Source organism: Microcebus murinus, chromosome 8, assembly GCF_040939455.1.
Source record: "Microcebus murinus isolate Inina chromosome 8, M.murinus_Inina_mat1.0, whole genome shotgun sequence".
Classification (NCBI taxonomy): Eukaryota; Metazoa; Chordata; class Mammalia; order Primates; family Cheirogaleidae; genus Microcebus; species Microcebus murinus.
In genome coordinates, this window is record NC_134111.1 from 84,517,341 (window position 1) to 85,670,773 (window position 1,153,433).

At 34.1% G+C, this 1,153,433-nt stretch overlaps 2 protein-coding genes across 3 annotated transcripts; both read left to right on the forward strand.

Annotated features, from left to right (window-relative positions):
• The first annotated feature begins 85,715 nt into the window (after window positions 1–85,715).
• On the forward strand, window positions 85,716–924,152 carry SPAG16 (sperm associated antigen 16). Its single transcript, XM_020288215.2, has 16 exons — window positions 85,716–85,967; window positions 95,816–95,862; window positions 101,455–101,550; window positions 109,597–109,715; window positions 117,195–117,332; window positions 129,064–129,171; window positions 135,241–135,358; window positions 140,147–140,216; window positions 150,079–150,188; window positions 199,045–199,172; window positions 461,905–462,048; window positions 510,991–511,176; window positions 583,961–584,087; window positions 664,946–665,011; window positions 707,295–707,421; window positions 923,789–924,152. Exons 1-16 carry the CDS (start codon window positions 85,841–85,843, stop codon window positions 923,962–923,964), a joined length of 1,887 nt encoding a protein of 628 aa, XP_020143804.1. The 5' UTR covers window positions 85,716–85,840; the 3' UTR covers window positions 923,965–924,152.
• A 452-nt stretch (window positions 924,153–924,604) lies between these two features.
• On the forward strand, window positions 924,605–950,912 carry VWC2L (von Willebrand factor C domain containing 2 like). 2 transcript variants are annotated; one of them, XM_076005912.1, is made up of 3 exons: window positions 924,605–925,439; window positions 927,808–928,277; window positions 950,225–950,912. In XM_076005912.1, exons 2-3 carry the CDS (start codon window positions 927,888–927,890, stop codon window positions 950,372–950,374), a joined length of 540 nt encoding a protein of 179 aa, XP_075862027.1. In that variant the 5' UTR covers window positions 924,605–925,439; window positions 927,808–927,887; the 3' UTR covers window positions 950,375–950,912. The 2 variants fall into 2 exon arrangements, with proteins under 2 accessions (XP_075862027.1, XP_075862028.1); XM_076005913.1 differs by lacking the exon at window positions 950,225–950,912 and having other exon boundaries at window positions 927,808–928,283.
• The last annotated feature ends 202,521 nt before the right edge of the window (window positions 950,913–1,153,433 follow it).

A 1,153,433-nucleotide genomic window follows, 5' to 3' on the forward strand; every position in this document is an offset into this window, starting at 1 on the left:
TCTGGGCAAATATTTTAGGCACTGATGAGCATTCAGCTTCATTGAAGATACAGCTTGTCATCAATATACCCAAGTGACTGACAATTTCTATTTACTGTTTAATGAAAAGGAACCTGTAGTCCACTGAAATTCCTTCTCAACCCCAGGAACAAGAAAGGAGGCATATTTTCAGGAGTAGACCAATATTTGAAAGTCTGGAAGGTCATTAGTCTTTGGATAAGTCTGTAATAGCTTAGAAGCTTGTTGCCAAATAGCCCAAAGAGGAGAATGAATGAACTTAAAATGAAGGAATTGTGATTGCCCCTTTGACACTCAAACCCCACATCTTTTAGAATATAAGCCCCTTGGGCACAGAAGTCCTAATTCTCCATATATAAACTATGTCTGACACATAGTTGGCAATCAGTAAATACCTGTTGACTGATTGACTCTGAAGAAACTTAGTGATTTCTACTCTACATAAAGAGTAAGAAAAGCAGTGTGTTGCCAAGAAAAGAGAGAAGGCTTAGCAGGCAGAAATTCACGATCTAGCACTGTATTGGTCAGGGTTCTCCAGAGAAACAGAAACAATAGGATATATATATTTATGTATTTACTTATTATGGGAATTGGCTCACATGATTATAGAGGCAGAGAAGTCCCTCCATTTGCTGTCTGCAAGCTAGAGAAGCAGAAAAGCCAATGTTGTACGGTCAGTCCTCTGTATTCGAAGGTTCTATGGATTCAGCCAACCTTGGATCAAAAATATTTGGGAAAAAGAAAAATAATAAAAAATGACAATACAACAAAAATATAACACAAATAAAAAACCAATATGACAACTATTTACATAGAATTTATACTGTATTAGTTATTATAAGCAATCTAGAGATGTCTTAAAGTATACAGGAGGATGTGCATATGTTATATGCAAATACTACTCTATTTTTTATAGGAGACTTGAACATCTGTGGATTTTGGTATTCACAGGGGGTCCTGGATCCAATCCCTTGTGGATACTAAGGGACAAGTATAATTCAGTCTGAGTCTGAAGGCCTGAGAACTGGGGATGGGATGTGGACAGGGCTGATGTTAAGTCCCAAAGTCCAAAGGCCCCCAGGGGCCAAAAGTTCCAATATCCCAGGGCAGCAGATGGATGCCCCAGCTCAAGAAGAAAGAGAGAATTTGCACTTCCTCTGCCTTTTTGTTCTTTTTAGGCCCTCAACAGGTTGGTAAAAGTGAGCTTATTTACTCAGTCTACTTATTCAAATGCTAATCTATCCTGGACATATTCCTATAGACACACCAAGAAATAATGTTTCACCAGCTATGTGAGTATCCGTTATTCTAGTCAAGGTGACACATAAAATTAATGATCACCAGTATCTTAAATTTAAACTTGTGGGTTCTGCAGGGAAAATACATACATGATCCAAAAATCTGCCACCTTGAAACCAAGTTTTTCTTTATTTACTTCATTCAACAGTTCTGTCCTATGACCTTCTCATGTACTTAGCACTGTGTGAAAGATACAAAGAGACATAAGACACAGACCCTGCCCTCAAGGATCCTAGAGATGAGAACACACACACACACACACACACACACACACACATATATATGTATGACAAATCAAATATCATAAACTCTGTATGATAAAGTTCCAAATGAGTTGTACAGACAAGTGCCAAGGGGGTTCAGAAGAGAAAGGGACCACTGTGTATTTGATGGGCAGGGAAAGTCTCATGGAGGGGATAGTTGAATGATTCCTTAGAAATTGAGAAGGACCTGGGTAAGTACAGAAGTAGGAATAACCTACTCTACCCCTATTTCCTCCTATAGAAAAGAGGGTAAACAAAGAGTACATACAAGGTGAAATCATCACCGATGTCTCCATAGGATAGCAATTAAACCAACTAGACTAGACTGTATAATTCATATTGGGAAATAATGAAAGAAAAGTTAAAAATTAAAACAGATTAGGGAAAGCCTTGAAGGGCCACCCAAAGCTTTCCCTATGTGGGGCAAGGGAAAATACATGAGACTTGGGGAAATAGAGAGAGGAAGGGAAGTTTCTTCACAGAATATAGGAGTCAAAACAACTCTGCCTCTAGGAACAGCTTACTCTGTCTGAAACTGAATGACCCTCTGGGGGATTTGGATAACTAACATCTCATCATTTCTTCCCTTCAGTAAATTGAATATAATGATGCCCTTAACTTAATAAAAGGTCTTGAAGTGCCCCCTGAAATCAAATGATGGTTACGAACAGGCACAAAGAGACTTAAGGGACATTGGAAACTAAGAAGTGGGGGATGGGAGGAGAATGGAGGATAAAAACTTACCTATTGGGTACAAGGAAAACTCACCAGGTGATGGGGACTCTGAAAGCCCTGACTTCAGCATTATACAGTGTATCCATGTAACAAAAGCATTTGCACCCTCTTAATATTTTGAAATAAAAATAAATAAATAAATTGTTAGGTATTTATTTCCTGTTTTTCAGCAGTCACCTCAAATGCTACCTCTTCCATGAAAGCTTCTATATGGGAAGGAGGATGTGTATGGATGCATGGAATGGACTGTAGTGGTCAGCATTGGCTGCCCTCTAGTATCTTTTTACACCACCATCATTGTCTAACCGCCACGTGTTTTGGGTGGAATTAAGCCAGTCCAACTTCCCTAAGATTAGCCAATGACAATCTGAATGACACCGTCACAAGCCCCTTTACAGCAGAGATACGTTCATGGACAGGTCATGTGAAGCAAGGCATAAGCCAGCTTAATATACAGAATTCCCCTGGCCAGAGAGATTAGCCAAGAGTCAGCACAGGACTTATATGGTCCAGACAGAGAGAAGCCCAAGGCTTTAGTTGATGCTTGGAGTAAGAAATTTAATAAATCAACTATCTTTCTTCACCTTCAGCCTCTTACCATGGTTATTGGTAGCCATTTTGTAAACACACAGGTAACCAAACTTGGAATAAATTTGCCACAGTAGAAAAAAACTCAGAGAAACAAAACTGCTCCTTGGTGAATACCATAGAACTGTCGGATCAAGCCTTGCCTGCAACTTCCACTGTAGTGATCCTTTGAGTTTGTAAGTCAATAAATTACCTTTTATTGACTTAAAAACCAGTTAAATATAATTGAAACAGTTTTCTGAATTGTATTTATACTCATCTACTAAATATTTTATTTTTTCCCATTTATTTCAGTATCACCACATCGTGCCTGACCCTGAATTTATTAACCTACATTTCTTATCTTTTCTCATAGATTTTGAGTTCCTCGAAGGCAAGGACAGTAATTTCCATATTTCCATATTTCCTCTAGCTTTAAGAATATTGCTTTGCATATAGCTGTGCTTAAAAAACATCTGTAGAAGGAGCAAATCAAACTTGTAAACTTGTTATTTTGATATCATTAGCACCATGCCATAGTTAACACATAATAATTATAAAACTGCTGCAAAACTGAATGTGAAAACATTGTTTTTTACTGTTTGATTTTGTTTGTTTATTGGCTTGTTTCTCTTCCTGGCCATAGGAAATGCTGTAACACTGATTTCTGGTTTTTTCTTTCTTCCCCATGGACCACAGAAATTCCCAAGATGTCATGACAGTTCATTTAAAGTTGTAAAGATTAGCAAAAAATAATCAGTGTTATCAGTTCTGTTGATGTAATTCTAGTCAATACGGAATATCTTGACATTTTAGTTAGCTAATACAGCCATATCTTGGGTAAAGGAGGGCTTTACATTAGGATTTGTGTACAAGATAGTCGAAGGCCAAAGGAAATTTGCTTTGCTTTTAATTCAAGTCTTGACGCTATATTTGATCTCAATATATTATACTATATCTTACTACATTTATCTTAGATATCAAATATATGTATCTTACTACATTTGATATTCCATCTTGGCAGAATTAATTCATTTATCTTGGTCTCAGGTTTCTTATCTTTGAAATGCGGATAATTATAATATAAATCTTAGAAGATTTTTATAAGGTTTAAAGGAGTTTTTCTAAGTCAAGTATCACAAGAATGGAAAAATAAGCACCACATGTCTTCATCATTAAATTGGTGCTAATGGATCAACACTAATGTGCACATATGAAAGTAACATTCATAGGGGATTGGGCAAGTGGGAGGGGGGAGGAGAGGATGGGTTAATTCACACCTAATGCGCATGGTGTGCAATGTCGGGGGGTTGGGCACACTTGTAAGCATTCAGACCCCTGTAATATTCTGAAATTAAAAAAATAAAGGAGTTAAAACCAAAACACATATTAATGTCAGGCATAATAAATACTTAATAAGTGCTAGCAATTTTTCTTGTTCTTCTTATTATTCTACAATAGTATTCTGATATTGTTACCATCCAAGTTAGGAAGCAGTCATAGTTCTTTTTTCCCCATGTAAAAATTACTGTTTTTCTACTTTGAGGTACAATAAAACATTACATTTTCTACTTCATAATAAAAAATAATCTTTCCATGTACCTGCTGAAGATTAAACCTGGCTGGTCTCTTTTTCAGTCACATGCCCATGCAACAAGTATCTATATATGAGAAAATTAACAAATGAGACTTGCCCTAGAAAAGAGTATGCAGAAAAACTTATCAAAGATTAAATAATTATATAAAGTACTTAAAAAATATGGTACACATAGTGGCCTTTAAAATGAATTAAATAAATGAAATGTAGGTTTTAAAAATTAATTTGGTTTGTCTTTTAATTCACTGTTTAATAAAGTTAATTTAAAATAATACAATTACTTTTCATTGAAATTTTCATTAAGATAATTGTACACATACTCACATGCCATTGTAAGAAATAATACATAAACATTCCTTTGTCACTTTGTTCAGTTTCTTCTAATGGTAACATTTTGCAAAACTATCACATACTATTACAACCCACCCAGATGTTGACATTGATTCAATCCAGCAATCTTATTTCACTTGTGTTCATTTGTGAGAGGGTGTGCATGCATGAGAGTGTGTGCACATGTGTGTGTGTGTGTGTGTGTGAAGTTCCTTATAATTTTATCACTTGTATTCATTCTTGCATTTATCACAGTCAAGATACTTAACAGTTCCAACACCACACCTTCTTCCCTCCTATCCTTCCTATACTTTTTGAACTAAAAATTTGTTTAAAAATGAACAAACAAACCAAAAAATTCTTATGAATCAAGTACTACTACCATTTGCTATTTCTGCTACTAGCTTACAACGGATCCAGGTTTATTTTCTAATGGTCATACACTTGGGATATAAATTTCCCTAAGCAACACTCATTGACAAGCACATCTGCCTATGTGTTTTGGTGAATGTACGCACATTTCTCTAGCATCTTTACATATTTATCTCTCTTTCTAGAATAGAATTGAGACTATAAGGTCTCATTCATTTATTTACTCTACACTAATTTGAGTTATAGGGATCTACTCATTATTGAATAGTATAAAATCAAACCAGTGGCTTTGCTATCTGGCTTAATTAATGCAAGCTCTAAATTCACCATGTATATATAGCATTTTACCTCATGTTTATCAGATATACATGACATTAAAGTCTGTTTATGGAAAATACTAAAATATAAATCCATATCATATTTTATTCATAAAGTGTTAAAATATAAAATGTTAAAAATAAAATTGTACATAGGTTATTATCTTCTTCTAAGAGTAAAATGATAGTGAGAAATGCCTTTGAGCCAATAAGCACATTGATCAATGTGTAAGAAATTATAGAAATCTGAATATTTATGGCAATAACAGGGATAAAGAGCAAGCTGAACTCAGAAGGTGTGCTGTGCACACTTTAAATAATCTCAGGGCAAAGAGTCAAAGCATTCAGGAACTACTTTGGAGAGACTTGACCTAGCTCTGTTCCTTTCCCAGCCATCTTCTCTGTCAGCTGCTCAGGTCTCTCGAGGTTTTCTCACCAGGAAATGGAAATAAGCCCATCATTTGTAAGAGATTAAATATTGATCACAATTTTATATTTATTTCATATTAAAATCTATATGTAAGTGCTTCCCTATGGAGTTCAGTTTCAGTATGACTGTTCAGTTCAAAAAGCAACACAATAGAATTTGCTTCTACTGTAAATATAAAAAAAAAAATTAGTACTACAGCATATAAAATGACAGAGATGACTCTTTGTATGAGATTTAACTTTAACCACAAAATAAATGTTGCTAAGTGAAAGGCCAATATGATGAAATATCAGAGGCAAAATAACTAAAAGGAAAATGACCATGGGTGTCGGAGTCAGGCTGCAAGAGCCTCTGGCTCTACTACTGAATAAGTAAGACTCTCTGGGCCTCAGCTTCTTCATCTGGAAAGTAGTGATAATAATAAAATATGTTTTAATCTGCTTTCTAGGGTCGTTGTGTAGGTTAAATTATTTGATGCATGGATTGCTCTTAAAAGATTCTCAAGTATGTAATAAATGCTCGATAAATGTGAGCTGTTACTAAACAGACATATTTTCAATCGTAATCTCAACTTTTATTCTAAGTATGCCATCATGTACAATTATATTGAAAAACTTGGCATTTTTGCAATTTATGATTGTTAAAACAGCAATCTAAAAGATCTTGCCATAATATTTGGAGGCAGCCATTGAAAATTAGCTGATTTTGCCTTTAGAATTACTATTTCTTTATCATAAGAGTTAAGAGTGAGCAACATGACCAGGTGTGTACAATACAATTATAGCGAAACCCATACAAAAGTCTGCTAACTAAAGTGTTTTCTTCATATATTTTCAGGAGGAGTGATCTCCGGCGATTTCAAAATATTGAAACATTTTATAAGTAAACTTTGAATACAGAGGGAAGATTGAGGTAGAATGGGCCCTGTTAACCTTCTATGAGATTTCATTTCCCTTTCTTTTATTTCCCCTGTCATCATTCCTCTACTCATTTCCCAGCACCTTGCTATTCGTTATTGCTTATTTATCATATACCATATTTAATACCAAGCATGACATTGTATTGATCAACCCATTATGTCTTTCCAGCTTGTCCATCTACTCTGCTCTGATGGCTTTACACATTAGCTCTTTTGAATGATGTTGTAATTGGATTCAGAGTCTCCTGGTCCACACTACTTCTGGTGAATATATTAGGCACTTCAGTAAGCTGCTTTAGTTTATTGTGGGCAAACAGTAGATTTTACTTATACCCAATAACCACTCCTTATTCTTCTTTGCAAGCTTTTCTTCCTCTGCCTGTCCCTTGCATGTTACCTTCATGATTCTATCTTAGGTTTTCCTTAACTCCTAATCATCATGGTCTGCTTCGATGATCTCTTCTTCAATAGCTCCAATTATAAGTTATTTATTAAATTACTCTAAAATGTTAGCCCCAGGCTAGACCTGAATATTGAGTATATCTGGCGGGTCTTATGATACCTCCACGTGTATGTCCTACCAACATCTAAATTCAACATGTCCACACTGAACTAATCATCTGCCTAAACCTGTTAGAACCTACAGCAGAGGAGGGCACCTGTGAACTACCCTTAACTCCTCCCTCCACTTACCCCCCACAGTTAATCAGTCACGAGTTCCTGAGGAATCCATTTTATAAATCACTTTCTTGCTAGTCCTTTTCTCTAACCTCTATTGCCACAACTCTATTATCCAACCCACTAGCATCTCTTACTTAGATTATTACAAATCTTCCTAAGTTGTTTCCCCCCATCCAAAATATTCTCCTGGATGCTATCAAAGCAATCTTTCTTAAGTGTGAATCTACTTGTGTCACTATTCCATTTAAAACCCTTCAATAACTGCTTGCCCAGAGAATAGAATAGAATTGAAACTCTTTGTTATGACTCCTAAGACCCTTCATGACCTAGCACCATCCCAGGAGTCACCCTATTTAGTGGCAAAAACTTAAGTTTTGAGATTACATGCATAGTTTTACATCTTAACTCTTCATCCATCCATCCACTCTTTTTTGAGCAGCCACTGTGTGCTTTGCACTGTTCTAGCATCTCTATATACAGCAGGGATAACACTGACAAAACCTCCCTTGTGGGGCTTTCATTCTAAAGGCACCAAATGAGCAATTAACAAGAGAACAAGTATGGTATGTCAGATGATGATAAAGTGCTCAATAGCAGTGGTTGTGATGAAACTGATGAGCATACTTAGTGGTATCAGAGAGGTAGAAAAGAGAGGGTACATCTCCAAGGTAGAGGAGTCTTGATTAGCCTTTTTTTATTTTCCACTACGATCATCTTGGAGCTAAATGTTTCTTGGGCACTTTATATTTAAACATTTTATTTATTTTATTATTTAAATGATTCTAGCTGCTGTATGGAGAAGAGACTAATGAGGAATCAAGAGTGGAAGCAGAGAGGCAGTAAAGAGAGCTATTTGCAATCATTCAGGACAGAGATAAAAGTGGAGTTGTAGTGCTGGACACGGAGAGGAGAGGTCTGACTCTGAGCCCATTTTGAGTGCAGAGCCCACTGGTCTTCCCGATGGATCTGAGGTTAGGAAAAACAGAAGCACCAAGGATGACTTTAAGGTTTTGACTTGAGAAACTGTGGATGGTGGAGCTATTCGTTGAGATGGGAAAGTAATGAGGGCAGATCCTATTTGGATTTCTGAGGAAAGAATCAAGTCTGTTACATTCGAGATGCCTGGTACATGTTCAAGTGAAAATATCAAGTAGAAAGCCAGAAGTGATAGTACGGAGTTCAGGTAAGTATTTTGGTCTGGGATATAACATTTTCTGTCATTTGCATATAATGGTTTTAAAGCTGTGGGTCTGAATGAGGATACTCAGGAACAAGTATAGATCAAAGGTATGCTAATAAATGTTTGACAAATTGCTCTCTTTTAAAATTTATATATATATATATATATAAATGTGTATATATAATTACAGCAGATTAGTCTACCCCTTTAGACAGGCCTTACTCTCTCTAGTTTTCCATAGTCCCCTCTACCCACTCAGCTATGTATCTCTACTTACAAGGGCCCTATTCATTCATCTATATTACGTGCCTAGCTCTTTTGATATTTGGAGTTTGCTAACCATCAGTAGTCCTTCATTCTGGGTCATTTCCATTTACTTTATTTATTCCATGCTGTATTACATGCTATTTATCTCAAATGCCACATGGCTGATGAAATCATGTATCATTAGTCCCAGCTTCCTTAGATCCAGGCCAATGTTAGTTGTGGCAATGAAAGGACAAGCTAGAAATACTCCACTTACTAAAAATGTTTCTCAACGCAAATAAAGATTCTTCTTCATCATCTTGAAATTCTTTAATTTCTTCTTGTTGAACTGTGGAACTGGCACACTGCATGAGACTGCTGGGATGTGGGTGGCTCAGAAGTTGTGTTTAAAAGGGAAATTATCAGGTTACCTTGAATAAGAATACATATGCTTTGAGTATATTCTTGGAGAAGGCAATATTGATATATAAGAAATATTAATATATTAGTTAGGATCAGTCGTCAAATTTGAGACCAACAGGTCAAACGAAAATTTTAAAAATTCTTTTCCAAATGTGGCAAAGAAGACTCGTTTTATTTTAACTTTAAGTACAGCAATAATTTCAGATATCATAAAGAGAGCCACAAAAATAATTTATTATAGAAATGATTCAGTTTAGAAAAATTATATACTGAATAGCAACAAATCAGATTTGCCAGTAAGTGAACTTAAGGATCAAAGGTTACAACTGGATGCTGAATACCATTTGAATTAATTGCCCTCTCACTGAGGGCATAAGGTTATCTTTCTGCCATATGCCATCGTTTTTAAGTGATTTTTTTTCTTCTCTAGAAGAGTTATGAAGCATAACCAAAAAACAATGAAAAATATTTCACATTAAAACCAGAATCATTACTTTATAGTCAACTAGCAGTCATAATTTTCTCTTTTTAGATTTTTATCCCTTTCTCTGTTCTCTTCATTCTCTCTTTCTGCTCCTCCTCCTTCCTTTTCATGGGTTTACATGTCTTGTGATAGTTTTCTTTTTCCCACAAAGTGTAAATACAATTTCCTGTGTGGCATTTAATATTTCCAAGACTTAGGATGCTCCTTGAGACGTATGGTATTATTTTGAGGTAAGTTACAGCATAAAACAACATTAGCTGCCTCATCTGTGGAAATTATACCAAATTCCCAGATATGTGGTAAGCAGTTGCTGGTAAAACACAATCCTAATGGTTTGCATAATGGATGTTTGCAAAACCAGAAATGATTCTGACCATGTTGCATCCCTCTTATAGGATTCTGGTGATGGATTCTGTATTTTATGAGGGTTAGTAAATATTTTATTTAGACGTTTTTATTGCTGTATTTCTGTACCAGAAAGAAGACTGAAGAAGTTTTTTTCTTATGCTGGTTTGTGGAACATAAATGAAACTTCTATATGTATTTCTACTTTTATTAGCAGAAGTTTAAGAATGATATGGCAGATGATTCCACGTAGTGTATGAGCATTTTTCAGATAGTACTTTAAAATACCTTTAAAAGAAGACATCATTGCACCATTTTATTTACCTTTTTCAATAAGATGGTAAGACTCAAAGAGCACTCTCTCAGTTTATTTTTATTTTGTCATATTTTGGCATAACTTTTGGAATTAAACCTTCTGCAATGCTTATCAGCCTGCACATTAATTACAACCTGCTTGACCTTAATCAATTTCTCTTGTATCTATTAGTCCAAATTCATACTTAGTGTTTAAATAACTTAAGGAACATGATCTACCTCATATAAAACTTCCATTGACTTTTACTAGAGTCAGTGAAATTTTGTAAGACATCCAGCATCTAATTCATTTTACGTCCCAGAATACAAACTACAAACGAGAAACTAGTGAACTTTGTCCCATATAGCAGGGTAATGTTCTTTTAATGTTTTTGCTGGTCTCAATGGGATTTTTTGATAAATATGTAGCATTTATAATGACATTTATATTCCTGGTAGTTAAGTATTAACTGAAAATATAAACATGTGCTTAATGATTTTATTGTATAAAATATTAACATTACCACTTATTCTCATTGTTGTTATTTTCCATTAAACTTACTTTTTAGGCAACTTTGTTAAATGACGTCTATGTACAGAAACAATAAAGTTTTGCTGATTGTTCATTACTAAAATATTTAGGCCTACTTTTAAGGGTGATATCGGACAGCTCAAAAGTTTTCCTCACGTAGATGGAATGCATTAATGATTACCTAAAGTAGGATGAATCAAAAGGAAGCTAACAACTCCAGAATGATGGCAGCATAGGTGCACATATTCTACCCCCAAACAAAAAAGTACCTCTTTGATCAAAGGAAATCAATGACAGGTACAGTGGAGTGGAATGGGGCAGGGAGGGGGAGTAATGCCGACTTTGGGAATATACCAAACACAAAGCAAACATTACAGAATTTCTTCCAAATATAGTAGCGCTTAGTACCAAATTAAAGGGAGATACCATTTTTTTTAAAGAGAGCATAATAGTCTTATAGGAAGTAGAGGAAATTCTGGCAAACCCTGCAAATACTAGAGAGACAAAGGATGGAGCTGCAGGCAGCCTCTGAGGAATGATGGGGCCTTTGAGTCTCTTTCCCACCATAGTTCAACAACATTCCTAGGCAGTGCTGGCATCTCTGGAATGTAAAGTGAGTACCCAGCCCCTCCTCACTCTGTCCCTCTGATCTGGCTTTTTCCTTAGTCACTGAGTTCCCTCAGATGAAGGAGGGAAGCCCCTCACATGAAGAAGGGAGGTCTGCAGTGGAGAGGAACAGGAATAGGAGACCAGAGGAAGTAGAGGAGAGAATACTTACCACACAGCAAAATAATTAAAAACTGAAGAGACAGCATAAAGCATGGAAACTGACACTAAGGTGAGAGGGAAAGCTTGCACTCTGCAAGGAGTTAGCCCAGGTTCCAATCCTCGTTCACTGAGTCCTAGGTCTGTGCTACTGAGTGAGATTCTTACCCTGTTTGTGCCTCTATTTCTTCATCCATAAAATGGGGATAATAAACAACCTACAAGTGAGGATTAAATGATAATATGTCATTTGTATAAAAAGGGATTATGACAGTACCTGTTCCATGAATGCTCATCACCTTCATTAAATTAAATAATTTAATACATTTAGTTTATATTTTGAGGTAAATATTGCTATTCTTAAATCTAAATACATATAGGATTAATAACTCATTTATTTAATAGACCCTCCAATTAGGTAATAAAACAGTCTATACGGTGTGTAAAACAGACAATTGAAACAATATGACTGAAAACTTAAAAGCAAGGGACATAATGCTAGAAAAGCTAATCACTATTGCCCACATTTGCTCCTTGCAATAGTAACCCAACAACAGGAATAAAGGCCATTTTCCTTATCCTGTGACTCCAGCCCACCCCTGGCTACAATTGATTAGACCCATGCCAGACACAAACCCAAGGACAATCAGGCTGTGCTTTGTGTACTAGCTGAAAGAGTCTTTGGAGAGGATTGGGTTTATTTTTTAAATTTGGGGAATTATGTAAATGAGCTAAATGGAAGTGTGTTGTTGAAGTGAATAGGTAACTTCTTGTAGCTTCTAATGAGGTACGTCACAGAAAGGAGCAGTGGAATACAAGCTTGCCCTGGGTTGCCTGATGGGAAACAGACAGGGAATGCAAGGCTGTTGTACCTCCCTGCTGCCCAGAAGCGGTTTCCGCCCGGTTCTGACTCTGAGAGCACTGAATGACGCTAGTGGAGCCTTCTCCTAAACTCTGTTTCTATGGGTCGGGTTGGGATCCTGACAGGGAATAAGGTTATCCTGGAGGATGGGGGAGCTGGGAATTCTTGGCATCCTGGCCCATCTGAGGCATTTTCCAGTGCAAGCCTCTCCCACGTGTGATGAGACATCCCTTTATAAATCCATCCTGTGACCAAAGCTTGGAATGCAGCATGGGCTTTTGGAAATAAGCAAAGGCAGATTAAGGAAGAAAGGCCCTTTACTGTGAGTTCTAACTGATGTTTCCCTTCAGGGCCCTGAGGCTTAAGCCTTTATTTCTAAAAGAATGGGGAGGGGAGGAGCAAGTCCCATTTGTTGCTAAGCGACCAAAGCTTTCCCGGGTCACGTTTGCAGCTATTGAGAGTCAGTGACGAGGTGGATGTGGCGATGCAGGGAGAAGCCTCTCATTTCAAGATTTCTGGTTCTGTATTTTAAACCAGGGAGTTCTCAAAAACAAAATTGACTGGAAGCCAATCAAAGTTCTTCAAGAATGGTGTTTTTAGAAATAAGCCAGGCTTGAGAAGGAGGGATAAGTTTCAGACTCAAACCAACACAGCAGGACATCTTATCTTCCCCTACAAAGTCCAGATCCGGTACAAAGGATGCTAAGAATAAAAGTAACAGGAAATATATAGAATCTGTATGAAGAAAAAAAACAAAAAACAAACTAACCACCTAAATGAAGGACATATAAGAATTTCAGAATGAACAGAGAGACATTGCATGCCCTCGTTGGGAGGATAGATATTGTAAAGATGAGAATTTTCTAGAAATTTATTTGTAAATATAACACAGGGATCCCAATTTTTTTTGACATGACTTTTATATGAGAGACTAAATATGTAGGAATATATGGAAGCATTCAGAGGAAAAAGAGTAGTGAGTAGGAATTCACCTATGATACATTTAACCATATTGTTAAGATGTGACAATTGAAACTGTGTTAGTGTGGGATACCAGCATCATAATAAGCAGGCAGGTCAGGGGAAGAGATTATGGAGTCCACAAGAAAATCAATGTATAAAATCCCCGGGAGTTTAGCAAGCACTGTAGATGACATTTCAAATCAATGTACTGAATGAATTTTCCAAAAAATGTTCTGGAAAAAATGGCTAGTGTTTGCAAAAATGTAATATTGGAACCCTACTTCCAATTAAACTATATTTTGGAATTTAAAGTCAGAGATTTAAGTGCAAAAAATAAAGTCATAAAATATGAGAAGAAAATTTAAGTTAATAATGTTATAATCTTGAGGTGGGGTAGTGTATTAGTCTGTTGCTGTAACAAAATACCTGTGCCTTAAACGATAGGAATTTATTTTCTCAGTTCTGGAGGCTGCAAGTCCAAGATCAAGGCAGCATCAGAATTGATCCCCCCTGAGGCCTTTCTGTGTCCCCACATGGCCTTTTCCCTGTGCGTGCATATCCCCAGCTCCCCAACGGCTCTTCCTCCTTTTATAAGGACACCTGTCATATTGGATTATGGTCCCACCCTTATGACTTCATTTAACTTTAATTACCTATTTAAACGCCCTATCTCTAAATGTAGCCAGATTGGGGTTAGGCCTTCAACATATGAATCTTGGGGAATACCATTCAGTCCATGCTGGGAAATATTTTCTAAGTATTATCTCAAAGGCAGGGTAGTCATTGGTTTCACTAGAAATCAAAGGAATTAAAATAAAATAGCAAAATTCCCTTTCTTATTGATTTGATTTCATAAGTCTCAGCATTGAAGAGTATGGGGATATAAGAACAGGAGAAACACTCTCCCAGGGTGTTGGTTTGAGAGTACATGGATACAAATGCAGTGCAGGGCAATCTGCTATTTATAACCCTTAAAAGAATATGTGTGCCTCTCCATTTCTTAGATTGTTCCCTAAGAAATAGTTTAATGGGTTAGCAAAAATGTATGTACAGGAATGTAAAACAGCAAACATTTGACCTTAGTAAATAGGGATTGAAATAGCCAATTAAGATACCAGTTATGCAATGAAATACTCTTTAGTCATTAAGAAATAGATAGTAGATCAGCTTTTTGCGTATGAACATAGAATTTCTAACATGTAATGTTAACTAGAAAAAAAAGTAAGTTCTAGTACGTTCACATTTGTGTAAAAAGTATAAATAGAAGTATATATGTTAAAACGTGGTTATACGGTCTGGCTTATTTACATTGAGCCTACAATATTTTGCTAATCGGAAAATCGAGCTCTTTTCGTTTAAAATAAACCCACCATTTGCAGAAATGAAAAGCATATTCGATACACAGAAAAGCATATTTAAAAAATAACAGAAAATGAAAGTAGATAAAATACTCTTGATGAAGAGGCTTAGAAAATAAAGAAAAAAACTTATATTATCTATGCACTTACAAATTTGGGAAACATGGACTTAGATATTTCCTGTGAACATTTTATGCTGTCTGAACATAGAATATTTTGACTGAGAAGAATATTGTGATATTCTTATCTGCTTGACATTTGATAAGAAAGAGTTTGAGAAATACAGTTGGATAGTGGAAGAAAAGACCTTGTCACCAACCAAGAGTTTGTCCCTAATTTGTATGTCTTAAAGTAGAAGCCTGGCCCTAATGTAGAAGTATGTATCAGATTTTCAAAAATTAATAACCCAGCTGTTAAGATTAAAGAAAGCTTTAAGTAATTTCTGTTTTTCATAATACATTTTCTTACTACATGAAATATTGCTTTTGAGTTTTTGAGGTTTTTTTTTTAAGTAGACATTTAATTTTTTAATGGACATTTAAAAAAATCAAATATGTCTATAATACTTACAGAAATTTCTTTGTTGACAATCTGTATTATACCTAATATGATGTGATATTTATCAATTTTATTTTTTATCATTTTTATTTCCTAACAAGTAAAAAGTATATTTTAAAATATGTAAAGTTCGCTTTTTACGGACTCAGTACTCAGTCTGTTGTGTTTACCCTTCATCAAAATTGAATGGTATTTATAGATCAGTTTGGAACAATTGTTAACATAAAAATTTGTCTTTAATTTTAAGCTTCAGGAGATCACAGTGTCTGAATCCACTTAAAACAGCTTTTTAATGGGTAGCTTAAAAACTTTCCACTGCTTGCTCTTTTTTTTATGTGGTAAGAATATTAGGAACTTTAGACATTTATGGTCAGTCTTTCTGACTTTTACTATACTCATTCAATATACCTACCTTGTTATTTAGGATGCATACTTGCCCTTTAAAAGCATTCTGAAGTGAATATAGACAGGAACAGTTTTTAGACTAAAAAAATTATGATTTTGTCTTTTGAGAAAACTGATGGAACTTCTTTGTAAAGAAAAAGGTGTAATATAACCTTTTAACAAAGAAAAGCTTTAAAACTTGAGAATGTCACAAATATAAAAGTTAGGTAGGAATAATTATGATTATGTATGATAAGCACATTTTTAAGTACTGATGAAAAAAATCCCAAATGAAATGTTTAAAAACTCAAAATTATTCTTGAGTGTCACTGGGTTAAACAGAATTCAATACATAAATAGTTACATTTTCTTCATTAATCTAGGAAGTAACAGCTACTTCATTCTGATCATTTGGGAATATAACTTTATATGTTTGGTTCTCACTTTGTATTTGTACATCTATTTACAGAATTCAAAGCCCTCTCATATATTTATCTAATTTTATCATTATAGAATGTTCAGTTGAAATATTTTCCTCATTGTTTAGCTGTGAAAACTGAGAGTTATTAATTCTATCATCAGATGTTAACTGACCTTTATGTATTAGACTACAAAGATTTAGAAACAATGACCGTGGAGTATGAGCATTGTAAAGATAGCAGTTATGTATGGGGTGTACTGGGAACATACAGGTAAAAAAACAAAAAAACAAATTTAAAACTGAGTCAAGAAAGGCATGTTAGAGAAGATAAGGGCTGAGTCACGGATCATGAATAGACATCAGAAAGGTGAAGATGAACAGTAAAAGGATGAGACAGTTTTGCAGAGCAGTCTGGGCATAGGCACCAAAAACAGATTATATTGCCCATTCCAGAATAACTAAAGGACTGCAGAGGCTCACATGGGATTGGGGTGGGAAAGGGCAAAGGAAATGGCAAGGGAGAAGAAGGAGAGACATCTAAAGGCTAAATTGTGAAGGGCCTTGTATGCTCCGTTAAATGGACTTCATATTGAGGGTATGGAGAACAAGGAAAATTCATCAGAGTTGATTATTTGAAGAAAACCCTACTAAAATGGTATGAAGAAAACTCTACTAGAATCTTGGGACAAAATTGTAGATAGTGAGTGTTTTAAGGATAATAAACCAGATATGAAATGGTAAAAGTCCAAACTTAAGTAGCAGCCTGGAAGTAGAAAGAGATTGTGTTGGGTTTATTCAAGAGATTAAAATACTGTTTAATTTGCAAATAGATTGCTTTAATTGACAATTTGAATAAATCAAAATGAAAATGACACATGAACACCTAGATTAGATGTCCAGAGTCATTTGTTAAAATTCAATAAACCAATGTGATTTTGGAAAGAATGACTGTATAAGAAGAGCCAAGAATATTTTTAAAAATGAACAAAGAAAATGGAAAGTCTGCATTATGTTAGGGTATCTTCAACTATTATAATAAAATAATGTGATTCTCATACAGAAAGAGTCGCCTTAATGGGACAAACCTCCAAAACAACAACAATAAAATTTGTATTTCCAAAAACATCACAGGCAAATTTTTTTTTAAAAAAAACCAACATGTAAGAAAGATAATGGGTTTATTCATAACTTTAACAAAAATCTTTAATAAAGAAAGATCTTTTGAAATTACATAAAAATGGACACAATGATAACAAAACATATAAACTTCAAATATAAACAAGTGGGTAATAAACATATGCTTACTGAATAAAGTTCAAATTTGTTTTTATGTAGAATAAAAATTAAAACAAGAATATGCCATTTTACATATTGAATTTCAGAATACTAAAAAAAATGATGCCAATTATTAATGAGTATGAGGGGAAACAGTCACTTCGTATATTCCTCATGAGGCAAACTCATAAGAGTGAACTGCAAAAAATCTTTCTGGAGAGCAATTTTGACAATATGCATGTAAGCCTTAAAAACATGCTTTGACTCACTCAGCAATTACATATCTAGGAATTTATCCTAAAAAACATAAATTCATGAAGAAGTTTAGTGTCTTAGCCTGTGTCCTCTGGAAGCTGACCCTGAAACAAAGCCTTATGGGTGAGCCCTTTACTGGAGTATCATCCTACGGAGCAAGAGTGAGGACAGAAAGCAAAGTGAGGAAGGAATGAGGGCCAGAAAAAGGACACATTGTGAATTCAGTCACCATTATGCGCAAGAGGCTGCTTGTTTTTGCAGGATCATCTGGAAAGCCAGAGGAAATATGTCTCAGGCTCTCCGTCTGAAAGAGAAAGGGGCACATTTATGCACCTGCTCTCATTTCTCACTGGGCAAAAGTTACCACATTCTCAGGTGACACAGGGACAGCTCCTCTGTATCCCCTACTCTCACAGGATCCCAAGGCTCTGCGTGATGGTCACTCTGTCTAAGTCTGGCCAGAGGTACTGTTCATGTCTGAAGCGGATCAATACTCTCAAAGTGTCTGAAATATAAGGCTGAGAGGATCTGAAGTGGTGCATAGGGGATACCAAGGCTTCCAACACAGTTAACAAAAACTAGCCTGTACCAAAATCCTTATAAATACAATAACTGTAATTATAACTACTCCCATACCATTCAAATGTCTCACCTTCTTTCTGGACCTCATCTTAATTTACCAAAGGAGAAAGCCTTAGTAATGTGATGCCATTGTACAACAGGGGTTCTTACCACCAGTAGGGGAGGGGAGCGTCCTTAGTCATGTCTGACCATTAAGTGATCCAGTTCCAAAATTCTCTCCTAAGGGTTTGCTTTCCAAGGTCTTTCCTAGTATGATCTTTCATGATCTGTTTTCTGGAGCACAGAGCCCCAGACAAAGGCTTTATGTATATGTGCTTTATTTGGAGAAGAGGCAATGCACAAGGGAAGCAAAGCAGAGAAAGGGAAGCCACTACGGTTGCTGGTTGCTAAATCCTGTGGGACCATCTGAGAAACTATATGAAATGCATATCATGTCTGTCCATCCACCGGTTTTTATTCTCATTGGTCAAAATTTCATTCCATGGGATGTGGGTATCAAGTGGTTCCCTGGAATCTAATGACTTAGAGTAAATGAAGAGAATTCCTGGGATGAAAGGTGAGAAGTTCATCCCAGGTGCCTGAGCCTATGCAGTGTTGATTGCCACAGGAATACCTGAAATAAAGGCAGGTAAGGCTGAGAGGATCTAAAAGAGTGCTTAAGAGGTGTCCAATATTATAGTCATAAGAACACTAATCATATGATTAAACTAATAAAAAGAATGTAAATTCTCATCAATTCAGGATTTGTTAAAATATTGTGATATGTCTCTTCAATGAAACAAAAATAAATCCTTAAACAAAAATAAATAAATAAATAAATAGATACAATTAAAGAAGTATATATAATGATATAAAAAATTCACAGCAAATTATTTTAATCTGGAAAATCCAGTTATTCTGATAATATGTGCCTTAATTTTATAAATTCAATTTTTTGTATAAATCAATAATTTTCTCATTCTTGGGATTTGATTAAACTTTTAAGTACCTCTTTTTGTCTTTTCTCTTTCCTGCACATTTTGCTATATCCTCCTGGGGTTGTACTTCTACTCAGGCTATAGAAGACCTTACTTTCTCTCTAGGAATTATTTGTAACTTCTTACTAATAGAGAGATCCCATTAGGACACCGATTCTTCCTTCTTTCCTCCTCCATCTCCTCTCCCCTTCCTCCTTTTCCTCCTCTTCTTTGTTCTCTTCCTCTTCCTCCTCCTTCATAAGTATTGCATTAGCAGGATGAAATATGATGAATTTATGTTTCTTTAACCTCCCTTACCTTACCCATTATAATTGATTGTATTGAATCTATAGAATCGTAGACTCTTAGAATAGCATAGATTCAGAGGGAATCCAATTCAACTTTTTACTCAAAAGAAATCCCAGATATCGAATTCTTGAGAAATGATTACTTCACACTTAACTTATTAGTCTTTAGACACAGGAAATTTACTACTCCAGAGGAAGCTTTTCAAGCAGCATGTTTGTCTCTTAAGAATAACAATAGTGAGCACTTAGATTGCTCTTCAGTGTGCCTGGCACAGTTCTACACACTTTTCAACTGTTAACACATTTATTCCTCATTCTAACTCTACAATGTAGGTGCTATTAGTATCCTTATTTTACAGGTGAAGAAACTGAGGCACAGAGAGTTTAAGTAACTTGTCCAAGGTCACACAATTAGTAAGCAGCAGAAATGGGGTTTGAAATCTAGCCATCTGGCTCCGGAGCCTGCCCTCTTAAACATTACATAAAGAGAATAATTTCCAGAGCTTCCACTTTTATTTCTTTTTTTCTCATTTGCCATTGCTCCTTTATTTTTTATAAGGTTTCTATGATCTCTAGGCCAAATGAGATTCCAAAAATAACAATTTTAATTTCCAAATCGAGGGCATGATTTCTAAATGGACCAAGTTATTTTTGTGAACTCTACATAAAATTCAGGAACAGAACTTTGGGAAGGAACTTCCAGATGGCAGTAAATCTTCACAGTTCAGTAATTAAGCCTTTTGAGAATGTTACTCTGTGATGGAGCCACTGCCTGATTAACTGTACAATATCAATTATATCAAACGGCACTACTTTAATTCTGTCAAAATTTAGAGAAATCTGACATGCTGACACGAGACTCTGTGAAGTGTGATAATGAGCTGCCAAGTGTCATAAAGTGCCACGGGGGGGAAACACCCTTGCTTTCAGACTGAAGATGTTTTTTTTTCTTCTTTATTCGCATTAGGGTATGCTTTATTAAACACCATGGATATCCAGATACACACACTTGTACTGTTTGAAATGGGCAGCCTAATCTTTTTTAGTTTTTATGAATGAAGTTCAAGTGATATCAGTCAAATTTACAGAAGAAAATAGTATAACATTTATTTTTGGTGGAGAGAGATTGTATGTCTAGAAAATTAGGCCCTTATCCGTTTTGCCCCTTCATTCCTGTGAAGCATGGTTCTCAGAAAGTTAACTTTAACTTTCCAAAAGTTAAAAGTTTGACTTGCCTAATTTTATAGTGACAGACACTTGTCTGGTCATTAAGAACAAATCCAGGCTGTTTAAATAGCAAAACTGGAGTTATTAAGTGACAGGATCTTTCAACAAAGTTTGGCTTTCTTGAGAAAAAAGCCATGTCCTTTTCATAAAAAGGAGAAGAGACTTTATTATAAATATAATCCCTACCACTAAATGTAAAAATGTAATGTTTCACTAATGAAGTAATAAATACAGCTAAAAGGCACAGGCCACTCTGTTTTGATTTTTGTCATTACTTTAATGTGTTATTTAAATATTTTAATGTTCTGTTGTCTCCTAAAGGAAACAAAAGGAACCTGCATTTTCACTTAGAGAGATGTCTGAGTGAGCTTAATGAGCATCCTACCATGCAGAATTCATTCCCTTTCATATATCGGTGACCCTCTCATTCGAAACAACTACCATATATGTCCTCTTTGCCCTCCTTTTTATGTTTCTTCATACATTTCCAGTTACCTTCTGGATATTTCGATTTGGAAATCTCAGCAACCCCTGAAACTCAAATATCTAAAACCCAACCAGCTAGTTTTTCTGGCCCCATCCCAAGTAATCCTCTCCCTCCCTTCCCTTTGGTCAGGAGAATGATCATTTTCCAAATCACCCAAATTTGAAACCACGTCCTCCTTATTTCTTCTGTGGCTCACTCATTCTCAACATTCTATGGACTTATAAACTATTCATTGAACCTTTTGAATTCAATATAGCACAAACATTTTAAAAAGTTGGCGTTTTTTTCCCCTTAAATCACTGCTGTCAACCAATGTTCAAACTTGGCCATCCCCTGAGGACATTTGGAAAAGACTCCATTTTCCTAGAGTTCTCTGCATTGACATTGGTCAGGTTTTCCTTTTTCTGGACTTGTCGTCTCTTCTGATTACCTCCCATGGCTACTCTCTGCTGTTGTTCCCCTCCCTGGCAGGTTTTCTTCTTACATACCAGCAAAATGGTTCAAACCTGGCCACCATCTATTTATGTTTCTTAACTCACAGGAAATTTAGGCATCCCTGCCATGATAAATGCGAGAAAAGCTGGCTGATATATTGCCTCCTTGTCTTTGACCTGTTATTATTTTCCAATTATGTGTTTCTTGGCTCTGGTAGGCTCAGGGGGAAACAAAAAAATCCACTGGCTAAACAAGATGAAATGTCACTCTCTACTTGTGGCAGGTGCTTCCAAATTTTATAAGTGATGTTTTTTGTGGACTCTCATTGGTTCTGAGAAGGTAAGCACTCCTCCCATCCCAGTGTCTTCTTCCACCTATGTTTGGCTGGGGACCGAGGAGTTGTAAATGAAAGCCACAGTACTTCACTCCTCCCCCTGTGTTTTTGTCCCTATATTGGCATAGGGACAACTGTTGTTACGGACTAAATCTTTGCAGGAGCCTCCTAATTCATATGGTAAAATCCAAACCTCCAATGTTATGTTTTTAGGAGGTGTGGAGCCTTTGGGGGGTAATTAGGTCATGAAGACAGAGTGCTTATGAATGGGATTAGCACCCTTGTAAGATAGAGACCTAAGAGTGTGCTGTCTCTCTGCTCTCCACTATGTGAGGCTACAAGGAGAAAACTGCCATCTGCAAACCAGGAAGGGGCCTTCATCCAGACACTGGATCTTCCAGTGATTTTATCTTGGACTTCTCAGACTCTAGACTGTGAGAAATAAATTTCTGCTGTTTAAGTCACTCAGTCTATGGTATTCTGTTATGGCAGCCTGAACACTGACTATGACAGTCATGAGAAGGTTGGAATTTGTATGTGTGTGTATGTGCATGAGATCCTACTTTTACTTTGGGAGTCTATACAATCTTTTATGATACCATTTTTCCAGTAATGAAAGACCCATTCATTGAACTATCATTCTCAGATAACTTCCTTTGCTTTCAATCTCTTCCTCCATTGACCAAAGACTTTCTTAATAGATGATTATGTGCATAGAAATAAGACCAAATGATTTAAAATCTGATAAGTTATGTTTTAACAAAACTGCAGACATCAAACATGGTGAAATGGGTGAACATTTTAAAATGCATTTTCTTTAAAATAATCATGAAAATTTTTTAACTTGAGGCTGGTTCTACAAAAATGATTTTATAAAGTTCTAATGGAGTGTTTCTAACTTATTCCATTTCAGATTGTATGACTTCCAAATATCTAGAAGCTGTTCTTGGGAGAAATTGTAGATGAATGAGCACCAATTCATTTACACAACTAAAAAATAACAGGTTTAGTTCATATGAGAAATCAAGACTAGCTTACACTGGATTTGGCTGGCTAATGCAGAAAAGGGAACAGCCAGAACCAGTTTGAGCAAGTGCAACTGCTAAGTGAGTCACCAGAAGCTACAATGGTAATCTTTTAAAAAAAAAAATAACTGATTATTTTCCATTCAGGTTTGTTCCAGGGTCAAATAGAGTATCAGCATTTCAAGAAGCAAGATGGAACTACCTCCTTGTTATAGAACATTTTGTCTTCACGTCATAAATATTTATGCATATATTCAACCAACTGCTATTTCCTGACAGGAATTTGTTTCAAGACTATCTTATATTTCACATGAAGTAAAAAGTGCTGCCCCTTGAGAAAGCTGTTTCTTCGTTAGGGAAGTTTCCATATTTGATCATTTTGTACACTCTGAAGGTAAAGAATAACACCAAATGTGAATTAATTTTGTGCAGTAAAATAGGCTATCCAATATTTCATTATAAGTCTGTGACAGAACTGAAGTTATAACTCAAGTATATATACATATAGAATATTCCATTGCTTGAGGATCAGATCCTTAGTTTTTTCACTCTATACATTGCTGATGATTTTGTGTTAATTAAGGAATTGCATTGATAGATAACTGTTTAAAATGGAAAAAGAGGCTTTTTTTGTTATGACAAGAGGTTCATTTGCCATTCTGTGATGAACATATCTTGCTCTTACTCTGTAAACCTAGATCTTGCTCTTGCTCTGTAATCCTATCTTTCTCTCCTCAATAAACCTCATTTTGTGCTTATCTTGAAAAAATGAAAAAATAAAAACATAAAAAAATAAAATAGAAGAAGACTATAGCTGGGTATTCTTTGTAGTTATAGATGACTTTTTCTGAGTATTTAGTAACCCCCAGCCACTGGAAATGCATTGTAAGGCAGGAAAAAATTTTTTTCCTCTATTCTCTTATGTTAAATGTCTGGGAGCTATAAATTAAACTGAAAAAACATAGATCAACAGGAGAAAAGGCAAACAAATTTTACTTGATGTTAATATTTTAATTTTGATGTTCTTAGAGACCTATAGAAAGAAATAAAGAACCATAGAAGTGATCAAACTCAAGAAGATTGTATAATATCCTAACAAAGGGCAATAAATTATGGAGAAGTGATAGGACAAAGGAAAAGGAGTTTTGGTTACTGGGCCAGTAAATTGTAGGATGGTAAATATATAGCAGAAACCAATGGAAGACAAGGGTTATTTTAAAAGCTTTTGTTTATGCAGACTCCTTTTGATGCTATTTCTATCTCTGGTGATAAAGGTTATACTTTTCTGACTTTAGGAAGATAGAAAAAGGGCAGAGTGTTTTTCTGTATCTGTTTTTCCTTAATTGCCTTCAGCCTAAAATAATGGTTATGCCAAAGTGGAATATTTTGGAGTGGCATATTCTGATCCCCTATAGCATCATCTCAGTTAATCCTCATACAACCATTATTATCATCATCTGCATATAACAGAAGAAGAAAATGAGGCTTAAAGAGATTAAATAGAGAATAGGACTTCCAGAATGATGGAGGAAAATCTTCCCAGAAAAACATCTTAACTGGTAAAAAAAAAAAAAGTATGAAAAGCATTTATTTAAATCTTTGAAAATTGTCCTACAGGCATACAGAAAATGGAGAAACATTCATTCAAGAAAATGCACTAAATCTGAGTAAGAACAATAAGAGTCTAGCATTTGAACTGTGACTTGCTGCATTATTTAGCTTGGTGTCATGGAAGCTTATCTCAGCCTGTGCAGCCAAGACAGGGGCTCCCTATCTCCCCAGCTCCCCATCTTATGAGGAGTAGGGTACCAGAAGTTCTAATTCCTTCCAACTCCATGTTATAGAAGTAGGCATGGCTGAGTGCACCGAGGCTCCCCTCCCTACCCAGCTTCCATCTGTAAGGCAGAGCTCTACTCCAGGCAAACCAGACATAGAATCCCAACACCTTGACTGCATTCCCAACACCAGATCACTCAGAGGATTGAAGTTCCATGTTGAAGTTCTATGTTGAGAGCCCAGAAAATAACGGCCAGCCACCACCTGCCCCCATTTCCACGTGTAGAGATTTGATTTAAAACAACAAAACAAACAAACAAAAAAGATCAAATTATATGCTATCTACAGGAGACAGTTTAGATGCAAAAATTAAAAAAAAAATAGGTTGACGGTGAAAGGGTAAAAAGTAAAAGGATTAATGCTATCTCAATACCGTCATTTTCAAAAAAAGATACAGTCAGAGCAGGAGTTGACAAACTTCAGCACGTGAGTCAAACCTGACCCATTGCCTCATTTTGTACAGACTGTGAGTTAAGAATATTTTTGAATTTTTAAATGGTTGAAAAAAATCAAAAGAATAATATTTTGTGGCATGTGCATCTTACATGAAATTAAAATGTCAATGTCCATAAATAAAGTTTTATTGGAACACACAAACATACACACACACACACAAAAGAAGTTAAGTAAGATTTCTTGGATTATTTAAATAATAAGCAGCAGAGTTGAATTTAAATTCAGCTAGACTGAATTTAGTGCCCAGTATTACAATCACAACAAAAGTATTTTATCCACAGTCATAGAAATGAGACAGGATTCAAATACACTGAGATTCAGAGCCATTATCATTGCGATACGTGATGGGAAAGAGGACTACAATTGCAGCAAGCATTAACTAGTAAAAATTTTGTGGGAAGGACAAGGCAGGAGAGCTCTAATGACTTTATTTTATCTATGAGAAAGTTTTTGAATTCTTTAACACTAACATACTCTGATGCCACAAATACATAGAGTAGTGGTAACCTTTAGTCTGGAAGGTTACTATGTAACCATCTACCATTCCTTTTCAATGCTGCTCCTTCTTATAATGGATTTTTATGTATTTGTGAACAAATTATCTACCAAATACCTTGTTTCTTGTTCTACTTAAGTAGTTCTTTACTTACATGTGAGGGTACAGTTTTCAAGAATGTGAACAAACTTTTACAAAGTCTAAGTGGAAGAGCTGTGGTTTGAAACCAGGTCTGAAAGTCAACAGAGGACATGCTTCTTTAGTGTACCATACAGATCCTCATAGTATCACAAAATGGGCAATTTAATATTCTATTTTTTCTACTACAAAGAAGAATATGAATTTTTGGTTTCTGAATGAATTTTGTCTATCTAAACATATTTTCTGCTCTTCATGTATGATCATGTGCAATGTATTTTGAGTTTATGTTGACATCTGTAACACATTGCCTACTCATTTTCCTTGAGCAATTACAGTTGTCCCTCGATATACATGAGTGATTGATTCTAGGACAACGTGCATATAACAAAATCCGTACATGCTCAAGTCCCACAGTTGATAGGAGGAACCTGAGTATAGGAAAAGTCAACCCTTCATATATGTGGGTTTCACAACCTGCAAATACTGTATTTTTGATACACATTTGGTTGAAAAAATTCACGCGGAACTGTGTAGTTCAAACCCATGTTGTTCAAAGATCAATCGCATTTGTTTTTGAAAGACATCTGACTAGATTTTGGCACTATCTCTGAGATGTATTTCTGCAGGATCCAAGAAGGATGGATGCAAATGCACATAGTAAGTTGGGTGTGGGACAGTAATGTGGCAGAGCCAGTGTCTATATAATATCCATTTTTTCTTTCATATTCAGCAATATAACCTCAAATTTTACTCTGAGCACATGATTTCTTGGAATAATGCCTTCATTTTGAAGCTTCCCTTTAGCTAGGGATGGCTATATGTTAGAATTACGGACAGTGGTATGCTGGAATTGGCCAGGATGGGAAAGCCACTTTCTATATCTCTCCCCATCTTTGCTCACTGATATCAAGGTTGAAATCAGCCATGGCAGGCATATTTACCCAATGAAGATTGGAGGGCTATTTGTCAAACATTTTCTAGCACACCATTGGCTCTGGACAATGAGCCAACTATACGCTGCTGTCCTTCTTAAAATACACCTTGCATAAGCCCCTTGCATCTTCTTCCTTGGATCTTCCCCCACACCTGCTGCTTGGAATGAGGAGGTGATAGATACTGCTAAAGCAGCCTTCTTATACCGCAAATCTGGGAGGAGCCTGAATCCTTAATGGCTTAGAAGAACACTATACTCTCTGTTGACTGCTATATTACTTTGAAGCTGATACCACTGGTCTGGGAACCATCCTTTAAGAACTACTGTTACTTTGGATTTTTTGTTATATGCAACTGATACTTTTAGGAGATTCTGGTGAACTAGAAAAAAACTTGTCTCATCCAAAAGTGTTCATGTTCAAGTTTTTAAAATACTGAGCTGACCAATAATACATATCTACTGCCTTTATTCAGTTGTAGCACAGAGTACTAAGGAAGGAACTATGACCTTGGCCCATGTGGTAGCAGTCTTCTGTTAGCAATTGATGTCTGCTGACCACATCCCCACCTCCAGGATGCACATAGAAGAAATAAAGGAAAAGAAAAATATGAGTAGGTAAATGGAAAAAGAATAAACATAGATATTAGGAAAATAAGATTAAATAGTGATCACTATAGAGGCTGAAGCAGACTGGTCAGTATACCACTACAACTTGTGTAGATCTTTTTAATTCCCAGGCACTCTGGCTCCCTGTTTGTCTTTACTCTTCAGTTGCCAGTACTGTGTCTCTTTGTTGGAGGGTTGGTCTCAGACTGCCAGAACTTATTAATACTTTGTTTCACCTCCCCCAGAGGCAGTTCTTAACCAATGACTGACAGGGTACAGGGGTTTCAATATTACAGCCACTCTGGCTTCATCAGGATAAATCTAAGGTGTGACCTGCACTGTCTTCAGACACCCTCTATGACACAGAGACAAAGTTATCATCCATGAGACTTTGCTTGATAACATACCCCTGCTTAGCCTCCTTACCGTACCAGTCCTATTTCCCTATGGCCCTCCTAGATTTTCCTGGGAAAATTTCCTATTAATCACTTTCACATGAATTTTCATCTCAGAGCCTGATTGTGGGGAACCCAACTTACGACATGTAAATTCATGAAGTGTTCCATGTTTTTTAAAGAAGATAGAGATAATAAGAATTTTAATCTTCTTACCAAGAAGTAGCGAGAAGAATAAAGGCAAGATCGGTCATCATGTTCTATCTTCTTGAGTTTGAACTTTCTCCACTGATATGTCTCAGATGTGCTTGGGAAGAAAATTAACTCATTTTGGACATCCAGGTTCATTTAGGAAATTGACAGTACAAGTCTGGACTTCAGGAGAGAGGTCAGACCCAGAGATATATTAAATTAAAACAAGCTGGGTTGTAAACTCATAATGTATGAGTTATGTTGATTTACTTTTCCATGAACTACTTGCCCATCCTCACCTAATTTTAAAATTCAGTACAGCTGTGGTTTTCATTAAATGTTTATGATCCTATTATAGGATATATTTTTAGCCTTAATAAAAGGAAGTTGATAAAGCTTCATTATCTGTCGTTTCAGAGGAAGAGTAAAAAATCTAACATCTACCAAGTGAATCTATAATATGTCATCATAAATCTTCCATTTCTCAAGCCTTTGTCTCTCTGTGACATCAAAGATAAATGACTATTACTAGAATTAATATCTCTTAAATATATCATGATTCTTCAACATTATTACCAAAAGGCTGTTATGAAAACTTCACTAAAATAGAATTTGATTTTCTTTCTATGAACTGTAAGGGTGACTGATTTTTTAGTACTTGTAGTGGAAATGTCTTCCATATTAACTCAGCAGGTTTTCTTAGAGGAATAAAATTATTTTATATGTGAGAAAGGAAATTATAAGATAGAGTGACAAAATTACCCTAGCTTTTTTTTTTTTTTAATCTTTTGAAAACCATGATCATTTAAATCACTTATCTAGACAAGATTAGTGTTATTTCCAGGCCCTGAATCTTTTTTTAAAATAACAAGCTTGGTAGCAAAATAATACAACTTAATTGACCAAGGGAGAATTCTTAAGAAACTTCCTCAAGATCTTTGAAGTACTCCTATTTCTCCTACCAGAGGCAAAAAAATAATCTTAGTTTAAGTTTCTTTGTACCATTGTGAATTTTAAACATAATTTCTCTAGAAATGTGTGTCCATGTAAAAGCTCCTGTTACAGTTGCTATGGAACTAGTTTCTGACACTAACATTATTAAGGCTTATTTTGATTTGGAAGGAGATGCATCTGTAAGACTTTGAAAACTGCTTCCATAATTTGGGATTGAGGAAGAAAAAAATTTGGAGAGTGACAAAAATGAAAGAAAGTATTTGCAAGTGTTAGTTACACATGGAGATTCTATTTTAGTAGTGGCAGTGTAAGAAAAACAAATACTTTCTATGATTATTTCCTATGTCAGCATCAATCAAAAGATCTTTTAACTTCTGGAATCATGATATTTTTAGTGTAAAAAATTATATGATTATTTGGTTACATAGCCAGAGGCAAACAATACTGGCCATTCTAAAACATTAAATTTGAGAAAAGTTCTTCTTACTTTTCAGAAGTACTTCTTACTTTTCTAAGAGAGGAAAAACTATAAAATTTAATTAAACAATATATGCTTATCCTATGTCCCTGATAAAAATTTAGGAATTTTTATGTGTTCTCTACTTTTCCCCACTATCAACATTTTGTCTCTGATAGCAAGGACATCAATTCACACTAAGATGAGAGTCATTGGCTGCAGAAAAGTTTACATTCAAATATAAAGTCATGCAAACTGTCTACCAACATTTTCTCTGACTTCATTTTATTTTTACTCTCCTTTTTTCCCCTCTTGTTCTGATTTTACTACTTAATTTTTTATTCTAATCTTTTTCTATTGATTTTGAAAACTGTCCCAGATCTATTTTGAGATGAAATTGTGGTATGAATGAATATGTAAATAAAACTAAAATAAGTAATCAATGAAGACTGTGCAACAATTAGCATCATCTCCTTTTCATAAGTGGGAAAGATGTAGAACAGAGAGGTTAAGAGACTTTCCTCAATTTAGTAGCAGCCTTTTAGTTGCAAATTAGGACCTAGATCTCAAATACTTCTGACTGGAATCCCAGGATTCCTTTCAGTGGAACCTCCTACTTTTCTGAGTATGTCTGTGAAGCCAGGTTGCTTTTAATGACCAGACTACTAAATGTCTTAGTTCTTTATTTGAAAACCTAAACTTTTCACTTTCTGAAACGTATCCCTTCTCAAGTTTGCAACCAGAGGTCTTAAAAGTAGGCAGTGCATGTTAGTAGATGACCAGTTTCGTCCTTACTGTGAGGATAAGCCCCAAGGTAGAATAGAAGGATGAAGGTGGATCCCACCATATAGGCTGCTTACAAGATAGAGACAGTTGTAGAGAGGTTGACTACTGTTAAAAACAAACAAACGACAACAAAACCCAGGGGGGAAAAGCTGAAAAGAAACAGACATTTTTTTGTGTTGAGATCATTACTTTTCCATTATGTCATTCTCACACCATCCCACAGCCCCTGTTTGCAAATCTGTATTCTCATAAATGAAGTATATAATAATATACAAATCGAATTTAGTTTCCACATTACCTTTGAATTGCACTTTTAATTTGAATATCAGATGTATGAGAGGATATGAGTTTGGGTATAATTAAAGTATATCGCGTTTGAAACTTCTGAGTTTTTCTACAATCGTTAATTTTCTCAGACTTCCTGGATATCCAATTTCACCTACTCATGCAGATTTTTATCATCAAATTGTAAATTTAAAAAATTTTTTCTTCATAATGTTCTTTTCCTTTTTTAAGCCAATGCTTATGTTTAAAACCAGAATATTTTTTATAAAGTATGTCATAAGTGAAATTTATGGCAAAATAATGAGTTAAACAGTCACAGGTAACTGCTGTCTACTCTTGTCAAATGTAGTGTATTAGGATGAAAGAAGAAATCTGTAAACTTTCTCAGGAGAGGAAAAGCAAAACTAATAGAGGAAAAGTAGCTGTATGTTTCTTCACTAAATGGATATTTTCCTAGTGTTTTAGAGTCTGTGTACAACTTTTATCATCCTCCTTTTGCCTATATTTGACATTTTAAGAAAGTTTTCATCAGAAATACTATAGAATTCTTTAAGTATACTGTTGTTGTATATGTTTTCCAGAATATGTGTTGCCTAATTAGAAGTTTTTATGTAACAGTATCGAGTCCTCTATCCATTCTGAATCCCCCATTTTGTATATAATTGAAACAACTATACTCTTAGGAACTCAAAATACAAAGTGATAAAAGGGTGTATTTTAAATTTACTACACATTAAATTAGGGCAAAGGATGTTAGAGAATGATGAAGTTAATATAAGTAAATTTAAACTTAAATGTAATTTTAACTAGTGATCATTTACTGAAAGCATTATCATGGAAAAAACAATTTAAGGAACTAGCTGATTTAACTATATGCAGGTCATTTAACATACCCTTGCAGCATTTTTTTCAAAGGTAAAAGAAATTACTGAATTAGATGAATTCCAAAATGTCTTCCAACTTTAACCTTATCAATAATCCTTTTTCCAATGTTCTCACATAAAAAATATCTAAGGTAAGTAATGGGAATATACGGGTATGCTCCTCTCCATATTTGTCCAAACCTAATATACTTTTGAGAAAAGCACATTAGATTAATCTGGTCAGGCCATCTGCTGTATTTGCATTATTACCTAGAGGCCAGAGTAGTTAGAACACATGATTAATAAACAAAATGAAACTGAGATTGTGACATAAGGAAGTAAATATGACCCTAGGAAGCCTAGGAAGGAGGAAATTCACTGCTGGAATACATTATGAAAGGATCCAATGATCCCTGGTTCAAATGAAACAGAACTATTATTAAGAAAAGTAGAGTAGAGCTGTGTGCTAAAATAATAAATTCCTTCATGAAAATCTATAAAATCGTGGAAAGTAGTTGTGTGACGCTAACAGGAAATCAGAAACAAAATTAGCAGTGTGTCACAGTGGTTACCTGGCTGAACTTTGAGGTCGATTGACTTGACTCCGATCCTGAAGATATCACTTATAGCTGGGGGACCCTGGACAATTTATTTAATCTCTCTGGGCTTTGAATTCCTCATCTGTATTTGTGAGGATTAAATGAGATTAAACATAAATTTCCTGGCATAAAGTAGGTACTCAAAAATATTAAACTATTATTATCACTATATGAGCATATTAGAGAGGACTTGACCAGAGAAAGTGAACAGATTATATTCACCTGGTGCAAATGGCAAAACTGGACTTTGAGTACACATTTAACTGAAAATCTCATTTCTTGAAAGCCAAGCATTCGATAAGCTCTTGTCTTATCTCACTTATAGTTCTATCCAGCAAAAGGTAAAGACAGTTACTAGAGAAATTCGTAGTATTGACCTATGCATTTTCATATTGGCTAGATAAAGAAAAAAAAAAAAAAGGACCAAAGTACTGAAAGAAACCAGTGTAACTTCCCAGGAAATTACTGACAAGACCAGATTTTAAATTGGTTAGAAATGAGAAGAAAGGCCACTTACTTAAATATTATGGTGATACTGACTGTCAGGATAATGTCAGAGGTGCTAAAGTCTAAAATGAACTGTGATGTATGAAAACTGTTAAGGTTAACAAAAATTTTAAAATATGTAAAGGGATTTCCAGGGAAGCAGAATTAATGTAAATGGTATATATTCTTTGGGAAAGCCTATTAATTAGTAAAGTTTGAAGCCTGCCAGTGAAGGAGACGATCAAGCCCGATTGCTATTTAGTAGAAAATGGATCAAGACCTCTTCCATAGTACAAAGTTTTTAAAATTTTTTGAGGCGAGCTGGGGTAGCATTAGATGTTGGTCTTGTAACACATAAAGGCAGTTTCTCTCTTTGTAAAAATTATTTGTTTATGAACAACAGGGTCACACTCTGTCTCTTAGGTTAGAGTATAGTGGCACAATCATAGCTTTTTTTTTTTTTTTTTTTTTGTAGACATTGGGTCTTGCTGTGTTGCCCAGGCTGGTCTCAAACTCCTGGCCTCAAGAGATCCTCCCACCTCAGCATCCCAAAATACTAGGAAAACATATATGAGTCACTGTATCTGGGCCAATTTCTCTTTAAGAAAAAGTCATTATAAGAGTAGGAAGAAATGAAGCCACCAGACTGACCCCTGCACTAGGTCAGGTTGGTGAATCAGAATGATGATTCTGAACCCATGAGACAATGGAATCGATGAGGGACGCTGAACAAATCCTGTCCCTGTTAACCAGGGGACAGGCTATATAGGCTATGTGAGGCAATCCAACAAGCTCAAACATTGGCAACCCAGGTAGCCAGAAAAGAGTTTTGACAGCCAAAGTTTAAGAAAACTATCACAGGCAGAAATAGCATTCATCATTGACAGCCTTGGCAAGGCTGCAGCAGGCAAGGAAAAGATGGTCTAGCATTAGCCACAGGGAAGCAAATGAAAGCACTTCTTCTGCTAGTCAGACTTCACACAAAACACCAGGCCTTTTGGTTTGCTGACAATACCAGGATGATGCGTGCTCTAGTGCAGTTGCCATCAATAAGTGACCATGATTCCTCCAACTTCAAGGGGGCCTGCATGAGCTCTGGCTTGAGTGTGAGAAACTAAAATCAAATCTGATTGAATGTAAATAAGCAGGTGGGGGAGACTCCAAAACTGGAGGTCTCAACTTACTATTGTTTGAGGTAGATATAGCCTGGAACAAGTCCTTGTCTATCTAACTATGTTGAGGAGCCATTTTTCTCCCACTCTATCATGGACAGATACCTTTGTAAAATAATAAGAATGAATTACTTGAAAAATGAAATTAAAACAACAACAACAAACTCAGACACATTGCATTACAGACTGTACTGGTTGTTTCTTGAGGGTGTGTGTACAAGTGATTAGCATTGAACAATATCTTAGCTGGTACTTACCAATCTTGAGTTACATGGTACATATTGAAGATGACAATATATACACAGTGCTGTGGAGTAAGTAGATGAGCCCACTTAGGCCACTGTAGGCTCCTCCTGGTTGTCCCAGGGCTGAGACACACCTCTAAGCCCGAGAAAAAAAATGAGGCTAAGCGCATGTATTTACATAAAGAATACACCGAAAGCAAGCTTCTCTAGCTTTGTGTGTGTGTGTATGTGCACGTGTGTACATACATTCACACTTTATAAGAAAAAGCACTTAATTTCAATCTTTATTCAGAGAAATTCTCACTCTCTATGATCAACTAACTGCAGATGAGATTAAAAGCCTTAGAGAAAAATCTTGCTCTACATAACATGAGTGCCTGGAAACTTGGATTAACTTGCAGATATGGAGAACTCTTTCATGAAGAACCTGAATTATAATATCACCAGGATGCCATCATACAACCCAACTAGGAGCCTGACTTTAATGTTGAAATACTTCCATCATATTAAAATACATACAGTGCTCTTAATATATTACCCTTCATGTGAAAAAGAATTAACACTAAATTTTATTTATGCAAGATTTTCATTTTACATTTAATGAGCAGTATCAAATTTTATGGTCAGTGTTTTTCAATTTTTAATACTCAGAGGACATTGGTAATGTGCTGATTTGACAAAAGGAGCCTGTAGCAGCAAATGGTGGGATCAGGTGTGGAACTCTGCAATGCTATAATCCCAAAGCAAAGGTCCTGTCAGGTAATAAGAAATCAGAATTTCCTGTATCTTCTTCCATAACTCTGCCTAGATGATGCCTCCCCCTATTACAAAATAACTCAAGGTATTAAAGCCCTGGGAATGGGGGATAATAAAGAGAGTTTATAAATGCCTGAATGACTAAATGACTCTGAAGCAGAGTGATGAGAATAAAATACTCAAATACGTAGCCCAGTGAGAAGCACTATAGCAAATGCATGCGGGTGCACTATATGGCAGAATGTCTAGATCTGAGCCCTGGCTTCAGCAGCTATTATCTATTATTTGTTAAACGGTGAAGTTATTTAAACTCTTTATGCATCTATTTACCACCTATAATTATAGCATCTTTCCTCACAGCATGATTTTGAAAGTTAAAGAAATTAATACACTTAAAGCCTGGATAATAGTAAGTTCTCAATAAGTGGAAGGTATTTTAACAACTCCAAATCAAATTAGGCCTGAATAAAATGAGCAGAAAATCTCTCTTGCATCACATTAAGTATTAATACACTATTTGAGGAAATGTGATCGACCGGAGACTGCTGTGTGATTGGCTATCTGTTGTTACTGATAACGGAGAAGATAATCAACAGCTTTAGCTCTGGAGCTCTGACTAAGCCCTGACCAGACAGTGATGGTTTTTCTAGAATCACAGTACTGATATTTGTTGAGTACTGGTTTTGTGCTCTGTGAAAAACTAAACATGTATGCCTGTTGTCTCTTTTTATCTTCACAACAGCCCTGTAAGGTAGGAACAATGGTATCATTTTTTTAAAAGAGGAAATGATAACAGATTTAAGTAATTTCCCCAAGGCGAAAAAGGTGATAAATTGCAAAGCTAGTATTTAAACCTGGCTGTCTAACCCCAGAATACCTACTTTTTTTTTTTTCTTTTTATTTTGGCATATTATGGGGGTACAGATTTTAAGGTTTCAATAAATATTGCTTCTTGATGAGTTCCTTAACATTTTCTTCTCTAACATGTGTACAGCAGTCCCCCCTTGTCTGCTGGGGATACGTTCCAAGACCCTCAGTGGATGCCTGAAACTGCGGATAGTACTGAATCCAAGCACTGCGTTACCACAGCCGTGGTTCTGTTTTAAAGAACTGTTAGCAAAGCCAGCTGCTAAGTGACTAACGGGGCAGGTAGTAAATCCAGCACGGATATGCTGAACAAATATGATTCATGTCTCAGGTGGGACGGAAAGGGACCACACGAGATTTCATCACACTACTCAGAACGGTATGCAATCTAAAACTTACGAACTGTTTATTTCTGGAATTTTTCATTGAATATTTTTGAACCGTGAGTAACCGAAATAGCAGAAAGCAAAACCGTGAATAAGTGGGGACAGCTGTATTAGGAGTGAAACCAAGAGTCAGTTTTTTGTTCGCCGTTGAGTTATCCTCCCTCTTTATCTGGCTGATCACCCGAAGTAACTTGAAGTAAACACAAATTCAAACAGAAAAAGTTGAAATATCAGTTTCTCATCTCCCCCAGGAATGTGTGCGAAGAACTCAACTTTTTACTTGATAAATCATGGAGCCTCAGTTTCCTTATCTATAAACTGGGAATAATTCCTATTGTGTAGGTTTGTTATGACCACTAACTATATAAAATAATTTGTGTGAAGTATCTAATATGGTACCTGGAATATAAGAAGTAGCTATTGTCATTATTGCTGTTATGTCCTTGAGCGATGTATGTTTCCTTGGAGTAAGGAAAAGTAGGGAGTGGAGCTTAGGGGAAGAAAAAAAAAAAGATTTGAAGGAATGCATGTGCGGTTTAAAGAGGACTTCAAATACACTTATGACCATGCCATGAAGATTTTTAATCCATTCTAGGGCTATTCAAATTCTTTCTTTTCTGTTACTCTCCTTGCTGAGAGCTGTGTGTCCTTTTAAAGCATATGGGTAAGTATCATATTGTGTGTGAAAATCAAAGAGGCACTAGTCTAAAAATATGTAACCTGGATTCTATTCCTGGCCTAGCTACAGACTCCTGTTAGCTTATTAATATGTGTATGCCTCAATTTCATATATATATATATATATACACATGTATATATAATTAACTCCTTCTCCTCCACTTGCAGGAATTTTGGAGTGATGACTTAGCATCCATTAACCTCTGAGTTCTTTTAAGTAAGCACTGTGTATAAGAATAAGTAAAACTTATTTTATTAGGTCATATTTGGTTAAAAACAGTGTATTGGTGACAGAAAAGGGAGGATTCTATCTATGTAAGCTTATAAACAGGAAACAGTGTACATTGATTAGAATTTACTTTTTTGATACTTTTTTTTAGTATTTTCTAAAAAGTTTCTAATATTTAACTTTTATAAAATTATAAAGTACTGTACAGTGATGAAAGAAATTTAGCAAATACCCACTTTGGTGAACATGGTGACCTAATGCTAAGGCCAACATGAGTTAGATTAGCATAATGGCACAAATTGACTGTTATAGTCACTTTATTAAATGCAGGTAAATAATCTTAATTCTCAATTTTGAAATTAGATAAATGGAATATAGACTTTTAAATTAATTTACCACTAGATTCACTTAATTTTTGTTATCCTAGGTTCCTCTACAAATATTTTGTAATTAGGGCATTCTAATTACCTGTAGAGGTTTAAATATGAACATATATTTGATATACACATGCATGATAGGGTTTCACCCCCAGAAATTCTGTTCATTCAGTTTTAGCCTTCCTTCGGACCTATAAATTTAAAATAATCCCCAGGTGATTCTAAAATGTGTTCCTTAGCTGTTTGCTTTCACAGACCTTTTAAATCTGAGGATGAGATTAGCTTTTACCTGGCATTGGCAGCCACAGCTATGGAGGGAACATGCTATTGGCTCCCCAGAAATTTTGTTTTCCAATCTTATGTGAGTTTGGCTAGAGTGGAAAATAAGGATATGTGAGAGAATGAATAGAGCATCTAGATTCATGAGGGCCCATCACTATGTTCACCTATGTGCAAACTAGAGCTGTTTTTGTGTTCTCTTGTCTTATGTTTATCCCTCTTGAAATTTTCCCAACTGCTGAGTAAATTGTTAATACTGCTAAAATACTGGCCTTTAGGCTTCTTGTTAGAGAATGGTTTGACAGCATTCTGTGACATCTCCATTCAATATAGCAAAAATATTTTCATTGTATGAAATGTTTTCTTGAACTTTGATATTTTCACATTTGCTTGTATTATATTACTCCTTATATATAATAATTATCATATCTTAATGTAAATATAATATCATAATGGTGATTTCTACCTTAGATGGCTGTTTTTGCATAATGTGTGGGCATGAATGAGCAAAGCACTTTGGAATCTGTAAAGTGACAAAGAAATATTTAATCTAATTAAAAATTACCATCATGAATTTAATGATTTATAAGATGTTGACCCTTGAAGGACATTTTATTATGTATATTTACTTGTAGCACATCTTTTGCAAAAACTTAAGACAACTTTTTAGAGAACATAGTTTACCTTCATCAAATGAAATTGTTCAGAGTAACTGTAAAAAAATAATTGAAAAAAATAATAAAAGTACTATACAGTGATTTTAACAAATGCAAGCAATGCAGAAATGTAAAAAATAAAAAGAATTGCTCCTATTCTATCCTGCACCTCACATTCTAGAGGCAATAACTATAAACATATTGTTGTGTATTACTCCATTTTATAATTATATAAAATATAAATATAATTATCCCCCCTCACATACTCCCCCTCTCACTTTCTCTCTCACCAGAAACTTATTTGCTTTTTGATGAAAATTGTCTTTTTTTTTACATGTTAAAAATGGTCTCAACAAATGTTTTAAGGCACTTCTAAGTTAGATGCTTAACTGTCAGGTAACATTGTTGTGCTTGTGCTAATTTTTGGACTCTGAGGATATGAAGAGGGAAAATTTTTCTGAATGTCAGGGAAAGGTACACCTGTTTTCATGTCTTTGCAGCTCTGTGACTCCCCAGGAGATAAAGCTTTTACTCAGGGGATTTCTGGTTGGGGGAAGAGGGTCTGCACCACAGTCTCACTCTAAGTGATTATTATCACACCGGTAAGTTTCCACTGTGGCTGCTGCGTGCAGGCTGTGAACACATTTGAAGTCAGCAGGGGACCGTTAGAAACCTCCCCTTTGCTGAGATGGAGCTGTAGAAACCTCTGCTTCACTGAAGCATACTCACAACCTGCGGTCGGTTGCTTCTTTTTTCATGCAGTGCTGTTTTAAACTGTCTTCTATCCCACAGAGCAAAAACATACCCAACAAAAAACAGTACAAACAATCCCCATGAGTGTTTTTGAATTTTCCTCTGCTAATCTCATTGTTAATGGTATGAGGTCTTGCCAGGAGCCATTTGTGGTTTCGACACACTAAATAACATAACATTCACACAGTTAAAAACAATTAATATCAAGCATCAAATCAAAGGCTATTTGATGCTAAACCTAAACTAATTGGCTTTTCTACTTGTCTTATGGAAACAGCATTTCATCTTTTTCACAGGTTGCTGATTGCTATATGAGGAGACATATTTAGTAATCTGTAGAAGATATAGGATGCTATACTTAATAATGACATAATTACATAAATTGCATACTAAGTTTGCATATTAGATTATCAGTAAAAGATTATCCTGTTTAAAATGAAAATGCTATCCATTAGTTGGTGGAAAGTGATTCATATCAACATTACTTTATCTATGCTTGTCCTTAGCTGGCAGTGGATTTAGCAGCACTTAAATCCCTATTTGGTATGAATTGAAAGGATGTTGTCCTTGGTTGAGAGCATTGATTTTTCTATCAAAGGGAGTTTAAGAAGAATTACCATTTATAGTAGAAATTTCAGGAGGAATTCAAAAGTCATATAAATAAAAGGGATCCCACAACCATTATTACACCTAAACCATCTAGGACTAATTAATTTTCTATTAAAAAATAAAGTTCATATTGTATGCAAAACATGATATTGAGAAGTTTGTGTGGTTAAAGGTATCATTTATCATTTTAAGTAGTTAAAAAAACTAAGAGTCAAATCCCACTATCAAATGACTACTAAAACAATGATAAATCATAGTTATGAGGAATTTCCAGCATGATATTGGCTTTATTTGTTTGTTTCTTATCTTATTAATAAATCATAATATTATTATAAGTCACAAGCCTTGAAAAACTATTGAAATTGGAAAAAAAGTAACAATCCTGATAATTTTGTTGCTTTCACTAGTTCAAAAGACACTAGAACCACTAGTTAAAGAAAGAAATTTCTGGTTTGAAAACACTGAATAAAAGCATTTTTAAAAAAATGTTTTGTTCATAGATGCTGCCATTGGATTAATTTTATCTTTGCCATTTGTAATTAAAAACAGTGACTTCTGGCTCACGCCTGTAATCCTAGCTCTTGGGAGGCCGAGGCGGGCGGATTGCTCAAGGTCAGGAGTTCAAAACCAGCCTGAGCAAGAGCGAGACCCCGTCTCTACTATAAATAGAAAGAAATTAATTGGCCAACTGATATATATATATATAAAATTAGCCGGGCATAGTGGCGCATGCCTGTAGTCCCAGCTACTCGGGAGGCTGAGGCAGAAGGATCACTCTAGCCCAGGAGTTTGAGGTTGCTGTGAGCTAGGCTGACGCCACGGCACTCACTCTAGCCTGGACAACAAAGCGAGACTCTGTCTCAAAAAAAAACAAAAAAAAAAACACACAAAAAAAAACAGTGACTTCATTATTTGGAGTGCTAAGGTTGATTCCGGGAGTTCAGAATTGCAAGATCCCTCTTATGTGATTTTCAGCCAACTATTTATCTTTCTGAACTTTGTTGGTCTCTGTATGTAATACATATAATTGTTTCTATCTCATTGGCTTTTCTTTAAGAATTTCCTTCCTGGGGGAAAACAGCTTCTGTTTCCACTCTTGCTTCTGTCCCCAAGGAGAAGGGACAGTGCTGATTGGTCTGGATTTCTCTTCTTTAAATTTATTGTTGATATTCTCAATTCTTATTTCCAGGGGCTCTTCCTATTTCTTTACTGCTTTCCTCTGCTATTCCTCTTGTACATCTGGCCCTGTTGGATTACTCCAAATGTTTAATACTTGTGAAAAAGGAACACCTAAAGTAAAAATAGGAGACAACTCTGAAAATCTTAGCAGGCAATTTGTGAATAATATAGCATTTAGATTTTCCTGGTCTGAGTTCCCACATCTCTGTTGTAGGTGTCTTTGGAGGCAGTGGCGCTGAGCGGGGCAGAGAAGTCCCCATATGATTGGCTGTTCCTCATAATTTCCCAGTTTATTTCCTTCACACTGTGCTTAGGAATAACTCCTTCAAGAGATGCTCAGTTAGCGGATGGAGCTTCTTTACTTTCTGTGCTGATGAGAAATTACATTGTTTGTTGTGTTTCTATGAATATTTCATTGGGAAGTGAAATGCATCATTGGAAAGACAGAAGGAACTGAGTCACATATAGTTAACTAACTGCCAAAATGAACCTAAGTTATCTAGAATTAAATGAATTTTTTTACATAAGTAATATATGTTTATTGTAGATAAATTAGAAGACAAATGATTCAAAGTCATGAATACATTCTCACCATTTTATATAGCTACTATTAAACTTTTATTGCATAGTCTTCTAGAATATGTAATTTATAGAATAATAGATAACATTACCTATTTAAATATTATTGATTATTATATATAACATGATATAATTTATATATTATATGATATATTACGGAATGTAAGAACTGTTTTATAACTTGCTTTCAAAATTTAGCATAATGTAAACATTTTTCTGTGTCAATAAATGCATAACAATCATATTTTTAGTTATTATAGGACATTCCAATTTCCTATTGTTTTTCCTACCTCAACATATATTTTTCAATATATTTAACATTAATACTGCCATTTGATTTAGCATTGTAATTAAAGTTATAAAGCATAAAGATATTCTTTTCAATATTTGAATTCTGTTCAATCAATGCATGTCATTTTCAGCATAACTACTTCATACTTTGTCCAATCATGTTTTTTTCTTAGTGATTTAAATATTTGCTTGTCCGATTTCAGTACAGTGTTGGAGTCAGACAATTTGTCACCATGGAACTGCATGTTTCTCTTTGCTTTGTTGATTGAACCACTCTGACCTATAGGTTCCTGAAGTCTGAGAGTCTAGCGTCATGTTTGTTTGTGTTTAACTAGAGGACCCATTAAATGAATAGAAATCATATAGATCCTTAAATATACAACAGCGTGGAGAAAGAACATAAATGTTAATTCAAACTAAATTTTTCTTTTACACAGGTAACTGCTAAAGTAATATAATTAGATAGGAAGGTATTTTTGCTGGTTCATGCTAATATGAATAGGAATATATACATATTTTTTCTGTCTCAGATCACTTAACAGTTTTTCACTTAGTTTTTAAGATGAAAGTCAGATTAATCACATGAAAATAGATATGACAATTGGTGCTTCTTGCAGTATTTTGAGATACCCAAAGAGCTCTATAGCTATGAAAGTACAATCTTGATTTATTCTCATTCTGTTCAGTTCACCTCCTTCATATCTCACTGAATCACAAGAGAATGAATTTCCCGACATGGTAACTTTGGCTTTTAAGAAATCACTTTGTGTCAAATCATTCATTATTCTGAGACAACTTCTAGTCTTATTTTGCTATTCCTCAGTCCTATTGAGTGACCAGAACTCCAAGTTTATATTAGTAGGGACGATTTTGAGTAACTAATCAGAAAATTGGTAGAGTTAAGTGGGTTCTATTCTTTTGGAATAATTAGGTGCTTTAAAAACCGATGTTCCTTCCTATTGAAAGGAAGAATGTTAGTTTGAGGAAAAGGTAGCAAGCGTTATTTTTTGTGGGTCTTTAATTAGATTTCTTCTCTACATGGGGAAGGTAACACCATTCCCTGTTCTTTTTTCAAATAAAGGAGTTCGAATGGCTAGAGAGAATCACATGGGTACATTTGATAATGGAAAAGGAGGGTTCAGTTGGTCCTCCCAGCTCTGTGTTTGTGCATTTAGGTATGAAAATAGATACATAAACACACAAAATGCCTTTTGGTTTTTTTTTAGCTAATCTAATTTTACTCATGAAGACAGCTTTAAATGCATTGTGATTCCTTTCACATGCTGATTAGTATAATCTCATATTTTAATATTCTCTCTTTTAATGGGGGGAAATAGTGCCTCACTTAAACCCATGATATGGCAGGCTCTGATACAATTAAAATGAGCCAAACAGCTGTGAAGATATTTCTGCACCTCGTTGATGAAGAAGTAATCTAGTTTGATGGATGTCTTCATTTCTATCTTAATCACAGCATGCAAGATTAGCAATACACGTGTTTCCCTTTAGTTAATTACTCAGAATGCATGCACAAATGCAGGGCTTTACTTCAATTAATTACTTGGAATTTCAATGAACTTAAGAGAGACCACACTGAAAGTATCCAATAGAGTCCTTAGATAAATTTAATAGATGTTGAATAAACTTTATATAGCCTCTTCAAGGTCTAGATTTTCTGCCATCTTAGTGAAAAATCTTAAAATATAAACATGTAGAACATATAACAATACATCAGATAATTGGATGACTTAATATCCAGTTTTTAGCTATAGTCATTACCTGAGGGTTCAAAGAACAGTGAAAAACTATTAGATTAACTGTGCTGTGGTTATAGGAAAAAACGGAAAGGCTTAAGTTCTTACTCATGCATTGATCCACCATTTGTGACATAAATTTTATTAGCGACTATTCTGTTGTGGTTGTCTTTAAAAGTTTATAGATTTAAGACAAGATTATTTTCTCATTTTCATCAGATGTGGTAAAATGCCGTGTTGTAAACATTTCCTTATTACTGCATACCATACAAATAAGCAGGTGAGGTTATTTTATAGTTAGAAGTTAGAAATAATACTTTGAGGTTATGGGAAAAGGTTCAAAATTAAGAAATAATATTTGAATGTAGATGATAAAGAAACAGGCTAAAAAAGGTACAAGTAAAATAAAAGGCAGTTGAAGCCTCAGATTCATTTATCAGAGACCAAGACTAGTAGCTGGTTAAGAATACCCTGGAGAGAAGACCGTGTGCTATCATAGATATTGCAGTTCACAAGAAAGGTATCTTGTAGAAACATGACACCAAAAATTAGCATAATTATGTGAAAGTCAAAATGTATTAGAAAGAATGGTTGCTGGGGGAAAAGGAAAAATAACTGGAAAGGTAATAGAAAATGTACATAAAATTAGGCAAAGAAATCTGTTAAAAAATTACAGAAAAGTAGTGACTGAGAGAAAATAATTTTGTGGTTTGGGCAACTATTAATTTACTGTAATAACTGAAGTTGAGAATTGTGCACATATAAATCTAGTAAAAATGTGTTCCTAACCAGCTTTTCCACAGGCAGCATTGTATATGTCTCCATGAGAGAAGGATGTATTTTTATCTATTTTATTTTAAAATTTATTCCCTATATCTAGGAGTAGTGCCAAATCTGCATAACTGGGAGGAACCCAGTGTAGCAAAGGTGCTACACAGAAGTTAGTATTAATGTACCTATATCTAAACAGTAGGCATTTTTGAGAGAAGTAGAGATGTCATGTAAATAGAGTATTCCAGCAGCAAACTCCATTGAAGTTTATTTCTCATTGAGATTTAATTTCTGCACTCTGATAGCAGATGTATCCTAACTCCATTTGTTTCATACCTTAATGGCAAAATTATTTATAGAACAGAGTAATGGTCAAAGGAATTTTAAGTTCAGGCAAATTTTACTAAAGAATTGCCTTTCTCATTCTGCTTTGACTCCTTTACAAAATAAACATTTAAAAGCTATTTTTTTTTTTAAAAAAAGAGCAAAACAAAACAAAAACAGACAAGCCGCTATAGCCTTCAAAAACTCTACTGGGAAAAAAAAAGCAAAAGTGGAAACCCACTGCTGAAAACAAACAAGTGAAACCACCAATTTGTTTCAGGGGTTAAGCTTACAATATAACACAAGCTCAAGGGCCCCTTCTAAAAAAACTGAACAAATGAAAATACTACATGAATTGCTGATGTATTCTTGAGAAAAAATTGGTTGAAAGAACAGTTGTTTTCTGACTTCTGCTAAAAAAGCTAAATTCCAACATAGTTGTTAGATGAAACTATACAATCCAAATCTCCTCTTATTGACAATGGAATTTAGTTTTGGGTAGTGACTTCATTACTCATCTGTTAGTTATTCTTTGAACAAAAGCTGTCTTTGTTGCTCAACCTAGGATCTGAACAGATAAACGTGTAACACTCTTGCACTGGGGTTTGGGGTGTTGCCAAAGCCATTTTGAGAATTCAAGAGTAAGTGCCATAATATTAATATTAAAAGATCAGGATATTAGGTTCATTCACATTCAATGTCCATGTGCTACAAAAACATACAAATAATTTCTTCTCCCGAGATGACTCAATTTTAAACTTTCTGTAGTTACCAAAACCAAGAAGATATCAAGTGCCCTACTGACACAAGAACAATCAGAAATAATTCACACGATAAAATTGGAGATGATTTCAGAATATTATGGAATGCAACAAAATGTAATGGTCATTCTTATTGTCCAAATTATAATGAACTATCCAGATAATAAAGAGAGGCAATTTGTTTCTAGAATACATTTGGTCAATAAATAAAAGAAACGGTTGTAAACACACCAAGTCCTCATGAAGTTATTAATATAAAAACAAGGTAGATTTCCTACACTATATGTTTAGAAATCAGGGACATGTATGAAGGCTTATTAACAATGTTAGTGGCAAGAACTTTAGTTTTGATTTAAGAATAATTATGTATTTAAAAGTGAAATTAAAAAGACAATTAAAAACTGTTGCTTAGTCATTGGCTCCATTTTTATATGCCTTAATGTTAATATTTAACTTAAAAAAAATACAGAACCTGCAAAATAAGTGAATGTTTAGAGGTAAAATTCTCCTTTGAAAGAACATTGCTTAGTACTTATGGGCTATTCTTTTGGACATCTACTTTAAAACATTGTTATTTTGTAAAGCTCCTGTTCATATATACTGCATAGAATATGAAGACACAGTCAAGACACCGTAAAATATTTATAATTAGAGAACTCTTTGTTAGGTGAAAATCAATAGTCATTTAAAAGTGAAATATCTATGTATCTGTGCACATATGTATGTATATATATTTAATACATATTTTAATAAGCTCCAGTTAACCCAAGGGAGATTAGAAATCACATGCATATTTTATATGAATTTGTCATCACACTATTTTATGATTGAATATCTAAAAAATAGTATATGTTCAATAAACATTTATTGAAGTTTCAAAACTATTTGTTTTATGTACTTTAAAAAATAATGCCCAGTATTCTAGAGTGATTTCGTTTATTTTTAGATACCATGGATCAGTTTTGAAAAGTATTACCTTTATTTTAAAACCACTGTGGCAATGTATTTTATTCTATTCATAATTGAAAAGAAAACATTTCAATTGAAAGATAATCCTTACGCTTAGATTTAAATAACTTTAGCTGTTGGCTTTTCCATCTTTGTGATATCTACAGAACAGAAAGAAAAGCAAGTTTAGTTGAACTAAACTATATAAATCACACAGTTCCTTGTCTGCTTTATTTGCTCAATATCTTTCTGCAACTGGTAATGATAATTTCCTCGGATAACTGAGGTCAAAGGTAGCAAATTACAAGGCCTCAGGAGCCAGGCACATAAGTAACCTCTGGAGTTGCAAGTTGGTGTGGGAATTCAGATGAAAGGTTGGTCTACTTTGCTTAAAGGTATTTAAATTCAGTCCTCATTTTTAAAAACACTGTTCATCAAACAAAACCATTTACTTCCCTAACATTTTATGCAGAGGGGCTAAATTAAGAGGACAACAGTTGTTCTCTAGTGGCCTCTGGGGAAAGGCAGGGATAGAATGACTCGGATAGTTTGTTAATGCGAATTCTAGTTCATATGTGAATATTCTAACTCTGTAGATCCAGGAACCATGCTTTTATGCACAGACAAGTTTATGTTTCTAAGAACTTATTGTTAAAAATAAATGATTAAAAAATCAGATATACATGCTTTAAAAATAATTATCAGAAATGATAGTAACCGGAAATGCAGGGTTTGTTGCAATGAGAGGTACCAGATGTGAAGCGATCCTGATGTTTTAATATTGGCTTGTTAGACACATTCCTATCTATTATATTTGTCACATTTGACTTTTGCTTTTGTAAGATATAGCACAGTACATAGTAGAGATTAAGGAAAAGAAATAATTTGAGCAAGTAGATTAATACAAATAAATCCTAAATGATCAATGCTGATGTATTTCAGTTCTGTCTTTCAGGGTATTCCCACTTGTTTAAATGAGAAGCTTCCTAGAAGAGATGTTTTTATGAACACTGGTACTTAACCGAGAAACATATGAACTCTGGAAAATAAACTTTTTACCATTATTTCAGGACTAACATTAGCAAGCAGTTGTCTAAGCTATATTTGTTCTCTTAACCTGCTACTTTTCATGATAAAGAAAACATTCTACTGAAGTGATGAATATATTCGTTGTCTTTACTTTTTTTTTTTTTTTTTTTCCATCTGACCTGCCCTCCTTGTTGCATTAGCGTCTTCAGTTTGTCAGCCTCAGACCGCCATCCTAGGCCTAGCCCCTGATATTTCAGGTCAGTGTTATTTCAACACCTGTGTTGTTCTCACAGGATAGGTCCTGGGTGGGACCTGGGGACCTTGAAAAACAAAGTTAAGACTGGCCGGGTGATGAGGAGAGGTTGGGCAGCCCGCGGAGGCCAGGCAGATGGGCCAATCTCAGAATCAAGAGGGCTTTGGCAGGAAGCATCAGCCAGAAGTCTAGGCAGTCTAGGAGTAAAGGAAAGAAGGTAGCTATGGGCATGGAGGTTCAGAAGAAAATCTCAAGTGTTAGGAAAGTGTTGGGGGAGTAAGTTAGCATTTCAGTCCTACAGCACAGTCCTGGATGAGAACCAAGGCAGAAGCATGGGCAGCAAGGCAGAGACAAGAATTCTTGGCCAGGAATGGGGACACAGACGTCTAGTCTTAAGAATCAAGCCAGAAACTAGTTTTTAGAAGCTGGGTTTAAGGTCAGAATGAGACTTGATTGTTAACTTACTCCTGGGATTCCTAAAATCGTCCTGTCTAGCATCAAAGATTTGTCCCAGAATCAGATACCAGAAGTCAGAGAATTTAACTGACCTGTTCAAGATCACAAGCTAATTAGTGTTGGGGCCAAAATTAGATTCCAGGTTTCCAAGTCTCAGATCAGGACTCGTTATGCCATGGTCTGAATGAACCAGAAATGCAGATAGACATATTTAATTATTTTTGACATGTTCACTTGTCACTGTTTTTTCATAACTATAAAGACAATTAATAATTTGTTTCAGGGTACTGAAGAGATAAATTGAAGTAATTCATAGACATAGCTAGTAAAAATATTCATGAATTTGTCTTGGAAGGACCTAAATTGGCTGTTTTTTATGATTATTATTTGTACATCTGTATGAGCTGATTATAGATGGATTCCTTATAGATTGTTAACAATTACAAGATTTTTAGATCAGAAAATTCCATTAACAGCAAATTACTGAATAATACATAATTCCAGGTATCTATCTTACTGATAAACTGTTCTTTTTCTTTCTTTCATTCTCCAAATTTGGCATTAAAAAAATTCTTGAGATTTTATTTTGTCATGGTTGAAGCTTTGCTTTTTGTTCAATTGCCCTAATTGACAAAGCTTTTGAATAGTTTTTATAAAATGATTTCAAAGCTTATTTCAAAAGCCAAGATTTTGAAAAGTTTACACAGGATAAATTTTTGTATTATTTGAAAATTCAACCATTAATTCAAAGCTATTAATACTTTATTCAGGCATAATTGCATTAAAGTTAGCATAGACCCCTCTTTTCATACTTGAAATCATCGACCCTTTGTAGTCTTTAAATTGTTCCGCTTCAATTTTGCAGAATTGATATAAAAGGAACTATTTTTTTTACATTAACCAAAGCATAAAAACAAGTAATATTTTAAGGTTGAACAAAATTTATCAGATAATGGTACTTGGTGATGAATTGTAGTACTACAGAACAGCTGCCTTGGATATCTCTGGGTTTTGTTTGTTTTTAAGCAGAATTGATTTTTTTAAGGGTTGAATTATTGCACTTTCTAACCTCCATGGGTCCAGCACATTGATACTACAGTTTCTTTTTACTACACAGAATCACAGTGAAGAATTAAGGTGGGGATTAGATGGAGCCAGAAACTACCTCTGAAACCAAAGTGCCTATAGGTAGCTGCAGGTGTGGGAGTAGGGGAAGAATGGGCCCAGGCAAGGGGAAGGGAGAGGTTTTTAAGGGAATTTCCACCAATGTCAATAAAGAGTCAGACAATCCACAGTAATGGGAATTTCTTGCTTTTTTTTTTTTTTTTTCTTAACCAGAAAAAAAGGGGTCAGAGCAGGGGAAGGTGAAAATGAATGGCATGATCAGAGACTGAGAAAAATATTTGAAAGAGCTAGAAAGAGAAGAATAAAATATTATGTGATGATATCTATATCCAAATTGAACTCTAGATCTTCACTACCAAAAGTGTGGTATAAGATCTAGCAACTTCAGCAGCAACTGGGAACTTGCTATAAATGAGGACTCCTGGGCCCCAGCTTAGATAGCCTGAGCCACGATCTGCATTTTGATAATATCCTCCAAGTGAATAGTATGCACACTAACACTTGAGATTAAAGCTTGGGGAGCTTATTTTTGACATTATCATGAATAGAAGTATACATTCAAATGTTATCAAAATTACTTAGGAAATTTTTCTTTAAATTTTAATTTTAGATTTTAAAATGACAAAAAAATCGTATAAATCTCATCAACATTTGTTTCTTACTTCTTGTTCCTTCTCAATTTTCTTCTTTTATTAAAAAATTATCAGGGTATTTGTGAAGTATGCTTAGTTAAAAGCATCTCATTAAGTGTTTTATTATTATATGATATTAAAACATTTTAATTTTCAATGGATTGAAATGAAATATAAGCTTGCTTTTTAAATTAAAGTTGCATTCCTTCTTCCCAGGTTTTCTTGCTGGGTGATGCATTTTCTTTTACAAGATTATTCTTAATAAATATGTGAATGCAAAACGTTGAGATTATTTAAAAACTCTACTAAGTAATAATGTTCTTTTCCTGATCTAGGTACTAGTTACATGGATGTGTTCAGTTTATAAAAATTAATTGCTCTCTATGCTTATGAAATATATACAATTATTTGAGAATGTGTGCTTAAAACATTTCAATTATAATTGTTTTCCAATTCAATAAAAAGTTCAATGTAATAAACATTTAATGAACAGTTCAATAAACATTTTTAGTGATAATAGAAACCTATAAACAGAGCACATCCATCACCCTTAAAACAGGTGTCTTGAGAAACTTCATGCATATCCCCTAAGTACTAAAATTGCTGAAATTATTTGGGAAATGTCCCACTGGTGGTTTAAGGATAGTTTCAAAATAGCCTTTAGTGTAATTTACACCTGCCACAACCTCTCCATCATGCTCAGTACATTATAGTCGTACTCCTTTATTTTATTTTATTTTTTGTTTTATTTTACTTAATGCAACTACTATTTGCAGTCTTGGCTGCAAATGCCTTTTAATGCTGTTCAAAAAATTAGAATCCACCATCAAAAGCAAAGTTTTATCATAAAAACAGATATTCCAAAAATGTACTACCAGTATAGAAAGCAGTTCCCAAATAAGAGTAAGAACATATAAACAAATAAGAACATATTTTAGACAAGGGCAGTATCAATGAAGTAAATGTCAGTTTCCTCAGGTTTCTACTTTCAAAAAGGTACACTTATTTACACATATGTAATTATGATATATTCGATAAAATATTTATTCCATTGCCCTGAAAATGTATGAAATAGCTGAAGTAAGGAAAACAGCTAAGATTCAGATTGTATGAATTTTTTCCCCTTGATTTAAGATGAAAAACTAAGTAGAAACAGGGTAAAGTAGATTACTATAAATACGATAGAAGGTTATAGGTCAAGTTTACTATTGGAAATAAAGCCACTATCATGTTTCATCTAGTAGTAAGACTCTGTGCCAAAGGTTTTCATTATACACAAGGTATGAAGTACTTTATAAATCACCATATCTACTGACATTCAATTACATTCTTTCTTATTAATATGAACTGCAGAATGTTTTTAGGTGTCTCCTGGCAGTAAAACTAGCCTTTTCATTTAAAAATCTTGGCTTTCACACATGGCTCACAAGTTCATATAACATCTTTAAAGATCCAAGATATAAATTCTGATTATTTCTAAAATGTTTCAAACTATTGACTAATTACCTAAGAACCCTAAAAATAAACACCTGTCCATATGCCCAGGGACTGATTAAAATATGATAACAGATCTGCAAATCTGGCAGTAATTTTCCCAAGAAAATGTAGTCCTTCCACATCTCTTTCTATAGATCTCTACTTATTTTGAACAATAATATATTTTTATGAGTGAATCTGGTGCATTCGTAAAATAGTTTTGAAGTCTCTAGGAGAGGAAACACTTATCTTCATTAATTCCATAATAATAGCTCCTGTGAAGAACCAGGTAAGATTAAGTGATAACATTCAACATTTCACTCTTCTCACCTTTTCTATCCATTTTATATAGTCTCTTCCAACTGAAGAATCCAACTTAGCCCACCTTTTCGATCAGAGGTTTGAGACATTGGGGGTATTCGAGTCACCTTTAAAGCTGTAGGTTACCAGCCCTATACTCAGGAATTCTGGTTTAATGCTCTGTGCTAACACCCAGACATAGTATTATTATCATGATTATCATTAATATTATTAGTATCCCTCATATTAATAATTCTAATCTGCAGTTAGGGTTGAGAACCACACTTAAGATCATGGCTGTTGAGAGACGAAAAGCTTACATAAAATTTTTCATGTGGTTATCTCCCAAGGAGATAGCTTCAGGCTATCACAAAGTTTATGGACGTTTATATGAACCACATGATCTTTTTATAGATGAACTATTTACATATCTATATTGTATAATATATTCATGTTTGGATATATATACATATATTTGGGTGCTTACCCCATATTTATATAGAAATAAATATTTTGTTTGAATTCAGTTTAAAAGAATCTGTTCAAAACAAAGTACTTCAAACCTTAAAAGTATTCTCTCAGGTATGTAAACATCTTGAATGAGAAATATTTATACATGACACTAGGCGGCGCTAATGATCTGTGACTGTAAATGGTATAATTCAAAATTGACGTTAAATTGGCAATTATATATACATACATGTTTAAATCATTAACTGTCAGCTAACTTTTTCCAAGGAAATAAGTGTTATGCTTTATAGTGATAGTAACATAAATTGCTCTCTATGCCATATAAATAAGTTCTGCATGCTTGATTATTGTTATAGCATAGATTGGTTAACGGATAGATAAAAATGTTTCTAATGTCTAATTTTAAAAATATGCCTCATGCCTAATTTATTTTCTATAAAAATATTACAGTTTTAACAGAACAAAAAATAACAGTTATTATTCTTATAACTGTGAATGACTCTGAGCAGATTTAATTCTTCATTTCTTTCCTAATTTATAAAACTCAAAGCTAGAATGTGCTGCAAGTTCACAACTATTAAAAGAAATATTTTTGGTAATTTTCAGAATTTGAGGCGATACATATTTTACTTGGTTTGGATTTTAACTACTTATTTATTTCCAAAACTTAACTTTGTAATGAAAGAGTATTCTAAAATCCAAACACAGAAGCCATCTATGGAATTTAATCCAGTAAAGATTATGAGTGCCTTTTATTTTGGGGCAGAAAGTGCTGGGGCTTCATCAAAAGAAAAAAATGTTTCCTGTGCTCAAGAAACATGCAATTTAGTGGATTTAAAAGTATTACTATAGTACAGATTAAGAGAATTTTTATTCCCTCTCCCCCCATTTCATTCCCCTGTACCATCTTGTGCCTCAGGATTAATTTCTTCCCAAAGGGCAAGAGTCAAAGCGTCCTCCCTTTGGGACAATAGAATCTCTATGCAGCATGATAAGCTTTTATAGCAAGCATGAGTTCTGTCTTTCAATATTAGTACTTAAGGGATATTTGACTATTTTGTAGAATATGTCTATTAGTGAAGCAGAGAAAAGCCTTTGCGCTAAATCATGAAGCATTGTTTTTTTAGGATTCCAAAAACAGTTTTTGCTTTCTCTGGAACAAATTCCTAGCCCTCCTGTCCTCCAGCGGTATAGCAAGTCGGTACGAGACTGCTCACATACCGCTTCCCTGTCGAAGGCCTTCAAAGAACTTCTCTCCAAGATTTCAAAGTCCTCTGTAACATGCTCCGTTTATGGTAAGACATTTGTCTCCACTACACGCTCTTCTATGTATTATCATGTACAAACTTACGTGCATTTCGATTTGTGAGTACCTAGATTGGTTTCACTGAGACCAGTCTGCATTAGGAAGTTAAAATAGTTTCAATTCTTCAAAGACGAGGCTGACTGTAGTTAGTATCATTGTTTAAATCAGAATTTTCTTGCTGTGGATATTCTATGACTATTGCAGAATTAGTTGCATAAATGTTGGTCCCTCTGCTGTTCAGACTCTTAATTTGGGCTCAGGATCTCTGCCGTTTGGTCTCAACTACCACCGGCATTCCTGAATCATGTATGTTATATGAGGCCCGATCTCAACTTAATGTGTATTGTCTTAATGTGCCTGATCTCATCTAATCTCAGCACTTGGTAGTTTGCTGTCTGTAAAAAATATTTTCCACTTAAAAAAATATGGCAGAGCGTTCTTGACTCCACATTTTTAAAACAAGTTTAACAACAGTCAGCTAATTTTCTTACCAATTGCCCAGTTGTAAAATTTAGGATATCAATAGACTTAGCAAGCATATATACTACTTAAGGTCAAATCACACATTTTTTTACAAAGTTTTCTTTGCCTAAATCCTATTATTCTATGCCTGTTTAATTTTTGCCATAGTTTATGAGACTTCGTGACTTACATAACAAATGCAATTAATCTGTATGCCTTTTAATTAGAATTACATGTATGGGCTATTTATTCAGAGACTTCAAATGTATCTCTTTCATAAGATAGTTAAGGGAGTCACAATTACCATTTAGAACTCATTATTGGCAATGTTTGGCAACAATACAGTAAAATTATAAACACATCTGTATGTTTATTTCACTATCTTGCTTTGTGCAGTTGTCACCAAAAACAAATTCTCCTAATTTAACAAGGAAAATTTCATTGCTAATTAGATTTAGGAAACAGTCTGGAAACTAATGAAAAACTAAATTTAGGAAGAGGGGGCAATTAGTCCAAAATTATCCATGAAATCTTTACTGCTACCATATAAGGTACATTTTCAATTTTTTATAGCATTTGTAAAACTGTGCTTTAAATATTATGTAAATGCATGCAAAAATAACTGGTGGAAAAAAGCATGAAATGGACTTTATTATCTACACAGAAAAAGTCTCCTCATCTCCTTGAATATTTTATAATAATTATGCTTATTATCACATAACATAAAGATTTCTGTTATAGTATTGGATGAAAAACAAGTCAATTTGAAATAAGTGATACCATACTTTGACAGTAGATGTCGCTATTGTCATTCTCTACCAATGTGCTGAGTCAGCGTGGCCTCCACACACAATGATACACACATTATTCATTTAAGGCAAGAGAAAGACTACCATCTAAAAATCAATCTTAAAACTCGCCATTAATTTGAAATGACAACAAGGTGTCATACTTTTGCCACTCTGGTTTAGAAGAACAAAATTTCCCTCACACCTTTGATATTAACTGCTCCCTTTGGATTAATTCTTTTATGTGTAATGATTTTCTTTTAAATGATTTCAGTGCTTTTGTTGTCCACGGCAGAATAAAGTCTTATGTATATGATGCTAAGGAAAATATATCTCTTCATGATAGGGATTATGATACTAATGATACTCTTTATTCATCTTTGATATTTATTATCCCTCCTCAATAGCATTCTATGTATAACATGGCAGTGACCAGGAAGGTTAGGGTAAACTCCATTTTCATGGGGAATATTATCTGCGTTTACATTTTCTTACAAATTGTCAAAATTACCTCCCACGAGTTCTTCTGTCACTCCCAAATTCATTTACTGCTACGTTTTATTCTCAAACAAGCTATGTAATAATAGCAACAGCAACAAAAACTTAGTTCACTATTTTTCCCTGCAATAAATGGTCTGTTTCTATTGTCCAGCTTAATATCGAGTCAGCCATTAGTCACTAATGGTTAGTGACTTGAAAAGGCCAATGTTATCGACAGGCAGAAATGGATTTCTAAGCATTTCTCTAAAATTTCTCACTAATGTTCCTTTCATAGGAGTTGTTAGGCATGTCAATTTCTTTTTGCAATTTTTGCTTTTGGTCCAATCAAAAAGATAGGGTTTGCCATCATGGGTTTTCATAGTTAATTGACGATGTGAATTAATGCATTGATGAAAGAATAATTTGGAAACAACTCTAGGGACATTACCTGTTTTTGTTTTATTTGCCATTATGTTTCCCTCTAACTCAAAAAATTGACAAATAATTGATCCTGTGTATATGTGATTTTCTTCAACATACTTAAGGTGTTTTGCATCTGCTACAAAGACATTTTTACTTCAAGTAATTTGGATGTGCCCTCTGACTCCTTTATTCATTATGTTTCATTACTGCTAGAGTCAAGAAAAAGCTAAATTTTAAATATCTGATTTCACAATTTCATATTTAAACAGAAATGATATAAACAAAGGTAAAACATGTTTTATAGGAGGATTCAAAAAGATCAGACATTGAATTTTGTTTAGATTCCTGGCATCATTCAATTATACTATACTAGAGGTAGTACTAAATCAGGACCAAATTACTGCTATTTTTTATATATTCTTATATATATGTCAGATATATAATATCTGATATATATAATGTCATATATTATCTGATATATGTCTTATATATAATATATATATTATTTCAGAATATTAAGGTGTTATGAACATTTTGGTTACATAATTTACTTTTGTATAGTTTTAATTGAAGTTATAAGTGTGTCCATCACCCTGACAGTGTGCATAGTACCCATTAAGTGAAAATTTACCCATCCCCTCCTCCCCCATCCTGCCTGCTTGATTTATATTAAGTTTTCCTTCCATATGTACACATAAGTATTGATCCATAAGTTCCAATTTACTAGTGAGTACCTGTGGTGTTTGTTTTTTCATTCTTGCAATACTTCACTTAGAAAAATGGCCTCCAGTTCCACCCAGGTTGTTACAAAAGGTATCAGTTCACCACTTTTTCATGGCTGAGTAGTACCCCATAGTATACATATATCACATTTTATCAATCCACTCATGTATAGATGGGCACTTGGGTGAGTCCATGTCTTTGCAATTCTGAATTGTGCTTTTATGAACATTGAATGCAAGTGTCTTCTTTATAAAATGTCTTTTTTTGGGAGGGGTGTAAAAATACCCAGTAGTGGGATTGCTGGATCAAATGGTAGGTCTGCTTTTAGTTCTTTGAGGAATCTCCATACTACTTTCCATAGAGGTTGTACTAGTTTTCTGTCCGACCAACAGTGTATAAATTTTCCTTTCTCTCTGCATCCAGTCTACCATCTGTTGTTTTGGGACTTTTTTATAAAAGTCATTCTCACTGGAGTTAGGTGATAATCTCACTGTGGTTTTGATTTGCATTTCCCTGATAATTAGAGATATTGAGCATTTTTCATACATTTTAGTTATAAGCCCTTTATCGGATGTATAGCATGCAAATATTTTCTCCCATTCTTCGGGTTGTCTTTTCACTCTAATGATTCTTGGCAGTGCAGAAACTTTCTAATTTGATTATGTTTCATTTATTTATTTTTTGTTGTTGCTGTGATTGCTTTTGGGGTCTTATTCATAAATTCTTTGGCTAGGCTGATGTCTATAGGAGTTTTCCCAACATTTTCTTCTAGAATTCTTATAGTTTTGTACCTTAGGTTTAAGTCTGTTATCCATCATCAGTTGATTTTTGTGAGTAGTGAGAGGTGTGAGTCCTCTTTCAGTCTTTTACATGTGGCTATCCACTTTTCCCCAGGAACATTTTTCCCAGTGTATAGTTTTGTCTTCTTTGTCAATTATCAGATGGCTATATGAAAATGGTCTTATATCTGGGTTCTCTGTTCTGATCCATAGATCTATGTCTCTGTTCTCATGTCAGTTCCATGCTGTTTTGGTTGCTATAGCCTTGTAGTAATAGTATAGCTTGAAACCTGGTAAACTGATGCCTCCCAATTTGTTCTTTTTGCTTAAGGTTGTTCTGGCTATTCAGGATATTTTCTGGTTCAATATGAAGCATAGAATTATTTTTTCTAGATCTGCAAAAAATGACATTGGTATTTTTAATGGGTATTGCTTTGAATCTGTAAATCAGTTTGGGTAAAATAGAAATTTTCAGAATGTTGATTCTACCAATGGATGAGCATGATATAGTTTTCCATTTGTTTACATCCTCTATGATTTCCTTCCTCAGTGTTTTTTAGTTCTCCCTATAGAGGTATTTCACCTCCTTGTTTAAATATATTCCTAGATATTTCATTTTCTTTGTTGCTATTGTGAAAGGTATTGAGTCTTTGATTTGACTCTCAGCTTGACTTTTGTTGGCCTATAGGAATGCTACTGATTTGTGTACATTGATTTTGTAACCTGTGAAACCATTTGGTCCAGGACTTTTTTTATTGTTGGAAGATTTTTTGTTGTTGCTTCAATTCTGTTACTAGATATTAGACTGTTCAGGAGTTGTATTTCTTCTTGATTGAGCCTTGGGAAATTGTATGTTTCCAAGAATTTATCCATTTCCTCCATGCTTTAAAGTTTATGTGCATAGAGATTTTTATACTATTCAGAGATAATATTAATATTTTGTATTTCCATGATATCAGTTATATAATATCTCTTTTCATTTCTGGTTGAGTTTATTAGGGTACTTTCTTTTCTGTATCTAGTTAATCTAGTGAGAAATCTGTTGATTTTATTTATATTTTCAAGGAATCAACTTTTTGTTTTATTAACCTTCTGTATAATTCTTTTGGAATTGAATTCATTTAGTTCTGCTCTGAACTTATTTCTTTTCTTCTGCTGGGTTTGGGATTGGTTTGCTCTTCCTTTTCCAATTCTTTGATATTATTCATTAGAATGTTGATTTGTAATCTTTCTGACAGTTTGATGCTTTAGGGGTGTTGCTCTGTTTTGATTTTTCATGTTGCCAGGGTTTTTTTGCTGGTTTCTTCTCATCTGATATTTCTTTTCTCAATTCAGGGCTAATAGGTTTGCATGGCTCCTTTTCCTTGCTGGAAATGCTCCTGCTTCGTAGGGGGAGGGGGGAGGTGACCTCCCCCTACTCTAACCCCCTAGTTCTTTGCCCCCCACCACTCTTGAATGTCAATGTAGCTGAGGAGGGGCATGTGTGTGCACTAGAAGCCTGTAATGCTGCTCTCCTGTTTGTTCTCTGCACCTGTGATTACCCCTGCTCAAGCAACAGCTGGATGTGGTTGTTGTGGTTTCCCCAGCTGCCTGCATTTTTTGCTCAAACCAAGTCTCAGTGTACTGGCAGCTTGAGACTGGGGGGTATCTGGCAGGGAATTGAACTTTAGAGCAGTTCTTCCAGCCCTGCTCTGGTGGTGGAAGCTCTAGGTGGGGTCTTGGTGTCTTGGTGCAGCACTGGAGACTTGGGGATAGTATCTTGGGCATGGAGGGTGTTCTGGAGGCATTGAGGTGGAGCCTTGAACTCTGGCCTGAGAGCCTCAAAGCCATGACTGTGAAGGAGCAGAAGCAGAGCTTCTGAACAGGGTCAAGAAGCCAGAAGCAGAGCCTGGTGGACCACAGAGCTGATCTGACCTGGAGGGTGGGTCAGGGCCAAGCAGGAAGAAGGTAATTGGGGCCTGGAAGGTAGAGTGAGGCCCAGCAAGCAGCAGGTTGTTTCACTGGCTCAGGGACCTCATGGATGCCAAGTCAGGCAGGCAGGCAGATGTCCATTCCGGTAGCCCTGGGACTGTGGAGCTCTCCACTCCCCACCCAGAACCTGCTGAAGCGGTTGCCCTGCTGCACCGGGGTCAGTTCCCATGCTCAGCTTCCTTTGTGCACTAGGAGAAAAGTGCTTGGATTCAACTCACTGTGTATGGCTCAGGGAAGCCACAAGTCAGTCCACTCCCTCCCCAACCCAGTGCACACCTGGTAAGGTGCACCTGAGAGCTCAGGATGGCTTTAACTGCTGCCCAATCCCCACCATGCCTGTCGTTTGGTGTAATGGCTCTGCACAGACTCCAGGCAAGTCCCCGGTCTGGCCAAGCAGAGGTCTGTGGGGGTGGTGGGAGCTGACTTACAGTTCAGTTTGCAGTGAACCAGCAGGGCAGGTGCAGCGCTCCAGTGCTCTATTCTCCTATCATTCCCCTGTGTCCTCTGATCTTATTATATGTGTCACCTGTCACCTTTTTTCCTCCACTCTGAGTATGTCTTGCATTGCTTCTCTGTGATTTGACAAAGCTGCTTCAGAGAAGAGCAATCCATATGTAGACAGCTGCCTGCATCTTTCACTTCTTTCCTGGGGAGCAGCATTTTGCAACATTTCTATTCTTTATATTTATAATTGATATTAGAGGCCAAATAGCCTGCAACTGGTGCTGAATGCCTCTGCCTCAGAGCTATTGAGACAAAATTATCTCTAATTTCTATTTAAAATTGGTTCAAATCAATCAGGTTCAAGGCTTTGACCTCTTTGTTTTCATTAGAATCCACATAATACATGGTGTTTTATCCCTGTAGATGTTTGAGGTGCTATCCTGTAAGTCAAATAGGCACATGCTTGTGCCTTGGAGTCAAGAAATGTTATCTATCTGTGCCCCATGAATCTTGTGATGACTTAACACAAGCTAGCATGTTGCTCAGCAAATTATTTGTTAAATCTTTACAGGAGACTTGGGGATGGTGATCTGATAAACTATCTGATAAACCTGACAATTTATTCTTCCAAGTTTAATCTGTCAGGGGCTACTCAATCAGCCTGTCTTTTAAGCAGGGTATTGATTCTCTCTTCTACGCTCTCTACGGACCATGAAGTTCCCTGAAAACATTGTCCAGTTCTACTTGTGCCTTTCTTTTAAAAATACTTGGGGATTCTTGTTGCTAGGTTTCATTTATTCTTTAATTTGAGACATCATCAAGACACTACAAAAGATTAGTCGAGAAGTGCATAAACCATATATATCTAGTGTGTGGTTTTCACAAGCTATAAATCTATGTGTGCAATCATATAACTAAACTTAGAAAATCTGATCTAGTTATGTCAAGGTGATTTTAGTTGTTTTTGAGATTTCTCCCAGGCATTTGATGTTTAAACCCAGTTAAATTCAGGATTTCACCTCTCTCCTTTCCTTCTCTCTAGATTTGATTCTAAATCATGGGCCTATCCAAGAGTGTTGAGATCACCTCAGGTTGTCCAACCATATCTTGCACCTCATGGAGTCATCTCTGTTCTCCTGCTCTACCGGTATCTCGTGTGAGGCTACTGTTTCTAGGAGTTCCAAATGAACAGTGGAACATTCTTCTTTCCTCTTAAATCATCTACCTTATTTAGAGGTCTTCTCTCTTCCCTCCCTTGTTCTATCTTCACCCACTTGACCTAACAGAGAATAAGATCTGGGACTTCCCATTACAGGGTTCTGTTCTCTCACTTTGACTCCTTTAGTTTTTTTATTCCACACCAGCTTGGAAGAAGTTCTCATCTGATCTCCAAGGAAGGTGAAAACCAAAACAAAGCAAAACACTTTCCTCTGTAGGCATTCCTATACTTTACACCTAGGCTGGCTTTTAAAAATTAGAAGCTAAGAATTTGCTGTAGGGCTTCTGGTTTTTCCATTGACATCTCAACCTCTGTTGGCCTTTGGGGTAAAAGTGTGTGGGAGTGTGAGATGGAAAGGAGACACTTCAGCCTAATGTCTCCCATACTGCCCTCATTCCAGCACAGTGTAATGAACTCTATCAGGACAGGGCATTGGACACTTTTTATATCTTTATAATAACTCTATAAGGGATTATTATCTCCTGTTTACAGGTGGGAGACTTGAGATTTAGAAAGATAAAGATGTAGCAATAACAAATTAGAGAGCCAGATGATGATAGCAGTGTGAATTCAATGTTATCTATCAATCTTCTCTCACTAGGCTATTAGTAAAAATTTTAGGCACAAATTCCAGGAAAATAGATTTGCTAATTCTGGTCTGGTGGCCTCCTGCCTTCACCTCTGTTCTCTATCATCTGCTCCTGCAATTGGGGATAATCCACATCTCACTCTGATCCACATGGGTCCATGTCAGAATGGTTATTTCCCTGTATCAGCACTAATATTTTCTGTCTGGCATTCTTGATATAGGCTAGGGTTTCTCAACCTTGGTGCTACTGACATTTTGAATCAGATAATTCTTTGTCGTCAAGCTCTGTCTTGTGTATTTTATCAGCATCCCTGACCTCTTCTCCTTAGATGCTTTCTCTAACCAGGCCAACCAGATCAGGTCACCAGACATTGCCAAATGTCCCTTGGAGGGCAAAATTGCCAATGAAGAACTACTGCATAGAATTTTTTTATCTATAACTTTACTGTATCTGTATTATTTCTATTCTTTACTCAAGAATCTAGTTTGTAGGACTTCAAGTTTATATCATTTTGGGCTCTCTTTTTCAGAAAAGGAATAGAGCATTATAAAAATAAAATTAAGCATAAAAGTTTATTATGAATTATAAAAAATAGATTATAATAAATCACAAATTTTGAAGAACTGACAAAAATATCACAAAACTAAGGAAAATACAATATTTTAATTAATTAGCTATTTATAGCACTCATCTTGGCCTATATTTTTGTCTGTCTGATTTTTGATAACCTCTTCATATGTGAATATTTAACATTTTTAATAGAAGGAATAGATAATTAGGTTTTTTCATACCATAGTTAAGTGGACATTTTTTTGTGATTACTCATATGTCAGAAAGTTTATTTCAGCCTCACAACTTGATACACTGTGATCCAATATATTGCAAATGCATAAAATGTGATTTTACACATAGACATATTTCTGTTTTTAGTGTTACTACAGGTTGGTGTCCTGTACAGAAATTCTAATAAATTCTATTTCATGATTCCCATCAAAAAAAGAGATAAAATGTAGAGAGTGTTTATAATAGTAAATGCTGCATTATTGAATTTATTCATGACAGGAGAACATTTCTGTTTTGACCTGTCAACCATGAGAATGGAATCTTTGACCCACAGTTTTACAGGCTTGATTACTGGGAGAATTTTCCATGGATTAGCTTCTGGATCCACATATTTCAAATCTTTTTTTTCTTCTACTGCACGAATTCTTTCAGTTCTCAGTACTATAGGACATATTCATATAGAAATATAACCTCTACCTTTTCACATTGCTGTCACAGCCCTGAGAAAAGTTAGCAAGGGCACAGTACACCAAAAATGCTGGTAGTCACTTTAATATTCCATTATACAAATGGAAATGTGATGAGAGGACATTAGAGTGGAGAAAAATTTATAAATCATAACACCAGGGTCAGTACATTCCTAGGGTATCTTCCAAGACCATAGAAGTACCATGCAAATGAGGGGCCCTAAAACGTTAACTTCATTAAATTTAAGGTGACTGCATTTAACCATAGGTGCTGCTACAGGAGAACATATTGGGGGAGAAGGGAAGACTGAGGCGGGAAATTTATATTGAGTTACAGGAAACAAGCAGAGAATTATGATTCCATATTTTCTAAAATGTAGATCGAAAATTTACTAGCAATGGTCAATGTAGAAGTTTCACTTTTCTATCTTAAAGCTAAGAAAGCCTTCCCTCAAAATATATATAAATAATAAGAAGTATTTTATAGCACTATGACACACAGGGTACATTTTAGATCAAGAGCATTCTTGGTTAGTTTTACCAGTTTTAGAATTTCATACAAATGAAATCATACAGTGTGTATAACTTTGTCTCTTTCCTTGCTCAGCATAATGTTTTTGAGATTCATCCATGTTGTTGCAGTGTATCAACTATTCTTTTCTTTCATAGTAGTATTTCACTGAATGTAGAACCATCATTTATTTATCCATTCATCTGTTGATGGACATTTGAAGTATTTCCAGTTCTTGGTGTTATAAATAAAACTGCTATGAATGTTTACATACAAGTCCTTATGTGGCTAAATCTTCTTATTTCTCTTGAGTTAAATTGGGTCATATGTTAAGCATATATTTAAGAGAGTAGCATAGGTAAATTACTTAATTTCTCTATGGCTCCATTTCCTAACGTGTAAAATGGAGACATCAGTGTCTATAGGATATAATGAGTTTAACCAATACACAGGGCTTAGTACAATGTCTGCCATATAGAAAGCTTTCAATTCATGAAAAAGTGAGACTTATTACTAGCTGAAGACATTCTTTAGGGCAGATAAAGATTGAGGCTATAGTCACTGGGGTTGTTGATTACGTCCTACCTCACCCTGAAATGTACCTGATCTCCTCTAAGTACCATAACTTGGAACCCTGGTGTCCTTAGGAACACTTTTAACCTCTTGGTGCAGTTTCCTTATGTGTACAGTTGCAGAAAAGCCTATATTTCATAGGATTTTCTATTAGTGGTAGTACCATTCTCATATTCATATTTAAAAAAATTCTTTATATTGGGAAAGCATGTTCAAACAGATTTTGGGTAGCCTGATGTTCAAACCAAATAAGGTGAACTGCAATTGGTAATTGACGTGCACAATAAGGGTATTTTATAACTGTAAGGGACTATCTCTCTGTTTCTCATTGCCTTTATGCTAAAGAACAATTTCCCCTATAACCTATAATTTTCATGCTATCAATCAAAGCATTCCCTCAAGGAGATTTTCCTTTTTTCACAACCTGGCTGGTGTTTATGGCAATAAGTGGATAGTGATCTTTTTATCTTCAGCTGCTCTGTAAGATTTATGTAATTTAGGATTTTGTTGTGAGGTTCTTGACAGCTGGGGGAGGACATGGAATTGTAATGGCGTGCTCAGACACAAAGCACTCAGGCGCTCTGATGCATCTAGAGTTTTTATAGCCTAATTGCTGCAGAACTTAAAATGCCAAAAGCTCCAATTCTGCCTCACCTGGTAAAGACATTGCCTGAATATAGGTTGTTATGGTATTGGAAGGGGCTAGATTGACAGGGAAACCACGAAACTACTATGATTCAGAAAAAAGGACCTTGCTTATATAGGCTTCTAGGAAAATTAAAAGTAGTAATAAAGATATTGCATAAACTGGTTCCAGGAGGCTAATGGGGATTAAAAGGGAGTAAAATATCCCAAATTTTTGCATGCTAGAGCACCTCTATCTTCATTTTATTATCCAAAGTATAAGAAATAGATATGGGTCCAATTTTAGTATGAGGTTGGTACAAAGTAATTACGGTTTTAGTATTATTGAAATTTGCTGTTTGGTATTGGAATATGATCTTAAACAAGTGTGGTTATATTATACATCATGTAATGTGTATTTCTTGCTTTGTTTTTTTGCTAATGAATTATTACTTGCTGTTTATTTTATATTTATTTTAGATTATGGAAATGATGTCAGATAAAAAGCAAATGCGAGTGATTTTGTTATTTGAGTTCAAAATGGGTCATCAGACAACTCGCAACATCAACAAGGCATTTGGCCCAGGAATTTCTAACAAATGTACAGAGCAGTGGTGGTTCAAGAAGTTTTGCAAAGGAGATGAGAGCATTGAAGATGAGGAATGCAGTGGCGGGGCATTGGAAGTTGACAATGACAAATTGAGAGCAATCATTGAAGCTGATCATCTTACAACTACAAGAAAAGTTGCCAAAGAACTCAACGTCAACCATTCTATGGTCATTTGACATTTGAAGCAAATCAGAAAGGTGAAAAAGCTTGATAAGTGGGTGCCTTATGAGCTGACCAAAAATAAAAAAAAAATCGTCATTTTGAAGTATCGTCTTCTCTTACATATACAACAACAATGAACCATTTCTCCATGGGATTGTGATGTGCCACAAAAAGTGGATTTTATATGACAACCAGTGAATACCAGCTGAATGGTTGGACCATGAAGAAGTTCCAAAGCACTTCCTAAAACCAAATTTGCACCAAAAAAAGTCATGGTCACTGTTTCGTGGTCTGCTGCCAGTCTAATTCACTACAGCTCTCTGAATCCCAGTGAAACCATTACATCTGAGAAGTATGCTCAGCAAATCCATGAGATGCACCAAAAACTACAATGCCTGCCACCGGCTTTTGTCAACAGAAAGGACCCAATTCTTCTCCACAACAACGTCCCACTGCATGTTGCACAACCAATGCTTCAAAAGTTGAAGGAATTAGGTTACGAAGTTTTATCTTATCAGCCCTCTTCACCTGACCTCTCACCAACTGACAGCCACTTCTTGAAGCATCTTGACAACTTTTTGCAGGGAAAATGCTTCCATAACTAGTAGTATGCAAAAAATGCTTTCCAAGAGTTCATTGAATCCCAAAGCACAGATGTTTATGCTATAGGAATAACATAAATAGAATAAATAATAGCATATATTCATAACCTGAATATTTACATAAAGTTTCAAGAACAGTAAGTTGATAAAGTGTATTATACATAACTATATATATAGAGAGAGTTAAATGGATATGATTTAGAAATCCAGTTGATGACAGACCAAATAACTTTGGAATAATTTTTCCCCCGGCTTTATTGAGGTATAAATGAAAATTAAAACTATATATTTAAGGTATATAATATGATGTTTTGATATATATATATTATGAAATGAGTACTATAATCAAGCTATTTAACACGCCATCACTTCACATAGTTGCCTAATTGTAGTGAGAATACTTAAGATCTATTTTCTTTGCAATTTTCAAGTGTACAATCCATTATTATCAACTATAGTCACTATGCTGTACATCAGATATCCAGAACTAATTCATCTTAATACTGAAAGTTTGTGCCCTTGGCCAACATCTTCCCATTTCCCCTACTCCCTCACCCCTGGCAAATACCCTTCTACTGTCCTGTTTCTATGAATTCAACACTTTTTAGAGTCTACATATAAGACAGATTATTCAGTATTTGTCTTCCTGTGTCTGGATTTTTATACTTAGCATAATGTCCTCCAGGTTCATCAATGCTATATCAAATGGCAGGATTTCCTTCTTTTTTGAGGCTGAATGATATTTCATTGTCTACATATATCATTTATCCATTGATGGATACTTTGTTCCTCACTCCCCATATTTGGTTGTTATGAAATATGCTATGATGAACATGGGAATGCAGATATCTTTTTGAGATAGTGATTTTATTTCCTTTGAATATTTACCAAGAAGTGGATTGCTAGATCATATGGTAGTTCTATTTTTATTTTTTTGAGGACTCACTATCCTGTTCTACATTGTGGCTCTACCACTTTACATTCCTACTGTGTACAACTTTATGTACAATTCCATCAAATCCTCGCCAACGGCTTTTTGATAATAGCCATCAAAACAGACAGAAGGTTATATTTCATTATTAATATTATTAAAATTTAATAGAAACATCATATAAGGTTTAAAAAATAATAGCTAATATGGAGAGGATAAAAAGTAGTCGTGACATACCATACTTCTCTGTTTTCACTTTTAATGTGAGTAATTGTTATAAGCATATTTTAGAAGGTTCTGATACATTGTGGAATATTGATGTTATTGTGTTATGGTATTAACAACTTCCATCAAACATTTTATAATTAAAATTTAGTTGCAGAATATTTTCTTAATATGAGGTTGTATCTCAGCAATATTGCTTATTCTTTAATCTATTTTTATCATTTACTTATTAAGTAGGGTTAATAGATTATTGTCATTGTCATAAATGTCAAAAAAAGTGCTTTATCACCAGGTCATAAGTTATGCTAGTACTATGTCTTGACTATAGGCAGACTGTGGTTATAATAATTTTATATCCTCATCCTTTTTGGGCTGACATTTGAATTTATCACCAAAACCATTTCAGGATTGTCTTCTTTAAAAATAAAAGTAGAATTATAACTGTGCACAGATAATTTTGAGTTGAATAGTTGCTTTAATGTGAATTTTAAAAAGTTATTTTTTTAGTGTATAATTCACTCTGTGCTCATTAGTTTTGCAATAGTAGTTACACCAAAAACATAGCGTTTGCTCATGGGAGCAAAAAGACGTTGTAGTTTTGGAAATAGCAATTGAGAGCTTGGAAATAATGAAAGAACGATGTAACTTGAATAGCGATAGCTCTTTTGGGGCTACTTGAATAATCAAGGGGCACTGGAGTTGTTTTATCTCATAGATAGAGTTATATAAGCTCTGTAAGATTCTTACATATTCATTATAAGCTGATAGATTTATTGGGTACATTTAAGTGAGTTAACATAGAAGCAATCTTATGTGAAATCAGAATTTTAGTATTTTCTATTTTCTTTGATTGGCACAATGCCAAAACTTTCATTAGCTTCTAACAGGCCAGAAACTGATTTGTGGAAATGCTATAATGAATGATGTGGGGGAGAAACTATCCATGTTAATCATATTTGATGTTTCTATGCCTGCATAGAGACTTTCTAATTTGCCAAACCATATTGCCTTAGACAATCCCCTCATATCTCTGAGACTGGTTGAACACTAAAGTTAAGTGGTTCTTTCACAAGATTTGGGAGATCGAATTATTGGGTCTCAATTCTTTGGTCTTTGAACTGGTCTCATGGCAGGTGATATTTGGGCCTGATTTTTGAATTTTCCTTTGGTCAATGGGGATTTTAGCAGATGCAACATAATCACAGGCTTAAATATGATTGAGTGGTTGGATTTGCCTTCTAGTGCTCTTGCTTTTCGCTAAAGAAGAACATGCTTTGTGTAGCTTCTGTCCAAAGATGATGAAAGACACATGGCAAATATGTAGATTCAACGCAAAGTTTGGAGTCAAGCTCAGCTGCCTAGCTTAGATCAGCTGAACCTCAGCTGACTCACACACACATATGCAGAAAATAAAGTCTTATTATTGTCTGCCCCGAATTTTGGAGTGGTTTGTAAGGCCAAGTTTTGGTGGCAATAGATGACTGATAAAGAATGAAAGGTGTTCCAATGGCTTAGTAAGAGCTTTGCCTTCATTTTGCTAAGGCGAAAATGAGACACTAACTGGTTAACTGATTTTCCTGAGGTCAGACTAAACCCAAGAAAATAGCCTGAGACTACTAATGTCAACATTGCTTTACCTTGAGCCAGGACATTTTAGATCAGACTCCAAACCAATAAACATCATAGCTATCTGCTTCAAAAAATTCTTGCACAGCAATCTTTCTGGGAAAACAGTTTGCTCATCTGGGAGAATAAATATCTAGTTAGAACATCATTTTCCTCACCTGAACAAACAACTCACCTATTATGGCATTAATTTATCAAGATTTACTTTAAAATTTTTATTTTTCTAATCCAAAACTATTAGAACATTAACTTTGCCAATTATAACTAGTGCTTCCCTTGGCACACTTACCATAAGCCACGTGAGCACAGACTCTAAAAATCTCTAAATATTCTTTACTAACCTCTACCTTTGAAGGATTACTAAGACTGTCAAGTTAATAGTCTCCCTTACGGAAGTAAATGTAGTGCACTTAGCTTTACGTGATCAACGGGGTTTTTTTGGTGGTCTTGTTGTAAGAACTGACTGTTGACATACATTAGAATTGTACTGTTGAGCATTAATAAATAAGAGCATTAACAAGTAAGAGCAACAAAAACATAGGTATGAGTTTATTGGCTTCCAGTTCTCTTTGTTCCACCATGAACTTACACATTGATGTATATATTAGGCTGTCATCTATAAATGAAAGGCATCGGAAAGAACATCTTTAAAGTTTCTGATTCTGAAACTGCATGATTCTAAGATTCTGAAGTTTTCAAATACATGTGTAAAAAATTTACTGGAACAGTTTTTTGTTTGTTTTTGGTCTTTTCTAATAGGAAGTACACAAATTTTAGCAATTGAAATAAGGTTATTTTAGTATTGCTTCATTTTTTAATCTATGATACATGCCTTTAAAAATACTGGTATAATTTATTTTTAAAGGTTATTTTGTTATACAAATTGGCTTACATTGAGAGTCTGAATCTAAATATATCATTTTTATGATATTAATTTTATTCTCCTCAAATGATAACATTTCACCCATTTTGAATTTACTGGCAAGCAATATTACCAATTCTGAATAGAAGTTATGTCTACCATCAGTAGGTAAGCAAAACAGCCTCCTGCTAAAGAAATACCACTTAGGTTAATTATACTTTGTTTCATTTGGTCTTCTTTCAGAAGATATTTATTATTATTTTGCACAGAATACTAACATGTCCTGTATAGATTAGAAACAACAAAATAAACTCTACAGTGATGCTACATGCAGGCACACTGCTAAATGTAGGAGCACTAGAGAGCAGCTTATCACATAATCATATAATTATTGAAAGCAGTTGTATGATCACAAAATACAAAGTCTAGAGACATTTACAATGAGCCAAACAGTCTTATTTCTTTTTGATTTATAGACAGTGAAATAGATGTTCATAATAATGTTGTTCCATCACCTGGGTGCAGACCGACTCTCAGCAGAATTCTTTATTTAAAGATTCAGAGAAATGTATAATGTATTTAGAAACATTCACATACCAAAATTTTGCTTTTAATTTTGAGGGTAAGACATCATATGTCTGTAAAATCTGACTATTCAAATTATTAAGTTATTCAAAGAATTTTAAATAGCTGGGGTTTTACAATACTTAGCTTTTTGAAATATTCATTAATGTTTTATTGGTTTGCTTTAGTTTTGTACTTTTTTAATACAATATTTTATTTATTATATATATTTCCCTTCGATATTTTATAAAGAGGTATTATTTTCACATTGGCAAGAATTAAATGTTGTCTTTTATTTTTAGTTCCACTTTTCTCTTATTTTTACCATCCTATTTCCTTTCCAAAACTCATTATTTCTAATATGTCAAGAGGATCTTATACATGGTTCACTGAGCAAAGGTCAACTCTAAATAGGAAAATGTTACAGTTTTGATTTAATCTATTTTTGGAGTGGAAGTAAACTCAATTGAGAAGGATTTTTTTCTTCTAAATCAAAAAATTTCATTTCTTACAAATAAGATATAGATTAATTATACCTTGTGCTCTAGTTGTGATGATTCCCAGCCTTAATAGAAAATAATCTGGTCTCTTTGGAGTGAGGTCACATTAGAAAGACACTTTGAAGTCAGATATTGCCCTCTTTCAATATTTTTGGCAGCTTAACTGCAATATCTTTCATATGGGAAATAAGTAGGGCATTTAAACAATTTATAAGAAGCTTTTAAATAGTAAGCAAAGTTTTTATTGCTTAACTTAGAATCATGCAGGTGAATATTGAAATGAATGAAAAGAAGAGGTAAAGAAAAAAATTTGTACTCAGATAATAGAAAGATGGACAAAGAAGGAAAAATGTTACATTTAGAATTTAGAAATGGAAATTTCCTAACACAATAATGATGACTGAATTAAAAGGAAAAATTCCCCAACCAGAAAAAGTGTTGATATGTTTCTGACATAACACTGATTTATTTCTTGACTGGCTTATTTCAATTAATAACGGTTCGGGCAATTGATTTATTTTTCGAGTTGACTACAATTATTAAATATTTTCTGACAGGCTGAATAATAACAGTACTAACTTATAAGGACCATTACAATAGCTCCAGAGGAATATTGTTGAATTCATTGGAGAGTAAGCATTTTTTAAAATAAATGAAACGTACTAACTTCTACAAAACCAACCACTAATTCCCATTTTTGAGTGATATCATGCCATACTTTTTTTCTTGAAGTACATTTTGTCATTTTTATACCAAATATTGTTGGTGCTCATGCATGTATTTAAATATCCAAATGAAATGAAGTAGAAATAATACTGTTTTTAAAATTTGACTATCAGAAAAATAAATGGATACTTTCTGTGGTCTCAGAAATCTAAGACTATAAGTTGATTAACTGCAAATGATAATTTACTTTCTAATTTACTGATTTGATAATCAGGTGTTTTAAATACTTTGTAATGAAATCCAGGTTAAATTCAGTGTATTTGATACTTCACTGTCAATTTCACTGAATTTGGATATGCTTATTTGAGAAGTGCCAGACTGTCAGCTCCTTGGATGACCTTGTATTGTGAAGACTGTTTCCTAGCTAAGATTTCAGCTCTATCGGTGAGGGTTGTCTTCTATTTAAAAATAGATAGAAATATAGGAGTGATTTTAGTGAAATTTATTTTCCTGATGACTGGGACAGATTTTGCAAATCATTGCCCTCAGGCTTCCTGTTTGTGATTTCTCAATTCCCCCTAGAAGTTTAGAGAAACTCTGGGGCAACAGAAACCCAGGGGGAGACATCTGGAATGCTACAGAGGAAACTGTGCTCAGCCTTATTAATTATGCCTGTAGCTGAAATTTGGCAGATCTGCTAAGCACAAGGAGGTATCCCAGTCTTAGTCTATAAAAATAATTACTAATATATGAGATTGGTAAGCTCTTACAGCATTCCAGAAAGTTTGCTACAACTCCATAGAAATTATTTTATAATTCCATTTTATGGATGAGTAATTGAGGCCCACCAAGGTTAAGTAACTTTTACAGTGGCAGTTTCCTGGTAAGTTGCTCAATAGTTTGTACTATTATGACTATGTTGTACTAGCATCACTAATATTCCTTCCTGCTCTGGGATTTGTCCTCATTTCTTATATATTATGACTCCAACAGGTCTCAAATGCCAGTTCAAAAAGTTGTTTCTGGATTTTTACCTTTTGTCCCACTTCACTTGCCAAATGATAATGATAAAGCTGATGATTTCATTAAGAGGTATATATGCCTATGATACTTTTATATAAAAATCAGTAGTATTAATAGTAAAACCCTACGTTTATATTTAAGTATTTTTTTTTAAATTAAAGGTTGTATCATTTTATTTGACGATCCTGTAATTCTCACCTAGATAAAAATCCATTCAATTACTCCCAATGCACTTCTATTATCATTTTGGTAGCAAAAACAGGGTTGTTCTTTTACTTGTCTTGCTTAGGTTCCCAGCTATTTGGAGAGAGTGTGGTATAAGGCTGTACAAATGTGGTTTTTTTTTTTTTTTTTTTTTTTTTGAGCCTACTCATTGCTATTTCTCTCTTTTACAGATACTCCTCAGGGAACTGTAAATAATAACCATTTTATACGAGGAATGAATGTATAATGTAATTGTCTCACTTTGTAGGGAATGTCATATGACCCCTCCTGGGTGGTAATTAAAAGTAACATGTGCATAGTTATTTACTGGGAAAAGCTTTTGCAACTAGGAAGTAAAAACTGAACTAGATTACCTGGAGATCAAAGTTTGTTAACCAGATAGACTGCACGTATATTGGTGACCCCAATATATTTAGTAATTTAGTAATTCGCCAGAGACAATCCCAGCGTCTGATAATCACTCAGAGAAAGCACTGTACCAAACATCTGTCTACAAGCATTCTTTCTGCATCCTTTACACCCACACTCATCCTGAAGACAAGCATTGGAAAACTAGTAGAAAAAATGTGGTAGGGCAGTGGTTCTCAAACCAGTATCTATCAAAATTACCTGGAAAACTTGTTAAAACACAGATTGCAGGGGACTGCCTTGGAGATTCTGATTCAGTAAGTCAGTGCTGGGCCCCAGGATTTGCATTTCTAACAAGTTCCCAAGTGATCCTGCTGCTGGTCTGAGTTAGAGAACCTTAGAGAGCCACCTGAGAGAAGGATGATTGTTTTGTACTCTGAAATTATATGATCAGATTACAGTTTTAAATAGAAACTCAACTATGACGCCATACATTTTAAAATTTATTTTGGAAATGTATTTTATGTAGCTGCATGTGTTGTAGAGTCCACTTTTCCTCTTTTAATTTTTTGGACTTTTCCCCCTCCTTGTTAGTCTTCATTTAATTCTTAACCCAAACCGTATCTTTCCCCCTTCTCATTGTCTTGGTAACATTGTCCTGGTTTTTTGGCTATCATATATTACTGGAACAGTAATTATTTCTCAAGTAATTTTTCAGATTAGAATGATCTATTAGGTTGTATGCTTCCTGACACGAGGAACCATGTGCTGTTCATCTTTGAATCCCGCTTCCCTCCTGTCATGAATGTGTAACACACCACTGTGCACAGAAGAAATAAATATGTACTGAATTGAATACTATTACATTTTTAGCTCTGTTTCTTTCTTCTGAAGACAAAAAAAAAAATCACATATAGAGCTTTAAATAGTCTGAAATTTAAAGAATATAAAGAAGGAAGGAAAGAATAGAAGGCTAATAGGGGTCTGTAGAAAGAGAAGGTAGTACGAAATGATTAAACTTGAATCAATTAGGATCTTAAATTATTAATTCCTTTATTTGAATGTACCATCTTTATTTATTTGGTGTTTTATAGTATAATATATCAAGAGGAAGAGATCAATGCAGGCATATTGATCATAAATGAGTTCTGCCTGAAAATAGGTTTTAGAGGACACTGGCTAAATCCAATCACTATTAAATAAGTCAAATGAAATGAAATAGTAGAGAATGCTTCACAGGACAAGATGAAGTGATTTATATCAAGGAATTTATCATAATAACTGGGAGTTATATATAAAACAGTTTCTCAAATGGGAGAATCCTTCTTTAATCTCTGTAAGAGATATATAGTAAATTATTTTTCATTATTCTTATATATGCTGGAAATGGAAATATTTCATAATGTAAAAATATAAAATCTTATTGAAAGACATAAAACAAGATTGAATAAATTAAAGGTCTACTATGTCTTAAACATAAAGACAATATCATTTGGAAGTCAATTCTTCCAAAATGAATAATTTAATGCAGTACCAGTCGGAATCTCAAGATATTTTATTTGGGAGGAGGCATTTATAAAATAACATTAATGTTTATTACATGAAAAGAACTAAGAGAGTATGCAAAATAACCAGGAAAAGTGACTTGACTCTCTAGATAGCAGAACATCAAAACTGAAAAACCACTAAACACAAATCAATATGACATTGGTATAGAAATAGAAAAACAAATTACAGGAATAGAACAAATATTTTGTAAACAAATCTCAGAATAATGAAAATTCAACATAAAAATAATGATATATTCAATGATAAAGAAGAAATTATTTTTACAAATGTTCTGGTATTATTGGTTATCCATCTGGAAGAAATACAATTGGGATCTATTTTATCTCCTACACAAAAATAAACTGCAGATTAATTAAAAACTTAAATATGAAAAATAAAAGTTAAGAACCTTGCAAGAATATCAAGGAGAGTGTTTATATATTCTAAGGTTTAACAAAATATTTGTAATCAAGACTGTATAGGCCGGGCGCGGTGGCTCACGCCTGTAATCCTAGCACTCTGGGAGGCCAAGGTGGGTGGATCACTCAAGGTCAGGAGTTCAAGACCAGGCTGAGCAAGAGTGAGACCCCGTTGCTACTAAAAATAGAAACAAATTAATTGGCCAACTAAAAATATATAGAAAAAATTAGCTGGGCATGGTGGCGCATGCCTGTAGTCCCAGCTACTCGGGAGGCTGAGGCAGAAGGATCGCTTGAGCCCAGGAGTTTGAGGTTGCTGTGAGCTTGGCTGATGCCACGGCACTCTAGCCTCGGCAATAGAGTGAGACTCTGTCTCAAAAAAAAAAAAAAAAAAAAAAGACTGTATACTCAAGTAGACATTAAAAAAAGCCACAGTTGACTATAGGAGATTTGAAAATTTTTTCACTTCAGAATATTTTATAAATAAAGTGAGTAACAAGATAGTAAGTGGACAAATATTTGTAACAGAATTGATAGATGAAGGCTTATTATCAATATTTAGAGATAGACAAAAAATTATAGAAAATAGGAAAAGGGCAGAAGACACGATATTGCAAACTTAAATGCCAACAAATATAAAATAGACATTGTATAATTCACTATTTGTTGAGAATGAAAATTAAAGTAATACTGAGATATTATGTTACCTCCAATATAGAATCAGAAATTAAAGTGAAGGCTGTACATATAAATGTGAGGTTTTATAGAACTTTTGGGAAAGGAGTCTGGCAATAGCTATTGGAATTAAAAATAAATATTTTCTTTGACCCAGGTCTTCCGTAATTCCATAAATCTATACCATATAAATCAAAGCATGGTTAATTAAGATTACATATAAATAGATTTTATTGCAATAGTGCTCATGGTGGCATTACATGGGAACAGTAAATAAATTCTGTTTTATATATACATCAAAGAATAAAATAAAGCAACTAAAAATGAACTTTATTAATGCAAGTTGACTTGGACAATTTTCTATATGGTATTTTTGGGTAAGAAAAGCAAGAGAAGAAAAGATAAATATATTGTCATCCCATTTTTGTAAGACATAGAACAAGCAAAGCTTTTTGTTTATTTATATTAATATTTGAATATGCCTACTGAATTATATGAGTGTCAAGAACATCAAAGGGTCTGAGGTTTTACTTTACTTGCAAACTAACAAGTTAGCCTGCTTGTGTTCATATATGGTGGTAGAAGACACAAGACTCCTGGAACAGAAACTGAGAGCCTTGTTACTTATGGCACAGGAAACAGCGTGAGCATTGTCACATTCGTAATAGTTCCTTTTGTCCCTGAGTTTTACAGTGGTGACATGAAAGCCAGATGACACCTGCACAAGCAGATACTTGCATTATAAAATGGAAAAATAGAACCAAGGCCCCTGAACTTTATGAGCAAGCAAAAAATATTGTGGTGTGCAGAAAATAAGCCAGTCCTCTGCTTGGAAGCAAGGAATTACCCAGTAGGTAGTTAAGTTGTGGTAGGTAGTCACATTGTGGGCTCCTTGACCTACTTTGTTATGTATATAGCAAGAGAATCTGCTCAGTATCAGAAAACTGATCAACTTTGCAACTTAGTACACTCAACAAGAACATGAAGTAATGCCTAGATGCTGTGGTGGGCTGCAAATGAGCATGGAGAAAAATATAGAAGAACATGTATCATATTTTCAAAATAAGTAACGTGGGAAGGAGTGAGCTGATGTCAGGGAAAGGATGAGAAGATGGGAAAGGATGAGGCAAACAAAAAAGAAATGAAAAAGACTGTAGGTGATAAACACATAGTCACACATATATGTATATGCACTTATGTGTAATTATATTTTTAATTAAAAGTGTAAGTTATAAGTAGTTTTTAAAAAATGTTAATATCCTTAATATATGGCCATTTTGTTCTCTTCTGTAAGTCCTTTAGTGAGCTTCTTATTAATTTTGGGATGAGGTCCATATATGGTACCTAAATATGGCTTGCAGTAACTTCCATGCATATATAATTCCCACTTGACTGTTGATACTCACTTTTAGCTGCACTTACTGATTTACACCAGACATCATGCATATTGTGACTGTGAAGCAAGAAAAATTATGAAGCAAGAAAAATCACGTCCACTCGTTGACTTGCTAACTTTCAGTGATCTAACAGTGGATTTAGAAGCGTGATGTCGAGAAGATCTATGTTTTCCCTTATCACAATTTTGAAGTTTCGTCATCATTCCAAAGAATGGTACAAAAACTGTTCTGCTAAATATGTAAGTCATTTTTGAATTTCTGTTAATTAAAGTTGGTCAATCATTACAACCCGAGTGTTATCTTTTTGAAAGGTAATGATTCTTTGTTACTTTGAAGAGGCAGTGCCTCCATGAATACTAATAGTAAGAAAACAATAAGAGGACAAATATTTCTACAAGAGAATATTTAAGAATTCTCTCTGAACCTTTGTTACATTTAGTTTTTTAAAATTTTAAAACACAATCTAATTATAAAACTCTACATGTTAAATATTTTATTGTGTATGCAGGAGAAGATTCCATACAATAGTCAACAATGAATTGGCTTGAGGAATTCCACAGATAGAAAATGAGAGGAAGAGCATTTTCTGAAAACTATACAGTACATTACTGACTCTTCCACTTGGATCAGCTTGGATTAGAAAGAATGTAAGATGATTGTTCTCGCTCCTAGCTTTGGTGGAGTGCCAAGTTTTAAATAAAACCAGAAAAATGGCCTAAAGTCTGCTTAAATAAATTATAATACATCTACACAAAGGAGTACTATTAATACATAGCCATTAAAAAGCACGTGCCATTTCTCTATATACTAACATGGACAAATGTCTAAAATGTATTTTAAGAAAAAGTACAAAAGACTATACAAACATATGTATTATTTTTCTTTACACAGTTGGTAGCCTACTATACATACTTTATAGCAGAATATCTTTGAAGAGACATTAGCTGTCATTGTTCTTATTCTCAGTATTGGAAAACAAACAAAGATCATGAAATTTCATGAAATTGCTCCTCATGTAGATCTCTATCTTGTGTTCAGTTCACCACTCCAAGAAGTAGTTGCCTTCATGTGGGCAGTATCACCAAAGACCAGGGGTAATGGTGTATGGGTAACAGAGGCTGTGAGTGCTTTGGGTGGTAGTGAGCAATTGGCTGAGTGGTCTCCACAGTTGTAAAGTAATGTAGAAAGATTTTCCGAAATCCTTTCCAGATTACTTTTTACTCTCAGAAGCCAAAATTGTGAATAATCTTATTTAAAAGTGTCAGTTTTTTATGGCTGAAGCTTTCTTAGAAAATGGAACATTTATTTCCCCCTAAATTCAAGTTTGCAATCTAGTAGCCATTAGACTTTCTGGAATATTTATTAAAAATTCTTGACCATCCAGCAATAATTTTGAATTTCCTCAGTCTCAGGAAACAATGGTCCCTATTCAAGTGTTCTCTGGCTGCTAAATTCACTCATCTGAATATTTTGTATTCTGTTTCTTTTTTTAATGTTTCAAAATGTTTCTATGCAAAAACAATGATTCCAAGGCATTGACTGTTTAAAGTAGGTAAATATGAATAAATGGTAATGAATGAGTAGATTTACATAAGCAAACTTTGTCTGCATATTGTAGCTATTAAAGAATTTTAAAATAACATTCTGCTGAAAATGCAAGAGTAATGTTTGGGAATATTGATAGGATGTCGGTATAGTTTGTTCTTAAAGAATGGAAAATTGAAGCCTTCATAATTGTGAGCATAATTGTGCCATCCTTCCTTAAGGAAACTTCTCTCCTTTTCTAGTTTGTCATCAGCAATTATTGTCTCTGAAGTTCCTAGGTTATTCTTGTAAACACAGATTATTTTTCTTCTGAAGATTTTACCAAAACTTTAGCAGGATCTTCTTGTGCCCAATTAATGTGTAAAATTATTGATAAGTACTTATAAAATATGCAAGTCCTAAAAATCAGGGTGTCAGGTTGAAGAAGGATTCATCTAGACTTCAACTCAATGGATTAACACCAAAGATTTTAATTTAGATTACAAGTAGGGCTTAAATCAAGTACAGAAGAAGCAACTGAAGAACTAGCTTATCTTAAAAAGTACACTTTTTATTATAGTAATTAAAATCTCATTCATATATTTCACTTGGATTTTTGTCTATTACCCACTACTTTGTCCATAACTCTCCTTTTCCCTGAATCTGTGACTTGTGTGGTTCTGTGCTTTGTCCCTGGACAGTCAATTTATGGGCCTCTGACTTTGATAAATTCTTTGAGATACAACCCACTATCTATCCCAACAGTTTCAGGAACTGACCAGCCTGAATACAATGTACTAACTGACCTATTCACTACCAAACCTGTTTTCTCACCTGGGGAAAGGCATGGAACTAAAAAAAGTTATTTTTTAAAAAGAGAAAAATTCAAACTTTGCTTTTCAGTATCTCAAATGAATTGAGTACTGCATCATATGTCTTAGAGAGAAGGTTCTCTTTTCACCTTCCCTTCTGCTCTCCTTCCCTGTCTCTCTCACTTTCTCTCATTTTCCTTTTCTCTCTTTCATGTCTTTCTTGCTGGTGGTATGGATAATTGTGGACATGCTAAGAGGTGTCAATCAGGGATTATAAAATACTTTAGATAAATCTGCTCTGTTGATGCAAATGTGGGATGTGACAATTGGGGATTAGGAGAATTTGCAGTGGCTAGAAGGCAGCTCCATCAAACAAGGCTATCTTGGAAATTGCTGTGCATGCCACTGTGTATTTACTGACCAGTGGAATATACATAGGCAAGTCTCCCCTGCTTGAAGTGGCCATTAGATGTGTGTTAGATATTCATTTCTGGAGTTGTCGTGATGCTCTCCTAAATCAGACTTTATTCTTCTATCTAACAAGTAGATCTTTTTTCCAAATTCCACCTCCAACTTGCTACTGCTCTCTGCACAATTCCTCTCTCCTTCCAATCACTGCCATTGTTCTCTTTACCACTTCTTTTTATCTTTTTTTTCTCAGTCTATAGATGGTGGAGGGTGCTGGACTTCTAAAGTAGCCCATCCAGTTTTCTCCAATGGGTGAAAATAAACTATATTTTTCCCATCTTTGTGGGCAGGAAAACACTTTCAGGTCTAAATGGACAAAGGTAGATTATATCAGACTTTTGTGTGTGTGGTAAGAATGTTTAACATGAGGTCTACCCCCTCAACAAATTTTTAAGTGCCAAATACCATGTTGTTATAGAGAGTGTCCCAAAAGTCTCCACGCAAAGGAAAAATTTGTAAAATTTTGTAATGAATTTTTTGTAATAAAGGTACATTTAGCTACAATTTCCCATTTTCCCTATGTATGGTGACTTTGGGGACACCCTGTATATCAGATATTTTTAGGAAAAAACTCTTAGCTGTAAAATATATCTTCTGATAGTATGGAAATAATAGAGATCCTATACATAGTCAATTTATCAGGTAGGTCTTATGGAATTGCAAATGAAACAAAGCCTAACAGAAACTAGCTTAAGCAACAGGAATTTATTGTTTCAAAAAAAAAAAAAGAAAGAAAGAAAGGTCAAGGCATAAGGCAGGTTTGTTTAAGGCAATGCTAGAATCAAGGTTCAAGTAATTTTTTTTAAAATAAATTTTTTATTTTAAAATAGTTTTTTATTTACCATGAAGTTGCAAAAGATAGTATAGAAAGTTCTCATACATTAATGTCTAGTTTTCCCTATTATTAACATCATACATTAATATGGTACATTTGTCACATCCAATGAGGGAGTTTGGCACATTTTACTAAAGTCCATACTTTATTCACATATCCTTAGTTTTTATGTAATGTCTGTTTTTTCCTTAACATCCCACGTTATTTTCAGTTAGTATGTCTCTCCAGGCATTTCTTGGCACTTCTCATACTTTCCTTGTTTTGATGACAATGACAGTTTTGAGAAGTACTGGTAATGTGTGTTGTAGAGTATACCTCAATTGAAGTTTGTCTGATGTTTTCTCATGATTAGTTTGGGATTATGAGTTTTGGGGAGTAAGACAACACAGACAAAGTACCATTTTCATCACATCAGACTAAGGGCACATGCCATCAACACAATTTATCAGTGTTGATATTAATCTTGATCACCTGGCCAAGCTAGTGTTCACCAACTTTCTCCACTATAAAGTTGAGCTCCCCCCCAACTTTCACACTGTGTTCTTTGGAAGATGGTGGAGTTATATAAAAGGGACACAGAGCCAACTGAACTGGCTGTCAGTGGACAAAGCTAGGATAATTTGAAGAACAAAATTAATAAAGTAGTACTGAATTATAAGTGAAAGTATAAAATAAATATCTATGAATGCATGTAGCCCACACTGAAGGAATGGGCAGCTGTGTTTCATTTCCTGGAATGTGGAATATTTACATAAATTATTTGGAATTATTCTTCACAGAGTTGTTCATTCTTCATTTATCTATATCGGTACAGACTCATAGGTATTTATTTTATACTTTGAGTTATAATTCAGCATTACTTTATTAATTTTGTTGTTCAAATTATTCTAGCTTTGTCCACTGAGAGCTAGTTCAGTTGGCTCTGCGTCCCTTTTATATACTGCCATCATTATGAGAGTTTTAGTGGGGGATACTTTTTGTCTTTTACTTCTTGGCACTATAAGATTGTCCAGGGTCATCTTGCATATTCCCAGCCCAGCCCTAAATCTGCTATTTCTCCAAAGAGCAATCATTCCCTCTATTAATGGTATTAAAAATCACAATCTGGAGTGTTCATTGTAATGGGGGTATGGTTGCTTCTAGACCCTCTCATGACAAAGTAAAGAAATATATGTGTGTATACTAGAGGTTTAAGTGATATTATCTGGGCTTAATTTTCTCTTTCTTTCTTTCTTTCTTTCTTTCTTTCTTTCTTTCTTTCTTTCTTTCTTTCTTTCTTTCTTTCTTTCTTTTCTTTTCTTTTCTTTTCTTTTCTTTCTTTTCTTTTTTTTTCCCAACTCAGGTCTTCCATTTTGACCCAATTCCTAATTAGAAATTTTCTTCATACTGGCAACGGGGCTGTAGCAACTCCAGATCTTAAGTTCCAAGGGACAAAGTAAGAATCTGTTTCCCAAAATTCCCAACAAATTTCTCCTAAATCTAATTGGCTTCTTTTAGGACACATGTCAGCTCCAGAACTGATCACTGTAGCTGAGAGAAGTGAGATGTTCTTTTTGGGTTAAACCAGGGTTATATATTCTTCACCAGAGACAGAGGATTGACCCTGTTTGAACCCCAAGGGCTCAGAACACTGGAGAAATGGATTTTCAAATCATAGTTAGTGAAAAAGGAAGACTATACTCTGTATGGTTGAAATGATAATTTTCCACTACAGTCAATTATCACTACTTTTATGGATTCAGAAATTCTAAAATTGGCTACCACTCACTGTGAAGTTTTGAAAGAAAACAAGATAGCTACTTTTATAAAAAGATGCATCAGTAAATGGTTTGAGCTCTATCTGTAGCAAATGAATGCTCATAACATCTTAAAATTGAATAGTACTTTACTATATTTTTGCATGTGATTATTTTCTGCTTTGAATCTACAAAAGCAAAAAGTACATCCATTATCAGATTTCATTCTGATTTTGCTTTTAAAAATAATTTCACTTTTACACAAAGGGAGCAATTATGCTGGGAGGAGATAAAATTTGTTGTCTTTTGTGGCTGTTGCTTCATTTTACAGTCTTCATTGGTTTTCTTTATTTACCTCTTTGAGGAACACATTTAAAGGGAAAGTAGACAGTTTGCTGTTCATTCATCAAAATGTTAAGGCACTTTTTTTTTCTACTTCAAGGAAATTTATAAAATATATTAAAAAGGAAATCCTATAGTATGGAAATGCATTAATTATAACTCAAACCACTACTTTAAACTGAAGATTTTGTGTTTTCTCTTCATAAGGCTTCCACACCACTTTTTAATTAAACCAGCAATTAACAGAATACCAATTCTAATGTAACATGTATATTTTCAAACTTATTCCTTATAAAAGTATACTAGTTTTAAGACATTAGCAATCCCCATAAAAGGTTGTATCTTGTTTTCATTTGAAGGGAATTGCTGGTTATGCTTATATTTGTTAAGATTATTTTTGCTTTTATTTCATTGCTTTTAAGAATATTGCTCATCTGTTGTAGAGACCAAAAGGTTTACAAAATAAAATGTTAAAGTTGCTTCTCATTTGAATTTTTAAAAGCACTGCGGCTTAAGTCCCTGTGAAATGTGTTTCAAATTGTAGTTGAGCCACAAATATCTTGGGTAACTTCTTAAATCTGAAATTCATGAAATGAATATAATCAAACTGGTAACTCTGAATTCAAACTCTGGCCAGGTGCGGTGGCTCACACCTGTAATCCTAGCACTCTGGGAGGTCAAGGCAGGTGGATCCCTCAAGGTCAGGAGTTCGAAACCAGCCTGAGCGAGATCCCGCCTCTTCTAAAAATAGAAAGAAACTAATTGACCAACTAAAATATATATATACAAAAAATTAGCCTGGCATGGTGGCACATGCCTGCAGTCCCAGCTACTCTGGAGGCTGAGGCAGTACTATGGCTTAGGAGATTGAGGTTGCTGTGAGCTAGGCTGACATCACGGCACTCACTCTAGCCTGTGCAACAAAGTGAGACCCTATCTTAAAAACAAAACAAAACAAAAAAAACTCTGGTTATTTGGAAACTTTTTAGAATTAGACTTATGATTTTTTAGATTTGAGGAGCATAGTTAATGATATTTCATTGAGCTATAAGATTTCTTTTGTGCTCTTTTTTTTTTTTTTTTGAGACAGAGTCTCGCTTTGTTGCCCAGGCTAGAGTGAGTGCTGTGGCGTCAGCCTAGCTCACAGCAACCTCAAACTCCTGGGCTCGAGCGATCCTTCTGCCTCAGCCTCCCGAGTAGCTGGGACTACAGGCATGCACCACCATGCCCGGCTAATTTTTATATATATATATATCAGTTGGCCAATTAATTTCTTTCTATTTATAGTAGAGACGGGGTCTCGCTCTTGCTCAGGCTGGTTTTTTTGAACTCCTGACCTTGAGCAATCCGCCCGCCTTGGCCTCCCAAGAGCTAGGATTACAGGCGTGAGCCACCGCGCCCGGCTCTTTTGTGCTCTTTTGACAAGAACCTTTCCCTCTTCTCCTCTCCATTAAGCAGTGGATACTGGCCATACCTTATTCATATTTTTTAGGACTTTATTAAAATCTTTTCCTTTTTAAAGTGTTAAATATTTTAAAAATATTTAAGTTTTATCTTAAAAATGATCCTCATATTGTACATTTTTTACAAATATTATATTCAATTTGGGCTTAGCATAGTCACTCAATGTTTTAAGCAAATTTTATTAACAATTACTTATTGAAAACATCTGATAGACTAGATATTATGATAAGTGCTTCTTACATGTTTCCTTTCATTTACTCTTTATGTTTCAGTAAAGTAAGTATTAAAATCTCTGGTTTAGAGAGCAGAAAACTAAGCTCAGAGAGCTCAAGTTTATTAAGGTCATACAGAGGAGCCAGGAGACAAAACTGTCTGCAGAAGATGACATACTACATTATGTCTAAAAATTAAGGAAAAGATGAGCCATTGTAACAAACAAACAAAAAAACTGAAGTAAACATTAATTGTTCCAAGACACTCTCCTCCATGATTCTTTCATGCTTACACATGTCTTGCTGAGTATGCCAAAAAATGTAAGGCCGTGGCCATTCCTTACCCAGGTCATTTCTCAAGGCTTGTTTTTCAGGAAATGATATCGAGGAATGACGTAAAGTCTCCTTTAAACCAAAATTGTATGTCATATTTTCTTTAAAAGCAGCAGATTCCCCAACTGCAGAATTCATCTGAATTTTCAGCCTGCTATAATTGTTCCTTGCATTTAATTAGTACTCAGGATATGTTTGATCTGAAAAGTCAAGGATAAAAAACAAACTAGTAAAAAAATATATACAAGAAAGAATTCTCCAACTATATGTCTAATCCTGACCCTTGATTATTCTAAAAAACAAAACAAAATCAAACAGTTAAATTTAATAGAAATAATACCTAACATTTCCTGGTGCCTTCTATGTGCCTGCTAGGTTCTTAATGTTTTTTGTTGTTTTACCCCTTGTAACACCTTGACATAATATATTACCTCTATTTACAAATGGAGAAACTGAGGCCTAGAGGCATTAAGTAGTTTGCCCAAGGTTTCATATCTACTAAGTGGTGGAACCAGGCTCTGAATGCTACCTCTGGCACCAGCACCCAGGCTTTCAGCCACCTCTTTAGGAGGTTACCACTATTTTTTAGTAATAAATGAGAGCGTTCATAAAGTCACTGTTTGGCATCCAGTTTTCACCAAAAATGTAGAATGAAAAAGAATTTTCAAGGAAAAGTGCCTTGGTGATGCTTCTGATTCATACAAAACATATATCTGAGGAAAATCCTGTCATGCAATAGGACTACACATGATTGGGCAAATATCATCTATATATATTATATTAAGGCCATTGGTAGTAGCTCAAAATTTTTATGAAAGTGGCTTTCCCTAGGCAGGAATCAGTGCTACAAATACCATTCTAAGTCCCACTGTATGAAACTAAAGTCAATGGATGTCCAGATAAGTACATTAAAGATCAAAAGAAAGAAATTGACTAACGTGACCACTCTAGTTCTTTTTTGCTAAGGGTCTGAAAAGTGTCTGATAGCTCCCCTGAGTCAGACTCTCAATTATGATTTTGAGAACTTTTTTTTTCCTCCTCCAGGCACTGAGCACATTCCTCTTTTCTAGTAGTTTTCCCTGAAACAAACACTTGGGACTCTACGAACATCTAAAATTCGAGTACTGACAATGGCCATGTAAAACCACGAGAAAGGCAATTTAGGGAAGAATACGAAGTGAGAAAGAAATGATAAGATCAAAACGAAAGGAAACCAAGCTGCCTCTGTCAGAAGATGTAATCCCAGCTGTTTCTTGCATCCTGTGCATTCCAGGAGCTGAGTCCCAAGCTTTCAGGGTAACTAGGCAACGATGTTGTCAGGGTAACCGTGGAAGCGGAGACCGCACCAGAGACTAGGACCCCGGGGCAGCTCTTCCATGCCCGGGACTGGTCCGGAGGGAGGAGGCGAGGAAGTGCCGGGATCTCGCGAGAGCTGCGTGGGGCAGTCGGGAAGCGTCTTCGCGGTTGCCCTCCGGGACTGTGGTGGGCCCACTCAGGGCGGGGGCTCGGAGCGCCGAAGATGGCTGCTGAGCAAGGAGGGCGCAGCTCCGCTCTGCGCGTTCTGGAAGAAGCTCTGGGCATGGGTTTGACGCCAGCCGGGGACGCGGCGGACGCGGTGGCCGCCGAGGGCGCCTACTACCTGGAGCGTATCCTTCTCTTGGAGGCGCGGCCTGCAGGTGCTGGCCGCGGTGACGGCTGTTGGGGGCGAAGGCGACGGCTTCCCACAGGGGGCGCCTTTTAAGGCTCGGGGCCACCGAGCCGGCCACCAGTCTGTGGGACCTTAAGGTGGCGTCCTTGCTGCCGCCGCCCCCTTTGATAGCTGCTCACTGAATTTCTCGCCTTTTGGAAGTGTAGGGTGCCCCGTACCTGTTAGAACAGTTAGGAGACCTCCTAGGGCCTCGTCCTTAGTAACCACTCAATACATTTTGGGTGGAATGTTGCTTTTTATCTTCAGGAGACACAGCAAATTGATTCGTCCCTCTTTTCAGTTAATAAGTTTTCCTAAATAAGTCCTCAAGCTTTCAGAACACCGTCCCAGTAAATCACTCTGGGGAACTTTAGGAGACTAGGGAAAGGACGCTGCCATTGGACTTTAAGGAACTTAATCTCAGAATACCCAACTCATGATCCTGTAGATAATTTCCGTAGCATCACCTTCCTAGATAGTTTCAATTTTGGTTATTTAATAATGACAGTTAAATAATAATTGCTTTTTTTTCTCCAGCAACCAAACGATCTAATAAGCTGACAAGGCTCAGAGATGTTAGAAAGAAAGTAGATAGTGTTGAGCAATTAGTAGTGGGAGTACCAGAAAAAGCAGGTAACCGTTTGTGGTTAATTAGGTTCACTATTTCTTGTGTAAGGCTTTACAGCACCCATCCTGTAGGTAAACATTGATGGTACTGAAGAGATGGGGAGGATTCATGAAAACAAGACACCTAACTCCTTTCTTTAGGCAAGTAAAGGAGAGATGGTTATCTGTTTTATTCTTAAAGATAGCAAGGACACTCCAAATCTACCTTGTCTTATTTTTTTGTCCAACTATAATCCCTTCAACTTTAATTCAAGATTTCAGAGATCCAGAAATGATTCATTTTGTGAGCTTTGACAAGCTGATTAACCTGTCCTGACTCAGAATCAGTACACATCCATGTTATAGAGAACTTTGATGAATTTAGTTGAAAGATTAAATAAAATATGTAGTATTTTATTGGGTGCAAAAATGATTTTGATAAGAATATAAATTTGAGTAGATTGAAATCACTTTGAATGTAATATATTTGGTATGTTAGTGTCATAAATGAGGTTTTATACTCTGTTTTCATAGCTCTGACAGGCTACTTTTTCCAGTAATATTCCTTTTTAAATTAAAAAATGATTTGAATACTTCTTTCTGAGCCATCTTTTTCAAATATAAAGTTATCCAGTGTCCTTACTAGTGAATGGTAAGAAGACATCTTGTCATTTTTCTCATTAAAATGATTTGTATAATTACATAGTTTGTTAACATGTGACTAACACAGTGAGGTAGCTTTTTGCAAACATCTTTGTGAAATAAATGGTAGGATTCCAACATATGTAACTTTTAGCAATGGAAATTAGGTTTACTTAATTTGCAGGGAGATGACTGAGTCACAGCTGCCAACAAGTAGCAGTTTGCAATCTGTGTTACAAAGACTTATAAATAATGATGTTTACAAAGATAAGTCTGACTTTTTAGGATTTTGTTATCCAGTTTGTGGATTATGTATCCCTTTGCATTTCTTCCATCTCTCTTTGCTTGAGTAACTACTATTTTGTGTTACAACCAAAGGGTAATCATAGGATGGCAAAGTTAAACATTTCACCAGTAATTTTGCAATATTCAATATTCAGGGAAGAGGTTTAGTCATGGGAGAGGCTTAAATTCTTAGTTAAAATAAAATTTGAGGATTACTTGTGAATGTCAATTATTCCTGTATCCTTGGGCTCTTTTCACATGTATAATTAAGAGTTGCCTGTATAATGTTATTTGACATTGTTTCTAAAGGCAATTATAATAGTTACTGAAGTGAGACTTTCCTTGGTTTAACTTCTTTAGCTTTCAGGTAATTTAATTGAGCTACAGCAGTGGATAAATAAAAATTATAGAATGCACAAATGAATCAGAAATCTGATGTTCTCTACTTTGCACATATACTTAATCACTTTTAATATACTGCATTTGGCCATGGACTTCCCTTATTTATAACTGAACAGATGCTCCTAGTACAGTAGACAATAAATTATCAATATCAAACAATCCTTTGAAAGAGTTGACTTGAATTTTCCAGGAAATCATCCACGTTTCTGCTCTTAAACAGTCAAACATAAAGAACATTCATAAACTAATGTGGTCCAAACCAGAAACACAGCCAGGGTCCACCATGGAGAAAATGCCTTCATTAAAAAAGGCCCATGTCCTTTATAACGAGTTAGAGACTGTCTTCAGGAAAAAGAATTCTTACCCCTGCAATACCCTTTCCCTATAATTTCCTAGCTGTAGCAGTACCACCTATTTCTCTTCTGAGGAACTTCACAGTATCATTGCTTTTTATGTTTTAAATTTCCACAAGGGAGATACAAACATAGATAACATAGTTCTTAGCTATCAACAGAATTTTGAGAAATCTAGTCATAGAGTACATGAATCCTCTGTAGGGCTATTCATTAGAAAAGTATTTGCAACACTATAAAATATAAGGCTAGATTTTAACTATATGATAAGTAAGGGACCAAGTACCTATCTTTAGAACTTGGAAAGAAGGTTGGTTGTCTTTTGTTAATGAATTCTCTATTACACATCAACACAACTTGGGTGAGGTTTCCAATTGTAATAGTGAGTAGAGAATGCCTATTAATGTAGAGTGGTGAACATTTGATAGTACCCAATTCTGACTGGAAGATCCAGGCTGGAATGAATTTGTACTGAGAAAGCTAAAGGTTAATTGGTTTTGTTGTTACTTGTCTAAAAAAGACTTTGTTCAATGAAGAATAATGGAATATGTGGACCCTAGGAAAATGTACTACTCAGTGTTTTGTTTTTGTTACCTACTTCCGTTTGCCAGACTCTCTGCTCCCTTAATTAACTTTTGATTATTAACGTCTTTCTAGGCATTCTAACACTTAAGAATTTGGCTTCTTAGATTGAGGATTTAAGATTTCTGGCCACTGAAAAGGTCTCCCTTGCCCCTAGCAGCACTTGCTGAGGGCCAAGTAAGTTTAAGATAGTCATTTGAGGCTCCTCAGCTCTGGATGCAGTCCCAAAGTCAACTGTTTTTGAAACCACAAAATTAAGGATTCTAGACTCTGAAATATGGGGATAACGTTAGACTTAAGTCCCACCTAAGTTCATGCTTTCTTCTTAAGTACCATATCTATCCAGTCTTTCACACAATAGTAATTTCAGTGATAACTTTAATTAAAATAGAAACTTTGTCATTTTTTTGTTATTTTGTTGTTTATTGTTTACATTTAGTTTTTTTGTAGAACTAAATGTTCAGTAAGTGAAAAGAATTATAAAGCTATATGTATAGATGTCATTTTTTAATTTAACCATTCCCTTAGATACATGTCTTAGCCTTTTTTCTTCTGTTATAAAATGATATAATACTTCTCTGGGGTATTTATAGTATTAAGTAAAAAGACGTTTGTAAAATCCTTAATAATCCTTAATTATATAATCAAATGGTATATTTCTTATTATCATTGGAAAACTTAATTTGTCCATGGGTGCTTAGATATTAGAATATATGTACCCCACATATATTCAAATAAAAAGGATAGACAATTTGAATATAGAATCTAGACCAAGAGCCATGTTACTAAAGCCAGAGTGGTGGATTTTATGTATATGAAAGTCATAGGTTATTTGGAGAGAAAAAAAATTTGTTTTTGTGTGCTCTAGTCTAGGCAAGCTTTAATGTGCATATGAATTACTTGTGGATCTTTAAATAAAAATTCTAATTCAACAAGTCTGGGAGAAGATTTAGATTCTGTATTACTAACTAGCTCCCAAGTGCTGCTGGTGCTGCCATGATCTAAGGACTACAATTGGAGTAGCAAGTGTGGAGATTAAATATCTTGACCTTTAGCCTTTATATTTTCAGATAGAAGTATAACATATAGAACCCATATTGTTGGATCTCTTGGCTTAGAATCTGGAAGTAATTGTACCATCACCCACCATGAGAACTATGAGTTTTACATGCTGAGAAAAGAGTTATTTTCTAGCTTTTGAGGCAGTAGATACACAATAGCTATCTAGAACTGGGGTAGCCAATAAATTTCCACTTTTGTACCAGCTCGTGGTGTGTAGTGTTAATGAGAACTCTGAGACCTCATGAAGATTCAGTGGTATAGACTGCAGGGAGCAAACAGCAATGGGGAAAGTAACTGCAAGCATGCCTGTATTTGCCATTGTTGGTTTATATTATTCAGTTGACTTACTTTATTTAAACTGACATTCCTAAGAAAAGGAACATGACGACTGTGATGTTTGCTATGTATTTGCTATGTTTGCTACATATTTGCTATGTATAATACTTTTATTTCAATTTAATAAGTAAAATGTTGATCATGGATAATCCAGGCTAGATTTTAGATTGTATACATTGGCTCTGCAGTGATGGCAAAGATTACAAGTGATTTCTGTCTATGGTAGCTTCGGGAAATCATGTAAAATATAATTAGCTATATGTTTCACTCCAGTTCCTTATAAAGATGCTTTTGCTTCTGGCACTGGTCACACCACAAATGCAGCAGTGGAAGAGACCAGTGTGTGAGGAACTTTGCATGCTGCTGACATCTGAATATTTTTCAGTGGCTTCTGGCTGTGGTCCATTTGCAGAACATTGTTTGTCACCCCCTCTTACCAGCTGTCACTTCAAGCTGTTCCATTAGGTTAGCTGAAATGCTTCTCTGAGGCTTCTAGCAGTTGTGTCTTCTGTAGTACCATGATGGATCAAGGGCTCCTTGGCAGTTTTTGTGGGGGTGTTACATTGGTCTATTTTCTGATAGAATCTACAATGTTAGGATCTTGTACACATTCTACTAGTGCAGAAACTACCAATTTGTTCACCCATGGTTACCAAGTACTAGGGAATTGATTCATCCTATGCAAACTCACAAGAGCTACTGAATTCCTTCCATAGTAAGTGGAGATTTGGGAGGAATGGAAGCCTCAATTTGTGTCTAGATTATGGTTCTAGAAGACAAAACCTGGCCTTGAATTGGATGGTGCTTTGGTCTGTGGCTTCAGGGCAGGGAGGAAGGGAGCCACAGACAGTACCCTAGGCAAGAGCAAACTGGAAACCCATGCATGGTATTAAGTGTCAAGTCAAGGCCTTTCAGGCAGATAGGCAAGAAACAGATATGAGGGGAACAGACAGTGTAGACAAAAATGAATTTTGGAACTGGAATTCAGTGATATTCTTTGAAGGACTAGTAGGCAGATTAGGGAGCAGAGTTTTGTAAGAGCTCAGAGTCTACTTGGCATTAAGAAACTGATTTCAAGCCAGAATGCTAGCTATTATTCCAGTGGAAAAATAACTGTATGACAACTGTGACCAGTGTAATTGTATGGATGTTTCCTGGAGAGCAGGATTAGCTAAGAGATTAAATTACAGATGAGAAAGTTGTTCAGTAAAAGTAGAAACAAGGTAAAGGATTTTACCTTTCAGAGGATTCTTGATGAATTGCCCTTTTCTATTCTGGCAAGATTGCTGTCTGAAACAGTGCTTTCCAAAGTTTTTCACATAATGGTACTCCATCAGATTCTACTTCACTTTGCCTTTCTGGCTGCCTCCAGGGCCAAGAGGATCAACATCTGTACAGTGTTCTCTTTGTGGGAATGCAAGAGTATAATTTCTGTCAGGCTTTGCAACCAGAAATTGCTGTATGTCTGTTTGGGTGGATACTGTATTAGCATCTGATTTCATTCACCCTTTTGCCCCGACTGGTGGGAAGCTTAGAGTGAAATTTGTGGCTTATGTTTAACAAAGCTTAGGAGACTTATGGCATGTACTGCATCTTTACTTGTACCTTATTTCTACTATTTCCCTTTCTCCTCCATTTACCACATTCATTTATTGTTATATTTTATATGGCATGCATTTTGTAAACTGCTACAGAACCACTTTAAGATTAGCTTGTGTATTTGTCCATGTCCCAATAAACATACAAACAATATGCCAAAGTACATTTATTTAATAACATTACATCATCATATTTAAACTTAGTTGCTTCTGGAAAGATTATTTTTGTACAAACCATATTGTGAACACTTCAGAATATCAATCAAAGAGGATATCTGTTCCTATTTGTGGTGTTTTGTCCTTTACCTGACCTTTGTCTCATTAATCTCTTGTCCTTAGTTAAATTTATTTTTGAGTCTGTACCTGTAGCTCTTTTATACTTATCCTTCCTCTGGAGTCTTCATATTCAACTATTTACGTGATTTAATTTAGCTGTTGGTAGCATAACACTTGAGAGTTTGAAAAAACAGATAGGTGAGTTCATTACACAGGATGTTGGTAAAAAAATTGTGTATTCCTATTGTGTCATTGTAGAAATAGTATGGTATAGTAGAAAATTCATGGTGCTTGTTATTTAAGAAACTGGTCTTTGTCACTTATAGCTGTGTGATCTTGAGAAAATCTCTTAACCTTCCTGATTCAATTTCTTCATTTTTAATTTAAAGATGACTGTATATCTGTACTGTTCAATCTCAAGGATTGTTGTGAGAATAAATATGGTTTTGGTCTATGTGGAAATACTTTTAAGCTTTATAAAATGGCAGTTATTTTTTTCTCTTAAATCATAGATTTAGATTTAGATTTTTGATTGTAGGGAAACAATATGTTATTAGCAATTAAAAGATGTTTTCCTTGAATATTTGCTGAGTAGGAATATACAAATGCTATTTGATATTTCTGATGTTTTGGGGATAAATGATGTCTTTTCTTCCCTATATTGATTGCCATGTTTAACAACCTATTCTGTGACATCTCTTCCTCATATAATACTGTCAGTGGTTGCCTTATTTACAACTTTAAAAGTCTGTTCAGATGATTTTAGAGTATTTAACTCTTTGAAAATATTATAGTATGAACATAATGAAGGATGGTATTGCTTTTCTGTAGACTTACTGACAAGTGACTGCTTACAAAATCACCTTGGACAGATTGCGTAGAACCTTCTTGGTCTTATAGGAAGCTGATGGCAAGGAATTAAAGGAGAATGAGGCAAATGCCATTGGAAACTGTTCTGTAGCAATAGATAAGTAATACAAGTAGGTACTTTACTCCTTGTAATACTTAGTATGGATGAATTAAGGTTATGAGATAGACTTCAGGTATCCAACTTTTCTTGTGTGGTTGTTGACCAATCTTTTAACTAGTTATTATTGATCCTAATTACTTTTCATGATATTACTGGGAGAGATGCTCATGTTTGACAATAAAATACTGGCCTTTTTACAGGTATCTATTACCCGAGGATTGGTCATAATAGATGATACTTAAGTGTCTCCTGCAAGTGATAGGGATAAAGAAAGACAGTGAAGATTGGTTACTTATGATGGAGCTGAGTAACAAGAATATATTTACAGGTTTAGAATTCTGTAGATGAAAACTGGCAAACACTTCAAGTATTTATATAGCACAAAAAACCCATACAGAGTATGTCGAGGCAGTATAACATAGTGAAGCCTGAACTTCTAGGGCTGATTCCCAACTCTGTTAGATCCTAGCTGTGGAAACTTGTGCCTCTGATTCCTCATTTGTAAAATGGAGATAATAGGTCTAGCCTTGTAGACAGGATGAAAATGAAATTAGTTAATACATGGAAATCCCTTAGAACAGTGCCTGGCTCCTATTATATACTGTGTAAGTGTTATCTGTTCTTGTTACAAATAATAGAAGTTGTCATATACACTTTCAGCTGTCTTGGAAGACAAAATACCAGAGACAATTTTTTTACAACCAGCAGCAAATAAAAAATAGGCTAATCTCATTTTTGGTTTTCATAACCATTACTGTGCATTAAAGTGTTTAATTCACACCTTTTAAACTTGGCATAACCAAGTCAGTGTAATTGAAAAAAATATAAACCGATCTCCCCCCACGAAAAGAAAGCCTGTTACTGGTGTATGTTGTGATTTCTTCTAATTTAAAATGTTATCTTGAAGTTTTCATTTGTAATTAGAGTAACTTGCAATGTTTGAAAATCTTACAGCAGTGCTCTTAGAATTTTTTTGTTAAAATCATTTCTATTGATATTTAATTCCTTAAACATTTATGAGATAATGAATTATGTTTGATATATAGTTTATGTTTGCTTAAAAATTAGGTCATCTTTCCTATAATTTAACTTAAAAATTGAGATTATATAAGAAAAAAGTAAGGATTTAAGTGAATTTTATTGATAAAAACACTGAGATATGTTTTTCACTTATATTTATTTACTGATGTATACATAATATTTTACATATTTATGGGGTATATATGAATTTTTGTTACATTCATAGAATTTATAATAATCATGTCAAGGTATTTGGGGTATCCATTACCTTGAGAATTTATAATTTCAATACATTGGTATCATTTCAACTCTTCTCTTCCGGTTACTTTGAAATATACAAAATATTTTTGGTAAGTATACTTACACTAGTCTGCTATCAATCATTAAAAGTTATTTCTTCTATCTAACTATATGTTAGTACCCACTAACCAACCTCTCTTCATCCTCTCCCTCCCACCTATTCACCCTTCCCAGTCTCTGGTATCTATTATGCTATTCTTCATGTCCATGACATCAAGTTTTTAACTCCTACATATATATATATGTAAGAAAATATATTATTTGTCTTTCTGTGCCTGTGTTATTTCACTAAACATAATGATCTCCAGTTCTATTCATGGTCCTGCAAATGGCAGGATTTCATTCTTTTTATGGCTGAAATAGTATTCCATTGTGTATGTACCACATTTTCTTTATCCACACTTAGGTTGATTCCATATCTTTGCTATCGTGAATAGTGCTGCAATAAACATGCAAGTATAGGTATCCCTTTGATATGCTGATTTATTTTCCTTTGGATATATACCCATATGATTTTTACATATGGTGAGAGAAGTCTACTTTCATTCTTCTGCATATTGTTATTCAGTTTTCCTATCACCATTTATCAAAGAGGGTATCCTTTACCCAATGTATGTTCTTGGTGGCTTTGTTGAAGTTCAGTTGGCTATACCTATGTGGATTTGTTTCTGGTTTCTCTGTTCTGTTGGTCTATGTGTCTCTGTTTATACCAGTTTCATGCTATTTTGGTTACCATAGCCTTGTATTGTATTTTGAAGTCAGGTAATGTGATGTCTTTAGCTGTGTTCTTTTGCTCATGATTGCTTTGGCTATTCTGGTTCTTTTTTGGTACTATACGAATTTTAAGATTGTTTTTATTATTTCTTTTTTCATTTATAGTAATATTTAAATACTGGTATGCCTTTTGTATTCGTTCACAATACTTGAAATCAAATAAAGTCCTATTACATTGTGAATAATTGACTCAGGAGCTCTTGAAAATTCAGTGTGGTTTAAGGTGAATTTGAAAAATTTTTTCTTTTTATCTCTTTCTAATTTATATTGCCTTATGACACTATGTATGTTTATCAGCGCATTCTTAGAATCAAGTTGGAAATCATTAGATAGTTAATAGTCAGACAGGTAGAAATGTAGTTTTTCATGGACTTAGTTTAGGTTATGAAAATAATTAAAATACTAATTAAAATTTTTATTTTATAATGTCTATATTTATAGGCCATATTGGGGAAAAATTTTAAGCAATTAAAATTACATGTATTTACCCACTACTTAGTGAGATAATTGAATCAAATACTATATTTTAAGGTCAATATAAGTTTTGGTATAATAATTTTATTCTATATTTTTTGAGATTAAAACTTGACAAGATATTCAGAGGTCACTGTAACTGAAGCATCTGAAGAGGATTATGAATATGAAGAGGTAATATATTAATTTTCAGTTAATTTATTCCATAAATTAATTACAATTATTCTGATGAAATATTCACTTTATTTTCTGAAAGATATAAGCAATTTTTTTCCTTGAGAGATGCTAGCTTTTCAGTTAAATTTATTTATTTATTTAATAGTATTATGCGATACAACTAGTTTTGGTATTTTGGTTAAATGAATCACTTTTATAATACTTGAATTATGGTTATAAGAGTACCTGTCACACAGATATTGTTCATTGTACCTGTTTGGTACATTTTTGCCTATCCCTTTCTTCTCCCTTCCCCAAGTTGATTTTCATTGAATGTTATTCCCTCTATGTATGTGTGTGCTAATCAGTTAGTTCCAATTTAGTAGTGAGTACATTTGGTGTTTGTTTTTCCATTCTTTAGATACTTCACTTAGGATAATGGTCTCCAGTTCCATCCAAATTGCCACAAAAGGCATTAATTCATTCTTTTTTATGGCTTTGTAGTACTCCATGCACATTTTGTTAATCGTCTTATGAATGGATATGCACTCAGGTTGATTCCACATCTTTACAATTTATTGTGCTGCAATAAACATTTGTGTGCAGGTGTCTTTTTGATAAAATGTCGTTTTTGCCTTTGGGTAAATACCCAGTAGTGGGATTGCTGTATCAGATAGTAGGCTGACATTTAGTTCTTTGAGGAATTTCCATAGTGTTTTTGATAGTGATTATACTAATTTGCAATCCCACCAAGAGTGTATAAGCATTTCTTTCTGTCTGCATTTACTCCAACATGTTTTTGTTTTTGTTTTTTTTGACTTTTCAATAAAGGCTATTCTGACAGGAGTTAGGTGATATTTCATTGTGGTTTTTAATTTGCATTTCCCTGATTATTAGTGACATTGAGCATTTGTTCCTGTTTATTGGCCATTTGTCTACCTTCTTTTGTAAAGCTTCTGTTCAAATCTTTTGCCCACTTTTTAATAGGGTGGTTTGTTTTTTCTTGCTGATTTGCTTGAGTTGTTTGTAGATTCTGGTTATTAGACCTTTATCAGATATATTGCTTGTAAATATTTTCTCCCATTTTGGAGGTTGTCTATTTGCTCTGTTAATTATTTCTATGGCTTTGCAGAGCTTTTTAATTTAATGAAGTTCCATTCATTTATTTTTATTGTTGCTGTGATTGCCTTTGAGGTCTTCTTCATAAATTCTTTGCCTAGGCCAATATCTAGAAGAGTTTTCCTCACATTTTCTTCTTGAATTCTTAGGGTTTTATGCCTTACATTTAAGCCCTTTATCCATCTTGAATTAATTTAAGTGGTGAAAGATATGGGTCCTGATTCATTCTTCTGTATGTGGCTATCCAAGTTTCCCATCACCATTTATTGAATAGAGATTCTTTTTCCCACTGTATATTGTTAACTGCTTTGTGAACAATCGGTTGACTGTATGTAGATGGTATTATATCTGAGTTTTTTGTTCTCTTCCATTGGTCTATGTCTCTTTTTTGTGCCAGTAACATGCTGATTTAGTTACTGTCATCTTGTAGTACAAAGTCTGATAATGTGATACCTCCTAATTTGTTCCCTTTCTATAAGGTTGCTTTGGCTATTTGGGCTCTTTTCTGGTTCCATATGATGTGTAGAATTATTTTTTTTTAGATCTGTGAAATAGGATATTGGTATTTGGATGGGAATTTCATTAAATCTGTGACTCACTTTAGATAGTATGGATGTTTTAACAATGTTGATTCTACCGATCTGTGAGCATGATGTTTTTTTCCACATGTTTGTATCAACTGCAATTTCTTTCCTCAGCATTTTGTAGTTCTCTTTGTAGACATCTTTCACTTGCTTGTTTAAGTATATTCCTAGGTATTTTATTTTCCTTGTAGCAGTTGTGAATGCTATTGAGTCTTTGATTTGACTCTCAGCTTGACTATTTTTAGTGTATAGGAATGTAACTGAGTTGTATACCTTGATTCTATAAGCTGAGACTTTGCTGAAGTTATTTATCAATTCCAGGAGTCTCTTGGTAGAATCTGTTAATGTAGTGAATCACATTTATCGATTTACATGTGTTTAACCATCCTGCATCCCTGGGATGAAGCCCACTTGGTCATGGTAGTTTATTTTTTATTTATTTATAATCTCTTGGATTCAATTTACTTGGAATTCTTTATCTGTCCTTCCTATATTTTCATTTGGCTAGTATGCATTGCTAGAGGGTGGGTGTTCCCTTTTGTGGGAGACCTTTCATTCTGATTTTTCATACTTCCACAATTCTTATGCTTATTCCTTCTCATCTGGAGCAGTTGTCACTTCTAAATTTTTGATTTTGTTTTGTTTAGATGGGGCTTTTTCCCCGACTCACTCATATGGGAGTGTTTTTAGCATATATTGGATAAGAACCTTTGGCTTTGTTTGTGGGTGCTTTGATGGTGATTTAGGTTCCCCATAGATGCCGTAGTAATGGATATCCTTAGTGTGATGCTTTTCTCAGCTGCTAGTTGTTTATATGCTGTAGCAGTGGTGCACTGTATGTGTGGGCAGATTTCCTATTTCTCTTTGATGAGAGAGGATGGAGGCCTTTGAAATCCCTTCTTTATTGTTGTCTTAGCAGTGTGAATTATAATGGCACACCCAGTTTAATCACCGAGACAGTAGGTGGGGCTTTTAGCTGAGAAGCGTCACCCTGTATGATTGAGCCAGTAAATGTTAAAAAGTTCTGTGCAAATTGACTTCCCTGTCAGTAGGTGGCATTTGCACAAAGGAACAGGCTGCCTTGTTGTTTTTGTGCCAGACCCTAGTCCCTCAGGAGGAGTACTCCAATACTACAGGTGGTGGGTGGGGCCCTGGAACTTCAAGTGAGTCCTCATTCTCTGCCTCAGTGGAGAGGCTTGAGGGAGTGAGGCTGGGTGGGGCTGTGTTGGGTGGGCTTGCCCTTAGGCTTCACAAAAGTTGGTAAGGTAGCTGTTTGGGCAGGGTTCAAATGTCTGTTCCCAGCTTCTGGGGATAGTTGCTTGGGAGAAGCTGAAGTGGCCCCACCCAGCTAGAAAGTATGCTTGTGGAGACAGGGCCATCTGAGAATCTAACTGTCTAGTTCTTATATCTCCCACTGGCCTGCGTGTCTGTCCTGCATGCTTATGTCTCTGCAAAACACCAGCTGACAGGGAACTCTGAAATTTACTACAAGTCCACAGAGGAAGAGGTGTGGGCCCTGCTCTCTGTGGATACCTCAGCCTGGAGTACACACCCAATAGAGAGAGGGAGTTGCTCAAATACTTCTCAGCACAAGCTGTTCTAGCTGGAGTGGGTTGTGGAGGGACTGCCATGCATGGTCAGCCCCAGTGCCTAAATGAACTGTACCTGTTTGCTATGACAACAAGGTTGCACCATAGATTCTATGGTGCATAGAATGCTATTGCATATGGTGCATAGATCCTTAACAGACAGGGCTATTTTCTTGGGGTGGGGTGCAGATTGATGAGCTCCCTCCAAGTTCACTGTGTCTTAGAACCCCACTGTATTCTATTGCCAAATATGTCCACATGGGCTTCTTTGGCACCCAAAACAAACTCAGAGCTCTCCCCCTTGTGTCTCCATCAATCCACTCATGTCTAGAGGCAATGGGTCTGGGCTACTTGTCTGACCTGCTGGTGTGGGACAGTGTGTAATGCCCTCAGGCAGGGAGTTGCCGAATCAGACACCCCAGATCCACTACAGGTGCTCAAAGAGAAAGGTGTGTGTTTCACTTTCTGTAGAAGCCTCAGCCTGTGGTACACCCCACTGCGGGGAGGTGGCTGCTCGCCTACTTCTCAGACAAACTGCTTTCCTGGCTAGAATGAGTGGGAGAGGGGCCACCATTCACGGTCAGCCCTAATACCTGAATGAAGTGCACCTGATGGTTATGGCACCCTGGGCTGTGCTCTAGGCTCTTCCTCACCATAGACTGCCCTAATTAAACAGGGAAGTTTTCTTGTGGGTGGAGGGTGAATGTTCTCTCCACTGGCCATGTCTCGCAAAACCAGAGAATACTATCAGATCTGTCAAAGTGGGCTTCAGAGCCACCCAAATCCAACTCAACAGACCTCCCTCCTGTTTCCCCAGCAACCCACTCCTATCCAGGGGCCAAGGCCTGGAGTCCAGCCTGTTTGTCTGACCTGCTGGTGTGCAACTCTGCGAAATGCCTTCGGACAGGAAGTCTCTGAATTGGGCACCCCAGTATCTTCTGCAGGGAAGGAAAGGGAAAGGCATGTGTCCCACTTTCCATGGAATCCTCAGCCTGTAGCACACAGCCACTGGGGGTAGGGCATTGGCAGCTTGCCAAATTCTAGGTCCAAACTGCTTTCCCTGTTGTAGCGGTTGGGGGTGGGCTGGGGAAGGAAGCAACTGGATGGAGAAAAGCCAGGTCTCCAACCTCTCATGACACTTTCCCTGGTAGGGAGCTTTGCACAGAATGACCAAGCTCTGGGATCATGAAAGTTTTCCTACTGTATTGTGTTTGCCCCATGTCTGGGCTCATGGGGGTGGAAAAGCCTCCAAGAAACTCAGTAAGTAGCCTGCTAGCCGCTGAATTCCTGTGGACAGGTGAGAGTTATCCCCCTTACCCTTTCACTGTGCTTGGAGCTTCTCTGGGTTTGATCCTTGCCAATATCTTTTTTTCTTTATCTTCTACCTTCTCCACTTTGTGATTTTCTCTGTGAGATCCCTGGCAGGCTCTAGCACCTATTTCTATGATTTGCACCCACTCTGCTTCTCTTCTCTTCTTTCCTTTGTCAGAATTCTTATCTTCCAACCACACGGTCTGGCAAGCACTGTCTCCAGTCAGCCATCTTCCTTAACATATCTAAATTTAGCTAATATCAGCTGGTTAGGAGTGAGATGTGAAACTTTCATTGAAACATTTAGATTGAATAAAACATCTGGTCTTATAGGTTTTCTTATTCATTGTCCTTCAGATTCAGTTCCTTATGACTTGCTTCGTGGATCCATACCATAGACTCTCATCTCTGTTCAGGAGGTATTTCCCATTATCCAGTCTGTTCTTGGTAAGGGTTCCCAGATTCCCACTTCTCAGCTGGAGCTCAGGCCTCATGCTTCCTTCCAGCTTCACTGTACTTCTGTCTAATGTAGTTCCAATCTCAAAGCTTTCCTTTATACAATTACAATCCATAATATTCTTTCAAGATTTTAACACTAAGGGAGTTTTTATTTTCAATAAACGAGAGTTGGCAGTTGCTAGTTGTGAAAAAATAATAGTGGAGAAAACCTGGGATGGGGAAACAATGGTGGCATTTAGAGGAGCCTCATATATTTTTTCAGCAGAATTGTTATATGACACTTGCCATTATACATGAAAACAGTTGCCCACGTGCTGATCTTGACTTTATTATAAGTGACATTGAGTGATGTTTACAGGGAAGTCAGAAAGCTGCCCTCTTGTGACTTATCCATTTTTCATAGATCTTCAGAATGGTATGGCATCTTACATAAGGTGTATTTTTTGATCTTTTGCTATGTGAAGAAAAATTATTTCTGAAATGAAATAAGGTACTTTATGTTTTTGCTCTGCTCACTCTTTCTATCCTTCTGTTTATCTGTGATCTAGATACCAGATGACAATTTTAGCATTCCAGAAGGCGAAGAAGATCTGGCAAAAGCAATTCAGATAGCCCAAGAGCAAGTTACAGATACTCAAATTTTGGTGAGAATTTTGAACACTATTGTAGCCTATAGTTTAGCAGTAATACTTTTTATATGAAGTTTGGAAAGTCATTTAAACTTTATTTACCTTACCTATTAAATGCAATCCTATTGCCTGTCGTGTCTTTTTCACTTCTGTTTCTTTTGTCATCAAACCTTCATTTGAGGTAAGTAGTCATATTTACTCTTCTTTGGGTTTTCATCCTCCACATCCTGGTCACTCTGGCATGACTTTGCAGAAAGTGACACCTTCCGTCAGGACTCTGCCTGATTAATCTCACCGGAGATTAAACCAACACTCATATTTAGAATTCGCTATCAGATACAGATTCTGTAGTCTGTTTTGTAAGAATTTTGTGTCTTTTTAAATGGACATATTTAGCTCACAGGAAATACTTAATATATTATGACTTTTCTTGTGAGGCTTATGAACTAAATTAAGGAATGTAATGGGGGATGGTTTTTGATTATAATACCACAAATTAAAAGTACATAAAACTGATGGCATTCCTATGAAATTGAACACAAATTTAAAAATTGAAAATAATGATAGCAAAAATGATTTTAAAAGCCTTTTTTCATAACTACATAAAGAAGGATGCTTTTTTCCAAGGATTAAATCTTTTCATGCTGAGAGTTTGAAGGAAATTATGACACTCTTTTTTAATTGCAGATTTAACTTACTTGATACAAAACAACTAGACTTTACCCCATATCATATCCTGTATCAGTCTTCCATATTCTGTAGACTTCCTCTGTCTAGAAACCCAATAAGTTTTTTCTAAAATATCCACCCTCTCAAAATTAAAAAGAAAAAATCTCAAAAGGAATATTTCATGAAGAACTGATTATATTCTGTTATAAATGGAAGGTTCCAGCTCATAGTAAATGGCATTCTTTAATGCATTCTATGGATATAGTTCCTTCATGGTAGACACAGAGTAAGATCTACTGCATAGACTTACTAGTCTGTTGGATGTCTCAATGAAATAACTTATAGGAATAGTTTTAAAATATAGCATTTTGCATGTAGTCAAACTGATATATTTATTGACTGCTCATCATTTTCTTATTTTACAACATTAACTAAAGAAGAGTTTTTAAAAATGCCTAAATGAAACATTGAATAAAAAAATTATGAAAAAACTCTAATTGCTTCTTTATATAGTGATATCATGCTAGAAGATGTTTGTAAATGCAAAGGTGAGCCAAAAGATGATAACTGGGGAAGAAATACAGTGTAGTAGCTGTTATAGCTACTGAGCCAAATATCAGAAATTCTTCTTTCATCAATTTATTGAAAGCTTTTCTTTATCATAATCTTGCAAGAGTTAACACTCTAGATTTCTGGCATTCTATAGCTGGTTGAATCTCATTTAGTTTTTTTTTCTCTTTTACCTGTTTTTTTAGTTCTTTGAAAGAACAGTGCTATGCAGAAAATTCACAAAAGTTGCCTTTAAGCTGTTTAATTAAATATGAATTTATTTTACCATAAGCATATCAGTTATTTTTTTTTTAATTTGCTTTTTATTTCTATTGTATTTTAATCTTCAAAAACTAGCTTTTAATTGTGCCATGGACTATCTATCTAAAAGAATATGCATTGCTAGGCCGGGCGCTGTGGCTCACGCCTGTAATCCTAGCTCTTGGGAGGCCGAGGCGGGCGGATTGCTCAAGGTCAGGAGTTCAAAACCAGCCTGAGCAAGAGCGAGACCCCGTCTCTACTATAAATAGAAAGAAATTAATTGGCCAACTGATATATATATAAAAAAAATTAGCCGGGCATGGTGGCGCATGCCTGTAGTCCCAGCTACCCGGGAGGCTGAGGCAGAAGGATCACTCGAGCCCAGGAGTTTGAGGTTGCTGTGAGCTAGGCTGACGCCACGGCACTCACTCTAGCCTGGGCAATAAAGCGAGACTCTGTCTCAAAAAAAAAAAAAAAAAAAATATTATGCATTGCTTATCACATCTGTTTTCTTTTGTTATGAATTTACTACATCCATTTATAAACCAGATATATTGCCATCTATATTAAGAATAAAATTTTCCTTAAAGATTGCAAGTGAAAGGTTATAATACTTTCCTAATAATAAGAAATAGTATTTTTGATAAAAAATTGACAAAAATTACTTAATGAATAGTTGACATTTAAGTAAGTTCTTATTATTTTCTTTAAACTTTGATAACATAGATTAAATATTTGAGAATTGATTACATTGTTTATTTTATAAACTTTAAATTGTATATTTGATATACTTTCAGTTTCCTTAGTAGGTACAATGATCTGAAATCTGAAGACTTTTTTATATTTAAGTGATTTTTTTTAAAAATTGAGAAGATAAGAAATGTTAATCTGTAACAATTGTATAGTTTGGTTATATTGTCAGTTGTTTCTTGAAACTGAAGTCTTTTCCAAGTATGTATGTATATATTCCTTAGAAATGTATATGTGTGTGTGTATAAAATGTGTATATTCTTTAGATTATTTGTATGTAATTTTATGAAAAGAAAGGTCTACTTACATTTAAGCTTGGTCTCCTCTCTAAACTCTTAGACTTTTTATGAGTGTATTATTACCTTTTTTTGTAATTCTTTAGTCACTTTTGTTCTTGATTTTTTGTTCTGTTTTCAATGTGCAATCTCAAAGGTCCTTTATATTGCTATCATTCTGTAATGACTTCCAATTTTTATAAAATAAGAATTTTTTTATTTCAGCATATTATGGGGGTACAAATGTTAAGGTTACATATATTGCCCAAGCCCTCCCACCCCCTCGAGTCAGAGCTTCAAGTGTGACCATCCCCCAAACATTGCACATCTCACCCATTATGTTTGTATTAAAATAATAATTTTGATCTTTAAAGATAACAGTGGTAAGGTACCCAAATTATATAATTGTTAAATTCCCTTACATCTGTCCTCTTCCTTCTCCACACTTGTACTTTCTCAAACTCTTTTGAGAATTTAAGTAGAATTTAGGGCATTTCTTTGGAATATTCAAGTATTTTTGGAGAAGCCCAATTGACAATTGACCCAAGTTAAAATGTTGTTCAGGATATTCATCAGTAGTTCTCATATTACTGTGGAAGGTTCTCCGGGGTCCCAAAAACCCCTTTCAGGAAGTTTAGGTTGTCCTCTATTTTCCAACTACACATCTCTCTGAGGTTGTATTTTCTTCATGTAGCTCAACCAAGAAAACATATCACAACAGGTTGAATGTGGAAGCAAATATGGGGATCAACCTGTTTTCTTTAGATATTAAAAATACTTCCAAAAATTTGTAAGAGTGTCACTCTTCTCACTAATTTATTTTTCTGTTTTGGAAAATACATTTTTTATAAAAAATGTTAATATATATTACCATGTAAAAGTTTTATTATAGTTATTTTAAAGTAAATATATATTTTAAAATTTAATTTCTAATATGGTAACTCTTGATAGATATAACTCATATAAACAAAAGATCTCTGGTGTCCTTACTAATTTTTAAGAGTAAAAAAGTGTTCTGAGAACCTAAAGTTTGAGAAGTTTTATAAAATTGTATTATAAGATATTTTCAATTATATTGATTAAAAATTAATATCAAGTATTTTTCTTGCTAAGAGTTATGTTAGTGTAATAAAAAAGTAAATGTGCATTCCTTTTATTTAAACCTAATCTCCTGAGGGATTAGTGGCATTAACTTCAATGTTTTATATCATAATGTTAATGAATTAAATATATAATTTCTATTACTTTTACAGGCTCAATGAGTAAGTCACAATAAAAAAAGCTGTTTGTCATTATTGAGTTCCTATTCTCTTGATGTATACATTTAGTTTTGATTATAGAATCAGGCTCCTTATACCCAAGGCTTTGCCTATAGATAATCCAAACCAGTATATTTGACTTATTGTGAATTAAGGAGTTGATAAAATGAAGTCCCAAATAAAATAAGGTTTATGTTTTAAGACCACTTGGATTTTAGTGTTTATTTTCTTTTCTCACTAGTCAATCAGTTTTCAAAGGAATTCACTGACATTAGAGCAGTTCAAAGTATATCAAGATACTTAACTTGGATATGGTTTGGTAGTATTTTGCCATTCAATGTTTAATTAGTTCTTAAGTCCTATATGTTTTTATATCCTCAACATCTCTCTTATCCTTCTTGCCTTTATCCCCCACTTAGTCTACCTTAGATCTACCCTTTGTGTCTTCTCTCACCTGAGCTACTGCATGCTATTGCTACTGTGCTTCCTTCTACTCTCACCTAAAAGATGTTTCTAAATGCAAATTTGAATTTATTTCTCCTTAACTTAAATTACTGTGTCTCCATCCTTCTATCTGCCTTTGCTTTCTTGATATGCTTTCTGTCTAGCTTTCCAACTTTATCTGTGGTCCTTTCTTCCTAGGACCCTGAGCCCGAATGACTGAACTGTCACTTCTTGTCTCTGCCTCAGATGTTTTTTTGCCTTGAATTTCCTTTTATCCTTCTTAATGTATTGAACTTCTCATCTTCTATAAAGTCCAATTTATGAGTGTCCTTACAAAGCCTTCATTCACCTATCCAAGACAATTGAAATATTCTTGTTCTTTATGTATCACTTTAACAAGCAGATCTCTATTGTTGTAATCATAACATGATATAGAAACCTCTCTACTTAGAAAATTAGAAAATGTCAACTTTAGAACTTTCATAGACAAAAATGAAGGTACATGGTAGAGCACCTCTGTTCAGCAGATGTCTGGGATACATGTGGGTAGAATAATTTTTGATAATCCATCAATCTGTAGAATGAGGCATATTTTGTTAGCTTATAGAGTGTGACTGCCTTTTTGTGTGCATATTCTGAGGGGTTTTATTAACCTCATAATTAAATCATTAATAGTTATAAAACCATAAGGAGGTAATATATTTTATACATATGATATATATATAATATATAATTGAGATGAAAGTACAACTTAAATTACATAAACGCACATAATGGTTTTACATATGATATCTGTAGATTTATAATAAGCTTTTGTAATCTAACCTCATAACAAATAGAAGAGTTTCTATGTTGTAATGTCTTGTTTTTACTCAATTAGTTTATCAATTCCTTGAAAAAGGATTGTGTTTTATTCACATTTAATTCTGAGTATCTTTCTCAGTGTCTGGCACAGGGGAGATGTGCACAAAATAAATGCTGAATGCATATTATATGTGAAGATAAAAAAGATGCTTCTGATCACATTGCAGCTTGGAACATGTGTGTGTATGGTATATAAATGCAGAAAGACTATGCATTAAGGCATAAATATATTTATAGGTTTATACATTTTAATTATAATATAAGTATGGACCATAGAAATTTGAGATGGTTGTATTGCTGTTCTGTGTGGATGTTTCAAGGTGTGTGCATTAGATACATTCAGGAGGAGATAGAAAGGAAATATTTATTTGATTCAAAGATTTATTTGAATCTATCAGGTGTATTGTACCCATTCATACAAACATCATGTAGACAGCACATAGGGATCTTTAGAAACTAGAGTAGATGAGTAGATACATCCTCCTCTGGTGTCTATCCTCCTATTTTCCCAATTCCTTCCAATTTTCATTCATTTTGTCCTAAAATATCATTTACAGATTTATTGACCAAAAAAGCCATGGTTGCATATATTATTATATAATAAATATTTACTTCCAGCTATGTTATGCCTTCACCTTATAATTATATATAATCTTCAGTGCTAGTAACTACCACACTGCAAAGACTTGAAGGTAGGCATTCTGTACTCTGCTACTTTGGCATCTCCTATGACATTTAATATAGAGTCCTGCACATTGTTACATAATGTCTTTTTGACAATTTTAGGAAGAATAATCCAAATGTTTCTATTTGAGCTTTAAAAAATCATTGAAAGCCCTAGACATTTTTCAGGATATTTCTGTAGTTCCCCAGCTTTGCCTTGGCTCACCACTGTTATGAATGTCAAAGCAGCTACTAGTAGGGAACATCATCATTAAATTATGTATAACACTTTTGAAAAGAACTATTTGGGGCAACAAAGATCCTCTTTCCTCAGTGCATTGTTATGTAAATATTCTGTGCATTCTGTGTAGCATGATAGGTAATGCTTACCAGGTTAAGAAAGAGAAGGAGGAAGGAAAGTTTGCTGCCAAGTTTCTATAGGTGAAAATAGACCTGCTTATCCAAATGATAAGCAAATAAATTAGTGACTTCTTGCCAGTGAAAAGAAAATGAAAGCACTTGAGAGACAATGATGCTTTGGCATTTTTAAGAAACTAATTATTTGAGTTATTTTATAGACTGACTTCTGTGATATGATAGTTTTTATGACTGTCTCAATTTCATTTGTTACTTGCTGAAATATCTTCATTTTTTTAGTTAAGGAGTCTCATAGTTTTTCTTTCAAAATGTTAATAGTAAATACAGGTTGGGTATCCTTTATCCAAAATCCTTGGGGCCAGAAGTATTTTGGATTCCAGATTTTTTTGGATTTTGGAATATTTGCATATATTAATACATAATGAGATATCTTGGGGATGTGGGGATGGGACCCAAGTCTAAACACAAAATTCACTTGTGTTTCATATATACCTTATACACATAGCCTGAAGGTAGTTTTATACAATTTGTTACTGGGCAATAGGGTCACTGCCCAATATGTATAGAAGCCAATACCATGGCACTGGCCTTTGAGAAAAGAAAAGCTGTATTGTCAGTTGACTGTTAAAGCTCAAATTTGTCTCCCTGAGCTGGGGGCTGGGCCAGCTTACTTTTATAAGTATAGAGTAAAAAGGCATGATCTGACTGAATCTTGCAATGTGGTGATGCCAAGGCTTTATTTGGTTGGACTCAGGTCTTGTCAGGTGGTATCTGCTTCTTAATTCAATTCCTGCTCTTCAATCTGATCTGAGCACTTAGGTTCCATCTATGCTTGTACACTTGGTTCACATGGGCTTGCTCAGGTTATATGACCTTCAACTTGTTGGGGGGAGCATAGTAACTGAAAAACAACTTACAACTTTGTGACATATAAGTTGAGCCTGATTGGTTTGATGTGGTTACAAAATTTTTCACAATTTTGTATTTGGAACAAAGTTTGTGTTAAGTACTTATACGTGAAATTTTCTACTTGTGACATCCTGTCAGTAAGCTTTTTGAGCATTTCAGACTTTGGATTTTCAAATTAGGGATACTCAACATGTATTTCAGGTTTTGAGGGCCATAAGGTAGCTGTGGCGACTAGTCAAGTGTCTCATGCAGTGCAAAATCAGCCATATTCAATATGTTAACAAATGGACATGGTGGTGTTCTAACAAACTTTATTGATAAGAACAGTTGACCCCTGATCTAGTTGATAGACTTATTATACTTCCATTATGTACCAGTAGTACACGCTTCTTTTATCATGCATTATTTCTTCCATAGTTTTTATAAAAATCAAGGTACCAAAATTATGGTATTTATTTTTATAATGATAATTAAAAGAATTAAAAGATCTATGCATTTTTCTTCTCTTTTAAAATGTGTTATATGCTATTGGAAGATCAAGCCAACCTCCTCATTGTCCTTCAGACAATCCAATCAAACTCTTGCCTCAGGGCCTTTTCACTACTAAAGCTGTACCTGGAATCTGAGTCACTCTACCTCTTTGTGTAGATTTATGCTCAGATAACACTTATTCAATGAAATTTTCCTCTACCATCTCATATACATAGCAACCCAGCTCCACACGCATACTTGCCCAAGGCCTGGCTCTCCCTGTCTTTAATCCTCTGCTTTTTTTCTCCCAGACTGTAAGTATTATCTGCTATACTATATATTTTTTATTTAGTTATTCATATTCTATCTTCTTTCTCTTGACTATTAGATATGAGGGCAGAAACTTGTTTGTTTTCCTCTGTTTTATCGCTAGTGATTACAATAGTTCTTGGCACATAACACCCCAAAAAATTGTTGATAAAATGAATTAATGAATGAATGAATCAAAGGTCTGTCATTAATTAAAACTTTGATGTTTCAAAATGAATAGCTGCACATTTAAATTTCAGGAACAGAAGACAGTCCTTCCTTCAAAGCATGCAATACCTGAAGTAATAGAGGACTTTCTCTGCAATTTCCTGATCAAAATGGGAATGACCAGAACTCTTGATTGCTTTCAGTCTGAATGGTAAAAAATTATGTAGATAAATAGTTCTCTAGAGATGTTAATAACATTTAATGGGTACACTTTTAACTGTCTTAACAGACTTTGAAATGACTCAGCTTATAGAAAATAGATGGCAACATTTCTCATTTCCACCCTTGAACCACAACGCACACACACAAAATCAGAATATCAGTTGCAAAGAAAGTTTTATTAAACATCTTTCCCAAATATTAAAGGTTAAGTGATTTTTTTAAAAAAATCAAGAAAATGGAATATCTTCTGGAGTTATGACACACAGTTATTTTATGAAATATTTTCCTAATATTTTTGTGTAATTATTAAGGGTATTATTTCCTGTATTTAGACTCCTACTAATAGTACTACTTTACTTGTTTTGTTCATAGTATAATGGCTTGCCTTTTTATATTCATACAACTGATTCTTTTTCTATAAATATTCTTTCATTTAGAAGTAAGTGGAATTGTATTTTCAAATATTACCTAAACACAAGATTTTCTTGTCATAATTTAAAATTTTGATAACTTATTGGTTATGAAAATCAGCAGGAATGCTATCTTTATTCCTTTTCTCTAGTAATAATGTTACCAGCCATATTTATATATTCCTAACATTCTTTAAAGAAATATTATTAAATGATTAGATATGAAAATGTTTGATCTTTGAATGCCTTTGCATATTATAGAAGGAGGGATTAATATGATATATAAAGATGTTTATAGTGCTTTTGAACTAAATTTTACTTTTAAATAGAGAGGTAATTTGCAATTATGACTAATACAGCTGTGGTATAATTTTTATTTTTTGCTTTTTTTGTTTCTAATACATTGAGAACATGCACATAAGAGTGATCAGTTTTATTATTTGAGATTGCACATCTAATAATAAATTTAATGAAGAGAACCATTTTTTATTAATACAGACTAAGAAAAATACCACATTTGGTGGTAGAAAAATACTGCTACTTCTCTTAAATCTGGAAATTGTGTGAATGATTTAAAAAATGATTTTTATAAAAATGTCCCTATGAAATAGTTACAAATAGATTAGAAAATACACTTTTGTGAAAATAGGTAAATGATTAACTTCTAGTGCTGATAAAATGAAAGATTAGTGTGATTCAATTATCTTTTTATCTTCCAAGAATGTGTGTTAGGACATGTAGTGCTTATATGTTAGACCAGTCCAAAATGTGAAATGATTCCCTTAGTGAAATCTGGGTTTTAGTATACTCTTAACAATTAGTTGATTGTTTTCATATGAAATGAGATGAAATATCAGGGTAGTATGATAGTATGAGGATTTAAAGAACCAAGTAAGCATACCATTTAATATAATATTACAATTATAGAGTAAAACTTAGTAAAGTATCTCTTTATAATATGGGTTTAGTAATATCATGGTTCAGAGAATTTTATCCTTATCGCTAACTGCCAGGTTTCAATGAGATTATTCTGTATTGAATACTTTATTTCATGTGAAACATTTTTTTATTTTGATCAGAACCTTTACCTAGTCAACATAATAGAATTATAGGAATATCAAATATATTATTTTTATAATTTTTATTAGAGAAAAAATGCTTAGAATATATCATTGCTGTGAATTCACTTAATCTTATAAAAGGTGACCAAACAAGGTTTTTCCATTGTTAGTTTGTTAAAAATAAACAAATAAAACAATGGGCAGTAAAATTTGACTTATAGTTCTTTTAATCCTCAAACAGAAAATATAATAAATTCTTTAAATTCAGGGTCAGAAAATTCTTAAAACCCTTGGGTCAAATTTGGCCTGCCTCCTATTTTTGCCAATAAAATTTTATTGAAATACAGACATGCCCTTTCTTTTAGGTATTGTCCACGGCTACTTTTACACTATAAAAGCAAAGTTAGTCATGTAAAGGGTCATAAAATAAACATTTTAGAATTTGAAAAAAAATCTTTGCAGGCCAAATGACCCTTTACAAAAAAGATCGCCAAGCCCTGCTTTATGTAATATATATATAGGTGAATGTAATAGGAATTTGTTCTATGAACCACTAAGAAGTTACTACTGGGGATTTAGTTAATGCTGTTTTTATGTCTGTTTGAGAAATACTCTGTGGACAATGGTAATTTCCCTGGGAGATAAATTAAAGAAGGGGTTAAAATGGAGAAAATATAGTCGTGTAATTTAAATACCCTTACCTAGAGTATATCTCATCCATCTCTCTCCCTATACTGGATTATTCTCCTGGCTGTTAACATGGTCAGAACTACTTATCCTAAATGTATATTCTTGCTCTTTTCTTGCCTTCTTATTACCACCTTCTTTCTTAAACTCTTCTTCCCTCTCCAGCCAATATTCTTTCTTTACTTTTTTACTTCCTATTTAATCATTAACTGTTTCCACTTTGGCATGAGCCTACCATTTTGTAGGAGGTAGGGTGGTAAGAAAAATGCCATCAAAGGTAATAGTGCAATTATTTATAACATTTAATTATCAATTTAATTTTTTATTATCAAATAGATTATAAATTAGGAATATATTTCTTTAATTTGCAAAAAAGATAAATATTGCAGCTTTTAGTCCATGAACTTTGGTATAATAGTTAATTACTTCAATGTCAGCAGAGTAGTTACAACTTTCTGGGAATGGTTAGTTTTTTTTAAATTTGATATTTATGGTTCATTGGTTTCCTTTATAATGCCAAGTATTTTGTTCCAGACATTTAAAAACATTATTCTAAGACAAAGTCCTTGGCACAAAAGATTAGAAGCCTCTCCTTTGACAGATGCCCTGGTTCTTGCCAGGCCACCAACATATTCCTTTTTTTAACCCTTTTCTTTTGTTTTCTTACTCTCAGCACTGTTTATGATGTTCTTCACAGAGGTGTAACTTGCCTGCCTGCTTGCTCTACATGTGAGCATACCCTTTCTACAGTCCTGATTCAGTACTGCAAATTTCAAATTTGCAACTGTCATTTGTAATAGGAAAAATAAACAAATAAAAAATATAGGCCCAAGAGGCTTAGAGTGACATTTCTTAGGTCCAGAACATGCTAAATAACCATGGCCAAATCAGAATATATTTAATTGTAGACATCTTTTAAATTTACAGCTATTTAGGAATTTTGCAAGCCCTTCTATGAGAGAGTTACTTGAGGATGAGAAACATGATTTGTTCAACATAGTATTCCTTGCAAAAATCCTGGAATTTAGTAGACATTTTTTTATTTCAGCATATTATGGGGGTACAAATGTTTAAATTATATATATTGCCTTTGCCCCTCCTGAGTCAGAGCTTCAAATTTGTCCATCCTCGAGACGCTACGCACTGCACCCAGTATGTGTAGGAAGTATGTGTGGTGTTGTGTATGAAGTAATGACTCCTGATGACTATTGCACAACTAGTTGTTCCTTCATATTTAAATTTATTGCTGTTTCTTTAATTGACGAAGACTTGGCTTCCAGTTATGTGTCACATAAGTTAAACACAGAAATGTAGTGACTCTTCTATAATGCTAATTTTTACTGTGCTACAGTATGATAAAGTTGAGTACTATAAATATTTATGTAGTATGAGATCAAAAAGACAGCTTTGTAGGTGGATATTTAACTTGAGTTTTTTTAAACAAACTTAATACAGTGTTTGTTAAATGTGAAGGATTTAAAAATATTTAAGAATATGAAGTCTTAGGCTCATCACTCAGAAATTTACTTTGTATCATTTTTAGTGGTACAGTATATTCTTATGTAGTATTTCATCTACTTCTCCTACCAACTGTAGGTAGTAACAGGTAGCCACAGTTATATTTCCATTTTATTGATGAGGAAAGGACTTAGGGAGGTTAGGAAATCTACCTCAGAAAGTGTTTGCAAGTCACAGCCAGTAAGTGGCAGAGTCAGTCAAAGCCAGACTGATCTTAAAGACCAATGTCCCCACCAAAGTGCTAAATTTTTGAATTATATAGAGGGAACCATGAAAAAAATATTAATAAAGTTGCCTTTTGGTTGGGCTGAAGTCTAAAAGAACTTAAGTAATATCTTGATTTAGAGTCCAAATTTGTACCTGTTTTCCATATTGGCTTGAGGAATCATGGGACCAATATTAAATTTTTCAATTGTACTATAATTTTCCTGGGAAGGACTCTCTGCTTCTACAGTAATAGTCATCATGATACTGGGTATTCCAATATCTTCAGTTTAGACATTAATTAAGAGAATTTTGTCTTTGTTGGTAAAATATTTCCCCAATTCTTTCTGAAAAGATGGCAGAAAAATTCTCATTTGATACCTCTTATTAGCTGGATGACCTTTCCCCTTTTATATTCTATGCCTTGGGTGCCATCATGAATGAAAAATAATCCTTACTCTTCTGATACTATTGTATGCTTAATGGAATTCTATTATACTTTTCATTTATGGCAGTTGGTCTTTTATGCCTTTGGTATATAGACAAATCTTATGAAAGCTCTATGTACTTTCTTCCTGAAATGCATACATATTCTCCATTTCTACATAATTTTAAATAGTTTATGGAGATTACAGTAAGTATTAAGAACATTAATTTTATTGGCCAATAATTTTATTGGAAAATTTGTTGGGAATAAATTATATTTCAAATTTCTAATAGTTATGACAATCTTTTTTTCCTACCTGAACACTTTTTAGTCTTATTTAAGGATGAGGGAATAAGGAAGAAATAAAAAGGCCAGGAGATTTCTTAAAACTAAAGAAAACAAAACAACACATACACACAACTGAAACAAAACCAAAAAATCTTATGTAGGTGAATGCAAATTGTACTGAGAAACATATTTCTGGTGCTTGTAGCTTAAGATTCCCAATTACTTATAGTATTATCTAATAGTGAATTTAAAGTCGTATTTCATATTTTTACATGGATTGTAGGAAGATTGCATGATAAATGATTTTTGAACTCCTTAAGACAGATGTTATATAATAGATACTATGTTTTGATTTGTTCTTCTTTTACCATATACTATTTTATTTATAGTACTTAATTTAGAAAAAAACAATCAAATCACTTGTTTCCTTATAGAAATCATTTTTTTAGTGATTTTTCTACATTAAGAAAGCAAGTTGATGAAAACCAATATATGGTCAGAAAAACTTTATGGTCCAATAATTCAATCAATACCTATGTCTTCTCTTTTGAGATAAGTATAAATCACATTCCAAATACAGATAAAATACTGAATTGATGATTAAATGGTTGTCTACTTGCTGTTTTATAAATTGTGACAAATATTATATAATATTGATTCAGTTATCTTAACCTTCAGGATATTCTACAAGTGTCCTCTTGCTGATATTTGAAATATCAGATAAGGTATATAACACAAAAATATATGACTATTACTATGTAATACATTAATAAAATTATGATTTATAATATGAAAATACTGATAATTTTTTTTAACTCTGATATAGCCAGTCTAGAACAAGCTTTTTAGGGATTTATTTCTTTGTTAATAACTATATTACTTGAAATGTTTTTTCTCTGCTCAGATTGTTTAGCTTTACTGATTGCTAAATACTGTGATTAAAATTATAATTATTTACAATTTATAAATGATTCTCTGGTGTTTCTTCATATTTCAATGAGAATATAGACGTTCCATGACTCCTGTCTCCCTCTTTACCAGGCTTCTCTCCTGTCAACAGACACTAAACCATGCTATAATCTGAGGCCAACTCTCTTCTTGTCAATTGATCCCAGCTCCTCTCACATACTCAAGGACATTGATCCTGTAATTGTCCCTCCTTTTCCTTCATTGTCAGTTTTTTCCCTCTTTGCTGGGTCATTCCCATAAGCATACAAATGTGTAATGATATCTCACATATTTAAAAATAAGGAAAGAAAAACACCCTGGACTCCACATCCTCTTATAAGCTCATCTTGATTTCCTGCACTCTGCTTGATAGCATACCTCTTTTAAAAAGTTTGTTGGCACTTTTTCATATCTTACTTTCTCATACTCACTGTAGTTTGGCTTTCATCCTTGTGTCTAGACTGAAATTTTTTTCTCATTGACTTTCACATTGTCAAATTCAGTGATTGATTCTCAGTACTCTTTTTCAACCTTCTGAAAGCATTTGTCACCATTGCTTATTTCTTTTTGGAAAACTTTATTCACTTGGTCCTTGGGCACAGCTCTCATATTCTCCCAATGCTTCACTGAAGTCTTTCTTAGTCTCTTTTGGTACTATTTCCTTTTTTCCCTGAATTTTGAAACAATGGAGTGTTTCATGGCTCAGTCCAAGAGTACCTTTGGTTTTTTCTTTATATTCTCTACCTAGCTGGTCTCTGTGACTTTAAATAATATCTGTGTACTGATGAGTCTCCCATTTAAATTGCCTACTCAGACTTTTCCCCTAAACTCTGAACATGTATACCCAACATTATTCACTTGAATGTCTGCTAGATATACTATATGAATGAAAATAAGTCCTTGATTCCTCCAACTCACTGGCTCCTACTGCATTTGTCCCCATCTAGCAAATGGTTGTCTGTTGTTCAGACAAAAACTTTGGAGTCATCTTTGGCTTCTCTCTTTTACCAACACCTTACAGCTTCCTGTTGACTCCACCTGTACAATATATCTAGAAGGTACCCACTTCTCTTAACCTCCACTGTTAGGAGAATTTGTTCAAGCCGCCATTTTCTCTCCTGAACTATCACAGAGACTTGCTAACTAGCCTCTCTGATTCTATGCTTGTCTCTTTAGGGTCTTTTTTCAAACAGACTCATCCCTTTAAAATATAAATCTGCTAAGGGTCACTTGTCTTAAAACCTTCCCATGGCTTCATTCTGATTCAGAGTAAAATCACTTTCCTTACTCCCTGCTGTCTTCTGACTTACCTCTCACCACTCTCGCCTTTGCTTACTTAGTTGGCTCTAGCTCCAGATACTCCAAATATATAGCCTCTTTGCTCTTTCTTGTAGATGGTAAACACTTACTTGTTTCAGGGTCTTTGCATTTACTTTTCTGTCAGCGCCAGATACTCCTTTCCCAGATATATACATGGCACAGTCCTCATTCCCTTCAGGTCTCTGCTCAAATATCACTTTGTTAGTCATAACACAAACAGTCCTAAGAATCTCCTACCTCACCCTCTCTATCACTTTTTTTATGCTTATTTTACTTTATAGAACCATCCCACTAGATCCCACTTATCACCATCCCACTAGAATAGAAACTCTATGAGATAGAGACTTAGTTTTGTCAACTTCTAGACCAGTGCTTGGAATATAGGAAGTGTTCAGTTATATTTTATATAGCATGACAGCATTAATTCCTAGGAATTCATTAATATTTAAAAAATGTTATGAATGTTGACATTTTAATTTATAAATGTAATATAGCAACTAATAATTATAAAAGTCCCTGTGATTTAACTTCTTGAATTACATATAAATTAAGCCAATTTAGTAGAATGAAACAACATGTAGTCTTTTGTTTGATTTTTGTCCTAGGTATGAATTAATACAGAAAGGAGTAACTGAACTTCAAGATGTTGGGAATGTTCCAGATGTCTACACCCAGATTATGTTTTTAGAAAATGAGAACAAAAATTTAAAGAAAGACTTGAAGCACTACAAACAAGCAGCTGAGTATGTTATTTTTTAAATGACTTTTTTTTTTCTTTTGGACTAAACAAAAGAGTTCAGTGAGGCTGATATGTGTAATGTATGAGGGCCTTAATTGTAGAGAATTAAATTATATTTAAGTTCTAGTCATAAAGAATTTGAGAGGCTTCACTAGCAAATTAATTAAACAGATGACCAGAACTCTCACAGCTACAACTCACCAATAAAAGTAGAATGCAGGGGGTTGGGTAGGAGATTGTTAATTTGTTATGTAATAGTCACTTCCTTGTGTATTTAATAATCTTTTCATGGTTTATGAAATTTTCACCTTTGAAAATAAGCTAATATATGAAATAATAATAAAGTTTTAGAAAGCAGAGAAGAGTTTATTCCTAGTAGAGGAATTTTAGTATTGAAAAATTCCCCAAAAGCAATATACACTATGGATGTTGGGTGAAAATGCGATGTAGGTTTATCTGTTGTCAAAAATGTAATATTCTGGTGAGGAATGCTGGTAAAGGGAAAGGATATGCATGTGTAGGGTTAGGAGGTATATGGGCTGTATCTGTACCTTCTGATCAATTTTGCTGTGAACTTAAAACTGCTCTAAAAATAAAGTCTATTAAACAAAAAGAAAGAAAATATAAACTATCCATAATCTCACCACCCAAGATCAACCACTGTTACTATTTTGTTGGATATCTTTTTGGACTTTTCTCAAAGCATACATACATACTGAAGTTTAACTTTAAAATAAAAACTATAACAATGCCTTATGTCATATTTTGTAACTTTTCCATTCAGTAATATACAATATATTTTTATGAAAATAAATTTTATTCTAATTTTTAAAAAATTCTTGAAAGGAAACCCTTGTTTTATAATTTCCTGGCAAGAATTTATACAAAGAGGAGAAACTTAACAGTTAAGAGCCAAATCTCTCCAAACTTTCCTTTCTTTGTAAAATTAATGGCAGATATGCAGTTTCCAGTGAACAATTTTAGGGGAACAGCCAGTGTTATTCTGGCAAGGCGATATATGAATATTTTGACTTTGGGTGACTCTACTCATCTGAGACAATGTTATATGGAAATGTCAATGCTTAGATGTGAAGGATAGTTCATGCTTTATTCATTCATTTTTATTAAACATATTTAAGGAGGGCCTTTCTCAAAAATTAGATTAACTACCATAAAGAACATAATATTTTTTAAGATTTTTGAGAAAAAGTTTATTGTAAAAAAACACTTAAAAAAATTTAATGCAGTGGAGGAAACATTTAAAATAAGCTCCTAGTTTTGAAAGATAACAGTAAGTAGAAGATAATTTGTATGATAATTTATTCAGGCATATATGCACTCATAGAAATGTTTTTGCAAAGTATACAAATTTTGTATTAACTATGTATGGACTATTTAGAATTTTACATTTTGCATAGAAGTGTATGATGACCTACAAGAATGATATGTTACCAGAACTAGTGTTCCTCTATTCTTGGTTCCATTTCTCAGAAGTGGTTAGCACATTTGTCTGATGCTCACTGTGATTTTGTGTAGACACCTAATGGAAGCAGTGGGAATTTGACACAGCAAATTTCTCACAGTGCTGCCTAGAATACTGTTTCAGTTCCTGATCTCCTTTGAATTATTGCTTGAGTTTGCTAATTTTCTTTTGGATATATACAGTTTCTTCATGCCATGAATTTTACCCCAGTAGCATTAAATAATCATTGTTGATTAATGATTGTTTTAAAATATTATATTTAATAGCAATAAAAATTAAAATATTACTCATGCAAATTATTAATATAATGTTAAAAGAAGCCATGATTAAAATAGGTATCACTCAAATGAAATGTTTCCTGTTTGTACTTACTAAAATATGAGATTATAGTTTTAATTTCAATAGTTTATGATTATTTTTCATAGTTATCTCATTCAATATAATTTAAAATCAAACTAATTAGAAAAGGAAAGTATTTATTTACTTTAATTTATCTGATATGACAAATTTGAAGGGAAACTTCTTCACCCTTAAAAGATGCTTAATATTTATTTTGTTGAGTGGCTATTAAGCATCGTATGCTTTCACAGCACCTTTTGGTAAAGTGCATTTCTGTAGCCTAATTCTACTGATACATTCTTAGAAAATAAAAAATGAAATTTTGTTTTGTTTTGTCAATAGTTCTTCCTATTGATAATAATTACACATACATATAATGTATAATGATCAAATCAGTGTATTTAAGATATTCATCACATCAAACATTTATCCTTTTCTTGTACATCACTTCAAGTCCTTTCTTCTTGTTACTTAGCAGCAACATATTGTTGCTAAGTATTGTCATACTGTGCTTATATAGTCTGCTATCATCCATTAGATTTTAATTCTTCTATATAACGATATGTTAGTACTCATTAACCTATATCTTTTCATCCTCCCTTTCCTGTGTATCCAACCTTACTAGTCTGTAGTATCTATCATTCTGTTCTCTACATCCATGAGATCAAGTTTTTTAGCTCCCACATATGAGTGAGAACATGTGATTTTTGTCTTTCTGTGCTTGGCTTATTTCACTTAACATAATGATCTCCAATTCCATACATGTTCTTGCAAATGACAGGATCTCATTCTTTTTTATGGCTGAATAGTATTCCACCACGTGTAAATACCACATTTTCTTTTCTTTTTTTTTTTCTTTTTTGTACAAACGAGGTCTTACTGTGTTGCCCAGGCTGGTCTTGAATCCCTGGTCTCAAGCAATCCTCTTTACTTGGGCTCCCAAAGTGCTGGGATTATAGGTGTGAGCCACCATCTCCAGCCCACATTTTCTTTGTATATCCAACCATGGATGGACACTTAAGTTGATTCCTTATCTTAGCTTTTGTGAATAGTGCTACAGTTAAGTTTTGTAGAAAGTTCTCCAAACTACCTCTTTTGTGCTACAAGCTTGCCTCAAATTGTAATATTTCATCACACAAGTTTTTCAGTTTGACTTATGAGTTTATTTTTCTAATAGTAATTAGTGATAAACATGAAATCTCCTTTATGGAATTTGACCCAATGTTTACCTTTTTAGGATTTGGCTATTTCCTAAAGCAAGACAATTACAGATGAAAAATGCTTTTCTGATAATAATATTTAATTTGCAAGAAGAGTCAGGTTATAGGTATATGTTGTTCTTAACCACTTCGGTATGGCACTCACCAGCTGTGAAACCTTGCCCACAGCTGGCACTCATAGTCTGCAAGATAGTTTTGCTCTTGTGTGATGTGGAAAGCACTGAAAGCTTGTTTTACTTTACAGGCAGCTTTACTTGTAATGTAAATCATAATAGGTAACATATACATATATGTTTTCATTACATTATTTTTAAATGTTCACAATTTTATTTTGATAAATGAAAAATTAGACAATCATGGCTGTCGGCTAAAGTCGACACTGTGGTTTCATCTGTGGCTATCGACTATAGTTGACGCTCGTACTGAAGTGGTTAATTATACAGGTAGCACTTAATGATATATCTAGAAAAATTAGAGAAATTATAGATCCATGAAATTAATATTTATCTGAGGGAGAGTTTTCATGGACGGAGAACTGAACTTAAAGTTCAAATACCTGGCTTCAAATATTCTGCCACTTATTAACTCGGTTTACTGAGTTACTCCCAGTTTTCTTATTGTTAAGCTGGGAATAATTATGCATAGTATTATTAACTCCTAGGGAGTGATGTGATAATTAAATGAGGCAATCTGTGTTAAAGAGCTGTGTAAATCACAAGGTGCTTTGAAATGTCAGCTATTATTATCAATATCTCTAAATACTTTCATCCCTAGGTTTTTTTCATCATCACATTGCTAGTATTTTTAAAATTCAGGAATGATGAAGCATGAAGGAAGAAATGAAAGGGGAAAATATTTCATGCTAAAATAACATTTGATAGAGTTAAATCAAAGAATTGTCTTTTTTAAGTATTGTCAGTTCTGACAACAGAGGTTTTCCCTGTACTTGTTACGAATACAGATTTTCTTCCAAAATATAAAGTTTGGGAAATAGTTACTGAGAAAATTTTGTTATAGATGTTTTTAAGGAGAAAATGTATTAGTACACAAAGATTTATATTTACATTGGAAGTAAAAATATTTAATAGAAACTGGGTAGGAATGATATAATAGTTGACATCTTTCTTGGAAAAGGAGAACATACTTTAGGTTTCTATTGAAATGTAGACTCATTGTTATTTTAAATGCAGAGGACTAGAATTTAACTGATCTACCCACATTTGCAGAGAATTGGTGGTTGAACAAAAACTAGAAAACGTTACTTAGAATTGTAATATCTTTCATAGTTATGACACTATTTCAATAACCTTGTTATATTTGTTAGATGACCTGCTGAAAGATTCATCTTGCTGTAAGTTACATAAATAAGTCTTACAAATTGTATTAATTAGAAACCTGTTTGCTTGCTCTTGTTTCCTATTTTGACTGACATTTTGTATTCTCATACCCTAGACGGTGCAAACAAACTCAATTAGATTGTTTACTTCTAAAAGCACCAGTGTACTTGTACTTTGACATCCTACATCTCGTAGTCTGGCATTCACCTCACTTTTTTTCAGTTGGTCTTCTTAGACACTGAAAAACTCTTTGCTGTCAAATTTAACAGTCTTGTTTTTCATCTCTATATCCTATTTTTCCAGGTTCTGTGACAAAATGCTGTTCTGCCCCTCCTCTATTTTGTTGGCAATCTTCTCTTCTCACCTTCACATTGTTGACACTCTCCAAGTCCATTAGGATATCCACTGACTGCATGTGAATATTGACAAATATAACATTTATATCAGGAAGTGCTATGAAGAAAAATAACATGAGCAAAGGAGACAGAAATGGGGTACTGTTTTATATAAGGTGATGGGGCAGAAACCTCAAATACCTTAAAAGAATGAGGGAAAAAGGCTATATTTAAACTTGGGAAAGTGGAATTCCATGCAGAGGGGAAAGAGCCTGTGGTTGGAGACAACTTGGCTTGCTAGGGGATTAGGAAGGAGCCTATAGTGTCTGTAACCAGTAGGTTAGTGATGGAGACATTTGTTAGAACTTTTTTTTTGCCCTGAGTAGTATGTGAAGCTAATGGACAGTTTTGAACAGAAGCATAATGTGAGATGGCTCCTGCATGGAAAATAGATTGGGTAAAGGGACATGATGGAAACGGGGAGTACAGTATATTCTCCATAACTTTTTTGCAGGTTGAAGTCAGACAAGCTTTTTATGGGACAATTAGGTTTTTGCAAGGATAGTATCTGCTATTATCAAATTCTCCCATTACTAATCCCACTTAAACTTTGATTAGGAACAGATAATTGATCAGGTATTGTGGCCAAAATAACACAAGTACATGAGGCTTTGCCATTTATTACATGCAAGAATGTAATTATCACTCAGTTTCCTCATATGCAAATGGGATAATATCTATTCATTGTTAAGTGCAATTTTTGACATATAGTAAGTGCTTTATAAAAATTAAACCAGTATTCTGTATTAAAGCACCCTTTTTTTCTCTCATAACAGTACAGTTTTAAATTATATAAATGTATTTTATTTACTTGTTCATTTTCTCTATAGTCCTGCAAACTTGATGAGGCCAAAGATTATGCTTGTTTTACTCGTACCAGTATAATGAGCATAGTGCCTGGTAGATAATATATATTGAGTAGATGGAATAGCATCACTGTCATCATTGTTAGCTTCATGAGCCTCATTATTATCAGTGGCAACAACTGAATAAACAAGCTTGAATAAACAATAAACTTGTCTTTCTTACAGAAGACAAGTCCTTTATATATTTATTTACACATACTGACTTTTAAATTTTGAAAACTATATACCAATGGAGCAGAATAGAAAGCCCAGAAATAAATTCACACTTATATGACCAGCTGATCTTCAATAAGGGTAATAAGAATAACGGGAAAAGAGAGTCTGTTCAAGAAATGGTATTGGGAAAACTGTGTGTCCATATGCAAAAGAATGAAATTGGATTCTTATCTCACACTATACACAAAAATCAACTTAAGATGTATTAAATATTTCAATGTAAGAAACAAAAGTGTAAAATTTCTTAGAAGAAAACAATTTAAAAGCTTTTTGACATTGGTATTGGCAGCGATTTCATAGGTATGGCACCAAAGCACATGCAACAAAAACACTAGATAAGTAGGAATACATCAAACTAAAAGGCATCTACACTGTAAAGGAAACAAAATGAAAAAGCAACCTATAGATAGAAGGAAATATATGCAAATCATAAAGCTGATAAAGTGTTAAGAGTGATTGTGTACTATTAACATTTTGGCTCTTTAAGCTTTTTATAATTTTTAGAGCAGTTAATTGATGGTTTTTGCATTTCATAGCATTTATTTGGAGTAGGCATCATTTTCTTTTCATCATGGGAATTTCAACAACTTTCTCTCAAGATAAGTCTTGCCTCATTTTGATTATTATCTTCTTTTGCTGGGCTTTTGCAGTGAGGAAATATAATGCAGACCAGAAAGTGTTGAGAACCTTGAAGATTTGGTAGAAAATAATACTGACAGGAATTACTAACTGAAAGATGAAGAACTTCCATTTTAAAAATGATGAAATACTTTATTCTACCATCTGTCAGAAAATATAAACATAAGTAAAACTAAAATTAAATTGCAATTAATATTGAAGAAAATTAAGGTGCTTCTTATTAAGTGGCCTGGATTTCACTTACGAAATTCACTTCTATAAAAGGTCAAAGAATGCCCAACTTTCGTGAAGACCCATTTAATTTTATGACTTTCAGAAACAAACACTGTGAAAATAAAGATAATAATGAGGCTCATAAAATTTCATGCTTTAGTGTTTAGATAATTGCTTGTTAAATTAAGAAGGTATTTTTTATGGACATGGGTATATCCATTTCTTTTTTGGCTAAGAATATAATGAAAGTTTTCCTCTAATCTGATTGAATTCTGTTTTGACCATCCAATAATTATTCTACTATGAATTTTAGTGGGTTAAATTATTTTATTTATAACCACTTGAAGGAAATTAAATAGTAATTATATAATTACAGTTATCAGAAATTACTTTAATTCAAGTTTGCACATGAGAAAAATATATGACAAAGATGGCCTACTTTGGTCTAGGTAAAAAAGAAAATATTTATATTCTTTATTTTGCCAAATTATGATAAAATAATCCAATAAATACATTATTAAATATCATTCCAAAATACTTAAAACTATTCAGTTAAAATTACTTACAATGGGCATTCACTTAAAAATTGTTTTTTTACAGCATACTCTTAAATACCGTTCATATCATATTGAAAAATGGAGTTTGATGGCAACATTTTGATGATAAGAATATGATAAGAATCTGTGTATCTTAATATTGCACATTTTGCATACTTGAATTGTAGAATTAATATGCTGATATCCTGAAATGGTAGGGTTAGATAGTAATTATACCATCTCATTAAGATAAAGCATGTGTTAATTGTGTTGTTTATGATATACAAGTTTAAATAGAATGTTTCATTGACTAACTCGTACTGCATTGTACTTGAAACAGAATCTCTGTGTTTACTCTCTGTTAATAAAAGTTTTTTATTAACTCAAAGATGCTCTACAAATGTGATGAGAAGATGCTACATAGTTTAACATATTAGTTGCTTATATGAATACTTTAAACTTTATTCTTTAGTACAACTTTTATTTTACTTTTCTTAAGCAGATGGACAGCAGGAAAGTCATAATAGAGAAGCATCACCATGAAATGAATTTAAATTGTTTTACTGAGTAGACTTCATTGTGCAAATAGAAAACGAGTCCCTGAAAACCAATTTAATGGTCAGAAAAACTTTAAGGTCTAAGACTTCAATCAATTCCTATGCTTTCTTTACTGGGATGAGCAAAAATAGGCTTCTAAATGTATATTAAAAAAGTGAGTTGATGCAGGGCTGTGCATATGGTTCTGCTTAAGAAACTTTGTAGCATTGTTTTTAAAGGATTTTTAACCTATTGTGTGTTTACTTTTCAGATAAGATAAATATAATATAAGCTCATTTATAGACTTTATCAAGTTATTGAAAGTAAGACAAATTTAATAGACTCAAACAGATGTTTGTAAAAGTTTAAATTCCTTTTTGAAAGATTTACAATGTTATTAATACCCATGTATCCTAATATTTTTAGTTCATTAGGGGAAATTTAACCACTTTTGGCACATCCCCTATTTTAGGAAGATAAATCAAGCCATCAGAGCAATTGAATATATCTCTTCTACTATACTAAATAGTAATGGTAATATGATGATAATAATGATGGTTATAATTATGATTACAGTAACATCTATTACTTTCTATATGCAAGACAGTATGTAAGCCACTTTACTAAAATATTTCATTGAATACACTTTGAAGCCTAGTATATGTCCTTTTCTCAGGTGCTAAATCTGATACTTACAGAGGTTATATAGTGTATCAAGGTCACAATGCTATGAAGAGTTTCCTGTATTAAATATGATCTTATTATCATACTAGAATTGTTCTAATGAAGCTACTGGATCTGTTAGCTGATTATTTATGGAGACCTAATATTTTATTTTTATCTACTTTTCTAAAACAAATGATATTATTATTGAGATAAACTCTCATTCAACTTGATATATTTTAGAGCCTAATTGTTTTGATAGGCATATCAGAATATTCTGTTGAACTCCTTAAAAATATGAATTAAAAATCAATATGCTAAGATTTTATTCATTATTTTTTGGCAAGGTGTTTTTATAGATTTATTATTCCTTTTTGAGAACAATTTACATCTTCTATAGACACCCTTTCCCCACACTAATAATTGAAAATAGGACCATTTTCTAAATGAGTGAGAATTCAGGTGAGGTTCTTGTGTTTTCATAACAAAATATCAACTGAACCATTTACTTTTTCCATTCACTGTATTTAAACTCTCTCCTCCCCTCACTTACTAATTGCTAGGTTCATGGAAGTGGTAGAGAGTTTCTCTCTTTTTGGTCTATATTCACTCCTAGAGAGGCCTTATGTACCTGAGCCTTGGGGGTTAGGACTTTTTCAGTGTTCCTGACTCTTCTTACCTCCTCAGTGTTGTGACCAAACTCTGCCTTGTATTTGCATTTGCTCTTTCTAGAAGTTTCATACCTCTACCTCAGATATAAGAGAGCTATACTTGGTAGATGGAATATTGGGCCCCAAATTGGTTTACCTGTCCATACACTAGTGGCAGAGAGTTTTTCTTTTATTCTTCTCTCACCTGCAAAGTGTCTTTACCTGTGCCTTGTATATTACCCTTTCCCTAGAGGTGCAGGAAGTAGGTGATGCGTTATGTCTTTCCCAAGCACCTATTGGTTATCTCCTGCATGCCAGCACTCTCAGGGAGCTCTCTCTGGTCTCCTCTAATTTTCCTCATGAACACTTAATGGAGCCCTGTGGGAAAAAGCTTGTTAAATAAAGTTTAAGCGCCTGTTTTGTCAGCTACTCCCAGCTATTTCAAACTGTCATGCTAACATTAACCTTACTCAGTTTGTTAAAATTTTAGCTGATTTCTGGCATTCTTTCTCTTATGCTTGGCCACAGTTTGTTTTCCTGTCTTTACTTGAAATGGCTTGTTCCTATTTTGATTTCATGTTACTTGGTGCCTTGTCACTTCTGTTCTCTGATGAGTCAAGAAAAATGTTCTATTTTATAGTTTATCTAGATTTTTATTGTTGTTATGGTGGGACAGTGTCCTTTTCAGATTTATTCATCCTAGTTAGAAGCAGGAATTCCTATTTAAATTTTAAACCTAATAATTAAAAACCTATTTTTCAATTAGCAATATAGACAAATTGTGAAAACTAGAAGTTTCACCTATTCAAAAATAGGTGAAAATATGCAAATAATAAGAAACTCAAAATCATCTAATGGCAAAAAGAGTTGTAACAAACATAATGGACTATTACTGAAGAATCTTGTAATGCACTTGACAAGAAAGATTATATCCTTCGTTTATCTACACTCTAAAAATTGGAAGATGTACATATACTCTTATTTTGAATAAAGACTTTCTTGTTAAGATGCAAAACATCCTAAGTTCTGGTATCTTTTTTGTTAACAGTGAATATATGAAACTCTTGCACTGACATTGGAAAATAATCTGTATATTTAAATGAAAATAATCATTACTTTTATTTTGACAGTTGAGACATCTTGGCCAGAAGCAATACAATAAGAAACAAATTTTAAAAGATAAAAATACTTGAATCTTCATTCAATATCAATGTCAAAATTATTTGTCAATTTATATGGTCAATTTATATTTATATTATTTGTCAAATTATATTGTCAATATATATATATGTGGATTAAAACCTGGAAAGAGTAAATTTGTATTCATCTAATCTTTGGCATATTCCTCAGGTGATTTTTTAAGACCGAACATTTGAATCAATAATTTCTTACACTTACAAGATTGTTGGCATAAAAATGAAGTTGGGGGTCAGGTCATCCAAAACAAAGTGTTGGGGTGGGGAGAAAGAAACTTGGAAGAATGGATCAAAGACACTTTCACTGTATGCAACATGTAATTTGATCTTACAGCAAGAAGTCATACTGATCAACATATATGGCATCAGGAGCCTGCAAACCTAACCTCATCCCATAAACTTCTTTGGTATTATCCCAGACACTGCTCCTCACTGATTGCTCTGACATAGCTTAAAACAGAAATCTATTTGTGTATATTTATTTTATATGAATCTGAATTTTTAAATATTGTGACATAGAGAAGCAGATTTTTCCATTTTGATCTTAATGTGAGGTGTCAGTTCTCTAATTCAGTCCATTTTTCAGAATGTAGTCTCAGTTCAATAGAACGTCCATTGAGTAAGTAATTTTCTAACAGTCTAACAGTGATTTGAGACTATTAGAGAACTACTTCTTCATTATAAATTATATTTTACATTATTATATTGAAATTAATATATTAGGGAGGTGAGGGAAATATTCTCATTAATTTTTCACATAGAATCTGGGCATAGAAAGAATTTTCTTGCTTACTTTATCCCAGGGGTTTGCAGAAGATATATCCCTGTTGATATATTCTGTTACAGCACTGATATTGAAGACCTTTCTCATCATTTATTACCAATTATTTCTAGTAATCTAATCCACTGCTGGTATACATTTCTCATACAAATTAAGAGAATAAAATCTTGGGTTTCCAGAATTTATATATGCTTTTTTCCCCATTTATCAGAACTGAATAATCCAATATATTCTCTTTTAACTTTATACTCTAGGAAGTTGAGAGTTAAATTCTATAAAGTCTTTTCCTTCATTTGTAATTATTTTGAATTATCCTGTTCTATATGTATTTCTATTTTGTAAGCCAAACAAATTCTCTTTAGAAGTAGATGGATTTTACTTTGGATATATTCTGGCATCATACCTTTAATTTTCATTTACTTAAGTGAAATGTGGATGACTCATATTTTTGAAATTGCAAGTTTTGTCCTTTTATCCCTCATGCCCATATACTTTATGAGTTCCACACAAATTATGTTAGACATGATCCTTCATTGAGAATTATAGCAAAATCTTTGTTTTCTTATTATATTCTGAATTGCTCAATACTGTATTTGAACTGAAAACTGAACCATTTTCCAGAAAAGAATTAGCAGTGATTTTTGAAGTTATTATTATTTTTCAGTAAGGCTAGAGAAGACCTGCTGAAAACTCAGAAAGAACGTGATTTTCATCGAATGCATCACAAGAGAATAGATCAGGAAAAAACCAAATTAATTAATGACCTCAAAGGGTAAGTTGCTCATATTTGTTGGCCTATTCATCAAAGAGTTATTTAATTAGTATTAAGTAATTTATGTATGGAAGGTTTCAGATAAAGTTATTCATTCAACATTTATTTACCATCTATTGTGTGCCACATGGTACATTCTGTGTTTGAAATACAAAGATAAGTTGAAGCCCTCGCTGTCAAGAGTTCCAGGAACTATTGTGGTGTGTGATGTGGGAGGAGATGAGCAGAAACATACCAAAATATATTGCTTTGTTGCTATGCCAAACAAGAGGGCAGTCATCCTAACCAGATTGGAATGTGAAAGGGTTCAAAGACATATTTCCAAAAAAACTGAATTCTAGAGTATATGTAAGAGCAAACAGAGTGAGGAAGAGGGTTCAGCAGGGTGCTTTTGGCAGATAGTACAACTTGTGCAAAGGCACCAGGTCATGTAGGAGCATGGCATGTTCACCAGATTTTAAGTATAGAGAGCAAAGTGCAGATGTGGCTTTGCAGGAGTGGAGGGCATATCCTTAATGACCCTGAATTTATAAGGCTTTTAGAAATTATTTTGAAGACAGTATTGAGATTTATTTTCCTTCCCTTCTTATCTTTCTCCCCTAAAAAAGCAAGAAAAGAATTTTACAGTCTTTAACTAGAATTCTCTTTTGCTTGCTCTAGGGAAGTACTGTCCAATACAACTTTCTGTGTTGATATAAATATTCTATATCTATACTGTCTAATACAATAACTACTAGTCATTTATACTTAAAAATCTATCATACTTGTTAAATTTCCTAATGTGTTTAAAGGGAATACTTTATCATTCATTTCATATGAAAATTCATCATTTCATATTATACTTTTTCATATTATCTTAAAGGCCCTAGTGAAGAAATTCACATTACCTTGTAACACAGCCACACATTGTGTACCAGATAACCTTTATTTCTTCATTTAATCATTAAGAATATTTCTCCATTAACCATCTGGATGAATCCCTAATGTACATTTTCTAAGGACTTACAACAAAAATTCAGTAATGCTATCAGAGTGCCCCCCAAAAATGGTCATCAAGTTAATCAAGCAAACATAGTGAACACCTTGTCTAATAGCTGTGCCATTGCATTATAAATCAACTATAGGGTAGAGTGTTTTTGATGCCATGCTATTAGTGTCTGAGTTCTCTCTGTCATATTTCACCCAAATATTTCAATTGTGTATTCACATTTCCTTTTATTCTAAACCATTAAAAGTTGACTTTATTTTTTTCTATAAATTGTTCAACTAATTTGATAATTAATTTTACAGTATTTCCTACTTAACACGAGTATTTTATTAATAATATGCTTATTTTCAGAATTATCAATATCAAATATTAGAACTTGAAAACAAATGAGTTACAAAGTACCTATGGACCTTTTGAAAAGGTATGAAAGAGACATACCCTTTCAAACTGATTAACCAGAGAGTTTCTCTGAATGTTATTTCCTTGTTATAGTCCAGTAATGTTCTATGTGTTACTAATTCTTTGAACAAAGGATAATCAAGCCATATCTCATGAATAAGTGCCAAAGTCAGTAAATAAAGAGAAATTGTGTTATCAATATTTGCCTTAAAAGTCCTTCAACTGTTGAAAAATTATAGCTTATATGGTTTTGTATATATAAATCTGAATTTGTATATATAAATCTGAATATGTGTTTATAAATATATAATGTTTATGGAAGTGTATAGTATACAGCAAAATATATATATGCTAAGCAAAATGGAGGATGGAATTATACATACCACTTATATTTATTTTTGTTACCTTTTCTGAATATGGTTGAATTAATATACATTAAATGTATGTGTAATGTCATTGTACTTTAATGCTTAAGTTTTATTGCTATTGTCAATGAAGCATAACATGATTTCCAAATAAATGATTTTGATAAATATTTTATGAAAACATTTGTTATATAAAATGGAGACTACTGTTTTAATTTTTAATCTAAAAAATAATATTATTTTGGGAAGCTTTGGGGGAACTTCTGCTTTGGGCCATGTCAGTGTAACTGGTATAGAACTAAGCTCTCCATTGGTACCAGATTACCTCTCCAAGTGTAAAGAACTACAAAACTGGACAAAATAATATGAGGCAGTTGTTTTAAGATGTTGGAAAATTGGCAGAGCAGGAATGTGATACCTAAGAGAAGGGAAAAATAGAAAGTGAGCAGCATGATCACCTCAGTTTTCTTCCTGAAGGTACATTTGAGACCACACTTTGACAAGATATAATCTAAGCAGGACATAGTGGTTTTACGAAGCTGAGGAAGCAGAGATCAGAGATCAGACAGTGCAGGGTTGGAGAAGTAACTGGAATTTGCAGAACAATGTACACAAAAGGAAGTAGGTACATGAAAAGTAACTTAAGAAATATCTGTGGTGCTTCTCTTTAGTTTTTGACCAAATAATTAACTTATGGGAGTATAGGTGAGAGAACACAAAACTTGGCAAAGAACAGCTCCTGGGAAGCTGTGAACAAAGTAGAAATTCCACAGGTTTTACAATGCTGGGAGATGCAGGAGTTCTGACCAACTAATAAGGGAGGAACATCACTGACTATGAATAGTCGGTTAAAAGTCTTGATAAACCATGCCATAAAAGCAAGGCTAGTGTAGTCCTAGAGAAGGAGTTACTTCAGACTTGCCCTAAAAAACATCTTTAAAGTAAGTTTTGAAAAGCTCAAGCTGATCTACCAGCAAATTAACTGTCTACCAGGAAATAACTCTTTAAAGTACGATAACAAAATTCAGACAAGTATATGTATGTCCAATATACAATAAATAAAGTTTATGTTTACATATCTACATAGATATATATAAATATATAGAAGCAGAAAACATGTCCCATAATTAAGAAAAAATAGAAACAGATCCCAAAATGACAGAAATAATAGAATTAGCAGATGACGACTTTAAAACAGCTAGTATGAAATGTTTATAGTTTTAAAGAAAACAATGACTATAATGAGTGAACAAATAGGAAATTTCAGAAGTGAAATGAAAATTATGGACAAAGAACCAAATTCTAGAATTGAAAAACGTAATACTTGCAATGAAAAATTCACTAATTGGTCTTAGCAAATTGGACATTGCCAATGAAAAGATGAGAACACAACTACAGGAATATAGAAAATAAACTGGAGCACAAAGAGAAAAAAGCTGAAAAGAAGTTTTCAGACTAGAGAGAAAAAAGGCTAGAAAAAAAAACATAAATAGAACTTGTGGAACAAGTACTCTTATCATGCATATATTTGAAATTCAGGAAGAGGCTGAGGATGGCCGTCCCAATTCTGCTAGTTTACTCCAACTGCCAAATATGTCTATTTAAATTATTCACTCACGATCACTGGAATTGATCATTGGGTGGGTACATGGACAAAATAAGCTAAGTGTGAGCCAGACTTTAGCCCATACCCCACTTATTTTCGGGCCTCTATAGATTCCCATTCTAACAGAGATTTCATGATATGCTTTAGGTTTCTGGATTTCAATGGCAAATAGTTAAAATATCTTTCCCCAGTGTATAGTTACTCAAGTAAATGACCATAGGTAACTTAGTATAAGAACAGATGCTATCCTAAGTTTATAATTGCTGTGATGTTACGGAGTGCTGCTTCTACAGTCTTCCAAGGCAGCTCTGGCATTTTCATTTTGCTGTGTGTTGACTATAACTTTTTCCAGGTTTTTAAGAGCTACCCTACGAGTAAATTTATCTCATCCACTGGAGTTCTTCCTAGTGTGTTAAAACCATTGTGTCAAGGTTGATGAATTATTGTTTATCCAGTCTTACATTGCAGCCCCTTTATCAAGTACTTCAAGATTTAATCTCTGGGGTACTCTTTTGGTTCCTGCCAGTACATGCTGACTATTTCTTATAGCAGTTTATAAGTATAGTTTCTTTCTTCTCTTAGCATACCACTGTTTTGACAATCTGGAGAGGAGGTGGGATACTTCCAGGAGGGCATCTGTTACCTTGTGGGAAAGAAGCTTCTGCTGCATTTTGAAGCACAGCTAGTGTTAACTCTTTCTATGAAAGGGGGACCACCTTTGCAAGGCCACAGGGTCTGGGGAGTCAGGCTACAGAACCAATATTCTCAGGGCATCCTGAGAATCAGAGAAAAGGAGGGGCCACTTTATATTAATGAAAGAGTCAATTGGGATGATATAATATTAAATATGTATGACCCTAATATAAGAGCTTCAAAATACATGAAGCAAAACCTGGTAAAATTAAAAGGAAAAATAGATACTTTCAAGTTACAATTGAGATTTTAGCATTCTTTTTTTTTTTTTTTAGTAATTATTAGAAAATGTAGGCAGAAATTCTTTAAGTCTATAGAACATTATTAATCAATTGAACATAACTAACATTTCTTGAATTCTACTTTGGACTTTTCAGGTGCACATGGAATGTTCACCAAAATAGATCATATACTGAGCTATAAGCAAGTCTCTATAAATTTCAAAGGATTGATGTCATACAAAGAATGTTTTCTGACTACAACCAAATTAAATTATAAATCAATAATGAAAAGATCTTTGGAAGTTTCCCAAATATTTGGAAATTAAGTAAAATTTCAAATAACCCATGGGTCAAAGAAGGAAATTAGAAAATGTTTTGAAGTAAGGGATTGAAAATACAGCATATCAAAATTTGTAGAAAGCAGCCAAGGCAGCTTAAAGTGAAATTGATAACTTTAAATGCTTATATTAGAAGAGAAAGTTTTAAAACCAATGATGTGATCTTTCATTTTAGAAGCTTAAAAAGGAGAAAATTACATACAAAGAAAGAAAAAGAAATGAAAAGAACTTATAAATCAATAAAATAGCAAATGGACAAGCATAAAAAATCAACAAAATCAGATGTTGGTTATTGGAAAATATAGTAAGATTGGTAATAAAATTGATAAACCCTAGCTAAACTGATTATCACCAAATGCTGGCAAGGATGTAGAGTAACCAGCTGTCATATATAGTTGTTACGATGCAGCAATTCAACTCCTAGGTATTTATCTAAAAGAAATGAAGATGTATGATGGAAAAATATCTTATACAACTTGTATACAAATGTTCATAGCAGTCTTATCCATCATAGCAATCTTATTCATCATAGCCCAAAAAGAAAACAACTCAAGTTTTCATCAGCAGAATATCAGATGAGCATATTGTAGAATATGCAGATAAAGGAAAACTGCTCACAATAACAGGGGTTAAGTATTAATAGTTAATTAAATATAAGACAACATGGAGTAGCCTAAAAACATGTTGAGTGAAAGAAAGGAGTTTGAAATGAGAACATATTCTATGATACCAAAGACAGTTCTAGGATCATTTGGGATGCTATTAAAGCTCTATATTTTGATAACAATGTCTACTATAAGGGTGTGCAGACTTCTCAAAACTCTGAACTGTAATGATTAAGATACGTATATTTTACTCCATGTAAATTATACTTTAATAAAAAAGTAAAAAGATTTTTGAAGGCATTTTCAAATAAAGTTGATTTTAAAAGGTATTTCTATCATATACTGGATTGAATTATTTCTTCCATGAGATATCAAAATATTTTTATACTTCATTTTATTAATATAAGGTTAACCAAACTTGTTTTCAAGACCATCCTTTATTTTTACCTGAATGGCACTTTCTGTTTAATCATTTGTTTGTGGCCCTTGTCTTTTTAAAAATTGTTTCTGAATTGATTAAAGTAACCACATTTGTTTTTAATCTCAAAGAACAGAAGCATTTGTCTGAGTACATACTTGAACACAGCAAAAGGTGCTAGTAGGAAATACAAAACTAGTTAATACAAAAGTGACTTTCCCCTGTACCGCATACCCCACCTCAGGTTCTAGTGAAGTTACATGCTAAACTACACTTCCTATGCTTCTTGGCTGTAGTGTATTGACCTTTATATGGTTATTCATTTTTATTTCAAACAAAAACAAAGAAAAAGAAAAAAAGGTTTAGATGTTTGATTGAAATCACTGATTTAACTCAATTGCCCATTAAGATTATATTGGCCTTTTTTGTTTCATAGGTTGAAATTACATTATGCGTCTTATGAACCAACTATGAGGGTGTTACATGAGAAGCACCACACTTTACTAAAGGAGAAAATGCTGACCACCTTAGAAAGAGACAGAGCAATTGGGAAGGTAAAGATACAGTCAAAATACCTCAGAATGATTTTTTAATCATTGTTTTTATAATGTTAGAATTATTGGTTTTACTTCTGAGATACATTTTAAAATATTTTCTTCCAATTTTCATATAAAAAAGAGTCATTTGGAAACATTCAGAAAAAGTATTTTTCCATTTTCAAACCTATAAATATTATCAAAATAAATATTATTTAATTGAGATTCAAATTTATAGGAGATTATTAAATTGTAAAAAAGCAAAAAACTCAGCTATTGTAGTCAGACAAACTTGGGTTTAAATGCCAGCTAGTTAGCTTCATTAGCTATAAACATTGACCTTTGAAAAATTATTTAAACAATTAAAGCTCAGATTTCTCATATATAAAGTATAGCTACAAAGAACTACCTTTTAAGATTACTGTGAAACTTATATAATAAATAATAACTCCCTGCAATTTCTCCCCAAATGATTATTTGACAAGCCTAATTACTGACTCAATTTTTTTTTTTTTTTTTTTTGTCATTTTTGCTGATGGGTTATATCCTGTTCTATTCTTCCTGCAGGATTTGTGCATAGGCCTAGGGCTAGGCAGTGGGTGAAGAACCTTTGGCATAAAATTCAAGAAAAAGAAAACAAAATATTTCTATGCCACATTATAAATATGTAACAATTTGTTAGAAAATGTAAAACTGCAATTATGCTTCATGTTCTTTTATTATTTTCTGGAGATTTTCATCTTTGGTCAAACTTTCAGAAGCTACAAAAGCTTACGTGATGGTAATGCTCTTTCTTGAATAATTTTATTGTTAAGATATGCTTTAATAAAGTTTATTTTGTCTTTGAGTGTAATTATTAGCTTCTAAAATACAAAACATCACTGTCTCTATGCCTGTTTTGTTTGAATTTTAATTTTGTGTCTTGGAATGTTCGTTTGAATTGTATTTTAAGTAATGTTGAATACAATGATTTTAACAATAATTTAAATTTTTATGGCATTATATGTCAAACCTTCAGAATTTCATCCCTTGTTCCTTTTCAGCTAACCTGTCCTTCTGGCTTCCCAAGAAAAGGCATAATTCTACATCCTGGGTTATTGGGCACTAGATTCAGATCTAATCCTATATTTTATTCCTGCCCTAAGATTTAGCTTAGGTTTTTGCAACCCCTGGTCTTATGGTCTCATCTCATTATTTTTCTTCAAGAGAATCTATCTGTGATCTGGCCATATGTTTGCCAGTGATTACATATGCTTTGTGGCAGACTACGCATACTGATCTCTCCCTCTTCAAGGATACCAGGGCCTTCCAGACATCCATGCTAGCAAGTGCCTACACTCCCCTCCAGACTGTTCATTTTTACTTCTGCAGCCTGTCAAGCATTGGATCTACTACTCATCTGCTGTGTTATTAGGGCTAAGTTATCTTCCTGGCAAGGTCATCAGTTCTCCTATCCCTAACATGAGGGGGACTCTTGAAGCCATACTGAGAACATATTTAGGCATACAGTCTTTGGGTTTCAGGTTGCTTCTCACTGGTTTAGTGGGAAGAGTTAAGGATTGGGAGTGGTGGGTATGAATCTCAATTGTGCTGTAAAGTAGCCATGTGAACATTCAGGTTATTTATATATAAATCTATTTTCTTACCTATTAAACAGAGATAAATTATTTTCCTTATGATTGATATGTATCTAAAATGAAAACATGTTTAAAAAGTTAAAGTTAAAATCACTCTATGAGTTAGGGTGAGTTAGGGTTGAATTTTCCACACTACTGTTCAGATGCACAAAGAACTCTATCTCTATTATCTGCAACTGATTTTATTTTGTCTTTGAACTTCTAGTCCTGCTTAAGGCAAAAGAAAAGATATCATGCTTGTGAAAGACTTTCTGGGTTAAAACAGCCTCTTTGGGTTTAACATAGAGTTTCTTTTTTGAATATTATATTAACTGACTGTTTAGTTAAAACATAATTATCAATGTTAATTTTCTTCCTTCAAATGGCATCCTCTTCTCATTCTTCCCAGATAGTTCCTAGTAAAAAAAAGCACTTACGTATCTATATGGCCTGAAGTCTATATGTTATCTTATGTCTTCACTTTCCAATGTAGTGTGACTGGTTTTTGTCATATTAAAAAATAAATATGGGCCGGGCGCGGTGGCTCACGTCTGTAATCCTAGCACTCTGGGAGGCCGAGGTGGGCGGATTGCTCAAGGTCAGGAGTTCAAAACCAGCCTGAGCGAGACCCCATCTCTACCATAAAAATAGAAAGAAATTAATTGGCCAACTAATATATATAATATAAAAATCAGCCGGGCATGGTGGCGCATGCCTGTAGTCCCAGCTACTCGGGAGGCTGAGGCAGGAGGATTGCTTGAGCCAGGAGTTTGAGGTTGCTGTGAGCTAGGCTGACGCCACGGCACTCACTCTAGCCTAGGCAAGAAAGCGAGACTCTGTCTCAAAAAAAATAAAAAATAAAAAAAAAATATGTATGTTTTCTAGGACTGTCTACTGAGAGGGTCTAGAATTAAGGACACTCCAGCAGCAACAAGCATACCCAGGGCTCAGCACTTTGTTTTTAGCATCACTCACTGATAAAAGGTAAAGAAACAAGGGCTCCTTGGAGAAGTGGCTGATTCTAGGGCTGGGCAGGGAAAATATACAAGATGAGCCTGGAGAACTTGGAGCAACTTGTTATGCTGGAAAGTAAGGAAATGCTCAAAAAAGTAGAAAAGAAAAGAAAAATAAATAAATTAAAAACCCCAAACAAATAATGGAGTATGTCAAAGGACATACTGGGCACATAGTGGGCACTATAGTGCAGAGGTAGATGGATTCCCAACCAAATATGGTTTGGATGTTCAGACTGATAATGCCATATATACCAAAGGGTGTGAAAAAGTTACTGCATGCATAACTGAGTTCTCTGCAGAGAGCAGCACATACCTCCCAAGCATTTCTGAAATCTCTTGAGAGAGAGCAAGGAAAGGAGACTGGCTTGGGTTTTTATTGTGGTTGGGGGTTAGGGCTAGGGTGAGAATTCTTAAGTGTGAGGTGGGGCTTGTGTGATTTGAATCTCCCACCAGTACCAGGATTTCTTATCAGGTTGCCCAGATGTAGGATACAAGGGGAAGAGAGAAAGGGTAAATCTTAAAAGTTATTGGCAATCAAACATCAAAAATAGGAGTCAGATTCCTCATTATAGGAATCCACCCTGAAAAAGCTCCCAGTGATCAAACCTGCTGAAACAATTTGAGCAACAATATAATATAGTATTGGATTATAACCCAAAGTATAAAATAAATATCTATGATTCCATAATGGTATAAATGATTGAGTAAATAAATGTGGGAGAATAGACACATGTCCCATGTAGAGAAATCCCAAATAACATATGTGGACAATCTTTCCCTCAAGGACATAGAGCTTAACAACTCAGCTGTTAAGTAGTGACTGCACTTAATAACTTGCATCCAAAAATACAGCGGAAACAGGAAAGTAACTTTACAATGGGGAAACCTGGCAACCTTCCAGCTAGATGATCAAGGTTAGCATCATCAGTTTTAAGTCATATTAATAGCAAGTACCTGTGGTGTGATCTGCTAATAATGGAACTTCTGTGGTCTTCCTCCCCCAAATCTATAACTTTAGTCTAAACATGGGAAAAACATGAGACAAATGCAAATTTAGGGGCGATCTGCAAAATACTGACTAGTACTCTTCAAAATTATGGAAAATCTGAGTCCAGAGGAGTCTAAGGAGTTATAATGACTGAAGATAAGGTAGTATTCTGAACAGTATACTGTAACATAAAAAGGATATTATGGAAAAATTGAAACTCAAACAATATAGACTATAATTCATAATATATCATATTGGTTCATTATTTGTGACAAATACACCATCATAATGTGTAATGTTAATAGGGGAAACATGATGTGAGACATACAGGAGCTCTCGGTACTGTATTAGCAACTATTCTATAAATCTTATTCTAAGTAAGAAGTTGATTTTAAAAAATTATAACCCTTTTGGCCTCTAAGAATAGATACTAATCTGCCACTGTTTTTAAATCTAGGCAGTTCATGAACACTAATCTGTAGGTTACAATTTATTATATGCTATTTTCTATTAAGAAAGAAATACCGCTTTCCAGTGGTAGTAGAAAAATGTGTGTATATATATAATTAAACAGATGGTGTATTGTGTTGGTATAATCATATACAATGAGAGATGAGATAGTTTTTCAGGTTGAATTTTAAATTTAAATCTGTTGTTCAGTAAATATAGATAAATGTGCCACCAAAGTAACAAATGTTCTTAATTATAAGACATGTTTAATAAAACAAAGAATATCTGTGCATAGAAAATGAGCTTAGGGTTTTGGGAACAAAAACAGCCTCTTCATATTTTACTTTCCAAATAATAATTACCTCTTATATTATAAATATAAAGATGATAAGTTGTGAAGCAATTTGAACACAGGAAATACCTTTCACAAAATAGAGAACTGAATAATTATCAAACTGAGCGATGAGTATTCTTGATTCGGGAAACTATACTGTGAAATAAGTGTTTTAGATGCTTACCTATAATAGATAATTAATAATTGCCTGTGGGATTAAATTTTAACTTAAAATTATATTTTCTTTTTGTTAAAAATCATGTTTGATTAAAATTTTAATGCATTAGTCCAAGAAATTAATATTTTTGATATTTTACTATCAATGTTTAAATATTATATTTTATGTAACCCTTTTAAAGTCACTTAATATATAACCTCATATCTTTGAATTTTGTTTTTTAGATTAATGAGCTTCAAGCAACATTTAAAAACATAGAAATAGGACATGGTTACCATGTTCCCGAAATTAAAGGTATTAATACATGTACAATGTGAAGAAATTCTAATTTAATACTGGTTTGGTGATTTTCATCCCCATCAGTGATTAACATTCTAGAGATATTTAACAATGAGTAAGTGATGTGTAACTATTTCTCAAATTAAAATTGTAATATGAAGATTAAGAGGAAATACAGATAGGATTAATTTTAGAGAAAAATGAGTCAACCATAATGGAATGACTTCTGCTTCTGACCATAATGGAGTACCTGGTACCAGACTAGTCTTCTCTGTATAAATAACTCTAAAACTAAACTCTACAGATAAGACAACTATTTTTAGGCATTAGAAAACAGATAACACAAGTCACAGAAGGCAAGTGAGAGAACGAAAATTTACAAGATGAGCTCTAACATCACAATGGCTTTGTGTCTAGGGAATTTCCAAACTAAGCTTCGTGGAAATGGATGCCAGGGAGAGCACGGCAGTCCTGATGATTTGAAATGGCAGAGACTATAGTTCACAGCTTTTGAAGCAACTAAAATCTGTAGGAAAAGTCACCAGAGAAGAGGGAGCTATAATGAAGAACAGCCCAGTTTGTGAGGGAATTTACTGAGTTTTTAGCTGATGGCTGTGCTATACATGCATGATTACCTGAAACTGACAAGAGGGATAAAATTCGTTGTTTTTTTTTTTGAGACAGAGTCTTACTTTGTTGCCCCGGCTAGAGTGAGTGCCATGGCGTCAGCCTAGCTCACAGCAACCTCAAACTCCTGGGCTCAAGCAATCCTACTGCCTCAGCCTCCTGAGTAGCTGGAACTACAGGCATGAGCCACCATGCCCAGATAATTTTTTTTTATATATATTAGTTGGCCAATTAATTTCTTTCTATTTATAGTGGAGACTGGGTCTCGCTCTTGCTCAGGCTGGTTTCAAATTCCTGACCTCAAGCAATCCACCCGCCTTGGCCTCCCAGAGTGCTAGGATTACAGGCATGAGCCACCGCGCCTGGCCAAGAGGGATAAAATTCTGTAGCACTGAGAGGAGATCAGAGATTCTAGAAGTCAAGCAGTGATGGGAGACATTGCAGATCAATGCCTGGGTGGAAGGACCTCTTTCATACCTTATTAACAACAAATTCATGTTCAGCATCCTGTACCCACCTTATAAAAGCAGAAACAAAGCTTACACAGGATTTTTACAGGAGACAGAGTTTGCAGTTTGAGTCTGCCAAGTTAGAAGGCCTTGAGAAACAGAGCTTTCCATGGATCCATCTTAATAAAACATAAAATTAAGCCTAGACTTTTAAGGTGATCAGCCAAAAATTGAACTGCCTTTTAGAACAAAAATTAACATTCTTCAGAGGAAGACAATCATCCAGAATCTTTACAATATGTCATCTACACTGCCAAGTATGTAACTAAAATTTTCTAAATATGTATAGGAACAGAAAAATGTGACCCACAATCAAAACAACAAACAATAAGTAGAAACCTACTTTGAGATGGCTGAGGTGTTGGATTTAGCAGACAAAAAAATGCTAAAACAGCTAGTTTGAATATGTTTAAGGACATAGGGGAAAATACAATATTAAATGAACAGATAGGGAATTTCAGGAGAGAAATGGAAACCTGCACACAAACATCCCACCCTGCAAAGGAAATTGAAATTCTAGAACTGAAAAATAGAATAAATAAAATGAAAAATTTATTGAATATACTTCACAACAAATTAGAGATGACAGAAGTGTCAGTAAATTGGAGAGAGATCAATAAAAGTCATATATTCTAAAAAAGAGAGAAAGATTAAAGGAAAATTTGGCTATTTAACATGTATGTAATTGGAGTCCCAAAGAAGAGAAGAGCAAAAATGGAGCAGGAAAATATTTAAACAAAAAATGGCCTAAAATTTTGCAAAATTGATATAAAATATCAATTTACACACCTAAAAGCAGCTAACCATAAACACAAAGAAAGCCACTCCTGAACACATCCTATTCAAACTGTTGGAAATTTAAGTGAGAAAATCTTGAAAGCAACAAGAGAGAAAAGACATATTACATACAGGGAATCAATAATACCAATAAAGTCTGATTGTTCATAAGAAATATTTGAGGCTAGAAAGAATTAAATAGCATCTTCAAAGTGTGGAAAAATTTTAATTCAGGACTTTATATCCAATAAAAATATCTTTTAAAAATTAATTAAAATAGATATTTCAAAGTAAATGAACGCTGAGAGATTTTGTTGCAAGCCAATTTGTAGCACAGGAAACTAAAGGACTTTCTTTGGGACAAAAAGAAAATATGCCAGAAGGAAACTGGTATCTACAGAATTGAATAAAATGAATTAAACATGTTAAATTCTGTTAAAATACTCAGCTTTCCTCGAATTTCCTTAGAAGAAAACTCACTGATTAAAATAAAAGTTATAGTATTGTAAGCAATATTTATAAAATATGTAAGAATAAAAAATAAGAAAATAAATTTGAGTATGGTAGAAATGTTTTATATTTTGATTTTGGTGTTATTTATATGCCTGCTTATATTTTTCAAAATTCACCCAACTGTATGCTTGCAATGTATGTATTTTATTGTATATAAATTATACTTCAATAAAGATGATTTAAAAAAAGAATGATGGGAAGCTTTAAAATGTAGAAAGACTGTAAAATGATGAATTTCCTTAATAAAGATAACATCCTGTTATTTCCAGATGACTATTCTTTGTTTTCTGTGATTAATTAAGGCTTAAAAGTAGCATTCTCATATTTAATTTTTACTCTTCCATGACTATGTAGTTCTTTTTCATATATATTTTAAAATATAATAATTGTACATTACAATATATTAATATATGCACGTCCATTAAAATAAACTGATGCTTTACAGATAACTCCTTCATGAAATTATATCCTGGTATTTAATCTAATCCATAAAAGAATATGTTGCATTTTTTTCTAGACTGATACTTAAAAGTTACATTAAAGATTAAGTTTGTAAGAGTATTTTGATCTATGATATTTTTAAGTGGCTTTTAGTTAAAAGAAATAAATTCTGACCCAACATGAAAAATAGTTTCTTTTAGTTGCACATCCTAATTATCTGAATAAAATTAATTCCATAAATTCTGTACTGAATAATTTTATTGTTATAAACATGCACTCTAGTTTTAGAGGTAGAACTTGCATTCCTAAGCTGTGGTCTCAGCATTTGGCCTTGTGACTCAGACTCTATCATCTCACCAGTTGCCTGAACTTGGTATCTTACTTAGTCAAAGGCTATAATTTGAATAGAAGTTGATTTATTAGTTAACAGGTTGATCCTCATAAATCCTGTCATTCTTCATAATTATTTTCATAATATTCCCTCCCTCTTCACATGTTCATTTTAATTTAATTTTAAAAATCTCTCTCTGTCCTCCCTCCCTTTCCCCTCCCCCTCCCTTTCTCTCTCTCATCCATCTACCCATCCATCCATCCATCCATCCATCCATCCATCCCATCCATCCATCCATTTGTTTTTAGGCAGAAGTTGTTATAATAATAAAGACTTCATATTAAATATTATACATTTCGAAGTTAGAAAACAACAAATTGTCATTTACTCTGAACTTTGTGAGCAAGACAAATTAATTGTTATTTGATCCAAATTTAGGAAATAAAACAAAAATTGCATTTATTTGGAGCAGAATTATCAAAAATTATAAACATCCTATTTTTTGACTATCAAAGTGACATGTTTATTATATGAAATTCAGATGATCATAAAATATATTTTAAAAAATCACCCCATAATTGCTATCACATAGTGAGAATATTGTTACTTTAATACCTATCTTCTCACCTGAAAAGAGTTTTTAATTTTGCATTTATTGTGTGGTAGGTGGAATAATAGAAAAATGTAGAGGAGAAATTATGAAATAGTGAATTACTATGACTAGATTTTATTTTTGAGATAGACTCTCTCTTTGTCACCCCAGGTAGAGTGCAGTGGCATCATTGTAGCTCACTGCAACCTCAAACTTCTGGGGGGGATACTTCAAGTAATCCTCCTGCCTCAGCCCCCTGTGAATAGATATTTAAACTGATAATTATGGATTGTGTTTTTATTTATTTTTATGAAGGGTAATGTATCAAATATTTACCAGGAACTGTGCAGAAAGCACATTAGTGTTACATATTATGAGATAAAGCTCTATTTTTTGCAAATTAATTTCAAAAAAGTTATGAAATCTGGTTTTGATTGTTACACTTGTGTAGTTATTAATTGTATTACTTTGGTTTGCTATAAGGTTACAACTTCAATAATGCCTGTATTCAAACCATTTCATAATAATACATGTGATTGTATTTTTATATATCTTATAGTTTATCCTAGGACATTGTAAATTCAGATGAACTGCTAGAAATTGGAAATGTTTGGTGAAGTGAAAGATTATGAAAACTGACTTCAGAGCTTTAAAGAAGAAATAAATGTCATATATTTTAAAGCAAAGTGCCCCTTAATTTAGTTTTTTAAAATTAACAGTAAAGCAGTGTACTCCTTAATATATTCCATATGCAGTAGACCAAAGTACTCCTTACTTGTTATAGTTTAATTGTTGATTTTTAAGTTTAGTATTTTTTTCCTTCTCAGAATTGTATTGATATTAGGAGATGCCAGGTTCTCGTGATTATATAGACTATATGGTCTAATTAAATAAGAGATTCTATCTTTTCAGATATGGCATCTTTCACTTTAACTCTGTTGCCTTTTTCTGAATTCTTATTAGATGTGAATTTACTCTTAATTTTAGCTTATATGTGTCTTAATCCCTTAGATATTTTGTATTTATTTCTCTGGGCTAAATTATAGATAATTTCTTCAAAACCTTTTTTTAGTTAAATAATTCTCCTGTCAGTTGTGTTTGATTTATAAGGGAGTTAGTAACTGGCACAGAAATGAAGGTACTCATGTTTCTGATAGTTAGACAGGGGCTTGAGCATGTTTAGTTAACACTGGTTGAATGTGTGCATACATGAAGCAACGATTGAATAGGTAAAATTTAGCACTTGAAGGTACAATAATTAAAATGCTGTAAATGAAGATGTGCTTGTTTATTTGGTATTTGTTTTATATCTCTTATGGAATTATGCCTTCCTTAAATGTTTTAATATACTCAAGTAAAATATGCTAAACTGCACAGCACCAGTCAGTGTTATGGGCCTTGTCATTAATAAGCATTAGATGGCAAATATGAGGATGCTGTGATGGAGACAGGAACTTTAGTAGGATATTACTAAACATTAAGAGCTTAGCTATTTGGAATTTGAGGCTTATCTGCACTTAACCATGAATGTGACACAAACTTTAATTTCTGAGCCTTTCATTTGTTCTATAAATCTGTGTGTGAGTAAAAGTTATGTTTATTTGATGGAGAGTAGAAATCACATTTTGCTGCATTGAGAAATAATTGAGAAGCATTTTGCAATGTTTATTCTCAACTTTTGGTTCTAAATGTTGAATATTTTTCTAAGAGTTTATTAAATTGTATATTTTTAATTTCATTTTGCCTGTGGAACAACAATGTATAATCATAAGCCAAGCCCTTTTGTATTTTCCACTTTCATTTTTTATTCTTATGATATTTGTTTCTTTTTAATTTTATTTCTCTTACAAACTGGTGCTTAGTAGTGTCTTGCATGCTACATAAAATATGCTCATATTTCTCAAATTATCTGTTGGAGACCTGGGTTTATCTTCCTGCTGCTTTCTCCTTTCTTTCCTCTGGCTATTGCTAGGTGAATTTCCTTCTCATATACAAAAGGGAGCAAAAGGTAGTGACATTCCCAGGGTTATTGACACAATTGTATAAAATAATACATGTAAAATTGTTTAGAACAGTGGATGTTATATAGAAGATCATGAGGCATAAATGCTACTTATTATTATTTTTAATTATTATCATAATTAGGTTGACACCCCTGGTCTGTGAAGAGGAAAATAAAATAAAAGAGAATTATTAATAGAAGTGAAAATTTCCCTTACTCTAAATAAGCTGTAATTGTGGCCTTTCCTCCAGACTTTGGCTTCCTAGAGGCTGTGGGACTCTAACTCTGTGGTCTCCAACTCCTGGGCCATGGAGTGGTTGCAGTCAGTCCATGACCTGTTAGGAACCAGGCCACACACAGCAGGAAGAGAGCAGCAGGCAAGCAGCAAAGGTTCATCTGTATTTATAGTTGCTCTCCATTGCTCACATTACTGCCTGAGCTGTGCCTCCTGTCAGATCAGTGGTGACATTAGAGTCTCATAGGAGTGTACACCCTACTGTAAACTGTACATGTGAGGGATCTAGCTTGCAGGCTCCTTAAGAGAATCTAATGCCTGATGATCTGAGGTGGAGCTGAGGTAGTGATGCTAGAGCTGGGGAGCGGCTGCAAATACAGATTATCATTAGCAAAGAGATTTGACTGTACAGAGACCATAATAAATCAATTGCTTACAAACTCATATCCATACCCTATCAGTGAGTGGCTAATGACAATTAAACTGCATGTGGTGGCAGACTTTATATGGCAAGTGAGCAACTTACTTTAATTGTAAAGCTGCATCTGGTGGCAGACTTGATAGTGACAAGGAACATGACGCATTTCAATTACACAGCTGCGTCTGGTGGCAGGCTTAAAGTAAGAATCTGACACTTATTTTAGTCTGTGCGTGGCCCACCCATTATTGTATTAACCATTTCTGTCCATGCCTTTTTCCTGCATTGTGCACGTGTCTCAGTCACAGTTTTGGTAAGCACATAAGCTAACCCTAGCAAAAATGAGTAAGAAACAAATGTTGCTGAAGAGCTTCTTTGAAAATGGGGAAAGACCCAGTGATGAGACACCACAAGACTCTAAAACTTCCAACAAAAAAAAGCTGCATTTAAAAATACCAAGAGTCCTCATCAAATTACAGGTTCATTGCAACAGGTGATTCACATTCTACAAGCCTGCTTTGTATAATATGGGGTGATTGGCTATCCAACGAAGCCATGAAACCTTCAAAACTGCTTCACCACATGGGGTCCAAGCACTCTGCATTAAAAGACAATCTTTGGAATTTTTCAAAAGGAATAAAACATGAAAATGAAGAATGAAAACAATTATTGAAGGCCACCACTTCATCAAATGTGACTGCACTGAGAGCATCATTCTTAGTGGCCATCAGCGTTGCTGAGGCTAAGAAGCCCTTTATTATCCATGAAGAGCTGATCCTGCCTGCTCCTAAGGCCATTTGCTGTGAACTTATAGGAGATGCTGTAGTTCAAAAGGTGGCACATGTTCTTTTAGCTCGCACCATAACTGGATGAATTGATGAAATAGAGAATATTGAGGCACAATTGTTAGGATTAATGAGTCACTGTGGTACACAATCCAGGTGGATGAATCTACCCATGTTGACAATAAGGCAAAAATTCTATTTCTGTGTGGTATTTTTTTCTGGAGGATGTGCATGATGATATGTGCACTTTTGTTGCCAACCAACACCACAGCTGCAGAACCATTCAAGTCTGAATGATTACATATTAGGGAAACTGAATTGGTCATTAGGTGTCAGTATGAGCATGGGCGGAGTAGCTGCCATGACTAGATGGCTTTCTGGTTTCACTACTCAGGTCAAGGAGGTCACTTCTGAATGTGAGTCTACGCAGTGTCATCCATGGTGAAATGTCTGCTAGTTGAAAAATGTCACCTGAACTAAACAACGTTTTGTAGGATGTGATTAAAATTATCAAATTCATTAAAGTACATGCCCTTCATGTCTGTTCATGCAGCTCCATGAGGAGATGGATGGAGAGCACACATCTTGTCTTCTACACAGAAGTGAGATGGCTTTCTAAAGGAAGAACAATGGTCAGAGTTTTTGTGTTATGAGAGCCACTCCAGAGAATGTTTTTTAGAAAAACAGTCACCCCTGGCAGCACATTTCAGTGACCCAGAATGGGTTGCAAAACTTGCTTACGTGTGTGACATTCAACCTGGCTCAATGAACTCAACCTGTCGTTTCAAGGGAGAACAACAACCGTGTTTAAGTAGGCCAATAAAGTAGCCAAACTGGAACTATGGGGACAGCCAATGAACACTGGGATTTTTGACATGTTTCAAACATTGGCAGAGATTTTGAAAGAGACTAAGGCGGGCCTTCTTTCTCCCAGCTGGTGCATGATCACCTATCTCAGCTTTCAAAATAATTTGAGCACTACTGTCCAACCACAAAAGACCCTTGAACTGGGAAGGAATGGCTCTTCAACCCATTTGTGAATAAGCCAGATGAATCAACTTTGTCCAAGTTAGAAGAGGATCAACTGCTTGAGAGCCCAAATGATGGTGACTGAAAAGTATGTTTGTGGCAGCTTCAAATCTCCATACGTTCTGGGTTAAAGTCAAGGGAGAACATTCTGAGTTTGCCACAAAAGGACTGAAAAGCCCACTTCCATTGCCAACATCTTATCTTTGCGAAGCAGGGTTTTCTTCGGTGACAGCAACCAAAATGAGATTACAGAGTAGATTGGACATAAGCAACACACTTTGGGTGTCACTGACTCCCATCACCCAGTGGGACCATCTAGTTGCAGGAAAACAAGCTTAGGGATCCCACAGATTCTGCATTTTGGTGAGTTGTATATTACAATGTAATAATAGAAGTAAGGTGCACAATAAATATAATGTGCTTGAATCATCCCCAAACCATCCCTCCCCACCCCACACCAGTCCATGGAAAAATTGTCTTCCATGAAACCAGTCCCTGGTGCCAAAAAGGTTGGGGACCACTGCTCTAACTTTTAGCACCATTCAGGGAGGAGAGGCACTCTGGATACCCAATTCTTTCAAGAAGTTTCATGTAGCACTGAGTTATGGGACATTCTCTCTTCCAAGTACTAACCAGGCCCAACCCTGGTTAGCTTCCAAAATCAGACAAGATTGGGCACATTCAGGGTGTTATGGCACAAAACATTTTGTTTTTATGTTATTATCGGGGTTATTTTGAGGATTTTCTTGTTTGTCTATAACTGATACTGAATAGAAAACAATTAGTCAGATAAGGAAAGAAACTAAATGCCAGGCATCTGCTCCCCAGGCTTTATGGATTCTTGACATTGAAATTGCCTTGACATTGAAATTATCAGGCATTTTTGTGTTTATTGTCTTTATTATAAATCTAATGTTATAATTTGCAACATTGAATTATTTGTTTTCTGTGTTAGTGATTATTGCCTTATCAGTTTTTTGAAAGTGGCTTGTTCTTTAGAAATACAGATGGAACTATGTGTACCTAAATATGTTTTTGTACTGTATATGGAAAGAGATGAAAGAGAAAGACTTTTACTGTCATTTCCTCCCTCCCCAGGTGATTGATTCCATTAGGACTGCTCTTTATGTCCAGGAGAGTTAGGAGACCAGTGTCACAACTATAGTGGAATATTGCCCTGTGTTTTTCCTTTTTGTTTTTCTCAACTTTGAGAAACATGGGTAATATTTTATTAATATAATATTGTCTTTTAAAAAATCTCTTATTATCCAGTTTCACTTGGGAAATTTTGTCATTTATTACCATTTTATCCTTTGGCCCTCCTTAACTTTGTTTATAAACACACAAAATATCACAATTACAAGAATTTGGAAATAACATGATTGTGCTCTCTAACTGGCTCACCATGCCATTTCATTAACCTTGTAGTCACACCACCTGCATTTTTGGGAACTGAACTTTGAGACTGTGCTTAAAGCATTTGTTAGGGCTTGAATATCATTAGCTTAACACTTGAAAAATATACCATCATTAAGATCCCAGTTTTGTATTTTGGGTTATAATTATTTTATACAGATAAGCAGTACAAATATTAAGAATAAATTGTATTGTCTTGTAGTTGCTCACAATTATGAAAAAGAAAATACTCCAGAAGGTCCTACTCAGAGAGGTGTTCGTGAAGCCAGGGAACAAATCAAACATAAAACAAAGATGAAAGACAATAAAAAGGTATGATATTTATTTTTTTCCATTAATTCATACTTAACTCTCAGATCTTAAGATCTATACAATCATGCAGTATCATTATTTTACTGGAAAAGGAAATTAGAGATTATATATTCCAAGCTTCTTGGTTTATATATGAACAATGGAGGTCCCCAAATGTTACAGTAAGTAATTCATGGACACATACTTATTAGTGGCAGAGACAGCTCAATTAATCACTCTCCCACCCACTCCAGTGAAATCATGGCCATCTTGTTCACCTGCTCACTTTTCTGCTTAAAATTACTTCTGCACAAAAGATATCACTCCCAGATCATCTCTTGTTTTCTTTTCTCATAATATAATTTCAGACTTTTCTTAGTTTTCTTTAAAACTAGATTGAGCCAGCATTATGCCCCATTTGAGAATCTCGTTATTTCTTGAAACCTTTGCTTTGTAATGAAACAGATAGTTAAAATCTTCCATAATGATTAAAGGAAATGGTAATAAAATGTCTAGTCAAAGAGATAAAATGAAAAAAAAATTACGTAAAACCTGTGAGAGGTTTAGTTTATTGTTATGAAAATTACATAAAAATCTAGCTCACATAATGAAATTTCTTAAAGACAGTTGTTACATTAGAGTTCTAAAATATCTGGCATTGATTTTAAAATGAAAATATTTACAATTATAATAGCTTTTAGTAATAGTAATTCTAGAAGAAAAATGGATTTTTTATGAATTCAAATAATAACATTTACTTAACTATTATCAATAACATTTCTTCCTCTAAGGTATACATTGGCATCTGGTATTGTATAAAATATTTGAATAAAATAAAGACTAAACACTTTTAGGTTATATTCAGGTTTTGATTATTATATTTTTTGTGGTTTTCAGATTAGTGTTTTACTGTGCCTTTATCATCACTATTAATTTATGGATTATGGTATTTGAAGTAGATACACATCAGAGTTAAGAATTTTGGGGGTGATAGTTGTGATGATAATATGCATCCTCTTTAAGTAGTATGCCATGTTTAGAAATGATTTATTGATTTATTCACTGAATCCTTATGGCTTATAAGAGTTTATGTTACTAATGTATGATTGACATTTTAGTGTGACAAAAAGCTACTAAAATATAGGACAAGTACATGACATATTTATACATAGTACATTCTTTTACATTGTTACAGTAAAATATTTGTTGTAATATCTACAACTAGAAAAACTGTGGCCTTACAAAAAGGCTAAATTGTAGAATTAAGTGAATCCTTTCTCTCTTAATTTTCTTACAGTTATTATAACAAATGGCTAAGTTCTATTTCAGTTTTTTTTATTATTCACTTTAGGTGGTACATATTGACACCTCTCTGAAAAAAGGCATTTAGAGCACTTTCACTGATTGATTTGAGTTACATTATTAGGCATATTACCATGTTGATAAAATTTACATTTATTCTGCCATCCTAATTCTATTTTCGGTATAAGCTAATACTAAAATTTAATCTCATAAAACAGCATTTAAATGCATTATGTGTAAGTAAATATAATTTCTTATTAACTTAACTAGGGTGACTAGAACCATATAGAAGGAAAGAGAATATCTGAAGTGCATGGGCCCAGAGACTTCTTTTAAATACACCTCACTTTTTTTCCTTGGCTTACACTCAGCTCTGCCCCTGTGAACTTATTTCTCACATTGTCCTTTGTGGATTGCTCTTTCTATTTTCCTGGAGTATCTCCTTGAGTAATTTTCAAAAAAAGCCCATGGAGATAAATTATCTCAGTATTCGCACAGCTGAAATGTTCTTATTTTGCCTTACATTGAATTAATATTTGACTGGATACAGAGTTCTAGGTTTAAATTATTTTTTCACCAGAATATTGAAGGCATTGTTTTAATGTCTTAGAGCAGGGGTCTTCAAACTTTTTAAACAGTTCACTGTCCCTCAGAGCTTTGGAAGGCCAGACTATAGTTTTAAAAAAACTATGAACAAATTCCTATGCACACTGCACATATCTTATTTTGAAGTAAAAAAAACAAATAGGCAAAAACATCCACATGTGGCCTGCAAGCCGTAGTTTGAGGACGCCTGTCTTAGAGGATACCAAGACTTGCTGTTGGTCTGATTCTTATTCTTTTGTAGGGAAATACAAAAAATACCATATGTAGTACAATGGGTTGATGAGAAACTCAGGTCACTTGGTATTATAAGTCCTCTGTGTCTATGAGAGCTCATGAACATACTTAGGAGCTGACTCGTAAAAGGAGAATAGGTAAGAATAGTTGTCAACAAAGATGGGCATGACTTTTTTTCTAGAAGTCTAGAGGTCAGTACTATGGTTCTCTTATTGGGACTTTCTACAGCATCTTCATTTTTCACAGATAGTTTATGAAACATTGAATCTGCTGGGCGATACGGCCCAATGGACAGAATATCTTGCAACCCTTTTCTTGTTCCAAATATCACTTAAACTATGTTCTTCAACATGGAGGATATAAGGTATAGAAATTTGTCTTTTATTTAGAAGTATTATCTCATCATACTCCAAGCCTCAGAATTTCCTTGGTGTGTATTTCTTCTCTGGTACATGTGTCATACTAAGACACCTAGAGTACTTGCCACGACTTGCTTACCAGACCCATTTAGAGTTATTTTATCAATATAGTGGAATATAAAGATGATAAGGATTATTATATTTTAATAGAGAGTGATAGAGTTTATATGGGTCTGAGGCAAAGGATTTAAATGGTACTGCTGTCTTTGCCATGTAAAGATAACTTGTTTTAACTACCTTTACAAATAGAAATAGAGAGTAAAACAATTACCAAATCTGTGGCCTCAGAACTAGTACTAGAGAGTATTTTGATCTGTTCCAGTAAAGATATCACATATGGCACATTCCATATGTTCCAGATACTTAGATGATATTCTCAATCTGTACCCATTAAGTAAGTAACCATTACTTTCTGTGTACTTGATTTAATTCTTGAATAATGATTGTACAGTAATATTTCACTCCTATTTCTCTTGGATTTGGCAGTCTCCTTTCATATGAGCTTATGGACATACTGGATAATATATGTATATAGGTGCTTTAGAAATTGTGAAAGTATTAAGTAAATAAAAAAGCTATGTGACTAATGTTGTTGATACTGTTCCTATCATCATATAATAAAAATGTGTCTTCTCCTATGATGCTAAGGTTGAAAAGTACTTAGTATGTTGCTGACCATTCTTTACCTAGCTTTTGCTCTGCTTGTCCCTAACTTTCTTCTATTGAATTGAAACAAAAAATTAAGGGTCTATGGGTTGACTCTAAATAAGTTTTTCATTGTTTTAGAAGATTATAGATTTTAATCAGTCTACAAAAGATTACACTAATCATCCTGAATAGTGGTATTCATTCATGAGTGGATAAAAGCCTGAATAGAGCCGGGCATGGTGGCGCATGCCTGTAGTCCCAGCTACTCGGGAGGCTGAGGCAGAAGGATTGCTTGAGCCCAGGAGTTTGAGGTTGCTGTGAGCTAGGCTAACGCCATGGCACTCACTCTAGCCTGTGCAACAAAGTGAGACTCTGTCTCAAAAAAAAAAAAAAAAAAAAAAAAAAAAAAGCCTGAATAGTTGCACCACAGGTAGCAGTGGTTTCCTGTTACAAGTTAATAGGACCTTAAATTCTCCTGACATTCCAAAACTGTATCTTTTCTTAAGCATATCTGTAAATAGTAAAAAAAAAAATATGGGCCATGAATTATAGTCCTTTTGTTTGCACCAAGTAGCTCATTTTGCATATTAATCATGAAATCCAAAGTTTATTAAGTATTAGTAGGTATCTTATTTATCCATTTTGATTAACATTATGATTGGTGATGTTCTGTAATATTTCTAGATAATAAAACTATGGACTCATCTTTAATCTTATTCTTTCCAATGTTTCTCAGGCCCTCTTTAATGACTTTTTCACATTATTTGGCAGGTTCTAAATTCTATATGGGAGTTGGGGAGGGTTATCAATTCAAATCTTGTTGGAAAGAACCTAAGCGATTTATCTTGAAATGTCATTTCTAGAAAAAATTTACTTAGGTTAGATATTTATTTTGATTGGATTGGTGGGGGAAGGGGGATCTGGTGGAGATTATGGAACGCCTTCTAAAACCATCACAACCTATTGCAGTTCCTCTATTTCCTTTTAATTCTCATTCTTCCCTTCTACATCTGGTCTCCATGGACTACATTAGCAGTCTCCTAGACTGCCCCTTGGTAGTTTATTATTTGTGGTGTGGAATGATAACTTGTTTTTTATACATGCTTCTATAAACTGGTCTGATCTTCCTTAGACTATTGTATATCTTTACTCCTCAAGCCAGTTAGGTATCTGGATTTCTGATATGCCATGAGAATTCCTATGTATGTTTTCATAACATCACAAAATCTCATTTTATTTTTCCTTCTGTAAATTTGATTTAATAATGAGATTGTACTTTAAAGTCAATTCTCATTGTTTAAATTATTTTGTCTTGAATTAGGGAAACAATTTGTGTGAAGATTGGGAAAGATATTTTCTTCTGAAAGTTTTTAAGCAATTCAGTAGGTTACCAAAATAGTCAATGGATTAGTCTTTGTGAAGATAACTATATATTACAATGTAATTTCATTCTACTTGTGAAATATATTTTATCCTAGAGGAAATAAGAGCCATTATGCAATTAATTGGATGCTTTTACAATTACATAAGTCATAATTAAGAGAAAAAAAGTGACTACTTCATTGAGACTAAGAATGGTGATTATACATGTGAAACTCTCTATATGCCAACATATTCAAAGGAGCAGCAGCATGGAAGAGTTCTATGTAGATGTGAAAGTTTTAAAGTAATATTTATGCATAGAATTTCTTTTTCATTGTAGAAAGTAAAAAAAAAATCATGGCATGTACTCTAGTTCAAATCCATTGCTTTAATGACTCCTTGTAGAGTTAAATTTGGAGTTAGATTATAATTTTAATAGTATATTAAAAAACTGCTCACCTTGTGTCTTGACCTATGTACTCAATGATAGCACAGGAAAGGTGAAAAAAACAATGTCATTGAAGTGACTTAATAAAGTAGGGAGAAAATTAGGGAAGTAAGGGACTACTAACTTGTTTCTTTCATCCTTTTGCTGCTTAAAGTATTTCTTAGTCTTTTTTGGGTTCGAGTATAGACATGCTCTTTTAAATGAAAATTCTACCCTAATGAAAAAACCTTATCTATTTTGTTATGTTTCTATCTGTAAACATATTTATCTTCCTAATATCCCTTGTTGGTTTCTACTAGAAACTATGTTTTAAAATGCTGTAAAGATGTTACCAAGAAAACACAGAGAGGAGGATTCTGGGAAGATGGCAGAATAGGAAGAACCAAGAATATCTCTTTATCTACACAACAATGGTGTTAGCAGAATTTGTTTGTTATAACTATTTTGGAACTCTAGAGTCTTTTGAAATCTTAACAACTTCCATGGGGAAGAATCGACAGTAAATTAAAGTTAATTTCGGTCAATTTCAGCTCTAAACGCAGTAGCAGTTACCCTTTACCCACTCCAGCCCTGTGGCAGGCAGCTTTGCACAAGTTGCAGGAGCACCTTGTAGGAACCAGAGTGGACAAAAATATCCTATCTCCAAATATCAGAGATGTGTGCTCCGTTCTCTCATTGCTGCTTCTCATCACAGAGGTACAGGCAAAGAGACTTATAGCCTTTATTGTTTCACCTTCCCCTATTGTTTGCCAGTGCCTCTTTCTCCAGCTGAAGTGAATTTCAGGGGGTATTTAAAGGCCAAAGGTGTTCTCTCCCCTTCATTTTTCTTTTTTTCCCTTTTTGGGACCAGATATTAAAGTGCAAAAACCACTGCATATATGGGGAAAATTAAAAAGTGACCACACAAGCCCAGGGATAGGTACAGGCTCAGAAAAGACCTAAGAAAACAATAAATTATGCCTTAGGCTGATCCTTGGCATAGAGACAGTCCATAATAATCTAAAATCCAAAAATAATAAATAAAACCAATAATAAAAAATAGCAAACTCTGGGGAAGGGGATAATCTGGTTTCCAGACTCAAGAACCTAATACAAACTCATTTACATTTCTATAAACTAACAATGACCAATTTGAAAAGAAAATTATCAAAACATTTCCACTTACCACAGTATCAAAAAGAATGAAGTACTTAGGAATTAACTTAACCAAACTGGTGAAAAACTTGTACAATGAAAACTACAAAACATTGCTGAAAGAAATTAAAGAAGACATAAATGACTAAACACATCCCATGTTCATGGATTGGAAGACTTAATATTGTTAAGATGTTGTTACCACCCAAGGCAATCCATAGATTCAATTGCAATACATATTAAAATCCCAATTATTTCTTTTTTCAAAAAAAAAAAAAGACCCATGTAATGTTTCAGATGAAATTTTAAGGGACATTGATTAGGCAAAAACAATCTTCAAAAAGAAAACAAAGCTGAAAGACTCAACACTGCCTGATTTTCAAACTTACTACAAAGCTACAGTACTAAAAACACTATAGTACTTGCATAAAGACAGACTTATAGAACAATGGAATAGAATAGACAGTTCATAAATAAACCCTTGCATATATGGTCAAATGATTTTGACAAGGGTGCCAAGACCATTATATGGGGAAAGGACAGTCTTTTCAACAAATGGTGAGGGGAAAACTGGGTATCCACATGCAAAAGAATGAAGTTAGACCCTATTTAACACAATATATGGAAATTAACTCAAAATGATCAAAGACCTACATATACATATGGTAAAACTATAAAACTCATAGAAGAAAACAGAACAAAAGCTTCTTAAGATTGGATTTGACAATGATTTTGTAGCTATGGCACCAAATGCATAGGCAACAAAAGAAAAAATAGACAAATTGGGCTTCATGAAATTTAAAAGTTTTGGATGTCAAAAGACATTATCATCCAAGCAAAAAGGCAACCCATTGAATGGGAAAGAATATATGCAAATCATAAATCTGATAAGAGATTAATATCCAGAATATATAGAAAATTCCTAAATCCCAACAAATCCAATTCAAAAATGGGCAAAACAGACTTGAATAGACATTTTTCCAAATGAGATTTACAAATGGTTAATAAAAAAATGAAAAGACAGTTAACATCATTAATCATTAGGGAAATATAAATCAAAACTACAGTGAGATGCCACCTCACACTAACTGGGGTGGCCTCTATCCAAAAAAAAAGAGGAGGAAGTAACAAGTGTTGGTGAGGATATGGAGTAATTAGAACCCTCGTTCACTGTTAGAGTGTAAAATGTTATATCTAATGTAGAAAGCAGTATAGAAGTTTCTCAAAAAATTAAAAATAAAATTACTCTATGATCCAGCATTATACTTCTGGGTATATACTTAAAAGAATTGAAAGTAGCATGTTGAAGAGATTTTTGTACACCCATGTCCATAGAAGCATTATTCACAATAGCTAAAATCTAAATCATGGAAGCAACCCAAGTATCCATTGGCAGATGGATGAATAAGCAAAAATGATATATACATACAATGGATTATTATTCAGCTTTAAAAAGAAAGGAATTTCTAGCATATGGTACCACATGGATGAATCGTTAGGACATTATGCTAAGTGAAATAAGCCAGTTACAAAAAGGCAAATACTGTATGATTCCACATATATGAAATACTTAGAGTAGTCAAAATTATAAATGCAGATAGTAGAATGGTGATTGTTAGGGCTGGGAGTAGAGGGGAATGGGAAGCTATTGTTTAATAGGTATAGAGTTTCAGTTTTACAACATGGAAAGGGTTCTGGAGATGGATGAGGGTAATAGATGCACAATGTTATGAATGCATTTAATACCATGAAACTATACTGTTAAATTAGTTAAGATTGTAACTTTTACATTATATGTATTTCATCACAATAAAATAATTAGATAAAAACATATTTCTTCTCGATATGAGAGGGGAAAAAGGGCATGTTGGGGAGCATATATAAACATAACACTATATATAACAAAAATTTTAAAATGTTTTATATCTTAATAATTCAAATGTTTTCAAAGGTTAAAAGAAACAGATACCTATTATATTTTGGTAAATATTTACATCATCATCATATTTAAATTTAAAAAATTTTTAGAAAAGGAATTTAAAAAGCCTATACTAAAATTATTATTAGATTATTTGCCCAGGCAGCAGCTGGTTGAGCAACAAATATTCAAAGATTATTATAAGAAAAAACTTTTGCTAAAGTTTAGATATTAAAAATAGCTTTTAGTTGTCATTAATAATTTAAGATGCATTGCTTTTATGTTTATTAACCAATAATATATGTTATATAAGAATGGCTTTTCAAAACTTAGCTTACACTACCAATATAGCTAATAAAATAACAGCTTTCTCATAAGCTATGAATAAGTTGTCACAAGCAATAGATGAGTGTTCGTTTTTGCCCATTTATCTTAATTCCTTTAGGTCTTTAGAAATTATATATATTTTGTTAAAGAGACAAAAGGATATTATTTTTCCCCTTTGTTTAGTACTTTCATAACTTATCCTTGCATAAGTTAACTCTTATAATCTATTTTTCCTTCAGCTTAGCATCTGTTAACATATTATAGCATGTACTTTGGCAGATGCTGTTTTAGAGTATGAATTATTTTGAAGCTTAACGTGTATTTGAAAACTAGATCAACCACTTATTATCTGTACAAACATGGGCACATTACTTAACTTTTATGTTTTCATCTCTATAAACTGGGAAGAATAACATGTTTCATGAAAGGATTTTTGTTAGGATTCAATGAAATAATGTATGTAAGATATCTAACATAGTGCCTATGACAGAATTTGTACTCAAGTAATAGTGTTTCTGTAGAAACAATTATTTGTAAGGGGACTACCTTTATGATATGATCTTTATAAATGATCTTTAATTTTTATATCCTATTTTTCTATTTTAAGTATGAGACTGACACTAAAGACTTCTAGATTCATTACTCTTTAGCCATTTTTGTCATTTTTTAATGTAATGGTATGAACAATTTATCAAGGGCTTTCCCTGATTGTGGTTATAGTTTTCCTAGTTCAGATTTTATAAAATCAGAAATATGGAGATTAAAGATTAATGGTGGCTAATTCTGCTGTCCTAATGTTTGTATGTCCCCTGTTACATGTTTGAAAGTGCTTTTGCTCATAAAAATTATATACAACTCTCAAATTCTTTAGGGGCTAGTCTATATTTTGATTCATTTACTGAAAAAATGAAATTTTATTTAATATATTTCTCATAATATCTGTTAGTGATTATATAAAATAGATTAGAATTTAAATATAACCATATGAAAATGTGAAGAGGATAGAGAGGTTACCTTCAATTGTGATATGATGGTATATGTCATGGTGGTGTGTTACTTCACACTGGCATAATAATTGTGCACTTCAAGAGCAATTAATCCACTTAAGTGCTGACATCTTGCATTTATTATAGTGAATTTAGCTGCATACAGTACAATATTCTTGAATATTACTCTGTAGCTTTTGCTATTTTTTGCCAAAGTGTTATTACATAAAGTAAAATGACCCTGCCATTAACTGAGGTTGTGGTTGATATTTTGCCAGTAAATATAAATATTATATCATAATGTTAAATTATTCTATTTATTATACATAGAGTTGCTAAAAATAAATTAGTTTTGCATTTTTTCAGAGTCAGTTATGGAAGGTATTAAAAAGTCTACAACTTGTGCAAATGGAAATTTTAATGCTAATAATTTGAAAATAATGTTGAATGCCTTCAAAGGTTGAAATAATTCATTTAAAAATCCTTGAGCAAATATATTAATTTTAGCCAAAATATTTATTCATAATATCATGCCATGTTAAGTATTAAGTAGATAAGGATTAAATGAACATGTTTATAAATTGTGCTAAGTAGAAAATCAAATAAATAGAAATATTTATATTATTACACTAAATATATTCTGCTTACATAAAAAGAAGTAAATGTAAATCACAATAAAAGCAATTAAGAGATACTAATTATTCTCAAGTTTTAAACTCTATTTATTTTAAATCATGCATGCATAACCATGGATCTCTTAGATTGTATTTTGAATTAGAAAATACAAAAATAAGATTCCAGTGAAGAAAACCAGTCAAAATTTACATTTTAAAAACTTCTGTCAATATCAAATATCTACAGTATCATCAATTTATGAAAAATTGTGGGTTTGTGGATTAAATATACCACAATTAAAAATAAATGTGTTCAATTAATATTTGTTTAATTGAAGTATATAATGTGTATATTTGAATATAGCATATAAATACATAAAATATATAACAAAAATTCAAGTTATAAAATATATGTGTAGTCTTCTGCAACTTGGTTTTCTTATTTGGTGTTTTGTTGCTAAGATTTTTCTATGCTGCTTTATGTGGCTGTAGTTAATTTCATAATATTTATTTTACTGTTCTGTTGTTACAGTATTTTGGGTTGTTTCCAGAGTCTTGGTCTAATAAACAATACTGCTATGAGTATTCTTATATACATCTCCAAGTGCACTTGGGGAGAATGTTCTGTAGGAGACACAAACTGAGGAGTGGAATTGGAGATGGGGATTTGATTAGACAGAGTCATATATATATTTTTTAAAATCAGTTGAACATATTTTCAAACCCACACACAAGATTCCTATTCCTCTACATCCTTTCCAGTACTTGATATTACTGGAGTTCTTGATTTTTGCCAATCTAATGAATAAAATATGTTGCCTCATTGGGTCTTAATTTCTGTTTGATTACTAATTAAATTGAACATAGTCTTTTTGGTTATAGGCAATTCATATGGTAGCTTCTGTGAAATAACAGATTAATCTTTTGCCCATTTTTCTATTATGTTGTTGGTCTTTGAAGAATATTTGAAATGTATGTTTGACACCAATTTCTTGATCATTTATATGAATACAGTTATTTTGTTTTAGATCATGACTTATGTTTTTCTTTATAATGTCTTTTAATGAAAATGAATGCAAGTTATTCATTTTGATGTAATCAAATTCATCCACACTTTCTTTTATGGTATCACTTATTGTCACTTAACAAATCTTTCCTATCCCTTCTCATTAATTTTCTTTTGGCATTTTTATTTATTATTTATCTTTTTACCACATAATGCAGTATGTAATTGCTAAAACATAGACATTTTCTTCCATAAGCACAATATAGTTTTTTAAACCAAGAAATTAACATCAATGCAAAACTTTTATTTAATTTATAGAATTTATTTAAATTTTTCTGTGTTGTACTAATGTCTCTGTAATTTTTTAAAGCTAACTCTTTAATTTTGAGATAGTTTTAGATTCACATGCATTTGTAAGGTGTGAATCAAGGAGGTCCTATGTACTCTACAACCAGTTTCCCCCTGCGGTAACATTTTGCAAAACTATAGTACTATATCACAACCAGGATATTTTTATAGAATACTTTCATCACCTTAAGGATCCCTGGTGTTGCCCTTTTATGGCCACTTCCACCTCTATATACTCCCTGCCCCCAATCCCTAACCCCAGGCAACCAAGATATTTTCTCTGTTTCTATAATTATTTCATTTGAAGATCATTATTTAAATGGAATTATACAGTATTTGACCTTTTGGGTTGACTTTTATACTCAGCATAATTCCCTTGAGATTCATCCAAGCTTGTTCATTCTTTTCTTATTACTGAATAGTAGTTAATTATTTTTTTAGATATTTGGTAGAATTCTCCAGTGAAACTATTTGTACATGGGTTCTTTTTGAGGGGGAGTTTTTTAATTATAAATTTAATTTCATTAATGCTTATGGAGATATTCATTAAATATTTCATTGTATATTATTTCATCTTAGTTTTCATAGTATTTCATCTTAAGTTTTCATAGTTTGTGGTTCCATTACTTTTAAGTTGTTAAATTTATGAACATAAAATTAGTTATATTTCCTTATTATCCTTTTAATGACTGTAGGATCTGTAGTGATAAAATTCCTGTTTCCATTCTTGATATTTGTGATTTGTGTCTTCTGCCATTTAAAAAATTTTTATCAATGTAATTAGAAGGCGTTAACTAATTTTATAGATTTTTTCCACAGAAGCAGCGGCTTTTCATTTTATCAAATTTTTATATTATTTTACTTTGAATTTTTAATTTTCAATTTTTTATTTCATTGATTTCTGCTTTTATCTTTATTTCCTTTCTTCTTCTAGTTTTGGGTATATTTTCTCTTCCTTTTATACTTTCTTGAGGTAAGAACTTAGGTTATTGATTTGAGATATTTTCTATTCGGTAATATAGCATGTAGTGCTCTATATGTTTTCCTCTCAGCATTGCTTTAGCTGAATGCCCCATATTTTGATATATTGTATTTTTGTTTTCATTCGATTATATATATTTTTCTTTTTATTTCCATTGAGTCTTCCTGTTTGACTCATGGATTATTTAGAAATATGCTGTTTAGTTTCTAAGCATTTAGAGATTTTTCTTGTTTGATTTCTAGTTTGATTACATTATGGTCAGGAACACATTACCTTTTGTTGCTAGGTTAGGGATAAGGTCTGGATCACCTTCTTTTGTTGGGTATGGAATGGTAAAATGCCTTGCCATTATGCTATTTGTTCAGTCCTTGCATCTCAACCATCTTACCTTCCCATTTCCCCATTTCCATCTTTTAAAATTCCTCTTAGGTTGTCTCTCACATTATTTTCAGAGTTCATAGTTATACTAAGCAGGGAAGAGCAGGGGAGAGATGAATCTACACCATTTTTTTCTGAACAGGAGATCTCTTCATAAAATTTTGCTTTCTAATTTTAAATATTTAATTACCTTGAAAATGAGTTTTAATTAGAATGTAGTAGGAATCCAGTTTCACTTAGTTTTATCAGATAATTGCTTGTCCCAGCAGAATTTACTGTATGTTCTTCATGGTCTGCAGTATCAGTTTAATTAGTTTCGATGTATACATGAGCTTGTTTCTGGACTTCTTGTATGTTCCATTGGTGAGTTTGTTTAGTCCTGTGGTAGTATCATACTTTTTAATTATTATAGTTTTTAATAAATTTGTATGTATCTTAAGACAATTCCCTCAATCTTGTTTTTATCCTTGAGAAATGTTTTTAGCTATTATTTCACCTTTCTTTTTCTCTTTTAAAATAGCCCTTCCAAGTTCATAACACATTTTCTTACAACTGTTATTGAACTGTCTTTGGTTTTATAGATCGATGTGGAGATTCTGTTATCTTTATGATATTGGGTCTTTCAGTGCATGAATGAACATAGTTTATTTCCTCATATATTTGGACTTTATTTAGTGTCTTTCAATGACATTTTAATAATTTTCCCCATACAGATCTTATACATGTTTTTGTTAAATGTAATTCTACATAACTTATGATTTTGCTTTTGTAAATGGTATCTTTTAAAATAAATAACTTGTTCCTTTGTTGGCTTTAAGGCCTCCTTCAACAGAAATCAAGAGGGGGCTTATGAACTTAGTGCACGATCAGCCCTCTATCCAACTCCATGCCTTCATCAGCAGGATTGGAGAGGGAACTCTGGAACTTGGAATAAGACCACACTTCGGCAGGACACCATTGGCAAGAGACAGCAGAGTGCAGGAGCACTTTGGATAAGACCACCCCTCTACAGGACTTCATGCTTTTGTCAGCAGGAGCCAAATGGGAGATTCTGAGCAACACATGTTCCTAACTTGTCATCTCCTAATCCTCTCTTTAGTCAACACCCACACCCTTTATCCATGTTCTTTTCAGCCTTCACAAGGAGCCCAAGACTCTCAGTTTGTCATTTATTCTAGAACTCTAATCCTCCCTAAGGCTGCTTGAATCACTTTTTCTGACCCAATCTTTTTTTTCCTAACTTCGAAAACTCTATGTACTCTCTGGAACTCAAGGTTAGTAAACAACAAAACACTCTATATTTTAATCTTCTACTGTGAACATACCCTTCACCTTCTGGGATAATGACAATCTATCTTTCCCTTAGTGATTTTTTTCCCCCTGCAGCCAGTGTTGTTCTGGTAAATGCTTAACAATAAGCTCTTTGGAAAAAGAAAAGAAAAGAAAAAAGCCCCAATTTGTAGTGGTTTCCAGTTTCTTTGCTGTAAATACTCACACCATAGCCATTCAAATTACCATCTCACTTGACTGAATGACATCCGGAAGATGTCCACAGTCAGCTCTCCTGAGCCAGTGTGAGCCAGCTCCAGACATGTCTTACAACACCCTTAAGGGTAATTGTTTTTTGTACTCTACTCTCAGCCATAATGTTGGACGTGGAAGTCAAGTAAGCATCCTCTTTGCTTCTCATTGCTACTTTAAGTCCCTTCCCCCTCCCTCCTTATGAACACACCTTTCTTTGAATCTCATATCATCAGATTATCCCACTCACTATACCTTTTTATTATAGGCACCTCTTCTAAGGTCATTTTTGGGTCAATTTAAAAAAAAAACAATCCATCCACAACATTACTACATCCTCAGAAATGATTCCTGATGCAATTCTTCAAGATTTGAATATTTACAGGGATGATCCTTCTAACACCTTGGACTCTCAGTTCCTCGCCAGCCTCTCCTCCAGAGATCCTGTTCTTTATTCCATTCTTAGCCACTCACTTTCATGGTCATTTCCTAGGCCTTGTTATTGCCAAGAAATACCATAATTTTTCATTTCTTTTACTGTTTGCTCCTCATCTCCTGAACCTCTGCACATTGAGGTGTTCCAGGGCTCAATTCTTGCATCTCTTTCCTTTGTTGTTGTCATTCTCTAGGTGATCTCATCCCGTCTCAGGCTTTAAATTCTGCCTATATGTTAATGACTTCTTAATGTACATCTCAACTGAGATATCTTCTCCCTACTCTGGTTTAATATATCCAACTCCTACTTAACACCTGCAGTTTGATGTTGATTCCTCATTACAAGTATATCTCCTACAATTTTCTCCATCTTAATTAATGGAAACCCCATCCTTCTTTTTTACTCTAGAGTCATTCTTGAGTCATTTCTCTTTCTTACACCTCACATCTGATATGAAAAAAAAAGTTTGGTTTTATCTTTGAAAAATATCTATGCTTTCATCTTTTTTACCACCAGCACTGTCTCCTGGGTTTTGTTTTTTTTTAAATTATGTCTAGCTTGTATTATTGCAAAAGCCTCCTAACCAATCTCTGCTTTTGTGTTTGTTTTCCTTTAGTCTCTTTTGAACACAATAGCCAGAGTGATCTTTTTAAAACATAAGTCTGTCTGTGACATTTCTCTGGTGAAAGCTTTCCAGTGCCTTCCTATCTTACTCAGAGTTGCAGGTAAAATTGTTATAGCCTTTTTACCTCCCTGACCTTATGCCTACTATTCTTCCATCTTTTGCTTGATTGCAGCTACACTAGACTTCTACGTGTTTGGAGAATGCTGTAGCCATGCCTTTGTCTTGAGGATTTTGCACTTGAGTCTTCTGCCTGTGTTGTCTTTCTTCAGAGATCTAGAATGACTCAACCCCTCACATCCTTTAAAACTTTCCTCAAATGTCCCAATTTCAGAGAAAGCTTCCATAGTTAACCAATCTACATTTTTATACTGCCTCTAATTCTCTGACACTTCCTGGGCCTCTTACCTGCTTTATTTTTTCTCCTTACATGTCTTACATAATATTTCTCTTATATGTTATATTGATTGTACTTACTAACTCACTTATTGCATCTCTTACCACCAGAATGTAAGCTCCATGAAAGCAGGGATATTTATCTTTTTTATTCACTGGTATATTCCCAGTGCCAAAAATATGTCTGGCAAATAAGTATCCCACAAATATTTGTATTTGAATGAATGCATAAATTTAAAAAAATGTATTTTTGTTGCTATCAGTCCATCTGAAATACAGTGACTTTGCTAAACTTCCTATTACAATAACTTTTCTGTAGATTTTGGGGGTTTTCTTTGTAAATAATATCATCTGTGAACAATGATAATTGTGATTTTCCTTTACGAATCCTGGAAAATTTTATTTATATTTCTTATGTTTGTGCATTAGTTATGTCCCTCCAGAAAGTAGTTAAATAGAAATAGTCAGTTAAATAAAAGTGATTATCCTGTTTATGATTTGATTTTAAAGGGAATACTTCTGATGTTTCAACATAAGGAATGTTATTTGTTGTCTTTGGTGGATATTCTTTATGTTTCTGAGATTATTTTCTTCATTAATGTTTTTTTAATGTAGTAAATAATCCTATGGATCTGCTAATGTAAGCATCCTTTTCCATACCTAGGACAAAACTAACTTATTCATCATGCATTATTTGACTTTTGTATCACTGTATCTAGTTCATTATTCTTTCTTAGGATACTTACATTTTATGAATAAAATCAGTCTTTAATTTTACTTCTTAGTCACTATGTTTTTATAATTTTGTTATCATTGAATAAGTTGAGAGTATTCCCTCTTTTCTATTCTTTGGAAGATATTTTATGTTATCAAAGGCCTGTTTCTTAAATGTATAGTAGAAATTTTCTGTAAAACTAATTATAACTATTATGTATTTATGAGAAGATTTTATACTATGGATTCAGATTTCTTTTTAAAATAATAGGATGATAGAGGTTATTTCTTCTCAAATCAGTATTTGTAATTTATAAAGTAATATGTTTATATGAGTATGACCATTTTGTCTATGTTTTAAATTTAATAGCTTAAAAGGATTTATCATATCTTTATCTTTTAAATATCAAATGGATACATAATTATATTCTTTTTTTATTTCTGAATTCTATTTCTCCACCTCCCTTTCAGCAGTTCTTAATTTCTTCCCTGTCTCTCATCAGTCTTTCTGGAGATATATGAATTTCATTGGTACTTTTGAAGATCCAACTTTTGAGTCTTATGATCCTCTATTATGTCTAGTTTTTTTTCTTTCATTACTTTGTACTTTGATTTCTATGATCTCCTTCTGTCTATAGTCTTTAGGTTTATTCTTTGTTTCCATTTCCAATGTCTTAAGTTGGGTATGTAGCTCATTAATTTTTGGCCTTTCTACTATTCTAGGTATTTACTGTTATAAATTCCCCCTTAAATACTGTTTTAACTGCATCCTACAGGTGTTTATCTGTAGCATTTTAATTTTTGTTAACTTTTAAGTATTTTAAGATTTTCATTATGACATTTATTCTTTTCACTATGTATTTTTCTCTTTTAGTATTTATCCTGAAAAATTAAGCATGCACATGTAATGCAGTCTAAAATTAATTACTTGAGTAGTACAAAGAACTTCAAACACTTTGACTTAAATTAAAATATTTACATATATTTTTTGTCTAGTAATTAGTTCTGTTTTTAACATAACAAAAAAGACATTGTTTTATAAAGACGATTTACTTTATAAAAAACAATGCTTGTTTAGATTTATCCACAAATTTATTAATTTCATTTTCCTGACTGATTTAAGATCTTATCTTTGTCTGCTCTGTCCAGCAGTTTTACCATAATAGTTATATATATATATTTTTCCATCTGTCCTATAGAATATATTATGCTTCCTGTATTTAGGTAATATGTCTTTTCTCATTCCTCAAAATTCCCGCTCATTATTATAGTAAATATTGCCTTTCCCCCATTGAAAAAAATTATCCTTTCAAGGATGCAGTTATATATGAATGTATGTTACATTGTCTAATTCTATCTTCCATATTATTTAAGCTCCCTTTCAAGATTTTTATATTCATATCTCCTTATACTTTATTCTCCCCAATTTCTTCATTCTTATTTTTTATCTCTTTGTAATGTTGAATCTTCTTTTTTATATCATCCCTTGTGTTTTTATAAGTGAATAATTATATGGTTTACCTCTACAGACATCTTATTCTTTAAAAATTGTTTGTAATTATTGTTAGCTCTTTGCTGATTGTGTTTGTATGTGTACCTTTTTAAAAAAATTTTTTTATATAAAAAAACTTTTTATTTAAAAAATATTTTCTCTCTTTCTGTTTTTAGTCCGAAGTGAAACTAGTTTCAACCTTTTTGTTTTTTAACATATCTAAGATTGTGTTTCTCTTTCTCATCTTTTGCATGTCTTTACTGTTTATAGCTCTTGTTCCACTATTTTCCTTTATTTTTTTTTCCTTTTTCACTACTGTTGAGTGCAGCCACACAATAAAATCAACTTAAGTTTTACTTAATTTCTAGTTGTTTTTTAGTGGGAGAATCCTTCAGCATATGTAGTCTTATAATATTACAGGAATCAAAAGTCTAATAGTTAATTTTAGCAATTAAGACTTCCCTTTTATGTCTTTTTGGAGAATGCAAATTGAGGTTTATCGATGTTTAATCTATGAAGAGAATTATAGCAAATTAATTTTCTTATTAATTTTTATTTTTTATTTTTATGGATACATAATAGTTGTACATGTTTATGGGGTGCACGTGATATTTTGATACAAACATACAATGTGTAATGATGAAATCTGGGTAATTGGGACAGCTGTCACTTCAAACATTTATTGTTTCTTTTTGTTGGGAACATTCTTAATCTTCTCTTTTAGCTATTTTGAAATGTATAATAAATAAATTAATATTAACTGTAGTCACTCTATTGTGCTACCAAGCACCAGAACTTATTCATTCTATGTAACTGTATTTTGTACCCATTATGCAACTCTCTTTATCGCTCTCTCCCCATTACCCTTCCTAGCCTCTAGTAACCACCATTCTTTTCACTACCTCCATGAGATCAATTTTTTGTCTTTCTGTGGCTGGCTTCTTTCACATAAAACAAAGTCCTCCAGTTGCATTCATGTTGCTGCAAATGACAGGATTTCATTTTTAAATGCCTTATTTGGAATTAAAGTATTTTATAGTCAGTAGATATACCCAACTCTTGATTAGTTTTATTATTTCTATGTAGAATAAGAGAAAGCAAAAGATGACTTTGAAAAGTTATTTTACTTGGTTAGTAAAAGTGCTGTAGGAGTTGAAGTAATGTCAAATACATCTTTATCTTTGGAAGAGGCATAAGATAAAATGAAATTATAGATACTCAAAAGGGAGATGCCTTAGGTTCAGCTTCTTTTAACCAATAATAACAAAGACAATAGTGGATTAGTATACCTGTCATTTTCTCATCCTTTTCATTAGTTTTCTGTTTTCCAAAAATTTTTCTACTTATTATCATGAATTAGGTAGTGCAGGCTTCATAGTAGAAGAAAAGACATATAAACTACATGTAGTTACTTTATTCATTCATCTTTACTCATTGGAAATTTATTCAATATAAGACATGGAAGGCAATGAGTAGGCATGGGATATACAAAGAAAGACGGAAGAATCCTGGTTTTGAGGATTTCACATGCTAGATCAAATGGACTTTATATTCAGGAATAAAAAATCATCTTATTTCACTAGATTTTAAACTCTTAACTTTGGAATATTAGTGCATATATACTAATTGAGAGCTAAGGGAGTACCACAACATTTTATTTAACCATACTTAATATCTGTAATTTGTATTTAGGTAATTTATGAAATAATTTTATGAACCAAAAATTCAAATCATTGAATTTTAATTAATAAAACACAAAATTTATAATTTCATTTATTAGGATAAAGAATGTCATCATATTATAGAGAAAGAGCTGGTGTTTAGAAATCAGATAGACCTAGGCAGTGTTACTCTAAGCACCTTACTTAACCTTTATTAATAGAAATTTTATTACTGTAGGCTTTCAATAAATCCTAGCATATTTCTCAGATTAACTTTCCTAAATTACTTAGAGTGACATCTTATGCTACTCTCAATTGTTCAATTGTTTTTTATTTTGGCTCTTTACTTTCCACTAGTTCATTACATCTCAGACTCATCCTTTTCTGGCGATAGGCTAAAGGTTAAGATGTGAGTCTGATACTATGTCACAGTGATAATGAAGACAAAAAATGAAACCAGCATGGTATACAATCTAGAGGAGTAGGAGGAGGATATCATGATAAGAAGAGATAGATCCAAAGAGGAGAAGTAAATGATAGTGTCATAAAGAAGAGATAAAAATAAATATTAAAAAGATTATGAATTTTCTCATTCAAAATGGATTATAAAGTTAATTTAAAACAATTATTAAGTGATAATTTTGAGATATGTAGTATTAGATTTATAGTACTGGATCCATATACTATATATATGTAATATGAGGATCTTTTAATCTATAATATCAGATACTATTGGGTTATATTAGATAATGCTGTTAATTAGTATATTGATACAAGACTATGGTTTCACTGAAGCAAACATGAAAGGTTACTTGCATTAACATTCTTATTGCATTTTCTGAACATATGTCTTCTAGAGAACATGCCATACTATTTCATAGAAGTTCATGCTTGTCATAAACTAAACCTACATACTCATTCATTTCTAATAGTAACCATGAGATTAGGCAGTACTTGTAAAAAAATTTTAGAATATAATTGAAATATTGCTTCAACTGTGGCTGACAAAATCCAGTAAGAGTTTTTCTGCATAGAAAAATCATTATTTTGTATATATGTATATATGTCTGTGTATGTATGTCTACATACTAATCAAGATTTTAAACCTAGCAGTACTGTTTTATGTGAAATCTGGCTTTTATTTTTTTTAAATGTTTTCTTCTCTCCTATAATGCTGTAGTATTGCCATAAATGATTCTGGTTATTGATTTTATGTTTACTTTTACAAATGATTCAATATAAAGTCCAGTTTGATCACTGCATATTTTAGATGGGTATGTCCTCTTGCAAGCTTGGTATATGATGAATGGATGGGAAGATGATTATTGCCCTGGGACTTTTAAATACCAGAATTCAGAGGACTTTGCTCCGGGGCACTAACACCTGTATTAATTAATAATTGATTCCTTTCTTATTTTTTCCCAGTATTTTGATCAATTTCTTTAGAAACAAACATTCCCCCCCCAAGGTCTAGATGCCTGGTTCCTGATCATTCTATGCTGCAGGGGCAATATGGTATAAGTAGGGATAATGATGAGGAGTGGGAGAAAAGAGAGTCAACTGTCTACCTAGATTAATGAACCACTACTTTTAGCTCCCCTTCCTACTATTATTAGAATATTACCCATATTTTCATAGTCCTAGTTTCTGTGGATCAAGTTAGTTATTCTGAACTAAACCCCGCATTGCAAATTCTAGTCTCTCATCCCTCTCCTTGCTTCCTCAGTCCGTATTTTCTAATCAGTCTCTCATTTCTCACTACCTCATTTTGTTTTCTTTTTCTTTGGGGAATTATACCTTTTTATTTTTCTTCATGTGAAATATATTAACCATTTCCGTTTCCACTGTCCTTATTCTACTACCCCTTGCCTTCTTACTATGCTTATGCAGAAGGTTATATTAGTAGCAATAAATGGGGCCAAATAAAAATAAGGCATGAGGAGGAAATTATTTATAGGAAAGGATAATATTCTGAAATTTGTAGTATTTGTATGGCATTTATGACCTAGCAGGCATTAAAAACATGAAGTCCAATAACAATGAAAAATTACATATTTTTTGAAAATAAATATTATTTTTTTGCTTTAAAATGGTTTTGCATTAAGGCATGTACTGTTTTTTCTTTAAAAAGAACACTTCATATTACATGCATTCTTCTTATTGTTATATGGATGACATTGTGGTTTGGCATACTAGATTACAGGTTTTCAATTGAAAGTGTAATTTAAAAGAACATGTTATAAAACCATAAGAATTCTAGAAGAAAATGTTGGAAAGACTCTTCTAGATATTAGTCTAGGCAAGGAATTTATGAAGAAGACCCCAATGGCAATCATAGCAACAAGAAAAATAAATAAATGGGACTTACATTAAATTAAAAACCTTCTTCACTGCTAAGGAAATAATCAACAGAGCAGATAGATAATCTACAGAATGGAAGAAAATATTCATAAACTAGATATCTGATAAAGGGCTAATAACTACAATCTACAAAGAACTCAAGCAAATCAGCAAGGAAAAACAAATCACCCCATTAGGGAAAACGATGTGAACAGAAGCTTTTCAAAACAAGATAGACAAATGGCGAACAAACATATGAAAATATACTCAATGTCATTAATAATCAGGGAAATGCAAATTAAAACCACAATGAAATATCAGCTTATCCCAGTTAGAATGGATTTTATTAAAAAGTCCAAAAAATAAAATAGATGCTGTTAACGATGCAAAGAAAAAGGAACACTTGTACACTGTTGGTGGGACTGCAAATTAGTACTACCTGCATCAAAAACACTATGGCGATTCCTTGAAGAACTATTTATAAAAGTAGACCTACCATTTGATCCAGTAATCCCACTACTGGGTATTTACACAAAGGAAAATAAGTCATTTTATCAAAAAGACACTTGCACTCTAATGTTTATTGCAGCATAATTCACAATTGCAAAGATGTGGAATCAACTCAAGTGCCCATCAATTTATGAGTTGATTAACAAAATGTGGTATATATATATTATGCAATACTACTCAGCCATGAAGAAGGATGAATTAAGGCCTTTTGCAATAACTTGTATGCAACTGGAGACCATTATCCTATGCAAAATATATCCAGAATGGAAAAACAGATACCACATACACTCACTATTAAACTGGAACTAACTGATAAGCACACATGTGCACAGAGGGAACTAAAAATCAGGGGAAATCAAGCTGCTGTGAGGTAGGAGGGGGAGGAGGGAATGGGTGTAAACCTACCTAATGGGTACAATGAACACTATCTGAATGGTGGACACACTTATAACCCTACTGAAGCATAACAAAATCAATACAGGTAAGCAAAAACATTTGTACCCTGTAATATTTTGAAATAAAAAAGAAAAGAACATATTAAATTTTAAAAAATGAAGAGAGTTTAATAATGTAAGAGATCACTGTGATCAAGTCATGCTAAGGATACATCCCATTTCAACTATTGCAGTGGGACTTTCACATACAAATAGATGCATTAGAACCAGTTATATGTTGTCTTCTTTCTGTTCCTAAAGCAGATGGACAAATGACAAGTTGCTTTATAATAATCTCTATGGATAATATTGCTTTCTAAGTTAATAAAAGATTTGATTAAGTTATATATTTATCAATTATTAAATAATATTAAAAGCAATAAAGATTGATATACAATTTTACTTATACTGTACCTCAGTTGCAATATTGCCTAGCATGTGACGTATCTTCTACTGACATTAGTAATGCATGTCAATATAGAAGTGATGTTTATTGCTGTCTTTGAAACTTCATCTTTATAAAATATAAACCCCAGATAAATGATGCATTTGATCTGATGATGAAAGATAAAAACAGTGATATATATTATTTGGAATAATCTGTCACAAGGCACTGTCAAATCATCTCTAGTGAGTGTGCATATACTTTATATTTTGGATTTTTTCTTCATAGACTGATATTACCCATTTTTGAGATGACAAAAAGAGAGAAGAAAATGGGTTGTTACATGAAGCAAAAATAAGTGAATTATTACTCACAAATAATAGTGTTATTGTAAACGGGAAGGCACATATACACTTTTTCATTTTAAAACACAAAAGCCAGGAAAGACTTTTAGAATTTGTACAGCAATGAAGATGTGAATATATGTAGGGAATATGCAAGTTGCCTAAATACTCTTGAGGGGATTAAATAATTTTTCCAAGTCATTCTGTAAACCATATATTGGATTATTCTGTGTTATATAAAATTCTTATGGTTCTTTTAATAACCTAATACCCATATAGAGTTTCTAGAAGCTGTATATATTTGCTATAGAATGGCTTCTGGGTTAATTTTAGTAACTTTTGTTAGCTTTTTAAAATTCTTTTTGAAAATTATTCTTTTCCATTGAAAAAAAGTGAAGCAATACCTCTGTTTTTTCATGTTCACGTATATACACATACAGCATCACCAGTCTGTTTGTTTGGCATATGGATAGGAATAACAGAAATGATTATCAGATATCACAGAGTTACTTTCCCTTACACTGCCTGCCTCCCACCCTACACACACACAAGCATACTATTCTTCATTTTCTTACCCCAAGATGGAAGATTTCTGTAGGCTGTGCGATCTGTTCCTTGGCTCACCCGGAATTAATAGTTCCTTTAGATTAAGGTTCAGCCCTGTGGATATTATCTTTCATCTTGGTGTAAGCCTGAGGCCTAGCATTTGATCTCAGAGGGGTTAGTCTCCAGAGATGAATATAACACCACCAACAGCCCCTCAGTCTCATATTTTCTGAGTACTTCCCATCCTGTCCCAGCTATTGTCTATTAGATGAAGGCTATCTTCTCTCGTCCTCCATTCCTCAGGCTGTTACCGCAAGCACTAGAGGCTTACCTTTTATTGACTTAGTTTCTCACAAGATAGGCAGAGGAGCAAGGGTTTGGCTACTAATGGTTTAAACTTTTATCTCATTTAAGGAGACAGATCATTCTTCTCTCTGGGTTGTGTTAATCAGGATAAAATTGTTATTAATATCAGAATTTAGGGGGTATATATAGTTTGATTACATAATTTGCTTTTTTATAGTTTGAGTCAAAATTATAAATATGCTCTTCAGTCAGTGTGTGTTGCACCCGTTATTTTTCCATTCTTGCTATATTTCACTAAGAAGAATGGCCTCCAGTTCCATCCAGATTGTTATAAAATGTACTAGATCACCATTATTTTTATGGTAGAGTAGTGCTCCCTGGTATACATATACCACATTTTATTAATCCACTCATGTATTGATGGGATTGGGTTTATTCCACATCTCTGTGATTGTGAATTGTGCTTCTATAAACACTTGGGTGCTAGTGTCTTTTTTATAAAATGTCTTTTTTTCCTTTGGGTAAATACAACATATTTCTTATTTTATGATATATTTTGAGCCAATACATTCTTGTCTAAAACCTGAATGTTCATTTGGCCTTAACTTCTATTATTTTCTTTAAGCACAGAATTGAATATGCAAAAGAAAATTCCCATTCACAGACCAAAGCTTATTTTACTTTCTTTGTGTGTAACTCCTTATATTTGATATAAACAGATAAATATTTAAGAAATATTTCAATATGGGATTAGAGTATCTTAAAATTAATTATATAGAATAGCAGGGTGGTGAAAATCAAAGACTCTGGAGAGAGGGATGTAGTGTCTGTGCTCAGATGTTAGCTCTGTCACATACTGGCTGTGGCCTTGGTTCAACTATATAGATTCTCTGTGCCTTAGTGGCTTCATCTGTAAAAGTGGGCTAAAAATTATATCTGCTATATGTGGTTGTTGTGAATCTTAATGTTTATAACAGAGGTTTCATCTATATCATTAGCTATTCTTACTCATTATGATAATAATAACAATATTAAATACAGATGCTTTACATATGTCATTTCATTCTGATCCTTTCAACAATTTTGAAAGAGGAGATGTTATTATCCTTTTGTAGGTGAAGATACTAAAGCCCAGGAAGTTTTATTTATTTGAACCAAATCATTCAATCAGAATGGTTCAGAACTAAGCACAGATCAAAGACTTTGCCTCCAAAGCTTTTGCTCGCTCTCTCAATGCAGTCTTCCTTTATTTGACTTTTGTTATAATGAGGATTCTTAATGAAAACTAGTATTATCAAAGACATCTGATTTTTACAGAGCTTTTCAGCAGAGTACATATCCCATATTCACAGTTGGCCTTATAAGTTACTAAACTTAAGGATGTGAACTCAAAGAGCACTTTCCATGGCAAACTTAATTTCCTCTTATACCTACTCTAGAGATAGATGGAAAGGAGGATGGAGCAGGAGATTGTTTTAGGGGGAAATAAGTTCCATTAAGATACTAAAGTGGATGATTTGATCCTTGAAGGGACAGCATGAGAAAGGAAGTTGGGGGAAGGAAGCAAAGGGTGGGCAGGAACATGAAAAGGAAAGTTCTAAAACACACTTCAGCTCCTTTATGCGGTTCAGGCCAAATCATTATTATCAGCAGGATTAGGAAAAAATGAAATAACTTTTAAAAATGAAACAATTTCTATGCAACAATATGTCATTTTACCTGTTATAGATCCAACAATTTGAATCTACACTAAATCACACTCATTTTTAAAACCTGACTTTGTGACTTAGTGTGACAAGATGGGCACAATGGCTCTTTTCATTAGCAGAGTTATATTAAAATATATTATTAAAACACTCTCAGTTAAAAAATGTGTGGTCTTCTCTTTATAGATAATTTACTGAAGGAGCTATCTTATTTTTGTAGATATTGGAGCTTATTTTAAAGTATACTCCTTTATTTTTAATTTAATTATTCATCTTTAACTTTGAAAATATTAATTTTCAAAGTTGCCTATATGACTCTAATGACATGAAAAATAAACAGTACATTTATGTACCAGTGTGACCTGGCTGTTGTTATGTTTCATACATAAGGGGCCCCATACTAGAGATGTTATACTCTTCACACTTTTTAAAGATATCTTTATAGTATTTGAGCTTTGAGAATCAGATTTTAGGGTCCTTGTTCAGCAGTCTTGATCTCTTCCTAGGCTCTGAGCTTAGGAAGGAAACCTCCACCTGTCCATGAACCCAGCCCCTGCATTAGAGTCATTTCTTTTTTGGCCCATGGGGAGAACTTACAGTTTGGAGAGCGTTTGAAAATAAGCAAAATTTGTGGTCTTCACTGTCAGGAATGTGTCTAATGTTTTTGTCAGGAATAAGGGATATACTCAAGGCAAAAGGAGATTAGAATGTGTGGGTATAATACATTTATGCATATAAATGTTGATGTCTAAACTTGTTGCAGCAAAAGTTCTGTATCTACATTTAAACTATACTATCAACATTTGATACATTATTCTATTAACATTGTATACACTGTTCTATTAACATTTTATGAGATTTCTCAGTACATTAATTAGTGCCTTTTAATGATTTAAAATTTTTATTTCACACACTAACTGTATCTGTGTTTTACTGTGTTCAAAATGGCGACGTCCATTCTCTAATACAAAGAAATAGGAGTCCTGGGAAACATGGCTGGCTGGGGATGGGTCAGAGAATATACATGATGAGCCTCAAGTATATTGTAGTATCAGGAAGCATTTTCTTATTTTCCCATGCATATACTTACTAATATGTGGGGTTTTTTTGTTTTTTGGGTTTTTTTGAGACAGAGTCTCACTCTGTTGCCCAGCCTAGAGTGCTGTGGTGTCAGCCTAGCTCACAGTAACCTCAAACTCCTGGGCTAAATCAATCCTTCTGCCTCAGCCTACCTAGTAGCAGGTACTACAGGCATGTGCCACCATGCCTGGCTAATTTTTTCCTTTATATTTTTATTTGTCCAGCTAATTTCTTTCTATTTTTAGCAGACACGGGGTCTTGATTTTGCTATTGTTCAGGCTGATCTCGAACTCCTGTGCTCAAACAATCCTCCTGCCTCAGCCTCCCAGAGTGCTAGGATTACAGGCATGAGCTACCATACTTACTAATGTGTGTTATCATATCTGCAAATAGAATAGGTAAAAAATATTTGTTGTTATTATTTAATTGGTATTTCTTCAATTATTATCAAATTAAAACACTTTAGTATGTTTTGGCCATTTGCAGTTCCCATTTTATGAAATGTTTGTACATGCCCTTTATTTTCTATTTAATACCTATATGTTTTATAAATGTTCTTTATTAACTAAGGACACTAGCTTCTTATCTTCCATGTACATTGAAAATTATTTTGGTAGTTTTTTATTATTCTTCTAAATTGGTTTATGATAATGTTTACCACAGAAGCTTTTAGTTTTTAGTTTGTCAAGTTTATCACCCTTTTTATTTTATTGGCTTTCCTTTGTATTTTTATAAAAAAATTCTTCCTCATTCAAGATTATTGAAATGATGGCCAAAATTTTCTTCTAGTATTTTTATGGTTTTATATTTTACATTTATATCTTTAATTTGTCTGGAATTTAGTTTGGCATATTTCATGTGAGGTTGAAATCCAATGTATTTTTTTTTTATGGCTAATAAATGGTTCATTTTTCACCAAACCATACAAATTTGAGAAAATCTGCAGTCTATACAGATCAAAAATATTTTTAACATTTGTGTTTCATATTAATGCTACTGACTAATTTCTATAATGATGATGTTTTCATTCTTATTTTTGCTTCTCTGGTTAGAAAGTAGATACTATAACCCTCTCTTATATTACTATCATCTCTATAAATGTTTTTCATGAATTATTCATTGAAGGTTAAATCTAGTATATATATGGAGATATACTTTAAAAAAAATAGATTTAGGGGGCACAAGTACAGTTTTGTTACATGGATATATTGTGTAGTGGTGAAGTCTGGGCTTTTAGTGCTTGAATAGTGTACATTATAACCAATAGGAAAATTTTCATCCCTCACTCCTTTCTCGTCCCTTCACCTTTGGAGTATCCAAAGTCCATTATTGCACTCTCTATAATCATGTGTACCTATAGTTTAGCTCTCACTAATAAGTGAGAACATGCAGCATTTGATTTGCCATTATGGAGTTAATTCACTTAGGATCATGTCCTCCAGTTCCATCCAAGTTGCTACAAAAGATACTCATTATTTTTTATGACTGGATAGTATTCCATGATATATATATTCCACATTTTCTTTATCTAGCCATCAACTGATGGATGCCTACGTTGATCCAATATCTTTGTTGTTGTGAATAGTGCTATGATAAACACATATATGAAGGTATCTTTTTGGTAGAATGATTTCTTTTCCTTTGGGTAGATATCCAATAGTGTGATTGCTGTATTGAATGGTAGACCTATTTTTAGTCCTTTGAGAAATCTCCTCTCCATAGAGGTTGTACTAATGGCTATTCTCATCAACAATGTATAAGCATTCTCTTTTCTCCACAATTGCCCCAATATGTATCGTTTTTTGACCTTTTAGTAATGGCCATGCAGACTGAAGTCAGATAGACAGTATCTCATTGTGGCTTTAATTTGCATTTCTCTGATGATTGGTAATGTTGAGCACCTACTTTAAAGGTCCACACTCTATGATCTGATATCTTTTCTTTGATATTTTGCTCCCTGAAGGAATAACCAGTTGTTTTTTTTTATATGAATGGAGTTTAATATTAAATTTCAAAGTATTCTTATTGGATTTATGGATTTATTGTCAATTATTATGTAGTTAAACAAATCATCAAAAGATGATATTAAGAAAGCAAAGGTATAAAAAGAATTTAAAGATAATGATCATTTCCTTTAATTATTTAGGCATTTTCATCCATATGCTCAAAAGAATTTAGTTTGATATTTATTATATCTGAAAAAACTGATAGAATTATATCACATTGCACCAATTATACAGACAGAAAACAAATCTAAACTCACTTCACTATATCAAATTATTTTTTAAAATTTTGTTCCAATAAATAACAGAGACATAAAATATATATTTAGGGCCAGGGTTATGTATGTCAAGGCTCTCTTTATAATGTTTGTACTACTTGCTAGCTATATAATTTCGGACAGGTAACATAAGTCTGGTTTTTGGCACCAGCTCACCTTCACTTAGTTTTACTGTCTTCCCCAGATATGTTTTTTTTTCCTCCCAATATCTTTTGTGTCATTTAATTCCTATATGCCAACTGACTTAGATGGCTGAGTACTAACATCATTCTCAAATTTCCAGTCAGATGTAGCTGAAAGTACATTGGGCTTGGAGTCAGAAGCCCTGAATTTTAGTCATTTATCAGCTGTTTAATGTTAAATAAATCACTTACTCACATTTTTTGTAGCTTCTTCATCAATGATATGTAGGTTATGAGTAAAAATAAATTGAGCAATATAAAACAATTTTTTAGGGTTTTCAAACTTGACGGAGTAAGGAGAAATGTCTGTGCCTAGTAGAGGCATTTAGTAGGGAGTGGGATGACACAGAAGATCGTCCTGGATTTCTCCTGAAAGCAGTTAAATTTATTTATACCCCATATAACAAGCAATGAAGCTTTGGGGCATTTAGAAAAATGTGTAATAGTGTAGACTTGATACAATATCATTAAATCTACATAATTTAACACAAATAAAATTGCTTTTCATGTAATTATATTGTTGGATTATTTTACTTGTATCATGCCATTAAACTTGTTTTAATGTCTTGTCCAGTTGAGTAGCTTATGATTTATTTGAGGGTTGGGAATACTGATTTTATTGTATTACATATTGAACTTCATATTACCCACAGCTATAATGGTATATATTTAATAAATCTTGAGAAATTAAATTCCATGAACTCGTTTTCACTTTACTTAAAAATATGTAGATTATTAATGGAAAATCTTTATCTGAAATGATAGTCCTTTCCAAATACCATTTAATTCCTTTTCAAATAACGTTAAATTCCTTTTCCTTTATGGGAACATTTCCATGAACTGTCACTAGTAGCACTTCTGGACTAAATCTTCACATTATTTTATTTTTAATATTTTCATTATCAGTATAGCATTTACTACTATGCAAAAATGACAATGCTTTTAGTCTTTAAGCATTGTTATGAAAAGTATGTATTTAGAGTTGTGTTGTCCATGCCTTGTCTCTTACTAACTTTGGGATCTTGGACAAATTAATTTTTTGACCCTCAATGTTCTCAAAATCAGGATCATAATACCCAGTTTTTTGAAAACTTTTATGAGAGGTTTAAGTAATAAAATATCTGAAAAGCCTTTAGTCAGGTACCTAGTACATGGCAAGCCTAGGTGTTTTTACTACTAATAAAAATCCTTCAACTTTTAAGAATTGTTTCCTAAAAATAATTTTGTCTCTTCATTTTACAATCTTGGTGTTCTCACTTATTCTGCTAAAAATCTTAACATTATAAAGGTGACTTTAGTACCATAAATGCTCCTTTAATACCTCAGTCTTACAGATGCTTGACTTTTTCTGGTTCGGTGAGTTTTACTTTGTACCCCAATCCCAAAATAATATTCCACTATTTTATTTTATTTTACATGCTCAGAGAAAAGTGGCTGCTTGAATTAGGAAAACACTTGGTAAATATTAATTTACTTTAATTTGATATCAGAAAGCTCTCTGTGCCTATTTATGTATTTCCTCTTGCTATTCCTCTTCCATAGATAAGTAAAATGTGTAGATTGTTTTCATTAGTTAATGCGGTAAGTAGTTGGGCCCCTCTGCCACTCTTAATTCAGGTTCTTTTGATTTGCAAGTTACACAAACCCATCTTAAACTAACAATTCAAAATTCATCTCAAAGTAGCTTAGTAACAAAGAGATGGAAAATTACTGATTACTGCAACAGAGAAGCCTATGTGCCAGTTCTGGATTTAGGGATGATTGGATCTGAATTGCTCAGGAAATTTTATGGTTTTTTTGTCTCTCTTCCACTCTTTGTGTCTCTCTCTGTGTCTTCCTGTCTCTCTTTGCCTGTCAATCCAACTTATTCTTTTGGATTTTATACATGTGCCAGAAAGAAGGCTACTGGCCATCATCACCTCATAGTAATGAATAATAGATAAAGTGAAAACATATTTTCTGATAGCTGTGCGGAATGTTATAGCGAAAACCTTGGTTGGCTCTGCTTAGGTCATGTGCCCATCTTTGAGATAGTCAATAATAGCCAGGAGTAGGGAGTACTCTGATAGGCCATGCTTGGTTCATGTGTCCAATTCAAGGCCTGAGGATGTGAAGTTTATTTCAACCTGTGGCTTGAAAAGTAGAGCCTGTGAGCCAAATTTGGGCAATGCTTATTTTTGTATATAAAGTTTTACTGGAATATAGACATACCTATTCATTTATGTATTGTCTATGGCTGCTTTCCCTAGAGTGAAGTAGTTGCAACAGAGACTGTATGGCCCATAAAGCCTAAAATATTTGCTGTCTGGTCCTTTACAGGAAATATGACTGTTCTGGGTAGAATTCAAATATGACCCCCAGTGACTCACACCCTTATATAATCCCCTCCCCATAATTCTAAGCAAGACCTGTAAATATGATGAGATGCCCCTCCTGGGATTATATTACCATTTATGGCAAAAGAGATTTTTACAGATGTAATTAATGTCCCTAATCAATTGAGTTAATCAAAAGAGGCTATCTTGCATAGGCCTGATGTAACTAGAAATTAGAGATGGAGGAGGTCAGAGAGACTTTCTTCAGCTGGCCTGGAAGAAAGCAAACATTTATGTTGTTAGCTTTCTATTGATGCCATATGACAATGGTCTATGGGTAACCACAAGGAGCTAAGAATGTTCCTTGGCTGACAGCTAGCAAGACAATGGGGACCTTAGTCATGACAGCTGAAAGAAAATTAATTTAACCAAAAACCAATGACCTTGGAAGGAGACTCAGAGTTTCAGAGAATTGTAGCCTGGCCAGCAGTGCCTTGATTTCAGCCCTGGGAGAAAATGAGGAGAAGGCCCAATTAACTCCTATCCAAACTCTTCACCCCTGGTAACTATGAGGTGATAAATTTGTGTTATTTTAAGCCAATTATTTTGTGGTAATTTGTTACTCAGATCTAATACAGATTTTTGTATCTCGAATTGGAGTGCTTCTGTAACAAACAGCTAAAAAAGGGAGTGGCTTTGGAGCCGAAAAGTTGGGGAGGCTTTAGAATTTTAAGAAGTGTGATAGAGAATATCTAAACTGCCTCAAACAGACTGTTAATAGAAATAAGTATGTTGAGGATACTGACAATAAAGGCTCAGAAAGAAGTGAGGAAATTATTATTGAAAACTGGAGGAAGGAGTATTTTTGCTAAGTAGTAGCAGAAAGCTTAGTGGAACTATGTCATGTAGTTATGTGGAAAGTAGAACTTTTAAGTCATGAACTTGGGTGTAAGGAAATTTCCAAGCAAAGTGTTAAAGTTGTGATCTGTTTTTTTCTTGTGGCTTATAGTAAAATAGAAGAGGAGAAAGATAATTGAGGGAAGAACTGTTAAACAAAAAGGAATGAAAGTTGGATGATTTTGAAAATTTTAAGCCTCTCCAGATGACAAAAGTCGCTAAAATTCAGAAATGGCTACCAAAAGTGTGGCATAGGTTAAAGAGAGTATAGATATACTATTAGAATTAATAAGTGAATTTAGCCAAGTTAGCAAGGAACACTAGGCTAGGTAAATAAATAAAAAGCCAATAATACTCTTACATATGTGTCATAATAGAGAAAATGAAATAAAAATTGATTCCATTTACAATTTTAAAATGTTTAATAAGAAGTATACAATACTGCTTCAGAAAAGTCTATAAATATTTGTTGAGGGGACATAAAATTTTCTAAATAAATGGGGAAATCCATGATCATTTGGGATTGGAAACCCTGATATTGCATAGTTGTCGATTTTCCCAGACTAATCTATATTTAATATGAATTGAAGTTCCAACAGGTCAAAGGGCTGTGAATAAGGTCAACTGAAAAAAGCACAAGTTGGGAGACATTTCTCTACTGGATATTACTTATTACTTATTCATGACAGTAATTAAGACAGCAAGGAAACAGAAAAATAGACAATGTTACAGAATAGGAAGACAAGTAAAAGATCTGTGTATATATGCTTTATTCATGACAAGGGTGGTACTTCAGCATAGTGGTAAAATGGCAGTACTTTTAATAAATGATTCTAGGCCAAATATACAATTGTATATTCATATGTAATAAAGAAAATGTTCCTCCTACCTTATACCATAGACAACCTATTTTAAATAGCTCTATACTGGAAACACCTCAAATGTCTTATCAGTAGCAGAATGATAAATTAATTTATAATGACATATTATGAATCTATGAAAATATAGAAATCACTATTATATGGAACAAAATGGATGATTTTTATAATCATGGCATGAAATGAAAGCAGCTAAAAGTAACAACATATCTCTATCTATCTATCTATCTATCTATCTATCTATCTATCTATCTATCTATCTCTCTATATATTTGAAGAGTACAAAACAAATCTGTGCATTCAGATTTAGGGTAATAATTCCCTTGAGGGGAATGAGTAAAGGAGTAGTGAGTAAAGAGGAGGGAGGAGGTAGACTTCCAGAATGTCAGTAATGTTCTATTTCTTCACCTGGGTGGTGATTAAACAGGTATGTCCTTTTTGTGAAAATTAATCAAGCTGCACATGTGTATTTGTGCATTTTTTTGTGTGTGTATGTTAGAATTCAATAAAATGTTGAATTTACAAGCAAAAAGCATTGTGAAAGAAGAAATAAAATGACCTTTGTAGATGACATGATCATCTATGAAGAAAATAAAAAATAATTGACAAACACTATTGGAACTAATAGGCAATTATAGCAATTTTACCAGATAAAAGTTTAATATACAAAGTCATTCATTTTTCTATATATAAGCAATGAACAAGTAGAATTTGAAATTAAAAACACAGATAATGCCATTTACATTAGCAATCCCAAGATGAAATACTTAGATATAAATCTAACAAAATATGCCCAAGATCTGTATGATAAAAACGATAAAACTCTGGTGAAAGAAATTAAAGAACTAAATAAGTGGAGGTGTATTTTATGTTCATGAATAAGAAGACTTGATATTGTCACTATGTCAGTTCTTCTCAACTTGACCAATAGATTCAATGCAATGTCAGTCAAAATCCCTGAAAGTTATTTTGTAGGCATCAACAAGCTGATTCTAAAGTTTATATGGAGAGGCAAAAGACTGAGAAGAGCTAACACTGTATTGAAGGAGAATGATGTTGTAAGACTGACACTCTGTTTGTTTTCACTTGCATTTGCATTTCTTATTTCCATAATTTGTCTGTCTCTAAAAATACCTGCAGTACCAGAATTTGATTTTCCTAGAGTACAATTTTTTTTAGATTAATGCTTCGTGTTTGCTACCATCTTCTTCAAATACCATTTGCCTGCAACACAGTGATTCCCTTGAGCTTGCAATTAATTGATCTATACTCCTAGAATAAGCCTAATGTTATTGTTTCAGGATAGATCCATATTAGGATTTCTGTTCCTTCCCAGTTGTCTCACTCTGCTGAAAATTACCTGGTTATAGATTAATGTACTTTACTTCCTTGTATGTGCCTGCTGATGTTGCACATACAGGACCCCTCAAACAGGAATGAAGCAACATTTTGGCAAAGTGATTAAGCTAATTTTGACAATAAGACAAATGTTTGCTATCATTTAAACACAGATTATCTTGAATAATCACCATACAATCTTTGATTTTGTTATACATCCATATTAAATTTGGCACACATGTGCATAGCTAGAAGTCAAAAGATAGAACTTGAATCAGAATCACTGAAAGGTATTATTGAAATATAAATGTGTATGGCTTAAAAATCATATTTACATAGTACTGTAGGTGGTCATAGTAAATCACCAAATGCATATTTTAGAGCCACTAAATCTTTAACACTCAGTATCATCCTATAATGCAAAAATGAGTAATGTCTTCAGCCAGTCTCTTATAGGATTTACCACCTAGTGATTGAATTAGGGAAATAAAATTCCTACATAAGCCCATGCACAAAAATATAAATTATAATGTTATTTTTATGCCATTTCTACCTCAGAAGAATAGGTTGACTATTCCATGAGTGAAATATAAATGACGCATTGACTTGTGGGAGGGCCATTTGTTCACTAAATAGGCATTTAAAGAGTGCCTATTATGTGGAAGATAACTAGCTAGAAAGACAAAAATGAATGATATGTTATCTTTTTTTTCTAGTAGCTCATAGTTGAATGAAAGGACTATGCAATGACACAATTACAGTGTTTTATAATAAATACAGTTTTACATTAATAACAGAAGTAGCATAAAGAAATAGGTGATGTGTCATGGCTTAGGGTATATATTTAGGGAAGCAGTGGAAGATAATGTTGATCATGTTAGTGAGACAGGCTTGGGTTATCCCTATCGATGGCCTTGCATACCAATCTTAAGAGTTTAAACTTTACTCTGTAGATAGTAGAAAATCATTTTGATGATAACACATAGAGGGATGATATATAATTATATATGTATTTTAGTAAAGTCATTTTCTATGAGATATTCATTAAAGCAGGGAGACATGTTAGAGGCTGTGGGAACATCTTGTGGAAAACAATGGAAACCTATGATAAGAAAGGAGCAAATGAATGTAGTGGCAGGAGGAACATTAAACATGTGGTTTGGGAAAGATTGGAGTAATTAGAATGATGGCACATTTCAGGTTGACAAGTACTATTAGTCATGATCATGAATACAAAAAGTGGAACTGATTTGGGTGAAAGGTAAAAAATATGTTTAGTGTTAGACAGTGAGATACCTATGGAACATCTAGGTAGAGTTAGATGAAACCAGCAAATATACGTAAGGGTAAGCCTTAGACATGGACAAAAATACTACAGGAGCAAATATAGAATGAGAAAAGAGAATTTTCTGCAATTGTGGATTCTGGAGAAGCTCAATATTTAAGGGTCATATATATATGTATTTATGTATATGTATATGTACATATGTATGGATATGTAGCCTTCTGATGACTAAACTAAATTCAGTGACAATGCCTGGACAGGCCAGAGAAGTTGTTAGGTTAGCATTAGGTCATCTGTCATAATTCAGACATTGAAAACATGTTAAAAACATTGGATTCTGATTATTAAAGTGTTGACAGTAACATATTCACAACCAATGAATAAGAGGCAAAGACATTGTGTAGTATAAATTTTAAGAGATTGGTTTGTTATCTTAACCCATGCCATGGAAGACCACTTCTAAAGAATCACTATACTTTTGGGGTAGTGATATGAAATTCCTAGAGTCAAAGGCAATATTTTATATCAGAGACCACTTAACTATGCAGCTACTATATGGAGTTAATTTCAGCTGGATAAATTATATTCAAGCATTCCTAATTGGCCCCATCAGTTATAAAAGAATGTCAGTCCAATCCCTGGAAATTGGATGGCATCCCATTCTAAGCCCTTTGGAGAACTTGGATATAAAATAAATCCCAATTGTATTTGGAGGTGATAACCTGTTAAATGGGGTTGTACACCAGCATCCATGTAAAGATTAAAGAATAACAATGTGATTTACTTGTATATGTTTACCGTTTATATTATGTCTCCTCAATATATTGCAAGCCGCATGAGGACGTGGATGTTTTTCTGTTTCTTTGCTAGTATGTTTCAGGCAGTTGGAATAGTGCCTGATAAATTAGGACTATCAATAAATATTTGTTGAATGACTTCATGAAAACCTCAAATATCTGGCTTCTTTTGTAAAACAAAAACAAATTTAAAAAGCACTATCTCTTAATATTGGGATTATATCCTTTAGTTGGAACTCAGTGGCAATTGGTGCTTCGTGCAAGTCCTGAATGCCTAAAGTATCACTCTGTTCTCAACAGTCATCACCACCCCACTAGTTTTCCCAGTAGTGAGACTTATATGCATTGGTATTAATCTTCATGTTCCCTTTTTTTCTTTTTCCTTACAGTAGTGTTAAGAGGAACATAAGCATTAACTATGTCATGTACTCATGTCTATATCAAAAGGGATAATATGGGATCAAGGAAGAGCAAGAAAGTTATAAGTTTACTGAAAAAAGGGGGAGAACATGTTTCTATGTTGAAGTGAAGAATTTATCTATGTGTTAAATATATAAAATGTATATCTACATATACCCACCTTTTTAATTCATTTACATTGTTTTTATGATGCCTGGCTTTTGAATGTCTCATTCCTGTTCTTAATAGTCATAATTGTAACATTATTTAAAATTCAAAGATGAGAAGGATCATTGAAGCATACATTAACAGAAGAAAGATAAATATTGTGGAAGATTATATTAATGGCAAGTATCTTGAGTAGCTTAGAGTGATAGTTATTTTATTGTGGAGCTTCATAACATTATAAGTCTTCAAGCCAGAAGCAGATAATCCTTGCAGAAGTTCATAAATAATGAAAACTTCTGTTAGATCAGATGATATTTTAGACATAGACTTGCATTGATAGCTGACTGTGTAAAGCAAACAGTTGGAATAGGAGTATTAGGCATGTCCCCTTATCCACTGATGCAAATAAGTTAACCTTGATACAGCAAAGTTTTGCATTGCCTCTGAGGGATTGAAGCAGATGAAACCAGTGAGAAGAGGTGTCAATAATCATCCATCCTTTCTATTTACAAAATTAATAAGAAAATCTTTGACATTACTTAGAATAATGCCATAACACAAATAGATGAAAATATGAATTCTTAATTTAGTAAATTTGTTGAAAATGGGGTAACCATTTTCCAAAGCTGCTCCATTTATTGAATTTTATATAAAACATTGTCTAACACTGCTTCAATACCTGACATTGAGAGAAATGGTGACTTGTGTCAACATTATAGTGCATTCTTTTCTGAACATTCATATACTTTTTGATATTTATCTTTCCATTTTGTTCACTTTATCTTTGAATATTTTTAGGTTTATAACACTTTTATGTGATTATGATAGTGTTAAACAAAAATTATAATTTACTGTCTAGGATTATTTTACATGTAACATATAACTGACATATTTTAGATATTTGCATTATTACATAACAACCTTTACCAAAGTGAAAATTTGAATGTGTTAAAAATAATTTTTATCAAATTGTAATTACTAATTTGACAACATTTAAGTCAGGGTATGATAGCTAGGCTGTGTTGCAATTTCAATTACAAAAATGCATTTTTATTCTTCATTTTGGAAGTTTTCCAACTAAAGAATATATTAGGCAGTGAATGTAATGAGATAAGTCACCCAATTCAGCAATTTCTAGCTAGTTAGATATCTCTTCAGGCAAATTTAACCTTTATAAGGCTTATTCTTGGTCTCTGCTCTGTATATTTTAGACAATTGTTTATTTTAAATGTCAATTATAGTGAGAGGGATATAATCTAAGTCATTGAAATTCCCACTTCTATCACTTTTAGTTTATATGCTGCTAGGTGAGGGGAATTAATAAAGGCTTAAAAAGTCCTCCTTCATTTTCAAAATAAACTGCTAGAGCAGAATTGTCCTACTTTCCAAATCTAAATCATGTTCTTTACTGGCAAATGTCCAATTCTTTGATTTTTGTCATCTTTCAATTAATAGCTTACATTTTTTGTTTTCAAATAAAGTGTTATAATCATTGTTTACAATAGTAAACTGACCTGTAACTGTTGGTAAAATAAAGACCTATATTATAATAGCTACCCTTAAGTAATAACTAGGTATTATGTGAGTGACCCCTGACCATTCCTTAAATCCTGCTTCAATATTGCTTAGCCTCTGTTTAGACTTCTTGGGCTCATGGGAGCCACCAGGATGGCTTCCAAAGAAATAGAAGAATAAGCAAACCAGCTGAGTACTATCTGTGCCAGTAACCTGAACTGTGCCAGCTGGCTGCCCTCTGGAAATGCACATGGTGAACAGAAAAGTCATTGAATGTATCTTGCATTCCCACAAGGGAAATTTTAGGTAAGGAAACACAAATGAATCAGATCATTATTCCCATCTCTCAGAAAAGGTCTGTGCAAGGGAATGACATAGACTTTGTTCTTTGCTTTATAACAGAAGTTTATTAAGGCTGCCATTGTAGTATTTTTTTTTTTAATGAAGAAAGCATCAGAACATTCCTGAAGTGTATACTTCACCTAGGGATGACAAATAGGATAATTTGACTTGGTAACGAGAATAGAAAATGAGATCTTCTCAAACTTCTTCTCATTATGTAAGGTCTTGTCTACACCAATTTGAAATTTTGGTGTCTCTACAAAAATCCAACTGAATATCTCAGTGGCTTAAAATAGCAAAACATCTCTCTCTTTCACTACATGAACATTGTGTGTTAGCAAAGGAGCTCTGCTCATCATAATCATTCAGGAACACAGGCTGATAGGAGTCCTTGACACATACTTTCATATTATTAGAGGAAGAGAATGAAGGAGTGGCAAAACACATGCTTGCACTTCAAACTCACTCTCAGAATTGCCACATGTTGGTTTTGCTCACATTTCATTGGTTAGGTAAATCACATGACCACATCTGGGTTCAAGAGGGCAGAGCACTAACATTTATAAATAACCCTAATACTGCTAAATTTCTCAATACTGAATTGATTTCAATTTAAGAAAGTGTTAGGAGCTGAAATCAGTGCCATTTGCTGGGTTTTGACACTAGTAAGATTATAAGAATATTCTTATTTAATAAGGAGGACGTTTATAAAATCAAATGGCATTATGATTCTTCTGGTTTATATGTTTATTTCTATTAATTAATAAAATTGGAATTTATGTATAATTGTGTTCTAAGGTAATTATGAATCATAAGTGAAACATGCAATTTGAAATATTTGATTACTCTTCCATATGGATTTTGGCAACATACGATAAAAAGGTTATGTGAAGTAGGGTTCTGAAGAGTGTACAATTATGTAGCCAAGAAACAGATTGGAATAAAGTGGCAAAGCCCATTTATGCTAAAAGAAAAAGCATATTAAATAGATAAACCATTAAATTAATTTGCTTATCTTATTTCAAATATTTATGTATCATGACTATACTAAATACTATGCTTTTCCAAATATAAAAAGTAATATTAATTTATTACAGAAAGATTTGAAATTGCAGAAATGAATACAAAATAAAATAAAAAGCATGTGGAATTAGTTACTATAATATTAATATTCTGACACATTTTCTTATACTTGTACACACACATATATATGTTATACATATGTCCTCTCTATTATGTGGATACTTTTTATATGTCCATAAATATTCTTCATGAATATAATTATTAATAACTAAATAGTGTCCTATCATCTGAATGCATGGTATTCTCTGATTCTATAAAACAACAAAGTGGGTAAAGATGTTTTACTCAGTGGTAGTTTTGTATGTTATCAAGTCATTAAAAAAAGTTTCATCATCTCTAATTTTTTCTGTTAAACAACTCATTAAAAATATTATAAAAAGGTTTAAAACAATAGGTCTTAATAAAAGAGGTGTGAAATATGTAGTATAATGAAAGGGTTTCAAAGTGAAACAAACTTTGATTTTAATATGAGATTCTTAACCGAGCAAATCCATGGCATTGGGAAACAGATTAAATTATTTTAGCTGAATTTCTCATCTGTAAAATGGAGGCGATAAATGATCTTTATGTGGCAGTGTTGTAATGAAAGTGACTCACAGTCTTATTTTGTTCATCCCTCTTCCACTTCCTCTTCACTCCCAAGCCCTCTCTAAGGTGAATTCCCTAGTTTCTATAAATTCCAAATGGATGTGGCATTCTTCTCTGCAGTATCAGGAGCTCTTTAATATTTATTTGTATTATCAGTTAAAGAGCCCAAATGATTATTTTAAGCTGGAAGAAAAGGCAGGTCATAGATATTATATGTATTTCATCAATGCATCTTACTTAGCAGGGTCCATTTGGAGATACAAGAATGCTAATACATTTACTGGAGCTGCAGAGCAAAGAAAGAACTCAGGCTTTGGAGTCAGGAAAATGGAATCTGAATCCAGCTCTGAGAAAGTTTTTTACCTATTGAGTTCCTTCTTTTTTTTTTTAATTTTTTTCACCTATAAAAGAGGAAAGCTAATATGCAGAACTGTTCTGAGGATTCGAGATGGTATATATCTAGGTTACTAAACAGATGTTAATTATTATTTTCAATATTAATCTCACTATACAAATTTCCACTGATCTTGTTTTTTTCCAAGTTTAATGATAAATTGACTATTTAAAATGAGGATAGTTATATGAAGAAAAATTATTATGTATGATAAATGAAAGAGGTGAGAAGTCTTTTTTTCTCTAAAAATATTAAGAATTTTTCAGTTGAATTCCTGACTAGTATTATATTATGTTCTGTTGATGATACTTCAGTTAGATAAATAATAAAAGGCATAAAAAGGTATATGAATTGTATAATTTCCTGTGAATTACATTTTTATTAATATAAATAGTCATTTAATATCATAGAGATAATTTTAAATATTGAATGCCCCAAATTTATTTCTTTTCTCAAGTTTGGATTATGTGGTACATATATTGAACCTATTGTAGTGATGCTTACAGATATGCTTTATAAAACTTTTACCTGCTTGCTAAATTTTGAAAGATCATTGGGGGTCGTTGATTGATAAATTCTCAAATTTTAGCAAGCATCAGAATCACCTGGAGAGCTCATTAAAAACACAGATTGTTGGGGCCCATTCCCAGAACTTCTGATTTAGTGAGTTTGGGTAGGGGCTTGAGAATTTGTATTTCAAATAACTTCCCAGCTAATACTGATGCTGTGGTCAGAGGACTGCCCTTTAAGAACTGTCAAAATTGACTAATGGAAGTTAGTTTTCAAATAGTATTCATTATTATTCAACATAGTAAAATTTATACTTATGTAACTTTAAAAGTTGAAATTTTTGGCAGGGTGTGATGGCTCAAGTCTATAATCCTAGCACTCAGGGAGGCTCAGGCTGGAGGATCCCTTGAGCTCAGGAGTTCGAGATCAGGCTGAGCAAGAATGAGACCCTGTCTCTACTAAAAATAGAAAAATTAGCCCGTTATGGCACATCCGTAGTCCCAGATACTCGGGAGGCTGAGGCAGAAGGATTGCTTGAGCCCAGGTGTTTGACGTTGCTGTGAGGTAGGCTGACACCATGGCACTCTAGCCCAGGCAACAGAGTGAACTCTGTCTCAAAAATAAATAAATAAATAAAATTTTTCTAAGCATGCCACTTTGTGTTATCCTTTAATAGTATTCTAAAAGTGATTCTTAAAATAATTTCTTTCATGTAAAATGCTGCATATACTAAGAGAAAGTACAAATCTAATCATCATCCCCTATGTTGTTTCTTCTTAGATGTTTTAATCCTTTTTTATAATTTTTTTTATTTCAGCATATCATGGGGGTACAAATGTTTAGGATATATATATATATAATTTTAAAGCTTTTATATATATATATATTTAAAGCTTTTATATATATATGTATATATATATATCCTAAACATTTGTGTATATATATACAAATATATATGTACATATATATATATATATATTGCCTTTGCCCAAGCCAAGTCAGAGCTTCAAGCATATCCATGCCCAGTCAGTATGTACTGCACCCATTAAATGTGAATATACCCATCCCCTCCTCCTTGTTACCACCTGCCCTACACCCAATAAATGTTACCACTATATGTGCACATAAGTGTTGATTAGTTAATACCAATTTGATGGTGAGTACATAGCACTTGTTTTTCCATTCTTGTGATACTTCATTTAGTAGAATGGGCTCCAGCTCTATCCAGGATAATACAAGAGGTGCTCAATCACCATTGTTTTTTGTGACTGAATTGAACAGAAACTTTTCAAAAGAAGACAAATGGCCAACAAACATATGAAAAAATGCTCAACATCTCTAATTATCAGGGAAATGCAAATCAAAACCACAATGAGATATTACTTAACGCAAATAAGAATGGGTTTCATCAAAAAGTTCCCAAACAATAAATGTTGGCATGGCATCGGAGAGATAGAAACACTCATACACTGCTGGTGGGACTGTAAATAAGTACAACCTCTGTTGAAAGTAATATGGAGATACCTCAAAGAGCTAAAAGCAGAACTATCATTTGTCCAGCAATACCATTACTGAGCATCTACACAAAGGAACAAAACACGTTCTATAAAAAAGACATCTGCACTAGAATGTTTATAGCAGTACAATTCACAATTGCAAAGATGTAGAAACAACTCAAGTGCCCAACAATACGTGAGTGGATTAACAAAATGTGATATATATACTATGGAGTTCTACTCAGCCACATCCCCTGTGTTTTAATCAAGCAAATCTTTGGTGTCTGTTCTATTAATTATAATACAAATAAGCAGTTTTGCCTAGAAATATACTTTAAAAATGTGATAAAGTTGTGGAGTGTCCAAGTGATAATTTATGGTTGTACTTTTTATTTTTGTTGGTCTTTTTGTTTTAGCCTAATTTAATATGGGTCAACATAAGGAATGGCTCAATGATAGCTTTAAAATACATTAAAACTACTTAGTTTTTATATATTCTTATAGAGTTGAAACTTTAAAGAATAATTAGATACTTAGGAGTACTAAATGAAAATGCTTAAATACATTTGGGGAATAGCATTTTGCGAGTATAATCCTTCTTCCAGTTATCTAAGGCCCCAATAATGCAAACAAACATAAAGGTCAAGAAATTGAATGAATACATAACTAAAGAAGACTTTCCCTGACTCACATTCATTTTCATACTTAGATTGTGAATGTCAATTAGCTCAATCAAGTCTTTCTGATAATGTCAGCTGTCATTCTTAGGTATCGATGTGTGAAATTTGTCAGCAGGTAATGGACCACTTGAGGGATGAATGAAATATTGAGGGCACAGAAGCCTGAATAAAACTTCTACATTCCTGGTAAATTTCTCTCTACATGGTGAACTAAGACAAAGAAAGAAAAAACATATTAAAATATGTTTAATATGGTGTTTATTTTTTAAAAATCTATCTTAAAACATTCATCTTTTAACCTTGTATTTTTAAAAATTAATGTAAATGGCCAGTGATTATTATTATTTCCCAACAATACTGATTAGTGTAAGCAACAGTAACTGTTGCAAGAGCTAAGCCCCGAATTTCACATTGAAATTTTGATTTGAATTGAATTAAATATTTAAGTCAAACTTCTGAAGATGTTTGTCAGCAGACCCTTTGAGTCTATGGAATATCTATCTACACTAATCAGACCTTGCTTTATATCTCTGAATACAGTATGGTTTTCTTTCTTTAAGCTTAACATACTTCATATTAGTGTTTTAGTAGGAATATTATATCTTATTGTTGCTAGAGTTAATGGCAATATTTTTCTTTCATATCTTCTGTTCTTTCATTGCATATGTGAATTTTACTAATTGTTATAATTTGTCAAATGTAGTCGTGAGCAGTAATGTGGCCTCTTTATAGTTTCTTTTTCCTTTTTGCTTCATCCATGAATCTATTTATTTACTAGTCATCTATCAATGTAATCATAATATCTTCAACTAATGATAAATTTATCTTCTCTGTTCCAATAGTTTTAATCTTTTTTATTCATCTTAATTTCTTCTACATATTTCTACTCTAGCTTTTTTCAGTAATGTGGTGTTTCATTTATGCTATTTCCTTTAGCATAATCAGCTTATGTTACTCCTTGGAATGGAAGGGAATATATTCTACTTGTATTTGTGACCTGGTAATTAACACAGTGCCTGACACAGAGTAGACACTCAAATATTGAGTGAATGCCTGAGTGAATAATTTTGAACTTCGAGTTTGAAATTGTTTGGGGATAATTCTCATAAATGTTAGTTGAATGAAAAGCAAAGAACATGCTAGGAAAAGAGATCTTTGTTGAGTGGCACAGATACAGGATCTGGGAGAAACCTGGGTACCCAAGAGATTCATGTGGTAGGAGACCAAATAAATAACTTGGCTTCCCCATAGGGTTAGACACATGGGATACCTAACATATCTATCACTGAAACTGAGAAAGAGGTACCCATCTGGTCTTTGATTTTTTTTTTTAACATAAGCAGAAAGACTGTGTTTAATTCCAATAGCCCAGTGAATCAAGAACTCCTTTTCCCATTGGTACTGGGACAGATTGAGATAGGCATTGGTTAACTAGATACAGGACTGTGACTGGGATTTAGACAGGTGGGTCATATTAAAGTCAAGTCTGCTTCAATAGATATCCCAGGAGAATATTAAACCTGGAATTTGATTAATATATAATTATTTTATAATAAATAAGTTAATGAAACAATTCACAATGAATTTACTAACCAGTTGAAATTTTTGTGTCACTTCTTGCAGTAATAATTAAAATTACAGCAGAAGTAGCTAATGTTTATTAGATTTACTAGGTACCAAACAGATAAATGCTTTCTAGGGATTATCTCATTTTATCCTCATGCAGCCTATGAAACAGGTATGCTTTCAGTTGTATTCTACATGTTGAAAAATGTAACTTCAAAAGTTTGTAAAATTGCTTACCTAAGTTCACAGTAGTATATGGTGGAGCTGCATTGCTAAGGAAAGACATGATTTTAACCCTGATTTTTATTTCACATAGGGAGCTTTAAAGTAAACACCAGTGTCAGAGCCTCATTATCAAATTATTATTTAATTGGTTTGGGGTTAAAGCTGCCTAGTGATTTCTATGTATAGTCAAAGTTGAGAACCACTGAGCTATTACTGAGAGCTTACCTTTGCCCTCCAGTTGTACCATGTCAATACAAAGAAATGGTAATGGTTACGTTACTTGGAAAAATAGTTTTAAGATTTATTTTACTTCCTCTATCCTCAATGCATTGTTCCTATTTATGTATCCTACATTTATCTTCACTAATTCTGCTGACATATTTATCAGTTATTGTCTCTGAATGTTTCAGCATATAGGCTGGGTGATAACAGGAGTCTTATGCATTGCCTTTGCAAATGTATCTATGTTTGGATAGGGTTATTATTACTATGGCTTCACTGTTCTTGTAAATATTCTTTTAAATAGTTGTTCAATTATTATCACATTTTCATATTTTCCCCTCACCTATACCAAATAGGCAGTAGGACCTAGTTGATTAGGTTTTATTTAAATGCCTCATTTTATTAGTTTTATGTAATGATTGGTTAAACAATGTTTATAAAAATTGCTGTATATAATAAGTTATGGTTTCAGGTATCTCCATGTCGTCCAAAATGTTAGATGAGGCTGGATTCTGATCCACTTTGCTATATTTTCCCTTTCTCCATTTTCAACCTAAGAAGCATCATTCAAATGAAAAATGGGCAAAAGGCATAAATATGCAGTCCAAAAAAGTGAAGTACAGGAAAGAAATAATAAATATTTTAAAAGTTTAACATAATCAATTGTATGTGAATTGGCAATAATGTTTCCCATAGACTTTTCACTTTATAAATATAATATAATTTACACATATGTCTTTTTTTTGTAATATCCTAGGTGTTACTACTGCCTAGTAGTATGTACTGCCTAGAATGTAAGTCCCATAAAGGAAAGATTTTTATCTCTTTTGTTTAGTGATATATTGTAAGAACTGAAACCAGTGCCTGTCATGAAATAGACTCTCAATAATAATGTCAAAGGAAAGTGTTGAATGAATGGATTATTTTAAGTGTCTGTGTATGAGCATGTATGTATATATAGACCATTAACAAATGGTGAACTGCACACAGCACTATCTGACTGACAGTAGTATAAATTGCTATAGTTTCCTGAGGAGCAATCTGTGAAGACATATCATATTTTTGTCAAATATTTATTTTATTTGAATTATTATTTATTTATTTATACTTCTAGAACAGTGCTTTAAAGAAATAATCAGTAAAGTACAGATTTATAGACAGAAAATTCTGTTAGTACCATTGATAACCAAGAGTTAAAAATAGCTGAATGTTAAATAAAATTTGGCATTTATTGTTCTTTCAAAACAGAATAAATAAAATAAAAATGCAGTAATATAGTGTTAAATGAAAAGTGGAGGGTAGATAATAGAGCATGGTCCCAATTTTGTAAAAATTAAGAGAGAGAGCAAGAGAGACAAAACAAATTAAATAATTAAAACAAAGTGGTAATAGTAATTTTATGTGGATGATGAGACTAACTTAAATATTAATTTTTGTAGTATTATGAAATATACTAAATTTCCAGATGAATATGTATTGCTTTCTTAATAAGAAAAATACTATTTCATTTACAAAAATTGGCTTTATCATTTTTTAGCTCTGAGGATATATTAACGAATCTATTAACATGTAACCTCCAAAATGGCAAGACTTTTTATCGGTTTTGTTCACTGATGGATTCCTCATGCCCAGAATAATGTTTGGGATAAGATAGCACTTGTAAATATTTTTGAATACATAAATGAATGCAAAAATGCATGATATGCCTCCATCTGTAAGTGCAATTATAAAGAGTTAAGTGTAAGGGGATTGATTACTTCTTTTTTTTTTTTTGTAGAGTTAAGCAATTAATCTATCCATCATTGAATGTTGAGTGCCTATTATAGCATGCCTTCTTTCCACTGAGAAAAGACTACATTCTCATGGACTAAAAATGATCTTTGATCTTTAGTTACAGTTTGCTTGGTGTAGGGAGGAGGTGACCAACAACTGGCAGATGTAGATTCTGATGTATATGATTTAAAAGGATTATTGCAAATTTTTTGCCTTTAGTAAGTGGCTTTAAATTAGTCATGTGTCCTTGGATTTAAAGAAGAAAACAATAATTAATTAATTAGCAAATGCAATTTTGTTACTCAATAATAGTGTTTTTATTATGCCCTTTATAGAGGACAAAAGGGGTATAAGAATTATCATGGACTTTGCTGACATTGCTGTTGATGATGGAAAATTTATTGAAAAAAGACAAATGAACAATATATATAAGACAATGACAATGCTATATTGTGCTTTTTGGAATTCAAAAAGAGAATGTTTTTCAATAATTTTAAACGTAGCATTCAGCTTAGAATTAAAATTGGTTATGCAAATAGATATGTGCCTTATTTAAAATTTTATCTTTTTGGCATATTTTCTCAAATTAAAATAGGAAATTAAAGATTTAAGGTTAGTCCTAGGGGAATATAATAATAATATCTGTGTTATAAGTTAATATTAAGTCGAACAGAGTTATCAACATGCACAGTGTTTCAAATGTTTAACACAGAGTTTTTGCTTTGTTTTTTCATCCAGGATTCAGAATTTCCCATAGATACGCAACCAGATCCAAACCTGAATTTGTTTAAAGAAAATCTTTGTCCAGCAAAATTTGACTACAAGCTGAGTAACATTTTTAGACTTCATGAACTTCCAGTGAGCTGGTAGGATTCTCAGTGTTTTATTAATGCCTTTGAGATTTTATTGTCATGTCTAAATTGTGATGCTTTTATAGTGGTTTGGTCAAAGTGTTTTGCTCTTAGCTGATTTCAAAATTGCTTTTCATAGCAGGGAAAGAGTCTGCTTATAGATGCTGCAAGAATCTTAAAATAAATTGGTTTAGGCACTTGGTGGCAGTACAGACTAAGTGCATTATTGTGTATTTTTATTTTAGAGGTTGAAGTTCTGGCTTAAAATAATGCATAAATCATTTTTAGAGAGGTTTCTAGGATTGTTTTAAAGATAGGATATCAGCAACTATGCATTTCATTTGTTTATTTTACTTATCAATTTTACCAATGTATTTTCCCCATTAATAAATCTTTTTTTACTTGTTTGTTTTGAGGACCATAGTTTTGTGATCTGTAATCACATTGGTTTAAAGACAAAACTTATTATTACTTGTCAGTTATTAAAATACATTGTTTTATGAATCTGCCCATTTATATTCATGAAACACTTATAAAATGTATAATACTATTATTCAGTTTTTTGAGAAATTTATTTTTCAATTTCAATTTATTTTTGTGGGGAATATGCATATATAAACCTTACAATGAATTATGTGGTACATTAAAATTTTAGTAAGTAGTCAGCTTTTGTTGATCATCATGAATACATTATTTTGATTATGGTTTATGTAAGTAACATTGTTTTCTTGCATTTGGTCATATAATTCTGGGTTTATGCAATTGTTCTTCAAGACATATAAGATTTGTCCAAAAATATATGGTGAACATTTTGTAATTGTTCCTATTATACTTAAGCAGAATTAATGACTCAGAACAGATATTAACCAGCTTTAATAACTTTTGTACATTTTACCTGTCATTAGTATTTTATTTTTCATTTGCAACGTTTTCTCTGCTCTTGATGATTGTACGGTATGTATAATCTACTTCCCAAACCATATTTGTTTGATTATTTCCTGGTAGCAAATATATCGCTTATGGTATATTACTTGAAAACATAGCAGATATCTTATCTGTCATTACCAAAACCAGTAAGTTAATGAATTGAAAAGATCTATCAGTAGAGGGAAACCTAAAAATGATACATTCATCCCTTAGTATTCTATTTCAACTTAAAATGAGTGCTTGTGCATACCTATGCCAGTCTTTTGATGTAAGGTCATGACGTTTTCTTTAAGTGTCTATTTATTGTAATTCTACATCATGTTTTGTGTTTTTTTTTTGCATAAGCTATGCAAATAATCGTTATCTACCATTTCAATTTGTGGTTTCTTTGATCTGAAATAAGAACTTCAGATACTTGGTGGATGATCTCCCCACATTTTTATAACATTTATTTTCATTGACCTCAATTCTGTTTGCCTCACTCTTATTTCATCATATTAATTGATCTTTAACTACATCACAACAACAAATACAACTAGCCTATAAAGGTTTAGAAACAAATTCCTTTGATTGTGATCATGGACCTTGGCTCATAGGAGTAGGTCTACTTGGGTGTGATCAGAGACTTCTGAGCAGTTGAGGGGTTCAATAAGCATAACTTGTGTGTTTTACAGAGAGAATGGGAAGTGTTGGCCAATCTATCAATTAAGTGAGGGCTAAGAGAAAAGGTTCCATTAATGAGAATGTGGAGAAGAGAAAGAGTGAAACACTTAACTGCTTAGTCAAAGACAAAATTTGGATTTCAGCTTAATTTATTTTTAGCCTTTGGAAAGACAGCTGCCAGGATAATTCTTACTGAAACTCTGAGAATAATTTCTCTGTCACAATCTTCACTAGTTAGCCCATTAGGAGAAGGCTCTCCCATTTTAAGTAGGCAGTAAAATCGGTAGTAGAAAATATAATCACTTATCTTTTAGGGTCACTACCTCAAAGGAAGATTAAGCTGTGACTGTGGGACAACTCACTTACCTGGGATATATTTTTGCCTGTCTACTTTGTTTCTAATTTGCTTCAGTTTCTGCTTCCTTATACCACTGTTTCTTTTTTGCCTTACGTTTGTGTCTCTCCCACCTATTTTATTCTACTACTTCTTTCTCTATACTCTTCATTCTATACTACCAATCCTATTGCTCCATAATAGAGATGCCACACTCCCTAACAGAATTTTGGTGCTTAATAGATCTTTAATGAAATGTTTATTGACTCCATTTTATACTTCTTTAAAGAAGAAAAAAGTGTGTTTTTTTTGTATTTTCCACCACGAATATATTATTTATTTTGATTGTCAATTGCCATCAGTGGAAAGTTCTTAAGTTACTATGTATAGGTTCTTTTACTTATAATAATAATAGTAATGACAGTGATAATGGAAAGAATATCAATAATATTTTGCTAAGCATTTATAAATGCCAGGATTCAGTTGCTTCATAAACACTATCTCTGCCTTCATATTTTTATAAGGCAGTTATTATTTCTCCGTCTCTTTCCATCATACACACAGACATATATGTATATGAGGCTCAGATACCTTGATAATCACACAGAAAGAATTCCTATCAGATCTGGTTAACTCAAAGGCAAACTACAAAATAGTGAATAAGCCATACATTATTTTAAAGAACCACAGTAAGGAAATAATCTTTATTTTAACAGTTGGACATACAATTTTGCCAGTAATACACAACCATATGACCTATGATTTGGGCCAAAATCCTTTTTTCCCCTGGCAAACATGGCCTACAATAATTGCTTTAAACTTAAATAGTAAAATAATTAATTAGATTGTGTTTGAGTGCAGAATTTTTTAATAATATATTTTTCTCTGGTAAAACAGATTTATCAAAACGTATTTAACTATGTTTTTCTAATAGGGTCATAATAAAATAAATGCATATTAAAATCCAGATAATTTAAAAATTCTTAATGTCTTACTAATTTGCATTTTTATAGAGTGCAATTTCATCGGTCAAAGAACCAGAATGATTTTAAATTAGATTAGTTAAGAGTGTTTTAAGTTCTCATTTAGGTAGATGTCTTTATATTATTTTTACAGGATGCTTCCATTCAGCCTAGAAAATGTCCTTTAGTAACTCAGACTAGTTTTTAAAAAATTCCTTTCTTGTCCAGAGAACCTCCTATCAAACCTATGTTATTTCCTCATACCGGGGTGTTCGTTGTCACTGAAGGGGTTAGCAAAAGTGTGGATTGAACTAACAGGCTCCACTAGCTCTTCCTATTTTCCCCTGCAATAGAGTTCCCTTCCTTTCTTCTCCTCTGAAACCTCTATTGCCAGAGTCATTAGCCATTTCCTATGTCCACCACCAGTGGTCACTTATCTATAAATTCTCATTTTCTTCACTTTTTGGCTGCAGTCAATACAACTGACAACTCCTGCTTTCTCTTCTCCTGATTCCCATAATTTGCATGATCCTGGTTGTCCTGCTGACTCCCTGGCTCATACCGCTCAGAATCTTCAGTGAGCTGCTTCTTTTCCGCTAGGTTTCTGGTTCATAGGTGCCCCTAGACTCAATCTAACAGTTTTATATTTTCACTATTTATAATTCCTCAGGTGACTTCTTTCATTCTCAGGCTTTAAATACTCTCCATATAATGATATTTCTACCCTCAACATATCCTCGAGCTTCAATACCTAATAGGCTTCTCAAAATTATCATATCTAAAAAGAATTCTTTCTCCAATACCCCCATCCATGAATACCTGGTAGCCTCCTAACCTTACCAATTTTTGCAAAAGCGCCACCTAGTGTGAACTTACTGATGCTAAAAGCCTAGGAGTCATTTTGATTCCTCATTCTTTCACTCTGGAATTCCCACCATTAAGTCTACCAGTAAGTCTGATACATACAGAATATACTTAATGATTTTCTACTTCTCTCTATCTGTATTACTGTGGTCATCTCTGAATTCATGCAAAAGCCTCTAAATTTACCCCACTTTACCCCATAATAATTCACTGATGTCACAATAGCCAAATAAATGTTTTAAAAATGTAAATCTAGTCATGAGATTTTCTGCTTATTGAATACGATATTGTCTTCTCCTTGTTTTAAAATAAAATTCAAATATTTTTTATAAATTTTTATTTTAAAATATTAATGGGTACAAGTGTTCTTGTTACATGAATGTATTGTATAATGCTGAAGTCAGGACTTTAGTGTGCACATCACTAGAGTAGTATACATTGTACCCAATAGGTAAGTTTTTATTCCTTCCTCCCTCCCTGCTTCTTAGTTTCTAATGTCATTTATACCACTTTATAACCATGTGTACCCATCATTTCGCTCCCACTTATTAGTGAGAACATGTATGGTGTTTGTTTTTCTATTCATGATATACTTCACTTAGAATAATGTTCTCCAGTTCCATCTAAGTTGCTACAAATGATATTATTTCATTCCTTTTCATAACTGAGTAGTACTTCATGGTGTGTATATGTGTGTGTTTGTGTGTATTTTATTTATCCATTCTTCAACTGATGGATACTTGCGTTGATTCCACATCTTTGCAATTGTGAATTATGCTGTGATAAACATTTGGGTTTAGGCATCTTTTTTATATAATGACTTCCTTGCCTTTGGGTAGATACCCTGTTGTGGGATTGCTTGATTGAATGGTAGGTCTACTTTTAGTTCTTTGAAGAATCTCCATACTGATTTCCATAGAGGTTGTACTAATTTATAGTCCCACGAGTATATAAGGATTCCTCATATCCACACCAACATCTATTGTTTTTTAATTTTTTTAATAGTGACCCTTCTGAGAGGGGTAAGGTCATATCTCATTATAGTTTTACTGTGGCCTATCAGACTCTACAAAGTGAGACTTCTGCCTACCTTTTTGATCATATGCTTTCCCATCCTCTCTTGCCCAGTACCCTAAATCACATCAGTCTTCTCATTCTTCTGAAACATGCCATACTAATTCCTGCTTTAGCATCATTCCACTGGCTCTTCTTTGGACTTGCAGTGTTAGGTAGCAATTTTTGCATGTCAGGCTAATTCTTTTTTTTTTTTTTTTTTTGAGTTTTATTTATCAATATTGATTCTTCCAACCAGGAGTATAGGGTATCTTTACATGTTTTTGTGTTCTCTTCAACTTCTTTTATCAATGTTTTATAAACATTTATAAATATGTAGAGATCTATGACTTCTTTGATTAAGTTTATTCCTAGGTATTTTATTTGAATTGTAGCCATTGTAAATGGAATTATTTTCTTCGTTTCTTTTGCAGATTGTTTACTGTTGGCATATAGAAATGCTACTGATTTTTGTAGGTTGATTTTGTATCCTGCAAATTATCTGAATTTGTTTATGAGTTCTGTTTTATTTTGTGTGTGTGTGTGTGGAGTTTTTAGGTTTCTCTAGATAAAAGATCATATTATTTGCAAACAAGGATAATTTCACTTCTTCCTTTCCAGTTTGGATGCTCTTTATTTCTTTCTCTTGTCTGATTTTTCTAGCTAGAATTTTCAGTGTTATGTTGAATAATAGTGTTAAAAGTGGGTGTCCTTTTCTTATTTCAGATCTTAGAGGAAATGCTTTCATCCTTTCCCCATTCAGTATGATACTAGCTGTGGGTCTTTCATATATGACTTCTATTGTATTGAGATAAGTTCCTTCTATATCCAATTTTTGGGGTATACGATGGAGGGGTGTTGAGTTTTATCAAATGCTTTTACAGCATCAATTGAAATGATCATATGGTTTTTGTTCTTTGTTCTGTTGATATGATGTGTCACATATTTGCATATGTTGAACCATTCTTGAATCCCTGGGATGAATCCAGCTTGATCTTGATGAATGATCTTTTTAATGTCTTATTGAGTTCAGTTTGCTAGTATTTTGTTGAGGTTTTTTGCATGTGTGTTCATCAGAGATATTGGCCTATAGTTTTCTTTTTTGTTTTGTTTTTGTCTGGCTTTGGTATCAGTGTGCTACAGGCCTCATAGAATGAGTTAGGGAATATTCCCTCCCCTTTGACTTTTTGGAACAGTTTAAGTAGGATTAGTACTGGTTCTTCTTTGAATGCTTGGTAGAATTCACCAGTGTTGCCGTTGGATCCTGGGCTTTTCTTTGATGATGAGAGACTTTTAATTACAGCTTCTGTCTTCTTACTTGTTATTAGTTTATTCAGGTTTTAAATTTCTGGTTCAATTTTCATAGGTTGTATGTGTCTAAGAATTTATCCATTTCTTCTAGGTTTTCCAATTTACTAGCATATAGTTGCTCATAGTAGTATCTTATAAACTCCTGAATTTCTGCAGTATCAGTTGTAATGTGTTACTTTTCATCTCTGATTTTATTTATTTGGGTCATCTGTCTTTTTTTCTTAGTCTGGCTGATGGTGTGACCATTTTGTTTATCTTTTCAGAAAACCAACTTTTGTTTTATTGATCTTTCATTTTTTATTTCAATTTCATTTATTTCCGCTCTGATGTTTATTATTTCTTTTCTTCTACTAATTTTAAATTTAGTTGTCTTTTGTTTCTCTAGTTCTTTATGATGTATTGTTAAGTTGTTTAATTTAAGCTTTTCTACTTTTTTGATATAGGTACTTATTGCTATAAACTTTTAGTCCTGCTTTTGCTGTATCCCACAGGTTTTGTTATGTTGTTTTCACTTTTATTTGCTTTCAGAAATTTTTTAATTTCCTTCTTAATCTCTTCCTTGACCCACTGATAATTCAGGTGCATATTATTTAATTTCCATGTGTTTGCATTGTTTCCATTGTTCCTTTTGTTACTGATTTCTAGTTTATTCCATTGTGGTCAGACACTTGATATGATTTCAGTTTTTTGAATTTTTTCAGATTTGTTTTCAGGCCTAAAATATGGTCTATCCTTCAGAATGATCCATGTATTAAGGAGAAGAATATGTATTCTGCAACTATTGGAGGAAATGTTCTGTAAATATCTATTAGGTCCATTCAGTCTATAGTGCTGATTATGTCCAAATATTTCTTTGTTGACTTTTTGTCTGGATGATCTATTCAATGATGAAAGTGGAGTCTATCTCTCTCTTTATCTCTGATAATATTTGCTTCCTATGTCTAGGTTCTCCAGTGTTGGGTGCATATATATTTAGAATTGTTATATCTTCTTGATGAATTGACCCCTTTACCATTAGATACTGATGTTCTTTGTCTGTTTTTAAAGTTTCATCTTGAAATCTATTTTATGTTGTAGAAGTATAGCTACTCCTGTTTTTATTTTGGTTTCCATTTATATGCAATATCTTTTTCCTCTCATTTATTTTCTGTCTATATGTATCTTTATAGGTGAAATAAGTTTCTTGTAGACAGGAAGTCTTGTTTTTTATCCATTCAGCTACTTTATGTCTTTCATTGTAGAGTTTAGTCCATTTATATTCAATGTTATTAATGATAGGTAAGGACTTGATACTACTGTGTTGTTATTTGAATTGTGGTTGCTATGTGGTTCTCTCTTCCTTCCTTCCTTCCTTCCTTCCTTCCTTCCTTCCTTCCTTCCTTCCTTCCTTCCTTCCTTCCTTCCTTCCTTCCTTCCTTCCTTCTTTCATTACATCCTTCCTTCCTTTCTTCCATTATTAAAAGTGACTTTTTTGGTAGTGTGTTTTAATTAATTGTTTGCTTTTATTTTTTGTGTATCTATTATAGGTTTTATGATATGAAGTTACCATGAAGCTTGCAAAAAACATTTTATAACAAATTATTTTAAGTATATGACAACTTAACTCTGCTAACAAACAAACAAGCACAAAAAATCTAAAAGAAATTCTACACTTTAACTCCATCCACCCTCTGATATTTACTCAGGGCTGATGTTTTCTGATATTTACCCAAGGGCTCCTTAGTCAGAAGGTGTTGAATTCTGCCAGAGTTCTTCCTTTCAGAGCAGCATATTGTTTTCTGGGCCAGGGTAGGTCTAGAAATGCCATCTAAGAACTAAGGCCTGAAATTGGGAGCTTCAGGAGTCTACTTGGTACTTTATTTTACTATGATTGAGGTGGTACCCAACTTGCAAAACAATGTCTTCTGAACTCCTCCCTTTCCTTTCCCCAAGTGGAACAAGACTCTCTGAGCTGTATGCGTGGAGTTGGGGGAGAGGTGACACAGACACCGGCTTGGCAATTGCTGCTTATCTTTAACTGGATCAAGTACATACCAAGTCCACTGGCTCCGAGCGGGAACAGCCACAGTAATTTGCCCAACGACTGCAGCCTTTATGGCCTGACTACCTTATAAATTTGTTCTAGTCTCCAGGTTGCTTATTTTTAGTTGGTGGTAGGGATAGTAAGAACTTGGGTTTTCAGATGGATGATTTCCTCTTTCTGGGCTGGTTTAAATGCTCCCTCATTGGTGCTGGCAAAATTCTGTCCTGTGCTTTGTCCCCATTGTGAGAGGGTGGCCCTGAGTTTCAATGCAAAGTCCCATGATCATTTCACTCTCGCTCCCCCAGGCACACCGATTCTCTCTTCTCTAGGCTAGCTGGGGCAGCATTGCCAGGATATGGAGGAGTGGTGGCATAGGCAACACAAGACTGTCTTTTCTTTCCTTTTCGGTACCTGTTTTCTTGATATAATATTAAAAACAGTTTCTGTGATTGTTCACTTGATTTTAGGTTCTTCTGAAGGTGCTTTCTTGCATGGATAGTTGTTGAATTGGGTGTTTGTGTGGAGGGATGATCACTGGAGGTTTCTATTTGGCCATTTTGCTCCCTGTCTGGCTCATTTTTATCTTTCTTAGCTCAAATGTTACCTTCTTAGAGAGGCACTGCTCCAGAACTGTAGCTAATACTTTACTCCTCACTACTCTAGTCACTTTCAATCCTGCCATTTCACTTTATGTCTTTCATGGCTCTCAGTAAGCATTTGGCATAAATTTTAAAGTTTTTTTATGAAAAAATACATGGAATATTAGCATTTTTTTAGTTTGTGTGTGGCAGAGACTAGTAGATGCTCACCAACCCCATTTCCTCTTCTCTGAGTTCTTTGGAAGGATATATCTCTCAGCCTTCTACAGTGACTCTACCCATATGACTCCAAATGATCAAAGGCAGTGCATACCTAAGCCTTAAAACTTCAGTGGATTCTCTTATAACTGAGATCCGAGGACTTTGAAAGTTCTGAAACATATGCTAGAAGTAGTGTAGATCTCTGAATCATATGTTGCTTGAAGAGTTTCTAAACTTTTTCCAAGTTTTAATTTTCCAGAATGTGCTATATTTTTGTGAAATTGTATGAGTTAAGAGCTATATAAGATGAATGATTTTTTTAAGGGACTTTCACATTCACTCATTCAACAAAAAGTTCAACAAAAATTTACTAAGCACTTTTCAGGCACTATTCTGGGCAATTAAACTAGACAGAAATGTGTTCTGAAGGAGCTTACATTTATTTCAGGGAAGTTTGTATACCAGTAATGAACACATATTTGTGACAGTATTTGATAGCCATAAGTGCTGTAGAGTAACATAAAGCAGGACAGAGGAAAACGGAGTGCAGCTTAGCTTCAGGTTTTAAATGAGTGGTCTGAGCTTTTTTAAGAATGTGGCATGCAATAAAAAAACCTTAAGTAGATGAGGAAATGAGACTGTAGAGAACTAGAAAGAAAATGAGAAGCAGAGGGAAAAACAAATGCAAAGCTCTTGAGGTGAGAGCATGTTCAGAATGTTCGAGGAACAGCAAGGGGTCCACTCTAAACACAATAAGTTAGCTTGGAGAAGAAGAGGGGAATATAAAGCTAGGTACTTAGGGGTCAAAGAGGGTGTGGCTTAGAACCTTACAGATCATAGTAAAGAGGACATGAAATGTTGGCAAACTATTAGAGGATTTTGAGTAGAAGAATTACAGGATTTGACTTATGTAAAAACAAGATCTCTAACTGCTATGTGGAAAATAGAATGTAATAGAGGTTAAAGAAAGACGCTGGCAAACTAGTTAGGAACTATTTCAGGAATCCAAGTGAGTTATAAAGATTTTCTGGACTAAGATAATAGTGATAGAGAGGCCGATAAGTAGTGATATTTTTGTTATTTATTTATTTATTTTTTGGTAGGAGAGTCAAAAGGATTTTCTGATGGGCTAGATGTGGGGTGAGAGAGAGAGGATTTAAGAATGACTCCGAGGTGTTTGGCCAGAGCATATGAAGACTAGAATGAGCACTAACTTGGATGGGAAGACTAAGGGAGGGACAGGTTTAAAATTTAGAGTTTGGCATATTAAATTTATGATGTCTATTAAACTTCCAAGTGGGCTTAGATATAGTAGGCACATTAGACTATGCTGTGAACAAGGCTGATGACTTTATGTGTTTCCTGACAAGTAGTTAGGTTCATATTAATACTATTTTATTTATTTCCATTGAAACAGATATGAGAAATAAAGTGAATAAGTAGCTTTCAGTGTAAAAAATTAATTATGTATGTTTCAAGAGATTATGTTATTTCTTAAATATTTCAAAATTAAATATTAAATATTATAACTATAGATATTTATAATGATATTAAATTATGTTATAATTATTATGATGCTTAGATCCCTCCAAACAAAAAAACAACATATTAGAGCAAAATATGTATTTAAATTTTAGATTTCCAAGGGAAAATACTTACAGTTCCTTGAAACTTCAAGAAAATTCTCCTTAGGAAAATAATAATTATAGGCAATTAAAATATTTGTGATCATTATTTAGAAGTACTGTACAGGCTAATTTAAAACATTTTCTATTATATATTTATATATATATATAGCTGGTTTTATAGTATACTATCAGAGTTTTAAGGTATTCAGTTAGCTTCCACTAAATAATGATATTTATGCCATTAACTTTTAAGAAGGAAGATGTACATGAATTTACAGTAAATTTAAACACTCATTTTAATGAGATATTTATGTTTTGGGGTGTGTTCTATGAATAAATACATAATCTAATTAGATTAGATTTTAAATTTATTTTAGATTGCGTTCAGTACCCTTGCAAGTGTCTCTCTTCAATGTTAAAGTTTATTTAGACATTTTGAGTTTGTTGAGCAGCTGTCATCTTCCAGAAAGTATTCTTGTTTTTTTTTTCCGCAGTCAATTCACAGCTAAAATTATGGAAAGGCTTTTTCATTGGTCACAGATGATGCACATAGCATTTTCAATTCCAGTGTTTCATAGACTCAGTGAGAGACCGACAGTTGCCCTTCTGGGGCTACAGCCATTTTTCATTCTCTAATGAATATATGTATGGACATATTATAGTCTGAAATAATAAATAAATTATTAAAGAGAACAAGAGGTATATTGGTACTTGTCCTAAACCATCTTCTCTGATATTCTGCATTACAAAGATTAACATTTGCTTTGAATTTCCATTTTCCCTTCCAATATATTCATATTCATCTATAGTAATAACCACAGTGACCTACAAGAAGGCATTGTTGGTCATATAATTATATATACCAATTATGTATAGTGCCAACAATGCATAAAAATCCTATCTATTAACTAAGGTTGGTAAAAAATGAAACTATGCTTGTCTCCCTTAGGACATAGTTTCAGTTTTTGAAAAATCAAGACATTTAGTTTTCATATAAAACTTTTTCTGGAGTATATTATTATGATAAGACAGTCTATTTTCATAGAATAATATGTTAATAATGTTTCAAATAATTTTAGAAATATTTCTCACTCTAACTTCTTCTTTAGCTAGATACTGGTATTTCCTATTACCTATTGTGTAATGGAAGGGAAAATGGAAATTCAAAGCAAATGTTAATCTTTGTAATGCAGAATATCAGAGAAGATGGTTTAGGACAAGTACCAATATACCTCTTGTTCTCTTTAATAATTTATTTATTATTTCAGACTATAATATGTCCATACATATATTCATTATTATGTTTAAGTAAGTAAAGGTAGCAAGACTTGGGGAAGTTATAGGTAATTAGTATTTCTAGTAATTTTTGCCATTATTTGATTGAGTGCTTCATCCAAACTTACAAAGACATTGTCTTTAGTCAAGTCAGTACATGTGGAATGGTATCCCATAATTTATTTTTTATGATAAATGTATTATAAATATCAGTGCTTGTGCTAATCTTAAACCAATTTTGGCAATTTCTTATAGGGCCTTGATTAGAATGATGTTGTCATATTGATTTTATGTCATTAATTTTTTTAATCTTAATAGTGCTTTTATAATCTAATAGAAAGTAATAAAATGTTTATTAGACTTATACACCCAACATATATAGCAATATTTATGCTCTGACTTTAACTTTAATTTAACACTACTGACATTATCCCAAGGCAATAAACTATTAATTTGGAATACCTCATAAAATAGGACATTTCAAGTTGCATATCTTGTGAGCACCTCAAATTTAGCAGGTTCAAAGCCAATTCTCTTTTTCTACCATCTCCTTTCTCTTCATCCTCACCTTCTTTCTCCCATTTTAGAGAATGTCATTAACATCCTTGTAGTTACCTAAGATGACCTGTGAATCTTTAGAAGTTTTCCTTACCACTTATTTATCACATCAATCAATCACTGAAGCCTGTGTATTCTCTATCCAAATTGAGTTGTTCAGTCATTTACTTCTGTCAAAGTCCATCATCTGTCATATAGGCTTACCCAACAGCTTCCAACTATTCTATCTGCCTCAAGTCATTCCTCCAACTGGAATTTATCCTCTCCACTGCTTTCATAGCAATCTTCCTAAAATTAAGATTCAATATCTTATTTCTGCTTTAAATTTTTTTATTATTTCCTAAGCCCTCAAGACATATTTGGCTCTTCCCAACCTACCTTTCCAGTTTTGTTGTGCCCTTTGCGTCTGTACTATTATGCTCTAGATTCAGTGAAATCCGTTCACAAATTCCTGTATTGGCTCATGTTCCTTTGACTGGAATGCATTTTATCTCCTTTTTCACTTGCAAATACTTAAGCAAACTAAAGTATATCCCCATTGCTCAACCAGAGCTCCTTTGTGTTCTCTTGGTACAAGGTACATATACAGAGAATGCATAATATAGGGGCACATAGAACAGATCCTATTGAATCCTGATGATTTATTTATGTGTCTCTGTTTCCCAAACCCTCAACAAGGACTTTTGGGGGCACAGATCTTTTCTCATCATTATCAATAGCCCCTGGCAGAGAGGGAGAGCCTAGTATGTATCGAAGGATCAAGTACATGAATTGAGTAAAAATATTATGTGTAATTATTACCCTGTCCTTTAAAATTACCTTAGCTTGAATTTCCAAAGATGTATATGAATGCCTACTGTATAATTTTTCTACTCATAGTCATAGCCATAACCAGCATTCCAAATAGTGTAGCTACAACTTTCAGGGTATCTCTCAAAGTTACTTTTGTCATGTGCTAAAAGCTCAGTTCTCTCACATCCATGAGAATGTATATAAGAGGCCCCTTTAACACAGCCTGCTTTATTTGCTTGGCTTTCTAAGTTTTTTACTTTTGTTTGTGTGTACTTGAACAGTCACTCCTCTATTCTCATATGGACTTTCTCTTCACAGTTTCCAGACATCTAGTTTTTTAAGTATATATATGACTGTTTCTGGATTCCTGACTCTTCTGCTTTTTCCTCTCCCATTTGGTCTTCTCAACTTGATTCTGAATTTTCACAACCAATTAACCTTTAACCATGAACTTGCTAACCTGACACCTGGGTTTTTATTCTATTATCTCCCAGTTCTGTTTACTACCTGCCCAGCCAGATTTTCTTGGCAATTATATTCTATATTGTTCTCCATTTGGAGAGTAAGGATACCCCTAATAAACTTGAAGAATGCTTTTGTGGAGAAACTCAATGACAAATATAAACTTAGAATATGTTGTCTATTCTGGAATGAATCCATAGGCTTAGGATTTTTCAGTTGATGGATACTTTGTGAGAAGGAAAATTAGGCATTCCAGGGAACTTTGGCATGTGAATGTCATGAATATGGAACATGGAATGGTAAAATGTAGTCAAAATCACCTCCCTTTTCTAATCAGACCACCAATGAAAAGGATTGATTTAGTAAAGGCCATGTATATGATTGGGTCATATTACTAAAACTTGCAGCTTTGTGTCAGAGGAGAGTAAGTGCTCTTGAATTGAGAAAAAACAGATTTTCCCCTTGATTTTATTCATTCATTTAATTGTTGTATATTAAATTCCTACCATGTTTTGTAAACATTGAGAATAAAATTGGGGAGGAAGGGAGGGAGGGAGGGAGAGAGAGAGAGAAATGTTTATTTCCATGCTTCTTTGACTAGCACAACCCAAAGAACCAATTACTGATTGTGGACCTAGTAGAAATGGCTGGAGGAGGACTAATGTTATTTTAGGCCTTATAGGGTAGAGTTGGAGGGAACAGGGCAAAGGAGTTCAGCTGTCACATCTGAGATTGAAGATTAAATAGTTCACATTTGCACAGAGTGTTCTTTCTTCGTATTTTCTTCCAAAAAAAGTAACAGGTGTCTGAGCAAAGATTTAGACCTCCTAGTTTCCAAACAGCTCTAGCTCCTAATCACATGGAATCATTATCAGGAAAGGGGGACATATGTTTAAATAGTATATAAGTCAAATGGAATGAGACATAAGGTTTATTATATAGAATTTAGACTCTTTTTATACAAATACATGGATAATTCCAGAGGAGGGGCGAGATCTTTCTCATGGGAAAAAAGGTAGTTACATTTCTGGTCTCAACATGAGGGTCTACCAAACCTTTCCATGGTAACTTGTATATGCAGCAATTCTTGCAGATGCCATGGACAAATTTCATTACTTTCATTCTGTCACATTAAATCAGGGTAGTATCAATGATTTCTCAAGGAGCCTAACAAGTTGAGGTGACACTAGGTAACACTTAACTTACTTTAATAATAATAGTATTAAACATTTCTTCAACTGATAATATTCACTGCATGAGAAATTGTGATCTAGGAATAGAAAAAATTTACCTGCATTTGTTTTACATTTATGCTTAAGGAAACCCAAGCAACCAACGTATCACTTGGTAAAAAAAGACTACATCTGTATCTAAATTTCCTAGCTTTTCTTCCTAATATTTTCTTATTGTGATGATATACATACATACACAATATACATACACAATATACATTATACATATATACACAATACACATTATGCATACACAATATACATTATATATATTTTTCATGGTTTTCATCGATATTTCCTAGCTTATAACTCCCATAGCACATTTTACAGTCTTTTATTATAATGTTTGGTGCTTTAGGCCTCAAGAACAGGCCACAGGAAGCAGAATCTCTCTGACTTTGTCCTGCCTTCCTTTCACCTACCCCAACGTAGGACTCTAATCTTTTCTAGACTTTCTAATTGTGGGTCATAAGACCCTCATTCTAGACAGAGTCCCACTCCATACCCTGGAAAAAGGAATCCTGACATAATGAAGCTTTGATTTAAAAAGGCTCCTATAGACCAGCCTGGGAAACATGAGGAGACCCCATCTCTTAAATAAAAAAAAAAGCGCAGTGTTTGGATTTGGGGTTGGAGAGAGCTTCTAGATAGTTGTACATGTCATGTGGAGGTTCCTGGAGGATGGCATACCCAGGGAGGGCAAGAAAACTCTGTGCCCCTTCCTCATACCTTGCCCTGTACATCTTTTTTCCTATATCTTTTGTATACCCTTTGCAAACAAATCAGTGAATGTAAGAAAATGCTTCCCTGAGTTCTGTGAGCTGCTCTAGCAAATTAATCAAACTTTTCAAAGAGGGGGTTGTGGGAACCCCAACTTTAAACCAGTTGGTCAAAAGTTCCCACAGCCTGGATTTTGACTGGTGTTAAAGAGGGGCAATCTTATGTGACTGAGTCCTCATCCTGTAGGATCTGATGCTGTCTCTGGGTAGATAGTGTCAGAACTGAATTAGAAAACACTCAGCTAGTGGCTGCTACAGAACTGATTGCTTGCTTGCTGGTGGGGAGAACCTCCCCCCATATTTTGGGGTTACAGAAGTCTTCCATGTTGATTGTTACTGTGTTGGAATAACAGCAGAGGAAAACAGCATTTGACTTTTTCCTCTGAACACTTATTTAAACATTGTCAGGGAAATGAGATAATACCATACATTCTCTTCAGAGGGAGCTGACTGTTGTATGTCTTAAAACCTGCTCTGTATATTTAAACAGGGTGATTGAGAGAAGATTCTATCACAATTTATCAGTGATAATTTTGAGACTTTTTTCTTTTGTGCAAAGTGGACCACAGTACGTTTGAATCTAGTTGTTTAGTACTGTGGTCCCCGACCTCCAGCATACAGATGACGCTTCACTGGCTTGCCTACCACTCACCTCCTGCTGTATTTACAACTGCTCCCCACTGCTCGCTTTGCTACCTGATCTCCGCCTCCTGCCAGATCAGCGGTGGCATTAGATTCTCATGGGAGCATGAACCCTACTGTAAACTGCACATGCGAGGGAGAGATCTAGGTTGCACGTTCTTTATGAGAATCTAATGTCTGATGATCTGAGGTGGAGCTGAGGTAGTGATGATAGCACTGGGGAGTGGCCACAAATATAGATTATCATTAGCAGAGAGGTTTGCACAATAAATGTAATGTACTTGAATCTTTCTGAAACCATCTCCCCTGCCTCCAGTCTCTGGAAAAATTGTCTTCCATTAATCCTATCCCTGGTGTCAAAAAGGTTGGGGACTGCTGGCTTAGCACTTTTCCTTTTTGTGCTAGCTGAAGAACGTATGTTTATTATAATATTTTTCTAGATATTGAAAACAGATATTGGATTATATTTCAAATCTTAGTTATTCTAAAGAAGTAATTTTATTGATTTTAATCTTTGCTGCTAGTTATCTTACTATTTACCTATTTTTTTATTTTTAAAAGGAAATGAGAGAAGTCCTGAAAATTGGTAATTTTTGACAGATTTAGGTACTGGATTAGTCCAAACCAAATGAAGTCTTAGGTCATTAACCAAAATGATTTAAGAATTATATAAATTTATTTTTGTTTAGTTATTTATAAAGTGATTATATTTTATTTAAATAGTGGCATTACCCTGGAATAGGATATGGTAAGTAAAACTCCTTTTTTTAATTTCAGAAATTGTATCTTTTATACAAAGATCCACACTTGAGAATGTATATTTTATTGGTTTACCTTATTACAAAGTCATTTAGATGAAACTTTGAAGTAGTAGGCTGAATAAAAATGTAATTTGTGAACTAGCTTATTTATTTTTCTTAAGAGATCAGCTAACATTTGTGCTTAAATTTTGGATATGATGCTACTATAATTATCACCATGAACATTTATTGAAAAATTGGGCCAATCACAATGTTAAAGGCCTCTCATATATTGTCTTATTTAATACTTATGAAAAATTCTTTAATATGGCACTATTATTTACCAATTTTACAAAGGAGTATTCTGAGATATTGGAATGTTTGGCATCTTATTCATTATTAATTAGCATGTTTGCTTTATATGTCTTTCCCATCAATGTAATTTTTAATTAAAAGGAATAATTTTAGAGAAACAATATAGTGATTAAATTACAACTGTTGGTGATAAGCAGACTGTATTCAAATCCTGGATCTACTATATACTGACCCTGTGACTCTGGGAAAGTTACTTAACCTATTTATCTCTATTTGTTTACATTAGCCCTGTGATCTTGGTTAAGTTATTTAATCTCTATTTCTTCACTTATAAAAATGGATTTATTGTTATACCTACCCCAAAGGCTATTATGATGTCTTAATAAGTTAATATTTTAAATAATCTCAATATATTTTAAGTACTGTATGTAAGTGATTGTTTAATATTAATGATATTAATGTTCTAAGTAGAATGGCTAAATAATATCACTTTGATTAGGAAATTACTATGTGTAAAAATGATCACTTAAGGAATATTTTGCATATGTACATGGCAGAATTATATATTTATAAGTTTTCAGGGATTGCCTAGAAATTTAGTCATATGAGTTTTAAAATTTGAAAAGGGGTTTTTAAGATTATTTTACTTCTATAAATTTAAATTAGGGAATTAAGAAATGGTATGATTTTACTCTAACCTAGAGGAATAAAAGTGTACATGAATTTATATTCTGCATTGTCAAAAAGCATTTAAAGGTGTTAAAATTTACATGTAATGCAGTAAAATATACTAAAATAAAATTTAAAATAATTAGCTGAGGAAAAACATGACAAAAATAAATAAAAAATTATGACAGTTTATTATACAAAATCTGTATTAAGTGATACTATCCATTTGCCAGAGACAAACCATAATTTTGAACTGGTACTTTTAGTAGCCAACCATTTAAAAAAATTTTACCACCTTAACAATCTTACCTAGAATCTCAGAAAAGAAGCCTTCAAGTGGGTAATTCAGCCTTTGTCCTGCACCTGCTCTCATTAGAAGCATCTTGTCTTAGATCTGACAAACCTGGTTCCTTGTATGGGGAAGATTCCACCTGCCTGTCTAATTGGATTCTGACTGCATTGCTCTGCTCCAAAGGGCCTTCAAAAATTGTCCATTGTCCACAAGAGTCTAAACTCCTTTGCAAGGCTCATCAAATCATTTTTATCTGGTTCTTGTTTACCTCTCCAATTCTATCTCCCTATACTGTATGCTACAGATATTTTAGCAGTCAGACCTCTTCAAAACTTAGTGGAAGTTTAAACCAAAAGCATTAAATTATTTCTTACAATTTTGTGCATTCTGCCACATGATTCTGCTCCATGTGGCTCAGCTGATGTCTCTCACTCAGCTACACTCAACTGGTGAATGTAAAGTTTCATAAAACCTACTGACATTTTGGTGTCTCAGTCTCCTTTTCTTTTTCTTCTCTCTATGTGATGCCTTGGTATCTAGAATTTTTTTTCATGTTTTCCTCTCTCTCCTTCTATTCCTCTCTCCTTTGTTTCCTCTCCCCCTACTTCTCCAGCAGGATTTCCTGCATTTTTCTGCAGTATGGTAGAAGGCTTCCAAAGTTAGAAAGCAAAGTTGCTACTCTTTTTATTATCTGATCCTGTAAGTCCCAGAATGTGAATTTTGTAGCATTCTGTTGGTGAAAGCAAGTCACAAAGCCAGCCAAAATTCAAGGCAGAGTGGGGAGGAATTGACACATTTTTATGAGTGGAATGGCGTGTGCATACAGTGAGAGAGGAACTTTGGGACCGATTTTGGATGTTACTCCACCAACCATATTAAATCGATTAACTACATTCAGTTCCTGAACATTTCCTTTGTCTTACTTTCAAGAGCTGCATAATCTGCTTCAACTGCCTGAAGCACCTGTGTTCTTAGTTATCATGCTCTTCACAATGTCTTGACCAAATAAATTTAAATTATCTTCCTCTTCCATGGGATCCGAAACAGTGTTAGTTATTTTTTATCAAATCATATGTTGCAGTTGCCCACTTACACATCTCAATATCTGAATCTCCTATTGGCTGTCAGCTTCTTTGGGAAAAGAACCAGATCTCCTTTTACCATAGTATTTTATCATAGTACATCTTGTAACAACATATTAATAGTCGGCACTAAGCATAGTTGTTTTATGAATGAATGAGCAAATTCCTAGAAAAAAAGGTGAATCTGTGGGTTTTCTAGTCAGGTTATATGTACCAGAGAAGGGCCAAATTTGGAGGATTTTTGAAGACTTTTCTGACTAATAAGAGCTAGCCAGTTTTTCAGCCTTAGACATTTTTCCTTTGATTGCCACCCATGCCTTATGTACCTTGGAATTTTGGAAGGTCACAAATCATTGTAATATTCAATATTGTTTCACTCTCTTCTGTGAACCAATTTTGGCCTCCTTGGGGGGCAATTTTGCTCTCATTGAGAATGCATGAGTTAGGCAATGGGTGAAGACATTGAGTGTTGATGGCCTCAGAAAGGAGAGAGCTAGGGTTTTACTCTTTGCCTACCTTCTCTATGTACCTCACTGTCTTGTTTTCACAATGCTTCCTTTTATATCTCTTCATTACACTAATTGAAAATATGTTGCCATATTACCTTAAAATGTACTGAAAAGGCACTACTTTAGAAGAATACTTGCCATTCCCATTGCTCCTCACCATCCCTCATCCCCCTCAGGTCTGGGTAAGCCCATGATGCTACTTAAATATTCTGAAGTGAGATCAACTTTTTCTTTTTGGGAAAGCCTTCGTAGAAAGGCCGAGGATCCATTTGTGGAAGCCTTAGGATGCAGCCTTTGTGGATGCAGGAAAATCTGGGGGATAAAGGCTTCTAACTTCCTTTGTTTGGAGGAAATTTTCCCTTAGCTTAGTGTTACTCTAAAAAATAGATCATTAAAGAAGAATGATTTTGTGACAAGGAATAAATAGAATTTGGTAACAAAAAAAGAGAGAAATAGTGAAATATAGAAGTTTAAGAGTTTAAAATTAAATAAATTAAAATGTAGTAGAACAGAACACATTTTTAAATTTCAATCAAGAAAAAACTTTAAGAGATAAAGATGAGAGGCATTAGGATAAAAGAAATTAGTAGGTTAAAAACCTGAAAGTAGAAGCCAGCAAATAAAAAAGTTAAAGTTGAGGGTTAAAAAAAATCCTAATATTCAGTGTAAAAATGAAGACAATTACAGATTTCTTTACATGCCTAATAAAGATATATGTAAGAGAAGATAAAGAAGATTAGGTGGAAATAAGGATACTAAAAGTAAGGACTTTTCAATTGAAGGTTGAAAAAGGAGCAATTTAAAGCAACCAGCAAAAAATCAAAGAAATACTAAAATAATGGCAAGCTGCTGGGCTATAAAATTGTGTTCTATAAAAATATAAGAAAAAAGTATATTTTATAAAGACAAAGAAAATATGGTAGAAAAATTGAAAAAAATGGAAGTGCGGGAAAAACTCCAAGCTATAGGCCAATGAGGTTCAATTCTGGCTAAATGTCCCTTTGGAGTTGCTCACAATGCATATATTTATAGGATCCTCTGAGTAAACAGCACATTTACTTTCACCTGAATCTTATGCCCTACCTGTCAGACTTGCCCATGTTGACAAAATTCATACCCTTCAGAATTGTCCAAGGTAATAAGCTCTGTGTCTCACAATCTTTTCCCCTCAGACTTGCTCCATAGCCTACATAAACACTTATTTCTGTTCAAGGAAGAACATTTAAGCACTGGCATGCATTCAAAATATCATTTGTATCATCGACATTTCAGTATTCATTATCATTTATAACAGCAAATGTTTTGTATAGACATAAGTAGATCTTTCTACTTGACAACTATGACCTTTAATTTCACCTGGACTGAACATATTATGTATAATGGAGATTTAAAGAGTGTTGTTACAGAAATGAATAAAGGGTATCAGTTTCAAAGGTACAACAGTAAAGCTACTAGCTGCAGTTGATATGAGATTTATGTGTAAACAACATTATTTTACATAGAGTTTTTTTTTTAATTTTTCCTTTAATTAAAAAAAAATGTTTGGAGATCATGAGTAAAATTCTACTACACTATATCCTGGTAGTATCTGCAAGATTTACTCTGCTATACAAATGTATTTTATTGGACTTTGTTCTATTTTGAAAAGTTGTATAGTTATAATATTAGTATTTATGATACAGATTTGTGGACAATGTTATAAAAATGAATTAGTATTTATTTAGTTAAGATGAGGAATTGAATTTTAATTGCAGGAGAAATTACTATTACATAATTACATACAACTTTTTGCGACTTTGTAAGTTTAGAGATAATGATGCTTGATTTGGTTATTGTTTTAAAAATGAAAATAATTTTATTTTTATGTTTTTTTTAATAAAGAAATAATCCATGCCCCCCCTTGCCCCACCTTACATATACCAAACACTATTAACACTTTGGCTAACTATTTTTTTTTCAGAAATTCTTTAAAAGCCTTCCTATCCCTCATCACCCCCACCTCCCACCCAGTTAGGATCATATCATAAAGACTTTTCTAAAACATGCTTTATGCAGTTAAAACATTGTAGACATCCTTTTGTATTAACTACTCCATTCTTGTTTATATATCTGATTAGTATTAATAGATCAATAATAACAATTCATTTAATCATTTTATAAGTAACACAGCTATAATTATATTTTATATAGATCTTTATGTACTTATTTCCTTCATTTGAATTTCTTTGTAATTTATGATAGTTTTTACTTTTTCTATTTGTATTAGATGTTTATTAATAAAATATGTTTCTTGATAAATTACCTTGTAGAATTAAACTACAACCTATTTGTATGAATTTTTCTTTTTAACTCATGCTTAATTTAAAGAAATAAGCACATTGGATGAGAAGATAGCTCATGATATAGTGATATTTTTATTTTTATGTTATATAGAAAAACCTTAATTATTATTTTAACCACTGACTATAAGATGTTATATAATGCATATAAATACTTTCACTTAATAAATTTTATCCCAAGTGTATGAAGATATATTTTTATTATCTTAAAGTAAAAATACATTATGTCTACCTAATTTCATTCTATACTTTTTTCACATATAGACCCACTGATCTCCCTGCAAGGTCACTCACACCCATAATGATTAGAAACCCTTTCTCGTTGTACCTCCAACCCTCATCTTCATTGCACTGGGGTTTATTGAATAATTTTCCTCATGGTCATATTGGAGACTATGTATCACCTGAGCCATGCTGTAATCCCATCTGCTTTCAGTATAGATTGGGATGCTTAATGTCAAGAGTGACAGGAAATACAACAAAAATTGGTTAAAAGATTAAAGGAAATTATTGAATTAATTGAGAAGATCAGAAATAGGAGTAGCTTCAGGTCAGGCCTGACTCACTGTCTTAAAGATGCCATCTACTACCTAATTTTACTGTTTTCTTTGTTTTTAAAAATTTCTTTCCTTTGTTTAAATTGATGCATAATATACATAGTGATGGAGAACATGTGGTAATTTAATACACTTAAATAATTTATAAAGATCAAATTAGTGTACTTGGGATATCCATCACATTAAATATCTGTCTTTGTCTTTCCTTTCTGCCTTTTGTATTAGCATTATTGTCAGGCTCCCAGCTCATCTTTCATGGTAGCAAAATGGCTGATGCAGTTCTAGATTTCATATGCTTTCACAACAGCATCCAAGGAAAAAGAAAGGGTCCCTTTCCTATAACTCTCAAAGAAAGAATGGAAGTTCTTTTTCCTGAAAGTTTAGTCAAAAGCCTCCCTGTGTTTCATTGACTCATCAGATTAAGTGCCATCCCAGAACTGAAAACTGTGATCAGGGCGAATGACCACTGTATTGAAAGAAAGCTGTCAAGGCCTGCCCTAGAGGTGGGGATGGTATCAGTTTATCTGCATGGCTGAAAATAGAAGAGAGAATGGGGGAATATTCCTTAAAAAAAAAAAAAAAGCCTGGGTGTTATTACAAAGTGAAAAGGAAGCTCAACAATTAGTCCCTGTACTGGACAATTTCCATCATTGTTAGACTTACTTGTTAATAAAACAGTGCTAACTCTTTTATTCCCCCAAGTTTTAGTATATCCCCATGCGTTACAATTGGTGGTATCTCTGAGTGTTGATTATGTTATCTATTTTGAAGATCCTCTTCTTGTAATATTTAGCATTGTGTAGTACAAAGAAAATTATCACTGATACCAAGCATTCAGACATTTATTTGGCAACATTTATCAAGTGTACTCAGGACATCGTTCCATGTCCAGGGCAGACCAAGTAAAAGAAAGCACTTTCCAGGATGGTTTAAGTATTAAATAAAATGATCTACATAATAGTACAGGACATGATTCCTGGAACATGATATGTGCTCAGGAGATGTTAGTCTTTTATTTCTTCAAATTCATGTATTCATCCTCCTCAGCAATGTAGTAACCTGAGACAGGGCCTCTATTATCTATCAATATATCTTTAAGACATTCTTTACTTACTAACCTGGACCTTTAAGTTTTACCACACCTCTTGAAACTCCTCTTTAGTTTCTGGTGCCTTTTGACTGGAGATTGGGTTAATTTGTGACAGGATGACTTGATCTTCCCACTAAATCTTTACTGACATCTGTTTTCTGTCTCTTCAGGCTCTAACCTGTGTGATTCTAAAAGGTAGGCCTGTTTTCAGCTCTGACCATTCTCTATCCTGTTATTTTGCTCCAAGTAAACAGCTATTAATCAATAATGCATTATATGAGATGGCAGTTTTAGATAGAGAAGTAGATTATTCATTTGGCTGGAGCAAGAGCTTCAGCTAAAATAAATGATTCACATGCTTAAGATTACTAAATGGAAACAATATTCATCACATTGTGTGTTTTGCTTTGGTAGTTTCAATAATAAGTAAGACTAATACTTAGAAGTACTAAGGGTCCTAAGGGTTTCTTTTAGGGTCTCCTGTTCATTCTGTTCTTATCCTATAGCTTTTGACTGACTGATGCTGATATTTTCTAGAAATATGTCCAAATAGAGTAGACCAAAACAATTTACCATATCATAAACATGTTTCCAAAATGTCTCTGAGAGATTCACTATGATTTACTAAACCTTTGCCTGAAATCTTTAGTGCAGTATTAGAAAGAATTAAGATCAAAAACAAGGAAGAAAAGGAAATAAGAAGTTTTATATATCCATCCATCTATCCATCCATCCATCCATCCATCCATCCATCCATCCATCCATCCATCCTCCGTCTACTCACCTATTAATAGATTAGAAGGATAATTACCAAAATGTTAATAATGGCTCTCTTGATAGTAGAACATGTATTTGTCATTTATGTGTCAATTTTATTATAATTTTGAAGAATGTTAATTTATTTGTTACTTTCATGTGCTCTGACCAAAAAACAAATTAAAACAAAAAATCAGGTATTTTTTAGAAACTGTAAAAAGCAGTATGTTTGTTGACTTGATAAATTATTAATGTTGTGAATATATTTAAATAAGGAGGTGGAAGACCTCTACAACGAGAACTGTGAAACCCTGAGGAAGGAAATAGCAGAGGACATAAACAGGTGGAAAACCATATCATGCTCATGGGTCAACAGAATCAACATTGTTAAAATATCTATACCCAAAGAGATCTACAGATTCAATGCAATCCCTATTAAAATACCAACATCATTCTTCACAGATCTAGATTGTTCTATTGCATAATTATTATTATTATTTTTTTTTTTTTGAGACAGAGTCTCGCTTTGTTGCCCAGGCTAGAGTGAGTGCCGTGGCGTCAGCCTAGCTCACAGCAACCTCAAACTCCTGGGCTCGAGTGATCCTTCTGCCTCAGCCTCCCAGGTAGCTACAGGCATGGGACTACAGGCATGCGCCACCATGCCCGGCTAATTTTTTATATATATATCAGTTGGCCAATTAATTTCTTTCTATTTATAGTAGAGATGGGGTCTCGCTCTTGCTCAGGCTGGTTTTGAACTCCTGACCTTGAGCAATCCGCCCGCCTCGGCCTCCCAAGAGCTAGGATTACAGGCGTGAGCCACAGCGCCCGGCCCTGCATAATTATTTTTTAAAAATTCCTATTTAACTCTCAAGCATATTGGAAAGGATTGTTGCTGCTTAGAAAGGGTCTTTGTGCATTGTGAGTGTATTGTGCTAAGTTTTTCTCTGATATTTCTTATCCTTGATATAACAATACTTTTAGCATTATATTTCAAATTTAAATGTTTCTACCATCAAACTTAAATTATTCTAGTGATACTTCTTACCTTTCAAAATTACAGTATTGCATTTCCTTTAGGGTCTCATGTTCATTCTGATCTCATCCTTGATATATTTAAAGTCATTTTTAGAGCTATGTAAAACAGGGAAACTAATAAATAATAAAATATCAAAGCAAAATTTTTTTTAAAAAATTCTTATTTTTGTTAAAACATTTGTACTCACAATATTTTTATTCTAAGCTTTATTTTCCTTATGAAGCCCAGGAAAATGTTATAGATATGTAATTTTTCTCCCTTGATAGAAAAATGAAATAAAACATTACATTCTTATTACAGAGAAGTACAGATTATATTTTAGCTTGATTATCTCAAATGGCAATAATTCATGATTATCAGTATATAAAAGTGATACAGTATGTTATTGCAAGAGTGAAACAAATTTTCAATGGCATTGAATAGTCAATGACAGGTAGAATTATATATAAAGGGGAAAGAAGATAAACAACAAACAAACTAGACTTTTTAACAAGGTGGTATATAAATTTACTTATTTGTATGTAGTATGATGAATGAAGTTAGAGAGAGAAGGATCTTAAAACAAAGTAAATATCACTCGTCAAATAATATTATAAGAACAAATTGTTCTTTCCATCAAACTGCAGTCCTAAACCTATCAGGCCATGTGACAGAACTGCTTCATATATAAATATAATTACTGAAAAAAATGATAAAGGATTGAGGGCTATTGATTAACATAATGTGGAATAAACTTTGTTTGTATGAACTGGCATTTTAATTTATAATTCTGACATTTCTTTCTTTAAATTTTTTAAATTTATTTCATCATATTATGGAGGTACAAATATTGTTAGGGTTACAAATATTGCCCCTGCCCCCCCCCCATGTGTCCAATCCCTCGGTGGTATGCATCACACATGTTATGGAAGCATCTCGCCATCAAATTGGTACTGACTGATTAAAACTATGGTTTTCAAATGGTGGCAGTGCTCACCAGGGATTCAGGGCAGGGGGACCCTATCTTAGGGAGGTGGAGAGTATTTTGGAGGAGAAGGACATAACTCTAACCCTTCTTAGGGAGAGGCAAAGATATACAATGTAACCAAAATGTCAAAAAAAAAATCAAAACAAAACTTTTTATCGGGTGGTGGGCAGGCGGTAGGGGGAGGAAGAAAGGGGTGTGTGCTTTCAGGAACACTCCTACACTGCTGGTGGGACTGCAAATTAGTGCAACCTTTGTGGAAAAGAATTTGGAGATACCTCAAACAGCTAGAAATAGAAATACCATTTGACCCTGCAATAGCATGGTTGGGCATCTACCCCAAAGAGCATAAGACATTCTATTATAAAGACATCTGCACCCGAATGTTTATAGCAGCACAATTCACTATTACATGGTCATGGAAACAACTCTGACATTTCTGGTGAAAGGAGACTGGAGCTGTCATTAGACATTCGTACAGGAGGGGGATATGGCTGGATAAGCTAAGGCGATAAGAACCCAGTGCCCTGCAGGCCAGATTGACCCCAGCTTCCACTAGCAGTTTTACCAAACACTATCAGGATTTTCTAAAAGTAAGTATCTCCCATCATGTATCATTCCTTCCTGCTGAATAGAATATGAGGCACCTTCTCCAGGCATTTCCTGTGTTTGGTGGGACCTGGAAGTTTTGAATCCCCATTGCTTTTAAAGAAACTGCCAACATTCAAACCTAGTCTTTAGGGCTACCTCTGCGCTGCCAACCTAGGCTTGAAATAGCCCCAAACAGCTGCTCATAATTCTCAACATCCTCAGCTTTTTTCTCTTCCATAGGTACTAATTTTATCAACAGGAATAGTTCTTTAGGGCTTGAGAGTGCTATTACTGGAATCTGCTAAGATTGGTTAGTGGAATTTGATTATAATGATTTCTATTAACTCCTTTTAAAGCTATGCCTGGTTTAAAGCTATCTATCTATTCTATGATCCTCTTCTTCTCAATCATGTATGTATGTTTTGCTTTGTCCTAGTTTTATTACCATATTGCTTATCTTTTTGTCCTTGACTTTCTGTTTTGTGAAGAATTTAGCATATACATCCTCTGTGCTTTTCTATGCTCTATATTTGCAAAGATTCATGCCAAAGCTAACAGGTCATGTACTTTATATGAATCATATTTTATTTTATGAATGTATCACTTTGCAAATAGGGACCTACAACCTCTCAAGAAGTTTCTTTTATATCTTTGTTTCCAATATTCCATTCATATTTATGTCCTGAGGCAATTTAAGGTTCACAGACTTATACAATAAAAGTTTATTTCCCACTCAAACCTGGGCAATCGAGGGTTTTCGATTTGGATAGCTTTTCTCCAAGTGGTGACCCAAGAAATCACAGGGATTTAGAATCTTTCTATTTTTGTAACACTGATATCTTTAACATATGACCTTCAAAATTTTGAGAAGGGTGAAAAGAGAGTAAAATATCTCTCTGGGGGTTTTATGGTTAGCCCTATTAGTTTTACATATGACCAGAACTTAGTCACATGGTATTGAGTTAGATGCAAGGAAGACTGGGCAATGTGTGCTGAAGTTAGTAAGCATGTAGCAAAATCTCTGTTATATCATCTTTCTGTTTTATACTTAGGAAAGTACTCTTCATGTTTATGAGATGGCTGTAGTAGCAAATGCTATGTCCAGTGGGAGAGAGGACGAAAACCTCTCTTCTAATCATGGAATGTAAGTCTTTCCTTATAGCTTTGGTCACAAAGGAAATTACTATATGGAGAAAAATTGAACACCTTGACAAAATTATGATTCTGTGAGGAAGGGTAGGAGCAGTGAATATAGACCAGACAGTTAATCTACTGTGAGTATGACAAAGAGTCAGGGCAGAATGGTATGACAAAACCAAGAGAGAAGAGAGTTTTGAAAAGATGGAGTGCTGATGGGGATTACAGTGATGCTAATTTTGAAAATTAGATGGTCCTTGATAGATTCAGTATAAATAATCTCAGAGAAATCATGAGAGCTGAGAAATGGGCCTTTGGCATTCATTCATAATGCTGTGCTCCATGAAGTTGATTTTATTTCCTAAATAAATGCTTTATTCTCAATGAAAGTTTAGGCTAAATACAAAGAACACTGAACTGTAAAGATAAAAATAAAAATATTATCATAATAGTAGTTTACTTCATTGAAAAGTATAGTTTACTTCATTAAAAACTACTATTAGAAATTTAGGATAATATCTGTATGTATTATAATTTTTAACTTTTTAAATTCTCATAGATTTAAAGTAAAATATAATTTATAACATTGAAATTATTGATTATGAAGATACAAGTCTATGCTAATTGCTCTAATAACCTAGATAATTAATTACTATGCATGCCCAAAATGGAATCCCATTAAGTTATTTTACTATGATGGATGTAATCATTTTGATAATATAAGTAATCTACACATTTTTCTAGATTAATCACAGATGCTCTTAATGTGATGAATTATAATAGTTCACTTATCAGCATCAAGGGTCTTTAAACTCTCTTAATAATCATATTCAAATTTTATCGCTTAGAAGCAGATTGCTTTTTTTATTCAAAAAACCAGTGATATGTGACTTATTTTCTACAAAACAGGTAACTTATATATAATTATGAAATTAACTAAATATTCAAACTATTAAATAAATAGTTTGTATTTGTAAAATCCCATGCTATCTGAATCAGTGTATAGGTTACTTAAATTAGGTCCTCCTGATTTCTTTCTTGAACTCAATAGCCTGTACTGATATTTCATAATTCCAATTCATCCCTCAAAGTCACTCAATTCTTTCAAAACAGGAAAGCTCATTATGTAATAACTCTGTTTAAACCTCACGTTTAATAACTTTCTGTTACCTAAGGATAAAACCAAATTTCTCTATACTTTGGCCCTCACTCCCCTGGCTAGCCTCTTGTCCCATTGCTCTCAACTGAAGCGTTACCTGAGCCACGCTTGTGCATCTCCTGGTGTCCCCTGATGCAAGCATAAAGTGTATGAGTCAAAACCTTTTTAGAAATATTATCTTTTTTTAACCCTGTAATTCATTTTTTCCATTCCCTTTATCCCAGTTGAAGCAGTTTGGGTCATTTCTGCCTGAGAATATGACAGAAAAAGGAGACAAGGAAGTTTGGGGGGAAGGGGATGTTTAAAAAGTTATCTTTCTTACTTTTGTGTTTTAAAGCCCTTAGGAGAGAAGAATAGGATCATGGAATAGCTAAAACACAGCAGAGCAACCATAATGAGTTAAGATCTGGGATTACCCTTTCCCTTTCCCTCCAGATAGTTTCGTGGGATCCAGGAGTGCAAGGAATCTGTTTCTCATTGTCTATATACAGCCCTAGGTATGACAAGACCCAGGAAAATAAATTGTTGTAATTGTGTCTAAGCAGATAGCATCACAGTTTCAGCTCTCCAGTGTGGAGTAGGAATTGCCAAATGATTCCTGTGTTCCTGAGAATGAACAGAAGTAGCAGAAAGAGAACTAATGAATCAAAACAGGTCACAGGACAGGAACCAGAAGTTTCCATTGAGACTTTGTGAACTATTAATAAATAATTCTAGTGAGGCCTATTAAGTCAGAAGGTATTTAGGCATTTATGGTTTTAACTCTGTTGTTGATATAAAAGGGGAAACCCTAAGATATTATGCTCAAAGGAGAAATTCCGTTAATACAGAGAAAGATAAAAAACTACATTTCTTGCACCTGTGAAATTATACTCTGAAATTCACATCAGCTATGCACATTTTAATACCTAGTTCTTTGTGTGTAGTTAAGTAATGATATAATAAACATAATCAGTTCATTACTGAGGTCCAATCATTTTTTCCTTTAATAGGTGACATACAATACTAACATTTGATAACAAAATGAAGTCCAAGTTCTTTTGTAACATTTCATTTCTTTCTTAAAAAATGAACTTATCTTAGTGCTTTCTTACTTTTAAAGGGAATTACTTACATTTCTTGCTTTCCTTGTAAGATATGACTCTAGGTTAAAGGTTAAGCTATACACTGTTTCAAGAATACATTTATGTATTCATTTTTTTCATTCATTATAGAATATATACTTAGCTATTAATATGTGTCAGGCACCATTATGGTGGTGGAATTACAGAAGTAAAGACAGCTTCTGTCTTCAAAGAACTCAAAATCTAGCTATATGGCATTCTTATAAAAAACTCTGATAACCATGTAGGCACCACCTAAGGCAAACTATGAGGTAGAAAAGAATATCAAAAAAGCTTCTAACTCCAGTGAGAATGGCCTTTATCACAAAGTCCCCAAACAACAATTGCTGACATGGATGTGGAGAGATTGGAACACTCTTACACTGCTGGTGGTATTGCAAATTAGTAGGATCCCGTGGAAAGTAATTTGGAGATATCTCAAAGAGCTAAAAATAGAAATACCATTGATCCAGCAATCCCACTACTAGGCATCTACCCAAAGGAAAAAAAGACATTCTGTAATAAAGACGTCTGCACTAGAATGTTTATGGCAGCACAATTCACAATTGCAAAGATGTGGAAACAACCCAAGTGCCCATCAGTCTATGAATGCATTAATAAAATGTGGTATATGTATACCATGGAATACTATTCAACTACAAAAAAACAATGGTGAACTAGTGCCTCTTATATTATCCTGGATAGAGCTTGAGCACATCCTTTGAAGTGAGGTATCACAAGAATGGAAAAACAAGCACCACATGTACTCGCCATCAAATTGGTACTAACTGATCAACACTAAGGTGCTCACATGGTAGTAATATTCACTGGGTGTTGTACAGGTAGGGGGAGTTAGGGGTGGGTAAACTCGGAGCTAATGGATGCGAAGTGCACATATCCGGGAAGGGCACTCTTGTAGCCCTGGCTTGGACGAGGCAAAGGAATTATATGTAGCCAAAATGTTTGTACGTTTATACCCACATAATATTCTGAAATTTAAAAAAAGCTCCCTATTGTAAGTTGCCTTTGAGTATAGAATCAAGAATTTTTTTTTTTTTTTTTTGAGGCAGTGTCTCACTATGTATGTTTCCCAGGCTGGTCTTGTACTCCTGGGCTCAAGTGATCCTGCCATCTCAGTCTTCCAGGTACCTGGGACTACCTTTGTGAGCCACCACATCTAATGAGGAATGTTTATATTAAGTGAAGATGGAATTTTTATCAAGGACATAATGTTTGTTTTTTCATTAAAAGGAAAAAAATAGAAAAAATTTCAATGTAATTGATTTTATATTAATGTATTTATTCAATGCACTGTGATCCACTATCACTTTTTGCATTAGAAACATTCCTGAAATATTGCATTTAAAGCTTTTAATTTTCTTCTGACTCATCCCCATACATTTTCATGTTGAATTCAACATTTTGTCTTTGACCTGTAATTAAAACTATGCCTAAAAATTTTAACATTTCCTCCTGGGAACAATCTCTCTTCAGCAATATAGAGTCTTTGTGTTTACTTCTCCTGTAGTGACCATATAAGAAAATTAAATTAATGCAAATATGCTTTCATAGTATAGTGTTTGTTTTGAGTTGAATCAGGTCTCCCAAAAAGATATATTGAAATTTTAACCAACAGTATCTGTGAATCTGATCATATTTGGAAATAAGGTTTTTGTAGGTGTAATCAAGTTGAGGTCATACTAGATTAGTATGGGCTCTAATAAGAGACACAGACATACACACGCACATGTGTACACACAAGCACGTACACACACACACACACACACACACAGGGCTAATGGGGCTAATGCTATGTGATGATGGCAGCAAAGACAAGAGTTACACTACCAGAAGCCAAGGGATGACCAGGACTGTTGGCAACAACCAGAGGTTAGGAGAGAGTCATGGGATGCTTTCTCTTTCATAGCCCCCAGAAGGAACATGTATCTTGCTTAGACCTTGATTTTAGAATTCTGGCCTCCATAACTGTGAGACATAAATTTCTGATGTTTTAAGCCATCTAGTTTGTAGTACTTTGTTACTGGAGCCCTCGGAAGCTAATACTATGCTAATTCCCTTGCTTTGTTCCTAGACTTCTTGGAAGCTAAATTTTTCCCCAAAATGCAAAGTATACCACAAGTTTTGCTTTAATATTCAATTAAATAACTTGTGATTATTCTATGTAACTTCCCAAGTGAATTATTGTCACAGCAGGATTCTTGGACACAACTCAGATGGAGTTTCAGGTATGTTTATTAAGGATCAACAGCCAGGATAACTATTAGACTTGGGCAAATCCTATTCTTGTTCTGATTCTCAGAGGTTTACCTTTTAGAGTGACTTCCTAGACATTTTTAAGTTCTCTTTTGGTACCTGGGCATGTTGGGGGCTGGTAATGCCATCTGCCAGGTGATGTGCTTGGCTCGGGGTACCCTATCCCAATTTATCCTTTTTGAGATCCTCTGTTCTGTGTGTGGATTCAACCAAATGTCCTGAGGAACTCCTGTACTTGTGTCTATGGGGTATTTTGAGGACTTTAATGTCTGGACCCTGGTTCCAGGACGGTGACCTGGTCAATGGATATTTCCTGCTTACTGTATGATAATTCTTCTATAGGATCATGCAGGATTGGACTGCTGGAACAGTATTGATTTTGAGTGACTTCTCATTCACATTGGACGTAGGACAATTCTGGTATCTGAGTGTGAGCTCTTGCCAAGTTATGTCTAGGCTCTCACCTTTCCACATTCTTTTAGTACTAAGTCCAATCTGTAGAACCAAAGAATGGTTACCCCACCTCCTCCTCAGTCTTGGTAGCATATTTCAGGGTGTCTTGTAGGATGGCAAAGCCTAGCTCCTTTGAGGGCTTTTGCAAATGTACGCTTGTGGTTGATGGCCTTTTTTGTATCCAATCCATGTGGTTATGCATTTCTGGGGCATTCTTATGCCATGCCTGATTAGCGACAGACATTTTTTGCATGAATGGAACTGCTCATGTGTCCATCACTTATCCTCCTGGATGCTGGCGATGTGTCAACATTGAAAGAAATCATATTCTAGAAATGTACTGATTATGGCCTAAAGAATTCAAAAGTAATCATATTTTCCAGGGTTTTAGGAGAGCTGGTTTGATTCTTGTGAATGTACCTGTGCAAGCTGTTTGGTTTTCACCTCCTCAGGACAGCTAAATCAATCAACATTCATATACATTGCAGTTTCCAAAATTTTGTTGTTTTCTCTCTATTGCTGTTGCTCTTTTATATTTTCTTTGACGTTGTGGCATTTTCTTATTCCTTATTGTCTTTTTAGTTGAGATTTGAGGGGAGGGATTAAGTATGTACATTTAATGTATACTTTAATAATAACTTCTGATCAACAACAAATTCTGCCTTTTTGCCTTTCTGCTAAAATATTTCTCTCCCTGAAATTGTGACTATTGATAATAGTACAAAAATTCTGATCAAATATAGTGAAATGAAGGTTTCATTGCATTTTCTATTTAAAAATAGTTGTGAAAACCAAAAATGACACATAAAAAACTCACACATACAAGAAATAAGACAACAATTTTAATGAAACTAGAAATCAGGCACAATTCTCAAAACAATACTTTAAAAATAGATCAGAAAATACAGGAAATAATGTAGGAAAAATGCAAAATATTGTGAAAGAAAGGATGGTAAGAGCATACACATCAATACATTTATTGCAGCATGTAGAATTTTTCAAAAATAAACTTATTATAGAAATGAAAGTCAAACTAGTAGCAGAAATATATACTGTAAGCTCTGCTGAAATATATTCAGAGATATGGATGAAAGGCTTAAAAAAAATCAATAAAACTGTAAAAAGAAATGAAGCTGATTAGACAAGTGAAAGAAGAAAAGAGTCGTGATATAAATATCAAAGAAGGATATTGATAGACTGTAGACTTTCAAAAGATAACAGAAGAGAGGCAGCCTATGTGGGATTCTAATTCTTAACAAACCCATGTTTCCAATGATCCTGTCCATAGATAGCCAAGGTATACTCAACATAATGGACAATTTTCAATGGGAGTGAAACTCTAATAATCTGTTGGCAGTTCAGGAAAAAAATAAGATTTATTTTGTAGGATATTAATACCTAGAAAAACTAGTCCTTTAAGGAGAGAGGTAAGAATTGAGTCAAGTTTGATGTTTTAAATAAAATCATAAAATATTTTAAGTATGATTGAATTTGTAGAATGGGAAACCTGTTTTGGTTTTACAAAAGTTGCAAGTATTAATTTTTTATTTATTTATTTATTTATTATTTTAGCATAAACTTTTTAATTTATATATATATAGCATTAGTTTATATACACACACACACATTCAGTACTGCATACATTCTAACATTGAGTACACAATTTATTCATTTAATTACATTCTCAATACAGAAGTATTCCACTGAAAATCATATGTATAAATCCAGAAATCACTTGTTGCTTCCCTGCTGAAGATTCTTCAAGTAAACTTAGCCTCACTTCCCAATTTTATAGATTAGAAAATTGGAAACATTTCATATAATCCTTTCTTGCATCTAAATGAAAAGTATTATAATTAGTATTCTGAAATGATACTTGAAAAATTTCCTTTCTTAGTAGATTAGAACTCTATGTAACATGTCACTTTGTATGAATTCTAATAATGAGGGTATGTTTTAGAGTAGGTTTACATTAGACTTCAGATGTTCAGGCTGATAATATTTCTTTGTAGGACTTAATTTTTTATGTTGACACATTAATAAAACTATACTTTAAATCAGTAGGAATGAAATAAATTTCATTATTCTAAACCTTGGGATGTTCAGAATGTTTTTAAAATGAAAAGTGCAGTTACCATGGATATTATTCTTCATTTTAAGATCACTTCAGAATAAATAGTGGTATATTGGTAAACCAGCCCCCCCGCCCCCCGACTCCGCCACACTCACGCAAAAATCCCTGATTTGTAGCTGATTTCTATGTTAATTACTCCCATCATGGCTGATTTCAAGCTACCCCTCTGGTGTCACTGAAGGCAGAGCTGAGGAGAGAATGATTGGCTCTCGTTGGCCATTTGAGTCAGCTCCAGCACACCACTGGCTTAATATATAGGCATGCATCGCTTAATGATGGGGATGCATTCTGAGACATGAACTGTTAGGTGATTTTGTTGTGTGAACATCATAGATTGTACTCACACAAACCTACATGGTATAGTCTACTACACACCAAAGCTGTATGTTATAGCCTATTGCTCCTAGGCTACAAACCTATACAGTACGTTACTATATTGAATATTGCAGATAATTGTAACACAAAAGGATTTGTCTATCTAAACATAGATAAACATAGAAAAGGTATAGTAAAGAAAAAAAAAAGATATAAAAGATAAAAAAAAAAGGCACACCTGTATAGGACACTTACCATGAATGGAGCTTGCAGGACTAGCGATTCAGTGACTGGGTGATAAGGGAGTGTGAAGGCCTAGAACATTACTGTACATTACTATAGACTTTATAAACACTGTATACACTTAGGCTTCACTGAATATATAAAATGTTTTTCTTTCTTCATTAATATATTAATCTTAGCTTACTGTAACTTTTTTACCTATGAACTTTTTAATTTTCAAAAACTTTTGACTCTTGTGAAAATACTTTAAACACAAACATATTGTATAGCTATACAAAAATTTCTTTCTTTATATCATTACTATATGAGCTTTGCTCTATTTTTAAAATTTTTATTTTTTAACTTTTAAAACTATTTTGTCAAAAACTAAGACACAAACATACACATTATCCTAGAGCAACAGCTCAGAATCATCAATTTTGCTGTCTTCCACCTCCATGTCTTGTTCCACTAGAAGATTTTCAAGGACAATGACACACACATGGAGCTTTCATCTTCTATGGTAACAGTGCCTTCCTCTGGAATATTTCCTGAAGGACCTGCCTGAGGCTGTTATACAGTTAACTTTGTTGTTTTGATAAGTAGAAGATATACTCTCTAAAATAATGGTAAAAAAGTATAGTGTAACAAATACACCAACCAGTAACATAGTCATTTATTATCACTATCAAGTATTATGTAATTGTAATGTACATAATGTACATTATGTAATTATTGTAATGTACATAATTGTATGTGTGATACTTTTATGTGACTGGCCATGCAATAGATTTGAGTACACAGCCATCACCACCAATATGTGAGTAATGTGTTATGCCATGACTTTATGACAGCTATAATGTCATCAGGTGATAGGAATTTTTCACCTCCATTATAATCTTATGAAACCCCTGTAGTATATGCAGTCCATCATTGACCAAACATTTTTATGCAGCACATGACTGTAATCATTTTTTTAAAAAATTATTTTAATATTTTTTCTCAAAATTAATAGACATTTTTTAAAAGTCAAGTAGGACAGAAGAGTTTGTAATGAGAAATGATCCAAACCTCATTCTACCTGCTTCTTTGAACTGTTTCTATTTTTAGTTCTGCTGGTTATTGTTTCCTCTCAAATCTAAAATATTTGCTAATATGGCTATTTTTTAATTTGGCAATAGTGCAAACACTTGCAAGTTTTTCGAATAGAATTTTTCTCTATTATCTAATAACTGTCCCCCTCTATTTTCTCTGTTCTCTGCAATTCCTATTAGTTGGATATAAGGTCATTATAAATGATACTCTGTATTTTCTTTCATTTATTTTATACATTGTTTCTGATTTTCAACACTTCTTTTGATATTTTAGCAATCACATATTTATATATTTGTGCTTTTTCTCAATTTTTCTTAGCATTTCTTGCATAAATAACAAAGTGTTAATTGAATTTATGATTCCAATTACTGTTACTTATAATTTTTCCTACTACCTGAATTATCAGTTTTTCTTTTAGGTTTTTTATTTTTCTCTTGAGCTTTGTCTTTTTTTTTTCTTGTCCTGAAATAATACAAGCAGAGATTTATCTTCTTTATTGTTGGTTTTCACATAGCTGTTGACCTTTGTTTGTCTATTCATATTTAGCAATGTGGGACAGGGATTATTTTGCTACTGGATGATTTGAGTGTTTTTTTCAGCTGTATATGAAAATTTCCCCCTAGGTCTTTCAGCAGGTCTTTCATAGGTAGGCAGAGTGCTCAGGCTTCAAAGTGGGATCATGCTGGGAACTCCCAAATGCCAGAATGGAGGAGCTTTAAACTCTAGCACATAATCTACCAGCCCTGGTTCTGCTCCTGCATTTCTTTCTTTTTGTTTAGAAAAGAAATAGGAGTGTGTGTGTGTGTGTGTGTGTGTGTGTGTGTGTGTGTGTGTGTGTGTGTGAGTGTCTGAGAGAGAGAGGGAGAGAGAGAGATAGAGATTGATTCAGATTCTCTTTGGCAGAATGTGGCAGGTTGCTTGCACTCTGCAACGTGGTAATAGAGAAGAGAGAAGAATGGATGGAGAAGAGGTGCATCATGAGAGAGCAGATTGGCACAGTTGTTTCATGGACAGAAACTGCACCAATCCCTTCCTCCACACCCCATTCTTCTAGGCTTCTTACCTGCAGATTCCAAGCTCACTGCCTCTGTAAAGTTTTGCCAAGATTATATGCATCTCTGTCTGATGCAGACCACTACCATACATTCTAAATTGTGACTTTATTTTTCTGTTTGATAATAATGAAGACTTCAATCTGTCTTTATTTCCCTCTCAGATTTTTTAACTCTCTCAACCATCAAGTGTACTTCTTTTATTCTCATTTTTCTGTGAGCTTCCTCCATTTTCCTTGAAAATAATGTGAATAAGAATTGGAACTTGTAATGGAAATGTTATCACTGGAGACCTGTTGCACAGTGAATCCATTTGGAATCTTACAGTCAGTGAACCATGACAATACTGTCCTTGGGGGCTGTTCACATTGTATCTGGTATATGTTCTTAGTTATGTGGGATTTTTGTATAGTTCTTACTGTCATTTTAGTTGAGATTTGAAGAGAAGAATTAAGCATGTACATATAATGTGTCTTTTAAATTACAACTTCTGATCAACAACTTCAGAAGACATACATTTTTGGATTTTGATATGAGCACTCTAACTAAATTCTGAGCAGTACCATAAGGGTTTTTGATTTTGTCTGCTTTTAGGAACATATCAATATCAGGAAATTTTTGTCCTCCAAAAGAATCCCTGTTTGTAAAATTCTTGTTCAAAATTCTGGTTTTTAAAATGAGGGTTATTTTATATAAAGTTTGGAGTATATTTATGAAGATCCCTTTATATGGAAGAATTAAACAAAATCTTAAAAATTATTATAATTCATGTTGCTGGATCTGATTTCTGTTCTAATCACAATCAAAATATAAATTTGCATTGCTTAATGCTTCTTTTGACAAAACAATTTTTAGAAAACATTTATTGTCATATTACTTTGACCTGAAGTATAAGGATTATTCAATTATCTACTTTCACTTTTTATATGTTCTTATATCAAAAAATAATTTGATTTGGGGGAGGTTTGAGAATTTAAGGAAATTGACATGAAGAAAAATTCAAGTTATTGACTTAGAGTTTTGCTTTATATGAGCTTAATCGAATTTCTAAAACTTGAATATTATTTTATAATATGCTGTAATTTCATTTTCTAAGTATTTAAACCATATAATACAACTAATATTCTGCTATCTTCCAACCATTCATAGTTACTTAACTGGCTAGTTATTTAAAGATTAACCTTTTTTTTAACAGTATTTAATACTTTATACAAGAAATGTGTTCATATTTTCCAGTAAATTATAGAACTAATACAGCTATACAGAAACCAAATATTATTTGCTTCTTCATTTTATGCATATACTACTATGAATGAAACTATTCTTTGAACTTAGTTCTTCTGTGTTCTAGACTATGTACTTCTATATGGGTACACAGCTTTTATGTATATATGTGATACTAAATATGAAAGTTAAGATACATGCATGAATATAAGTCAGATATTGTCCCTTATATTTCATATATACTCAAAACTAATTCGTATATGGGTGTATGTGATATATAAATACTATTTCTTTTTTGTATATGTACATGTATTTTCATGGCCAGATTAAGCAGAATGCTTAAAGTTCTCTTCTTTCTTCCCATGCCTTGGTATTCTGTATCAGATATTCATTTTTATTGAGTGGTTAGGTTTAGGCTGACACTTTTCAGACTGAAAGGTAGAAACATTTACCTTCCCTGCAAACAATTTGTGAGTACTTTCCTTGGGTTGTGAGACACTTGCTGTAACATAATTCTCACTCTAGTCTATTATGAACCCCCTGCAACATTTGCCATCCTCTTACTGAATTTGCATGTAATGAACCAAATGGCACCAAAGATTTATTGTAATCTACACTTTAAAAGTTTATTCCCTTTAATGCTGAATTTTAGTTCATTTTGTGAATATACCATGTATTTTAATCCATTCCTTTTTTTACAAATTTGAGTTTGTAAAGGAGGTAATCAACAAAAAGCATAGACAACCTACAGAATAGGAGAAAATATTCACAATCTATACATCAGTTAAAGGGCTTATATCCAGAATCTACAAAGAATTCAAATAAATCAGCAAAAAAGAGCAAAGAACTCCATTAAAAATTGGGCAAATGACACGAAGAGAAATTTTTGAAAAAAGATAGATAAATGGCCAACAAATATATGAAATAATGATAAACATCACTAATCGTTAGCAAAGTATATATTAAAACCACAATGAGATATCACCTTCCCCCTGTCCGAATAGCTATTGTTAAAAAGTCTAAAAGCAATAGATGCTTGGTTGTATGCAAAGAGACAGTAATGCTTATACACTGTTGGTGGGACTGCAAATTAGTACAGCCTCTATGGAAAACAGTATGGAGATTCCTCAAAGAAAGAAATATAGACTTAACATTAGACCCAGAAATCCTACTACTGTGTATCTACTCAAAGGAAAATAAGTCATTCTATCAAAAAGACACCTCCATGTGAATGTTTATTGCAGCACAATTCACAATCACAAAGATGTGGGATAAATCTAAATGCTCATCAGTTTATGAGTGGATTACCAAAATGTGGTATATGTATACAATGGAGTACTACTCAGCCATAAGAGAAAATGAATTCATGTATTTTTCAGCAATTTGGGTGGAATTTGGAGCCCATTATCCTAAGTGAATTATCTCAGGAATGGAAAAACAAACACCACATATACTCTCTAATAATTTGGAACTAACTGATGAGCACATATGGACACAGAGAGAAGTAAAAGTCATTGGTAATCTAGAGGAGGGGAAGAGTAAAAATCTAACTAATAGGTACAATGAACTCTATTCAGGTGTAGTTCACACTGTTAGCCCTGGCTTAAGCATTATAAAAGCTATCCATGGCAGAAAAGCATATGTACACCCTCAATATTTTGAAATAAAAAATACAAATATATGGCTTTATTTAAAATTACAATATTTGTTTTTTAAAAAGATTTCAACACTGAAAATAAGAAAAAAAGTCAAATTTGAATGAGGGAATAGCTGTTTGGATCAAGTATTATTTTGAACTATATGAAAATGTCATTTTTTCCTGTATAAGAAGATTTGTATTTTGGCAATTTCACATGGATTAGCTTAAATAGCTTAAAATCACTTAGAGAAAATACATAAAGAATCTCCCAAACATTATGGTGGAATTCTGCTTTGTACAAGTTCAGTGATATTGCACATGAGAGTAATAGGAAGCAGTGAGGTATAGAACAGCCAACCATTTAAATTTTCTTAACTGTCAGATTTTTGTTTTTCTGATGTCTTTATATTTGAGAAAGCCACCTTTATCTTGATATTTTCCTATTTCTTGATTTTCTTTGGCTTATTTTATAATTTAGATACTCATTGTCTTTATGTTTTTTTCTCCTTAGTTTTATAGTTGTCTATTTCTTTAATAAATGTGCATATTTTATATATGCATGTAAGATTCTTTTTCAAACACTGGATCATACTGCAATGTATTCAATAACAGACTCTCCAGTTAACAATTTATCATGGACATCTTTCCAGATCAATCCATTTATATTTAACTTATTTTTTATATAGCTATATACTAGTCCTTAGAATGGATACATTATTTATTCAGCTAGCCTCCTAGTTTTAGAAATTCAGGTTGTTTCCAGGCCTTTTTGTTTGTTTTTTACTACTACAAACAATGCTGCAACAAACATTCTTGTACATCAAAAAAAAAAAAAAAAATAGAACCTATTGATACCAAAATGTTCAGTTGCCTACTGCTCTAATATTTCAGTGGGTTATGTTTGCTTAAATATCTCAGGACATTTGTGTCCTGGTGTAGTGCACCTACTTGGCAGCAGATCTTCCTGAGCTCATTTTTATTTCCCACTACTACTTTTTAATTGAGGAAGTGCCAGCGGGGTTTATTCACTCACTCTTTCATTTTTTTCATTCATTCACGTGTTAGTTCAATAATAAACTAGGTACTGGCAATGTCAAAAATATATTGTCTCTAATTTTATGAGGTTTTGATCTATCAGATTAGGTAAGAATCACAAAATAAACAAAAGCAACATTTATTTCCAATTTATGGTGAGAATTTTCTTACAATTAAGCCTACTTTCTCTGAAATGCATATTTGTGACTCTATTTTCCTTCAGTATCATTTCAACTGTCCTACACATAGTATAAAATTCTTTGAAATATTTGGATGGTATATTTTTCTCATTACCAGAGTGACTCAGAGTCTTGCCTGTTTCAAATTCCTTTGGTCATTTCAATCAAGATTAGGTGGGATGTGATGTTATAGACTTATATTTAAGTTGGCATCACATATAAAATTTATTATATGTACTCCTAAGAAATTAGGGGATATTCTAATTGAAATCTCCTTGAGCCAATGGAATGAGTTGTATAATTTATGACTTTCTATGGGTAACTCTATCCATATTTTAAAAGAATAAAATGTTTATTTTTAACAACCCCCTTCCTAATAAAATTCACAATTCATAGTTAACCTAGAGAAAGCTAGTCATTGTGCATGGTTACTGAGGGAGTATATTCATAATAACTTTTTTTAATAAAAAAAGTCTGCATTAAAAATGTCTATATCTAGGGATTCCTTAATCACCCCAAGTTTTTTCTCCTTATGTTATATTTTTTCTCCTTTGACTAATAGACTTTACTATTGATTTATTTAATATAAAATATTTTCCATTTAAGTTCAATTTACAAAGCCTACTATTTACCATTCACAGGGGTAGAATTGTTCTGTAATAAAATACAAAATCTATCTATCTATAATCATCCATCTATCTACACACATACAGACACACACACATAATCATCATTAATATTTAGGACAAACTACGTTTTTGTAGTTGTATTACTTGTATTGTCTGAACATTTTATGAGCAGAAATATGCTGTATAAATGTAACAGCGATCTATAAAATACATTGTATTCCATTCAAACTTAAAAGTATGCATATGTGCCAGTTAACTTCTCAGAGAGGTGATACCCTTCTTTAGATTAAGATTTGTTTTCTGGTACTTTCAGGCAGGGTTTAGACAATCAATGTTAACTGATTGAATTTATAATGAGGAGGCAGAAATGCTCTTAAATACTATAAATTCCATGGATGCATAGTTCAACATACCTTTCAGTGGTGGTAAAATCATCTCTAGAATTTTTGGGTTTAATAATAGCAGTGAATAATGAATCTTTAAGGAATTGATCTGTGGCAAAGGGATATTGTCCCTATGGTCACCTGCTAAATTTCTAATACACATTTTATCTGAAATTATAGCATATGATGATAATGTTTAAATGCTTATTAAGCACATTGACTGAATATGTCTAAGTTCAAAGTAAAATTTACCTGAAAAAATGTATTATTTAAGTTTCTGAATTTTCCAACTTATACAACTATCACTAGACGCTTATGAAAAAGTCCAAACAAACTATATTTCTCTAGAGAAATATTTGTTTCTTTGTACCCATTAGATCTGTTTTAGTATCTGACAAGCAGAGCAAGCAATCATGATTTTCTCACCAAAAAAAGAAAAGAAAAGAAAGAAAAATTCATGATTGAGTGATTCCTACTACAAGAATAATTTAGTGCTTCACTGAGTTGTAACCTTACAAAAAGTGAGTACTAAAATTGTCCTTGTTAATAAATGATACTATTAATTATTCTAATTTTTCTAAAAGCTTGATTAAAGACATAATAATAAGGTATGGTGTTACAATTATTTTCAGATTGTTACTTATATTGAAATAGTGTAATTTTAAACAAATTGCTAAAGAATACAAGTTAAAATACTGTTTGACACCATGAGTCTTTTAATTTCATCTTTTTAACCCATTATTTTAATGTACTGACATACTTTGCATGTCATAATTATCTTAGTCAGCGCAATTCAAATAAATGAAGTAAAGTAGAGTTTTCTTATTAGCAAAATGATGTTTTAATGTTGAAAGCTCAATGAAATGAGGTTGCTAATGAAGTTAAATTTCCCACAAGCAACTTAAGAATGGGTTTTTTTTGTTTTGTTTTTTTTTTAGGTTTTACTTTTTTAGAAAAAAATCCATTAAAAATTAGGCCTGGTGCGGTGGCTCATGCCTGTCATCCTAGCACTCTGGGAGGCTGAGGCAGGTGGATCGTTTGAGTTCAGGAGTTCGAGACCAGCCTGAGCAAGAGAGAGACCCCTCTCTCTACTAAAACTAGAAAGAAATTACTTGGACAGCTAAAAATACATAGAAAAAAATTAGCCAGGCATGGTGGTGCATGCCTGTAGTCCCAGCTACTCAGGAGGCTGAGGCAGAAGGATTGCTTGAGCCCAGGAGTTCGAGGTTGCTGTGAGCACTCTAGCCTGGGCAATAGAGTGAGACTCTGTCTCAAAAGAAAAAAGAAGAAGAAGAAAAAAAAAAACTAAAAAGAAAAGTGAGTTTCCTAAAGGTGTGAGTTGCATAATAAAAGAAATTAAAAGATAAAAAAAGAAAAGTGAGTTTCCGACTCACAAAAAACAAACAAACAAAACCATGCACTTCTAACTGAATGCTTATACTGCATAAAGTTTGAAGTGATCTAAAACAATATGCTTCTTGAACTTGGAAATGCATGTATGGATATATATTTATTACATAATTATTATAAATGTAGACAATACTCTGAAATGGTTGGTGTAGATTATATAAAATCAATGAACATTTCATATTTTCTTACATTTTATTTTCTGTTATTGTTTCTTTTCATCCTTAATTAACAGAAGTTTCTCAGCCTTGAGTTAATTGCTTTGTTAATGATTTTTCAAGAAGAGAAATTAGAAACCTTTATAAGAATATTTCCATATTATGAAAAATAATACTTCACTTTTTAAAAATGTTTAATTTATACTTCTTCACAATTTGGAAAAGTTGGAGAATATTCAATGAACTAGCATATAATTATGCATCTTAATTAGAGTAACCAATGCTGTGATTTAAAACAATAGAATATTAAGTTTTAGCCTTTATTTTTCACTAGAAATGAAAAGACCACAGAAGTGCCAGATATGAGACGAGGAAGATTATGGTACCTATAGTACTCTATGAGTGAACACACCCCCCCCCAAAGGAGAGAATATGAAAAATTAGGCATAGATATGGAAGCCATTGTTTTTGTGCTGATAGAGTTACAAGTACAGACTAGAAAGGTCTTACCTTTGCGTAGTTAATACTGTTACATGTGTGCTGCTTCTGTCATGAATTAGGCCAGTACTATAAATACCATAATTTTCTCCTATGTTGTCTTCTAGGACTTTTATAGTTTTGCATTTTATATTAGGATTTGTGATCAATTATGGAATTTTTGAAGTATTTTTCTGCTTGTATCACTTCTATTTATCTTGAATTGCTTTTTATTTGTTCTTTTGTTTTCCTTCCTATTTTTTATGTAGGAGGCTTTCCTTTGATGTTCGGTAACTATTTATTTATCATTCATATCTATGCATGAGGCATGGAAAAATTTGTGTGATTTTGTGATTCCAAAAAATCCATCATTTTAATTGGGGCATCCCAAATGTTAATGTTTGTAGGTTCTTTCTCTCTATAAAGACTGAACTTCCAGAGCTGATTAAAACAGGACTTATGGTGGAGGGGTACTATTCTTTTTGTGGAATGTCACTTTTTCTTTTCATCTGTAGTTTGGCACCTCACCTTTCCTTATTCTGAAATGGAGTGCCTGAGTATAGGGCTTTTGTGGTTGAATTTCTTTAGACAATATATCTTGCAACTTTTCTATGAATGAGGATGTGGGACCAAGGACTCTCAGACCTAACTGCTTCTTAAGTAGACTAAGTTAATTCCTCTCTCTTTATTTGAATCTCTTAGTTGAACTTTTCTATTTTTCTCCTCTTTTGTATCCCTCTCTGTAAGCACTTATGTTTGCTCTCTTCTCTTCTGCTAAGTCCATTTCTCTATCTGTTTCCTGTTGCTTATAGCTTATATTGCAAGTTGGAATTACAGGTGCCTCCTGCTTTCATCAAGTATAGCATGTATGTTATTTCTGTCCTTGTTTTTTAATTATACCTTTACCTTACTGTGTTAAAACCAGAAGTCAGAAATGTATTTTTTCATTATGCATTTATTCATGGTGCTCAGATGAGTCTCTGAACATAGGAAAAATCCACAAAAGTTCCAGATTGAATGTATATTGATAACATATACAAACATGTAGTATTAATAATAATGATTTAACTCAACAAATATTTTACTAAATGGCACTCACTATAGTAGGCAACAGGAATTCCATTCTTGTGGGTTAGAGACAATAAATAACTATATGACAATTGAATTTAGTTATAAGCTCTCTGAAGAAAAATAGCAGATAAGGAGAAATAAACAGGGTAGAAGTATATTTTAAATAGATTGTTGAAGGAGGCCTCTTTCTTGTTGCTTAACATTCCTTTTTTTAATTTCTCTTAACACAAGGACCAAACAAATCACTGAAAATTTTACTTAGAAATAAGAATGATACTTGTAATGGTTAGTAGGGGTTGTAATTAGTTTACAAGAGACTATGTCTCCTCCTTGTTTTCTCTGCCTTTGGGGAATAAAAAAATAAAGCTGTCTAATGACTGAGTGGTTTAAATACCCTTTGGAAATTTAAATTGTATAGAAAAAGATGTATAATGCAGTTATATTCTTTTGTTTATGGAGCTGGAAGAGAGAAGGAAAGGAACCCGAGGCTAATAGAAATAGATTACATCTCACTTATGGAACATAAATTAAAATAATGTATTTTATTGTAGAACTCCCTTTGGAATTCAAAGTAAATATCATTTACTTTTTCTATTTAAGTAATCACCTCAGGGCTCTTTAAAAAATCATTACCAGAAGATAACCTAATATATCATTGATATAGTTTCTTCCTTTGACAGTATCATTGACAAAATATCATATTAGCAATATCACCTTTTTAAAGTTTTGAAATGATAAAATGGAAAAAGGCTCCAAAAATGTAATTTTCCCAATAAAAATAACCATGAGTATTCACTATTCTCCTGCTATATTTTATTGAAAGAGAAACAATATCAAATATGTTCCTGTGTATTGCATTGAAAGTGAACATTTCTATGGTCTACTCTAATTCATGATTTATTTTTTAAAATATCTTCAGATATTTATTATATGATACTGGTAGCTCTCCAATGACAGTACTTTTTACTAAAATCACTAAATATAAACATTTAAATAATTTTTATCAATACATAATATTTTACATATTTACAGGATACATGCGATATTTTGTTAGCATGTGTGATGATCAAGTCAAGGTATTTGGTGTATCAATTACCCTGAGTATTTATTATTTCTATGTGCTGAGAATATTTCTATGTTAAAATATATAAAATATTGTTGCTAAATATAGTTACCCTATTCTTTTATCAAACATTATACTTTCTGTATGTTTATACTAATTGGTCAATGTATGTGCATCCTTTGCTATCTATCATCCTACCCTTTACCTACATGAGATCAACTATTTTTGCTCTCACATATGAGTGAGAATATGTGAAATTTGTCTGTGTCTGACTTATTTCACTTAAATAATAGCCACCAGTTTCACCCATGTTGCTGCAGATGACATGATTTCATTATTTTTTATTGCCAAATAGTATCCTATTTTGTGTATCTATACCACATTTTCTTTACCCATTTGTCCATTGATGGACACTTATGTTGATTCTATATCTTTGCTATTGTGAATAGTGCTGCAGATAAACATACGAATGCAGGTATCATTTTGATATACTGATTTCTTTTTCTTTGGATATATACCTGGTAAGTGGGATTGCTGAATCTTATGGCAGTTCTATATTTAGTATTTTAGGAATTCTTTCTCAGCTAATTCATTATTGGTGTATAGAAATGCTACTGATCTTTGTATGTTGATTTTGTATCTTGCAGCTTTACTGAATTTATTTAACAGATCTAAGAGTTTTTTTGATGGAATCTTTAGGTTTTTCTCAATATAAGATCATGTCATCAAGGACAAATAATTTTACTTTTTATTGTCCAATTTGATTGCTTTTTCCCCCTTGTTTTGCCTGTTTATTCGGGCTAGTACTTCCAGTTCTGTGTTGTGAAAGAGAGTGGTGAAAGAGATCATTCTTATTATATTCTATTCACTATGATGTTAGTTGTGGGTTTGTTATATATGGACTTTATTATTTTGAGGTGTGTTCCTTCTATGCCTAGTTTGTTTATAGTTTTTATCATGAAAGAAGGTTTTTTTTTTTGCATTTATTGAGATGATCGTATGGTTATTGTCTTTTATTCTGATGTGACATATCACATTTATTGATTTGTATATGTTGAATCACTATTGTACCTCTGGGTAAATCCTACTTGATCATGGTGTGTTATTTTTTTGATATGCTACTGGATTCAGTTTGCTAGTATTTTGTTAAGAATTTTTGTGTCTATGTTCATCTAGGATATAGGCCTATAGTTTTATCGTTCTTATCACTGCATCCTTGTCTGGATTTGGTATAAGGGTAACATCCTCATAGAATGAGTTAGGGATAATTCCCTCCTCTTTAATACCTTCAGACAGATTGAGGAGAATTTGTAATAGTTCTTCTTTGAAAGTGTGGTAGAATTAGGCAGTGAAACCATCTGGTCCTGAACTTTTCTTTGTTGGGAGAGTTTTTATTACTGATTCAGTCTCATTACTCATTATTTGTCTGTTCAGGTTTTATATATTTTCTGGTTCAATATTGGTAGGTTGTATGTGTCCAGAAATTTGTCCATTTCCTCCTCTAGGTCTTCCAGTTTGTTAGTGTATAATGTTCATAATCCTCTCTGAGGATTGTTTTGCATTCCCATGGTATCAGTTGTAATGTCTCCTTTTTTGTTTCTTATTTTATATGGGTCTTCTACCTTTTTTCTTGGTTAGTCTAGCAAGTGGTCTGTCAATATTAGTTATTTTGTCAAAAAAAACAACTTTTCTTTGTTGACCCTTTGTATTTTTTGGTCTTCATTTCATTAAATTCTTCTGTGATCTTTATGATTTCTTTCCTTATACTAATTTGGGGTTTGGATTGTTCTTACTTTTCTAATTCCTTGAGCTGCATGGTTAAATTGTTTATTTGAAATCTTTATTTCTCTGCTATAGGCCTTTATTCCTGTAAACTTCCTTCTCAGCACTGCTTTTGCTATATCCGATAGGTATTGGTATGTAGGATTTTGATTTTCATTTGCTTCAAGAATTTTTTTTATTTCTTCTTTAATTTCGTCCTGGACCCAGTGGTCCTTCAGGGGCATGTTGTTTAATTTACATGCATTAGTAGTTTCCAAAGTGCCCTTTGTTCATTGATTTCTAGTTTTATTCCATTGTGGTCTGAGAAGATACATGATATGATTTTAATATTTTTAAATGTTGGGAATTTTTTGTGTCCTATCATATGGTCCATCTTGGAGAATTTTCTGTGTGCTTATGAGAAAAATGTGTACTCTGTAGCTGTGGATGAAATGTTTTGTAAATTTCTATTTGGTCTATTTGGTCTAATGTGCAGTTTAAATCCAATGTTCTTTGTTAATTTTCTGTCTACATGATCTAATGGTGAGAGTGAGGTGTTGAAGTCTCTAATTAGTATTATATTGGAGAATATTTCCCTTTAGATATGTTTTACATATTTGTGTACTCCAGTGTCGGTTGCATATGTATTTAGAATTGTTATATTCTGCTGAATTGATCCCTTTATCATTATATAATGCTATTTTTTGGTCTCTTTTTACTGTTTTTGACTTAAAGCCTGTTTTATCTGATACAAGCATAGCTATTCCTGCATGCTTTTGGTTTCCATTTTCATGGAATATCTTTTCCATCCTTTTACTTTCACTCTGTATGTATCTTTACAGATGAGATACATTTCTTGGAGGCAAAATATAGTTGGGTCATCTTTTTTTATCCATTCATCCAATCTACATCTTTTAGGTGGAAAGTTTAATTCATTTACATTCAAGATTATTATTGACATATGAGTGCTTATTCCTGTCATTTTAATAATTGATTTCTGATTTTTTATATATTATTTGTTTCTCTCTTTTTTTCTTATTATTTATCATTGTAGTTTGGTGGTATTCTGTAGCTTTAACATTTGAGTTTATTCTCTTCCTTGTTTAAAATGTTTAAAATTGCATTTTAAATTTTTATATACCTTTTTATCTAAAATATTATAGATTGTATTTGAAGTATTATTAAGGAAAGGTCAAATTGATAAGCTCTTTTAAGATGGACGGGAACCTCATCAACATGTTTAAAACTGAATTTATTATTTTTTCTTAATCCTAGACCAGTGTCAAGATGCATATCTGGGAGTCATTGTTGTCTCCTGCTTTTCACTGACTGGTCCTGTTGATTTTACCTTTTAAAAACCTCTTAGTTTCTCCACATATCTCCAACATCAACCTTATTGTCTCTATCTTGGTCAAAATTACCATCACCACTTACCTGCGTTAGTTCAACAAGTTATCCATGGGGCTATTTGCGTAAGTTCATTCTTCATATGGAAGCTAGAGAAATATTCTAAGGAGGAAAAAGTAATCTCAACTCCCTCCACCCTCTACCAACTTCAAACCTTTGAATGGCTTTTCATGCTTACCCTTGCAATAATAATGTTTGAGGTACTCATCTCCCAACATTGGATGATATGCTTTACAAACAGAACAAAACTGATCAGGGAAATATTTTTAGAAAGCATCTTAATTATATGCATGTCTCTGTATTTGCATTTATTTGACTTATAGTAAGGTTAAATAACTTTTCTATGTTACTTCAGTATTTGTAATTTGAAGGAGGTGATTTGCCTCTTCATATAATTAGTTCATATTATTTTATCTTATTTTTGTACTAATTTAATTAAGGACTTTAACACTTATACCACTTAAAGTCTCAAATTTTCATTCTGAGTTTGTCATTTGTTAATTTCATAGAGTTTTGTTTGACAAAATTATGCTTTTAGGTTCTTTTAATATATTCAAATATATCAACCTCTTCCTTTGTGGGTTTGTGTGTGTATGTGGATATGTTCAGTGTTAAACATTCAGTCGTATTGTTCTCATATCATCTTTATGTTCCTTCCTTATTTACTCTTAAAATTTCATCTGGAATTTGTTTTTATATAAGATTTAAATTAGGAATATAATATACTGGTTTTTCCAGAATTAACCAACATCATTTATTGAACAATGCTACTTTTCCACCAACTTTTAAATTCTATAGTTTGCATAAACTAAATTCCAGTTTTCTTTTTGTTATGTTCTGACATTCTGACACTATTTTAATACTATTCAAATTATGTGCTTTGAATGTATATTTAAATGTTTCTGTTTGTCTTACAATTTTTATCTTTCAGAAATCCTTTACAATTCATTTGGTTCATTAGCAAAACATGCTGCTGAGATTTTGATGTGGAGTACATTTATTTATAAATTTATTTTTAGAGAATGTATATCTTTTTAATATTTAATAATCCCATTGAGGAATATGTCATGTCACTCCACTTATTCAAGTATTCGTTTATCTGTCTCAAGAAACTCTTGATATTTTCATCAAATCAGATCTACAGAATCCCTGTCAAAATTATATTTAGTCATTTTATATTATAGTCACTATTATGGATGTTAGTTTTTAACTTTTATACAACTTGTTTAACTTACCAATTTAAATGTTTTGGCTATAATTTCCCTAAAATAGTTTTATAAAAATAATAAAGCTAACAGTGACCACCTTTAAATTATTGATGACTGTAATAGGAATGGACCTATATTTACAAAGGTAAGTATGATATTGACTATGGATTTGGAATAGCTATTTTTAATCAATATTATAAATTATCCTTTTATTACTATTTTATTAAAATTATTTTAAATCAAGAATGATTATTAAATTTTGTATATCTCTAATCCTTTTTATCTATCTGTGTAATTGATTGCATTAACATATTTTCTAATATAGTGTCATTCTTGTACTATTAGAAGAAATCTCAGTTGGCTTTTATACTTCATTATTTAAGAGCTTAGGTTATAAATGACAAAAAAAAAAATCAAAATTAGCTCTTTTTTTTTTTTGAGACAGAGTCTCGCTCTGTTGCCTGGGCTAGAGTGCCGTAGTGTCAGCCTAGCTCACAGCAACCTTAAACTCCTGGGCTTAAGTGATCCTCCTGCCTCAGCCTCCCAAGTAGCTGGGACTACAGACACGTGCCACCATGCCGGGCTAATTTTTTCTATATATTTTTAGTTGGCTGATTTATTTCTTTCTATTTTTAGTAGAGACCGGGCCTTGCTCTTGCTCAGACTGGTATCGATCTTCCCGCCTTGGCCTCCCAGAGTGCTAGGATTATAGGCGTGAGCCACCCCGCCCCGCCAAAATTAGCTTAGAAGCAAAAGGAAATGAGTTAATTTCTTGGAAGAATAGAGGAATATCTCATGAAATCCACATAATTTAGAAAAATTCAGAATTTTCATAACTTTAGTAGCCAAGAATTTGAAAGCTTCAACTCTTATTATTGTTTTACTTTGCTTATTGTCTTTCTTCGTTTCTTCTACTGCAAACAGTTTTATTCATGTTACAAAAAAATAAAGCTACATTTTAAAAACTTTAGTCCTTTGAGAGAGACCCTCTGAAGCTCTTTCTGGCTCCAAGTCCAGAAATCTTTGAGAAGGCTTTCTTCCAATCCTTGGACCTACTAATCTGGACCAGGATAAATGTGTCTTTTTGCATAATATGGTTTCTCTTGTAGTTACCATGTGAGTTTTCATTGATGTTGAGGATCATTTTCCAAGAAAAGTATTTTTGGGTGTAAATTTCCTAAGTTTTGTTTCAGTAACACTGCAGTATTTTATTGCTAAGTGTTATTTAGAATGTTTAAATTTATATTGTAAATTAGATTAGTCAATGGAGTTTTAAACCTTATTATCACTATTATTGTTAGGTTCGGGTATCAGGAATTTTCTATTCTGATTAAAGAACTTGGAATATCTCTATTATCTCATAGTTCTGTCAAAAATGGTGTGGGTTTCTATTCAGAGCTTTAGAGTACTTAACATTTGGAAATTTTTCTATTTTCTATAGTCTTATTCTATGAGTAGGCTTTTCAGATTTCCATAGGAATACAGAAAGAGTTCCTTAGAAGACATCTGCATGATAAAGATACACATTTGTTTGTTGGTTAATTTTTTTTCTGTGACGACATTCTGAATTTTTAATAGTGACTGACACACTCACTTCTGTATTGGACCTGAAGATCATTTTTAGGAACTAGCTGAAATAGCGCTAGACTTTGCCTTACCATGTCACAGGTGTGAGGTAATGGATGAGGATGAATACATTGGTCAGAGGCTCCCATGCCTAGTACCATTTCCAAGATCTTACTAGCCTTAGGAACTCTATACCCCATGTTTCATTTGTGTAAATCTACTTCCATACTGTACTACTCCTAGTTTGGGCACAATCTCTCTACTTTTTTTTAATCAGTAGTTTGTGGAAAATAAGGAAATTGAAAATAAAAAGGATGTTCAGAGACATTTCCTGCCTTATGGGAACCCTCTCTCTGCCTCATTCGTTTGTTTTAGGATAAAGCTAGCTTAGCCACCCTTATCTGTCTGGCTTGACTTCTTTCCTTGCTTTACTTTACATGTACTCTACAGTCAGTAAATGGTGGAAATGAGCACTGATTTTACATTTTTCATTCTAGACCCTGTGGGTTTATAAAATGCTTGACTTCCCCAATCCCTGCCAATTAACTACTACAAATATCTACTTTCTTCCCAATCCCTTCTTCTTCATGCTCTAGACTTTACTGCAGAAACTGCTGGGTGAATTCATTCAATCACCTTCCTGGTGGAACTCTCCTTAGCACATGCTATATTTTGATCTGATTCTCTATTTCCTGAACTCAGTTATATTTCTATTATTTAGAAGTATTTATCTATTGATAAGCTCTCTTTTTCATAGCTGGTACAACTTATTCATTTAAAAATACATATTCTGGGAGAGTGATATCACTGGGATTGTGGAGTAGGAGCCTTCATCCCACCACAAAAATGTAAAATACAATACAATAAAATAAAAAATAAAAAAAACAAATATGGAAAGCTATTCAAAAACCAAAATAGCCCATAGAGGGCCCATGCAAACATTAAAAAATCTATAGTAATATAGTTGAGCAAAAAAATTGAGAATAAGCACATAGAGGGGATCATTGGTGAGAACGACATACCTGAGATGCCAGAAGAAAGTTATGAGCAAAGAAGAAAGATTCAGGCTATGCATCTCAGTCACATGGTGGGAACCACTGTGGTTCCCACCCAGCAGCCTGCTCCATGAAGAACAAAGATATCCCTCGCCACTGAGTTAAACAACAGCCTCAACCACTTTAACAATTCTTTATTAAAAGATGGATTACATATCACACCCCTCCCCCCTCCACAAGAATTGGCCACTGTTGAGCTGCTTCAAGGAAAGAGCCAACACCTTTCCCAACCTGGTCAGTGCAACCTAGAGTTGTGGCCACTGTATGAGTGACCATACTCCAGACTTGAGCTCTGCAGCTGCATTAAGCCTGATCATGTCAAGACATCAGAATCATTGCCATAGTGAGCTAGTTCACACTTCAGGGCTCAGAATCAATTATTTGCTGTGAGTGCCCACATTCCAGACACCATCACAACTACTATAGAGAGAACTAAGCCCCATCGTGATCTTGGAACTGCTCTAACTCTTCACAGACCTGTGCTTTCATTCTTGAGTCTCCTCCTACTTCACAAATATCCACTCCTTGCAAACTGTTATAAACTTGGCAGTGGGGGAATCTATGTCCCAGGCACCAGAGACATTATGACCCTGGCTTCCAGAACAGCAGTCCCTTCAGGCCTCATCTCAGCTCTGTGGCCACTCCACAGGCACCACTTATCAGATACAAGTGCCACCACCACTACAAGCAAACCCATAAGCCAGACTCTGTGCCAAGAGTGATTCCTCTGTATTACAGCTTCTCTGGTAGGAAAAATAGGCCCTCAAAAAAGACCCTAGACAAGCTTCACTGCCACTATGGACATTCACAGTGTTGGCTGGTGAAGACCCATGCAATCTTTGTCAACACTGATCTCAGCTGACAAAGCAGCACAGAAACTACACAGCTAGTACCCTCACTGATGCCAGAAGCACTACACTTTATCCAGCAAGCACTCTCACAATTCCTGTAGAGGAAGGTCTTTTCACAGGGAAAGTAGCCTGTAAAAGTCTACAAAAGATACACCAAATGTGCAGACATCAATGTAAGGTGACAAGAAAAACCAAGGACACATAACACCACTAAAAGAACACAATGATCTTTCAATAACTGACCCCATATAAAATGGAGACATATAAACAGCCTGACAAAGAGTTAAAAATAATTGTTTTAAGGAATCTCAGTGAATTTTAATAAAATACAAGAAATAAAACTGTCAAAAATCAGGGACAAAGAGTGGGTCCTGAAAGCAGCAAAGGAAAAGATGCAACTCATATATAAGGGAGTTTCAATAAGCCTAGCAGTGGAATTCTCAGTAGAAACTTTATTGACCAAGACAAAATGAAATGATATATCTAAAGTGCTGGAAAAAAAGGCCAACCAAGAACAATTTACCCAGAAAATCTGTTCTTTAGAAAAGAAGGGGGAAATAAATACTTTCTAAGACAACTCTCTGTAATGAGAAAGAGTTCATTACAACTAGAGCTGTCTTACAAGAAATGCTAAAGGGAGTTCTTCAAACTGAAAGAAAATGATGCTTATGAGTAACAAGAAAATAGCTGAAAGTATAAAACTCACTGGTAAATGTAAGTACACAGTCAAATTCAGAAGATATAATATGTAATATTGGTGTGAAAGTCACTTATATTTGTAGTATGAAGATAAAAGACAAAACTATTCAAATAATAATAGCTAAAATAATTTTTAAGGGATACTTAATACAAAAAGAAGTGAATTGTGAAATCAAAAACATAAAATGCATGATGGAGTAAAAAGTATAGATTTATTTTATACATTCAAAGTTAAGTTGTTATCAGCTGAAATAGCTTGTTATAATTGCAAAATTTTATGTACACCTTCTGGTAACCAAAAAGCAAAACCTATAGTAGATACCCAAAACATAAAAAGTAAGGTATCAAAGCATACCACTAGAGAAAATCATCTAATCACAAAGGAAGATAGTAAGAGAGGAAGAAAGGAACAAAAGATCTACAAAACAAGAATATAATGAACAAAATGGCAGTAGTAATTTCTTACATATCAATAATTACCTTGAATGTAAATGTATTAAATTATCCAATCAAAGACATAAAGGGGCTAAATGGGTGAAAAAACAACATCCAACTATATGTTGCCTAAAAGAGATTCACATTACGTTTAAGTACACACATAAACTGAAAGTGAATGGATGGAAAAAGATACTCTATGCAAACAGAAAGGGAAAGAGAGCATGGATAGCTATAGTTATATCAGACAAAGTAGACTTTAAGTCAAAAACTGTAAAACAAGATAAAAACAGCCATTATATAATGATAATCAATTCATCAAGAATGTATAAAAATTATAAATATATACATTTATATAATTATAAATATATACAACCATGGTTGCATATATATATATGCAACCTTAAATATATATGCATATATGGTTGCATATATATGCAACCATAAATATATATGCAACCTTGGTTGGCCTTGGTTGGCCTTAACATCAGATATTAATAGATCTGAAGAGAGAGACAGACTGCAATACAATAATAGTAGGGAACTTCAATATCCCACTTTCAACAAAGAAGACATCACCCAGACAGAAAGTTAATAAGGAAACACTGGACTTAAACTACACTTTAGAGCAAATGGACAAAGCAGACATATATGGAACATTCCATCCAACAGCAGCAGAATACACATTCTTCTCAAGGGAACATAGAACATTCTCCAAGATAGATTATATGTTAGACCACAAAATAAATCTTAACACTTTTAACAATATTGAAATCATATCAAGTATGCTTTTGTAGAAGATTTACTTTTTTCATTTCTCTATCAATTTATGTGTGTGATTTCCAAAATAATATCTTCATGACAGTATTGTATCAAAAGTCAAAAAATATTTCACTGAAATAATATATTTAAAACTAAGCATGATTATTAGAATATATTCAAATTATTATATTGTAATCTGAAAAATAAAACTCATGATATTTGTGTTTTTTCTCAGAAAATAAATTCCATTTGTGAGTTAAGTGTCTGAGTAATGAACAGTGTCAGGGTGGGGGTGAGGGTGAGTGTTAATTATTCATTATATTAATAGAAAATAGAAAATACCCACAAAAGTAGAAAGGCACAAAGAGCTTCCATGTACCATTGCTCAGCTTCAAAAACCATCAGCTTTATACCATTTAATTTTTCCCCTTCTTACCTTTGCTATTTTAAAAAAATATTTTAGTGCAGATCTCAACAACATATCATTTTAACTCATAAATACATCAATATGTATCTTTAATAGATAAAAAAATTTAAGGAGCATTTAACCATAACAGCATTATTACATGAACAAAATTGATAATGATTTCTTAATATCATCTAATATCTAGTCTTTGTTCTATTTCCTTCAGTTGTATAGAATGCATCTCAGCCATATAAACTCTGAATGAAACATTCAAGAAATAACATTTTTAATTTTATCTTTTCTACAAAATAAGAAGACAATGACAAGTTCTAGTTTTTGATTCCTGTCTCTTCTAAAACAAAATAACAACTGTCTTCCTGAATCATCTTTGAATTATCTACACAATCTCATTTCAATTTAGAAATTCAGCAGGTGCATGAATTTCTAAATTTGTCATGGCAATATGATGTCATGAAGGTTTTCAGAGAAATAATACAATTAGTGTCAGGTGCCTGAAAACACTGCTGGTAATTGCAATCATTTTTAAGGGGAAACAAGAGGAAAGAAAAATCTCACTGAAAAAGTTAACAGTTATCTGCCATTTTTATGTAAATTACTTAGATTTATGCTTGCTTGTGTATTTACAGATTTAATCTAAATCACAAATTATACTTTGGACTTTGAATACTGGTTATATTTTAAAAGATTTTCTCAATATACTTACAAAATTATATTGCATATATTTTAATTTAAATTATTTTCAAAAGTAGAGCTGTATGATATGGCTAAACATGTCTAGAACCTTTTAAAATTTTCTTGGCTATTTTTCTAAAGATGTACTTTCCCATTGGGTAATAGTTTAAGGATTAAGAGAGATAATATTTTCTAGTTACAAATATGTAAATACATGTTGATATTACTTCAAAAACTAAAAATTTGCTCATTTTCAACAAGGGAACACTTAGAATTATTTTTACATTACTTTTATAAGTAATAATGAATATTTTAAATACAGCATTCTTCTAACATGCTTACAATTCATATAGGGTTTTATTTCATTTTTATGCTATTAGGCCATAAATTCTACATACATAAAATCCAATTATAATATAAAAGTCAAGTGAGATTCAAAGGTAAAAATGCAGCCTGATACTTACACCACCCAGCCTGGGTATAGACATATATTGGTCATATATTACTTATTTATTAATATTAAAATGTTGAATTGTGTCTACTCAGGAAACACAAATGTATAAAATTATATCATGTCTACCCTCTTATTTGCAATTTTTCTTTTATTAAGAAATCTCCATAGAAGAAAAGGGATGCCTAATAGGCTTTTTTGCATCCCAGAAAATAGTCTAGGACATAATGAAGTATTTTGGATATGGAGGGTCATAAAAAATAGTGGAATGTTTCTTATTTGGGGAAAAACAAAGCTAGAACCTATGGTTAGAAAGTTTCTAACTCCTTGAACTGACAAAACACACAATGTGTCATTTTTCCTTCATAGGAAAAAATTCCTCATGCATTTTGTGCAATTCTAGCATGATGAAGAGAATGCACTGAGCTATGAAGTAATATTAATGGAATAATTTTCAACAAACCTCAAATATATAATTTTACAATTTTAATGTGTGGGCATAGACATAAAAATTCAAACAATGTTGAAGAAGATAATAAATAATAAAAGATTCTCTTTTAATTCATATTCCCAATTTTGACCATTTACTTTTTTAGTTCTTCCTGTGATGTGAGTTATATTTTTGTATATTTCTAGGTAGGTCACCTCTAAGAAAAATCTACTGTTTCTTCACAATGGAACATAAGAACTAGTTTTCTTTACTCCTTACACTGCTTACTCCTTAAGAGCTTATTTTTTATTATAAATTTAATTAGTAAAAGTTAAGCTTTAGTTTTGTATCCAACTATTTTAAACTGTTATCTTTCATCTTCATACAATGATGATGAAGCTAGCATCTGTTAACTTTCCTCCAATCTCCCTGCATATCCCAAATTCTGTCTGATATACTAGTACTTTAATAATTTCAGGTATTACAATATATATTAGCTACAATTACCTCCAATTTCCTACTATAGATTCATTATGAAATTTGATTTTAATAAATATAATTTATAATATTATGATATGATTACATAACTATTTGACTAGATATTTTGGTTGAATTTCTATACAAAAATATAATTCTTTACCTCTAGCAAAATTTTGCTGCCTAAAGGAGTATATTTAATCTCTTCTTTAGAATAATGCTATGTCTTTATTTGCTTTATTTCAACAAATACTTTTTAAGTAATAATGTTTTTCCAAGAATTTCAAACTGCCTCCATTTTTATTATTTTTACAAAAAAAATTGCCTTCTGTCATATTACTTATATACTCTGGCTCTTTTATCACAGTATGTTTTAAATGTGCTTATATGTAATGATTTCTTACTGGGTCCATTGGCCAGCTGTTACTCTGAAATTTATGTTTGTTGTGTTTCATCTTTTATGCAGTGTTTCTTGAGTTCCAGTTTATGCCCATCAATTCCTCTTTCTCGAAACTCTTTCCTTTTGCTCAAGTAAAAATGTCTTTCTGTAATTTAAAAGAAAAGGCATTGAGGTACATTTTCTGAACTTAAATGTCTGAAATATCTTCATTTTGCTTTCATATTTGATTGATAATGTCATTGGCCAGAGAATTCAGTATTCAAAATCATTTTCCACAAACTTTGAAGACATTTTCCCATTGTCTTTCAGAATTTGGAGTTGCTAAATTCTAGGGAGAGGAAAGTTCTATATTTTTTTGGATCTCCTCTTAATTCTTGTTCTGAAATTTAACCAGAAGTATCTAAGTATGTGGAGTTTCTTTTGCCCTTTGTGATATCTTTCATTCTGAAGACTTCTATCTTTATTTAGCCATGGAACATATTATGCTATCACTTCAATTATTCCCTCTCCTAACTTATCTCTCTTTTTTTTCTGGAAAGTGTGGAGGTGGATGCTCACTGTTTTAGTCCTTTCAGATGTGCCATAGGAAAATACCATAAACTGGGTAGGTTATAAACAATTGCAATTTATTTCTTATAGTTATAGAGACTGGAAAGTCCAAAATCAAGGTGTGGCAGATTTGGTGCCTGGTTAGGACCAATTTCTTATTCATAGATGGTTCCACCTTCTCCTTGTGGCCTCACATGGTAGAAGGGGAGCTAGCTAGCTCTCTGTAGTCTCTTTTATAAGTCCACTAATTCCAGTCACAAGAGCTCTGCCCTCATAATCTAGTCCCACCACACAAAGTCCTCATCTCCTAATAACATCATTTGAGCATTAGGATTTTAACATAGGAATTTGGGGGAAGGAGGCACAAACATTCAAACCATACCAGTGACCTTCTTGAATTGATCTTCTATGTTTCTATTTTTCTTCTTTTATTTGTTCCATTGTATTAGTCTTTCCTCTACATTGAGGGAGATATCTTCACTTTTTTTCTTTCAGTATTTATATTAATTTTGTTTTCATATTCACAGTTATAGTTTTAATTTTTATGATTTTTCTTATTCTTTGCTTCCTTTAAATGATAGATTTTTTATGTATGCATATGTCTTTTTAAATATCTCTGAGAATGCCAATTATAATTCATTGCTGAACTTTGAGTTATTTTTGTTTTCTCTGTTACTAGTATGTTAGTTAGCTTGGGATACCATAACAAAATACTATAGAGTGAATGCTTTAAACAATAGAAATTTATTTTCTCATAGTTCTGAAGGTTGAAAGTCCTATATCAGGGTGCCAGTATGGCCAGGTTCTGGTGAGGGCTTTCTTTCTGGCTTGCAGACTTCTCACTGGGCTGCCACATGACAGAGAGAGAAAGAACTCTCTCCCTCAGTTTTCTTATACGGCCACTAATCCTATTGGATCGAGACCCCACCCTTATGATCTCATTTAACCTTAATTACTTCCTAAAAGCCTTGTCTCCAGATAAAGTCACATTGGTAGTTAGAGCTTTGACATGAGTTTTGGGGGAAGGACAACTTACTCTATAGTAATCTTTGTCTTTCTTTTTTTCTCTTGCTTTTGTTCTATTCATATTCCTCATTGTTTGTTTGTATATATTTAATAATGAAAGACTAAATGGATTTTTATAGGAGGCTTGTTTTGGTTTTCTCTGCTATAACATTACAACCCCCTGAATGATTGTCCTGATGGCAGGTGTCATATATGCATAAGGACATGTAAATTGTAGATTGCCCAACCAGCTCTCCCTAGCAATAGGGAGAGAGAAGCAGAAAGGGAGATTTGTCAGTAAAAAGTAAATAGCATCTATCTACATTAAACCTTCTCTTGTGCTGATCTGAGCTATGACTCCCTCTTCTTGGGTTAATCTGCTTTTGCTATTCCATCTACCTCCGCTGGATTTCTATGGATATAAGTCTTTTGTTCTTGCTGTTATTTCAATAATTGACTGAAAGATAAGAAGAGGGAGCTGAAGACAATATATGTGCCTAGTCTATCATCTTGAACCAGTAATTTAAAAACAACAACAAAACATTTGAGAATATTGTTAACTTGTAACTCATAAAAATCTGTGAAGACTTAATATATGGGTGAAATATTTTAAATGAAATTACTTGTAAATTACTGCAATGACAACTTATAGTACATGCCTTGCAGCACATGAACAATTAGGGAAGTAGTTCTCTATCACCACTACCCCTAATGTTTATTGAACACGTCTCATGTTTTGAGTACTTAACATTTATTAATTTCATTTAATATGCACAAGAATCCTGTGCATTTTACACCATTATTAACTCTATTAGCTAATATTACAGATTAGGGAACTGAATCTAGAACAATAAAGGGACTTGCCCAGGGTAAAACAGCTACTAAATGACAGAGCCAAGATTCAATCCTATAGTCTAGCCCTTGAGCCTACATATTTAATTTCATTACTACTATGATGAAAATGTTATAATCACAACAATAAACTTATATGTGAAAATTCAAAAACTTACTGGTTGTTTTATGGTCACTAACATTAAAATATTTCTTTTTGGCCAGGCATGGTGGCTTACACCTGTCATCCTAGCACTTTTGGAAGCCCAGGTGGGAGGATCCCTTATGGCCAGGAGTTTGAGATTAGCCTGAGCAAGAGTGAGTCCATGTCTATATAAAAAAACAGAAAAATTAGCTAGGTAAGGTGACTTGCACCCATAGTCCTACCTACTCAGGAAGCTGAGGCAGGAGGATTGCTCAAACCCAGGGGAGTTTGAGCAGTGAGATTGCAGTGATTTATGATGACACCATTGTACTCTAGCCTGGGGGACAGAGTGAGACCCTGTCTTAAAAATAATATCAATAATATTTTTGAGAGGAGTTGTTCAAATAAGATGTGTCAGTATTACTTTCTGTTGCAAGAACATTAAACCTAGATCTACTGCCAGTACTACCACCTACTAGTTCTGCAACTATTGATTTATCTTCTCTGTTCTTTAGTTTTCTTTTTTGTTACATGTTTATTTCATTCCTCATGGAATATTTATTGAATGCTACATTCTAGGCTCTATTCTAAAAGTGTGGGTGACACAACAATGAACAGAAGACAAAGTTATTTTCTTCAGGGAACTTATATTCTAGTGGGAGACACAGTCCATGAGTAAAACAAGCTAACTATAGACTTCTGCTTTAAGTAATGAAACCAGCCTGTTTCTGAGCCATTCTTTTCATTGAGAACTAGAAACCAGGGAAAAACATAACATAGCATCTGTTAGAAGGCATAGGAGAACTACTGAAGTAGTAAGATTCATAAGATTCAAAATCTATGGTGAAAGGAAACCTAAATAGGTGAACCTGCCAGATGAAGCTGCTTTTCCCCTTGTTATTTTTAATTCCACAGCAGCTGTTGAAAGGCTGAGTGGCTGATTAGGAAGTGGTAGCTGAGAATCTGGGCAACAAACCAGGGTTTTTAGCAATCAAAACTTAGAAATAAGACCTACAAAGAAACAAACTCTCTTGCTTTCCATTGAGACCCTGAAGGGCTATATCCTAGGAGTACTAATCAACTATTAGTAGTTCAGGTCCCAACAGGACTGAAGAACAGTTTTGAATCTGGTCAAGGCCTTTAAAGTAATTTATCCCTAGCCCAACTGAATGACAGAAGCAAAAGAACTATTGATGGTTTGAAGCAGTGATAGGGATTTTAGGAGACATTTTGGTAGACTAGAGAGTAGGGAAGGAAAACGGTGTTCCTGCTGAGACTTTGTTGTATGAAATGATTATGGGGCTCATACTGAGTTGGGAACCTAGTGAAAGCAAAAGAGGATTTATTTTATTTTAGCATATTATGGGATACAACTGTTAAGGTTACGTATATTGCCCATGCTCCCATCCCCCCTCAAGTCAGAGCTTAAGCGTGACCATCCCCTAAACATTGCACATCTCACTCATTGTGTTTGTATATACCCATCCCCTCTACCCCTCTCCCACCTGCCCAACACCCGATAAATGTTATTCCTATATGTCCACTGAGGTGTTGATCCATTAATACCAATTTGCTGGTGAGTACATGTGGTGCTTGTTTTTCCATTCTTGAGATACTTCACTTAGTAGAATGGGTTCCAGCTCTATCTAGGAAAATACAAGAGGTGTTATATCACCATTGTTCTTAAAGCTGAATAGTACTCCATGGTATACATATACCATATTTTATTAATCCACTCATGAATTTATGGGCACTTGGGTTGTTTCCACAACTTTGCAATTGTGAATTGTGCTGCTATAAACATTTGAGTGCAGGTGTCTTTTTCATAAAGTGACTTTTGATCTTTTGGGTAGATGAACTCTTATTTCTATACAAAGCCATGGAAACTAAACAACCTTCTGCTGAATGATCACTTCATAAACAAGGAAATCAAGATGGAAATCAAAAGATTCTTTGAATTAAATGACAAAGGAGACACAAGTTATCAAAACCTGTGGGACACAGCTAAAGCAGTCCTGAGAGAAAAGTTCATTTCCATAAATGCCTATATCCAAAAGTCAAAAAGATCACAAATAGACAACCTAATGAATCATCTCAAAGAGCTGAATAACGAAGAACAGAGCAACCCCATACCCAGAAGAAGTAGTGAAATCATTAAGATCAAATCAGAACTAAATGAAACTGACAACAGGGAAATCATATGGAAGATTAACAAAACAAAAAGTTGGTTCTTTGAAAAAATGAACAAAACTGACACATCTTTGGCTAGACTAATGAAAAGCAGAAAAGAAAAATCTCTAATAAGCTCCATCAGGAATAATAAAGGAGAAATTACAATGGATGCCATGGAGATACAAGATATAATTCATGAATACTACAAAAATCTCCATGCACACAAACTGGAAAATGTGGAGAAAATGGACAGTTTTTTAGAAACACACAGCCTCCTTAGGCTCAACCAGGATGAAATACAGTTCCTGAACAGACCAATATCAAGTAATGAAATTGAAACAGCAATAAAAAACCTTCTTCAAAGGAAAAGTCCTGGACCAGACGGTTTCACACCTGAATTTTACCACACCTACAAAGAAGAACTGGTGCCTATCCTGCAGAAATTATTCCACAACATCGAGAAGGATGGAATTCTCCCTATTACATTTTATGAAGCTAACATAACTCTGATACTAAAACCAGGAAAGGATGCAACAAAAAAAGAAAACTATAGACAAATATCCCTTATGAATATAGATGCAAAAATTCTCAACAAAATCCTAGCCAATTGAATCCAGGTGCTTGTCAAGAAAATAATCCATCACAACCAAGTGGGCTTGCAGGGAGCAAGGGATGCATGGATGGTTCAACATACGCAAATCTATAAATGTAATTCACCATATAAACAGAAGCAAAAACAAAGACCATATGATCCTCTTAATAGACACAGAAAAAGCATTTCACAAATTTCAACACCTTTTTATGGTAAGAATGCTCAACAAAATAGGCATAGATGGAGCTTAACTAAAAATGATACAAGCCATATATGACAAACCCAAAGCCAATATCATACTGAATGGGGAAAAATTGAAAGCATTCCCACTTAGAACTGGAACAAGACAGTGTTGCCCACTATCTCCACTTCTATTCAATATAATACTGAAGTCTTTGCTACAGCAATTGGACAAGAGAGCAGAATTAAGGGTGTCCAAATGGAAGCAGAAGAGATCAAACTCTCACTCTTTGCTGATGACATGATATTATACCTAGAAAACCCCAAGGATAAAACCAAGAGACTCCTTCAACTGATAAATGAATTTGGCAAACTCTCAGGATACAAAATCAATACCCAGAAATCAGAGGCATTCATATATGCCAATAACAATACAAGAGAGAACCAAATCAAAGACTCAATTCCCTTCAAAATAGCAACAAAGAAAATAAAGTACCTAGGAATATATTTAAGGAGGTAAAAGATCTCTATAGGGAGAACTATGAAACACTGAAGAAGGAAATAGCAGAGGATGTAAACAGGTGGAAGAAAATACCATGTTCATGGGTCAGCAGAATCAACATTGTTAAAATGTCTATACTACCCAATGTGATCTACAGAGTCAATGCAATCCCTATCAAAATGCCACCATCATTTTTCACAAATATAGAAAAAATAATTTTATGCTTCGTATGGAACCAGAGAAGACCCCATATAGCAAAATCAATCCTAGGCAATAAAAACAAAATAGGAGGTATCAATTTACCAGACTTCAAACTGTACTACAAGGCTATAGTAATTGAAACAGCTTGGGTCTGGCACAAGAACAGGGACATTGACCAGTGGAACAGAACTGAGAATCCAGATATAAAACCATCCTCATATAGCCAACCAATCTTTGACAAAGCAGATAAAAACATACACTGGGGAAAAGAATCCTTATTCAATAAATGGTGCTGGGAAAACTGGATAGCCACATGTAGAAGACTGAAACGAGACCCACACCTTTCACCTCTCACAAAAATCAACTCACACTGGGTAACAGACTTGAACCTTAGGTGTGAAACTATTAGAATTCTAGAGGAAAACTTTGGAAATACTCTTCTAGACATTGCCTAGGCAAAGAATTTATGAAGAAGACCCCAGAGGCAATCACAGCAGCAACAAAAATAAATAAATGGGACCTGATCAAATTTAAAAGCTTCTGCACAACCAAATAAACTATCAAGAGAGCAACAGACAACCCACAGAATGGGAGAACATTTTTGTAAGCTACACATCCAATAAAGGGCTGATAACTAGAATCTATTTAGAACTCAGGAAAATCAGCAAGAAAAAAATCAAACAGCCCTATCAAAAAATGGGCAAAGGACATGAACAGAAACTTCTCAAAAGAAGACAGAATAATGGCCAACAAACATATGAAAAAATGCTCAACATCTCTAATCATCAGGGAAATGCAAATCAAAACCACAATGAGGTATCACTTAACTCCAGTGAGAATGGCCTTTATAAAAAAGCCCCAAACAATGATTGTTGGCATGGATGTGGAGAGATAAGAACACTTCTACACTGCTGGTGGGACTGCAAACTAGTTCAACCTCTGTGGAAAGCAATATAGAGATACCTTAAAACGATACAAGTAGTTCTACCATTTGATCAAGCGTAAGAGGATTAATAGCCTGGGAGAGTGGGAGTGGCTTTAAACATAGAAGTCATTGGTGACTAAATACAGGAAAGTATGATCAAAAAGATAGTTTTTCCAGTAGAACACTTTAAAGATAGATAATGACAAACTTGGCAAAGTCAATGGTTTGCTGGAGCGAAAGAGAAGATAATTAAACAAGGAGAAACCAAGAAACTGTTTTGGAGGAATTATCTAAGTTGGATGGTGATATTGCAAAGGATTCTTGGCAAGAATTAAAATTGAGAGGAAGTCAAAGCCTCTCTGAATCAGAAGTCTTAGAAAAATTATATAATTAGTATTTCTTTAAGCAGATTTTTAACTTTAAGAGGAAAAACATTTAGAAGGAAAAAAATAACCATTTCTCCTTTGTCTGAGGGTCATTATGTTCTTTCAACCCCTTCAATTTATTTATTCTTTAATCCTAATTTAAGAAAAAATATAATTTGAGGAAAAGGGATTTTTCAATTACTTTAAGAATTTGGGTAAGTATTGAAAAGATACAACCTTAAATTTTATAGCCATTATTTTATTATAATTATAAGTAAACTGCCATTTTTCACAGTAATTTTTTGACAATGAGGTAATGACCAAACCTTACTGTGTAATATCTGGTATACCTTATTTTGACAAAAAATAATTAGAATTTTAAATTATTTTTGTGCAACATCTGCATAACAATCTAACTCAAAACTGAATTAAATGGTCCTTCTGGTGAAGGTGTAGAATGTTATATTCATAACTTAAGAAACTGCCCTTTCCCAGAGTATAGGATTTGAAAATATTTGGCTTTCCTTTCCTGATTTGGTTACCAGATTTGATTTATTCCTTAATAGTACTTGTTGTTACAGCTTAATAGATTGTGAGACTGAAATTAGAATCTGTTTTCCAAAAAAATTTCTGAATGCTTCTTTTTACTCTGGCACTTAATTTTCTTATCAAATTATTTTTTATAGCTAGCCAACACTTTTGAATAATCTCCATATAATTAGTTGCTGATGATATGATCTTCATCCTTCTGAGTAATCTTGAGCCATTGCCAGTCCTCTTTAAATCTTCTGATTAGGAAAATAAGATGCAAACACAAATAAAATAGAGTGACCAGAAGAAACTTTGTAGACAAAGTTGGATGCTCATTTTTAATCAACACAGATTCCAGTCAACCCAGATTTCAGTTTTTAATCCTTATTAATTGTAATTACATATTACAGTCATTTTTACTTCTCTGTGATAATTTTGGACATATCTCTTTTCTTCAACAGGATGCTGTTATTTAATAAGAAATGAAAATAGAACTCTTTCACCAGAATTACATTAATCTGTAGATGATTGGTACATGTGATTGATCTCTATTGTTTGCATTCTAAATATAATTGTGTTTTGGTAAAAAGTAGCCATTTTTTCAATGCTAAAAGCTCAGCCATTAATATTCTTTTTAAATTTCAGTAGATTTAAGGGGCACAAGTATACCTGTAACCAGAATACTGTACATTATACCCAATAGGTCGATTTTATCCCTCACCCCCCTCCCACCCTCTCTCTTTCTTAGTTTTCAATGCCCATTATACCACCTTATGACCATATATACCCTTTGTTTATCTCCAACTTATAAGTAAGAACATGTGGTATTTGTTTTTCCATTTGTGAGATATTTCCCTTAGGATAATGGTCTTCAATTCCATCCAAGTGGCTGCAAAGGGCATTATTTCATTCCTTTTTATGGCTGAGTAATCTTTCATGGGATGTGTGTTATGTGTATATTTTACTTTTTTTATCCCACTGATGGGCATTTAGGTTGTTTCCATGTCTTTGTGATGTGCTGGGATAAACGTTTGAGTACGGGTGTCTTTCTGATAAAATGACTTCATTTCCTTTGGGTAGATACCCAGTTGTGGGATTACTGGATCAAAGAGAAGGTCTACTTTTAGTTCTTTGATGAATCTTCATACAGTTTTCCATAGAGGTTGTACTAGTTTACATTCCCACCAACAGTGTATAAGCATTTTCTTGTCATTGTATTCAAACCAACATCTATTGTTTTTTGACTTTTTAATAATGGCTATTCTGATAGGGTGGTATCTCATTATGGTTTTAATTTGAATTACACTGATGATTAGTGATGTTGAGCATTTTTTTCACATGTTTATTGGCTATTTGTCTATCTTCTTTTGTTTTTCTCCATTTACGTTCAATGTTAGTATTGATGTGAGACACTGTTCTGGTCTTTATATTTCTTGTTCCCTAGTTGCTTTGTTTTCTCCTTTGTGTTACAGTTTTATAAGATATGTAAGTTTTAACTTTTTAATGTTTTTACACTGGTTAGTTTTAATTGTGTTCCATGTAAAGAGCACTTTTAAACATATCTTGTAGGACAGGTCTAGTGCTAACAAATTCCCTTAGCGTTTTCTTATCATGTCTGAGAAAGACTTTATTTTTCCTTCATTTATAAAACACAGATTTCCAGGATACAAAATTCTTAGTTGGCAATTATTCTGTTTAGGAAGACTAAAAATGGGATCCTAATTCCTTCTTGCTTGTAAGGTTTCTGCTGAAAAGTTTGCTGTTAGTCTATTGGTTTTTCTTTTTTAAGTCACTTGCCTTTCCATAGACTTGTCGAAACTAATGAGTATGTGCCTTGATGATGTCCTATTTGCTATGAATCTTCCAAGTGTTTCATGACTTTCTTGTATCTGGATGTCTAAATTTGTAGTGATACTTGAAAACTTTTTCTCTTTTATTTCCTCAAATAGGTTTTACATGCTTTCTGTCCTTTTTCCTTTTCCCTCAAGGATACCTATGATTCTTATATTTATTTGCTTTACATAATACAATATTTCTTAGATATATTTTTCATTCTTCAGGATTATTTTTTCTACATTTTTGCTGACTGGGTTAATTTGAAAGCCTTGTTGTCAAGCTCTGAAATTATTTCTGCTGCTTGATCTAGTCTATTTTTTAAAGTTACTTCTGTATTTTGACATTCCCTAAATGATCCTTTCATTTTTAAAAGTTTTGTTATACTTTTTCTTATATAATCTATTTAGTGAATTGTTCATTCATGTCCTGAATTTTTTTTTTTTCATTTCATTGTATTGGTTTTCAAATTTCTTATCAATCCCATTGATCTTACTGCCATCCATATTCTGAATTCCACATCTGACATTTCAACAATTTCCTTTTGGTTGGAGTTCATTGCCAGAGAACTGTTGTGATCCTTTAGGGGTGTCAAAACAGCCTTTTTTTATTTTCATGTTGTCACAGTTCTCATGCTATTTCTTTCTCATCTGAAACCTCTTCTGTCAGCTCAAGACAGATAGCTTTGCCGTAGACCTATTCTCCTCTATGGGGAACTCTGTTGCTCAGTGAGGAGAAATAGAGGTCTCTGGGTGGTGTGCTTGAGTCCTACTCTAGATGAATTACCAAAGAAAAGAGGGGTGGGTGCACTATGAGTCTTTAAACTAATGTTTTCCCCTGCTTCTGCCTGTTCCCCTGTGGTTGGCAGTGGTCGTTGGCTTGTGGGGTGTGAACACTCACCCCACCAGGGCTGTCAATGACAATAGGGGGGTCAGTGTGTGGTGATGCAATTGTTTGTCCACCCAGCTCCATTGGTGATGGCATTACTCTGGTGTGCTACAACACTCGTACAACAGTGGCAGGCACCTAGGACCACAGGCACTCTTTCCAAATGTGTGGTTGGGTGGAGTTCCCCTGGCAGCAACAAGTGGCTCTGGGATCATGGGCATCTGCTCTACTCAGGTCTTCTGGCAGCAGTGAGGCTGTGCTACACCTACCCATGAGATGTGCGAATGTGCCAGGCCTCCCCAGTCCCTCTGCAGACTAGTAGGGCTTTGACCCCTAGGTAAATGTAGCACTTTAGGTCTGGGACCTAAAAGTGGTATCAGCTGCAGTGACTATGGTTTGGGAACCAGTAGGACCCTAGTATGCCTTCTTTCCTTAGCAATTCTTCTGCATAGTCTCTCATCAGCTCCCTGTGTCAGTCCAGAGGTCTGCTGCAGTAGAGGGGACTTCCAGCAGCTCCAATTGCAATGTCCACTGGTAAAGTGTGAAGCCCTGGGTTTCTATCCTCTGTCCCTTCCCCACATGCTGGTGCCTTTGATCCTGCCAAGCAGCTTACCCCACTTCCCTCTCCTGCACTCTGGGAACCTCCTGTCATCTCTCTGTTGATTTCCAGTGCTCTCTTTCAGACAATCAATCTGAAGGTGAATATCCACTCACCACTTTTGATACTCTAAGCAACAGCAGTGTTTGCAGATTAAAATTCTTTTCAAATGCTGCACTTTCTGCTCATTTCTGCTGCAATTACTTTAGGAATTTCCTTTTCATATATATTTTGTAAGTAACATGTATGTGGTCTGTGATTTATCCTATATTTAGAATTCTCTTAATTTTGTCATAAATTTCTATGTATATTTGTTTATCTGGTAAAAAAGAAATTTTGATGATTTCCTAAGTATTTCCAGAGGCTTTGAATAATAGTTAATTCTGATAACTGAAGACATTTATAAAGTATATAAAACTCTAAAGTTTAGGGTCATCTAGACCAGTGTGTATCAAACTTTAATGTGCATGCTTGTTAAAAAGTCAGATTTGGATTTAAGAAAAAGGGGGTTAGGTCTGAGATTACATATTTCTTGTAAATTGCCAGGTGATGCCTATGCTGCTAGTCCTTGTACCATAATCTGAGAAACAAAGAAATAAATAACTTTTTGTTTTGATATGTTTGATTATTTTTTTATCAAGTAAAACCATTTAGCAAGTTTCTTAATTTTGTTTCTTCACTTGTGGGTAATAGGGTATCATTCTATCCCTTCACCATAAAACTTTTAAGAAAAAAATTTCTAATCATGGCTGTCCAGTATTTCATCAACTCTGCTGGGACTATTTACAATCATTTTGCCTACATTACTTTTCATGACTGTTTTCTTGATGTTTCTTATGAACTCATTCATCTCCAAACCACGACACTTTATGCTCATTGATTATAGGAAATTAATTGTTAGAGGACAAAGCCAAACTTTCAAGGAGACAATGAATATTATACATTAGCATAATTATGATTAAGAAAATCGGTGGTGCTAGAGTGATTGGTATTTAAGGAGTTAAACGTGGTGTTTGGAAAGAGAGGAAATCCTATGTGCGAAGAACATCCTGGGATGAACACTTTATGTTACACACGAATATGTTCTCATGTTTCTGGTTAATGTTAAACGATACTAGTTGGGTTCATGTTAATCTTTCACCCTTTCCTTCTGTAGTTGTAGCTCCTTAGTATCACCAGACATACATATATCAAATAATTATATGCTATATCCAGTCAGCTTTATTTTTCTCTTGTCCAATTGTGAACTAGGGAACAAGTTATAATGTACAGCAAAGGGCAGCTTCTTATCAATAGCTCTTTGTACCACACATGCACACTGATGTGTGTACCATAATAATGGCTCACACCAGTTTCTGCAGTTTGCCTTCCCATTTGATCATTGAGGTCAATGTACAAACAATTTCTATATCTGTTATTCTTTATTTTCCCTATGGCCTAATTCTTACTAGTCTTGATATTCTTTTGCCTCGATAAGGTGCCTAACTGGTATAGCCCTTTACTTGCTTCTCTCATAAACTAAAAGCACCTGAATCATCATCTATCAACACAATTCTACTGGTATTTCTAAAATATTTAGTTATGATTGCTTATTTGTGAAATGAGTGTGAAGAATCTACTGGCTGGCTATCTGGTAGGAGTATTTACTCCTCAGGAAACCAAGTGTTATTTAGTAATACACATATTCTAGATTGGATGCATTATTTTAAATATTGAGATATTACCTGTGAAATTTTATTCTTTCAAAACAGCCCATAGTGATAATGTATACTTTTATAGGATTTTGTTTTGTATTGGCATTATTATGTTGATATCTTGAAAGTAACCTTAAAAGCATTGGTGCAGTATTTTCTAGTCTAGTATTTTCAAAACTAAAGGGAATTTATTGATTTCTTTTATATTTTCCTGACTTGCCTTTATTCATTAGAGGTCCATTGTCTTATTCTCATATCAAATGATTAAATTTTCAAGCTTTATATTGGAAATTATCAATTATATCTTCAAAAAGAAGTTGTTTATAGTTGTTTTGTATATGCCTTTTTCCTTGGTGACTTCCACTGCAAACTTAGGTTGTTTAATAAAACACTGATGCATTGTTGATCTATCAACTGTCATGCCAATTTCTAATTGCTAGATTTCAATATAATTCCATATTATATTTTTATTCATTCAATTGTTCATTTAATGAGTTGTTTAGCAATTCATATTAACAGTATGGTTTACTTTCATTAGTTAATATACTGTGATGGGTATAGCTCAATTATCTTAGGGTATTCCTTTACATTTTATGAAGTTTAAGGAGTATACTCACAGAAATATGCTTATTTTTAACAAAAAGTAGTTGTACATGGTCATTTTTAATCTCTGTATTTTTCTCCCATGTAGTTCTTGCTTTGTAAAATACAATTTCTGATAATAAGCACATACCAGAAACCTATAAAATTACTCAATTTCTATAATTTTCATGCTCCATTTTAATTTCCTATAGCTTTGTATTTGGAAATACATTTTTTTCAAAGTTAAAAAAACACATGATTTAATTTTTCTCCTTCTCCCTCTTATTTAAATATAATTATAAACATATAATTCATGCTATAAAGGGTAAATTTTAATGGAGGGATCAACATTATTTGTTCTTTATGGAAGAAAAAGGGAATTAAATTAAAACAGAAAATCTTCCATGGCAACATGAGCCTAGATATCCAGAAGCACACATTTGGTCTAAATAGCTCTGCCTGACTTGAACATCATTATCTACTTGCTATGCCACTTACCCTTGAATTCTACAATCGAAATTGGACCTTGTTTGGCAGATGCATATCTTTCTCATACTGCAGCTTATATTTCCCTTTGGGATCTGTACAACTTGTACGTGAAAGCTACTCTTGCCCATGTGAAACTTTGTGATCTTTTGTGTTTTCCCAATTCCCATTTCCTCTTTCCTAATGCCTTCCCCTGCTCGCCTCATGACCTTTTCTCAACTATTAATTTCTGCTTAAGTACTGTTACCTGCTCCAAAGTCTGCTCTAGGAGTTCCAACAGATACTGGTAGACTTACAGAAGGATCCAGTCCTAACACCTAAGAGAATTCTGATAGTGACAATGATTGTATGTTTTCCCTTTAAATTATTCTCATTTTAGTCATGAAAATATTGACCAAGAATATTTTAGTCTTCTTGATTTTACTCAAGGCTCTTTGGTTCCAAGAATCAGAAACTCATTCAGAGTAGCTCAAATATTTAAGGATACAGCAATGTTGTGGAAATGAAGTCCAACTGGATATCATGGAAAATTGTGGAGATTATGGATATTGTGGAGATTCTGGGATCTTGGAAGCCATCAGGAACAGAAATTATGACTCTTTCCCTCTGGCTCTCTTCCTGGTATCACCATCTCTCAGCTTTATACTCTCTTTTATATGTTTGATCCAGCCTCCTGGAGCAGAACCCAAAAGATGGTTCCTCTGCTTACCTTAGATTTTTGCTCTGCAATAAGTAAAACTCTTATGGAGCTTGATTATCATAATATAACTCTATGGTCAAATGTCTACCTCTGCTCCAATAAACTGTGGCAGAAGAAAGAGGAAAGACACGTGATTCAAATGTTCAAAAAACAGTGGAAAAGAGGCTGATTGCAGAGAAGTGCCCCAAATGTTACCATTATAATCTGCCATTTTGATCTATATATGTCTTAACAGTATCATAATTATTCACAAGTCATGTTTTCTTTATTGAAAGAATATGGGATCTCAAAGACATTGAATAATTTCAATATCAATGATTTAACTTTTAGACACAATCAACCATTTTCAGTGAAAGGCACGTAACAGGAAATTGCTTAAAGTGTGAGTACTACTTTATAAATTAATATCAAATGACAAAAGATAAAGTGCTAAATTGTCTATACTTAACTGAAATTATATCAGCTGTATAAAAAGCACTTTTGTATTAATAATATTTTTATATTTTTCTTATATTTTCCACATTACTCTAAAAATTAAATATTTAAAAGTTTTTAAATGATATAAGTATCTCATGAACAACATGTATAGCAAATACTTATTTGATGGAACTACAAATAAAACCCTGGACTTAAGACACTGTTTTGGTTGAAAATGCCACTTTAATGATATAAAGATGACTCAGGGCACAGTTTCTGGTTCTTTGGGCTAAGATCAAGTGTAGAATGACTCAGGGATAAAAAGAGTCAAGATTCTATGAGTTTTAATTCATTAATATGGGGACAGAAGAAAAAGATGATTATTTTTCTACTGATATTACCATAAGATTTAATTAAAAATAATTAAGGTAATAAATATCAGCTTTGTTTCCTTTTCTTCCTTGTAAATGTGTTTTTATGTTGTTGTTGTTTGTTTTGTTTTTACATAGATGACCAGAGTTCCACCTTATTCCTTTAATATGCACAATTAATATAGCTCAGGGAAAATTCCAACAGTTGCCCAGGTAATTTCTTGTGTGTTTTTATTATAAAAGCCAATTTAAATGTTTTTCAGTGTAAAGCAATTTTAAGGACCTACATTGTTTTTAGATAACAGAATAACTGAATCAGTGTTCTGTTGTGCAAATTTTAGAGTATTATCTTCAAAGTCTTTTGAATCTGTGTCTTGAATTGGTTATTTAACATTGCGCTTCTTTCTCTTACAATACCTTCTCTAGATCATTTTTACTTGAGCACACTTTGAGTTTGCTGTATTGTATAAATTCATCTCTTCATTACTTTTATACTTTAAAAAGGAATTCTTTGGTCTTAGGAGAAACCAAGCAGGGCTAATGCAGAATATAGGGGCTTGATTCCAAAGAGTGACTGTAGCTATTTTACTGCTTTCTTCACAGAAAGTCCATTGCCCCGGGGTTTACAAATAGCGTGTGTGTCTGTCAGGTCTCAGTAGCTTGGTAACAAGATATTTTCTATTTTGTCTCATAACAATAGTCATTTCTAATCTATACTTTGATATTGGCCTTATTAAAATTTTTCTAAAAAAGAAAATTTAATAAATGGAAATTCTTATTAGTATTTGATTTGAAATAAATGCACTCTCCTTGATATTATATGCCAGCTAAGCAAAACAAGTTATAAATAGGATCTATTAAAAATAGACTCTTCATATAGATATCTAAATTAAGAAAGAGTAATTCTCATTTGTGCTTCTTTTATAAATGATTCATCTTTACTATTCTGTTTTATAATCAGTTTCTAGATTTGACTTAAAAATCTATAATTGATAACTTTTCAATAACATGTTTATTTTGTTAGTCAAAGCAATGAGGTTAGAGCTGAAATAATCCTATATAATTCTCCTCTGGCATTCCTCACCAACAATTTTGTATCTGTGATTGAATATTAACTGAGATGCTATCATGGTCAATTATAATATCAAAATAAAAAGCATAGTTATTATACTGATGGAGATTATACATAAATATCAGGAGAGTAATGTTGTTTATCTGAATACTGATGGGGTTCTGAACATATTATCCCCAAAATATGGCACCTTATCATTTGAGAAAACATCAGAAGCAAGAAGTTTATTCTCACCTTTCCCTCACCCCTTACCTACTGAAGCAAGCTGTAAAATCTAGCTGACCTTTCCTTGAAGTAGGTTATAAGAACCTAGTTCCAAAGGTACCCACCCCTATATGTCCTTATCACTGAAGACACAGGGACACAGAGAAGAATGTTCACAAACAGGCATTGTGAAGCCTTCCCACCCTGCATTTATTACCATTAGATCATACCCACTTTGTCCAATCATACTTCTCCATGAATATCCACATCTTCATCAAATTAAGCATAAAAATACATAGGTTTCCATGTTTCTGAGGATCTTCATTTCTGAAGCCTCTCATGTCATATAAAGCCTGTATTAAATTTATTTGTATGTTTTCTGTTAATTTGTCTTTTGTTATAGGAGCATAAGGTATGAACTTAGTGATGAGTGAGGCAAAGATAATTTTTCTCCACACAATACCATTAAATATCCTATTACATAATTCCATTGGAAAGTGTATCTGAGATTTAATTGTAATTGATGCTATTAGGTTATTTTCTGAAAGATCGTAGTGATTCACAATCCCAACAATGGGTAGAGTGATAATTTTTTAATCCTTACCTGAATGCATGTTATTATTCTTTATAATTTTTTCTATTCAGAAAAATGAAAAAGTCATTCCATAATTGCTTTAGCTTGTTTTCCCCTACTAGTAGAGAGGTAGATTATCATTAGAGAAGTATATCAATGGGGTATATTTCCTCTTCTGTGAAAATCTTATTCATATTTTTTTATAATTTTTTTTATTAGTTTGTCATTTTTGTATAAACTACAGGTACTTCTTGTCATACATTTATTTTAATGCCAGAGATTTTACAAATATATCTCTTAGGCTATCATTGCTTTGTTTTTTTTAACTTTCCAGGAAATAGACATTTTATAATTAAATAAGCCTATTTTTCCTTTATGTATTTCTTCCTGTTTTGCTTAATAACATCCCTTCTAATTCACGTTGACTTTTTTAAGATTTTCACATTGAAATGTAAAGATATGACCCAGTTTTACAAATTAAGACCCAGAGACACAAAGAGCTTAATAACTTTGTTGTATAACTTTATAGCTTCTTTTAGTTACTAATAAAGTTGTCTATAATTACCATAACTATTAATAATATGTGGCATCTGCTCTACTGAACTTCTGTTATCAGGTACCTTTTCTAATCTTGCTGTTTAAATGTCCTAAATATTCTTTAGCAAACCATGCTTTCTAGCCATGTGTTGTTGGTACCACTAACAGGTTGAAGTTGATTTTAATTGGATTAAGCTAGTCACCACATCTCATTTCTTGTGCAATTAGAGCCACTAGATCTCAAGGGGATATTTGGGTACAGGGGTGGCTAAATAGGAGACTTTCAGTTTTCCTCTTGATTTGGTGGTGCCAAGATATAATACTTAGAATGACTGATGCTGTCTGACTATGACGTTGGAAACCAGCTAAGGATAGAACTCATACCTGGAAGAAGCATAGCCCAGACGGAGATGCTGTGATATATGAGGTGTGAATCAGCCCCACCTTGTGCTAGCCCTTTCAGTTAAAAGAGCCAAAAGATTACTTTTACATTAAACCATTTTCAAATAGTTCCTCTTCTTTCCTCCCTGTACATCATAAAAAGTCATCTGAGACGTTCACTAATTATGAAACATAAACTGTGGAATGAAGGAAGACTCTCATACTTAAATGTTCTAATGCAATCTCCCATTTGAGTTTCCTTAATATAAATTATATTATATTTAGTTTATAATATAAAAGTTTATAGTTTACTCTTGAAATAATTTTAAAGAGAGAATAGGTACTATGTAGAATCTATATATGGTACCTTCGATACTATCCAGAACTTTCTCTATTCTTACAACTTTATAGTTTAGATCACATAACTTTTCATCCTATATTGTATCATTTCTAAATTATTTTTAACAACACCATGGATCTGATGAATATACTTTATTTTTATACATAGCCTTTAGTTTTTAATAGCCAAGTGTGATTGGAATAAAAAAAAGTTATTTTTAACAGTTGGCCCCAGATTCTTCCTTACACAAAAGCATTCTGTAATTGGAAGGTAGCTGAGTATAAAGCTTTAGGCCATGAAATGTGAGGCCTTGAGGTCGTGAACCGAAAAAATTGTCTGAACTGTGTGGTATGAGAAAGTGTAGAGCGATTGGAGATTGGGGCAAGAACCAACGTAGAGGTGGAAAATAGGGGATTCTAAAAACAGGAATTTTTGAAATTCAGTTTAAGGTATTTTCTCTTTAACATACTGAAGCAGATTTAACTGCAGTAGGTAATAGATGATTCCTAAGAATGGTTTGAGCTTACTTTTTTTAGTAGAAGAGAAGAGACTTAGGTTACTTTCTTTGATTCAATCTGCTTATATTTTGGTAATGAAGAACACTGTTCTGCAATAAATAGAATGTTCATTTTTATTTAAAAGGTGATTAGGCACTAGTGACAATTACATAAATAACTATAACCTCACTCTGGAAGTGCATATTTTATCATTTAAAAATTTTAAAGATAGAATAAGAATATACGACAAATGTAAAAATAGAAGAGACACATTAACATTTATTTAATGTTATGTCATTTTTTTATTTAATGTCAAATTAATAGCTACAGACATTTCAGCAAATTAGGCCATTGTTTCTATGTATTTTTTTCTTTTGTTTCAGGTATGATTGCTGTATATGCAACATAGCTTATGATTTAAAAGTAAAATATACTATATTGATAATAAATTAAATTTACTACACTATTTCAGATTTTTGTGGCCAATAATACATTTTCTCTTAAAAACAGGCTCCTTTCCAAATGGAAAGAAACACATATCAACTTGCTAGTGCATGAACAGTGTAGTTTTGAAAATAATTAGTTACACTAGATCCAAAACTAAAATATTTGATATAATATTTAATATTTTCTCATTTTTTAGAGACCAGTTTGCAATTTTCCTTTAAGTGTTTATTATAACTGCTTTTGGAAATTTATCAATTGTGATACTGTTTTGACCTGCTTTAGAAATGACAGAAGGTAGAAAATCATTTTGCATGTTTCCCCTCACATGTGTGTGTAATGCTTTATATATTGTTAAATCTTTATGGAAGACTACTATCCTTTGCAAATAAAAACCAAAAAAGAAAAGAAAAGGTTTTCCCTATAAATTATCCCCCAAATTATCTTCATTATTATTTCTTGATTACTTTTTTTCAATTGATTCTATTTTTTTAATTTCTTCTTTTTTTATTTTTTATTTATTTTTATTTCACCATATTATGGGGATACAAATGTTAAGGTTATGTATATTGCCCATGCCCCCTCCCCTCTTCCACCAGCCCGACATGCGATAAATGTTATTCCTATATGTCTTGATTACTTTTTAAAATAATTTAATTAGACAATGAAAGAAAATTTTGTTGGAAAATTTGGATATCTACGATTTTTTAAAAACAACTTAGGATAGTTTGTAGTAGCTATGAAGATGTTAAAATTGATTTTAGGTTTTAAAAATAGCATTAAATTGCAAACAAGACGAATACAGATTCTTCCACCCACCATTTGGCTAAATAAAGAAAAATACCTGACACGCAGACCTGTTAAGAAAAAAAATTATAGACTAACCTAATTGTAGAAATGTAAATTTTAGTAAAAAAATCTTTGAGGCTAGGAATTATGTGACAGCCAAGTTCTGATGCCCTAGATCACTCAGCAGAGTGCCTCTCTTCCTAACATACAGAAGTGGCCAAATCTATTTAAATCATTTTTATCCTGGTACCACTTCATTGCAGTTTTATGTGATCAGCATTTGAAGCCAACTTTTGGGAAATGCAGTTGGGTTACTGACATTGGAACCCTCTAATTCTGATGGAGACATACTATGACTTGAATATAAAATAGGAAAACAATTGTGAGGTTCAGAAGGAAATTAAGGTTGGGATTCAGTGTTGCCCAGGAAATTATTATTCTAATACATAGAAAAAAAGGAAGAGATCAAAGAGTCTCAGTGAAAAAAACTGCAGAATTTTGTGCTCATTATTTGGTCAAGGTAGTATTTTCTACACAAGAGAAAGTGTCAGAAACTAGATAGCAAAGAAAAAAAAAAAAGAAAAGAAAGGAATTAACGTACATATATAAATCTAAATGATATATTTTTGAAAAAAGGAACCTAGCCATTCAACAGTGTATTTATAAGTAATATTCACTGATATCTTCACTTTAAGGATTTCTTGGCAAGCAAGAAGTATATTTTAATAATAAAGAGTCCAAATAGCATAGGTGATATTGTGTTGTAGGAAGCATGGCTAAAAGGTGCTCTTAATCTTTTTTTTTTTTTTTTAATGTCTTGACTGATTAACAATAGCCTTTAAAGGACCCTTAAGTTAACATTTCCTGACTTTGATATGTGAATGGTGAAAGATTTTTCAGAAGTATAAAGACCTCTAAGACAACCAAAGGGTCATATATCTCCTGCTAAATATATTAATTTCATCTGTACAAGCCATAGCAAGTTTTGTTTTATTTTGTTTTTTGTTTTTGAGTTTGATTTCACTTACTCTAAAATATAGCAAAGTTCCTGTTCCTGAAGAGGTAAAATGTAAGCTCTGTCAAATCAATAAATTAGTTTGTAAACATTTATATTTGCATAAGTTAACCATAACAAATCACTTTTGGAAGTGACAGAATTGTCAGAATTGGTTTGAGTTATGACTCTTGTCTTTGACAAGGAAGTGGTACCAAAAAGATTAAAAAGGACTGCTTTTGAAACATTTATCACCCACCCTTTTTTTAAAAAAATGAAAGCATTTAATCAAATCATCTCCATAATATATCATGATGTATATAGTGATAAATGTACTAAAGTATAACTACGTTCAGATTCCTATTTTTAGGGATTATATAAGAAAGAAATATTACATTCAGCTGAAATCACTAAGTTATTTGCAATCTTATCTGTAGAATGTTTTTCAGTAGAAAATTGGCTATTTGAAATTTAAAAATTACCTTTTAAAGAGTTTCTGTGATTAGCCAATGTCTTAGTCCATTCAGGTGGCTATAACAAAATACCATAAACTGGATAGCTTATAAACAACAGAAATTTATTTCTTAGAGTTCTGGAGGATAAGTTCATGATCAAGGTACTGAGAGATTCTGTGTCTATTGAGGGCCTGCTTGCTTTTTCATAGATGGTACCTTTTTGTATGGTGGAAGGAAACAAGGTAGCTTTCTGGTGCTCTTTTATAAGGGCACTAATGCCATTCATGAGGCTCCACCCTTGTGACCTAATCACCTCCCAAAGGCTCCACTTTCTAATACCATCACCTTGAGGGTTAGGATTTCAACATATAATTTTTGAGTAGGACACAAACATTCAGACCATAGCATTCTATCCCTAACCACCCACTGCCATATTCATGTCCTTCTCACATACAAAATACATTCATGCCATCCCAATAGCCTCCAAAGTCATGACTCACTCCAGCATCAACTTTAAAATCCAAGTACAACATTTCATCTAAATATAACTAAACTGGGTATGGATGAGACTTAAGGTACAATTTATTCTGAGACAAATTATTCTCCAGCTGTGAACCTATGAAATCAAACATGTTATGTGCTTCCAAATTACAATGGTGGAGCAGACACAGAACAGTCATTACCATTCCAAAAGGGAAACATAATAAAGAAGAAAGGGGTAACAGGTCCCAAGTATGTCCCAAACTTTAAAGCTTGAGAATGATCTTGTTTGACTTGAGGATTTTCCCTCCAGCACATCTGGGGTGATGGCCCTGCCCCCACAGCTTTGGACAGTACCACACCTGTGGTGGCTCTGTGCTTGGCCTCACCACCATCCAGATTCTCTGTGGTGGCCCCACCTCTGCAATCTGTGCCTGGGGCTTGTGCTGTGGCTCACCTGGGCTGGAATCTTGCATTGGTGGCCCTACTAGTCTGATGTCTCAGGGATATCCTACCCCCATGGTTCCACTGGGCATTGCCCTAGTGGTATCTCTCTGTAGTGACTCTACCTATGAAGTAGTTTTCCTCCTGGGCCTCATGGCTCTCCAGGTTGTCCTTTGAAATCTAGATGGGGACAGTTCATAGCTTTGCTGGGTACACTGCATGCTGCACCAGGGTCAGCTGGTGTCCCCCATGGCGCAACTGAGGAATATGACAATAGAGTGAGGGAGCAGAGCCTGTGATATGAAGTGGCACTGGGCAGCAGTGGCTCTTCCTTTGAAATTGTTCTGTGCCCAAGATCCTTGCACTCTGGGTTTGTGATAGAGGGGCAGCTCCTGATGATCTTTGAAATGCTATAGGGATCATTCTTTCATTGTATTGATGAATAGTTCCTGGCTTTCACAGAGATGGCCTATGCAAACTAATCTCCATATCAGTCTCTTGGCCACAGCCTTACTATTCTCTCCCAAGGACACTTTCTCATTCCTTATAATATAGATAAACTGAGAATTTTCCAAATTTTTAAGTTCTGTTTCCTTTAGATTAATGATTTTGTCTTTAAATTATTTTTCTCTTCTCACATTTTACTAAAAGCACTCAAGAGAAGCCAAACTATCTTTTGACATCTTAGAAATTTCTTCAGCTCAATATCCCATTTTATCACTTTCAAGTTCTACTTTCTACAAAATACTAAGACAGGAACATAATTGAGCCAAGTACTTTGTCACTTTCTAATAATGTTGGGGGGATACAAATATACAGACCTTAGCAGCCAGAGTATGATTAAAACTAAAATTTTCTTTTGAATATATGCCTCTTAAAAATCTTTAAAAGCATTTAGGGGTAGAAAGTTGAGAATGACTGATCAAGAGGAACCTAGATTACAATAAGATAAACTCATACTATTTCAGTACCTATTTGTAAATGTATTTATTCTTAGTGGTTTGTTACTCAATCACAAAATGATATTTTTCTAAATATAGTCAACATATAAAATGTAGCATTCAATCTGAGTCTTGCTTAAACTAAAATTAGCAGTTTCTCATATTGTCTTAAGATTAGAAAATCCTCTCCCATTCTAGAGTATAACATCTGAATACTTTTCTTTTGTAGCTCAAGATTAGTCTTTAAAGGTGAAAAGAACGACCATAGGTCATCATAATTTGCAAAGTGTGTTTAAATTTGTAACCTTCAAAGATATAATTTGTTTTTACGAAACTACCACAGCATGCATAACTAGATATTTTTTCAATTAGAATTATAAAAATTGGGCCATAATGCTAGTAATTCCAAATAATTTCATATTTCTCTAACTTAAAATATATCTTGACAAATGATATGTACTCTATTGATCTAACATATGAATCCCAATAGAAATGTACAAAGAGCAAATATTTTTGTTTTGTTAATAGAAAACTTAAGAGTTTTAAAGAAGGAAATAGATTTATAACAGATAAAGATAAAAACATGTCAGTATAAGAAATCTTTCAGCCATTTGATCAGCCAGTATATACATTTATAACTCTAAAACAAGGCTGACTAAATTATCTATATTGCTGTGTTTATTTGAAAAAAATTGATATGTATAATTAAACCTTTCAAAGGCCTCAAGTTGTTTTAGGCATTTTGCCCTCTCACATTCATTCTCATTTGTTTTTCTTTACCTTCACTGTGGGATAATGGCAAAACATCTACTCTGGAACCAAAAAAATTGTGCCATACAATTTGTACTTAAATACTTAAACTGTTGTGATAGGTGATTTTGTTCATAACATGTGATCATATAAATTGTACCATATAGATCATTTTAAATGGCATGAGTGTTTAGCAAAAGCTGTTTCTGATGTTACTTAACGAGAATATCCTGTATTCATTCTGTAAACATCTCTTTAAGCAATGAGTAAAATGTTATGTTCTTTGAATTAGTTCAAACGAGTATTTATTTTATGTAAGCATCTTTATAGCTATTCTATTTATAATACTGCCATTGTAAAACTATTAAATTATATATAAGAGGATATCTATAGATATTAGAGAAAGGCAGAAACTAGAATCATTGATGATATTAGGAACTATTTTATATTCCCTAACTTTTAACAAATTCAATTATTTCCTAAAGAAGTTTCAGAATTTTTAAGATTCTACATTTAGGAAAATGGAAAATTTTGTTGGGTAAATCATTCACTTAATGAAAATCATTTTGAAATCATTCAAATGTACATGTTTGGTCAGTCTGTCACCTCTTTAACAATTTGTAATGATGTTGGGTTTTGTGTCTTGAGTACAACTGACCTTACTTCAGGCAATGACATGTTTCCTAGGACAGGCCAATCACTATTTTCCTAGGAAATTCACTAGAGCTACTAGAAAGTTCCCTGAGTATTTCTCTATAATTATGAGTTCCAAAGACTAGATCAGTCCAGACCTTCTGGGACTATCTGGTGTCAAGTGAAAAGAGTCTGTCTTTTCTGAAGAGAATGTTCAGTGAACATTCAGTGAACAGAGAATGTTCACTGAAGAGAATGTTCAGTGAAGAGGGAAGCAGGACTGATAGGCAGAGAGAGAGAGAGAAGAAATACTATAATATCGTGGAATCTCTGGTCCATTAGTATGTATAGCCAGCACCTTCACTGGACTTTCAGATTATGACAACTAATAAAATACCTTTTTGCTTGAGCTGGTTTCTGATACTTGCAAAATGGTCCCAATACAGAATAAAATATGTTTCCTAATTAATTATTTGATTAATTCACAATTATTTACTAAGGTGTATTATGATCTAAATCCTGTGCTAGCATGGTATTCAGACATCAAAGCCTTTGTCCCTGACCTACAGAAGCTCATAGCAGGTGTCCTCAAACTACTGCCAGTGAGACACATGCAGCCCTCCAAGGACATTTATCTGGCCCACCACTGCCTGTCCTGCTTAGCAGCCCGCCTAGTCCCAGGCCCACAGTGTGCATGTATGGAATGTGTGCCACACTCTCCAATGTTCCTCCAACAATCTGAGGGACAGTGAACTGGCCCCCTGTTTAAAAAGTTTGAGGACCCCTGTAGTAGGGGAAGAAACTGACAATTGAATACAATTAAAATTCTAAATATTAAAGGCTATAACTGCAAATAACAGGGTGGGAATCCCTAAGTCATCCTGAGGATGGAGTTAAACAGAGGTAACATTATGATGGTGATGATTATTGAACTTATTATTTTATAATTTAGCCCAGAATTTGGGGGTGGGTTGGGTGGTAGGAAAAAAGTAGATGATGATGAGGGAAGAAAATAAAAGAAGCTGTGTTTCAGAAAGATCTAGAAATATAGAAAATCATATGTATCTAGAAAGAACTGTAAGAGACTGAATATGTTACAAAGCTTATTTGTGAAAAAGATCTGCAAAAAATTGAATATTGTTGGAGCAAATTATAAATATGAGAGATGAGAAAAAGTGCTGGGGAAAGGCCAATCACAATTGATGCTGTATGCTATCCATAAAAAGGAATTTGAACCTTGTCTTTTAGTTAATTTAGAGACATTGATAGATTTTAAGCAAGTGAATGATGTGGTTTTATACATTTTTTTAAAAAAGTATGGGTTAGAAATGATTAATACTGAAGGGTGGGAGACAAGATATAATTAAAATTCTAGTGAGAAGAAAAGAGGACCTACACTAAGCCAACTGCTTTGGGGATGGAAGAGCCTAGACAAATTAAAAAGGATTTTGGAAATTGAATCTAGTTAAATGAGTGGAGAAGAGGGAGAAGTCTTAATATCCAGCCTGGGTCATTGAGTGTATGGTAGTAAAATTCCTTAAAATTAGGAACACAAGAGGAAGACTAGAGAATGGGGTTGGAGGGAGATAATGAGTTTAAAGCACCCATGAAAAATAAAGATTACTAGTAGGAAATTGATATATATCTGAAGTTCAGAAAAAATATCTGAGCTTTGAAGATGTAAATTTGGAAGTCACCAATATTCTTATGTTATTCCTGTTATTAGGTAGGAAAAATTATTGTCCTGTGGAATATAAAATTGTCACTTGGGTAGTATGTAAAAGGGATATTTTTCTTTATATAATATTAAACATTAAAGGCACTTAAATAATTTTAAAGATTTTTAGTTAAATTCCTCCTTTTTATCTTTTTTAATAAAGCATTTATGTATTGTCCATTGCTTATTATTCAAAAGAATACATCATCATATCCTTATATTAATAGGAAATTGAAGATGGACTAGTACAGTAAAGGCTTACATGACAATGACTTAGACCAGGGGTCCTCAAACTTTTTAAACAGGAGGCCAGTTCACTTTCCCTCAGACTGTTGGAGGGCCAGACTATAGTTTAAAAAAACCATGAACAAATTCCTATGCACACTGCACATATCATATTTTGAAGTAAAAAAACAAATGGGCAAAAACACCCGCATGTGGCCCGCAGGTCGTAGTTTGAGGACGCCTGACTTAGACTATCAAAAAGCTTTAAAATTTTTATTAAACAAAACACTAACCACCTCTTAAATCTGTGATATTTTTTGTAAGGGAATCCAAAAGTAAAACATAGTGACACTGTTGTAAGACTTCCTATCCATTTTGAGAAACTACAATTGAATAGGAAGATATCAGAAAGTACAATCAGTTTTTATATTAAGGTTTAGAAGATTGCTGTTAGAAGATTGCTGGTTTAGAAAAATTAGTTCAAATTTAAATGATAACCTGATCTTCTGTTTTCTTGGAAAAAAATCTTATTCATAATGTTTTTTTCATTTATTACATTAGTCAATCATTATTTATTAGATTTTTTAGCAAAATAAATAAAAAGTAAACTATTATATTCTATAATACTCTTTTGTGAATTAAAAAGAAATAATAATATAGAATGCCTACTTAATTGCGTCCAGATATAAGGTTTTGTCAGTTCTATTGGGCTAATGTAGATTTCCCAAACTTCTTCTAAATGGCAGAAAATTAGGTATATTATGAACGAACAAACATAAGTATCTCTCTGCACTATTACTTTATATAACCAGAAGCATAAAAATACCCTCCTATTTGACATATTTTATCAACAATTTACTTTGCTAAATGTGTAAGGTATTTTATTGATAAACAAATGGAAAGTGCTTACTTTTTAAGGCAATTAAAATATTTCTACGTTATAATCAACAATCCTAGTTTACTTCCAGTTTCTCCCAATATTGTACCTAGTAAGTTGGAATGAATGGGACTGTGGTTCTGATTGTGGCAAATCAAGTTTCTTCAGGCATCTCCTGTGCCAGTGGAGTCCACATTCCTCATGATCCCTTCCTCAAATATCTCCACCACAGCTTCACCTTGCTTTGAGAGAATAATTTCCCTTCAACATTGGGGAGTCTGTACTTTTTGAGTTTACAAGTTTTGTTATCTAATTTCAGGAATAATAATATCCCCTCCCATTTTTATTCAGATCTGCATAGTTGTGAATCTTTTGAAGTGTATTAATGTTCCTATCCTAATCCTCAAGCAACTTGATTGTCACAAAAGACACATTAACATATAAAAAGATCAGAGTGTTTGCTATGAAAATCATGCTAGAAAATGGCTAGTTTTCTACAAAAGCTATAATACCTAAATTCCAACTGTTTTTATATGTAATTGCACATTTTTGTTCAATATTCTGGCCATCTTTATCTTCTAGGAAGCAATGTGATATTTCCCTAAAGCTGTGTTAGATTCTGTAACACATGTTTTAAAATCAATTTAAGTATCTATATATGTTAAAGAAAGATAATCTAATTTTGACCCATTAAAAGACCTGTTTTAAAAATTTTTTAATAGTCATTCACATATCTAGGAGAACATTTGCACACAAATTCTAGTTTCTGTGTCTTTGCCAACATCAATTAGTAGTAGGAATTATATAATTTTTTAGCAATATTTTCCAAGAGAAGACAATGCCTCCAAGATAAAAAGGCCAAGTGGTTCAAAATTAGGGATGACATTCCAATATATATTATAAAATTTAACAATTAATCAATAGTGATAGTTTTGTGTTGATTATGTGATTTTAAAATATTACCACTATTGAAAAGATTATTCAGTGATACTTGTTAAAGAACAATAAGTCAGACTTTATTCAGGATAATCATGATAGGTGTAGGGACAACTGCAATGAGGTTTTGTGGTAGGGGAGAGAGATTGGCCTCAACTCTGAATACAACAAGGAAAATGGGAATTTATAGCAAGAAGCAGGGTGAGAGTCAGTGGATGGAAAATTACTAAGAGGAAACATTAGGGGCAGGGATGGTTTCTGGCCATACCAACCTAAAAGGATTCCTGTGAAGACAGGCCCAGGTGATCAGACATCACCTGAGGGATGGTGGAGGATGAGGAACCCAATTAGATATGAACGGTGATCAGATATCTGGGATGCGGGATTCTGGGTAAACTGACTTAGCAAGATCCTTGATAGAACTGGACAATGTCGAGATGAATACGGAAGTGCAAAAGTCAGAGCCTAATTGAGCAGAGGGTTCAGGGGAGCCTGAGTTAGAGTTTGGTTAAGGAGAAAATCTTGTTACCACATTTAAGATTTCTTTCTCCATATATCTCAATTATGTTTGCAATTTTGTTTGCATTAAAAAAAGGTAATTCAAAGAAAAAGTTTTCACTATTACAACATTAGGACTTTAGCATATAAAAGTATAAAAGGACCTCTAATTCCAGCAGAACTCTGATAACAGCACTATGCTTTCTCTGAATATTGAAGTGTAACTATATAAACTCTAAAAACAATGACGTGTCATGTACACATATACATAATAATAAAAATAGGTCTACCTGCTTTACAGTGAGTATCTTTACAAGATATCTCTGATTGAATCAGTCTAGTGTTTATTAGATGAGTCTGGTATTTTATTTTATTAGGAAAAATTGAATAAAGGATTTATAATTCTATGTACTAATATTTTTCTGAAGTATTTGCTTAAAATTAAATACTTATAAAAGCTGTACAGTCAGCAAGTCAAACTCTTGGTTGAATAAATGCAAATACATTTAACAAACTAAATATATATAGTTTGCCCTACCCCCTGATGTTCAATATCTGAAAAGCATCTGGCAATCTTAACAATGCAGGTAATAGACTAGATGACTCCTTGGTCCCTTTTAGCCATTAATGTTTTTAGAGACCTGTGGGAAGTCCCTTTTCACAGGAACATCTTCACTGGAGGATAAGAACTATTATCCATGTCTGTTCTCCATGAAGGAAGGAAATCAGAGTTTGAATGGCTCTAATGAAATTCCTTCCTGTGCAACACAGAGCATGCAATTTGAGGTTGTTGATGTGAATGAATCTCTAAATGGATAACCACTTTGTCAGGCTGAATATACTGTTGTTGTAGCAGTTGGCACTCACACAGACCATTTCAACTTTTTCTTCCCATCTGAAGGCAGCTCTTCTAACAGACAAGAATAATATATTGTCATCTATTTTAATGATTTAAAATATTACATAAATCTCCACTTTAATAAATATCCTAAACCCCCACTCTACCAACACCACCACATTTGCCTGAGCTTTCTGTATTCTTTCTTTTACCTGACTAGGGAAAAGAGACTTAATCCAATTATTTTCTTATAGAAAAATAATGTATTGACCCATTTCACATTCAAATATTAGACAATGTCTTTCTGGAAGCTGCCTCAGGAGTAAGAAAAACTATGATGTAATGCATCAGAGTTCTATTTCAACATGTGTCTTGCTATTTTTATGTATAACTTCTAATACCCCTGTCAGATCTACTACTGTACTCTCCTATAAGCCTAGTCCTCTGGAATTTGACCAGATCCTGCATACTACGATTCTGTATAGACCTTGAGAAAATTAATGGAATTATAATCACAACCTTGATCATATGGAAAAACGCCTTTCTTCTCCCTTTTTTTCCTGTCTCAGCATCTATGTCTCATTTCTGTTCATGAGCTCTTGATATGACTTGGCTTTTAAGTTAACAACATACTTTTAAAGATATTTTTGTTTGCAAAAGTTTAGGTATTTTTACTTTTAAAATTCAATAATATGATGTTTGTATTTTTTATATTTGGATATCTTCTGAAGATTTGTGTCAATCTTGTAAGGCATCTTGTTTGCTAGTTTAATTGCTAACATTATCTCTGAAATTCTTCAGAATGATTCCTATGAGTTAGTGATTATACTCTAACCAGAGAATCAAAGTAGACTTTTCATACTCCATCACTCCCTTCACATCTTATTAAACACCAATTCCTATACCTTCGATTCATACAAATTTTTTAATGTGTCACATTCTTTTCATCTCTTTTGGCACTGCTGTGAGTCAGACCCTCTTTTATCTAGTACAGATTATTTCAGGAGTCATTTATCTCCCTATCTTCAACTCTTCTCCTTCCTCTTCAATATAACCTTTGCTTTCCACCCAGTAGTAGTTCTCTCAAAGAACTCTCTTCTAAATAAAACCTCATGGAGGTCCCTATCATCTACAGATATAAGTCCAAATTCCTCAGCATGGTGCGTAAGGCCCTCTGTGACCTTGAGTTGGGCTAATCCGATAGCTCCTCCTTATACTTTATTGTTCATTACAAGCCTCATGTTTTATTACAAGAAAACTACTTGATATTTTTCCTTATGACCATGCTGTTTCATGCTTTTGTGTTTTTTTGTTTGTTTGTTTTTTTCTCACTCTTTTGCCTCTTCCATACCTGGCAAGTCCCTGTTCATCTCAAGTATTTAAATCTCAAGTATTATTGTCTCCTGAAAATTTTCTCATTTCCCTTTGGGTTCCACTAAGTGATTGCTTCTCTGGGTTCCCAGTAAGTGTCATTGCAATTAATTATTTACATTGGTGACTGCTTCAGTTCTTGAAACATGAACTTGGCAGATGTATATCCAGGACCTGATAGAGGCCAGACACATGGAAGACAATCAACAGATGTTTGTTTAACTGAATCAAACTTTTCCTTTCTATTTAAAACCTTCATCTTGAGTATATGATATGTTATTTTAAAATCTACCTCCAGTGTTTTAATGTATATTTTTTGTGTCTGAATAGCATAAGGATTACAATGATTTCAGATTTCACTTACTATTATAATATCCATATTCATGTCTGTCTGTCTGTCTGTCTAAATATATAAATTAGCTCAAGGTTTTAGAATTATTTTAGAGGACTTCCTTGACCTTCTACAATCACTGTTTGAAATATTATAAATGTAACTGTAGTATTAAATACATATAATAGATGAGTTTTCAGAGGGAGAAAACATAATACTCAAATTTTAGAAGATAATCTAAATATAATTTAACTTTTGAAGTATGCAAATGATAGGGTGCTATTCCATCAAAAATATGAATAACAAACTCAAAAAAATTTACATTCTAGCATATAAAATTTTCCTTTTATTTCCAATGTAACTTTCATGCAGCTAATTAAAATGCACTGTGATGTTGTGGTGAAAAATTTTAAATCGTGGTTACTTTCATTAATAATACCATGTTTTTTTGGTCAAGTTTAATAACAGTTGAGTTTATCCAGCTGGAAAAAGTTAGACAAAGACACATAGGCAGGTAACTATTGTCAATCAGCTTCAGAAGAAATGCAGCTTTTCTTTTAACGTATATCAAATATATTTTGTACCTTCTAGGATCACTTTAAAATGTTTTATATGGTAACTGTCAGAAGTTTAGATGATTTAAGTTTTTAGGTAGTTATAGAGCTAACAGTTTCAGAATTTTCCTGTTATTTAACATAAATATCTTTGTACCACCTATAAAGTCATAAAACAGTAGAAGTATGTACTTTTAGACAGCAACCAAATTAAATTGCTACTTTAAGTAACACATTGGAGTTCAAATTCCAACTAAGTCAACAATTAAGGATTGTTTTACTTTATACCTTGAAAATATTAGTCATGTAATCCTTATGTTTAAATGACAGAAATTACTATTATGCAAATTACATGCCAATTTTTATTAAAATTGACTGTATTTATTCTGCAGGTTATTGCATTCATTATCTGATAACATTAAAATGTTCTTTGATCACCATTGTGTACTTCATCAGTGTGCTATCTTGCTTCATTAATTAGTAACTGACTGAAAGTTAATGTTCATCCTGTGTCAGCCTCCTCTAGATAGATCATTTTGCTATTTAATGCCAAATCACAACATGATTATAAATTACCAGCAACATTTATTTGTTTTACTTCTTATTATAATGATTCAGAGATCAAATTGATAGCATATCAAACAAATAAAATAATACAGTTTAATTTAATAAGCAAGAGGCCAGACACATTTCTCTATGGGGAATAATAATGAATGGATTGAAAGCAGAAGGCGTTTGTAAGCTTTTGAGTAATAGTGCAGAGCTTTTACATGCTTATTTGAATCTTAAATATATATATACTATCTTTATCTCTTATGAAATATGATTTATTTTAAAATTTTGGTTTCTTTGGCATACTTAAGAATTAACTTTCATTAAAATATCATTTATTTAGGCCTTTAGGCTTGTATTGTTTATAATCATTCAGATCACTCTTATATTACTTCAAACCATACTCACTTTTGATTGTGAAACCTGAACATATAAGGTTGAAAATCCTTAAAATCTGAGACCTCTCTCTGACCTCTCTCTGACCTAATATTTTTAGGACTGACATCTAAAAATATGCTTAAACAAATTTTCAAAAGAAAAAAATGAGTTGAAATTTTGGATATTTGTTTGCTTATTTTTGCCATTAGGGAAATTATGGCAAATTAAGATTAAATATTCTAAGTGCTGCCTAATAATCCTATTGGATTGTTTGGTATTAGAAAGTAAAGAAAGGGACATTTATGAAAGCCATAGATACAGAGTGAGCTCTCAGATAGGCATATACCAGTGCCGCAGGCTATCCAAGTTATAAAGACAGTGCCGCAGGCTATCCAAGTTAATGTCATTAGACCATTGATATTAAACATACTACCCTCAATCTGATTCCATAGTCACAAAGCAAAGTTCTGATTATTTGGGCCCCTCTCATCTTCTTTTATTGAAAAAAGAGAGAATCTGGTCAGCTGAACAACCACCTATAATTACTGCCCTCTTTATGAAGAAACTGTAGGTTACAAAAGCATTTTGCTAAGCCTTATGAAAATAATATGCAACGGTGAGAATGCAAATGAAGAAGATGTACATTTCAAGATTCCAAAGACTGGTCTTTTTAATAGGCACAATCTGAAATAAAATTGGTGTGAGGATTTGCCTCAATAGTAAGTGATATCGCAACAAAGTTTTCCAAATTGAACTTTGCAATTCAGTAGAGCTTATTCACTGTCGACGATTTTTCATGCCTAAAATCTGATTTATCTTGAAAGGAATTCATTCATATTTATTCATTTATTAGTTCTATTAATTCAACACATATTTACTGCATACATTTTTGTTCAAAGCACTTTGCTAGTCACTGGGGATACAGTATGAGCCATACATTCCAGAACCTTCTCCTTGTGGAGTTTATAGTCTACCTACAACATCTGTAGAATATAGTTAAGATATATTATTATGACTTCTTTCCATCCTTAATTTACCAAAAGTCCTTCTCCTTGCCAATCATAGTTCTACAAACATTAGAAATTTTTAAGAATTTATTTCACTTAGTTATCAGAAGTATACTGAATCCCATATGCTTAAAACATACACAGTAATTTCTATGTTTTAGAAATATACTAAAAATTAGCACTTTACTTAAAAATTTTATTTTGATCTATTATAATTGTTTTTCTAAAGTTCATTTACTTCAGTGTCACCTTTGGGCCAATTAAATATAGTAACTAAAGCTCATGAGTCTATTTCTCTGAAATCTTGACAATGCAGCTATTTCATTTAATAAACAAAAGAGATTGTTATTACATATCATTCAAATAAGTTTGAAAGAAATCAAAATATTTAACCCCAAAATACACTTCCTTGTTGTGCTTTGAGATTTCTGTTAAGAAAGCCTACAAATAGAAGTAGCCCTGAAAAACTATATTTTATGGGGGAAATTTTCATCTGTAGGGAAGATCTGTACTGATGCATACTGGCTTTCTCTGAGGTTCTTCCTTATCTGATCTAGGAAAGATTAATTGGGAATCTAATACCTATGAAAGTCTGCAAGAAGGATTTATCATCTATTCTCTCTTAGGGCTTCTACCTTTGAGGTTCCATCTATATCACAAGACCACCCTTGCTAGCTAGGCCTCCTTTTCTCTCCTTCCCAGAAAATACCTTATTAGAAGGATTTGTTATGTAGAATTTGAATTCTGCCAAAAGGCTTCACTCAAGGATCCAGAAGGCCACATGTGGCCACAAGGCTACAGGTTCTCCTCCCCTGTGAGGTTTGCCACCATAACCTAATTTACCCCCATAACCTGTTTTTGGCCGAGCTCTGAGCTCCCTATTCTTTCTATAACGTCAACATGGTATATAAGCTTCTGTACTTTCTTGGAGGGTTGGGGTAGTAACCACTCTGTGGTTCTCCCCATGCATGTAAATGAATTTAAATGATATTTCTCTTATTAATCTATCCTTTGTCAGTTGATTTTTCAGTGAACATTCAGAGGGTAAAGGGAAAGTTTTTCTTCGTCCCTGGAAGTTCCATCAAATAGTTTATAAATATAAGAATTAATAACAATATTTAACTTATACTTTGAGTAGTTTTAAGATGCCTTTTGAGGTAATCATATTAATCTTTATTTTAATAATGTATCAAGCAATATGGCCTTGATTACAAAGGCAAAACTGCCAGATGCCAGCTTCATTGGAGTATAAAATTCAGAATACTAAGCACTGGTGATCACTGGGAAGAATTCCAGATGATTGAAGATTATGAACCCAATTGAGTTTTGAGGATTAAATGAAGTAGATCTGACCTACTCTAATGTGTCTTATATGTTCTATATTGTAATTTGTGTTCAATGGAAATTAAAGTCACTTGAGGTCTCAAATAAAATAATAAAATTAGAATTGCATATATTTTCTCTTTTTGGGAAGAAGAGAGTAAGGGCATATTTTGGTAATGAGTCCTAGAGATGAAACATAAATAATTTTAGTGCATTTCAGAAGTTATATAAGCTTTGGTAGGAAAACAAACTCTGTAGACAAGCTAGTTACTCATTGCCTTTGAATATGAAATATTTGACTTAGAAAGTTGACCTTTAGAAAGTGTTAGCTTTATGTCATCTAAATAGAGCAAATGTGTGTAGGAAAGGTTATGGTTCTTCAATGTTATTCTGTTATTTTATTAAATGCTTATTATCTGTTTATTTGTTCTTTCAAAAGAAACATTCACAAGTAAAATATTCTTTCCAGGATTTAAACTCTGTAAACAAATATAGTTTTATAACTCAATTAACATATAATAATCTGAAAATGTAAATAGCTTGATTACAAAGTGGGGAGGAGGAGGGACAATTCTTAAGGAAATATTTCTGGAGGCCTATATGAGAACTGTATGCTTCTCCTTGAGCACTTTCTTAAATATTAACTACAGATTACTCATAGTTCCAAACTATCCCCAAGCTCACTGAAATAAATTGCAGTTGACCCTTGAATAACGTGAGTTTGAACTGCATGGGTCTGCTTATATGTGGATTGTCTTCTGCCTCTGCCACCTCTGAGACAACAAGATAAACCTCTCCTCTTCCTCCCCCTCCTAACCTACTAAACACAAAGATGAGTATGAAGATCTTTATGACTATCCACTTCCACTTCATGAATGGTAAATAAATTTTCTCTTCTTTACAATTTTCTGAATAACATTTTCTTTTCTCTAGCTTTATAGTAAGAATACACTATAATACATATAATATATAAAATATGTCTTAACTGACTGTTTATATTATTGGTAAGGCTTCCAGTCCATACTAGGCTATTGGTAGTTAAGTTTTGGGGGAGTCAAAACTTTTATTTGGCTGCATTGGGGTCAGCCCTCCTAACCCCAACATTGTTCAACAGTCAACTATATTGGCTAAAAGTTCATGCTTAAAAATTGTTTTCTCTTTACATTTTAAAAAATTTAATTGCATCTCATATAATACATTGAGATAACCTTTGCCTTTCTAAAGCAACCCCTTTTCCCCAGTTCTCCAATCCAAGAATCCTGTGCACACACTTTCACATGTGCACGTGCATGTGCACACACATACATTCTATGCAGTTCAGATTTACAAAATTGTAGTTTATTCTCCCTCTCTGAGGAAGGCTATAGAATCCTGAGGATTTTTCACATTTTCAGCTATGGATTCTCTGTATCTTCTTTTATTTCTTCCATTTTTCTAAGTGGCTCAAAAATCACCAATTTTAGAATTAATTTTGTCTTGATTTTACAAAGACTTTGGACTTCTGAATAAGGAGGCATTTCTCATATATTTTCTTAATAAATATTTATTGAGCCCTTCTATGTTCCAGCCACTGTGGTAGGTACTAAATCTGCCTCACCTAGCTAAATAGAACTATAGGTAAGTTGTTTTTCCAAAGCTACATATCTTTCAGTTATCAACTTTTTATACTCAATTCTTGCTATAATTTAATGTTGGTGACAATGTGGGAAATAAGAATGATGGTGTACTTGTTGGTAGAAGTGTAAATTGACCAGAGAACAATTTTGGTAGTACTTAATTAAATTAAGCATGCATAATTGGACTCCAACTGTTGAATTTTCACCCCAGAGACATTTTTGCACTACTCTAAAGACTATCTCTCTTTTCCTCTGTCTGTGTGTGTATGTGTGTGTTTGTGTTCATCATGGATTAGAAGCTAGATACAACTTTAAATGTACAACACTGGGATATATGCATACGATGAACTATTGTGGAGCAATGAGAACAAGATATTCATAAAGCAACATGGATGGTTCTCAAATATCATAGTTTTAAGTAAAAAAGTATGGTCAGCTCAATTCTGAGCCCCTTAAATCTGAAATGAATACAGTCCATGGACCTAATACATGTATATTGGTGGTCCCAAAAGATTTGGTGGTCCCAAAAGATTATACCATATTTTGACTGTAACTTTTCTATGTTTAGATAAACAAATACTTACACTGTGCTACAATTGCCTGTACTATTCAGTACAGTAACAGGCTGTGCAGGTTTATAGCCTAGGTGTGCAGTAAACTTTACCATTTACCTTTGTATAAGTACATCCATGGTGCCCATATGACAGAATCACCTAACAATGCATTTCTTAGAACCTATCCCTGTGAAGTAACCCATGACTGTAATTTTAAAATAACAGTGGAAAACTAAGCCACTATTAGATACACATTTCTCATCCCAAAATAGGCAGAAAGTAATTTATAATAATTACTTGCATATTTTTAATCTATTATTGGTTTTAAATGTATATTTCTCTCTAATGGTTTCCTAATTTTTAGGTTTGTATATGGCATTCTTCATTGAATAAAATTTTTAACTTTGATTTTTTCCACCACTTGGGTACTTAATTAAAAATTCCTTCTCCTCTGCTTCGTTACAATAATATAATAATATTCTACACATTCTCTTAACTTCTTAACTTTATACATTTAGGTCTCTTTATTTTTTATGATTATTATTATTTTTTAGAGACAGAGTTCTTTCTCTGTCACCCAGGCTGGACTGCAGTGGTACAATCATAATTCACAGCAGCCTCAAAGTCCTGGGCTCAGGTGATCCTCAAGTGATCCTCCTGCCTAAGCCTCCTGAGTCACTGGTACCCACCATGCCAGATTTTAAAAAATTTTTGTAGAGATTGGGTCTTGCTATGTTGCCCACGCTCATCTCAAATTCCTGGCCTCAAGCAATCCTCTCACCTCAGCCTCCCAAAGTGCTAGATTACAGGCATATATCAGGGCACCCAGCTGCATTTAAGTCTTTAATTCACTTAGAGTGCATATTTGCATATGGTTCAAGTTGGGTTATCTTTTTTTGCAATAACAAATAACTGCAAAATCACATAGACTTAAAACAGCAAAAATTTATTTTTTGTTCACATATATGAAGGATATAGGTCAGCCCCGATGAGTTCTGCTATGATCTTTTCATGTCGGGACCCAATTGAACAAGTAGCCTGGTGGTTGTTTTATTAAAATATGTCTACCTCTAGTCTTTGAACTTCATGAGGTCAGGGACAAAGTCTTTATTCTAGTTTCTGTGAAATTCTTATTTATATCTTTTGCTCATTTTTCTACTGGGTTGTTTGTATTTTTATTACTGATTTGAAAGGAAATTTAAAAAAATGTTTTATGCTAATTGTCACATATGCATATTGCACCTCTTCTCTCCATCTGTGGCTTTCTTCTCACTTTGATTATCCCATATTTTGATGAAGTCATTTATTTTTTGATGTAGTTGAATTTGTAATCATTTCCTTTTTAAATTATAATCTTTGTCCCCTTTAGGGGATTCTTGCTATTCAAAAGCAACAAAAACATTCTCCAATATTCTAAGAGATTTAAAACTTTGCTTTTCATAATTAGGTCTTATATCCACACATAACCATTTAATGTTTAGCTGTTTTTTGTTTGTTTTTGGTATGTTTGTGTGTGGAATGAAGTAGAAATCAAGTAAACTATTTGAAGGACTAAATGGATGAAATCCATTTTTAAAATGAATGTCGTCCTGTTGTACTTAGAATAAAATGCAAAGTCTTTTCCTTGCCCTATAAATCTCTGAGTCCTCTGCCCTACTGTTCACACTCCATTTCACCATTCATTACCTTGTTCATTCAGTCAGTATCACTGGCTTTAAGTTGAGGTTTTTTTTTTTTTTTTGAGACACAGTCTCACTTTGTTGCCCAGGCTAGAGTGAGTGCCGTGGCGTCAGCCTGGCTCACAGCAACCTCAAACTCCTGGGCTCAAGTGATCCTACTGCCTCAGCCTCCCAAGTAGTTGGGACTACAGGCATGCGCCACCATGCCCGGCTAATTTTTTATATATATATTTTTAGTTGGTCAATTAATTTATTTCTATTTTTGGTAGAGATGGGGTCTCGCTCAGGCTGGTTTCAAACTCTTGACCTTGAGTGATCCGCCCGCCTCGGCCTCCCAAAGTGCTAGGATTACAGGCGTGAGCCACCACGCCCGGCATAAGTTGAGTTTTTGAATATTAACAGCTTTAGTTTTTCTTTCTGCATTACCCATCTCTTACCCCGTAAGACTCCCTGTTCGTTCTTTGTGTCTTAGCTTAAATGTTATATGTTTTGGAAGTTTTTTTCTGCCCAATCTATTTCAATTGCCATTTCCATTCAATCTCAGTAACATAATCCTATTTTTAACATAAATTTAATTTAGTCTATCATTTTTTATTAATTTGATTATGATTGATTTCTCCTCACTGTACTTAAGCCTCATGAGGCAGAGATTATATCTGTTTTATTTACTATTACTCCTTGAAGCCCATCAAATTCCTGGCATTTATAGGTGTTGAATGAATGAATGATTGAATTATTGTCACCATTTATATTTTATTTTCATCTAATCAATCACCATATATTCTAGATCCAATATCTTCTATATTCTCGCACTAGTACATTTTTATTACAAACTTATTGCTACTGCCATATTACATAGATATACATCATTTCTTAATGTGTTAGCTGTTTTTTCCTCTGTCATCTTTCCCTCCTACAATCCTCTCAAAACACAACGAATCTTCCTAAAATTCTATTCATATAGCTTTTCTGATAATAGTCCTTCACAACTCCTCCTCAATGGCTTGAAGAAAAAAACCTAAATTTATAATGTGCATACAATGGTCCTTTGATCCCACATTCTCTTCCAGTTACGATCTCATTGTTTCTACTTAACTGAATAATTTCTCAAGAGACTTTTTTGTACATGTTGAGTTCTATTATCTTCCCTTCCTCATCAGCAAATCTCTTTCTTTCTCTCTTTCACTCTGTGTGTGTGTGTGTGTGTATAGTTTTTATTGATTGATGGATGGATGGAAGATTTCAAAGATATATGAAAACATAAAGAAAAATATAATGAACTTCATGTACCCATCAAAAATTATTGAAACATGGCCAATTTCCCCTCATATATGTCTATCCAATACCCTAACATACTGGATAATTTTGAAGCAAATATCAGACATATTTAATCTACACACATTCTGGAATGCATTTCTAAGAGACAAGGACATTTTTTGAGACATAATTTACACATACATAGTATAGTACATAAATATTAAGTATGCAGCTTCACACATTTTTGTATGTGAATATTAATACAATCATATAAATACAAATTATATCAGAATATAGAACATTTACACCATGCAGAAGTTTTCTTCATATCCCTTCCCAGATGGTATTCTCCAGAGGTAAATGGCAATTCTGACTTCAATGAACATAGGTTAATTTTTCCTTTATTAACCTTAAAGAAATGCAATCTAATAGTATCTCTGTGGTATATATTGTCTTCCACTTAACTTTACATTTCTGACATTTATCCATGTTGTGAGTTTTAGTAATTTATTCTTTTATTGGTGTTAAGTAGCATTCCATTATATAAATATACCACTATTATGTTGAAAGGCATTTGTGTTCTTTCTAGTTTTTGGTTTTTATGAAAAAGGCTGCTCTGAACATTCCTGTGTCTTTTGGTGAGCATATGCATGACAAAGGAGACACAAATGTTCAGGTACAATAGATATTACAAAACTGTCTTCCAAAATGGTTGAATTAATTCATGCTCACTTCCATAATCAGTGTTTCAGAGTTCAAGTTGCTTCACATCTTTGCCAATATTTGATATTATTAGTCTTCTTGATTGTAGTGATTATGCTGATAGATATTGATATCTTGTGTTTTTATTTATACTTTTCTGATAACAAATTGAGCACATTTCATATGCTTCTTTGACATTATTTCCAGATTTTGTTAATTATAATACATTATAATATAATGTGGCCATGAACATTCTTGTACATGTCTCCTTACTTGGTCAAGTTACTGAATATCTACCTGATCCTGGTCATTGATTTGCAGCTGCACCTATTACAGATCATGTTTCCTACTTTTACCTTCAACCTGGATTTCATTATCTATATCTAATATTAAGCCTCTGACCTTTAGCTTACTGATTTCAGTTGATTTCACTGTCTCTCATTCTGTGTTTACCAGTGTACCTTTCCCTAATTCTGGCATCATCCATACCTTCAGTGAAATACAAACAAAATTCATCTGCCCTATAGTCCTACCATCTCACCATCTTGGGATCACAGATAATGGTGAATAATTAATCCACAGAATGTTATGGGAATCATCTGATAAAAATAGAGGGACCAAGAAGATATTGATAGAGAAGGGTAAATATGCTCAGAGAAGAGCAGAGGCATGTAACAGAGTAGGAATCAGCTAGAGAGTTTATAGTACATATATTTCACTCATAAAAAAGAATGTATATTTAGTTAGATGAAGGAAAAGACAAGTTGGTAAAATGCTTTGTGGATTGGTCAAAGAGCTTCCTTTTGATTTAATAGAGACTAGGTAGCAACCAGCCACGAGAGTTCTCAAATTAAATTTCTTCTATGACCATATTTACAGGATAATTTTTTTCTATTTTTAAAAATGCATAATCAATTGTTTAAATTTAAATACAACTATTAATATATATACATATTCTAGTAAAATATTTGTTTACTTGTGTTAAACATACCAATAGATTTTTTTTTGGAATTAAATATTTTCTATTGAACTTTTCTAAAAAAAAGGAAAAGGCTTGCACCATATTTTCTCAGTGCCTAAGTAATAAATTAGTATGTGCATTAACTTTCTAGATTAATATTGGTACTCTGCACCTGCCCCTGTAAAATTGAGGAAGATTAAGACCATTCACTCACAGCATCTGTGTTAGTAAAAGCATCTCCAAATTTTCTCATTCAATGTTTAATTTAATCATTTACCTTTTATAAAAGAGGATGCTAATAGATATTATTGTCATTTTATACCTGGTAAAAATTTACTTAAACTGAGCCATTAAGGGCAGAGCTTAGATGTACACATGAATCTACTGATTTGAAACTAATTCCTCTGTCCAGTATGAATTGTCTGTTCTATTTATGGTAAAACTACACTCACATGCGCTTAAAAATACATCTAAGATACAATTGGGGTCCTGACTGAGGAGCTCTCATTTTTCTTTATCCCACAGATTGCAGGGAGTATTTATATATTTCTCTGGAGAAAGTTGATAATTTATCAGGTGCAACTGCCTCCGATTTTAGGAAGTCATTTAAGTAATTTCCCTTCCATTAAGGCTAATAAGAACCTTTCCTAGTTGTTTAATTTTGTATCTTCCGGACTGCAATTCATTTTTAATACTTTAGAAAGTACTAAATTTAGTATGGTCCTTTATAGGGTGAAGTATAATTTTTTTTCCCAATGAGAAGTTATCTCTATTAGCCTGGCACGGTGGCAAGCGCCTGTAGCCCCAGCCACTTGGAAGGCTGACGCAGGAGGATCGCTTGAGCCCAGGACTGTGAGGTTGCAGGGAGCTATGATCACAGCATTGCACTCTATCCCAAGCAACAGAGTGAGACCTTGTCTTAAAAAAAAAAAAAAAATCAAAACAAACAAAAAATGTTATCTCTACTAAAAATTCTTGAGACCACCATCATAACTACGGCCATCAACTCTTCCTGGTTTTGTTTTCTCTAAGTGTGTGTGTGTGTGTGTGTGTGTGTGTGTGTGTTAAAAGGGGAGCTGGGAAGTGGAGTTCACAATCACAATATATATTATACTTTCAAAAGAGTAAACAAAATCTACAAGAAAAATAAAAGCAGGCAACTTTTTAAAAGAATGGCCCTTTTAAAAAACTACATATTATAAGTCATTTTGCAGAACTGATAATAAATCTGGTTATTCATCTCAGAGGCTTGACTTCACAGCAAAAATCAAGTAAGAGCCTGAACAGTATCCAGTGAATCTGTCCATTCTGAAAATTAAAGCTAGAAAAATACCAGACCCTTGGAAGCCTCCCAGAAGTCTTTTTGCAGCTATCAGTTTGATTCTCTCTGTTTGTTCTAAATTACTCAGTGATTTATAGTGACCATTTCTAACCATTTCACTTACTTTTGGCTAAATTCATTTTACTTCAGAGAAATGGTAACCTCTTTTACTCTACATTTATAAATTTTGTATATGCCAATTCCCTCTGTGTCTCTGTTGCCATCCTTATTTTCCATGCTTTTGTTTTCTTCCCCCGTTTTTCTCTGTGTGGCCTTTTAAATTTATTCTGAATGCTACATTTTCAGGATGCCAACTTAGTTTTCCTCCATGCCATAGAGACTAGCCAATCTCCCTCTCGCACTCAAGAACAACAACAACCTATTGAATTCCATATCTCACTAAACATCTTTCCAAGTCCTACTTGGAAATCAAATTCAAGTTATAATGCCTCGTCCTATTATTTAGGGACCTGTCCTTTCAGGATATTTTTCTGCCCATTCCCCTATCATTTCCTTTTGATTCCAAACTGCCACTTAACATGATTCTCATCATTAAAAGTGTAGCTCAATCTTTGTTTTCTTTCAGATTTTCTGGACTCGGCAAATTGAGCATTGATCTTTAATTTAGTTTCTAATGATGGTAGTGGTGGTGACGTTCTGGTGATGTGTGTGCAGCTGTATTTTTATTAATAGCTTTTTCAGGTTCCAATTCTCTAAACAAAACTTCCTCTGCCTATTCATAGTCCATCCAATGTAACCACCAAAGGCACAGAGAAAGCAGTCTTCAATTAGTGCTTAGGCCACGTCATGGTTGGCCGAGGCTCCTGGCAAGAAGTCCCATTAGATCTCGCTGTCTTTCTTTCAGTGTTGTAATTATGGCCATTTTAATTTAAATATCCCTGCCATTTTATTGCAAAGGTTGTTTAGTAATTTATCTTTGTCTTTCCTTTTTCATATTTTAATAATAATATTCTTTAATATTTTACTATTAAGTGTATTTTTGGTTGAAATAATCATAAACATTGATTAAGATGGTTGTCAATCAGTAAGCATATATTAATAGCATGTCCTTTTTTCTATATGATTTGATACTTAGGATCTGGACTAATACTAGCTATATGGAAAATAAATCCATATTGAAGAATGAAGAACATTTAAATATCTTGACAAGCTATATTAGATACAGTATAGAAGATCTCAGTCCATGTTTATGACTTTGTTTGGTTTAAATGAAGTATTTAATAATACTTTGAATTGTGTCTTCTATTTTATTTACTTTGTGGATAGCTACACCATTAACTGCTCCATTTTGAGGAGATCTGCCATATGCACTAATAATAGAATTCCCAGGAGAAATGGGATTTTTTTACTAGAAATCACATTTTGTCACTTACACATGTGTTAACTAAAAAAAAAAAAAATTGATGAGGTTTAGACTTTGGAAAAAGGAGAATGTTATTTCTCATAAAGGGTATTAGCTTGTTGGATGGCAATTACAGCAGGCTGGAAAGTGGACCCCTGGCCAGAAGCCAGGCACATGTGCTTCAAAATGACAAACAAAAGAAATAAGATTCATACTAAGAGAGGCGGTCAAATATATATATAGTCATCAAGCTATAGGAGGAGTCACAAATATTTATGAAAAAGGGAAATCATGTGGGTTTGTAATTTTGCTTTATCTCTCTCATCTTGTCATGGCTGAGAACTCAGTTTTAATGTATTTCTGGGGCCCCTATGGCCGAGAGGGGTCCGTTCAGTTAGCAGAGGGCTTAGGGTTTTAGTTTTAGTTTACGCATGTCATTTATTATGTTAGGTAATGATAGTTATGTAAAGTAAGTACGTATGTAAATTAGGAAACACTAGATATCAGTTTAGAGATGCAGAGATTTTTTGTTTTGTATTGTTGTATAATTGAAATTAGGATTTCTTTACTTTTTTTTCATGTTTAAAGGCAAGTTTGCCAACTTCAGTTCACAGAAAGTCACCCATTTTTAATACAGCTTTTAGAATGTTTTCCATAATCAATATTTTGTGTGGTGGACTAAGAAAACCAAAAAGCAATAGTTGATCTAATAATAATGACATTGGTAATATAAGTTGCAGCACTTTATATATATATATATATATATATATATATATATATATATATATATAGTGACTTTTTGTTGATCTCAGAACTCTGTGTGTGTGTATATATAGATTATAATTTAGGCGTTTTGACTGGGGGTTTGTTGTTTGTTTTATGTTTTTGTATTTTTAAAAGTATGTCTAAAATGGCATTTAGGAAAAGGAATGCAACTCTATAGCTTTCACTGTTGATGCATCAATTGAAAGCATTTGTGAAGATTTATGTGTTTGTTGGGCACATGTGGAATGTGTGTGAAGAATAATGAAGATTTCAATGTGTTTTTCACTATCTGTAAATATTTTTCTTCATTTCATTTTGAAAAATTAAATCATTCTCATGACCCCCATTTGCTGTGTGTAGATATTCAAATTTAGAAACCTCTGTACCTCATGCATGATGTGTATAAGGCTGTCATGGAAGTTGCCATGTGAAATTAAATGCAGATTTTTTTCTCTAGTAGTTGATTGCTTATGTAAAATCAGTTTTTTCTGGTGCTGGTATTTAATACATAAGCCCACCACTTATTTTTTTTTCAAATGAAAAAGTTACTGATTTATCATGTATATGAAAATTTTTCTTTTTCACTATGTTGCCACTAAATAGAAAATAAAATTTTATGGTTTTCCCTGAACTCTGAATTTCATGCTTCCTTTGTAATAGATAAAATATAGACAAGGAAGGCAGTAGAATATGGAATATTCATAAAGCATTCATCTCTAGGTTTATCTGAATGAGTCAGGGTTTTCTTCTTAGTATTCCATTTATACATGATATGCCCATTTTATATCATCCTCGTTTGTGCCATTGTTGACATCTAAACAAATAGTAGATTTCTACCTTGCAATTAAACTAGTCTCCATTTTTATGGATAATGTGCACCTATTTAATTTACTTTGACAAATAATAATTTAAATGGATGAAGAGGCAGATTGTTCTAGTAATAAATATTTAAGTAGGAGTAGGTTAGTCACTTTAAAGAGCTGTTGTAATACATGCAAGTCATTTTGGTTAATATTCTAAAACTGACTTATGAAAATCATAAAATGACATGTTAACTATAATTCAAGACATAACAGAGTAAACACCAATGAATCTACCCCTATTTATACCTTATCTCTCAATATCCAAATCCTGAAACAAAAAATATGTTTTTCAAATTGAATTGTAGACATTTATCCATTTATCACCTAGAAGATTATATAACACTATCCCAGCATGTTTCATATTTAACAATATAATAAATTCATAAAATTAAAGGCAATTTATTAGATTAATTAAATAGGGCTTAATAAGTAATTATACAAACCTATGATATAACATATTTTCACCAATTTAAGGAAAATGCTTTGTTCTGTATTTTTATTATTTTTATGCCTGACAACCTTGTGTAAGTTAAACTAGAAGAAAAATATCTGCATTCTAGGTTTTGATTATCACTATTCTAAATTACAAATGCTTATGCTTGACCAAATTATATTACGGTAATTTTTTCCTTTAAAGGGAGAATATCAATGGTTGAAGAATAATTCAGGCTATTTATCATCATCTTTGAAAAGTAAAATAACAATAAAGCCCATTTAGGAGACACATTAATCTCCTGCATGACTCCAGAAGCAAGCAGAATGTTGAAAAGCATCTTCAGAAATTATTTGGAATAGAGAACAGAACAGAATATTCTGTTCTCTAAGAGTATAACTCTAACATCCATTTACAACTTTAAGACTTTAAAGGCAATAACAGATGCTGATGCTTCACGAAGTGTCAAAGTAGGAAGTTTGATGACATTTATAGCCCTGGAGCCTTGGAAGGAAAGGCTGAAAACCATAAGTAAGGTAGTAGTTAATTACAATAACAAAAAACTAACTGTCTTCCTTTTGGTTATTAAATTATGTTAGAACACTGACTAGTAAGTGAGAGAGCTGGGATTTGAACCCAGATTTGTCTGAATCAAGTCTTCACAACTTTGATCACAATATGTTGATATATAGTGGCTAAGAAGGTATTTTGTTGAAGCACATACCAGGATTCAAATACCTACTCTATACTTGCCAGCTGTATGATCTTAGACAAGTTAACTTAAGGCCTATGTCTCAGTTTTTCCCTTCTAAATGGAGATGATGTACTACTCATGAGGTAGTTATGTAGATTAAATGAATTGATACATTCTAAGCACTCAGAATGGTCAGTGGAACATAACAATAAGTGCTCAAGAAATTTAGCAGGTAGACTAATATAGTCAGCTAGGGGTATGTTTACCATCAATCTTAGAATATTTTTTCTAGGAGTATATACAACTACATATTCTGTGGTTTGTTTTAAAATTAATTTATTGCCATTTGAATATGAGTTCAAGGTGGAGGATGTTGGTACTTTTTTTGGTACTTTTTGCCACTTGAGGAACTAACAAGTTTCAGATTCAGAAACAAGTTTCTATTACTAGTTCTCAAAACCTGCCAAATTTGTTCTGCTTTTGGCCTTGGCATTTGCTTTGCCAGTAGCATTTTCCCTGGATCATTCAGGATTTGGCTACATGGCACCTCCTTGGAGCAGCCGCCCCTGATTCTTTGATCTAATCTTCTACCACCACTACAGCAACCCGCATCTCAGCTCACTCTCTTTCACGTTGTTACGGATTATTTTCTTCTGATGATATTCTCATGCATTTATTAGTTTGTTCATTACTTGGTTATTGTCTAATTGCACTGCTGGAATGTAAGCTCTGTGAGGGCAGAGATTTTGTCCTGGGTAGGCCATTTATTGCAAATCTTACCTTAAATTCAGCTGACCCTTGAGATTATGTTAGTGCTCTTAATTAGTCTTCTAGAAACAAGTACTCTCTGCTCCTTACTCCTTAACTAAAAGTTGGTTGTGGGGAAAAAATATGTGTTGAAAGTCTCTGAATCATTTTTAATTCTATCCATTCTTCTAGATATTCTCAGTTGTATTCTCACTTGTTAACCAGCCATCAACAAGCTTGTATCTGGCATTCATCATTTTTCTACTCTTAAAATTGTAGAATTACTTTTATGGAACTGTGTTTTCACAGTTTGTCCTAGCTCACAATGATGAATGCTAAAAGAAACATTACTTACAAAACTTACTGTTATTTCAAAAGTGGTATAATTGATGATTTAACATATGCTGTCAATATCAGTTAGTCTAGAAAAAAAATACCTTTAAGTAGTTGAAATGGAGGGAATTTGATACAGAGCAGTGGTTATATGGATGATGAGAACACTGAAAAGTCAAATGAGACAGGAGGCAAATGAGAAAATAGTGCCAAGGCTGGGTGCGCTGGCTCACGCCTGTAATCTTAGCGTTCTAGGAGGCTGAGGCAGGAGGATCGCTCAAGGTCAGAAGTTTGAAACCAGCCAGAGCAAGAGTGAGACCCTGTCTCTACTAAAAATAGAAAGAAATTAATTGGCCAATAAAAATATATAGAAAAATTTAGCCGGGTATGGTGGCACATGCCTCTAGTCCCAGCTACTCAGGAGGCTGAGGTAGGAGGATAGCTTGAGCCCAGGAGTTTGAGGTTGCTGGGCTAGGCTGACAGGCCATGGCACTCTAGCCCAGGCAACAGAGTGAGACTCTGTCTCAAAAAAAAAAAAAAAAAAAAAGAAAGAAAAATAAAATAGTGACAGATTAGTTACCACCCCTAGGCTGAAGGGAAAAAGTAAGAATGCAGGGTTTCTGAAAACAGGGGTCAGGGCTCCCCAAAGAGAAGAAGCTGTGCCTTTGCCTTGAGAGCCAGAGCCAAACCCAGGCTCATGAAGGAGACACAGCAGCTTATAGAGGTGTCACATTAGCTGGGGGTGGGGGGGAGAATACCCTGGCTGCTCCCTTCCAGTCACCCTTTCAGTTAGCACTTCCCATTGGCTGAACCCAGCTAGAAGTCAACTGGCAGGGAACCCTGAAGGAAAATAGCTTTCTTATCAGCCCCCGGCAACATTGAGCAGACTAGGAGAGGCATGAGGAGAAGACCTATAGACAAACTGTCCCAGGACTGGCATACCATTCCTTGAGGAAGCATAAGTGAAAATTGTATTCATTACTCAGGATAGGAAATAAAAGTGACTCTCCATAGCAATTGACTTGTTTATACATAACCAGCTCTAAATTGTGCCACCAATCATGATTCTGTACTTGTGTTGGATTCTAAAGAACATAAAGTCAATTTTGTGGCTCTCTTTTGACATTATGCACAGGAGTCTTACAGGATATATTTTGGGTTCTCCTCTTCCATATTAATTATAAATGCTGTTGGTCACTTGGCTAGGTGCTGCAGCTGCAGCTGTGGATTAGTAACACATGTAGTCCTTGGTTGCAACTGCTCTGAAGAAGTGGCTACTGTGATTCTTGTTACTATCAGCCTGACCAATCTGTCTATTGCTCTCATAGATGAGACTGTTAAAGGGACATGTCATCAATTATCACATACTAACTAATCCTGTGTTAGAAGTCTTGGTTTCTGACCCCCAAACTTATGCTCTTTCAATTATGCTCATATTTTAATATCCATTTCTACTTTTTCTCCATTACTTAGCTTTATGAGTTGACTTCCTCTGAGAGAATTGTAGCCTTATCCCTGTCATAGCTGCTAGAACACTAGGACATTCACCTGGCTTTTTCTGTTTCTCTTTCTCTTAGGTATGTTGAAGGTAGGTTTGGTGCTATTTATGTCTTTGTTTTTTAGCACCTACTATAGTACATATAACATACTCGACAGATACAGTTTGAATGAATAAATAAGGGAATGAATGAGTAAATAAAATGAGTACCTTGATTAGGTCATTCCTACCCCTATTGGTGAGGTAGACAATATATTTAATACTTTCAACATTGGTATTAATTTAAAACAGATATTAACAAAATTCAAAGTGACCCAGATCATTTGGAGAAAGGTAATATCACACAAAATATGTACTTTAATTAAAACTAGTTATAGATGTAAACTTTTCTCTTTTTTTCCTTTTATTTCATCATATAATGGAGGTACAAATATTGTCAGGGTTACAAATATTGCCCCTCAAGTCAAGAAATAGAAGATGGTTATTACAAGTAAAACACAAGTTGTACAGATCTATGTTGTGATGCTATGCAAAATAGGTGGGTCCATTGTGTAATGTTCTATGATCAGGCATTAGGCACTTATATACTACTTTGTCCAGTTTTCTAAATCTGGCACATACCTCTTCTTTGGTTGAAATTGTACAGTGCTTTGAATAATGGTCATGTAGATGGGCAATAGACTCTTCATAGCTTTAAGGATAAGGATAATAAAGAGACTAACACCCTCAACATAAAATTGCAAAAGACCAGCTGTATTTTTAGTGCACAGAAGGGTCATAAATAGATAGAATTTGCTTTGTGCTTTACTAGACTCCTGGGAGGAATTAGAAGCCCCATTTAAGTCTTGGTGCTATTTGTGGAACTGGAAACATGTGCATTCTGGAAAATGCTTGGGATTTCCCTGACCTCTTAAGAAAAGCCTGAAAACCTAGTTGTTGAAAAAACTTGATCTCACAATTGAACCATAACTGCATATTTACACATTTTTGAAACTTGGCTGTGATAACACTGAGAGATGAAATTTCTAGCTAGTGTTAAAAGAGCACAGCTTTGTTCCCTGGCTTTTTAAACAATTCAGAGCATGTGATTTTGAGTGAGACAGTGCTAAAGTTTATATCTTATTTTCTCTTTGAATAGAATAAAAAAATGCTATAGGTTTTTAGTAGTCATATCTGGATTGAAGGAAAGAGAAATACTACTCTGAACGTTGGTGATTGAAGAACTAGAGGAAAGAATAGTATCAGTGATGCTGTGAAACTCTCCTACTATTAGTATCATGTTGTATGTTAGCTGTACCAGACACCTTAACTTCAATGTAAAAATGATACATGTCATTTGTGATGTTTAAGTTAAGGTATGGGAAAATGTAATGCTGGAATATCTCATTAGCATACTGTTTTTGTTGTACATAAGATCTCAGGACTGTTTTATCATTTAATTCATTCATTTATTTGTCAATTTATTCATTCTTTTTCATTCTTTCAACAGTCAGTTACTGAGTTTGCTTTATTTTTAGACACTAGAAATACAGCGACATGATGCTTCAAAAGTTCATAGTATGGTAAAGGAGGGAGACAAACAACTAAAATAATACACAGTGAAATGTCCTACACAGTTACTAAAATTTTTTGACAGCAAAAAGGACAAAGTGATAAATTTTGTGATGGGGATATGAGAAGGCAAAAAGAGTTTTATTAGAGATGATTCTATTTGAGGCTTAAATGGCATCATTCCTCTAGTTATTTAAAGAAGAAAGCCCTGTTAGTCAAGAAGAAAATATTTGTTACTCTGTAGTTTAGAATAATAATCAGTATTTGTTTTAGAGTTCAGATCCTTAGCAATTCTTAGCTTTGAGAACACTGAGTCACATAGGCTGATTTTAATTTAATGCCTCTTTTGATCCATTGCAACCTTTTCCCTGATCATGGAAGGAAGACTCTCTACCATGCATGACCTTATGTCACTTGCAGTTCCTTCAGTAATGTGGATCTCTCTTCCATTATATCATAAGTCATAATGCTGCACTGATACTGTACTAAATTACATGTTCCTGTGTTATTTTTTCCCCCATTGCATTGCAGAGTGAGTACCTGCTACATGGCAATTTGCTGAGTAAAAAAGTCTGGCTGAAACCTCATAGGACATGAAAAGGCTAGGAGTTGGAATGCAGAAATCAGTGTAACTTTTGTGTGTCCCTGTTATAGCACTTTGGTCTAAAATGAAAAAAAATTGAGCCCAGTAATAATATCTATTAGTATTAATAGTACATTATGCAGTCTTATACTTGTCAAAGCACATAGATTAACACAGTAATGATTCTAGAGCAAGATTGTCTAAATTTAGATTTGTAAACATTTATCAAGTTCAACTGTTAAACTAAAATGAACAAGCTATATTTAGAAAATACAGAGCCTATCTTGGCAAAGATCTATGCAACTTTTAATGCCTCTCATATTTTTTGTCTTAAAGAAACAAAATTAGTTCCATTATAGCAAATATAATACTAAATTATTTTGAAAATAATTAGACAAACTCATTTGACCTTTACAACATTGTATTGGAAAAGGAGGATTATATAGATATATAGATGTGTGTATTTAAATATCTAGGTAATTATTCTAGGTTTCTAGAATGGAGATCAGTTATGATTTTTGGTACATGTATATTATGTAGGAGAACATTATATATGATTCTGTTAATGCTAGTAGTTTATGGGAATATAACCAGATTTTCTAGGTATAAACTCATATTAACACAAAAACATTTTATATTGATTATTTCATTTTCTTATTGCACTTGTTCAAAAACTTCAATAATAATAATATTGATAGTTATAATTATAAACTTCTTGATTTTAATTGAAATAATTTTAAAGTTTGTTATTTAAGATGTTTTGATTATGGTAGATATTTATCATATTTTAAGTTATTTTTACCTATTCCTGTTTTTATAATGTTTATATGAGGAATGAATCTATTAACACAAGTATTGATTTTTTTAGTAGTTAATTTTTTTTTTTTTTGAGACAGAGTCCAGCTTTGTTGCCCAGGCTAGAGTGCCGTGGCGTCAGCCTAGCTCACAGCAACCTCAATCTCCTGGGCTCAAGCAATCCTCCTGCCTCAGCCTCCTGAGTAGCTGGGACTACAGGCATGCGCCACCACGCCCGGCTAATTTTTTCTGTATATATTAGTTGGCCAATGAATTTCTTTCTATTTATAGTAGAGACGGGGTCTCGCTCTTGCTCAGGCTGGTTTCCAACTCCTGACCTCGAGCAATCCGCCCGCCTCGGCCTCCCAGAGTGTAGTTAATTTTTTTGTTAGATGTTTTTTCTTATTTTATATGTTCTGCTGGAAACTTGTTAGATTTTTTAAATATTTGTTTAAATTCTTGGAGTTCAGGAATTTGACACGAATATACCTAATGTTATGATTTTTCTCATTATTTATACCTTCATTGATGAACCTTTCAATCTAGAAACTATGTTCTTTTTAAGTGGTTTTCTTCATTGTTTAATTATTATCTTTTCTATAACTTATTTTGTTTTTCTAAAAATTGAGTTATTCACAGTTTAGTTTCTCTGAGTTTAACTCTTGAACCTCATATCTTTTTCTTTGTGATGTCCATCTCTTAGAATCGTTGCTTTATGCTTTCAGATATTCCTTCCATTTAATATGCCAGATTGGTAACATGATTCTTTAACATGACCATCCTTCAATTCATTTTCAGAAACTTATTGTTTCTGATTTTTTTTTTTTTTTAGTTTCATAAACACTTCTTTTCTGTATGGGACTTCTGTCTCACTAATAAGACAAAAAAAGGTTTTTCCCTATAAACAATGACAACGCAAAATATGAAATTTGGCCTCTTCTCACCCCATATACATAGACCAACTCCAGATGGTCTTAGGAATGAAATGTCAATAATAAAATTTTAATACTTTTAGTAGAGTTTTAAAGGTGAATGTCTTAGGAAGGGTAAGATTTTCTGAATAATACATAAAAACACAAAAAACAAAAGATTGGTAAATTTGATTATTTTGATATTAGTAACTTTTGATCTGTAAAAGATACCTTAAAGAAATTAAAAGGTCGGTTACAGATTGGGATAAGGAATTTTTGTTATATATAAGTAATAAAGTATTAAGTGTCAAAGATATGTAAATAAATCCTACAAATCAATAAAAAGCACCAGTAATTCAATAGATAAATGGTCATAAATCGTGAATAACACTTTACAGAAGAAGAAACATATATCCCTAATAAACATATGAAGAGGTATTTTAGAATCAATAGTGATCAAGAATTACATATACTTGAGCTTTTACATATAATGAGCTCTATTTTAAATTCATTTGATTGGGAAAATAAAAAGCTCATTATAGCAAGTGATTAAGAGGATGGGAGTCCTCTGGGTATTTTATACATTGTTTCTATGAATATAAATTGGTACAAATGTTTTGGAAAGCAGTTTGATATTATTGTGTATAATTTTGCATACCGTATGGTGAAGTAATTCTGACTAGATCCAGGAGAAGATCTTTCCTGTGTACATTGGAGACAGTCACAAGGATGTTCAGAGCAGCTCACAATAGCAAATATGTGGAAGCAAATCAAATGCTTCCACAGTAGTAGGGTGGTTGAAAATCATGTCATAGTCTGTTATAAAACTGTAAAGTGAATAAACTACAATGACATACAACAGTATGGATGAATCTTAGCAATATAAACTTAAATCCTTAGCAATTTAAACATAAAACAATTAAAATTAAAATTAAATTTTAGAAAGAAATATAGATGAGTCAATGGTATATGAAAAGGAAAGAAAGGAAATGATAAACACCAGCTTCAGAAGGTTTGTTCTCTTGAGCAAAGGAACAGAGAGAATGGGATAGGAAAGATAACATAAATAGATATGAAAGATTGGCAAGATCCTACTTTTTGCATCATATGGTGAGGTTACAGTTGCTTATTACACTTCTCAAAAAGGATGAACAAATAAATAAAAATAGAAAGCCATGCATGGACCAATTATGACAGTATCACATACCAGGCCCATGATTGAGCAAATTCTATACACCAAAGTTTGCAACAAAAAGTTGTCATTCATCTACTCCGGAAGTTATTTTTCTAGGATTGACTTCTGACTCTTCTGCTTCTTTCTTCTTTGTTTTGAGCCCTCATTAGAAGCATGCTAGTGTTTTCTTTTGCCCATTTCTTCAGGATCAGGTCCCATTGCTGGCATACCTTACATGGTAGTGATCCATAGAGTAGTGGATGATATATTTGTTCTGCTTACTTGGGATTTTGATTTACCAACAGGCAGATTTGGAATTTCTTGTTGAAACTTCAGAAGGAAACCATCTCTGATCAGCAGCATTTTTGTAGTCTCCAGTCTCAGGCATGTAGAGAACCTTGAAGCTTCTCCTCAAGTTCTGAAGGCCAGCCAAACCAGATAAACTGTCACATATGGTGCCCTTTTCCAAATTTGCAGATCTTTCTAGGCCAAGCTCTACACAGGATCTGTCTCAGCCTACTCTAAACCAAGGATCTCTCTATTACTAAGTCCCAAATACTGTCTTCCCAGAAGGGTACAAATCATGCCCCAAATATGTTCTTCAGAACCAAAGGAGACCTGAAGGCTGAGTTGCCTCCTTCCATGTATTGCCTCCCTTCTGCACATAGCAGATTCTTGGCTGATAGGAGGCAGAGGTGTCAGACTTGAGAGTAAAGGGAAGCCATGGTGTTTAAAAATTGCTATCTCTCCAGAAATATCTGCTCTTTGAAAAGCTTCTTTTAATCTAACTAAAATTTTCATTTTCGCCATCAGCTTAGAATTATGGCAGTTTTTTTATTTTATATCTATTCATTAATGCATTTATTAATAATTTTTATTTTCCTTTATTTGAAAGACCTGAATGTTTTTCAAATTTTACGTTGCAAAATAAGGAAAAGATTAAGCTCCAGGAATAGCAAGCAAAGTTTTAACATTTACTACTGGCAGAGAAGGTTTGAGAATAATCTAACTTTGGGAATGACTACAAAGGGTGTTAATTAAGTAGCAGGTGTTTTATCACCTATGACTATTTGAAAAGATTTAGCACAGATGTAGAAAGCTTAAGTACATCTATAGTTTGTATAACAAAACTCTATATTCATTGGGTTCCATCTGCCACACTAACCCCAAACCACACTTAGTGCCAGCCAATTAACACCTTGATTAAGCTATAGACCACCTGCAGCTTCAGTAATGTAATGAATTCACTAACTTTTATATAAACTCATTGTAAAACCTAGACTGAAATAGCCTACTGAAAAGGGAGAAAAAGATTCATGCATCAGTCATGGTGTACACACACACACACACACACTAAGGCATGCACATCTGCTGTCTCATCTCTGCTTCTCTCTTCATCTCTTCGTTCTCTCTAACATATGAGACTTGTCTGAAGACCTTCCAGGCTCATAAACCCACAAATACAAGCAGAAAAGAATATTATATTTTATTACCTCAACTGAAACTTGAAAAAATCCAAATAAGTAGTCCAATTTTCTTACTCAGGTCATATTCTGTTTCTAAATTAATATGGGTGCCTTGGTTCACATAGTTTAGATTGGTTGCCTAAGCTCGTGGCCATAATAAAAGAATATGGTTGGCAGATCCCACCATAACCATATGGGAGGAGCAGGTGACCAAAACATATTTAGTATGGAGGAAAAAAACCCTAAATGAACAACGTAAGACAATTGATATATGTATTTGTTGTTAGATGTACAAGGAAAATTAAATTATCACATTTTTATCTTTTTGTAAAATCTTCATTGCTTATTAACTGTGGAGTTGCTTTTCTTTTCATACTGGGAAGAAATAGTGACTTCCCATCAGACAAAACTAAGATAACAGTTAAAATATTTTTAAGAAGAAAAGTGAGATTTTGAATAATGAGTCTTATGACACCTGGCTTACTAGAAACTTACAGGATTGATTGGAGGGGAGAGAGCTGGACAAAACAGGAGACTGGTATGATCATCCAGTAATCTTGCCAAGGAAGGAGAGTTAGAGTGGAAGGGTAGGTCTGTGTTTCTGGAGAAAGGTTACACAGTGAGGACCTAGGTGGGCGATGACTATTCTATTCACTCAGGCCCAATGGTTGCAGTAGTTATGGAAAAAGTTATAAACTTTTTCTCAACTCATCATGCCAAAAATTCCCCCTCATGGTAAAAACAAAAGCAAGCAGAATGGTAGAAAGAAAGAAAACATAGGAGCAGCAAAATAAACTAAAAATATATTTAATTTTGTACAGCTTATTGTATTAAGAAGCTTATTGTAGATTTAGTTATCCAAAACTATGAGAAGAGATTCATCCAATTATTCAGGACTAAGCATCAGAGTGCATTCTTAATAAAAAGGCCCAAAGACTGTCATGACTTTAAGTGTCATTGTTCCATACTGATCCTTTTATAAAAGGAAGAAAAATAATTTCCTGAATTTTTGCTAAATTCTACTCTGAAGGTGAAGAAGGGCAGTTTTCAGCTTAAATTATTACATGTCTAGTAAACATAAATTTAAAAATACTTTACTTTTTTGAAATGGTATTTGGATAAACATAAAAGATCAATAAACAATCCCTGAAATGTAAAAGAATAAAGGATGTATTTATTAATTTTCATTTTTTTTTCTTATTTTAGGGACAGGGTCTTGCTCCGTCACCCATAGGGTGCAGTGGTATGATCATAGCTCACTACAGACTAGAATATCTGGGCTCAAGGGATCCATATCTAGACTACAGGTGCATTGACACCCTGCTAATTTTAAAAATTATTTTATTATTTTTTAATAGAACAGGACTTGCTATGTTGCCCAGGCTGTTCTTGCACTCCTGTCATTAAGTGATTCTCTTGCCTGAGCCTCCCAATTTGCTGGGATTACAGGCACTTGGCTCTGAATAAAGGATTTCTGACAGGGATTTGCCCAGTTTGGGGAGCTGATTATATAATCTCTGTAAGTCTGTTGTCTCTGTATCTGATGCTAGTACTTGAAGTTTTCAGGACAGACAGGAAGAGAAGATCTATGTAAAGTGAGGGAGAGCAAAGAAAAGATGGAATCCATAGACAGGAGCTGAAACCCACAATGATAGACTAAATGTGTCAGTTTCCCCATGATGATGTGGATGTCCTGCAAAAGAAGTTGGCACCCTTGGGCTTGGAGGTAAACACACATTTGGCCCAGAAATTGGAGCAGGATCCAAAAGAAGGTGAAGCAATTGCAGGGCTGACTGCTATCCATGCCAATGAGATGAGTGTGAAGATTGATGACAATATACACAACCTATAAAAGCACCTTGTAACCCTGCCCTAACATTCTGAGGGTAAAAATTAATATGGCTGCTTCTTTAATACTGCCCTCAAAATCTTATTTGAAACAAATATCTTTTGTGGCCTATCTTAATTGGAAATATACACAGAAAGGAATCCTGGGAACCATAGTTCAACCTGGTCCAGTTGACACATTACAAAGCCACTACAGTCATGCATTTTGAACTTGAAAGCTTCACGCTTCTTTTTAAACCATACTAAACCTACAAGTAAACAAAGTCACACTCTTGTCTAATATGAATGCATTGCATAACTATTCTTCCTTAAAACTGAACAAAGACTCAGTCTTCTTTCAAGTAGTATAGAAAGTCCCATTTCAAGAAAATGTTCCCTTCTTTTAGCTGATTCACACTCTTTGATGTCCTAAAACTTAAATAGTGAAATACATATTGTCAACTATTATTAATGCATTATGTTAGGTGATAAAGGAATGGGAAGGAGAATAAACTATATTGTTAAGTGTGTGCATGTATGTATGTGTGTTTTTATAGATACACACACAACAAATATTGTTTCTTTCTTTTTTTTTTTTTTATTTTTATTTATTTATTTATTTTTTTTGAGACAGAGTCTCACTTTGTTGTCCAGGCTAGAGTGAGTGCCGTGGCGTCACCCTAGCTCACAGCAACCTCAAACTCCTGGGCTCGAGTGATCCTTCTGCCTCAGCCTCCCGAGTAGCTGGGACTACAGGCATGCGCCACTATGCCCGGCTAATTTTTTTTATATATATATATCAGTTGGCCAATCAATTTCTTTCTATTTATAGTAGAGACGGGGTCTCGCTCTTGCTCAGGCTGGTTTTGAACTCCTGACCTTGAGCAATCCACCCGCCTCAGCCTCCCAAGAGCTAGGATTACAGGCGTGAGCCACCGCGCCCGGCCCAAATATTGTTTCTTTTCTTTCTAATTCAAATCAAAACATTCACATCAAAATAAGGAAGCAAAACTCAAGAATTATAGTCAATTTCTGCAATCAGTCATGTGGTGTAGCAGATATTTACATTTAGTGTTTCCATTACCTATTCCATTTCATGGAGTGTCTTGTAAATGAATCCTCAGCATTCATTTACAAGGCAGCCACCTCTGGTGAGACTATTACAGGTTCTTCAGGCAAGGTAAGACTAGCTTTCTCAGGCAGAGGTGGAAGGAATGCTGCTATTAGCAATGTAGGCTTAGCAGAATTTAGGAATTCGAAGTTCCCATTTCATCTAAGTTTTCCTATATGTCCCCATCCTAATTTTCAGAGTTCCATTCCTTTCCAATTAATGCATCAACTTTAAGAAAAATAATCCTGTGAGTTAGAGAATTCAGTTTCTATTGCAATTTAGCTATTGCAACTAGATTTTATATTTGTTTTCAGATCTTTCAGACCTGAAGTTACAGAAGATAAAGATTGCTTTTAGGGCAGTCATAGAACATATTGGGTTAGGGTAGAATTCAGCTAGGAATTGAAAGCCCTGAAATTATTTTGTTTTGATACCTACAAGATACTGTATCAATTTGAAGTAGAATCACTAGAAACATTACACACGCAGACACACACACTCACACACATGTAATTTGTTATAAGGATTTCAGCATATACAATAATGGGAACTGGTTAGAATAGTCTGTAAATTTGTTGATTTTGTATCTGATACTTGAGCTTAAATATTCTAGAGCAGGAAATCAGGAAGAAAAAAGAAGGTTATAAAGTGCGAGAGAGCAAAGCCAAGCTAAAACCCACAAACATGAGCTGGAACCTATGAGCACAGACTGGAGCACATGTCAGTTCTCACTCTTCTAACCTTGATCACATAGGTGTCCTGCAGGAAAAACTGGTGCTATCTTCTTGAAAGTAATCAAAAGCCTGTCTCAAGTATTTGAGAAGGTGTAGGAAGATCCAGAGAAAAGTAGAAATGTTGAAAAGGTTTGTATCCCCATAATATCCTGAATAAATAAAAAAGAAGGAAAGAAAAGTTGTAGGCTTTGCTGCTGCTCTGTGTTAATCAGTTAAGTAAGCAGATGAGTGACAATATGCATTAGGAACAAAAGCATCTCTTGACTCTGTCGTAAGATCCTTCCAAGCCTAAGAAGCAATATGATTGCTGTTTTGCCTCTTCCCTCTAAATTGCACACAAAATGTCTCTGTGGCCACGCTAATCTGAAATGTATAGAGAAGGGAATACTGGGAAATGTAATTTAGCCTAGGCAAGTCCACACATTACTAAGCCACCACAAGGTATCCATAGGTTGTTTCTATATTGTATTGTGTGTAGACAATTAATTAATATTTCTAAATTATGTTTTAAAAATTGATAGAATTTTTATCAAGATCTATTTCTTATATATTCCAACATGTGAAAAATATAAGAAATGAATCAGATATAATTGTATATAGGTTTGAGAAATTTCTGCATTCCTAATGGCAGTAATACCCCAGATTTCTTTCTGATTATTAGTCTTATGCATATATTAATAACATGCTTATGGTCTTTGACATTTTAAAGCAACTCAGTTTGACTATTTTGCTCTCTCTATTTAATTAGTACCATATTTTGTAGTAACTAAGAGCATCTAGACACAGCCTAAAAGCAAATATTAGCATTAGCTGTGACTCCAGGTATATCACTTAACTGGTCTTTGCCCATTGTTTTTCCTATGTAAAATAGAGCTGCTCTAGGATTAAATTAGTTGATATTTGTAAAGTGTTTAGAATAGCGCCTGGCATATGTTAAGTTCTGTATTTTCCTTATATGGCATATACTGGAGGAGGTGTTAGGTTTTTTGTTTGTTTATTTAATTTTTTCTCATCTTTTCCATGATTGTTCATCAATAATTATTTGTCAGTAATTTTCACAAATTTTGTTTTGGTCTTATGGATCAAGCAGTCCTAAAATATGTGGTAACCGTTTATAATCTTTTGAACATGCTATGATACACATATGCATAAACACATTTACAAACACACCCTTAGTAAGTTTAGTCATATATTTAGTTTTATAAGAAACTGCCAACATATTTTCCAGAATTAATGTACCATTTTACACTTCCACCAGCAATGTATGAGAGATCTAGTTTCTTTGCATCCTTGCCAGCATTTCATATTTTTGTTTTCTTTATTTTACCTGTTCTAATAGGTAGTGATATTTCATCATGGTTATAATTTGCATTTTTCTAATAGCTAATGATATTGGATACCTTTTCATGTGATTATTTGTGTGTTAATGTTTTTGTATAATTTTGAGTTGGATTTATTTACTGTTGAATTTTTAGGGTTCTTTACATATTCTAGATACATGCCCTTTGTCAGATATATGGCTTACAAATATACACTCCCAATCTACTGTTTGTCTTTTTATCATCTGAATATGGTCCTTTACAGAGAAAATGATTTTAATCTTGATTAAGTACAATTTATTTTTCTCTTTCTTGGATAATGATGTTGGTGTCATGTTTAGGAAGTCTTTGCCTTGCTTTTGGTCCTGAAGATTATCTTCTATGTTTCTTCTAAAAGTTTTATTGTTTTTAATTGTACATTTAAATCTATGATTAGTGAGCCATCTTTTGCCAATTCCTGCTCTTAGTTCTCTGCCCTGCATCTTCAGTGTGGTTGTTCATGGTCCTCTACTCTTTCATAAAGAAATTTTACTGCCATCACTGGGTCAAGGTCTTTTTTAACACTCTGGGCTAAGGACAGGTGTTACAACCACCACCATCCTACATCTCTGATTAGCTTCATATGTAACTATTTATTCTAAGCAAAGTCTTGGACAACATTTGCCTTTGATTGAAGATATTTTGAAATGTTAACATAAATATTCTTTCTTATCCTAACAGGAAAAAGAATGTTTAAACTTCTTTCTTCCATAGTCTCATAAAAGGTTTGAATACCATCAAGTTGTGGAACAAATGCTTGTCATAGGCCCTTTGAAATATTAAATATCATGACTTGAATAATTTTTCCATGTGGGTTGCTCTAAGCTCTAGAACTTACATTTGTATTTCTCTTCCCACTTTTCCCCTCCACATACAGAGGGTAACTACCTTTGAAGATATAATTCAACTGAGAAAATTTGTTGTAATACTTAAATGGTTCATTCTAATTTACACAAGTCAATGCCTTTTCCATGCTTTTGAACCTTAAGCAAAGCCTTGATGTTTTATGAATTTCTATTTACCGAGAAAAAATCTTATCTTTGAGAAGAAAATAATATATAAAATGGCAAATCCTTTTATCTATCTCTCTAAATTGTACAAAATTGTATAGTAACTTTGTACTCCAGAATAGACCCAATTCTTCAAATTGGCTACCATTGAATTATTTTTTCTTTCTTTGTATTCTCCCTTTTTTTACATATTCTAGGTATAAAACATACAGTTCAAATATAGTTACCATTTCTTTTCCATATAATAATTGAAGGTGTATTTGGCTGTTAAGAAATGCTAAAACCTTACTTAAGTGAATCTTCCATTTTTATAATATTTATTTTAATAGAGCTCTTAAAAGATAATTTGAAACAGAATTTGAGAAAAATAAAATTTTTCATTTTGTAAATATAGAAATTAATTGGTAGACTCCAAAGTAAATGACTGCAGTTTGTGGTTTAAATTTGAAAATCTATTGCATTTTTTTGCTTATCTCTGTAATAATCAATATTAAATCAATACCTTGAGTAATATAAACCTGTAAGATTGCTTTAATACATGTATTCACTTACCGAAATATCCATTAGTCTGAATCTTAAATTATGGAGAACACAGCTGATACTCAGTATGTCAATATAAAGGATTCTGAACATTTAAATAACATGTTTCAAAACCATCAAATAACAAATCTTAAGAAAATCTTTCTGGTAACCTGCAATTCTAACGAACACTTGAGCATCTGTTTTTCTAATGTTATCAAATTAGAAGTTGGATGTAAAGGCAGAGGATGCTTTAAAAACAGGAATATTCTTACAACTGTAAATGGCGCCACTATAGTTATTATATAATATATCAACGAAGGGAAAAGGAATAATGCAAAAATCATGTAAAATAATTTTAAAATTTTAGCAGTTATGGAAAATTTAAAGAACAAATAAACAAGGATAATTTGAAACTGAGGAACATAGTAAAATATTTAATAGTCATAGTGATTAACTTGAGTCATTAGAAAATACACATTCTGATATTTTTTAATAAGCAATGAAAATACTCCATATGGTACTTTAATGGTGGATACATGTCAACATATATTTGTCCAGAACCAGACCCATATAAGACACAACACCAAAAGTGAACCCTCATGTAAAAGTGTCAATTTTGGGAGATAATGATGTGTTAATGTAGGTTCATCAATTGTAACAAACGTACATTCTAATGAGGGATGTTGACAATGGGGGAGACTATATATGTGTAGGGAAGGGGATATGTAGGAAATCTCCATATCTTCTGTGAACCTAAAACTGATCTAAAAAATAAAGCCTATTAAAAAACACTGAGCTAGATATCAGAAGAAGAAGAAAAATAAAATGATTTATCCTGAAACCTTGTGCCTCAAACCCTACATTATACACATCTAAAAACAAAACGAAACTTTAGCTTCTCAGGCTGAAATATCTGCTTTCAAAGTACTGTACTGTTTTACCTAATAACATTGGATGATAAGTTGATTTACATGAATATAATGAAATGACACATTGGAGTGGTATGACGTGCTGTGCTGTTGGAAATTAGGATGGTGGTTACCCTTGCAATGTTAGTAACTAAAAGGTGAGCTTATAGGATGGTGGAAATATTGTTCCTTTGGTCAAGAGGCTAGTCTCATAGGTGTATTCAGTTTGGGGATGAGCCTTACCTCAGAATTTCTACTTGAATAAATTTGTTGTTGGCTCCCTTTGGTTGATCAAATCCCATCAGCTGTTTCATAATAATATAAATTAATGATTAAAATTTAAATGTACCTTATCCCTAATCATATATAAGAAAAGTGAATAGAACTTAATTGCTTCTGAGCCAAGTTCTAATTTCTAAGTGAAGAGGAAATTGCTTCATATTAAAAAATATACAAACAATTATTTGGAGGCTCCTGTGGAATTTCCTAGTCATTTCTATGAACTATTTCTTGCAGTTTTGAAATTAAATTTTTGTTATAGGCCTTTTTGTTTTACTCTGTAATCCTTTATTTCTAGTAGCTAATAGTCTTCATTCAAGATTAAATATCTTAGCTAGTGTAAATTTTCTTTGCATCTCTACTATGCTACCATAGACAGAAGTGAATATCATTAGGAAAAAACACTGTTTCAAAAGCACATCCTGGTAGAGTATGCAACTATTAGTTGTTTGGGTATATGCTATTTTTATTATGACTATGCTATTTTTATTATGACTAGAATCACTCATTGGATAGATTTGCACTGCATCATTGCCTAAATTATTGTCAAAGAAGTCAATCTTTGTGTTGTATGTGTTTCCACATGTTCATGTATGCCATGTTCATTTTGTATACCTAGTGAGGAAGGGAAAAAAAAAAAAAACTAGGCCATCAGATTTGTGGTTTTATTCAACAAGCAGAAGAGCCTACATGAATTAATTATACAGAAACGGATTTGATTACAGCTCATTTACAACTTGGTGAGAAAATTCTATTTCTAGTTATAAAAATATTCTATAATTTGAAGAATCTCAACAAATTATATGCTTCAAAATTGACAGTTTAATTTTGAAACATCTAATAATTTGTATTTTAAATATATGTATTAGAAAGAACTTTGAATAGTTCATGGAGAATCTTTGAAATCTTAGAAAGTATCTGTTCCATATCAAACAGAAGAAGTGGCAGCTACACATTAAAATTGAATTTAAATAAGACCTTTTTCTACCTTTGTGAACTTTTCTCTTTTTTAGATCTTTCTTCAACTTCATAATTTCACTGAAATTCCCAAATATTTGAAATGATAAAATTCTTCTTTTTCAAATCTTTTGAAAGATTTTGTTCACCTCTGTTCTTTCTTTTTATTTTTACTAAAACAGTTTGTTAGGCTTATGTTTTCTATTTCGATACCAGGTTTTATTCATGTTAAAAATTAATGTATTCTATAAAGTAAGTATAAGTACATTAATGAGTATTGTTCTATAACTGCTTGGATTTGTAAATGTACACAAATATGTATTTTTTAAAGCAACATTGTAAATCCTAACAATATTGAGTTTTTTAAAAGACTCTAACTCTGCAGTCATAGTGAAAGGATTCAAATATCAGTTCAGCAACTTACAAGTGGTAGCCTTTATCTAGTTTCTTAATTTTTTCTCCCTTAGTTTCCTTGTCTGTAAATTGGAAATATAATAGTATCCATCTTAATGGGGGTTGAATGAAGTAAGATATTTAAAAGCTTTGCACAATGTTTGACACCTAATAAGTGCTCATTGAACATTAATTCTATTGTTATTTTACAGTAATATTGTATATATGATGATGCATGTGATAGCTTTTAAAAATATGATTTTTTTCAAATAACTAGAAAATCAGGCTGAGGTGAGCCAAATATACAAAAAGATTTGGAGGATAATTTGAAATAAAGCATAAAGTATACACTTTTTAATTTTTATGTCTTTATGTAAACTTTGGGTGCTTTTGGCAACTTTCCAAGTTATTTCAGCAGCATGTTCCTACAAAGTTACTAGTTTCAGTGTCCTGAATCTCTTCCTTGGGAAAATCTATATAGAAAGGAAAATAATGATCATCGAACTTTTGTGATTCTAAATATACTCTTAAAAGTAAAGTCCCCCTTTTTAATGGTTAACTGTTATAATCTAATCTCTATAAAAAGAGAAAAGATATAGTCTACATTTATACTAGCTTCTTTTTAAACATTTTAGAAGAGGAAAGAAACAGATTAATAGAAGTTTCAGTTTTCTTTCTATCTATTGATAAAAATTAAGAATGAATATTTCCACCTATAATTTCCTCTAAGATTTCGGTTATAAAAGAAAAAATGTGTTACATCATGTGCATTAGCTACTGAAAATCCATTCACAATTTCTTTCTCCTTTGTCTTTCATGACTTTTCAGTGTGTTAAGCTTAAATTGTTAAATCCTTAGGCTTCCTTGCATGTAGGATTATTTAAGAAACAAAATTCTACTTGTGAGGGAGTATTTCTTTCCTCAATGGAATGGCCCTAAATCTCCAGGAGAAAATCTTTTGCCCTTCCTCTTTCCCATGCATTCAAATCTTACAAAAGAACTTCTCTATTCTCATCTTGAGCCCTCTTCTTCTTCTCTCACTGTGTCATACCCTGCTTTTTTTCACTTGTAAAAATGCACCTTGTGCCCAAAACATCCTCCTCAGTAATCCTCTCATTTTTGTATGAGTGTACTATTTCTTCCTCAAGTTGTAGTTCTGTTTTCCCCCAACTCCTCTAGACTAGATCAGATTCCCTTCTCTCATGTAGTATTCCTATGTTTCACTCATCACATGTTTATGTATATGATGAAATATACACTATAAACCAGCTGCTTAATGTATTTCTATATAAAGTGCAGAAATGTATTAATATACCCCATGATCCATTGCCTGTTAGGATGATTATTATGATTAAGAAAGATAATGGCGATAAGTTTAATTGATCTCTCATAGTCATGTTCTTCTTACTCTCAAGCATCTACTTTAAATTTCTTGTAGAAAAACAGTTTCAAAAGAATAAAACACAGACCTGAATCTGGATAGAGAATATATTTGTGTCAGTAACAGGGTTGAAGCACAGGAACACATGATATGAGCCAGACAGTGGGGGTAAAATAAAATCATTCATATAATGTGATATAAAATACATCACTAGGTAATTAAGGAGGAGACATTTTTGATGCCCTATTGTAAAGAGAGAGGTGCCCTGGGAATCAGAAAGTCTGGAACATGCAAAATCCAAGCCAGGTTCTTGCACCCCCTCTGGAACAGTAGACAAATCAGCTTCTTGGCATTTCAGGCTCCTCAGTTGTAAAATGACCTTCGTAAACTAAGTGATCACTAAGATAGTCCCTATATCTAGTATTCAATAAATCAATAGACAGAGAGGTGGGGAAACTGTGTTTTAGGTGTCTGTCTTAGCTAAAGAAGAAAATGATGCTACTATTTAATATAAAGTCAAAGGGATTGGTGTTAGAGAGATGTTCTTTCAATTTGGCAATGATGTAGTTCTTGGCCACCTTGGATGTCATCTTATTAAAACTAAGTTATAGAACATTGAAGTGGGGAGGATAAAGAAAAATAAAAATCTTTTGTGGTCAATATAACAATAACTTAAAAATATTGGCAACCCATATGTTACATACATAAAGATGAGAAAAAATGTGGTCAGTGGGCATTGTTTCTTTTTGTTTATTCTTATATGTGTTGATTTTTTATTTTTAATACATAGACTATCACCCTTAGATACACCAGGATACATACTATATTTTATTAAAAAAATTCAGGTACTTAGGCATGTATATAATAATTGTGATTATTAACATCTAAAGAAATTAATGTGTAAATGTCTTAATTAAAGCTATATAATATAATTTTATTTACAGATTGAACTCTATTACATCTTTAGAGTAGTAGATTTTCATTTCACTCTCATTTAGTTAATATTTAGCAAAGCTCTTGGGGTAGCACATTGTACTATTATTAATGCACATTTTTTGAGAAAACTTACAGTATTTTTAAAAAGTCTCTGGAAGATAGTTCATAAATTTTGTTATTATATAGAAATGCAAAATTTGCCTCTTGCTTACCAATTTAGAATACTTGTGAATTTCATATTTACTTATTTACAGATACTGAGAAAAATTGTTAGAATCAGTTTGATTTTGTTTGAATGGGGATTTATTTTCACATTTTGAAACTCAAGTTGAGAACCTTTCCCAGTGGCATTCTTTACTTGTAGATATGATGTGAATATTGTGTTTGCCTTAGTACTGATCTTATTTTCTTTAGGAAAACTGTAATTCATATTAGTAGCATATTACCAAAGTTATATGGATATTAAAGTTTGAGCCTTGGGATAGAAGAGTAAAAATTTCACATTCTTGTTACTACTCTTGTCAGTAGATATTGTTGTTTTGGTTATGGTATTCCCTCTAGGGCACCCTTTAAGAAAAACATCATTTATCTTAGTTTAGCTATGAGAAGTCTACAGAAATCCTTTCTTCATTTTTTAAAATGAGCTTTCAGAAATATCCACAAATAGAAAGCGAATAGTTAAGCACAAAACTTGATAATGTTTAGTTTGCTGAATCTTTTTTATTTTACATAAATAAAGAAGAAGAAAATTAGATACTTCAAAATCTTTATTTTTTTAAGGGTAAAATAGGACAGTAAGAATCCCCAATTAGTCCTGTGGTTTTCACAGTGGGAATGAAAAACCCCTGAATTTTATGAGATGTGTTCCCTTGGAATGAAAGGCAGTAGCTGCTTATTAGCATAGTATTTTTCCCCTGCAAATAGCATCCTTCCCATCCTCTCACTTGCTTCCACTCCTGCATTCTCACCTGCTGCAGTAGAAACTGTCTCTTTGTTCTCTGTGTTCCTAGGTGAAACTGGGGAAAAGCAGCCTTTACTCAGCAACATCTGATTTTTTTGTTCTTTCTTCCTTGGGTGATTAGATTCAGAAATATATGAAAATGGAAGCTTTTTTATTTATTCTAGATTTTATTTAGAAAACAGGTTCTAATTCTTAAAATTTATCTGAAAATGATTGTTCAAAAGATAATCATTTGTTGCATGGAGTACTATTATTAATACTTCTAAAAAATTAATACTAATAATTAGCCTCATATCACAAAAGCAATGTTTCTCATAAACTGTTATAATATAATCTAAAATTTGGGGAGAATATTACTTTATTTTTTAAAATCACTTCTTTGTGATTTTTTTTCCTAAAAGGATGATTTTAAAATGATCTTAAGACTTTTTAAAATCAAACTTTTTCTCCTTGAGTTTAAGTATTTAGTATGCTTTATGTGTCTGAGAAAAAATAAACGAGATTTTTTTCACATGCTAATAGTATATACATTAATATTCCAAAGCTTGCTCTAACTACTGCAGATTGATCACCAGAGCGCTAATTTGTTCACCCTATGCATGCAAATATAAAACTTCTCTATCATTGGTATTATTTATTTTTTTAAATGTGTTTGTAATGTTTTAGAACTTTAAGGTTAGTTTTCGAATTTTTCAAATGCCATATATATTAGCAAGCAAAATAAAGGCCATTAGAAAATCACAGTAGAATTAGAATTTCAGTATAGCAATATAAGTAATTCTCACATGATAAACAAAAGGAGGTCAGAGATGTTTCTCCAATTATTTCCAGAAACCTGCCCTACAAATCAGGGACCATCATGTGGTTACTTAAAAGTCTTTAATTGCAAAAGCAACTATGGAAATGATTCAGTACTATCATCTATTATTAATTCACAGATTATTTTCAAATAATTTTCATAACATAATTTTGAGGGGTTTATATGGATTGGTCCTTTTGATAAAAATTGTGTATTTTTTTACCATAATAGAAAAATATGATATATTAAAACAAAGCTTCGACTGATATTGTTTAGGATAAATAAAGCTAAAGAGAATTTATATATATAAAAAAGTAAGTCAATTTAAATACAATAATAAGGAAAAAATTAGGTCCCATTTAGGTCCCATTTAGTTTGGCCATGGCAACCATCCTGAAGGTGGCATGTGACTGTTTGAGATACAATAAATGGTCCAAATCAGCCCTTTCATATCTGTAGGTATTACTTGACTGTAGGAGCCAAGATTTCTCAGAGAAGTCTTAGAGCAAAGAGCCTTGTTGTGGGGAATACACACATGACTGGGTTGGAGACCAGAATTTTAACCAAAATAAGCACTTCAGAGCTGCTGCTGTCATGACCTCTTTCCTTGAAGTATAGTCTCTCTTTCTCTGCCCTGGATGATTCTGCTGTCTCCCATTCCCCATCTGTTCCACGAAATTTCTATCTCTATCCACCCTTACAACTTCAGTTTTTGCTATAAATAACTTAATTACTATGGTATTTCCTGTTTATGGTCTCAAAAGTGATTTTCCAGACCTCACGCTGTACATCAGTATGGCCTTGAGTTTAGCACCCTACCCTTGGTATAATCAGTTATGGCCAGGGTGCTGTGGGGATGCCAGATTTACATATAGCTATAAGGGCATGTTCATTCAGACAATCTGTGAGCTAAAGGTGACAGTTTGATGTCATCTCTAGTACATCATCAATGTCACACATGAGGAGATTGAGGCCTGAGGATGATCATACAGCAAATTACTGCAGATCCAAGACTAGAGTCCAGTTTTGATCAGGTTCATTGATAATCACATATTATCCCGATTTATCCAGAAATATTTATTATAGATTAGCAGGACATATTATTATTAAATAACTAAATATGATTTAGACATAGAAAGTCTTTTTCCTTTAGGAAACTAATATATGAAATATACCCTAGTAAGGTGGAAAGGCAATTCATGGACTGTAGAAAGGAATGGATTTAGACTATTAGAAAGTTGTGAAGTGTTTAAGATTTAATTTCTGAATCTGCTGAATAACTTTGACTTTTTTTCATTTCCATTTGTGGTATTCATTTCCCTTCTAGGCACCCAACACTATCATGATATGTCCTGGTCTAAGGTTCCCTTTTCTTCACTCAGTTCCTATGAGACTTTAGATATATTTCTTCCCAATAGAATATATTTCTCTCGGGGATTTTTTTTTTCTTTTTCTTTTTTAACATTGCCAGTTGATAATTAACCTTTCTTGGGTTAATTGAGTTAGATTTCTTCCAAGGAGGAATCACTAGCATTGCATTTCTTTTTCTTTTATTACTGATTACATTTTTGGTCTCATTTGTCAGATTCCTTCTGTCATCTTTTTGACTGCCCACTGCTATTCTCCCAGGGAGTATTTGCACCTCTTTGCTTTTCTAGCCTATTAAGTCTATTGCCATAACTTGTATTTTTGCATCTCTTTACTTTATAATTATCTGTTCCTAATCATATTTCCAATTATTTTAAAAATATTTGTGTAGATGTTGCACTATTGCCTCATGTCAATGCATTTGAAAGTTAAAGCATCCTCTGCTCCACCTCCTAATAGGGATCTTTCCAAATAACTAATTCTTATCATTGATCAGGTCTCTAGCTTGCTCCCTAGTCTTCTCTTTCTTGAATTTCAGGGTTTTACAACTTTTGTCTTTATTAATAATTTTCACATTTGTTCATGAAAATTTTAAATCTCTTTTCCTCTATATTCAAATCTTTCCTATCATTCAAGTACTCAAATAATACCACACTCATGATACTACCACACTTCTGTAGTCTTCAATAATCTCTGTAACTGTATTTTCCTAGTAATACATGAGTTAACCATCATTAAGGTAAAGAGATATTTTAAAATAGAAAGTGATATTTCTAGAAATAAAATAGTTTTCTGAAAGAAGTTTTACAAAAAGTCACATTTTCGGCTAATTAAACTTAATACAGTTATTATAATGTTACTACGGGCAAAGAAGCTTATATTGCTACTATATAGTACTAATTTTTGGTTCATTTCAACATGTAGTTATTGGGTCTAGATATTATATTCATAATATAGTGGAAAAATATAAGTGTCCATTAATAAGAGACTGTAAACAGTTATGGTACTTCCATATAGTGGAAGATTACAGAGCTTTGAAGAAGTATGTGGCAATATTGGCATATGTCCTGCAAGATTGTTGAGTCGGGAAAAAGCACATTGCAGAAGGGAACACATGGTCTAATATCATATATATACAAAACTATGTTTATACACAAACACATTTATTTTATATATGTACAGAGCAGGTCTTGAAAATTATGCAACAAGTTGTCAACAGTGGTTACTACTAATAGTGCAATAGTTACTTTAGACATTTTATTAAATTTTGAAATTTTGCAATGAGCCTAAATTAATATTATAATAAATTCATTACATAATAACAAAATAAGTAAAGAACAGTGGAGAAATACCTATAATTTTAAAGGATAGACTCATTCCATCTATAGTTGAATTATTGTGAAAATTTAAGAAAACTCTTATGTTAGAATACATTCTATATGAAATATTAACAGCTTTAATACTTAATAGTTGAAAGTATCATTTATAAGTATAAATATTTTTTTAAATTATTTTATTATGTCGGCCCTGTTTTTAAGATTTGAAAAATTATTCATATTACTTGAGAAATATATATTACTTTACTTCGGAGGTGTTATAAACTTTAAACAAATTTAATTTACAATATGTATTTCAGTTGAATATAGAGACTTACTCAAATAATAAAAGTAGTAGTAATAATAATATCAACTCTATCCATATCAGTCAAAAATGAGATTCTGTTATAATTTAATAGTTGCATTTATAATATGTACATTTTTTGAGACAGAGTCTTGCTCTGTCACCTGGGCTAGAGTGCCGTAGCATCAGCCTAGCTCACAGCAACCTCAAACTCCTGGGCTTAAGCGATTCTCCTGCCTTAGTCTCCTGAGTAGCTGGACTACAGGTGTGCCACTGTGCCTGGCTAATTTTTCTATTTTTAGTAGGGACCAGGGTCTTACTCTGGCTCAGGCTGTTCTTGAACTCCTGACCTCAAGCAATCCTCCTGCCTCAGCATCCCAGAGTGCTAGGATTATAGGTGTGAACCACCATTCCTGGCCTATAATATTTTATAGTTTGTGATTTCATCAGTTCTCTAAGACAACATACTTGATTCTTTTGTGATTAGACTTTGGAGCAAATAAGATGTAATAATTATTCTTAAAGTCACTATAGTCTAAAATTGCCCAAGGCTCACAAATCTTGCTACTCATAGCCACTATCTGTATACTTAAGAATGGCAGTCTCTTCTTGTTTCATGCTGGAAACTCTTCTTTGTTTACGTTGTAAGTTCCTTTGGTGATTCACCTTCATTCACTATCAATTCTTTCTTGCTTTCCTGTCCTACCTTCCTGCTGCAGAAAAGCTCACTTGAGGGCAGTGGTCAGTCACTGCTCTCAGAATAGCCCTTGGAGATTGCTGTTTTCTACCTAAGGTGCTGCATCCCAAAGCTGAACAATGGAAAGGTTGTAAATGGGCAGCATTTCCTTTAAGTTTTACCTTACAAGGGCCCTGTTATTTGTAACACAGAAATGTGTGAGAGTACCCTGCTCTTCAACTCTGCATTCTTTTGCCCCCATCCTAGGGGAGTGCTTGTGCTATAGTTCCTTGATCTATAACCACCTCCTACTGGGCTTGCAGGAAGTTTAGGCAGAGGATGCAAAGAGGAATAGGCCCTTTTCTGCTTTGTGCTTCCTTTTCCTGGTTCCTGACTCCCCACTCTCAGGCATGCACCAAACATTCTCCTTAGACTTCCTTAATGAAGGACACCTTCCCTGCATGCAAATCAGCTCTTTAAAAATATCAATTTAAGCTTAGCCTGAAGTTCTGTGACATGAAACAGATTTTGTAAGTTTTCTTAACATTATCTATATTATACTATAATCATCTAAAGTTGCTTTTACTGGAAACTTGAGAAGAAACATTTTTACTTACAATTTTATTTGTTTTTTGTTTTCCCCCAGAATTTGAATTGCTATTTCCAAAAGCCAGATAATAATTGAAAATTTCTATTCTTTTGCAGCCTTACTCCTTCCTATAAGTCTAGTACTCCAGAAAGTAGAACTAACTGAATAAAAGTACAATTTGATTTAAAATTGTATGGCTGGTCCTGATAGTAAGAACAATTATAATTTTGCCTTAACTTCCGTTTTTCACACCGGACGTCACTGAAACTGTAAAATACATTTAAAAAACATCTGTGGAGAAACATTTTTAATCACTTCCTATTTCTTTTGTCCTAACTTTATTTCACAATTCACTTTTGCTCCAGTGATTTATGTTTGCCATTTTTATCCGTGATGACAATATTTGTAAAGTGTTAATGGAAAAAGACCCAAACTCTGTAAAATAATTTAAAGAGGTTTATTCTGAGCTAAATATATGTGACAAGCCTGGAGCACATGGCCTCAAGAGATCCTGAGAAAATGTGCCTGCATCAGCTGGGTTACAGTTTGGTTTTATACATTTATGAAGACACAAATTACATGTGAGACTCTAAGTCAATACGTGGAGGTCATATATTGGTTTGGGGGGCTTATGAGTTATAGGTGGATTCAAAGATTCTTTGATTTGTAATTGGTTAAAGAAATTAAGTTTTGCCTAAAGGCTTGAAATATTTCAACTTAGATAAGGATGTCTGTCAATCAGAGACAAGCCACTGGAGATTTATCAAAACTCAAGTGATCTGTTGATTAAATTGATGGTCTGCAAGTGTGGTTTAAGCTTTGTCTTGCATAGCCTTAGACCTATTAATGAGTTTCAAAGGATATCTTCAAGAAGGGAGGAGGGCATGAGGAGGCATGTCTGACCACCTTTCTCATGGCCAGCAACTCAGGTTTAGGGTATTTCTGGGGTCCCGTTGGCCAAGAAGGGGTCCATTCAGTCAACTAAGGGGACCTTTAAGATTTTATTTTAGTTCATAAAAGTTACCTTGGAAGACTGTATCCATTAATTTTATTTTGCTATATTGACTGGTATGATACTTAGGACTTAAATTTTTAAATGAATGTGATAGGGAATTATTTTAGAGAAGTAGAGGCTGTATTTCTTTGATTTTTGTTTATTTTCCAATGAGTAGGTAAGATATTAAGGCTAAGATGTATGCAATGGAAGACTAGATGAGAAAGCCAATACTTATGGTCTTCAGATACATACACAAAAGGGTTTAACCATCTCCTATTCACCACTTTGGTGAGGGAAGGATTCTTGCTTTAGGGTTATGGGGGTGGCCTAATATATAATATCCACCCTACATTGGACAGATGAACTTGACAGCAGATTATCATATACATACTCATAGGCCAGGGGAGGAGGCCCAGGACACACTGGGGTTGCATTCAGAAAAACAGTGAACAATCAAGGGCTGTGAAAGCCAGGCTTTGTCGTATTAAGAGGGCAGGGTGTCTCCTGGTTTCCACAGGAGGATGTGGTAGATCATTGAAACCTGCTACTCAGGTGCAAGCAGGAACTATGCCTACTAGCTTTGATAAGGAAGTTTGTTTGGCTGCAGGAACCTTAATCATAGGAGCAGAGTGGGGAAGGGAGCTTGTGATTAGGCCATTGGAGGCCTTACTGGTTTCACTAGTGGGCAGCACATATATTTATTAGGCCTTAGTTTTGGCCTTACAACACGAAATGACTCCTGTGTTGTCTTTTGGTTATGAAGAACAAATATCTTCTCTGGTAGTTAAAAAAAATGTTTTATTATAAAGGTAAAAATATGGTCTCTTATGGAAATCCAAGGCCCAGAATCATGGGAAGTCTTCAAGACCTAAACCTGTATTCTGTGTTCTCAAAGAATGGTTTCTCTTTCCCCATTTCATGGATGATGTGCTTAAATATGTGTATTGGATCCTTGCTCTCTCTGTTATGTACATAGCGAGGGGCCTCTGGCTCTCCTAGGGAGAAAGGTGGGCACCCTGTCTTGTCCATCTTCACGCTGTCCCTCCTTGATCCTGCTGTGAGCAGTTGCCACACCTAGGGGAAGGAGGAATGTCCTGCCAATCTGCAAAAGAATGCAGGGAATTCCCAGGGGTGGGGGTTTGGAGCAGACTGCCCAGAGACAGTAGGGTCTGGAAAATGACCTAGAGTAACCTAAGGCTAATTACCATATCATTAAGGGTCCATCAAAGTGGTTCAATGGTGACATTTGAACCAGGAGGAGGGCCTAATCCAGACAATATAAAACAGGACCCTGGACCATAACCAGGGCTCTTTTTACAACAGGGGGCCCATTTGTCCTCTGTGGCAAATGTATCTTGGTCTTGCTCTGTAGACCTATCTTGCTCTTCCTTAATAAACTTTATTTCATGCTGGCCTTACTATCAGTGTGTCTGGTCATTCTTTGGCCAAGAGCACACCAAGAACTGAGAACTGCCGACCTGACGTCTCTACTGACACTTTCTCCTCCTAATATCCTTCCATCTTTCTCTTAAGAGGTGCCCTCCAAAGCCTTAGAACTACTTGACTTTCTAGCTCCAGTGCCTCCAGTGTCAACTTCATTCTACACTTTCAGGTTCAAATTCCAAAGAAATTACCTGCTGTCTCTTTTATATTATTGCAGAGGCATTAACACCAGGCCAAGTCATATATTTATGGCTGGTTTATGAATGAGCTGCTTCTGAGACAGGCATCTACTCTTATTATACTTACTCTTACCTATTAATAATATAGAGGTAGAGAGACTACATGTATATATTACATCTATATATGTGACAAAACATGATTAAATAAAGAAGCAGAAACTTCATATTTAATCATATTTAAATGATTAAATAAAGGGCATAGATTTTCCCAGCAAGAAAAGGTATGGGAAGCAAGACCTTTTGAAATGTACATAGCAAAATACCTCTCAGAGCATCAAATCAGTTCCTCTTTGAACTTTTTCAGAAAATAAAACCATAATGTCTGAGACACCTAGTCAAATTAGTGAACCAGCCTTGTCTTTTTCTTCTGCCTACTCCCCCCCACCCTTTTTCTAATTTTGGTACATTAAGTATCTCAAATTTTCTCTCTTCCTTGGAAATATACAGCCATTACCCTGATCCAGGCCTCTGTCCTTCAGCTTGTGTCTGCCATAGCTGTCCTCTAATACCTTTATGGGCCCTGTGCCTCCAGCCTCTCCCTTGCTAGCTGCTCCTATACTCAGCCCCACTGATCCTAATGAAACACCGGTTTCAATAAGTAGCCTTATATATCTCCCTATCCTTCCAGAATTGTCCTCAAGGCAATACCTTGAATTGATTCTTATCTTTCTGTGTGTTTGCCCAACTTGACAAAAGGGAGCTGGCTCTAGGGAATTTTACATTTATATGGAATACTAGAATTATAGGGTAGGAGATCAAGATTGAAAGAATAATAATAACCACATTACTAATCCTTTATAAATATAAACATAATTTGGTAGATATTTAACAGTGCTACATTTTGAAAAACTAGGACAATGGACTGTTATCAGCTTTGGAAAAGTTGTTCTCATTTGAAATTTTACTTAAAATTTGAACAACAGACCCTTAAATATTTTACTTCTTTTCTGAGTATATGGGTTAAAATTTAGCTTGTAAAAATTTCAGAGTATACTAACTTCAAATCTAGGAAAGGATTTTGTGTTGTTCTAACCGTAACTTCTTTCTTCAATTTTGTGGATTTGCAAGTACATAAATAGAATTCATTCAGACTCCATACTGACAACACTGGATTGACAGCTAAATAAAGTTGTCAGCATATTCTGTCAGATTGAAACTCAATAGTGTATGAGAAGGCTTGTAAGGCTTGAAGCTGCCCTGTCAATACTGGCATTTCATTAAGGATTAATTAAACTAAATTTGCTTACTAATAAAGATCAAAATATCAATCAATTATATCACAAAAATGTATGACTAATTTGTAGGTTATATATTGTGTATGTGCATATTCATGGTTAAGAAATAAAATATTATAGGTCTGAGTTTATACTAAAAGAAACAGTGTGCAAAGGAATGTGGAAAGTTTCAATTACATTAGCTCAGAGCACTCACATAGCCAAGACTAATTTCAGTATCTGCCACAACCAGGAATATAGGGGACACTATTTCTTTTTCTTGAAGATTATTCCAGAATTGATTTTATACTTAACTTTTCATCGATTCACATATTAGAAAAACATTAATCTCATTTAAAAAGTGATAATAGGGGGGAAATGGGCATTTATTGAAACCTTAAAATCTGTACCCCCATAATATGCCGAAATTAAAAAAAAAGTGATAATAGATCATTTTATATGTCCAAATTACTACAATATAAAACAGTGAAAAACTTGTTAAAGTTCTATTTAAATTACATATATTAAATCAGTAAATAAATAAGGCAAATTACTAGACCTTCATGACTCATCTGGTCTTATCACAATAATAAAAATATCTTTTAAAGCTTCTGTATTTCTTGAAATTGTTAATAAGCAACTTATTTAGTTAAAAATAAGCTTATTCATTATGTAATAAATATTTATCAATGATGTACTGTGTTCCCGGAACTCTGCAAAGTGATGGGGATAAAATGGTAAGCAAAGCAGACACATTACCACTACTCATGAATACAGATTATTGAGGGAACATCTACATATTTAAATAATCCAACAGTGCAAAATTACAGCTGTACAAGTGCTGTGAAGGAGTGGTTTCCAAAACTATGAGAGTCTGTTATAGAGAGATTTGACTTAATAAAGCAAGTCAAGGAAGTTGTCTTGAAGAGGTGACCCTCGAGTTTAGACCTGAAGGATTTGGTAAGAATTATCAGTTGAAAGAGTAAGGGCAACATCTGCCCAGACAGGAAATTGCATAAAAGTTCCATTGGCAAGATAGAGTGCAACAAACATAGGGATTGTTATAAATTGAATTATATCACCCCAGAAGATATGCTGAAGTCCTAACCCCCTACACCTCAGAATATGACTTTATTTGGCAAAAAGGTCTGTGCAAATTTTACAAAGCTAAAATGAGGTCAATAGGGTAAGCATCAATCCAGTACGACTACCATCTTTATAAGGAGAAATGTGGATATAAACATGTACAGAGGAAACAATCCTTAAAGGATGCAGGGAGAAGATAGCCATTTTTAATGCAGGAATTGCCTAAGCCTACCAGAGCTGGGAGAGAAGCTTGCAATGATCCTTCCATAATCCCTTTAGAGGGAGCAGGCCTCTGCTGACACCTTGATTTGGGAATTCTGGCCTTCAGAAATGTCATAAAATAAATTCAGGTTGTTCTAAGCCACTCAGTTTGTGGCACTTTATTACAGAAGCCCAGGAAAACTAATGTAGGGACTAAAAACATATCAGGTAAACCAAGAAGGGAGAATAAGAGCAACTTGATCTGAAGAGAAGATGAAGGAATAGGCAGGGGAGGGGCCCATCATAAATAGTCCTAAAGGCCATTTTTAGGAGTTTTGTTTTTATTCTAAGAGCAAAGGATTTAATCAGTTCAAGCTTTCTTGAAAGATATGATAGTAGCTTGGACTAGAATAGCAGTAATGGTTGTGGAGAAAAGTCATTGGAAACAGAGAATTGGATGGACAATTACAAATAAACTGCAAAAATTCAAGCTTACTCAAGGACATCACTACAGCATTTTTCCTTTTATCATCAATTTTTCAGTCGATACTGGATCATTCCCATCAGCCTCAAAGCATATTGTTTTATCTTACCTTTTTCTCTTATCTTATGGTTTTTCTCTTTTTGGTTTTTGTTAACAGATTTATTGAATATAATGCATATATTAAAAGTGTGAAATTTAACAAATTTTAACTTTTTATATTACTGTAAACCTATCACCACCATCAAGATAATTAACATCTAGTTATACAATATCCAATAATTTATATCTAGGATCAAAAGTTTCCTACTGCCGCTGTGTAATGACTCTGTTTCTAATAATATTTCTTACTCTGAAATCTATTTGTCTGATATTGTTACCTCAGTTTCCTTTTGATCATTGCTAGCATGACATATAATTTCTCATCATTTTTCTTTTATTCATAGCTTTGTATTAAAGTGGATTCCTTATAAACAGATAATTAGATCTTGCTTTCTTATGTAATTTGAGAATTTCTGCCTTTCAATAGAAAATAGTTCATTTACATTTAATGTGACTATTGGCATAGTTCCATATTAATATATCATTTTCTATTAATACTTGTTTCCTATGTTTCTCATTTGTTCTTTGAATTTCTCCTTTTTTCTCTTCCTTAAGATTGGATATTTTTATTATTTCATTTTATGTCTATCATTGCCTTATTGATATAATCATTTGATTACTTTAGTGATTGTTTATACCTTCAAGTAATATTAAGTGACCTACCACTTCACATATAGTATAAGTAACTTATAAGAATATTCTTCCTTTTTTTTCTCCTGGTCTTTCTGTTATTATTGTTATGCATATTAATTTACATGTTATAAAACTCACAATACAAGTCAGTTATTGGAATATATAAAATACTTTTAAAAATCATATGTATTTACCCAAAAAGTTAATTTTACATAGGATCTTCATTTCTTCCTGGAAATTAATTTTTATGATATCATTTTCCTAAAGGACTCCTTTGAACTTTTCTTGTATTGTGAGTTTGCTGGTAAAGAATTGATTTACCTTCATCTGTCTGAAAGTAGTTACTTTGGCTTTATTTTTTAATGATATTTTCATGATCATAACATTCTAGGTTGACAGTTCCTTTTAATATTTAAAGATGTTGTTCCATGACTTCTCATTTGCATTGTTTTGTACTGGAAATTGGTTGTCATACCGATATTTGTCCTCTGTAGTGATGTATCTTTTTTCTCAGACCACTTTCAAAATTTTCTCTTCATCACTGGTTTTGAGTGATGTAAATATGATGTGCCTTGCCACAGTTTTCTTCATGTTTCTTGTGCTTGGGGTTTGGTAACATTCTTGGACCTGACAGTTTATACTTTTCCTCAAATTGCAAAATTTTGGCCACTATTTCTTCATATTTTTTTCTGTCCCTTTTAATCTCTCCTTTCCTTTGGGGACTCCGATTGTATTTATATTAGCCCATGTCAAGCATTCCAGAGTTTAGGAATGCTCTGTTAATTTTTTTCAGTTTGTGTTTCAATGTGTATTGTTTTGCTTTCTGTGTCTCCAAATTTATTTATTTTTTCTGAAGTCTCTAGCTGCTGTTAATCAATCTGGTGAATTTTTCATCTCAGATATTATTGTTCTATCTGTAGACATTGTATTTAATTTTGTAATTTCCCTTGTTTTGTTCTTAACCTGTTTTTTAACTTCTCTTTTTCTTCTTGCCTTCTTCCAATCTTTCGTCTCTTTTTTGAACATATGAAATACAACATAAAATGCTCTTGACTACTAATTTTATCATCTATATCAGTTATGGATAGGTTTTGATTGATTGGCTTTTCTCTTCACATGGTTCAGATTTTCTTACTTCTTTGCATATCTGGTAATTTTTTGATTAGGTGCTAGACATTGTGATTTTTATCTTTTGGGTGCTAGATATTTTTGTTATCCTATATTCTTCAGTTTTCTTCTAAGAAGCAGTTAAGTTACTTAGAAGTAGTTTGATCTTTTTTGAGCCTGATTTTAAACTTAGGGAGAAACAGAACAAAATTTAGTCTTGGGCATTTTTGGCCTAATACCAAGGCATGACGTTTCTGAGAACTCTACCCAATAGCTCCACAAATTAATGAGTTTTCCTAGTATGGGAAATACTCATTATTTCCAGTTCTATTGAGTTCTGAATGTTGTTCTTCTTAATGCTTTCAGGTGGCTTTTTTTTTTACAGCCTTGGGTAGTTTCCTCATAAATATGCACTAATCAGTACCCAGATGAATATTCAAGTGAATTGTTTGCAAATCTCTGGATGTTTCTCTCTGCTGCTTTCTTTTCTCTTTAGTATGCTGCTATACAGAGGCTAGCCACCTTTGCCTCCTTAGCCTCCTGGCTCTGTCTGCTCCTGAAAATACTTGTTTATGCTTTCTTCATGCCACTCATTTATTCATTTTCTGCTTTAGATCTCTTCCAATTTGGCTTTCTCTTCCTCATAAATTCTTATCAAGTCACCAGACAATTATTTTGCTAAATCTAGTTCTTTATTTTTGGTCTAAATTATCTAGCCTCCATAATTTTTGACCTAATCTTTTATTAATTTTCTCCTTATGCATTTTTTAAAAGTCCTCGATCATAGTGGGCATAGTTTTGTCTTACAACATTTATACTGTTTTCTCCTCTTGAAATATTCTTTCTTCTGATATTTGCCTGACTAACATACTCCCCTATTTCAAGATTTAACTCCTTTTCTTAGCCCATTTATGCTGCCATGACAATATACCACAGACTGGATAATTTATAAATAACAGAAATTTATTCTTCACAGTTCTTGAAGCTAGGAAGTCCAAGATCAAGACACCAGGAGGTTTGGTTGTCTGGTGAGGGCCACATCCTCCAGAGGGGAGGAACACTGTGTCCTCACATAGTAGAGTCAAAAGGGCAAGAGAAATTAACTCCATTTGTCAAGCCATTAAGCCATTTTATAAGGACACCTAATCCCATTCATAAGGTAGGAACTCTCATGGTCTAACCGCCTTGGAAAGCTCCCACTTCTTAATAGTATCATATAGGCAACACCTGAATTTTGAGGAGGATACATTCAAAACATAGTGATCATCAATAAGTCCGATCACTCTACTTACAATTGCAACAATTTCCCATGATAGCCAGTCTCTAAAGATAAACCTCAGTGAACCTTGTGTAACTCTTTTCTCTTGAATCTGGATTAGGTGTAACTTGATTATAGTCAATAAAATGAAGCAGATGTGACAATCCAGAACTTTTGAGGTGAAGTTAGAGGAAGACTTGTAGCTTCTGACTTGGTCTCTTGAAATGCTAGCTGTCAGGATGGTTGCTGTCAGTATGCATGGAGAAGCCACAAGTAGGCACTTGGGTCAATAAGCTTAGCTGAGCTTCCATCCGACCACCAACATCAACTGCTGACCACTAAGTTTTGAAATGGTTTGTAGGCAGGAAAAACTAGGATAACCTTTGCCCTGTACTTCAATTTCCAATTGCTTGCTCTATTTTTTGTTAGCATTTATTATCTTTTAATACAGTATACAATTTGCTAATTTATTATGTTTATTATTTATTTTTGTATTGATGTTCCTCACTAAATTATAAGCTCTAAGAAGATAGCAACCATTGCCTGTTTTTCCCTGTTATATTTTAATTATGTAGAATAGTTTGCCCAGTACATAGTAGAATTACAATAAATATTTGTAAAAATAATATTTATTTTTAAATATTCATTAAAAATGATGAATGAAGAAAGAAGTAGTTTATCATAAAAAATTAAACAAAAGTCATTCTAGAGATGATCACAAATTTACCTTAAATGTGACACATTCCCAAAACCAAAACACTAAATTAAGACATTAAGAAATATCTATGGAGTGTCTTCTAAATTAGCAACTTATAATAACCAAACTGGAAGGTAACTGTTAGGAAAAATGAAGTTATTTGAAATTACTTTCAAATATTAGACCATTATAAGCCTTTTGGTAGTGATATTAGGTTAATATAAAATTTTATTAAATGAGTCACAATGAAAAAAAGATCTAAGTATTTTCACTTACAAGTAACAATTAAAACAAATTTAAGTACACATAGCCACAATTTTCAAAACTAGGATTTGTTGCAGCACCCTTTTTGAGTGGTTAAAGAGTTAACATAATTTGAATAATTCATGTTTATTAATATCAGTTTCACATTATATCATGGAATGCCTGCTGGAGACTGACTTCCATTTGTACTAAAAATATATAAAACATTAAAAAAATTGTTTTCTTAAAGATGTTTTATCTTGAAAACTACATTTTAGTTTTTAGATAGCTAAGTAAGTAATATGAAGAATGGCCACAAGTTTTTAAGGAAAAAAATAAATTTGCAAACCCTTTTAAAAGGGTTTGAATAGGTTTGAATAGGTTCTGAATTTTTAAAGCATTCAGATAGATTTATTTTTTAATATATAACTGTAATATTTATTATAAAATAATCATCAATGTTTAACTTTTAATTCACATGCTACATGCATTTCTAAGCAAACTATTACAAAGAAAAATTCTAAGCACACTCTGTAAGCTTAGAATGTATGTGAATTTTATATTAATTCTCTTTGACTCCTTCTGAACTTGAACATCTTACAGGTTTGATTGGGCAATTTATCAATTCTCATGCTCAATGAATTCAGTCGTGGAGCACATGCAACTTAAAGCAATGAGGTTGAACTGTTGGGGGAACTTGGAAACATGAGTAGGGATAGCACAGAATCAGCATACAAATAGAGATGTCATAATGTGAGCGAAAGCAAAGGCTAAAATTTAGCCTGAATTTGGGGCAAAACCAAAATTAAGACCAATCCCTACTGCGGCACACTGAAACTCGAGTTGTATATGTTTGTTTCATAGACAGGACTATTTCACATTTATTTACTTTTCCACTATGCAATCTGCACATTAAAAACAAAACAAAACAACAATGGCATTATACAAGAATACATGATGTAGTTTGCTAAATAATTTATGTTTTTTTTAAATGTTGCTAACAGATTCTAACCTAACATTACCCCTAATATATAATCCTTTTCTTATAGAATGGAATGTTATGAGAACTAGGTACTAGTCATGTCAATAATGTACTAAGTTGCTTTATATAAAGAGAGACTTAAGTGTATTTAGTCTTGGATGGAAGAACTCTTGGGTGTAAAGCTAAGTAGCTGTTTTTGCAGTCTTGATTCAGGGAAACCATAATCAAATGCTATAGTGTTTGGAACATGGTTGAAAATGAGTGAAGTGGACATAGTAGGGACTATAGCTTGTATAGCTCTACCAATAGTTGCCATACTGGAATGTGGGACGAGGATGCTTGATATTTTGTTTCTGCAAGAGAAGTCAGAAATGTGGATTTATTATGACAAATATACTAACTGATAAATACTAAAATTTACTTCATTATCTTGTGCTCTATGTATAACAAACGACCAAAGAAAAAACAAAAGAAAAAAGAAAAAGAAAAGGAGCACTCACACATCTATAATTTCTGTAGATTGAATTTAGTCCACAATTTACCAGCTTGAGATCTGTAAGAATAAACTGAGGAGGTAAGAGAAGAAGCCAGGCGTATCAATTAGGTAAGAACTACTTATAAAATATATTACAAGAATTTATGAGCACAAATAAATTTATGGACAGAAAACTTCAGTTCAAACTATATAAAGCTTTCTGTAATCCAGCTATATCACCTTCTGTTTCTTCTTATTGCTATCATCTACTCCTTTCCCCCTATTAACAGAAGTTTTGGCTATTTGTTTGCAATCTTCCTATGCATACATATTCCATTATATTCATTTATTCATTAATTCTAACATTCATTTATTTAATGAATGAATATTTTCAAGTTCTATATGCCTGGCTTTCAAGTGTATGTTGGGATGTGGTATAGCAAAAAAAGAAAAAAAAATCACAATCATCACATGGATGGCATTCCTAATACCTTACATTCTCAGTACATTGATTTCCCTGAATTTCAGAAGACATTATCTTTATTTTACTTCAGCTCAACACTTCTAAGATCACAATCCAAACATTGCTATTACCAAGAAATTCTCCACATCTAAAATCACAAATTCAGATTTTTAACTCATTGATCCAACCTCCCTTGCTCCCTTCCCCCACCCTTTGATTCTGTCAGTATTATTGCACTGCATCTATTTTTTACCCTCATTAAATTCTTTGACTCTTGTAATTCTTTCCTATAACATTTTCTACCTCCCAATATTTTTGGGGTCTTGTTTTAATCAAGATAATCTCAGGCTTCTTGATATTAGTGAATCTCATGTCAAAATCTGGAGTCTTTAGATCTTGACTTTCTATAAATTTGACATGTAAAATTTTACCCTTGTGTTAATCTAATTGCCAGTCACCTGTACGTTTATACTTATAGAAGTTATCACACCATTTTTTATAAGGATACTGCTACAAATTTATGGTTATAAAATTTCATTGGACCTCACAATTCTCTAGATTTCTAGATCTTTGCAACATGTATTTTTACTTTTCAAAATATTAAGAAGGTACAAGTGTTTTTGTTACATGAATGAATTGTGTAATGCTGAAGTCAGGGCTTTTAGTGTGCCTGTCACCAGAGTAGTGTTCATTGTACCTGATAAGTAAGTTTTCATCCCTCACCTTTATCCCACCCACATTCTTGGTTTTCAATGTCCTTTACACCTCTTTGTGCCCACACGTACCCATCATTTTTCTCCTACTTATTAGTGAAAACATGGTGTTTGTTTTCCATTCCTGAGATATTTCACTTAGGATAATAATTACCACTTCCATCCAAGTTGCTGCAAATAACATTATTTCATTCCTTTTTATGGCTAAGTGGTACTTCATAGTATATAGATCCCATATTTTCTGTATCCACTCATCAATTGATAGGCACATAATATGTTCATAACATGTCTTTGCAACTGTGAATTGTACTGCAATAAACATTCAGGTATATGTGTCTTTTTGATATAATGACCTCTTTTCCTTTGGGTAGATACCTAGTAGTGGGATTGCTAGATTGAATGGCAGATCTACTTTTACTAACCATATTTTTTTCTTATTCTTCACAATGGCTACTTCAAAACTTTTTTATTCTACTCAAGCTCCTACTGCAACTTTTTCTTCTTTATCACATGACCATCAGGGAAATTTCTGTTAAAATTTCTTTACTTCCTTTATCTACCAACTTACCAATACTAAGAAGTTAGCATGGTAAAAAAATTCTATATTTCTATCTTAGGCTAATTTCTTCAAACATGCTCAGTATACCATCTGCCAAAGCCTCATAATTTTTCATTTATTTATTTTACAAAATATATATTCTTTACTTTGTGATAAGCACAGTTTTAGGCCCTTGGGCCACAGAAATGAATAACACATTTTAGAACCCTGTTCTCAGAAAAAACATTCTATTAAGAGGAGATGACCGACCGGCTGTTAGAAAAATTATTAGTTTCAGCTAGTAATAAGAGCTTTGAGGAATGAAACAAGGTGATATATCAGATATATCAAATACTGGGTAACTGGGTATGTACTTTTATATCAAGTGGGCAAAGAGGCTTTCATGAGGAAGTGAAATTTGGTCAGAGATTTGAATGAGAAAGAGACAAAGAACAGGAGCATGTGAATTCACAGGAAAGAATGAGCACAAGAATCCTAACTTGAGAAATAACTTGGTGTTTCTCAGCAGTGAGGATGTAGTTGAATGATCATGGGAAGAAACAGTGGAAGATGAGATCAGAGAGTCAATCAGGAGCCAAATGTGAGTTTTATATGAAGATTTTAGTGTTTGATAAGCATGTGAGTGACATGATGTGACTTAGATTTTTAACAAAAACCTAAACTACACTGACTGTTAGTGGAACTAGGTAAGAGTAGAAGAAGAGATATCATTTAGTAAGTAATTCAAGTACTGTAGGTGAGAGATAATGGGGGCTTGATTTTAGGGTGATTATAGGAAAAGAAAGAATGATTGACAGATTAAGAATATAATTATTGATAGAGCCAGAATGATTTGTTGATTTACTTGATGTAGGAGATAAGTAGAAGAAAGTAACAAGAATAACTCCTAGTTTTTTTTTTTTTGTTGTTGTTGTTGTTTACTTGAGTAATTTTGTTATACTATTCACTAAATTGAGGAAAATGAAAGAGCAATACTTTTAAGATGAAGGTAAAGTTGCAATCCAAAGTTAAGTTTTAGGCATGCTAAATTTGAGATACTTTATTAGGCATGTATGTGGTATGTGAGGATGTCTATTGGCAGTTGGATATATGAGTTTTGAGTTTAGAAGAGAGATCAGCTCTGACCATTAATATTCAGTGCCCAGTAGCATATAGATGATAAAACCATGGGAATAGGTGAGATGATCTAGGGATAAATTGTAGAAGAGAAGGAAAAAAATTCAGGGCACACCCCTACTTCACTCTAATACTTAGATAATAATCAGAGAAAAAGGAACCAACAAAAGGAACTGAGGAATAGCTAGTGAGATAGGGAAAAAGACAAGGAAGAATGATGCCAAGAAGCTAAGAAAAGAAAGTACTTCAAGAAGAGACAAATGACCAGCTGTTTAACTGAGAGGTCCAGTAAAATTAGAACAGTGAAGTGACTGTTGATGTTAGCATAGACAGGTGTCATTTGTTATAAGAGCTATTTCAACTGAATGATGAAGTCATCTGAGGACAGAATGGGAGATGAAGGGCAAGACACAATAGACAACTCTCCCCATAAGTTTTATCAGGAAAGGGGACCAAGAAGAGGAATAATAGCTGGATGAAAATGTAGGCCAAAACAAGTTTTTATAAAGTGGGAAGATTCTAGAATATGTATGCTGCTACGATTGATTCAATAGAAAGAAATTGATGACACAGAATAGGGTATAATTACAGGAGCCAAGTTAATTCGAAATTGAGCAACAGTGGGAGCTAAAGCATAAATGGAAGGGTGGAACACTGATATGAGCAGGACACTTTATTTTCTTTGTTGTTGTTGTAAAAATGTTTTTGTTTTCTCTTTGGGTTCACTAAATCACTTCCAAAAAATGATTTCTTAGTTAAATTAGCTTCCCCTTTCTGTTCTTTTTTTTTAAATTTTTTTATTTTAGCGTGTTTATTGTAAAATAAAGGGAAGGAATGCATAGAAGCTTAGTTTCAGGTAGGTAGGTAAATTCTATGAGGAAGCCCCAAACTGAATTTTTTTATCAGGGTCATCATTTGGGAGGGAGGAGTAGGTGGAAAGAAGGTGGGCTGGAGGTGAGAGCATCACTGGACAAAGGGAGAAGGGTATGCAATACTTATTTTGGACAATGTTGAAGCAAATATACAGCATAGTGGGTTTCGGAGCATTAGGGAATACCATTTGTCATTTATGGTCATGTATGTAGAGTGAGGTAAGACAGCATTGTTGTGCATCTTTAAGCTTGTACCATGTGGTAGGCTGAATAATGTTCCCCAAAGATATCCAGGTTCAAATCTCTAGAACCCATGAATGTTACCTTATGACAAAAGGGACTTTGCAGATGTGATAAAGGATCTTGAGATGGTGAGATTATCCTGGATTATACAGATTTGTTCTAAATGTAGTCACAAATGTCCTTATAAGAGGGAGGCAGACAAAGATTTGACTAGAGAAGAGGAGAAGGTAGCATGACAACAGAAGCAGAATTTGGGATGATTTAGTCCCAAGCCTAGGAATGCTGAAAACAACTGGAAATGAGAAGAAATATGGAATATATTCTCCCTTGGAGACTCCAGAAGAAATCAGCACCATGATTTTTTAAAATTTCAGCATATTACGGGGGTACAAATGTTTAGGTTAGGTAAATTGCCTTTGCCTCACCCAAGTCAGAGCTTCAAGCATGTCCATCCCCCAGAGAGTGTGCACCGCACCTGTTAGGTGTGTATATACCCATCTCCTTCTCCTCCCTCCCATCTGCCAGACACAAGATGAATGTCACTACTAGATGTACACTTAAGTGTTGATAAGTTAATACTAACTTGATGGTGAGTACATGTGGTGCTTGTTTTTTCATTCTTGTGATACTTCACTTAGCAGAATGGGTTCCAGCTCTATCCAGGATAATACAAGAGGTGCGAGATCACCATTGTTTTTTGTGGTTGACTCCATGGTATACGTATATCACATTTTTTAATCCACTCATGTATTGGTGGAAACTTGGGTTGTATTTACATACTTGCAATTATAAATTGTGCTGCTATAAACATTCTAGTGCAGATGTCTTTTTTATGGAATGTCTTTTGTTTCTTTGGGTAGATGCCCAGTAATGGGATTGCTGGATCATATGGTGGTTCTACTTGTAGCTCTTTGAGGTGTCTCCATATTACTTTTCACAGAGGTTGTACTAGTTTGCAGTCCCACCAGCAGTGCATGGGTGTTCCCATCTCTCCACATCCATGATAACATTTATTGTTTTCGGACTTTTCGATGAAGGCCATTCTCACTGGAGGTAAGTGGTAAATCATTGTGATTTTGATTTACATTTTCCTGATGATTAGAGACGTTGAGCATTTTTTAAATAGGTTTGTTGGCCATTAGTCTATCTTCTTTTGAAAAGTTTCTGTTCATGTCCTATGCCCACTTTTCATAGGGTTGTTTGATTTTTTTCTTGCTGATTTTCCTGAGTTCTATATAGATTCTAATTATCAGCCCTTTATCAGATGTGTAACATGAATATTTTTAGTCAAACTTGTTTTTGATTTTTGACCTGCATAACTATAAGACAATAAATTTATGTTGCTTTCTACCACTAAGTTTGTAGTAATTTGTTGCAGAAGCAATAGGAAACTAATACAGTCCACTAATTAATTTCTCTTCTTAGTGTCTTTAACTTCTTCCTTCTTTCAGGTTATTTCCTATTAGCATAAGAGTATCCTTTAAAAAAACATAAACAAAACACAAAATAATACAAACAAAATTACTTACCTCCACCTGCTGAGGTCTAGCTACCATCCCCTTCTATATAGTCCTTTTTACAACTAAATGTTGTTTTTTGTTTGTTTGTTTGCTTGTTTTAGACAGGGGCTTGCCCTGTTGCCTAGTGGGGTGATCATAACTCAGCTTCAAACTCCTGAGCTCAAAAGATCCTCTTATCTTGGCTTCCCAAAGTGCTAGGCACCTGGCCCATGAAGATATTAGTTTGATGCAAAAATAATTGCAGTTTTAGCATTGTTGAAATTTGCCATTTGCTATTGGAATATATTCTTTAATGTGGTTATGTTATACATCATTTTAATGTGTATTTCTCACTTTATGTTTTTTTGCTAATGACTTATTACTTGATATTTATTTTATATTTATTTTAGACTGTGGAAATTACATTAGGCAAAAAGCAAATGTGAAGCAATTTTCTTCTTTGAGTTGAAAATAGGTCGTTAAAGCAGTAGAGACAATTCACAACATCAACAATGCATTTGACCCAGGAATTGCTAATGAATTTAGAATGTGGCGGTGGTTCAAGAAGCTTTGCAAAGGAGATGAGAGCTTTAAAGATGAGGAGCATAGTAGCTGGCTATCGGAAGTTGACAATGACCAACTGGGAGTAGTCATCAGCTGGTCCTTTTACAACTACATGAGAAGTTGCCAAAGAACTCAAGATCAACCATTCTACAGTCATTTGGCATTTGAAGCAAATTGGAAAGGTGAAAAAGCTTGATAAGTGGGTGTCTCAAGAGCTGACAAAAATCAAAATAATTGTCGTTTTGAAGTGTTATCTTCTGTTCTTGTATGCAACAACAATGAACCATTTCTTGATGGGATCGTGACCTGCAACAAAAAGTGGATTTTATATGACAACCTGTGACAACCAGCTCAGTGGTTGGACCAAAAAGAAGCTCTGAAGATCTTCCCAAAGCCAAACTTGCACCAAAAAAAGGTCATAGTTACTGTTTTGTGGTCTGATCCATTATAGCTTTCTGAATCCTGGAGAAACTATTATTATATCTGAAAAGTATGCTCAGCAAATCGATGAGATGCACTGAAAACTGCAACACCTGCAGCCAGCATTGGTCAACAGAAAGGGTCCAGTTTTTCTTCATGACAATGCCCAACTGCACATAGCACAACCAACATTTCAAAAGTTGAATGAATTGGGCTACGAACTTTTGCCTCATCTGCCATATTCACCTGACCTCTCGCTAACTGACTACCACTTCTTCAAGCATCTCAACAACTTTTTGGAGGGAAGATGCTTCCACAACAAGCAGGATGCAGAAAATGCATTCCTTGAATGCATTACCAAGCATTCCTTGAATCCCAAAGCATGGGTTTTTATGCTATAGGAATAAACAAATGTATTGCTTGTTGTCAAAAATGTGTTGATTATAATGGTTCCTATTTTCATTAATAAAAATGTGTTTGAGCCTAGTTATAATGATTTAAAATTCATGGTCCAAAACTGCAATTACTTTTGCACCAACCTAATAGTTATTTTTATCATCTCTTCCTCACCTTTCATATACTTTTTAGTCCACTCTCAATGGGCTTTACCTCTTTCTGCTCTAGTTAACTACTCTAAATATTTAGCAAGGTGTTCTTAGTTTCAGTATATTCTTTTTACATCTACTTTTTCACCCTCTTTGTTAATCAATTGATTCCCCCATTCTAATGGTATTCTTTCTGTTTGGGTTCTATGACACTACATTTGTTTTGATTACTTTTTTCCTCTCTGTTCATTTTTACTATTTATGGGCTGTTCTTTTTCATTTTTTCCTTAGTGTTCTTATCAGTGCTCTAATCAATCTTATCTATTTTCAGAACTTCAATTACCATCTATATACTGGCCATTCTAGGTTTTCTTTTTGACATTCAGAGTACTCACCTGGTCAAATACATTCCGTTCTTTATACCTTATTATCATACTGAGAAGTCCTGAGTTGGAGTGATAGCCTCTGTTGTTGTCCTGTTCCACAGCACACTCATTTCAGACTCTGGTGATGAAGTATATTGGATCTGGTGTCACTGAACTAAATTTTAATTCTGGTTTTTTCCCCCTTCCAACCTGCAATAGTAAGTCATTTACCATCTGAATCTGTAAAATAGAAAAACCTTCTAAACTGTGGTGAATAAGTGGGCAATGCACATCAAATAGAAGGCATAATATCTGGCTTATAGTACATGGTTAAGAAATGTGTGCAATTATTATTACTGCTAGATTTTTTCTTTTCCTAATATTATATCTGCTGATAATTATTAATACTATAATTGTACTTCTATTTTTCACTACTATTGCTGTAGTAGTTTCTAATCTCTTGTACATTTGAAGTTCAGAGGCCACCATTGCCACACCTACTCCTCTTTTTATTTTTCTAGTTCATTTTTTCTGTCACTCCTGTATTCTTCTTCTTTCTTCTTCCATTTTTCCTGTTAGTTCCACACTTTTCTGTTGTCATTAAATTGCTCTTTTCCTCCTCCTTATTTTCCCCTCATCAATAAATTTGTGATTCCCAACAGACCAGACCACTCTTTGCAAACATCTTCACTGCCAGGATCTGCTTCTTAGTTTTCATAATTGCTATTTATTTTATCATTATTACTTACAGTAAAGATGGGATGGGAATGGTTAGTGGCAGGCCTGCAGGCCTCCCTTAACTGGGGACAGCCTTAGAAAACAAATTTTCTTGAAATACGTTAATGACAGACCAACTGGCAAACATTAATGGTACATACTAGTGAAAGAGTCCTTGTCTGTGGACTGCTGTAGCAGGATGTCTAGGGTGCTTATGGAAAACAAACCTAGTGTAAAATTTTAAAATATTGGGTCTTTGCCAGAGAACTTGAGAAACAATTCCATAAACAATGTACATATACATGTGTGAACTCTGGATGAAAGTTATTTTCAATGCAACTGACAGAGTAGTAAAATCCACAGTATACAAGAATTGTACAAATTGAAGTGTCATGGCCCCCTGGGAATGTCATGTACCATATGTCACTGTTCTACTATAAAATGGAAATGCTTTATGCCAAAATAGCTCCCTTTTGTGTAAATGATATGACTGTACACATCCCTTAGAAGCTTCCTTTGCTAAATCTGGGCCAACTGTGTCCTAATGTGATAAGAAAGGCCTTGGAAGTTGTGTTAGTCATTCTGGATCTTTCTCACTTTTTCTGTACTATTTGATTATATGTGCCCTTAAAATGATCTGTAAAGTTTGATATTGGGTAAGGTTTATGATTTGTATGAGTCTAATAGGACAGTTTGAACCCTTGTATTTTCTCAGTGGATATGGTGCCTTCTCAGATGATTAAAATGGCTAGAAAATGTCTCTGTAGATATCTGAGTCAATACTAGGCTATGATTCCAATACAATTATCTATAATGGTTACAGTGCCCTTTGGGACAATATGTTACCGTATGTAATTTAGTGAAGAAATGTGTACACATGTGTGTAATGCAATGCATCGTCAATATCTATATCTGTGGGTCTACATAATGCTATAAGAGCAAACATAAGTTTGACCATTGATTTTATGTCATATAATCTCTGAAATGTTTGACTGTTAAAAAAATAAAAATAAAAAATTTATTCATTTAGCTTCTAATTATTTAAGAAACCATTTCTATAGAAATATATACATTTATTCTCTGAATTATATTAGAGCTAAATTTATAAATAAGATTAGCTCATTTTAAAAACATCTCATCTCTTTTTGAAATTTCTGGCCTAAACTAATTAAGTATTATTTATGATAGGTAGAAATAAAACACACCATATTTGTGTAATTTTTTTTGGCTGACAAAATGAATATCACATCTTCTCAAGTGCCATTTTCCAGACAAATGTGTATTCCATCATACTGTAATTAAGACCACAACATTTCCTAGAATCTTACTTACATCTTTATGAAAGGATAATCATGCTATGAAGCTTTATATTTTATATAATTTACATTTATATAAATTATATATTATATATTTCACATTTATTTCTCAGGAATTCTTTTACTTTGAAAAAACAATTTTCATTCTTTTATATTTTTTATGTATCATGTACCAAATGGAAAATAAAGATAATCCCAAATGAAAGTGAGTGTTGTCCATTGATAAGAATTCAATTAATTTATGGAGGTCCTTTTCTTTACTTCTTTTACAGATTTTTAAAATTCTCTATTTCTTTTTATTCAAGGTTCCTTGGATATTCTTTAACATTGCTTTTCTTTCTGAACCTTTTAAAAGATGACTCATATATAGAGAGAATTATAGTCTGCAAGGACTTGGGAATCTAAAACGCCATTTGGGTTTGAAAGAAAGGGTGGTCAATAATAATTACAATGTAATAACAATGATAATAGTTCATTTTTGTACAGTCATTTTAACTTTTCAAAATTATTTCATTCATTATACAATGATACTTCTAATATGTAGCTATCCATAATCTATAGCACACAGATGCTGAGATCTCAATATGTTCTAGCATACTGAATTATAAGAAAGTATAATTTGGAAAATTAATATCTCAAAGTGAAGTTTCTTTTGACAATTCTTTGAAAAAGCCTGTTTCTATAGTTGATATAAATCAAGAAGTTTTAAGATTGGTCCCAAATAAAAAAATCTCCTCATGGAAGATGAAGCCTAACAAAAGTGCTAGCACCCAGGCCCTAAAACGTGGGCTCCTCCTTGGGTTTTGTCACACGCTATGTTCTTGTTCACCATTATGTTCTGCCTTTCTATGTGAGAGGATTATACCTTTTCACAATGTGAAACTCAGGTGTCCCCACGTGATGGGTTGTGGACAATGAAATATCAACACAAGTGAAGGGTGTTACTTCCTGGAGGAAGCTTTAAGAGTCAGCACGTGCTTTGCCATTCTCTCTTTTTCCCTCTCCTATGATGACAGACATATCATGTCCTAAAAGAAGATGATGTGACAAAGCTGCAGGCAACTTTCAAAAATAGATGAGATGTCTAAAAGCAATGGACATGTAGGAAAGTGAGAAATAAACCCGAGTGTTATAAGTCACTGATATTTGAGAACTGTTCATTACTGAAGCACAACCTAGACTGTCATAACTGATATGGGTTGCTCAAAGGTTATTAAGGACTTGTTTATCCAATTCTTCCTAGTGCTGTGGCCTCCTTCTTAATATTCTCACTTAAATGAGGTCCTAACATATTCTTGTTGATTCTCCAGTGCTGAAAGACCACTGACATTTGAAAGACTTTACTAAAATTAGGTGTCAGGAAACTGTAAAGCAAACTCAGAGTCTAGTATAATTCCTCATATTTTTACTGATTCTCCAGTTCCATATGGAATCCCAGGATAAAAACATCTTGGTAGAAGTCTAGTCCTTCTTTCCTGCTCCTGGCTAGGAATCAAGTAGCTCTTACCATACATGGCAGACACCACAGAGATGCACAGATAAGCTCCCCTTTCAAGAGAAGATTAATTACCCATCTGTGAGGACCATCTGTGAACTCCTTCAGGTCCATCTCAGCTTGAGCTGAAGTCTTGCTCTTCTTAGAGTAGCCTTTGTCAATGACAAAGCAAGAATGTTGTGCATGCACCTAGCCATTTCCTTTCAATGGGGACTTCTATAATAGATAATCTTTGAAGTTCTCTGTTGGGCTGGCAGAGACTTTATCAGATCTGCATTGCATTCTGGCAGTACCTCCTACCCAATCCTTCATCCTTCTGTTTCTTCACAGATACTACTTTCCAAGATATTTTGTACTCCTAACTTCTGCTCAGCATCTGCTTCCTGGAGAAGAGAACTTATATAATATCTACCTCCTTTTTTGGAATGCTCTCCTAGATATAAAGTCAGGACCAAGAAAGACAGTGTCCCATCCTGTTCTTCTTATTCTTAGTGCCTGCCTCCTGTCTGTGTTTATTCACTGGGCAGCTTTACCATCAGCAGGATAATCATGCACTATCACATAACAATAACATATAGCAGCCATTTAACCATATAAACAAGTGTACATGCTTGGTTCTGTCAAGATTTTGAAATGAAATCTCCTTGATAATTTTCTCAAGTGTAAAGTGGGGATAATAAAAGTAATTTCCTCACAGAGTTGTGAGAAAAATTAATAGCTAAAGTTTATTAAGTGCTCACTTTATGTCAGCTTAGTGCCACTAATTTATTTCATTCCCTTCAGCAGGAGAGGCTACTGGGACAAAGAGAGGATAAGTAACACACAGTTAATAACAGACTTAGCAAGGAGTGAGGTCTGCACAGAATGACATCATAGCCCACTAACTTAACCACTCTCCTCTACTTCCTCTCAATGTTTTCTATAAAGACCTCAGCAATGTGTCTGCTGTGGATTTAGCTCATAATTTGTTAGAGCAGGTACTACATAAATGTTAACCACTATGATTATATATTCATTTTCAAAGTTGAGGAAGAAAAAAAAACTGAATAATTTAGATATAAATAAATAAAGAACCTTTTTAAGCCAAGTCAATGAATTTGGACTGTATCTTGAGGGCATTGAGGAGTTAATTGGAAAGTATTAAAAATGGAATGACATTCAGATTTATATGTTAAAAGGTAACTCTTTTTATAGTATGGTCAATGAATTGAACTGAGCCATAAGTGTGGGTAAGGAAATACTGACATTTAGCCAGACTAGGGGGATGGCTGTGTGAACCATGGTAGGGGAAACCAGAATTGAAAAAAAAAAAAAAAAAAAAGACTTGAAAATAGGTTTAAGAAACTCTTAATTATAGATGTAGCATTGCAACAAAATGGTGTCACCTTGGTCTGGATTCTTAATCCATCTGGGGCTCAGTTTACCCATTTGTGAAAATGAGCCATTTGGATGAGGTAATTGCTATAGTTTATTTTCAATTGTATAGTATCTACTAAAAGGGAGGTGGGAAAAGAAAGGGGGTTAGAGAGCAGGGAATAGAGTAGGTAGAATTTTATGCATGAATATAGTGAAGGAGATTTTGAATAACTTTGGAAACTTGCATTTCTGACATTATTAAGAAACTCTTTTTAAGGCAAAAATCTAACTAAAGGGCATTTAACATTTCAGTTCACTTCTAAACTCCCTTAATACATTAAAGATATTATTCTCTAGTCTTTTGATAGAGAATACATAACACCTTGGAACTGTCACTTAAATATGAAGAAGAGGGCCAATCATTGGGCAGGTGTTTGGTAAGTTTGTAAAGAGCATTAAGCAAGCTCCCAATAAAACTAACTTTTCTCTTTAAAAAAATCTGCAATTTATGCAAATCCCATATGAGATTTATGCAAATTACATATGCTTTGGTAGTCAGGGAAAATAGATATTTGCCATAAAGAAGAGTCAGTTGAGTCTGTCTCTCAAACAATACAGATAATTGTAGAGAAAGTAAGGAAAAATGCTGTACTTTACTCTTCTGTGCTTTGACAAATTGTGTTGCATTGCTACATACCTGAAAAAGAAAAGTGCATCATTTTGGAAATTGCTGCTGAGTATGGTTAAAGCACAGTACCATAGCAGAGATTTTGAAGTCCTCATGGAGCTGAGGTGGCAGGGTCATTGCATGTTAGCACTGTCGGGGATGTTTGTTAGAGTCTGCTGAATAGTTTCAGGAGGCAGAAAAGTGCTGGACTCCATTTTCACTTGGCAAAGCTTAGAGAGGTAACAGTTGAGTGAATAAAACTTCTAACTCACTTGTACTTCTAGAACTTCGTATTGTTTTTTCAGTGTTGAATTATTATAAATGAGAAGGCTAAAAAATAATTGATTTTAAAGTTACATTTGTCATTCTAAATTTTTTTTGGAAAGAATTTGTATTTTAAACAAATAGCAGTAAATGTAAATATAGCAATGAAGATTAATGCAATACTAAATTTTTAACCCTCGTTGAGGTACCCATCACTTCTTGCCTGAAATATTGAAATAGTCTTCTTACCTGCCATTTTGGTTTACTGCAGTCTTTCTATACAATGTAGTCAAAGAGATTTTTTTGAAATAAATTCTGATCATATCACTCACTCCCTGTTTAAATATCCTGTTGTCTCACTTGTTTAATAACCTGTATTAGGTTAATTCATTAACAAATGATATATACCCCCATCAAAACTTAGTTGCTGAAAACAACAACAAAAAACATTTTTTTTCCTCATAGTTTCTGTGGGCCCACGATTCCAGGGTGGTTATGGCTTAAAGTATCACATCAGGTTATACTGACTTACTGGTTGGAGCAGCACTTATATGAAGTCTTGAATGAGGCTGGAGGATCCATTTCTTTTTTTTTTTTTTTAATTTTAAATGTTTCATTTATACAGCAGCTCGTGCGCGCTCTCTCTCTCTATGTGTGTGTGTGTGTGTGTGTGTGTGTATATATATATATATTCATTTAGAAAAGAACAGAAAGCATACTGTTTATGTGGAAATATTACTTGTTCTAACTTGAGTCAATTATCACTTTGTGGGTGGATTCAAGGACTCCTTGCAGCAAACCTAAGGCTCCTCGGGGACTTGTGACCCACAAGTTGGGGAACGACTGATCTAAGATATGAGATGAGAAGAGTAACAACAAACTTTCTGTGTTTCGTGGATACACTGCATTATAGTAACCTCTACATGGTAGCATGTTGTAAATTCAAAATTGCCTAGTGTGAAAACAAATATAGAAAAAAAACCAAAAAAATGTGGTAGAATAACATTTATTTTTCAAACAAAAAGACCCCAAGGTTAAATGTTCCAGTATCTGTCTCTTGAAATCATATATAAATTTCTCTGTATCATCGGGAGACTTTTACAGATAAGACTGATTTTAGAGATGCGTACATGGCAAATTCCATATCTAACATTCCAGGTTGAGAGGAAGTTTAATGCTGATGATGAGCCAAGACTTTTTCCGGAAAACATATAAAGATTTTGGCTGTTGTCATCATCTTTGTTGTCATTGTCATTGGCAACTAAGACGCTGGTTTCCACAACCATTCCCTCTGCTGCTCCACAGAGGTCACCTGCTTTTACTCTGGTCCTTTGTGCTGTCCTTGCCATTAGAGCAACAGGACTTATTTTATACTTCTCATAATTAATTTGTCAGTGGGAAAACAGAAGTTTTGGCTTGAAATTTTATACTGGCTATCCATTTCAGAAAAAGTATTTAGAAGCCTGTGGGGTTTTTTTGTTTGTTTGTTTTGTTTTGTTTTTTAGATTTTTAGGGGATGCTTTGTTCCTTTATTTTCTTTTTAAATATTTTTTATTTCAGAATATTACAGGGGTACAAAAGTTTTGGTTGCATGAATTCCTTTTGTACAGTTTGAGTTAAAGTTGTAAGTGCCCATCACCCAGATAGTGTGCATTGTCCCCTTTAGGTGTGAATTTGTGAATTTACCCATCTTGTCCTTCTCCCTCCCACCTGCTTGATTCCTGTTGAGTTTTACTTGCATATGTGCATATGGGTGTCGATTGATTAGCTCCAACTTAATAGTGAGTGCATTTGGTGTTTGTTTTTACATTATTGTGATACTTAGAAGAATGGTTTCCAGTTCCATCCAGGTTGCTACAAAAGATATTATTTCACCACTTTTTTGTGGCTAAGTAGTACTCCATGGTATACATACACCACATTTTATTAATTCACTCATGTATCTATGGGCACTTGGGTTTATTCCACACCTTTGCAATTGTGAATTGAGCTGCAATAAACATTCAAAACTCATTTACATGGCCATCAAGTTGCTGATGACAAGTTGTTTTTTTCTCCACAGGGCTGCTTGAGTGTCTTTACAACCTGGCAGCTAACTTACTCCAGAGTAACTGATTAAAGAAAGGGAAGGGAGAATTCCCCACTGATTTGCATGACCTACTCTTAAAATTTACTTTATCACTTCTGCCATATTCTATTGGTCACATAAACCAGTGTTGATTCATTGCGAGAGGAAACTACACAGAGGTGTGAGTAAGGGGAGGCAGAGATCATTGGGTACCATCTTGAAGGCTGGCTATAACAGTTGGTTTTCATTTACTTTAGGATAAAGCCCAAATTCTTAGACATTTCTTGCAAAACCCTTCATGATATGACCATTTCTTACCTCTTCAACTTAATCTTGCCACTCCATGGATCATGCTCAAGCCTTAAAGAAAACCCTTCTTCTGTTCTAATGTACCATATTGTTCTCATGCTCTTCTTGTATCTCATTTTCCTGTCCTTTTAATTAATTCACTCTTACTTATTAATTCAGGTCAGATTATTAGATGTTCTCTTTTCTGAAAGTTTCCTCTTGACTTCCAAATCATGGATCAGTTACTTGGTTCTCTGTCCCTATAGTATCTGATCTTTCTTAATTATAGAATTTATCACACTTAAATTTTTATAATTATCTTATTTCCATTATGTACCCTGATGGTAGATATTTATGAAGAAAAGGGCCTTGAATATTGGTTTATCATCCTGCCTCATTGCTTATCATGTGTCTAATATATAGGAATATTTGTTGAATGAATGAATGATTATATAAATGAATTAAAGAATGTCTTGGCTCTCAGTAAGTAATATTTACCATAATTATTTAAGGAAGTGGAAAAAATATAATAACTAAATTCACCTGTTATTATTTTTAACTTATTTATCTTTATAAACCTTAGAAACATAAAAGAAAAATCTGATATATCAATACTATGGTTTGATTCTCTGTTGGATAACACTAGCAGTTTGTTGAGTCCAGAGATATTAATCCTATATTTTTCTTTCAATGATCAATGATAGGCTAATGAAAATGATTTTTATCTTTCTAGGTTACAAATCAATCATGCAACATCTGACAATTAGTAAAAGTCAATAAAGATTTTCTACCTAATTAAATTTTTTCTTTCAAAGCCTTGAAATGACCATGCTGTGGTTAAAATAGACTGAGCCAAATTGTTCATATCTTTAAATTTAATATTACCTACATATTATTTTCCATAGCCTAGTATTAAATATGAGAAAAATATCATTTCACAAAATATATTAATAGTACTACTAATTAAGTGTACAAACCAAAGATCATTTGAAGACATTTAAATGAATTTCAAATGTCCCTATTAAATATGTCACTTTTCCCCCTCATTAAACATGCCACCAAGTATAACCAAATCACTATTCATAATAAAATATTCTATTCTACATAGCATGTATAGAAATAGTAGCATGTAAGAAGAGTACTTCAGTGCTAAAATTTAATCAATGTTTTTAATATTTTAAAAGTGTTAGGATATCTATTTCTCATGAAATGTTAAATTACAAGTACATGGAGGGAAGCAAGGAAGGAGAGATAGTTCATATCCTATCTTACTAATTTAATGTTGAAGTCTACGAGTAAGATTTTCATGTAGGTTGATGTGAGATCTGTATATGTCAGCAGACTGAACAGAACCTTCTTGTTAGTTACTTATTGTAAGGCCTATCCTAATTAGACTGCCATCCCCTAGCTAAACTTTTGGGAAGACACTTTGGTAAAAGGTCTCAAACTACAATGATTGACTTGTATTCTGTCAGCACACCATTTATATAGAGCAAACGTTAGTACATTATTTGATAACCAGTTCATGGTAATTCATGCCTCTCCTGTATATTGGTATTGTTTATATATCATACAACCTGCAGTTTTTTGTTGTCCTTTGATCTTTTCTTATTTGAGATATAGGATGTGAACCTTCTTTCTGTTTATGATGCTTATATTAAATCTGTAAGAAGGACAGACCATTCACCTCCAGGTTTGTGTTATTTGGACATATTTTTGCAAATTCATAAATAGGTTATAGAATAGAAAATTAGGAAATACTTATCAATGTTTAGTACTAGAACTCAGTTAATTAAAGTTTTGGACTATGTTTCATGTATCTATGATTAAAAGAGTTTCAGTTGATTAAACAGTGGCTCATTTTACTCTTGCCAATTTGACACACATTAGGAAGGAAGCAAGATGCTAGAAATGAAAAAATAAACACTATCAAAGGCTCATGTTAAAGACCTAACTCTCTGGTTTTTCAGGTTAAAGGTGGAATTTTATTAACCAATAAAGAAAAGTTATAAAAAACATGGAGAATGTATTTCTTTTTATATACCCAATTCCTCATCTTCCAGTCTCACTTAAAGCGATAAGAGTAGAAACACACATTTCCTTCAAACTCTGACAATGTATATTTGATTTTACAATGTTTAAGGTCATTTCTTGGAATACACAAGTGTATTTCCTAAATGCAAATTTTAATTAAAATAAAAAAAATTATTTTTAAAATAAAGTTTACTATCATTTGCATGTTTTTATGTTAAAACTATAAGTGTGCATATGCAAGTCACTGTACAAAAATTCAGAGGTTTTAAGGGGATGACATAAATCTTAAGGAAAATTACAGAATTATATATAATTCATAAGCAACTATGTCATGATTTTTTAAAATTCAGTTTATTAATTTTATTAACCTAAGATAGCCTGTCTATCTTAGGTCTCTAGAATGAGAATGTATAAATATGTATGTCTTATATATGTATTAAATAGTAATGAAGCATTTGCTACAAACATATAGTTTGATACTTATATTAAAAAATGTACGAATTTGAGATGTGAACCACAATGAATGTTTGTGTAATATTGGTGGATTAGTGTGAGGATACTGAAAAATTACTGTTACAATTAAGCGTAAATAAACATGATATAATTCTCTCAATAGGTTTAAGTCTATTATCCATTTTGAGTTGAATTTTTGGGAGGTGGGGATCCAGTTTCAATCTTCTGTATGTGGTTATTCAGTTTTCCCAGCACCATTTATTGAATAGAGATTCTTTTTCCCATTGTATGCTTTTGTCTGCTTTGTCAAAGATTAGATGACAATATGCAGATGGTTTCATATCTGAGTTCTCAGTCCTGTTTCAAAGGTTCATATCTTTGTTCTTGTGCCAATGCAATGCTGTTTTAGTTACCATAGCCTTATAGGAAAGCTTGAAGTCTGGTAGACTGCTACCCCCCAGTTTGTTCTTTTGGCTTAAGATTGCTTTGGCTATACGAGGTCTTCTCTGGTTCCATACAAACCACAGGATTATTTTTTCTACATCTGTGAAAAATGAGGGTACCTTGATAGGGATTGCATTAATTCTGTAGATCATTTAGGGTAATATGGCCATTTTAACAATATTGATTCTGCTAAACCATGAGCATGGTAGATTTTTCCATCTGTTTCCATCTTATACAATTTTTTTCTTATTGTTTCATAGTTCTTCCTATATAAGTCTCTTATCTCCTTCATTAAATATATTCCTAGATATTTAATTTTCTTTGAAGCTATTGTGAAAGGTGTTGCATCTTTGATTTGAATTTTGGCTCAACTGTTATTGGCATATATGAATGTAACTGATTTGTGTGCTTTAATTTTGTATCTTGAGACTTTACTGAATTAATTTATAAATTCCAGGAGTCTCTTGGTTGAATTCTTAGACTTAAACCTAAGGCATGAAACCTTAAGAATTATAGAAGAACATTCTGGGAAAACTCTTATAGACATTGGCCTAGGCAAAGAATTTATGAGGAAGACTGTCAAAACAATCACAGCAGCAACAAAAATAAATAAATGGGACCTGATCAAATTAAAAGTTTCTGCATAGTGAAGGAAACTATCATTACAGTGAATAGACAACCTACAGAATAGGAGAAAATATGTGCTATCTATACATCTGATAAAGGGGCTGATAATAAGAATCTATATAGAACTTAAGAAAATCAACAAGAAAAAAATCAAACAACCCCACCAATAAATGGGCAAAGGACATGAACTGGAACTTTTCAAAAGAAGGCAGAATAATAGCCAGGAAACATACAAAAAAATGGTCAATATCTCTAATCATTAGGGAAATGCAAATCAAACCACAGTGAGATATCACCTAACTCCAGTGTGAACAGCCTTTATCAAAAATTCCCAAAACAACAAATGCTAGTGTGGATGTGGAGAGATAGGAACATTCTTACACTGCTGGAAGGACTGCAAATTAATACAATACACGTGGAAAAATAATTTGGAGATACCTTAAAGAGCTAAAAATAGAAATACCATTTGATCCAGAAATCCCACTACTAGGCATCCAAAAGGAAAAAAAGACATTCTGCAATAAAGACATCTTCACTTGAACGTTTATGGCAGCACAATTCACAATTGGAAAGATGTGAAAACAGCCCAAGTGCCCATTAATATTATGAGCGCATTAATAAAACGTGGTATATATATACTATGGAATACCACTCAATTACAAAAAACAATAGTGATCTAGCACATCTTACATTATCCTGGATAGAGCTTAAGCCCATCCTTCAAAGTGAGATATCACAAAAATGGAAAAATAAGTACCACATGTACTTACCATCAAATTGGTACTAACTAATCAACATAAAGGTGCTCACATGGTAGTAATATTCATTGGGTGTCAGTCAGGTGGGAGTTGCAGTGGGTAAACTCACAACTAATGGATGCTGTGTGTACTGTATGGGGGAAAGGCATGCCTTTCCTGTCTTGGGCAAGGTAAAGGCATTACTTGTAAACAAACATTTGTACCCCATAATATCCTGAAATTAAAAAAAAATTATCTCAATGAATTTTAGTAAAATGGCTTTCCTCCTAATGTCCAAAATAGAATAGTTCCCATCTGAGATGCTCCTAATTTCATGGCAAAACTTTTGTGGCCAGTAAATCCAAAACTCAAAAAATCAATACCATTGGTGTTAGAAGTCTATATTAAGAGCTTTTGCTGGTATCAAAGTAATTGAAGATATTGACAGTGTGGTCAATTTTCTTTTCTCCCATCCTGGTAAGATGTGATTTGGAATTGGCCATTTAATAAGTTTTAAATAATTTACAAATGAACATAGTGTTTCCTCATCACATGCTAGGCAAAGAGAACCTAAACAAATAGCTTCTTTTTAGCAAACAAAAAAGACTTTTTTTTTTGGTAATGATTCTGGTGATTTTTAAAAATTGTAATAAGTATAATAAAAAGAAATATATAGCAGTGGCCAAAAAAGTTTTAGTGCATTTGTAATATGGTAATTATTCCAGGTATTCCTTGTAAAAGAGTACTTCAGCTATATATTCTTCAGCTATGTATTCAGCTATTTATTCAGTCAAATTATAGTTGTTGATGTTTGATTGCTGGTACAGAATCATAAACAATTAGTATTTTTAAATTAGCATGTCCAGTCTTCCAATTTATTGGCTCAATTACTCAATTTTCAAGTTGATGTATTTTTCTCTCAGGTATCAAGGGGTGATATTTTTCTTTTATTGAGACAGGGTCAGACAGGGTCTCACTCTGTTGCCCAGGCTAGAGTACAGAGCATCATCATAGCTCACTGCAACCTCAAATTCCTGCTCAAGTGATATCCCTATCTCAACCTCCTGAGTGGCTAGCACCACAGACTCACAACATAATGCCTGGTTATTTTTAAATTTTTTTTTTTTTATAGAGATGGTATGTCACTATGTTGCTCAGTCTGATCTCAAAATCCTGATCTCAAGTGATCCTCTTGTCTCAGACTCCCAATATGTTAGGATTACAGGCATGAGCCACCGTACCCAGCCAGATGGTGATTTTTGGATAAATTTATTTTGGCAAAAATTATCTTTAAATATTGGGTGGTGAATACATGTTGAATTTATCTGGAAACTTAAAATATCTAAAGATCATTTAGAATGTGCTTATTATTATTATGAAATTTATGCATGCTTCTATAAAAACATTTACAAGTAATCAGAAAAGTGAAAAAACTCATTTCCAGTGACCTTAACAAAATATTAGCATTTTTATTAAAATTTATTCTAATCATACTTCTATATTTATATGTACATATGTATATAAATGCACACACATATTTGGCCCATACTTGTAATCATTTTGTTTACAGCTCTAAGATGCCTAATATCTCTGAGACTGCAGAGAGAATATCCTTGCATTCCAAATTGGGGTGCCACACCATCTTTGACAGTCTTGTAAATGGTGAAAAAAAGAAATGGTTCTGCAAGTAGTACCCACTCTCCACCATTAATGATACAAGGCTGAGAATTCATTTGAATTTGAGATTTGGAAGAGAGAATTTCATTGAGAGAAGTCAATGTCCTGTGACATTTGCCTTCCTTTTCCTCTAGGGACAAAGAAAGGTTTTTCTTTCCTCCTATTTCAAATGAGGATGTCTCCAAAAACCCATTCACAGAATTTGCTTGAGTCCCCTGCAATTTGAAGAGCATCAAGGCCGGTCATGATTTAATAAAATACAATATAAATATCTTTTATTTTTATTTGCCTTTTAAAAGGCAAGCGAATAGGCAGTGTCCCTGCTTACCTGGTGACAGAGCAAGAAGATACTGTCTTAGGCATGAAGGAACACTTTTTGTGATGCCAAAGGACAGGTCATATTTCTTATAGATCTGATGTGGGTGTCACACAAGAAAGAGAACTGTGAGATATCTTGAAAAGAGCTTTGTCCAAGGTGGCCTTCTGAAGAGATGTAAAAAGCACGAAGACGCTGGAAACAAAGTAGCGAGGGGCATTATAAATGTCCTGATTTTGGAGGCTCCCCATTCTTAGGAATAACAAATTAAGGTGTCTAGTGGAGGGTTCTCTGAAGAAGTCACAAGTACCCTACAGAAGAAAAAACAAACAGGTTTTGGACATCAGGCCCTATAGAGGTTGTCAATGATGTATGGTAACTGTGCCAGTCATTTAAACTTTTCTCTGTGCCTCACCTCTTCTCCATCCCAAGTGGAGGAGTCAGAGGCAGTGTGGAATAAAAATTAAAGGAAGGTAAAGAGAAAAAGCAATGACTGTCTTATCTATTTCAAGCCATACTGGAAGAGAGAGGATGAAAGTGTATGAAATCTTATGGTTTTTATAATACATCAGACTGGAGTGGGATTTTTAATACAATGAAGTAACTGTAAAAGCAGTGAAATTTAGTTAAAAGGTCATTCGTCACAAGAAAAAGTTGTTTAAAGGGGAAAATGTGCAAAGTATAAAATCACCTTTTTCTTGAACTTTTGTCTGGATTAAGCAAAAAGCAATGGCAAGTTTTATAACATGAAAAATGAAGGATGTTATGGGAGCCCAAGAAGAGAACTTTGCTTCTAGCTACTCGAGCTACTCTACTAGCAACTGATGGTAGATCTGAAGAGAGAGAGATCTTGGATCCATAGTAAATGCTGCCTAAGATATTGACTATAGAAATGAGCTGTCTCCAAGAGATGGGTAGAGGGCCAGAAAACTTGGGGCTCAATGGGGATAAACAACTAGAGGAACATATATTGCCTGTGCCTCAGGCTGTTCAGTAAAATATTCTCAGTGTACTCAACTTTCTCTTGTGATATCTGCCAAGGACTTACAAAAGCATTCCATAAGGGAAAGAAAAATGTTAACACCTGTCAGGCTCAGAATTGCTGAACCATCTTACAATAATTTCAGTCAAGTAAGAACTTTGGTGTTCTTCTCACCTTTCCTTTCTTCCTCCTCTTCAGCCCCAGAGGAGAAATAGAAAGAGTAGCCAACAGGTGATAGGAAAGGGAAGTAAAAGAGATTTTACAGCCGAACAAAATTGGAAATCTAGATTAACCACATGGGGTAGGCATTTATAATTACAAAATTAAACTGTGTCTTTGAATACAGTTACCCCAAATTTTAAAGTCACCAAATTTTCTTATTCCCTAATAACAGTATAACTCACATATGTAGCCCCTACTATGTGCCAGACATGGTTCTAAAAACTTTTATGTATCTTACCTCCTTTAATTCTCACAATAACCCTAAAATGTAGGAATTGATAACATTCTGAACTTTATAAAGGGGAAAACTGAGGCACACAGTTAAATGATTTTCCCAAGGTTATTGAGAATTAACCCAAAGAATCTGGTTCCAGAGTCCGTGAGCCTAATCACTACTTTACATGCTAAAAGTGAAGATAAATGTTGTATTTTTCATTAAGTACCAGACATAGGGAACCCCCCACCCCCAACTAAGCAGATTTAAATGGAGAGGGAGACAATAACAAAGTTGCTTCTACAACTATAATTCTTTGTTCAGTGTACTGATGGCTTACTTTGTCCTTCAGCTGGCTGTAAGAAGCTATTGAAGAGTTTTAAAATGATTTTTTTCCTATAATGGGATTTGCTTTTTGGTGTGAGCACTCTGACTTCTGTGTAGAGATTGGTTTGGAGAAGTATGAAAGTAGAAGAAAATAGATAGATTAGAAAGACTATTGTGAGTTTATGGTTGCCTATCTATCTATCTATCTATCTATCTATCTATCTATCTATCTATCTATCTGTCTATGACAGACTAAATAGGACCTAAATATTGATTGGATATGAGGGTGAGAAAAAAATTATGTTGTATCATTAATTTCTCTCTGTGTGTGAAACTACAAGTTTACATCATAGAGTAAGGATTAAATTAGATAACTCATGATAAACACTTGGCATCATGTACAATAAATGGCTAAGAAAGTTTGCTACAATGAGAATCACTTGGGTGTTTGCACCCTGTGTACTTCCTGGGAAAAGTGATAGAAACCCTCTGCTCCTTCTGTGCCTTATCTGTAAGTTAACTGTACTTTCCTCAAGAGGTATTGAGTGGATTACATTAAATGATTCTTGTACTGAGATTAGCATAGTTTCTGACACACAAAATACCCCAATTAATGCTACCCATCTTTTACCAGACCATTTTCTTTTCATCTACCTGAAATTAGTGATACAGCTCTTTGAGGCTGATTTCAACACATCACAAAATATACATTGTTCCCCTCAGAGGAAGCTAATATTAATGAAGCTAGTGTATTACTCTTATGTTAATAAGGAAGATCTTTAAGACCTTGTTAACTACTAACAAACTTTATTTTGGCATGATACAGGTGGGCAAGGTACTGGGACACCTCCCACTCCCAAGGGTTTTAATTATGTAAGTGGGAAAAAAATAGCAATCTGCAGAGTGCAATATTAGTATCAAGTAGGAATTGATAAAACCATGTCAAGGATTAAAATTGCCCTCACCTATCTATTTAAGGCTTCTAACAAAGCTGTCACATTCTGAGGAATTTTCAACATTTTATATTCTGTATTCCATAATAATCTCTAATTTGGTTCTCATTACTTTGTATTAAACATATGGTAAGTCTGCTGAAGTAAAATCAACTTCTCTTTTAGTTCTACTTTATTTTTATCTCAAATGCATTACATTTTTGAGACATATTTGTTAACAAAACTTTGATTTTTCAAATTAATAAACAGTTAAGAGGCAATAAAATACACAATTTGCTGCACGAACACTGCTCTACATATCAAAATGATGACAGAAATAAAGTGACATATAGATTGATACACAGCTCTGTTATATCATAGCTTGAATGTTAAATAGCCACAAAGTATTTTGGGTATGTAAGTGAATAATATACAGAAGTACTCACTGTATACAAATCAAACATTTCTATACTGAGAGCTATATAGATCTAGTAGCGAACTTAAAATTTGGATTTAAGAAAAGATTATAGGGGGAAAATAGAGTAATGATGATGTTTTTTTTTAAAACCAAGATGGAGAATAAGAATCTTCCTCACCTAGGAAGTTGCTATATTAAAGTTGCTATACTGTTTTGGCATATTTTATAATCATTTACCAACTGGCTTTTTGAAAGTAAATGAGCTTATCCTTTGTATGTAATTCTTCTGAGGACAACTTAACTTCTTTAATCAATCATTTCTAATTACTTTCAAGATTAACACTATACAAATTAAATCATATTTTGCTACACTTTTTAGATCCTGAGATTGTCTTGTCACTACTTTGTCATCAGTATAATTCTAAAAATTCTCTTTGCAATATGTAGGACTTGGAGTGGTAAACACAGCCAGAATTAAAATGTATTGACAAGTGAAAATAAGTTATTTGATTTCAGTAGGAAAAAGAGAAATGCAGTTATGCATCTCTGAATTCCACCACTTTCATATTCTAAGCTTTTGAAATTTGTCTTTCCTTTGTTATGCATCCTTTGGTTCTTAGTTTGTGGGGTTTTTTTCTTTTCTTTTGTTTTTCTCTTTCTTCTTTCTTTTTTTTTTTTTTGACAGAATCTTGCTTTGTTGCCCAGGCTAGAGTGAGTGTTGTGGTGTCAGTCTAGCTCACAGCAACCTCGAACTCCTGGGCTCAAGCAATCCTTGTGCCTCAGCCTTCCAAGTAGCTTGGGACTACAGGCATGCGCCACCATGCCCCACTAATTTTTTCTATATATATATTAGTTGGACAATTAATTTCTTTCTATTTATAGTAGAGATGGGGTCTCGCTCTTGCTCAGGCTGGTTTCGAACTCCTGACCTCGAGCAATCAGCCCGCCTCGGCCTCCCAGAGTGCTAGAATTACAGGTGTGAGCCACCTGCTCGGCCTATTTTTTTCTGATAAACTTAACTTGATAGGGTTAAATTTGCAAAGATAGCAATGTTGTTAGATAAAGACAGATGATTATTTGTTTCTACAAGGCCAAATACAAAAGGCATAAAGAGTTCCACTCTGTTCTACCCATCTCTTACATATCTCTACTGCATACAACAGTACTTTTCTATCTTTCATGTGCATTGGAACTAGCTGACAATCTTAACAAAATGCAGATTCTGACTCAGTATGTCTGGAAGCCTTAAATTCTGTTTTTCTGGTCAGGCATGGTGGCTTCTGCCTGTAATCCTAGCACTCTGGGAAGCTGAGGCAGGAGGATTGCTCGAAGTCAGGAGTTTGAGACCAGCCTCAGCAAGAGTGAGATCCCATCTCTACTAAAAATAGAAAGAAATTATCTGGGCAACTAAAAATATAAAGAATTAGCTGGGTGTGGTGGTGCATGCCTATAGTCTCAGCTATTTGGAGGTTAAATAAATAAATAAAATAAATAAATAAAATTCTGTTTTTCTAACAAGTATCCAGGTTGTGCTCTGGGGACCACATTTTGAGCAGTGACCAGTGAGCATAAACAGGACTAAGAGAATGCCAAGAGTACCCTAAATATATTACTTTAATACTTTCACACTGTTAGACATCTTAACATCCATTTTCCTCTATTAACTCCTATAATAGCTCTAGAAAGTATGTAGTATTATCCCTGAAATGTGGGAAAATATATAAACAGACATAGCAATACATAGCAACAAACTGATCTCTGTGCAAGATATGGATTATGAAATTACCTAACCTCTGAGCATCTCAGCTTCTGTTTTGTAAAATGAGGATAAAATATTTACATCAGAGAGATGTTAGAAGGGTTTGAGAGACATGCAAATCATCTAGCCAAGTGCCTGGCCCAATTAAGTCCTTAAAACATTTTATATTGTTATTGTTGTCGTAACTACAATTTTAGCAATATATCTTGCTAATCAAGCAAGAAGAAAACTTAAGTGCTTATAATTCATATTTAGTGTTGGTCATTAAGAGATGATATAATTTGAATTATAGATGTAATTGACAAATTTGTACTTTCACTGACCTGACTGGTTAAGATACTTAATCATATAATACCACTTTTCCTCTTTAAATAATGAGTCTTGGTAATAGCCATTCATTGCAAATTATGAATGTACTGACTTACTCATAGTTTTCATTTGTCAGCGCCGAGGCATACTGAGTGTGTGTTTTGTTCTCAGCATGGAAAAGTACATGTCAAGCAGTGAACCCTAGTATGCCAATCATTTAGTAATTTCAAGATTACTAATTAGCATCATGTTGAAGTGGTAAGATTATGAGGGTCTAATGCATTCATTATGTTAATGATTCTTTATTTTATCTTATACAAAATCACACATTTCCCCTTGAAGCAAAAAGAATGAAAAAACTAACTGGAGGTTTTTAATAAAGGATTATGCATTTAAACATGTGATTAACCTACAATCTTATTATAAGCACTTTATTTTAAAGGAAATAATAAAAAGACAAAACAGAGTGTGTATAAAAGGTAAGATTTTCTTTCTAAATACAGCTGACATTTCAGTAACTGAAATGAGAATTACCCACGAAGTGTAAGTCATGTCTTCTGCCTCAAGGAGAAAAAAATGTTACACACAAATAATAAGAGACTAATTAGAATCTAAATTCATTGAAATACCTACATACAAACAATTAAAAATGGGAGAAATAAGATTAGATAGGAGTAAGCATAGAAGTGATGAGTGAGACTTGAGCTTGAATTTGAAAGATAAGTACAGGTGGATGGAGAATAGAAATGAAAACAACCACTTAAAAGATAGCATCTCTTTTCCATTTGTTTGGAAGAGCATTATACTAAGGGATCAGAAAACCTGATTTTAAAGTTGGTATTAGTTTGAGCAACTAACTGTATATCTCTTGAACCACATTTTCTCATTTGTGAAATGAGAGATTTAGAGAAGATGTTTTCCTAACTACTCTACACTTCTTCAACTTTAAGATTTTGGGCCAAGCCCTACCTAGCAGGAAACATAAAGTTATGTACAGAGACATATGTTAGGAGCTAGAGGGAAACATGGTTGTGCACAGGACATGAGTCAAACTATGGCAGCCTTCAGAACCTAGTGCTTGAGATGGAATCACTACTTGCTGCTGAGGGATGGTGATAGGAGAGGTCATCTCCAAAGAGGTCAGGATTAAGATGTTTTTTAGGATAAGAGATCCAATGGATATCAAATAATAAAGATATAAATATTTGGCAATACTGGAAGGGATATGTAATATGCAGATCGACTCTGGATTGTCAGGTCAACATGATATTACATCAACTTCCGAGCAGTTGAAATAGTCTCTGTGTGGAAATATCAGAGTGGTACAGGAAAAATCAGCTATACAAAATTCAGTCCAGAAAATTCAACACAATAAGGCTCAGTTCTTATGAGATAAGGGAGCATAAACCAAGGACTCATGCAGTGAGTCTGGGGTTCACAATGGTGGGAATCCAGCATGAAACCAATGATCAGAGTACTGACCAGCATTTTTTTTTTTTTTTTTTTTTTTTTGGTCAACCCCTTGGTCAATTTGCGCTGATCCAGTATTAATCCACTAAAAAACTGGTGACAGGTAGAATCAGCAACAAAACTAATCTTGGTTTTGAGCTAAATTCTTCTGAATTAGGACCTTTTCTGTAAATCTTTTTTGAGATTTTGAACTGGAAAGGGAGTTTTTATAATAAGCTCAGCTTATTTCAAGCCACAGCTGAGTCTTTGAGAGAGGACTAGCTTAGTCCATTCAGCCTGCTAAGACAACATACCATAAACTATGTAGTTTATAAACAACAGAAATTTAGTTTGTTCAGTTCTAGAGGCTGGGAAGTCCAAGATTAATGCACTGGTGGATTTGGGTCTGGTGAGAGCTTGCTTTCTGGTTCATAGACGGTGCCTTTTTGCTGTGTCCTCACATGGAGAAAGGGACAAACAAGCTCCCATGGGCTCCTTTTTAAAGACACTAATCCCGTTTATGAGGGCTGTACTCTTATCATGTAATCGCCTCCCCAAAGCCCCACCTCTTAATACCATCACTCTGGGGATTAGGTTTCAACATATGGATTTTGAGGGGACACAAACATTCAGAGCATAGCAGGGACTTCCATTGGGAGAGATTTTGAAGAGTAACACTCTTGGCCTTTCCTCCACCTGACAGTTTCTCTCCTATGGAGGAAGAATGACTTATCTGATTGGTAATTTGAGCTCCCTTCTTGCTTTTACCTTTTATAATCAGATAAGTATTCTGAACTATTCACTGATCAAGTAAGTAGCCTGTCCCTATACGGATGGCCTGTGGCTGCCCAGCTTAGCCACTCTGTTATTTAGATACTAATTCCAGGCTAAGCTATTATGAAACCCATTACATATGCATATTAAAGCCAGGTTTTATAATCCACCCTACTTCTTCTATGTCTCATTTGCCTCTGAACTATGAGGGAAAGATGAGTGTTAATATTGTGCTCTGAGCTAATACAAAAGATCAGATTGTCAAATCAGGTGTGTTAAATCAGAGAATATACCCAGTCTTAAATTTTACCAATAGTTTGAAATATACAAGCAATCAAAAAATATGGACAAAAAAGGGAGAAGTCTAGGATATTCTCTATGGCTTCCAGGTCTTTCTTTGCTGCAAGAGACATGTATTCCAACCCAAAGGACTAAAAGGTTTGCAGATTACCTCAGCTACTGAGTAATTTTAGGTTATGAAACATCTGCATTTTATATCCAAATTGTTCTAGGGCTTATATGACAATATCCACGGAGCTATGCTTCAAAAATCCAGAGATTCTAGGTTTGTCTACCATAGACAATTCTAAACCAGGGTCATTCTGCTAAGAGCATTCTATAGATAAGCACTCTCTTTCTAGTAAATATCATTAGTTTATTTACCAGGAAGTGCTTTATCAGCATGTTTGTAAAAATTTCTTAGGTCACTTGCTTCTTTACCTGAGTATGTCTCTTGTTAATCAGAGTGAGAAAAAGAGAAAGATAAACCATAGACAAACTACTTTAACTTCTTTCTTCCCAGAACAGCCTGGGGTAGAAAAGAATAAGAGTGAGAATAGATATAGTTCAACTTTGACATTAAGCCAAATAACTATTGTTACTTGACATGAGCAGAAATAATATAAGAAAAATATCTTCTTGGAAAAATAGCCCATGAGGACATTAGGGGTGAGTAAATGGAGATATACTGACCAATCAGAAGGTATGATTTGGTGAGTCTGAGTATTACGGTGCTAGCAATGACAATGGGGAGGAAGGAGTGAAACTCAAAAGTGTTTTAAAGAAAGAAAGGGCAGAAACTGGTAACTTTAACATTAAGTATAGAAGAAAGATGAGAGTAAAATGTTCCTCTACAACTTCTAGTGAGGGAGACAAAACTGAAAATGGTAAAATTAAAATGCATATTTCCAGAGGATGTCGAAGTCATGGAAAAAAAGTGATAAACTGAATTTTAACTGATGAGCAGGAAAATATGACAGTCATCCAAAAGGAAGTAAGCCAGATGTATTGGGAAAAAACAGTGTTGGGAGAATATGCGAAAATTTGGGAATAAGTTGGAGAAATCATTCATTCAGTTAATAAATATGCCAATATACAAAATATAAATTTTATGCATGAGGGGTATAATGTGAGTAAACAGCTATAAGAAACAAAAATAAAAACAACAACAAAAAAATAAAACTCCCTGCCCTTTAGTATTTAATTGCTTGATGCCTCTCTAATATGATCTCTTACCACTCCCAAACTCTGAGCTTAATGATACAACCATATTCTGAGTTTCATCATCAGGGAATGTCCTTATACCCTCATCTTTGTTTTGTCTAGCTGAACCCACAACCAGAATCATCCCAAAATTGGCAGCAAGAATTTCTTGCAAGGAACTGCCCCAAACCATCTCAAGAAGGGGCTGGTTGAGATCCAAAGAAAGAAGCACTTATGCCAAGATAATCAATCCAAAACATTTATTAGGAGAACTTACAAACAGAGGAGGCTGTAGTGTGTCTTAGCAACAGACAGGTAGAAAAGAAATGTCTACCTATATATGTCTGTAACTTAGGGAGTGGAGTTACGGAATTTATATGCCTGTTTAAGGAATTTGGCTCAGGGCTGAAGCTAGTTTCTATTTAGCAACACGGCTAATCTTCCAGTAACGATCTAAATAACTTTATCAGTGACTAAGAATGTCCAAGTCTGCAGAGGTCACAGAGCTGTCAAGGCACTCTATTTCTGGCTCAGGATAAAGAAAGAAAACAGGGAGAAGTGGGGAACCTTACAATTCCTCATCCAAAGCTCATCTCAGGAACTATCACTTCTTGAGTACTCTCAACATCTGTAGCAGATACAGTCAGTGTTCTGCCTGTATCATTTCACCCTTACCCCTACAGTGCATGCTGGCCTGATTTCCCCACTGCCAACATGATAGGCAAAGAAATGCCTGAGGACTTCCTCTCACTCCTGAATTCCACTTTCCCACCCATTTGGCAGTCCAGAAGTGATGTGTCATTAAGCCTGCTAGGAGCAACCTTCAATCAGTGACTGACAGTAGTCAGTGTATAAATATCCTGCCTCCCTCATCTGTAAAGTTGAATATCTCTCAGGGTTATGTCCTACACTTCTGGAGTTCTCCAAGTGGGTTAAGATCCACTTCCCCACTATGAGCTGGCATGAAAGCACCTTTCATTGGATACCTTTCCTTTCTTGTCTTAGTTGGGATTACTTTAGGCAGGGATAATTGAATATAACCTTTCCCATTCAGAATGTCTTTTACTGAATATGTTTAACTTTGGGAATACAGTTAGACATTATCAGTTGCCAATCCTTACTTTGAAAAAAAATAAGAATTTTAGCTTCTGAAAGTCATTGCAATCAAATATTGGGCAATATGAAAATAAATTGGGAGCTTGCCAGTCTCTATCAGAAATGTGCCCCGTAGGCATCACACTACACTGGTCACTAATTGGTATTTGGCATTTACTTTGCAAGTTTCAGGAGCTAGAATAACAAAAACATCCATGTCAAAAATGAGTGTCTACTTGGTTTCATTAGTATGATCACACTCATATGGATTGTTTTAAAACATCCAATATTCTGACGGTCCTGATGAATCTGACAAGATAGCACACTTTGTGGGAAATTTAGGACTCTTAATATCAGAGGCAAATGCCAGATTATTTTTTTCCAATTTACTTTAGTTTAAGTATTCTCAAAAGATAGTAAACATATATATGCATGCACTAGACATTCTACTCCACAAATTTAATTTGGAGCACATAATCAAGATAGAATTTCATCTTTGGAAAAGTTTACAGTCATTCTCATGCACTCAATCTTGATATCAATCATAGTCTTTATAGTTGTTTTGATAGTAATCTAGCATTATCAAATCACTATCCCAAACTTCTCAGAACATAATGAACATATACTGAAATTTCAAGTAAATGTGTTTACCAGATATGCCTAGAGGAAATAAATCATTCAATTTCACACTATATAGAAATGTCAGTTTTCTAACCAATTGCATTCATGGATTCATTCAATTAATCATTTGGGCTAGATGCTAGAAATTAAGCAGTGACTGGCATATACAATGCAAAAGCACCTGCCTTCATGGAGATTAATTCTGGAGGAGAGACTGGCAGTTTTAAAAAAGTTAAAAGATAATTTAGATGGTGATAAGTGCTGTGGAGAACAATATATAAATCAAGGGAGTGTGACAAGATGTACTGAAGTGAGTTTGGGGGCTTCAGCAGCAATTTTAAATAAGGTAGTCAAGAAAAAAGTAACAGAGAAAAGGATTGAGCAAACAGGAAGTGGGTGAGAGAGTGAGCCTTGACAGTATCTGCACAAAAGTATGCCAGGCAGGAAGGACAACTGATGCAAAAGCACTGATGTGGAAATGTTTTCACATGGCAATTAAGTTAGCATGACATGGAGAGGAACAAATGAGAAAAGGAGTAGTAGGTAACAAGGTAAGAGAGGTAGCAATGGGCCTGATATATAGGGCTCTGAGAGCCATTCTGAGGACTTTGTTTTTTATCTGAGTGATTTGGGAAACCATTTAAGGATGCCAAGGGAATGACATGAATTGACTTACCTTTTAGTATCATCAATCTGTCTAACATGTAAAGAATAGAAGAGGGGGGTGTGTTAGTCAAATTAGGTGAATGTTTAAAAAAAGCCTTAAATATCAGTGGCATAAGACAGTAATCATTTGGTTTTTATCTTGCTCATATAACTAAAGGAAAGTGAGTTTGTGGCAGAGAGGGACTCTGCTCCAAGTAGTTGGTAAGGGACTCAGGCTTGTTTATCTTTGGCTCCCTAAGTTTCAACCCTAGAGTGTCTGCTACCTCCTTCTACTTCTTTGATCATCAGAAGAAGAGAGAAGGAGAGCCCTTGAAAACCAGTGCGTATTATTTCCACCATAATTCACTGGCCAGAATTAAATCACATGCTGTACCTAACAGCAGAGGAAGCTGGGAGATGCTGTCTACATCTGTGTTCAGGAGGAAAAGGAAATGGGTTTTGGAGAGCACAATACACTCTCTAGCAAAGGGAATAAGAGCAGAAACAGAGAACTATTAATAGTTAGAGGACTGTTACTTTTGTCAAGAAAGAGATGATGGCAGCTTCCACCACAGAGGTAGCAGTGGATATAGCAAGAATGATGCACTGAACAATTTCCAAGTATATTCTTTTTATCTTTTCTTTTTGGTGGGGAGAGCAATATTAATAGATATATGAGAAAAATTGTTTCAGAAATCAAATATGATTGGGAAATGCTGTCATTTCTCTGCAGAAGATTTCTGGCAACCTTTATTAGTCTTGAGGATTTTTGTTTTTTATTGTTAAATGATAAAAGTAATATGCAGTTTTTTAAAAAGTATGATTGGAAATTTTTAAATAGGCAATGTCACATAGCTAATACTCCAAAGAATATTCTTTGAGAAGATAAATGGATTACTGAATAGAAGACAGGATTTGGCCTTTGACACATATATCCTGTGTGACTTTGAATGACTATTTACCCACTTTGAGATTTACTTTCCTTTCTTCTGAAATGGACATACTACCTCTTAGCCTGCTCACCTTACAAGACTATGCACATCAAATACAATATTGTACATGCAACCACAGTAAGCATAAATGAGTATTATTATAAGGCTTGCTGTGGCTTAAGAAATAGGAGAGCAAACAGAGATGCTGAATTCTTTGCCAGGTGGAGGCTGAATGTCTGACCTTCAAGGAGTCTTAACAGGATAACACTATCTTGACAATTGCCCAGTGGCCCTCAGCCTTTTACACACTGGAACTGGTCAAACTATATTTCTGAATATGTATCTGTCAACTCATAAATTACACTGTATATGAACAGGGCTTTCAGTTGATTAATTTAAAATTCTCTAGGGACCACTGTACTGCTCTCCCCCATTCATGACATTGTCTTTCCAAAATAAGGATATTTAGGAATGCCAAATAAAGAGTCAGACATTTGTTTAGTGAACACAGCAAAAATGTAAGACTGTTGTGGAAGATATTCTCTTTAGGCCTTGGGGAGAACATTCACTTCAGTCCTCAGCTCCAGAGTGACTAAGTCCCCTACATGTAGTGTCTAGAGGAACTCTCCAGAATTGGACTGAGAGGGTGCCCCTTTTGTAAATTACACAAACTGAGCAACTCTTTTAGTTCAGAGATGTTTGCTTCAAATTAGACAGAGAAACAATGATTTGATTTTCATTTAATAAATCAGTCTTTTTCCATTTGTGATTTCCATTTGTGATTACATTGGGTCATTCAGAAATATCCAAAAATATAGAACAATTATAACAATATATTATAATAAAAGTTATGTGAATGTAGTCTCTCTCTGGCTCTCAAAATATCTTATTGTACTATAGTCATCTATTTTTTGGACTGTGGTTGACTGTAAGTAACTGAAACCATGGAAAGAAAAAACACAGATAAGGGGAGACTACTGTATAACATGCTAGAGTGCTGATAAAAATTGTTCAGAAGATAAAAAGATAACCACTGATAAACCTGTAAAAGATTTTTCACATTCTTAAAAATATAATACATTGAAAGATGTAAAATTAATTTTTTAGAGGGTAATTACATAAATTTGGTTAAATTAATATTCTTTGTCATTTGAAAAATCTAATCTTGGAAATTATCACTATGAAGTTTAAAAAATTAGAAAGTATGGGGTGTGTGTATATATATATGTCAGAACCTTATATACTTATATCAACATAGAGAACTTATATCAACATAGAGATGTCATAAAACATTGATCTTAAAGCTTTAAAATCTTCATCATTGATTTCTAGTATTAGTTTGCTATTATTTGATAATTATTATTAGTAGTAGTATAATATTAAAAAATGCACCCTATGAAAAATATGATAGTTATAATGGTGTTCGCCAATTATTTCTAACTCTCCATTTTTTGTTCACATAGTAGAATTATACTTTTTTTGCCCCCATATTGGTGGGATAGGGCTTTAAGGCACACTCTGACTAGTGAATTTTGGTCAGAAGTATTTTCTGGTCAGATTTTGTTGCCACTGTGAGATCCTCTGGAACTCATTATCTCTCTGCCACCATAACTAGCCATGTTACAGATAGGTAGTAGCTGCTCTGCCAACATTAGTCAAGATATGCATATAGGACAAGCAAGAAATAAGACTTTGTTTATTTAAACAACTGTGATTTTGGAATTGTTACTGCAGCATAACCAGTCATTTTCTGCTCATAACAAGTAAGTCAGTTCCTCTTTTATTGTACTTGGAAATGATTAGTGAAGAATTCTGATTTCAAATTATTAATTTCTCTCCCTTGTAACCTCAGTAGAAGAGATGATTTGGTTAATTTGTCCCCATATTACTTATCCTCTGACAAGTTAATTTTATAACTTAGGTTTCTTTCATATAATTAATTCAGAATTAAAATGTGTCCTTTGCATAGTAATATTTCATCTGCAGAATAAATGTTGGTTGAATAAATTGATGAATGAACATCCGTTGTGTTATTTTTTAAATTCTTTCTTCCCTAGGTGCCACTTTTTCTTAGTTTTATTATATTATATAATACATATTATATTATATATAATATATATTATAATATATAATATATTATAATATATAGTTATATCAGTTTATTAGGAATTCTTTGTAAATAAATCTTTTAATAACTCATCTATGAGAATATTCTGGGTATGTATTATTTAATAGCATATACTCTTGATATATCATTCATGAAAAGTGTGTTTGGTATTATATTACAGTGTGCAGTAACTTAAAATATCTGAATATTTCTTATAATATTAAATATAATTGGAATTTATATGAATATATTTGAATTTTAAATACACCTGGAAGCTCTTACTTTTTAAGGTAATAATACTATGAACTCTTTTGTACAGCCAAGATTTATGATATTCTTATTAATAATTAAGATTTTATAAAATGACTTTCCTTAGAGTGAAAAACCAACATCATAATTACCTAAAAATAATACTAGATTTAATATTGCATTAAATCAGAGTTGTGGCTTTAAGATAATTTATTATTAAAAATTATCTGCAATGTTTTCTCCTGAATTAGAGCTAATAGTCATAAAATAATCAATATAATCTCTATTTTGAACTTTAAACATTAAACAGAAATATAAGATCTAAGGAAGACAATATATTAGTTGAGTGAAGTTTCTCTAACAAAGTAGCTGAAAACAGGGATCGATACCTTATGAAATGTGAAGTCTCTATTACAGAAACAAACATGAAAGGAAGAACACCAGGCCATTACCAAAAAGAAGTGAGTCAAAGCTATGCCTATGAATAGGGTCAAGTTTCTTTTCAAGAAGTCAATTTTAAGTCTTCTGTCAAAGATCGCGATGTAAACAAGGGCCTTCAACATTTGCTTCCCTCTCATCAGACTGACTGAAACAAGCAAATGAAAGTGAGAACACTCAGGAGGAAACACCCATGTTAGCATGGAATACTATGTGACAGACTTCTGCTAGAGATAGGGGATGTAGGCTGTTTAAAATGAGTAACAAGCTTAACTCACTACTTCCTTAATGAGAAAGTGTGGAAAAGTCAGTAAGACAAAAAGAAACAGTAACTGTTGGCTGAACACCTGAGTGTCAGGTAAAAGAAGAATATATTATATTATATTTAATATATTATATTTTTATTTCTCTTGTTTTCCACATTAACTAAAGTTATGAGGCATTAAATCAATATTTGAATCACTTAATGCTCAGTACCTGTTGGCTTACTCCTAATATTCCCCAAACATTTAAAACTCATATGGTATGGTATACTTTAAGGAAACTGGTAAGATTGAAAGAATAGCTACTTTCTGTTTCAATTTTTGGAAAGTGTTTTCTATTGCCTCAGTAATTACTCATGAGGATGATTAGCATACTGTAAATACATCATGGTAAAATGGGTTTCAAGTGATTGGCCCTTGTTTCGTCCATAGGCCAGCCTCACCCTCTCTTACCCTCAGGTTAACCTGTTATACAATGCAATTAACTAAATGCAAATATGTCTACAATTTGGAAATTCTACCTATAATGTAAGTGAATTTGGTCTATTTCTGGACTGTTCATATTTTAAATATATAACTATTTCCTGCTTATTACTAAATATCCTTCTAGTTTTATATTTAAGTTATAGATATATTTATACCTTTAAGAAAAATATTATCATCTTCATTTTCCATAACTATCATATTTACAAATATCTTTGAATTCACCTATATGTTTCACTTTTTTATGGATATTCTTTAGTGTAGTTTATTCAAATGCCATAGTTATAAAAATATCTTATAGTAATCAACTTTAAAGGGAGGCATCTATTTGGTTCTTGACCTAAAATACTAGAATAGGACAATAAAAAAAATTATCTGAAATGGTGAACTGAGGAAAACTGAGTAAACTGAGTACCTAAAATTTGAAAGTAAAATGTTACAGAGTTTTGTCAGGTTTATGTTTAACTTATTTAGAGGCAGTGTGTTTGATCTTCTAAAGTCTTGATTTCTCATACATTGATTCATACTCTGATGTTAAGATCAGTTATAGATCTTTCCTGGCTGAAATGAATTATGAACATTTAATTGACTCATAATATAAGTTGCTTTGAACTGTTGAACATCAGGCACAAAGAAACTGATTTACTAAGATTCTGAGCCCTGATATATTTTCCCTCATAAACATATAGACATTACTTGAAAAAAAATATGTATTGATCAACACACTTTATTAAGATACTGAAGCCTTCTGGAATATTAGTTATTTAATGCAAATGGCATATATACTATCTGAAGTTGAAGAGTTCTGCAATTATTGAGAGTGACACTATCTGAAAAACTATCCTAATATAGTCATGTACCGTATAACAACATTTGGTCAATGATGGATTACATATACAGTGGTAGTCTTGTAAGACTATAATGAATCTGAAACAGTCCTATCACCTTGTGACATCATCGATGTCATAATGTCAGCACAAAGCAATACTCATGTTAGTGGTTATGCTTGTGTAAACCAATTACTGCACTACCAGTCGTATAAAAGTATAGCACATACGGTGGTGTACAGTACTTGACACTTGATAATAAATGACTATGTTACTGCTTTATGCATTTACTATACTATACTTTTCATGATTATGTTAGCGCGTACTCCTCCTACACATAAAATGGTTAATTGTAAAGCATCCTCAAACAGGTCCTTCAAGAAGTATTCCATAAAAAGGCATTGTTACTATAGGAGATGACAACTCTATGCATGTTATTGCCCCTGAAGACCTTACAGTGGGACAAAATGTGGAGGTGGAAGACAATGATATTGACAATCCTAACTCTGTGTAGGCCTAGGATACTGTGTGCATTATGTCTTAGATTTTATCAAAAAAGTTTAAAAAGTAAAATATATAAAAAATAATTTAAAAAGTAGAATAAAACAGAGTAAGACTATAAAAGAGAAAATATTTTGTATAGCTGTATAATGTGTATCTTAAGCCAAGTATTATTACAAAAGAGTCAAATAGTTAAAACAAATAAAAAAGTTTATAAAGTAAAAAAGTTATAGTAAGCTGAGGCTAATTTATTATTGCAGAAAAAATTTATAAACTTTTTGTAGCCTAAGTGTATAGTATTTATAATGTCTACAGTAGTGTACAGTAATGTCCTAGGCCTTTGTATTCATTCACCACTCACTCATTGACTCACCCAGAGCAACTTCCAGCCCTACAAATGCCATATACAAGCTGCATTCATGCATGGTAGGTGCAGAATCCATTTGCACCATTTTTTATTTTTCAAACCTTATCCTTAATGTACCTTTGCTATGTTTATATATGTTTAGATATACAAATACTTCCCATTGTCTCACAGTTACTTACAGTATTCGGTACAGTTACATGGTGTACATGTAGGTTTGTGTAAATACGCTTTCTGATGTTCTCACAATGACAGAATCCCAGAATGTGTACCCAACATTAAGGGACATGTGACTATCATTTGGTCTAAAGATCCTTTGTCTGTAGCATTTGAGTCAACTTATCTGATGTTCTAAACTCTTACCACAATAAAACATATTTTATCATTCAAAACTATACTGTCCTTGAGACAGCTGAACTTTGAACTTTGCTTTCTCTATAAAACTCAATCTTTTATAGCAAATAACTTATTTAAATTGGCAGATTATTGTTAACAATACCCTTGTTTTTTAAAAAAATTATCGCTTTAATTCTTTTGGATTATTTTAAAATGCATCAATTCTTTTTGTTCTTCCAGAATCAATCATAAATTTACAGCATAGTCCATGTATATCAAGTTATAAGAAAAGACATGGGGGTAGAGTTGTTTTCCTCAAGAATATTTCATGAAATACTTTTAAAAATAACATATCCCTAAATGAAAAACTACTTCCTTATGCATGTTTCAGAAGCACTTTTATTCAAGTATGCTTAATAAATAGAACTTGAGCATCTGTTTACACTTTCTCAGATAAAGCACAAATAGATTTTACTTTCCTTGGGAACACAAACATGTCTTTAAAAAAAAACTAAATAAAATTGCATTAAGAATTTGTTTCTTTCCTTCTTAAATCTATGTTTTCTCTTTTTATAAAAATTGAAAAATATGAAGCAATCATTAATAAGGTTAGTGGCCATTTTATTAATTCTTTGTAAAATATAAGCTGAATATGTAAAAATAGCTTATGTATCTAAAAGTTTTTAATTGGATACATTAACTATGTTTAGGCATTTTTATCTATATCCTCTATTAATACATAACATAAATTAGAAGATAATAAGAAAGTATAGGCCTGTTGTACATAATTTTGTACAGTTTTCCATATTCAGACACCAAGACATATGCTAAAATTACTGACACCTAGATGATCAATTTAATTATTTTTAGATATATAATATAAATAGAAAATTTCTTACTCAGAGATGAACTGAAAACAGCAGTATTCTAGTATTTTTGTTTGTGTGTGTAAAAATGCTTTCATTTGACATGAACTTTAAAAAAAAAAAAACATTGAAATCTTTAATTGCTACCACTATCTATTTTTTCTCCTTTTTTTCCTATTTGTGATCATTTTGTATTTTTCTAAATTCTCACATTAATATCTCCTGGCAGCATAAGTGAAATTTTATGATCTCATTGTCAGTTATCCGAACAAGTTTTCCTGTCCCTGATGTGTGAATCTGTGCTCGGTGTGGTAGAAGCTCCAGGATCTGGTAAGGGTGATATGAGAGGGCAGACAACTAATGGTCCTGAGAGGACCCAGATGAAAGCAGCATTGAAGAAGCTCTGTCCTCCATATGTCTGAACTAGTGTCCAGTATAAGTTATGATTCTTCTTTTCTTAAAATGAGAACATAATTATATTATATATTATAGATTTAAACAGAATAATATACTAGACTTAATTTTCTTAAATTGAAGACCATTTTTAGGGAAAATATCCTAGTTCATTAAATTTTAAGTTGATATTCTTTTTATAAATTCTATTTTTTTTCCTACTTTCCTCTTTGCATTTTCTTTAGGTGGGCTACAAATTTATTTTCAAGCCTGAGTTTTCTCTTGGCCAATTCCCTTCCTTACTAATTTCACTTCTTTTGTACACCTTGTGCTGTAGAAACTTACGTAGAATAAATGTGTTTTATTATGTAGCAAAATCCATGACTTATTACCAGTGAAATCCTGGGTGAGATACATTTAATCTTATTTTCCACTTATCAACCCTCCTAGTCCCCTTGTATTTTGAGGCCCAACTTTATTCTATATTTAGTGGATTTGTGCCGAGCCATCTATTGTATCCTAGAAACAATATTATATTGACTTAGAGGGATCAAATTAATAATTAATTTTGCTTTGTTATGTACTGGCAGGACAAATACTCCAACAAACCTGAGTTGGTAAGGTGGTAAACACAGAAAATACTATAGAAAATCTTTGTAAAGGTTAGCATTGCTACAGTTATGCAAGTGCATATTTTCCCTAACAAGATTAGTAATGCTAGCTGCCTGCATTCAAAGAGAGAGTTTAACTTCAATTTCAATTATAAATGAGTAAAATGACAGTAATAGTTAATTTGAAGTATGTATCACAATCACAAATGAAGAAATTAAAGCATACCTTCATATTACCTGCTGCGATTGTTACAAATGAACAAGAGGAAATATTTGAAATTTTATTATGGAGCACTATTTACAAAAATTAAAATATCTTGTTATAATGTAAAATTTTTACAGATGTTTTGCACTTATTGAATCCTCTTTTATGATATGTTCTCTTGGAAATTCAAAGAGATTAAAAATTCACATCCCTTTATTTAGGTGGAGGCTACAGTGGATAATAAATTGACTCACTTCCTCACTTCTCTCTTTCTAACCTTTCTGTGCTGCAAAGGCTGGGAAGTTAAAAAGCTATGGTTTTCAGAACTGCTTAAAGCTTGAGTTCTGTTTGTAATTTGGGTTCTGCCAATTAGATGTACTGGAGTAAAATTTGGAAAGTAGAATACAATCTAAGCTATGCTTCTATTTTCTGCTAATAAACACCTGGAGGAATAATCTAATATCTGTAGGGTGTTTTACTAGGATCATGGCTCAGATGACACAGGCTGCATCCTCAACATAAACAGCTTCCTAATCACCACCAGCTTCTATATCATTGATGTAACATTAATTTCCTGGGTGGTCTGGTTCTGTAGCCCTCATGGTGGTTCTGTTAGGTGCATTGTAGGGTCTGTGTGTTCAGCCTTCAAGATGATTCAGAAAGTCATTTAAGATTTCATAACGCATTTTTTCTGTTTATACTACAAAAATAATGTGTCCTCTGTATTTGTACCAATATAATTAACAATATATTTTAAATTTTATTTACTTATTTCAATTGTTAATATTTTATACCAGAAAAAATGTATTCATATAGTAAATACCATAACTTTGTTTAACATAGTTTAACATAGTTGCTGCCTCAACTTTCATTTTTAGGCCTGACATAAGTTATTTGAAGCCTTGTGATACATTATCACCTCATTAAAACTTTCCCTCTGGATGTGGTTGTATGTCATATTGCCTGCTTGTTCCTTATCACACCAACTCAAAACACCACACACACACCCTACAGCTGTTGGCCATGATGAAACCTAATATTCAGGAGAGTTATGTAAATACGTTCCCCTTCACAGGTGTTTTCCTTAAACTAGCTAATCCACACCCCTGAGGGAAAGGCTAAGGGATAACAACCGTGTATATTAATGACAGCACCACCAGTCCAGTCTCTTGCTCCTCACCCCCTGGTTGAGCTACCTGCCACTTCCAGACTTCCTGTCAGCCTCCTGTCAGCACCACTAACCTCTCAGTGACCTGTGAGTAATGAATTTCTTCTGTTTCATGCATTTTGGCTTCACTTCCTTATTGTGTCTCACCTGATACACACACCCCTGGACTTCTGAACCTAAACTTCTTTCCAATCAGGGCTCTTTTACAGAGTGGCTATTTTGGTGAGAATAAACTGGATGCAGGTCAGATAAGAGCCACAAGAGTATCTGCCAGTATACAGGCGTCTCCTGTGAGAGGGACACCTGGTTACAATCAGATATGTAGGCATTTGGCCATCTACCAGGATAAAGAAGTATCCCATAAAAAGCATACTGTGAACATTCATGCCCCAATACCTTGGATTCCAAGGTCAGAACAGGGCTGGAGCTTATGGCCACTATTAAGAGAGAGACCTCAAGATGAAATTAGAAAGAAACCATAACAAATTAAATCAAAATGGTAAATAAACCAAAAAATAAAGCTAGTCCTATAATTAAAGGTAGCAATTTATGGCCCCACTACTCCTACTCCCAATTGCAGTAGCTAGAGATAATCACTTTTAAGTATTTTGGGGTTTTGTTCTTTGGTGGTTAATTCAAATCTCTGAATAACATTAATATTCCAACAGTCTTGATTTTTCTCATTCTACTGACGTTCTACTGATTTTCTACTAGGCTAGATAAGTACTTGGCTTTCTTATCCTCCTTCCCATCTCTTCTCTCTGCAACCACCCAATATAGTTATATCACCATTTTTACTCCTTTATTGATTATGTTTTTAATTTTAAATAATATATTCTTTTATCACCTTTCCTTCAACTCTAGAAATACTATTTTGATCCCCCTTTTTGTAAGATTATGGTATTATCACCCCTAACCTTCCCTGATCTCTCTGTCCTCTGCTACTCTTTCCTCCACTTGTTTTTTTTTCATAATTACAATAACCATAGTAAATATACATTTTCTTTCTCTTGAAAATTTCTATTGAATTACAAAGGGTTTCAAGCTTTCTCTAAACATATTGAGATTTGATAATGATGGTCTTGTTTTTCCCATAAGATTGTTCATGATTTTATGAGTCTTTCTCATGATCAGTTACTGCCGGATCTTTCAAATCAGAAGTTCCACATTAGTCTATTCTCATACTGAAGTTTGCCTATTGCTTTGGTTTTTGTATTTGCTGTTCTTTTAATCTTTTCCTCTGTGTTGTATTTTATGAAGCACCAGAAGCTACATAGTACACTAAAACATAATTAATTACACTGTAATAATGAGTAGATTAACACCCTATTTTGGGTTTCTAAAACCTAGATTAAGAAAGCCATCAATTTGTTAACCTTATTTAGTTAGCAGAATTGATACAGAGACTCCTGTTCTCTTTTTTTGGTCAATGATTGAAAGCTTACAAGCCATCATTTTATGTTCATATATTATTAATATTTTCACTAATTACTTTTCTGTGTACTTGTTTATATTGAAGCTCATGATTCCATTCTATGCTAACTCACAAAGTTATGAGTTTTTTTCCATCATATGTCATTTAGCTTAGTATTTTCTTTCTAATAAGTGCTTAGGGCAATTTGAAACTACTGAAATTTCACTGTATTTTTTTTATGATTCCTCCAGATTATGATTATACAAGATATTTTTCAGATCCTTTGCAAGGCAATTTTAATATATAGGAATTATCATATATTGGCATATAGATATTAGTATAGTAAAACATTATATTAATAATATACATTCAGGTAAAGGGTATTAGTTTCTTATAATATGAACTTTCAGTCATGCTGAAGTTCCAATAGTTACAGATAGGGAAGGGGCAGGAAACTGAAAACAGGTGGATCCAGGGTCAAGTACCTCACAGAACTCTAGACCTAGTCCTTTAGGTAGTGACAGTAGTACAGATGACACTGTCCAATGTATATGTAATATGACAGCAGGTTCCTCCAGGGCAAGGCAGGATACTTCTAGATTGCCTCATGTCATCATTGTAATTGTCAGTGGTGTGGATGACTTGTATTTGACTAGGGACATGAAGACTCGTATGGTCTTAAGAAAAAGGGATTGGCAAGATATGGCCAGGTTATCAGGAACCAGGAAAATGTTCCACCTTCCTAAGGGAGACAGGCTACAATCAAGAAATAAAAGCATAATTCCAGTTGTATATTCAGGAGGCCATGGCATAGGTTAGAGGAAGTCTGCAGCTCACTGGGCACAGAAGTATCCTGAGAGTTAATTCTAACATAGTGTTTAGCAAAATGTGACCTCTCATATCTCTCTGGAATTCTGGTTAAAATTCAGATCATAAGACCTATTCTAGTTATTAGGCTTCAGATAAGATCTAATAATTTGTATTAACCACCCTGAGTGATCCTTATGAATCTTAAAATTTGGGAACCACATCTTTAGACATACTAAATACTGAGTTTAGGACAGGGAGACAAATATAAGGCATTTTATTTTACTTACTAAGTACTCTTCACCCAAATATTGAGGCCATTCTTTAAGTCATTGTGAGCCTTGTCAATGTGGACAAAGGCCTGGAAAGAGTGTGCCTATAATTTGAAAGCATTTATGCTTGCAGTGAAATAGAGCTGGAAAAGAATGGATCCCAGAAGGGATTGCTCATCTTCACTTTGTTTTTTTATCAATACTAGTTGCATGTGGCAATAAAATATGAAGAATCATTTAAGCTTCATTATATTCCACTATACATTTCATAAGAAGTACTTATAGATTATGTCTAGTCAGGGTAGCTTCATAATCAATGTAGAACAATGCACAAACATATTAAACATATTACACCTTATGAGATCAAACTTTGTAACATTCATGGATATGAAAAAAATCTGTTTCTTTCTTTTAATAAATATGAAAGCTAGGATGGTCTTATAGTAGGCAAAATTAAATCCTAAATAGAATATTGAAATAAAGTAAAGTAGCATAGCTCAGTAACAAGTTTCTTTTCATTCACCTGATAATACAAGAAGGACTATTAGGTGAAGTAAAATCATCTGGAGTGTACTCAGCTACATTAAACTGTAAAGGCTTAAGGATATGTTAAGGAATGTGATTTTGATTTCACCTGCTGACTTTTTTAAGGCAACTTATTATAAGAAACTGTTGAATAGTGATATCACACTGTTGGCACTTGAGCTTTCTGCTGGAGGTTGCAATACAGTCTTTGCAAACCTGTAATTACTATATCCTAAGTAATTGTAGGTTTTCATTACTGAATTTGGGTATGTCTAAAGGGTACTGAGAAGTAGTAACATACAAACAGGCATCAAATGATAACAAGTTATTTTTGTTAACAATATTCAATTTTGACATATTACTAGTAATAATATTTAGTGGAATTGGCAGGTTAAATTTTATTTTATTTTTTATGTTATTGTTATTTTTATAATTACCAGGCCTATAAGCCTTTCAAATGGAAAGATGTTTTGTTTCAGTGTTTTCAGTCTGTATACTACAGCTTTGAGAAAGAAGTAAAAGATAGTTATATTTTACACTGAAATTTAACTGTCCCTGGTTATTCAAGTTAAATAATTTAAAATTGTTTTTTTCATTGATACCATATTGTATAGAAAATGTGGACGCCATGAGTGTTTGTGTAATGGAATGTGAAAATAATATATATATATATATATATATATATATATATATATATATATATAGTTTATTTAAAAATAAAATCCTGGTAGAGTCATCATGTCTCCTTTGAAATATATAGATAATATAGATGATCTGCTAAACAAGTAAACAGTCCAAATATAAAATTCAGTACTGCATATGAGAATATACCATACATAGTACCTTTTTGTTTGTAAAAGAGAAAGAGATCACTGTTTTTTAAATCATTTTATTTTAATGTGTTTCATGTAGTATCCTAGACACAGGGAATAGATTGTAAAGAGGAAAAGGGGTTTGCTTAGGTGAAGTATAAATTCTGATGGGGGAGATAGAAAGGGAACAAGTGAAGATCAATTTCAGGCTGATGATGATGACAAATGAGATGATAGCTGTCACAGTGGAAATGATAGGCAGCAGGCTATGATAGATATTTTAAAGGTATGCCCAATAGTATTGCATGTGGTATACAATTAATAGAGGGGCATCTGTAATAACTCTTAAATTTTGATCCCAAGGAACTGAAGTTCTATGACCAAATTATTCAGATATGTAAGATGAAATAACAGAAAATTATCTTCATGGTCCATGTGGCTCTATCAATCTATATCAATATCTATATATCAAAGTTGGTATCTAATGAAGTAGTTTAAAAATATGCACAAAAACATGCAACTAACTAGCTGGGCAACTTAGGACTAGAGATGAAGACCCCTGATACTAGTCTCACATATCAGTAAGAGTAAACATGACAAATCAAAAGGCTAGGGATCATCCAGGAAGGAGTTAAAATATTTAAATATAAGTAATTTCAGCAATTTGACAGATGTAGAAAATATAATTTATGCCCAGATAAATCTCTATCTTAATCAAGTAAAGCCTTCTGGGCATGGTAGATTTGGATTTATAGTTGTAAACTATAACTTTTGCTAGTCTACAGCTACTGTATTACAAAAATGTGAATACCCATTTTTTCCAAAGATGTCAATATATTATAGGATCTCTAGAAATGGAAAACCCTAAATGGTTAGTGTACACTAAGTTGATTGAAATTTAATGGCCTACGTTATGTGTGTGTATGCATGTGTATTTAAGAAAAAAGGCATACAATATTTTTTCTAAAGGGGGAACGTAAAGTTTTAACACTAAAATTAAATGATATAATGATTTATGTTCAGCCAATATCTAAGTAATAGCTTCGTGTCAGTTGACAGTAGCACTTCTCTTAAGAAATGTTCTTGAATGTTTAGACATATGGAACCTTTATGAGTTTGCCTTTATGAAAAAAGAAAAAATAAATAAACTTAGATGTAGAAAATTCTAAAATATCCACCATAAATCTATTTAGCAAAGTTGTAGGATACAAAATCAACATGCAAAATTAAGCTGTGATTTTATATACTAACAACACATCATCCAAAAAGAAATAAAATACAATTTATAATAGCATCAAAAATAATAAAATACTTAGAAGTATAAACTTAACAAAGGTGACAAAAGACATATACTGAAAACTATAAAATTTTGCTAAAAGAAATTAAACAAGGCACAAATAAATAGTAAGACAGCCCATATTCATGTGTTAGAAGACAATATTGTTAAAATGCACATACTACTTGAAACCATCTGGAAATTCAATTCAATCTCTATCAAAATAGCAGTAGCATTTTTTTTTCTGAAATAGGAAAAGCAATTCTAAAAGTCACATGGAATCGTAAGAGACCATGAAGGGCCAAAACAATCTTGAAAGAGAACAGAGCTGGAAGCCCCACACTTCTTGACTTTATTTTATTTATTTATTTATTTTTTAATTTATTTCATCATATTATGGAGGTACAAATATTGTTAGTGTTACAAATATTGCCCCTGCCCCCCTCCCTCCCCCCAGTGTGTCCAGTCCCCCTGTGGTGTGCATCACACACGTTATGGAAGCATAAACCCCTTTCCTCCTCCCCCCTACTGCCTGCCCACCACCTGATAAAAAGTTTTGTTTTGATTTTTTTTTTGACATTTTGGTTACATTGTATATCTTTGCCTCTCCCTAATAAGGGTTAGAGTTATGCCTTTCCCTTCCAAAATATTCGCCACCTCCCTAACTTTAAAGCATATTACAAAGCTATTGTGATCAAAACAATACTGAGAGATGATTATGGAAGATGGTGCAGTAGGTGGCACCTGGATCCGGTCTAGACAACTGCACTGGCAGAATCTGTCTGATACAACTGTTTTGGAACTCTAAAGTCTACTAAAGGCTTGCAACTTCCAGGGAAAGATTTGGATAGTAAATTTGGATAACGTCAGTCAATTTTAGCATTTGCCACAGGAACAGCTACCCATCCCCCACCCCTGTACTGGAGCAACCTGCACACAGCTTGCAGGAGCCAGAGTGGGCAAAATGAATCTGTCCTCCAAATATTGGTTATCTGTGCTCTTATTATTGATTGCTGCTTCTGATCACAAAGATCTACACAAAGAGGTAAGTTGCCATTGTGCCACCTACCTTCGTTGTTATAAGCCCCTCTTTTTATGACTGAAGTGACTTCCAGGGGATTAAAAGGGCCAGCACCCTTCCCCCATTTCATTTTTCTCTTTTTCCCATTTTGGGAGACAGAAATTAAAGACTAGAACATCCAAAAGCAACTGCACATGGGTGAAGATTAGAATGACTATGCATGATGAAAGACACAGGCTCAGAAAAGACCAGAGAAGACCGTAAAAGTTTAGACCTCTGGCTGATCCTAGGCAGAAACATCCTACGACAGAGACAGACTACAACAATTTAAAAAAATTCAGCAAAAAATAGCAAAAAACCTACAACAAACCTGGTAAGAGGGAGAATATGATTTTCCCAATTACTATGTTATTAGATTCAAATGTCCAATTTGCAACAAAAAAAATCACCAAGCCTACAAGGAAATAGGAAAATATGGCTTGTTCAAAGGAAAAACTAAATCAACCAAAAATGTCACTTAAAAGAACTGATGGTAAGTCTACTAGATAAAAACTTTAAAATAACTGTCTTAAAGGTGCAAAACAAACTAAGGAAGTTGTAGAAGAAGTCAGGTAAAAGATGTATAAAAAAATTAGAATTTCAAAAAGAGATAGAAAAACCTGAAACAAAACAAAGCAAAACAAATTCTGAAGTTGATACCAGTCTCATATATCTAGCTGAAAAACCTAAAATTTGGGTTGTGACTCCACATTTTGTTTTGTAAAAGAGACTAATGTTTTTAAAATAATTATAAGCTTGTGGTTTGGGACAAACAATATATAAAGATGTAATTTTGTGACATCAACAACTGAAAGTGATGAGGGTAAGGCTTTTAAAGAGGCAGAGTTTTTGAATACTATTGCAGTTATACTGACATAAATTCAAATCGAATGTTATAAATTCAGGATAGTAAATGTAATTCCTATGGTAACCACAAAGCTAGAAATACCTATAGAAATATACAGATAGAAATGAGAAAGGAATTTAATCATTTCACTAAAAATAAAATTCAAATAAACTGAAGAAAAGCCCAACTAAATTAAAAAAGATAACAGTAATGCAGGAAATGAAGGTCAAAAGAATCTATAAGACAAAGAAAAGAAAGAATAAAATGACAGAAGTTCCTTTTCATCAGAAATTACAATTAAAGAATTGTAAATTAATTAAAGTCTAATCAAAAGAGAGATTGGCAGAATGGGGTTAAAAACATACATGATCCATGCTGTCTACAAGACTTATTTTAAACACAAATAGGCTGAAAGTTAAAGGATGGGAAAAGATATCCCATATAAATAATAATCAAAAGAGAGCAAGGTGACTATACTAATATCAGATAAAATAGACTTTAAATCAAAAATGTTTACAAGAACAAAGAAGGACATTATATATTAATAAAATATTAAATATAGCAAGAAGATAATAATTATAAACATCTATGAACCTAATAAAAGACCATTAAATATATAAAGAAAAATCTTACATATTTGCAGGGAAAAATAGGTACTTCTATAATTATAGTTGGAGAATTTAATACTCCACTCTCAATAATGGACAGAAAAACTAGACAGAAGGTAAATAAGGAAATAGAGCACTTAACAAACGGAGTAAATGTAGCAGATATATGCAGAACACTCTATCCAACAACAGTATACACATTCTTTTCAAGTATACATGGCACATTTTCTAGGATATACTATATATTTCTCCACAAATTATGTCTCAATAAATTTAAAAGATAGAAATGATAGAAAGTATGTTCTCTGACCACAACAGTATTCTCTTCATTTCTGCTGCTATAACAGAATACTACAGACTAGGTAATTTATTTTAAAAAATCAAGAATGAAATTTATTTCTCATAGTTCCAGGTGCTAGGAAATTTAAGAGCATGGTGCCAGCATCTGGCATGGTTCATTACATGGTGGAAGCCATCACATAATGAGAAAGAGAGGCTGGACTTTCTCAATAACTAACCTGCTCCCTAATAATGACATTACGAGGGCTTGGCCCTCATGGTCTAATCACTTCTTATTAGGCCTCCCTTCAACATGGTTGCATTGGGGATTAAATTGTCAACACATGAACTTTTAGGGGCTAGCAAGGATGAAGTTAGAAACCAATAACAGAAATCAAACTGGAAAATTTACAAAGTTTTGGAAATTAAAAAACACAAACAACCAATGGATCAAAGAAAAAATCTGAAAGGAGAATAGAAAACACTTAGAGATAAAGGAAAATGAGAATACGTCATATCAAAATTTATAGAATGCAGGGAAGCAGTGCTAAAGGGGAAGTTTATAACTATGTATGCTTACATTACTATACAAGAAAGATCTCAAATCAACAACCTAATTTTATAATTTAGTGAACTAAAAAAAAGAGCAAACTAAACCCTAAGCCAGAAGAAAGCAGGAAATAATAAAGATTAGAACAGAGATAAGCAAAATAGTAAATAGAAAAACAACAGAGAAAACCAATGAAACCAAAAGTTAGTTCCTGACTCAAGCATTACCAAAGTGATCCATGTAACCAAAACCATTTGTACCCCCATAATATTTTGAAATAAAAAGAAATGTATTTTCAAAAAAGTTAGTTCTTTGAAAAGATGAACAAAACTGACAAACTTTTAGCTAAATAAACTAAGACTAGTTAGAAAAATCATAATGAAAGTGTAGATATTATACTGATGTCTACTGATACACGGAAATAAAAAAATTATGACAGAATAATACTCCAATTTTATACTAAGAAATTTGATAACATAAATAAAATAGATAAATTCCTTTAAACGCAAAAGGCTACGCAAAAGTCTACCAAGACTAAGTCACAAAAGAAAAAGAAAATCAGAAGAGACCAATTAATAGTAATTAGATTGAATCAATAATCACTAATCTCCTGACAAAGAAAAGCCCTGGAGTTGATGGTGAATTCTGCCAAACATTTAAAGAACTAGCACTAATCCTTCTCAAACTTTTCCAAAAAGTTGAAGATTAGGGAATAATTCCTAACTCATTCTGTGAGGAGAGTTTGTACAGTGATATCAAACTCAGAAAAAGAAACTAAAACTAAAGAAAACAATATCTTTTATGAACATTGGTACAAAAATACTCAACAACATACTACTACTAGCAAACTGAAGCATATTACAAAGATTACCAGCCATTACCAAGTATGATGTATTTCTAGAATGCAAGGATAATTTACATATAAAAATTGATCAATGTAATATACCACATTAACAGAAGAACAACAAAAAATTGTATTCCAATACATGATGACCTCAATTGTAGCAGAAAAAGCATTTGATAAAATGCCTAGAGTAGTCAAAATCACAGAAACAGAAAGTAGACCAGTAGTTTCCAGGGCCTGGGGCAAATGGAAAATGAGGAGTTATTGTTTAATGTGTATAGAGTTTCAGTTTTACAAAATGAAAAGAGCTATAGAGATGAATGGTGGTGATTGTTGCACAACATTATGAATACATTTAATGTCACATTACCGTACATTTGAAAATAGGATACATTTTATGTTTATTTTACCACAGTAAATATATTGAGAAAACAAACAAAACAAGCAAAACAGTATGGCTCTGAAATAAAGACAAACATATAAACCAATGGAAAGAACAGAGAACCCAGAAATAAACCCACACGTATGCAGTCACATAATCTTCAGCAATAGTGCTAAGAATACTTGCTCCAACAAAACGATTTTGTTAAACTGGATATCCCCTTGCAAAAAAATGAAATTGAGCACTTACCTCACACTCTACACAAAAATCAACTCAAACTGGATTAGAAATGTAAAAGACCTGAAACTATAAGACTTATAGAAGAAACTCTAGTAGAAATCACAAAAGATCGCACCTCACACCTGTTAGGATGGCTATTAAAAACAAAAACAAACAAACAAAAACAGAAAAAAACAAGTGTTGGTGAGGATGTGGAGATGTTGGAATACTTGAGCTCATTAGTTGGAATGTATATTATTGCAGCCACTATGGAGAAACAGTATGGAAATTACTCAAAAAATTTAAAAGTAGAACTACCATATGATGTAGTAATTCCACTTTTCTTGTATTTACCAAAAATAATTGAAATCAGAATATCAAAGAGATTTCTGCACTCCTTTTTTTCATTGTAGCATTATTCACAATAGCCAACAGGTAGAAACAACCTAAAAGTTCATTGATGGATGAACAAATAAAGAAAATGTGGTTTTTATACCCAGTGGAATATTATTTAGCTTTAAAGAAGAAGAAAATCTTGTGCTACAACATGAATAAAACTTGAGGACATTACATTAAGTAAAATAAGCCAGTCTCAGAAGGACAAATATTTTTTGTTTCATGGTTTCATGTATATTAGCTATTTTAATTGTCAAACATATAGTAGAAAGTAGAATGGTGGTTGCCAGAGGCTAGGAAGAAGTGCTGTTCAATGGATATAGTTTCAGTCATGCAAAATGAAAAAGTTCTAAGGATCTGCTTTACAACAGTGTGCATATAGTTAATAACACTATACTGTGCACTTAAAACTTTAAAAGGGTAGCTATATCTCATGTTATATATGTTTTTTACCACAATAAAAAAAGAGAAAAGGAACATAAAGGAAAAGAAAAGAAAAATTAACTGGAAGTTTGGAAAATAATTTCGGTTATGATGAAATATGATATTGTGAAAAGAGCATTGCCCATACGATTCAAAGATTTTGATTTAAGTCTTGCTTTCTTCCATATGAACTATTTTGCCTGGGACAAGTTCTTTAAGCTCACTGACTTTTTAGGGATACTGTGAGAATCAAATGAAATAAACTTTAAAGGAGGGACTCTTAGTCTGAGATCACTGAGGTGTACACAGTTGGGCTTCAGGAGGTGTGTTAACCAACTGAAATAAATAGCAATATTAGGTGCTGATTCATTTCTAGAGTTCTCTCTTCAGAGCCACAAATGGATCTGTAAGATACCCTGGAAGATTCAGAATTACTACTCTTAGGTATTACACAAATATTAGTTAGATATCTTGTGAGTTAATGAAGTCATTCAGTAAGATGATTTATAAAACTGCTGATTTTGTAAATGAAGAAGTTTTTAAATGTTGACTATGTTGTTTTTTCTTCTTCTCTCATTTCTCCACCACTTTGCCCCTTAGGAGCATTTTTCTTTTATAGTTTTTTGAGACAGAGTACGAATGATTGCTTGGAATGGTTTCTTTTCACTTTGTTTTGTCCCCCGTGCTACTTTACAGTGTTAAGTCAGTATTTGTGACTTTGGGCACAACTGAACAGATTAAAGTCGTTATTTACTGGATGAGAATAATCTGCAAAAGACAATAAATTGTCAGTGAACTAGAATGTACCTTAGACTTACATTTTGCAACCTAGTAGATGACATACATTATTCCATGTATTGTTTTCAAACTCTCTGAAAAATAGAGAATCTAGGAATGAAATAACTTTTAGGAACTTATTTTATTTAGGTAGCTAAATTGTTTCATTTTCAGGGCTAGCCTCTCTCTGTATTTGGTTCTGATGTTATTATCTTGAATAAAGAAAAATATTTGAAACTGCTGAAAGAAATCAAATTATTCTCCCCAAAGCTGACATCTATGAAAAGAATATAGAGAAGTTTGTAAAGCTATGAAATATTGAATTATGAATGATAATATTTTAATAATAAATATTACACAATATGCTAAATATTTTAATGTTATTATTTATTGCTATCTAGAAAGCATTTATTTATAATTTTTACATCTTAACACTTTCTCAAAGAATACTCATTCTGAGAAGGATAAATGTTTTATCAATAAAAATTGGTAGAACATCATGACAATTATAAATGCTTAACTAGGTGAGAATCACTGTTCCTCCGTTGTTTGATGTGTCCCTTTGTTAACATTCCAGGCCTTTCTCTCTTCCTGTCACTGAATCACATGGAAAGCAAACAAGTAAACAAAACACAAAAATAAAAATCAAAACAGAAATTTCAGTGATTTTTTAAATCAGTCTTAAAAGAATGGAGGTAGAAAAAGTAAACATATTCCCAGTTGGGTAATCCCTTCTATATCTTCTTGAGAATGTATATGTGTGTGATGTGTATTCGTGCTTTTATATACATATGTGTGTATATGTGTGTATGTGCATGTGTGTATTATTTTTTACTTGATTATATCTCAAATTTCTCCAATATGCAAATTTGTAATGAGTATAACTAGCTAGAAGGCCTGAATTCCTGGCTGCAACTGCCTTCAGACACTGCAGTGCAAAAAATGCAGTGTGGGGAGGGGAACAAACAAAATGTACTCTTTTGTGCATGGTTTATTTGACTCAGCACAAAGTTTTGAAGATTCATCCATGTTGTTGCTTGTATCAATGTTCTATGTCTTTTATTTGCTGAATTTTATTTCAATATATAAACATAAGACAGTTTATTTATTGATATATATTTATTGGCAGACACCTGGGCTGCTTCTAGTTTGGGGCTGTTATGAATAAAACTGATGTGAATGTTCTTGTGCAAGGTTTTGTGATTATGTATATTGCTTTGTCATTTTGTTGTTTTTGTTTTAATAGACATCTTATTTCTATTCAATAAATACCTAGAAGTAGAATTGCAAGGCATCAGGATAAATGTATATTTAATGTTTTACGAAATTGAAAAACAGTTTTTCAAAGTTGTACAATTTTTGACTCTTACTAGCATACTTTTTCATTTTCATTTTCTCAACAACTATCATTTGAAGAGCAAATATTTTTACTTTTTTTTTTTTTTTACTTTTTTTTTTGAGACAGTGTCTCACTTTCCCCAGGCTAGAATGAGTGCCATGGCATCAGCCTAGCTCACAGCAACCTCAAACTCCTGGGTTCAAGTGATCCTACTGCCTCAGCCTCCCGAGTAGCTGGGACTACAGGCATGCGCCACCATGCCCGGCTAGTTTTTTCTATATATATATTAGTTGGCCAATTAATTTCTTTCTATTTATAGTAGAGATGGGGTCTTGCTCTTGCTGAGGCTGGTTTCGAACTCCTGACCTTGAGCAATCCGCCCGCCTCGGCCTCCCAGAGTGCTAGGATTACAGGCGTGAGCCACCGCGCCCGGCTATAATTTTTATGAAGACTAATTTATCATTTATTTCTTCTATGTTTAGTATGTGTTATATCAAATCATTCCCCAACTCAAGATCATCAAGGGTCTTTTCCCTGTGTTTTTGCCTAGAAGTTTATAATTTTAGCTTTTATATTTAGGTTTATATCCCATTTTAAGCTCATTTCTGTGTATGGCATGAGGTAAAGTTGAAGTTCCTATGTTTTTCCATAAGAAAAAAGTTCAGTTGTCTTAGAGCTAGAAAAGAATATCTCTTCTTCACTGAATTGCTGTAGTATCATTGTGGAAAGCTAATTAACTATATATGTCTGGGTCTATTTCTGTTTCATTGATATATTAGTCTATCCTTTTACCAAATGACATGTTTCTGATTGGTCTTACTTTATAATAAGCCCTGATGTCAGGTAGATTAATTCTTCTATATTTTTTTCTGTCTTCTTAAATGTTTTGACTATTTTAAAGTCAACTTGTCAATTTCTACAAAAACATCTATTGCATTTTGATTATAATCAATCTGAGGACAATTGACATCTTAACAATACTGTCTTTCAATTCATGAACATGGTGTATGTTTACACATTTTTGAGGTCTTCTTGGATTACTTTTAGCAGAATTTAAAATTTTTATTGTAGTGGTTTAGTACATCTTTCATTAAATTTAACCCTAATAATTTTTGGTTTTGAATGTTTTTGTATATAGTGTATTTTATTTTACTTTTTCAACTGTTTCTTGTTAGTATATAAAAATACACTTGACCATTGTATATTGATCTGTGCTAAATTTTTCCTTAACTCTAACAGATTTGGGGTGATTTCTTGGGGGTTTTCTGTGTATATATTATTACCATTTGCAAATATGAAGAGCTTTATTTCTATATTTCAGATCTATATAACTCTCACAATTTTTTGTTATCTTATTGTTTTGCCTAAAACTTCAGAACTGGTTTAAATAGAAATGGTAGGAGTGAACATCCCTGCCTATTCCTGATCCTTAGAGATGAAACATTTAAAACCTACCATTTGATTAGATCCCATTTATTTTTGTTGTTGCTGTGATTGCCTTTGGGGTCTTCTTTATAAATTTTTTGCCTAAGCTGATGTCTGTAAGTGTTTTTCCAACATTATCTTCTAGAATTCTTATAGTTTCATGTCTTGAGTTTAAGTCTGTTATCCAACCATGAGTGGATTTTTGTGAGAAGTGAAAGGTGGAGATCCTGTTTCAGTCTTCTACATGTGGCTATCCAATTTTCCCAGCACCATTTATTGAATAAGGATTATTTTTCTCAGTGTATATTTTTGTCTGTTTTGTCAAAGATTAGATGGCTATATGAGAATGGTTTTATATGTTCTTGTGCCAGTTTTATGCTGTTTTAGTTACTATAGCCTTGTAGTATAAAGACAGAGATGGTCACTATGTAATAGTGAAGGGTAAAATTCAATAAGAAAAGATAATTCTAAATATTTATGCACCTAATTCAGGTGCACCTAGATTCATAAAGCAAATCCTACTTGATCTAAATAAAATGGTAAACAGCAGCATCGAAATAGCTTGGGACTTCGACACCCCCTTGACAGAACAGGACAGATCCTCCAAACAGAAAATAAACAAAGAAACAATGGATTTAAACAGAACTCTAGAACAAATGGGCATGACTGACATTTTTAGAACATTCTACACAGAAACCACTGAATATATGTTTTTCTCTTCAGCTCATGGGACGTTCTCTAAGATTGACTATCTTAGGCCACAAAGCATGCTTCAAAAATTTTGAAAAAATAGAAGTTATACCATGCATCTTCTCAGACCACAGTGGAATAAAATTAGAAATTAACTAGTAACTAATAAAATTAGAAATCAACTCAATAGAAACTCTCATCTCTACACTAAGTCATGGAAACTAAACAACTTTCTGCTGAACAATTATTGGGTTAAAGAGGAAAGTAAGATGGAAATCAAAAGATTCTTTGACCTAAATAATAAAGGACATACAAGTTATCAAAATCTGTGAGACACAGCTAATGTAGTCCTAAGAGAAAAATTTATATTTATGAATGTCTACATCAAAAAGACAGATCACAAATCAACAATCTAATGAATCATCTCAAAGGAAAAGGATGAGCAAACCAACCCCAAACCCAGCAGAAGAAAAGAAATAAAAAGATCCAAGCTGAACTAAATGAACTCAATAACAGAAAAACTATATGGAAGATTAATAAAACAAAAAGTTGGTTCTTTGAAAAAATAAACAAAATTAACACACCTCTTGTTAGATTAAGAAGAATCAGAAAGGAAAGGATTCTAATAAGCTCCATCAGGAATAAAAAAGGAGAAATGACAACTGATACCATGGAAATACAAAATATCATCTATGAATACTATAAAAACCTCTTTGCACATAAAACTTGAATATGTGGAGGAAATGGAAAAATTCTTAGGAACACACAACCTCCCTAGGTTCAATCAGGAAGAAGTAGAATTGCTGAACAGACCAATATCAATTGCCAAAACTGAAGCAGCAATAAAAACCTCCCTAAAAAGAAACGCCCTAGGTGTTTTCAGATTTCAGATTATTCTCATTCAATAGTAGAAATAATTCTTGATTCTTTGGGTTAATATCATTATTGGACATATTTAATAAATGAATGTTAATATATCCATGTTTCCTATTCAAAAGATTTTTGTTTATAGATATCAATTCACATTTTTTAGCTTTCTTTATTTTTATTTTACTAATGTTTAATATTGATATTCTTGAATGCTTATGTAATATTTACATTTTCTCTCTGACTTAAAGGAGCAAATACATTCTCTTTATATTCCATGCTACTTAGTATAGCTTTTCAGAATTTGGGGTTTGAGTAGTGACCTCAATTTAAGGGTTGTACATGAAAATTACAAAATGTCATTATTTTTTAGTATTAGAAGAGAGCAATATATCATTATAAATAATAAGTTATGGTTGAATTGAATGCATTTTAGCTATCCACATAGGAATTGGATGGTTAAAAAAGTGAATTTTTCTGTTTCATAAAACAAATTATAGTTAATTATTTATCTTTTTATTTTGGAAATGTAAATATGAAAACTACAATATATTACCTTGTAATTGAATTAAACTTGATGTGACAAGCATGTGGGTTCAGATAGTAGACAAATTACAACTATGCAAACTGTATATTGAAAATAAAATATGACAGAAATGTTCTAAGATTCATAGTGGACTAAAAGATTAACATATGTCCAACATAGTTCAACAAGGATAAATGAGAAATAAATATACTGAAGTTGAATAAGTAATATTTTTAAAAGTGGACTTGATTTGGGTTCTCATTATCTCACTGTGCTTTAATTTATAATGTATAAAAATTGGGAATAATGTTAAATTTATTGAGTGATATGAGATTAGAAATAGTTATTAGAGTTAAAACAATTCTTAATAATTGCATGAGGAAAAAGATAAAAACGATCTGAATTGGTATAGAATCAAAGGAAGACTTTTTTACAAGTAAAAATTGATTACAATCTTTTTAAAATTAAATATCCAAGAAAATTTATGTAACCAGTATTAAGTATATTATCTATTATATGCAAGTTGAGTACTACTAGTTAAATTAGTATGTTAAAAATATGTCACAAGTTTCCATACTTCTTTTAGGATTAAAAAAGGAGTAGAAGATGATGATAAGTGATAATGATATAGATGCTTTTCTATGCTCTTGAAAATATGAAATTGAAATAAATAGACCAAGAACTACTATTTACTGAATTTTCACCTCATGCTAAGTAATGTTCATATATTATTTTCTTTCAGGCCCTAAGGTGATGTGTTTTTGAGAAACAGAATGAAATACAATATAGCTACAACACAAGATTCAAGGGAAATATGGTGAGGTGAGCTCAGAGATAGGAAGACTAGGTTTTAGACAGCTGTATAAATCATATGACCTTTATTCTATGGGCAGTGTGAAAGCCTTGAGAGTCATACATATCAATTATATTGTAGGATAAAATATGATTACATATGATTTTCTGTCATATAAAAAATTTGATATATTATATTATTATATTAGAAAACATCTTAAAAGTTTTAGAATAACCTCATGATAGAGAGGTAGGAAAAAATAGACACACAGTGTTTTTTAAAGTGTAAGTTGAAGATCTTGTCACTACTGGAGAAAGATTAAGCTATCATATGAACAAGTAATAACAAAGAATCATAAGAGCTTGTGTTGCTGATAGGATAATTGGCACTCTTACACACTGGTGAATTAAATCATCATATTCCAGCATAGTAATTGCATTTTTAAGAAAGACTTAAGTTTGATCCAGCAATTTTAATTTTAGTTGTTTATCCTAAGGAATTTATTGGATTGTAATTTAAAGATTTAAGAACAAATTCATGTCATTCATAATAGGAACTAGAAAAAAAGAAAACAGTTAAATTATACTACATTAAACAGTTGAAATTATATAGCCAATAATAATTATTAATAGAAGTGAACAAACATAATACATTATAAGAATGAAAATAAGTTATAGAACCACATCTATACAAATTCCATGTAAATCATATATACATTGATATATAAACATAAACATGAAAACCTATACCAAGCTACTGATAGCAGTAATCGTGCAATGATGGAATTTTTGGTGGTGGTGTTTTTATAGTGGTGCTTATCTCTACTTCCTAATCCTTCTTCAATGATTATTTGTTATTTATTTAAGTCAAAACACTAAAAAGTTGTTTTGTAAGAATTATAGATCTCATCACCAATCTCCATACAGTGTTTGTCCTAAGTTCTCCACTGAGAGGACACAACTAGTATGCCAAATTCCACAGGAAAGCCTTGGAATAGACTGAATCACTGGGACCCTTGGTATTACTCTTTGCATCACGCTGACTTAATCCATTTGGTCAAAAATAACTTCATATATTGTGTAAAATATATTGAATTATAAATTAATGCTGAAAAGACCAAGACAACTTTGAAACCAATCTCTTAGCTCTTGTTATTGTTTTTGCTTGTTTGCTTATTTTATGGATGTGACAAATTGATAATACACTTGTATGGCTTCCTCATGATAAAGTGATAACTCATTTCTTAATTTCCATAGGTATACTCTTTCCATTTATAGTAATTCTAGGTAGCATAATTTCTTTCTTCTTCCTTTTTAGTATTTAGTATAAGGATAGATGAGTAATAGAAGTCTGAATATTTTTCCTATTTGTTCCATCACCAAAAGAAGAATGTTGGTTTACTTAAAGATAAGCAATTGAATGCAGGTACTTTGGAAGGGCCATTTTAATCACTGTGATTGTAGTGGAGCACTTAAACATGCATATACTAGAATCTAAAACTAGATTAAAATTCTTTCAATAAATGCATTCATTCATTTTATTACTTTGAAGTTGCAAGAACAACCATCCTTTCTGTAGGCTATAGTATTTCATTTTAGGTTAATAACTGAGTGAGATGAATACCATTTTTGATATTTAGTATGGGCCTTGATGTTTTATCATACATTTTAATAAATTTGACTTAAGTCACTTATATGTTATCTCATATCATAGTCACCAATAAAAATGATCATTAGTTATGATAATTTAATAGGTAAAACCACAATGCTGAGACTTATCATTGCCTTTATATTCAGAAGTGTCTGAGAGGATATTCAACATCTCTCCTAAAAAATACACATAAAGTTATTATTTTTTGAAGCCATTGTTTCCATACCAATTTATTTGTCATTCTATCTTTTATTTCACTAGCAGCTTAAAAAAGACACACCATTCCAATAAACTACATTCAACATTTGACAGTTCTGTTCAGTGATAGCCTTATTCATTCACATGATGTAATTGTTCTTTGGTTTCAAAGGAACTCTCCCTAATTTTCTCAAGTTTTCATTATACTTTGCCCATAGGATGTATGATGCTTAAAATTCCAAATAGATTGATTTTTCAACTAAAATTGAATCTACCTACCTATATGCTTTCAAACCCAAAATATATGCATCTTTTGTTGCCTCAAATCCGTTTTAAGAGTAGGAAAGTTAAAAATAATTTGCGAATCCTTCATGTTTCCAATTTTTGGTAATGACATTATTATCATCCAGTCTACTTTGATTCAAAATCTTTGTATTATTTTTACTTTTTATTTCTGTAGCTCTTTCTTAACCATTCATATTAAAATCTGCTCTTCAAAAATGACCCTCAGCTTTTTGTCTCTCACCTTTTCTGCCCTTTTCATCTATTTGTTACTGCAATATCATTTAATGTTATTCTTGCTATTTCAGTTGCCTTCTAATTCTGTGACACTATCCACTTCCTTATCCTTCCCAATGCAGTATCTTTTTCTTATGGCCAAAATTACTATTACAAACCATGGATTTTATTCTTTTAATTATTAAATATCATTGATGATACTCACTGCCTATAAAATAAGATGCAATTATTTTTTGGCATTCAAAGATCTCAACAATAATTTCCCAAACTATCTTTTCAACTTTATAATTCCCTTCTATATACTTTCAAGTCTTCACCCCCAACTCTCAACTATCAACACATTTATCTTGGGTTCAATTCTCATGACTCATTTTCTATTCTCTGAACATGCCATTTCTAAAGCACTATTCTCACCAGCTTAAATTTTCTCCACAGCTCAGGCTGTTATAACTGAAAATATATTTTTGGTTTAACTTTAATATTTGTATAATTCTGCTTTATATTGTTGGTAAAAAAATATCGGTTGTATAAAATATACATAGCAAGCAATATGTGTATATATGTGTGTATATGTGCTCATGCATGTACTTGAGTGTGTGTATATATATACAAAGGTAGAAGAATAAAGGTAGCCTAAAGCATAGCAGGTAAACAATTTACCTGTTAAACAATTTTTGTCATGTTTCATCTCTACCTATTTCACATCAGTTGAAGATGTACATTATGATGTCTGAAATAACTTTCTTCTGCCTTTTCTGACCTTTGTTGTCTCATTTTAAGCTGTCATCCAGCAGATGCCTGAATATTAAATATTTTTAATCTACTCTCTACTCAACTAAATTAGAAATAGTATTTTAGATGAAAATAGCACATAGGTATCCACTGAGAAATCCCTGGTGGTTTAATTAACACTGATTTTTTTTAGAAGCAATTTGAAATGGTCTCCAATTGTGGTTAATTTAGCAATAAGTTTTCAGTGGTGTGGACATAGTAATAAGTGTTAAAATATTAAACAAGCCTTCATTTTGATTGCCAACTTTCCTTCAGAGCAAAATTAATATAGGGGTCTTTATAATCAAGGCTTCTTTACAAATTCCAAACCTTTGAGTGTTTGTTTTTAAGTTTATAATAGATAAAAAAATCTTCATTGAAGAAAAGTAAAGTTTGAAAAAAACTTGAATCTTTTCTATATACCCCTCATTTTTAAGTCATGAGACATTTTTGGTAAAAGTGGAAAGCAAATAATATCACTGATCTTTAATGCATTTTCTATTTGTTTATACAAAGAAAGTAGATTTGGAGAATAAAATGGTACATTGGTTCAACTCCTGACTAGATAATCACAATTTTTAGGGGACACTATTTGACAACAGCTTAAGGAATACACAAAATAAGAGCATTAAACCATTTAGAAGGGATTAGACGAGTGTTCTCTCAGTAATGGGTTGAGTTGTATAAATCTGGAAATTGAATGGGAGAAGTGTGTGCATTCTAATCCTAAACAGGAAAAACATGCTCATTCTTAAATATATGTTAAATATTTTAAATAAAAATGTTTTTTATAATATCCATATGGATTTTCTAAAATCTATTCTTTTAAAATGTAAGTCAAGCATGGTAAGACAGGTCCTTATCATTTAATGGAAAGGATTAGGAGTGAGTATAAAAATGTTTTAAGTCACATTTCCCAAAGTGTGTTCTGTGAAAAAGATGTTCAATGAAAAAAATGTTCATGAATAAATGTTTTTAAAATATTGTACACATTATATCACCCTATGTTAAAGTCAAATCATCATTAACATAATAAAGACTCTGAGAATTTTATGACACATTGGAAGCCAAATTTTGTCAGAGCAAGATACCATCCCAAACCAAATACATCTTTTTTTTTCTCAAAAAAACCCGGTGTTCATCAAGGCAAATTCTCAGAAATGTTTTAAAATGTCACCAATTAAAAATAAAACAAAACAAAACTTCACAGGTAGAGAACAGAATTGAAGTAAGAACTGCTTTACGATGGCCCACAGTATTTAGTACATAAAACGAAAATGCAAAGGAACCCATGGCTGTTGATAAGTGGAAGCAAATTGTATTCATAGTAGTGGCTATGTATATTCCATTTGACCCCACTGAACTTTTGTTTTCTCATCTACAAAGGAGTAAAAATTGTTTGTCTCGCAATGGATTGTTGTAAGGATTTGACATAGATATTTATTTCAACAGCCCCAAAGTGCTTCAAAAATTCCCAAGCTTTCCAACTTCCTCATACTGCCTTATCAAGCTCAATTTTTCAAGTCAGTTCAGTTTCCCCAGTCTGAAATGACTTGGTTAAGCATGTTCTTCTTTCCTTACTTCTCTGAGGACACTCCTACAATAGCATTGCTCATCAAATTTCATTGTTTCCTACTTCTCAGTAAAAATGTTAATCTTTCAGGAAGTCCTCACTGTCCAGCTGTCACATTTCTAAAACTGGCATGCATCTTGCCAGTGCTTCTCTTCCTACTGAAATGGTGGTGTCCTTTCTTCAGTCACAGGAGGCCTAGATCCTACCTCTCTATCATTCTCAGAACTTTGAGCAATTTTTCCTTCTCTAATATTTTTATTAAGTTTGTCTCCTTTAGATTTTTGCCATCAATATTTAAAAACTTGTTTTTGTTGTTCCTAGCAAACTAAGACAAACAGTACCAAAAAGATACAAAACAACAAAACATGCAAACCTTTATTCTAAATACTTCAGCTACCATCATACCTCTTTCCTCCCACTGAGTGTCAAAAATTTTTGAAAGATCTATACATGTTAACTCTTCTCCTCACCCTTCAGTCACTCAGAACCGAAAAATCACCAGTCTTATTTCCTTACCTATAATTTAGTTTCAAATTTAGTTTCAAATAACCGCCATTTGTTTGTATGTAACAACTTAAATATCATTTGAAAAAAACTTTAAGAAAACTAACTTCAAATTTTTAAGGTTCGAGATTTACGTCAGATGTATAGTTTATCTATACATAGGATTACTATAAGCACTGGTAACAATTCCAAATGGAATTCTCTAAAAGATGTTAAATAAATAAAGCAAGATTTTATTTCCCAAATCAAAAGTAAAGAGACAAAATAATATTCATGTTTCCTCCTTAAAATGCTAGTTCCTTTCCCCATGGTCCAGTTTGGATATCCCAGAAGTCATAAAGCATAACATCTTAATACCTCCATGTATCTATTATCTACCTATATCATTTTTTAATGAGCCAGGCATAAATTTGACATTTCCCAGTATATTAGGAATATGCATGGCTTCTCAAATATTTCACATTCTTTCTAAATTAACTTATACCTTTGAATTTAACAAGATCTTTTGTTCATAAACATCATCCATCAAATTTTTTTTAATTTCAAAATATTAAGGGAGTGCAAATGTTTTTGTTACATGGATAGCTTTTGTAATGCTTGAGCCAGGGCTATTAGTGAGCCCATCACTCAAATAGTGTTCATTGGACCTATAAGGTATGTTTTTGTCCTTCCCATCTTTCCCACTCCCCCCTTTTGATTTCAAGTGACTTTTACATCTGTCTGTGCCCATGTGTGCCCATTGGTTAGTCCCAAATTATTAGAGAGTACATGTGGTATGTGTTTGTCCATTCTTAAGAAACTTCACTTAGGATAAAGGTCACCAGTTACATCCACATTGCTACAAAAGACATTAATTCATTTCTTTTTATGGCTGAGTAGTACTCCATGGTATACATACAGTATCATTTGTGAACACTACAAAAATCTCTATGCACATGAATGGAAAAAATAGAAGAAATGGACAAATTCCTGGAAACATACAACCTCCCAAGGCTAAATCAAGAAGAAATAGAACTCCTGAACAGACCAATAATGAGCAGTGAGACTGAAGCAGTAATAAAATTTCTCCCCCTCAAAAAAAGCCCCAGACCAGATGGATTCATAGCACAAGTCTACAAGACCTACAAAAGAAAGCTGGTACCCATACTACAGAAATTATTCCATAACATTGAGAAGCAAAGAATCCTCCCAACCTATTCTATGAAGCCAGTATCACCTTTATAACAAAGCCAGGAAAGGACACAACAACAAGAAGAAAAGAAAACTACAGACCAGTATCCCTTATGATTATAGTTGCAAATATCCTCAATAAAACACTAGCAAACTAACTTCAACAGCACATCAAATAAATAATTCACCAGGGTCAAGAGGGCTTCATCCCAGTGATGCATGATACAAGGATGGTTCAATGTACTTAAATTGATAAATGTAATTCACCACATAAACAGAAGCAAAAACAAGTTCATATGAACATCTTAATAAATGTAGAAAAAGCTTCAACAAAATCCAACACCTTTTCATGATAAAAACCCTCAGCCAAGTTGCAATAAGTGAAACATAATTCAAAATTATAAAAGCCATATATGACAAGCCCACAGCCAACATCATACTGAATGGAGAAAAGTTGAGAGCATTCTGCCTATGAACTGGAACAAGGCAAGGGTGCCCACTGTTACCATTTCTATTTAACAATAAACTAGAAGTCCTAGTCAGAGCAATCAGACAAGAGAAAGGAATAAAAGTTATCCAAATTGGAAAAGAGGGTCAGACTATCTCTTTTCACTGACAATATGATCTTGTATTTAGAAAATCCAAAAGACTCCACAAAGAGGCTCCTGGAATTTTAAATACATTCATCAAAGTCTTGGGTTACAAAATCGATATACACAAATCAGTAGCATTTCTATATACTAATAACAGTCAAGCTGAGAGCCAAAGCAAAGACCCAATACCATTCTCAATAGTTGAAAAGAAAAGAAGGTACTGAGGAGTATACTTAACCAAGGAGGTTAAAGATCTCTACAAGGAGAACTATTAAACATTGAGGAAAGAAATTGCAGATGAAACAAATAAATGGAAAAACATGTAATGCTCATGGATCAGTAGAATCAATATTGTTAAAATGTCCATGCTGTCCAAAGTGATTTACAGACCCATCAAATTCTTAACCCTTATATTCAAATACAAATTTAAGAAACACTTCAACCTTTTACAAAGTATAATAAAGATTGTTCCCCTGTATCAGTGAGGTGTGTTTAAAGGTGAGGATGTTTTGAATTAAGGTTCAAACTTAAACTGTTCATTTTGTTCCTATTTAGAACACTCAATATCAGGGAATAATTCTTTTATTCTAAAAAGGCTTGCTGAATTTGAAATGAAAATTATTTTAATTACAGTGACAAAAAAGTGTATGTGATATTTCTTCCCTGCAATTTGTTCCATATGAGTTTGTTCAAGAAGTGAAATTGTATTGGGCATAACATATATGCACATTATATAGTTTAGTATGTAAATGATAGCTTCAATTATAACAGTAGCCTATGTTTATAAGCAGTATTTTAAAACAAAGTAGGCTCTGCAAAATGGAAGGGCTACTAAAAATAGATTCTTTTTCTGACGGTTTCCTTTCCTAGTCTTTTTGCTATATTGCTTTGACTTTGTTCATTCCCTTATGTTGATTATGTCATTCTTTTTTTTCTTTTTGAGACAGAGTCTCAGTCTGTTGCCTGGGCTAGAGTGCCGTGACATCAGCCTAGCTCACAGCAACCTCAAACTCCTGGGCTCAACCAATCCTTTTGCCTCAGCCTCCCAAGTAGCTGGGACTATAGGCATGAGCCACCATGTCCAGCTAATTTTTTCTATATATTTTTAGTTGTTCAGCTAATTTCTTTCTATTTTTAGTACAGACGGGGTCTCTATGTTGCTCAGGTTGGTCTGGAACTCCTGAGCTCAAATGATCCACTCGCCTCAGCCTCCCAGAGTGTTAGAATAACAGGCGTGAGCCACCGCGCCCGGCCTTATATCATTCTCTTCTAAACTTTTCTTCCCAATATACTTATTTCCAAAGGCAGCTGTTGAGATGGAAGCAATAAAATTGTTGGACTGGTAGCTAAAGAATAAACTGTATTTTGGAAAATATACTTGATACACAAGTAAGATAGGTAAATTTTATTTAGCACTTTTAAAGCATTACCCCATTTAATCCTAACAAAAGCTTTATGAAAAAGACACTAAAATTATGCCCCAAATTTAATAAATAAACAAGCTTAGATAAGACAAATAACATCTAAGATTGCAGTTGATAGGACTTAGAATTGGAACACAGTTCATCTTAAAACAAATTTCATGCTCTGATTTTCCTGAAATTGCTAAATGACATAAATGTAAAACTTCAGATTATATAAAATTTATTTATATTTGGCTTTATAATACTAATTTCCTCTTTATTTGACCACTATTAAAATTAATATATATTTTCTGAGCATGCAGCAAGTGATGGTGAAAGGCTATGGAGAAAATGGAGCCGATGAGAATAAAAACCTGTACAGATTTAAAAAGATTATTGGTGAGCCCCATTTAAATGTATCATTATAGATAATTGAGAATTCATTCTAAAACTGTGATAAGGTTCTGTTCAATGTGGTAGTTATGAGATAAACTCTGTAAATATTACTACTAAAGAGATTTTATGTTTAGCAGTGATTAAGGACTCATATTGGCAATTTCTGAAATTGTTTTGACGATAATATTCGTACCCAGAGATTAATGTTAGATATAACCTATTTACACAATACTCAGTATGGAAAATTCTGGTGTAACTGATCAATATGTAAAACTGATATTAATACCACTAGTCATTTGTACACATTTATGTCTTTACATCAGAAGCAAACTTTAAATCTTCATGTTTTCAAGGTTTTTCTATTTAGCATTAATATTTCCCTCACATGAAAAGGTCTAATTTATGCCTTCAGAAAACATCCCAATCCTTTTATTAAAAATAAACCATGAGAACAGTTTTCTATTTACTCGTTCTTGTTCACATTCATAACAGTTGATATTCCAGAGTACATACTGTGTTTTTTTTTTAAGGAAAAAGTCACATAATTACAACAATTTTACAGGATATGATATATGTTAAGAAAACATTTAATACATTATTCACTTCCTCCCAAATATGGTTAAAGGTTTTTATTAGAAATATCTTTTTGGATTCTCAAATATTTTTACAGCTTTATTAGATTTTATGGTAATCTGGTTTCCATAAAATTTACCCATTTTAATTTTACAATGTAAGGATTTTTAGTAAATTTATAGTGTTGTACGACTGTCGCCACAACCTAACCTTAGAATATTGCCATCATCTTCTAGAAATTCCCACACCCATTGGCAGTCAATCCTCACTCCGACCCCCATCCCTAGGAAACAACTCATCTACTTTTTGTTTATGTTCATCTGTTCTGGGCGTATTATACAAATAGGATCATATATGTTTGTTTTTTCTGAGTTCTTTCATTGACCATAATGTTTCCAAGGTTCATTCATGTAGTAACATATAGCAGTACTTCATTACTTTTTATAACTGAATGATATATCATTCTATGGATATATAGTCATATGCCACATAACAATGTTCCAGTCAATGACAGACTGCTAGGATGATGATCCCATAAGATTATAATGGAATTGAAAAATTCCTATCACCTAGGGACATCATAGCCATCATAACCTTGTAGCAAAATGCATAACATGTTTGTAGTGATGCTATTATAAACAAACCTACACTACCAGTCATATAAAAGTATAGCACATACAGTTGTGTACAGTACATAATACTTGATGATAATAAACATTACTGGTTTATGTATTTACTATATTATCATTATTTTAGCATGTACTCCTACTTGTAAAAACATTAACTAAAAATAGTCTCAGGAAGTTCCTATAATAGGAGGTATTATAGAAGAAAGCATTGCTATCATAGGAGATGACAGCTCCATGTGTGTTATTGCCCCCAAATACACTGCAGTAGGACAAGATGTAGAAGTGGTGTGGAAGTAGAAGATAGTGATACTGATGATCCTGACCCTGTGTAGGCCTAGGCTAATGTGTGTTTTTACATATTAGATTTTAACAAAAATTTTAAAAGTAAAAAATAATTTTTTTTACATAGAAAAAATGTGCAGAATAAGAATATAAAGAAAAAATATTTTTGTATAGCTGTACAATATGTTTATGTTTTCAGCTAAGGGTTATTACAAATGAGTCAAAAAGTTAAAAAAATATTAGTTTATAAAGTAAAAAAGTTACAGTAAGCTAAGGTTAATTTATTATTGAAGAGAAAATGTTTTTATAATTTTAATATAGCCTAAGTGTACTGTACAGTGCTTGTAAAGTCCACAGCAGTGTGCAGTAATGTCCTAGGCCTTCACATCTACTCACTACTCATTCATTGACTCACTCAGAGCAATTTCTAGTTCTGTAATCTCCATAAGTGCCCAATACAGGTACACCATTTTTATCTTTTATACCGTATTTTTACTGTACCTTTTCTATGTTTAGATATGTTTTGATACACAAATTTAATACTTACCATTGTGTTATAATTGCCTACAATATTCAGTACAGTAACATGCTTTATAGATTTGTAGCCTAGGAGCAATAGAGCATATCACATAGCCTAGGTTTTAATTGGCGACACCATCTAAGTTTGTGTAAGCACAACCTATGATGTTCTCACAGTGACAAAATTGCCTAAAGATAGGTTTATCAAAATATATCTCCACCATTAAGCAATGCATGACTGTATACCACATTTTGTTCATCCATTCACTAGTTGATAGGTAATTGGGCTTTTCCCATTTTGGATTTATTGTAAATAAGCTGTTAGAAACATTTACGTACAAGTCTTTTTGTGGCTGTTTCCATTTCTCCTAGGTTAATATGTAGAAGTTGAATTGCTAGCTTATATGGTAATTCTATGTTTAGCATTCTGAGAAACTGGCAAACTGTCTCCAAAGTTCCTATATCATTTTTCATTCCTACCAGCAATGTATGAATTTCCCATCCTCGTCAATACTTGTTATTGTCTTTCTTTTGAATATATTCTAATTTATGTGAAATGTGTATGTCATTGTGGTCATTATTTGCATTCTTCTGACTGATACTCTTGAGTACCTTCTCATGTGCTTATTGCCCATTCATATATCTTCTTTGGAAGACTGTTTATTCAAAAGTTTTTGACTTTTTTTTTAGTTCTTTACTCTTTTATCATCGAATTGTAAGTCTTATTTATAGATTCTGGATATTAATCCCTTATCAGGTTTATGACTTGGAAATACTTTCTACTATTTTGTGTTGTCTTTTGAAGTGTAAAAATTTTTAATTTTGATGAAACTTGGGTTTATTGGTTATTTTATTAATCACTCATAGTTTTGGCGCAATCTAAGAAATCACTGACTCAAGATTGTGAAGATTTACTCCTTAAGGGTGGAGTTTTCTGTTTTATAGTCTTGATTCTTACATTTAAGTTTGTGAACCATCTTTAGTTATTTTTCATGTATGATGTGAAGTAAGAGTCTAAATTTATATTTTTATACATGGATGCCCAATTATCCCAGCACTACTTCTTGAAAAGGCTATTCATTTCCCATTTAATTTTCCTGGCACCTTTGTCAAATATCAATCACCTGTAAATATAAGGTTTTATTATTGGGTTCTCCATTATATTCCATTGATTCATATGTTTGTCCTTATGCCAGAATTATATTAGTTACTGTAGCTTTGTAAAAAGGTTTGAAATAGGGAAATATAATTTCTCCAAATTTATTATTTTTAGGTTGATTTGACCAGTTGGCATCTTTGTATTTACATATAAATTTTAGGATCAAATCATAAATTTCTGGCAAAAAAAAAACACAACAGAGACTTGGATAGAGATTATAATGAATTTGTATATCAATTTGTAGATTATTGCCATCTTAACAATATTAAGCCTTCTCCCCCATGAACATTGTATGTTATTTTACTTATTTAGACCTTCTTTAATTTCTTTCAGCAATGTTTTACAGTTATATCAGTCTTACACTTATTTAATTTATTCCTAAGTATTTTATTCTTCTTGAATCTGTTGTGAATGGATTTTTTTTCCTAATTTCATTTTCAGTCTGTTCATTGCTAGTATATAGGTATGCATTTTATTTCCTTATTTTGATTTTGTATCCTATCACCTTCCTACATCAAATATTTTATATGTCTATTAGAGAACCCAAATGAATTTCTTAGTGATTACACTACAGAAAATTTAGGGAACTATCTACTGTGAGCCCACCAGATTGTTAAAATAAGGGTACATTCTGGTACAATTTATTCCATTTTAATTTAGAATTTGTGCATAAATTAATATGGATATAATCATAACAAAATGTAATATGTATCCTGTTTTTATAGTTTATATTCTATGTGGTTTTTCATAACATTTTTATAGAAAGTATAACATCAATAGTTACCTGTTATAGAAACTAACTTGTTATACTATAGGACCTACTAGAATCCATAATTCAGAATATCCAGCCAAATTGTTATGTACAAGAGTAAGGAGGAATAAATATATGGGTCTTGGGGTCAGAAGTATGAAAGTCAGTATCAGTAGGAAACATATATCAACAAAAATAAAACAGTAATACAGAACATACTAAATTAACAAATTAGCTTTTAGAGAAGAAGATAAGGATCTTTGTTATTTAGAACACCATCATCACATTCATAAAAGTTAGTGCATATTTCTGGTTCATATAAATATTGTTCACCTTTGCTCAGGAATACATTTACATTTCTTGTAAACAGTTTCATCTTTTTGAGCCTTTTAAAAATTTCTGTTTGAAACCAAAACAGTGTTTAGTCTTGTTTTATATTGATTTTGTGATTGCCTAATATCCTAGTTCTTTTATTGCATTATTTTGTTGAATCATGTTTCTTCCATATTCCTTGTGTACTTTCCATTTATTATTCCTATGTTTCCTCATGTTGATCTTATCCTACAGTAGTGTATTCTTAAATAAGATCTGACTTTATCTAGAATTATAATTAAATAAAAATGATTTTCCTAGAATGAAACCAACCTACCAGGTAAATTCCATCCAAATGATTCTAAATCTCATACCAAATTTGCAGTAGTGCTTTATCTAAGTATGACATCTCAGTTCTGCTTGAACTGTCACTACACTTCTACATAACACAGCAGACTAGGCTTTGCCAGCATTTATCTATGCTTTCTACTAAATAGTACAAGTTTTACATCAGAAGAAGAGATATTAGTCAATTCAGAAATTAGTGGAACTCAAGAATTTTACCATCATATTCATATTTCTAATCCTAGTCTCCCACTGACTGTATATTTTTGGAATTTTTATATCTCATCATTATCACCTATGGCTGTGGTCCCCAACCCCTGGCCCACAGACTAGTACCAGTCCCTGGCCTGTTAGGATCCAGGCCACACAGCAGGAAGTGAGTGGCCAGTGAGCAAGCAAAGCTTCATCTATATTTACAGTCACTCACCATCACTCACATCACTATTTGAGTTCTGCTTCCAGTCATATCAGTGGTGACATTAGATTCTCATAAGAGTGCAAACTCTACTGCACACTGTGCATGCAAGGGATCTAGGTTGTACACTCCTTATAAGAATCTAATGCCTGATGATCTGAGGAGGAGCTGAGGTGGTGATACTAGTGCTGTGGAGTAGCTGCAAATACAGATTAGCATTAGCGGACATGTTTGACTACACACAGACCATAATAAATCAATTGCTTATAGACTCATATGAAAACCCTATCAGTGAGTGGCAAGTGACAATTAAGCTACATCTGGTGAGAAGTTTTATAGTGGCAAATGAGCATCTTACTTCAATTGTACAGCTATATCTGACGGCAGGCTTAAAGTCAGAATCTAATACTTATTTTAGTCTGTGCATGACCCACCCATTATTTTATTTACTACTTCCATCTGTACCTCTTTCCCACAACTCACACTTATCTCAGTCACAGTTTTGGTAAGCCCACAAGCTAGCACTAAATGAGTAAAAAAATAATGTCACTGGAGAGCTTCTTTGAAAAAGGGAAAGACTCAATCATAAGACAGCAGAAGACTCTAAAACTGCCAATGAAAGCTGCATTTAAAAGAAAATACAAAGAGCCCTCCTTAAATTATAGGTTCATTGTAATAGATGTTTCATATTCTCCAAGCCTGTTTTGTAGAATATGTGGTCACCAGCTATCCAACAAAGCCATGAAACCTCCAAAACTGCTTCACCATATGGGAAAGAAGAAACCTGCATTAAAAAAAATAAGACTTTGGAGTTTTTCAAAGGAAAAAAAAACATGAACATGAAGAACAAAAACAATTATTAAAGGCCATGACTTCATCAAATGTGTCCACACTGAGAGCATCATTCTTAGTGGCTAACCACATTGCTAAAGCTAAGAAGTCCTTTACTATTGGTGAAGAGTTGATCCTATCTGTTACTAAGCACATTTGTTGTGAACTTTTAAGAGAGGCCACAGTTCAAAAGGTGGTATGTGTTCCTCTTTTAGCTAGCACCATAACTAGATAGCAGAGGATATTGAGGCACAATTGTTAGAGAGGATTAATGCGTAACCATGGTACACAATCCAAGTTGATGAGTCTACCGATGTTGACAACAAGGCAACAATGCTTGTTTTTGTGCAATGTATTTTTCAGGAGAATGTACATGAGGTTATGTTATGTGCACTTTTGTTGCCAACCAACACCACAGCTGCAGAACTATTCAAGTCTTTAAATAATCACATATCAGGAAAATTGAATTGGTCATTTTGTGTCGATACATGCACAGATGGAGCAGCTGCCATGACTGGACTGCTTTCTGGTTTCACTACTTGGGGCAAGGAGGTCACTTCTGAATGTGAGTCTGCACACTGTAGACACATCATAGAGAAATGCTGGCTAGCCTAAAAATGTCACCTGAATTAAACAACATTTTGCAGGATGTGATTAAAATTATCAACCACATTAAAGTGCATGCCCTTAACTCACATCTATTTGTGCAGCTCTGTGAGCATGAACATCTTCTCTTAAACACAGAAGTGAGAAGGCTTTCTAAAGTTAGATCACTGGCAAGAGTTTTTGAGTTGCAAGACCAAGTTCTGAGATTTCATTTAGAAAAACAGTCAATCCTGGCATCATATTTCAGTGACACATAATGGATGGCAAAACTTGCTTACTTGTGTGACATATTCAACCTGCTCAACAAACTCAATCAGTCACTTCAGGTGAGAACAACAATTGTGTTCAAGTTTGCAGATAAAATACCTGCATTCAAAGACAAACTGAAATTATGAGGGCAACAAGTGTATATTAGGATTTTTGACATGTTTCAAACATTAGCAGAGATTTTGAAAGAGACTAATCCAAGGACATTCTTTTTCCCAACTGATACATGATCAGTTATCTCAGCTTTCAAGAGTTTGAGCATTACTTTCCAACCACAAAACACCCCTGAACTGGAAAAGAAAATGGATCAGTGCCCATTTGTGAATCAACTTTGTCCAACCTAGAACAGGATCAACTACTTGAAATTACAAATGATGGTGGCTGTGAAAGTATGTTTGAAGCAACTTCAAATCTCCATACGTTCGTAAAGTTAAGATGGAGTATCCTGAGATTGTCACAAAAGCACCAAAAAGCCTGCTTCCATTTCCAACATCCCATCTTTGTGAAGCAGGGTTTTCTGCAGTGACAACAACCAAAATGAGATTACAGAGTAGACTGGACATAATCAACACACTTCAAGTGTCACTGTCTCCCATCACCCGCAGGTAGGACCATATAGTTGCAGGAAAACATGTCAGGGCTCTCACTGATTCTACATTATGGTGAATTGTATAATTATTATATGTTATGTAATAATAATAAAAGTGCACAATAAACTATATACTTGAATCACCTGGAAACCATCCCCCCAGGCTGTGGAAAAATTGTCTTTAATGAAACTGGTCTCTGATAACAAAAAGATTGTGGACTGCTGACCTATGGCATAAAAACAAAAAGGCCAATGTTGTGAATAACAGGACATTAGGCACTTAAGATTCTCTGATTTGGAAGCAAAACTTTCTAAATGTTAATGAGTCAAAGGTATTAAACAGTCAGAGCTCCGAGCTGGTAAATTGAATATGTATGGAATAAAAGAAGCGACATTTAGAAGTCTTTATATTTGTCTTCATGTCTGGTCTGGACATAGATGGAAAACAGTTATTGTCAAGTTGTGTTAATCCATCTTGCATTGCTATAAAGGAAATACCCATACCCGAGGCTGAGTATTTTATAAAGAAATGAGGTTTATTTTGCTTACAGTGCTACAGGCTGTATAAGAAGCGTGGCACCCGCATCTGCTCTGCTGAAAGCTTCAGGGAGCTTCCAATCCTCCAGGTTGAAGGCAAAGGGGGAGCAGGCATGTCACCTGGTGAGAGAGGGAGCTAGAGAGGGGGGAGGTGCTTCTTTAAAGAGCCAGCTTTCCTGTTAACTAATAAAGTGAGAACTCACCAGTTATTGCAGGGAGGGCAACAAGCCATTCATGAAGGATCTGTCCCCATGACCCAAATACCTCTTACCAGGCCCCACGTCCAACACTGGGAATCAAATTTCAATGTGAGATTTGGAGGGGTACAAACATCCAAACTATATCATAAATCTACAATAAAAACTGTATACTGAACTATGAAATAGAGAAGTGGGGAAGAATCTTTGTTAGTGTATGTGTGTGTGTAGTAGACTTTTTATAGTTCCTAATTTATGATTCTAGGAATCAGCTGTCTTTAAGATAATAATGCATTCCTTGGCAATACAAGTCTGAAAGCTGTCACTAAATTCTGTCATTTAGTCCCATTGTTTTCATCATCTATTAAAAGATAAAACGTATAAGACTGTATTTCAGGAGATTGACAGATTGTCCAGGCATATGCCATATTAGATCCACAGTCAAATTTATGTTTTGCAAAGCACAAGATATACAATCTTTTAAGAACTAAAAACTGAGGCACAAATCTTTATATACTGTCCAAACAAATTTTTTACAAGCCAAGAAAACAGATGAACTGAGGATGAATCCCAGGGTAAAGAGAATGAGCCCCCAGGTATGAGATACCAGGAGTATATGGAGGTTGAAAGATAAAGCAAGGTGGTATGAGCAGAGAATCTGAGATGGAAACATTAGAACAGTGAATTGTCAATTTCAAACTCATTTACTTATGGTTACAAACCACTGAATTTAGGCATAAATATGAAAAGAGATGAAAGTCTTCTAAGCTTTGGAATAATTGAGTTCCTGACAGTTATTGTCAGAACCAAATATATAATATGAATGATAATTAGTTTATTTGACAAGATTGAGTCTGGTCTGTTAATTGATAAATTCAGAATGAAATACTTTATAAATGCAAAGTCACATTGTTATAAATTCCATGTAAAATACAGGCATTTACATACTATCATCTGTGGCAAATTATCTCTAACATTTTCAGGTCACCTACACACACATAATGTCTGAAAAGAAGAGCATGAGAAAAGGCAACTTTTTGTTTGAATTTTTTCTATGTTGTAAGGAGAAGCTTGAAATGTTTACTAAGTCCCCTTCTCATACAATTGCTTTTAACCTATCTGAGATAGCTTTGAAGAAATGTACTTGATAAGAGATAATAAGGGAGGAATGTTTTAGATCTTGGCATATTCCTGATTATCTCTTCAGTGATGAGAAGATAGGAATCAGGACAGGAAGAAATCTGTCAGACAAAAAGGAAGATGTAAAGGTATCAGAGACTCATTCAATTTCTTACCTATTTGCCTATAACCAGCCCTCATCTGATTTACAGAATTTCTGAGAAATCAAATTTTCAATTAAAAAAAGTGCTAAAATCATTCTTGTTTTCTTACATATATGAGCTTGAAGTTCAGTTTCTTATCATGATCTGATTGTATAATTCAGTAATTTTCTGAGATAGATAGCTACTATTCTTTTTCCAGGGACAATGTAAGAAAGAACAGTTTCTTTTGAGAAAAATTTTAAAAAGCACCTACCTTTATTTTGAAGACAAAGGCAATAATGAATACTTTTAATATTTTACTAAAAGAACCAATATACGATTCCCTAAGAAGAATAATATTAAGAATATTCATGATTTTATAAAACAAGCAAAGGTGTTAAGAAGAATGAAATATATAAACTGATTGTTCAGAGTTTAATTTGTACACTTTTTATTTGGTGAATTATTCAGACTCTTTGCTTCTCTCTCTTTTAAACTTAATGCTTTCCTTTTACCACTTGTTATTACTTCCAGAAAAAAATGAATTAAAAATACAAAACAGAAGGAAGTCTAAGCATCATCAGGAACTGAAGTTACTATGCAAGAATATGAAAAATTCTGGAAGCTATATTAAATGAATTGGTAGTCTTTTTTCTCATATGAATTATACTTTAGGGTATTATAAATAGGAATCTTTTGTTTTCTGTATTAAACCTATCTCTGTCTATAGACTAGATATATCTGTGTAATATCTAAGTAGAAACAAATAATAGAAAATTTGAGTAAGCTAGATAATTATAGAAAAAGTATATATTCTACAAATAGGACAATGGACAGATCACCTTTAATGATCAACTATAGCAACCAGATAGAAGTTTCCTTGGAATATGGCAAGATAATAGATTGGACACGAATTATAGGAGACAGGGTAGATCTCCCATCTCCTAAGAGTTGGTAACTCAAGATAACTGCTAAAATGTCATGAGAGAGTAATGAGAGAGAAGAATGAGAAAGTGAGACAAAATATCTTATGACAAAGATTTTATGGTTGATGATAAGAAGAAAGGTGCAAAGAAAAAAAAGGGGCAGAGATAGATTTTACTTTTGTATTGTATCAGAAGCTGGACTTCCCACTGTATTTCAGTCTCTTCTGAGAGACTACAAGTAGCCTCAAGAAATGAAACTTCAATATATTAAAAAATATTCAATAGATTAAAAAAAAACAAATCTAGGGGTCACAACTGAGAGTCTAAGATACTCACTAGGTTCCTACCTCCAATTTTTGTCTTCTGGCACTGTAAGACTACTAAAAATTCTGTTTTTCAGTGGCTTTCTCCCTGACATTTTCCTTTCTGATCTTCTACATCTTAGAATCAAAAAGTTCCTTGAGGGAAAAACCACTGGACTCATATCCCATTCCTTTCTTCTTTACAGAATGTCTCCCTCTCAATTTTTGGTCTCTTGGTAGCCCTGAACTTTAATTTATTATATATAAATATTTATTGATCACCTATTATATGTGCTAAGGAAAAATTGAGTGCAAAAACAGGTATAGTCTTTGCTTAAATGCAGTTGAAAAAAAATCTACTAAAAACTCAAGTATTTACAAAAGTGCAAGTAAAACAGAAGTTGGAAGAGTGGACGGATGTACATGATGATGTGAAACCATATATTAAGTAAGGAGAAGATTCTCTCAGGAAATTATGTTTTATCTCCGACTAAGGAAGGTAAGAGGGAGTTAAGGAAGGAGGGCACTGAAGAACATTCCTGAAAAAAGGAGCACAGATATAAAAGCTCTGTGCAGCATGTTGAGAATAAGAAATGGAGAGAAGACTAATATGTGCCAGAAATGAGAAAGCTTTGGGAAATATAACATGTGATAAGGCCAGATATGACACAGAAGGCCAATTCATGTAGTGCCTTTTAAGCCAAACTAAGAAGCTTTATCTTATCCTCAAAGCGATGGGAAGCCATTCAGAGACTGTAAGCTGGGAAATAACTTAATGAGAAATGCTTATTGGAAATATTAGCTGGCTGTAATGTGACTAATGGCCTGCTTTTCATTAAATATTGCAATACCAATGTTACTGTTGAGGAGTCTAGAATTCAAAGATATTATCAAACATATTTATGGGATATAAGGGATATCCCATAAATAAGGGATAGAGTTAGAACTCAAATTCACAATTCTGTTTCCTGGCCTGGTGCTCTGTTCTTTAATCCAAGTTGCCGAATGTGACAAAGGAAGAACACACATAGAGAAGACTTTCAGCTGAACACCAACAGTTTGATTTGCTTGTCATATGATACTAGGAGAGGAGAGGCCAGTTCTGGGCTCTACATTTTCAAAGTGGAAGAAAAAAGAAAGATCAGAGTGGTGAAGAAGTTGATATTGTGGCATGTGAGGAATAGTTGAAGAATCTAGGTATGTCTGTCCTAAAGAAAATGTAGCATTACAACTGTCTTCAAATATTGAAGAATATGAATTTATTCTGTAGGGCTCCAGACAATCAACCAAAGCCAAATGGGTAAGATGCAGGGAAGTATATTTTAGGTTTTTTAGAAGAATTCTCTGAGGATAGTTGTTGTCAAAACTGTAGCTGGATTTTCCTATTATTGAAACTACATAAGCAGGGCTGGATAACCATTGTGAAAATCATTTATTCTATCCTTTGGGCAGAGAAATGAACTTTGTGATGTCTAAGAGCTCTTACAATTTTTCCGTTTTGTGATTCTCTGATATATAATTACATATAACCTTTCAAATTTATTAAATGAATAAAAGGCTGCAAATGTGAAATTACAGTAAAATGCCTATAAAGCAAATGAACTTACTCATAGTTCAAAGTATTTTTTTAGATTTTATGGTATCTTCATATAACAATGGTGGTTGTAATGCCTAAGGCACAGTAAAAAGCCAGGTTCTAGGCAGTGTAGCAAATTATAAAAACCAGGTTCTCATTTGGAAGTGTTTGTTGCCAAATAAAGAAAATAAAAAACAAAAAACAGGTTATGTAACAAGACATCAATACCTTTAAAAAGCTTTCTTGAGATGTAGTGATTGCACATTTCAAAAACGTTAGACATGATAGAAATTGCTGTATATATAAAATAAATGGAGACTTATCATCAGGTTTTATGTCTAATTTGATTGTTGATATAAAATTGATGTTTCCTTTGTTAGCATGGGGCATTATTAATGTGCTCAGCATGCAGGTATCAATGTTCCAGACAACTACAGAGAGCATTTTCCTATTAAAACAAAAACAGCTGTAAATGTTGAAGTTTTCCAAGTGAAAGATGATACTTGCAATTTGGGAGATTAATTTAGAATTGCTCAGTGAGTGAGGCTTCCTCGTGGCCTTGATACCAATATATTAATACCTATTGATTCTGCCACCAGATGGCAGAGGTAGCCATTACTTAGGTAAAGCTTACAGTTAAAGTGTTTTAATATTTTTTACATAATTATATTAAATTAAAACAAACAATTTGAACATTTTTAATAGCTCTTGTAACAAATTGGTAATGTTAAAGATAGAAAATATTAGCTAAAGTGAGATTTGGGAATTGAATTCATTATAATTTTTTAAAATATTCTCGTAGAGTATTATTTTTCCTTATAAAATAAAAAAGTCTTACAAGAAATTCCCACTGACATGTTTTAATGCATGAGGTAAATATTTTAATCTTTTCTAAACTAATAATTATTACATCTTCCTAAAGATGGTCATTGGACTCATAAATAGGGGTAAATTTAAAAGCATCATGTGCATGTTAAATACAAACCAAAGAAGAAAGGTATAATATAGTTATTGAGTTAAGCATATATGATTTAAGAAAGGATTGCATACCAAGATACAAACAATCACATGTTCATTAATATAAAATTATCCAACTGGCTTTAATAAGTTTTAAAAAACTAAAATTCATTCAGCTAGGTCTTAGGCCTTTTAAAAAAGTCATTCCAAAGGGATACACATGTTTCTTTAATAAATAATAAATGCTATAGTTAATTAAGAAGTTTTTTTAATAGATCAAGGATGTATTCGCTATTTTCCATATCAATTCACATTTTTGTTGTGATGTTTTGTTCAGTCCTTTAAAAATTCTACTTTCTTATATCCCACTGACTCTTCAACCCTAAACATCTGATTTAACCTATTTATGACAAAGGAAATGCTCGTATATAGTAAATTTGTATGGTTAGAGGTATTTGTTATGGACAACCCCTTCTTTGCCAATTAACAGACTAATTAGTTGTTAAACTCTCAGTAGCATGTGACAAAACATTTTTTTTCTTAAAACAGGATCTTTTTTTGACTTCTGTGATACCATACTCATCTGTGTTCCTCTTTGCATTCATTTCAGTCTATTTGGATGGTCCTTTAACCCAGCTGCAGATGTCAGAGATAATAGGACCACTTGCTTTCTCCCTCAGTATTTCCCTACATGGTGCCATTTGTGGTGTTGCCTCCAAATGTTACCTCTTTGATGAAGACTATCACAGCCCACTTCTCTCCATTGCCCTCCAGACTTGTATATCCAACTGCCTTCTTGAACAAAGTCTCTATTATTCTAGTATGCTTCCTTTCTTTATGGCACTGACTTAAAGGAGACAGGCTAGATTTTCTGTATAATGTTTCAATTTCTGGTAAAAGTATCAAAAATGTACTGAAGTAAAAACCACACAACCTACATTGTTATCATAAGAAAAAGTAATGGTGCAAGAGAGGGGCCAAACTATCATCACTCTCATCCAGAAGTAGAGTATTTATAAAGGTTTTGGAAAATTGATTTCTGCTTAGGGCAGTAATAGCTATACAAGTACGGTATGCCTTAATATACAGAATAGACTTCTTGGGGCTAAAGATAAACTTGACCCAATATATTAATATGAACTCATAAATGTGTTAGTTCATAAATTTGTTTAAAGTGAGGGTTCTTGGTTTATACCGACTGGTTGTTTTGTATTGAAATACCTGTCACCTTGAATATGCCTGTGATATATATTTATATTTATTGTTCCACCTGGCCTCGAATAGAAAGCTGCTCAAGAGTCACCTCCCCATAAGGCTAGCTAGTGGCCTATGATGTATCTTGATGCCAAATATTCTTCCCAGATGAAAATAGGCTGAAGCACAGACTCACTTTTAATTTGAATAAGGAAACATGGGAAGAATAAGACACTAAATAGTGGAATCTGCAGCTGTAAATTTATGGATTAGTTTACTGAAGAGGCCATTAGTGAGGCCAGTAATGAGTGACGCTGTCCCTAAAAGAATGAGCAGTGTTAAAATGAATACCTACTGTGTGCCAACTATAGTTGAGAGTACTGGCTTACAAGTAAACAAGATAGACAAATCCCCTGCACACATGAAATGTACTGATGGGAATATAGAGACAAATAAATAAATAAATATGCAAGATAACTTCAAGAGCATATACATGTTATTGAATTATGGAGTTAATTAAACAGGTCTTATTCTAGATTGGGGCGAATTGAGGAGTTCTTGAAGAGCCACTTTAAGATGGTAGTAACTGAGTTGAGATTGTGAATGTTAAAAACATGTCAGCCTGACAAAGATATTGTGGGAAAATATTTTAGGCAGCCTGAACAACAAATGCAAAGGCCCGAAGACAGAAACTAAAACAAGACAAGAACAGTGTAGCTAGAGTACAGTGAGTAAGAGATGGTTAGAAATGTGAGAAGAGACCAGATGATATGAGGATGAGCTTAATTTCCAAAGAAAACCCAGTAAAGACTTTTAAGAAAAAGGGAATGCAGTATGATATATGATTATTCTGGTTGTTGTATGGACCATGGACAAGTCTAAAGCTAGGAGGATATTTCAGTGTGAAACAAGAGAGAACAATATATTTTTTTCCAGTGCTGAAATGGGGCAAATAGGAGAGATTATGAGTAACTTTAAATGACAGGGCCCAAGTGGTGCTGTTTTTCTTTCATTTTTATTTTTTAGGTTTGAGAAATCTTACACATATATGTCAGCTAAAATAATAGAGAATACAAAGAAGGAGAGGTAAAAGGTGCAGAAAAGAGACTAATGATGGGTGTCTATGGAATTGATTTTTATTTGAGATTTTTCTAGGTGTATGTGATAGAAGGATGAGATTCATGGTATTAAGGAAGCTGATGGGAGATTAATTCATAGGGTAAATCATATACCATGGCATCGACACTTAGTGAGGAAAGGATAGAAGTCATCAGGTGCCTGACAGGTCAAGAGAAATGGATTCAGTGAGAGGCCAATATCTCTATTTAAGAGGTCTCATGGATCTCACTTTTATGACTGACAACATGGGGCCAGGATAGTCAAAAGCTTTTGTCTGACTGTGGAATGCTGATATTTACGTGGCTTTAGATAGAGCTATTTAAGGTGAGAGCCAGAATATCACATCAAAATTTTGTTGCCAAGGGGGACTGAGACTAGCATGAGCATTGAGAAGTCTAGGATTTCTGAGTTGAGGGGAATTAGAGAATTAGTTTATGTGAATTCTGAGGCCTTCTTATATTATAATGGGAGTTCTTGTGGAAAGAAAGAATGTGAAGTCTCTCAACTTTTGGCAAATTTGAATAATTTATTGAAAATTTGATTGTAGTGACAAGGAAAAAATAGAGTCCATATGACATTATGGCATGAGCCTTCAGAGAAGATAAGATAGTTATCCAAGAGAATGTTGTCACTCCCTCTCCCACCATATCCAAATGGTACAGATGTGAGGGCATGTCTCACTTCAAAAAGAGAAAAATATGTTCTGCTAATAGATGAAAGGAGAATCAGAAGAGCTTGAGAGAAGGGAGCCAATATAGAAGGAAGAACAAGGAACAAAACACATCAAAAGAATGAGAATTTTAGAGAAATACTGGCCTTCAGTTTGGTGGTGCAGGATTATTAGAATGGGGGCATAACTAACTGTACTTAGCCTCAAATATTCTGATATTGGTCTAAGTTGTTTGGTTTCATAACTGTCTGAGGGTCCCAGGCAATATCTGGCTTTGTGTTAAAAATGTGGAGGTGACAATATTTTAAAGTTGTGGCAAGAGTCTTGTTTTGCAGAAAGACAATTCTAATTTGGAACAGTGACTGGGTCCCTAGTGAAGCGAGGACTACTGTGAGGATGGTCAAGCAGCAGTGTGGCCCTCCTGCTTGGCCCAGGTTGTGTACAATGTAGAGAACACAGGAGCAGTAGTGATGAAAACAGGGCCTTCTGGAAATCTTGTTCATATTGATGTTTATCATATTTAGAAATGAAGCCATAGTAAATGTATATACTTTTAAGAATAATTAAAACATGCATTAATATTCAATTTTTAAACTTCTTATTTTTAAACAAAGAGTTCTCTCTTGGTTTAACAGTGTGAACATTAAGGCTTGTGTCACCAATTTAGCTCTCAGAAATACAAAATCTCTTTCATTTCCTAATGACTATAATTAAGATACACATTTGCTAAGACCAATAATTAGGTTCCATAATAAATATACCATAGTAATCGTTAGCTGTGACAGATAAAACATGGTAAGATGAGGATTTGCTTCCCTTTCTCTTCACTTCCAGTTTATACTCTTTCTTATAAAAGTCTTAAATCCCATGCACCCATGCATGTGTATGCATGTGTGCATTTCACACATAATGTGGAAGAGATTGGTGGGCTTATAGGAGAGTGAGGAGAGCCAGTTGTCTCAATTGATGACAAGCTGGGTGTTTCCCTCTTTTGTTTCTCTTCTCTATCCCTTACCATGCTTCTTGTATTCTCCTGCACATTTAGCTGCCAACAGGCAAGAGAATGAGACACAAAGTATGAAAGAGGCCAGCTAGAGTGAGAACAAGGGGCAGAGATGTCCCGACTGTCTGCTGTAAAGGAAATGCAGCCTTCCAGCTATAGCATTTAGTCAGGTCAGTGGCTGAGAACTGAAAGTATTTTCCCCTGATAACATATACCTTTTCTTTACTCTCCTAACATAAAATAAACACTAACAGTAAGATTGCCGAGAGATAGCTTTAATGTGGTAGGCAATAGAGGAAAGTCAAGAGTGAGGGCCCAGTCTTGGACACTGCATAAAGGTGGCCAGATAGCATGGGTAGACTCAGCTGCACACTAGTGGGAGAAGTCCAGGCTCCAGAGAGCACAGAATGAGACAATACATAATCATTTGCAGGTTTAGGGAAGGTTCAACCAGAGGTAAGAAGTGGGCATAACAGCAGGAGTCAGAATCACAGTAAAGGGGAGAAGGAGAACAGAGCTGGAGAGATTCAGGCAGCTAGGCAGATAGTTTGCAGTCATTGCAGGAACCCAATCACTGGACTCTGGGCTTTGAGAAAACTGTCAGGACAAAGCTGAGTTACAAAACCAGAGAAACTACCACCCTTGACATTATATCAAGGCAAGGCACCAGGGAAGAAAAGGACCAAGAGACTGGAACAAGTATGCAATAACTTGGAAAGATGCCCATTTGGTAGAACTGGGACTCAGGAGTAAAACTGTAAGGCCCATATTATACTGAATAGTCTGTGCAAATGAAACAAGAGCTTTGCTAAGGGGGAAATCTATCTCTGACCTGATACAGGACTACATCTGCAGTTGGGGGCTAAGAGACAGCTCTAGATTAATGGACAAAAATAAGTACAGGAAACCTAGTTGATTGTTAAAACAAAAACATCTTTTTAAAAAGTAACTAGAATTGAGTTTGAGAGAAATGTGATTGGATGATTACCTGGTAGCAGATGTGTGTTTATTTGAGGGAAGAGGGTAAAGGGCAGTGCATAGGTTCAGGTGAAAGAAGACTGAAACTTAATAGTGCATTTTGTCCCCAGAACAAGCTAGGTTTTTTTGTCTCCTGGTATTTGAAACATTTGATATCCAAATGATTTTAATGCTGTTTAACCTAATAGTGAAATTTTGGTTCATTCACTCATGTAATAAATATTTATTATTTTCCCTTTAATTATATATAACTAGGCAAATCTTATAATTTCTTTGGGAAACTGGGATAAGTATTTAAAAACAAAGCATGTTTTATCCCTTAACTTTGATGCATTGTTTCTTATGTTACTAAATTTTTGAGTTTCAAAGAACATGAAAGAAAGTAATGAGATTTGTGTCTTTACAAAACAAAAATAGGACTTTTATAAGATTGAGAAACTGCCTACAATTCCTAGTCTGAAATTGGGTAAGCAAATAAATAAATAACTGAAGCTTATGAAATTGACTTTATTCTATGACTTGAAATTTTCTCTAAGAAGTTCTGCTTAATCTTGAAAATAGGCAGCCTCATAAGAATGTCACTCCAACCCTAATAATGAGAACAAATAAGATAACCTACAACATCTTCACATTTTTGAGCCCCTCTGAGAACTGAGATCATAAGAAACTGGGTGAACTGAATTCTAAAGGGGTGACAAATGCCCTCAAAGAAAGACAGGGCACACAAATTATATCACCTTTAGCAGAGCAAGAGAGAAGACGAAAACCATAAAAATGGGTAAGAAGCAAAGAAAAAAATGTTAATGAATTCTTAAAGGTCAAGTGCAGGCTAGTGTAGCAGAATAGACTCTCTAGGAGTAGCAGACACAAGATGGATCAGTACTTACTCACCAGATTGTTTCCATGGACTTCCACCATGTGCTCACAGGAAAGATCTGGGGCAGGAAATCTGGGGGAGCTCCTTTCAATGGTGCTCCCCACACCCATCACTGAAGACAAAGCTATCTGCTGCTATAGGAGGGGCAGGGAAAACTCCTATCTCCTGATGCTAGACAAAGGTCAGCAGGGATACAGCTAGAAGCAAAAATTGCCAAGGAGAGCAAGAAACATGCCTGGTTCCAGATTCCTGCACTGATAAGAAGCAGAAGTCTGCTGCCACTGGAGAAGGCCAGCAAACTCACTCCCAGCCTTGACAAGCACTGTTGCCACCACCAAAAAATACAAAGCAGAATTTAGTTGACATGAAGAGAAAGGAAAGGAATTCTGAGAAATCCAAACCCTGAGGCTCAGATGCAAATGTCTGTCTAAGATTGAGGCCTTGAGCAGCAGCAAAGTGATGAGCTTTGGATCCCTAAGACTCCTTTGCTAGGAACGTTATTAAATAACCAGGAAAGCTTAACTGCTGGAAAAGAGAAGACTAAAGCCATCACTATGCCCAGATAGACCTTCCATTTATTCTTTTGAGGGCAACTCCTAGAGATTACCTGGCAGATTTTATCTTATAATAAGATAACATTTGTTCACAGTAAAGTTCTACCCCTCACCTTCCCACTGCCTGCCACAGAGCACAGAAGACCTCTTCCCAAACCATTGTTCTTTAGAAACATTTATTTCCTCTTTAAAAATCATTTATGACCCCTATAAAATTGACTGCAGCCCCTGCCCCCTGCCCATGGCTCTCTTTCCTATAAAGTGATTATGCAAATTTCAAATATCTGGCTTTTTTTTTTTTTAGTCAAATATTTGCAGGACTCTTATGTTCATATATACATAAATAAATTTTGTATGTGTTTTTCTCCTATAAATATATCTGTTGTCAATTCATTTCAGTGAACGTTCAGAAGGGTGGAAGGGAAGCTTTCCCTTCACTCCTACAAAGGCATGCATAAGCTAGCAAATATGAATGAATAAATGTGTGTAGTCATCCTTCTATATATTTATACTTTTAAAGAATACTGTCTTAACATTTTAGTGAAGTTTTTTTTAAATGAGTGTGGTAAATTTCTTTATAAAATAGAACCCCAAAATGTGTAGAGACACTGAATAGCATTGCCATTTTATTCTCATAGTCCTTTATTGAAGCAGACCCCTACAATCCATTTTTAAAAATGGATTCTTTAGAAGTCCTCATTTCATTTTTTAGAAGCACTAAAAAAAGTATAATCTTAGTTTGCTGAGTATAAAGTGTAAGAGACTTTCTGAGAATGTTATATTATTTAAATTGTTTTGTTTTGTACTTATTTAATGTAGCTGACAGAAGTAAAATAAAGACTCCTAAATAAATTGTTTTAGATTTGCTATATATTTTTTAGTTTATTCTATCAGATCTATTAATATACAGGTTTATGACTTAATAACATCATTATTGATTATATCTTTCATTTTTAATATGAAATGACCTGTTACCAATTTTATCTTTTTAATGTAATTGCTAATTGTGTAAAATTAGTGCTGTAAATCTTACTTTATTTTGTTCACTTTTCATATGTATAATACCTTTGTTTATTGTCACTTAATTGTTAAATGTGTACTAAGTTTCTGTTGGTCAAGGATTTGGGCATAGAGATGCCCAAAAAGCAAATACAAATTCTTTCTGAATTCTGATAAATATTTGCCCATCTTTTTTTTCCCCTTAACCTTCCTGTATTGTGTTTCTTCTAATTAGAATACAAAACATTTTGCTGTGCTATTTTCTTTTACCCAGTCTGTGAATTTTTGTTTTCTATACGCCATTTAAATGCTATAAGTTCGTTCTTCTGTCATATTATTTTCCGTTTTTATACATTCATGCAAAGTATTAAATTTATTTTCTAACTCCTGGTTTAGAATATAGTGTTTTCTTATCTTTTGTTCTTCTTCAGTAAATTGAGAAGCTTATAGCCTCTTTCTGATTCTACTGGGTTGTTACCTTTATATTTGTAAACCATTCTTTAACCCAATTATTTCAGCAAAATAAAAAAATACAATTTAAAAATTTTATCTTTTCATTATAAACAGGGATTAGACTTAGATTATTATAAGTAACTTTCTCTTTTATCAATAAATTATTTCTTGTAAAATGTACATTTTCACTTAAAAATTATAATTTAATTTTTGTGTTCTATTTCAGATCCACATTTATACCAATTATTTTACTTTATCTTCTATTTCATTTTATTCAATACTCACTGTTATTTATTTTACGTCTTTCAAAGGCTCCTTGCCAATCCTTTTATCAAATTTCCCAAACCTGAATTCTTTTTTGATTCATATTTTATTAACTGCTACATATTTTTAAGTATTTGTTTTTCAAATCATGTATTATAAGTGCTATATTTTCTGAGATGTTGATTAGACTATCTTGTTATAACCTTTACATGTAAATAATATTTGGCAGAAAGAATGTCTGATTCACAACTCTGTCCCCTAAAATTTCTTTAGTTGTTACTTTATCTTATTCTAATTTATTATTGAAAAGTGAAGCATGACTTTTTGTCTTTGATTGCAGCTAATATTTTCATCTGCCAAAATGCTTTTAGATTTTTATATTAATTTATTTTTGTTTTCTTTAAAATATATTTTCAGAGTATTCCTTTCTTATATTCATGATGAATTAGATAAGTCCTGTTAACCAACATTCACAGTTCATAGTTGTCTTTGTTGTGATCATTTTTGTTTCATTTATTTTAATTAATTAATTAATTACTTTTTTTGAGATAGGGTCTTGCTTTGTTGCTGGGGCTAGAGTGCAGTTGTGTCATCATAGCTCACTGCAACCTCAAACTCCTGTCCTCAAGAGATCTTCCTATCTTGACCTCTCCAAGTGCTAGGATTACAGATGTAAGCCACCATGCCCAGCCAGGTTTTTGTTTTATTTTACATTTGTTTGTTCATTTGTTTATTTTCAGCTCAAGAAAATTTATTCATTTGTATCTTTGATTTTCATTTCACTTGAATTATGCAAGTTCCTTTTAAGGAAGTTATAACTTATTTGTATGTTAAAGATATTATTATTATCCCCCCATTTTATACATGAAAAAACAGAGAAACAAACAGGTTTTGTAATTAGCCCACTATCACATAACTAGTAGAGGAAAACAATCTTGCAATAAACCCTGTGCTATTGACCACTGGACTTTACTGCCTCTGAAGTTCAAGTTGTGTTCTGAACTATTGGTGGAGCTCAGAACGTGACCCCAAAGTGTGCTACCTTGGCATGCTGCGCCTTTGAACTGAACAATATCAGATGGCCTCAAAAGCACTGCCTTTCTGACCTTCTTCCATCCCCATCTCTTGCCTCTTTTTCTCCCTCCAGAAGTCACAAAAACCAGAATTCCTCTTCCTCAAGATGGGTCATAGCAAGTAGAAGCCCTCTCCCCTAAAGCAAGCCATAAAATCCTGATATGTCATTCTCTTCCTTCTCCCTTCTTCATTGAAAAGCCTCATTCCAGAGAGGTTCAGGAGAAGGAAATGCTACACAGAGAGACCAAGAAGAATCTAGACAGGCCTTGCTGGATTTCCCCCTCAGTCTGATGTCATTCAGATCATATCCTTTTATCCAATAGCATCTCTCCATGACTGTCCATTCTTCATCAAACCTAAGTATAAAAATAGACAGTTTTCCTGCGTGTTTGAGTCTTCATTTTGGATGGCTCCTATGTCACATAAAACTTGGATTAAGGCCAGGCGCTGTGGCTCACGCCTGTAATCCTAGCTCTTGGGAGGCCGAGGCGGGCGGATTGCTCAAGGTCAGGAGTTCAAAACCAGCCTGAGCAAGAGCGAGACCCCGTCTCTACTATAAATAGAAAGAAATTAATTGGCCAACTGATATATATATAAAAAATTAGCCGGGTATGGTGGCGCATGCCTGTAGTCCCAGCTACTCGGGAGGCTGAGGCAGAAGGATCACTCAAGCCCAGGAGTTTGAGGTTGCTGTGAGCTAGGCTGACGCCACGGCACTCACTCTAGCCTGGACAACAAAGCGAGACTCTGTCTCAAAAAAAAAACAAAAAAAAAAAACTTGGATTAAATATATTTGTCATGCTTTTCTCTAGTTTACCTGTCTTTTGTTATAGGAGAGTCAGTGCAACCCTTGTGATGAGTAAGGAAAAGTATTATACCGTTCTGAGCCTACACTATAAAAAGTGCAAATTTTAATTGTGTTATGAAAGTTATATGTATGTTTCATATAGTCTTTTTTTTTCAAGGCTCTTACTGAATTTCAATCTATTATTATACTGCCTTTTCTTTTTCATCTTGATGTTTTCTCTTTCTTGTCTCTGGAAACCACATCATTAGCACATTCTTGTATCCTAAGTATTACTATAATTCCTATAATATATTAATATTCTCCACACTCTGGTCCTCAGTTTTGTCCTTCCTCACCTCAAATTTTCCATTTCCTTTGTGTTATAGTATTTCTCAGAGGTCTTAGGCTATTGGTGCTCTTGTTTTCCTTATTCATTTTCTAATGAGAGAGACAAGATCCACCAGACTGTTTTCTAACATACAGAGTATGTTAATTGTTTTAATCAAATTCTCTAGTTTCCTGTGTCCTGGTATAACCCCATTTCATACCTACAAATAGAGAGCAGAGGCATGTGTGTGTATACAGCTCCCAGACCTAGCTTTTCAGATGCCATTTAATATGCCTTGGCTGCACTGATGCGAGATCTTCTACCCACACGGCTTGTTTCTCAGAAATTTGAACCAATAGACCACATGAAAAACTATAGTCATTTTTCCTGTCTCACAGTCTAAATGTCCTTCTATATACATCTCCCAGGATGAACCTATCACATTCATTTCCTCTTTCTCTTCAGAGTAATTCAGAACCATAAGTTATGTAGAGCAGAAAAGGCAATACATTTTTCCTCTCCTATCACGAGAGTCATAGCTGAAACTCCTATAACAAAAGACTGGGTAGCAACAGAAAAACATCACAAATTTATTTAACAAAGTTTTTTCCATGACACAAGAGCCTTCATAAATGAAGACCTGAAGACCTAGAGAATGCTGTGTTTGCGCTGTCTGATGGAAAAAGTGTATAGTTGTGAAGCAACAAGGTATGGGGCAGAACTGGTCTGGAATGAGGATCTCATGACCCACTTTCAGAAAAGGTAGGTCAGAGTGACCTTTATAGGTTTCATGGCTGGCTTTGGAGAAAAGGAGTTCTAATTTCTATGATTCTCCTCAGGCCAGAGTAATTCTGGTTTCTATGACACATCTTGAGGGAGAAGAGGGTGCAGGAGAAGGTCAGAGAGCCCTCGCTTCAGAGGCCTTCCCAGTCTCAGGCACTATACTTTGGGATGTCATTTTCTGAGCCTCAAATTAGTTACAAAATCTGAACTAAAGTAGGCAAGAGTAGTATTCAAATAATAATAAAAAAACCATTATATTATCTTTTCCTCCAGAAATATAGTACCTTTTCAGAGGAAGGAGGACTGATAGCTTTTATGGTCTGTTTATATTCTTGTGTCTGACGTAGGGGGCAGATGGTTAGAGATTGAAATATCTTCCTAGACTTTTTTGGTCCTAGATTCTTTTACTGGATATTATTTCAAGTTGCAAAAGACATTTGAACCCTGCCCATTTTCCTGGTCTCTGGTTATATGTTATTGTTAGATTTACAATAGAATATTTTAGAGAGTTTCTTTTTCTCTGATTTGATAGGCATTTTAATGGGAATTTAAGAAAAATTTTAATAATTACAAAGAAATTTTATCAACATCCAGAAACAAAGTTTAGAGTTATTAAATAATTTGTTGCCTGTCTGAATATTGGGCCAGGATTGGAACCCAGAAATGTCTGTTTCTGGTGTCATGCTCTTCCACTACTGTGTCCATGTTTGTTTTCCCATTTATAAATTGAAAGTCATTAAAAAAATTCATGTAAACCACAGAGAATTCTGTTCCTGTTTTATAATCCAATGTGAAAAAAAAATGTTAAATCACAATCTTACATAGCCAGCTTGTTTCATAATTATTCTTTTTGAATGGGATAAATCTTAGAGAACTCCATGAACTACTCAAATCATTGCTTTTCAGCCTAAAACTCGTTGTGAACTTTAGCTCTCATTCATATTTCTCTAGAACCCATGCTAACATATGGTCTCTCTGGTTGGGTGTCCTGATTAAACCCCATCCCAGGGTTTTATTGTATACTGCAATCATTTTCCCTTTTCTCATAATTGTTAAGTGATTACAAAATGAAAATCATCTCAATGGGAAGTTTATGCTCTAAAATGTTAATCTCCATATATTATAAAATGTACTAGTTTGGCGTGTCATCATTTTACACGCTTATTGGAAAAATACTGCCCAATTTGGAGTTTATAGAATAACAACCTCAAACCATGGGAGCTATGTATTTACCAATTTACACTTTATTTTAATATCAAAAGTTTATGATTTCTTACTTGAAGCCGAATAAGAATGGATGAGTTGGTGACATTTTGATAGATTCCATTGTTTGTTCTGTTGTTTAAAAAAAAGAAAAGCTGAACCTATAGCCATTTTTACTACATGCTTTGAAAATAACTGTGTTTATATATGTTGGCAAGTGGATTTCTTTATGTGGAACAAATTCAGTGAAAATTGGGTTACCAGATGATAGCATTATCTGTTACTTATCTGAGACCAACAGTCTCTAAAAGCTTGAGTGGACACAATGAATTGGTAATACTTATTTTATCTCTCAGAACAAGTTTGAACTAAAAAACTTAAGGAATTTTCAGTATTCCCTCCCCCATTTTATGTCTGAGAAAATAAAGAGTTTTGAGGCCATCAGTTGTTATAATTACACCTTACATTTTTTTTCCACTTTAGGGGCACATTCAGGAATATAGTAGCTAAATTTTTATTAACTAAATAAGTGATAATTACACTTTAATGGAAATTCTTAGTTTTATGTCTAAATTAGAAAAGTATTCCTAAATTTTTAATTAATATTTAATATTGGACTCAACAATCCAAAACATTGCTGTTATTACTTTGCATTTACATTGGATATTATGTTGCTTCAGAATTACTTTTTATTAGTCTTTTTATGGTAGCAAACAACTACCCAAATACTCTTCTTGAAATATCTCTGTGTTTTCTAGGAACTCTGATTTTTTTAATGAGGACTTTCACTAAATCTTAATATTTTTATTCCTCGATGTCTTCTCTCTGTAGAATGAAAAAGTTGATATTAATTCCCCTGAATGTTTATTCTGTCTCTTCTTTCTCTCTCAAAAACCAAAACCAAAAATCCCAAAACAAACATTAATTGTTTCTCTGGGTCAGCCTCCGGATCTCCCTGATATCTTTGAATTTATTAGATCCCTCATTTTAATTCTTATTGCTCTCGTTGCCACCATCAGTTCTTTTCTTTTATTATTCTACAGATTCTTAGTGGCTTCTCTCCTTTGTGAATACTATATTCACAAAAGAATGAACCATGAAATATGTTTGTGTATCCATACAGTACTCTTATCTTCCTTGAGGATCATCATATTAGATAACCGTTTAGTATTGTGCTAGGGAACTAAATAAGAGCAAATTTGAATCTATTCACTATATAGACCTTACATCAAGTAGAAAAGGAGTGCTTTTTGTTATGTTCCAATACATGTTAAAGTAATCATTTATAATAGCCTGGCAACCTCTATGCTTTTCCTAAATTAAAATCATAAATGAATCTCAATTATGCCAAATTGTATTTGTGCTATGCAAAGTCACTTTTAAACATGCAAAAGTCACTTCTACCTCTTAGACTGTTTTATAGATTTTTTAAACACACATTTCCTTATAAACCCAGTATAACGCTGATATTTTATAGCTAAGAACATCGGGTTATTTTCATGGCAGTGTTTAAATTACTAGCATTTAATTTTGTACTTTTGCTGAAAGTAAAAATGAATATTATGTTTGGCAGAATTGTGCTCCCCCACAAATGTCCATGTTCTAAACCGCAGAATCTATACATGTTATCTTATTTAGGAAAAGGGATTTTGCAGATGTAATTAAGTTGAATATATTGAGATAAGGAGATTTATATTGGATTATCTGGATGTGCCCAATATAATCACAAGGATCCACATAAGAGAAAGAAGGAAGCAGGAAAGTCCAAGATATGTGATAACAGAAGCGAGGTCAGGGTCAAAGAGAAGTTTGAATATGCAGTGCTGGTGGCTTGAAAGTAAAGAAAGGGACCATGAGCCAAGGAATGTAGTTCAAAATAATTAATATACCAAAGAGGTACATTCTGGGATAGAATATTCTGGTCTCCTATGGTCAGGTTTTAGTGTGAAAATGTCAGTTCTTGGTGTACCCATAGTCGAAGAATGACCGGATGCACCAAAGTAAGGCAAGTATGAGGTGAAATTTATTGAGGGGGAGCAAGATAGGTTTACAATAGGATTACAGGACAAGAGCAAGATACAGGTTTACAGAGCAAGATACATACTCTATTTCTGACAACCGGACACTTTGTCCCAACAGGAAAAAAGAGTTTGGTTATGGTCTGCGACTTGTTTTATAGTACTGGATTGTGACCTCCTAGTGGCTCAAACGTCACCGTGGAACCACTTTGGACAGTTGGGAGTTGCATTACTATGTATGAGGGTTGTTCTAGGTCAATTTCTGGATTCTATGGTACCTATGTTCCTTGGCCTGTGGGCTAGAAAGTTCACTGCATTCTTTTGCAGCTGGCATGCCAAGTCTGATTGTCAGATTTGTAGGGTGTTCCCTCCTACCCCAGGTATGGCAGTTGCTCCAGACAGGGTTAGGGTGGGATGGGATAGGACCAAGATGGAGGTCCTTGTCCTTCTTCCCAGGTAAGGCAATTGCCCCAAGGCAACAGCACATACTTTTGTCCCTGGGAGACCCCAAAACCCTCACTATCTATTTACTATGTTATATTTTGGGGTGGTATGTCCTGAGCCTCATGGGTGTCTTGCTTTTGTTCTTATGGTTACTAGATGTGTTGCTATACTTTCAGGCTTCATGACTGGCACAAAAATAAATAATAAAGGCAAAGGGTAAAAATAAAAGTGCAAAGAGCTTTGTCCTCCCTCACTGTATATATATAAAAAAATATATCCTTCCCAAGAATTTTAGCGTATATCTCATTGAGCAAAACTATCATATCAAGAGATAAAATTTTAACAAATTTAGTTTAATGATATTGATTAGCTTTTCTTTATGATTCTAGAATCAGGCAACATCTCATTCTATAAAATAGAATGAGTATTCCAATGAGCTGAGCAGAGGAGTTTGGTTTTATAGACAGAAAAGGGTGAGGAAAGCAGAAACAGAGAACAAAGTGCAGATTGGTTGTTTTAAATTTATTTTCTTTGTAAAGGTTAAAGCAGAGGAAATTTTCTTATCAGGCCAGCTAAAACTGGCTTGTTTGGGGATTTGGGCAGTATCTCTCACTGTCCTGATCTTTCTGAAGGTCAGATAAACAACTTATTTCAGCTTGGTGTTATGGAACTTCTACATGAATGATCCATTTTGGTTTTGCCAGTTCGGCCTAGTATAGGAGCTCAATCCAAACCAGTGGCCTCTTATACATCTTATTTAACAGTCACATGGTTACTATTACTGTCAAGACAGTCTAGGAAGGTATTTTAGCTTTCCGTGCCATGTCATGGAAAAAAAGAAAGGATAAAAAGATTGTGAATGATTGGAAAAGCCAACCCTCACAGACTGTGAAGTACCAATTTAAAGGAAGGGTTTCTGTAAGATGGATTGGTTAATTCTTTTATAGGTATCACAGATCTTCAACTGCCAATACTGTTTAAAACATTGAGCTGCATAGTGCTTTTACACAGAAAGTTATAATGAAGGATCAGCAGATTTATTAATTATTAAATATTAGTTGAGTCTTGTGCTATTTTTATTGTGTTTTGATTCAAAAAGAAATACTTGTATTGCCAAATTTTAATGAAGTTGTTAAAAATGTATTTATTTCTGTTGATATATATGAAGAAATATTTTTTATGATTTCTTTCTATCCCTTACAAAAAAATAGTATTAGAGCCACGAATAATTCCTATGAAAATGTCTATTGACCTTCACTACCAAGATCTTAGGTGAGGCAATGATTTAAAATAAATGATCGTTACAGTTATGCGTGCTAAACAAGTTGAAAAATTCTAAAACATTTTGCAAACTCTCTCACATTTGTTATCTAGCAAAAACCAACAATTCTAAAATGGGATCTTTTTTTATGTGATGAAAGTTTCCTTATAAGTGAACATATTTCACAACCTAGAATGTGATGTTATTTTTGCGCAGCAGTAAAGTTGGTATGTACAGTGTGTGATATGTATCCAACCATGTAATCCATCAATGAAATTTCATGAGTTGATTATGCTACAGTACGATCCTGAAAGTGGAGAATTACCTACTTTCTCATGAGCTACCATTTAAAACATATTTTTGAAATGAAATTTGTGACTTCCTGCTAATAACTATAGAAAGAAGATGAGGAGGGTGGAATGGAGGGGAAAACTCTTCCTATTATGAAAAAGAAGAAACATAATAAAGTAGGAAAAGAACATTTAAATTGGCATTATCTATAAAGGGAAAGCCATGTGCTCAGCAAGCTTTTCATGTTACAGTTTTATAATTACCCTTGAGGTTCCTGAGAGCGTCTAAGCAAGGCCTTTTCTGAAAGAAAACACATCTTTCTTTTGTTGTTTCAAATTTGGATAATCTTTTCATACTTGGAAATTTAGAATGCACATTAAAATGTTGATAAGCAAATGAAGTAGATAGAGAAGGAACTTAAATTATTAATCACTTAACTTTAATAATAACTATATTTAGGCCAGGTCTCTATTACTCTAGTGAAGAAAAAGACTGTGGCAATTACCTTGATAATTGAGACAAAACCATCCAGAGGACATTATCCTGTTTAGTTAGCTGGATAAGAGCCCTGAAATTGATAGTACTTGCTCAGTAGATACTCAGCTACTCAAAATGGAATAGAAATTTTTTTCTCTACTCTGACAAATACTGGCATTGTTTTCATTTAAAATCATTTAAAAGACAAATAAGAAATAAAACATGTGATTGTTAAACTTTGGAAAATCACCTTGATTTTAGAAAGCTTGATCACTGTTCACCAATCTGGGAAGGAAAATAATCCATTCAAGGCAGAATAAGGTTAATTCCTTTACTGTCTATAATAACTGTCTAAAACATCCTGGAAGTTCAAATCTAGGAGACAACCAGTTAAAGGAGATCATTAAAGGTTTTTTGGAAGTAGTCATCTTTGAGATAGGATTTCTAAATCTCAAATAGGAATAGAATTGGGATGGGGAATGGCATGTATCTCATGAGGGCTTCAAGATGCAGCCCTAGTGACAGCAGAAGAGAACAAAATGTGGGAAAGTGCAGTGTGTGTTACTTAATGTCGTTATTTATGGGAATGGGGAGTAGTGAAGTTTGATGAAAGAATAGTGGAAACTAAGATCAGAAACTATAATAATAATCCTTACAAATGAATAAAAAAGATGTGCTAAGGCCTAAGTACACAATAGGTCCTGAAAAGTTCTTCAGCCTGAAAATATAACCCCTGCTAGTGTTTCAGATAGACTTCATGGCTTTGGAGAAGTTCATTCACTGACAACTAATTTATCTAGGTATATAACATTTCTATTAAATCCTGCAATAAAATGAAAGGAATTTTATTGTTGCTTTTGTTGGGCTTTTTTGTTGTTTTTGTTTTTTTGATTGATTGCCCTTAGAAAGATGAGTAGGGGAGAGAAAGAGTGTGCTTATTTGTCATGTCCCATCATACCCTTAAGAGATAGTCGTGAGCATGATAGTTGGAGACTTATGTTGGCAAGATTGTTTCTTCAATGGTGGAAAACTGATGCAGGAAAACCTAAGGGTGGTTTGGTCTTAGCACATGGTGATGCTAGATAAGGGATTCATATTCATTTTGGATCCTTAGTCTATTTAGCTGCTTGCCTATTTGCCTAACAGATGTTAGTGTCATTCTTTTTCCAGAAGAAATCTCCTTCTTACTAAAATGAGTAAAATAATCACATTAATGGAAATAGAGTTAAAATTTGAAAGTCACTTAACTGTAACAATAATTTACTGGTCTTATTCTTTTAATGCTTATAGTTTCGACTTAATTGTTGATATATTTTCAAGGTTTCATTTTTCTGGTTTAAAGTAGAGTTATATTGTTAAGTTAATGTAATACAATGCAGCCTATTTGGTAATAGAGGACTTATTTTTTAAGTACAGGGAATACTCTTTCTTGTAGACTGTAATTATAGCTACGTTTATGACTCAAATTATTAATACATATGCATTATTAGACTTTCAAAACCCATAATAAATTCTGTACATTACTGTTTTGGGGCTTTAGCTTAGTGACACAAATATTTATTAATATATTACTAAAATCTAAATTATATTTATAAGAAAAAATTTCTCTGAATCTCTACATACTTTGGGGTCCACTTTTCCCTTAATGGTAAGAAATAGAATATTTTAATGACAAAATGGGATGGCATATAATTACTAAATGATTTTTAAATGCATAATCAAGCATTCATGTTCATTTCTATGGTCTCGTGAAATAGCTGTGTATCATATAACCTTTATTTTTAGGCTTGATGAAATATGAAAGCATTATAGTACTTCGCATATTAAATGAGGTCAGAATTGTGAATTTTGAATAATTTTGTTCTAAAGACAATAATTTTATTTCTTTCCTGAATTCACAAAGCTTTAGAACTTTAATCTAATCTTTAATATAGAAAAACATCCAGTGGCTTAGTAACACAGGCAAAGGACTAAGAACTTAATCTGAGTAACGTATTATTATGGCATATATAGTAAACACTTTAATTTGTATGTTTTGAAAGTAAACTTATTTTCTTGGCAGTCTCCTCAGAACAATTGGTGTTTGTCTTTTGTTTTTGTTTGTTTTATTTTCATGATTCATTTAATAGTAAAAATAGGGTATGTATAAGTTTTATTTAAAATTTTATATATATAGCCGGGCGCGGTGGCTCACGCCTGTAATCCTAGCACTTTGGGAGGCTGAGGCGGGCAGATTGCTCAAGGTCAGGAGTTTGAAACCAGCCTGAGCAAGAGCGAGACCCCATCTCCACTATAAATAAAAAGAAATTAATTGATTAATTGGCCAATTAATATATAGAGAGAAAATCAGCTGGGCATGGTGGCACATGCCTGTAGTCCCAGTTACTCAGGAGGCTGAGGCAGGAGGATCACTTGAGCCCAGGAGTTTGAGGTTGCTGTGAGCTAGGCTGACGCCACAGTACTCATTCTAGCCTGGGCAACAAAGTGAGACTCTGTCTCCAAAAAAAAAAAAAAAAAAAAATTATATATATATATATAATTTATATATAAGCATTTGATTCTATTGCATGCATCTTGGAACTTAGATAAGTTTACTAAGAAATGAACTGTTTGTTAAAAATAGGAGATGAATATATTAGATTCAATTTATTGTTTGCCAAACTCTCATTTTATTTGTTTTGTTAATACCACCTAAAACTAGATATTTTAGATGTCAGTGTGTTGAAAAATATATTGTCAATGGTATATGTTCATCTCCTTCATATGAATAGCCCTTGGGTGGGAAAGTATATATTTTCCTAAGAATAACATGTACGTTTTCTGTATTTCTAGGTAAAGCGGAAAGGCAAAACTAATTTATCTGTAAAAAATTTTTTAGGTGCCATTATTGTAGAAATCTTTTAAAAAGTATAGAGAGGAAAGCTGTACTCTCATATATCTCAAGCAAGTTTTTTTTTTTTTTTTTATAAGTAGTACTAGGGAAAAGCTGACTTTTTTTAGAGTTTAATGTTTCATATTGTTTGAGAAATTGTTTCATGAAGCCAGTCATAAAGAGCTATACAATCCATGGTTACTAATCCATGTACTTGGCCTACATTACTCAAGGCCTTCTACAATCCTATAAAAATAGCAGCAAACCCAAAAGCATAAAGCACATTAGTAGCCACCCAAAACTACCATGATCAAATCCAGCATGCACTAAGAGTATGAAAACCATGTTTATTTTAGTCTTGAAAATGCCAGCATTTATCTTTTTCTCAAAATTTCAAATTCAGAAAGAGCCAATAGGTATCCTCCTTTCTTGATCAAGTCATGAGCTCATTCATTAAGATGTATATTATAAATATAATTACAGTAATATTTTAATACAATATGAACATCATAACAACTTTAATTATTTAGGGCCATTTGCAAATGCTGTAGATTGTTTATAGTTCAGACTAGCAAGTTTTGGTGGCAGTAATAGTAGGAATAAGAAAGCTAAAACCTAAAGGTCAAGAAGCTAGTTGCCTTTTAATTGCTGTCCTCATATCTTCAGACTGTCAGAGAACAGAGGGTTATAGCAGGGAACACTCATCTTGCATAAAGGTTTTCTACTTTTCTTGACATTTCCACTAACTCAGTAGCATGACCAAATGAAATCTGAAATAATAAATGAGAAAAGTCAGGTGGGAGGAGTATACAACACAAGAGTTCTGTCTCAGCCTAATTAACATTCAACGATCCAGCGGAAAAGACAAAGTCAAAAAGAAAGAACAAAAATTACAGGGAAATTATGGTAATTGATGAAAAGGGACTATAATTGATAGAAAGGAATGAAAACTGTGATTTCAGTTACCTTTTATTTCTAACAAGACCGAAAGGGCTTACAGCAAAATGTTTTAGAATTTCTAACAGGTAAAAGATTATTAAGTCAAAGAAAATTAATTCACATGAAATTTAAAAATTATAACATTTCTTTAAAAAAAAAATATATATATAAAAAGAGTTTTACAGGGGGGCAAATTTCAGGACTATTACCGCAGAAATACACATTCAAGTTATCCTGAATATATATATAGATATACACGCACACACACACACACACACACACACACACACACACACACACACACTTATTGGCAACAGTTGCAAGTGGGCTTTAAAAAGATTTTCATATTTATTTTTATGAACATATAATATCTGCACATATTTATGGGGTACATGTGCTATTTGAGATAAGCCTACAATGTGTAATGATCAAATTAGCATAATTGGGCTATCCATCACCTTAAACATTTACCATTTCTTTGTGTTATGAAAATTCCAATTTCACTCCTCTAGTTATTTCAAGATATACAATAAGTTATTGTTAACTATGGTTGCCCTGTTGTGCTATCAAACACTAGCTCTTATTCCTTCTAACTGTATTTTTGTACCTATTAACCAACCCCTCATTATTCCCCCTCCCTACTTCATATAATATTCAATGTTCACCAGCTTTCAGAAGGCAAAATTAAATACCTCAGCTATATATCCAATAACGAAGAAAAAGTACTTTATATTCTCCTTGTTTTGTTGATTTGTGAGATCTTGAACTTACAGTAAGTAGCTAATTAATGTTAATTGATTATGGATAAGGTATAGGGTCTAAAAAGCATAAATTACTTTAAAATTAGCTTTTAAATATTCAAAGATACAGCCAAGTAATTGTTATCTTTACCAATGAAGGAAAGCAATGTCATAAATATTTAATATTTTGTAAATAGTTTTAGCTACTTATATATGATATTACTTTTTAAAATTGATTTGCCTTTCAAATTAAAAGTTGTCGTAGGAGAATAGTAAAATAGCTTTGCATACATAGCAATAGAGATAAATTATAAATGGAGGATTAGCTCCAATAATATACTAAGTGACAATGGAGAGTGAATCTGGAACTCAATGTTTTTCATAACACATATATAACACAGTATATGTCTAAATGAGTAATCCCTTCTGGCCCAATGTCTAGTGACTACAATTCTAAATTCTATAATTACTAGGACAGTTTATACACTCTGTTATGCAAAGCATCATTAATAAAAAACCATATATAATATTAAATGAAAAAATGTTTAAAATCAGTAATAGTATCTAATTAGATCCTTTATCAAAATGAACATAAAGTATATTGATAAATTCAAAGTAATATATACACAATAAATATTTTGTTTCAATAGCAATAAATAGGTTAAATATGAAAAGAACAACTTTTTTCTGATGCTACAAAAAGAATATTTCATATGATACAAAGCATTATAAAATAATGCATCTGTGTCAGTTAGCTTTCATCACCTTAATTCTGTGTCTAAAACAAAAAAATCAAAAGCAAAAAAGACAAAGCCATAATATCTCAGTAGTATACAATAGTAAGCATTTAAAACTCAAAGATCTGGAGTAAGGTAGGCAAGCTCTGCTATCTGTAGCTGAGCTCTAATGGATTTTTTTTTCTGGTCTTAACTGAACTCACTCAGCTGTGTGGGTCAGCTGATCCAGTTTGAGGTCCAAATCCAGTCAGGAAATTTTGTCTCTGCTCCATGCCTATCATCCTCCATCCTCCATCATTCTAGGGTAGATAGGTCTTTCTGATGATGACACTAGATCTAGGGCAAAAATGGGAGCTGGCCTGATCATGCAAACAGTTTTCAAGCCTCTTTATTGTGGCACGCTTACTAGCATCTCATGGGCTAGCGCAAGTCATGTGGTGTGGTTAGTCCCATGTTCAGAGTTGAGGGAGATAACTACAAAGTTACATTGAAAAGGGGTTGAATTCAGGAATGGGTGGTAGAGAAAATAGCAGTGGCCCCAGGAGCTGATGGTTTTATATTTTATATAGAATTAAACATATTTCAGAAGAGAAATATAAATTTTGACTAAAACTATTATATTACTGCAAGTTTACACCTATATGAAAGTACCCAATTTATTCTTATGGATATTTTAACTTTTATCAATAGTACTTAAAAATTAAAATACATTTAATAATTATTCCTAATTCTTTATATTTTAATGTTGGAGCCATATATTTTGGTCATAATGAGCTTTAGCAAAAGTTATTTGGGGGAAAAAAGAGCTACACATAGAAAAACATTGTCACTAATCAGATGATTTAAGTGAGATAAATTAATATGCCTTAATTATTTTTCACAAGTTAAAATATATCAACAATTATAATAATTGTGTAAAAACCTGCTGTGGTTCTTTAAAAGGTTGAAAATTATTGTTTTGAAATTAGTTTTGCAACTACCTTATAGGAAAAGAGAGCTTATCATTGATAATCAAAAAATCTGATTAAAAAATAAGTTGGAGATTAGAAAGAAGATTTAGAACATATAAATACATATTTAAATACATATGAAAAGTATAAAACAGTATATGAAATATTACATATATATATATATATCTGCTGAAATTACCTGCCAAAAGTACTGAATAAAGAATCCTCTTAGAACAAGATGTATTTTAACATTTTATTACATTAACATTTTATTGGAATGGAAGTTAAAGTAGTTTATTTGTCATATTTTTCTTTGACTACAGTTTTTCTGACTTAATTACAATGTTCCTATGTGGTTCAAAACTGATAAAAATATTAATAACATCAGTCCATGACAAAATTATGTTCCATCTAGGATTATTTAGCTAATTTGACACAAAATAATGTAATTATAAATAAGGCAATAATGATTTGTCTTTATTGGAAACAACTGATGTAATATAGTGAGAACACGTTATATTAGATTTAAAATATTAGAAACTATAATTTCATATTCCATGAAATAGACTATATATATTTTGAATTAAACTTAATTTCTTTTGTTACTCACTGCAAGGTTGTGCTTGTTTTCTATTACTGCCATTAGAAATTACCATAAATTTGGTGAGTTAAACACAAGTTTATTATCTCCCAGTTATACAGGTCAGGGAACTGGGCAAGCTTAAGTGAGCCCTCTGCTGAGGATCTCACTGAGTTAAAAATCAAAGGGTGAACAGGGCTGGGCTCTTATCTAAAGGCTCAAAAGGAGATTGTGCCAGACTCATTCAAGTTGTGAGCAGAATTCAGTTCCAGTTGGTTGTAGAACTGAGGTTCACATTTCCTTACTGGCTGTCGCGTAGGGCTTTTCTCATCCTCTGGAGGATACCCCATTTCAGGACTCTTGTTACCCCTCCATCTTCAAAGCCAGAAATGTAGATAAAGTTCCCTTCTGCTTTGAATCTCTTTTACCTACCCTCTGCCTCATTTCTCCTGCTTTTAAGGACTCTTCTGATTAGATTAGACCTGCCCTTAAAGATAATTTCCCTATTTTAAGCATATTCACAGCTTCCAAGGGTTTGGGCATAGAAATCTTGGGAGATAACTCTGCCTACCATAGGGGCTCATTAGACACCCACTATGTAAGAAAGAACTCTCAAATAATTATTTATAATAATAATTGAGATAGTTAAACTTTATGGAATACCAGGCATTATGCTAAGCACTGTTCATGAATTATCTAACTAATCTCCTATGTGAGATAAATACCCTTATTATCTCCATTTTACATAAGAGGAAATTGAAGCTTCGGTGTCCTTTCCAAGTGCCAGCTTCAGCGTGCACAAACACAGACCCTTTAGTGTAACAAATGTTATTATTATTACTAATCTCTTACTGTGCCTAATTTAGAAATTAAACTTTATCACAGCTATGTATATATAGGAAAAAACATAGTATATATAGGGTTAGGTACTATCCAGTCATTCTCTCTGCTTTAGAGAATTGGGGATGGTAAATGTCTTTTATTTGGTAGAACTCAGTATAGATAATAAATTGTGTAATTGAATATCTGAGGAGTCACTCCTGTTCCAACTGATTGTAAAATGGGGCTGGGTAAAAGCAGAAGCCAAGTGCTTGCCTGGGATTGTTGCAAGTTACTGCTTAGATGCTCTCTCTGTCCCTTTTTTTTTTTTTTACCCAGAGTAGGGTAGATAGGAATAGACAGGAGTCTGAGGGTCCACTGAGGGTCTTGGAATGTATTCCCTGTAGGTATGGGGGCACTACTGTAATTCCTTTGGAAAAAATGTTCTAGTTTATTAATGCATATAAAATTTTGTGTTCAGAATTGTCAGTGCCTAAGTTCACCAAAAATGTACTGAAGAAGTATTTCCTGTAATGATCTGCCCCCAGCATTCTTTTCCTCCCCCTACAGTTTGAACATTGCTTTCATGAATGCAATATTAAATGTGCAATGTTGATAAGGGTGTTTGTAAGGGAGAAAGGGAGCAGCTGATCTATTAAACAAGTTGAGTTAAAATAAAATAAGTGAAATTATTAAATCAGGGGAAATCTTCTAGGTCACTGAAACCCTATACCGAGAAACTATAAAGCATGGTGAGGATGCACCCAAAAGTAGAGACTCTTGTACATTCTTATACCTGCATGAATAGGTAGGCAGAGGACAACAGGAACCAGGTGGAGTTTAAGCAAGCAGGGTTAAGGGGATGACAAATGCTATAGCAAACACAGACCTCTCCTGGTTGCCCTTGCAGTAAGATTCCATACACTTGCTAAAGACAGCAACATGTTAAAACATAAACAAACTGCACACACACACACACACACACACACACACACACCTCACACACAGAGGCATATAGTGCAAAAAGTAATTGAAGGCAGTGCCATATGTTATAGGGGAAGCTTTGGATAATTTTGAGAGGAGTCTGTGCTGCAGACGTTGAGTGCTGCAATAAGGAAAGTAATTGGAATTCTTTATAAAAAGGAGGACTGATTAAGCTGTGTGCTTTAGAGAATTGGGGATGGTAAATGCCTTTTATTTGGTAGAACTCAGTATAGATAATAAATTGTGTAATTGAATATCTGAGGAGTCACTCTTGTTCCAACTGATTGTAAAATGGGGCTGAGTAAAAGCAGAAGCCAAGTGCTTGCCTGGGATTGTTGCAAGTTACTGCTTGGATGCTCCCTCTGTCCCTTTTTTACCCAGAGTAGGGTAGATAGGAATAGACAAGAGTCAATAGACATCTCTTCATTTGTGCTTCTTTCACATGAATCAGAAGAAAGATGTCAGCGGCATTTAAAATTCAGAGATGGGTCCATAGAAATGAAAGACAGATGAAGCAGCATCCTACTGCGTGATAGTGTCTCCAGACCATTTCATGTCTGTTCCTTGCTTTTCTTAATTTATCATTGTTTAGACCCATTCCTGGCTACCTAGCTTCCTTTTATGGAATGTAATCCTAGGTGTTTATCAATTCTCACCTTGGCTCAATTGACCACCTAATTCTGTCCCTGCTGCTTAAACTTGTACTTTTTATTTCATTAACCAATTCTGGCTATACCCATCTGGTGGCCAGCCCAAATTCAACTTAGTTGTGTTTGTGAGTTTTTTTTTTTTTTTTTTTTTTTTTTGAGACAGAGTCTCACTTGTTGCCCAGGCTAGAGTGAGTGCCGTGACGTCAGCCTAGCTGTTTGTGAGTTTTTTAACAGCTTTATCAAGGTGTTTTTTATAGTCTCAGTTCTTACTGCTGTTCCCTTCATCCCACCCATTTCCTCTCTCCCATCCACTAGAAACTATCAGGTGCTCACCCACTGCAGCTCTCCACCTCCCCTTTACCAACATCCCCAGTTACATGCAGTAAGTGCCAAACCTTTAGTTCCCTTCCTCTTATCTCCATTAGTTCCCTTCCTCTTGTCTCCATCAGTCCTTGCACATAGCCTATGACACAAATGAAGTATGATGATAGAAATTTATTCACATTTAGGGAATTTTATTCACTTAGTGTAGAAATTGGCACTCAAAACTATATATATATGCATATATATTAAACTTACATTAATATCAATATATGTTTCTTAAATTCCAAACCTTATGTGTTAGTCTGTTTTGTGTTGCTGTAAAGCAACTCATGGCAGAAAGTGAAGGGGAACTAGCATGTGCAGTAATCACATGTGAGAGAGAAAACAAGAGAGGCAGATGGGGTGGGGACAGTATCAGGCTCTTTTTCTAACAACCAACTTTTGCAGGAATGGATAGAGTGAGAACTCACTACTATGAGAATGGCACCAAGCCATTCATGAGGATTCTGTTCCCAGGACCCAAACTCCTCCCACTGGGCCCCACCTCCCCTACTGGGGATCAGATTCCAACATGAGATTTGATGAGTACAAACAAACCATACTTAAGCCATTGTACCTTATTTTGTGAAAAAGTACTGAATTTTACTAAGTATACTTCAAGGATAAAACAACCATAGATAATTAATTTTGGCTTACTATTTTGTTTATCAAATAGATACCAAAAAAAGTCAATATGTAGACATCATTATCATTATCACTTTGGCTTGGTGGTATCTAATAAATTAAGGCAATGTTCAGACAGAATTCTGTACTATACTTCAACATGTAAATTTACCTCAATTTTATATCTTAAGTAGTGATTTTTCTAATTATTCCTAGATTATATATAGCTTATATTTCAAAATATTCTCCTGGAAAACAGGTATTTCATGATAAAGCCCTTTCTCTAAGGAAATTTGACCAGCTTAAAATAAGTCTACTCTTTTTCACTAATATACTAAAGAATGTGAAATGGAAAACTTTATCTTCATAAGTAAATAAAATTCTTATAAATTGCTTAAACATGAAACTACCAAATAAACTTTATTATTGAAATGAGTTTCTTACGAATATAAATATGTCACGTAACTTCTCAAACTTGTTAAACCGTAAAGCACTACAGTGATTTCATAACATGAAACACAGTGTGTATAAAACTGTGTAGCATAAAACGTTCAGCTGCTCAGGTAGTGGGAAGATTCCAGGATATGTTTCCATTAATCTGGAAGTGGTAGTGTATTTCACTGATCTTCCTATTCTATTTACCAAAATAGTGGAGTCTGACTTCCCCTGTACTTTGGAGATTATACATTTCCTTTAGTTGACTCTCTGCTTTTTGAAATGGTATTTCTTTTACATGTTAGAAAGTTTAACAACTTCTGGAGAAAATGGAAATAGTATTGTACAGATGGTAGGGACAGAAAGGTGTGATACTGTTCCTCATAAGGGTCATGGCTAACACTCCCATAACAAAAGGTTAACAAGAGAAACACATAACAAATTATTTAATCCAAGTTTTATGTGACATAAGAGCCTTCAGAAATGAAAACCCAGAGACTCAGGGAAAACTATTTTTTTGCTTAGGTTTAATGAAGAATAGACAGCCGTGTAGATGTGTGATTGGACAAAGGGATATGATCTAATGGTAATAGACTGAAGAGGGAAACCCAGAAAGGCCCGACTATTCATATTCTTCTTGGCATTTCCAAGTAGCATTTCTTACTTCTGGGTATAGAGCAGGACCCCTCTGGAAGGAGGGTCTTCAAAAGAGAAGGGAGCGAGTGACCTCTCCAGGTTTTATGACTTGCTTTGGTGGGGAGGGACCCTGGTATCTATGCCCCACTCTGGGTCTGGTTTTTATGACTCACTTCTGGGGGGAAAAAAAGAGTGGGAGATAGGAGCCCAGGAGAAGGTCAGAGAGACCTTGCTTGTGAGATTTTCCAATCTCCTTCAGTTCAAAGTACTCAGCATGCCAAAGTGCCATACTTTGGGGTATCAGGTTCTGAGCCCCAGCAAATTTAAGAGTGCCCTTTCCTACATTATGTTTTCTTTGATTCCTACAAGAATGAAGTGAAGGAGAAAGCATAAAGAATATCATATATTTTATGCACTGAAACAGAAACATGAAAAAGTGACTATTCATGGCCTCCAGTCCCAGGTCTTATGAATTTTTACTTGGAAGATAATTGAGAAATGGCCTGGTTTTTTGACTCACCAAAGTGGAAGCTGTCCCCCCCCCCCAACCCATATGAAACAAAGATATCGAGCTGTGCAACAAAGTTAGGGGAAAATGGATATTGATGAGGTTTGGGTGATGGTGTCTTAGGGAAGATGATTAGGATACATATTCGCATATATGACTTTTCATAAATGACCTTTGAAGTGAATATTATAAAATGTAAATATTTACATTTGTATTTTAGTATTTTTATAAAATTACAAGTCTACAAATTTCAGAAGAACATTTATATTAGTATATGAAAAAATATTATTTAATAGTTAATATCATTAAGGTTAGATAAAACTTGGCTTTGTCTAACCTAAGGACTTTTCCTAGAGAACTGATTATATTTAAAGTTAAATTAAAACTTTAGTTTATAAGTATAAAATTTTGCAATCTAATTAAAGAATAAAACAGGTTTGGGAAAGTTGTGTGGAACTGCTCCATTACATGGGAGGAGAAAGACCAAACAATTTATATCGTGTAAAAGGATGGAGTTGAGTCTATAAACAGATAATATGGATGAATGTTATGTTACAGCATATGGATGAATTTCAATCACAATATCTATTGAATATCTATTAGGTCTAAATCACTTCCCTATACATGCAGTCTCAGCTGCCTCTCATCTTGCCAATGATTGATTAGCACTACCAACCAAATGGCAAGGCAAAAGGAGGTCTATCTGGTACTCCCATCAGCCTGAATTTACAGTACGTATAAGGTTGGAAGAACATTGGACAAGTAAAAGGAAAAGGAGGCTTTGGCTTTTATGACTACCCTCTAGGACATTATCAGTAAGTACATGAACTGTAAAATGCCCCACTCTTAGGTAAAAATGAACGTGCTACTTTCTAGATCCCAAAAATGTAAATCCTGCTCTGCTTTGAATAAAATTCATACTACTATAATTTTGAAAACTTAAAGTGTTAGGGAAGTATTAAGATTTCATTTTTTAATATTTTCTTAGCTGTCTTGTAAAAATAAATGAGATCTGATATCTTATTTTGACATATGTCTAATTATTGTGTTTTGTACACATTTATTTCACAACTTTTATTGCATTTTACCTTGGCACTTTTTAAGTACACTTAATTATTTAATATTCTTCAATGGTGAGCATAACTATGAGTTGACTATTCCTGAAGATAGTGGTGAAAATGTTAGTATACTAAAATGAAATCTATCATAATAATGAGGTTCCATCATTTAAATAGATCTTGTATTTAAATAAATCTACTGTATGCTTCCAACTAATATCCTGGTTTCTTCTCTTGCTCCCCACTTTCTATTTCCACCCAATGACTAGAGAGATATTTTTATAAAAAATAAATCATATATTCTTCTCCTAGTTAAAACTATGAAATGTTTTCTTACGATAAATTTCATTCTTCTTTTCTCACTTTAAGAGCCCTTCCCTGTCTGGCATTTGCCTTCTTCTCAACACTGTCCTCCTTGCTCTCATCAGTCACCCTGGCTTTCTTTCTGTCCCTCGAATGCATCATGCCTTGCATGCAGCCTTAGCACTTTTGTACTTGACTGTATCTGAAACTGTGTACCCTAGATGGTCCTAAAGGTGCTTCTTCCTTGCCATTCCAGTCTCAGCTAGAAGGTCATGTCTTCAACGAGGATTTCTCTGACCACCCCATTGAAAATAGCATTCTCCCCCCAAATTATTGTCATATTACTTTGTTGTTGTTGTTGTTGTTTTTATAGCTGAGTTATTTTGTTCAGGTGTTTTGTTGCTGTTTGTTTGTCCCCACTTATATGTAAGCTCCCTGAAGGTGATGCCCCTCTTTGTTTTATATATTACATCATAGGCTCTAAATACATATTTGTTGAAATAATAAAAAAAAGATGCATGCTACGGTACTTTACAAATCCTAAGATACATTCAAATATAAGATGCAGTTAGTAGCTGAGCAACAGTCAGATGACTCTCTTATATATATTTGTCCTGGCAAGTCGGATAAAAGCATACATAATCTATGAGTGTGTGTTGTCTTTAAGGACAAATAGATAAGTGGTCACCTAATGTTCATGAAGCACACATTTTGATATTGATTTGTTTTCAACCAACTCTGCATTTTCTGTTTTGGCAATAATTAGAGCCTATGAACTGAAGTGAAGGAAACATTTACAATGCTGAATAACCTAAAGTGAAGACAAGTATATCTAATTAGTCTTTCTTGTGACAATCTTTTTTTGGATTAATATTCTTCTCTTTTGAAAAATCTAGCAGTAGTGCTTATGTCACTGACTGTGCTGATAATTAATAGTGTTCACCATACACCTACATGTATTCCCTCCAAAATATCCTTGTGTAATGCCACTACTGGAAATAACAATTTCAATGAGAGAAGAGAGCGTTTGGAGTATATATCATGTGGTCTATTATAAAGAATGTGTCCTTTTATAAAAGAAAAAAAAATCTCTGTTAGAACATGATATTTTATGTAACATGCTTGGTATATTGTTCAACAAAACATGTCATGGATACTTCAACAGGACAGGACTTGATTAAGAAGCAGCACTAACATTCACCCACATTTTCTTTTTTTGAATTTCAAAGATGTTTTCCTGTACTATTTTCCTAGCTTATTAACTTGGGAATGAGGTGACAGTGCCTTTGTCTGTGAATCTTGTAATTATAATTAATAGTAAGTTAAAGGGAAGCTGAAAGCTTATATTCAAAGTTTAAAGTAAAATGACTTTGTGGCACTTAGGGAAGGTGCCAGGAAGAAAATAAGCAAGAGCTTATTATTCTTATTAATTAGGACTTTGGGATGACAAATTTGAGGATGAAAGCCATTTTATGGTTACTAAAGGGATACCTATTTGTGGACAGAGCTTGAGAAGACAAATCATACTGTCTTCATGTTAGATGCTCAAGGCCTATCAAAAGACTTTCCCCCATGATCAGCAACTACTTAGTGCCAGTTGTATACATGAAGGCAGGGATAATAATGAATGTGTACATATTCTCCACTATTCCCTCAGTACACTCCTGAAAAATGTATTATGAAAGAAACAATTACAAAAAATATTTATGTTCACTTGTGAAAGTATTATTTGTGAGGGCTGCATTTTTTATCAGAGGACTTAATACCAAATAAAACACAGCCATGTCCAGTGTCTATCAAAGCTACAAGGAAACATAATTTATCTATAAATATCTATAATTTAAGTAGTAAATTTCCCACCCATAATATTTAAAAGAAGCATACATGTATTATAGAAATGAACTATATGAAAGGCCAGGTTATAATGAAGTGCAGTAATGTTGAATAATAGTAATCGCTAACAATTGTGAAGAGCTCACCATGTTCAGGTAATTGCTCTAACCACTTTATATGTATCAACTTATTTCACTCTCAAAACACCCCTATGGAAGTTTAGGCCTGAATATACTGGGGAAATTCTCAATAAATTAAAATGCTATGGAATCAATGCTTATTAAATATTCTTCTATGTTTATTTTTATAGATACCTCTATGAAAGTAGGTGAATAAAAAGTCAATTCCTTTTGACAACTTGATGTACAATACAAAGCTCATAATATTAACACAAGAGAACAAATTAAAGATCTTAAGTACAGTATGTAGTACATCTGCTTAAAAGCTCATGTAGGCAGATTGTAGGAGACGTGCTACTCCCCTGGTTTCTCCTATAGCACCAGAACACCTTAACTATAAGTAGTAGGGACTGCAAGCTCCTTTAACACTATTTTGTCTGGTGATACCAGCTCCAATAAAATGAAATGACAATTCCTAGATTTTTCTTTAACTCAGGGTTTATTAATGACTAAATGACTTCAGCATTTACTGGGAATGATAATAATTATATTCAAGTTCTAGGATAAGAATTATTGATGTTTATAGCACACATATAAATAATAAATTATGAAAGATTCATATTAGTAGAAGTAGCTAAAATCATGAACCTCAAAGCCAGACCATTGCAGATTCAAAGTTAACCTCCATCCCTTATAAAACATGAACTTGAGAAATTTGCATAATATCTCTACCCAGTTTACTAAGGCATAAAGTAACAATACTAATAGCACTAACATCAATCAGTAAGTCATGTATTTGACAAGCATTTATTAAATAGCTACTATGTGCCAGCTACTGTTGGGGCTGAGCATACATCAAACAGAACCGATATAAACCTTTGTTCGTATGGGCTTTCATTTCACTTGTGAGATTTAAGTATTTAGTACAAGATATCAAGGACATTAAGATATCAAACAATGTTAGATATTATTTTTAATTTATGATGATTATGATGATTTCAGACATCTCCTTATGGACTTGGTAGTAACACAACTTCTGTATGTGGGAAAATATTTCTGGTCTACGGCCCTGAAACCCTGTTCCCCATCTTGGTCATATCCCATAGGAGTGATATGAACTGGGATTTGCAACTCTTGATTGAGGGTCTTTATCTCCATGGGCCGGTTTTTACTGATGCATTTGGTGAATAATATGAAACCATTCAATTCCTTCCTATATGTGCTGAAAGTATTTCTATTTGCTTAAATCATTTCATTGATGAAGTAAAATATTCTTTGAGGAATAGAATATCAGTGTATCAGTGCCTGGCTGAAACTGAAATGTGTGCCAAATTATCAGATAAAGGTCATTTATAGACTTTATATATATATATATATATGTATATATATATATATATATAATTTGAATTATATATAATTTAATTATATATAATTTGAATATATATAATTGAATTATACATATAATTTGAATATATATAATTTAAATTATATACATATAATTTGAATTATATGTATATAATTTGAAGCCACTGTTGGAAAAGGAATGCATGGACAAAGAAACCAGAGATTGTGAGTAGGAGGATCAGTCCATATAGAATGGAGGAATGGAAGTAGAAGTTGCCAGTGGTATAGAGGAAGCTCCAGAGTGGAAGGGATGAGGAGAGTCAGGGTTTGTGTTTATATTTTTTCCTTAACTTCTACATATAGCTCCTCTCACAAAAGTCATTTTGGAAACTTATCTTTGAAAGTTTGTAAAGACATCAATGATTTTAGTTATCTTTACTTAAAGAGGGTAATTTATCATCTAGTCAAGTGTGCATGTGTCTGCCAGGAAAGCTGTGAGCCAACATACATCATACTGAGTAGCTTCAAGGATTTGGTTTGCCTTCTTGTATGTATTTGGATACAGAATTCATTTCAGTCTGACATTTTTTACTTCTCATCATATTTTTCTTCTAATTAAGTTCTATAAATGTATCCTCTATCCAGTTTGAGCTGTAATAAATTCCTCTCTTGATTTGGCCTTCTGAAAGTCACAAACCAACATTATGATGAATGACAAAGTGAATAATTTGCCTTCCACTGTGTTTATTTTGAGTAGCAAAATGCTAGAGAAAAATGAAACATTGTTTCACTAAAAAGAAGGCCCTGCCCATAGTGGTTAGGTGGTTGTGAATTAAATGCTCCTAAAACTGGCCATACCAGATTTCTAAAACTATATAGGTCTAATGTAAGGAAATGATTTTTCAGTTCATAATTTTTGAGTTTAAAGGTATTAATGGAAGGAATAAATAAGGGGAAAAGTTTTGCTCTCATGTAAGCTCTGGAGTTATCCATGTAGATACGAACTAGAGCCATGATTTCTTTAGGAAATTGATTTCTTAATGTCTATATTGCAGAAACAAGGAACAAGGTCATTTATAGAATGGAGCATGAACGAAATGAATGTGTGATTGCTATTTTTTAAGTCATTATTTGTTTCACTGTACTATATAGACAAGTAAATGTATTGTGTCTTTGTGTTAAGATGGCCAAATTAAAATTGAACAATTTTTTGCTAATATTTAGGCTGATATTATAATAGGGATACTTAACATTGGACACATTTGTTCCTTTACATTGTAAGGCATAGATGAAACTCTATATAAATAAGATTAAAACATTGCCATAGATAAAATGTCACACATTAACCTTGTAGACTCTTGATTTTAGAATAGTTTAACTCCAATATTTAAATAGCCACGATCATCAGAGTCTGGTTCAAATAATAGTGTTTAATGTGTTAATCATTAATTTTACATACTTCTTTCTCATTTCCCTCTATGCCTTTATAGAATGGGAATTGCCTTATGCATCTTGAGTTCATTACCGTAATTTGTATACTGTTCATTGACTGAAGCCAATTTAAGTGGTATATTAGCATAGAATTTTACTTCCTTCACTTTGTATAGATAGTGGGCCATGGAGTTAATGTTTCATTTATAGTATTTATTATAGAACGATGATAATGTGGTTATGATTCATGATCATTTCCTGGATAATGCCTAATTTAAGACACACTGTAGTTTGAAAATACTTTTGATATGTTCTATAATAAGTATGGCCACTGGTCCAAATATCTTAACACAAAAATATCATTGACATAGTTTTTCTTCCCTAAAAGATAAACCAGAATTATTATTTTCAAACCAGAGCTAAACATGTACAATTACCTAAACCAACCTCCCATTTTACTAATGAGGAATCTGAGATCCAGTGAAGTTGATTAGATAGATGGAGATCAGAAAGCTATTATTTTTAGAGCTATGGCCAGAATGTAGAGTCTACTTCCTCTGATTTCTGGGCCACCACTCCATGAACCATCCCTGCCTTGCTGAAATGGGATAACCAGTGCTATTTCATTTATTCACATTCTGAAGACATTGGCTGTTACCTCCCCATAACTTTTCTTCTCTTTCCCTTTGCAGCATTGCCATGCACCCCGAAAAGGACATCTTAGTCTCTTGTGGTGAGGACCACCTCTGGAAGTTGGTGGGCCTCCCAAAAGGCAATGTGCTTGTCACGGGATTTGGCCACACTGACTGGCTTTCAGACTGCTGCTTCCATCCCAGGTCAGTGCACACAACCCCAGAACCACTCTAATCCCTCCAGGAATGGGCTATTGACCCTGTTTCCTCACTCTGCTGTCTTTGTGACACTTTTCTCTCTGTAGCCTCGCAACCTCCACTGAATTTCAAAATGTGTAGATAAATGCTCCTCTGGCTTTCATTATATTGACTTTGAATTGATTGCTTTTGATATTTGGTATATGTAAAACTTAGTCCACCTGTTGATGCATTTAACAAGAGTAATAAGCTTCTCAGGATAGGCATTACTAATGCTCCTTGTGTGCACAAGCCCTGGCAAGGCACAGGGATTCCTAGTCAATAATGTATGCCAGTGTTTACTTTGCCTGCCTCTGTTAATCTTGCAGGCTTTCCTTTTAGGATTAAGTTATCTACCAAAGGGGACCAGAAAGCAGTGATCAGTTTCTTTAAAAATTCAATGACACTCAAGATATTAAAGAGAACAAAGCAGTACTGAAAGATTGAGACCTGTAATTTTCAGAATTCATTGAATTTTTGTACCCAAAAGACAAAGGGCACAAAAAGAAGGATATTAGTAAACACACAGATATACTGCTTTTGGTGGATGGAAAGCTCTGCCCACAATTCCTTGGGGTCTACTGCTACTTCAATCCTGACTGTTTTCTGTTATTCATCATTATTCTTAGCATTTTTAAACACTCTTGGGTCTGCCTCTTTCTAACAGGTCTAGCCTAATCATTTTTGGAGACTCAAAGTTCGTGGTGCAGTTTCTAAATTATTCCATTTGGAAATTTTGTTTTTAAGATCTCTTATTGATTTATTTTCATCTTTTTACTGAACCTTTTTTTCTTTAACCATCTTTGTTTTATCTTTGGTATGAATATCAATTAAATTAGATTAAAAAAATTTTAAAGTATGCAGATATTTAAAACTTAATAAAAGGAGTGAACTAAATTTGTTTTTAATTTTAATTTTTGAAAATCTTCCCAAAGAATAATTTATCTTTACTACTAAATGTTTGATTTTATGAACATGTAGTGCATTCCATATTTGGTATGTAGATAAACAGAGCCTTACCACCCTCTCACCTCTTAGGAACACAAAGCCCATCTTGCAAACAGGGACAATACAATTAGAAGTATAGTCTATCACTTATGTAGCTACTGGGCATACTAATCAGATTTTGATAATGCCCTGTAACCATGACAGCCAGTGACTCAGAGATTTTTTCATTAGTACTTGACCAGTAATGGTCCTTTTAATAGATCTTCCTGTTTTCCCACTCAATTACTGAAATTAAAATGAGGTGAGATACATCATTATTCACTCATAATATGAATTTACATTCTGTACTTTCTTATGGCAGAATTGTAGTAAAATGCTGCTACACTGTTTGCTCTTTTCCAGTGCATGAGACAAAAATTATCATAGAAAATACATTTAACCATAAGTATTTTTTATTTCAGCATATTACAGGGGTACAATGTTTAGGTTACATATATTGCCTTTAGCCTACCTGAGTCAGAGGTTCAAGCATGTCCATCTCCCAGATGGTGCACACCGCACCCATTAGGTGTGAATATACCCATCTTCTCCTACCTTCTCCCACCTGCCTGACATCCAGTGATTATCACTACTGTTTGTGCACATAAGTGTTGATCAGATAATACCAATTTGATGGTGCAGTTGTTCTACAAAAAGAACTAAAGAACTTTTGCTTAAGCGAGCGATATTGAATACCAAATGTTCTTTATATAGAGCTAATAAAAAAGAATAAGTGATTATTAGAAACAAAAAAATGCTATTTTTGGTTTATTTGGAATATAGATAAATTCTAGAAGAGTTTATATTTCAGACCTTGAATCTTTAATGTATGTAAATCAATACTGAATACTATATACATATAAAATATATATGTATATATATAATGTTGATTTTTAAAAGTTGTTGATATTCATACTTTCTGAAATTTAAATTTATGACATTTAAGTTTTATTTTGGCTTACGTAATTTGGTCAGTAAAAAAATAGTTCATTGCTGAAGATAATATTTTTTCTGTCATGCTATATATACTTCATCTATAATTAAAAATCAAACACAAAATAAGTTTGATTTAAATCTACTATTGTAACCTGTAATTTAATCTTTATTTAATGACTATGATCATGGTCTTCTTCAGAGCCTAGATCAAGTTGATTCTGCTTTCTTGGAAGAGGCTTAGGGTGGTCACGGTATACACTGATAATTGCTTACCTCCTAGCTCTGCACAGAAAAAATAAACACTTGTACATTTTCTTTATTTTTAACCCAAATTGCTTCTAGTTGAATGTTTTCTGTAACTTCCAGCTAGATGTATTCCTAAATACAATGATAGCCACCATTAGAATTACTGTCTCTTGGCCAGGCACGGTGGCTCACGCCTGTAATCCTAGCACTCTGGGAGGCCGAGGCAGGAGGATCATTTGAGCTCAGGAGTTCGAGACTAGCCTGAGCAAGAGTGAGACCCAGTCTCTACTAAAAATAAAAAGAAATTAGTTGGCCAACTAAGAATATATAGGAAAAATTAGCCGGGCATGGTGGCACATGCCTGTAGTCCCAACTACTTGGGAGGCTGAGGCAGAAGGATCGCTTGAGCTCAGAGTTTGAGGTTGCTGTGAGCTAGGCTGATGCCATGGCACTCTAGCCCAGGCAACAGAGTGAGACTCTGTCTCAAAAAAAAAAGAATCACTGTCTCTTCTGTGATGATGACATATGACATACCCAAATTGTGTTTGGGGTCAAACTCTATTTGATATGTTTGTGCTTCACCTTGACTGGTCCAATCAGTTTTCCTTGTCCTATTTCCTTTGTCATAGCAGACATCTCAAATACCTTAGCAATAAATACAACAGGCAAAGTAATATTCATATCAGGAAAAATAGGATTAACAGGTAAAAACTGATAGGATAACTTTAGGATTCAGTTAATATGATGTTAAAATATGTAAAAGAAAATATATTATAAAAAATGATAGTGGCATAAACCATAAACATGAGAGTCAAAGACTTTAAATTATCTTTCTCAACCTTTAATCTTTCAAGTAAACAAACTTATACTGGAATTAGAGGAATTAATAAAATATTAAGTGTATTTAAATAGCATATATTGAACTCTGTACTTTGCAGAGAATACAGATTCTTTTAGAATTTTCATTGCTCAATTCTTAAAAAGGCATATATCCTGAAGCCAAAATATAGCATAAATGAAGTCTTTAAAATATAAATTATAAAAATCATAATTTCTGACCAAGATTCAATGATAAAAGGAAGTGATAAGAAATTAATATCTAATAATATAATAAATCACAGATATTAAAAAGTATATAAATGAATATTAAGTCAAGGAGGAACTATAAACTATTATTACCTAGTTGGGATACAATCACTTATCAAATTTATGAAATGTATCCAAAGCTGTATTCAGAGTAAAATTCGTTGCTTTAAATTTTTTATTATTGAACAACAAAAAAGAAAATAAGTTAATTATGAATTCAAATTAAAAAGTAAAACTGATCAATAAAATGTATATTTATAGCAAAATAATAAATTAATGAAAGGTAAAAATTAATAAGTTAGAAAGAGAATATATATGTGTGTGTACACATATATCTCTCTCCAGTTTTTTTTGTGCCAAGGGGAAAAATAATAAAAGAAAGAACTACAATAAAATGGATATCTTATTATAATAAGATGGATATCTTCAATAAAATGGATATCTTAGGAAACTTCAATAAAATGGATATCTTAGGAAACTTCTGGAGAAATGAAAATGAGGAAGCAGAAATATAAGCCTTAGCAATTTGGAAGGAGTTAATATATATACAGAGACTAAAATATATATACATTTGGAATTTTTGATAAAATGATAGATTTCTATGAAAATATTACTGAACCAAGATGGAACAAACACCCATACTACATTAAAAACAGTGGAAGAAGCTAAGTTTTAAACTTCTACCTTACATGCCCATCTTTAGCAGTTTTATGATGGAAGTTTTAGAATCTTACGACAAAAAGGAAAGAAAGAAAGAATAAAACAGTTAATTTTTAAATTCATTAAATTTCTCAAGGACAGGGAAAATAAAAGAGAAATTTTATTGTTCTTTTTAAAAATAAAGCATAAATTGAAATTATGTTTATTTCAAACCTAACAAATATAGTACTCACACAACCAGAGAACCATTTCATGATTATGGATGCAAAACTTTTAAAGAGAGTATAAAACATGAAAATCAGTTGTATGTTTAAAAGGAACAATATACAATGACCTAGTAAGTTTTATACTCAGAAAGCATGAAATACATACATGATCCAACTATGACAACATTACCTAATAAATTATATTAATAGATATTGAAATTTACTTTAAAATGGTTGCATAAAATCTAGCATGTATACCCGTTAAGATTTATTTATTTGCTTTTATTGTTAAGCCTCATGTGTTTGAATTGATTAGGTGAATGGATTTTGAAATATCTAGGAACTAAGATTTGCCAGGTGAATGTGAAATCTGTATGCCATGGAGATTAATGGGTCAAAAGAGGAATGAGTGCTTACAGGAAATAGATCAAAATGGGAACATAAAACCAAAGAGGCAAAAATGTAGACAATAACCAAAATCAAACAGGTCTATGGCAGCCTCATTACTTCTCCAGTTAGTGTTTAGTTTCATTAAATGTTGACTACAATTGTTTTTTACCTTCCTTAATAACGGCTATTACTTTTTATTGTAACACTAACATTTTCAACATATTTATAACTTAAAAAATAAATGTGGAAAACTTTTAATTATAAATTTTATATGAATATCATGTAGACTTTATACAAACTGAAGGCATTTAAAAACCCTTATTACAAGTCTCCCAAATGCTGTATTGTTTCAAAAATTTTATTATACATACAACTGATCATTGTCATCTATTCTTTACAGTGAAATAGGTTCTGTTTGTATCTAAGTTTTTAAGTTCTTTGGTAGGACTTGTGTATCCAGACTCTTTTTAGAAATGACACGGATAAACCACTTTCTGAATGGTATGACCTGCTGTTATTACATATTTGCCACTAGATGGCGATCATACATTGGTATGGTAAAGCACCCTTTGCGTTTACTTGGTGGACTGATGAATTAGCTGTTGAAAGTGATTCATCAGTAGTTGAAAAAGATGAATGAGTGGAACAATGCAAGGAATGTGCATTGGCACTATCTTCGCACTATTGCCAAGCAAAATGTAGGAACATAAACATACTTCAGTGCAATGTAGAGGTTGTTCTCTAAACTGCTAACACACAGTCAGTTTCAGGCAGCCCGTGTTAGAGTCCTAACTTCACTTTTGCTAGTCTTTTCCGTTTTTTCATCTGTGAAATGGGAACAATAATGATAACTATTTTGTAGGTTGGTTGTGAAGGCTAAAAGCTATAATATCTGAAAAACACAAATACTGTTACCAGGCATATATATGTTCGCTAAATACTAGCATCAGTATTTTTTATTCACTGATAGGAATTTTAAGAACTTAGAGATAACTCAAAAATTGTTATAAAACTGGTAGTCACACAATGGGCTGAGAAGAGAAGAGTCAATTTTGATGTCTGGATTACACCAAGCTCCATTAGAAAAATGTTACAAAAGTATCAATATTAGTTGGTAAGGTCATGTCTCAAGCTCTTATCAAGTTAGAGATAAAAACATTTATAAGTAAGAAAAATAAATGAATACAATTAATGTGAAAAGATGTATGTTATCTAGCTATTTATAGCCCATAAAAATGTAACTATTTCTTTACTTTTTAAAATATTTTATTTTATTTTATTTTATTTGAGACAGTGTCTCACTCTGTTGTCCTGGGTAGATTGCAGTAGTGTCATCATAGCTCACTGCAACCTCAAACTCCTGGGCTCAAGGGATCCTCCTGACTCAGCTTCCCGAGTAGCTGAGACTACAGGCACATGCCATGGTGCCTAGCTAGTTTTTTTGTTTTTTTTTTTCTTTTCTATTTTTAGTAGAGACGGGATCTCACTCTTGCTCAGGCTAGTCTTGAACTCCTGAACTGAAGTGATCCTCCCGCCTCAGCCTCCCAGAGTGCTAGGATTAATCTTTAAGAATTATGCCAAAGTCATCCATTTAAATATTAATAGAAGAGAGTAAGGATTCTGCATATTTCCTTTTTTTAAAAAAATATGTTTTAGACAGAAAAAATTGATCAGGAACATCAATAAAATTACATTTTAAAATAGTCTTTTTGTTTCATTTATCTTTTTCAAATATAAAGCACATAGTGTTTGACCTCTTTAATCCACACATATGTTCTATTATTGTAGGTCCATTTAGACTAGCTTTGGGCAACCAAAGCATACAGTTGTGTATCAATATCTGGATTAATATCATTAGATCAGTAAAACTCACACTACACTACCTTAATAATATATTAATTTTCTCTACCAGGTAACTGGTTCATAACAGTAACATAGATTTGAATGTAAATGCAATGTCCAGTTCATCAATGGGTTAATGGGGTTGCATTTTTCTTCTGTACAACCACAGCTTATTATGTAAAATAGAGTGTATCTTCCTACATATCTCTATAAATGAAAGCAGTGGGATTAGTGGTTAAACAATTTCACAGTGCTGCATTTTATCCTGAGTCCACTGCCTTAAGCAGAAATAGAGCTGACAGCATCCTGTTAAACATAACTTCTACCCTTAGGAACTGATTTATGAATTGTGAATAAATGGACCTCTCTAAAACACCTCATACTCTCTCTCCTCACTGTACAAGCTACCCATTCATGTATTTATGTAGTGCCTAAAACCATAGTATGAAAACTCCTTGACAAGTATATTGTTTAGTCATTTAAAAAAAAAGAAGCATGGATGAACTTTTTGTTTGGTGTAAGCACAAAACTGTAATAAGAGTTCAGATTTCAAAGCAAAACACACATAGTGACGTGTCATCTCCCTAAGGATGGTGATGTCCTGCATCTTCCTGAGTTGCAAAATAGATACTTTCATAATCTAGAAACCTCAGTAGATTTTTAGTAAGACAATTTTGACATGAACATGTTAAGTAATAATATTCTACTTTATATTCTTTGAAGAGGTGTATGTCATACTTCTGTTCTTAATATGGTTGTCACCTTTATGTGAAGGGGCAAAGCATTGAAAGTAATAGCATACTTGTTGAAATAGCTGCTTTTTTTTTTTTTTTTTTTTTTGGTCTAATTTTAAAAGTAACACATGATCACCATAGAGAAAAGTGTTAAGAAGAAAATAAATATTTCTCATAGTCCCAGCATTTAGTGAAAAACACATTTTCCCTATAAAACTATACTTGCAGGTATTAATTCTAGATCCATACATATTTGCAAATAGTTTAGCTCCTCTAGAATTTTCTAATTATATTTTTGAGGAACTGTACCTTGATCATCTTTGTTTCCCTTACTGCAATGTCCATAGATATAGTAATTGCTTGCTTAATATTTGATCAGTTAATGTTGTAGAAGGAAATTTGGAAAGGTGAGGATCTTTAGATATGTGTGTTTTAGGGAAGGGATGGTTTGAAAGTTGATGGCAGTAATCATTTAAGAGCATCTAGTATGTGTTAAGTATAGCAATCGTAGATGGCGATGATGATGCTACGTATTTACCATTGTTGCTTCCTTTTCCTTAGTACATAGGAATACTACATTCCTATGTCTCCTTTGTAGTTGAATTCAGGCCTTATGACTGAATTCTGGACAATAAAACGTGAATGAAAGTGACATTTCCAGCTGTGGCAGATTGGAGAACAAAGTTTTCCTTCTTCGTGTTCTCTTCCCCTGCCTTCAGGACCACATGGTCCAATCCTATAACTTTATGATGGAGTATGGATGCTTCTTTTTCATTGAAATATGATATTATTAAGAAAAAATCAAGATATTTTTGTTATATTAAACCTTTAAGATTGGCTTGTCTGTTGGGGCTGCTAATGTAATTATCATCTAAAGTAAAATTTTATGTGTCAGAGATAAAGCAATAAAGTTGGAGTGACTGTCCAAGAGCCTTCATCAAGTAAGTAGAAGAATATGGTTTTACATAAGGTGTAACTTTTAAAGTCAGTCTTGTTTTTGAGCATAAGTGTAGCAAAATACCTATTCTGTCACATTATCTAAACCCTGACAGCCTCATTTGAGACTGGCTATAACCTACTTTATACGGTTTCATGAAGGTTGCATAAGAAATATAAATAAAGCATTTTGCATAGTTCTGGACTCAGAGTAAGCATTTGGTAAACGTAGCATTATTATTGTTGTTATTTGGCCAAAGCAAGATTCTAACCCAGGTCTGGTTTGCTCTGAAACCAATATTGTCTCTAGGTCTACTGGCCTGTCTCATTTTTTTCTAGAAAAAAAAATATATATATGGAATACTGTAAGCTCATTAGGGGCAAGGTCTATATCTTACCCATCCTTGTATCCCTGGGACACAGCAGGTCAATTGCAACATTATAGGGTATAAGTAAATATTTGTCTAATTAGAATGAATAGAATTGAAGATGCTAGACCAGGAATGTGGCCTCATACTCTCTCATACTCCTAGTACGTATTATTTAATTATAGGGACACGCACGTATACATATATATACATACACACCCACACGTACCATTTGTTATTTCTGAAATCACTTTATCAAAGGAAGCTACAACTTAATATTAGTTCTTCATTTGACATAAAGTCCTAAAATACAAAATCTTTTATGAATATCACACCAAGAATAAATTTCAGTCAAAACCCTGAAATAGAGAGAGACACTTCCAGAATGGCAGAATAAGAACGTTGAAAAATATGCTCCTCATAAAAGCAGAGAAAACACTAGGGAAAAAATTCCAAAACCAACTTTTTCTCTAGAACTTAACCAAAGCTTGCACCAATCCAAGGAAAATTTGTTCAAGAAAAATTGCCAAATCTGAGTAAAAACAGAAAACTTTTTATGTTTCAACTTTCCCCATTACCAAAGAGAAAAGCTGTAGAATGAAACATCCATTGGAGGTTTTGAAACACTCTGACATATTTCTACGAATGTAGGACACATGCATGTGGAGGGCTATGAATGTACCCAGGAAGGACTTAGAAGGGTCTGTCTCTCACCTCTGTCTAAACTTGGGGATTTTCACAAACAGTGAATAAAAGCTAAAACTGGTTGGGAACTTAGCCTTTACAATTTAGAGTGTTGAAGTTATGCCCCAATATGGACAAAGAGTCACTCACCAAAGACTGGATAACTTATTGGTTCAAATTGTTAATTACTAGCTGTCTAATCATTAGTTGGCCATTAAACTAACCTACCAGAAGCTTCTATGGCCATACAAAATATGAAATACAGACTTCACTGAATAACTTCAGAGAAGTAACACACACACACACACACACACACACACACACAAAGCAAACAGCAGCAACAACAAACCCTAGAGAGAAGGAAATCTGATTTCCAGGATTTCTATGTTATATTATTTTAAAAGTCAGTAACAAAAAATAGAAAACATGAAAACAGGACAGCATACAAAACTTGTGAATATTATATGTCATTGTATGACAAGGTGGCACTAGAGTTGCAGATGGAATTACATTTTTGAATCAGCTGACTTTAAAATAAGGAGATCATCCTGGATTATCAAGGTAGGCCTGTTGTAATCACAAGGCTCCTTTAAGTGTGGAAGATGAAGGCAGAATGGACAGAGTAAAAGTGATGTAATGCAATGAAGATATTCTCCCATAGAAATAACAGAAGAAACCAGCATTCTAAACCTTGACTTCAACTCAGTGAAACTTATTGTGGCTGCTGGCCTCCAGAACTGTAAAATAATACATTCATCTTATTTTATGCCACTAAGTTTATGGCAATTTGTTACAGCAGCAAAAAGAAAACTAATACATTATTTTTGAACAAATATTATTAAATTCATTCATGAATATTTTATTCTTTTTAATGCTATTATATATTAAATTGCTTTTTTAATTTAATTTTCAGATAATTCAATGCTTGGGTACAGGAATACAATTGATTATTTTATACTGATCTTGTACCTATACATAGCCTTGATGAGCTCATTTATTAATTTTAATATTTTTAGCAGATTTCTTAGACTTTTCCATATACAAGATCATGTCATGTATGAAGAAAGATAATTTTACATTTCCTTTTCCAGTCTGGACATGTTTGATTTCTTTTTTTTTATCTAACAATTTCGACCATAACCTCCAGTACAATGTCGAAGTGGCAAGAGCAGACATCCTTGTCTTATTTCTGTTTTTAGGGAGAAAGTAATCAGTCTTTCACCATTATGTATAATGTTAACTGTGGGATTCTTTTGTGGATGCCTTTATTAGGCTAAAGAAGCTTACTTCTGTTCCTGATTGAAAGTGTTGATCATGAGAAGATGTTGGAGTTTGCTGAATGCTTCTTCTATATCTATTAAAATGATCATGTAATTTTTATCCTTTATTCTATCAATGTGGTTTATTACATTGAGTTTTATATCTTGAACCAACCTTGCATTCCTGACATAAATACTAGTTTGTTGTAATGTATAATCATTTTTAATATGTTGCTATATTCAGTTTGATCGTGTTTTATTGAGGATATCTGCATTTTTATTCATAAGAGATATGAGTCTATAGTGGGTGTGTGCATGTGTGTTTGTGTCTGTATCTGGTTTTGGTATCAGGGCAATATTGGCTCACAGAGTAGATTGAGAAGTGTTCCTTCCTCTTCTATTTTTGGCAAGAATTTGTGAATGATTAGTGTTAATTCTCCTTTAATTATTTGGCAAAATTTCTCAGTGAAGCCATCTGGTCCTGGGCTTTTCTTTGTGGAAATGTTTTGGTTGCTGTTCAGTTATAGGAATTTGTCTATTTTATCTAGGCTATCTAATCTGTTGCCATTTTATTGCCATATTTGTTGTCATGTTGTCCACAGTTTCCCTTATGATACTACTTTATAATTATATACACTTGTGGTGATACTCATGATTTCATTCTTGATTTTGAGAAAGTCAAAGAAAAAAGATTTTGAGTCTTTTTCTTGTCGATTAGCTAAAAGTTTGTCATTTTTTTTTACCACTTTTAACCTTTATTTTGATCCAAGCACTGTGTTGTTAACAATACATTGTCTCATTTAGCATCACAGCAGTCTTTGAAATCACATATAATTATCTTCCTTTTATAAGAGAAGAAACATCCTGTCTAGCATCTCTTACTTAGTATGTGGCACAGACAGAATGTAAATGATGGTTCTTCTACTTCACCCCACCTCCACCCCACCTTTACAGAACTCACATGACACTTAAAGGCTCAGCTTGGGAACATTTGATAGTCATTTCCAAGGCAGACCTTCCTGACTTCAGCTAAGCAGTCAGATTCCCCTGTTATGTGTTCTCATTACCCTTTAAGTTTTTATTCTTTTTTTTTTTGTAAGCTTTCCATTTTTATTTTAAAATATTAAGGGAGTACAAATGTTTTCATTACATAGATATACTATATAATGCTGAGATTAGGGATTTCAGTGTGCCCACCCCCAGGACAGCGTTCACTAGACCAGATAGGTAAGTTTTTATCCCTCACCCCCCACATCTTTCCCCCATCTTAGTTTCCAATGTCCTTTACATCTCTTTGTGCCCATGTGTGCCCATCATTTAGCTCCCACTTATTAGCGAGAATATATGATGTTTGTTTTTCATTCCTGAAATATTTCACTTAGGACAACATTCTACAGTTCCATGTGAGTTGCTATAAAATACATTATTTCATACTTATTATGGCTGAATAGTATGTCATGGTATATAGATATCACATTTTCTTTATCCACTCATGAATTAATGGGCACTTAGGTTCATTCCATATTTCTCCATTGTGAATTGTGCTGAGATAAACATTTGAGTGCAGGTATCTTTTTGATAAAATGACTTCTTTTGTTTTGGGTAGATACCCAGTAGTGGATTGCTGGATCAAATGCTAAGTCTGTTTATAGCTCTTTGTGGAATATTCATACTGTTTTCCACAGAGGTTATACTAGTTTGTAGGCCTACCAACAATGTATACATGTTCCTTTTTCTTCGTATATGCCAACATTTGTTGCTTTTTGACTTTCTAATAATGGACATTCTGATAAGGACAATCTCATTGTGGTTTAATTTGCATTACCCTGGTGATTAATGATGTTGAACATTTTTTCATATATTTGTTGGTTATTTATCTATCTTCTTTTGAGAACCTTCTGTTCATTTCTTTTGCCCACTTATTGATGGGGGTATCTGTTTTTTTCTTGTACATAATATATAAAAATTAACTCAAAATGTATCATAAACTTAATACTAACAAAACTCCTAAAACTATTAGAAGAAAACATAATATAAACATTTAATAAATCTTTGGGATATTAGAATAAGGAAATTTTTTATATATGATCCAAAACTCAAGTGACGAAGAAATAACTTCATCAGTATTAAAGACTTTTATGTTTCAAAAGACACCATCCAGAATGTGAAAAGACAACCCATGTGGAGGGAGAATTATTTGCAAGTTAGGTATCTGGTGAAGGACTTATATCCAGAATATAAAAACAACTCTTACAGCTTAATAGTGAAAAAGGACAACAGTATTAAAAATGATTAAGGATTTGAATAGACATTTCCATGAAGAAGTTATACAAAAGATCAATAAACATATGAAAGATGCTCAATATCATTTTTCATTAGAGGAATGCAAATAGAAAACACAGTAAGATACCACTTCACAGCCATTTTTTAAATATGGCTATAAAAAAACAAAGATAAATGTTGGAGAGGATGTGGAGAAATTAGAACTCTTGTGCATTGCTGGAAGGGTTGTAAAATGCTGCAGCCACTTTGGAAAAGAGTTTGGCATTTCCTCAAAATGTTAAACATAGCATCATCATAGGATCTAGCAATTCCATACCTAGCTATATATCCAAGAGAGTCAAGAGCATATGTCTGCACAAAACCCTGTTTTCAAATGCATTATTATAGTAGCATTATTAATGAGAGCTGAAAAGTGGAAATAATCCATGTGTCCATTAACTGATGAGCAAATAATGAGTTATTCCACTAATGTTTAGAACTGCAATTATTAGTGAAACTAATCTTTTCTTGTGTATGAGCTATTTGTATTTCTTCTTTTGCAAATAGCTTACTTGACCTTTTTTTCTATCTTTTAAAAACTCTATTTATTTACAAGAACTCTTTATTTGTTAAATAGAACCATTTTATATTATGTAATATATAAGATTTCTCAGACTTATTTTATAAAAATTCTTTGCTTATAGAGGTATCATTTTTTAATAATTTGCTTATGTTTCTTTTATTGTTATTGCTTGATAAGATATCTATTCAGAAGTTTATATAGTATAATCTACCAATCAATCATTTTATAGTTCTCTCTTTGCCCTAATTTAAATAAAACTCTTTATCTCACCACTTCTTTTTCTGTTATTATTCTAATTTTTTAAAATTTTACTATTTAAGCAATTAATTTGATTGAGACTGTAAAGAAGGAATATAACTATTTTTATTTCCATTAATTATAACATGAGCTTTAGGTTTAAAGTAAACTTCTTTTTATTGTTTATCTTTGTTGATTTATTTTAATATCAGAAATTTAAACAACTCTATGATTAGTTGGTAATATTACTTACTGCTCGTATTTTTATACCAAGATTTTCCTATTTTTGAGTTCCTATTGTTTATTTACTCTTGATCATTATTGGATTCTCTTTAAACATGGATTCATAATATTTCTTAATTCAGTGATTCTTGATAAACACAAATTTTCTCATTTTGAATAAAAATATTGAATCTAATTTTTGAATCTTCAACTCACAGTATTTTATTCACATTATTCTGGCATTTCCCTGAACATATATTTGTATTTCCAAATCTATCATCTATTTTTATCAAACTCATCTAATTCCTCTCCTTGTCCCTCTCTCAGGGGTAAAGTTAAAAATTTACTTTAGTAAAATAAATTATTTATGCTTATAACTCCCTTACAGATTTTAATTTGATAATTATGTTTTCCATTACCACATAGAAGAGACCTATGGTCATGGTTCTTTTAATTGTCTGTTAACAATTACATACCACACATGCAATCCAGTTGGGGGTTGCACGTCATCTTCCCTTGGAGAGCCAGGAAGCAGCCTCAGCTGTCCTCTTCTTTCTCTAGGTCCCCAATTCATACTCATATCTGCTATTTGCCACTTCCAATGTTGGAGCCCACCCTCAGAGAGCTCTAATTGAGCCCACATGAAAATAGCTTATTTCACTCCCACAGAGTTGTCATTGTATGCTATTTCTACCAGACATCAAGATTTGGTTCCAGTCTGACTTATTGCATAGCAGACAAATATTCAGTTTCTATGTATATAATACATTTAGATTGTAGTCACACTCAATAGACCTGACAGGATATGGTATTTCGCTTCCACATTCTTTTTTCAACCTGGGATACAAGAGTGAGGGAGCTTGAAAAGTACATTCTTGGTGTAGCCATTCTGAGCTCCTTTGGGTCTTTAGCTAGCTACTGCCGTGCATGTTCAGGAAACTGGGACACTGTCTTTACCTGATCAACCTGTGAAGTTTCCCATGGCCTTACTTGTAGGGGCTAGGCCTAGAAGAAAGGATGGATGGATGGAAAGAATGTGAGCAGAGTGAATGAAGGGACTGGCAAAAATGCCCGCCCAAAGCTGCTTGTTTGCTGCGTGCAAAGGTCAGTTGAAAACAGCTGATATGTATGGATGTCGTTTAAAAAGTTAGCAAACGACCCAGGCCTTTGTCCTCCAGCTAAGTTCTTTATTCTAAGAATTATTAGCTGATATCTACACATTTTCCTTATCTGCAAAGAGCTAGGCTTTCTTAAGTTTCAGCATCCTTATTTACTCCCTGACTTCCTACATTTTTCCTTGGTAATAAATACAAGAAGAACTTAGCTGAGGAGGCCATTTTCTCCTTCAAACTTTGGTCTCTCCCCTTCTCTCTGAACACTATTTCAAGTAATTAGTCCTTTGCTAACAAGCATTGGAGCAAAAAGCTGCCACCACATTACTCTTATAAAACATTTCTGAATAGGTGAACCCCAAGTGGTACTAACAAATTAGCAGAAAACATGTGGACATATATAACTAAAACATTCAACTTGAGAAAATATATATTCAACATATATAGAAATTATTTATAGTTTTCAATGCCTTCCTTCAGTGGAATTTATCATCCTCTGTCTTATTTTTACAAATATATTTCTCCTCTACTACAATACACTATCCTCCTCTCAGATTTTTACTACCTTACTACTACTTGCTCTAACTTTATAGGTACTAAGTTGTTTGATGTTAAGCTGTCTTGAACCTCTTAGAAACATTATTTGGCAGTTTTCTAATTTTTTCTCCTTTCTTTGTTAGTGAATAGGGTTTGAGAGAGAGCTATTTTCTCCAATTCTTTAAAATTGTTCCCTTCTTCTGATTTTAGCATCATTTCAAAGATCTTATGGTTGGGGATTGGAGAAGAAATAACTCAATTGAAAATTGGCCTAAGTATGCTGGCTTTTCATTTTTTGTATCTTCCTCTTCCAGAAAGAAGACTACGGCTTCATGATCTTTTTTCTTCTGTTAGTCCTTTACCTAAAAGGAAGGCCTGCTTTTGAGGTCCTGTGACCCTTTAGACTCTTCATTCAAGTCTAAAGGAAGCTCCCACTGGGTATTCTGTTTGTGTTTTAGCCTCTTGTTCCAGAAAAGCACCCCTTGCTGCAGTGATCTTCTGTTTTATATGACAACTGGCCTCATAAATTTTTCCCTTTTCTCTAAAAATGTTTTAATTGGATTTTCCACGCCCTTTGTATAGTTATTTCTTAATGCTGCTGTTCTTTTATAGGAGGGGGAACTGAAAGCTAAACATTTGTACATTATTCAACCTAATTTGGTCTGTAGCATAGTTAATAGACCTGCCTTGAAATCTTGGGCATTTGATGACAAATTTCCCAGTTTCCAGGCTTAGAGGATGTTGTTCCTTGATTTTGATGTTTTCCTGGCCATTCTTATGAACAGTGGGTGAGGGAAGTGAAAAGACTGGTTCCATGTCCCGGGTCATCTTATTCTGAACCCCATACTTATTTTTAATAGATGATTAAAATTGACCTTTAAGGTCATTTTCACTCTTGAGTTTTAATATAAGCAAATTTTTCCCTAATGCTATTTCTGTAGGGAAGAAGTTTCCCAGGTCAAATAGATGCTGTCAAAATAATGACTCCAGGAACTGTTAAATGTCATGAGGAACTAACATTTTGCCTCCAGTTAAACCAAGAATTATTAAACTGTATCTAAGTAAAGAAATATTAACTTGTGTGACCTAAACTTGCTGATTGATGGCCTGATTAAATCACAGAGGAAATCTTGGCAAGTTATGGCTGTAGAAAATTTTGTTGTTGCACAAATATCAGTAAAGCTCACAGTTCTCACTTAGAAAGGCATGATAATATATCTGAAGGCATTCTAATTGAGAGGATGTAAAACCTTGAAAGACATTAAGCCCTCAAGTCAGGAGTTTCCATTCTGGGTCTATGTGTGTTTTGATATAAATGTGCATTAGAGCCATGTCCCTAAGGGTAAACTGGCTCATGATATGGAATTCAGTTTGTATTCAACTCTCTCCAAAGGCTAGATCAAATACTCAGCACAGTCTATCGTATAGTGATCAATAGCCATTATAAAGATAATGACATGACATTATATTTAAGTATAATTACTGATATATAGTCAGCTAAGAAATAGCCAGGTACTAGTAATATATTAAATATATCATTGTTTTAATTTTACTGTCACCCTTGTCAGAGAGGACAAAATATTTTCTTAAAGACAATTCACCCACAGTTGAAAAACAATGGCAAAGGCTGAAGCAAATCATAATCTTTATGTAGGACCAATTAGAAGAATGTGAGGCAAAAGGTAGAATAACCAAGCAAGAACTAGTACACTAGTTCAGGTGATAAATGTGCAATTAATATCAATCCTCTCAACCCTGATTCTTCAACAGAATTGAACCCTAGAGAATTATTTGGGTGACACTCTCAATTCTCCAATTCTGGGTATATAGGAGACAAGTTAAATGTATTACATTCAATGAGTGCATTAGGACATTGAAGGTTAATTCTCTTGCTAGAACCCTGATTGAAAAGGTCCAGTTAGCAGTGATAGAAGAAAACATTTTTTATAAAGATATATAAAAGATAGACTCAATAAGAATAGTTCTCAGAATTGAAATTGAGAGTGAGAATTTAATGTGGTCCTGGGTTTTTAACTTGATTTTAACTTGATCCCCTGGATTTATGAGATAAGGAATATAGCTGAAGGGTAGATTTGTAAAAAATTTTATGATTTTATTTTGGGTTTACTGAATCTGAAATGCCTGTGATACATTCAGGTAAAGATATTTAGCATATGAATCTGAATCTCATGACAGAGATTTGAGTTTGTATATGAGTTATCTACTGACACAATAATTTTGCATAATAAATCACCTCAAAAATGTTAGCTTAACACAGGAATTATTTACTGAGTTCATGATTCTATAGGTCAACGGTACAGATTTGGTTTATCTGGGAAGACCTTCTGGTCTCAGAAGGGGCTCCTTTATATATCTGTTTTCAGTCACTTGAGTGGCTCAGCTTCTGGAAGTGACAGCTAGCATGCCTCCAAATACTTCCACGTGTCTCAACCCCTACATAGTTCTCACATCCCTCCCACAGCCTAGGATGGGTATGTTCTCACAGAGAGGCTCAGGTGCAAGCATAATCAAGTTCAGCTATGTGAGAGAATAAGAAGTATGTACATTCTCCCAGGGACTAGGCTTGGAACCCTCATTCTATTGGCCAAAGCCTAGAAGGACACATTCTATTGTGTGGGAACTACAAAACTATAAGGTTAAAGGCTTGTATAGAGGAAGAAATGGAGAATTAAAACCATTTTTGAATGGTTTTAATTTCAAATAAAATTCATCATTTTATTTGAAGTGGGTAATCATTCATCTAGATTTGCCTAGAAAAGTCCCAGTTTATTTTCGTCATCCTTATAGAAATATCAATATCACTCTCCGTCTTTCCCAAAGTATCCCAATTTAAGTGATAAATTATATGGGAGCTCTACATTTACCGGGATTTTAAATGAAAATGGATGATCTATTGAGACAGAATTTGCAAAGTGAGCAGAAGAGTTAGGTTAAGATTCGAGTCTATGAAAGAGGTGCCAGGGAACAAGAGATGAGCCAGGAGAGAATGATTCCATAGAAGCCAGGAGACCAAAGCTGTGTGAAAGAGGGCTAAATGACAAGGCAAACACTACCAAGGCATGAAATAAGATATGGGATGAATGTGTCTACTGTGTGTGTCAATTAGAAACATATTTGGTGAACATACAGGTTTCAGAGGAGTGGTTGCAGTGAATTAAAGAGTTGGCTCTAATTTTTACTCTCACATGGATTTAACACTGAAACTTTAATTTGGCTATTCAAGGTCTTGTATTTAAAACAAAAGGGACTGATCTTTGAGGAATTCAGATCTTCTGAGTATGAACAGTCTCAGGATTTGAATACTAAATACAGATGCCAGATTAAAACCAAATGTATAAGAACCAAGACCTGTAGCTTATATTTCTTTCTTATCCACTATTTTTGACACTAAGTAAAAATGGTCTGATGTGTGTTCATTAGGAATTATCCTAATTTTACTTTATTATGACTTTGAATTCATTTTTCTCCATGTATTTGATGTCTTCAAATGATATAAAACTCAATAAGACCTATTGTAGTTATATTAAATAGTAACCAGAATATTATTTTGAAATACTTGGGAAGCTATGATCTTAGCCTAATCCAAAACTTTACTGAGCATATTAAATACAACAGGTTTAAAGCTTGCCAAGATATTTTTGACAATTGTCCTAACTTTGATGAAGCAAATAAGAAAATATCACTTTCTCCAGTAGCAAGTTTATTGTAAAAGGCTTTGCAGATTTGACATTGTGTTAAAATTTCCAACTTCAAGCAGGTGCAGGGTTTATGGCAGTAAATGACATTAATTTTTTTGAATAACAAAACCCACATTTGAAATGTAGGGACATAGTTTTTTAATAATTTGAAATATCACAGCTAATGGAAGTGAAGCATACTGTATGGGGGAGGAACACGCTTGTAGCCCTGGCTTGAGCAGAGCAAAAGCAATATATGTTACCAAAATGTTTGTACCCCTATAATATCCTGAATACAAAAATAATTTGAAACTTCAAGGATAACTACTTGGCTAACACATAAAAGGACAGAAAATATGACTAGTATTGACTCTGTGATAGAAAAAAAAAAAAGTAAAAAGGAGAAGGAACACACTACCTTCATGTAGTTGAATCCTTTTCTTGGCTGCTACTCATACTTTGCAAATACATTTTGTGTGAGTGGACATCAAATTCCCTTTGGGATTCTCAATTTCATTTATTTTATCAATAAAAAGAGCCTTCTTGTGTAGAAAGGAATAAATCACATATAAATGAAATACAAGAGATTACACCAGTAGCTGTGCTTTTACTTTGACTAATCCAATAATAGCGTTAGCCAAATATCTCAATGTCAAAAGCATTATAAGTATTCTACAAGGTAAGTCTGGCAAAAAGAAATCAATAACAATGTATTAAATTTGATTAAAATGTTTATTTTTTCTCTCGATTTTACTTTTCTAAAACTAAATGGTTCTTTCCAATACCAGTCTGATCTTTGTTATGGTTATTGGCTGGCATGGTCTCTTGTCATAATTCTACATATCTTAATACTCATTTCTGAATCATATACTTTTCTGCCTCTCCATAATTGCAGTGTTAGGGTTCTTGATCTGATTAATGTCATGACAAGTGTCACTGAACTTGTTAACAGACTTTGAAGAGATTTTACAAACCCCATCGACACAAATTATTTATTTTTGACTTTACCAACTTTAAAATGCATTATATAGTTTTTACAAAAGAGAAAATGTGCTTAGCAGGATAATTCAGCCCAAGATTACTCATCACAGCTATTTTTTAAAGTGTTTTTATTATTTCAGCATATTACAGGGGTACAAATGTTTAGGTTACATATATTGCCTTTGCTACATCTGAGTCATAGCTTCAAGAGGGCCCGTCCCCATATGGTGCACACCATGCCCATTAGGTATGAATATACCCATCTCCTCCTCTCTCTCATCTGCCTGACACATGATGAATGTAATTACTATTTGTGCATTTAAGTGTTGATAAGTTAATACCAATTTGATGATGAGTGCATGTGGTGCCTATTTTTCCATTCTTCTTATACTTCACTTAGTAGAATGGGTTCCAGGTCTATCCAGGATAATATAAGAGGTACTATATCACCATTGTTTTTTGTGGCTGAGTAGAACTCCATGATATACATATATCACATTTTATTAATCGACTCATGTATTGATGGGCACTTGGGTTGTTTCCACATCTTTGCAATTATGCATTGTGCTGCTATAAACATTGTCATGCAGATGTATTTTTTATAGAATGTCTTTTGTTCTTTTGGGTAGATGCCAAGTAATGGCATTGCTGAATCAAATGGTAGTTCTACTTGTAGCTCTTTGAGGTGTCTGTATATTACTTTCCACAGAGGTTGTACTAGTTTACAGTTCCACCAGCAGTGTATGAGTGTTCCTGTTTCTCCGCATCCATGCCAACATTTATTGTTTTGGGGCTTTTTGATCAAGGCTACTCTTACTGGAGTTAAGTGATATCTCATTGTGGTTTTGATTTGCATTTCCCTGATGATTAGAGATGTTGAGTATTTTTGATATGTTTGTTGGCCATTAGTCTATCTTCTTTTGAAAAGTTTCTGTTCATGTCCTTTGCCCACTTTTTAGTGGGGTTGTTTGATTTTTTCTTGCTGATTTTCCTGAGTTCTATATAGACTCTAGTTATCAACCCTTTGTCAGATGTGTAACATATGAATATTTTCTCCTATTCTGTAGGTTGTCTGTTTGCTCTTATGATAGTTCCCTCGGCTGTGCAGAAGCTTTATAATTTGATGAGGTCCCATTTATTTATTTTTGTTGTTGCTGTGATTGCCTATGGGGTCTTCTTCATACTTTCTTTTCCCAATGTCTGTAAGAGTTTTTCCAACATTTTCTTCTAGAATCTTATAGTTTCATGCCTTAGGTTTAAGTCTGTTTCCCACCATGAGTTGATTTTTGTGAGAGATGAAAGGTGAGGATCCTGTTTCAGTTTTCTACATGTGGCTATCCAATTTTCCCAGCACCATTTATTAAGGATTCTTTTCCCCAGTGTTTATTTTTGTCTGCTTTGTCAAAGATTAGATGGCTATATGAGGATGGTTTTATATCTGCATTCTCAGTTTTGTTCCATTGGTCTACGTCTCTGTTCTTGTGCCAGGCCATGCTATTTTAGTTACTATATCCTTGTAGTATAGCTAGAAGTCTGGTAAATTGATGCCTCCCAATTTGGTCTTTTTGCTTAAGATTGTTTTTGCTATACAAGGTCTTCTCTGGCTCCATACAAAGCATAGAATTATTTTTTTCTAGATCTGTGAAAAATAATGTTGGTATTTTAAAAAGGGATTACATTGAATCTGTAGATCACTTTGGGTAGTATTGACATTTTAACAATGTTGGATTCTGCCGACCCATGAGCATGGTATGGTTTATGAAGCCAACATCACCCTGATACCCAAACCAGAAAAGGACGCAACAAAAAAAGAAAACTACAGACCAATATCCCTTATGAATAAGATAAAAAAATTCTCAACAAAACCCTAGCAAACTGCATTCAAGTGCTTACCAAAAAGTATTCCATCATGACCAAGTGGGCTTCATCCTGAAGATACAGGGATGGTTAACATATACAAATCTATAAATGTACTTTACCACAAAAATAGAGCAAAAACAAAGACTATATGATCCTCTCAGTAGACAAAGAAAAAGCATTTGACAAAATTCAACACCCTTTTATGATAAGAACGCTTAACAAAATAGGCATAGACAGAACTTACCTAAAAATGATACAAGCTATATATGGCAAACCCACAGCCAAAATCATACTGAATGGGGAAAAATTGAAAGCATTCCCATTTAGAACTGAAGCCAGACAAGGTTGCCCTCTATCACTGCTTCTATCCAATATAATGCTGTAAGTCCTAAACAGAGCAATCAGACAAGAGAAGGACATCAAGGGTATCCAAATGGGGCAGAAGAGGTCAAACTATCACTCTTTGCTAATGATATGATCTTATATATGAAAAACACCAAAGATTCTTCCATGAGACTACTGAAATTGGTAAACAAATTCAGCAAAGTCTCAGGTTACAAAATCATTGTACAGAAATCAGTAGCCTGGCAACAACGGTCAAACTGAGAACCAAATCAAAGACTCAATACCCTTCGCAATAGCAACAAAGAAAATAAAGTACCTAGGAATATATTTAACTAAGGAGGTAAAGGATGTGTACACAGAAAACTACAAATCACTGAGGAAGGAAATAGCAGAGGGCATAATCAGCTATTGTTAATTAAGTCTTTTTAACCATTCTATTCATCAAAGACTCTTAGATATCATTGCAGATTCCAGAAAACTCATCTTGATGTTTATCTTGCATCTTAATTCCTTTACATGTTCTATTTTTTCTGCTTGAAATATTCTCTAAACTCTACTTCCCTTACCCTGTCCTTACATAGTTAATTATTAATCAATTTTCAGGGCTGAGCTTTCAATTCACATCATAAGAACATCTTTCCTCAATCCTCCAAGATTAGAATAATTTTCCAGATAACTTTTTCACTTTACATCTCTTTATCAACATTTATGACACAGGTATTTTTTTAAATAAATACTTGTCTTCTTTGCTTGGATACCATAATGTTCACTTCTGTATTCCCAACACCTTATAGCACCTAAAAACACCTAAAAAATACTTGTCATCTGACCAATGCTCTAGTTGCTATTTTAGGGCTTTCTGATCTCAATAATAGATCATGACACAAACTGCCTTACTTTTTTGCTTGCCTCTCTCAAGCCCATATTTTCCAGACCTGACTGATTGGTTATCCTAAAACACTGCTTCTGTCATGTTACATTCCACAACCACTCTGTCACCATCTGTTATTTATGGAAACAAAAATGCTATTCTTAGAGTATCTTTCAAGGGCCTCCATAAATTGACCCAGATCAACTTTCTGATCTTTTTACCCTCTTTTCTCCAACACAAGCAATTAGTCCTAGACCAAGTAACCTAGAGACTGTATTGAGAGTACTGCTTCCTGCTCTTAGACTTTATTTTGATTTTCTATAATACCTGTTCTCTCACTTACTTTGGATACTGTTCACCTTTTCCTTTGTTCATTAAGTACCTTCCCCAATTTCAGGTCTAGGCATATTTCATACCTTCTACAGTCTTCAGTGATTTCTACTTCCTTATAATTTTCATTAAATGCCACTATTTTAATTATGGTTCTATTTAGTTTTACCATTTACCATGAAAAAAAAATTTATTTTTGCTCTGTAATCTTCATATTTCAAAAGTTTGAAAAATCAAACAATAATCAAATGCAGAAACTGTATATTTTAACAATGAATAATTTCCCTTACAAAAATCAATTGATAATTTAACATGGTGAATGCATAGTTTTGACCAACATGGTATTGACATGTATAAAATTTGATTGATGTATTTAGGAAAAAGAAGATATTGGAGAGCCAATTAGGGATATTATAGATTAAGATGGATAAGCAGCATTTTTAACCTTATGCTGGTTAAAATAAATAGCCAAAAAATAGTAATATGTGACAAATCAATTCACCAGCAGCCAATTGAAAAATTAAATATATATAATGTCATGACATAATTTATAAAAAGGTAGCTAAATAAAAAAAACAGATTATAAAGTATTAAGAGTTCTCAACAATAATCCACAATTTGGGTGGTTTATTAATATAAATTAAGGAAGAGATTAAGTAGCCATAAAAAAATAAAGGAAAAACCTAAGAGCAGAAGAAACTTTTTACCACCATAGTTATCTTTAAGTGTATAAGGAAGATAAATTAGTAAAGAATAATAAATAATAAAAAATAATAAATTTATTTTCCAAATAAATTAGTAAAAAATGCCTAGATCCTCTTGTTATCCTTAGAGGATTAACAATAATGCATATTAGTAAGAAATATTTTTAAAAATCTAAAAAAAGTGCAGTTCTCAGGATATCTCACCTGTCTACCCTCTCAAACAAAAATTCACACGATCTAGTGAAGCTGTTCTTTTCTTATACTCGCACACACCCCTCTACACACATGTATTTTAGTGGTTTAAAAATGAAAACTATAAAACTTGTGGCTTTTAAACTCTAGCGAGAAAGACAAACAGATCTTAGGTGAATAAATAAGGGAGTTAAGAAAAATTTAGCCTCATCATTCCAAAGCAAAATAATTTATAAGAAAACAGATATACAGAATTATAAACAAAGTTTAATTATGAAACAAGGCAGAGATGATATAAAATGAGCTGTATTCTATGAAAGCTTGCAATAATCACTGTAACTACAAAGAAAATATGAAAATAATTATAAAAATTTGGGAAAAGATGACAGATATGGAAGATATAAGCAAATGTCCCAATAGAAGAATAAATGGTATCATTGACATAAAATAGAAAGCATATTCAAAGATATAAAAAAATCTCTGAAATAAAGGAAGAGTTAAACCTATAGAACAAAATGGAAAATTATTCTAGTATACACTGATATACCAAGATATATCCTTGTAAATTATTGAGTTTTAAGAATAAAGAAAGAAATGTTCAAACAAGCACACAGAAAAAGAAATTACCTACAAAGAAAAAAGAAAAACAAAATAAAACGCTGTCTTCAGACTTTTCCACAGGAGCCATGAAGGCCAGAAAATAATAGAATAATATTTACAAAGCATTAAAGGCAAGACAACTGTAATCCATGTTTACCCAAACATTGTAAATCATTTCCAAGAATTAAAGAACTCAGAAAATATAGAAAGAAAATATAGAATCCAAGAGCCTGGTGTAGGAGTGAGGGAAAACTTTCCCTTTTCCCTCTGAAGGTTTGTTGAAAATCAACTGACAAAAGGCAGATTAATAGTACAATAATACAAATTTATTTGATCATAGTTTTACGTGACGAGAGTGTTTAGAATGAAGACTCAAAAATACAGGGGAAACTGTTCATTTTTATGCTTAGATTCAGCAAAGTATGGATAGCCATGTAGAAATATGATTGGACAAAAGAGTATGATCTAATGCTATTAGACTGGGTGGGGAAACCCAGAAATGCCTATCAGTTTAGATTCTTCTTTGCCTTTCTATTCAGCATACCTTCCCTCTGGGTTTGGGGCAAGGCCCTCTCTGGGAAGGAATCTTCTGCCCTACAATCTAACAAGATAGATCAGATAATTTCTTTATGGCCAGTTTTTACATAGAAACGTGAAGAGAAAGAGTAATATTCTTAGGGTTTATGGCTGGCTTTGGGGAAAAGGGATTAGGTTTCTATGACCTGCCTTGAGACACAGGGACTCTAGTTTCTATGGCTGGTTTCAGGGAAGAATGAGTGTCTAGAGATAGGAGGACAGGAGATCAGAAAGAAATTTTTGCTCTGAGGCTGCTTCTGAGGCCTGCTTTTTTGATTATAATTTTCTGAGCCTCAACTCTGGCCATGGTGAAGAAAACAAATAAAAAACAACCACAGCAGCAGCAGCAGCAGCAAAAACATGCGAATAATATCCACTCAAGCAAATGATGAATGAAGATGCAGTGACAAAAGAACTAGCATAATACTCAATGCCAGAAAAATACTGGAGCAGTGCCAAAGAACTTCTTAGGGAAAACAAGCAAGACCATTACAACAACAAATAGATCTTCTTAAATATGTTAGAACTTGAGGGCTTAGGACTTGTAAGCCCTTCTTGAAAATAATACTTGGCAAAAAATTTATCTAACCAAAAAAAAAAAAAACAAAAGAATCAAAATAAACACAGAAAAAAGAAACTGTGGGTAAAGGATTTGTGAAGATCACTGAGGCCATTTAAAACTAGAACCGTGGACATTATGGTGGTATATATCATAAAACTTAGAAAGAAATATTATAGCTATCAAATTCTAGTAAGGAGTAGAAGTTTAACAATTCTAATTTCTGTGTCCTTAAGATCTGGGAGTTGGAAGAAATGGTATAAAAGTGAAATATAGCTTTTTTCTATTTTCAAAAACTTTAAAATTTTGATACAATTTTAGACCTACAAAAGAGTTGTAAATGTAATACAGAGAGTTTCCATATTGTCTGCAATCCAGTTTACCATAATGTTAACACTTTACTTAACCATGGTACAATTAGCAGAACAAGAAATTAACATTGGCACAATGCTCTTAATTAAACTACATATCTTAATCAGAATTCTCAAGTTTTTCTTGGTGTTCTTTCTCTGTTCCAGAATCCAATCCAGGATCCATTGTTGCATTCAGTTGTCATGTCTCTTTTGTTTCCAGTCTATGACAATTACTTCATTTTTCCTTGTCTTTCACAATCCTGACATTTTTGTAGAGTACTGCTTATGTATTTTGTAAAATGACCCTCAAATTGCATTTGTGTGATGTTGTCTCCTGATTAAAATTAGGGATTTCTGAGAAGAATAACCTACAGTTGATGTGTCCTCAATATATAATATCAGTTGATGAAATATATAATTTTATATATATTAAATACTTATTTTTAAATTTTTTTTTATAAACTGGAGTAGAAGAAAAATATACTTGAAGTTCAAAAGTTCTTATAGTTTGTTGCATACTTTTTCAGGTGAATTTAGATAAGGGTAATCTTTAGCAAAAATCTTAGTTTAAAGTCAGGTAGATTATGATTCTAATTTTAATAAAATTTATTAATAATAAATTATAGTTAATAAAATCATACTTTCATTCTCTACCTCTGCCACCCTTCTCTATATCTACATCTATTTCTAACTGAAAATATATAAAGAAAGAATTTAAAAATCGAATTTTAGGAAATATTGACTATAAGTATTCATAGATGGTGCTATTTTGGTGTATATTATTGAACTATACTTTTTTTTCACTTTTCCTTTTTTTATTTCCTGAAGCAGAGTCTCACTCTGTTGCCCAAGCTAGAGTACATGGCATCAGCCTAGCTCACAGCAACCTCCAACTCCTGGGTTCAAGCAATCCTCCTGCCTCAGCCTCCCAAGTAGCTTGGGACTACAGGCTTGTGCCACCACACCTGGCTAATTTTTTCTATTTTTAGTAGAGATAGGGTCTCGCTCTTGCTCAGGCTGGTCTCGAACTCCTGAGCTCAAGTGATCCTCCAGCGTTGACCTTCCAGAGTGCTAGAATCACAAGCATGAGCCACTGCATCTGACCTTCACTTTTCTATGTACGTGGTGGTTTTTATTTTAATTTACTCTTATAATGATATATAATTTTATTAAAATATTAGATATTTTTATAAATTTTTTGCACTTTTTAGTTAGTCTATATCTCTCAGAAAAATAATTCTGAAAAGATACAACAGAGTTTATCTTGAGGATACAAAAGTTGTGGATGTTTGAGTAGACTTCTATATTCTTATCTATGATCCTAAATTTTTGCAAGGGATTTGTATTACTTTGAAAATAAATTATGTTAGGGTCAAGAAAAAAGTTCCCCTTAGCCCTCTGAAAGTTCACTGAAAAATTAACTCAATAGGCAGATTAATTGGAGAAAAGGCATACAAATGTATTTAACATGTACAAAGGAGCCTTCATGATGAACATCTAAAAACATGGGTGTAATTATCCATTTTTATGCTTAGTTTCAAAAAAATATGAACAGCCATGTAGAAATATGATTGGACAAAAAGAGTATGATCTAATACTAATAGACTGAATGTGGAAACCCAACAAGGCCTGTCTGTCTAGATTCTTCTTAGCCTAAGCATGTATTCTTTCCTTTTGAGTTTGGGGCAAGACTCTCTGGAATGAGGGTCTTATGACAAACAAAGTAGCTCAGATAATTTTTTATGGCCAGTTTCTACACAGAAAGGCAGAGGGAGAGTTAAAGTAATATTTTTAGGTTTTATGGCTGGCATTGGGGTAAAGGTGTTCTGGTTTCTATGACATGCCTTGGAGTAGAGGGATTCTAGTTTCTATTGTTAGCTTCAGAGGAGAATGGGACTGAGAGTCAGGAAAGCAGGGGAAAGTCAGAGAGAAACTTTAGCTTCCAAGGCTGCTTCTGAGGCATTCATTTTGGGGTATTGTTTTCTGAGTCCCACAGTTACACAGATTACTGTTCCATGATTTCTTTATTTTTCCATGGAAATTATTCAACAATGCTTTCATTTTCTGCCAAAGCTCCTGCTGAGAATGCTGTTTTAAACCTAATTCTTTTTCATGCATTTAGGTGATTTTAATGTAGTAATTTAAATCTTAGTACCACTATTAGGTATTTATTTGTGAGAGATACTCTTTTGTCTTTGAAATGATATTAGTTAGTATATTAGTTTTTTATCCTTTCCTTATGTTAGATCCTTTAGAACTGTCCTTAGCTTGGCCACTTCTATATGCTTTTGAGAAGAGTTATATAAGTGATTTTCATAATAAAACATTAATTTAGACTACAAGCTAGTTTTGAAAATTGCATTCAACTGAGGTTATTCTTTGATGACTGGACGTACAAGAGGATGGTCATACTCTCAGTTGTTAGCTCTTTAGACAAATATTTAATGCATATTATGTTATATATTGTATATATTATATAAGTTTTACTCTGTTATTAGTTCATATCTATTCATAATAAAAGTTAAATAATAAACATCAGTGCATGTATTGCTATATATAAATAAATACATTGATATATTTATTGTTTATGTATATATATATCAAGATCTAATTATTACTAGCACGTTTGCTAAGTTCTATAAAGCGAATGTTTGTTCTGAATTCTGTATTTGGGAAATAGTTTATTTCAGACAGACATTTTAAGGGAATTTCAAACATTCTATAAACTATATAACCTAAAAATGGAATAACAGGTTTAAAGGAAGGCCATGATTAAGAATTAAATATTTTGTCATTAGAAAATGCTATCACACTGGATTTTCACACTTTAGCATGCATCATAATCACTTGGAGGGCTTGTTAAAACACAGATTGATGGGCATAAGCCCCAGTGTGTCTGATTTAGTAAATTTGGGGTAGAGTCTAAAAGTCTATATTTCTCACAAGTCCCCCTGTGATATTAATGCTGCTTACTGGGACCACACACTGAGAAGTACTTGTCTGGAAGAATAGATTGTCTTTTATAAGATGAGGGAGCAATCTGCAAAATTAGCTTTCCAAAGTCTTTGATGTATAGCACTAATTCATAATTCTGGGACACTCTGTTGAACTCTCTTATCCCTTTGTTATTTGTATGATGTCTGTTTATTCATAGTTCCATAGGACCAATGGTTCTTCTGGACTATTTTGGATTATTTATAGTCCCTTGTGTTTATTCTCTCTTATTAAAGTGTTAGAAACAGGTTAATAACTACTCTTTAAAAACAGATATATATATATAATTAAAAGGTGACAAAATGGTCATCTTATTACTGAAATAATTAATGATTAAATATTTCCTATTGTTTTACCCTATTTATTCACAACTAATCATTTTGAAGTCATGGCTTATCATAAATTCAACCTTTTCAATTTGCCAAAATTTATTCAAATTGACACTGTTTTCTTAGTAGGAATTTTGTATTTTGGTTCTTTTAACCTTTCAACACTGCACCAAATGTTTTTGAAAGTATTTTTGTTTTATGAATACAAAAGGATATTCCTGTCTCTCTTAATTTTTTTTTCACTGTCCAAAGACATGAAATGAACTACCCTATAAGGAGTCCTGACCCTTTTTTATTGAAAAATCACATTGAATACAGAAGCCTGGGCACTATGAATACACATGAGATTTGGTGGTGGGGAATATTGTTATTGTCACTATCTCATGTTTAATAGTAATAGAGTTGGAAAGTAGATGTTTTTCTAAGACAAATGGTTCTGTATTTATTCTTTGTTATAGTAAGACCCCTGTGTCTTCCCTTTATATTGATAACACATTGCCATTATTTATCAGGTAGCTGAGTGGCAAAAGAAAATAGAACTGAGAGTAGGGACAATTCATTACTAGTGATTCTAGTGAGATACTCACTAGACTAGAAAATAAAAGCACATTTGGAGGAAAATATTTCTTCCCTCACTCCTACAAGGGGAAAACGCTAATATAGGTCCTGAATGTACAGAATAAATTCAAATCCACTTGATAGTATTGAAATACTACTGATATAATTGACCTGTGATGAAATACTATATTTCTGCTTTGATATTTATTTTTTTATTCTTAACTAATTATAAAGCAGTATAAAATATTTATGAAGAAATGTAAGGAGACTTTTTTAAAAAAAACATATGTTAAATGTCTTTGCATTATACATTTCATAAGTTATATTTCCAATTCTTGAACAATTTTGCAGTTTGGTTGCTATATCAATTGTGCTTTGCAATGATAAAAAATTTGGATCCAAAATATTAATTAAAATTACCTATAAAAATAAAACATTTTAACTTTATGTATAATGTAACAATGTAAATTAACTTCTCACAACTGTATAGGACATATCACATAAAAGATGCCTAAACTGCCATGTAAAATATTTTCTCAATATATTTTACCACACAGAGAAAATGCGATGAGAATTATCTAGATATATAATCATTATATTGAACTACCAAGAAAATCTTGGTCTTATGGTTATCATATTTTCTTGAACAGCAAAATAGATATTTTTTTCCATCTAAGTATCTTTTAGGGTTTGGAGAAGCAGTAGTGCTGAGAACAAAAAATTGCAATGAAACGTATCTTTTATTCCTTTTAAACATTTAACCACTTACCCATGTAAAGTACTTTACTGAATCTGACAGGTTGAGAAAAATAATGACCTAGAAACTTGCCCATGGGAAACTTCTAATCTGTTAAATATTTAGACTTCAATATCCAAGCATACTGCTATAGCATAGTAAAGTGTTTGATATCCTTTGATACAATAATATAAAAATTTTCTACACTATCATTGGGAAAAAGAAACTGTCAAGGAATAATTTTATACTGTGAAAGGTAGTAGTTGCAAATGGAATAATGTAATATGAAAACATAGAGATCATTAAGTACTTTGCTTTGTAGTTATCTTCATGAAAGTTGTACAATCTGAGTTTCATTTCAATAAACCAACATCAGCCATAATTTGAAATTCTTTAAGCCAATTAAGCAATTTTCAAGCCTTATAAACATTGTCAAGTTTAGTGAGAAGGATGCTTGATAGAAAATTTCTAAGCTAATGACTTGAGTAGCATTGTTAAATACCCACAGGTCATGTGAGAGAAAACCCTAAATATAGGACTATAAAATCTAAATTTAAAAAAACATCATGTTAAATCTGAAAGGTAATATTAGTTAGTGACATTTTCCTTTCAGTGATGTTATTGTATTTCTAAGTGACTTTCAATTATTTGTTTGTACCAAGGAATTATTGTTTAGGATCAGATGCCTGAGTAAATGTTCATGAGCTGCACAAAACATAGTTATTAGTAAACAGTCTACTGAGGAGTCTCAAAAGTAGGTAATGGAAACAAAAATGTTTCCATTGCTCTTTTTCTTATTTCTTATCTTTGTAAAAAAAATCAACATTTTTTAATCATAAATAGGCAATAATTAAAATGACTTGTTATTTTGGTAGAAACAAAAAGAGAGTTTCATTTATATTTCTTCAGTTATTTCCTTAACCATTATTCTATATGTAGACCAATTGTTATTTCTCATTTGTTAATTACATGCTATTCATTTTTCTTGTGTAAAAATTTTCAATTGCATGAACTAGTTATAATTCAAATATTTCTTTTTATTTACAAAATATTGGTAATATGCTGTGTTACTCATCTATTTTTTCTTTAGTTAGATTTTGATATATTAATATTAAAGTTTGGAGTTTGTTGCAGTTTAATTGTCTTCATTTGGGGGAGGTATGGAGTGGAGGGATTTTTTCCTATGAATGCAGAGTTTAGAAAGTCATCCCTACCACCTATAATTTGATTAATATTCAGTAACATGTTTTTCTTGTTTTTCAGTTTATTTTTAAAAAATGTTTTCTCTGGAGTCTTGTTGAATTTTGAATCTTTAATTTTGATACTGTTAGTATTTTATTTTGTGGTTTAATTTTTTATCTTGTTAAATATAATATCATATACACAGAAATGTAAATTAAAAAGCATGATAACATCATTTTACTGTGCTTATTTGTGATATTAATGGGCCACCATTAAGAATATCAAATAGTGCTAACATAAATGTAAATAAAATTTTAAAATTAATTTATGGAAAGTTTGAATAGAGGCTGAAATGAAGAAGCTCATTACTGTTATGCATGCTGTGTGCTCCCAAATATGCCAATACTCTTATAAGTCAGAGATGAATATTATATTTGAATAATATTTTAACAGTTTTCAAAGTGCTTTTTGTTACTTTTTGAAATACCACTGTAACACCCTGATAAAGCTGTAGATAGAACCATTCTGGAGTGATCTGACCCTAAACTAACAAAGTCAATTGATCAAAAGAGATCACTCAAATTCATATTCTTCTACTTTAGATGAACCATATTTGGATTTTCATAGTTAGTATTTAAAGGAAAAGGAGGCTGAGCGTGGCTACTTATGCCTATAATTCCAGTACTTTGGGAGGCTGAGGCAGGAGTATCGCTTGAGATCAAGAATTTGAGACCAGCCTGGGCAGCATTGCAAGATCTCATCTGTACAAAAAAATAAGAAAAAAATTAGTCAGGCATGGAGGCATACACCTATACTCCTAGCTACTCAGAGGCAGGAGGATGGCTTGAGCTCAGGAGTTCTAGGCTGCAGTGAGCTATGATTACATCACTTCACTCTACCTTGGACAATAGAGCAAGATCCCATTTAAAATAAGTAAATAAATAGGTGATTAAAAGTAATACAATCATATATAATTTGATACTTTGAATAGCAAATCAACACTGATGTATCTTTGGCTTTGATTTATAAGTATAAATTGATTTTTGAACACCGTTATCCTCTCAATAAATGTATTATGATAACTCTATAATCGGATATTATTCAGTCTTTGTGCTGCTCACTGTACATACTGGCTTCTTCAGTTTTTAAATGTTGCAGTAGTATTTTAAACTTCCTTATCACTTTTTTCACACTCAATTATTTGATAGGTATGGATTTATTGATTTCTTGAATGTTTTTTTAAATGTGATTTCCCTTCCATTATGTTTCTATACCTACCCACATGTATTTCCTTAGGCTTTCATCTTTATATCATCTTATTTTCTAGAGACTGCATCCTCCTATAGTCATCTGCCTGTTGCTAGTCATGGGGCAAATCGTGTATGTACCTCTAGTGTGTAGCATTCTCTGTCACTGAACTCATCACATACTGTACTAATCCACATCTTTACATGATGTACATCTCATTTCCAATCCCAGCTTCTCCTGTAGCTAACTGTTCCATAGCCAGTAATTTAGTCCTTTCATGGAGTGATTGCACAGTGGGGATCCACATTTATTCTGCTCACAAAATTCCATCTTTTCTGCAAGAAAGGACTGACTTCCTAGAAGATGGAAACAAGAGCAATCATCCTCCTAAAAAAAAAAAAAAATTCCTGTCTTGGGTTACTTCTTTTTTTTTTTTTTTTTTTTTTTTATTATTTTCTCAAGGCAGTATGCTCCATACAAGGACTATTATATGGAGATCTACAAATCATACTTCTTCATGTCCACAACTGTTTTGTGGGTTATATTTTGGCATATACCTTAGTTTGATCTGCACTACAGAATCAAAGTGGAGAGGTATCATTTCTCCTTTTTATAATGAGAATACTCAAAATCTATGTTTCACAAGCAACAGAAAGGTCCAGAAAGACTAAATATGTTTCCAAAACAACAAGGCTTTTAAATGGGAAAGATGTGATTAGAACATGAGCTCTGACATCTACTAATGCTCTAGTTTATCTTATTTCCAGGAAAACTAAGCTATTGAGTACCAAACTTAGTATGCCTAAAGGATATTATTTTCTTATACAGCTTGAGATGCAGCATTCACACAATTAGAAAATAAATTAAATGCCCACCCTGATGATTATCAACTCTTTGGTGAATGATACAGCCCTAGTGAGGGATATCTGATCACCAGGATTTGGCAAATTCAGGCGAAATCTGTACTATTTTTCAAGAGTTTATTAGAAATGTGATTGAGAAACTGTTGGAGACCTATCTGTTGTTCCCTAAGCTACTCTAATGAATTTATGGTAGAGCAGATGGTGCTCCCAGAAAGAGCAACAAAATATTATAGTAATTGTAAAATTTATGTCAGAAATTCAAGGACTTAGTTATACCTGTGTTGTTACTATTACTTCTTTGTTTTATCTGTACTTGCAGGGATAGGGGGGCAGAAGAGGTGAACAGCTAGATTTAAATATAATTTAAATTAATAAAATATAGATTTCTGAAAAGTGATGCCATAAACTAAAATACTTAATTGGATTCTCTGGTAGGAATATAATATAGCTCAGAATATTAGTGATGGCCTTAATTGTCCAAAAACAAACTGATCTTATCAAGAAAACTTCAACCTGAATGTGAGGCTGGTTATTAGAGAAACAGTATCTGTCATGAAAGGAAAATAACAATTTGGAGGTGAAACATGAGAAGTAATTAGTCAAGGAATAAGAAGGAGTATCTAATACCTCAAGAAATGGAAACTAAACAAAGTGAATCTCATATTTTAATTTGTGGAAACATATATAATCATGTTATCAAGATTTGAAGAGATAGGTTACAAGATTAGAATAGAATGTTGGAAAAATATGCCATATAAAAAGAAATAGACCACTTATAAGTTGGTATAGAGTGGATATACAACTTCTTAGGACTCTGTGGACTTATAAGGTGGAGCACAGAGAAGAATATTTGTGTGATAAAGGAGTCGAATGGAATGTGTCTTTCTAGGAGATGATAGTTTTCCTACTGTATTCTAAAGGCTAATGAATGAAAGGGGGATTATTTGAATACTGAATAATGCCAAGTATTTTATCACTTCAACGAGGGGAAGTTTTAGATAGAAGAAAATAATCTCAATAAAAAGAAGACTTTACAACAGAACTACCCAAAACCAAATGAAGTGAGTTTTCTCTTATTAGAAACTGGGTGATAAAATTGTAGAATAGATAGAATGTTGGTAGAAGTCACTAAACTGAGCAATGTATGATTAGGTTAAATGGATTTAAAGGCTTTTCCAGGCTTGAGATACTAGAATTCTGTGATACATAAATTTACTTATACCAAGCTACTTTAAAATGTATCCAAATGGTCATTATAATATTGTCAATTATGAAAAATATCTAATTTACACTAGAAACAAGGGTATCTGGAACCATGCAGATATCCTGCTCTTATCTGTCTTAAAGCCTTCGAGTAGTGTGGCTTTGGTAGGTGTGAATCATGAAGAAATCTAAGCCCTGTATTGAGTTCTACTTCTCAAACATACAATAAGAAGGTTTTTCTATTCCCACCTTCCAGATGGGGTGTAGAGAATAACTATTTGGAATTTATTGTCCTCAGTTACACTTAGAACCTTCACAAGTTTGTAAAAAATAATTTTCTTCACTATCCTTGTTTTGATACAGCTTTGTGCAACAAATCTTGGTACCAAAGCAGAGGCTGGTAAGAAAGTATTTCATTCCTTCATAAAGTCTTTGCCTAGGCCAATGTCTAGAAGGGCATTTCTAACATTTTCCTCTAGAATTCTAATAGTTTCACACCTAAGGTTCAAGTCTGTTACCCAGAGTGAGTTGCTTTTTGTGAGAGGTGAAAGGTGTGGGTCTTGTTTCAGTCTTCTACATGTGGCTATCCAGTTTTCCCAGCACCATTTATTGAATAAGGATTCTTTTCCCCAGTATATGTTTTTGTCTGCCTTGTCAAAGATTAGTTGGCTATATGAGGATGGTTTTATATCTAGGTTCTCTGTTCTGTTCCACTGGTCAATGTCCCTGTTCTTGTGCCAGTCAAAAGCTGTTTTAATGACTATAGCCTTGTAGTATAGTTTGAAGTCTGGTAAATTGATACCTCCTATTTTGTTTTTATTGCCTAGGATTGATTTTGCTATACGGGTCTTCTCTGGTTCCATACAAAACATAAAATTATTTTTTCTATATCTGTGAAAAATGATGATGGTATTTTGATAGGGATTGCATTGACTCTGTAGGTCACTTTGTGTAGTATAGACATTTTGACAATGTTGATTCTGCCAACCCAGGAGCATGGTATATTCTTCCATATGTTTATGTCCTCTGCTATTTCCTTCTTCAGTGTTTCATAGTTCTCCCTGTAGAGGTCTTTTACCTCCTTAGTTAAATATATTCCAAGGTACTTTATTTTCTTTGTTGCTATTTTGAAGGGAATTGAGTCTTTGATTTGGTTGTCACTTTTACTGTTGTTGGTGTATGTGAATGCCTCTGATTTCTGTGTACTGATTTCGTATCCTGAGACTTTACCAAATTCATTTATCAGTTGAAGGAGTCTCTTGGTTTTATCCTTGGGGTTTTCTAGGTATAATATCATGTCATCAGCAAAGAGTGAGAGTTTGATCTCTTCTGCTCCCATTTGGACACCCTTAATTCCACTCTCTTGTCTGATTGCTGTAGCAAGGACTTCCAGCACTGTGTTGAACAGAAGTGGAGATAGTGGGAAACCTTGTCTTGTTCCAGTTCTAAGTTGGAATGCTTTTAATTTTTCTCCATTCAGTATGATATTGGCTGTGGGTTTGTCATATATGGCTTGCATCCTTTTAAGGTAAGCCCCGTCTATGCCTATTTTGTTGAGTGTTCTTATCATAAAAGGGTGTTGAATTTTGTCAAATGCTTTTCCTGCATCTATTGAGATGATCATATGGTCTTTGTTTTTGTTTCTGTTTATATAGTGAATTACATTTATAAATTTGCATATGTTGAACCATCCCTGCATCCCTGGGATGAAGCCCACTTGGTTGTGATGGATTATTTTCTTGACAAGCACCTGGATTCAATTGGCTAGGATTTTGTTGAGAATTTTTGCATCTATATTCATAAGGGATATTGATCTGTAGTTTTCTTTTTTTGTTGCATCCTTTCCTGGTTTTGGTATCAGGGTTATGTTCACTTTATAAAATGTGTTGGGGAGAAGACCCCAAAGGTAATCACAACAGCAACAAAAATAATCAAATGGGACCTGATCAAATTAAAAAGCTCTGCACAGCCAAATAAACTGTCAAGAGAGCAAACAGACAACCCACAGAATGGGAGAAAATTTTTGCAAGCTACACATCTGATAAAGGGCTGATAACTAGAATCTTTTTAGAACTCAGGAAAATCAGCAAGAAAAAATCAAACAACCCTATCAAAAAATGGGCAAAGGACATGAACAGAAACTTCTCAAAAGAAGACAGAATAATGGCCAACAAACATATGAAAAAATGTTCAATATCTCTAATCATCAGGGCAATGCAAATCAAAACCCCAATGAGATATCACTTAACTCCAATGAGAATGGCCTTTATCAAAAAGTCCCCAAACAACAAATGCTGGTGTGGATGCAGAGAGAGAGGAACACTCCTACACTGCTGGTGGGACTGCAAACTAGTTCAACCTCTGTGGAAAGCAATATGGAGATACCTCAAAGCGATACAAGTAGATCTACCATTTGATCCAGCAATTCCACTACTGGACATCTACCCAAAAGATCAAAAAAGTCACTATATGAAAAAGACACCTGCACTTGAATGTTTATAGCAGCACAATTCACAATTACAAAGCTGTGGAAACTACCCAAGTGCCCATCAATTCATGAGTGGATTAATAAAAAGTGGTATATGTATAACATGGAGTACTATTCAACTTTAAGAAACAGTGGTGATATAGCACCATTCCTGGATAGAGCTGGAACCCAATATACTAAGTGAAGTAACTCAAGAATGGAAAAAACAGCACCACATGTACTCACCAGCAAATCGGTATTAACAGATCAACATCTAAGTGGACATATAGGAGTAACATTTATCGGGTATTGGGAGGGTGGGTGGGGGGGAGGGGATGGGTATATACAAACAATGAATGAGATGTGCAACGTTTGGAGGATGGACACATTTGAAGCTCTTACTCAAGCGGGGAGGGGGGCATGGGCAATATATGTAACCTTAACACTTGTACCCCCATAATACGCTAAAAAAAAAAGGAAAAGAAAAGAAAGTATTTCATTCCATATTTAGTCTGAGGCTGCAGGTGATGAAAAATGTATCATGGCCTCTGTTGACTTAGAATATATTTTCAAATCAATCCTCCTAAGAGTTGAACTCAGCATCACACTCATGTATTTTGTTTGCCATGTACTCTCTAAATTCAGAAAAGTTGAAAAATTTTGCAATTCAGGATTTTTACTAACTCAGCTCAGAGGTCAAAAGAAGGTAGACAAGCAGAAGCATCACAGGGGGACTTTTTACTGCAAGAAGGGCATGTCCCCATTCATTACAATTAAGAGTTGGAAAAATCCATAGTTAAGTGGAAAAGACAAGTGTGAGAAAAGAGACCTTGCCTTGGGAATTATTTACCAACATCTGGGAATGACTGCGATTATATAAAGCACATATATCAAAATAATTAAGTTCAAGAATTAAGTGCAAGCCTATAATATAATAGAAATTGTTATCAATTCTCTAACATAGTTTCTGACCTCTCCTTGCAACAAACTTGGTCTTCATCATGCCCTAGAGTTATCATTCTAAAATTAATATTTGATTACCTCACCAACTCCTGTTAAAACCCTAATCTCACTTCATAGCCTATCAATTAAAACTCCTTGGCACTTTAGGAAAGGCTTTTTTTTTTTTTTTTTTTTTTTTTGAGACAGAGTCTCGCTTTGTTGCCCAGGCTAGAGTGAGTGCCGTGGCGTCAGCCTAGCTCACAGCAACCTCAAACTCCTGGGCTCGAGGGATCCTTCTGCCTCAGCCTCCCGGGTAGCTGGGACTACAGGCATGTGCCACCATGCCCGGCTAATTTTTTATATATATATCAGTTGGCCAATTGATTTCTTTCTATTTATAGTAGAGACGGGGTCTCGCTCTTGCTCGCTCAGGCTGGTTTTGAACTCCTGACCTTGAGCAATCCGCCCGCCTCAGCCTCCCAAGAGCTAGGATTACAGGCGTGAGCCACAGCGCCCGGCCTAGGAAAGGCTTTTTATTATTTAACTATTGCTTACCTATTTAGACTAATTTCCCCATTATTCTTCTCTTCTGGAATGAAAAATATTTAGAACTTTCTGAATATACCACAATTTTTCCATGCTAAACATTCATACTTTTTCATCTCCTATTTTTACATTGTGAATACCTACTTATGTGTATAGATTTTGTTCAGATGTGTTCATCTTTTTACAGCCGTCATGACTACCTTCTGAGCCTAGAAAGCTGATTATCCTGCTCCCTGTGATATCACTATATCCTTTATCTTCATCTATTAAAATATTTATGAAAATACTATAATTTTTTGGTTATATATTTGTATAACCTTTAAGAACATGAATATCTTGAAGGCAGAGTTTCTTTCATCATCTTCATATCCATAGAGCATAGTATATTTTGTAAATTATGTTTTATATCATCCATTTTCCAGTGGAATTTAGAGGACATGCAAATATAAGTGTTGTTTTTAAGAAATAATTAAAGTGAAAGATAACTTAGGATAGGTAAAAAATAAGATAAAACCAGGAGTTAATATATAAAATCTATATAATCTGCCTTAAATATTTTCTGCTAAATGTTGGCTATGTGGATATTAATTAGTGAAAAAAACATAGCATATATTTTTTGAAATTGCTAGAGGAGAGCTTCAACTTTAGGCCTAAGTATTGTAGCATAAACAAAAAGAAAGAGACCTAGTCAGCTATGTGATACCCATTGTCAATAAGAGAAATCATCTCAGGCTGGTGAGCAGTAGCACAATGACTCCTGCTAGGAAGACCTGAAAGTGTTTCACCACTGGGTTCATATTAAGAGTACACAACACTCTTATATAATATATAATCTGTTGAGCAATAGCCTCAACAACAACCTATCAATAATACAGATAAGATTGTGCCTTATAACTCTCCTCATTGTAGGGTAATGGAACAATACCACCAGCAATTCAGTAAAAGCAATTCTATGGTGGTGAATGAGAAGTGAAAAAAGTGGTCTCTGAATATATAGACTTCCTACTCTCACAATTTAATCCAAAGGAAAAAAAAAATGTAAAAATTTTCAGGTATACATGTACTTTATATCATTCCCATTTTGTATCCCTGGTAAACAGTGAATGTTAAAGAGGAACTGAATATATTAATGTATTTCAAAATGTAATAATCTATAATAATTATAGCATATAATAGATTGGAAGAGACCCAAGCACCAGACGCATCGAGTTGAAGATATTGTCTCAGTTATGTAAACAGACTCAGTGGTGTGCAGGGCCAAGGTTAAGTTTAGGGAGGGTCTCTAAAAATATGTCATTCTCAACAGAGTGGAATGGTCTATCCTATGGACCAGTTGAACACGGGGCAGGAAACAGACCAGGGGCTTGAAAATGAAGAGCGCTTGCCTCTGGCACTATGAGAAGAATGTCTAGGTCATATTCTGAATGAAAATGAGATGTCTCTTCTCTTCAAGGCTGTGAGAAGCAGGGGCAAGAGCTGGATCTTCACTTTATAGGCCCAGAGAGATCGTAATTTTTTACTTTTAACTATTATGGATACATATTAGTTATATGTATGTATAGGGTACATGTGATATTTTGATACAAGCATTCAATGTAGATTAATCAAATCAGGGTAATTGGGGTACTCATCACCTCAGGCATTTATCATTTCTTTGTGTTAGGAACATTCCAGTTCTACTCCTTTAGTTATTTTAAAATATACCCTAGCCTACTGCTAATTATAGTCACTTTGTTGTGCTATCAAATATTGTTTATTCTATCTAACTATATTTTTTGCGCCCATTGACCATCCCTACTTTATTCCCCCTTCCCCTCTACCCATCCCAGCCTCTTGTAACCATCATTCTACTCACTGTCTCCAAGAGATCAATTGTTTGAGTGAGAACATGTAAGTTTTGTCTTTCTGTGCTTGGCTTATTTTACTTAACATAATGTTCTCCAGTTCTATCTATGTTGTTGCAAATGACAGGATTTCATTCTTTTTATATAATATGATATATTATATATAATATTCCATTGTGTGTATCTGTCACAATTTCTTTATCCATTAATTCATTGATGGACACTTAATGTTGATTCCAAATCATGGCTATTGTGAATAGTGCTGCAATAAACATGGGGATGCAGATATCTTTTTGATATGCTGAATTCCCCTACTTTGGATATATACCCAGCAGTGAAATTATAATCTATTTTTAGATTTTGGAGGAACCTCCATACTGTTCTCCATAGTGGTTATACTAATTTTCATTCCCACCAACATTGCATGAGGGTTCCTCTTTCACTACCAGCATTTTATATTGCTTATCATTTTGATAAAAAGCCATATTAACAGGGATGAGATGATATCTTAGTATAGTTTTGATTTGCATTTCTCTGACAACTAATGATGTTGACCATTTTCTCATATACTTGTATATCTTCTTTTGAGAAATGTCTATACAGATCCTTTACTCATTTTTAAACTGGATTATTTGACTTTTTTCTATTGAGTTGTTGGAATTACTTATATATTCTAGTTACTAATCCTTTTTCAGATGGGTAGTTTACAAATATTATCTCCCATTGTTTGGATTGTCTCTTTGTTGAATATTTTGTTTGCTGTGCAGAAGCTTTTTAACTTGATGTGATCCTATCCGTCCAGTTTTGCTTTGGTTGCCTGTGCTTTGGGGGTATTATTCAAGAGTCCTTGCCCAGACCAATATCCTGAAGTGTTTCCCCAATGTTTTCTTTCAGTAGTTTCATAGTTCCACATCTTAGATTTAAGTATTTAATTCATTTTGATTTTATTTTTGTATATGGTAAGAGGTAAGAGTCTAGTTCCATTCTTCTGCATATGGATATCCAGTTTTCCCAGTACCATTTATTGAAAAGACTGTCCTTTCCCCACTGTATATTCTTGGCACCTTTGTTGAAAATACATTCACTATGGATATGTATTTATTTCTGTGTTCTCTATTCTGTTTCATTGGTCTATGTGTCTGTTTTTATGCCAGTAACATGATGTTTTGGTTACTACAGCTCTGTATAATTTGAAGTTAGGTAATGTAATTCTTCCAATTGGTTATTTTTTCTCAGGATAGCTTTGGCTATTCTAGGTCTTTTGTAGTTCCATATAAATTGTAAGATTATTTTTTTCTATTTCTGTGAAGAATATAATTGGCATTTTGATGGGGATTGCATTGAATCTGTAGATTAGTACAATGGACATTTTAACAATATTGATTCTTCCATGAGCATGAAATATCTTTTCATTTTTTGTGTCTTCTTCAATTTCTTTCATCAATGTTTTATAGCTTTCATTATATAGATCTTTTACTTCTTTAATAAGTTTATTCTTAGGTATTTTATTTGTAGCTGTTATAAATGGGATTACTTTATTGGTTTCTTTTTCAGATTGTTTGCTGTTGGCATAGATAAATGTTACTGATTTTTGTATGTTGATTTTGTATCCTACAAGTTTACTGAATTTGTTTATCAGTTCTAATAATTTTTATGTGGAATCTTGAGGTTTCTCTAGATATAAGACCATATCATCTAGAAACAAGGATGATTTGACTTCTTCCTTTCCAATTTTGATGCCCTTTATTTTTTTCTCTTGTCTAATTGAACCTCCTGGTTCAATCTTGGTAAGTTATATTTGTCCAAGAATTTTTCCATTTCTTCTGGGTTTTCCAATTTGTTGACATATAGTTGCTCATAGTAGTCTCTAATAATTTTTTATATTTCTGCACTATCAGTTTTAATGTCTCCTTTTTCATCTCTGATTTAATATATTTGGGTCTTTTCTCTTTTTCTCTTAGTCTGGCTAAATGTGTGTCAATTTTATTTATCTTTTCAAAAACCCGAGTTTCTCTTTTCTTTGATCTTTTATATATATTGGTTTCAATTTATTTATTTCTGCTCTGATCTTTTCTTTTACTAATTTTGGGTTTGGTTTGTTCTTATTTTTCCAGTTCTTTGAGATGTATTGTTAGGTCATTTACTTGAAGCTTTTCTACTTTTTGATGTAGGTATTTATTGTAGGTACTTTTTTCTTTTTACCGCTTTTGCTAAATCCCAAGGTTTTGATATGTTGTGTTTTCATTTTCATTTGTTTTGAGAAAATTTTAAATTTCCTTCATGAACTCTCCAGTGACCCACTGGCCATTCAGATGCATACTGTTTAATATCCATGTATTTATATATTTTCCAATGTTCCTCCTGTTATTGATTTCGAGTTTTATCCCATTGTTGTAAGAAAAAAATATTATGTATGATTTCAAGTTTTTGAATTTGTTAAGCCTTGTTTTGTGGCCTAACATATGATCTATCCTTGAAAATGATCCATGAGCTGAGGATAAGAACATACATTCTATAGCTGTTGGAAATAACATTTCGTAAATATCTATTAGGTCCATTGGTCTGTAATGCAGATTAGGTCCATTGTTTATTTGTTGATTTTCTGTCTGGATGATCTGTTCAATGCTGAAAATTGAGTGTTGAGGTCTCTAATGATTATTGTATCATCTTTCTACTCAAGATAAAGGGGTTTATAAAGTATAATTACAACAATAGAGTATTCTGTGTTTGTGTACTTACCAGAGAGTTGTATACCTTTAGATTATTTCATGTTGTTGTTTAATGTCCTTTTCTTTCAGACTGAAGAACTCATTTTAGTATTTCTTGTAGGATAGGTCTGGTGTTGATGAAATCTCCCAACTTTTGTTTGTCTGGGAAAATCTTTATTTCTCTGTCATGTTTGATGGCTACTTTTGCTGGGTATATTATTCTGGGGTTAATGGCATGCTACTTTTGAATATGTTGAAATATGTCATGCTACTTTTTCCTGGACTGTAAGGTTTCCACTGAGAAATCTGCTTCCAGATGTAATAGAGATCTTTCATATGTTATTATTTTCTTTTTTCTTGCTTCTCTTAGGACCATTTCTTTATCTGTGACTTTTTTGGAGCTTGATTATTAAATGCCTTGAAGTAGTCTTGTTTGAGTTCAATATTCTTGGCATTCTATGACCTTCTTATACCTGAATATTGATATATTTCTCTAGGTTTAGAACATTTTCTGTTATTTATTTAAATAAATATTCTACCCCAATCTGTCTCTTTCTACCACTTCTTTAAGGCAAATACGCTTAGATTTGCCCCTGTGAAGCTATTTTCTAGGCTTTATCATTGTGCTTCCTTCTTTTTCATTTTTTTTTTTTTCTTCTTACTGGATATTTTCAAATAGCCTATCTTCAAGCTCATTATTCTCTTTCAGCTTGGTCAATCTGTGGATGAGAGACTCTCATGCATTTCTCAGTTTGTCAAATAAATTCTTTAGCTCCAGAATGTCTGCTAGATTTTTTTTATTATTTCAAACTTTTTGTTAAATATCTCTGATAGGCTTCTGAATTCCTTTTCTGTGTTGTCTTGAAGTTCATTGTGCTTCTTCAGGACTGCTGTTTTGAATTCTTTTTCTGAAAGGTTATGTATCTCCATGCTCCAGGATTGGTTACTGGTACCTTATGTAGTTCGTTTGGTGAGGTCTTATTTTCTTGGATATTCTTGATGTTTGTAGGTGTTCATCAATGACTGAACATTTTAAAATTAGGTATTTATTTTAATATTCACAGTCTGAGTTGGTTTGAGCTTATCCTTCTTGAGAAGGCTTTCCAGATATCCATAGGGAATTAAATGTTGTGATCTAAGTTTTTGGTCACTGCAGCCATTATCAGCAGTAGGGGTTCCCCAAGCCCAGTAATGCTGTGACTCTTGCAGACTCCTAATGTTACTGCCTTGGTAGACTTGGGGAAAATATGGGAGGCTTTTCTGTGTTACCAAGCAATGTCTTTTACTCTCTTCCCACATTCTCTAAGCTATGTTTCTGGAGTTGGGCAAGGAGTGATGTGGGTACTCTCTCATGGACACCATTGCCAGAGCAAGAGAGCTTAGTCTCACCCAAAGTTTATGATGATTGTTGCCTAGCTACCCCTGATGTTTATTCAAAGCCCAAGGGCTCTTTATTCAGAAGGTGGTGAATTTTGCCAGGACTGGATCCTTGCCTTCTGGGCAACATGTTTGCTTCTGGCCCAGGCTGGGTCCAGAAATGTCATATAGGAACTAAGGCCTAGACTCAGGTCTTCAGGAGTCTGCTTGGTACTTTTTTTTTTACTATGCCTGAGCTGGTACCCAGGTTGCAAAACAAAGTCCTCTGAATTCTTTTCTTTCCTTTTCCCAAGTAGAAAATGATTCTCATTGAGCTGTACTAACTAGAATTGGGGAAAGGTGACACAGGCACTGGCATGGTCACAGAAGCTGGTGTTTCACTGTGTCATGTGCACTCCATGTCCATTCTGAGCCAACAGAACAACATGAATTGCCCAAGGACTGGCGCCTCTGTAGCCTGACTGCTGTACAAATTTAGTACAGGCCTAAGCTGATTTTTCTCAGCTTGTAGTATAGCTAGCCAGAACGTGGGTTTCAGGCCAGAGGATTTCTCTCTGAACAGGCTGATCTAAGTGCTCCTTCCATGGGGTCTGGTAGAATTCTGCCCTGTGCTGTATTCCCCTGTGCCAGGGAGGCTCTGAATTTCAATGCAAAGTCCCATAATCACTTCACTCTCCTTCCTCTGTGTTCATAGACTCTCTCTTCACTTGGTGTGCTGGCATGGCCCTCTTGGGGGATAGGTAAGGGGGGATAGTAATACAAGATTGTCTTTTCTGTCCTTGTCAGAACCTCTTTCCTTGGTATAATTAATGTTAAACAAAGTAGTATAATTGCTTACCTGATTTTTTGTTCTTCTGAAGGCACCTACTTGTGTTGTTGTTGAATTTGGTATTCATGCAAAGGGATGATGGCCGGAGGTTTCTATTCAGCCATCTTGCGCCATCCTTCTCTCTCCATCTGTTATTTCTTTACACATTTTATTCATAGCTATATTATATTCTGTACCTTATAATTACAACAACTGGAGTCTTTTAGGTTATAAGTGTTTGCCAATTTTATCAGCTCGTCCTCAGTCATGGCTTTTTACTTCCCATTATGTCTTTGGTATTTTTTTTTGAAAGCTTATATTTGGTTGAATTTTATCTGTGGAATATTGAGGGTCTAAATTGGAATGATTTGGACTATATACCAAAAACCTGGATCCACTGTATTAGTCAGCTCAGGCTGCCATAACAAAATAACATAGATTGAATGGCTTGAACAAGAGAAATCAATATCTCACAGTTCTGGAGGATAGAAATCTAATATCAGAATGCCAGCATCAATCAGTTTTGGTGCAGACCCTCTTCTTGGATTGCAGGCGGCTGCCTTCTCTCTGTGTCCTCACAATGCAGGGAGAATAAGCCAGACTCTTCATCTTCTTATAAGGATACTAATCCTGTTATGGGGTCACCATACTCATAACCTCAACTATACCTAATTATCTCCCAAAAGCCCTACCTCCAGATACAATCACATTGAGAATTAGGGTTCAACCTATGAATTTAGGGCAAGGGTGGCACAAACATTCAGCTCATAGCATCCATTTTTGTTGTTTTTAATGGTTTTGGCTCCTTCCATTTGTGTGTAGCTCAGGGAAACTCTGACCTTTTGCATCACTTGAAACTTACTTTCGCATACTTTTTCTCTTTTTCTCTCTATCTTTCTGAGTCCTCAGAAATGTCCTTTATTTTCTCATGAACCAAAAATAGTTTTCCATATGTCAAACCATATCTTTTGAAAGGCACAAAAATTTCAAAAGGCTATTCAGAAATTTATGTTTTATATATTTTGGATTTAGTTGAGCTCATACATATGAGCTATAATCACAGTATGTTAAAAATTTATGAGAATATTTTTTATATTTATTGTTGACAAAATATCAGTTTGTGGCACTTACAAAGAAATAATACTGCTTCATTCTAGTTGTAATTATTCCAGTTGCGGTTTTTGTTTTTCTGGGCACATGGTTTAAACCAAGAGAGAAGCATATAATAGCTATATGAGAGGGTTTTTGAGCCACGGGCAGAAATATACCATAGTAATTCTTACCTAATACCAAGATTTTGGTCCATAACAGCATACTACCCCATAGGAAAGACAGACTTGAGAAAGAGACATGCTTAAAAAATGTTTTATTTTTTGTTTCCTTGGATTTTTTTAGACACATGTATTATTCAGTCTTTAATATTAAAAACTAAAATTCTGAATTCAAATATATTGTGCTAATAAACAATTGCTGCAAAGCAAAAGGCATATTTTATTGTTTATCTATTGATGATGGGACTACCTGCCATACAGTAATTTTTCAACTATGCTACCTTAAAAAATAAAATAGACATCCTTTTCTAACTTTAATGAGAATATCCTCTCTCTATAATCCACCTTCTCTGCAGCATCTTCAAGCTCTTCCTCTCTAATGGTGGCTGTGTTTCCTCTGCAGATAAAAATTTCATTTCTCTCTTAGCATAAAAATACCCGAACTATTAGTAAGCAACACTTTTTCTTGATCTTGCCATTCCTTCTGTTAGAGATATCAAGCATTTCTTCAATTACAGCATAACTTTATTTATATGTTCATTTATTCTTATACTTATTCTAAAGCATTTATTAAGCACTTTAGTTGGTCAGTCATGATGCTTGATGCTGTAGAAACAGAGAGAAGAAACAGTTCTCCACCATAAATCACAGTTTCGCAGGGGAGGAGGGCAAAGAAGCAATTTATTACAATTCAGTGAGAGAAAGTTACTAAGGGAACACATACAAAGAGCATGCAATACAGAAGGATGTGGAAAACATGAAGGTTTCTTGCAGCTGATATTTCATCAACCCCTCCCCCCCAAAACCAGATGTTTTTACTCAAGTCATTGGTACCCACTCATTTCTTAGATTAGCTTTTGTGTCCACCACTTGAAAACCACTGCTTTTTCACATCTACTGATTACCTAAATGGAAAATCCAATGACTCATCCTCAACTACCCAGCACTTAAAAATCTCTTTCATGTCTTATGATCTACTACAAAGCCATCTCATTCCTGATTCACTTCTTCCTTCATCCAAACTGCACTCATGGAGCATTTAATTAATTCAAACATAAGCAATTCTGACTTACTATTTAATATTGTATTATGGTTTTGAAATTGATTTAGCCCATATCCAAATTTTTATTGTTCTGAAGCTACATTATCCACAGAGCCTAACACAAACTCTCAACCAAACACACACTAACAAAAACACTAATTTAGTGAATTAATCTAGGAGAATTTAAAAGAATTGATCTTGAAACTACAAACACAAGGTTCTCTCTTTAGCTTGAATTACTAAACATTCCAAGTTAGTAATTGTGTAGACCCAGATAAGATAATAAGATTTACTCATTTAGCTATGCCACTAAAAGTAAAAATAACTCAGATACCCACATACACACAAATTACTCACAGAATGCAGCTGATCATAAAATAAATTAATTATGAATTAGTTTGTAAACAAAATGTCTTTTTATATTTCTGTAAATAGTGGCAACAAATTGGCTACATCAAGTGGTGACACTACAGTTAAATTATGGGACCTATATAAAGGCGATTGCATTTTGACCTTTGAAGGACACAACCATGCAGTATGGTCCTGCACGTGGCATTCCTGTGGCAATTTTGTGGCTTCATCTTCATTGGATACAACTTGTAAAATCTGGGATGTTAATAGGTAAGACACATTACTAACTCTCTATGTGGATATATATATAAATGTGGATACTAACACATTACTAACCCTCTATGTGGATGTATTTATAACTATACTACACATTACTAACCTTCTATGTGGAGATATATATATAAATGAGTAAAGTTTTTTGCCCTTGATGTTATCTCTGGGAAACATTAAAAGAAACTGTTAGTTGATAAGATTATAGAGAGCTACTTAAATGATCTTTGTGAAATCCATTTATAACTCCATTAATCTTTGTTAATATAATAATTTCTTTCTAAATGTAACTATCAAGATCAAGCCTGTGTAATAAGATTAGAATTGCTTCATTGGGAAGCTGTTTGTTTTAATCAGGATAGGAAAAAAATACTTATTTTAAACAGTTAGATATTTAGTTCCACCACCCACAGGTTTGCTATCTCTCTGTACTGTCAAACTTAGCAGTTTAATAGACATAAATATAATAGAAATACTTATTTGTTTTATGCTTAATTTTGATACATTGTAGTGTTTTCCCTAATTAAATGCTTCTAGGCAATTCACAAATTGTAAGGAATAAGGCAATTTATTGTATGCAAAGTCCTATACGATATCATGTGGACGTGGAAATTTTATATTTTGATCTTAATTTATTTTTTATTTTTTTTTTTTTATTTTTTTTTTGAGACAGAGTCTCACTTTGTTGCCCAGGCTAGAGTGAGTGCCGTGGCATCAGCCTGGCTCACAGCAACCTCAATCTCCGGGGCTCAGCGATCCTACTGCCTCAGCCTCCCGAGTAGCTGGGACTACAGGCATGAGCCACCATGCCCGGCTCATTTTTTGTATATATATTTTTAGTTGGTCAATTAATTTATTTCTATTTTTGGTAGAGACGGGGTCTCGCTCAGGCTGGTTTCGAACTTCTGACCTTGAGCAATCCGCCCGCCTCAGCCTCCCAAAGTGCTAGGATTACAGGCGTGAGCCACCGCGCCCGGCCTTGATCTTAATTTAAAACAGACAAATCTATTATGTTGACATTGTCAAAATTCCTCATCTGTATATTTTTTGGATGTTTATTACATTCTGTTAGGTATGCAAATATAATACAAAGAGATAAATTTAGCTACTATCAAATATGCTAATTGCTTCAGTGAAGGAATTACAAATTATTCATTGGACTTGTGATCATTGAAACAATAGGACTTTCATCATTGAAACAATGCCCAGATCCTGAAATACTGGTACTACTTGATGGTAGTGCCTGAAAAATTAGGAAAACAATTGTCAAAGATCCACTGTAATTTATTTTGTAAGAGAAATATGGACTCACTCTAAAGGTGGAGATTACTGATTTAGGGTCAAGTGTACAACAGGTGTTTTGAACACCTTTCTCCATTCTTCTTTGAATCATGAATAATATATTAATATTAAAAAGAGAGGCCTGGCAGGTGCTTGCAAATTGTCAACAGGTTTTATGAGAGGTTTCATGGAGAGGGTAAGCTAAGTTCTAAGTTCTGTGTATAAGTTGATTATTTCATAAGGCCAGGTGCCAATTGTTAAGCTCTTTTCTCCCAGCACCAAATTCTCCCTTCTGTACTCTGCTGTTGTGATGCTGGGGCTGGGATTCCACAAACCACATTTTTGCTTTGCCAGCTGGTTGTCTGGTAGGCTTTGCCAATAGGGGCTTCCTGCAGGAGACTACCAGTCTGGGTGGGGAGAAAAGGGACTTGCTTCTTCCTGTCTCTTTCCTATGTGCTTCTTGTGGACTTGCAGTTCCACTGAGTATCACTTCCGCTATGCTTCACCTCAGAACAGCAGTTCATTCTAATCACAGCAGCAGAATTGAGTTGGTAGATTTTTCCAGCATTTGCAGAAATGGCCTCATTATGCTGTCACCAGAGACATTAGCCCAACAAACAGGTGCCCCCTTCTCAGCAGTCTGTGTTTCCGGCCCTGCAATGGGACAGCCCTGCTGTTCCAAGCAGAGGAACACCACCACCAGACAAGCACCTCCTGCTCAGAGGACTGTTTTAGTTTTGAAGGCCCCCCTTTTCAAGGGTCTAAGTTTTAATAATTCTACCTTATTCCCTGTGTTTGCTCAGTGCTAAGGGAAGAACTCTTACCTGAAGGTGTTTTCTCCATGATATCTTTATGTCCTCATTTTCTCTTTTTAGTTACCTAGTTAACAACTTTATACATTGTTGGCAATACTGTATACTAAAATTTAATTGTTAAAATGATAGGTGAAAATTCTTTTTTCTGACTAGTCTTTGACAGATTCAGGATATTAGTGAATAAGTAACAATCTACCTAAGTTATGAAGCTACAGCTAAATAAAATTTAACATGGTCTGTATGAGAAAACATGGCTGTGAATGATATAGTTTAGACCTATTTCTATCTAAAATAGTGACAAATTAAAATAGGTTTAATTCTCAGCTGGGTAACATTTCTTTATATGGAATAATCAATCATATATAAGTCTTAATTTCATTAAGTTTTTATATTATGTGACCAGATTTCATAAATACTTATTATAATAGATTACTTGAATTTGAACACTAGTATCTAATTTTAATTTTTTATCACTGTTGGCTTAGTTGAGGATCCTAATAGAAAATTGTGTCCCATTATAAAATATAACCCATTTTCAAATCTCTTAACCATTCAGAGTGTTTAAATCAAACTATAGTTAAAAAGCTTAACCCAATAGACTGAGCCTTACTCACAATGATTTGAAGCACTTTGATTTGACATCTTTTCTCTAGGACTCTGAAACCTAAGTGCTCTCTTATTGGTGAGCAGTATTAACATAGCAGATTAAAATTGCTCCTGATTGATGTCAAATTCTTTAAATTTTAAGTTTCATGTCAGTGTCAAGAGCTCACCTTCATCATCAAGGACAAAACGGACAAAACAAAATTATATCAATTTTGAGGCTGAGGTAGTGGACAAATTTTGACTAATAATTTAGAGATTGATTGTTTCTTTTCTATTTCAAAATATTAAGGGGGTACAAATGTTTTTGTTGCATGGATACTTGTATAATGCTTAAGTTGGGGCTTTTGATATGTCTGTCACCAGAATAGTATTCATATATTTCGTCCCACCCCTCCCCTCCCACCTTCCTTCTTCTTGGTTTCTAATGTCTTTTATCTTTTTTTATGTCCATGTGTACCCATTGTTTAGCTCCCACTTCTTATTTAGAACATAATAGCATTTGGTTTTCCATTCTTGAGATATGTCACTTAGGTTAATGGTCTCCAGTTCCATCTAAATTGCTGCAAATGACATAATTTCTTTTCTTTTTATGACTTTTCTTTTATGAGTCGTACTCCATGGTGTGTGTGTATGTGTGTGTGTGTGTGTGTGTGTGTGTGTGTGTGTGTGTATGCACCCCATATTTTTTATTCACGTGTGAATTAATGGTTACTTAGGTGGGTTCCACATCTTTTCAATTGTGTATTGTGCTGCAATAAACACTTTAGTGGAGGTATCTTTTTGATAAAATTATTTATTTTATTTTTGGATGATGAGGTAGATACCCAGCAGAGGGATTGCCAGATCGAATGATAGTTCTACATTTATTTCTTTGAGGAATCTCTGTGCTGTTTTCCATAGAGGTTGTACTAATTTACAGTCCACCAACAGTGTATAAGTGTTCCTTTCTGTCTGTATCCATGCCAGCATCTATTATTTTTTGACTTTTTAATAATGACCATTCTGATATGGGTAAGGTGATATTTCATTTGAAACTGATTGTTTCTATAGCAGCTACTGATATGTCTTTCAGCGTCATAATCAAAGCATTGAGCTCTAATTTGCAATTACTCATGGATTGATACTATGTAGATATGTCAAAACTAGTGTCTTTAAAATTTTATAGGTTATGGGCACTTGCTTAGTGACTTTACCTTGGTAAGATGGGTGGTGGTGGAAGCTGTGCTGCGCTGGATCATAGTTTGATGCCTATATAATTCTTAATAAAAAAATAATTTATATTGGTAGATACTATTGTCACCAGAGTAGGAAGAGTTTAGGATATTCTTCTTTCTTACCCTTCCCTTTAAGTCCCTGGCTCGGTCTTGCATCTCCTTTAGTTGATGTTATATCCCTACATCTGCAATTGTTTCTGAATTGGACAATACTTGATAAGACCATTCATTTAGCTCATCAATAAAAAATTGGATCACTGTGAATCATAATAAGTGTTTAACAGATTAATATTTACTAAGTGCCAATAAAAATCTATGAACAATATCTATGGCACTCAGTCTGGATGAGTCCACACTTCACAGGGATTCTGTGAATAATTAATAGTAGCACTTTGATGATCTTCGGAATGATCATATATATAAATATATGAAGTAGAAATTTTAATCTGTTGTAGTTAGTGATTATTGATTTCTACCTCAATTTTTTAATTTTCAAATGCATTCTTTAAAAATCAGTCCTAAAGCATACATGCACACTTTAACACACACGTACACACATACTCTCCAATGTAGGCTAAGTGGAGAGTACTTGGTATATGGTGGTTTATTTATATAAACAAATTTATAGAGTGAATCAACACACACATATGAAAAGAATATTTTAGGTGTTCTTCCTGCCCCATCCAATCCAAACTATAATATAATTGTGCTGTCTTATCCTATATGAATCTATAAAATGATGAAAATCAGATTGAAAAATCAGAAAAGATCTCAGTCAGCTATAAAAATAATTTATGTTTCTTTAGAGGCATTTGTGCATAGCATTAATCAATAAGTATTCATGAAATGACTTAACAATGTTGGGCTGTGTGTAGGCATAAGGAAATTCTCAGACTCAATCTCTGTTCTCGATAAGATTACAAATAATTTAAAACTACAGCAATTTTGAAGCAATTAGAGAATATGCAATGCATTTGCTTGTTTATAATATCAGATCAGGTATTCTGGTTGGCTCCTGGCTTCTTTTCTTACAGGTAGCTGGGTATTTGGCTGAGCAGTTATATCACACTGTCACTCTTATATTTGGAAGGCAGTCCATGTGCCTGCTTAGCTTGTAGCTTGAGGGAAAAGGGGTTAGAAACAGCCAAAATGTTACTGAGTATAGCTTTCCCAGCAGCATTATCAGAGTATTACACAGGTAAGAATTGAGTGGTTTGTAACAAGGATGGAAGGAAACAGAGTGACTTGTAAAATTCAATAGCTTCTGAACCCAATAATGGGAGATAAATCTGATATACTTACATCAAATTGTATTGTTTTAGATGCCCTTGAGACTACAAAGAGAGAGAAAAATAAAGCAGGTTTAATAACCATGGTTACTTTAATTTGTGATTATTGCTGCATCACGTTGCCTGGAAACAAATATATCAAAAACTTAGTAAGTTTTTGAAAGAATTGGATTGACAAGGAAACCATGAGCCTATTCTTAATAACCCCCTGACTCATTAAACTGTAAAATAGTCCTTGAGGCCCCAAACTTACACCCAAAGGAAGTGGGGTTGTATTGTTGCACACTTCACAAAGAAAGTGTAGACCACAGCATGGACTTCAGATGTGGCCACAGAGGATAATGAAGAAGAAAGAACTTGCCATGGAACAAAGCCAAAAGCCACAAAGAACAAGGGGCAAAATGCTCCTCTTGTAGAGAGCCATGATCCAATAAAGGAACTTCCTTCAGTACCTCGGCAAAGTTCCTCATGATGCCCACCTAGATTTCTGTCATCATTTGGACTAGTGATGCTCGTACATTTCCTACGTGTCTATTTTCTTTATTATAGTTTATATTGTAGTTATTCTGTCCTAGCTTCATCATGTGCACATTGTGTTTGTGTTGGTGGTGGTAAGCAGCATAAAACGTGTATTTTATTCAGTTGATTACCTAAATGCAAGTGACACCTCTGAACCCAGTGGAGCAGATTGTGCATCATCCAGAGATCATAAACTGTGAGATACATGCAGTGATGAGGCTTGGGGTTGTCTCCAGTTTTGGATGGCGGGAGGAAGAAAGTCAGTGGATACTCTACATGTGAAAGAAAGGATGGCATAGATGTTTGGTGGGCAAAAGGCCAAACTGTGGCAGAGACTGTTAGTTGTTCACCAGAATCTGTTTCTCATTCTTCCATATCAGTTGGTCACCTGGCTATCTATCTAAATAGTATTTCTCAGCCTTGTTGTTAGTTAAGTGTGGCTGTGTCACTTAGTTCTATACAGTAGAATATTAGTCAAAGTGTAGGTGCAATTTGTATGTTCTTTCCCCCTTGTGGTGGGATGGGATATCAATGACAATGACCACAGTCGTCTTAGGAGCCCATTATTGAAAATGGCAGAGCAATTATCAACCTGCTTGAAGCAAAGCCACCCCATTTTGTACATCCAGTTAGCCTGGAAAATTTTCTAGAGTCCTCAGCAATAAGAAAATGCACTTCTATTTTGTCTGAGATATTATATTTCCAGTCTATTTGTCACAACATTTTAGCCTGCCCAGTCCAATAAAGGCACCAGTGAATATTTTTCAGGTGATATGTTTTCCTCTTATGACATATTATTAAGGCAATAAAGACAATCTCTGAAGTGTTCTCAAAATTATATGGATGGAGAGTAATAATGGAAATTCTGTGCTGATAACAGATGGATAGTCAACTCCCTCTACTTTTTCTTGCCTTACCCCTTCTCTGTCCCCACCTCTACTATCTGCTGCAATACTGTTGGAGTCTATGAAGTCCTATTTGCCAGTAGCAACATCTATAAATTGAATGATTAGTTTGCATGGAGGTTAATTAATGCTTGTAAGAGAAGTTGTAAATTATGAAAAAACATGCAACTATAAGTGTCTCCATTAGTAGAATATTGACACAATGATGATGATTTCATTTAAACATTTAAAAACACGAAATATTTAAAGTTTATAGAATTGACTATACTTACTGCTAAGAATTAGTTCTACTGCTTGCAGTTAAACTAATGAAATACCAATAATACCTTCCATGTGGTTGATATCACAGGTTTATTTATTTGTTTATAGATCCAGCAAATATGCATTGAGCACTTACTTTGTTCTATGCATTATTATAGTCACTAAGCTATAGCAGTGAATGAAACAAAAACTCTTGCACTCATATAGATGGTATTCTATTGTAAGACAGAAAATAAACCAAATGAAAATTAATAATAAAAATAAATTCTTGTATATAGTGTTTAGAGATAATACATTTTGTAGAGAAATATGAAACATAGAAGATGGAAAGGAATTGTGGGCATTCAAGAAGATTACAATTTTAAATAGGAAGGTCAGGGAAATTCTCACTATAAAATAAAATTGTTATTTGGATATTCTGAATAAGGTGAGGCAGCAAGCCAAGCAGATATCTAGGAGGAGAATATTCCAAGCTCTTCTGAGTAAAGAGCTTTCCTATGGTGGTAGGAGGACTCATATGACTGAGGAACAACAAGGAAACCACTGTGACTAGAAGAAAGTGAGAAGATGAGTGAACAGTAGAGGTCAGTGGTTATTTGAGTGTATGCATATAGCATAGGGCCTTGAAACCCGTTTCAATGACTTTTACCTTTATTTTCAATGAAATGGGAAATCACTGGAGAATTTTGAGTGGAAGAGTCGCATTCTGTTTTACACTTAATAAGATGACTGGTTACTATTTTGAGATCAGACTGCAGCAGAAAAGGGGTAAAAACAGGTAAAAGCAGGAAGACCAGCTGGGAAGCTATTACAACAATCTTGCCAAAAGATGGAGAAGGTTTGAACCATAATGGGAACAGTAAAGGTAATAATTGTTGATACTCTGAATAGATTTGCAAGATAAAGCCAACAGGAGTTTCTGCATTATTGTGAATTGTGAAAGAAAGAGAAAACAAATGACCTGTTACATTTCAGACACCTGAAAGGCAAAAGGCTCATTTACTTTATACTAGGACATTAATATAAACTTTGTAAAAGGTGTTTTCAACCAGATGCATCAACTAGCATTCTAGAAAGAGCTGCAGAGTGAGGAATGTGTTCTCATCATTCATCTAAAATTTCCATTCAAGAGAATTGAATGTTCCCTTCTGCTCACTAGCATCACTGCCTTCTTAATTTAATAAATCATTAGCCAATCATAACCCCTGGGCTGGATGAGATGAGGGAAACAGAAAGCTATTGGTAAAGGTAGCAGTTAAAATTAAGAAAAGGGAATGTGAAATATTAAGATGCTGTTACAGTGAGCTATTTTCTGTTAATAATATATACTATTAATTTCTTTTGGGCAAATAGTGCACCAAGGTAAAAACTAAAATGAAAAAAAAATTATTTATTACAAAACCAGTAATAATAAGATAATACCAAACAAATAATAAAATGGAGTTTTGTAATATAAAATATGCCATTAATATATTTCATGTTCTTTAGGATTCATTTGCAAATTTGGTTATGCTAGCAAAGAAGGACATATTGTATAATATTAATGGTGTTAAAACATGGTAATGTGAGAAGTATTAAGATTCAAGGGCATGGATTATTGGTACATTAATACCTGTCTTGTATCATAAAGATTCCAAGTTTGCCTTCTTATACTTGAAAAGGCACCCAAGGTATATATTAATAGACTGCCAAGGTAATACTTGAAACATAATTATGCTACATTTTAAGAAGTGGTAAGATACTTAAATTGACCTCTTGTGATCAATTTATCTTATTCTACTAGGATAATCAATTATTACATCTTCCTGGATTTTCATTTATATTCAAATGAATAGTTCCCCCTTGACATATAGGCTTGAAATGATATCTAAGTATTATTAGGCATAAACACATAGATAGGCTTAAAAAATAAAGGAAAAGAAAACAGCACATGTTTTTCACTTTAATCTCCCCCAAAAGTACATAATTAGTTAATACTATTCAAGAAATACATATTTTATGAAGAAAAATATATTAAAGCTAAAGTTCAGATTTCATTTTGGAAGTTATATCATGATAAAAAATTGAGAAGCTCTCTCACAACCAATGTGGCTTTGTGTGTATGTATGAAGAATGCCTCAAGCAAGTGTCTACTGCAATAAATCTGATGTGAATGTTCTTTTATACAAATCTACATGGCTCAATAAATAAAAAAGCTAAATTTCATTATGATTTTAAAATTTATTTCTATTCCTTTCTACAACAAATACTATTTCATATATATGAGTTGCATAATTTTGTATCTAATTTGTGTTAAATAAAGTACACTTGCTGTGTGTTATCTCATAAACCAAATAAACTATATATTATAAGTAATTAGGATGAATATAAATGAAGCTAAATATATTCCAATAAGAGTGAATATATGTGTTTTATAACATGATATATTTTTACTTTATTACAACCCATCAAAGCAAGCACTTTGCCATATAAAGATGCGACACTTCTTTTCCATCCCCCACCAAAATAATCTGGTCAAGGTAAGTCTAATTGCTCCTCAGTGCTAATGATTAAAATAATTTAATATATTTCTTCACTAATATATGTTAAAATAAAATGATATATAGTCATAGTCAACATGAGGTTTAAAAAAATCACATTTGTTTTATATTTAAGATTTAATTGTATATGCACGTATGTGTGTGTACCCACATATTTATGTGTGTATATTTCTTGGTACTAATGAAGTGAATTTAAATATGTAGCTCAAAATTAATTTTAGAGGGACAAATACTGTAATTATTTGACTATCTTAAATATCCTAGGTATCTAATCAAAGTGATATTTTATTTATATATACTTTATGACTCTAAAACACAACTTGTTTCAAAACAGGTTATTTGAGACAGCAAACACTAAGTATTATCATATCCCTACAACATTGTTTTGCAATTATTAAAATGGTTTTCATTTAAAGGAAAATTTAAGATTTTATTCAATTACTATTTAAATAAATGGAATGCCCAAGTGCATCAAATCAAAATAAAAGAAAGAAACTGGTTAATATAAAAACATCAAACAATATAATTTTGGATGGGATTAAGCTAAATACTTTCTCATATAAAACCATATTTCAAGATAGAAAATAATTTCTATTTAGATAATAAAGATGAATTTGTTCTCTTAAAGAACTAGGGAATCTAATTTCCATAGAAATTTTAATTAATGTTACCTCACATTGCCTGACTTGAGTTTGTGCAAAATCCTAACATTTATCAATAAGAGCAGAACTTGTTAACCACACCATCTTCAATCAACATAGAATGATCTTTGGTTGTCTCACAATCTAGAATGAGCTCTGTAGGAAGTAATACCTCTAGCAGAATTTTATCTACTAAAGAGTTATCCCTTCCGACTTTATATTTTTTGTATTATTGACTAGCTTTGGCCACATAATTATGAAAACATTATTTCTTACTTAGAAATTTAGTATTCATTTATTTATTCAGTATTTACCAACTACATAACAAGTCATATCTCTCGAGCTAGGGATACAGCACTGAAAGGACAGTTAAAACACTTGCCCCTGTGGAGCTTAAATTATAGGCAAAAATGTCACTGGTTATCCATACCTTATAAGCCATTAGACAAGATCTCTGACTTGGCCGTCAATCAAAAGATTCATTCCTTACCCCTAGAGCTGAAAAGGGGTTAAGAGAGTGACTAGCTTTCTGAGATGTCATGAATGAGACTGGGTTCTCTACTGTTGGAAAAAATTAAGAACCTTAGAGGAAATAATCCATCAATGAAGGAGAAATTAAAAATGCTGTCAAGTCTTCCCATCACTCAAAGATTATTTTTTAATTGGCATTTGAATTTTATTAGTAACCTATAGGTACCTGTTACACATAAAACACTGAATTAAGTTAGTTTGAATGAGTTTTCACATAAAAGTAAACTTCCCCATTATCTGTTTCAATGTGCCTTGGGGTTTTTAACGCTAGTTTGCTATTTATTTTGAATAAAGAAGAAAACGATGAATTTTAGAATAATATATATTAGCAAGAATCAATCTAAAATGCTGTAATAACTAGAGATAATTATACTAAAATGTGCTGTATCCCAACTTATTTATGTTTAAATTTTTTACCTCTGGCTACTAAAATGTATATTTAAATTCTATTTTAAATTTATAGACAAATTGAGGGGTATACAAAAATTGATTTTTCTTATTTAATGCTGAAGATGTAAAATGAGTTAATAATAGTTATTTTAGGTATTATTGTTTTAATACAGTTCCAAGTAAAATTTCTTATCCACAAATCTAAGACTTACTGTTGGAAATTCATGGTAATTATCCAAATATGCATTTTAATAAGTGCAACATTTTAGTCTAGAAATTTACAAAACATATCTTTATATAAAAGCCATACTGCTATAAAAGTGGGCATTTAACATTTTTTTTGATTAGCTTTTCCCAGATATCTGACAAGTTTATAAAAGCATTTGATGCTTACAATTTTAAAGGTGACATATAATTTATTTCATTGACTGTTTTTCTAGCTATTGTGAAAAATTAAATTCACTTTTTAGAAAATGTTAATGCAAGCATATCCAGAATAAATTTAACCTTACTATCTTACACATAGTAATTAATATATCAAAGCTACATGCAAAACTATATGCCTATACCCCCAAAATACTACCTATGTTCTTAATATTCTTTAAGAGCTATAAATCTCTTACACAAATATCATTTTAATTAACAAAGTTATGTTAATTATATATGCAATCAGTTCTTACTCCTTGCTCTTATTTCCTCCTAACTCATTTATAGCAGGCTATAGCATCTTAGACTTGAGGCTTTCAGTGGTATCTTCAACAATAAATTATCTCTTCATTATCCAAATTATAATGGCTCTCATTATCTATATATCTGTGTTCATATTCTTGCAACTAAAAACTACCTAAGGACTCAACTCCAAATTGGAAATCATTGTTCACCTATTCCTAAAAGGCCATTGGGATTAATCCTATCAGACTGACAGCCTTGTTTATCTGGGTCACCACAAAAATGCCAGCCATCGTATTCTAGATATTCTTCAAATATGTACCAATCACATCATCCCTCGCTTAGCTCTGATCTCCCTTCCATGGTATTCAATACCTATCCTTAGCAAAATGTTCTATATCCTCAATCTCTTTTATGTACAATTTATCTTATTGCTTTTACTAGCTATCCCTTGAGGATATTGATTCCCTTTTCTAATTAAGCCTATAACTCCCTCTTTTTAATCCTTCTCAAGAGATTTATAACTCATAATGAATATTAAACATGTAGGCACTGTCATTGAAGTGTATACATATAATTTATTTTAGAGTTTTGCATACATCTATCATATGTTAATTTCATATATCTATCATATATTAAATTTTGTTCCTGGTATATATACACAAATTTCTCCTACCACTGGATCTGCAGGTTTGTTCATTAATGGGTTCTTAATAGGCAGAACAGAACTTGGGACACACTTGTAAAGTAATAAACATTTATCAGATTAATATATTAATTAATTATGTTCTCTCCTTGCTCTTCATTGTTACTTCTAGACCCTTCCTTTCTCCTCTCCAAAAGTCACAGCTTCTCATAAGCACCTGTTTTGAAACTATGCCATTAGCCACTCCCCCATTTTTTAGTCTTATGCTGATCTCTTGGACATCTTGGTCATCTCCATCATATTTTGAATAACTTAGTACTTGTCTTACTGTTTTCAGTGATTTGCAACATCAATATCCAAGCAGAAAACACACGTAGCACTCTAGCCTCTCAGTTTTTGTATTCCCTTCCAACAACTTTGAAATCTCAATTTTAGGCTTTCCACTCCATAACCACCATTTCCTTTCCTACTAGCTTGCATATTCTAATATTACTGACTACAACAGTTCTTTGGTCCAGGGGTACTGACAATTAATTGTATCCACTATTTGTTTTTATCCTCAATGACAACTTTCCTCTTCTTTCCTTCTTATGCTGAATGGATTCCAAGGTCTATCACAGTGATCTCTCTTTCCTACACAGTTTCAATTCCCTTGCTCCTCTTTTCTTCCACATATCTTGCCTGTCAAAACCGCAAATATCCTTAAACCAAATATTCTGTTTACTCTATGTCCACACCTGGTCAGCTGAGCATAGCTAAGGAAGAAAAAAAAATCAAATCACAGAATAATGTTGACCTCTCTCACTTTATTTTTATAACCTCAACTCACAAGGTAAACTCTACTGAATTTTCTTGTGTCAATTAACATTCTACCATGAGGATTCGTATTTCACACCTTTCCCCTCTATCTTCAAATCCCTAAAAACCTCCCCACTCCTTTTCCATCTGAGTTGATGACCTGGATTGTTATTTCACTGAGCAAATAGAAGAAATTGGAATATAATTTGTAAATCTTTCCACCACCAAAGCCATCAATTATTTATATATTTTTCTCTCTCTGGATGTTGGCTAGTGGTTCTGTTTTGGACTGGCTTACCTAGAGCTGATCAATCTGGAATGGTCTTATTTATATATCTTAAGCTCAGCTGGGATAGCTGAGCCCACTTTCCATGTAATATCTCATCCTCCAGCAAATATGCCAATGCTTCTCCATAGTAGTGGAAATGGTCCAGCAGCAAAAGAGAGCATGCTCCAGTGAAAAAGAGCTTATTCAAGCCTCTAGTTGCTATTGTATCATTGACCAAAGCAAGTCACATGGCTAATATTAGAATTCATGTGGGAAAGGAATACCCAAGGGTGTGCATATAGGAAAAGAAATAATGGCAGCCACTATGGACTAAATGTTGGTGTCCCTTCAAAATTTGTATGTTAAAGCTTAAATCCCCAATATGATGATATTTGCAAGTGGGCCATTGGTAATTAGGTCATGAAGACAGAGCCCTCATGAATGGGATTAGTGCCCTTGAAAGAAGAAACATGAGAGGCCTTGTTTCTTCTCTTAGCTTTCCACTATGTGAGGGAATGATGAGAAGACAGCCATTTGCCAAATACTAGGAAGTGGGCCTTCACCAAACACCAGATCTGCTGGCACCTTGATCCTACATTTCCCAGCCTGTAGAACTATAAGAAATAAATGTTTGTTGTTTAAGTCACCCAGTCTATGGTACTTTTCTTATAATGGCCCAAACTGACTAAAATAGAAACTGGTACCTAGAAATGGGGTGCTGCTATAAAAAGTACATAAAAATGTGGGAGCAACCTTGAAACTGGATAATGTGTAGAGGCTGGAAGGACTTTGAGGTACATTCTAGGAGAAGCTGATATTGTCACAAAAGGACATTTAAATGTAATTCTGGTGAGGGTTCAGAAAGTAAAGAAGAGAGCTAAAAAGAAAGCCTCTATTTTACTAGGGAATACATAAGTGATTATGTAAGAATGTTGGTAGAAATATGGACAGTAAAAGTCATTCGGATGAGGTCTCAGACAGAAATGAGGTACACATTATTGGACAATGAAAGAAAAACAGTGTTTATTATAAAGTGGAAAATAACTTGGCTGAATTGTTTTCATGTTCTAGTGTTTTTGGAAGGTAGAACTTATAAATAACGAAAGTGGCTATTTAGCTGAGATTTCTAAGCAAGGTTTTGAAGAAGCAGCTTGATCTGTCCTTCTTATAGTAAAATGTGATAAGAGAGAAAGAAATTGTTAAGCAAAAAGAAACCAGAACTTAAGAATCTAGAAAATTCTCAGTCTATACATATTGCAGAGAACCCCAAGGGTGTGGTCAAGCTACTATTTGATAAGGAGATTAGTATGAATGTGAATGAAGGACCTAATCAGCCATCTCAATAGAGGACAGGAATATAAATGGGATTATACCACAGAAATACTGCCACCTGAGAATAAAATTGGATGAAGTGAAAGTAGATTGTTGGACTCTTTAGCCTCTCTGGGACTAGACCATAGAGCTATTCAGCTACAAATACATGTTATTCTTCCAGACAAGAGAATGACTGCAAAGACAATTCAGAATTTATCAGGGATACCACTCCCATCAAAGGTTCAGAATGCATTGGTGTGTGGGACAGGAATTCTTCCATCTTGATGTCAAAGGGCAGGGCCAATGTGTAGCAGAGAACTGTGGGTGGGGCAATTGCTTTAGTTCTAATAGGCTATGCAGGAGCTTCCCTGAGACATGGAGGCATGATCCCCTTGCAGAGCATCAGGCCAAAGAGGACTATTCTTGAGGCTTAAGATCTCATAGAGATTACCTTGCTAGGTTTTAGAATTGTTTGGGACCTGTTACTTCTTTCTTTCTTATGATTTCTCTGTTTTGGAATGGGAATGTATATCATATTCCTAACCCACCATTGTTTTTTTGGAAGTGCATAGTTATCTGGTTTCATAGCTTTATAGCAGGAGACAAATTTTGGCTCAGAATGAATCAGACCATAGGTATCACCCATATCTGATTCATTAGATGATACTTAGATAAGGCTTTGGACTTTATATTTAATATTTTAGAGTTGATGCTAGACAAATTGACTTTTATGACTGTTGGCATGGAATGATATATTTAACTTGTGAGAAGGACATGCATTTTAGGAGGCTAGGAATGAGATGCTGTGGACTAAATGTTTATGTCTCTCTAAAATTCATATGTTTGGAGCTTAAATCTCCAGTGTGATGATATTTGCAGGTAGGGTCTTTGGGAGGAAATTAGGTCATGAAGATGAAGTCCTCTTGTATGGGATTAGTACCCTTAAAGGAAGAGACATGAAAGACCTTTCTTCTCTCTTTTTCTCTGTACCATGTGAGGATACAATAAGAAGACAGCCATTTGCAAATGAGGAAGTGGGCCCTCACCAAACACCAGACAGGTGACACCATGATTTTAAATTTCCCAGCCTGTAGAACTGTGAGAAATAAATGTTTGCTGTTTTAGCCACACAGTCTATGACACAATTATTACAGTAGCCCTCACTGACTAAAATAGCAAGCATTTCGTAAACAATACACCTTCTTCTAACTTTTTGTTCCTCTCACAATCACTCTTTGCAAATGTAAATATAATATTGTAGTTATATTTTACATTACAGAATTGATGCTTCTTCAGTTGATCTATGTACTTAAATATAACTTTTAGAAAGTGGGGTTTGACTTATTGTCCCAATTCTTACACATAGATTGTTGGAGAAAATCTTACAAATTGATTTTTGGAGTAATTTAAGGCTATCTATATTTCTCTGCTCAGTAAATTTTAGATGATTCCTATTACTTCTTTGTGCCTTTTTATTTTGAACTAGTTTGGTATTCAAAATAAGTTGAAATGATATAGTTTTCATATTTCCAGATTCTCCCAATGATAATATTTGACATAACAAAGGCATATTGTCAAAACTAGGAAATTGACATTGGTACAATATTATTAACTCAAGCTCAGACCTCAATCAAATTTTACCAGTTTCTACTTGCATGTTTTTTAGTATATGTTTGTATGATTCTATGAAATTTTGTCATATGTATAGATTAGAGTAATTAACACCATAATCAGGATACAGACTGGTCCATCACCATTAAAAAAATCTCCTTCATATTACCTCTTAATCACCATACTCTTCCTCAACCTTAACCCTTGGCAACCACTGATCTGTTCATCACTATAATTGTCAATTCAAAATTGTTACATAAATAGAATGATAGAATGTGACCAACTGCAATTGGCTTTTTTTTTTTCACTTAGCATAATGCCCTTGAGATTCCTTCAACTATTGCATATATCAATAGTTAATTCTTTTTTATTGCAGAATATTAGTTCGTTGTATATGTGTGTGTGTGTGTGTGTGTACAAAGAGTAATTTATCTATTCAACCCTTGAAAGACATCAGCATGTTTCCACTTTATTTACAAATAAAGCTATAGTGAATTTTCACATATGGATTTTTATATGGACATAAGTGTTCACTGCTCTAGGATATATGTCTGAGTACAATTGCTGGGTCATATGGTAAGTGCATATTTAATGTTATACAAAACTCCCAAATTTTTTCCAGTGTAACTATGCTATTTTACATTCCTACTATAAATCCAGTTTTTCTGCATCTTCATCAGCATTTACAATTATCAGTATTTTTTTTTTTATCTTAGCCATTCTATTAGGTGTGTAGAGGTATCTCATAATGGTTTTAATTGATGTTTGTCTTATGGCTAATAATGTTAAACATCTTTTCATGTACTCATTTGCCACATGTATGTTCTCTTTGGTGAAGTACTTGTTCAATTTTTGGCCCATTTTCTAATTGGATTGTTTTCTTAACTATTGACCGTCTATTGAAATTTCTTTGTATATCCTGGGTGCACATCCTTTGTCAGAGAGTTTTCTGTGAGGTTTAGGTCAAGGACATTTTATTTTGCTTATAAATTTCCAATTATTCCAATACCATTTGATGAAAATTTATAATCAAAAGTAAACAAATAAAATACCTAATTTTTGAGAAAGGCACAAAAGCAATTCCATTGAGGAAAGAAAATATCAATTGTCTCTACTTATGTGGACCTGTTAATATTTCTGGGTTCTCTATTATTTTTACTCTTTCTTCACAAATATCATGTGGTTTTGATTGCAGTAACTATATAGTAAATCTTAAAATCAGGTAGTAGGATTCCTTTGGCATTTTTTCTTTTTTGCTTAGTTCTGACTCTGTGCACTTCCCACGGGTCATTTCATCTCACCTTCACAACTCTCTCAACAACAATGATTGCCATCTCCACTTCACAGGTGAGGAAACTGAGGCTTTCAACTTGCCCACAGTAACCAAGGGTAGGAATTGGCTTGGGACTCCTCTTTGGCTAGGCACAGACCCCCACGCTTCCCCAGAGGCCTGGCTGCATCTTCACCCAAAGCCTGCCCTGCCTCCTGGGGGTCTGCTCTAAGGAGTCTTAGATTATAGTTCCTTTGTCTTGCTAGTCATATTTTTTCCCTAATTTAAAAATCACTTCAGCTTGGTTTTCTGGAGCATCAATAAATTGCTGTATTTCTTTTTTAATTATTTTCTGCAATTTTCTTATTTCTATTTCTCAGTAGTGTTCAATATTTCCCTCTTATTTGCTCATGCTATTCCTCAGAATTGATTTCTCTCTAGGCTCTTTTCCAAAAATCTACGTATACTTTTTTTTTCACCTAAATTTGAGTTGAAGACTATTCTTTTCTGAGAAACCTTCCTGCCTAACCACAATCTCTGATGGCTACCCTTTTCTTTCCTATTCCCTTTTCTTTATTAGGGTCATACTGTGAGTTTTTAAGACATTAAACATGTATGCAAATGCACACACACATTTAATTCAAAGTTTAAAAATTAAAATAAACAATAAAGGATGTGTGTAAAAAGCCCTTCAAAAATTGATTTTTTTTTCTCCATGAAGACCTCTTGAATACTGCTCTATTTACTTATATTTGGAATATTAAATTCTTTAATTTTTTTCTCTTTTTATTGCACTTTAATTCCTTTTCTTTTTATCTTTTCATTTATCCACCTCCCCAGTTTGGTACAGATGTTTTGCTGGTGCCTTAGGCATATACATTGTCTTTCTATTGAGTAATCCAACACTGGCTTTTATGAATAATTTGTTCTGTGTCATTAAGCATTCATGTTTCTGCTCTAATTCTCTTTATTTTTGCTGTCTTTCTGACATATTGCAGTCACCTGGTTTGTCTCTCTTTTGAAATATTCTATGGAGTCCCTAATAGGTAACTAATGCCATATTCATCCTCTGCCTCACATTTTCCTTTAGAATTTATTCATAAATTTATACCCTCTTTTATAATAAGCTTATTTTATACATTTTCTCATATATTAATATATTTCTGTTACAGTTGTTCCAAAGATTGCAAACAGTTAAATTACTCCTTCATAACTCCTCTCTCCTTAGAAAAGTATATATCCTTCAGTGCCTGAACTTAATAAAACAAATGGTCCCATAAAATTTCCTTTTGTCATTTTCTCCTGTAGTAGAGTATCTTTGATCTTGTCTTTGCATATGCATAATGAATGTGAACTAAAGAAATCATAGTACTTTTGAAAACTTTCTCTCTTCAGATAGTTTACTAACATATTATTTACAAGATAGAGTAATGAGAGTGTTCGTCTTGGATGGAAACCACAATTATTTACATTTTATGGGGCAGGAGCACCACTCAACTACAACCATTCCTTTTTAATGTGCAATATGTACTCATCAAACATGGCAAATCTTGAATGAGTTAAAAACATTTTGCCATAAAGATCACTACTCTTTACTTTCAAATATATATTTGTACTTTGAGGTCTTTGGTAGTCAACCTTGCTTATCAAAGCAAATAAGTTTCAACTATAGGATTGAAAGAATATTCTCATTGAATATTTAACTCCAAATAATATTTACCATGTCCACATGTGCTTTTATTTTGATTGCATAATGAGGTGTATGAAAGCAGGTTTGAATCTGACAACGTTAAAGCCACACAAAAATGTATGTACAGAGATGCTTGTGATCCTACATGCCGGTGAGGAATTTTGAAGCAGCAGATTCAGCTTATTTTCTAAAACTAACAGTAATTGAAATGACTTATTTCTACCCCTTTAACAAATCTTTGCTGAATAACTATACTTCATTGAGTATAACCCTTACATGTGTGAACAAAATGTAGCCTTTATTCAGGTGACATCAAAGTGTATAATGTTGGATCAGAAGTAACTGTGCTTCCTTCATTGCATACATCTGTAGCGAGGTGACATGAACTGGCACATATTTCTTATTCATGAGTTCTACTGCATGAGAAGGAGGATTCACCTGAATCTTAAATTGTTATGAACTGTTAATATATTCTAGTTTAGAATTAATTAAGCTTGTCATATTATTTCAAAGAAAAGATTCATGCAATGGCTGCTTCATACATGTCAGTGCTTCTCATCTGGATTCCAGTTAGTGCAGCCTGCAGTGATCTTTGCAAATGCATCTTTATTTTCTTTTATTCTTCTAAGAGTTCAGAAAAATGAATTTTTAAAAAAAAAAACCCTCAAACTTTCAAGTTACTTTTTTCTCTTCTTATAGTCATAGATTTTTTGTTCTGACAAGTATGTGCTTTTTCACATGAGCCACATACATAGTCACACTCATTTCATCATGGTTTAGCCCTCAAAAGAAAGGAAATTCTGACACATGCTACAATATGGATAAACTTTGAAGATATTATGCCCTGTGAAATAAGCTAGTTACAGAAAGACAAATACTAGGTGATTATACTTATGTGGGTACTTAGAGTAGGCACATACATAGAAGCAGAAAACAGAATGGTGGCTCTAGGGTCTGGGAAGAGGAGGGAAAATTTGGAGAGTATAGAGTTTTCCCTTCTTGTTTTGATCTGTTTCAGTTGGAATGGGAACACAGGCCATATAGCCCTTTAATAATGGCTTCTCCTTTTGAAAGGTCTATGCAGCATGTACTAACATCTATGGCTTCTAAATTACCTTTGTACTTCCTCAGGATATCTTATAATTATTATTTAGGACAGGATCTCTTTTGTCATAGTTTTCTTTATGATATATTTGACATAAATTGATTAGTGTTTATCTTCTGAATCATTTTTAGTTTGATAAGCAAGATTTTAAAAATATCATCCTTATATTCCAACATACAAGGCAATAATGGTCAAATTCTCCTATTTGAAATTCATAATTTAGAGATGACTAAAATCTCTGAATATATAAGGAAATTGAGGAAAAGTTTAGAAAATATAAAATCTACTTTAATGTACATTTATAAAAACATGTACTATTTAAAATTTGGTTACTATAATGACATAAAATAAATTTAAATATAAATTTCAGTTATAATAAACTGAATTTTAAAATCCATCTAAGTATAGCAGAAGTTATAGCGTATACATGAATTCAAGATCACAATAGTAGCATATCTCTTTAAGGTAAAGAAACGTTCAAGATCAAAGTAACATAGCCGAGCCTGCCATGATTTCTCCAGTTCCTAATTTAAAAATTTTTACAATATATAAAAGATAAAAACACAGAAAAAACAGAAAATATGAATAGGGGCAAAAGAATGTCTGAACCAGTCTTAATTTTCACCTAATTTGATTTATTTATATTCTCATCTCTTCCAGAAAAGATTTAAATCAGTTTACAAGCATAAACAAAATATGACAAAAGAACATAAATTAAAGTTGGAAGAAATAGAAGAAATAAGAAGGGATAAACATTGAGGAGATAAATGATGTTAGAAATAACAACAAAATACATGCTATAATAACTCACCTGATAATGTTGAGTCACTTATTCAGATTCAAGCTTTCAAATAGCTAAGCAAAGGACACATTTCATTTGTATAACTGAGAATGTTTTGATATGCCCTAAAACCAAATATTTAAGACACAGACACAACTGTATTGGTACTAAAAAAGGATTGTAACTGATGAGGATCATAAGAGAACATTGTTACATTTAATGATATTCTCTTAAATGATATTCTCAAAAATATCCCTATAATTAATGTAATTATGAGTTTCATAGTGTGGCTTCACATAATAAATAAGTATACTCTTAAGAATATCACCAATGGCCAATCATTCAGGGATGACCCAAGGGATTAGCAATTGGAGGTACCAGGATTCTCTTCAGAAAATTATTTTGTCTCATCAACTTTAGACTATAGATGATTTAAGGAAACCTAAATATGGAAGTAGAATACAAAAATACTTTGAGAGTAAATTAAGAACATAACTAATATTGAAGAAAATTAAAGTAGTGTTATAGACCAGTAGTCCCCAGTCTTTTTGGCACCAGGAATTTGTTTCATGGAAGACAATTTTTCCCTGGCTGGGGTGGAGGGGTCGTGGAGTTTAGTCAGTGACTGATGCTATCAGTGATGATGAGTGGCTGTGAGGCTGTAAATACAGATGAAGCTTCACTAGCTTGTCCACCACTCACCTCCTGCTGTTTGCCTCCCCCTCCTAAGTTTCATGGAAGACAATTTCCCCTGGACAGGGCAGGGGGCACGTGATGGAGCTCTGCAGCCTCATCCCTTACAGGTCACAGATTGGTACTGGGGCTTGAGGACTGCAGTTATAGAAGACACATAATAAAGGGCATAATAGAATGCAGGAAAAATGAAAAAGTATATAAACTGTTTCATTATTATATGTTCATCATTATAAAAAGGATTATAATAAATAAGGAAAATAGAGGATGAAGCACCAAACTTCAGAAAACAGATATTCTCAAGGAGGGTTCATAGATATTTCTGATAATAAAAGACAATTGTGAGCCACACATAGAACTCTATACTCCCCCAATTTTTCCTCCTCTTCCCAGAGCCACCATTCTATTTTTTGCTTCTGTGAATTGGACTACTCTAAGTACTTCACATAAGTATAATCAAATAGTATTTATCTTTCTATACCTGGCTTATTTCATGTGGCATAATATCCTCAGGATTTATCCATGTTGTAGCATGTGTCAGAATTTCCTTCCTTTTGAAGGCTGAATAATATTTTATTGTATGTACAGTTGACCCATGAACAACATGTGTTTGAACTGCATGGGTCCACTTATATGCAGAGTTTTCTTAATAAATATAGTCAGCTCTTCATATCTGTGAGTTCCACAACCACAACCAAACATGGATCAAAGATACATGTTCAAGGGATGCAAAACCTCGATATGAACAGCCAACTTTTTATATATGTGGATTCCCCAGAGCTGACTGTGGGACTTGAATATGCATAAATTTTTGTATCTATGAGGTGAGAGGTACTGAAACTAATCCCCCATTGATACCAAGGGACTGCTGTATATACCTTTTACTTATCCATTTATTCATTGATGGACACTTGGGTTGCTTCCATGTTTTAGCTATTGTAAAAAATACTGCTATGAACATGGGTGTCAAATACCTTTTTGAGATCCTGCTGTTAATTTGAAGGGTTATACACCCAGAAATGGAATTGATGAATCATGTGGTGAGTCTATTTTTAATTTTTTAAGCAACTGCCATACCATTTTCCACAATTTCTGTACAATTTTACATTCCCACCAACAGTGCCTCTGAACTTCATTGTTTCAGATGAGAAGTCAGCTGCTAATCTTTTTTCCCCTATACCTAATAAGTTGGTTGTTCTTGCTGCTTTCAAGGTTTTCTCGATGTTATTGACTTTGGACATTTTGACTATGATGGGTTTAGATGTTAATCCCTTCGTTTTATTCTACTTTGAGCCGTTTAGATGTATAGATTAATGGTTTAAATCAAATTAGATGTTTTCAGCCATTATTTCTTCAAATATCTTTCTGTATCCTTTCTCCTTTATGATAGTCCCATGGTTTGTATTTTGGTGTCCCATGTTTCTCCAGATATATATATTTTTAATACTATATTCCCTGTGTTTTTCAAATTGAATTATCTCTACCAATCTGTCTGCAAGCTTGCTGATTCATTTTTCTACGAACTCAAATCCACTGTTAAAGCCTTCTATTTAATATTTTTCATTTTAGTTATTGTGCTCTTAACTCTAGAATTTCCATTAAGTTCTTTTTTTAAAAATAATGTGTAGCTCTTTATGGACATTCAACATTTAAGGAGACATAGTTTCCTTTCATTATTAAGTATGGCTTTCTTTAGTTATTATTTATGATGATAACTTTGAAGGCTTTGGCTAATAAGTATGATATTTGAGCCATCTCAAAGATAGTTTCTGTTGCTTTTTTCTTTGCCTGTGTATGGGTCACACTTTCCTGCATCTTTGCATGTCTCATATTTTATGTTGCAAATTGGACATTTTAGATAATATAATGCAATTCTTGGTAGTGATTACCCTCCTCCTACCCAAGACCTTTTGTTTGTTGTTTGCTTGTTTATTTCTTTAGTAAGTGACTTGGCTGACTATTTCAGTATAGTATATTTTCTCCACAGTGTGTAGCCTCTGAAGTCACTCAGCTAAGGATGAAGTATTCGGCATGGGGTTCAGTTACCCTGACACTCCCTTTTCTAAATGACAGTGGTTTCAGCCTGGATCCTTTACTGTGTCCAGATGTTCCTTGACTTAAAATGATTTGACTTATGATTTTTTGATTTTATAGTTGGTTTATTGGAATGTAACCCTATCCTAACTTGAGGAGCATCTGTATTTTTCTGATTTTCTTTTTAAGTTTTTGGCCAGTCTGTTTCTCTTGGTAGCATACTTAGCTATTAGCCTCCATTAATTGGTACTCAATTGCTCTATTGTTTTAGAGAATGCCTCAGGGCATAAATTGCTCCATAGTTAGATCCAACTAATATCTCAGTCTCTTTGTAGATGTAGTCTTTGAACCTTGCTATGACCAAGATATTCTCTTTTTAGCAGCCTCTATCCTTGATTTTCTCTGTTAAATATTTTTCTTGTTACTAGCTGACATCTACAAGCCTTCTCTTAATTGCTCACCACCCAAATCCCCATTTTTTCTATAGCATCGTTATGCTTTTTTCTCCATATTTTGTTCTGAACATCTCCATGCTTACCCTAAATAACAAAATAAATCAGTCAACTTCCTTAGGGAGAGCTATAGAACTCTCTGTTCTTGTGGCCTCCCTCTTTGCCTGGGTAGAATGTCTGTGCTACTGTTCCAAAGAACAGCTGCCACTTCTTTTGGAGGATCATACCTACTTCAAGAGTTGGGTGCTGGTCTGGGATGGCAGTTCTTGGTCTTTTCAACTTACCTCTCCTGTTTTGGTACCTTAATCCTATATATAATCCTGTTTTGGTACCTTAATCCTAGGTCAAAAGGGATTAGAGCTCAGAATTCTAAACCTTCTATATTCAGGATAGAGCTTCTACACTACAACTATGGTCTAGATGGAGGAAGGAAGCCTGAGACCCCTCAGTATTTCATGCCTGAAATTGAATTTCTACAACATGGAGCTAGGACAGAAGAAAAACCTTGGTAGGTGACCTTCCCCTCCTGGGAAAAAAACATAATTCTAGACTGGGATCTGGGAATAGTTGGAGCATCATCTTCTTTGTTGCACCTGTACAGAGTGGTGCTTCTTTCATGCTGAACCTAAGAGGTCTGAGAACAAGTCATACCTTAAATCTCACAGTCTCTCATTGTGCCTACTAAGATTTAGTATATTTCCTTACATAAATATTTCTTAAACTGGAGTATTCACTTTGGACACTTTTCTAACTTTACTGTGTAAGTAAAAAATTTTAGTGAATTTAAGAGTTAAAAGTATATATCATAAAACATTAGTACAATTCATAACAAGAACATGTTCCTAATATCAGATTAGATAGAATAGCAAAAGAAAACTTTTTATACTATATAATCCCTTTTAAAAATATTAATACAAATATAGCTGAGAAAATAATAGAGTAGGAAAAAAATTTCTTAAATCTACCAAAGTGTTAAAAATAATTCTTTCTGAATGATGTGATTGAGGTTGACTTTTAAAATTTTTTGACACATCTTTGCATTTTTTTTCTCAAATCTTCTACAGTATACATTTATTTCATTAATAATTAGAGCATTATTAAAAACAGTAATGCCTTTTTTAGACCCTATGCAATGTTTGAATGAATTTCATTAATTGCTTATTGGGTATTGGTGTGATCATTTTTCCCTAGTCTTCTGACTTTACCTTTGCTAACTGTGCCTTGATATTTCATCTTGATTGATATGGTATGTGACCTACTCCAGTCACCTCTGTTCCTATATTCATTAAGGGAAGCATGAGGGGAAGATGAAATTCACACCTGGACAGTTATTTCGTCTACTTCCTACTGGCTCCAAGCTGGCACAGCTCTTGCAGGTCACATGAAGCTCTGACAGATTCAATCAGAGCTCACCTTTTGAGCCCAGAGTTTAACTGGACTCAGCAAGAGATTCTCAGGTTGTTTGAACTTTTGAATAAGTTAGTTCAATTTAGTTCTCCTATTTTTGCCTGAAAATTCAAGTAGCCTCCATTAATCCTGTGATTTTTACATTAGAACTTGTTATATTCAATATACCTAACATGGCTATTCTTATTTACACTCCACTGTAAGAATATAAAAATTATACTAGGTCCTACCACTATTTGACCTCAAACTATTCTGTCTGATAAAATCTCCCATCAGCACCTTCTTTATGTTAAACTCATAAAATATGGCAGTCTACAAATCTATTTATCTCTCCTTAGGTATCCATTAGGGAATTGGTTTTCTGTCACTTTGAATTTTAACCAATAAAGCTCCTTAGATCCAACAAAGCTAAATCTTGAGGGTAAATAAAAAGATCAAAGTAAAGAGAGACAAAAAGACATGTCTAACTTACAGAGGAAATAATTAATGAGATTCAGATACTACTGTAGGTATTTAGGGGGAAAAGGAATAGAACCTCTTTATTTGTGATTCTAAAGTCAATTTTAAATAGTTTACTTTAATACAGAAAAATGTATAAATGTATAATAGACATACAATATTTAAACATATTTTGTAAAAAAAACCTGAGATGAAAATTCTACACTAACCCCTTCTATGATTATTACAAAGTGAAGTAAGATAATTATAAATGAAGTCATCATCATTTTTTTATGTTTATTAGAGCTAACATTTTAATTTTATGTTAAATATATATTATAGGACTTTATGTACATTTTATTGAATTGTGAGGCTTTTTGTATAATCACTGTGTATACTACATTTAAGCCAGTTTTATGGGATTAAGAGGACAATAGTGCTATTTTAAATAACACTAGGGGTTTATGGTGGTTATGCTTCCTTTTATGACAGCAGTCCCCAACTTTTTGGCATCAGGGACCAGTTTCATTGAAGACACTTTTTCCACGAACCAGGGGGACATTAGATTCTCATCAGGGGTGTGCAACCTAGATCCTTCACATGCGCAGTTTACAGTAGGGTTTGTGTTCCTATGAGCATCTAATGCCACCACTGATTCTGATAGGAGGCAGAGCTCGGGTGGTGATGTGAGTGATGGGGGGCAGCTGTAAATACAGATGAATATTGTTTGCTTGCCTGCTGCTCACCTCCTCCTGTGTGGCCTGGTTCCTAACAGGCCATGGATCAGTACTGGTCCACAGCCCAGGAGTTGGGGACCACAGTTTTATGACATATCAACAATGATTGATTGATTTAATGGGTAGTTATTAGTGTATTTCAATGTGTAAAAGTAGTCTACTTTTATAATGTTCAACATATTTTATAGAGTTGTGCACATAGCTATCTCAATCTGTTGATTTATCTACAAATTTAAAATATCAGCTACTTTTTATCTACAAATTTAAAATATCAGCGACTTTTTTGTTAATGTCAGGCTTTTACTGATAGAATAGAAACTTCACATGGTTTAGATTCAGATGAACTGAATTCAAATCTTGGATCCTTGAGCAATGATTAACTTTTTGACTTCAGTTCCCTTCTCTAAGCTAAAGAAAGCTGCAAACTTGAAGTCAAAAGTCTTAGATTTAAATCCTGGCTCCATCAGGCGTTAGTGTATATTTGACATTGGACACATATCTTAATTTTTATGAACATCAGGTCCAGTTTGTGAAATGGGAGTCATAATACATGTTGCCTTAAAAGAAACATGAAATGATGAAATAAAAGTAATTTTGTTAACTGCAGAGGTTTTATACATATTCTAACTTTTGCACATACCACATCCTATTTAGTGCTCAGTTTTATGTTGAGTCCCTCTTCTCTTTAAGTGTTCTTATGTTACTGGGGAGGCAAAAACAAATTATATTCATACCAAGAGTGAAATAGTATATAAATGTGCAAGTATTACAGAAGGTTTGCAGAGGAACAATTGTCTAAATAAACATAAAAGTAGTGGCATTTGAAGTGGGGTTTAAAGAGAGAAGAAAAGTGGGAGCAAGAACTACCACAGTTGCAGAGTTGTACAAAATTGACTTTGGCTAGATAGATATAATAGGATATAGGAGGAGGCAGGGTAAGAACTGAGGTTTGCAAAACATTTTGAGGCAGAGGGAAAAGAGCCTTGGAAGCCAAGCAAGGAGTTTGGTTCTTTTCCTTGGTTTAGTGGGGAACCATTGGAGCTCTTTAATAATTTCTTCATCCAGATTATGGCCAATTAATACTTATGTCAAATACATTTGACTTAAAATCAGGTAGCAGTGAAAGATACCAGGTATTGTTTGTTGATAAGATTTGAATGTTTGTGTCTCATCCAAAATTCATGTTGAAAATGAATCCCAAGATTAAGAGGTGGGGCCTTTAGGAGTTGATTAGGTCATGAGGGAGAAGCCCTAACGAATTAGATTAAGGCTTTTATAAAAAGGAATTTCACATGATGTTGGGCCTTTTCTCCCCTTCCATCTCTTCTGCCATGTAAGGACACAGTCAAGGGGCCATCTTTAGAAGTAGAGACTGGGCCCTCACCAGACACTGAACCTGCCAGTGCCCTCTCTAGGACTATGAGAAATAAATTTATCTTTTCTATAAATGACCCAGTTCAAGGTATTTTGTTATAGTATGGCAAACAGACTAACACAACTTCTAAGAGCTGACACCATGCACTCAAATGTCACAGTTTAATAAATGAGTGCAAGTAAAATGTGGGGGACCAGTTTAATCTTTAATCATAATGATTATAATTATTTAACAGTGAAAAGAATGGCACAGTAGTTTTCTCTGTCTATTTGGGCTGCTAGAACAAAATGCCTCCAACTGAGTAACTTATAAAAAGAAGAAAATTATTTCTCACAGTTCTAGAGTCTAGAAAGTCCAAGATCAAGGCACCAGTAGATTCAGTGTCTGATGAGGGCTTGCTGTCTCCTTCAAAGATGGTCTTCTTGCGTGTGTTCACATGGCAGAAGGGGCATAAAAGTTCCCTTGGGCTTTTTAAAAATATATATATAAGAGTACTACTCCCATTCATGAGGGTTTTGCCCTCATGACCTAATCACTTTTTAGAGGCTATATTTTCATACTCTTGTATTGGAGATTAAGTTTCAACATATGAATTTTAGGAGAACACAAACATTACACCATAGCAGTAGGGAAATGTTGTCAGCCAACTAATGCTAAAAATTTATAACAGCATACTATTGATGAAAATGGCTGGGCATACGTTCTGCAGACATAGTACTTTAGGAAAAATTACATCCTGGCCTCATTGGAATATTTTGTAGATGTCCTTCTTCCAAAGATATGCTTGAACATAGACAAGTCACATAATTTATACCTGCATATTTTTATCATACAGAGTAAATGATCAAAAATATGTGTAACAAATATTTGATAGAGAGTGCATTTACCCATTTAGTTTACATAATTACACCTTTTGCTCATAACACTGACAGAACTGGCCTAATTTTCATTAAGCATGACTACAGTTTTCCTATACTAATCATATTAATGCCATAATTGTTTTGATACCAAAGAAAGTAATTAGGTTGTTTTTGATGATAGTGAATGTAATATGTATATTAACAAATTGATATATGTTTCACTTCATTTTTCGTTTCAAGATAAATGTCATCAATTAATAGTGATCCTAGTTAACAGTTAAGATAAGCATTTGTTTTCTAAGGTTATGTAGTTTATTATTTTAAAACTCAATTTTAATAAATTTTAAAATATATTAGAATTTTTTAAAAAAATATAAATTAGTTATTGATATTCTAATTCTAAGAGTGTAAATAAGAGCATCTTTTTCAGTCATAACTACTGCATCATTAGTGCAAAGCTACACATTGCTAATTATTTACTTTCACATTGACTATGTTAAACTCTTTCTAAAAAACTGATAAATTATGAAATGTTTATATACTTGAACTGAAGTATACATGTTTTTAGAAATTATATTTGTCAGCTTCTAATAATATAAACACCAAATATACTACTTGAATGTAAAATTAATGTACTATATTTTTATTATGATAGAATATATATAACATAAAATTTGCCATTTTAACCATTTTATGTGTAAAATCTTCAGTGACATTAATTATATTCCTAATATCAAGCAACCATCACCAGAATCTATTTCAAAAATTTTTATCACCCCAAACAGAAACTCTGTACTTCAAAAAGTTAAGCATAGAATTGCCATATGATCCAGCAATTCCTCTTCTAGTAATATACCCAAAAGTTTTGACAGCAGATACTCAAATAGATTACAGTACACATACATATGTTTAACTTCTTGAGGAATGGTAAAAGTGCTCTCCACAGTAGCTACATCATTTTAAGTTCCTGACATCAGTGTAGGAGGATTCCAATCTCTCCACATCCATGTGAACCTGTGATATTTTCTTTTCTTTTCTTTTTTTAAATACAGTCATTCTAGTAGGTATGAAATGGTATCTTATTGTGGTTTTTAACTGTATTTTCCTAATCACTAATGATGTTGAGCTATTTTTTATATATTTATTGGTCATTTGTATATCTTCTTTGGAGAAATGTATATTCAAGTCTGTATTAATCAGAGAAATAGAACCAATGGAATATATGTGTGTGTGTGTATACATGTCTGTGTATGTGTGTGTAGACACACAAAATTATTATGATGGATTGGCTTATATGCTTATGGAGGCTGAGTTGCCCCATGATTTTTTGTCTGTAAGTTTCAGGCACAGGAAAGAGGGTGGTGTAGTTCCATTCCAAACCTGAAGGCCTGAGAACCAGGAGCACTGATATCTGAGGGCAGGAGAAGATGGATGCCCCAGATCAAGCAGAAAGTAAATTCATATTTTCTCATTTTTGTTCTATTTGTGCAGTCAATGGATTAGATGATCCCTACCTGCATTGGTGAAGATAGTCTTCTTTATTCAATCTACCAATTAAAATGCAAATCTCTTCAGGAAACCCCCTCACAGGCACACCCCCAAATAATGTTTTTTTAATCAGCTATCTGGCCATCTCATAGTGCAGTCAAGTTTATACATAAAATTAACCATCACAAAACCCTTTTAGTGTTTTTTAAATTGGGTTGTTTGTCTTATTGTTGATGAATTGTAGGAGTTCTTTACATATACTGGGTATGTATTCTGGATATAACCATATAATTTCTTATGAGATATGTGATTTATAAGTATTTTCTTCCACTCTGTGGATTGTGTTTTTACTTTCTTAATGGCATCCATTTTGATTTCCTTCTTGCATTTAGCTTGTGAACACAAGCTAGTGTTTTGACAGAGATTTCCTTAAATTCTAGGAGATTGGGAAAAAATAGGGAAAAAAAAAAGCCCTAAAACCAAAAACACCTCTCTCGGTGTTTGAAAATTGGTTCTCTGCCTGTTCACTGCTTTAAGATTTAGCCAGCCCATTTGAAGTGCTGCCCCAGTCTTCATATCCTAGTTCTCCTGAACCTATAGAGCAGTCATTGATTTAGAGTTTTCTCAGGTCTTTTTGAGCATGGACATGTACTTGGTTTCTAAATTCTCCAGTGTACACAGATACTTTTGAATGCTCTAAATTCCCACCCCCACCCCCCAAATCTCTCCTTGGCTGGCTTTTTCCTCCCAAATTTTAACCAGTCTATTGTGTATTATAATGGTAATCTTTTGCCCTAGGTGGCTACAGGTTATTCATTTGTCTTATCCTTTTGAGCAGTACCTGCTGCTTCTCTGCCCTCAGTGGGATCTAAGATAGGTGAAACAGAAACAAGTACCTTGTGTCATTTCTCAGGTAGCACCCAAATAAATAAACAGACAGAAACAATAATTTTTTTATAAACCTCACTCTACTCCCTCCAGAACCAGGGACTAGGGTCCTACACTGGAAATTTGGGCTGCCCTCTTCAGGGCTCAGCCAAGTCAGGGAAGGGGTTGTGTAAGGGCAAGTAAGAAAGCTAGAACTTTTTCCTACCATTGTTAAGTTGTGTTTTTCTTGATTCAGCATTTACTTGGTCACTGTTTAGCTCTGACTATGTCATAGAGTTCTGACAAAGTTAATTCTGACAGTTCCTGCTTGTTTTCCAATGTTTTTGTGAAGAGACAGATGTTTGGAGCTGCCTAATCTGCCGTTTTGCTGATGTCACTCTCCTATACAGTAATTTTATATTTTAACTTGAGTCAATGAAATTAACCTGTAAATTATAAGTAACCTGCAAATTATAATACTGGCATTGTACTAAGTACTGTGGGAAGTATACAGGTAGAAGACTGGCCCTAAAGGACTTTAGAGACTGATATGACATGCATATAAATATCTACTATACAAGGTAGTTCCTGACCTGCAGTAAACAAAAGGAGTCAGGAAAGGATTAATAATGATCATTTTTAAGGCAGACTTTGTGGTTAAGTAGAATTTTTATAGTTGGTGATAATGAGGAAAAAAAGTTTAGCTAAAAGTGATACCATAAGTATATTACAAAGGATGAGAAACAGAATAGAGAAGAGTTCTGTTTTATGGGTATGTAGGCTACTTGTAGCGTTTTAGTGGAAGGTAGAGCCAGATGATAATAGTTACTTCTATGTTTTATTCAGAAGGCAATGAAAATAAAAGCTTTTAAGCAAAGAAATGCTATGATTGAAGATATTGCTTCAGAAGATTATCTTGGCAGTGACGTGTAGAATTAATTAAGAACACAAATATATATGTTGACTTGAGATGACTATACTTTTCTTAGTAGCTGAATTCTTATATTTTATGTATGAGTACTTAAGAATTACTTCTAATTTGGAAAACCTAAATAAATTAATAGTTTTAAAAATCCACCATAGTTTAAAAGTATAAAACAAATAAAAGCCATTCTCTGATGTTTAGTTATAAATCTATAGCCAACTTTACATTTAAAAAAATCAAGAGGAGGGAGGAGGGGAAAAAATAAAAAAATAAAAAAATCAAACACAACATAATATGTAAATATTATATTTTATAATAAAGATTTAGATTATCTGTTAATGAATAAAGATTGTTCATACCAATACTAGGCTTATTTGTCCTAAAGTGAAATAATTTTTCATCTAATAAATGCCATTAAATTGACTTTAAAAGCTAACAATGAGGGGCCTGTAAAATTTCAGTGTGAGTGCCTTCTAGTTATAACATTTTTGTTCCCAATTTAGAAATGGCTAGTATTTTCTGTTTAATATATTCTGAAATATTTATTAATTCTATTATATATGTCTATGCCCATTAACAACATGCATTACTTATAGCTGACTTCTAATTTCTTTTTTGTCATGCTTTACATGCATTAATTACTTAATAAATATATTTTATGATAATCAAACATTAAGCAACACTGTTACTAAAAAAAATATTCCTGTAGTTATAGTGAACATAATTTTCTGTGCTTCGGTCCTTAAATATTTATTAATTCCAGTACGCTCTAAACTGACTCTGTTTTCTGTCCCAAACCTTTATAGGACTAGGCACCCAGTATAACAAAAATGCTGAGTATCTCTTTGGATATTTAGGGATATTTTGACCTGTATTTTGTGGCAACCTTTTATCACCAACAGTTTGTTGTAATACCAAATGAAGACTAAAATGGATTAATATGTCCCTGAACAGATTGAAAGAAAAAAATAATTTTTAAGTAGTATAGAGAGTCAGTAAGGATCTCTAACCTGGGCATACATTCAAAACCGAGAGAATAAATGTCTGCTTTTGTGTGTCTCCAAAAGTTAATTCAGCTAACATACCATCTACAAATGACACTTAGACCTGACTAGAGATAACCTGTATCAGTACGTGAAATCAATATATCAGGACCTTATCTAGCAGAACCTCAGGAATCACATGTGAGTTACTTCCAGTGCAAGATATTGATCTGGCCTATGAATTTTACTCTTTGCTTAAAATTTATCATTATAATGGCAAAGGCTGAGGAAAAGAGAAAATATATATATCACCACCCCAAAGTAGAAAATGCACTGTTTAAAGCCAGAAACACTGAGGATTTTTTTGTAAAATGTAGCTCATCTAAAATCAGAGTGAAAGAGAAGAAATCACGTGAGCTTAGACAACAGATTAATAATACATACATGTATACATACCTGCATAGATAAAGGCAATGAAGACAAAAGAGTTTGGGTCATAGGAATGCTATAGCCATTCTGTTTCTGCCTAAAATTTACCTTTACTTCCTAAAAACATTTCTAAAAATATTCCAGCTATCTTACTAATTAATTAAAATTAAGAAGTAAAGAAACATACAAATGAAACAACAGGGTGATGGAAACAAGACAATATAGTACTAAGTTCATGTTTATTATTAATATGGATATCATATTTCAAGAATTTATTTCAAATATTCTATAAGAGAATAAAATTAGATTAAAATAATAATTCAGAGCAAATGTCCAAGATTATTTCTATAAAAACATGGAAGAATTTGAAGAATTAAGAGAAAAGAAGAAAAACATAATATATTTATCATATTCCACACAGAGAAATCAATAGATATGTTTTATTCTTAACCACAAGTTTGAGAAAAGTATTATATATAACAACTATTACAGAAAAAAGGAATGAAACTACAGTCAATATATTAATAGTAAGTTTTTGAAAATATAAATTATAATAAAAGCATGAAATAAAATGACAATAACATTAGCTATTTCAATAAATGTGATTATGTTAAGCTTTTTTAAAATTCAAAGTCTCTTAGTTGATGTTAATAAATAACATATTTGCTTATTTAAAAACCTATCTAACCATGATGACATCTAAGGTTTCAAAATAGTAAGCAAATACAATTAAAAACAAATTATGTTATAAAATCATTATCAAAGTATGTTTGAATACATTAACTGCCATGAGAGTTGTATTTAACTCACACTAGTTTTGAGCCTAGGGCCTCATTGAAGAATATGTGACTCACACAGCTCTTTACCTTAGGAGCCATGTGAACTATTTTCAAGCTGCATAAAACTCATGCACAGAAAATAATAAAAAATAACAAATTTTTCATTAAATTAGAAAGGATCATTTTGTTTTCAAAGTTTTTATTCTATTTTTGTAATAAAACACCATGGCCCCATGTAAAAATTATTTTTTCCTAGTGTAGCAGTCAATGTGTTAAAGAAATATAATAAATAATATAAGAAAGATGCTTATTTAAATACAATTTTTACCATTTAAAATCCACAATACAGATAATCATGCTATAGCCAATATTTATTGAGAGCTTTTTATATGCCAGGAAATATATAGGATTAATTCTTATATGCTTCCTATAAGTACATTAGTCTCAGTGCTTTAGAAATGACTGCTTATGTAACTCTCACAATAGCCTAGTAGTTAGTACCATTTTTATGATGCCCATTTTATGAATGAGGAATCTGAGACTTAGATAAATTAATTAATTTGCCTTGCCACATATCTAGTAAATGATAGAAATGGGATTTGAATCCATTCACTCAAGGTCTACAGACTTTGACCTCAACTGTTATATGACACTATCTCCCTTTGCAACAGTTATCAAGCATGCAGTACCAAAATAAGACATCATTAAAACAAAAAAGCAAAATCTGTACAAAGAGACATTGAGAAAATTACCATTGTTATGAGAAATAGAATAGTCTATTGTCTAAGTCCTCAGCAGAGTAAAGAGATGAATAAAAGTTCATAGACTTTAAATATGATAAATACTAACAAGGTATTAATATATATCTAAATAGGTAGATGCTAAAAATATATTCACATATATCTGTATTTCTATATCTATCTTACATGCTAGATTGATAGATATAGATATATATGATTCCCAAATTTCTATATTAAAAACAAATAATATATGTTCTTTTCAATACATATAAAACATTTACAAGGTGATAAAGTGATATCCTAGGGCAAAAACAATATCAAAAATTTTCAAATATTAGCAATATACATGCCACATTCTCAGCTCTCACTGACAAAAACTAGAAATTAATAGCAAAATGTTAAACAAAATATTTAACAATGACAATAACATATTCCTAAAATATATGTAAAAGAATTTTAACATGGAATTATGTAATTTTTGATTAGTTAAGGGAAATGACAATATTACACTACAAACCACAATGATATGAGAAAAGTATTCTCAAATAAATACCTTAAAGGATTTTATAATTAAGTAAACAAGAATAGAAATAAATAAATAGAATCTCATGCTCAATAATGTAAAGGAGAAAAGAGGAAAAATAACCTTCTAATACATTAGAAAAGAAAAAACTGATTAATGCAGGAATGAATATTTGATAGAGAAAAATTCTACCATAATAGATGAAAATTGGGATATCTAACAAAAAAAGAAATGCAGAGAGAGAAACAAAGCAACACTATGTTACTTATCGATTGCTTCATAACAGTTTACTTCAAAATTTAGCAGCTTGAAACAACAGCTGTGTTTTCTTCCACACAGTTTCTGAAGGTAAGGAATCTGGAAGTAGCTTGGCTGGGTGGTTCTGACTAAGGGTCTCTCATGAGGGTTTAGTTGATGTTGTTTGTGGGTGCACAACTGAAAGCTTGACTGGAGATTGAAGATCTGCTCTCAAACTCACATGGATGTTTGCAGGCTTCTTTAGTATCTCACCAAGTGGATCACTTCATACAGCTGTTCATGATATGGCATTTGGCTTCCCCTAGAGTGAGTGATCTGAGATAGTGAGGGAGGGAATGGGGGGGAGGGAATAAAGGAGGTGGGGAGAAAAAGAGAGATCAAGGTGCAAGTTACATTATTTTTGATAATTGTCATAAACAGAATGGTCCCCTGTGATTGCTAATTTTAGATGTCAATTTGACTGGATTAAGGAATACCTGGAGAACTGGTAAAATATTATTTTGGGGTATGTTTATAAGGGTTTTTCCAAAGGAGATAAGCCAGTGAGTGTGAGTGGACTAAGTGGGGAAGATCTGCCCTCAGTGTGTGCAAGCACATCCAGTTGTCTGGGGGCCCAGATACTTAGGAAAAAAACAAAACAAAACAACAAAACAAAACAAAATGAGGAAAGGCAAATTGGTCTCTCTCCTCTGTAGCTTGGATACACTCTCCTTCTCCTGATGTTGGACATCAGAACTCCAAGCTCTCTAGCCTTTGTACTCCAGGACTTATACCAGTGGCCTACTGGGTTCTCAGGCCACCATATTTGAACAGAGCCATGCTCCCAACATCCTAGGATCTCTAGTTTGTGAATGACCTGTCATGGGACTTCTTAGCCTCCATCATTGTGTAAACCAATTCTCCTAATAAATCCCCTCTCATCTCTCCCCCCTGCCACACACACACACAGATGTCTTCTATTGGTCCTGTCTCTTTGGAGAACCCTAACTAATGCATTCCCAAGAGATGTTCATGCCCTAATTCCTCGACCTTCTGCATATATTATTTTACACAGCAAAAAGGATTTGCATATGTAATTAATGTTACAAATCAGTCACTGTAAAATTGGGGAATTATCCTGAATTACCCAGATTATTGGGGAGATAGAATATGATCACATGAGCAGAAAGACATTTTCTTCTGTTTGAGTTAGAAGAGGTACAGCAGAAGGAGAAGTTAGACAAAAATTTAATGTACCATTTCTGGCTGTAAGAAGTAGAGTCCTACATGAAAGGACTTGAAAAGAGACTCTAAGAGTTCGGGGTGGCCTCCAGCTGACAGACAGAAAAGAAATGGATACCTTCATTCTTTGGCCACAAAAAACACCATCCTTTCAACAAGCTAAATGAGCTTGGAAGTGTTTTTTTCCCAAAACCTGATTATAAAAACCCAGCTGGCCATCACCTTGATTTCAGCCTTTAGAGATCCAGAGAAGAGAAGCAAACTATCTCAGCCCAGCAAGACTTTTGACCCATAAAACTTACATAATAAATAAGTGTTATTTTAAACTTCTAAATTTGTGGGAATTTGTTATGATAGCAATAGAAATCAAATATAATAACATATACATATTCTCAAAGTGATATTCCCTCTCTTGTGCTGAATTCTGTTGGGCATAGAAACCAACTCTGAAACATGGGAGGGAACTATACCAGTGTGCGAGTAGAAATGAGGCAGGCTCATCAGGGGCAATACTGAAGGTTAGCTACATACCTAATCCTCTGCCCCGCCCCCAATACAGACCCTTCACATACAAAAATAAAAATGCACTCACCACCTTCCAGGGCCGTCCAGAGTCTCATCTCACTATAGCATCAACCTGAGGTCCACATCTTGTTATCTAACCATGTCCAGGCATGGATAAGACTCCTGGAGTGTAGTTACTTAAGAACAGCTCCTTGGGTGAAATTACTTAAATACAACTGCTTCAGTATATTTCCTCTCTATTAATAGAACTGAAAAGGCAGTTTATTCTTATGATTCCTCATACCCAACATACAGTGGTTACACTGATAGAAGTTAACTGTTGTAAACATTCCTGTTCAAAATGAGAGAAAAGAGGCATGGATCCATGGAAACATGGATCCATAGCAATTTTAAAATCCAGCTGGACAAATATTGGCAGTTCTTAATTATTACTAATTCCTGTTCCTGTCCCCAAATACACTGTATGCCTCTTGGCTTTGGCCGTTGGGCCAAACATACCTATCCTTTGGGGTTTCTTCCGTAGTCACCCTTTCTTTTTATGAAAAGTAGCACATGTTCACACTGAGTAGGTTTAATAGCCTGCCTTGTGATTTTATAAGTTGGAGACTCAGAAGGGCTCTTTTTGTTTCCTCTCTGTCCTTTTCAGTTCAAACTGGTGATATGATGTACATACAGCTTTGTAGATCTTTTGTGGGTCTTGTTGAGGATCACTCCATTGACAAATGCACGCACACGTGTCTTTTCTAGAAAAGTCTGTTTTCCACCTTCTTCCAGTGAGATGGCTGAGGATATTACATCCTTTACCTTCTTAAATACTCTCTTTTTTTTTTATTGAGTGGTTTCATGAAACACATCTTTAAATTCTTTATAAGGCTTTATTTTTTCTCTGACCTAGGAGTACTATTAGACACTACTTTTGACCTCTCTGAAGTCTGTAACAAAGGATTTTAGAGTCAAACAATTGGGCTTCTTCTGGTTTTAGCCTTGTTTTCCATCTTGAGACACTGGAAACCTTCAAAATCAGTCTTTAGCTTATAGGTCTCCTCTCACATTTTACTCTAGGCAGCAAGAAAAAACTAGGGATTAAATTTAACATTCTGACTGCAAATCTCCTCAACTAGATCACTCAATTTGTTAGGTACATTTTCTACCTTCCACATTTCTGCAGGTAATGGGGTTGTTGGACATTCTGTCACTAAATAAGAAGGATCCTCTTTCTTCCAGTTTCCAATACAATTTTCCTTACTTTCCCTTAAGTGTTCTCAGGCAGTCTTCTTAAAATCTAAACTTTTGCTCATAGTCTGTTTAAGATTTTCACTAAAACTCTCCTTAAACCTTTCTGGGTACTTCCCCTGCCTGGTTCCAAGAGGATTCCGCATATTAGGTATTTATTATGGCACCACATTACTTCCAGGTTCCAAAATATGTATCATTTATCTATTGCTGCATAGCAAATCACTAAACCAAAATTTACTGCATTGGAACAGCAAATGTTTACTATCTCACATAGTTTTTGAATGCCAGGAATCTGTGAGTAGCTAAGCTACATGTTGCTGGCCCAGAATATCTCAGAATGCTATAGGCAAATTGTTATCTGGTGCGGCAGTATTCTGAAAGTGTAACGGGGGCAGGGAGATCTGTTTCCAAGCTCAGTCATGTGGCTGTTGGCAGGAGGTTTTTTACTATGTGAGATTCTCCACATTTTACGACAGGGCAGATGGCTTTTTCCAGGAAGTGATGAGAGAGACAGAGAGAGACAGAGAGAGAAAGAGAGAGAGAACAAGAACTAAAGATGGACACTGCAGTATCTTTTATAAGCTATCTCAGAAATGATATACCATCACTTCTGACGTGTTCTGTTGGTCATATACACCAACTCTGGTACAATGTGAGTGGAAACTACATAAACGTATGACTATCAGGAGGTAGGGATCATTGGGGACCTCTTCTCAGAGGTTGACTATAGTACCTTCTCTGGCCTTCAATGAGTCATGTCTCTCTTTTTAAATATTTAAAATATATTTTATATAGGATTATATTTTATAATGTAGGAAAGTTTGTCCCAGGGAAGGTAAGATATTTATCCAAGATACTAAGACAATTGAAACTGAATCCACCTAAACCTCATACCTGACCTCAAACCTAATACCTCTTCTCCTGCAATAAAATAGGGATATTTTATTAGAGTAGCAGACCTTGGAAGTCTGCTATTGTGAATAGTATTGTTTTCCAGCATAAATAGTAGTCCTATACTTCTGAGCTTTTGAAATTGTCATGACCATCTTTTCTAGTTTTGCTTTATCCTAGTCTTCAATTTACCTTCTATCTTATCTCACTGAAATAAGTGTTCTAGACTGGCAAATTTTCTCTCTACTTTTCTAGATTACTATGTTTTTGTCTGTCATAAATGTGTATCCTATAAAAACAGACTTGTTGGAATCACATGAAAAGTGAGAGTAAATACTTTCCAAGTGCAAATATACGTGGGTTTTCTTGTATTAGTTTGTGCAGGCTGCCATATCACAAACTGAGTGGTTTAAACAACAGAAATTTATTTCTCACAATTCTGAAGTCTGGGAAGTTCAAGATCAAGATGCTAGCTAGTTTAGTTCCTGGTGATGGCTCTCTTCCTGGCTTGTAGACGGCTGCCTATTCTCTATGTCCTCACTATGGAGGGAATGAGGGAGCTGTCTGGTATCACTTACAAGAACACTACTCCTATCAGATCACTGCCCTATCCTAATAACTCATTTAACTGTAATTAATTTCTTACTCCAAATAGTCACATGGAGGTTAATGTTTCAATGTGAATTTTGGGGGTACAAAATTCAATTCATAGCACTTCCCATGAGGAAAAAATGTAGTGCTTGGATTTTGGAATATTGTAGCTTTCAAGGGGCTCTTTTTTCCAAAGGAGCTTGTGTTTATTACATTATTTTTCTCAGTATTAGTCCAGACAGTGAGCTTTTCATATACTTGTATTACCAATAAGTAAGTTACTGATAATATATGGCATTTTATCATTGCTGTTATTTTAGAAATATGTATTTCCTGAGCTTCATGTTCTAAAACAATTCCTTGTTTAGGTTTAATATTATATATAGCAGTTCAAAACATTTTTCTCTTAAAGGAAATTATACAAAGTACACTTTTATAATAGACTAATAGTAATGAAGTAAAATGAAAATAGCATACTTGTAGGTAGACTTGAATTCATTTTCATTGACTTAAGTAGCTCCTTATAGAGGGTCAGATTGATTTTATGTTAGTATAAAGAAGGCAAAAAAGCCATTATGTGTAATAGATTCATATTCTACAAAGCCATTGATATAGTGTGGTAGATTATATGAAGCTGTTCTCATCATTCTCCTTCTAGCCATAGATACACACATACTCAAAATAATCAAATGGGCTAGTTGACAGAAAGTTTTGAAATAAACCAATTTAATTCATGAAGGTACCTATTTTCTCAGATTAAAATTTGAGTTTCTATTTTCTTTCACATTTAAAAAGTGCAAGACCTTTTTCCTAGGTACATATTTTTCTATTTTAAGAAAAATGTTAAGCTTACAACAGAGACATAGACAAGATTCTAGATATACTAAAGTTAGTAACTAATATATGTTATATCCAAATGGCTGAAAGAAATATGCTCTTAGTAAAATATAAAATGATATCATTATACTTTAGAGCTCTAGCCAATATTATATTCAATTTATACCAAATTAAGTTAAAGTTATCAACTGATACTCTGAAGTCAGTAAATTATTTTGAGAGTAATTTCAAGAATAAATACAGTAAGAGGCTACCATGTATTCATATGTTTTGATCCATTTGTCTGAAATCATTTTTATTGTAATAAAAGACCCACTAAATACTTTTTTTTCCTCAAAGCAACTTTGAGAAGCCAACTGTTTAAGTGTCTTAATTACATTCTAATTTTTATCATTCTTACTAATGAATTGTTATGTTACTTAGGAACTGAAAGCAAGAAGAAGATGCTTTTGTATTTTATACTTATTTATGTACAAGTTTGGAAGTACTTTTTAGCTCTGAAAAGGAATAATAACAATGACGATTTGGAAATAAAATATACCTGTCTTTATAGAAAACAACCCAAACAAACAAGAAAAACCTGTTACGAAGGTGTAGCTTTTTTTGTGGGGGAAGTGTAACACACACACAGAGCGTGAGAGAGAGAGAGATGGTGTACATGGACATGGCATGGTTCGTTTACAGTTACAAAAATAACAAAGTATTAAACTCAAAGACTTTTGACAACGTAAGAGCAAATGATAATTGAGCAAAATACTACAGTTGGAAATTTAGCCTCTAAGCGGTTTGGAAAAATCACATTCTTTTCTTTGTTTTTGATTTGTTAATTGAGACCAACACAAATTTTCTATGAAAGGGTAAATCATAAAAAAGTTATAAAAATATATTAATATAATAAGGCTTAAATAAAGGCTTAAGCTTATCACTTTGTGCTTATGATTTTAAAATCTGCCGTACCCTCTTTTACAGATTTAAGGTTGATAAAATTGGTTGAACATGCTAAATATACTGATCATTTTAAGGTCACTTAAAGGTTTGGTATTTTGCCATGAAGATAAGGTAATATGTTTGGAATGAGCCAGTTCAAGCTCTGTTAATAAAAGTTTGAGGTAGATTGTTTTTCAGAAATAATAATAATAACTTGTAGTCTCAGATGCCACTTTAGGCCAAACTTTACTACTCTCATCCTAGGTTTCTCAGTAAGATTTTACCAATGCCTTCGTGGCTATACCCAAAAGAGCTGCCTACCATACTCAAATTTAACATAATTATGAAGATACTTGGAAAGGCCTATGATGTTCCATGAAAGAATAATTTGTGGGTACTAATTATTCCACCATCTACCAACATTATGAGTTTCTAAATCAATATTTTCACTTTCTCCAAATAAAGTTGATTTCCTTTGAGGATCACAGAACTTTACTATGTTGCTCATTTAGCTTGTCATTGGTGAACAGTTTTTATTGTGTGCCATGACATCAGGGAGAGTGGAAGAAGCCTGTGAACTACTGTTTTTATCCTTCTGTGTTTAGAACATAATGTAGATAGCAAATGACAAAGACAAAATACTTTAAGGTTCTTAAGCATAGGGCATGATAGTAACATTATAGTAGTGACATTGGAGCAAGCATGCGTATTATTATAAATTCTTGCCCACATCATATACATCGAAATAGAAGAGATAATGAATCGAAGTAAACTAGTGGAACTGAGTGGGATTATCCTCAGGATTGAGAGGTTTTGTGAACTGTTATAGCATTCTTTCCATGTGCTAGCTGAAATTCCTAATGGCAAATTGAATGCTGCTTATATCATTATTCACATGAATGAATATGATTGAAATAATGGATATGTTATTCTATCAAATCCAATTACACAAATATTATCAACTGACTAAAAAATCTAATTGCTGATTAGAGAACTTATTACTGTTGTTCTTCTAGATATGTTTCAGATTGACATTGCACATGGCATGATACTTCATTTATGATTTATGGGAAGAAAATGTTTGGCAGTATATATATATATATATACACACACACACACACACACACACACAGAGCCATGAGTACATATATATGTGAATATATATATACACAAATATATTAAAATATATATGTCATGCAATATATCAAAACCTTCTCTGTGCCCTTTAAACTTGAATGACTAGACAGCAAAACTTACTATAACTCTCCAGCACCACCAGTTTCCTCACTTCCTCTAGCCTAGTAAAACAGCTCCACAAGTGGTTGTTGCCTCTCTTGTATACTGTTATATCTCCAAAAGCTAGCACAGCACATGGGACATGGGAAGTAGGCAGTGGATCACCTTAGTTTGAGCATCTTCTGCTTTGATTATGCTTCATGGGGCCACAGAAATTTTGAGGAGGTACCTTAATTACTTACATTAAGTGTATGTATACATGTAAGTATACATGTAATCATACCCATATACATGTAAGTATACATACATTTGGTGAAGCAAATGGGCTGGGGGAAAGAAAACCAACATCCTCACCATGGTTCTAAGGCCCTATGTGAGGTGGCCTCCCGCTCCTTCTCCAACCCCATCTGCCATCACTCTTCTCCGTCCAGATGCCACTGGCCTCTCTGCTGCTTTCCCAAATAAGCCTGTGCCTCAGCAACCTTGCCCCACCTGCAAGTCACTTCCTCAGTTATTCATATGGCTTATTTCTTCACTTCATGCAAATTTCTGTTTATGAATCATCTTATTAGAAAGAGTTTCTGCTACTTTTATTTTTCTCTGTTAAACTGATCACAATAGGATGCCTTAAATATTTATTTGCTTATTGTCTCACATACACAAACACAATAATGAAAGCAATACGAGAGGAATGGTCGATCAGAATTGTACTAGTTCCCGCTGCTTAGAATTGAGTGTAGAAAATAGAAGGCCTCAAAAAGTATCTGTTGAATGAATTAATAAATCAAGAAGTGGATCCTTCACCTCCATGTTAACCAGTTTTTCTTTTTTATTTGTTTAACATAATTGGCCTGTAGGTAAAATTTATTTTGTAATAAGTTCTCTGTTTCTGAAAATAGTTTGATAAAAAAATTTGATTTATTAAAACCTATGTTGTTAGGTAGCACAAATTCTAAGTACTTTTGGTGTTACTGAAAATATTATAATTCTACAATTTGTTAAATCAGCTTACAAAGTCAAAATCAAAATAGTTTATAAAACCATTTCTGTGTTCAATGATTGTCAAATCTATTCATTCACAAAGATAAACCTAACTTTTTTACTGTCAGTAGGATTTTGATAAACTTTTTAATTATTTTGCTAGAAGGCTCATATAAACTTCAGATCCTATATTTTGAATTCCCTTCTCCAAGTACAATTCCCAACAGAGATGTGCACAAAAGCACAAAGTCAAGTGGACAAAATCTAGAAGCTAGAACAATGCAAACTTCTGTCTGGGCACAAACTAGAGTAATAACCTGCACTCTCAGGGTGTGTGTGAAGAGAGGGGAAACAAAAGGATAGAGTACTCAAATGGATCTGTAGTGATAATGTAAGACAGGCAGTAGTAAATGTTAAAAGAATAGTGAGGCTTAGTAGTCCTATGGGGATATAGATAAAAGGCGTTGGCCTCTCATGGATTTATAAGGAAAGACTTCATAAAGAAAGTGAGATTTGAGGTAGGCATTGAAGGTTGGGCACAATTTGGACTGCCCAGGATCTAGAAAGGTATTCTAAGATAAGCAAATATTTAATATTATGAGCTCTGGAATAAAATTATTCAAAGAACCAATGCATAGAATAGGTTGTCTGGAATATATTTTTCTTATTATTTTAGTATTTTCTTTGCCATGTTTTATATTCATTTAGTTATTAATAAACTATTCAATTCCATCTTATGTATTTGTCAAGATACATATATTTTGTTTAATATACATATAAATATAATGATTTTAAGGGGCTGTGTTATAAATTGTGTTTGTCTTTATATCTTAGCTTAAATATACACTGAAATCCATGAAAAAAGTATAGTATATTTTGAGTAAAAGGTGAAGTTAAAACATCATAAAATGCCTTATTTTTAAACCTATGAAATACTAGAGTGGTTATGATTTGTTAGAAAACTTCAGCAATAGAAATACTATACATTCTAAGAAACTTTGCTTCCAAATAGCTATTTTCACATTACTATTAAATTAAGAAATCCTCTGATTTTCATATTTCTTTAGGAGATATAACAGGTTTTAAACTATACCTTATTACTAACTTTAGAAGTTGGGAAAGAAGAAATTAGACTATGTATGTAATTATTGCACTTAATAAAACATAGTATAAGCATTTGTCTTTCTTTAAAAAAATTCCAGTTAATTGAAGATAATTTCTAGTAAATTTTTCTGCCTCTGGTATAGAAAAAATATCTAAGAAAGCATCAGAAGTATTTTTAAAATAAAGTTTATTTTATGTTAAATGAAGGAGAAAAATGTTACAAAGCATTTATTTATTATACTTTTGAGTTTTTTATTACTGTCTTTGACAACATTAAGTACTGGGTTCTGAAACATAATTTTGTTTAGGATAACTACACTAAGAGTTAAGGATTGTTTTGTTTTACAAAATGTGTAAGTGTGGAAAACAACGATGTGTAATTTTGTATGCTCTTTTCATGCTTTGAATCCTTTATTTTTCGATCTTGAGATATGAGCATATTTATATTCTATGGAAATCCTAGTGGGGAAAATAGGACATCTAAAGTTCATTTGCTCAAGGTCATGGTAGTCTTCATAACTGGTCACGTATTATATTTATTCTTATATTCATCATCCAATTATTCATACATTTATTTATTCATTCATAGTATTTAGTCTGCACTCCTACTATATGCTAGACATTGCAGCTAGATATTCAAATTCTTTTCTACCTAGCCCTGAACCCTGTCATTATTCTAACTCAGGCACTGATATTTCCTAACTTTTCTGCCATACCCATTGCCTGCTTACCCCATTCCGACTACCTCATTTCATCTGGATTAGTACCTCAGAGGCTCACTAACCTGCAAGAGATAGACAGGAGGAATTTTGGATCTAGTAATTGGATAATCCACATCTTGTGCACTGGTTCATGCTATGTATGACTTTACTCTTAGGCTGATTTTCTGGTAAATCAAGTTAACTAAAAAAATAGGTTTGATAAATCAGTTTGTACCTTCTATTTCTGCATCAAGCTCACCAAATACTTATTCATAGACTAATACCACTATTCTTATTCCCATTTTTAGCTCTCTGGCTTCTGCCTGAGTCTAGAATCCTAATCCTGGGCAATTATAGCTTTGCCTATTTAGCTGGTATTTAATTTCTCAAATAAGCATATGTTTGGCACTGTGGTGAAGGGACTATATTGAACTCTGCACCAATAAAAAGGATATTCATGCTTTTAACCACTAAGGGATTAAATCCTAGTAAGTGATATTAAAAACAATACATAAGAGATAAACTATGTATAATTTTAATGTATTGTAAAAACCTTTCTAGAGTGGAGGGAAACACTGTATTTTAGTACATATATCTTACACTTCTAAGAGTTAGCCAACTCAAGAAATAAAGGGATTGAGAATGTGGGGGTTTGAAATGTATGAATAGATAATTAGTATCATAAGTGCCTAAGCTATTCTGAGTGGGTGTTGTAGCCCCTTTTAATAAACCAAGATTATTATACAAATGCATGATATGAGTGCTTGATAAAAGAAATACACACAAAAAAATCAGTAAAGACATAGAAAACCTGAGCAACACTATCAAGTTTCCTTAATTGAAATTTATAGAGCACTCCACTCAACAACAGCAGAATATACATTCTTTTAAGTATACATGGAACATCACAAAGATAGTGCATGTTGGGCCGTAAAACAAGATCAATAAATTTAAAATGATTTAAATCTTAGAGAGTATGTTTCCTGAATGAAACTGAATTAAATTAGAAATCAATAAGAGAAAGATATCTGGAAAATCTCCAAGTACTTTAAAATTAAACAACACATTTTAAATAACTCAAAGGTCAAAGAAGGAATCACAGGAGAATTAGAAATAATCTGACTAGAATGAAAGCACAACATATCAAAATTTGTAGGATAGTGTTCAGCAAGGTTGCAGGATACAATGTCAACACACAAAAATCAATCTCATTTCTACATACTAGCAATGTGCAATTTGTACCAACATTTTAAAAAATAGCATTTATAATAATTCCCAAAATAGAAATACTTAGGTGTAAATTTAACAAAACATGTACAGGATCCATATGCTAAAGACTATAAACCACTTATGAAAGAAATCTGAGAGGGCCTCAATAAAAAGAGACTTACAGTATTTGTAGTTTGGAATACTCAATATGATAAAGATGTACATTCTCCCAAAATTGATATACAGGTTTAATACAATTCCTATCAAAATCCTAGCAACATTTTTTTGTAGAGACAAATAATTTAATTGTATAAAATATGTAGTTGTATTCTTGCTGTTATTGAAATAGGCAGGGCAAAGCTGCTCAGCTAACAGGCCAGGAGTTTCAGGGTTTTGACTGTTGGACCCAAACTCAGGCTGGACCAACTTGTTGAAAGGTGTCCTATGATGAAATTGTTCTGTAATAAATTAAGTATCAACAGTGTTGATCTGGATTCTACTATGGGCCAAGACTACTTGTATAGTAGGACTAATTCTCCAGTTAGTTATTACATGTTTTGTGGGCCCTAACTCTGTAGATTGGGCATGGGGAATACTGAGTACACAGTATCTATCTTTCTGCCTTCTTATTTTCCAAGAGTGACTTCCCTAATGTTCAATTGCCTACCCTTTTCTTCATATGCTAATAATCCACCATACAGAAGATAAGATCACCCTAGTTTGCAGGAAGCAAGAACAAATGCCAACTGTATTTAATTATTATGTCTATAATTGTATTATCACATGGGGCATTATCATGGAGTTTTCCTGTTCTTATATTACAAAATTATTGTTTTTAAAACTCCAATTTAATCAATTCATTTGAGCATGCCTTTAGTACAAATACCTACTCCTCATGACCCAACTAATCCTCATAGCTTTAGAATTGACGACAGCCGAGAAGAGTCATATCTGGAGCACTATATTGAAGTAAGGTATGACCTCTAGTGGAAACTGTTTCTGATGGAATAATCAAAATCCTACCTCCTTGATACATAGATAAAAGGAGTTAATTATATTGATTAATATTTAGCCAGCATTTTATAATTTTCAAATTGCTTTCTGACATTTTTCATATTACCTTGATTACACATAAATGTAGAAAGCATATGTGATTTTCCCATAGTCATGTAAATGTCAGAATTAGTTTATGAGCCCCCAAAATTAATAAATTACTTTCTATTTCTTTTTATATTATAGCTAGGCTAATATAGTCATTTTAAAAATGATTATTAATTTCATTTTAATATAATAGATGGAATGTTAAATATATTTATTTTTCAAAGAGATCCTTAAATCCCACAGAATTCAGAATCACAGCATAAAGAAATTAAGTAGACTAGCACCAACTAATAGTTAAAAACTGCATTATAAGTTATTTAGCTGAACAAAAGAATTGCTAATTACATAAGCCTGAAGATTTGTTTAGAATAATTGACACACTTATATGCATCAGTTGATATTTCTATCATGTATAAATGGTGCTATATACAAATGATAAAACAAAGTCATATAAAAGTTAGTCTTATAATACAGATGTCTAATAGGCATATAAGTCATCCTTACCAACTTTCAACCATGCTGACCAGTCATGTAATGAAAATGGATGGCACCTGAATGAGAAAACAATTATGTGGCTATCTGAAGAAGGGTGGTCATACCCAAAGGATGATCAAAATACTTCAAGCAAAACTAACAGCAACATAATGAGCTAAGAAGTGACAGGCACAAACATGAGCAGATTATGTTGACTTGAAGCAAGCAGAATTTGAGCTGCTTCGCTGCTTCACTGCTTCATTTAAACAGAAGAGTATGCTCAGCATGAAACTAAGAGACAGCTTACAGAGAATGACACCCTGCAGGTACAGCTGCTGCTAACACCCAAAGGACAGAATATGTAGAAGGTATACTTGTTTAATTATGCAATTTGTGAGGAAGTCATTGCCTGAAATGATTTCAACTTTTTCACCCCACTCTTACTCATGACCAGGAAGCATCAAGGTCAATAGCTCAATCACACAATGCAAAAGATATTGCCACATATATATTATTTAATGGAATAGCTGAAGTCATTTTAACAGGACTACTGTCAATATATGATTTGTATATGTATAAATAATTTGCTGATTGTGGTTTTTCTCAGGAAAAATAGTTACTCAAAACTAAATACTCTAAGCATAATTATAATGGCACTGCCCATTCAATCCCAATTTCTCTTTTGGAAATTTTACCCACATCGAGCCCAGTATCAGATTCTGGCCACAAAACAGGGGATATCTAACTTTAAGGGAAAGAAATACTGGCTCTACAAATATCCATATAGCTTTGTAAAAAAGATTTGCTTAATAGAAAAACAATGTTTTCTCACATAAAATCCAGGCTTTGTTTAAGAAACATATTGAATCCAAAGATAAAGTGTAGTAAAAAATAATAGGATGTGCTTCTTTATTGAAATACTGGTAGTTTTAAATTCTTGACATGAATAATTGGATATGTCATATGTAAATCTACCAAGGAATAAAACAGAAGTCATAAAATGTAAAGACATGATAGAACATATTTATAACCTCATAAAACAAGCTGACATGTTAATATCTTAAGCTGACCACTTTGCTGTATTTGTGTATGGGCCTTCACTAAAGTTCTGTCCCTGATTTGAACACATCACACATGAAAGGCATAATAAAAAGCACATGGTAGATGAAGGATACACATGCCATTCTATTTATGATACAAACAAATCAATTTGTGAAGTAGGTAGAAGTTAAGCAGGTAGAAGTTAAGAAAACTTAGTATGATATGATGCTATAAATACAAAGAAAAGCATGTGCATTTTTTTCAAACTTGGTTTTACATTTCTTACAGAAATAGTTTTCTTTAAAGGCATTAATTAGTTTTCTGTTTGTGTGATTTTATGGGGCAGAGTATCCATTGTGGTGGCAGTAAAATGCATTGTGCCCTAGTATAATTCACAGTAATGATGGTGAGGAACACATGCCAGGTGACATATTTTAATAGACTATTAAATGAATGACCAAGAAAAGAGAGAACTTCATTTTCAGTATGAAAGGAATAGGACATTGAATAAATGAAGTGGAGATGAGATAACAGATTCTTAAAAGATTCTTAAAAATCTGCTATGTCATATTATTGTGGTCAACAGAATGATCATATTTCATTCACTAATTAGTTACAGATCAAATATGAAATCCTGTTACAAGTTATTTGTCTTATAGTTCAATTATTGTTTAGATAGATATTTCAGAAAGGGAAATGCTTTCCCATATTTTTTAAGAAAATTTGGAAGCAAGTAGAAAATAATTACTATCATTACCATTAGAGCTTCTGTTTCCATTCATTGGGTCTGAGATCTGATTTTCTTACATATTTATGACTGCTTTAGTTAAGTACTCTCCATTCTGAATTTTGCTGTCTGTATTGCTGCTATAATAAAAATGAAATAAAATGGATATACTTTATTTAAATATATCAATGGAGCAAATTATTCTCATGATCAAGAACAAATTCAAATACAGGCAGTCCAACTGAATCATATATTTTAAGGGTCATTACAAGGTCCTGCATGATTCTGGATATTTATTTTTCTACCAGTTCACTATCTCACTTGTGTCTTTTCTTATATGTACTAAGATCCCTGCAATTGAAATAACCTCTCTTGGAAAAAAGGGCTTTATTATGGTATTTGTTATTTATTATCATCTTTAGAAAATAAATATTTAAAATATGCTCTGGTAGAATGACATATCATCCCTATGTCACAACATCACATGTACTATATATATATATACATATATATATATAATAAGTATATATCCATAATAATTAAAATGTTTTTAACAAAGAAATGGGAGGGAGGATGCTAGTTAAAAAGAAGCCTTCTCAGATGTTCTCATTTCATCACCATGGATTGATTGATTAATTAAATTAGTTAGTTGTTCAACAAAGCCTGACCTAAGAATAATGAGATGGAGAAGCCACTAAATTTTAAATATGTGTTAGAAATGGTAGCAAAAGTTGTCAGGGGATTAGTGAACAGCATGGACTATGATCAGGTAGATTTCCATGAAGGAGGAGCCCAAGGAAACTTAGAGAAAGTATAAGGGGTCAGGGAAAGTAGATCCAAAGTTTGAGAACACCATGGCAATGCTGCTATTATAGCAAAGACTGATTTTAACTTTTCTCTATCCTCTATTGTAAGAAATACTGCATTTTTGTTTTCTAGAAGTGAAGCTAATTTAGACTTGAGTCTCTTCCTTATAAGTCTAGGTAGAAGTTCTGCTTTCATCACTCTTAGGGCATCCCTTCCCTAGAATGGTGCCAAGGTTGTAGGGCCTTATTCAACACTAGTTATCAGGAGCCTTCCCTAGTCATTGATTATCTGCACACTGCTGAGATGTCCAATGTCTCAGAGTCATGGTGATGTCTGTTACTTTGATATGACACATGGAGCATCTCTGGACATAAGGTGAGACTTGGGTCTAAGACTGAGCCTCTCAGATAAATCCTGTGGCCTTTCCCTGTGAGATCTGGCTACCTTCTCTAAGCAATGCAATGTAGTGATACTAAACCTTTCCTTTTCACAGAGCCTGACAAACATGCATATCTCCTTCCTACTCCAAGAAAATCCTTCTCAGTCTCTTTCCTGGTCCTTAAATGCTCATGCAGCTTCTTAAAGAGGTAACCAGCATTAGCTTAGAGTTTTACAAAAGTAAACCTTTGACTTCAGGTAGTTTCTTCTCTCTGTCCATCCAAAATCCCAGAAAATCTGTTTCCCTGCTTCAGTGGAAAAAATAGGGGGGAATTACCAGTATAAATACAAACTAATATTTCAAAAAACTATCTTGCCATAGAGGAGTAACCTCACATTGACATCACTAGGAACATTGGTGATAAAGAAATCAATTCCAAAATACAATTTTGAAACAAGTACCTAATGGCTAAGTTCTGACAGAGTTTAGTCTGATTTGTATATTATGCATGTAACTATTTCAAAGACATGGAATTAAATCATTTTAATACATTATTTGATGTATTATATTTATTTAAAATAATAAAATTATACATAATCCAGACTGTCAGAAAAATCAAGGATGTTTGGCCACTGTATTCAGTATAAAGAAATATTGAATAAAAACAGGAATATCTTGGCCATTGAATTGCAGGTACTTAAAATAAGAAAGACTAAAATAATAAGGAAGCTCTCCTACCAATGCCCTTTCTAGTTTTGTCTGCCTGGCTTTTGTTTTTGTTTGTTTGTTTGTTTGTTTTTGGTGTGTGTGTGTGTGTGTGTGTGTGTGTGTGTGTTTTCACATATTTTACACTCTTGTTAAGTAGATTGAAAGTTCTGGGGTCCAGAAAGAAAGAAGAAATCCTTTGAGTAAATGGAAAAGTTTGACTAATTGAGAAATGAAATCTATGTTTAATTTGTGTCTACCATTTCCAGTATTTTCATTTCTAGGGAGGATATTCATAAAGAAATGTATCCTGACTTAAAGTTCAAGCTGGGTTTAATTTTCTTCCTTTTAGAGTTTCACAGCACTTCAGTACTTTCTTGCCAAAATTCTCATCTTTCACCCTTGCCTACAGTTGTTATAGAATTTCTTGAAGAGTAAAAAGAAAAGAAAATAGTAGACACACCAGGGACTCAGAAATGAGACTACACAGATAATTCTATACTATTTGGCTTTTAGATGTTGAAAATAACTCAATGTAAAGTGATACCATAAGACTTTTATTCAATCCAGAAGGGTAAGGACTATATAGCAGAAAGAGGGAGACAACTGGGAACTAACTTTCCAAAATAAACCTCTTGTTTTATCATTTTGTATAAAGTTATTTCGGACAGACCCTGATAGCAAAAACAAATAAAGTCAAGAGAAATATTGTGTACTTGGCATGTTGTAGCAAAAGTGAAGGTCCCCTGATAGGCTTAAAATATTTTCTCACATTTTCTTTACCAATAGCTTATATCCTCATTCAAACATTTGAAAATGCTCACTTTTGCTGACATTTTAAATTAACATAATGGAGAGATGAAACCTTCAGACTGATACCATCCAGGATGATAATAAAGGATTTATAAATATAATGCTCTTGAGGAACTTTCATTACTAAGAAAAAAGAGTGTGAATTAATGTCAGAAATTTAAATTGACAATTATACTTTTATATGAGAAAATAAAAACTAAAATACTGGCTGTTTGTGTAGTTTCTACAGTGAAATTAATTATTGTATCCTTTTTGTTGATCATGTAACTCTTTCTCTTTTTAGGTTATTGAAATCAACATAAATCTTATAAACAATAGATTCAGAATTTTAAGATGAAGTCCAAAGGGAAGGATAGTATTTTGAGGTTTAGGCATGGGGAAGTAATGGTGTCTCTTCAGAGATCATGAAGATTTGTAGTTTCATTAAAAATCACAAATATTTTATTGAGTACCTATTTTGAGCTACTACTATTTGGTCATGGAATATGGAAGATAAGGCCAGAGTCTCATGGAGTGCATAACTTTAGGCATGGCTGGCAAGGGCAAGAGGGAACAAGAACATAAATAATGAAGCTACATTCAGCTGGTGATTACTGCTATGGATGAAATGAATGGGGTGATATGACAGAGTGATGGATATTATTAGTCCATTTGGCTTCCTACCCCTTTACAGTCAGAAGACACCGAGCTTTGAAGGAAAGCTCTGAGCATAAAGCCACAACTGAGTTGAGATATCTTTTCTCCAGAAATCCAGTCCCTGGATAATCTAAGGATTTTCCCGCCCCCTCATTTTAGCCATGCTTTCTCTTATTTATGCTATGATTGCTGAGCTTGCTACTCTGTTAGAGCCAAGATGCTCTGGCTAGAGATCTTGCCTTTTGCCATTAACTTTTCCCATTCCTGACCTGCTGACTAAGATCTCTTTCAAAGGGTTGGCATGGAAAGGAAAAGACACATAAGATTTGAATGTATCAGTGTGGCTACTTGTAAGTGTATTGTGTTAAACTCCCTGGCAGAAAGAAGTTTGGAAAAAAGATTTCAGAAGCGGTTTTGGACTTAGAATATGTGAGGTTATATCTCTCTATCAACTTGCAGCTAACAATGAAGTTGATCACAACTATCTTTAAAGCTAATTTATTTCCTTTTATGTTTAAAGCTTTTTATCTTAGAAAGTTATATTTCAAAACAACCCTTTGACCCTTTATATATATATATACATGTAAAAAAACAAAACATTAAATGGTTACTTGATGATTTTAAATCACGGAATTCTTACAAGCTAAAGTTCTTTTTAAAAAATGATCTAACTGCAGAACATAAAAAAAGCAGCACCACATGATTGAAGCTATGAGCTTTCATTCCTTCTTACTCAGGTCTGAGGTTCAGGCACATGAAGGATTGACTTTCATAGTTCCACATCATAAGACACAGGTTCTAAAGCATAAGTAACCATTTTACTTAGTCTATTAACTTTTAGAAACCCAAACTAAGTGAATGAACTCAGCAATGTGACATTTTACTTCTGGCTCTTTCTGTCCTTCATAATACTTAGGGAAAATAATATTTTAAACCAATTTATACTATGGCATACACAGTACATACTTAGATTGTACAGAAGGCAGGCAACAAGCCTAAGCCCTGAAAGCGAAAGAAGAGTTTGGGTATTATGAAAGAAATAGGCCAGGTGTGGTGGCTCATGCCTGTAATCCTAGTACTCTGGGAGGCTGAGGCTGGAGGATAGGTTGAGTTCAGGAGTTCAAGACCAGCCTAAGCAAGAGTTAGACCCAGTCTTTACTAAAAATAGAAACAAATTGGCCAAGTATGGTGGCACGAACTGGTAGTCCCAGCTACTCAGGAGGCTGAGGCAGGAGGATTGCTTGAGCCCAGGCGTTGGAGGTTGCAGAGAGCTACAATGATACTATTGCATTCCAGCTGGGGTTACAGAGGAAGGCTCTGTATCAAAAAAATAATAATAATTAATTTAAAAAAACAGTATATTACATCCTTAAGAACTGAGGCACTTACATACATCCTCACATTCATCCTCACATTCATTCTCTATGAGTCACTGTATCAAATGGGCTGGATTTAAAAAGAGACAAAAAATCCACAACAAAATACAATAAGGAAGGTGAGGCCAAACTTAAGTCAACACATAGAAAATATGATTAGGTGATAAATGGAATTTTTAGAGACATCTTTAAATAACTAATGTAAATGTAAAAGGTAGATAAATTCTAGATAAACTGAGTGTATTATTCCAGAGAAACAGAATCAATAGGATATGTATAGATGTATAGAAAGAGATTTATTTTAAAGGATTGATTCATGCTATTATGGAAGCTGAGAAGTCCTATCATCTGGCACTTGCAAGATAGAGGCCCAGGAAAGCTGGTTGTGTAGTTCCAGTACAAACTCAAAGACCGGAGAACCAGGGGAACCAACAGTGTAAAGTCCTGGTCCAAGTTCAAAGGCCTGAGAACCAGGAGCTCTGATGTCAACAGGCAAGAAATATGTATGCCCCAGCTCAAGAAAAGAATAAATTCACCCTTTCTCCTTTTCATCTTATTCATGCCCTCAATGCACTGTATTATGTCCTCTCACATTGGTGAAGCCAATCTTCTTTACTCAGTCACTGATTCAAATGCTAATCCTTTCCAGAAACACTCTCACAGAAATAATGTTTTACCAGCTATCTGGACATCCTTAGCCCAGTCAAGTTGACACATAAAATTAACCATCATGTTGAGAATACTGGGCAGTTGTGTGCTTGTAAACCCACTCTCAGAAAAATAAAGGTCCTAGGAGCAAGACGGTCAAATAGAAATTGCAGTGATCGTCCCTCTGCATTAACACCAAATTCAACAGCTATCTGCCCAAGGAAGTATCTTCAGAAGAACCAAAAATCAGGTGAGCAATCACAGTACCTGATTTTAGCATTATATTAAGAAAAGAGGAACTGAAGAGGGCAGAAAAGACAGTTTTGCATTGCCTACACCACCACTCCCCCATCCTAAGGCAGCACTGTACCAGCGAGCCAAGCGGAATGAGAATCTGTGTGCCTGGGGGATGCAGAGTGAAGTGATTATGGGACTTTGCATTTAGAACTCAGTCAGGGCCGTCCTGTCATAGGGGAACACAGCAAAGGACAGAATTCTGCAGTGCCCAGCTCATGAAAGGAGCATTTAGACAAGCCCTGTCAGAGGGAAATCTTCTGGCCCAGCAATAGAAATCTGAGTTCTGGCTAGCCCCACCACTGGCTGACAAAAAGTGGCCTGGGGCTTAGAATAAATGTGTAAAGCTGTTGGGCCAATATTCCATAGTCTTGGGCAATTCCTATGGCTGTGCTGGCTTGGAGCAAGTGGACTTAGGGTGCACTTGACACAGTGAGACACCAACAGCGGCAGCCAAGCCAGTGCCTGTGTCATGCCTTCTCCAGCTCCAGCAGCTCAGGGAAAGGCTTCTCCTACTTGGGGAAAGGAAAGGGAAAAGTTCAGAGGACTTTGTTTTGCAAGTTGTGTATCAGCTCAGGCACAGTAAAATAAAGTACTAAGCTGTCTCCTGAAGCTCCTGATTCTAGGCCTTAGTCCCTGGACAACATTTCTAGACCTAAATTACCAGAAGGAAACCTCTGCCCTGAAAGGAAGAACCCAGTCCTGGCAGTATTCACCACCTGCTGAAAAGCCCTTGGTATAATACCATAGGTATTATAAGGAAGCAGTTGCCACAGGCTTTGGGTGAGACTAGGTTCACTTCAGGTGTTATCTAGCACAGTAGCAGCTGCAGTGGCCACAAGAGAGTGCCCACACCACTCCTCCCTGAACTCCAGTAGCCCAGCACAGAAAGTGAGGGGAGAGAGTTGAGAGACTTTGTCTGATAATCCAGTGAATTCTCTAGTATCTTACCAAAGTCCACCAAGGTGGTATTACCAGAAATCGGAGTCACACCATTACTGGGCTTGTGGCGCCCCCAGTGGTGATATGGCTACAGTGATAAAAGACTTTTCAGGGGTCCTCAAACTTTTTAAACAGGGGGCCAGTTTGCTGTCTCTCAGGCCATTGGAGGGCCTGTTGAAGAGTCCGGCGCACATTCCACACATGCGCACTGTGGGCCCAGGCCCAGTCTGTTGCTAAGCAGAACAGGCAGAGGTGGCAAAAACACCCAGCAGGCTGAATAAATGTCCCTGGTGGGCTGCATGTGGCCTGCAAGCTGTACTTTGAAGACTTAGATCAAAACACTCCTAAGGGAAGCAAGAAAAAAAGGAAGAAATCACATTTAAAGGAGCTCCAATATGTCTCACAGCAGACTTCTCAGTGAAAACCTTATAGGCCAGGTGAGACCCTATCAGACATTGGCCTAGGCAAAGAATTCTTGAGGAAGACCCCCTAAGGCAATCACTGCATCATCAAAAATAAACAAGTGGGATCTGGTCAAAATTAAAAAGTTTCTACACAGCCAAGGAAACTATCATTAGAGCAAATAGACAATCCATAGAATGGGAGAAAATATTTGCTCTCTACACTTCTGATAAAGGTCTAATAACAAGAATCTATCTAGAACTCAGAAGAATTAACAAGAAAAAAAAATCAAACAATGCCATCAAGAAATGGGCAATGGAAATGAACAGAAACTTCTCCAAAGATGACAGAATAATGGCCTGCAAACATCTAAAAAAATGCTCAACATCTCTAATCATTAGAGAAATGCAAATCAAAACCACAATGAGATGCCACCTAACCCCAGTGAGAATGGCCTGTATCAAGAAATCCCAAAACAACAAATGCTGGTGAGGATGTGGAGAGACAGGAACACTCTTATACTGCTGGTGGGACTGCAAATTAGTGCAACCTTTGTGGAAAAGAATTTGGAGATACCTCAAACAGCTAGAAATAGAAGTGCCATTCAACCCAGCAATAGCATTATTAGGCATCTACCCAAAAGAGCATAAGACATTGTATTATAAAGACATCTGCACCCGAATGTTTATGGTAACACAACTCACTATTGCAAGGACATGGAAACAACCCAAGTGCCTGTCAATTCGTGAGTGGATAATCAAAATTTGGCATATGTTCACAATGGAATATTACTCAATTCTAAGAAACGACAGTGAGCTAGCACCATTTATATTATCCTGGATTGAGCTTAAGCCCATTATCCAAAGTGAGGCAACACAAGATCAGGAAAATGGGCTCCACATGTACTCGCCATCAAATTGGTATAGACTGATTAAAGCTATGGTGCTCAAATGGTGGTAGTGTTCACTAGGGATTGGGGAGGGTAGATCCACATCTTAGGGATGTGGTGAGCATTATGGAGGGGAAGTGCATACCTCTAACCCTTCCTAGAGAGAAGTAAAGATATAAAATGTAACCAAAGTGTCAAAAAAAACTAAAACCAAAAAACATTAATCGGATGTCGGGCAGGTAGGAGGTAGTAGGAAGGGATGAGTGTATACTTACATAATGAGTGCGATGTGCACCACCTGGAGGATCGATGTGCTAGAAGCTCTGACTGGGGGGGAATGGGTGGTAAGGGCAATATATGTAACCTTAACAATATTTGCGCCCCCATAATATGATGGAAAAAAATCTTATAGGCCAAGAATGAGTGGCATGACATATTCAAAGTGCTGAAGAAAAAATATCTTAACCTTAGAATATTATATCCTGCAAAAATATCCTTCAAATATCAAGGAAAAATAAAGACTTACCCAGACAAACCAAAGCTGAGGGATTTCATCAACACCAGACCTGTCCTACAAGAAATACTGAAAGGGGTTCTTCAATCTGAAAGAAAAGGATGTTAATGAGCCCTATGAAATCATCTGAAGGTATATAACTCACTGGTAACAGTAAGCACACAAATACAGAATACTCTATTGTTGTAACTGCAGTTTCTGAACCACTTATATATTGAATAGGAAGACAAAAAGACAGACCTATCTAAAATAACTACAACTTTCTGAGAGATAGATAGTGTAATAAGATGTGGATAGAAACAACAAAATATTAAAAAGTAGGGGTGTGTGTAGTTAAAGCATAGAATTTCTATTGGCTTTCTATTTAATTGTTTATTTGTTTGTAAGCAGTGTTGTCACGTATTTTAAATAATTGGTTATCAAATGTTTTCTGCAAGCCTCTTCATAACCTAAAATCAAAAACCTACAAGGATACACAAAAAATAAAAAGGAAAAAATTAAATCACACTACCAGAAAAAATCACTCTTACAAAAAGAAACACAACAAAGAAAGAAGGAAGAAAGAGAAGGCCACAAAACAACTAGAAAACAAATAATAACATGGCAGTAGTAAGTTGTTACCTATCAATAATATTTAATAATATTGAATGTAAGTGGACTAAATTCTCCAATCAAAAGACATGAAGTTGCTGAATGGATTTAAAAAGAAAAGACCCAACTATATGTAGTCTACAAGGAACCCACTTCACCTATAAAGACATGTTGACTAAAAATAAAGGTATGGAAAAAGATTCCATGCAAATGGAAACCAGAAAGAGCAGGAATAGCTATACTTCTATCAGATATAATGGATTTCAAAACAAAAGTTGTAAAAAGAGACAAAGAAGATCATTATATAATGATAAAGGGGTCAATTAAGAAAGAGCAAATAACACTTCTAAATATACATGTACCCAATATGGGAGCACCCAGATATATAAAGCAAATATTTATCAGAGCTAATGAAAGAGATAGATCCCAATACAATAATCATTGGAGACCTCAGCAGACCACTTTCAGCACTGGACAGATCATCCAGACTGAAAAGCAACAGATAAACACTAGACTTGATCTGCACTATATACCAAATGGACCTAATAGTATTTATAGAATGTTCCACCAAACAGCTGCAGGATATATGTTCTTCTCTTGAGCTCATGGATCATTCTAAGGATAGACCATATGTTAGGCTACAAAATAAATCTTAGAAAATTAAAAAACATTGAAATAACATCAAGTATTTTCTCTGACCACAATGGAAAAGAGTTAGAAATTTATAACAAGAGGAATATTGAAAACTAAACAAATGCATGGAAGTTAAACAATATGCTTATGAATAATCAGTAGGTCAATGAAGAGATTAAGATGGAAATTTTAAAATTTCTTAAAAAAAAATGAAAATGAAAACACAACATATCAAAACCTATGGGATAAAGCAAAAGCAATAATAAGAGGAATGTTTATATCAGTAAGTTCCTATTAAATACATCAAAAAATTAGAAAAGCTTCTAATAAACAAACTAACAATGCATCTCAACTAACAAACAGAAGCAAACCAAACTCAAAATTAGTAAAAAAGAAATAATAAAGTTCAGATCAGCAGTAAATGAGATTGAAACAAAAAAAATACAAAATGAAAAGTCAGTTTTTTTAAAAGATAAGAAAAATTGAAAAACCTTTGGCCAAAATACAAATGAAACTGAGAAGACTCAAATAAATAAAATCAGAAATGAGACATTATAATTGATACTGCAAAAATTCACAGGAGAGTTAGACTACTATGTCAATAGATTGGAAAGCTTAGAAGAAATGGATAAATTCGTAGACACATACAACCTACTGAGATTAAACCAGGAAGAAATTCAAAACCTGAATACACTTATAACAAGTAACAAGACAGAAGCAGTAGTAAAAAGTCTCCTATCAAAGAAAAATCTCAAGAATCTATGATATAACTGCTGAATTCTACCAAATATTCAAAGAATAACTAATACCAATCCTATTGAAGGTATTCCAAAAAATCGAGGAGGAGGAAATACTCTCAATCTCATTCTACAAGGTCTATATCACCCTGATACCAAAATCAGACAAAGATACACCAAAAAAGGGTGGGAGGGATGATAGGTAAATTTCTGTGATAAACATAAATGCAAAAATCCTCAACAAAATAATAGCAAACTGAATTCAAAACATTAAAAAGATTATTCAGGCTGAGTGTGGTGGCTCACGCCTGTAATCCTAGCACTCTGGGAGGCCGAGGCAGGAGGATCACTCAAGGTCAGGAGTTTGAAACCAGCCTGAGCAAGAGCGAGACCCCGTCTCTACTATAAATAGAAAGAAATTAATTGGCCAACTAATATATATAGAAAAAATTAGCCAGGCATGTGCCAGCATGCCTGTAGTCCCAGCTACTTGGGAGGCTGAGGCCGTAGGATTGTTTGAGCCCAGGAGTTTGAGGTTGCTGTGAGCTAGGCTGACGCCATGGCACTCACTCTAGCCTGGGCAGCAAAGCAAGACTCTGTCTCAAAAAAAAAAAAAAAAAGATTATTCATCTGATCAAGTGAGATTCATCCCTGAGATGCAAGGATGGTTCAACATATGCAATTTAGTTAATGTGATACATCATATCAATAGAAACATATGATCATTTCAACTGATGCTGCAAAAGCATTCAGTAAAATTCAACATCCCTTCATGATAAAAACTCTAAAAAAATTGGTTATAGAAGGAATGTAACTCAACATAATAAAAGCCATATGTGACAGACTCACTGCTAGTATCATATTGAATGGGGAAAAACTGAAAGCTTTTCCTCTGAGATCTAGAATGAGAAGAGGATGCCCACTTTCACCACTGTTATTCAACATAACTGGAAGTTCTAGCTAGATCAATCAGACTAGAGAAAGAAAGCGCATCCAGATTGGAACAGAAAAACTCATATTATCCTTGCTTGCAGATGATATGACCTTATATCTAGAGAAACCTAAAGACTCCCCCCCCAAAAAATGATTAGAACTAATAAACAAATTCAGTAAAGTTGTAGAATATAAAATTAAATTTAAAAAATTAGTATCATTTCTATATGCTAACAGCAAACAATCTGAGAAATAAACCAAAAAAGTAGCCACATTTACAATAGCTACAAATAAAATAAAATGACTGGGAAAAAACTTAACCAAAGAAGTGAAAGACCTCTACAATGACAACTATGAAACATTGATGAAAGAAATTAAAGAGGGAACTGAAAGAATGGAAAGATATTCAATGCTCATGGATTGGAAGAATCATTATTGTTAAAATGTCTATATTATCCAAAGCAATCTATAGATTCAATGCAATCCCCATCATGATACTAGTGAAATTCTTCACAGAAATAGAAAAAATAATCCTAAAATTTGTATGGCATGACAAAGGACCCAGAACAGCCAAAGCTATCCTGAGCAAAAATAAAAACAGAACTGGAAGAATCACATTACCTGACTTCAAATTATACTACAGAGTTGTAGTAAGCAAAACAGCATGGAAATGGCATAAGAACAGACACATAGACCAATGGAACAGAATAGCAAATGCAGAAATAAATCCAGACATCTATGGTGAAGTTATCTTCTACAGAGGTACCAAGAACATACAGTGGGGAAGGATGATCTCTTCAATAATGGTGCCAAGAAAACTTGATATCCATATGCAGAAATATAAAACTAGACCCTTCCCTCTCACCATAAACAAAAATCAAATCAAAATGAATTAAAGACCTAAATCTAAGACCTGAAACTATGAAACTACTAAAGGAATACTTTGAGAAACGCTTTAGGACATTGATACAGTCAAAGATTTCTTGAGTAATACCACTAAAGCACAAGCAACAAAAGCAAAATTGGACAAATAGGATCACATCAAGCCAGAAAGCTTCTAAATAGCAAAGGAAACAATCAACAAAGTGAGGAAACATCCCACAAAATAGGGGAAAATATTTGCATGTTACACATTTGAAAAGGGACTGATAACCAGAATATATAAGGAACTCCTTATATTAAACAATCCAATTAAAAATGTGCAAAAGATCTGAATAGACATTTCTCAAAAGAAGACATACAAATGAACACCAGGTATATGAAAAAATGCTTCACATCATTCATCATCAGAGAAATACAAGTCAAAACTGCAATAAAATATCTCACACCAGTTAAAATTGCTTTTATTTACCCAAAAGACAGACAATAACAAATGCTGGCGAAGGTATGGAAAAAGGTGAACCCTCGTACACTGTTGATGGGAATGTAAATTAGTGGAGACCAGTATAGAGGTTCCTCAAAAAAGAACTACCATATGACCTAACAATCCCATTTCTGGGTATATATCCAAAAGAAAAGAAATCAGTATATTGAAAAAATTTTGGCTGTTGTGAATCGTGCCCCCATATTTATTACAGCACTAACCACAATAATCAAGATTCAACCTAAGTGTCCATCAGTGGATGAATGGGTAAAATAATTGCAGTACATATACACAATGGAATATTGTGTAGCCATAAAAGGAATGCAATCCTGCCTTTAATAACAACATGCATAAAACTGGAAAACATTATGTTAAGTGAAATAAACCATAAGCCAAAAACAGACAAATCCTGTATGTTCTCACTCATATGTGGGAGCTTAATAATAAAACAATTATCTCATGTAAACAGAAAGTAGAATAATAGTTTAACTAGAGGTTGGGAAAAGGGTAGTGAGAAGAGGGGAATAAAGTGGGAATAGTTAATGGGTGTAAAAGTACAGTTAGTTAGACAGAATCAACAATATTTGATAGCACAACAAAGAGACTATAGTCAACAGTAAGTTTGGGTGTACTTTAAAATAACTAAAAGAGTGGAACTGTAATGTTCTTAACACAAAGAAATGATAAATGCTTGAGGTGATGGATACCCCAAGTACCCTGATTTGATTAATACATTGTATGCCAATATGAAAACATCACATGTATCCTATAAAGATATGCAACTATTATGTACCCATAATAACTAAAAATTTAAAAATTTAAAAAAGAAAAAGAAAAGCCATGATATGTAGCATTTGACAACATCCATAGTGTAAATCCTCTCACCACAAGAAATTTTAAGGTATCAATGTGAAGTCACTGAATGTAGAATTGGGAAAGGATTGTTTTATTACTCTTTTTCTTCATATTCACTCAAAAAATATCTTACTGCTGCCTTTCTCTAAATGTTCTATAATTCCATTAACCACATTTTGTTCACTTGCATATTCATACAAGCCTTAGGTTTGGAGGTGAAATTTCATGTTCAATATCAACAGTATTAAATAAAACACATCAAAGGAAATAAACACTTGAAATGGCTCACCAAAAGGAAAATTATTTGTTAAACTGTCCTCTTAGAGTTAGCATAAGTATGGAAAATATATTTTAAATGAAAACGTATCTGGCCTAGGAGAGTAAAAAAGTCTGTTTTACAGCAAGTTGAAGTTTAGAGAAATATCCATTTTTCAGTTATCAGAATAATAAATTAAATCAAAGGAGCAAGGAAAGAGAAGACAGAAAACAAAGGAAAATAAAGGAAAAACAGGAGGTAAGTTAAGAAAGAGCTATTGCTTATGAACTAACTTCTTCCTGCAAAATGATAGGAAAACAGGGAAACAGAGAAAATTGCATCAGGCTTCAGTGTTTATATTTTTGATGGAAATGTACAAATCATTTTCATCCTTTGCAGTGCTGTCATGCTCCATCACTTTAGTCCATTTTCACCTTGCAAAGAAATTCTGAATGGGCCTTCCTTCTCTGGCAGCCAATTAATCTCTCACAAGCCTGCACTTGCAGCCTGTCTGCCAGGGATGTCCCACACCTTAAGCCAGTGACTTGTGAGCAGATTTCTTCCCCTCTTGAGCAGTTCTTTCTTCCCTTAAGCTATGTGAAGACATGGCTTTTCTATTTTGTTTGGGAAACTGTGTGAGCTACAATATATCATTGAAGAATTGCTCCCTCCACCCCACTACCATAAATGAATATAAAGTACTCCCAAGTAATTGAATTGGCCTTTAATGACAATAGACAAAGCCTGAATATAAATTAGGAATGTGTATAATATTTTGCCAATATTAAATGTAATATGTATTTAAAGACAGACATTACTAGATTATATGTTCTCTATGTATATTTGTTAGATTATTATTGTGATAACACAGATATACTACAGGAAATTTGCCTAAAATACTAAAATTACAAATAAAATAAATTTTAGTTTAATTAATGGCATATTCTGTATGTGAATTTTTTTAAGGTGAGACTATAATTATTTAAAGGTTGAAATGCATCAATTAAAAAAAGTAAAAATCCTATTCAGTTACTTCTATTCAATAAATTCAATCTTTAAAAATCACTACTACTGAACTATTTACATGTGGTGATGATTATGTTAGTCACTGGTGTATGTCTATTTCAGTAACAGCCCAAAGGAGTTACAAATATTAATTATATCCTCATATTTTGATGATGCTGTTCACAGATCATCTTTCTTCCCCTCTCTTTATCTTTGTTGCTTTTACTTATTTTCACTTATTTTTCTATGAAATCTTTGGTGGATTTTTATTTTTTCTTTAACATATTTAACAATTTTTTGATGTTGGCTTTTCTCTTTATTTTCTTTTTAATTAAAAATAAAAAACCTCTCAGCAACTATGTAATGTATGTCTTTAGAAAGAAGACATAGAGAAAATATCACAGTTATTCTGTGAATAATTAAATGTATATTCCAAAGTATTTTTGTTGTTCCAAATATCGGGAGAGTGAAAATAGAAGGAAAAAGCATTCTGACAAGCTATATTTATTTTTGTTTAATTAAGACAAAATATATTAGATCATTTCAGATGCTTTCATTCATTTCTGTATAGAGATGTTTCCATTTGCTGTCATTTCTATTCTATCTGAATAACTAACTTTCAGCATTTCTTATAGGAAAGATCTGCTGGCAATGAATTTTAGCAGCTTTTATATATCTGGAAATTTGTCTTGTCCTCATGATTGAAAGTATTTTTAGCTGAATATTGAATTTTCAGCCCTCAGAAATGTTATTATGCCTCCATATTTTCTCTTAAGGTGGCTGCCATTGGTATCATTGTTTGTTGTGTGTTATGTTTCTTTTATCTATAGCTACTTAGGATTTTTGTTTTAAGTTTTGCTTTTGACAGGTTGACCACAATATACTTCGGTGCATTTTGTCTGTTATTAATCATGTTTAGATCTTGCTGAGCTTTTTGGATCAACAAAATGTATGTTGATTTTTTCATTAAATTGGGAACATTTTGGCAATTATTTCCTTAAAAATGTTTCTGCCTCTTTTCTCCCTCTCTCCTTCTCTCTGACCTCTTGAAACCTAATTATACATATGTTAGACTTAATGAAATTTTTCTACCATGACTGATACTGTATTCATGGTTTTAAATATTTTTTTCTGTTCTTCATATCAGATAATTTCTACTGTTCTGTTTTCAATAATGCTACTCCTTTTTTCTGCAATATCCAATCTGATATTTGGCTCACCCAGTGAAATTTTTATTTCACATATTATGCTTATCCATTCTTCCATGGGCCTCTTTTTTTTTCTATTTCAGCATATTATGGGGGTACAAATGTTTAGGTTATATAAGTTGCCTTGCCCTCCCCTCTCCCCATGGGCCTCTTTTTTATGATTTTAATTTACCTTATGAAATTCTCTATCTGTATACCCATTATAACTATAAATTTCTTTAAATTTTGAACATACTTATAATAAATCATTCGAAGTCTTGGTCTTTGCTTTCCAATATTTGATTTAGTATTTTTTTCTATTACTATTTTCTTCTGTATGGCTTGCATTTCTCTATACCTTCCCATATGTAGCAATTTTTAAAAAATTATATTCTGGATGTTGTTAATGACAAATTTTAAGAAATATTATCTTTCTATAAATGGTAGTAAGTTCTGTTCTAGTGAATATTTTAATTATGGACAGATCATTTTTGTCCTTTAACGCTTGGTTTTATTCTTTGATAAGGCAAGTCTACTTTTTGTTTTCAACTTAATTCATGAAGATGACCTTTACTTCTATGATGGGGACCTTCTGGAATTCCCAACTGAAAGTCTGAGGTACTCAGTGAGTTATTTCTACTTCAGCTAGGATTAAACTCCAATGTTTTCTAGCAGTGACTAACCTCTGATATCATTGTTCAGCTCTTAACTATAGAACAGAAAATCTCTGCTAGGCCTGGTGGAATCTTACTCTGTGGAAATGCCATCTAGAAGTTGGCCGAAAATACGTGGTGAATTCTCACCCAAACTATTGTCATTCTCAGCTCAAGTCCCCTTTCTCAGGTACCCTATACTGCAAATTCCAGATAACTCAGCAATCCAGGCTTTTCTCACTGCTTCTTAGCTCAATGAGACTTCAGTTCTACTGGGTTCTACTTCTGATTTAATAGTTAGAAAGGGCTTCTAAGTAGAAAGTCAGGAAGTTGCAAGTGGAACTACCATTTGATTCAGCAATCCCATTACTGAGCATCTACCCAAAGGAACAAAAGACATTCTATAAAAAAGACATCTACACTCAAATGTTTACAGCAGCACAATTCATAATTGCAAAGATATGGAAACAACCCAAGCGCCTATCAATACAGGAGTGGATTAATAAAATGTGGTATACGTATACCATGGAGTTCTACCCAGCCACAAAAAACAATGATGATCAAGTACCTCTTGTATTATCCTGGATAGAACTGGAGCCCATTCTACTAAGTGAATTATCACAAGAATGGAAAAACAAGCACCACATGTACTCACCATCAAATTGGCATTAACTGATCAACACGTGCACATATAGTAGTTACATTCATCAGGTGTAGGGCAGGTGGAAGGGAGAAGAGGGGATGGGTATATTCACACCTAATGGGTGTGGTGCACACTGTCTGGGGGATGGACACACTTGAAGGTCCGACTTGGATGGGGCAAAGGCAATATATGTAAACTAAACATTTGTACCACCGTAATATGCTGAAATAAAAATAAAGTTGGGGATGTCGCAGAGTTCATGTTGAGTTTTCCTTTTCTTAAGGATTACCATCCTGTGTTGTGTTTAGTTCAGGGCCAGTAAACAGCTGCTTTATATAATGTGTGTATTAATACTTTTATAGTTGCTTTTTGTGAGAGGACAAGTTCAGAACTGGTTACTCTATCCCATGGTTGGAAGAATGAATCCTAATAAGCCATTTTTTTTTTGCTAGATAAAGGAGATAAAGCAGACTGCCATTGATGAGGCAGATTGAGGATAATAAGGGAGGCAGGAGCATTTATGGTTAACATAGAGCTTGTGACTCAAGGGGTTTTGTGACAAGATACATCTATGCTTTAAAGTAAAAAAAAAAAAATGGAGAAGAGATGAACTTCAGGGATCAAATCAGTAACACCTGATGAGATGTTTTTGGGGAACACAACAAATCTGAATAGAAATTAGACATTTTCCCTCCTTCTGCCAATTAATCTTCCTGATTTCCCTCCTTTTGCCATTAATCTTTGGGAAATAGCTGACCTCATGCAAAGATAAGCCATAATAAAAAGAAACCAACCCAGAGCTTAAGAAGAATTGAAAAAAATTGAAGAATAAATGAATATAAACCAAATTCCAGTGAAAAACATGCAGTGCATAAAGACTCACATAAGATATCAAATCAAGAATTCAGATAAAAAGTACTCTGTATTCTCAAAAAAATTACCAAAATGCTATGTTTTAAATTGCTTTTATATAATAAAACAAAACATCAAAAGAGCTAAAGTATTTTGTTATGATTTTACAAAACAATAGATGCAGATGAAAAGCAGACTGAGAAAGATCAAGAAATAAGTGAAATAGAAAGCTGAGTTAAAAGCTTTTGATTGCTCCCCCCCCCACAACATACAAATAAGAATAATACTTGAGAGTTATAAAGAACAGGTATGAGAAAATAATAAAAAGAGAAAGAATACAAGGATTGTAGAAAAAACATTAAGTTTAGAGGGAAATGGGACAAAATAGAACATAATGTTTCTAAACAAAATAAATGGAATAAACAGAGGAGAAAAAACAAAAATATAGGGGAAGAAATTTTCCTGGAATAGCAAAAGTCTGGGAATAATAACTGGAAATTTCTATCAAGGCATGCTGTGCTAGAATTTCTGTACTTATGTTTGTGAAAGAACTATAAGAGCTTGTGGGCATAAAAAGCAAATCATCTACAAAGAAGGCTGTGGGGGAAGAGGAAGAGAGATTAGGATGGCCTTAGACTTTGCCAGTGGTACAAGACAATGAAACATTTTCCTACAAACACTTGTTGAGGAGAAGAACATATGACCCAAAATAGTATAACCAGTCAAAATTACTGGTGAAACACTGAATGATCGTGAAACTACTTAACATGTAAAATTATGGGTGCAAAGGCTTAATGTAAATATAAAGTAGGTACCAGAAGGCGAGGGGAGGGAGGACATTGAACAACTATAGCTTTTGTGATTATGATTTTCACAATTCTAAAATTAACAAGATCTTTAAAAATTCAGAAATGAGTAAAAGGAAAATGGGAGGAAATATAAATATGTTCATTTTTCTACTATACTTTCTATAAATTAAAATGTTATTAAAAATAACATACTTAATTTTAATATTTTTCACAATATTAGCATATCTTTTAGAGAGTGATGGTTCTTGCAGTAAGAAAGTATTTACTTGACACTCAGCAAGGCCTTTAATTATATTTGTTTTGTTTTATGATTAACTTCCATATAATTTAATGTAACAATTACTATTTATATAAATGAGAATACAATTCTCATCTATTTGTCTTCCTATATCTCAATATCTCTCTTTATATCTATCTATTTCTATCTGTTTTCCTCTCTCTCTCTCTCTCTCTCTCTCTCCTCTCCCCACTTCCATATCTCTCCATAAAGCTATAACTGGAATAATTACACTAATATTTAAAGAAGATTATTTCAAAGTAGTGGGCTTTGGAATATAAACTTTTTAAAAAAATTTTTGTACTTATATTTTTAGAATCATTGAAAAAGATTTCTATGTAAAACATTTAAGAAGAAAATAATTTTATTATTTTAGTACTTCCCTCAGACAAATTGAATATCATAAGTAAAACCTAAGCATATCTGTAAATTTTCACATATATTGGTATATATCATGGGTCAGCAAACTTTTTCTTAAAGGACCATACATTAAATATTTTAGACTGTGGACCATATGGTCTCTGTTGTAGCTAAGCAACTCTGCTACTATGGTAGGAAAGCAGAATAGAAATAAATGAATTGGTATATTCTAATAAAATTTTATTTATAAAAATAAGTCTGTCCACAGGCCATTGTTGACCCCTAGTATATATTGACACATCATCGACTTTAGTTATTAAATACTTAGATATTAAATTTTTCAATATCTCTTTATCAAAAACAGAAATATGAAGGTAAAGAAATTATTACAAAATATACCTATTTAATAAGTTTATCAATTTTATGTTCTTGTGCCAGATATTAATTACCATACTACTTAACTTTGACAGGAAAGGAGTGTGTTGTTGAGTAACTTCCATACATATTTATGTACACACAAATCTTAATACCCTTGACTTCTCGAAAATGTCAAAATTTAAGAAGGAAAGAATAAACTTTGCTTCTAACAGTTCTTCTATCCTCTGCTCAAATTGATTTCTCCCCTTCCACATTACATTTACAACCTTGGTTAAAGAATCTCAGAATATAGGAGCTGGACTAGATCTCTGAGTGTATCAAATTAAATACTTTTATTCATACAAGAAGGAAATCTACTAACACTGAGATTAAATGATTTATTTATGGTTACCCGCTAGTTCATGTCAAAGTCAGGACTGACATTCAGTCTCCTGGCTACCATTGCAGAGTTTTGTCATTACACCGTGCTATTGAATATAGCATGGCTCAAGCCAGAGAGGAACCAGTTAATCAGAGATTAACTAACTGATTATCATATTAGGAATGTACTTACATTGACTCCTCTGTTCTCAACACTTAGTAGTTATTTTACTTCTATTCTTTCTCTATTTTTATAATAGTTTTATAAATAAAGTTACTTAAAGGCATTTAATCATTACACATAGAGGAGTAATACTGCTCTATGTATACCTGGTTTCATTAAGAAATAGCCCTTTCATAAAATAGAAAAAGCCACAGCTACAGCTGTCTTCCTTGCTCAGTCATTTCTATTAGTTTAGATCAGTGCTTCTCAAACTTTAGCATATATCAGAATCCTTCAGCTGAAACACAGATTATTGGGCCCGACTCCAGAGTGTCTGATTCTATACATTTGGAATGAGGCCTGAGAATTTGCATTTCAGACACATGTCCATGTGATGTTGACACTAGTAGTCTGGGTAAAACACTTTGAAACCTACTAGTTTAGATTCTCAATCCTAAAGGCAAATTATAATTACCAGGGGAGTTGTTAATACACTAAGGCCAGGACTCTATTATCCATTGAAATAGAATGTCCGGGGCTTGGGAATGCATCTCAGTATTTTGTTTCTTTTTTTTTTTTTTTTTTTGGTTTACTTAATTATTTGATTCACATATTGTAATTGTGCATATTTAAAGGGTACAATTTGATGTTTCAATGCATATCTATATTATACAATTATCTTATTAGGGTTGATAGCATATCCATCACCTTACATGCTTACTATTTCTTGTGGTGAGAACCTTCAGAAGCCTCTCTTCTAGCTGTTTTGGAATATACAATATTTTACTGCTAACAGTAGTCACTCTAATATACAATAGAAACCAGAATTTATTCCTCCTAATTTTAACATTGTATCCATTGACCAACTTTCCCTCCCACTCCCTACTCTCTTCCCCAGTCTCTAATAAGTGTTGTTCTATTCTCTGCTTCTATGTGGATATTATTATAGTAGTTTCTAAAAGTGTCTCAGGTGATTTCAAAATACAGCCAAGGCTAAGAAAAAATTAAGAGAAATAATGTTCTAAAAAAGTTTATTTTGTTTTATGAACTAGTACAATATTTCCTTTTCTTAACATATTCCTTTATTAAATGGGGACAATTTTTATGTAGTCATTTCATGATAAGGAATAAATGAAATAGTATAAAGATGACTTTACCAGGTAATTCTACAAATTTTAGGTAATTTAAATTTGGTAAATTTTATGCTACTAATTCTATAAAGTGCTTAGAGATGGTTAAGAATTTTTCTTTTAAAATGTTCTTGTAAAATTTTTGCCATTTATAAAATTACTTTATGCCTCAGATCTTTAAATTATCTTTATTAGCATTGTATAGACAACATTTAGATACTAACTCCTAAAACTTTAACTCTTAATTTTTCTCCATACAGTGAAATATGCAGATGTACTTTGTATGGACATACAGATTCTGTGAACAGCATTGAGTTTTTTCCTTCCTCCAATACTCTTCTCACGGCTTCTGCAGACAAGTCCTTGTCTCTATGGGATGCAAGAACGGTAAGCAAATTATCCACTATTTTCCTAGGTTTTGATAAGTCTAATCACTCTTACTCTTCAGGCATTGGGTACAATTTAAAAAGTGATTGTGCAAGGGTATGCAGGGTAAAGGGATGGTGATAAGTTCCTAATTATAAGATCCTTTCTATGTATTCCTATCTATTCTGCCTCCTAAGTGCTAGCATATAAAAATAATAAAATTACCACATTCAACATTAATTCAACAATTATTTATTGAGCAAGACACTCTTCTGGTTCATGGGATACAAAAGGGAAACACATTGTACTTTTCCATAAGCAACTTGGAGTTTGTTAAGGAAAGAGAAATAGATTATTTTAATGAAATGGGGTATGTGTTAAAATGGAAGACTATACAAGTATGGGGGGAAATAAAGGAAAACTCGCATCTGTTGGCAGAGTGTGGATGGCTTCCAAGGGAGGCTATTCTTGAGCTGAGATTTGGAGGGTAAGTAGGATATGCAGGTAACCTTGAGAAGAATGGATTCTAGAAAGGGCAATGCATGCACAAAGCCCTATAGAAGCATGAGGCTGTGATGGCATATTCTGAGAATAATAATGTACATGGATAGAGCTTAAGGAAGAAGAGAGAAATGACAGGCAAGAATGTACAGAATGACAAGGATAAGATCATGAAGTATTTAAGCTTTAAATTATTTCAGAGGGAATCTATTAAGGAGTGTTAAGTAAATAGGGCAGCATAATCAGATTGATAGTAGAATAAGGGAGCCAATTTCATGAGCAATGTAGTATAACAGGTTACGAGTAGATGGGAATTTGAGCTAGGATATTGTCTATGAGGATGAAAAGGAGAGAATGGATTAAAGATAGGAAATTTACTGGAATTTTGAGAGTGATTGGTGATGGAGATTATGAGAGGAGGTGGAGTTCAGGGTGACCAACTCTTTCAATGTATCTAGGATTGAGGTTTTTCCTAAGTCATGGAAAAAACCTCAGTTTCAGAGCTAAAATTGGACAGTCCTGGACGACTGTGGGTTCAAGAGTGAATTCAATGCTAAGAAGTGGAAAAAAAAATGTAGAGACTACACTTTCAAACAGTTTGGCTATGAACATGAATAGGAGAAAAGATTGTAGCTCTAGGGTCAAAGGAAGGATCCTCCTTTGTTCAGATAGAAGACAGCATGTTTATTTGTTTAGGGGCAAGAGCAGGGGAAGAGAAAGGAACTGAAAGTGCAAGTAAGACAAGAGATAACACAAGTTTATTGAGCACAGATTTGCATAACTTGAAGAATGCCAAGATTTATAAAACAAGGTTCCTGTAGCCTTCTTAGCAATATTACAAGCCTTCTTAGCAATAAAGATTACAAGAAAAACAAGGACTCCAGAAAAGACAAAATATCTGTAGTTTCTGGTTCCTAGGTCAATTAAACAAGAGAACTTATAATTTCTCCCCATTTATCTTCCCATATACAAAACTTGATTGGCATAAATAAAAGAATATGATGATGGATGGTGTGAACAGGGATAGAAGTTCAGTATATGAGGTCCTATTTAGTCCTCTGAGGCAAATTTATTTAGGATGAATGGAGAACAAAACGTCTTCGGCTTTACATATTATAGAAAAAAGCTAATGGTAGAGCTGCACATGTCTTAGTCACAGATTGCAGAGATTTATACTTCTGAGGAAGCAGAAGTCAAGGGGGAATTGTGGGAAGAGTATATCAGACATGACTTAAGAATAAGATCAGAATGATTTGTTGTTGGGTATAAAGGTCCTGCAACCCCCTCCTTGCTCTAAAATAGCTTAGACACTGATGCAGTGGGGTTCACTCCTGCTAATGGAGAATCAGTGGAAAAGCAAGATTTTCAACACATTTAGCCCTAAAAACTTAGATGTGAAGTGTGAATAGAAACAATTGATAAAGGGATACCCATAGAAAAAAATGTTAATTTAGCAGTGACCTAAATCTTATGCTCATTCTCTATTGACTTTAGGTTCTCTCTCTCTCTCTCTCTCTCTTTCTCAAATACTGTAACTGAATGTTCTAAGAAAGCATATTTCTTATTTACTTTCCCTCATGTGAACACTGAAGTACTAATGCTTGGAAGTAAAACTACTCTAATTAGAAAAAACAAAATCTCTCATATATCTGCCTTAAATATATACAGTTGTTTGTTGACGGTGACTTTCCCCCCTGATGTTGTCAGCTCTTTCTATGCTATTCTTATTCTCCAGAGTGTCAGAAGAAAAGGATTCAGCACAGCACAGTGCCTTTAGCACAGAAGTATTAACAGAATTGTATTAAGAATGAACGTATAAGAGTGTAGAAGTGTTTATGAATCTCAATGGTATCACTTTAATCAATATAAATATTCTTAAATTGACTCAATAGCAAATTAAAATTTATATTACTAATATTATCATTGTAATTTTATTATTATGCATGCTAGCTTTATATTAATTAATACTAGAAAAAATTCTCTCAAATATTTGGTATAAATGAAATGTTATTCATAAGTATATAGTAAATGCATCATTGATTAGAAATAAAGTTCATTTAATGAGTTTATTTTCTGAAAATATTCTCAAACCAAGAGTTGCAAAAATTAAATTGGTATCTATGTACTGTAGAAAACTAGCATGGAAAGCAAAGAGAAATTCACTTAATTTAGTTATAAATAATCATATGAGGTAAATTATTAACTAAAATATTGAAATAATAAAACTATACAAATAAAATATGAGAGCAATGCTAAAATTAAACAGAATCATATCACTAAAGTCGCATTAGGCAATTTTGGTGACTTTGTTTCAGTTGTACCTTATTTATTTAACAAAACAAAACAAACTTTGAATTACCCAGATATTTAAAAATTCATGTTATATACATAGCTTTTAAAGGTACACGTTATATGTTGCCCATATAATATGTAATTATTAGTTGTTTTTTATCCAAATGGTTCATGAGGTAGTTAAAATAAATTTATATTTGTAGTTAAATATTATGAGAAGCTTAAAAGGGCAGCCAGGATAGCTGTCGTTTTTTTCTGTGCAATAGTAAGAACTGTATAACATATCGATATGGATGATATTATCTGACTTACAACATAAACTGCTCCATGGTATACTGGCATGCTTCTTATTTATAATTTTTTAGAATATATTAATTCCTTGATAAATGATAAATTGCCAGGTTAGTCTGAAGTTCTGGACCTAAAAGTAGATGAATGACTTCCTTCTATTATTAATAAGGCAGTAACAGTATATTTTGTCACCTCAGTGTGATCAATTACTATTGAGACACCTTCTAAAATATTTTTTGATGAAACATGAAAGTGACCAGTAGATTATATTCCTATAAATTCGTTTTAAACCTCCTTCTCCCACTCTCAAACATATATTAATTTTAAATCATTAATCTAATCCAACAGTTTATTATCAAAGATATGCTTGTGGAGACCTCTAAGTCAATCTCTAAGTCAACTGGACATATCAGCTCTGGATTTGTGGGGGATGAGGAGAGGAATATAAATCTCTATAATTACCAAACTGAGGCTATAAAACAACTTGCAGTTTGGGAACTCATGAAATTGCTCTGTTTTACAGAACAGCATATATTTTTCTTCACAGTTATGAAACAGTAAAACTATTTTATTAAAATTAAAAAATAAGATTGTCAGAAAATGGTATAACATATAGTAAATTTAATAAGAAATTATATGCCCTTCCAAAAATTGACATGCAACATCCCAATGTACATCAGTGATTTGGAAGCCTGTTTAAAATAAATGCAGTGAGATTAGTAGTCATTCACAAGCCAAGTGAAAATAAGGCTTTTGATTTTTTTTTTTAAAGGAAAGAATGCTCTCACTGTACAGTAAAATATAGAATGAGAATGAGCTGAGTGATGCATCTATGAGTTGTATCAGGGGTGGGCTGACTACAGTCAGAATTGCTGACATTTTGTCTCTCAATGAATCAGACACAGAGGGTGCATGACCTGGACTGCCTTTAGTGGCTGTGCCTTGCTCTTCAGAATAACTGCAGGCACCCATTCAGCATATAGCATTCTCCTGATTTAGCTTTAGCCAAAAGATCTAGCAAGGGGTCACTATGAGTTCCTATAAAGTGGAAAAGCTGCAAACTCACAAAAAGTGTAACCCTTTTTGGTGTCTGCCTCATGTCTACTAAATAGTTCACCCTGCACATTGCACTGCTAGTTTCTCAAGATGGGCTCTGGTGAACTCTTAGAGAAGCCTGAAGTTACAGAACCCCAAAGTTGGAAACGGAGGTCAAGCTGGTACCTTTTCTGCTTTATTCCTCCGCCACACTCAGTTTAGTAAGATATATTGGAGATCTGTGTGCCAGGCAATATCCTGGGTTCTAGAGAGATGACTGTGACAGAGTCCCTGACCGCAATGAACACACAGACATTTTAGGAAGCGGGGATAAAGATTAAGATAAAGCTTTGGCATTTTTTTAATGTGCTAAAACTCACTATCACAAGAGCTGATTTTATGGTTTACATTTACTGAATATGCACTATGCACCGTCACTTTACCTGCAACATCCACAGAATGCCTCCAGGAATCTGATCTGGTGGGTATCATATTATCTTTATTTTCCAATTGAGAAAATGGAAGCTCAGGTAGGAAAAATAAGTGAACCCAGCTCAGCCAACTGCTTAGTGGTAGAGTCAAGAATAGGCTGCCACTCCAACCTCAGTCTGCCTTCTTCTTGCCCCTTGGCCATTCCCATGCCTTTTAAAATCTACTTACTTAATCCCTTCAGATTTCTAACATAGTCTCCAAACATTTTTTGGTAAAAATGTTTTAAGCATTTACTTCTATTATGGCATTTTATATATGTAATAATATATATACATACCTAAAATAAAAAGAATGACAGCAAGATATAAGTAGCAATATTAAAAAATTCTGTATTGTTATTTTGTGACCTCTAATTTTGATTGGTTCTGACCAAACAATAACAATAGTATGTTATCTCAGTGAGAAAAGATAATTCATATTTATATTTTCAAAAAATACTGTTTTAATGATTGCAATTAATGACTATAATTCAATGATTCACAAATCTATCCTATGATTGGATTTAGCAGCTATAAGAGTTGAAAATGCTCCCTTAACAAACATACAAAACTCTAAAAGGAAAAAAAAAGCTTCATTGTACCTACCAATATGCAGACTTGACTTTCAAATTCATCCACTAATTATGCAAAGGTATTTTTGTTAAAATTTTGCTAGGCTTTTTTCTTATCCTCAGGTCAATGAGATGGTCTTATAAGTTGATCAGAAATTTTCAAATATTTTAAAACAAGGTGAGAAAATTCTGCTTCTACATTTTTAAAACAGTTAGATGGAAGCATTGTTGAAGGTTACTGTCCTTACATAGAGTTGACAGGGGAAATAGTGTCAAATATCTGTTATCAAATGTTCTATAGCACAGTTTCTTTTGAAAGTGGTTCCTTTTTTTGCTCACTATAAAAATGTCAACTTTACTTTGATAGGATGATTGGCTATATTATTATTTTTAAAAATATCTGCATATAGCACACTGTTGGCAAATACTTATTGTCACATAAAAAGGTCAACAAATTAGGAATACTTGTGTTTTGGGGAAAAAAAAGCATAATTCATCTTTAAGACCAATTTTCTTTTAAATCCTTTGCTGCAAAATAATTGTGAAATTTTATGGTGGGTAGGAAACATCGTTTTGATCACTCCCTGGCTCAATACAAAAGATTGTGAAGATTCTAATCATCAAAGGACTAGTTTACATAAAACTAATCAACTTATAAATATCCAAAATGCTCCAAACTACAAAAATATTCAACATAAAAGAAGCTTCATTGCATTGTTTTCATATATTGTGATGCAACTTGCCTTGGAAACCTTGATTCGAAGACCATATTACACAAATCCTATGCAAAAGCAAAGACTTTCTCTCTAAATAAATAGCATTAGCTACCCTCGGTTTTTTTAAACACACTATACCCTAAATAAATAGCATTAACTACCTAAATAAATAGTTAACTACCATCAGTTTCTCCCTAAATAAATAGCATTAGCTACTGTCAGTTTTTTTAACACACTAACCACATGAAATACAATAATACTCTTTCTTTTGAAAAGCTTTGCCTTCATTATTTCATCTGCCCAGCATATCTTTTCCCCTTGTCAATCGAGAATTTGCATCTATCCTTAAAGGCTTATTTTACTTCATCTCAAAAGCTCTTCATGCTTGTTCCTCTGGATTAGGTGCCCCAAGAGGAAAACAAAAAAACTTTGTACCACATAGAATTTTGCTTATTATTTCTTTGTAAAGTACTTAAAATGTTGAACTTGGTAAGTGAGGCTTTTTTTTCCACAAAAAGATGAGCCTTACCAATTTGCTAACATTTTGCATAAATATTAATGGTTTTAGAGATGTGCTACTAGCAGATATATTTGAAAAAATAAATGTACTTAAATGTGTTACTATAGAACCTGAACTTGCATACTATATTATCTTGTATTTATATTACACAATATAGCACAGTAGTAGTATGTATGCAGCCATTCTGCCTGGATTTCTGCCCAAATTCTGGTGTTTATTTGCAGTGTGGCCTTGGAAAAACTATATAAAATTTTTGCCTCAATTTTCTTATTTGTAAAATGTGAATAGTAGAAGTACTTATCACATAAGGGTGTGATGAGCATTAAATGATTAATCATATGAAGTGCTTAGAAAATGACCGATAAGAATATAATCTAGTTTAGGTATTCTCATAGCAGCTGTCATCCACATTATTATTGTTTGCTTAGTAATATTTCACTATTATGAAACTCTGACCTTTCTTTTCTACTTTCACAATGATTGGCATAATTGGTGCTCATTAAATATTGAAGGAAGTGAGGGAAGGAGGAAAAGAAGCAGGCAGAGAGGAAGAGAGAAGGGAAACGAGATGGGAAGGAAGAAAGGAAGAAAAAGAAAGAAGTGAGAGAGGGAAGGAAGAAAAATAATGTTTTGCCACAGTATTTTTTCTAGCACAAGACCCTGTGCCATGTTTGTCAGATATAGTATGTTTCATTTTAATTTCTTTTCCTTCCTTCTATTTATATTGATGCCAAAGCATAACACAAAATTGGCACTAAATAATAATATTTATATTATATTTATAATATATTTAAGAAATATATAAAAATTGCATAAATATATAAATTATGCAATTTTGTTTCCCCAGGTTTATCCTCCTCTTCCTTTCTGATAACAATATAGTCCACCTTTACTGTTTCTATCAGTCCCCAATATTGCCTCTGAAATAATGTAATTTTCCATTTCCTCAAAGTTATCTTAATTTTTTTATGTCATTTTCTTTTATTTCAGACTAATAAGACTTTTCTTTTCCCCTCATTTTTCTCTGGTTATCATGGAGCTTCCAGTGTGTTATCACCTTAATGTTTAACAGCCTCTATTTTCCAAATAATTTCTCTTACTTCATTAAAAATGTAGTAGAAACTATGTTCTAAGACAAGTTACACTGATAAAGATGGCATTATGGGTTATTTTTCCAGAGTATTATTAGTAACAAAAGTAAAAATTGCTGATTTTTCTATAGTCATGACTAACTGGCTTATTCTTCATATCTTTCCCAAGAAAAATAACATTTGGATAGTTATCAGTTGCTTCTTATAGCATTCATTTAAAAAATTACCTTATTGTCTGTGTTTTATAAAATGCATAAGACTTTCAGAGCTTACATTAGCATCATTTAAATTTGGCATTGGTATATTTGCCATTAGGTATAAGTACATAAATTACAAGTTATTATAGACTGTGAATCAAATGTTTTTCTTTTTAGGTAGAACAGAATTTTACCTGAATAATCTACTTTTTTATTAAAAATAAATATTTTTAATATACAATAAAACTATTTGTATATTAAGTAGATCAATTTAATATGCTATATAAGATTTTGAAAAATTGTTATTTCACTCTGCTAAAATTATTATATACCTCATACCCTCCGCATAAAATATTTGCATGCATATCACAAATGCCATCATTCTTTCCCTCATTTCCTTTGCAGTTAATATAAATAGCATTACAGTGGCCAGCAGTGGGAAAACTAGATTTTTGTATATAGGTATCAGCCTTTAAAAAAATATCACATTTCAGTAATGGAAACAATGATTCATAATGACTGTGTATTTCCAACTAATACATATAGATTAGTTTTATGAAATTATTTTAGTTCTGTAAAAGTTAGAAATAATTCCTTCATACTTTATGAAGTTCATTTAAATTTCATCTGGAAAATGTAATATAAAGATATGATATAGTTGGATGAGATAAGAATAAGTAAAATCTCTAATTAATTATTAGGAATAACTTGAATATTCTCAATACTCCTGTCATAGTTTATATACCCAATTGTTCTATCTTTTATGTTTATTTCTATGGTTTGGATCAAATTCTATGATTGGAAGGAACAAACCAAAAGAAAATACCAGGCACTAAAAATCCATACTTTGAATAAAAGTAACATGAGCTAAATCTTCTCAAAAACTTTTACCCATATGCTTACCCAATTGATTTTTATTTCATTGCTGAAAAACCTTATTTTTAAAATCAATTTTAGGGTATTTATATTATTATCTAAGAAGGTATGAAATTTAGATACAACAAAATAGACTATTTAGTTCCTCATATTTTTAATAATACCTGTAATGAAAATAGCATTTATTGTGTCAGGTACTTTAGACACATGATTATATTTAATCATCACAAACAACATTGCAAGTTAGAGAATATTTTCACCATATTTTAGATGAAGAAACTGAAGATCAGAGATGTTAAATAACCTTTTCAAAGTCTACAATATGAGTGCTAATCTGGAGATTGCAACTCTGTTCCTTCTATTGTCAAAGTCCACCTCTCTTTAGCACAACATGTTATCTCTATTTTAACATGACATTAAGTATGACCTGATTATCAAAAGGCATTTGTAAGCATCTGCTTATGAGCCTGGGTTTGATGCTGTTCCAGATAAAATTAAAGCCCTCTGAGTCTAATTCAAGTTCATTATTTTGTCTCCTATGCCACCAAGTAGGTTCTTATGAAAGAGTAAAGGTTAATATATTGTGAAACATAATTATTTAATTCAATATTTTATAAAATTATATAGCACATTCCAAAGTTAAAGACATTTGTTTATTCCTTCTTTGAATAATATTAATGACTATTTCTTCCTATTTTATTTTATTCAGATTGCCAGTGTAATTATAGGGATAGATTATTGATAGGGATTATTGATAGGGATAGATTATTAAAACCTAAGGAGAGGCATGTATCTACCTTTTTATCTATTTGAAATGAATAAGAAATAAGACTATCACATATAAATACAGGAAACTCCAGTGCATTGCCTCCAGCCTTTTCCGCCTTGAGTATAGTGTAGAGAAAATATATTAATAGATTTTGAAGTCAGGTAGAATGGACTTTGAGACCAAGTTCTGTTACTTCCTGACTATGTGTGGTGAGGCATAATATGTAATACCTGTAAAATTCAGCATGCTCTTTCAAAATGGGAATATTAATTAATTAAATCACAGTTAGCACTGGGAGTATTTATTTGGATGTCAAAAAGGGTCAGTATTTTTCCCTTTATTGGGAGCTGAGAATACTGGTGACAAGTCTTCTCATGATTTGTAGATCTGTCTCTTTGGTTGATGGGTTAAATGATGCTTAATGAAATTGAATAATTCCATTGCAGATTGCTTCACACAGTGTTTTGTCTGTTGCTGTCACTTTCAAGAACTCAGTGACTGTAATTCATTGCATCAATTTGTAATTCCACAGCCCGTTTAGTGTTTATTTGACCCATCTTACTTGTAGTCTCTTAATTTCAGTTCAATATCTAGGAATTCTTAGGAATAATCTTGTCACTGTTATTTATTCTTTTATACATTCAACCCATTAAAACTTCAATAGTGATGGCTTGGATATACATCAAGATAGTCTTAACTTTGAATTCATTGTAGCACTACATGTTAATTATAATTTTTAGGTACCATGTATGAAACTATTATAGAAATTAAATACAGCATGTTGGCAAGTGTTTCTGGCATCCTACTGTGGTTGTGATTGTGATCAGTGTAAGATAAAACAACACCTCTTATTATACAGATCTACAGCACTGGAAAATTATTAACAATTAATTAACGTACATTTCTAATGAATAATCATGAATGCTCCATGTAATAATGGGTTTTTTGATCATTTATTGTATACTAAAGCATTTCATTCAATAAGAAAATACTGAAAAAGAAGACAAGCTGCCTTGTGTGCTGCCTCGTGTATCCTCCCATTTGTGGCAGTTGTGCATTCTATATATAAAGACAAAAACTCTTAAATTTAATCATACATCAAGCTTAAATTATAAGCTTCTGTAAAAGATATACTGAAATGGCCATTTGTTGTTTATCTGACTACCCAGCATCCAAGAAATAGTCTCATTTGAGGGGAAGTTGACAATACATGAAACTTGGAGGGAGGCAGGGCTGAAGAGGTGTCAGCAATAGAAAACAAAAATTAAAGCATAATTTACTGGGGGAAGAGAAAGTTGTTTATACATAACCAATTTCTTTGGAAAGGCAATAACAACTATACTGAGACCCACTTTGCTTTATTATACTTATCACCTTATAATTTCTACCATTTCAATAACCATATATATTTACAGAAACCCTACATAAGTAGTTTTAGAATTGATTAAAATATCATAAAGTTAGACCAGTAAAATTAAATGGAAAAATCAGTAGCTTTCATCTCTGTTGACAAATACAAACAAAAGTCAATAATGCATATTAACATAAAAATTGTATGAAAATGTTTACATAATATAGAAGAATAAATATCTACATGATAATAATTAAAGGTGTAAATAAATATTGACCCATATATAAGGAAATGCTAGGTCCTTCTTTTTTGAATACTCAATACTCTATTGTCAGAAGAATACGTCTTCATAGTTAAACTAATACATTTCTTTTTTTCAATTTTTTTTTATTTCAGAATATTACAGGGGTACAAATGTTTAAGTTACATGTATTGCCTTTGCCCCACCTGAGTCAGAGCTTCAAACGTGTCCATTCCCCAGATAGTGCCCACCACACCCATTAGGTATGAATATACCTATGCCCCCCTCCCCGCTCCCATTTGCTCAACACCCTATAAATGTTATTATTATATATGCACTTAAGTGTTGGTCACTTAAGTCAGTTAATACCAATTTCATGGTGAGTACATGTGGTACTTGTTTTCCCATTCTTGTGATACTTCACTTAGTAGAATGGGCTCCAGCTGTATCCAGGATAATAAAAGGGGTGCTTGATCACCATTGTTTTTTGTGACTGAGTAGAATTCCATGGTATACATATACCACATATTCTTAATCCACCATGTATTGATGGGCACTTGGGCTGTTCCCACATCTTTGCAGTTGTGAATTGTGTTGCTATAAACATTCTAGTGCAGATGTCTTTTTTATAGAATGTCTTTTTTTCCTTTGGGTAGATGTCCGATATGAGATTGCTGGGTCAAATGATAGATCTACTTGTAGCTCTTTGAGTTATCTCCATATTACTTTTCACAGAGGTTCTACTAGTTTGCAGTCCCAGCAGCACTGTATGAGTATTCCTATCTCTCTGCATTCACACCAACATTTATTATTTGAAGGAGATAAACATGCCATTTAACTTCTTTATAAAGTAATATGTAGGTTTAATGAAATTTCAAGGAAGATCCTAATATTTTTGCTTTTGGTGTTTTGGGAAAACAAAGTGATTGAAACCTTATGTCTTATTAAATAAGAGCAATTGATAAATAAAACTGTAAAATAAAAGATTGATAAGACTATCTTGCCAGGTATTAATCTATAAAGTTACTATAGAGTAAAACATTATAGAACTGAAGAAAGATTGATAACCCAGTCAATGAAATAGAAGACAGAGCTGTGAAACAGATTCTAATTATGTAGTATATAATATATGCTCGTTATTTCAAAAAAGAAGTATCCTTGAGATTTGTTAAAGGAATCAAGATGATTGTCTTTTTTTCCCTTCAGCCTTTCCCCATTTTGGCCTGTTGCTGACTCCCAAATCCCTGTCTATCTGAATCTTTTGTATCTCTTGAATTTGAATATTTGATTAAAATTTCATCTACTTCAGAGAGTCTTTATTCCACTGTTCAATAAGTTTTTGTTTTTATTTTTTTTTTAATTTCTTTATTACACAAGTAAGACGTTGATGTAGGAAAAGTGGGCTTTTCAAAAATACTTTAAAAAAACTCTCTAAAGATAATTAATGATAAAATTTTAGTGTTATAACCTGTTAGATATTTATATTCTATAGATAGTATTTACCTTAAAACCCTTCTATTCATAATAGTAGCATTGTGCTATGCCTAACATAGAATTAGGAAAGCTAATTTTTCTTTAATAACATCTTGAAAATTATTTTAAACATTATTATACGTAGATTCTTGTTATCAATGTATCATGAATACTTTATAGTTAATTATATAGATGTATCACTGTTTGCTTGGACAAATCTCTTACTACTGGATATTTGGATTATTTCTAAATCTAAATATGTGATCCTCTAAATAAGACTGCAGAAAACATCCTTGCAGGTTTATTTAATTCACATTTGTCAATTCATTTTATTGAGGTTCATTTGTAGATGGTATAATCTGAATTTTAAAAAGCTCTTAAATAATATTGATGAAGACTCTATAAAATGTTGACCATTCCTAGTTATGTACTCCATCTAACAATCCATGAATGTGCCTAATTTTCCGTACTCTTGTCACTTTATTTTTAGCAGTTAGAAAAGATAAAATTATCTTGTTAGTGTTTTATTATATAATTATTAGGATGTTGAAATGTTTTATATATTCATTAAGCATTAAATTTGAAATGCAGGCTACCATTGACATTAACTTCTATATAATCTGTAATTCATGTTTGAATTATTTGACACAGAATTTTGGAAAGTCTTTTTTTTAATTTAATATGACTATCTGGTTTATTTGTTTTTAAATTCATACTAGTTATATTTTTGTGTTAATTTCAGTTTAATTTTTTCCTTTCTTTGTGTTGGTAAATATGAAGTATTTCTTGGAATTTATTCTGATTGTCTTAAGCGTATGGTACATAACTAAGGGTGTTCCTCTAGTTAAATAATTAGAATATATACTTGTAGGATCACTTTGCTGTTTCCCTCCTTTCTTCTCATGTGTTTCCTGAGATTTGTGGCATCTGGGATTTGGAGTGCATATTTGTATGATGTGTGAGATTGTGGGGAACTAGCAACTACTGTCCCTAAATTTTTCTACTTCAGTTCTCAGATTATACTGAACTGGTCATGCCTTTTCTATATTTTCTGTATTCTCTAAGATTTGCAGTACCTGTTTGGCAGAAAATGGTGGTGAGTTTGTGAGGAAATGGCATAGAATGTCAAGGAGGAGCAGAAGTAATGTATTGTATACCTCGCATGGGCTCATGGAATTAGAACCACTCTGCTATCAATGTCTTAGTTAAAAAAAGCCACAGGACTCAGGGGGACTGGGCAGACAGATAATGGAGCCTTTTCACCATCAGCCACTACTTCATAAAGCGAAGCTACAGCTTGACATGTGCTAAAGCCTTACTAGTATTTTCAACTAGGCAAATTAGGAGTTAGGTTGTCTGTAAATATTTTTTTTAATATGTTTGTATGCTCTAGTCTCTTTCTGTATCTTTGTGGATACTATATATATCCTAATACTTAGTTACAATTTCATAACAAGTGCTTCAACCCAAGATTTTAATTGTAAAGTGCATCTGATAAAATTTTAATGTATATTGAATAAGGATCCTTAAATAAGGATCCTCTATATCGCTAATAGAGTGAAATTGAAATCACTTGATCTGAGGTTCTGAGTAATTTTAGTGTGTACTATGTTAAGTGAAAAATATTTATTTTTGAATTAAAAAGTACACATATACATTCACATATATTTGTGAATACCCAAATTTCTATTATTGAATGTAATACAATCAATCTTTCTACATATAAGTACTAAATGCCTAACATGCAGCAGATACTATTCTAAGTTCTATGACTAAAACAACTGAAAAAAATGTCTCTGCCTTTCAGGACATTTTTCATGGAGACAGGAATAAAAAACAATAAGAAAAATAATTAGTATGTTAGATGAAAATATATTTTATGAAAAACAGAAATAAGATGTCTTTGGCTGCTGTTGAAGAAGGATGTTGAAATGCTGATTAAGATACACTTAGAAGAAAGACATAAAGAAGGTTTGGTAGGCAGCTCTATGGATATCTTGGGAAAGAGTGTTCCAGAGAGAGGAAACTACAAGTACAAAAATCCTTAGGTGGGAGTGTGCCTGGTGGGTGTTTGAGGAATAAGTAAGGAGTAGATGGAATGAATGAGGGGAAGAGTGGTTGGAAGATATAAAATGAGGCCAGAGAATATTGATGGGTAGAAAGAGTAGGGCAAATTCCATAGTCTTATAGGTCATTTTGATGACTAGCCTTTTCTCAGGGTGGTGTGGGAAGAGATTAGAGGGTCTTTTATCAGACCAGAGTTCAGGGAAAGGGAAAGGCAATGATGAAAGCAGAAAAATCACTTGTAGCTATTGTGATCCATTTGTGCAAAAAGATGGCAATGGATGGACCATAATGATAGCAAAAAGGAAGGTGTGGTTAAAGGAAATTAAACAGACACACAGGAAAATAATGTGTAGAAGAGAAGATGAACAGTGGCTTGGAAAATGTGGAATTGCCCCACAAACAAGTCTCATTCAAACTTAACTCTAATTCTTTCCCTATTAATCCAACCTTCGAAGAAGAAATAGATTATTCAGTCACTCAAATACAAAAAAAGGAGGAAAGCATATACAATTTTTCATGCACTTGTTTTTTAACAGCTTTATTGAGGTATAATTGATATATAAAAATGAACCTGTTTAACACCTACATATACTGTCACCACAGTCAAGGTCATAAACATATCCATTACCACCAGAAGTTTCTCTCTGTGTGTGTGTGTGTGTGTGTGTGTGTTTCTTTTAATGGTAAGAACTCTTAATATGAGATATACCCTCTTAACAAAATTTTAAGTGCCCGATACTGTATTGTTAACTGTAGTCACTCTGTTATGTAGCAGATCTCTAGAACGTACTCAAATTATATAGCTAAATCTTTATGCTCACTGAACAACACCTCCCTATTCCCTCCTTTTCCCAGCCTACAGCTACAACCATTGTCTTTTCTGTTTCTATAAGTTTGACTATTTTAGATAGCTTGTATGTAAGTAAAATTTTATAGTATTTGTCTTTCTGCAACTGGATTATTTCACTTAGCACGATATCTTCCATGTTCATCCATGTTGTCCCAAATGTTAGGATTTCCTTCTTTTTATGGATGAATAATGTTGCATTGTATGTATATGCTATATGATTCAGCAATTACACTTCTAGGTATATATCCAAAAGAACTGAAATCAGGATCTCTAAGAGATATCTATACTCCATGGTCATTGCATCATTATTCACAATAGGAAACAACATGAATGTCCATTAACACATGAATGGATAAACACACTTATTTTTATTTATTACTTTGGCATTGTATATTAACCTTGTAAATAACCATAGGTAATTTATGTATTCTTTTATATATTATATAAAGAAGTTCTGGGGTTTTAGTAACATAATTAGGTACTTGAGGTCCATCTTAAATCAATACTAAAAATGCAAAAATTTCTATTCATCACAAATATTTCAAATTAATTCAATCCTACAAGTCTTCACTAAACAACTGTGTCCAGAGATGATGTATTTATACTGGCTCAGCCTCCAAACTAAACCTAGGAGACTGTAGCAGATGCTGTTGATACCTCTGCCCATAACCTCACATTCATCTGCAGCAGTGATGGATAATTCCTGGGGCTTTTATCTACTTCCCACCTCAACTGGCTTTTCATCTCCATCTTTCTGTTCCCTGCCTGAGGGTTTTTCTCCAATGCCACAGATTACTAGGCTAAAGCATGAGGAAGTCAATACCCCTGAGGACAGATAGAAGTCACTTGATATGTAGCATGACACTGCTGTCCCTTAGTGGCACAATTATGAAGGATGTTTTATATGATTCCTCAGAGAGCCTTCAATAAATCCAAGTCTCTGTTACTCATAGTGTTCCCAAAAAACACTCTTGATTGGCTTTTGTCATTCTTTGTTTTCCTTTACCTACTCTCTTGCATGTGTTTCCTGGTTTACCTCACAAAAAAATGAACTTCAAAGTGTTTGTCTTAGAGTATTCTTAGGGGAACCATCACCAAGCCAGTCAGAGATCCTTTGAAGTTGCTCATGTCTGATTGACATAAGAAAAGGGCCTGGAATGTTCCTCAAAGAATTAAACAAAGGTGATAGGTGACCCTTTTCACTTTACTTTACCCCTCTTTGCCCTTATTGGTCTCATTGTGCTAATATTTCAGAAACAAAGGATCTTAAAGAGCTAGTGGAGCTCTCTAGGTTTCTTTACCAAATATGGTTAGTATTCATACATGTTTTACAAATGATGCTGTGATTAATAATTTTTGTGATTAACAATTTCTGTGATTAATAATTTTTGTCAATGGTTTTTAGACATGAGCATATCCTTGAAATGCAGAATGAATAAGAGGAAGCTAGAAAGTTATGGACATACTGAAGAGATAGAAGAGTCACCTGTATCAGTAACTGAAGAGGAGGAGTACAGCTTCTTAGAGCCTAGACCAGTTTAGAGTAAAAAAGGAAACTTTGACAGAAGGCAAGGTGTTTCTGCCATGTAGAATAAAGCTAGGCAGACTTTAAAGTGCCAACGTAGCTTAGAAGGTACAACTGGAATCACAATTTTGCTGAATTCTAGGGAAATCAGATGTTGTAAACCCTTGGTAAAGATCAGATCCAGAAATTAGAAAAAAATGAAGACTTTGGAAAAGATAAAAATAAAATAAAACCCTAATTTTATATTAATTTAAAATATAGATGAACTTTGGTGGCATAACAAGGGTTTCTGGTTTGGAAAAAATGAGATATAAGGACTGTGGATGAGCAAATATTCAATGGTCTTTTTTCTTTCTCTCTTCTGGTATAATCTAAGCCTCAGGAACAGAAATATCCATGACGCAAGAAACATTTTTTTTTCTGTTATACAAAGAATCAGAAAGACACTACTTGCTTAGATATCTGAAAAATTGTTAATAGAGAACACATCTCCTGTGTCACAAAAACATTTTCAGATAAATCAGACAGCAGAGAAAGATACAAAGTGGTACTCCAAAGTAAGAAACCCTGTATCATTTTCCTGCAATGATAGGAAAAGTGAAATGTTTTTAGTCCAAGCAGAGAGAACCAAATTAAGGCAATATTATATAATAAAACTAATAAACTTGTAAAATAGGTAAAAACTGCAGCAAATGCATGGTCACATATTTTCCCCCAAGATTGGTACCAGTAGTCTGATGGGTGTGTGGCTGTGGGCAAGGGTAAATGAGGCCAGCATGAATAAAATGTAATTCTTTGCTTGAGAATTTATAGTTTAGTAGTTGAAAAAGGTATATAAACAAGTTATTTCAGCACAGTGTGAAAAGGGCAGTTAGTCCTCGACAGAGATAAATGTAGAGAAGTGGCATGATCTGATTATTTTCAAAGATTTAGTCTGGCTGTCCTGCTGAAAAGAGACTGAAAGGGGCCCGAGTGACAACAATCCAGGCAGAAGACTGGCGGGTTTGGAACAAGAGGGTAGCAGTGCAGGTGATGAGAAGGTGATGAGAAAAGATTTTATTTATTCATTCATTCAATTAGACATAGATCCAGTTTTACCAAAAAGTTATAGGTATCACACAATCTATGCTTCACTCAGGTTCCCCAAGTGTCAACCTTTTACTACATTTATTTTGTCTTTTACTTCCTCTCTGTCTCAATATACACAAACATATGTTTCTCCAAAACATTTGAGGATAAATTTTAGGCACAATACCCCTTTACCCATAAATATACTAGTGTATACTATCTAAAAACAATGACATTCTCTCAAACAACCACAGGAAAATTATCCAAATCAGTTAAGTTAGCATTGACATAATGGTATAATCAATAGGCCTTATTCATACTTGTCCAACTGCCCCAATAATGCCTTTATAACAAAAGAAAATCCAAGATCATGTGCTGCATTCAATTAATTATCTCTTTAGTTCCCTTTAATCTGGAATAGTTCCTCAGTCTTTCATTGTCATGTTATTGACATTTTGAAACAGTACAGGCTAGTTATTTATAGAATGTCCCTCAATTTGTGCTCTAATATTTCCTCTTGGTTACAGTCAGCTTATGTAATTTTAACAGGAATACCTCAGAAGTGATGATCTTTTCCGGGAATTGTATCAGGAGGCATATGCTATTGACCTATCTCATTACTAGTGATATTAACTTTGATCACTTGGTTATGGTAGATGCTGCCAAGTCTCTCCACTGTAAAGCTGAATATTTCACTTTGTAATAAATATCTTGTCACTTTAAAACTGTGTAAATATCCCATGTCTTCTCAAACTTTCACCTACACTTTTAGCATCAATTCGTGATTCTCACCTTCATTTATTATTTCAATGGTTGTCTATGTTAGCAGTCCCCAACCTTTTTGGCACCAGGAACCATTTCATAGAAGACAACTTTTCCATGAACAGGGATGTAGAGCTCAAGTAGTGATGCCAACGAGGGGGAAGGGAGCGGCTGTAGATACAGATGAAGCTTCCCTTTGCTTCAGTGCAGGTCCATGGCCTGAGGCTTGGGGACCTCAGGTGTATGGTGATTTTCTAATCCCATCATTTCATTGGTTTGTTGTTTTTCTACTGGATGGAAGAGTTTTTTTTTTCCCTCCTGTTTTATTTACATCAGAGTGGATTAATATATTTCTATTTTATGCACTAGGTTATAATCCTTTACTGTCATTTTTTATTTGAATGCTCCAATTGAGCCATTTATAGTCAATGGATGCTCCTTCAAGGAGTGCACAGTGCTCTTTGGCATGAACCACAATTCTCTGCACACTCCTCTCACTTTGGGCACAAGAAGTTTCAAGGTCCTCTTGAACTTTCCTTGCCCTAGCGTTGGAATCAGCCATTTCTCCAAAAAGCCCTGGTTCCTTTTAATAGATAATGGTATTAGAGATCCAAATCTGGGGTTTACCTGTTCTCATCACCACAAGAACATCATTGCTCTTAGGCATTCTTACCAGACAGAGTTAGAAATAGATATAAAGAATAATGTATACACATAAACACACACACACACACACACACACACACACACACACACCACATATTATACAGCAAACAGCTGTATAAATAGTTGTAGCTATTTTAACTAGCTATATTAAAAACTATAGTTCACACTGATATCACTGATTTCAATCTAACATATCAGGGTTCATTCTATTTTGCCCCTTGCCACATTTATAATTCTTCTCTTTGCTAGTGACAAACATAGCTCCCATTATCTGCAATATATTTACTTATATTTAGCCTTCTAGTGCGTAAGAATTAGTTTCAGTATTAATACAAGCATCTAAGAAAAGAGGCCTGTAATACTAGCACTCAGTATTTAAAGTATTTTTGTCTTTAGCCTGAAATCATATAGTCCAACTACTGTATTCGACAGTTATTTGGATTATGTCTCCTCCCCCTCCCTTTTAGTGTTATTTATTCAAAATATTATTTATTTGCAATATGTTGGATGACTTTTTTCTATTTGTATCCAATTTTAAGATTCTCCACTCTTCTTTATATATATTATATATACTTTTTTGTTTGTGAAACATTAATATTCTAAAAATGAGACCTACATTAAATTCTGCTTTCATCTATTATAAATTATTTCTTTCTTAGTATTTTCTTTAAGTTTCTTTGTATATTTCTATATTTGTAAGAAGATCGTTTCATTTAGATATATTTCTTTTATTTTTAGTGATAAAATAGTTAAGGCTATAGACTCTCCTTTGATCACTATTTTATGTCCCACAGATTCTTTTATATATATATATATATATATATATATATATATATGTATATATACACGCACCTATATACTCCGATACACACATGTATATGTACATGTTAGTGTTTTATTATCATTTCTTATGTAGAAATGCTATAATGTTGTTTAATATTTCCACCATTTATCAAAGAGTTGTTTAATAAATTTTTTGTGTTTTGTTACTCCAGTCAAATGACTTTTTATCTTTTTCTATTTTAAATAATTCCTAGTGTTTAAAGTTCTTGGATTTTTAACTATAATATTTATAATTATAAAACTCCACTAATATCTAGACATAAAATTCTATATAAATTCATAATATCTACTTTATTGATTAGGTTTTGTAGGACTTCTGTGTCCTGTCCTGTGTCTACTTGATTGATTGCAGACCAGTCTGATGCATTAACATCTCCTATGATTAGTATGTTTCTATCCATAACTTTGAATCTTTTGTACTTTTGCTTTTTTGGTGCATAGATTTTGATAGTTGTTATATTTTTACTGTAAATTTAGGCTTTCATCATTACAAAGAATTCTTTGCCACATATAATGCTTTTCAGTTTGAAATTTACTTTGTTATCAATATTGTCTTTGCTTTATTATTATTCCCAGAAGCCTGGTATGTTTATGCCCATCACTTTCTATTTAGTTTTTCTGAATTATTTCATGTGTGTTTTATATACAAAGTACATTTGGATTTTGCTTTTTGAGCCAGATTGAAAATTATTTCCTTTTAATAGATGAGACACACCTATCCATTCCCATTTATTGATGTGTTAAAGGTTTGATTGCAACTCTATTTTATTATTTTATGTGATAATTATTATGTGTATTATGTTATATTTGCTGTTTCTCTATACAAAGTAGGTGTGGGTTTCTTTGCCTCTATTTTTTTAAATTTCTTTTGGTGTTTAGGAAAGACTATATTTTTGTTCCAGGAGTTACCTTTTTATTTCTTTTTAAATTTCTTATTCCCTTGCTTTTTAAACATATTACTATGTAGTTTATAGTTTTGAATGACATATTTTAACTCCAACCTATTGCCTATACAGCAACTTCCCTCTTTCCTCCCTTCTCCTATTATTCTTGGTTGCATTATTTCTTCTTTGTCAGAACATGAAACACATACTATGTGGCATATATCATAAAACATTATTTTAATTTCAACCTCATCTTTGTTTTTGTCTTAGATCTACAATTAAGTACACTTTGTTGCCCAGGCTGGAGTGAGTGCCGTGGCATCAGCCTAGCTCACAGCAACCTCAAACTCCTGGGCTCAAGCAATCCTTCTGCCTCAGCCTCCCGAGTAGCTGGGACTACAGGCATGTGCCACCATGCCCGGCTAATTTTTTCTATATATATTAGTTGGCCAATTAATTTCTTTTTATTCATAGTAGAGAGGCGTCTTGCTCTTGCTCAGGCTGGTTTTGAACTCCTGACCTTGAGCTATCTGCCCTTCTCCGCATCCCAGAGTGCTAGGATTACAGGCGTGAGCCACCGCACCTGGCCTCATCATCAGTCTTGTTGCTGAAATTTCTCAATTGATCTCTTGGTTGGATTTTGTGAGCACTTTAAATTCTTTTTCCATAGCATTGATCCTTGAATAATAACCAGCTATAAAGTTCTGTGTTCATTCCCAGCTTCCTTGAATTATTTTAAAATGCAACTCCACTTGTACCTTATTTTGTATGTAGATTTTTAGAAGTCTGATGTCAACAATTGTCTTGCCCTTGTATATACGTAAGTATGTATATACATATGTATGTGTATCTGCATATGTATATAGTGACTGGAGTCTGCAGATTTTTCTTCTTCATCTGTAAAATTTAGTGTTTTTACTTTAACGTCACTTTGAATTGATCATTACTGATCAACCTTCCCTGCTATTCAGTGAACACTTTCAGTGTATAGATTCAGGGCTTCTTTTATTTCTGAAAGTTTATTTTGGATTACCCTTTAAAGTTCTTTCTTTCCATGTTTTACTTATCTTCTTTAATGACTCCAATTATAGTCAATTAAATATTTTTTGCCTATGTTCCATTTGAAGTACTTTTATTCTGACCTTTTTGTTTCTTGTCGCATTTTCATATTCTTTGTTGTTCTATTATTTTTAAATGAACTTTATTATATTTTTATTTGAATTTATTCTTATTTGGGCATCTTATTTAGTCTTTATTTTTGATGTGATTATATCTTTTAAAATTTTTTTTTGTTCTTTATTTGTCTCCTTAGTGTTTGAATTTCTGGTTCAAAGTTTTTGTTTTTCCTCCCCACATCTCAAAATGTTTATTAGTTCATTTAGTTTGAAGTGTTGTGCTAGTTTTCTTCTTTTTCACTATTGGTTTTGGTGGTTTGTGGAGAGAGGGTTTTTTCAACTGAATTGGTTGTACTCTTATTCTCTGATTAATTTTTATAGCAGTTGTTAATAAATGAAGACTTTTTGTACTTCTGCATTTTAATGGCCTGGACTAGAGATTTATGTGGTTTTTGAGATTCTTGGTTCAAAAATATTCTATGCTATCACTGTGAAAAAGCATAGTTTCATTACTAAGTGGATTTTTTTTTTTTTTGAGGGAAAGATGTTATCAGGGAATGGGTTATTATCCCTTCTATTGTATTTTATTTTATCTTAGAGTCTAAATTTATTTCCCTTGCTTCTTTTTCTCTTTACCACATACTTTCCAAAGGGCACTTATTTCTTCCTTTTGATTCTCTTCTTGAAGATTGACTCTTCACATACTATATGTACTTTCTATTCCCTATAATTACTGCTCTAATATAGATTTTTTCAGTGTTTTCACACATAGGAAGGACATTTTCTGAAATATTTTTAGAGAAAAATATTAGGCTTTATTATGGAATGTGTCATTTAATGCCACCTTTTTCCAAGTAATATATACAAACAAGTTTATCAAAACCTATCAGCTGGAAGTTTTCTAAACCTTGGAAACTAATTAAACTTGCCCCAAATACAAATTTTTTTTACACAATGAAGTAAAAAAAAAAGAAAGAAAGAAAGAAAAGAAAAATTCTTATCTCTATTTTGTACATTTGAGGGCTTCATATTCTTTTCTGTGCCCAACGAAAATTTATCTTTTTTCCCCCTGTCTCATTACAGGAAAGAAAAATATTATGTGAATGAGATTTTATAAGAAATACACATAGTTCAACAATTTCCTCAGGTTTAGTAGACTATCTTAAAAACTTGAGCACACTAGAAGAATGGTCTAACTTCACTCTTCTTTTCCTTATTTCTATGCTTCTCATTCTTTACCTCTTCTTTGTGTTGCAAAATCCAAAATCTTCTTTTTCTAGTATGGAGAGCAATGCAACTCTCCCAAGTTTCTTCTCCAAATTTATATGCTTTATGATCAAAGTGCTCAGCACTAAAATGGACTTTCCATATCCACCTTTGTTAGAAGGAAGTTTGGATGAAATATAGGATATTTTTACTTTGTTAATATAGTAGTTTAAAAAAAAAAAGTCTTATGGTCTGTATACTTGGTACCAGAAAAATCTCTTGAGGATAGTGAGCTAACAAAAAGGAATGGATTTTCAAATCAGTCTCATACGAATCTTAGATCTTACCTAAGATTGAAGCTTTACTAAATAATGTCCAAAAAACTCAAAGTAGAGAGGAGGGTCTAGTACACCAAAGGTAGCACATCAGAAACTATTTTTTTCACATTAAGCATATATTAATATTTCTGGACAAGAATACCAGAATATTAGATCATATCTCTGTATGAGGACCTTGAGATCACTTCATGCAGTGGAAATATTTAAACTATGAAAGAGCTCCATTTAATAATTCCAATTCTTGTATAGTCTATATCACAATTTCCAAGAAGCTGAGCCTTATAGATCCTGTTAGCCAAGACATCCTGTGAAGTATATTTCAGAGATAAATTCTCTTCCTCCTAGTAAATATCAATAGTCTACTTAACCAGAAGTCCAGTTAACAAGGACACTTAACAGGGTCATCTGCCAACATTCCTTTCTTCAGGAGCACTCAACCCCCTAAAAGGAGTTAATGGATCACAAGCTAGCTGTTTTAATACCTTTCTTCTAATGATTTGATGTAATTTTCTTTTTTGTATTTTTCTATTTTTTCTAAATTATTAGGATTGAATAGAAAATTGGAGGAAAACTAGTGTAATGTGTGTGGGAAGAAAATACTGATCATTATATCATGAAGTTACAACCATTCAACCTGGTTTCAGTTATGACCTATGTCCATGAAAATAGCGGACTTTATTTCTCAAGATTCATTCATCTGACGAAATAGTGCAATAGCCTATTTTCTTAGATAATTGATATTAATGGTATCTGAGACAGAATTGAGATTTTTATTAAATCTCTTTGAAAATTAGAAAACAGTGTAGGTAGGATATATGTATAATGTTAAAAATGTTTATATTATATTTATTATTTATATATATATATTCATATAATACACACACTTACATACACATACCTATATAGGTATCCTTATTCTTATGACAGTAAATCAAAGTTCTGGGTCTATATACTGCCTACCTAAACTTAAACTCATATTATTCTCCCCTGATTTTTTAATCCCTAATTCCATATAAACTAAGAATTATGATATATTATTGTCCTATTTTCTGAGCAGAAGATGTGGTGGATTACTCCCTCAGTATCTTGTCTTCTCTGTTTCTTCTATTTCATGTCAATATTTTCTTGATGTTTTCTAATTTCTTCCAGAAAAATGTAATATCAAGAAAATAATAGAATAGCATTCCTTATATATGTATAATTTTTAATTTACAAACCACTAAAAAAACTCTATAAACTGCTCTAAATACTCCAGGATTCTGTAAATAATAAATAATTTGGGAGAATGCTGGACACAGCATCTTAGTCTTTTCAGTTCATAGAACACCATTGACTTTACTCTTCTTTCTGCTACGTGCTATAGTTTCCCCGAATCAATAGCAGTTTCTTATAGAGACTCTCTGAAGTCACAACCACCCCTGGACAACTTGGTGTAGATAGCCTTTAAGGAAAAAAAGCAAACAACTCGTATTCATTATGCCCTATTAGTGAAATATAAGGAGAATTTAGCAGTTTAGATATTTTCTAAAATGAAAATACAGTGATTTGAAAAATCTCATCTCAATCAACTAGAAAGGAACAGTTAAGAAATTAAACAGGATGTTGTATTGAAGGTAGTCTTGATCTTGATCATGTGAGCAGAAGTGCCTGTCTTTTTCCTTCAATATTTGGCTTTTTTGATATGAATTATATAAATGACAGCCTCATTTCCTTACCCAGACTATATGTGTTAGAGCTTTTTAAAAAAGAAACGAACAACAAAAACAAAGAAACAAAAAATTCCTCTTATGCTCTCTGACTTGCAATAATCTCTTAAGTTTTGTTTCATAAATGAGAGTACTAGCCAGGCATAGTGGTAGGTGTCTGTAGTCTCAGCTACTCAGGAGGCTGAGGCAGGAACATCACTCAAACTCAGGTGTTTAAGGCTGCAGGGAGCTATGCTCATGCTACTGCACTTCAACTTAAGTGACAGAAGAATCCCTGTCTCTAAAAAACAAAACAAAGAATAACAACAACAACAAAAAAATGGCAGTGCTATTTCAGAGAAAATTTTATAAATATGTATATATAAAAAGTTCTATGTATAATTATATATATACTAAAAAATAAAGTGATTATTTTGCTTACATATATTTCATTACAGATATATTCCTATGCTAGTTGATGGTGGGAATTTATATTGATATAAATTTTGAACTTTAAAATACATGTTTAAAAATAAATATTTTCCATTCACATAGTATAATTTTTCTACAATGTCTCAAAGCCATATTTGCTCTTGTACATTCAGTGGGTTCCATGCCAGGTAGCTGGGGACTAGTAGGCTGCCCCACAGCCATTGTAAGTTTACTGAGAGAAAGCAGGAGGCAACCATGGGGACTCCTAAAGGCAGAGTCACAGGAGGACAGGACTCTACCAAACGGGAATTAATTTTTAAAGAGAAGTTATATAACATACCTCAAATTAAAATGCAAAAGATAAACTTTTTTTTAAAAAAATCACACTTTGTTAACTTATACATTTTATAAAAACATTATTTGAAAAATACAAAAGATATACAAGATATGTTTATATTAAGAAACAGTTTCTGAAAAAGCAGAATATATAAAAAATAGATTTTATTTGTATATGATTCAGACAGAATTCTTTATTCTGGAAGGAAATTGGCAAAGTAACCATACTTCATATGTTTCACATTCCATATTTTCAAAATTTCTACCAATTACAATATTTTATTCTTTTATTCCTTTCATTAAGAGCTTTCATTTTAAATGTGGCTTGGTTTCTATACCTTTGGAGACATTCAACATGGTTGGCATAGTCCCTTTAGATAGCATGTTAAGAACGCCCAGCAGTGAGCTCCAGATGGTAGGAAGAGGTAAGAACTAGAGCCAGACAGAAAAGACTACATTCTCCAGAGACGGCAGTCTTAATTACAAAGATTAAGAGGTAAAGGAAAGGCTAGTCCTGAATCACCTTATGAGATTATGTTTATTTTTTTCTTTATAGAGCTGAGATTGTGTTTAAATGCAGAATCCTGGGCCCCAGCTCAAGGTATTCTACTTAAGTTTATCTTGAAATCTCAGGAATGTATATTTTAACAAGTGTCCCAATTAGCTCTGATTAGGATGATTCTCAGAGCATACTTTGAGAAACACTGAGCTGGCCCTTTCTGGGTCAGCACAGAAAGTGGTCTAACTTGAGGAACTCAGATAGAATACAGCAGTAAAGCCTCAAGTTAACATTTTCTTGTCTAAGTACTTGATGTAATTCATATTACTTAAGTAATTGATGTTATTCATGAAATCAGAGAACAGAATTGGGACTCATTAAGTTCAGTAGAAAACAGTCTGTGTACTCTCTATATGTACATATGTAAAAATGTTCTATATATAACATATATATATATATATATATATATATATATATATATACAGTTTACCCCATTCTCATTACAACATATCAAAATTCCAGATCCATGTACAGTCAGACTCTGTGTCTGTGGGTTCCACATCCTCCCGTCTTCTCTTTCTTCCTCTCAGTTACCAGAGTATTTCTTTTCTTGAATTATTAAACTAAATTCTTTCCCCACTGGAATCATTGTGGTCTTTTAAGAAACATTCTACCTGTGAAAGAAATTATAGGGTACAAACCAAACTGTGACAGTTCCTGGTAGAACATTATTGCTCATTTTTGCTCTCAAATGTTATTGTTGAATAGACCCAGACTGCAGAAGGATGAGCCATGCCAGGATGGTGGGATTGCTTGTTTCCCTGAGGACTAGTTATGACTGTATTTTCTGAAATATACAATCATTGTGGTGTCTTAACCTTTAATAGTGATGATGCAATGGTTTGTTATGTTTTAATTAAGCTATAAGTATATCTCTGGCAATTTAGCATTTCTTGTCCTGTGGTCTCTACCCAGAAGTTATCCTTTCAAGGATGACATAAAATTGATCCTGCTAATGGTAGTGTTTTACATGCCAGTAGCTTACTCAGCTCATGGTATTTTTTTCCTCTTTGAAAATAGCAAAGGAATAATATCTCATAATGAGAAGACATTTATTAAACTAGGAGTAGAAATAAGGAAACCAAGAAGAATTACCAAGAAAAGTTTTTACTAGTGTTGTCCATGAGTAATCTTTGCAGAAGCCCATCCTGTGAATGATGAAATGACCAGATTTGGGGAACTCTTCACAGCTTTTCAAAGAGCAAAGTTGTATCAATCTCATTTGCTTTTTTCTTCCCCATCTCATTCACTTAAAAGTTTGTATTTCTTTTCCCATGAAGGTGCTTTCATTTTGCTTTTCTAAATTAATGTACCGTATCTGCTGTCACATTATTTAATTATACCTTTTCCAGTTATAATGAGGTAAAATCTTACATGATACAACTTTTCTTGCACCTACAGTAGGTGACCCATGATAGGAAAGTTCAAATAAGATGCAGTTTAACAGAGTCAGCAAGAATACTGACATACCCATGAGGACTCTGCTTTCTAGAGTCTGACAGATGATATCCCTGCATTGATCAGTCTTAAGGGCTGGTATACATTACTATCACTTTCTTTAATAATCTGATGTCAAGCTGCAAGCAGCTGCATATCATAGGGTTTTTATCCTACATTGTTAGATATGCTTTAATTTTTCCCAAGAGGCAGACTTAATTTTAATATATGTCAGTTTATTTAATAAAAAATAGATCCCCCATTTTTCCTTTATGATTTGCAATATCATATATTAGCAGATATTGAATGGAACATAGTTGTATATTACTTTCAAATATGTGAATGTGCAATATAAGCTCAATTCATATTAATAAAACAATTTTCATTTACTTTTTCGCAAAATCTCTTTTATTGGTGGGGCTATTTTTGCATGGAGTAGATAAGCATGGCCAATTTAAAAATCTTCTTAAAATATAAAGCTTCTTAAAATATAAAACTTAAAATTTTATATAAAATATAAAAGAAAAAGTTCTTCCTGAAATAAATTGAACTAACTGGATGAGGAACTTGGTGACCCGAAGTTTACTTCATCTATCAGATGACCTTCTTTGAAGCAAAAATGGATCCTCTATAAGTCTTATAACCTTTGTTGTAGTCATCCTGTTTTTGAAGTTTTGTGGTTTAACTCAGAGTATAGCAGAGAATTACAAAGGAAAGGAGACACCTTGCCCCTGGGGCACAACCAATTCATTTCCAGATAATTCATACCTGGAAAAGTCTGACTTGCCTGTACCAGCCACAGACCCCAACGCTGATCCCAGTGTTGCAGATAAATTATCTGGAGTCAAGGTCTAGTCTATTTTTCCCAGGCATAGTTTTGGAGACATTTTTCCTCTTTGTATCATATATTATAAAACAAGAGTATGAATTCCATCTGGAAGGGCTACTTTTTAAATCCTAAACTGAAAACCCCTCTGTGCCAATTTTAACTATACTTTGGCTCCACCTGTATATGTCAATACCCAATCTCCACACAAGACTGATTTTTCTTCTCACATGTCCCCTCTGCTTTCTACTTAGAGTTAAGTTCCATTAAAACAAAACAAACAAGCAAAAATAAGTATGAAATGAACTAAAAAGGGAATAAAAAGTGGAAACTTCATAAATTATCTGATTTTCTGTAAAATTTATTTCATATCCTATCAATGTGGTTGAGGTCTGCTGGAGAAAGGCAAACAGACAAAAACTGAAAGTATCTTCTCTAAAAATGACAGAAGCTTCCCTGCCAACATTGAAGTTGAATAAACCTCAATGATTTTCTTGTTTGAGACCATGACTAAAGTGTTCCATGGAGTTCAGATGGGACAAAAAAAAAAAATGATTTAAGACATGAAAACCAGACCTTTTGAAGAATAGCTAAAGAAAAAGAGATTATTTTACCTGGAGGAGAAAGACTTAGGAGGAATATCATTCAAGCGTGGTTAGGATACGGCATGAAATGTGGATAACAGCTATTCCATTTGAACTGGGGATTCATGTTTAGTTCCATTTGAGCTCAAATTCAATTTAGCTTTAATTTATATGAAGAGAAATTTAGAATCCATATTGAATATTCTTAAGTTAGACCACAACAAAGAGAAATGAAAACTAGACAATCTATAGTAATAATCAAGAACTGAGCAAAAATTTTCTTTGCTTAATGCTGCCTGTAGATGAGGGTATGACTATGTTCAGTAATTACCAAATGTGCCAGACCCTTTGAATCAGTCAGCTCTCTAGAAAAGTATTAAGACCACTGTGTAATTTCAGTGCTTTTGATTTCTTCTTAATGTAACTCAGATTATGGTGGATAAGTACAAAGCAAGAGAACCCTTCCTCTGGAACACAACCAATTCAAGCAGTTCATTCACATATACTGCATAGCTGGAAAACTGACCTGGTGACACCAGTAACCCCCATGATGATTTTTTAGTGTTGCACAGAAATTATCAGGAGTCAAGGTCTAGACTGTCAGGTTCACCTGTGTAATGATCACAGAAGTACTAGTGATGAACAGAAGCCCAGAAAAGCAATTTGACCAGACTCAGATAACCAGTAAATGACAATATCGATATGAATCTAAGTCTATTAATGCCAAAGCTTATATTCTTTCTATTATTTCACCTAGGTGAAGTTTAACATTCCTTTGCAAACTTTGGATCCTATTAATACTTGTTACTACTGATAGAGATGAATGTTTTATTTTATTTTTTATTTATTTATTTATTTATTTATTTATTTTTGAGACAGACTCTCGCTTGTTGCCCAGGCTATAGTGAGTGCCGTGGCATCAGCCTAGCTCACAGCAACCTGAAACTCCTGGGCTCAAGTAATCCTTCTGCCTCAGCCTCCCGAGTAGCTGGTACTATAGGCATGAGCCACCATGCCTGGCTAATTTTATATATATATATATATCAGTTGGCCAATTAATTTCTTTCTATTTTTAGTAGAGATAGGGTCTCGCTCTTGCTCAGGCTGGTTTCGAACTCCTGACCTCGAGCAATCCACCCACCTCGGCCTCCCAGAGTGCTAGGATTATAGGCGTGAGCCACCACGCCCGGCCCGAGATGAATGTTTTAGTTTTGTTTTATGGCTAAGTGGAATTCAAAGGTTAATAATGAAACAACAAAATAATTTTTTCTCATTTCCCCTTTTAAAATCATAAAATCCTTATCTCTTTATGACTAAATATAAATTAATGATTAAAAATTCATAGAGAACTAATAATTCAGAGTTTTATTTATATAATTGTTCTTATCAGAAGTTCTTAAAGTATTTTATAGAGTATTAAAGAGCATACAAGAGAAAAATATGAGAATAACATATCTCTTTTGCAAAGCTTAATATATTTTGAGGTATAATAGACCCCAATCAAGAAAATATCCACCGACTTATTATAATATTAATAACTAAATCCATGAGAAAGAGAGGTGAAGCACATAGTATACTATTTCCATAACTTTTTGCCAAACATGTTCTGCTTTGATGAACAATAGCCTTGAACTCCTCACAGAGAATCCCCATCTCTAAATCAAAATGTATTTGGGTTCACCTCTGCTTATATAGCTACATATATCATTTCAGTCCAAAGAGAATTTTCTTGTTGCAAATTTAAGGTGATTAAGATGGTTTTTAATGGAAGTAATTTTGCAGTTCTAATTACAGTGTTTATTATCATGAAGAATTTAATATGAATATATGACTATTAGCAGTATTCTATTGGGAAAGCTGAAAATAATTTGTCCTAATCTGGAGATTTGTTAAGATCCATAATATGCATACAGTAATCCTTTTGCCCTAACAACACCACTGTATGAAATATCTCTAGGGATTTAAAAATGTTAACATGGTAATCACAGCAGGAGAGTGACAGAGCATATAAGGGATACATAAATCATACAGACATTTAGCAGAATTTGCCCCTATTAAATCATGTAGCATAAAATTAGATATGTAAAATCAATTCATAACATTTATTTTTCAACTAGGGTTTATATGTTTTAAAAGTGCCAGGAAAAACTCTCTAATTTTTCCTCTTCCCATAGTAAATTCTATTTGAGATCTTATGATAATTTCCAACTACATATTGATGATTTCCATTTTGGATGGACAATTTAGGTATCAAACTTTACAAATACAAATCCTATAAAATAATCCTTCTGAATGAGCAAGGTTTCATTATCAATTAGCATATCCTGCATTACTAAATGGATTACTTTTCTTAATTAACTTGGTACTTCTCAGTATATAAAGAAGAAAACAATAATGATTTTTTAAAAATATTTCCAATTTTCAAGACTTTATTCCACTTACTCAATTTTAACCTGCCAAAAATGAAACAAATGCTTATGGAAAAAGTAATTACTTTTCTCCTTCTTTAACTTCTTCTTAATTAACTTTTAATCTATGCTGTTAAACAGGGAGCATTTCTTAATACTAAATGTGTCTAAAATGTAAGAGACAGAGATTTAAATGATTTAGATAAACATCTGCCTAGCACAGAGGCATAAAAATTACAAAATTAGGATATGAGTGGCTGAGTGCCAATAGTAGCTGCCAGCAAAAGCAAGATATTGCCTTCATTTTTTAAATCTTTTGCTTACAAACAAATCAACTTAATAAATGCCTTCTAACCATACACCCTTATATTAGAACATGTTTCTTGGTTTATCCTACATAAAATTCTAAAAAGTTTTGAATGAGAAATTGCAGGAAAACAACCATGTAATCATTTATGAAAGACATGTTTTAATAGAGAAAAATCAATAAATTGGAAAATTTCAGTATGAAATGAAGCACTGTTGTTTTGTTTAGTTGAAGTGGATTCTGTCAACAGTAATTTAAAATAATCAATTCAATGATATGATCCCTGGTTGGTGTTCAGATAATTACTATACTTATATCTAGTAATTTTCAGCTATTAAATGGAGTATAGAATGGCAAGTAAAGACAGGACGCTTTGACCCTTAATACCACCCTTACTATATATGTGTAATTTGTCTTTTAATAACTGAAATGACATGATAATAAACTCCTTACATGTAAACTAGATATAATCCTGCATTCTTTATGGACGCCCAGGGAATCAAAATGTCTTGAATTTTTTTGCACAAGATACAGTAGAAAGACAAACACAGGATGGGATGATGTGTTGGGGGGGGGAGAGAGAGAGAGAGAGAGACAGAGACAGAGACAGAGACAGAGACAGAGAAGGAGAAAGTGCAGGCATTTACTTGAAGGCATTGCAGATTCCATTCCAGACCACCACAATAAAGTGAATATTGTGATAAAGCAAATCACATTAAGTTTTCGATTTCCCAGTGCATATAAAAGTTATGTTTACATTATACTGTAGTCTATCAAGTGTACAATAGGATTATGTCTAAAAAATGTACATACCTTACTTAATTAAAAAATACCTTATTACTAAAAATTGCTAACAATTGTCTGAGCTTTTAGCAATCTATAATCATTTTACTGGGGGAAGCTCTTACCTCCATGTTGATGGCTGCTGACTGATGAGGGTGGTAGTTTCTGAAAATTAGAGTGGCTGTGGAAATTTTTAAAAATAAGACCAAAATGACATTTGCCACATTGATCAACTCTTCCTTTCATGAAAAAGCTCTTCATAGCATGTGATTCTGTTTGAGAACATTTTACATACAGAAGTTCTTTCAAAATTGGAATCAATCTTCTCAAACACTGCCACTGCTTTTTATCCACTAAGTTTATGTAATATTCTAAATCCTTTGTTGTCATTTCAACAACATTCACAGCATCTTCACCAGGAGTAGAATCCATCTCCAGAAACCACTTTCTTTTCTCATCTATAAGAAGCAACTCCTCCTCCATTAAAGTTTTGTCATAAGATTATAGCAGTTCATTCACATCCTCAGGCTCAAGTTCTATTTCTAGTTCTCTCTATATTTTTACCACATCTGTAGTTACTTCCTCCACTGAAATCTTTAACTCCTCAAAGTCATCCATGAGGGTTGGAATCAACTTCTTCCAAACTCCTGTTCATGTAGATAGTTTGACCTCCACTCATGAATTATGAATGTTCTTAATGGCATCTAGAATGGTGAATCATTTTCAAAATGGTTCCAATTTGCTTTGCCCAGTTCCATCAGAGAAATCACCATCTATGGCAGCTATTCTTATGAAATGTTTTCTTAAATAATAAGAATTGAAATTCAAATTACTCCTTAATCCACTGGCTTCAGAAAGGGTGTTAAGTTAGCAGACATGAAAACAACATTAATCCCTTGTACTGTATGTCTCCATCATAGCTCTTGGGTAACCAGAGCTGCATTGATGTATTATCACTAAGGAGTAATATTATGAAAGCAATCTTTATTTCTGAGCAGTGGATTTCAACAGTGGGCTTAAAATATTCAATAAATTATGCTGTACACAGCTGCAGTTTCTATATTGGCACTTGCCACTTCACCTCACCTCTTTCAACCTTCATAAAATTGAAGAGTTATGAGCTTGCCTTAGATTAGGCTTTGGCTTAAGGGAATGTTGTAGTTGTTTTGATTTTCTATCCAGGCCACCAAACCTTTCTCCCTGTCAGCAATAAGGCTGTTTCTCTTATCATTCATATATCCACTGGAGTAGCACATTTAATTTCCTTCAGGAACTTTTTGTTTGCATTCACACCGTGACTGTTTGGCCCAAGAGGCTTAGCTTTTGGCCTATCTTGGCTTTTGACATGCCATTCTCACTAAGCTTAATGATTCCTAGCTTTTGATTTAAAGTGATAGATGTGTGACTCTTCCTCTCACTTGAACACTTAGAGGCCATTATATAGTTATTAAGTGAGCTCATTTCAATATTGTTGCCCAGGGAATAGGGAGGCCTAAAGAGGGGGAAGAAGTATGAGGGAATGGTTGGTTAGTGAAGTATTCAGTGGAGTCAGTAAAGACACACATTATTGATTAAGTTCGCTTCCTTATTTGGGTGCAGTTCATGATGCCTACAAACAATTACAGTAGTAACATCAAAGGTCACTGATGACAGAATAGTATAACAGATATAATAATAATGAAAAGTTTTAAATATTGCAAGAATTACCAGAATGTGACATAGAGACACAAGGTTTGATAACACATCAGCATGTGCTGATGGCAAAATGATGTCAATAGACTTATTTGACAAAGGGTTGTCACTAACCTTTAATTTATATAAAACACAATATCTAGAAGCATAATAAAGCAAAGTGAAACAAAACAGAGTACACTTGTATTTCCTTTCCCTCACCAAATCCTTTTGAGGTAAAGAAAGAAAAACAAACAAAAAGAACATATTCATGAAAATACTCTACTGAGAAAAGTAGATGGGGATGTCACAGTCCAGAGATTTCCATGAAGTTCTGAAATGCAAAAGGTAGATAGCTCCTATTAAATGTATAACTCCAGTTAAGGTACCCCCGGAGAATGCTACAGTGATTTGGGGAGATTAATGAGTTCTTGGCTTGTTAACAAGATTTGGGGAATCACAGTCCTTTTCTCTCAGTAGTTTAATATGTTCCACCATCTTCTTGCTTCTAGTAGCATATGCAAAAGCTTATCAGTCAGTATAATTTTCTTAATTTTTAAAATATCTTGCTCTTTATGTTGACTTATTGTTGGAATATCATCAAGATTTTTTTAAATGTCTCTCAACCTGGGACTTCTGAATGGTCTTTTTTTTTTTTTAGTTTATTGATTAATCTATTTAATTATTATTTTACCTTGATTTGTTCTTTTTCTTCTTCTGAAATACTTACTATTGGCATATTAGATCTCTAGGATCTGTCCTCCAGTTCTTTTATCTTTTCCTTATGATTCTCATATTCTTGTGATTTTTCCTCTATGTGCTAAGTTGTTTCTTCCACTTGATAATATCACTACAAATATAGGTTTGAACCATATCTGGCTTTTCCTATTTTAGTACCACTATTTTATTTTATAATTTATTAATCCAGATTATTATAGAAAATTTACTAACTATATTCCTTTGATGGAATAATAATAACTATATTCCTCATTCATTTTATGTTAATGCTTTCTTTGACTCCTTCAGTTCTGCTTCATTGGGAAATATCACTTATAGAATTTTGGTTCATTTACCATTCCTCAGGTTACTAATACCCTTTAAATGATTTTTTCCTTTGCCATATTTTTATTATATGTGGCTTTTCCTTCATACGCATGGGGATATTATGTGTTTTGAGCCATGGAAAACTTTCAGTGGTGGGGATGGATAAAAGAGAAGACACAATCATTTTTGCTCTTGGGATCAGGTGGCATTATCTGTCAAATGTCTTATTCTTTTTTGAATCATGAGGGTACCACATCCCTAGTCCTTGTTTTTCCTGGGTATAAGTAAGAGCCCTCCATGAGTTATAGGAAATTTAAAACAATGCAGCCTGTTAACACAGGTGTGTGCAGGATGACTGAGTTTCCTCTGAGTCTAAGAGAGTAATTGGGATCAAGAAAATCTTTGAAAGATCACAAAAAAACAGTGTATCCCCTCATAAGGGGGATTTGTAGGCTTCCTTAAAGTGATTCTCCTTAGGGAGAATTTTTTTCCCTACTCCATCCCCAGAATATTAGATTTATCCTCCAGCTCTGTCAGGTTCTTTCAGCTTGCATGCCTTAGGTTCTCATTTACTCCAAAGAGAGGAGAAGGAGCCAGGGATGAGAACTTAAATTCCCAAAGCTTCTTTAGTTTTGAAAAGAAGGACACAAAAATATTGTTTACTATGAACAATGTGAGTATATACCTCTAAAACCCAGGAGAATAAATTATAATGCTTTTTGAAAATAAAAAGAAGCTGGGTGTGGTGGCATGAGCCTGTAGTTCCAGCTGCTCAGGAGGCTGAAGCAGGAGATGTGGGAAAAATACAAGTTCCCCACCACGCAGGGAGGAACACTGTGTTACCTTACAGTGCTCAACGTTGTTACAAAATAAATTAAGCAAAGATAACTATAAGGCACAAGAGATATGCCTCAACACTTCCATGAGACAACTGGCTTATACCAGCCCCAACTGCTTTAACTGTCCTACATTACCCTTTAGCTAATTGTAATACTAAAATCTCCACCTAATAGAAAATTATAATATTATTAACATAGCATGGGGTCTTTGAAGGCACATGATAATTGTACTGTGCATGCTTAATCTATTTTACATGGGAACATGTAGTGACACAACACAAGAGCTCTGTATCATTCTCTGGAAAGGAATTTAAGGTGACAAAATGGGGAGGCTGTGTGGATTTTACTCTCCAGAGAGATCCTGTGCCACCCAGCAGTGAGTGCCTTGTGTAAGTAACCTCCAATAAATTCACTTAACTCACCAAGCTAGACTTGTCTGAGTTATTCTTTGGTCTCTGGGCACCATCTCAGTTCAGAGGGCAGTTTTTCTATACTATCCTGGGATTTTCCCAAAATAGGAAGATTGTTTGAATCTAGAAGTTTTGAGTCCAGACTGAGAACTAATCACCACATGTGTATGAGGTAAATAACTAAGGCTGGGGAAAGAACCATATGAAAAGATTAGAGGAAACAATATCTAAAGCTCATATGGTGCTGGCAATAGTGCTTATTCTAACCAGATAGATTGGAAAAACTTAATTAAGTTGGGTTGAGTACTTATAAAAGTCTTACTATTTTACTCAGTATCTTAATAAGGGTTCTCTAGAGAAAAAGAACCAGCATTATGTGTGTATGTGTTTGTGTGTATACAAATATATTTTAAGAAATTGGGCTGGCAAGTCCAAAATCTGCAGGGCAGTCCAGCAGTCTGGAGACCCAGGGAATAGGTGAGAGTGCAGCTCAAGTCTGAAGGAAGTCTAGAGACAGAATTTCCTCTTCCATGGGGGATCTCAGTCTTTTTCTTTTAAAGCCTTCAGTTGATTGGATCAGGCCCACCCACATTATGGAGGGTGATATATGCTTTACCTGCAGTCTATTGATTTAAATGTTAATCATATATAAAACGTGCCTTCACAAAAACATTTAGACTGATGTTTGACCAAAAACCAGACAACATAGTCTGGTCAAGTTGATACATAAAATTCACCACCACACTCGGTATTTTCTGGTACTCAGGAATCGCCTCAGTAGTGGAGAATAAGCAGCCCTAAATTGGGAACGGATCTGAACCCATTTAACAAACTATGAAAGTAAGACCCAAAAGGATGAAACTTTTATAAGTAACTTCACTGCATCCCAGAAAAAAGTACAAGGAATTAATAGGAATAAAAAAAAATCCAGTACTCAACAAGGTAAAGTTCACAATATTTGTTATCTAATCAAAAATTATGCCATTCAAAGGAGCAAAAAAAAAAAAAAAAAGGCATACATAATAATGGGGAAAAGCACATACACACACCGTGTGTAGAATTCAGAGGAAGGAATTCTACACTGACATATCCAAATGTCTCCTCAGCATTTCCATTTCAATGTTTAATAGGCATCTCAAACTTAACATTGAAGACCAAGCTCCTCGTCTTCTCTACCACATTCCCAAACCTGCCCATTTCAACTGATGGCAGCAACACCATCCTTTTGGGTGGTCAGACCAAAAACCTTGAAGTTATTTTTTTACTCTTCTCTCCAATTCCACATCCAATTCATCACAAAATCTTGTTTGCACCACCTCTTCTATTGTAATAGCCTCTTTACTATTCTTGGTTAGTCTCTGCTCCCTTATAGCTCTTTCTCAGCATGGCTATCGCAGTGATTCCTGCAACAGGAGACTTTGATCAATCACTTCCATGTCCAGACTTTCCAAAGGCTCTTCATTTCATTCAAATACAAGCTAGTGTCCTTTTAATGATCTTCTCCCTCCCTTCCCCTCTGACAACATCTAATATTTTTCTAGCTCAGCATTGTCCAATAGAAATGTGAGTCACATATGCAATTTAAAAGTTTTTATTAATAAAAGTAAAAAATAAGTGAAATTAATTAATAATATATATTTAACCCAACATATCATAGACATCATTTCAACATGTAATCAATATAAAAATTCAACATACAATCAATACAAAAATATTTTTAATATTTTTTCATACTCAGCTTTCCAAATCAGGAGCTCGTCTTACACTTATAGCACATCTCAAATTGGATTAGCTCGGTAGCCCCACATGATCAGTGAGTATCAATTGGACAGCACAGTCCCAGCTCATTCCTTTCCAGTCACACTGGTTTCCTTTATATTCCTGGAACATGCCCATCACACTCTTGCTTCACAACCTGCCTTAGTCTATTTGTGCTGCCATAACAAAATACTACAGACTGCATAATTTATTTTAAAAAAATAGAAATTTTATTTCTTATGGTTCCAGAAACTGGAAGATTAGTGAGGGCTGTGCTCTCTGCTTCCAAGATGGTGCCTTGTTGCTACATTCTTTGGAGGGGAGAAGCAGTGTCCTCCCATGGCAGGAGGACAGATGGGCACAAGATGCAATTTCTAGTCTCTCCACCTTTTATATCAGGTCACTAATTCCATTCATAAAGACTCTATCATAATGACTTAATCACCTCCCCAAATACCTACCTCTTAATACTATCATATTAGTGACTAACTTTCAACACATGAATTTGGGGGTGACATTCAGACCACAACACAGCCTTTGTATCAGCTGTTTCCTTTTCCTTGAACTGCTTTCCCCATATATATATATGTGGGGAAAGCTATATATATATATATATATATATATATATATATATATATATATATAGCTTGTTTCCTCACATCCTTCTAGTCTTTTTTCAAATGTCACCATGTTACCATCTCAGGAAGGCCATGCCGGATTATTTAATGTACCGTCTATCTTCCCCCACCCTTGCATTTTCTATTCCTCTTACCCTACTCTAGTTTTAATATATTATTTATTACCTTTTAAAAATATATAAATTATTTATCATGTTTCTTATCTATCTCTCCCCTCAGTAGAAGGTCTCCTATGAGGGCAATTTGGATTATTTTGTTCATTTACGTATCCCCAGCTTCTCAAATAATGCCTAGTCTATAGCAGTTCAATAAATACTTGTTAAATGAATGAAGAGAATAATGCAATTTGATATTATGCAATCATTTAACAATGTAAAGTCATGTGAATTCACTTTCGAAGAACTATCTGGGGGATGGGCATGTTTGCAGCTCTGGCTTGGGTGATGCAAAGGCAATATATGTAACCAAAATGTGTATATACTCAAAATATTCTTAAATGTAAATAAATAAATAATAAAATAAATAAATGAGAAAAATATTTTGGTAAAGGAAAAACATGTTGAATAACTGTAAATATACATCCTTTTACTGTTTCAAAACATATGTCTTTAGATATGAGCGTAGCTGTGTTTAAGATGGAATATAATATCTATAGAGAAAGAATACATATCTATTGCTATGACTAATTGCATTTATCTAGAGAGGAATTGGTGGACAGAGAAAGACACTTTGTAGTTTTTTATTATACTTCTGTGTATTGTTTGAGCCTTTTAAAATAATAAACATGATATTTGTGATAGCATTAAAATATTTATAGGTTTAAAAATTGGAAATACCAAAAAATTATGAACATGAGCATTTCTTGTTATGAAAGTTTATTCATTTGGGGTGCTAAAATTTATTTCTTAGAAGTCACCTTTGCATAACCCTATAGGAATTACTCCAGAAATATTCTGAGACCTCTACATTATATATGTATTATTCTGACATTTTTTAATTGTATATACAGGACCATATGTTTTCATATTTTAATTCCTCGAAGTGATTTTATAAACTGTTCCTCAGTTCATAGTCTTTGCAATTAAATTGTAAGTTAACCTACTAACTGAATTACCGAAATCAGATATAAACAAATGAACAGATTTCAGCTGTCCATTTGATATACTGATTTGAATTAGTTTTAATGGTTCCCATGGCAGTTTTCTAGCCTGTAACTGCTATTAAACAGAATTCTGTAAATTCACTGTTGATGTTTAAATACTCTGTGTGGTAATACAACTGATTTGTGTTTTATACAAGTAATAACTATAGATTGAATTTTAAAAGAAAATATAACCTAAAGAAAAAAGGAACTATTTAATGCAGTTTTTAGTACTTTGGAAGATTCACATGATTTTATTTAATTTTTTCTCTTGAAAAATCAAAATATTAAGTATAATAGTACCTAGTATTGCTACTCTATTAAGAGCTTAAAATATTTTATTTCATGTGAGTCTTACACTAAACCTATAAAGTTGATACCAATGTTATCTGTGTTTTTACAGATAAGAAAGTTAGGTTTAAAGAGATGGGTATAAATTGCCCAGATCCACATTGCTAGTAAGATTAGAATTAGTACTTAAATATTATATTTAGTTTTACATTAAAGCCATGTTCTTTAGCACTATGTCGCTAACATATTTATACTAGTGAAAACAAAGACTTGTAGTTATCTTTAAAAATAATATTAGTTCTAAAATTACAAAGAGATGTTGATTTAAAATCTATTATAAATCTATGAAACTCTATAATATGTAGTATTATGTCACAACACTTAGAACAGTGACTAGAACATACACAATAAATAACTAAACAATAAATAACTTTGAATTAATGAAATCAGGAAAGTTCTTGTCTACTTGCACATTCTAAATCTTTACAGTGAAGGAAAAAAATATAAAGGAGAAGGAGCAGAAGCAAATGGCATAGGAACTGCTAGTATTTGAGAATGGAACAGTCAAATAAAAGGATTAAAAATCATTTGACTGGAATCAGAGATGATAGATAGAAAGCTATAACACATCAGAATATTCCATAGTATGCCTACTCTATATATTAAAAAAAAAATAGGAGAGATTACCTGAATTTATATAACTGACAGGGAAATATTTATTTTCTCTATTAATTTTATGCATCTTGAAATATATGAGGGCCTAGTTAAAATATGAAACCCTCTCTGAAGGCCAAATATAATGAGTCCCCCACTTTTCTCGATTAACATAGGAGACTTTGCTTAGCCTTTGAAATATTACTCTAGCGTAGTCAAGCAAACTAATGATACTTCAATTTTTTTTTTTTGACCAGCTCTTCTCCGCAAACCTTGTCAACCACAAAATATTGTATGACATGTTGGATTCCATGTATATAATGATTCTCAAAGGCACTTCATCTTTTCATTCTTCTGCCGCTTCACCAGTACAGATCATCATCTGTTGCTAGAACTAATGAAATCACATTCAAATTATCCTGCTTGAGTCCACCTTACTGATTCCTCCTTTCCATTATCAACAAATTTATCTCCCCAGAACATGTATCTGCTCTTAAACCTTAATTCCATGCCACCTATTAAATGAAGGCCTAAAGCTTCCTCATAAATTAAAGCAGCTTGCCTCAGCCCTCTTTCTTGCCTCACCTTCCATCTACAGTTATAAAAAGCACCTTTTAGGCTGCCAGAAATCACCAAGCACCGCCTCAAGCTGAACCCTGTTTTTAAAGTGTTGTGGCCCTTTCTTTATGATCAGTCACCCTCCTCAAGCCTCAAGGCTCAGAGAAAGTGCCATCTCCTTCAGGAGGCTTTTCCTAGGCTCTCCCAATTCACCCCTAATTTAGAAATAAGCATTTCCATCAAACTTTATTTGTACCTCTATTTATGGCATAGTTCCTTGCCCATATTTATTATAGTGTCATTATTTTTTTCTTATTTATATCGACCTCTTTATGGATAAGTACTCATTTAAGTTTTTCTCTTCCAGTGCCTAGAATAGGGCAGTATTTACAGCCCTCCCCCCCAAATTCAATACAAAAAAAATATTGTTCACTGAAAAAATATCAAAGTCAAAAATATGTTTAAATATACAGTGTAAGGATAGCACATGGATGAAAACATCTGTATTATAGAAATGGAGCATGGTAACACTTGTATTGATAACTGGATGAATTTAGATGGATGTCTTATTGGGAAAGGAAAATAGAAGAGCAGAAAGGAAAATAAATCAAAATTATTCTTTGATTTCAAGTTTTCAGAGAAAAATTATTTTCAGGTACTAAGTTTGTCTGCATTGGGAAGGAGTGATTTTGTAATTTCCAGAACTGTCATCCTTTGTTACACTGTTGTCTTTCACCCACTATGCCGTCTGGGGATTTTCAGGAGATTGCACACCAGGCGCACTGGACACAATGGCACTGAAGTCTCGCAGTGCAGGAGGGCTCAGTAATCAATTCCCCCACTTTCCAGGTGGTGCTACTTGGCTCCGTTCACATTAACTTTTCAGCGTTCTGTGTACAGAAAGCCTCCAGACAGTGCACAGGGAGGGAGAGCAATAAGACCTCTGATTACAAATCAATCACTTTTATTGCTGCCAGAGCCAGTAGCACAACACAGCTGATAGACAAAGCAATGGTTTTGTTCAATAATTGAGCTGTTTCTTAGGGGGGTGGGAACAGAGCCTATTCGATATTCCACTCTTCTTAGAAAATATGTATATTGTTTCAAACATTGGGTGGCACACAATAGATGTACGTTTTAGCAGTGGTCCCTATTATGAACATTGAATGGTATAGGCAGCTTTGATTAGATTTGCAGGGATGTGGGGGATCAGCTCTATTGCATGTATATAGCCAAAATATCTGGCACACCTGTCCACATGAGAAACAGAAGGTAGACATTTCCTAAATTAGGGATGATCCAGAAAAGGTATTATTGTTGAGCAAATTTATAAAATGCACTCAAAGCTTAGGTCAAAATAAGAAAAAGAATTTTTAAGCATATAGGTGTGTGTGTATTTTTTCTGAAAAAAAACACTAAAATTATAAAAATACTGTCACAATGATATACGGTAAAATAAGGTGGATTTGAATACATCAGGGTCTCTTCAAGACGATCTTTTCCAAGATTTTGTTGAAATAACCTTTTATGCTATCACCTGTAAATGAATACCATTGTGGTGTTTTGTTGTTGTTATTGTTGTTGTTTGCTTTTTGGGTCCCTACTATCTCCCTTATCCTCTCACACTATTACAACAAATATAAAACTCACATTAGCTGTAAGAGGGCAAAGAGACATAAAACATTATTCAGTGATTAGAGAGACAGTATGTACTTGAAGAAGAGGATGGAAAACTATAACAAATAATGTGCTCTTTTGTAAATAGGATTCGAATAAGAGCTTAAGCCTCATTTTCTTTTTTTTTTTTCTGGAAAGTCATGAGAAAACACTGAATTTGTACAGAAGCCATGCATATAACAGAAAATGTCCTACAAGGATGGAACATGGAATTTATCCTCACAAACGTCATTGGCTCCTATGACATTAAAGCTAGTCACTTAATTTCTGGTGTCTTCCAGTCATATTCATAAAAATGAAAACAATGACACAGATTCCTAAAAAGAAAGCCTAAAAATATTAGTATGATAAATAACATGTGAATTTATTTTAGTTACTCGATATGCCATTTTTGTGATTATTTTCCTGAAAAGATCCACTCCTAAAAGGAAATTACATAAAATAAGCACTCGTGGTATGCCTTGTACTATTGGATATTTTCACACAAACCATTATACTGAACTCAAAAAAAGCATATTTTAACTGGACACAAAAAGCCTTAATTTGTTCTAATAAAATACTAATTTGCCCAAGTTCTACCGGTAACCATGGTTTCCACATAGTACTCATGCAAGTGACCATAGTTTTTATTTCCTGATAAGGCTCACTGTGGGACAAGGTCTGACTCAGAGCTTTTCCTAAAATTACAAAAGGGATAAATAAAAATGTAAAAGAAAAACTACTAAACTGTCCCTGGATAACTAAATGGTTGATCATAAATTGGAGTGTCTATGCAAATGAAGTAAATAATTAAAAACTCCAAGAACAGCATTGACTAGGTGGTTGATGACTGGCAATTATAAAAGCTGAATTTTTAATATGCATACATCTAAGGAGCCAGTAAAAATTAGCTCCCAGACTAATGGACTTGCCTTTCTTCCGAAGCAGAATTTTAATGAGAGCATTATTTATAACAGAGAGCCCAAGAACCAGGGTATTCTTGCTTAGTCTCATTTTTTTTTTATTCTCTGACACCTTATCCATTAAACTATGAACTTCTTTACAGAAGAATTATACTTTATGTGCTGGGAAGTAAAGGTCAAAATGACCTCGGAAATTAGTCACACTATTAATATATATACTCTAAAGATATGGCACTTAGGACAAAGGAAATTGTAAAGCCTGTGTTTCTAAATACCTATCGTGTATATGCTGCTTTTATATATTCCACATGATCAAATTATATTTTATGTAGTTTAGCTGTTGATGCTACATGCATTGTTACTTTTCCACAAATATGTGATTATCTCCTATGTGACATAAAATATAAAATCCTTGAGAATATTTAAATTTTTTGTACATTTATAATGCTTAAGAATGGTTTTAGTCATTCTAATACATGTATATTGTTTAGCTTACTAATTTCTTTATGACCACTGAAAAGGTTTCATTTTTCCTTTGGCACAGCATTTGCTTATTGGTAATCTGTCTTATAAGCATCACATAGTCCTCTGTTGCTCTTCTAAAGGTTAGATTGCTACTTTCCTTTTTGAGATTCAGCCAGAGCTATCTCTGGTTTTGCTTCCATGACTCCTCCTCCCATAGTTGTGACTAAGCAAGGACTGTTTGGCAGACAGAATCTAAGGAGCTTTAATCAGCTGGGTGACGTCCCCATAAACTATGAGTCAGGCAAAGGCCTGGTCCAAGGATGAGTCAGAGAGTGGTTTACTTAGAGCTGCTTTAAACAGAAATTCACCAGTCCCCTTCCAACCCCATCCCGTCATTCTCACCCTACTGCTGAACTAAAATCATATGACCAAGGAACAGGGGTGGAGGAAGCGTTTTCAGGAGGAATATGATAAATGAGCTCTCATTTGTCCAAGCTTAACCCCTTCTGTCATCTTTTCTTTTTAAGCTCTCAGCATTTTACAAACTTCTGCATCCACTCATAAATACTGAAGAATTTAGACTTTCTGAGAAATCACAGGTTTTATTAAAAATTGATGTCCACTATCAGATAGACAACAGTCAAATGCCCAGAATAACTAGATTATTTATGTTAACCAGGGCAAAGCGAGTATCTTCTCACTAGGAGTCTTTGTTTAATAAGCTGGAGATTGTAATGTTGCTTAATAATATTGAATTATGAGTACAGTTAAGTTCTTTTAATATATATTTTGGCAATTTTGTGTTTCTTCTCTTTTTTAATTGCCTGTTTTTGTTCTTTACATGTTTTACTGTTAGGGACTTTTTTTTCTGATTGGTTTGAAACAACTCCTTATACATTACAACCATTAGTTTTTTCCTTGCTGCAAATCTTTTTTCCGGTTTATCATTTGCCTTTTAATGTTTATATTTTAAAGCATAGATGTATTTACTCTTCTGTGTGATCAAATATATCTATATTTTCTTTAATCTTTCTTTTTTCTTTTAACATTTAAAAAAGCTGTCCCTACTCTGATATATAAGATATTTACTTATATTTTCCTATAATTATGGTTGGTTTTAAAAACAAATGTAATTCATTTTGGTATATAATATAGGGCAGGTCTTTATCATTTTCCAAATACTCAACCAATTGTTCAAAGCCTGTTTATCAAATGACATTCTTTCTCCACTGCTTTGAATTATGTAATTTATAGCATAGTAAATAATTATATATACAAGCAAGTTTTCCTAGTTGTTCAAGCCATTTATTTACTTTATTCCAATATTAGAAATATTCTATTTCCAGAATACTATAACATTTTCTAGGATATTAAGTATTCAGTTTTTAAAATTATCTTTTTACCATCAATTCAGCTGATCATATAGTTTCTTCTTTTGATATATTACTATAATGATGTAAGTAATTCTATATTTATATTAGTAGTGTTTCTAACATATAACTATCCTTGCTTTCCTAGAATAAATACTACTTGGTTATGATTTTGTTATACTAATGTATTGCTAATATTCTTCAGATTACTGCATACATAGTATAACCAGGAATGTTCTTTAATTTTAGTTTAGATCTGTCATTGTCCAGGGATAAATTATTTCTTCTTAATTTATAAAGTGAATTGGATAATATAATAGAGAAAGTTATAAAAATATGACTGAATTAACTAAGAAATTCAATGATTCCCCTTCATATGCCCTACCCATAAACTATAAAAATAACCAAAGCATTATAAAGACAGGGAAAAACATCTAAAAGCCCACACCATTACTGGAAACTAGGAAAGGAGTCTATCCACATAAACAATATTGAGTAGTTTCTGCCATAGGTGGTGCTTATGAGAACAAATAAAGAATTTGGTGATAGATATCTCACAATTCCACATTCCAAGAGAATCATGGGTTATCTCCCTGAGAAAGTAAAAAAAAGCTAGGCAGATCCCTTGATTTGAATTGTCAAGGGCTCAAAGCAAGGACAGGTCTATAGATAGCTAACATTTGAAACTTTTACCACCACCCGAATAGAAAGTCCATGCCTCGCACATGAAATGTAAGTGTGGTCATATTAGATCAAAAGCCTTAAGGCAGTTGGACTTCTCCCTAATATCGCATTAAAAGCTATAAAGAATAAAACAATACAGTAAATCATATAAAGGATGTGGAGGATAAGCTTGAGATGATCATCCAGAATACAGGGGGAAAAGGAAAAATAATGAAACCAACCAGAGGGAAACTGTTTACATAGATGGCTTACCTTGGAAAGCTAAGGTATTGATTTTTCTATAGTGACCCAATGTGAACTTCAATATGAAGTTGGGAGTTATTAGTGGATGTCTCCAGGTTTATTGCACTAATTACACAGGAGATGCAGCTGCCGGTCAACCTTTCCAATCCTTCAATTGATGCTATGGATTGCTGAAATTCCCTAGGTGTTTCTGTGTGTGTGAGAACCACCTTGCCTTCATTATCAGCTCCCATTTTTTATATGTATTTCTTTGGTCATGGAATCAGTATCTAGGATAAAGAACCCAATTTTTGCTTTATGCTTTATTTCTCCCTTATTTATTTAAAGCAATCACAATGTAATTTAGTTAGAAATTTAGCTTATTAACTCAAAAGATAAATTATAACTAATTAATTTTAAAATCTCTTTTAGGTTAAGTTTGAAAAGTGACGTTTTTCTTTGATTTTTAAGTTAGCTCATCAAAAATAACCTCTTAAGTACAAAAAACACAAATTGTTTTTAAAAAATATTTACAATAAGTTTACTTTTTATTCTTACTGTATTTTTCTAAAGATAAGTACATGAACCTTAACATTTCCAGTTTTCCAGTTGTCATACATCCTTAAAATGGCAAGCAAAAATCTTGTACCTTTTATATGAGAAAAGTAAATATCCCTTGAAATACCCTAACAGAGTAAAAATTTTGAATCTTTACATGAAAAGGAAATGGAAGTATCTAATGAAGGAGATGAGGAAAGTTGTTGCTATTTCTGATCTGTCTTTTTAGTGCTCACAGGAATACTCTATTGTTTCAGAGTCTCAAATTCTATTAAAGAAAACTGCTGGCAGATATGTTTTTATTAAACATATCACATCCCACCACACCTACACTCACAACAATCCCACTCACCTCGAATACAAATCTTTCTCAAAATGTTATTTGTCAAGAATTTTCCTTCAGTTATACCATTTAAAACTTACATTAAAGGAAAATACTGGACTAGGAAATCTGTTTAGGGAAATCATCTGTTGAATAAAATTGTCACAAATTTAATAATATGAGTTTGATAGAAATGTGTTTATTAGAAATTTAGGTAACAAAATGGAAGTATTTGAAGATACACATTAAAAAATAGAATCTAAGGTAATGTTATAAAAACTGTCATTCCCAGAAAAAGTAGAAAATATTTTAATTAGAAAGGCTAGGATTTTTCTTAATATTTTAAAAAATTCAAATGTAATGCATTTCAGCAATAAGACAGGGAAAAAGACATATTTTTAATAATAACCCAATTTGTTTTTTTTATTTTTTAAATTAATTTTATTGTGTGTATTTGAGGATTACAACATGATGTTATGGGATACATATAGATGGTTACTGTATCCATAGAGATGGATACATAAAGTATTTACTAAAGTGAAGCAAATTAATATATTCATCATCTCACATTATTACTTTTTTGGTGTGTCTGTGACAATAGCAGTTAACATCTATGTATTTTTAAAAGATCCATAACACAGTGCAAATTTAACTATAGTCCTCATGTTGTACATTAGATCTCTAGATTTTTCATCCTACATATCTGCTACCTTGTATCTATTGAACTATATCCTGTTTTGCCTTTCCCACCTCTGACCATGGTAACCACAGATTTATTCTCTATCTCTGTATATTTGCCTTTATTTTTAAAGTTCCATATATAAGTGAGATAATATGGTAACTTTTCTTTCTGTGTCTGATTTATTTCACCTAGCATAATGTCCTCCTAGTCCATACATATTGTGGCAAATGGCAGGATCATCTTATTTACAGCTGAATAATACTCCATTGTATATATACCACAAATTTTTATCCTTTTCTCTTTTGATGGATACTGTGGTGGTTTCTGTATTGTGGCTATTGTGAACAATGCTTCAGTGACAATGGTAATGTAGATATCTTTAATAGGTGGTAATTACAGCTCCTTTGGTTATATACCAAGATGAGGGATTGCTGGGTCATGTGAAAAACAAATAATGACCCAGTTTGGATTTAGTTTCTATAGCATTTTATATATTTGTATTTCACAAATAGTCATATACAATTTCTTATCATATATGTGAATATGGACACACACAAACATATTAGGCCATTTCAACTTTTCATTACAAAGTTAAAAATTCTAACAATAATAACTGGCCATTTCTGCCTTTTAGAAAAGCTGCTAGATATAAGACTTATATGTAAAAAGAAACTGTAGTCCTATATATTTTCAACAAACAACTAGAAAATTGAATTTAAAGTAGGATACCACTTAAAATATTATTAATACTTATAATACTTAAAGTAAGCTTAAAAATATTTACTTAAAAGAAAAGCTATAATACTTAAAATATCAAGTACCTAGCAAATAATTTAGCAAAAGATGTGGATGTCCTCTATACTAAAAAATAAAAGCAATATTATCCATAGAAATTTAAAAAGATCTAAATATACATAGTAATATGTATATGTGAACTCAATAATGTAAAGATGTCAGTTCTTTCCAAATTAATTTATGAATTCAGTTCAACACCAATTAAAACATCTCAGCACTTTCTTTTATGCAAAGACAAGTGGATTCTAAAAATCATAAGAAAATTCAAAAGGTCATGGATAGTCAAGACAACTTAACAGAATTGGAAAGCTACCAGATACCTAAACTTACACTAAGTCTTACTGTAATAATGACAGTGTGATGTTGGCTCAGAAATAGACAAATAGAGCAATGGAACAAAGTAGAAGCCATAATATATAGAACCATGCAAATGTTGTCACCTATTTTTCAACAAAAGTAAAATTGCAATGGATTGAATATTTGTGTAATTGCAATGGATTGAATATTTGTGTCCCTCCTAAAAATCGATATGTTGAAGTCCTAACCACCAATGTGATGGTATTAGAAGGTGGGGCCTGGGAGGTAATTAGGTCACAAAGCTGGACCCATACAATCAAGAATGGGATTAATTCTCTTAAAAAAGGAACCCTGGGGAGCTTTCTCACTCTCTTTCTGGTATGTGAGGATAAGAGAAAATGTCCCTCTGAAAACCAGAAAAGAGCCCTCATTAGAACCTGACCATGCTAGCACCCTGATCTCAGACTTTCACCCTCTAGAACTGTGAGAAATAAATTTCTATTGTTTATAACACCCAGTCTATGGTATTATGTCATAGAAATAAGAAATAAAACAGAAATACAATGGAAGAAAGGATGCTTCTATGAATGATACGGTATCAGTTTCATATTCACATGAAAAATAATAAGCCATTACTCCAAACTTATACAATACATAGAATTCCAGATAAACTATATACCTAAAAGTGAAATTTAAATCAATAATGTATTAGAACATAATAGAAGAGAATACTTTAATCATCTTTGACCTGTAGGTAGGTAAGGATTTATTAAACAAGCAACAAAATGTACTAGTACCAAAGGAGAAGATTGATAAATTGGATATTATCAAAATCAAGAAATTCTGTTCATTAAAAATACCATTATGAAATTGAAAAGACAAAGAGTAGAAGAAAATATCTGAAAAAAACACTAGGGTACAGAAATATAAAACATTCCTATTAGTCTTTAAAAAAGACAATTTGAAATTTAAAAATAGGCAAGAGATTTGGAAAAGACATACACACAAAAAGATATTCAAAAGACTAATAAATATATGAAGAGATATTTAACATCATTGGGCACCAGGAAAATGTTAAAACCAGAATGAGATACCACTATATCCCCACTAAAATGCCCAAAAGTAAAAAGATGGAAAATACCAACTGTTGGCAAGGATGTGGAATAAGTAGAAAAAGAATATTCATAATAGCATTATTTGTAATAGTCAAACCTAGAATAACATTAAATGTCCATCAACTGTAGAATTAATAAATAGATAAGGTAGCTTCATACATTGAAATACCTTTAAACAATGAAAAATAAAGAAATACTGCTACACAAAACATGAATGAATTTTGTAAGCATAAATTTAAACATAAAATAGTATATAATTTATGTAAAATTCAAAACCATAAAAACTAATCTGTATTGATAAAAATTTAAATATGATTAATTTGTGGGAAGATGGTGAGTGAGAGGGACATGAAGAAAGCTTCTGGATTCTGTAATAATCTATAAATCGACCTAGATGTTTTCCCATGGCATAAACTTAACTATTTAAACATGTATGATTTCAGCACTTTGCTGTATGTATGTTATATATTATAATAAAATTGCTTTCTTACAAAATAAAATAGAAATGTGCAAGGAAAAACTGTGTGCCATCAGGAAAAAATAAAAACATACGTCCTTAAGACAGAGGCAGCATTCAAAGGCAACCCCACTTATTAAGTCCAAGATAGGGAAATATAGACATGGTGATAACTAAGTGTAATTGATTTATTTTTATCTCAATATGTATCATCATAGCTCTTTATGTCTTCTTGTGTTGTGCTTAAGGGAAAATGCATTCTGATGTCTGCAGTTAAAAAAAAAAATGAAAGAACAGATTGTAAATTCAAAAACTGTACTTGAATATAAGACTTTTAAATAGTAATTGTTAATTTTCTTAAGTATAGATTTCTGCCTTGATTACAACTGATTAGCAAAAGAAATTTTCTTTCAGTCATATCCTTTTATATTGAATCAAAGGTTTATTAAAATAAGTTAAATATGTCTATGAATGCATTTTTATGTGAACATCTATTTTATATATTTAAATGTATATTGTCTATAGTAGAAATATATTTAAATGCAGATATACATTTGTGTATATATATTCAAGTTTTAAATGAATGATAAACAGTAATATGGATAACCCAAGAATCATTTCTATTTGAATTTAGAATGCGTGCATGATTTTTCAGGAATATTTATCTTCTTGATTACAGCTTGTTTAGACTGATATTAAAATTAGTCTGCACTACTTGAAGACACAACACCTGATCTTGAAGAATTATATCTGAAACATATTGGTTAACAGAAAGAAGCTATCTGGGGGATTAAGTATTTTGCATCAATATTCATCCAAAAATATCAGCAACATACTGATAAATGAGAATTAGCTGTAAATTAAAATCAATCCATAAAATAAGGACATGCCTGAAAGTTAAACAAAATTAAGAAATTGGCCTAAAGTGAAAATTAGGCTATCTCAATTAATTTTAATCTTTCTTATTCTGTTCCTCTGTGTGCATGTGTGTGTGTTTGTGTTTTGAGAAAGAGTATGTCCTACAATAAAAAAAAAGCATAGTCTTCAGATTCTGGCAAATAAGTGTTTGAATACTGAGTTCATTACTTTTAAGATATATTAGAAAGTTTCTTGACTTCTTGGAGTTCTTGTAATAGCATGTGCCTTCTACTGTGATTGTGAGAATTTAACCACAATAGCATGTAAGTTAATAGTTTGCTTTTGGCTGGGCAGGGGCCAGATCATAAGTTAGAGAGGTCTGTGCTGAAAGATGATGAATTCACTTTGGGATATAGCCAGTGGGAACCATCCACTTGTACCCTGATCAATAGCAAATTGAATTTAAAGAGATATGGGCTGGAGATGTAGTTTCAGAACCATAATATATATGTGGTAATGGGAGTTATGGGGATGAACTCAAGACCCCAGCATGAGCGCACAGTATGAGAATAGAGGAGACCTTGGAATCTAGAAGCCTAAGAACAACAACATTTAAGGGAGGCCAAGAATAGATGTATTTTGGGTCTTACTAATATAATCAGATGATATGGATAATATTTTGACTCTGTGTACCCCTAAACAGAGCAAGTAGAAAAATTTATTTAATAATAATAACAGGCCACCAAAACCTCTGCATACCTAAGGACAGACTAGAACTCTACCTCGTAAGGGACTGGAACCAAGAATAAGACGCCTTCAGGGATCCTGAGAGTATGTTGTCTCTCTCTTGTTTCTACTTCAACCTATATATCTTCGTTATTATCCTATAGGCAGACATTATTTGTTCCTCTGAACACATATTAAAAAATGTTTATACCAAGCAGACTTTAACTGAATCTCGCTCCTCTTCCCTCCCACTCTGATTATTCAGAGTCATAGCTTTTCCTACATTCTGTCCACAGAAATCCTGTATATCAAAGTAGCCTCATTTCCCATCTGTCCCTGCCTTGCTTCTCTCTTTTCTCACCTAAACTGCTCTGAGTTTGTATGTCCTAAATAAAGCATTTGGGCATTAATCCTTGCTTCGGGCTCTGTTTTCTAGGGGGCCCAGGCTGTGAGAGGTAGTTTATTACTTAGATGGGTTCCAATGCCCACTCTGGCTCTTTCTGCAAGTGGGAGGAAGGCAACGTGTTCCCCAAGAAAGGATCCACCCACATGATTCTATGGCTTAGAAGGCACAGGGAAGCTTGTTTTCAGAAGAGAAGAAACCATTGCCATCAGAAGAGACATTCCAGAAGACATCTCATAAAGACTAAAAGATATAGTTATCAAAAATTATCCTTTCAGTCTCCTTTTCTGTGGGTCTGACAATTTCCATTGTTAGTGCTTCCTTTTTACTTTTTTCCTCTTTAAACAGTTGAATGAATCTCACAAAATGAGATATTACTATAAATATGCTTTATTTTTGTGAAAAATAGCCCTTTTGGGAAATTTATTATGACTGATCATTTCTGTAGATTGAGGCAATGATGGAATAAACATTAGATTATTTTTTAGGATATTTCTCTATGGAATTAAAAAAAAAAAACCCTTCAAATGTAACTCTATGCCCTTATCAAAATGATTTCCTTATAAGCAGTATCTTTTGGATTTCCAGAAACCATAAAATTACTAATTTTATGTTCAGTTCACTAAGATGAGGTAGGGAGGAAACTGATGCAGTTGCCCTCTCTGCAATAGAGGAAGGCAGCAACAAACAGCAAGAAGATGGGTGAGGGCATGGTAATCAGTCTTTGGGTGACCTGTAGGGTGGATATTTAGGTTTTTCAGAGCACCTCACATCTCTGCCCTTCCATTGCTTCTTATAAGCCTAAGGCACATCTAAGATAGTCAAGAAAAAAGATAGCCACAAGATAGAAAAACATGAAATACTTCAAAATTAGATCTTCCAACCACTGAGGAAAAAGAAAAATCACTAACTTTTCTCCACTTCCCACCTCACCATCATAAGGCAGTATTTAGTTTTCTTCCTTTCCCTTTCATGCGTTCAGCTAATTATATGGAACTTTTAAAAAGTAGGGCACCATGGAATAGCTAAAAATATGGACTAAATTATATATCACTGCCCTTGAGAATAATAATTTCCCAATCTGGTAGGAAAATCACTTTGTTTAAATAATTTGTTGTGTTCTGATGTTTAAAAGCTAAGTTTTACTATAATTAAAATGCTTTCTTAATCATAACAATTCTTAAATAAAACAAGTTAGAAAGTTAGAATTACAAACAAGGCATTAATGCAAAAACTTAATCATTATGTTAAAATTCTCACTAAATTTCAAGCAATACCTAGAATCTGGCAATTCTTATTCAAATGTCAATGTTTAGGGCAAATTGGAAAAAGAACTAAGAAATTTTTTATTGACTAGATGAAACACAATATAGAACCTTATATAATTCACAGTATTTTGCTACCTATTTTATCAGTGGCCTTATTACGAGAGTCAGATTTTTGTCTCAGAAGGATCTAGGAGCTGAAGACTAGGGAGAAAACACTGATTTTTTTCTGCCCATTTCCAACCCCAGATTTTTGTCCTCATTTTAGGTGAAAAAATAGAATTTAGAAAAACAAAGTAAAACAATGTTGTTGAAAGAACATGGATATTGCAATCAAATTGGATTTGATATCTCTTTTTTGCCATCCCTTGCTGTGTAAATGTGGGCAATTTACTTAACCTCTTGCTGGCTCTATTTCTTCATTTTTAAAAGGGTGATGATGATATTTATGTTAAGATTTTTGTAAAACTTCAAATATAACACTTAATTATGACATATATAGGAAAGCTAGCATGTAGTAAACAAAAGTGAAGCCAAGGATTTATTGGCAGCAGAATTATCCAAAGACTTGAAGCATTAAAACCATCAACAGACCTCAGTGAGAGATCTTAGTCCCAGAACTATCTTAAATAACAAGTTCTGCAGAACTATCAAGACCTTTTTAAAAGTTCTAACTATGTGAAAGATACCGTAATTTTTTTATGAATAACTTAGAGTAACAGTATTATGATTATCTTCTTTATCAATCGAACTCTTCAAGACACAAGCTGTTCAGGCCAAAGTGCCACAACCAAAACAAATACAACCCTCACCTAACAGGTGTTTTTCCTAATTGCAGGCAAGCTTCTCGAAATAGAATCACCTAGTTCTCAAATAAAACTCAATAAAAGGAGGGCTCATAAAAAACAGATGGAGGGTTCACACCCAGTTTTCAATTCAGTAGATCTGGGGTACAGTTCTATCAAATTCTCAGGTGACATTGATCCTGGTCTGAGGACTACATTTGGGACACTCCTGTATAACGAAATAGTATCTCAAATGCTTTCAAATGCAAGGCTATAAAGTAAGGTAAATTAAACAGGGATGTATACTTATGTACATAAAAATTGAATAATATAAGAACATACTTATTATATACATATATCTATATATAGTAACCACCTGTCTCTTTTTCTTTACTGAAAACAACAATTCAACTGAGATATCTTCATAAGTAGGATCTTTCTAGAAGTAGGATAATGCCAAGACTCCAAGCTGCATAGCATAATACTTTGAGTTCTTTCATTAACCAAATTTTATTTAACATCAAAAACTCTGTTATTACTTGAATTGTGTTCCTCAAAAAGATATGTTCAAATCATTTTTTCCTGAAAGAAAGGAAACAGTTTATTAAAACATTTCAAAGACAAACAGCTTTAAATAGTGATTATCCTAGACCTCTAATAAACAAACATGTCCCACCTCCCAAACTCCTTCCTGGTATAAATTTCAGAAAGGAAAAGCCAAGAAGCAGGAAGTCAAAAGTTAATTTAATTAAAGCTGATATTTAGGCTATGTATGTATGTACATGTTTATTTTGGGCCTCTCTTCTCTCTATAAAAGCTTCTAATCCCCATTACTTGTGTCTCTGTTTCCAGTGGTACTAGATTGGAAATAGTGGTACTGAGTTGGGTGTTTAGAGAAATAATTAGTTAAGATGAGGTCATACGGGAGTAGGATGGACCCTCATTCAATATGACTGATGTCCTCATAAAAAGAAGAAAAGACAGGGACAGAGAGAGAATGCCATGTGAAGACAGAGGCAGAAACTGGGGTGCTGCTTCTGTAGCCCAAGGAGCATCAAGGATTGCTAACCATCAACAGAAGCTAAAAGAGTGTCATAACAGATTCTCCCTCAGAGGCCTCACAACATTGCAGTCACTTTGATCTCAGACTTCTAGTCTTCTCTATCTTGAGAGAAAAAATCTCTTGTTTTGTGCCATGTTTTGTTATGGAAACCCTAAAAAACTCTTTTTAATAATAAACCCTCCTTCCATCAATACCTCAGGTTTCTTAGCCTACCTCTCAAATATACCTCAAATTGTACTACTTCATAATGCTTTGCCCCATTCATTTTATTTTTTCATCTTTAGGAGAGTTGCCATAAAGAAAGAGAGGAAGCAAGGAAAGAGGGTGTGGAGCAAAGTGTGACCATCTCAGCCTGCTATCGTTAGACTTCAAAAAAGCTGTCCCACTATGGAAACAGTCTGTTGACCATTTCCTGGTCATTCCACAACAGGTTCCTCAAACTCTGGGCCCTGTTTTAATTGTCCACTCTTGGCTTCAACATTCTGGCTAAATTATTTATTTGTGGCTCTGATCCTTTCCTTTCCTCCTGGCTCTTCGTCCCCCTTGCTCTTGGCTCTGATACTCCTGCAGTGCCCTGAAGTTGGATCTGGTGAAACTTTCCACATGACCTTCATTTTTGGCTCTTGCCACTCTAATTTATCCAGTTCTACTTTGTCTATCTCTGACTCCACCACTCTTTTTTTTTTTTTGAGACAGAGTCTCGCTTTGTTGCCCAGGCTAGAGTGAGTGCCGTGGCGTCAGCCTAGCTCACAGCAACCTCAAACTCCTGGGCTCAAGCAATCCTACTGCCTCAGCCTCCCGAGTAGCTGGGACTACAGGCACGCGCCACCATGCCTGGCTAATTTTATATATATATATTAGTTGGCCAATTAATTTCTTTCTATTTTTATAGTAGAGACAGGGTCTCACTCAGGCTGGTTTTGAACTCCTGACCTTGAGCAATCCGCCCGCCTCAGCCTCCCAGAGTGCTAGGATTACAAGCGTGAGCCACCACGCCCGGCCTGACTCCACCACTCTTAACAATATACAATAACAATCTCTTCACCTAAGAGGGCCACTCCACCTTGTTTTTCCATAAATAAATTTCCCTTCATCAGTGAAATGTGTCTGTACCCTGAAGACACAAGATTTTCTACATCCTTCTCTATTTCTTTTTCATCCCTTCTCCCTGTCCCCTGACTTTCAGGACCCTGATAGGTTGACTCTTAATACTACTTTAGTTCTACTGCCATTTTCAAGCTATTATTCTACTTCCACCATTGAGTAATTTTCCTTATTTTTGTTGTCTCTATTTTTGTCCAATCTGTCTTTTGTCTTCAGGACACCATGCCGCATTCATCATTGTCACCCTGTTCTTCCTTTCATCATTGTCAACTATAGTGGTCTCAACTCTGGCTGCACATTAGAATCACCTGAAAAGCTTAAAAAAAACAAAAAACAAAACTGATTTTTCAATGGCCCTATCTTCAAAGATTCTAATTTAATGGGAAAGGGCCTGAGTATCATATTTCTTAAAATCATTTTCCAGGTAATAATCACTGGCCTACCATTATGCTCAGCAGTTCCAACATCTATAATAAAGAGTTTCATTCCTTCCTAGCCTCATAATTACTTACTTCAAATTTTAAGTATTTTCACTTTGTTTCTCCCAACCCATCACTCAGACATGCCTTACAACTCATCATGACTTGAAATAACTCTACCATCCACCAGCATAATCTTAAACTCTGACATTGAAATAATTGCAACCTTTTTTCTCACCTTTCCTACTTCAAGTTGAAGAAGCTCTAAACTGTTACTATTACCCTATTTTGTTCCTTGACTTTTTCCAATTCATCATACATGATGAGTTGACTTTACTGACTTCAAGTCTACCCATCCAGATGTGTGTTCAACCATGTCAATAATAGCACTATCTTTTAGGAAGAGATGCTTATTCTGCATTTATCACTTTTCAACAGAGGGGAAGGAATTTATCCTTCTTAGGAGGAAAGTATTGGAAGAATACTTGAGGCCTCTTCTCTAGAGACCCGGTTTTTCAATTCTGCCAAGGGCTATGTGGGCAAGTTTAATTCAGTGAAGAAAATACTTAGATGTGAATTTGTATTCCACATTCTCTAATTCAGCTATATCAGTAACAAATCCTTTGTTCTGATATCTCAGTGACTTTCTTACCATTGGTTTTGGTAAGAAGAACCTCAACCACAGATTTAACTAATTTGGCTCCCTTTATTCTCATTTTGTTGAATATCTGATCTGGGAACCCATAAAATAGGGTTATGTCCCCCAATCACTCTTTTACCTGCACATTGTTTGAGAAATGCACAAAGTCACACTTATTGGATCCACTGTAATTATTTACTTTTATTTTATTTACTTTTAAACCCAGTTAGACCCTCATTATTGCATCAGTTTTTAAGTTCCTTTTATGTGCTTGCTATTTATCTCCTTCCCCATAGCTATTCGTACTCCTACCTTCTCTACTCTACTAAAGCTCTAACACTAAATCTACCCTCCCTCAATTTTTCAGTGAATAACCTCAGCTAATACAGTTTGGAGCCAACCATATAACATTTACACTCTTTATGTTCCACCTCACTTTAAAATTTCTCTTTATCTCCATCCATCTCTTCTGTGCTTCTTCCTTAGGAGTAACCATACTTTTCCCCTTGATAATCCTTCACAACATTCTCAGTCTCTAACACTTCATTCCAACAAGTTCTCTCATTTGTTTACATCAGTAATTTCTCCCTCTCTGGAAAATAATTTCTTTCTTCCTAAGGATATGGGTATAACAAAGTCATGAGCTGAAACCCAAATCCTCAATCCTGTTACTCCTTGAAATGACTTTTTTGTTTTCCTTCCTTCAGCATATAATTCTTGAAAAAAAATCATCTAGATTTTCTGATTTCACTTTTTTCTTTCTTTCTCACATCTCACAAAATTATTTAACTCCCCTTAAGTCAATGTAAATGCCTTATTTATAATTCATCAATAAAATCACAACCATCCTATCAACAGCTCTTTCTTTTCAGTCCTCACCTTATCTTTATCCTTTTTCCCCTACCCAATCCACTCATATCCCTGCCTCCAGCTCCTTATATAGATAATAATATAAAGTTGCTGTTCCTGCCCTACTTTATTTATTCATTTATTCACATAATTATTCACCTAGACCTAAACAGATTTCTCTCCCAATTTCTCAGTTTATTCTTAATTCCCTATTTTAATAGATGACATAATTTATTCCCTAATAACTCAGGCTCAAAATGTCAATGTCATTTCATACATTAATTTCTTAATTCCTCCCTCATTCACTATACACCTCATCCTTGCCATGGAGTACATTATGCCCCGGGATTTACAAGGGAGAATAAAATAATGTCTCTCCTCAATGATCTTATACTGTGTTGGAGAAGACTGACAAGTAAACAAATGAAGCATGTGATAAGTGCTGTTTTGGAGGCACCACTGAAAGGCAGTCAGAACACGGACTAGAGAGTGATTCATGTTGTGTGAAGGAGTTGGAAAAAATGCTTCACAGGAAGCAAGTACTTCTCTTCAGTCTTTAATAAGAACTGGACATTTGAAAATAGAGAAGGTAACTCCAAGAAGCTATTAGCAAAGGATTTATAAAGTCAAAGGTTTGTAAAGCCATTAGAAATTTGGTTTGACTGGAGTATGGAATCAAAAGAGAGTAGTAGGACAAGAAGAACTGAGTCTAAATAGTTATTACAAAGTTCTCCATATGCTGGTCTGCTGAGCCTGTGATCAAAATTGCTTTTAGGGCAACTGTCCTAGCAACAATATGGTGCAGGGAAAATAGTCACCTTTGATTCTACTTCTACAATTTTCCATGCATTTCTGACATCTGTTTGATGATTGCAAATGTGTCCTTCACATTGCCTTTTACATTTTCTCCCTACTGTTTATACTCCACTGCCCCCATCCTGGTTCAGAAAATCAGTCAGTACCTTTCCATTAAATATCCAGACTACCGAGAGAACAATTCTAATCATGCCATTCACATTATTGCAAACTTTCTAGGATATTCCACCATCTACTACATTGAAGGTAAATTCTTCATCTTGACATTTAAGGCTTTCCACAGTGACCTGTCTGGTATTATCAAGTGGACATGTCCAGTGTCACAAGCAAGCAGCACTTTCACCTGATAGTTATATATAACAGAAGCTTTTCCTCCCCTACGCCTTCGATTTGGGTTTCTTTTACGTTGAACATCACCTTCCCCCTCTGCTTTTCAAAAGCCTGTCCAACCTTAAAAAATTATTTTAAAATGCACCTCCTGTCAAGATTAAAATTTTAAATTACTCCAAACATATGTGATTGTCTTTCTTTGCTTTTGCTTTCATGAAACTTTCTACCACTTTTATAATGTAATGTAAAAATTTATCTGATGCAGCCATCCCCCAACCCATTCCCATACAATGTAAATTTTTGACAATGACACTACATGTTATTGGCTTCCGTTTTCTTTCATTTCATTTCAACACATTGACTTACACAAAGTACATGTCAATTAGGGTAGTTACTTTCAACACAGTTTAGAAGTCACTACCTGTCTTTTTCTTTGAAACATCATAGTTAAAGATAACTATGTGTTCAGTCATGGTAATTTATTGTGTGCCAAGCAAGAAATAAGGACCTTAAAACTATCCTCCATTGCCTATATGTTTGATGTCTCCTCCCTACTCTACTGGCCCAAAAGGTAAAAAAATATATAAGCAAACTGGATTAATTATGTTTCAAACTCCATGCTCAGAAAGTTTCTTCAGGCACTATTATACCGTATGAGAAAAAAGAAAGTTAAATTCAATGAAAAAACTGGCATTTTTAACTTTGCAATGCCAAATAAACAATATGAGTTAGTTCTCTTTTTTACTATTCAATTCATTGATGTCAAGTAGTTACTACCAGATCCAAAGAGAAACACTTTACCGGAAACTGGGATGTCCAGGCTCTCTTGTGATTTCCCTTTCTTAGACTCTATTATATCATTTCTTAACTCCTTTATTCAGTTTTGTCTTGAAATGGTTGAGCTGTAGGCACTTTACTAATATATATTCTAAATATTTTTTTTTGGTTCCATTATAAAAGCTCCCAGCCTTGAGATAAAATGGGAATGATGATAAATAAAACAGAGTTAAATGTTGTTTTTTTCTACTCTAACTTTATCTAAGGAAGCAATATAATAATGCAGAACAAGATGTACAGACTTGTATATAGCAACCAAATAGAAGATGTTATTATATAAAAACGTGATGGAAACTATTCTATTCTTGCCTTTTTCCTCCTACTTAACATGACAGTAAACTATTAGCAATTATTGTAAATTGATTATGAGAGTTTATTAATGTGTTGAGTCATTCAGCAAATATTTATTAAGTATTTGGCATGTCCTAGGCCACTGTACTAGTTATTATTAGTATATTTAAAAGAATGTGCACTACAGTAAGTGTAAATCAGAAAAGGAAAGGGTGGTGACAAAAAGAAATAGGGAAATAATGCCTGCTAGGAATTATGGGCAACGATTCAAAGTACCAAAGAGAGATATAAAAATGGCCCAAGCAGATGGGAACCTAATTGCTACTCCAGAGCAGGAATTAACCAGGGAATAAAGAGAAACCTCCAGTTTAAATTTGAAAATGAGAATCAACCATTTCAGCACAAGTGAAATTTAGCGTGCCATCTAGACTTCGGATGCTATAGGTAAAAACAATGTCTAGACAAATATTGCCCTTTATTCTAGTTTGAATAAAAATAAAACACACATGGAGTGAACAGGAAGGACATCTAAAAGACCTTGAAAAAAAATTCCCCCTGGGAAATGTTTTTCTTCATAAATTAGAAACATACATTTTTTTAAAAAAGATATCATCAAGAAAATCCTATAGGATGTTATATTTACTGAAAAAGAGCTGAGACATAAACAGAAATGGATGAAAAAAGTTACACTATGAAAAGGAAGATGAATATATTAAAAATACATCAAAATGATATTAATGACACAATAGCAGATTTGATACCATAGAAAATTGAATTAGGGTGTGGAAGATAACATTTAAAACTTTTTCCAGAGAGTAGAGGAGAAAAATAGATTCATTCACAGTATACAAAGGAACAAAAAGTTGGAGAAAATGACATAAAAGATGACAGTTGTAAAGGTCTGAAAATAAAGAGCTGTCACACAGATTAATGGTATTTCAGAAGAAAATACCAGAACACATGCAACCAAACCTATTTCCATCCATACTAAATGTCTATATATGCAGTTTGAAAGAGGTCCCCAGATATAAATGAGAAAACTACATCTAAGCCTATTGTACAAAGTTAGGCATCCACCCCCAGGACTCACAGCACTATGTTCATTCCTTCTAGTAGACACATCCTAGATAACCAATTTAATTGGAGGAATACAGAAAAATCTACACGTTTATAGGGAGAAAAATGTATTAGCTGTACTAAACAATAAACAATGCACCTTCAAAACCAAAAGGCCAGCACATAACAAAGACAGATGCCTAGCAAAGTAGCATTCACTTAGAATTTGTTGAAATAATAATGGTCTAGACAATCATAAATTAACAAAATTGAAAAAATAAAAAGCAAAAGAAGTAGATAACCCGAGTGGTACCATAGATATCCTGGGAAGAATGGAAAAAGCTGAAGAGATGTAACCTCTAAAACAGGTGCTGGGACCAGATGGTTTTATAAATTAATCTTCTCAACCTTCAAGGGATGTGATAATGCCAATGATGTTTAAATTATTTCAAGACGTGAAAAACAGAAAGATAGCTAGGTTGTTTTATAAAACTACTATAACAGCAATATTAAAACACGGCAAAGAAAACAAAATAAATAACAATGGCAAACCAATTTTACTTTTGAGTATAGACATAAAAAGTAATATATTTGCAAACTGAAATCCAGCATTGTATTGAAATAATGTGAGAATCAAGTAGATCATAGAATAACAATAATAGATTCTTAATAGGAAACATATTAATATGCTCTCCATACATCCCATTCCCACCTTCTCAAATACTTTAACTGATGATCTCTTTATGGCAAAGTAGGACAGGGTTAGGTCTATCTTGTCCATTGCTGTATCCTCTATGCCTGTCCCAATACCTTGCCAGAACAATCAATGAATCTTTCTCAATATGTGAAAAATTGAATGGAGAGGTTGTTGCAGACTGAAGGGAGATATTTGCAATATATAAAAATAAAATTTAGCAAATGAAAAAGAATGAGTCAATTACTAGTTGGGAGGAGTGGAGTATGAGAAAATAAACACAATTTTGATATATCACTTCGGTTTAGAAATGAACATTAGAAAATTAATCCCAATAATGTAAACAGATAGTATTGATTTAACTACAAATGTAATTTCAGGAGGATGAGGGAGGAGTATGTGATACTATTTTAAGAAAGTATAATAATTTTCCATAATAAATGAAAAATCAAAACATAATCTAATATGTATGCATCAATTGATAGTAGTTTAAGCATATCATTTAGGTACTGTATATAGAGGTACTTAAATTGTGTAAAACAAAACAACTGGAAGAGTTTCAATCTGGTTGTTGCTAGGGAGTGGAATTACAGAGGCCTAGGCAAGGGACTGTGTGTTTTTAGTATTGCAATCATCCTTAAGTATTATAAGCAAGATCCTAAATTCTTAAATGACTTTAAAAGTATTGTTTGAGCTTTTAATATTTTCAGCATATATTTGATAAAATAAGAATTTATAAATAAATTAAGCCTGACTGTAACAACATTAGTTTTAAATGATAGTCTCTATTTGAGATAAGGATAGAGGAAAACTGGTCTTAAAATAAACTTATTGGCTGGGTGTGATGGCTCACGCCTGTAATCCTAGCACTCTGGGAGGCCGAGGCGGGTGGATTGCTCGAGGTCAGGAGTTCAAAACCAGCCTGAGCAAGAGCAAGATCCCATCTCTACTATAAATAGAAAGAAATTAATTGGCCAACTAATATATATAGAAAAAATTAGCCGGGCATGGTGGCGCATGCCTGTAGTCCAAACTACTCAGGAGGCTGAGGCAGAAGGATTGCTTGAGCCCAGGAGTTTGAGGTTGCTGTGAGATAGGCTGATGCCAAGGTGGCACTCACTCTAGCCTGGGCAACAAAGCAAGACTTTGTCTCAAAAAAAGTAAAAAATAAAAAAAATAAACTTATTGTAGGATTCAAATTCAAAAATTTAATCAACAGGGCATTTTTGCATTATGTATTAGCCTTAGTAATATATAATTTTTTTATCTAGTAACCTGTTTTCTTAGAATTTATTCTCAAGAAATAGTAAAGATCATATACAAACATTTACATCATTGGCTTTGCTTGTGGTCTGTCATTCTCCTCTGACTTCCCTTTAAATGTTGGAGGTTTTTAAAGTGTATACTTAGGCCCTTTTTCTATAGTGTTTCTAAGCATTCTTATCCAGGCCTACAGTATAAATTACCATCTACTCACCAATAATCTATAAACTTTGTCTCTATCTCTAACTTCTCTTCTGAGACTAGAACCTCTTATCTAATGACATTTTAGAATTTCCTCCATGGTTGCTTCAAAAACACCTTAAGCACAATACTTAAAAGTTGAACTTATGATATTCTTCCCTAAAGTTTTCCATTATCTGAAGTTCTCTAAACAAATCCATCCAGTTCCTCAACTCCAAATTTAGGGGTCATCACTAAAATTGCAAGCCATGACCAGCCATTTACCAAATTATATTGACATAATCTTCTAAATGTTTACCAAATCCCTACTTCTCCTTAAGACTCACACTACTTCTGTCCAGTGTCAAGATATAAGTATCTGCTGTCTGAGCAACTAACTGCTCTCCCTACACATATTCATGCCTTTGCAATATACTTTTTACATGGCTATCAGAGAGATTCAGTTTTGTAATGTGGAATATGTTTCACTGATAACGTATCTATACGCAGGCATCAATTTTTTGTCAATAATAAAATATGAGTCTATATACAAATCAATAACTTCTGCAAAAGAGCTATAAGATGTGAAGTGTGAGGATGATGATAATGAAGAAGGAGAATGAAGAAAGAGAAATAAGTGGAAGAGAAAGAGGGAGATGAAGAAGAAAGAAGAAGAACAAAAAGAATAATAAGAACAAGAACAGGGAGATTGAAACATGTTCAAAATAATTCTCTATAGGTAATTTTAAACACTAAAAAAAAAAAATATGAAGAAAGGACAGCAATACTCAATTTCTTCCCAAATTCAGAGAAGCTCAACAATTTTTTCAAAAGCAACCACTACCAGAAAATAGACTCTGAATATCAATCAGAACTAGTCCAATTCCCTCAGAGGCACCTCCTCTTTATTTGTTTAAGATCTCTTACAGTGTCAAGAGTCAAAGAAAAAAGGAGTGGCATATGAACTGATCAAAGTAGAAGATAGAACCAATCAACTAACCAAATAAAAGAATGGATTTGTACAACATGGCTTCAGCTCCAGCTATTGCTTATGCCCAAAATGCTCCCCTCAACTTCTATTCCTTTATTCCCCCTTATTATTAAGATTTCAGCTCAAATATAATATCCTTACTGAAACTTTGCCTAACTTCCAAAACCCATATAATACTGTTTCTAACATCCTGATTTTACTTTCTTGTGTTTATCACAGTGATTATTTGTAGAGATTTTATTAAAGTGTGTCTCTTATTCATTAGTCTGTGAGTCATTTGAGAGTAAAAATACATCCTGATATAGCATCAGAGCCTACATTAGTTCCTTGAAGGCACCCTATAAATATTTTATGAAGAAATGTGTAAATAAAAAATGAGAATAAATAAATGAACAATCTAAAATCTCACAATACTTGATTGTGACTTTTGTTTTGCTTTCTGAGTTTAGGTCTGTCTTTAGGTCATGAAAATGTTGGCTACAATTAAATTTGCTTTATGTGTGATAAAAAGTAGAACAAGGAAATCACTTGATACATAGAAAGTAAATCCAAGTATCTCTCTCACTTCCCTAACTTCAATCCCACAGCACTGACCAGTGTTAATTATTAACCTCTATATAAAGTCTTCCATGCCTTTCTCCTTGCTCATAATAATAGCTAAGGTTTATTGAGTGTATACTATATGCAAAATGTTTTTCTAAGCATTTTACATTATGATTTCATTTATTTCTCAAAAAACTATATAACTAATGGATGTGGAGTGAACTGTATGGGGGAAGAGCATGCTTGTAGCCCTGACTTGTAACCAAAATGTTTGTACACCCATACCTCCGTGATATTCTGAAATAAAAAAGCTACAATAAAAGTACAATACCCATTTTACAGATAGAAAAACTGAAGTACAGAGATATTAAGCAACTCATCCAAAGTGGGAAGGTCACGTAGCTGGTCAGAAGAAGAGCCAGCATTTGAACAAAAGCTCAGGTGATCTGGCACCAGACTCTTCTATGACTTTGTATTGTATCTGTTAGAAGTATGCCTGGCATATAGTAAACACTCACTCAATGTATGCTGTTGTTGCTGTAATGTTTGTTTTAATAAAATAGAATCTCACTCTACATATTAATCTATAACTTGCTTTTATTATTTAACAATATAGTATAAATATTTAGCATCATCTCTAATCTATTTATGTATATGAACATATCTATCCACATATAGAAACCATTTTACAGAAATGGATTCCTTTATGCTTGGAATTTTTCTCCCAATTCCTATCTTCTTCCCTTTATCCAGTCACTCTCTCCATTCTAACATATTAACAACCTGATTAAAATGTGTTTTGTAAAATATTATGATTAATCCAACTGCACCTACAAGTTCAACAAAAAAGAAGAAAGCATTTCAAAGAACAACAACAAAAACCCCACAAACACATTCACAGACAAAGCCCTTTGATCATTACTTGTACAATACAATATCCTATTATACCTACTTCTACGCATTTTTTCTTTTCTCATTTAGATTTATCTGGTAGAACTAATTCAAAATCAACTAATAGAATTATATTTTATTATTTTATTGACTATATAGTAGGCTCAAGAATAAGAGTTTATGTCAAAATTCTTTTCTTGATGTGCACTTCCTTCTAGGTTTTTGCTGCCACAAACAATGCTCCAAAAAAACATACTCAGATGTAAATTTACACACGCTGCTTTTATTGCAAAGAAACACATCATTTTAAATTTTAATAGATATTATCAAATTGCTTTCCACATTTCTACACTAGTAAATGAAAGCACCCTTTTCCCCATATGCCTGCCAACCAGTAGGTGAATTTGAAGTTGTCACTTTAGTTTGCATTTCACTGACTAGTGACTTTGAAAAATCTCCTCATAGATTTGTATTTCCTCTTATGTAAATGGCCTATTCATATTCTTTGTCCATATTTCCTATGGAAATATTTTGTTTTTATTTTATATATGCTCTTTATCATCTGCATTGGAAATTTTTTTTATCAAATCATATTTTTCCTGTTACCTTATTTATAGTATCTTTCACCATTGAAAAATGTTTACTTTTTTAATTAACATATTCATATTTTATACTTATCCAAATTACTAACTTATTACCTATCAGCTTCAAATACACCCTTCTAAACTCAGCTATATGATCCTGAGGTTGAAACTCTGCAATCCCCATTTCTACTTACCAGTGGTCTCCATGTTGAGCTCTGCCCAAGGAGGAGCTAAGGGAAATGGTGAAGCTGCAGAAGGATGCCAGGACTTGGTTCTTTGTGTTTGTGTATCTACTTCCTGTGGGCTTTTTGTGGATGCAAGTGGCTTGCTGCTTCGTTCCCACAGCAGCATGCCCTTCCTACCGCATCAGCTGAATCAATTTTCAATTTTTTCCAAACTCATAGAACCAGCCTCATTGCACTCTCTTCAAAGACACTAACACCAGCTGAGCAGCACCTCATTTTAGAAGTCTATCTTTAACCACTTCGGTATGGCGCTTCACAGCCGGCACCCATAGTCCGCACAATAGTTTGTGCTGTGCATTGACGATGAATCCGTTTTGCTCTTGTGTGATGAAGAAAGCTTGAAAGCACTGAAAGCTTGTTTTACTTTACAGGCAGCTTTTACTTGTAATGTAAATCAGAATAGGTAACATATACATATATGTTTTCCTTACGTTATTTTTAAATGTTCACAATTTTATTTTGATAAATGAAAAATTAGAAAAGTCATATCACGGCTGTTGGCTAAAATCGACGCTCGGCTGTCGGCTACAGTTGACATGCATGTTCATTTGTGACTACCGACTGTAGCCCACGCTAGTACCGAAGTGGTTAAGCACTTCCTCTAATCTTGAAGATGTAATATTCAAACTTTTCTTTGGTCCCTCAGCCCTAGGGATGGTAGTTGCTCCCTGCAGTTATGATCTACCTCCATGATACTTTAGAGTCCTCTTTTTACCCTTTTAGCTCTCACTTCAATATTTATATAATAATTCACAAACTAATTTGGTTTATATTTTCTTAAATACAAATAATTCATTTGTCCTAGATTTCAAATTTATTACCATAATAATGCTTGTATTTTTTATTTCTTCAATAGTGATGATTAAATCTTTTTTATTCTAATGTATATATATATTTTTTTCACTTAATTAAATTAACTAGATTATATTACTGGTTTTGTGTGTGCATATGCATGTATGTGCATGTATACGTGTGTTTTTAGGTCCGTATATGTGTTTTAGGTCCATATATGTATATGTGTGTTTATGTATATTACATGCTTGCTCATGTGTGTCTGTGGGTTATTCACGTATGTATATGTGTTTTTTATAGCCATGTAACAAAGCCTAGTGATAAGAACATTGTGTAGTTGTTAAGAGAGTGTAGTTATTAACTTGATGCTCTAGTTCAGGATTCAGCAAACTTTTTCTATAAAAGGCTGGATTTGAAGGCCTGGGATCTGTGTCTTAACAACTCTGTCATCATAACACCAAAGCATTCATAAACAATGTAAAAATAAATGGGCATGCTGATAATTTTTTCCTCTATCCCATGATTTGCCCAAGTAACTTGCCGTTTATTGTGTATATCTCGTTAAATATTACTTTCCCCGGGAGGTTTTCTGTGATTCTCTACTGGATCCTTATTATTTACGGTATCACCTGTACTAGCAACATCCATATCACCTGGGAGCTTATTACAAATTCAGAATCTTGGGCTCCAGGCAGTGGTGTGCTAGAGTTGGCTCACTGGCTCACACTGGTCCATTAGAGCTGAATATTCATGACTCTTCCCAAATCTGAGTTCAATGACATCAAGTTGGTAGCTTGAAATTGTCCATGGAGGGAATATGTACACTATGGAACTTGGCAAATGCTACAAATGAGTGTTTCAGAAAACAAGCTTTCCAGCACGCCATTGGCCTAATGAATAAGAATCTGCATTTTAATAAGATCTCTAGGGCATTTGTATAAACATTAAAATTTGACAAGCACTAAACCAAATCTTTTATTTGCACAAACTACATGTTAGAATCATATGCTATGCTAATTAAAATACATATTCCTGAACCTCATGTGTACATATTGATTTGGAAACTCTTTAAGTAGAGCCTCATAAGAAGAAATATTTTTATGTAAAAATATTCATCTTAAGCTTTCCGCTTAGTTCTTATGCACCCAAAAGGTTGACAATCACTGCTCTAAAATATCTGTTCCCAAAGTATGCTTTACTTTCTAATTTATCATAGAGCAGGACTCAGAGTCATGAAAAATTATTCCCAGGCGTTGAGACCTAATCACAGAGCTTATAAAATTTGTATGACTGAATTTCAGAATTGTTATGGACTGCAGACTCCTTTGTGTCTTCATTTTTCACCTTTTAGAACAGGAATGTGTATAGTGGGCATCTTGTGCTTGTTCCAACAATGTATCCTGGGTATATGGGGGTAGATAATTTGTCTCTTTTAGTTTCACAGGTCTATACATTTAGAAGAACTAAACTCAAGGAGTTATAGTTAAGAAACTATACTTCAGGCACATCATCAACACCTGGATCTAATTTAGATAAATTTCTGGCCTTCCAGTCAATGCTGTGATTGGATGAAACTTTTGAGAGGACTTGGGAAGGGATTGCATGTAAGAGGACATGAATCACTGAGAGCCAGAGGAGTACTGTTTCAGGACCTTCTAGACCCCCTCATTTGCCTAACGATGGTTTCAAAATCATCAGGGTTGTTGGAGTATGGTAGGGAGGATGATGAGGTAGAAGGAACTTGAAAGTTCTTAGTACACTGGAGATTGAGTCCAGCACTTTCTGGAGTGATCACATGTGTAAAGTTAACCTCCTTCATGTGTTTGCTGAAGTTCCCACACTGCTGCGGATCTCACCTGTGAAATTCATCTCTTGACAATTATATCTCTCTCTGGCAGGATGTTTTTTTTTTCCTTAGGTTGGAGCAGGCATCCTCAAACTACAGCTCATGGGCTACATACGGGCTCCCTAGCACATTTATCCGGCCCTCCAGGTGTTTTTGCTGCCACTGCCTGTCCTGCGTAGCAGCCGACTTGTCCTGGGCCCACAATGCACACTCTCTAACAGTCTGAGGGACAATGAACTGGCCCCCTCTTTAAAAAATTTGAGGACCCCTGGCTTGGAGGCATCCAGCAGAGAAACCTCAGACATACAGAAGCCCTCTTTCTCTAGTTCAACTACTAACCCTTTTAAGCCTCCACATGGATGAGGAACTTCAAATTCATCACACATGTCTTTCATCCATGGTGATGGCTACTCACTTTGGAATGTGGATTCTATTGCCTTCAGGCTTAGCTCAAACTTCCAATTTAAACATTCTATTACTCTAGTAGTGTAGTTGGCATATCGTGGATTTTAAATAAATATTTCTTGAGTAAAAGAAAGCTACCCATTATAAAACTGAGTCTTATATTTGAGGATTTTTCCTTTCTGAATATATCTTTTTATCTTATTTTACCAATGATCTTAAAAATTCATATCAGTATCATACAAAAAATTAAAAACTCATATTGTCTTCTTAATTTGAGAAGCAAATACTGTCATAAAAATTATAGCCCCTTAATTTGTGTAAAGTTTCAGTTATGCAAGATGAAAAAGTGTTGGAGATCTGCTTTATAACATTGTAGTTACAGTTAACAATAATAAACTGTAGTTAAAAAATTGTTAAGGAGGTAGATCTCTTGTGTTTTTATAAGCACAATAAAAAATATATATCCCTTCAGAAACCTTGAAAAAAGGACATGATTTTCATTAGAAAAAAAAAAATTTATTAAAAATAACAACAGTATACATTTAAGCAGGTAATAAAATCAGTAATAATGTGAAATAATTTTCTGTATTTGGGAAATTTGAATTGTGGGATAATTAATAATGAGAAGAATTAATTGAATAGATAACAGAAAGAGAAATGATGAAATTAAGAATCTATTTGCCCTGACATGTGATTTTTTTTCCTCCTTTTGCTTATCAGGAGTGAATGAGATTGACTCTGAACTTGAATATTTGTTTTTATTCGTGTTTCCCTCTAATGATGGTACTATATTTTCTTTGCATTATTTCCAATAACTATGTTCCTTGTAAGACCTGACTCTATGTTTTCCACATGAATTTTATGAGGATGGTGATTTCACAGAGAGGTTAGTTTTTTTAATGCAAGAAAATGTAGATATTTTCTGAAGGAAAAGGCACTTCTACAAACAACTTTGGTTCATTTGATGCTGCCTGCTCTACCCTGTTGTACTCAATCACTGTGTTAGATATATTGTGACAAAAGGCTCATTTTCATCAAAAGAAATTCCCAAAGGGTTTACAACTTAGATGAAATGGAATTAATTAAATATAGTCTAACGTAAGGTGATTGGGAACATACATATATATATATATATATATATATATACACACACATATATATGTATGTGTCTATGTGTATATATATAAATTGCATTTTAGTCAGTTTTCATGATACTGGGAGCATTTTTTAATGCTTGTTTCTGAGTGGCATGAAGAATCTTACATAAAAGCTTTTCCACTTTCTGAAAAATAGCTAGTTTCTTTGGCAATCAACATAGAACAAAGAAATAAAAAATACTATGTCCTAAAACAGATCCACAGTGGAAATTTGGTAGAGGCAAGGCAAACTAACATTAATAAATGAAGCTAATTAGGCTTGATTTGCATATTTAACTCATCTTAATTACACATGGATTCAGCAAACATTTTAAAAGCTGTAATCAATCTTTCACAGACATGGTTAGTTATTTACATGAAATAACAAAAACTAAGAGTCTTCTTAATGATTACTCTGTTTCCAATTTATTTGCCAGTGAGATCATTCCAGTAATAATAATGAGAATTTATTATTTTAACAGCTTGTAAACCTATAAGACTAAATTCTTTAGTTTCATAAATATAATTTTTAAATTTTGCAGAAAATGTGAAATATGAATTATTCTATTATATTAAAACATTTAGCCTTGTTCAGTTAAAAAATAATCTTCATAAAATTCTTTTGAAATTAATTTTTAAACTTGATAACTAAGGTAATAGCTATAATAGAAACAACTGCACCTAGCTGAGAATGAATAGGGAAATGTTTCTCTCATAGCTGGTATAAACTTTAGGTCCACCCATGCTTAGACACCGTTTGCTTTCTCTTAATTAGTAGTACTTTTAATTGGTTATAAAATTTGAAATAAAAATATATAAAGCACAATTATACAATATAATTCCCCTTTAACTTCAATATATTTTATTTAGAGAATTTTTCTTAGATGTTCTGAAATATTTTACTATAAGAAATTTTTTTCTAAAAATATACAGAAGTGATCTCATAAGGAGATGGTGCTTCTATTGTGATGTGAAGAGCTAGGCAGGTGTATTAGGAGTGGCTAAGAACAAGAGGTACTGTGAACAGGAAAAAAAAAACTTTATTATAAAAATTTAGTGCAAAAAACTTTATTTTGTGCAACTGTCAAATTGTTTTGAAGTTCCATTATTAGGGCTCTCTTTCTTGGAGTTCCTTCCCGTGGGGCTTCTTTTATAAAATCAAAATTCCTAAGAGGTTGTCCTTTTTGCCTGAATTGCCTTGAAAAGGCAGAGGTCATGTGGTAAAGAAAGGAAAGTTGGTGAAGGGTAAACTTACTATATTTACTTAATATGTTTCCTAGGATCACCCTGTTTGTAATAATTAAAATATATTTATTAAATGTCTTTCATGTGCCAGATCATCATTGTGGTTATAATTATAAATTATATACCCTGTTCTACTCAATCACTGTGGTAGATATATGTGACATGAAGAAAATAGATGTTATCCCCACTATCATAGGAGCTTGCAATCTGTGTATTGTGATTATGTAATAATTAACATTTATTGAGCACTTGCTGTGTCCCAGGCAGCAATCTAAGTACTTTAGATGAATTGACTTAATTCTCAAAATGGCATTATGTTGTACATACAATTCCTATATTATTACTATTTCACAGATGAAAATGCTGAGGCTTACAGTGTTCCAAGGACCAAGTAAGAAGCAAAGCCCAAATTCAAACCCAAGCAGTTTCACTCCAGACACTGTGCTGTTAATCATTACATTATATGTATGAATGATATTCAAGTCTGTTTAGATATATACTCAAATATGACATAAAATATGCAACTTTTCATTTCAAGACTATTTATATATAAGCTCAAAATACATTTATACGATATTTGTAATTTCTATCTATAATGCAATAAATACTGTAATGCCACAGTTTAACTTTTTGAAACAAGCTAATTTCCCAATGACTATTACATTCCTAAGATATTTTATAGGTAGTAGAATAAGGATATCTCTAGCCCTTTGTTCTGGGTTGAATTATGTCCCCTTAAATCTGTATGTTGATGTCCTAATCCCCAGTGCTTCAGAAGGTGATTGTATTTGGAGATAGGGTCTTTAAAGAGATAATTAAGGTTAAAGGACACCATTGGGATGGGCCCTAATCCACTGGTGACTGGTGTCACCATAAGAAGAGATTAGAACACAGATATAGAGAAAAAAACAGGTAAAGATATAGAGAGATAGCAGCCATCTACAAGCCAAGATAAAAGGCATCATAATGAAGCCAGCCCTACCTAGACCTTGATCTTGGACTTCTAGACTACAGAACTGTGAAAAAATATATTTGTGTTGTTTAAGCCACCCAGTCTGGGGAACCTTGTTATGGTAGCTCTAACAAATTAAATTCCATTAATTGTGTCAAAGGATAAGAACACCACTCAATATCTGAAACCAAAAAGCTAAGTGTATAGTATACTTATATGTGGGAGAGGCATATTAGTCAGTTACACATTGAATAAATCCAATTGCTGGTCTTAGGTCCAGTTTTCGTGAAGATTACTTTGGATTGTGTTGGTCACAGAGGCAGAAATGGGTACTAGTTTTAGAATAGTAGCTTGGGTTGGTCAATGAGACTTGTTTTTGCCAGTTACAGAAGTAGAAGAAAGTTGATAACAGCCTTAGAAACATGTTCACTGCAGTGAATCTTGAGCCAATTGGCTGACTTTCAAATCATGACTCTATTGCTATTTGGCTTTTAGAGTGCTAACTGGAGTTGTCATTGATTAATTAGATCATTTTCAAACAAGTTGTCATTGTTAACTTGTAAGCAGGGCTACAGAACTGTTACTAATTGATTAGAGGAGTTTAAAACTAGTTCTGGTGTTTGTTACCATGGATATAAAACAATGAGTCTTTTCCTGGGAGAATGGTAACTTTTTAAATTTAGCCAACAAAAATTAATAAGTAGAACAATGAATAGAAAAAAAAACCTACAAATTAATCTATAAATACTAATATTCCTGACTTGTGTAGGCATTAGCTAATCACTTTACATGAATTTCTCCAACTGTAAATGGGGATTTAAAATACTACTAATTTTATATAGTAGAGATTAAAATAGTTACTATGTGTATTTGGCATAGTGTTTATACAAATAAAATATATTATCAACAACTTTCCAATGAGCTGAATTCTAAACCTTGCAATTTCATTCCCATATCACATTCTTCATCACCACCATATACTACCTCTCATAATAAAATGCACATATAGCGCATGATTTAATTTATTCAAGAACTGAGGTAGACACATGAGATGTTGAGGAAAAGTAATTGTATGTACACAGATTTGTCCATAATACACACAAAACATATTTACGGTGGTTGCATATGGGATGTGAAACTAACTTTTCATTGAATAGTCATTTGTAATACTTGATTTTACAGCCATATTGTTATGCTTCTTTTCTTAACAAAATAGAATTAATTTAAAAATTGGGGTTTTTTTTACTAAAAAGATAGGAGGGAACTTTCTGGAGTGATGGAAGTTTTCTGTATCTTAATCTGAGTTGCAAAATGTATCTTAGCTAGATATAAACAGATAAAAATTCATTGAGCTAAGTAGCTAAGATACATTTTGCTACACGTAAATTATGTCACTAAGATAAAATTGCTTTAAGATGTCAAAAAGACATTTTTAAAGGTATCCTTCAAGGGAAAAAGCTGAATACAGTGGGCTCACTTTATATTATTAAGACTTAATTTTTTTTCTAAAGAATATTAAATTCATTGGTTAAATAAGTAAGTCATTATGATGAGAAAGGAAATTTTTGAGCATTAGCTCTTTAATGATTTTAGTGATAATATGTTTGGCTGCTTGCTTTGTGATTTAATTTAGACCTAATTTTTAAGAGTTTTTAAGGTTTTTTGTCTTTAGTATTAGGCTTTTGATAAGTATTATTTTAATATTTTTTCAACTTTTCACATGGCACTGACAGTAAAAAGGCTTTTAATATTCTAGAGGAGACAAGATTAATCTTTATTCATAGGGTTTATGTCAGTCAGGCTAGGCTAGATTGTATTATGGTAACAAACAACTTCCAAATCTCACGACATCTATATTTTGCTCCTATTCTGTGTCCTTCATAGATTGGAAGTGGGAGGCTGGGAGAGACTCCTGCTTATCTTACTCAGGGATCCAGAATGATCTAGCGGCCACTACCTTGAATTCTGCTGGTTTCTGCTGGAGAGAAAAAAAGTATTCTCTAGAGGGATTGCACTTGTAATTAAAGGCTGGAAAGGTAGGGTTAGGGGAACATGAAAGGGGTGTTACATTTTATTTCCACTCACAGCTCTTGAGCCAGAATTTATTACATATCCTCACACAACCACATGGGGACCAGGAGGTGCATATACACCCAAAAATGAGGAAATTGGAAAAATTTAGCAAATGGGCCCACTCCCTTCATCTCTTTGCACATAAAGGGTTAAATGACTTTCAAATTAGACAATGGAAGGAGAAAATTTTATAATGGAAGGAGCCTCTTATGGAGAAACCTTTGCTCTGAAATGCAAATAAATCTTCCCTGAAGAGGCTCCTTCCATTATGGATAACCTCATAAGCTAAAGCCCTCTGTTTATAGCCTGCAAAGAGGGGAAAATAAAGCAATTAGGGAGAATGGGTGATCATTTTTTATGGGCCACACCTATATGGGACTTATTTCACGACTGCCTGCGTTTCACTGGCAGGACATCACACTTAACCTCAAGTCTGCTGTGTGCCCAAGAGGAAAAAGAAGGGAGTTTTGTAAAACAGTTTCTGCTACTGTAATGACTGGTCGTAAGACAAGGGGTCAAGAATATTAGGTCTCAGGCACCATTGAAAAGGTTATGTTTGAGTTGAGAGCAGAGTGGGAAGAACAAGGACATGTATCTATCTACATGAGAGCATGTGAGGTAGAGAAAAAAAAAAAAAAATACAAAGGCAGGAGCATGGTAGACCTGTCAGAAAACAGGAAGGCCAGTGTGACAGCTTTATGTTTTTTTGTCTACGTTTACTCATTTATTATCCTGACAGGAAGAAGGAGGTTTCTGTATCAGAGATCAAATCATTTCCTTACTCACAGAACAGTTTGTGTTTATTTTCCATTCCATTCCCAAATTCCCCATGGAGACAGGAGGTAAGCAATGACACCCAGGTATACCCTGTGGGTATAGTGAGATTATGTACCACAGAAACTATGAATCTCAGTTTTCCTCCTTTCCTCCAGGAGTGGATAGGGATGGGGGCTGGGGGCGGATAGATTGAGAAAGTTTTGCTCGGAAATGTAAACAAACCTTTCCTGAAGAGGTGGAAAAGCCTCTAGGCTTGCAACCCCCGATGTAAACAAATGCCTCTAGGAAGATGTTCCTAAATTTCTCCAGGGGTCTCACAGTGGAGGGAAGCCATTTGGGTTTTGTTTTGTTTTTTAGAGACAGGGTCTTGCTTGTTGGCCAGGCTGATCACAGCTCCCTCCAATCTTGAACTCTTGTGCTCAAGTGATCCTCCTATCTCACCTTCCCAAGTAGCTAGGACTACAAGTGTGTGCCAACACACCTGGCTAAATTGTTGTTTGTTTGTTTGTAGAGACTGGGTCTCATTAGGTTGCCCAGGGTTGTCTAGAACTCTGTCCTCAAGCAATCCTCCTGCCTCTGCCTCCCAAAGTGCTGAGATTACGGGTGTGAGCCACTGTGCCCAGCAATAAATAATTAAGGTCACATAGCTATTAGGTGGCAGATCCGAGCATTAAGTGCCAGGCATTTCCACCCCCGAGGCAAGCAGTAGAAACCATTACTGCACACAGCTTCTCTGAGAGAATCAAATGCTGGAGCAATGCATATTGGGTCACATGATAATTCTTTTGTAAACTCTCCCCTTTTTAAAAAAATTTTCTCCTTTGAAAGCAAAAATTCTGACAAGAATTCATCAAAGAGGATATTCCAAATTTTAATGTCCCAGTTTGGGTATTGCTTTTGATTAAGGCTATTTGCAGACTAGAATATTAGTAGCCCAAATATTCCCTATACCACAAAAGAATAGATTCATTTTTATCTTAGGAACAAAGCTGGATAGAAAAGCTTTTTTAACTTTTCTTAATTCATGAAACATTTATCTTCAAGTCAGGTTTTGTTATAGCAGCACAAATGTGGTCCGTCAGCATTTCCTTTATAACCCTATATTTCCAGGGCTTTTCAAAAGTGCCTTAGAGATTCTACTTTGAATTAAAACTTGGCATTCAGAATTTGAATGAAAAAAATACATTTTCCTTACCAATTAATCAAATAGTTTAGAGATTCTCAGGTTAGAAGAACACTAAACACAAAACTTTTTTTTATTAGTGCAAAAAATATCTTAAGACAAATTTGCTAATTTAAATCTTGGTAAAAGTATTAACATCACTATACATGTATAATATTATATCACTATATATTAGTTCTCAAAGAAAATTAACCATAAAAGTTTCTAAGATAATATAAAAAAAACCTAATTATAACATTTTATACTTTGCATTTTTGGCTTTGTAAGTAATTTATTTCTACTTTGGGAATTTGGATGATTTGAAGTTCTCAGCATAATTGGTTTGAAGTTATAACAGTATCAAGATACTAAACCAGAATAACAAAGGGTAGGGGGAGAATCCTGAGAGAGTGCCAACGTGTTTCAGTGTATTTTTGTGAAATTTAAATTTATGTGGGGAAGTTTTGCACTGTATGAGCAGGGATTGATTCTGTAAATAGATATTTGAAATTTAACTTGCTGAATACAATGGCAATCGTGAAAATTAAATGAAGTTTAATTATAAAGCCTTTCCAACTTTGTTTCATTCAAAAATATTCCACAAATGATCGATAACAATGAGGGATATCATGATGATGATCTATCTTTAGTATCTTATTTTGTAGTCTTTATGTAATCTCTCTCCCAGCCTTAAAAGCTTTAAGGCTAAGTTAATACAAGGTAGTTAATGAGAATAGATGAAGCCTTTTGAGTAAATCTGCTTTTCTCCTGACTGATTTCCCTGCAGCCACACTGGCTTCCTTGTTCCAGAAACAAATGAGGCAAACTCTTACCTGGGGACGTTTGCTCTAGCTTTTCTTTCCATGTAAAACACTTTTCCTCCAAATGTCTTCTTGGCCAATGCCCTTACTAACTTCAGTATTCACTCAAACTGTATCTTCTGAGTGAGGCCAAACTGGATCATGGGATTTGATAATATAATTTGCCTTTAGCCCCCTAATCCCCAAACTCCTGATATCTGTAACCTTGCTTGACATTTTCTTCTTTTCTCATTTATCATCTTCTAACACACTTTGTGCCTTTTTAATAAAATGTCTATCTTCCCCCACTAGAATATAGGCCCATGAGGATAAGGTTCTTTGTCTATTTTGTTGATATATCCTAAGCACCTAGAATCTGACTGCCATATATTAATTGCTCAAAAATATTTCTTGAATGCACAAATTATCGTATGAGATCTGAATTTCAAAGCCAGTAGCAAGAATCTCCAAACAATTGTCCAGATATAACTTTCCCTGGTTCTTCTATAGAATTTGTATTTCCCTACAATAGTCAAGAATGTCCTTTGAACATTTATATCAAAATGAAAGGCCTCACATTTAGATCCTCATTGTACTGTGTTATGGATCTATCTTTCTTGGATAGATCCATAACACATTAATAGTATTTTATAGTTAATTTTAATTTTAGCTATTGTTTGGAGAAGAGAAGCTGAATGGATAGATATAAGGTATAGTTTTAACAAAACAAATGATTGTTTCTGTATTAAAAAAATACCACTGTATAGATTTCATAATATTTTATATACATTTAATGATATTAATGCTGAACTGCAAAAATTTAGAAATTAAAATGTAATTCTAAAATTTAAAAAGAGAAAAAACAACTACTGCTCCCACCCCTAGCAGGGGTGGAAATGCTGTGATGAAAACAAGAGCTTTGTCCCCAGACCTTGAAAACTACACTATTTGTGAAATGGAGCTACTTATTGAGAATTCACCACCAGCCCAATGGTGTAAAAGCAAAAAAAATAGAATTTCAGTGTAGATACCAGCACTGTGGCACATTCACCAGTGGTGTAGCTTTGTATGATTCTGAATGGTAGGTGAGCTAATATTTTTTATTGTGAAAATGTATTAATTTTTTTATTAGGCTAAACAATTGTTTTAAAACTTACATAAACGTATTTTTCAATTCCTTTTCATGTATCAAATGGGATGTATTTAATTTTATTTCTGCTTTGTCTTCCTAGGGTAAATGTGAGCAGTCACTTTATGGTCACATGCATTCTATCAACGATGCCACCTTCGCTCCAAGGGTAAGTTCAGGTTGCCCAATACATTATTTTAATGTTTCATATATAGAAATTCTTTATGAAACAAATTACCAATGTTTAATGGTAACTTAATTGGGTGAGGAGAACAAATTGAGAAATTAATTATAAACAATTAAAAATATATAGATAGTATAGGGTTACAGAATATTAAAACATCTTTAACACACACACACACACACACACATACACAATAAGTAGTGGCAGGATTGAAGAGGAATTCTATTGTATTCAACTCTACTTAAACACATTTTAAGAACGTTTTATCTAATTTGGACTTCAAAAAAGTAAGTGCAATATAGACTGCATTAAATTGTAATGCAGGATCATAAGCATAACTAAAGTTCTTGAAAGGAAATCTGAAGAATAAGAAAAACAGTTAAAGAAACAGAAATTTTCTTCAGTTTAGAACAGAACAACCTTGATTTGACAGCTTTTCAATTCCTCATGCAAAAGTTTCAAATATATATTTCTTCATATAAACTAATTACAAAACAAAAGTGTTTTATTTGCAACTTCAGATATCCATTCAGATGTAAAGATGATTTCACCAACAATGAAAATTGTTAAAACATTGCTTTGAGTCTGCCGTGGTTTAAATGCAACCCCAAAGATTATATGTCACAAACTTATTCCCCAATGCAACAGTGTTTGGAGTTGGTGAATGCGAGGTGTTTAGATTATGAGGGCTCCACCCTCACAAACAAATTAGTGTCTATTAAAAAAGGGCTTGAGGTCATGAGTTCTATCTCTTTCACTTTGTGCTCTCATGCCCTTCTACCTTCCATTACGGGATTATAAAGCATGAAGGTCTTCATGAGATCCCAGTGCCATGCTCTTGTACTTCCCAGTCTCCAGAACTGTAAAAAATAAATTTCTTTCTTTATTTATAAATTACCCAGTCTGTAGTATTCTAATATAGCAATAATACAAAATGAATTAAGACAGTTGCTAAGCTAATCGAGGGTGTCTTTAAAAGGGTTCAGATAGTAATCATGGAAGGATGATTTAAGTTTGATTCTTCTTGGATGAAAGTTGTTTGTCTAAATAAATGACCTCTCAAGTCTGTTCAAACTCTATGATTTAATTATATCTAACATTTTAATTTGTCTCTAAGTTCCCAGTAGAGTAAGAATCTTAATTCCATATTCTATTTCTTTTCCAATTAGCTGAAAAAGAAATCTGAGAGATTACTTACATCTAACTTCAAAATGATAGCATAGTCAAAATTCTGTTTCTATCATGCTATTATTATTCTTTTTAAAAGAGGAAAAATGCTCACTAAAAATTATATCTAACAAGGGAGTGTTGATTGCTCCAAGTGAAATTGTGCTGGTGTCATTGTCAGGCTTGGGAATTTTAATGATCGGCTCAACCACAATTATATTTTAATAGATTTGTCTTTTTTAAGGAATATTCCACTTAATTGACTGTAGTGAGATGATTAGTTCAAAATTATATTATGGTTTGGTTGTAGATACCAAGCAAAATTGTTATTTCTAGAAGAATATAGAGATATTTAAGCATTATGGTCTCATGTGATATAGGATATAGTTTTATGCTAAAACTCTATTAAGTATCTTATAGCTTTACATGTCCTGAGAAAATTAAATGGAAGCTGAAATGAAGTAAACTAGAATTCTGTAAACCAGGCATTTTATTTTGGCAAGCTATATCATAGCCGAAAAAGACACACTGTTTGGCATTCTAAATAGAAAAATTAATAAATATGGAAATAGACAAATTAGATTTATAGAATCAGCAATCAAGGAAGACATACATTAATTATAAATATTTCAAAGGGCAAGATGATAAATATGAGGTCCATGTATTCAATGTCAAAGTAGCTAACCTGTTTCCATGTACACACTTTGTTCATACCAAAAGGATTGTTACAACAGTTTCCAAATAAATATCCCCAAGCCTCATTAGCATTTCCCATTAATTTCTTTCTTCTTGCCTACAAATATTTATTAATTATTAAGAAAACAGTGTTTAGTTGTGATAACTGATGTTTCTAAGTAAAATTTTCATCACTTATATTAATTGTTTTAAAATTATTTTATGTCCCATACCTACTAAGGAATGTCAGGAGGTTGGGAGGCAGCAGTGACTGCAAAGCACAAAAACCTTTGGGTATTTCTTGAGAACATGACATCATGACACAGTTCACATTCAAACAATCAGACAAAGTTGTGATAAGAAATGTATTATATGGTGCATATATAACAGACAAAGATTTTAATTATTTAGATTAGCCTTGCTAATTGTTTGATACCTTTAGTGATGGGCATTCATGTTACAGTACTAATTAAAAGTTAAATTTAGCTATTTACATAAACACAGTCTTAGGAAAATTCTGCAAATTCAGCTTTAGAAGCAGAAATCACCAATATAAAATTCAATATTATCAAGTTAGAAATCTAGATTTACAGAAACAGTAGTGATGTTAGCAAGATGGCAGAATTGCAGGTAGACCCCTCATAACCCCCTACAACAACAAAAATTCTGCACTCATACACAGACAAAAATCTATCCACAGGAGTCTGAGAATTCAGATAGGAGGCTGTAAAGCTTCAGTGGAGCTCAAGACCTGGGAGGGTCTTTTGAGAATACAATCCAGCACCTGGATAGCTGACCCACTGGTTGTACTCCCAGGTTCAAGTCCAGAAATAGCCCCATTCCCCAAGGGGCTTGGCTATATCCCCATTTGGCCTTGAACCTATACCAAAGCCATCTGCCAAGGTTCAAAGAAGAATTTGCACATATTAATGCCTCAGAAGAAAGGCTCATCAGCCTACTGACAATGGTCTCTGCAGTAAACATCAAAGTTGCCCTGTGGCTTGGTGTTAGCCTCCCCCAGCTGAGGTTCCAGTTCAAAGCTGCTTATACAAGGACACAGAAGTAGACTTACCCTTATCTTGCAGCCTGTGACTCTAAGCCCCTGTGATAAGCTTGCCAACATCCATCCCACAAAATATCCTGAATGGGCCCAGTCTCAGCCAGCCCCTTCTATTGCAGTCGAGGAAATATACCACATCTATACAGGGGCCTACAAGGAGATGTACACCTGTCTGAGTCAATGAGGCAGGTTCACCAACTGCTGTCTCACAACACATCCTGAAGGTGGCTTAGTCACAGTTCCAACTCCTCTCGCTGCAACTAAGGACCTGTCACACCTACACAGACACCTGACAGGAGATGCACCTATCTGGGCCTGGAATAGTCTTCCAGCCTTGGGTCCCAGGTCAGCTTTTCTAATCAACACAGGATCCTCCTTAGGTCTTCCTCAGGTCTGTGTAGGCCAGAAACCCATGCCCACTTGGAAGCCCTTGCAAAAATTGCAACAAACCTGGACCAAAAGGCCATTTAAGTGCTGAGACAGCTATAGTGGTCATGAGCTCAGGGAACACAAAAATCAGTTTGCTTAGATCTCTGGAAGACCCTCTGAAGAAGGACAGGCACAGACAAAGCAAGACTGTGAAGACTAGAATAAATATCCAATCCTTCAATGCGCAAGCATTGTCATATATCTACTAGCATTAAGAACATTCAGGGAAATATGACCTCACCAAACAGAGAAAATAAGGCACCAGAGATCAACTCTAAAATGATGGAGATGTGTGAGCTCTCAAAGAATTCAAAATAACTATTTTAAGAAAGCTCAACAAATTTCAAAACAAAACAGAAAAACAATTTAGAAATTTATCAGAAATATTTAATAGAGCGATTCAAATATTACAAAATCAAGCAGAGATCATGCAGCTGAAAAATACAATGAATGAAATGAAAAAATTCAATAGAAAGCATCAACAGCAGAATTGATCAAACAGAAGAAAGAATCAGTAAGCTCAAAAATAGGTAATTTGAAAATACAGTCAGAGGAGAAAAAAGATAAAAAGAAATGTGGAAAGCTTATGGGACAACATCAAAAGAACAAATATGTAGGTCATTGGAGTGAAAAAATGAGATGAGAAAGACAAAGGGGGAGAAAGGTTATTCAAGGAAATAACAGAAAACTTTCCAAACCTTAACAAAGATATAAAAGTTTAGGTATAGGAATGTCAGAGTTCACAAGTTAGAGTCAACCCAAATAAGAATAACCCAAGACATATTATAAGCAGAGTCTCAAAAATGAAATGCAAAGAGAGGAATACGTTTTCTGAACAAATGTTAAGTACAAGGCTTTCATCATAACATTGTATTGTTGTATCTTATTTATTTCAACTTTATTGGGCTTTCAAACTCTGGATACTGAGATAGAAGCTAAACTCATTTATCAGGATAGATTAGCTGCCCCTTAGAAAGCTTCTATGGCATCATAATGTTCCATGCCTTCAGAGTGTATTTGTCTCCTCTTAGTACTTATTTTGATTCTGGCTTAGCCATTCACAAGACATATTATCTTGAGGAAATTATTTAGCTCATCTCTAAAATGGATGAGAAAACAGTGGGTGTGAGTGAATATATATAATGTGTTTAACATAGTGCCTGGTAACTAGAAGATGTTATTACTCCTATTCCTATTATCATTACTATAGGTTGAGCATCCCTAATCCAAAGTTCTAAAATCCAAAATGTTCCAAAATCTGAAACTTTTTGAGCACTGTCATGACACGACAAGTGGAAAACTCTTCACTTAATGACTTTGCTTCCTGATGGTTTATTGAACAGAACTTTGTTTCATGAACAAAATTATTAAAAATATTGTGTAAAATTATCTCCAGGCTGTGTTCGAGGTACATATGAAACATAAATGAATTTTTCTGTTTAGACTTGGGTTCCATCCTGAATATATCTCATTATATATATATGCAAATATTCCTAAATCCAAAAAAATCCAAAATCTGAGATGCTTCTGGTCCCACTTACTTTGGATAAGGATATTATTTCAATACTATTGTTAGTGGAACTAATATTCCTTTCTAGACATTTGATTTTAAATAAGTAGAAGTAAATAAAAACATACACAAACACACACACATATATACACACATACACACCATATGTATAACAAATTCCTTATATTCTATAATTTAATTTTCTATAAAATAATATCAATGGCATAAGCATAAAGCTATGGTACTTATTTTGTACTTAAATAAGAAATATAAGAAAATATAATCCTAGATTATTCTGTAAAACAAAATATTAATATGTAACTCTGTTTAACAAGTTAAATCCTACTAAAAATGTATATGTGCATCAGTAAGAGCATTTTGTCTCTTTCACATCAGAATATGTTATATAATAATTAGGCAATTAAAATTTTTAAATTTGATCTGACATAGATTAATTGCTTTTCCTAAGTCCACATATGTCAGTATGTGGACATAAATGCTTAATTTGCATTATCTTTTCTTTAAATCATCAATAAACATATTGCTAAGCCGTACAAGTAGATCTACCATTTGATCTAGCAATGCCACTACTGGGCATCTACCCAAAAGATTGAAAGTCACTTTATGAAAAAGACACCTGCACTCGAATGTTTATAGCAGCACAATTCACAATTGCAAAGTTGTGGAAACAACCCAAGTGCCTATCAATTCATGAGTGGATTAATAAAATGTAGTATATATGTATACCATGGAGGACTATTCAGCTTTAAGAAGCAATGGTAATATAGCACCTCTTGTATTTTCCTGGATAGAGCTGGAACCCATTCTACTAAGTGAAGTATCTCCAGAATGTAAAAACAAGTACCACATGTACTCACCAGCAAATTGGTATTAACGGATCAATACCTCAGTGGACATATAGGAATAACATTTATTGGGTGTCAGGCAGATGGGAGAGGGAAGGAGGGGATAGGTATATACAAACACAATGAGTGAGATGTGCAACATTTGGGGGATGGTCACACTTTAGGCTTTGACTCAAGGGGGGAGGGGGGCATGGGCAATATATGTAACCTTAACACTTGTACCCCCATAATATGCTAAAATAAAAAAAAATTAAAAACCTGCAATTGCATACCTAAAAAAGTTATCCTCACTCCATATTAGCAAAGAAAGCTGAATTTCTGGTTTCTGAATTTTGTTTTCCAAGCTCAAACAGAAAGTACTTAATATCAATCTCTGGCCATTTTATATGAAGAAATACAAACAATATTTAGATCATGCAGCCTTGATCCTCTGAAGGACAAATGATGTCAGGCAGTATTTATACACACAAAAAATTTCGATTTTGTTTACTTCTCCAGTGATCCACCTTGATGTCAGCTACCATTTAGCTAGGCCAATAATATTGATATTTGATGTCACTTCTTATTCATTACTGCACCTAGATGATGCATAAGTCAAAACTTTTAGATATGTGGTGAAAAACACTAAAGCAGGTTCTGTCTATCTAGGGAAATTGGAAACAACCACAGAATAGAAAATCAAGGGACATATAACATATCATTTTTAGTTTATATAATATTTGAACTATTTCAATGTTTGCACATATTCACAATTTCATTTTATATCTTTCAAACTCATAGTATATGTTTTTAAACTAAATCTTTTATGAAATAAACTATTGCCTTAGTACTTTTTGTACTTTGCAAAGAAAATAATTTTTTGGTAGAAAATGAGACACTTTGAGAAAGGTAAAGCAAAAGGAAAGAGTTTGTATAGCCAGATTTTCAAAAATTAATTAGAAAATTATGAAAGAAATATAATACATTTTATTTATGTGTTTGTTTATTTATTTCTTTTTTAGAGACAGGATCTCACTGTGTCACCCATGCTGGAGTGCAATCATAGCTCACTGCAACCTCAAACTCATAGGCACATTTTTTGTAGAGAGAGGGTCTCCCTATGTTGCCTAGGCTGGTCTTGAACTCTTGGCCTCAAACAGTCCTCCTGCCTTGGCCTCACAAAGTGCTGACTACAGGCATGAGCCAGCTAGGAATATACTAAATTGATATAGTCTTGATATAGGCATGATATAGCCATCATGCCCAGCCAGAAATATACTAAATTGATAGAGGTCTTCTTTCTTTGTTTTTACTTTATTTTGGTCTTATAAATTTAACACCATCAATGACTAGAGGAAGAAATAGTGCATTTAAGGTTATACCACTCTACCCTAAATTTTAGCTTTCATGCATTTGCATTTTCTTGTTGGGTCCATGAAAATTAGGAGTGACATGATTATGTCATATTTCCTGATACTTCCTCTTTGACCACAAAATTAATAATTTGTTTTCTATGTAAGTATCTTTTAGATGATTTAAAACTCTTCAGCATATATGAAATAAGTTCAATAATGAAGTTTCTACTTAGCCTCCCTTCACTGAGCACCTACTATGTTCTGGACACTGAGGGTTTAGCAATGAAAAATACTAAGTCCTGTCCTTACCTGTCTTATATTCTGGTAAGAATCAGAGATAATAAGCAAGTAAACAAATGAATAATCTCAAGAATAAGTGCTATGTATAAAGCATCATCAAGGTAAAAAAGAGTAATAAGGCGAGAGTTGGAACTTACACTAAAATGATTAGAGAGAGAGAGGGTCTCTGAGAGAATGGCATGCAAAGATCTGAAGAAAGAAAACCATGCATAGATCTAAAGGAAAAGAACTCAAGCACAGGCAACAACAAAGGCCAAGTTCCTGAAGTAGTAACATCATGGTGTCATAGAGGAGTAGCAAGACCAGTACACAGGAAGTAAACTAGGATTAGACTATCTTATATCAAATAGGTAACAGGTGGACTATCTTATATCAAATAGGTAACTGATTGGTAACTTAGGTTGTTCTTATTGGTTAAATGCAGTATATAGTTGAGGCTATTTTTGAATAACCCCATAGCATAACATAATAACCTGTGGTTACCAAAATATTTATACAAAGGTACCCCAGCTATGAGAAATGTAGTAGATATTTTTATGTGAATAATACCTTAGCTTTTTTTTTTTAACCCCATAATTCTTAGCATAATTCTTGGTACAGAAACACTGATCAATAAATATTCATAGATTAGGAAATGTCAGAAAGTCACCACAGGTCATAACTGAAGGGATATTTAAGAGGACATAGTTAAGTCAATGTTTGCTATAACACAATTAAATTTAATTTCTACTATGGATTTTAAATTTTATTTTAAAATTTAATATACTTTGCAGGCTCCCCAGGATTGTTTTAAGCATATTGCTAACAAAAATAGTTCAAGATATTTTATTATTTTTACTAAGAAATAATATTGCTACTCAAAATATTTGACCATTTAGGTATTTGGTGTTCTAATACAGTGAAATTTCAGTTAAACAAGTTTCACAGTACAAAAATGTTCTAAATAACATCAAAATATAAAATGAGATACATCTCTCTAGTTTTGATTACTTATGGCCAATCTTAACTTGCATGTAATTTTTTTTTTTTTTTTTTTTTTTTTTTTTTTTTTTTTGAGACAGAGTCTCGCTTTGTTGCCTAGGCTAGAATGAGTGCCGTGGCGTCAACCTAGCTCACAGCAACCTCAAACTCCTGGGCTCAAGCAATCCTTCTGCCTCAGCCTCCCAAGTGGCTGGGACTACAGGTGTGCGCCACCATGCCCGGCTAATTTTTTGTATATATATTATTTGGCCAATTAATTTCTTTCTATTTATAGTAGAGACGGGGTCTCGCTCTTGCTCAGGCTGGTTTCGAACTCCTGACCTCGAGCAATCCGCCCGCCTCGGCCTCCCAGAGAGCTAGGATTACAGGCGTGAGCCACCGCGCCCGGCCATTGCATGTAATTTTAAAAGGGTAAAAAACTACATGTATAATAAACAGCATGAATTTTTAAAAAAAATTATTTTATGCATAGGTAATGTCTAATGCATCATACATTGTCTTTAAAACACATAATTAGAGCAAAAAGAATTGTCATACAATTTACTCTTAAGCATAATTGGAAAAAAACTTGATTATCCCCTTTAATGTAATTTTCCACACTTAATTGTGTGTTCTGGGGTGAATGTGACCCTATAACTCCATACTTCAAGAAGTGACTGCTAGTTAACATGCAAGACTACAGGCAGAGTGAGAGAGTCTGCCCTTCCTCTAGAAGAGAGTTAATTTGTATTCTGATTGGCCCTGCAGGGAAAATGTTTTAAAAGTTACATCTTGTAGCAGGATGGGCTGGACTTTCCTGGGGCAGGTTTCACCTTGGTCTTGGAGCCCTGGCATGTCCATCACCACCATGCTTACCTATCACCCCATCCCATTTCAATAGCTAGATTAAGACACTCAACAGTTTATTTTTCCCTGTAATTATGTTTTTTTAGTTTTTAAATTTTTAATTGTTATGGATATATAATAGTTGTATATCTTTTTAGGGTACCTGTGATGTTTTGATACAGGCATATCAAACAGGCATAACCCATATCATATGGGTTAATCAAATCAGGGTAATTGAGGCATTCATTTCCTCAGGAATTTATCATTTCTTTGTGTTAGGAACATTCCAATTCTACTCTTTTAGTTATTTTAAACTATACCCTAACTTATTGTTGATTATATTCACTTTGCTGTGCTATCAAATATTGTTCATTCTATCTAACTAACTATAGTTTTGCATCCATTGACCATCCCCACTTTATCCTCCCCTCCCTGATACCTTTCCCAGAGTCTGGTAACCATCATTCTACTCTCTGTCTCCATCAGATCAATTGTTTTTAATATTTAGCTCCCAATTATGAGTAGGACTATGCATGATTTGTCTTTCTGTGCTTGGCCTATTTCACTTAACATAGTGTTCTTCAGTTCCATTCATGTTGTTGAAAATGCCAGGATTTTATTCTTATGGCTATATAATATTCCATTGTATATATGTACCATAATTTCTTTCCCCATTCATCTTCCCCCATTGATGGGAACTTAGATTGATTATAACTATTGGCTGTAGTGAATAGTGCTGCAATAAACATACAAGTACAGCTATCTTTTCATTATAATGATTTCTCCTCCTTTAGATACATACCCAGCAGTGGGATTGCTAGGTCATTGGCAGTTCTATTTTTAGTTTTTTGAGGAATCTCCATACTGTTCTCCATAATAGTTTCACTAATTTACATTTCCACCAACAGTGTGCAGGGTCCCCCTTTCTCCTGATCCTCACCACAGTCATCACTGCTTGTCTTTTTGATAAAAAGCCTTTTTAACTGGGGTAAGATGATATCTCCTTGGAGTTTTAATTTGCATTTCTCTGATGACTAATGATGTTGAACATTTTTTTCATATATCTGTTGGTCATTTTTATATCTTCTTTTGAAAAATGTCTATTTAGATCTTTTGCTTGTTTTTTAAATTGGGTTATTTGATTTTTTTTTTTCTATTGAGTTCTTGGAGCTCTTTATATGTTCTGGTTCTTAGTTCTTTGTCAGATGGGTAGCTTGCAAATATTTTATCCCATTCTGTGGGTTGTCTCTTCTTCATTTTGTTGATTGTTTCCTTTGCTGGACAGAAGCTTTTTAGGTTTATGTGATCCCATTTGTCCAATTTTCCTTTCATTGCTTGTGCTTTGGGGGTTTTACTCAAGAAGTCCTTCCCCAGACCAATGTCCTAAAGTAGTTCCCAAGGTTTTGTTTTAGTAGTTTCATAGTTTTGCATCTTATATTTAAGTCTTTAATCCATTTTGATCTTATTTTTGTATATGGAAATAGATAAAGGTGTAGTATCATTGTTCTGCACATGGATATTCCGTTTTCCCAGCACTATTTATAGAAGAGATTGTCCTTTCCCCACTGTATGTCCTTGGCAGCTTTTTCAAAGACAAATTCACTATAGATGTGTAGATTTATTCCTGGGTTCTCTATTCTGTTCCACCATTCTCTGTGTCTGTTTTTATGCCAGTATCATGCTATTTTCGTTATCATAGCTCTGTAGTATAATTTTAAGTCGGGTAATGTGATTCCTCTGCTTTTATTAATATTCTTTTTGCTCAGGATGGCTATGGCTATTCTGGGTCTTTTGTGGTTTTATATAAATTTGGGGATTTTTTTTTTCTATCTGTGAGGGATGTCCTTGGTATTTTAATGGAAATTATATTGACTCTGTAGATTGCTTTGAGTAGTATGGGCATTTTAATATTGATTCTTCGAATCTATGAGCAGGGGCTATATCTCCATTTTATTGTGTCCTCTTCAATTTCTTTAATCAATATTTTATAGTTTTTATTATAGAAATCTTTTACTTATTTGATTAAGTTTATTCCTAGATTATTTTATTTGTAGTTATTATAAATGTGGTTACTTTCTTGGGTTTTTTTCAGATTATTTACTGTTGGTGTACAGAACTGCTACTAATTTTTGTATGTTGATGTTGTATCCTGCAACTTAACTGAATTTGTTTATCTGTTCTAATAGGTTTTTTGTGGAGTCTTTAAGTTTCTCTAGATATAAAATCATATCATCTGCAAACAACAGTTTGACTTCTTCCTTTCAAATTTTGATGCCCTTTATTTTTTTCTGTTGTCCAATTGCTGTAGCTAGAACTTCTAGTACTATGTTGAGTAACAATGGTAAAATGGGCATCCTTGTCTTGTTCTAGATCTTAGATGAAAGACTTTAGTTTTTCCTCATTCAGTATGGTACTCACTATGGGTCTGTCATTTATGGATTTTATTATATCATGTTGAGGTAAGTTCCTTCCATACCCAGTTTTTTCACAGTTTTTATAATGAAGGGATTTGGAGTTTTATAAATGATTTTCAGCATCAATTGCTGAAATGATTATATGGTTTTTGTCCTTTCTACTGTTGATATGATACATGACATTGATTGATTTGCATATGTTGAATCATCCTAGCATCCTGGGATGAATCTCACTTGATCATGATGAATAATAATTATAATATGTTTTTGGATTCAGTTTGTTAGTATTTTGTTGAAGATTTTTGTATCTACGTTCTTCAGAGATACTGACCTATAGTTTTCTTTCTCTCTCTCTCTCTTTTTTTTTTTTTTTTTGGTTGGGAGGGAGGTTATGTTCTTTAAAGAATTTTGTATCAGGGTGATATAGGCCACAAACATGTGGTAATTTTATTTATCTTTTCAAAAATCCAACTTTCCATTTACTGATTTTTATAGTATCTTTTTGATTCAAATTCTTTATTTCTGTTCTTATCTTTGTTATTTCTTTTACTAATTTTGGGTTTGTTGTGTTCTTTTTCTCTTCTAGTTCTTTAAGGTGTATCTTTAGGGTGTTTATTTGAAGTTTTATACTTTTTTGATGTAGAAACTTATTGCTATAAATTTATTCTTATTACTTTTTTTCCTGTATCCTATAGATTTTGATATGTTGTGTTTTCATTTTCATTTGTTTCAAGAAATTGTTTAATTTCCTTCTTAATCTCTTCATTGACCTACTGGTCATTCAGGAGCATACTGTTTAATTTCTATGTGTATATATTTTTCAATGTTTCTCTTATTATTGACTTCTAGTTTTATTCCATTGTGGGCAGAGAAAATATTTGATATAATTTTAGTTTTTCTGAATTTTTTAAGACTTATTTTGTGGCCTAACATGTGGTATATCCTTGCTTGAGAATGACCCATGAGCTGGGGAGAACAATGTACATTCTGTAGCTATTGGGTGAAATGTTCTGTAAATTATCTATTAGGTTCATTTGGTCCATAGTTTACATTCAGTCTAATGTTTCTTTGTTTATTTTCTATCTGGATGATCTGTCCAATGCTAAAAGTAGAGTGCTGATGTCTCCAAGTATTAGTATATTGTGATCTTTCTCTCTTTAGCTCTGATAATATTTGCTTTATATATTTGGGTGCTCCAGTGTTGAGTACATAAATATTTAGAATTGTTATATCCTCTTTCTGAATTGACCCCTTTATCATTATATAATGACCTTCTTTATCTCTTTTTATAGTTTTTGTCTTAAAATCTATTTTATTTGATAGAAGTATAGGTATTCCTGCTCTTTTTTGGTTTCCATTTGCATGGAATATCTTTTTCCATCCCTTTATTTTCAGTGTATATGTGCCTTTGTCGGTGAAGTATGTTTCTTGTAGGCAACATATGGTTGGTTCTTGTATTTTTATCCATTCAGCCACTCTGTGTTTTGATTAAAGAGGTTAGTCCATTCTCAATCAATATTATATAATATTATTATTAATGATAGGTAAGGACTTACTACTACAATATTATTATTGATTTCTGGTTGTTTTGTGGTCCTCTCTTTCATTTTGACTTCTTTCCTATCTTTCTTTGTTAAAAGTGATTTTCTCTGGTATCATATTCTAATCTCTTGGATTTTATTTTTTGTGTATCTGTTGTAGATTTTTTTGACTTGAGGTTACCAAGAGGCTTGCAAAAAACATTTTATAACCAGTTATTTTAAATATATGACAACTGTGCTTACAAACAAAGTATAGAAAAATGTAAGAGAAATTCTCCCCTTTAACTCTATCTCCCCTACCACTTTTTACTTTTATTGTTTCCATCCATATCTTTTTTACTATCTCTCAAAAAGTGTCATAGTTATTTTTGATAGGTTTGTCTTTTAGTCTTCCTACTCAAGATATAAGTGGTTTATACTTGGTAATTACAGCAATAGAGTATTTGCATTTACGTACTCACTATTACCAGTGAGTTGTATACCTTCACATGATTTCTTATTGTTCATTAACATCCTTTTCTTTTAGATTGAAGAACTTCTTTTAGTATTTCTTGTAGGACGGGTCTAGTGTTTAGGATGATATCCCTCCACTTTTGTTTGTCTAGGAGTCTTTATTTCTCCTTCATGTTTGAAGGATATTTTTGTAGGATATACTTTTCTAGGGTTAAGGTGTTTTTCCTTCAGCACTTCAAATATGTCATGCCACTCTATCCTGGCCTATAAGGTTTTCACTGAGAAGTTGGCTGCCAGATGTATTGGGCCTTTACCTGTTATTGTTTTGGGTTTTTTTTTTTTTTCTGTTTTCTTGATTCTCTTAGGAACTTTTCTTTATCCCTGACTTTCGGGAGCTTGATTATTAAATGCCTTGAGGTAGTCTTGTTTGGGTTAAATTTGCTTGATCTTCTATGGCCTTCTTGCATCTAAATATTGATATTATTCTTTAGGTCTAGGAAGTTCTCTGTTATTATTTCTTTGAATAAACTTCCTACCCCAATCTCTTTCTCTACCTCCTCTTTAAGGCCAATAACTCTTGGATTTGGCTTTTTGAGGCTATTTTCTAAGTGTTGTAGGCAAGTTTCATTATTTTTTTCTTTTTCCCCCTTTCACTGTATATTTGCAATTAACCTGTCTTTAAGCTCACTAATTCTTCCTTCTGCTTAATCAGTTCTAATGTTGAAAGACTCCAATGCATTTCTCAGTTTGTCAATTGAATTATCAAGCTCTAGAATATCTGCTTAATTTTTTATTATTTCAATCTCTTTGTTAAATTTCTTTGATAGGCTCCTGAATTCTTTCTCTGTATTGTCTTAAAGTTCATTGAGCTTCTTCAGTACAGTTCTTTTGAATTTGCTGTCTGAAAGGTCATATGTTTTAATAACTCCATGATTGATCACTGGTTCCTAATTTAGTTTGTTTGGTGGAGTCATGTTTTCCTGGGTTTTCTTGATGTTTGTGCATGTTCTTCGATGTCTGAGCATTGAAGGGTTAGGTATTTATTTTATTCTTCACAGTCTGGCTTGTTTGAACCCATTCTTCTTGAGAGGGCTTTCCATCTATTCAAAGGGAATTGAATGTTGTGATCTAAGTCTGGTCACTGCAGCCATATCAGCACTGGGAGTCCCCCAGGCCTAGTAATGCTGTGACTATTACAGATTCCTAGTTGTACTGCTTTGGTGGACTTTAGGAATTGCCTGAGGACTATAGCTTTTGTAGTCCAACTGCTTTACAAATTTAGACATGTTCCCAGGCTGCTTTTTGTTAGCTGGTGTAGCTGATGCTTGGGCTAAACTGACTTGGATTTCAGGATGGAGGATTTCTCTGGGGCTAGTTTAAATCCTCCCTCTATGAGCACTGGCAGAATTCTGTCCTCTGCTGTATTCCCCTGTGCCAGGGTGGCCCTGGGTTTCAATGCAAAGTCCTACAATCACTTTACTCTCTCTCCCCCTGGGGGACACAGATTCTCTCTCTACTGAGTGTGCTAGCAGAGCACAGTGGGTGAGTGGGGGAGGGGTGGTATAGGCAATGCTAGATTGCTTTTCTGCCCTCTACAGTGCCTCTTTCCTTGATATAATGTTAAAACCCACTAATATGATTGCTCACCTGATTTCTTGGTTCTTCTGAAGGTTCTTGCTAGAGTGAATAGTTGAATTTGTTTTCCTGTGCAAGGACAATGGCTGGAGGTTTCTATTCAGCCTTCTTATTCTCCCTCCAAATACTCAACGCTTTTCTAACTAAAAGAATTTAAGCTGCTATATCCAGATTCTACTCAGAAGTATAAATTTATTGTATTTTTCCTAGATCATTTAAGTTTTCATTTTTTCTTTTCTCTTTTATTTTTAATATTTAGCAAATATTTTGTAACTTGCTACTAGGGTGGTAGTGAAGCAGAAGAATTTTTTGTTTCTAATATAAATATCTGGTTGCATTTAGATGTTTTAAACTACCTGAGTTAGAGAAAATTAGGACCACAAAGACTGCGAAATATAGACTCTGTTTCTTTTTGATGAGGCTTGCTATTAGAATTGACCAAAAGCATTCAAAATTTCACTTTTTAGGTTGAGTGACAGAATTTTTCTCAGAAATATTAATAGTTGGTTTTCAACTTGCATTTTGAAATACAAATTTACAAAAGAAACAAAGTCATTAAATTAGGATTGCTTCCTTATCATGTTATCTTTTGTATATGTAAAATGTTAGAAACAAACTTTTGTGCCTTTGTTAAGGTCAAACTTTTGTGCCTTTGTTAAGGTCATAGCTTGGTTTCTCCAAGCTTGTAGAACATTCTACAAGACAATTCCATATCTTCAAAGTATGATTGTTTCACTAGTAAAGAACAAAGAGTTTCTAAAACATTAAGGGTAGCAAATAGAAACACAACTTCTTAGAAATAGTTCTGATAAGGACTAGTTATTTTAGTCTAACATATATAGCTCTATTCCATTTTTATAAATCAAACTATATTTTTCAGGATATTTTACCCAATTGCTTCAATATAACATAGAGAAAAAAGGTGAGACACCATTCCTCATCCATCATAAGGGTCATAACCAACACTCCTATAACAAAAGACAAGTTAACAAGAGAAAAATATAACAAATTTATTTACTAAGGGCTTCATGTGACCTAGGAGCCTTCAAATATGAAAACTTAAAGACCCAAGGAGAACTATCTATTTTTGTGATTAGCTTTGATGAAGAATGGACAGGTGTGTAGAAATGTGATTGGACAAAAGGATATGATCTAATGATAATAGACTTAAGGGGGAAATGCAGCAAGACCCGACTGTTCAGATTCTTCTTGGCCTCTCTGTATAGCATCCATTCCTCTTTGGTATGGGATAGGTCCCTCTGGAAGAAGACTCTTCAAGGGAGAAGGGAGAAGAAAGAGAATAACTTTCCTGGCTATTATGGCTTGCTTTGGGTGAAAGAAGATCCAGCTTCTATAACCCACCTTTGGGAAGATGAATTCTGATTTCTATGTCTCACCTCAAGTGAGAAAGAAGGTTGAGAGACAGAAGGGCAGGAGAAAGTCAGAGAGAACTTGTTTCTGAGGACTTCCAGGCATATCCAATTCAGCATGCCAAGGTGCCATACTTTGGGGTATCATGTTCTAAGCCCCAACAGTGGCAATAGCCAGGTATAGCCTATAGTCGTGAACATGAATCTTAGTAATGTAAACATTATGATGACACAAACCTATTTATAAATTATTTTCTTTATATATAATGGAACTTGTCTGAATTTATATGACCGTACTTACATACATATTAAGAGAAAATAAATTCATTGCAGATTATTCCAGCAATGTTATTGCAGTGAACACTGTATTAATCAATAATAATTGGCTACTTTAAAAGAGACTTTTGCCAAATATAGTAACACCTTAGGTTACTACCACAATAAATAAAACAGATCTAACAGAATTTGTATGTGTTTGCATCAGATAATGTCTTCTGCAATGATTAAAGAGCAAAAGCACATTGTTATTAACCACGGTTATTAACACATTGCTCCCATCTTTGCTAGATTAGTTTTATTTCTCCATGAAGTATAAAAATACATATTTTTTAAAAGCTGTATATCTAAACACTTAAGAAATGATTATTTTGAAATTACTAGAAATACAAAGTTGTACATTTTTTATAGTAAGCTCTCTATAAATGTTTATGGAACTGAATTAGGTGAAACAAAATTTGTATATTTTTTCAACAAGGGAAGAAATAGATTTGACTGAAATTTTGTGATTTGTGACTAAGTCAGCCTCTGATATGGACATCCAGAATTCCAAGTCCCTTTTTGACCTCTAATCATTGCTACGGAAGTCTAGTACTCCTCTAATTTTCATTCCTTGCCCTCTGCCTTTCATTACTTTGGGAATATAAAAGCACTGACTTCCTCCCTTGATAAAGGACAACAGACTAATGAATTTAAGTGCCTGCATTATTAAAATTGTCATCCCTGGTATACTATTTCAAGTGCAGTATCAACTGTGGCTAGCTTTTTACTTTTCAGGGGGTCCAGTGATCTTCAGTTTCTTATGTAAATTTATGCAAAAATTGCTCCAACAGTATCACATGCTGTTCATTTCAAACCCCAAAAGGAATGCTGTATTTCTTGATTTGGTAAATGGAAAGAGCAGAGTGAGAGTGAGTTGAGTTACAGGTTAACAAACAGAATATTGGCCCATCCAGGGATAGAGTTTTGGGAGAAAACACAATATATGTGTTCCATAATGTTAAATCAAAGATTCATCTATTTTCTTCTTATCTATAAATATTTTTAAAATGTAAAATTACAGGGCAACATATTTTATTTTGTTTAGGAGGGTTACAAATTAGCTGCTCCAAAATGATTCCATACCTCATTAAGGTCTAGCACCATGTGTTATCTCTTGTCCTTTCCTTACCATACTCCATCACCTGGCACTAGGCCATTCTAACAGGGAATGCTTGTCTGGTTGATACTTAATGAATGACTAATTATTTTAACAAAACCCTTTTTAAAAATTTCATCTTCTTAAAGTATGTACAAATTTATTTGGTCAGCTCATCATAACAAAAGAAAGTAGACTAGTGGTGGGATAATAATGGACTATTCTGGAAAAAAAGATGCATAAGAACAGCTTGATTAAATGGATCAAAGAGTAGTAGAAATTTAGTGCTGGTAAATTTATATTTAAAATTATTTGTTCATTAATTCTCAAGTCAGATCACCTATTATCATGGGTTGTTTTAAGAAGTAAAATTATCAGTGAAGACTTCATTGAAATGTAAATAAATATGGTATAAGGGCTATATTTAAGATAGTTGTTTAGAAGAAAATAAGTTGATGGACAGAAGAAAAAATCAAGTTATAATCATTACAGGAAAATATATGTCATATATATGTATATCTGTATGTGTGAATTACCTAGTTGGTGGCCACATTAATTGTATACATGTGTCATATTATGATTGCTTTAGGATTGGGTGGGAAAGCCATTCTTATGTTTTAGTTAAACCTTACATATCCTAGTTTAGTAGGGAAAGTGACAAGAAAAATTATAAAATTCAAAGCTCTACTCAGGCTTTTCTTTTACCGGTTATATTACTAATGAGCTACACCTCCATCCTGTAAGGTTTTTCAGCCTCGGCGAAAAGAAAAGACAGAGAGAGAGAAAGAGTGGGGGCCAAACCATGTGGCTTTATTATACACTCCTGGATGAGTTTCTGGGGCCCTAAGAGAGGGGAGCCCCAAAAGTCACCACCGATTGAAGGGGCTGAAGCCTTTTATACCCTTTGGGTCTGGCTAGGGACTTTTGGCAGGAAGAATTAGGGATTTTCCATTGTGACCTTGGGTGGTCATTGAGAAATAGGAAGGCCTGGAGGTATTTGTGGAATCCAGGAGCCAAAATGTTCTTATCCCGTGGACATCTGGGTGTGATTCCTCTCAGCAGGGCCTGGCAATTTTGTCCTTGGTGGGTCTGGTCTCATGAGCCTTTTCTTTTTTCATCTAGGGAGAGGTGGGGGCTGCCACCAGCCTTACACATCTCTCCCTACCAATACCTCTTATTTTACCCTCAACTTCTGCTAGTTCCAAGGTCACTGTGCCAAAATCAATTAATAACATGCAACAAAATTAAATCAAAAAGCTCTGAATAAAGACCTTCTATCTGATTTAGATATGAATTTATTCCTGGCTTCTTATCTAATGGATTTGAATTCAGACAGATCGTGTTTCAGATCCCACTTACCACTTACCTGTTGCGTGAATGAAAACTAGCCTCAATTTTCTCATACACACAATGGAGTTATCACCCTGTATCTCATAAATTCATCAAGTCAATCTTGTTGGAGGCTAGCAATATTTGAATTTCTATAAGTATTCTTGAGCTTTGTTCTGGGATGCTGTTAAGTTACTTAGATACTATTTGGTACTTTCAGGTTTACTTTTAAGATTCGTTAGGTGGGCGTGGAGCAGTTTCAATCTGGGGCTAATTTCCCACTACTGAAGCAAGACCTTTTTTTGTGTTCTAATCTCCCCAAGGACCCTGGATCTTGAAATTTTTCAAGTTAGGTGTTGAGGCAGCATTCCCAGCCTGTCTCTGTTCCCCCTCATCATTTCATGTGATTCTTTCTAGGCCTCTAGATAGTTTTCTGATATGCATATGCCAGTAATTACTCAGCTAAATACTGGAGGAAGTTGCTATGCAGATCTTCAGGGTTTTCTCTGTGCTACTCTCACCCTTTCTGTACTCTACCCTACAAACTCAAGCTGCTTTGGCCTCCCTGGACTTAGCTTTATCTCTTTATTTTAGTGTGTCTTCCATGTTCTGTCTCGGCTCCCGCTCCCTGTGCTGTGAAATTGTTAAGGCAATGTGTCACAGCAGTCTTTTATGGCTCACCTCATTAGCTTCCATCTCTCAGTGATTATTGACCTCTGTTTCCTGATATAGAGTGTCCTATAAATCACTGTTTCTGATATTTTGTCCATTTTTTGGTTATTTCAAGAGGAAGGTAAACCTGGTCCGTTTTACTCCATTGTGACTGGAAGTGAGAGTCTTTTTTAGGATCTGGTTTTTCTTATTATTATATTTTTTCTTTATTTCTTTTTTCTTTTTATTTCATTATATAATGGGGGTACAAATATTGTTAAGGTTACATATATTGCCCTTGCCACCCCCCACCCCCCACCTTGTCAGAGCTTCACGCGCGTCCATTAGCGCATCGCACTGATTGTGTAAGTATTCACCCATCCCCTCCTCCCCCCTCCCACCTACCCACCACCAATACAAGTTTTATTTTATTTTATTTTATTTTGCATTTTGGTTATATTTTATATCTTTGCCTCTCCCTAAGAAGGGTTAGAGGTATGCACTTCCCCTCCACAATGCTCGCCACATCCCTAAGATGTGGGTCTCCCCCCCCCCGCCCCCAAATCCTTGGTGAGCACTACCACCATTTGAGAACCATAGTTTTAATCAGTCAGTACCAATTTGATGGAGAGTACATATGAAGCCCATTTTCCTGATCTTGTGTTGCCTCACTTTGGATAATGGGCTTAAGATTAATCCAGGATAGTATAAACAGTGCTAGCTCACTGTCATTTTTAGAATTGAGTAATATTCCATTGTGAGCATATACCACATTTTAATTTTCTACTCATGAATTGACGGGCACATGGGTTATTTCCATGTCCTTGCAATCATGAATTGTGCTGCCATAAACATTCGGGTGCAGATGTCTTTATGATAGAATGTCTTATGCTCTTTTGGGTAGATGCCCAACAATGCCATTGCTGGGTCGAATGGCATTTCTATTTCTAGCTGTTTGAAATATCTCCAAATTCTTTTCCACAAAGGTTACACTAATTTGCAGTCCCACCAGCAGTGTAAGAGTGTTCCTGTCTCTCCACATCCTCGCCAGCATTTGTTGTTTGGGGATTTCTTGATACAGGCCATTCTCACTGGGGTTAGGTGGTATCTCATTGTGGTTTTGATTTGCATTTCTCTAATGATGAGAGATGTTGAGCATTTTTTATATGTTTGCAGGCCATTATTCTGTCTTCTTTGGAGAAGTTTCTGTTCATTTCCATTGCCCATTTCTTGATGGAGTTGTTTGATTTTTTCTTGTTAACTCTTTTGAGTTCTAGATAGATTCTTATTATTAGACCTTTATCAGAAGTGTAGAGAGCAAATATTTTCTCCCATTCTGTGGGTTGTCTATTTGCTCTAATGATAGTTTCCTTGGCTGTGCAGAAACTTTTTAATTTGACCAGATCCCATTTGTTTATTTTGATACTGTGGTGTATCTGTTTTTAAATGTCAACATATTTAACCCAAAGATATATGATTGTAATGATAATAGAATTCTTTTTTAAATTTATAGTTGGTCCTTCTTCCCTATGAAAAATAAAGGTTGATGATATGTTTGCAGGAGACCTGAATTATGGTTCTGATTGGACCATTAATTTCATATGAAAGCTTAGACAAGTCCCTTAATTTCTCAAGCCATCACTTTTCTAATCTGTGGAAGACTTTGATCTGGACAACCTCATATTCTCTTTCAGAAATATATCCATAATCATTAACATTTTCTTTGGAAATTAAGAAAAAATATAGAATATGAATGTATCCCTTAGAAGGCTTTTTAGGCAAACAATAATTTATTTTCACATCTAATCTTTCTGAAATCTGAGTCTTTGTGACTCCATACTTACTAGCAAACCCAACAGCAAAACTGAAATCTTTCTTTTGACATACATAGCAATGAACAAACTGTAAAAATTTAACACCACTCTGTCTTCAAATATTGAGTACTAAGCTTTAGTTTTTGCTTTATATCTCTTTGGTTTTTTTCCTTCATATTCCAGAAATCCTACTGCCCTACTTTGACATTACAGTATGTTACTATGTAAATATATCATAAAAGATTGCTGCAATGTGACAAGCCACATCAGAAGAAAATACCAAGGGCCTATAAGACAAAGACCTCATACATGAGTATCTGAAATGATACCAATAATGACACTGAAAATGAAGTAAACTCACATGAGAGTCAGAAAATTTTTCTTTAGCGCTTTTAGAAGAGGCTCATTGCCAGAGGGAGAATGCATTAATTTCATATGCCATGTAAGGAATTTCCATTTCTCCTTGAATAAAATGTTAGTTTCAAAAATTTCCCTTAGAGTAGAAAGACTCTCAGTGACTTATTAAAACTTCTTCTCCCCATTATCTTCAGAAATCCACTAATTTTGCACAATATTTGGCAGTCAGGAAGTAAATCCAGTCTACCCTCAATTCTATCAAAAGTGTGCTTTGAATTTTTTTACTATCTACAAAATGCACAGCATTATGCTAGGTGTTGTGGCAGATTCAAACAAAGGCTTTAGTCCTTTTCCTTGATGAACTAGATTATAATTAAAGAATCACAATTTATATATAAAATAGGTAACTATTTGTGTAAAGTGACATATTATAGGGACTGAAGATGGCTTACTAAAAATCAGTCCACACCAAAACCTGCACACAGATGTTCATATAAACTTTATTTATAATTGTAAAAACTTGGAATCAAGCAAGATGTGCTTCAGTAGGTTAAAGGATAAATAAACTGTGGTTTATCCAGATGATGGAATATTATTCAGCACTAAAATGAAGGAAGTTATCAAATCATGAAAAGATGGGGAGAAACCTTAAATGCAGATTACTAAGTGCAAGAAGTCAGTCTGAAATGGCTACATACTATTTGATTCCAACTATATGACATTCTGCAAAAAGCAAAATTATAGAGACAAGAAAAAGATCGGCAGTTACCAGAGGTTAGAGGGAAGGAGGGATGGATAGGTAGAGCATAGAGAATTTTTAGGGTAGTGCAAATATTCTATATGATACTTAATGATGGCTACATGTTATTATACACTTGTCTAAACTCATAGAATATTTAACACCAAGAATGAACCCTAATGTAAACTGCAGACTTTGGGTGATTATGATGTATCAGTGTAAATTCACCAATGGTAACAAATGCACCACTCTGGTAGGCGATGATAGTGAGGGAGGTCGTGCATGTACAGGGGGCTAGGGGATATACGGGAAATCTTTGTGCCTTTTGCTGTGAACCTAAAACTGCCCTAAAAGAATAAAGTCTAAGAAAAATCAGTGGGAATATTTGGTATAATTCTTGAGAGAGTTCTATCACAAACATTAAAAGAAATTTAGCTTTGACTATGTAGCTATGGAAATAATTATTCATTCATTCATTTATTCAAATATTTGCTGTGTATATAATGTAAACCAAAACCTGAGTGCAAATGATCTAGAGTAGTACTGTCCAATAGAACTTTCTGCAATAATAAAAAGATTTTTTATTTAAAACATCTAATGTGATAATCACTAGCTTCATGAAAAAATTTTAACTAATTAAAATTAAATAAAACTAAAAATCAATTCCTCAGTTGCAGTAGTTACATTTAAAGTACTCAATAGCCGCATTTGTTAAGCAATGTCTAGGAGGAAAAGTCAGCCATATATACAAAAAAATACAATTCGGTATGTAAGTTTTCTGATATGGCTCTATGAGAACAAGTGAGGGAATACATCATGTTGCCTAGGACTTTAGAAAAAGTTGTGTTTGAACCAAGCTTTAAGAATATTTAATATTTGCCAAAGAAATAAACAGGGAATGATCATCCTATTCAATGGAAAGAGCAAGAAGGAAAGCATAAGAGCATGGTATATTTGAGGAAAAGCAAACAGAACATATGGAGAAGTTTAGGGAAGATGATAGGCAAGGAGGAAGCAGGTCAAGGATGAGCTCAAGTTTACATTTAAAGAACCACTAGTTCTCCCATTAGTGTAGAGCAGGGTTTGGCAATATTAATGTTATGGACAGGTGATTTCCTGTTGGGGGTGGGATGCTGTCCTATGCATTATAAGACTCACATCCCAGGCCTCTACTAACTGAATCCCAGTTGTGAAATCAAAGATGCCTCTAGACATTGCCAAATGTCCTCTGGGAGGCAAAATTACCCCCATTTATGAACACTTGCTGTAAGAATGTCTGCAAAGACAGAGGGTTGAAGTCAGGGAGTTCAACACATGTGTTCCTGTGTGAGATGAAGAGGGCCTGAAATAAGGGATTCAGGAGAGTGAAGGTGACTTCAACTGAACAGGATTTGGAAAGGAGAGAGATGGAGAATGGGATAACAAGCTCTGGTGACTGCATGGAATATGGAGCCTTTTATTGAAATGTAAAATACAACTGAAGGATCAAATTTAAGGAAAAGATTAATTTGGCTTTGAGCATGATGACTTTGAGATATTTGTAGAATGTCCAAATGAAGATTTCCTGTGGGTAGTTGGAAATAAAGATATAGAAATAAACAGAGAGGTGTAAAGGAAATGTATTATATATTTAGGAATCGTAAACATCTTAATCATAGTTAGTCATGGGAATGTCTCTTTTTGTCCCCAGAAATCTAGACTTAATGACAACTGTCATAATTTCTGACTGATATCCAAATATAAGCCGTTTGAATGAATTCAACTCATGGAACCAATTTTTGTTTTGTTTTTCTTGATTTTTTATAGAATCAAGGACTTTTAAATCCAGCTACACTGGCCTATTTACTTTTTGTACTTCTGCCTCAGGCTCTTAATCATGCCTTCCCTCTCCACCTTTTTTCCCCCCATAGCACAGGTTGGTCCCACAAATCCTTTAGCTCTTAACTGTCATATTCCTAGTGAGACCATCTCTGAATAGGCTATTTATATTTCAACACTCTTTCTGCCAAACATTCCTTGTCTACATTTTCTAAAATTCTCCATAACTGTTATTAACATTTAATACACCACATACTTTACTGATTTAATTTATTGTATGTTTCTCCCCAGAAGCATACAGTTTTCCTGAGGCTGGGACTTCTTTTTGTTCTGTTCACTCCTATATATCCACTGCTTAAGACAGTGCCTAACACCTAGTAGGCTTAATACATATTTGTTTGGTGAATGAAATAATACATTTTCTACTGGTTGAGACAAATTTGCCTGGATTCAGTCAACCTCTTCCTTAGACTTATGACAAACTAGAACACCACAAGAAAGCAATGTTTACTTGTTTTATAGGGTCTCAGACACAATTTTGCACGTGCTCATATCTGCTTAACTGACTGAGACTACTGGCCTTCAGCGCTGTCTTTAATGTATCAATATTTATGTTCAAAATACATGTTTATTTTACATACATGAAAATTTGCATTCCTCAGTGTGAGCTCCAAAAAACCCTTTGGAATTTTTACACATTGTTTATAATTGTTACATAAATTCACTACATTCCCCATGGAATAATATATTAATTTCTGCTTTTGTGCTCTGACATCATATCATTTTTCAATGCAAATTATGTCTCCCTGTCTTCTCTTCCCTAATATTTGTCCATAATCTTAATATATCTGAAACATTATCATTTACAGAAAGCTGCATTCACTTGATGGACTTATCCTAGGGCTATACTCCTAGAATACACCTTCTTTGAACCCACAGTCTTGAATTAGGTGTTCAATTTGTACTCTAAATAACACTTTATCTAATTCTAGCATTTAACTCTTATATCATAATTGCCTTATTACTTCTCTCTTTCTAACAATCAACCATAAGCTTATTGAGGGCTTATATTCATTGTTTCCCTTCTCCTTGGCCCCAAGCCAAGGATATAGTAGAGCTCAGTAAATATTTGTTCCTTTGTATATATTAGTTGTCTCTATCTATTTCTAATTACTCTTCTACCTTATAAGTTTAAACACTTGTTGGATCAATTTGTTCTTGTTAATACACACAGTACTTGTTGATACTCCCTTACAGTTCTATTAGCTGTTACAGTGTGTTTCACCTCCTAACAGAGTATGCTCTTTAAGCTCTTATGGAGTACTTCATGGGCTTCCCTTTCCCCAAAAATCTGAGTCAAGGTATATAAAATATTTTCATTTTTAAGAGCTTAAGAGTTTAAACACTTGAGTCAGATTTGCAGGGTATAAATCCTGGGTTTTACTAACTAAATGACTTTGGACAAGTTGTATAATATTATAAGACTTGTTTTTCTCATCTATAAAATTGAATAGTGTATGCAATTACCTAACAAAAGAGATGAAAGACTAAATGAGATAATACATCTAAATCACTTTGTACAAGTTATTGTGATTATGTAGTGCTGTGTTGTGTACTTCAGCTGCTAAGTAATTATTTTTGAGATTTCCACCTCCCATATCCATGGTGATACAATAGTTATCAGTAGACTGATAATGGCAGAGGAAAGAAGTATATACCAAAAGTAGCAAGGTCATCCACAAGTTTCCAATGCTTCATATTTCCTTTCTCTTTATCCTTGAATTTCTTAAGCATTTCCAAATTTTACCTTCTCTTTCCATTCTAATTCCATAATTTCTTTGCTTTATTTTGTGTCATTAGGGTACTGAGGAAATGGTGTAATGAGCTATTGCTTAATGCTGCACAGGCCTGTCCTAGAGACATGCTAATGTATCAGTACTAAAAATGTTTGAAATACTAATTTTCCTTCTAATGAGCCTAAACATTTTATTATAGTTATACCTTAATACCAAGCTGCAGGTCATTACCTTCACATATTGAAAGCAGCTGATGTTTCCCGGGCTTAATGTTTCTGCCATTTGCTTGATGACCCCTCTTTCTTGCCCATTTTACATAGTAGAATTTTAAGAAATGAAAATTAGATTGCTTGACAGGTACTGTGTGTGATATTTTGATTTCATTATTTATTTATTCCTAAATATTTTTCTGATTATAAAAATTAATATATGCTAATTCCATGGAATCTGAATTTTTAAAATGGAAAAGAACAAATAAAATTAAAATGAACTACTAAAGATAATCATTTCTGATTTAGTTCCTACCAATCTTATTTTCAATATATGCTTTGTGTACATGTATTATACAGTGCAATTTCATTTGATGCCACTTTCATTGAATTACATATGTATGTTTTTGCTTTTCATTAATAATCTTTGGTAATGCTATTATAATAGCTATAATAATAGTTCAGTTATATAATTGTATATGTTACAGTTTTATGTATGTATGTATAATATGTACATGTATATATCTATAATTATTTTCTTATGTTTCTACAGTATCTTATAAATAATAATGAGAGGAACATCTATGTGACAAATATTTATCTGAGTTATTGGCTATTTAAGTGTATCCTAATGGGGACATATTCTCAATATTTTAAACATTTGTGATATACTATATTAGTTTTAAGGAATAAAATATAATACCATAGACAAAATCTCAGATTCTGGAGTCAATGAGACGTGCTTGAATCTTCACTCCAAGTCATGCTAACTAGGTAATTTTAGGGAAATCATTTTAAACCTCTTTAAACTTTGTTTTCTTCATCTATAAAGTGGGATTATTACACATAAGTATATAATCCTATAGATAGTATTGAGCATATTTGATGTCAATAAAAAACTGTTAATTTTAGCTATTAATTAGTACACCCACCAGGAATGCAAGTCTGCTCGTATTGCACCCTTATCAATATCAATATTGTCATTAAGGCCGGGCGTGGTGGCTCACGCCTGTAATCCTAGCACTTTGGGAGGCCGAGGCGGGCGGATTGCTCAAGGTCTGGAGTTCGAAACCAGCCTGAGCGAGACCCCGTCTCTACCAAAAATAGAAATAAATTAATTGACGAACTAAAAATATATATACAAAAAATTAGCCGGGCATGGTGGCGCATGCCTGTAGTCCCAGCTACTTGGGAGGCTGAGGCAGTAGGATCGCTGAGCCCCGGAGATTGAGGTTTCTGTGAGCCAGGCTGACGCCACGGCACTCACTCTAGCCTGGGCAACAAAGTGAGACTCTGTCTCAAAAAAAAAAAAATATTGTCATTAAAAATATGTTTAATTTGATAGCAAAAATAGGTCATGTTTTAATTGGAAAACCCAAAGTCAAACAAACTTAGGCAAAATTAGGGTGCTCATTGGCTCTGTAGGAAAGGAAAGATCACTACCACCCTCTTTTTGTTCTTTTCTGGGCTCTTTGGTTGGGTCTAGGAACCAAACTGACACACACATATTAACAAGGAAAGCATACAAATTTTATTAACTTTATATTTACATAAGAATCTTCATATGAGAGCAAAGAAATGGCCAGAGTAAGATATGTTTATATTTTAAGATGAACAATAAATTTGTAAAGAAACAACGGGACAAAGGAATCTGGCTAGCAATAGTATATTCTAGGAGTGTCACTAGGAGATACATGGGCAATGAAAAGCAAGGGGAAGATAAGAATTACTTCGGGGAAGATTATTTATTCAGGCCTGTTGCAGCACTGAGTCCCAGTCTCTGGGGCTAAGAACTATTCTCTTGTCCTGGTACTGGGAAGGCACCCTTTCCAAAGGAACTTTTAACGCTTGCTGCATGCAGGAGAAGATAGGTCAGCTAGTCTCTTTCTGAAACTACATGTTCTCCAATGTTTTCTGCTCGAAATAATAAATATACTAATTTGGCATATTTGAGGATGACACATCCTTTATTTGTTCAGATTATAAAACCAAACTTCAGACATTACAGCTGGCAGCTGACATTTATATTTGGTTGGTGACAAACCCAAATACCACCAGACTTCCTGAAGAATCTTAATGTTATTAGCTTCTTTACTATTCTGGACTTGAACATCAGAAGTAAGATTGCACATGTACATATATGTGCATTTCACATTTTCTGAAACCTTTTAATCTGAAAGGAAAGAGCATTGTCTCTCTCAACAGTAGTTTGAAAAATATGGGGAAGTATTATTATTGCTCTTACTTGACTCAGATGCCTACCACTTAAACAAATAGCTTTTTGGTGTGGTTTCTTTAATCTCTACCATAATTTTAATTGTCATTTCATTTCTTGATGTTGCTTAATTATTATTTCTTTGTTCTTTGTAAATATTTTCTTTTGTTTCTTTTTTACAAACCTTTCAATTTGTCTATCTATATAATCTTTTCAAAGACCAGCTTTTGACTTTGTTGATCTTATCTCTTTGTTTGACAGCTTTGTTTAATTTTGGTCTCTATAAATTTCCTTCATATTTCAATTATTTCTACCTTTTTTATTTATTCTATAGAGAAGAACATATTCAATGGAATGGTTAATATGTTTATTTTAAATATCTCTTTTTTGAAAATGCATATGGAATTATAAATATCTATGTATGATAGGTTCAGCTTCATTTAAAAATGTAATATAAATCCTTCATTTGTATTATTTGTAAACTTGTAATTTACATTATGATTTTTTCTTTTAATTTTCAAACTCTTTTTAAACTTTACTATAATTTTTAGTTTCTAATTTAATTGCACCATTGTAAGTAAATGTGTCCTTTTGGACTTTTCTTCTTTGTCATTTGTTGAGATTTATTTTGTGGCTTACCATATATTGCACATATACTAGATGATAACATATTTTATAAATACTGATTTGTTTTACATCTAGCCTTTTATTTGTTTGGCTAGACCTTGGATATCTTTGTGTGTGAGTGTGTTTGTGTGTGTATGTGTGTGTTTTGCATTTCTCAGTCTCTAATGGACATGTGTTAAGATCTTCCCCATTATTTGGGAAAGGATAATTTACCTTTACAGTTATGCTAACTTTGTTATGTTTTGAGACTTTATTTTTAGTGATATAAAAATTTATTAGTTACCTCCTGTTGATAGAGTGTTCCTTTCACTATTCTCTAGTAATTAGCTCTAATAATGATTTTTTTCTCTTAAAATATTTTTACTGATATTGACATTATTTAGATTTTTTTTATTTCAGCATATTATGGGGGTACAAATTTTAAGGTTTCAATAAATGCCCATTCCCCCCTCCCCCCACAAGTCTGAGTCTCCAGCATGACCATCCCCCAGATGGTGCATATCTCACTCCTTATGTATATATATACCCGCCCCCTACCCCCCTCCCACCTGCCCCAAACCCTATTACTGTAGTACCTATGTGTCCACTTAGGTGCTACTCAGTTAATACCAGTTTGCTGGAGAATATATCTGGTGCTTGTTTTTCCATTCTTGGGATACTTCACTTAGTAGTATGGGTTCCAGCTCTAACCAGGAAAATATAAGATGTGCTATATCACCATTATTCCTTAGAACTGAATAGTACTCCATGGTATACATATACTACATTTTATTAATCCATTATTGCAATTATGAATTGTGCTGCTATAAACATTCGAGTGCAGGTGTCTTTTTTGTAGAGTGTCATTGGATCTTTTGGGTAGATGCCCAGCAATGGGATTGCTGGATCAAATGGTAGATTCACTTGTATCGCTTTAAGGTATCTCCATATTGCTTTCCACAGAGGTTGAGCTAGTTTGCAGTCCGACCAGCAATGTAGGAATGTTCTCTCCGCATCCATGCCAGCATTTGTTATTTGGAGACTTTTTGATAAAGGCCATTCTCACTGGAGTTAAGTGATATCTCATTGTGGTTTTGATTTGCATTTCCCTGATGATTAGAAATGATGAGCATTTTTTCATATGTTTGTTGGCCATTCTTCATTCTTCTTTAGAAAAGTTTCTGTTCAAGTCCTTTGCCCACTTTTTAATAGGGTTATTTGATTTTTTCTTGCTGATTTTCGTGAGTTCTAAGTATATTCTAGTTATCAGCCCTTTATCGGATACGTAGGATGCAAAAATTTTCTCCCATTCTGTAGGTTGTCTGTTTACTTTCATGACTATTTCTTTGGCTGTGCAGAAGCTTTGTAGTTTCATCATGTCCCATTTATTTATTTTTGTTGCTGCTTTGATTGCCTTTGGGGACTTCTTCATAAACTCTTTGCCTAGGCTGATTTCTAGGAGAGTGTCTCCAACATTTTCCTCTAGAATTCTAATAGTTTCATACCTTAGGTTTAAGTCTGTTATCCAGCGTGAGTTGATTTTTGTGAGAGGTGAAAGGTGTGGGTCCTGCTTTAGCCTTCTACAGGTGGCTATCCAGTTTTCCCAGCACCATTTATTGAAAAGGGATTCTTTTCCCCAGCGTATGTTTTTGTCTGCTTTGTCAAAGATTAGATAGCTCTATGAGGATGGTTTTATATCAGGATTCTCAGAGCTGTTCCACTGGTCAATATTCCTATTTTTGTGTCAATACCAGATTGTTTTAATGACTACAGCTTTGTAGTATAGTTTGATATCTGGCATATTAATACCTCCCATTTTGTTTTTGTTGCCTAGAATTGCTCTTGATATTCGAGGTCTTCTTTGGTTCCATACAAAGCATAAAATTATTTTTTCTATATCTGTGAAGAATGCTGATGGGATTTTAATAGGTATTGCATTGAATCTGTAGATCAGTTTGGGTAGTATAGACATTTTAATGATGTTGAGCAAGGCCTGGGAAATTTTCCTCTATTATATCTTCAAAAAGCTTGTCCAACCCTTGAGTGTTGTCTTCTTCCCCTTCTGGTAACCCTATGACCCTCACATTAGGTTTCTTCACATAATCCCACAGCTCTTGTAGGCTTTGCTCTTTTCTCTTGTTTCTCTGCTCTATTTCTGTGACTGATTTATTTAATTGGAGGGTATTATCTTCAAGCTCTGAGATTCTTTCTTCTGTTTGATCTACCCTGTTCTTGAGACTTTCCACTGTATTTTGTAGTTCCTTGAATTTGATTCTTCATTTCCAGGAGTTCAGTTAAACTTTTCTTCATTGTGTCTATTTCTTTTTCCAGATCCTGGAGGCTTTTTGTGGTTTCTTTGTGTTGGTTATTGAGTTGTTGTTGTAGCTCAGTGAGTGTTCTTATGATCCACAGACGAAATTCCTCTTCTGTCATTTTGGTTGCCTGATTTTGGTTGGTGCCCGTTTCTAGGGGGCTGGGGCTCCTCTTTGGGGGAGAGTTTTCCGTTTGGTTCTTCATATTTCCTGATTTCCTTCGCTGATTTCTTCCCATATCGATCAGTTGTTGTTTCTTTTCTTTAGGTTTTTGTTTGGGTATTCACACGCCTTGTTTAGTTTCTGAGCCAGAAGGTGGTGTCTGTGGGTGACATTTGTCCACTCACTGTCCTGATAAGGGTGTGCAGGATGCTCTCCCTGTCAGTAGGTGGCGCTTGATTAGAGGAACAGGCTAGGCTGTTGTTTTTATGCCCTGTTATCAGCTCTTGTTCCTGTAGAGAGAACTCTAGTGCCTCAGGTGGTGGGTGGGGCCCTGGGACTTCCAGGTATGTCCTTTTCTCCCCTTCAGTGAGGACTAGTCTAGGAGAGAGTCTGGGCAGAGCTGGGTTGGGTAAGCCTGCCCTCAGGTAACACCAATATCGTTAGCAGGGGTCAAAGTTCTGTTCTGTGCTTCCAGGAAAAGCTGTCACGGCAGGGCTGGAATGGTCCTGCTCAGCCAGAAAGTCTGGGTGTGGGGGTGGGGCTGTCTGAGACTTGCAGTCTGGAGCAGGGCTTGCTTCTTTCCACCCTCCCCAACTCCGCAGCTACTCCTGGGTCTCTGCCAGCAGGCCAGACCACATGCCACCAGGCCTCCCCGGACTGTGATGCCAGTGGGGCGGTTCCCTGCGCAGGAACGCCATCTGGGCTGGGCGTACGGCCTCCTTTTGGCAGGAGGGTTGCCCTCTAGGATGCTGATCTGCCCCTGAAGACACACACACCTCAGTAGGCTGTTCACATATATCCTTCTGTGCCCCGGGCAATGCGAGACCTAGGTGCATGGGATCTGGTCTGCAGGTCCGACCTCTGGGTCCCAGAGTTCAAACTGTATCCCCACCAGGGAGAGGAGTTTCGGTCCCAATTCACCCACAGGGAGCCCAAGCTGGGTCTATGTCTCTCAGCCTCAGAGTCTGCACCGTTCTCCTGGGATACCCTGTCAGCAGCACCTGGGAGGGCTGGCCGGTAAGGAGCTCACAGTCTGAGTTCCCCTGAGTCAGCTGTAGGGTCCCAAAAGGGAAGGTCCTGTTCCCTGGAGGTGCCTCCGGCTGGTGGCTGTATTATCTCTCTGGGCAGCCGCGGGTAGGGTCGGCGGAGGGGAGAAGGAGGCAATATGGCGCCTGCCTCGTGGCTCGGGTCTGTGCACATGGAGGTGCCCTGAATGATTTGGAAGCCTGGTGTCGAGTCCGCTACAGGCTCACTGCTAGCTGGCGGCGGCCATCTCTGGGCTGGTGTCCGCAGGTCTCTCCTCCTGCTGGGGTGCCCACCAGCAGTCCCAGATGCAGGGGAGGGGAAACGGCTGATACACCTACCCTTCCCGCTGGTCTCCGGGCTGCTCTGCGGTCTCAGCTTCCAGTTCTCCTCCGAAACCTCCTCCCGTGGAATCTCCCTGGGTCTCAGGTACCCCTCCTTCTGGCCCTCGTCCTCTGTATGCTCATTTTCTTGCTTCTTTTTTCTAATTTCTGCTAGAATCTGTCTTTTCTGCAGAGACACTTTGTCTGGCGTTGTTTCTAATCCGCTATCTTGATCCTCCCCCCATTAATTAGTTTTTAATGATTCAATTCTTTTATTTTCACTCTTTGTAAATATTTGGTTATTCTGTTGTTGATTTTTTAATTGCTTCTTTTTTAAGTTGCATGTAATTACATTCTTTATTTTTAAAATAATTTTAGTTGTCTTTTATTTTTATTTATTTTTTTTTTTTTTGAGACAGAGTCTCACTTTGTTGCCCAGGCTAGAGTGAGTGCCGTGGCGTCAGCCTGGCTCACAGCAACCTCAATCTCCGGGGCTCAGCGATCCTACTGCCTCAGCCTCCCGAGTAGCTGGGACTACAGGCATGCGCCACCATGCCCGGCTAATTTTTTTTTGTATATATATTTTTAGTTGGTCAATTAATTTATTTCTATTTTTGGTAGAGACGGGGTCTCGCTCAGGCTGGTTTCGAACTCCTGACCTTGAGCAATCCGCCCGCCTCGGCCTCCCAAAGTGCTAGGATTACAGGCGTGAGCCACCGCGCCCGGCCAGTTGTCTTTTATTTTTAATTGTGAAGTATATCACATTAGTGTATGGATGTGTGAGAGAGATTATTTATATATTGGTAATTATTGCCATGATAATAACTCATGTTTTCTTTTTTGTTTTTTCTCTTTTTGTTTTACTCAAAGTCTTCCAACTTATTATTTTTTTAATTTCAAAATATTAAGGGAATACAAATGTTTTAGGTTACATGGATCATTTTAGTAATGCTTAAATCCTAACTATAGGTGTGCCCATCACCCAAATAGTGTTCATAGTACCCATAGTACCCATTAGGTTGGTTTATTCTCCTCCCCTCCACCCCAGTCATCCCTGGTTGCTTTCCACTGAGTTTTACTTCCCTCTGTACACTTGTGTGCTCATCAGTTAGTTCCGATTTAATCCAACTCACCAGTACACGTGGTGTTTGCTTTTCCATTCTTGCAATCCTTCACTTAAAAAAATGGTCTCCAGTTCCATCCAGATTGTTGGAAAGATATTCATTTTTATGCCTGAGTAGTACTCCATGGTGTACGTATACCACATTTTATTAATCTACTCATGAATTGATGAGCACTTGAGTTGTGTTTTCTGTTAATCTTCACTTTTTTTAATTTCCTGAGTTTTATTTAATTAATAATAAAATTTAGATTAGGTTAGGGTTAGAATTAGGATTTGGGTTGAGCATTTTTTCTTTTATAGTCAATAATTAACTAACCTTGCTTAAAAATTTTTGATTTTTCAATATTTGTGTTTATCATTATATCTTCTGACCTATACTATCTTTAGGATTTTGCTCCCTTTGTGATAAAATACAACCATTAATAATTCTTTCCATAGATATTTATGTTTAAACGTATTTAGTCATTGAATGTTTGAAAATGCATTCAATCCAAAGTGATGTTTAACTTATCATACAATTTTAGATTGAGGATTTTTTCCCCTATACAATGAATATATTATTATTCCACTGGTTCTAATGTCTAATTTTTGTTATCATTCTAAGTGTCTTTTTAAAATAGATTATCATTTTTCACTTGTAGGTAAATTTTTCTTCATAATATTCCCCATTTTTCATTTTACTGTGTCTAGGTGTAGTTTTATTTTTATTCATCATGGAGTTTTTATGCATACTTGTAGTTCAGTTTTATTCTTAATATTTTATCTACCTTTATTTCTGGAAAAGTTTCAGTCATTATGCCTTCAAATACTGCTCTTTTATCTGTCTTTACTTTATCGTCTTTCATAATGCTTATTAGAGATATGCTGGAGTACACAACAACAACCCCACCCTCAAGTCTCAAGCTTACTTGCTTTTATTTTTTTCATATCTATATCTGAAATCTAACTAAATTTCCCAAGTTATAATCTTGCTATCCACTAATTCTCTTTTCAACTTTGTCTAGCCTAGAGTACATTCTATCTAGTGAGCCTTTTTTCTTCAATGATTAACATTTTAATTATTTTTGTTTTCTCAAGTCATTTTGGACTGTTTTTATTTCATTTCTTTTTCTTTTTTTTTTGAGACAGAGTCTCACTTTGTTGTCCAGGCTAGAGTGAGTGCCGTGGCGTCAGCCTAGCTCACAGCAACCTCAAACTCCTGGGCTTGAGTGATCCTTCTGCCTCAGCCTCCCGAGTAGCTGGGACTACAGGCATGCGCCACCATGCCCGGCTAATTTTTCATATATATATCAGTTGGCCAATTAATTTCTTTCTATTTATAGTAGAGACGGGGTCTCGCTCTTGCTCAGGCTGGTTTCGAACTCCTGACCTTGAGCAATCCGCCCGCCTCGGCCTCTCATTTCTTTTTCTTTAGTGAATTTTAGTCCTTTAAAATCTTTTTCAGTTTGTCATAATGTTAATCTATACATATTTATTTCATCTTCCAGATATTGACTGTCCTTATTAACTTTAGATATCTTTACATGTTACGAAAAAATTTTGCAGCTTCTTTTGAGTAAGTAAAAAGACTGATTCTCTCTTTTCCCTCTCTTTATCTCTCTTGCTTTCTCTTTGTGCTTACCTTTCCATAGATTTCACTATTGTAGTCATTTCCTTTGTTCCAAGTCTCCCATTCCAATAGCCCCTATGATAAGTTTACATTTGTGATAGAGGAAACTTGCCCTCGGACACTGAAAGCACAGCTCTAGTCATTGAGTGTATTACTTGGTTCAGGTCTCAGTTGTAAGGATGTATTTTAACTCCAGATACCTTAACTGTGTAAGTTCCTAAAAGTTGTAGTTTCTAACAGCATTAGCTAGCAACTTTTGTGAGCTTCATTTTGTCAGGAAATCTTACACAAGCCATAGCTTTAGCAATAAGTTAGCTTTCATCTCACATCTGACATAGAGCTCTTTTAGTTTCTATTACTCTACAGAAGTTGAACAACAGGTGTGCTTCTATACCCAGAGCCTGGAGGCCCATGATTTCATGCTATTCTCTGCTTTGTGTTTCTATTTTCTTTAATGAGTATAATTTCTGTTATCCTTTTATCAAACTCTTCAAGCTTTTACACTTCTAAAAATAATTTTTAACCCAACTCTGTGTTTGAGACGTAGTATAGCTTAGTGTCTAACTTTTACTCTGGAGCCAAGCAAACCTGGCTAGTCCTCTTTTAACTATGTAGACTACAGGAAAGTTAATTAAGCCTTCTGTGGCACAATTTCCTTTTCCATAAAATGGAGATGACCCCTAGTATTTGGGGTTTTTTTAGGTTTACCTGACATTTGTATATCTGTGCATACAAATGCCTGGAACTCTGATTGGCACATAGTAATTACCTGATGAGTGTTAGCTATTACCATCTTTTTAATTGTCTCATTTTGTAGCTATACTTTAAGACTATTTTGACCAGATTTCTTCATTAAATTATTTTATTCTTCTAGAATATATTTAGTTGTATGTTGTGAGTACAATTACACTTTGATTCATTACGTAGTTATGAGAATCAGCTGTGACATTATTCATGGTCATACAATAAGGTATTGTGCAAATATATGATTTTGAGTCTTGTGATCATAAAATTTGCTTTTATGAGCTTTAGCTCATTTAACATTCTATATATTTTTTAAAAAATAGTTTTAAATTACATAGTCAACATTTATTACTCTCTATTTCCTTTATATTTATTCATTCAAATATTTATTTAAGGTCAAATGCCTATCATATAGCAGGAACTTTGCTGGGTGCTAGAGATTCAGTGTTACAAAAACAGTCTTAGATCTGAATCTGACCACCTTTGAGAACTTTCTATGCACTTTTTGTACCTTCCCCTCCTCAGAATCAATACAGGTACCAATTATATATTTTAAATTGTCATGAAATATATAGAAATATATTTGGCAATGATATTTGAGTTATATATAGTATTATCTTTCAGGAATTTATTTGTAGCTATTATTTACATTTAAAGTATTAAAGATATAGTTTTTTTATAAAGATATTTCCCTATTCAGTCATTGTATATGTGTATTGTATACTTTTAACCACAGTTTATCATAAATTTTTCCATGTTTTACAGTAGTTCTATAATTGTTATTTTAATGGTTTTATAATTATTCATCGAGGATATTCATTCATTCATCCTACATTTATTTATTAAGCATATTCTAGGTCATGGGAATGCACTGATAAAAAAAATCCACATAGTTCTTGTACTTACAGAGTTTACAATATTCTCATGTGTGTGTAGTTGATATAATCATTCATTTAATTTTTCTATTATGCAGTATAACATTTTGAAGAGAGCACTATGTATATCTTGTTCAGTCTTGAAGAACCCTTGCAGAAAGAAAGCAATATTATAGACCTAAAACCTAAAAATGTTTTATTTATTTAAATGTTGTTCAGTAAATTGCCTTGTCAAAAAAAGATGGAGACAAAAAGTGTTATATATAAAACCTAGTGAGTTGAACCAAGAAACTACTTAAAGACACATCCAAATAAACAATTAAATTGGACCTGTGCTTTTCATAATAAATTAATATCCTCTCTATGTCTTGTTGAGATGCAATGTAAAGACATAAGGACTTTCATATGGAAAATTGTGTTACTATATGACATTTCTTAACCTATCTGAAAAATAGTACCTTAATCCCAAAATTTATGTCGATGCCCAAGTTTCTAAATTCCATTTAAAAAAATTATACAAAGCCATAGATATGTTTATATTAAGGAATACTATTGGTTTATGAAAATAGTCTTTTAATCATTCACTTAAATTATAAACGACCTCATTAGCAAGCCAGTTTTCTTCTTTTCTTTCTTTGTTTTACAATATATAAATATGCTTAGAGCCTCTGTGCAGAGAGATAGCAATTCACTCTGCTTGTCTCCCTGTAGCTGTTTGTATCAAGTTTGCATAAAAGTTGTTTCTAGCATTTTTCTGAATCCATAACAACACAAGATTTATTTCTTCTGTATTAGATTATTATTATAAATTTCACTTATTTTCATTTTTTATATAAGTGATGCTACATTAATTTTTATCATAACTTCATTTAATTTATAATAAAGTTCAGAAGTAATATGAAAATATGAATAGAGAAGTAATATGAAAAGTTTCAAAAATATGTGCACTTTTGTGATCCTTAATATTGATAAAGTTTCTCCTATATATTTTCAGCAGCCTAGATAAAATTAGTTGGATCTTATGTTCCTCTAACTTATACATAACTTCATGTTTATATGGCGTTTCTCATTATAGGATCTTTAACTTGGTGGTGGGAGGCTTAGCAGAGGCAATCAGGAGTGGTGACTGTTCATTTTCTTCTCAAATGTACTCTTTGTCCACTTTGCTAACTTCTAATTGCGTTATTTAACTCACTTGAATCTTATAATCAAAAAACATTTTTTTCTGAGATTCAGCTCATTTAATTTTTTATATTTTTGAAAAAAAGTCTTTAAATCACAGATAGTCAACATTGATTATTTTCTATTCTCTTTACACTCATCCATTCAATTATTTATTCAAAGACCAAATGCCTAATATGTATTATAGTAGGAATGATGCTGGGTGATGGAGAGTTAAGTGTTACAAAAACAATCATGGATCTGAATTTGAGTTTCTTTGAGAGCTTTCTGTGTAGTCACCTTTAGTATCTTCCCCTCCTCAGTATCAGTACTGCCATTGATGACGTAACTAGAATTGCATTTTGGAGGTTTCCAAATCTTTTGTGTCTTGACTCTCATTAAGATTGTCACACAATCCCAACTATCTTTAAAAAACATTTTCTTAGTGATCTTTCTTGGTTTAGGTTAAGTGCTTAACTATAGCTAGCCTTTATTTTCCTACATGCCATAAATTCTAGATTAAATGATTTTTCCCCAGGTTGTCAATGAATCTCTTTCTCATCTCTCTCTCTCTCTCTAGATCTCTCAAAGCTCACAGAATGCAGTTTGGATTAGAACTATTCTAGTTTCTTCTTACTGGTGTACCTCAGGGAATGAGATTGGAAGATGGTTCTCCAGTTTGCCTGAGATGGGAGGTTGAGGGATACAGGGTCATGGGAAGATTTCAAGTTTTGGGTTCTGTATTCTTTGCCTCTTCTATCGCTTCCTCTTTTTGTAAGTGATTCAGAACCATCAGGGTCGGAATTAATGTTTGCAAACTGCCATGGAAGGATTTGGAGAAAGGTAAAATTAGGGGGTAAGGTTTAAGAAGGCATTATTCATCTGTCAGTTTAACAAATATTTTTTTGAGCTCTATTATGCTCCAAATACTACAATAGTGATTACATCTGCTTCATCTGCTGACTGGAAGTATAACTAAGTTCTTTCATTACCAAGTATCTTTCAGTTATCAAATCTAAACACAAACATTTCTATCATGTAATAAGTTACCAAATTCATTTTACTATAATGCATACTTTGTCATGGCTTCTAATTTTGTAAGACAATGAAAAAATCTGTCTAAATATTGATAGCTTTTCAAAATTGTTTAAAATTAGGATCACTGTTTATTAATGAAGCATTTAGCATAGTACCTGGCCTTTTAAAAGCATTTAATAAATATTGACTCATTTTAATGTTATTAAACTGTTAAATTTAATCATTTGACAGCAATAAAAGTTTCAAGTATTAAATATAAAAATATTAAAACTATTTAAATGCTCATTTTCACCGGATAAAAATAAACTATTTTTTAAATTTTTATATATCAAGTCCATAATCTGTCTTTGGTGAGAGGTACATCCAAGTTAAATTCTGATTAAAATGTATCTACTCTGTTTTCAAAATTGAAAAAATAGTTCATCTGTGACTTCTGTAAGATGATTAAAAGCCCTTATATTTGGAAAGAGTTCTTTCTAATTTCTAACATTAATATTCCCTGCTAATAATGACAACTGTTCTTTCCTTTTCTGAAATGAAATTCACTGATTCCTCACAATTCTTATAATACATGTTTACGTATTTGAGAACAATCCAAGTTCTCCATGTTCCTTTTAAATCATAAAAAAGATTAAACATCTCATTTATTAGATTGGGGACAAGGCTGTTGTATTACTCTGCCCATGAAAACAGTTATAGAATTTTAAAATTAATGGCATTCATTGGATTACTCAGGTGTTTAGGTAAAAACAAAGAGTCCACTGAACTGTAATACAGGATGTACATTTTTTATAGAAAGGGGAGAAATCAAAGGATAGAAATCAAAGAGTGAATGAGAAAAAATGTGGGAACTAGTTGTAAATGATAAGGAAAATCCTACAATAATAATGTTATTACCTTTAGCATTTCAGAAACTTTAGGGAGAAAATGAGAGAACAGTTTTTGACTTGACATTAAAAAATTAAGCTGCCGCTAAAAGGAAAATTGCATATCAAATTTGAAACAGTATATTGACTTATTATAAACATTATTGATTATTCTGATGTGGCCAATACTCTTTCAATTTGTGAGTGGACAAAGAAATTAAATGATGGAATGATGCAAATGAGAGTAGATAACAGGTTGTTGGAAAGCAGAAACTCCTCATATTCATCAGTATATCCCCAGTTCCTGACACAAAGTAGAATCTCAATAAACATTTCCTGAGAGGCCAGCAGGACGAGTGTAGATGTGACCTCGAGTTCCAAACTGATGAGCCTGGGAAGCTACTACTATGTTGGAAAAATATCCTCCTGTTTCCATAACACTTGAATCCATCCACCCTTCCTTTGGTTTTCCATCCCTTTTATCCAGTTATCTTCTGCCTTGTCCCATTACATGTTACCAAAGCAGGCCCAACTATTTCTACTGAGAATCTTGACTGGTACTATTTGACAGACTGCAATAGGCATTGTTTCATTGCAATCAATTTCACCTGGTCCCAGTTATTATGCCCATTGTAACAAAAGTCTTCTCTCACTGAGTCCATTTGTCTTCCTACCTCTGTTTTTATTTTTATTCTATTTGATGTATAAATTATCAATGCTAACTAATTATAAGCATGTAAAGTGAGATGTTCTTATGGTGTAATTTTTTCATGGTGTAATTTTTTCATGTTCATAGTTTCCATGTGTCATCTATATCATATGTATGATATGTGATATGTGTATATATAGAAAACTTACATGAGTACATATATTTTATTTTATTTATTTATTTATTCATGTTTTTTGAGACAGAGTCTCTCTCGCTTTGTTGCCCAGGCTAGGGTGAGTGCCATGGCGTCAGCCTAGCTCACAGTAACCTCAAACTCTTGGGCTCAAGCAATCCTACTGCCTCAGCCTCCCGAGTAGCTGTGACTACAGGCATGTGCCACCATGCCCGGCTGAATTTTTCCTATATAGATTAGTTGGCCAATTAATTTCTTTCTATTTATAGTAGAGATGGGGTCTCGCTCTTGCTCAGGCTGGTTTCCAACTCCTGACCTGGAGCAATCTGCCCTCCTCGGCCTCCCAGAATGCTAGGATTATAGGCGTGAGCCACCACGCCCAGCCACGAGAACATATATTTTAATTGTGTTACATCTTCTCATATAATTAAAATAATAAAAATACTTGCCTAAAACATTATCCTCCAAAATTTAGTATAGGATTTCATATATTAAAAATATCATTTTATAACAATTTTATGTCCAAGATGAAGATATAATAAAAATTTTTTGGTTTAGAGAAGTGTAGTCTTGCAGGTTTAATAAAATTGTACCATAAATCTTATCTTTTGTCTGTAGGTTACCATATATATTTGTATATATGTAATATATGTATATACATTTTTTTGTTTATATTTTGAAGGGTCACATGATAGCATCCTGCGATGCCTGTGGAGTTATAAAACTATGGGACTTTCGGAAGCTCTTACCAATTGTGTCCATTGACGTAGGTCCAAGTCCTGGCAACGAGGTGAATTTTGATTCATCAGGTAAGATATCTTTTGCTTCTCATTTATGACCAAGCTAACAACATTAACATTTGTTCTGAAACAATTTTGTTTCCACTTAAATTTATGTATTTCCTCCTATTTAAATTTGTTCTTATTATATTATATTATATTTTATCAGATTATATGTCATATCATGCCATATCATAAAAGAATCATATTCATCACATATTTAAAGACAGAAATAATAGAGGAGACAAGTGTGTGCTAATATAGAAAATGTAAGTTTGCCAGTAGTGGTCATACAAAACCTTAGATCCTGTATTCCTTATTACCATTCTCCAAGGTAATAAAATTGGGTTTTCTGAAGACAAAATAGCTGAGGGTAGATAAGAACAAAAATTTGACAAAAATTAGCTTGAAATATTTTTAATGGAATATTTTAGTCTTAAAATAATTTAACAAGTTACCCTGTAATGTCTAGATTTTACTATTAATTTGAAATATATATTTATCTTATTATTGCAATTATGTGCTCTGCATTTCATAACATTATTATTTAATTACCTTTAGCTTTTCTCCCATAATATAAACATTATCAATCAGATGAAATATTTTATCCTTGCTTTTGAGCAATAGTGTAGCAACTGATGTGAGCAACCACAAAATGATTCCAGTTGTTCATATAAAAGGTTAAGAATACAATTGCATCTGTATTTTTAGTGATAGTGTTTCCTAAAGCATGTATATCTGTCACTGAACAATATATATTTCCTTTGCTGGTATAATACATGTTTTAAAGTTCTTTAAGTTTTTAGAATTTTAAAATCATTGAGCATTATATATCATAAATAAAAGTTGTGGCGATGTCAAAAACTTTGATTTTAGATGAGGAAATAAAAAATATATGTGAAGAAAATTTTTAATTTTTAAATAGTCCATATTAATTCTGTAGTCCAGAAAGTATGACTATAACAGGAGTAATTCTAAGGCTACAATATAATTGTTGTGTGTTTCTTGGGACTGGTTTCATATTACTATCATTTATCTGAAAGTTAGAAAACAGTAAGTTTGTCTTAACAAACTTTAAGTTGTATTCCCATTATAACTGGTATATGGATCACACTAATAACAATGGCTTTTTAAAAATGATTTTAGTAATATTCTTGACATTAAAACATTTATAGTCTGCCAGAATTCAAAAATAAGACACTTTAAAATAAAAGATCCCAACTATGAGAATTTCATTTTGTACTGCTAATGCCTATTGATATTTCAGTTTATAGTTTCTGACATATAAAATCTGCATTGACACCATCGCTCTAAAGGAGCTTTAGCTTGGTTTTCATAAACATTTCACATCCTTAAATCCTTTCTTATTATCTTGATCTAGCATTCAAGTATTCATGTCCTTGAATTTTGAACTTTGAAATTTCAAAACTTTTGGCTATACTTTCTAATAACAGAAGTTAAAGGGTGTTTTTAATTACTGTACAACTAATCATAGCTATATATTTTGTTGTCGTTATTAAACACGTTGCCACTTCCTCTTTGCTGTCCTGGTCATCCAGCCCAAAGGTTCTTTGCATAGTCAAGCAAACATGATTTTTAATAAATATCAGTGACTACACATCAATGACGTTAAAACCCTTTTTACACCAAAACTATTTTTTCTCTCCATGACTTTAGTATACTTGGTAATACATTAATATTAAGAAAAGTACAAGAATCAACAGTGGAGCTGCGAGAAACAAAAGACAAAGAGTGTAAACTCGGGACCCTACCAATGAAACCATTTTATTAGTCTGAGAGAATATAATTTCAACATGACCTTCCCATCCCTTTGACCATTTCTCTAAGGAACATGCCATAATTAATTTTAATTCTATGTGTTTGAGAAATTACTGTCATAAAGCTTTTCTTATTGAGTAATGAGAAGTCTGTGCTTCTGTACAGGAAAAGTCCTCAATGACTCATCATTTAAAAAGGTTGAAATATATCAAAAGTTGAAGAAACTAGGGAAAGCAAAACATAAGGTCTAATGAGAACATGAATAAAAAGGTGAAAAATCATAAAGTTAGGTACCAAAAATAATATTCATCTTAAGAAAGTAAAGAAGAGTGCAAAAACAAAACAAAACTGAAATAAGGATAAGGACACAAAGATCTCTCCTCATTGGCATTTATTCAAGAAAAGAGAAATATAACAAAATTATGTCTTTAAGTGTTTGGAATATGAGAATAAAATCAAATCTAATTTAGTAATCTCAAAATATACATTCATTTGAATATATTTTTATTTTTTCCCACTGCCAAGCCAATACAAGCCTATATGGTATAATCATTTTCCAAAAACAACAGTATATTAACACTAGCTCTCGGATCTGAGGAAAAGTCATTGAAAATGTATGTGGAATGTCATTATAATATTATATAATGCATGTAGAAGTATAGAGAGCATCCTGTCTGAAGTGTTTCACACAGGGAATGTGAGTAGATAGTCTAAGTCTGCGGTTCCAATCTCTGGGTGGCGGACCCACACCAGTCTTCGCCTGTTAGGAACCAGTCCACACAGCACGAGGTGAGTGGCAGGCAAGCCCGGAAGCTTCATGTGTATTTACAGCCACTCCTGGTCACTCACACCGCATAAGCTCCACCTCTTGTCAGATCAGCTGCAGCATTAGACTCTCATAAAAACGCGAACCCTACTGTGCATGCGAGGGATCTAGGTTGCACACCCCTTATGAGAATCTAAACCCTGATGATCTGAGGTGGAGCTGAGGTGGTGATGCCAGTGCTGGGGAGCGGCTGCAAATACAGATCATCATTAACAGAGAGGTTTGACCGCACAAGTATCATGCACTTGAATCATCCCAAAACCATCAGCTGCCGGCCAGTTCATGGAAAAACCATCTTCCATGAAATGAGTCCCTGGTGCCAAAAAGGTTGGGGATTACTGTTCTAAGTAATCATTTATCATATAAACAAAAATTTCTGATCACATTTTATGTCTCTGGATCAGTTTAATTGAAGGCATCTTGAGATTATGAGAAATACTGTTTCAAAAGAACTATTTGCCACATTATTTACTAACCTTATAAGTAAATATTTTCATTTTGGATTTATAAAAGTATATATGTACTAATGAATGATACTTTTTCTGTTTTAAAATTGAGATTCATCATAGTGTATCATTTTTAAAATGTAGCTTTGACTAAAATATTTGAAAATTAAAGGTATAATAAAGAATAGAGACTACAAGTCAGACCCTTAGGTTTAATGTTCAGCTCTTTTAGACATTAGGCAAGTTATTTAATCTCCCTGAACTAAGTTTCCTCATAGAAATAATGGAGATAATTATCTTGCAATGTTCTAATGTGGATTCAGAGGGATAATGATATCCTTTAATAAGGAACTCTTAGCATAGAAATCTGCCATGTTTTTTTCTAGAGCTGAAAGGGATCTAAGAGGTCATCTCATTCATTTTAGGAATGAGGAAAGCAGTCAATATACAGTTGTGCAAGAGAGATGGCCAAGGCTGTGTGCCACGAGAGGAGCATTCTAGTGAAAGCATAAACACTAATAAATAAATATTACAAGAAATAAGAGTCAAACCTCATTTTCATGTAATATTAAAAATAATTTTCATGTAATATTAGAAATAATTTTCATGTATTAAAAATTTAAATGGTTCAGAAGTAAAGTTATATGTAATATTATATATACTTATGTACATAAAATCAAAAGATTTAAAGATGTATGAATCACCATCTAGAGTTAGCTTTTCTATTGTAAGAAATCAGCCTCTCACACATTTAAAAGAGGAATTGTAGGTGGCATAGCATTATTTACATGTTTTATTTGCAAATACATTGCTTGTGACAAACATAGTTTATCTGCACTTATAGATATATACATATATTTGTATATATTTATAACCTATGTATTTATAAAGGGATAAGTATTCCTTTCACATTAAACAAAGAGCCTCCTGGTAACATAATGCTACAAATTTTTGTCAGTATTCACTATCTAAATAATACCGCTCACTTGGCATACTCAAAATGCCATATGTTTTATCATTCAGAAATTTATTGTTATTTCAGAAAATGTTAAATGGAATTGCATAATGAAAGTAATAAAAATGGACTGTGAGAATTTATACATACACTTTTTCACATCTCTCATTTTACCATGCTTATGTAGTTTAGCAATATCTTTCCCTCTTTTGTAAAAGGTAATTCCAGTAAATTTGCAAAGAAGTCACATCTCTAGAAGATGCAGAATCTGAAGTTTGAGCCAGATGGGTACTTTACAGTAGAAAGCTTATCAGTATTAGATGATTAGAAGTTTCCCGCCATTTGGAAAAAATCCTAAATATTCTCCACAGACAGAACCACAATAGAAATGCTAAAATGGGAGGATAAAAATGACTCTATTAAAAGATAAAAAAAGTATTGGACCTCTCCCTATTTTTCCAAAACATAACAAGATAACCTCAAAATCTTTGGTTCAAATTTGATTTATCAGTTTGTTTTTGTAAAGACTACAAAGTTTATTGTTTTTGTAAAGACTACAAAGTTAATTATTTTTAATTTTATTTATTTATTGCCATATATGGATTCCTAATAGCTTATTGTTTTGTATTTAAAAAGCAGATTGTGGTTAATCCCCTCTGAAGAAAGCAATGTAGTATAAAGGAGAGAGCACTCATTTAGCTCTTAGAAGCTCAGGTTTTGCATTTTGTCTCCACTACTTACTAGCTGAATGATCTTGATGAAATTTCCTAACAGTTTCATTGTATTTAAAACATTAAAAATTGTATGGACTTCTACTTCCAGCCAAGCTGGAGTAACAGAAACCAACCGGATTTAACTCCCACCTAAAACAATAAAGGTGAAAAAAGACAGTATGTATGAAACAAGAGTTTTCAGACATTTAATATTGGCCAATAAAAACCAGTAATACCTGACAGAGGGAAAGTAAACAGGTGAGCCCTAAGACTTCCCCAGAATACTGCCTGGAGAGAGTTTCTAGGTCACAACTCAGGGATGGATGGACTCTCTGCAGACTCCCAGAGTTGAGGAGCCAGAATGGGCAGCCCAGGGAGGCCAAAGCTGCTGAGTTTGCAAAGGCAGAGCACAAAAGAGGTGAGAGCTGCATGTGGAGAAACCCTGGAGATCTGCAGAGTCCCTTTCCGTCTTTAGAGGACTATGGATCAGTACATGAAAGCCTCAGGCCAAGAAAAAAAAAATCTGTCGTAAGGGTTAGAGGAAAAAGTCCCAGAAGCTCACACAGGCCTAGAAATAGTTATTTCCACCAACCATGGAAAGCAGAGTGGGAAGATCTTGCGGTTCAAAAAGACTACAGGTAAAGCAGTGGGTAATGAACTACAGCCCATGGGCCAAATTGGCCTCCTTTTATACATGAAGTTTTATTGGAACACAACCTCACCCATTTATTTATATATTGTCTAAGGTTATTTTCACACTACAACAGCAAAGTTGAGTATTTGCAACAGAGATGATAGGGCCTGCAAATCCTGAAATATTTACTATATGGCTATTTACAGAAAAAATAACTTTGCTGAGGTAAAGTGCTCAGAAGGATATTGTCTCCATAGTAAGGCAACATTAGCTCATACCTCTGTACCTTGTCCCTTCACTAATGTCTTTAGAACCGTATGATTTGGTCTATGTATTAATATTCACCTATTTAATCCTTAGTACAACTCAATGAGATTATCATTCCTGCACCCTTTCTGCAGACAAGGAAACTGAGACACAAAGACATTAGAAAGCTCAATACCTCCTAGCTGATCAAATATGGAGTTGAAATTCAGAGCAGGCAGTCTAAATCCGGAGACTGAAACCTTAAAGTATATGTTATTATGATTCTTATTCTAATAATACTATTTGGTTTTATATTGATATATGACATCTGTTAGGTGAAATGATTCATCTGCTATGAATATTGAAATAGTCCCATAAATGACCATTTGGCAATATTTGACTCAAAGCTAAGAGACAGAATCCTGTAATAATAATAACATTAGTTGTCAATTAGTTGTCTCTGGAAGAAAAAAGGAAAAGAGGATCTCCCCAGTATTATCTGGCAGGTTTCTGGTGTGTCTTATGTACACAAGGCATCCGAAGTACCTGTATGTTCCCACTGTGAGCTAAAACTCTAATCCTTCACTATGGTATAAAATGCTATCCCAGTAATCAGGGATGAATTATGATAGCACCTGCAGGGCCCTTCTTTTGGTATTTTATTTAAGGTCTATTCTGACTAAAAATGAAAATTAAAAACTGAAATAATAAAGGAAAAAAGAAGCCAACTTCTTTTATCTCTAAAGTATAAGGCAGAGCCAAACTAAGTTGTTCCTCTTAAAAACAAACCCATTCATTTCTGTCGCCCATTTCTTGATGGGATTGTTTGATTTTTTTCTTGTTAATTCTTTTAAGTTCTAGATAGATTCTTGTTATTAGACCTTTATCAGAGATGTAGAGAGCAAATATTTTCTCCCACTTTGTGGGTTGTCTATTTGCTCTACTGATGGTTTCCTTGGCTGTGCAGAAACTTTTTAATTTGATCATATCCATTTCTTTATTTTTGATACTGTAGTGATTGCCTTGGGGGTCTTCTTCAAAAATTCTTTGCCTAGGCCGATGTCTGGTAGGGTTTTTCCAACATCTTCTTCTAGGATTCTTAAGGTTTCATGCCTTAAGTTTAAGTCTGTTATCCATCTCGATTGAATTTTTGTGAGAGGTGAGAGGTAGGCATCCTGATTTGCTCTTCTGCATGTAGCTAGCCAGTTTTCCCAGCACCATTTATTGAAGAGAGATTCTTTTCCCCAATGTATATTTTTGTCAGCTTTATCAAAGATTAGATTACTGTATACTGATGGTTTCATCTCTGGTATCTAGGATCTATTCCAGATATCTATGCTTCTGTTCTTGTGCCAGTACCAGGCTGATTTAACTATTATTGCTTTGTAGTACAGCTTAAAGTCAGGAAAACTGATGCCTCCCAGTTTGTTCTTTTTATTTAAGATTGCTTTGGCTATACGTGGTTTTTTCTGGTTCTGTTCACCAGGGATTCGGGGGGGGGGGGAGCGGTTGGACCCAATCTTAGGGAGGTGGTGTATTTTGGAGGGGAAGGGCATAACTCTAACCCTTCTTAGGGAGAGGCAAAAATATACAATGTAACCAAAATGTCAAAAAAAATCAAAACAAAACTTTTTATCGGGTGGTGGGCAGGCGGTAGGGGGAAGGAGGAAAGGAGTGTATGCTTCCATAACATGTGTGATGCACACCACTGGGGGATTGGACACATCGGGGGTACGGAGGGGGGCAGGGGCAATATTTGTAACCCTAACAATATTTGTACCTCTATAATATGATGAAATGAAAAAAAAAACCCATTCTACCACATCAACTTCCTGGGACAGAGAGCCACAAGAAGAGAGGATAAAATAAAATAAAAGAGAAAAAATCCCATTATTTCCTTCCCTGTTGAGTGACCGACTATGTATGCAAATCCATTTTGTTCTGAAGTAGAAAATGAGCCCCTCCAATGCTGGAGAAAGGAATTGGAGAAAGTGAAGGAGGTTAAATTATGTAGCTGTTTGGATACACAAGTCTGTGACTAATACCTAGAATTAACTGAGCTTTCTTTTTCAATTATCATAGCACTATGAGTTGGATTTCATTTCTCCCATTTTAAAGAGTTTAAAGTACTTTAATTACATATGTATATTAATAAATATACCTGTCTTTATAGTTCTATGAAAGTCTAAGTTGCATTTTATTTAATTACTGTAAATTAGGAATTATTAAAAAATTGAGATTTATAGGGACTTGTTCTATGCTTCATCTGTAAAATTGACTATTTTTCTCTTTGATTTTGTCTTATTATTATCTGGGCTAGAAGCGATTTAATTTACCTGCCAGCTTATAGAAAATAACATACTAATGATAATGGGTATACCTTGAAAACATTAACTAAAGACATTTTAACTAAACATATATTAATTCAGGGATCATAGTCATAGTTGTTCATAGTATTATGGCCATGAACCTATTCTGATTGGTTTAATATCCTTTCTGATTGTTTGGTGACCATACCATATCAGTTATTAAGTATTTAGATTATCATCCCAATGATGGATTGTAAATTCTGAGAACTGAAATGCATTTAAATTGCATAATATATGATGGATTAATATAAATGAAAGTTACTGACTTCTACAGAATATAATAGAATTTATACATGTAACTAAGTCTTATTCCTTTCAAATATTATGTTTCAAAAGTTGTATACTTCATCTAATGATAACATCATTGCTATATCTATAACATAAACTATAACGCTTCTTTTCGGAATTTTCCTCATAACTTTAGGATGATGATTTAAGATTCCCAATACCCACAAATTTTTGAGGGGTTTGGAATGGAATTTTCAGAAACATCTAAAAATTATTCACACTTCATGAGTCAAAAAAGGACATTTCAGTCAAGAACAAGACAAGGCTTTAAAGCATAGAATTGTTGTTCATCTATGATTTGTAATATGAAATTGAGCAAGACACTTAGCCTCTCTTGGCTTCAACTTTATCATCTGTAAAATGAAAGATTTGTATTGAACCTTGTGGCAACTTTATCAATTGGGTGTACAACCTAAGTTTTAGAAAAGTTACTGCATTTTCCCCTGTGTTTAGTATAATTATGACTTAGTATCCTGAGATGAAAAGAATACTATAAAATAAAGCTTAAATACTCTTATTTAAAACTTGAAAATGAAACATCAAAATGCAAGTAAAATATTCCACTTTTCCTTCACCCAAAAAAGAAATAAAATCTGATACAAAAATCTAGATTATTTAAAAATTGAGCCTCAAATTTGAATGGCAACTGTATTGTTGAGCAAGACTAAACTATTATTTTTGCATACCTAGCAACACATTTAATCTCTGTAGCTGAAGCAGTTGTGGCCAAAACAAAAAGCATAAATTTCAACATTCTAATAAATTAATGACTAAATAAAGTCTTCTTATAGGACTATATGAGATAATAAGAATCTTACCCATTCTGGTTAAATCAGAGCAGAATATAACTTACCTTAGAAACTGAATTATAGCATCATGCAGGTGCAATCAAAGAAGTTGCACTTGTTTTAATTCCTCAAACTTAGGTAATATTTTTAAAACAAGTGTAATTACTTAGCTCCTTGATAATAGTTGCACTACAGAAAAGTATAATTGTAATATTAAAGGCATAGATAATCTAAAGTTATTTGGAAAAGATTTCTTATGGAAATGTCTCCTTAGAAGTGTTTACAAAGCTTATGTACATAACTATTTATAAAAACAATTTAAATCTAGCACATGCCCAAATAATGATAGACTCTAAATTAGTGTTAACAGATTTAATGAATATTTACTTTGCGGCATTTATGTAAGAAATAGTTTACAGGCATTTACAGTAGTTATATGCATATAAACAATTAATGTGTTAATGTCAAATTATTTTCAACACATTTAAGAAATTAAAAAAAGATTTGTATCTATGTAGCAAGTATGAGAAATTGGTTACATAACTGGCTATATCTCAATATCATCCAGGCAACAAAATGTACAAATGCATATAATTAGCTGTGCTGGTATGTTTACAGATGTAATAAAAATTACATGTGTATGCTAGCATAGATAATTTTGAAACATGAAAGTGACATTTTTGCACATATCATAGTTAATAAAAATGTATATAAAAAAACACAATGAGATATCACTTAACCCCAGTGAGAATGGCCTTTATCAAAAAATCTCCAAACAATAAATGCTGGCGTGGTTGCGGAGAGAGAGGAACACTCCTACACTGCTGGTGGGACTGCAAACTAGTTCAACCTCTGTGGAAAGCAATATGGAGATACCTTAAAGTGATACAAGTGAATCTACCATTTGATCCAGCAATCCCATTGCTGGGCATCTACCCAAAAGATCCAATGACACTCTACAAAAAAGACACCTGCACTCGAATGTTTATAGCAGCACAATTCATAATTGCAAGGCTGTGGAAACAGCCCAAGTGCCCATCAATCCAAGAATGGATTAATGAAATGTGGTATATGTATACCATGGAGTACTATTCAACTCTAAGAAACAATGGTGATATAGCACATCTTATATTTTCCTGGTTAGAGCTGGAACCCATACTACTAAGTGAAGTATCCCAAGAATAGAAAAACAAGCACCAGATATATTCTCCAGCAAACTGGTATTAACTCAGTAGCACCTAAGTGGACACATAGGTACTACAGTAATAGGGTATTGGGCAGGGGGGAGGGGGGCGGGTATATACATACATAATGAGTGAGATGTGCACCATCTGGAGGATGGTCATGATGGAGACTCAGACTTGTGGGGGGAGAGGGGGAAATGGGCATTTATTGAAACCTTAAAATCTGTACCCCCATAATATGCCGAAATAAAAAAAATAAAAAAAAAGAAATAAGGCATAATCGAACCTTTGATTTTTTTCTAGGAAGCACATAGTTTTATACCAAAGAAGAATGTGTTATTTTAATCTAATATCATATGTAATACTATTTATTAGATTAAAAATTAATAGTTAAAATTTATAGTACATGCATACTGCATGACCGAAAGTCAAGTAACCTGAGAATTTGTCTTCTTTTTAAGAGACTCTGTATACAAAAATGAACAGATAATCTTTAATCTGCCAAGCTGATACTTTTTAATAGAATAATTCTTTAAGGGAAGTTGCAGTTCAACACATGTGCAAATCAACCCAGAACAAATAACACACTACTCTTGGAGATGGAGCCTGCACAGTTGGCACTTGTGATAACTTGCAGTTATATTTATCTAAAATTGAATTTCAAACAATATTCAAATATGATTTATTCAAATCTGATTGAGCTTGGAAGTATCTTTTCTTGCTTGTAGTATAAGAGGAGTGTAAATAAAAATTGTTTAAAATCATCTTCATGTAACATCTACTATATACTCTAGCACCAGAAGAAAAAATAATTGAAAAGAAGAAATAATGTACTATTATTATGAAAATAAACATTCTATAAATGTTTTGAAATAATGAGTTTGATAAACATCTTGGAATAGTAGCATGCCTTCTAGCCTAGAATTTTATCATTCCTTCTCTTGTATTTGTTGGTCTAATAGTGAAAAATATGTTAATTCAGTTGACAAATATTTAATGTAAGCCTACGATATGCCAGACACTGTTCTAAATTCTAGAATTTAGTGATAAAGAGATATATGATTCTATTTGCAAAGTAAATTGAAACAATAGACATGAATTTGCAGATAATAACTGAGAGTGTTGCAGACTATGAGTTAAACTGCTCCACATGTCATATGCTATATGTATTATCTGAGTGTTATTTGTAAAGAAAAGTATCCTGTAGCTGTATATGAAGGTGGAAAAATAAGATGGGCACTTCTATAATGTTAACTATATAATCACCTATTTTTCTTCCAATAGACTTATTTTAATTAATGGGCTCAGTAATGAGTTTAAGTTGATTATTGCTGCTTTCCTCTGTTATCTTTTCACTATGTCTTCCACAATTTTGATTTGTTTCTATATACATACTACTTTAGGAACAACCTATCCTTATCCAAATCAAGTTATAACTTATCCAAATTATTATAACAATGGATGCTTCTGCTACTTCTACTTCTCCTTCTCCTTTTTTTCCTTCTCTTTCAACTCTTCCCCCATAGCTCCGTTCTCTTTATTCATTTTATCATCCTTGTTTTTTATTTCTTTCTCCTCAGATATAAAGAACTGACATAAACATACTTCTTAATATATGATAGAAAAGTATCACCAGATTTTATCATTTTTCTTCTTTCCTGTCCCATCCCTACTCTCATTCATTCCCATCTTCCATGCAAGTTTTTAGATGTCTTTAAATATGTTTCCTTAGATTTTCAGGTATCTTGAAGAATATAAATATGGAATTATTTTGTGTATGTACATATCTAAGATTTCTAAAAACTATTTTGCTATACATGCCATTCAGTGTCTTGCTTTTTAATTCTATACCATGTTTTTAAGGTTTATTTACATTAATTTATGCCTGTCAATTTTATCAATTATGTCTACTAGATAGTATTCCATTTTATTTATCTTACTATTTTATATATCCATTGCACTAGTGATGGGCATCTAATTCCCCTGTAGGGCCCTACTACTTCAAGGTATTCTGTGCTAAACATACTTGTACATATCCCTGTAAGGAGTTTCTGTGAGATTTGTGTGTGTGTGTGTGTGTGGCATATACCTAGGGGAGGAATTGTTATGCCATGGAGTGTACATTACTTAATTTCACTAAGCACTATCACATTGCTCTTCAGAATCACTATACTAGTTTACGGCCCTTCCAGATCTCATTCTCAACGTCTGGTAGTGACATGAACTAAATTGTGTCCCTTGCCCTCAAATTCATATGTTAAAGCCTTCACCCCCTAATGTGACTATGTTTGGAGATAGGGCTTTTAGGAGGTAATTAAGGTTAAATGAAGTCATAAAGGTGGGGCCCTAATCCAATTGGATGGTAGTTTTACAGGAGCTCTCTCACAAGCACAGAGAAAAAGCCATGTGAGGACACAGAAGGTGGCTGTCTGCAGGCCAGGAAAAGAGCCCTTACCCAGAATGGGACCGTTTTGACATTATAATCTCAGACCTCTAGTCTTCAGAACTAAATAAAATACAATACATTTCTGTTGTTTAAGCTACCTAGTCCATAGTATTTTGATAAGGCAGTCTGAGCAGACTAGTACAGGTAGTATTTGATTTTTTAATTCTAGCAGCGTAAAGGGCACTGAATGTATTTACATTTCTCTAATTACTGGTGATGTTAAGTATCTTTTTATATACTTGTCAGTCTTTCAGTCTTCCTCATTGTGAATTGCCTTTGCTTATTTTTGCTATGGATTTCCTGTCTCTTGGGACTTACTGATTTTGCAGTAATTATGTATGCATTAACCTATTGGTGGTTTCGAATATCATAGATTTCTCTCAAACAGTTGACTGCTGATTTCATCTATGGTATTATTTATTAAATTGAAATCTTTAGATTTCACAGAGCAAAAACTATTTTATTTTTGTCTTAGTATTTTTTGAAGGGAGAAAATTGCTTAAGAATATCATTCCTGCTGTTAGGCCACTAAGATATTCTCCTGCATTTTCCTCTTTTAGCTTTATGTTAGTACCTTTTACATTTTAGGAATTTGATTCAAAGTGCAAAGGGGTGTTCAGTCCATGTTTCCTGAAATAACAAACAAACCCAGGATCCTCATTCATGACTTGTAGATTCACTTATTTGTTTCTTGTTCACTTATAGGAGTGCTTATAGGAGTTCACTTATAGGAGTGTTCACTTTATAGGAGTGCTTTAGGACAGTTCAGACCTTATGTACTTTTCTGGGCTCAGCCAAACTCCACAAGTCTTCTCATTCATTTTTAGAGATTATTATAATAAATTATTTTAATTTTAAAAATTCATGTACATTTGATGGGACATAGATAAATTAAAATCTTGTCAAAGGAGTAACTCATGCAACTTAAAAGAGAGCCAGTATATTTAAACAAATCAAAGAGTAATCAACCAGTTGGCTTGCTATTAATTATAGATGATTAATCCACAGCAATCCATTCTTATTTATGTTTAAAGACATGGTGTGACTTAAGTCACAGACCCAACTATATTAAATCCAAATGTTCCCATCACTGCTAATAGACAGCAATTGATGACATCATAATAATGAAAAATTTCACAAATTATAGTTACCTTTGCAATGCTTTCTTCTGTTTCTTCTAAAAGCTAACATAATATTCTTTTATGAGTGTTACAGGATGTTCTGTTGAGGAGATAGCTTATGATTTTGCTACTTTCTAGTCTCACATCAATGGATAATTTCTTCTTCATTATTGTATGGAAATTTATATTTAGACATTTTGATATAGATAACATTTAGAAGCACTTTATTTTCACTATTATCAACCTGACAGAGACATTTATGATTAAATTAGTTTAAGAATCTTCTTTAAGATATTTGCATCTGCATGAGCTTACATGAAGAAAGTGTTTTCATTTTAGGAAAAAAACTTTATATTAATGAGAATTTTGGAATATTTGCTTATGCATTCTGGCACTATGAAGCAATGGAAAATAGTGCTTAGAAATCTCACCTCAACATGGGAGGCCTATTAGTAATAATACATAGTATATCTGTGTAACTCTTCATAGGTTTTAATATCATTCATTCTACCAGCATATATTCTAATGTTTACTTTGGTGTTTTTTTTAGCTATCAAAAATAACTTGTCTTTTAAAATGTTTTATGTCACTGCTCTGTTTTCTGTTTTGGGGTTTTGTTTGTTGTTGTTTATTTTATTTTGTTGTTTTATTGTTGTTGTTTTGTTTTGTTGCCAAAATTGATATCTGCTTTGTTTTGAGACAGTTGAGTCAGGTCATATTTCAGATTTTTTACTTCTACCTAGATCCAAACTATACTGTAACTTTTCTTTGTCTCTTCACACTTCTCTCACCCCAGAAATGGCAGTCCCAATTAAGCACTGCTACTTATAAGAAAGCCTTGATCTGGCTTTGGAATTTGGGACAGCCAATTGAATCATGATGTGATAAATATTATGTTACCAGTAGTACTTAACAACCCCAACATATGTCAGTCAGATTAAATATTGCTATTCTGTTTTCAGTAATGAAGGTAGAACTTGTGTTAAGAAAGCCATATTTGCTATAATTCAGAGTCACTTACCTTTCTCATGTGATAAAATTATTACAGATTCTCATTTAGATGTTTAATATGAAAACAAAGAGAGCATTATTCATATTAATTATACATAATCTTCAAAAATAATTCAAAAGGACATCTTTGGACACCAATCGTGAAAAGATAATCACTGAAGATCTGAAAATAATTAAATGTCTAAGCATAAGGCTAGTTCAAATATAGCATCTCAAATCCATACAATGGCATACCATGTGACCATTAAAATATCATAAATATATATAATGAAATACAAAGTTAGATTTTCATGGTACATAGTGAAAATAAAGGCAGCGGCAAAATAAAGCATAGGACATAATTTCACACTAAGTATCTAGATAGAGAGACTGGCTGACAGGGATGTTGTGCTGTTTGTGCTCCATGGGCACTAACCCTGCGCTCATCCACTCTATGTTCTTCTCCACCTTCCTCTATTTCCTAGGAGGCTGACTTGCCATTGGCTTGTGTTTGGAATTGACCGATGGGAAGCACTGACAGGAAAACAGGCAGGAGGAAAGGGACATTGGAGAAGTTACTGCTTCCGCTCCCTCTGCTCTTGTGCAGCTCGTGTCTGGCAGCCCTACCTCCTGGGACTCTGGTTCTCAGCAAGGGTCTAGTTAGATCATTTCCCTCTCCATTCCCCATCAAACCTAGTCTGTCACAGCTTCCCACTGATCTTGATTTATGTATTTATTTCATTAATTTATTCCTCTATTTTGCCTCCTCAGTAAATATTTAGTCCCTTCATTAATAAGTTGCTTTAAAACTTCCATCTAAGAGTATGCTCTTTGTTTCCTGCCAAACCCCTACTAACAAAGATGCACATAGAGAACCTGGCCTGACATTCACAAAAATGAGTGTAGGCATTCTCTGTGAGGTGTTTTCTTTTATATGCCAAGCTTTCTAAAGTAAATAGTAATAATTTTTTAACATTAAGAAAATAAAGTAAAAATATTTCTATACATGAAAGAGAAAAAATAATATGAAAATAAATTATGCTGCTACGAAACCAAGAAGAGCTGGTATCTTTTTAACTTCTTGTTGTAATTAGCCAGATTGATCCTAATGATCTCCCACATCCAACCCTCAGTCCTACCCGTCTCCTCTCAAATGAGCTAGAAAGAGAGGAGGACGTCAGATGAAGATGCATCTGAAGCCAAATGAAAGTTGAGATTTATACCTATTAGAGGTTAATTTTTAATTCCTCTAGTCTTCAGATATGTCTGGAAGGAAGAGACTTCTCGCTCTACTGTCTTGGGGTTAAAAAGTTTAAATGGAATTCCTAGCCCCTGTCAACTCCATCCCCTTCCTCTGTGAAAGGAAGATCTTGCTAACTGAAGAGTTCTAAGTGAACTAAGCAGGTCCTACTGAATATCTTCTTCTGGTGGCCTTCTCCTTGGAAAAGAAAAGCCTGTCCTGTGGTCACACAAGTGCTTCCATCCATTGCTGCCAGCAGACTACCCCAACAGCAGATGCCTGAGTTATTGTAACTCTGCCAATAACTAAGTGGGCAGGGTTGATTCATTGTGGGAGGTGTTAGGACACTCATGAGGCTGCAAATTTGTGTTTTTAGTTTAGCCTTATCACATTTTAGCTGATATTTTCATCACCATCCCTACAATTCCTGTGTTTATTCCTCAGGTGCTTTCAAACTGGAGGAGGGAAGGAAAGAGTATTTTACTCATGCTCTCAAACAATAATCTTCAGATTCCTTTCATATACTCAAAGGAGGCATTACTTTTTAAAATGTATTTTTTGTTATTCTAAATGTTTTATGATTACTGCATTCATTTTTGAAAAATAACTGTGGAAATATATAAAAGTAAATCATGTGAAACCACACAAATCAGAATTAATAATTTGAATATTTCTTATGAAACTATATAAAATTACTATGTCATATATATTTGATAATACAATATTTTAATTTTAGTTATATACATATACTTTTTTGCCACTGTAATTATGTACAGAGGGAGTAGAACACTTAGGGAAAACAGCCTCTAGAGGGAATGACACTCACTAGTTTTGAATCCAGATTCTACCACTTATGAGTTTTCTAACCTTGGGCAATTTCCTTAATCTTTCTTTTTTTTTTTTTTTTTTTTTTTGAGACAGAGTCTCACTTTGTTGTCCAGGCTAGAGTGAGTGCCGTGGCGTCAGCCTAGCTCACAGCAACCTCAAACTCCTGGGCTTGAGTGATCCTTCTGCCTCAGCCTCCCGAGTAGCTGGGACTACAGGCATGCGCCACCATGCCCGGCTAATTTTTTTTTATATATATATATCAGTTGGCCAATTAATTTCTTTCTATTTATAGTAGAGACGGGGTCTCGCTCTTGCTCAGGCTGGTTTTGAACTCCTGACCTTGAGCAATCCGCCCGCCTCGGCCTCCCAAGAGCTAGGATTACAGGCGTGAGCCACAGCGCCCGGCCATCCTTAATCTTTCTATGCCTAAATTTCCCCTCTGTAAAATCAGGATGACACAATATTACATGTAATGAGTTTTGTGAGCATTAATGAGATAATACATAAAAACATGATAAACAAGGTATACATTTCTGCACTCATTGTTTACATTCCAATAAGAGAAACAGAAAATAACATTTTCTCTCTCTGTCTCTGTCTCTCTCTCTCTGTCTCTCTCTCTCTCTCATGCACAGACACATGTATGTGCACATATACACTCATAAATGGTATAAGCAAAATAAAGCCATGTTAAGTGGCTGAGAGTGAAAGGGTGAAAAGGTAGAGTGTTGATATTTCAAATAAGATATTTAGGAAAGGCTTCTGAGAAAAAGCAACCTGCATGAAGTGAGGAAACAAGTCAATCACAGGTCTTGGCAAAGAACATTCTAGGCAGAGGGTTCCAAGGAGAGAGATCCTGAGTTACAATAGGGTTGAGGAGTTCATCTGATTAGAGTGGAATGAATAAAGTATTAAAGTATGCTGGGTGAATTACCTGAGAGCAAAGGGGAACAATCCCCACAAGCAGGTTCCAGACTCTAAGGGCCAGTGAACCTCTGAGGGATGTCGTATTGCTTACCAATGGGAAACTATAGCAAGGCAGCCTGAGCAAGTGCTGTTATCCCCAATGCAGCTACTTTACCAGTAGAATTTTGTCCATGGAATACTACAATTAACATTGAATTAAACATTTTATGTCATTTTTAAAACTAAATCATCGTGATTTTTTATGATGTGTTCCAATTTCTTCTATTAGTGTTTTCTAGAAACAATAATCTTTCTTTTGTAGGTTAGAACATTGACTAAATTCTCATATGAAATAAGATGCCCAGAAAGGAAATTTTTATATCATGTAACACATAATTTGATAATCCTGGGGTATTTATAATTATACTGTAGATGTCATTATTTCTTCTACTATAATAGTATCTGAGATGGAAATTAATATGTTTGATACTAACCAATATAGTTTAATTTTGTGCCACTTTAAGTCCTCATTTTGTGTTAAGAAAGAATATGATCATCATTTGACTCATTTTTGCTCAGGAAGTAAATTAAAATTCAAAGTGTTGAGCTTAGAAGTGAGTTGTTGAATGTTTATTGTAACTTTCTTTTGAGCATTTCTGTCCCAAAAGCCAGTCAGTATTTTGCATTTTGGTCATTTTTCTTTTGCCGAGATAATGAGGGTGGGGACTCTTTACAACTGCAGGCAATTGCTTTGAGCTCTAAGCACTTTGAAGAGATTAGCCCCATTGATATTCTCTTCATTTTTTGGAGAGAAATGCTGCCTTCCCTTGAGTATAGGACAGACAGCTATTGAATAGAAACTGCTTTTGTCTAGCAGATAGTATAGTATTAAATATTCTCACCTCAAAGACATATATACAACATTGGAAAGTTCTCTCAAATTATTGGGAGCCTCTTTACACTGACTTGTTAATTTTGTTTAAGTCTTCAAAGTTAAATTTGCCTGAAAAATATCTTTAATGAATTGAAGCCTGGATTGTATTGTTATTAAGCCAGCCAACTTGGTGATGAACAAGTTAATTATCCTGAGGATAGAATGGGGAGAAAATGTCATGATTTCTGCCAGCAATACAGTGAAAAATATATGAGTGATATTTGGAGGCCTGCCCACCAGGTAAGTCTTCACTGGCCAGTGACCTGTCTCCCATGTGTGAGTTCATCAAAGACTTTTCTTTGATTTAAAAATGATACAGATTGCTAGAATTCTGATGAAGCCATATAAATAAGAGTTATATCACTTGACTGTACATGCATTATGTTGTTTCAGAAAGGTGCAATCAGCAAAAATCTCAATTCAAATGACTTTTCTGACATTAAAAAAAGCCTCTGTGGGATAGAATAAGTAAGTACATATATACACATATACATACATATACACACACACACATACATATACATATATTTAATTTTAGTGCTGCAGCTCTATCTGGTGTCTGGCTTAAATACAAGAGCTTCATTTACTGATTAGCTTTCTCCTGCAGACAATCTAATAGATACTAAAACCTTTTGAAGGTCATTATATCCTTCATTTTCTGAAAACAACCCTTGAAGTTCAACAGCTTAGCAAGTTTCTGTTGCTTTTGTGTTCCTTGCTGTGTTATACATACATGAAAAGGAATATTGCTGTCATTAAGAGAATGAAATAAAATCCTTTGACTTAGGAAACAAGGTTATCATCAAATAAATCTTTTATTTATGCTATTGAGACTGCCTATCTTCAGGATATCACAAGTATTGATGAATTTCAAGTCACTTGGATGTGTGACATAGAAGTGACATGCTATAAGCTCAGTATTATAACCTGTGGTTTAAAATAGTGAATTTGACTACATGACATGTTGCTGTATCCTCTTTGGTCTTACTGCCTTTACATTTGAAATAATTTACCTGTGGCAACTCTAAGAGCCAGTTCCCTGGAAAATAACCTTGATATAATTCTAGCCATTTCTTCAGGGTGTTAGACATTATAAAGTCACACCACCTTCATCCCTAGAACTTCTTAATTCTAGTCTCAATATTATCATTAAAGATCCTGGCAGGCTCCCATATGGCACTAAGATAGATAAATAGGAATGGGCGTAGGATTTACTGAAAGATGTCTATGGTCAGAATATTGTTATTTTGTCTTTATATCCGAGAGCACCTCACAGGATTCCAATATTTTGTAACTCCTTAGCCCTGGAAACTAGGGTCAATGAGAATTTTTTCAAGATCATCACAAATTTCAGGAAATGAGATAAGGTAAGAAAATTCTAATCTACAGCTCTGGCCATTTTGGCCAGCACTTAAGTTACCTTGGATCTTCTATGATGACAGAAACCTGAAAGACCAAATTTTGACTCTTTAACATTGAGTCAAACAGATTGTTTATAGGTACTTAGAATGCCAAAACTCTCCTTTTTCAGTGTTCTCTTCTTTAATTTACAGAACTTATTTTGTTCTTTTGCTGTACTTTGCTGAGTTATTTATATTTGTATAGATGTTAGCATATCAATAAATATTTGTTGATTAATTACCTCAAAGAAAACATTTACTGAAGGCCTTTGGCTCTAGTCATTATCACTGTTTCACAAACTTTCCAGATTATTTCTGAAAAGTTCTTATTAAACTCTTTTAAAGTTTAAATTTGAGCATTTATAGCACCTTCGCTATACTTTTAAAGGAGAATTTTGACTCCCTGCACTAATAGAACATAGCAGCAAATTAGCTCTACCCCTATGTAATAAAACAGATTTTATCTTGTTGATTGAATAGTTTCATAAATTGCTAGTTGAAAAAGCAAACTTGAAGATAGATACTGATTTGCAACTGATAGAACAATAAGTAACTATATATTGTAAGTGAAATATTATTAGTGTTGAAAAAGTTCAGTTAATGTTATCTGCAGGTATTAGTGTAATGATAAGTACTGGAAAAAAAAATCAATTCAAAAATCAATGGCTCAATACAATCAATGTTCACTTCTCATCACATCAATCCAATGTGAGGAGGACTCTATTCCCTACAGTCTTTCAGTGGCTCAGGCTGGCAAAGGCAGTTCCATTTTCAACATGCAGTTCCAAAGTCCACTCTGAGACTGCCTTTGATGGGAGAAAGTAGGGAAGAAAAGACAAGCCTTCTCCTTCATTGCCTTTATACACATATAAAATAAGTATTTTCTCCTACCAAGGGCTAAAGGCCTTCTTAAACATCCACTTCATTCAGTTGGCAAAGTGCTAGTTTCGCAGCCCTACCTGGGTAAAATGGGGACTGGGAACTGTATTCCCTGATGTAGCAGCCATTTTCCAGCAACAACTCTATTCTGCAGAAGGGGATCTGAATCTTTGGCAGAGAGCCAACACTGTCTATCTGCACCTGTAAATTTTAACTGTATCAGTTACAATTCATGAGCTGCAATCAATGGAAGCTAACTCTGCTATCTCAGCTAAATGAGGAATAGATTAGAATATGATGCAATTTGCAAAATCCAAGAGAAGATTAAACTGAAGAGCCAGGCATGAGAAAATATTGGAATCAGAGAAGTTCTGGGTATAAAAATAATTGTATTAATGAACAGGACCTCCAGGTTACTGTCAACAAGATGAGATGGCTCCAGCCACTTTCAACCCATTCAAGATTTAAATTAAAGGAAAGGATCTAATTAGCAGGGCACTTTCTTCCTCCTCTTGGCTGGCGGAGACTGTGGTACATTGATCGATAGAACTCCAAAATTTTATCCAGTGAAGCATGGGAAGATCCCCAAAGTTTTCAAAAACAGACAATGTCAGGACGATAGAAGTTAAGCTGATTGAACATTATATATGCTCTTTTAAAAAATCAGAAATCCCAGACTACTTTTGTTTTAATAAATTCAAAAGCAAGAAAAGAGTTTCTGATCTTAACAGCAAGGAGAAAGAACTAATAAATCAATATCATTAGTTACAGAGTCCTTCTCCCTTATTGTAATTTGATGACCTTGGATAAAATCTCTTAGTAGCTAAGTTTCTTTATGTATAAAAGTGCAGATAAGAATACTTTCTAATGTGTGAAGCAATGGTGTTAGGGTATGGGAAGTGATAGAAAAACAGCAATGAGAACTAATATTTCCGTCATTTTACCTGCTGTGGTTTCCTTGGAACATTCCATAATAAAAAAAATTGTACTGCTAATAAATAGAATTATACTTTATCAAGAATGTATTAGAATCCTTTGTAGTCCACTAAAAAATACATTTTTAACCTATGTTTCTAGGATACTTTCAGATTATATATAGGTTTATTAAAGACTTTTGTCTATGATAGTGTACTCAAATATGACATTTATCACCATTCCCTGCCAAAGAATTATGGAGTGAAATAGATCCAAATGAACAATATTTCAGTAGATAAACTTTAAGATACTATAAAGGAATAGGAAGTTGCTCTTACAAAAAACACACATACAATATTATTACTAGAGTTAGAGGTGCTATAGATAGTCATCCCTAAAAATGAATACCAGGCTTGAAAATTACAGGATAGACCAGTAGGAAATTGTAAAAATTACAATAAAAAATCCAAACAGATCTTAATATGACCCTCTTTTCTGTTCAGTCTATCCTGTAGTTGTAGTTTTCTAAGTAGGCTACTAAGTTGTCTTTCTAAGGTTTATTTTAGCAAATGGCTATTCCTTCTATGCACAAAGAAAGTGAAATAACCCATAATTTTGTAGATTTTTTAAAGGTAAGTGAATGAAAAGATTCCTTTTCCTTTGATTTCAAAGAATTTATAGTCTTATATCTTTTAACCTTGGGAGCTCAATAAGACAATCTTCCCCTGAATCTTTCTTCATTTGTTTCATAACCATAAAAATATGGAAATGGTCAAGTTTTTAAAAAGTTTACCAGGCATGCTTACTCTTTGAATAAATCCCTCCCATGGGATTTATTGTATGTACATGTGTGTTTGTTTATCCATATGTATTTTAAAAACAGTTTAAAAATGTGTTATCTATTTGTACATTTCTGTGAAGTTATAAATGGTTTTAAGACATTATTAACAGATCTTTGGAGCCAGAATTTTATGCTAGATTTTTAAAAATTTCTATTTGTGCAATATCTGTATTTGTTTATAATTAATGCTAAACCCCATCTTCAGGAATGCTGCTCGTAGATATGGAAGAATTATTAGAAAATTAATTAAGTTTATCTCAAGGATTATGTTTGGAATGACATTCTTAATAGCAGATCTCAGTATGCTTATTATATTTTTATAAAAATGAAAATGTTTTTTCTTGCCAATAGATATGAAATTATCATCCTGTTATATATATATATATATATGCCATATTTCCTGTAGAAAGGTGCATCATTCACACCATTGCCTAAACTCAAAATCCCAAATTTTCTTTTAACTTTTACTTCACATGTGAGCCATTACCAAGTGCTATTTTGTTTGCAAAAGAGCTTCAAAATCTAACCCCCTACATGAATTTTCTTTAAAAAAATTGACCTGAACATGACAGTTCACTTCTTTAAGATGCTTAATGGAACCGACAGCTCTACCGGCCATTTCTCTAGTATTGCAGGTACTGTTAGGATTCTACATCTTTGCTGACTTTACCTTTTCTGCCTGGCAAACCATTATGAATTCTCTTTGTTTTTAATTTCAGCATATTATGGAGATACAAATGTTTAGGTTACATATATAGCCTTTGCCTCACCCTAGTCAAAGCTTCAAGTGTGTCATCCCCCAGACAGTGTGCACTGCACCCATTAGGTGTGTGTATACCCATCCCCTCCTGCCTACTCCCATCTGCCCATGCATTCTTTAATGTTCTATTCAAATAGTGCTTTTACTAATAACACTCCCTCACTCTTCCTCCAAACTCCATTCCTTTAGCAAAGTAAATTCTTTTCTCATTTGTGTAATAATTATGCCAGAAGGTAGACTTTTGTCCCCAAAAAGCTCTTAATGGAAGATATTACATTTGCTTTCCAGTTTATGTTGATGTGTTTATAGCATGACTGACTACTTAGCACTGTGATTTGTTGAGTATTAATAATACTTCTGCTAGTGTCAAATTAACAACATGTCAAATTAACATAATGATGAAATTTCACAATAATTAAGAACTGTAAGTTTGTTCCTGTAAGTAGATATTTCAAATGTCTTTCAATTATGGAAAAGTACTCAAGGTAAATTTTAAGTTAGAAAAGCAGGCTATACATATTTGGCCAAAATTGGGATATTCAATTTTGTAAAGTATACATATATATATTTATACTTTAATTATTTGTATCATATAAACTCAAGTATGTGAAAGTGTTAAGTATATATATTTGTATATACACATATACAGAAGAAGAAACTGAGAGAAAATATAGGTGTTTATTTTTATTAACAAAAATAATCTTATTTTTTAAATGTTATTAAATCTAATTAGACTTAATTAGGGTATTTTGGGAATAAAAGGTTCTTGTATGTCTGAATTATCTTTCTTTAGACAGGAGATATTAGATTTTTGCAAACACTGTGGCATATTTTTATAATAAACCAATCTAGGAAATTGGAATGTAGGAGTCTAATGGTTGCTACATTATGTAGTTTGTAAAATAATGAAAGTGATGGTAATCAATGTGGAATACTGCATATGTAAAATTGGAAACAGATGCTAATAAACAGGTGGTTGAACAAAAAATAATATGGCACTGGTTCAGCACTCTTGTGCTAAAGGAACATCTGGATCTGTGTGTTTTATCCCAAAGCTAGAAATTGCTAACAAGAAGTAAAAACAAGAAATTTCTTGAGTAAATAGAGTTGAATAAAAAAAATGAATTTCCAAATTATCTTTCAGTCTATATTGCCTTTAAATGCCTATAAAGTATTGAGGCTGATTCACATGAATAAAAATATGTTGGTAATAAATATCTTATAGATATATCACATGTGCACATACAACTCAGTTTCTTTTATAGCACACACAGTTTTTGAAAAATATTATTAGTAATATTTTTAATTTCTAATACTTAGTGTCTGAAGTTAAACTCTTTACAAAAATATCCAATGATTTCTATTAACAAGAAACATTTTATGGAAATGTATTCTTCTGAAATGTATTCTTCTGAAAGTCCTTCTTTTAGCAGTGCTGTTTATTATACATAGTATGTAAATGAAAACACAGCTGTAATTTTCATCTAGTAGAATGCTTATAACATTTTCTTTTCACTTATGAACATTTCTTTTGCAAACTAAGATGACTCACTATCCAATCTTAAGTCTCCACCAAAACAAATAATATGTGTGCCCAGAACAATAAGACTTTACAACTATGGTACCTGACTAATAAAAATATTGCCAAACTCCAACCACTTGCCTATTTCTAGGAATACAAAATTTAAGTGTATGAGACAAAAACAAAAACATCTAATCCCTAGGACTTTATTTTAATGGTATTAGGTCTTCACCATTTGCCAAATTAAAACAGCTAGATCTGCCTTCTGAAAGAACTGGTTATCTGGCAATGTTGTTATGGCCTACATTGTTTTCACTGGGTTTTATGCTACCAGTTGGCATAATTATTTTCTCTATTTGGCCATAATATTGTGAGCATATGAAATGGGCAATATGTCAGGAATAATTAGGCCCTATAGTACTGAAAAACCCGGTGGGTAAACTGCCTCTTTTATAGAAGAAACCAGTTACCTGTAGTCCCGTCAGTTTTATTTAGCAAAGACCATATGTTTGTAGCTGCTTTTCCCAGGGAAGCAATTCCTCTTCCACAAAGAACTGCTCCATGACATTAAAACACCTTTCTCCACAAAACAGTCTCTCTTGTCTTCACTTCTTTCTGTTCCTTCTAAACTGGGTTACTTATTACAGAGTCAGCAAAGGTGGCATAGATAACCTAAGAGGTGATATAAAATGAATCTGATAGACAATGCACTCAACATAATAGATATAAATGTGCTTACATGGATTTATCGCTACAGGAAGCTTTCTTGTGTACAATAACTATAAAACAATATTTACATGTACTTCTGACTCTAGGTTTATTGGCAACAGTAAGCCAAATGGTATTTCTCAACCATATAAAACCTGTATATTTAAATTTAAATATAATTTGAAATCATAAAGAACATTATGAGTGGGGAAAAGTGGTTTCATGTGCCTAGAATTTAATGGTTTATATTTAATATTATTTTTCAGAAAAACACATAATTGGTGTTAGAATAATTTAGCTATTACTAAGCCATTATGGATTAATAGTTATTCAGGAAGAGACTGTTAATTTTACATAAATCTCCTTAGATAAATAAATAGTATGATTTCAGGCAAAACTGTACAGAAAATGTTCTGTATCCTTTACTCTTCCTCTCCATGTCATGAAACTAATATCTGTTTTACTAATATGAGAATACATTTTTTAACCACCAGAAATTAATATTAATAGTATCTACATTTCCTACAATTTGGGAGTAATTCAGAAAAAAAATTTGGAAATTACTCAGTGGTCTGTGTGGGAGTTTGTATATTTTATACATATGTTGAGGGAAGGTTGAGGGAAGAATGAAGCAAGCCTGACATTGCTGCATATTTCCTGATACTTAGTGCATTTGTCCAGAGCTGAGTGGCAATTTTTTGTTCTAATCCTCTTTGCTCATGTGATGCTATAGTGGTCTGCCTACAGTGAGTTAACAAGTGATGGCTATGGTATCTCAGTGTATAAGGACAGTTGACCATCAAAATTATTAAGAACTCAGTAGTACTTAGTTCTGTTATAATCTCTGGAATAGTAGTCAGTGTTCAAGTATTCCCAAGATAAGTTTCAATAAACTATAAATAGGTTACAATGTCCATCTAATTGAATTACCAACAGATTTTTTTTCTAGGAAGTCAGTATTCACTCTCTCTTTAAACAGTCATTTAGTGCAGTAAGAACAAGGCAACATTCAGGAAACAAACATGCACAGTAGTAATGTAGAATAATCACCAATGTAAGGAAAAGAATGGATACTTGGAGTTGGGCCCAAAAGACAAGTATTATTATAATTAACTACAAATTGTGAATAGTGTGTTTTCAGTGTGGGCTCTGCTAGTGTTTCCAGGATTAGATTTTTCTTACACTAGAGAACTTTTCAAGAATAATTAACAACTTAGGCTGAACATGCACATTAGGCCAGATGCAACATGGCCTTTAACCTTTGCCTAGTTTGAACTCACATCAAACCAACCTTGGGTCATATTTGGCCTTGAGTGGATTTCATTACAAATTTGTGTTCTCTCTCAGTTAAAGCCTTGATTATGTTTAGTTATCAGTTTTATTAAGGACACGGGTATTATGTACAATTCAAAAATAAAGAAGACTTATAGAAAATTTCACTTACTCAGCATTAGTTTATGTTTTCCAACTAAATTTAGAAATAACTTTATTAAAAATGACATAAATATGGCTTCAGTATTTAATTAGCAATAGTCAGAACATACATTAACAGAAAACATCTGAGAAGAAAGAAAAGCAGTATATATGAGCGGATGTGAAAAGGAATATCTAAAATGAGAAGTGGGATTTTTGTATATTAAATTTGGGTATTCATAATACATCTCTCTTCATAGTACTAAGCCGACAGAAATAAGTCATCTGAACATGATATAATGAGCAGAGAGGAGGGAGGTCATATTTATCAGCTAAAGGTAGTGGTACAAAATAGAAGCCTTTGACTTGATATGGCAAAAATATAATGGGATTTTCTTTATTAAGACATCCCAAGGAGGTTTTGGACACAGCTTCTGGTATTATAAGCGGTCTTTTTTCTTACTCCCTGTTTCTGCTGGCCACCAATACTGCTGTATGAACACAATGAAGGAACATAATAGAGAAAGAGGTAAAATCTGCTCCACTCAAAGACATTCTCTATAACAGAAGCAACCATTGCTTGAGGCTGGCTCTAGCTCCACATGCTATTTCATGTTTCCTTTCTCTACTTTTACTGCCTTCTTTACACAGCTAGATTTAAATTTTACAAAGCAAAAAGTCTTGCAATTCTCTGCCATTGTCACTTTCATAGATACAAAAGTTATATATTTTAGTGCAGGCAAATAACCCCTGGTCAAGCAGATGGGTTTATTTTTTGCATTAAAATGTTAACAATAGGAATAAGATGGTCTGACCTAGTCAAGGTACTGGTTGAAAGCCTCTCTAACTGCCATGCCTCCAGCATCACCATGACTTGAAGTACAGTTTTGGATGGCCCCTAAGCATCACAACTACATGCTATTAAGTTTCATCCACCACCAACACACACACACACACACTCATGAGAACAGAAAATGCAACAATGATTTAAAACCCTATGTTATCTAAGAAATTTCACAGTCTTCAATCTTTTATATATATTTTCTACTAGATTGATCATTGGGTAAAATGAACTGATGGTTTCTCTCTTTCTCCTCTCTACCTTTTGCTGGAGATAAAAATTAAAAACAAAGACGACAACAACAAAAAATGTATAACAAAAGAAGGGGAACAAAATAAAACCAAAGATTCTAGATAAATTATACACTAGATAATATGCTCTGTTGTTATCAGGAATGAATTCATTTTATTATTCTTATGTTTTTGAGACTGTAGGTAATGAGTTTCTTTATTTTAAAAGTAAATATACCAATGCCCCCAGTAATATGCTGGACATTCATAAATATGGTATATACCTTTTCAGAATGCATAATCTAAAATAGATGTGAATGACTAACAGGTAAACTATTTAACAGACAGAATTTCTCATTATACAACCATGTTTAAAAGATAATAAGCTGTTCTTGCAATTCTAATATAAGTGCCATAGGATGATGAAAATTTGCATTATATATATATTTCATGATAAGGAGGAAAAGGACTGTAAACCCTTGAGTCAAAATGTTAGGGTTTGTTATTTTTTAACTTTCAATATTTTCATGTCTGCTACATGATGGTTAAGCTGTAAGGATAGAGATTTACAATAATAAATTGGGACCAAGAATCAAGTACTCCAGTAGATTCTATGATTTTTATACTTACTCTGTATTTTAGCAATTTTAGGAAACTGATCTTCTTACAAGGTGCCAGGCTCATGCCACTTTATTGTATACAAATATCAGATCCCCTTACCCAGATCCTTTCTGAGCTTCTCCACAAAACTTTTGAAAAAATGCATATAACATATATTTAAATTTTAATATATTTTTTCTTGTAATCATCAAGTTTGTATTTCTTTTTTTTTTTTCTTTTCTTTTTTTTTTTTTTTTTGAGACAGAGTCTCACTTTGTTGCCCAGGCTAGAGTGAGTGCCATGGCGTCAGCCTAGCTCACAGCAACCTCAAACTCCTGGGGTCAAGCGATCCTTCTGCCTCAGCCTCCCGAGTAGCTGGGACTACAGGCATGCACCACCATGCCTGGCTAATTTTTTTGTATGTATATTAGTTGGCCAATTAATTTCTTTCTATTTATAGTAGAGACGGGGTCTCGCTCTTGCTCAGGTTGGTTTCGAACTCCTGAACTCAAACGATCCGCCCGCCTCGGCCTCCCAGAGAGCTAGGATTACAGGCGTGAGCCACCGCACCCAGCCAAGTTTGTATTTCTTATATCTCCAATTATAAGGAAGTCTAGAAGAGATCATAGCAATGAAGTGCCTGGCATATAGTAAAATACTCACATACTTGCAGGAATAAATGACTCTAACCTTTGCGTATTTTCCTAATATAGCAGGTTAGCAGTAATCTCCAGTTTCATTATTCCTCCTCTTTTAAAAATATTCCTTTGTACTTCTAAATGGCTCATCCCTGTTTGACTTACTGCCTATTTCCCCCACTTTGACAATCTACACATCTACTACATATTTTTCTGTCTGTGGTTATCTGAACTCAGGCTTTACCACAAAGAGATCAATTTTCATCCCCAAATCTTACCTAAATTTGCTTCTTGAGATTACCATGCCCTATTATCAGATAGAAATTCACTCAGTGACAAATTGGAGACTATCTGGTGAAAAAAAGCATAAAAAATAGGGGTTATTTTTCTTAGTTAAAGATTCTGAAGACAAGAAGCTATTAAACTCCAGTTGGTGTAGAGGCTCAGAGATGCCAGTATGTTCACTGCTACAGGACTCTCAGCCCTTTCTCTCTTGGCTAAAAGGTGGCTGCTACAGCTCTAAGCTTCTTCAAGTCAGAAAAAAGAGAGCAGTAGCTTCTTTCTCTTCAGTAAGGAAAGCAAGAGCCCTCCCCCTAAAACTCTAGTAGCCTTCTGTTTTCCCACATTGACTCAAACCTTGTTACATGGCAAGCCTTGCTGAAAGGAGGCAGGGGAAACGGTATAGGGTGTAGGTCAGACCTATCCCTCTTCTCTCGTTCAGCTGGGAAAACTCTCCTGGCTGTATTCTCTCTATCCATGTACTCTAAGTATGCATTGCTGGCTTCCAGTGCTTAATGTATTTGACTCTGAGGAATAGAACCTTCTTGTCTTTTCCAAAGATGCTTTTATGAAAATCAAAGGCTTTATTGACGCCTCCATGGATAGAGTACCGCATCTGAGATTATGAAGAAACAATCATAAGTGGTTGAGGTAAATTTAAGCCACATACATGAGAAGTACATTTTTTAAAATATTTGGGAGGTTTGAAAAAAAAGCTACCACATTAGTTTAGGTCCATGCTGTTGTAAATGTGGTATTTATTATACATTTATTTAAGGGACACATTCTTAAATGCTTACTTTCAATTTCTTTATCTCATCATGAACCAGTAACGAAGAGTCGACATATCAGAACCAGTTTGCCAACCACATGTCACATGAGATAAATATGCTAGTAGTCTAATATTTTGTTCCTTTATATTTCTTTTATTTTGATGATAAAATGCATAATTTTTTGTATACTATTTAAATTAAGTTTGATCATAATTACCTGATATTAAATCTCACCAAGGATTACGTGTATCATATAAAGTTAGTTGAAACTTTTTCAAGATTTATTGATAATGCTAACAGACACTCATCCCAACCATAATCTCTCTCTAATTAATAGTTTACTTTTAGTATAATTGGGTTAGCTGGCCTAACCCATTACTGATTAATGACTAATTTCCTTTTGCCTTACATGACAGCAAAATGGATAAGCATTTCTTTTTTCACTCCACAGTATTTTCAGGGAGAACTTTGGTGTGTTATAAGGCCAGCTATTGTTTGAATATATTACCTGTGCATTTCTTAAGGGTGAATCTGAGACCAGTTTCAAAGCCAAAAACAAAAGGGCATAATTTGATAAAAATCTCGTTGCCCGATAGCTTGCAGACATCTGTCAGCGGTTTGGGTTTCTTTTAAAGGGCAGCACATAGCAGACTAATCTCATAGTCGGATTTATAAGTATAATTATTGCCATATAATTCAACAAATCACTTTTATCACTGAAAACCTAAAGCTTTCAAATTTCTGCTTTTTAGTCATTGAGATTTTAGGGATTCAACCTTCTATACAAAGTATTTTAGTTTCAGTAGAAAGCCTTCACTAAAATTTAAGTAATTTAATGACAAAATAGAAATGATGATTTCAAGTCTTTAAGAAAATTATTTTTTGCTTTTGCATGTAGAATATTTCATTTCATAGATATGAAAAATACAGCAGCTGGGCCTTTTAAGATCACATGGTTATTGAAATCAATAATTAGTTGTCCTTATTAACATTAATAATTAACATCCATAGCTGATTGACAAGGTACATTTGCACAAAAAAATAGTATAGTCTGATTTGCAGAGGTTGAAAAATGCTTCAGAAAGGGCTCATTCTAGAGGAAGCGCTGCTTTCTAAGCACATTCCACTGTAATCTAGCATACAGACAATTCAAGAAAATAACCTTTCCGAGCTCGGGTCTGCCCGTCTCATAAGGTTATTATATGCATAAAATGAGACATTTTATGTAAATTAGCGAGCACAATTCCTGCCACATAATATGCACCTGATAACTTATGGTTATTGTACAGAAGCTTATTTTTTAGTCACTGGGTAGAAGCACTTTGTGTTAGGAAATGAGAATACTAATTTAGAGCAAAATAAGAAATAGAACAAAACATATTAGCATAAATAGATATACCTGTTTTAAATGTCCATGAATGACTATCTATGTGATAAAAGAAATTTATAGAATGGTAATGGGGTGAATTATATAATCAAGAAAACTAGAGAAATTACAAAGAGGTATTTCCTTAAACATTAAACAAGTCCACAAAAAGCATATATATATATTTTTTTTAATTTCAAAGAATGGAGAACTGTACATGAAGTGGTTCGAAAGGTCTTCACAGAGCAGGCAAGACTTGCAGGATAGAAGGAGACTGGATTAGTGGAGATCTCTCCAGATGTGCCTGTGTTGCCCTTGACAAAGGGACAAAAGGCTGAATGGAACAGATACATAGTTACGTGGAGATCAGAGAGCAGCGGAACATGACCACTACATTTAGAGCAGCCTCACAACACACACCCAACACAAGATCACCCTTGTATCCCTTCATTCTGTTTGTTTCCTTCATTTCATTTTTCATAATTTATAATTATCTTTTTCTATTTTTACTTCCTTAATTGTTTACAATCCATCTCCCCCACTAAAATGTAAGTTCTATTAGGGCAGAGTCATTGACTTTCTTCTTCACTACTCTATTCAGAAACACCCAGGTCTGAACCAGGCGTGAAATAAAATAGTGTCCAAAAATTTTTTTAAAAGGATTAATAACAATGAATATGAGCTGAAAATTTAAAAAAGTTTCTTTCCACAAACTTTATTGTATAAATTGTTGAATGGTACTGTCAAGTATTCATCAAACAATTTCATGCCACCTCATCCCACCAGCTTGTCTTTCACCACAGAACTGTTCACAATAAGCTCTTTACTGCTACAAGTAGGAGTCGTCATAACTCACAGTGAAGTCAGAGTATAAAGCATTAGATTTTTACCTTTCAAGTTTAAATCCATGTCCCAGGCAAAAGAAAGAAATCTAATTATTTGAGATTTTTCACTTTTCTAAGCTAAAGAATCCATGCATGAAGAGTGGCATGGGAAGGATAGAGCATACAAAAGAAAGAAGTTTTTGGTGGTTGAGACCAATGGAGAGTGATGATGGTGAAATTATTTTGTAAACTTTAGTATGCATTATATGTCGAGGGAATTAAAAGACCTTCAGATGAATTTGTAGAATCTGGAGGAATAACAGTGGCCAAGACCCATACAGCTGCCCCCTCCTCCCACTGTAATGACATTACATAAGTGCTCTGGAACATGTATGTCATCTGGAAGGGAAAGTATGAATGGAGGGAATAGATGCTAAGCTGACTAAGTGAACCATGAATTGTCAAATGGGAGTTCTCTTCTGAGGAATTAAAAAGAACTCAATAAAAAACATGCAATTTGCAAGTATAATACTTCAATAAAAGGGGCAAATAGAAGTTTTCAAAGTTTACATTTGAGGAATTACTATAATGGAATATTACAGGCAACCTGTTATTTGCAAAAATAGTTATACTTTAAATATATGTGTATACATCAATATACACCTCCCCACATACACAAAGTTCCAGTATATTCCTATTTTAATCCATAAGAATCTCTTGTTTTAAAAGTTCTCAATTATTCTTTTACTTTAATCAAGGTACTTAGCAGATGAGAGGTATTATATTGTATATTATCTACCAATATTTTATATAGGCATGTTGGTGTTATAAATCACTCCAAAATGGAAAATAAAATCTTGTCAAACAAATTTCACCATTTGTTATGATTATAAAATCTGAGCACCCATCCATTCATCCATCGATTCATTCATTCAACAAATATTTTTCCATTTTATCAGAAAGCAAGAATTTTTCTAGAATTTTTTTGCAATTTAAGCTTACATCTCATTGGCCCATATAAACAATATCACCTCTCATAGCTGGAATAGAAACTTGGAAAGGACTCTTTCATCCTCTATTGCAGAAGACAGCAAGGGATAAAAGAGTTAGGAATTAGTCATGAAAACAATAAATGTCTGCTGTAATAAATAATAGAAAGCACTTCAGGTTAAGACAAATCTGCCCAACCCAATCTTAGCTGTCTAGTTCTTTCAGATTATTCTTTGTGACTCCATATCTCTTAACTTCACCATTTTCCGGTTAGTCAGAGGAAAGAATGAAATGAAAAAAAAAAAGCTGAGGAGAATGAGGTCCAAACTTTTGTATCAAGAACACAGTAGTTCTTTGAGTTATAAAGGAGAGGAGCCCTATCCACAGCTATTCATTACTATTTAAGAAATATTGTTACTGGACAGATCTTGAGAACATATGACCTCAAAAGCTTTATTCCAGCAACTCCATCCAGAACTGAAAGCAGCTCAAGTTATGAGAAACTGAATAGGTCAGTGTGTCCGTCCCTACCGCTATTCCTATCACTCGTTTTTGTGTGTCTCCACTACTCCCTGGATATCTACCTCTCACGTAGCAAAACCTCTGACTTGACCATGTGAGATTGGTTCATCAAAGCTAGAATGAAAATCTAGAGTGGAAATTTTTGAGGCCTTGCCAATAGAGCACTAGTTAGACAGACATACCATTAAGTACATTTGAAAGTGTAATGAGGATCTTTACATTACAGGGAGACTTTTCTTGTTGCATACAGTCTCTCAAAGATGTTGTATAATATATTCATTCAACACATGTTTATAAAGCACTTACCATGTGCTAAGCACTATATAACAAAATATGTATTCCTTACACTTAGTCTTTGTTTGGGCACAATCATAATGCAGTATTTGAAAATTAAGTCTGGAGGCAGTTATTTTAATTATCTCTGATTCTTCAAACCATACATTTAAATAATTGAAATCTCATATTTTAGAATGAAAGGGTCTTATTAAACTAAACATCTGGATTTATTTTTTTATATGTCAAAACCAAACATTCTTTGGTACCTAATCCATATAGAATTTTTCTTCATATTCATAAAACTTACACATGTAATTGCTCAGTCTTCATAGGCAAGTCTCCCAGGAGTTGGTATGGTCCTGAATACTAATTGTAGGGGTTCTTTCTATATTAAACTAAATTCCTATTTCTCAAATTTGAAAATCTCCATTAATGCAATCAATCCAATATTTTTCAAACAACACATCTAGCCTTGTAAGTCCTCCTCTACTCATACCAGTTATCAACCGATTTTATGACAATCACTAATTAATGCAAGTGTGGGTGCCTCATCTCTTTCTGTGCTTCCTTTATAGCAAGCTGTGAAAGTCTGGGTATGATTAAGGAGAAAACAAGTCACATTTTATACTTAGCAATATCTCTTGACCAGGAAAGAGCTCAACTTTTTACATAGAAATCATAGTCTTTTTATCCTTTAGTCATGTGTATGTTCACTTTCAGAACTAACAAGTTCAATTCATATAATTACCTTGTATTGCATAGATTTGTGCAGTACTTCTCAAAATGTGTCTCTGTGACTTCTCTAAGCTTTTGGTCAGGGAATGACAGACTCCCAGCAAATCTGCTGGTAAAATTAACATCAGAAAGCAGAATTTGCATCTGGCCACCAGGCTTTTAGTCATCAAATCAGCAAATGGAACTAATGTGGAATAATAATGGAAGAGCTGGCTTTTGAGAACAGAAGACTACAAGGGATTTTTACAAAACATGCAGTTCACATTAAAAAAAAAAAATCACAAAAGCCATTAAACACTGAATGCATCTTATTTTTTATGTTAGCTAGGGTTATCATTGTCTCTGCCAGGACATTTATGATTTTCATGCCACAAGTAATGTTTTTGAGAAGTTTGTGATAACCATTTTAAATTCCAATCATGTAAACAGTGTTCTTTTCTTTGCATAAAGCTCCATACTCTACTTGTGCATTTTGCCCATTTTAAAATATGGGCTTGAATTGGAGAACACTTAAAAAATAGACAGCAGTGAAATGTGATCCTCAGAGACGATCACAGAACCAGTGAGGGCTAAACGTGATACATAAACACCTTTTTTGCATTTTTCTCCATGTTATTTTGATAGAATGATTTCACATACTTCAGGGAAAAGAGAGGTTTCTAAGAAGTTCTTTTAAAAACTCAACTTAAGTATACAGTTAACTCCTTTACATGTAAATTAATTTATGTAACTTATGTAATTTATTTAATTTATTAAATTTATGCAATTTATTAAAGTAGATATATGTGCTTCTTTTTCTATCAAAAACTGAGCTCATACAGATTATATTTTGCTTTATCAAAATTACTAGCAATCCCATTTATCAACAAGTATTAATAAATACCACTTAGAATTTTCCCAAATTAGGATTTTATAATTGGAAATAATAGAATGTTTAACAATTTTAATTGACTTAACCAATCTTCAAAATGACAATCCTACCCTGAGATTATGTTCTATTTCCCTGTTTCTCATTACCTTGGACTGCCTGACCTCTTTCCTTTCTCTTTTTCTTACCTAGATTCATGCCTATACATGCAATTAGATACCGATTACTCTAAAAATTCATGCTACAATGTTACTGGAATTTTCTCCAGGTGTCTTTCCTCTGTGTCTGCATCAATCCAGATAGTCTCTTATATCCCTCTGCTACTCCTCTTAGAGTGAAAGGTAGTTAAAGATTGAAAGAAAATATGAGTGGGACTTTTACAAGCTTCTTCTCTTCCTCACTTGCTAGATTGTGTTATTTGTGGAATGTATCTAGAAAACATAATTTGAAAAATTTTGAGCAGTGCTCTTCAATTTTTTTCCTTATTTGTGCTGTAAAATTTTGAAAAAGAATATATATACCCTCACACAAAGTTGATAACTATTTTCATAAATTTAAGTGGTCACGAAGAATGTTAAGTTCAGTCTGTTATATATTATCACAAACCAAATGTTTACATCACCTCAAAATTCATATGTTGAAGTCCTAACTCCAAATGTGATGGTTTTTGGAGGTGGGGCCTTTCAGAGGTAATTAGGTTTAGAGAAGTTGTAAGGATCGGGCTCCCATGATGGGATTAATGTCCTCATAGGAGGAGGCAGAGATGAAAGGTCCCTCTCTGTCCTTCATGAGAGGACACAGCACGAAGGCAGCCATCTGCAAGCCAGAAGGAGGGTCCTTATCAGAACCTGTGCTGGCACGCTGATCTCAGATGTGCAGCCTCCAGAACTATGAGAAATAAATTTCTGGTGTTCAAAAGCCCCCCAGTCCATGACTTTTGTTATAGCAGCCTGGGCTGCCTAAGATAGAAATGTACTATAAATACTTTTTTTGCCAAAAGTTTGTAGCTGCAGATTTATATTATTCAATTTGTAGTAAATGGTAAAAAACCAGTCCTCATTATCAAACCAATCAGCTTAATCAGACTTATTGTCAGAAAAATTGAATTATTAATTCAAATTAAAATGTTGATTCATAGTCTCCAGATGACCCATTCTTCTAAATTCTAGATAGAATCATAGGATGCTAAAACTGTAGCACAGTATAGCAATAATGGATGGATAGGTAAGAGAACACCTAGCAGAAGCATGACCCTTGCCCTGAGATTTTGTTGATTTGTTGGGATAAAAGGCACAGCCACCTTCACTATCTCTTATCAAAGCTCTCTGCTTCTCCTGCTAGACTCTTCCAGTGGGAGCTATGCATTTTCAAATTGCCCCTTGGTTGGTATAGCAATTAAAGTTTATCCAGAGCAGTAATATATTTTTCTTTATTAAAGTAAGAAAAATGTGATTAAGGAAAAGGAAGTTGGAAGGGAAAACCCAGGATGCTGTGGACTAATTTTAGAAAAGAGTTCATGTATAATTTGAGGTTCTAGAAAATGAATTCCATATAGCTATGTGTTCACACACTCATAGGAAATTCTCTGTGATCCCAAGGGAACAAATACACCAATTTAAAGACCTTCGCTTAAAGTGGTTTTAATATGTGGATTTCTGAGCTTTCAATTCTAATAGTTTCTTATTCAAGCAGTCTGAATGAATCCTTGGACATTACTTTGGGAAAAAAAGCCAAACATGACTAAGGCAAAGGAATGGATTGGGGTGGAAGGAAATCAATACATCTCTAAGAAAAACTAAGGTAAAGAGTTTACCACAAAGGTAGAAACTCTGCAAAGGCATGCCAGTCCATATTCCTTTCTAGGTAGGAATTTATGATAATTTGAACAAAAATGAGAGCATTTCAAGAAACTAAGCAATTCCACCTTTCCAGCGATGGTGTTCATGGTGGTGATAAGTTCACAAAATATTAAGAAAGGCACATGAATGATTGATATAGAGCAGTGTAGTCATTTTCTCCTTCACTGCTCCACTCTCTTCAATGTTTCTTTTTCCCGATGCTTTAAGAAAATAGTGCCTGTGTGAAATAATTAATGAATAGTGTTAAATTTGCTACTAACTAACTTTAAAACACTCTATTTTCTATTTCTTAAGAAGAAACACAGATTTGTTTCTTCTATTAAAGTTTGGTCCAACCATCCCTGGAGCAAAATCAAGGAGAAAACAATATTTTGTTTATACAGTTTGGCTACATTTAGCTATGTTTTTGTAATATATTCTACCCAAAGCTATTTTCTTTTCTCTTAAATATATAGTATAGTTTGTTCTATTTATTGAAGTTAGTGGTATTGTACAATCTTTTATATCATTTTTTTTTACTTTTCCAAAAAGACAGTTCTAATATTTTATGGCTTTGGGGATGGTTTTGTTTTTCTTAAGTGTCTTTCATACAATATTTCTTCTGGTTAACAGAGACCCATGGGTAAGCAAAATACTCTGTTTGCAAAATTGTGCCTAAATATGATTGTTGCTTTGCTGCTGTAATGCATTTTTAGAAATAACTAGTGAAACTGCTTTGAGCTTCTGTCTTACATCACATTCCCCTAGAAGAAGAGCTTGAGGCTTTGCAGTGAGGATTCTTAGGCAAGAGAGAGCTCTTAGGAGAAACCTGTACTGGAACGAGAAAAGCAGATCAGGAAGGGGCAGAAGCCAAGCAGGGATGAAGTTTTAGCTCAAGTCAACCATTAGCCTGGTCTCTTGGGGAGCTCTGGAGCATAACTGACTCTATAGAGTTGTCCCACCTTGAGGCAAAGGGACCAAAGTTTCACCCTCATGTCAATTAGATGAGAGGGCCACTGTGGGTGAAGGGTGGGGCTTAATTCCTCACGCAAAATGGATTCTAGCAAAAGATAATTCTTAAAAAATGCATCTGTGAGCAAAAAGCAGCCAACATTTCCAGCAGCTGGGGGAAGAGTTCTGCACTGGCCAGGGAAAAGGGACCAGGGAGCGGCTCTGACAGCCTCCACCACAGCTGCTGCAATGTACCTATACAATTAAAATGTTAAGAGCTTTCATTAAAATTCATTAACATCAATCCAAAGATCTGTGTGTGTGTGTGTGTGTGTGTGAGAGAGAGAGAGAGAGAGAGAGAGAGAGAGAGAGAGAGAGAGAGAGAGAGAAAGAGAGAGAGAGACAGAGACAGAGACAGAGACAGAGAGATTCAGAGAGAGAGCAAGAGAGAGCATGCTAGTTCATTTGGTAGAGCTCAGAGCTAATTCTGCCAAGGTTTCAGGCAGAATAGTTCAGAAAAAAAAAAAAAAAAAAAACCCTGGCAGTAATAGATCTGTGTGATTTACTTGCTGTGTAATCTTAGGTAGTTACTTAACTTTTCTGAATCCAATTCATCATCTCTGCAATTGATGTCATAATACCTACCTGCGGATTATTGTGAGAACATGTGTGTCAGGTTGCTGACAAGTGGGAAATACTCATGAAATGATAGTTCCTTCTCCACATTTAGTACAAGATATTGTCCTCTATTTCATGACATTAGACACTTATTTTTAAAACAAAAAAAACAGACCAAATGAGAAAATGTGGCTATGTCAGTGCAAATGTCATCTCTACGGGAAAAAAAAAAAAAAATGCTCGACACTAGTGTCATCTCTGTGTAAAAAAGCAGAACATTTAGTTCCTTATTTTTATTTTAAATGATGAAGCTCTCAAACACTACCAATGTTAATAAAGTAATGTACTATTCAGATGCACCATTGCATCAGCAAAATTGGTTGGCATTCTTTAGAGATTTTTAAAGAGAATTACTGTTTATATAATACTCAAATATTATAGTCAGCAAATGGTAAACACAATTTGGACAAATAAGACATTATTTTAAATGACTACTGACAGATTCTAAAGAAGTACATTATATGATCAACAGGCTCAAATAGATGGCAGGCCCTCATGGGGCTTTTTACTTTTTCTTGTGGTCACCACGGGATGGCAATATATGAAAGTTCACTTCAGGCTTGCTTAAAGATAATAGTATGCCTTGAATCTCCAAAATCTGCTCTAGGCAAATCCCTGTGCTTGAATTGTAATGGTCATAAAGTATTAATATATGCACCAATACACATATATTTACTTGCAAACTATATCCCCTCCCTCACACTTATTCAAAGACATTGTACTTTTACCTTACAAACTGTTCTAGTAAGCTTTGGATATTTGATATCTGAAACTACAGGAAAATTAGATCAGGAAAATGAGATAGAGGAAGGGTACCACAATAAAACTTCACACTGTCAAATTGACACCTAACAGACTCAGAGCAATAATTCTTCGAATTTGTGTATATTTTACTAGTACAAGACACATTTATGCACATTATTACTTTAGATCTTTATAACACACTAGAGGTTTGCTGTCAAATAAATATTCTCATTTTACATGTGTGGAATGATTCAGAATATTTTTGACACTTTCAAAGTCATAAAGAGTAAATAGCAAAAAAATGGATCTCGGAGGCATATAGTAGATCTTTAAATCTCTAAGTTTGCATGTTTATCATATTGCTAGATTTTAAGAAAGGATACTTTTTTTTCTCAGAAGCAGAAAGCACTCTTTCTGAGTCTATTTGGTAAAGGAAAATTTCTGCACATTTGCTATTAGATCTGTAATATGTGACCATGTCTTTTAGTTAATATGTATTTATTACACAGCATCTACATGTGGTAGCCATTGAACTAGACACTGGGGATTCGGTGGTGAATTAAACAAACATAACCTGGCCTTTAGAAAGCTTGTAGTCTAATGCCATGGGAAGATACAAGTAAATATAAAAATAACTATATTATAACAAATGTTGAATGACATGAAATTTTAAAAAGGAGAATGAGAGAGAATAAGCAGCAGAACATACAGAGATGGTCTCTTGAAGAAGTAATATTTGAGATGAAAACTAAAATGTGAGAAATAGTTAGCAAAGAGAACAGGTAACAGTTCCAGGCACAAGGAATGATTTGTATGAAAACCCTAAGGGTAGAAAATCCTTTGAAAGCTCTAAGAGTCAGAAAGCAAGTGTAGGAGGAGCAGAGTTACCAGCGATGGAGCGATGAAGATGGGAATATAGACAGGTGCCACGTGAAAGTTTTGGGATTTTATTCTAAGTTCAAATATATAAATAGATTTGACAGGTTTCAAGCAGAGGAGAATGTTATGATTCAATTTACATTTTAAAAAGATCACTCTAGCAACTGTAGGAAAAGAATTGGAGGAGGTTAGCAGGAAAAGTAAGACCACTGAATAAACAGTGATAGAATTGCAAGATTAAACTAGAAAGGAGGCACCAGAGATGGAGTTGGAGAGAAGTGATATATTTGAATGAGCTTTGTACAAAAAACTGAAAGTATATGGTGAGGGATTATAGATGAAAGTGGGAAAGTGAGTAAGGAAAATGACCTGACCCCTAGATATTTGGCTTGACCCAGTGACTTAATAGTGTGCCATGGCATTACTGAGATGAAGAAGATTGGAGAAATGTAGAAGACAGATTCAGGAGACAAAATCAGCAGTTCATGTTTACACTTGATAAGTTTGAGGTTCCTATGAGACTCAAATGAAGATTCAAGTAGAAAAGTAGCTATGCATGTCTAGATTCTGAAGGGGAATTTCAAACTGGAGTTAGGAATTTGAAGTCACCAACATTATGATTTTATTTAAAGTCAAGTAAACAACTGGTATCTTCTAGGATAGCAGCAAGAGAGATTAGCAAAAATTGCCCAGGAAGGCTGAAGAATATCAATACCTAGTGGTTTTTTTCTGCTATGTTGTGCTGCTTTGCTATAAAAATTTTCAAAATAAGTTCAAAAAGTTACTGGGGCCAGAATCACTCATATTTTAATAATAATGAAAAGTTCAGGCTCTGAAAGAAAGATTTTCACTATGTTTTCCTAATTTAACCCCATGTTGAGTGCCATAATCATTAACATTATATATACAGGGAAGATGGAGATATAAGAAGGTTAAAGGTGAGAAGCCTTATCAGAGAGACAGAAATTAACATGCATTGCAGTGTTTTCCCCTTGTTCTTTGAATTCCATCCTTTCTTCTTGTGAGGTCTTGGCATCTTATGACCTTTAGCATCAAAATTTAAGCATGAAAGGATTTAACATCTTGATGCCATGTCTATTCCATATCCAGACATGCTGCTTGATTGTTTAGATACAACTTAACAACTAGGATAAAAAGAAAAACTACCTTAAGATACTGGATACAGAGTCTATCCCTAGGTGACTATTCAATAGTTCAGAAAATTCAGGAATTGCAGAATAGAGGCAACTATCATTGCCAAACTTAGAATGGAAGAGTGATAAAATACAACTTAGTCCCAGAATATTCTCCTAATTCCAAGTGAAATGCATATACAAGCCATGAAAAATGCAGAAGATACTCAGAAATTATAAAGAAAATCATTGGAGAGGAAAGAGGAAAAGATACAGCCAATGTTGTGCCTATTACATTATTAAGGATTGAATAAAACACACAATGCATCATATTCAAGCTAGGTAAATTTCTTGACTTAATTGGATTTAACATGTAAATATCAAAACCAGAACACTAATTTAGGCTTGAGCTAAAAATAATGCAAGAGAGAAGTGAAGGATAGTATAATGCAGTGAATCATATGGCATCACATAATCAATCAAAACCACAGAGCCTACAACATTTTTGCTTTATATTATATTGAAAAATTGCTTGAAAGTATGTGCTTATAAGAATAAGTAATGAGAAATGTAAGTTGAGGGAAAACCATTTGATACTAGCTTTATATGATAATGTATAACTCTAACAGCCACAATTAATAATAGTTAAAGGCTTACCTGGCCCTGGGATATATAGTTAACAGAAGACAGGTACACCTGTCAATATGAAGCTTTGGAACATTATTTGGAAATATCAGGGCAATTAATATGACTACATTCTACTCCATTATGAGCACAAATGAATGTTATAAAAATAATGTAGGTCAGAGATTGATTTACAGTATTATTTGAATTCTGCCACAACATAGCTAAAATTAAGCATTATTCAGTCATAACTTTGAAATCAATGAATAAATCTGAACATGAAATTTATAAGGACAAAATAAATGGGAAAAATCCTTACTGAATTTATATTCATATTTTGGCATTAATATCATTTTAAAAGGCTGCTAGTCTTGTTTAGAAATCACTGAATTTCTGAATTAATAAAATTCTGTTTAAAATAAAAGATCATTCTTTTGGACAGAGTCTACAATACAAATGAATCAAATGGTAAATCTCCATAGTGAATATTCCCAAATCTCATACACATTCACTTAAAAGTTAAAATATTATTGTCATTCCAAATAAAATATTATTGGCATGTCTAATAAAATTGTTTTGGGTACCCTGTATAACTCAGTATATAAAACTTTTCTCAGTTTTCTGTTTCATTAGAGCTCTATTTCTATTGTTTATATTTTAGCACTTTTTATTATAATTTATGTGACAGTTATATGTGGTAATATCCATTTACTTGACAATCTTCTATATTTTTTGTGTGTTTCTTCCATTGAATTAACCCATTAATTGGTAAAGTGTTTATGAAAATACTAAAGACCAAGATTTTTAAAAACTATATATTATGAAATAAGTATTAACATATCTATCCTCACTTCTTTTGTAAGTGAAGGGTAATGTTTAAACCGAATTTGTTATTTAGATTTTTACCTAGCCATTGGCTAAAAGTGGCCCACGGTTTTTACATTCTATGATTCCATGGATAAATCAAGTGTAATCTTATATATAAATTGCTTCTACTTCACTTCAAATATGGTAGTGGAATTGACCTATTATTTAATTATTTAGAATGTATAATTAAACCAACTACACAAGTGAAAATGTAGACCAATATGCTGAGTAAAAATCTATAAAAGCAAAAATCAATTTCTAAATCACTCAACTCTTATATTTTTAAAATATTATGAAATATCTTATTGTTTTACTTAAATCATAAGTAAACAAAAATTAAATTGATTAAAAAAGAAAATTAATTATGCATTTTGTTACAAGTCTTGGAAAGACCTCATAAAATGGAATTTTATAAAAATTATACTCTGATAAAAATACAGAGTTTATAAATTCAAGATTTTTGAAAAAAACAGGATTAATTTAAAGCTTCTAAAACAAATATAGAATACTTATACACAACCGATATAATTTAATCCCAAATGCCTATTTCTTTCTCCCCTAACCCATTAGCTTTTGATTTAAGAAAATAAATTTAACATATTTGACAAATAATCACTGTACAAGAAAAGACAGAGTCTGAAACACAGAGTAACTTTAACGATAGTTGTTCTTTCTAACCAATTAACAGGTGATCCATTGGATCAATTCAGCTTTTGTGTTGGCCCAGATACTAGAGAAAACTTCTGGCAAAATAGTGTCAGTATCACATGATACATACTGGCATTGTTTTGTGAATCAATTAGCAAAATAACTCTTTTTCTAAAAATGGAGCCAAATTTATCTGCAGGGCCACAATTAAGTAAAATAAGTTCTTCAGAGATTGTTGCTTCAGATTCAGGGTATCAGTATCAGGGTATCATTAAAACATAAAATAAATAGAGACTCCTGACTCAACTTTCAATTAGTTCCTTAAAATCTACCTGCTAGTTTACTCAGTTGGAAGGGCAAGAAAAAAATGTCTAGCTGCTAGCTAGGTTAAATGTTTACAATACATTTTTTTTTCATTTTAATGGAGAAAATTATGATGTATTCCAATCCAACTAGTCAGTTCTCTGTAGCTCTAATGCATGAGAGACACCTGCACCCTCCTCTATGCTTCTATGTGAATGAATGCAGATCTCAGTTATGAACAGTGTGTGACAGGATGGACCTACATGTGGTCTAGAATTTATATTTATGAAGATAGCTATTGGAAGGAATAAGTAATGGTATAAGAAGAACGGTTAAAGCTCCTAAAAAGGGCAAACTTTTAATATCTTTAGAAGCATCTATTTTCATACTGTTAACTGTTATGCTACTAAGGACATGTACTAGTTAGATACCTTCAGCATGCCCTCTACAGTGTGTGATAGGCTGCCTTTTATTTACACAACACCAACCAAGGTTCTAGAATAGTTCATATGATATTCTCTCACAATAAACGTTTGGGCCAAGTAAATCTGAATATGTTGTTACCTGAATTGTAATGTCAAACTATCACATTTCTTGTGATACATTTAGTCTGTTTTGGGGGGAGAAGGAGTCATTACACCACTAAAGCAGTCATTTGTAGAAAAAAAGAGTTTAACTTTAAAAATATTTTTACAACCCAAAGACATTTAACTTGATGATTGCTTTATGATATATCTATATTTAGATTGAAAACAAAATTGTGTGTGGAAAGAAGAGAAGGGTAAGGAAAGATATTTGAACAGCTCGACAGAGTTGCTGATGGATTTTAAGAACATAAATGACTAATGTTTAATTTCGATTCATTTGCATTCCTAGAATATAAAAAACTTTCAGTAAGGTAATAGCTGTTAACACCAGAAAAGGCCTTGGATGAATATTTAATAAAAAATAATGGAGAAGGGATGAAGTCTCACTATGTTCTCTCTCAGGACAGAGGTAAAGGACCCTTGACAGAGAAAGACTGAAGCCTGAGAATTCTGTGGAAGTAGGCAGTAGGAGTCAGAGGTGATCATGAGGACTTATATGCACTAGTAGTAATTTGAACCCGTTCTAAGAAGGACATTGTACTTTCCTCAAAATAGGACAGTTGCATTTGAGCTAATCTTATCTAGAGATTTAAGGGGCAAAAAGACAGAGTTAATGTATGGCCAAAACATCAGTATCCAAACAAACACTTTCAAATGTTAATAGTAAAGCAAAAGAAATAAATATTCTCTTTTGATTTTTTTATTGATGCCACTGCAGAAAGTATCACAGATGTTTTTCAAGCATCTGCTAACCTGTTAAAGAACATGATCCTGTGGAACAGCCCTGAGAGAATTGCCTTCTCTCTGATACAAAAAAATATTCTAACGTTCTATTTTTTTAAATCTCCCACCAGGTGAAGTCAGTGTAGAATATCAAAACAGGTTTTTAATTCTGGCAATTTAAATTATTCTCTTTTGTGTTGTCAACAAAGATGATGTATTCACACTAAATGAAAAACACTATTTCCATTTTCCTATATTTTTGATAGATTTATTGAAGATGAACATAATTATATAATGATAAAAATAATTAGATATATCCAATTAAAAATAAACTTCCATATTATTTTCAATGGTGTGTTTATTTAATTTCCTGGTTTTGAGATGTTTCAAAAAGTTATTTAAAACATTTAAGTTGATAATATATTTTACTTTATGTCCTGTCATTTTTATTAATGTTGGGGTTAAAAACCATAAAAACCTGATAAATGTAATAATTTCATATTTTTAACTTTATCTTTGTAACTTTCATATATTGAGTAACTTTTATTCATAAAAATATAATTTTAAACTACACAAATATTACTTGCTCACTAACTTGGCTATTTAAAAAAGTAGAAGTGCATCTCACCTAAAGACATTTATACTTTAGTTGAGGATATAAAACCCACAAATAAAAATAATATATCAAAGTATGCTAAATAAGGGTATATATGCTACCATATTTTTAGAGCTATTAAGAGATTTTTTTACTGGTCTCCAATAACTGGACATATTTATGGGGTACATGTGATATGTTGCTACATGCATACAATGTGTAATGATCAAATCAGGGTAACTGAGATACCTATCACCTCAAACATTTATCATATTTTTGCATTGAGAACATTCCAAATCTTCTCTTCTAGTTATTTTGAAATATACAACAAATTATTTATAACTACAATCATCTTACTATGCTATTGAACACTAGAACTTATTTTTCCTATCTAACTCTATTTTTATACTCACCAATCTCTCTCATCCCTCTCTCCTACGTCTCCTTCACAGCCTCTGGTAACCATCATTCTACTTCCATAGATCAAGTTCTTTAGCTCACACATATGAGTGAAAAAAATGTAATATTTGTCTTTATGTGTCTGGTTTATTTCATTTAACATAATATCCACCAGGCTCATCCATGCTTCTGCAAATGACAGGATTTAATTTTCTTTTATGTCTTAATAATATCCCACTGCGTGCATTTATTGTATGTATGCCACATTTCCTTTATCTATTCTTCCACTGATCAAAAGGCTGATTCTGTATCTTGACTATTGTGAATAGTGCTGCTATAAACATAGGAGTGCAGGTATCTCTTCAATGTATTGATTTCCACTATTTTGGATATACACCCAGCAGTAGGAATGCTGAATCTCATGTGGTGGATCTACTTTTAAGTTTTTTGAGGACTCCTCGATATGGTTTTCCGTAATGACCGTACTAATTGACATTCCACCAATACTGTATGAGAGTTCCCATTTCCCCGCATCTCTGTCAGCATATGTTATTTTTTTATATATATGTAATAGCCATTTTAACTGGGGTGAGATGATACCCCATGTCATTTGGATTTGCATTTTCCTAATGGTTAGTTATGGCAAGCATTTTCCATATATAATATTGAGATATTGATATTAAGAAATGAAGCTTAGAAAATGTATAAAGATCTAAGTCAGAGAAACCATTGACAAAGGTTAGATCTCAACCTCATTCAAGTGGATTATAATATAGTAGGACCTGAGAATCTCAAAGAAATTCCCTAGAGTTACTGAAACAATCCTTCGGTGAGAACATTCTGCTTCTTGGACCTACTGTGTCGTCTGTTGCACTCCCAGGCCTAAATATTACCTTCAAAGCAGAATTTTGTAAGAGGTATTTTGCCCACACTGGGTACTTGAATGCTGATTCTCATTGTCATATAGGGTCTGCCCAGTTCAGATATTTGTTCTTCAGCAATTCATGACTATATTTATTTATGTGAAACTTACCAAAGCAGCAAAAGATTTATTTGACTGTTCTTCCTTCCCTGTTCTTCTCCTCATCCCATTACCTCCTCCACCAATTAAATTGATAATTTACTTTACTTAAATGTGTACTCAGTGAAGATGTGTAATGATTTCTAATTCCAAATTTTTTATTTTTGGTCATTAAGCAATGGATCCTATTCCTTTACAAGTGGGGCTGATTAATCTATATGCTTTTAGCTATTCTTTTCAAATGTCAGCTCCAAAAAGATGATTTTAATTTCCTTGAGGATCCTTATTTCTCATGCTTAGCTTTTCTTTATAAATATACTCAAAGTAAAGGCAGTGAGTGTTGAATCTTTTTCAAACTGTTTCAGTTGGAGACTTTATTTTGTGTAATGGTCCCATCAAAATATTGTCTATAGTGAAATAATATAATGGTTAAGAGCATCGCTTCTGGGGCTAAAATGTCTGAATCTGAATCCCAACTCTTCCACTCACTAGCTAGGTTAATAGCTATGTAACCATGAACAGGGCATTTAGTCTTCCTGCACTTCAATTCCTTCTGTAAAATGGAATTAAAATAGTACCTACCTCATAGGTTTGTGGTGAGATAGAAAATAAGTAATACAACATTGTCTGGCACATGGTAAAATTTCAGTAAGTTAATGTTGTTTTTGTTTTTATGATTATCAAGTAAAGTTTTCTATTTCTTGACCCCGATTCATCTGTTTTTGTTATTACCATTTGTCTTTTATTATTCTCTCTCTGGCTGCTGCAATACCTACACGAATCTTTATTTTTCCAAATGCTATGATAAGTTTTAGATCCCATTAGCTGAAAGGATCCTTTCCTACCCAGAGTGTGAACTCAAAATAGACCTCAAGTGCCTGCCTAGATATGGTTCCCTGTATCTAATATGGTAGCTTAGGTTGTTGCTATTTCATCTCTTCATGCCCAGTATCCTGGGGACATATCTGAAACTCTAGATAGGACAAAAGAACATAAACTCTCCAGCCTAACTGCAGAGAAAGCCATAGCACCTATCTGAGAAATAAGGATTTTACTTGTACCCCACAACCCCACCATCACTATCTCCTGAGCCATAAAAAAAAAAAATTAGATAAATTTCTAATTTATTTGGAACTTTCAAAGCATGCATTAACCAAGAGCTGTTTAAATACTCTGGGAAAACTGTTTTTAAAAAAGCATACCCACTCATGAAAAAAGCCACAAGGTTTCTCTCTTGCTCTTCAATAACTTGAAAGAGTATTTTGGAGCATGGAAAGGGATATGTCCTTGCAGCTGACCTGGTCTTCTTACCACGCTGGTACTGATCTCATGTACCAATGGTGTTTCGACTTCGCCCAAAATGTTAGCACTTCCACCTTGTATTGAGCCTAAGTAAGGCTATTTAACCTGAAGCCTTCTGATTACGTGATTGATTAATTTGACAGCAAGCGTCCACACGCCAGTAAAGTTTGCTTATTTATTTCTGGAAATGAAGATAACCACAAGAAATTTTCTAAAACCCATCTTCAGTGTTTGCCGTATGACCTGAATCATTTTACAATGTAAAAATATATTAAAAGATCACATTGTACACTGTAAATATATACAATTTGTCAATCATACATTAATAAAATTAATTAAATTAAAACATTTAAAAAAGAAAAATGGAGAATTTAATGTTTCAACAAATGCCAGATGTTGAACAAGATCATCATCTGAAATCAATAATCCCTCCTGTATTTTTTTCAACCTGCTTGATCAGCTTGAGTCAGCTGTGATTTGTATCAATTGAAAATCCAGGCCAGGGTTAGAGGGTAAGAAAGAGAGGAGGGGAAGTGTCATGCCTCTCAGTCAATAGCCTCAAGAAAAAATTTTTTAAAGGATGCATGAAAGATTATATTTTCAAATCCTCATGATAATTTTGAGTACAGTTGACCCTTGAACAACACAGGTTTGAACTACTTGGGTTCACTTTTTGCCAATAAAAACATTGGAAAAAATTTTGGAGATTTACAATTTGAAAAAAATCATAGATGAATCACATAGCCTAAAAATACCCCCCAAAAAATTAATAAAAATATATGTAAAGACTGCATAAAATATATGTAGATACTAGTATATTTGTGTGTTAATTGACTGTTTATGTTATTGATTAGGCTTACAGTCAATAATAAGCTGTCAATAATTAACTGTGGGGAAAATCAAAAGGTATGCATGGATTTTTTCCATTGCATGGGGGTTCAGTGCACCTAGTCCCTGCATTGTTCATGGGTCAACTGTATTTGGTAATATGTTTGAATAAAGGTTAATACAATTTTCTGACAATGAAAAATATACCTTTTAAGCATTGCAAATAATTGGCAAAAGGAAGGATTATTCAGTAAATAATTTGCAGACATTTTGGTGTCCCTCTATAGTGTCAATAATGGGTAGTAGTGATGAATTCTTACCTTATGCCATTCAACAAATGAATTGCAAATGGATTCAAGACCTAAATGTAATAAATAAAGTCTCAAGCTATTTAGATGAAAGTAAGGTTGAATAATCATTGTTTTATGTTGTTGATTCTAAAAAACATTAGGATAGATATTTAAAAAGTAACATATTTACAGAAAATTAAAAATAAAAGCATTTGAAACAATACAATAAAACTAAAATTAAAAGCAAATGCTGCTCTGAGAAAAAGTATTTGTAACGTATAATAGAAACAGTAACAATCCTTATTATAAAAGAAGGTAACTATTTTCAATCTATAAAGAACTTACAAGTCAACAAGAAGGAAATATACAATAGAAAAATGGGACAATAGACAAATAGGTAACAGAGAAGAACACAAATGAACAGTGTATAGACAGAAAAATTTCAATTTTGATATTAAAAAGTAAGTCCCAATCAAATCATAAAAGGCTTTTAAATAACAATGATACCCTGTTCCTGTAGAGAAGTGAGTGCTTTTGTCTACTGCTAGTGAATATTTTAAGATAATCTATCTTTGGTGGGTGGGAACCAGTAAATATCAAAAGCTTTAGAAACATGTAATCCCTTGACACAGGAATTCTGTTGAATTTTTTAAAGGAAATAATCAAATATAGTACAAGGTTATATGTAGGATGGTAATTATTTGTAATAATAAAATAACCAAAAGCTCCACAATTTAAAACTGGAAAAATATATATGTATATGTGTATGTTTGTGTGTATACATACATATGAATATGTTACGACATTCATATAATAAAAACACCATGTGACTTTTTGAAATCATATTGATGGAGAATATTTGACAACAAAAAGATGTCTTAATATATTTAAGTGATGAACAAAGGCAGTAAACTATGTGTTGTCATGTCATTCTTAAAGTTGATAATGACTATATAGATGATAATATTGCAAGTAACTTATTTTATTTTATTTTTGACTCTCATACATATTCCATTTTTCCCACAGTTACCATGTACTAACTTTAATCTGGAAATAATTATTTTTAACGAAGAGGCAAAAAACCTACATTTGAATTGATTAGTATAGATCATTTTAACTATATCTTAGAATCACCAGGGGAGCATTACAAAATTTCTGAGGCCTACTTTAACTTTCTGAATCAAAATGTATTTTGGTATTTGTTTTGTTACTGTTGACATTTTTTTATTAATAACATGGTTCTGAAGTCATTTTGCAGTGGCCAGACCAGTATCAGTTCACAAACTAGCATTTGTGTACAACTGTCCTTGAGGAAAATAATGCTAACTTCAAAGGATTTTTTTGAGAGTGAAGTGAAATAATGTGAATTGTCCAAGAATGATAGATGACTAATACAGTTATGGGCCTATTCCCCAGGACACTGACCTCTGAGAGGTTCTATTTCTTTTGGAAAAGACAGCTTATAAGCAGTTCAGTGGAAGCGCTGTGTCCCTCTAGCATTTCTTCATTCCCTTCTTGTGGTAACAAAGCCCAGCTCCCTGACCACAGTGGGAGCCCATGACCAGGACTGGGAACACCACAGTCTCCTATCTCCCTAGTGGTCCAGGCTTTGACTAATCAATCATTACCAAAGATTTTTTTGGCATGGCCAGTGAATTGTAAAATAAGCCCACACTGTCCCAGTTTTCCTTGTCCATAAATGGCACTATTATTCCCCCTCCAAGATCATAGTATGAATCTCTGTCTTTATACCCTTCATTCAATCCATCAGCAAGTCCTATTGGCTTCCTTTTGCAATACACCCCAAATCTGGTCACTTCTCCAGGCCTCCAATTTACCACTCTAGTTTTGGGCAACCGTGCCACGTGGTGACTAATTGTCTTTCTGCTCCATTCTTGTCTTATTAAAGCCATTTTTGTCCACAAATTTATTTTTAAAATATAAAAAAAAATCATGCAATTTGTTAGCTCAAAATTCTCCAGTGAAATGATATTACATTTAGAATAGTATCCACGCTTCTGTGGCCTGACAAGCCCCTCCTTGTTTACTCCTTGCCTGTCTCCCTAAATTGGTCCACTGATTCCTCCCTCACTCTCTTGCTTCTAGCCTTGCTGTTCCTTGGAAATGGCAAGTTTTCCCTGTGTTTGCTTTTGCTCTTTCCTTTGCCTGAACTGCTCATCACCCAGACTTACAAATGACTCCTTCCCTTATTTTTTTTTCAAATGACTCCTTCCCTTATTTTTTTTCAAATGACTCCTTCCCTTATTTTTTTAACTCAAATATCACCTCCTCAGAGATAACTTTCTTGACCTCCCAATGAAAATAATTCCTCCTTCCCATCACCTGCCACTCCCCATCAACCTCTGTGCTCTGTTCCTGCTTTTTTAGTTCACAGCACTTAGCACTGCCTCATACATCTGTTACCTGTTCATTGTTTGACACTTATAAAATGGGAGCTCAACAAGGGCAAGGAACTTTTTTGTCTTATTTAGTGGTTGTGCCCTGTATGTGCACATAGCTGAGGATCATTATTTGTATAATGAATTAGATCCCCTTCAGGCTGCAGAAGGACAGACTGAAACTACCAAGCCAAAGGTCAGAACTGGTAGAACTTTTGCTTTGAGACTCATCCCAGTTAGCTCTACCCTCTCCCTTTTTCAGCCCTTGATTAGGTAAACAAAAACAAAAGTCCTCCTTTTCTCTTTAGTTAGTTTGAATATGATTTCTGTCACTTGGAACTCCACACAGCATGGATTTTCCACCATTCCACCTCCGGATGCACCATGGGCCACCGTTATTGTCAATATAATCAAAGACCTTTCCCTCCCCTAGTGAGTACTTTGGTCATTGTGTGATTGTGTATTCCCCTCATCTGCTGCCTGAACAACTCAGCCTCGGCTGCTTCTTATCCTTTGTGACCTTTCTCTTACCCTTCCAGATTTGCAGATCATTTCAGAGTTGTGAAGGAAATTCTAATCTTTCAAAATTGATTTTTCCGAGTTTCTGTCTCTCATACACTAAGCAAATAATGTATGAACCACATTCTATACTAATAGCTCTAATCCCTATGTAATCTTAAAGCAGACTCAGATCCACTGATCCCCACCCCTAAATTTGTTTATTCAAATGTTCACTTGAAGCTACCACTTACTCCTGAATTCAAAGCAAAGATGATGACTTCACAGAGCTCCATGCACATGGAGCACATCAAACCACCCCTGTAACAACATAAGGAAACATCAACAGGCAGGGAACTGTGTCAATGTTAGGTCTGGGTGGAGGAAAACAGGTAACAAGGCAGGTAGAGCAAGTCTCTAAGGGGGGAAAATGGGAACCAATCAGAATGCAGAAAAGAAACCGCAGTATCAGATATTTATGACCAAGACTTTTTCTTGGAGGGAGCTTGTGCAGTGATGAGTTACTAGTGACCTTAACTGACCTGGAACTTATTACCATCTAATTAGCATTATGGTTTTGACTCCCCTACTCCAGTAGGTTTTTCATGAAGGATTCTGGGAAGAGGCATCCATAGAAAGGAAACTGTTATGTAACCTGTTATATAACCCCCAACCTGCCAATCACCCAAAGGTGGAAAAAGGCAACCAATCCCAACCAGGAGAGAGACGGGACAAATTAGTGAGCACATAGAAAGCAGTATATGCTAAGACTTCGAGGTCTTCTCCACTTGTGGAGAAGTCTCTCCCTCTGAGGTATACTTTTACTTTGCAATAAACACCGTGTGGGGGACTGTTTTGTATTTAGGATTGCTCCCTCATGAGTTCTACTTGGTACCAGTACTCATTCCTGACGCTAGGAGCCGAAGACCAGGGAACATTGATTGACGCAGATCTAACATCAGGGACCAGCTGTCAGAATTCTTCCCCAAACCTAAGGGAGCAAACAGGTTTAATGGTAGGTTTCTCAACTAAAACACAATTATTGTCATTTTGAGTTGAATATTCCATATACAAGAACTGTCTTGTGTGCATTCTATGATGTTTAGCAGCATTTCTGGACTCTATCCACTAAGAAGCCAATAGTGCTAGCCCAGAGTGACAAACAAAAATATCTCCAGTTTTTGACAACTGACCCGCTGGAATGTGTGTGTTGAAAGAAGTATTGAGCCCAGTTGAGAAGCACTGGTATTCAGAAAAATAACTTATCTTATAACTCAAAATCAATTCTTTTCAGTGGATATACTATTATCTCCTCACAATAGGCAGGAGCAGGTCCTGAGTAGGTGAGGGTACTGCCTCTCCCTTAGAGTTGGAGCAGTCTTAACAGGTCCTGGCCTTTAGGTCCTGGTCCAGTAAGAGTCCATTAGGAGTAAAACTGGTAAGTGAACGTGATCTCTTCATAGATTTGAATTTTAAAAAGGGATCTTGTTTTCTTTAGAGCCCCATTACTTTACGGGTAACGTTAAACTCTACTTACAATGGCTTTTGTGATAGAACTCAGTCTCCTCTCTCAAAGCTAAATTCCTGCTATTCCCTTACATTTGTCCTATGCCTAAACACATCATTTTTTTTATTCTATGGAAAAAAATTCTTTATATCTTCATTTCATTCATACATGTTATTCATTCTGTCTATAATACTCTTCCCAAACTTCCATATTTTCTTTGACATATTACTTCTTATACCATTGAAAAACTTCCCTTAATTCCTATTCCTCCGTGACAATCCACCTTCCAGGCCTGTAGGTTTGTCTCCTCTCTGATTTGCCTATCCATTAATGCTTATTCTGTCTTATAAATGTCAGTGGGTTTCTTACCCATCTCCCTTGAGGTACTCAAGGACCCTATCTTTTTACTTAGGCATACATAAGTTCTATGGATCCTGAAGTTTATACAATCTGGAAGGTCCTCTAATATAAAATCACTAATATTAATATAACATTAAGTATATTTGTTTTGAGTTAATAAATACATAATAAATGCCTAGAACTTTAAAGACTCAGACTCCTTTTTTTCTAAGACCTCTTTAGTCATTTTAGCAGAAATGCTTACATAGAAATATTTCCTAATAGTAACCTGACTTTTCCTATCATCTAAAACGCTTTGCCTCTATAGTCTCTCACAGCAACCTGCACAATTGAGAGTCCCCAGAGCTCAAGATTCATTACCTTTATGGCAAATCTGCCTTTTAAAAATTTATCTCTGTATCTCTAACACCTAATACAGTGATTGGACTATAGAAAGTGTTTAACAAGTGTTAATAATGGTTTATCTGAAGGGTAAGAAATTCTGTCACTATTTTGTGTTCCAGAAAAAGACTTATTGCAAAGAATCACCTTTCCCCATATGACTTAGATAAGACTCATGGATATCTCTTTTGTTTACCTTTGGCAAGGCCAGACACAGACACTCCAAATTATCATTATTTGCTTCAGAAATTATTAACTGAGCTGCTTGTCCCCACTGACCAATTAGAACAAAATGATTGTTAACCAAACTTTGGTTAAGCTTTTGTCCTTCCTCCAGACCCCTGAACCTTGGCTCACCTCTGTTAGAGTCACAGTACAGCCCCTCCTAAGAGTAGAATAGACTGACCTCCAGATAAGACATCCCCCACCTACTATCTTATCACACCACCCTTTTGTCCTCCTTCCCCACACCTGCTTCTTCCTAGCCTTGTTTACTCCTTTCTTCAAAAGCCTGCAGATCTTGTGGTCACATCCTTCTCCCTTTCCCCAGCCTTGGAGGAAGTCTCTTGCCACAGACTTTCAAATAAAGTCTCTCCTTACTAAATCTGGATTTGCTTTTTATTTGACAGTGAAAATACTGAAAAAAATAAATGACAATGAATGAATGTGAACTCCTGCCAAACAACCAGCTTTCTTTGTAACTCTTTGTTGTGAGGTTGCAATGATAATGCTATTGCTCTCTTCCTGAGCCTACATGTGGACTGCTTTTTGATCTCTGTTCCTTTTGCCTGCTGCACTTTTGCCTCCACTTCTCTGTTAGCCATTAATATAAACTTAATCTGTCAATATTGTCAAACAGTTCTGACCTCTACCTTCCTTTTGGCTTAAATACCACCTTTGTCATGTTTCAGTCTAGATCCTAATCCATTCAGACTTTTTCCTGGCTTAGTTCCCAAGAAAACCTGACCCCCGTTCTGCAATTAAAATTGAAGATGCAAGTTATCTTTGAAAAGGCCTAATAGATACCAATTGCAAAAAAGTTAGGGAAAGGCCATTCCAGACACAAGCAATTGCACGAAAAGTCTTAGAGGCAGGAATTGGAAATCCATGCCTTAGGACAATAGCATTAGCTTAATTTTAAATTGGTAAAATAATGAGAGAAGTTTGGGTATATTTAGGTGTTAGCCTTAACGGTAGACAGGAGTTATTAAACTGATATAAAAGACTAAAATAGTGACGTGGTAAAGATGCTCGAGCATGATAGTGACATGATGAAACTGTTTAGGATATTAGGTTTAATGGAGGTAAGAAGAAATTGAAAAGCAGGGGTGGGAGGGAAACAAAATACAGTCTGAGGAAACAATGCTGCCACTAGGTGGTGAGGGTTCTGATTTACAGGGTTGCAGTAAAAAGGAAGCATTTTAGGAATGGGTATTGATTGGAATGAAGATTATGAGCACTGTTTTTTATGTGTAAAATTTTAGATATTGGCAAAATGCATAATCAGAACTATCCTATAGTGAATGAAAAAGTGTTGGAACTATAATTTGAGAGACATTTGTGTTCTTTCATTCAAAATCTTTGAAGGATTCCTGTGATTCTCAAAAAGAAATTCTGGAGCACAGTATACTTTTGTAGTGCAATGTGTTTTCTACATTCGGAATAAAAATTGTAATATTTTCTCACCTTTATGAGATGACGTTAATTGAATTCTCAGCTGATTTTATAACTTCATGTTAATGGTAGAATGCAGACAGGCATATTTAATTTTAACTGTTTTGAACATTTAAGAATGGTTAATATTTAAGAATATTAAGTACGGTTTTGAACTTATTCTTTCATTTGTTGTAGGTATTATGTTGAAGAGAAATGGGCAGGTAATGAAAATTCTGTATTGGTATCTGACGTAGGCACAGGGAATATAAAAATGTGATTAGGATAATGTTAAATTATAGAGTCATTTTTACAATCATTATTTTATAGATTAACAAATACAAACTTCATGGGGCATTAAAAGCCATTATTTCAGATAAGGAACAATGATTTATAAGAGCCAAGTGGCAAATTTAACACAACCTCACATTTTAATAAAAGTGTTACAAAATTTTAGTTATTAAAATTTCAAAAAGGTTAACATTTTAGATATAAAAAGAGCAAGGCACCAATCGATTTAATGGGAGATAAAGGGTAAAGCATGCAATGCTCAGACTTTAAAAATCCAATTATTCCTATTACTCCGCATACATTAGGCAGTCATATTTTAGTGCTATCCCATGCTTCACTTGTCTTGCTGCCCCTTATCAAATCTCCTGTTCGCATTTTAATTGACTTGGGGAAAAGCAAAGAGAAAAAGAAAAGGAAGTTGTAAAATTAAAGAAAGGGCTCTGCATATTTGAAAGCACATAAGTGACCCTTTCTATATTATGCCAACGCATTAAATACCATTCTGCTCCAAAAATCAGATCACTATCTGTCTTGCTAGTTTTAAATTGTCACTCCGAATCTAAATACATTACTTTATGAAAGTTTATGTTACCACTCTTAAGAGTACTTAGTAAACACAAGAATCATAGTAGACTTACTTGAAAACTTCCACTAGGCCACACATGCTTTCCACATGCTAAAAGAATAGGCCACAGTTTTGTTGGGGTATGTTTCACAACTATTTAATGTCTATACACTTCCGTTTCCTCATCTGAAAATGGAGGTAGTGAGAGCTACTTTATAAGGAAGCTGTGAGAATGAAGGAAAAGTTAATGCCTAGGCATGCCTGATAAAATGCCAAGTAGCTTCTCTAGTGTTTTGTTTGAACCTCTGAAATGTTTCCATAGCAGATTCTGTGACAGTGGTTCTCAAACTTCTGTCTTCATGTCTTTTTATACTCAAAAATTTTATTGAGGACCCCAAAGAGTTTGCTTATTTCAATTATATCTTTTGATACTTACTATATTTTGTGTTAAAAATATATTTATTTAAAATAAGTATACTAAACTCATATCTTAGCATAAACATTTTATTTTATGAAAATCTATATTACAAAACAAAAAGAAAATAAGGGAGAATATTAGCATTGTTTTACATTTTTCAAATCTCTTTAATGTATAGCATGAGACACCTAAATTCTCATATATGCTTCTGTAGTCAGTTTTTTGTGATACATTGTTTTGGTTGAAGAGTACAAAGAAAATCCAGCTTCATAAAGATCTGTGATAGGGAAAGGAAAGACCTAGATGTCTCCCTTAAAGGGTTCAGGGAACACCCAGAAGTCCTTAAACCATACTTTGAGAATTGCTGTTCTGGGGGATAGAAGTAATAGGGAGAAGAGCAGGGACTGTTTCCAGCATTGGCTTCACGCCAAATCTGGGGAAAATTGACGGGAAAATACTAGAGACCTAGGGAATCTACCTTTTGCCTTCAGGCTATCTTTAATCTGTTTGTCCATTGCTCTGCTCCACTCTGCCTTAACCTCCCCCCTGGCAACCTCCCATTTCTGCCAAGATCAGAACTCTATCCTGCACTTATTGGATAAAGAAGCTGGGAAGAAAGGATAAAAGCTTTTTGTATAAAAACACCTTCATACTGTGGAGGTTTTACTATACTACATTTGGGGTTGGGGAGTGTGGTTTGATTTATTATTAAATACTGTGGATCCTTGATATATACAGATATAACATTTGTAGTTTCACAAGTGACAATGAGATGAATGGCACATAATCATGTGCAACTTTGTTAGGGCATGAATTTGGAACAGGCGGCAAGGCTATGGGTAAGTGTGAGTGAGTTGTTGACAAGTGGAGTTAGCTGATCCCCAGCACTTCCATCCCAATGTAATATATCAGTGGCCGCTCCTCTTGTATGAATTTTTCCAACAATAATTAAAATCATTGTTGGAAGTCTTGGGATTTGAGATAGTGTGGTTTTGTGAAAAATGACTTTGGGAAATTAAAACTCCAACTACCCATCTTGGTAATGGAAACAAAGAGAAAGTGCAGCTGTGGTGCTTGTTAAAAAATAACCACATTTTATTTTGGTCTAATATTTATGAAATAATTAAGCATCCAAAGATATCACTTAAATTTAAGCTTTATTACCTTTTATGAAGGTAATTAGATTTAATTGTGGTATTCACAAATTTTGGCATTTGGAAATGTCAAGAGTCTACTATATTAAATCAATATTTAAATTCAACATTAGAATAATCAGTGCTTGTTAATTCTCAGTTTTGTATGAAAAGTATTATTATTTATAACGAGTACTATTTATAAAAACTTTATAAAGTAAAACAGAAATAACTTATCAAATAGGGATTACTTTTTCTGCTTATGTGAAATTTTATGTACTATCTGTATGTTAAGATGATCTAAAAGGGCTGTCTTTAAAACAGCTTAAAACAATTGCCTAACATATATAAAGTGCCATATAAGTGTTTGTTATTTTTATGTTTTCTTACAAATACCAGTCAAAAAGAAAAAAACATGATAATTTATTTAGTGCCTCTTCTGTGACAGTAACCTTTTTAGGCACTAGGGACAGAGTGCCTAGAATAGAACTGGATAGTGTATGTTACACAGCATAGTATTTTATCCCAAAAAACTCTTCAAATTCTTAGAAAATTTCCCTTCTAGTTTCCCTCTGTCTGTAACTTACATGAAGTTGCTTTCACTGAAATAAATTATTGTATGTGGCAAGCTCTCACATGTTTATTTTCATCTGAAATGCTAAGCCATCTATTCCTTTAGCTACTATTAATTGATGATGGAAACTTAGACAGTATAAACCTTATTAATAAATATAATAGAAATGAAAAAAGATAATTTATCAAAACCTATTGACAGTTTCATCCTCTAAAGAAACATTATATTTTAATATTTTTTGCTTATTGATACTCTTTCATTTCTGATAGTTAATTTTTATAAGTTTTACCTATATAAATGAAAACACTAAATACATCAATATATTAACATTAATAGATATAAGATAAAATATTATGTTAAAAATAGAAGACTGTAAATATATCATACCAAGTTTAGTTTAAACTTTATTATTATCAGTAACTATTTAAACTATCTTATAAGAAAGTTTACCATTTTAAAAAGCCTTGATGACTCCTTGGTCCAGATGGTTTTATATTGAAGCGGCTTAAAATATTTACCCAGAAAATCAGACTTATCTCTTGCCCCATCCACAGCCATCTAAAAACAATTTTGGAGATTATAAAGGTACTGTCTGCTCAAAGCATGGAAACGCTTACTGTTTGGCTAATTTCAGTTGCATTTAAGTTTCTTAATTTTTAGTCAGATTTGTTATGTAACCTGAAATTTGTCACTACTTTTCTCACACTCTCCCTTTACACCTCTCACATCCAATCAGAATTAAACATTCCTATGTTATGGTAATACTTTGTACATACCACTATTATGGAATTTATGGAATTTGTTACAGTTCAATATGCTAAAACTGGATGGCAAATTCCAGGGAACCAAAGGCTTCTGTTAGGTGTCTTTAATGGTTCAGGTAGTGCCAGGGAAATAATAAACCCTCAACAAATGTTCGTAGGGATCAATGAATTAGGCTTCAAGTGGCCTTTTTACTTAAAGGCATAATATAATTAACATGGTAGAAAAAGATGCCATATGGCATGTGGTGGAAGTATTTTATTTTCTATGCTTTATCTTCTTCATTTTTGGGGGGAATGCTCCTACTGAATTATTTTCTCATATAGTTAAAAGAGAATGACTCCAACTTAGTACTTTAGGAGTGGGCCTGCATATGATTCAGGACTTTTGGAGTTTCTTCTTCATCCAATTCCCTAATTATGAGAAACAATATATTCCTTTATTTTGCTTTAGCTAATTCTAGCTGGGTGTCACACACATCCAGTAACATGCTGGCTAAAACACTGTCTGCATTTTAGAATTTCTCCAGCAGAAATGTTCATCAGGGTTAGCACTTTCTTAAAAATTATAGCTTGATGTGCAGATGAAAATCTCTTTTATCACATCCCTTTCTATGAAAAGTTTTTAACTCTCACAACTAGTTTTATTTTTTTCTTTTCACAATGTATCAGATATTTTGAGCAGAACTAGTTATTTCTAAACATGGTTTTATAGAATGATGCTTTCTTTGCAACTTATTTCTCCTTGAGTATCTAATATTTGAGGATATTTCCTCCTCCATTCTTTTTTTATTCTTGGCATTGGTCTCAATTTTTTCTAATGATTTTTTTCAGCCTATTTTTCTTACTCAAAATAAATAAAAACAAAGGCACATGCATATCATATTTTGGCAATATTTATCTTTAAAAAAAACCCACACAATGGTTAAAAGTAAGATAAACCACTCTATGTCATGGATATTAGTAATGGTTTATCTTTTTCTTTTAACTCTTTTCATTAAAAGAGAGAAACTGCTAAAGAGTAAATATTTGTTCCTTTTGGATGTATTTCTTTAGCTTTTGATTCCTCCCTTATCCCTCAAAAAAGGAATAAAGTGACATTTTGATATTCCAGAGCATACAATATCCATCCAAAAGTGGCTTTAGAACTCTATGCAGAAGAGTGCTAAAGAAAGAACAATATTTCATATTTTCTTTGCTATTTTCACTTTTAAATAATATGCTTATTAGTGTGCATTCTTCTTATGTTTTGGTTTGTTTTTGATGAGTGTAGTACCACGATTTTTTTTTTTTTAGAATGTTAGTTTGATTATAAAATCAGCCAACGCTGTTTAAGAATTACTTTAGAATTAGTAAAGTGCCACTTGAAGAAAAAATATATTAAAAGAATTGGGACATACCTGAATAATCATTTTAAAAATAAAATATATGTTTGTGTCTTATGACATCCATTCTCATTGAGAAGTGATATTGAATATGACATGATACATCTATCTCTAACAACTAATAGCTTTGATTATTTACTAGCTAAAACATTAATAAGTGTTGAAGAATTAGTTTCCTTGCAATCTTTAACATAATGTTGTAAAATGGCCTATTTGGAGCCAAAAATAGTCTAGCCATCTATACAAACCCTAGTTAATCTTGTTCAGTCAAATTATAATCTGAAATTTTAATCTCAAAAGGAAATTTTTATCCCTCAATCTGTGAAACACAGGATCCAAAGTAGATGTTTTCTGTTTTAAATAAACATTTTTTTTTGGTTTACATTTCATGACATAGTTCCTTACCATGTAGAATATTTATTATTATTAATGTAATTATCACAAAATTATCAGAAACACTCATTTTTAGTCCAGTCCTGTGACTAAACCAGGTAAAACATATATTTTCAGAGATTTACTAGGGATTGTCTATCCAGGGATTTTATCTATCCCATTGTACTTTATTTTTTTTTAAGTTTTTCTTATTTTAGCATATTATGGGGGTACAAATGTTTAGTTTACATATATTGCCTTTGCCCCACCGCGGAGTCAGAGCTTCAAGTGTGTCCATCCCCCAGATAATGCACACCGCACACATTAGGTGTGAATATGCCCATCCCCTCCTCCCCCCTCCCACCTGCCCGACGTCACTACTATATGTGCACTTAAGTGTTGGTCAGTTAAGTCAGTTAATACCAATTTCGTGGTGAGTACATATGGTGCTTGTTTTTCTGTTCTTGTAATACTTCCCACTGTACTTTAGAATTGACTGGGGATTCTATAATATACCCACTATATATGCCTCATGACAATTAAATACTAATCTTTGAAGATGAGTCCTTGGATTATGTTTTTTTCAAAATCTCCAGATAATTCTAAGGTGAAACCAAGAGGACATACTATTTATTTAAATCAAATGAATGTTCAGAATCATATTGTTTAATTTTTAGTCATTTGCCAAGAACTAGTTCCTTGACAAAGAAGATATTCACTTTGTATTGATGGATAATGTATAATTTTGATATGTCTAAAATGTAAGCATTTATCAAATACAAATTTATTTTATAATTAAGATTCTCAAAAAGCTTTGCAATTTCCCAGCCAATAAATAATACATACTTTATCTGAAAAACTTGAGAGATTAATCAGAGGAAAGAGTTGCAAAACTAAGGGATTTCTGAGGAAAGACTGTACAAGTAATTACCCAGAGAATAGAGCTTTGTTTGCTTGTTTGTTGGATTAAAAAAAATGGCTTTAATTTTAAGATTTCTTTTATATTCCTGAGAAATTTTAAGTTTTCAAAATGTTTTACTTGGTAAGAGTGAACAAGTTACTATTACAAACATTCATTCATTCACCAAATATCTATGAGTTACCCCAAATGGGTAAGGCAGCCTTCTAGGAATACAACAGAGCATGTAGGAATGAAACAGAGTAGCACTGACCCTGACCTCCTGGGGCTTACATTCTAGTGAGGGTGTCATAATGGGGGCAGCAGTGGAGTCTAACAATAGTGAAATAAAACAAACCAATGCATATGATAATGAATGCTGTTGGAACAAGAAGGGGTATGGATTACTGATAGAGGGAGGAATTTTCTAATTTTTAAGAAATGGTCAGGGAAAGGCTCACTAATAAAGTAACATTTAAGCTAGGAAGACAGAGAGGAAGGCAAAAACAAAAATTAGGATTAAAGAATGTTCCCCACTGTTCAAGGGGAAGCAAGAGGTCCAGTGTAGCTACAAGACAATGAGCTTGTGATAGGACAGGTAACAGGTGATGTGGAAAAATTGTGGGGATGGGCTGGGTAAAAGAGAAAAGGGCCAAATTTTGTAGGGCCTTGCAGGCTATTTCAGGACTTTGTTTTTTCACTGTGAGTAAGATGAGAATTCATTAACTGGTCTTACATTTTAGGAGAATTGATCTGGCTTCTCCTAATGCTACACTATGGAGAATGAGGACGTAAGGAATCTATTGTGATAACCCAGGGGAGAGATGATACAGCCTTGAACCAGAGTGGAAGCAGGGAAGACAGGGACCTATGGTTGTATTCTGGATATGTTTTGAAGCCATGAGATACATGAGTATCAATATGTAAAATATTGAATTAGTATCAATTTATGTATTAAAATTGTCTTCATATATGTAAAATAGTTTTATTATTACTAAAATTACAACAATCACAAAGGATTCCTCACCCCCTAGAACAGACTAGACAATATATCATACATTTTTATTGCCCTCAAACAAAAAAAAAGAGAGGTGAAACTACCTTTGTAATTGTTCTGTGTGCAATCTATTTGCTGGCACATAAATACATTCTATTTACTTTATAGGTCGTTAAATATCAACTGTCTGATTTCAAATCAAAAGTGTAATTTATTATATCTCAAACAAGAAGTATTACAATTAATCAAGGCCGGGTGTGGTGGCTCACACCTGTAATCCTAGAACTCCAGGAGGCCGACGCTGGCAGATGGCTCAAGGTCAGGAGTTTGAAACTAGCCTGAGCAAGAGCGAGACCCCCGTCTCTACTAAAAAGTAGAAAGAAATTAATTGGCCAACTAAAAATATATAGAAAAAATTAGCCGGGCATGGTGGCACATACCTGTAGTCCCAGCTACTCAGGAGGCTGAGACAGAAGGATAGCTTGAACCCAGGAGTTTGAGATTGCTATGAGCTAGGCTGACACTCGGGCACTCTAGCCCGGGCAACAGAGTAAGACTCTGTCTCAAAAAAAAAGAAGAAGAAGAAGTAGCACAATTAATCAAACTGTACACCTAAACTATTGAGACAGTTTTGTCATTTTAAGGGTAGTTTGTTTATGCCAGCACCGAAGAAATCTAGAGAGCAAGTGGCAATGAAATCGCAAAAGGCGTTATCCACAGCTTGTTGAGAATTGAATATTTTTCCTTGCAAGAAGTGGTCCAAAGCCTGGAAGAAGTGGTAGTCAGTAGCACAAGGTCTGATAAATACAGTGGATGACAGAGAGTTTCCAAATCCAGCCTCTGTACTTTTAGCAGCATTGTTTTTTGCGACATGTGGTCTTGCAAGAGGATTAGCCTGTCTCTATTGACTAATCTCAGCTGCTTAATCGCAAGCATCCTCATTATTTTGTCCACCTGGTTGTAGTAGACATCCAGGGTAATAGATTGACCAGGTTTCATGAAGCTGTAGTGGATAATATCTGTGCTGGACCACCAAATAGACACCATTAGCTTTTTTTCATGAATATTCAGTTTGGACTGTGTTTTGGCACCTCATCTTTGTCCAACCATTGTGCTGAATGCTTGCAATTTTCAAGAAGAATCTATTTTTCATCACACATAACAATACGATGTAGAAATGGTTTGCCTTTATGTCATGACAGCAAAGAAAAGCAAGCTTCGAGACGATTTCTCTGCTGACACTTGTTTACGCCATGCAGTACCCATCTGTCCAGCTCCTTTACCTTGCCAATGTTTTTCAAATGGCCCAATATTGTTGGAATAGTAACGTCAAACCTTGCTACTAATTCTTGCATAGGTTGAGATGGATTCGCTTCCACTGTAGCTTTCAGCTCATCATTATCCACGTTGGTCTCAGGTCACCCACATGGCTCATTTTCAAAATTAAAATGACCAGAATGGAACTTCTCATACCATCAACATAACTGTGCATTCACTAGCCACATCCTTCCCAAACCCTTCAATGATATTTCGAGCTGTCTGGATTGCATTGGTTCCATGATGGAACTCATATTCAAAAATATAGCACGAATTTTTTACTTATCCGTGGTTGCACAAAAATTGCTCTAAAAAAATGTGAAAGAGAATCACAAGCCAAAATATGTGTTTGAAAGACTGAGGATGTGCCTTCACAATAGAAAAAAGCAAAAAATAAGAACTGTCAGTGAAATGTCAGAGATACCAATTGTCAAACTTAGTAATTAAGGAAATCGGACATTTCATACTTAATGACCTAATAGCATCTGATTAAAAATAGAAACTGTTTATGAGATTAAATATGGGGATTTGTTGCCTTCCAATCATTGAAACTGGCTATGTTATTGATATCAAATTTATCAACAACATGCCTGTGTAGACACTGAGAAGCAATTACAATAAGTTATTATAATAACAGGATTCCTTACATTTGGGCCCTCTACAATCTGGGTAGGTAGTCACTCATTTCTTCCAGACTCTGACTACTTCTGGTAGAAAACCAGATGTAGGATTTCAATCCTTATTAAATGTAGTCTGGAGATAGAATCTAAAAAGGATTTCATTTGCAAATCGCTGCATACCATATTACTCCAAATTTACTGCCTTAAAGCTTGAAACACTATTTCACACAGGTGTCCATGGATCTCAGCTATGCCTCTTCACTGTCTGCGGTTTGCTGGTGGGTTGGCAGGGGCTGGCTGGTCCAGGATAGTCTTAGCTAAGACGACTCAGCTCTGTGCCTTGGTTCTCTCGTCCTGTGGCAGTTTGCCTTGGGTTTCTTCTCATGGTGATGGTGCAAGTCACAGAGAGAAAGTAAAAGAATGCACATATTTAAAAGTCTCTGCTTGTGTAAAGTCTGATAGCATCCTATTGACTAAATCAAATCACATGGCCAAGTCCAGGTGCAGGAGTAGGGAAAAAAATAACTCTGATCATTTAATGAGAACTTCAAAATCGCAAGTTCCATAAAGGGCAAAGAAAACAAAGAGCCACAAACGCAAAAAGCATTACAACCACAATTTATCTTTCACATTAAAGACAATTTAAAACACTTGCAAATACTCCCCCCAAACTTTACCCTGGTAAATACTCTAGTTAATAGAATCACATAAGTTCCTATTTGGAGCACTTAGTTGAAGTATAAAAGATTACAAAACATGAAATTCAAGGATTATTCAGGTTAGTGTCAGGATAAAGAAAAGGCAATTTCTGACTGGGATTTATTCCCTAGTTTTTAAAATGTACTTGATTTCTTTAAATGTAAGTAATCAGATCTTTGAAAGTTTCACTCTATGTACTCTGATATCTCATATTTTTATCTTTTATAGATATCAGATAACAAAATTGGCAATAAAGTATGAATAAAAATAATTCAGAGATAATTAAAATATAAAGTATATCTCAAAGGCATAACAGTGCACCAGCTTAGAGAATTAGTCCAGACAATGTAAATAAGCCTAATATAGTGTTTTCCAGAAAGTTCTTTTAATATAAATTATTTTTTAAAAATTAATAAATTCATATGAACTTTTTGCCTAAAAGGTTGTTCAATTCTTTCTTCCTCCTGATGATTATTCCTATTAATTTATAGTAAAATAATACTGATTATGCAAATTTTAGAGATTCCACATCTTCTTAATCTGACTATAAACCATTATCTGAGTAATTTTCTACACCAATAATATCAAAATTAATAAGCTAAAGTCAATACAGTATGAGAAGCAGTTTCAAGATTTACTGCCAAATATAACTTAAAATGTGTTTTAGGGCAAGATAGGAATAAATAAAAGCCAATGATAAAAACCGCTGCTATGTCAACATGCCCATAAGATGCTGCATTATGAAGAGGAATTAAACCACCCTTGTCCTGGGCATTAATATCTGCAGCCTGATTAAGCTGTGACCACCGTTAATTTCCTGAAGTGAAATAAAATGATTACATGAAAATTTGCTAGAACTAGGCTCTTAAAATATACATTTTGCTTTCTTTTGGGCTTGAATCCAATGCTAGAACTAGGCCTCCAGACTAGTTTGAATTCTGTAGCCGAATCTTGCATGGGTCCTCAAAATTAAGTCAAGAATTAGCGTCACTTGTTGCTTCTATTGAAGTTTCAGTAACCCAAGCTGGGTGTTTGTGTCTTGGCTACTTGTTTAATAACACTAGAATTCCATATGAAGCTTTGAAACTTGATATTCATAAAGAGAGCTTTTTTACCCTCGCTTTTTGCTGTTTACAACAAAGGGTTGAAGAAATTGCCATGTGTGTGGTTTTCAGTAGCTGTGACGTGTGTATCGTCCCCCGCTCACCCCAACATAATTTAAAATAACAAACACAGCTGTGAGTTTTAGTTAAATAAAAGTTAATATGGTATGGCTATGGAAAGCTTTATAGCTTCATTGAAAAGATAAACCACTGCCCAACTGTGGTTGTATGTCGTTTCTATCATACTAACTAGATTATTGGATGTGCCAGTTTTAAACTTGGGCCTTACACTTGAGAAGTTAAACTGTGGTTCAATATTTAAATTGCCAATGTATTATGTCTGATGTTCTGTGTGCCGAGTAAAGGTACTATGTAAGAAAGACAAAAAGAAAAAAAAAAAGCCAATGATATTAATAATTTATTTCATTATTCCAAATAGCTACATATAACTTATCTCCTACCATTCTTACTTCAACTCCCTTCCTAGTCAGGACTGCAATATGTACTCACCCGTCTCCCAAAGATAAACATGTTAACTTTGCACAGTTCCTCTTTTTCTATATTAAGTCTAATAGTTGCTGTAACAGCAGTAGATGCTCTCTGTGGTTCTCTTCCTTTCTGCCACAGAGAGTTGCCATTTTGAAAATTCCACCTTCCCATTGAGTCACCAGGAATTTGTGCTATTAATAAAATTTGTTTCTTGTTGAAGCTAACTATATGTATGTATGTGTGTGTGTATTTTAATGTATGTGCCTAAAACCTTTAATTTTCCTAACTTATTATCTTTTCCTATAGACCAATCTTATTTATCATTATTTTATCCAGAATAGGAGCTAAGAGTAACAACTCGTTTAGAAATGGAAGTTGGAAAATTCTTGCATTTAAGCTGTTAACCTTATTTCTACATGCCTCTTGATGAGATTCTGTACTGTGACTATTTGTAAATATAAAAGCTGCTCCTTGAGACAGATGGTTATTTACAGTGTTTTCTCTATTATGCAGGATAAATTATTAACAAGAAAATAATTGAATATTGAATATGCCCTGGCAAAGAAATAATCTTTCACCAAGTCTGTCACACAGTATGCTGCAAGCATGCATTCCAATTAGTAGAGTGGGCCAAGTAGATTAATGTATCAAATTGTTTAAATTCATGATCCAGACCTACTTTTCTTAAGAACTTAGTATAATTGTGAATCAATTATTATTCAAATTTGTTAACTTTCTGCAAATTTCAACTATATTTTATGATCCATGGATTTGAATCATAATTCAATATGCATTTTCACAAAAGCATTTTTATTATTTTCATTTTTATAGTATTCTATCACAGCTCATAAAATAATTTACCATGTTAACTAACATATTAAAATATATAAACATTTAACAAGTGAGGAAATAAAACTCTGGAAGATTAAGGTTGACTTTTTCAAAGTTCCACAGCTAAATTGATGACAGAACCAGTATCTGATTTGACTTTCACTAACACTTGTCTCCCTTGTCTCTATTAACAAACTTTCATAATTTTCAGCTTATTTGGACATAAAAATTAAAGGAAAAGGAGGGTCTGAGTCAGGTACAACATTAACTTCTGCATGATGTTGAGAGGAGGACAATCAGTGCACTAGAATTCATAGAGCACATACTACAGGAGAATTCCCTGGTAGAATGAAGGCTGCAGAGAATTATGTTCTATAGTTCTTGTGATGGAACAAACTTTCGTTCTTTTAACAAATATTGTATCACTGACTGTGATACAAGGGATACAACCATAAGCAAAAGAGTCCTGGCCATTAAGGATTTTGTAGTCTACTGGGAGAAACTGGGAAAAACTTACAAAAAAAATGGGTAATTTCAATATGGAAAAAAAAATTCTGCACTATATAAAGTATGCTATGATGAGCACATAGGAAAAACACTTCTGGCTTTGAGTTTGAGGGAAACAGAGGCGGGTGGTTCAAAGACCACTTCCTGAAACATGTGATACCTAATCTTAAAACAGAGTAGGAGAGAAAAAAATCTTAACCTATAAAAAAGCTAAAGATGTGAGAAAGAATAAAGGAGCCTGAATCTTTCTTATGCTGTCATTTTGTTATCTAAAAAAGGGTGCAAACAGTTTTAAGTTTCATTATTTTGAAGGACTGTTGTTGATAGATGTATTTGAAATACAGAAAAAAGTTTAGAATTGAGGTTTTTTTCCTTAGAATACAATTTAAATATTTTACAGCATAAACATTAAGCATAATTTCATTCTGTTTTTAAAACACTCTATAACTTAGAAGATTAAAAACAAAAATAATAGTTGAGAGCTTATATTATATTTGAAGGAATAAGATACAAAAGGTGATGATGCAACTGGAAAATTTGTACACAGTCAATGCAAAAGTTGGAGACCACATTGAACATATTGTGGAATAAATTATAGCAAAAATACTATAATCTATATAGACTTCTGGTCTGCCACAGAGTTTGCGTAGCATTAAGAAATTAATGAAAATATATATTTTCATAACAATCTTAGTTAAGTGCAGCATAGTAATGTTGAATAATTTCATTTTTGCAGATTCAACCTCATATTGAGTTTTCTCTTACCTTCCAACATTATGTATAATAAATATAAAAAAAAAAAAAACAGGCAAACATTTAAAGTGTTGAAGCAGATGGAGGAAGAAATACCTGAATCAGGATAATTTCCCTAAATTTTTAGTATGTGAGGAATGAGAATGAAGATTTAACATGCAGCAGCATTTTCATTTTAATTATTCCACAACAGTTAACTCATGGTGATTAGAGTATTTTGTATATTAAATTATATTGTTTGGTATTATTGTTACCTGATTCTAGATAATATTTATATCGGCTAACTAATTTCTACATTAACCAAAATATGCAGCTAATAGACCAATAAACATGAAGAGGGAAAAGAGGCCTTCCTTATCCTTTGTTATCTAACAAAAAAACTGAGTTGTAGACTCTATCCAAAGGATACATTAATTTCATTATTGGTCAAATAATATCAATGTTATATGAAATTCTGACTGACTATGCCTCAAATTATTTTTGCAAAAAGGTGAGAAATAAATAAATATGTTGGCAGTAATATTAAATATTTATTACATTAAACTTTTAAGTGTTGAAAACAACAGTTAATCTCAGGAAGAAATATTATGATAGTTTAAAATTGGTTCATAAATAATTGTATATTTATAAATACAGTAGTTTACTCTCAGAGTTTGCTCTCAATAAGAAATTAAAATGCACGTCTCTGCACATGCTGGTATAGAAGGGATGAAATGCAGAATCAAGAACTCTCTAGAGGATGCCAATATTCTTGGACTAAATCCAAATAGAAGCAGGAAAGTAAAGGCCAGTTCTAAGTTCTAATTTAGTATCTGATATCCAAGAGGGAAGACCACTATGTGGAGATGATCAATGGGGAGGCAATGAGCAGGGGTACATTACAGAAATAGCAGATGTGGCAGTTATTGTGGATCAAACTTTATAAAGAAAAGTTTAAAAGCAAGATGGGCCAAGCAGACCCAAACCATCTCTCTACTATCTTGGGTCTCAATGCCACTGGGGCAAAGACAGTTATTGAGAAACTGGATTCTTCCAATTGGCCTTAAACTGAAGGCATAGTCAAGGGGTTATAATGCCTTGTTTGACTGGCTAGCTCTAACTCACTTCAGCCTATCACAATGTCCAATGTTGTCTGTAATAATTCTTGGCATCCTCTGTCATTGGATCTAGACACAGTTGGAATAGTCAACCATGTCCTAGAACAGTGCTTAATGGAAACAACTAAAATGAATCTAGAATTAGGTCATAACTTGCTATTGCCTACGTTATTTATTGACAAAAATCTTTCAAATATAAGCTAGCCTGGAAAAACGTGGACAAATCAATTTAGAATAGAGATAAAAATATTAAAATTAATTTTACAAGTAGATCTTTTGAATGCAACAGTGTACTATGACATGTTTTCTAAGTTAAATAAGGAACTCTCTTAGATATGAAGTCATATTATTTATTTGACTTTGGGATGGACTGAGGAAGCCCACAGTTTAGAAAGGAGGCAAAATTTTATCTATTTAGAAAAGAGTGTGGTCAGATAAGCAATACTTATATTTATAAGTTCATAAGTATTATATAACAATACCCATGCATATAAGAAGCCATAGTATTCCTCCATTTACAATTTGAAATTCCTGTTTAAATAGGGCTAGTAGTCCAATTTAATTATTATTTCTTCTATTAAAGAAAAATATACCATCTATGCTGGAGGGCTGAAGTAGCCAGGTAGTATTACCCTACTATTGAATTCCAAAAGAGAGAAAGGAGGTGATATGATGAAAAAGGGCAAAAAGAAACTTAATGTAAACCACACATACTTTTGTTTTTCAAAAGGTATTACATTTTACTTAAGCCCATTGCCAGGTTTCCTTGGGGACCATCATTGTTTGGTTTCCTTTATTTTTTTTTTCCATTTGTGGAAGAAATGGTTTCCTTTAGAGAGTGTGGAAATGTACACATGTATTTTGACTGCTACACTAAATGTTAAGAATTCTAAATGATTTTTATTTTTTCCATGAATGAAATTAAAATTTTAAATGGTTTATTTTGTAAAGAAAATATAGTATATACAGCTTTATTCAAATAGTTTTTTGTTTGTTTAGTTACTATATAACCAACTAAACATATATAATTAGTTTTTATGCAGTAGGAGTATATGTTTCTGAAAATTTAACTGATATATTTTAAGATGAATAGAAGAAACATTTGATCACATAAAACTGGTATTAGAGTATACTAGCCTGTACTAGTAACTATTTTTGTTATGTAAGTGTTTAAATATATTTTCTTATTTTTGCAGCAATAACTAAGGAAGAAGTTGTAGAAAAAGTAAACATATGGTAGATACTACTCTATTTTCTGAGAATATAGAAAGTCGAATTTAGAATTTTAATCTAGAATTATCTCAGAAAGTATAATACCTTTTACCTTAAATATATTCTACATCGATATGAAATATTTCAGTTTTCATCCAAAATTGAAATAAGGTTCACTTTTATTATTTTCATTCTCCTGTTTAATATTCTCTTCTGATGACTGCAACATTAATGGTGAATTTGATTTAGAGTTTTCAGCATCTGTGGAAAGTTCAGTTAGTCATAGAATTGATAACTGTGGAAGAATTTCTGAGAATATTACAGATTCTTAAATTATGTTGAGAAGCATAAATTAGAGGGATAGACTCAAATATTAACTAAATCACCACTCATCTCTGACTATAGAGAAAGGAGGTTCCAATTGCATTGAATTTGCTCAACTATTCTAAAAATGCTAAATGCAAATTTGAACAGTAGTTTATCTTAAACTTCTTTATATATATCGTGTCTCATATATATAATAACAATTTTAATGTATATTCAATGACTATTTTAGTATAATCTTGTTTTTTCCTTCTTTAGTAATTTTAAAAGATTATCTTAAATACAAATAGCAGCAGAAAATTCTGATGTATTATGTTTTTCTCTATTGAATAGATATTACAGAGAACCAGGGCCATTAAGAGTAGCACCAAGAAAACAACCCAAATATTCATTAACAATATAATGGATAAATAAAATGTAATATATCTATGTAATGAAATACATGCAATGATTAAAATTAATGAGCGCATAGCAAAATATAATGTTGAGTGAAAGAAGCCAAACAAGAATATATACTCTTTGATTCTTTTTATTGAAAGCTCAAAATCAGGCAAAACTGTTTTATATCATTTAGGAGTGCATACTGTACTGAACTTTACAGCAAGTAAAGGAAAGAGTGACTGTAAGTGCTAGCACAGAGGTTGCCTCCAGGAGAGAGAGCAGTGGTTAGAAACAAGAAGTAGAACAAGGGGTGTACTTCTAAGGTTCTGGCAATATTCTATTTCTTTCTTTTTCTAATCAATTAATTATTTATTTTTAGAGAAGAGGGTCTGGCTGTGTTGTCCAGGCTGGTCTTGAACTCCTGTCCTCAAGTGATCCTCCCACCTCAATATTCTCTTTGTTAACCTGGGTGGCAGTTACACAGGTGTTTGTTTTACAATAATTCATTAATCCCTATAGTCTTCTCTATGTATGCCCTAATTCTCAGTAAAAACAGATGATGATGATATATAATTATAGACAGAAATAAAAGAAAAAGAAAGAATTAAAATTAAGAAAATCAGGGTATTGGATGTAATGCTATTTCATCCAAGGTGTACAATTAAATTGTTATAGAAAATATATCACAAAGGGTCATAGGAGATACTTTGGAAAGAAGACTGGGAAAGAGACTGAAAACTTGGGTCCAGCATCCAGATCCATACGCATACACTTACATTCTGTGTATCATGGAAATTATTCACTTCGTTTCTCTGAGTCTTAGGGTTCTTATCTGCTAATTGGGGTAATAATCATTTACAAAAATGTATGTGATAATTTCATTGAGTATACATAATTATTTAATAATTCCTCATCTCTATTCTTCTCACCCCAAATCCTCAACCCTATCCATGAAAATGTGGAAAAATGTCAGAGATATAATAGCAAAAAAAAAAAAAAAAACAGATATTTTTACATATTTCATGCATTCATTCAGTTTTTTGTTCAACAGCCTTCACTATGCAAGACACTGTGGTCATGAATAATGAAACAGACTCTATTATTTTTTTGGCGCATGTATACAATCACACACACACTCACACATTTAATAATTTCAATTTACATTTTATTTTAGTGCTATAAATTTAGTTTCATCAAATGTGCTCTTGAACACACGTACCACATGCGTGTGCACGCACACACACACAAATGCGGGGGCAATTTGTTAATTTTTAAATTTTTTTATGGCGTTGCTATCTCTAACATGCCAGAGGAAGAAAAGAATCACCTAATGATCTTGTACCACTTTTCAGAAATATTGATGTTATCATCTGAGAATTATGAACAATTCTTTCAAATAATGATCCTCTTGAAAGTAATTTGGAAATAAATGAATTTTGTACTTAAGTGTCACTGATGAATTTAAAAGTTAATGTATACCTAGATTTTGTGATATTTATAAAAAGACTGTACCTGAATGTTTATGTAGTATTGATTTTAGAGGGCTTTAATTAATAGCAAGCTATGAGTTCAATAGCACATTTGACAAAAGCAAATTTATACAACTGAAATAAAATATGAATTGAATTTATTAAATGAAAGTCCAAACTTAACATTCAAATGATTTAAAAATATTTCCCAAATAAATATTGCATAATACCTTTCTCAAATAAATATTTATTCCTGAAATAAATATTGCACCATATCTTTCTCAAATAAATATTGAACTAATCCTTTGAACATTGAGTTGTCTTGAACCCAACAACTAAGGTTCTAACGACACCTCCTGGACCCCTGCATGGAACTGATTCAATAAATGCATGTTGAAAGGAATTTTAAACAGTGTCTCTGCTTCCTTCTTTGTTCCACTTAAGGTCTTACCACTAGTGGGACAGAAGAATGGTTTGTGTTCACAAAGGTTTTCTTAGCAATTACTAAAAATTCACATTTTTTTCATCCTCCTGCCTATTGGAAATGTAATACCAAATTGCAATGTTTAAATCATATGGGTTTTATTTAATTTTATTTTATCATAGCAATAATATTGATTTTCAATGATGCAATTAAATTGTTTATTTGTTGTCTTTATGTATTATAGCTACCAGAGCAGTGCAATATATATCCAACCCTATCATTCCATTCTACAACCACTAGTACAATTAGATTTTTGTCTATTTTTTAACTTTTTTATTTTGAACTAATTGTAATGACACAGAAATATAACATGTAGAATGAAGTGGAGTGGAAATTAATTGTTATTCTTCAGAAGAATATGCACATTAAATTCTTTGTCTTCTACTAAAGGAATATGGTAGGGATATAAATATACTTATTTCATTCAAGACTTTGATAACTAGGGCCTAACCATCTGCCACACTGGAGTATTGTGTAAATAATTCCCATCAGGTGTCCTGCTAGCAAACTCAGATCAATTAGTACTTGTAATGAAGCTCAATAATAATTACAGCTACATCTAGTGAGCATTTATTTCCCGTGTGCCAGGTGTGAGACAGATACAGTTTACACTGCTCAAGTTTAACACAATGAAAATTATAGGAGCATCGGTGCTTATAAAGAATTCCTAATACAAGGGAACTGGGTATGAATATAATTTTTAAAGATATAATTTTGAGTTCACTTCCTATATCCGATTGTTCAGTATTTATCATTATGACTCACCAAATAAGGCAAAAATCATACATAGGGATTTTTAGATCATGAAGCTTTAGGCATTCTCTGGATTCAGATGCATCCTCTGAATACATCCTACATCCTGAAAGTGACTGTGGAATGAGAAATAAGCATAAAGCTATGGGTAAGCTGAGATTGACAAAGAGCTTGCACCACTTTCCTTAGGAAAACTTCTTTATATCTATTTTGAATCCTTCACCTGGCATTTCCTCATTTTATTTGTGGAACTCATTCTCCCCAGAGTGATCCCTTCTTTCCATATCCATTTCCATAAATGTGTAATTCAGACCCTTTAACCTCATAAAAGGACAGGCAGAATATTATTTTAAGAACTAGCAAAAAAAAAAATCAAGAGTATTGTGAGCTCTTACAGTATCAGCAACAACGTAGCAATAGGGAAGCACAGTTTTATCACTTGTACAATCATAGTGTTATTATCTTTATGCTCTGGATTTAGGGTCTATTCTCATATTAGGTAATATTTCTAAAGATAAAGAAAGCACTTCTTAAGAGAATTCTGGGACATGGTCCATAAGGGACCTGGAACATATTTTTAGTTAATAGAATTTGATGAGCTGGCCAAACATTAAAAAATGTAATCTCAATTCATTAATTGCAGTTAGTATTTTATTTATAAGATAATTAGCATACATGTAATCATTAATGATCTACTCTCATGGGGAATGTCTTCAGGATGGTATTTCCGAGATGTTTTCAGAATTCTACATTACTGAAGAGAATTATGCATTTTTTCAAATTATTAATAATAAATTTACTTAAATGTTTAATACATATAATCTTCCTGAAAATGGAAAAAATTAAATTGCAAATGATGTTTATCTCTGTCTTTATTGTAAAATGTGGTAATGATCTAAGGATCAGTATTTTGTTGATTCAACTTTTGTCACTTACTAAATCAAATAATAGTATGCATAACAATTCTATTTCTATGATTTTATAGTGCCCTTCTTGGGAGTGACTTCATCATTACTTCATCTGATTTTCTTTATTAAAAAGTCATCTGGATATAAATGCATACATACAAAGTAAAATGTAAACTATGTTTTTTAAAGAATTAGAGAAAGAAAGAAGTTAATAGGACTTATGGTAGGCTCTATATATGCATATTAAAACTAATAATTACAGTAGTTTTAATTCCTGTTTCACATTGAGACATCACAGTATCATTCTTCCAAATCTATAGGTTTATTGCTATAGATTTAGAGATTACAGCATTATATCTAGTTCTAAAACAAACATTTAAATTATGTACCAGTTCTTATGCTGTAGAAATTTAATTTAGACTTACATTAACATCAATATTTCTTATTGCATTAATAACTTTTAATAGTTAATCATACAATTTGCTTTTACTTTAGAAAATATAACATTTCCATATAGGCTATCAATGCAAATATATTATTTCCAGATTTTTTGATGCTACCCCAAATTCAAGTTGCCAATGTTAGAACTGCACACTCTGAATAGATATGATAATGAGATACTTTATGCCTTGCCTCACTTTCCATCTGCTTGGGTTATCACTCTTTCACCACTGTTTTTTTCATACTGCCCAATTTCCATGGAATTTGCCCCTCTAATCCTGTCAGCCTCTTGAAATGAAACTGTGCTTTATTCAGGAATTATTTTCATGCCCAGGATCATCTTGTGAATTATTTTATACCATTATAAAGAAACCTACTGTTATCTTTTCAGTGTTGTAAGAATTAGATGTCCCTACATTAATGGGGTCCATCAGTGGCAGTGCCAAGTTCAGATGGTAAAACTATAATTGCATTTTAAACAGAAAAATTAGTTAAGTATATGCTGAAGATAGTTTGTTAAATTAACATTATAACTGCTATTAACAGTCATCATTAAGTGAATATTGCATAAATTAAATTACATACTAGTCACTTAGATCATTTAGGATTTCATGTGCTACCTAGTTTCCTCTTGCCAAAAAACTCATGTTCTTTTGTGGTTTACTTACAAAAATTCATGAGGCTAATAAGTGTTACTACTTAAATTAACACTTTGCTCAATAGAAATATATTTGTTCCAAATAATGACATATATTCAGCTAACAGTTTTTAGGAATAAATGAGATTTTTTATTTGAAAGTTGCCATTCAATAACTATATGTGGCTATTCACCATAAAACTCCATTTAGAAATCTAACTTGGAGGTCTTCTTTGAGGCTACTAGAGTCATAACTCTGAAATAGTTACTCAACTCACTGAAATGCTATTTATTTATATAAATTGAGGTTAAAAAACCAACATAACATTCACAATCTTAATCATTTTAAGTGTACAGTTTAGCGGTGTTAACTATATTCACATTGTTGTGCAACAAATCTCTAGAACTTTTTCATCTTGCAAAACCGAAACTCTATACCCATTGAACAATGAATCCCCACTTTTAAAACTAGATAGTCTCTCTAGATTTAGTAAACCTCTCTCCCTCTACATGATTTCTCTTTTCTTCCATGAAAGGGGACTTCAAATTTACTTAGAGCAAACAAATATAAGCACTTACTTTAATGGCTGTGTATTAAGACTATTTTAATAACAAAAGCACACATTAATTCATTAGGCTGTTTTCAGTTTGTAGGGTAAGGTGACAAATATTACTTCATTGTTCTTCCCTGCAAGCCCTTTGACAAAGATGGAGCAGTATTAGAGCTGCTCTGGGGACTGGGCTAGAGGACACTCAGGATGGCATGTCCTAATTCAGAATCCCTGAAAGGAGAAAATTGTTATTGTTAGAAACATAATGGAACCAACTATTAAAGTACCTAAAATCAGCTGCATAAATTGGGAAGCATATGCACACATCTGCTTCACTGTGACAGTTTAAAAGTTTAAAATTCATAAAAGTCTCATTGAGAAGAAACAGCAACAAAACAAAAAATAGTAAGAAGTGCTACCCAAAGTTACATCCTCCACCACCAAGCCCAAGTAACCAGTGCCCACCCCAGATAGGCACTGTGTGCCTATGTGAGATGGTCATTAGAGAAGGATGAAGAAACTGAGTCACAGAAAAGCCTTTCCATATTACTCCCAACTCAGGAGTCTCAAAGCAGCACAAAATTGTCCCCAGAAGACTGAGTTACTGTTTCTAATTTCCTTCATAGTAATTCCAGAGAAAGAATTCCAAAACCAATAATTCAAATGCTAAGTCTGTTTGTCTTTGTTTTTAGGCACACTCCATAGAGAATGTAAAACTCTTTGAGGACAGGGTCTATACCCTATTTATCATTGTATTGCTCAGGCTTTCTCATTATCTGGCATATGGTAAATGGATAACAAGTGTTCTAAATAAATGAACAATTGGCCTTTAGGTAGAATCCCCAGAAAACTATCTGATTTCTATTCCAACTATACAAGCTCCGATCTACTACACACAACCACCAAAGCAATGTTTAGAAAGTGAGTCTCAGAATGAAAAGCAAGCTAGAAGTCTTAAAATAAGAAAGATGTTTTCCTTTTTATTTCTTCTGTATGTTCTTTAAATATTTATAAAATTTACCTGTACAATCTACTTCGGATAACGGCTGTTAGCTGCTATTTAGAAATTGGCCAATTGTGCCAGATAAAAATCATCTGAGATCAGAATATAAATCAGTCATCATCAGAAATGTATAATAAAGACCTAGAATTTATATAAATTCTACTAAGCATTTATTTTATGTGAAAGCAGAATACATTCCACAGCACATACATAATTAAATGTAAATGTATGCTGAAAAAGCTCATAATCATGAAAAATACATATCCTGATGGACTACTTTTATTTGGCAACCTTTCTCTTCCAATATCTGTCTTAATATTCAAGAGTAGATTAGAAATTATATCTATAGTCTCAACTCTTTTTATGAAATATGAATAAGAGTAGGTATAGATAATTTATTTCCCCTCAGCTATACATAGAAATGGATAATTACATCTTTCTGAAAAAGGGAAGCCATTGGGTCTTTTCTAACCTTTAACTTTACCTTTCTGGAATTTCATTTTGTTAGCTAATACAACATAGTTCTAAACTATTATTTGAAGGTACTCACCCCATTTTCCTAGCATTTTATGTTGTTGTTACATTCACAAGCAGTATCAGTACATATGGCTTTATTGTTGAACGTAAGTTCTTTAGTGACAACAATTTCAAAAGAATAAGAATTTTTACCGTTTATATAAGTAGAAATAAATTGATGATGGGAACTCTTTCTACTTTGTGTTCAATTTTTTGTGAGTCTAAAACTGCTCTGAGAAATAAAATCAATTAATTAAAGAAATAAAGTAAATTGATGGAGAACAGATTTAAAACAAATTACTCTTTACTTAAACTGGAAGAGAAAGGGGAGGAGAATAGTTTAATAAACTTGCAGTTGTTATTTTATAGGGCATGCTAACTGCCTTTCGTCTTTCCTAAGTATAAGTCAAGGAAACAGACTTAAACTGTCATAAGAGAAATGTAAAATGTGTAAAAGAAACATTCTGGTGGTCAGAGTCAGTTAACAGTATTGAAACAGATTCCTAGATGGAAATTCTGGAATTTCATATCCTAGAGACTTTAAAAAAAGATTCAAGTAATCAATTGTCTGGTATAGCTTAAAACTTTCTCATGTCCAGAGGCAAATTGGTAAGTTAGTTGACAGTAGGAAAACCAATCCAACCTCCTGTGCCTATGAATTCTATATTTCCCAGACTGGTTCACTGAGCTAGTTAGAAAATGAGGGCTTTTAAGAATTTAAGATCATAGACCTAATTCTTATTTCAACCTGTTATCTTCCCTTTCTTCTGAGGTCAGAGACTGTTCTCTAAGCATCAGCCAATTAACTTGTAATTTTCATCTAGTCATAAGACTCACAAGACAGGATACTTGCATGCACAGGCACACCCCTTCCCAACAAGTCTCTTGAAGATACTTTAGTGGGAGCTGGACTCTCCATACAAAGGAAGATACAAGCTTGTTAAAATCATAGAAAGACTAAGATTAGCCTATCAAATTCTGATTGACTTATATCAGGGAGGAAACTTCAGAGGGTTGTTGGTTTTTTCCTCCTTCAGAGACTTCCACAGAATTATTTTGAATTTTGCTTCTTTTTCAATCTGTAATTCCTGACTAGTAAGAAGGTTCTCAACTCTAATCACTGAATCTACCAAAATATTTTATTTTTAAATATAAACAATCAATAAAAAATTGAATACATTTCCCTATATTTGTGAATAGTAGAATCTCATTAATCACTGGGAATAAGAAAATGAAAATATAATATGTAACATGAACCACTTAATATTACAAAAAATAAAATAAATCCCCAATGTTTAAAAATAATGAACAATTTCATATTTCACAGTTACCATAATTTAAATATATAGATCTCTTAAAGTCAAAATCTCACAAAATGTGTGATGACTTCTGTGATGACTTCTGACAGGACATGTTTGCTATCTTCTAAACAGATACTAAATGTGATCTATTAACCATCATTTGGGTAGCTGCAGCCCTACATTGATTGTTTTATCCTGTTGATAAAATAAAACTTACCTCAGGAATGACTCACTGATTAGTAAAACTGAATTCTCTTAAGCTTAGAACTTGGAAAATCAATAATTGGAAAGATAAATGTTTTGGATTATAATGAAAAGCATGTATAATAAGATCCTCTATAAGAGCCTGAGGCATCACCCAGATTTATAGAAGTGGTAACTAAGTGTTCAAAGCCTAAGGGTGGAGGAGGGAGCCTAGAAACCTGGTTCGATGTCTTGAAATATTTGTCTCTTTATAGCAATAAATGAGTTTTAATCAATTTGACTGTAGAAATGGAACTAAAAGGAGCATTATTCTAAGTGGTATCAATAATGAAGGAAGAAAAGCCTGGTATTAAGAGCTTACCATCTTTTCAGCGGTTCCTGGAGATGAACTGAAGATTTGAACAAAAAGAACTTGATTATAACATACAAGTTTGCCTATAACTATTTATAAAATATTATCAAAGTATTTATTTATTAATAAACTTATTTCTTGAGTAAGGTTCATAAAATTTAGCTACAGAACCTGGCCTAATGTTTTTTGGAGTCATATGTTAATGTGAATCACTAATTAATTAATCTCCTATATTGACAAATACAACAAATCATCTTTTTTTATTTGATATATAATAGCATAAAAGATAATTTCACTAAACAATTAATTTCAGCCTATACATTATATGTCACAAGTGTCTAAAATATATATTTATGCATACCACTTTTTGTTTGTGAGTTTATATTTATATTTAGATATTGATAAGTACCTTCAAGAGCTTGCCAATTATATGCAATCAATGTTTACAGGTAAATAATTTCCTGTGAATTTGAATGAAATTATTTTTTAAGTTGTGTCTTATAGTATATTAAACAATGTGAAGTTTGGATTGACACCATTAAGTAGCACAGAGCATCTCCCTGTTCCCATCCATAGCCCTTTTCTGAAGAGTATCTCATTGGACTCATGATTACAGTTTAGGGTCCCGGTATACTGACTCCTCTGGACAGCCTGGGAATAGGAACAAATGAATCCCTCAGATCTTCAGAGACAACTTAGGGCCTGAGTCAGATTTTACCCACAAGACACATATCTGACAGAAAGATGGGAACTTAAAATGCAATCACCAGTAATGTTCCTAAAGTTCAAATTTAGAACTTTCACAGCCATTTGTAAATTTTTATAAGTATAATTTTAATCATAATGCTTTGTGTATTACAAAAACTCCTACTCTAATGGCATTCTTGGGAATCTACTCAATTAGTTACATATGTACAAGAAATAATGGAATGCCTTAAGATTATAAAAAATAAATACTAAAAATATTTAAATTGGATATATTTGAAATAATTACTTTTTTATATATAACATCATGTATCAGAATCCCTATGAAAATTGGAGACATGACCTATTATTTATCAGCTCCCAATGCAATTATAAATAGATTTAATTGGCATTGGGATTTAAGGCTTACTTACTAGTGTGTAACTAATTAATAGAATTTTCAGCTTACTCAGCATGTGACTTCTTCAACGATAAGCTGAAATCCTGAAAAAAAATAAAAGACTTAAAATGACTATGCATATGATTTTTAAATAACTCTCTGTGTTCATGTAGAAACTGAGAAAGTAAACTTAGTAGTTTCTGAGGCTCTGATATAAAGAATAGTAAGGATATAATATTATCTTAAAAAACCACAAAGATCATAGATTAAAATACTGGTAAGGTAAACAATTGTTATAAGTAAACTTTTATATTATTAAAACTTTTTGTAATATAATTAAAAATTAATTTTAGAAAAATTTTTAAAAAGCTACATAAGAATCTATTGTTTTTTAAAAGTGTGTTATGACTACCAATGCTCTATTGACTTTCACTAAATAACAACACTGAAATTGTATATTTTATCATAATAATCTTCTCTTCTGATTCATATAGCTAATTATTATAATTATATTTTCATTAATGTTCCTATTCAGCATATATTTTTCTTATACTAAATAAGAATTTATATTTAGAAATTTGCATAGTTTTATCCACTTTCCTCTTATCCATGGAAATAAACTTATCCATGGAAGTGAAAGATCTCTATAATGAAAACTATAAAATATTGATGAAAGAAATTGAAGAGGACACAAGAAAAGGGAAAGATATTCCATGCTCATGGATTAGAGAATCAATATTGTTAAGATGTCCATACTACCCAAAACAATCTACGGATTCAATGCAATCCCCATTCAAAATACCAATGGCATTCTTCACAGAAATATAAAAAATAATCCTAAAATTTGTATGGAATCACAAAAGACTTAGAATAGCCAAAGCCAACCTGAGCAAAAAGAAAAACAGAACTGGAGAAATCACATTACCTGACTTCAAATTATACTACAAAGCTGTAGTAACCAAAATATCATGGTACTGGCATAAAAACAGACACATAGACCAATGGAACAGAATAGAGAACCCAGAAATAAATCCACATGTCTATAATAGTGAACTTATCTTTGACAAAGCTGCCAAGAACATACAATGGAGAAAGGGCAATCTCTTCAATAAATGGTGCTGGGAAAACTGGATATCCATATGCAGAAGAATGGAACTAGATCCTTAGCTCTCACCATATACAAAAATCAAATCAAAATGGATTAAAGACTTAAATCTGTGATAACTCATTATTCCAAATATCTCTTTATAACTCTAAGCTTTCTTATCTGTATTTCCAAACCTTACAGAATGCCTAGACATCCTTCAGTTTCCTAGCACCATTGCTTGCTATTCTTGTGTTCTAATGTCCTTGAATTACTATTGCCTGAACCTGCATTCTAACTATAAATTATATGTCCCTCAAACACCACCTATAAACTTCTACTTCTGCATGCTGTTCCATAATTGCCAAACTACTATACATGAGTATTATTCTGACTATACAGCAGCATTCTAAAATCATGGATTTAGGATTTATGTAGATTTATGTAGATTCCTTTAATATCTACCCTATTTCCATCACATGTCCTTCTGATATCCTACGGTTCCCTGATTACCTTGTATTTCCCCACCAACATCTCTTCTTCTTAGTCCCCCCAAATAACTCAGTTATCTTCAGTTAAACAGCCTTATGCACCACCTTTTGAATGGCCTAAGAAACCCTGTATCTTAGTGATACATTATTATAATTTGAAAAATTCCCAATGTTGAAAAAAAGAATTAAAGAAAATAGAAATCATTGACATTTTCCTCTATATAATCAAAGGAATTAATAATATATTGGCTGAATGCTTTAGAGAGAAACCTGGGAATTACCTGAAGCATTATTTTAATTTGAAAAGACACTTATTTTGAATTTAAAAAGAACCTATTCCTCATACATAAAGAAGATATGTCTTTTATGTCTTTCTTTTATAGATTATCCTGAACATAAGTTTTAGTGCATACCCAAGGCAGCATCTGACCATGTGCTGGTAAAATCTGAGGACATTTCAGGCCAACTCAATGAAACAATTTTCAGTTCTTCAAATTAGGTATTATTGTCAATATTATATTATACTTGACATTTGCAATTCTTTATTGGATTAGAGCCCTAAGGGGAGAAAATTTTTAAAAATTTATCTGATAATATGTTTAAATAGCCCCTTGAATGCAAAAGGCCTAAAACATAATTTTGAATGAATAATCAAATTCATGAATTTGCCTTATGAAATTCATATGCTCACTTAAGACATTCCATACACAGATTTCTACTATATGCCCCCTATTGCATGTGCATTTTAGTTTTTCTATGCCTGGTAGTCATTTTTTATACCTTGGAAATACCCAAGGATACAACTTAAATCAACCATGTGTCTAGGTCCTGAATTCTAGCACCCTCTAGGAGGCACTCTTGAGAAAAGAAAAAAATGAGAGTTGAAGTTACCTCTGACTAACTTCTCTTAGGGACTTTGGACAAATCACTGGACTCCACAATTTACAAACTTGTAAATTATCTGGACACTTTATCTCTTAGTGGCTATGGTGGATTGTATTTTCCAAGGATGGTAACAATATCTCTCATACAACCTGGTCTTTCACAGTGTGATCATGATACTCCACTCCCCAAGAAATGAGGTCTTTGGTCTTCCTCTTGAACCTGAGTTGGTTTGAAACTCCCTTGTTACTCTCTTGGAGGAAGTAACATTGGGTAACTTTTAAGGCTTGGTCAGAAAAGCCCATGCAATTCAGGCTATGTTTATGGAAGTGCTTATGCTACAGCCTCGGGCTTTTCTATAAGCTCTTGACTGTCCTGAGTCCACCATACCATGAAGAAACCCAAACTAGATCCCAGAGGAAAACCATGTGGAGAAGCCCAGCCAACCCTCAGCTGCCCCAGACACCCTCCATCTTTGCTTTAGCTAATCTCTGACTGCAGCCACATGAGATGCTCTAAGCTAAAACCACCTAGCCAGAAGACTTTTCTGAATTCCAGAGCCATGGACAATATGGAATATAATAGAATACTTTTTAGTTTTAGCTGCTATGTTTTAGGGTAATTTGTTATGCACCATACAGTAGCATTCCTGAAGTAAAGAAAAATGATTTCATGCCACAAATTGCTTATTTTTTGAAAAACAAATAAAATCCTACCTTTTAAGTTAACCACATATATGTTTTTGACACAGATATGTTAAGTAACTGCTTTGAGTTATTTCATGGCAACGTCTGTAACAATACTCTTGTTTATTACATAGTAGGCTCATTAAAAATAGAATATGTCATTTAGTTTCATTAGATACAAGACCCAAGACAGTATCATGAGAGTAAATTACATGTAAATTATAACTGAAAATATAGTTTCTGCAGCCTGCAGACTGGATGTGTATATCCCGCTTCCTACGCCTTTATTGATCAACCCTAGCCTCCTTGAATCTTCACCAGTGAAATCTCTATTAAGAATTTCATTGTGTATCTCAGAAGAATCATTTAAGTAAGACTGAGATAATACATTCCATCATGATCAAAAAAAGAAAGAATCTTAAGTAGATTCATCTGAGGTCTGATAGTTTTTGTTCTATATTATGTTTTTAAATATTGCATTAGTGTGCATTAAGAGCCTGTCATATTTATGAATGATTCTTTATGCTTGCTAAATTATCTTCCCCGTAGTAGTAGATGTTCAATAAATGCTTGATGACTAAATAAAAGTTTATAAGACATGATGATTAATTAGAGGGTGACTTTAAAAACTAATCATACTGAATATGTAGTTGTTACATTTTGGTCAAGAAGATAAAAAAAGTTTATAGTTTGAGAAACTCTTTCTACTTCAACTAATGCTGACCCACTGTCTGCAACTGTAGCTTTATAGCAAACATTGGACAAGGGATGTGGGAGGACAGACACATTTTCACAAACCAGAGCTAAAACAAGACAGCATCTGAGGTAGATTCAATATCACCTCAGGACAACAGGTCCAAAGTGCCATTATAAGACCTAGTTTTAAATGTAAGGCTTAGAGGGCTAGGCATCTGCAACATAACTAGAAGGGGAAGGATGAGTAGAGGAGAAAAAGAGAAAGGCTGGATAGAGGATGGGGGAATCATACTAAAATTGGATCTAAAAACTAATATTCAAAAATATTTGAAGAAATCCAATATTAGAGAAGACATCAAATAAAGATATGCAGATATTAAACAAGAAAAGCTGATATAAAATCAATGAAAAATCACAGAAATGAAATTTATATTCATTAAAATAAAAAACACAAAACAAAGCAAATACAGCAAGCTCTAAATCAGATATAAAAGGGTATTAAGAAATTTATCCAGTACATAGCAAAATGGTAGAGAAATGTTAGAGTATTGAGAGGTGCAATATATACCTAACGAGAGTACCAGCCCTAAAAACTTGGAGCAAATTTTATTTACTCAGAAAACATTTATTAAATATCTACTATGTGTCAACTACCGTTCTAAGCATTTAATATAGCAATGAAAATGATAAACATTTTTTATTGGATTTAAATTTTAGTAGTGGTGGCATAAGACAATGAACAAAGGAACAAATAAATATGTAAGATGTAGAAGTAATTAATACTATGAAAAAAATTAAAACAGTGTAAGAAAACAGAAAGTGACAGAGAAAAAATGATATTTGAGATAAGATGGTCAGGGAAAGACTCTCGGATACAGTGAAATTTATGTAAAGGCCAGAACAACCTGGTAATATAAGCCTGGCATATATCTGGGAGAAGAGTGTTACAAAAACAGGAAAGCAACAGACAAAAGTTTGAGGCAAGAATAGTTTTGGCATACTTGAAGAACAATAAAAGGGACAATGTGGCAGAGAAAGGTAAGAATTTCCAGAATTAAAGAAATTGAAGCAAGCTATGAGACCACAGATCATTAGGACCCACTGAAGGCAAATAAATATAATTTTACATCTAGACATGCTGTGTGGAACCAAAGAACTGGGACAATAAAGAGAAAAATCCTAAAAGGTACCAGAGAGAAAATTCAGATAGATTGCTCACAATCAAGAGTCATACAAAGGCCAGGACACAACAGAATTATTTTCAGAGTGGTAATGAAATAAACTGTAATCTAGATTTTTATAAATGTACAAATACATTTTTATTAAAAAGTGAAGACAAAGCAAAGACATTTTCCAGCATAGAAGTTGATTGTTTACCACCCACAGATATATAATAAAAGGATGGAAGAAGATGAGGAGAAGGAAAAAGAGGAGGAGGAGGGAAAAGGAGAAGAAAGAGCAAAAGGGGAAATCAAAAGCAATACACATAGAAATAAATAACATACAAATAAATTCAATTAAGTAGTAACTGCAAAAAAAAAAACCCTTTTATGTAAAAAAGACAAACTATTGAGAATAACAGGATGGAAAGTTAAATTACACTGATTTGCATATTTAGCAGGAAAATAACAATAATGGAAAAACACTTAAACATTTAAAAAATGTTAGAAAAAAATAACATAAAAAATGTTAGGACTGATATACATGAAATATACAAGTATAAAGTATTTTCTAATAGCAGTAGGAAGAAGTCTGATTCAAAGATTTACATTTTAAAAGTTTTAAATTTTGCTGATTTGGGCCCTGCTAAAAACATAACATTTTGGGAGAAGTAGCTTTAGGGATTGCACTAGATAGAAGGCTGGCTGGCTATGTTACAGTAACAAGTAAACTCTAATCTCAGTGGTTTAGCCAATTTAAAGTCTATTGTTTGTTCATGTAATGTCTTATGACTAGTGGCTTTTCTTGGTAGTTTTCTTCCAATGATGGCTCAATAATTCAATTGGCATTCACTTTGCAGCACAATTTTGAATTTTCCTTTAGCCATACAGTTAGGAAAGCATAGAAAACTTAACCTTAGACCAGCAATTATTTCACTCACATTGTCATTGGCAAGACTTATTCATGTGGCCACAACTCAACTACAAGAAAGTCTGTAAAGATAGGAGCACGTATAGATTTTTGGTCAGCACTCTCTGTCACATGTATTGATAGTTATTTATCCTTTCACATTAAAAATTTACATGTTTTTGAAAAATAAATTTCAAAAAGTGTTAAAAGGAAATGAGCCCCTTAAATGTGGAAAGAAATAGACAACATTCAGAGGGGAATATTATGAATTTTTATATATAATTTTATTTTAAATATATTTTATGTTAGACAGAATAGAAAGAATAGATATTAATAAAATAAATGAATTCAAAAGTTCTCTACTTAATTATTCAGTTTCCTAACCCTAATCACATTGAATAAATTTAGCACTTTAATATCTGTAAGAGGAAGAAAACAAGTTAAAAGCTATTTATAATAATTGTTATTAATTCATTAACATTCTGTAAAATAAAAAAAAACAGTACAAGTTAAGTTTGCAGTATAAGATACATTTAAAGTTCCTTTGGAAAGAAATATATATAAATTGCCAAACACTTATGTTTAGAAAGGAAAAGCAGATTTTAGACCAAAGGTATTTTTCCATGTTTTCTCTTAAATACATTATCTAATTCTCCTAGATTTTGATTCATCATTTTGATGATTGCCTTAGTTTATTATGTCAGAAAAATATGTTACATCATATTAAAAAAGTAGAAGTTTGACTTGAAACTATCTATAACATTTAAAAAGTCATTTTTCTTTTGTCCATAAAGCACTATTACTTTAGTATGTCAAATGAGTACAGTTTAATAGAAATATTTAAATATTCCCTTATCCCTTACCTGGATTAGGTTTTGCTTTAAATACATATTCCTATGACAAGTTTCAGAGTAGATTGTAACATTGTGAATAAATACTTCCCAAGTGAGGATTTGGATGAATCTATTTTGATACACACACATACACACACACATACACACATACACACTTAAATTTCTTAGGCTTTGAGACCTGGGGACCTGAGTAAATTTAAGGCCACTATGTTATAGAAAGAAAGAAAAAAATCCATTGCAAAGCTGCGGACAAAGTACTATGAGTTCAATTTCAAGAATTAAAAAATAATAAGCAAAAGTGAACAAAGAAGAGAAGAAACAAGGGTTTGCTTTTCTTATCACATTTATTTCCACGACACAAACATGAGCTTATCCTAAAAATCTTAAGTGACTTTAATGATTGAGTACAATTAATAAAGATTATTAATAACTGAATACAGATGATAAAGATTATTGACAAACATTGTGTGGCTATACTTCATTGTGTTAAAACTCAATATATGTAAAATATGACTTACAAAATTATCAATTAGCAAATTCATTTCATATATTGTGACTAAGATGCACATTAGTGAATTTTGTGGTTTCATTGTTCATATATTTCAAGAGCAGTGTCATTCCATGGAGCTTGCTCTGTGTCCAACAAATGTACTCCTGCAATGTGCTTGCTTGATTTGACTCATTACCTCAGACATTTACCACTGTATCTGTTTATATCTGTTTTTTTGTTCAAGGTTAAATTATTCATATCTGAAAGATAGCACAAAATTTTAAAAAATAGGGTTTCTAAGTAGCCAAGGAGATGTTTATTTCTGCCTGCTGAAAATTTTAAGATTAAAACACTGATCAAGTAGTCTAATGCCTTTAGTTTATTGTTTCCTTTTAAATTCTGAGGAACTGTATCTGAATAACAATAATCTTAAATGAATTGATTTGATGTTTTGAATATTGTTTTGCTTTGCATGAGCAATTTTAAAAGATTTCTACTCTGTAAGTAAGATTTTATCATGTCTGTTCATAAAAACATTCTCAGAGGAATGTATTTTCCATTTTATACTCTAAGTGTGTAAAAAAAAAAAAAGAAATTCTTTGTAATTTGGGAACCATATCTGTTCTGCAAGGGACAATGGGTTAAAGAACACTAGATTTGGAGTAAAACGAAAACGAGTTTCAGTGATGGTTTTGATACTTGATAGACTGGCGGGATAATCTATCCCGCCAGACTGGCGGGATAATCCCTTAACCTTCTGTACTTATAAAATGTGAGGATAATGCATTTTAATATACATAATAAACTCATCATACATCCTTCCATTATCAATGATTATTATTATGGTTGCTTTAACGTGACATAGTATTTTAATTACATCAAAGTTACTACCATGAAATAAATCATCACTGGTGAATCCATAATCAATATAGTCAGTGGCTGTTTGGCATCTTTGTCTCACCATTATACTCACTTCCTTCTTTTGGTAATGTACCTGACTGGCTCTTTCTTGTGGTGAATACATTCTATGGCTTGCGAAAGTTTGACTTCTTCTTCTCTTGCCAATTGCATATGAATCAATTAAAATGCCCTTCTGGCCCCAATATTTTTCTAACATAAAGAAATGTTGAAAGATTTTAACACTAATCACCCACATCCTACCACCTTCAATCCACAATTAACATTTTATTTCACGTAATGTATCCTTTCATCTATCTTCATATCTTTGCATCAATGCCTTTTATTTTTTGATGCATTTAAAATTAAGTTGGAGATATCAATACAGTTACTCCCAACACTTCAACGTATATATTGTTGACTAGAGTTCAATATTTCCATAAAGCAAAAAAAAAGTAAAAAAAAAATATCTCCATAAAGCAGTGCAACTCAAACCTCCATTAAATATGGAATGTTATTATCTCAGAAAATTGTTCTCTTGTGCCCCTTCCTTCTCAATATAGCAGCAACTACTACCTGGCTGCTTTTCAACCATAGGTTGGTTTTTAACTATTGTATAAATGCAAATAAGTGGAATCTTTCATATAAGATTTATTTGTACATGCTATTGTGTATATCAACATTGCATCCCTTTTTATTTCTCAGTAGTACTCTATTTTACATGAATATATTGGTTTATTTATCAATTTCCCTATTGGTGGGCATGTATGTTTTTACTTTTCAGCTATTATGAATAAAGTTGCCATGAATATAAATAACCTCTTGTGAACATATATTTTCACTTCTTATGGGTAAATACTAAGAAGTTTAATGCCTGAGTCATAAGCAGGTATAGGCTTAAAATAATCCAGACTTTTTCCATAGTAAGGGTATAATTTTACACACTAGTTAGTAATATATAAAATTTCAATTGTTCCACATCCTCACCATCATTTGGTATGTCAATCTTTTTAAATTTAACTATTCTAGAGGGTGCATATTCGTTTGTAATAGTAGTTTTAGTTTCCATTTCTCTGATCTCTAATGATGTTGAGCACCTTTTCATGCGCTTATTGGCCATTAATATATTTCCTTTAGTGAAGAATTTGTTTGAGTATTTGGCCCATTTTTGATTGGGTTATTTGTCTTTTTATTACTGAGTAGTAGAAATTTGTTATATATTCTGACATATATTCAGTCATTTGCCAATATATGTTTTGCATATGTTTTCTTCTAGTGTATGGCTTACTCTTTCATTTCCTAAGCAATCTATTTTGATGAGCTAAATTTTTTACATTTGATTAAGTCAAAATTATCATTTCTTATCTTTTATGGTTAGTGCCTCTTGAGACCTGTCATAGAAACCTCTGTCTACTTCTAATTTGAAAAGGTATTCTTTATTTTTTCTCTAAAAGCTTTATAGTTTTAATATATAGGTCTGTGATCCATCTCAAACTAATTTTTCAGTATGGTGTGAATTTGGGTGAGGATATTTTCATTGCTGTTTATTATCTAGTTATTCTAGCATCATGTGTTAAAACAAAACAAAACAAAAACAACTTCCTTTTTATACATTCTTTTGGTGCTTTTATAAAAAATGAAATGGTTGTATGGATGGATCTATTCTTTGGTTTTAAACTTTGTTACATTAGTCTATTTGTCAACTTTTATGCCAGTCCCACACTGTTTTCATTAATGTAGCATTATAGTAAGCCTTACAGTCAAGTGGTAGAAATCCATCAAAACTGTTGCTCTTTCCATGATTGTTTTGACTATTCAAGATTTCTTTTTTTGCGTTTCTATATAAATTTTTGAATCATCTTGTCAATTTCTAAAAAAAGAGTATACAGTAACTCTGTTAGTGTGTGGAATCTACAGTTTAATTTGGGGATAACTGTCATTTTAACTATACTGTGTCTTGCAATCTATGGAAATAATAACTTTCATGATATATTTATGTGCTCTTTAACTAAACACTTTTTGTAATTTTCAGTGTAAAGCTCAAATACTTGTTATTAAATGCATTCTTAAGTATATCATGTATTTCATACTTTTATAAATAGAATTGTTTTCATAATTTTTAAACTGCTGCTAATTTATCTAAGCAGTTTTTGTAATTTTCAGTGTAAAGCTCAAATACTTGTTATTAAATGCATTCTTAAGTATATCATGTATTTCATACTTTTATAAATAGAATTGTTTTCGTAATTTTTAAACTGCTGCTAGTGTTGAAAATACAATAGATTTCTGTATATTTAGCTTATATCCTGTAACCTTGTTAATTTCACTTATTGGTTGTAATAGTTGTTTTATTGAGTTCTTGGGATCTTCTACATACACAAGTATGTAGTATGGTATCTGCAAATAGAATTTGCTTCTTTCTTTACAATCTTTGCTGGAAAAGATTTTTTATTTATTTCTTGCCTTACTGCACTGTTAAGACTTCTAGTAAAATGTTGAATAGAAATGATGTAAATAGGCATTTTTACTTTCTTCCCCATAATAGGTTAAAATACTCAATATTTGAACATGAAATATGATGGCAAAAGATTTTTAATATATTCTCAAGTTTGCTGAGAGTATCATGAATGAGTGTTAAATTTTGCCAAATGATGTTGTACATCCTTTGAAATGATCATGTGATATTTTCCTCATTTGTTCTCTTACTATTGTGAGTGATAATGATTTTGAATGTTAAAGCAACCCTGAATTTGTGTAAAACAAAAACAACATGATCATGTGCATTGTTCATTTCATATACTACTGGATTAATTTAATAATATTTTAAAGGATGCGAGGGATAATAAATCTATAGTTTAATGCTTTGTAAATTTTGTATTATGGCTTTGTTGCCTTCATAAAACCAGTTGGGAAGTGTTCTCTCCTCAATTTGATGACAGTTTGTGCAGAATAGATGTTATTTCTTCCTTAAATGTTTGATAGAATTCACTACTGAGCCCAGATAGGCCTATAGTTTTTCTTTATAGGAATACTTTTGATAACAAATGTATATATAATAGATGTAAAGCTGCTCAGATTTTATTATTCATTTTGTGTCAGTTTTTGTAAGTTTTATTTTTCAAATTTGTCCATTGTACCTATATTGTAGAATATGTTGGCATGTGCTAGATACTTTAAATTGTACCACAGGTCCCTGAGACACTAGTCAGTATTTTCCTTTTAGCTTTCATTCTTCAAATTGGCTTATTTATATTGGTATATCTGCTTCTACCTTCCTTCCTTCAGTCTTCTCTTCATTTAGTCATCTCCATTCTGCTATTAATCCTATCTAGTGAATTTTTAATTTCAGGCACTATATTTTTCTATTATATAATTTCCATGTGGTCTTTTTTATAGTTTTCATATCCCACTGAGAATTTTAATTTATATTCTATGTAAGAATTTCTATTCTTTTCTATTCTTTTATGTCTTTGAGCATAATTATCATAGGTATTTTAGACTCCTTTGCTAATTCCAACAACTGGGGCTTCTTGGAGTTACAGTTTATTGTTTTTTTTTTTCTTAAGAATGGGTCACATTTTTCTTTTTCTTTGTATGTCAAGTTATTTTGGATTATATCTTGAATTTACTTTATAATAGGTTGTAGATTCTCTAATTCTGTTATTTATTTATTATTCCTCAGCAGTGTTGATTAATTTGTTTTAGTAAGCATTTGACTTGGATGGACTAAAACTACAAAGTGTCTCCTCTGAGGTATCCAGAAACTCAAAAACTCAAATCTCAGTTCACTTGTTTTACTACTGTAGCTACATTGCTTGGAGTCTGCCTTGTGCATGCCTGATTCAGGGGTCAGTCAGATATTTGGACAAAATTACACATATAGACCCACGTACACACACACCCCCTCCACACACATAAGAGGTCTTTCACTTTCAGGCTCTCTCCTTTCTTGGATTTCCACACATACACACGCACACTTTTCAGCAGATACATTTGGCCCAAATTCTATCATTTAGTTTCACTGGGTTCCTTAATAAGTGTACATATTTTTGTATTTTTTTTTTTTACCCATTCCCATCATGTAGAATGGGAAGTCTGTTTGGCTAAAAGCCAAAATACACAATTTACTTTAAGGATTTCCTTCTTCTAAGTGTTCATTCTCCTTCACTCTCTATCTGCCTATTTTGGTTTTTGGTTTGTTTGTTTGATTGGTTGGGTTTTGTTTTGTTTTGTTTTGTTTTACTCTCTGAGGTTCTTGACTGTTGGCATAAACAAGCTATCATTGAGATGACAAAACTGTGCCAATAGTTCAGGCACATACTTTGATTAATTGTACTGCTTCTGTTTGAGATACAATAAACTACACTTTTGATTTCAAATCAGACTTATCATATTTAATGACCTAAGAATATAAGATGCACTTTTCTCAAACTGTCCTTACCAGGGGAAAATATAATGTATCAAGGAAGCAAAAGGGAATTTTAGAAATGTGGATAGGTTAATTAAAATGTTTGGAATCAATTTCTTGAATGAATTTTCATGTTCTACCCATTAACCGCCATGTGAATTGTATTTAACTCAGGCTAGTTTTGTGACTGGGGCCTTGTGAACCATATGTAACTCACAGGGCTCTTCACCTTGGGAGCCGTGAAAACTATTTTTCAAGTTGCATATAACTCACACACAGAAAACAATAACAAATACCAAATTTTTCATTAAATTAGAAAGGATTATTTTGTTTCCAAAGTGTTTATTCTATTTTCATAATAAATCACTATGGCCCCAAGGAAAAATTTTTTTTTCTAGCATGGCAGTCAATGTGTTAACAATGGGCCATGTTTGGAAAATATCTTAAATTACCTGTTATATACTATAATTAATTTCAGCTTGATATGCCCTTAACTTTACAAAAACAAAGTTCCTAGTACTTTGAAGTAAGTAGTCTTCATCATTATCTTAATAACCTGATATTTCTGTTTTAGTCACCAAGGAACAGCAGCTACCACAGACTCACTGAAATAAACTTTCTATGGCTTCTAGGCTATACACAAACTGATCCCTAAAAATTTTGTTAGGATGATAAAATTACAAAAGAGTATGTAAAATTAACCAAAATTTTAGTTATAATGCATGTCAAAGTAGCTATATAGTTTTTCTCTATCTTCTCTATATATATCTGAGGTATAAAATATATATATATTTTATATATAAAATGAGGTCAGTTTTGACTATGTGATCCCAAGATATTACCTGGCTCCCAAAGTGTTTGATTCTAACATACAAATAATAAAAAATATTATTAAATATTGTTAATGAGTATTGAATGGCTAATGATGCAGTACTCCACTATATGAGTAATGTTTCTTTACTATAATCATTCCTAACCTGCTATTGTGAATAAACAGCATTTTGATATTCAATTGTGCCTCTTTTTCTTTAAACAAACTAGCATTTTATTTCATTTTACTTTTTCCAGCTTTATTGAGGTATAATAGCCAAATAAAATTATATATATTTAAGGTATATAAAGTGATGTTTTGATATATGCATACATTTTGAATAATTATCACAATCAAGCTAATTAATATATCCATCACCTCACATAGTTACCATTTTTTTCCTGTAGTAAGAACAATTAAGATCTACTCTTTTAGCAAATTTAACTGTAGTCACCATGGTGTACATTAGATCTCCAGAACTAATTCATCTTATAACTGAAAGTTTGCTCTTGATTGGATGGTTCACTGAGAGCACAGGTGCAATGGCCCCATACATACATAAATTTCACATTTGCATTTTAGCTCCTTGACTCAGCGTAAGTCTCTCCATTCTCTCTAGTGAATTCTTAATTACTGATTATTTATGTCTTTACCTGCTTTGCATTGTTTACAAGGTTTGCAAGAAATTTTGCATATCATTGTGTGTGTGTGAATGTGTGGGTAGGTAAGCAATGAAATCATTTATGTTCTAAGCACTTCATAGAAGCATATGTTTTTATATCAACCTTGCAATTTCAGGGTAGTTTTGCATATATGAGAGATCCTGCTTAATTTTATTGCATCACATTGCAAAATATTGCAAAATAACCTTGGCTGTTATACTTCAAGGTCTCAGGTGTTGAGTCATTAGCAGCTATGAAATAGATCAGAATTACATTACAGCTGCACAACTACAAACAAGGGTAATCCAAGATCTTTCAGGCTTAACATCAGCATATGGACAACTCCTCAGCACTTGCCTGGAAAGAGAGTTAATTTGGGAATTTTGAGCTAAATTCCCTCAGGATGATTTCTCAAAATGATTTTTAACTTCTGCAATGCGAATAGAAAAGCATGTGAAAATAAGTGGTGTGTAAATAAAACAGAGGGCAATAACATGGACATTTGTACCTACATCTTCCAAAATTGGTCATTTTATAAAGAATTGCATTTTAGCATATTCAGTTTATACTTCCATGTCCTTGGGGAATATTTAGTTCACTGACATCCTAGATATAATTAAACTAGTAATAAAAACAGATCTATGAACAATTTATCAAAATTATTGAGACTATACTTTAAAATTAAGCACAACATAGTATCTATCAGAATTATACACAAGAAACTGAGTTGCAGAACATTTAAACTACATAAATGTGCATAGCTATCTGCATTATTGAAACCACCTTCTGTTCTTCCTGTTTAACCTCCTCCCTGCCTGTGTTCCCACCTATATTCCCTAAATCCCAATAGCCAATAGCCAACTCCTCCCAATAGCCAAATTTATCTTGGGGAAATCAGATCAAATTTCCTACATAAGACCCCAGAATATTTTTCAGTTGCACCTCAAATAAATTTAAAACATCTCTGTGGACTGTGAGAGCAGTCATGACTGCATCTACATCTCAAACCTCATCTCTTTTCACTCCTCTCTCTTCTGCATTCCAGCCGCACTGGCCTGGACATACCAAGTGCATTTCTGATGTGTTCATTAATCCTTTTGCCTACAATGCCTTGCCCCTGCCCATGGATCTTCTAATGATTTTTTTAAATTAATAGACTTTATTTTTAGAGCAGTTTTACTTTTATAGAAAAATGGACAGAAAGTAGAGAGTTCCCTTATACTCCCTCTTCTTCTCTACTCCTCCATATCTTTCAATCACTATCCACTATTACTAACATCTTGCATTAGCATGGTATAATTGTTATAATTGATGAAGGTATATTGATACATTATTATTAACCAAAGACTATAGTTTCCATTAGAGTTCACTCTTTGTGCTGTACAGTTCTGTGCATTTTGACAAATACATGCCATCATGTATCCATCATTATAGTATCATACAGAATAGTTTTACTGCCCTAAAATTTCTCTGTTCTCTACCTATTTATTCTCCCCCTACCCCCTGAACTCTTGGCAGCCACCAATCATTTTACTGTCTCTATATTTTTGCCTTTTCCAGAAGATCATATAGTTGTAATTATACAGTATGTAGATTTTTTATTTCAGAATATTACAGGGTACAAATGTTTAGGTTATATATATTGCCTTTGCCCCACGTGAGTCAGAGCTACAAGTGTATCCATCCCCCAAACGGTGCACACTGCACCCATGAAGTGTGAATATACCCATCCCCTCTGCCCCTCTCCCACCTGTGTAGTAACATTCATCAGGGGTTGGGCAGTATGTAGCTTTTGCAGACTGGCTTCTTTCACTAAGCAATATGCTAGGGTTCCTTCATGGCTTGATAACTCATTTATTTTTAGTGCTGAATAAGATTTCATTGTATGCATGTACGAAGTTTGTTTATCTATTTACCTATTAAATGACATCTTGGCTGCTTCCATATTTTTGCAATCACATAAAAGATTGCTATAAACATTCATGTGCAATTTTTTGTGTTGACATAAGTTTTTAACTACTTTGGGTGAACACTAAGTGTACTGTTGGATGAATGATATGGTAAGACTGCGTTTAGTTTTCTAAGAAAATGCCAAACTGTTTTCCAAAGTGGCTGTACCAATTTGAAGTCCCACCAGCAATAAATGTGAGCTTCTGTTGTCTCCACATCATCACCAGGATTTGCTATTACCTACTTTATAGATTTTGGCCATTCTAATAGGTGTATGATAGTATCTCATTGTTGTTTTAATTTTCAACTTCCTGGTGACATATAATGTTGAGGATTTTTTCGTATACTTATTTGCCATCTGTTTATCTTCTTTGATGGAATGTCTTTGCAGATCATTTGCCCATTTTTTAATTGAGTTCTTTATTTTCTTATTGTTGAAGTTTCAGAGTTCTTTGTGTATTTTTTATGTGAGCCTGTTATCTGGTACATGTTTTGCAAACATGTACCAGATAAAACATCTCCCAGTCTGTAGCTTATCTTTCTATTCTTTTAACATGTCATTCAAGAGCAGAAGTTTTTTAATTTTAATGAGATACAATCTATCAAATTTTTTCTTCATGGATCATTTATTTTTTAAAAGTCATAGCCAAACCCAATGTCACCTAGATTCCTATTTATATTCTAGAAGTTCTACAGTTTTGCCTTTTACATTTAGGTCTATGATTCATTTTGATTTAATTTTTGTGAGTTCTAATAGCTTTTTATTATTCTTTCTTATTTGTATTCTGATTTTAATGTTACCCCCTCAAAGAGGCCTTTCCTGATCATCCTAGCTAAAGCAGTCCCTCCGAACCAATCACTATGCAATCCATTATTCTCCTTTTCCCCTAGCATTTCCATTACCTAAAATCATATTTTCATTTATTTATTTATTTGCATGCTTGCTTTGTCGAGAATGTAAGTTCTATGGGAACTGAGACTCAGTCTATACTGTTTCTACTGCTCTATCCCCAGTGTCTAACACAGGTATTAGGCATGTATTATGTACTTGGCAGATATTTATTGAATAAAATGAATGAATGAGAAATATATAACAAAATGCTTAAGCATATAATGATATATGTTAAAGTCCCTGCCTATTAATATCTTTATAGAAAACAAACCTGAAATTTATAAGAATGAAAAACTAGGGTATGAAAAAAGAAGCAACATTAGAACAAAAGTATAGCTATTTGGCATGTTCTGTCTGTAACATACATCAATTTCAGATAAATCTAGAATATGATGCCACAAGGATATTAGGAATTATTCTTGGGAGTATTAAAGGATTTGCGTGGCTGCTTTTAGAGTCCCTGGTCTCTTGCCAATAGACTTTATTTTTGGAGGAAATTTATTCAATCATTTTGAACAGTCAATAGATTTCAACAAATTAGGTAAAAAAAAAATGAATGTTCGTCATCAAAATAAAGCCATGTATGACAAGCATACAGTTAACTAAGTTCAGGAACAAGACAAAGATGCTCACTCTCACAACTTCTGCTCAAAATAGTAATGGAAATCCTAGCCAGAGTAATTAGGCAATAGAAATAAATAAAGCCATCCAAACAACAAAGGAAAAAGTGAAATTGTCTCTGTTTGATGACAACATGATCTTATGTATAGAAAATCCTAAAGAATCCACCTAAAAACTGTTAAAACACATTCAGTAAAGTTTTAAAATACAAAACCAACTTAGAAATAATCACCAGCACTTCTATATACTAACAAGGAGCTATCTTTAGAAAGAAATTAAGAAAGCAATCTTATTTTTAATAGCATCAAAAATAAAATACTTAGAAGTAAATTTAACCAAGGAAGTGAAACATTTATATGTTAAAAACTATAATATATTGATGAAAGAAATTGGAGATGACACAAATAAATACAAAGATATCCAATATGCATGGATGGGAGGAATTAATATTGGTAGACTACCAAAGCACTCTACAGATTCAATGCAATATGTATCAAAATTCCAATTCACAGAAATTTTTTAAAATCCCAAAATTTTATTGAAACCACAAAAGACATTGAATAACTAAAGCAATGTAGATAAAAAAGAACAAAACTACAAGCACACTACTAGATTTCAAAATATATTACAAATCTATAGTAGTCAAAACAGCATGGCATTGGCACAAAACAGACACATTGACCAATGGAAAAAGATAGAAATCCCATAAATAAACCCATACATATACAATGAGTTGATTTCAATGTTTTAGACAAAATGCCCACTATGTAGTAGATATTTTTATTTTTATTTTTTTTATTTCAATACATGTAGAGGGTACAAGTGTGTTTTGCTACATGGATGAATTATATACGCTGAAGTCAGGGCGTTTAGTGTATCCACTACCAGAATAGCGTACATTGTACTTGACAGGTAGATTTTTATCATTCACTCTCCTCCCACCCTTACCCCTTCTTAGTTTTCAATGCCTATTATACCAGTTTATGAGCATGTATACCCTTCATTTAGCTCCCACGTATAAGTGAAAATATGTAGTATTTGTGTTTCCATTCCTGAAATACTTCACTTGGGATAATGATCTTGGTCTCTAGTCCCATCTCATTCCTGCAACAAAAGCATTATTTCATTCTTTTTATGGCTGAGCACTCCATGGTGTATATATACCACATTTTTTATTCCCTTATTAGTTGATGGGCACTTAGGTTGATTCCATATCTTTGCAATTATGAATCGTACTGTGCTAAACATTTGGGTGCAGGTGTCTTTTTAATAAAATGACTTCTTTTCTTTTGGGTAAATACCCAGTAGTGGAATTGCTAGATCAAATGGTAGATCTCCTTTTAGTTCTCTGAGAAATATCCATGCTGCTTTCCACAGCCATTATACTAGTTTACATTCCTACCAACAGTGCGTAAGTGTTCCCTTTTCACTGCATCTGTACCAACATTTATTATTTTTTAGCTTTTTAGTAATAGCCATTTTGACAGGGGTAAGGTGGTATCTCATTGTGGTTTTAAAAGTTCTTACCACACAGAAATAATAAATATTTGAGGTGATATATTTACTAATTACCCTGATTTGATCATAACACAATGTATACAAGTATCAAAATATCACATTGTACTCCATAAATATACAATTATTATTTGTCAATTGACATAAAATAAAACTTTTAAAAAGTCAGTAGAAGACTCAGATATATTGCTTCTTCCTTTCCACAAAGGCAAATCAGCTTCAATTAATTTGAGTTGAATTTCTATTAAGCAAATAATAAGCAAGAATGTATTTGCAATCTAGGTTAGATTAAATGACAAATTATCCTATCTTTCCCCTACACATAAAAGTAATCATGTGCCCTAAACTTTTTAGGGCTTCTACTGAATCTTGGAACAAATCAAACCAAAGGAGATTTCAAAATTGATTCCTTGACTGCTAATGGGCTATTATGTAAATATTCTTGAATTTTGAATTATAAAGACTTGCCTACCACAGACAAGAGATAAATTGCCTGATTTAATCTATAGTTATTATCATCAGAGTATTAATATATCTGTTGGGTTCAACTAGTTATCTGTCACTTAGATCTTTTTGGTTATTTTTTATAGGGCAACCCATAAAAAAGGAAGACTGGAATCATTTTGGATTTTTCTATGGAGTTAGATTATTGGTCAGTTCTGGACATGTTTAGGAGGGAAGTGAAGTTGAAATATTTATCTTTCTATGGTTTGATAAAGTAAATTAGATTCAACAATACTTGTTGGGCAAACTACTATATGACTAAACCTGCTAAAAACACTGTGATGTCTTAGCAAGAAATATGTGAAAGTTTCTGCATTCAAGAACTTTCCTGTTTTTCTGAAGTAATAAAATTAAGATACTTAAACATTAGAAGGAAAACACCAAAAACTATAAAAATAACTGCCAATATTTTAACTCTTTAAAATTGACTAGTTAACTTTCATATCCATTATTTTATTCAATTCTCACAATAGCCTTTGAAGGTAGCATTACAGTGATTTTTAAAATGGGGATAATGAGATACAGAGAGGCTAAACTGTATTTTCCAAAAGTTATTCAGAAGTGGAGGCAGGACTGGACTTAAAGGTAGATTGTAACCCTTATAAAGGCAGAAAATTACGTTTATTTGTATACTAAGTTCATAGATCAGAGGTTAATCTATATGTTTAGTATATACTTACTATAATCTCTACTGTGTGTGTCTATATGTATCTCTCTATATACTATATGTATATATGCTATATATATAGTATATATGTCTATATAGTACCCACATATATATTTCTACATGTATACTAAGCACATGGATCAGAGCCTGGTGCATCATAACTGCTGAATAAACATTTGCTGACTAAATAAGCCAGAACTTGGGCTTTATCCAATGCCATGCTGTCTAATTGATTATGCAGCCCGGATGTACACAGATTGTGTTGTCTTTGTTTTACTTTTCTCTACACTTGGCATTAGTGGTTGACCCACAGAAGGTGCACAATAGTATGGGATCATGTGCAAAATAGTATGGGTTCAAGCCATGCATCAGAATAAAAGACAGGACAGATTTTACTAGAATTGTCGATAGGCTTTATAAAGAAGAAAAATTGCTTGAATAGAGTTTTAGGGAATGAATGGAAGATGGAAAGTGAGGGAAGAGCATTCTGGAATGATTTAGGACTAACCATATAATTCTAAACTTAATGTTTTATCTTCCAGAGTGATTGAAAATAAACAGATGGCATTTGTATTTATGATTAAAGTAAATAATGGAGATATTATGGCATAAGGAATATAACAAAAGGGAACAAGAGTCTAAAGGGTGTGTGGGTGTGTATTCTTCATTGTGTATTTGTGTATTGTTCAATATACTATTAGCTTTGGGTTTCTACAGTGATACATACCATGCATATAAGAATAGTATAGAACTTTTTTTCCCTATGCTATTTAGTAGTAATTTTTTTTTAAAGTAAGAAATTGCTACATGTAAATGTTACTAATTTCTTTGAGAGAAGTTTGTGATTTAAACAAATTAACTACTCTTAGTTTTCTTAGTGCCTAGAATTTGGTGTCTTATCATTAAAATAATAGTACCATACCACCAAAATTACATTAAATAACCATTTGCCAGATTTTTTTATTTGTAGAAAGAAATGAAGTGATGTTATAGATACAACTGGCAGCCATTTTAATAAGATACCTTCTGGGGACAATTTGGAAAATTTAAATTTAAATTATAGTGGTAGACATTTAAGTTCTCAGCATATCCATGCAATATAGAGATAGTAAAATATATTTGTTTCAATTTAAACATGAAAATATGAAATTAGCTTATCATAATCAAGGGAACAACCTACTATGGTCTTCCTAAAGAGAAATGAAATTTTTAAAAAAATGTTTATTATAAAACATGATAAAATTAATGGGATTTATAGAGAAGAAAATAAATTATCCAGTCTAATCCTACCTCCCAAACGCAGCAATTAATTTCTATTTTAGATTATTCCCTTTGATCTTTGGACATACACTTCTTATTACTGGTTGGAATTAGTAATCATAGACACATGTGTGTATATTGCTTTAATACATCACATTATTATTTAATTAGTGAAATGTCTATATTTTCTGAAGTGTGTATCTTTTACTTGATGCAGTAAGTTTAGTGTACATTCAATTTTGCAGCACTATTTCCATCCACTTCACACCAAATTATAAATTTTAATGCCATAAGAATGATATTGCCTGTATTTTATAACTCCAATCTACTTATTAGAAGGAGGGGGTGGTAAAACCTATGTCATATAGCTTTTTTTTTTTTTTTTTTGAGACAGCGTTTCACTCTGTTGCTCAGGCTAGAGTGCCATGGTGTCAGCCTAGCTGACAGCAACCTCAGACTCCTGCGCTCAAGCAATCCTACTGCTTCAGCCTCCCAAGTAATTGGGACTACAGGCATGTGTCACCATGCTCAGCTAATTTATAATATATATATATATATATATTAGTTGTCCAGCTAATTTCTTTCTGCCTTTTTTTTTAGTAGAGATGGGGTTCTCACTCTTGCTCAGGCTGGTCTCGAACTCCTGAGCTCCAATGATCCGCCCACCTGGGCCTCCCAGAGTGCTAGGATTATAGGCATGAGCCACCACGCCAGGCCTATGTCATATAGCTATTAAAGGAGATTTTCCTCAGGTACTTCTAAATATGATTTTAATTAGGGAGAAAATAATTACAAAACAGAAAATGTCTGGGAGAAGAATCTAACTCAAGGACTTAAGCTGAAATGAGAAATTTAAATAATGACCTATGAATCATGAGGGGATCTTTTATCCTGTATTTATCTTTAAAATTAAACTTATCCTGAAATGTTTGCTTAAGGGCAAATGTTATTTCCTGATCAAGATTCTATAATGAATTAGTACCAGAGATGGAACTTGGATAAGAGAAAAGAAAATGGCTTTTGACTCTCAGGTCCACTATTATCTATATGTTTCATTTCATAGCTTGTCTCCACCCTCATTAAACTCTAAATTCCTTTAGAATGGGAACTTTATTATATCCATCTTTAAATCCCTTAAAACACCAGTTACAATATCATACACTCAAAAATATATTGAATGGAATAACTTTCCAATGGACTTATCTACATAAATATTCAATTGACAGATTAGACATGAAGTGGTAGCATTATTGAATGTTGGCTGCTTCTTAACAACTGCTCTGATAATTCCATTTACATAGCCTTTGTTCAAGTATTTTACAGTTCAGAGCTTTCTTTTGTACCATAATCCAAAGATATTTAAAAAGTAAAAATGAAGTCCTCTGTGGGTATTTTTGACTTTCATAAAAGAAAGCAAGCATAGTATTAAACTTATTGGTTGATAAAATGAAAGAAGTATCTTGGGATCTGAATTTTCTTTATGGATGCCAATCTGAGTGTTGTCACTTTCTGCTTACAATATATGACACTTATAAAACCAAACTCCTCAAAATGGCACATGAGCCCTATGATATGGCTTCTGACTACATGTCCAACTTTATCTCCAGTCAGTCTATGTCTTTCATCTTATCATAGTTCAACATATTAGCTGGCTTTCTGTTCTTAGAATATCTCAACTCTCTGCCATTTTAGGAGTTTTCATTTGCTTTTTCCAGATATCCAAAATGCTTATGCTCTAATTAGTCCCTGGTTGACTCCATAATCCTACAGGAATTGGATTAAATATCCCCCTCTAAAGGAAGTGTTATTAATACTTATTGTCACATCATCTTTTTTATTTCTTTCATAGGATGTATCACAATAATCACATTCATTGGATATCTTCTACAACAAAGTATAACTTCCATGAGTACAGTAACCTTTTTTTCTATGTTTTCCCTAATATACCCACGGTGTAGAAACAGTGCCCAATAGACATAAGAGCCTAGCAAATGCTTACTCAATGAATAAACAAATATTTGCTGGAAAAAATGTAACATGTGAGATCTTTATTTAAGGAATAAATTAGGTTTGCAGGGTGAGGTATAATACTGTTGCTCTTTGGCATTTTTTTTTTTTTTTTGCTCTGAAACCAATGACTAGATGCTTCCATGTTGTCAGCCAGAAAAAACTGCATTATTATTTCAACAATTGAGACTGTGGGACATATGAAGTTAGGGGATTTTCCAAAGCTAGTGATAGGGAAAAGAAAAAGGAATCCATTAGCTTTTTTTTTTCTGTGGAGAAAAATAAGTATTTGGTTTGAAATTTTCTGAATGTAGAAAGGAGCCTCGTGATAACAAGTATTTTAAATTTCATATCTATATACATTTTAATAATTAGCTTGAGAAAAAGTTCATAAATTTTGAAGTTTGTTGAAAAGTTGTTACTTCTAATATTCTAATGAGTTGAAAGAAAACAATGACTTAAAATAATATATTGAAACCTCATTAAGATTTCAATTTAGAAGACTAAGAAATAAAATGGAAAAGGGAAGAATAGCAAGATTTTGTTTTATATGAACTTTATTGAGCTCAAGCCTAAAGGTTGAACTCTGAAGAGTTTTCACTATATACATGGTTCTCATTGTATTGATCTAATTTCCGAGGAAATCAATAAAAATAATTTCATATAAAATAAGGAAATTTGTGATCTTAATAAATAGTGCTATGATATTGACAATATTTCATAAAATGGTGAATAGTTATTGATTTCCTTTGAAAATGTTATGTCATACTATACCATTTCTGTCTGTACAGCTTTTAAAATCATAATTGATATTTATCAATTTTCCTTTTTAACATGGTACAGGTTATGGAGTATTATTGGCCTTAATATGCTTAAGTAGAGTATACTTGAGCTACTGTGGTACTGATATAGTCCTTTTATATGTGGTTAAAATATAAAGAGATTCTCTAAATGCCTTATAGTTCTTGATATTTTACTAAGAAGCCCCATGTTTGAGAAAAAGACATTTTCTGATAAATAAAATCAGGAAATACGAGGGGCAAAGATGAGAATTTTCAGCTTTCAATTATTCCCTTTAAAATTCATATTTGATTTGGGATTTTGGTATAGTACATGCACATAAATCCTCCTTTTCAAATACAATAACTTATTTTCTTAATGTTTATGTTTCAACCTAAAGGAATTATTTCTATAGCTGCATTTCAAACTTCTGAAAACAGATTTTATTGAATAATGAGAAATGACTACATTTCAACCTAAATGTGAAACTGTGATTACAGACATTATTGCAAGGAAGTCATTCAAACACTATATTTCCTGTGTCATCTTTTAAGCACCATTGCATATTTCTTGTTCTGAACATGGTAATTGATTTCTGCTTCCATCTATGATAGAGGAATAGTGACTGAATTTACCCTCCTGCCTGAAACAATAATAAGGAACAGCAACAATCAAAAGACAAAGCAAGCATTTTCAAAACACTGAATATCTGCAATGAAATACAATAATCCCAGGAGATGATGAAACAAATAAAGTGAGACCTAAATTTACATCAGCTTACTGCATTGAAAGAATTTCTAGGTCACAACTCAAGGAAGAAAAAGCCCAGATGGAACTCAGTGAACTCTCTAAGATGAAAAAATGAAAATGAGAGTACAGGGATAGTAAGGCTTCTGTAATTCATAAATAGAGTTCTGGAAAGGAGATAGATACACAAAGAACCTCAAAGATTCTCATAAGGTACCCCTCAAGGATTTATCAGAGTACTGATCAGGACATACATATGAGGAAACTATGTAAGGCAAGAGAAAGAACCATTTGAGAGGATGAAAGAAAAGTTTCCAACACTTGCATAGGTTAGGAAAAATTACACCTAGACTGGAAAAATCTCAACATTTATGGATCATTAAGTAGAGTCTTTAGAGAGATTTTACCTCAATGGTAGTGAATAATTAGAACTAAATGAAATGCTGCTCTGATTAAGATTAATAAATATTAAAATCAAGACCAAAAGCATCAAACTATTTCCAAATAACTTAATTGTATTCTATAACAAAGCTCAAGAATTTTCATAGATTTTTTAAAAAGCTCAGTACTTAAGAAGGTAAAATTCAAATGTCTAACATTATGATCAAAGATAACCAGATATGCACAAAAGCAGAAGCACAAAGACACAAGCCATAATTAGGTTGGAAAAAAATCACTTGAAACTTACACAGAGCTAACACAGATGTTAGAATTAACAGAGGATTTTAAAACATTTATTATGACTATATTCCATATACATAAACTATTAAGTAGACACATGAAAATTTCAAGAGAGACCCACATCAAAATTCTAGATATAAAAACTATGATGTTTGATATAAGAAATAAACTGAATGGGATTAATGGCAATTTTTGCAAGGCAAAAGAAAAGTGGCTTAAATTTGAAGACATAGCAATAGAGACTATCTAAAATGACACAGTCAGAAAAGAGAATCTGATGACCAGAGCATCATTCAGATCTGGGACAATTTCCAAGTGGCCTAATATAGACATATTTTTAGTCCCTAAAATGGAGATGGGGGAAGAGAAAAAAAAATATTTGAAGAAATAATGTCCAAAAGTTTTCAAAATGTGATGGCAACTATAACCTACAAATCCAAGATGCTCAAAAAACAAAACAAAAACAAAAGCAAAAAAACCCAAACACAAGAACTATAAAGGAAACTATACCAATGCACATCATAATTAAATAGTTCAAAATCACTGATAACAAGCAGAGTCTTAAAAGTAGCCAGATAAAAACACATTATATACAAAGGAAGAAAATTAATAATTATAGCAAATTTCTTGTTAGAAACAGTATAAAAAGACATTACAGCATGTTTTAAAGTATTAAAAAATTAAAAATCACCCTAGAATTCTATGCCCAGCAAAAATATCTTAAAAATAAGGCAAAATAATGAATTTCAGACATAAAAAAACTGAAAGCATGTATCTCTAGTTGACCATACTACAAGAAATATTAAAGGAACTTATTTAATGAAAAGGAAATGACAGAGAATAGGATATAAATGCACAAAGAAATGAGTAACACCAGAAATGGTAACTATACAAGCATATACATAATACTTTTTTCTTACCATTTAAATTATTTTAATAGGCAATGGACAAAGTAAAACAATGTATTGTTGGATTTATAGCATACATATATGCAAAATGTGTGACAACAACAGAACAACGTCCAGGAAAAGAGAAATAGAAATTGACTATTGTAAGGTTCTCATACTATATGTGCATTGCCATAATATCACTTGAAGATAGACTATGTTAAATTAAATATGTATACTATAAATTCTAAGACATCCACAAAAATAACAAAACAAAATTAGAGTTTTGTCTAATAAACAAACAAAATAAAATGGAAACATAAAAATTTTCAGTTAATTTAAAATAAGGAGGCCGGGCGTGGTGGCTCACGCCTGTAATCCTAGCACTCTGGGAGGCTGAGGCGGGCGGATTGCTCAAGGTCAGGAGTTCGAAACCAGCCTGAGCAAGAGTGAGACCTCGTCTCTACCAAAAATAGAAATAAATTAATTGACCAACTAAAAAATATATATACAAAAAAAAAATTAGCCGGGCATGGTGGCGCATGCCTGTAGTCCCAGCTACTCGGGAGGCTGAGGCAGTAGGATCGCTGAGCCCCGGAGATTGAGGTTGCTGTGAGCCAGGCTGACGCCACGGCACTCACTCTAGCCTGGGCAACAAAGTGAGACTCTGTCTCAAAAATAAATAAATAAATAAAATAAGGGAAAAAAGATGAAAAGGGGTACAAAGAACAGATGGTACAGATAAAAAATAAGATTACAGATTTAAAATTAACCATATAGATAATCACATTAAATAAAAATGATATGATTATAATTAACAATCAGTGATTATAAGACTGAATTTTTAAAAAACAAGATCAAACTGTATTCCAATTATGAGGACACTTTAAATATAAAGATACAAATAATTAAATATGAATAAATGAAAATGATATACTATACAAATATCAATTAAAAGAAAGTTGGATTGGATATATTAACATTAAACAAAGTAGGTTTAAGAGCAAAGAACAGTATCAAGTCATTTCATAATAAGAATATTATTAACAAATAACATTTTAGTAATAAGTTATTAAAAAGATGTGATTCTAAATGTTTATGTGCCTAATAACAGAGCTTCAAAGTACATGAAGCAAAGATGGATAGATATAAATCTATAATTATATTTGGAAATGTAATAATGCCTTTCATAATAATTTTAGAGTCAGATCTGATAAACAGAAACTCAGTAAGGACCTGGAACACTTAAGCACTATCAGCCAACTTGACCTAGATGACATTTGTAGCATTCTTCACCCACCAATAGTACAATACATATTAACTTCAAATGCACAAGTATGTTTACCAAGCTACATTCTATTCCATGAAATAAGTCTTAATGAATTTTAAAAGATTGAACTTATACAACATATTTCTCTCAATAAAATGAAATTGAATAGAATTATATTAATACCCAAATATTTGAAAATCAAAGAACCTATGGATCAAAGAAGAAATCAAAAGAGAAATAAAAAATATTTTGAAGAAAGACAATGAGAATAGAAGCATATCAAAAGCTATAGCATGACACTAAAGCAGTTCTTAGCAATTTATAGTATTATATACTGATATTACAAAAGAAAACATCTCAATGACAACAACTTTCATTTAAGAAACTAGAAGACATGAAAAGTAAAGTAGATAAAAGGAAATAAAATAGATTAGAAATCATAACTGAATGGGGCAATCCTATTCATGCAAGGTTGGTTTGATATTTGAAATCAAGCAATGTAATTTACTATACAAACAAATTAAAAAAAAAAGCAGGAAAAAAGTAAATAACAACTAAATATATGTAGAATTATATTTTCTGCATCAGTCAGAAGACTCAAAATGGTTAAGATCTCAATTCTTCACAAACTTATCTACAAATTAAGTGCAATGCCAGTTCAAATTCTATCAGCTTTAATTGAAGAAATTTACAAGCTGATTTTAAAAATCATATGGAAATGTAAAGAACCATTGAATCACTGAAACAACTTTGACAAAGAAGAAAAAAGTTGGAGGAATAACACTGTCTCCTTTCAAGATGTATTATAGTGCTACAGTAATCAAGACAGTATGGAACTGGCATAAAGGTAAACAACTAGGCCAATGACACAGAGTAGAGATTCCAGAAATAGATCCACACATATATGGGCAACTGATTTTTGACAGAGTTGATGATGGGGAGGAACTGGAATTCTCATATACTCTTAGTAGAGATGTAAAATGGTACAGCTACACTTGCATTGAAAATGGTTTGGCAGTTCTTTAAAAAGTTAAAGATACACCTACCATAGGATCCAGCCATTATGATTCTAGGTATTTAGCCAAGAGAAACAAAAACATATGTCCATACAAAGACTTGTACCCAAATATTCACAGCAACTTTATATTCAGTAAGTAAAAACTGGAAATAACCCAAATGTCTATCAACAGGTTAATGGATAATCAAATCATGGTATTTCCGTACAATAAAATATAATGAACTACTGATACATACAACATGGATGAATCTAGAAATAATTATACTGAGAGAAAGAAGCCAATCAAAAAAAAAGTGCATATTGTGTCCTCCCATTATATAAAACTCGAGAAAATGCAAAGTAATCTATACAACTGAAAGCACAGCTGTGGTTTCCTGGAAGAAGAATTTTAGTAGGTTGTAATCTCTCATTACAAAGGAGCACAAAGAAACTTTCAGAGATGGTAGATATGTTTGCCATCTTGATTGTGATAAAGCTTGTCAAATTGTATGCTTTAAGTTTGTACATTTTATTGTAGATCAGTTATATCTCAATAGTGCTAATAAAATTAATAGAATAGAATTATATTAATGCTAATAGAATTAATAAGATGAATAGAACACATTTTAAAACTCTAAGGAGTTGATAAATATCATAAATCAATAGAAATTATAAATGATTCATATTGAATCAATTCTAGTAAAATTTATGAACAAAGTTGTAACTAGAAAACAAAAAAAAAGAGAGAGAAAAAATGACACTTTGACCGTAATAAATCTAGTGAGGAAAAATTTTAAATAATACTGATGAAGACCAGTGGGTTTTGTTTCTGATTCTAATCTGTTAATTCAGTTTTTTGTGAGATTAATATTAATCTATTTTACAAAACATTTATTTAATCAATTGATAGGTTATTCACTTTTTCTAGATGCAGAGGAAGCTCTATGTTGGAGTTGCGTTATTTTCCAGTGATTCTGGCTAACTATTCTATCAGGACATGATTTTCCAGATATATTCTTGATTTTGCCTAAGGATTTAAAGAGACACAGTTGTTTAACTTTTAAATTTATTTTCTCTACACTCTTAGGATAAAAATTTGGGAGCTAAAGAGGATCACAAAAATCTTGTAGTCTATCACCTGACTATACAAAGGCCATGTTGAGGCCAATGTAAATGACAACCTTAGGACCTAAAGAAGAATTAGTGACAGGGCTAGAACCAAATTTCAAGTCTCATAATATCCACTCCAAAACTGTGAGACATTCTGCAGGTTACTTACACTTGATATATTATGTATGGTAGCATAATGGATTTTCTAAACAAGTGAAACAAGCCTTTACCTTGGACTGATAGATGAGTTGAAAAAAACAAACAAAAAGGATCACAGCAGGTTCAGATGAAAAATTGATAGGAGCCACTACTTAAATCTGATACTGAATCAGTGTGAGACATAAAAAATGGCAGCAACCAGTAACCTAAAACATTTTTATATGTAAAAACAGATGTGGCCTAGCAAAGCACAAAAGCATATGACTGTGGGAGTTATTAATAATTATTAATAATTCCAGGGGTAACCAGTTTTATGTCAGTAAATTGAATAACAGGTTTCCTGACAAATTTGTTTGTCTTGCCACAATAAATTATTTTGCTGAATCATTACCATGATAATCCGTGTGAAACAGTATTCTTAAAAGTGTAAAGATTTTGGTTTCTTCTTTTATTTTGCTTTAGTAATAATAACAGCAACAGAAACAACAATAAAAATAATAGCAAATACTACTAGCGTGTTAAACATATGCCTGCCACACAATAGTACTGTATAATACTTCACATATTTGCACTCCTTTTGAAAATACTTTAGGCATTTCTAAATACATTACATATTTTAACCCTTTTAATTGCTAAAAAGCCTGTAAGTTTGATGTTATTATTACCCCTAATTTACATATGTGGAAACCAAAGAGCATACATTAAATGTGGAGCAGGAAAAACTCTGAAGACAGAGTTTTTTATCTGCTCCTTAACTACTTTTTAAAAGTGTAAAATTAGCTTTACAAAAAGAAAAAAAAAACCAACTACCACTTCAGCCAAAATTGAGAAGAAAGGTTGTATTCCAAACTAATACTTTCTGCTGATATTGGCAGAATTTTTGCTGCTCTAATAGTTTCTGTTTAATGAGCAAATTGCCTTAAGTACACATACAACATTGTGGCACTGAGGATAGAGATAGTTAGCCAATTTCTTTCTCATTTGTGATAATTTCAACTCTGCTTATTTGTACAGTAGCACTTTGTATTTAACCCAAAAAAGAAACTTAAGAAATTAACATTATAAACTTTTTAAATTACTAGTGAATAAAGGGAGGGCAATAAAATCAGTAATTTATTAAATAAAACACAATGGAAGCATTCATTAAGATGTTGTCATGAAAACACTGGTTAATAATCAGAACGTATCCTATTGATTTGAGAGCTCTTCAGTAAGGACTTCCAGACAACAGTTAGCGATAAGCACTATACATGCTTAAGTAGTGATTTCATGAATAGTTCATAGCCTCTTATGGTGCTCCTCATTTTGGGGGAGAGGAGATACCGGGTAATGAATGTCCTCTGAAAGATACAGCTCCATAGGAAAAAACACAAAATAAAGAATCTCTTTAAAGTCACTAATAAAGCCTTACTATTTTATGTCATATTGCTCTTTCTTCTCCCCTTAATCTTGATAAATTTTATCAGTTCTCCAAAAGCCAGGTTAATTACTTCATCCCTTTAGATCTTCCTTTAGTTTGATTTTTTTTCTTCTTTAACTTCCCACAGCATTGAGATTTATACACTGCATCTAGAACTCAGTTAAATAGCATTTGTATTGTTGGCTATTGATTCCAATTGCTAGGCTGCATATTAATACGGCAATATACACCTTGCTAGTGGTGCATCTGGCTCACGTTTTTCTAACTTTGCAGCACCTGTCTCACAGTGACAGGTAGGAGACTCTCAGAAACACTTTGGTACCTTTATCCACTGAAAAAAGTGCATATTCTTTTTGAGGTGGTTGTAGTACTAATTCCCAAAAGGAAGCAGCAACCAAAGAGTTTTCTCCCTTCAAAGTCTTTATATAGTTCTTTTTTGAGATCTACAGAAGCAGGAAGTTAAAAATCTAGACAAATAAGGCCTTCATTGGGTGAGAAAGTCTTTTAGTTCTTTCAACCTAGTTATTAATCTTCATTACCAAATTACCCTTTATCAAAGAATCTCTTTTTTAAGGCTGAATAATATTTCAGTTTGTGTGTATGTATACATGTTCTTTATCTGTTCATCCATTGATGGTCAGTTAGGTTGTGTCCATATCTTGGCTACTGTGAATAACTGCAATGGGAAGAGGGTGTAGATACCTCTTGAACATACTGTTTTATTTCCTTTGGATATATACCCAGAAATGGAATTGCTGGATCATATGATAGATCTACTTTTAATATTTGGGGAACCTCCATACTGTTTCCCATAATGTCTATATCAATTAATTTACTTTACCACCAACAGTGTACAAGGGTTCCCTTTTCTCCACATTCTCACCATCTGTTTTATCTTGTCTGAGAATAGCCATTTTAAAAAATGTGAGATGGTATCTCATTGTGGTTTTGAGTTGGCATTTCCCTGATGCTTCATGACGTTGAGCACCTTTTCATATACCTGTTGGCCATTTGCATGCCTTCCTTGGAAAAATATCTATTTAGATCCTTGGCCATTTTTAAATTGAGTTGTTACTTCCTCTTCCTCCTCCTTCTCCCCATTCCCCTCCCCCTCCTCTTCTTCCTCTTCTTCTTCTTCTCCTCTATTGATTTGTAAAAGCTTCTTATACATTTTGGATATTAACCCCTTAGCAGATAATGGCTTGCAAATGCTTTCTCCCAATCCATAGGTTGCAGTTTTATTCTGTTGATTATTTCCTTTACTGTGCAAAAGCTTTTTAGTTCGATACAATCCCACTTGCCTATTTTTGTTTTTGTTGCCTATGTTTTTAGTGTCATATCTAAAAATTAATTACCCAACCAATGTCAAGAAGCTTTTTCTCTATATTTTCTTCTAGTAGTTTTGTGCTTTCCAATCTTACATTTAGATTTTTCATCCATTTTGAGCTGATTTTTGTATATCATTTGACATTATGCTAAGTGAAGTAAGCTAGACACAGAAAGGCAAATACTGCATGCTCTTATTTACATATGGAATCTAAAATAGCCAAACTCATAGAAGCCAAGAATAGAATCGTGATTGCTGGGGACTGGTGAAGGAAGTAAAGAAGAGATGTTAAGCATTTTAAAGTTTCAGTTATACAAAATGAATAGGTTGTGGAGATCTAATGTGCAACAGCATGACTATAGTTAATAGTATTGTACTATGTATTTGAAATTTGCTAAAAAGGTAGATCAGAGGTGGGGAACATGTGAGGCAAAATCTCTGTGGTGAAGCTACTATTTTAAGTGACACTTTGCAAGAAGTCATAAACATTGTTAGCTATATTCATACAAATGCAACATGGCATCATCAGTTTTGTAACATGGTAAAGTGGAAGGATGAGGTATTAAGTGTGTATTTGCCATAACATTCTAAAGTGTGTTGGCTATAGCAGGGACAGGTGTTAGCCAAAATTTTATCTCCGCAAGAACAGATAGTTAAATTTCATGAAGAACAGAATCAGTAATGTGAATTATTGAAGGAAGGTTTGTATAGGAATGCAGCATTTCTGTGTGATATCATGTCAAATCAACACAACCTGAATATTTCCTTGCAAGATAAAACAAAGTCCGTATATGCTATGTGGCAAAAAATCCAAGCATTTGGAAAAAGATATATTTTTTGAAAACACTTCTTCTTCAAAAGGAAATTTCAGATGAACATTTTCCCCAGTTAGCAGAGGTCATTGATGAACAGGATGATATATGTGAATCATTGGCAGAATACCTAGCTGTTGTAGACCTATTAATCTGAGAAGCCAATGAAAGGTTCACTAACTTTGAGAATCATCGCATCACACTCAAATTAGCATTTCAGCCTCACCTAGTTGATATCACCAAGGCACCTAAAGAACTATAGATGGAATTGCTTAAGCTCTCAGTAAATGAGATTTTAAAGTCATTGTTCCATACTAAGAAAGATCAAATTGAAATATGGTAAAATGCAGTGCAGTAGAATACCCCTGGTTTCAGCAACATGCCCCCAAAATGCTTTCTTGCTTTTCAACCACTATTGCCACAAATCTACATTCTCCTACCTAAATCAAATGATGATGCCTTTAAGGATAAGTTCTGATACTTCTCTAGTTGATCAACTGAAACTGCGGACCTCCCTGCTGCAACCAAATATTCAAATGCTTTCCAAAAAAAAGCAGACACAACAAAGTCATTAAAAGGTTAGTTAACTTTGAAATTAATGAATAGTCTTTATTTTTTGAAATTATTATGTACACAGTAGTTAGGTTTTTACAAAATAACATACATTTTTAAGTATATCTAATTGAAGTTTCTTGAATGCAGCTTTATTTGATTATACCTAAATTAATGTGCCCTTCCAACATGAAAAGGTCCCCTAGCCCTGGGGTGGATCTTAACTATTCTCACCACACACATACACACACACACAGTGTCTCCATGGATCCCAAAAAGTTTATGTGAATGCTTATCTATTTCTCCAAAATCCATGTAAAGCCTCAAATAACACTATAGAGAACTAAATACTGTTTTAAAAAATAACAGTGATAAATTCTTCTCATGTTCTTTGACTGACTGCTTTAGAATCATTAAAAATGACTGATAGACCCGTGAAAATATTAATGCTTCCCATAATGGTGGATCACTTTCATGAATCCCATCTTCCTTGTCTCTCATGTTGAATTACAACTGCGTGGAAGACTGCGTTTTCTAATCATTTTAGAGTTACTGAATTAGCTAGGAATTAAGATTAAAAAAAGAATTTAGAGATTAATAAATAAAGTAGTCCTTTGGAAAAGGTGTTTTTAATCACATATTCACTTTGGTATAAGATTCCCTAAATTTTATGTTTGTATCAACAAAAATACAAACATTACTTATCTTTCCTCCTTGCATGGTCTGCTACTTTCTAAACCACTTCCTATGGATTATATTCATTGAAATGCTGACTATGAATGATTGCTGAACTCTATCTATATAAGCACTGAAAGTATTTGATAGTAGAAATTACTCTTCAAATTTCATTTCTTTTATCTTTTCTCTGTTATAAGAACTTATCAGTGACTTATTTTGTATCCCATTACAGGAATGGCATCATGAAATAGAATATAAGCTGACAGTTCAGATTTATTATTTTATTTGATACATTCACATTTTAAAGAGTGGCATCCTATAGTTAAATGAATCCAAAGAGATTAAATCTCTTTAAAAGAAATCAGTGCTCTCAGAGTGGAATTTTCCTGCCAGTGTAGCTTGATCAGACCATAATTTGGTGTGGGCTTTTAGAGATTGCAACACTTTTTATCTGCTCACCTACTTGAGGTAGATTCTCTTTGGTCTCAATATCTTAAAATATTGATTTGCATGTCTAATCATTAGAGTCAAATGCATTCACATTAGTGCATTTCAATGAAGGTATCAATACCAATAGAAAATTATATTTTAGAAATGGATTTGATTTATGCTTTTGAGAAATCAGTGTGTGTGGAAATTAAAATGTCCAATTGTCATGGATTTTTTTAAACTCTTGATTGAAATGCCAGTCATACTGATGGGAGAGCCTAGATCTAAGAGGGGCAGTGAGCACCTACCCACTTGATTTAATGGTTTACCACTATACACTTGTTATCACTATACACTTGTTATCATCTTCAGTTAATTTATCTTTCTAAATGTCTGCATTTTAATTGGATAAGTTTATAATGTGGTGTTATCCAGGAAATAACCTTGACTACAGATAATAACCAGCCTGTGTTAACAGCAAGTCATGGACTTAGTCACAGGGACTCCAATGAAAGCCTGAAATTTGGCTGTGTATATTCCATCCTTACCTGTCTCTAAATAGCCTACTTTATGCTTATACCTGTCTCTTTCTTTCCTAAAGAAGGAAATTTATCAAACAAGACATAATAGTGCTAATGATCTTAATGCCTCTCCCAAGATGTTTGTTACCAAACTACAGATTTAGCTGAATTGGACTCCTGAGAATGAAACCAAAATCAATGACCAATTAACCAATGTTAATACACACTTGATTTTTATTACCTTATAGAATGAAGAGTGCTTGAGTTATTGGAGAATAATGATTATGCCCATATTTCTGTTTGGAGACTGGATCTAGTCGTGGTCACAGTGCTATCTGCCCAGCTCCATTAACCAATTGGTGAGGGTGAGGAATGAGACAAATGGCACCTAGCTTTAGCATCAAGAGTTAGGTCTTGGACATGGTGGGCAGTGTTTAGGCCCAACACTTCACTCTATGTTTGGAATAAGAATAACTGCTTTCATCATCATTTTCTGAAAAGTTAGGCAATTGGCAACTCAGGAGAAAAAGTGGGAGGGGCATTCTTTAGCTGATGAATCCATGTGATAATTTTTTGATGGATGCATGCTCCATTTTACAGCCAACTCTCTACTCACACTCATACCATGAGGAATTATTTTTAAAAAATTCTAAACTTACTCTACACTCTAATGAAGTAGCTGTTTCTGACTGGCATTTATTAAGCATATTTTTTGCATCTTACCCATAATAAACAACTTATGCCAATAATGGATACTTAAGGGATTTTAAATATCCTTCCTCCCTAAGCTCTCTTTACTTGGAATAGAAGGGGTATGTGATCATACCAGGTGATGAATCTGATACATATTCTCCAACCATTTTCTTGGTCATCTTCAGCTAATCTATCTTTCTAAATGTCTGCATTTTAATTGGATAAGTTTATAATGTGGTGTTATCCAGGAAATAATGATATTCTCACTCGTTTGTGGCTGAAATGAATAACTTCTCAGTCTTTATTGCATACTTAGAGACAGTGTGGATCCCACCTTCATACACTGTTACACTTTTTAAATTAGAAATAATAAAATAAAAAGTGTTATTACATGGAAGAGATTAATACTAATGGTATACATTTAAAAAGAAAAAATTATAAATTTATAGCCATAAAAGTATTTCTATGCTAATAAGAGGTAATTACATAGAGAAAAAAATAAAATATTTTACATGAGTTTTAGTATGTGAATCATTTCCTTTGTGATGAAAATGATCATGTTTAATGATGTGAATCATATATTTTTACAGTTATGATAAATCTCCTAAATCCAAACTGAAAATTATATGTCAAAGTTTTCCAAATTAAAAACAAAAGAAAAACCTTCCCAGGATGAGTTAGTAATTTTTAGAGATGTATTATCTCTCAGTTTATGCACTTGAATATTACTTGGTAAATGTACCTGCAGCACTGGAGTATACTTTACTTTCATGCAGAAGTAAAGATAACTCATCATATCTTTTTAATAACTTGAACTCCCATGCTATGGTGAGAATAATTTTTATCCTGGGTAAATTTGGTCATAATCTCGAGGTGTATACTTGGGCATACCTATACTGTGATAGCAAGAAGCCTTTGTGAAAGGGTTCTTGCTATCGTAGTATAGCTCTAGCACATTCCAGAGCAGATTAATTCTCCTTTACATGCTCATTTCTCACTATATTGACCTCCATATGCCCTAACCTGCTGGGCTGTGCTGATTTGATTTCTAGAAAGTTGATCATTCACATTAATGATCTCTTATCACCTTATGTAGGGGAGCCCAAGACATTGGTTTACTGTTTGGATTTAAAAAGCAGTCTATCTTTAGAATAGCTATCTTTCTATCAGTCTATCTTTAGAATAATATAAGATTTATACTTATTTTTCCGAGGTATCATTTAGTTATTCTAAGCAAAATGTCTTATACAGTGTAATACAATTAGTACTCTATTTCTGGATATCCTTTCCATTTCTTGCTTTCTTTGAAGCAGATTATCTCAGTTCATTTCTGTTGAGACAGATCCTGCTGAGAAAGCATTCAAGTTCAGGACAATGCTGTCAAAGTGAAGTGGAAAATGGAAGCAACTCGTTTTTTTATTAACAACCAAAAAAACAAAAATTCACTTAGTATAAAAAAAAAAACCATGACTACAGGAAATAAACCAATAAACTACTTATAAATATTTAATTGCATAGTTTTAAATGAATTAACTATAGTTGATATTACTTAAATTAAACAAAATACATTTTTAATAAAATCAAATAAGTCAAATTAAACTTTTACTTTAATGAAATTGTGATCTATATACCTAAGTGCCATTTTAAAGAAAATGAAAAACAACACTGATATTTGTGAATAATACAATATACACTAATTATTCCAACTAATAGTAATATAATCTACCAAATTATATACATTCCTAAAAGGACCTTTGTGAATTTAACATAAATTTTCATTTAATTTTAAGAACTTTTTTTCTTAGATCTTTTATTTATATCTGCCAAAGTATTCTCAAAAGATGCAATACTTTTGATTTTATTCATAAATTTTCATAGGATATATTATGGAAACTTCTCTAAAGTGCCATTTTAGATTGAATAAAATTAGAATATAAGCATAAAAACTTTAAGCCTTGTTGTAAGGCATAAGTAAGACAGTCCACTGCTTTATAAAATAATAAATTTCCATAAATATTAGTTATATTAAATAGTTTTTATTATTATTGCTGATTATCTCTAATATTCACTATTTTAAAATGTATCTCCAAATGAAATATTTTTTTATATTTCTTTTATTTCACATGATCTCTATGCAATTCTCCTAATCATGTTCTTCTCTAGGTTCTTTTGTTTTATTTCCAAAATAAAAGTCCTGAAATGAACAACCAAATCTGAATACCACATTCAGGGTAATGACTGGTGGCAATGAATGGTCACATGATATTTAATGGGTTTTTTGTTTTACTTTTAATTTTTAACTAATTTCTTTTTTTCTCCTATACTACTAAATAATGACCCATATAATTATTTAGCTGCTCGCAATGATTCCTATCTATTTTAAAGAGATTATTGCTAATTCAAAATATACCACTATGAACTAATATTCAAATTAAATCTACTTAATAATAGCATTATTAATATATCTACTAGAGGCATTTTTTGTATTATATTTTATTTACTTTTTTTCATTTTTTATTTCTTTTTGTATGATTTCAGACTATTACAGGAGTACAAAAGTTTTGGTTACATGGATTGATTTTGTGCTGCTTGAGTGAAAGTTATAAGTGTGCCCATCACCCAGATGGTGTACATTGCACCCATTAAGTTTGAATTCAATCATCCACCTCTTACATCCCTCCCAACTGCATGATTTCCTTTGAGTTTTACTTGCGCATGTGCGCTGATCAGTTAGTTACAATTTAATAGTGAATACATTTGGTGTTCATTCCAGATTGCTACAAAATGTATTAATCCATCCTTTTACTGGCTGAGTAGTACTCCCTGGTGTACGTATACCACATTTTATTAATCCAATCATGAATTGATGGACACCCAGGTTGATTCCACATCTTTGCAACTGTGAATTGTGCTGCAATAAACATTCAAGTACAAGTGTCTTTTTGATAAAATGACTTTTGTTTCCTTTGGACAAATATTCAGAAGTTGGATTGCTGGATCAGATGGTAGTTCTATTTTTAGTTCTTTGAGGAATCTCCATACTATTTTACATAGAGGTTGTACTAGTTTACATTCTCACCAATAGTGCGTAAGCATTCCTTTCTCTCCACATCCATGCCAGAATCTATTATTTTAGGACTTTTTTTTCAGAATATTACGGGGGTACAAACATTTTGCTTTCAAATTATAACTTTGCCTCACCCGAGCCAGGATTAGAGATGTGCCCTTCCCTCATACAATGCTTACCGCATCTATTAGTTGTAAGTTTACCTACCCCCAACCCCACATCCCCAACCCTCAATGAATATTGCTACCATGTGAGCACCTTAGTGTTGATCAGTTCCATTTTCACTGGGGTTAGGTGATATCTTATGTGGTTTTGTTTTGCATTTCTATGATGATTAGTGACATTGAGCATTTTTTTATGTTTATTGGCTATTAGTCTACGTTCTTTTGAAAAGCTTCTGTTCATGTCTTCTGCCACATTTTAATGGAGTTGTTTGATTTTTTTTTTTTTGCTAATTTGTTTAGTTTGTTGTAGATTCTGGTTATTTGTCCTTTATTGGATGTATAGCTTACAAATATTTTCTCCCATGCTATAGGTTGTCTATTTGCTCTATTAATAGTTTCCTTCACTCTGCAGGGCTTTTTAATTTGATCAATTCATATTTATTTATTTATTTCTGTTGTTGCTGTGATTACCATTGGGTTCTTCTTTATAAATTCTTTGCCTAGGCTGATATCTAGAAGAGTTTTTCCAACATTTTCTTCTAAAATTCTTATGGTTTCATGGCTTATATTTAAGTTTTTATTCCATCTTGAATTAACTTTTGTGAATGGTAAGAGATATGGGTTCTGTTTCATTATTCTGCATGTGGCTATCAAATTTTCTCAGTACCATTTATCAAATAGGGATTCTTTTCCCCAGCGCACATTGTTGTCTCCTTTGTCAAAGAGCAGTTGGCAGTTTGTAGATGGTTTTATATCTGGGTTTTCTGTTCTGTTCCATTGGTCTATGTCTCTATTTTTGTGCCAGTTCCATGTTGTTTTCATTACAATAGCCTTGTAATATAGCTTAAAGTCTGGTAAAATGATGGATCCAGATTTGTTCCTTTTGCTTATGGTTGCTTTGGCTATATGGGCTCTTTTCTGGTTCCAAACCAAGCTTAAAATTATTTTTTCTAAATCTTCAAAAATTGACATTAGTATTTTAATGAGAATTGCATTGAATCTGTAAATCATTTTGGGTAGTATGGAAATTTTAACAATGTTGATTCTGCCAATCCATGAGCATGATATATTTCTCCATTTGTTTACATAATCCACAATTTCCTCCCTCAGTGTTTTGTTGTTCTCTTTGTGGACATCTTTCACTTCCTTGGTTAAATATATTCCTAGGTATATTTTTTTGTAGCCATTGTGAAATGTATTGAGTGTTTGATTTGATTCTTAGCTTGACTGTTGTTGGTGTATAGGAATGCTACTGATTTGTGTACATTGATTTTGGAACCTGAGACTTTGCTGAATTTATTTATCAATTCCAGGAGTCTCCTGGTGGAGTCTTTAGGGTTTTCTAGACATAAGATCATATCAGCAAAGAGTGATTGATTGACTGCCTCTTTGCTCATGTGAATGCCCTTAATTTCCTTCTCTTTCCTGATTGCTCTGGCTATGACATCCAGCACTATGTTGAATAGAAGTGATGACAGTGGGCATCTTTGTCTTGTTCCAGTGCCAAATGGGAATGCTTTCACCTTTTCCCCATTCAGTATGATGTTGGCTATGTGTTTTTCATGTATGGCTTTTATAATTTTGAGTTATATTCCATCTATGCCTATATTGCTAAGAGTTTTTAATCATAAAATGGTGCTGAATTTTGTCAAATACTTTTTTCGGCAGATATTGAGATGATCATATGATCTTTGATTTTGTTTCTGTTTATGTGGTGAATCACACTTATTGATTTACATATGTGTAACCATCCTTGCCTGGGATGAAGCCCACTTGGTCATGGTGGATAATTATTTTTTTTTCAGTGTGCTGCTACATTTGGTTTGCTAGAATTTTATTGAGAATTTTTACATCTATATTCATAAGGAATAGTGGCCTATACTTTTCTTTTTTTGTTGTGACCTTTCCTAGCTTTTGTATCAAGGTGATACTGTCTTCATAGAATAAGTTGGGGAGGATTTCTTCCTTCTTGATATTATGAAATATTTTCTGCAGTTTAGGTACCAATTCTTCTTTGTAGGTCTGATAAAATTCAGCTGTGAAACCATCTGGTCTGAGACGTTTATTCTTGGAAGATTTTTTAATTTTCTTGCTTATAATTGGTCTGTTGAAGAGATCTATTTCTTTCTGATTGAGGTTGGGAGGTCTCATATTACCAAGAAATTGTCCATTTCCTCAATATTTTCGAGTTAATGTGCATAGAAACTTAGTTTTACAGGATACAAAATTCTGTGTTGGACATTATTCTGTTTAAGAAGACTGAAGATGGAACTACAATATTTTCGGCCTTATAAGGTCTCAATTGAGAAGTCTACAGTTAGAGTGATGGGTTTTCATTCATAAATTACCTGAAGTTTTCACCTATGTTTCACAGGAGTTCCTTCTTCATGTTAACTGTGGCTACTCTTATGGCTATGTGTCATGGTGATTGACTCTTTGCAATTAATCTCCCACGTACTCATTGAACTTCTTGTACCTGGATATTTAAATTTCTGACAAGACCAGGGAAGTTTTCCTCAATTATTCCCTCAAACAGGTTTTCCAACCCTTGTGTGTGTTCTTCTTCACCCTCAGTGATGTGTATAATTCTTATCTTTCCCTTCTTTACATACTCCCATATGTATTATAGACTTTGCTCCTTCCTCTTAATTCTCTGTTCTTTATCTTTGACTGACTTGTTTAATTCAAAAGTGTTGTCTTCAAGCTCTGAGATGCTTGCTTCTGCCTGGTTTATTCTATTCTTAAGATTTTTCACTGAATTTTGTATTTCTTTGAATACATTTTTCATTTTCAGAAGTTCTATTTGATTTTTTAAAAATAATTTTATTTCCTTGGTGAACTTTCCATTCATTTCCTGAATTTTTTTCTTGGTTTCTTTGTGTTGGTTTTCCATTTTCTCTTATATTTTGTTTAGCTAACTAACTTATTATCCATATTTGTAATTCTTTATCTGTTATTTCAATATTCTGATTTTGGTTGGTTTCCATTGCTAGAGACCTGGAGTTCCTTTTTGGGGTGAATTTTCACTCTGATTCTTCATACTTTCGGAGTTCCTACACTGATTCCTTCTCATCTGGAGCAGCTGTCGCTTCTTATTTTTGTATTTTCTTTTGTTTAGATAGTATTTTTCCTTGTCTCACTCATATGAGTGTATTTGTAGCATATATTGGGTAATAAACTTTGGCTTTAATTGTGGGTGCTTTGATGACAATCTATGTTCTGGATAGATGCCTTGGTTATAGATATCCTTGGCTTGGTGGTTTTCTCATTTGCTAGTTGTTTATAGGCTATAGGAGTGGTAAGCTACGTGAGTGGGAAGATTCTCTGATTCTCTTTGATGGGGGAGGATGGAGATCTTTAAAATCTTTTTTCTTTCCTAGACCTGTTGTCTTCTTAACAGTGTGAGTTATGATGGCATGCCCAGTTTAATCTCTGAGATAGTAAGTGGCGCTTGTGGGTAAGAATCAACCACACCCTGTATGATTGAGTTAGTAAATGCTATAAGGAGTACACAAATTGACCTCCCTGTCAGTAGGTGGCACTTGTCAGAAGGAACAAGCTGTAGTGTTGTTTTGGGGTCCTGTGACCAGCTCTTAGTCTCTCAGGAGAGACACTCAAATACCCCAGGTAGGTAGGGTCCTGGAACTTCAGGTGAGTCCTTATTTTCTGCCACAGCAGAAGTGGATGAAAGAGTGTGGCTAGGTGGAGCTGAGTTGGGTGAGCTTGCTTGAGTTGGGTGAGCCTTTCCACAAAGGCTGGAAAGATATCGTATCTGTTTCAGCATGGGTGGAAGGTCTGCTCCAAGCTTCTTGGAAAAACCATCAGGGAGGGGCTGAAGTGGCCTCACCTAACCAGCAAGTCTATTTGTAGAGGTGGGGCTGTCTGAGACCCACAGTCTGGCAGTCTGGAGCAGGCCTCACTTCTCTCTGACCTGCCTTATTCCACAGTTTCCGCCAGCATCTGCTGGCAAAACCTCAAGCCAGCTGAATTCCCCCCATGACTGTAATGAAGGCTGGGAGCTTCCATGCCCAGGATCTTGGCTTGAGCTAAGAGCATGGCCCTCCTATGGGGGGAGGGGTGCCCTATGAGCACATTGCCACTAGGACTCACATTGCACTCTCCCCTCAATCCACCCATGTGGGCTCTCTCACCACCCGAGACTAGTCCATATATCTCCCCTCCTTGCCCATGAGCAACTCAATTGAGACCTAGGGGTATGGGATCTGGCCTATGGGCCCATCTCTGGGTCCCTAAAGATCAATCCCTGACCATGCCAGGGGGAAGTGTGATGGTCCCGAGTTGTCCACAGGTGCCTAAGCAGGTTCAATGTTCCTCTACCTTGGGGCATGCCCTGCTCTGATGGAGTTGCCAGGCAAGCAGCACCAGGCAGGTCCAGTGGGCAGGGAGCTTACTGTCTGAGCACCCCTCAGTCCACTGTAGTACCCCAAGGGGAAAGGTCTGAGCCCCACTCTCTGTGGAAGCCTCGGTGTGATGACTCAATTGTCTCTGTCAACAGCCCTGGGTCGGGGAGGGGAAGGTGAGAAAAATAGTCTGAATGGAGGAAAGCTAGCACTCTGGTCATGTCTGTCCCACACTCTGGGAGGCCACCTGCCCAGAATGTCTAGGCATTGGAGACATGCAGATCAGCTGGGACTCACTGGACCCCTGTGGCTCCTGCTGCCTGGGTCAGAGCTGGAAAATGTCTCTGTGGGAGCAGGCAAGATGAAACCTGAGAAGTTGGAGCCCTCTGGGGAAGACAGAGATGCATGATGTGTGGAGAAACAATACAACACCTGCCATCCCAGCTCAGGTCTATGGAGATGAAAGGTGCCACAGGGGGCTGGGAGCCTAGTGCCCTGTCCACAAGAAGCTCCCAGTTCACTGGCAGTAGCAGCCTCTGGGTTCATGTGAGCAGAAAGTCTCTCTAGCAGCTTGGGAACTTGCCAAATCTCAGAGATTCCAGGGAGAGAGAAACAAACTGCTCTACCTACCATTCTCACTAGACTCCAAGCCTCTGGGAGTTCATCTCTGCTGATATCTGATGATACTTTACTCCTTCCTGTTCCACTCTGCAACTTCTCCCCATGGAGTCTCCTGAACCTTCCAGCACCCTTCCCTCAGATCCACACTTGATCTCTGTTTGTTCATTTTTTCTCTTTCATCTAAAACTTCTTCTTACTAAAACACTCTGGAAGCTGGGCGTCTCTGGTCAGATGTCTTCCCAAGGCATTGCATTTGTTTCTAGGCCTAATAGTTTTATATTCATTACCAATTTTCCTGTAGATTACTGACTAATATTGCATTATTACTGAAAAATAGATGGGTAATTTGAAAATCAGAAAAGACATGGTCAGTTGTATCTATTTCACTTCTGAGAATAAGTATACAACTTTAATTTTTTGCCTTGAATTATGCTTTCTTAGAAATTGAATCATTATTATTCCATAAATAACATTTTTCATATTTAAAATATTTTTCTAAGTTGGTTCCATTTCTGTAATTATGATTCTAGCTGCATAGTGTTGAAATTTATGGATGACAATTAGCACTAATGTTGAGTTATACTTATTTACATAGGATTTCTAAAATTGATTTGGGAAGCCCCAAGTTTATGCTAAGTGCTGACTTTAATCAGTGCCTCCAAATTCTAAAATGGGAATGAAATCATTAAGTCCCATTTTGAATTTTTAGTTTTAATATTTATTTTACAACAGTCAGGAGCAAAGATCCTGGAGTCTATCTCTCAGTTTTAATCTCACTTCTACCACTTACTATAGAACCCTTGAGCAAGTCACTTAATATCTTCTTAAATATTTTATTGAATTTGGTGTGATTGCTTTAAGGGTAAGTAGAGGTGAGAAAAGAGGGAATTCCAATAAAGTGGAACAGCATAATAAAGGGATGGGCAAGAAGTGATCAGGAAACACAGAGAAGTAATTGACTAAGCTAGTGGATGCACCTGTTGTGATAAGTTAGACATATTAGGAAATAGTAGTTGGGCTAAATGGGTTCACATTATGGAAGACCTTGAACCTCCAGAAAAATAACAGTTAAGCAAAGGATGTCATGAAGAAAGCTATTTTAAGAAAATTCCAAAATTAATTCATGCAGGAAGAAGAATAAAGGTTGAATGCTACTAAAAAAAGAAAGTAGTGACTGCACAATCCTGATGGGTAGTGAAGAAGTTTAAACTACATATGCTAGTGTAAGAAATTAAAAAAAAAAAAAAACAGAAGAGATGGGAAAAATATTAGAGAATTCTAATGGAAGAATGCCTGGATGGAGGCTTCTGAGCCCATCACTTCCTACTCACTATACCTAGCTTGATCTTATCTTCTTTTTTTTTTTTTTTTGGCTGTTGTTCAATGGCAGGAGAGGAATTAACAGCTAAGTGAGGCAGCATTAGTAGAAGGCAGGGAGCATCAAAAGCAGAGCAGGCAGGGAGCAGGAGAGCAGCAGTGCATCTTGAGTGGCACAAAAGAATACAGCCCCAAACCACCTATTTTTTCCACCTGTTAACATTTCTGAAAACCAAGGCTGCTGTTGAATTTATGAATAGGTGTTAGTTATTACTAAATGTATTTCACTGATTTAGAGACTATTATTTCCTATTGTTGGTTTAGTTGTTATAACCTCAGTTTAAAAAATTAAAAAGGTTCTCTGTTGGCATTCAGATGGAAGTAAAAGCATTAGGAATTTCATCTTGAATATTTCTCCTTTGTCTAGGGAGACAATGTGGTTAGCTTGAGATGAATACATTCTTTTTTTTCCTTGTCACCACATTATGCATAAGTATTCCCAGATTGGCTTTGGCTGTTCAGACCTTGTTTAATATGGACATGTATGTTTTAAGGTAGTGGTACATTTAAGGAAATGTTTTAAGGTAGCCCTCTGCTTCTAATCCAGTGATAGTGGTGAATGAAATGAAATTTGGAAATATCTTGTCATTTATCTGCACTAGTTTGTTTTGTTCATGGAACATTAATAATGAAGAGGTGACTGTACTGATTTTACAGTCTCTGGATAACCAGCTTCTTTACTCCATAATATTACAGGAACCTTGGTCACATTGGTGACCATGTTCCCTTTGACCTTTTCTTTTATAAAAAAAGAAGATTTTCTTTTCAGCTTATGAATCTCAAGTATCTTAATGAGTGCCTCTGTAGGCTGCCTATTGTGCAGAGTTGTAGTAAAGGAAAACAGTATTCTAGAAATGCAACATACCCGTAATCCCATTAACAAATACAGCCAGTGTCTGAGATATCATGAAAAACAGTATGAGTGAAATGGGTGGACATTCCAGCCCATCCATGGGCTGCTGAACAAGAAGAGACTCTCCTAACCTCATCAGCAGGTAAAATGAATGTGAATCCTTGTTTTTAATTAGGGACAGAGCCCCTGGCTTATAATGCTATTGGTCAATGACAAGCAGTTTTTACTCACAGCTGCTTTGTTGCTAAGCATCTTATTTGGGGCTTTTTTGTAAAAGGACCAGTAATAAAAAGTTGCAAATATTAACTGTAAAGAAATAACCCTTCTCTCCCCACCTTTGCAGGCTCTGAGATTTGAATAAAATAAAATGTTATATAGTAAATATTTCCTGCATTAACTTCTACAACTCTAATCCAGATTTTTAGATCCTCAATCTTAAATAAATAAAATAAATAAACATAATTTTATTCAATTTTTTATGTTGTATTTTTTATCTCAAGATTCTGTTAGTGTTACATGATATAAATCCTCATATGCTCACCCTAACCCAATAACTTCACGAGCAGCTGATATACTGCCTCCATCTTGGCCATTTTCAATGCCTTGACTTTCACACACACATGGTAAGGTGTGTCCAGCACCTTACCAAATGGTCAACAGGCCTGTTTTTGCTAGGCCCTGGGCACAGAGCACTATTATCTAAATCAGTTGATAAGAAAGCTCTAAGTATTGTATTAATAACAAAACTTCATGAAACAGGCATGGGTTGATAACAAAAGTAGAAAGAACATCCATTCATTAGAAACACCCTAGGTTGTAGTGCCTGCTGCTGATTCCTGTATGCAAATTGTGGGTATGGTTGGGCTCTAAAATATTAAAGCCAGAACCCCATTAGAGATTATCAGGTGTAGACTCCTGATTTATTAGTTGAGAACACAACATCTCAGAGTGTTCAATTTTCTAACCAAAGTCACACAGAGACTTTGTATTCATATAAAGCCAAGAACTAAAGTATTCTGACTTCCAGTGTAATGCTCTTTCCACTTCATTTTAGTTCCACAAAGTCCAAGTCATTAACATTTAACGAAAAAAAATAATTTGAGCACATGCTCCACTGAAAAACAGACCATATTATAATATCAAAAATGTGAACTGAAACATGGGCCTCCCAAATAGATTGAGCGCAACCTTGAATCATTCTCTCTTTTAAGAGATGCCTGTCAATCACTTAAGATTCCCAAACCATGTTGGTAAATTTCTAGAAGAGTTTGGATGCTTTAGAGTATAAGTATACTAGTGATTACTGCTAAAAGTGATACAAACAAGAGGGTTTATTAATTCACAAAATAAGTAGACCAGAGGCAGTGAAGGTCCCCAGTAAGTTAATTCATCCATTTAACAATGTCAGGATTCTAGTTCGCTGTGATTATATTGGCTTTGCTTTCCCAATACCATTATGTTTCCCGGCATTATGTAGAACCATAGGCAGGAAAAAAAGTAGCTAATCCCTACGTGGTCCCTGTTTTCAGAGTTGAGGAAAACTATCCCAGTCACCCTCTCTAGTAGATTATAGCTTATCATTATTAGTCAGAATGGCATCATATGCCCTTGCCTAAATCAATCACTGTCAGAAAATGGAATTACCACAATTAGTTTAGAGCAGGGATCCTCAAACTTTTTAAACAGGGGGCCAGGTCACTGTCCCTCAGACCACTGGAGAGTGCGCACTGTGGGCCCTGGACGATTTGGCTGCTAAGCAGGACAGGCAGTGTTGGCAAAAACACCCAGAGGGCCGGATAAATGTGCTAGGTGGCCTATATGTGGCCTTTGGGCCGTAGTTTGAGGATGCCTGGTTTAGAGTAATCAACATTCACTTCCTGTGAAGCACAAAGCCTTCAAGTAGCCGGAAAAAAATCAGTGTTTTGTTGGCAAAAAAAAAAAGAAGAAGAATTAAGTGATTTGAGGGAGGAGGATGATGGATTCATATAATTGAGGTATATTTCTTAATTACTAGGCACATGTATATTTCTTTTAAAAGATATTTAGGATGTAAGACATCAGAACTCAGGTTTCATCAGCATCTGACAAGTTACTACTATTTGCCACAAATCTGGAAGCATCTGTTGCATGCAGTAATATGGACCTGGAAATATGTACTTCTGTACCAATTATGACTTAAGTACCATACTTGGAAGAATCATTATTCTACTCACAGAAGCAGGAAAGCCCGGAGATGGTAGAGGACAAGACTTTTAACTTAAGCAGTAATGGAAGATGTGATTGAATCACCCCTCCCCTACTCCTCCCCTTGAAGAGGAGAGTGGACTCTTCAACAGTCAGGCTTCATAGTTCCTCAAAATGTACACCAGGCCTAATGTAGCAAGATGGTGTTTTAAGGTCTGCAAGTGGGGCAGGCAGAGGTAAGAACAGGCATCTTGTCATCAAAGCGCACTGAGTAGACGAACTTGGCTTTAGCAGAGAGTTCCTGACAGAGGTGTTACCAGAACCTAACCTGAAGGAGAGGTATGCCTCTGGTGAGGATGTAGGTAATTTGTGAGCAACTAAAAAGATGCCACTCTTCCCAGCCTTCTTTTCTCCAAATCTTACTTTTTACATTGCTTCTTCTAAAGCTTTCTCAGTATGTTGCTAGAAACTTTTCAAAGGCCATATCACCTTAATACACTCTTGAAACAGTGCCAGTTTTGAGATTGTATTCAGAATGAGCAGTTCCTTCTCCTCCCCCTCCCAGTTAGGCTGCAAAGAAGTGGGAAAAGATCTGAAAGGTCAGGTTGGGTTTAGAGTTAAGGGTTTTCTAATGTTAGTTTAAATTATTTGTAACTAAGAGAAGCAGAAGGAGGTGTTTACAGAGTAGTGAAAGAATGAAACCAGGGTTCCAGATAGATTGATGTGGGTTGGGCTGTGTGGGATAAGAGAGTGGAACAGGAGAAGAGACTATTGCGCAGAGTCAGTAAAATACAAAAGTAACAAAATCCTAAACCAAGGCAATAACTGGGGGAGAAAGAGCCATTACAAAAGAATAATACTAGGGATTAATGAAGCACTATATATGGAATACTAGGTGGAAGTAGTGGTAGACTTAACTCTAGTGGCTGGTGAGAGAGACAATAATAGAAATTGAGGATTTTTTTTTAAAGGAGAATCAATGATTATGTTTTTCCTGACCTCAATATTTTCTTGAAAAAAAAGATCGCATTCTTATCTTTACTTCTTCTCATATTCGTAACCTCAGAATATTTCACACAATGCCTAGAACATATGATAGTATACGCTCATTGCTATTATTGAGTAAACAATAAATGGGAGCTTTAGTCATCATTCCATTGCTATTAATATATCTCTGAAACTGTAATACAGCAATGTCAAATTAATAATAAAAGGTAATTTTGTCAAGAATTTTTTTCAGGGTATACTTTTTAAATAGCTATCTTCACCTATATCATAGACTATTTCCCTATTGTCTCACACCTTAAAATGTTTCTCTAGTGCCATTTCTAGTACCACAAAATTATACACAGGTGTAAGTCCAGGTGAGTTGTTCTGTGTATTTCAATGGGCCAATAGTGAACATTGCTTTCAAGACTCCTCTGTGACCCAATCCTTGCCAAACTATCCATCTTCATGTCTTACTACTTCCCCTTACTCCAAGCCTAAATCCCGCTGTCCAGCCATAGTGAGTATGATGCCATACTCTTTCCTATGGGTCCTTACTTATAGGTAGGCACCTGTACCTGAAAATTTTTACTCCCCTTTACCTTTACCTGGCCCAGTCTTACCCTTAAGCTTTCAGCGTAGTTACTTCCTTCCAGAACTCCATGCACTCCCACATATGAGGTAAGGGCCCCTTTCTGCTCCATGACACTCTGGCCTTTCTTCACCTGGCATACACCACACAATTTAGTTGCCCATTTGTCTGTCTACATTCTGTTTTGTGAACCATACTCTCACAAGCCCCTAACATATAGCCTGGTACTTAGTTGCTCAGTAAACATTGTTAAATTAATGTATGCATTAACTAATGAAGAAAAAGAATATCAAGTGTGTTGGTTGGCAGACTTAGAAATGTTTGTTAAAAAGTCCCCGAACCTTGTTATAGAATCACATAAACCTGTTGATATGGTTAGTAAGTAAATATATTACCTGCAGATTAGAATACAGTATGATGGAAGCACTATGGTAAACAATGTTTCATCTATTTTGTGCTCTTTGTTTCTTACCAGGAAATAAGAAAGAATAAGATAATGGCTATCAGAGAAAGAATAATTAGAACACCTTAAACTTAAATAGGTTTGTGTGATAAGAGTATGATGAAAAGAACTTCATATATGGGGTTTAATAAAGCAATGGCAAAGGAAAGATAGGTATCATCATATAAAGTGAAGAAACAATTTGCAAAATTCATGAATAGACATGAATAGATGTTAATAAATGATGATTGAATATTTAACTATTTAGACTACTGAAGATATTAGTAGGCATTTGCAGAGAAGATAGAGCAAACATTCTTTGTTAATGTTAATATCTGGATTTGCAAGTTACTGAGGTAGACATAGTTCTGCCCAGGGACACAAAGTGTGCTGCTCAATCTACATAGTTGAGTTTTTTTGTTGTTGTTTTGTTTTGTTTTTTAGAGTAACTGGTCCAAGTCAGCTGATTAATGACAGTAAGGATTAATTGAACTCAGATTCCTTTTCCTCCAAACAAAACCCTTCTCCACAATAATTTCTTTGGACTACAATGTAGTAACTCCTTATAAGATTATTTCTATAAGGAAATGTAGGTCAAAGTCTTGCCTTACAAGTAAAATTCTGAAATGGAACCTGTTTCTTTAAAAATAAAATCTACACAGTTGAAGTCTGTGGCTCTGATTCTGCTCTGCTAACTTGATCTATTGCCCAAATTGTTTTAGTTTACTTCAAGCCACTATAAAGTCAAAAATGTGAATGTCATGAATTATAATACATACACTAATTATTTTAGATCACCATTTTTTTTAGTGTGCAGAAATACTAGCTAGCATAGATTCCAATAATAAATCTGGGACATATTGTCTCTTGTTTATTAGACAATTATTGTTTGCTCATTAGAGTAGTATATTATTGGAAATCAAATAAATACTACAAATGAACTCTATATTTGTATAAATAATATTTTATTGATAAGAAAATTCAAAATAGTTTCAAATTGATTAATAGATAAATATCCCAAATAACCCCACTTATCTGTAAGGCTAAACTTGTGTTTTCTTGAGAAAGCCTTCTATGCTCTCAACCAAAATTAGCTGCTTTTGTCTGTGCTTCTACAATACTTTGTACATATATAATTGTTGCTTTAGTCTCCCTAATTTATTGCTGGCTTTTAAGTTTCAAAAGTAACACCTGTATTTTTGAAGCACATGAAAATTTAATTATATGAAGATACAATTTTGTGGGTTTTCCTCCATACTTTTCTCTATCTTGTATGTACTTCTTTGTTTTTGGTCTATCATCTCTTCCAGTGGTTCTCACCCCTGGCTGCATATTAGAATCACCTAGAGCATTTTTTAAGAACTTCAAATATACAGAAATTCCCTCCCTACTCTGATTTCAATGGTCTGAGATGAAAATCAGGTGTTGCATTTTTAAAACTAACCCAGGTGTTCATGCTATCAGGTTTATCTTTTTATTCCCCATCTTTCCTTCTTCTTCATCTTGAAGTCTCATAAGAAGACTATTGTTGTTGAATACATTGATTAATTTGTCTTTAAAGAGACAAATTGGCCGGGCGCAGTGGCTCACGCCTGTAATCCTAGCACTCTGGGAGGCCGAGACGGGCAGATTGCTCAAGGTCAGGAGTTCGAAACCAGCCTGAGCAAGAGGAAGACCCTGTCTCTACTATAAATAGAAAGAAATTAATTGGCCAACTAATATATATAGAAAAAAATTAGCCGGGCATGGTGACGCATGCCTGTAGTCCCAGCTACTGGGGAGGCTGAGGCAATAGGATCGCGTGAGCCCAGGAGTTTGAGGTTGCTGTGAGCTAGGCTGACGCCATGGCACTCACTCTCGCCTGGTCAACAAAGTGAGACTCTGTCTCAAAAAAAAAAAAAAAAAAAGGAGACAAAATTGCCTTGATTAACTGGAATAGAGAAGACCTAAATCTTATATTTCTAATTTGCATACAGAAATGCCTTATTTTAGGGAGAAAATGCATCAAAAAAATTGATAGCAAAATATATTTCCAAAAAAAAAGTGATATTTTTCTATAGAGTTTTATATAAAGTTGGAATATATTTCAGATAGAGGAACATTTAACTAAAAAGTTAAATTATAAATTATTGACTATTTCGAATGTAATTAAAATGTGTTTAAAATATTAACCTACCCATTCATCTCCCATCAGAAAAGTACTGGCCATCATATGTAAAAATTAAAATTATGCAGTGAGTGTTACTTCTCCAGGGAAGAAAATGGGTTGGTAATAAGCCATGCCTCCCTGGAACCTTACTGTCACACTGGGAAAGCAGCCTGTAGACAAACTGATTCATAGTGGCACTGACTGATCCTTGAGAAGACCCAGCCTATGACCCTAGTGTTATTTCAAACTTCAACACAAAGGATCCCTGCAAATCCAGTTACTCACTGATGTAAGAATTCATTTTTTTCGAATAAACCAAAAATGATGTAGTCTTCCTTAGGCACTCTCATCCATAATTTTTAGCTCTTTCATCTAAAGGAATTTATCCTGCACTTTGTTGCTTATTCTCTACTGCTGTTTCTTTTTTTTTTTTTTTTTTTTTTTTTTGAGACAGAGTCTCGCTTTATTGCCCAGGCTAGAGTGAGTGCCGTGGCGTCAGCCTAGCTCACAGCAACCTCAAACTCCTGGGCTCGAGTGATCCTTCTGCCTCAGCCTCCCGAGTAGCTGGGACTACAGGCATGCGCCACCATGCCCGGCTAATTTTTTTTATATATATATCAGTTGGCCAATTAATTTCTTTCTATTTATAGTAGAGACGGGGTCTCGCTCTTGCTCAGGCTGGTTTTGAACTCCTGACCTTGAGCAATCCGCCCACCTCGGCCTCCCAAGAGCTAGGATTACAGGCGTGAGCCACAGCGCCCGGCCCCTACTGCTGTTTCTTGATTATTTGCTGAAGGGTACCTGTCCTGTTGAGAGTGGCTGTTGATATTGTTTATTTAGTATCTACCCAATGGTTTTTATCCTAATATAAAAATCCTGTTCTTCCTCCTGTGCTCTGTCCCTCACCCTACCCCACTGGGTTTCAGATTGCTTTGAAAGGGTGATTGGCACACCCCTGAGTGCAGTTATTACAAAACAACTTTCCTCATTTATTTGTCAGATGTTATTTAAAGAATATTACTCAAATCCATGCTTTAGAAGAAAATTTATTTCTATATAAAGTGATTCTCATATCAAATATTAGGTCATATTTATCCCAAGCTGGGAATTGGGGCATATTTTACCTACTTGGATGAGTAGAGAAGTAAGTGGTTTAAACTGCTGTTATTTTGATCATCCGTGCTGGCCACCCCTAAATGTATTAAATCAAGGATTTTTCTGAACTAGGGAAGTTAAATACCAGGTGTAATACTTAATGAACTGCAACAACTTGGACTTATTGGTGTGGCAAATAGATTGTGATATTCATTTCCAATTAAAGTTCTTTTGCAAAGATCAATGAAGCACATTTTCACAAATTGAATCACAGTAAACTAATAAACAAATCTTCACATCCGCATTGATGGCAAATTATTATTTCCTTAACATTTAAAATCCCATCACACTATTAATTATAAGATGCAAGGGATAGAAAAGATCAAATGTTTATTTACTCATGTGTTTTGTTTGTGTTTTACTTCCAATTTTATAAGAAAAATAAGGAGCATTAACTATTTGTAAGGAAGCTGCACAAGAATAATTTTCCCAACTTGAATTTTTTGGTCTTTGATCCATAGGCATTTACTAAATAACATACTTGTCCTAATGATTTAACGGTCTGATCTTTAGTAAATCAGAAAAGAATCTGTTATAGAGTAAGCTTTAATTAATGAATGCATGGTATACATTTACATCAGAAACAGTGGGGTTTGTAGAAGGAAAATAGCTTAGGACTTTGCTTCTAGAATCATTGAGCTGCTTCAGAAAAATTAAAATGTTAATTTAGCAACCTTAAATGTCACCACTTTATTCAAAGGAAACATAAATGTTATGATATTCATTTTCTAGGACCTCCTCACCTTTAACCTCCTCTTGATATTTCTTTAGGAAGTATACTTTTAAAGAAAGATAATACATTTGTGTAGTTTCATTTTAAAGTTTTTAATATTTTGAGATTGATGCAGGATGACCAAAAGGGAGTCACCTCCGAAGCAAAGGGTAAGGCTTTAATAGGAACGCTCTGTTTTCCAACAATAAAAGGGGATATGTGGTAGAGGTGCACGTGCAAAATTTCTCTTCTAAGAAAATCTTAAGACTTAAGAAGGCTTTTCCACACTATTGTCTAGTATTACAAAAGAAGTTTACCAGTAGCTCATGGGTGATCTGTATTGTGTGAGCATTTCTACATGAAGAAGAGCTTATCAGGTAGTATTCCCAAACCAGTAGCTTCACTGTGATTTCCCAAAGCCATGTCTGTGTGCTTTCTCCTCAGAGGTCCAGCCTAAGGGGGAAAATGTAAAGAAAATGTAAAGAAACATAAATAAAAATTTCTCTCTAACATCTCATCCCATTCCTGCCTTTCTCCTCTTCTATTAATTCCACCCTTCTCTTCAGTGGTTCATCTGTCCAGGCTACATTTGAATTTTATGGCTCAGTAATGGAAATGTAAAAAATTTGTAGGTATTTGTCAACTTTATTTCGCACATAAATGATTAAACATAAATATGCACACATGCACACATGTTACACATAATAGTGTGCTATCATTATTTCATAAAAGAAATGAGATTTTAATATCAAATAGTAGAAAACTATTAGTAGTTTTCTAGTAGAAAACCCATAATACAGAAAAAACGTTTTAAATTGAATAATTTTATCTTTACAAACTCATTAAATGAACTTATTTTTCTCATTTCCTCACACACTGGTGACCCTTGCCATAAGTCAACATAAGCCTGCAGTCCAACTTTTGAGAACTACTAAACCAAATGCCTTGGTTTAACCCTTTTTACTAGTTCAAAAAGGATCTTACTAATTTCTCAAAATATAATGTGCCTGCTATTTATTAGGGATCTTGTTCAATGGACGTGCTGGTTTGGTAGCTCTAGGTGGGGCCTGAGAGTCTGTATTTCTAACAAGCTACCAGGCGACATGATGCTGCTGATCTGTGGACCAACCTTTTAGTGTCAAGGAACAAAACTGTTTTCTCCCAGGTGTTAACAGCTAACCTGTAAAGCATTATTCTTTCTAGAACTTTTAATCAGGGTGTGTATTATAATGAAAATCTATAAAGAACCAAATAGATTAATCTGTAAAAATGATGTGATTGGGACATCATTTGTAGGGATGTTATCTTCTTAATCTGGTAAACTAGACCAGACCAAACTTAATCCATTTACAAATTATTTTGTCCTTGAGTCAAATCATGTGACATTAAGTATCATTACTTGCATTCTACTTGGAAATATCCTCACCAACATGTGTTTCTGATTGATACTTCCTTCAATTATTCACAATTTATTATTGATCAGCTTCCTTTTATATGTATTCTAGACACAAATGAAGAGTAGCATTAGTGTGATGTCCAATTCTTCTTCTCTTATTATCATACTGAGGTAAGAAGCAGAAAGGGAAATATATATTAATTTTAAAAGGATATTAATAACTTCCATTTTTGTACTATTTATAATTTCCAAAGTGCTCACAGGAATTAGACTGCTCCCCCCATGAGTTTACGAAGCATGCCTCTTTCTCTGAAAGTAGTCCCCAGCATATAAGCCCAGTGCCTGGCAAATAATGGGTACTGTGGATTGAATGGCCCCTCCCCACCCTAGTACCTGTCAATGTTATTTTATTTGGGAAAAAATTTATTTGTTTTGTAAGAAACAAAAGGAGACAACATAGACACACAGAGAAGGAGGCAATGTGAAAAAGATACAAGCAGAGATTGGAGTGATGTAGCCACAACCCAAAGAATGCTGACAGCCACCAGAGGATGGAAGAGGCTAGGGATAGAATCTTCTCTAGAGGGAGCATAGCCTTGCTGACACCTTGGTTTTGGACTTCTGGCCTCCAGAACTGTGAAAGAATCAATTTGTGTTGATTTAAGTCACCAAGTTTGTGGAAATCTGTTATGGCAGCCATGGGTAACTAATGCAGTAATCATAAAGCCATTATTTATGGAATGACTGAAGGAGGACAGATAGTAGAAATTTAGTCTTAATGATAAGGACAGAGAAGTTCAGAGCAAACTTGTCCAAATTTGCTCATCCCCAGCATGATGGGAGTGTGTGTCAAATATCACATCATGTCTATATACCAGTTTTGGTATACTAAGACTTAAAAATTTGACTAGTTTTTAAACTGTTACCACCCATGCATAGAAGATAAAATGTTAGGTGAAGATATTGAATATTGTACAGCAATAAGAATGTGAATATCCTTCTCTAGAGCATTAAGCATTTTTATAAATATCTTTGTAATCTCTAGTTTTCAAAAATTGTAAAATTTATAAAATGTCCATATTGTAATTGAATTAGACCATATTTGTGAGACATTAGTGCCCCTGATCAATTCAGTTAAACAATCAGTGCAATAAAGGAGGAAACAGTTAAAAATAAAGGTTAAGTAGGCAATTTCTATCAGATGATAGACATTGAATCATTGTTGAATGATTCATTGTTGAATCATTGTTCTACTATCTAGTTACACTAAGACTTTGGCCAAGTTACTTAACTTCACTGTGCCTCAGTTTCCCAGGGAAAAATTATATTTTTTTTAAGAAATGTGAGGATTAAGTGAGATCATATTTTTAAGATCCAGAGCATAAACTCTGGCACATTGTAGCCATTACTATCTAGTGTCTGGCATACAATAGGAATTAAGTCAGTATTTGTTGAATGTATTTACTCAAACCTAAAATTGGGCTAAAGTAAGAAGATATATTAATGGTCTTTTGATTGCTTAGGTAGCCCCATGGCCATTGTATACTCTTTAAGTGCAATTAAAACTATTAATTTAGCTATATGAAGTCATATAAAGTGCAGATTCTAGCTATCAAAGGAATTATCTTTTTCTTTGCATCCCCTTTGGGGTCATGAGACTCTCAAAGGACTATTAGGAGATCCTGCATGTCTTTGAGAATAAGAAGGAAAAATCTGGTACAGTTTCTCTGTTCTTAATGCCCATTTTTCTGAAATCGATTTCTCCTTCCTGGTTGAAAAATCTGGAATTTGTTGGCCTGCAGGGAACTGTGTAAAAGACCCATCTGGTTTATCAGTCACTTGTCTGATTGACACTAGAGTATCAGCAGGGTCTGTTATAGATCATGGAACAAATGATCTGACAGTCAATTAATTCTGTGTCGACCGTGTGTATGCTCCTGGGGGCTTTATGACAGTGGCAAGTTTGTAAATAAAAAATAGAGATGCTATTTTTCCAGGTTAAATTTAGTTTCATTCTGAACTCATAGTGTGTAGTAGTTTATGAGCATAATTTAACTGATGCTTAATAGTCTTTAAGAAAATTTAGGTTGAAGGATATCATGTTGGATCCCAATGTATTTTGGACCACAGAGCTCCCACAATTTTCTTGCATGAGCTACTGAAAGATGGAAACTACACATTTGGGCAGTTCAATAGGACATAACTGTATTTAAATCTGATATCTCAAATAATATCTTTAAATCTTGGCCGGGTACAGTGGCTCATGCTGTAACCCTTCCATTCTGGGAGGCTAAGGTGAAAGGACTGCTTTGAGCCCAGGAGTTTGAGGTTGCTGTTAGCCACTGCTGTTAGCCTGGGCAATGGAGTGAGACTCTGTCTCAAAAAATACATACATACGCACATAAATCTATTATTTCATAAAATTCTACAGTTCAAAATTCCCTTAATAAGAAAAAAAGTCTGTGTTACTCTGAGAATTTTCAATTTATTTTTAAATGATGTCACTGTAATTGTTCAAATGAACTTTTAATTATATATTCTCTTAAGCTTCTTCAGAAAGTTTCAATTCATGTAAATGTGATATTAACAATAATAAAATTTAACATTTATTGACTACTTATTAGGTTCCAGTGAGTAGGGAAAGCACTTTATGTATCTTTTCTTATGTAGTATTTTTTTTAAAGCTTGAAGTGACTGTTCAGGGAACTAGCCTAAATTCTTCATTATATAGATAACAAAACTGAGACACAGTGAAGCTAAGTTACTTGAACAGCCAAGGACACAAAGATAGTTAGAAATGTATCTTTGTAGCATCACATCTTTGTGACAAAAAGAACAATAGCAAATCTGTAATGCAGATACAAAGGAGGTTTCTCATTCTATTCTGTGTAAGTCAGAGCTTCTCAGAGAACAAAGCTGCCTTTGAAGCCAGGGATTGCTCGAACTCACATCAACTCTGCAGGGTGCAGAGTATGACATGATGGGGCCAACACAGCAGAAAATAAAGTTCAAAACACTCTAAAATTATCTATAGTCTTTTGGTGTCAATCCTTTAAAAATCATTATTATTTTTTATGTATGTTTCTAACTTGTCTTCGTTAGCTTCTTTTTGATATTTTTGGCAAATCAGTTTAGCCTTCAACATTCTTCATTTATTCTACTTGATTAAATCAAACAAATGAATAGATGACATAGATTCAAATAGCAGTGTTATCTGTGGTGAAACAGCAGCAACCTAAGGGGGTAAAAAAAGAATGTAAATTGTAGTATTAAAGTTACTAGATGTTTGTATACATTACTTTATTGAATGTATAAAATCCACTCAGATTTCGATGGTGGGAGGAGAAATAAAAAGCTTCTAGATTAGATAGTTGAATATTTCACCTGCTGTGCATGGAAGGTTGAAAAAAAAAAACTAGTTAAAAAAGATCAAAAAGGAAGTTTCAGATTGTGGCATTTTTGTCTTTTTTTTGTTGGTTTCTGCTGAAGCCCTACCTTCAGGATTTTCTTCCTAAGTACTTTCCCTAGAGTATATAAATCAATGCAACAGTATCCTGTAATAGTATCCTAACCAGGTGAAATATCACAAAACTATAAAAGAATGCTTTTAGCAAAGGTGTCAACTTTGCTCCTACATCATCAGTGAGATGTCAACTTGAAAGTCTAGGTATGTTGGAACCATTAGAGAGAAAAGGAAGGGAAGAAAGATGAAAGAAGCCAGAAAGTGGACAATTTAAAATGAAAAGTTTATGGAGCAAGCACAACTAGATCTTTTAACTCCAGGGGAATAGAGTTGAAGATAAATTGGGAAAATGGAAATGTTACAAGAAAATCAAAGGGCACTGCCTTATATCAGGTTCTCTAAGAAATACTCTGAGATGAAGGTCTGTGTGGAGGAGTTTTTTTAGAAAATGCTCTTGGGAACACCTGTAAGAGAAAGAGAGAAACAGTATTGGACAGAAGGAGAATTTGCAATGCAATGGCAACAGAAAGGTCTGAAGCTGGGATGGTCCTTCAAAGTTGTCCCAAATCAAAAGCAAAGTGTTGGGACCTTTGATCCTTGCATCCACCATTCATTCAGTCTAGATGGCCTTAGGATGAAGGTAGAATCTTGAGCAAGGCAGCTTCTTTTAGCTGAGGGCTATTCCTAAAGATGAGCCAGCTGTGGTCCAAAAGAAGCCAACATTCCACATGGCCATGTATGGGGGATGCAAGTGGGATATCACAGCATCCACTGGGGTTCAACCCTGGCATTCTGGGACCTCCTTGCTTTATTTAATGAACTCACCTCATCTGGGAACGGCACCTCAAAGATTCTTCTTGGTCTCTTTTCTGGAGAAACTTATAAAAGGAAGTTTCTTTAAGACCAACTGTAGGCCCACCACTGCAGTTGTTCCTGAGGCTACTTATCGATTTCCTTCTTTACTACCATTCTATATTTCCATCACCTACTGGGATGGTTGACGACAGATACTAGCTGATGTCGAATGGACAGATCAATCTATTTGGGTTTTTGGTACCTTGTTGATGACAGTTTCTCTCTTCAGGGCTTTATGTTATTTACAACATAGTGGTTGCATATCAGTTACACGAGGCTGTGTTTATCTGCTATTTCAGAGATACTACATCTTACACCTCTTATTTGAGTTTTCAGTAGTCCACTGTAATTCATAAATACCTGTGCACAACTTTGAGCAAGGAAGCTATCTTTGGGCAAATAAAATTTTCAGAGACAGAGTCTGGTACCAGCTGTCAGTAGCCAATACTCCTAGCAACTGGAAACATAAGTTTTCTATTCCCAAAGAAGTACCTCTGTGATGCCCTACAGCATCCACTACACACACCCAACATAGAATAGTCGAAAGCAAAGGAATTGCCTGGGTGAATAAGAAATAACTATGAGTGATTGTTTCAGATAAGCTTTTCAAATTAACACTATGGGGGAAAGATATATAATTTCCATTTTTCCACATCTAAACAAAAGCTGTACTTGGTTATTGAAATGATAATTTAGGCTCGTGTACATATTCAAGTTTCAGCTGTTTATTTCTAATAGCCTTCTGGCCTATAGTCAGTCCAATGGTAAGCACTAACTTTAGATTTACATAGCTATTACCACCCCTTTAATGGTGTCCTATAAATTTTTTCACATGATATATTTAGATATCTACTATATGTATATTATTTTATTAGTAGTATTCATTTTACATAAAATACTCGTTAGTAGCTAAACACATGGATTTAGTTATATTATTGCAATATGAATTGGCAATTAGATGGAAGGAAATATTCAAAGTGTAGTTAAAATTGTCTTTATGATGAGCTTTGAAGCATATTATTCAAAGTTTCTCAGAGCCTTTTTATGCTTTATTATTTTACTTAATATATTTGTGCAAAGAAGATCATATATCTGTTATGTTTTCCTTTGAAATCAATTTGGGTGGGGTCTCAATCATCCTTCTGAATATAATCCAATTAAAATTTTAAATGATTTCATGGATTAGAGAGATGCCTGGAGTTAAGATATAATTAAATAAAATGAAAGATAATTCAGGAAGAATAAGTGACACAAGTATAGGAATGACAGGCTCTAATGTCAACCTCTCTAGAGATTAGAAAAATAGTTCGAAGAACATCAATGACATTAGTTTAGAACCAAGATAATTGATCCAAATTTTCAAACATGAATATAAATGTATTAATAATAGCAACCTAAGATATATTTGCATCTTATAGAGAAAGTTCATTAAATATGATGAAAGTGGGAAAATATACTGTAGACAAGACTATTTGATATTAGAAATATTGAGTTAAGCAGTGGATGAGGTGGGAATTATACTTTGGGTTATATAACTGTATAATTTGAATTACATAAATAAATATCAAATGCATAGAAATAAAGTAGTTTTTTTACTGTTATCTTTTACTTAAATAAATGATGTCATCACTACCAGTAAGATTAAAGGTAAGAGCAAATGTTTATGAATAATCTAAAAGAATTAATGTTAGATGCTACTAATTTTCTTTTTTTTAATTTTCAGAATACTACAGGGGTACAAATGTTTAGGTTACACATATTGCCTTTGTCCTGCCTAAATCAGAGCTACAAGCATGTCCATCCCTCAAACAGTGTGCACCGTACCCGTTAGGTGTGAATATATTCATCCCCTCCCCCCACCCGCCCAACACCTGATGAATGTTGCTACTGTATGTGCACATAAGTGTTGATCACCTAATGCAAATTTTATGATGAGTACACGTGGTGCTTATTTTTCCATTCTTGTGATACTTCACTTAGTAGAATGGGCTCCAGCTCTATCCAGGAAAATACAAGAGGTGCTATTTCACCATTGTTTTTAAAAGCTGAATAGTACTCCATGGTATGCATAGACCACATTTCATTAATCCACTTATGTATTGATGGGTACTTGGGTTGTTTCCACATCTTTGCAAGATGCTAATAATTTTCTAACAGTAAAAGCTATGAGACCTAGGCATTCTCCCCTACTTCTGAATGAGTCTTCTAGGCTGCCTCACTTCATCCAACATAACTAAGCACAGGCAAGTCTAACGAGACAGAAAACTGAAACAAAGCAGACACTTGCCTGTAGGTTCTTGATGCTAGTTTTCCACTCCTGAAAGAACAGCCTTATAGTGTTTGGTCCCTATTGGAACTTCTAAGAAATTATGCCACTGACCCCATCTATTATATATGTAAATCTACCTAATTTTTTTCTTTTTCATAGTAAAGTTCTCTCACTTCAAATAGATAAAAGATACCATAGCATTTAAAGCAAAAAAAAAAGGAATGCTTAGGAAGCTTGTTATAAAAATACTGAAATCATAAAGTTATTAAGAAATCCATATCTAAAATCTTAACCCTAGCTAAGCCATTTGACTCCTCTTGGACCCAGTTTTCTTCTATCAAATGAGGGAGTCAAAGATATGACTTTGAAGACCTCCACAAGTATGTTTTAGTATTTTCTGTGCAGATACCAGGGGCATGGATTTCTATCTCTGATTCACATTTGTAGAACAGCCACATGGCAATGGCAGCCATATCCATTTAGTTTTTAAATTAACTTAGGAGTACCTTTAGGATATAATGTTGTTTGGGCCCCGTTAAAACCAGCTCTACCATTCTGATGTTATGGGGATTGGGGAGCGGACAATAAATCTCCTATGGATATTTTTAACAAGGAAATAAATAGCTATAGAGAATGATCCAATGCTGATTCACACTGGCTCATGAAAAACAAATGGGCACATCCAATTTTGCATTAATTGATGTTATGCTGGTAGCTTGATTTTGGCCATAGTGGGAATATTTACACTTCAAAACTTTAAAAAATCACTATAATTCAGGGCTTTTGTTTTTATTTTTTTCTTCCTTTCCTTTCCTTTCTTCTCTCTCTCTCAGCTGGGTGTTAGAAAATTTCTACTTAAAAACAAAAGGGTAAACCAGGTGACTAAAAATTACTTGAGACCTTAAAATAAATTTTCTTTCTAGCATAGAATTTGGATTGCTGCTAGAAATTAAAAGGCTATTTCTTCCAAAGGAACATGACTAGCGGTAGAGATGGTAAGATATTTATCTAAACGGGTGCAAATAGGACACTCTTTTTTTATATATACTTTGAAGATAACTATCTACTTAAAAATATATATGTAGGTGAAACCCAAAGTTACCTAATTCTGTTTGTAAGGTGTTCAATTTGGCTTATGCACTCTAAAAAGGGAGGAAATGAAATTGAGATTATGTAGAAAATCAATAGAATTCATTATGAATTGATAGTATATTTCTTATAACCTCTAAGGAAAAAAGAAAAATTCCTGCAGCAGGATTCCTACAGCTAAGATGTTAGATTGTTGGCCCTTCTATCTTTTGTTTCTTTCTCTTCTGCTGATTCTCTGAGAACTTTATTATCAATTTAACTTCTAAATAAGGATGTCCAGGAATAGGATGAAAAGGCAAACCTCAATTCTGTCAGTCCTTTCTATCTATAGTGGGTTCCTAAAATTGGTAGGAATAAAGTAAAATATTTTCAAGTATGTTTGTAATTATCTGAAATCTCAACTATTTATGATTCTCCTATACCTCCATCCTAATACGTTATATTATTATTAGAGAATTGTTGCTGTTATTGTTGTTCTTAATGATTTTCTTGGATGACTATTAATTGAAGTTCTTATGTGGACTATGCATTTTGATACTTGATAGTATCCAATTCAATGTTTTATTAACACTGCTTAATATTTTCTGGGTTTTTTTGTTATGTATAAATGATGTTTCTTCCAACAGAGAACATTTTTGATACAATCAGGGCAACGAGAAATTTTAAGACTAAGAATTTAATAAATACCCAATCAAATTAAGCAAGGGTGATTGCTTCTGCTCAAAGACAGTTAGTTTTAAGTAAGGTTTTATTTAGAGGATGATATTATTATTAAGCAATTGCCTGAAGTTTGGGTTAATAGCTAAGAAGTGATGAGTTGCCTTTTTTGGTAACATAAGGAAGGGCAGCTAGCTACTACTCCTCTATCACAGAAAACTGAAAAGCCAAGTTAACCCAAAACAGTTGTTTGTGCTATAAAGATATTAATTAATTGATTTGTTTACTCCTCCAATATTGGTTTATAATAAACAAAACTATATAAAAATATGACAGTAAAGATGACTGAGATGACAATTTTTAAAATCTATTATAAAATAAAATAAGTATAGGACTTAGGCTAACTGGGCCACCTGTTAAGTCAAAATAATGTTGTAATTTAATTTTACATTATTATTGCATCTCTCCTCAAGATAGTCAAACCATTGTAGGGAGTGTTTGATAGGAAATTTGTTGTAAGGAACCTTCTCAGGGATTGGACCTCTCGATTCCAGCCAAACAAAATACTCTGCTCAGCTTGTAGGATCAGAAAAATATGCTTATTGGTTCTTACTTACACCTAACTTACCTATCATTTTCTGAAAAATAAACTTCTCAATATAGATGCCTCGTTTTTAGGAACTGGCATTCCATTATTAAATTACCTCCCTGTCTTTTTTGTAAAAAAAAAAAATTGCATTTAGTTCTATGTAGTACACAGAATCATAAAATGACCTACAATGATACTTGCCTTTTGTAATTCTCTTCCATCCGTTTTAGACAGAAGTTGTGATTTTGACCCCAAACCTTACATGAGGTAGCAGCCTCAGCTAACACCTTAATTGCAACCACATAGGCCCCTAAGCAAAGAACCCATCCGTGCCATGATGGACTGACTCCTGACCACTGAAACTGCAAGATAATACATATGTGTTATCCAAAACTGCTAAATATGTGGCAATTTGTTACACTATAGTAGAAAACCAATACATTTTATATACGAGGTAAGGAAGTACTGAAGAAAGAACCAGGAGGCAAGAGAGTAAGAAACATGAGTAACTAGTCATTTATGGGTATCTTCCTCCAGGTCCCTGTTCCTTAATTTTTCTTAAAGACAGACCCATATTCCTCACTCCTTTGCTCCAATCTCTTTCTCCCCATTCACAACATATATGAAGGGTTCACACCTGTACCTCCTTTCTTTATACATTCTGCACATCCTTTTACCTGTCCCAATATTATCCATTTTTGCATCAGTAGCTATTACATAGTTGACACAGAATTTCTAGAGAGAAGCACATTTCAGTTTTAAATAATTTATGACAATTTAAATGTATTTGAACATATACTATAGCAGTTTCCAAATATTTGTAGCATATTGCAGCATTCTTAGAAGAAGAGAAATACAAATATGACTATTTGAGTTTACTCTACTAGATTGCAGTGCACTGTCCCAGAGCGTGATGGACAATGAGGGAACTGCACATTTACTGTTGCTCCAGCAGGACTGGTGTGTGTTGCCTGGTCTTTCCTCCTGTTCACGCCACACCCACCCTACTCTGCCCCACGGGGTCTTCATCTTCATTCACAGTCTTTCTTAGAGAAAAGCTTGACACTGTTGCTGGACATATAAATTAGTATAACCACTATGAAGAACAGTATGGAGGTTACTCAAAAAACTAAAAATAGAACAGTATATATATATATATATATATATATATATATATATATATATATATGGCAAATGACCCAGCAATCTCACTGCTGGATATTCCAAAAGAAGGGAATTCAGTATATCGAAAAGGTATCTACACTCCCATATTTACTGCAGCACTATTCACAATAGCCAAGCTTTGGAATCAGCCTAAGTGTCCATTGACAGATAAATGGATAAAGAAATTGTGGTACATATACACAATGGAATATTATATAGCCACAAAAAGAATGATATCTTGCCACTTGCAACAACATGGATGGAACTGGAGAACATTATGTTAAGTGAAATGAGCTAAGCACAGAAAGACAAATCTCACATGTTCTCACTTATATGCGGAAGCTAAATATTAACCACTTCGGTAGGGCGCTCACTGGCTGCAAAACCTTGCCCACAGCCGGTACTCATAGTCTGCACAATAGTTTGTGCTGTGCATTGAGGACAAATCCGTTTTGCTTTTGTGTGATAAGGAAAGCTTGAAAGCACTGAAAGCTTGTTTTACTTTATAGGCAGCTTTACTTGTAATGTAAATCAGAATAGGTAACATATACAAATATGTTTTCATTACGTTATTTTTAAATGTTCACAATTTTATTTTGATAAATGAAAAATTAGAAAAGTCATATCATGGCTGTCGGCTAAAGTTGACGCTCGGCTGTGCACCTTCATATCACAGCTGTCAGCTAAAGTCGCTGTGCGCGTTCATCTGTGGCTGTCGACTATAGTTGACCAAAGTGGTTAAATACAGTTGAAGTCATGGAGACAGAGAGTAGCATGATGGTTACTAGGGGCTGAGAAGGTAGTGGGGATAAAGTAGGGATGGTTAATGCATGTAAAAATATAGTTATAATGAACAATGTTTGATAGCACAACCATGTGACTATTAATATAATCAACAATAAGTTAGAGTATACTTTAAAATAACTAAAAGAGTAGAATTTCAATGTTCTTAATGCAAAGAAATGATAAATGCCTGAGGTGATGGATACCCCAATTACCCTGATTTGATTAATTTATGTTGTATACCTGTATCAAAACATCACATATACCCTATAAAGATGTACACTATTGTGTACCCATAATAATTAAAAATAAAAAACAAAAGAAACAGTCTTTCCTACCTAGCAACCAAATAAAATTAACCTAATTACTGAGTTGCCTTTCTCCATATTAATGGTGAATCACAAGGTATAGTAAGAGAACCAATATCTTGAAAAAAATATCAAGATAATAAAAGAAAATTTGTCCCTATAGCAAAGAGATCATTGGAGAAGAGAGAGAACTTTAAAAAGTTTAAGTGATACATTCAGAATGATTTGTGAATACACCATGTCAAAAACAATTTTTTGCATAGTACCACTAAAAGAGGACAATTTGAGAAAGAAAACTATTTTAGGTTAAAGACTATGGTTGCTAAAATAAAAATTTAACTAGAAAGAGTAGAAAAATATTTGGTGAAAGAAAGGAAAGAAGGAAGGAAGGAAGGAAGAAAGAAAGGAAGGAAGGAAGGAAGGAAGAGAGGGAGGGAGGGAGAGAGGGAGGGAGGGAAGGAAGGAGGGAGGGAAGGAGGGAAGAAAACAAGAAAGATTAAAAATACAAGAGACATCAAGGATTAACTCAAAAGATTTAATAATTGTTCAACAACAGTTCTAGAAAGAATAAATTAAATGGGAGAGAGGATAGCAAATAAATGATAGAAGAAAATTTCCCGCAATTGAAGGACTTAACTCTTTAGATTTAGAGTTCACCGAAAACCCAACACAATGAATGAATGAATAAGAGATCCACAGAATTACCCTTGAATTACAAATTGTCTAGGAGTCTACAGAGAAGAAAACTTGTAAATGGGAATATTCTAAAAAGCTTTTCAGATTTAAAAAAATCACTCACAAAGGAATGTGAATCAGATGAGAGTGTTTACTTCTCAGAAGCATACACAGATTCTGAGTGGGGGGAAAAAGTGATTCAATGAATGCTTTTCAAGTTCTAAGAGAAAATACTTTCAATCTAGAATTTTGTAGCCAGCCAAATTATCAACCTGAGGAGATGTCAGGTGTCAGGATATAAACGTTTTCAGATATGGAAAAAGTTTACTTTCAATTTATTTTGTTTTCTTAGCAACTTGTTGAGGAATGTACTCTAGCAAAAGAACTTTGACTTAATCAAGAAGAAGAAAAACATGGCAACCAGGAAACAACTATTCCATCATAGCATGGCAACTATTCTAGGAACTATTCTAGGTAACTTTCTATAGAACTAGAGAAAAGTCCCAAGCACTAAGGGCTCTTACAGGAAGGTCTCCAAGGCAAAAAGTGGAGTAGGTAGAAGATTAGAACACACAACTAAAAGTTTAATTTTTTTAAAACTGGGGGTCTAATAAAGAAAAATTGATGTAAGAAAAATAAAAAATATTAGAAACTTGAAGAAAAAACCAAAATGCTCCAAAAACTTAGGATCTAAATTCAATGTAAACTAAGATGATTTTAAGTAATTGATTTATTTAAAATATAATTCATTTGACCTTAATGTGAAGAACATTGTTCTCTTAAGTGCCCTAGAAGTTGCAAAATCCTAAAGAAAGAATACAATGTATTTGGCCTGTCATCAAACAATGTTTATGCATTCATAATATAGTCATAACTGTATAAACACTTTTCCTTCATTATCAACTGTTATACCAAACCTGTGTATAAAATTGGGATTACTGTATGAATCATAGGATTGTGGGTAACTCCTAACAACTCTAACAATGTAAAAGGTTAGTTGACCGAAGATTAGATCTGGGAGACGTTACAAAGAGGGATGAGAGCAGGAGTGGAATTGAAGGAAAGTAAAGTCTTTAAAACATACTTGTTACAAAATGGGGGGTTAAAAATATTTTTAAAGGGGCCATGTTACCAAAAAAAATAAAAATATAAAAACTGCCTTATTTAAAAATTTAAGGTACTATCAAACATTAGTAGAAGGAAAAAGAAGAGGGCATTGTATGGAAAACAATCCTCATACTTTGTATGGGGCAATTAATAGATATTAATAAATCAAGAAATGGGGTTGTACATATATTAACTAGAATTTCCAAATTAACTGTAGAGCTATTAATAAAAGCAGAAACTGGAGAATCAGGTTTCTGGAAAAGAAGTGTCAGGAGACTTACTTTTAATCATAGATTTTTCTATATTTTTGGCTTTTTACATGCATGAGTGATGAGAGTAAAGCACATTTTTTGAAACTTTGGGCCAGGCACAGTGGCTTATGCCTATAATCCTACTGTAGCACTCTGGGAGGCTGAGGCAGGAAGATCACTTGAGCTCAGGAGTTCAAGACCAGTCTGAGCAAGAGTGAGACCCCATCTCTACTAAAAATAGAAAAATTAACTGGGCATCGTGGTTGCACCCATAGTCCCAGCTACTCGAGAGGCTGAAGCAGGAGGATCACTTGAGCCCAGGAGTTTGAGGTTGCTGTGAGCTAGGCTGACATCACAGAACTCTACTCAGGGAAATGGAGTGAGACTCTGTCTCAGGAAAAAAAGAAAAAAGAAACTTGGTTGTATTTGGGTCATTTGGAACTGATAGAAGACATTTAAATTTGTTAGCCAAGGTATAAATTACATGGTCAAACACCACAAATCTTGAAATGTCAAATAAGACATATTTGACAAAGTTTTAATACAGGTGTTATACGTCAGTAATTACATTATTATCCCTAGTAGGTTATGGAGCTGACACACATTTAAGCCAACAAAGACAAAGTTAGATACGATGGGGTCATAGATTTAAAAATTAATTCAAAGATTCTTCTCTTTTATTCATCTGATTTCTACCCTAGTATGTCCTCTAACTTAATTTTCAAACTTCAACTAGGCCATAACTAGAAATAACTGAATAACTGAAATAACTGAATAAATCCTAATATAGTAAATAATTTTACTGAGTATAATTAATAAAACTGAATATCTGGCTTATTGAGCCTAGAGCAAGAAGAATGAACAGTGAGATAGAAAGAACCCAGCAATGATACTGAGGTGCGTGTACATATTCAGAATGCAGTTCTGAGTGTCAAACTCTACGATATGCAAAGTAACTTGTAAAGAACAAATGGATTTTTTGTTCTCTTACCTTAACAATAGTGGGTTTCCATTTCTACCATATAAATGTTCTTTTATTTTTTTTAGCTCATATACTTTCACTAAAAGCACATTTATCAAGTATCATTTATTGAAAATACTGTTCTATATTCAAGAGAGAATATCAGTATATATTGAAAAAGGAGATATGTGTAGATGGTGTGCATTTGAATGACCACTCAAAACCTTACTTTCTTGTGTAGTTTAGATAACACTTAATAAAGTCAAAGTCCTCTTAATTGTTTAACTTTAAAAATCAGAATGTCATAACTTTGAAGTATTTGAAATAAAAACTGGCTTTCATAGTATTGTATAAGCTTTTGCTTGACTCTGCTTTTAAAATTTTTTAAAAAATCAAAAGACTTTAGTTCGGTTATAGAATTCTTTGCTTTTTATAAATATGAAATTGCTTGGATAGATTATCATTTTTACTACTGTAGTATGAACTTCTGACAGTTTCTTTTGAAAGTCTTCTTTATTGAATATGATTCTATCCCCTTCTTTAATATTAGCCAGAAGCAAGGTCAATATTTTTAAAGTTCAATGTTTCTCTTATTTTTAATAAATAATGGAAGTCATGGTTAAACTTGGAATTTTTGAGATGATCTTATCTGAAGTGTCATCCAAATCATAATTCATATATAACTTGTAACATGGGAATTTAATATCAGCATTTCTATATGCATAACTTTCTGCTCTTGCAGCTGAATAACATTCAAAACTGGAACCGCTTAAAACTTTCTTACAGTTTCAGACCAAGACTATACTCTGACGTCATGTCTGTCAGCAAAGAATAAAAAAGGCACAATCCTGAACTACCAGCTCCAGATGATACTGCTCCCTGTCTCATGTAGTTTTCTTTTGTTCCAGTACCTGGGATCTTCAATAATGCATATTTGAGTAGTCCCTCCCCTTATACCTAAGTTCAAACAAGTGAGTTCTTTTTTCTTATTCCCAGTCATTTATTTATTCATTGACATAATTTTCAATTTTTTATTGCATGCCTATTATATTCTAGGCCACTCTGTTATTAATAGAATATCATGGAGAACAATAATCCTTACACTTAGTAAACTTAAAGCCTAATGGGAGAGTGAAATAGGTCAGGAATCTTATTTGACAGCAGAACCTAGTATCCCAGTTTTGCTTCTGGAAACCAGTCTTTTTAATGCTTCTAGGGCTGGAGTCCTACCCAGAGTCCCATCCCACTACAGTTAGATTTCAACAGCTTTCTGGCAGATTTTGTTGAAGTTGCTTTGCCTTATGCCTACACTGGACATTTGTATGTTATTTGCTGTTAGTCTCTGTCTTGATCACAAAGACCCTATGGATATTCCTGATTTCTTGGATGTGATAATTCTCATTCTGTCTATCTTAATGATAAATAATTAAGTCAGCTTCTATCACACTCTCATCTCTCCCTTTGCCTCCTTCTCCACTGTCTTTACCTTAATGCAAACTCTTTGTCTCTTGCCTAAGCAAAATTTTTTCCTAAAACAGTTGTATGGTCTTGTAATTTATCTTTTCTGTTAAAAAGGCTTATTATCACTTGCATCAAAAATGTATAAATCCTAGTGTAAAGTGCTCTGGATTATTATAAAGTGAATATACCCCTGAAAGCACTACTCAAGTCTGAGTATATAACATTATCAGCATCTCAAAAGCCACCCACAATCCCACTCCCAATCACTTTCTGTTCCCTAGAGATCTAGAAGCAACCACTATCCTGACTACCAACACAATACATTAATATTGCATTACATAATAATAATAGGCCACTATTATTGAACTGAAAACAAATAGAAGCACATCATATATATCCTATTCCCAGGTCTTACGTTCAACATCACCATCTGAAAGATTCATCTAGGTTTTCACACATAGGTGTAGTGCATTCAGTTTCATTACTATGTAGGATTCCATTGTATGAATATGCCATGAATTATTTATTCATTATATTGTTCGCTAACATTTGAATTGTTTCCAGCTTAGCCTATTACAAATAATGCTGCTATGAAGATTTACGTGCAAACTTTTGGAGAACATGTGCATGCATATATGTTGGCTCATGATTAGGTGTGAAATAGTTTGCCATAGGTTATGTATGTGTTCAACTTTAATGATGCCAAATAGCTATCAAAAGTGGTTGTGCCAAATATAGTCCCACCAGAATTGTATGAAAATACCCACATGCTTTCTAACATTTAGTTTTGTAAGTCCTTTACATCTCGGCCATTCCAGGGGGTGTGTTGAAATTTTTTATTATGGTTTTAATTTTCATTCCTCTGATGACTAACAAGGTTTTCAAAAGTTTCTTGGTCATCTTGATATCCTCTTTTATAAAGAGTGCCTGGTTTAAGTCTCTTGTTTGCATTTATTTTTGATTTTGTAATGGTTTTATATCATGGCCACAAACTCTTTCACATTCCTCCTATTGGAAGAAGCAGATCTATTTTCCCTCCTCTTGAATCTGTACAGGCTTGTGATTTCTTTGATGATATAAAAACTGATGCAAAACAATAATATCAGAGCTTCAGGAACCTGTGGGACACTATCAAAGGATCTATTATATTTGCAATCAGAGTCCCACAATAAAGGAAAAATAAAGTAGTGCAAAAATAGTAGTCAAAGAAATGTTTGACATTTTTCCAAATTTATTGGAAGATATAAATTACAGTGTCAAGAAAACCAGTAAACCTCAATTAGGATAAATAAAAAGGAACCTCACTGAGGCTTATTATTGTTAAACTGCTGATATTTAAAGTTAGGGAGAAAAATCCTCTAAGTAAGATTTTTCCTAAATCACTAATTACCTACAGGAAAATAGTGATTTTCATAAAGTCTTTTAGAGGAAAATAAGGAGAATATCATACCTTGAGGACAGGCAGAGTTTTCTTAGATAATAATAAAAAATGAAACCATTGATAAATTAGACTTGTTAAAAAATGAATAAGCAAACCAAAGATATCAGGATATTATTAAATTATAATAATTAAGATAATGTTGAATTTATGCAATATAAACAAATAGATAAGGTGGATTTTAAAACTATTAATAATTATAAAGGTAAAATAGTAAAACTTCTGGAAGATAACATAGGAAAATGTTTTCATAACCTTGGAGTAAAATGTCTCTAAACAAGAAACAGAAATCTAACTAAAAAGCTAAACTAAATATGACAGATAAATTAAACTACACTAAAATTTAAACATATCTTTTCACTCCAACGCATATCAAGAAAATTTAAAAAATAAAGCACAGAATAGAATATTATAAAACATTGTTGGCAAAGGGTTTGTAGCCAGAATATATAAAGAACTCCTACAAATCAATAAGAAAAATAGCTATTTGGTTATGTATTACTGTATACCAGACTACTACATAACTTAAAAGTTTACAACAATAATCATTTTATATGTCACATGATATTGTGAGTCAGGAATACAGTCAGGGTACAGTAAGTGACTCTTCTGTCCCATGTGGCACCAACAGAACCACTCCGTAGTGTTTTCTGGGAGATGAGTTGGTACAGAGGGTATAAGACAGCTTGATTTACACTTCTGTCACCTTGTTAAGGATGGCTGGAAGGCTATCCCTAGCTTGGATGGAAGCTACATCTGCTTCTCCAGCATGATGTTCTCAGGATAAATGAACTGCTTATATGGCAGCTCAGAGCTTCAAAAGTGAGCATTTAGTTTGAAATTTCTCTAAGAATCAGACAATAATTCCTGTGTCCCTTAAATGAAAAAAAATATATCACCCACTCTTGGTTAAAGCCAGGAGGCTATAATATAGTTGACAGAAATAGAAGGCTAGGTTGGGAGTGAGCACCACACCTATAGGATGAGGCAATGGGGGTATTTTCCCCAGTCTATATGTTATCTCCTTGAAAGGCTCAGATTCATCTAATGGGGACTCTACCTAAGAGAATCTCATGAAGGCCATGTGATCCCATCATGATAATGTACTTTTGGAAACCCAGATCTGAAGAGGAAGTTTTTGACATCCGGCAGAAGGAAGGGCAATGCTAAGTCAATGAATCTGAAATAGGTTTCCAACCCCAACAGGAGGGCTCTAGGAAATCTCCAAAGGGGGCCCAAGAAAGAAAGATACCTTTCTTGGAGTTCAACCTAGAGTTGCCCCACAACATCCGCTAAAGCAGAATTGGATTAAGAAAAGAAAGTAGAATTGGACCAGACACCCCTCCTTCACTACAAGCATCTAGACTGCTGCGAGTAGAAGCTGAAAGAGCAGAGAAGCATTACTTAGATCAGAGGGAGGATTCTGGGGCTATTTGGGAATGGGGATATGTAATCAATAAAATGGAATAGGCTTTATTGTAATCTTATAGTGACCAGAAAATCTATGGGGCTTGTCCAATATTTCATCTAAGAGCTGAAAAAAAAAAAAAAGGATGCATAAAGCAAATTTGAAATTAGTAAAGGAGAAAGAATAAGGTTGGCACCTGCTTGTGTGTGTGAGTGTGTATGTGTATTCTGTAGCATCGTAGGATCACTACTATCCATATATTGACATTCTCTATCAATCATATACCTTCATGTTATATTATACACATGTATATAGTATTATTTATTTGCATATATGTAAAACACTGAAATATTGACAATGATAAATGAGAAAATTTTATCAATTTTTTTAGTTTTTGTTTTTAAACATTTTCTACAATTAACGTGTATTCTGTTAAAATCAGAAAAAAAGCAATAAAATGTCTTTTATATGAGTATATGAGTGTCTTAGTCTGTTAGGACTGCTATAACAAAATACCACAAACTTGTTAGCTTATGAAAAACAGAAATTTATTCCTCATAATTCTGGAGGGTGGGAATTCTGAAATCAAGGCACTAGCAGATTGGTGTCTGCTGAGGACCCATTTCCTGATTCATAGATGGCACCTTCTTGCTGTGTCCTCACATGGTAGAAGGGGAAAACAAGCTACCTTGCACCCCGTTTACAAGCTCTCTAATCCCATTCATGAGGACTAAACTTTCAGGATCTTATTACCTCCCAGAGTCACACCTCTAATACCATCACATTATAATTTCAACATATGAATTTGGAGGAGACACAAACAGTCAGAATGTAGCAGTAAGTTAGCATTTTTCCATTCACAAATAAGTATACCAGATATTCTAATCAGGTCCTCAGGGTTATCATTTTAAAAGTTTTAATTTTTATAATTTGATACATTAGAGAGACTAAATATTTTATCATCTTATATTTGAAGGCTAAATCACATTTTTGTTCCCATTATTAAGTGATATACTTGAAAATTCCCAAATGCTATCATAACTTTCTTCTTAAAGAGGCTTTTTCTTTATTCAGACTTTCTCCTGTCTTTAAATTCTATCACAGTATTCAGGACTCTGAATTGTAATATTTGTCACACAAGAGAAATAAAACTTTTTCCCCCTATTTCTGTGTGTGTGTGTGTGTGTGTGTGTGTATGTATGTCAGTTGCCCCTTCCTAAAATTCTTTTCTTCTCTTCTCTGGATATTGCTTAAAGTATTTTAGTGTCCTCCTCAGTTTTTGTTTGTTTGTTTGTTTTTTTGTTTTTTGAGGCTGTTTGACATTTTGAAGTATACTTTTAAAATCCTGGTAAATCCATGTACTTTGCTTATCCTTTTTTATTTATATTTTTTTCCTTTTGCTGCTGGCTATGTAAACTGTTTACACTCCCTCAGTTTTTATGCTTCCATGGACTAGTCATTTAACTTTAATATACATTTTATTTTGTTATTGTATTTGCCTTCAATTATTTTCTCATAACATTTACAGAGTCTTTAAAGATACACATAGTTACTGCACTATCACCCCTGTGTTAACAGCTCTCTCCTATGGTTCTAGACATAAATGTGTGTGTTAGTATCTCTCACTTCTTTTTTCCCCTCTTACAAATCCTTTAATACATTTAATATGTAACTGATTGCCCTTTCTACTTGCATCTTCCCTGGTTCTTTGTTTGAGGACTTCTATAGAATTCTTTTATATCATCTTGTTATAAATGGAACATAATCTAAATATTGATTTGATCTGCATAAATTTCACACTAAACCATGGAAAACTACAGGCAAAGAAAGAGGGTGGTAACTTTATCAAAAGGCTAAAAATCAAACTGATTAATTCACCATTTCTTAAATTTACTACTAATTATATATGAAATTACTGTGGAAAAAAATCAACTCTGATTTCATTTTCAAAATTCTGTGATAATACTGTGCATAGAGAGATCAGTATAATAAATTTTCTAAGCCTAACTATGATGCTAAAAAGATAATCAAGGCTTTAAAAAAAGTCACATTTTCAAACCTACAATTTAGTTTAGATTGGTTTAAATTGTAGAATGTTCCAATACCCGGAATCAATCTGTAATGTGGGTAATCCTTGATGAAGGTCTTGGTGAATTCTTTCTTTTCTTCAAAAGGGAGGTTAGCAGATCAGATACTCCATTTACGAATTAAGCCCTTTATTTCATAGATAACAAAATGCTAAGTCAAGGATCAAATGCTAATAGACAGAATTGAATCACTCAGGAATGAAAGATGCCATTGCATAAAGATATGATCCTTCCCTTAGGTTTCTAAGATATTTAAACTTCCCCTGAATCTCAATTCCCCTTTCATCACGTGAAAAATCAACATGTTATTTATATGGTCAGTGATATCCTGTAATTGCAATTATTATCATATAAAATACATCAAATCCACTAATTTCCAACCTACTTTTATTACATTTGTGTCTTAAGTTTGGCAGCATGTCTCTGCTGTGATTGAATTATGCTAATAAGAAGTATACATCTGAAAATACCGGATGAAGAAACCAATTATCTCCATTGATGTCACTCTCTTCCCATTCGTGTTCCTCAAAAAAGACGTACATTTTTCTCGTGGAGCAAATATCTTAAATAAACACATTCCCTGTCCTTTTGAACAGAGTCAGAAAAAAATCAAAAAAATGTGTTGTTTTGTTTTGTTTTGTTTTCCTGGCTACCCTAGATCTCCTTTGTGTCTTAGGCTCTCTGCACTTTCACTATGATGTGCCTAGTATAAATTTCTTTGAGTTTATTATTCTTAGGATTGGTTATTTCCATCAATTCTGAAAAATTATCATTCATTTTATTCTGGAATATTTTCTCTCCATATTGTATTTTCTCTTACTGGAATATCAATGAGAAATATACCACTTCACTCTATTCTCCTTTTCTTATCATCTCTCTCTTGTATTTTCACCTGCTTGTCTGTCTGTGCTGAATTCTATTCAATTTCTTTTGATCCTTATTCTAGTTTATTCAGTCTCTCTTTAGCTATGTCTAATCTGCTCTTTACCTCATCTACTGAGTTTTAATCTCAATTACTCATTTTTTCCATTTATGTAAATCCTATTTGGTTCTTTTTAAAATATGACTAGACATTTTATGCCAGAACATAGCCTCTTATTTCTTCCTCATATTCTGAATTTTTAAAAAATATATTCAACATGTCTATTTTATATTCTATATTGAAAATATCACTATCTACAATCCTTGTAGGTCTGATTTATAGTCCATTATTTCTGTTAACTCTCCCTCATGTGGCTTGTTACCTGAATTATTTTGTGATTTATTGTGACCTCTATTTCATAAAAATTCTTTGAGAACTAGATTTAAAGAGGTTTCTCTAAGGGGGATCTATCTATGCTTCTGGCAAGTCTCTGGAACTGTTTCCACACTGGAAAAATGTCAAATTGTTGGATTCAGGTCTTTTCAGGTCACATAGCTTATGTGAATTCTGGATCCAAATTCTGAGGAATGTGAGCTTATGATTAGCAATTTTACAGGAGTAAAAAAAAAAAAAAATAACACAAGAACCATGGCTAGAACATGCACATATCCCTGATATAGCTTTCTGAAGTACAGGTTTTCTCTAATTCACTCAATGTTGATGTCTCCCAGAGATGCCATGTATACCTTCAGTGGATACTATTCACATCACAGTCTGTATAAAACACATTCCCTGGAGGTGTGCAGTGTATAATGTTTGCAACCATGATGGCCTTGGTGTCACCATTTTTATATCCCTGTTTTAAATGATAATCTCTAATCTGACTACTCACCTTGCTTGGACCAAAACTTGGCTTTCTTTCCCCAGGTCACTTGGTCCATTAAAGCACAAGGTTTTCTGAGTTACCAGATAGATCCCCTACATAAACTCCAGCTTTGGTGACTCCCTATATTTCAGAATTTTTGTTTATTAGGTTTTTTTCCCTTCCTAAACTATAGAACAACTCTCCCCTGCAAGCCAAGCAATGCATTTAGAAAGATTTTCTAACATAATTTACATAGTATTGTTATATGTTTTGTACTAAAAAGGGTTCCCTGGACATTTGATCTATCCTATTGTTGAAAACATAACCTATAGAACCTACCTCTAAAATCAGAGATCTAGCCACTATTCTCACTACTGATCACACCATGTCTGTGGGCAGAAGCGTCACTAGCCATGGCTCTAGATGTAGGATCTCTGGTTGTTTTGTTCTTCTGCACTCTGGTAGCTTTATTACATTGTGGAGACCCTACAAAGATTCTTATAATACTGGCATTTGGGACTGGGGAGCCAGTTAGAAAGAGAGAACAGGAAGAAGCCTGTACTGCTAATTTGTCAGGTTGATTAGTTAATTCTACATTAGGAATTTTCAGTTTCTCCTTGTCATGCATTTTGTTATTTCATATTATGCAATAATTTTTTCCTACTGAGTTTAGAATCTATGACTTCATAATAAGGAACCTATTGATATCAACTTGCTGCCTTTTTTTCTTATAAAGAATGACTGACTTTTTCATAGCTTCACAGAGGTATGAGAGGAAAGGGAGGATCAGTTATTGAAGGCATATTATATGCCCCTGCTAAGTACTATGTGTAAGTTACTTATATTATTCCTATTTTATAGGTAACAACAACAATAGTTATAGTAATAAGAGCTTTTATTCATTGTCAGGCACTGCTCCATTTTTCATGTATTAAATTATATAATCCTCACAACAACCTGTGAGGTATCTTTTCTATACCCATTTTGTAGATGAGGAAATAATCTCAGAGAAGTTAAATTAATTTTCCAAGTTTGTATAGTTAGTGAGTATTGACCCAAAGTTTACATTCAGATTGGTCTGACTGCAGATTATATGCCCTTTCTACGTACAACAAATAGGCTACTCTCCTAAAATCATATTCAGCATTTGAGAAGGCAGTGTTTTTATTTGACGAAACAACAACAAAATGGCATTTTGATGATGCTAAAGAGTTAATACAACTTTAGAGCAACAAGAGAGAATATTTTTTTTTTAACTTCTGCAACTCAACTGCCTTTTCCTTTTTTTTTTTTTAATTTTTTTTATTTTGGCATATTATGGGGGTACAGATTTTAAGGTTTCAATAAATGCCCATTTCCCCCCTCCCCCCAAAAGTCTGAGTCTCCATCATGACCATCCCCCAGATGGTGCACATCTCACTCATTATGTATGTATATACCTGCCCCCCTCCCCCCTCCCACCTGCCCAATACCCTATTACTGTAGTACCTATGTGTCCACTTAGGTGCTACTCAGTTAATACCAGTTTGCTGGAGAATATATCTGGTGCTTGTTTTTCCATTCTTGGGATACTTCACTTAGTAGTATGGGTTCCAGCTCTAACCAGGAAAATATAAGATGTGCTATATCACCATTGTTTCTTAGAGCTGAATAGTACTCCATGGTATACAGATACCACATTTTATTAATCCATTCTTGGATTGATGGGCACTTGGGCTGTTTCCACAGCCTTGCAATTATGAATTGTGCTGCTATAAACATTCGAGTGCAGGTGTCTTTTTTGTAGAGTGTCACTGGATCATTTGGGTAGATGCCCAGCAATGGGATTGCTGGATCAAATGGTAGATTCACTTGTATCGCTTTAAGGTATCTCCATATTGCTTTCCACAGAGGTTGAACCAGTTTGCAGTCCCACCAGCAGTGTTTTTAACAACTAAAAAAATGAATGCTCTAGCTTTTCAAAGAGCATTTAATTCTCATGGCTATGCCTATCCTGTATTTCTACATCCATTGCAGATGAACTATTAACTTTTAAATTGGTCACTCCAGGGTTCTATTTACATTTTTAATAGAGGAAATATCAGAGGAACATAAAGCCCAAGTTAAATTCAAGAGAATTTTCAAGAGAAATAAGTGATGAGAGCAACAGAATGTATCCCAATGCCCTATATATCATTAAAGAATTAATTAAATGTATTAAGGAAAATATAGTGTCAATTTGCTCTAATTGAGGAAAATTTCAAGAGAAATTATTAAAACCAGACTTAAATGAAGAAGGCTTGGACTGCATAATCTGCAGGAGACTTATTTGGCCACCAAGGACTCTTTGCTAATGAGCTCTGACTTGGTTAAAGTCCCTCAGAGAGACAGTACTTAGTCTACAATTGGCTTCCTAATGAGCACTGTCAAAATGCAGATTGGTCTCAGGTGCTCTTCTCTGAAACAAGCAGCAAGCTATGCTCTCAAGTCAACTTGTTGAGCAGAACTTGGTGAGCAATTTTACCTACTACCTTTGGACAGCTACAAATCGCCACAGTTATGCCATTTCTCTGGACAAGATACAAAAGACAATTAATTATTATAAGATGAGATGAGTTGTAATTTTTGGAGCATCAGTAGTTTCCCCCTACTGGCTCTTCCAACCAAATAACTGGTGGATTATGAATTTTTAAAAATCAATATGAGTTGATATTTTATAGCTTTATAGTATATTGGAATATTCTTTTGAGCCAGAGAAACAAAGCTTTTAGATATTTAAGCATGTTTCTTTAACTGTTAAACAGCTGCAGAGAGAAAAGTCACTAAAAATGAACTCACTCTGGGGTGTTGAAATCTCATTTTAAGCAGAGCAAACAAATTGAAAAGCTCAGGTGTTATATCACTTTCCAACTTCATCTTTATAAACAAGTTCTAAGAAAATTTGAAATAATTTTCGGAAACTCTAAAATTTTCACAGAAGCAAAATTCTATAGCCACTTCATCATATTGTTAAGCAAAATTTTGATTGCCACTTATAGGATTTTCTGAAATCCATTTATCCTAAAAGTATATCACTATGCAGTTTTATACTTAAATTAGTCTACTAGGGGGCAAAACTTTCCAAACAGGTGAAACTATTTCAGTATATTATAGTTGTTAAAGTTTAAAATTGTCTTTTGCTCTGTACTAGTGTAGGGAAATTTAAACTTTTCCTCTGAATGTTCCATAATCTGCTGAAATAAACTGACAACAGACAAATCAACAGAAAAAAAGACATACAAATTTATTACATGCACACATATGGGAGTCCCACAAAATATGAGACTCAAAGACAGGCCAGATGTGAGGCTTAAATACCTTCTTCATAGGGAAGAGGGAAGCAAAGGATGTAAGCATTTTAGAGAAAGAGTAACTGATTTTTAGGGGAGATGAATGGGCCCAGAGAACCCATAGCCTGGGACAAAGTTAATCTGGGCTATGTGTATAGCATCAATTTCCTCTGCTTGATGAGATATCCAGGGAAGGGATTCACAGCAATTGAATATCTTCTGGAGGGTCAGTCCTTTAGGTAGATTGAGGAACTTTAGAGAAAGCTCTTCCCCCAGGTCTTCTCAGTTTGAAGTCCAAAGTGGAATATTTTGGGGTATTGTTTTCTGAGCCCCAGCACTAGTCAGATGTTGCTAACAATTCAGTATTAATCAGCAAATTGAAACCCTTTAGTTCCGATGTATGCTTTCTCGATTTGCTGAAATCTTTTGTTGCTCAAGTGGTTGCAACACTAACGAGTATATTATTTAAAAATGCAGATATCAAGTAAAGATATGCCTAAGCTACCCTATACACATTCACTATAAACATACACACATTTATTTATGTTTTTGCCTTTGTTACTAAGCTTATCTATTATTATAGAGTCACATTGAACGTCAATTATCAGTCCAACTGTGCGATCAGTCCTTAATCTAATCTTAGTTCTCTCTGCGAATATCCTTAGCAAGAGGAACTCAAATGATTCATCCAAGTTGTATTGTATAAGCAGAGAAGCAATTTGAAAGATTATTTTAGGAGAAATGGTTGGACTTACAAATTTTATGTTGCTTAACTGTAAATTTGGAAGGCTCTAAAAATTCTGGACAACATCCTCATTCTTCTATTTAGCTTCTGTCTTTTACATGTTTTAAAACTCAACTCTGAATATACTCTTTCTTCTTTGAAGCCTTTTACTTTTTTGCCTGACCTGTTTCTAATCTTTCTGCACAGCATTCAAAAATTTGCTACAAATTATATTATATTCCACTTAGAGATAGTTGCCTATGCTATTTTTAAATTGTTTTATTTGTTTCTATTTTATCTGCAGCTAGATTGAATGTATGCCAGACAATAGGCCCCTTATCTTTGTATTGAAGATATCACTGATGAAAACAACGTATATCAGTCAGGATTGCTTGCTGTGGTAACAAACAATACCAAAATTTCAGTAACTTACGGGAACAAACTCCATGTCATCTTCAGCACTAGACAGACTGAGGGAGTAGCTACTATTCTGGGATATTGTCAGTTTCATCATGGGGAGAGGGAAGAGAAAATTGATAATATATGTCTCTTCCACACTTTATTGCTCAAAGTAAGTCACAAAGCCATTCCTGAGTTCATCAGAACATGGATGTACACTTCCTCCACATGGAGGAGCCAAAGCCAGTCTTACAGCCAAGCCAGACTTTACTGGGTAGTGAAGAGGTAATACATAAAACTTTGAACTTTGAATAATTATGCAGTCTATCATAGAGGGAAAGTATAGAAAGATAATAAAATATAACAGTATAGCTTTGCCTAGCTGGTTGTCCTACATGAATGGATTCATTCAATATCACAGTTTTCACAATTTATTTTTCTTAATTAAAAGAATACTGACATTTTCACACCCTTCTCCAGCTTCAAAGCCGAGTCTTTTGCTTATTGTTTCCTCTTCACTGTGGCTACATAATAAGGATTACATAACAAATATATGTTTAACAATTACTATTTAATGAGATAGCTACAAAAATACTTTGTGTCAGTTCCCCCCCAAATTGTAGTTTACCAAGTGCTGTCCTAAGTGCATTGAGGAAACACAAAAAAATTTAACATGGTACTTGATCATAAGCATCTTATAATTTTTTTGAAAGTTAAAATATAAATACAAATAGCTATAATTCAGGGTAGAATATGATGAATGCTTACCAAGAAATACAAAAATGCCATAAAAACAAAAAATAGGAACCATTCACATACATACATGCACACACACTCACACACACACACACACTTGGAACCCTCAATTTTCCTTCTTTCTACCTCTAAACATAACTGAAGTGCCATTTATTCATTTTTATTTTCCTTCAGTTTTCCTAGACCACTCTTTTTTAATTTCAGCATATTATGGAAGTACAAATTTTAAGGTTTCAAATAATGCCCTTCCCCCTCCTCCCCCCACAAGTCTCAGTTTTCAGCATGACCATCCCCCAGACAGTGCACATCTCACTCGTTATGCATGTGTATACCCGCCCCCCGCCCCCTCCCACCTTAGACAATTCTTTTTATTAAGACTCTTAATTTTATTCCTTTGCTCCTCTCCAGAGTCAAGTCCATCATTTCTTTCCTCGCTCCTATATCTTTAATCTCTACATTTTCATTACTTGTTTTCTTCAATTTACCACTTTTCCCAAATTTTCTCTCCCACCAAAACTAACTCTTCCTCTCACCATATCTATACTTTACTTTCCTTCTAGTTCTAAAGCTCCTTGAGGTAGAAATCTCTACTTATCAACTGTGCTTCTTCAATTCTCATTGACAACTCAAAACACTGTAATCTGCCTCAGCCACAATCCTTTTAAAATTGTGATCTCAAGGACCAAAAATAAAAGAGCTTCTTAATGGCTGAATCTAGTAATTTACATCACTGCTTTTCACTATCTAAAACTGTTGATCACTTTCTATTTCTTTAAGCAAAATTTTCTCTTAGTTTCTGAGACAGTCTCAATGTACATATTTTAATTTTTTAAGAAATGCATTCCCATACTTTTAAATATTATAATATTTAAATGTTAATGAATCCTATGGGCACATATTTCCATTCAGTCACCACATGGATATCTTACATGTAATTAAAATGCAATAGTTTGAAAATGATCCTGTCCACCTAAAAAATTCAGAAACAACACTCTCCAGAAAAAAATGAATTTGATTGGGAATAGGAGACAATTGCAATTCAGGGTATACAACCTATGGCCGGTCACAGGGATATGCAAGGGGGTCAAAGAAAAGGGGGCTCTTTAAAAGACACAGAGTCTGGGTGGTGGCTCACGCTTGTCATCCTACCATTCTGGGAGGCCAAGATGGGGAGGATCTCTTGAGCTCAGGAGTTCAAGACCAGCCTGAGCAAGAGTGAGACCCCATCTCTACTAAAAATCGAAACAATTAGCTGGGCAACTAAAAATAGAAAAAAAAATTAGCCAAGTGTGATGTCATATGTCTGCAGTCCTAGCTACTTGGAAGGTTGGGGCAGGAGGATCGCTCGAGCCCAGGAGTTTGAGGTTGCTGTAAGCTAGACTGACACCATGGTGCTCTAGCCCAGGCAATAGAGTTGCAACCCAAGCACATTCCTCTTCTGGCATTCTCTAATCTGATTAATAGACTCATCATTTCTTCTAAACAGGTGACCCAAAAGACTTTTCTACTTTTACATCCTCATACCTCTAAAAAGTCACCATTATCTTTCCTTTCTACAAAGCACATCTCTGAAGTCTTCCTGTTCCTATCTTTCCATACTTCTATGGTACCTCTAATGATTAGTAATGTCTGACATATAGTATCTTCTCAATAAATATTTGTTGGATGAATTAACTAATTACTGCCTTCTGATGTTGTTTCCTCCCTGTGTAATGTCCTTCCTTTAGCCTACTTGTACAAGTAGCACAAATCACACTTTCTAAAATATTCCTTGACTCCCTGACACAGAGGTACTTACTCTTCTGTGTTCCTCTTGTAATTTGTTAAAAACTCTGTTGTAGTAATTTGTTAATTATTATTATTATTTTCATAATATTTTCATATTTGAACAGGGCTGCTTTACAAATGGATTCTATTTTGGCATAATTAGAATGGCATTCTGATTAAACTGAAAGTATAGAATATTTAATAAATGTGCCCAGAAAGCTAACTCAGCTAAAATATAGTGGCACTTAGGAGGACGAATTCATGGCAAAATAAGAGTGTGGTGGTAGATCAGAGATGATTGTGGAGTTCCTTAAATGACAAACAAATGTATTTATATTTTTCCTCTGGGCAGAGATGAGCTATATATGGTTTGTGACCAGAAGGGGGTAGCTTATTCAAATTTATACCTTTAGGAAGATTATTCTGATGTCAGTATGTCATATGAAATGGCATGTAGGCTGCAAAAGCTATTGGGAAAATATTGTAACAATCCAGAAAGGAAGAAATGTGTAAATGAGAAATAAAAAAAAGAGAATGGTAGCAAGACACATAGTAAAGGTACCATCCAAAGAACTAAGGAATGTGGCTGCTAGAGGATAAGGGAGAGAGAAGATAACTGAGGTTTCGAGCCTGAGTGACAGAAGGCACGTTCCTGCTTTTAACAAGAGATAGGAAATACAAGAACAAGCATGAGTTAATAGGAGAAGATTATGAATTCAATTTTGGATATAGTGAGTTTGAAGAGCAAATGTGAATTTGAACTTGAATATTAGCACCTTCTTAAACTCTTCATTGCTTTCTTTTTCCTATTAAGTGACGTGGGGAACTGTCACTTGGTCAGATATTCAAGATCAAATTCTTCTGCTAACAGTAGCTTTCAATAAATGACTGCCATTTTGACTGATTGGAAGTTGCCATCCAAATATGATCTAACAGTTGAAGCATAAAGTACCACTATCAATGAAGTATATAGCAAAATTAAAACAAGACATAAGAAATGTAGGCTTATGAATTTTAAGTAGAGGAAAATCCATACTTCAAGATTATTCCTTGTTTGCTTTGGGGGTAGTGTTAGGAACTGAAGAAAAAAACTTAGTTTCCCCAAATTTATTAAAATCATGATTTTTCACAATATTTGCATTAACAATATGAAAGTGACTGATGCCTGTTCCTTATACTTTGTATCCTCTGAAATATATTAATTTTTCCTGCTGTGAAAAATGACATTCAAAAACAGGGTTGTAGGGAGAGATGACATCTTTATTATTCTGTCTTATAAAACTAGTTCTTCACTCTCTTCAAGGTCTGTTTCTTTCTAAAAGTGACAGCCTGATGTATTCTATTATCAAATTCTAAGGAGTCTTGATAAAGTACCAATAAATTTATACTTACAACTAAAAATAAGAAGAAATTCTATAAATGCATACCTAGGAACAATGTGAGAGGCTGGTCAACTATGTTTATCAGATGTCTTTTAAAGACCCTTACATTGTGCTTCTTGCACATTACTGAAATTATAACTGTGTATCATAATATAATAGGCATATATAGCTTTTACATAGAAGACATTTCCACTATTAAGAATGGTTTTGGTATGACCTATTTTTGTAAAGCATTACTGAGACTGGAAATATTTTAAATATTTAAATATATTTAATGTTTATATATAATATATATTTATATAATATATTAATATATATATCAATACATATATAATCCATAAATGAAAATTCTAAATGGACAACTCAGAGGGTTTTGGAATTTACTGAATATGTATTAAATTAAGATTTATATATTGAATATATTTGAGTTACTATAAAATCAACCAAACCATGGTTTGTTGCCTCAATGAGCTTCCAATCATTGGAAGGAAATGATTGGAACACTGAGGGGAAAGGTGAATACACAAAAAGATAAGTAATAAAATTACATGCCAACTGCTTCAGCTCTCCACCATCTGTATAACTTAGACTACATGTAGTATCTAAACACCCCCAAAATATTGTAAAGATTGTTTTCACATTCAAAGCTTAATCTCCCAAGCCCGACTAAACAGAAATGGAAATGAAAAGATATCTACTATTGTTCTTTGCCACTCTCTAACTGTTCCTCGTCTTTTGTCTACCTAAAGAGGAGGGTTTCTGTTGGGAATCAGGGACAGAAAGGATTGGAAAGCTGACAGAGACAAAATTCTTGTTGCCTTAAAATATCATTTCAGGAAATTTAGTGTGTGATATCTTAATGGTTTGTTACAGAAAAAGTTAAGAGTAAGGTAAAATAATTTTTTTAAAAAACTGGCTGCACTCTTTCAAGAATGTAAAGGTTAGAACTTGATTAAACAATTTATGTGACCAAGTGATCAGTAAACCTTACATCTATTAATATTAGACAACAAAGCAAACAATTCACACTTAGCTGCACTTAAATTGACTTATTCTCTGTAAAAGCATACTTTCATTATATTTCATGAATGTTTGAAACCACGTATACAAGTATGGGAGAGGGAGGAATAGTTTTATGAAATTAAAGAAACTGTGCATCAAACTTAACTGATCCTAATTAGCCTAATAGATTAATGGTTTTTTAGTACTCATGATTCTCTTTTAGTAAAAGCTAAAAGCAGAAAAGCCTTCTATGGTGTATGATTGGAAATAGCAGCTCTATAGGGAAAAGATGAAATCTCTCTGAACTCAAAGAAGCTTCTTCAGGGAACACAGAGAGACTTAACTCTAGGGCATGTAAATAAAACAATACCTTTTCTCTCATCATTCTTTTTTTGACTGTGTAGACAAAATGATATTGTTATCTCACATGAATATATTTCAAACTCTCTCATGCCCTTTTTTCCCTATATGTGTCCCAATATGACACATTGTCTCCTGATTATAATCTTGCTGTATCAATCAGCTCCAGTTTTTTTTTTCTTCATAAAATTCTGTTACTGGATAGTTACTCTAAATATTTTAATTAAAACTATTTCTACTCTCCTGACAACAAATGTCATTCTCACAATTCCTAAACATTTTCTCCTAATTCTCTGACCTGTATTTGGAGTGACAGAATGGTATAAATGCACAGTGAAAAGCTATAAAAGCTTTTTGTGGATATGGTAGATGGAAAAATGTTCTCATTCTAGATATGGATCTCAATACTGAATTTTTCTATTAGAACTTTAATTTTTCATAAAGCATACAGAGCCTTCCCTTTAGTTGTTAACATATAAGTATACTGTAAGAATGCACTAGAATGTTTATAGCAGCACAATTCACAATTGCAAAGATGTGGAAACAACTCAAGTACCCATCAATACATGAGTGGATTAATAAATGTGGTATATGTATACCATGGAGTTCTACTCAGCCACATAAAAACAATGGTGATCTAGCACCTCTTGTATTATCCTGGAGAGAGCCAGAGCCCATTCTACTAAGTGGAGTATCACAAGAATGGAAAAACAAGCACCACATGTACTCACCATCAAATTGGTATTAACTGATTAACACATATGTGCTCATATAGTAGTAACATTCATTGAGTGTCAGGCAGACGGGAGGGCGGAGGAGGGAATGAGTATATTCACACCTAATGGGTGCAGTGTGCACTGTCTCGGTGATGGACACACTTGAAGCTCTGACTCAGGTGGGGCAAAGGCAATACATGTAATCTAAACATTTGTACCCCCGTAATATGCTCAAATAAAATAAATAAAATTAAATTAAAAAAAAAATCCTCTTTACCAATCCCTTGTCATTAACATACTTTTGAAATTACTTTTTTCTACACCTCACTAGCCCTATTTTTCTTTCTTAAACTGTCATGTTTAGATATCCCATATTCTTCTCTATTCACACCTGCAAACCACATTTCATTTTGCTTCCAATCCTATCTTTTTCATTATTTTTCTAATATTATCAAACTTTTCTACTACACCTTCTCTGATTCCCTATTCTGTGGTTAAGAAACATCTGAATATTTTATTCTTCTCTTGAAGATACTCTATCTATCTCTTTGGTCAATTGAAACTTGGTGTTTACACATAATAATGTCCAACAGGTTGTTTCCACAGGTAAAGGTTGTTCATTTTTCTCTTCATGAAGAGAAATTACATTATTTTTGTTCCACTTTATCCTACCCAGACCACTTGTCTCAAATTAGCATGAAGCAGTCCACCCTTCTTTGAAGCAAAGTATCTACTCATTTAAGTTAATCCTACTCTACTCAACAAACTCTGGGCCATCTCTCTCAATTTTTGGAACAGAGTAGCTAGGTCATAGTTACCTTCTCTCCACTAACTATTACCATCAACCTGAGAAAATTCAAAGATGGTCCATCTAATTAATTAACTTCACAGTCTCTCATTCCTTGTACTCCAGTGACAAAATTCAAGTCACTTTAGAAACCAATTCACATGATCACACCATGGACTTTTGTCATTACCTGAAATACTTATACCTCTTAGAACCTCTTAGAATTTAAATGCTGAAGTTCCCATCTCTACCTACAACATCTTAGATTTTTTTATTCTCTATCACTCCTCCTCTCCTTAATCCACTCTAAATCAATAATCTTCAATCTTCACTAGAATTCTTCAATACTCATGTAGTTCAACTTCTACCTTTTGGATATTCTTCTCACCTTCCACAACAGAACCCCATAATCAATTATTTTGTGTGCTATTCCATGGACCTTCAGTCATTTTGTGTTCCTTTACCTCTGGCACACCTCTCATCAATCTCCAAACTTCTGTGAACCTCAAGACTATCTCAATGTGAATATTTTATGTGAAAAGGAAGAAAAAGAATATGTTTGGAGTTTAACTTGGTCCAGAGTCTTGTTCTACTATCCACTAGTTTTGTAATGCTGAGAGCTTCTGTTTTCTTATCTGTAAAATACAATTAACTTTTCTTATCATATTGTAAGGTCTTTTAAAAAAGATACATGATATAAATAGTCTGGCTCAGAGCAGACAATAAATGATGATTCTGCTTTCTTCCATGTCCTTTTCCACTGAAAGTCATATGACTTAATCACTTTTCAACTTTACCTCAATATTGTTCCTTGGTCAACTATTTTTATCATTCTCTACAATAATCTGTTTCGATTTTTTCCCAAGACATACACCCTATACTTGGTTCCTGTCCTGGCCCGTTCACAGGAAGGAGGATGAACACAGAACACAAAACATAAACGCAGAACACAAAGAAAAATACAGATGGTTGACTCGAGTACTAATACACCGAGTCAGTTTTATTTTTATACTCTAAAAAATTAAAGTTAGTTCCTTGTACATAACCACCCAGGCATTGCAGCAATGGCCATAAATTCTGGAATATGTAGCCTTAGGGAAGCAGATAGCCCCTGGCTCAAGGTTTCCAGGTGTTTGCTCTAGGCGCCAGGCATAGATCATGGACCGAGATTAGCAAGGATGGGCAAGACAAGTCACAGGGGGCATTTCTCATCCACAGCTTTTCTTAGGATGATCCTGTAAGATCTTTGGCTGAAACCCAGTGGCTGTGCCTGGCTTAGGTCGACCTTCCCTTGAGGGGTCTTACCTGTCATTGACTAACCAGCCATCTTATAGGGTGTACGCAGCAATCACAGGAACAATGTGTTTATCGTGTGGCCTCCAGACCCCCAATGCCTTGGGGCAGGGTAGCTCTTCCTTACTTACAACTCAGGTCCTTTGTTATGCCTCTAGGCAACACCTTGTTTTTGTTATGCCTCATGATAACAGGGGCCTTGTCCGGAACATATTACTTTTAAATGCTTTGGGCAGAGCACATACATTACTAAATTTAATTCTTAAACTAGGAAAATATATGTTGGTCCCCTACAGGTTCCTGATTTTCAACAAATGACATGCTCTTTTTTCCCCCTTTTTCTAACCAAAAGGGTATAAATCATGAAGTTGTGAACTCCCTCAATTTTCTTTCCAAACTTATCTAAGTATTTATCCATGCTATCTTAGGGGAAGAACTAACTCCTTTCCGAAGCCAAACTCTATATCAATCTTATCATCTTTTGCCTCCTGTAAGATTATTTTCTATCAAGGATTTTTTCTCTGGTATCAGTAATCTCTCATCTCTGGATCACGTTCTCACTCTACCAGTCCACTTCATCATTTAAAAAAAGGAAAATACACATTTCTACCCTCACCTCAGTATTGAAACTCTTTTTTCAAAGATCAAAAGTGATTTAATCATTGGCAAACTCTTACCCTTCACTTGGTCTTTATCTCTGTAATTTTTGACATTATTGTCCAGAACCTACTTTTAAATATTTTTATGTAATATCTGTAATGCTTATCTTCCATGTTTTTTTCTTCTAGTTTTCTGACTAATCTTATTTACCCACCTTTACCAGTTACTCTTCTGTGATTCCACCATAAATCTCTCCAAATTGAACTGATATTATATAAGTAAATGGTATAATTCTGATCATTTTTTTTAGGATAAATGGTTTTTAGAAAAATAAGTCACAATGCACTTTTTAAGCCATTTCTATTTGACCACGGAGCTGCTGTGCTGCAATGCTCACTATAACATGTACTCATCTCCTGTTTTCCATCTTTAGTGAGGTATAATTGGCAAATTAAACTGTATATGTTTAAGGTATACAATGTAATGATTTGGTTATATGTATTTTTTTTAATTTTCTATTTCAGTAGATTTAGGGGGTACATGGATTAGTTTTTGATGGATGAATTGTATAGTGCTAAAGTATATATTGTGAAATAATTACCACAATCAAGTTAGTTAACACATCTATTGGCTCATTCGTCCATCTAGTTACCATCTTTTGTTTCATTTTGTTGTGAGAACATTTAATATCTACTCTCTAGGCAAATTTCAAGTATATAGTACAGTATAGTTAACTACAGTATGATCTCACTTACATGTAAAATATAAAAAAGTTACATTCATAGAAACAAAGAATAGAATGGTAGTTGCAGGGGCTGGGAGAGGAGAAAATGGGGCAATATTGGACAAAGCATACAAATTTCCAGTTATAAGATATACTGACTTTTATTTAAGAGTTCAGTTTTCTTGAAAAACCTAACCTGCTGCATTTCTCATGGACATATGTTAGAACAAACTATAATAATAGGATTATGTTGAGGAGATGAATAAATGAAGTCATACTTCAATCAAGTTTTCTATACTATCCCCAAGCTCCTTGACACTCTTAATGCCTGTTTGTCACTGAATGTTTAACTTCCAGGCTTTTAGTCCCCATCCACTATGTTTGTTTCAGGTCACTTAAGAGCTCAGAAGGAGCTTTCACTTTAGTGGCATCATTGTCAGTTTCACAGATTGAGGTGGGCTGTTACTGGGATAATTCACCATGTCTGATTAAAGGCCTCTAAAATGTAGGATAACTCTAAGGATCTTCTTCAATGAGTTTGCTGTAATATATGTACTTTACAGGGATAATTGGTTGTTCATGTATAATAATAACCTATTATTTTAACAAGCATATGTTTGTCATTAGTATATGCTCTGTGCCAGGAAAATAAATTTATATAAGTGAGCCATTTAAATTATTAATAATATAAATATATAGCTTTCATATATAATTCATTAGTAGACCTTCCCTTGACTTCTCTTGACTTTGAGATATAGTAATGTCTCAGTTTCATAGATCTCTCCTATTATATATCTGTTATTTTCAATAAAATTAAGAAACCATGTGGTAGATTCATACAGCAATCAAGTATTAGTAATTCTTTTCATACTGGATTTGAATTTTGAGAATCATATGTAAAGCTCATCAGAGACCTAAACTCTATGTTGTTTTTCACTTTGTCTCTATAATAGAAATAGTGTAAACAGCCTACAGTGTGTTCTATTTTCTCTCATAGCCAAATGGGACAAATAGTGATTTCAGCATTCCTTAAAGCATCATAACAATGTAACAAACTAGTCTTTATCATTTAAGTTGCAAAGTTAAGCAAGATCAGACTCCCTTTCCTAAAACAAACAAAAACAGTAAACTGCATATAGTCAAGGATACAACAAAAGCTTAAAGAAAAGGAGTAAATAACAAGCAATTTTCCTGTTTGACATTATTTCAAACATACTTCTAGGAATTGTGTTAAACCAAAAAAAATCCAATTTTTTTGTTGACAATGCAAAGGTGGGTGTCAAGGTCAGCATATAAACCCTTCCTCTGTGTTATTTCTCCACATGCCCAGGGAAGATTACATGGATTTCAAGACACTTGATCCCAAGAAGTTTACAATTTAGGGCACAAGAATGTCATTTTTCTATTCACAGTTTTTTAATGATATTATAACTCCTAGATAAAAGAGGTAAGAAAAATGAGATATATTTTTTGCCAAAATGTAGTAGAAAAATCCCATTTGTTATCACTGTCCACCTCCTCTGAATAAATGCCATAAGATTCTGTTATACATTCTGCTATTTTTAAGATTAGAAATAAAAATTTTCTTGAAATTGAAATATTCAAATATATGTACCAGTAAATGGTGCTACCTGCATTTCCTGATGCTCTGGAATGACAAAGTGATATTCAAGAGGGAAAGAAAATCATGATGAATATTTTAGGTAGCTTCAAGTCTATGAGAAAATCAGTGATTATATCAAAGAATATAGTTAAATTATGTTTTTCAGATTTAGGAAATCCTAGTGAGGTTAAATATGCTTCCAGACTGGAACTTTCTTAATAAAAAGAAATAATTGCTTCAGAAAAAAAATTGCTTTCAAATAAACTAATAATACTGTTGAATTTATTTGAGCAATTTATAATACCTTTAATAAAATATCACTTTCTCACAACCAACAGATATTATGAAGTGTCATATGCCAAAGCAAAAATATAGGATTACATTTCCCTTCCATGATACTATTGACTACATGAAATATAACTAAAATGCAATGAAACAGATTATAAGAGCCATTCATTGTATGTATGCTTAAACCTTATAATGCAGATCATCCACTCAGAACAATATCAAAGCTAGTGTATTTGTATGAGATCAAAGTTAATAAATTACTTATTAACTTGAAAAATAGAAATACCTTAAATTGTTATATACACAGTCCATGACTTAAATTAATCAACTTATTGATTATCTATGTAAACGAGTATAACTAGAGACAGAAACAACTTAGAGCAAAGACCACACTGCACCAGAATGATGGCTCTTACTTCCTAATGAGAGGGAGAGATGATTGTGCTGATGGGAGTGCAAACTGGGAAGGAGAGGCCTTCTTTAATGAAGAGGCAGAAGTAGAGAAAGTGAGAGATTTACTTTTGCTGCACATCTTTTTTATCTCCTGGCAATGATGAATGGAAATAGAAGAATTTCAGATTTCACTTTCTCATAGCAACAGAATCATAAATTGTGGTTATAACTGAAAGAATATGAAATGGTTTCTTCATTTAGCAACAATCCAAGCACCCACTATGTGCATAAAACTGAACTATGTTTCTGGGACATGGAGGCAAATAAAACAGACATGGTTTTTGTCCTTGATCTTGTCAGTCTAGTGAGAGCCAAAGCAAGCAAAATTAGAATGTAGTAGGATAAAATGCTAAAACAGAATAATGCAAAGTTGGTGAGGAGCAGTGGCTGGAAATGGGGCTAAAAAGGTAGGTTGAGGCCAACTTTGCAAAGAACCATACCTGAATTATATGCTAAAGAATTTGGATTTTATCTTCTGGACAACTGCCTTTATGCTAATTATTTTAAATGAACTTCCAAAAGTGTCTGCTTGGCAGCAATATACCAGAAAAGGAATCTAGAGATGACTCTAAAAATATCCAGAATGATTTTCAGATCAAATTCCCAAGTAAGCAAATTCATCCAAAATCTATTTGGCAGAGGTTAAAATTAATACTTACAATGAAAAATATCTGAAACAGAAATATATTTAAAATATATCTGAAACAGGACAGAAACATTTAGAGACCACCTACCAGCTTAAGAACACTAACCTCTCTAGATATTTAGGAAAAATTAAAAGTAGGTCTGCCCACATTTAAATCCTTTACCAGTTAATTCCTCTAGCTCTTGTTGCCTGACAAACTTATTTTCCTAAAATATTTGGGATCATAACTCTTTTATCAAATAGAATAGAGCCAAAAACTCTACATTTCTCAAAAATGTGCAAAAGGCTGGAGAGGCAGCCTGCACCTGCAGCTCCAGAAGCAAATGTGTTGCATAATCAGGGATCCCAAACAGAACTGCACTAGAGTAATTTCCTCAGCTAATCATTATATGAGATAGAACATTTGATTTCTACACCAAAGTTGCATCAAAGTAGATGCATACCTCATTCAATTAAATAAAGCACCGCAAACAAAATCATTTAGCTGAGCAGATGATTCTTAGTGAGCACTCCTTCCTTGGATAGGGCGATGCTTCTTTTTTTTTGTGCCTGTACTTTCTGGCACGTGGAGATAAGATCTGCATGATTTGAAATCCTCAACTGTTGCATGTCACCCAAGTATTTAGTATATTTAGAAAAGATACACTATGCTTTTAGATATTTAAGTTTAATATACTCTCAAGATAAACATGTTATTAGTTCATCAGCATAAATTTAAATCTGAGTCTTGAGCACATGTGTCAGAACAGGGCATCCCCCCTTTAATCAGCCACAATATTAATCTTCAGCCACCTGAGTGTTAAAGATTAGGTAAGGAGAGCAGACTCAGCTCACTTCCTTTCTCACACTTGCTGACCTTTCCAGACCTCAACCAATTTTGAAACGGAACTTTAATTTAAATGGTTTTCTAGTGTAAATAAAAGGCTTTAGGTTTCTAAGAAAATATGTGGAATTGTTAGAAAATGTAAAAGGTGAAGTGTCTCTAAAATGGGTTATTTTGGGTTTTCAAAAACATTAGGGAACAGTTGCCAAAAAACAGTTTCGGAAGTGGGGCCGAGATTTTTCTCTTTTATTTTTTTCATTCCTTAACCTTTACATTCTCTCTTCATTCTGACACTAGAATATAGCTTCTCATGACATATCACTTTCTTGACACCAAGTATTCTCTCAACCCTTATGTGTATGCATGCTGGACACTTATACACACCGCCTGCAACACACACATGCACACAAACACACACATTGCACACAAGGAAAATATCATTCTACAACACTGTTCCTGATTACCATGGATTTGTATGGTCAAGTTGTAGTAACTTAGTGAAGAAAAGAAAGAGTAAACCTGGTATGCTTGGTCGGTTGACTGTCAATGTATCTATAAATTTTAGGTTATAGATTCTTAGCCATGGAGAGTTGGGAAAATACATCATACCTCCTATGGTTTCTTCCCTCATATCTAAAGTTGGTATTAAACTAAGCACAGTAGTTAACTCTGGAATGAGAGAAATAGAGAGGGAGATTTCACTGTGTTATACTATTTTTCCTCAATTTCACAAGTTAACATTTCTATAATGGGAAATTGTTTTACAATTGATACTGTATTAGGTAAATTAGAAGTGTTTTTTTTTTTCTTTCTTAGTGGCACATAAAATAACAGTGCATCATACACTCTATATGCTTTAGATTCTGCAAAATATGCTATTTTAAAACAGTTGTATTATGGGTGATTTTTGCTTTCTTATGATCTTGAGTGTTTTTAAATTTTTTAGATAACAAAGGGAAAAGAATAAAAAATAGTAAAAACTAAGACAAATTACCAAAAAACAAAATAGAAGTTGATAATGGAACAATTCATGGCAGAATTAAATAATATAAGATACATTAAAAGTATGTGAGTTATTTGTATATCTGTCTTATCTCTAATAAAAGAGACTATGAATCTTAATCATCTTTGAATTGTCTCTGGGATGTATCACATTACCTGGTAACAGCATCGTAACTTAGTAAACATTGGTTGAATAAATAGATTATGAAATAAATTAGCTTTTTAATATATTGTGCAAATCATCTGGGTTACATTTCATATTTCTAAGATTTATTAAGCATTTTCTCAAACTGTTCCTGTCTGATCTAAAGAAACAAACCTGTGAAAATCTAAAAAAAAAAAATCAAAATAGTATGACCAAATTAGTAATTGTTTAGTTTAACATTATATTTTCTTGATAATAATCTTATGTTGTAGTGGCATTATCTTCTATATCTAACAGCCTAACCTAATGTTTAGAGCAATGGTTCTTCTCTGTGTTCACATAGCTTCCACTCTAGCACTGAACATTCTCTAATCAGATTTATTAACTACTTCTCTGCCTGCTCTTTTTGAAGAGGGAAAGGACTCATTCATCTTTGTAACTGAGATGCTTAGTGCGATGCCTAGCATCTGGTGTTCTGTAAATGTTGAGCAAATCACAAGACTGAATGGCAAATTTTTTAAATGTAATAGAGTTGAACCTTGAACTTGACAGGTTTGAACAGTTTGGGGCAACTTCCACATGGAGTTTTTTCAATAAATATATTGGAAAATTTTTTGCAGATTTGTGACAATTTGAAAAAAATCCATAGAAGAAACTTGTAGCCTAGATACATTACAAAATTAGAAAAAGTTAGATATATCATGAATGCATAAAATATATATTGATACTAGTATATACTAGTCTACTTTATCATTTACTACCATAACATACACACAAATCTAGTCTAAAAGTTAAAATTTGTCCAATGCACACACAAACACAGATTGTACATAGTGCCATTTGCAGTGCAGAGAAATGTAAACAAACATAAAGATATAGTATTAAATTAAAACTGCATAAAATTAACTATAGTAATACCATACTACTGCAGTAATTTTGTAGCCACCTTCTGTTACTGTTGCAGTGAACTCAAGTGTTCAATGTTGCCAGTATATACTTAAAATGTCATGTGATGCTAATCATCTTTGCATGAGCAGTTCCCTCTCCCATAAATTGGGTGTTGCAGTAAAAAGTGATCTCTCTCAGTTCTTGTATGTATTTCATCATGTTTAGCATAAAACCATAAACTTTGAATAACACCATGGGACCCATACAAAGTGCCACTAGTAACGCTGGAAGTGCTCCCAAGAAGCAAAGTCATGACATTATAAGAAAAAGTTGAATTGCTTGATACGTTCCATAGATTGAGGTCTGCAGCTGCAGTTGCCCACCGTTTCAGACAGACAATCCATCTTGTAAACACATGACAAGAAGGTATTGATAAATTCAGTACAGTACCGTAAGTGTGTTTTCTCTTCCTTATGATTTTCTTAATAACATTTTCTTTTCTCCAGCTTACTTTTTTGGAAGAATACTGTATAGAATACAGATAATATATAAAATATATATCAATTGATAGTGTCTGTTATTGGTACAGCTTCTGGGCAACGGTGTGCTATTACTGTTAAGTTTGGGGGAGTCAAAAGTTCTAATACAAATTTTCAGCTGCACAGGGGTTGGCAACATTATCCCCTGAGTTGTTCAAGGATCAACTGTACTTGATGTAAGTAGTGCTTATTGCAAGGAGACCACAAAGATCTCCCTTAGGAATGTGACCATGCTGTGATGTGTCAACTGAAGGAAAAAAAAAAAGTCAAGCTTTTAAAGAATGAAAGTTAGTTTTATTCAAGAAGTCTTACTGAGAACTATAGACTCAGGCCTACAGCCCAGGAGCAGCCCTTCAGAGAGGTTCTATCAGACTACTCCAACACAGTATTTCAGTTCAGTTTATACACAGATGGCAAAGATTCAGTATGTGCAAAATCACATCTCAGTTTGGCTGCAAGTGTACTTCTGGTTATAGATTACAGAGGCCTAATCACTGACCCTGTCAGAAGTTATCTTATGTGTAGGAAAAGGCAAGGACTAGGGTCATTTATCTTTTAAGAAATATAATGATTCAGGCAAGAGACATGGGAGGCGTGCGCTCTATCCCATTTTGTCTTCAAAGCATCTTTCTGAAGAGCTGCACAACATCGCAGTCAGGGGCTTTTTGAAATTATGCTGGCAAGCAGAAATGAGCAGGCACAGTTTCTTACATGTGCCACTGTGTCTCACATACGTTAAGCAGCTGTGGCAAGAAGAATAATAGCACCTGAAAGATGTCCACATCCTAATCCCCAGAATTTTAGAATATTACCTTATATTGTAACAGGGATGTTTGTGGATGTGATTAAATTAGGGCTCTTGAGATGAGAGGTTATTGTGGATTATCCGGGTTGGCCCAATATGATCACAGAGGTCCTGGTAAGAAGGTCCTGGAGTGAAGGAGATGTGATGGCAGTGGCAGAGCTTGGAGTGATGTATGGCTATACGCCAAGAAATGCAGGCCACCTGTAGGGACTGGAAAGGTGCAAGAATGGATTCTTCTCTACAACTTCCAGATGGAACACAGCCCTGCTGATCCATTTTGGATTTGAGATCTCCAGACTGTAAAAAAAGAAATTTGTGTGCTTTAAGCTAGCAGTCCCCAACCTTTTGGGCACCAGTGTCATGGAAGACGGTTTTTCTAGGGACCAGGGAGTTGGAGTGGGGGTGGTTTCAGGATGATTCAAGCACATTACATTTATTGTGCACTCTTTCTATTACTATTACATTGTAATATATAATGAAATAATTATATTAATCACCATAATGCAGAATTAGTGGGAGCCCTGAGCTTGTTTTCCTGCAACTAGACAGTCTCATTTGGGGGTGATGGGAGACAGTGATACTCGAAGTGTGTTGCTTATGTCCAGTCTACTCTGTAATCTTGTTTTGGTTGCTATCACTGCATAAAACCCTGCTTCACAGAGATTGGATGTTGAAAATGGAAGCAGGCTTTTCAGTGCTTTTGTGGTGATCTCAGTATATTCCACCTTGACTTTAATCCAGAAGATATGAAGATTTGAAGTTGTCTCAAACATACTTTTCAGGTTACTGTCATTTCCAATCTCAAGTAGTTGATCCTTTTCTAGCATGGTCAAAGTCAATTCACCTGGCTTATTCACAAATGGGTTGAAGATCCATTCTTTCCAAGTTCGGGCGTCTTTTGTGGTTATGTTAATGCTCAAACTCTTTTGAAAGCTGAGATAGGTGATCATGCACCATCTGGGAGAGAGAAGGCCCTGGCTCAGTCTCTTTCAAAAATCTCTGCTAATGTTTGAAATATATCAAAAGTCACGGTGTTCACTTGCCACCCCCATAATTCCAGTTTCACTTTGAATGCAGCCACTTTATCTGCGGACTTGAACACAGTTGTTGTTCTCCCCTGAAGTGACAGATTGAGTTCATTGAGCAGGTTTAATATGTCACACAACTAAGCAAGTTTTGTGACCCATTCTGTGTCACTGAAATGTGCTGCCAGTGATGACTGTTTTGTAAAAAAAAATCCCTGGAGTGACTCTCATAACTCAAAAAACTCTGGCCCATGATCTACCTTTAGAAAGCCCTCACTTCTGTGTATAAGAGGAGACCTATGTGCTCTGTGTCCATCTCCTCACAGAGCTACACAAACAGATGTGAGCAAAGTGCTTGTTATTTAATGTGGCTGACAATTTTAGTCACATCCTGCAAAAAACTGTTTAGTTCAGGTGACATTTTTTAGCTAGCCAGCATTTCTCTATGTATGACACAGTACATAGACTCACATTCAGAAGTGACTTCCTTGACCCAAGTAATGAAACCAGAAAGCTGTCCAGTCATGGCAGCCGCTCTGTCTATGCATGTACCTACACAAAATGGCCAATTCAGTTTTCCTGATATGTAATCATTCAAAGACTTGAATAATTCTGCAGTGTTGTGTTGGTTGGCAACGAAAGTGCACATAACATAACCTCATGCACATCCTCCTGAAAAATACATCGCACAAAAACAAGCACTGTTGCCTTGTTGTCAACATTGGTAGACTCGCCAACCTGGATTGTGTACCACAGTGACTCATTAATCCTCTCTAACAAATGTGCCTCAGTATCCTCTGCTATTTCATCAGTTTGTCTAATAATGGTGCTAGCTGAAAGGGGAACACGTGCCACCTTTTGAACTGCAGCCTCTCCTAAAAGTTCATGGCAAATGTCTTCAGCTGCAGCAGGATCACCTCTTCACTGATAGTAAAGGGCTTCTTAGCTTCAGCAATGAGGTTAGCCACTAGGAATGATGCCCTCAGTGCAGACACGTTTGATGAATGTGGCTTTCAATAATTGGTTCTGTTCTTTGTGTTCATGTTGTTTTCTTTCAAAAAATTCCAAAGTCTTGTCTTTTAATGCAGGGTGCTTGGTCGCCATGTTGCAAAGCACTTTTGAAAATTTCATGGCTTTGTCAGATAGCTGGTCATCATATATTGTACAAAGCAGGCTTGGAGAATGTGAATCACCTGTTGCAATGAACCTGTAATTTAAGTAGGATTCTTGGTATTTTCTTTTAAATGCAGCTTTCATTTCATTGGAAGTCTTAGAGTCTTCTGGTATCTCATCATTGGGTCTTTCCCTTTTCAAATAAACTCTCCAGCAACGTTTGTTTTTTACTCATTTTTGCTAGGGTTAGCTTGTGGGCTTAACAAAACTGTGACTGAGACAAGTGCGCAGTGTGGGAAAGAGGCACAGATGGAAGTGGTAAATAAAATAATGGGCGGGCCACGTGTGGACTAAAATAAGTATCAGATTCTGACTTAAAGCCTGCTACCAGATGCAGCTGTACAATTGAAGTAAGATGCTCACTTGCCACTATAAAGCCTGCCACCAGATGCAGCTTAATTGTCACTTGCCACTCACGTATAGAGTTTTGATATGAATCTTCAAGCAACTGATTTATTATGGTCTCTTTGCAGTCAAACCTCTCTGCTACTGATAATCTATATTTGTAGCTGCTCCCCAATGCTAGCATCAGCCCCTCAGCTCCACCTCAGATCATCTGGCTTTAGATTCTCATAAGGATCACACAACCTAGATCCCAAGCATGTGCATGTGTAGGGTTCACACTCCTATGACAATCTAATGCCACCGCTGATCTGACAGGAGGTGGAGCTCAGGCAGAGATGCGAGTGATGGGGAGCAGCTGCAAATACAGATGAAGCTCCACTTGCTCACCCACTGCTCACCTCCTGCTGGGAAGCCCACTTCCTAACAGGCCACAGACTGGTACCAGTCCATGGCCTGAGGCTTGGGGACTGCAGTTTGAAGCCACTAAATTTGTGTGTGTTGTAATGTGGCACAGTAGCAATAGAAAACTATTATGGCAAATAAATCAGTTAGGGATAATTTTTTGCCTCTAAGCAGTGTGAAATTCAAACTGGTTTTTATATTAGGAAGTCTGATATGGAGCAGAGTGAGTTGCTCCATTGGCCCAATGATATCAGCAGTGATACCACTTAATTACTTTCTCCACTTTGTATTTCTGTTCTACAGACATCATCCTAAGATCAGTTCCCTTATAAATTTGGGAACTCTACCAATAGCAATTGGAGTTAAATTCATCTTTGTTCACTTTTAGCAGGAAAGAGCCTGGCTTTGTATGATTACCTGCCTTGATAGACTTGGACTAATCAGAACCCATCCCTGGAGCTCCCATCATGGGCACCTGAGATAGGGCAGATGCTTGAAGAAAGTCAGGGCTCTATTAGGAAAGGGAAAAGGGGGATGCATGCCAGACAGGATACTAGCCATCTCCCACAAAGAATATCACAGAATCCTGTGATTAGGAGAGTGTAGGATTAGAAGTGATGAGACAAATTCCAGGGACACTGTGCCCTCAGTCCCAAATCCAGGAAACATGCTCCAGCTTTTACTTGGCAATGTTTTCCCTTGCTCTATAAGGACAGTTGTATAATAAAAGGAGCAGCAGCAGTTAGTGAAAACTCATGACTCATTCTGCCAGGCTCAGACTGGCAGTTAATCTGGACTTTTTTCCACCTGGGGAATGGCAATGTGCCCAGCACCTTGGCTTATCATACCACCGTCTGGCATACCTGCTGTAGGTCACTGAACTCCGGATTAGATTGACACCAGATAGCCTCTTGTGAATCATCCCTAAAATGGTGCATTCCCTTTGAGAACATAACTATTCATACATTTCTACTTATACATTACTGCCTTCTTCTTTGATTGAAATCTGCCTCTTAATATATGTTTTACAAATATCTGAGATGATAGTTCTGAAGAATTTTCTATTCAACTAACTCTGTAGCCAGGCGTAGTAATACAGGAAGAGAAAAGGAGACAAAAGGGACATTAACTGGATAGCTATATGATGTATATTGAGCTATATACTTTATAAGATATTTTATTTAATCTCCAACTTTCAAAGCATTATTTTCTCTAATTTTACAGAAGAGGAAATTTGAGAACTAAGTTCCAGAGCTGTTATTAACCTTAAGGCAGTATGATTACCAAGCTCATGCTCTTCCTTTTGTACTCTAGAGGTCACTCTATGAGTTGAATATCTGCATAGAACTGACCTATGAGAATTGTCCCCTCCAAGCACTATCGCTGTGATTTAAGGTTTATTCTAAGACTGGTTCTAATGTGCTACAGAAAGTCTCGGAAATATGAGATAAAACATTCTAAAAGTTTGCTTGAATTATAAATAAAGATGAGGAAAAATCCGTCTAGACTAGTTCCAGAATTAATCTAGAGTGGATCTAGTGGTTCAGCGATCCCTTTAGGTCTGCTCTACCCCAAACAAATTGTAAGGGAAACATGAAGGCAATAACAGTGATCATTTTGATTTATTATGATAATTTGGCTTGCCAGGTGGGCATACTAGAAGATACCTTGACCACGGTCCTAAGCATTTGCAGAGAAATAACATCAAAGACAGAGAAGAATTACCCTTCAATATCTTCTGTTTCTGGGAATCCTTTCAGAGACAACCCACAAATTGCCCCAGCCTATATTCACAGCTCAGGGTAGCCTAGGCCTCCAGAAAACAGCTTTAATGGTCATGAACAACCTGGACTCTAAGTTTCACGAAGGCAGAGACTGCATCTTATAAATATTGCATCCTCATTCTAAACATAGTGCCAGACCAACAGCAAATCATTGTTACATGAAGGAATAAATTAATCATAGAATTGACAACTAGGTAAACAAATATTTTGTAAGCAAAGAGTGAGGTAAGGATAGAGTAAGAGGGTGAGACAGTGATGAAAGGAACAAGATTTGTGATATTATTCAACAAAACTTATGAAATATTTTGCCTTAAACAAGGCAGACCAAACCTAGAGTGATGACCTTTAAAATAGCACATATTCCACTTTTGGTGTTCATGGGTTAGAAACGAAAGGCTTTTTTACCCAATAAGCATCACATGAATTTTCAGGCTTTGCAAAATGTTAGTCTTTGAAAAGCATTTCTAGTTACTGGCAATCTTCAAGAAAATGCCTAAAACAATTTTCAGAAATGCTTCTATTGAACTCTACTGAAATTACATTTTATGTAGTCCTGTGTGATTGCTTCTGCTTTATTGTTCATGAACTGTTAATAATGAGTGAGAGTTTTAATATGCAGAAAATGAGCAACAGAATGGGACCCAAGGTTCTTTTATTTTATTTTTTAATAAAAAAAAATAAAGACCCTGTTAGAATCAGTTTCCAGAGATAATTTACTGAGAGGTACATTGTTTAATTTATTTCTAACTTAAAGACAAATCAGTACACAAAAAAGTTAAAACAGAGTATATCTTCAAAATGAGATGGCTCAGAGGCCCTCAGGATTCATAAAACAATTTTTCATAGAAGTTTTGAATTGAAATCACAGAATAAAAATGATAAGCGCCACAGCACTGTCAGGTAACAGCTGTGAGTGGAACATGGTCACCACTATTTGCATCACTATTTCCAGTGGATATTTTCCACAATGTGAAGTCAATTATTACTTCCACTTCTACATTAGTGTAATTGGTTCTTGCTCTCCAGAGGAGAATTTATTAAGGCAATTTTAGTAAATAAGGAGGAAGGGATCCCAATTTGCTACTGAATCCATTGGGTATGGATAATCACTTTGATCTTTCTCCAAATCCTAAGGGAATTCTTGGTAAAGCTGTGCATATAAAACCCCCTTTTCTTTTTGTAAGGAAAAGTAGAATAACACCTTTGTTTTCAAGAAAATTAAGAAGCAGTACCTTTCAAAGAATCGATTATCAAGTGTTTTAAAGAACCTTCAAGATATGTTCAGAGAATGAATGTACAAAGCATGTACCTTTTCTAAATAGTTTTAAATTCTCATTTGCTATGAAGAGAATGCATGCTAAAGCTAAATTTCCAACAGTTCCTATGTCAAGGATGATCCTTAGTAACTGGATAATCAAAAGATGCTTTTCTCTCAATAAAGTCATTACATGTATGCAAGAGCAATGATGCCTTTCCATATAGGCAAGTTTTCACTGCATAGAGTGTGCGATACGAGGAGGTCTAATTCCCAAAAACTGTCACCTCTTTTCTGCCAATATTTTTCAGTTAGAGTAAAATATTTTCAGAATGCCCAAGAAATCTCATTATTTGAATAGGGAGCTGGAACATTACATTTACAGCATATTTGGCAAACTTTGGAATATAATGTAGAAATCAGAACCATCTACAAAATTATTGATGCAGTCTCTACAATTTCTGATACTGAGAGTACAGCCAGATTCTATGTGTCCACCGAGATCAGGGGCTCCAGATGAGGGGCAACATCAATGCCTATGCCATGTCCAGGGAGACACTGGTGACTATAGTTTTTCTGGCCCTGGAGAACTCCAAGTCAAAGTTGTAGGCAATTTGTTACTTAATCCAAGCTAAATGAAACAAAGCTAAACCAAACAAAAACACTCTATTAGATGTCTGTGCAAATATACCAATGGCTGGAACAACATTTATTTCAGGTGAGGACAAGCAGTTCTGCCTCTATTATCTGGAATGTTGCCTTAACCCTCAGCTTTGATTTGAAAACCAGGTCTCGCTTTGCATCCTCAGAGCTATATTAATTCAGAACTGACTTGGATTTGTTCCTTGGGCAAAAGGTTAAGTGATCCATAAATTTATTTCCCTGTAGATTTGGAAAAAGAAAAGTAAATATCACAGTGATTTGTTAGCCAAGTTTTGCAGCAACAGAATCATTGAATATCCCTTCAGTAACCAGAGTCAATGCCGTGTGGTGAATAGAAAATAATTAAAATATTTATGGCTCACCCACAGGAATGATGCCAATGACCAGAAAGATCAAATCCTCAAAGAAATCTGATTAATAAGAAATGGCTCTAACCTGCTTCATGTTTGACTAAGAACTAAATTCCATTACAAATGTGCAAAGCAACATAATTCATCCCTGCAAAATGGCTTTTTGTTAACATAACTTCACTGTGAAGAAATGCTCAGTATCTCTACACTAAAACATATTTGTGGCAAAATATATCCCACATTTTTCATGACCTAACCTTAGATTTCATAGGTCCCTATCCAGTGACTCAACGTTAGTGTAATAAGTACCTTTATAACTCATGGCAGGTGGTACTGTGTGCAGCAGATTTTGTGATTGCAGGTAATAGCCTTCAGACTTAAAACTCTTTCATGGAGGAGGGTGTGCTTGAAAAGATAATAGCAGTGGAGAGATTCTTAGAGATGGCACCATCCTCTCTCAGCAACAATAGCTCGGTTATTGAGTATCTATCAAGCACATGACATTGGTCTATGCTCACGGAGAGTTTCCACATTGAATCCTTCCTTCTTTTTCTAAATGAAGAGCACTGCCTTCATGTCCTTTTGTGTCTCCAAATAGTTGTTCAATATGCAGCCAGAGACTAGGGCTTTTTTCTCTGAAAGTCATAAAAAGATGTGCCATATACAGAAAATCATGGAGGAGAAGGAGCCCCATGAGATCAACTTGTTTGGGCTTCTGACTCTCTAAGCATGACTATCGCTAGCACCTTTCGTAAAGGAGCACAGAGTATTGTACAACTGAGGGCTTGCCATGCCCCTCCCCATGCCTGAGCCTCTGCTCACATTGAAGCCCCCACCCCACTTGAGTCCCCCCTCCTTACTCTCCTATCCCATGAGATACAGCTCCATTCAGTTAAAAAAACAAAACAAAACTAAACTAAACTAAAAAACAACTTCTTAATGAGCACAACATACCACGCTAGTCCCTGGGAATAGAGAGGTAAACAAATCAGACATGTTACAACTTTCACTGAACTTATGATCTAGCAAGGAAGGCAGGCATTATATAAGATTATCACAAATAATTATTTAAGTAATTACATGTTGCGTGGCACTAAAAAGAGGTTCAGATACTATGAAGGCATATAATAAGGGTTTCCAGGCATAGTCTGAGAGACCAAAGGAAGCACCCAAAAAGGGACATTTAGGCTAGAACTTGAAGGAAGCTCATTTGATAGAGAAAAGGAAATGCTTGGAGGGAAGACCAACCCAGCCAGAGATAACCTGTCAAGGCTGGGAGGTGGGAGTGGGATAGGGATAAGCAGTATGAAAAGTATATGGAAGAGAGAATATGTAAACCACAAGGAAATGGGAAGTCATTAAAGGACAGGGAGTGACATGATCATATGATCAGATTTAGATTTCTTAAAACTTACTCTGTTGTATAGAATTCAGGGGTCCCCAACCTATGGTGAGTTGTATAATTATTTAATTATATATTACAATGTAATAGTAATAGAAATAAAGTGCACAATAAATGTAATGAGCTTGAATCATCTCCAAACCATCTGCCCACCCAATCCATGGAAAAATTGTCTCCCCTGAAAACAGTCCTTGGTGCCAAAAAAGTCAGGGACTGCTGGATAGTGGTTTAATGAGAAATAAGAGAAGATTTTGAAGCAGAACAGAGGCTGTTGTAATAGTTCATGCACAAGGAAAACCCTCTATAAATCTCTGTTGACAAAACAACTTTGCCCATCAGCCCATTATCACTGACATATTACTTTCATCCTCCAGGTAATTGACACATATTTAAGACACTCAACACAGAACTCCTAAGATTGCATCATTACTTTGAATATGAGCTACTAACCTGTCTAAGACCATCTTAGAGCATTTCAATTTAAAACCAAGTTTCTGCTCTTTAATGAACATACCAATTAAAAGTATATTAAAATAAAATAGATTTTGCTTCCCCTTGATCTTGGCCACTGAAGATATTTGAGTTGTCTGAAAGGATTTGCTGTTCACAAAACCATGACAATTACCACCTGGACTATATTTTTATAATACTTTTTCTGCAATAACTTTCCCTTTATATATGTAATTCTCTTTTTTCTACTTAAATAATATTGGTACTTGCTAGCTCTCATTTTTTTCCTAGAATGATTCTGTGACTCATAAGGTTATGGAAGATAAGTAAAACAATTAATACAAATGTACTACCAACAAAGAGAGGCATTGTTGGTAGTATGTTTGTATTAATTGTTTGATTAATCTATGACTTTACACTCAGGAAACTGTGCTAGATTTCAGAGTGGTCCAAATTTCATAAAAGAGAAGAAAGTTTGACTAATTTTCCTCTCCACAACTGATACCTCTACTTTCCCTCCTTATCCCACTTAAACTATGTAAGAATGTCTTTCTTAAGTATCTTGGATGCTTTCCTGATAAACACTCTTGTATCCCTCTCCAGGTATATACATACATGCCAGTGGCAGAACATGTTTTCCAGGCAGGAAAACTTTTTAATTCCCCCAATTTCTGCAATAGGTCATCAAATGTACCATCTGCTGATCTATTTCCAAAGCATATGGCTGCTTCTTTAAGCAGCAGTATAGAAGACTAACTAAAAGAAGTCATATTTAGGAAAGAGTAACTAAGGCACATACAAATGAGTCACTCTTCTCTGTGTTCTTAATTCTATCCCTGGGTCCACTTGGAATTCCTGAAGTCCTCATACTTGGAACACATTAGATTTTCCCCTTTGTTGTCACTGAGTTCCACTTTGATGTTATACTTTTAACATTGACAACAGGAGACAATGATAGAAAATCCATGGCTATATTTACTATCAAATAATATTGAAAAAGTTCTCTGTCCTCTGTTGTAATACTAATAGTCATAAGATATGAACCACTAATGAAGTGGCAGGCACTGTTTCACAGCTTTCATTGTTTCAGATGGGCAGCGTTGTTGGCATCTCAGAGCACAGCTCTAGAGCCAGGCCACCTGGGTTCAGATTCTGGCTCTATCACTCATTAGTTGTATGCCCTTGGGAGAGTTATGTAACTTTTCAGTGCATTTGTAAAATGGGGAAGAAGATAATCACCTTTGTGTTGATGTGATGATTAAATGACTTCATATATGTAAAGTACTTAGGTCAGTTCCCAGCACACAGTCAATATTACATAACTGTTACTATTAGTATCTTGTTCAAATTACATAAAATCACCATTTGATATGTGAAGAAACTGAGGCACAGCAAGCTTAACTATAATAACTACCATCAAGACACTCTGACTCTATAGTTCATAATCTTAACTTAAATTTTTATTTTTAGAGTTATATATTTTTAGAGTTTAATGTTTTTTAAAGAACCGTTTTCCTCTGTAGAGTCAGCTAAATATGTAAATATGAAAAACAAAGTTTATCCAATAGAGAAATTTTGTTCTAAGAGGGACCATCGCGGAATGAAAATAAGAATACTATATAATAATGCAAAACAGGAGGATCACTTGCCTTTTGGCAACTGCATAACTTTTCTATCCGAGCTCCTATCAATCAGATACAGGTACCCTGCACTCCAACCCCAGTTGATTTAACTTCTCCAAACAAGTCAAACTCCTTGAAACTTCTATGTCTTTTTATATACCATTTCCTTCTACCCAAAATTTCTCTTTTCACTCTTTTTTCTCTTCAACCTCTTTTTATTTTTAAAGATTTATCTCAAATGCCATATCCTTGTAGAAGTAAGCATTGCCTGACACCCATAGACATTTAATCTTTTTACCTGTTTTGTGCTCTTATGATGCCATATGCATAATACTGTTAAGGCATTTTATTGATTTACTTGTTTATTCTCTTAACGAATATTCATTTGAGTTCCTGCTGTCAGACACTAGAATCATCATATACATGCAATTTCCAGTTTACAAAATGGAGTCATATTTTATCCATTAAGAACCTGAAACAAAGCAGTCTCTCTCACTATATGCCTGTCAAAGGAAGAAATTGACCAAACAAGATAACTTTATAATTTATAGTGACATTTTAATTTTTAACCAAAGGTAATACAACTCCATTTACTCCTCTACTTTACACCAGACTGTGAATGCCTTTTGGTGGTTTCAAAAAATCAAATCCATCCTTAGAATGTTCCAAAGTGTGATCGTAACATAGTGTTTTTTTTTAACTTCTTTCCAAGTGATGAAAAGAAGACATATTGTTGCTATATTTTTAATATCTTAAAATGCTACAGTTATCCTTGTACATATTTCTTTACATATGTGGTACCTTTTTCCTGTTGGAGAGATTCACATTTTGGGAAATGCTAGAACAAAGAGAATGTGCATATTACAGATCTACTGGCCTAGAAAGATGTCCAAGCTCAGAAATAGATGTAGGTTTGGTGGAGCCTGGCACATAAAATGTCAGGGACCCTCTTTAAGAAAAAAAAAATGATGAATAGAAAATTACTAGGTCATCTCCTTCGCAAGACATTAAAAGGGTCCATACAAGTGAAGGGCCCTAAAATTCATGGTTCATTAATTGTACGGTAAACATGCCTATGTCCATGATCTATTGTTAAACGGAAAAGAACAAGTTAAAGAATATATATAATCTTCACATTCTCCTAAAAAAAAATTAAAGCCACTATATGTTGTGTATTTTTTGGTGAGCAAATGAAAACTATGGAATGATAAACACCAAATTATTAAAATCTGTTTCATCAAGAGGCAGTTAAGCCAGGGGCGTGGGGTGGGAACAAAGGGAATATGTGTATGTAATCATCATTTTTATTTTAGATACTTTTGTTTATTTTCATTATTGTAGTGATAATTGTCTACTTTTTAATTTCAAATACTAAAATAAACTTTACTGAATGGGGAATAAAAGCATCTGCATGTGAAGGAATTCCAAAAAAGGAATTCTTTGGATAAGTCTACATCTTCCCAAGGTGACTATATGAATATACCACATGCTGGTTTCAGAAGTTCTGCTATATTTGATACAAAATTAGCCACATTCTTTTCTGAGAACATCCTCTATATTAATAGACTGCTTCCCAGGCCTCTCATAAACACATGCCACAAGAGAACCAGATAAGAATAGAAAACATAAAAGCTCAATGACCTACTAGTGGGGTGCCAGGAAAACCATCCCTGGTAAATAAGACTACCCAGTATATCACCCTGAAATCACTTAAATCAATCATGTTTTGAAATCAAGGGGAACATATCTCTTCAGATAAGACAAACTTCAGATGAATATTGAAGCATATGTAACCCACAAGAATAAAATATAATCAAGACAAGTCAAGTCAAAAATATTTCTACAGATATCCATGCACGTGCCTCTTAATTGTAACAGGAAAATCCAATGCACATTTCAATACAACTTATCATAGAAAGAAATTAAAGCAGATTCACAACAAAAAAAAATGCTTTTAGAAATAATTAGTACTACCAAAATTTGTGCAATCTAACCTGCATGATAGACTTATGACAGCAGCATTTTCCAGCGAGAGACTCTATGGTTCCAAAAGGCCGAATTTCTTAGCAGTGCAAGGCTAATGATTACATTGTGTGTGATGGTAGTCCCAGCCTCAGCTCCAAGCATGAAAGCAGATGCCTTTCTCTTAGGTGTTCTGACAGGCTGATTTTAAAGAGCAGCATGTGTCAGAAGATGTAGGAAATCAACTGGCCTCTTTGACAGATTTTACAGTGGAATGTTTGTAACGTCAGAGTGGTAGGTATGACAAACCTGAGAAATGACAGTAATAGGAGTGTTTAGGTAAGAGAACAAGCTTAATAGAGATGCCACTGTTGACAATATCATGCTTATGTTAAAAGAAGAGTTCTTGCTTTCATTTCCACTGGAAATCCCAAAGCCAATTTTTGAATCTGCTTTTTCTAAATCTTACAAAAACACCTTTTAGTTGTTTGTGGGGGCAGGAGACTGAACTGCCAGTTATATAATTTCATCTGCTTCTCCAGATATCTCAGACCATCATATCATTGACATTCTTCAGTTAGAGTATTAGTCTGGACTAAGGCAGCATTTTCATAAAATTTTGAAGTGACTGTGAAATGATTGCCTGTTTTTTTGGAGTGCACTTTAAATTAACCTTGGAGTCCAAGCCCAGGAATGGTTATTACCCAATATTTATATTGAAGTCCAACACTATGTGCACGGTACCTTGTAATTACTTTAAACCAAGTACAATTATTATGTAACACAAATAAAATGTGTGAAACAATATAATCTTTCTCTCTACATGTACATATAAATTTTATATTTCTTATTTCTTACATTTCTATAGTTATTCAAGTTAATTACAGTGTCTATATTCCACTTCCAACAATGACCTACTTCCTAGGTATTTGAACTCCTCCAGAAATATTTTACTCTAACTATGTATGCATGCTCAGTGGTAGAGCATTTGGGAGGATGAACTGCCAGTTGTGAATTGATGCTAAATGAATGGGTATGCTTTTTAAAAAAAAAAAAGTCCTTTTCACTTGTGGGCTTTAATACTCATCTAATTATAATGATTTCAAAATCTCTCAAGGCTAAAATTAAACTTGGCTTCCTGGGTAGCCAAACGAGTGACTATTCTTCTACACCACCCAGCTACCATTTTATCTCAGGCTCACTTTGAGCATAAATTGGTTAAAAACAGTCATATTCTGAATGCTGAATTAAATATCACTAAAAATATATAAATTGAAGGAGTAGTTAAAATCCATTATTATCCAATTAGAATGACAGTAGAACATTGTCATCTCCCTCCCCAGTGAAGTGGGAGAGGCAGGTGGTGGTCAGAGAAGGCAGCGTTGGTTCTAAAGGGGAATATTTGTCATAGCACTAATGTCCAACTGGATGGAATACATGGAGCCAAGGGGAAAGTTACTAGAAGCACAGTTCCAATGGAGAGCCAGATCAAAGTAAAAAAGATAGTCCAAAATTGAACTGCCAATCTATAGAAATCTTGCCAAAAAGAGACAAGCCCATGTATGAAACCAACAGGCAGAAATAAGGAGTTGTTATGAGAAACGAAACTTGAAGCAAGTGTAGAGCAAAGTCCAGAGATATTCCTGCTGTAATGATTAGGGAGCTGGGGAGGGCAATGGGATATCTGTGATTTGGGATGTAATAATTCTTAGGAGATCTTAAGGGGTACAGAGGATGCTATTATTTACATTAGTGATCACAAAACCATGGACTGAGCTTAGATAGGCTATATTCACATGGTTTTGAGCAGAGACTTTGCACCCCAAATTATCTTGGCCCTTCTACTTACTAGCTGCATGATATTAATACAAGGCAATTTCTTTAAGCCTTGTAACTTTAATTTCCTCTTATATAAAATTGGGATAATCATTAGGATAATTTTGAGGAGTAAATTGGTTAATACATGCAAAACACTCGAGAAGAGTCAATGTTAAGTAAGGGAAAAATAAAAATTTGGGAGGCTTCATCTTACTCATTCAAAATTAGTATTTCTTAGGATCTTATGAAATAATTTAAAAAATATATTCTGAAAACATAACTCATGTAATTTATTAAATATACTACAAATGGGAAAATTAAAACTACTTTTTATCTACCAAAATGTAAATATCATATTGAAGAATGGGTTAAATATAGTAGACTAAATGCCAAATCCTTATTAAGGATTTGGCATTTAGTAATGCCTTCTTTCCTTGTAAAGAAGGAAATGAGTATAAACACACAAGGGCATAGAGAACAAAGAGGACACTGCAGTGGGCTAGAAATCTCAAAGGAAAACAGATCCTAGAGTGGTAACTGACTTAGCCAAGTGTTAGAAGGCGGGACCTAGGAGCCTGAAGAGGAAAACTTCAATAGGAATGAGCTCATTTCCTTCACAGAGCTGCCTATTAATAGCAATTCTAGAATTGATGTCATCTGCTACAAAGAATTTAAGGATGAGGCATGGATCTGACAGTGTATAAAGAGCATTTTAGACCCCTAGATCCTCTCTCCAACCCTGCTCAACCAGGAAACCCACCCTGTGAACCACAGTCTTCAAGAGAAAGGAGGTTTATTCTCCAAAAAAATTGAATCAAAAGAGGCTCTGGACTCAGGAACACAAGGCACAAATTTGAGCACAAAACACAGATTTTGACTAAGAGGATTCTCTCCACCTTTACCCTCATCCAGTTCCTGAAACAGTCCACCAGTCAGGAAGACACAAGTTTCATTGCTGGAGAAACTGAATAGGAACCAAAGAAATGCCTATGGATGTCAACATTTGAAGGTCACACAATAAAAATGTCAGCTTGCCTCCCAATCTCCAAATTGTATCCTTATACACCCTTCCTCAGAAACCCTCAGAAGATGTGCTTATCCTATCCAACCATGCTCCTGTTTGGGATGTACAGTCATTAGGAAATAAGAATTCAAAAATAAACTTGGTGCATTTGACCCTGAAAAGAATAGTATTGAAAGATTTTCCAAAATTCTGGAAAGGAGTTTAGGTGTAATTAATGATAGCTATGTAGAAAAACAACCTAGAAAAAAAAATATCTGGAAAGTAAGTTTGTACAAGAAGGGATACATAACAAAGCACTCTAACTGGCTCAGCCGTGAACCATGTGTGCATAGTTATCATACTGTAACTGCTTAATTTGTTAATACTGAACCTGGAATTGTGATCTAAACTATTTGGAAGGATAGAGAGATAATAACTGGGTGTAACTACATAAGAGTCTAATATTCTCTCTTAAAAGGAAGTACATAGAAAATGTTTGAAATTGAGTCATTAAGAAATAGCAGTGGAATATATTATTGTCCCATATGGAAGCAAATATCAAAAGAAGCAGCTGAAAGGATTTAATGTAGGCATTTCTGAGAATGGACCTTTGTGGTGGGAATGGGTTTAGGGCAGAAATTATTTTTCACTATAGGCCTTTCAGACTTGATGTCTTAAACCATGTCATATGTTTCCTCAATAAAAATTGAAATTGATTTAAAATGCAAATGTCTTGTATAGAAGCAGTCTTCTAATCTTTGTCCTTAAAATTAGACTAAGCTTATCAGGTGTCAGGCACGTGGGAGCCAGGAGGAGGGAATGGGTATATTCACACCTAATGGATGTGGCATGTACCGTCTGGGGGATGGACAGGCTTGAAGCTCTGACTCGGGTGGGGCAAAGGCAATATATGTAATCTAAACATTTGTACCCCCATAATATGCTGAATTAAAAATAATTTTTTAATTAAATTAAGCTTATTTTCATGAATCTCAGATAGTTTATGGGTAGCTTATTCCTATTTTGGTTGACTATTATAATTCAGGTTCTCTAAACCTATGCCCTGCTCTTTGGCTGTCAGCCTCTGATGGAAATGCAAGATTTGCTTTTGTCTTGCCATGTCCTCTCTATAACCAGTTAGAGAAGCTTGGTTCAATAATATCTAGAATTGAGTTTAAAAAGTAATTTTTTCTCTTAGAATAGTTCATTGAATAGTAAACATAAAAGGTAAGATATTAATTTGGTTAAGTATGTGGTAGATGAAAATTTGTATTTTCAGGTTTAAGAAAAAAATAAAATATTTTATAAATATTTTTTTTCCAAAACAGCAAAATAATTACCTAGTAATATAACTTGTCATACACATCAATTAAGATCACTTAAATCAAAATGTACATGTGTCATATGTGCAAGATTAAACATACCCTATATATCTTTTGTGGTACATATGCATTTGATTGAAACTAAGAATACTTTAGACCCTAATGCTTTATAACACTCATAATATGAAACTGAAAAAAAAATAGAAAAATATTATACATGGGAAATACTGAAGGCATTGATTAACTACCAGAAAAAGAAACATATCAAACCTTTAGATTTGCTATTAAAAAGTTTTAAAGGTCTAATAGTGTGCTATTTTAAAGACTCCTAATTTAGAAAGCTCAAATAATGTCTATTTTTTAAAAAATGGAATCTCTCTCCAGTCATAGGAAATGTACCACCAGAACTATGTAATCAATGTGGAGCAGATGGTGGAGTAATTATCTGCTGTATTTGGGCACTACCATTGGCCAATTCATAGAACATGGGCCAGGAAATTCATTCTTTGTTTTCAACCTGTTTCCTCGTTATGATGGATAGTATTGCTTAATGAAAATCTTTGTATTAATGTAGTTTCCATTTTACATGCCTGATCTAAATAAGCATATATCTCTGTCTCTATTTGTCTATATGTGAGTATGTGTGTTTATGTCTTTCTTAAGTCCAGTTGGAGCTATACAGTGATAATTTTAGGTATCTAGTGGTTTGAGCTGTGATTTATTTTTAAATGTCAGCATGGCTTGTTAATAGTAATTCTTTGAGGAAATAGCTATTCCCTATACCAGTGTACAAATTTGACCATCTCATTTATTTAAAATTTTATGGCATAGCTCACAATTTAGAGACGTCACAATTTTCTGAGTGCTGATTCAGAATTATGTACAAGAGTAAAATATATCATCCTAAGTGATGTGTATTTTATTTTTTAATTACAATTGAAATGAGCTATTAATCTCATATTGATTTCAGGCTTTTTTTGGTTTTGAATACTTCATCTTTTTAGAGCAATTTCTAGTTCACAGCAAAATTGAGAAGAAGGTATAGAGATTTCCTATGTCCTGTTTCCACACATCCATAGCCTCCCCTATTATCAACATTTCCCCATCGTAGTGTTACATTTATTATAATTGATAAACCTACATTGACATATCATTATCATCTAAAGTCCATAGTTTACATTAGGGTTCACTATTGATTTTACACATTTTATGGATTTGAACATAATGACATGTATACACCATGATAGTATATTTTTACTGTCCTAAAAATCTTCTGTACTCTACCTATTCATCCCTCTCTACCCCCGATTCCTGCAAATACTAATCTTTTCACTATCTCCATGTTTAACCTTTTCTAGAATGTCACATAGTTGAAATCATACAGTATGTAGCCTTTTCAGATTGGCTTCTTTCATTTAGTAATATGCATTTAAGTTTCCTTCATGTCTTCTTATGGCTTCACAGCTCATTTGTTTTTAGTACTGAAAAATATTCCATTGTCTGGATATACCACAGTTTATTTATCCATTCACTTACTACAGGATATTTTGGTTGCTTCCAGGTTTTGGCAATTATAAGTAAAGCTGCTATAAACATGCTCGTACAGGTTGTTATGTGAACATAAGTGTTCAACACTTTTGAGTAAATAGCATGGAGCATGATTGCTGGGTCACTAGTAAGACCATGTTTACTTTTCTAAGATGCCTCCAAACTGTTTTCCAAAGTAGCGGTACCATTCTGAATTGTCTCCAGCAATGAGTGAGAGTTCCTGTTGCTCCACATCCTCACCAGTATTTGGTGTTACAAATTTTCTGGTGTGTAGTGTTATCTCATTGTTTTAATTTGCATTTTCCTTATGACATACAATAGTTAGCATCTTTCGTATGCTTATTTTACTACCACCTGTGTATCTTCTTTGGTGAGGTGTTTGTTAAGGCCCATTTTTCAATCAGGTTGTTTGTTTTCTTATGGTTGAATTTTAGGAGTTCTTTGTATATTTGGAGTAATAGTCTTTTATCATATATGTCTTTTGCAAATATTTTCTCCCAAGTTGTGGCTTATCTTTTCATTCATTTTTTAATTTTAATTAAGTCCTCTAGTTTTTTTTTTCAACACATTATCATATTTGGTATCTTCATTTATCACTATTTGGTTCTATAGGTGCTAACAGAATTACTTAGACATATCGTGTGTGTGTGTGTGTGTGTGTGTGTATAGTTTTAGAACACTTTGTACTTCTCTGCTAATAATCATTTTTAGTTCTAAATATTAGAAATGACTGCACAATAATAATGCTGATCTTATGTGATTAATATTTTAAAACTTATTTAAAGTTTAAAACATAAAAACATGCATACAAGTATAAAAATAGTATAAGAAACCCCATTTATATATTACCTAGTTCAACAACTATTTAACATTTTGTCAATTTTGTTTCAATGCTCCCTACCCTCACATTTTTGTGTGTTTTATTCTTAAGATTCTGAAAGAATTTCTAAAGAGAAATATATTTTTTTAAGTTTAAATATTGACTACAGCAAAAATAGTATAGTTTCTCAAGATAATGACTTCACGAAATATCTTTATTTGGTTGTATATATTTATATATTTTGGTTTTTAAAATGGTTTATTTTATAAATAGATGACATAAATTGTTTAGCAGTCAGAACACTTTATAGACTCACATCAAGTCTTTTGAACATGTGCAAGATTGTCACTGAAAGTTAAAATATATCAATCTAGAGATAATAGCCCTTTAAAAAAAGCAGTTTCCTAAGTCTTTTTTCCTAGAGATACTAGTATTATTAGGAAAGCCTTATAAAACGATGATATGTGCTTCTAATTTTATAGATTGTAACAGTTTTATTCTGTTAAATAAAGAAAATTCAATGTAACTTGCTGGGATGGTGTTTTTTGGGAGGATACACTCCAGTATATGAATGCCACTTAGACATTAAGAATAGTCATAGTATCTAGTTAATGAAAAATAGGCCTGCGTTTGTGTAAATTTTCCATTTTCTGATACATATTGCTTATCACATATATATCCATACTCTTCCTGTTCCTTTGCAACTGTAATCCTCACTGTAACCCCCATCCTGCCTTGGAATTTTTTCCTTAGAATGTTTTGCATTTTATAGCTCCACTGTAAATCAAAGGACCTCATACATTGACAGTCCATTTGACAAAATAATTATACTGATTTCTTGATAAAACTTGATGCAGTTTATTTGCATAATCTTTTAGAAGACAAGAGGATAGAATAAGATGGATTGTCAAATGGAAAGACAATAAAAGGTAAAACATTGTTTCCATAGCCTAAAACGTGGCTTGTTTTTTGTTTGTTTATTTTCTTGTCTAATGCAAAAATTGGCTCTGAATTGCACATCTGAAATGTCTCTGTAGAGCAGATTTTTTAATGCCAAGTGTCCATTCCTCCTCAAATAACAGCATGTTAATGTCCATTTGGGTACTTCTTGTGCACTCTTCATTGTTGTGGTGGGCACCCAGTGCCTGGTCAATCATACCCTTCCACCTGCAGCCACAGTAAGTGCTTCAGGAATAAGTATATGATCCAAGCCAGCCAATGAGGAACAATTTTTACCCAACATGAAACTGTGGGGCAAGAGGTATGGTATTCTTTCTATGGACCTTGAATTTGGGAGACTCTGAGCCTGGATCTGATGGGACCACCAAGTAGAGGAAGCCTGTCTAAGCGTGATTTCACCCTTCAGAAAGCAGAAGTGAGAGACAATGAAAGAGTGCATCCTAATAACATCTTTCCAACCTCTTTGTCCATATGATTTTTAGAGTCAGTCTGTGTTATAAATATATATTTGTATTTCTGTGTTATAAACATATTTTTAACTCTTTTTTTCTCTTTGCCACAATGAATTGACTTTTCTTCACTTGTAAATGAAGATATCCTAATATTTCATCTACATAGAAAACAAGTCAAACTCCATATTTTTTAATAATTGCAATGCCAACTTTGCTATTCTTATGCCTCATGTACATAGCTAAATCATGTGTATCCTATTACTTTAACCCCAATACTCATCAGTGCCTTTTAGTGTCAAAATGTCTACTAGCTTTTTAGCAAAAGCCTATTTGATCCAAGTGGAATGAATGTTACTTTAGATTTCCATAAATACATCTTCACAGAATTATGAGTTAACATAAATTTATGTAGCACTTCACATAGTAGCCAAATTAGCTTTTTCTGACATAAATACTTTTGTTTGCCCTTAGGCCATAGGATAGTGAAGATTATACACACAATCTTGATTTGGCATCCTTGTTCTAACACAAGCTTTGTTATCTTGAAGTAGTTTCTTCACTTCTCTAGAATTCAATGTCTTCTTCTGTAAAATGAAAATGTTTCCTTCACATATGATTATAAAAGTTACATGAAACGACAGATGTAAAATATTCAAGAAAAAGCTAGATAATAAGTGAAAGGTAGTGGTTTCATCTTTTATTATCAACTATTTCAAATCATTTTGAGGGTAACATATCCATTAACTATTAGGTCTGTGGATCTTATATAATGAATGGTGAAAGATTTAGAATTTAGAACTAATCTCTCTATCATTTTGAAGAGTTTAATGACTTTTAAAAAATATCAGCAGATTACACTATACATAAACTGATTAATTTAGCCACTCCAAATTTATACAGAGCTTTCACATTTGATATTCCACCTGTTTTTTTTCTTCTTGTGGGGGAGGGTATCCATCTTGGCTATAATTATTTTATCACATATTTGCATCTTTTCTATGATAACTATTAATGGTGTAGTGATGTTTATTTTTCGCTTAACCACTTTTACCCAACAGATGATGTTGCCCTAGAGTAGGAAAGGTTGAAGATCTAAAAATAAGGATGCAATTATTAATAATTCACTGCCTCCACATTAACTAACAGAAGCTGACAGTATTTTCTTCCCCAAAGACAAACCTCCACATTCAGGAGCAAGAATTCCTTTATAATGAAGTCAATTCTGACACTAATGCACATTAAGAGAAAAACTCCCAAAATATTAGAGCTGTGACTTTTGGAGTCTTAAAATGTAGTAAATATTATGGTTTAAATAGTAAAAACTGAAAAATAATAAGGGTGGTTTTATTACTTTATAATAAGATAAAAATGATTAAATTTTTAATTAAAATTTTGGTATAAAATATAAGCCTTTTATTCCTTTCCCTACTCATGAATAATGGGGGAGAATATATCACAGTCTATGATTTCCTCTGAACTATACTTGGCCATAGCTTATCTGATCCTCAGAACTTAACTGAAACTTGAGTTTCCTCTGACATCAGCAAAACCTTTTCTGAAATGTTTTCAAAGCTCCAGATGTATGGGGTGCCTGAATAAATATTATTCCAACACTGATCAGCTGCATAGGTGAAGACCAAGTTAGGAAACAGGTCTGCAAGGATTTCTTAATGAAAGCAGGTGGCTGTTGATATTCTAAATAGATTCAATAATTAGTTGGAACATTTTTAGGACTTTAGGTACATCTCACAAGGGATTTCTACAATATTCAGAAGACAGCTCATGTAGGAAAGCACCTGTTCAAGAAGATATTCAGTCATGCTCTCCTAATAGGGGGAAAATATTTCAAAAACTACACATGGTAAGGCCAAAAGTTCTGTTCCTAGCAAGGAAGACTTAAGTTTTTGGATTTATTCACCTGCCTTCACCTTCCTAAAGAAATTTAGGTATTTCCTATTTCACCTTCCTAAAGAAATTTAGGAATTTTCTTTAGTATCAAAGAACTGCCTTCCTAAGCAAGACATGGATTTCATGTGAGAGAAATCAGTCAGCCCTGCCTATCAGCAGGTTCCACAACTTCAAATTCAATCAATGGTAGATTGATAAAATTCAAAAAATGAAAAATAAAAGTACAACAATAAAAAATAATAAAAACAAAAAATATAGTATAACAACTATTTACATACCATTTACATTGTATTGGTTACTATAAGTAATCCAGAGATGATTTAAAATATACAGGAGGATATGCATAGGTTATAAGAAAATATCATGCATTTCATATAAGGAACTTGAGTATCTACAGATTTTGGTATCCACAGGTGGGAGTGGACCTGGAACCAATCCCCCATTGGATAGTGAGGGATGACTCATGTTTGTTTAAACCTATTTAGGGAAATTTTATAAAACATATTCTATGGAGAAAAATTCATTTGCTTAATAAATAACATCCCATATTGAGTTTAAGTAATGGTAGATTTTAACCTCAACCTCCCAGTTTGTTGTATCCATTAAGCATATTATGCATTCTAAGTAAGCTCAACATATTGACTAAAGTTCTAAAGTAAGATATTGAAGCTTTCTCTGCTCTCTCTGTTATCATTTTTGTGACAGGAGCTTCTACCAAGAGAGATTTTAAATGCATCTATTTTATAGTCTATATTTATACTTTGACATCAACTAATCTTTGTTCAAGGAGTATTACCTACAAAAGAAAAGTTAGGATGTTTTAGGAAGAGTATACGTAGTAAAAACTACTGGAAAAGTTTATAAGTTGTTACTAGCACTTAGGCAAGTTAAATCCCAAGTCATTTTTTTTTCCTGAAATGTATTGATCAGCAGCAGGGTGCAAAATAAACTAAATCACATTTCACATCTCCTTCAATGGTGTTTTCGAAATTCTGAGTAATGACCCAGGTTGAGCCATTAATGCAAATCCTCAAAACTTAAGTAGTTTCTTGATACTTTTCATTTTGAGGCATCTTTTAAAGAAACAACAGATGCCTCTCCACATGCATTCAAAAAAATCAATAAAATTAATCAATAACACTCTCCACAGGTAATAAATGCTCAGAAGCATTTCTGCCTATCTATATTGATCGAGAGAATTGCTTCAAATCGGTTCTGATGTGTATAAAAATCATTTCCTTATTGATCAAAGCTTCTCTTCCTCTTTCTGATATGTTATTTCATATATGCCTTACAATTGTTTTAGTCTCCATTCTTATATATTTGTGATAAATAAATTCTTATGGTCTGTGTATGAGACTTATATGAATGAAATATAAAATGGGCTTTTTTGTTTCTTAGGGGGAACATAATGCTCAAAATTTAATCAAAGCATGAATAATCATGAGAAATTACTGAAATTATTTTAAGAGAAATGTAATGATGTATTTCCTTCACATTTTCATTATTTATAATAAGCTTAAGAATTTTGAGTTTGCTTTTCTATCTTATGACAGAAATCTCTTCATGCAGATGCATACATGTACTCTAGAATTATACTATTACTGAAGAAATAGATAATACAAAAGTAAATAGTTTTAGTCAACTGCTAACTCATAATATTTCTGGAAAATTATATTTTCATAACATTTTCAAACATATAAGTGAATTTTTTGACATTTTTGCTAACATATGTGTCAAATGTATAGACACAGAGCACAAAGAAAAGTATGTATTCTACATTTTCTAAATTAAAAGTTTAGAGTTTCAAGACAGCATTTAATAAGTCTCACTGAAAAAGATTGAATTCATTTGAACCAACCAATGTGTATATACACAGTTTCCTTCACTAACAGTACCTGATAACTTGTGCCTCATTGGGGAAATTTTATTAGATCAATTAAGTAGTTCTCCAAGGACATGCAATTCTTAACTCTTGATATATTAACTAGTGTTATGAATGAATCCTCTAATACAAAAATATCAGAGATTCTTGTCAGCATGATTGAGTAAACTTCATAAACAACCACCTATTTTTCTTATCTGGGTGTTCCATTATAAAATAACACAATTTTGACCAGTAAATACACTATCCTAGTAAGTGCTGCTGGACCAGTATCTTCTTAAAACTTGACTTTATTAAAAATGTTCATGCATCTCATGATTTGTATTTGGAAATTCATGTAATAGAAATTGTCATATTGATAACTGAGCTCTTCTACCTTAGATAATTTTACTTTATCAATCTATCAAATTAATTTTGTCTTTTCTTAATTCTGAAGAAATATTTCCCATGAAAATAAATTAAGTTAAACTATTTCAACAAAACAAGAACTATTTTTTTTTCAGGAATAATCAGTGTAAAGAATTTAATAAATTATGTTCATTGTATTCAAAAATATTATTTGGGTGCAGCTAAGGTGATGTTTGGCAATGTTGAAAGCATAAGCATCAGAGGGATAATAGATTCTGGTTTATTTCCCCTACATCAGAAATCAAATGATAATTTTTATAACATCTTAATATAAAATACTCATCTGGAGATGTGGAAGTGTCTTTTCTGCTCACTAAGGCACACTATTGAATCCTGGGTACATTGGATGGGCGCCTAGAGCTCTGAAAGATTAAGGCACTCATTCCCAACAAACTAGTTGGACAATCAGATTCGTCGATTCAATACATGCCATTAGGTGACCACAGAAATGAAATTTTTGAAATATTTCTTCTACTTAAATATAAATTACTTTTACATATTCCTAGAAATTAGAATATATTAAACTGGAAACTAGAGCTGCACATCCAAGAGATGTTTACTGTGAGTCATGTTGCATTTTAGTAAGGGTAGCTTAATCAAAGTGGGAGAAATGACATGGAGCAAATCAAAAAAAGTTCATCCAGAGATATTAGGACATGTCATAGAGAATGAGAGCATAACCTTTGGAGTCATACAGACCTCAAATCCAGATTTCACTACTTACAAGCTGTGTGGCCTTGGAGAAGTTGTTTTTCTCTCTCTAAACCTCACTTTCCTCCTCTATAGAGCAGTGTATATGCAAGGCGTGTTTAAGAAAAATATAATGTGAACCACATATATAATTTTAAATTTTCTAGTAGCCATACTTTTAAGGAACAGATAAAACTAATATATTTATATTAACATATACATTTAAAATATGTTTTATTTAATATATCAAAGAGTATCATCTTAGCATGTCATCAGCATAAAAATTATTAATGTATTTGAAATCTATGATTATTTTACAATTACATCACATTTCAATTTGTACTAGCTGCATTTCAAGTGCTCAATAGCCACATGTCAGTCATGGCTGCTATAATGGATATGACATATCCATTATGACATACTCCATATATCCATATGACATACTCCACTCCATAAGGTTGTTGTAAGGAAAAAAATGAAATAATGCATATAAAGGACTTAGAACAGTTCTTGACAAATAATAAGCATGAAAAATGTCAGCGTGAAAATTGTTACTCTTATCCAGTGAATATTGACTATAATAGCCTGTTTGTTAAGGTGGAGGAATACAAAATTTATATGTAACAGCTCCTGTCCCTGAGTAATTACAAAGTTAAAAATGTATGATAAATATAAATATATAGTAAACCATAATTTTGCCATCTTAATACCACATGAATAGTATGAATGAAATGCAATAAATGCTCAGAAAAAGAAGATCTAGTAGGGATGCCTTGTGTTAATTCAGTGAAGAAAATAATTTTGAACTGGGACTTAATAGATGAGTTGACTTTTGTTAGGAAGTAATGGTCAAGGACCATGGAGATGGCTAAGGAAAATATTCCACCAGAGAGAATAACAGAAGCAACAATCCAAAGTGAAACATATATTCAGTAAGTGATGGCAGATTTTTTGGTGGAGAACCCAGGGTTCATGTAAGAGTGTACTTGAGTGAGTAAATGCAGATCTGTATTAGAGTTAGAGGAAATAAATTTAGGAGGCAAATACCTGATTTCAGCCAGATTCTACAACTGTCAGGAATACATTTTCTTACTTTGGCCAAGTCCCTTCTTCTCAGCTGTTTTATTCCTAAAATAAGATGGTTGAATCTAAAACAAAACAACCTGAGAATGTCAGAGATGAGAAGGGCTTCGTTGTTGTTATTACTGTGCCTTTTTGTTGTTGTTCTGTTTATATTTATAGTATTTTAGGATGAGAGTAACAAAAATGAAGAAATACCTTAGGAATTAATATGGGTGGATTTAATAGTAAAGAAATTATAAGAAAGAAGATCATTTTGGAGTCATTTCAGTGGTCCTGATATCTAAAATAAGGACTTTAACTGATATATTGTGGATATAACAGTTGGAAATAAAGGGGTGGATTATAGAAAATTTATTTTAAAAAATGGATAGACTTGGGTTGAGAGTGGGACAGGAGACAAAGTGAGAAATAGATGTTACTACAATTTGGAGTCTGGAGAACAGAGAGAATTAGTATTCATAATAGAAATGGGAAATCTGGGGAAATAATTTGACTCAAGACATGGGAAAGGATGTAAAATTAGTATTTTTAGTTATCAGTTAGGTAAAATTTTCAGTATGTACAATGGTATGCATTATAATGTGTGTATTAAGGATTAATAGATATGAAGAATGGCTTCTGCAAGAACATGACTGTTTTAGTTTCAGAGATTCAGAAAGTAGTAGAATCAACACTGAATAAAACAATTATAAGATTAACATGAGCATTACATTTAAATGCTTATTACATAGAGAATTCAGTGACTTTCATAGAGAAGCCCCCAAGTGTGACACTTATCTGAGTCTTAATTTATGAAAGAAATTCTAAAGCCAGTAGAAAGAAGCAAGACTTTTTGAATAATAAAAATTTTGATTCAAATCCCAGCTTGACCTTCTCTGAGTCTCATTCTCTTCGTTTGCTAAAAGGTGAGAATATCTATTTCACAGTTGAGTGAAGAACATGTGACATAATATGTAAAGCTCTAGACACTCAATAAATGGTGGCTACTATTACCTCTTCTAGTAGACCTGGATTTTCAGGTAGGGATAAGGAGGAAGAGAGAGGAACAGATGTTTTGTCTACAATAAGAACTAACCAACCAGAAAGAGGTAAAGAAACTGCAAACTGGGGATATGGTCAAGGCCACAAACTGGGTAAACAGAAGTCTGCGCATTAAGAGGTTTTGATTGGCTTAATGGACTTGACATTTTGGTGTGGAAACTGGGATTTATTATGTCTTCTGACCCCAAAGCCTCCCAGAGAGGGAGTTGGTGTACAGGCAGGGAGGGAGTTTAGAATAGCGGGCCTGGGTGAATGCTGCTGGGTGAGAGTAGTGGGGATGGAGGAGGACAAAGAGGAGGAGGAAGGGGGGAGGGGAGGAGGACAAAGAGGGGGAGACAGAGGGGAGGGAAGGAGGAGGGGGAGGGGAGGGGGAGGAAGAGCAAGGGAAAGTGTACAGGGGGAGGCAGGCTAAAGCGAAACCTTATCTGGAAAGTGAAGACAGTGAGAGAGACGCAGGGGTAAGAAAGAAGTAACATGTGGCAGGCAGAGTGAACATCAGGATGTCTAGCAAGTTTAAAGAAAGCCTGAGATCCATTCTCACACAGGTTCTGTCATCTTACCTTACTGGGAGATGTGAATATTTCTCCCAGATTTCAGCACCAAATGTCAAGTTCATGAGTTCCCTGGTTCTTCTCTCAGTATCTATAGATGGTTACTGAGACTGAGTTGGCAGAACACATGAGCAGGCCAAACAGATGCAAGCAAGCCAAGCACCAAGATTTATTAAGCACAGTACATTCCAGAGAAGGAACGGGTCTATCTCCGCGAGTGGAGACGACCCTGGGTTTCTAGCATACACTTGTATTGATAATATAACTGGACTGCCTCTCCTCTCTGTAGGTGTAGTTCCTATTTCCCGCCCTTGGGTGATTAACATCTTGGGGTTATATAACTAAATACTTTATGTGAATGCAGAATTCCCAGAATTCCCTTTGAATGTGGGCAGAAGGGTGTTGATTTATGTTAATTAGATGGTAATGAACCCCCGTCAGTTAAGGACATTAAAATTCCCACAATGCTTATGCTCCAGTCTACCCCATTTGTGGCTTTGACCATATTCCCATTTTGCAGTTCCTCTTTTTGTTTCTGGTTGGTCAGTTCTTATTGTAGATAAAATATCTGTTCCTCTCCCTTCCTCCATATCCATACCTAGGATGACAAAAAAAATGGGCTCATATCCTTTCTATGTAAAAATATCATGAGAGTCTTTGAACTCCTTCTTACAATGCACCCTAACTCTTCATGCAACAAGTATGTATTAAGCACTACTTATCTCAAGTTCCATGATTGTAAAAAATATTGCAAAACCACTGTAGAATGACTATAGTTAATAAAAATATATCATATACTTTCAAGTAACTGGAAGGGGGTCATCGGACATTCCCAGCACAAAAAAAATGATAAATGTTTGAGATGATGATTATGCTAATTACCCTGATATACTATATGTTATATGTATCAAAACATCACTACGTACCCAATTAATATGTGCAATTATTGTCAATTAAAAAATTAAAATATTTTTAAAATATTACAATAATAAGTAGATGCAAAGCTTCTAACCTTAAAGAAGATTTTCCCAACTGAGAAGACAAGGAAGTATTGAAAAGTTTGGGTAACTCTTAGCTGTTCTAGGTGTATTATTTCAAAATTGAATTTTCACACATGTATGTATCTAAATTTACTTTAAAATTGTTTAAAAGTTCCAATATTTTATTTGCACATTTTATTCGCATGGGATTAAGAGTTTCCAATTTATGTTAGTTTATCCAAAGTGATTATTACACACACACACAAAACTACCACTTGATTTTCATTAGTTAATTTATTCTATAAACCTCTTAAAGGGATTCTATTGCTAATAATGTCTAAATTTGTAAGTACATTCAAATATTCAAGTTTTTATACCAAATCAAATTGAAATTGCTTTGCCCAAGATATTAATAAAACAATTTTTTCTTGCACAAACACTATATACAGAAGCTATATTGTTTTAAGAAAGTTATAGATTTATTTGGAACTAAAATTTGACAGACTCACTAATTTATAGGTGATTGGCTCATTTAATAGCAGAGCAGTAATTTGAGGTTGGGAGAAATTTAGTTTTTGTGTTCTAAACCAAAGGAGTTGGCAGATTCAACCAATAGAGTAAAATGGATAGCAACACATGTTCCTCATTGAACCCTATTGGTCAACAAAACAGATATTGGTAACTTAGTAGGAAAATATTCTAAAGTGTTGGCAAATAAAAATAAGTATTTGATTATATTTTTAAAGACATGAATAAAGAGGCAATCATAATCACTTACATTTGGTATATACTGAGTTATATACATAAAAGAATAGCAGTTACAAAATTAAATCAATCTTCTCTCCCAACTGTTTATTTTCTTCTCATTTGGGCATCTAATAACCTGGGTGTTAACAAAAAAAAAAAAAGAAGGAGAAGCAAGTCATTTTTTTACATGAAAGATGTTTAAATACATATTTGTATTATATAAAAATATCTTTATAAATCAATTTTAACTATTTTTATTTTTAATCAATGTTGATAAACTTTATTCCTGTATGTTTTAAACCATATATTTCAATCTAGTGATTTTTTTATGGACTGTGTACATTCATAAATTGGTATAATTATTCTTGTTAAAATACTACACTAAATAAAATTTTAAGTAACTTATTCAGAAATTTAACTTTACAAGACAATTATTTTGGTTATATTTTGTTTTAAACATTTTACTAAAATAAGGTAAAAATAAACATAATTTATTTTTTATTTCACATTTTTAAAAGACAAACATGAATTATCATTAGTGCGAGTTTCACATAAATTCTCAATATGTAAAATTTTACTCCTACCATATTTTCATTCCATTGACCAAGTTCTAATATAGATGAATCTTCAATTTTTCCTAAATTTATCATTAAGAACTTAACATTCATATGCCAGGTGATTTGAATTGTGGCTTGATTTCATTGCCAATCACCAAAATATGTAGAAAGATATGCACTTCTCCATAAATTCTTCATTTTCTCTGTAAATACTCCACTTTCTAGAAGATGCTATCAGTAATCAGACTGTGGTGTTTTTGTTTTTGAGAATGCTATGTCTCTTGTAAACCAACTAGATACAGATGTATTAATGTAGCGATGTATTAATGTAGCGATTGGCACATCCTGGTAAGTAATTTTTAAAATCTTCTAACCTAGAAAGAGTTCAGCATCCCTGTTCCCAGCAAAACTAATTTTTCAGTCACACGTTATATGCCATGTAATAATCCAATATACTTTAAATAAAGTTGAAAATGATTATAAATTTATACTCATTTTAGGAATTAGTTATGATATATATATAATCTTGCAATGTTCTGAAAATGAGTTTGGGTAAACCTGAAGAATCTCACCATAAACTTGCTAACTCAAATCTGTTCTAGCAAAGACAAATTTTTGAAGTACCTGAGGCATGGTACTGCTGAATCATATAATCCTATCATTAGGTTCCAATACTACCCTTTTCTCTATGTTAGAGAACAAACTTCCAAAAATTACCAAGAGCCTTCATAAATATTTTCGATTATGAGTTTGATAAATTTGAATAATGATTTAAGCTAAAATTTTCATTTTTCTTTATGGGTTTTGATTCTGTTTGATTTCATTTGGTTACAAACATAGAAAATAATATTTATCCCCTTCCCAGCTGTTATATAAAGACTATAAGAAAAAAGTTATTTGTTTGATTCATAGGAAAGTCACAAACAGCAATTGCCTATGGAGTGAGGCTGGAAGTGAAATCCATATGTAATGCCTCTGTCAGCAAAGACTTAGTAGAAGAGAGTTTATAATAAATATTCACATCTGCTGCTTTGGACACTCTAATCCATCCTAAGGATCTTTGCTGTGTCAGGCTTTGTTCTAGATGAAGAAGCCCAGTAGTTATAAAGGTTTGCAAATAGGCCATATTTATCATGGTTAGCTTTAGTTTTATAACTTTTCTCTGTTTTAGAGATATTCATGATAATTTGGGGTAAAATTAGTGATTAAATATTTCATTGTGGCATTTATGATGATATCATTCTAGAATTCTTATTATGAAACGGACCAATTCTATTTTCACAATATATCACCTACCTAAAAATCTGTCAAGAAGGCATCATTGATAACAATGCTATGCTGGATGAAGAAAATATAATGACTAAAAGCCCAGGCTCTACATTCTAAATGCTTATGATTAAATGCTAGCTCTGTCCATACCTAGGGTGTCATCGTGAGCAAGTTACTTATCCTTTCCAAGCCTCTATTTCTTCATCTACATAATGGAGTTAATACTTTTATCTTTATTATTAGATTATTATAAGGATTATAATTATTAGATTATTATAAGGATTATATGGAATTATCCATATTAAGGACTATATTTTATATCTAGCACTTGAAAAAGTTTAATAAATTTTAAATATTATTACTGGAATGGTAATATGCCTTCTAAATGTGATCAGATAATCCCATGCATAGTACCAATGTCATACATATTTACCCTAAATATTGACATTATGAATACATATTCTATTGCTTTTACTTGCCTCCAAGTCCCCTGATAGTTTGTTACTGGACTTTTTAATGAAGTATTAATTAAATTTGGATTCCTGATTTGCTTTCACTTTGAGGAAATGATTCACTAAAAGATATATGGTATAAAAATCATGAGAATACTCTGTGCTGTATTTAGCTATCTTATGTAACAAAAATTTAGTTTAACATAATTTCGAATTTTAGGTTAGAGTAAAAAAGCCCAAGTCATTTTGAAATGGAGGTATTTATTTTCACTTCAACCAAAGAAAATGTATTAAGTTCATGAGTATCACAATTTTTTAGGTAAATATATATTATTATAGTTTTAAGGAATGATTTAGCATAATTATAATAAACAAGTTTATAATACAAGTTTTAAAACATAAGTTATCCATGAGATATATTTCTCTATAGGTATAAATATGTAGAGATTGAAAACTATGCCTTTTAAAACTTTTTCACTTATAATTCAGTTGGAAAAAAGTTGCATTGCTTAGTTGCTTTCCATCTCATCTTCTCAAAATGATTTATTAATCAGTAATATAAGGAGAATAGTAGACCATTTGACAACTTTTGCACATATAATAGAGCATTAGGCTTTATTTCCCCTTTTTATAATCTATTCTGTGATGTGTCTTAATTTTGACCCAAATTATTTCCTTTACCAAGAGAAGCTAGTTTATATTTAATGACTGGCATCTAACATAAAATGATAGTCTGTTGAATCACAACTGAAACAAAACAGAATGTTCCATTGCCTATAAACTGTGAATGTTTGAAATACGACTTTGATCTCTCTCTCCCCCCCTCCTTTTTCCACCATCCTCTCCCGCAACCCCTCTCCCTCCCTCCATCTTTCTCTCTCTCTTAGGTCGAGTTTTAGCTCAGGCGAGTGGCAATGGAGTTATCCATTTGCTAGATCTTAAATCTGGGCAGATTCACAAATTGATGGGCCATGATACTGAGGCACACACGGTTGTGTTTTCCCACGACGGAGAGAGTCTGTTTTCTGGAGGCTCTGACGGCACAGTTCGAAAGTGGTCTTGATTGTGAGCATATCCCACTGCGGAGGGCATTCCCTTTAAGGCTTGGAAATGCCTTCTGTATCCCAAACCAGTAAATAACTGGTTAAATATGCCATCAGGTAACATTTACAATTTGCTTTGAAACATGCTTTGGACATATATTTTCGTGCTCATACTGTTACTAATAAAAAAATAATAACTTTCTGCTCATTCATTTGTGTATGGGTCTTTTTTTCTCTCTCAATTTGATAAGGATTTAGAGACATAGCATCTTTGCTAGAGGTTTAGAAGAAACAGCTTTACAATGACGCCTAATGACAGACTAGATGAATTACAGGAGATTGATTTTTAATGTTAGAGAACAAACTGCAGGAAAACCCGGCTACTTTTTTTTTTTTTTTTTAATCAAATCTAAGCTGCATGAAGACCTGAAGTTTAATCATGCAGCACAGGGAAAGTCTTTCTGCAACCAAAGGGTCAAATAGAATCGATGAGCATACATTTTCACAGACTCTTTGACAATGATTGTGCTTTATCTATTAATAATAGCTGGGGTCTGCAGATGGCTTAAATCTATATGCAAGTCTCTTCCGGAACTTTCATCTCTGCAGCCCATCCAAGAATGCATTAGGTATAATTACATTCTTTTAAAATTTTTTTATTGTAATTTCAATGCAAATAAGTATCTCGCATGTAAAATGTCTTTCCCCCTCCTAATGCACGCATCCGCTGTATAAAGTGCGACTGCTTAGAGAGCACTCTAGCCTGGTCTAAAGCAGCAGCTCCGGGATTTCGACAAAGCTGGGCTCTGAAGCCAGTTGTTGGCGCTGTCCGTGGTGCTGAGGAATTCCCGGCTGCCGGCAGAATGAGCTCCAAACCAGCAGTCTGCGAACTGCTCTCAGTGATGCAGAAAGCCAGCTAAAGTTGTTCCTTTCCTTCGCGTCCACAGTTAGTATTTTCCGGTGTGTGAGAGGGGATTCAAGCAACATATTATGGACGATGGTGATGGTATTGCCAACGGAGCGGACTCTGAGCTACAGCATGCTGTTGCTGTTTGTGATACTCAGAGCCTAGCCAAATCACCTCTACTGCCGTAGCAAACACTGTGTAAGTGAACTCATGTGTGGAGGAGGTGTAATCAGCCGGGAAATTTCATAGAAGGATCTAAGAAAATGCTAAAAATAAGTTCAACATGATTCTGCTACTGGGGTCTGGATTTCTACAGGACCAGCATTGCTTCTCGCTTTGAATTCTGAAGACAGGTCCAAAGCAAATTTCTTATGTGTGTCTGCTGTGTTTCTTTCTGGAAGGGCGGGAGACTGCTTCTTGACTGTGTTTTGAAATGGGAGGTAGAGAGAATGGACTGCCTTTAATTCATGCCTGAAAATGTATTCTTTGGGTAATTAAAGAGGAGCTGCTTTCCTAAAACATAATTGACCTTTTAGTTCATATTGGGCTGTGACCCCTGCCACCACCATTAACCTCCAGAGTGATTAGGTAAGTGTATCTTATGACATGAGTTATGTTTGTTTTCTCAAAAAAATAGATGCAGTCATTTTAAATCATATGTAGCAATATGAGGAGGGGGGAAAGTTTAGCTGGGAAGTGATTCTCAGTTTAGCATTGTTTGCTTTCTTATTTAAAATCTTCAGATAAATATTTTATTTCATTTGTCTAATGTTTCTTTTCTTAAATAAACAGTGTCTTAAATTGCACTAGAACAGCTCAATTATAAAGAAAGCTGTTTTTTAAAAAATAGCCTAAGAACTTTCTTGTATTACAGAGAAAATCTTGTTTTCTCCATGCAGATTTTTAAAATATGTTTCATATAATAAAATCATCTTTAATGTTTATATAAAGTGGATATTACATTCCTATTTTTATCTTAAAGTTTACATTTACCATAACCTGACACATTAATGCCTACCTGTAGCTACAAAGAGATAATTTACTGTCGATGTCTTTCTGAAGCAGAATCATATGTGTATTTTATATGGCTTATCTTGCATGTATTTACAGATATTGCTGGAATATTATAAGGCAGCACAGTAGCTCCCTTTCCTTCCAAGATAAACTTTCTAAATATATGAGAGATGTATAAATGCATGCTTTAATTAGGAAATTATATTTATGTTTTTTTCAGAAGCTTCTGTTATGTTTGTGGGCTCTGTAGTAATTTGAGAGAAAAAAAAATGCTTTGTCAAAGGGAGCTTCCAGCTTCTCAAGTAGAATTATAGGTTTGCATTTTCTTGTTCTGTCATGACTCATTATTTTTGACATATTTTAAAAGACATCCATCTCCTTTATCATTACCGACCCAAAAGGAATTCTAATATCAGAGAATATCAGAGGAATTCTAATATCAGTTTTCTCTGTAAAGAGGGCATACTACCTTCCATTTTACTATTACTAGAATTTGCATATTTACCTTAGAATGCAAATATAACATAATGGTTTATGAAGTTTCCTAATGTAATCTTTATCTTATTTAAAATTATTATCTGTTTATATTATACTAAAAAGAGATGATTTATCATTGCTCTTAATATAAGCTGAAAATAAAGCAATGAATGACATTTATAAATGAATCTGAAAATGTCCTATATACAATCTTAGTGATATTGGCATAAAGCCAATAGCATTTAAATAAACAAATGAACTATTTGACAACACTTTTCCTCATCTATTAGTCCCTAAAGTTACAGTTTTCCCAGAGCCTTTGAGTAAATTAGTTACTCTAAATATTTAAACAAGAGTCCACTACCAACACTTTACACTAAGCACTAAGACTAAGTGAAGTTTACAACAGTCAATGTCACCAAATTAATAAGGCATATTTTCTATGAATGATAATACCCCATTACTATTCTGAGAAACTTACATAAACAGTTTTACACAGGCATCTTTGCGCAAATTGCCAAAATTCAAATATTTTTGGCATTTCAAGAGTTAGATTTTCAAGACTTTGTGAATGGTATTTATATTATATTGAAATATTTAATTCATATAATATTACATGAATGCTAAGTTCAAGTTGCTGTAAAAAAAATTCACACATAGATCTCTCCTGCCCACTAGGAGCTTACTTCCTGAGTAAAATAAAGAAGTGGACAATAACATAAGTAAATTTGTTTATTAAACAAATTCTTTTCAATACGTGGAGTTCTCTTATATTGTTTATTATTTTAAATTTTCTTTCTAAATCTCTATGGAATTGCTGTGCTGTTTTTATTATTAGCTATGTTCTAAAATCCTCATCCATGTTCACTGATACAAGTAATTCATTTTGAGGTCATTGTTGTTCTCCAATTCAGAACATAAATAAGTAGGAAAACCTTCATGCTAGCTCCATCCCAATTATAATTTATCTTCAACTGTTGGTTTATTCTCTTTCTTTTAGAATTAGATTTTTTCCACTAGTCCTTTGAGTTTTGATTATAACATATGTTCTATTACTGATGAGTCTAGTTTAAAGAATAATAGAGAATATGAGTTCAAATATTCTTGAGTTATTTGTAAGTAGCTACTTGTAATCACCTTTAGGGGCTCAGTAAAGACACTCTTTACAATTTAGACAAAGATAGACCTTTGAAATTCAAAAGGTAAATTCAAGCTGAAGGTTCCTATATATATATATATATATATATGAGAGATATATATATATAATAACTCCATAAAGGACAAATTAGAATGCATATATTGCCAAATATCAGCTCTCCAAATTTCACAATAAAATATAGTTTCATGAACTTACTTCTTAATCTTCTTAATCAATCCCAAACAAACAGTTTAAGAGCATGGACTTAAATGGATCTATATTATCTTTATATATGTCAAATTATTCTTTTTAAATATTTATTTTCAGCCTACCCCTCTTGTATTCCCATGGAAGGAGCTGAGTATATTTAATATTAGGAGCACATCCAGAAGTCTTTGAGGAGGGGCATGGCTCTTCATATTCATGAAGCTTGCATACTTCTGTTGGTCATCCCTGGATTGGTCACCTCTGCTGCCATCAGTCATGAAGACTATCCTGCTGATGAAGGTGACCAGATCTCCAGTAATGACAATCTGATTTTTGATGACTATCGAGGGAAAGGGTGTGTGGATGACAGCGGCTTTGTATACAAGTTGGGAGAACGATTTTTCCCAGGGCATTCCAACTGTCCGTGTGTCTGTGCTCTAGATGGACCTGTTTGCGACCAGCCGGAATGCCCTAAAATTCACCCAAAGTGTACTAAAGTGGAACACAATGGATGCTGTCCTGAGTGCAAAGAAGTGAAAAATTTTTGTGAATATCATGGGAAAAATTACAAAATCTTGGAGGAATTTAAGGTATGAGTTACCCTCCATATTTATTGATACTAACTTTTCACACTACATGCTTAGTAGATTGCTGCATTAAAATTAGAGTTGGAAAAATGTATATTTCCTTTTAATTTACAAAAATATGATTCTAGTTAGATGAGTCGCACTGTGGTCAAAAAATGACCAATTGATTTGTCAATCTATATCTGTAGAGTTTCACAAAGTAACCTTTTTCTTCAGAAGTATTTGAGGCATTCTTAACACCTTTTGTTTTTTGCCCTTAGACATTTTTTTGTGTTATTACAAAATTTGTTTTCTAAGGAAAACAATTTTGTTTGCAAGGTATGTGTCTCCTAAGTTAATTTTTAAATTTTGTTAGATTTATTTTGTGTGTGTGTGTGTGTGTGTGTGTGTGTGTGTGTGTGTGTGTGTGTGTGTTGCTGGCTTATTTGTCTGTGTTTGGAGCCATTTAGCCATTATTTGTTTAGTTTATAAAAATGTAAGTGCTACAGAGACATATCTCTTAGTTGTGGTCTTCATATTTAAAAAATCCATTGAGCCTACTTGTTGTAGAGCAATGTCCCCATTCTGTTTTCTGCTCATTAAATTTTTGCTTACAGGACTCCACAGAGAACTGAAGTTTTGTTCTTGTCCATTGTAAAGGCTAGTGAAAAAAAAAGACTATAATTTTTTAGCCTATGTGATATTTCTTAGTTTTCCTTTTATCTTGTGTCATATTTTCCAGTAACTTGGAGTTAATTTTTTTTATCTCCAATGGCTAGTTTTAATTAGGATGTCCTACAAGCCAGATCTGAACCCTAGAGGTATGAATACATAAAAAATATCTTCCTTAAGTAATGGCAGTTTGTGCCTTGGAGTGTCTGTCATACTGATGGCTTGATATAAAAGTTTCCCATTTTATCTAACCAAGTTCTGTGACAAGGTGCTCAGAACTTTACAGGCAAAAGAAAATGTAGCTAGTTTTTAGTGTGGCTCTCTATGCTTGAGAGAAGAAAATTCAGTTATTATCACTGACCTAACTTCTCTCTCCACAAAAGTTAAGTGATGCTAGAAGTCAATATATGAGAAAAAGGGTTCAACTGATCATCATTGAAATATTCTGTGTATTGACATTTCATTATATTTAGTTCATTAGAGGTTATAGGTTAAAATCAGTTCTAATGTACCTAAGAATATCCAATCATTTTAACTAGATATTTTAGGACATGGGGAAAATTTTAATTATAATTATTACATTCAACTTTATTAGACATATTATTTCAGAATCTTCTCTTTCATATATTGTAATATATGAAATGCTTCATCATTGCTGAAATATTTATTAATGGCTTTATGGTTTCTAAAATATATATACTTTGACATTAGTTGTTCATAATTTTAGGTTAATGAAAGTAAATACAAGTACTCAAAACATTATTTGATTCTAGACATGGTTCTAGAATCATATCACTCTTTTCCATCTAGAGTAAAATACAAAAATGTGTTGTAGAAATAGCATTCATAACCTAGCCTAAACAAAAACATCAAATTTTCTGAGGTTTATATAATTCAGTAATCAGTATTTAATAAAGAAGAAAAGAGATTGATTATTTGAATTTAGTCAACTCGCCACTAAAAATGCTATAGTTTCCCTGTATTTATTAAATTTATTTTATTACAAAGGTAATAATTATGTTACCATGTCAAACAATACACAGATATATAAATAAAAAGTTTATAATTTCTGCACTCCCTCTAATTATAATCCTACTATAATCTAATTAACTCCTACTAATCCCTTCCTAATATGTAACCCATTGATGTATACAGCTTTTTCACCTGACTCTATGTCACAGTGGTATTGACTATAAAATAACCATTGTAATAAATACTTCCCTTGTGGAAATGTTGGAAATATTTAATGAGAAATCATTTATGTGAAGTCACTAACCTTGTGATGACTGGTACACAATAGGTATTGAATGGTTATTCCTCCTTCTTCTAAACTCTAATATCCAAGATTTACTCTAAGTTCTAAATTCCTCTATGGTTTTGCACATATTTATAATGGAAGCTCAATTTTAAAAGTCTTTCAAATAAAAAAATTCTAATATCTTTTTAAAATGCTGTTTATCCAAAATATTAGCCAAAACCTATCATCTTGATTTTCTTCCAACTCAGCTTACAAGGAACAAATAATTAATTTTTAAAGATGTATGGAACTTTCATATAATAATCTTAATATGTTGTTAAGGAGGTTGTATTATGAGATTTTTTATACATATATATATATTCATCCAACAAGCATTTTTATCAGACTGTTTGATATACAAGATACTGTAGATGTACTTACATTGAAAAGTAGGATATCTACAAGGAAAAATCTCTACTTACAAGGAAGGCATGATTCAGGTGGAAACAGAAGGGAGAAAATGCAGTCAAAAGTTAAGTACATGATTATGAAGTCCCAATGTAATTCCCAAGGGATTGTGGTATAAGAAGCTTATCAACATGGTATGAAGCTTGGTTAAGCAAGACTTTGGTCTTCAGGATAGTCAAAGTTGAGCATGTTCTATGAAAAGTAGTTGAAATTGATCTGGGAAGATTAAAATTCCAAAGAGGAAACTGCTATAGCAAAATCAGAGATTGGTGTGTATAGAATCTGCAAAGAGAGGAAGGAGATAGAAATATTTGGAAACTGGATCTGACTAAAATACAATCCTAATAAGAGAGAGGTAAATTTGGATATGTGTTGGTGGACAGTAGATGGAAGGGACTTGAACGCTGGGTCAAAATATTTAGATTCAGTCTGAAGAATAACAGAGAATAAAAAGCAGGTGCATAGAGATGACCTAGTTAAATATGATTTTTAAACAAGATTACCTTGTATTCAAGTACAGATTTGAATAGAGGTGAAGAGAAATTAAAAGCATGGGGAGTAGGGGCTGTTGCAAACACACAAAGAACAACACATTCAGGACAATTTTCAGGATAAAATCTCAATTCCCTAGTATAGTCTAGTCTAGATTCTACTCACTGACCTTTCCAAATACCTCAAATTCTAGGTAACTTCTCTTCCTAGCAGTGTTTTCCCTGTTGTCCTACAGTGTGGAATGCTTTTTCAACATTGCTCCCCTACATAATGGGGCTCCGATTGGACTCCTGCAAGATTCCATTTAAATTTCACCTGGAAACTCTACTCTGTCAGTCCTACCACTGTCTCCCAAGCAGGATCTCACTCCTCTTCTATATGTTACTACAGTGTACTGTGCAAAGCATTATAACAAGAATAGCAATTATAGTTAGACACTGTTGAGAGCTTTATGTGTATCCTAACACATTTCATTTTGTAATAATACTGTGAGAATTATACTTTTATTAGCACTGATTTACAGATAAGAAAACTGAAGTACCAGAGTGTAAGTAACTTGCCCAAGATCATACATATGGAAAATGGAATAGCTAAGATCCTAACCCAGGCAGCCTGGCTGCAGAAACTAAGCTACTTGCCACCTCTACTGCCTCTATCAGTAGCAATAATATATGGCACTGCAATAATTTAAAATCATATAAAATATAATGTGAAATAATATTATGTAAAACCACTTTTCTCTCCCACTGGACAGCAAACTCTTTGAGGCTAGGGACACTGTTTTCTTTTCCCCCTCTATTCCAAACTCTTAGCACCATGTGAACTACATAGCAGGCATTCAGTACATTTTTGGTGAATGGCATACAGGGTCAGATTATATGGGATAAAAAAGTTTTAGAGTTCCTTTAAAATGCCTTAGTTTCTGTTTGTGTGTCAATCTCTTCATTTTAAAGAAATATTCAAAGTTCAGATAGAGTGCTCCTTGGGCAGCTAATGACACACATTGTTCCCTGATGGAGTGCCTATTTTCATCCTGCTTTTACTTTCTTCTCCCTGTCCCAGCCCCTTCCTAACCAAGGCTAGTCTTGGATTCTGTCTTCATCCCCGTGTTGCAGTTACCATCCAGTATTGTAGTTGTGCTGTCTCACCCCATATGCAAAACATATGTCACACTTCAATTTTTTCTTATCACCAAATTCAAATGTATATTGATCTATATATGTCACCTGATGGGAAGAATAATGTCATTTATAAAGGTTGTGAAGTTTTCATTCCATTTAGTGATGCAAGCTTTGAAAATGGATTTTTCTCTACTCTTTTTGAAAACTCTAAATTCTCCAGTGTTCTGATAATATTGTATTAAGATAAAGGTCACTATATAGTAGGTTCTCTCATCTTTCTTTTATGTGTACCCAGGCAATATGACACTGGAACCTACTTTTTAAGAAATAAAGCATATAAATAATAAATTATAATAGCATTTCATACAAAAGAAGTTGATTGGAACTGTAGGTTCTATCAGCTTTGGCTCTGTGCTTAATTATCTTATATTGAGTTTCCCAAAGGCAGAAATAATTTATTTTTCTCAGTGTTTTTATAACTCTGACTCTGCTAGAATTAGCTTTTTTGAATATTTCTTTATACTTTAAAACTCATACTGGTTTAGTTTTAGGTCATACACTGAAGGTTATACTACATGAAGCTGAAAGAGATCTTTTTTCAGCTCTTGCATAGCCTGTTTTATTTTAAAGCAAATTTTCTTCAGTCAATTCCTAGTGTCCCCAGTTTGGATTTGGATTTGCCCAAAATCTGCCCTTCCCTGCACACTGGCCTTTGTGCTTTTCCCACTAGGGGCCAAAGACAGTTGATCAGGTCTCTGAATTTTATATTTGAGAAGTTCAGTGTGAGTATTTTTTCATGTCACACATTTTGTATGTACATTGTTGCTTTTTAAAAATAAATAAAAGGACATGTTTTCATACTGTGGTAAGCTGCCTAGTTTTTGCCCTGAATTTTGTATTTAATATTTAAATCTTAAAGAAAGAAATAAAGAGGACAGAAAATTAAATATTTTGCCAAATCATCACACCCATAAAAAACGTTGATGCCAGGTTACATTAAGAATTGTCATGCTCTTCAGTGGATATATTCAAACAGAGACAGGTTTTTCAACTCTCTCATTAATCTGTGTCCCCATCACTAATGTACAATATTGTAACATCAAATATATAAAAATATTTGAGCATGTAGGATTTTTGAATTTAATATTGGGAGATTTGTTTGATGTCTGGTTGGTTTTTTAATATGGAGAAAGATGGAAGGTACTGTTCTAGGAGCTGAGGAAAGATTGATGAAAGAACAGGAAAAATTGAAAGCTGTACAGAAATCTCATTTGAGGGGGGGACTAATAGGTAACATCTTGAAAAACAATTCACTGGCTCTTACCCAGCCACCCATCTGCCATTACACCAGTTTTTATGAAAAGCACAGGAAGGAGTAAGATGCTTACACAAGGCAAAGGAATGCAAAAAGCATCTTTCCAGAGGTGTGAATGCCATATTTATTTTAATAGCAGAGAGACAGGTGGATTTTGAGAATATGGGTGGGTTTTTCAAGAATTTTATCCAATGGAGTGTTTGCAAGTTTTCACCAAATGAATAGTGGAGTCACCAAGGGCATTTTAAAGATACTAGTCAAAGAAAGTCCTGGGAAACATCATAATTTCATGCAACAAAGATAATTTAGGATCTTTGTTGAGAGGTTGAAATGATTAATTCCATAATTGTTGGCTCTGCAAAATACAGTTCCTGTTTTGCAGAGCATGTTGTGGCTTTTAACATTAAAATGGCCTTTGAGTGAGTTAAGGAATGGCTTCTTCTTTCAAGTTGCTACAAAATAACAGTGATTGAGTCATTACTGCTGCTCAGGGGAGGTTCAGCTCAGCGTGCCAAATGAATGGGCTCAAAGTGGACATTCTCAATGGGGGATTCCCATCATTGTAAATAACTGGGGAACCTCTACTTAATTTTTATAATCCCTGACCAATTTCAGAGATTAGAAGTCAATGTTTATTAAATTCAAATATATAATGTTCATTGCACACTTTTTTATTATCAAATTGTACTCATGGCATTTTTTAACTTCACAAAATTGCACTAAAGTTAGAAAATAGGTCAAATTCTAAAAATAATTTATTTTTTCCAAAAACTCCAATGATAATTGAGAATGATCCATTTTATATTTAATACTTTCTAAAATGAAGGAGTAGAATTATAAGAATAAATGGCTTTTAAGTTAATCCCCAAATGGGTGAAATAGCTCGTTTTTAGTCAGAATTAGTCTCTTGCTTTAAATTTTAAGAGAACGGATGATCAGCTAGCCCTTTGGCTAGTTGTATGTAGGAGTAGTTCTTCATACTCACCAATATTTATTGCTGTCCTTCATATTGGAAGATGCTGCTGTTAATGGTGCTAACTACATGATAAGTATGACTGCAGAGATTTGTGACTGGGCTTCTGTGCCCTGTGTACATGAGGAGATTGGTGTTTGATTTGCAGCCATGTCTGAGATTTGCAGAGCTTGTCGCTGTCAGGACTACCTCGGACTTGAGGTCAGCCATCAGCAGTTTACAGACATCGTTGCCCATTCCTTACTGACTCACCAGTAGTGTGAGAAGATGAAAATGAAAAGACAATGACTTGGTAACCTCCTTTCCAAATTTTAACTCCAATTATATGAGGTTTTGGATATGTTAAAATTTGCCTATTTTTAATCGTGTTCTTACCCAAATATAAAATTGGTAAATGGCATAGTATTAATAAGAGTTCATTTTTTCTATTTTCTATATCTTATTTCATAACTCAGATCTATACATTTTGTGTAAATTTTGCAGATTAATCTATAATCTATATAACCTAGATTCTAATTGTTCCATACTTGCATTGATGTATGTGTGTGTTAAATTGGAGGGACAAAGTGTTCTTACTTCAAGAAAATCTTACTTTAAGATAAGGTAAACCTTTTGCTTCTACTTCTTAATTGCCTTAACCATATTTTTTGTTTTATTATCCTACATCAGGCAATGTGTTTTATGAAGGACAGCACAAGAAAACCTTATCAGTATATTTTTTAGTTGGGCGTTTTGACAGGCTTTCAAGGAAGAACTTGAAACAAATAACTAAGAGGAGATTTGAAGTGATCAATGGGTTTTCTTTCTCAAACAATAGACATTGTTAATTGAGGACTGGCTTATTTTAGAGTCCATACTTTGGCCTTTATTATCACTGCTGATTAGCATCAGTAATTTCAGTCTAGCACACCTCCATTGTTGATTTCCTTGCCTCCAGCCTGTCATATAGCACATCACAATAAAACCATTTTTGGCAAGGATTTAATGACATCATGCAAAGAGTGAATAAAGTACTGAAGTGATAAGAAAAGTCATTCATCTCCTAAAAATGTTTTCAGATGACATTATTTTACGGCTATATAAAGTTGAGTTAAGTGTATAAAAGTAAACTGAATACAACTCTTAATTTTCTCCCTGTTATGTCATGTCACCATAAACAAACCTCAATATACTTTTAATCTTTCTATCCATAGAATTGATACAAGAATGCCATCACATATATCTTATGAAGAATAAATAGTATGGAGAATTTTGAAATTATAATGTTATATATAAATTTAAAACAATCATAACTGCTCAAAAGTTTTATTTTAATTAAACATTATTTGGTTAGGATTTTGAAATCATTTTTGTTTTATTATTGTATTGATATTTAATATTTCACTACCCTTGGTAATTCTTGTCTTGGGATTGTATTTCTAGCATCTGAGTTTACATAAATTGGTCTATTTATAAATGGCAAGCATTGTGGTTTTGGTTTTTATAGTTTAGGTCCTTCCTACTTTGAAAAGCTGACCATGGAGTTTTAGATGTGGAAAAACACTTTGAAATTATTTTGTCTAACTCCCTTGTGTTAGGGCTGATAAAACAAAAACTAACAGAAACTGAGTGATAATAGCACAATGATATAGCTCATTATTTGCAAAAGCAATATTAATATATCACATTCCTGTGGTCTTTTTTCTATATTTTACTACCTTTGGGTTTAACAGGAAAATGCCAGCTCATTTGCATCTTCTTTTCCAATAAATATGTTGGATGCAATGATTTATCTCAGCCAATTGTCTATAGAAATGAGATTTCAGGACCTATCACCATGACAACCCAGAGTTACAAGTAGACAAGAACAATAATATATTGGCACATCTAAAATCAGTCTTTGATACAGATTGAGTACAATTTGTGACACTAGCCTAAGTTTTCAAAGGCTCTGATAAAAAGGGGATTCTTTGTTTAAAAATGAAAAATTATATAATTAAACTAAGCAATACAAGCCAAAATAAGATCAAATATATTACATTAAACACTATTTATTTTTACCTATACTACTTTATACTAAGAAGTAACAAAGGAACAAAATTAGCTGTGCTTGCTCATATATTTTGATAATTTTAGGAAATGAAGACCCATGTTTTATATTTTTTCACTCAGAAAACACCTACCTCTCACTAGATGGCAGGAACGAGTGCAAAATGGATGAGGTGTGCAAAAACCTCTAGTTCTGTGGCATTAGAACAAAGGAATATCCCAAAACCAGCCAATGATCAGTCTCACCGAGGGAAGGAATGTTGTAAAACTTCAGATTCTTCGACTCTCCCTCTTTAGTTCTGATTTAAATTATTTAAATTTATACTATTCTAAAATTTCTCAGATTATTCTGATGATCAGCTGGATTTGGGAATCACTGCCATAATGTAGCCTTTTCCAGATGGTTTTCTAGGGAACACTCACCTCCCGTGAGATTCTTTGTAAGGATTTCCAATTTTTTTCATGGTCAAGTCAGTTTTGAGTAATGATGCATCCTTTAACCTCTTGAAAATGTCAGTACACATTAGTATACTGAGAACAAGCATATTTAAAGGTTTGTTTGAGAGTTGGTGTATATAGTTCAACAGCTAAGAGCTCAAAAGTGTGGTGAAAATTGGATTTTAAAGCAGGCTCTACTGCTTACTGGCCAAGTGACCCAGGCACACATTGCTTTACCTCTTTATGTCTCAGTGTACACATCTCTAAAATAGAGATAATAGTAGATACTACTTGGCACACAATAAGTGATTCGTAAAAGCTACCTGACACTTTTACTACTATTACTACTAACCTGTATTTAATCCAGGATTTCACAAATTTATGTGACAGTAGAACACTTTTTTTTCCCCTCAGAACATTTATTAACATCTTAAAGTTCACAAGAGTTCAATGAAACATGGTTTAAGAAATATTTTGCTAATGATTCAAGATAGCCTAATTCCCTTATTTGAATTTTATGAGCAGTTAATGATAAAAATCTATTTGTCTCAGCTTATCTTTTATTGTCTTGTTCTTTTTAAAGTTTCCAAAATTGCATTTAATGTTATTGTTTATAGCAACTTATTAATTTGTGTTACATAAAACAATTTAGTTGGAGCATGACTTTTTGAGTATGATGACAATAATAATAATATCAGTTACATATTACCAATAATTTAAGACAAGGGTCAACACACTACAGCCCATGAACAAATCTAGTCCTCAATCTGTTTTATAAATAAAGTTTTATTGGAAGACATCCATGCTCATTTATTTATGCTTGTCTACAGTTGATTTTAAAGTGTTCCAGACACCACATGACCCACAAAATCTAAAATATTTATGATCTGGCCGTCTATGGGAAAAGATTGCTGATCCCTAACTGATCTAGAAGCAAGTTATTCTTCTCTTTCAATTTCCCTCAAGCTGTGCTGTCACTTTTGAGTATGGCTAGATATGGGTTCTGTTTTACCTATGGGATCTCATTTCACACATGTAATTTTAAAAGGCGTGTAGATTTTCCTGCTTCAAATGTGTTTACTACTTAACAGCACTCATGTTACGTCATATTTCTTTGCATATTTAACTCCAAAGAGTACAGCTTTGCTTATTGCACTGATGTATAATAACTTAATAACTTTCCATTTACTGAAAACTCTCAACTGAAATAGATAAGCAAAGACTATAACATTTTTATCCTTTTTGTATACCATGTTCTCTTTTTTGATAATATGAGAAGTCAAAAGGTATATTTATGTTAATGTAATATAATAGACAAATTTAGTTTATATTAATAGGTGAAAACATGTATACAATCTGCTTGCTTAGGTATTCAGTCCATTATTACATCTTTTCAAATCAACTTACATACACGATCCATAATTTGATTCTGTTAAATAAATATCTCTTACATGTGGAGATGATATAAATCTGACCCTCAAGGTGTTTCTATTTTATCAAAAAGAATAATACAGGTACCACTAATGGCACATGGCTTGTGATGATTGCTCTAGGAACTCATGAAGAAAGGAGTAACTCAGTCTGAAAGAAATGACTCAGTCTAAAGGAAGATAATCTAAGAGTGGGGATTTCAATTCATTGAAAGCATTATAGACAAAATTAGAAAGTTGGCAAAGGTAAAGGCAAAACTTTTTCAGAGAAAAGTGAGTCAACCCAAGTGGCCAAAGCATAGGATATAGAGAATGAGAGAGAGAGATAAAAGTGAGAAGGGAACTTGAGGCCAGTTCACACCCTGAATGCCTGGCTAAGAAGCTTGAGTCAAAGTCTGGACTGAGGAGTGAGAGTCACCAAAGGACTTGGATCAGGGAAGTGACAAAACCAGTTCTATGCCCGAGACAGATACAAATAATAGTTGAAAATTTTATGAAATGTTTTGCACATACATTCCCTCATTGAATTATTTAATTCTAAGATATTTTATTCCCATCTTATAAATAAGAAAACCAAGATTCAGAGAAATTTATGCATTTGTCTTTGTCATATAAATGGAGAATATCAAACCTGACAAACCAAGGAAAGTCTTCTGACTCTAACTCTAGTGCTATCTCCATTATATCATACCTTATCAGCTTTGATGAGATCACTATAGAAATTATGCAAGTAATGTAAAAGGTAGTTTATTTTTCATTTGAGTGTATATATTTCCTGTGTTGTTAAATGGGTGTTCAATTATGAGTCTATGTCATGTTTAGTCCTCTCTCTCCTTCACAGAAATGTAGTACATTGATTGCTCACATGACAATTCTTTCCCTGCTCCACATTTTACAGGTCTTTATGGGTTTCATTTTAAAAACTCACATTACCAAAAGTATGCATCTAAGGCACATTTCTATCCATTAAGAAACAAACTACATTCTGAATGCAGTGAGAATTAACTAGGGTTATTTTTGCAAATTTAGGGATTTTAAAAAATTTTCTAAATTGGTGAAAGAGTCTGGTAAGGGTAGCAGGGAGGGTGGATTAAGTGGGGATGGTTAATGAGTGCAAAAATAGAACAATGATAGCATGACAATAGGGTATACTTTAAAATAAACTAAAATAATGGAACTAGAATGTTCCTAACACAAAGAAATGATAAATGCCTGAGGTGACGGATACCCCAATTACCCTGATTTGATTAATTCACATTGTATGCCTGTATCCAAACATTACATCCACCCTATAAAAATACACACTATTATGTATCCATAATGATTTAAAAAATAAATTAAAAAAAGAAAGTATAGAACTTGTTAATGACTTTTACAGTCTTAGAAATGCAAAGGCTTCTACCATAGTTATTGTAAAGACTTCCAATGGTTAGCAAATGAAGTCATTTTTGTTTACAGCAAGAGAACAGCCACACTTCTCTGAGACTCCACTTATTTTCACTGCATGTTAGCTTTATTGCTCTCTCCCAAATATGACAAGGAAAAATTTAAAATTGTTCAGTCTAACTTTAATTTTCCCCCAACATTAAAAATAAAATCTTGCTAAAATAGCAAACCTTTGACTGCTGAGATTTAGAAAGCTTCATTACGGAGAAAAAGGACAATCACAGAGAATTTTCCTTTTGTTAATGAGACTCTAAGACATTCACATTGAAACTGGAAGATACTTAAATCAAGACTCCAGAAACTGTGAGCTAAAGTTATCCTGTTAAAAATCTGTTTCAGGCAAGAATCTGATTAAAGATTGATGTTTCGTCTCTGTAAATAAGAATCTAATTAACTACCTAAAAATGTTGTCCAATGTCACTCTCAATCGAACCACAATTTGATGCAAACATTGTTGCATATTAGAGCTGTAATAGATTGTTTTCAAAACTCTAAAAGACATACAGTCGTTCCTCAGTATATGCAGCAGATTGATTCCAGACCCCTGGCCCATACCGAAATCTGTAGATCTTAAAATTCCTTATGTAAAATGGAGTAGTATTTGCATATAACCTATGCACATCCTCCCATAAATCATCTCTAGATTACTTATAATCCCTAGTAAAATGTAAATGCTATGTAAATAGTTGTTATACTGTATTGTTTAGAAAATAATGACAAGGAAAAAAGTCTATACATGTTTATTACAGACAACCATCCATCCTCCCCACCCCCAATACTGTGTTTTTGATCCAGGACTGGTTGAATCCATCTATGTGGAATCCATGGATATAAAGGGCAGGCGGTGTTCTTCATAAATTCAATATTTCAAATAATTCAAATAATATTTCAAATAATTATGCCATAATTTAATAAAAATAATTATAAGCACTATACTCCTTTGAGAAATACACAGCCTTGGCAAATGAACAAAGGGAGGAAAAGGAAGCTGATCAAGTTGAAAGCTATAAGGACATCATAGTCATGTGATAAATTCCACATAGCTTACATGTTTTCATGTATTACATTATTTCCTTTTAGTCTCATAACAAGCCAGTAAGAAAATTGGAGCACTGTTAATATTATATTATTATTAACTCCATTTTGCAAATGAGAAAACCTAGGCTCAAGTGGTTTAAGTAACCTGTCCAAGGTAAAAACAGCAGCATTTGATGGCAAGACTTAAGCTCCAAACATGCTTATTCATGCTTATTCCATATTATCATGCAGCCAAATTCTACTAGGCAATTGCACTAACAATTTAGATACCTGGTTACAAAATTGTCACTGCTTCTGCTGTACCTTGCTCCCAAATTACACATGAAAATAGAGAGGTTTATCAAGAAATTATTCAGTCTAGATTTTTTTAATTAAAATATACTTTCATGTTATTGCCCATAAGCCATCTCAATATATTTTTGTAGAATGAGGTGAGCTATGAACGAGCATCAAATAACGAACTCTAAAATTCAGTAGGAAATTACTGTTTCACCTTAAAATTGGAAATATAATACATTTTAATTTTAGCAGTTGAAAAGCACTTAATATTATTAATTTTTAATTACTTTTTCTTCATAACATGTCAAAGTACAATGTTACCAGCCAATGGAAAATGAAGAAAAAATTACAACTTTTAGAAAAGTTTTGCCCAGAGACAGTGGCAACGAAGGAGTTCTTGAAAAATAATCTGATTGGCACATCTAATACAAATGGGTTTGGTTGTTTCAGGCTGATAATTCCCACCTATAGGACCCTGAAAGGCCCTGAATTCAGTGTCATCCATGCAATGTTAGCAGGCTGAATTATGGCCATCTCTCTTTTCTGTCATCACTTCCTTTTAATGTTTCCAGTAGAATAAGACTGGTCATATTTGTCTTGTACACAATTCTTTCAGGCTGTAGAATTTTCACGGTGATGTATTCTCCCCCAACTGCACATAGCCTTGATTTAATGCTGTTGTAGATGACTGGTTCTTTAATTGTTATCAACAACTGTCTTTTCCTGTGTTAACAGAAAAGCTTTCAAGTTATACAGTTGCTCACTTTTTCCCTGTTGCACAAATGGGTGATAAATGGAGCATCTTCAGCATGGAGATATATAGGTTCTGCTGAAAATACTCAGTCCCATTGTCAAGGACTTTTCTTGTACCAAAGCCAACTGTCAATCCAGCTTGTCAGTGAAGGACTTAAAGGCTGTTGCTTTTCTAGGCTTCTTCACAAGCGTGGCTGTGATACTTTATCAAAATCTGTATACTGAGTCCTCTAGTTTGGGTTTATACCTTTAGGTTCTTCTCTAATCTTAAAAGCAGCTAAAATATTCTTTTTTTCCTTTCTTGAATTGAACCCTGATATTTCTTTGATAAGTGTACTTTGCCTGCTTAAAAAAATACATGTGATTGCCACTAAAGAAAGATATGTTTCCTTATATTCTTACCTATATTTTTATTTATATTTATATTCTTTCTTCATATTTCAGGAAAAGCTACATTTTATTGTAAGAGGAGTATTTAAAAACATTGAAGAAAAAAATCAGTTCCTTACATCATCAGTCTATTGGAATAGGCAGTATATAATTGTAGAATTGCCTGCTCTTAAAACATATGCCAAAATATATTTTTAAAATTTTATTTAAGAAAATATAATTTTAGGAAAAAATAAGCCATTGGTATAATATCACTGTTGTCTTGCAAATATAATGATAAAATTTTAAAAATGAGTGAACTTTTTTATACTTGATAATTAATAACTTTAAGATTGAATATTTCATCAACTATTTTCTAATCTTATATTTTAGTTTAGCTCAGAGTACATACAAATAAAAATAGAATGATTAACACCAATAATTCTGTTTTTCATTATAATAGGACCATTACTTATTTTAAAAAGGCATTTGTTTTAAAAATAGCAAAACTTAATTTCATAGATATCTTACCTCCTCTTCTAGTTTGTCATTTATTGAGAGTAGGACAGATATGTAGGTCATTTTGGTATACCTTATATATACTACCTTGTATATAATATACATTTAATAAATATGTTGAATAATTATTAAAATTTATCTATGTTTCTGAATCTTAGTTTCTTACCTAACTAGTTTATTATATCTCCACATCAAAGCTAAGTGTACTTTTTTGCAGTCATTTCACTAAAATGCTTATATTTTCAACAAAAATGAAAGACACACTGTAAATAATATTGCAGAATAGAATATATTATCAAAATATCAAGTCCACCCGAACAGCTACTACTTAACTTGTAGTGTAAAATAATATCACAATGTACAGTTGCTGACTGAGGAGGTTATAAAAAAAATCTGTGTATCAAGTTTTTTTATTTGCTTCAGCAGTATTAAAATTCTTAAAGAAATTGCAGCCTTATGTCCAAAATTTGATAAGACTTACAACCTCAGTGCCCCGAATATGTTCCAATCAATAGGCAGATCGCTGAAGAGGTCATCACAATCTCATTAGACCAGGAACACAGAGGAGCATTTTTAATCAGTGATGCTATGGGTCATCTTTCAGATGATTGTGAATTCTGGTTAAAACCCATTGGATTCGTTGATTATTAGGTGACATCTGCCGCATGCAAATGACTGGCTACGGGAGTGGCAATGGATGCTAAATACTCTTGCACTTTGTAATTTAATGTATGTTTTAATGAAGTGAACAGTGAGATTCCTGACAGGCATCAGCAACTTTGAAATAGAGTCTTCCAAATTTCTCATATGGTTTGAAAGTAATGAGATTTGTTCCATAAAGTGATAAAATTTATGCCATAAATTATCTCTAAAAGAAGAGTGCTTCTTAAAGCTGTATCCTTTTCCTCTGCTAAAAGATTAGATTTTAAATAGTCGTTTAGTGGAAATTTTTTAAAAAGCAAACTGGGCTATGCTCTCTTTGATAATGTTTGCTCATTATCAAAGAAATGAAGCACCCCATGGTATCTAAAGCCTAGTATCTCTTGGTCAGAAGGAAAGCCATCAATACAGTTAGTATGCTTAAACATGGCAGTTAGAATATATCCAATCCATTTATGCATCCATCTTTTCAGCTTTCAACAATATAATCAGAGGGCTTTCTAGGAATCAAATTTTGTTTCTCAGAATATTCAAATGTGTTTTGGGGGCTTTGTACTCTAACCTATCATTTAGGGGAATGGACATGTTTAAAATTAGGGCTTTTTCCTGAAAAAATATTTTATAATATACTAAAATCATGTTCTTAATAAGCAATCATCAAAATTGATGCACATTATATTTTAGGTTATTAAGTATGAAATGTCTGATTTCCTTAAATACTAAGTTTGACAGTTGATATCTCTAACATTTCACTTTGACACTTCTTGTGTTGTTATTTTTATTGTGAAGGTACATCCTCAGTCTTGCAACCACACAGTTTGGCTTGTGATTATCTTTCAATATTTTTTTAGAGAAATTTTTGTAAATCCATCGATAAGTCAAAAATTCGTGTTATTTTTGAATATGGGTTTCATTGTGGAATCAATGCAGTGCAGACAGCTCAAAATATCAGCGAAGTGCTTGGGAAAGATGTTCACACAGTATGTTGATGGTTTGAGAAGTTTCTTCCTGGTGATTTTTATCTTGAAAATGAGCCACGTGGGTGACCTGAGACAAAGATGGATAATGATGAGCTGAAACCTGTAAGGGAATCAAATCCATCTCAACCTCTGCATGAATTAGTAGCAAGATTTGACGTTACTGTTCCAATGATATTGGACCATTTGAGACAACTCAGCAAGGTAAAGAAGCTGGATGGATGGATTCCTCATGAATTAAACAATTGTCAGAAGAGAAATTGTCTCGAAGCTTGCCTTTCTTTGCTGTCATGACAAAAAGGCAAAGCATTTCTACAATGTCTTCTTACCTGTGATGAAAAATGGATTCTTTTTCACAATCACAAGCATTCAGCACAATGGTTGGATAAAGATGAAGTGCTGAAATACAGTCCAAAACTGAATATTCATGAAAAAAAGCTAATGAGGTGTCTGGTGGTCCAGCGCTGGTATTATCCACTACAGCTTTATCAAACCTCATCAGGCCATTACGGCGGATGTCTTCTGCAACCAATTAGATTAAATGCTGAGGATGCTTGTGATTAAGCAGCTGAGATTGGTCCATAGAGACAGGCCAATCCTCTTGCAAGACATCGCTTGACCACATGCCGCACAAACAACACTGCTCAAACTACAGAGGCTGGACTTGGAAACTGTCATCCACCATTTCCACCAGATCTTGCACCAACTGATTACTGCTTCTTCCAGGCTTTGGAACACTTGTTGCAAGAAAAAATATTGAATTCTCAACAAGCTGTGAAAAACGCCTTTCATGATTTCATTGCCACTCTCTCTCTAGGCTTCTTGACTGATGGGGTAAACCAGCTGCTGTTAAGGTGGCAGCACTGTGTCAATAGTGTTCGGGGCATAGTTTGATTAATTGTACTGCTTCTTTAGATGTAATAAACTAGACTTTTGTTTTGAACTCAGACATTTCATATTTAATGAACTGGTAGCTTAGTGGCTCTCCAAGTATGATCCCTGGCCTAGCAGAATCATCATCATCTGGAATTTGTTAGAAATGCAAATTCTCAGGCCTGCCCCACACTTGCAGCATTGGAAACTCTGGGCATGGGGCTGAAATGAGACTTTTACTCAGATGCTTTAGCAATTCTCTGCATGTATTCTTGTCCTAAATTTAGTTAACACAGTATTTTCCAGTGCAATAAAAGTCTGTAATCATCTATGCTAGATAGTCTAGTCAATGGAGTGCTTGAAGGTTGACTTACCTGTAAGCCATATGATGAATATTAGGTATTTAAGATTACATTTAGAGGGTGAGTTTATGTTCATTGCCATAATATGGGAGCCCAAGTAGTTATTTCATGATTCACAGTCAGAAAACTTTTCCTCCAAAGTGCCCTTTATAATATTTAAATGAAAGGCAAACATCTTATTGAATCAAAACCCCTTCCATACATGGCAAACACAGATGAAGCTTCCCAGAGGTACACCTTAATAAATAGGAAACAGAGATTATGCATAAAAAAAGATACATTTTAGTTAACAAATATTTATTATCTATCACGTGATAAGATATCTTCTGGGTACTGAGAATACAGCAGTGAACAATATATTATAAGGAGCTTAGAATCTATGAGAATGACAAACAGTAACAAAGAGAAAATGTAAACAAATGCATAAGATAATTTCTTGAACTGATGAAAGCTCTGAATGGGCGACATATGGACAGTGAAGATGAAGGGACTGGGTGACCTGATCATCAGGGAAGACCTCCCTGGAGAGGTGGCATTTGGGTTGACATCTAGATGATGAAACTTCAGTAAAAGAAAATGGGTTTGTTGCTTTTTTTCCTCTTGAGTGATTTATAATAATTAGTTTATAATAATTTCTAAACTTAATTATAATTTTATAATAATTAGTTTAACCATTCCTACTACTCTTTATCTGAAGCTTCTAATAACAATTTTGATTGTCTACTCAAGATATTTCATATAACCGGAGTCATAGTCACCTAAACCAATATTTAAGAGTCTAATTTTGCTCTAATAATTATGTATATAGATATATATAGCAGGAAACCCCTCTGTAAGCTAGGGGTAACATTTGAATTTGCCATACAAGGTACTTATTCAGAGATAGTGGGAATTATAGATAAAATACACAGCCTCTGCTTAAATGGAGTTCCATGTTAGATATTCAAAACCACCGAGCTGGAGGTATAACAGATTTTTAACAAACATGGAATACTCTGACACCATCAAATATATACATTAACAAATAAATTTGACCTATAATCCCAATTTCAACTAAAATGTATGCAAAGGTATAGATAGTGAATGTTATTTTATTTTCCAAAGATTGCACAGAAATAAAGTGTTCTATGAGATTTCTTAGAAAAAGATTTTTCTTGTATAAAATTTTAGGATAGTGTCATTTAATCATCTTACCTACCAAATCTCTAGCTGACAAAAGTCATGTACTAGTCATAATTTCACATGTTCTAAAAAAAAACCCAAAAAACAAAAAAGCTAGTAAGAATAATTTTTTCCAAGTACTTCTTCCAGCATTTTCTGTTCCTCTAAGGATAGCTTTATTCTTCAATCTTTGGTTTTACAAGGACATTTTCAGGTTTAATCCATAGTTTTCACATTGAAGAACCCAATAAAAGGAAATTTGTAACCAGCTCAGCGCTTAAGATGTAAAGATTTATTCAAAGCACCAAAGCTTTCAGAGTTTTACACTGTAAGATGGGAAAGATTTTTAAAGTCTGAACTTCATGTCAAAGCAGCATACTGCTTATTCCTAGTAACTTATCGGTGTTTAAGCGATATCTTTTCAAAAATGCAGGGGCAGGCAGGGGCAATAGAGAAAGTCAAGTTGAGCAAGAGAACAACAGTGGTGTCAGAGCTGGTAAGATCATGAAAGGAAAGAGGGTTGGCAAGTCTGGAAAAGAAGGAAAGGGACTTTAGCCTGAGGTCAATTGGTTACATTTGATTGAGTGTTTAGAGCGGGAGCAGAGGGGCACATGAGGCTTTGGGATGAGAAGAAATGGCCTGAAATAGAGATAGATTATTTGAGAAAAAAATTTAATGAAAATAAAAGAGGAAATAACATGCTTGTGATAAGAGATTCTGGGCTAGGGACAGAGTACAGTATATGAATAAAGCCAGGTTCAGGGCAGGATTAAAAGCTACTGATGTTTAGGGTGATATTTTTATTTTTCTAATTTATATTTTTTGTTATCCAAAACCTCTTTGAAATATTAAATATGCTTTTATCACTCAGCCTTGTGGTCTTAGCTATTTCTCAGAATGTTTCTCAGAATTCCAATGCTGATCTCTGTGTACACATCCAGCCTCTACTGATTTCTGTCTTTATTGGACCATTACCTGTTAGTGCTTCTCTCAGATACCTGCCAATGTAGTTTCCAGGCATCTACAAGCCTCATGGCAACCTAACTTTGGCCATCATAATTTTCTAATTCACATTTGCAGAGGTTAGAAAACTCTAAGTATCTAGAATAATCTCTTTATGCAAGTTATTAAAATTCTCTTAGCAGGAAATACCTATCCTCTCTTAATCAATTATTCAGTTATTAATACCTCTTGTGGATCTGATCTGCATGGAGAGGTGTAAAAACACTGGCAAATCAACTACTCAGATGGGAGCACACAGAATGGTGATTCTTAATCATCCGATAGCAATACAGTTTAGCAGTTAGGCTGCCTGGATTCAAATTCCGCCTGTGCCCCTTACTACTGGTAGGATCTGGGAAAGCTGTGGGCCCTTTCTTGGCCTATATCCTCATCTTTCAGATGAGCATTAAAAAAAATCTTCCTTCATAGGATTATTACAAGAAATAAATAAGTAGATACAGGTAAATTGCTTAGCTCAATGCCCAGCACTAATAAGGTTCAACCACACTGTCAAAATTAGAAGAGTGTTCTAGGTCAGTCTGTATTGGGAAATCTAATAGTTCAATAAATCTTTCTCAAAGACTATAATTACTGTGAAGTAAACATTTTGCATTTGAAAATTTGAGGTTTTCTTCAGTATTCTTATTCTCAGTCCACAAGACTTGCACGGACCAGCCCTTCCTTCAGCAAGAAGGGAACCAGCAAAAACAAACAACCCCAGCTGTGAGAAAGGGATTGTGTTAGCAGCTCTGTTTTTCTCTCACACTGGCAATAAATACAGTCCAAGTCTTTGCTGCACTTCAGGAGGCTGTGTGAAAATACCTCTTTGCAATTAACCAAGGAAAGAGGGAAACTTCTGACAAGTTTACTTAGCAATCTTAGTGAGACTTGCAAAATAAGCAGTACAGCATCAAACACATCTCTTACACTATTTCTAATTCAATATTTTCTCCATCAAATAGTGTGCTGTAGGATTAAATCTTTTCCTTAATTTACTGAGATTATTCAGTAGAGGAGCTTCAGGAAAATCCCAGCCCTTGAGATAATGCAACAGATGCCAGCGGATGTTTAACCAATCACTGTACCCTTCAAAAACTTATTGATCACATTTTTAGAAAGCAACACTTTACCACAGATTCTATGGCTCTTTCTCTTCATACTAAGTTTGAGAGCAAAATAGTTAATATAAAGTTAGATGATCATTCTTCAAGTAAAAATCAAAGACAAAATGAATTTTAAAAATAATTAGTTGAAAGGTTTCCACCTCTACATACTGCCTGAATCAAGGAGTATTGATATGACACTAATTGTTAGATCCAGGAAGAAAAAAGAGCTGACAGAGGTTATGGACAGTAGCCACTGAAGAAAGGGAAGTGGACTTTACTTAACACAATTTGCAAGTGAGGAACTGTAGCGCCAGGTTGGTGGCAGAACTTTTGAAGAGCAAATGACTTGGTTTGATAAGTGTAGACATTGCATGACTTCTGAGACCTCCATATTTTCATTCCAGAATTCTAAACCTCTCAGTTTTGTGAGAAAGTGGAGCTAGAACTTGTAAAGAATGAGAAAGGCATAGAGTGGCCACTATTTTAGATTATTTGCAGTATAGGCAGTTTCTCCCAAACTCACTCTTGGTCAGTAAGTACTATGAGTACAAAAATTCTTCCCTGATTTTTAATTTTTGTCTCTTAATTAATCACTTTTCAATTCCATTTTTAGAGTCTTACTTAAATAGTGGCTTTTTAAGTCAATCGATTTTAGTTTGTTCATAAAAGCAAGCAGGCAAGATGAAAGGTATTCACTGACTGTTTCAAGAGAAAGTACTTGGATGTTTGGATCCCAAATGCAGTCTTATCTAAAATTCACATTGAAAAAATGCCATTTAGAGTCTAGGTTAGCTTGAAAAAGAGTGCCTACAAAGGATGAGGATGTTTGCTTACCATTTTCTTATTTCTGAGTAATCCTCCTTTTTCTTGGAAAGAAAACAAATATTTGACATGTTCCAGTATCATTCCTGTTTACCAGGGGAAGTCAGAGCAATCAGTGTATCTGGAAACTAAACCAGGAGATGATATATTAGTTGTCCAAACACTTCTCTGGAAAGTAGGAAAATAAGATGTGGGAAAAGTTATACCTGGGTGCTCTAGTTGTTCACAGCAACCTGAGGTACACACTGCAACCTACCTTGCCTTGGACGTGTAGGTGGCCTTCTACCAGGGGAGAATGATCATAGACATGGTAAATGGAGTTAATACAGTAAAGCCAATATAAGCACTGATGTTTTGTCTTCTGACAGCATATGAATGTGCAAGCATTAAGTTATAGGAGAAAAGGGGCTAATTTTAGATTTGTTCCTAGCCCTCTCCATGTGAATGGTGTCGCTGTGAGCCCAGCAATGAAGTTCACTGTGTTGTAGCAGACTGCGCGGTTCCTGAGTGTGTCAACCCAGTCTATGAACCAGAACAATGTTGTCCTGTCTGCAAAAATGGTAAGACCATACTGCATTAGCTTTCAAAGAGGGGTTAGTGCAAAATACAAATATTTCACTACTGCACACCATTCAATGCAAGAGCCCTCTAAGATCTGCCAGTGGCTTTTTGATATGGGCATGGCAGATTTATATTTTTATTCCACCTTAAAGTGAAATTAAACCAGCAATGGGTAAATTGTGCAGCCTTCTATCTGGGGAATTAAGGCTCTTATAAGCTGACTTTGTTGTGATCCCTATTATTTATTGTTGACTTATAAGGAGGACATTGGAAAGAACATAGTACCATCTTTTTGTAGTGACTGCATTTCTTTCCTTTGTGGAGCCTATGAAGCAGTTCACCTCATTTCATAGTGCATAACCCAGGATAGAGAGTAGGGTGAATGCCAGGTATTTTGCTTTGGGCATAGATAAGACTTTAGTTATCAAAGAAATATAAAATTCAATCATTGGTTCAGTTAAATTGAAGTAATAAAGACTAAAAAGTTTAGGGCTTTCATTTTAGGTTTTTATTACAGTGGAACCTTGTTCTTGTAGTAAATGCTGTAGAGGGTAACTTGGTTTATTTATGAGGCCATATGTTCCTTGTTGTCCTTTATGGAATGGAGAGGTTGAAACAACTACAATATCCTAATCACCCAAATCAATGGGATGCTGCAGAGAAGTCAGTGCAATGCCATGAACCCAGGAGAGCATATCAACAAAGTGAATAGCATTCTTTTCGTAGTTGTCATGTATACCAAAAAAGAAAATAATAATAATTCTTTGCTAGGTCACACTCCACAAATGCCCTCTCTGGCATTAATATCTGCTTGAAAAAAGTGGTTCTAGCCCTCAATTAAGCTAAGTTCACTAATTTTAAGGCTGAATCCCTATGCCCTTTCTTGACTGAGCAATAGTCATCTTCCTCTATTAAATATTCTTTGTCTTGAATTTAGAATTATGTTTGTTTACCTACTAATCTTTTCCTCACAGATATATAATCAGAGAGAAGAAAAAGCATCACATTATTTAAAGGGAAAAAAAGTATCTCTGGTTACTTTTACAACTTTCGTCCCAAATGAAAGAACCCATGATGTTTTTCCCAGCACAGATTTGACTATTTCTGATCATATAAATCCATTACATTGAATACTTAAATTGACTTCTCTTTTTCTTCTTATCCCCCTAACTCAACCTACCTGTTATTGTGACTTAGAGGGTACAAATAAATATCCTCCTGGAGTTCTAGCCTATCTTAAATATGCAAAGATATCAAATTTAAGACTTTATATTTTTAAAAGGATTTTGAAGAAACTGGAAAAGATACAGGAATGAACAATAAGATGATTTAATGGTTGATAAATGGGACCTATGAGGACAGACTGATAGAGTTAGCATAATTTGTCCTGGAGAAGAGAGGGCCCAGGGGAGACCAGACTGTCATACGGTATATGAATGGTTAGTCTAAAATAGAGGAAGAACTGTTATTTTTCATTTTCTCCAAGGATAAAAGGAAGAAAAACTTGGCTACCTAATCAATCTTTAAAAAACAGGATTGACAAGTCTTTGAAGACTGTTCCTTTTTTTTCTAGAAGCAACTGTCTAAACAGGTCCTTGAAGATCTTTTCTTCTCTAGGTGGCCCTGGTTAACTTTGTTTCCCTTTTAGGGTAAACACAATTATGCTTGCAGTTAAAAATTCTTGTCTGGACACATTCAGCATGCTCATATAATTAGATTATCTAGAGCAGCTGTCCCCAACCAGGGACCGGTTTCATGGAAGACAACTTTTCCATGGATAGGGGTTGGGGAGGTGCTGCTCACCTCCTGCTATGTATTCCTGTCCCCGACCCTGTTCTAAGTTTCATGGAACACACTTTTTCAATGAACAGTGATGGGGCGACTCTGCCGCCCAGTCCCCAGGATGCTGCACACCAGTACCACTCCTCACCTGGGAGTTGGGGACTGCAGATCTAGAACATCTATTACATATGCATCTATCACATCCTCCTAGCAACCCTACACCAAAGCCCATAATATATCAGGAGTTAATTTCTATGTCATTTGTTAAATCAGCCATACAAATTAGTCACACTTAATTTTATGCCACCCAAGATTATCCTGTTTTCGTTACATGTCAGACTAGAAATCTGTCTTTAAAAGAAACTCTCTGTACAAAAATGTATAAAAAATGAATTTTACTTGTTCAATTAATTAGTTAATTAATTAATAATACCTCAATGTCCTTGATAAACAGATGCTGAGTGCACAGGTATATTAGTTAAGTTTTCTAATTCTTTTTTTGACCATGAAGCACTATAAAATGATCATTTCTGTTTCTTCTCTCTTGCTACTTCCAAACAAACTTTTTCTTTTTTTCAATAAGGGAAATGAATCTGAATTAAAACTAGTGGGAAGACTAACTGATTGTAATATCACATCATGAGATGCTATCTTTTTGTTGTTATTAAATATCACTAATTAGTCACTTATGCTCAAAAAGTGAAGTATAATCATTGTCAAAGAAAGGCACATCAAGGACCACTGAGGACTCCCATGACCACCAGTGGTGCCAATATTTTCAGTGAGAAAATAGGTTGAGCCCAGGCCTTAACTTGCTCTCATTATATGCCTAGCCCAGAAAACAGAAACTGATGACCCATATATAGAAGAGCTGGAGTGAAAATAAATGTTTATCATGATAGAGTATAACTAGAATAGTTTCCTAAATTTCCAACAGTAAGTCTGTCTCATTACATATAAGAAGATAAATTTTCCCATTATACTATAAAATATTTTTTAAAGTATGCTATGTTCTTAGGTATGAAAAAAGCAACAAGATAAAAATATACTCTATAGATTCAAGGTAGAGGCAATGGATTTTAACTTGTAAACAGCCTTATAATATTCTTTACATTTTCTTAAATCTTCATAAAGGTTGATGATTTGGCAGGCAGGTAATTTTCAGTTTGCATAAATGCTGATTATCTTGGCTGTCAAATAATTTCCTTTTGCATACCAAGACTGATTTTTCTGCCTTCCTGAATTATAACTTGCCAAGAGCAAAAGGCATTAAAGATATAAAACTTTAAAAATAAGATATGAACTTTATGTTAAATATATAAAGTTTTAAAAAGTTTAAAGTGATAGAATCTACCACACCTAACCCTAAAATTCAATATTCAGCTAATAGTAAAATCCTTGTTTTGAGATTATTTAAGAGCAAATAAAACAAGAAAGTATAACATAGTTTTCCCATAAAACAGTAGTTTACCAATGAAAATATAACAGTTGTCTTTAGAAATAAATATTTTAATATTATAAAACATAAGCTAATTTGCTCCCTGGATAAATAATGATAATCTTTCTTTATTTTCAATAACATAATTTTAAGAATAAATTTAAGGATATATATTTCTAGGAATTTTCTCTAATTGTGTAAAAAAGAAAGAGAATTTTAAATTCCTGGTCTCAATGATTACCCCAAACAAGATTTACAGTGGTTATCAATGAATATAGCCAAGCCATAAAGTATATATGCTTTATTTATGTTAAAGTTAGTTCAGCACCAAGAAAAGACTATCAATTCAGCCTAAATAAAATAAAAACACTAAGGAAATACATGAGTGACTGAACAGAGTCTATGTGACACACATAGCAAGAGGAAAAGATGAGACTGATTTTTTTATTTGGGAAAATTGGGGGTATTGATGTAGGATTTATTGTTCCTAAAAATATAATTAAGCATTTTTTCCTTCCTTTACACAGTTTTAAGAACTAGAAATACAAATGATTTCCTGAAAAATATGACATTTCCAGACTGTTTTTCTTTCCTAAGATTGTTTTTCTTTGACTTATCTTTCTGCCCTGGGCCTTACCATGTGAATTAATGAGCATTCTTTAGTTTTCTGTTTTATAATATGAAAAAAAATAAATTAGCACAGCATCTACTTAAAGAAAATATTCCAATTTGGAGTGTCATATAAATATTTCAAATATTTGGAAAATGACCATACATTTGAGTAGTAACATGCCTATTTGTATATATTATATAAATACATACATATATAGTGCTGAGAGTGCCTATTATTTATTTTTGTTTCTGAATTAATATTAATTTTAATTTCTTGCACTGTAGCCACTTATTTCATTCCAGCGTGTCCATACACGCTGATATTTTTGTCCTGAGTCATTAAGAATCTGTGTTTACAGAGTACTGAATATTTGGATTAAAAAATAAAATATGTGACCAGTTATCAAAATATTTTATTATTGGAGCACTCAAATAACTTACTGTATCTTTTACATTCATCAGCTAGTATGTCAGTGAGTTCTATGTTTTCACTGGGATATACGTTCAGTAATTATTCATGGCTCAGAAGGAAAAGTTATCTTATGAAAAACTGGAATAGACAGAAAAGCCCCACAAAATCCTCTATACTCTCAAACTTTTTAAACAGGGGAAAAAAAAAAAAAAAAAAAAAAAAAAAAAATCCTCTATACTCATTGAATTTTCATCTCTTTTCTAACCAAACTAAAGTTTTTGTATGCTCTGTTTAAATATACAATCCCATATCACTTACTATCTTCTAGTTTAGTAGTGATATAAATAAGACAGGAAATACAGTAGCCAAAAGGACAAGTAGCAAAGAAAAGGACAGCAAAGGGGATGGGCCATGCACAAACAAGAAAGATAAAGGACTTCATAGGTGTGCATACCTTCTAAAGATACTTGGCAGAACATGTTTGCCAGATACAATTGTTAATATCCCTGATATACAAAAGAGCTCCTTGAAAAAAATAAGATAAAGAAAGACAATTCAACACAGAAAATGGGCAAAGGACATATAAAGGAAATTCACAGAAGAAGAAAACCAAATGTCTAGTAAATATAAGAAAAATATGCTTAACCTCAAAAGGGATCAAGAAGGTAGAAATCAAAACAACAGGATATCAGTTTTGTATTGATAATAATTTGGGATTGATAGTACCTCATATTGGCAAAGGTACTGAGAAAAGAGTGAAGAAATAGTTGATGAAATGTTGGACAACTTTTAAGAAAACACTCTCTATCAAAATTTTGATGTAACTTAAAGTAAGCAACTGCACTTGTATTTTGCCCCACATTCACATACAAAATTTTCACTGCATTTTAAGAGTGTTATATTGTGATAATAGTCCTTCAGTAGAGTAATGAAATATATTGCAGCCTTTAAAAAGATCTCTGACATTTTTTACTACAATGTAAAATAAGCAAGAACTGTATAGTAGACTACACATTATTTTATATACAATATAGTAACGTAAACTATAATATATTAAGAGCATATACATTTTATGTGATATATATTTACAATGTTTTTATTTTTAAATGAGATACAATTTTAAATAGATACTAATTTGTGCACAGGAGAAGAGATAAGTGGATACACAATAGACGTTAACAGTAATTCAATGATTATTTTTAGGAACAAGTCAGAATGTAAAGGAAGAAGAGAAAAGGCTAAAATCTTTAATACATTAAACATTTACAAATTAATAATAAAAACAATTGAATTTGATTATTCAGGGGGACAATGATTTATATACTTTTGAACATTTGTATTTTATATGTGAAATACTTGCTCATGTACTTTTCCGTTGCTTTTATTATTAACAATTAATAATTATTAATAAATTATTATTAACAATTAATTATTATAACAACAATTATTATTAACAATTAATAATTGTTAATAAAAGCAACAGAAAAAGTACATGAGCAAGTATTTCACATATAAAATACAAATGTTCAAAAGTATATAAATCATTGTCCCCCTGAATAATCAAATTCAATTATTTTAAGCACATTTTTGTCTTTTGTATGTTGCATAGAGAAAGTTCTGGGATATGATTTTTGTATTGATAATACAAATTTTAAACAGTGTTCAGAAGAGGAAGTAGGGAGTAGAAGTAAGAACATAGAAATGGGGACCTTTGGCTTTTTATATCATCGGTCTCTTATTAAATGAATTTTTATAATTTAAAATATTTTGTCAACCTTTAAAGAAAGGATGATCCTAATGTTATTTAAACTTTTCTAGAAAATAAACCAGAAAGAAACTTTCTTTTTTTATTAATTAGAGTACAATATTGTAACAAACCAAAGATTACAAACTAAAAAATGAAGTTAAAAAACAACCTTACTTATGGTATTAATGGGGAAATCTTAAATAAAATACAGTCAAGAAATCCTTGATCTAAAACCCTTCAGTTGTAGATTTTACAGAGGAAATGCATTCATATATTGTATAATATATTACATCTCCAGTGATCTAGGACACCACTCTTCAATCAATTATGTGAACATTTCTGCAATAAAACATGTAATACTCATACAAAGGAGACTGAATAAATATAATGAAAAGCCTCGCATCATCTCAAGTCAGGGTTTAATTCCAATTGAATTTTTGTCTGAAAGTCATGAGAAAACTGGATTTTCAGAGATCGTGGGAAAGGGATTGTATATTTTGTTAGCAAACAGAGAATAGCAGCAGCTTAAAATAATTATGCATCCTGACCAAGTGAGATTTACTATGGGTTTGCATCGTTCAACATTAGGAACTCTATTAATATAATTTATCTTACTATGAAATTGAAGAGAAACATCATTTCTATATACACTTAAAGGCATTAGACATAAACAACCAGACCAGTGACAAAAACTCTTGATATGATAAAACTTACATGGGTAATTGTTACATGATAAAATATACTTGCCTCAGCCAAAAGGCCAGAATCATGCTTAACAGATACAATACATGCTTTACACTAAAGACATTCCAAATAAAGTCAGGTATAAGACAAGGATGTCCACTATTATTTAACATTTCAGATAGGTAGATATATATATACATATATATATACACACATACATGTATATATATACACATATATACATACTAGCTAATATAATTAGAAAAGGGAGAACTCAGAAGAGAAAAATTGGAAATGAGGTAAAAATGTCACTCTTTGCATATGATATGATTGTATACTTGAAAAGCCCAAGAAAATTGACGAAAACTATCAACAAGAATTTAGTAAAATAGTAGGGTACCAAATGAATGTGTAGATGTCAAAGACATATACATATATATATATATAATAACATATACATATTACTAAAATAAAATTGTGCCATTGATTCATGATGTAGAGATATCAATAAAACATGATAGAAAGTTCATTAATAGACCTAGCTACATATGAAAATTTGGTATGTGTAAATTCATATATCAAATCAACAGGTAAAAGACAGTTTATAGATGGAATGGTGTTGGGACAACTGGATAGTTATCAAAAATATGTTAAATACCTACTTTATCCCATAACTCTCATATATAAAAAGCTCTTAGAAACTGATAAGGAAAAAGACCAATAATTCTATTTTTAAGATGGGCAAAGAACTTCAAAAGGCATTCCACATTATATGAAACAAAAATGGCCCTTAAACATGAAAAATTTCTCAAATCCACTTGTAGAAAGGAAAATACAAATAAAAAAATTGAAATTTTTTTTAAAAAAATTACTAAGTAATTTTTTACTTTGTAAATCGGCAAAATCCTAGAATTTAATAATCCACCTTGTTGGTAATACTATGGTGAAACAGGTACTCTTCCCAGTGGATATGTAAATTGGTGCAACCCCCATTAGGGGAAATTTGACAATATATATAAAAATTAAAGTACATATACTTTTTGTCTTAGCAATTTCACATCTATATACAGATATGTGAAATGACATGAGAAATGTTGCTCATTTTCTACATTGTATTTTGGGTTTTCTGATTAATGAGAGATGATCAGAAAATGTATAGAAACAACTACAGATTTACATTTTTTTATAACATATTATCAGTTGATAGTCAAAACAGAGCAGATTTTTGTTTTAAAAACTCAGTGAAACATTTTCATTTCATTATAATTTATGTAGCTTCCACTTTCGTTTTTTTTATCTCATATAATAAATTTTAAAATTTTAATTTACATTATTCAAAATTATGAAAGTTATGGAAATCTCAATAATAGATGTTAAAATACTTTTTGAAAAAATAGAATTACATTAAAATAAATATTAAAGTTTGGGATATATATATTTTATATGAAAGTCATGAAGTTTACTAAAAACTATTTTGAAAAATAATAATTAAGAAGACACATCAGGTTTCTAAATGTGAAAATTCAAATTTCTTGGGTTATCTAATAATAAATTAATTGGAAATTCTATAAGAATTTTCTATGTGATATAATTTTTTATAAATTGACAAAATAATTATTTCCTGTGGAAAATTTAAATACATAAAAAATGCATTTGGTGGGGTTGGGAAATTCAACCTAACAGTTATACTAAAACATTGTTAAAGATATAATCTTAAACAGTGTGCTGTTGAAACAGAAATAAATAGAAGTAAATAGAAAGTCAAAAAGTAACCCATATATGTATTATAACTTAGTACATACAATTAAGGTGACATCCAAGTATCTGATGAAAGAATGTGTTATTCTAGAAATGTATTAGAAAAGTTCCTTTGTTGGGGAGGGAAAGAACATTTATTAAAACCTTAAAATCTGTACCCCCATAATATGCCAAAAGAAAAAAAAGAAAAGAAAAGTTCCTAATTTTTTACCAAAGCAAATTACATTGCTGCCTTGCCCATTATATGAAAATAAATTTCAATTGCATTAAATCTAAAAAAAAAAAATTATAAAGGAATTTTTAAAATAATGTAAATATTAACTTGTTCTCAGGATAGGGACAGTCTTTCTAATCATAAAGGCAAATAAAGAATTTCTAAAAGAAAAACTTGAAATGAAAATTAAGTAATATATAATATTTTTACACCTGTGCTGTAAGATGTAACATAATTTTATCTATGCATTTCTTCATATATTAAAAGAAAATAATATCTCGTTTTGGAAAGGTAAAATGTAACGGGCATTCTCACACACTGCTGGTAGGAGTGTGTGTCATCCTTTCTGAAGGGCCAAAAAATGTATGGATCTTTGATCCAGCAATGACACTTCTAGAAATCAATCAAAAAGAAATAATCAGAGAAGAATATAAAAAGGTGTGTACAGAGATATTTATTACAGAATTGTCTTATAATAGTAAAAACTTGGAAAAACTGAGACCTAAATATTCAAGAATAAAGTGATTGTTTTAAAAATCCATATTACATTTACATGGACTACTAAGAAAGCATTACAAATAATATTATAGTAAAGAATTAAGGACATCCTCTCCACAAAAAGTGGATGTTCGCAATATATTATTAAATTAAACTAATGGGCCAAAGGCAATACATATATAACCCTATTTTTGTTAAAAAGAAAATATATCATTTGTATAGAAGAAAAGGCTATAAAGAAATACTTCAAAATGTTAGTACTGCTTAACGCTATATAGTAGGCTAATTGATAATTTTTACTTTCTTTCTTTTACTAGCTTAGATTTTTTTAAATTTCCTTCAACAAATATACTACCCTGTGATTTAAAATTACTATTTAAAAGAGATAGAAAAACTCATAACCACGATGTAATTTTTTTCTTTTACAATTTAATAATTAATCAACCGCATATCCCTTATTAGAAATTGCACTATGATTCCTTGTTAAAATTTGTATGTTAAAATAAATTAATTAACCAAGTAATAATTTCTACCACTTGACTTTTCAACTCCTTTAACTATGGGCTTCTTTGCAAAGCATTTGGAAAGCCTCATTGCCCATTTTATGCACCTATTAGGGAAATTGCTGAAATATTCACTTAAGTATATCCATTTACATTTGCATGAAACTATTTAGAAAACTCCGCCAAGTTTGAGAATTGGGAACGAGTCTTTCACCTTAATTTAATATGTTCTCACTTCCTCTTAGATAGACAATTAGTGACAAGCATAACAGATATAAAACAAACTCACTGAACATGAAAAATTTTCTGGCAGCTGCACATATCCATTGGCTACAGAGCCCCTGAAGCGGTTCATGATGAAAGCATGCCCTATGAAAGGCAGTTTCAAAGCTGCATTTCATTGACTCTATAACTGAAGGTCAGAATTATCATATTCTTCTGAAGTAGATGTCACAACGGAGTAATTATAAATAGCTATTTTAATGAACCACAACAACAATTTCCTGTTTCTTTCATAAAGCTCCCCCCAAAATATGAAAGAAAATATTTATATTTATATTATCTTAGATCAACAGGGATTCCCTCTTAATTCATCAGTAAATTAGATTTCAAAAGCATTATTATTTTACAATGTTGACACAAAGGAAATTAATGCCACATTTGTTTCCTGTGATTTCCTAATCAGATTGCTTCTGTAATTATCAGGGCTACCTGATCTTTAAGAAAATGTAGAAAAGAAGACCAACACATGGAAACATTTGAACTTTTTTTTTCAGTGTTTCTCCCTTAACATATGGAAAATGCTTAGGAACTATTTTTTCCCTACATAAATATTGGGAATGTTGAGTCTGGTTTTCCCACAAAGCACACACCTTCTCCCTTGAGAACTAGACACATGAGAAGTTGCACTCACTCGTTTGAGTGTCACATAGTACTTTAGTGTTCAGTATAATCATTCCACAGGGCACTTGAGGGACCAGAGTAAGGGAATTGAACACATATATATTGAATGTCTTGCTCCTAACATTCATATAATCTTGAAGGTAATCTGACAAAAAATGTAGCTAGGCATACTGTTGAGTGTAGCACCAAGAACTATTCTTAAACTATTCTTAAACTTTCTGTCTTATTCTTGAGCCTCTAAGTATCTTTTTTTAAACAGAATATTGCTGTCTTCTAGGATTGTAGACAATAATCTCTGAAATTACTTTTGTGTACTGTAGATGGTAGAAAATAGGCAACTGGGATCACCAACCAGGTTCCTTGGGGGTTGGATATATTAAATAGTTTCAGAAGTAATTAAATACGGTGGAGTCTGACTGAGAAGCCAAGGCATTCACTACTGCCAAGATTCAAGAACACCTAGAACTAATCTCGTCTCTCCAGGCAGTCTCAAACTGTTGGCTATGGGAGAGCCTCATTGAGGGTGCAATGCAACTGCTCGGTCTCGGGCATGGTCAGCCTCCAGTCCATAATGACCCTCAAGCTTTTCCTCACGCAGCCCAGACATCCATAGATGTCTCAGAGACCAACTGGTCACTGCTCACACTGAAGGCACAAATTAAAGCACACAGTCTCACTTCATCCAAACTGACTTTCTGATGTAGACACACCAGGAAGTTACATTCACTCTTTCATGTCACATCAGCATTGCCAAGCAGGAGCCAAAGCCTTTTCAGAAAGGTGGAGTCCCAAAGCGAGATTTGCCCCACCACCCCACCCCCACTCTCCAAACAATTTTGTGTAAACCCCAGAATTCTAGGTGCTCCCGAAAAGATAACCCTTCCTATCTATCCCAAGAGACACAGCCTTACCCTCACTGCGTAGCTTGGGACTCCTAGTACTAATCTCAGATGCTCTTGCTCCCTGCTCATTTCAGACCCCAGCCCCAGAAGCCCAGGGCCACCAGGGAACTCCTCAGCCCTGGACTCGATCCCCTTATGTTCTATGAGCTGTGAACTAACACCCCAAATGATGAGTTTCTATTCCCTTTCCCTGCGTTTTGTTCTCCATCACACCTACTGCCACATAAATATTAATAAGTATGTATTTTACTGATTTAGTCGCTTGTCTCCCCTCCTTACACAAGTGTAAACTCCAAGAAGGCAAGGCTTTTTATGTTTTGTTCACAGTTTATTCCCACTATCTATAACATGTTATAGATGCAAATATATGGGTAGAATAAATTGATGACTAAACACCCATATTGTGCCTTCGGAAGAGCTGTAATTAAATAAGTTTGATTCTTTGAGTTGTTTTAAATTACCTTGTGAAAAGTATTCATCTTCTATTTCACACAGAGGAGCTTTCACACAGAGAGCCTAGGGTGCATTGTGTGGTGAGAAGGAAGATACTCCTCAGAAGATTTCTTTCCTAATTAAGTTTCCTTTGGTTTCCTACTAAGATTAGCCAGCACACATTAACTTATGGGAGGCATAGCATGGTGACCTAAAAGAGACAGGCTGATTGCCATGGGAAACCGAGTCTAGCTTGAAATGTTACTGCTTCATAATTTCACCATGGATACTTAAAGCTTCTGTGTATTAAGAACAGACTTCATGTTATGTGTGGGTTACTTCAGTGCAAAATTAATGTTAGACTTTGGCCGTATCATTCTTTATGATATATAATCTTTTATCAAATTATGAAGATTAAGTCTGTTAATACCTGCAAAGATCCTAGAAGATACAAGGGATTAACAAGCAAGAGCTGGTGTTACTCTTGTAGTTAGATTAATTATAATCATTAGACCAGTCATTGGGAAAACATGTGAAAAGGGCAACTATTCGTCTCAGCAGATGCCATCAGCAGACACCCCTTTCCATCCCAGGCTCCCAGCATTCATCGACCCCCGATGCATGCATCCTGCAAACACCTATGCCTGGCGCCCTCTCTTCTCAAGGCCAGGACCCTCCTGCTGTCTCCCTGTCATCCAGGGTTTGCTCTTCCCCACATTTCAGCTAAGTGGACCTATATTTTATGACTTATCATCTGATAAGCCCACGAATGCTCACATTGGAAAAATACATGTAACTTAACTGGTGTCTTTAAAACCTGATATCCCGGCTATATCCCTCAACATTTATGAAAATTTTATGAAAATTTTAGAGGCGAAAGAGATCGGGAATGTGAGAGTATTTACAAATGTGTGTGGGGATGCAGACATGTATGGCAGCAGGCTGGAAGGGTCACCGTTTTGATGGGTTGTACAGCTTTTCTGTCCTTCTCCAATGATATTGTGTAGGGGCTGATCGAACTTTTTAAGAGATACGAAAACCATGAATGAATGTTGACCACACGAGTGATTTGAAAGTTTTTGGTAAATCGACTGAGCTTACTGTGAAGGCAAGGAACAAATTCAGAAAATGTGCCTTGGAATCAGGGTGGAGGGAGAAACACTGATTGTAGGAGATAATACTTAATTCTAGAAATCAAACTGTGTGACTGAAAAATAAATCAGAAACATGGCATGATATGGGGACAAAGGAAACTTGCTAATCAACACCTTTCTGGCATATAGTGATTGGAAAACCCTACATGAATTGCTGTGGCCGAGGAAGGAAGCCTTTGCAGCAAGACCTCTGATATTTAAATATAGCTCTGAGCTGCTTCAAATCAATCTATCAGAAATGTTAAGCCTCTTTTGAGACATATTTATGGTTAGATGCCCCTGAATTGAGAAAAGGGAAATAGGAAGTTCCTACATGCATACTTACTTTGCTTATATGTGCTTCATTTGTACAAGGTGATGGCTCAGAGCAGCTGCAGCCATAAATGCCACTGCTTGTCAGAGTAGATAACTAGCTAACCCTGCATCTTCTCTTCCTTTTACCTAGGACGTCCATGTGTTTTGCAGAAAGGTCCATAAAACAATACACCTGCCTTCTGGAGGGCTAAGCTCAGTTAGTTTCCAACATCATTAAATAAAAAGATAGTCAGCAGTATTGTATCCAAATCTTGAAAGTCTCCTGCTTCAATTTTCTGTGTTGGGATTTGCAATAGGGGCAAGACACAGGGCGCTAGGGACTGACGTCATGTACTTAAGGCGTGGGGTTCTCAGTGTGTATGTTTGCTTTGTCTAATTTGTTTGGATTTGATTTGATGACTTCTTTGGGAATGGAAAAAAATGACAATGAAAAACAACCCAAGAGGAACGCTCAGTGAAGAGGAAAGCACATAAGCCTTTCAAGCCATAATTCCTGCAGGTTGATGGTAAAAACTTAATTGGCTTCTGTTTTAACTCTCAGTAAACACAAGAGCCAGGTCTCTGAGTGATGTAATCAGCCCCTGTGCAATGTCGCTGGAGATGGACAGAAAAGCTGTACAAGCCATTAAAATGGTGACCCTTCTAGCCTGCCGCAGTACATGTCTGCGTCCCCACACAAATTCATAAATACACTCACACTAATGCTCTCTTGCACTTCTAAAATTATCAAGATGATTGTCACTTAAAATTTGAGGGAAATATCTGGGACATCAGGTATTAAAGACATCACTTAAGCTACATATATTTTCCCAATGTGGAGCATTCTTAGGCTTATCAGGTGACGAAGTCCTAAAATACAGGCCTAATTACAATAGTTGTAACATGGGGAAGAGCAAACCCTGGATGACGGGAGACAGCAGCAGGGTCCTGGCCCTGAGAAGAGAGGGCACCTGGGATAGGTGCTTGCAGGACAGGTCAGAGGTCAATGAATGCTGGGAGCTTGGGATGGAATGGGGTGTCTGCTGATGGCACCTACTGAAAGGAATAGTCGCCCTTTTCATATATTTTCTCAACATCTGGTCTAATGATGACAACTAATCTAACTTCTAAGAGTAACACTAGCTCTCATTCACTAAACCTTTATATGTTCTAGGTGCTTTGGAGGCATTAACATATTTGATCTTTACAACAATCCTATAAAGAGGAAACAATTATAATCACTAATTTGCCAGGGAGGAAGCAGAAGCTCAGCCAAAGCAAATAAATTGCCCTCAGATATATGCTGAAACTTGAAGCCTGCTCTGTCAAACTTCAAAGCCTGTGTTTTTAACTAGTAGTTCCCAAAGTGTAATCCCAGACCAGCAGCAACAGCATCATTTGGAAGCTAGTTAAAAATGCAAATTTCTGAACCCATCCCATTTCTACTGAATCAGAAATTCTGGGGTTGGAAGCCACCATTCTTTGTCTTAACAAACTCTCCAGGTGATTCTGATGCTGCACATTTAAGGATCATATTTCTTTTCAGGTTCTTTTTAGAGAATTCATTCTCTTTCAAATGAAGTATAAGTGGACCTGGGCAGGCGGTGGGTGGGGGGGGGGAGGCACAGATGCTGAAATTGTCATCCATGACTACCGACCGGAGAGAATGTTATACAAGGACAAGAAGCAAGACCAAAGCTAGAAAGGAAGGATCAGACCACGAAATGCCGTGGAATAGAAGCAAGGCCACTTGGGTTGGAAAATATCCATGAATGGTAAATATCAATCCAGGCAAAGGCAAGTTTCCCAGTGCCTAAGAGTGGAAACAGCTGGGAGATACCAGGGGGATGGTATTCAGGTAAAGCAGGCAAAAATAGTCATTCTTAATGGTCTTGACATCTCTTATTTACAAAGTCATGATCATTGAGAAGTAAATTCAACTCATTTTTAAAGGCAGCAAAAGTCACTTGAGAAGGCATAGTAATGAAGGGAAAGCAATGTGAGATGAGCACGAGGATGCCAAATTCCTTTATCGTTCATCATCGTCTTCTTTACTGATCTACTGTAAAGAAGTGATTGTTTCAAGTGACATTCTTTCTGTATTTGAGTCACGTTAACTATTACTAACATTTTATAAGTCATAATTATATTAAGGAATATTTTCATTTTTAAAACAGTTTTATTGAGATACAATGGCATGAAATGAACTACGTAATTTTAAAGTGTAAAATTTGCTGTTTTGATATATGTATACCTGTAAAACCATTAACACAGTCAAGGCAGTACACATATTCATCACTCCAAAAACTTTCCTCAAGCTCCTTTGTAATTTCACCCCAGTCCCTCTCTGCCCCATCCCATTCCAGGTAACCTCTGCTCTGTTTTCAGTACTTATACATCAATTTGCATATCCTAGAACTTTGTATAAATGGAATCATTCACTATGTATTCTTTTGTCTAGCTTCTTTCCCTTAACATAATTAGAGATTCATATATGCTGTAGCTTATATCAATATAACATTCCTTTTTATTTGCTGAATAATAGTCCATTGTATAACTATACCACAGTAAAATATAACTATTCACTAGTGATGGAGCTTGGTTTTTTTCTAGTTTTTATTATTATTATTACAAATAAAGCTATTACAAACATTAACACATAAGTCTTTGTATAGATATATGCTTTACTTTCAATTTTGAAGAAATCTAGGAGTAGAATGCTAGATCATCTATAGTGTACATTTAACTTTTTTTTTTAATTCCAAACTGCTTCAAAGTAGCTGTACCATTTCAAATTTCCATCAGAAATGTATGAGACTACGAGTTCCTCTATAGCCTCATCAATGCTTGGGATCACCAGTCCTGTTTAATTTTAGCTATTCTAGGAAAAATATATTGTTAATTGATTGTGGTATTAAATTACATTTTCCTAATGATTGTTTAGGGTAAGCATCTTTTCTTATGCTAATTTTCCTTCTTCTATAGTGAAATGTCCATTCAAATCATTTGCTCATTTTTTTATTGGGTTGTTCTTCTTATTAAGTTTGGAGTATTCTTTATATATCCTAGAGGCAAGTCCTTTATTAGAGCTATGCTTTGCAACTATTTTTCACCAGTCTATGGTGTGTCTTTCATCTCATTAACAATGTCTATTGAAGAGCAGAAGGTTTTGATTAAGATGAAGCCCCATTTATCAATGTTTCCTTTTATGAATTTTGCTTTTGGTTATCACCAAAAAATCTTGGCCTAACCCTAGATCAAAAAACATTTTTCCTATGATTTCTTCTAGAAGCGTTTGAGTTTTAGATTTTCTTTTATGTCTATGATCCATTTTGAGTTAATTTGTGAGTATGATACAAGAAATTAATTGAAGTTTTTTCTTTTTATTAAATATGAATATCCAGTTGTTTTTAAGTGCCATTTGCTAAGAACACTATTCTTTCTCCACTGAATTGCATTTGTACCTTTGTTAAAAATTAGTTGTCCATGTATGCTCATATATATTTTCAATTATTTCTTAACTCTCCTGTTCACTGAAGTTGTTTTGGCTATTCTAAGTCCTTTACATTTCTATATAAATTTTAGAATCAATTTATCAGTTTCTACCTGCCCCTCTCTCATAAAAGTCTATTGGGATTTTGATTGACACTGCATTAAATCTATATACCCATTTGGGGAAATCTTAACAATATTCAGTGGCAATATTCAAATGGCATCTTAACAATATTCAGTCAATTCATGCACATGATATGTTTCCCCATTTATTTAGTTCTTTAATTTCTCTCAGCAATATTTTGTAGATTTCAGCATACAGGCCTTTCACATCTTTGATCAGATTTATCCAAAATTATTTCATTTTCTAAATGATATTTTAGTTCATATGCAGTTTTTTAAGTTTCTGATCATATATTTCTACCATATAGAAATACAATTGATATTTCTATATTGATCCTGGGTCTTGAAACATTGCTAAACTTAATTATTAGATCTAGTTGCTTTTTATTTTGTATAGATTCCACTGGACTCTCTACATAGACAATCATGTTGTCTGCGAATAGATCTATTGCTTCCTTACCAATTTGAATACATTCTAGTTTTTTTCTTATTGCACTTTCTAGAATATCCCACACACTGTTGAATAGAAATGATAAAACTGCACATCCTTATGTTGTTCTAATTAGGGAAAAAAATCATGTAGTCTTTCCCAATTAAATATAATTTTATCCATAGGTTTTTCATAGATATTTGTTATTAGTTTGAAAAGGTCCAATTCTATTCCAACTTTGTTAACAGGTTTTTATTTTTGTTTTTCAATCAGAAATTAATGTTGGATTTTATTAAAGGATTTTTCTGTGTCTATTGAGTTGATTATGTGGGATTTTTTTGTTTGTTTGTTTGTTAATGTAGTGAATTACATTGATTAATTTTTGAATTTTAAGTCAACTTTTCATTCCTAGGATAAACTATACTTGGTCATAAGGTACTCTTTTAATATACTGTTGAATTTGCTAAAATTTTATTAAAAATTTTGTCATCTACGTTTATAAGGCATATTGGTCTGTAGTTTTATTTTTTTAATGCCTTTATCAAATATGAAGCTATTGCTGGCCATATAGAATTAGTTAAGAAAATATTCTCTCCTTTTCAATTTTCTGCAAGAGTTTGTATAGATTCTGTTTCCTTAAATGTTTTGTAGAATTTACCAGTAAGCTATGATGCTGTCTGAACTTCAGTTTTCTCTGTGAAAAAGTTAAAAGAAATTTAATTTATTTAATAGCTATAAGGCTATTTCTGAATTATTTCTTCTTGAACTATCTTTGGAAGTTTATCTCTTCAAGGAATTACACCATTTCATCTAAGTTGCCAAATTTATGGTCAAAAGTTATTAATAATATTCCCTTAGCATCTGTTTAATATTTTTAAATTCTATAGTTATTTCAGCTTTCTTGGGTTTTTTTTTTATTGACCCATAGTATATGTACATATTTATAGGCTACATGTGATATATTGTTATGTGCATGGGATATGTAATGATCAAGTCAGGATATTTAGAATATTTATCACCTACAACATTTATCATTTCTATGTGTTAGGAACATTTCCAAACCTCTCTTCTAGCTATTTTGAAATATACAATACATTGTTGTTAATTATAGTCATCCTACTCTATAATTGAACATCAGAACATATACTGTGTGTTTGTGCCCATCTTTACCCACCCACCCCCACCACACATACCCTATCCAGCTTCTGAAACCTATCATTCTACTCTCTACTTCCATGAGATTAACTTTTATAGCTCCCACATATGTGTGAAAACATGTAATATTTTTCTTTCTGTGCTTGTTTTTTTTAGCTAACATAATGGCCTCCAGTTCCATCCATGTTGCTGTAAATAACAGGATTTCATTCTTTTTTGTAGCCAAATACTATTTTATTGGGTACACATACCACATTTTCTTTACCCATTCATCTGCTGATGAACACTTTGGTTGATTTCATATCTTGGCTATTGTGAATAGTGCTACAATAGACATGAGGGTACCAGTATCCCTTCAATATACTAATTTTCTTTTATTTGTATAAATACCCAATAGTGGGATTACTGGATCACATGGTAGAGCTAATTTTAGTTGTTTTAGAACTCTCCATACTGTTTTCCCCAATGGCCATACTATTAATAATTTGCGTTCCCACCAACAGTGTGTAAAATTCCCTTTCTCCACATCCTCATCACCATCTATTTTGTTGTTGTTATTGTTGTTGTTGTTGTTGTTGTTGTTTTGAGTTTTTCATTATAGCCATTCTAATTGGGATGAGATGATATTTCATTCTGGTTTTGATTCACATTAACTTGTTGCTTACTGATCTCATAGACCTGTTTGACAATTGTATGCCCTCTTTTGAAAAATATCTATTCAGATCCTTTACCTCCTTTTTAGTAGTATCCTTTGGTTTTTCCCTCTTGAGTTGAGTTCTTTGTAAGTTCTTTGCAAATGCATATTAACTTATTGTCAGATGAATAGTTTGCAAATATTGTCTTCCATCCAACAAGTTGTCTCTTCACTCTGTTGATCGTTTTCTTTCCTATGCAGAAGTTTTTTAGTTTAATATAGTCCAATTTGTCTATTCTTGTTTTTGTAACTCATGCTTTTGAGGTCTTAGCCATAAAATCTTTGCCTAGACCAATGTCTTTGAGCATTTCCCCTATGTTTTCTTGTAGTAGTTTTATAGTTTCAGATCTTTAATTTAATATTTAATCAATTTAAGTTCATTTTATATATGGTGAGAGAGAGGAGTCTATTTTATTTTGCATATGGGTATCCAGTTTTCCCAGCATCATTTATTGAAGAGGGTGTCCTTTCCCAGTATATATTCTGGATGTCTTAGTAAAAATTGTTAGCTGTAAATATGTGGATTTCTGGGTTCTCTATTCTGTTCCATGGGTCTATGTGTATATTTTTATATAAACAGTATGTTCTTTGGGTTACTATAGCCTTGTAATTTACTAATTTTTTATTTCAACAGATTTAGTGAGTACAAGCTGAATTATGTAACATCTATCTATTGCATAATAATGAAGTCTGGGCTTTTAGTGTATCCATCACCCGAATGGTGTACATTGTACTGGATGGGTAATGTTTCATTCCTCACTTCCTTCCACTCTCCCCCCTTCTAAGTCTCCAGTGTGTGTTCATGTGTAGCCATAGCTTAGCTCCCACCTATAAGTGAGAGGATGTGGCATTTATTTATCTGCTCCAGAATTACTCTGCTTAGTCTAAGCCAGTACTATGCTGTTTTGGTTACTATAGCGTCGTAGTAAAATTTGAAGTCAGCTAATGTGATATCACCAGTTTTGCTCCTTTTGCTTAAGATTGCTTTGGGTATTCAGTCTCATTTTGGTTCCATATGACTATTAGGATTGTTTTTTCTAATTCTGTGAAAAATGACATTGGCATTTTTATAGAAATTGCAGTAAATCAGTAGATTGTTTGGGGCAATATGATAATTTTAATAATATTAATTCTTCCAATCCATGAGCATGGGATATTTTCCATTTGTTTGTGTCATCTACAATTTCTTTCATCAGTGATTTGTGGTTCTCTTTGTAGAGATCTTTCACTCCTTGGTTAAATATATTTCTAGGGTTTTTTTTCCAGCTTTTACAACTGGGATTGAGTTCTTGATTTGGTTCTCAACCTTATCATTGGTGTATAGAAATGCTCTTGATTTTTGTATATTGGTTTTATAACCTGAGACTTCGTTTGCCAAGTTCATTTATATTAATAAGATCTAGGAGTCTTTTAGAGGCATCCTTAGGATTTAGTAGTTATAAAATCATATCACCAGCAAACAGAGATAATTTGGCTTCCTCTTTTCCAATTTGGATGCCCTTTATATATTACTCTTGCATAATTGCTCTGGCTAGGATTCCCACTACTATGTTGAAAAGAAGTGGTGAAAGTGGATGTTCTTATCTTGTTCCAGTTCTCAGGGGGAATATTTTAATTCTTCTCCATTCTGTATGATGTTGACCGTGAGTTTGCCATATATGCTTTTTATTATTTTGAAGTATGTTTCTTTTATGCTGAGGTTTTTGAGGCTTTTTATCAGAAAGGGGTGCTGGATTTTATTGAATTATTTTGTATCTATTCAGATGATCATATGGTTTTGTTTAACCTTTGTTCATGTAATGAATTAAATTTATCAACTTGCATAGTTGAACCATCCTTGGATCCCTGTATGAGAACCACTTGATCATAATGAATTATTCTTTTGATGTTCTGTTGGATTTGGTTTGCTAGCATTTTTGAGTATTTTTGCATCTATGTTAACCAGGGATATTAGCCTGTAGTTTTCTTTTGTTGTTGTATCCCTTCCTAGCTTTGGTTTCAGAGTGATAATGGCTTCACAGAATGAGTGAAGTAGGAGTCCCTTCAAATGATCTTTTGGAAAAGTTTTCTATAGGATTGACAACAGTTGTTCTTTATACATCTGGTAGAATTCAGATGTGAATCCATCTTGTACTAGAGGGTGTTTTTGTTGTTTCTGTTAGAAGATTTTTTTCATTATTGATTCAATCTCACTAACTCATTATTGGTCTGTTCAGGTTTTTTATTTCTTCCTGGTTCAGACTTGAAAGGTTGTATATTTCCAGGAATTTATCCATTTCCTCTAAGTTTCCTAGTTTGTGGAGATAGAGATGTTTATACTTTATTCAGATGATCTTTTGTACTTCTGTGGTATTAATGATAATGTCTCCTTTTTCATTTCTGATTGAGCTTGTTTGAAGTCTCTGCCTTTTCTTGGTTAATCTAGCTAGTGGTCTATTACATTTCTTTATCTTTTCATAGAACTAACTTTTCATTTCATTCATCCTTTGTATTTTTTTCTGATTTCAATTTAATGTACTTTTGCTCTGATCTTTGTTATTTATTTTCTTCTGCTAGCTTTGGGTTTGGTTTATTGTTTTTCTAGTTCTTTGAAGTGTGATGTTAGGTTGTTAATTTTTGATCTTTCTGGTTTTGTATGTGTGTGGTAGGCATTTACTGCTATTAACATCTCTCTTAGCACTGCTTCTGCTGTATCACAGATATTTTGGTAAATTGTGTCAGTATTATCATTCATTTTGAAAAGTTGTTTAATTTTTATCGTGATTTCTTCATTAATCCAAAGATCACTGAGGAAAAGGTTTTTAAATATCCAGGTATTTGTATAGTTTTGAGTGTTCCTTTTGGAATTCATTTCTATTTAATAGTTTTATTCCACTGTGGTTTGAGAATGTACTTAATATGATTTCTACCTTTTTTAATTTATTGAAACTTGTTTTGGGGCCTAATATATGGTCAATCTTGTAAAGTATTGTGGGCTGATGAGAAGAATATACATTTTGCAGTTTGGGCATAGAATGTTTTAGAAATGTCTATTAGGTCCATTTGTTCTAGAGTCTAGTTTAAGTTCAGTGTTTGTGACTTTTTGCCTTGATGGTCTGTCTAGAGCTGCCAGTGTAGTGTTGAAATACCCTGCTATTAATATATTGTTGTATATCTTTTAGGTCTAGTAGTATTTGTTTTATGAATCTGGGAGCTCTGATATTAAGTGTATATATATTCAGGGTTATTATATCTTCTTGTTAAATTGATCCCTTTAACATTATATCGTGACCTTCTTTGTTTTCTTTTACTGCTGTTGACTTAAAGTCTGTTTGATCTGGTGTAAGAATAGCTAATCCTGCTCACTTTTGGTTCCCATTTGCATCAAATATTTTTCTTCATTCCTTTGCCTTGAATTTATAAAAGTCTTTATGAATTAATTGGGTCTCTTGAAGACATAAGATATTTGGATTTTGTTTTTGTATCCATTCTGCCAATCTATATCCTTTAAGTGGGGCATTTAGATCATTTACATTAAAAGTTAATAGTGATATTAATATATGAGATACTGTTTCTGTCATCATGTTGATTGTTACCTAGTTGCTTTGTATTCTCAATTGTGTTACTATTTCATAAGCCCTGTGAGTTTTATACTTTCAAGTGTTTTTATATTGGCCTATATTGACCTTTCATTTTGATGTATTTAATTTCTGAGCCTTTCTTGTAGGGCTGATATAGTGACAATTCCCTTATCATTTGCTTCTACAAAAGACTATATTTTTCTTTCATTTATGAAACAGTTTTGTAAGATACAAAATTTTTCATTGACAGTCTGTTTAAGAAGGCTAAAAATAGGATCCCAATCTCTTCTGGTTTGTAAAATTTCTGCTGAGAAGTCTGCTGTTAGTCTGATGAGATTTCTTTTACAAGTTATTTGACACTTTTGTCTTACTGCTCTTAAGCTTTTTTTCCTTTGCATTGCCTTTAGATAATCTGACAACTATGTGCCTTGGTTAAGTCCTTTTACCAATGAATCTCTCAGGAATTCTCTTGAGCCCCTTATATCTGGATATCTATATCTCTAGTGAAACCAGGGAAGTTTTTCTGAATTATTCCCTCAAATAGGTTATCTAAAATTTTTGCTTTTTCTTCTTCTACATCCAAAATACCTATGATTCCTATGTTTTATATATTTTACATAATCCCATATTTCCTGGAGATTTTTTTTCATTTTTTAATTCTTTCTTCTTTATTTTTATCTGATTGGGTTAATTGGAAAGCCTTGTCTTCAAGCTCTGAAATTCTTCTACTTTGTCTTAGCCTATTGTTAAAACTTTCCACTGTATTTTGTATTAGGTTATTAAGTATGAAATGTCCCATTTCCTTAAGTACTAAGTTTGACAGTTGATATTTCTAACATTTCACTTTGACACTTCTTGTGTTATGTTTATTGTGAAGGTATATACTCAGTCTTTCAAATGCATGTATTGGCTTGTGATTACCTTTCAAAAATTTTTAGAGTAATTTTTGTAAAACCATAGATAAGTCATACATTTGTGTTATTTTCTAATACAATTTCTATCGTGGAACCAATGCAATGCAGACAACTAAAAATATTGAAGTGTTTGGGAAGCATGTGGCTAATGAACACACAGTACATCAATGGTTTGAGAACTTTCATTCTAGTGATTTTAATCTTGAAAATGAGACGCATGGGTGAGATCAAGGTGAATATTGATGAGCTGAGAGCTATAGTAGAAGTGAATCCATCTCAACCTCTATGTAAATTAGCAGCAAGATTTGATGTTACTATTCCAACAATATTAGACCATTTGAAACAAATAGGCAAGGTAAAAAGCTGGAAAGATGGGTTCTGCATGGATTAAACAAGCATCAGCAGAGAAATAATCTTGAAGTTTGCCTTTCTTTATTGTCACAACGTAAAGGCAACCCGTATCTACAATGTATTGTTACATGTGATGAAAAATGGATTGTTTATAACAATGATAAGCATTCAGCACAATTGTTGGATAAAGATGAAGTACCTAAACACAGTCCAAAACCAAATACCCATCAAAAAAAGCTAATGGTGTCTGATGGTCCAGCGCTGGTATTATCCACTACAGCTTCATAAAACCTGGTCAGTCGATTACATTGGATGTCTACTGCAACCAATTGGATGAAATGATGAGGATGCTTGTGATTAAGCAGCCAAGACTGGTCAATAGTGACAGGCCAATCCTCTTGCAAAACATTGCTTGACAAACACTGCTCTAACTACAGAGGCTGGACTTAGAAACTCTCTGTCATCCGCCATATTCACTGGACCTTGTACCAACTGACTACCACTGCTTCCAGGCTGTGGAACACTTCTTGCAAGGAAAAATATTCAATTGTTAACAAGCTGTAGAAAACACCTTTTGTGATTTCATCACCACTCACTTTCTAGGCTTCTTCATTGCCGGTATAAATAAGCTACCATTAAGATGGCAAAACTGTCAATAGTTGCGGCACATACTTTGACTAATTGTACTGCTTCTTGTTTCAGATTTAATAAACTACACTTTTTATTCAAAATTAGACAGTTCATATTTAATGACTTATTCCCTGAGTCTTTCATTTCTAGAAGTTCTGTTATTTTTTTTAATATCTATCTCTTTAGTGAATTTTTCATTCATGTCCTGAATTATTATTTTGGTTTCCTTGTGTCGGTATTCAAATTTCTCTGTAATTTCATTGAGCTTACTTAGTATCCATATTTTGAATTCTTCATCTGTCATTTCAAAATTTTCCTTTTGGTTGGGATCCATTGCTAGCGAGTTAGTGTGATCCTTTGGGGGTGTTAAAACAGTCTGTTTTTTCATACTGCCAGAGCTCTTATGCTGGTTCATTCTTATCCAGAGAAGCTGTCACCTCTTATTTTAAATTTACTTTCATTTGAACGGGACATTTTTTATTTTTTTCATTTATTTTATTTTCCCCCTTGAGGATGTGAGTATATTGTATGTTGTGTTTTGTTGTTTGGCTTCTATTCTGAGTGCTTTCAGGGGGTTAAAGCTTTGTGTGAGTTCCTTGATTATAAATAGCCTCTGTGTGGTGGCTTTCTCATTTGCTCATTATAGTATAGATGTACTGGTGGGGTATATGAGTAGACTTGCTACCTTCTGCAATACTAGAATTACAGAGGTCTCAGGAAGCTTATCTCTTTCTCCAGCCCTATGCCCTCTGACAATAGGTATTAGATTGGATTGTGCTTTTAACCTCCAGGATCAGTCCATGGCACTTATGGGTAAGAGATAGCTGTAGCAGAAGCCAGTGAGTGGGTGTTTAAACTTTGTTTACCATGAGGGGTTCTCTGTTGTTTCAGGCAATAACTAGTGAGTGTATGGTAGGAAAAATTGTCTGTTTCCCTATCATGCCCCTTTATTGAGGCTTGTGATTCTGAGTTCGGTCAGTTCCTGATTATTGTTATCTATCTCCAGGCCATGTCACTGAAAGCTGCAGAAAATGCCTTTCCCACAGTTCTCTGCCTAAATATTTTCAGAATAGAACCTCTTTCTTCATCTCAAAACAGATAGCTGTATAGCTCACCTATTCTCCTCTGTGAGGAACACTGCTGTTCTGTGTAAAACAATGATCCCCAACCTTTTTGGTACCAGGGACCGGTTTCATGGAAGATGATTTTTCCAGGGACTGGAGGTCAGGGTTGGGGTGTCGTGAATGGGGTGGTGGTGGTGGTGCAGAGCTCAGACGGTGATGTGCAGCCCATTTCCCATCAAGCCACAAACTGGTACTGGATGATGGTCCAGGGGTTGAAGACCGCAGGTGCAGAGGGGAAGAGATGCACTGTCTTTCAGCATATGCAGGTAAGTACCTGCTTTGGTGTTACTGGCAACTTGGTTCAGCTGGACCTAGGGTAGTGTTCAGGTGACAGAGGTGGTAGACTAGGTTAGGTATTCTCCAGTTACCATAGTCCCCATAGTTTGTAATATATTTTGAAGTCAGTTTGCCCTTGCTTTGTTAAATAAATGTGTGTGTAAAAAATAGAATTTTTTATGAAGTCAGGTAATGTGATGCCTCCAGCTTTGTTTTTCTTGCTCAAGATTTCTTTGACTATTTAGGCTTTCTTTTTGTTCCATACAGATTTGGGGTTTTTTTTTCTATTTCTATAAACAATGTCATTCATATTTAGAGACTACATTTAATCTATAGATTGCTTTGGGTAGAATGCTCATTTTAACCATATTTATTCTTATGATCCATGAACATGAGATGTCTTCCCATTTGTTTGTGTCATATTCAATTTATTTCATCAGTATTGTTCTTATAGATATCTTTCACCTCCTTGATTAAATTTATTCCTTAGCAGTTTATTTTGTTATAGCTATTGTAAATGGATTTGCCCTCTTTATTTCTTTTCAGCTAGTTTTTGTTGGTGTATAGAAACACTACTAATTTTTGTATGTTGATTTTGTATCCTGCAACTTTACTGAATTTGTTCATCAGATATAAGAGTTTTTTGGTGGAGTCTATGGGTTCACCTAAATATAAGATTATATATCTGCAAAGGGGAATGGTTTGGCAATCTCTTCTTCAATTTGGATGCATTTTATTTCTCTCTCTTGTATGATTGGCCTGGCCAGGACTTCTAATACTTTGTTGAATAGAAGTGGTTACAGTGAACATCATTATCCTGCTCCAGTTCTTAAAGTAAAGGCTTTCAGCTTTTCCCCACTATTATATTGGCTCTGAGTTTGTCATATATGGCCTATATTATGTTTTATGCCTAGAATGTTGAGAGTTTTTAGCATAAAAGTATGTTACATTTTATTAAATGCTTTTTTCTCTATCTTTTGATATGATTATATGGTTTTTATCCTTTGTTCTGTTCATGTGATATATTATGTTTGTTGATTTGCATACGTTGAACCATCCTTACGTCCCTGGGATAAATCCCACTTGATCACGTTTTATTAGCCTTTTGATGTGCTATGGGATTCAGTTTGACACTATTTTATTGAGGATTTTTGCATCTATGTTCATCAGGATATTTGCCTTTTGAGTCCTTATCTGTTTTTGCTAGTGGGGTAATGCTAACCTTGAAGAATTAGGGAGAATTCCCTTCCCTTCAATTTTTTGGAATAGTCTGAAAAGAATTAGTGCTAGTTCTTCTTTATAAGTTTGGTAGAATTTAGTAGTAAAGCCATCCTGTCCCAAGCTTTTCTTTTGGGGGAGACTTTTATTACTGATTCAATCTCATTACTCATTATTGATCTGTTCAGGTTTTCTATTTCTTTCTGATTTAATCTTGGTAGGTTGTATGTGCCCAGAAGTTTATCCATTTCCTTTAGGGTTTCCAATTTGTTAGCATATAATTTTTCATAATAGTCTCTGATGATCTTTTCTTATTTCTGTGGTATTAGTTATAATGTCTCCTTTATCATTCTGATTTTGTTTATGTGAGTCTCTTCTCTATTTTTATTGGTTAGTCTAGCTAATGGTTTATCAATTTGTTTACTTTTTCAATAAAAATTTGGTTTGTTGCTCTTCTGTATTTTTTTGGCTTTCATGTTTATTCTGCTCTGATATTTATTCTTTCTTTTCTTCTACCAATTTTGGGTTTGGTTTGTTCTTGCTTTTCTTATTCCTTAGGTGCATTATTAGCTTGTTTACTTAAAATATGTCTAGTTTTTTGACTTAGTTATTTAATGCTATAAATTTCCTCTTAGCACTGCTTTTGCTGTATCCCACATATTTTGGTATCTTGTGTTTAGAGATTTTCATTTGTTTCAAGAAATTTTTTTTATATTCTTAATTTTATCTTGACTATTCCCAAATACCCTTTTGTTATTGATTTCTCATTTTATTTCATTACAGTCTGAAAAGATACTTGATATGATTTAGATTTTTAAAAATTTGTGGAGACTTGTTTTGTAGCCTAATATATGGTCTGTCCTGGAGAATGTTCCACGTGTTGATGAGAAGAATGTGTATTCTGCAGCTGTTAGATTAAATGTCCTGTAAATATCTATTAGGTCTATTTGGTATAAAGTACAGTGTCAATTCAATGTTTTTTTGTCGATTTTCTTTCTGGATGAATTGCTTAATGCTGAGAGTGAGATTTTGAAATCCCCAACTATTTTTATATTGGAATCTAGCTCTCGCTTTAGATATAAAAGTATTTACTTTATATATCTGGATACTCCAGTTTGTGGTGAATATATGTTTAGAATTGCTGTATTCTCTTATTGAAATGATTCCTTTATCATCATAACATGACCTTCTTTATCTCCTTTTTAATCTTTTTGACTTGAAGTCTGTTTTACCTGATATAAATATAACTTTTCCTGCTTGCTTTTGGTTTCCATTTGTGTGGAATGACTTTTTATATCCCTTTACTTTCACATGTGGGTGCTGGCAGTGGCAGTGGTGGTGGTTGGGTGGGCCTGTCCTCAGGCCCCTGGGAGGAGTGCACAAATGTCAGCAGTATAAGGGGCAGGGCAATCCCCAGGCTTCTGTACAGCATGCTTTGTCACCAGTGGCAGGTGTTCTGGGCCTGTTGTTAGGCCCACTGGTGGTATCCACACAAAACCAGGGTTACCAATGGGGCAGGGTGATCCCTAATCCCCTGGGTGGCATGCTTTGGCACTGGGGTGTGCAGCAGTGCCAGGCTGGCAGGGCTATCTTCAGGACCTCTGTTGGTGGGGGGTCAGGCTATGGTGGGCATGGTGGGGCAATCCTCAGGCCCCTGGGCAGCATGCTATTGTGGTGGTAGCAAAGGCAGCAGTGGACAAGGAGAGCCCATCTTTAAGGTACATGCAAGTGTATGGCAGCCCTGCCACTGGTAGAGGAAAGGTTGTTGTCAGTAGCAGTGCCTCCAGACAGGTGGCTTTCAGACTCCGGGGAGCACATGCTTCAGCTCCCTTAGTCCTTTGTCCATTTGGTGGTACAGCGCAGCTTCTTCAGTGCACTTTATCACCCTTTTCCTGTCATGCAGGACACTGTGTGGGCTAGAGTGCTGGGGACCTGTTGCACTGCGGGGTTCAACCAGCATTGTGCCACTACAGCCTTCTAGGTACATGCAGGTGTGTGTTAGTGGAGCTCCAGGGATGTGGAGATGGGTGTTGGACTCCAGGGCAGGACGTGGTCTGGTGGGGGTTAGGCTCACAAAATGGCACAGTGCCACAGCTGCTTTGGTCTCAGAGAGTGTGTGAGATCCACTGTGACCTCCTTCTCTGGAGCAATGCTGTTGTGTAGACTCCAAGCATCTCCCTATACTAGACTCAGGGCCTACAAAGGTTGAAAGGCTTTCTCAGGGCTAGGATTACGAGAGTTTTCAGTGGGAATATGGACCATTGAGGATCAACCAATTAACCTTTTCCTGCACTGGGGAACCTCGCTGGGCTTCCAACCAATCCCCCCAGTCTGGCCAGCTACCTCATATATCTCTCTTTCCATGCCTCAGTGGTCTTCTTTCACTTCTATGCTGAATTCTAGGGTTCTCTGAGATGCTGTATTTGAAGTGTGATTATCTACTCAGTATTTTGGTTCTTTGTGGAGGAAGTTAAGTGTTGAATGCCTCTAGTCAGCCATCTCGAAGACCCCTTCTCTTCTTGATACTGGTAATTTATCTCATGTATGTTTTATCCTGATTAGTCTGACTATAGATTTATCAGTTTTATTTTCTCAAAGAACTAACTTTTAGGCTTATTGATTTTCTCTAACATTTTCTGTTTTCTTTTTCATTGATGTCTGCTCTCGTCTTTATTTTCTTTCTTCCACTTACTTTGGATTTAATTTGCTATTCTTTTTCCAGTTTCTTAATATAGAATATGGAGTAATCAATTAGAGACCTTTCTTCTTTTTTAATACTATAGCTGTTTCTATAAAGTTTCCCTAAGTTCTAAATTATCATCTTGCCAATTTTGATATGTTGAGTTTACATCTTTATTAAATTTAAAATACTTTCTAATTTCTTCTTTTAGCCATGGGTTATTTAAGTGTATTAATTAGTTTCCAAATATTGGATATTTTCCAGGTATCCATTTGTTATTGATTGCAGATTTAATTCCACAAATGTGAAAGAGCTTTATTACTCAAATCCTTTTATATTAATTGAGACTTGTTTTATGACCATGAATATATTCTATCCTGGTAAATGGTCCATGCCCTGCAAAGAACATGTATTCAGCTATTCTAGGGTGTGGTACTCTATAAATGTCAATTAAGTTAAGATGATGAATAATATTGTTCAAAATCTTTATATTCTTATTGATATTGCATCTGCTTTGTTCTATGAATTTTTGAGAGGAGGGCATTGAAACCACCAACTAAACCTGGATTAGATGAGATGAGGCATGTTCAGGATGTATACCATGAGGTACTACTCAGCCACACAAAACAATGGTGAACTAACACACCTTGTGTTATCCCAGAATGGAGCTGGAACCTATTCTTTTAAGTGAAGTATCACAAGAAAGGAAAATCATCACCACATGTATTCACCATTAAATTGGTACTAATTGATCAACACTTATGTGCATATGGAAGTAACATTCATAAGGCATCTGGCAGGTGGGAGGTGGAGGAGGGGATGGGTAAATTCATGCCTAATGAGTATAGTGCATGATGTCTGGGGATTAGGCACACTTGTAGTTCTCACTTGGGCAATGCAAAGGCAATGTATGTAACCAAAATGTTTGTAACCCCATAATATTCTGAAATTTAAAAAAAAAAAGAACAAAAATAACCCCATAAACTTGCAATAATTAAAAGAGTGCAATTGTGGCACAGGCCCTAACAATTAGATCAATAAATAGAAATAAAGACTCCATAAAAAAATAAAGATGTAGCAACTTAAAAAAAAAAACCTGGATGTGTCTATTTCTTATAACAGTTGTATTAACTTTTGCTTTAGATACTTTGAAGTTTTTTTATTATGGACATAAATATTTACAATTTTTTTATGACTTCTTCATAAATTGACCCTTTTATAATTATGAAATGACATTCTTCATCCTTTTATATTCTTTGCTCAGCAATCTTTGTCCTGACATTAATCTAGCTATCACAGCTTTCTTTTGATCAGTGTTAGTATTCTATGTCTTGTTCCCTTGTTCTACTTTTATTTATTTCTGTTTGAATATTTAAAGTCCTTTTCTTATAGAAAGCATATAGTTGGGTCTTTTTTTAATCCAATCTGATATCTCTGCCTTATAATTGAGATATTTAATCTGCTTATATTTAATGTGACTATTGATATGTGGTTAGGATTTAAATTTATCATTTTAATTTTTTTCTATTTGTCCCATCTCTTCTTTGTTCTTTCTTTATATTTCTGCCTTTTAAAAATTAATATTTTATGATTCTATTTTGTTATTTGTTGGCTATTTATGCTATAATTCTTTATTTTGTTATTTTAGTGGTTGCTTTCAGGTTTATAGTATACATCATTAACCTATCATACCTGACCTTCATATAATATTATACCATTTCATTTATGTATAGTTCAATAATCTTTTTTTTATTTCAGGATATTATGGGGGTATAATCTTATAATATTATATTTGAATTTCAACCCTCCTGACCTTCATAAGGTTGTTGTCATATATTTACTTTTATATGTTATATATCTTACAATATTTGGTTTATTTTTGTTTAAACAGTTATCATCTCTTAAGTAGATTTAAATAATGAGAAAAAAATTATATATTTACCGATGGGTAAATTTCTAGTGCTTTCCATTTCCTCTCTGTAGGTCAATATTTCCATCTAGTATAGCTCTTTCTCAGTCTGAATTACTTCTTTTATTAATTCTGGCAGTGCTGTTGTGCTGGTGAATCCTATAAGTTTTTTTCATGTATAAAAAAAATTAAATCTTCAGTTTTGAAAGATATTTTCACTATTATAGAATTCTTGGTTGGCAAGGTTTTTTTTATTTCTTTCAGTACTTTGAAGAATTTGTTCCACTTCTCACTTGCATTTTTTTCTCCGACAAAATACCTGCTGTCATCCTTATCTTTGTCCTTAGGAATGTAAAATGTGCTCCTCCCTAGCTGCTTTTAAAAGTTTCTATTTATCATTGCATTTGTGTAATGTGTTTGTCTTAATGTTGTTTTCTTAGATGTTTCTTTTGCTTGTACTTCATTAAGCTTCTTTGACCTGTGGGTTTGTTGTTTCTATTAAATTTGGAATTTTTCCAATCTTTATTTCTTTAAATATTGTTTGTCTCCTCCCTTTTGGAAACTCCAATTACATATGTACTAGGCTGCTTAAAATTGTTCCATGGTTCATGATTCTTTTTTTTTTTATGGTTTTCATTTTGTATAACTCCTACCTTTATGTTTTTAGCTTACTAATCTTTTCTTCTGCAATGTCTAATCTGTCAGTAATCATATCCAGTGTATTCACACTTTGTAGTTTTCATCTCTAGAGGTTAGATTTTTTTAAACATTTTTCTTTTATCTACTTAAATTTTTTGAATATATTGAATACAGTTATAACTATTTTAATGTTTTTCTTTACTTATTCTAATATATGTATTAGCACTAGATCTATTTTATTGATTGCTTTATCTCATTATGGGTCGTATTTCATGCTTCATTGCATGACTGGTAATATTTAATTGAATGTCAGACATTATAAATTTTACCTTGTTGGGTACTGGCCATTTTGTTTTCTCAGAAATATTTTTGAGCTTTTCTGTAGAGCAAAGTTAAGTTACCTGGAAATACTTTCATCTTTTTATGACTGGCTTTTAAGATTTGTTCAGCCAGTCCAGAACAGTGCTTAGTCTAAGGCCAATTGTTTCCCATTACTAAGGCAAGAAGTTTTAAGTACTATATCCAGTACTCTATGAACCATAAGGCTTTCTAATCTGGCTGCGTAATAGGCGATTTTCCTAGCCCTATTCCCTGGTGGTTCTTTCCCTGTCGTCGAGTACTTTCCTCACATGTATTTGCTGATCAATACTCAGCTAAATACTTGAGAGAAAACCTCTGCAGGTCTCTGGAGTTTTCTCTCTGAGCAGCAGGATCCTCACCAGTACTTTGTGCTGCAAACTCAATTTGCCTTGATCTCCCTGAAATCTCAACATTGTTTCCTCAAATTTGAGGATCACCTGGTTTCCCCCACGTAGCACTAGGCCATAGTGCTAGGGCCTAATACCCAGTATCTTTCATATATTTTGTTTATTTTTCATGATTTCTGGTACATGTATAAATCTAATCACTGTTACTCTGTCATGACCATAAGTAAAAGAGAATACCTTAATTTTACAACTTATAGTTTTTAACAAAGACCTAGCTCCATTCAATCTCTGTCTGTCAACAATACAACAATGCCTGGCGATTCATAGCTTATCATATTAAAATATAATATTCACTGCCCCCACAGTAATTACCAAATGATGGTCACTAAATAAATATTGAGCACCTACTAAGTCTTAGTCATTATAATAACTAGTTTACATAAATTATTTCTATCCTTTAATAACATATTATGAAGTTTTACCTCTTTTCTATTTTGCCTTTTATGAAAATGAAAGAAATTAAGGTTCAAGATGTGAAATGCTATGTCAAATACCTAGTAAATTGTGAATCTAAATTTCACATTCAGATTTTTATGATTTCAAAGACCTATGTTCCACAGCACTATGGTTATTATTTACCATTTAATAGTGAATTTTCAAATTATGCTTTCCAGCTGAGGACATTAAAACATTTCTAATTTACCACCTTAAAAAATTTAGCTGACTAGTAGAATTTTAAAAGAGATTTTCTGTGGATCAGCAGGGAAAAATTTTATATTGCAAGAACAAAAGTGATAAAATGAGAAGAATATAAAGTTATTAACTTTATAACTCCATTTCCTGCCAAATACTGAGAATAAGAACTTGCAGTTATGAGAGAAGGGAGGCCCAGAGATGCAGACATTTAAAGGAAGACTCAGAAGAGGAAATTGTTCACTTGACAAACCAGCAAACGCAGCACGTGATCGTTGCCTTAAGAACAAAGCTGTGGGATGTTTTAGAAGCTATATAATCCTGATGGCTTACAAACCCCATCTAAGATGTAGAAAATGCAAGCCTTGTAAAAATTAACATTACCAATTTAGTATTCATTAAAGATATCAAATAATTTTCGACTTAAAATATTACTGAAAGCTTATTGAAAGCCACTTCATCTGAGATCCTGGTTTAAATATTTTAAATATATAAACACTTAATAGATATTTCCAGTACAAAAATAACCATTTTTAAAACTTCTGTGTTTTTGAGACTGTCACAAAAATCAAATCATTATATCTTATTTCTGGATTAAACCAATAATGAAAAATACACACAAAAAAAACAATAAAGGTAAAAGAACATTTCATACATGTTGTGGCAATAAGACTATCAAATGGTTAGGAAAGACCGGTTATCTCCTGTGTAACTCATGCAGTTACTCATAACCTTATATGAAAAGTTGGTTTGCTTTAAGTCTGTACCTTCTCACTAAAAGCTCCTTAAAATATCATGAGTACACTATATATAAGAAGATAAAAGAAAATCTATATAGCATTTAATATTTCTGTATTCCCTTAGGAATAACTAGAAGTAAAATATCACCTTGAAAGGCATTAGGACAAAATAATAAATTTTCCAGAACTACTTTCTATTCATTTCAGCTATTTAAAGATTCCTGCATTGAAGCAAAGTGTAAACTTTAAGACTATTTCACTCCTGCTGAAGAGAGGACTAAGAAAGAATCTTGGCTGTACAAATGAATACTCATGATTATTTTTCTTTATGGCATGGTTGTAAAGAATGGAAATGGAAATGATTTTCCCTATGTATCAAGATTCTTCAAGCATCCAAAGAAATTAGAGCCAGCTCTATTAGAGGGAGAAGATACTTAAATAATTTAAACAGGGGTTGACTTTAAAAAAAAAAAAAGGGAAAGGGTAAAATGGTATTACACTTAAGTTGTCAGATGAACTATTAACATGCAAACCATGGTGCTAACATGTATACAGGTATAGACCAATTACAGAATAGGTATAGTTCTAAAAGAAGGCTGGACTACATACTCTAGAAATGAATTATTTTCCCAATGACTTTCTAGATAAAATTGTAAATCATAAAAGAGTAGTATTGGAAAGCTAAAAGGGACCTTGGAAGTCATTTCTTATATATCCATTATTGTGTACATGATGAAAGAAAAACCCAAAGATGGGAGGCGAAGGTAAATCATTTGAAGGATTACTATAGGAAGAGCTAGAATTAGAACCCAGCTCTGCTCACTCTCAGAGACCTGTGTTTTAAACTAAATAAATACATACTCTGTGTGATACCCCATAGGTACTTATTGGTTTGTTTTCATTTAACAGGGATGCTTGTACATTTTATGACAAGTATTTTATAGGATTTAATTTGTTTTTACATGCTGCTGGGTGTTGAGTGCCAATCAAATGATTCTTAAGGTTATTTTTGATTTTGTAAGTACTTGTACACTTACAAGTAAAAATGTGTGGTTAGAATATTAATAGCTACATTTACTAAAGAAGAATAAGCCTCAGTTTGAAGGCTGCTATTGAGACAGATAGGTGATCATGTCATGGGAAGATTAAAACTAGGTCAAAATTAGGTTCAAGGTCATATTTTAATGATATATATATCCTCCTGAATACAAACCCTCTTTTCCCACGAGAGTTTAAATTGATTTTTAAATGCTATCTTAATAATTTCTCCATCATTTTTATTGTTTACAAGATTGTCTCAGTAATCTTTCTAGCATGAGGAAGATGATGCTATCCAGGTTTGCCATGCTCTGAGCTGCATGACATTTCCAGAAACCTGTTAGAAGAAAAATTTCAAAGCCCAAATCATGACATCCCCTAGAGCTTGCAGATCCCCTACGTTGCATCTTATGGATCAATGATTATGTATAATCATTTAGACAGAAAACTAAAGTTATTCATAGAAACTTATTAGAGACTAAAATTGAATGAATCAATCAATTAATCAATGGGCCAAGGCAGGAATGGATAAAGCAGAATTGTTTTATGCACCGTAGGATGAGTAGGTTGAATGGAAGTAAAGGTGTAAAAGATATTTGTCTGTAAAATAGACAGACAAATTTATTAGGCAGCTGTATCAGTTACTATACACATGTAATCTCATTTAGTCTATTTACACTATCCCTTTTACAGATGATACTGAGGCTTGGAAACTTATTTACCATTGAGTTACATGGTTGGACATTTGTAGCACCTGTATTCACCACTATTTCCTGTCCGAAGCCCATGCTCTTTCCACTAAACCATGCAACCAATGTGTGCGCTATGAGCAGACAACCTAGATACAACACCATCATTAATGTACGCCAATAACAAAAGGCAAAATTGAATGGGGGTTTGGGACTCTAGAACATACTCATAGGATTCTATTGGTTCTGTAACCACAGAGGTGCTTCCCATACTTGTTTTAGCTTACTTGTTCTGTTTGCATTGGTAAGCACTAGCTCAGCTGCAAATGACAGAAAACTTGTTGGCTATGAAAAACCCAAGGGTACCTGGCTTCAGGCCTAGAGGAATTAAGGGACTCAGACAATACGAGAGGACCTGAATTTTTGTCATATCTCTCTTGTGCATGTCCCTTATTGGTTTGATTTTGAGGAACTTCCTTGTGGCACAATGGCTGCCAGCAGGTCCTGGCTTTCTTTATCATATGTCTAATCTAGTGGAGTAAAGGGAAGGGCTAGATTTTCTTTTCTAACATGAGTATTGGATGTGGTGCACATTGGCCTGAATTGAAAATAAACAGATTCCAGAATCAGTCTGAGCAGAAGGATGTGATGCTCAATTGGCCAGGCTGGAAGCACCACGTCCCCATTACTGAAGAAGGGGATGGAGACATCACTAGAGTCACATAATAGTGAGGTTGTGTGATTCCCCCAGGAAAAAAAAAAAAAAACATGCAGTATTCCAAAAAAGAAGTTTAATGTTTGCTAAGTGTCAAAAAACAAGACATTTTCACTACAGTCTAGAATTAGGAAGAAAGTAGAAATATTTGATATAAAAAAGTCTCTGTGCAAATGTACCAGAACAATAGGTATTTGCCAATAACAGTGACAAACACATCATAGGTAGTTTAAAACCAAGTATACTTTTGATAAAAAAATGTATCATGGTCATGCTTCTGAATGTTCAACTCATACATGATGAGTGAGAACCACTGTGAATATAAGGAATCTCAATATAGAACTTCACCCAAAGATAGGCAACAGGTTAAAAAGACGTAGAGCACAAGTCCTGTCTCCAATAGATTGACATTCAATGTCACCATGGTAATGATATGGAGATTGGCACCCATACTGGCTGGCCTCACCTGGTTGCAATGGAAATGGAATTTTCTGGTGCTACCTTTTAGAAAATGTATTCAGAACTTACAGCCAACAACTCTGTCTTACAAGTCAGTGAGCACTACACTCACCATGAGTCTTGAGGGTAGGCTTGCTTCCCTTTCTGTGTGAAAGTATGTAACACTCATAATGTAGTAACACTCCATAATGAGACATCTACTTGGCTCTTTAACCAAAGAGATATGTCTCATACATAATCACCATTTTAATGATAATGCTTTTTATTTTCTCCCAACAATATCTTAAAGATATATTTTGAAATCATTTTTCCAGAAATTGACATTTAAAATTATTTTTTGTAAACAATCCAATAAAACTTAATACCAGCAGTAGTCAAAAGTAAGCAAAAGCAAAGATTAATCAAAAGTTTTGGAATAGTCCTAAGATCACTTGAAATTAAACAAATTGCTTAAAACTAATAAAAAGTGAGTCCATTTTAATCATCCCCTAGTAAATAATAATAATGACAAGAAGATGATGTTGATGGTGATGATAATCATTAATACATGCCTATTATGTCAAGAAATGTGCTGAAATCTGCCATGTATTAATTCTGTACTAAGGTACAGTTAAGCTACTATAACAGATAAACACCCAATTCTCAGTGGTTTAAGACAATAGTAATTCATTATTGCTCATGTAAAGGCCTAAGCAGATGTCTTATTGTTGGGTGACTGTCTTACAAGCTAAGCTTCAAAGACCCAGCTCCTTATTTCTCAAGAGTTCACCATATTGAACTTGTATTAATATTGTCTAAGTCTCCTTACTCACCAAGCCCAAAAGAGATAAGCATGGAGGGTTGCCTGAGGGAGATATTTAGACCAGGTCTGGAAGTGGGACATTTTCTCTCCATTCAAAATCACATGGTCACACCTAATTGCAAGAGAGGCAGAGATTTTGGATCTCCCTGTATGTCCAGTTTGGGGGAGTGCACATGGCTGACTCGTCCAAACCCAGACAGGTTTTAATTCATACAACAACCTTAATCCCAAGATGGACTTTTATATTATCTCTTGGTGTTCTCAAGTACAGAACAACTTTATGATAACAACTCTCTAACCAACATGTCTAATAAAAGTGTTTCATAGGGGAACATATTGCTTGGATTTAAAAAAAAATTTTCAAAACATCTATTAGCATTTCATGGAGCACAGTTTGAAAAATGTTACATTTTTATGCCTCTTCCTCAGTAAATATTCATGTAGAAATATAAGTGTGTGTGTGTGTGTGTGTGTATTTATATGTATATATATTCTGATGTCTGATGTCCTGAGTTTGGGAAGGAAAGCACTAACTGAGCTTTAAGTGGTATCAAAAAAATTAGTCCAAGTGTATCCTCAGCCACTTTTCTTATCTTTCCTATAATCTTTGTGACATGTGGTCAAGGTCAGAGGGGCAGTCTGTATCTATGGACATGAGCAAAGCTAAATGATCGTCTTGGTCTCATTAGCGCAGGTTTAGGTGAGCTGATCAATTACAAATAAGTTCCCCAATACTGTAAGGAAAGAAGTTATTTATCACAGACACTTCTTAAAGATGTCGTGCCAGTGTGACAACTTTATCCATGAAAAATAGGAGAATATATGGGCTTAAAATGAACAGATTGCTAAATTATTGTACCCTGATTTCCAATAAAATTCTTTTTTATTACCACCTTCATGGCAACATTGAAAAAGAAAAGAGAAGGAAGAAAATATTTTTACTCTTTATATTGAAGGCATATTATTTTTCCTCGCTTTATAAGAGAAGAGTCTATGTCATACATACAAGCTTCCCAACCAAAGTCAGCCTAAAAGAAAGGAGGCAGCATCACGTAATGGGAAGTGGCATGGATATGGTATCAGAAGACTGTCGGTCAGTTCTATTAGCAGTACAACCTTGGGCAAGTCACTTCATCTCTCTAAGACCCCGTCTTCTCAATTGCAAAATGAAATCAGAAAGATCTCTGCCTGCCTCCCAGGTCTGGTGTGAGAGTTAAATGTGTGCAAAAAGTATTTTGTCAAATACGAATTGTAAGAAGACAAAAATGCATATCTGTAGAAAAATATTTCAACATTCAAGGGGGAAAATACTTTCTATTATTTCATAATTTAGCCATTCATTTTATTCCCTGATCTTTCTTTTTCAAAACTATTAAGGCCACTAAATAATATAGTAAAGTGGCAGAGCAGAGCCTGTGGCAATAGAGAAACCAGCTCTCCAATGCTACTTGTGTGACCTTCCTTGAACCAGCTTTTTATCCTCCCAGCAACGTAGACTCCCCATGTGAATTGAGGAAAATAATACATTTCTCATAAAGTAATTATGAGGATTAAATGAGATAACATATGTAAAATGCTTCACATACTGCCTGGCACATAATAAATACTGGCAGTTTATTATGTCTATTATCAGGGAAGGGTATTAGATGCCATTTACCTAGGGCTTGCTTCTCCCAGCTTTCTACCCTGCAGAGTTTTCTATAATTATCAAAAAAGCAATACCCAGCAGGACAGAAATCTTTGGTTCACTGTGGAAATAAAGGTTTTCAGGGAGAAATGGGAATCTGGTTTGGGAGAATTGGTCTCTCTGGCCCACAGTGGTCTCACCAAGGCCCCTGACTTGATACAAATTGCTCATAACTGCGCAGCATGATACTTACCTGACCCACAGAGCCCTTCTTTTGAAATCTTTACAATGCATGTGTAAAAGCCCTTCTTTTGGCTATTAGACCAAGACATCTTCTGAAAGAAATTCTCTTTGTTGCAAACCAATAGAACATTAAAAATAAGGCATCTCTTGAGAAGTTTCTTCATGATGTTATAGAATTGTAGCATCTTATGCCCAAGCGGACCAGGGATAACAAATTCAAATGCTAGATGGCCTGGGCAAGTAATATAACTAAGTGAAGTAAGGCTGGCATTCTTTGAAACATGTATGTTCTTTTTTTAGCAAATTACAACCAAAGGGATATTCTTCATTTTAAAAAGAAATGTGCTCTTCTCATTTATTTTTGAAACTTGAGAATGTCTTGGATGTTTCTTTTCTCTCACTTTAGATAGAGACATAGGTACTGAAAACTATACCCATATTATAAGAAAATCAACAATAAGCATAGGCAAGTAGAACTAGCATTTAGTCCCAATGTTGGGGGAAGATTATGATGGAGACTGTGACAAATGGAAGAAAGGACATGATTTCTTCAGTGGAGAGACCATTTTGCTCTGGCCAACGGTTGTCATGTAAGAATGTGAGACTGATATTAAGTCTTCCAATTTTTGAACAGAAGCCAGAATCTGATTTTTAAGTGAAATCTCCCAATTTTTTAATGTCGGCTCAAAAAAAAAATGTAAAATCATAATACAGGTCAACAAAAAGTACCTGCAGGTCAAATATGGCTTTGTGATCGCCGACAATTACAAGAATGCCCTGTTGTAGAAGTAACTGATTGCAAGGGAGCTAAATAACTCACCCAAGGTCATAATGATATTGTCAAAGCCAAAAAATTGAATGTAGATCTCCTGACCCCCACCCCCAGCCTAGGAAAATCAGTCTATCTTCTCACATCCAAAGCAGCCACAGTATTGTTGACAACAGAATGCATGAAAATAGAACAGAGCAATTAAATATATGTGTTCTTATTATTTCTGCCCTTTTTTTGTCTCAGGAGATTTCTCCATTTTCTCATGTATTATCCAAGACATGATAAGACCTCCTTTCTCCCTTTCTTTATGTGATAATAATTTCACACTCATGGGAAGCAATCTTCTGCTTGATTTAAGGAAATATACTACAGTCAATATGCGGAAGGGTTTGAAACAACAAGCACATACTATAACATTTAAATCAATATTTCAATGATATATATTAATAACAAAATCACATACATTACAACTGCTAGCTTGCATAGTTTTTAATACACAGGATGAAGTTGACAGACCACATATTGACATTCTGGTCAAAATTCTAGTTTCTATATGGTATAGTAATTACAGAAATACCTATTGGATTACAGATCAGGGCATCAAATGCCAAATACTAATGCAAATAATTTTTTTTTATATAGTGCATCTACTTTGCCCAGCCTCTCATGGTCTGATGTACTACAGGCTTAAACTAAGAAGATTACTTATGGTTACCTGGCGAGCTAATGCCACCCAACCCAAAATCTATATGACAGCAGGCACTGAATAGCAAATTATTAGGTAGTGGGGAAACACTGATTAAAATCTGAAGTCAGCCTTGTTACATCCATAATTAGATTTATTCAGTGAACTTGGAAGAGAAACCACAATTTTCCCTGCCTTTCTCATGCTCTCGCTCTCTTTCCCTTTCTCTTTCTCCCTCCCTCCTTTTTTCTTTTGGAGCTATTAAAGTATTTTGATATTTCATTTACTTATTAATAGTGTGGAAACCCAGGAAGAAAACCAGAGCCTCAAACATTCATTTTGGCAATGGGTTATGTATCTGAAACAACAGTGTTCTCTCCACATCTGAGGGCAACAATTACCTTCTCTTGAGAGTTTGAGCCCCTCCTAGATCCCTATACTCAGGAAGACTGACTTTTATGTTGTGATAAAATCAAAAGTTCTCAAGAGAAAAGAAAAAACAAAAGGTTGCCAATGTTAATTTATCTCCCACTTGCTAAACGGATTCGACACCTCCAGCTAATCTAACTCTTCAGGAGAGCTGAAACACCAGGAATATATTAATATTTGCTGTTTTGGACATAGTACTGTTACTTTGCACTCAATCTACAGCCAGATGGGAGCAAGCTAGGGTTGGAAGCTCAGGCTCTCTGACCAGAAATAATATTTTAAACTGAAGCACTTAGGTTTTGTTTACATGGTACAAAAAGAGCCAGTCAATTAGAACTTTACATTTCAAGCACCCTTATTCTTATGATGGGGAGCTAGGGAAGGGACAGTGTATTGATTTCAAACCCACTATTTACATACTACTGCTTGTGATCAAAGGAGAAGAGAGGAAGGGGTAGGTGCTTTGCTGTCAGGAGTGGGCTATTGGAGGAGTGGGCACACAGGTACTTTTTTTTTTTAATGTGAATGGTCCTTTGACACTTCTCCCTGCCCCTGGAGTGGACAGATGCTCAGAATCCAGCCAGGACAATAGAGCTCAGAGAGAAATAGGGCAAAAAAAAAAAAAAAAAAATTCACACTGGCTACCGAGTGGACTAAAATAAATGTTAAATGAACATTTTAAAAAATTATTTTATTTTTCTACTAGTTTGGAACAACATGTACACATAGTTATCACTTTTTTGAGTACAATAAGAGGAGGGAGAGAGAGAATTTTTTCCAAAGTGGTACTGGGTCAGTGAGGGAGGGGATGGTTTACATGCTCGAGAAGGAGTCATGAGGAAGGAGGAATTGAGTGGTGTGTTTTAAGAGGCAGCTAGTTTGCTTTACGTCTCCATTGGGGTTCTTTATTTAGCCCTATTAGAATTATTACAAGTATTTTTTAAACACAGTATCAAATGCTGTTGGAAAGCAATGAGGATGATGAAGACCTAAGGCCAACAGCACTTTTCTTAAGGTTGTGTGTGTATAAACTACCCTTTTGGTATTTAGCCTTACTTGACTGTTCATCTTAGTTATTCTGCCATGTTTGCTATGTCTGCATAGGTTTTCTTTTATTTTTACCAAGTCAGCAGTATCCCAGATCCTTGTATTACCTGCCTTTTTGCAATATGAACTATAAAATAAGAAGCTGGTTTGCTTTTAGCTATATTTTATTTTCTCCATTTATTGCATTATTTTCTTTGTATTGAACCATTTCTTAACCTTGTTAATCAGGAACAATAGTTTAAGCCATACTAGGCATCAGAAGATGGGAAATGGCACCTTGCGCCAACATGGTAATGAGGCTTTCTGTTATTTTTATTTTTCAAGAATCCAATAAGGTATTTTTGATGCCTTTCCAAAAGGGTAAACTCGATAGTACCAATTCTATCATATTAAAAAATTATAATTCAAGTCAATATTTTCAATATTTGTAATGGGGTTTGTTTAACATTATGAAAAATTTAAAAGCCAACATCTTGAGGTATATCAGATGTCAATCTATTATAGGTGGTGATTTTCAAATATACCAGAGTATCAGTTGTCTATTGCTGCATAACAAACTACACCAGAGCTTAGTGGCTTAAAACAGCAATGATTTCTTATTTCTCATGATTCTGGGGGTTGGCTGGGCAGCAATTCTGCCGGTCTTTTTTGAGCTCACTCACAAGGCCTCAGTCAGCTGTCAGCTCAGATCTAAAGAGCTCATATCCAAAGAAGGTCTAAAAATAGCCTCATTCACAAGTCTGAGATCCCAGTGCTAGCTGTCAGCTGAGCCTTTTTCTCTACATATTCTTTTATAATTCAGTAGTCTAGCCTGGACTTCCTTACAAAATGCTAGCAATGTTGCAAGATGATGAAAACAGAAGTCACAAGGTCTCTTAAAGCTTAGCCTCAGAAGTCTCCCAACATCACTTCTGCTACACTCTATTTGTCAAGGCGATTCATAGCCAGCCCAGATCCAGGAGGTGGAGAAATAGACTCCACCTCTGTTCAATGAAAAAAGCAGAATCACATTGAAAAGGATGTAGACAGAGAAGGACATTGAGGTTATTATTGTGAATCCCTATCATCCCTTTCTAAGCTGATTCCTTCTTTGGAAGTTTGCATGTCTATGTCCTGTAGTCTCCTTATCCCTGAGCTCAGTACTTTAGCTTGGTTTGGCTTTTTGTTGTAATAGTAAACATAGCATTTATCTTCTTGTGGCAGAGACTGTTAATTGTCTTTCAAAATCCATTCTTTTCTTCTTCATCAGAAGATGAAGATTCCTTTTTTTTTTATCATGGCACATGGACCTCTGGAATAAAGATGACCTTTTTTTAGCCTTCCATTCTGCTAGGACTGGTCATGGAACCAATTTCTATCCAAGGGAAAAGAGTATACTGTAAGGGAGGGAGCATGCCTATTTTTGTTACTTCCTTCTTTCTCAAGTGTGGAGCGCAGACATAATGATTTATGATCCAATAGTTATGTTGGATCATGAAGTGATCCCAGGAATGGAAACCATGTCTAGTACACCCATAAGATGGAAGGAACCTGGGTCCCTGACTCTAAGAAATGCTATAAAAGCCCTGGACTAATTTTTTCCAGACTTCTTGAATGTGAAAGAGATATACATTTCTAAATTGAGCACGATTCTTTCCGGATGAACCTGAATGCTAACATATCTCCTTTTATTTTATAATTACAGAGCATTCTGAATATACTGAATCCATCATCAAGTACTTGTCTATTCTTCTTTAGATATTATACAGGGTTCAGAACTTAATTATATTATTTCTTGCATTTAGTCAGCTGTAACTTAAAAACATATTATCAATATCAAAGACTTGGTTTTTTCTAGTTTTGTTAATTCAAGTTATCTACCTCTTTTATTAGCATACAAAATCAGAAGGTAGTCATTGTTTTTAAAATTGTAGTCAGTCAGCCCTTGGTATCCAAAAGGGATTGGTTCTAGGACCACCATGGCTAACAAAATCCACAGATGCTCAAGTGCCTTATATAATGGCATACGTGATATTTGCATCCTATAAACATCCTCCCCTATACTTTAAATCATCTCTATATTACTTATAATACCTAATGTAAATGCTATGTAAATAGCTGTTATACTATATTATTTAGGGAGCAATGACAAGAAAAAGTCTGTACATGTTCAGTACAGACACTACCATCATAAGCCTAACCACACTTTCAATCTGCCATTGGTTGAATCTTTTGATGCAGAATCACAGATACAGAGGGCTGACTGTAGTAAGAAATAAGAACTAATACAATTTAATTGAATCTAATGCTCTTACTGCTTGCTCTATTTCCAGATTATAAAAAAAAATTTAATTTAGGACCAATCAATTCCTTGAGAAAGTAGACCCTTTAATAGCTTTTATATTTTGATTGCTTTTTTTTGGTGGATACAAAAAAGATGAAAATTCAGTTTTATAGTCCAGAAATTCAACAATAGGGCATAAATAGGTAAATATGGGAAAATAAATAATGTGAAATATTATGCAGTCATTAATACAGTCACTACAAGAAATTTTTATTGGATAATATTGTCCATATACTATGAAGATACCTGTAAAAGACATTAGTTATAAATGACATAATATTATGATAACAAAATTAGTTTGAGATGACCTCATCCATGTTCCATGATTCTTGGCCTCCTCTGCAAGATCAAGGTTAGTGGGGGAAGTCAGAAAGTGGATAAGAATAAGAAAGGGGCATTGCTGAAGAGATTTTTGTGGAAATAGTTGTTCTGTCTGAATCTTCATGTACTTTGGAGGAGGAATGTCTGGTGATATTACTTCCTGTTTACAAGCCTAATGCAAGGACCTAAGTGAGAACTTTGAAACATGTTTCCTGCATTTGAGAGACAGAGCAGACTGATGGCTGGCCTCTGCCTGGGAAAGCTAAGAAAGCATATGGATTAGGGACTGGGCAATAATGAGGGCATGAGAATGGCTGACTGAATCCTCCTGCAAAACCAGGAATGAGGTGCTGCTTGGGGGTGTCAAGGCAGGAGGGGATTGAGTATTTCTTCCCTGCACAGCTGTTGGCTATATGACAGAGGGAGCCAGTGTAGGGTTGTTCTGGGTTCTGCCCAGTGGTGTTACCTGGAGGGTGAAGAGACCCCATGAAAACAGCAGTTTGGGAGCCAGGGGAGGAGCTAAGCATTGGGAGAGCAAGGACTTTGGGGTTTTTCCAGTTGCGTCAGTTCAAGTTATCTATCTTTTTTATTGCTGTACAAAATCAAGAGCCAGTCATTATGTTTTAAGATACTAAAATATAAAAAGTAATACAATATGATTGAATTAAATTAAAAAAGGAGGACCACACCCTCCCACATGTTCTTGGCTTCCAGACTGAAGCTGGAGGAGGGAAATTTTGACATTAAATCAGCTTTGGAGTTTTGATTAATATCTCGGACTAGACATTCTAACTAAGAAGGTTGAGACGGTATTTTTGATTTAAAGTGCCCAAAGGCCTGTCTGAGTTTTAATCTAAGAGCTGAGAAAGATAATTTCCACTAAAGAAGTTTAAAGGGAAGGTAAGAGTCAAACAGGTTGATTTTGTTCAAAATCTATGTTAGCCTTGGTCAATTAGCTATTAATTACATACAGAACATCATCTGAACAAAAGTAACATTTTAGAACAGCTGTTTCCCCTCTAAACAGTTCCCTTAACATGGTAATAGCATTATCTAAAATGAAACTCAAAAAACGATGAGGACTTTCATTGTATTAATACATTCATCATAACACAGGGATTGAGTCAGCCTGCCTAGGTTCAAATCCTCCCACATCATTTACTAGTTAATATTTTTAAGGCTTTTGTGTCCTCAATTGTAAAATGAGAATAATAATAATCATAGCTGCCTCATAAGATTGTTGTGAGGATTAACTGAGCTCCTCAGTAAAGCACTAAGTGCTCTACACGTGTTAGCTGTTGTTTTTGTTATGGTTCCAGGGACAGTAATGAAATTAGGTAGAACTGGCCGCTTTCCAGCAGTTGTGGTCACAGGAGCAAACGAGATATTCCTGTAAATCAAGAGAGGGTTGCAAATCTCTCACCACAGATTGAAGCCAGAGAAACAAATCCCTATTAGAGTTGAACCAAGGATAACCTGTGCATATTTCTCAAGGCTTACCTGCAATATGAATGCACAGCTACAGCCCCCAGGAACACAATGGGTTGAAGGAGAATTGGGAGATTTCCCAGCATAGTTACAGGATAGTAAAAACTCAGTTCAAAGCCTCATTAGGGAGTGAGTGTTCATGCTAATGGCATTTTCAAATTAATTGAGATCTATCCCTTTTCACCTAACATATATTAATAGATAAGGAGCAAGAGATGAGTCTAGACTCTTCTAATCTATAATAATATGAGTTTATGGCTCAATTATTTTTTTTTCTTTTAGGCTTTCATCTTCAATTGGCATGGTAAAAAATAGAATAATCTATTTTGAAAAAAGAAAAAAAGCTATTTTGAAAATTGCAGTGTGCCAGTCAAGTGTTCAATTCTTTGGAGATTTGATATCCAGAATATTAGTATTTCTCTCCTTCTGTCCTCCAATAATCTATGCTCTTTTATCAATTGTAGATTTCAAGACCCACAACACCTAGGAAGTAATTTCTCCACATTCTATCCCTGTTTGGTATAAAAACAAACGGCCTATATTTACATTCAATTTAAATAGATCACTGCTTCCTGTGATGAAATTTAAGGTGACTTACAGGTAATTGGAACAGAAACAACAGTAAGTGTGTTTGTCGGTGGGAGAGCAACTCGGTTTACAGATTAAAATGCTGCCCTTCATATTTGAGAATGGGACTGTCAGCCCATTGGCAGTGGCGGTAGACAGAGCTCTTCATCTAGTAATAGGAATGAGCCATGGGTAAACAGAAGAGATTGGGTTGGTTTCCTAGGGCTGCTATAACAGAAGTACTGCAAACTGGGTGGTTTTTGAAACAACAGACATTTATTCGCTAACAATTTTGGAAGCTAGAAGTCTTCTGAAATCAAGGTGTTAGAAGAACCATTTTCCCTCCAGAGGCTGTATGGAAGAATCCTTCCTTGCCTCTTCTAGTTTCTGGTGGTTGCTGGCAACCATTGGTGTTCCTTGGCTTGTAGCTGCAGCACTCCAATGTCTGCCCCCGTCTTCACACTGCCTACTCCCTACGTGCCCGAGTGTCCGCTTTCTCTTCTCACGAGGATACCAGTCATTGGGTTAGGCCCACCCTAATCCAGTATGACCTCATGTTAACTACTTACATCTGCAAAAGCCTTACTTCCAAGTAAGATTCTGGTTGAATATGAATTTTAGAGGGTGCACTACTCAATCTAGTCCAAGGATGCTAGGGAAGGAGTCAGGTAGTCTGAAGTCTACCCCAAGATTTGCCACTAGCTAATGGTACGACATTAGCCAATTCACTTTACTGCTCCAAGCCTCAGCACCTTGCCTCAAAAGGAAAAGCTTTGAACTGGATGTTCTCTGGGAGCCCTCCAAACCCTAGCCATTTGTGGTTCCTTGTGTACTCAGTTTTAGCTCTCCCAATTTCCCCTATGAACAATGACATACATTTACCACCCAGCTGGCCAGCCAGGGGAGAAGCAGTGCTGGTACAACAGAACAATGGAAAATGGTCTTCTGTTAGTCAGTGAGAGAGTAAGTTTCAATTAAGCCTACTTATGGGTTCGATTTTAAGATACAGCATCAGGCAGAAATCAATAGAGTCTTTAAAGCTCACAAATTTTAATTTATTTCCAACATGTTTATTTTAAAGTTCTTTGAAAAGATTTCCTAAGACATGGTAAAAAGTGAAGCAACATAATAACATTTCTGTCCTATTTTTCATAATTGAATTTGGGTCTTTGCAAGCTGAATGTTCTCACAAATTCTTGGCATCAGGGTAACGTTGCTATCAAACATTCCATACAAATGAGCTTTTAAGCAACACTTTTTCCTGGATCATCTATGTTTGTATAGCATGAAACTGTACTATCATAAAATTATTAAGGGCCTGCTTGAAGCTGAGATGTAAAGAACAAACATTTCTTTTTTTTTGGAAGTCTGTATTTTAAACACAAGTTATTGGGGAAGAAATAGTGTGCAGCGTTAAAGAGACAAGCCTGGATTTGATATCTAGCTCTGCCATTCATTAGCTGTGTGACTTTAGGCAAGTTACTTAACCTCTCTGAATTTCTATTTCCTCATCTGAAAAATGAGGCTAATCAAAATATCTTCTTCCTAAGGTCTGTAGCTCACTTAGGTCAGTGACAATCACACAGGGGAAAAAAAGAAGGAGATACCTGAAAATTTTAATAGGAGGCTAAAAATCACATTTGCCTCATTCCCCTAGGAAATGTGCCTTCTTCTTCTTCTACCTACACTTAGAGTTTAGGATTGTGACTATTCTCATGGGCCTTCACTACTCTGGGAGACGCCTCAGGACGATAACCACACCTTCTTCATCTTTCTCTCTCTAGCACCTGACCGAGTGGACACTCCTAAATGAATGAATAAGTGAATTGCAAAGATGTAAATACCAGGAAAATTTTAGTTTTATGGATAGGCATTAAAAGATATAATAAACTCTGAAGGAGTTTGTTCATAGACATAAATTATGAAAGCTAAAATAGACATAGACCCTGGCCCCTAACTGATGAATTCACTATTTGATCATTTCATCTGAAATAACACTAAACATTCTTTTTCCTTCCCATGCCATGTAATATGTGTGTGTAGACACACTCATGTGTGTGTGTGTGTGTACAAAGAAAAAATAGCCACTGCTATGTTAAGCTGCAATTGTATACTGAGAGCCCTTTAATTGCTTATTTATCACAACGACCTGATGAAGAATGTCACAGATACTATCATTTTTTACGGAGAAGACCCTGAGCCATAGAAAGGTTAAGTGGCTTAGTGAGATGCATGCAGCAAATCAATGGCAAAGCAGGAGTTAGAGCTTGCAGCCCTTGAATCCCCTATTTATTGCTTAGCACCACTGCACATGAGTTATCACTCTTCATAATAGCATGTTCTTACAAGAAATCTGAGGAGACTAGGGGGTGAAAATTGATCTGAAACCGGTTGTCACCTTTTCTTAATTCTTCATATGCCCCAAGCAAACTATCTTGTTCATCTGGAAGCTTCACAGAGCTGCTCAGCACTGCACCTTACTGCACTGGTATTATAATTACATATCTCTGCACTGATGAGTAGAAATTAGACATTGATGAGGGTGACAGGGCCCAGAACCACATAGCCCTCACATGTCCAAGGACTGGAGGAGACCTCAATATATCTAAGAGCATTGCCTATGGACTCAGCTAGCTGGGACTATTTCTCAGATGTATTTCATTTGTGTTTTTCCCTCACTGTCAGCTGCAACTTCTCCAGCCTAGCCCTGGGTCTGCTTTAAGCCACCCTTGCTCTGCGTTTAATCTGCTTTCTATTTTAACTTAAAGCAGAACTCAGGGCTTCCAAGGAAACAACTACCCAGATTTGGTAATTTAGTGTTATGAGCTAAGTTGTGTCCTCCAAAAATTCGTATGTTGAAGTCTTCTCTCCCAGTATCTCAAAATGTGATGGTATTTGGAAATAGGGTTTATAAGGAGGTAATTAAGTTAAAAGAGGGTTGTTACCGTGGGTTCTAATCTAATATGGCTGGTGCCCTTTATAAGAATAGGAGAGTAGGACACAGACATGCTCAGGGGCAAGACTGTGTGAAGGCAGAGGAAGAAGGCAGTCATCTACAAGCCAAGAAGAGAGATCTCAAAAGAAGCCCAACTGCTGACATCTTGATCTCAGACTTCTAGCTTCCAGAATTATGAGAAAATAAATGTCTGTTGTTGAAGCCACCAGTCTGTGGTACTTTGTTATGGAAGCTTGAGCAAATTAATACATTAAGTAATCTTGATATTACTATTTACTAATAATCAGCAAGCATTGGCTTGAAGAATGGAACGTATTCAGTTGATCACTCAGCAAGCACCTACTATGTGTCAGGTTCTGTCCAGTTGCTGGGTAAACAGTGGTTAGCAAGACATAGCTGCTGCCCTTAGGAGGCCTGCAAGCATATAGAGAAAGGCAGACAAAAGAAGAGATGATTATCACACAGTGTGATAAGTTAGCATTGAGACAGTGGCATGCCCAATGTGCCATGGGGACCCAGAAGAACAACATACAATCCAAAATGTGCAGGAGAGAATAAGGGGTCAGGCAAAGCATCCAAGAGAGGATTGCATCTGAGCTTTGTTTTGAATAATGAATATTAATCAGCCAATAGCAAAGGGCCCTCCTATGAGCAAGGGGCAGCACTTGGAAAAAAAAAAAAAAAAAGAGTCCCTGGAGCACAGTGCATTCAGAAATGCTGTACAGCCCAGCATGGTTAAAGCATCTGATGTGAGTGGAGGTAACAGGAGAGAATCTGGAGATCAAGCAGAGGGCAAGTCACAATGCCATGTAGACCATGCTGTATTTTGGTTACAATATTTAACAGTAAGTTTAATTCAAATGGTGGGCCTTATTAGATTAGGTGAAGGAGCAAAGAAACACAGAAAACAACTCATAAACTGAAACAGTCAGGTCTCACAGAAAAGCAGAATGTTGATCAGCCCACAATAACAGCTCTAGGTTTGTTGATATTCTGGCTATTTCAATAAAACTCATCTTCCCCAAAATAGGTATCTGTTATTCCTAGTCCAGCGACTCACCACACCTTACATTTTACTACACTTGGTCTTGGATTCTACTGTGCCTACCTATATATCTTCTGCCCCACCAATTCTTTCCTCTCCTTTATACCTCATGGATTCTGCTTACCAGAGCTTCTACTGCTTCATAGCTTTTGCTCACCAATGCCTTCACTCAGTCCATTTCATTATAAGTATATTTTCTGTATTGCTCTTATATTTCTCATTTATAGTTCACATTGAAACTCTCCAGGATAAAGAATTTGATCTGGTCAAGAAGTCACAAGCCAATATGGAAAAAGCCTACTCAGCAGAGTAGGAGTAGCAGGCTACTCCATTAGCCCTTATATACTAATCAGAGGGATGCTTTTTGTTCAATCCCCTACCCCTTACCCAATTAGTATTAGCCATAGTAGCAAGCCATAGTCATATCAACTAGTGCTCAAAGAAATAACTCTAATCAACTAATTCAGAAGGAGGCTGTGGTAGTGATTTAAAAAAATGAAATTTTATGGTCAACATCAAGAAGATGTTAAGGAGTCATTAAAAGCCTTTAATAAGGTAAATAGAATATAAATATTGTTTTAAAATCTTATTATAGAATTCCTCCCAGGGATGTAAGGATGATGGTTCAATAGATACAAATCAATGTGATGCATCATATCAAGAAAATAAAGGACAAAAACCATATGATAATTTCAACTGATGTGGAAAACACATCTAATGAAATTCAACACCACTTCATGATAAAAACTCTTAAAAAATTGGGTATAGAAGGAATTTACCTTAACAAGATAAAAGCCATATATGACAGACCCACAGCTAGTATCATACTGAATAGGGAAAAACTGAAAGCCTTTCCTCTAAGATCTGGAACAAAACAAGGATGCCCATTTTTACCACCGCTATTCAATATAGTACTGGAAGTTCTGGATAGATCAATCAGACAAGAGAAATAAATAAAGGGCATCCAAATTGGAAACCAAGAAGCCAAATCATCCTTGTATACAGATAATATGGTCTTATATTTAGAGAAACCTAAAGACTCCATGAAAAAAACTATTGTAATTTACTTAAAAATTCAGTAAAATTTCAGAATACCAAATCAACATACAAAAATCAGTAACATTTCTACATGCCAACAGTGAAAAACCTGAAAAAGAAACCAAGAAAGTAATAACATTTACAATAGCTACAAATAAAATAAAATACCTAGGAATAAATTTAACCAAAGAAGTGAAAGATCTCTATAATAAAAATTATAAAACACTGATGAAATAAATTGAAGAGGACATAAAAAAATGGAAAAATATTCCATGTTTATGAACTAGAAGAATCAATATTGTTAAAATATCCATTCTACCCAAAGCAATCTACAGATTCAGTGCAATCCCCATCAAAATGCCAATGACATTCTTCACAGAAATAGAAAAAATAATCCTAAAACTTATATGGAACCTCAAAAGACCCAGAATAATTAAAGTCATCCTGAACAAAAAGAAGATAACTGGAGGAATCACATTACCTGACTTCAAATTATACTACAGAGCTATAGTAACCAAAACAGCATAGTATAGGCATAAAAACAGACACACAGACCAATGAAACAGAATAGAGAATGCAGAAATAAATACACGTATCTATAGTGAACTTATCTTTGACAAAGGTACCAAGAACATACAGCGGGGAAAGGATAGTCTCTTCAATAAATAGTGCTAGGAAAACTGGATATCCATATGCAGAAGAATGAACCTAGAACCTTATTTTTACCATATACAAAAATCACATCAAAATGGATTAAAGATTTGAATCTAAGACCTGAAACTATGAAAAACCACTAAAAGAAAACATTGGAAAAATGTTCCCAAACACTGTTCGGGACAAAGATTCCTTGAGTGATACCTCAAAAGCACAGGCAACCAAAGCAAAATTGGACAAATGGGATCACATCAGGCCAAAAAGCTTCTTCACAGCAAAGGAAACAATTGACAAAGTGAATAGACAGTTCACAGAGTGGGAGGAAATATTTGCAAGCTACCCATCTAACAAGTATTAATATAAAAACTAGAATATATAAGGAGCTCTAACAACTTGACAGGAAAAAAATCAAATAATCCAATTAAAAATGGGCAAATGATCTGAATAAACTTTTCTCAAATGAAGACATACAAATGGCCAACAGGAATATAAAAAATGCTCAACAGCATTAGTCAACAGAGAAATGCAAATTAAAACTCCAAGGAGATATCATCTCATCCCAGTTAAAATAGCCTTTATCAAAAAGACAGGTAATGAAAGCTGGTAAGGATGTAGAGAAAGGGAAACCTTCGTGCACTATTGATGGGAATGTAAATCAGTGCAACTACTATGGAGAACAGTATGGAGGTTCCTCAAAAACCTCAAAATAGAACTACCATATGACCCAGCAATCCCCCTGCTGGGTATATATTCAAAGGTGGGGAATTCAATATATCAAAAAGATAACTACACTCCCATGTTCAGTGCAGCACTGTTTACAATAAAAAAGATCTGAAATCAATCTAGGTGTCCACAGTGGATGAACAGATAACGTACTTATGGTACATATAGACAATGGAATGTTATATAGCCACAGAAAGAATGAAATCCTGCCATTTGCAACAACATGGATTGAACTGGAGAACATTATGTTAAGTGAAATAAACCAAGCACAGAAAGACAAATTTCACATGGTCTCACTCATATATGGGAGCTAAATATTAAAAACAATTGATCTCATGGGCACAGAGAGTAGAATGATGGTTACCAGATGCTGGGAAGGGTAGCAAGGAGGGGGGATAAAGTGGGGATCGTCAATGGGCACAAAAAAGGAGACAGTTAGAATTAACAATATTTGATAACACAACAAAGAGATTATAATCAACAGTAAGTAAGTGTATACTTTAAAATAACTAAAAGAGTAGAATTGGAATGTTCCTAACACACACAAAAAATGATAAATACCTGAGGTGATGGAGACCCCAATTACTCTGATTTGATTAATTCATATTGTATGCCTATATCAAAATATCACATGTACCGTATAAAGATATACAACTATTATGTATCTGTGATAATTAAAAATAAAAACCAATATAAACCTATTTTTTAAAAAAACTTATTATAGCCAAAGAGGAAAGAATGATTTGAAATGATATTAGTTAGAGATGGAGAGACTAGTTGCAAAGCTACTGCAGTAACCCAGTAAGAAATGCTAAGGGTGAGAACTAAGGCATTGACAGTGGTGAGAAGAAGGGGTTAGAATTGAGAGTTTAATTGTCAAATTAATAGTAGCTGGTTAACATGTATGAAAATTACAGAAAATGGAGCATTCAAATGTGATTCTGAGGTTTCTGGCTTACTGGACTTTGGAGCCATTCACTAAGATGGGGGCAATGTAGACAAACGGAAGATTATGGATGTAGTTTTGGGCATGTTTCTGTGAGGCAACACATTAGTCAGGGCAAGTAACATTTTACTGAGGTGGGGGGTGTCCAGCTTCATGTAGTCATTCAGGGCCTTCTATCTTTAACATGTGGCTTCAAAGTCACCTTGGTAGAGTCCAGCACTGGATGGGGGAAGAGAGAGAGTGAGGAAAGCACGCCTACTCTTAAGTACCTACTCTTAAGCCCAGAAGTAATGCATCACCTTCAACCACATTCTTTTGGCAAGAACTCGTCACTGGATGCAACGGGGCTGGAAATAGTCTAGATGTGTACCCAGGAAGAAGAAGAAATAGTGATCATCCAGCCAGGCTGCCACAAATAGCTGAGTGAAGTTTTCAGAGGCAAATGGATATACAGAGCAAATTCTGAGCTGATGATATATTTGGGAATGGATCAGTTGGATCCCAAGGGCAGAGATGCAGCCAAGTTCCAGAACAGACTGAGACGTGGGCTTTAAAGGGCTCACTCTCCTCATATCATCTCTCCTCCTTGGTATCTTAGACCACATGGCAAAGGCATGACCTCTGATAGCTACTAGGCTCATGTGCTTTAGGAAGAGGCACATTAAAGAAGAGTAAATCTAAATCTCTATTTTTTTTTTTTTGGTTCCAATTACAAATTGCTAGGAAAGGTTTCTTTTTGTTTGTTTTTTAATCTCAAAGTATTATGGGGATACAAATGTTTTTGGTCACATGGATCGCTTTTGCAATGTTTGAGTCAGGGTTAAAAATGTGCCCATTACCCAGATAGTGTTCATTGTACCTGTTAGGTAGGTTTTCACCAATCCCCTCCTCCCTCCTTCTCCCTGCTTGATTTCCATTGAGTTTTACTTCCTTCTATGCACAGGTGGGCTCATCAGTCAGTTCTGATTTAATAGTGAGTACATGTGGTACTTGTTTTTCTATTCTTTAGATACTTCACTTAGAATAATGGTCTACAGTTCCATCCAAATTGTTGCAAAATGCAATACGTCATTCTTCCTCATAGCTGAGTAGTATTCCACAGTGTACATATACCACATTTTGTTAATATTCTCATGAAATGATGACCATTTGGGTTGATTCCACATCTTTTCAATTGTGAATTGTGCTTTAATAACCATTCACATGCAAGTGTCTTCTTGATAAAATGACTTTTTTTCCTTTGGATATATACACAGGGGTAGGATCCCTGGTTCAAATGGTATATCTACTTTTAGTTCTTTGAGGAATCTCCATACTGCTTTCCATAGAGTTTGTACTAATTTGTAGTCCCACCAATAGTGTATAAGCATTTCTTTCACTCAGTATCCATGCCAGCATCTATTGTTTTTTGGACTTTTACTTGTCATCTCTCTGATGATTAGTGACATTGAGAATTTTTCATGTGTTTATTGGCCATTTTTCTATCTTCTTTTGAGAAGCTTCTGTTCATGTCTTTTGTCTACGTTTTCATGGGGTTGTTTGATTTTTTTTTCTTGCTGATTTGCTTGAGCTCTTTGTAGATTCTGGTTATTTGTCCCTTATTGGATATATAGCTTGCAAATATTTCCTTCCGTTCTGTAGGTTGTCTATTTGCTCTGTTGATTGTTTTCTTGCCTGTGCAGAGCTTTTTAATTTAATCAAGTCCCATTTATTTATTTTTGTTGTTGCTGTGATTGCCATCGGGGTCTTCTTCATAAATTCCTTGCCTAGGCTGATATGTAGAAGAGTTTTCCCAACATTTTCTTCTAAAATTCAAATATGGTTTCATGCCTTATCTTTAAGTCTTTTATCCATCTTGAATTAACTTTTGTGAGTGGTGAGAGATATGGATCCTGTTTCATTATTCTGCATGTGGCTATCCAATTTTCTCAGTACCATTTATCAAACAGGTGAATATTGTTGTACGCTTTGTCAAAGAGCAGTTGGCAGTATGTAGATGGTTTTATATCTGGGTTTTCTGTTCTGTTCCATTGGTCTATGTCTCTATTTTTGTACCAATACCATGCTGTTTTTGTTACTATAACCTTGTAGTATAGTTTGAAGTCTGGTAATATGATGCCTCCTAATTTGTTCCTTTTGCTTAAGATTGCTTTGCCTATTCGGGGTAGGAAAGGTTTCTGACTGATCCAGGATAGGTCATATGTCTGCCCCATGATCATTTAATTAAATGAATCACATCACAAGAGCTTGGTTGCTAGGAGTCACATTAAAACATATGGATGGAGGGTCAGGGAGAATCAAGCCCAAGACAGGCAAGAGGTGGTGGCAGGGGAGCTGGAGGAGAGAGCAGGACTGGTCAGGCAACCAAATACCTAACTACTACTGAGACTGATTGGAGTTAGTGTGGTAACTGAAGCCTTGGAAAGATGTGAATGATCAAAAAGAGAGTGTAAAGGTAAATGGGCCCCAGCTGGAATCCTAGAAAATATCATTCACTGTTTAAGTGCCAGAAGAGGAAGATAAGCCTGCAAAGAAGTTTGCAAAAGAACTGCAGGTGCATGTCATACTCACGAAGGAGAGACGCTCAAGAAGAAGATAGAGGCCAAGTGCTTGATTGTTGTGCAGAGGTCAAATCAAACACAAGTAGAGAAAAGGAGAGTAAGGAATTAGTATCAATGAGAATAGGCTACAAGCTTTAAAAAAGCTAGCCTATAGCTACACCATGGATAAACCCCGGAAACATTATACTAAGTAAAAAAAGCCAAACACACAGGTCTGCATATTGTATGATTCCATTTCTATGAAGTTTCCTGAATAGGTAAATCCTTGGATACAGAAAGTAGGCTCATCCCTTCCAGGATTGGGGGGAGTGACTGTTTAATGGGTATGGGGTTTCTTTTGAGGGTGATGAAAATGTTCTGTAATGCGATAGTGCTGATGGTTGTGTAAGCTTGTTAATGTACTGAAAGCCACTGAATTGTACACTTTAAAGTGGTTAAAATGGTGAATTTTATGTTATCTGGATTTTACCCCAATTTTTGAAAAAGTTAGCCTATAATAGCATGGAAAATCACATAGCAACAGATTAAGGAGGGGTTTTTCTTTTTTAATGGGAGAGTCTTGAGTATGTCAAAGGAAAGACACAATAAGGTGGGAGAAGTGAAATATGCAAAAGAAAGGGGTAATGGCTGGTGCATTGTTCTGACTGAATGAAAATATTTAGGAAAAGTATTGGGTTAAATTTGGATGGAAAAAGGAGACACCTTTTCCACCAGGGAACAAGAGAGAATGAATCCTGAAGCCAAAGAATTGGTAAGAGAAGGACAGTAAATTAAAGAAATATTTCTGCTTTTCTTGAATAGAATGAAGCATATAGGCTTTGGGGCAACTATTTTAGATTCATACAATGTTACAATACCTTAGAGTAAATTTTGCTCAAATCCTTTATTAACTAGGAAGGTGAAGTAACTTGCTCAAAATTATAGATTTCCCTTCATACCCTGAGTCCTTTGGCTTAATTCTAAGAAACAGCATCACATAGAAGAAAGAGAACATTAGAGCCAGAAGGAAATATGTTTGAGTCACAGTCTGTCACTTATCAACTGTATCACTTTAAGTTACTTAATCTTCTGAGTTTTTTTTTCTACTTGTGTAAAATAGAAAAAATAATATCTGCTTCTCAGTAATTACACTTCCCACCCCAATCTTTAGTACATAATAAACGTTCTTTCCCCCTTTTTCCTCTTGTACTCCAGCTTCACCTTTTGGTTCCCTCCTAATTATGAGATAGCTGAAATTTGTAGACATCTGGCAAATGAAAAGGAGGGCATTATTGTGTTTTTATCTGACACATTTTTATGCCAAAGATATAAAAGGGAAAGTAGCACAACTCAAATACTGCAGGGCCTCAGGAATATAATATCAGAGGGATAAAAGTAAGCATGATGACAGCTGATCTAAGAAAATTAAACATAACAAACAAATCAAAGAGAAGAGAAGTCAAAGAGTGATTTTTCTGTACGTAGTTCTGAAATACGCAATATGACATGGGTTGACCCACTAAACAGCATAAAGCCTTTCGGATGCAGGAGGGTGTGTGATAACTATGCCCAGAGGTAAGGGTTGGTATCAAGGATGCACAGCACTCAGAGTGTGATGTGTGACAATGGGGGACAGCTGTTCAAAGAACTCTACAGTCCATCGACCATGACCACAAAAGGCTATTACAAAGGAGATGCTGCTATGACAAGCACCTTGTGACATTTGTTGGCAGAGCAGCCAAGGAACTGTCAGCTTAAAACAACAATGCATCAAAGAGATCCACCAAATCAACAGCCCAGTCCACACAGACCACTATATCTGTGAGATACAACTGCACAGCCAGAGCCCAGAAATGACAAACAAAGAAGAAAATGGAGAAGAAAATATATTCAGGATTGGAGAGGACTTTACAGTGAATGTGTTCATTTATCACCTGCAAATTAGCTTTTTGGTAAACTGAATTTTATAAATGCACCAGAGGAGCTTTTAATTTAAATGAGATATCCATTGCTACTATAAATCATTAAATAATCATATTTTAGTTGATTTTGAGTGTTGTAATACCTCATATATCAGTCAGTGTTTATTAGGTTTTGCTGCTGTAACAACAAACCCCGTGTCTCAAAGGCTTACAACAAAGTATTATACTTGGGCTGGAGAAGAGTCCCAGTTTCTTGCTCATACTGTATGTCAGATGTGAGTTGGCTAGGGATCTACTTCTCATAATTTCTTTATTATAGGATCCAAGCTGAAGGAGCAAACCCTGTCTTGGATATACACTTTTCTTAGCAGAGAGGGGGCAAAAGAGCAATGGCAGAACAATGTGATGGCTCTTACAGGCTCTGCTCATGCAGGGCTCACCACTTTCATTCAGGTTTCAGTGGTTACAGCAAGACATCTGGCCAAACCAGTGTCATCAGGGAAGGGAAATAGAATTGTTTTCTAGAGAAAAAGAGACAAATAATTAAAAACAATGTGAAAATCTATCCTAACGTATTCCTAATGTGGGATACACCTACAGACATGAATCTGTTAAACTTTTAAAATTACTGTAGCACAGATTAGATTAGACCGACCTGTCTGAGAAAACCAGGCAAAATGTAACAATACCCTACCAAATGAGAAGAATATTTCAGGGAAGAACTTTATGGCTTTTGAGAAGCAGGGTTTGAATAAGCATGATTAGCTTGGTGAATATTATTACTATTAACCCATATACTATTTGATTAGGTAGGCATCTTTGTGCAAATGACAAGGGCTAACCCTATGCTCACAAGATGCAAAGGAATGCTATTGGTTTACATAACTGAAAATCTAAGGGTAGGTATAATTTTATTCATGGCTGGACCCATAGGCTCAAAAATATCTTAATGATTCTGTCCCTTTGTCTTTTCATACTTTGCACTACTTTCCTCTCTATTCCTTTAATTCTTATGAAAGCTCCACCCCTCCTCATTTTTGTAGCAAAGGTAACCACTATCAGTTTTATATCCTACCAATCTAATGACTACAATGAAAAAGGACATGTCTTTTCAAAAGCTCTGGTACAATTTCCAAGGAAGATTGTTTGGTCCAGTTTGGGTCATGTGTTCACCTCTGAAACTAGGAAAGAGAGTATTCCGAGGTCAGGCCTTGGTCACCTGTCCATCTAAGGTACAGGGAAGAAAGGTGTGTGGAAGGTCACCCAGACCTCACGGACTTAATAGGATTGTTGTAGAAATGACACAGAGATTGTTGACAAAAGAGATGTTATGCAAGAAAGAAAGAAGCAAGCAAGCAAAATACATCTAGGGTCTACTTGTAGATGTTTCTGGGATGAGGTTATGTCTTACCCTATTCCCCACTTGTCATTTGTTTCTTCCATTCTCTTTCTCCACAATGAACTAGTCTAGTCCCACCAGCTCCTAATAAGCTAAGAACTTATTATTAATGTACAGCCAAATTCTATAACCCTACTCCTAATTTTATAAAGTTCAAGAGGGAATCAGTGGAGATGTCCACTCCACTTTGCTATAATGATTCCATTTTATGCTAAATGCATCCACCATAACCTCATCAGTACATGATAAGACTACGGTAGTCTTATTCAGCATAACTTTATTCCCATATGAACAGGAGACACTATAAATTGCTTATCTAAGATTTTCTTTCTTGCTACAATGCCTTTAATTATTTATCTAGTCCTAGGTGTAATAAAATATTAAAATTTATTCTCATAGACACGAAATAAAGTACTTCTCAATTATTCTAATTTGGAAAATTTTTTTTAACAAAGAAAGCTGCTTCCCTATGCAAAATACTTACAAGGCCATCAGAATGACTTAAGAAATACACTTGCCAACTTCACTGCCAAAAGCATTTTAGCAGCAAACTGAACAATGAAACCCCACTCTGCATGTCACTGAAGAGTTTCTCAGTTAAGAATCAGGAATAACTTTGGCCATCAGCCTCTTTCGAGTCAGTCTTCTTTGACCTCCCATGTCTGTGGCAGTCTTCTCCATTTTGGAGGAAAATCTATCACCTCATCTTTGAGTTTCAAGGTCTCTTCAGATTAGCTTCGTGTATACCTTCCTCCCGCAAGTTCTTAACAGTCAAATCAGAAATTAAAGTTTATCAGAACTAGGCAGGTGTTGTCTGCCTCAAAACTTGAACGCACTTAAAATTCATCCTTGAAATGTTACACAACTGTGTTTTTTTATAGCACTAGGTGCTTTTTTTTTAAGTTTCTAATTTGGTGTCTTGATGTTTTCTTCTTGTTTTTCCTTTCAAGGGCATCCTTCAAGTAGAAAACTTTTTGGAAAAGTGACAAATACACTGCTGCTCTCATTTGCCCATGAAACAAGGTTTCCATCTAGGACAACTCTTAGATTTCTAAGGTCTTTGCATTACTTTACATTCTTTCTGAACTGTCTTCTAATACAGCAAAGTTTTTAGTTAGTGCTTTCAGTAGTCTAGTTTACAAAAAAATGTTCATAAACGACTATGTCATGCTTCATGTTGATTGACTGGCTCAATGGTTTTTGTCATTCTTGCTTTTTTACATTTGTCTGACTTTAAACTTCTCTGGATTGGAAAATATTCTGTTAATACCGTCTCCTCCCACTCTCAAGTCATCAAGAGCTGTGGAAATTGCAAAGGTGCTGAGCAAGTCCCTGTTCCCTATCCTTTGCTGACTCCCTCTGCTGCCCTCACTCATTATTCACCATTTTTCATTGCTGAGCCAGTCATGGCTCCAACTGCCTTGCTCAGAGGTTGCTTAGGGGACTGCAACCTTCTGGGTGGCATGGGTTGTGCTTTCTCATATTTGTTTCACCTAAAATAACAGAATAGTTTCTCAGCAAACATTTCTTTACATGAATTATTTCATTTTTCTGTTACTTGCTAAGACAATGAATCTGGGGGAGGGGATCTTTCAAGCATCAGTTTTGCCCAGTCCACTGACCACTATTTTGAAACCACTGCCAGAAAAACCTCACTGCCCCACTAATTTAGCAGCACCAACTTTCAGCAGATCACTTAATCTTTTTGCTGTTTCAGTTTCCTCATCTGTAAAATGAGAACCAGTATATTTCCACCAATATATGCCCACAACTGCACAAAGCTGTTGTTAATCTCAAAAAAATTATCTCCGTAAAAGTATTTGGTCACCTCAAAAATACTATGACCATTTTCCCTAAAGGAATACAAGGCCCTAACACATTGACACTCAAGCTATATTATTTTATGCAGAGCTATATATTTTTGAGAAGAAACATAAACTCTTTCTGGAATCCTCATGACCAGATTCAAAACATATAAATTACAGGAAATAATATTTTTAAAGAGCCAACAAGTTGGTTCAGATACTTTTTGAGCTGAACATCCTACATTCAGTTATATGTTGCACAATAATGATATGTTCTGGGAAATGTGTTATTAGACGATTTCATTGCTGTGCAAGCCTCATAGAGTATACCTAGACAAATCCAGATGATGTAGCCTACTACCCAGACTATATGGTCTAGCACTAGGCATCCTTAAACTACGCCTATGGGCCACATATGGGCTGGCTAGCACATTTATCTGGCCCTCCAGGTCTTTTTGCCACCACTACCTGTCCTGCTTCACAGCCGACTCCCCCAAGGCCCACAGTGCACACTCTCCAGTGGTCTGAGGGACAGTGAACTGGCCCCCTGTTTAAAAAGTTTGAGGACCCCTGGAGCCTATTGCTCCTGGGCTAAAAGCTGTACAGCATGTTGCTGTACTGAATACTATAGGCAATTCTAACACAGTGGTAAGTGTTTTTATATCTAAATATATCTAAACATTAGAAAAGGTACAGTAAAAATAAGATATTGTAATCTTATGGGACCACTATGATGTATGTAGTTTATTGTTGACTGAAAAACCTTTATGCAGCACACGACTATATTGGAAAGGAAAGATGCAATAGAATAGCTTCAGGCATATGAAACATCTTCCTCTCCATGACTTGGTTTTAAAGTTACTCAAGCTATCAGGCATCCTCTCCTGAATCATGACATCTGTGTGCTGCACTCTATTATTTCACAAATATCAGTTATACTAAGGTCTCTAGACCTGTCAGTCTGCAAGGGCACCAGCATTCAGAGCAGTGACAGACCCGCTAATTAATTTGCTATTTCTAATAACATGTTCACTGCTCTGCTTCATCTACTCTGGGGTCTGATTTCACTAGTACAGAGCAAAGACATTTTTCTTAACTAGAGCATCCGATTTTCCCAAAGGAGGCACAGATTGAAGAGAAATCTTATGCAATTTTACTATTGTTTAAAGTTGCTGCTGACTGATTAATGCTTCAATAATTGGGTTATCCTTTAATTTAAACAAAAAGCAATAATTTTACCAACTTTTACCAATTTTACCAATTTTTATTCTAAAAATGCACTTTTTTTCAGGTTCTCTTCTTACCTTGGTTCTCAATAAAAACTTGGTGTTACTACTCATGTTATAAAAACTTGGTGGTGGTATTCACGTTATAGCCTCTAGCTAACCAAAAACAGAGGTACCTTTTTCATGGTCCTTAGTATGTACATGTGTATATTTGTATGTTTTGGTTCTTTTATACCTTGCTACAATCTTTCTTTTAACCATGCTAATTATATAGTATCAAAAGACCATATTTCTTTGAAAGGTAAGAATAGTCCATTCCATCTTTAAGGTGAAATGTAGATTATCCATTAAAAGGCAAATTCTACATTTCAAAAGGTTGAATAAGCTGGTACTTACAGAATTCCAGCTGGTTAAATTTAGAACATTGGAAAAGATCCAATCTAAGAATAGTCTTTGGCTTTAGGCCTGTAATATTTTTATTTGATAGAGTATTGGAAAGAAAAAAATAACATTCATTTTAAGCTCCTGCCTTTCCACATATTGTTCTCCCGTGATAGGTGAGTGGGTGTCAATAGTGGTATTGGCCTAAGACCATTGCTGCCCTCAAGTGATCTATTTCAATCTGTTATGCCAGTTTAAAAGAGCTTTTCATTTGCGAATGTTTATACTAAAACTATCTTCTCTGAATTCAAACTCCCTTCTTGGTTTCACCCAATTTCTGCAACCTCATGTTTGAGCTATTGTTCTTCTTGAAATATGGCAGGTTCATAGGGACCTGAGTATTTGTATTCATTAATGCAGTGTGGAAATTTTCTTTGACAATATTCCCACTTACTCACTGACTTCTGATTCATCCAGCTCACACTTTGGCTCAGGATAGAGCCTGCTGTCCATTTATAACCCCAAACTCTCCGCTACCCCATTTGTGCAAATCCACTCTATCAGTATTTCTCCAAATGTGCATCAAATAACCTGGAATAGTGATCGAAATGCCTCTTTCTGGGCCCCATCCCAGACCTAATGAATCCGAGTCTCTGGAAGTAAGATCTGGGGATTTGTATTCATAACAAACTTCCCCCAATAGATTCTGAAGTTTGAGAACTGCTGCTCTCTGCTCAGCTTTCTATAATGGTAGTAACTTCATAACTTTCATTAAAACTGTAGCACATGTGTACTAGTCAAGGCTGTGCTAGGTGCTTTAACAGATGAAAACTTAAATCACCGTGGCTTGGCAGATTGTCATGTGACCGAACCTAACAGAGGCTCTGCCTGTTTCAGTAGGTTTCCCAGGGTCACCCTGGGCATGAAAATCCAGCCAGTCAACAAGAGATAAGAGGGTGGAGAATCACCAAGAGATGTTTATGAACCTGGCCTAGAAGTGACATCCATCACCCTACCCACATTTGCATGGCAAGAGCTTGGGACTCCACATAGATGCTTCAGGAGAGCTGAGAGATACAGGCTTTGGGCAGCTACTCCCCAGAAACCACAGTACATTGTGCAAGTTCAGAAAAACTCTTTGCCAGAGACCTCTGGCATCTCTACCACTATGTGCCACCCAGAGGGTAAAGTAACAAAGCGCATGGTGTCACAACCTACTGTGGAGTATCTCAGGCCTATTGTTCAATGATTCCCACTTCCAGAGCTTCCTACTCAAGCAGAAAAGCCAGGCTCCCTCAAGGCTTGTCTGTAGGCATGCTTGAATCCTCAATATTTCTCTTTCTTAGTATTTTTTTCTGGCTATCTTGAAACACAGGCAGATTTTATTATTTTGAAATTTTGGAGATGAGCTATATGGATACTATAATACATAAAAATTAGTGAATCTTTTAATATGTTCTTGATATTGAAAAACAAGTTATGTATCTATATGTATACTCATGTAATAGATATATTGTACATACATCTGCATACATATGCATTTATGTGCATATAAATATATATCTGCCACTGGATTTTGTGTGTGTAACAAAATCCAGTGGCAGATATATTTTAATGAAGGGAAACCATTGCTTACATTCATTTTATTATTAAAAAGACATAGGATATATCAGCCTAAGAAAAATTAGGGACTACATGGCCAAGTCATCATAAAGGTGATTTATGAATATTTTCATATGCCTTTTGAGGCTTATATCTCACTGTTCTATTTTTTACAGATAAAACTGAAGAAATCAGCAAAGTTTCAAAAATATCCATCTAGCTTAAACACTACAGTTACACTGAACAACTGAAACAGATATATTATTTTAACAGGAACAGGAACTATTCAGAAATTTAACAGTATATTTGAAGTTCTCACCCTACAAAAAGCTATCCATCGTATTTTTTTATACCTGCATTGATTCGTTGGTAGTTTTCCCAGAAAAATTACAGAATCAAATGTGCATTAGGTTTGTCTTTACTTATTCATTTATTCAGTCATTTAACAAATATACGTTGAGCTCCTAAGTGTTTGAAGTTCCTCTGAGTATTGAGGAGACAATAATGTACGAGCTAAATATAAAGTAAAAAATATCAAAAGTAGGAAGGAGAGTGATGTTATAGAGAATGACACGGGCTATTATTGTAGATTGGGAAAGGCCTTTCTGACCTATGAGCAGAAAACCCAGTGAAGGAAAGTTGTCTGCCTTATGAATATTCATGAGAAAACAGCATCAGACAAAGGTAAGAGAAAGTGCTATTATTCTGATGGAAGAATGTATCTTATGTGAGAAATCTCCAGCATATGCACTTACAAGAAAGCTCCTCTACATAATTTTGGAATAAATATTTTACTTAAATGGCATCACCTTTCTTAGAAAAAGTATAAGCTGCACGCTTTTATTTTTCTACTCTAATAAAATGGTCAGTTAAGAGCTGTCTTTAACTGCAAAGTAATAGAAATGTAAAAAATAGGAGCTTAAACAAAGTCGGGTATTTTCTTTCCTTCATGTAAATTGAAGTCAGGGAGCAAATACTGGAGGCTGGTATAGGGGCTGCATGATATTGTTAAGGCTTCCTCCTTTCTAGTCTTACCATTCTTAGTGCATACATTCCATCTTCAAGTTCACCTCATGGTCACTCCATGGCTACTGCAGCTCTAACCATTACATCTGCATTCCAGATAGGAAAAAAAGGGTAAATAAGTCCTTCCCATCAGAATCTGTTCTCCAGCTCTCCAGCCCTACTTCCAGCTTCTGAAGCTCATACCCACAAATCTCACCTAATAATTTATACTTATTTGTCCTTAGTCAGTTGGGTCATATGGTCCCTTCATCTGAAAGGAAGACTTGAAAATATTTTTTACCTGGATACATTGCTGTCCTCAACAAAGTCAGAGTTCTATTAATGAGGAGGAAGGGGAGAAAGAATAGACCACTAAGACCAAATTTAGTTATTAAGAGGTATAGACAAATGATCAACCTCCATTCTGTAACCAGATTTGAGTTTAAAGGCCTATTGTTCTGTGATTATTTGCCTTTCCTCAGTGTCTTCATCACTTATTCTTCATTTCTTTGCTTTGGGTCTTCACACATCTCTCTTCATTTGTAATCCCATCAGGTTGTAATCCCTGAGGAGGCCTGGAAACACCATCTCTCTTTCCCGAACTGACAAATAAAATAACACAGTAGCAGATAGAAGCCAAATATTATTTTGGCTACTTATAGAGACCAAGTTAGAGGGTGTGGCTACAGATTTATTAGCCAGTAGCTAATACTAAGAAGGCCACTTGCTGCTTCAATTGCTCTCTTGGGAGCTCTGAGCCATTATAAAAGAGTACAGCTACCCTGCTGGAAAGGCCACAAGGAAAGGCCACTTACAGAGGGATCGGCCCTGAGAAGTCCAGCTAAAGTCCCAAGTTCCAGCTAAGCCTGCTCCCTTCTGATTCACCTGCTAACTGCAGCCCCATGAGTGGCCACCAGCAAGATGAGCTGGACAGCCCAGCTAAGTCAGCCCAGATGGCAGGATTGTGAGCAAATAAACAAAAATGGGATTGCTTTAGATCACCACGTTTTGGTGGTGGTTTGTTACAGAACAACCCATAAGCAGAATAATTAAATACTGCTATTTCTTATGCAATCTTTTTCAGACTGTTTCCTTCTTCTCTAGTCTCAGTTTCAGTGAGTATTACCAACTGAACATGAAATATTGGCAAGTTCTCAATAAATGTTAGCCAGTAGTATGTAAGTCACTTTGTTAACGGCAAGTGTAAGTATAAATATTCAGAGTGATTACCGTTATTGAGCATAGTTTGCTGCTAGTTGCTTTGTCGAAACTCTGAGATGATACTTGGCCTTCTTTCATAGCGATCTAAAATTGTCATTTTTATGCTCCTCCATCAGTTGAATTATCTCCTTTATTTTGTGCAACACCAGGTCATTTTTTTTTCTTACTTGCTTTCTCTTATAAGTTCTTTTGAGTGCCATTCCTGCTTCATTTAGTGAAATTCCTTCTTAACTACATTATGATTTTCTTTGTCCCTTGTTCTGCTTCCAATAAAGAAGCTTCAACAGACCCTCAGGTCCTAATATTTAGTATTTCCATAACCTAACATTTCAAAAGCTTGGATTCGCATGTAATTGTTGCATGCGTTTGTTAGCATGTGTCACCTAAACGGTGTGGCAATGCTTGAGCAACACTGAGACTCAGAATCTTCTCCACTTTGCCTTTGCGAGTGTTGAGAAGTCAGTTAAAAGCTGGCTGCCTCTGAATCTAGACATGTAGCTCCAAACACAAGAAAACCTGTAAATCATTTTATCTTCATGAAAAGCAGCATCCCCTGAACTTCAGCAAGACTTTTAACTGGAATCTCTTCATAGAATGCCAGAGAAATGAAACATTTAGGATCCAAAATTTTAGAATATTAAAGATTGCCAGTTTAATTAGTTGATGAGTGCTGGATTCATTCTGGGCTGACTTATGCAGGAGACAGGAGGCAAAGTGCCTAAGGCCTAAAATATTTTCAAGGGCCCACAAAAATGCTTTAATTTTTTTTTTTAATCAGAAAAAAAGAAACTCAGGTTGAAGAAAATGTTTTAATATATGATGTTAATATATTCATCTTGATACCAATATAGTAGTACAATATAATTTTTTGTATTTTTTTAGGGAAGAAGAGATCCATGAAGGCAAAGTACTTAGAGCCCATGAAAGTCATAATGTGGCCCAAGATTTATTAGGCTAATTGTTTTCAAAATTTAGAAAGCATTAGAATTTCCTGGGATGCTTTTTATAATCTAAACTCTCAGCCACAATAGCAGAAATTCTGTTAAGCAGGGCTAAAAAAAAAAAAAAAATCTCAGGAACTTGCATTCTTAATGAGCAATTTAGATAATTCTACTACACACTGAATTAGAGGAAAACTAAAAAAGTAAAACCAGAAATAATGAAAGTTTCTGCCACCCTGTAGCAGGCTCGAGGGATGGGACAAATAAGATAAGAGTATTGCTGCTTTTTGCTATATTTTTTCTATCCTAATTGATTTGTTCTCACCACTTCACATGGCTGGCATTAAACCGTTGGCTCTATGGTCAGCAGCTACCTGCTATTCCCATGAAATGCTTCCATCTGCAGATAGATTATTCCTCAGAGAAGGAGCACAATTTGTTGATTACAAGAAAAGCACTTACAATTGTATAGTGACAAAACAAGACATATCAAGCTAGCCTTGAAAACAGCTGAGAGTCTAGTGCATTGTACATATTGTAGCTGGTTCTGTGTACAAATGAGGCCAGGTTGGTAGATGATTAAAATACTAAACAAACAACAAAAAAAACAGTGTAGGTTTCAAAATGAGAAGATAGAAAGATTCTTTATTGTTCATTTTGAATAGCTTTAGATGCATTGGTTTCCCTAAGAGACAGTGAAATCACGACAGCCAAGGCAAAGAGAAAACAGGAGATAGTTTAGTAGGAATGACTGATGCTGGAACTAGCTCCCTGTGACCCATGCACTCATTAAGATGAATCAAAGGCCCGGCAGGGAAGGACCGTTCCCCATATATAAGTATTTAAGGTCTCCATCTGATTGCTCACTAGTGATAGGGGGCATAATGGTTTCTTTCTGCAGCATGTGTCTCATGTTTGGGGGAGCTGAAATTTATTAAGAAGTTCAAGGAGATTACCCAGCAAACATCAGCTTCCAGCCAAGCTGGTTATACACAGGCCAGCAAATTATTCTTTAATTAAGATGAATTGAATAGCCACCAAAGGATTTGTCAGGGGGCAGGGCCTGAACAAAGCTAGAAATCTTACCCTATTATAAATAGTAACGTCTTCCCCAGGAGAGACTATGACGTGCGCCACAGCGTGAACTGGCATTATTGGCTATTGTCTCCAGGTCCTGGGAAGCATAACCCAGTGCTTCATGATTGCAAAGTACCTCATAACATTCATTATTTTATCTTCACAACAAGCCTGTTGGGCAGCCTGGGGATGCCATTCCCATTTTACACAGGAGGAAACAATCAGAGAGAGATTAAGTAACTCACCCAATGTTCCAGAATGAAAGAGGATAGATAGACAAGTCCAATTTTGAGCTGTGAATTTCTAGCGCATCGTTTAGCTCATTGCCTTGCTCGCCCAAAATCCCAAAATAAATGTGACTGGTCTGAACACTGAAAGATATCATAATTAGTTAAATTAAAGATGTCTTGACAGACAGGAATGCTACTTCCTGTCCACCCCCATCCCCATGGACATGTTCTGTGAAATTTCTTTTCTCAAGGACAGCGTTGATTTAATTGGAAAGAACTGTGTTCTCGTTTCCTATTTTGGCTACCACAGTAGCCCCAGCCATATGCACAGTGGCCATCTGGAAAAATACACTCCCAACTTCGGGGAGTATTGCATCAGTTTGCCCTGAAACTGTTTACCCACTGGCTCTGCGCTTCATGTTTAGAAGCAGTGTGATTTCTACTTGGGTTTACTTGAGATTCTGCCTAATAATGAAAACAAACAGTGGTACATAAGCCTCCACGGAGAATCAGCACACAGAGTTAGAGAATACTCCCCCAGTGCTACTCTATAATTTGTTCCCTTTTATGCAGTTTTTGTTTTTTACAAAGAGTTGTTGAAATCAGCTTTTGTTCCATGTATTCATGACTACAAGCCTTGTTTTTTGGTCCTTTTTTTTCTTTTCTTTTTTTTTTACGGACTAAGAAATACTCAAAGGTATAATCAGGTCCTTCCACAGTATTTAATCAGCCATAATTAAAAGAGATCTACACAAAGCACAGTGTTTTCAAAGTCTTTTCTTCTGTTACATTGTTAATGAATTAAGAAATTAATTGGCATTGTGAGTTACCATAGAAAATGTCAGCGAGAAAATTTTAGCTGTCTTACAAAATTATCCTTTTTTGTAGATCATGTTCTGTCACTGTATTAAATTCAATGTCATTCCCAATCATTAAAAAGGGAGCAAGAAAAAAGCAAAAACATAAGAATGGTGGGAAGAGAAGGACAGATAAAGGGATAAAAAATGTTCTCATAAGTCCATATTCTAGTAAGAGTGTTTAAAATGATCAAATCTTCAAGCTATTCCATTAGTTTTTGGAGATATTTTTAATCACCAAATTTCGCAGGGAAGGTGTCGAAGGCAGGCTTGGGAGTCAAGGGGGCAGCCGGGAGTGCTGGGAAGAAGATACATTTATTTTTATACCTAGCAATCTAACTTTGTCGCTTAATAATATATGGAAATATTATACATATGATTAATTCTAATGACAATAACAAAGTCCTAGGGAGAATAGTTGAATAAAGAATTTGGAAAGTATTATCTCATGTTTTCATTTTTAGTCTTTCACAGGCTATTTTCTATAGATGGATTTGAACTTCCACTTTAAATGACATATAGGGCCTTTTATTTGGGCAAAATAATAGTAATCAAACAAGTATGATGGATGAAGGATTTCTGTCTTCAGCATGTGAAAAGTATGTATAAATCTGTAAGATAATACAAAACTACCATTGCAGGAGAGAAAAATAGATAAACAAACAGAATCACGCACAAACAATATTAATGGCTAATAAACACAAAACAGATCACAGAAATGCAAATCAAAATGAGATAACCCTTAACCTGTATATCATTATTAATGATTTCTTAATACCCAATGTCTGGAGACCCTATGGTGTAAAGGGTGTTCTGATCCAGTGCTGTTGAGACTATAAATGGATATATCTTTCTGAAGAGCAATTTAGCTATACATACCAAAATCTTTAGAAATCATTGCATGCTTTGACTCAATAATATTACTTCTAGGATTTTTTCTAAAAAATTGTTCAAGTATGAAGAGAAGGACTTATATAGTAGAGTATTTATCACAGCAAATATCATAATAAACTTGTAATATAAAAATTTAAAAATAACATAAACACCAACAGTAAAGTTTAAAATATATACTGGTTATTGCTTTAGTTGAATATTATGCAGCCAATAAAAATATTTCTGATGAATATATGATGACATAAAGACCTATGATAAAATGTTTTGTGAACAATATAATATAAATTATATTATCCAAATTTTTAAAATCTGTGTTTAAGTACATATAAAGAAGAAAAATACATTAAAATATTAGCAGAGGTTGTGTCTGGGTGGTTGAAATTACTGCAAATTTTCTCCTTTAATTTTTATAAGATGTTCTACAAGAAAAAATGTGCTATTTTATGATTATAAAATATAAAATTGATTTTATAAAACAAGGTCAGGATCAACATGTTTTTTGAAATGACAAATAATAGAACAGAAGTATATTTTTAAATAAAAATTATAAAAGATTTCTCAAATATGTGGGCTTCTGCCAGAATTAAATGTAACTGAAAATATTTATAATATTTAACTTGTGCATCTGAAAATCTTGATGACTCAATAGACAAACCATAGATATATTAACACTGTTAAGGAATTCTCTGAAAAGCTTAAGAAGACAAATGGCATTATCTGCCAGACATAATAAAATAGAATTTAATTTCTAATTGAACTTTATTTGAAGTCCACAGAATAACACAGTTATTCTGTGTTTACTCAGAAATCCACTAATTAATGAATCAAATGGAGCAATTATGTGTATAGAATGATCATAGAAATAAAGAATGATAATCATTAATAATCATTTTCACATATATTACTATATTTGATTCTCATATTTGTAAACAAGAATAATGCCCTTCTGATTAGAGATAAGGAGAAAACTGCTAGAGCAAAATTGATGGCATTGCCCGGGGTCTCTTGGTGAGTCAGTAAAGGAATCAGGACCTTGACTTTTACTCCTGATTTCTAATCCTGGACCAAAGTCCACCATTTGTGCCAATGTGCCATGATGGCACCCACAAATAATTACTATCTCTTATCTAGTCAAGTAATGCTATCAAAAATATTTGCTCTTAATGGACAGGCACAGTGGCTCTGTAGTCCTAGAACTTAGGGATGTGAGGCAGGAAGATCACTTGAGCCCAGGAATTTGAGACCAGCCTGGGAAACACAGTGAGACCTCATCTCTGCAAAAAATAGAAAAATTAGCCAGGTGTGGTGGCACACGCCTGTTGTCCCAGCTACTCAAGAGGCTGAGGCAGGAGGAGGGCTTGAGCCAGGAGTTTGAGGTTGCCTGGAATTATGATGATGCCACTAAATTCTAGCCCAGGCAACAGAACAAGACCCTATCTTAAAAAGAAAAAAAAATGCTCTTACAGTATAACATCATCTACAACAGGTGAGTTTGGTAGACAGCATATTCTATTGAACAGCCTTGGAGACATAGTCACAGCCTGAAGTGGGCTGAGGTTTCCACCAGATGGCATGTAGCCTGATTCTCATCTGGTGAATGGGTTTCAAGGAATTTGCAGCTATTTGCCACATTTTTCTTTAAAGTAATTAAAGAAAAATCTCATTATATACTATGTTCACATTGTTTTAAAAGCCAATGAGTGTAAGATCTTAAATTATCCCTGCTTTTTTGAACTTTAAATGATATAGTTGCTTTTATTTATTATTCCAAAAGTATGGAAATTATCTCTGGTGTCCCCATTTGGTAAAGTGAAGATATTAGTGTCTCTTTCCTTCCTTTCATCCTACTTTTCCTTGTCTACTCCCACACTGCCATTTCTACTTTTACATTGTCAAGACTGGTAATATTTACAGTCTGTCAGGCTTTGTTCATAGGATGATTCTAGATGATGGAACTATGAGCAGATGATTGACAACATAATTTATTTTTCAATCACAACCAAGTAGTTAACTACAATCGTATTTCTCTTCCTACAAAACTAGTGTGTGTTTGTTTTACACTGAAATTTCTAATTTCTTTTTCCCCTTATTTTTCCTTTTTTTCAGAAAAGTCCTTGACTTTTCTTCTACTACCTCCATAGATTTTTAAAAATCATATTTTAATTTCCAAGCAATCTATCAAGTTGTTATACTTTTTATAGCATATCCTGTTCTTTTCTAATGAAGTTTTGTTGTTGTTTTAGTTTTTGTTTTTTCTTTTGCAAATCTATTTGTGAACTTAATCCGAATTTTTATTTGGGAAGTTCTATTCCATTCCCTTAAAGAATTCTATTTTCTCAATGCTTTTTCTTTCTTTTTTTTTTCTTTTCTTTTGTTTCTTTCCTTTCTTCCTGCCTTGCTGTCTTGCCTTGACTCTCTCCTCCATTTTCTGGGTGTAATAGACCACAGAATCCTTACCCTTCTCTGGAATCAGCCCGAAGTGAATTTCCACCCTGTGTGCCAGGGTTCCTCATTGGGCTCAGCCCCAGCTGCACACAGACTTGGGAATGCACCTTTAACTGGCCTCTTCTCTCTCCTAGTCTCACCCCCCACTTTCCCACTGGCACTTCCACAAATCACCTCCCGTATAAACTATTGCCTCTAAACTAAGACAGTGAATTTTCTAAAGTGTGTGATCTTTGCACATGCATATAAACATGAGGCAATCGAGTAAATGGCAATAAGGTTATTTTGTTGGAAGATTCCTAGTGAGCAAAATTTAGATTTTTTTTTGCTTTGGAACATTAATACCTATACTAGCTATTCTAGTCTCTAGGTCCCAAGCCACTGTCCATACACCATGAACACAGGGTTTTTGTTGTTGTTGTTGTTGTTTGGGGTTTTTTTTATTTCTTTAAAGAAAAACTTTGTTACTTCAAAAAAAATGTGTTTGTTGTTGATATTGCGTTTCTGGGAGGTAAATTCCTTGACTCCTGGATGTTGCAGATTTGGATGGAGGGGGCTGGCATGTAAGGGGGTTAGGGAGAATACAACTGATTTAAAGATATCAGTGTTCAGTTATCCTCTTCATCACTGTCTCCTCTGGTCTTCCTGGTGTTTCTAAAAAGTGAATTGCCTTGGGGTCCTGCAGAGCATATTGACTCTCTACTTGGCTATAACCCCTTTCAGCATAATTTCATCAATAACTTTCTCACCCCAGTTTAAAGCTCACTTATTTTCCTTCTAACAGATGGGAGTTGAAATTTCCTGCTGATAATGGCTCCCCTCCTATTCTCATCATGATTGTGGATTTATACATTTTTTAATCAATCACTTTACTACCAGTTTAAAGATAGGTCTCTTGAAGGAAAGGAAACAAGTATGATAAGAATGCCGTATTAAAATGAAAGCTAGATGTTTTTGCAAATAAAGTTATTGGCAAAATACATTTTATACCTTATATAAATATGAACTAGTAAGATAAGATTCCATTTGAAACTATAGGATTATAAAATATATAAGATTTTTTAGTATGAAAGTCACCTGGCTCGATTTTGATGGCCCTTGCTTTTTAATTAAATCTGTATTATATCCCAAGGTTCATTATAATTTTATTTTGTCTCTCTTTATTCAGAATAAGAAAGTCATTTTATACTTATTCTGAAAGCTTTTGAATCCTAATCACTTATTAATGGGATCTAGATGTAAGCTGAATTGACTATCAGAGATTGTGATGATCATTTATGTTTGTACTTCTGGGCTCTCTGCAGCACTGTTGAAATGTTTATAAATTACAATTCATTCCCTTTATGCATTAAGTATTACGCATTAAATATTTTATTCATTTACATGTTACTGGCCCCTCTTTTTGGAGCTCTTTTCTGTTAGTTCTTGAAAGTCTCCTGACAAAACTATATTATTTCCATTTTTCCCCCACATCTTATTTTATCTGATCGATACTTTAGGTAAGATGGACAAGGTACTATGTGGTTCTGAGATTTTCTTTTTCTCTCCTATTTAAAATGACATTTTATGTAATAAAATAACTTATTGTTAGTTTCCCCTCTCACAGTTCTAAAACTTTTCAATGTAGTGTAAAATACTGAAAGACAGGTACATTTTAAACTAGGAACTTTTCCTAATCCTTACAGACAGTCTAGTGGCTCCTCGAGTCATTTAGAATCTCATTCTTAGCCATTTAACAATGTGCTCACAGAATTTATTGCCTGGCACTTATTTGTTTCATAACATATAATTACTGAATTAATGAATGAATCCTGGAATAGCTCTACCCTTGGCCCATATGGTAGGCAGAATAATGGCATCCCTGAATAGAAGTCCACATCCTAATTCCCAGAACCTGTAAATTTATTAATTTACATGGCAAAAGATGCTTTACAAATGTAATTAAGGTTATGGACTTCAGATGAGGATATTACACTGGATTTATCTACTAACATAGCACCTTGAACCTATATGTAAATATTTATTTAAGTGACCAAGAAACAAAAATTTGTAACCATTCCACTATGGACTACTGAATTGTGTTCTCCCAAAATTCATGTTGAAGCCCTAATCCCCAATGTGACTGTATCTGGGGAGAGGGCCTATAGGAGATAATTAAAGTTAAATAAAGTCATAAGGGTGGGTCCCTAATGCAATAGGACTGTGATCTTATAAAAAGAGGAAGAGAGAGAAATCTCTCTCTCTTTTACTCTCTGCCATGTAAGGACACAGGAAGGAAGTAAACATCTGCAAATCAGGAAGAGAGCCCTCGTCAGAAACCAAATAAGCCATCACCCTGATCCTGGACTTCCCAGTTTCTAAAACCAAGAGAAATAAATGCCTATCGCTTAAGCTACCCAGTGGTGTTTTGTTATGGCAGCCTGAGCATATTAACACACATACACGCATGTACCTTGAAAGGTACTATGATACATTTCTCCACAAGAAGTATATAACCTCATGAAATCCTTCCTTATTTAAACCAAAAGTCTAAGGAAGTTGAATTCAATGAAATAATAGCTACACACCCAGGCAAATATGAGATATTTCTGGTCATGCTCCCAATGGGTCATGAACTTAATGCTTATCCTTGCCATTTATATTTCTCTTTGAGAGACATGTTAATTACAAACCATACCTCCCTCATGAATGAACTATCCATTTCACTTGATCTCATTTGATTATGGTTTTAGATAATATGCAGAAGAGGGATTAAAATGAATTTTTCTTTCTAAAATAAACTTGCTGGAAAGCAACTGTATTGCTTCATCCCAAGCAAAAATAGGCCTGCAGGTTTTTATTTGTCAAATTCACTGTACCTTCAGGGTATCTATACTATTATGGTATGATAAGAATCATTTGCATTTCAAAATTATCACAATAACTTTCTAAAAATTCTTTTGTCAATGTGATGGGTACCTGCTGATGAACAATAGAATTTGTACTACAAATCAATGGTCAATTGTAAAATTCAAGAACAGATAAGTTAAATCCAGCACCCAAGAATTTCAAACCTAAGAACTGTCAAAAGTTAACAGTTAGTTTCCCCATACAATAGTGGTAGACCACAAGAAGGATGTACAAGTGCATGTAAGTGGAAATGGAATCATTTATGACTTTATGTATCAAGGTTGGCATGATGAATTATAGCTAGAAGTAAACTGATCACATAAACTACAGTACCTAAGTGAAATATGTGCTAAGAAGTTCTTCCTGAAACATACTGGTTTTTCAAGGCTGGCGCCTTATGGAATCCACTGAAACCCCGGCGATTTTCAAGGTTGAATGCTTATAGAATCTACTGTAGTGGTAATCCAACTATTATGAGTAGGTACAGGCACACAACCCTATTGAAAAAGCAAGGCTGCATCTTGATGATGAAGCTCAGTAAGATAAAAGGTTATTGCACAGTTACAAACAAGGGAAACCTTAAAACCAGCCTAGTTCTGATAGTAACATTTTAGAAATGAATGTCTTTTGGGCCAGATAAGTGATTCCTGTCAAGTCAAGGAGACCCAGCAATGTCTCCTCAATTATTACATACATTAGATCTTTACCCTGACCTTCAAGCTGTACTTCCTTCATCTTGAAATTTAATCAATACACCCTCCCAATCAGGAACATCCCACAATATTATGCAAGCCCGGCTAATGTGTTTGTGAATTCACTATTGAATGATGTCTAAAATGCTGAAATAACAGTCCTGTGCAGTGTTTCTGAAGATGTACAAAGTATGATTCATTTTTCCATTAGGCTAGTGCCAGAGGGAGAAAGGCTCCTATCTGACATTTACTCTTCAGGGAACAAATGACATATAAACATTCAGAACTTGGCAGAGATAATTCTCACTATTGCTGTTCCTCAGAATTGTGACATGAGTGGAACAGAGTCCAACATGATACCTGGCCATGTCTGTTACTCATTCATTCATTCACTTAAATATTTAACATATAATTTTGGAGGACTTACTCAGTGCCAAATAAAGCTATCTATTGATGGTCCTATCGAGCCATGTATCTTTTCTTCATGGAATAAAGGATTCCTAAGTTGGGGGAAAAAGTTACCTGTAATTATCAGAGCTCTCTAACTAATACAAGAGTATCATCTTCAGCACCCCTAGCAAGTGATCATCCAGTCTCTGATTATAGTCTTCCAGAAAGCTCTAAAGACCAATTCTAAGACATATGAAATCTGCCATATTGCTCTCGCCAGTCACATGGCACACTCAGCTCAGTCAGCAATTTGAAGTGCCAGAAGTGGTGTTTGGGGATGACAGCAGGATGTTGGTGGAGCAAATATCTTTGGCTTTGGATTTTATCTATCAATGAGACCTGATTGATAGTTCAGCTTACACAGACACACTCATGCTAATGGCTTCGTCGCTATGCCTCTAAATATAATGCCATGTTAATTTGGATAAGCAATTGTTAGGGTACATATCAAAGGTTTGTTTTTTTCTGTAATCATTTACTTAACATTTTAATTTTTTCCTCTCCAGCCTCCCAACTAAAATTGCTTAACAATAATCTGTATATTAATACCAGACATAGACAGAAAGCATCTGTACTGCGTCAAGTGTAAAGAAGAGAAAGAGAAAAGCATCAATTTCTGATCTTTAGGTAATATTTTTCTTCCTCTTTCTTGACACCATATCTTGCAATACGGTGAAATACATTTTAACATCAGGGCAAATTTTTGTAAGTATATTTGAAATCTTCCCTTCCATTCATTTTAGCCCTTGTCTAGATATAGATACAGATAACAGATATAGATATAAATGCAGATACAGATATAGATACAGATATAAAAGTAGAGATATATAATAAAATGGTAATGAACAGAGTTATTTTCACAACTAAATCCCACCCTCCACTTTAGAATATTCAGTTTCCAAGGGGCTACATTTTGCCAAACAGTGTAGTAAGAAGAAGTCATGATATGTTTTTGCAATCCTATGTCCTACAGCAATGGGATATCAAGTGCCTATAGCACTTTACCTAGAAATCTTTTATTGAGTTGACAGCACATGATCCAGTGATGAGAAAAGAAGGGCTGGATCCTGTAAATACATACACATGTTTGAACACAGGCAGTCGCTTTTTGGTGAAAATGTGTTATTCCAAAATTGGCATAATCACAGTTTCCACCTCGTTTATGACCAGCATAAAAAATTGCATAAAATATCATGCACAGCTGTAGTCAGAAGGAAGATTCAATTTGGGCTTTGTGCAGACTTGACTTGCTGCCAGTGCAGTTACATACATCATCTAGGGCTGCATTTAAAAGCATAAAATACAGTTTTAATTCCTGTGGCAAATTTATTTTTTCAAGAAGAGATAAAAATGTTAAAATAGATCATAAAAAGCATTAAGTTCCTCCCTGCCCCCACCCAGTCCATCTTTTGTTAATATAATGTTAAAGGGTTAGCAAAAGATGGGAAAGCCATAAAATTAAAGGTTAGGATTGCAGCTCTATCTGTCCTTAGAATTAGAAGGTATCTGGTGTGATCGCATACTCTTTTTTATTATTTGGACAGCCCCGTTGGGAATATTATATGTGAACAAGCTCAAACATCCCTGCTGGTTCCTTTGAGAACTCTCAAAGGCCACCGTCATAGAGAACAGCATGGGCAAGCTACTGAGGAAAGACAACGTTTTCATCTAAAACCCAAAAGCACAATATAGCACACAGTTTTACAAGGAGATTTTCTCCACCCCTGTGGAGGGCAGGGCTGACTTCTAGCATCCTGTGTGTTGCTGCATCACAGCATCTTCCGCTCTCAAGAGCCTTAAAGGGCCAGCTGCTTTGTTTCCCATTCGGGATCCAAAGAAAACAAGCGAGTTGGCAAAGCCACATGGCTAATTATTAGCTGAAGCAGAACCAGACCGCTATATTCTGGAATTTGAATACAATGTTCTTTCTACCTCTTTATGCTGCCTCAGGAGGTGCTTGGCACCTCTAGGAATGAGTAAAAAGTCTATTAGAGACATAAGTGAAAACTTTTTTTATTTCTTTTCTGATGGTGTGCTGGTGCTGGTTTGCACAGACTCTTAAGGGTTGATTGTTTTCATCTCTTCCCGATTCACACTCAGTGACTTTACGTTGGTTACATGAAATTAGCCTTGGTAGGAGTATTTACACCACCAAAATTCTCAAACTACCAATCAGGGCTCTCTCTCACCCCCTGCAGAGACATTTATTGGCACATCACTCCTCTTATTGTACCATCCAGGAGTTAGCTCATTGATAATAGGTGTCATGCTGTTCTCACCTACCAACACTCATCTCCTACCTGACAATCTCCAGTTATCAACTCTCAGCCATTGACAGCTTAGCTTGCCAGGAGCTGCTACAAGGCTCCTTTGAGACCATACAGAATCAGAATCAGAATCACCTGTTTCTGGGGATTGGGGCTCTACCAAGGCCCCTGAAGTTGGTATATATCATAGTAGACAGCTTTGTCACTGACTTATAAAAATACAATATGCTCAATAGTTTTATCAGAGCTTGAAGTTCCAAAGATTTTTTTTAATATAAAGTGTGCATTGATATCTTTAGTTTATATAGATTATATATAGTTTATTGTTAAGCAAAATTTTGCTGTAAGAGAAACAGGTTTTTGAAATTAAAAAGAAAAAAGTAACTAGGGCACAAATGTAGGTAAAGCTGATTCAGCTGCAACCAGAACAGTCTTTCTTACTGACAAGAGGCAAAAAAATATAGTTGCTAAGCGCTTTGGGGCATATATCTATATTTATCTTTGATCCCATCTCTGACAACTATGAGTTCTGCGACCTTATACAAGTTACTAACTTCTCTAAGCCTCACTTTCCTCATATGTAAAATGGAAAGAGAAATAAAATCTGCCTCTTAGGGTTATTGCAAGAATTAAATAAGATAACTTGCACTAGACACAATCTTCTTTTGTCTACTCCAGAATTTTGCTCTGACAATTCTTCATTCTCATTCTTATTTTGCTTTCTTTCCCTTGTGTCATCAATTTTTTGTTCTCTGCTCAAAGTTTTATTCCCTATCACTCAAATGACCTCCAATTATCTTGTCAAGGTTGTCAGTGACCTCCATATGTCTAAATCCATTAGTCAAATCTTTGCTTTCATCTTACTTGACTTAGCATACAGCACAGCTAATCAACCCCTCCTCCTTGAAACACTTTCTTCACTTGGCTTTCAGTACTCCCAGCTCTCAAGGTTTCCTTCCTACATATGGAGACAACCAATCCCAGTAGTCTAAGGAGAGCTACATGGTGTTATGATAGACAGTAGGTAATAGGGTCACTGAACCCTAGTCAGGTGGGGTATGCTACGGGTGAGATACACACAGGAAACATACATGACAGTGGTTTTCAATTTGGGCTGCATATTTGAATAACTTGGAGAGCTTTTGGACATCATGATGCTCCAGCTACACCAAGTAAATCATAATCTCTAGGGCTGAAACCCAGGTCTCAGTATTTCTTAAGGCTTCCTTGGTGATTACATTGTACAACCAACATTGAGAAACAGTGATTTAGATGCAAGAAGAGAAGTAAAGGCAGATCCCTGGAGGAGGAAGCAGTTTATAGAAAGGCTCCATGGTGGAGGTAGCAGATTAATGAGCACAAAAGAGTGAAAAAGATTAACAACACTGGAGCACAGAAAATAAGGAGAATATAATATGTGTACACCATTGACCATAATACGAAGCCTAATAGTATTTAAAAAGATGCCATAAAAGGCATACTTAAAAAGTACTACTTAAGAGATCAGAGCAAACAGAGATGGTTTGGACTCATGAGAAAGTATATAAAGATGAAAATTAATAGTAATACTTAGTGTCATTGATAGGAAGTCTACAGTCAGATTGGCTGGATTAAAATTCCCATTTTACACAAGATGCCTCAGTTTCTTCACTTGTAATATGTATATAATAATAAACTTATTCCATAAGTTTCTTGGAGGATTAATTTAGATGATTTATATAAAGTGCTTAGAGCAGCATTTGGCACATATTAAATGAACATTAAATGATGATGATGATATGATGATGATGATGATGATGCAGATCTTTGGCAAAAGTTGAGGGAATTAAGTTGAGAAATAGGCCCAAAGATAGGACTTCCAATTTAGTAGAACCATGGTTGATGCTAAGCTAGGTTTCCTTCCTCCAACCAGAATTAGCACAAGAAATATCGTGAATCGTGAAAAACTTGTCTCTGACTGGCATGCCCATTCTCTTTTGTGGCACGTTTCCCCTTCCCTGTCCTTCAACACCAGGATTTTTCTACTTCCAAATACCTCCAAGCAGAAAATGATCTGATAGCAGTAGCATTACTGGCATTACTTTCCTCAGTAGTACTGTATCTTAAAGCTTTATCTTGAGCTGTGGAATGAAAGGCTTTATCCCCCAAAAGAATGTTAGTATAATCAGTAAATTAAGTGAGATAATTTCGATGAAATCACTTTTAATTTATAAATTGCATTGCAAATATTAACCTTCACATGGGATGATTTACTTCTACAAAGCCCTCAAAGGGGAGTATCTGCTTCATTTGCCACATGCCCATCAAAGGACATATTGCATCTTACTGGAGAGCCAGCATTCCTCACTAGCAACACATTACTCTAAGACCTATGGGGAAAAGACTTGATTGCACTGAGCATTGTGGCAAGCAGCAGGTTTGCAGATTGCTTGTGGAAGCTTTTGTTCTTTTGAAAAACCTTAACATGAAAGCCTTGCTGATTTACTCATAATCAGTGTGATTGAGGAACAAAAGGAAGAGAAGAAGCACAGGGATACATGTATTCCTGGAATCACAAAACCTGTCCTTTGTCAGATCTTGCTTTTCCATTTGGAATTTCCTCTTCTCACCAATGTATCGCTGGTCCCAAAAAACATTTATGGAGCACCACTATGCACCAAGCACCTTTCATGGCACTGGAGCTATAAGATGATAAGACATAGTCTCTGCCCCTGAGAAGCATGCAGTGGAGTAGGGTATGCAGACAACTTAAGGAAATAGATCATTTCAATATAAAAGAGAAGTTGCAAAGATAAAAGTAGGTATACAAAGCTGCAGCAGAACCATTCTTAGCCCACATCAGAAATCATTATACCACAAGTGTGTCTTGAGCATTAAGAGCCTAACAAGGTGAAAAAATCTAAAAGAATGCTCAAGATAAATGATGAAAACATGGACTGGCCACAGCATCATGCTAGTTAAATACTCTCTCAAGAAGTAAGTCATTCTCAGAATACTCTGGTCTCCAATGAGAAAACCCTTTACCTTCATCCCCAGAGGTGCCATATTGTTTCTTTCAATTAGTCTGCAGAGATTGTCCCATTTTCTTCACCTTGGATTGCCCTGAAGGTACACACCGAGTTGGTGTATTCATGCACCCAAACATATTCCAGATTCATTTGCATGACCCAGTGATGCCTTTATGCCACAAAGGAAATGGTCTAGAAATGCAAACCAAAGTTTATTTATCGACCAAGAGGTATATTGCAGTAATCTACATATTTTAAATAATACCAAAAAGGGTTAAATACATTATGGTGCAATCACAAAATGAAATACTCTAAACCTCTTAAAAATACATAGTTCTGATAGTTTAAGATTATTTTGTGGCATGGGAAAATTCTCAGAATATAATGTTTGCTTCTGCTTTTCATATATATGTACACACATACACATACATACATATTTGCTTTTTATGTTTACATAGGCCCATGATCAAAGTAAAAATTTGAGAAATAAAAATAAATTAATACTTAAATGAATATCATATATAACCCCATCAGCCAGAGATAATTATTACTAACATTTAGATATACATTTTTCCAGCCCATTCTCCTTATATGCTTGCTTTTTCTGGAAACAAAATTAGAATCCTAGCATTTTACATCATACATACTTAAGAAAATTTTTATAGATTATTAATTATTCTTTGAAATGTTCAATTTAAAATCTGTAAATATTCCAGTTTTTGACTGTAGCATAATTTACTTAGCAGTTTCCTTATGGTGGACTGTAATAATTTTTGTCTTCTTGTTGTTATAAATGGCTCTTCCATGAACTTCCTTGACCACGAGTCTTTGCTCATATATTCACTTATTTCCTAAGATTAGCTATATAGAAGTAAAATCACCAGGTCAAAAGGTAAAAGATTTTTAATGTTCTTTAAAAATATTTCCTAAATTGCTTTCTAGAAAGTTTACACAGTCTGATACCCCCACCAATGATATATCATAGTGCCCATAACTCTTACTCTTGCCAGCATTGAATGTTATCGTTCATCATCATTACCAATTGATAGATGAAAACCAGTATCTCTTTTTGATGCTATATTGTGTTAAATAAAACAAAGCATACTAAGCTATATATGCAATATGATCTCAATAATATAAAATTATGCCTAAAAAATGAAGAGGAACACTTGAAAATGTCAAAACTTTTAGCACCCGGTGGTAGAATAATAGATCACTACTTTTTTTCATAGAACAACATTAATTATAATAGAAATATGTACTATTGATTCAAAAGCTACCATATTTCAGGAAACATGTTAAGCAATTTTCATGCAGAATTTCATAAAAAGTTTTAATCCTTAAACCATCCATTGTATTATAACCTCATTTATAGAATAAAGTGACTGAGCCAAGAAAAATAGGTAGAAGTTGGGCCACTATTTAAACTCTAGTTTACCTAACTCCACAGTTCTTGCTTTTTCCTCTTCTTCCAACTAATTTCATACATTTTTGCTTGTCAATGAGCATTTCTTCTTTTTAAAAATCATAAAAAGCAATATAAGTCATTTTTATAGTCTGTCCCAAATAAAAGGGGTCCTTACTAAAGCTGTTGCTAACAAAATTTGACAAAAGTAGTTCACTCTCTAGCTCAAGGTGGTGAACATGAGATACCCTGGACATCTCACAATGACCAGGAGTTGTCCAAATGCAAAGGGTCATGAGCATCATTATCTGGAGTATTACTTCCTTGCATCCCTGAAAACCCACCGCAGGGGTGGCTGCCTATCCCAGCACAGATTTCCTTGGCTTTGGCTTGTAGCATATTTCTCTAGCCATGAGAAATGCTACCTACTTGAGCAAAGTCTGAATCCAACTTTCATCCTTCCTGAATTAATGGAAGGATTGTGCTTTCTCTGTATTGGAATTAATTTTACTAATTTTTGAGAAGACAGCAGGCAGGAAACAATGATATGAATATGATGTGTTCTTGTGTTTATAAACAGCAGGTTTGCTTCTATTGTTATTAAAGTCCAGATAACAGCTAGAAAAATTTTAATGATAGTCTTTAAATACAAACGCTATTTTAAATATGTATTATCTACCTAAAATATTAGCAAATTTGCAAAAGAGCCTGTCTTTTAAAGATACATTTGGGTAGATTTTTAAAAAATATAGTACTTATTATAAGCTATATAAATATATGTTTGCACATAGATGAATACAATAGCTATTTGATAGAATAAGAAGCTACTTTTCAAATTGTTATTTTTATGTTTTTATTAAATCTTAATATGTCAAATACTTATATTGAGAACCCAATACACAGAACAATAGAACGAAATAATGAATATTTCTATGAGAAGAAAAAGTCCCAAAGCTAACTTTTTTACTATTTGAAGAACATATTGACTGTGTGTGTGATTCAGACATTTCTGCCAGTAAGAAATAAGCATTAACAAACCAGACTTTGTTAGACCTTCAGGTGAAAGGAACTAGGAGAACATCTTCTGTTGACTTGTTAGAGAGAAATGACTATTTATAATGATTTAGTAATGGCTCCTGTCTGTTAAAACTTCAATGGCCAGACCCTATTCCTCTGGCCCCATGCCATGGCCTCATTTCATTCATCTGCCAATTTTTGAACTCAGTGACAACTTTGGGATATTCACATTCTTGGGAAAAGTGCCACCAAATTACCCATTTCTTGTTTTCTAAGAGCCACAGTAGTCTGGGAGTCTGATAAAGTTTTGCCTTTCCCCATTTTCCCTAAGATGTCCAACTCATTTATGATATTTTCACAAGCTTCTCATTTGCTAGCTGCTCTTTGCATTTTAAATATGTGAGTTTCTCATTAGAAAAGGAAGGTATTTTAGAAATCTTAATGTATACTTTTTTAAGTGAGAATCTGAGTATTTTTTTCTAACATACAAAAATAAATGGTTTGTAATGCTAAAGAGAAATTAATATAAAATTATTATTTAAATTTTAAAAAGATTCAGGTTCTGCCAAATATTCTGATTCTATTGCTAATAATTACTTCCTGGGCTAATTTTACCTATGAAGGATAGTATAATGGACTGAATGATTTAAGCTTAATTTGGAAAGGAAAATTAAGAAATCCATGTCTTATATAGTCATAAGATTATTTTGAATCATTATTTATTCATTATAGGAGAACAAATTTTTAAAAAGAAAATTTCAAATACATTGTACCATACCGTATCATATAGAGCAATTTTTTTTTTAAAAACAAAAGCAGATTTCTATACCATATACCTTGCCACCTAACAGCAGTAAAACTGTTATAAATGTTTACCCCTTGGCTCACGCCTGTAATCCTAGCACTCTGGGAGGCCCAGGTGGGCAGATTGCTCGAGGTCAGGAGTTCAAAACCAGCCTGAGCAAGAGCAAGACCCCATCTCTACTATAAATAGAAAGAATTTAATTGACCAACTAATATATATAGAAAAAATTAGCCGGGCATGGTGGCACATGCCTGTAGTCCCAGCTACTCGGGAGGCTGAGGCAGCAGGATGGCTTGAGCCCAGGAGTTTGAGGCTGCTGTGAGCTAGGCTGATGCCACAGCACTCACTTTAGCCTGGACAACAAAGTAAGACTCTGTCTCAAAAAAAAAAAAAAAAAAAAAAATGTTTACCCTTCCTTGACTTGTGTCTTGCCAGTTTCAGTTTTCTGGTTCTACCCAACCAAGTTATTCTCAGTTGTTAAACACTGGAGCCAAGATTTTCTCATACATAAATATAAGAGAATTAAACCAGAAAAAACTCTGACCTTTGTTGGCAATAAAAATTATAATTAACCTATATTATATTCATTCCTAAAATATTTATTAAGTATTGCTATGTGCCAGGCACTGTGTTAGGCTCTAAGAATACAACAGTGAGTGAGAAGAATGTGATCCCTGCACAAACCTAACGTACACCCTAGTGAGAAAGTCGATGATTTTGCATCACTGCCCCATTGTTGTTTTTCCTCTCACTAATGCCCTGGCCTGTTCCAGTGAAGTACTCCACTTTTCACAGCTTACTTAAAAGTATCAGATCACTTGACTATCAAACCGAATACACTGTAGACAGTTATCACATAATCCTGTCTCAAACAAAGCTTAGTGATACACAAAAAGATTCCATTTCCAGTTTTTCACTGACAGCTTCAGAGCCAAGGGTTGGCTGACTTTACTTTTATTTTTATTTTTAGAAATGCCAAGTACAAGACAGTTCCACACATCAATGGAGTGGTTTGTATTTAGGAAGACTGGGGTGGAAGGAGGAGGACTGTTGATCTCCCTCTCTCTTTCTCTCTCTTTCTTTCTCTACCTCTATCTCTATCCATATATCTCACTTTAAATAAGTAATGAATTCATTAGTTCCTAGTGAATTCTTTTTGCACTTGCTGAAAAAGGATCTTATCCTACCTGGTCCATTTTTCTGCAGGGAAAATCCCTGTCTGGATTCTTAACTCCCTTGAGGGCCAGAGATTCTTTTAAGAATCAGAGGAAGGCAATGAACCCCAGGCCTAGGAGGTAGGGGGAGCCAAAGGAGGCAGGAAGTACATGTGCAAACAGACAAAACTCTGCATGCAGTCAGGCAGTCTATGCCCAAAGTAAGCAACTCCATATCCAAAACATTGCATTTCACAAAGTGTGTTCTACAAAAATTGTTATTACTGTTACTTGTGGTGGGGGGGGGCAGCATTTCCAAAGGGAATGAGTCTGGGAAATGCTGGATTTAAAAATGATTTTTCAAAAACCTTTAGTACATAAATGTACACTGCACCTCCCTAAAAAGAGGATGTGTATATAGCAGTAGCTCCCTAACTGCTCTGGGCATGGAATCCCCTTTCCATATCCACTCTTGAATTGTCTCTTCTGACAAATGTTCTAAGAAACATTTTGAGAAGTAATTCATTGTTCATAGCCTTACCATGCTCCCAGATACATCAATTGAATCTGGCTGAAGATCATCTGCTATGAGAGAAAAGTCAGTCGATAACTTTAAGATTAATAGTCAATAATTGTTGAGACAAGAGCATTAAAAACATATAACTGTCCACTTGATTTGATGGAACTTTTTGCTTTTTATTCCAATCTTTGGCCCCTGAAATGCAATGCAGGTGGGGTTGGAGCAGTTTCTAACTGTTTCAGCTTGTTCTCATATTAAATCTGTATAAAAATGGTGTGTCTCACATACCATTATCATTAGAGTTAAATGAGTTAGTACATGAGAATGTACTGTAAATGAGTTAGATCAGTGTCCAGCATACAAGTGCCCAGTAAATATCAGCTATAATTTTTATTTTCTGTAGTTATATTAATATATTTTGTTGATTAAGTATCACTCAATTAGCACAGATAATTTATATAGCTACAGAGAGGTGATAAGTATTAATATTTTCAAAAATAGTCAATGGCTACTCCGTCTCAGAATATCTGAATATAAATTGAAATACTGGGGGGCGGGAGAAGTTCAGATATTTGTGGGGGAATAAAGCTATTTCTTATCTACAGAGTTGTTTACATTTCCATTTTGTTTACTATAGATACATAGAACTACATCACCATTTAGAAACTTGGTTAAAGAGTAAATTGAAAATGGATCAAATTCCCCATCTTCACACAATACTTTTTTGGCATTATTAAGTTTCTTCAAGGTAGAATAAAATGAGTGGCATGGTTAGGGCCTGAGGCATTTAATGGCAAAACAACAGCCTGGTGTAAAGAAAGTCATCATTACCCATATGAGGACAAAAAACACAAGGAAACTCAAACCTGGCTTCATTCCACCTTGACCTGCCTCTTTCAAAAAAGCCCAGCTAGAGGAGATTGGGAGAATTCTGTTTTCTCCTACTGTTCTCCCTGCTCTCCTTGTTTGTTTTCTTTCCTCACTAAAACCCATTTCCCACCTCACAGACAGCTTGCTCCCCTGGTTATAACTCTCCTATGATGCCCCATCATGCTCAGAATGGAATCCTTCCCCCAGTCTCCAAGGCCCCACATGATGCTGCCACTTCTGACCTTCAATATACACTACTCATCCCCACGTAGGCCTTTTCTCTTATTCATTAAACTAAGCTCCTTCCTGCCTCAGGGCCTTTGCACTTGCCATTGCCTCTGCCCGGAATGTTTATCAGATTACACCTGGACTAACTCTATCTTATCACCTGAGCTGGTAGGAAATGGTAATTGAGAATGAGACCTCTTCCAACAGGCCTTCCCTGACCACTCTACCTAAGGTAGCCCTCCTCTCCCTGCTCATTGTCTGATAGACCACCAGTATTTAAGTACCAACACATATTTGACCTTAACTGATACATTAATATTAGCCCCAAAACTGTTCTAGGCAGGTATCTCCACAGTATAAAGGAAGTCTTCCTTATCAGTTCCACTTTAGGGAGAACTCATCCTTTTTTACTTACTGTTCTTAAGTCCCAGCCACTGAACTGAAATAAACATTAGCTCATTTCTATCACTCACAATAAATTACAAGTTATATAACTGTTAACATTAATTTTAAAGCTATCCCTTGGGTATAGGAATAATAGTAACAAAGGAAATGAAAGGTCACGTATTCCATTTGCAAAGTGTTCTACAGTTTTCAAAGAATGGGTCTGTTATATCTGTTAGCTGATCCTGTAACAACTCTAGAATGATCAAGAATTTATGAAATCATACAATTTGAACATTAGAAGAAAACACGCAAGGCTTAGAACCAGCCAATCCTCTCATATTTGCATCCTTTGTATGTTGTTCCTACCAAATAGTTATTCTCCATTAATTCCAGGAATTCACGACCTCTTGAGGTAACCCTTCTAGTTAGAAGACATCTGACTTTTGCAATCCCTAAAGCATGAGAGGAGATAGGCCTCACACTAATCCCTACGCTTGGTCCTATTTCAATATCTTAAATCCAAGCCAAATAAACCTAATCTCTCTTTTACACACCAGCCTTTCCTGTTTCTGAAAACAGTTGTAGTATCCTTCTAACTTTTCTTTTCTCTGGAGTAATATCTTTAGTTCCTTCAACTATTCTTAATATGCCATTGTTTCCAATTCTCACCAGGGGGTCATCTTTTTAATTGACGTTGCTTTCTTTAGAGCCTGCTTAGCAGGTGGAGCCCAGAAATGAACCACTTGCCACCAGTAACCAGGTCACTGGAGAACAAAGCAGTCTGTCAAAACCCATGTTGATGATGTCAAAATACAATAACAACAACAACAACAAAGCATATCAAATTACTCTGAATTTAACACATGGAGAGAAAAAAAAAAAAAAAAACCAAAAGGAAAGAACCTGGAAAAACTGGCTCTTCTTCCACTCCTCAAACACATCCCATCCTCTAATCATTTATAGTCTCTTTTCTTAACTTTTTTTTGCACCTAAGTTCATGATAGAGTCTCTCTTCCTAAATTTTTAGAGGCAAAAAAACCTTTTTTGGCTTCCACTACATGAAGTTGCCAATATGTGATGATTCTAACTTACAAAGGAGCTCAACCCAATGTATCCGGTGCATAGAAACAAAATACACCGTGGACATTGCTCAAGTGAGAAAATGATCAAAGGAGAATAAGGAGCTTACAAGCAATCACAGGATAGACAAAACCAGAACCAGAAGCTGGACTGCTCATCCAGCGCTCTTGCCACCATATTACAGGGTCCTCTCCAAAGGCCACCTCTTGGATTCCTAGAAAGGAAGGAAATGTGCTGTTTTGAAAGACAGATTCCATATTTCTCTCCATGTTAAACATGTAAAAACTGAATCTCAGAGAAGTTTATCAACTTGACCACAATCACAAGCTGGAGAGCTGGGATGTTAATCACGGGTGCCGTGACTCCAGAGCAAGGAGCACGGAGCCAGTGTGACAGTTTCAGTATTTCGCTGCTAACCATTTGCCTTTACTATTACTAGTTGCCAGTTTTGTGGGTTTTCTGAATTATTTTTAACTTTAAAAAGTCATAGAAACTAAAGGATCAAAATCTGTTTCCTCATTAAATGTCTTTTTTATAATCCATTTCTTCTTACAAGCACATAAGAATGCATATGTGATTTACATCTTTAGACACTGGGAACCATGGAGACAATTTGAAAAAGCTCGAGAGGTTAACAGCACTTGTTCGAAAGCCATTCCCAGGTCCAGGCTTTGTCCCATTGCAGTTTTATATCTAAATTATGAAGCTTTTCTAGAAATTGAGTTCATAGGGAAAGTGCTGAGTCATTTTCATTATTGCATCGATTCTACACAGGGGTATCATCATAACGTTTGAGGAAGTCAAACAGTCACTATGTTTTCTTTAATTTATATCTCAGATCGATGGAATTATCAAATCATCTATGCACATCTGTTAAAGTGATTCATGCTTATGCTCAGGTGTTGGATAATTACATCCCTCATCTTCTTTCAGATGAAAGACTCGCAGTTCTAGAAGATTCCAACACAGAGTCACGCAATTCGGGGCTTCGGTAGCATTCTAAGTTTAAAAACACAAGCTTCCTCTAAACGGGTGGCTCTTCAGGTGTCACAGTAGCAGCAGCAGCAGCCAAAATAGCAATAACCATGTCAAAGTCATGAGAATTACAGTAGTTCAGAGAACAACTTGCCATGTGGAAAAAAAAATGAAATTACTCTGTACTTAGGTCGCCGCTTTCATTGCATAGTACTTTTAAAATGAATTTGTGCCAAGTGGGGCTCAAGCCAAACCTTCTCTCCTTCACAGCTCACCTTGCCTTAGTTAAAATGTAAAAATCGTGACAGCACCACTATTTCCACACACTGTGGTACGTGGTTAACAAAGACAACCAGCAATTATTCAGCGAGGAAGAAAAGTGAATGCTAGAAGCAGAGGGGGTCAAGATTACCTGGGGAGCTCAGCCGCAAGTAGTGGCAGAGTCTTCGTTTTCTAATAATATGAACTATTGGTCCCCATGTAGTCATTTGTTTACAATACACATTAGGTGGCCTTTGCCTCTGCTCCCACACCACGGCAGCAGATCCTTTATTGACAACATGTTCTTAGTATTGCTAAAGCCCAATAGAGAGGTAGACGTGGCCAACCACTCCTCACTCAAGGGCTCACGACTACCCAGGGGCGCTACGAAAGGATCCCTAGAAGAGGAAAGACTTGGGGTACTAGTAAATGGGGCTGTCAGGTAGTAAGAGGACAAACAAGAGAAATTAGGGATTGAAACAAATTTGAGTAAATTAAACATAACTCGTGCAAGTTCTGAAAATAAATTGGCGTCACAGGGATCTATTTATGTCTGTTTCCATTCCCTGGCAAGATAATGACATATCTATACATAAAATTTATGATCCTAACACTCTGGGAGGCCAAGGCAGGAGGATCGCTCGAGGCCAGGAGTTGAGGACCAGCCTGAGCAAGAGCGAGACTTCATCTCTCTATGAAAAATAGAAAAAATTAGCCGGGCATGGTGGCATGCACCTGTAGTACCAGCTATTCAGGAGGATGAGGCAGAAGAATCACTTAAGCCCAGGAGTTTGAGGTTGTTGTGAGCTATTATGACACCACTGCAGTCTAGCTTGGTCAACAGAGTAACACCCTGCCTCAAAAAAAAAAAAAAAAAAAAAAACTTAGGAACACTCATAAGTAAAGCTCATTAGTAAAGCAACCTTTAACACGGTTACTATGTAAAAGGGAGATCCCTGAAATCTATCAACTATTGCTTAAACAGCCATATTAACTTTCTGTGTGTTTCAGGTAGCTACATTGGTAATCACAGTAGAATGAAATGGTGGAAATGAAAAATGTAGTAAGTCAACGATGAGGGTGGTTTAATATTGCCACCCACACAGTAATTTTAATGTTTCCTGAATCTAGGAGATTTCCACTTTCATCCTTAAGTGAACTTTACTGTGTTTTGGCATTGATCTTGCTACTTTTCTGTAGACTCGATAAGATTGAAAAGGAAAGTGGCTACTCCCCATGGACCTTCCAACTGACACCTCTACAAATCTTCAATTGTGTTGGGATCACAGAAAACATGAAAAATACCAGGAATGCAGGAGAAAAAGCAGAACAACCAGTGGTCTGACCTAACTAGCAAGTATCTATAGGACTTTCCACATGTAAACACATTCTGATTGTGTGGACTGTGTCTGTTAGGACAAATTTTTCTGCTGAGGATATGAGGAAACACTGCCAAATAATTACTACTTGGAAGTAACAAATGCTTTTTAGATGAAGTTATTTTTTCCTTAGTATGACATTCCTTCTTCCAAACTTACAAAGGAATAGGTAATTCGTTCTGGCACAGTGGAAAAATGTGAAAATAAAAGAAGCAATTTTGCATTTTCTCTGTATTGGAATATTATGTATTTTCTACAGGTAATCAACTTTCCATCGAGTAAAGTGTTCTGTTTTTCAGGGAGGGTGAACCCTTCAGTCTGCAGATGTCAAGCAAAGCCATTTCTTAAGTGGGCTCTTTGCAGAAGTGGTTTGCTTCACATTTAGGCAGAGTGAGAGCTACCATGATCCAAAAGACACTAACAGCCAAAGCAATTTCTCATGTGACCAGCTGTCCAGGGGAGAACCCATACAAAAACATGACTGTCAGTGGAAGCTACCACGGTCTTGCTTTCTTATTGAAACAGAACAAGTTTGAATGCTAGGGGTTCAGGTTCTCAGAGTTATCTTACCTACTATATTTTAAAAGATGAGTAGAAATGAAAACTATAGTAACATATCCAACTACAGTGTTATAGTATTTCCACCCATGCATTAATTTTATATTTCTGTAATCTACGGTTTTTCGACTTTCCTCCATAAGCAGCAATTCCATAATACTCATTATTTCTCTTGAGGCTCAGTGAGACTGAGGGAAGAAAAAGAAATCTACTTCTCTGGGAATTTCTGGAAAGTATGGCTAAACTTTGAGATCACAAAATGCAAAGGTAGCCATGGAGATAGGAAATATAGACCAAGGACTAATTAAAAACCTGCTCCATGATTTAACCCAGTGCACTTCTGATCACATGTGAAATGCCTACACAGCACCTGGCACATAGCAGGGAAGCAATAAATAGGTAGAACTAATACTAAGGGTAGTATTAATAATAATATAAGGAGTATCATCAGGATTATTACTTCAGATTCTATTAATAGATGTAAAATCTGGTAATAAAATCTGAGTTCTTGCTTTGCACTCATGGATAATACTGAGGTAAGAATGTGCTTTTGTGACAAATGTTCTATGAAAACAATAACTCATTTTATTGGAGCCACATTATGACACATGACAATGACACCCCATCTGTCCCACGTGTAGCCTTTCCACTAACTTGAATGAGCACCTTTCCTTCCAACAGTTTAATATAACTTTTATGCTTGTGTCGAAATGTCTTTTAAATTCATTTTCCACTCTCTCGGTATCAAAATTAGGAGACAAGAGGAAAGGCTATTATCTCTTTGTTTTTAGCTCCATGGTCATTTCGCAGGATTTTATAAAACTACTTGAGTTTCTCTGTGTGTGGTTGTTGTATGTTTGTTTTAATTCACATTTTTAGGAACATAGAAAAACTGACAATGGCAACCTTATCTATCTGATGATTTCCAATAACTGAGAAGGGGGAAGGCGGAGAGCAAATGGCAGAACTTATTAAGTTTGTGCTGTGGTGCACAAGCTTAAAACTTTCTCCTACCTGAGTCTTTGCCACCTGAGACTGGATAGGAACAGCCAGAGGTAACCTCATTAACCCATGAGGCTGAGAAGACAGATACCAGAGCAATGACCTTGTGCTAGAGAGAGGGATTTCTGGTTGGCCGACTTTTGCATTCCTTCTTGTGACACCCTTCCCACAACCCAAATCCTTTCTGGTACCTATACCAACTTCCGTAGTCATGGTTCCTTTTATAGAATAAAACCCAGGGAAGTCTACAACCTCTACAAGTGAGCAGAACAAAATGCTGCCTACATCGCCGTTTCTGATTCATGGCTATGCTCATGATTACCTGACAAACTACATAACCTCACCACATGCCAGTTTCTTTTGTAACCCAGAAACACAATAATGTACAAATCTGCCTCATGGGATTATTTTGAGTAGTAATCATATATGTATATGTGTAGATATATATTAAAGCATTTAGCTTGATAAGGTGCTCTGGCAGTGTTTAAAGTCAGAATAATTGAATAAGCCTGCAGCTGCTCTCTGCACAAGGCTGCTTATATTAAACAGCACAACTTGGAGCTGGTCTTCCCAGGTGTCTATCTTTGGCCTCTGCCACTACCTTCCTATGTAATGTCCACTTTGTATTCTCTCTGCCTCCACCTTCATCCTTAAAGCAATCTGAAGTGATGAAGTCCCTTGTAAGGCATAGAGGAGAAAAGGAAAAAAAAAAAAAAAAAAGTCAAGGGATTTAATAAGTGTAATTGAAAAAACAAATGACAGACAGGAGCCAACTCTCAAATACACACTTGATACTGCTATTCATATAAATGCAAATTCAGCCCAAGAGTCAAGTTGCATGGAATTCTCTGATTTCAGAAATTTGCCTAGTAATAATAAGCACTAGACACTTTTTCTGGTTTTAGTCAACCAAGTGAAGAACAGGTTTTAGGGAATGCTTATAACTTTGCCTTGAATTATTTGTATGTGGCTTCTATAATCTAAATTGTTGGGGTTATCTACGGATAACGGCAGGCAAGAGTTGAGCCACAAACTTCCAAGTAGCGGTGACTTCCCGAGCCCCTCTTCTAATAAATATTTCTGAACTGTTTTCCTTGACTCATTGCCAGTAAAATGGATGGAAACGCTTTCAATTCTCTCTTTTTCTTTCTTGGTCATAGCTTCAGAACCCTAGCGCTGCTTGATTCCCTTCAGTTGCAGATATTGGTGGCTGGAACCAAGGGCCAGGCCCCAGAAAAGTTTCACAGAAGGGACAGACATAGGGCCAAATTGGACCCTCCGATCCACACCGTGTTATCTCTGAGATGTGTGGTAAGTGTCTGAAGTACTGACAATGCTGCAGCCAAAGTGGTAAAATAGACCCAGCACATCCCTCATGATATCCAGAAGCCATTTCATGGCCTGATGCCAACTGTGCTGCAATGCATGTTGCTCAGGCCATCTCTGGGCCTGGGCGCTATGCATTTTAATTGCACGCGCTGCAATTAAAATTTAGGATTTAAAGGAATTATTGTATTCTTTGTGTTTCCAGTTCATTGTATCTCTGACAAAAACATTTGCCAACTGAAGTTGTGATATGGGTAGAGTCTTAGGGACCGTTTTCAAGCAACAGAAAGAAATACATCACCACCAGTGAGAAAGTATGGGTGTGAGGCACAGACAATGGCCTACTTAGAATTGCTGCACAACTCCAGGGGGCGCCATGGACTCGTCACATTGTGAATGGTGCCCCCTGGTGTTGTGCAGAGAAGACAGCCTGCGAGAGCATAGACATCCTAGAGAAATCTTACTGAAGAAAAACTGACCCACACAAATTAGACATGTCCATCTAGAAGACACAAGTTCTGGTTCTTCAGCTCTCTGGGCCTGACTTTTCTCATCTTAAACAAAGGGTTGCGAGAGCTCATCTCCAGCATTAACTCCAGCTCTGAAACTTTGTGATTCTAAGAGTCAAGCCCAATTTACAAACATCAAATGGTAGCAGCTGATGCAATTATTTCCCTCTTTTAAGCAGTGTCCTTGGAACTAGAGACATTTTAGTGAAAATAAGAAGAAAATCCAAATAATCCTTAGTTGTTTTGAAGTGGGCCTTTGGATAGAGGTTAAATCCCTGGACTGCCTGACTGGTTCAGTTCCTTTCACAGCTAATGAAAATACTGCAAAAAATGATGAGTAGAGTGGAATCATAAAGAAAAAGAAAGTTTCACTGAAGCAATATAAGCAGTATTTCAAAAATGATTTTAGGAGGTTTGTTTCCCCCAAGCTGGAAACATTCTTTAAGCTAAACAATAAAGTCTGCTTTAAATCAAACACAAACAAAGGCAGCATCCTTGATTTGGGGTAGAGTTTTATAATTTTTATTTAAAATGATGTCCTCTATAATGTTTTCTCAAGCTAACTTTTGCATACCACTAGTCAAATGCTTTATTGACTTTCACTTTCTGTTATTTAATTTATAAAAATAGTGGATATACTAAAGGTACTTTTTGGTAAAATTTCTTATGTTCCTCTCCACTCTTTTGATCCATGATACTTCATGGTGTCCTCCCCCTACCTCCCAGTTTAAAATCTCTTATATCCACACACTGGCCTGTTGAAATGGGAGCTGAGCTTGGCTTCCTGGTGGGAAAGGCCAGGTTTACTACAAACAAACAGAATGAGCAGCCACTTTATTTATTTATTTATTTATTTATTGAATGGTATTAGTACCATTTCTTTATTTTTTTAAAAAGACTATAATCTAAGTGACACTATGATTATTTATAAACTATGAGCTTTTGTTTTAGAAATAGAAACAGAAGGGTAATTCTTAAAATCATGTAAGTCATCCCAATTTCAAATATTGGGCATTGATTTAACAGCCTGACTCAGGCTAGATACAGCTCAGAGTATTGAGATCAATTAGATAAATGGAGCTTTATAACAGAAGTCAACAAACACACAGACACACACACACACACACTCACAATCCTATCCCTGGAAATATCCAAGAGAGAAGAGACAGGGCTTTGACCTTACAGTGTGGGCAACACCTACTCCTTTCTAAAAGAGAATGGGGATACATTGTCTCAACTCTCAGGCTTTCTATCCATGCCTAAACTTCAGCCTGGGCAGTCCCAAGGCATGCCCATTTAAATATTCTCTCATTTTTTCCACTTGTACAAGAGAAAGAGATGTGTTTCTCTCTAACTTTATTCTTATCCATCTGCTGTGCTACACTGTGAGACCAATGAGGACCTGTTTTTGCTCACCATTAGAGCCCCAGTGTCCAGCATATGACAGGGTACATAGTAAATTGTCAGTAAATACTCCTGGGATTACTGAACGAAAGATTTCATTTTTTTCTTTCATCCAACATTTATTGAGTTTCTGCCACAGGTTCTTCCTGGCATGTAGTAGCACTCAATAAAAAAAAAGTATGTAAATAAATCATAGTACAGTTTCAATTCAAGATCAGCTTTCAGCATAAGAAAAAAAGCTGAGGTGGACTTGCACTCAGTTCTTGGACCGGCAGAAGCTCTGTATTCCCCATAATCACAATGAATTGAAGTTCATGGCCTTGTAAACTTCCTGTGGTGTTTACATACTTTTCAACCAACTAAGAAATTGACTCCCAGCCAGAAGCTATTTAATCCACCATGGGAAATTTGGTACTTTGGCTATACCCATTTGAGCTTCAAAATCTTAACATTTGTGGGTAAAAATAAAAAATATATATATATATGAGGATTTATTCTCTATATTTTTTATGACAAAGCAGACATAGCTTCCTTTACCTTTCCTTTTAGAACAAAAAGTATTAGCATTGTTTTTTTTATGATCCTATAAAAGCATTTCCCCCTCACTGCCTCTTGAGAGAATTTTCCAAAAATATGTATCTGATCTCTTCTCTCCATGCTTAAAAGACCCCCAATTGTCTTCAACATAAAGTCCAGATTCATAGCATGATTTACCAAAAGCTTGATGATCTGACTCCTTCTTTATCTGCAGGCTCATGCCCTGGCAGTAACCACCACATCCCCAACCAATTTATAATACTTGAAATTCCCAAGCACACATTGCTTTTGTTCTCCCTTGTTGTCTTATACAATAATGCCTCTCTTCCTTACCCCACAAATTCATCTCCTGCACACACACACACACACAAACACACACACACACACACAGAGACTTTACCAGGCTACCTTCTATTCATCTTTTTAATTAGCCCAGGAATAATCTTCCTAAAGATTTACAAATCCTCCCCAATCCCTCCCTCTCATAATCTAGGTTAAGTGCCCCTCTTAGATATACTTAGATGCACTATCAAACTCACATGTCCACTCACCCCTTCCCCAATAGTGTATAAGTTCTTGGAAGGCAGGGCCTGAGTCTTAATGTCTTTGGATCCCTAACATCCAAATGCTTGGTACTTCATAACAACTTAATAAAAATGAACAGAGTATTTTCTTTATTCATTCATTTGTTAATGGACACTTGAGTTGATTCCGTATGTTGGCTATTGTAAATAATTCTGTTATTTGAGGCAACATAGATAAATCTGGAAGACATTATGCCAAGCAAAATAAACCAGGCACAAAAAGACAAAAAAAAAAAAAAAAAAAAAGTATGTGGAATCTCTCTTATATGCAAAATCTAACATAAAAACAATTGAACTCATAGAAGTAGAGAATAGAATGGTAGTTACTAAAGTCTGGGGAATGGGAGGAATGGAGAGATGTTGATCAAAGAGTACAAAGATGAAGTTAGACAGGAGAAATTTAGCAATAAGAATTTAAGGTGATGGATATATGAATTAGCTTGATTCAATTATTCCACACTGTATATGTATATCATAACATTACTCTGTACTCCCGAATTATATAAATTATGATTTTTCAAAAATTGCTAAGTGAATGGATTAAGTGAACAAATATATCCATGCCTTCCTCCCAAAATACTCTGCTTGGTTTGTATTGAACCCATCTACCCAATTCATGAAACCAAACAAGTGACCGAGGAAAAGCAAATTGTTTCCAAATGGATTGAGAGAGGCCTTTTTTGGTGGGCTTGCCATGAAGAAGATTTGGAACTGGACAGTTAGTAATTATGAATGTCATTATGCATGCTCATGCCCCCAAGCAGTTTTCTCCTTCTCCAGCCTTCTGTTTGGGACATGTGTATTGTTATTGCCACTTTTCATGAAGACACTATGCTTGGAGGATGATTATGCTTGGAAGTTGTGAGAAGATATAGTAAACAATGTGACAAGCACATATCCTAATATCTCCTGGCTATGATAGAGACTGAGAGACAGACTGAGCACTGTTCATTGATAACTTCCAAATGATTCTTCGTGAATTATTCATTCACTCACAAATGTGGAAGCTAGTATCAGTCTACTAAGTTATTACTTTGATTATATATATCCATAGGCAACCTCCTACACACCGTAGGTGTGAGTATAGTTGGCTTCTTGTAAGAGTAGAGAATCAATGGGATGCTTGACTTATGTTAAGCAGGTCAAATGAATATTATGTTACAGATGTCTCTGATTCAGTCCATTCAACAAAAGTGTGTTGAGCAAGTAACTTTGTGACTTTAAGTGCTATGGGTGAGTACATACTCTAGATAAAAATTTTCCAAATTATATATATATAATATATATATATTATAATATATATATTATATATAATATATATTATATATAATATATTATACATTATATTATATATAATATATATATTATATATAAAGCAATATATATATATAAAGCAAATATTTTTATTGAGTGACTACTGTAATTCAGACTCAAACAAAAATGCAGATTCTTAGAGTTCATTGTCAGTATAATTTTAGTATAATTCAATATGCATTAGTTAGTATATATATTTAGTAGATATAATTTAGTATAGCAGTATCACTTCTCTTAAAGATTTTCTAATGAAATGTTTTTTCTACCTTCTCCCGAGTACATTTACAAAATATCTTACTATCTGCTACCTTAATTCTGATACTTCACTTTGTCCATTTTAAGTTACTTAAGAGCTAGAAGTGGTTATGTGGGTGATCTGGGGTCACTTCTATCAAAAACCCACAGTTCTCAGTGTTGTTTGAAAGAGGAATTAGCTGTCTAGCCTTTTTGCACAATTCACATTAAAACTTCCATTGGGGAAAACCCCTCATAATTTCTAAAGTGAGTACTTTTAAATTGCATCTATATATCTTCCTTGCATGAATGGATATCTGGCTTCATATCTAGCTGTACTTGCTGCAATGCAGCCTCATAAAATTAAGCAACTATACAATCAATTACATTTTTAAAAAGGCAATGTGATGGTGCTCTTCTTGGATGCCACACTGCCTCTGATTTGTTTGGGGACTACTGTGCTTGATTAAGAATGATAACAAACACTTGATAACATCGCAAAGGAGATGTAAATCAACTCAGAGGAGCAACAAAGCATAACCCAATTGACATCAAGGGAAACTGTTCCTTAAACATGTTCAATTCAGTCACAAAAAACTCTATAAAATTATTTATGCAGCCCTTTTCAAAATTTCATTCCTTTTTCCAAAATTTGTCACAATGAAAATGCAAAAGCAAAATAAATGTTGTGATTAGTTGACTGTTAGTAAAGTTGCCACTGCTAGCTAAAATTCTTGTGTATACCATGTGTTAATTAGGAAAAAAGATCAATGAGAATGAAAGAGACCTTTCAGTTCTATTACTGTGCTACTACTTATTACTCTGAACCATTAAACTGGTAACCTAAAATTTTCATACTTATCCACAAAATTTGGTAGTGAATAACAAAGTTAACCTGACCTTGTCTAGTAGTAGTTAATCCAAGGTAAGACTTTTGCTTTGTATTCCATTTTCTCTTGATGTACTGCTTCTTTTGGGCAGGCAGCTTGCAATTAGATGAATAAAATTTGTACAGCTTATATCTTAACAAAGACACTAACTTTCCTGAAGCAGATTGTTTTATCTTTCTTTAAAATAAACTACAGCTCATAAGCATCACTGATATAGTCAAATACAATGTATTACAAAATTTAATTAAATTTTACCTCTAAAATAATTTTTAAGAAGTAAAAAGTAAGGTTAATTTTGATCTGGGGTATATTTTTAATGCTGCATGGGGCTTGTCTGTGTGTGTTTTACATTGGTAAAATTCACAGAACACTTAAAAAGATCAGATAAATTAGCTAAAGGAATGACATATAAAATTTAGGACCTACCACTTCTTAGTGTTCCTTCCCAAGAAAGTATAGTTGGAATTAGTATCCTCCTGGAAATGTTGATATCCACATGGTGAGAGGCCCATGTAAAATAATGAATAATCTCTAATGATTATTGAATAGAACCCTACATCTGCTAAGGATATCAGACAAGCCCTTTGTATTGGAAAGCTGGATTTAAAATAAAAGCCTGAGAAAGAAGATAACAATATTCAACTTTTATTGGGAATTTACTAGAATTTTTATGTGCATTATCTCTTTAAACTTCACAATAACCTATGAACAGAGCACCCCATTTTACAACTGAGGACACTAAAGCTCAGAACAGTTAGGCAAATAGTCAAGGTTCTGCAGGGAAGCCAAACTCTAAAACAAGATTCAGACCCCAACAATGTGACTCGCATATCTTTGCTGTGAACCACTATGCAACACTGCCTGAAAACAAAACACTAACTTTTCCATTAAGAGATGGTTTGTCTTTGCATATGGCAGGTGTATATCAAAGAGCTGGTGTCTTTATCTCTTGAATATAACCAACATCTTTTGTACCTGGATGGAAGGCATGCATCTATTTGCAGAGTTCCGTACTTTTCAATGCTCATGAACAGGCATTCTCTCTAAGATTTACATGAGAAGAATGCAGACTTCATCTGAATTAGAGGAATCCCAGGGAAATTAATTTGCTCCATGAGAAATGTGTAGTAAATAGCAGACAGCTTTTCTTCTAAAATACTTAAAATAGTGCTTGTAAACAATAAAGTTAAAAAGAAAGACAACAGGGACTTGGAATGGATTTCATGGTAATGTATGTGCCCTAAGAATGTCAAAATGTTCTTTCCTCCACCAGTAACCAGAGTCAGACCAAAGCTTTTCTTTAGACAACACATGCAAAGAAGCCAATGAATTGCACCCATTTATTTCACTTTCTTTTACGCCCTTAATGTCTCTAAATTTAGCTTTTCTTCTCCCACCCCAGGTGGACTGGTTCTTCAGTTAGGAAAGTGCAGGGTGTTTGTTTATACCAACTGGAGAAATACTTTGGCACAAAAAGTTGGGATGCTATATGAGATAATTATCTGGGCTGGAATGGTTTAAAACTATGTCCTCTATTCTGCTATCCCCTGTCAGGGTCTTTATATAGTTTATTCTTCACCCCTTTTAATTTCTCCATTTCATTTTATAGTCTTGGTATCACCCAAACAGGAAAACAAAAAATAAAACAGTCCCTTCTGTGACTTCTCCTTGTTTATTTCTCCGAGTGACATTTAGCTATTTCCACAGCAGGCTGAGTCACCCAGGCATATGTCCTTCTGCTAATCTGAGGGCTCCTAATCCCATCCGCATTATAGCTGCCTCATTACTCCATGTGTTTTGATTCATTGATTAGCAGGCTTCCTGGCATAGAATAACAACTCTACATTTGTCAAAGAAATGATTAAATGAACTTGAAATTTGTGATGGAAGATGAGCTTGGAAAAAAGAATTGTTTGGGTAGTACATGGATAAAAATGGCAGTATGCATAGTGGTGATGAACTCGAGTTTGGGCTAGGACAGCCTCATTTTGCACTCCTGCTTTTCTGTGTGTTAGCCAGGGCCTTAGGAGATCACTCAACCCCACCAAACCATGGCTTCCCCATCTCCCAAACTAAGACTGAACCATTAGCATGTACCATGCTCAGCTCTGTGCCTGACACCTAGCAAATACATAATAATAGTGCTGTTTGTTTATTTATTTGGTAGTAAGCAGGTAATCCATTTACACTAATAACATGGAGATTTTAATTTGAATCATTGAAACTGATATATTCTAGGTAAATTTTAAATAGTCTTAAAGTTCTGAGGGAAACTAAGGATTGTTTATTCCTTTTTTTTTTTTTTTTTTCCTCTGAGGTAAAAGTGTTGAACCTAATTCACAATAATAATAAAGAGCAGCCAGAAGGGAAGTTCAGCTGCTGAAGAGCTGCCATAGTTGTTTATTTTTGCTCAGGTGGAAGAGGTCATTCATTATGGGACAGTGTTGGCTCCCCGAGTGGATATAATGCTGGCGACAATCTGCCTGACTGTAATGGCTTCCTCTCATTTTAGGTGGTTCTCGCCACTAGATTATTAACAAGAGTTCCTTCAGCTTGTCCTTACGTGCAGTGCAGTAAAATTTTGGGAAAACAAGCTGTGACCACTGGGGACTATTTGCATCTGATCATTTATACACAACACACCAAGCTTCCAGGCAGCTTGGAAGATTACATAAACACCTCCAAAACCTACCAGGATTGTAGTCCCTCTCAGGTGCCTGATACCAGCTGTTGTGCCTGTCTAGGGACCGAGATTGCCAATTGCCTTTCTGTCTTCCACACTTGCCGCATCAGTGAGCAATCATCGCTGCTGACAAGACTTTGATGGTCCTAACACAGAGGTGGGAGCAAAGTTGAAGTGACTGAAAACTTCTCCTGCTGCTGCCTGGTTCAGATTGACCCTGACATCGTTCAGAAATGTGCAGTTAATGCAAGATGCAAATGCCGGTGTTAAGAGCTGCCAAGGCCGACAGAGTTCCTATTTTAGCTGGTGTCCACCACACAGTGACAGGGGTGCCCTAGGCAAGTGAAAATCGCTGCAGGCACCGGTCAAAACAAGCTCCCTGCATCTTATTATCCCACCAGTGTGCCTCTCCTATGCCCTTTCCAATCTTTCAACCTTCATACTCTCTCTGCCTTTCCTACTCCGGGGATGGATTTATCCCAGGGGTGGTTACAGCTAATGGCTGTACAATTTTCGTGCACTTTCATCCAAGACATATTTATATAAACCTTCCCATTATTGAAACTTGTGCACAATTTAGAAACGATGTACCAATTTGAGGTTTATTCATTCAGCAAACATTGATCGTATACCCACCCCATGTTAGATTGTCATTGTATCACACTGCCTTTTCTTTGCAAGTTTCTGATGGTTCCCACTGAAAAATTCTAAATCCTCCTTATAGAATGCCTTGCACCTAAAAGAGCGTAGCATTCTGTTTGCATAGGTTTCTCTGGCAGATACTCAGCAGCAAAGCAACCTACTGGCAACATCCTTTTTAGGTCAATATGAAAAGTTGACTTCTAAGGTAGAGTTCTAAAAGGTCTCTCCCATTGTGAAATGCTCCCCTTTCTCCCAGAATTACTGAAAAGGTTGAATAGGGATGTTTTCATTGTGTTCAAACAGAATTTTCAACCAAGCCAAAATCTAATTCATTTTTGAGACCCATCAATTCTCTGGGGAATACTTATCTTTAAATATGTCTGGATTAGCCCTATCTATATAACTCATGTATAACATCAATTTCACATAGATGTGACTCAACTGAATAAAAATTACAAGGAAAAGCTAATTCTATTTCATAATATTTTTAAGTTGGTCAAGCTAACCTAATCAATGTCATCAAGTTCTTCTCTTCACATTTTAGAAACAGTTTTTTTTTTAAGATAGTTTATCAACTATAATAGTCAATGAAAAGTATTTGTCTTATCAAGAGCACTTTTCAGAAAACCAAACCATGTTGTATTTGCTCCCAGAAAATGTAAAGATTAGTCATCCTCCAGCTGAATATGCTGACCAACAAAAGGAAGAGGAAAACAAAAAAGATGAGAGGAAAATTAAGATGGTTGGCAAGGTCCCTCGGCTTAATTGAATAAACAAGGGAATAGCATCCTACACACTCACTCAAAGCCACTGGTTTGGCTGATTCTAAAGTGCTAAGTGGTTCCCTACAGGGCATTAAAGAAGTTTTGGCTTTTGGCCAGATCTGCCAAATAGCTTTACTTTCACTTTTTTGCTAAGTAAGCAAAAACCTAAAGTCCTGATGATGCACCCAGAAGTGTGATTATTTGCCAATATTATGACTATGGAAATTACAAGGATACATAGTTCTTGCTGCAAGTTACAGCAAGGTTTTCTCACTTATTATTTTACTTGTTTATCCAGCAACCCTATAAGAACAAAATCATAGGAATCATATTGCTATCGCTATCTAAAAATGAGGAATGAATATTGTTATCCCTGTCTAAAAATGAGATTCAGAAAGATCACACACATAATAAGACACAGAACCAAGACTAGAATTTCTGGCTTCTGATTCCAAGACCTTTATTCCATATTTGTCAACAGGGGAGAGAGAGTGGCTCCAGGCATGGACAACTTTGCCATATCCCTAGCATTGTAAGCAATCTAGATATGTATCTCTGTGCAGGTACAGGTTAGAGGGCCCTGTTTTAGCAGAAGTATATTCTCAGAGTGGCTGGTTCTTCCTTTTTTTTGGCTAGATCCAAATGCTGTGAAAGGATGTGATTTGTAAAGCCTTAAAGAAAGTAGCAGCTGGTCACCGGCAAGTAACAAGTTGGAGCTGCTGGCCCAAACTGGTACACAGCTTTCCCCCTTCAGCCCGTCTGTGATTTGGAAGTTCCTTAGGCCTGGTGATCTTCCATGACCCTCCCTCATACCCCACTCCTGGTTGTTTTTCCAGAACTGGTACACAGCATACTGCCTGATGCTGGACTCCATCCTGTTATAGGATGAAGAGTCTCAAGCCAAAGACTTGGTAACTCAACAAGTGATTGAATAATACTAAATGTGCATAGATTTTAGAACTTAGCTTGAATAAATATCTTTACCTCTTTGAGTTCCAATTTTTTTAATCTAGAATAGGAGGCACTACTACATTTATTGAAAATTTGCTGAGAAGATTATAAAAGTTTAATGGATTGATATTTTATGTTGTGCTGTGGGTCAGGCACTTTTCTATGCCCAATAAAAATCCTATGAGGTGAGTACTGGGATTATACCATTTTGCAGATGAAAAAAACTACAGTAAAGAGGAATTAAGTAACTTGGCCGGGAATATACAGCTAGTAAGCAGGTAAACTGAGATTTGAATCCAGGGTCCCAAATCCACTATGCTCTGCTGCTTCCCAATTATCCTGATTTTTCCACATATTCTTTACCACTTAAACTGTAAAATCTTTTTACATTAGTTGCTTTGGATTGGGTCTAAAATGCCCAATCTACATAAATTCATTTCTAAATGCATTTTCTAATAATTATAGGGTCACTACTATAAAGAATATAAGACGCCTATAGAATTTTGAAGAATTATAAAAGATAAAAGCAAAGTAGTAATAAAGTCAGTCAGGAAAACTGAATTATCTGCAACAGAGGTATTTTGCAAGCAGAGAAATATAAGAAAACCCTACAAGGTACTTTAGGAGCACTGGCATGTGCTATATATGTGTGCACCCTTCCTTTGAAAGCCATTATGATTAATGTTCATATTTAAGTAATATCTTTGCCAAGACACTGAACCCACTGAATATTGCCCCTAAACAAGCTGTAGAACATATAGAATGATATAGAATAATACTTGGCTATTGCCTCTTGAATTAATAACACAGCTTCTTTTTAACCAAATATGACAGTAACACATGATCATTGTAAAGAGAACGCTTTAAGCAAGACAGTCATTTTGTTAAAGCATCAATGATAGTGAGACTAAGTCTAAATAATGCATGTGGCCTCTAATATGGTACAAACCATTTCAAAATGCAATGTAATATGATGTTTCTGTAGTTTCAGAGCAGGCAGACACCCACGAAAGAGCATTGATGTCTCTTCCAGAAAAAAAAAATTCATCTCTGTGGCAATTTTATAAAGTTTTTGTCAACTTCAACCAAATTGAAAATATGGCTTGAAAAAGCTTTCTCACTGAGACTATCAGGGAAATCAAGAAATTTCATAAATATCCTTCTATGTTCCAGGAATCTGGCCACAGAGGCAACAATATATCCCATGGTTCCTCCCTACACCATTTAAGGAAATGTCTGATTTATCTCACTCCCACACTATAAAGAGGAAAAAAAATCTATGAAACCATTTAATCCTTCAATAGCAACTAATTCAAATTTTCCACACTAGATCTAGCACACACACACACACACACACACACACACACACACACACAAAACTAGGGATGTTCACCAAAAATAATTTATTCCATTTCTAAAAGACATTTCTTTATCCACCCTCCTATCACCTCCCTCTCCAACCCTGCTCGCTAACTTTGCATTTGATTTGGAATCACAAGCCAGAGCATGAATATTAATTAGCATGCTTGGGGTTGAGTGGGGAAGTAATTGGTATAAACAAGGGGAGAAAACCCTAGCTTAGCTCCAGGAAATGAATTGCTCCTAAAACAGTCTAGTGAGCTAAGCCTAAGTGATTTCTGGTTCCTCACAGTGTTGAATCTTTCATTTCTTCTTATGGTCAAGCCCATTTACTAAGCAGTGCTAAGGAATTGCTGTGGCATTTGGCATAGCTGCCAAGATGCACAAAACTTCAGTTGATTACCATATGTTCATTGTGTTCATTTTCTTTCAGCCAAATGCTCCCTAGATCTTGTTTGCTGTCTCTTTTAGCTTCTCCTAGATTCTCCTGAATTCTAATGGCTTCCTTGCCTTCTCAATAATGCTCTAGTGGGGAGCATGCAAAAGCACATTTTTATTCTAGAAATGGCCACAGTAGGAGCAATATTGCACTTCCATGCAGCAGTTGTCTTCATTGCCAGTGATTGTTAGTTTCATAAAAATGAAGTGTAATGCTCACAGGCAGATCAAGCAATTATTGCAAATATCAGATTTTTAAAAACAGACAACACATGTATTGTTCAGGTACACAGAAATCTTGTCATATGATTTCTATTATAATGTTTGCATATTTGAAAATGAATGTGATTCTTCTCTCCTTGAAGCTTCAGTTTTTATAAAAATCATTTTTAGCAAACACCAAGAACACTGAATATGGCAGAGTAAGAAGGGCTCTCATTGGTAGAATTGGCATGTTACAGCGATTCTGTGCCAAAGCCAAGTGTCACAGAGGGAACCCCAAGAAAAATGGTACCCAATTTTAATATGAGAGGCAAAACCTACTTTCAAAAGTACTGTTGGAATAAATACTACAATCGTTTACTGAATCCCTTCTATGCCATGTGCTGAGTGCCTTTGTGGTGTTCAAAGTCCAGTGTGGAGAGAAAAGTGTCTATAAATGCCTTCTATGCCTGATTCTATAATGGAAATACAGAGCACAGTTTAATGAAGGCCCTAAAGGAAAGACAGTCAGCTCAAGCTGGTGGCTTTTTTAAAATCAAGATCTGAAGGTCCGTCCCCTCACTTGAATGCCGCCACATATCCAGAAATGAACTGGGAGCTTGAGGAAATTCTAGGAAAACGAATAAAAAACTTGGGCTTCCATCTCCAAATTCTTGAATTTATACCCTCCTGAAATCCTTTAATCAATCTCAGACTAAAACAAGGATGATTAATGTAGAACAGCCAGAGTAGAACGAAACAGCTAGGTCTAGATGCATATAGCCTGGAGTAAACTGGAGAAAGTTCTACATACAGTCAAGGGCAAGGTAAAAATTTACTAGGGCTGAAAAGGTAGAAGATACTTGAACATTTTTCACCACATGCTCTGTGGTTATTAACTTGTGTTCATGGTGTCTGGATAGGTGCTCTCTAAAACCAAATGCTACAGTTAATTTTTTAATGATACAGACTGGCAGCAACCTGAAAGTTACTGGGGAGCAGACCAACTAAGCAACATTCACTCAAGATCATTGTACAGGAAAACTTAGCAAAATTTTATCTAGATTTTCCCCTTAGTGATAGGATTCTATAATTGTAATGTTCTGGTGTGTGCAATGTCATAGATAATGGCAATTACCAAGATTCCATGCAAATCAAATAAGGATAACCACATTCCCTAAATAACTGGGTTTTAGTGGAAAACAAACAGCCTTGCAAAGACTTCGTCAGTTTTTAGCTTAGCATGGCTTTCTTTCATACGAATCGTGGGAAGCCAATCGTTTTGTCCTGAAGCAGCACAGTGAAGAGCATATAGTAGGTGCCAAGCAGAGCTTGTTGAGTGAATCTGTGAATACATGAAGGTTTGCCTCTAACTGTAGCTATGAGAGTTTTTGTTTATTCTTGCAGCTTCTTTCATGATTTGGGTTTTACAATGAGTCACACAAGTTAATGTGAATCTGCCTTCTTCAAATGTCTTCTCCATTTGGAGGCATTGCCAATAGAATTCTAAGGCTGTCATTAAATCTACAAAAATCATATGATTCGTGGATGCTTTCCTCTCTGAGGCTCTTTGCCAGTAGTATACTAGCAGAGCAATTAGTCACTCATACTACTCAGTCCTCTTGTTAGTTCTTCCGAGCCATGTGGCTCAGCATCACTCCTGTATTATGTGTGTTCCGTCACTGCTTGACAACACAAGGCATGCGATTTACAGGCTTAAAACATTTACACAATTTTTAAAAATTTTTATGCCAATATTCTCTAGGATACGCGTGGGCATTTTTTTTTGGAAAAACTGCATGTTGGCAGAGCTGATGTACTTTTGATTTCTGAAAATGAACAGTGCAAGCCAGTACTTACAATTCATAAATAAATTTCCATGTTTTCCTTGCAGGATATAAATACTTTAAAACACTGCCTACAAATTCAAATTTAAGCAGGAAACTCAACCAAATCCACTGTATTGAAGTACCATTCTGAAAGTACTGAAACATACTCAATTTTTTAATATACATGTAGCAGCTAAGAGCAGACCACAAATGCTTCAATCAAACACAACCAAGTTGTCAATATAGACAATTTGTCAAATGGCTACCGTGATAATGGCCTGCAACCATTTTAACCCATGTGTAGACTGGACCAAGCTCTTCTCTCTTCAGAAATTCCTCTTAAGGACACTAATAGCATCATTAGTTATCAATCACAGTTTCAAATTCTTTTAAAATCCGTCAGGAAATTCTACTTTACATCTAGACTGATCCTTCCTGCTTTAGCATGATCTGCAAGTTGATTCAAGGGGTAGTGTTCTACCTTCCTATTGCTTCTGTAACAACTTACCACAAACATGGTCACTTGAAAGAAGACAAATTTATTCTTGTACACTTTTGGAGGTCAGAAGTCTGACATCAAGGCCTTTGTTCTGGAGGCTCCAGGAAAGAATTTGTTTCCTTGCATTTTCCTGCTTCTAGAGGCCACCTGCATTACTTAGCTTGGGCCCCCTTCCACTCCAGCCCTTTGCTTCCTTCTTCACATCTCCTACTACTGACACTGATCCTCCTGCCTCCCTGTCATATGACCCTTGTGATGACAGTTGGCTCAGATGGAAATCTGTGATAATCTCCCTCTCTCAAAATTCTTGGCTTAACCATATCTGCAAACTCTCTTTTATCGTGTAAGGTAATATAATATATTCATAGGTTCCAGGGATTAGGATGTGGACATCTCTGGGAGGACAGTTTTCAACCTGCTACAGCTGGGTATAACAAGGAGGACACAAATATAGTAGTTCCATCTGTTTAGGACATTATGTCTCTCTCTAAAGCATCAGAGAAACACAGATGAAAAGAAGCAATTAAATGACACTGCTGAAAACAGGCTATATTAATAAGTTGTCCTAGTCATATGTTTATGTTAGGAAAGAATGAGATCTGGGTAGAATTATAGGGTACATTTACTGGATCTCCCCTCTTAACTCCTGAAAATAACAACATTGATGCCCCGTTTATTGCCTTACCTGGGTGCCTCTGCTAAAGCTCAGAGAAAAACACTGAGGTAGATCAAAGACTTTACCTCCTAACATGTTTCAGGATCACCCTGCACACTTTCTGCTGCAAAGAAGAGACAAACCTAGATATGCAAATATTTTAAAAGTGCCTAACTCAGTGTTTAGAACCAAGTTGGCTTGAAAACCTGCATGCGAAATGCAAGTGCTGCACAAATTCTCTTTATTGCTCAAATGCTCCAGAAAGTACAATCCCTAGGGCTGTGCTGTGTCATTTGGAATGAAAATGAGCATCATATGAAAACTTGGGTGTATTTAAAGGTCAGTGAAATTTCAACCAGATGTTCTGCTTCCATACAACAGACTTGGCCATAGGAGTGGTTTATAAATTCCACTTGGGGGAAATAAATGTAAATACTTTTAATAAGATGTTTCCATTTCAACCTTGGCTCTTCCTTAAAGTTCAAAACACAATCTCACATGCATTCTTTTATTTTCTAACGTATTCAACCAATGCTTATTACCAAAAGTAAAATACTTTAAAATGTCTAAAATTGAACTAATCACTCCCCACTCACCACCACCCCCCCCCACACACACACACATACTATCATTCTCCTTTTCCTCTTCCCTGAACTTATTTCTTTCTCTGTACATCTCAGTGACTGGTTTTACCTGTCACTGAATTCAGAAACCAGGAATGAGCTACAGATATCTTCCCTTGCCTTATTCCTTACATCCAATGTCATTATATCCTGCAATGTATTTGATTAAGATTTTCCTGTCATACCTAAAGTCATGCCTTATTTCAGATCCTTGTCTCTCACCTGGACAGGAACAGTAGTTTTGAAACTCACATTCTTGTCTCTGACCCTACACAAGTTGTTCAGTCCCCCACAATCTTGGCAGCGTGAGCATGCACAAATGTTAATATCCTGTCACTTCCCTACCTCAAACTTTTCAGTGGCTTAGTTCAAGCACCTAGTTTTGGTACAAAAGGCCTTTCGTTATCTTCCAACAGTATTCTTGAGCATTCTCTCTTTCTGGGCCTCCTACTCTGTTACCAAAACCTCCTCTTTGCCCAGCACTGCAATGAAAATTAGCAAAACAGCTCCTGAGTTTCAAGATTTTACAATTTCTTAGAAGGTATAAAATTGTTGAACTATGTTTTAAAATCAAAAGATAGTTAAATAATGTCATAAGGGAGGAACAAAGTGCTTTGAGGTTTGGAGGTTTAAAGAAGGAATATTTTTCAGGGGAGAATCAGTGTAGCATTCCTAACATACATTAAGTATAAATTTTGCAAATAGTGAGCAAGAAAATATAAAGATGTTCAAGATGGTAAAGAACATCATTCTGATCTTGTAAAGGTCTCCATTGGGTTTTACAAGCCTTCCTATTTTATTTTAAGGACCTCAAAGCTATAGTAGATTTAGTAACGCAGATGCTATCTTAGTGGGTAGTTTCAGTGCCCGGAGCAGTCTTAGACTTTAGGATAGGTGACCAGGGGAAGGAGGAAATAGCTAATGTTTAGACAGTTTATTTGTAAATCACATGAACAAAAAGGCTGTTCAGAGAGAGGTAATAGTTCTTTTGGGACAAGCATCCCCTGTTGCTGGCAGTGTAATATTTCTCATTTCTACTGATGACTATGGTTAACCCTTATTTATCTGCAATCTATCAGTTTCCATTGATTTTAATCGACTTCCCTTTCCATCACAGACCCTGTGGTTCAGTAATTCACATTCGCCTAGCAAAACCCAAGACCCACATCAGTCTCCGTGTCTGCCTCCTCCAATACCAGCCCCTGGCTACTGGGAGACGCCCACACAAACATTCGTTTCATACCACCATAAATGCCAAGGTTTCCTTCTCAGCCAAGCTGTCAGCGCCACCTGCTCCCACCTGAAGAGCTAGCTCTTGCTAATCATGTGCACTCGCACCCCTTACCCTCAGTAGATCACTTCATTCCTTCACAGCCAAATGAAATGGCATCATTTTAACTCCCTGCCTTGCTAACACCAAGAAATTTACCTATCCCCTTCCTTAGCTTCGTATTTCAGGAGAATTTTTCTTCCTGTTGAAAGACATATTCTGGCTTAGAAAGTCTGGGGTGGGGCCTGTTATTGCTCATTTCTAACAAGCTCTGCGATCTTCACGCTTTCCTGTGATTAGCACGTCCTCAAGTTCATTCTCATGGATACCCAGAACTTCCTCTTCCCCAAACCAGCAATCTTTTCTTTTCTACTGGCTCTTTCATCTCAGTGTATAGATAAACACATGTCTCTGATAAGAAAGAAAGAAAGAAAGAAAGAAAGAAAGAAAGAAAGAAAGAAAGAAAGAAAGAAAGAAAGAAAGAAAGAAAGAAAGAAAGAAAGAAAGGAAGGAAGGAAGGAAGGAAGGAAGGAAGGAGGGGGGAGGGAGGGAGAGAGGGAAAGAAAAAAAGAAATGAAAGAAAAATGCTCAAAAATTGACTAAATGAATAAATTCTAGGCCAACAAGTTCTCCCTCTTTTTATTTAACACTACATCTCTCCTTCTTTTTAAAACAAGCCTTCTTGAATATGTAGCCAACACACCTTGTTTTCCATCACTTCTACAACCACTGGATGTCCAACTTTATCCCCACAATGACATGAAAATTACTTTTGCAAGGCCATTCAGGACCTGCAGATGCTAAACTCAATGGATGCTTCCAAACCTTGTTTTATTAAACATTACAGCAGCATTTATTAAATCCTTCTTCCCCATTGACTTCTATTATATCAATTTACTTCCATTCCTATAGGCATTCACACACAGCCACCTCCTCATGGTTCCAATCCTCTAGTCATGACTTTGCTGTTAGTTCGCTGAATTCCCATTCATGGTCATCTTGCTATTATCTACTCTCTCTCTTCCTAAGAATTCATTTTCATGGATTCAATCAACCTTCTATGTCCTAAAGACTTCTAAATTAATGCTTCAAGATCAAAAAAGTCTCCCTCGAGATCTGAATCCTCATATCAGGCTATTGACTCTAAGATTTCCACTTATATGCCAAAGGCACTTAAAACTTATCATGTCTAGAACTAAACTTTCCCACTAAACTTTCCTCTTATCTAGTTCTCCTCTAATGAAAGATCCACATGCCATCCAGTACAGAAACAAGAAACACAGTCATCATTTTATTTCCTTTCTCTTTCATACCACTTATATATCCACATTCTATTAATCCTCCCATCAATATATCCCCAACTTGTCCCTTCTTCTCTACTCCTACTGCCACCAGTTCAAAGTGGGCCGTTCCTATTTTTTTCCGAAAGCAATTGCTGCACTTGCTCCCTCCAGCCTGCATGCTTTCCAACCTCACTCCACACGGCAGCAGGAGTGATCTAGCTAAAGCATAAATATGATTTCAAAAAACCTTCAGTGTCTCCCCGAGGCTTTAACAGTGAGGTCCATTTTGCCCAGTACAATTTACAAAGTCTTCAGACCCTGGCCACTGCATCTCCTTCTCTTCCAGCCTCAATACCCAATATTCCCCCTAGGACCTTAAGATTCAACTACATAGAATTGTTTACATTTCTCCCTCCAGTGGACCATAAGCCAGCCTTTGCCCATGCCACTAACTCAACTTGGACTATCTTTCTGCAACCACCATTGCCATCCTGATTCTTCATCAAAATAACCAAAATAATCAAAACCACAATGAGAAATCACCTAACCCCAATGAGAATGGCCTGTATCAAGAAATCCCAAAACAACAAATGCTGGTGAGGATGTGGAGACAGGAACACTCCTACACTGCTGGTGGGACTGCAAATTAGTGCAACCTTTGTGGAAAAGAATTTGGAGATATCTCAAACAGCTAGAAATAGAAATACCATTCGACCCAGCAATAGCATTGTTGGGCATCTACCCAAAAGAGCATAAGACATTCTATTATAAAGGCATCTGCACTAGAATGTTTATGGCAGCACAATTCACTATTGCACGGTCATGGAAACAACCCGAGTGCCCGTCAATTCATAACTGGATATTTAAAATGTGGTATATGCTCACAGTGGAATATTACTCAATTCTAAGAAACGACAGTGAGCTAGCACTGTTTATGCTATCTTGGATTAAGCTTAAGCCCGTTATCCAAAGTGAGGCAACACAAGACATGGAAAATGGGCCCCACATCTACTCACCATCAAATGGGTGCTGACTGATTAAAACTATGGTTCTCAAATGGTGGCAATGTTCACCAGGGATGTGGGGGGGGGCACATCTTAGGGATGCGGTGAGCATTTTGGAGGGGAAGGGTATAACTCTGATCCTTTTTAGGGAAAGGCAAAGATATACAATGTAACCAAAATGTAAAAAAAAAAAAACATACAAAAAAAAACTTTTATCCGGTGGTGGGCAGGCGGGAGGGGGGAGGAGGAGAAGGGTGTGTACTTACATAATGTGTGCGGTGCGCACCACCTGGAGATCCGACACGCTTGAATCTCTGGCACCTCGGCGGGAAGGAGGGGTGGGAGGGGCAATATATGTAACCCTAACAATATTTGTACCCCCAATGTGATGAAATAAAAGGGAAAAAAATAACCAAAATACTTCCTGTTCACCCCACAAAACTCAACTCAGTCTGCATATCCTCCAGGAAGCCCTCCTCTTCCTTAGTTTATGTCTCCTCTACATTCTCCTATATCATCCTATTTCTAACTTTGTACTTGCCTCACTGTCAGCTAGAGTGTAAGGCCATTGAGAGCTGCAAATACATCTTATCACTGTATCTCCAGTATTTTGCTGTCTTTGAGACCTAGGAAGCCATCAATAATTGTTTTGGAGTAAATGAATAAATAAGCTATCCTTGACAGCTATACATTGGCAATTCCTAAGAAGGCAACAGATTTGGGAATATCTTAGAGATAAGAGTGGCAGTATTCCCCCCAATCTCACTTGCCTCGGTTTCCTCTAAATGTAAGGAAAAATCACCTGTACAGACAAGGATAAAAAACAAGATTTCTAGGCTCCCAAGAGGCCAGCTCCTAGCCTATAATTGTATTTTATTTGCTCATTACTACATAAAATTGTTTACCTATTTTCAGAGAGCTCAATGGGCTCTTCAGTAATATTTTTACCATATAAAATCTCAGTCATTTTCCTACCTGGAAATAATGTTGTTGTCTGAAGTCCATTTATGGTTATAATAAAAGGCCAGGGTCCCAATCTGTGATGCAAATGGCCATACAAAATGTATTCTCTGAAATGAAATAGCCCCTCTGAGTATGTTCATCAGCACACTCAGATGAGCGCCCTGAGTCTCAGCACACCAACAAGGCAGAGAGTTCCTCCTAAACTTCAGTTTGAGAGGTTGTTTATTCCACAGCAATTCAAGCTTGGGCCAAACCGATTGTTTTTATGGCTTAAATTGCAGACCTCAAGGAAAAGAACACATGCAGTTGGCAGATTTACTGCCTTTAAAACAAAATTGCCTTAACCTAAAAGGGATTCCCTTAATGTTGCTTCTTAAAGATTTTTTTTCTCTTTTTAAGAACTTTCTGATTTCATGGGAATTTAGGAATGTGAAGTGTCACACACAGGATCTGCTTCAAGCTAAAGTTCTCAAAAAATAAATAAATAAAAAAATAAAAAACCCACAACAATACTAAATTCTTTATGTACTAGGTACCACACAGCCAAAGAGTAGGAGCTGGGGTAACAGAGCTCAGATATTCATTTTCCATTTATACTCCAATTTTGTCAGCAAAACTAGCATTCTACAACCTGAAGACAGGACCTCATACCAGGAGGACTTTCAATAAATACAAAACAAAATTTCCAAACTCAATGTCTTCACTTCCCTATTCCCCCAGTTTTACTCCTTAGTCTGCAATTTTAGCCACTGTCTTGTTAGTATCTTCCATTCCTTTGCTTCTACTCTCCCAAATGCCTGCCCAAACCCCAAACCTGGATCACAGATAACACTTACAGAGTGCATACTGTGTGCTAACTATTCTCAGCACTTTATGTATAGTAAGCATTCAGCAATAACAACAATCCTATTAGAGGATCAGGGGGTAATTCTTAATGTTTCCAGTTTAGCGATGAGAGAATAAGTGAGAGAGAGAATAAGTGACTCGCCTGAGGTCACACTGCTGTCACGTGATGACTGTTTGCCTTGCCTGGGGTGCTCTTACACACTATTGCTAGACTCTGGTAGGAAAGATCACACAAGCTATCAAATTGGTACCCCTACAAATTGCAATCACCCTCCTCATTTAGACCGTCAACCATGTTCAAAAACTGTATTGCCTCCCCAGGCAGCTGGCTTTATTTATTCTCCCCAGTGACTGTCTCAACTTTTTCTTTTTTCATCTTCTCTTCACTCTTAGCAGATTAGCACCCCTTCTACTTCCCAGAAAAAGTAGGAACTATCAGATAGAAACTCGTTCAGTTTCCCATTGCAATTACTATGGAAGAGGGTCCCCACCCTGTCTAAGAACATAGAATTCCATGTGCTTCTGCTTTCTTGGGGACTTTAGTCTGTCAGTCTATCTCTCTTCTTTTATCTTCAACCTCTCTCTCTGCCTGCCCCACCCCCAGATTCTCTCCCACTAGCATTTAAACATATTTCTTTCTCTCTCTCTCTCTGTCTCATTTTAATTATCATCTTTCAATGCTGCCTCTTACAGCTCCTGACCAGACTTTATTTCTGAAGCTCTTACCTCCCACCTTTCCTCAACCTTCTCCAGCCTGGTTTTTGCCTTCACCACTCCATAGAAATTGCACCTGTCAGGGTCACCGATGAACCTGTCACAGCCTTGCCTCAGTGGTCATCTCAGCTAAATTTAACACTGCTTTCCTCCCTTACAGGAATATTTCCTTTCTTTTCCTTCTCTGATACCATGTGCTTTCTATTTTTCTCTTCTTTGGAGTCTTCTTTTTAGTCACTTTAATTGGTCCCATCTTGTCCATCTGCCCTTTAAATGATGATGCCATCCTAGGCCCTCGTTCTTCTTACACTACATCAAATGCTACAAGGAAACCTCGTTCACTGCCCTGGCTCCAGTTGCCATTCATTTGCCAGGGTCTCCCACCTCTCTATGCCCAGCTTAGTCAATTCTATTCTCCTAGTCAGTTCTGCTTACATCATTTATGTGTATATCAATTCAAACTTTCTGACATTGACCTTATTCTCTTTTCCCAAAACCCTGCTCCTTTACCATGAAGTGATCCATATACTTACTTAAAACAGAAACTTGAGAGGCAACTTCCACCTTATTCCACACTCTTGGTCTGACACCAGCATGGTGGAATTGTGCTGACTCTATCTCCTAAATCCTGCTCACATCAACTCACTCCTCTCCATTCCCCATGGCTACCGCCCACCATTATCTTTGCCCAGACTAATGTGAAAATTGATTCAGTTCTACTTTTAGCAACACAGTCCTCACCTCTGCTTCAACTCACTGTTGACATTAAAGCCAGGGTAATCTATTTAAAAAGTAGGTCTGGTCTGGTTTCAATTGCCCATTAGCTGCAATCCAAAAATCCCAGTTATAGATTTTTTAAAACACCAGGAACTAGCTCTTTCCTGCCTCTGCTGTTATCTTTTGCCCCCTCCCACTGGCTCTACAGTGTTGCAAGTGCTCCCCCATGCCTCAAGCTTTCATTGCACTTGGGAGGTGTGCACTGTGGCTCCTTTACCTGGTGCTCTCACTGGTCCCTGCCTCCTCCCTGCATCACCATCACCTCCTCCCCAAGGCACCCTTCTCTGAGTTCTAGACCAGATTAAATCCCCTTAGTATATGCACCCTTGATTTTTATTTTTCATAAATTTCATCCTTTTGTTATTTAGGTTTTTTTGGGTTTTTTGTTTTGTTTTGTTTGGTTTGGTTTGGTTTTTGAGACAGAGTCTCACTTTGTCACCCAGGCTACAGTGAGTGCTGTGGCATCAGCCTGGCTCATAGCAACCTCAAACTCCTGGGCTCAAGCAATCCTCCTGCCTCGGCCTCCCGAGTAGCTGGGACTACAGGCATGCACCACCATGCCCGGCTAATTTTTTCTATATATATATTAGTTGGCCAATTAATTTCTTTCTCTTTATAGTAGAGACAGGGTCTCACTCTTGCTCAGGCTGGTTTTGAACTCCTGACCTTGAACAATCCACCCGTCTCGGCCTCCCAGAGTGCTAGGATTACAGGCATGAGCCACCGAGCCCGGCCTGTTATTTAGTTTTTAATGTCTACTTTTTACCCTGCACATATAAGGAAATATGTTTGTCTCGTTGACATTATATTTCCAGTGCCTGAAACAATGGCTGGTGTATGGTGGGTAGTTAATATTTGCTTGTGGAATTTTAAATTATCAGTGTATTATCATTCTGAAAACTAAGCTAGCCTCATTATACAGTTTGTGGACACTTTTATTTATACTACTCTTGTCTTCATTTCTGTTTCATGCTTATTAGCTGTCTACAGCTAATGAGTTTAGTTATGAACTAAAGAGAATGCCACTTTTTTTACTTAATTTATCCATGATGTGTGCAATAATGTGTTACTATAAAAACTATGGAAATGTCAGCAGAGCATATATATGTCCTCAAAATAAAATGACCTACCCATCATTTTACTTTTCAGTTGTAAGGCATTTTGTGTCTTTGAACATAGAGAATAAAAATGGAAAGTTTCCTGTTTGGGCTACATTATGAAATGTAGTGTGTGTGTATGTATACATGTACATGTACCCACTTTGTTAACAAGTGTACTTCATATCCCTCTCTCCCAGTGAAAATATGACTTCTATTCTAGTGTGTTTATGTAAGCATATCAATTTTTAATTTATTTTATTTTTAATTGATATATAAAAATTATTATTTTAAGGAAATTAAAGTAGATTTGTAATTTTTCCACCAATGAAGTAGGCAGTTTTCAATAATGATACTAAATTAATTGTCACAGGTAGAAGATTTGTTGCTTAAATAAATTTTATTTTTTATAAAGTTAAGTAAAACACAGTAATACAACCTTTTTAATCTGTTTCCATCCCAAAGATAAATATGTACTATTTTCTTTCCAATGATAACAGGCTTGTTTTTTGAAAAGTGAGGTCATTAAAGCATCCAAAATGGTTTCAAATGCCAAGTTTCACACATGACTCCTTGATTCTGAAGCTGTCATGTGAGTAAAAATCACACTTATCAAAGAAACACAATAATGACAGCTCAGAGGGTGATGCTGAAACTTGAAAGTAATTGAACCATTTAACCACCGTTTACTTGCTCAGAATTTCTCCTCAGAAATGACCCTTTGCTAAAAGCCTATGTTCTTGTAAAATGCTGAATTTATTGCCTTTTGGATAAGCTTCATCCATTTCAAGGCTTCTTCCAAAACTCAGACTATGTTATCTTCCCAGTTTCCAATGTTATGGTTTTTATCCAAGCACTGCCTTATTCTAGAGCAATGGTTCTCAAATTTTAGCCTGCATCAGAATTACCTGAAGTGTTTGGTAAAACACAGATTTCTGGGCCTCATATCAGAGTTTCTGATTCAATAGATGTCTGATGTGGATGAATAATTTGCATTTCAAAGTTATCCCCAGCGATGCTGGTGTGGTTAACCAAGTGCCCACACTTTGAAAACCCCTGTCCTAAAGATATACCCTTTTTATAACATCTAGCATTTCTGCCTGACAAATTATGTAAAAATTGGTTTCCTCTTGGCCACTTGTCATCTTATCTTTCCACAATTCCTCCAGGCTGGTACTGTCCAGTAGAAATGCCACGGGAGCCACGTGTGTAATTTTAGACCATTTAGTAGCCACATTAAAAAAACAAAAAGATGGGAAACTGAGACAAGAGGATTGTTTGAACCTAGAATTTCAAGGCTGCAGTGAATTATGATCACACCACTGCATACTCCAGCCTGAGTGACAGAGCAAGACTATGTCTCTAAAAAATACACACACACACACACACACATATATGTATATATACGCACCTAACACAGGAGCTCCCAGATATATAAAGCAAATTCTACTAGATCCAAGCAAAGAAATAAATGATAGCATCATAATTGCTGGAGACTTTAATACCCCATTAACAGAACTGGAGAGATCATCAAGCAGCAAATCAATAAAGAAACACTGGACTTAGTTGAGATTCTACAATAAATGGCTCTAACTGACATTTATAAAACATTCTATGAAAAAATTACTGAATATACATTCTTCTCATCAGTACATGGGACATTCTCTGAGACTGATCAAATCTTCAGCCAAAAAACATTTCTCAGAAAATTCAAAAAAAATCAAAATCATATCATATACATTTTCAGACCACAGTGGAATAAAACTAGAAATTGATTCCAAGGGAAACATTCAAATTTACACAAAATCAGAGAAATTAAACCACCTGCTGCTGAACAATTCTTGGGTCAATGATGAAATTAAGATGGAAATCAAAAGATTTCTTGAACTGAAAGACAAAGGAGACACAAGCTACCATAATCTATTGGATATAGTAAAAGCAGTGTGAAGGGAAAAGTTAATAGCCTTAAATGCCCGCATCAAAGAAATAGAAAAATTACAAATTAACAATCAATTATCACATCTCAAGGAACTAGAAAAGGAAGAGCAAACCAAATAGAAAAAAAGAAATAACAAAGCTCAGAGCAGAACTCAACAAAATGGAAACAAACAAAAAATACAGAGGACTAATGAAACAAAAAGTTGGTTCTTTGAAAAGATAAACAAAATTCATAGACCAATAGCCATATTAACAGAAATAGAAGAGAAAGGACTCATGAAGCTCAATTAGAAATGAACAAGGAGACATTACCACAGAAATTCAAGATATAATTTGTGAATACTACAAAAACCTCTAGGCACACAACCTAGAAAATGCATAGGAAATGGATAAATTCCTGGAAACACACAACCTCCCATGCCTCAATCAGGAAGGAATAGAAATCCTGAACAGACCAATAGCAAGCAGCAAGATTGAAACGATAATTTAAAAATCTCCCAATTTCATCTACACAAAAGACACTCTATAAAAAAGACACCTGCACTCGAATGTTTATAGCAGCACAATTCACAATTGCAAAGATGTGGAAACAACCCAAGTGCCCATCAATACATGACTGGATTAATAAAATGTGGTATATGTATACCATGGGGTACTATTTAGCTATGAGAAACAACAGTGATATAGCACCTCTTGTATTTTCCTGGATAGAGCTGGAACCCATACTACTAAGTGAAGTATCCCAAGAATGGAAAAATAATCACCACATGTACTCACCAGCAAATTGATATTAACTGATCAACACCTAAGTAGACATGTAGGAATGACATTTATCAGGCATCGGGAAGATGGGGGGGATGGGTATATACATACATAATGAGTGCAGTGCACAGCATCTGGGGGATGGACACACTTGAAGCTCTGACTCCAGGGGGAAAGGGGGAGAAAGGCAACACATGTAACCTAAACATTTGTACCCCTAAAATATGCTGAAATAAAAAAAAAATCTCCCAATTAAAAAAAAAGCCCCAGACCAGATGGATTCACAGCTGAATTCTATCAGACCTGCAAAGGAGAACTGGTACCTATCCTACAGAAATTATTCCATAATATTAAGAGGGAAGGAATCCTCCTTAATTCTTTCTGTGAAGCCCATATCACCTTAATACCAAAGCCAAGAAAGAACACACACAATAAAGAAAACTACAGACCAATATTCCTTATGAACATAGATGCAAAAATCCTCAATAAAATACTAGCAAACCTAATTCAGCAGCACATCAAAAAGATAATTCACCATGATCAAGTGAGTTTCAGTGTTGCAAGGATGGTTAAACATTTGAAAACCAATAAACATGATTCAACACATAAACAGAAACAAAAACGAAGACCATATTATCACCTCAATATATGCAGAAAAAGCATTATAAAAAACCAAGCACATTTTCATGGTTAAAAACTCTCCACAAACTAGGCATAGGAGGAATATACCTCAAAATAATAAAAGACATATATCACAAACCCACAGCCAACATAATACTGAGTGGGGAAAAGTTGAAAGCATTCCTCCTATGAACTGAAACAAGACAAGGATGCCCACCATCACCACTTCTATTCAACATAGTACTAGAATTCCTAGCCAGAGTAATTAAGCAAGAGAAAAAAATAAAGGGTATTCAAATTGGGGGAAAAAAGAGGTTAAAGTATCCCTTTTTGCCAATGATATGATCTTGTATCTAGAAAATTCTAAAAACTCCACCAAAAAACTCCTTGAATTAATAAATAAATTCAGTAAAGTCTCAGGTTAAAAAATCAATGTAGACACATCAGTGGCTTTTCTATATATTAATACAAATAACAGTCAAGCAGAGAGTCAAGTCAAAGAATCAATACCATTCACAATAGCTATGAAGAAAATAAAATACCTAGGAATATACTTAACCAAGGAAGTGAAAGATTTCTGCAAGGAGAACTACAAAACACTGGGGAAAGAAATCACAAATGACACAAACAAATGAAAAATACCTCATGCTCATGGATTGGTAGAATCAACATTGTTAAAATGTCCCTATGGCCCAAAGTGATTTACAGTTCGAAAGCAATCCCCATCAAAATACCAGCGTCACATTTCACAGATCCAGAAAAAATAACTCTACACTTCATTTGGAATGAAAAATGAGCCCAAAGAAAAAATAATACAAACAAACAAAAACAAAAAGTCCCAAATAGCCAAGGCAATCTTAGGCAAAAAGAAAAAATCTGGAGGCATCACTTGACCAGACTTCAAATTATACTACCAGGCTATGGCAACCAAAGCATGGTACTGGTTTAAAACTAGAGACATAGACATAGAACAGAATAGAGAGCACAGAAATAAATAATCTACCTAAAACCAATGGATGTTTGACAAAGCAGATCACAACATAGACTAAGGAAAGGAAGCCCTATTCAATAAATGGTACTGGGAAAACTCGATAGTCACATGCAAAAGAATGAAGTAGTAGCCCTAACTCTTGCCATGTACAAAATTTAATTCAAGATGGATAACAGACTTAAATGTAAGGCATTAAACCATAAACTCTAGAAGAAAATGTAGGAAAAAGTCTTCTAAATACCAGTCTAGGCAAAGAATTTATAACTTAGATCCCAAAGGTGAATACAACAACAACAATAAATAAACGAGAATTGATTAAATTAAAAAGCTTCAGCATAGCCAAGGAAATAATCAACAGAGCAAACAGACAACCTACAGAATAGGAGAAAATATTTGCAAAACTATACATCTGAAAAAGGGCTAATATCCAGAATCTACAAAGAATTCAAACAAATCAGCAAGAAATGAAAAAACAACCCCACTAAAACAACCCCACTAAAAAGTAGGCAAAAGATATGAACAGAAGCTTTTCAAAAAAAATACAAGTAACCAACAAGCATATGAAAAAATGCTCCACATCACTAATCATCAGGGAAATGCAAACTAAAACTACAATGAGATACCACCTTGCCCCTGTCAGAATGACCATTATTAAAAGTCAAAAAACAGTAGATGCTGGAATGAATACAGAGACAGGAATGCTTATATACTGTAAGTGGGACTGCTAATTACTACAACCTCTATGGAAAACAGTATAGAGATGCTTCAAATAAATAAATATAGACTTACCATTTGATACAGACTTACGATTAGACACAGCACCCACTACTGGATAGCTACCCAAAGGAAAAGAAATCATTTTATCAAAAAGATACCTGCACTTGAATGTTTATTGCAGTACAATTCACAATTGCAATGATGTAGAATCAACCCAAGTGCCCATCAATTCATCAGTGGATTAAGAAAATGTGGTATTTATATACCATGGAGTACTACTCAGCCATAAAAAGAATGAAATGTCTTTTGCAGCAAGTTGGATCGAACTAGAGGCCATTATCCTAAGCAAAGCATCTCAGGGATGGAAGAGCAAACACCAAATGTACTCTCTAATAATTGGGAGCTAATCAATGGGCATATACACGCACAAGGAGATATAAAGCTCAATGGAAATCAAGAAGGGAGGGAGGAGGTATTAAAACTTACCTATTGGGTACAATGAACACTACTCAGGTGATGGACACAGTAAAAGCTCTGACTTAAGCATTATAAAAGTTGTCCATGTAACAAAAATATGTGTACCCCCTTGATATCTTGAAATTTAAGAGATTAAGTTACAAAATATATTTTATTTAACCCAATAATTGTAAGGCATGAAACCATAAAAATTCTAGAAGAAAATGTAGGAAAAAGTCTTCTAGATATCAAAAATATTTTCATTCAACATGTAATTGATACAAAAATATTAATGAGCCATTTTACATTTTTTTAATGTTCAAAGACACACTAAGTCTTTGAAATCTAATATATATTTTTGACACTTCCAGCACGTCTCACCTTGGACCAGCCACATGCAGCTCCACAGCCACACATGCTGGCATCTGCTGTAATGGACACCAAGGCCCTAGAACTTTAGAATAAAGGACACTAGAGTATGGAGGGCTCTGTTCAGTCTGCCCTTTACTATGACTTTCACCACATTTCCTCAGTTCTAAGATGTGCCTGATTACCAGATGCATTATTAATCTAATAACAGATTTTAAGGAAAAAAAGAACCCACTACATCATTAAATGTACATACTAATTTTAAACTGAATGTCTACATCAGAATTTATTTCTTTATTTTTATGCACAGGACCAAATATAAATATGCCATGATGCAGTTTTGGTGCAGTTCCTTTTAACTTATTTTTTCTCCTTCCCCTTTATCCTTCTCATCTCATCACTCATCAGCAACCCCTTCCTCTAGCAAGACAATCTATGTTACCAACATAGTACTTGTGCTTCTTTATCTTTCCTGTATTCTCATATAATCCTCTAAAAATATACATCCGAGTTTTTCTACGTTTGTTTCACTAAAATAAGATCATATTATACTCAATTCCCTGCATAATTTCTTTCTTATTCAATAATAACTCATGAAAACCCTTGCAATCATCTGGAGGTTGTAATTCATTTTTTTCTTACTGTAGAAAAACCCATGGAGTAGGATACCATAATTTATTCAATATTTCTGTTTGGGGTGAGCATTCACATTTTATCCTGATTTTTTTAAGCACTAAGAGAAAAGTTGGGAAAAAAAAAACCCACTCTCCATATAAATAGATAGAAATATAGATATTTAAAGAGATATTTTGCCTACTGTTTTTTGTATTTAGCTTGCAACCTCTTTGTTAGCCTTTAACTTAGACTTTCCGCCATCATAGCTGGGGCCCTCTATTTCCAACAAATGAAAGTGCTTACCATTAGCAGTCTCAGCAAACCATCTTAAATGATTTTCCTAATGAATCCCTCCTCAGCCAACAATTGGTACAGATCAATGTATTTCCCCTAACCCTCCCCAATACAACGATCTCTGTTCAAGTGTTCTCTTCATTCATCTGGCTGCCTGGTAAACAGCCCAAAGGAAATCTACATAGAAAAGATTTTACTGCTGTATGTCTACCCACTTTGTAAAAATATTAGTTAATGCTGGCAAGATTAATTTCTTCATTGATGTTTAAAAAAATTTTTTTAAGAAATACTAGATTAGAAATCAAAGAACCTGGACTCCATAGCCTACCCAAAGTGGTATAGACTGAAACTCAAGTAATAACAATAATTATAATAATAAATAGAAACATCTAAAATATATTGAGCTTTCCTGTGTGACAGGCACTGTTGTAAGGACTTTAACTCATTTGCTCTTTTAAAACCTCCATAAAATAGTTTTTCTTGTTATTTTATTATTATTCCCACTTTATGGCTGAGGACATAGAATTCACTCAACCAATAAATGGCAAAAGCGGATTGAAATGTGGACAGTCTGGTTCGAGGGTCCTAATCTCTTCACTGTCTCTTGGAACCTCAGTGTTTTCAGCTTTAAAATGAGTATGGCAATACTGACTCAACCTACCTTTAGGACTGCTGAAAAGAAACACAACAATGATTTGGAAACCATTCAAAGCTCTAACAAGATGAAGTCAGTCTTATTTCAGCTTGAAAAATTTGGCTGACATTATTCCATCATTCACACCGATAAATAAGCAGATTGAGTGTTTTATACAATGGAAAACCAAGCCATTTTCTGACCACCTTCTGAAGGTAAGACTAGACAGATATAGCCAGTCGACATAGAACCTGAACTGTGCCAGATTCTCAGAGCCTTCTGATATTCCTGAAATCAGAAAAAGAGCAGCTAACCTTTATTTCTATTGTGTAGCTTGACCGCATCCTTCTTCTCTTCGCTCCAGCCCTTGCATTTTACTTAATTGGAACACCGGGCTATAAATCTTACATACTTAAGAGCCAGAAAACTCTCTGGAGCTCTCAGACTGAAATGTGTGTGGGAGCTCAGCAATATTGAATTTTCAGATAAAATGATTAACAAGCACCTTTAGGGCAGCCTCAGAGAAAACAATATTTCCTGAATCTTGCCACCTTAATCTAAGGAAGCTTTTTGTTTTTAGGTTTAATAAAAAGGGTTAGAAAGTAACATAGGGAGGAGTGACTAAAAACAGGTGGAGACACTCTATTCTCCGGTCTGGAGGTTTTCTTCGGCAACTGGAACTTCATCATTGCTCTCTGCTCAGGCCTAAGAAGGCCATCAGAGCATTTTACCAGGAAGGTTTAAGGCACTTAGTTCAATCTTAACTGCAATCGGCTCTAATGACTGGTTTTTTAAGAAACATTTTTCCAGGATTTTGATAGTTGAAAATGGGCACGCCTGATCAAAACTCCTAGTTGCTTTTCCATAGCACAACAACATCGATCAGGCCTCATGAAGCAGAGAATTAGAATCAGTTAAGAGAAAGAGCATAATCCAATCCAATTCAACCACAGACTAAGGGCTACGAGCCTAGTATTTGTTGAAACAATGATTCAGGTTCTCTGCCAAATAAATATAGGATGTTTATCGCTTTACACAATAGGAATCAGCCTCATTTATGTAGCAGGAAGATCATTTATAACCAATTTCTAAAAGACACCAAGTGTCAATAATACATTTTCAAATCAAAGCCAGAAATTGCAATACTGAAGAGAGGACCATTAAGCAATGTGAAGTTGTTGTCAGAAGGAGGATTTTCAGAGACGCCATGCTAATTTATTACATATAATCATAAAATGTCTATAAAGTGGTCATGACCCACCTAGCTTCCCTAGTCTTTGGGGAGTAGGAAGCTTGGCTTTATAGAGGATCTGGGTCGACAAGCAACAAGGACGGGACATCTCCTACTGCAAAGATCTCTGTGCTGACCTGGCTGCCTTCCAAGATGAGAGCTAGAGCCACGCTGGCTTCTCAACCACATGAGCTTCGTGGGGCAGATCCAGCTCTGCAGTTATTGGGAAGAGGTTGAATAAAGCTGCTCCAGAGGCCATTTCTCTGCCTCACATGTGGCCAGAAATTCCCGTTCTCATTCATCCATTGACCCATTCACCCCTTTATCTATAACACACAACAGGAAGTTCAGCACCCTAGCCTTTTACCTTTACTACAGACACATCATCCCAGGTGCTATCAATGCTTAAAGGAAATGAAAAGTCGCTCCTACTCACAGAAAGATTGACAGCTGGGGTGAAGCATGGAGAGAATGGCTGTTTCCCAGTTCAATCACTTATTAGCTGTGTGACTTTGGGAAAGTCACTTGGCATGTCTGTCTCACCGTCTCACCTGCAAAACAATAATAGCTCATGCGAGGAGACAATTAGCTCACACATGAAAAGCTCTTAGAAGGAATTTTTAAAGTGGTAATTGAATTGAGTGTTGTCATCTGCATCTGGATTTCATCTGAGCTCTCTATGAGAAAAAACTAGGGATCAGGAATAGGAGGACATGCCATTATGACCAACATCCTGACTAAATAATACTCCACATAAAGAAACACTCTCCTCAACGAAAGTTGTCAAGTTAGGGTCAGAGTGTGAGGGTTGAAAGTTAAGCTCTCCCATTGCTGAGTTCTCTGCCCTTAATTTCTCTGAGTTCTCCTTTCCTCACTTGTGAAATGGCACTCATGATAACCACTTCACAGCATTGTGGTGAATATCGTTTTTATATAAGAAAACATATACAAACATGTTCTATACACTACTAAATATTTCCTGCTCTGGGTCTAGGCATTTGACTACCTTGTCTTATTCAACTTGAAACTATCCTGTTATAGTGTTTTTGTGCTTTTTGCCAGATTTATCCCATTAGGTTGTCAACTCCCTGAAGGCAGAAGCTGTCTTACTCACTGCTGCATCCCTAGTGCTTCTGGAAGCCTCATTCTGAGTGAATATTTATGTTATTAAATAGCACCTGCCTGCTAGGCAAGTGTACTCACAGCTCCAGAAAAAAAGATGGAAGCAGATGAAATTTGCCTTCCTTGGCCCCTTTTCCCACCCCACTTGGCATCTGAAATGAACAATGACCTCTTTTTTATGATTGAGGAAATCCCTTTGTATGAAGAAAGCTGCCTATCCCCCAGAGAAGCTGCATCTGTGTGCCAGGTATTCCTGTCCCAGCCCTCCTTGCAGCTAAGGGGCTGGCACTCGACTAGGCTGTCACCAGACATACTTCCTTCAGACTTTGAATTGCAAGTTGGTATTATACTTCCAAGAAGCATGGGGCCACACAGCCCCATGCTAGCAAGGCTGGTATGAGAGGCACCGGTGCTGATGGTTCTAGCAGCAGCACCCAGGGGCCTACATCAGTGATATGGATGGGGTAGGCTGTCGTATCTGTGCCCAAGGTGGGTCTTCACTGGACCAACTCTGTGGTATGATTTTGGCCTTTGGTCCTGATTGTGTTACCGCCAAGCTTGCTTCTCTTGGCTATTCTAGATATTCTCTGGATACAGCTTCATTTAATAAGTGCATTCTCTGCTTAAATTTTCCAGGGTTGGTTTTGCTGTCAGGATCCCCCTGTCTCCCAGCAGCCCAGTATCTCAATCAGACTGTGCATGATCCTGGTACCCTGAGGAACTAAGCTGTCCTCCTAGAAATTACCTCCACTCTCCATGACTTTTCCTTCTCCCTCCTCCAGATCAAATTGCACATTTCCTTTTCCCTTAGGACTTAACTTTCTATGAGGGATAATCTGATCAATTAATTCAAGCCAATGTGTTAATTGCTGACACTAATTTAATATTACCCCAGCATCTTAGCAGATATCTTCAGTGCCTCAAAGCAAAGGAGAAAGGAATGCATTTTAGTTACCCTGACACAGCGGCTGTGAGCATTCTAGTCTTTGTCTGCAACCTCAAAAGTCCTATATCCATCGAGGCAGGTCCTATCTCTTTCATCAATGGGTGTGGATCAATGACATAGTGACACTAGTGTGGTTTATGAAATCAGTGTCTTTACTTCACGGTAACACACACACACATGCAAACAGACCTACATAAAATATTTCAACGGCTTCCCATTGCTTTAGAATAAAGACTAAAATTTTTAACATAGTCACGAAAGCCAAGAATCTTGAGGCCAAACCTAGTGATGTGCTCAAAAATGTTTAACAACTAGCTTGAGAGCAGGGATTTAAGGTGGCAGGGTCAGGGGAGATGTGTTAAAACCCTGATTTGTAGCATTTTTGTGAGTGGCCTAAATACACCCCCATGGCCAATTTTAAGCTATCAAAATAATGTCAATGAGGGAACAAGATTACTGAATATCTAACAGCTTGCTCTTGCAAGCCAATATGGGCACTGACTCCAGCATACCACTGCCCCAATTTCTTTTCCTACTCACTTTACTGACCCCATCTTACTATATTATACTCACCACTCCAATCTTATTAGCCTTTTCCATCCCCTCAATGGATCATACCACTCCCTCCACATGCACACACACATACACACACACACACACACACACACACACACACACACAAACACACACACACAGCCCAAGCTCTTTGATCCTCCTCCAGAACTCTTATTTCAGGTTATCTACTCATTCCTTAATGCAATCTATGATGTTTAACATTGTAAGCAAACATGAATCTGTAGGAAGTATGATCAGAGTGGCTGTCAACTTCCTTTTCCACATGGTTTTTATGCACCCTTTTATGAGGGAAATTTCAGAGCTTAACAAGAAAAAAAAAACTTTAGCAGCTGCTCAGTTCTTAATACCAGAAATATGATAGAGACTCTTTAATTTTCTGCTGATTTATTAGAATCCTGGATTAATGAAGCTAAAGGAGATCATTCCAAATGCTTTTTCTCCAATCACTAGATATTCCATGCAGGTACCTCATGGTCTTCCTTGGGGAAGGTGAAATGAAAAATGGGAGAAAATGCCGCTGAAAAGATAGAGCTCTGGGCTCCCCGCAGCCACCTCTCATGAACAGCTTTGTTTTTATATATTTCATATATTGCTCTCCCTTATGAGATTTTTTGAATGATTTCTATTGTGGAAAGAAAAGTTTGCACACTAGTTTTTACTGTGCAGATGTACAAAATAAATGTTCAGAGAAGTACAAAATAATAGGGAAAACTATTCATGTGTTTCATGCAAAAAAAAAAAATGTTTTCATGTGTGAGTGTTTCTACCCTACCCTCTTCCCTCCTAGCTTCAATGCCAGGTAAATAATTAAATTTCCCATTTTTATCACATTTTCAAAAATATGAATCCTCTCTGAGACTAGACCACATGGGTGCCCATTTGTGTTTGAGTTACAGAGCACTTGCTTGGGTAATCAATCACAGAACCTCAACTTGAACAAGATCTCCTGCGTCAAAGGCCACTTTCATTCTGCTTCTTGGTTGGTGCACGTCCAGTACCAGGAAGAATCTCATTGCTGCCAAAAGGAAGCCTCACTGCCCAAGCATCTTCTCCACAGGACATTTCCTTTAGTGTTCAAATAGATTATTTTTCTTGGAGACTATATGAGCACACAATATAAAACCTGTAGAAAAAGTCTCACTTCTTCCTAAACACATCAAATTTCTTGCCTCAGTAAGCATCATCAATACAAAAATCAATTGAACTTCTAAATTCTGATCAGAAGCTCAGGATCTGAGCAAAGGAACACAGCGGTACACTCCTAGATACTTGCCTCATTTCCTAGGCAATTGGAAGCATTCTATAGTTCAGAGATACTTGAACTCATATCCCATCAACAATACTTCTTGGATATGTGATTTCAGGCAAGTTATTTTTTTATCCATGAGGTTCAGTGTCCTGAAGGTAGGAATGTTTAAAAGATAAAATGAGACAAATTCCTGGCATGAAGTAAGTGCTTAAGAAATTATCACCATATGTTTTCATTCACTAGCAAATATTTCTATACTTACATTATTAGAACTAGGCCTGATATATAGATAAGGCCTGATCGATAAGTCCAGGAAATAAGTTTGCTTCCAATATATAACTAGCTAGTTCATACTATTTTTTTAGTTAAACAAATATTTACTGAATTATTAATATTTGCCAGACACATTAATAGACCTGGACCATAAGCAATAGCAGATATTCAGTTCCTGTCTTCAAAGAGCTGATGATTGAAACCAAACCTGACAGATAAGACCCCCATTTTTTTTTTAATCATAAATGGAGTCTTGCTGTGTTGCCCAGGCTGGAGTGTACTGGCTGTCTGCATCATAGCTCACTGCAGCTTCAGACTCTTGAGTTCAGGCAATCCTCCCTCCTCAGCCTTCCAAGTAGCTGGAAATATAGATGTGAATCACCATGCCTGGCAGACTTTCTATATTCTTAAAGATGTCTAAAAGAGATCTCACCACATTGTTGGCAACTGACACATTCAATTCTTACCCCTCTGAGAAATCTGTGCGTGTTCAATTCATTGAGAATCGATTTATCTCCATTTCCTCACATTCTAGGCCCCAGAAGAAAGAGAGAACAGTTGGTCACCATTTTTCATATAAGAAGCTTTCACTCTTTGAGAGTTATTGAGTTATTTCTCCATCTTCTCTTTCTAGATTAAATAATTCCAATCCCTTTAACCTTTTCTCAGAGGTCCTATTTGCCAGCCTTCAGTTTAATCATTTTCATTGCTCCCCTCTGGAGTCTCTCCAAATCCTCTGCATTCAAATACATTGCTTTGCCATTGAGTTCCCTCATCTAAGCAACTTATTCCTTCACCGAGACCAAGACAAAAAGAAAGCAGCTCCCACATAAAAGGAAGAGAGTAGATTGAAGGGTAGAGTTCCCATGTAGAGAACTCATTAAGACACCGCCTGCTCAAAGTAGGCTAGCATTTACTGTCACCACTATTAAGGAAGAAGGGCTACAACTAGAACAGTTTTTAAATAGTGCCAACCATTCTGTTTAACAATTATCTAAATTACTTTTAAGCAGATAAGACTATTAACAGCAAACTTGAGACTTGCTGTAGTTATACCTGAGATTCTCAGAAGGGCACTAATAAAATCACTGTACTACTGAAGCTAATGAGATCAAACAGGAATTTTTGATTCTGTAAAATACCTCTGGCCATCAGGTAGACAGCTGAGGGCTTACTGTGCAATTTACAGAGCGCCTTTGGTTAGTCCTGGCACGTACGCAGGATCTCTCTTTGCATTCTGTCAATCAATATACAGTAATTAATATTTCTTGAGCTGAGAGTGCAGAAAATTCTAAGTGATTCCTTTGAAATGATGTATAGAGGTTAATCAAATACATGCTGATCAGAGTATGATTCCAACACATATAGAAAGGGGCAGGTATGAATACCAGAGTAAAATATCCCTTTGGGATACGCATAGTGACTTGTAAGAAATCTCTTCTCATAAAGATTCTTCCCTGCCTTTTTCTCTTCTTGTGCCATTGAGATTAACTAGACTCCTGTGAGCCAGCAGCATGTCTATTCTGCCTGTTTCGGGGACTCCTTTGTTGTAAAATCACTATTTAGAATATTTTTTTCTGTTCCCATCTGAAAAATTAAAAGTATACAAATGGGGTATAAATCTTTGGTTAAAAGGGAGCAGGTGGAGAGAGTAACCATTGCCTCCCGTGAGCTGACTCTAGGCAAGCAGGTGGTAGTCGCCTCTACTTCAGTTTCTAAGGCCTCCCTGGCCCTGGCAAGACCTTGTTTGGCCTAGAACTGGCTGAGCTGAGAGAGGTCTGTCAACAGTAACCATGAGAGAATCAACTACATTCTGAAGAAACCTCCTTGCCAAGTTCTCTAAAGACTCCCTCAGTTCTGGGTCCAGAACAAATTCAAGGTTTGGTGTTGAATTTTCCCAGGGAAGTGTAGTCCCAAAGGCATTCTAATCTATCAAACAATGACTTGAATCCCAAAACTTATGGAATTAATATTAGGATCCTTAAACAATCAGCAATTAGGATGACCGGTGGCTTATAATCACAATAAGGAGCACCCTCCTGGGCGAAGGAAAACAGCTCACTAGCTGTTTAATTGTCAAGAGTTAACCTTTTATGTATGCCTCCTATTCTTGATGGCTTTCCAAGCTTAGGCACACACCCCAGGTATTTGTGCTACAGAGTGAAGAAAGGCATAGGAATGCAATCACCATTATATGCACAGTTGAAATCCGGGAGCTCTGAAACAATGGACAATTAAAGCCATAACATATTAAATAGTTTTGTGTTGATAAATATACACTGTAACTTAATAGTTGCAATTTTTATAAAAGCAAGACTCCAGTTATGAAGTGGAACTACAAATAGCCCCAGATTTCATTTATCTGATGGCAAAGACAGCCTTGTAAATTCTTATCAAGGGGTAAGAAAGTGAAAGAAGGGCACTGATATTGACATATGCTGCCATATTACTTTGTAGTGGTTATGGCAAGTGGCCAGTAATGCTGGATTAATAAATCACTAGCAAATACAACTCAGTGCTCTCTCTTTTTACCCAGATGTGTACTTCAGAGACTTACATTAAATTGTTTCAAAGAAATAGCAATTTTTACCACCCCACTATATTCCATTGCACATTGGGAAGCAATTGTTTTTCCATTTGATTTTGGGAAATACAGTAATAATACCAACTAAGACCAAACACTGGCATCCCTACATTGGGGAGGTTAAAAGAAAAAAATACAAGAAAATAAATAAAAACATAAATGGAGAGTAAAGGAAAAAGGAGTGAGAGCAAGACAGACGAGAAATAAAAAACTGAGACTGGTGAATTTTAAACGTATCCATCTATCATGAACAGCTGATATTTTCAAAATTGCTTTTGTGAACCTGCAAAAGTAAAATAAAATTCCTGCTGACTTTCAAAAGCCAACCATTTGGGTCATTAAAAAAAAAAAAAGATAGCCAGCAGATTAAAGGAAGTCCATTTATAAAAATCAAATGAACCTCTAACAAAGCTTGTTCGGGACATGAATAAATCATCTGGTCATGAATTATTCATTGTTATCAAGAAACAAGCTGGAATTCCAGGAACCGAGCTGAGGAGGTGCTGAAACGGGGGCGTGAGCGAGGTTATTGTCTCATGCCCACCACAGGAAGGGAGAGGACAGGCCACCAATACCGTCATGGCACACAGACTGTATCTGTCCTCCACGGGTTTCAGGGACACTTTGGCACTTTGGCAGCTTTTACAAGGTAAAAGACAAAAAAATAGAATTTAATCCATAGAACCTTGATTTAGAAGATAGCAGGTACCCAGTAAGCAGACAATAAGATGTTTTGAGCATTGTCTCTCTTTTTAAAATGCATGATAGACATGGAAAACACGAGCTGTGTGCAAAAGATAATAGAGTTGAAAGTTTGAATTTAAAGGGCTGGCCAGAAAATTCCTTGATGATAAGTTGTTAGAGTGGTCTGACCTACTAATTCATGGCTTGGGGGTTGGATTTTGGGGGGCCGAGGAGTGGGTGAGAAAGAAAGGGAGCCTCCCAGATTTAATCAACTAATCAATATATCTGTGTGTTCCAGGTCCAAACTGCTTTGCAGGAACTACAATAATTCCAGCTGGCATTGAAGTGAAAGTGGATGAATGTAACATCTGTCACTGTCACAACGGGGACTGGTGGAAACCTGCTCAGTGTTCAAAACGTGAATGCCAAGGCAAGCAGACTGTGTAGGACAAACTTCCAACCAATGACGAGTTCTTAGGAGAGGATGCTCTGGATTCTACACTGCACATGTTTAACACAAAACAAAACAAACTCCTGCCAGCTACACCAGGGTCACCAGCAAAACCTTTTAGGGTTGACAAAAGTGAATATTTTACTAAGAGGAAATTTCTCTCTTTCTCTCTTGCTATATAAAATATATATAGTATATAGCTCTCTAAACCGCTTTTGTATTTCCCAATGCTTAATGGTGACTTGACGACTGGATTTCTGGAACAAAAAGAAAGAAATAGCCTTGCACAGGCTCCTTCTCTGGTGAAGCCTCTGACCTGCCAGCTCATCATCCCCTGGTTTGCTCCGTTTTTACTCTTCCGTACATCCTATATGGCATTTTTCTCTTGTAGTATTTTTTTTTCACCTTTAGAGTCTAAAGGGCCAGATTTGACCGCACAATAAAGTTTTGAGTTGTGTCAAGAAAAGGTTTGGGTAAACGAATACCATGGGAAGGATCTTTTTCTGCCAGGAGGACACAAGGGCATCCAATGAATCACTCCCCAGGAGTGGATCATGCCCTGTAGACTGAGAAAAGAGGGATGGACGTGTAGACGGACCCACTGCTGGACAGGATGGGGAACAGCTAGTTTGTCTATTATGTGGGGGCTCACAATTTAATGCTTACAAACCACCCATTTCATACGCAAAACCTTGAAACTGCCAATTAAAAACTAACATGTAAAGAACACCATAAGCTTGACTAAAGAATCCAAAGAGAGACAAATATTTAAAATTGTAGCACTAATCACCAGACTTTTCATGATGCTAAATTTGAGCTTGGTTTGTAACTAAAGCACTCTAAACCCTCCCTGTCACCAGGCAATATAAATATCAGAACCAGGGTGACTAGCCCCACTGTGAATCTGAATCCTTCTGAACATTGCTGGCTTTTGAGTTCAGATTTGACTGAAAGCCAGTAGTGCACATCGGCAGTTTTTACGGCTCGGGACTGTGTTTGCCATGTTATAGTAACAACCACTCAGCCCTACGTCTAAAACACAGATTCAGGACACTCTTTCCACCTCAAGTGCTGATTTAAATTAAAGATTAGGGTAGAGTGAGTCTCGCACAATACAATTCCATTTGTTGAACATTTTTAAAAATGTATATATTAGATACTGAACAATTAAAGTGAACCTTCGAAGAGTCTCCAGGTTGCCCTGGTAATGCTGCTAGTATAGTAACAGAAAAAAATAAAACACACAGGGTATCTGATGCCATCTAATTCAAGTGCAAAATTAGCAATTCTGAAACCACATGGCATAGTTAGTCGCTTATTCCACTCTCCTGTCCTAAAAACCCTGGCGCAAATCTGATAGGGTCCTTGAAGAAACTCTAAGGTTGTCTTCATTATCAATGTTCATTCTTTTTCTGTTCCCCCAACCTGGGCTTTGCCATAGCTCCCGTGGAGTGCCATATTTTAGAGCAGAATGTCTCTACCTTAGTACTATTAATATTTTGGGCAACATAATTATTTGTTGGTGTGGGCTGTCCTGTGCATTGTTAGGATGTTTAGTAGCATCTCTGGCCTCTATCCACTAGGTGCCAGGAGCGACACCCCAGTTGTGACAACCAACTGTCTCCAGACATTGCCAATGTCCCAAAGTGGTGGGGGTGGGGAGCAAAATTTCACCCGGTTAAGAACCAGTGGACTAGAATAATCAGAATGGGGTAGTATAGTTTATACTAGGGGGGGATACCGGGCCACCTCTGGAGGCACCTGTGGCTTTGGTGACACTCTGAGCCCTTTAGGACATGCACAGACAGCAGCCCCAAGGGGTCAGTCTTCTCCATAGAGAGTGATGCTTCTAATGCTATAGGTCCACCCTCAAGATACATATTTCTCTAGTCTTGTCAACTGGTTTTTCATTTAAAATTGTCAGCCTCTCCACCCTGGAAGCATCTCCTGTCATCAAGAAAGAGTTGTCATTTCCAAAATTAATGTGCTGACGAGTTGGACCTGACACTTTTACGCACACACACTGTGCTTGTGTTATGATACAAATAGCCATGCCGGCACCATCCCGAGGAAGAACATCAAGCCGCCTTCCCTTAGAACACCAATTTGCAGCAAGGTTGGTGCTTTTCAGTTGCCACCATGGATACATCATATAGACAGTCATGAATCATTCATGAACAATGCTGCATGATTTATGTCTGCACTCAGAAGTGAAGGCATTCCACACTTCAGCTCGTGTCTAGACAGAGACATATTACAGAGCTTTCTTTGCCCCGAGGTTGCCTGTTGCCAGCTTCAAAAACCCACACTCTTGGAAAGTAACAATAATAATAATAATAAATGACAGGAATAAGGTTTGAAACTCAGAAAATATCATTAATAGAGCCATGTAGCATAGTACCTTATCTATTATTAAGGAGTTACTATGTCTTTTTTAGAGAACACAAAGAGAGCGCAACTGGGAAGCTGAAGGAGAGGAATTTTGCATCAAAGTATTGGCACAGTGATAGTCGCAGCAAGACTTTACTAGAACGGAGTGTAACATCCATCAAGAAACTCTCTTCAGAGATCGTGGAGAAAGCAGGCTGCTCATTGGCCTCTGTTACCAGCTAGAGAGAGGGATTTTTATTGTTGTCATTGTTGTTGGATTAATTTTTTCGCTACAAGCTGTTCCCTTTAAGATTTTGTAGCACTGACATGTTCCCTCCTTTAGGGAAAGATGAACCTATACTGTGACAGAGTTTCTCATACACCGATGAATATTTTACAACTTTCTTCTACCCAGGTCACTGAGAAATTCTTTCCAAACTCTGGACAGCAGAGTTCTGGTCTCATCTGTTGTGTTTTTCTTTTGAAGGCTTGTCTGCAGCCACCCTGTCACCTCTGTCCTCTTGTTTCTCCTCCACCTTTGGTTCTCGGCTTTAAACTACAGCTATGTTTAAATAAGGGATCAACATCCTCTTCGTCAGCTGATGCCTATTAAAAATGATTCAGTTTCTAAAATCTTTGAAAAATGGTGTGCCTGAAAACTAGTGAGAAAACAAAAAAAAAAAACAACCTAAACTCTAAACTGTAAAAAGGGGATTCTAGCAACAATATTTGATGTGTAAAAGAATATATTATTAAAAAATTATTTTGTTAAATATAAAGTGTGTTAACCAGCAAACATTGTTTGTGGTATATTTTCCTTCCCAAATTTCTCCCCCCTTCTTACCTTCATTATTTAATGACTCATTCTCAGTGGTTCTTATCATTGGAAAGTACATGTGTCATTAGAGTTATATTCAATTAGAAGGAAGCATTAGCTTTGGCCTGTGTGCAATTTCATTTTTCATAATACAAGGCAAAACTGACTCGGGGATTGGCAAAGAGTTTCAAATAAACCAGCAGTGAGAGGGTAAATGAGAGGAAGGTTTTCCCTGACGCTATATCTGTACATAATACTAATGATAATCTGTAACTATTGAGCGCTGGCTCTGTGCCCACAGGATCGCGTTCAATCCATGGAGCACACTCATGAGGAAAGAACCTTGTTATCTTTACTTTGCTCTTGAGGAAATCAGAACATAAAGAGGTTAAAGGCTTTGCCCGAGGTCGTAGGATAGTAAGTGGCAAAGCAGGAATAATTTTTATTATGCAAGTTTTCAAACATACACAAAAATCGAGAAAACAACATAAGCAACCCCCATTTACCCATTGCCCAGATTCAACAGTTATCAAGATTTTGAATAATACTTCATATATTCTTTTATCCTTAGGTTTTTGTAAAGCAAATATCAATCACTATATCACTCATACCTACACTCTTTATTAAAAAGTGACTTATTTTTACAAAACCATACTGTTATATGATCAAAATTAACAAAATTAATAATTCCTTATTATCACCTAATATTCAATCCATATTCAAATTTCTTAGATTTTCTAAAATATGAAGGGGAGGGGTGTTTGCATGCTAAAACCATCCATAATATTACATTTGACTGTTACACCTCCTGCATTCAAAGTAGGGACTGACAGCTATGAACTCTGACAGAGTCCTGGGTTTGTTATTCGAGGATTTGTACGCTTTGTTTGTTTTGTTTTGTTTGAGACAGGGTCTCGCTTTGTTGCCCAGGCTACAGTGAGTGCCCTGCCATCAGCCTAGCTCACAGCAACCTCAGTCTGGGCTCAAGCAATTCTTCTGCCTCAGCCTCCCAAGTAGCTGGGACTACAGGTATGCGCCACCATGCCCGGCTAATTTTTTCTGTGTATATTAGTTGGCCAATTAATTTCTTTCTATTTATAGTAGAAACGGGGTCTCACTCTTGCTCAGGCTGGTTTCCAACTCCTGACCTCGAGCAATCCGCCCACTCAGCCTCCCAGAGTGCGAGGATTATAGGCGTGAGCCACTGCACCCAGCCAAGGATTTGTACACTTTGGAAGCTCAATGTTAAACTCCCTCCTAGACGCTGAGCAGGGAAGCAGCTGGGGCAAGAGGCTTTCTACTAATTGTCCTCCAGGGGGCAACCAAGAGCCCCAGAGCAAGAACTATCGCAGACGGCCAGCATCTTGGAGACGGTGCCTTTACTGTGAGTGTAATCTTCCCTTAGGGAGTACAAGTAACAAGTAAACTGGTACTTTTCTTCCCCTTGAGACAAACATATTGCCTAATGCAGTGTAAAACTGAACAATATTTTATAAATTGCCATCATCTCCTGCATTGTTGGAGGAAGGAATAAAAAAGCAACCAGTAAAACGTCAGCTCCACCAACACTTTCTTAATACAAGATTAGGCTTTCTTGCGTTTCAATTTCCTGCGTAACCAATTCTCTACTCCTCACATCTGCTGTGTAAAGGTTTGTTTACAATCCGATTTAGATCAAATTTCATGGAGAGGACACGTCAAAACATAGGAGAGAAAGCTATGAACTGAGACAGAGTCGTGGGTTTGTTATTTGAGGTTTTGTGTGGGGAACATTACTCTGTCAAAGGCAGGTATTTTCATGATTTTGAAAGGCAAAGTGCTATCTCTGAGTCAGCAACCTCATCTATACCCTCTTACCACATTCCTAAGAGACTTATCCCTAAAATTGGGGTGACTCGCTCCTCAGTGAGCCTCAAACAGTACTGTCCAGTGTAAACATCTGATTCTCCCTGATCAACCTAGAAGGCATATTGTTCTTTTGATGAACATAGCTAGTGCCATAGTACCTTTTGTAAAGTAAGAGTCAAGTGGATTGAGTTGAATGAATTTCTTTCATTTAATTTTAAGGACCCAAAATGTGTTGTATATTCCAAATATTTTCAGTTGTGGTAATGATATGCTGGATTTCTTTTTAATTTTTGAAAATCTTGAACTGATGATTCTTTGAAGCTCAAACTCCAGTTTAAATAGTCTCTGTACTCACATTACAATAAGGCTTTGAGTAGGGGTACTTTAAAAAAAGCTATACTTCTAGAATTAAATTGTGTTTTAAAACCTTCCAAATGAATAGTTACGTGAGGTGGGTAGGGTTGGAGAAGAATTTGGATATAAAGCTCAGCTATCATCTTTTGAACCTCTTCTGTGCGTCAGATACTGTATTGCCTACTTTACATGAGACTTTCTTATAACCACCATGAAATTATCGGCTGGTATTCCCATTTTACAGACTGGAACACCAAGGTTCAAAGAGGTTTTGTGGCTTTCTCAGGCTCATGTGATTAGAAAGAGGCAAAACCAGGTTTTTAATCAGAGAGTTGTAAGAATTAAACAGAATGAAATAGAGGCCTGCATGTTAGAAGAGCTGCTGGATATATTAGCTATCATTATTAGGACTTGTAGTATCAGAAAAGAGATTTCAGATCATCGTGAGGTGATACTGGATTTGGATCATGTATGTAGCTTAGATACAACTTGGGCAGGTATGTAGGAGAATAATATTGTAAAACAGAGAAAAATAGTATATTTGAAGTGTGACAAGCAGTCGAGTATGATTTGAGTGTGAGGCTGGACATGGAGGAATACAGTGGGAGTTTTGTCTGGGAAGGAAACTCAATCGTTAAGACCTAGAAGATCATGCTAATTAGACTTGGTTTTTATAGATAGTATGGGTTGATTAATAGCAAATAAAATGGTGACATGGCCATATTTGTATCTTGAAAATAATTCTGACAGCAAAGTAAAGGATGGATTGGGGTTTGGGGAGAGAGAGGTGGGGACGTTAATGGAAGCAATTATAAAAGTCCAGGAAAAAAATGATTAGGGTCTGATCTAAAAGTGGTGAGACTCAGACCAGCTGGAACAACACGACTTCACGGAGGATCAAATGAGGATTCAAGAATTAAAACATTCCCATCTCTAGCACAGGTGTTGAGAAAGGCATTGATGCTAACAATCACCACCAAGAATATGGAACCTGTGCTTTACTTGGGGGTGGCACATGATGAAAATGAAGCAGCGTGTTTGTCTTCAGGGCAGCCCACCCTGTTTCTACTTGCCAACATTATTTTCATCTTGGTTTGAATAATTGCAATTTGAATAGCCCAGGTTTATCACTGGTCATATGTTTTTTCATAGTATTCCTGAAAAGGAAGTCAAAGTTTGGAATGGCAAGAATAACGGAATTCTTTTACTAGTTTGTGGCAAATATTAATCTCATACCATAGTGGAAGAAATGTATTTACATATTGTGATACAAACTGATTATAAATTTCCAACACCTCTCTCCTCACTTGCCCCTTCAGAATGTAAAATGTTTGTTTCATTTTCATATTGTTGCTCACCAGGATTCCATAAATTAAAAAATTATAAATGTAGCCGTCCACTGTGGCCTTCTCTGTTTGTTTATCCCAGAATATGTAGGGTTAAATGGGAAGTTAGGTCCTGGGAAAGCCTTTCAAGTTGAGATTTCCAAGGATGCTCAGCCTTATATCTTCCCATTATATATTCCTTTGCTTTTGTTTGTTTTTGTTGGTTTCATTCCCTTTTTAATTAATCACAACATTGGGTCAGCCAGACCCATTAAGTGCATTTCTCATTTAGACCTTTCAGAGATGCAGTTGCAGATGCAATTTAATTTGTTGACCCATGATCGATAGCAATTAATAGCATCTCTTTAATCTTGTTGAAAGATCTGTCTCTGGCTTCCAGTAGCCACCATCTCAAGAAAAAGGTATTCATACATGCAGGTTATTTAGCTTCCAGCCAATAGTTCGCCTCAACCACCTACTTCTCTGGTGACTGTTTGTTTCAGAAGTCACCATTCTCTGTGACATTTTCAATTATCGCACAAAAGTTCATCTAGGTTCTGTTGAAAGATTTCTCTGCTGCATGTTCATCATGAGAATGTTGTGGACAAGGAACTCTGAGAAAAATACTACAAAGTACTTTCTTAATTCAGAAAAAAATTGATTTAAGTTTTTAAAGTTCATTATATTAATAAAATAGGTGCTCAAGTTTCCAGGGACTTCTCCATGCTGTGTTGTGGCTAACCCAATTCTTCCAATCCAGTCTTTTCTTTTATCTGTCATATTAATTAAAAGGTTTATTCATTTATTCAATAAACGACTTTGCAGCTAGGAAACTAGACACTGTGGTTGAACTGAATGATGCATTTTTCTCCTGTTCTCAAGAAGCTTACAGTCTCGTGGGGAAAACTAGGCACGTTGACAATAATAGAGGGGAGTGCTGTGCTCTAGGTATGAACAGGCACACTGGGAACATGGGTGAAAGGCAATGCATCATCCTAGGCCTGTGGGAAGGATTTCTGGGACATGGAACTTGTTATCTGAGTTTTAAAAGAAGAATAGATGAGGTAAAGAATGAGGAAAGTAGTCAATACCCTCTTATATGGTTAAGAAAGTGGAGTTTCTGCTGATACAGCTCAAACCACATAACTGTTCTGTTTCGCTAATAATGCAATCCATACAAAGTAGTAAATATGTGCCTGGCACAAAACCAGAGGCTTCGAAAAAATAAAAAAGCAAGGGCATGTTGCTTCCACCTTGTAGTAACTTGTCTTTTGACATCAGCCCTTCTTTTCTATAGTCGATGCACTGACCAGTGGAATTCCCTCTGCTCTGCCCACTTCAGGTATCCCGTGCACAGCATTTTATCAAAAAGTATCCTTGTGTCTCTGTAGAAAGTTGGGTAATGCCATCCCCCAATGATCTTTGCTTTGCTAGCCTCATCTGTTGAACTCCTACTTGGTACCAGGCTCACTGTGCAGTGGAAGGTTGGGACCCCTATTGAAGCAGCAGTAACTAAGCAAGAGATCCATTTTTTTAGCAAAGGTCCTTTTCAAAATCTATGGAAATGACAATATGAGGATGATCACGTGCGCTCTGGAAACTCACAAGACTAGTCTTGAAACCAACTGTCAACAAGTTTCCTGTGTTACAATTTTATAAACAGATAATAAAAAGATGCTAGGCAATATCTTATAGATAAATTTTGAAGTCGTGGGATATACAAGGCATATAATTTGTAAATGGCAAGTAGAAAAATGTCTAAGGTGCATATGTGTGTGTACATTTGTACCTATGTGTAAATAGGACAGGTTTATATATCTATGGAAATGTAAAAAGTTATAAACATTATGGTGGACCAATGGGTGTGTCACTAGGTTCAAATATTTGCTATGGCTCTGTCTACCTAGCACACGTTTCTCCCTCTTTTGTACCTAACGACTGCAGGCTTGTGTAGCCTCTAGTAATTCTTATCCCATCTTTGCCTTGCTGTGAGACATTTCATTAGTTCTGCTTGTTCATAGATTTAATTTCCCATCCCTACTCATTTGTGGCTCGTGGGGTGCATTGATTTCAGAGGGAGGCTAACCATGAGCGAAGGAAAGTTGCAGAGGGAGATGAAAATCAAACTGCCATGATACCTAAAATCATTGCAGTGACAATGAAATATATGTATATAAAAGAAAACAATATTTCTTATTAAATTTATAAATATTAACATAAGCATATGGTTGGGGGGAGTTATTTGCTTTTATTTGGGGTTTTCTTTTTTGATAACTAGACAATCATTTCTGCACAAAAGGGCTCATCTTCCATTTACCTGCTGTGTTTACTGTCTGACATGGCCTTGTAGGGCACCACGCCTATGGGATGAGCAGAGAATAACTTCTGAATATACAGATATGCAAGAGGGTAATTACATGCAGTTGAAGGAGAATGTTCTCCAAGCCACTTCATTGTTTACATAAGGTGCACTTACTTCCATCCCTTTGGTTGGGCTGTTTTCAGTTCCCTGGAGAACCCAGCAAAGTTCCAAGAGGTTCTCAACCATAATTACCTGTTTGTCACCCTGACAAGTATCCTACTCAGGAATGTTAACTTTGATTGCCTGAGTTAGCTTTAGATACCCAGCTGCACCTTCTAGTTCACAAGTTATTGAGCATCACGCAAGTCACGCTTTGTATATACAAGACCCCAGCGCCACTTACAAGAAGAGCAGAGCCAACCAGTGTCACATTTCCCAGTCCCTTTCCTCCAGTACGGCGACTTTATCAGCAGCTGGGCCACTGGCTATCAAGACTCCAGAGTCAGCAGCCCATAATAGCTTCAGTGGAACATCACCACTGGGTCTTCATTTTGTTTTAAACCTTCTTAGAATCGGTTGTCCTCCAATGAGCAGGGAGGCCAGGCAGCAAAGCTGCAAAATGATGCATCTGAAAAAGCATAAAGTAACTTAAGAAATGGGGGAGGTGCACAGAATTATGATATTTCATAACACCAATGTAGCGTGCAATGATACATTTCCCTTCTTTGCACTTGCAGAAGTCAAACTAGAACATACATCTGTAATCACAAATTCCATCTCATTGATTTGTACTTGCAGAAAATGGAAGGCTAGTCATCAAACTCATATGCCTATTGAAATGATGTCAACTCAGAAAAATACTCTTTGTTTACAATATAATCTATATTTCCGTACCTAAAAATCCACGGCACGTAGGCTGGGTATACAGCATCATACCGTTTTCTTTAACAGTCTTCTGGAGAAATAAAAGGGAATATTGGAAATACATCACATTTCCTTTGAAATACAACCAGAAATATGTTCTTTAATCATCTTCTCAGGCACATAATGAAATACAGATTTTTTTAACTGGTTAATTTGAGCAATTGTATACTTAGCATCATTAGAACTGATGTTGAACTGAATAATCTGGCCCAAAGTAATGTGCTTTGAGATTTGATGTATGTCTATTGAGCTAAGTCAAAAAGCTGGATCATTGTAAAGGTCCACTTCTTAATGGCTCTGTAGATACTATCAGAATCATGTTTGCAGAATCAAATACTTTCTTCCTTTATATAAAGGATTCATTCTAAGTGAACTTTTTTTAATTTTATTTTAGCATGTTAAGAACACTTAACATGAGATCTACCCTTTTAACAAATTTTTAAGTGTACAATACTATATTACTGACTATAGGAACAATGTTGTACAACAAATCTCTAGAACTTAGTCATCTCACATAACTGAAACCATAGGCCTGTTAATTAATAACTAACTCCCCATTTTTCCCTTCCCCCGGCTCCTGGCAACTGCTATTCCATTCTTTGACTGGATGAATTTGATTTTAGATACCTCATGTAAGTGGAATCATGCAGTATTTGTCTTTGTGTGACTGGCTTATTTTACTGAAAATAATGTCCTCAAGCTTCATCTATGTTATCTATCTCATACTGTAGAATTTCCTTCTTTTTTTTTAAAGGCTGAATAATATTCCATTATATGTATATACAACCTTTTCTTTATTTATTATTGATTATTTGATCATTGATTATTGATTATTTCTTTATTTATTATTGATCTGACAATGAACATTTAGATTGTTTCCACATTTTGGCTATTCTGATTAGTGGGGCAATAAGCATTGGAATAAGTGAATATTTTTTTAAATTTTTTATTGAATTACACTATATACTGCATACAGAAAAGTGTACATATTATACTTATGACATAGGGTGTGTGCTCATATCAGTAGCACCCCATTAGTCCCCATGTACCACTTCCTAGGCAATACCCTCACCACCACCACAGATAAGCCCACCATGAATGGCTGAACTTGCAACAAAATAACTATTCTGAAACTGTATGTAAATAGAATCATACAGTATGTATGTTTTAAACTTGGCATCTTTACTCAATGTTTTATTTCTGAGATTCATCCATATCTCTTTCTTATGAAAAAGGAGATTTGATTACATTGACACAGCTATATCCCTTTATTTCCTAGGTGAAATTTAATTACTAATATGAAAAAACTAAAATCTTACCCAAAGATCAGAGATTAGGAAGAAATGGCAGGCAGTATCTGTAAACTTACATTTTTTCCCTTCTTCTAACGGACTTAATAATACATATTAATTTATGAATTTACTGGACTTCTACATTGGGAGCTGCTTCTAAGCAGAGGCACATGTTCAGCAGGGGGGAGGCTAAGTTTCTATGTTTGAAGGAGAGGGCTTGTCCTTTACTATACTATTTCATCACTTTTAGCTGAATTTCTCAGATATCACTTTCTCCTTTCACTCTTCAGTACAGTTTTTCACTGGCCTAGAAAGGGAAGCAAGACTCCTTGACAGGTGAGCTCAGAAAGGTCAGATATGAAACAGAGAGGGAAAAAGCATCATGACACCAGGGTAGGGTCACCAGAGACCAGAGTGAATATCAAAGCATCTGCTAAGAATAGCTCATCCTAGCAAGAACTGTGTGCTCTGTATCTCTGCCTGGAACACCTTGGCCTACTCTACCCCTCACTCCTTCTCCTTTCTATCTCTTTTTCATCCCTCAATTTTCCACTCCCTTCTTAGGGAGCACCCGCCTCACACCCAGATTGGGTCAGGTCCCTCCTGATGTTCTTCCATTGCCCTCTGGACTTCTCTTTTTAAAAACTCATGACTCCACAAGTAATTGTTCTCATGGAATAAAAAAGCTGTCCCCTTTGTCAGATAATAAATTGATGAGGCACTTAGGGGTATGCCTGGCATATAAAAGATGTTCAACTAATATTTCTTGAATGAGTGAATTAATAAAGAAAAAATAAATACTGTAGCAATCCTCAAGATACAAAATTAATTTTACCCCTGAACCTTTTGACTTGTTTCCTCTTTCTTGGTATTCTTATTTTAGGAGGGATGTGTAAGTTTCCCTAAACCAACAAAATACATAAATCTTGAGTATCAAATAAATCCACTTTTTTTCTAAATACAAAATTTTTCTCATTTCTAGTAATATATGCATTATAATTTCCTTAAATTAGAAGTCCTGCTGTTTAACATTTTTGTGCTAAACCTACCAAATGAATAGAAGGTCAGTAGAGCACACAAATTTGATCAGAAAGAAGCATAGTATCCCATCTCAGGCAAATGAATTCATGTAGATTACCAAAATGACATTTTTGTAATGACTTGTATTCACTTATAATGTAAATATTCCTCCTCACATCTAGTGGATCCAATTAGGATGAATCATTTGACAGAGAAAGGATATTGATAAGATGTTGTATGTTTTTGTGTATGTATGTTTTTATCTTAAACTACTGTTTCTTTGGGGAAATTAGACTTATGGCCTCTTCTTTATTTTTGAGATTGTTGGAAAGTGATGAAGTCTACTAAAATGATCAAGAAAGCATGTTAATTCAAAGTGCTTGGGCTTTCTTCACAAGTGATGCAGATGGATACAGGATGGGTCCACTCTGCAATTATAGATGACCAACACAACCAAATGGTGGTCCCATCTGGTACCTACAACAGAGCTGAAACATTTTTTTATTCTGAGATTTTTTTGGCAGCAGGGGGATTTCAAAACTGGAAGGGACCTCAGAGGCTATGAGTTACTAAATCTTATGAGCATTAATTATTAGCAATAATTTACAAATAAAAGTATTTACATTTCTTACACTTCAAACTTATTTATTATTTACCACATATTATTATATATGGTAACAAAAATCCTATAATCCTGGAAGTACAACCAGTTCCCAGAAACCTGTAGCTAGTATCTTAAGAAACTAAGTTGAAATGTTGGTGTCTATTTTTCAGGCATATATACATATATATATACACACACACACAATGCTCCCTCTTAAATCCTATCTACAAACTATGAGTGACCCAGAAATATCCCCATTAATAATTCTTCCACAGTTTTCCCAATAATCTACCCAATTACCCAAAACTCACAGCCAAAGGAAAGGAAATCATATGGAAAACTACTGAATGTATTAATTAAGCTCAAACATAATTGAATAAGCATTCTTAATCACTGATCACACAGAAGCCATTGGGCTTGATGTTGAGGGTAAAAAGATGAATATAAAATTTCTTTTTCTCAAAATCTTTATAGTCTAGTGAAAGAGAGAAACAAAACCTGTCAATAAAATTTCAATATACAGAGGCTTGTATAGGATGCAATGGAGCATAAAGAGCATTTATCATTTAGGAGCGGGTTTCACAGAAGGATTTCCGAAGAAAAAGATGTTGCAGCTAAGTCTAGAAAGATGAACACGAGCTAACCAGATGCAGAGAGATACAGCTGATCATGTCTTGGCTTGTCACAGACACAGACATGTGGGGTGAAGCGATACTGCATGCGGGATCCACAGGTACATCCATGCTGCACTTGCAAGGAGAGATGAAGCTAGTGGGGGGGGGACAAGTCAGCAGGGACCCCCACGTGCCCTGTGAAGAGGTTACCCTTCAGTCTGTGGATGTTAGGAAAACGCTGAGTGTTTAGTCTAAAGAGGGAGCTACGTAGCCCAATGTGCACCTTGGAGAGAGAATTCTGGCTCTAGCTACACCATAAAAAATGCTTCTGGGAAAAGTGACACTAAGCGGAAGCAAGACTAGATGGCACCTGTACTCAAAACAAGAGATAGTGAGTGCTCACAGTAGAGAACTGTTCCTAGGGATAAAACAAAGCGGACCCTTTGAGCTAAATTTAGGTAATAAAATTTTGAAGACTTAGAAATTGACTGGATAAAGAAGTTGAAAGGAAGAAGCAGTACAGCTTGGGTGAGTCCTAAAATACAGAGGAGGAATAGGTTTGAGTTGGTGGGAATAGGATGATTTAAGCTTTAGGCATATTGAGCCACAGGTGACAGTGAGATATAAAAGTATCTGTATCCAGCAATACATTGGATATATGAGTTTGAAGTTCAAGGCCAAGATCAAGATGGGGATACAAGTTAAGGGGTTTTAAAAACATACGTGACAGTTACAAATATAGGCAGGTAAGATTGCTCAAGAACACACTATAGAGCTGGGAGAAGATCAATGACACATTGAAACAAGACAAATAAAGACACATTATAACTGTGATCATATCATAAATATTGTATAGCCATATATTTTTCTATATTCTCTTCACACTAAGAGTCTCAGTGTTTCCAAGTAGTCAAAATATAATATTCATTAAATCTTGTCCACCTATATTTTAGAGAATCAAAGCCAAAGGCTAGTGATGGATTAATAATGAGCAAAATTTAAGTAATCTAAGTTAAAATTGATCCTCAGTTATCTATCTCAGAAAGACTCGACAGAATGCTTTAGCGTTACATACCCATGTAGATAAATATATATATTGCTGAATAAAGGGTATGTGAGCAATTTATTCTCACAAATAATTCTTACCTATACATGCTGAAATGCTCATTTCTCAGTCCATTAGGTTCAATTTAATGCATATAGAACATGTCTAGAATCAATAGGACTTTGAAGGTTTCATTTTTAATTTCACTCCGATGAAAAATTCTGCGTGCTACTTGATAGTTCCAGCACTTAAGCAGCCTCGGCAGCAGGTCCCTCAGGAAGCATGAGGCCAAGGTTAAAGCCCTTCTAAGTCAAGATGCTAGGATACCCACAGAACCAATTTTCATTGTATTACATGTCTTCTGTTATTTTATTGGCATGCCTAGAATCTGAGAGTGGAAGGGGTGCACTGGGACTAATTTCAGTTGCAGATGTATAGCTCTTGGCATTAAATTTTCCTTAACTTTCACAAAATTCAAGGTTACTACTTTAGCTTATTAGTCTTTGGCTAATTTTGCATTGCGTACAAAAAACAAAAGGAGAAATGCTGTTTTTCCCAAAATACACAGAAGACAACAGTGTAATGGGAGACGTGAGTCCCAGTTTTTGCTGAATTAGCAAGTACTTCCTAAATTAGAAGGAACAGCTTACATCATTTTTCTTCATGACTAGAGTAGTGGTTGTCTGTGTGCAAAGACACCCTGGATCCTCCTGGCCAAGTGGCTTTCCCTTAAATTGTTTCTTTATTGTTAAAGTTGGGTTTGCATATTCTCAGCTATGGGCATATCTCCATCGGCAAAATGGCAGATTAGGAGTAGGACTAGGGTTTGGATGACCATCTGTGTGGTATATGAGAGCTCATCCTGGCAGCAGCTCAAACACAATACAGAAAATGCCCCTGGGGCAAAAAGTCTCCTATACCATTCTGCCTGCTCATGTGTCTCACACCTACCCTTTACTGACACGTCATCCCTGGTGATCCCTGCATTAGTCTGACCCAAGAACTTGCTGAACAATATTTCATATTGACTGTTATAATTGCATAGTATTTTGCAATTCCAACATACTTTCAAACATGTTATTTAATTTTATATTCTAAGAACTCACTGTAGTGACAGAGCAGCTGTTATTATTGCATTATCTCATTAGGGAAACTGAAGCTCCAAAAGGTTAAATGATTTGCACAGAATTATATAATTAATAAATAGTGGAACTTGTCTGCAAGCCAAGCACTTTCTGACTTCTAGGCAAGTGTTATCTTCACTCTACCCCAGGCATTCTGTAAAACACAAACAAAAAAATCACTGAGGTCTTATACAGGCTAGGAATAGGACCTAGCATCATGGAAGAAAGGATTTTTCTGGTGAAACAAACTTTGTCTTTGACACTCTTCCCCTTTTCCCAGAGCCCTATTTCTCTCCTTATCTTTCCACCTTCCAGACCTGGACTTAGCGTCCTCAGAATGCCTCAGTGTCCTGAGACATGTCATTCCCATCTCTTCCCATAGGTAAATTTCAACTAGTACTTCACAGACTCAAATGTTATCTCCTCTCTAAATATTTTCCTTATTTCTCCTGGAATTGCTTATCGTTCCCTCCTCTCAGCTATTGGAGGGTAGCTTTTTTTCATACATTTTTATCAACACTTACTATATTATGTTTTCATATTTCATTCTATCCATTTTTCCCAGGACTTTGTGTTCCCAAAGACAAGTACTTACTCTTCATTCTTGTATCATTCACAGTACCTAGAAGAGTCTCTGACACATTGGAGATGTTCAAGGTTGGGTGAGGGCACCCAAAAATATTTAACCTAAAGGGTTGATGACAATGTGCTCACTCCCTTCACAATAACAGATGAATACAAATGTTAAAATATGTCTCCAGGAAGAGGTCAATATTTAGCACAAAGTAATGAATCTCTTATGATGAAATATCAGGCACTATGACAGTAGAAATTAGCGACAATGCTGTCTTCCTATTGTTTTCAAATCATATCACAGAGGTAACTTCCAAGACCAATGCAAATTAATTCATGGCAACAAATAATTACAGTGGACATCTGACATTCATTAGGAATACTTCCAGGGTCCTTTAAATATTCTTAAATTCACTATTTGGTAACATTTTGCAAAGGATCTTGGTGTTTTCCAAAACCACATTTTATTGAAAATCACCTGTTTCCTTTCCATATCCAAGCCATAAGTTTACCACTTTTTAAATTGTTATTAAACTACATCTTATTTTGCCTCTATTTTACACATATACAAAAAAATTCAGTTGTGAGCACTTAACAATGTAAAAAAAGATTGCTTGATAAAGAGTAAAGAACCACAGTCATATTAAGATGCACATGGCAAGAGCAGCAAAATTTCAGGGCCCTCTGGAGGTCACTTGGGAAAACTCAAAACCATAAATGTTAGATTTACAAATGCCAAGAGTCTAATGGATACTGAGTGCCTATTACATGCAAGGCAGTGTGATGAGTGCTGCAGAGAATTCAATATGCATAATTGTCTCTGTTCTAAACATTCTACTCATTAATCCAGTGTCTCTATCTCTGTTGTATTACCATTTGCCCTGACATTTTTATTTAATATTATAGAACTTCCTAAAGAAATAGCCTAATGGCTTCCAGTCAAGAAGGTGTCTTGAACTAATGCTGCAATCTTCTCTATGACACTCACACAGGAAGTACTGATAGATTCGATACCTTTTTGCTTATTTATCCATTTTTATTTATTTATTGAGGCAGATTCTCACTCCGTTGCCCTGAGTAGAGTGTCGTGGAATCATCATAGCTCACGGCAACCTCAAATTTCTGGGCTCAAGGGATCCTCCTGCCTCAGCCTCCCAAGTAGCTGTGACTATAGGCACTTGCCACCATGCCTGGCTAATTTTTCTATTTTTAGTAGAGATGGGGTCTCACTCTTGCTTGGGCTGATCTCAAACTCCTGAGCTCAAGTAATCCTCCCGTCTTGGCCTCCCAGAGTGCTAGGATTATAGGTATAAGCCACCACACCCAGCTTCAATATTTTTTTAAAATGCAAAACATGGTCATTTAAAAAAAAGTATAAATATACTCAAGAGCTGGAAATAGAAAAACACAGAGGTGAGTGGAGGCTACAGTCACTGGATCAACCAGATTCCAGAACTTTTCATTGTGTGTGTGTGTGTGTGTGTGTGTGTGTGTGTATGAAGAATTGTTCATTATATATATAGAGAGAGAGCACCTGTATAAATTCCCAGGACATTGACTTACATGAAGTGTTATATATGGGGGTGGGGTTGCCTAGGGAGAGCAGAGACAGCTATGCAGGTAGAACCCTAGTCAGGTTGATCGAAGGCTTATGACTAGGTGTGTACTTTTTCCAATAGCACCATGGGGCAAGAGCACAGAGACATCAATATAAAACCTGGCTTTGGATAGGAGAAACTGAGTCTCCAAAACCATACACAGAAAAGAATGAGTACAGAGAACATGAAAAGGAATGGTCATTTAAGATAAGCTTGCAAACTGAAATTTCAAGCATGTGAAAAATAGCAAAGTAAAGGCAAAAATCCAATCAGAAAATTTGAAAATGGCTCTAAAGTTGAAATGTTTTATATCTTCAAAGAAATGAATCACATTTGTCATATAAGAACTATAATTATGAAACCAAAGCAGTCAGATATGAATCAAGAAAAGGTAGATAGGAAAAAAGAGCCAGGCCAGGCACAGTGGCTCACACCTGTAATCATAGCACTTTGGGAGGCCAAGGCAAATGGATTGCTTGAGGCCAGGAGTTTAAGACCAGCCTGAGCAAGAGCAAGGCCTCATCTCTACAAAAATAGAAAAGTTAGCTGGGTGTGGCAGCATGCCCCTGTAGTCCCAGCTACTGGGGAGACTGAGGCAGGAGGATCCCTTGAGCCCAGGTGTTTGAGGTCACAGTGAGCTGTGATGATGATGATAATGCCACTGCACTCTACCCAGGCATCAGAGTGAGACTCAGTCTCAATAAAAGAGAGAGAGAGAGATAGTGCCAATTAGAAATTAAAAATTAGCTATTAAAATAAAAAGCCCAACATATGTTATAAATAAGTCACTGGATATAGTCAAAGTAAGAATTAATTAGTTTGAAGATAGGTATGAAAGTAGTCATACAGAATGAAGCAAGAGAACTAAAGAAATAACACATAAAAGTAAAAGATAAAATACAATAATAATGATGATGATGACATTAGACTGCTTTAGAAAATATAGACAATGAATACCGGAATTAAATATCAAACTTCCAAATCAGTAGGAAATAATTGAGAAAAAAAATCATCAAATTAAGTCAAAGCAGGGAGGCGGGAGAGAGTAAGAGACAATAACATGGTAATAGAAAGTAAAATATTGAACTAAGTTCAAATAAATCAGTCATAGCAATAAGTATAAATGAATTAAAATTGCCTTTTAAAAGACCATCAAATAAAATGTTTTTTCAATTCAGCATTGTGTTATGAGAGAAAAACCTAAAATAAAATAATACTGAAAGTTCAAATAAAGGGATTAGAAAAGATATACAAGTTCAATATTATTTTTGGAATATTTGGGTTTCATTTGCTGTTTTCCTTGTGTTGACATTTGCACTGATATTACAAAAGCAAGAGTGGGTCAAAACTGCTCACATCAAGGCAGTGGCACTAAACTGTACCAGCAGTCATTGTCTTCTTCACTGCCATGTGTCAAAGATATGCACAGTGGGCATTAGTTAAAGCAGTGAAAACAAATTTTATTCAGTAACTACTGATAAGTAGAGGAAAGAGCCGAGTCTCATTCCGATTTGGGCAGGGGTGATCTGGGTGTTTTAAAGGAAGAATTGAGGGAGGAATGCAGGGGCTCAGCAGAGTCAGAGAAGTGAAAAAAGTATAAAGAGTTGGTCAGTGTAGAGGCAATCAGGACAGCTGTGACTGCTGGTGGGCAGGTATCTAAGTTAGGGTGGTTCTATCCTCCCACAGAGACTGGGAGACAGAGGCCTTATCCTTCTCCATGATTACATTTCAAAGGAATGGTTCTCAGGTCCTTAAGAGGGACTCCTGTGAGCAGCAAGAGCTACTACATATGTACAATCATGAGCCCATTGTGCCCTAAGAAAGGAAATTCAGGGGCCTCTGATTGGACCTGTTTGTTGGCTGGTACAAATAGTAAACTTTTCTGTCAGCCCTGAGCTTTCTCAGGCAGGCACTTTAAGGTGTGAGGGGGGAGTCATCCTGGGGACATGGCCTTATGTTATTAGAAGCCATGCTATAGTTTTGTCAGGTCTTTCAGAGCAGGATTGGAATGGCATTGTCATGTGCCTGAGTTCTGCAGTTTCATACACACTTGCAGAAACCACACACCACCCCCAACTCAGCTCCCAAAAGCTGGTTTTGCTTAAGAATGACCTTCATGAAGTAGGATTATTAATTTCATTAAATCTCAACCCTTGAGTACATGTCTTTTTAGTATTCAGTGTGACAAAATGTGAAGTACAAATAAAGCAATTTCTGCTTCACATTGAAGTACTCAAGCTATCTTAAGGAAAACTATTATCCAATTGTTTGAATTGTGAAATGAGCTATCACTTTGTCTATGGAACATCATTTTTACTTGAAAGAATGACTGATAGACAAACTATAGCTATGAAACTTTGGGTTTTTGTGTGCATGTATCTCAAAAATAAATGTAGTGAATCTCTCACTTCAAGGAAAACAACTGACAACTAACAATATCCATTGCCAGTGATAAAATTCAACCTTTCAAGTGAAAATTGGGAAATTAGAATTTTGGAAAATTTGTATTCACTATCATGAGCTTGATAGCTTTGTAATATTGAAAGACTGTTTTAAAAAATCAGTGGTTATATTAATGAATGTGATTTTTTTTGATGGCGCATAATGAAATTTGTCATTTGGAAGATCTGCATAATTCAGTAAACCAGTAGTTTCCAAATGACAATGCATAGTGTTACAAAATCGAACAGCAGTAAAAGACTATTCAAAGCAAAAGATACACCAATGGGTATCAGTGTAACAGAGTACAAATAGTTTACTGATGTGATTTCAGATTTCACCTTGCCAGTAACTGTTAGTTTTGGTGTACTACCAAGGAAAAATGTCCACAATTACCTTCTACCAGTCCTTTGGTTCAACATTTTCTTGGAGTTCCTAGTCAATAAAAAATGATACAAGAAATGACATATAAGTTGTACAAAGAGACAATTGTCATTATTTGCAGATGATATGATTGCCAACATAGAAAATCCAAGAAAATATCAGACAGACTATAAAAACTAATAAGAGAGTTTAGCAACTAAGATCACCATGCAAAAGTCAATAGAGTCCCTATCTACTATCATACACAAATAGAAAAGGTAATGGAAAAAAGATCTCATTCATAATGACAACAGAAAATATAAGATACCTGAGCATAAAGCTAATATGTCTTACATGACAGTAATCAAGAACTTTTAAAAAATTTAAATAATGAAAAAATGTTCCATGTTCATAAAGGGAATATTATAAAAAGTCTCTCCAAAATTAATATATAAATTCAATAAAGTTCTCATCAAACTTTCCTCAAATGTTATAAATTCTAACTGATTCATATTGAAGAAATGTCTAAAATTTTAAGGCACAATATATAATAATGGCAAAGAATAAAAGGTACATTATATGAGATATAACAAAATACATGAATATTATGAAGAAAATTTTAAAACGTTACTAAGAAAATAAAGATGACTTATATATATGAAGAAAAATGCTATTTGCATGCAAAGGAGAACTCAGTATTATAAAGGTGTCAATGGTCCCTTGAGTTAACATATAAATTCAATGAAATTCCACTGAAAATTCTGGCAGAATATCTTAGAAAACCTGATAAATTGATTCTAAATTTATTAATGGAGTAATATCAAATATTTAATTGTATTTTGTGTTAATCAAGTACTTTTCTAAGATCTTTAAATACAACTCTTTAATACCCATAAGAACTATATCTATCAAGTAGGTACTACTCTCATCCCCATTTTATATATGAGAAATCAGAGGCAGAGACAGATTAAGAACTTACCCAAGGTCAGACAGATAATAATAGAAGAACCAAGATTCTTCTTCAATTCATGTCCAGTGTTCATGCCCTTAGCGCCACCATGCAGTTCTGTCAAGAAGACCAAATGGTTTTGAGGAAGAACAAGGGGGTGTGGGACAGGTATCTTTATTACTATAGCTTGAAATAATGTGATATTGATACATAAATAAGTAAATATGCCAATAAAACAAACTGAAGCACCTATAAACAACTTATTCATTTGATTTATGAGCATGAAAACATTTTAGATTGATAAGAAATGAATAGCATATTAGACAAATGTTACTGGGGTAAATGACATAAGATCCTTGGCTCATTTCATACAAAAAAAAATCAATTCCAAGAGGATTTAATATGTTAAAAATAGAGACAAAACTTTAATATATTTAAAGTAAAATTTATGAAAACACCTTTGTAAACTTGAGGTAGGAAATCATTTTAAACACAAACAAAGCACAAATCATACAACGAGAATGATTAAGTTGTCTACATTGAAATTAAAAATATCTGTGTAACAAAATATAAATATATATATTTTTCAAAACAAGTAAAAAGACAGAAAAAGCTGGGAAGAGGTATTTATTATACATAACCAACAAATAATTAGTACCCAAAATATATAACAAACTCTTATAGAACAGTAATAAATATGTTAGGTACAATAGCTAGGATCTCTGGCTCTTCTAGGGACAAGGGTCCCCATTTGCCCTGCTTTAGTGCTGCCTCAAGCAAATGCCCCACCTGAGAAGAAGGATGAGGGCAGGTACTTTGGTTTGCTGTTGCCTCACCCTTAATCCTATCCCAAGAAACTGCTACATCTGCAGAAGGAGGAAATGCTTTACTAATCTGGGAATTCCCCAGCCTAGGCACACTAGATTTGGAAAGACCCAGAGTAACCTAAGGCTGATTATTATGTCATTAGCTTGAATCTACATAGTGGTTCCTCTCCCCCATCTAGGGCTTTTAGAGAAGGAGCTCGCATAGGCAGATACAACCTTGAGAATACTTGTTAATCATTTGGTAACACACCACACAACCTCTCAAAAGCTCTTCCCCAAAATAGGCCAATAAAAAGAAACAACTCGAGAATTCCCAGAGAGCAAGTCAGTTAGTCAGTAAGTCCGTGAGTCAGTCTGTCTATCTCTGCTCGCAGAGACAGACCTGTTTTGTTTTATAATAAAAAGAAATGGCTTCCTGCTTGTGGTCACTCAATGGCACTGACCCTGTGTGTGATTTTTTTTTTTTTTCCAAGCAAGGAGCCAAAGAACTAGGATAATGGTCCACCAAGAGTCTGGACTTGACACTTTGGTACGTCTGGTCATTCTTTGGCTGAGAGCACACCAAAAACTGAGAACAGACAGCCAACCTGACAAATAGACTAATAACCAAGAGAAAAAAATAACCAAAAGTATGGGCAAGAATTTTATAGAATAAGAAACATAATGGGTGAAAAAATATATGGAAAGATGTTCAATGTAAATAGTAATCAGAGAAATGTAAATTTAACCAATGTTCAAATGGCCAAAAGAAGCTAGTGTGAACCATCATGCTGGAGCTCATTGTCCCCATCTCTTTCCAACCCGGCATTGTCACATTCAGTGACTTCATGTTGGAAACTTGGTATAGGCCATTTGGGAAGATTTACACCATGAAAATGGGCAAATGCTACAAATTAGGGTTTGTTTTTTTTTCTCTATTTACTAGTTTACCAACACATACTGACTTTAACTCAAAATGAAATATTATTTCACACCTATCTTATTTACCAAAAGTAAATTACAAAAAGTTTAAAGCATAACAATAGCAAGTGTGTGGAATTCTCATACTCTGCTGGTAGGATCATAAAATGATATGACTACTTAGAACAATTTGGCAAATCTGTTAAATGTATATATGTATGTTGTGTATATATCTATATATAGAGATATATATAAAACATCGAAAGATTATATCAGATAGCCAAAAACTTACGTCTAACAATACCAAGAATGTAGGAAAACACTAATTCTCATATACTGTGAGAGTATGATTTGGCATTACCCAGTTAAAGATAAATTTGGGCAATATTTAGTGAAAACAGAGAAAAGCCTTTCTATGACCCATCAATCTGGTTGCTAGATATATTAACCTAGAGAAAACTCTCGCACACATACCCAAAGGACAAGCTCAATAATTTTCACTGTAGCATTACTCTGTACAGAGTTATTTTTACTAGAGAATAAATGTCACAAAGTACCATAGAACAGTTAAAGTAGGCCAGCTAGATCTATCTACGTCCACACAGATAACTCTCAAGCCAATGCTAGGTGAAAAGAAGTCATAGAATGACACGTGCAGTATGATACCATTTATGTTGTTTTATAAGAACACACAAAATACCATATTATTTATGAATATATAATGAAAATATTAAAATATAAACTGAATATAAACCAAATTAATGGTTATGCTTGCCTATGGGGAAGGGAAAAGGGAATGGTCTACAGCCAGAAGCATAAGAGAAATATCAGTAATGACTTATTTCTTTAAGAAAAAAGATCTGAAAGAAATATAATAATATGTTAACAGTTGTTAAATTTGATGGCAAGTACATGGGTGTTTAGAACATTACTTTTTGTTTGTACTGACTTAAAATGTTTATATTTTTTCCTTTTTAAGAAAAATAATATATTTCCCTTCGCTTCCTGAATTTGTTTTGGGGAGAGGGAAAAAAACGGTAAATTCAGAGTCAAACATAGATTATAACGCACGCTCTTCTATTCGATAGCTGTGCGTCCACAAACAAGGCTCCTGGGATTTAAATAAGAATGTAATAACTGCCTTGCAGAGAAAGATTAAATGAGATATCACGAGTCACAGGGCATGTGACACTAGCCTTTTGTGTTAGTTTGCTAGGACTGCCGCAACAACGTACTGCACACTGTGTGGCTTAAACAAATGTATTGCCTCACAGTTCTGGAGGCTAGAAGTCCAAAATCAAGGTATCTGCAGGATTGATTCCTTCCGAGGCCTATGAGGGAAGAATCTGGTCCAGACCTCTCTCCTTGGCTTACAGCTGGCTATCTTCTACCTGCCTTTTACATCACTGTCCCTCTATGAGCAGTCGTGTCCTTCTTATAAGCACACTAGTCATACTGGATTAGGGTCTACTCTAATTATCTTGTTAAAACTATAAAGGCCCTATCTATCTCCAAATGTGGTCATATTTTAAGGTACTGGGGGTTAGAACTACAATGTAGAATTTTGGGGAGCCACAATTCAACCCACAAAACCTAAAGTATACTTTAAAGTATAAAGTATATTGATACTTAAAAATAGATAGATAGATAGATAGATAGATAGATAGATAGATAGATAGATAGATAGATAGATAAAGGTGTTACCTTTAAGAAGATTAAACTCATCCCCACCTAAAAGTGCCTTTCATTTATTGGTATTATTTAATTGGTCAGAAGTTAGTGCGCAGGTCTGAAGGATGGCAGAATGAGGTTATGGACTTCAGCTCCTACCTTTTCAGATGCAATATGACACCTGTGTTGGTAAGGCCTGTGGCCAAAATAAAGGCTGGACCTGCCAGCTTCTCATTTGTCACGCTATATCCAGTTCGCTCAGGTGGATAGTAGATAATGCTAATAATGCTGAGATTCTACATTTGATTCCCATCAGAGCTAATTAGCTTCACTCATTCCTACACAGCCAGCCCTTAGCTGTTGCCTGATGATCTAGGAAAGAACAGAGGCCATCAAAAAACAGCACTGGATGTTCAACAGGCATGACTTCTACTCTGAGTCCTGGAATTGATAATCTAAGAGCAGGAAAGAGGCAATGGGAGGCTCCCTTTATCTCAGTTCAAATCGTCCCTCTCATTTTATTTCAGACCTCCACAACCAGGTGATTACCACTGTGCATAAAAATCTTAACAGAGATGAAGAGTCAACACAAACCAAGGAAAGAAATCGGCAAACTCAGATAAAAGACATCAAGATATCAAAGCCTGGGCTTAAAAACCCTTCTCTCATGTGACCATTTGTTTTCCACCTACTTAAATATGCTTTTATATTGAAGTAGTTTTAAACCAAATAACTAGGTTTAAACTGAATAATACTGAATTACAATAGTCTCTCCTTATTGGAGGTTTCGCTTTCCAAGGTTTCAGTTATCCATGGTCAACCACGGTCTGAAAATATTACATGGAAATTCCAGAAACAAACAATTCATAAATTTTAAGTTTCATGCCATTCAGAGTATTGTGATAAAATCTTGCTCCATCCTGTCTGGGACGAGAATCATTCTCTTGTCCAGCATCTCCACACTGTGTATGCTTAGTAGCCACGTTGGTTATCAGTTTGACTATCACAGTGTTGTTCTATTTTTGTTAGTTATTGTTGTTAACTTCTTACTGTGCCAAATTTATAAATTAAACTTTATCATAGGTCTGCATATACATGAAAAAACATAGTATGTATAGGGTTCAAAACTATCAGTGGTTTCCAACATCCACTGGGGGTCTTAGAATGTATCCCCTACAGACAAGGGAGAACTAGAGTTCTTACAAATATTTTACTCCCATTTATCAACCATTTCATCTCTCTCCTCTATAAATGATTGGGTATTCCACAGAATAAGTAATTTATAAACTTTCCAAAGAAGAAATATTCTATGTCTTCCTCTTAGTTTTTGTTTGTTTTGCTCAAATCATGGTTGTAAATGAAGATGTTCAAACACAGAACAGAGTAATAATGTTCCCAATTTCTCAGGGAAGCATCCCAAATTTCCAAGTTTGTCCCCTTTAAAGTGAGAAATTCTTAGCTCCTTCCTGCCTCAGGAACTCTTGGGCCTTAGAATTAATGTGGATTATAGTGCAGAGAAACCAGCTGGGAACACAATGCACTGAACTCTTTGATACGCAGATATAGTTTTGGGGAACTCTATTTATCAGTTTGTCCTTTTTAACTTCATAGGAATGATGATCAGAGAACCTGTGTGTGAAAGGACTCTTTTGATTACAAGTAACAGAAATCCAATTCAATCCAACAAAAAGAAGAATTTTTGTCTCCCAAAATTCTGAAGTCCAGGGGTTTACTTCACACACAGTTGAATTTCTCTGTACCCCTCTATTTCTCAGGTCTACAGATAGACTATCCAGATAGTGCCACAGAGGTCCAACGGGGCCTTTCAAATTATTTCCTACTAGTTTAGCAACACAAGAAGAAAAATATAAAACTCCCCCCTTTTCTAAAATTTATCACAAGAATTCCGGTTTCCCAGCATGGACAACATAGCAAAACCTCATCTCTACATAAAGTAAGAAAATAACTGGGCAGGGTGGCTCAGGCATGTGGTCCCAGCGATAGGGGAGACTGAAGTGGGAGGATTGTTTGAGCTTAGGAGTACTAGGCTGCAGTGAGCTGTGATCTCACCACTGCACTCCAGCTCTGGGCAACAGAGCAAGACCCTGCCTTTAAAAATAAAAATAAAGAATTCTGGGTTTTATGATTATATGCCTATTCTTAAACTAATAAGTATGTCTAACAGATGCTGGGCTCTCATCTACTCTGCTTGGTCCACATACCTGCCTCAGAGTTTAGGAGAGGAATCAACCTCCCCCCATCCTCCAACCATATGAATTGAAATGGGTAAAGGCTGGTTTCCCCCCAAAAAACTGAGGTGCTGTTATCCGAGGGAAAATGGAAGGCAAAGCAACAGATATCCATTATCACAGGCTTACCCTGTCATCTCAGGAAAAAATATACTGTTATTCACAAAAGGGGTGGGGTCTGAAAGCATGGCAAACTCAGTATAAACTCATCATCACAGCTTGAAAAAATTGAAAAATATATTTTCTACCACTGGTGCGTCAACACTGCATTTTCATATGGACACATAATTATGGTAAGTCACAGTTATTATCTGAAAGCTTCTCTGTAGGTATTAGAAAACAGCTAATGAAGAGTGACACTGAAAGGTTGTTTAACTCATCCCCAGCCACCGATAAAATCACACATAAGCCTTCAATTTTTGAAGACCTACAGAAACAAGGCGCTATAATAATCATTCCATTATAATTAAATTATTAAGAAAAATGATATATGCTGTCTTTCCTAGCCCTCTCTATGCAAGGGAATAACTCCTTTTGTACATGTCATTAATTAATTTGTTGTAGCAATTAGTTTCAATGCTCTTGTGAGGCATGCTAATCTCTCACCAGGGTAAAATGAGGCACTCAGATAAAAGTCATGTTTCTGGAAGGAGTGAATTTCCAACCTGATAACGACTTTTGGATCCAAATATGTTCCCTCACCCCAAGGATTATTCACATGGAGTTCAAAAGTCTGTGAAAAAGAAGATAACCTCATCAGGTGTGGCCTGTCAACTGCCAATTAGAACTCCCCTGTTTGAAACTTGGCCTCCTTAGATTTCTGTCCAGTGGTAGAGTTGGCCACAGAAATCAGGCAGCTTTTTCTCCCTCTGTAATACTCTGTCACAATTAATGACAGTGTCACACTGTACTTAACGCAAATTAATTCTGTGTTTGTCCAAATAACCCAATATGATTTGTTTAAGTTTCATATGTAGCCAGATGTTTTAATGTATTGCTTAGAAGATGGAAAAGACATTGGTCTACAGAGAGTTTTGAGTATCTTTTAAATCAGGAATTAAATAAATAAGGGGCTCACCATATGTGCAGCCCAGGATATTGCTTGCAGCATTTAGCAGGGTCAGATTATCAAGTTTCATTATTTGATCCATTTTCAGGCTTGCCACAGAGTCGTAAGGAATTGATGGGAGCAGCAAATTCATTTTAAAATGGGTTTATCGCTTCATCAGGTATTCATTTAAGCAGAATCTACAGCATAACTGGATCTCTTTGGCCCTATGTGACATGTTTTTCCAAATGGAGTGATAATAAGTATAGAAATATACTGCATAGTTAAAGACGTCCCATCTCCACGAAGCACCCAGATATCCAAAGGAAGAAATTACTTTCATTCTCAAGCCACTGATCACCAGAGGATCAATGGGCAGCTGTTGTAGGGCCCTCCTAAAGAGAAATCTAGAGATGCCACAGTCCTTCTGGCTCTCAGTGAAAGAAGCAAACAGCTATGTTATAGAGAAACTATCATGAGAAATTTAGTTTCTGGTTAGAACAAATAATAATTGAGCATTAAAAAAAGTATTATATTTTCTTACAGCTACTAAGCTATATTAAATAGGAAAATAGCACAAAATTAAGAAGATAAAATTCCAAAGAAATAGTATTAAGAAACATCAAGCTATTTCATTGTAAATTATGCATGTGATAACACACTAATCCATAGTCTAGAAAATCCAACTTGTAATCAGAAATGAAGATTGTGAATTCACTAAGCTCTTGTATGATGTCTTCCATTTAATTAATTGTATCATGACCCCCCAAAAAATCACTTCAAAATATGAATTATTTATTTCCAAATAGATATTGACATTATATTTTCAAAATATAGCTATAGGTAATATAATGATGTGTACAATTGTTTCATATAACAAAAGCCTCTTAATTAATAAATTTCAGATGTTATCATCACTGGAATACTATCACAATAAATAATATATAAAATATCACCATTATTCCTGATAATCCTATATCAAAAAGCATAGTTTAGATCTGCTACTTAAGTGGGCTGACTCCTGTCCCACAGTCTAGACTACAGGTTCTCAACATTGGCAGCACATTAGAACCACCTGGAGAACTTGTAAAATACCCCTTGCCCAGGCAAATCAAATCAGAAGATGGACTAAGGATTTGCCCCTGGCATTAGTGCTTTTAAATCTCCCCCTGTGTTTCTACTGTTCAAAGTTGAGAACCATTAATCTAGATCACTAGATCTCAATGTATGATCCTGAGAGTAGAGGCCTCAATGTCACCTGGGATCTTGTTAAAAATGCAAATCAGATCCAACCCAAACCCACTGAATCAGAAACTCTGGGGGAGGTGAGCAGTGGCTAAGACTGTGCAGGTGATTCTGATGCAACCTGAGTTTTGAGACCCACTGATCTAGTGCTTGGAACAGCCCACCCAGGGGAAGTTTGGATCTCTACAGCAAATGCACTGGTTGTCACCACTCACTGGTCCCGAGTAGGAAGAAGAACAGAAGACCAGGGGTGGATCCAGGCTTTGAAGACCTTGAAGCCTATACAATTTCAAAATTTTTTTAAGAAAAAAAAAAAAATAATAAAATAGAACACAAAATTAGGTACAAAGCAAATATCCATTTAGAGTGAGAGAAATCATACCAAATTTTAAAAATTTAATTCTACCAAATATCACAAAACGAAAAACCAAACCACAAAATAACATAATACTTTTATTAATTCATTGACTGGAAGTTTTTCCACAGAATACCTTTTGCCTTTCCACATGGATAAAAATGTTCTGTAGAAAAAGAAATGATCATTCAATCTTTCCTCTAGCATAGCGATCAAAAAAATTGTTTTTATTATTGACAATTTACAAAATGTGCCTGCAGGGTTGCTGTTGAATTTGGGAAAACCTCTATCAGGTTTCATTCATATATGAGCTGTAAGGATCTTAGGGCATTTTATAATACATATCTCATTGTAGCAACTGATCTTAGACACCCTTTGAATTGAAGAGTCTCTAGCCAGGGACTTGGAAATGTTCCACACAAATGAGGGGTATAATATTTGATTCATAACCTTCTAAATCCACCTTGCACAGACTTTTAATAAATTAACTTCCCTGATCAACCCATCATCTACGTAACTCATTTTATCTCTGTGGGGAGGAGGGAGAGGTGGTGCACAGAGCCAGGAGTGTTAAGAGAAATTCCTCCTTATGGAAACTAAGTGAAGAGAATCATCATTCCCCTGAAAGACAAAAGCAGCCTTTGGGGTTATAGGCATATGGAAAAACATGCACACTGAACTGAGGTCACAGGACAGATTTCTTTACCTCTATTCATCTAAAAAGTGTGATGCTTCAACCTCTGAAACTGGAAAGGTCCAGCAGGGCCTGGTGTGACTTTGCAGATAGTGAACTAAGGCAAAGATGCTTCCTGTGGTATTCAGCTCCAAAGCCAACTTGCTATCTTTGTGAGGTTTGATCATTCACAAATAGAAGACTAAAGTCCCTGATCAGATGTATCCTAGGTAAGAATGATCATTTGGACATAGTTCAAAATGGGTTTTTGTTTTGATTTACTCCTAAAGCAGCAAATAAGCAGAAAAAAAATAAGTATAAGGGACAAATACAAAGACTGATACAAATAGCATCACCTCTCTGTTACCACCTAGAGGTGCAGCTAAGGCACAGTGTGGACTAACCACCCCCTAAGAGGAGTTGTATTGTGGTCTTTTATACCCCCAGCCCCATTGGCACCCAGAAACACCTTATTTAATATATAAAAATAATCATTCTACTACTATGGAAGACATATCTAAGTTCTAGTTATTAAAACTCCTGCTGGGCCTGCCCTGGTCTCTTTCCTTACACACACCTGCTTTCTGGACTCAGGAGTTTTCCATTTTTGTCCATTCAAAGGCAGTGTGCCTAGAAACAATAAGTATTCTACAAATTTTTGTAAAATGAATTAATGGATAAGCCCACAGCCTACAGAATTACCAGGTAGAATGTCATAACAGCATGCATGAGAAACAAAAAAGTGAACTTGGCACAGTGTTATTTATTAAACCTAATAGTTTAATAAATAGCTGCTGAAATGAACATCTGTTTACAAGCTGTCTTTTATCGGTATTTGTCTTCTTGCAAACTAAAAAATAAGAAAAAGAGAGATCGTGTCTTGTTGAGAAACCCAGGAACAGCTTAATGAAGGAGGTGGCATTTTGGATGGGTCTTGAAGGATGGAATTTGACAGATGACATATTTCAAGAAGATATTCCAGATGGAGAGAACCTCATTAGCAAGAGAAACAAAAGTAAGAAAGCATGAAGTGTGTTTCGAAAACAGCAAGTAATATAGTTGAACTGAGCTGTAGTATGCCTGGAGGGGAGAAATCTGGACTGAAAGTTTAGAGCTAGAGTGTCAAGCTAAAGAGTTGGGATTTCTTTCAGTGGGAATATGGATGCCACAGCAAGTTTTGATGAGGAAAGTGAAGTGATCAGGGTATAATTTAAGAAGATGATTCTACCAGCAAGTACAAGAGAAGACCACAGAGCCACGAGACCGCCCAGGATATTAAAACAATAATTCAAGTTTGAAGCAACAAATTGTAGCTAGGATGGTAGCTCTGGAAATAGGAAGGAGAGGATGAATGTGAGAACAGGATAAGGGAAGTTTCTGCCAGATGTCTCAAGTGGGGGAATTTGTGAGCAGGTTAAATAGAGCAATAGAGCACAAAGTGGAGAGAGTATCACCCAAGACAGCTTTGACCTTTGAGATCTGGAATCATTATGGCAAGCTTCCTAGGAACATGCTGCATAATTTCCAAGTGTTGATTCTTAAAATGTGCCCAACAGACCAGTGGTTGAACAGGCCTGGACCTTTGGAAGTCACCTCCAGACCTAACCGTGAAGGTCTAGGAAGCTCATGAAGATAAGAACTGTGTCTGTTTTCTTCACCAATGAATACTCAGCACATAATTTGGTGTCTACTAAGAGTGATTGTTTAAGATATATTTGTTGGATAAAAAAATAAAAATTATAATTGAGTCCATAGAAAAGATTAGGATAGCAAAGTGTAATGAGCACAGCAATTAGAGAAATGCATCAAACATAGAACATTAAATAACACCTGCAAATTATACTTTGCAAGAGGAAGGAAACCATCTAAGACCAGCAGTAAGTACTATGACAGTGTTGCAATAGAATAGTGATTCCTAACCCTTAGAGTAAACAAGTTAAAACTCACATGCTTAGAGTTTACTAGAAGATAGGAGAGAATTTGTACTTAGGCTATTTTGGGACCTTGGGAACAAAAATTGCAATAATAAAAGTTGATGCTGGTTTTCTCAAAGTTATTTTCAGAAATAGATAGGGAAGATTCAGTCTCCCTCAGTACCCATTCTGAGTAATTACCCTTTCTGTGGACTCTGTAGAGGTTAGGGAGGGATTGTGTGAATATTGTGATTCCAGAATATTTTTTTTAATAACAGAGGTCAAGTCTATTACTCCTTAGTTTAAAATCCTTCAAAGACTTCATATTACACTTAGGAGAAATCCAAACTCTCAACATGGCCCACATTGTCCTGCAATATCTGTTCCCTGCCAACCTCTTCTGTCCCATCTGGTGCCTCCACCTCCTCAACCATGACACTCCAGACACACCTATCATCTTCCATTTCTCCAAACGAGCTCTGCTGCCCCCTGTTTTATCTTATGATTGGAACACCACCCCCCAACCACCAGCTCTTTCCTCAACCCGTGGCATGATCTGGTTAGCATCTACTAATTCTTCAATCTCAGTGCAAATGTAACATCCCTGGGGAAGCCTTTCCCTTTCCCTTTCCCTTAGCTTGGGTCAGAGTCCCCTGTTATTTACTATTAGAGTTCTAGGTATCTTCTCTTTACAGCCTTTAGCATAGTTTGTAATTGAACACTCATTTGTCACCTCTTTAAGTGTCAATATACTATCATCTCCATGGAAGAACTGTTAGCTTTGGTTGACTTTTATACTCTGAGCATCTAACAGAGTAACTGGCATACAATGGTTCTTTACAAATATTTTTAATGATATTAATAGCAATAACAATAAAAGCTAATTTTCTCACCTACATTAAGCCTTTTCTAAGTGTGTATATTAATTAAAGGCAACAGAATATAGTATAAAAAGCTTAGATTTGGAAATTGACAGCCTGGGTTCACACCTTAGCTTTACCATTTATTAAATGTGCCAACTCAGAAAAAAATATTAAATTCTCTGTACCCAAGCTTCCCTGTCAATAAAATGAAGACAATGTAGAGTTTTGTGATGATTAGGTAACTGAAAACCCAAAAGATTGATTAACCTGCGCAGGGTCATAAAGCTGTAAGCAACAGAGCTGGGAACCAAACTCAACCAACCTGAATGTCCTATTAACCACTACATGAGGAAATAATAATGAACATTATATATAATACAGAAATGATTTCCATCTCTAAAATTACTATGTAAATAGGCAGAAACATTCATAAGCACCTGTACCTCCTTCTCACACCCCACCTTTCTCCTTCCTCTTCTTCAAAGCAACAAGTAGGCTGCTAGTCCTACACCCAGGGGAAAATATACAAAGAAGTGAACTCAGGGCAAGATTATCTTTCCCACCTATGCCACAGAGTCAAAAATAGAAGAGAAAGACCAACAATTGCAGGTGCCCTGGAACAGACTGGTGACAAACACTGCTGCACACCTATCTTGCTTCTCAATGGAATATCTGTCCCTTTACCAGATTTCAAATGCCACTCCTTTGCATATACACACATCGGTATGCTTAAATCTTGTGCATAGTCTGTGTCCAGTGACCCTTGATAGCAAAGTATTAGTGACCCAATCCTTTTCCAGACCTAATGGCATTTCACTCCAGTAGCCTAGTGCTATAGCTCATACGAAACAAATAAGGCACCCATGCATAAAATTAACACCATAAGCTCTCTAGACAGTGATAAATTTGGAAAGGAAAACAGGCCCACATAATCATTCCATCCCTCTTGAAGGCAGATTTCCCATAAAACTTTGAGTTACCTATGGTCTTGACTTGTAAAGCTCTTTTGCAAATTATGCCATCATCACCCAGGAAATAAAATAGGACATGTGTAGTCAAGGTGGAAATAAAGGGTGCAAAGAAGCTGTGGAGAAGATGCTTAGAAATATGACCACTTCACTTTATATGCAAAGGCAATTGATCTCTAAGCATCGAGAAAGCTCTCAGCTTGTCCTTTGCTGTTATCCTTTCTGCTGCTGCCTGCAGTTGACTTGTATGTAAATGGGTCCTGAGTTCTGTCTTATGTAGGGGTAGCGGAAGGTGGTTGTGTGCCTTGGAAACCACTGACAAGCAGCAGTATCAAGAGTATCATGAAAAATCAAGGTTTCCTCCATTTCCTCAGTCATCGCTGGGGAAGTGCCTCTGCCTCTCAAAGCGTGAGTCTCATGAGGATACCCACAAATACACCCGGGTGTCCTGGGAACCACACAATGAACTACACTGCTGAGGCTTCAGACGGTGGGTTTTGGAATCTGGAGGCTGAACAATGTTGGTTTTAAAAGAATTCCCATTTATAGGTTTTGAAGAAAAAAAAAAAAAGGTCATCTTTGCTGCAGGAATCCCGTTAGACATCCCTGAGAACAGGAAAATGAAGAACTTGATTTATTTAGGGGACACATTGTTAATTTGCCAGTTATAAGCATGAGTTTTCAGAATGCATGTGTCTCACATCACTACCGTACACTCACTAAATTATATATGTGAATGTGTTTGACCATTTCCTTCTGAAGTTGTTGGTATTTATGTTTCTTATGTCATTTCAAAGAAGAAAATGAAAATCATTGTCTTCTAAGTTTCTCTTTTTCAAAAGGCAAACTGGTAAACATTTCCTTTTCACCCCCTCCAGGTGGGGGTCCTGAACCCCAACAGAGTAGTTTACATATTAAATTGATGACATGAGTCTCTATGGAAAAGGAAAGGCAAGCTAAAATACGCCCTGTGGGAATTCTAAGGCGCAGGAATGTGATCTTGTTTCTGTCGAACCAGAGCATTAATATTAATAGTGAGTTAGGCGCGCTTCCTTAGCAAGCAACTCTTCTCCCCAGGGTGTTCTCTCAGCGCTCACAATCACCCTAGTTCTGATTCTGTTTCCTGACTTTGAAATCTAGGCAGCAGGATGTTAGTCTGCAGAGCCCTCCTTTTCCCGACAGGTTGGAAAAAGACCAGACTCATCCTCCAGTTGTGATACACGCACTTGGCTCCTTAGTTACCCAGGAATTTCCTTCTCCTCTCTCCATTATGGGTCCTTTTCCCTCTACTTCCCCCATCCTCGTGTCATACTGAATTATACTATTTCCAATAGTAACAATCCTAGATCTCTGAATTACGGGAGTTAGGTTTCATTAATTAGGTTAATTAAATGAAAAGTAATTAATATTCTTAAATTGCACATGCAGTGTAACCCACCAGAAGCGAAATTGCACTCCACTCTGCCATGATCAGGACCTCCACTCTCAGGAGCACAGTTTTGCACCTCTCATTCCTGTGGTAGTGGTACACGCCTTTGGAAGTCTCAAGGAAATATGGGAGTAAATGTCGTAATTGCTGATAAATAACATGGAGCGCACTGTTCAGGATTGTCGATTTTTATGTGTTGTGACTTGTGTTTATTCATAAAGCATAACAATGAACAACAATTAAGATTACCCCATTTTGCACCCCATAAAGATCATTCTAAAAAGCTACTTACGTGTTAGAGCTGCCAAAAGCACATTGTGAGTCATTTTGGGATTATGAGAGATTGATTCCATTTCTTAACTTCTGTTTTTACTTCCTGAAGGAGGATCAGGTTTCTGTGTAAAATGGACACAAGGACTTTTTTGTAAAAAGAAAGAATGTCCTCCACCTTATTAAAAAAATCCTAATGAGGATTGTTGCTAGAACGTACTGTAAACTCACTTTAATCTATATCATTCTTTTCTTCCCAATAACTGCATCTTGTGGTAGGTGTACACAAATAAATAATTTTCAATATTGGAAACATATGTCTTTATCTGCTTGAACCTCAATGCACTAAGATGTTAAACCTGAAATAAAATTTTAAAGTTCATTCATACCAATCATTTTATAGATGAGTAAGTGAAGACCCAAAGAGAGAAGTGGTTTTATAAAATATAACACAGTAACAGAACATATTTTATAATTGTATAGGATTGGAATACCTAGAATATTATATTTAAACTTTCTGTTAAGGATGCTGGATTGAGCACCTGTGTTTCTCTCCTCTTTGTATACCTAAGATATTAGTAAATAAATATTTTTAAAATATGAACTGATAACAGCAAAAAGACTAGGAAAGGAGTCAGCCTGTTCATGAGAGATTCCATAGATTTCTAGAACATAGAGGTGGATGAAGAAGAAATAATTAATGGAACAAGGCAGAAATAGCCAGTGTTAACAAGTGTAGCAGATGGCAAGAGGCAAGGAAGTCCCAAAGTGGCCAAAGTCCAGTAGACCCAGAGAAAAACCAGCCCAGCATATAGCAAAGGGACAGATGGTTTTTGAAAGGAAGGTTTCTGAAATAAAAGGTGAATGCCAATAAAATGGATCTTTAAAAAAGGCAAGGTGAGGATGTCTATGACAAGGGAATCTTATGACAAGATGGAAATAAAAGTAATTATACAAAAAAAGAATATAATCATAACTAGCAGTGAGACCTAACCTAAAACTAAATATATTAAAACTGTTGAGAATTCAATTCAACATTTATTGAGCATTTACTATGTACAAAAATCTGTTAGAGTTATAAATTGAACAAGAAAAAGTCCTTGTTGTCCAGGAGCTTAGGTCTGGTTATGGAAAGAAACATATGCACGTCTAATTACAGATGGTCTCAAGCTTAAGATGGCTTGACTTACAATTTTTTGACTTTATGATGGTGCAAAAGTGATAGGCACTCAGTAGAAACCACACTTCTAGGACTCCTACAACTATTCTGTTTTTCACTTTCAGTTCAATTCAATAAATTACATGAGATAGTCAACAATTTATTATAAAATAGACTTTGTGTTAGATGATTTTGCCCAACTGTAGGCTAATGTGTGTGTTCTGAGCAGGTTCAAGGTAGGCTATGCTACAATGTGATGTTCAGTAAATTAGATGTATTAAATCCATTTTCAACTGATGAATTTTCAACATACTATGGGCTTGTCAGGATGTGCTCCATGGTAAATCAGGGAGCATCTGTGCAATGTAAAGCACATTCAGTAAGAATCATTCAAGCAACTTGTGTTAGCTTAAAAAGAGAAAGACAATTTGACTATGGAATCCAGAAAGATTTTGTAGTAGACTTTGGCCTTAAAAGACAGACAGGACTTTGAAAATTAAGAAATTATGGTGGAAACGGCTTTCAGGAGGAGAGAATAGGGAGAGCTAAGTCATGAATGCTAGGAAGGAACGCTCATGTTTAGGGATGGTGAGTACGGGATAGGTGAGGAGGGGGAGACTGAGATGAATCAAGGTTCACCATAGAGAATGAATTTTCCAGATCATAAAGATCCTGGAATTGCAGAAAAAAGGATATGGATATATTTAAAATGTCTAAGTGGCATAGAGCCATTGAATGTATTTGATGTAGGAGAAAAGTAATCATCTATTTTTTAAATCAATCCCTATTACCTCGCATCCAATAAAAACATACCTGTCTTAAGGGAAAAGTTTGATGAGTTTGACAAATATATATATTTATGTAACCACTATCCTAATCAAGATCTAGAACATTTTTATCACTTTTCCCAGTCAGTCCCTGTACTCCCTAACCAGGCAACTATTGATCTGACTTCTATCACTGTAGGTAAGTTTTGTCTGTTCTACAAATTTATATTAAATATAAATGGAATTACATAGTATGCACACTTTAGTGCCTAGCTTTATTAACTCAGCATCATGTTTCTTAACTCCATTTTGTTTTTCTGTTCTTTACCCATATGCCTTGGTAGGAAGTTTTCTGAACAGAACTTGCCTACTCTCACAGATCCTGTAGTCAGCCTCTGTCCTAGTTACCTATTATTGTATTATAAGAGAATAGTTGTGGGAGTACTAGAAGTATGGTTTCTACTAAATGCCTATCACTTTCACACCATCATAAAGTCAAAAAAAAAAATTGTAAGTCAAGACATCTTAAGCTTGAGACCATCTGTAATTAAATGTGTATATGTTTCTCTCTATCACCAGACCTAAGCTCATGGAGAACAAGGACTTTTTCTTGTTCAATTTATAACTCTAACAGTCGCCTTAAAACAGCAATAAGTAATACTATAAAAAGCAATGTTGGACTTATTCTCCTTATAAATTAGCCATTTGGGCAGGACTTGATGGGGCACAGCTCATCTGTGCTCCACATTGCATTGGTAGGGCAGTTTAACTGAGGATGGAGTATTCACTTGCAAGATGACTCATTCAAATAGCCAGCTAGTTCATGTTGGCTTCTGAGTGACAGCTTGACCAGGGCTGTCAGTTCCTCTCCACAGGGCTGCTTGGTCTTCCCTTCAGCATGGTGGCCAGATTCCAAGATCGATATTCCAAGGACAGAAAATGGAAGTGAAAGCTGCTGAATTTTAAAGGCTTTGTCCTGGAAACTAGCACATTACTTTTACAGCATTTTATTAGTAAAGCAGTAACAGAGCTTACCCAGATCCAGAATCTAAGTACAGGGACATGGACCCCTACTTCTAGGGGGAAAAGTAACAAAGATTTTGTGAGCATTTTTCATCGACCATACCTTCCCACTCAAGGAGAGGTCTTTTGAATAAAAGATTCATTCAACAGCAAAGGAAACCTACACTAGCTACCTACACAAATTAATCTAGTCTTCTTGTCAGATATTTGATGAAAACAAAGTACAGGAAGGAGAATGACCAAGGTGGATGAAGAGAATAGTGGTAGGAGAAACAGAACTCATACAGGTTGTTGAAAATAATTTTTTCCACTCTAATTTTAATTAAGTTCTAATTAACCTGTCCTTATGCCCAAAGATAGTAGAGAAGATATTACTACTGTACAATAAGCATAGATTGCTATTTTTTTTACAAAGTGATATGAGAATAAGAAAGGATTCCTGGAAATTATATATTTAATTACCAAAATATAAAATTTGCTAGAGAGATTGAATCTTAGAAGGGATATGGCTGAAGACCAAGTTAGACATCTGAAAGATAACACAAAAATAAATCACTCTGAATTTAAAGCTAAAAGACAAAATGATGAAGCAGAAAAAAATTAAAGAACACAGAAGATCCAGAAGGCACAACATCTGTCTACTAAGCATTCCATAAGGAGAATAGAGAATTAAAGGAAAGGCATGAACAAGAAAAGAAAAAATTTCCCTAAAAAGAATGCATGGATTTTCAGATTGAAAAGTTGCCAATGTCAAGAAGAAGGAATGGCAAAAGGTTCACACAATCACTTTCTGGTGAAATTTCTGAACTTTAAGTTTAAAAAGAAAGCATTAAAAGACTCCAGAGAGAAGGGAAATTATCTCATAGTAAAAAAAGAATCAGATTAATGACATTAACATTACTAATGATGAATTCGAAAAGAGAATAAACTAATGCCTACAAATGTCTGAGGAAAAATACTTTGAACTTATCATTTTATGACTAGCCAAACTATCAAGCAAATGTATGGACAAAATAATAATATTTTCAGATGTGTGAGGACTCAGAAAACTCATCCTTCAAGACCCTTTTTTAAAATAGCACTTAAAGTTATCTTCTAGCAAAATGAAATAAAGAATTCAAGAAAAAGAATGAGACCTAAACAAGAATGGAACTACTCCAAGAGTGCAATGAGATGATATCCCAGGATTATAGCACCAAATAGAAGTAGAAGCCACTGGAAGAATATTGTAATTACATTGCTCAAAAAAAATGTGGAAAATCTTATTGAGGGTTTCATGAAAAAGAAATAAAATGCATTTGGAAATTCGTGGGGAGTTAGGGACAAGCTCTACAAGAAAGTCATCATCCAAATATGAACCCAACTATTGAGTAAAAGAGAGAAGAATCCATTTGGCCTTAATACTGAGAATATTCTCATTCAAATGGCACAGGTTTCATGACATAGCATATTTCCTTCTCTCTGCATTTAATCATGAACATCTTGGTTTAGTTCTGCAATGAATAAAACTTACATAATCATAATATATTAAGTACCGTTTATTGTTGCAAGTTTTATAATCAACCTGTGGACAGATCTTAAAAGCCTAGAATGAATCTCCTTCTTCCTCTCTCTAGCTCTACCTCCATCTCTCTCAAATATATAAATTTTTATCTATCAACATAAAAGAAGAAAATACATATATATTTTTATATATGTACATATGAATAACATACACACACACACTCACACACAGAGACACACACATTTCCTTATAGACTTCTCCTCTGTAAAATCAGTGGAATAGCTGAGCAAGAGGGAAAAAGAGTGGAGGAGGTATATTACTAGGTATAGTAATTTTTTAATTTTATTAAGTAGACCCTGATTAAGATGAATGGTTCAAAAACCAGAGATTTAGGTATGAAATTTATAGTTCTAATTTTACAGTTCTAAAGTAACAATTTGAAGAACTAAAAAGAATAACAGTTACTATTATAAAAATATTCAGGAGTGGAAGGCAATATATATGCACTAAATTCCCCATTAAATCAAGAAATAGGGTTAGGTAGCCAACTTTTGGGGGGAGGTGGGAGTGAGAAGGGAGCCCAAGAGACCCTCCACTGGTCCCAGGAAGGGACGAGCCCTTTTTTGAGGCAGCTCCCTTGAGCAGAAGGCAACCCCTTCGAGCTGAGCAGCTGCGGGGCGGAGCGCTGCAGCCCTGGAGGGGGCGCTGTGTGACGCGCCACAGCATCCACTGCAGGGACCAGCTCGTGCTTTAATACTTTCAACTTCGTGTAAAGGGGATTCATTTGAGGTTTTGTTGTATGCAGATTTCCTGTTACCAGGTAACCATGGGTGGTTCTTTTTTATTCGTATTAAAAATATTATTAGTGTTAGAAATAGTATAGAAATATTTTCAAATCATTCTTTCCAATATGTATATCTTTTTATAATAGACTCTCTGTAAAACCATATGCAATTAGAATATATTTGCTCAAACTCTCCAAAACATATTCCTCTTCTTATGCAAAATGAAACCTTTTAAAATGTGTGAAAGACTCATCTTTCCTGATTACAACTTCTCTGTTAAATTTATTCTACTTCTACTCTGTATCATGAAAAGGTAGTAGTTACATTAATTCCACAACTTTGTTGCCTATAGGTTACAAATACAGTAAGATTTTGTTAATTTGGTTTCTACTAAACTGGATTTATAATTATTATAACACAGGATGGTTGACATTCATTTTTATTCTATGCTTTTTAAAATAAAACTGTAGAGCAATTTTTATAGAAATAATATATATTCATAAAATATTCAACAATTATAGGAAAGTATAAAGAATAAGGCAAATAATCACTTAAAATCACACCACTCAGAAATAACCAGTGTTAACATCACTCTAGATATCTCTGTACAGATGGATAGTGGATGGATGAAGACACACAGGTAAATAGAGAATAGAAAAACATTTACATAAATGGAATTACATGTATATACCACTTTACAGAATCTCCCTTATTTTTACAACAGAGTAATGACTATATGTCAAATTCTTAAAATACTTGTGACAATAATTTCTTAAAGTTTCTCATTAAAATGATTGTACTTTTAAGTAATCTGAATTAAATTATTTTTAAGTGTATAACTTTTGTTTTCATAATAATGAAAGCATAACTAACGCATATTAAACATTTACAATGTGCTAGGCCCTGTGTTAACTACTTTAATAAGGATCGTCTCATTCACTGCTTGCAATATACCCATAAAGGATTTGAGCCTTATTAGGGAGGTTAAGCCACATGTCCCAGACCACACAGCCAAGTATCAGACTGGATCTGATACCCAGGCACTTGGAATCTACACTTTTAAGCACTAAACCATACTAAGTTCATAAATTTCTCATTAAAATAACCCAGTCCAGGACCAAGCAATTAATCATATATTTACTCATTTGCATGTAAGGTATCTTAAATTCATGACAATGCACTGCCATATTCAGTAAATAATTTCTAACACTCTACTAGCTATGAGGCACTAACAAAGAAATAAGAAAAAAAGAAAGGAAATGTTTGTGTAAGGGATCTCACAAAGTAATGACCAAGGAAACTGCTTGCATATTTGCATAATGTTTATATTTAGCGATTAGAAAATGAATTGTGGTTTATTTCTTACCTGTCCTTTTTTTTACACAAATAAAATGTAAATATGCAATTTTTATAAAACTGAGAACATAGTTCCTAACCTATTCTGTAATCTGTTTCTTTTTCATATAACATTAGAGATGAGCATTTTCCAAGTCATTAAATATCATTTTAAAAAATAATACTTAGTAGCGGTTTGGATGTAATTTTAATGAGTACAATCTAGCATATGGTTGAGCCATAAAATATTTTTATTAGTCTCTAATTGTTTAATGTTTATGCTGTTAATTTTTTTCTATTACAAAACAGTATCTTTAATAAACTATAGAAAGGTCCTAGGACAGAAATAAAGTAATTCAAATTTGTCAATTATTCAAGGCAAGAGAATGAAAGTATATTCAAGTAAAAAGGTTCTCTGATACTTAGAATCCCAAACTCAACTCCAAAATATGATTTTCAAGCTTAACTAGTGTCCTCTCTACTTTTAGGCTTGTATGAAGTGACAATTTCATTTTCTTCTTTTCATCTCTTCCCTATTCAATGTATTATTTAATTCACTTATTCTTTTTTATATTGTGCAAGAATCACGTTTGGCACTATAAATAGTCAATTAGAAAATATCTAAATTTCTGGAAAAAAGCAACTCTATTCTTTCTCATTATTTTGCTTTCTTTTGTTTCCCAATTAAACACAGGAAGATTCATACAGCATCAGTCTGTGTCCACTTGCCCCATCTGAAAGTTTAACCATCGTCTCCGAATAAGTTTTTAAGCTTTGGTTTAAAAAATTCAAACACTGCCAGCTGAGGTCCAATTCCCTTAAAGTGATGTGATCTTGATGGCTTTGGCTGTTTTCTTTCCCCTAGTAGAGGGAAATAGTTCAGTGGCTTAATTTTTCATGCTTTTATGAATTTTAAAATAAATAAATTGTCCAAAGAGAATAAATAATTCAGCACGTTTCTTAATCTTAAATCCCTGGTTAATTCTTTCCATCATTTTCACATACACTTTTTCCTACTCCATAATGCTTCGGATACCAGTAAATAAATATGTGTGCTTGCGTGTTGATCGCTGGGTTTAATCGCATGAATATGTTTATCAAATCCAAGGGACTAATTATTATAAGCTTTCTACTGCATTGAGGAATATTTTGCTGAGAATTAAATATTAAAAATGCAAAAGATCTCTCTCTATGCAAAATGTAAACTGATTTATTCTCTCAAGAAAAGATAGTGTAAGCTGAAAGAAAATTGGCAAAAGAAAGGAAAATATGTTCTAATTGGCTTACTTGACTCTGTTTTGGTTTTCTTTATTAATAAAGAGTAGGAGGAGGGGACATTTAAAGTAGTGTACACAAAAAGACAAGAAACCAAAAATTATATATGATACTACCAATGCTTCTGGAATTATGCCTACTATATTTTGGAGTTAGCATTAACCAATATTTAAATATTGAGTATAACTTCTCATGTATGAAAAATGCATCTCTCATGGATCAGTTAATCCAGAACATTTGCCCCAAGACTTTTACCAGTGTAAATACAAAACATGCAAAGGGGACAAATACTAGCATTATCATCTGTTAAATGCTGTCTGCTGTTTAAAGGATGCAATTTGACTAATAACATATCAAGGTCATGTCTAAAAGCAGTCACAAGTCAAGGGAGTGCTTATATTTGACAATATTGGGCCAGTTTTTAGAATACCTACATGCACTTTTTCTGACTATTGGTACTGGGAATGGTCTCAGAGACCATTTCCCAGTGGTTTTTAAATGTGTTTCCTGGAGCTGTGGGAAAATCCCCTAAGGTGGTGTGATTGACATGGGGGAAGGAGAAGATTAAGCAGGCCTCCCCCACCTTTCAGCCAAAGCTACTCAGCTTTTACCTGTCCTAGATAGCAGATCTATCTTAGAAATTGGGGAAAAACATAAAATTTCATTTTGGAAAGGAGAAATAAAATTATTTTATCCCACCCCTTCCTTTTTCAGATGAGAAAAATTTTCTGTCGGTAAAATCAGATGTACTGCCCAACTATTTTACCTAGCCTAGCACCATTTCTTTTTAAAATAATATCATTTATACACTCTCCAAAGTCCACTTGGGATTGGAAGTTTCCAGAAATCAGATTAGTTTTGGCCAACTTTCTTTTTGTAACTTACTGGTTGCAACTGGAAAGTGAAGTGTGGAGGGAAAGATTTTATTTCAATGATCCAACTACCCTTTTCTACATTCCAGGGATCTCTACTACATCTATGACTTTGAGCAAATTATTATGCCTTAATGACTTCATTTTTTAATGATAACAGGATACCAACAAATAAAGGCAACAATAAGCTCCCATTTTATCAGATCAACATCTGACCATATCACATGTTTTTGAGACAATGGTAAATAAGAATAGTCAAGCACTGCTCATGGAAGCGTCCTTTGATTTAACCTTTGTGAAATAGTTTGGCAAAATACGGTAAAGTTGAAAACATATGTGTCTCATAAGCCAGAGATACTAACACTAGTAATTTGTACCCATATATCTTAGAGAAGACATATGTGAGGATGTTCATTGTAGCATTGCTTCTTAAAGTGGAAAATCAGAAACAGATGTCTATTCACAGGGGACTAGAAGACTCATGGCATGTTCATATGAAGAAATATTACATAATAGTTAAAATAAATGAACCAGAGCTATTTTTATCAATATGTATAGCACAGTGATCATGGGCAAGTTACTTACTCCTTTTGTCTCTCACGTTTTTCATCAAAAGATGGCGGTGATAATGGTAAACTACCTCACAGAGTTGTTGTAGGGATGAAATGAATTAATATACATAAAGCACACTTACAACAGCCTGGTGAACCTCTTTAAAGAATTTGCTCTTCCTGCCATACACCTGAAAAATAATGTTCTGTAAGAACAGCAAGTAGCAGAAGCACATCAAGGATTATCTAGTCTTTCTATATTCTGGATATATGTTAATCTTCAGGGTTTTTGAACAAGAACTTAAAATTCTCAGGAATTTCTAAAATCATGATGTATTCTGTGTTTCTTTATGAATTTTTTACACATTTTAAAATATTAAATAATACTAATAAGCAGCCACAAGGATAAACAGTGAATCTTTTTTATGTACTAGGAATACACTCAAAGTTATAGAGGCATCTTATAAAAAACTAAATAGAGAGTTTATTATCATTAACCTTTTATTGTGACACAAATGCATTTCAATGACATAAAAATTATCACTACCTGATATAAATATTTAATAATAGAAAACATTTAAAAGTGGAACCTTGACATAAAAAATACCAATAAGTCATTTTTAAATAAAAGATAAAAATTCCATGTGTAAAAAATTGTTTTCATTTTGTATTGACACTGGTTAAATTTTAAGAGTGTGTGTGTACAAGAGCACCTTTAAATTGGACATTAGGAGACATGTTGCTAAATGTGAATTAATTTCCTTTGTTAACAAAAAAACATTTTGTAGGTATTTGTTCAGTAGTCCAATACTATAAAACATCAGCAAACATTGTTGGGCAGTGTTCAAATAATGTAACATTTAAATCTCCTAGCAAAGTAAACAGCACTATACAGATTCACATGCCAAAATTGTCAATTTAAGGACTTTTTGCTTCTAAAACTTGCTATTTCTTGGAAGGCCACTCATAATATTTATCTAAAGTACTATGCTTACAAATTTCTAAACATTTATTTTATTTGTAAGACCAACACCCCATCATTATAGCAGACAGGACCATGAACACACACACGATAGTGACCACTTCTTTCATATATACCCTTGTCTGGTTCTTGAAGGTATCAACCTTCACCTTCAGCCTTGCTGTCAGTATTTTCCTTACTTCTACTTGTCATTAATAAATTTTTTCCAATCCTTCCAACCAATTACAGTTTGATCATTCAGCTTTAATTCCTGCAAGGGAATTACAATACTTTTTTTCATTTTCCCAATTTTTCAGCTGATTTTTCTCAGGATTTTGGATTCAAAACACTAAATTTCTCAAGAAATTCTGGAAAGAAATTCCCACATGCAAAGCCTAATATACACAATGAAACAAACTAAAAAGATACTCACCATATTCCTGACTGCGATTACCACTAAGAAGGGGTAGAGGGATGAGTAAATAGAAATAAAAGGAGCCAAGTTGTATCTTCAATCTGCCATCTCTTTAATGAAAAATTCAAAACAAAAATGATAAATTATGTCTGTTAGCTCTGGTGAAGGTGATCTGTATGTTTGATCAATTATTTTACTTTTCTGGGTTTTTACAAATCTTTCAAAAGGAACCACCTGGGCAGTTGAAAATGCTGACTCCTGGGCCCTACTGCCAGAGGTGCTGGTTCAGTGGGTCTGGGGTGGAGATCAGGAATCCTCATTTTTGCTTAGTGCCCCAGAGGATTGTGGGGCAGACGGCACAAGACCAAACTTGGGTAAATGCTAAGAGAGTCCAGGGAAACCCAGATGCAAACCAGCAGTGCCTGCAAGCAATCCTAAATCATGGCCCAGCAGGACTTACAAATAACCATCAGAGGCCAAAGGAACAAGCAGGGTAGAGGGAAGCTGGATGCTCTTTCCCTGGGTGAATTTTGTGGGTAAGTCCTCTCAATCCCCATGACATTACACTGGGTAAATGCCCCTAACATCTCAGGAGGACCATGGCTGCTGTGATTGTGCCAGCTGACACCCGCAGCTGTTCATTAGTTTCAATGAAGTCAAGACTGGATGGGGAGGCATCAAAGGGCAGAAGATGAGGCACTTAAGGGACAATATGATAAGAATTTTCATTAAAAGGAAAATTCCAACTCACATTCATACATTTTCTTTCTTTATGATGTACTTAAAAGGCACTGTCTGACCTCATCATATTTCTTCTAAAGCTGTTTCATTGTGCTTTATATTTTCCAATTGTTTTGCAATCATGAACCAGTTAATGATTACATTACTAGTTTCGAGCCCTCATTATAAAGCAATAACGTCAACTTCCTTGTTTCTCTTGATTACTTGATTTTACAATTTTTAACTCAGTGCCATTAGTTAGTCCATATGCTAATATTTGAAAAATATTTATGCCATGAGAAATTTATGTGTGTTTTATAATACTACTAAGCACAGCAAGAAGCAAGCTTCAGGGCTTATAATGATTAAGAGAAAATAAATCCAGATTTCTGTATTCTAAAACCAATGTGCATTCTCTCTATACAGGAAAACAGAGTCCTAATAAAAAGAAACACAAGTACCTGGAGTCCTGTGTTCATGTTCTCAAAAAAAAAAACCACAACCCTAGTTTCTGAATCAATGTCTGTCTTCTGACAACAGAGCCACTGAAAGCTTGCTGAACTTGACCTAAGCTCTGTCTTCTGGGCCTAAACCTTTCTCTTTCCCCTTATCTCCTTCTGTCTTTTGATGTCTGATGTCAAACTAAAGGGGAACTCCCCCTCCCAAATACAACTGACAAGGCTTGTTGTCATTCTGATCAAAGCTACACCATGTGGAAATTATTTGGATATTTATCCAAATGCCATGAAGTAAGTGGGATGCCATCTGTACAGGGGGTTTCACAGCCTGTTACTCTGACTTTAGCATTTAAACAGTGCCACAAGCTGCTATTGTAGCATATTGGGCTACACCAGCTACATACACAAATTTTCAATTATAAAATATTTTGAGATTTAAAACTTTTTGAAAATTATCTTTCATGGCTACCAGTTGACAAAACATCTACCTAGCAGCACCTGAAAGATGATTTCCTACTTCTTAGTTAAATTCAGTGCTACAGTTAGTACTTACAATTAAGACTATCAGATGGCCCAGTGCCAAAACATGGGTGGTTTCTACCCTAAGTCAGAGGCAGGTAGACTGAGGTGCTGACCATGGTGCTGAATTGAGGCTTTGCTTTAGGAAACACAGGCAGCATGAATTAAGGTAAAAAGACATGTCAATTTGCCATGCTGTATGCTCCCTGACCCAAGCATTCTAAAGTTGGTGCCAACCAAAACCCTGGGCAACCCACCCTTCAACTTCAAGATACAACTCTTCTATGAAATAGATGAAGCACCAAGTTCATGGCCCTGACCCTACCCTCATCTTCTTGCTATGCATTGAATTCTAGCATATTCTAGAATGCAATCAGGTAGCAGCAAGTGTGACAGTGAAAGAGCAATGGGGAGAGCCACAGAAATAGCCACAGTAAACTGCGTCTATTAATACGAAAACGGTTGTAAGTGGAGGTGGAGAAGGGAAAAAGGCTGCTAGCAATCCTGGAAAGTACTATTTTTTAATCCATTGGCATAAGGTATTTGAGGGGAAAAAAAACAGTGGGTGCAGGAAAATATGGCATCTCATAAAGCAGAATTAAATTAGATGAAAGCATATTGCATATATTATTGCATTCATTTATATCACAACCATATGAGTTAAATACTGTAGGCTGGAAAAGTTAATTTCTCTTCTAAATTATAGTGGAATCTAGATCCCAAACTCTTTGAAATCCATTCATTATTTAGCCTATATTTTTCACATTCCTACAAAGGTTTGTTCCTGTAGCAAATACCAAACCAGATCAGAGACTGATGGTTTGTACATGTCACAACATGCTAAACTCCCCCAAAATCACAAATAACCAAAATGCAATGTCAAACAATGTGAATGACCAGAAAGAAGTAAAGGCAATGTTACACGCATTCAGAGGAAGGACAAAGGCACATCAAGAGAAGGGAATTAAGAACAGCTATGAGTTTGAGCTGAGTCCTTAATAGTAAGGATAGGGATAAGTGGAGGGGAAGAAGAGCTGAGCATTCAGCTCAGCTGAAGAGCCAAGGTGAAGAGCAGGAAAGGAACAAAGTGTAAGGTGGTACAGGGAGGGTTGGTGCATTGACATGGACGGCCTTGAGTACTCTGCTGAGGAGTCCAAAGATATTTGTTCCACATAGAAAAGCATTGATGATTCCTGAACAACAGACTGAAATATCAGCTCTGTGCTTCAAGAGTCAATAGAAAGCAGACCACAGATTGGAATGGAGGGGAGTATTGAAAGAAAGTAAGAAAAAGTTCATGGAAGTAGGCCAAGGGAAATTTACAGAAAGTCTGGTTTGGGATTATGTTACATTTTACAGATAAGGTATAAAACACCCAGAAGTTAAGTAACACCCCAAAGTTCATTGCAACACTATTCTCAACAGCCAAGATGTGGAAACAACCTAAATGCCCATTGATAGATAAAGAAAACATGGGATATGCATAAAATGAAATATTGTTCACCCTTAAATTTAAAAAGAAGGAAATCCTGCCATAGGCGACAACATGATGAACCTGGAGGACAGCCAAATAAGCCAGTCACACAAGGACAAATACCACATGATTCCACTTTTATGAGCTATTCATCAATAAAGTAGTGAAACTCAGAGAATCAGAGTACAATGGTGGTTACCAGGGACTGAGGGTAGGGAGAAATAGGAAATTGCTACTTAGCAGCATAATGTTTCAATTATATAAGATGAATAAATTCTAGAGATCTTCTGTACAACATTATGCCTATAGTTAACAATATATACCATATATATATGCCTTTGTAGGAATATGAAAAATATAGGCTAAATTAATGAATGGATTTCAAAGAGTTTGGGGTCTAGATTCCACTATAATTTAGAAGTGAAATTAACTTTTCCAACTTACAGTATTTAACTCATATGGTTGTGATATAAATGAATGCAATAATATATGCAATATGCTTACAACATTGTTGAGAGGGCAGACCTCACATTAAGCCTTCTCACCACAATAAAAGAAAAGAAAGGGGAAAAAAGAAAAGAAGAGAAAAATGTTAAGTAACATATCCACAGTCACATAGCCAATAAGTGACACAGCCGTGACTCAAGTCTGGGCAGTCTAGCTCCAGAGTCCATGCTCTTAACCACTCTGCTATCTGGCTTCTCAATATTTAGATTTCCCAGTAATATACTGTCCTTGCCAGATATTTCAAAAGCTAAGGGTGTAGTGATGACATGACTTTTAATATACAAATATTCAAGACATAAATAAAGGTAAAAATTAGGCCAGGCACAGGGGCTCACGCCTGTAATCTTAGCACTCTGGAAGGCCAAGGCAGGAGAATCGCTTGAAATTAGAAGTTCAAGACCAGCCTGAGAAAGAGCGAGACCCCATCTCTACCAAAAATAGAAAAATCAGTGGGAGTGGTGGTGTACACCTATAGTCCCAGCTAATCAGAAGGCTGAGGCAGGATGGTCACTTGAGCCCAGGAGTTTGAGGTTGCAGTGAACTGTGATGATGCCACTGCACTCTAGCTGGAGTGTCAAAGTGAGACTCTGTCTCAAAAAAAAAAAAAAAAAAAAAAGGTAAAATGTGGGCAATCTAAAAATTCTATAATAGGCAAGAATTCACACATCAATTTTGAAACATCCACACCACACCATGGACATTAAAAATGATGTTTGACAGAATATTGAATAGCATGGGAAAAGTTTCATAATATTCTAAGTAAAAAAATTAGATTACCAAGCTATATCTACAAGTATGTAAAATAAACATGGAAATGAGTTATACAAAAATATTTACAGTTCTTGTTTTTCTTAAAGGGGTAAGTTGGAGAGATTTTTATTATCTTTATTTGTCTGCATTTTTATGATCTTTCTACTTGACTTCTGTAATAAAATGGCACAATTTGCTAATGCTAAATAACCAATTTGCTCAGGTTTTTCACCTCTCATCCATATGTCTTATGGACTCAGAGTCTCCCAGCTTCATGTTTAGTTTCTTTAGTGTATTTGAGCACTAAGCAGGTTCCAGACCCTGTGCCAGGCACTGGAATTAGAATTGTGAATAAGACAAATAGAATCATGAACTTTATGACCTAGTGGAGAGCAAACAAATTAAAATGTGATAGTTGTTTCAAAAGGAAAATTACAGGATGCTATGAAGGATCCTATGAGAGTACCTAGGAGTACAAAGAAGGGCTGGCTGAGGAAGGAGGTTTAAGATGAAAAGTGGACACAAAGGAAAGTGTAGGGGTAAAAGTGTCCCAGGAAGGGCAAAGAGCACGTGTGACGTCCGCAGGCATCCTCAAACTACGGCCCGAGGGCCACATGCAGGTGTGTTTGCTCGTTTGTTTTTTTATTTCAAAATAAGATATGTGCAGTGTGCATAGGAATTTGTTCATAGTTTTTTTCAAACTATAGTCTGGCCTCCGCCAGTCTGAGGGACAGTGAACTGGCCCCCTGTTTAAAAAGTTTGAGCACCCCTGTGACCTTAGGAGAGGGAGTGTGGCGGTTTAGGGAAAAGACACAAGGATTCTGGGAAGACAGTGAAGATGGAGGCAGGTGTGGAAGCTGGAAGGCCTTGGAAGGATGTTAATTACTGTGGACTTCATCCTGAAGGTAATGGAGGGCCACTGTCATACTGGGGACACTGGTCTTGAGTAGGGCAAGAGGTGTTGCAGGGAAACAAGGTAGGATGTTTTCCTAAAAAGGATGGTGGCTTGGACCAGGACAGTGGCAGTAATTAAAGAGAGAAGAAGATGGGTCAGGATATTAATTTGATGTGGTTGGTAGCGATGAGAAAACTGCCAAAGATGACTCCCTGGCATCTGACTTGAACAAGAATGGATGCAATTTACAGGACTAAAAGGCAGTAGAGGTGGATGAGGCTAGCATAGAATGAAACAGAACCTCCAGCCTTAAAGTCTAAACTAGTTTAACAAATTCTGAAGTAAGAGCTACACTCCCTAATGAAAAGCCAAGCTAGTAGAATAGGCAGAATAGGACCTGGGAGGAAGTGACTGGCTTTCAGAAGTCATATGATAAATATGATAGTCAAAGATACATGATCTGCCTGACAGTTGGGATTTGAAAAGAAATACATAATTCCAAGCACTTAAATAAGCAATGACTTCAGCAGAGTTTACCATCATTTTATCAACCAGAGTGTCATCCAGACAAGCAGCCTGTGCCTCTTTCTGCATTGGTTCTAACTAGAATTCAGAGGTGCACATCTTGGTTCCAATATGGTAGCAGGGTAAGCAACTTTCCAGAACTTGGCAACAGTATTATTGCTTCAAACTGGAGTTTGTTTTTCTTTTATTAGTAAGAAGCTTTGAAGATCCTTTTTGTTTTCAAATCTTTTTCTAATACTTCTTGCTAAACATACTATATTGTGGTATCATTGCCTTAAAGATTTTCCAATGATTGATTGGATACCTGGGTTGGTAGCTTGTAACTGCGGAACAAATAGATCAGGAAGACCATGTGGAGGAAGGAAGGCAGGGGGTGGAAATGCTAACAAGGGTAAGGCCAGCTACATGATGACTGAAGTGGGTTATATATGGAGGGGGGAAGCAACTATTTAATAACACACTGACTCATAGTTGGTAACACATGAGGAAGCAGTGGAGACTAGCATGATGGAGCATGCATGCCCTGCTTAAAAGCAAAAGTGCTACTCGGCTGATTATTGCCAAGAAGGAATATGAGCTTTAACTTGTCAGCAGCTTCTATTATTTTATCTTAAATTTTTATGTGAGTCTACTGATTTGTACATATTGTCAATTAATTCAAATTTTTAAAAAATGTATAAATCAACTAAAGGAAGCCTACCATAGGCTGTCAGTTTGCAACTGTGATAGAGAAAAAAAAAAAGGTAACTTTGTCAATATTTCTCAGTTATATCTTTGTTGAAAGAGGTAGTCCCTTTTTCTATGAATATGTCTAATGTCTGGCATTGTCATTTCCAAAGAAGTCATTTTTGCTGCATGCTCCTGCCAGGAGGAGATGCTGGAAAAACTAAAACTCTGAATCATATTTTTGGAAGGCACAGGCTGAAAACTACCTATGGCATTGTCCATCTTTGTAGATGAATCCTCAGTGAATCAACTCCATTTTAGATTATATGTCAGTGTTTGTTAGACAATAACTCAAGACAAGACAAAATGGAAAATGCAGTCCCTGCCCAAGGGGCATGAAGTCTACACAAGGAAGACAAAACATTCTAGAAATAAAAACACCAGCTGGAAAGGAGGCATAATTAATGAAACAGTGCCAAGATTATTGTCTCGCTGCAATTACCAGGTGTTTCTGATACTTCAACAGAGACTGATGACTTGTGGTGAGGGGGACAGAACAGGGACTCACACCCCCTGAGCTCTGCATAGGACGGAAATGGAGTGGAAAGCTCTCGTATGCTGCAGTGCCTCACTTCTGTCAACAAAATGCAGCAAGTAAAACTAACTGATTTGCAAAGCACAGTAATAGTCCTTAATGATAGTCCTTTGGCAATTATACAATTGTCTTGATCTTTACAGAAAATTAAATTGCTTTATATCTTCCAGGTTCACCCCAAATTTTTTTAACATATTTTGTTATTGTTGTCTGATTTTGTCAAGACTTTAGTAAAGGGCTAGGGAAAAATAGAGGGGAAACATACAATATAACCAACATAATATGATCCCAATTGTTTTTACAAAGTACATGGAGGCAAAGAAAAAATACTAGAAAGAAATGAACCAAAGTGCACTGGTTATCTCTGGGTGGTTGTAATCTCAGGTGATTGTTATTATAACAGCAAGCAGAAAGTAACCATATTTTCTCAGTAATGCTCCCACAAATGCACTCTAAATTTACTGTGTCCTGCCCCTTACTCAAAATTTCAGAGAGTTCCCATAATTTTTTCTGATGACTCAGAAAATATTTTTAAGGAATAGTCTTCTCCAGATAACGAAAAACTCTAATCTCATCTAAGGATCACACACCACAGTCAGATGTAATATTAGAACTCCAAATTCATATAAAATTTAAGTGTCCCTTTTCCTGTAATGAGCAGTAATGCTTGAGCCCACGTTAGGCTAGAAATTGCACAGTGGAAAGGGGCTAACAGCTTAGCTTCCCTCTTTCTCTCTTTGCATCCTCCACAACTTGCCAGATGAAAGGTGTGGCCTCTCCAGATTGTTCAAAGGTGAAGGGGAAGCAACGGTAAAGATGCAGGAAAGGTTTTCCTTGAATGACACATCCGATCTATTTCTTTACAGGGATCTTTTGCAAATTCCTCTGAGATTCATTTCTGGGCACCGCTGATGACAATTCCTTCTCACACCTTCCATGCCACTCCTCTAACACATGTCTGACACCCTCTCAGCACCCGGACTACCAGCCGTCCACGTCCAGGTTGGAGTCACATTGCTCCTTCACATAGTATTATGACAGAGTCTATTTTAATATAATCCCAGGCTGCTCCTTTCAGTGGCGCCGACATCTGGTCCTTTGTCCCACTTTCTAAGAAAGCACAGCTCATTCCCAGCAGCTCTGCTCGATTTCTTACCTTAGGATTTCTCCTGGAAAGAATCACACCTCAGTTCCAAGTTTACCAAATGCTGGTGGACAAATGTCAGGCCCTCCAAGTAGATCTTCTAACCCCCTTATAATTCTTCAACGCTCTCAAGATGGGAGATCACCCAGGGTTAAAGCTCTCAACTAGTTTCTCCATCTCTTAGCACATTCTGTGTTCATGGCCCATGTGTCACTTTAGAATGTGGGGTGTGTGAAACCTATTGTGTTATCCTCAGCTCTTGGTGTTTCTGCTGAAACTCAGTGATAAAAAGAGCACTGTTTCAACACATTGCTATATATTTTCTTTTGTATATTTCTTTTTTCTATTTTTTCCATATTCATATGAATTATTTAATTATCAGAGGGGAAAAATGAGTGTTTTTTCCCTAAGAGTATCCAGTACTAATTTTATGAAAACAAGTTGGCAGTAGTATATACACTTGTTCAACAAAAATCTTAAACATTATTTCTTAACTAAATCAATCACAGGAAATTCCCTTGAAGTTTGTAGTTATAAAAATATGTACAAGCTTTCCTTAGAATTTCATCACATGAGAACAAGAACAAACCACCTCTATAATGTGTCTTCATGCCCACATCAATCCACTTCTCTCCTCTCTCTACTAATATGTCCTGTTGTCATTTAAAAAGTCACAATCACGGGCTTACTAAGGGAAGGTTATCAGGCTACCCAGGAAAGGTTTTCAGGAATGGCATCTCTGGTAAAATCACCATTATTCAAAACTTTAACCACAGCTCTTCAGTCTAGAAATTCAACTGAATTAGGGCAGCCAGAATTTATCAAACTCAGAGTAACCAAACAAAATTACCTAATCATGACATATATGATATCTATATTGATACAAATCTCAGATCACAAACCTAGTTGTTCAAGAAGTTTCACTTTTTATGTTCCCTATTTGAATTTGAATGACTCTGTGCTTCTGAGTGGAGAAAAGTTAACATTGGTTATTTCATGGTAATCTGTTGATTTCAAGTTGCCTTCATCTAGTCAGGGTATCCACAGAGGTGGGGGCAGGATAGCTTATGTAACTCTGGGGAAGGGCAATCTGGTCTTCTGCTATCTTTGATAAAACACCCACTTCCCCAGGAAAAAACAAAAGCCTTCCCTATCTCTATCTCCCCAAACTCCCATTCACCTCCCCAAACACTCACACATCACAGAGGCTGGCAGTTACCATAACTGAATCACTCTAAAAAAAAAATAGCCCAGATCCAACCCAGGTAAGAAAGAAAAACATAAACAAATAAATCAGAAGGGCAAGAAGATAGAACAGAAAAAGTGGGTAAAATGTGTTATAAAGTTGAAAATGTATTCCATTGCCTGTGATGTCAAATGGCTTTGATAAACTACTTGGCCATCTTATAGCCATCGTGGAGGCTTCAGAAACATCCACGTGGATTTAGGGACTAGTACCAAGAAAGAGCTCATAGTCCCCCCAAATACATTGTAGTGTTAACTGTAGGCAACCCATCTTAAAGAAAATAACTGGGTCTGGTAAAGGATCCGTTAATAAATTGTAGCCCTTGTGCACTAAATGGTGCTTCTGTGGCCTGGGGAAGTTAATTTTTTTTTTTTTCAAAAGCTTAATAGGCATTCGCTGTATAGCGACTCTGGTAGGATCGAGCTCAGAAACAGTGTTGGATCCAGTTCTTAAATAGCACACATTTATTACAAACCTACGGTAGAAAATACCAAGTCAGATCAAAGACAGGGCTTGTTTATGGCTGGGCTCCCAGAAAGCACAAAAAAACAAAATAAATGGTGGAAGGTAGTATGTGCCCCAGAGATGGAGTGTGGTGGGAGCCACAAGGAAGGCATAGAGTGTTTCAGGGAAGGGAGCTGAGATAGCATTCTAGGGGATTGAGCTGAATCCTAAATGACAAGGATATGGAGGCATGAACATAAAGGAGAAGGGCAGTCCAAGGAACTGGTGTAAACAAAGGTAAAGAGAGGGAAAAAAGGGATTGTAGCAGGAAGAAAGGAGGTTGGGGAAAGGTAGGTTGAGGCACAGACAAGGAGGACCTTGAAAATCCAGCTAAACAGTTTGGAGGGTCTTCTGTTTTTGTTTTTCTCTCTTTTTCCATACTAGGGAAGTGCTTGTGATTATTGGGCAAGGGAATGCAAACATCGGAACTGTGCTTCTGAAAACAATGGGAAGGAGATTATAAAACAGACTAGAAGGAGAAATGAAGACAGTGAGAAACAAGAGTTCACTGAAATAATCCCAGTGATACCTGCAGAGACCGGCCTAGGACCACGTTACTCTCTTTCCCTAGCAGTCCTAGCACCCACCACCGCAAGTGCTCAATAGGATGGGGTTAAATGACTGTTGAGAAAGATGACATTGATCCCTACAGGCAAATCAAACACTTGAAGAAAATTAAGGTCATTTGATAGGTGAGAAGTTAGGGTCATGAATGACTAAAAGGGTCTTAGAACTTTCCACTCACTAGCATGCTCTCTCTCTCCCTCTCTCTCTCTCAAACAGGAAGAATATTTAATAGGTATAATCTCTGTATTTCCTTGTTAGCCCACTTACCTGCCCAAACCTCAGAATGCATGCAACACAGCACAACTTCCATTTAAAAATAATTTTTTTAGAAAAACACTTGATCGTATTTTTTCTAGATATAAAAAGTGTTATTGGCTCACTAAAAGTAAATAATTTAATTCAATTAATAACTTGGAAAATGCTGCATATCATTGGTAATTCTATCCCCATATATAAGCACATTTAGTTTACACAAGCCTTTCCAGATCTATGAGGATATATGGACTATAAATCACTAGATTGGTAGGTTTATAGATGGAGAAATATATATTGCTGGGTAACCTTTTTATTTGGAGTGATCATATAATCCATTCATTATTTGAAATGAACCCCTGTGCTCTTTTGTTATCTTAAAATTGTGTCATTGTTGTTTTTATACCTCTCAAAGTCATCTCAAGATTAAAATCTACACTGAAATTAAAGAACTCTGTTTAGCTTTCTCCTGGATCACATTATTGTCCTTACTTTAATTAGTTATAATATGTCTATAGGACATTCGCTGCGAGGGAGCTGGCAGTGCTCATCAAACTCCAGGAAGTAAATAGGAGCTACTTTTAATCTTAGTGCTCAGATTCATAAATGGCGGCACCCAGCAGATCATAATGAGCTCAAGGTCACCTGGTACATGAACAGCAGGCCTGAAAATCAAAGCCTGGATTCTGCAGCCTGAAACTTTTCTCTAAGAATGGAAATCTCTTCATAGAATGTTCAGCCTCATAGGTCTGGACCTGAGAGGTAACCTAGTTCAACATCCTGACTTTGCAAATGTGGAAACAAAGTATGGAGGAGTTTTACCCCTTGTGTGTGCCAAGTGGATGGTTAGTGACTGATCTTTCCACTGTTTTAAAATTGAACAGCACACAGAATTTTCTGAATACTGGGAGGAAAAGTATTAAGGGAGATTTTTTTTCAAAATTAAAAAACGTTAATTAAAAACAAACCCTTATTGAGTCGAACATTAGAGTTCATTAAAAATGAAGAAAAGAAGCCTATTTTTGACTTGAAGAAAGCGATTTAAAAGTGAATTTCATTTTTTAAACTCAGGGTCTATTACTTCAATGAGTTTTCAAATTAAGTTATTAAGTCAATACATGTTTTATGATTTTTAATTAACTTTACTTTTTAAACATGGCATCCAGCTTTGCTGCACATTTAAAACAGATTTCTGTCAATGTGTAATATGATTCTATTTAAGTGTGTGGGGCAGGGATTGTACGTGTGAGTGTTTGAAAGGTCAAAATATTAACAATATTAGTAATCAAAATATTAACATTGGATGGTGGAATTTCAGATTATTTTTATTTACCTTTTTCTTATCTGTGTTTGCTCATTTTGACATTTTTCGACAATAAATATATATTTCTTACATATGCAAAAAAAAAAAGATGTTAACAGTGAATCAATGAATTTCCCAGACTTTGTGGGAAAACAACTATTTATTGTATTTGAAAAGAAAAAGCAATGTGCTATCTGCTTGTTACAGTGGATATTGTGCTTGGCTTGCCTACTTAATATCTATTCAAGCCTCCTTCTAGTACATCTTCCTGTACTACAACATTTGGAAAGCTCAGAATTAACTCCTTTACAGCTGGGGTTTGAGATGAGACTTAAGTTCTGCACCTTAGAACTTTCATGCAAGGCTATGATTTGGAAGTGAGTTCAATGGGGAGGGAAGAAGGCTGGGGGGTGCAGATGGTGGCTGCTCACAGCAGAAGCAGGGTGATTCTGTAGTCACCAGCTGACTTCTTCCAGACTCTACAGTCACCACTTCCTGACTCTACAGCTGCTTGCAGCAGTGGAACCAACTGCCCTGACCACAGCAGAGGCGGCATGATTCGGGGTTGGAAGTTGTTCCTACCTACTTCTCTGGCCTTTCCAGTGATACTATAAACTATCTAACCCATAGTAATAAATCAAACTCTGCTTAAAATCATCTATGACAGTTCTGTTGCTTACAATTGAACTCTACCCATGGAATCATGTTCAAAATGCTTTTATATGCTTTCCTTCTCATCTTCAGCCCTACCATTAATTTTTCTCCTTTTGTAATTACAACAATAATACCTGCTTGCTGAAAAAAAAAAAACACTAAAAAAATCCAGCAACACAAAAGTTACATACATATGCATTAAAAATAAGTAATAATCTCTCTTCATGCTCCTTACCCCCATCCTATACCCTAGAGGAATCCCCTGTCAATAGTTTGTTTGTTTGATATCCTTCCAGATATTTTTTATGCCTTCAGAAAGTACAAACACAGAGAGAGGTTTTTTTTTCTCATTCATTTTTACAAAAATGACATGGTACTATATAAAGTCTGCAACTTGATTTTTTTATATCCTTCCTATTCATATATGCTGAGCTGCCTGGTTCTTTTTAACTACAATATATTATTCTATACTGTGGAGGAGCTAAAATATGTTTCCACATTCCCTGCATATCCACAAGCATGTTAACATTTATAAACAATGTTGTAGTAATCATTCTTTATCAGATATCTTTGTGCATAGGTTTGAATATTTCTTGAGATAGATTCTAAAATCTAAATGTGAAAAAAAATTAAATGTTAGCAGATTGCATTTAACAGTGTTTTTAAAGAATAATGTCTGTTTTGCTTATTACTGTATCACCAGTGCTCAGAACAGCATCTGGTATGTACAAGGCACTAAATAAATATGTGTGAAATGAATGCTAAATGAATGATTGAAAACAGACTAGGAAATGTATTAATGCAATTCACCACATGAATGAATTAAAGGAGAAAAAATAAATACATACCCAACTATTATGATGGATGTTCCCACAAATTGGATAAAACATCCACTCCTGATTTTTAAGAAAAAATTATTCATCAAGAAATAGGAGAAATATCATTAGCCTCATAAAAGACCTTATCCGAAGGCAACAGCAAAATATATTTCTAAATATTCATAAAAGAAAGAATAGATACTACTTTCAAGGTTTCGGTTATGAATGAAAATAAACTCCCAAGCCTGAGATAGGAGAGAAGGCAAAAAATATTAAAATAAGGTATAAAATATTACATGACCTGCTGGCTTCCACAAAGAGATGCTAAGCAGCCTTAATAAAAAAGCAAAATCATCCGCCATAGAGGTGCATTGAGTTAACTCTGAAGAAGTTCATCATACTGGAGTCAGGACTACTGGTCCAATTTTAATATTAGGAAAACGGCAGGGTCGGATAAGGGGAGGTGTTCAGGAGCCAATGGCTGGGCTATAGCTGTCCTGCCTCCTCTCCAGTATACCAAGCATCATCAACAGAAATGCCTACTCATCTCTTTTCTGTAATGATCTGCTGTATCCATTCTAAGTGCTTCTCATCCCCTCATTGTGGTCATTTGTAGGATATGGACAGGCCAAGAACAAGGCTCTTTCACCTTTAGGAAATTCTGATAGAAAGTCAAATTATAGAAAGCAATCAAATGTCCCATAATTTGGGATATTGCATAACCATGTAAAAACATACAAGGTTTGTACATACTGCTATGGGGGGAAAATGTGTTAAGTGAAAAAAGAAAAGTGGCAGTGTGTATAGCATGATTAAATATGCATGCATTTTTATTTCTTTCCAACAACTTTATTGAGATATAATTTACATGCCACAAGTTTATCCATTTAAAGTGTATGATTCCAGACTGGGCGTGGTGGCTCACGCCTGTAATCCTAGCACTCTGGGAGGCTGAGGCGGGTGGATCGCTCAAGGTCAGGAGTTTGAAACCAGCCTGAGCAAGAGCAAAACCCCATCTCTACTATAAATAGAAAGAAATTAATTGGCCAACCAAAAATATACATAAAAAATTATCTGGGCATGGTGGCACATGCCTGTAGTCCCAGCTACTTGGGAGGCTGAGGCAGAAGGAACCCTTGAGCCCAGGAGTTTGAGGTTGCTGTGAGTTAGGCTGATGCCACGGCACTCTAGCCTGGGCAACAAAGTGAGACTTTGTCTCAAATAAATAAATAAATAAATAAATAAATAAATAAATAAATAAAGTGAATGGTTCCATAATTTTAAGTATATTTACAGAGCTATGCACCAATCACATAATCTTGTTATGGAATATTTTCATCATTCTGAAAAGAAACCCTGTATCCATTGGCAGTCACTCACTGCCTCTTCTCCCTCCTGCCAGCCCCAGGTAACCACTAAACTGCTCTCTGTTTTCATAGATTTGCCTACTCTGAAGGTCTGATATTAATGGAATCATACAATCTGTGGTCTTTGGTGACTGGGTTCATTCACTTAGCAAGTTTTCAAGGTTCATTGACATTGTAGCATTTCTCTTTATGATCCAGTGATGTTCTATTACATGGATATATCACATTTTATTTATCCAGTTGTCTGTTGAAGGACATTTGGATTGCTTCCACTTTTTGACTATTATGGATGATGCGTCAATGAATATCAATGTGCAAGTTTTTGTGTTGACATATACTTTTATTTCTCTTGAGCATATGGATACCTGGATACAATGGCTGGACACTTTCCGGACAGTCCTCATTTATCTAGGAATGAAATTGCTGGGCCATATGGCAACTCTGTTTAACATTTAGAGAAATTGACAGGTTGTTTGCCAAAATAGCTGCATTTTACATGACCACCACCAATGCATGAAAATTCTAATTTCTCCACATCCTTGACAAAACTTGTTATGGTTTATCTTTCTTATTATAGCCTTCCTAGTGGTATGAAGTAGAATCGTCTTTTGGTTTTGATTTGCATTTTCCTAGTAACTAATGAGATTGAGCATCTTCTCATGTGTTTATTAGCCTTTTATATTTCTTATTTATAAAATTATTCAGAGTCTTTGCCCATCTTTCAATTGGTTTATTTGTTTTTTATTACTGAAATATGAATTAGTCGTATATTTTGGATACAAGTTCCTAATCAGATATATGATTTGCAAATATTTTTCCTGTTCTGTGGGTTGTCTTTTCACAATCTTGATAATGTCCTTTGAAGTACAAAAGTTTTTAACTTCAAGGTACAACTTATCAATGTTCTCCTTTATAACCTGTATTTTTGGTGTCATACTTAAGAAATTGTTGCCTAATCCAAAGTTTTGCTGCTATAGTGAACACTAAGGTAGGGTCCAGACGTTAGAAACCTTGCAGTTCAGTGTGGGAAAGTGACATGGAAGCAAAAAACTATACTTACCAAAATTCAATGCCATAAGTACTAAAATAGAAATAAGTACAGAGGAGAGCCTCATCTGAGGCACAATAATAATAGTTTATCACTGTTGAGTAATTACTACATGCAAAGTCCTGTGGCAAGCAGTTTATAAACATTATTTCTTTTGTCCATAGGAACCTTTATAGGTAGATTCTGCTACAATTCCCTTTTCCAGATAAGAATATCGAGACACAGAAAGGTTAGGTAACTTGGTTTCATAGCTAGTAAGCAGAGGAAGCAGGATTTCAACCCTGCTGTTTGTGCCTGGAGCCCATGCCCATAAGCACTGGCCACAGACAAGTTCAACAACCCAGTAATGACCAAGAAAAAGGTATTCAAATATAGCACTGAATGATGTTTCTCAAATACCTTCTCACCTAACTCCCAGGACATTTATTTTAAGTTCATCCATGTTTGGAAACATCAGGTTGAATGAACAACACTATCCCTTTAAGGGCCCAAACAATCAATTAAAAACTAGAAGCATCCCATACATTTAAGCATAAAACTCCAAATTTGGTAGCAGCTGAGCACAGACTCACATTTTATGAGAATAAGGGAGATACTATATTCTTTCCATCTTTGGATCCTTAGTACAGTATCTAGTATAGATGAGTAATTCAACAATATTCATTGGATAAATGATTGATTGAATGAACAAATAAAACTCATGAAAGGCACATAAGTTAAAACAGCTGCCAGAAACAAAAATGGTAGTAGTCACAGAAGAGGACCAAGAACATCTCATAATCCAGAACAAAAATTAGTTGTCTTAATTATCTCAAGTGATAGAAAACAAAAGTTATATAAAGACTGTAGTTCACAAACTTGACATTCAGCCTATTATACTGCTTGAATTCTAGAATATTACATTTTGAAGAGACATAGAAGATATCTTCCTTGGCTGAATTTTGAAAGCAACCCTTGCGATCTAACAGGATGGTATTAGGGCTCTATTTGAACACATTCAATGGAAAAAAGCTGCTTGTGACCAGCTTTAATTGTTTACTGTATAAAAGTATCCCCTATCTTGACCCATGACTTCTTTCTGGTCCTAATTCTACTACTGGAAATGATGTAAAACAATCTAAACCTGCTAGCTTATGATGGCCAGTGGCATTTATTATACTTTCTTGTTCCCATTTTGGAAGTACCATTTTCCTAGAGTACCACTTATTTCTACTGATTTCATATGACCTGTGCATGTGTGTTTCAACAGGACGGTGATGTGATTAATGGAAAGTAACTATGGCGGTGATTAGAGGCTTGAGAAGTCCTTCAACAGCGTAGAGAGGGAAAGTCATAGAGAAAACTATGTGCCCCTTGATGAGTGCTTTCCAAGTCTTCAAAGTTCACCATGGGAACAACAGAAGTGAATACCACCTACCGCTCTCCCCAGACTGAGGATTCTACCAGGCACATAAGTTTGCTTTTGGATTGTCTTGGAGTAATATTTATATCTTTATGGCCTCCTCTCCCACCTGCCTATTCTAAAGTCTCTGGCTATATACTCAATGGGTACAACCAAATGATGCAACAGGGCCCTATGTATTTATTGTAAAACTGACTGAAGAAAAAGTTGAGTTTTAAGGAATATCCCTCAGTAAGGCTAGAATTCAGGCTGGGGCTAATTTTCTACATACCCAGATTTTTTTTCCCCAATTCTTCTCTCATCCTAATTTTCTTCTTCTGGTCTTATTTCAGTTTTGCAACACTCAATTTTCCATCCCCGGAGAATGAAGATCCCAGTACATCATAGGCTAATTCAGTACTGTTGAGGAAAATTCAATTCAGACTGAAAATATGAAAACAAGACTTGGCTATTTATAAGACCAGTCCTGTAGGCAGGAAGGAGCACTGAGGGAAGGGGACACAGAACTGCAGCTCCATCACATCAACAGGACAGGCTCAGGTTGATAAGAGTATAATCCAAGACCTTCCAAGAGTTGCCCTGTGGTCAGTGGGGGTGGGAGGCTGGTGGGGAGTGTGACGTGACATTTGTGCAAGAAAGATGAGATCTCACGACAGTCAATAGAGACGGAAAGGATAGGATGTATCTTGGCAAGTTAGCAAACTACGCAAAGGCTACATGAAAGGGTACTGATAACATACATTTAAAAGAGGTTTCTGGATGGTGCGAGAGGACATTAGGATCTATAAAGGACCACAGTGTTTGTCTAGAACAAGAGAATATTGCAGATCTGTAAAGGGGTCTCAATGTCCATCCAGGAAGATAAAATATTAAAGATCTCTATTAATTGAGATTGTTACCTTTTTAAAAATACGCCAAGATGTTTTGTGAAGCAAGCCTGCTTCCGTCTTCAGTACAGAATATGCTGTGAGTCTCATTTCTAAAGGGCAACTTGTCCATTCATTTCTCTTTGTAAAGGAGACAGCTACCTATGCTTTTTCGCTCATCGTGGCTCATGCTCCCACCCCATTCTCTAGCCACAAGGGACTTTTAATGCTTTAATGTGGGCAGAGAGTAGTTTCAAACTGTCATTACTGAACTAAAGGCACATTAAAGGGGGAAAAAAACCTTCTATATATTTATCTGGCTGTTTAAATTGAAATTATGTTAAGGAATTACTTCTCTATTTTAAGAGTCATTTTTTGTCATTTAGTAATGAAACATAATTGCACAAATCAATGTTAATTTATGACAATGAAACAATAAAATATTGATGAAATAAAAATCCCTAGACTACCTTAATGAAAACGGGCATTTTAAATCAATTCTCTACTCTGGCACCAAAGTGATTTTTCCAAAACACTAACCAG

Excerpts from the sequence above, each read along its gene's own strand:
- SPAG16 (XM_020288215.2), top strand. The coding sequence starts at position 85,841 with ATGGCTGCTGAGCAAGGAGGGCGCAGCTCCGCTCTGCGCGTTCTGGAA. Across the intron at positions 85,968-95,815 it reads GGGCGCCTACTACCTGGAGC|AGGTCACTGTAACTGAAGCA; the intron begins GTATCCTTCTCT and ends CAAGATATTCAG. Across the intron at positions 665,012-707,294 it reads ATGCCACCTTCGCTCCAAGG|GGTCACATGATAGCATCCTG; the intron begins GTAAGTTCAGGT and ends TATATTTTGAAG.
- VWC2L (XM_076005912.1), top strand. The coding sequence starts at position 927,888 with ATGGCTCTTCATATTCATGAAGCTTGCATACTTCTGTTGGTCATCCCT. Across the intron at positions 928,278-950,224 it reads AAATCTTGGAGGAATTTAAG|CCCTCTCCATGTGAATGGTG; the intron begins GTATGAGTTACC and ends ATTTGTTCCTAG.